Source organism: Carcharodon carcharias, chromosome 4 (assembly GCF_017639515.1).
Source record: "Carcharodon carcharias isolate sCarCar2 chromosome 4, sCarCar2.pri, whole genome shotgun sequence".
NCBI classification, from domain to species: domain Eukaryota; kingdom Metazoa; phylum Chordata; class Chondrichthyes; order Lamniformes; family Lamnidae; genus Carcharodon; species Carcharodon carcharias.
Window position 1 is genome coordinate 23631262 of NC_054470.1, and position 1153433 is coordinate 24784694.

The window sequence follows — 1153433 nt, forward strand, 5'->3', positions numbered from 1 at the left end:
TCATCCATTTCTCTGTTACCTCACAGCTGACTATTCCAATATTCCCTTGGTTGATATCCCATGGTCTACCTCCTGTAAACTTGGGGTCATCCAAAACTCTGCTGCCCTCATCCTAAATTGTGCCAATTCCCATTCGCTGATTGCTCCCCCCATTGTGCTCACTGACCTACATTAGTCCCTGGTCCATCAGTGCTTCGATTTTAAAATTCCCATCCTTGATTTCAAATCCCTCTATAGTGTCGTCCTTCCCTATCTTTGTAACCTTCTGCAGCTCTACAATTCTCCAAGATCTCTGCGTTTCTCCAGTTCTGGCCTCTTACACAACCTGATTTTAATCACTTCATCATTGGCACCTGTGCCTTCAGCTGCCTAGGCCTTAAGTTTTGGACCCATCTACAAAAATCTTCCCTGCCTCTCTACCTCACTCCTCCTTTACGAGAAATTCTTAAATCCTCTTTGACCAATCTTTAGGTCAAATCCTAATGCCTCTAAGTAGTTTTGTGTCAAATTTTTGCTACCATTCCTATGAAGCAGCCTGGGGCATTTTACTATGTTAAAGCTGCTATATAAATGCAAGTTGTTAAAAATGGATACAGAAAACACATAACTAGAGCACTTACACTTAGAGTAGAATATCAGTCTATAAGCAGTAGACAGAAACATCAAGATGCCAAATAGTTTTAACCCCAGCTCATTTAATTACACAGCAGTCTGAACAAAGCAAATTAATTTAAATGTTCATGCTCTCTTTACACAAAACATTTAAAATTGGAAGCTCATGAATGCAGTTCTACCCACGTTTAGCTAATGATAAAGCACAGCACAATACCAATTTTGGACATGCTGCATTTCTGTTTGAAATTAGTTAGCAGCCACATACAGGAGTTAAAATAGGCTGAATGCACTTCAACATGTGAATGCAGCTCAGCCCATTTTACATTTTAAATCTACTGTTATTTATTTCCAAGATTGTAGAATGGCTTGAACCTTTGCTCCTGAGGTGGGTGCGCAGTGTTTGGTTATTTCCCCACTCAGTGCACCCTCCTCAGGAGAGTCCCGAACAGCTGGATTTTCATTCCGGAGTGGCGGGTGCATGCTGGAATCAGGCCTTCCACCCCCAGAAACAGATTGGAAACAGCCAAGTGCCGAGGCAGGATGATTAAAAGGCCCATCTTGGTGCTCTGCAACTTCACCGATTGTAATAAAAAATGTTAGGCCTTCGAGTCCTCAAATCCCGCACTCCCCGCGCCCATCCATGCCAAATCATGCCCCCAGCCACCCCCAATGGCTCCTCATACTCTCCATGCTAACCTATGTCCCTCTGCCCAACACCACCCTCCCCCCATGGCCCCTAATATCACCCATGCCTATCCATGCCCCTCACTCATTCCCTTGGCCCCACCTATCATCCTTGCCAACATTTTCCCCCCAATAATTCCCATGGCCCCTGATAGCCCCTATGCCACACATGCCCCCACTCATCCCTATGCCAACTTAGTGCCAACTTATGCCAACCCATGCCCCCTCATCCGCCACTCTTTGCTTTTACACCTTCCATGCCAACTCATCCAGTATCAACCATGGGCAGACCTCTGGAGCCATGACTCGCATTGCTAAAAGCCATTTAAATTCCTCCAGATTATTAATCCCATATAAAAGCAAACATTTGTATTTAAGGCCCCACATCAATGACAGTAAATCCCGTAATAACATCTCAAACCTGTCAATCAAACAGTTAACTTCCAGCCCCCAACTGTGATAATGATAGGTTGTAAAGCAATCATGCAAGTAATAATACTATGATGGTAATCCTCAAGCTTATGTCAACAAACAGCTATTGATATCGCAAGCACAGGTTTTTTTCAAATCAGAGACATGGCAGGTTGTGGTTTTTTTCAAATTTTAAAGAGCAAGAGCTTTACATAATTTGACAGCTTGACAGTTCCGCAGATTTATTCACCTTTACACACTTCTGCATCTACTCTTAAAAATCATAAGTCACAAACTGAGAGAAATGCAGTGAAAATGGGGACTGTTTGAATTTGGAAATGGGGCTGGGACTTCTGTATCCAGAGTCCAACACCATTTTGGATAAGGCACAGAGTCTCCATGACTCCATGAAAATCTGGGCCAATGTTTCTTGTGTGACAGAAATCACACATTTAAAAATAGATTTTTGATCCCTGCCTGATGCTGTTGTCTGCTGGGTACAGTTCTGTCAGCACCAGCAACTCTCCAGTACTTTGTTCAAGTTATCATTCTTTACAAGTGATCCCAGAGCATGAATGGTAACAGGCTAATCAGCACTGAAGAGAGAAATCTAGTTCTGTTCTTACTGAATGCCCAGTGAAATATTCTTTCCACCAGAGATTATTAAATAGCAATTATAAAAGTAGTTCTGCCTGATTTTTTAAACTAGCTTCCTTAGCACACATACTGTCATTCCAGTTGAAATGGCTGATTAGGCTTTTAATATATGATGTTTTGACGATTTGGAAATTGACAGTGAATAAATGATGTTTGGCTTGCTCAGCATTAATATATGACTATTTAAAATAGCTTTTCCTTGTGTACTTTAGTCCAATCATTAATCATACATGAGTTACAGGAATAAAACAAATGGAGATACACTAAAATTGTGTACACATACACTTAAATCAGAACTAAATTAAACCTCGGCTTGCCAATAATATAATTTTTTTAGGGGATAAAAGAATTATATAATGGTTACAGCACAAAAGGAGGCCATTGAGTCCGTCATATCTGGGGAGCTCTGGATTTGTTTGCCCTACCTTTTCCCTTCATGAGAATGTACCTTGACTCTGCCCAAACTAACTCTTCTTTAAAGGCAGCCCTTTGTTACAGTTTTGGCTGCCAACATTTGATTCCAATTTATCTGGGTCAAATCAATTCTTACCTCAGTTGAGTTGGCTTTCAACCAGTTAATTTTTCTTACTCTGGATTGTTCCTTGCTTTTTTTCTATAGACAAACCTTACGATATGGTGATCAATGCCCCCTAAGTGTTCCCCTACTGATGATTGATCCACTTGGCCTACCTCATGCCCAAGAACTAAATCTAGCAATGCTTCATTTTTTCATTGGACTGGAAACATACTGACACTGGTGAGTCACAGCTGGAGGTAGTGAGGCTTAAGTTACAAATGAAGACGCTGGAATTTGAACAAGAAAAGGAACCGATAAAGCTTGAATTTGAAGCAAAGGACAGAGAAATGGCTTTTAAAAGGGAATTAGAATTTGTGAGGATAGAGAAGGAGGGAAGTGAAAAAGAGAGAGAGAAAATTCCAACTGTAAATGTTAGCAGTTAGAAAAGAGATGTCAGCAGGCGAGGAATGGTTTGTCTCCAGAGAAGAACCCAGTTTCAACTTGTACAAGTTCTTCCAAAGTTTGAGGAAAAAGATATTGAAGCATTTTGTATTTCAAAGAGAGAAGCTTGTCACCCTTTCAAATTGTAAAAGGATAAAAAGTGGGAAGGCGAAAGGAAGGCAGGTAGACACGGAAGAGAAGGGGAAACTGAAAGTTCCCAGAAAGTTTTTTCTCAGAATAAAAAGGAAGATGCTAAAGTTGGAAGTGACATTCAAAAATTGAGGTATTTTCATTGTTATAAAGTGGGGCACACAAAGTTTGTGTGTTGGAGATTGCAGGGAAAGTCTGTAGGAATTATTGGGGTACAGAAAAGCTCGGGAAGTAAAAGCACTGTGGGTTCTGAGGTTCAGGAACAGGAGAAACCAATGGTTTGTGTACAGGTGAAACAGGGAGAATCAGTGAAAGGTAAAAAAGTGGGAATTTGTTCACAGTTTACTCAAGAGAATTCTGAGGAGCAGGTTGCAGAAATGTTTAAAGACTTTGTGTGTGAAGGAAAAGTCTTTCCATGTGTACAGGATGGAGTAGGTAAAGATGTTAAAATTTTAAGAGACACAGGGGCTAGTCAATCCTTTATGTTGTGGGATAGTGATATTTGTTGTTCAGAGGGAGTGTTGCAGGAGAAGATAATAATAAGTGGGGTTCATGGAGATGCTAAATCTATTCCATTGTGGAAGGTAAATTTAAAGAGCAAATGGAAGATGGGTGAGGTTATAGATGGATTGGTGGAAAAATTGCCCATTGCAGGGGTTCAATTAATTCTGGATAATGATATAGCTAGATCGCAAATGTGGGTGATGCCTGTTCTGTTGAAGGGTCATTCGGACTTGAAATGTTAACTGTGCTCCTCTCTGCAGATGCTGCCAGACCTGCTAAGTTTTTTCAGGTATTTTTGTCTTTGCCTGCTTATCTTGTTTATTTTGTTCTTCCCTATGAGTCTTTGATCTCATTATAGTACAATCAGAAAACAATCCAAGATGTTCCTTCTGTAGCACTTCCATTGAAAACATTTCTACAGGCTGCTCAACTGCCAGAGGCATCACCCACATTTGCTGAGTTTTTCCAAGTATTTTTGTTTTTGTTTTGGATTTCCAGCATCCGCAGTTTTTTGCTTTTAAGATAAGCAGGCAGTTCAAAGGCAAGAAGAAGGTGTCAAAATCCAATTAGCTGGCACTATATTTGACAACATTGTTCAAGAGGAAGGAATGCAGGACAGTTCAGTTGAAGTGTTTAACTCAAAGAGGTTAGCAGAGTTACAGAAAAAAGATTTGCTATTAAAACAGTTATATCAGAAAGCTTATTCAGAAACAGAAGCAAAATGTATTCCAATATGTTATTATCTTCAGGAAGGTATTTTAATGAGAAAGTGGTGGTCAGATCATGTCTCAGCAAATGAAAGCTGGTGAGAGGTGCATCAGATTGTTATCCCATTAGGGTGTGGAAATGAGATTCTGAGGATTGCTCATGAAATTCCAATGGGGGGAAATTTAGGAATTAGGAAAACACAGGGAAAGATACAGAGGGTTTTTTCCATCCAGGATTGCACAGGGATGTGTCAAATCCTGTAGGACCTATCATACATGTCAAGTAACAGGAAAAACACAAGCAGTGATTAAGCTGGCACCTTTAATCCTAATACCAGCATTTGAAGAACCTTTTACCATGGTCATGGCTGATTATGCAGGACCCTTCCCTAAGACTAAAAGTGGAAATCAGTATTTATTGACAATAATGGATGTGTCTACCAGATTTCCTGAAGAGATACCTTTAAGAAATATTACAATTAAGAAGATTGTGGAGGAGTTAATTAAATTTTTTACAAGATATGGTTTACCTAAAGAAATACAATCAGATCAGGGGTCAAATTTCATGTCACAAGGAAGTAATGAAGAGTTTGGGTATAAAACGGTTTAAGTGTATCATCTGGAGTCACAAGGAGCTTTGGAAAGGTGGCATCAAACTTTATGAGAGTGTACTGTCAGGATTATGCCCAGAATTGGGATATGGGAATTCCATTTTTGTTATTTACTATTAGAGACGCTCTTAATGCATCAACTGATTTTAGCCCTTTTGAACTAGTTTATGGTCATGAGGTAAGAGGACCACTGAAACTGATTCATGAGAAATTGGTGGGTCAAAATTCAGAAACTGTTCTCCTGGATTATGTATCAAATTTCAGAGAAAGATTGAGCAGAGTATGTGAGCTGGCTAGGGAACATTTAAGTATCTCACAGCAAGTGATGAAAGTGAAAGCAGACAATAAGGCTAAAATTTGCAGTTATGTTTCTGGAGAGAAAGTATTAGTTTTGTTACCAGTTCTAGGTGATTCATTAAATGCAAGATTTAATGGGCCTTACAGGATTGAAAAGGAATTGAGTGAAGTAAATTATTTAATAAATACTCCAGATAGAAGAAAGAAGCAGAGAGTTTGTCATGTAAGTATGCTTAAAAACTGCTTTGATAGGGAAGAAGAACAAAAAGAGGTGTTAGTGATGGTGGATGATGAGAAAGAGGTAGAAGTACAGGACTCTGAAATTGATTTTCCTTTAATCAAATTGGATAATGAGGGGGTGCTTGGAAATTTAGATGTAATTTTGAGTTACCTTCCAAGCAAGTGTCAAAGTGATTTGGAAAAGCTATTGCAGTCACACAAACCTATTTGTGGAAATAAGTTGGGAAAGACACATTTAGGTTTACATGATGTATGTATATAAATATCATCTTCAATAAGGCAACAACCTTACAGATTAAATCCGGCAAAGTTATCACAAGTACAAAAAGAAAATTGATTTCATGCTTCCAAATGATATAATTGGGGAGAATTTTCAGCATGTCAGGTGGGCTGTGTGAGAACGGGAGTGGGCGCGCACGGAGCCAATCGCCACCTGTGATTGGCTCCGCATCGCCATTTTATGTGGGCGGGCCAATTAAAGCCTGCCCGATGTGAATCGCAGGTCCCAAGAACAGCGGGAAGGGACAGGCGGCAGCGGGACTCCAGTGATAGCCGGGTCCAATGGCGACCCGGTGACCAGTTTAAAAACTGCGTAGGCAACCTAGCAAAGGCTGGCAACGATGTCGCACAGCAGGATGTCTGTTAGCGCTCTCAGACAGCAGGCCAGGCAATGAGGGCAGGTTGGCGGGGCATTGTACCCCAAGATTCTCAGATGAGTGCCTCGCTGCCCTCCTCGAGGATGTGACAAAACAGCACGAAATCATTGTGCCAAGGGACGGTAGGAGGAGGCCCCCCCTACATGACAAAACGTGCCTGGGTGGTTGCAGGAGGAGTTAGTGCACACGATGTGGCGCGAGGTACCTGGGTTCAGTGCCGCAAGCGGATCAACAACATCTTGCGATCAGGAAGGATGAGTACTGTGTTGGCATAGGTCACTTAGCACAGCTGTTAGGTTGGCCCCCTTGCCCATCCCCCAACGACCAACTCTGAATGTTTTGGGGGCGACCTCAAGGATCTGTACCTAGGCACAGTGCTGGGATGCTGAAATATTTCAAAGTCAGGATGCTGACTGACTGGGAGGGGAACTTCCAGGTGGCGGGGCAGCCATCCACCTGCTGCCCTTGTCCTTCTAGGTGGTAGTGCTCCTTAGTTTGGAAGGTCATACAGCGTGAGTGGCAAATGTGATAGAGGCAGCATCTGGGTAAGAGGGTCAGCCCTGGCTGCTTGCAGTGAGTGTACGGCGGCTCCAGGGTCACGATTCACATGAGCCCTGCAATGTTTCACTTAGGTGGGGGTAGCAGGGCTGCAATGGCAATCCAGGTACAGGGTAGACTAATCAATGCTCCTCTCTCCTTTCAGGAGAAGACCACACACAATAACGCTGAGCGGATGTGGACTGGCGGAGAGCAGGCCCAACTACTCATACTCACCAGATATGATCAAGAGGCTCTTAAGCTGGAGAGGTGTCATGCACCCAGGTCTACCGGCCGCAGTGAGGTTGAGGAGCCAGTGGGAGGTAAGAGCTGTGCACTGAGGTCACAATGTCTGTCATTGCAACCATTCCACAGTTGACTGCTTATTGAATTCAGCTTCCAACATGGGCTTCCCATTGATAATGGAAGGAGAAGCACATCCTGATCTGGGGGCCAGGCATGCACATTAACAGTGTTAGGACTTCAACTAATCAAATGTCCTTGTTCTTCCTTTCAGCCTCACCAGAGCACACTCGGTTTCAGGAGACAGAAGGCCCACCACTGACACCTGAGGGCCCTGAAGGGATATACGCACCAGCGTCACACCATCTCAGCCAGACAGGCACCAGCGCAGATACCAGCACCTCGGTGGGGATAAGATCGTCGGCTACTGTCCCGGGGCACAGTGGTGAGGGCACTTCACACTCGCTTAAGGTGCAGGTGGAGACAGAGATTGCCCATGGTGCTGGACCAGGGACTTGTTCAGTTGGTGGCTGACGATGTGCCTCTGGTGTTGTCCCTGAGGCAGCAGATGCTGGAATTCCAGCAGGGTGTGCAGGAGGATTTGGTGGATATACATGAGGGAATGCGTGCCACATTCTCCGTGATGGAGGATCCATGTGGAGCAATGCAATGACCCTCATGGCCGAGTGCAATGCCTCCTCCATGGAGAGAGTGGCGACTCTCATGGAGAGGCTCCTCCAGGGGAACAATCAGGTCTTCCTGGGGATGCGCTTAGACCTGCAAGCCCTCACACCGGCATTGACCTCAGCTAGTCAGTGTCAGTGTGGGAGATGGATTGGGCACCCAGTAACCCAGCTAGGTGCCCATCCATCAATGATGAGCAGTGCGGTCCGAAGCGACCTCAAGTCGGTGCAGCAGCTGCCTGTCGCCTCTGCAGGCTCCTGTCAGGGTGCTCCAGATAAGGAAAGCAACTCCTCTGCCCCTCTGCCAATGACCGTGGCATCTAATGATATTGCGGTGACTGAGGAGATGCCAGCCGTGCTGCTGGCTTCTCCCTCCCATCAAGGCCATCACAGCCTCCACGGGCCAGAGGACGCCCGCCAAGGTCGTCAAGGCCAACAGGACAGCAGAGTGGGCTGGCTGTCTCCAATGCCTGTGCCAGTGAGGGGGGAGCACCTAGACTTAGCACCCGAAAACGTAAGCATAAGGCACTTAGGCACACCAGAGGCTTTTCATTGCCCCTGTATTAGTTGCTTATTAGTCGGTGTGCAGCTCAACACCCCTGATTGAACTTTCATTTCTGTTTTGTTTTATGAAATCATTAAATGTTTTAGTTCTGAACAAAGCTCAGGGTGCTTCATTAGTTCTGCAGGTGTACGGAAACCCATGATGTTATGAGTGACTTGTTTGTCATTGAGCTTTATTGACAAGGCACATAGTTAATGTTCCTAACCAGGCAGATTTTGCTCTCAGGTATCGAGTATGGAGCCTTCAGCCCTGGCGTGTGCTGGAGGTCCATCTGTGATAGGCTAGCTGAAGGATTGTTGGATCAAATCCTCCCTGGTGTCCTTGCCACCCTGGAGTATGCCTGGATTAGCGTCTATCCCCTCAGCATTCTCCTGAGCGTGCTTATCCTTGGATACACTACTGGATTCATTGCCTGCAGCCAGACAATCTGCATCTACATCTTCTTCCTCCACTGCATTCCCCCCTTTCCAGCGCCAGATTGTGGAGAGCGCAGCTTGCAACCACTATCAGCGACACATGATCTGGGGGCTACTGTAGTGTGCCCCCGAACGGTCCAGGCATCGGAAGCACACCTTGAGAAGACCAATGGTTCTCTCTACCACAGCCCTTGTGGAGGCTTGGCTCCTATTGTACCGCTGCTCAGCCTCTGTTCTTGGATGGTGGAGAGGCGTCGTGAGCCACCATTTGAGGGGATAGCTCTTGTCACCCAGCAGCCATCCATCCAGCCGGGCTGGAGCACTGAAGAGCCCCGGCACCTGGGAGTCCCTGAGGATGTAAGCATCATGGGAGCTGCCTGGGTACCTTGCACAGACTTGTTAAACCTGCATCACACACTATCTGCACGTTCATGGAGTGGAAGCCCTTCCTGTTGACGAAGACACCGGGCTCACCTGCTGGCACCTTGATGGCCACATGTGTACAGTCTATAGCAACCTGGATGTGGGGGAAGCCAGCGATGGCCGTGAAGCTTCTGGCTCGCTCTGCCTGACTGGCTGCGTCTGAGTAGTGAACGAAAGTCAATGCATGCCTGAGCACCAGCTTGACACGACTGTGGACAGCTGACTGGGAGACTGTGCAAAGATCACCCACAGATACTTGGAAAGAGCTGGAGGCATAGAAGTTGAGGGCAGCTGTGACCTTCAATGCCATTGGCATGGGGTGTCCACCAACACAATTGGAGCTGATCTTAGGGCCTATCATCTGATAGATGGAGGTGACTGTCTCCCTTGAGAGACAGAGCCTTCTTTGACACTGCACCTCAGGCATATTGAGGTGGCTGCTTCATGGCCTGTAAATCCTGATAGCAGGATAGTGGCATCTTCTGGGGCCCCTTCTGTCTTGCACTTCCTGTTGTGCCTGTGCCTGTCCTCCCAAAGGTGGCTCCCCTGGAGGCTGAATATGGACTCCTGGCCTCCTTCCCCTTCTAGCCCTCCCTTCCTCCTCAGAGGAGATGCCAGTGGAGAGCACAACTCCCATTCCCAGGGTAAGGGAAGGTTGCCTGCAATCTGCAAAACCCCAAGAATGACATTTACTCCAGAATCCTGACCTGAAACCTATTATTCCTGTACAAGCGGCTCTGAAGAGATTTGAAGTTGTCCTGTTCACACAAGCAAGTGGCAGTAAGTTTAAAAGTAAATGACTAACAATTCACATTCGTGAGCCCACTCACCCCTCTTATCCTGCCCACAGATGAGAGTTTTAAAAACGTGGCCTACCCCCTGCCTGTTGTGCCCATGCGATGCTCTGAAAATCTCGGTGTATTAATGGCTCAAGTGGCTCATTAATTAATGGCGGGTGCACATCGGAGATCATAGAGCGCCCGCCCACCGAAATATCGCGACAGTACACAATGATGGTGAGACACACGCTCTACACAATCGCACGTCATTCTACGCATCGGCGTGTCGGACCCACCCCTGCCGACATCAAAATTCTGGCCATTGAGTCCAGTTGCAATAACCTGTTGTACTGTACCAAAACCGGATGGAACACAAAGACTGTATGCAGACTATCGAAAGGTGAACACAGTAACAACAGCAGATTCATATCCAGTACCATGGTTGGAGGGTTGCATTGAGGAAGTGGGACAATCGAAATTTATCACAAAGATTGACTGACAAACAAAGTAATTGCGGATCTAAGCAATTGTGTGGTTTATATTGATGATCTAATTGTTTTCAGTCACACATGGGAGGACCATTTACAGCATCTGGAAGAATTATTTACTCAACTAAAAGAAGCTAATTTGGTGATGAAATTGGCTAAAAGTGAATTTGCAAAAGGGCAAGTTACCTATCTAGGCCATACCACTGGACATGGTGGCTCCAAGAGATGCATAAGTCAAGGCTATCATGGATTTCCCAGTGCCTACAACAAAACAAGAAGCTTTGAGATTTCTGAACATGAGTGGGTTTTACTGGAAATTTGTACTAAATTTTAGCCAAGTGGTTGCTCCACTGACTGAACTATTCCAAAGAACAAGAAGCTTCAATGGACACTGGAGTGTCAGAAGTCATTCGATAGTTTGAAAACTGCATTAACTACAACACTAGTGTTGGCAGTGCCCAATTATGCCAAACAATTCAATTTGGCCATTGACGCAAGCGATATAGGTATTGGGACTGTACTGTTACAAGAAGATGACACTGGAATTGAAAAACTGATAGGTTATTTTTTTACAGCAGCTGAATATACAACAGAGAAGATATTCAATAATCGAAAAAGAGACTGAGCCTGGTGCTAGCATTACAGCATCTTGAAATTTATGTTGTGAAAAATTCATCAGAAACAATCATTTATACAGACCATAATCCTTTGAAGTTTTTGGACAAATTTCCAGACAAAAGTGCAAGGCTTTTCAGATGGAGTCTATTATTACAACCATTTAATCTATGTATTATACATATTGCTGGAAGAGAAAATCTGTTCGCAGGTGCATTATCAAGAGTTTGAAGCTTAAATGAAATTGGGACATTTAACAAAAAACCTGGACACTGAACTGGAGTGATTTTTGTTGCTACCAAGGACTTGTATATATATATATATAAATTATTACATTAATGCAAGCATCTGGTAATATAATAGAGTAATGGGTATAGGAGATAGTGTGAGATGGATTACTAAAACAAAGCCATCTTTTAGAATTATGCCGGTTCATTTCTGATAAGGGGGGGAATTTCATGAAACTATTAATATATATAATTTTGGAAAATACTTTTTCTTTTAAAATAGAGGTTTAGTCTGTGTGTGCGTGTCTTAATTGGATTAAAGCCAGCTAGTCTGGATGCTTTGATGGGTACTATTTTTCATATATAAGGGAGGTAGTGTGCATTTGCAAATTTTGAACAGAGCATTCAAGGGGGGTGAAAACTGACACCTTTCTAGCAGCTACTAAGCAAATGCTTAAATTACTAATAAAATTGGTACTATGAAAGGGGTTTCATTGTTAAAAGGTGAAGTTCAAAGAGGCTGGTGAGACAATGAGAATTTGAATTCAATCAGTGGTGGCAGATATAACTTGGGTAGTTTTCGGGTGTGCAGGCAGAGGCAATGTGAGATCAAAAGGCAGCTGCAAGCCTCCAACTGGCTCCACAGCAACCAAAGTGAAAGAATCACATTTTGAATTCGTAAGGTGAAAATGTTTTGCCTGGTGTTTGGTTAAGTCCAAGGGTTGCTGTTGCCTTAATGGAGATTAGTTTGTGAATTTGTTAAAAGTTATGATAGTAGTAATTTGTAGCCATATGTATATATATTTTTAATCTGTGTAAATAAAATGTTGCAATTAGTTTAATGTAAAAGGTCAAAAACTGATGGTCTGATTCCTGAATTTAGAGTCACATCTCAAACATAACACTTAAAATTATAGGTTATGACAGTTGTTTAAAGTTTCCCTCTGGGTTTTTAAAATAACTCCACTTTACCAACTGCATTGGTCATAACAGTCACTCAAAAGTTACCTATTACAGGAAAACCATGCTGCTGGTTAGGAAAACAACCTTTGAAATACCAAGGGTGAAATTTTACACTGGTGGGATTTTACGGTCCTGCTGAAGTCAATGGACTTTTGAATGGCTTGCCACATTTTACAGTCCTGCCCCTGCCATGGTTGTAAAATTCCATGCCAAGGAAAATTCAGGCAAGAATATTTAGTACAAATGTAGAGTACTTCCACCTATATGTTCCTTCCCCAGCAAAGTAAAGCAAGGATTTAGCCAAAATTATTTCAACACCAACTGACTTCTGCTTCAGTTCAAAATATTTTGCAATGATATCTAGGGTGATCTGCTACCATTGCTTATTGTGTCAAAACTCTGCTTTGAGTATCACAAAGATCTCTAATCAAATTGAGCTTCAGTATATTGTGAAATGAAAAGCAGTAATCTATTTACCTAATTCACACATTGCTTCTGTGTACTACCTTCCCTCTCATCCCATTTATTGTATTCAAAATATAAAAGTAAAGATCTGTACATCAGTTCATAATCATATTTGGGTAGCTGGTCTTGTTCCTTATTTAAGCTTTTTTGCAACATCGCTTGAAGTGCTTAAAATGTCAAGTTCATTTCAAGTCTATTTTCAAAAACACAGAACGCAATTTTTCTAATTATTTTCCTAATATCTTGTGCAACCTCAGTACAAAACTTCATACATCATATCCTCAGTGTTAAAATATACAGCTCAACAAATGGAAAAGAAATTCAGATTTCCCTATCTTTGACACCTCTCAAGAAAGATGCTGGGTGCAAACTATGCTAAAATAAATTTAAATTATGGATACATTACATGGCAGCAATTGCAGTTTAAAAAAATTCCCAGCAAAAATTCATTGAAAAAAATATAGGCAGGCACAAAGCTTTAATCATTTATGGGTCAGAATTTTGCCCTTGGTGGACAGGCTTGGTGGGAGCGATTGGGAAGCTGACCACCATCCATGGTTGGCACCTGACTGTGAATTCATGCTGGCTGGCCAAATAAGGCCTGTGCAGAATGAAACAAAGCAGCAGTGCTGAGCGATTCCTGTGCAGGGAGGGGGAGGGGCAGGAGGAGGCCAAGTGCGAACTTCGTACATGCGCATGAGTGAGTGCTTCATAATCTCTCTGAAGCAGAGCTGCGTCAGGGAGATGAAGCGACATGAAAAAATTAAAAACGTAATGACACATGTCCCCTCATGGCTCTGTCACGAGTAGAGACATGTTATTAATGAAGAATTAAAGTTTTTATTTTATTATTTGCTTTTGGAAACCTCATCCCACTCGTGGATGAAGTTTCCAAAAAGATGTAAAGGTCGCATGGCCTTTTCGTCTGCCCGCCAACCATTAGGTTGGACGGGCAGTGAAAAATTTAAGTTGTCAGCAGGCTTGTGCTGGCTCAGCCAAACTATTGTGCAACTGCTGAGAATACAATGCTATATGTGGAAGATGGAAATAGCTTGGGTGGGGTGATGGCAGTCAGAGATGGCGGGGGAAGGGATTGGAAGAACTGAGATGGAATGGGGGAACTCAAAGATGACAAGGGAGCGTAAGTCAGAGATAGCGGGCATGGTGAACTCAGAGATGGCGGTGGGTTGGGTGGGGTGGTGGTGATTCAGAGATGGCAGGGGAGTAAGACATGACAAGAAGTCAGAAATGGCAAGGGAGGGAAAGTCCGTGATGGCATTTGGAGATGTCCAGTGAGGGGAAATGTTAAAAGTCCATAGAATGGTTGACTTGGTTTCTGGGGGGAAATACTCCTGCTCCTCCTGACCTGCAATCAACGTTGCAACTCATAGATCCAATCCTTCTCATCCCATTTTACCTGCCAAAATTCCAGAGCCCTAATAATAAAAATAATGCCCTTAAACCGTTTTACTGAACTACCTGCCACCTGAAAGTGGATTGGTTGTGGCTCCCCACAACCTGCCTGTGTTAAAACCTGGGGCAGTTTTTAGGTTGGCGGACCGGTGTACACCCAGCCCGATTGGATGCGAAATTGTATGAGATGATGTCGGGCAAGCGTCCCGTCACCTTGCGCCACGCGAAATTTCAGTCGGCGTGCATGCGCAAAAGTCGGAAGCGCGCCCGCTGACAATTAAGAGGCCAATTAATGTAATTAAAGTTGTAATTGTCCTCAATTTTTCATGGTCCCCGGCGAATCAGCCAGGTGAACTTTGCATTTTTCATGAAACCTCATCCAAGGGTGGGATGAGGTTTCCATTATTAAATTTAAAAAAAATAAAAATCCATGGACAGCATTTTTATCATGTATATGTTCAGGAGACCGTTTGTGATGTTTGAACATTTTTCTCCTGATTTTAAAAACTTTATTTAATTGTTTTCAAGTCTTCAGCTCCCTGAGGCAGCTCTCTGCCTTTAGGGGGCTTTCATTCAACGCTCTCCCGTGCTTACGTCAGCACCCACTCTCCTCCCGCCCCTAACTCACCATGCTAAGCATTTCAGTACGCCGCTTCACAGTGGTTGGCTGTTAATTGGCCAGCCAGCATGAAACCGCGGTTGGGAACCGATAATGGCTGGTGGTCCATTCCCCAGCTGATCCCGGACCTGCTAACCTAATAATTCTGCCCCTTAAGACAGCAAGTTGGGGTCAGGTTTGAAATTTTTACTTCCACATCCAAGCCTCCAACTAACACATCTTTGGGGGTTAAAATGGACCTCAAGAGGTTATTCGTTAATACTGGTCACCAAGAATGCAGCGAGTGGTTAAGGAGAAATTTCTTTATGTAGACACATAAACATTATTGTGTAAAACTGAAGATTAACCTTTAATCTTTAAACTAACACAAAGAAGTAACTTCTGAAGCAAAACTGTTTGTGCATACAAGAGGAATATACAATACAAACAAGCTTTTTCTTTTGAAAGAAGCCTGTCTGCAAATTAATCATTAAATTACCAATAGTTCCACAGAATAAAGTGAGTTAATCAAAAAAACAATTTGTCTACAGGTCAATTTACATAATGCAAACACATTCAGTTTCATCAATTCCATCCAGAGTTTATCATAAGAATACTTCTGCTTTAAAATTACTGCTTCCAACTGACATTGTTGGAGCTTGCGATTAATCTTCCTCACAGCACTTACCAATCAGTCTTTGCACAAGTACAGAGTTATTCAATGATGGATTTCTTTGAACAGATTTTCAAAGACAAATCAAGTTTGATCTTTATTCTGTACAGGACAAGGCTACATTGAGGCTGAAAATGAATCAACTTTTGAAAGATCTACACGTTGCAAGGGTAAACCACCCAGCCAGAATTTAACATTCAATAAGAAAACATAAATGTGACAAGTTCCATATATTAAAAGTTCAATTTAAGAATTAAAAAGGAAATAAAATACATGCATGCCATTTGGTCTCAATTTTAAATAAATGACACATATAACAATGAGTTTTTATTATGGCTTCTTACATTAGCATATTTGTTGCACATTCCTCACAATGGATAGCAACATTCAAGCAAAACTTTTTATTTGCCCACTCAGATGTACTGAAAACTTCACTACTTTTAAAATGGAGAAATGCATATGGAGTTGGAAAGTTATATGCATCTTAATTGTCTCCGATAAACATGGTGTGGTGGACAGGAGGAGCTATTGAAAACATTACATTCCTTTTCTACTCATATCAGTGTTTGATGGATATTTTAAAATTGTCCACATCACCTAAAGGCTCCTGTGTTTTTAGTAAAACCATAAAAATTCCTAAAACAGCTTAAAGCATAATGTGAAGTAGCCCCCACTCAATCACTTTTAAAATCTGTTCACTACTTTTTCTCCTAATGGGTAGGAATACATTACAATATTTTTCTAATTAAAAGTAGAATGAGTTATTTAGCTTTTGCATAGTTTAACACTTACAATGCACAGACACAGGATTACGATTGAGACCATAAGTTATGTGAGCACACACAGTTTAACTTGTTACATTGAGATTTCATTAAAGCTCCTTAGTCTCCCCTATAATCTTTTACATTCTATACAATCCCTTTCCTACAGAACTATAGATTAAAAATAATTAACTTTGTATGGTACATTAATTCTACTAAGGACCATGCTGTGTACACTGCTGATATAGGCACATTCTGGTGGAAGAAAATTACATAAGAGCCAATCCCACCTTTAAGATCTTTGACGATGCCATGACATCACAGATATTTTCAGGTGTCTGAACTAAATTTTATGCAGTAGATAAGGGTCTGCTCTACAATCTAAAGAAGACGTTACAGAAATAGCTGGTAGTAAAATGGACCAATAAAAAGCAACTGGGGAGCAACTCAACAAATTTACTCCAAACTCCACCCAGTGTCCAACGGTGTCCAAGAGAGCCATGGGAGGCTTTTCTTATCCTGTGGAGATGACAGGAATCAGCATTCAGTGGGGACATCTATATGCTCAAAGCCTACAGAGAACAGCATAGAGCAGAGATGGACCTATTGACATACTCCTATGGCACTTATAATGGGAATATCATTAGAGATGGTGGGTACTCGCCAAAGCAGAAAATATGTTATTTTTCATGTGAATGCCTTGATATCAATCAGTAATAGGATACTCCTTCATGGTGCATGAAGAAAGAAGACAATAAACTGCAAAAAGTCTTCAGCCAATTTATGTCAATCCATGTCAAGCAGGATGCTGACAGAAACACCAGAGACTACAGGAAATTGCACAAACCTTAGCCCACCAGGTGTTGATGCATACTTGATCAAGTGCAGTGCCAAAAGGTATGACTTACTTTTTGTGATGCCTTCTCTTGAAGGTGGTAGCTGTCAAAGGTTAAAAACTATGATTTTAATGCAAATAAGCAGAGTAACAATGCTTGATTTTACTAATGATGCGCGCCATAGAGCGTGCTCGGGTGTATGTGCCGGTAATATGCAGTACCACCGTGGCAAACGTAAAGCCCACACATATAGCTGCTACAGGGATTCATTTATTGCGTAGACAGTAACTATTGCCATTTGCTACAGTGAATTTTGAGCAGTACTTGAAGCCATGAAAAGTAGTGGCCGTGTTTTCTTTTAATCATGGAGAGGAATTTGACAAACGAAATGAAAGAGATATTACAAGTGCTCTTTTTTGAAGATGACAAAAAAATCTAACGAAACTGAAGAGAACAACGTTGGTACCAAATGTCCTATAACGGGCTTTTGGAGGGTAAGATTCACTTGCAATATTTACCTTCTGCTCAGAAAAGTAAACTGGCACTCCAGGTTAGCTCAGATCCTTACATACTCCATGGAAAGTTGATTGTCACAGGAATACAATACTATCCTCAGATATCCAACAGTTTTAAAAAGGGAGATCATCCTTATATGTTTTCTTCCCCAGCAGAACATGACCTGGTGCTGACTAGTTTATCAATGTATGTGTCATAATCTATAAGAACAGGATTCTAGCTCTTTTTGGTTCATTGGGTGAATACATCACATAGTTCAGCAACACACTGTAAAACAGGAATCTTCCAGGCAAAATCCTCAGACTGAGTTTCCTCATTTCAGCTGTGGCTACAGTAGACGCATTGATCAACATTTTTCCCAGTCACTAGACAGTGAGACCTGCTAAGACCTGCAGATGCATAGATAGGATCAGGTTTAGGTGTAATATATGCTACAAGGTTGAAAAAATATATTCACTTTATTCAATTATCCAATTTCTCCCTTTTTCATTTTTGAGGTTTATAGTTGTAGAATACCCACATGGGTGAAGTCCTATAAGGCTGCTGGCATATTTGCAACCTTTGTGAGTCTCTTGTGGTTGGGGTGGGGGTAGTGGTGGGGGAACATGGTTGTATTTCACATTGGAGAAAAAAAAACTTACTACACAACTCTCAAATGCTAGAAACTGTTTAGAGGTTTTGTTCTGCCTGAACAGATGCCAGCATCAGAAACCATAGGCTAAAATTTACTGTTTAAGGATATTAGTTAATATATTCTTAACATGCTTGTATGACATTCCTCAAACCATTAAAAGAGGTATTTAATGCCTCATTTGAACTAAGACTGATGTCATAAGGCACATTAAGCAGTCACCCACCACAACCACACAGTAACTTTTCAGCCTCGCATCATTATGGTATCATTCTTTTATCAAATGAGATCATCAACATTAAAGCACACAAAAGTCACCTAGATTTCAGTAGTCAAGTAAGATGCAAGTGCATAGCCAGCATCTGAATACATTTTTGTAGAAATGAATTATTTTCTTCATGAGTACATTCTGTACTAAATGTCGCAGATGGAAAATCTGGTCAGGGATCAGTACAATTTACGTTATTCCATGCTAGCTGAACAATTACCTAAAGGTACGTTAAATACAATACAAGAAGCCACAGATGCACAAACTTTGGTTCTACTTTGGTCAATGGCCATTCATTATGTTGTTTTCACTGGATCTGAAAAAATTGTCATCCTTCATGCACTGGTGTTCTGGCAGATCTAGTTTCTCCTTTGCCTCAGAAATATCACCATAAATAGCTGTAATCAGAGAATCTGAAATAAGGCAGAATTTAAAAAAAAGTGAATTAACAAAAGCAGCAAGCAAACTAAAAATATGTAAACTGCCTTGGGTATAAAATTGTTCAGAGCAACAATGCCTTCATGCAATGAAAAACCTGACAATGATCGCACTTAGTTGAAGACTTTGCATTTCATTGAATGTTCACTTCTATCTACATTTCTATTTGAAAAATAATGAAGAGAAAGTCCTAAAACATCACCCTTCAAAAAAAAGGGGCTTCTGATAGGTTAGGGGAAAAATTGCCATGTATCTAGCTGACTATAACATGTTGGTTTGTCGTGATCACCCACCATATTGACAGAAGTGCAGCTGCATCACTAAACATTTCACAAGCTGAAGAAAAATTTGAAGTGACAATACACAATTTACAAACTTCTGCTTTATGCTTTTAAAATCTCTACCATTTTTCATTTCATATTCACTTACAAACATACTGTTGGTTACTAATATACAATTGGCTACAAAAAAGACAAAAGGGACTTTGAGGTGCAGGGAAGAAAATGTGTGTGAAACAATGGCACACATTTTGCTGCGGTAACAACAGCAAAACTGTCAGCATTCACCATCATTTCTCCGCTGAAACTGACAGCAACTTTGGGAGTCTGCACATGTACAGAATAATGTGGAGATACAGGAGTTGCTGTCAATGGGCAGAATTTTCTGCCTGTCGGGCGGGCCGGTCGGGAGCAGGCAGGCGCGGAGCTGATAACCACCTGCGATCGGCTGCACTCTGTCATTTTACATGGGTGGGCCGATTAAGGCCTGCCCAGCATGATGCATGCCCAGTAGCGCTCAGCAATACCAGTGCAGGCGGGGGAGACGAGGGACAGTCGGGGCACAGAGCTGCCTCAGGGAGATTAAGTTCATATTGAAAGTTTTAAATAAAGAAAGATTAAAATTATTTAGACATGTCCCTTCATGTGACAGTGTCACATGAGCTGGGACATGTTTATCAATTGAGAGTAAAATATTTATTTATTTAATAAAACATTCAGGAAACCTCATCCCGCCCATGGATGAGGCTTCCTGAACAACACGAAGGTTGCTTGGGCTCTTCACCTGCCCACCAACCTTAAGGTTGGATGGGCATGTTGATAATTACTTCAACTGTTTTTGTTAATGGCCTTAACTGGCCTTTGACAGTTCGGCCGGCGCACGCCCACCGAACAAAAGAGCTGAATGATGTGCAGTGATGTCAGGATGCATGCCCGACGTCACCATGCGTCATTTTACGCATCGGCGTGATGGGCCTCGCCCCCGCACGCCATTGAGAAAATTGTGGCCCATGAGTCTTCATAGGGTCTGCCATAGAGGTTCCCACAGACTGAAATCTCCATTGCAATCATGTGATGAAACCTTCCACTTCTACACTGTTACTCCTGCTGCATAAACCTTGAAAAAAATGCATCATGTTGAATGGGGTGTAATTTACAGAGTACTAACTTCAGAATTACTGCTAAGCACCCTTATGGGCTAATTTTAAATGTATGTGGATTGTCAGGTGTTTCCACAATGATAAAAAGATCCACATTTTTTAAAAATCATTTTTTCTAAAGTTTATCTATATTTTAGTTTGAAACAATCATAGTCACTTATTTCACGATCTGAAAATTTAAATTATCAGTGAAGGATATTAATAGTTTTCACTTCCTAGTTTTCTGCATGTATATGTGTAAAAGGAGGATGTGTAAATACTTCTTGGAATAATATGTTGTGGAAGCACCTACTGAAGTCTATTTTCAACTTGATAATGTATGAGACAGGATTAATTTATGACCTCATTGCAAAGGATCCTCTAAGGAAGAATAATCATAACAAATCAGAATGTATTGAGAATGAGAAGCTTGCGTCTGAACCTAGTGTCTTAATCTTAAATAAAGGCAAGTACAAAATTAAGACGACAGAACTGGGTAACATGGATTGGAAAAATAGATTTAAAAGTAACATGGTAGAAAGCAGTAGCAGATATGTAAGCAAAGATATATTCTATTGAGAAAAAAAGACTATGCAAGAAGGATGAATCTTCTATGACAAACTAAGGAAGTTAAGGATGGTATCAAATTGAAAGAAAAGGCATACAATGTAGCAAAGATTAGTGGTAGGCCAAAAGATTGGGAAAACTTTAGAAACCAGCAAAGAATGATTAAAAGAAGAGGGAGAAAATGGATTAGGAGAGTAAACTAGTGAGAAATATGCAAAACAGACAGCAAGAGCTTCTATAAGTATATAAAAAGAAAAACAGTAGCCAAAGTAAACATTGGTCCTTTAGAGGATGCGAATGGGGAAATAATAGTGGAAATAAGTAAAATGGCATAGACTTCGATATGTTGTAATAGTCTTCACAGTAGAAGATACAAAAGCATCCCAACGACAGTAGAAAATCAGGGCAAAGTGGAGGGAGGAACTTAAGACAATCATCATCGCTATTGAAAAAGTACTAGGCAAACTAATAGGACTAATAGTTGATAAGTCCACTGGACTTCATGGCCTGCATCCTAAGATCTAAAAAAAATTGGCTGCAGAGATAGTGGATGCATTGGTTGTAATCTTCCCAAATTCCCTACATTCTGGAAAGGTCCGAGTGGATTGGAAATCTGCAAATGTAACACGTCTATTCAAGGAAGGAGGGAAACAGAAAGCAGGAAACTATAAGCTGGTTAGCCTAATATCCGTCATTGGAAAATGCTGGAGTTCATTATTAAGGAATGGTAGCAGGTCATTTACGAAATGATAATACAATCAAGCAGAGGATTTATGAAGGTGAGATTGTGTTTAGCAAATTTATTAGATTTATTTGAGGATGTAACAAACAGGGTGGATAAACGGGAACCAGTAAATGTAGTTTATTTGGATTTCCAAAAGGCATTTGATAAGGTACCACATAAAAGGTTTCCACACAAGATAAGAACTCATGGTGTTGAAGGTAATATATTAGCACGTAAAGAGAATTGACTAACTAACAAAGAACAAAGTTGAGACAAATGGGTCAATCATAGGTTAGCAAAACTAGAAGAACCTAGAAGTTTCAAAGGCCTTAAATGTTTTGCAAAGGTAAGTGCAACTGCAGGTGTCAGAGTTTGCAACTAGCAGCAGGCACATCACATGGGGAGCCTCAGAGCACAGGTTGCTCCTGAAAGTGGAAGAGGCATCGCCTAAGACACTTACTGACTCCTTAGAATGGCTCACAACCCATAGTGCTGTTGAAGACATGTCACCATTGAGAAATGCAGCTCCTAATGGATAAGAGCTGTTGCCATTGGCCACAGGGTACAATAGTGCCTTATCTCATCTCCTTTTGTCCCTGTAGGAGAAACAGGCACACAATGCCCAGGAGAGGGACTGCTTACTGCTCGTCTACCTCATCAGCCCAAAGGGGCAGGCAGCGATGGAAATAGCCAGGACAGCAGAAGAGGAGGCATTTGGGACTGGCGAAATGGGAGCTCTCAGTGCCCTGCAACCCAATAAATCTGTTAGGGGGAAATTAAAAATGCTAAAAGAGAATACAGTAAGAATTTACTGAAAAACCCTTAAAATCTCCAGGCAGACATGGCTGCTAAATATATTAAGAGTTGAAGATTACCAGATGAACATTGCACAGCCTTGAGAGTCAGACTGGAAGACACAAGCAGGACGTAAATTAGATTAGGTGTACTCCCCTCTCACATAGAGAGGGGGCAGATGGTTTTAGCTTAGATATGGGAAGACATATATGGGAAGACATACAATGGACAAAGAGGGGGCTTTGATGAAACACAGTCTTGAATTGTGAGAACCAAGGTCTTTGTGTATGTGTTTTAATTTTGATTGGATATAATTATGTATACAGCCTTTAGAATAATTAGTTAGCAAAATCACGTTTATGTACTCAATAGGATAGAGTTAGCATGAACCAGTGTGTTGGTTACCGATTGGATGTTATTCAAATGTACTCAAATGTATTATAGAACAAAGAAAAGTACAGCACAGGAACAGGCCCTTCGGCCCTGCAGGCCTGTACCGATCATATTGCCCGTCAACTAAAACATTTTGCACTTCTTGGGTCCGTATCCCTCTATTCCCATCCTATTCATGTATTTGTCAAGCTGCCTCTTAAACATCACTATTGTACCTGCTTCCACCACCTTCTCTGGCAGCGAATTCCAGACACTGACTACACTCTGCGTAAAAAACTTGCCCCGCATATCACCTTTATAATTTTCTCCTCTCACTTTAAATCTATATCCCCATGTAATTGACTCTTCCACCCTGGGAAAAAGCTTCTATCTACTTTGTCCATGCCACTCATCATTTTGTAAACTTCTATCAAGTCGCCCCTCAATCTCCGTCGCTCTAGTGAGAACAATCCGAGTTTCTCCAACCTCTCCTCATAGCTAATAACCTCCAGACCAGGCAGCATCCTGATACACCTCCTTTGCACCCTCTCCAATGCCTCCATATCCTTCTTGTAATGTGGCGACCAGAATTGCACGCAATATTCCAAGTGTGGCCTAACCAAGGTTCTATACAGCTGCAGCATGACTTCCCAGCTTTTATACTCAATACCCCTGCCAATGAAGGCAAGCATGATAAGAAAAAGTACAAAATTAATGAAATGTAATCAATCTGGGAGCTGGGTCTTCATTCTTAGGAATGATTGTGGCTCCCTTGCATATGCTTGAATAAAACCGGTTAAAGGAAGCCTGAGTCTCTGTGGTCGCTGTGTGATTGGGAATTGTAACTTCTTTTCAACTGGCCTATGTGGTAGTCGCAGGATTGGAGCGAGTACCTTCTTCAGTATCAGAGAAAGCTTTATTAACTTCTTGTATTTTTAACTATGTAACTAATTTTATGTAAATGTATGTAAACTGGTTGAGGTGTAGTCCTGGGTGGGCCTGGATAGAGTGGATGGGAAGGGCCTGATTGCTTTAGCAGAGAGGTCAGTGACTAGGGACATAGATTTAAAGTGGTTGCTAGAAAGGTTAGAGGAGGGAATAAGAGAAAACTTTTTTACCCACAGGGGTTCTGGAACTCACTACCTGAAAGGGTAGTCAAGGCAGAAACCCTCAACTCATTTAAAGGTGTCTGGATATGCACTTCAAGTGCTGAACCCTGCAGGGTGACGGACCAAATACTGGAAAGTGGGATTAGGCTGGATGGCTTGTTTTTCAGCCTGCGCAGACACGGTGGGCCAAGTGGCCTTTTTCTGTGCCGGGAACTTTCTATGATTCTATTTCACATATAGTGGAAACAATAGCCAAGTTGTGTGCCATTGATACCCAGAGTAAAGGCCTGAACTTTTAGACTAGATAGAGGTCCTACAGCACCTGGTAATTAGAGAGGGCAATATGATTCCAAGGAGGTGCAGTGCACTCCACCTTACCTAACAGTATGGCACACACTGAGTAACATTGGATAGCCTAGCATTCACCTTGGCTAGCCCAACACTGGATGGCCTCAGCATCCACTCACCCTGGCTAGCCCACAATCTCTTCTCGTGTCTCCCACAGGTTGAGATGCCCAATCCACGGCGGCCTCTCCCTGTCCCTCTACCTTACCAGCGTGGTATCCACCAGTACACTTACACTTCGGTGGGTTCTTGCAATCATGCAGATAGGGTGGTACAGGGTGATGATTACAGCATTGGTGGGGAGGAAGAAGTTCCGGAGGCTGAGGGAGGTGTGATCAGCTCCTCCCAGAGTGCGGAGGACTCACACAGCCCTGCTCAGCTACGCACAGGTTCAGGGCCTCAGGAATCACTGGAAAGGAGGTTCTACCTTGAGCAGCAGAACTTCCCGCGCGTAGGTGTTCCCTAAGGCAGTGCAAGTTTTGGGCAGAGGATAGAGGAATCCATCCAGATCGTAAGAGCCACAACAGTTCAGGGCAATGAGCAGGTGAACCCCTCCTTAGAATGGCCAACCTCGCAGACAATCATTGTGTGGAATCACATGGAGTACACGGAGAAACTGCGCACTCACATCCACAGGATGCATGAAACATTGGGTACCCTGGGCTAGTCAGTGGTGTTGGCGGCACAGAGATCTTTGGTGACTATGTCAGCTACACACCTGTTGTCCTGGTGTTCTCCACCAGGTATCCAGAACGCCACTGACTAGAAGTAGCCAAGCATGGAGCACTGAGTGGGTCACTGGAGTGGGTTCTTACCATCTCTGTATATTGTTTTCCTCTCTTTGCACTGTAAAAGCAATGACACAATAAGCCAGTCTCCTTTTATTGCTGTCATGACAGGAAAACTGGTATGAAGTGCTGAAAGAGACAATGCAACCTCCACAGCAAGAACAAAGCCTCTGGGCAGATGTGCTTCCATCACTAACGGTAAGTGATTAAATGTTCCAGGCTACACTTTCCATACATGGTACCTCAGACTCACTTTCATGTCGAGCTCCTCAACCTGGGTTAAGGGGCTCAGTTGAAAAGCTCCTAAATCAAATGCTCCCCAACATTCATGGCATTCACACGAGCTCTTTGCACATCAAACCATACTCAACCACCTTGTTGTACAGCACAGGCACTTCTGTGTTCAGCGCAATCTCCCTCCTCTGCTCTCAATGAGCTGTCTCCTTCCAGGGGCTCACAGTCCTCACCTCTCTGGGGGGCCATGTTATGGAGAACACAGATCATCACAATGACTGATACACTTGCAAGAGCATGCTAGAGGACATCAACTGACCAGTCAAGGCACCAGAAGTGCATCTCTGGAGGCCCCAGGGCTTGCTTAATGGCTGTCCTTGGGAGCAGGTAGCATTGGTTGTATCGCCTTGTAGGCCCGAGGCCTGCAAGCCGGCAGCCACTCATTTTTGCAATTTTGTACTTTTGCATTTTACTTCTGCTTTGCTCTTGATTTTAAGCCTATAGTGAATATTTAAAGTTATTTTGTATTAAATCTTACTTGGGAGGCATTTATCTTAACCCAGTGTTAAATTTGTTTTGATTAGTTAATAATAATCAGAAGAAGAAAGGCCTGTTTTCCCAGACCTTGTTTTTTATACCTGCCACACACAGCTGGTGTTTAGACTACACCTTTCTTTTGAATTTTTCAAGCTAGAATACTAAAATAAGTCGTCTTTTGTAAATCAGGAGTCCTTTGTCTTATTGCATTTATTGACACTTGGACTACAAGCCAGGACAATGAGTAACCTAGTATAGTCATCAGAAGATGAAGTTTGATTGATGGACATAAGACTTAAAAAAATGACAAACTGGAAAATGCAACAGGGGCTTGACCATATCGTCAACTGGAAAAGCCAGAAACCTGCAGTTGCATGGAGTGAGCCACTGCAAATTTATTGCCAGAAACCTCTGACCTCCATTCTCTTCAGTGAACAAAAAGAGATCCTCAGAGCTGTTACATTTCCAGCTGCTGTCTCAAAAATTGATAGTAAAATTTAATTTATGGACTCTAAGAAATCTAAGTGCTTGCTGCATCTTTTGTAATCATCTCTTCTTGTGGGGTCCTGTTTGAATGTGAGAGTGGGTGCTGCTGAGTTTGCATTTCGGATGTTGAGAAGATAAACAATTATTCTTTTAAACTATGAGAAAGCCAGTTTTGTGTCAGTTCTTAAAAGTCACAGCACTCAGGGAGTTAACAGGCACCTTGTTGTAGCCTTGTTGGGAGGGGGAAAAAGCAGGAAATTATCCCACATCTCTCCCGTCCATAACACCATCTGCCTGGAGAGTCACAGCACTCCTGTGGTACTAGGTCTCTGTCATCTCCAGGTCCTGTGTCATGGCTATGGCCTCTGTATCTTTCTGTGCCTCATTCTTTTCCAGTGCCCTCTAGCTGCTCGGGGTTCCATCCATCCTGCATCCCCTCATCATCAGTGGGCCCAAAATCTGACAGTCATGCTCTATTGCCAGCTGCAGCCTTCCTTATGGACAGGTTACTTATTTATTGAATTCCAACCCTGCTTACCCTTACTAGTTGGTAGTCCTGGCCCCTACTTTTCTGTCCCAACAATGTCAGGGGTTGACGACCCTGTCGAATGCGAGTCACTCTTTCTGCCACCCACGCCATGGTCACCTCTGTTTCAAATGTCAATTTTCCATTGCTCCATCTGTACTGCTGTTGATAGTGCATCCTTTCATTCAGTGCATCCTTTCATTCAGGTGTTTCCTAGCATTGTGTCTTCTCTTTAAAGGTTGCCCTTTACCCCAACAAGACCTACTCCTGCTAATTTATTTATTTTTTGCTTAAATACAATTTGAAGAAACAGATACTAATGTATGTCTCATAGTATTGCTCATGTTGACTCAGGGGATATGGTGTTCTATGCTAGTTTTTAAAATAAAAATCATTTTGAGGACATAGACATTGCTATCTCTATATATTTTTACTTCCACTGTTTAACACATGCAGTCTTGTGTTGTTGCTTCACCAGGTTGGCACCTCATTTTTAGGTAGATCTGATGCTGCTCTTTGCATGTTCTTCTACACGACTCATTGAACCAGGGATCGTCATCTGGCATGATGGTGATGCAGGAGTTAAGATTATGCCATGCCATGATGTTACAGATTGTGTTGGAATACAATTCTGTTGTTGCTGATGGCCAATAGAGCCTTGTAGGTGTCCAGTTTGAAGCTGCTCCTAATCTATCTCATTTAGCATGGTGATAGTGCCACACCTGATGGAGGTTGTTCATTCTGTGAATATGAGAACTGATCTTCACAAGGACAGGATCTAGAGGAAGATGCTCTCAGTTACAGGAAGAGTTCTAAAGAATTAAAAATTAAAAAATTAAATAGCTGGCATTATTTGATTGTGGTATTAACCCTGTCCTCAAGTGTTGTACAGACATAACAAAACTGCAAGCGGAAGTAACGCACACAGCTCCAAGACTAAATACACACTGGTGTTGCACAGGAAGTCAAAGTCAAGTATTATCTTCAGGTCATCTTCATAGCTGGTTGCTCCAAAACACAGTCAGAATATAGTGTTGTCATTATGTTAACTATTTCCTTGGCAGTACAGGTTGTTTACAGGGAATATTGCATCAGGCAGGTTCAAGTATTTGGCTAGCCTCTCCAGATTCCTCAGCTAGTCAATTTGTCACCCCGACTCTTGCTTGATTTGGGGGTCAAATCAGACATGCTCACATGATGATCCCTACTAAATTTCACTGCAACTAACTGCAAGAGAAACTAAATCTGACAACGTTCACTGAGAACACAATATAAATGTTTATCTAGTCTTCAAGTAAAGCAATGCGTAAGGGATAATTGAGCCAGAGCACCCAGATGCAATTAAATCACTAGTTTAAACTCTAATTCTGTCCCTATCTGTATGTACTTTGATATATTTAAACAGCAAAAAGCATAGCAATTTGAGAAGCAAAATTGGAAAGAGTGCAGGAATTTCATTGATGTACAGGTTGGGGAACTGGAAGATGCAAAATAGGGTTGGTACAGCACCCAGACTGGCATTAGGGGGCAATTACAGCATGGCCAATTTACAGCATGGCTGAGATATAACAGATAATTATATCTATTATAATTAAGGACGTGGGAACTTACAATAGCAAAGTCGACTGGAAGTACACATAAGCACATGATTAAGTATTTTGCACACAGAGATGAAGTAATAAATCTGCTTTTAATAAGTGATGTTTCCAGTTTAAATCTTACCTAATGATTCAAAAGACTTCTCTGCTCGGATATATCCAACAATAACAATGCTGAGAATTTCCCCATAAAAATCTTCCTTGAAAGTATGAATAATGTGTGCTTCCTGAAACAGCAAGAGAGTGTCAAGGCTAAAATATTAACGTAACAGTTGTTGAAAATCTATGCCATTCAATAAATGAATATTAAACATCTTAAGTATTATTTTACAAATTCTAAATTTTGCCAGAAAAATATAGACAGTACAGCTTTCACCTAATTTTCCCCCATTCCTCTTAACAGTGGTCCTCAATCTGATCAGCTGTGATGTAAGGTGGTTATTTCGCAACATGAATCTGATTGCTCAACTAGTCTCATGATAGAACCAACGTGGAACTAAAGATCAGATTCAAGGCATGAAAGGATTTACTCAATTATAGTGGACTTCTGACTCTTCAAATCTTCATAATTCCTTGATCACTTGTTCATTTCAGAAATGTCCACTGTATTCAGAACTATTATAATTTGATTTTAAGGATAAGTAGCTGCCCAGATCTCTAAGAGGGTCATGAGTCTTTTGAACTCTTCTTCAAAAGGCAGTGGAAGCAGAGTGTCTGAATATTTTTATGGCAGAGGTAATTAGATTCCTGATAAGCAAGGGGGTGAAAGGTTAGAGGGGGTAAGTGGGAATGTGCAGCTGAGGTTACATTCAGATCAGCTATGATCTTATTAAATGGTAGAGCAGGCTCAAGGAGCCGAGTGACCTACTCCTGCTCCTAATTCATATGTTGGAGTAAGGAGTGGGTGTTGGATGTGTTGAAAGAGTGGACCAGGGAGAGACTCATTACCACCCAATTTTGCATTGTATCATCGTCCCTTTTGTCAATCAATGAATCCTGCCCTCTAACCCATCATAGACATTTCCTTTTGTTCATTCCTCCCTACCTCCTCCTTTCCTGGCCTTTCTGTTCTTGATTGGGAATTGGATCGTAAAGTGGAGTTGAGATTGAGGATCAGCCATGATCTTATTAAATGGTTCAAAGAGCTAAATACCCTATTTCTTATATTCTTATAATTCTGGCCTCTCATGCACCTTCTCTCCCCCATCCCACAATTGGCAGCTGTGCCTCAGGCAACCAGGCTACATGCTTTTGAATTCCCTCCTTTTGCCTCTTCTCATTTAAAGGTCTCCTTGCAACCAGTCTCTTGACCATTCCTTTTAATATCTCCTTCCTTCTCTCGCCATCTCAAATGCCTTGGAATATTTTTCTACTTTAAAGATGCTACAGAAATGCAAGGTACTATTGTTGGAACCAATTTGATTGATGCTGACTGAAAGGCATCATCAGAGACTGGCTGGAATGTTACTATGAAGTTTTCCTTTGATTTGCATTTATCTCAGTTTGCAAATTGCTAATTGCCTTCTTGAATGGAATGATCTTTGGCACTGTGACATGAATATTGTTTGCATATTTGTCTGGGTCACAAGATTACAAAACAGATAAAAGTTGAGGAAGTCCACTTTTAAACATCATAAATCATCCAACCAGAAGAAAAACACTAGTCCCATTACAGATTCCAATGCGTTTCTTAAATAAGATTTTTGCTTCCACTAATCAATGCAGAATTCTATTGCACATTAGTCTTCTTGTCTCACTCTAAGGCGTGTCTCATTCTAAGGAATGAAACCAGGTGGACTACCCGGCTTTGGCCTAAGCACTGGAAATGACAACGACAGACTCAGCCCTGTCCACCCTGCAAAGTTCACCTTACTAACATCTGGGGGCTAGTGCCAAAATTGGGAAAATTGTCTCACAGACTAGACAAGCAACAGCCTGACATAGTCATCCTCACGGAATCATACCTTACAGATAATGTCCCAGACACCACCATCTCTATACACAACAAAAACTCAGCAGGTCTGACAGCATCTGCGGAGAGGAATACAGTTAACGTTTCAAGTCCAAATGACTCTTCGTAAGAAGTAAGGAGAAATAGAAAAGAGGTGAAATATAAGCTGGTTTAAGGGGGGGTGGGACAGGTACAGCTGGATAGAGGGCTAGTGATACGTGGAGATTGCCAAAATACGTCATAGACAAAAGGACAAAGAGGTGTTGACGGTGGTGATATTAGCTAAGCTATGTGCTAATGGTGACATTAAGGGTAGAAAGCAGGATGGGCAAGGTACAGATAGCCCTAGTGGGGGTGGGGTGGGGGGGGAAGGGATCAAAATAGGCTAAAAGGTAGAGATAAAACAATGGATGGAAATACATTTAAAAATCATGGAAATAGGTGGGAAAAGAAAAATCTATATAAATTATTGGAAAAAGGGGGATCAGAAAGGGGGTGGGGATGGGGGAAAGAGTTCATGATCTAAAGTTGTTGAACTCAATATTCAGTCCGGAAGGCTGTAAAATGCCTAGTCGGAAGATGAGGTGCCGTTCCTCCAGTTTGCGTTGAGCTTCACTGGAACATTGCAGTAAGCCAAGGACGTGGGCATGAGAGCAGGGTTGTGTGTTGAAATGGCAAGCGACAGGGAGGTCTGGGTCAAGCTTACAGACAAACAGAAGGTGTTCCACAAAGCGGTCACCCAGTCTGCATTTAAATACGGCGGCGGCGGGGGGGGGGGAGGTGAAGGGAAGATGTGTTTGGTGGTGGCATCATGGTGGACTTGGCGGAAATGGCAGAGGATGATCCTTTGAACATGGAGGCTGGTGGGATGATAAGTGAGGACAAGGGCGACCCTATCATGGCTCTGGGAGGGAGAGGAAGGTGTGAAGGCGGATGCGCGGGAGATGGGCCGGACACGGTTGAGGGCCCTGTCAACCACCATGGGTGGAAAACCTCGGTTAAGGAAGAAAGAAGACATGTCAGAGGAACTGTTTTTGAAAGTGGAATCATCAGGACAGATGCGACGGAGGCGAAGGAACTGAGAGAATGGGATGGAGTCCTTACAGGAAGCGGGGTGTGAGGAGCTGTAGTCAAGGTAGCTGTGGGAGTCGGTAGGCTTGTAATGAATATTGGCGGACAGTCTGTCACCAGAAATTGAGACAGAGGTCAAGGAAGGGAAGGGAAGTGTCAGAGATAGACCATGTAAAAATGATGGACGGGTGGAAATTGGAAGCAAAATTAATAAATTTTTCCAGGTCCAGACGAGAGCATGAAGCAGCACCGAAGCAGTCATCGATGTACCTGAGAAAGAGTAGTGAGAGGGGGCCGGAGTAAGACTGGAACAAGGAATGTTCCACATACCCCATAAAGAGACAGGCATAACTGGGGCCCATGCGGGTACCCATAGCCATACCTTTTATTTGGAGGAAGTGAGAGGAGTTTAAGGAGAAATTGCTCAGTGAGAGAACAAGTTCAGCCAGACGGAGAATAGTGCTGTCCCACTGGCAGGACAGACCCCGCAGAGATGGCAGCACAGTGGTAAACAATTGGGAGCGAGTTGCACTGGGAGTCCTCAACATCGACTCCAGACCCCATGAAGTCTCATGGCATCAGGTCAAATATGGGCAAGGAAGCCTCCTGCTGATTACCATGGACCACCCTCCCTCAGAATGTACTCTGGGTGGGGGACTTCAATGTTCACCAAGAGTGGGTCGGTAGTATCACTACTGACTGAGCTGGCCGAGTCTTAAAGGACGTAGCTGCTAGACTGGGTCTGCGACAGGTGGTGAGGGAACCAACAAGAGGGAAAAACATACTCGACCTCATCCTCACCAACCTGCTGCTGCAGATGCATCTGTCCATGTCAGCATCAGTAGGAGGACCACCTTACAGTCATTGTGGAGACAAAGTCCCTCCCTCACATTGAGGATACCCTTCATTATGTTGTGTGGCACTACCACCGTACAAAATGGGATAGATTTCGAACAGATCTAGCACCTCAAGGCTGGTCACCCATGAGGTGCTGTGGGCCAAGAGCAGCAGCAGAATTGCACTCGAACAAAATCTGTAACCTCATGGCTTGGCATATTCCCCTCTCTACCATTACTATCAAGCCAGGGATGAACCCTGATTCAATGAAGAATGCAGGACGGCATGCCAGATGCAGCACCAGGCATACCTAAAAATGAGGTGTCAACCTGGTGAAACTAGAAAACAAGACTACTAGCATGCCCAACAGCATAAGCAGCAAGTGATGGGCAGAGCTAAGCGATCCCAAAACCAGCTGATCAGATCTAAGCACTGCAGTCCTGCCACATCCAGTCGTGAAGGGTGGTGGACAATTAAATAACGCACTGAAGGAGAAGGCGCTGCAAATATCCCCATCCTCAATGATTGGGGAGCCCAGCACATCAGCGCAAAAGGTAAAGCTGAAGCATTTGCTACAATTTTCAGCCATAAGTCCTGAGTGGATGATTCATCTTGGCCGCCTCCAGAGGTTCCCAGCATCATAGATGCCAGTCTTCAGCCAATTCAATTCACCCTTATGATTTTAAGAAATGGCTGAAAGCATGGATAGTGCAAATGTTATGGGGTTGTGACAATATTCCAGCAATAGTACTGAAGGCATGTGCTCCAGCACTTGCCGCGCCCCTAGCCAAGCTGTACCAGCTACAGTACTGTCACCTACCCAGCTATGTGGAAAATTGTCCAGGTATGTGCTGTCCACAAAAGGCAGGACAAATCCAACCCAGCCAACTACCGCCCCATCAGTCTACTCTCAGTCATCGGTAAAGTGATGGAAGGGGTCATCAATTGTGCTATCAAGCAGCACTTACTTAGCAATAACCTGCTCACTAATGCCCAGTTTGGGGTCCACCAGTGCCACTCAGCTCCTGACCTCATTACAGCCCTAGTTCAAACATGGCCAAAAGAGCTAAACTCTCGAGGTACGGTGAGAGTGACTGCCCTTGACAACAAGGCCAGTCTGACCGAGTGTGGCATCAAGGAGCCCTAGCAAAACTGGAGTCAATGGGAATCAGGGGGAAAACTCTCCAATGGTTGGAGTTATACCTAACACCAAGGAAGTTGATTGATATTGTTGGAGGTCAGTTATCTCAGCTCCAGGATATCACTGCAGGAGCTCCTCAGGATAGTGTCCTCGGCCCAGCCATCTTCAGCTGCTTCATCAATGACCTCCCTTCTATCATAAGGTCAGAAGTGGAGATGTTCGCTGATGATTGCGCAATGTTCAGCACCACTCACAACTCCTCAGATGCTGAAGCAGTCCATGTCCAAGTGAAGCAAAGTCTAGACAATATCCAGGCTTGGGCTGACAAGTGGCAAATAACATTCGCATCACACATGTGCCAGGCAATGACCATCTCCAACAAGAGAGAATCTAACCATCGCCCCTTGATGTTCAATAGCATTATCATCGCTGAATCCCCCACTATCAACATTCTGAGGATTACCATTGACCAGAAACTGAACTGGACTTGCCATATAAATACTGTGGCTACAAGAGCAGGTCAGAAGCTAGGAATCCTGCGATAATTAACTCACCTCCTGACTCCCCAAAACCTGTCCACTATCTACAAGGCACAAGAAAGGAGCGTGATAGAATACTCCCCACTTGCATGGATGATTGCAGCTCCCACAACACTCAAGAAGCTTGACACCATCCAGGACAAAGCAGTCTGCTTGATTGGCACCACATCCACTCGCTCCAACAATGACACACAGTGGCAGCAGCACGTACCATCTACAAGTTGCAATGGAGGGAATCACCAAATCCATGACCACTACCAAATAGATGGCAGACAGATGGGAACTCTACCATCTGGAAGTTCCCCTCCAAGTCACTCACCATCCTGACTTGGAAATATATCGCCATTCCTTCACTGTCACTGGGTCAAAATCCTGGAACTCCCTTCATTACAGCACTGTGGGTGTACCTACACCACATGGACTGCAGCGCTTCAAGAAGGCAGCTCACCACCACCTTCTAGGGATGGGCAATAAATGCTGGCCCAGCCAGCGAATCCCACATCCCGTGAATGAATTTTAAAAAATAGTTTATCCTATTTAATTTGTGTATCCCTACGAGATCTTTTCTTGGAATCCTACTTCCTAGGCTAAAGAACCCAATTTCCTCAATCTTTCTTTGGGACAGGGGTCAGCATCACTGTTCTTTTCTGTACTACTTCTAGGTATTGATTGTCTCTTTTTGTATCACCAACCAAAACTAAACACAGTACTCAAGAATATGGTCTGATTAACGTAGTACAATTTTAGTGTCAGCTGCGCCTCAGTTGTTAGCACTCTTGCCTCTGAGTCAGAAGGTTGTAGGTTCAAGTCCTACTCCAGGGCAAAAATCAAGGCTGACACTCCAGTGAGTATTAAGGTAGTACTCACGGGAAGAGGTGCTGTCAGTCGGATGAGATGTTAAATTGTCATCCCATCTGCCCTCTCAGGCAGATGTAAAAGATCCCATGGCACCATCTCGAAGGAGAACAGGAAAGTTAATCCCAGTTTTGTGGCCAATCATAATTACAAAAGCAGATTATCTGGTCAGTATCACATTGCTGTTTGTGGAGCAATCTGTGCATAAACTGGGTGCCACATTTCCTTACTTACAACATTGACTACACTTCAAAAGTACTTCATTGCCTAAAAAGTGCTTTGAGACTTGCAGTGAACATAAAAAGCATCATATAAATAAAAGTCTTTCTTTTAAAGAGTCTGTGCTGGTGTCTGTACACCATACAAGTTGGTATCAACTTCATCTTTAAAGTTTATAAATTAGAAACAGGGCCTACAACAACCCCTGAGCATTCCCATCAGAAACGTCCCCAATACCCCAAATAATGCTCCAGAAATAAGTAGCCCTTACTTCCTAGCCTTCAAAAATTTCTTATTCATTCTTAACTTTGAAATCTCAATGCTTTTATAACAGTGCTTCATTTTAATCTTTTAACAGTCTTTTTTGGACATATGGGTACATTAAATACCATAGAAACTAATCTCATCAAGGGTTGTCTGGATGGTCTTTCAAATGAACCATGCTTTATTGACTGACACCTTTAGCTGTTACAAAGAATCTCTGGAGTCAAAGAGGAGAAAGATTCTAAAACAATGAGTTGGAGATAAAAATGGGTTTTCGGCTTGGATAACTTAAGGACATATTTTCAGTTTCCTAGGAAACTATGGTGCAAGTTCTACTAATGAAAAAGGTGAACAGACCTTTTCAGTAAAACTTTGAGTGCCTCTTCTACATTGGAGTATTTGTAAAATATTATAGCAATTTCAGTTGCAGAAGTTAGCTTGGCAAACTGCGTTCAAATGGACTGAAAAGAATTCTAGTTAATTCCAGTATATATTTAAACTCAACACGGAAAGAGAAACATAGTATTAGAGCTTAAGCTTTATAAAAAATCTGGTGACTTCTCTCACAGAATATGATACATATCTCAATCTTGAGAGAGAACAGTAGCTCTGATGCCTCCCAAAGTAAACAGCTTGCCGACATTCACTGTCTAGCCTCACAAATGAAAGATATCTACTTGGGTGAGGCACTGGGAAGGCTACCACTTATGGGTCTACACTTCACGGAGAAAACGGAGTCACTGGGAAAACAAAAAGCAGATCTATACTTCTACTGCTGTAACTAACATGAGCCTTCAACAAAGTCAATGTTGAATGTTTTAAACCAGTACTTTACCAGAAAGAAAAAATTACCATAGATTTTTTTGTATTTTTATAGTATGGATTCCAACCAATGCTCATGACCATTTTATGTACATCTCCATGACCAACGGAGGCCCAGCCATAGTATATACCAGTGGTGATGTCGCCTGGCAAGTTGTCCACAACACTGTCTGGGAAGTTTGCTGTGGAGTTAAACAAAGGACAGGTAAAATTTTATTTTAAATATGCTTATCAGGCATTTTTAAACATTGAGCATTTGTGGACTGTACATTAAATACTGAGAAGGAAGATACAATATTAGTTTTACCAGAAGGGATTAGGTCAATCATAGAAACTGTAAGTTCTACGAACCTAAGAGATGAAAGCCTCATTGGCACTGGACTCCAACACATGGCTTTTTGCAGCACTTAAAAAGCACCAGGTGGGGTATATCAGAATAAAATGACACAGTCACTGGATACTTCGCTCAACACTTATTTACGGAATATAAGAACACAAGAATTAGGAACAAGAATAGGCCATTCAGCCCTTTGTGCCTAGTCCACCATTCAATAAGATTATGGCTGATTTGTCTGTGGTCTCAGCTCTACATCCCTGTCTGCCTCCCATAACCCTTGACTCCCTTGTCGATCAAAAGTCTATCTAACTCTACTATGAACATATTCAATGACCCAGCTTGCACTGCTCTCTGGGAAAGAAAATTCCATAGACTAATGACCCTCCTAGAGAAAAAAAATTCTCCTCATATCAGTCTTAAATGGGAGACCCCTAATTTTAGAACCGTGTTCCCTTGTTCTAGACTCTCTTACTATGGGGCAACATCTGCTCAGCATCCACCCTGCCAAGTCTCCTCAGGATCTCATATATTTCATTAAGATCATTCTCATTCTTCTAAACTCCAATAGATACAAGCCCAACCTGCTCAACCTTTCCTTAAAAGATAACCCATTCATCCAAGGAATCAATTGAGTTGACCTTCTCTGAATTGTTTATAATGCAATTACATTCTTTTTTTAAGTAAGGAGAACAAATCTATGCACAGCACTCCAGATGCAGTCTAACCTGGGCCCCGTGTAGCTGTAGCAACACTTCCCTGCTTTTACATTTGATTCCCCTTTCAATAAACAGCAACATTTCATTTGCCTTCCTACTCACTTGCTGTATCTGTATACTAACTTTTTGTGATTTATGTACTGTTAGGAAATAGAGATAGTTTAACTAAGTTATATTGGTATTTGTGGGTGTTAGGAATGAGTTTTAGCCTTAACGTTTAAGTTTGATTTATATTTCTGAATGTGTGTGTTAAGGAAAGGTCAAGTTGTGTTTTAGTTTCACTTTAAAAGGTGCTGGTATTTCTAATGAGAGTTTATCACTGCAAGAGAAGTTAAGCAAACACAAGAGTAGAAAAACTGAGCTGTTGCCCAACAGGGTCCAGACTGGCAGGTCCTTCCAAAGGCGCACACACAGAAGAAACTAGAAACAACAGTTTGATTTGGAAGCTGTTTGAGTTCAGTTGGTTTTGAAGACAGCAGCCAGAGAGATTGTCAAAGGGGATAGATAGCCAGTCCCAAGCTAAAAAAGAAAGTCCCTAAGAATCCAGTGGAGTGGAACAGGAGAAAGTCTCAACCAGACCTTCTTGTCAAAGGAAGGAAAGGAACCTGGAAAAGGTCCTGTTAAGTGAAGTTAAGAATGAGAGGCAGAGAAAGCTTAAAGAAATAAAGGCTATGAGAAGCCAGAAGGTCCAAACAGACAACTGAAGTGCTGTAACAATTTGCTATGGGCATATGAAGGGGTGGTGTACTGGGAGACAGTGCACGGAAGAAAGTTTGAACGCATATGGTGACCCAGGGGAGAGAAACATCGGAAGCAGAGTTTGAACCCCTGGAGATGAACCCTTGCGGAAGGTGTCCAAGAGAAAGTGTTGGTTTGGGAGAAGATTCCAAGGCGAATTCTTGAAAGTGGAGATTGTTTGAAAGATGGAGTTCAGTGAGACTAGTTGGCTCAGTGTGACAAGCACCTGCGGGGAGCTGAGGAGAGATCCACAGCATCTGACTGGGGTGGCATCTGTCACTTGGGCCAGAATATTGTTGTCAGCGTGCGGGGGCAGGCCTGACACGCTGACACGCAAAATGTCCCGACGTCATCACGCGTCAGTTCAATCTTTTGTTCGGCGGGGGCACGCCAGAGGTGGCTGCGTGCCCACCAAACTGTCAATGGCCTATTAAGGCCATTAAAGAAGTAACTAACCCTATTAACAACGCTGCCCGTCCAACCTCAAGTTGGCAGGCAGGTGAAGAGCCCAAGCAGCCTTCACGCTTTTCAGGAAACCTCATCCATGGGCGGGATGAGGTTTCCTTAAAGGATAATAAAATAATTAAATAAATTTTGCTAAATTCATAAACATGCCCCCCACTTATGTGACACTGTCATATGAGGGGGCATGTTTAAATAATTTTGCATTCATTTATTCAAAACTTTCATTATTAACTTATTCTCCCTGAGGTAGCTCCGTGCCTCAGGGAGATTGCTGTGCTCTTTCGCGTGCATGCACAAAGGAGTGTAGGCCCCGACTCTCCCTCCTCCCCCAGCCCGTATAGCTAGTGCTAAGTGTTACCAGCCATGCGTTACGCTGGGCCGGCTTTAATTGGCTCACCCACATAAAATGGCGATGCACAGCCGATCACAGTGATCGGCTCCCTGCCCGCCCCCTCCCGCCCAGCTTGCCCAACATAGAAAAGATGCAGCCATTGGTTTCAGAGTGTGGTGTGTCTGACCACAGGTCACCAATTAGCTTACATGGACTGTACTTACTGTGAACATTAGAGTATAAGGTAGCTGTTGTGACTTACAAATCTGTATATATCTGTAAAGGTACAGTTGTGGGTGAAGGAGCTCATGGAATATAGTTAATCTTTTCTTGTTTAATAAATGCTTTATGCTTTTGTAAAAGATCATTAGCTGACTCCAGTGACTCTTTTTAGTAGCCCCTTTCCATGTATCTAAACAAACAAATAAAAGGTAGAACAAAAACAGAATTACCTGGAAAAACTCAGCAGGTCTGGCAGCATCGGCGGAGAAGAAAAGAGTTGACGTTTCGAGTCCTCATGACCCTTCGACAGAACTTGCGTTCGAGTCCAAGAAAGAGTTGAAATATAAGCTGGTTTCTTGGACTCGAACGCAAGTTCTGTCGAAGGGTCATGAGGACTCGAAACGTCAACTCTTTTCTTCTCCGCCGATGCTGCCAGACCTGCTGAGTTTTTCCAGGTAATTCTGTTTTTGTTTTGGATTTCCGGCATCCGCAGTTTTTTTGTTTTTATCTCTGTAATAAAAGGTAGAACCTATCAAGTTGGGTTCCACCCTGGGATCATGCTTGTCAGCTAGCGATCATAATAGTACCAGGACATCCAGTAGCTTCTGTACTGTAGAGGTCTGCAGTCTCTCTCCTTTCAAATAACATAACACTTTTCTATTCTTCCTGCCCAAAGTGGACAACCTCACATTTTCCCACATTATACTCCACCTGCCAATTTTTTTGCCCAGTCACTTAAACTATCTAAATCCTTTCGCAGACTCTACGTCCTCCACACAATTTACTTTCCTTCCTATCTTTGTGTCATCAGCAAATTTAGTTACTGTGCATTCAGTCCCTTCATCCAAGTCATTGATATAGATTGTAAATAGTTGAGGTCCCAGCACTGATCCTTGTGCCACTCCTCTTGTATCAGCTTGCCAACCTGAAAGTGACCCATTTATCCCTGTTCTCTGCTTCCTGTTAGCTAACTAATCGTCTATCCATGCTAATATGTTACCCCCTACATAATGAGTTCTTATTTTGCATAGCAATCTTTGATATGGCTTATCAAATGTTTTTTCAGGAAATCCAAGTACACCACATCTACTGGTTCCTCTTTATCCACATTGCTTGTTACTTCCTGAAAGAACTCAATTAGTCAAACACAAAACCATGTTGACTGCCTGACTGTATTATGATTTTCTAAATGTCCTAATGCTTCCTTAAAAATGTATTCTAGCAATTTCTCTACGACAGATGTTAGGCTAACTGGCCTATAGTTTCCTGAGTTCTGTCTCCCTTCTTTTTTGAAATTTGCAATTTTTCAATCCACTGGGACCTTGCCAGAATCTATGAGATTTTGGAAGATCTCAACAAATACATTTATTATCTCTATAACCGCTCCCTTTAAGACCATAGATGGCAAGCAATCAGGTCCAGGGGACTTGTCAGCCTTTCATTCTAATAGTTTTCCCAGTACCTTTTCCCCATTGATTGTGATTGTTTTAAGTTCTTCCATCCATTTTACCTGTTGATTTTGAAGTATTCTTGGGAATGTTTGTGCCTTCTACAGTGAAGACAGACACAAAATGTCTGTTCAACGCTTCCGCTGTTTCCTTTTTTTTAAAATTATCAGCTTCACCCGCTAAGGAATCAACATTCACTTTAGTTACTCTTTTCCTTTTTAAATACTTGAAGAAACTCTCGCTATTTGATTTTATATTTCTAGCTAGCTTTCTTTCATACTCAATTTCTCTCTACTGTTTTTAGTCATTCTTTACTGGTTTCTAAAATTTTCCCAATCTTCTGACCTACCACTAAGCTTTACAGGATTGTAAGCTTTTTCTTTCAATTTGATACTATCCTTAACTATGGATGGTGCATCCTTCTCAGAGTCTCTCTTTCTCCATGGAATATACCTTTGCTGAGAGTTATCTCCTCAAATGTGTGCACTGTTTCTCCATCGCCCTTTCTTTTAACCTAATTTCCAAGTTCACTTTAGCTAACTCTGCCCTTATAAACTTAAAGGTAATAACAAGAGTAAGACACAAGGCTTGGATCCACACTTCTCACCCTCAAATTGAATGTGAAGTTCTATCATGTTACGATCACAAAGTATATTGGGATCAAGCTCACTTCCACCAGTGCTTGAAGAATGCAAAATGAACTAATTTAAACAACCATCAACAATGAACCTCAAATTTTCACTGCTCAAATAAATTTTACAGAAAAATCATTCTTACACCGCTTTTAAAACACAGATGTCACAGGAGGTAAGGCACACCTAAATGGCACTGCCTTATTCCTACCTGGGCTGTGCAACAGTTGATCACAACTGTCCTTTTCTTCATGAATGGCACTTCATATGAGCAAGTATGAAATGCATGCATCACCAATGGTTTAGAACTAAGCTCACTGTTCTTGCACATTGTGGCATATGTAAATTTCCAAGGCATCATGATATTCTGCACCTAGATACAAGAGGACATTGGATAATTATTTGAAAAGAGGAATATGCAGTGCCATCTGGAAAAGTAGTGGCACTAAGTGAATTGCGCCTTCAGAGAGTTAGCACAAACATGACGGGCCAAATGTCCTCCTCCTGTGCCATAACCATTCCATGATTCCATGAAGCTTGCAATTAGCCCATCACTCACTACAGATCAGCAATAACTTAGGAAAGCCAAATTAAAATGTTATGATTCTGCTACAAACATGGTGTCAAATTTATATAAATGTCATTAAATTCAAAGTATTTGAGAACAAATCTCTAGTTATGTGTATCTGGAATCTTGCTAGATCTAAATTATAGTAATTTTTTAGTACTACTAGCATTAGGTAGTCTCAGAATGACACTGAAAACAATAACTATTGTCAGTCAACTGGAACTGTGTGTTGCCTCCTAACACTTCCTATATTGGGGAGCCCACTAAATTGAAATAGACAAACACAGCAACATGAATAAGAATAGCAGTGACTGCTCCCACTACAAATGTTATATTGGGAAACAGTCTAACTTGAATGGAGACTAGGCCAGGATCAGCTGAATGAAATCAAAGTACAGTTCAAAATAATTTTATTCTAGTGACCAGGAGCAGCTGAGAAGTTCAATGTACCAAAAAGTTTGAAGTATCTGTAATCCAGTCTGCTGTAAATCCTACGTCAAAAGAGCTATAACAAATTGTACCCATGAGCAATCTTACAAATCCTTGGATGCAAGAGGATGAGTTTTGCCGATGTAACATTTCTGTTCGGTGTGAAGGAAAAGGAGGAAATCCAACCACTATACATAAAAGGGATAAACCAGGCAACTATAAACCAGTTAGGCTAATATTATTGGTAAAATTCTGAAAGCCATAACAGAATAAAATTAATATACACCTAGAAAGATGATGGGTCAGTTTAGTACAGTAAGCCTAAATTTTTACAAATTGTGTCTGACAAATTTAATAGAATCCTTTATTATTAGTAATAATCAAGTTTATAATCAATAATAATAAAGTTTGCAATGATGGATCGGGGAACCTGACTAAAAGGGTTGACAGTGGATAGGCAATGGCTAATATTTAAGGAAGTATGCATGAACTACAACAATTATCCATTCATTCCTGTCTGGCGCAAAAATTAAACAGAAAAGGTGGCTCAACCATGGCATACAAAAGAAATTATAGCATTAGATCCAGAGGAGACATATAAAATTGCCAGAAAAAGCAGCAAGCCTGAGGATTGGGAGCAGCTTAGAATTCAGCAAAAGTGGACAAAAAGATTGATCAAGAAGGGAAAAATAGGAGTATGAGTGTGAGTATGAGTGTAAACATAAAAACTGGCTGTAAAAGCTTCTATAGATATGTGAAGAGAAAAAGATTAGCAAAGACAAATGTAGGTCCCTTACAATGAGAAACAAGGGAAATTATAACAGGAAATAAAGAAATGGCAGAAGAATTGAACACATATTTTGGTTCTGTATTCACAAAAAAGAACAAATAATTTCCCAGAAATGTTAGGGAACCAAAGGTCTAGCGAGAGGGAGGAATTGAAGAAAATCAGTATTAGTAAAAAAAGTGGTCTAGAGAAAATTAATGGGGTTAAAGGCTGAAAAATCCCCAGCGTCTGATAATCTACATCCCAGAGTACTAAAGGAAGAGGCTCTGGAAATGTTAGGTGCATTGGTAGTCATCTTCCAAAATGCTAAAGAATCTGGAACAGTTCCAACAGAGAGGGTGGCAAATGTAAACCCCCTATTTAAAAAAGGAGGGAGAGAAAAAACAAAGAATTAGAGACTAGTTAATCTAACATCAGTAGTGGGGAAAATGCTAGAGTCTATTATAAAAGATGTGGTAACAGAATACTTTGAAAGCATTAGACAAAGTCAGCATTAGTTTATGAGAGGGAAATCTTGCTTAACTAATCTACTGGAGTTTTTTGAGGATGGAACTACGAGAATAGATAAGGGCAAACCAGTGGATGTGGTGTATTTGGGTTTCAAGAAGGCTTTTTTGTTAAGGTCCCACATAAGAGGCTAGTGGGCAAAATTAGTACATGGGATCAGTGGTAATATACTGGCATGGACTGGGAATTGGTTGACAGACCAGAAACAGTATGTGGGAATAAATAGGTCTTTTTCTAAGTGGCAGGCAGTGACTAGTGGTGTACTGCAGGGATTAGTGCTTGGGTCCCAGCTTTTCAAGATATATATAAATGACTTGGATGAGGGAACCAAATGCAATATTTCCAAATTTTCTGACGACACAAAACTGGGCGGGGTTGTGAGGAGGATGCAAGAAGGCTTCAGAGTGATTATACAAGCTGTGTGTGTGGACAAAAACATGGCAGATGCAGTATAATATGGATAAATGTGAAATTATATGCTTCGGTGTGAAAAACAGGAAGGCAGAGTATTATTTAAATGGTGATACATTGGGAAATGTAGGTGTACAAAGGGGTCAGGGTGTCCTTGTACACCAGTCAGTGAAAGTAAATAGGCAGATGCAGCAAGCAATTAGAAAGGAAAATTGTATGTTGGCCTTCATAGCAACAGGATTTGAGTTCAGAAGCAGGGATGTCTTACTGCATTTATACAGGGCCTTGGTGAGTCCACACCTGGAGTACTGCATGTAGTTTTGATCTCCCTACCTAAGAAAGGGTATACTTGACATAGAGGGAGTGCAGCAAAGGTTCACTAGGCTGATAGCGGGGATGGTGGGACTGTCATTTGAGGAGAGATTGATTCGACTGGGCCTATATTCACTAGAGTTTAGAAGAATGAGAGGGAATCTGATTGAAATGTATAAAATTCTAACAGGGTTAGACAGACTGGATGCAGGGAGGATTTTCCCCAGTTGGGGAATCTAGAACCAGGCCCACAGTCTCAGGATATGGGGCAGGCCATTTAGGACTGAGATGAGGAAAAATTTCTTCACTCAGAGAGTGGTCAACCTGTGGAATTCTCTACCACAGGAAGCTGTGGAGGCCAGGTCACTGAGTATATACAAGAAAGAAATTGATAAATTTATGGATATTAGGAGCATCAAGGGGTATGGAGAGAAAGCATGCATATGTTGTTAAAATAGAGGATCAGCCATGATCATATTGAATGGCAGAGCAGGCTCAAAGGGCTGAAAGGCCTACTCCTGTTCCTAGTTTCTATGTTTCTAATAGTGTATTGATAAAGAATATGCAGTAATTATTATATAGATTTTCAAGAGGAATATAAGGTATCACAAACGTTTAAAATTAAGGGGTTCAGTATTAAGGGGAATTTTTTTATTCTTTCATGAGATATGAATGTTGTTGGCTAGGCCAGCATTTATTACCCATCTTTAATTGCCCTTGAAATGTGGTGGTGAGCTGCCTTCTTGAACTGCTGCAGGCCATGTGGTTAGGAACACCCACAGTGCTGTTAAGAAGGGAGTTTCAGGATTTTGACCCAGTGACAATTGTTTTTTTTAAAGGTTAATATATTTATTCTACATCCTGTGAATTTTAAATTCTTCATCTGAAGAATTTCAGTGCTCGAATTATTAAAATATTCTCTTCACTTCCAAATAGTAAATGTATCTTTGTTTTGTCTCCAACACTGCCACATCCCGAGTCTTCTTTTTCTGATTCAGCAGCTCCTTAACAGATTCAAACTTCCTCCTGAATGAGACCTCTATCCCTGCCCCCATACAACAGTCTTCAATTGTTGGGGAAGGAAACAGTTAAAGGAGTTCAATTGCTAATTATTAGTTAACAACCTAAGTACCAATTTGGTTGTAAAAAAGGGATAACAGCTCCTGTATTTTCTTTATTTTATTTTGGTTAATTGAAAGAGTAAAAGGGGTAACAGGTGAGACAAGTTTGTTGGCAGAGTTTTATGCACTAAAAGTAAAATTCTGTTTAAAGAATTCTTGGTCTCAGTCTTTATTGCCAAACAGCTATTGGACTTTAACAGCAATAGCAGAGGATGGTTGCTGCTTGTAAGTAAAAGATTGGAAACGAAGCTTTCTTCAGACAAAAGACTATATTTGGAGTTAACTTTTAAGAGTGGTTTGGAGTAACTGGCTGAATCAAAATGTAGAATTTCAGGGTATCATTACCCACCGATGTTTTCTGAGAGTGAACTCTATGAGCAATGAAAGAATGAAGTAACTATGTGGACATTGGTTATGTCCTTGCCAAATAAAAAAAACAAGGAGTGGCCTTGGCACTTTCATTATCATACAAAAATAAAATAAGATGCAAAGTATTTTCAGAGTTGGAGCCTGAGCATTTGAACACGGATGACAGTTTGGAAACATCATTAGATTTTATGGATAAGTCACCTTTCTGGCAGATCTTACGTGCTTACGAAGCGTGGTCAGATTTTAACAAATTCAGGAAGTTGGAGGATAGTTCCATTTTGATTACGTAATGGAATTCTGTAGACCACGTGCAAGATTGCAAAAGTTCCGTCTAGGAATTCCCCAATCAATGCTGGCAATTAAGTTACTAGACTGTGCCAGAGTATCGAATATGGACAGGCTTCTAGTTCTGGCGGGAGTTAAAATTGCAGAAAGACACATCTAGAACAGATGTCAGAAGCTCTAAAAAAAAATTCCTCGGCAAACATTCCTTTCCAGCAGTGTTCATGGTGCAAATGAGCCATTTGGCAGTAAGACAGAAAATGGAGGATAAAATGTAAACGAGATGGCAAGATCATTTAGCAACAGGGCACAGGCATCAGTCTGAAAGGAGATTGTAACTAGAAACAATAAGGACAGAAACACCTTTGACAATTAAAGCAGGTGAAAAGAATTAGGGAATTCCAAAAGAAAAAATGAACCCCAGAAACGCCCAGTTCATTGGTTAGGATAACATGCTCCATGTTGGGAACTGTACTTTGGGAAGGAGCACAAAGCCATAGTCAGGAGTGAAAGACAGATCCACTATATGTATCTTGTGCATTTCCTGCTTCCAGCTGTCAACCATTGGCAGCTATACCTTCAGCTGAAGCCCTAAGCTCTGGAATTTCCGCCCTAAATCTCTCCACCTCTCTTCCTTTAAAACCTTCATCTTTGATTGAGCTCTTAGTCAACTGCACTAAAATCTGCTTCTTGATTTGATCTATGAAGTTTTAATTATGGAAGAATTGAGAAACTGGCTCTCTATAAATTAGAACATAGAAAAATCAAAAGAAGAATCCAAATTATGACAGATTTTAATTAAGCAAATAGATTAGTGAGTCGGATGTCATAAGGCTTAGCTTTCAGATCAACAATGGAGGGAGCAGTTAGGTGAAAGGGCAAGGAAAAATAGGACTAATTGTGCCTGGTTTTGAAAAATTTATAACCCTATGTAATCTGCCAAGGGGCTATTTTTTAAAACATCAGTAAAGTATGCTTATCAAGAAAATAAATACACAGATTTGGGCAGAGGACGTCTGTTATCATTATTTCTGTGTACCAAGGTAGAATTGTCACGCACTTATAAATCAGATCTAAAATTAAAGAACTGCTGCAAAATGGTAACAAGCAGCCACACTATAACATGCATTAATGTAGCACATTTAAGAAAATAATACATCCCAAGATCTTCAACAGGAATATAAGGAGACCATATTAAACTGAAGGAGATATTAGTATAGCTGGCTAAAAGTGTGTTCAAAGAGGTAGATTTAGGGAGGGATCTCCACAGCTTAGGGTTTTGAAGGTATAGCTGCCAGTGGTGGAGCAAAGGAAGCAGGGCATGCATAACAGCGCAGAGTTGGCGGCACAGGGTTCTAGGAAAGATGCAGAGACAGGGATATGTGAAAAGTTAGTTCAAAGCATAACCTAGATTCCAGATGTATTCTGAATGCTGCTGCCCTTGACTTCATAATTATTTAGCAAATTAGAACTAAGCCAAACTAGGAAAAACTTCTCACTTAAGCATCAGAACACAGTTGAGGAGTATTGAGAAATAACGCAAACCCTGATTTTGTTAGATATTTGAAAGCAAAGCATTCCATATTATGCGACTATTACCTTAGAATTGTGTAAAAACTTTTAGAAAAAAGGGAACAAAAGCAAGACAGTGAAAACCAGTCAAAAAGATGACGTTTATTCAAAGGATGAGTATGTAAAAAGTCAAAGCAACCTTTAGACTCTTCTCCATTCTAACCGCCCTCATTGATGTTCAAATCAAATCATTTATCTATTCTTAATAGAACTTGTTCACAAATTGGCCATTGTTTGCCTGCCGACAATAGTAAATATACTCGAAACCTCTTATATAGACGATGCAGTGCTTTGGGACGTCCCAGCATTGCAATATAAATGCATGCTCTTTATCTTGCTTTATTTAGCACTGGTTTTCCAACACCTCTTCATTTTGTGAGTCAAAGGGAGGTCAGGGATAAACAGCACAACTTCACTACAGAGCTGCTGAAGGTAGTGGTTAACATAAGCCAAGCATTGCATGACTGGCTGCTCAGGCAACCATTCAACATGGGAATCATAACTGGTTATTTTATTGGACTAGAAATCCAGGCGCCTGTTCTAATGATCTGGAGACGTAGGTTTTAATCCTATCGTGACAGCTGGGAAATCTAAAACTGCTAATTAATTAAATCTGGAATTTAAAAAGGAAGAATTGGTAATAGTCCCATGATTATTATGATTGTCATAAAACTCATCTAATTCAGCAATGTCCTTTCGGGAAGGAAATGTGCCATCCTTACCTGATCTGGTCTATATGTGAAACAAAAACAGAATTACCTGGAAAAACTCAGCAGGTCTGGCAGCATCGGCGGAGAAGAAAAGAGTTGATGTTTTAAGTCCTCATGACCCTTCGACCCATTCTGAGTTTTTCCAGGTAATTCTGTTTTTGTTTTGGATTTCCAGCATCCGCAGTTTTTTTGTTTTTATCTCTGGTCTATATGTGACTTGAGTTACACAGCAGTATGGTTGACTCTGAACTGCCCCCGAAATGCTGCAGTTAAGTCACCGAGTTGTTAAGAAGCTGGCACACCACAATAAAAAGGATGGGCCATAAATGCTGGTCTTAACAGTGACTGAAAAAAAAAGGCAAGCTTGAGTGTGACACGGCAAACATCATCATCATCATCATCATCTTCTGCTGGAGGAGCACCAAATCTGTGAGGGACATTATTTGATCCACCCGAAGCCGTTAGTCTTCCACTGTAAGAAGCTGTCTGGGTGCAGATTGCTGAGGGATGCAGTAAAGCTTGGAGCAGATGCTACAATGACCATGTATGTCTAAAGGCCCTCCTGAAACATTTGGGCTGTTAAGTACGTTCGACATGAAATGTAGATTTGTAAGTGTAACCTGCAAATGAGGTGCCACACTCCCGCTTACAGGGTATGTGAAAGAAATTGAACCCCTGGCGTTGCCCCTTATGGGTAAGGTCAGCCCCTTCTGATGCAATCCGCTTTTACAAATCTTACCAACGAAGGGATATTTTCGGAAAGGAACAATCGAGAAGGAGCCTTGAGCCAATCAGCTGAGGACTTCCCAGGGAGGGGAGGGGGGGGGGGACCGAGTAATTGGGCGCAAGGAGCCTCGCTTCATACCCGACCGAGCGGGGAATGTACCAGAAAGCCACCCGTCGCCCACAAAATCCGACGTGGATCAGCCCGCATCGCTCCCCGGTCACCTTGACGTCTCCGCGCGGTTTACCTGTGCGGATGCCCAGCTCTCTGCTGCCTCGGCCAAATCCTCGCACCACCTCCCCGCGGCAGAAGTACGGCAGGCTCCTCATGACCCCCAGTTCGATCGGTCCCCTCCGACCAGAAGGAGCCAGGGTTACGGAGAAGCCAAGCGTTTAAAGCCGACCAAGCCCCGGCCCTGCCCGGCCCGCTTTCCCAGCCCCGCCGACCGGGCACTTCACTGCGATCGAACACGCGAGCTCTGATGACCGGTCAGTCGCACGATTTCTCAACCGGCTGCGCTCACAGGAACCGGCGTTTAAAAAGCACTCTTTCCGGCTTTTTTTTTCGCGTTCTGTATTTCTTCCTCTTCCTTTCACATAACGGAAACTGAGGCGGACTGACCCTCCAGTCCAGTACTGCCGCCTGCTGCCTGGAGGACCAACACGACAGCGCCGCCTGGTGCCTGGAGGACCACTATGACAGCGCCGCCTGGTGCCGGGAGGACCACTATGACAGCGCCGCCTGGTGCCGGGAGGACCACTATGACAGCGCCAAAACAAAAACAGAATTACCTGGAAAAACTCAGCAGGTCTGGCAGCATCGGCGGAGAAGAAAAGAGTTGACGTTTCGAGTCCTCATGACCCTTCGACAGAACCAGCTTATATTTCAGCTCTTTCCTGGACTCGAACTCAAGTTCTGTTGAAGGGTCATGAGGACTCGAAACGTCAACTCTTTTCTTCTCCGCCGATGCTGCCAGACCTGCTGAGTTTTTCCAGGTAATTCTGTTTTTGTTTTGGATTTCCAGCATCCGCAGTTTTTTTGTTTTTATCACTATGACAGCGCCGCCTGGTGCCCAGAAGGCCAGTGTGACAGCGCCGCCTTCCCCCACTCCTCACCGTCCAAAGGCCCAAACTCTCAAGTGAATCAGCATTTCACTTGCACTTCCATCAATTTCGTCTACTACATTCACTGCTTCCAATGCGTCTCCTCTACATTGGGGAAACCAAACACAGACTGGGTGACCGCTTTGCGGAACACATTCAGTCTGTCCGCAAGCATGACCCAGACCTCCCCGTTGCTTGCCATTTCAACACACCACCCTGCTCTCATGCCCACATGTCCATCCTTGGCCTGCTACAATGTTCCAGTGAAGCTCAATGCAAACTGGAGGAACAGCACCTCATCTTCCAACTAGGCACTTTGTAGCCTTCCAGACTTAACACTGAGTCCAAAAACTTCAGATCATGAACTCTCTCCTCCATCCTCACTCCCTTTCCAATCCCCTTTTTTCTAATAATTATTATATATTTTTTAAATATATTTTTCTTTTCTCACCTATTTCTATTATTATTTTTAAAGTTATTTCCATCCATTATTTTATCTCCACCGTTTAGCCTGTTTCGATACCTTCCCCCCATCCCATCCTCACTAGGGCCATCTGTCACTTGCTCATCCTGCTTTCTACCCTTAATGGCACCATTAGCACATCCTTTAGCTCATATCACCATTGTCAACACCCCTTTGTCCTTTTGTCTATGACATCTTTGGCAATCTCTCCTTTGCCTCCACCTATCATTGGCCCTCTATCCAGCTCCACCTGTCCCACCCCCCCTTAAACAGCTTATATTTCACCTCATTTCTATTTCTCTTCAGTTCTGATGACGAGTTCATCATACGGACTCGAAACGTTAAACTCTGCCTTCCTCTCCACAGGTGCTGTCAGACATGCTGAGTTTTTCCAGCTATTTTTGTTTTTGTGACACAGCCTATATTTATATTTCACCTCTCTTCTACTTTTACTTAGTTCTGTTGAAGGGTCACTCGGACTCGAAACTTTAACTGTGTTCCTCTCTGCAGATGCTGCCAGACCTGCTGAGTTTTTCCAGGTATTTTTGTTTTTGTTTTGGATTTCCAGCATCCACAGTTTTTTGCTTTTATCTTGCCTGAAGTCCATATGGCAGGCCTTTGATTGAGTTTTTAAAAAACTTTTCTGCTCTCACAATGACTGCAATCCTCCAACAGGTCATTTCAAAACAAACTATTGAGAAATCCAAATGCAGAGATTCAGTTCCCTTTCTGACTGGTACTTGCTGGTTTCAAAATAAAAGTTGTGTGGGCCAAGCTTATGGTTGTGTTTCTTTTAGGAAATTAGCTGCTCTACGCATTCAACACGAGTTAGATTTTTCCAACACGAGTTAGATTTTTCCAAGAGTTTCCAGCACTGATTGGAGGGAGTCCTGAAGATTTGATCTCATGATGTTCTGATCAGAAGGTAATGTTATTGGTCCTATTTCCCTATCACAACAGTAAAAACTTGCATTTACATAGCATCTTTAATGTAGTTAAAAACCTCAAGGTGCTTCACAGTTTAATGGGAATAGGGCTGAAGGTGCAGGAGGTTGGTGTCATGGTAGGGGGCCTGAAGGGAAATAAAAATGAAACAAAAGTGTTTTGCGGCTAATGAAGTACTTTTGAAGTACTTCACTCTATAGGGCCAATTATGGATGACATTGAAAGACAGGGTGCCAATGAGTCATCTGCCAGATTTGAAGAGGTTTTAAAATCATTTGACATTTATTTCAACTTGTGAAACAATAAAATATTGGAGGGAGCTAAATTCAATAAGAGAGTCCAACTGCCTCAGGATTTGTCTAGACAATTGTAGACAAGGCAATCCAAATAGTTAGACTGTCTGATCTATGTGAGCAACATAGGCTAGCCTTAAGGGGAGAGAATAAAACATGGAACAGAAGCCAACCCTCACAAGGTCACAAAGGCACAGGGATAATCAAGTCAGGGAAAGCAATTCCTGAACTACAGCAGAGTGACCATGCCAGCGCTGCTGTGCAAAGTGCTCTCACAGGAGAGATCAGTGTCCAGCAAGTACAACCCACAAACACTGCATGTCAAAACCCCAGAAACGTGCCAATAACCCAAAAGTCATCCTCAAGGTGGAGACTGATAACCCAGAAGCTTTGCTTCTTGGTAACGTCAATGATTATGGTTCTTCATTTTGGAATGTTGACATTCTTGTAATTGGTCATGTAACAAATTTTATATTAGATTCAGGTGCCAGTGAAAGCCCTGTCAGACAAGGAACCATGGCAGGAGGTATCTGACTTCCAGTCATTATCATGGTCCTGGAACCACAGAGGTATGGTGGAAGTAGTGCAAGGAGAATGATCAGCAGTCTGAGGAGCCGCTACCTCCAACTACAATGAGGGTACAGTTGGTCAACACAACAACTATTGTACACATACTTCCAGCCAGCCTGCCACGAGCTCAAGGGATGCTGGAAACTGGTAGCAGTCTCTCACCATCAACAACAACAAACAGAGCTGAGCGTTTCTCTTTTTTTTGCCACAGGAACGCTCTTCCATAGCCACAGAGGGCATTGAGATGGCCTACACGAAGAAAGATGAGAAAGAAGCGCCGAGGAGACAAATACAATGTTTATCCACCCCACGAGAAATGTTTTACAGTAGCAGCAATCATTGATCAATGCAATTGCCGAACCAACTAACTATTGTTCAAGATGAAGCAATGGAAGAAAAGAACAAAAGCATACACAAATGCCAGCCTAATGTCCAAGCCAACAAGAAGAACCAGAACCAACAGAGCCTACCCCACTCCTCTGACAGAGCAGCAAATAAGATATGAAAGGGCTATAAAGCCTCCAGAATGCCTCAACCTATAAACTCAAGGACTTGAAGGAGGGAGATGGGGTAGTGATAATATTGTAGTCGTCATAATGTAGTAATCGCAATAATGTGGTAACAGCAATGTAAATGCATGAGACTGCTAACAATGTAAAACATGGAGTAAACCCAGTGTAGCTTCATATACATTAGATAAAAACTTGGGGACAGGTGTAGTGCAAGGGCCTAGCACATACAGGGTTAGTGGGGACTGAGTTTAGTACCACCCACACTGTGATGTAAGAAGGCACATGATGCAGCCCTAAGGTCAATGTGCTGTTGAGCAGAGACGTGTAGAAACCTAGACATGGAGATAGTTCCTTGCCTGTACCCTTTACTATTTCTATGTATACAGTTTCATGTAGTTAATAAAAACTTGTTAACCTACTGGAGACTATAAGGATTTCTTTAAGAGACACCATTCTGTAACCAATGCCCTAGCGCCTGACAAATAGCTGCAGAAATGTTGCGGTGAATGGCTGGCCAAAGGTTACAAAGTAGGGAATTTGAAAGTGCAATTGTCAGAGACTTGGGGAATAATTTTTCTAGTGGTGAACACAGATGAATCTGGTTTTGGGAAGGGGAACAGAGGTGTGGATGGAGACTGAGACAATGAAGTCATCAGAGATGACCATATCTGTGTTTTACACAATGAGAGTGGCAAGGTCACATGGCAAGGTGAATGGCTTGCTACGCATATGGTTAGGGGGAGTTTACATGGAAGGAGACATTAAAGGGATGATAGGACGTCAGTACGTTCAGAGGAAGGGAAGGTGCAAGAAGGCTAAGGGAAAATTTTCTGATAAAAGTCAGACTGCAACCACAGTGATTTGGGTGGGGCAATTAGTAAATGGTGCAGCCAAGTGGGGATGCTTCATTCAGGGGAAAGTTGCTAATGGTAGATTGATTATCTTGTTAAAGATTCACAAGTGCTGGGCATTGTTTGATTAGGGACTGAGAGCACATATAAAGAGGGTCTACCGCTTTAAGGGTCTGTTATCTTGTTCATTTGTTTACTTCTTATTGCTTTACTCAAAAGAGTATAAAGAGGGACTGTGGGGACACTGGGTTAATAGTTAGGAAGCAAAGATCTGTGATGCTGCTTCCTGTGAATAAACCTACTATCAAGGAAAAGATTTGTGTCTTGTTTTGTGCTTCACAATCTGGCTTGGATCCATTGAACAATAAGTTGTTATCATACCCAGTCAAGATTCTGTCAAGTTCAGTTCATGATGTTGATGCCACAAGAGTCTTGTTCACAAGTGAACAGACATTCTGGAGGGAGATGTGGAGACGGATGGTGATAGCCAATCCACTGGCAGAGTCCACAGTGTATGGATCAGGAAGAGTGAGTGGGATGGGAAGGAGGTAACTAGGATTAGCATGGCTGGCTCATGCTGAGCTGGAATGTCAGCGAGCAATTCATATGGGAAAGTTGGGATTGCTTCTTCTATTAAGGCAGTGACAAGTGTCTTGATGGGCCTTTTGCAGGATGTCAAGAGAGGCATAGAGGGATGCTGTCGGCTTATCCAAGAGAGACTCAAGAAGCACCAAAGTAAGCAAGTCAAGGAGTGCTGAAGCATTGCAGTAGGAATTCACGAGGACAGAGTACAAGAGAGAGGAGCATTGAAAGGAGGTGTGACCACAGTAGAAGGAGCCTTGGAGGGTAAAGGGAAAAGAAGAAAAAGGAGAAATGGTCTCAGGTCCGGAATGGCTACCTATATGTATATGCTAATTAACACAGAGAAACTCAATAGGCATAAAATTCAAGTTCTGACAAAAGATCAGCATTTGGTGACCTCAACTTCAAGAGGAATTTGGAGGTGAATGCACTCAACTTTGCATAGCACTTGTGATGATCCCAGCAGTTCTATGGAATCAGGTGGGGGAGGGGGCTCATGCAAGCCTCTGCAGCAGCTTCTTCGTGGCTGGCTTGTGGTGCAAGGGCAAGGGTGACAGTGCCAGGGAGAAGGCAACCTCAGGACAAGGGCAAAAGCGCCGGGAGGGGTGGGTGGGGGGGGGTGGTGGGGGCGGGGAGGGGATGCGTAATGGCAGCAACGGCTGACGTTTGGATACAAACACATGCGAGGGGGTGGTTGGGATGGCGGGGTGGGGGGGAAGGCAAGAAAATGGCTGGCCTAATGGTAAAACGTTTTAAAGATGAACACTCCACCGCAGATGAGAGTGTTTAGCTTGAGCCCAATTGACATGCTTGGAGTCAGCCTAGAGAAGCAAATGTGCCCACTCAAGCAGCACAAATGCTTTACAGTGCCAATAATTGCACTTCTACTGTTAACCCCTTGCATGCACACTTCAAATTCAAATGAGTGCTATGGTGCTGCAGAACCATTGTGCAACTGGGAAAGCCTGAGGATCCTCTTGGGAAAGGTGGCCATCGAACACTGATGGAGTGACGCACTCCTAATCCCTTGCATTATGTTTCAGTTGACATTGAAAACTCACCTCATGGCACAAGCAATTGCGAAGCTTTGGAGCCCAGGTTAGGAAAATGCCTGCACCTGAGATGAGAGTTCAGGATGCAGTCGAGTGGCTGAAGCTGCTGCCACTCGATCATGGGGTATGTGGCAATGCTGGGTATGGGCATGGTGAACCATCATAAACACTGAACACTGGACACCCAGGTGGCATCCTGGACTCTCCAGCATGTGTTAAGGGGCTTTGAGATGCAGTCGTAGGCAATGGCTTGACCAAGAATGGTCCTTAGGAGACAATTGCTGATCCTTGCGTCTCTCTGTTTGGTACTGCATCAGGAACATGGAGTCTGGTGATCTCGCTGTCTGCCTCATTGCTTGTAGGCTGATCAGAAGAAGGAGAAGAATGCGATAGAGGCGCTTGGCTCGCCAAAGAGAGGAGCAGAACCCTGAAGACCAAGGGACTCCTCCGCATGCAGAGGATGAACCCCACAGAACTGTCATTCGTAGATGCATTGCTAGACCCAATGTCTACTGTCGGTGCATGTGCTATCTGTAGATGAGCGAGAACCAGTGTCGCCGATTCCTGCTCATGTCTAGGTACCTGGTCACGCATATATGCCAACTTCTGCAGGATTTGGCACCACAGGGACTTGGAGGGCATCAGCTGCCAGTGGCAGTTAAAGTTACCGCCACACTCAATTTCTACGGCATGGCTCCTTCCAGGGCTCCATTGGGGACCTTTGCAGGATCTCGCAAGCCTCTACCCACAAATGTATCCAGGAGGTCACAGATACTCCTTTTGCCAAGGTGACTTTTGTCAATTTCGGCAGGGATCTGGCAAGACAGGAAGCAAGAGCGCTGGGACTTGCTGAGATTTATAGATTACCACAGGTGCAGGGTGCCATCAACTGCACCCAAGTGGCTCTTAAATCTGCCTGGCAACAAGCAGTCCAGTGTGTGAACTGCAAAGGTTTCCACTCTCTCAATGTTCAGCTGGTCTTCAACCATAACAAATGGAGCATGCAGGTGTGTGCAAGATACCTGGAAGCATCCAAGACTCGTCCACCCTCAGCAGGTCTTAGATCCCCGACCTCTTCTAAGGACCACACAGGAGGCGGGTTGGGTCCTCGGGGACAAGGGCTACCCACAAAGGATGTGGCCAATGACTCCTAAGTGGTGGTCTGAGACACCTGGTGAGAGATTGTACATCGAGGCTCATGCCGCAACCCGGAGTTTGGTTGAGCACACTTGCATCCTGAAAATGAGGTTCCGGTACCTGGACGGGGCTGGTGGAGCACTGCAGTACACTCCCCAGAGAATGTCATGTATTATTGTGGCTTGCTGTGAACTACAGAACCTGGCGATGCAAAGGGGGAAGACCTGGATGATGAGGAGGTGCAAGAGTTGCATATCTGCTCTGATGAGGAGGAAGTCAAAGGTGATGAGGTCCTGGAAGGCGAGGCTGCAGGAGATGAGGCCATTGGACTGGCCTAACAAGGCAGGCGTACTTGAGAGGCCCTCATTGCCTCATGATTCCAGGAGGATGATGGCGAGATGCAGTGAGGACACTCCTGAGATCTTTACATTGCACCTGGGAATGTCTGACACCTGTCCGGTTGAGAGCAGTACACACACACTCTATGAAGAGGCTCATATCGAGATGCTGCTGAGAAACAGCAGCCACATGGACTTTAAGACAACTGGATCCTTTGGCAGGCTTCATCACCTGTTCTCTTTAGCTCCTCACCTTCACCTGTCAGGAGGGGGGTGGAGGCAGCCCAGCCTCAAAGGTACTGGGAGCACACAGAGACTATCACAGAACCTAGTGATGCTTGGCTGTGAAATTCTTGCGCAAACACAAGCCACAAGGAGGTGCATGCACTAACCTGGAGATTGACTTTGAAGCCGGACAATCATTATGCTTAAAAGATTGCACTCTGCATGGGGTAGAGGCCCTGAACTGTGCCACTGGCCTTCATTTTGTGCAGGAAACAAGGTTTCACATCTGACTGACACAAACACTGCTCAACATAACAAGGGGCCATGGACAAGGAGGCATTCTTGAGAGTGAATTTACAATGGTCAACAATAAATACAAGTGAGTAACACACTTGTCCGTGTTGTGCAAGTAAGTCTTCTTGACCTTTCTAACATGCCGCTAAGTCTTGGTGCTCGCCCAACATCCACAGCAGAGGTGGAGGTGGCCTGCTGACTGCTAGGTCTTGTAGTCAGCGATGACCTTGGCAGCTATCCTCTGGAAGGTCGAAACCTGGAGTTCCACAACCTGCTTTTGGGTCCTGCAGTGACACCCTCCTCAGCCTGTGGAGCTAGAGCTGCTAGGGTCACAGGAAGAGGGAATTCAGATGGGCTGGATGCTCCCAGAGTCACCTGGGTGGATGGCCCCAGCATGCACCTGCTGATCATCCTCCCTCCGGACGACCGCAGGTCCCTGGCTTGAAAGGAAGGAACAGCTGAGTGAGCTCGAGATATTCCACCCCCTTTTGTGTTGACACTGATGGATGTCTGCAAGTGCCTCTGCAATGGCGTGCAGCTCCTGCAGCAATGCAGGATCAATGTCTTGGTCCAAGGTCCCCATGACAGCCACCATCCTACCAGTGTTGACCTCAGCGCAGAGGCATGCTGGTGCTATAGCCTCAGACTGAAGGTGGATGGACTCCTCCATCGTGCCTTGCAATCTGAGGAGTGCAGTGGACATCCCTTCCTGATGTTTCCGTGCTTGCCTTTGCAGCTCCCGCAATGATTGAGTCCAGGGGCTCCTCATCTGACTCAGCCTCAGCAAATTTCTGGCCTCCAACAGTCCTCCGTGTGCCAGAAACCTGGGAAGTCCCTGCCTCTGCCTGTTGTGGATCAGGCAGTGTGATATGCTCACCAGATTGTGACCCCGAGGGCACTATCAAACTAGGACCCACCGAGGTGTGTGTCTCTGCGCTAGTGGAGGGTGTGGATGAGCTCTGTGACAGGTCTTCAATGTCAGTGTCTATGGATTCCTCTTCCATGGTGTTCTCGGGGCAGGATCTGGGAACCTGGCTCGTGGACCCTCTTGGCTGCTTCCCAGAAGTGCCTTCGAAAGCATGGAGAGATAATTAATGTATGGCAAGGGACGGCGGAACAGGGGAACTGGGTCACAGCATGATTGTCTGATGGGTGTTGCACTGTTGGACCCTCATTTGGTTGAGTACCGCTGACCTTACTGTCAGCACAGGACTGGTCCAGACTGTCACCAGCAAATGGATGACTCTATATTCAACGTCTGTGAGGACCTTGATGTCAGGCATTCCTCTACCAGAATGCAACATCTCCCTTTTGTTTTGTACCAACTTGTCCTGCATGAATACAGACGGGAAAGAGTGTCAGCAGGAAGCCTGCCTGGCCAGGTGTGAAGGATGCCTGGCATGTATGGGTGCTGGGTAGTGCCATGGAGGAAATAGGACACGATCCCCACACGGCAAATGAAGGTGTGTGTGAGAGAGTGAATGGTGATGTCCCTTGAACTGGCAGTGAGTGAGATCCCTGTGGATGTGTGATGGCTTTGTGTGTGTATGAGTTGGGAAGAGTGATTTACCTTGGCTGAATGGAGGAGATCATCCTCTTTTGACACTGGGTGGCTGTTCTCTTTTGCAGGGTCTTGGCACTGACCACCGCTGCCACCAATTGGTGATTTTGTTTGCTGGTCTTCAACCAGAGCGAGGGTTGAGGACATTGCGGTGGGCCTCCGCTGTGAGCAGGTGCTCGAAGGAGGTGTTGCTAAATTTGGGGGCAGCACGTTTCCTCCCTTTGGTAGCCTTGACTTTCCAACACCTTTTGATCCCTTAGAGAGTGCTCACTTTGTGCAGGAGTGCCCTTTATATATGGTGCCCAGAGTACTGAAGGGCTAAGGTGACGACCAGGCAGGGGAAGCAGACGTTGTCTCACCAGCGATCTGACGTGAAACCCGTACCTCCACATTCGTTCAACAAAGAGCTGCATGATATGGTGAAAAAGCTCCCATTGCCGTGGGTAGGTCAACTGCCGCTTTCTCTGCCCGATATCGGGCTTTGTGATTTCTGGAACAATTCCGTCCTTAGAACTCCAAAGAGAAAGGTCGAGGTATCAGAACAATGTGGGACAGGAAGGGGCAGAGACTTTAACAAAATGTGTATATGAGTGAATAAGGTCATTGCAGGGAAAAGCAGCAAAAAAAATGAAATTAAAGGTCCTTTATCTGAACGCATGAAGTGTCTGCAATAAGATAAATGAATTAGTGGCACAAATACAGGTAAATGATTTAGATCTAATCACCATGACAGAAACATGGGCCTGGATTTTCTGTGCCCACCGGCATCAGGTGTGTTCGTGCCGTGAGCAGATAATATGGCGCAATCGGTTTCACAACGGCATGAAACCAGTTCGCAATCGTCCGCTCAGCCCGCCGAAGGTAGACCACATTTTCTGCCATCGGACATCAGGAACATCATTGTAACACATCTGCAGATCATTACAAGCCCAGTCCACCGGAATTGCATCCCCCCCCCAACACCGCTAGATCGTCCGTCCACATTGACGGAAAAGCACGCCGATGTGTTTTTGAAACAGCGCATAAAAGGCATGCATTTGGCGGCCTGCACTTTGAGAGGACCTTGGAGATGAGTCTACAACAACGATGTGCAGCACTCCCCAGGGTCACCTGTTGGACTTCAAGCTTGAAGAGTGTTGGGGGGTGAAAAGGGCAACCCTGCCTTTGAGGCAACTTGTTGGGGGGAGGGTAAGGGTGCCCCGTCACTGAGGCGAATTGTGGGGGAGGGCAAGGACAGCCCTGCTGTTGAATATAGTGGTGGGGGGGGTTGGGCAGGCAAGGGAAACGGCCATGTATTCGGGACACCTTATGTAAAGTGACCATTCCTCTGCAGCTGAGACAGTCCAGGCGCAGCCACATTGATATGCACGCTGGGTGTGAGTGAGTTACGGGACCTGGTCAGGTCCTTCGACTTGGTGGACTTCTGGCGAAATCACCATCCCGACTCCAGCATTTTCACTTTTGTGTTACCTGGAGTAGGAACGTCCAGACTCGACCACCTTTCCGTTTCGAGGGCATACGTGTCCTGTGTTCCACCGGCTTCTGTGCAGTGGGTTCCATGCACGGACCACTGTCTGGTGTAGGTGGACCTCGCTCCGTTCTGCACTCGGACAGGGTCCGTGTACTGGCCCTTTAACAACCTGCTGCTGGAGGACGAGCGGTTCCTGGACTTGTTTTGTCGTTTCTGGGCCGGCTGGAGAAGGAAGCGGGGAGGTTTCCCCTTCTTGAGGATTTGGTGGGACGTGGGCAAGACTCACGTCCGCGTTTTCTGTCAGGAGTACGCAAGGGGGTCGACAAAGAGACGCAAATCCAGGGTCGAGGAGTTGGAGAAGGAGGTGCTGGACCTGGAGGCACGTCTCCATCAGCCCAGGGCAGACCTGCAACTCATTGGGTTCCGCAGCGCGTACGTGAGGTTGTGGATCCGGTTCCTCACGGACCTGGACCACAGCTCTTCCTTCTTCTACTCACTGGAAAAAATGCACGGGGTCTGTCAGCAGCTCCTTACACTGCTGGCCGATGACAGGTCTCTTGTCTCGGATCCAGAGGGCACCAGGGCCATTACCCAAGACTATTACACTGCCCTGTTCTCTCCGGATCTGTCCAGCGAGGATGCTTGCAGAGTTTTGTGGGAGGACCTGCCACAGGTCAGCCCGGAGGGCGCCGGAAAGCTTGACTCCCCTATAGGTCTGGGGGAGCTGACCGGCGCCCTCAACAGTCTCTCTAGGGGCAAATCTCTGGGGCTGGACAGGCTGACTGTGGAGTTCTTCAGGACGCCCTGGGATATCCTAAGCTGTGGTCCCGGGGGGAGAGTATTGCAACTGGTGAGATGCCCCTCTCGTGGAGCAGGGTGGTTATTGCCCTGCTGCCGAAGAAGGGGGATCTCCACCAATTAAAAACTGGCGCCCAGTCTCCCTCCTCACCACGGATGACAAAATTTTTGCCAGGGTCATGGCTTCTTGCCTTGGTACCGTGCTGGACCACATGTTCCACCCTGACCAGTCCTACACCGTCCCGGACCGCACAATTTTTGACAATTTACATCTGGTCCGGGACATCATCCATTATTCCCAGAGGGCTGGTCTGCGCTGGTGTGCCTACGCACCCAGGTGGTGACTTTCCGCCTTTGGGCCCTGTAGCGATACCTTTACATCGAGCCCCTCCGAGATGGTGTGCCCATGTGATTTATTTTTTCCACCAGATGCACAGCCTGAACTATGATGTGCAGCTCCTGTTTGTAGAGCAGAGGGGCCTCGGTGGCTCCTTGCAGGCGTTGCCCGTCTTTTACCAGGACCTAATCAAAGTCTGGAACATGGTCACCTCGCGACACAGCTCTCCCCCGTCAGGAGTAGCGGCTATCATCAGAGAGCCGCAGCTCTGTCAATTTCAGTGGCTGGCGGAGAGGAGGGCTGTGGCTGCCGGGGTGACCAGGATCGGGGACGTGCTGGGTGGGGGAGGAGTGGGCTGGATGATTCCACAGGAGTTGGCACGTCGCACGTCCGTGGACCTCCGGCTCGCGCCCAATGTCACTCAAGACCTTAGGACGATCGTGCTCAGCCCCCACATCATACCGGGTCTCGAGGTGGTGCAGGTGCGTGGTGGTATTCCATCTGAGCATTCCCCTGTTCGGACAGAATTCCACATTGGCCCCAAGCCCCCAACCCTCCCTCGGGAGCTGGTGCACTGCACCCTGAGTCGCCTCGTGGAAATGCCCACCGTGCCCTTTAGCACGGCGCAGAGGGGTTTCCTGTACGGACTGCTGCCGCACGCCCTTCACTTCCTTGCCCTCGCCCGCTGACCGGACATGCCCTGGCGTACCTTGTTGCTGTCTGGTGGCCAAGGTCCCGTTGGGGGGGGGCTTCTGTGGAGATGTCCTCCCTCTTTCTCTTGGGGATCTGGGGTGGAGGGTGTTGCACGCAGCAGTCCAAGTGTATAAGGTGCCAGACAAAAGGTTAATGGGCAAAATAAGGGTTAATGGAGTTGGGGGTAATATATTAGCATGGATAGAGGACTGGTTAATGGATTGAAAATAGAGAATGGGCATAAACAGGGTTTTTTCAAGATGGCAGGCAGTGAATAGTGGAGCATCACAAGAATCAGTGTTGGGGCCTCAGCTATCTACAATCTATGTTAATGACTTAGTTGAAGAGACAGAGTGATGTGTCTAAATTCGCTGATGAAACCAAACAAGGTGGAAAGGAAAGCTGTGAGGAGGACACAGAGAGGCTGCAAAGAGATATAGACAGTTTAGGTGAGTGGGCGACAAGATGGCAGTTGGACTATAATATAGGGAAATTCACTTTGGTCGCAGAATATTTATAAAGGTGAGAAACTTATAAGTGATGTTCAAAGAGATGTGGTTATAGGGACACACACCGAGACAAACATCAACTGCAGCTGGAGGATCATCAACTCGGTGAAAGACGCTCTTTGGTCTGCCCGTAACTTGATGGTCTTCCAGTGCAAAGAGTTGTCCCCGACTGAATTTTGCAGACTGGCACATTCCAAAGTCCAGGACTACGTGCTGAGGGACGCACTAAAGCTTAGGGCAGCTGCCGCAAAGGCGCAATGGGGAAGGGTCGCTGCCTAAGACCTTTCTGGTACAGTGCACCGAGGGACTGGGAACTGTGAAGAGCCCCTTGGGATGTACAGCTCAAAATGAATGTCTGCCAATGATTGTAATATTCATTGTTTGTACTGATGCACCTTGTGATTCATGTTGTAAAAGTTGAACCTGATTGTATTTTTGTGATGGTGATTTTGAAATGGTTTGAAATGTTGTTGAAGATTTTTTATGAATAAAGTATATTTTTGCAAAACAAAAGTGGGTGTGCTTGTACAAATAATGCAGAAAGTTAGCCTACAGATGCAGCAAGCAATTAGGAAAGCAATTGGCATGTTGGCCTGTATTGTAAGGCCAAACTTGAACCCTGGGGTGAGCCGGGGTTGTCCTATAATGAGAGACCGAGTAAATTGGGCTTATATTTTCTGGAGTTTAGAAGACTGAGAGGTGATTTCATTGAAACCTACAAAATTCTGATGGGACTTGATAAGGCGGATGCTGAGAAATTGTTTCTTTTGGTCAGGGAATCTAAAACACAAGGGAACAGTTTCAGGATGAGGGACTGATCATTTAGGACTGAGATGAGGAGAAATTTCTTCACAACGCATATCTTCGGAATTCTCTACCCCAAAGGGTTGTGGATGCTCCATCCTTGAATACATTTAAGGCTGGGATAGGCAGATTTTTGGGGTCTCAGGGAATTAAGGAATATAGGGAGTAGATAGGAAAATGGATTTGAAACCCAAGATCAGCCATGATCATATTGAATGGCGGAGCTGTCTTGATGGAGTGTGTGGTCTACTCTTGTTCCAATTTTCTATGTTCTTACAGCAAGTTTAGGATAGAGATTGTTGGATCTTATGGATCCTCATAGCCTGCTTGTTGTGAATGGTGGCCGAGTTGGTACTATTGATAGAGTTGATCAGCCGACATCTCTTAGGTGGAAAACTTCTAGTTTATTTACAAAGCTACTTAGCAGCAACTACACATGTGCTTTCACTTCAAACCCTGTCTCTACACTACTAACTACTGAGGTAACACACGCTACTCTACTATTGGATACTAAGATCATGTGATCTTTATAACATTCTTCTTAAAGGTATATTACACATCAGGTAAATCCATAATTACCACATCCCTCCCCCTTTACTCAAATGCATTTCATATTTACAATTTTCTCAAAATAGCAAAATATTTACACTGATAAGTAACTTACAAATTTGGTCTTTCTGAGGGGGTTTCCTTCTGCGGTGTAGAGCGTCTCAACTCGATAGCTCCAGATGCTTTGTCATGAACCTCCTTTTCTGGAGTTGCCTGAACATCATGCTTCGGTGGACACCTGCAGATCTGTATCCTCCACTCTTGAAGGTACATCAGATATGTCTGCACTGGGTTGAGTTCTCTCAACAGGAAAAGCTGACCTGGCCGTGAACACTGGTGGAATCATTTCTTGGTGCATTGCTTCTCTCTTCCTTAGATGTGCCACATATCTCCATATGACTGGGCCTTCCACCTCCACGTGGTAAGATAGGGGTCCAGTCACTGCACTTATTTCACCTGGTAACCACTTTGGTTCTTCTCCCAAGTTCTTCACTTATACCGTTTCTCCCACGGTAAATTCCCTCTCACAACTATGCCAGTCATGTCTAGTTTTCAGATTTCCCTGACTCCTTTCCATCTTCCCCCTTAATGTGGTATAATTAATCTCAATCTCATCCTGAGACGGTGTTTCATCAATAATTCCGCAGGTGTGACACCTGTCTTTGTGTGAGGGGTGGTCCTATAATGGAAAAGAAAGCGTGCTAGCTTGGTTGCTAAAGAATCTCCAGTTAGCTTCTTTATGCCTGCCTTGAATGTTTGAACTGCCCTTTTGGCCTGTTCATTTGAGGAAGGGTGGTATGGTGAAGTTTTTACATGAGTGATACCTTTGAGGCTGACAAACTGTTAAAAGTCAGCACTCATAAATGGGGTGCCATTATCAGAAACGGCCACTTCTGGTAACCTGTTAATGGCAAAACTTTGACGTAACTTCTCAATTGAAGCAGAAATATTGGTGACTTCACCTCATATATGTCCATCCATTTTGAGTGGGCAACAACAATGAGCAGAAACATTGTTCCCATGAAAGATCCCACATAGTCAATGTGTAACTGGCCACTCCCAAGAGTGTAACAGAGCTGTTGAAGGTAACTTTTGCTCTTGCTGACCCTGCACATAATTCTTCACTAACCTCTATTTCACTATCCATCCCAGGCCACCAGAGGTAGCTGTGAGCTATGGTCTTCATTCTGGATATTCCTGGATGTGCGCTGTGTAGTTCAATTAACAATGGCTCTCTTCTCTTTGAAGATACTACCACTCCTGCTGCCTACAATAAGATGCCAGCCCAGCTGGTTATTTCATGTGTTCTGTTGAAGTATGGTTTCATTTAATCAGATACAGGCTCTTCTGTACCACCATGAAGCACTTGTTCTCATACTTTAGGTAGGGCTGGGTCCCTTCTTGTCCAGTCTCTGTTCTCAAGTGCATATCGGTGAGGAATCTAAGAAATTTAGCAATACAACAAGTTCCTGTGGAACTGGGACTTCCTCATCACTTCCTTGTAAAGGCAAATGACTAAACGCGTCAGTGTTTGCGATTTGGCTGCCTGTTGCTGTATTCTTGGATAAGACTATACCACCTATAACTTCAGCTTGTTGAATAATCCTAGCAATGGTTTGTGGCCTGAAACGACAGTAAAATGGCGGCCGTGTACGTACTGGTGAAATTTCCTGACACCAAAGATGTTTGAAAGGCCTTGTTCTATTCGCAAATAACCCTTTTCCGCTGTTGTGAGCATTCTTGATATGTATCCTATAGGTTGTTCCAAGCCATCGTCCAGCCGATGGGAGAGCACTGCTCTCACTCCGTGGAGGGATGCGTCACATGTCAACAACAATTCTTTCCTCAGACCATAATGTACTAACAGGTTGGATGAGTGCAACAATTGCTTGACCTTCATGAAAGCTTCTCTCTGGAAGGTGGTGCAAGCTGAAGAGACACCGAAAGGCAATCGAGTAAATTGGTACAACCCTTTGTGGGTATTAATTGTGACAAATTCCAGGGAGGCATTATCTAACTCTAATTGTTGATTTGAGTTCTGAGGCATTCTTTGGCACAGGTTCTTCTTTCTGGGGCACCTCCCAAGACCAAAATTGATTCTTTTTGAGTAGATGTAGGGGTGCCAGTTCTGTGGACAAATTGGACAAGAACTGCCCATAATAAAAACAGAATTATCTGGAAAAACTCAGCAAGTTTGGCAGCATCAGCGGAGAAGAAAAGAGTTGACGTTTCGAGTCCTCATGACCCTGCAACAGAACCTGCCCATAATAGTTGATCATTCCTAGGAATGATTTGAGTTCTGAGGCATTCTTTGGCGCAGGTGCTTCCCTTATGGCTCTCACTTTCTCCTCAACTGGGTGGAGGCCCTATGAATCTGCCTGGTGACCCAAATAGATTATATCCCTTGGAACGTGCACTTTCCTTTTTTTTAAACACACTCCAGCTTGCTCGGAACATTTTAAGACGACTTCTATGTTTGCCAAATGCTCTTCTTCAGTGAATCCTGTCACCAAAATATCATCTAAATAGGCTAAAACCTGAGGCATTTCCTGCAGTAAACTTTCTATTGTTCTCTGGAAGGTGGTGCAAGCTGAGGAGACACCGAAAGGCGATCGAGTAAATTGGTACAACCCTTTGTGGGTATTAATTGTGACAAATTCCAGGGAAGCATTATCTAACACTAATTGTTGATAAGCATCGCTCGTATCAAGCTACATGTAGGTGGTTCCATCTGCCAGCTTGGCATACAGATCTTCGATTTTTGGTATGGGGTGTCTGTCTAGCTTAGCTACTTCATTAACTGTCAATTTGTAGTCTCCACAAATTCAGACACTTTGGTCGGACTTAAGGATGGGGACTATGGGCACTGCCCATTCTGAGAAACGCACAGGTTGTATAACACCCAGTTTTTCTAGTTGGTCCAGTTCGGTGTTGACCTTTTCTCACAGTGCATAAGGTACTGGTCTCGCCTTCATGAATCAAGGGTTGCCCCTGGATCCACGCGAATATTTTGCCTGCAGCCCCTGGATCTTCCAGAGTTTGTCCTTAAGGACTATGGCATACTTTCAAAGTAGCTCTCATAGCCCACTTGTTCTCAACTGGAAAATTTCAGCCCATTCTAACTTAATGTCCTTTAACCAGTTTTGCCCTAGGAGGCTTAGCTTCTCGCATGCTACCACCGATTGGCTTCCATAACGGACAGTTACTCTGCTTATGTCTTTGACTTGGATGTCTTCACCCGTGTATGTTTTAATTGGTTGTTTCTTTTAAATTTAATTGATGTTCCCCAAATACTGTAGTGGAAGCACCTGTGTCCATTTCCATTTGAACAGGTCTACCATTCACTTTCACTGTTACATAGATTGGTTCTGTTCTTCCGACCTTCAAATTAAAAAACAAATATCTGAATTTGTTGCTTCAGGCTCTTCTACATTGCAGATCTCATTGAGTTTTTTTCTTTTGTTCTGCTTGACTCTTTCCTTGCACTCTCATTACGTGTCCATTTCTATGACAATAAAAACATTTTTTTAAAAACTGAGAATCGTTAAAAAACTGCTTGTTTCCACCTCTATTGAAATTATTTATTGTTTTTGCTGCGAAGTCATTTTTTTCTCATTTTCCTGTTAGTGGGGGCTGTTTCCCGCCTTTCATGCTTTTTTGGCTGGGAGGACAGCACAATTTTGCAAGCCCTGTATGGCTTTTGAATCCCATACTGCACTTCCAATGGGCAGAGCTATCTCTCGCTGCCTTCTTGAAATCCAAATTTGTTTCAGATAACAACCGCTTGCGAATCGTGTCCTCATTCATGCCCCCACTAAATGATCGCTAAGCATGTCCTTTGGAGATGTACCAAACTCTCAGTGTTCCATTAATTGCTTCAAACTTGCCACATAGCATGCAACTGTCTCCCCTGGGGCTCTATTTCCTGAATTAAACTTGAACCTTTGCATCGTTACTGAGGCTTTAGTTGATAATGGCCCATCACTAGGTCCACTAATTCGTCAAAATTTCTCGAGTCTGGGGCACTGGGTGCCGTCAAGCTTCAGATCAAGCCATAGTTTTATTCCCACTTGTTCTTAAGAGGATCGCCTGCCCCTTCTCTTCCCCCGCAATTTCATTTGCTTGGGAAAAGAACGCAAGGCGTTCGATGTAGTGAGACCAAGGGCAGAATTTTCCCAAATTTGCACCAAGTGCGGTAGCGGATGGGCAAAATGGCATCCCACCCGCCGATGGTGGGTTTTCACGCCACATTATTTACGCTATCCCGGGAAACATGCCATTTCCATGCCAGGCGGGCTCTCATTCGCCCTCCCACCAGGCACATTTATCATCTGGCCCGGCAGGCGTCCTGCTTACACTTTCCACATCCATGCAGGACAAGCTGGCACACAACGAGAGACAGACCGGTGGTGGAATGCCCGAAATCAAGGGCCTCACGGACTTTGGGAACAGAGCTATCCAGCTGGCCACCAAGGATCTGGACCGTTCCTGTGCAGACTGTGAGGTCAGCGCTGCTGAATCCAAGTGAGGGTCCAGCAGTGCAACATCCATCAGACAACCATGCTGTGAGTGATGTGTCCTCTTTCACAGGCCACTGCCGTGCACTAATTATCTCCCCTTGCTTTCAGAGGCACATCTGCCAAACAGCCGACAGAGCCCATGAGCCCTCCAATCATGCCCTGAAGAAACCTCTGAAGGAGAATCTGAAAGCACTCTCCTCGAAGTTCCATCACAGCGCTCACCCACACCCTCCATCAGGGCAGGCACCCAACCTCGGTGGGACCTAACTTTAGAGTAGCCTCGGCGTCACAATCTGGTGAGCATATCATACAGTCTGATCCACAGCAGGTGGTGGCAGCAACTTCCCAGGTCCCCAGCACTCAGAGGACTGCTGGAGACCAGAAATTTGCTGAGTCTGAGTCAGATGACGAGCCTCTGGACTCGGTCATGTCACAGTTGCTGGAGCTGCAAAGGCAAGCTCGGGGACATCACAAAGGGATGTCTACTGCACTCCTCAGTTTTCAAGGCATGATGGAGGAGTCCATCCACTTTCAGGCTGAAGTGATAGTGCATTGGCATGCTGGCAGTGAGGTCAACACCGGTAGGATGGCAGCTGCCATGGAGACCTTGGTCCAGGATGTTGTTCCCACATTGCTGCATGGGCTCAACTCCATCACTGATGCCATAGTTAGCCTACAAAAGTCTGTATGTGACAGGGGTATGGGGCAGCTTGGTCTCATTCCAGCTACCCCTTCCCCTCAAGGAGTCAGCCAGGGAACACATGGGGAGGAGGATCAACAGGTGCACACTCCAGGCCCATCTGAATCCCCTCATCCTGTGACCTCAGTAGCTGCAGCTTCACAGGATGAGGAGGGTGCCACTGCCACACAGCAGGACCCTGAAAGCAGCCTGGGACCCTCCACATCTCAGCCCTCCAGAGGACACCTCCAAAGTCATCATAGACAAGGCATCACAGTCAGCAGACAGCCTCCGCCACCACTGTGGTGTAGAGGCAGGATTAGGAAAGTTAAGGAGCATTAACTCTTTTGGAGTCAACTAAATTAACAAAATCAGTGACAAAATAAACACAGCCCCTAAATTAAGGAGACTGCAAAACCAAAGACAAAATTTTAAGGAAACTTACAATCATTAAACCAAAATGTGATTAAAGGGGTCAATAAAGCACCCCAGTCCCCACAGTGCCCACCAGGCATGGAAGGCCTCGATGGTGCCAGCAGACACTGCTTGCTCCCTCTCCAGAACGTAGCTGCGGAAAAGGGGCAAACAGTCGGCTGGGACAACCCCATCGATTGCCCGCTGCCTGAACCTATTAATAGTTAACTTGGCCAAGCCCAGGGGCAGGTTCACAAGGAGGTCCTCCCCCTCCGGCTGTCTTCCGCACCGGGTGCCCGTAGATCAGGAGCGTGGGACTGAAGTGCAAACAAAACAATAATAAAAGATTTTTTAAATAACTGGGGGTGCAGCCTACAACACCCTACATAAATGTGGTCCATGGACTCCACAAGACCGCAAAATGGGCAGTCTGTAAACAGATACATTCTACAATTATAGGGAACTGCTGCATGCAACACCCTCCACCCCAGAGGTCCCCAATGGAAAGCGTGAGGACACCTCCGTAGAGGACCTCCCAACGGGGACCTCCACCACCGGACGGCAACAAGGCATGTCAGGGCGAGTCCGGGTAGTGGGCGAGGGCAAGGAGTTGAAGGGTGTGCAGCAGCAGTCCGTACAGGAAACTCCTCGGTGGGCACTGGGTCCCAAGGGAGGGTTCAGGGTTGGGGCCAATGTGGAATTCTGTCCGAACAGGGGTATGCTCGGACGGAAGGTCAAATTGGTGAGAATTCGTTTCACAGCCTGGACACGGGTGTTAATCACTTATACATACTGTTCACTATTATCAACAAACTCTCAAGAATGTCTCCCTGCCTATGACTCCTTGTTCTGACGAGCAGTGTTCTTGTCACTCAGATGTGAAATCTTTCTGCTCAAGACAAAGGCAGGTGTTTCAGTCCCTTCCAGCCTCTTCCCTGTGCTCTGTGCAGCCTTCGGACCATAGTGCTATTCTGGTCACAAACTCCCTGGAAACATTACTGATGCCTGCCCATCGACGGTGCTGGTCATTGTTGCCTGAATGTTGTGGGCAAGCGCCACAGAGTTCTCTCATTCTCTCAATGTGCTCTCTCAGCACCTTTAAGGAGAGGCTGGCCCCCATCTCTTCAGCATCTGTGACAACTGATGCTGTGCTCCAGCTCCTGAAGGACTCAGGTGCTGAAAGCAGACAAAGCATCAGATGCTTCTAAAGTCTCTTGCCTGTGTCTTTATGATATGATCCTGATCACGGACCGCAAGCAAGCTAACCTCTGCCAAGCAGGAATCAGACATTTTCAGAGGCTATGTGAAGATTTATGGAGTGTCCTCACTGTATGTCGTCATCATCCTCTTGCAATTGAGTGACTATTAGGGCCTCCACTGCATTTCACAGAGGGTATCTGCACTGCCATAAGCCAGACTGGAGTCAAACGTTCCCAGATGCAATGTGCGGATGCATGGCGTTGCCTCACTGCATGTCGTCATCATCCTCGACAAATCTAGCAGCTATGAGGTCCTCCCGATTGCACCTGCCTTGTCTGGCCAGTACGAGGGCCTCATGCCTATCATTGTCACCTCCGAGGACCTCACCCTTATCCCTGTCCTCATCGGAGGAGATGTGCAACTCCTCCATCTCCTCCTCACCTAGCTCGTCTCACCGTTGGAGCGCCAGGTTGTAAATGGTGCAGCAGACGACAACAATACGTAGCCTTGTCCCCAAGGAGCCATCCCTGCAGCTTCTGTGGACCCTGAAAGTCTCCAGGAATCTGTGATGTAGGCATCATGCACACTCCCTGCAAACCGTGCGCATAACTGCAGGATGCATTTCTGGTGGTCGCATACCAGCTGCATATTCAATGAGTGGAATCCCTTATGGTTGGTATAGTCTACCTTGAGTAGCGATGGAGACCTAAGCACCACATGGGTGCAGTCGTTGCACTCTGCACCTGTGGGAATACCAACTTCAGGGAGAATCCGATGGCCCTTGCATCCTGGCTGTCCTGGTCATGGGCAAAATGCACAAATTTGTGTGCCATGGAGAAGATGGCATTTGTGACGTCAAGGAAGCATTTGTGGGTAGTGGCTTGTGAAATCCCACAGAGGTCACCAGTGGAGCCCTGAAAGGAGTCACTGGTGTAGAAATTGAGCGCTGCGATCACTTTCACAGCCACTGGCACTGGAAGCCCTTCATGTCCCCTTGGCGCCAAGTCCTGCAGTAAGTGGCAGATGTGAGCAACCAGGTCCTTAGATATGTGCAGTCGTTGGCAACACTGGTTCTCAGTCATTTGCAGGAATGATAGGCGGTGTCTATAGACCCTGGGTGTCGCTAGGCGCCGACCAGCTATGTCTCATTGTTACTCCTGGGCAGCGTGTGCAGGAGCCCCTGCTCCCCCTTCTTCATGAGGTCGCTGCTCCTGCCTGCACACAGCCTGGAGGTTCAGTCACTCTCTCCTCCATCTTCTTCACTTTCTGTCGGCCATCAGGTATACAGCTAGGTCGGTTCTCCTGATGTGGTCCTCCTGCGGCATGAAAGAGAGAGAGATGTGGTTAGCATGGGTGAACTTAGCGCCTTTCCTGGCCCTTTGTGACTGCCCATTAATGCTTCCCAGAGAGTGCTGGCCACCCCTTGGATGGCCACAGCGCTGCATGTCTGCCCTGTCTGCCTGTGACATGGGGGACACTGGTCCAAACCAGGGTGCTGAGATTGCAAGGGGCTGTGAGCACCTCCAGCAGTGCCTGTTACATGGCCAGAGTTGGCAAGGAGATTGTACAATGTGTGCAGTCCAACAGCTCTGCAGTCTAGTGAAGTGGTTGCAGACTTGTTGATTGTTTCGGGGGTGGGTAGGGGGCAGGCTTTAAGACCTGGTGTGCTTGGTGGCACTTTGGTGCCTCCACGTTGCTTCCGTGGGTGGGCAAGCTAGGAGCCCATCGCCAATCATATCAATGTGGCTGCGCCTGAACTGTCTCAGTTGCAGAGGAATGGTCAGTTTATACAGATGTCCCTACTGCATGGCCACTTCCCTCACCTACCCTGCCCACACTTCAATTTCTTTTGCGTGGGATCCGACACCAGGCCAGCCGTTTCCCCCTACCCCCTCAACAACAGCAACAATCACCTCTCCATCCCCCTGGCAACATCAACAGTTGCCCACCCCCCACCAAAAACAGTCACCTCCAAGGCTGGGCAGCAGTTGGCCCGACACTTCCCACCCCCCACTAAAAATTCACCTCGGAGGCAGGGTGGTACATCACCCAGGCCTCCCGGTGCCCCTGAAACCTGCAAAGCAACAGGCGACCCTGGCGAACTGTGGAAAACAATGCTGTTCACTCACCTCAGTTCCCCCAAAGTGAAGTGGGATTTCAAAAGCCTTTCTCCATTGTTTGAAGCTATAGAATCATAGAATCATAGGATGGTTACAACACAGAAGGCCATTTGGCTTGTTGTGTCCATATTGGCTATCTGAAAGAGCAATTCACCTAGTGCTATTCCCTAGCCTTCTCTCTATAGCCCTACACATTCTTCTTTTTCAGATAATAATCCAATTTCCTCTTGAATGTCCTGACTGAACCTGCCTCCACCACAACCCCAGGCAGTTCATTCCAGATCCTAACCACTCAGAGTAAAAACGTTTCCTCTCATGTCAAAACTGCTTCTTTTGTCAACTACCTTAAATCTGTGCCCTCTGGTTCTTGATCCTTCCACCAATGGGAACAGTTGTTCCCTATCTGCTCTGTCCAGACCCCTCATGATTTTGAATAGCTCTATCGAATCTCCTCTCAACCTTTTCCTCTTCAAGAGAACAGACCCAACTTCTCCAGTCTATCTGTGTAACTGAAGTCCCTGATCTTTGGGACCATTCTTGTGAATATTTTTCTGCACCCTTTATAATGCCTTCACATCCTTCATAAAGTGTGGTGAGAGAACTGGATGCAATATTTCAATTGAAGCTGAATACTCCAGTTGAGGACAAGTTGGTGGGAACAAATTGCCAGCACGTGCAGTGAGTGCAGATTCATGCAGCCATTCAACTGGGAGCTGGACGAAATATCTATGCATATAAAAAGTAGGTGGGTAATGTGGCTAAGTGTAATTGCAATCTCTTCAGAGATTAGAAAGCATTTTTTTCCTAATTTGGCCTAAAAATGGTTCATCTTTCAATCTTCCTCTTTCTGGAGGGGGAAGGGTGTGTCAGCAGATTGACATGAATTAGCCTCAATAATTGCTGTGAGTTAATTTCTCACCCAAGTGTCAACATATGGCATATTTTTATGTGAAGGATTCCTAACCTTATTCCTCCCAATAGGTGCTCCTCTCCAAGCTGGTGACAGGTTGCTGTTGCTCATGTTGGAACCCTTGAGATGACTTGATTGGTTCTGAATTCTTGGCCATGTGAGGACCCACCTGACTTTCTGGTGTCACGCTGGGTATTGGTTGGATGGGTAGTGTGGAGCATGCTGTGGCATTGCTCAGGGACCATCCTATGTCTGGAGCATGGCAGCTTTTATTCTTTGCTTGTCCCTTTAAGCCCATTGCCCAAATAGGCTCGATTTTGGGGAGCTCCAGGCAAGATGGTGGGTGGACATGGAGACTTGTGCAGGAGGCCACGCATTAGACTCACATGCATATGATTTAAATGCAATTCAATGCACTTTAATCTGGCCTCCCAAATTTAGTAAAGCTTATATGCATCTCTCTCATGCCTTCAGTAAACCGCCTAGTGAAAGCTGGTGACTTATATTTGGCTCCCTTGACTTATTGTTAGTGTCCTTTGGAGTTCCTTTGCATCATAGGACACTGGATTGACCTTGGATTTGATTTTTTTCTATAAAAACTTGCTGAGCTGACACTCTGAGGAGTGGAACCTCAGGCAGGAAATTCAGAACCCAGAAATACTGGCTCCAAAATTTAAAGGGACAGTGCTAAACTGAGGTGCAGGGGAACCATCTCTTAAAGTGGCATCACAGATCTGAGTCCTTAAGGGGAGGATACTTAGGAGGCTGTCTGCATGGAAAAGAAGAGGGAGTGGCAGCATGGGAATTATCCACCCTGTCCTTCTTCATCCCTGAGCACTGGAGGGATATAATACTTTGGCTGGACATTGACACTTCAGACCTCAGTTGATCCTATTGATGCCACTGAACGACCATGCATAATGGCAGGGGAATCCTCACCCTGGACTTCGGAACGTCTTTTTGCTGGAGTAACATGTTGCCAGATGCTGGAGATTTAAAAAGCAGACCGTTCTTAAAAAGTCTGCAAGACAATTTCCAACTCTAACACAGGATTGGCTGTACTTTAAATATGAGGTCAACTCTTGTACGACATCAGAGCTGCCCCACCAGCTGATCCAGCCCCAAGCCCGTGTCACCAACATTCATGAGCTTGCTGTCATATAATCAGGTTCAGCTAACCATCACAGATCCACACCAAATCCCTGAGGATTTGCAGGCCTAGCAGGGGTCCTGCAATGGTAAGACTAAATCCAGCCCATTCTCTTTGTATAATTTAGGACATTGTAGCTGCAGGTGCTCATGCCAATTACAGGTCAATACATTGTTTTAAATTTTCAGATGAGAGATCAATAAATAGACATCTTTCTCTTATTCATAAGATTATTCTCCAGCACCGGAGTACTGATTTCGGCTGCATTAGAGTGCTTCAGTTGGAGTTTGGTGAGAGAGGGACTTTTAGGTGTTAGCTTCTATCTAAAGTCTAATCTTTCTTTAATTTAGCAGCTAACTAAAAGGTGCCCTTTGGGTTGGGAGAAGTTGAGTTTCAGCCTAGCTTTAAAACAGGGGTTATACAGGCTCTACTTGCAGTTGTAGCTTATAAATTGGTTAACTGGCTTAAAAAGATTTTCAGAAGCTAGATTCAGACAGTATAAAAGCACGCCATCTACACCGCCGCTTTTGTCTGCACTGGAGTGCTGCTTTGGGCTGCATTAGAATGTTTCAGTTGGAGTTTGGTGAGACAGGGAGTTCAGTGAAGAGGGGAGGAGGAATACTTTCATTTTCTACCTTTCCTCAGTAAGAAGAGCAGCAGCCTTGGTAAGTAGGACCTGATAAGTATTTCTTCTGTCTTTAATATTCTCTAGAGGAAGTAAAAGTAAAAGGAGTAATTTAAGGATAAGTCATGGCAAGGCATCTTGGCCAAGTGGAATGCTTCCCCTATGCAACGTGGGAAGTCAGGCACACTTCCAGTGTCCAGGGCGACCATGTGTGCAGGAAGTGTCTCCAGCTGCAACTACTCAAAATCTGTGTTTCAGAGTTGGAGCTGTGCCTGGAGTAACTGAGGAGCATCCACAAGAATGAGATCTTTGTGGATTGCATATACAGTGAGGTGGTCACACCAGAGGCAAAGAGTGCACAGGCCAAAAGGGAATGGGTGACCGCCAGACAAAGTAAAAGCACTAGTGAGTAGTGCAGGAGCCCCCTGGGTCCACATCCCTCTCCAGATTTTCCGATTTGGATACTGCTGGGGGAGATGGTTTCTCAGGGGAAAGCAGCAAGAGCCAAGTCTGTGGCACCATGAGTGGCTTAGCTGCATACAGGAGGGGAAAAAAGAGTGGGAGAGCAATAGTGATAGCGGATTCTATCATAAGGGGGGCAGATAGACATTTCTGCAGCCACTGACAAGACACCAGGATAGTATGTTGCCTCCCTGATGCCAGGGTCAAGTATGTCACTGAGTGGCTGCAGGACATTCTGAAGGGGGGAAAGTGAACAGCCAGAGATTGTGGCCCATATCGATACCAACAACATATGTAAAAAAGAGGGATCTGGTCCTAAAAGTGGAATATAGGGAGCTAGGAAATAAATTAAAAAGCAGGACTTCAAAGGTAGTAATCTCAGGATTATTCCTAGTGCCACATGCTAGCAATATTAAGAACAGACTAGATCAGATGAATGTGTGGCTGGAGAGATGGTGTAGGAGGGAGGGATTTAGATTCCTGAGGCATTGGGACCCATTCTGAGGAAGATGGGACCTATACAAGCTGGACGGGTTGCACCCCAACAGGTCCAGGGCCAATATCCTCACAGGGGTATTTGCTTGTACTGTGGGGGTGGATTTAAACTAGATTGGCAGGGGTATGGGAACCTGAGTGGGGAGAGGCAAAAGAGGGGAACAGAGATAGGAATGAAAGACAGAAAAGGAGAAAACAGAAGTGGAAGGCAGAGGAGACAAGGCCTAGCAGCAAACAGATGTGTAAAAAATGTTAAAAAGACAAGTCTAAATGCACTGTATGTGAATTCATGGAGGATTCACAATAAGATGGGAAAATTAACAGCACAAATAGATGTAAACAGGTACCACACGATTGCAGATACGGAGACATGGCTGCAGGGTGATCAAGGCTGGGAACTGAATATCCAAGAGTACTCAATATTTAGGACGGACAGGCAAAAAGGGAAAAGAGGTGGCATAGTGTTGTTAGTTAAGGATGAAATCAGTGCAATAGTGGGAGAGGATATTGGCTCAGAAAATCTAGATGTAGAATCAGTCTGGGTGGAGCTAAGAAGCAGCAAGGGGTGGAAAACATTATTGGGACTTGTCTATCGGCCTCCAAGCAGTAATGATAAAGTAGGGGATGGCATTAAACAGGAAATTAGAGATGCATGTAACAAGGGTGCTAGAGTAATCATGGGTGACTTTAATCCACATATAGACTGGGCGAACCAAATTAGCAATAATACTGTAAAGGATGAATTCCTGGCGTGTGTACGAGATGGTTTTTTAGACCAGTATGTCGAGGAATCAACTAATGAACAGGCTACCCAAGATTTGGTATGTGCAATGAGAAGGGTTTCAGTGCTGCTTCATGCTTTTGTCTGGATCTGGAAGAAATTAACTTTGCTTCCAATTTCCACCCCTCCATCATTTTCACGTGGTCCATCGCTGACACTTCCCTTCCCTTCCGTGACCTCTCTGTCTCAATTTCTGGTGATAGACTGTCCACAAAGATTCATTACAAGCCTACCGACTCCCACAGCTACCTCAACTACAGTTCTTCACACCCCGCTTCCTGTAAGGACTCCATCCCATTCTCTCAGTAGCTTCGCCTCCGTCGCATCTGTTCCAATGATGCCACTTTCCAAATCAGTTCCTCTGACATGTCTTCCTTCTTCCTTAACTGAGGTTTTCCACCCACAGCGGTTGACAGGCCCCTCAACCGTGTCTGGCCTATCTCCCGCGCATCCGCCCTCACACCTTCCTCTCCTTCCCAGAAACATGATAGGGTCCCCCTTGTCCTCACTTATCACCTCACCAGCCTCTGCGTTCAAAGGATCATCCTCTGCCATTTCCGCCAACTCCAGCATGATGCCACCACCAAACACATCTTCCCTTCACCCACCCCCTGGTAGCTTTCCGCAGGGATCGTTCCCTCCGGGACACCCTGGTCCATTCCTCCATCACCCCCTACACCTCAACCCCCTCCCACGACACCTTCCCATGCAACCACAGAAGGTGCAACACCTGCCCCTTTACTTCCCCCCCTCCTCACCATCCAAGGGCCCAAACACTCCTTTCAAGCGCTTCACTTGCACTTCCCTCAATTTAGTCTATTGCATTCGCTGCTTCCAATGCGTCTCCTCTACATTGGAGAGACCAAACGCAGACTGGGTGACCGCTTTGCGGAACACCTTCGGTCTGTCCACAAGCATAACCCAGACTTCCCTGTCGCTTGCCATTTCAACACACCACCCTGCTCTCATGCCCACATGTCCGTCCTTGGCCTGCTGCAATGTTCCAGTGAAGCTCAACGCAAACTGGAGGAGCAGCACCTTATCTTCCGATTAGGCACTTTACAGCCTTCTGGACTTAATATTGAGTTCAACAATTTCAAGTCGTGAACTCTCTCCTCCATCCCCACCCCCTTTCTGATACCCCTTTTTCCAATAATTTATAATTTTTTTACAAATATATTTTTCTTTTCCCACCTATTTTAAAATTTATTTTGATCTATTGTTTTTTCTCCACCTTTTAGCCCATTTCGATCCCTTCCCCCTTCCCCCTTCCCCCCACCCCACCCCCACTAGAGCCATCTGCCACTAGCTTGTCCTGCTTGCTTTCCTTAATGTCCCCATTAGCACATTCCTTAGATAATATCACCACCGTCAACACCCCCTTGTCCTTTTGTCTATGACATCTTTGGCAATCTCTTTTTTGCCATCACCTATCACTGGCCCCCTATCGAGCTCTACCTGTCCCACCCCCCTCTACCAGCTTATATTTCACCCCATTTCTCTATTTCCTTTGTTCTGATGAAGAGTCATATGGACTCGAAATGTCAACTGTATTCTTCTCCGCAGATGCTGTCAGACCTGTTGAGTTTTTCCAAGTATTTTTGTTTTTTGTTCTAGATTTCCAGTATCCACAGTATTTTGTTTTTATCTCAGTTTAATTAATAATCTTATTGTACAGGGTACTTTAGGGACCAGTGAACATACATGATAGAATTCTTCATTCAGATGGAAAGTGAAGTAGTCCAATCTGAAACTAGGTTTCTAAGTCTTGGCAAAGGAAACTATGAAGGTATGAGGGATGAGTTGGCTAAAGGAGATTGGAGAACTTCATTAAAACGCATGATGGTGGATAGACAATGGCTAATATTTAAGGAACGAATGTATCCATTGCAACAGTTATACATTCCTTTTTGGCGCAAAAACACAACAGGAAAAGTGGCCTAACCATGGCTAACAAAGGAAATTAAGGATAGTATTAGATCCATAGAGGAGTCATATAAAGTTGGTAGAAAAAGTAGCATGCTTGAGGATTGGGAGCAGTTTAGAATTCAGCAAAGGAGGACCAAGAGATTGATTAAGAGGGGGAAAAATAGAGTATGAGCGTAAACTTCCAAAGAACATAAAAGTGGTCTGTAAAAACTCCTATAAGTATGTAAAAAGAAAAGATTAGTGAAGACAAATATAGGTCCCTTGCAGTCCAAAATGGGAGAATTTATAATAGAGAACAAGGAAATGGCAGAGTAATTAAGCAACTACTTTAATTCTGTCTTCCCAGAAGAAGACACAAATAACTTCCCAGAAATACTAAGGAACCAAGACTCTAGTGAGAAGTAGGAATTGAAAGAAATTACAGTATTATTAAAACAATAGTGCTGGAGAAATTAGTGGGACTGAAAGCCAATAAATCCCCAAGGCCCGACTATCTACATCCCAGAGTACTAAAGGAGATGGCCAGGGAAATAATGGTTGAGTTGGTTGTCATCTTCCAAAATTCTCTAGATTCTGGAATAGTCCCGGCAGATTGGAGGGTAGCAAATGTAACCCCACTATTTAAAAAAGGAGGGAGGTAGAAAACAGTGAATTACAGACCAGTTGGCCTAACATCAGTAGTAGGGAAAATAGTAGAGTCTATTATAAAAAGATGTGATAACAGGACACTTAGAAAATATCAATGAGATTAGACAAAGTCAACATGGATTTATGAAAGGGAAATCATGTTTGACAAACCTACTGGAGTTTTTTGAGGACATAACTAGCAGAATATTAAAGGAGAACCAGTGGATGTGGCGTATTTGGATTTTCAGAAAGCTTTTAATAAAGTCCCACATAAGAGGTTAGTGTATAAAATTAAAGCACATGGAATTGGGGGTAATATACTGGCATGGATTGAGAATTGGTTAGCAGACAGGAAACAGGGAGTAGGAGTAAATGAGTCTTTTTCAGAGCTGCAGTTGGTGGCCACTGGGGTACTGCAGGAATCAGTGCTTGGGCCCCAGCTATTCACACTATACATCAATGATTTGGATGAGGGAACCAATTGTAATATTTCCAAATTTGCTGATGACACAAAACTTGGTGGGAATGTGAGTGATGAGGAGGGTGTTAAGAGGCTTCAAGGTGATTTAGATAGGTTGAGTGAGTGGGCAAATACACAGCAGATGCAGTATAACGTGGATAAGTGTGAAGTTATCCACTCAGTAGGAAAAACAGAATGGTAGAGTATTATTTAAATCATGATAGATTGGGAAATGTTGATGTACAAAGGGACCTGGGTGTCCTTGTATACCAATTACTGAAAGCAAGCACGCAGGTGCAGCAAGCAGTTAAGAAGGCAAATGGCATGTTGGCCTTCATTGGTGTGAGAACTTGAGTACAGGAGCAAGGATGTCTTACTGCAGCTGTTCAGGGCCTTGGTGAGACCACACTTGCAGTATTATGTGCAGTTTTGTTCTCCTTACCTAAGAAAGGATATAGTTGCCACACAGGAAATTCGCTAGAGGTTCACCAGACTGATTCCTGGGATGTCAGGATTGACATATGAGGAGAGATTGGGCTGACTAGACCTGTATTCATTGGAGTTTAGAAGAATGAGAGGAGATCTCATTGAAATATATAAAATTATGACAGTGGTGGACTGACTGGATGCAGGGATGATATTTTCTCTGCCTGGGAGATCTATACAAGGGCTCACAGTCTCAGGGTATGGGGAAGACCATTTAGGACTGAGACAAGGAGAAACTTCTTCACCGAGAGGGTGGTGAACCTGTGGAATTGTCTACCACAGGGGGCTGTGGAGGCCAAGTCACTGAATATATTTAAGAAGGAAATATATAGATTTCTGGACTTGAAAGGCGTCAAGGGGTATTGGGAGAGCACGGGAGTAAGGCATTGAGATAGAGAATCAGCCATCATCATATTGAATGATGGAGCAGGCTTGAAGGGCCAAATGACCTATTCCTGCTATTTTCTATATTTCTATCTGCGACAGTAGCCCTGATTATAACTCAGGGTGAGAATTGGGCAGGCAGGGTTAGGGTGCATCAAAGCCCCAGTGACATCAACAGTTTGGGACCCAGATGACTTTAACTCTCGCAGCTCATGTTAATATGACTGATAGGCTGCCTGTCACATAGTCACAGGTTGTGCCTCACTGTACCCCTTGAAGCTATTTCACCCCTGTGTTAGAATTTTCTTTAATTGTTTGCTTCATGACTTCATTCTATTGGATTGGTCATGGAGCATATTTTGTTCTTTAGTAGTTCCAGTTACTTTTGTCTTTGTTATCACATACTAGTTTATTGGTGTTTCCCTGTTATGTGCAACACTCCTGCTGATAAGATGGGCATTCCCTTGGACTTTCTCATGCCTTCTAGGAGCTAGAGGACAGGGAGGACTTTTGGACAATTCTGCCTGTACCTGAGGCAGACAGCACAACCCACCAAAATCAGTAGGCTAGTCCACAGTCCTTACTGGGCGTGTCACAGCAGACTTGACAAGGGAGGATGCGCTAAGGCTGGGATTGAAGGTGGCATCTGGTTGCCCAAACAGAAAAGTCACTTCCGGAGTTAAATGTTGATATAGCACATGGTCACTGATAGGTGTGTTCAATCTGTATAGTAACTCAAATGAACAGCTAGATTGTTCTAAAGTTAATTGAGCTATAACAGCCATGAAAATTGTAAATGTAACAAAGTTTCTGATTCTACACTGCATCCTTAAGTTGTGCCATTCTGATTTTTGGACATTCAGAAGATGCAAGGAACAAGTTGTAAGTTTTGTGTGGTGTGTTATTATAATGATATAATAACTTGGGCTTATTTACTATACAAGACACAAGGCACCAATCACTCATAAGGCATTAGATAATCATATAAGTTCATTTAGTAAGACTAGGCATAGGAGAACATACAAAGAACATACAAAGATTGAAGACGTTGGAGCTGTATGTGTGTGTGTGTGTGTGCTCTGCTCAAAGCAAAAGTGAAACTAAGACTGGGTCATAGGATGTTTTTCCTTTCTAGAGATGTCATGCTGATATCCCTTAAAGGCATATTATAACACCCCCTTTCTTTTTATAGGTACTTTCCCCCTTCCAAAGAAGTATAACTATTTATAGTACATGTTTACATTTACTTACCATCGCAGAAGTGGCAACCAGCTGAGGTGGTAATGATTTGTTCAGAACCAAGTTCCAATGAAGCCATTACACAAAAAGATGCAATGGTGAGGTGTAACTGAGGATAAATCAGATTCATTCCAGCTCCTCAACCACCTTAGAGTCCTATTGCATTGAGGGCAAGATCATACATGCAACCAGGAACAACATCCAAGAATGACAATCCCAGAGATCAGTGTGAGCAATTAAAGAAACCTCCAGACAAGGTTACCATAACAACATCTGGGAATACCAGCAGATTACCTTTACAAATGAGAGACTCATAGGTTCACCAGTCCTACATACTTATGTAATGGTAAGCAAACATGAACATGTATTGTAAATAGTTATACTTTTGTGGAAGGGGGGGAGTATTCTTAAAAAGAAAGTTGGTTGTTGTAATATGCTCACTTTAAATAGATGAACACACAATGTGTTTAGACAATCCCTTATGAGTGATTGCTGTCTTTATATCATTATAAAAACATGGCATCCTTATGCATTCAAAACTGAAGAAAGCAGTGCTTGAGATCTCTAGAAAACTGATTTAAAGTGAGTTAAATGTGAGAGCCCTTTTAAATTGGGAAAAAAGATTCAACAGATTTCACTTGGAAAAAAACAGCTCCATGCTCCTGGATTGCTTTGATTGACAGGACATCTGTTGTTGCTTCAAAAAGAAAAGGCCATGTGTTTCTGCAGTTTCAATAGATTCTGTGTTTATATTTCCAAGGGTTTATTATTTCAACTGAGTCTGTTATGAATGCTTGGCTGAATTTCAAAATCCCTCAAACCACTTATCTCAACAGGGCGTTGTGTTCATGTTTTGATTGACTTAAGAGGTTATGAAAGGATGATCTATCTTTGATATGATTTGTGAAATAAATGTTTGTTTGTTTGTTTGTTTTTACAACAGATTGACTACTTGAAGGGATTTCAATTTTACGAATTAATTTTATGAATGAGATTTTTCTGTATAAAATGTGTTTGAGTGAGAGCAGAATCACAATCATGGGGATCCTACCAAAACCTGAAAAGAGTACGAAACCCAGCAGAGAAAAGCCGACAGCTGCAGGGACAGAGTTTTTAAAACAACGGTGACTGTTCTTAAAGCGGCAATGCATTTAAACTGGTAAATATATGAAAAATGGCTATGGGCAGGAAATTGTAAGAGATCCCAGAGGGAGTACAACTCCCCAGTAAGCCAAATGCCTAAAGTTGTCATTACCTGGAAAGTCTATCGGAAGTGCAGTCCCCTTACAGTTGTTCACAATGCTGCAATTCGGGCATGTCCATCCATTCGACCCCATTTCAGATGACCGGTCTCAGTATGTCGAACATCTAGCGTTCTTTTTTACCACTAATGACATCGTGGGGGAAGAGAAGAAGAGGACGATTCTTTTGCCCTCATGTGGGAGCAAAACATTCCGGCTGATCCGCAGCCTTACATCACCTAGCGCCCCAGACTCAAAGACTTTCGAAGAGTTAATGAAAATTGTACAGAACCACTTGAGACCAAAGCTCTCAGTTACTATGCAGCGTTTCAAGTTCAATTTAAGGAATAGGCTTCCAGGAGATAATAGCTGACTATGTGCCCATTTTAAAGGCATTAACTGAACATTGCGAATTCGGAACACCCATTAGTGATATGTTGAGAGACCGACTGATATGCGAGATTGGAGATGATACTATCCAAAGACGTTTGCTAGCCGAACCTAGTCTGGCTTCAATAAGGCATTAGAATTAGCTACTGCGATGGGGAGCGCTGGTAGAAATTCCAAAGTTATAACAGATATGCAAAATGGCGCAGTGCATCTGGTTGAGCTGGACAATCCGGCAACTAAAGGCACAAAAACATCGGACTCCACAGAAAGGCAGGAACGATGGTACTTCAGTGAAAACCCACAAAATGAATGAGAGAAATACATCCATTGGAAATACTCCAATGAGCGAATGACAACTCAAACAAGTCAAGTGCTTCTTCCGCCACCGCTATGGCCAGATAAGGCAGCACTGCAGAGAAAGGCTAAAACAACACTATAAAGGCAGGGGGGAAAATCGTGAATATGCCTCATGGTAGAGCCAGAAGAAATAGAATCAGACAATCATTCATTATATAGCCTCAAAATGGGTAGAACCGAGCCAATCCCAGAAGCTATAATGATCAGCGGACAACCCATTAAGATGGAAGTTGATACAGGAGCGTCAGCTTGGAGGAAAGCGGCAGCAGGAGTGAAAGTGACTGCACCCAGAAGATGGTGAAATCATCCACTGAGAGACATAGTGGGCAACAGCCCATGAAAAGGAGGCCTCAGAAATCCCAGCTGAGGTTGTTGGGCTACGACGGTCAATCCATCAAAGAAGGCCTCCTGAGAGACTTGACCTGTAAATAGTGTGGGAATAGTTAGTGTTTTAAGCTTGTTAGGTGTACTTTTAAGTAAAGGGGGAGGGATGGTGGTAAAGTGTCCCTTTAAGAGAATGCAAGCGTACTGATCATGTGACAGTATTGACAAAGCACTATACAGCATTGGCAACTGGAAACTGTAAGTCTGTTTTTGAAGGTTTGAGTGAGCACATATGGCACATGCTCTGCTCTAGGCCTCAATAAACCCTCACTGTTTATTCTTACATCAGTCTCTTCCAGTTATTGATTGCAATCAGCAACTGAAGAGAACATAGTAAGGTGTGCAGTTAGAGTTCAGTTGGCCAACAAACTCATTTACCCAAGACATAAAAAAAGGATATACTTACCACAGAGGGAGTGTGGCAAAGGTTCACTAAACTGATTCCTGGAATGGCAGGATTGTCGTATGAGGAGAGCTTGGGCCGACTAGGCCTGTATTCATTGGAGTTTAGAAGAACAAGAGAGGATTGCATTGAAATATATAAAATTCTAACAGGGTTGGACACAGAGGCAGCAGGGTTGGCTCCTCGGGACAAGGGCTACCCACAGAGGACGTAGCTGATGATGCCTGTGTGACGGCCTCAGACTGCAGCAGAATGAGAGTATAATGAGGCTCATGTTGCGACCCAGACTTTGGTGGAGTAACTGATAGGCATTTTTAAAACGAGGTTCCGGTGCCTCGACAGGTCCAGTGGAAACTGCAATACAGGGTGTCACGCATCAACACAGCTTGTTGCACAGTACACAACTTGGCACTACAATGGAGGGAGGATCTGGTTGAGGAGGAGATGGCAGAGGTGCATGTCTCCTCAGATGAGGAGAATGTCAAAGGGGATGAAGGTCATGAGGTCCTCAAAGGTGAGGATAATGGTGATGAGGCCATTGCACTGGCCAGGTAAGGCAGGCACGCTCAGGAGGCCCTCATAGCCACAAGATTCATGGAGGATGATGACAAGATGTGGTGAGGACAGTCTGACATCCTTACTTGGCAATCGTGAACGTTTGACTCCTGTGTGGCTGATGGCAACGCATATACACTCAGTGCTCAGGCTCATATTAATGGAGACATGGCAGAGGCCCTAATAGTTGCTAGATTCCAGAAGGATGATGACGACATGCAGTGAGGACACTCCATAAATCTTCACATTGCCTCTGTGAATGTCTGATTCCTGCCTGGCTAAGGGCAGCTTGCTTGTGCTCTGTGATCAGGATCAGCTCATGGAGATGCAGCTGTGAATATTTAAATGCATCTGATCTTTTGTCAGCCTTCAGTACCTGACCCCTTCAGAAGCACACTGTCACCGGTCACAGATGCTGAAGAGATGGGGACCAGCCCTACCTCAAATGTGCTGAGAGCACACAGAGAGAATGACGGAACTCTGTGACACCTGCCCACAACATTCTGGCAGCAATGACAAGCACCGTCGAGGTGCAGGCATCACTAATGTGTCCAGTAAGTGTGAAATGAGACCATTATTTTGGTCTGAAGGGTACACACTGCACAGGGAAGAGGCTCTGGACTGAGACACTTGCCGTTATCTTGTGCAGGAACCAAGGCTTCAGATCCGAGTGACACGAACATCATAACAAGGAACCATAGGCAAGGGGACATTTGGGAGTTTATTTACAATAGTGAACATTATGGACAAGTGATTAGCACCTGTGCCCAGGCTGTGCCAAGTCGTTATGGTACTGGGTTTGTAACCCCAAGATCAAGAGTTCAAATCTCACAATGGCAAACAATGTAACTTCATCTGAAACAGATGGAAACAGGTTTACTCAAAAGAGTATCAAGAGTTCAAATCTCACAATGGCAAACTATGAAACAATGTAACTTCATCTGAATAGGAACAGATGGAAACGTGTTTGTACTCGAAAGAGTTACATCTTCTTAACCTTCTTAACCCTGTCTTAGTGCTCCTCCAACATCCACTGTGGAGGGTGTAGCCAGCCTATCTGTAAAGATCTTTGTGGGCATCTTCTGGATGGTCAAGACCTGGAGGGCCCCAGCCTGCTTTCGGTGTCCTGCTGTGGGTCAGCTGCAGCCTCCTCAGCCTCTGGAGCTGGAGCTAAGAGGGGATTTGGACCGGCTGGGCATTCCCAGAGTCACCTGGTTGGATGGCCCCGGGGTGTCGAGCTGCTGTTCCTCCTCCCTAAGGTGCCTGACGACCCCTGAGGAGAAGGGTAAGCTGGAGTGCTTTTGAGCTGTCCCACACCCCTCTCATGTTGACAGTGTAGGAGGACAACTTTGGCATCAGGAATAGAGTTCAATCCAAGCAGCAGGACAGGACAGATATCCTGGACCAAGGTCTGAGTGGCGGCTGCCATCCTGCCAGTGTTGACCTCAATGTGTTAGCATGCCGGTGCTATTACCTCGGACTGAAGGTGGATAGACTCCTCCATCATCCCTTGCAATCTGAGGAGTGCAGCAGACATCCCTTCCTGTTGCTCCCGTGATTGTCATTGCAGCTCCAACAACTGATTGAGGACTGAATCCAGGGTCTCATCATCTGACTTGGACTCAGCAGGTTCCTTGCGCCCAGCAGTCCTCTGAGTGCCGGCAACCAAGGATGTTCCTGCCTCCACCTTCTGTGGAACAGATTGTGTGGTGCGCTCACCAGATTGTAATCCCAAGGCTCCTCTATACGTTGGTCCTACTGGGATGTGTGTCATTGCGCTGGTGGAGGGCATGGATGAGCGCTGTGACAGGTCTTCAATGATGCTGCCCTCAGGGTCCTCATCCAAGGTGCTCTCGGCGCTGGGGTTGTGGTCAAGGTTGCCTGAGGGTGATGCGTCAGATGTGCCTAGGAGGGAAAGTGGAGATTGTTAATGCTTGACAGTCATGTTGAACACAGAATAGTGGACTCAGACTAGCGTTGAGAGAGGTATCATCTGGTGCAGGATCCTCATGTGAGTGCTCGTTGCCGACCTCACCATTGCCGTAAGAACGGTCGACTCCGGCCAGCTTCACCGCGTGACACCTTGATGGCCGGCACTCTACCCCCAGTCTAGGACTTCTCCTGGTGATTATGCATGATCTTGTCCTGCACAAAGACAGATGGAGAGCGTGTGAGCAAGGTGCATGCCTGGCCAAATGAGAAGGATGCCAGGTGTGTGGGTGTGCTGAGTGGAGCCATGGACAGGATGAGAAGGCAGTCTCCAGAGGAGATGAGGCCAGATGAAGATGTGAGGTTGTGTGTGAGAGAATGAGTGGTGATGTCCCTTGAGCTGGCAGTGAGTGAGATGTCAGTGAATGTCAGATGGGGTTATGAGTGTGTGAGTTGAGATTGATGAGATGGTTGACTTACCTTGGCGGCATGGATGAGATCATTTATCCGTTTTCTGCACCAGAGACCTCTTGTGTGCAGCGTTGGCACTGACCACCACTGCCACCGCCTCCCAAGCTGGAGGGGTGAGACTGATGGGCCTCCTGTGTCCAGAGTCGGGGTAGATGACTTTGCAGTGGGCCTCCACGGTGTCCAGAACACACCCCAGGGATGCGTCACTGAATCAGGGGCTGCAATCTTCCTTGCTTTTGGGGCCATGTCCTCATCGGAGCAGTCATAGGCTGCAAACATTGAGAAGAGTGTGCATGGCTGCATTTTAAATAAAGTGGCCGGCGTGGGGAAGTGGTGAGGTAACCGTCTGGCGGGCCAATCAGAGGCCTGCCAACAGCAATCTGGCATGTGTCCTGTGACTGCATAATTTATGAGGTGGGAAGGGGATGATGCAGCATGAAAACCTACAAAATGTCTTTTTTCATGCCTGCTTTGCACTTTGTGCAAATCTGGGACAATTCCATCCTAAGTTTCCAGCTTTGATTGGTAATGTGCTACTGTGGTACTAAATGTGAACAGCAGATGACAGCAACATGTTGGCATAAAAACTCCAAACTTTACCTGAGCTGTTCAATTCACATTGGTAGTTATAGTTTAGCTAAGCTTAGAAGATATGTCAATACATTTAAATTCAGTGCCAGTATTATTTTTTAAAATGAAGTTTGCTATAAAATTCACAATTTTTCCAGTCATGATTTTGAACAGTTTCAAAGCTGGCATTGACATTATATGCTGTATTGAAGGAGAGAATCAGGGGGGCAGCCTCCCTATTCAAAGGAACCCCAAGCCTTGAACTAAAATAGAACTTTAAATCATAGTGGAGGCAACTTTAACCTATTTGCCTGGCGGAAATCAGATGGGTGGCAGTTAAAATTGCCTGTAGAAAGGGACACACAGGCTCCTATGCAAACTTCATTTGGGCCCAACTGTCATTTCAACTTTATTCAAATTCATTCATGGGGTGTGGGCTTTGCTGGTTGGGCCAGCATTTATTGCCCACCCCTAATTGCCCTTGAGAAGGTAGAGGTGAGCTACCTTCTTGAACCGCTGCAGTCTATGTGGTGTAGGTACACCCACAGTGCTGTTAGGAAGGGAGTTCCAAGACTTTGACCCAGTGACAGTGAAGGAACAGCGATATATTTCCAAGTCAGAATGGTGAGTGACTTGGAGGGAAACTTCCAGGTGGTGGTGTTCCCATCTATCTGCTTCCCTTATCTTTCTAGATGTTAGCAGTCACGGGTTTGGAAGGTGCTGCCTAAGGAGCCTTGGTGAATTCTTGCAGTGTTTCTTGTAGATGGTACACACTGCTGCTACAGTGTGTCAGTGGTGGAGAGAGTGAATGTTTGTGGATGGGGTGCCAGTCAAGCAGGTTGCTTTGTCCTGGACAGTGTCAAGCATCTTGAGTGTTGTGGGAGCATCATCCAGGCAAGTGAGGAGTATTCGATCACACTCCTGACTTATGCCTTGTAGATGGTGGACAGGCTTTGGGGTGTCAGGAGGTGAGTTACTCGTCGCATGATTCCTAGCCTCTGACCTGCTCTTATAGCCATAGTATTTATATGGCTAGTCCAGTTCAGTTCCTGTTCAATGGTAACCCCCAGGATGCTTATTGTGGGGGATTCAGTGATGGTAATGCCATTGAACATCAAGGGGTAATGGTTAGATTCTGTCCTGTTGGAGATGGTCATTGCCTGGCACTTGTGTGTTGCAAATCTTACTTGCCACTTGTCAGCCCAAGCCTGGATATTGTCCAGGACTTGCTGCATTTGGACTGCGTCAGTGTCTGAGGAGTAGTGAATGGTATGAACATTGTGCAATCACCAGCGAACATCCCCACTTCTGACCTGACGATGGAAGGAAGGTCATTGCTGAAGCACCTGAAGATGGTTGGGCCAATGACACTACCCTGAGGAACTCTTGCAGTGATGTCCTGGAGCTGAGATGGCTGACCTCCAACAACCACAACCATCTTCCTTTGTGCTAGGTATGACTCCAACCAATGGAGAGTTTCTCCCCTGATTCCTATTGACTTCAGTTAGGGATTTAACCTGTGTGCGGAAGCAATTGTCATTTTTCAGCCAGGCCAACTTGGCATGAAGACGCTGGCTAGAAGATGCCCAAAAACATATTTTCTTTTACTTCTTCTCCTTTTACTTGTTGAGTTAAAAAGGAATGCTCCTTTAAGTCTTACAAGGAGAGTTTAGGCTTCCTCTGCCTTGGGCTTATGATCCCCCTTTGACAGTGAGACCTTCCCACCGAACCCCATCCCCACCACTCAACACCTACCTGAGCGCTGGGGACTGTTTTACCTGCTACCTGACATAACACTCCTGATCACTGGCCCGCTCATTTTCAAGTGGGAGACCCATGGGTCCTATTCGGATGAAACCAAGAAATTGTGCTACCGAGTTCAAGATAGTTTTCTGCCTGCCTCAGCCTTTGCCCACACGAATACCACTTCAAGTTAAAATGTGGGGATAATTTTTGTGATGCATGTGGCAGATTTAGAAATAAATGTCGTAAATTGGGGGTGGGACCAGCAGTCAAAATGAAGGACTTTTGAACTGTGCATCCTTGTGATTGATTCTCAATCACTTTTGCAACAAGCTGGCAAAACAGCCTCATGCCACCCCTTCATTCTCTTTACTTCAAGAGTTTATGTTGCCAAAGTTCTACTGCTCTTTCCACTGCAAAGAAATATCAACTTGTGGACTTGTGCAGGATACTTGAATTTTTTATATACATGGCAAGGTAAAAAAGTTGTCATCAATCTAAACAGTTTTTGTTCTTTTGGTACATAGCCTTAGGTAGCTCTTTCACTAAACAGCGGTTATCAAACTAGGTTGTGGAGTGTATCCCTTACATTATTTCCTGGCAGGAGAAAAGCACCAAGTAATGTTAGAGCTCATTATAATCTCACAATGGCCCATTCTCGGGCCAAGATGCAAAAGGTTTCCCTCAAGACCATTTGTAAAGCAGCAGCCTAGAACAGTACACATGCTTTCATTAAGGATTATTGCCTTGACTTGGCAGCCCAAAATAATGAACACTTGGCAAGATGGATTTCCCAACTGGCTTGAAAATGTAGATCATTAAAAGCCCACAACATACATTCTGCATTGCTTTGGCATGCTGCTACTGAATGTAGAAGTTAAATAAATGAAAAAGAACAATAGTTCACTCATATTGCCTGAATGTTCTGACTGAACACAGGGCTTCCTCCCAACTTATGTCTCTTTCTCTTTTGATTTGGAATGGACTGAAGCTTCCTTTTGATTCTATGAAGCTCCCATGCTGTTAGTGTATATCAGGTTTATAACACCACTATGAAGCTAAGTCTCAATTTAAGGCTGCACTCTTGCAGCAGAGGAAGGGAAAATTATTTGATGTTAACTTTTAGGTGAGTATGAAAACATAAAAATGAGACAGTCCCAATAGACCAACAAAGGATTTGGGAAGAATTTCTCTACACAGAGTGATCAGCATGTGAAATTTTCTGTCACATGGAACAGCTGAACCAGTATATATTGATGCATTTAAAGGAAGTCTGATTCACTCATAAAGGAGAAGTGAATAAAGGGATATGGGGCAGAGTGGTAAGAGGGAATGTGAGTGGAGGGGAGTCTCGTGTGGAGTATGAGCATTGGCAGAGACCAGTCAGACTGTATGGTCTGTTTCTGTGCTAAAAATTCTGTTATCTAAAAGAGTTCTTTAGAAATATTTATGTAGTAATTATGGTTTTATTTAGCGTGTAAGGTACCTTTAAGAATAATACTTGCTAGGCAAGATCACATGATCTGTAGTAACCAATAGGAGAGTAGCGCGGGCTACCTTAGCAGTCAGTGTAGAGATGGAGTTGGAACTGAAAGCACACGTGTAGTTGTTTCTGAGATTTGTAAATAAGCTTAATGTTTCCACCCAAGAAGCAGAACAAGTCTATCATTAATAGCACAACTCACTACCCTACAACAAACCGGTGATGAGGATAAAACAGGATTGAACAAAAGAAATCAAGTTAAAAAGAAATCGGCACTATATCTTGCCCAGTGATTGTAAGTAGCAAGCTCCGTTAGAATTTATGAAGTTATCCCCTCTCAAAATGCCATGATTTGAGGAATTGATCCTTTTGAACCAGCCACAGATGATTGGCTGCAATGCATAGAATGCCTCATGTTCTTTTTTCAAGTGAATGAGATTACAGGGGAAGAGACGAGGTGAGTGGTCCTCTTGAGTACTTGTGGGAGCAATACCTAAAGCTTGATTTGAAGTTTGACAACACCTGGTGCCCCAGCTTCAAGGAATTTTGATGAATTGGTGGAGCTTGTGAAGGGTCATTTTCAACCAAAGCCCTCAGTCACAATGCAGAGGTTCAAGTTTAATTTGTGAAATAGAGCCCTGGGTGAGACAATTGCAAGCTACTTGGAAATTTCAAGCAGTTAACGGAACATTGTGCACTTGGTACATATGCTCGGAGATTCTTTAGTGTGTGGCGTGAAAGAGGACGCTATTCAGAAAAGATTATTGTCCGAAGTGAATCTGGATTTCAAGAAGACGCTAGAGACAGCGCTGACCGTGGAAAGTGTAGGAAGAGATTCAAAAGCCATACAGTGTGCGCAAAATGGCTCCATTCTCCACATTGGGTGGGAATCCTCAGCTGAAAGAGGCGTGAAAATGCGAGATTCTGCCCAGAAACAGGAAACAGCCCCCGCTAGCCAAAGAATAAAGAAAAATAACTTAGCAGCAAAATCAAAGAATAGTTTTAATAGAAGTGGAAACAATCAGTCTTTTAGTGATTAACAGTTTAAAAAAGTTGAATGCTACTCTTGTCATAGAAATAGACAATGCAAGGAAAGGTTCAAGCAGGCTTGTAAACAAAAGAAGAAGCCCAATGAAGAGCCTGAAAATATGAACATATTCAGACATTTACTCATTGTTTAATCTGGAAGTTGGAAAGACAGAACCAATATTTGTCACAGTGAAAATAAATGGCAAACCTGTTAGAAAGGAAATGGACATGAGAGTTTCCACTACAGGAATTGGGGAACATGCTTTCAGTTATATGAATAATGGTGAACATCAATTAAGTTTAGAAGAAACAGATGCCAAGCTAAGAACATATATGGATGAAGACATTCAAGTAAAAGGTATAAGCAGAGTAATTGTCAATTATGGAAGCCAACCGGCAAAGCTACCAGTGTTGGTATTGAGAGGCAGAGGCAAAGGACCAAGTCTTCTAGGGTGAAATTGACTAAGGCAAATCAACCTTGATTGGCCACTGAGATTCCAAAAGGAAGCTGGAAGCATTCCTGTTTTGGAAAAGGAGTGTGCAAGGACTCAGCAACCTGAAGAACTGCAGGCTGTGCAAAGCCAAAACCTGGAAGAACAGCAGAAGGAACTTGAGGAGACCATGCTTGATGACAGAGTTCGAGACGAGGTGAGCAACCTTTGAAGGGAAAAAGAAAGCCTGTTGAAAGACCTTCACACTCTACAAGATTGCCTCGGGTCAAATTTTATACCTCTGGAAAAGTATGAAGAGAAACAGAAAGGACGCAGCACCTCTCTAAACAAACTGAAGAATGAGTTTGCAGAGAAGACACAACAATGCTCAATTTTCCAGGAGGCAGCAAACAAATACAAAAAAGAGATGGAAGAGCTGAAGAATCAGCTAACGGAAGCCAAAGAGGATTTGAAAGCAAAAGTTGCAGAATTTTCTAAGAAGCAGACGGATAGTGAAATTTTGGGAGGCTCAACCACTGAACGCAAACAAGTTGAGCTTGCATCTGAGAGAAGTCTGGCCAACTGTGAAGTCAAAAAGGAGGCCGAGATTAAAGCCTGTGCTATAAAGAAGGAAGCACGTAGAAAGAAGTTACAGAAATACTAATAGGGCTTTGATTCCGGCAGCATACGAATACACTTTTGTAAATAGGCCTGGCAATCAAATTGCAAACGCTAGTGCCCTTAGTTGTTGGCCTTGACAAGAAAATGATGAGCATGTCCCAGTTCCACAGGAACTTGTTTTACTGTTAAATTTCTTGGATTCTTCGCTGGCATGTGCTCAACAGATCAGAGACTGGACAAGTAGGGACACAGTCCTATCTCAGGCATGACAACAAGCGCTACATGGTTGGTCACAGAAGCCCATATCTGATGAAATGAAACCATACTTCAACAGAAGGGATGAATACATTTAATGAGTCAGCCTCCACTGCTTTCTGGGGAAGGGAATCCCACAGAGGGAATCCCTCAGAGAGAAAAAAAATTCTCCTAATTTCCACCTTAACAGGGAGACCCTCTTATTCTTAAACTGTGTACCCCAGTTCTACTCTCTCCCATCAGGGGAAACATCCACTCAGCATCCATCTGTCAAATCCCATCAGGATCTTCTCTGTTTCAATAAGATCACCTCTCATTCTTCTAAACACCAACTGATATAGACCTAATCTGTTTAACCCTTCTTCATAAGATGACCGTTCATCTCAGGAATGAGTTGAGTGAACCTGCTCCAAACTGTTTCTAATGAAATTAAATCCTGTTTCAAATACTGTGCACAGTATTCCAGATGTGGACTCACCAAGGTCCTGTACAACTGCAGTAAAACTTCCTATTTTTATATTCCATTCCCCTTGAAATAAACACTGAAATTCCATTTGCCTTCCTAAGCACTTGCTGTACATGCATACTTACTTTGTGTGATGCATGTACCAGGACACAGAGATACTTCTGTACCACCAAGTTCTATAATCTCTCTCCATTTAAATAGTATACAGCTTCCCCTACTCTCTGTCAAAGTGGACAAGGTCACTGTTATGGCATAGCGGATTGTAAATGCTAAACTGTTCAAATCCCAGAGGAAAACTTGAAACAACTGTTTTGCAATTTGTATTTTTTTTTTATTTTTTTATTTCAAGATGCGTGCCTTGAATTCAGTAGTAATAAGTCCACAAAGTCCTAGAGGTTTTATTTACAAAACTAAATAAAACAATTTTAAGCACGTACATAGGTCTACAAATTACTATTATGAGAACCCCTAGCTCCCCTAATTAATCTGATTCCCAGTTACACCGTCATTAAGGCAACAGTAAAAGCAAAATAGATCTTAACAGACCCAGGGCCTGCAAAGCACACAATACCCTGGATAGGAATATTCACAGTGAATTCTCTTAGCATCGGTTCCTATAGGCAGCAGCTTGGTACATAGAAGCTGGAGGCTTTTCACACTTGTTAGATCTTAGAATGCCTTCCTCTTACACATAGCCTCCTCTCCTTTATTTATATATATTTCCTTTATGAATGCAAATTTCATCTTTTCAATATGTCTTTGGACTTTACCTTTCTAATTATAAAAATCTTTGATAGTACTGATTTTATCAGTAAGCTTTGGGAAAAATAAACACACTGTTTGGCTTCTTCTGGCTAAGTGTAACATTTCACCCTCTCTTTTTAAATTCAAACTACTATGGTTTATCTAAAAATGCAAATTTTCCTTTACAACTCACATTCTAAAACTTTAGCCATGTTTTATCATTTCAAACCTAGTTTCTCTTCTGATACATCAAAGCCCTTAGACCAGCTGCCTTTAAATCAATTAAGTCTCACACACACACACACACACACACACACACACACACACACACACACACTATCCAAACCTCACTATTTCTGCTTTACAATAAATCCCAATAACATGATGAAAAATATTATATTTTCATGGCATTCACATTTTCTCACATTGTATTCCATCTGCCAAATTTTTGCCCACTCACTTAACCTATCTATATCCCTTTGTAGACTCCTTGGCTGGAATTTTCTGTTAGCATTGGGCACATTGGCAGGTGGGGGAAGGGAACAATATGGCAAGAAGGCCAAAAATCAGTTTCACGCCGGCGTGAAAGCATAGTGGGATAATCCGATGGTGTCCGCCATGGTGGAATGCCAATCCCATTGTGAACCCACTGTGCACCCCGTTAATGGGAAGCAAAGTAAGGCTCAACTGGAATTGCCCCCCATGCCAGATTTACCATTATGCCTGCGGGAAAACACATTGACCCAGAGTGCGTCTGGACAAGTGTGACGTGCAGAAATCAGGACTTATCATTAGGCCCTTGCTCACGTTGAGATGCTGGAGCCCTACAGTTACCAATCCCTGTAGGAACACATGCATCACATGCTGGGTAGATTCTACGCGAAGCAGCTCATGGATGGTGGGATATCTCATTTGATGTCTGGGGTCTGCTATGGAACATCACAATCTTGGCCATGGGCTGCCATGGATGATCGTCGGGGTGGGAGGGAGAGGAAGGTCCAGCAGCTGTGAGTGGGAGAAAAAAGTGTACTGGGGGAGGCGGGGGTTGGGGGAGGGTGAGGGTAGTGTTGAGGTGGAAGTGGTTTCACTGGGAAAGAAAGGTGTACCAGGGGGTGGTGAGGTTGGGAGCGGAGTGGGGGGGTGCGGGTGGATGGGTGATCAGTGATGGGGGAGAGGACATGGGTGACTGGAGGAGGGGAAAGGATGGAGAAGCTGAGAAGAAGCTTTACTACAACCATGTTTTTCAAATTGAAAGTGCGTGGAGACTGGAGTTGGTCAATAACAGATGCATCATGGGAGTGCAATCAGTGGGTGAGCGGAGATTCAGGTCAGCTCAGACGGACAACTGAAAGAGAACCCCAACAGGCAGCACTGATGATGCTCAGTACATTGAGATGAGTGTGAGGAAGGCACCATGTGCATGGGAGAGTGCTTGCCCAAGACTCCAAAAGGCCCTGCCACACACACAGACTTCTTCCTCCAGAATCACTTGTAGTCTGGCTGCGTGCAGCTAAACTGCTAGTGGTGGGGGAGTTGCAGTGGGAGGATTCTCAAAGCCTGTAAATGAAGCAAAAAGACACCATTACACATAATGCAATGAAAGTATTTTTAGATTATGAAGTGACAGAATGTGTTCAGCCACATACAACCACGTGTGATCAGAAATTCTTAACTTTTCTAGGCCTACCACTTCTTGTAGGCGCTGCCCTGATATCCGCAGGAGGGGTGGATACAGCCTGTGCAATGGTTGGTCCTATTTCCTCTGAGGGCTTCAGCATGCATCCTCTGGAGAGCCAAGGCCATGAGGGCTCGGCTTACTTCAGCTGTCCTCCAGCGGGCTAGCTGTTCTCTCTGTGGTGACAGAGCACAAGGTTGAGGGGGTCACAGGCAAAGGGGACTCAGAGGGAGAGGACAGTCTCTGAGATTCCTGAGTGGATGACCCAGGGGTGTCCAGCTGCTGCTCCTGCTCCTCCCTTCAGGTGCCCGAGGGTCCTGGCCTGACTGCTTGAGGGAAAGGAGCACCTGGAGGGACGGTGAGGTGCCCTATTTCCCTCTCGCATTGGCATTGCAGGAATTCATGCATGGCTATTGCGATGGAGTGCAGGTCTGCACACATCTCCGCATTCTGTTGGACCAGGGTTTCCATGGTGTCCGCTGTCCTTCCCACAGAGACCTCCACAGTGCACATGCGGCTCCACTTCATCAGAGAACAAGCGGATGCACTCCTCTGACTTGCGTGCCACTCAGTTGAGGGTTGAGGGCGTCTAACAGCTCTGTGTGACGTTGCCTGCCTTCTGCTGACTCTCCACGATAACTTGGAAGGCCGAATCCAGAGGCTGGTTATCTGACTTAGACCTCACAGCTGCCTCTCCATTACCAATCCTCTGAGTGCCGGGGAGCTCGGCTGAATATGCCTTCTCCTGCTGTGGATACGTGTCCATGTGATGACCACCAGATAGTGAACCCAAGCCTGCTCTAGATCTAGGTCCCACCGAGGTGTGTGTCTCTGCACTGGTGGATGGTGTGGGTAGGCACTGGGACAGGTCTTCCAGGCTGCTTATTTCCAGCTCTTCAATGCAGGAGGTGTCCTCTTGGCTGGAGATGAGGACCTGGATGGAGCTGAGGCACTAGCTGGCTGAGGGTGTCGGTCACTTGGCAGAGCTCCCTATGAACTAAGGTAGAGATTATTAGTGGATGGCAGCAGAGTCAAAAGCAGGAGAGCGAGCACTCACAGTTACGTTGAGAGAGGGGTGATGTGGTGCAGGATCCTTACGTGGGTGTTCACCGCCGACCTCACCATTACCACAGACACAGTCCACATCCTCACCAGTCAGCATGGTGCCATGCTCCTCAAAGTGAGTGAGGGGCCTAATGTGGGCCACTCCAATCCCAGTCTGGGACTTCTCCCTGTTGATGTGAGTCAACTTCTCCTGCATGAAAACAAATGGAGAGAGTGTGAGCAGGACACATGGCACTGCGTGGAATGTTTGTGTGGTGAGCGGAGCCATGGACAGGATGAGGATCCGAGCTCCAGAAGATATAAAACAAAAACAGAAACAGAAATACCTAGAAAAACTCAGCAGGTCTGGCAGCATCGGTGGAAAAGAGTACAGTTGACGTTTCGAGTCCTCATGACCCTTCAGCAGAACTTTTGTATTGGATTTGCAGCATCCGCAGTTCTTTGCTTTTATCCAGAAGATATGAGCCTGATGGAGATGTGAGGGTGTGTGTGAGAGTTAGTGGTGTTGTCCCTTGAGGTGTGAAATCCCAGTGGATGTGTGACGGGTTTGTGAGTGTGTGAGTTGAGAGTGATGGGGTGGTTGCCTTACCCTGACGGAACACATGACAGCGTTCATCCTCTTCCTGCACTGGATGGCTGACCTCCTCTGTGCCGAGGTGGTGCCGGCCACCACTGCCATCACCTCCCAAGCCGGATTGGTGGCTCTAGTGGACCTCCTGTTGCCATAGCAGGGGTAGAGGATATTGTGGCAGCCTTCCACTGCATCCAGCCGGTACCCCAGAGAAGTGTTACTAAATTTGGGGGCTGCCGTCTTCGTTGTTTTTGGGGGCTATCTGTCACCTGGAGCAGTCCTGGTCTGTAGACATGAAGTAGGCATGTGCTCTGGTGCACTTTAAATATGGCGCCTGGATTGAGGAAGCGCTGCCAGGGCATGGCAGGCAAATCTGTGCCCGCCTGACAGTGAGCCGGCGTGTTCTTCATGAATGCATAATTGATGAGCTGGGACGTGCCAGGGATGGGACAATGTGGTGCAAAAAGCCGCCATTGCAGGCAGTGGGTAAAATGCCCTTTTTCCTGCCCTTTACCTCCTCTTAATAACTTATGTTCCTTCTTATCGTGGTGTCATCAGCAAATTTAGCTACCATACATTTGGTACCTTCATTCAAGTCACCGATGTAGATTGTAAATAGTTGAGGCACCAGCACTGATTCCTTTGGCACTCCACTAGTTATAGCTTGCCAACGTGAAAAATACGCATTTTTGCCAACTCCCTGCTTCCTTTTAGATAAACAATCCTTTGTCCATACTAATATATACCATGTTCTCTTACCTTTGATGTGGGACCATGTCAAATGCCTTTTGGAATTCCAAATATGCCACATCTACACGCTCCCCTTCTTTGTTACTCCCTCAAAGAAACTCCTCTAATAAATTAGTTAAACATAATTTCCCGCTTACGAAACTGCCTTTACTCTGCCTGATCCCATTAAGATTTTTTTCTTTATTCGTTCATGGGATGTGGGCATCACTGGCTAGGCCACCATTTATTGCCCATTCCTAAATGCCCTTTGGGAAAGTGGTGGTGAGCTGCCTACTTGAACTGCTGCAGTCCATGATTTGTAGGTATACCCACAGTGGTGGTAGGGAGGAGTTCCAGTGTTTTGCCCTGTCGACAGTGAAGGGATGGTGATATATTTCCAAATTAGGATTATGAGTGGCTTGCAGGGAAAGTTCCAGGTTCCCATGCTTTTCTGCCTTGTCCTTCTAGATGGTAGTAGTCATGGATTGGAAGGTACTGTCTAAGGAGCCTTTGTGAGTTCCTGCAGTGCACTTAATAGATGGCACACTGTTGCCACTGTGAGGTGGTGGTGGAAGGAGTGAATTTTCATGGATGGGATGCGCACCAATCAGGCTGTGTTGTCCTGGATGGTGTTGAGCATCTTGAGTGTTGTTGCTTTTACCCAGGTAAGTGAAGAGTATTCTATCACAGTATTCCATCTGAGTACTCCAATCCAGTTCAGTTTATGGTCAATGGTAACCCCTAGGATGTTGATAGTGGTGGATTCAGTTATGGTGTTGTCAATGAATGTCAAGGGGTACTGGTTAGATTCTCTCTTGTTGGAAATGGCTATTGCCAGGCATTTGTGTGGCGCGAATGTTACTTGCCACTTGTCAGCACAAGCCTGGATATTGTACAAGTCTTGCTGCATTTGGACATAGACTATCTCAGTATCTGACGAGTCGCAAATGGTGCTGTACATTGTGCAATCATCAGCAAACATCCCCACTTCTGACGTGATGATGGAAGGAGGGTCATTGATGAAACAGCTGAAGATGGTTGGGCCTAGGACACTGAGGAGCTCCTGCAGTGATGCCCTTGAACTGAGATAATTGACCTCCAACCACCACAACCATCTTCCTTCGTGCTAGGTATAACTCCAATCAGCGCAGGGTTTTCTCCCTGATTCCCATTGACTCCAATTTTACTAGGACTCCCTGATGCCACACTCGGTCTATTACCTCCTTAATAATGGATTCTAGCAATTTCCCTATGACAGATGTTAGACTAACTGGCCTATATTTTCCTGCTTTCTTTCTCCCTCCTTTCTTGAATAAAGGTGTTACATTTTTGGAGTGTTTCCTCCCATCCCCACCTCCTCCACAAGTTAACAAGTTAATCACCCCATCCCTGGATCATATCATCCCCTCCCTGAGATAGGATCCTCCCCAGTATCAAGTTTCCCCCACAATTGCCGACACCTCCTCTTTGATCCCTGGTTGTCACACCTTGGAATGGACCTTCCTCCCAATGCTATCTCTAACCCTCAGGTCTCACAGTAACTGTAGAAAGAGAACCAGAGACAACAAGCAAATGTTTAATACTTTTTTGTGACCAGCTTGCAATGGAGGAGATGGCACTGGGTCAGAAACCCATCACTCTGAGAAGTGGGCTATGATTTTTAACTTAGACATGACATTAGTGCCCCATTTCTAGGTTACCTGACCAATCAAAAAGTGTGGTTGTGAAGTCCTACATTGGAGGATCTCTATTTATAGGGATGCCAGTAGAGATCAGAATGGCTGTATCCTACATTGCTTTCCAGGCTTCTGGAAATACGAGGCTGGAAGCGAGATGTGAGAAGGCGGATACTTGGAGACAGGATTACTGTAAATTTCACTTTTTAAAGTTCATTTTGGGCTATGGATGTTGCTGGCCAGGCCAGCATTTATTTCCTTTCTCTAGTTGCCCTTGAAAAGGTAATCTAGAGCCACTTCTTGAACCACTACAGTCCATGTGATGTAGCTACACCCGTAGTGCTACTGCAAAGAGAGTTCCAGGGTTTTGACCCAACAACAGTGAAGGAACAGTGATATATTTCCAAGTCAGGATGCAATATAATTTGGAGGGGAACTTACAGGTGGGTGGTATCCTTATGCATCTGCTGTCTTTGCTGTTCTATGTGGTAGAGGTCACGGGTTTGGAATGTGCTTGGCAAGTTGCTGCAATGCATCTGGTAGATGATACACACAGTTGCCACTGTGTGTTGGTGGCAGAGAGAGTAAATGTTTAAGATGTACGATCAAGAGGTTGCTTTGTCCTCAATGGTGTTGGGGTTCTTGAGTGTTAATGCTGAATTGCTGTTCCCACTGACTGAAATGTGCACATAAGCACAACATGGCCTTGGACTCTTTTCCTATTTGAGTTCTAATTCATGTCATCTATTTCCTATAGGTCCTTCAAGGCTGATGCAGGAGTTGGAGTGAAGAAGGCAGAGGAGTCCTCAGGGAGGGATGCATGCTCTGAGGAGGTGCTAGCAAATGACATATGCACACCCACCAACCCCGCCCCCCCCACCCCCTCCCCCCACCCTCCCCACCAGCACAGATAAACAAACCTCACTGGGACTCCATTAAAGATATCTAGATTGTCAAATCATGTGGTGCACATCACATGTGGGCAGGAGCAGATGTTGTAGATAGGAACAGCAGTGGGAAGTCCCCAGCTGAGGGTGCAGGATCCTCCAACATCTGCTCAACTGGATGCAGATGCTGAGCCTTGATGGAGAGGTTGGGGTCATTGACAAAGAGGGCCATTCTGGGGCATCAATCAAAAATGTGTGTCAGCTTTTCCAGAAGAAGTACACACTCTTGGAGAGAGATTGGAGGAGTCCACCTCAAACATGAGTGCTACACTATCTCAGGCATTTGGTGTGATGTCCTCCTTCATGAAAAGAGTGGCCATCTGCATGAAGAATCAGGCAAGTCAAGAAACTGAGTGCTTGTTGACCCTGACCAGTGGCCTGTACATTCAGTCTACCTCTTTAAATAGGATGGAGGAAAGCCTAGTGTTTTGCCCTTCAGTGCCTCAATGAGGTTCAATGAGCAAAGTACTCTCTAGTTCTTGACTAGCTGGCAATTGTGGGTGGGCCATGAGAGGGAACTTGGAGGAATGACATGTGGAAGTGGGGAATTTTCTCAAGGGTCCTCCACTCCCCGGGATGCAGAGTGGGCATTACTTTCCTCCTCTTGTAGAGCCCCAGTACTCTACACACATGATTTTGTGCAAGGTACAACAGACCACTACCATTCTGGACACTCTTGCTAGCATATATGGAAGGACAGCCCACATCTATCCAGGTCACATCTTCCTTCTGCATCAGTTGTAGGTCCTTAACAGGTGGCACCAGTAACATCCTTAGAAAGTAGCTCTTGTCTCCAAGGAGCCACCCACGGACTCTGATTGGAGATGCGAAGATCTCTGGGAGATGTGACAGGATATCTTGCACAGACATGCATGAAAACCTTGCATGAACACAGATGAAGTGGAGTCCCTCTTGACTGACAAATGTTCCTGGACAATCTGAAGGCACCTTCCTCAGCACAAGTGTGCAGTCAATGACTCCCTGTGCCTGTGAGAATCCAGTTACTGCAGCAACTGCAACAGCAACTGACTGGCCTCATCACTGTTAAAGTGGCAACTATGATATCAGTCAGCTGGAAAATCGGATTGTGGGCAGTAGATTGTGAAATCCAGCAGATGTCACCAGCAGATCACTGGAAGGAATCTGATGAAAAGAGCTTCAAGGCAATGGTAACCTTGATGGCCACTGGCAATGCATGCCTCCTGGTCCACTTGGAAGGAGGTCTTGTTCTAGGAGACTAAAGATGTCAGCAATGACCTGCCATGAAAGCCTGAGTTTCCTGAAGCACTGTTCCTCCATCATATTGAGGAAGCTGATCCTCTGCCTGTATATCTTGTGTTGAGGGTATTGCCTCTTTCAAGCTGGATCTTTGTGTCTATCCTCTCACATCTGTGGAGCAGCATGTGGCTGAGGAGAAGGCAGCTCCTGTTGCTGTTGGTGTTGCTCAGGTAGCTCCTGGTGCTGGTAGTTTTGCTGCTCCTCTTGTTCCTCATCAGAGGTCTAAGGTAAAGCACAAACTGCTGCCAACACGGAGGTGCAGGTCAAAATGAACAAAGCACAAAATAGATGAAATTACTTGCAAAAAGTTTAAAATCACATTTAGAGCAGTGAAGGCAAACAGAACAAGTTCTGTGACCACAAACCTTTCACTTAGACATGGAAGCAGCTATGCAATTTAACTCATTAAAAACTTTCCAGCTTGTCAATTTCACAGAGCATTGAATCCCTGCTATGCTGTCACCTTATTGAACCTGGCGTGTTTCACAGAGTTTGGGAAAACTGCCTACTGGCTTTTAAAGCCAGACTGCTGGGTTAGGGTCTACAATAATTGGCTCTTCACATATTTAAATTAGGGATTGATATCTCCGCAGGGATTTCCTGCATGTACTTGAGTGTAGCCTGGTAAAAGCTGGATGTGAGTGTGGTCATTTTGGGTTTCTGAGACATTGACATTTCTTTTTTGGGATTTGACTCCCTGACCACACCTGAACCCACAGTTCCCCCCTACTCCCACACCCCCAAGCCAGTTAAAATATAGCCCAAGGGGCATTACCTGAAACATTATCTCTGTTTCTCTGTCCATAGATTCTGGAAGGCTGCTGAGTATTTCCAGCAACATTCTGGTTTTATTTCAGATTTCCAGCATCTGCAATATTTTGCTTTCCTATCACTACCCCTCCTTGTCCCTGGGCTGCAGCCTCTGCCAGAATGTTCTTTGCACAAAGGGAGTCAATGAGGCTGGCTTTGAACCTGCTGTTCAAAAGAAGAGACTATTACAGAGTTAATACACCACAGTGTCCGTCTGACCACCATACATCCTGGGCTCAGAGTATCTCCTTCAGTCAAGATCGAGGCATAAATTCAGAAATACAGGGAACGAATATTGTTAGGAACAGGGGATAGATTGTAGGATAGGTCCCACTTTCCCTACCTCTTGACTACCCACAACAAGATGTGTTTTAAAGAAGTGTTTTAGTCTTCAGAACACACACAAGACAGTTTTATTCATAAGATTTAAAGAAAGAAAGAATAAATGTTTATTTTTCAACACAACAATCGCAACTGTGCCCACTCACACTCTCACATAAAGCCCACAAGATGTGGGCTTCACTGCCTGCGCCAACATTTATTGCCCATCCCTAGTTGCCCTTGAGAAGGTGGTGGTGAGCTGCCTTCTTGAACCACTGCAGTCCATGTGGTGTAGGTACACCCACAGTGCTGTTAGGGAGGGAGTTCCGGGATTTTGACCCAGCGACAGTGAAGGAACGTCAATAAATTTCCAAGGGCATGGGCATGATAATGTATGTCTAGTCTCAATAAAGAGATTTTACTAAACAATAAATAGAAACATTCAGACACATAGAGGTTCTTTTTCACTTTAGCACTTGTGCAGTTATCTGATGGAGTGGATCACCCACCCCATTTTTATTTTATTGAATTCAATGATCTTTTGAAATGGAAGCTGGAAACAATGCAGGTCTGGTGATTTATTTTTGGTTCACTGAAGAAAATGGGGTTTGGAAGTTTTTGAAAATGAATTCATAGTGGCTTACTCCTTGTAGGTTTCTTGATTTGCTCCAGTCGAAGTTGTAGTCGAGCCCCTGTAGCGCAGATATGGCTTGCTTCTGTAAATCTGCAGGTAAAAAGATAGCCCCACTTCTCTGACTGCATGAATTTCAAGGTAGGGTTTTTCCTTTGCTGACTGGGATTTCCTCTCTGTGGTCTCTTTGTCTTCCAGACTGACTGACTTGAGGCTGCTTTCAAGATGTGTGTTAATAAAGTGTTTCTTATCACAAGCTGGTCTCTGTCAGGTGACCATGGTATTGCTGTTCCGACTGTTCACACAGATGGCCCCTGACAACGTAGAATTGACATACAATGGAGTTTGAATCTTGGCCATTTGCATCTCTAATATCTGTTTGTGGAGTTTCATTCTGCAGTCATTAAATCTAAGTGATCATTGTGCAGCAGTTTCTGTAATCATTTAGCCAATATTAGCTGTTAAATCCACAGGAGAAAACTGTTGCATTTTAAATTAAAACAGAAATACCTGGAAAAACTCAGCAGGTCTGGCAGCATCGGCGGAGAAGAGCAAAATTGACATTTCGAGTCCTCATGACCCTTCAACAAAACTAAGTAGAAATAGGAAAGGGGTGAAATATAAGCTGGTTTAAAGGGGTTGGTGGGGGGTAGCGGTGATGGGACAAGCAAGCAGTGATAGGAGGAGATAACCAAAAGATGTCACAGACAAAAGAACAAAGAGGTGTTGAAGGTGGTGATGTTATCTAAAAGAATGTGCTAATTAAGAGTGGAGAGCAGAACAAAGAAGGTAGCTCTAGAGGGGCTGGGGTGAAATAAGCGATGGGTGGAAGACATTTAAAAATAATGGAAATAGGTGGGAAAAGAAAAATCTATATAAATTATTGGAAAAAACAAAAGGGAGGGGGATAAAACAGAAAGGGGGTGGGGATGGAGGAGGGAGTTCAAGATCTAAAGTTGTTGAATTCAATATTCAGTCCGGAAGGCTGTAAAGTGACTAGTCGGAAGATGAGGTGCTATTCCTCCACTTTGCGTTGGGCTTCACTGGAACAATGCAGCAAGCCAAGGACAGATATGTGGGTAAGAGAGCAGGGTGGAGTGTTAAAATGGCAAGCGACAGTGAGGTCTGGGCAATGCTTGCGGACAGACCGAAGGTGTTCTGCAAAGCGGTCACCCAGTCTGCATTTGGTCTCTCCAATGTAGAGGAAACCGCATTGGGAGCAATGAATGCAGTAGACTAAGTTGGGGGAAATGCAAGTGAAATGCTGCTTCACTTGAAAGGAGTGTTTGGGCCCTAGGATGGTGAGGAGAGAGGAAGTGAAGGGGTAGGTGTTGCATATTTTGCGCTTGCATGGGGAGATGCCATAGGTGGGGGTTGAGGAGTAGGGGGTGATGGAGGAGTGGACCAGGGTGTCACGGAGGGAAGGATCCCTATGGAAAGCTGCCGGGGGTGGGGGGGGGGTGGGGTGAAGGGAAAATCTGTTTGGTGGTGGCATCGTGCTGGAGTTGGCGGAAATGGCGGAGGATGATCCTTTGAATGCGCAGGCTGGTGGGGTGATAAGTGAGGACAAGGGGGACCCTATCATGTTTCTGGGAGGGAGGAGAAGGCGTGAAGGCGGATGCGCGGGAGATGGACTGGACACGGTTGAGGGTCCTGTCAACTACCGTGGGTGGAAAACCTCGATTAAGGAAGAAAGAGGAACTGTTTTTGAAGGTAGCGTCATCAGAACAGATGCGACGGAGGCGAAGGAACTGAGAGAATGGGATGGAGTCCTTACAGGAAGCAGTGTGTGAGGAGCTATAGTCGAGGTAGCTGTGGGAGACAGTAGGCTTGTAATGGATATTGGTGGACAGTCTATCACCAGAAATTGAGACAGAAAGGTCAAGGAAGGGAAGAGAAGTGTCAGAGATGGACCATGTGAAAATGATGGAGGGGTGGAGATTGGAAGCAAAATTAATAAATTTTTCCAGGTCCCGACAAGAGCATGAAGCAGCACCGAAGTAATCATCGATGTACCGGAGAAAGAATTGTGGGAGGGGGCCGGAGTAGGACTGGAACAAGGAATGTTCCACATACCCCATAAAGAGACAGGCATAGCTGGGGCCCATGCGGGTACCCATAGACACACCTTTTATTTGGAGGAAGTGAGAGGAGTTAAAGGAGAAATTGTTCAGTGTGAGAACAAGTTCAGCCAGACGGAGGAGAGTAGTGGTGGATGGGGATTGTTCGGGCCTCTGTTCGAGGAAGAAGCTGAGAGTCCTCAGACCATCCCGGTGGAGGATGGAGGTGTAGAGGGATTGGACGTCCATGGTGAAGAGGAGGCGGTTGGGGCAAGGGAACTGGAAATTGTTGATGTGACGTAAGGTGTCAGAGGAATCATGGATGTAGGTGGGAAGGGACTGGACAAGGGGAGAGAGAAGGGAGTCAAGATAGCGAGAAATGAGTTCCATGGGGCAGGAACAGGCTGACATGATCGGTCTGCCGGGACAGTCCTATTGTGGATTTTGGATAGGAGGTTGAAGCGGGCCATCCGAGGTTGGGCGACTAACAGGTTGGAAGTTGTGGAAGGAAGATCTCCAGAGGAGATGAAGTCAATGACAGTCCTGGAAACAATGGCTTGATGTTCAGTGGTGGGATCATGGTCCATGGAGAGGTAGGAGGAAGTGTCTGCGAGTTGACGCTCAGCCTCCGAGAGGTAGAGGTCAGTGCGCCAGACAACAACAGCACCACCCTTGTCTGCAGGTTTGATGACAATGATAGGGTTGAACCTGAGTGAACGGAGTGCAGTAAGTTCAGGGAGAGACAGGTTAGATTGGGTGAGAGGAGCAGGGAAATTGAGACGACTAATGTCATGCCAACAATTCTCAATGAAAAGATCGAGAAGGTACGAATCCAGGGGAAGGGGTCCAGGTAGAGGGAGAATATTGGAGGTGGGTGAAAGGATCCGTTGAATGGGGAGAGGACTCCTGCCCAAAGAAGTGAGCCCGGAGACGACGACGACGGAAGAAGAGTTCAGCATCGTGCCGAGCCCGAAATTCATTGAGAAGAGGGCGTAAGGGTATGAAACTAAGTCCTTTGCTGAGCACTCAACGTTCAGCGTCGGAGAGGGGAAGGTCAGGGGGTATAGTGAATACACGGCTGGGGCTGGGATTGGAAGATTGGGTGGGGACGGAGGGACAGGCAGGGGTGGAGGGTCCTACATGGGTGTTGGTGTCGATGAGCTGCTGGAGCTTGCGTTCCTTAGCACTTGAGAGAAAGAGAAAAATTTTCTTCTTGAGGCGTCAGATGAGACGAAGAATAAAATGAAACTGGGGGCACGCGCAGCTTTGTAAAAGGGTACGGTGGTGCTGCTGGAGGGAGAGGTCGAGTGTGTTCTTATGGCGGCGCATGGCACTGAGTGTGGATCTCAGGATGTGACGGGAACAGCAGTCCGAGAAACGTTTTATGTCCCGGAGATACCTGTAATCCTGGGTGGGTTTGAAACATGAGGGATGGAATTTCAGTTGAAATCCACATGGGGTAAGTTGGAGACGGAGACAGTCACTGAGAAAGGAAATATAGCTGTGAAAGCGGGTTTTAGTAAACACCTTGTCAAACACCAGGAGAGAAATGGAAAGCAATGAAGGTGAACAAGGCAAAAGAGAGATTCGAAAATCTTGACAGAGGGTAGTAAAAAAACTTCTTCAAGGTAGGCATTTCTTGAAGAGAAGTGGCAGTCAATTAAACACAGAGATAAAAACAAAAAACTGCGGATGTTGGAAATCCAAAACAGAAATACCTGGAAAAACTCAGCAGGTCTGGCAGCATCGGCGGAGAAGAGCAAAGTTGACGTTTTGAGTCCTCATGACCCTTCAACAGAACTAAGTAGAAATAGGAAAGGGGTGAAATATAAGCTGGTTTAAGGGGGTGGGGGGGGGGGGTGGGGTTGGTTGTTGGGATAAGCAAACAGTGATAGGAGGAGATAATCAAAAGATGTCACGGACAAAAGAACAAAGAGGTGTTGAAGGTGGTGATATTATCTAAAAGAATGTGCTAATTAAGAGTGGAGAGCAGGACAAGCAAGGACCCTCCACCCCTGCCTGTCGCTCCGTCCCCACCCCATCTTCCAATCCCAGCCCCGGCCGTGTATTCACTATACCCCCTGACCTTCCCCTCTCCGACACTGAACGTTGAGTGCTCAGCAAAGGACTTAGTTTCATACCCTTACGCCCTCATCTCAATAAACTTCGGGATTGGCATGATGCTGAACTCTTCTTCTGCCACTTTCATCTCCGGGCTCACTTCTTTGGGCAGGAGTCCTCTCCCCATTCAACAGAGCTTTTATCCACATCCAATATTCTCCCTCCACCTGGACCCCTCCCTCTGGATTCGTACCTTCTCTTGATCTTTTCATTGAGAATTGTCGGCATGACATTAGTCGTCTCAATTTCTCTGCTCCTCTCACCCAATCTAACCTGTCTCTCTCTGAACTTATTGCACTCCGTTCACTCAGGTTCAACCCTAACATTGTCATCAAACCCGCTGACAAGGGTGGTGCTGTTGTTGTCTGGCGCACTGACCTCTACCTCGTGGAGGCTGAGCGTCAACTCACAGACATTTCCTCCTACCTCTCCCTGGACCATGACCCCACCACTGAAAATCAAGAAATTGTTTCCAGGACTGTCATTGACCTCATCTCCTCTCGGGATCTTCCTCCCACAGCTTCCAACCTGATAGTCGCCCAACCTTGGACGGCCCGCTTCTATCTCCTACCCAAAATCCATAATAGGACTGTCCCGGCAGACCGATCGTGTCAGCTTGCTCCTGCTCCACGGAACTCAATTCTCGCTATCTTGACGCCCTTCTCTCTCCCCTTGTCCAGTCCCTTCCCACCTACATCCGTGATTCCTCTTACACCTTACATCACATCAACAATTTCCAGTTCCCTGGCCCCACCCGCCTCCTCTTCACCATGGACGTCCAATCCCTCTACAGCTCCATCCCCCACCAGGATGGTCTGAGGGCACTTAACTTCTTCCTCGAGCAGAGGCCCGAACAATCCCCATCCACCACTACTCTCCTCCGTCTGGCTGAACTTGTTCTCACACTGAGCAATTTCTCCTTTAACTCCTCTCACTTCCTCCAAATAAAAGGTGTGGCTATGGGTACCCGCATGGGCCCCAGCTATACCTGTCTCTTTATGGGTATGTGGAACATTCCTTGTTCCAGTCCTACTCCGGCCCCCTTCCACAACTCTTTCTCTGGTACATCGATGATTACTTCGGTACTGCTTCATGCTCTTGTCGGGACCTGGAAAAATGTATTAATTTTGCTTCCAATCTCCTCCCCTCCATCATTTTCAAATGGTCCATCTCTGACACTTCTCTTCCCTTCCTTGACCTCTCTGTCTCAATTTCTGGTGATAGACTGTCCACCAATATCCATTACAAGCCTACCAACTCCCACAGCTACCGCACCTACAGCTCCTCACACCCCGCTTCCTGTAAGGACTCCATCCCATTCTCTCAGTTCCTTCACCTCCATCGCATCTGTTCTGATGATGCTACCTTCAAAAACAGTTCCTCTGACATGTCCTCCTTCTTCCATAACCGAGGTTTTCCACCCACGGTAGTTGACAGGGCCCTCAACCGTGTCCAGCCCATCTCCCGCGCATCCGCCCTCACACCTTCTCCTCCCTCCCAGAAACATGATAGGGTCCCCCTTGTCCTCACTTATCACCCCACCAGCCTCCACATTCAAAGGATCATCCTCTGTCATTTCCGCCAATTCCAGCATGATGCCACCATCAAACACATCTTCCCTTCAACGCCTCTCGCGGCATTCCATAGGGATCGTTCCCTCTGTGACAACCTGGTCCACTCCTCCATCACCCCCTACTCCTCAACCCCCACCTACGGCACCTCCCAATGCAAACGCAAAATATGCAATACCTGCCCCTTCACTTCCTCTCTCCTCCCCATCCACGGGCCCAAACACTCCTTTCCAGTGAAGCAGCATTTCCCTTGCATTTCCCCCAACTTAGTCTACTGCATTCGTTGCTCCCAATGCGGTTTCCTCTACATTGGAGAGACCAAATGCAGACTGGGTGACCGCTTTGCAGAACATCTTTGGTCTGTTTGCAAGCATTGCCAGACCTCACGGTCACTTGCCATTTTAACACTCCACCCAGCTCTCTTGCCCACATGTCTGTCCTTGGCTTGCTGCATTGTTCCAGTGAAGCTCAACGCAAACTGGAGGAATAGCACCTCATCTTTTGACCAGGCACTTTACAGCCTTCCGGACTGAATATTGAGTTCAACAACTTTAGATCCTGAACTCCTTCCTCCATAGACATAGAGCTGGATAGGGGCCAGTGATAGGTGGAGATAGCCGCTAGATGTCATAGACAAAAGGACAAAGAGGTGTAGAAGCTGGTGATATTATCTAAGGAATGTGCTAATAGGTGACATTAAGGGTAGAAAGCAGGACGAGCAAGGTACAGACAGCCCAAATGGGGGTGGGGTGGGGGAAGGGATCAAAATAGGCTAAAAGGTAGATATAAAACAATGGATGGAAATACATTTAAAAATAATGGAAATAGGTGGGAAAAGAAAAAATCTATATAGATTATTGGAAAAAAGGGGGATCGGAAAGGGGGTGGGGATGGAGGAGAGAGTTCATGATCTAAAATTGTTGAACTCAATATTAAGTCCGGAAGGCTGTAAAGTGCCTAGTCACAAAATGAGGTGCTGTTCCTCTAGTTTGTGTTGAGCTTCACTAGAACATTGCAGCAGGCCAAGGACGGATATGCGGGCATGAGAGCTGGGTGAAGTGTTGAAATGGCAAGCGACAGGGAGGTCTGGGTCATGCTTTTGGACAGACTGAAGGTGTTCCGCAAAGCGGTCACCCAATCTGTGTTTGATCTCTTCAATGTAGAGGAAACCGCATTGGGAGTAGCGAATGCAGCACCACCTGGAAGCTCCCCTCCAAGTCACTCACCATCCTGACTTGGAAATATATCGCCGTTCCTTCACTGTCACTGGGTCAAAATCCTGGAACTCCATTCCTAACAGCACTGTGGGTGTACCTACACCACACGGGCTGCAGCAGTTCAAGAAGGCAGCTCACCACCACCTTCTCAAGGGCAACTTGGGATGGGCAATAAGTGCTGGCCCAGCCAGCAAAGCCCACATCCTGTGAATGAATAAAAAAATTAATAATTACATGGGCATGATAGTGTATGTTTAATCTCTATAAGGAGAGTTTTACTAAAAAAAAAGAAACATTCAGACACATAGGGGTTCATTTTCACTTTAGCACTTGTGCAGTTATCTAACAGAGTGGATCACCCACCTAATTTTTATTTTATTGAATTCAATGATCAGCATTATTACTTTGTTGAACAAGCTGGAAAGTTGAAATTTACCATCAAGGAGAAAATTACCCTCAAGGAGAGAGTAGGAGATAGACAGAAACTCAGATGTAAAGACAAAGATAAATTCTGACAGGAAGGCAAGATGATAGATAAGAACAGACAAACAGGAAGAGAAGTGATAATGAAAAATACGCAGGGACTTTCAGAAAAAATCTTAGATGCAGAAGCACAGTGTCACGGACAGGAGGGGGGTTAATTTAAACAGCACTAATTTCTCCTCTCATTACCCATTCATAAACAGAAGGGTGTTTTGATTTGTTTCCCTCTTTATAAGCAGTGGAGTATTTCCCAACCCCTCAGTTTTTTGTGTGATCCAATTTTTTATTAATAACCCCAAACCAAACTCAAGATAGGATGAACTCAAAGGGTTAGTTTATTTGTACACACTCAAATCACAGGAGGAAGGTTCACAACATTGCCCCCATACTCAGACAGTAAAGAGAAGAAAAGAGGATTTATAGTAGAAAATAAATATTGGTTCATGTGGGTAGCAGAGTCCAGAATCAAAGTCGAATTAAGTATTTTTTCATGGAGGTTGGTGGGTGGAAAAACAATGCTGTCTATTTTATTTTTCCAGTGTTGACTCCACAAGATGAGGTATACATGCAAAGATGGATCAGTCTTATAGGCAATGGTACAGAAGCAGTGTAAATGGGGCCATGTGTCCAGTCTGGGCAGAGCTCCTTTCTGTATGGCAGCTAGTCAGATGTTAAAGAGCAGACTGAGCTCTTCAGCTCCACAAAGCAATATTACTTGTTCAACATGCCAGAGGCCTATATCGCATGACCGCCACCTCCCCACCAGTTGTCCAATAAAAGATGTGTATCTATTGTCTGGAATTCGGCTGGGTTTCAAAGAACGCTAAATGTCCCAGCTATTATGAGGTAAAAGGAAGTTTGGAAGGGCCTTTGTCTTAGCAGACCCTCAGTCTCCTGCTAGTAAACATGGGTTATCAAATCCAAATGGTCTCTGTGTAGCTCTTTTTGAGGTTGGGATGTGCATTCCCCAGGTGATCGCTAGTGGCTCCTCAGAGATAATGAGGTGTGAGTTTCCCTCAAACTGTAAAGGGGCTTATTTTGTTCTAGGGTCACAGACAGACATAGGTGTGACCATCTTAAGGATCTTCTTCAGCCAATGTTCAGTTTTAAATTTTAGAAATACCAATGAGTATATATATACATATTATATATATATTATATATATATATTTGGAAAGTCAAAATGCAATCCATCAGAGTCAGCATGGTTTTATGAAGAGTAAATCGTGTTTGACTAATTTGCTAGAGTTCTTTGAAGATGTAACAAGCAAAGTGGATAATGGGGATCCTGTAGATGTAACGTATCTAGACTTCCAGAATGCCTTTGATAAGGTGCTGCACAAAAGATTAATACACAAGATAAGAATACATGCAGTTAGGAGTAACATATTAGCTTGGATAGAGGATTGGCTAACCAACAGAAAGCAGAGAGTTGGGATAAATGGGTCTTTTTCTGGATGGCAAGCTGTAACTAGTGGGGTGCCACAGGGTTCGGTCCTTGGGCCCCAACTATTTACAATCTGTATTAATGACTAGGATTCAGGGATAGAAGGTATTATAGCTAAATTTGCAGATGACACCAAAATAGGTGGGAAAGTAAGTTACAATGAAGAAGTAAGAAATTTACAAATGGATATGGGCAGGTTAGGTGAATGGGCCAAAATTTGGCAGATGGAGTTTAACCTGGATAAGTGCGAGGTTGTCCATTTTGGTCGGAAGAATAAAAAGGCGACTTATTATTTAAATGGAGAGAAACTTCAGAATGTTTCAGTGCAGAGGGATTTGTGTGTCCTCGTGCATGAATTGCTGAAAGCTATTATGCAGGTACAGCAGATAATAAGGAAGGCAAATGGAATTTTGGCATTTATTGCTAAAGGAATAGTGTATAAAAATAGAGAAGTGTTGTTGCATCTGTACAAGGCATTGGTGAGACCGTACCTTGAGAACTGTGCATAGTTTTGGTCCCTTTACTTGTAGTTGCACTGGAGGCAGTTCAGAAGGAGGTTCACTAGATTGATTCCAGAGATACGGGGCTTGTTTTATGAGGAGAGATTGAGCAGTTTAGGTCTATACTCGCTAGAGTTTAGAAGGATGAGAAGAGATCTAATTTGAGCTATATAAGATGCTAATGGGGATAGATAAAGTAGAAGTGGAGTGGATGTTTCCCCTTGTGGGGCATTCTAAAATGAGGGGCCATAGTTTTAGTCTAAGGGGTGGTAGATTTAATTCAAAGATAAGGAGGAATTACTTTTCCCAAATGGTCTTGAATCTGTGGAATTCACTACCTAAGAGTGCAGTGGATGCTGGAAAGCTGAATAAGTTTAAGGAGGAGATAGACAGATTTTTAATTAGTAATGGGTTGAAAGGTTATAGGGAGAGGGCGGGAAATTGAAGTTGAGGCCGAAATGAGATCAGCCATGATCGTAATGAATGGCGGGGCAGACTCGAGGGGCTGAATTGCCTACTCCTGCTCTTAATTCTTATGTTCTTATGTCTTATATATTTTATAAAAATATAGTGTGAGGTCTTAGTCCCTCACAACAGCTACACACAAATAGAGAGATATAAAAAATTCATGAATGGTTAGAGAAGAGAACCACAAATACACAATATATATATATGTTATATATCAATAATATATATGTGTAAGTAGAAAGAAATAAGATAATCTTGGCCACACACAATGAATGAGATTGGTTTTGCTCATTTGCAACCATAGATGCATTTGTCATATTAATGGAGCAGCCCATAAGAATGTGCTATCAACACATGGCAGTAAATGAACTTGTCTTCAGAATTTCAAGGTTTAATCATTACAAAACTAAGGTTACCAAACAGTGCATTGTAGGAAGCTGAGAACTATAGGGATGACAGTAAGTCATATTCAGTGGTCTTTTAATAAAGGGACCTTCATAGTGTGTTTATTATTGCTAAATCCTGACCACCGATGTCACATCACATTTAGTTTTCATAGAATGGTTTTAGGTTGTAAGATCTAAACTCTCTTGGTGGTTCAAATTTTTGGGATATATTGCTGTTAATTGTAAGCTTACCCACCTTAACACTTGCCATCAATTAAACCATTTCTATGTTTGATGGACATGAGCAGGAGTCTACATACAAAATACTCCTTCAAATGGACAATAATTTTATTGACTCATAGAAACACGTTACAATGTTCAAACACATCTACAAATCAAAGAATCTATCTGGATTCTTGCAGAGAGAGCTGAGCTCTGGAATCTATTTTGAAGTTTAGTTAAAGAAAGTCAACTTTCATTTTAGGCTCCACTGTTTCAAAATTATCCAACATAATAAGATTAACACAGAAAAACCTACCTTGGAACCATTTTCTGCAGCTTCCTTTATAATCAATGAATTGTAGTATTGAATGATGTTATTATACACAACTTGTTTCTTATGCTGAGAGCTGGAATAGTATGGCACAAGCACCATCTCCTTCTCCTCACTCTTACTAATTATTATGTTTGGTTTATTGATTTTCATGTGGTCTTACACTTGGCATTACTATGTCAGCTTACTCTGAATTATTGGATCAAATGTGTTGTGCATATTTTTCAGGATTATAGCTCTATCATTTTCAACTTGATTTTTTCATGAAAACTGGCAACTAACAGCTCTTTTGAAATCCAACCCAGTCAGAGGACAATTTTGTTTTAAGAAATTAAATGAGGATAGTTCATTCTGACAATGCATCATAATGTTTGAATAGAAAATGCAGCACAATGAAAACCAATAGAAACATTCTCCTGTGAAGTAAAAGTGATCAATGTCAAATTCAAGCAATATATTAATGGAAAAAAATGTTAGTTATAATTGCAAGTTTCAGCAATAAATCATGATTGCCAATTACGTTAGCAACTAACAATAATGCTTCTACACTTAAAATATGAATAATGTTTAGCGAAGGATATATGACTGAGTATTTATTGTTAAACTGCCTGTCAATGTTCCAATATGTCACTTAATGGTAATTCCTATAGTTTATGAGAAAATTTATCTGTCTATAGACATAAAAAAGGAAAGAAGGAATACTTGTAAACCACCGGAATAATAACCATAAATCCAGAAGCTAAATTTGTAGTCATAGCAAATTTCCATAATGCACATTTTTGTTTTGCTAATATTTTGTGAATTTTGTGTTAAATGTGATAATGTAAATTTCAGAAAGAATTACATTATTACTTGCATGTCAGAAATAATATGTGGATTAATGAACCACATCAGCATTAACCAAATGGAGCTCATTGGGAGATAGGTGGGTGGGAACATGAGAAAACTTTCCCATCACACTGGCAGGGGTAAGGGCGGGTTGATGTAGAAAGCAAAGGTGTTGGGGATAAAGCAGATAGGAGGCTGTAGTTGAGAGGCAAGGGATAGATACAGGAGAAGCAAACTGTTTCCAGTGGTTGATGAGCCTAGAATGAGAGCCAAATACACAAGATTAAATATAAGAAACTTAGAACAGAGAGCAGGAAAAATATCTTCATAGAGTTGAGTTGTGAGATTATGGAATTCACTTCCAAAACTGGTGGTGGAGGCAGAAACGATGTCAACAGGCAAGATTATATTGGATAGACGGATGAAGGAAAAAGATTTGAGGGAATGTGGGAACAGGGTGTGTAAATGTGATTAGGACTATTTACAAGTGCAGTGAATTCATATTGCATCTTACAGAAATAGTGTTGGTCCACTGCCCTGTGTTGGGTGTGAATAGAATGTATTAAAGCTTAGTCCAGATTCTCCAACCTTGGCAATGGCCAGAGTTAATTTTGAGAGACTGTCGTTATGACACTTGTTTTTACCATTGCTTCTCCTGCCTTTGCCATTTAATATACACAAATAAAATCGTTTTGGAGCATGATTCAAAAGCTAAAAAAGTCAGCCAAGCACAATCAAAAAATGTAAACGCATCTTGTACCAGCCAATTAATATCATAAGTCTATTGCGATCTCTGAATCCAGGCAAAAAATGTTGGTCAATTTTTAGTGTAACACTGGATTAGTTGTTCTCATTGCCACCCACTATCAGGTAAAATGTCAAATAAAGCGTCATCTATATTTATGAGTTTCCTAATGTGGACTCTGCTGATTCATCCTCATCAACAGAATTTGGCTTCCTCTTTAAAGTCTACACTCCAAATCTGGTTCGTGCTGCTGTATCATCTTTTATTTCCACTGTCATTGCATTACAGACGTTGCTGTGAGGAGTTGGAGAGAGTTAGGGGGCGCCCAACTGCTCTCCACACGTGTTGAAGTAGAAAACTCGCAAACGCAGCAGCAGTGAGCTGAAAAGCGAGAAGGGGAAGTGTTCTTGCTAACTGACTATTGATCACTTCCAGTCAGCTCCAGTTCCACCATCAGGTACCCTTGGGGTAGCAGACAACTGCGAGAAGAAGCCCAGGCAAAGAAACAGCGCAAGAACAGAAAGAGCGCCCCAGAGAAAACGTACTGTCGGCACCGGTATTCTCCAGTCTGCCAACGGGTTTATTTCGCAGCCGCTGAGCGCTCTCACCAGCAACCTTACTTACCTAAGGAGCCGAAAGGAGCAACATGAACCTCTTGTTTCGTCGATCTGACGGGGAAGACGCGATGAGCTGCAAAACCGCACAGGCGTTTATTTGTTGGTAAGTTGTTTCCTGTTTCAGCTCGTTTTTTAAACTTTCAATGTTGCCACAGTGATTTCAATTTCAATACAGTAATCTTGACAAATTAAGTTGAATACAGTCCATATGCCGAACCTTTGTATCGAAGCAGCACAGTTACAGCTTTTACAAAATACACAGGCATATATTGATCTCCGTTTTTTTGTATTTTCCCGGACCCAGAGATGTGTTCAGCCCTTGATTAATTATTTGAAGTTTAAATAATCGCTTTTTGACATTTTTTAAAAAAATATGGTCAATAGAATATATGATCAGACGATTTCCCGCGATGCTGCTCAGCAGCTCTTCCTCTTTGACCTGTAAGGTCGTGAGTATAGGGAGCATATAACAATACCGACTTGAATAGTGGAGCAAGAAAATTTGATGAATTTTAAGAAGGTTGGTTATTGGAAATGCACCATGGAAGTACTGTGACTAGGCGGGTTAGACGAATGAAGGTTTTCATGCCTGCCTGTAGCTATTTCTACGTTTTAAGGAAAATTGCTGTCTTACAATATACACTGGGATCCCGCTATAACATAGTCCACAGGGTCCATATCTCAAGACTGCGTTATAGGTGAAACTGCATTTTAACAAAGTCATTTTAAAAATGCCAAGCCAGGAGCCACAACAATAAAAGAAAATTAAGACAATCAATTCAAAAAGCTTGAATGTTAACCCTTCTGGTAACAGGAATGAGATCATACATTAAGATAAAAGCAAAAAACTGCGGATGCTGAAAATCCAAAACAAAAATAAAGATACCTGGAAAACTCAGCAGGTCTGGCAGCATCTGCGGAGTGGAACACAGTTAACGTTTCGAGTCCGTATGACTCTTCAACAGAACTGTCCTCTCCGCAGATGCTGCCAGACCTGCTGAGTTTTTACAAGTATTTTTATTTTTGTTTGAGAATATACATTGTTGGATGCATGTGGAACATGGAGATCAGTTAGCTCGATTGGCTGGACTGTGATGCAGATCAACGCCAGTGGTGCGGGTTTAATCCCTGTACGGGTTGCGGTAACTCATGGAGACTCTGCCTCCTCGCCTGGCCCGATGCTTGCCGAGTGGTGCCCATCAAGCTACAAGTAACCGATTTGTTTCTCTTTAATAGTTATAATGGGTGGCTTTAATTAGCTGAATGTAGACTGGGACAGTGATGGTGTAAAGGGCGTAGAGGGGAAAAAGTTCCTAGATTGTGTTCAGGAAAAGTTTGTACAGCAGTATGTGTCCAATCCAACAAGAAAATATGCATTGTTGGACCTGGTTCTTGGAAATGAAGTGGGCCAAGTAGATCAAATGTCAGCGGGGGAACATTTAGGAGACAGTGATCATTGTATTGTACGTTTTAGAATGATTTACATTTCTAAGGCCAAGGCCTGACCAACAGGGACAACTGGCTTGATAAGACAAGTTACCCCAAAACCTCTTTTGAAATTATTAATGGTTGAAACATTAACCATCTCAAGAATCCAGACAAAGGAATAGACATGTCTCTCCACAGATGCTGTCAGACCTGCTGAGTTTTTCCAGCAATTTTTGTTTTTGTGTGTGAAAGGAATATACATCTTTTGTCCAAACCAAAGTAGAGAGGTGGGAGTCATATCACATGACCCCCACCCCTAGCTGGGATAACCAGTTACATTGCCTTGTGGAGCTGCAAAGCACACTGCCATCTTCCATCAATTAAGCAGCAGCTCAGAACAAGGGCTTGGTCCATGTGAATGCCTAACCCCTATCTACGCTGTTTCTATTGGAACTTCTGGATTTCTGAACCATTGCCTGCAAGACTAATTTGCCTCTGAGTGCTCATCTCATTGTGGAAGTCATCTCTACTGGAAAAGTGAATTATTCGCTCACCCATTCACTCATCCTTTCAATAACAATCAAATACTGGATCTTTAAACTTACCAAACAGCAGCTACCCCTGTAAAAAAGGGACATGTCCTGTCTTCCCCCAAGTTTATTCTGCTCCGAAGGAGTTCCCCAGGGATGCTGTGCTGCATATTTCTGTGATAGCTGGGATCAGAAGACCCTGGAAGAAATGCACAGCAGCATCGACTTGGGGGAATTTAAGAGCACAGCGACAATCTGCTTGTCATTGTCACTGCTGGGAAGATTCAAGCCATTAAAATTAGATCACATTGACTCCACATTTAATCAACGTTGGCCTGGATTTTTCATTAAGAATAAAGGCAAGCCTAACAGTGGCCACCGTTATTATGGAGTAAATCAGGCAGCAACTTCTGAAGTCTGCACATACTCAATTAAACATGAAAATCTGGAAGTTGTGGTCCAATTTGCCCTGCTCCTCCCAAAGCTTTGCTCCACTGGTATCTCATCAATGGATTGAAATACACGTCCATGTAAGGGCGTGAGGTTGCTGTACATACCAGACTAAGTTAGCACTAGTGAATTCAGGCATAAATGAACTTTCAACAGCATGATAAGTCTTAATTATTGCCAAACAACTTCTCAGACTGTGAAAATTTAGTTTTACAAGTGTGGAATCATATTCCTTCAAATTTTAATTATTGTTGAAGATTTAAAATGAAAAAAGTATTTATTTTTGCTTTATTTTTAATCACCCTCCCTTAATCCCATCTTTCTTTCCTCTCTTTCATTCTCTGTACATTTGCTGCTGGAGGCTTCCCTGAGTAGGGAATGCCAGTGTGGTATCGCCAACACAGAGTAACTCTCTAATGAGGACTTGGCGCACCTTTGTCTTGGATGTCAAGCGAGCAAGGCTGAACAGCTTTCCATTTTACTTAATTGAATATTCTACATTATACCTCCTTGTTTAGACTCTGCGTCTGAGAATTCTTCAGTTTGTTTGGTTGAAGAACTACACTGTTGATTGCCACGTTCACACATGCCACAAAACCACTAAAGATGCCACCACATCGGATTAGAAGCCTGACTGGAGCAAATCTCCACTCAGAAACTGTGGGCAGCTTCATCATAGTGAATGGCAAGTACTATTTCTTTACTGCTGACTGCAAAGTCCAGACAAATTTGTTCATCCAGTATAACCTCAGCTCCAGGTGTTGAGGAGTTAAGAGTTTGCCCATCCCTGACAACAACGGTCATTTGTATATGGTGCCTTCAATGTAGTAAACATATGTAAACATATTATCACATCCCTTATTTCTATTCATGCCATAATCAAATTCCTAAACATAATTGTCATAACCATTATTTATATGATTAACTTATTATGTAATTTCTTTCCCTTTTAAAATGTTTTTCCATTTCTTGATCTTACTAAGTTTCTTCTAAGTTCTCCTGTAGTATGTCATTATTTCCTCCGAAAAGTTACATCCTCAGACCTACAATCAGTGTTTGAGGAGCTGTGCCTCTGAAGAGGAGAAATTTCATAGTCACCTTTAGATGAGAGACTAAGGGGGTTAAATTGCGCAACGTAGCTCCTGTTTTGCATGATGCGGTCTTTGAAATATGGTTTGACATGCATGCTTCTGATGGGAAAGTGCACAGAATGCTGTCTCGATAAAGTGATTTGCATGTGCATTCCTAACAACTGCAGGTAGCTTGCAGAGCTACATGCCATGTGATTTGAAGCCATTGCCACCACTTTGCAACTGCATACTCTAACCAGCATGCTGCTGTTTACAGTTGGTGAGTATAATAAAGGGCGTAAAGGATCCCCCACTAAAGCTGTTTAAAGGATCATGAAATCCATACAGGTTAGTTGCTGGATGATTTGTTCATGCTGCTGATGCAATTGTAGATATTTTTGGAGGTTTTCCTTTCTTGATCAAAGTAATAGATGTACGGCTGGATTTTACAGGTCTCTTGACGGTGTGTTTGAAAGTGAGGGGCCTCATAAGATGCAATGGTTTGTCACTGCCTTTCCACCTACCCCTAATTTGTCTCCCATTTTACAGTGTGCTGGGGAGCCCTTGGGGCTATTACGGCTCTTAAATGGCCACCTGATGGCCACGCTGCAGAGATTGGCACTGCATGTACTTCAGAGGCTAGGATAATGGAGAAACGCTCACAACACACACATCTTCCACAGCACTGACGGTGATATTGATCACTCCCTGGTGATGCCCCACGGTTAGCATGCAACCATTGAAGTTTGTTCATTGAAAGCAAAACACAAAGATTGTGACACTGTACAAGAACAAGGGTGATCGCAGTGATTGCAGCACCATCGAGGCATTTCCCTGCAGAGCACAGAGCATCATGGGAAAAGTATTTGCCCGTCTTGCCCCTGTCAGACTGCAGATCCTGAACACATCTAACCTATAATTAACATGATCTTCTTAATCTGGCAGCTGCAAGAGAAATGCCGCGAACAAGGGAGACCACTATATGTTACCTTGGTCGATCTCATCAAGGCATTTGATCATGTGAGCAGAGGCAGCCTATTTAAGCTGCTGGAGAAAATTGCCTGCCTGCTGAAGCTGTTCAATGTGATCTCCTCTTTCCATGGCAACATGATAGATAGTGTCAGCAGGGCAACAGTGCAACATCGGAACCATTTGATATCAGCAATGGGTCAAACAGGGCTGTGGTCTGGCACTAACACTCTTTGGAATATTTGTATCTTTGCTACTGTCATATGTCTCCAGGACATCTACAGAGGGTGTCTAGTTACATTCCAGAATTGATGGAAAGCTGTTCAACCTTGCTCGCTTGACATCCAAGACAAAGGTGCGCCAAGTCCCCATCAGAGAGTTACTCTGTGTTGGCGATACCACACTGGCATTCCCTACTTAGGGACGCCTCCAGCAGCAAATGGACAGACTCACCCACACTTGAAAAGAGTTTGGTTTGACCATCAGCATCAGAAAGACAACTGTCATGGTCCAGAATGATCATACCACCATCTATCAGCATTGACAATGTGACACCGGAAGTTGTTGATAGCTTCACATATCTAGGCTCCACAATCACCAGCAATCTGTCATTTGCTGCTGAAATCAACACTTGCATCACAAAAGCTGCAGGTGTTATGTTCAAGTTGAGTAAGAGAGTGTGGAACTGCAGCAACCTGACTGAGAACACCAAACTGCGAGTCCACCAAACCTGCGTTCTCCAGCGCACCCCTCTACAGTGGTGAGACCTGGACAGTATAAGCTATGCAGTAGGAAAGGCTGAACAGTTTCCATCTTCACTGTTTCAGATGTATCTTAGGCATCTCTTGGCAGGAAAAGGTCACCAACTCAGAGGTTCTGTGGCATGCTAATTCCATCAGCATACACTCATTGCTAAGCCAACAAATGTTTGCGCTGGCTCAGCACATTCATCAGATGGATGATGACTGTTGTGGTGATGGGAGGAGAAGAAATAAGAGGTCCATGCTTACACCATCTGCACCTTGTGAATCACAAGTTTGTAGAATGAAGGAGAAGCTGGAAGAGAGAGGAGGATTAGGAATGCAGGTGCACTCACATTGAACCCTGCAGTGCCACCAGTGGCCACGACCTCAACCACGCTCTGTCCCATGATGGCCAGCATTATCCCCTTCTTTATCACAAGATCATGGCCACGATTTTTAGGATGGTAGGGTTTCCCTTCAATGAGTGTTAATTGGCAGGAGGCAGAACACTTGCCCTTCACTCGGGAGGAAGTCCTTCCTCAGAAGGCTGCCTGCCAATCTGATTGACTAGTAGCTCTCTATTCCCAGCAGTGCCAGAAGCTGCTATGGACAGGACTGGGACTAGAAGCAGTCCCCAGAGAGCCCCAGGAGTCCAGGGCCATGGAAGTGTGGGTGTCTCAGGGTGGGGTGGGGAGGTGAGGCTCAGGGAGGCGTGTAGGGGGGCTGGAGTGTTGCTGGAGAGGTTGGGAGGTGGAACGAGTAGTGCCTGATGTTCTGGAGGTGCCCCCCCACCCTCCACCTCCTGGCCCGAGGCCTGAGTATGGTCATCGTTTGGGTTCCTCCTGACCCTGAACTCCTGCCAGCCTGAAAATTGAGGCTTTGTGGGAAACGGCCCTTAATTGGTCAATAATTGGCCACCTAAGAGCCTCAAATGGGGCAAGGGTGGGCGGGCTGCCCCAGACCTCAGCCGTCCAAGCACAAAATTGTTGCGAGGTTGGGCTGGGCAAGAGCCCAGTGGGAACCCATCTGAAAAATTTTACAGCCACTACACCCCAAACTCATAATGCTGGCAGTGGAATGTAAAATTCTGCCCCATAAGAAATAGGAGCAGGCATAAGTCACTCAGCCGCTAGAGCCTGCTCTGCAATTCAATAACATGAATTGAATTAATAACCATGCAGACTGTGAAATATAAAGTATATACTTTAACATAACTACATATATGGTATATATATATATATATATAAAACTACATATATACGGAATGAAACTGGATGGACCACCTGGCATTGACCTAGAAATGACAATGGCAATGGTAACTCTGTCGATCCTCTTTATGGACATCTGGGGGCTAGTGCCAAAATTGGAAGAGCTGTCTCACAGACTAGTCAAGTAACAGCCTGACAGAGTCATCCTCATGGAATCATGCCTTACAGATAATGTCCCGGACTCCACCATCAGCATCCCTGGATATGTCCTGTCCCACTGGCAGGACACACCCAGCAGAGGTGGTGGCACAGTGGTATACAGTCAGGGCGGAGTTGCCCTGGGAGTCCTCGGCATCGACTCTGGACCCCATGAAGTCTCATGGCATCAGGTCAAACATGGGCAAGGAAACCTCCAGCTGATTACCACACCCACCCCGAACTGATGAATCAGTGCTCCTCCATGTTGAACATCACTTAGAGGAAGCACTGAGAGTGGCAAGGGCACAGAATGTTCTCTGGGTGGGGGACTTCAATGTCCATCACTAAGAGTGGCTTGGTAGCACCACTACTGACTGAGCTGGCCGAGTCCTAATTGACATAGCTGCTAGACTGGGTCTGCAGCATGTGGTGAGGGAACCAACAAGAGGGAACAATATACTTGACCTCATCCTCACCAACCTGCCTGCCACAGATGCATCTGTCCATGACAGTATCGGTAGGAGTGACCACTGCACAGTCGTTGTGGAGATAAAATGCTGCCTTCACATTGAGGATACCCTCCATTGTGTTGTGTGACACTACCACTGTGCTAAACGGGGTAGATTTTGAATAGATCTAGCAACTCAAGACTGGGCATCCATGAAGCGCTGTGGGCCATCAGCAGCACCAGAATTGTACTCAAACACAATCTGTAACCTCATGGCCAGGCATATCCTCAAATCTACCATTACCATCAAGCCAGGGGATTAACCCTGGTTCAATGAAGAGTGCAGGAGGACATGCCAGGCCAGCACCAGGCATACCTAAAAATGAGGTATCAACTTGGTGAAGCTATAACACAGGGCTACTTGTGTGCCAAACAGCAAAAGCACCAAGTGATAGACAGAGCTAAGCAACACCACAACCAACAGATCAGATCTAAGCTCTGCAGTCCTGCCACATCCAGCCATGAATGCTGGTGGACAATTAAGCAACTCACTGGAGGAGGAGGCTCCACAAATATCCCTATCCTCAATGATGGAGCCCAGCAAAAGATAAGGCTGAAGCATTCGCAACAATCTTCAGCCGAGTGGATGATCCATCTCTGCCTCCTCTGGAAGTCCCCAGCATCATAAATGCCAGTCTTCAGCCAAATTGATTCACTCAACGTGATATCAAGAAATGGCTGAAGGCACTGGATACTGCAAAGGCTATGGGCCCTGACAATATTCTGGCAATAATACTGAAGACTTGTGCACCAGAACTTGCAGCGACCCTAGCCAAGCTGTTCCAGTACAGTGACAACACTGGCACCTACCCGGCTATATGGAAAATTGCCCAAGTATGTCCTGTGCACAAAAAGCAGGACAAATCCAACCCAGCAAATTACCGCCCATCACTCTACTCTCGATCATTAGTAAACTAATGGAAGGGGTCATCAACAGTGTTATCAAGCGGCACTTGCTTGTTCACTGATGCCCAGTTTGGGTTCCACCAGGGCCACTCAGGCCCTGACTGCATTACAGTCTTGTTTCAAACATGGACAAAAGAGCTGAACTCCCGAGGTGAGGTGAGAGTGACTGGCCTTGACATTAAGGCAGCATTTTCCTGATGAGGCATCAAAGAGCCCTAGCAAAACTGGAGTCAATGGGAATCAGGGGGAAAACTCTCTGGTGGTTGGGGTCATACCTAGCACAAAGGAAGAAGGTTGTGGTTGTTGGAGGTCAGTCATCTCAGCTCCAGGACATCACTCCAGGAGTTCCTCAAGGTAATGTCCTCAGCCCAACCATCTTCAGCTGCTTCATCAATGGCCTTCTTTCCATCAGAAGGTCAGAAGTGGGGATGTTTGCTGATGGTTGCACAAAGTTCAGTACCATGCGCGACTCCTCAGATACTGAAGCAGTCCATGTCCAAAAGCAGCAAGACCTGGACAATATCCAGGCTTGGGCAGACAAGTGGCAAGTAACATACATGCCACACAAGTGTCAGGCAATGACCATCTCCAACAAGAGAGAATTCAACCATCGCCCCTTGATGTTCAATCACATTATCATCATTGAATCTCCCACCATCAACATCCTGTGGGTTACCATTGAACAGAAAATGAACTGGACTAGCCACATAAATACGCTGGTTACAAGAGCAGGTCGGAGGCTAGGAATAGTGTGACGAGGAACCCACTTCCTGACTCCCCAAAGCCTGTCCACCATCTACAAGACTCAAGTCAGGAGTGTGATGGAATACTCCCCACTTACCTGGATGATTGCAGCTCCAACAACACTCAAGAAGCTTGACACCGTCCAGGACAAAACAGCCTACTTGATTGGCATCACATCCACAAACGTTCATTCCCTCCACCACGGATGCACAGTAGCAGCAGTGTGTACCATCTACAAGATGCATTGCAGGAATTCACCAACACTCCAAACCCATGACCATTACCACCTAGAAGGAGAAGGGCAGCAGATAGATGGGAACACTGCCACCTGAAAGCTCCCCTCCAAGTCACTAACCATTCTGACTTGGAAATATATTGCCGTTCCTTCACTATAGCTGGGTCAAAAACCTGGAATCCCTTTCCTAACAGCACTGTGGGTTTACCTACACCACATGGACTGCGGCAGTTCAAGGAGGCAACTCACCACCACCTTCTCAAGGGCACCTCGGGATGAGCAATAAATGCTGGACTAGCCAGCAAAGCCCACGTCCCATGAATGAATAAAAATAATATAGGTTTAGAAAGTTGCTCATTTTGATGAATGATTGTTGTTTTATGAGATTCAAGAATTTGGAGTTTGATTTTCTTATCTGTGTACAACTGAAAAAGGGAAATGTGTTGGATGGTAATGTTTGAAAATTCCCCATGAGCTTCAATGTCACTTATCATTAGCAAGTTGAGGGCTGGAGAGTTTCTGTGTCACAAGATTTTACATGCTCCTGCTGGGAGTGTTTCCAGCGGAGGGGGTTGTGGGGGGGGGGCACGCAAAATGGGCGTGGCAGGTGAAATGCCACCCCACTACCTTCCCTCCCACCCCTGAGCTCACCCCAGTAATAAGGGGGAGTGGGTGAGTGCTGAAGTCAGCAGTTCACTTGCTATATTTAAATAGAAAATCAAGAGTCATTTAGGCTTGTTACCAAGAGTCTTGATCCTGACACTATGCTGCCCATGCCATTCAATGTTGGCATGAACAGTCGGGTGGGAGTGGGCAGCCTGATTTTTTTAAACAATCTCCTCAAAGGGCAGGAAGGAAGTGGGTTCTATTTTTAGGGGCTGCCCTTTGTCAATTGGTGTGTGCCCCCCCCACCCCCCCTAAGATAGAACCGGCCTTTCTTCCTACCTGCCAGCAGCCTAAAACCCACCCCCTGCCCTCTCCCTGACCTGCCCAAACCATCCCTGTCCAAGACCCTGGACTTGCCCATTTCCAAGGATCCATGGGCCTCCTTCCTCCTCTTGCAATCCTGGCAGCGCCCACTACACGCTTTTGGGGCTGCCGGGCAATTAGTTGGCTAGAAGTTCCGGAGGGCAGGACTTCCTCCTCAGTGAGGGGCAGAAGTCTTACTCAGCTCTTGTTTAGCCCACCCACAGTGTGTTATGGCTGCGGGGCAGGCTGTCGTGGAGTGGGTTGTCTCCACACCGAAGCAAAAACAGAATTACCTGGAAAAACTCAGCAGGTCTGGCAGAATCGGCGGAGAAGAAAAGAGTTGACATTTCGAGTCCTCATGACCCTTGAACAGAACTGAGTGAATATTAGAATAGGGGTGAAATATAAGCTGGTTTAAGGTGGGGGGGCCGTGGGGGGAGAGAATTGGAGGGGGGTGGTGTGGTTGTAGGGACAAGCAAGCAGTGATAGGAGCAGATAAGCAAAAGATGTCACAGACAAAGGAACAAAGAAGTGTTGAAGGTGGTGATATTATCCAAACGAATGTGTTAATTAAGAATGGATGGCAGGGCACTCAAGGTACAGCTCTAGTGGGAGTGGGGTGGAAAGACTAGCAGAGGGCATACAAGATTTAAAAATAATGGAAATAGGTTGATGAGGCAGGTGTCCACACCCCTGTCCTGTACATAGGCAATCGTATCCCTGAGCAGCGCGAGGCTGTCAGAGATCTTCCTGCTCGGCACAGTGCAGGTCTGGTCAGGGTGGATCACCAACTCCAGAGCGGACTTGACCCGATTGGCGATGACTTTGGACAGAATCTTATAGTCGACATTCAACAGTGAAATGGGTTGCCAATTTCTAATTTCCTCCCTTTCCCCCTTGTGCTTGTAGATGAGGGTGATGATGCCTTTCCTCATGGATACTGACACGCTGCCGGCCAGAAGCATACTTTCGTTCACTTCTAGCAGGTCTGGGTGATCCAGTCCCACAGAGCTGAATACAACTCAGCCAGTAAGCCGTCGCTTCTGGGAGTCTTACTCTTCTCGAAGGACTCAAGGGCCTTACTCAGTTCATCAGGAGTTAGCGGTTTGTCCAGACTCTCCTGTGTACGGTTGTCTAAGACCTCCATGATAGAGGACAGTAAGGACTGGGAGGCCACTCTGTGAGCTTCACGTCATACAATCTGGCATAAAAGGATTTGCTGATCCTCAAAATGTCAGACTGTGATGACTTTAATAAGCCGTCTTCTTCCTTCAGGCTGCTGATCACAGAGCTCTCTCTGTGTACCTTTTGGAAGAAGAAACTTGAGCACGTCTCATTCTGCTCCACAGAGCGGACTCCGGAGCAGAAGATGATCTTGGAGGCCTCCGAGGCAGAGAGCTAGGCTTGCTGGCTGTTCACCTCTTGGAGTTCCTCCTTGACATTGACCCCCATTGACTGCAGCAAGAACAGGTTCTGCATGTTTTTCTGGGTCGGGACATTTTCCTCTGTTCCTTTATAACTTTCTAGATGCCTTTGAGGATGAAAAACCTCTTGATGTTTTCCTTGATCACTTTCCACCAATGTGTTAGGGACTCAAAGAGGGGTTTCATGGTTCTCTGACCTTTGTGGTCCCTCTTGAGTTCCTCAATGTTCTCTGTGGTCAGCAGTTGCACGTTCAGCTTCCATTTCCCCCTGCCAACCCTCTGGTCTTCCTGTAAGTGGCAGTCAGCCAGTAGGAGGCAGTGGTCAGAGAAGAACACCGGCTTGACGTCAGTGGATCTGACTGTGAATGCACGGGACACAAACAGGAAGTCTGTCCTGCAACGGATGGACCCGTCTGGCCACGACCAGGTGTATCTACACTACGCTCCATCTGCAGGGTTGCTGAAGATGTCATGCAGCTTGGCATCCTTCACTGTTTCCATCAGGGATCTGGACATAGCGTCCAATCTGCTGTCAGATCGTCCAGCCGCATCGATGATGCAGTTGAAGTCACCGCCCAGAATGAGTGGCCTGGAGGTCGCCAGCAGCAGGTGGGAGCTGCTGAAAGACCACTAGCCGCTCGCTCTTTTGAGCCGGGGCGTCCACGTTAATTAACCAGAGTAGGGCATTCTTGTACATTATGTCTGCTATGAGGAGGTGCCCGCCCACCATCTCCTTAACCTCAGAGATGGTGAAGTTGCTTCCCCGCAGCAGAAAACCCAAGCCGGACCGGAGGAACGTGAGTCATTTCCTCCCGACCAGATCGATGGCCCATGGGACCACCATCGTGACTATTGCCTGTAGGAGCTGAGGTGCAGTTCTACTCCTGTAGAAACAGCAGGTCAACTTTGCACAGTTGAGGCACCTTGACAAAATTCTTTGGAATCAACTCATTTCATGATAACCATTTCCAACAGCGCCAATGCATCTCCCCTTTAAGTAGTGCTAGGCACTTGTGATATTAGCCCCCTGTTATGGACAGGGCGATTTGGTGGGACAATTTTTCCCCTTTTTTCTCACCTCTCTGTTGACCACAAGATATATTTTTTGAGAAGGGGTATTTTAAACATTTTGAGTGTTGTGACCTTAATGAATTGACATGAACAGGCTTGCTGGAAGTTTAAAACAAAGAAAGGATAAATGTTTATTTACACAACACCGAAAAAGTAAATACAACAAAACAGCCACTCTGTCAAATACATAGACACCCATTCACACAAGAAAATATGAGTTCCAGTGATGAAATATGCACATAGATTACTCAGAGTAACAAGAAACAATTCACCTGTTCTTAACTAGTCCTTTAAGATGAAAAGCATTGCAGGCCTGAAAGACTCTCTGTCTTGGCTCATTGAAGACAATGGATGTTGGAGGTTCCTGGGTTTTTCATACAAGATTATGGGCAAGCTTCTGCAGAGAATCTCTATAATCTTGCAGGTGAAAATGAATTAGTCCTCTTTTCACTGCCTGAGATGACTGTCTGTTTGAGGCAAGGTTCTTTTCTTCTTGCTGGATGATAATCTCTCCATGCTGCTGGGCCCAGACTACCTTGTTGGGTTCTGTTGTGGAATAATAAGGTGTCAACCCACTCTCCTGTTAGTTCAGGTCATGTGATGGCAGTTTTGATGTGTCCAATTGTCCACATAATGGGTTGTAACCGAGGTGATTGATACACAATGGGGGGGCGGGGTAGACAACCAGTTATGATTAGCTCACTGAAAGCCCTTATTTGATATCCCACCTTCATTGTGCCAACTGGTCTGGTAGCCATTGTCTTTTAAACTCATTCCATTGAAATGGTGCGGGGGGGAATCAATTTGAATGGCGAAAACCTATTTGCATTTTTAATTAACTTCTTAAACATTTCTCTTTGTCTGTCCAGAAACTATGGGCAGAATTTTTCCGTCGGCGAGTTGGGGGTGGGGCCCACTCGCCGACGCGAAATGACGTCAGGCGGAACCCTCGATGTCATCCCGCCTCATTTAAATATTCAGGAAGGCGGGGGGACCGGCGAAATCAGCTGTCCGTCCGCCGACCTTTCAATGGCCAATTGAGGCCATTAACCCAATTAAAGACCCTGCCCGTCCAACCTTGAGGCTGGCGGGCAGGCCAGGAGCCCCAGCGGGCTTCTGATAATACATGAAACCTCATCCACTGGCGGGATGAGGTTTCATATCGGTTTTAAAAAACTTTAATAAAGTTTTTGTGATATTTATTAACATGTCCCATCTCCTGTAACATTGTCACATGAGGGGGACATGGTAGTGATATTTTTATTTTTCTAATTTTAAAGTTTCAAAAATTTTCAGTGATCTCCCTGAGGCAGCACTTCGTCTCAGGGAGATGTGTGCTCTCTCGTGCATATGCGTGGAAAGCACACTCTCGCATTTGGGGAATCCCCCCTCCTGCCCGCATAGCGCATCCTGTCGGGCGTCATGCTGGGCAGGTGTTAATTGGCCCGCCCACTTAAAATAGCAGCGGGGCCCTTTTCAGCAGCGGGGATCGGTTGCCTGCCCGCCTATCAAGGGCGAAATTCTGCCCTGTAAATAGAAGTCACCCGACTTTCCAGAAACCATTGTGAGAGAGTACAACGTCCAATTATTCCACTTTGCTTCCTTGTTAAAAATACAAAGCCCACTGCCCAATTATCTTTGCAGGCATGGTGTGACGGTTACACCTGGTACAAACAATCAATAAACAGCACAAGTAGCACTGGTTGCATGCAGCAATCATGGAAATCAACAGGCAGTGCAAATGTAATGTCCTGCCCACAGCCCCTGAACAGGCGGGGATTAATGCTGGACCAGGACCCCCATCCTGTTTTCAGGGGTTTTAACTCTGGAGTCACGAGTGCACTTAGGGGAATGTGGTGCACCTCTGGTGAGACCTATGTATCTATATAACAACAACTTGCATTTAAACAAGCATCTTTAATGTAGTGGAATGCCCCAATGTGTTCCAGAGGAGCATTGCCAAACAAAAAAATTGACACTGAGCCATGGAAGTAGATGCAGGTGACCTTAAACCTGGTTAAAGAGGTAGTTCTAATCTCTCTCTCTCTGAACTTACTGCACTCCATTCTCTCAGGTCCAACCCTGACATTGTCATCAAACCCGCTGACAAGGGTGGTGCTGTTGTTGTCAGGTGCACTGACCTCTACCTCGCGGAGGCTGAGCGTCAACTCGCAGACACTTCCTTCTACCTCTCCCTGGACCATGACCCCACCACTGAACATCAAGCCATTGTTTCCAGGACTGTCACTGACCTCATCTCCTCTGGGGATCTTCCTCCCACAGCTTCCAACCTGGTAGTCGCCCAACCTTAGACGGCCCGCTTCTATCTCCTACCCAAAATCCACAAACAGAACTGTCCCGGTAGACCGATCATCTCAGCTTGCTCCTGCCCCACAGAACTCATTTCTCGTTATCTTGACGCCCTTCTCTCTCCCCTTGTCCAGTCCCTTCCCACCTACATCCATGATTCCTCTGACACCTTACGTCACATCAACAATTTCCAGTTCCCTGGCCCCAACCGCTTCCTCTTCACCATGGACGTCCAATCCCTCTACAGCTCCATCCCCCACCGGGATGGTCTGAGGGCCCTTAGCTTCTTCCTCGAACAGAGGCCTGAACAATCCCCATCCACCACTACTCTCCTCCGTCTGGCTGAACTTGTCACACTGAACAATTTCTCCTTCAACTCCTCTCACTTCCTCCAAATAAAAGGTGTGGCTATGGGTACCCGCATGGGCCCCAGCTGTGCCTGTCTCTTTATGGGGTATGTGGAACATTCCTTGTTCCAATCCTACTCCGGCCCCCTTCCACAACTCTTTCTCCAGTACATCGATGATTACTTCGGTGCTGCTTCATGCTCTCGTCGGGACTTGGAAAAATTTATTAATTTTGCTTCCAATCTCCACCCCTCCATCATTTTCACGTGGTCCATCTCTGACACTTCCCTTCCCTTCCTTGACCTCTCTGTCTCAATCTCTGGTGATAGACTGTTCACCAATATCCATTACAAACCTACTGACTCCCACAGCTACCTCGACTACAGCTCCTCACACCCCGCTTCCTGTAAGGACTCCATCCCATTCTCTCAGTTCCTTCGCCTCCATCGCATCTGTTCTGATGATGCTACCTTCAAAAACAGTTCCTCTGACATGTCCTCCTTCTTCCATAACCAAGGTTTTCCACCCACGGTCGTTGACAGGGCCCTCAACCATGTCCGGCCCATCTCCCGCGCATCCGCCCTCACGCCTTCTCCTCCCTCCCAGAAACATGATAGGGTCCCCCTTGTCCTCACTTATCACCCCACCAGCCTCCGCATTCAAAGGATCATCCTCCGCCATTGCCGCCAACTCCAGCATGATGCCACCACCAAACACATCTTCCCTTCACCCCCCCCCCATCGGCATTCCATAGGGATCGTTCCCTCCGGGACACCCTGGTCCACTCCTCCATCACCCCCTACTCCTCAATCCCCTCCTATGGCACCACCCCATGCCCACGCAAAAGACGCAACACCTGCCCCTTCACTTCCTCTCTCCTCACCGTCCAAGGGCCCAAACACTCCTTTCAAGTGAAGCAGCATTTCACTTGCATTTCCCCCAACTTAGTCTACTGCATTCGTTGCTCCCAATGTGGTCTCCTCTACATTGGAGAGACCAAACGTAAACTGGGCGACCGCTTTGCAGAACACCTGCGGTCTGTCTGCAAGAATGACCCAAACCTCCCTGTCGCTTGCCATTTTAACACTCCACCCTGCTCTCTTGCCCACATGTCTGTCCTTGGCTTGCTGCATTGTTCCAGTGAAGCCCAACGCAAACTGGAGGAACAACACCTCATCTTCCGACTAGGCACTTTACAGCCTTCCGGACTGAATATTGAATTCAACAACTTTAGGTCTTGAGCTCCCTCCTCCATCCCCACCCCCTTTCTGTTTCCCCCTTCCTTTTGTTTATTTTTCCAAAAAATTATATAGATTTTTCTTTTCCCACCTATTTCCATTATTTTTAAACATTTTTAAATCTTTTATACTTCCCCCACCCCCACTAGAGCTATACCTTGAGTGCCCTACCATCCATTCTTAATTAGCACATTCGTTTAGATAATATCACCAACTTTAACACCTATGTGTTCTTTTGTTCTGTTGTTTGTGACATCTTTTGATGATCTGCTTCTATCACTGCTTGTTTGTCCCTACAACCACACCAACCCCCTCCACTTCTCTCTCTCTCTCTCTCCCCCCCCTACACATCTTAAACCGGCTTATATTTCAACTCTTTCTTGGACTCACTCAAGTTCTGTCGAAGGGTCATGAGGACTCGAAACGTCAACTCTTTTCTTCTCCGCTGATGCTGCCAGACCTGCTGAGTTTTTCCAGGTAATTCTGTTTTTGTTTTGGATTTCCAGCATCCGCAGTTTTTTTGTTTTTATCCATTAGTTTTAGGGAATGTCTGCTACCAGAATACTAAATAGATCTTTGGCTCTCAGAGGGAAATATGATGGGTCTGAGTCAGTTTGAAGTTTATGAGAATCATGTTTCATGCGGTCATGTGACACTGAAATAATAATATAACTGCCATTATATTGTCAGTTTGGCATAATTGCAAATCAATTCCTGGTGTGCATAAACAAAAGCAGCAGTGTAATTCATCTGGCTCTCAGTTGCTCAATCTGTCTCTCAGTGATGCTAGAATGTGTGAGACCACCTCTCGCAAACGGTCTCACCGATTTTAAAATCACCTTTCAATTTGTAATTTAGAACAATTTGCTTTGCTATAACTGGAGGTGCTGTAGTTCAAATGAGGTTCTGTTAGCTTCTTTAGTTGGTGAGGATGTTAACGACTGTATGGTATTATTTGAAGAAAAGAAAGGAGTTTCCCTGATGATCTGGTAAAATACTCCTACCTCAGTCAACCAGGGAGAAACACAATTTAACTGATTATGTTTATAGGCCCTTGTAGAATGTTGCTGGTGCAAAATTATTGCCATGCCTGCCTGCCTACTAAACAACAGCTATGACACTTCAAAAAATAGTTAATTATCTGAAGCTAAACTGAAACTAGCTATTCACTTTCCACTGAAGCCCTGCCCTAGGATTTAATGAGACAGTCGGTTCAGGCAGGATGGTGATCTATGAAGCATGTATTTAGTCAAAATGATCCATTAGGTAGGTAATATATTCTTAATTTCATATTCACCACATGACAAAGCAGTGCAGAGGGGAATAGACTTTGGTCTAACAGCCTAACTACCAGCTGTTTAGCCTGATCTGTGAAGGGTGCAATCAGCTACTGAAGTTAAATCTAGGGTGTGTTGTTTAGTAATTGTGATTGCTGCAAATGGTAGCCTTATAACTAATATCCGTCAATAGTAATTCAATTACTCACTGTAACAACCTCAATCTAGAGATTATTTTAAATGGCTTCCAGTAAGTAGCAGTAAGCTTCCAAAGTACTTCGTACTTCCATTATACTGACATCACACAGTGATAGTGCACTGTCTTTATGCATATTTCCACAGCTCTTCTGCCGAGGTTATGGTAGATGAATGGGAGAACCGCCTGGAAATTCACCCCCTATGTCAAAAGGGGTTCAAACTGTGAAAAAAAAACTGATGTATGGCGTAACTGGGTATAATTTGCAAATAGCTTTCATCAAAATGGGATACCTATAGGTGACCCCCTCGTGAATTAAAGAAAAACTGAAATAACCACAATTTATGCGGAGAAGAGTTTGATGATGGAAAGAACTCATTGTAATTAGGGACAAACGTTCCTGTCAGAAGGGTTTTGCATCCATTGTTAACAGTTGGAGTGTTATATACCTGCCCATTGTTTGGATGAAACACCCAGCAACCATTCTGGAATTTGTGAAATACCGTATGATATGAGAGAGTAGAAATGACTGAACATTTGAACTTTGGGGGTGCGGGAGGGGGGTAGGTGGGTGCAGAAGAATGCTTTATAAATCTTAGATATTTAGTTGAAATAAATGCATCAACTTTTTTGTTTTGTTAAAGCTTATTTCATCTAGGTTGTTTGAAGAACTCTACTGGTTGCTTTAAGAATTTATAGACAAGGTGTCTGCTTGTTGTTGTGTCAGTACATCAACAGGCATTTTGGCAATGGATATAGCTTGAGAATTAAAGCATATACTGTTCTTAAAGCTGGCTACATTTGAAGCCCTGCAGTTATGGAATTCATACATGCCAGCCTAAAAAACCAGTAGCTTCAAAACGCGAGTCTTCTTTAGGGCTTATACCAGCTCAAAAAAAACTAATAAGACCCGTAAAATATTGACTGTGAATATAAGTCCGGATGAAGCCAAGGAATTAAACTGATTATTTAGATCTTGCTGAACTGTCATAAATTTAAGTTGGAGATACACAATATTTGATTTTTTCTTTGGTGGAGGGAGAGGAATTTCAAGTGCTCCAAAATGCAGTTTACAGCTATAGTGGATTTAAAAATAAGTGAAAAAGAGAGAAATTTTCTAACAAGGCCTGGGCCATTCATTAAGTTCTTTATACCTTTTCTCAGGCTATTTATTTATCATAGATACCGTCTATAGGGTGACTAAAAGATTGATCAGAAGGGAGAAAACAGAATGAGAGTAAACTCGAAAGAAATATTTTTAAAAACAGATTATAAGAGCTTCTCCAAGTATGTAAAAAGGAAGAGTGTAGTGAAAGTAAGCGTGGGGCCCTTAGAGGCAGAGACAGGAAAAATTATAATTGGAAATAAGGAAATAGGCTTAAACAAATATATTTTGTGTCTATTTTCACAGTAAAAACACTAAAAAGTACCAGAAATATTAGGGAACCAAAGGTTCAGTGAGAGTAAGGAACTTTAAGTATTTAATGAATATTAGCAAATAAAAAGTACTGGAGAAATTAACTAAAAGCTGACACATTCCTCATACCTGAAGGCCTACATCCTGCAAAATAAGTGGGTATAGATTTATTTTTCACTTGCTGCCTACTTATTTATTCTCCCTCTCTCTCAACCCAAACTTTCGTTCCCCCTCTTTATTTTTTTTGCACCTGATTTGACATTGAATTTATCCATTCTAATTCAGTTCTTGCACTGTTACACAAGAAGATTAGAAATAGGAGGATGATTTCCTCATCTATGTCCTAAATGGCTGCCCTATATCCTGACACTATGGACCAGATGTTCTTAGATTTGGGAAGACTCTGTGGACCTTTGAAAATGGCAGGCAGAACTGGATGCGAATGTTCCGCCCCCATTTCTGACTGGTCCAAATTTTTACACTGGGGGTTGTGGGTGGGTGATTGATTCACACAGGTGGGTAGCCCAAAATCAGCAGGGTTATTTGAACTTAGCGCTGAGTTCAAACAGACCCTATTTTGGCTGTTCCCAGGGCCTTAACATGCAGTGTGGGAGTCACAGATTTACAGAGTAGACACAAATGCTCTTGAAAGGAGAATAAGGCCCAGTTAAGTTTCATTATTGGGAGTTTTAAAACCCCTGATCCTTAAAGCTGAAAAAATAACAGGATTAAGCTGCCAATAAGAGTTATAAAAAACATTGTCTGCTGGACTGCTTTGTTTCACAGGCCATCTGGTGTAGGTTAAAAAAAGTTACCTGTTCCACAGTTTCAACAGAGTTCTTTATTGACATTCCCAAGGACTGTTATTATATCATTATGAATGCTTGATTAAGTTTTAAAAGTTACAAAAGCAGTTACTTCAGCAGAGGGGTTCTGACAGTTTGATTGACATTTCAAGAGGCTGTTAAAATATTAATTGTCTTTGATATGTGTACTGAATAGAAGTGTGTTTGTTTGTATAACAGATTAACCAGTTGAGGAGCTTTAAAAGCTTTTAATGGGTTTCATGAATGGGAATTTTTTTGTTGTCATGTGTATGAGTGAAAGCTGTATTAGATTGTTAGAAGTTTATTTTTTTATCTCCACGTGGCTCCTGAAGTCTGTGCATGATGGATACTGAGTGAACAGCTATGGAGGTAGCATGGGGGTATGAGGGGGCATCAGGGTGTGTGGGAGTATGAGTTGACATGAAGGTAGTATGAGAAATACTAGAGCTCAAGGGGGTGGATGGGAGCAAGACCTGGAATAAGAGTGGCATAGTAGTATGAGGAGGCATGGGGTGGGTGGGCGTGAGGGGTGGGGGCTAGAGGGCCTAGCAGCTTCTAAAACAATTGGGACAAAGCCCTAGAAAACCAAGATTGTCTTTCTAACCAGCCACTCCACTGTGATTGCCACCTGTGATCTGCTACTGGGGTCAGTAGGCCCGACTCTAACCTGCCCCTTCCTCCTCAGAGCAAAAATTGGGTTTAATTGGGCTCTCTAAACTGAGGTGGGTATGCTGAGTCGGGAAATTGCCCAACTCGAGCTACCTGTCTTGGAAGCAAAACTCTGGCCCCATGTCCCCTAGGTCCAGACTCCCCAGCCAAGGGATACAGCCTCTCAGCATCTACTCTGTTAAGCCCCCTCAGAATTTTTTGTTTCAATGAGATCATCTCTTATTCTTCTTAACTCCAGAGAGTATAGCCCCATTTTACTCAGTTGTTCCTCATAGCACAACCCTTTTTATCAAATGAATCAATCTACTGAACTTTTACTGCACGCCCTCTAAGGCAAGTATATCCTTCCTTAGGTACTAAGACCAAAACTGTACACAGTATTCCACCAGTGGTCTTACCAAAGCCCAGTAGAACTACTGCAGAACTTCTTTAATCTTGTACCTAACCCCCTTGCAATAATGGATAACATAGCATTTACCTTCCTAATTGTTTGCTGTGCCTGTATATTAATGTCTTGCATTTCGTGGACAAAGGCACTCAAATCCCTCTGTACAACAACATTTAATAGTTTCTCACCATTTAAGAAATATTCTGTTTTTGGTATTCTTCCTACCAAAATGAATAGCTTCACATGTTATATTCCATCGGCCATCTTTAAGCCCACTCACCCAATCTATCTAAAACAAAACAGAATTACCTGGAAAAACTCAGCAGGTCTGGCAGCATCGGCGGAGAAGAAGAGAGTTGACGTTTCGAGTCCTCATGACCCTTCGACAGAACTTGAGTGAGTCCAAGAAAGAGTTGAAATATAAGCTGGTTTAAGATGTGTAGGGGGGAGAGAGAGAGAGAGAGAAGTGGAGGGGGTTGGTGTGGTTGTAGGGACAAACAAGCAGTGATAGAAGCAGATCATCAAAAGATGTCACAAACAACAGAACAAAAGAACACATAGGTGTTAAAGTTGGTGATATTATCTAAACGAATGTGCTAATTAAGAATGGATGGTAGGGCACTCAAGGTATAGCTCTAGTGGGGGTGGGGGAAGCATAAAAGATTTAAAAATATTTAAAAATAATGGAAATAGGTGGGAAAAGAAAAACCTATATAATTTATTGGAAAAAAAAATGGAAGGGGGAAACAGAAAGGGGGTGGGGATGGAGGAGGGAGCTCAAGACCTAAAGTTGTTGAATTCAATATTCAGTCCGGAAGGCTGTAAAGTGCCTAGTCGGAAGATGAGGTGTTGTTCCTCCAGTTTGCGTTGGGCTTCACTGGAACCATGCAGCAAGCCAAGGACAGACATGTGGGCAAGAGAGCAGGGTGGAGTGTTAAAATGGCAAGCGACAGGGAGGTTTGGGTCATTCTTGCAGACAGACCGCAGGTGTTCTGCAAAGTGGTCGCCCAGTTTATGTTTGGTCTCTCCAATGTAGAGGAGACCACATTGGGAGCAACGAATGCAGTAGACTAAGTTGGGGGAAATGCAAGTGAAATGCTGCTTCACTTGAAAGGAGTGTTTGGGCCCTTGGACGGTGAGGAGAGAGGAAGTGAAGGGGCAGGTGTTGCATCTTTTGCGTGGGCATGGGGTGGTGCCATAGGAGGGGGTTGAGGAGTAGGGGGTGATGGAGTAGTGGACCAGGGTGTCCCGGAGGGAACGATCCCTACGGAATGCCGATAGGGGGGGTGAAGGGAAGATGTGTTTGGTGGTGGCATCATGCTGGAGTTGGCAGAAATGGCGGAGGATGATCCTTTGAATGCGGAGGCTGGTGGGGTGATAAGTGAGGACAAGGGGGACCCTATCATGTTTCTGGGAGGGAGGAGAAGGCGTGAGGGCGGATGCGCGGGAGATGGGCCGGACACGGTTGAGGGCCCTGTCAACGACCGTGGGTGGAAAACCTCGGTTAAGGAAGAAGGAGGACATGTCAGAGGAACTGTTTTTGAAGGTAGCATCATCAGAACAGATGCGACGCTTCCCCACCCACCCCCGCTGAGCCCGCCCGACAAGGGCTAAATTCTGCCCTACATTCCCATTTAGCTTTGGATGATCAGCAAACTTGGATGCATTACACTCAGTCTCTTGACCTCAGTCATTAGTATAGATAGTAAATAAATGAGCCTCAAACACTGATCCTTGCAGCATGTAACAGCCTGGCAAACTGAAAATGACACAGCTATTGCTATTTCGTATTTCTTTTTTTTAAAAATTCTTTTTTCAATGCTAATAATCACCGCCAATCCCAAAAAGCCATTTTGGCTTTTGTGTGGCATCTCATCAAATGCTTTTCAAAAATTCAAAAAATACCACACTGGCTCTCCTTTATCTACCCAACCAGTTAAATCCTCAAAAATGCTAATAAATTTGTTAAACACCGCCTCCCTTTCATAAAATTGTATTGACTCTGCTAAATTATGTAAGGATTTTCTAAGTGTCTGTATACCACCTCATTAATAATGTATCCCAGCATTTTCCTGATGACTGATATCAGACTAACTGGCTTATAGTTCCCCATTTCCTCTCTCCCTTCTTAACTTCTAAACCATTGGGACTATTCAAGAATTTATGAAATTTTGGAAGATCTGCATCCACTAGCTCTGTAGCCACTTCTTTTAGGATCCTAGGATATAGGCAGTTGAGTCCACAATTTAATTCATTATTTGTTGTTGCATTGAATGCCTGATATTGGATCTATTGATTTCAAATTGATGCTCTTGGCAATAGATAATAGGATATATCTTCCTCCCTTCATGCTGTCCAGGATCAGTGTAGCCATGACATAATTGCAGTACGAACTCAGAATCAGGTGTCATTAAAATAAAACTATATATGTGGGTGGACTATTGAGGGCAACTAAAGAACCCAAAAAGTCTGCCCACCATTTTGTAACTTCAGTTCACGAACTGAACAAGTTACAATGCATAGTTTTCCTTCACCATCTCTTTTTCATGTTTTCTTGTTTTCGCTGTAGTTGCCTACTGTTGCTGGTGTTTCCTTACCATCATTAACAACTGTAGTTTGATATCACAGGACAGGAAAGGAGTTAAAAACAACAAATGATTTTAAGATCTATGGAACAGTGCTGTTTAAAACAGTCTCCGATTGATGAAATTTAGAAAGCCTAAAATCTGTTTGAACCAGCCAGAAGCTGCAATTTGCATTTCTGTGGTCTAAATGTTTATTTAAATGTCTCACACGTTATGAATGTGTTCATGCTGCTATGTTAAAACTGAGGTGGAGGCACCATTAATAGGTAGTATTAGACAGGGGAGATATGGTTCCCCCTTTTGACTGACAGCAGATAGATGTGCTTTATAAAGGTGTTTTAACCCCTTGAGTTCTGTGACTCACAAGAGCAGAATAAAGATAGGTTTTCTCATAAGTTTAACAAAAGGAAGAATAAGTGTTTATTTTTAAACAACCAAATGTTTTCGCAACAGCACCCACTCACACGCGCACACACATACACGAAAAGGTGATTACAAAAGAGGTAACATGCAATTAGGTGTTTAAAAAGTCACTGATGTACTTCAGCCTTTCAAGATGGAAGTTTGAAACCTGGCAGGCCTGATGATTTCCCTTTAGTTCAGTGAAAAAATGGAGGTTGGAAGTTTCTGGTGACAAATTTGCAGTGACTTACCTTTGCCATTTGCAGTGCGGATTCAAAGGATCATCCTCCGCCATTTCTGCCAACTGCAGCATGATGCCACCACCAAACACATCATCCCTTCACCCCCTCTGGTGGCATTCCATAGGGATCATTCCCTCCATAACACCCTGGTCCACTCCTCCATCACCCCCTACTCCTCAATCCCCTCCCACGGCACCATCCCATGCGACCGCAGAAGATGCAACACCTGCCCCTTCACTTCCTCTCTCTTCACCGTCCAAGGGCCCAAACACTCCTTTCAAGTGTTCAGATATTCTGTCCGGAAGGCTGTAAAGTGCCTAGTTGGAAGATGAGGTGCTGTTCCTCCAGTTTGCGTTGAGCTTCACTGGAACAATGCAGCAGGCCAAGGACGGACATGTGGGCATGAAAGCAGGGTGGAGTGCTGAAATGGCAAGTGACAGGGAGGTCTGGAGAGACCCAAGGTGTTCTGCAAAGCGGTCACCCAGTCTGCATTTCATCTCTCCAATGTAGAGGAAACCGTATTGGGAGCAATGAATGCAGTAGACTAAATTGAGGGAAGTGCAAGTGAAAAGCTGCTTCACTTGAAAGGAATGTTTGGGCCCTTGGACTGTAATTTTGCTTACCCATACAGTTTCTTGATCATACCTTATCTCTTCTAACAATTTACTATTCATTCCATGAGACAACATCTGTTTGTGCTTATATCCTTTATATCTACTCTTTGCCTCACCTTTGATCTTAGCCAATTTCACATATCAAGGCTTGTTCTTATTTTTCTATTCTTGCTTCCCTTTATAATTTAACCCTTCTAGGTAATTTTTCTTTTTCAGTACCACAGTCTTTAACTTGATCCAGATTGTTCAGTTAAAATTTGGTTTCTCTATGGAGTATGTGCCATTGTCTTGGCTGAAATATTTTCTCACTGTCTTTAGCCACATTAATCATTTCAAACTTGTTCAAGTAATTCAGCATGTCTCAGACTACTTCAGCATATCTTCACCATGCATTACTGCATGCCAGTTGCTTCACACAATATATCACATTTCCCATATGCTGCTATCCCAAGATCATGCTACATGTGACATCAGATGTGAACTATTCTAGTTATCTTATCACAAGGTCAAGGAGCTTGGGGTTGGCGTCTGGAGGTCTTTGCCTTTTGATTCACTGGAGAAATGGAGGTTGAAAGGTTTTGGCAACAAATTTGCAGTGGCTCACCACTTGCAGCAGCAGGTTTCTGGTTTTGCTCCAGTCAAGATGTAGTCAAGCCCCTGTAGCGAAGACTTGGCTTGGCTCTTCAAATTGGTAGTTAAAAAAGTTAGCCCTGCTTCTCTGCCTGTTAGTGGATTCTAAGTAGGGTCCTTCATTTGCTGGGCGGGATCTCTTCCCACACTGACTGACATGAGGTGGCTCTCAAAAATGTGTGTTAATAAATGTTCCTTATTACATGCTAGTTTCTGTCAGGTCACCAGAGTATATGTTTTTCGGTTGTCCACACAAATTGCTCCTGATGACTTGAACATTGACACAATTAAGGCCCTCCCAGCGTGATGCTCACCTGGTAGCACTCAGTGCTACCTGTGCAGGCGGGGGGAGGAGAGAGAGTCGGGGCCTGTGCTTTCTCGCACATGCGCACGCAAGAGTGCAGAAACCTCCCTGAGGCACGAAGCTGCCTCAGGGGGATTAAGATCAAAACGACACTTTGGGAAAAAGAAAAAAAAATTATTCAGACATGTTCGCTCATGTTACAGTGTCACATGAGCTGGGACATGTTTGTGAATTTTCATGAAAATTTTTATTTCATTAATAAACCCTTCATGAAACTTCATCCTGCCCGTGGATGAGGTTTCATGAAAAATGCGAAGGCCGCCTGGCTCTTCGCCTGCCCGCCAACCCTGACAATTTGTTCAATTGGTTGACTAATGGCCATAACAAGCCTTTGACAGTTCAGCGGGCAGACAGCCGACTCTGGTGTGTGCCTGCCGAACGGAAGATCAGAATGACCCGAGGTGACATCGGGACACACACCCGACCTCACCGCGTGTCATTTTACAGTTCAGCAAGCGGGGCCTGCCCCCACACGATAAAGAGAAAATCCTGGCCTATGTTTATTTTACTTAACTGGACCTCTTCTTGGAACTTTTATCCTTCAAAAAAGCTCAGTATACTGTACTGGCGTCCATTTGATCATTTCAGAATGATCACACATCCAACAGGTGGTATTGTTGGACTGATGGGACTTGTCAATGTTCCACATTATTTTCCCAAAAAACATACTTCCTTGCTGTACAGCATTGTACAGGAATCACCTGGACTACACACCACTTTTTAAATGATGAAAATGGCTGTCCCCTTAAACCTATCATGAAAACATACATTAGTTATGTAAAATATAGATAATGAATAGACTTCATATATAATTAGGACATTATACCATAGAATTGAATAAATGTTAAACAAGGCAGACAGACCTTCCAGAAGCCTTTGCACACACATCGGGACATCTTTGAATCTGACACACCTCATGGAACTTCTGTATACCCTTTGATATAAACATACGCTACAGGTTGTTGCTAAAGGTCACAGATATCAGAGCACAGAAATATTCCAGAAAAAATACAATATTTCAAGCCCTGTCTATTCTATATTTTACGTAACTTTTTTTAAGGAAAGTTACAAGAATGGCATAATATACTGGGCTCAGCTTTGTCTTCAAAAGGGCAAAATTGTTTCTATTTTAAAAAGTGGATTCATCACACATTGGCTATAGCTGGCACAGAACACTCTTTAAATCATTATCAATCATTTATCAACTTAATTGGAATATTGCACATCATTCTTACAAGATTCAACTTTTGCTGATCTTAAGATAAAAGAGAAAGACTTTTGACTGTTTGATGACCTCATTGTAGACAAAGGATTCTTAAACTGACTTTGCAATAAAGTTTAAGGCTCAACTCGCTTTTTATGAAACACAAATTATGAAAATAAGAAACAAGTAAAAGTCATTGTAGGGCTTGCTCTGAAAGATATTACAATATTATAAACAGTTACTGACCAGACAAATGCACACAATGTTCACATAAGTCAATCCATGACAATGAAATAACTATCAATAATAGATATGATATAGCCTTATACAAAGAGGAGGAGTTTGCACAAAGAGGTAACACCCACAACAGCTAAGGAAGATGTGATCCAATTCAGTAGACTACAAGATAGAAGCCTTTTGTCAGCTAAGACAGAGTTGTTGAACAGAAACCCTTTTAAGTCAACACTCCCCAGGCTGCTGAGGAGCTGGACACGTTTAAAGTGAGTCCCAGCAACAGCTCTGGCGTGTCCAGATCATCAGACAGTGAAAACACTCAGGAATGTAAGGTAACACTTTGCTTTAAATATTTGATGGATACCTTGAGAGATTTTTTAGTGTGCAGCATTAGTTTTCAAATTCTATTTTACTGGATTCTATATTACAACTAAGATTATGTTTTCCATTTTTTTTATAACCTTTAACATAGTGATGTGCTTATCCACTTGAAGTGTATTGCACATTACAGTTCTTTAATAAGTTTGTTAGTAAAGCATTACGCCTCATGTAGTATTCAACATGCAGCTTTAAGAACCTCCCCTCTTGTACGCTGTAAAGTGGGGAGGTACAGGTTTTCGAAGGGAGACCCCTGGACTCTTACAATATGCGGGAAATTATAACCTAGCTGATAATTATTAAAATGGCAACCTTAGGAAGGTAATATCTCTTGATGGTTATCTTCCTTGAGGGAGGGATAGTTCACTTGCTTGGACCCAAAAGAAGTCTCTGCAGGAAGTGACTATTTAAATCTCAAGTGAAGGGTCCTAATCTGAGATGGCTGCAAAAAAAGGTTAAGGTTATGATCTACTTCAAAACTTTTTTTTAATATTTATTCATGGGATGTGGGCTTCGCTGGCTGGAGCTGCATGTATTGCCCATCCCTAGCTGCCCTTGAGAAAGCAGTGGTGAGCTTGAACCGCTGCAGTCCATGTGGCATAGGTTCACCCACAGTGATGTTAGGAAGGGAGTTCCAGGATTTTAGCCCAGCGACAGTACAGGAATGGCAATATATTTCCAAGTCAGGATAGTGAGTGGCTTGGAGGGGAGCTTCCAGGTGGTGGTGTTCCCATCTATCTGCTGCCTTTGTCCTTCTAGACGGTAATGGTCGTGGGTTTGGAAGGTGCTGTCGCAGGAGCCTTGGTGCATTCCTACACTGCATCTTTTAGATGGTACACACTGCTGTTACTGTGCGTCGGTGGTGAAGAGAGTGAATATTTGTGGATGTAGTGCCAATCAAGCGAGCTGCTTTGTCCTGAAAGGTATCAAGCTCCTTGAGTGTTGTTGGAGCTACACTCATCCAGGTAAGTGGAGAATATTCCATCACACTCCTGACTAGTGCCTTTTAGATGGTGAGCAGGCTTTGGAGAGTAAGGAGGTGAGTTACTCGTTACAGGATTCCTAGCCTCTGACCTGCTGCTGTAGCCACAGTATTTATGTGGTTAGTCCAATTCAATTTCTAGTCAGTGGCAACCCCAAGGATGTTGATAGTGGGGGATTCAGCGATGATAATGCCATTGAACATCAAGGGGCGGTGGTTAGGTTCTCTCTTGTTAGAGATGGTCATGTCCTGGCACTTGTGTGGCGCGAATGTTATTTGCCACTTGTCAGCCCAAGCTTGGATATTGTCCAGGTCTCGTTGCCTTCGGACATGGACTGCTTCAGTATCTGAGGAGTCATGAATGGTGCTGAAGATTGTGCAATCATCAGCGGAAATCCCCACTTCTGACCTCATGATGGAAGGAAGGTCGTTGATGAGGCAGCTGAAGGTGGTTGGGCCGAGGACACTACCCTGAGGGACGAACTCCTGCAGTGATGTCCTGGAGCTGAGATGACTGACGTCCAACAACCACAACCATCCTCCTTTGTGCTAGGTATGTCTCCAACCAGTGGAGAACTTTCCCCTGATTCCCATTTTCCCCAGTTTTGCTAAGGCTCCTTGATGCCACACTATGTCAAATGCGGCCTTGATGTCAAGGGCAGTCACTCTCACCTCACCTCAGGAGTTCAGCTCTTTTGTTCATTTTGAACCAAGGCTGTAATGAGATCAGGAGCTGAGTGGCCTTGGCGGAACCCAAGCTGGGTGTCAGTGAGCAGGTTATTGCTAAGCAAGTGCCGCTTGATTACACTATTGATGGCCCTTTCCATTACTTATGATTGCGAGTAGACTGATGCATTAATTGCCTGGTTTGGATTTGTCCTGCTTTTTTTGTATATGACATACCTGGGTAATTTTCCACATGGCCAACTAGATGCCCGCATTGTAGCTGTACTGGAACAGCTTGGCTGGGGGTGGCAAGTTCTGGAGCACAAGTCTTCAGTACTATTGCCAGAATATTGTCAGGGCCCATAGCCTTTGTGCTATCCAGTGCCTTCAGGTGTTTCTTGATATCATGTGGAGTGAATTGAATTGGCTGAAGATGGGCTTCTGTGACACTGGGGACCTCCGGAGTAGGCCAAGATGGATCATCCACTTGCCAATTCTGTCTGAAGATTCTTGCAAATGCTTCAGCCTTATCTTTTGCAGTGGTGAGCTGGATTCCCCCATTATTGAGGATGGGGATATTTGTGGAGCCTCCTCCTCCAGTGAGTTGTTTAATTTTCCACCACTATTCACAACTGCATGTGGCAGGACTGCAGAGCTTATATCTGATCCGTTGGTTGTGGGATCGCTTAGTTCTGTCTATCACATGCTGTTTGGTATGCAAGTAGTCCTGAGTTTCAACTTCACCAGGTTGACACCTCATTTTTAGGTATGCCTGGTGCTGCTCCTGGCATGCCCTCCTGCACTCTTCATTGAACGAGGGTTGATCCCCTGACTTGATGGTAGAGTGGGGGATATGCCAGGCAATGAAGTTACAGATTGTGATTGAGTACAATTCTGCTGCTGCTGATGGCCCACAGCGCCACATGGATGCCCAGTCTTGAGTTGCTACATCTATTTGAAATCTATCCCACTTATGGTGGTAGTGCCACATAACATGCTGGAGGGTATCCTCAATGTGAAGGTGGGACTTTGTCTCCACAACGATTGTGTGGTGGCCATTCCTACCGATACTGTCATGGACAGATGCATCTGCAAGCAATTATTCTCTTTTCAGGAGCATGGCAAGGACTTACCAATTTATTTTATCAATTTAATATTTCAAAGCAAGTGATTGGAAGTGTAACATTAACAGCAGAGTTCTTGCATTTACTTCTAGAGGTAATTCCCATTTCCCGATCTCTTCCTTTCCCTATCAAACACACACATAGAGGATAAGAAATGACCCCGACTGGAATAAAAACAAACCTTTAAAGTTTTAGTCCAAATTATCACAATGCTGTGACATTTGAGCTCTACTGATATAATTTTAAATTCTTCTTGGCTGAAAAGTTATTGCTAAAAATGAAGGTTGCTTCATAACTCTGTGAGGGCATTTTTATGTCACAGCACTACTGTCAGTGATTCTGTACCACCAGGGTTCATGCAGTCCTGAAAATCATGGGCCGAAATTTTTCAGATGGTGTGGTCTCGCTTCCTGCCAGCGGACAGTTGGCATGAAACACATCCCACCCGCCCTCCGAGTGCCTCGCAGCCATTTCACGCTCAAATGAGCGTTAAGTGGCTGCAGGTGGAGCTTTCACCAATCATGCATGAGGAAGTCCCACCTTAGACAGCTGCGGTCACTCTAGATTGGCCGGCAGCTCTCCAGTCCCTGCAGCAGCAGCTAAATTTAAGGGGTCCGAGGGCAGGGAAGGCCTGGGGTCAGGGAAGGGGGTGATCAGGGTCTCGGGGTAGAGGCCTGGAGGCCTCCAGAACTTGGGGGCAGCTTGACTTCAGAAGGGGACTTCAGAAGTTCAACCCTCCCGCCAGCCTAAACATTGAGGCTGTGTGGGAAATGGCCCTTAAGTGGCCAATAACTGGTCATTTAAGGGCCTCAACTGGGGCAAGGGTGGGTTTCCTGTCCGAGACCTTACCCGGCCCATGATAAAATTGCTGTGTGTTTGGGGCGGGTGGGAACCCAGGTGAAATCCCATCCCTTCAATTTCATACTCCCCCCCCACCCCCCCTCCCCCCGCAACCTGAAAAGCCGTCAATCGGGGAGTGTAAAATTCTAGTCATGGTCCTTATTTAAAAGAGAAACCAAGAATCCATTGTGGCTCTGCTCGAGGGATTAATTTTGTCAATTCATAATAGCCTTCTGTCACCATAGGGAAATATTCAAATTAACACATTTACATTTAACACCCAATACATGTTTGCATTCAGCAATGCAGAAATTTGTGAATTTAAAACAGCAACAAGGGTTAACATATTCACTTGTTTATAAGCAAATGGAGTGAAATATTATTCACTCTTGCGTCACTTCACACAAATTTTAAAAAACATTTGTCAAATGTTGTGGTAATCTGATGTGCAGTATATCTTTAAAAGAATCTGAGCAGATTGACCATGTGACTGTAAGAACCAATAGCTGTGTAGCACAGGCAACCATGTTAATATTAGTCTAGAGTAGGATCTGGTTGGAGAAGAATACATCATGTTAGTGCTCTGTTGTCTGTCTAAATAAATAGTATGTACATCATTTCCTATTGGCTTCCACGTCCACAGTATTATGTATTTGACTCAACCGCGACTGATAAGCGTGCAGCCAGTTCGCAGGCAAAGCGACCCCACAGTAGAACATAACAAATGTCGAAGAATCTATGCTCCATTTTATTTTTTTCAACCATTACGACTTGCACAAAAAGATCCTAATACAATTAAATTCTAGGTTAACCCTAAAGATGTTCCTGTAAGGGAACATAGCATTTTTTATTAAACAATACAAAATTCCAATTTAGGCCAAACCAGCGTTTGAGTCATAGAGTTATATAGCACAGAAACAGGCCCTTCGGCTCATCGTGTCCGTGTTAGCCATCAAGCACCTATCTATCCTAATCCCATTTTCTAGCACTTGGCCAGTAGCCCTGTATGCTTTGACATTTCAAGTGCTCATCTAAATACTTCTTAAATGTTGTGAGGGTCCCTACCTCTACCACCCCCTCAGGCAGTGAGTTCCAGATTCAAACCACCCTCTGGGTGAAAAAATGTTTTCCTCAAATCCCTTAAACCTATGCCCCCTGTCATTGCCACCTCCACCGAGGGGAAAAGTTTCTTCCTATCTACCCTATCTATGCCCCTCATAATTTTGTATACCTCTATGAGGTCCCCTCTCAGCCTTCTCTGCTCAAAGGAAAACAACCCTAGCCTATTCAGTCTCTCTTCATAACTGAAACGTTCCAACCAAGGCAACATCCTGGTGAATCTCCTCTGCATCCAGTACAGTCACATCCTTCCTATTGTGTGGTCTGCTCCATGTCCCTGGCCGTCTCCTCACCACAGCCTTGGGGACCTGGCCCCTACCGCCTCAACCCCCAACTTGGAGTTACGTTCCCTGGCCCCGGTGCTCACCTTCGACCCAGATCCTGACACTTCTTCCCTGGTGCTTGTAGTCCCAGCAGTGGCCACTGGAACTAGAGAGCTGCTGGCCAATGAGATTGTGATGGGGGTCCCACCTCCAGCCAATTAACTCTCCACAGGGCATTAACTGGCTGCAGGGTGGTCGTCAGGAACGTAGGTGCATTCCCTGCTTGCCTTTTTGTGGCGAGGTGGGAAACCCTGCCATTCCATCCAAAAAATCCTGCCCATAGTTTATCTCTTTCAAAGGTTTGAAGCAGAATTACAGATCAAGAATGAAGCATAGATTACAAGGTCCTTTCAGCCTTTTCTATTGCAGAGACATAATTCTTTAAATGCTGCCTTTTGCCCCTTTTATTTCCAATTAAAAAACTTGTCTATTAAAATAAATCCAAGGCTAGGAAATATTTAATTTTTATTTATAATTAAACAAACACACACTCAAAGAGTTCAGACAAGAAATAATTGGCACAAGCCCTCTTTAAGATTCTGTGACCAAATCAGTAGATTAGTGCAGAGCAGTGAGTTTTGCCAGATGTCAGCCTTCATTCCAAAGTCATAAAGCTGTGAATGTCATTGGCTACAATCCAGTTTAGAAAGTAGCATGGTGAGTTTTTGGGTGTGTTTGAAATGATCTCATTATTCAAGATTACTCAACTGGGCAATGTGCAATAAAAGAACAAATTAACACAGTAGAAATTCTGAAGATCTCTAAATAACACAATCGCTTGACAAACTGAGTCCTTGTTTGAGTTGAAATAAAAACAAAAGATGCTCGAAACAATCAGCAGGTCAAACAGCATCTGCAGAGTGAGAAAGAGAGTTAAAGGCCTGGATCGTCCCGCAGAGCGGCAATCATCGTTGGATTGCTGCTCCGCTGGAACCTTTCCATGCCTCGACACAGCTGTGCATATCTTCTTGGGTCTTCCGAGCCCAGCTTCTCCAGAAACGTGGAGTGCAGCGCCATCAGAGAACTCCAACGCTGTAGTGCTGAGGACAGGGAACGGCCCCTTTTTATGGCACTAGCTGCCACCTGGTAAGTTTAAATATTCAATGTAAATGTTAGAGATTAGGTGAATGGATGAATATTAGTGAATAGGTGAGTTGATGAATGAGTGAATGGGTGGGGTGGCAGGTGGGTGACGTAAGTGAATGAGATGGCAGGTGGGTGAAGTGGCAGGTGGGTAGGTTGGGAGGTGGGTGAGGTGGCAGGTGGGTAGGATGGCTGGCGGGCTGGGGGTGGGGTGGGGTGGTCGGGTCAGGGTGGGAGGGAAAGTCAGATCAGGGGGCAGTCAGGTCTGGTCGCGTGGGGTAGTCAGATGGTCAGAAGACATGGTCGGATCGGATTGATTCAGGAGATAGCCGGGTTGATGGCAGGAGGTTGGTGGTTAGGGGAGTAGTCAGGGGTCATTGGGTCAGATCGGGTGTCAGTGTAGTTAGGAGGAGGGATAATCCATGGGGCCAGTCAGAGGGGATCTGTGGTAGTGATTGGGGGTGTCAATTCTGTAGTTACTTAGGAGTTGGACTAGGTTTTAATCTGTCTAACATTTCCTGGATAACTATCCAGTAAGTTAATGCAGAACTGTCTGAACTCTCTGACTCGGGCTCAGAATCAGAGACATTGTGGAGGGTCCTGGGGACCAAAGGAATTACCCATCCCAAGTTCAAACTTTCTGGGCAATTCCCAATTAGGACAGCGTGTCAGAACTTCCATGGGGTTCCAACGCGCATTTTGGGTCATACATTGGTCTCCGACAATTGCGAGGCCAGAAGATGTGGGCCGATGATTTTAAAGAAAGAAAACAGCATTTTCTGTTTTCTTTTATATCATTCACTGACAGGTGTAGTACACTTTACAAATTTCTCTTTGTTTGCTGAAACCTTAATTGTTTTTAACATTCCATATCCTGTTCTCAGGGTGGAATTGTTCCAGATTTGCACTAAGTGCAGTAGGAAAAAGAAAGTTTTATCCTCCGGCTGCAATGTTGGCTTTTCACGCCGTATCATCCCAATCCTGCCTCATTACACACGCATTCCCAAGAAACACACCACTTCAGTGGTGGGTGGCCTCCAAATTTGCCCACCATGCCATCACCTTGCTGCTTAGTCAGACGGGCGCCTTAATTAAAGTGCAGCCGCATGCATACTTCTCAGTGTTTCTAGCCCAGGACTGCTACAAAGAAGACATGGTCCCAAAAGGCAAGAAGACTGCAGCCCCCCAGTTTAATGTAGCGTCCCTTGAGTGCCTTTGGACACTGTGAAGACCTGCTGTGATGTCCTCTTTTCCCGCTCTGGCTGCAAGATGGGCAGCGGCGTGACCGACCAGGCTTGAGAGGTGGTGGCAGTGGTGGTCAGCGCCAACGTCCTTCAAAAGAGGACAGCACCCAGTGCCACAAGAGGATGAATGATCTCTTTCGTTCCACCAGGGTAAGTCACTCTTCTCATCACTCTCAACTCACATGCTCACAAACCCATCACACATCCACAGGGCCCTCACTCACTTGTTCAAGGGACATCACCATTCACTCTCTCACACTCACCATCATTGTCCTCATCCCATCCATGGGACCACTCACCACCCACAGACACCAGGTTTACTTATCATCTGGCCTGACAGGCGTCCTGCTTACACTCTCTCCATCGCTATTCATGCAGGACAATCTGGCACAACAATAGGTCACTTACAGGTGGAGGAATGCCTGAAATCAAGGTTCTCACAGACTTTGAAAACAGAGCCATCCAGTTGGCTAGTGAGGATCTGGACCATTCCTGTGCTGACGGTGAGGTTGGCGGTGCTCTACCAAGAGGGGGTCCAGCAGTGCAACATCCATCAGACAATCATGCTTTGAGTGATGTTCCTGTTTCACAGGCCCCTGCCGTGCACTAATTATCTTCCCTTGCTTTCACAGGCACATGTGCCAAACAGCCGATGGGGTCCATGACCCAGGGCCTCCAATCAAGCCCTGAAGAAACCCCTGAAGAGGAATCTGAAGGCACCCTCCCTGAAGTCCCGTCACAGCGCTCACCCACACCCTCCACCAGCGCAGAGACACACACATTGGTGGGACCTAGCTTTAGAATAGCCCCAGGATCACAATCTGGTGAGCACATTGCACTGTCTAATCCACAGCAGGCAGCGGCAGGGATTTCCCTGGTTTCCCCCACTTGGAGGACTGCTGGAGGCCAGAAATTTGCTGAGTCTGAGTCAGATGACGAGCCTCTGGACTCGGTCATGTCACAGATGTTGGAGCTGCAAAGGCAAGCCCGGGAACATCAGGAAGGGATGTCCGCTGCACTCCTCAGATTGCAAGGCACGATGGAGGAGTCCATCTGCCTTCACTTTGAGGTGACAGTGCCGGCATGCCAACACACCGAGGTCAACACACCGAGGTCAACACTGGTGGGATGGTGGCCGCCATGGAGACCTTGTTCCAGGAAGTCGCTCATGCTCTGCTGCACAGACTCAACTCCATCGCTGATGCCATAGCTGGCCTCTAACAGTATGTACGCAAGAGAAGTGTTAGGCAGCTCAATCTCACTCCAGCTATCCCTGCTCCTCAAGGAGTCAACCTGGGACCTTCAGGCACCCATAGGGAGGAGGATCTGCAGGTGCACACTCCAGGGCCATCCATCCAGGTGACTCTGGGAGTGCCTGGCCCATCTGAATGCCCTTTTCCTGTGATCTCAGCAGCTGCAGCTCCACAAGCCAAGGAAGGTGCCACTGTCACACAGGAGAACCCCAAAGCAGGCCGGGACCCCCCAGGTCTCGGCCCCCCACCGAAGACACCCATAAATGTAATCACAGACAGGGCTTTGCAGTCAGCAGGCTGCCTCCACCTCTGCTGTGGATGTCCGGGGAGCACCAAAACGTAGCAGCAGGGTTAGGAAAGTTAAGAAAAATTAGTTATACAGCCTGGACACGGGTGTTAATCACTTGTACATAATGTTCACTATGATCAATAAACCCCCAAGTGTGTCTCCCTACCTATGGCTCCTTGTTCTGATGAGCAGTGTTCTTGTCATTCAGATGTGAAACCTTTCTGCACAGGATAAAGGCAGGTGTCTCATTCCAGGGCCTCTTCCCTGTGCTCTGTGCAGCCTTCAAACCAAAGTGATGGTCTGGCTAAACATTCACTGGACACATTACTGATGCCTGCACATCAACCCCGAATGCTTGTCATTATTGCCAGAACGTAGTGAGCAGGCACTGCAGAGTTCCGTCATTCTCCAGGGACCTGTGGCTGACTGAGAATGTAATGCATGCTCCCTGGAAACCGTGCACACACCCGCAGGGTCTGTTTCTGGTGGTCGCACAACAGCTGCACATTCAGCCTTGCGGTTGACATAGTTGACCCTTGTTGCGATGGAGATCTGAGTGCCAAGTGAGTGCAGTCGATCGCACCCTGTACCTGTGTGAATCTGGGCAAATCCAATCGCTCTTGCATCCTGGCTGTCCTGGTTCCGGGCGAAATGTGCCCTCGGAAAGATGACATCCGTGACCTCATGGATTTATTTGTGGGTGGAGGCTTGTGAGATCCCACAGAGCTCACCTGTGGAGCCCTGAAAGGAGACACCAGAGAAGAAATTGAGTGCCACAGTGACTTTCACAGCCACTGGCAGTGGATGCCCTCCATGCCCCGTGGCACCAAATCCTGCAGTAGCTGGCAGATGTGACTGACCAGTTCCCCTGACATGCGCAGTCTTCAGAGACTCTGGTTCTCGGTCATCTGCAGGAATGAAAGGCGGTGTCTATAAACCCTGGGTGTCGCTAGGCGCCAACCAATGATGGCTCACTGTGGCTCTTCAGCGGCACATGCGGGAGCCCCAGCCGCCCCTTCTTCCTGAGGTTGCTGCTCCTGCCTTTACGCAGCCAGGAGCCTCAGTCGTTCCCTCCTCCACCATCTTCGCTCTCTGTAGGCCATCGTGCATACAGCTAATTCACCAGGCTCCATGATCCTTCTGAAGGATGAAAGAGAGAGATGCGTGGATTAGCCTGGGTGTTCTAAGAACCTGTCTTGGTTAAGTCTGAAGGCCCTTTAGCACTTTTCACAGAGTGCTGGCCACCATTTGGATGGCCAGAGGTCAGTGCTCTGCCAGAAGCCCACCCATCTCAGCCCCACTCCACCTGACCTATAAACAGCAGTTTTGGACTGTGTGCTGTGCTATCAGCTCAGGCGCAGGCATTCTCCTAACCCGCACTGCAAGGCTGCACTGTTAGCTTGAGCTGTCAGGGAGTATGATCCAAATGGGATGATGACATTGCAAGAGGCTGTGAACGCCTCCATAGTAACTGCTTCATGGCCAGCTTTAGCAAGGAGATTATACATCGTATGCAGTCATCCAACTGTCCTGTTGTCCAGTAAAATGTTCATGACTTTACATTCTGTGCTGGGGGTGTGGAAAGCTTTGGAGCACTTGATAGCACTTTGATACCTCTGCGTTGCTTGAGTGGCAAGATAAGCTATAAACCCGACTTATCAATGAGGCTGTGCCTGACCTGTCTCAGCTGCAGAGGAATGGCCACTTTATAAAGGTTCCCCTAATGTGTAGCCGCTTCCCTTGCCCATCCTACCCCCAACCCCGAATGCTTGTGCACTATATTCAATGGCAGGGCTACCCTTACCTCCCCCCCGAACCCACAAGTCACCTCAATAGCGTTGCCTCAGCGGCAGGGCTACCCTTTTGAGCGCACCCCCCCCCCCCCCGCAACGGTCCTCAATCTTAAAGTCCAACAGGCAACCCTGGCGAGCGCTGCACATCGTTACTGTGTACTCACCTCCGAGTTCCCCTCAAAGTGCAGCCCAGCAAGTGCACGCGTTTTATGTGCTGTTGTGAAACACCTCGGTGTGGACAGACAATCCAGCGGGGGTGGGGGACAATTCAGGAGCTCTGGCCTAATAATGATACGCAAACGTATTACGATGAGGTTCCTGACGACTGATGGCAGGAAATACAGCCCACAGTTGGCAGACTGAGTGGACAATCAAGAACTGATTTCATGCTGTTGTGAAACTGATTTTGCCATATTTTCTGCCCACGCCACTGAACACACCCGATGCTGGCAGGCATGGAAAATCCCGGCCTGCAATTAACGACAGAGTGACTGAACCCCTTTGAAAAATTTCTGCTGATCAGAAAGCCAGCAAGTTCCTATTCATACTCCCTTTTTTGCAGTTATTAATTGTTTTGTCACCCTTTGCATCTCTCCCATCCAACAGGGTGTGTTGTTTTTACATTTTTGGTTGTTTTTCTTTACATTTATATTGTTTCTTATCTCTTTAGCCACCCATTTCTGTTTGTTTTGACAGGTAGAGCTCTTTGTAAAGGGTAGATGCTGAAGGGTAGAGGTCAAGAGAAAAAAGGTTGAAAACTGGTTTGAATTTGAATTTCTGAGGCCAGCCTCAGTGAGTAAGAAAGAGAACTTGTCCTGTACGTAACTTTACTAGAGCTTAGACTCTGAAGGTAGCTACTCAGGCTGGCGAAAGGTTGAAACCAGTGTTCCACAAGGATTGGTGCTGGGGCCCTGTTCACCATGTACAGAAATGATTTGAACTCTGGAATCAGAAGTACAATTGCAAAATTTGTAATGACACCAATTTGGGATTGTAGCTAAACAGAGGAGGACAGTGACCAAATAGTGGTCTACATTAATAAATTCACAAAATGGGTGCGAAATTGGGTGAGATAGTACATTTTGGTGGGAAGAATAAGGAAGTCACATACTCCTTGGAAAATAGTTGATTAAGTATGGTAAAGAAGCAGATGGATCTGAGACAACAGATACATAAATCATTAAAAGTAGCAATGCTGGTTAATAAGGCCATTAAAAAAAAAACTAATAAGGTTCATTTCTAGAAAGATAGAATTGAAAATCAAAGAAGCTTTCAGCTGGATTTTATGGGGCGCAGTATTGCGCACCCCCTGACTAAAAAGTCAGCAGGGAGCCTGCCTACGAGAAGGTTGGCAGCTCCGCAGCCATTTCACGCTGGGCAGAGTGGTAATTGGCTCAGAGCAAGACATCTGTCCCTATCTGAGGAAACCTTAGGTTGAACTAGCTGGCAGCTTTGTAGTCCCAGCAGCACCAAGTTTGAACAGTAGCCACTGCTGAGACTACAGTCAGTCCCGAAGAAGAGGAGGTTGTGGAGGCCAGATTGAAGGTAAGTCTTAGGTATCAGTGAGGCCTAGCTGGCAGGCCCTAATGAAGGGAGTGAGGAGGGTGGGGGGCTGGGTTACCCGCTTGTTGTGAGCCTCACCCTGCTGTGGGTATCATAGCGGTGGGGCGGGATGAGGTACTTAAGAGGTGATTAATTGGCTCCTTAAGGACCTCAATGGGGCCAAGGCTAGGCCTATAGAATGGGAGGCAGGCCAGGGGCGGGCCAGAAGGTGGTGGGTAGGCTTCATGGCGCATTTTATGAGCCCTTCTGCATTCAAACATCCTGGCAGTGGAGCATAAAATCGAGTCTATGTTAAACCCTAACGGAATCTTAGTTAGACATTACTTGGATTATTGCAAAGTTCTATCTCCACCTTCTGAAAAGGATATAGAGGCATTGAGAAGGTGCAAAAAAGAGTTACCAGAATGATACCTGTACCGAGAGAAAAAAATTGAATAGGCTGGGCACTTTTTTCTGGAATAACGGACAATGGGGTGACCTGATTGAGGTGTTTAAGATTATGAAACGGTTTTATAGGTTATTGGAATAAAGATGATTGTCACTAATAAATCCAAAAGGAGAAACCCTGAGAATGGTTACAATGTGAAACTTGCCTGTACAAAGAGTAGTTGTGGCAATGTAGATGTATTTAAGGGGAAGCGAAGAGCAACGGCAGAATGAATAGCGGGATATGTTGAGGGCATTAGATGAAGAAGGTTGGGAGGAGGCTGGTGTAGGCATAAGCACTGTCCTATGAAATGGATTTACAATGAAACATACCGTGCTGTGGCCCTCAAAAAGATGAGTGAGGTGGGGGGGGGGGGGGTGCCAATATTCTGCATGAACTTCAAGCCTTCCCATATGTTGATGGAAAATCTCAGGATTTTCCCAATGTTTATACAATAACTATTTTTGCATTACAAACATTGTCCATGATCCACAGAGTTCGCTACCGCTGCCTTGACCTATGATTCTGGTGGCCACAACCTGGTGTTGTGTGTATTTGCCGCCAACGGTTCACTGGGCGGAGGCTTGGGAGCTGATGACCCCAGCGTGCATGGTGGTGGTGATGGTTGCAGGGCTCAGAGTAGTGGCAGGCGGCCTGGGGCTGGCAGTGCTCAGGGTGAGAAGTCTCTTGGACACCTACCAACAAGGCAAGCTAACCAGAGAGTAGGCTATGCTAGACCTGGTATTCTGCAATGAGATGGGGTTAATTAATGATCTCATAGTGAAGGTACCCCTAGGCAGCAGTGACTATGATATGATAGAATTTTACATTCAGTTTGAGGGAGAGAGGAGTGGGTCCAAGACTAAGTTTTTAAACTTAAATAAGGGAAATTATGAGGGCATGAAAGCAGTACTGGTTAAAGTAAATTGGCAAATTAGATTAAGGGATAGGTCAATAGCGATGCAGTGGCAAACACTTGAGGGGACATTTCAGAATACACAGAATAGATAGACTCCAACAAGTAATAAAAAGTCCAAGGAATGGACACACATCCTTCTTTAAATATCTTTCCTTCTTTGCTTTGTACACCTCATTGTTCCCAAATGTCTTTGGAATTTACTTTTCCCATAATCTAGAAATCTTTTATGTTGTCATTATGGCCAGCACTTTTGGGAAAAATTGAAATATTAACCTGCCTTATTTACCTTGTTGCAAACATCCTACCATGTCTCTTTGAAAAACCAAACACCTCTCCACTTTTCTTAAAATGCAAATTTCATTCACATTACTGAGAATTTACCCTATTTCACTTATCAGCATTTCACATGCCTTTGTACACCTAACTCTTTTGATAATTTCAACCCTGCAGTCTATCCATTCCTAATTTAATCAAGTCAGCCATGCAGTCAGAACCATCCACACACACAAACATAAGTCTATTTTACAATATCCCCCAATAATATTATGAAAAATATGATAGTTTCTTAACATTGAACAAATAGTTCCTGGATTCCAAGCGATACATTCATTTTCCTTGTATCAGTAGTCATCCAATGTTTTTTAAACCTTTATGAATAATTTACTTCTAAGCTGAAATTTTCTCATTAGCAGTTTTGCAAGAAAACTTCATTCAGTTACGATGTGGAAAATGGTCTAACATCCTTGCATTAAGATTGCCCATTCCGCGGTATATGCTTGGAGTTACGCAAATGAAATCCATAAAGACTTAGCTATAAACGTTCTAACTCAATGAACTCAATTGCGTATTCATATTTCACACTTTATTGTTCAGCCAATGAGATAACTCTATGACTTTACAAATCCAGAGAAATTTATGGAAATAGCCTGATTCTTTATGTGCGTGTGGGAGGCATATTGAACTTTGAAAATCCAACTATTATTGTTCTTTTCATTGCACAGTCAGTCCCATGCCAAGCAACAAAAGCCTCCTTCGCAACACCGGGCAGAATTTTTCCCTCGTCGGGCGGGGGAAGAGCGTGGGCCCAGGAACAATCGGGAAGCCAACTGCCGCCCACCATTGGGCCCCGACAGCGATTTCACGCTGGCTGGCCAGTTAACGGCCAGCCAGTGTGAAAAGCGCGCTGCAGTGCTCAGCGCTGCCAGGGTGGAGGTGGGAAGAGTGCGAGCGCCGAAGTTCGCACAGGTGCGCACAGTAAAAGCTCCCTGAGGCACAGAGCTGCCTCAGGAAGCTGAAGATTTTTAAGACTCAAAATAAAGAAGTGAAAAATAATGAAAACACGTCCCGTCGTGTGACTCTGTCACATGAGCAGGGACATGTTAAATAAGAGTGCCAGAAGTTTTTGTTTTTTTTAATCACTGGTCGAAACCTCATCCTGCCCGTGGATAAGGTTTCGCCAAAAATGCAAAGGCTGCTTGGCGGTTTACCTACTACCTGACATGTATGGTACGTTTTACAAAATTGCACTACCTCCTTATAAAACCTTGGCCAGATAACATGCCTGTTTATCAATGCTTGGGTTTTCCACATTCTTACATGTCCTGCAATTGAGATTTCATGTGCTACTTGCAATACCTCCTTACGATATTTGCGCGGTATCACTATTTGATGAACAGCCTCACCCATTCCTCATCCACAGGTCTGTGAGGGTGTCTCCACTTCCTCATCAGAACTCCATTTTTAACGTAATAGCACTCCGGATCTTCTTCCGCCTCAGCTTCACTGTGAGCTGACTGTGCTAACTTGTTTAACTCTGGATCAGCTTTCTGAGCCTCAATTAATGAAGACATGCCAAACACTTCCTTTGAATTAGCCTCATCCTTAAAGAAAGTTTCAACTACTCTAACACCTGCTCGTGATATTACTTTGACCTCTGGTGATGGATTTTGTTTAGCCATTGCTCTGGTCACCACACACGATGGAAAAATACCAGGAACTTTTTCTTATAACTGCTCCATCTCTTTAGGCTCCCTTGGACTTTCCATATTTATGGGTGAAGCTATAACCTTCATTCCTGCCAAATCATTCCCCAGGATAAATCAACTCCATGGGTTATGGGTTTAGCTGCATCATTTGATGAAAAAGGGGTTACCTTTCCTTTAGATAAAAACCCTTTAAATCTCTCATCTACCTTATTCACTTCTCCTGCATTCACAGCAGTGGTTACCTCCAGACCCTTATTTGTAGTTAAACCTACAATTTGATCTGTGGCACTTTCCTTTTGCATTCTCTTTTCAGACTCACTCTTACAAGCTCCAATAAGTCTCATGGGCTTCCCACGCAACTTCCAGAATTCTGAAAAAAAATGTGTCCCACTTTATCACAATGGAAACACTTAGGCCTTCAAGTTTCACCTCCGCCCTCAGTACCTTCCTTCCTGATCTGGGGAGGAGATCTCATGGTATTCCCAGGTATCCATTCTTTACCCTGGCTACTTGCCTTCCTTTCACTCTCCCACTTTCTATCCTTTTCAAATTTATGGGGGTGATGGAAAAAAGATTTAGTTTTATGGATCAGCTCATAATCATCAGCCATGACTGCTGCCTGTCTAGCAGTTGCAACTCTTTGGTCTTCAACATGGGCTCTTATTACTATTAATTTACTTGCCAATTTGATTAACCTGGCTTTTGGGATCCCTTGTAAAATTGTCAGGGACATCTCTTCCACTTGCAGGAAATCCCTGTGAATTCTTCCAAGAGAATGGTCTCTCTGAAAGCTTCATAGGTAGTCGCAACTCCTAATGCTAGTATCCACCTGTCAAAACTACTTTGCCTAATCCTTTCAAATTCAATGTAAGTTTGCCCCTGCTGTTTCCTTAAATTTCAAAACTTTTGTCTGTATGCTTCAGGGACCAACTCATATGCACTCAAAATGGCCTTTTTTCACCACATCATAATCGCTAGAAACGTCCTGTGACAGTGAAGCATAAATTTCCTGTGCTCTACCTGTCAATTTGCTATGCATGGGCAATGTCAGTTTTCCTTTGGCTAGTCATCTGTTTAGCTGTCTTCTCAAATGAAATAAAGAATGCTTCAACATCCCTTTCCTCAAATTTTGGAAGGGCTTGTAGAAATTTAAACATCTCCCCACTGGTTTCTGGTCTGGAAATAAGTCCTGCTTCACCTACTGGTCTTTTTTTTAACTGTCAGCAATTTAAGCTGGAAGTCTCTCTCTTTTTATCTTTCCTCCTTTTCTAACATCATTATTTCTAGCCTTCCTTGAAATGCCCATTCTCTTTCCTTTTCTGCTGTCTCTAGTTCCAATTTTTTTATTTGCAACTGAATTTGAACCCATTCCTTGGAGAACTCAGTCTCTCAGGTATTCCTTCCAATTTCAAATGCTGTGCTATCTCTTCAATTATACCTGTCTTCCTAGCTTTGGAAGGCAATCTTGCTCTTAATTTACTTGGCAGTTCAATTAACCTGGCTTTTGGTATCCCTTGTAGAATTGTCAGGGACGCCTCTTCCACTTGCAGGAAAGCTTTAGTAGTTTGCAGTGCCATCTTATTTTTGACAGTACAAACCCGGTGTTTCCTTTTAGCTTTTTACTTACTAAATCTACACCTAGATTGTTGTTGTCTTTTGTTCCAAGATACCCCAGACCTGAGCCCCCAAACTTTCTCACAATTCACTGGGGATAGTGCGCTGTAGTATCAAGCCCACTGTTGCCTGAGCCGCGACAAATGTGAAAAGTTTGACCAAACCACCAGTTGCCCCAATTCTACCTAACTGTTTAATTTAGGTTAACAGAATACCAGCACCAGGTTTGTAAACTTAATAAGTAAATAACTGTTCATTGAACAAACTGTCGCTAAGCAATGACAAAAGAAAGAAAAATAAACTGCTAATTTCTAACTGTATAACTTAAACTCTATCCCTTCTTAAATCCCCATACACACACACATACACATGCATGCGACACGTAAGACACATACAAAAAATGGATTCTAAGGCTGGGATAAAACAGTTCAGTAGCATCAGTTCCGGAGTACAGGATTCAATGGGTTGACTTTGATCAATGCCTTCCAAATTCCTTTCAGTTCTCGGTGATGATACGGGGTGGTCATCTAGCACTTTCAGTATTTAGTTCACTGGTTGAGCACTTGCCTTTCAATGCCTCTAACAGCGATTTTCCCCTTTGTCTCTTGACAGGGGTTTTCAGGCTGCTCCTTTGGTCCAGGACTCCTTTCTGGCACTGTTCTGTCTTTCATGGCACACTCTGTTCCAGGACTGCATCATTGTGTATATCTCTAATCCTGTTCCAGTGGACAAGCCCTTCAAGCTGCAGCCATTGTAATTTTAATCCACAGTCCAATAGAAAATAAAAAAGATATGTTCTTTACAACAGAAATAAAAATATATTTTCCTTACAAAATGCTTGAGCAATTTTACAGCTTTTCTGGTGAGGTTAATAGTTCTAAAGTCAGGAACCAGTTTCTGAGACTATTGTAAAGGATGGGAGGAAGAGAAAACTTGTGACAATGTGCACACAGTGGGTGGAATTCCCCCAGTTGTGAAGGGGCAGGCCTGAAGGTGGACTTGGGAGAAACTTTGCAAAACTTGACGTTGGGCCAGTGTGTTGACATGTTCCCTCCTCCAGGCAGTCTTCCCTGAGGTGGGTCATATCTGACAGAGGCTCTGCCTGGCAGCAGTGATAGCCAACCTGCATACCAAGCAGCCCATTTGTGGGCTGATTGGATACACTGCCAGGAGCTCCCCAGTAGTGAACTGGTACCCCTCTGAGGGCCAAGTCTGGAAGGTGCCTGGAACCAACATGCCAGCCACCAGCTAGAGGTCCCATGATGCCCATCCACCAGAGGGCAGGCATCAGCAGGCCACAGCCATGGCCATCGGCCATCCTGTGGAGGTGTTTCCACTCCACAGGGGTGGCTCATAGCTGTTACATCTTAAGGGGTGCCTCAATATGGTGCCCTCTTATTCCCCCTTCTACAGCGGCAGTGCCCACCTCTAGCTGTGGTTCTGCTATCCTTCCAAGACTGCAGGCCTCAGGAATCTGCCTACTGTCCTTAATCAGACGTAGAAGTGGAAGCAGTCTCTTGATTGGTCACGTCCAGGAAGATCTCCCTGGCAGGCACCCTGGCAGCCAGTGCAAGGTTGGAACCCAGAAATGATTCTGACTCTCGACTATTTTTTAAAGGGAACAAGATTCCACCCAGTGTGTGGTTCAAAGAGGAATTCCTAACTTTTCAAACGCCACACATAAGGAAGACCTTGACAATTATCTTTCCTGGCTTTGCCATTGCTATTTTCTTTGTTTTAAAATGGCTATTAATGTTATAGCATCCATTCACCCTAAGACAAAAATCTTACCTACATTTCTTCAGCACGAGACTGTACAAGTCGTTCCCAGTGATTTTAGACATTACCAATACTTACTTTTTTGTTGTCAGATGCTGTCAAACCAAAGATTAAGCAATCTAACTGTTAATAGAGGTTTTCATGCTAGCTCTGAAAATGAGGCCTTAAAATATTCACTGCTAAAATATTTTGCTGAGGAATGTAAAGGAGGAGAATGCGAGAGGAAGACTCTGGGACAGGCAGTCAGCAGCACCTAGAGGAGTTGGGAGTTGAAAAGGAGCGCGAGAGGAGCCGGGAGTTGAAGAGAAGTGCGAGAGAAGTCGGGAGTTGAAAAGGAGCACGAGAGGAGTCAGGAGTTGAAGAGAAGCGTGAGAGGAGTCAGGAGTTGAAGAGAAGCGTGAGAGGAGTCAGGAGTGGAAGAGAAGCGTGAGAGGAGTCAGGAGTTGAAGAGAAGCATGAGAGGAATCGTGAGTTGAAGAGAAGCATGAGAGGAGTCAGGAGTTGAAGAGAAGCGTGAGAGGAGTCAGGAATTGAAGAGAGGCACAAGAGGAGTCGGGAGTTGAAGAGGAGCGCGAGAGGATTTGGGATTTGAAGAGAAGCTGAGAGAGCAGGGGTGACTGAGGGAATTCAGTGAGGAAGGAGCGAGGTGATCCTTTGAGTACCATGAGTACGGCCGGGTAATCATTGACTATTTTTATTGTTTATAGTTTTTAAGGTCTTATTTTGTGGTTCATTGTTTGTAGGGGCTATAATCCGTAACAACAAGGAGCAGGGAAGAAGGGCCCAAGAGTTGATATTAAGTATCTTCCAAAATATTTAATTTAATTTAAAGGGGTAAGTCATGGCAGGAGAGCTCAAATCCATGGCGTGGCCCTCCTGCTCTATGTGGGAAGCCAGGCACATTTCCAGTGCCCAGGGCCAGCATGTGTCTCCAGCTGCAGCTCCTGGAAGCCCAGGTTTTAGAGCTCGAGCAGTGGCTGGGGACACTGTGGAGCATCTGCAAGGTGGAGAGTATCATGGATAGCACATATAGAGAGCTGGTCACACTGCAGGCTAAGATTCCACAGGCAGGCAGAGAACGGGTGACCACCAGGCAAAGCAAGAGGACTAGGCAGGCAGTGCAGGAATCTCTTGTGGCTATTCCCCTGCAAAACAGATATACTGCTTCGGATACTGTTGGGGGGAATGGCCTCTCAGGAGAAAGCAGCAACAGCCAAATTCATTGCATCGCAGTTGGTTCTGCTGCACAGGGGAGGACTAAAAAGTGTGGGAATGCAATAGTTATAGGGGATTCAATTGTAAGGGGAGTAGATAGGCGTTTCTGTGGCTGAAAATGTGACTCCAGGATGGTATGTTGCCTCCCTGGCGCGAGGGTCAAGGATATCTCAGAGTGGCTAGAGGACATTCTGAAGGGGGAGGGTGAACAGCCAGTGGTCATGGTGCACATTGGTACAAACGACATAGGTTTAAAAAAGGATTGAGGTCCTAAAAGCAGAATATAGGGAAGTTAGGAAGTAAGTTGAAAAGCAGGACCTCAAAGGTAGTGATCTCAGGATGCCAGTCAGAGTAGAGATAGCAGGATATATCGGATGAATATGTGGCTGAAGAGATGGTGTGAGGGGGAGGGTTTCAGACTCCTGGGGTATTGGGACCGGTTCTGGGGGACCAGCACAAACTGTCCTAGGGGGAACATTTGCTAGAGCGGTTGGGGAGGGTTTAAATTAAAATGGCAGGTTGATGGGAACCTATGCAAGGAGTCAGAGGAAGGGGAATCAAGGACAAGAATAAAAGACAGAAAGTGGAATAAGAAAAGTGATAGTCAGAGAAATCAAGGGCAAGAATCAAACAGGGCCTCAGTGAAAAATAGTGGGAACGGTAGAATTAATGTTAAAAAGACAAGCCTTAAGGCTTTGTGCCTTAACGCAAGGAGCATTTGCAATAAAGTGGATGAATTAACCGCGCAAATAGATGTAAACATCTATGATATAGTTGGGATTACGGAGACATGGCTGCAGGGTAACCAGGGATGGGAACTGAACATCCAGGAGTATTCAGTATTTAGGAAGGACAGACAAAAAGGAAAAGGCAGTGGAGTTGCATTGCTGGTTAAAGAGGAAATTAACGCAATAGTGAGGAAGGATATTAGCTCTGACGATGTGGAATCTGTTTGGGTAGAGCTGAGAAACACTAAGGGGCAAAAAAACGTTAGTGGGGGTTGTATATAGACCCCCAAACTGTAGTGGTGATGTTGGGAATGGCACTAAACAGGAAATTAGAGATGCATGTAATAAAGGAACATCTGTAATTATGGGTGACTTTAATATGCAGATAGATTGGGCAAATCAAATTAGTAACAATACCGTAGAGAAGCAATTCCTGGAGTGTATACGGGATGTTTTTCTGGACCAATACATTGAGGAACCAACGTGAGAACAGGCCATCCTCGACTGGGTATTGTGTAAAGAGAAAGGAATAATTGTCAATCTAGTTTTGGGGATGAGCGACCAGAATATGAATTCTTCATCAAGATGGAGAGTGGCATAGTTGATTCTGAGACTTGGGTCCTAAATCTTAATAAAGGAAACTACGATGGTATGAGGCACGAGTTGGCTATGATGGATTGGGAAACATTACTTAAAGGGATGACGGTGGATAAGCAATGGCAAACATTTAAAGAGTGCATGGGTGAACTGCAACAATTGTTTATTCCTGTCTGGCACAAAAGTAAAACAGGAAAGGTGGCCAAACCATGGCTTACAAGGGAAATTAGAGATAGTATTAGATGCAAGAAAGAGGCATACAAATTGGCCAGAAAAAACAACAGACCTGAGGATTGGGAGCAGTTTAGAATTCAGCAGAGGACCAAGGGATTGATTAAGAAGGGGAAAATAGAATACGAGAGTAAGCTTGCAGGGAACATAACAACTGACTGTAAAAGTTTCTATAGGTATGTGAAGAGAACATTCCCTCATCTAAATCATTAATATATATTGTGAATAGCTGGGGTCCCAGCACCGATCCCTGCGGTACCCTATTAGTCACTGCCTGCCATTTGGAAAAAGACCCGTTTAATCCTACTCTTTGTTTCCTGTCTGCCAATCAGTTTTCTATCCATCTCAATACACTAGCCCCAATCCCATGCGCTTTAATTTTACATGCCAATCTCTTATGTGGGACTTTGTCGAAAGCCTTCTAAAAGTCCAAATAAACCACATCCACTGACTCTGCCTCATCAATTCTACTAGTTACATCCTCGAAAAATTCCAGTAGATTTGTCTGGTGAAGACAAATGTAGGTCCCTCACAGTCAGAAATGAGGGAATTTATAATGGGGAACAAAGAAATGGCTGACCAACTAAATAGATACTTTGGTTCTGTCTTCACAAAGGAGGGCACTAATAACATACCAGAAATGTCGGGGAACACAGGATTTAGTGAGAGGGAGAAACTGAAAGAAATCAGTATTGGTAGGGAAATGGTGTTGGGGAAATTGATGGGATTGAAGGCCGATAAATCCCCAGAGCCTGATAATCTACATCCTAGAGTACTTAAGAAGTGGCCCTAGAAATAGTGGATGCATTGGTGGTCATCTTCCGAGATTCTATAGAGTCTAGAACAGTTCCTACAGACTGGAGGGCAGCTAATGTAACCCCACTATTTAAAAAGGGAGGCAGAGAGAAAGCAGGGAATTATAGACCAGTCAGCCTGACGTTAGTAGTGGGGAAAATTCTAGACTCCATTATAAAATATTTAATAGTTGAGCACATGGAAAACAATGGCAGAATCAAACAGTCAGCATGGATTTATGAAAGGGAAATCATGCTTGACAAATCTACTGGAATTTTTCGAGGATGTAACTAGTAGAGTTGATGAGGCAGAGCCAGTGGATGTGGTTTATTTGGACTTTTAGAAGGATTTCGACAAAGTCCCACATAAGAGATTGGCATGTAAAATTAAAGCGCATGGGATTGGGGCTAGTGTATTGAGATGGATAGAAAACTGGTTGGCAGACAGGAAACAAAGAGTAGGATTAAACGGGTCTTTTTCCAAATGGCAGGCAGTGACTAGTAGGGTACCGCAGGGATCGGTGCTGGGACCCCAGTTATTCACAATATATATTAATGATTTAGATGAGGGAACTAAATGTAATATCTCCAAATTTGCAGATGACACAAAGCTGGGTGGGAGGGTGAGCTGTGAGGAGGAAGCAGAGATGCTTCAGTGTGATTTGGACAAGCTGAGTGAGTGGCCAAATACATGGCAGATGCAGTATAATGTGGATAAATGTGAGGTTATCCATTTTGGTAGCAAAAACAGGAAGGCCGATTATTATCTGAATGTGTATAAATTGAGAAAGGGGAATGTGCAACGAGACCTGGGTGTCCTCATACACCAGTCGTTGAAGGTAAGCATGCAGGTGCAGCAGGCGGTAAAGAAAGCAAATGGTATGTTGGCCTTCACAGTTAAAGGATTCGAGTACAGGAATAGGGATGTCTTGCTGCAATTGTACAGGGCTTTGATGAGATCACAGCTGGAATATTGTGTGCAGTTTTGGTCTCCTTATCTGAGGAAGGATGTACTTGCTATAGAGGCAGCAAAGGTTTACTTGACTGACACCTGGGATGGCAGGACTGACATATGAGGAGAGACTGAGTCGATTAGGATTACATTTGCTGGAGTTCAGACTTTTGAGGGGGGATCTCATAGAAACCTATAAATTCTAACAGGACTAGACAGGGTTACCACAGAAAGTAGTTGAGAACAAAAGATTGTATGCTTTCAAGAAAGAGTTAGATATAGCTCTTGGGGTGAAAGGGATCAAAGGATATGGGGAGAAAGCCGGAGCAGGCTATTGAGTTGGATGATCATAATGAATGGTGGAGCAGGCTCAAAGGACCGAATGGCCTACTCCTGCTCTTAGTTTCTATGTAAATACTTTGGTGCTACTGCTGATAATTTTTATCTCACATTTTCTGCAATAGTTTACTGTAATCGTTCACTACCAGTAGTGACGTGGAGTTACAGTTTCCTCATGTTCCCCAAGGTTGCAATAAGAGTCCCTACACATACTTGCTGATCTTCTAAATAACATCTGATACATTTTAATACTGATATTGATGATAATGTTTCAAAGATTAACCAATACACATGTAGGCGTGGAGGTGATTGAACATTGCAGCTTCCACTTTATTTTACTTCACCAACTGAACTAACAAACAAAATGGATTCTCAATCCCATAATGCACTGGCTTGCAAAGTTCGGCAAGCTAAGCAAAACGTACAGCACATAACAACACCCATCTGTAAATGAAATATTTCCAGTCAACAACAACAAGAAGAATTTTCATTTATATAGTGCCAGAATGTGGGGCTGAGGTTACATTCATATCAGCCATGATCCTATTGAATGGTGGAGCAGGCTCGAGGGGCCGAGTGGCCTACTCCTGCTCCTAATTCGTATGTTCGTTAAAGTAGTTAAACCCACCAAGGTGCTTCACAGGTGCATAATCAGATAAAAACTGACACCAAGCCAAAGAAGGAAATAATAGGATAAATGGCCAAATGCTTGATCAAAGAAGTGGTCTTTAAACACTAAAGGAGGAGGGAAAGGCAGCATGTTTGGGAGGTTATTCCAGAGCTTAGGGTCTACACGACTGAAGGCATAGCTGACAAGGGTGGTTTGAGGAAAGTATGCAATGCTCAAGAGGCCAGCATTGGAAGAATGCAGAGGCCTTGGAGGATTGTAGAGCTGGAGGTGATTGCAGAGATGGGGAGGGACAATGCCATGAGGGATTTGAAAACAAGAATGCAAATTTTAAAATTGATGCTTTGGTATTCTAGAAGCCAGTGCAGGTCAGAGAACAAAAGGGTGATCGAAACATTTATCTGTCTTTTCTTTTCAGATATTGACAGATATGCTGTGTATTTCTAGCAAGGAAGATGGTTGTGGTTGTTGGAGGTCAATCATCTCCGTCCCAAGACATCGATGCAGGAAGTCCTCAGGGTAATGAGTAGGCCCAACCACCTTAAGCTGTTATATCAATGATCTTCCCTCCATCATAAGGTCAGAAGTGGGGATGCCCACTGATAATTGCACAATGTTCAGCACCATTCACAGACTCCTCAGATACTGAAGCAGTCTCTGTACATATGCAGCAAGATCTAGACAACATTCAGGCTTGGACTGATAAGTGACAAGTAATATTCACATCATACAAGTGCCAGGCAATGACCATTTCCAACAAGAGAGAATCTAACCATCTCTTCTTGACATTCAAAGGCCGTACCATCACTGAATCCCCTTATATCAACATCCTGGGAATTACCATTGACTGGAAACTGAACTGGACCAGCTTTTTAAATACTGTGGCTACAAGAGCAGGTCAGAGGCTGGGAATCCTACGTCGAGCAACTCACCTCCTGACTGCTCAAAGCCTGGCCACCATCTACAAGGCATAAGTCAGAAGTATGATGGAATATTCTCCACTTGTTTGGATGAGTGCAGCTCCAACAGCACTCAAGAAGCTCGACTGTGCTTCTTCCTGGACATCCAGGACAAAGCAGCTCACTTGATTGACACTCCATCCACCATCTGAAACATTCACTCCCTCCACCAGTGGCATAGAGTGGCAGCAGTGTGTGTACCATCTACAAGATGCACTGTAGTCACTCACCAAGGCTCCTTCGACAGCACCTTCCAAATCCTCGACCTCTAACACCTTGAAGACAAGGGCAGCAGAGGCTTGGGAACACCAATACCTGCCAGTTCCCCTCCAAGCCACACACTATCCTGACTTGGAACTATATTGCCGTTCCTTCACTGTTGCTGGGTCAAAATCCTGGAACTCCCTCCCTAACAGCACTGTGATTAGCCTACAACATATGGGCTGCTGTGGTTCAAGAAGGCAGCTCACTATCAGCTTCTCAAGGGCAATTAGAAATGGACAATAAATCCTGGCCTAGCCACATCCCATGAACAAATAAAAAATCTGCCCTGAATGAAAGAGTAAATAAGATGATGGTATTATGATATAAAGTAGGTAAAGTAATAAAGAGATTAGTAACAGATGGCTGATATGACAGAAATGCCTTTCAACTCTAGAAGGGCTATATCCAAACTCACTTCAGTATATTTTAAAATGTTGTTAGACTCATTTATAGAAGAAATTAGTTCTGCAGCCAACATGATATCACTCGTGTGATACTGAGAACACAGTAAAATTCAGCTGTCACTGATTTAGGAAGTGAACCAAGGCTGTCTTAACTGCCTGTAGAAATGAAAGCCATATCGGCTGTCATCAGTTTCCTGTGAAATCGACCAATTTGGGCTTTGAGGTTAGTTTCCACGTTATCATTGAACTGGAAGGAACATGCCTTTCTGGTTGCCTTTCTGAATCATGCTCAATGGGATTCACTGAATTAAGTCACCGTTCATTCAGTCTTCAAACAATCCACCTGCTCAGCACTGTCCACCATGACAGCAATACAAGTCTGTTACTTCTTCATCAACATTCAAGCCTCACTACAACACTCGAATGCGTAAAATAAAACAGAAAATGTTAGAGCAGGTCAGGCAGCATCTGTGGAGAGAGAAAGAGTTATCAATTCAGATTGTCAACCTTTCATCAAAGCTCAATAATTGGAGTTCACTTTCGGGAGGGTGCGGGAGAGGCTGAAAATGGCTGAAGAACTTATTGAGGCCAGAGGTCTGGAAGTCCTGCCAAACTTAACTCTGTTTTGTTTCCCGACTAGCAGCCAGCCAAATTGACAACTTGCCTGGCAGCTCAGAGGGGCCATCAATATCAGAGTGCTGCAGCAGGAGACCCTTGGAGCTGGTGACTGGCAAGAGGGAGGTCAAAGAGGCCTGTGTTTGTGGCTGGGAGGAGGTAAGGTCAGGGATCATAGCTGGGAGGGAGAGAAATAATGTTTTAAGATGGGAGAAAATGATGCCATTGATCGGGCATGAAAAGACTGAAATCTTGTTAAGGCCTAAGGAAGCAGGTCTCCCTCACAAGGAGTGCTGAGAAAGGTACCTGTAGAGTTGGCAGCTCCCAGCTTTCTTTCACTGCTAAACTTTCAGACCCCTGTAAACCTGTGCAGCAACAGTGAATTTTAAGGCAGTCTCCCAATTGCACTGTAGGAGCCTAATTTAAATATGTTAATTAAATGTCCTGCCACCCCAGAATAGGAAACTTAGATGCCTTGCAATCTCTTAAATAAGGTTTAGACCAGTATTCATTGTGATTCAAGCTAACAGTGCAGCCTTGCAGTGTGGGTTAGGAGAACGCCTGCACCTGAGCTGAGAGCACAGCATGCAGTCCAATGGCCAAAGCTGCCGCCAATCAGTCAGGTGGAGTGGGGTGGAGGTGGGTGGGGTTTCGGACAGCCAATGAGCTCATGACACACAGCCATCCAAGTGGTGGCCAACGCACTCCAGTATGTGTGAAGGGGCCTTAGTCTTAGTCAGACTTAATCAAGAGAGGTTCTTAGGACACATATGCAAGTCCACATGTCTCTCTCTTTGATCCTGCAAGAGGAGAACATTAAGATCATAGAGCCTGGTGATTTAGCAGTATGCCTCACGGCTTACAGAGACCAGGGAAGTAGAACAAGAGAGCGGTGGAGGTGCCTGGCTTGGCGAAGGGAGAAACACCTCCCTCAAGATGAAGTGACAGCAGGGCCTGCTGCGTATGCAACTAAAGATCCACAGAGAGCCATCACTCATAGGTGCCTTGCTAGACCCAGGGTGTATAGACAGCCCCTGACATTCCTGAAGATGACTGAGAACCAGTGACACTGAAGATGTCTAGGGAACTGGTCAGTCACTTCTGCCACCTGCTGCAGGATTTGGCGCCACCGGGACATGGAGGACATCCAATGCCAGTGGCCGTGAAAGTAACCACAGCAATCAATTTTTACACTAGTGGCTCCTTACATGGCTCCACAGGTGACCTCTACAGGAATTCACAAGCCTCCATGCACAAGTGTATCCAGGAGGTCACAGACGCCATCTTTGCATAGGTACAGAACTTTCTGCATTTCGCCCAGGATCAGGAAAGCCAGGAAGCAAGAGCACTGGGATTTGCGCAGACCTCAGGTTTTCCACACGTGCAGGGTGCCACTGACAGCACACATGTGGTGCTTATATCTCCATGGCAACAAGCAGTCGACTATGTCAACCGCAAGGTCTTCCACTCGCTGAATGTTCAGCTGGTGTGTGACCACTACAAACATATCCTACAGGTTTACACATGATTCTCAGGGAGCATCCATGACTCCTACATCCTTAGTAGGTCTCAGATCTCTAACACCTTCCAGGGTCCAGAGAGGCTGCAGGATTGGCTCCTCGGAGCCAAGGCCTACCCACAGAGGACATGGCTGCTGACGCCCTTGTGATGGCCTCAGACTGCAGCAGAGCGACAGTGCAATGAGGTTCATGCTATGACCCGGACTTTGGCTGAGCAACCTATAGGCATTTTGAAAATGAGGTTACGGTGTCTCGACAGGTCCAGTGGAGCCCTGCAATAGAGTCCCCAGAGGGTGTTGCACACCATCATAGCTTGCTGCATATTCCATAACCTGGCATTGCAAAGGGGAGAGGACCTGGCTGAGGAGGAGATGGAGGACCTGCACATATTCTCCGATGAGGAGGACGAAGGGGATGACAGTAATGAGGTCCTCAAAGGCGAGAATGCCAGCAATGAAGCCATCACACTGGCCAAATGAGGCAGGCTGGCTTAGGAGGCCCTCATAGCCACCAGATTCATGGAGGAATAGACGAGATGCAGTTAGGACAGTATTGACATCCTCACCTTGTACCTGTGAATGTTTAACTCCTATGTGGCTGATGGCAGTGCACACACGCTCAGTGCTCAGGCCCATGTCATGGAGATGCAGCAGAGGCCCTAATAGTCGCTAGATTCCAGGAGGATGCTGACAACAGGCAGTGAGAACACTCCATAGATCTTCACATTGCCTTTGTGAATGTCTGACTCCTGTCTGGCTGAGGGCAGCTTGCTTGTGTTCGGGTCATATAGAGACGCAGCCATGAAACTTTAAATGCATCTAATCCTTTTTCAGCCTTCAGCACCTGACCCGTTCGGGCACACAGCGTCACTGGTCACAAATGCTGAAGAGATGGGGGCTGAGCGCCACCTCAAAGGTGCTGAGAGCACTCTGAGAGAATGACAGAACTCTGTGATGCCTGCCCCTGACATTCTGGCAATAATGACAAGCACCATCAAGGTGCAGGCATCACTAATGTGTCCAGGGAATGAGAGGGCAGACCATCACTTTGGCCTGAAGGTTACACAAAGCACAGGGAAGAGGCCCTGGACAGAGGCACCTGTCTCTATCTTGTACAGGAACCAAGGTTTCAGATCTGAGTAACAGGAACACTGCTCATCATAACATGCAGCCATAGACAGGGAGACATTCCTGGGAGTTTATTTACAATAGTGAATATTAAGCACAAGTGGTTAACACCCGTGTCCAGGCTGTGCAACTACATCTCCTTTCTAACCCTGCCGCTATGCCTTAGTGCTCCCCCAATATTCACAGCAAAATTGGAGCCAACCTGGTGACTACCACACTCTGTCTGTGATGACCTTGACGGACGCCTCAGGAGGGCCGAGACCAGGAGGTCCACAGCCTGCTTTTGAGGTCCTGCTGTGTGGCATTCGCACCCTCTTTCACCTGTGGAGCTTGAACTGCTGGAGTCACAGAAAGAAGGGATTCGTTTGAGCTGGACGCTCCCAGAGTCCTGTGATGTCCAGCTGCTGGCCCTCTTCCCTATGAGTACCCAAGGGCACCTGGCTGACTCTTTGATGAAAAGGGGAAACTGGAGTGAGATCAAGCTGCCCTGCATCCCTCTTGCTTTGATACTGTCGGAAGCCAACTATGGCGTCAGTGATGGAGTTCAGCCCATGCAGCAGTGCAGGACCGATGTCCTGGACTAAGGTCTGCATGGCGGCTGCCAACCCACGAGTGTTGACCTCGGTGCATTGGCATGCTGAAGACTACACCTCAGACTGAAGGCAGACCGACTCCTTATGCCTTGCAATCTGAGGAGCGCAGCGGACATACTGTCCTGGCGTTCCCGAGCTTGCCTTTGCAGTTCCAGCAACTGAGGTATGACTGACTCAGTCTGACTAGGAATCAGCAGATTCCTGATCTCCAGCAGTCCTCTGAGTGCCGGAAACCTGGGAAGTGCCTGCCACTGCTGCCTGCTGTGGATCAGACAGTGCGATGTACTCACCACAATGTGATCCTGAGTTTGCCCTAGAATTAGGTCTGACTGAGGTGTGTGTCTCTGCGCTGGTGGAGGGTGTGGATGAGCACTGTGAGGCATCTTCAATTAGGGTGTAATCAGATTCTTCTTCTAAGTTGCCTTCAGGGCTTGAGTCAATGATCTGGGCCGTGGACCCCCTCGGCTGCTTCCCATATGTGTCTGCGAAAGCAAGGAGAGATAATTAGTGCATAAAAGGGGACTGTGGAACAGGGGAAGTGACTCACAGCATGGTTGTCTGATGGATGTGGCACTGCTGGATCCTCACTTGGTTGAGCAGCGCTGACCTCACAGGGAAGGCCCAGATCCTCACCAGCCAGTTGGATGACTCTCTTTTCAAAGTCTGTGAGGACCTTGCTCCACTGGTCCGCAACCTCTCCCTTTTTTTGTGTGCCAGTTTGCCCTGCAGGAATACAGACAGAGAGAGTGTAAGCAGCACACCTGCCAGGCCAGATAAGAAGGATGCCTGGCATGTGTGAGCGGTGAGTGGTGCAATGGACAGGATGAGGTCATGATCCGCAGGGCAAATGAAGGTGTGTGTGAGAGTGTGAATGATGATGTCCCTTGAACTGGCAGTGAGTGAGATCCCTGTTGATGTTTGATGGGTTTGCAAGTGTGAGCTGAAAGTAATAAGTAGAATGACTTACCGTGGCTGGACAGAGGAAGCCATTCATCCTTTTTTAGTACTGGGCATCTGAACTCTTTTGTAGGCTGTAGGTGTTGACCACCACTGCCATCGCCTCCCATGCTGGATTGGTGACTTGGCTTGCTAGTCTTCACCCAGTGTGGGGGTAGAGGACTTCATGGCAGGCCTCCACAGCAACCACTAGGCACCTGAAGGAATAAAAACAAAAAAACTGCAGACGCTGGAAATCCAAAACAAAAACAGAATTACCTGGAAAAGCTCAGCAGGTCTGGCAGCATCGGCGGAGAAGAAAAGAGTTGACGTTTCGAGTCCTCATGACCCTTCGACCGAACCGGTTCGGTCGAAGGGTCATGAGGACTCGAAACGTCAACTCTTTTCTTCTCCGCCGATGGCACCTGAAGGAGGTATTGCTAAATTTAGGGACATCATGTTTCCTCCCTTTGGCAGCCACGACTTCCCAGCAGCTTTCGATGCCTTAGAGAGAGCTAGCTCTGTGAAGGGGTGCCCTTTTAATATGGCGCCTGGATTACTGAAAGCCCGAGGCGATGGTAGGGTGGACAAATCAGAGGCTGTCCCACTAGTGATCTGCCCTGTTTCCTGTGAATGCATTATTAATGAGGTAGGATGCACCGGCAACGGGATGATACGGTGCGAAAAGCCGTCATTGCAGCCGGTAGGTCAAATGTCCTTTTCCCCTCCCCATTACCGCACTTTGTGAAAATCTTGGACCATTCCGCCCAAAGGCTATGGAGTTGAAATTCCTCAGATCTTCAGTGGTAAACAGAATTTCCCACTGAACTTCTGCCGAAACCCCAAGAAAATGCTCTCTTTGTAATGAGAATTTGATGCAGAAATACTGGACAGAGTTGCCGAATTGTATCTCAGGGCTGGAAAACTGACATCAGAGAGTGACCTGCCCATTTATTAGCATGTTCTCTGTGTTGGTAGAGGCTGGTTCAGCAGGATGGTGGTCTGTGCTATCCACCTGCAAGCAGTAGGTAGCCAATTGAGGCATCAAAGGGCCTGTTTAGGCCAATGTTATGAGGCCAACTGGAATTTTTACTGTCAGCTGGCAGGCCTCCCACGATGGCCAAAGCCCAGCCAATGCCTGGAGGTGGTCTCCCAGCAGCAGACATGGGGAACAGTGATCTAGCATCATTTTAAACTCCACCCTACCCCCACAGCTTACATACACTGGTGGACACAGCTACAGCCATAATGACAGTCTGGCAACTGTGATCACTTTTTTACTGAAGCTTTTGAAAAGGTTTTCAAAGGACGCCTCTGCCTCAAAGCACCCTCCCTTTCACCTACCGGCACCAGCATCTCCCATATCTGACAGTGGGGTGGCCAATCTCTTTATTGGTCCTCCTGCCTCAGGTTTCCACCCTCTGTCCTTAATTGAACAGCGCAGACAGAGGCAGCCATTGGTCACCTCCTCAAAAATCGCCCTCTGGATCCCAAAGCCAGCAGGTATGGGTTCCAAACCAGCACTTCCTCCCGACAGTGGGATCGGGACCACAAACGAAATGTCAGCCCACGGGTTGCTCGATCAAAATGCAAGCGCTTGGCAGCTATGATGCATTATATTTTTACCATTTTAAAGCAAGAGGAAGCAATGGAAAGCAGCAATCTCGGGATAGTGAAACCTTTTCTATAACTGCTCAAAACCCTAGACTTTTAATAAGCGTTTTTCACTATCCCTTTTGATCAGGGGCGGGGAACCTCTGGCCTGGGGGGGTCAGATCCAACCCGTTGCACTTTTTCATCCAGCCCGCGGGGAGATTTAAAAATCCAGCCCTGCCCCCACACGTGCTGCACTCTGGGCGAGCTGGTGCTATGTTCTGATGCCTGAGTCCTGACTGCAGTCACCCAAGTCCCAGGTTGTGGGGAGAGAGCGAGTCCTGAGATCTGGGAGCAGGACCACAGGGCAGGGACAGGAAGCTGCCTGCTACCACTCGGGTGGTGTATTGTGTGTAACCTGGGGTAGGGGAGAAAGGGAGCAAGACACCTGGGACACAGTGGGAAAGGAAAGGGAGAGAGAGGCACAGACAAAGTGGGAAAGGAGAAAGAGAGAGGCAGACAGAGTGAAAAAGGAAAGAGAGACAGATTGGGAAAGTAGAGAGACACACAGAAAAAGTGGGAAAGGAGAGAGAGATTCGGAGAGAGAGACAGAGAGTGTGGGAAAGGAACGCAAGCAAAAGGTTGAACTAAATTTCAGGGGTTCTGTGATTAAGGCACAGAAGCTGTGCTACTCATAAGGAAAAGCAAACTCAGCCATCGCATTAAAGCACTGGGTGAGTGAACATTTTTGTATTCCCTTAGAAAAATATTAATTAAGTTGGTTTTTATGTGTATGTGGGCCACAACTGGTTTTGTCTATGACTGGCCCTTGATAAGAAAAAGTTTGAAAGGTGCAGGTGCTTTACTGCCAAAAAGCAAGTGACATTTAAAACCCAAGTTCCAAGAGAGTCATTTGTTATGAATAATGGATTACTTTTCCACATAAACAAAGCAAGCTCCTATTATTCTGTTGAATTTGACCCATTTTTTTGAAGTAGGTAAACTTCTTGGTGTTTGCACATATCCATATAAAATATGGAAATTAGGAGCTGGTTGTGTATCAGTGGATCACCCGTTTTGCCGGAGGGTTTCCAGCTTCCAGGTTGCTTCTTTGACATTTTTTGTTACCTATCATCCTCAATAACCTTCCTGTACACATCATAGGTGAAAATATAACTAGCTCCATTTGGATGGAAAAACACTTGGATGGAAGGAGCAGAAGCAGTACCCTTAGCCACAACACCAATGTGCATCTATATAGTGCCTTTAACGTAGTAAAACTTCGCAAGGCATTTCCCATGATCAATTATGAAACAAGATTGGACATTGAACCACATGACGAGATAGTAAAATAGGTAACTTAAACCTTGGTTAAAGAAATAACAGAAAATGCTGGAAATACTCAGCAGGTCTGGTCATATCTGTGGAGAGGGAAACAAAGGTAACCTTTCAGGTCAAGGGCTGAATATTTCCAGTGCTTTCTGTTTTTATTTCAGATTTCTGGCTTTCGCAGTGTTTTGCTTTTTGCTGCCTTTGTCAAAGTGTTGGTTTCAAGGATCCTCTTAAAAGAGGATGTGGTAGGGGGCTGTGGTTAGTTCAGTTAGCTAGACAGCTAGCATGTGGTTCAGAGCAATGTCTTCACTGCAGGTTTTGATTCCCGTTCTGGCTGATGTAGACTCGGCACCTGTTTCTCCACCCTGTTACATAATAAAATCAGGACATAAACTATGGTTCAGTAAGCCTCAAATAATCAAGGATGCTACCTGAAGAAGAAGAAAGGAGGACAGAGAGTTTTGGGAGGGAATTCCAGAGCTTAGGGCATTAACAGCTGAAAGAATAGCCACCAGTGATGGAGCAATTAAAACCAGGATGCTCAAGAATTGGAGAAGTACATAGATTTTGGAAGGTTGGAGTGTGTTGGAGAGGTAGGGAGGGGCAATGCCATTGAGGAAAATGAAAATGAGCAGGAGCAGAAGACAGCTCACATGAGGCATTACTGATCATACAGGATTTGCAGGTCAAGTGTCACTTTCTTTAATCTATTTGAGGAGCAATGCTTTAGGAGTCTGCATGTCTCCAAATGGATAGTTGCAGACACCTGTAACCTCCAGCAACAGGACTTGCTGCCTGTTGGACGAGCTGGGAGTTGGGTTGGGGGGGGGTTGGGTAGCGGTGGGGTGGAGACTCATACTTCGCCATTGGCCTTAGGGGGTCAGCAAAGCCTTTAACCTCTTTGCCACCATCTCCTTCTAGTGTGTTACAGAGGACAAATGTCCACAGTACACAACAAAATTAATTAGACCGCCGACGTTCTGTCCACCAGGTCTAAGTAACAGATCTCCTTCTCCCTTAAACCCTAGCTGTTAACAGAAAGGTCTCAGGGGTTTATAACAGTGGCTGGTCTCCTCATATCCAGGGCGTCATTGACTGTACACATGTTGCTATCAGGGCACCAGAAATCCAGCCAGCAACATTTATTAATAAGAAGAATTTCACTCCATTAACATCCAATAGTGTCCCATCATTGAAACAGGATCATGCAAGTTTTTGTAAGGTATAACTGCCATGATGAATTTGTCCTGAAATAACCTACCATCCCTCCAACAGTCAGCCTTCCCAGGCATGTGCTAGGATGGCAGCTGGAGGATACTGCTCACATCGTCATAACGCCCATCTTCACCCCTAATATACATGAGCAGTAGGTATAATCAAAGCCATGATATCGCCATGCTCATTATACTGAGCATGCCATAGGGTTGGTTGCTGAAGCAGAAGTTTAGGTGTCTCAACATTTGTGGGATTTCCCTACAGTATGCCAAAGAGTCACCCGCATTGTAGTGATGTGCTGCACCCTGCACAACCTCATATTACAGAGAGCTGTGAGTTTGGAGGAAAATCAGCAGTAGTCATCATTGGACAAGGTAGATCAGAGTGAAGGTGAGAAAGCAGCAGAAGGTGGTGGAATACCTCAATGTCTTACAGCAAGAGCTGCAAGACATGAGTTCATTGTCATGCAGTTCTAGTGACCTGCTCATTGCCCTCCCCTCAAATGGGTGGGAGGAAAAATTTGGAGAACCGTAACGGTGCCCATGACAATGCCTGCCGCTGTCAGGGTCGGAAAATCCCGGCTTTTGTCTGCATGTAGCAAGACCCGGATAATAGGATAATATTAAGACTCAGGTTGACAAGTGACAAGGAACATTTGCGTCACACAAGTGCCACGCAATAACCATTTTCAACTAGAGAGTCTAACCACCTCTCCTTGATAGGCAATGGGGTTAACATAAAAGGTAACTGTACAAGATAAGAGCTCATGGTGTTGGTGGTGATACATTAGCATGGACAGATGATTTGTTATCTAACAGGAAAGAGAGTCAGAATAAATGGGTCACTTTTAGGTTGGCAAACTGTAACTAGTTAACTGGGGCAGAGATCAGTGCTGGGACCTCAGCTACTTACATCTATATTAACTCAGTTGGCTGGTTTGTGATGCCAACAGCACAGGTTCAATTCCTGTACTGGCTGAGGTCATCCATGAAAGCTCCACCTTGTCAACCTTGCTCCTCGCCTGAGGTGTGGTGACCCTCAGGTTAAACTCACCACCACTAGTTATCTCTCTCTGACGAGATAGCAGTCTATGGAGCTACAGAGACTATTATATTAATGACTTGGATTTAGAAAGTGTTACAACAACCTCATGAGAGCAGCAAGAGTAAGCATTCATTTTCACCTTTCTCACATCTTCCACCATTCCCTCACCACTCTCAACAATTCCTCCCTTCCATTAAATCCTTCAACATACAATCACAAGGGCACACTGAAACACCACTCCTTCTCATTCGAAACACATTTACCATATCCTTTGCTCTTTGCACACTAGCACCATTCTCTTTTCACATCCTAGCACAAAAAGTGACTCCTTCCACCACTCCTTCCTCACTACACGCTCCATATATAAAAACAAAAAATTGCGGATGCTGTAAATCCAAAACAAAAACAGAATTACCTGGAAAAACTCAGCAGGTGTGGCATCATCGGCGGAGAAGAAAAGAGTTGACCTTTCGAGTCCTCATGACCCTTCAACAGAACTAGGTGAATCCAAGGAAGGGGTGAAATAAAAGCTGGTTTAAGGTGGGGGCGGGGGGGGGGGGGTGGGGAGAAGTGGAGTGGGGAGGGTGGTGTGGTTGTAGGGACAAGCAAGCAGTGATAGCAGATCATCAAAAGATGTCACAGACAAAAGAACAAAAGAACACATAGGTGTTGAAGTTGGCGGTATTATCGAAACGAATGTGCTAATTAAGAAAATTAGCACATTCGTTTAGATAATATCACCAACTTCAACACCTATGTGTTCTTTTGTTCTTTTGTCTGTGACATCTTTTGATGATCTGCTTCTATCGCTGCTTGCTTGTCCCTACAACAACACACCCCCCCCCCCTCCACTTCTCCACCACCCCACCCCCACCCCCCACCTTAAACCAGCTTATATCTCACCCCTTCCTTGGATTCACCTAGTTCTGTTGAAGGGTCATGAGGACTCGAAACTTCAACTCTTCTCTGCCGATGCTGCCAGACCTGCTGAGTTTTTCCAGTTACACACTCCATATATTTGCATTTCCACCTATCATCCCCCCAGTGTGATTCCATCTTGTTTCTTTTTCAGCTTTCAGCATATGAATAAACCTTACACATCTCCATTTACTTTTGAACCAGCTGTTCATGAATTCTCCCACTGTTTCCACAAAACAAAGCGCCAGGGAGATGGGCTAGTGCAAGGGAAGAGTACCCAATATCATAACCCTCACCCAAATGAAGCAATGGAGATTTATGACCCAGGCAGAGCCATGAATGTCAGGAAAGGCAAGTCAGACAGCTTATCTGATCAGGCATCAGCATATTACTTGTAACCATTAAATTAATCACCTCATTCACATTTAGCACTTTAGTCAGCAATGTGGTTTCATGACATTGTCAATCATTGATATTGAAGTTGCCTGTGGTTTATATGTTCTACAAGGAAGGATGCAACAAAGACTACTGAAGCAGAGAAGCTCTGTGTAAATTCCGACGTCATCGAGCACTCGTGCGATATTTCAGTCAGCAGGCGCGGGCAAGAGTCAGCAGCGGGCCCGATGACAATTAGGAGGCCTATTAAGGCCATTAAAATAACAACTGACGGTGATTTTTCACTGCCCGTCCAACCTTACGGTCGGCAGGCGAATCTGCTGGGCAGACTTTCAGACATCCAAGGGTGTGATAAGGTTTCTGCTATTGATTTAAAAAAAATAAAAGTGTTTGGACAGAATTTACATCATCTATATTTTCATGTGAGTGAATCTGAAGTGTGGACATTGTTCAATGCAGCTTCAAATCTTTATTGATTGGTTTTAAATTCTTCGGCTCCCTGAGGCAGCTCTCAGCCTTCAGGGAGCTTTCGTTATGTGCTCCCCCCCTGCCCGCGCAGATTTCAGTGCTTACCCTCCTTCCGCTCCCACCCCGTCAGCACTGAGCCTTTCAGTGTGCATTTCACGTTGGTCAGCCAGCGTGAAATCACAATCAGGGACTGATCGCGGTAGGTGGTCCGTTCCTTGGCCGCTCGTGGGCCCACTGATCGTGGCCACCCGCCAACCCGAAAATTCTACCCCATGAGTTTTAGCTCCCCTTTTGGAGCTGGGCCCATTGACCTGCATCCAGCTTTCTCATATGCAGCTTTGATAGTATGGTCATTTGAGACCTCAGGAAGTAGTCGTCCACGCCCTTTTCAGACTTGCCCCAGGCAACAAGTAACTGAGGTGGCAAGTGCAAGACCGTGAAGCATGGAGAAATGAGGACCTGCCCTTAGGCAGACCACCACCACCACCTTTGGTAGCCAAGCTATGAATTGAGATCGCAAACTTATAAAATCCATCATAGCAAATAGGGCTTCTCACTTTGAATTGAGTTTGGAGCGTTCTCAATCTCTATCCACTGGATATATGCACGTAAAATTGCCCAGAATTCAGTGAACAAACAAGTAACTTATTTGTAAAGAATATACAACTTTGGGCTGAGAGTCCTCTGGATGCTAGGTGTGGAAACATTGTTAAATTGTTGTTTGTACAAGGTTACAAGCTTGCTACCTTTTGTATAAGACAGGAAGTCTCACTTGATTACGGGAGATTCCATGGATTCTCTGATTGCTACCTGGGTAAACATGGATAGAGGATTTCTGTTATTGAATTGCAAAATTGTACAAGCATTCATTTTGCTATCAAATACAATGATAAAATGTTCCTGCAATGTTTACAGTGTTGCAAAGACAAAGGAACTTGAGGACATTTTCTGTCTTGCTATCTTTTGTTTGGACGCAGCTTTTGTGTGACTGTAATAACTCTTGTCATGACACAGTGCCTGCATGATGCTATTATAAATCTTTAAAGACATATTTTCAACGACCACAGAACAGATTTTTGCCATGACGGAGGCTTTCAGTCATGGCGGAGATAGCCGAAAATCCTAAATCCCACCCCCAAACACAGCATTTCCTATTTCCGCAGGGGCCGGACTGGAGTCAGGTCGGGGCACTCGCAAGCGCATTTTATGGAAGATGCTGACCATTTAAATCAGCCGATTTCTATTCCAAACCCCTTCTTGTGGCCATTTTTAAAGGTCGCATTAGCAGAGCCGGGAATTCTCCCATCTCTGAGCACCCAACCCGGGAGCAGAAATGTGGGCCCAAATTTTAAAAGGTAAGTAAAACTGGAACTTCTCATCAGAGCTACCAGATGGGTTTTATAGATTAAAGCACCTTATCCCTCAAGAGGACAAAGGGAACAAAGATATCTTTTCTGATTTTGACTCACTGTGGCATCGGCCAGGAGATAAACAAAACTCCATCGACACCTAGGGCAGGAATTTTTGTCCTGCTGGCGGGCGCACACTCGACCTGATCAGGAGTAAAATAGTGCACAATGGTGTTGGGTGAGCATCGGCAGCGCACCTGCCGACAGTTTAGAGGGCTGTTAAGGCCCTTAAGCAAGTACTTGAATGCTATTTTTGTTGCCCATGCAACCTTACAGTTGGCAAAAAATGGATGAGCGTTCCAACGTCATCCCACGCCCGCGCGATATTTCAGTCAGCCGCCGTGCTCAAAAGTTGCAAGTTTATGCCTCAGAATCAGAATCACAGAGTGCAGAAGAGGCCCTTCAGCCCATCGAGTCTGCACCGACACGTGAGAAACACCTGACCTACCTACCTACCTAATCCCATTTACCAGCACTTGGCCCATAGCCTTGAATGTTATGATGTGCCAAGTGCTCATCCAGGTACTTTTTAAAGGATGTGAGGCAACCTGCCTCCACCACCCTCCCAGACAGCGCGTTCCCAACCGTCACCACCCTCTGGGTAAGAAAGTTTTTCCTCACATCCCCCCTAAACCTCCTGCCACTCACCTTGAACTTATGTCCCCTTGTGACTGACCCTTCAACTAAGGGGAACAGCTGCTCCCTATCCACCCTGTCCATGCCCCTCATAATCTTGTACACCTCGATCAGGTCGCCCCCTCAGTCTTCTCTGCTCCAACGAAAACAACCGAAGTCTGTCCAACCTCTCTTCGTAACTTAAATGTTTCATCTCAGGCAACATCCTGATGAATCTCCTCTGCACCCCCTCCAGTGCAATCACATCCTTCCTATAATGTGGCCACCAGAACTGCACACACTACTCCAGCTGTGGCCTCACCAAGGTTCTATATAACTCCAACATAACCTCCCTACTTTTGTAATCTATGCCTCGATTGATAGATGCAAGTGTCCCATATGCATTTTTCACCACCCCACTAACATGCCCCTCTGGCTCCAGAGATCTTTGGACACACATGCCAAGGTCCCTTTGTTCCTCAGAACTTCCTAGTGCCATGCCATTCATTGAATACTTCTTTGTCAAATTATTCCTTCCAAAGTATATCACCTCCCACTTTTCAGGGTTAAATTCCATCTGCCACTTATCTGCCCATTTGACCATCCTGTCTATATCTTCCTGTAGCCCAAGACACTCAACCTCACTGTTAACCACCTAGCCAATCTTTGTGTCATCCAAAAACTTACTAATCCTACCCCCCACATAGTCATCCATGTCGTTTATATAAATCACAAATAATAGAGGACCCAGCACAGATCCCTGTGGTATGCCACTGGACACTGGCTTCCAGTCATGATAGCATCCCTCTGTCATCACCCTCTGTCTCCTACAACTAAGCCAATTTTGAATCCACCTTATCAAATTACCCCATATCCCATGTGCATTTGCATTCTTTATAAGTCTCCCATGTGGGAACTTGTCAAAGGCTTTGCTGAAATCCATATAAACTACATCAACTGCACTACCCTCATCTACACACCTGGTCACCTCCTCAAAAAATTCAATCAAATTTGTTAGGCATGACCTCCCTCTGACAAAGCCATGCTGACTATCCCTGATTAAACCTTGCCTCTCCAAGTGGAGATAGATTGTCTCCTTCAGAATTTTCTCCAATAGTTTCCCTATCACTGACGTGAAACTCACTGGCCTGTAGTTCCCTGGTTTATCTCTACAACCCTTCTTAAATAGCAGAACCACATTAGCTGTTCTCCAGTCCCTTGGCACCTCCCCCATGGCCAGAGAGGAATTAAAAATTTGGGTCAGAGCCCCTGCGATCTCCTCTCTTGCCTCCCTCATCAGTCTGGGACACAAATCATCCGGACCTGGAGATTTGTACACTTTTAAGCCTGCCAACATCTCCAATGCCTTGTCACTCCCTATATCAATTTGTTTAGGAACCTCAAAGTCTCTCTCCCCGAGTTCGATACCTTCATCCTCATTCTCTTGGGTGAAGATGGATGTGAAGTATTCATTCAACACTCTAACGATGTCATGTGGCTCCACCCATAGATTGCCCCCTTGGTCCCTTATGGGCCCTACTCTTTCCCTGGTTATCCTCTTTCCATTGATATACTTATAGAATATCTTGGGATTTTCCCTACTTTTACCAGCCAGAGCTTTCTCATATTCCCTCTTTGCTTTCCTAATTGCTCTCTTAAGCTCCACCCTGCACTTTCTGTACTCCACTAATGCCTCTGCTGATTTGCTTCCCATGTACCTGCTAAAAGCCTCTCTTTTCCTACTCATCGTGACCTGAATATCTCTGGTCATCCATAGTTCTCTGGGCTTGTTACTCCTTCCTGTCACCCTAGAGGGAACATGTTGAGCCTGTACCCTTCCCATTTCCTTTTTGAACACCCCCCACTGCTCCTCTGCAGATTTCCCCACAAGTAGCTGTTCCCAGTCTACCCTGGCCAGATCCTGCCTAATTTTACTAAAATCTACTCTCCCCCAATCCAAAACATTTTTTTTGCAACTTGTCTATTTCTTTGTCCATAACAAACCTAAACTGTACCATGTCGTGGTCGCTATCACTAAAATTATCTCAAGTTATTGAAGCTCACATTCAGAACAGGGGGCTGAAGAGTGTCCCAGTGAAGGGTGAGATACTGTACTTGGGTAAACCCTACAATTCCAGCAGGAATACTACACTCACAGGGATCATGAGTCAGAGCTGGGGGCTATATCCCAAACCCTGTGAGCATGGCTGCAAGCAGAAAGATGCAAATCACAAAAGCACCTCTCTTGTTCCTAAAGTTGAGCATTTTGATGAAATTCTGTTCCAGAAGCAGCTTCAGTTTGGAGCTTGTGTTTGGCTTATCATAGAATGTTTGCTTAATACTGGCTTAAATTCATTTCAGATTAGCGTGTTCCCAACATATTAATAGGTAGAGAAAACCCACCCCCTGCCTCTACTAAATTCTCATTGTGCATTTTGACATGTGAAACCCATCACTATGAGCACAGATTAAAATGTATCCTGTGATGAATTTCAGGAGCTCAAATGCCAAAATACCTACCACAAGCAGCAGTGATATATTAAACGTACCCTGTGGGTACTCAGAAGATATTTTGAGTCCATTTCTAGTAATAGTCATTGCATTTGAGGGTATAAATTACTATTATATGGCTCCCTAGTCCTGGGTGTGTTGCTTAGCAATAGCATGAGATTACAAGGAGTCCTGGCTGCCACAGCTATGCTATTTATTGATGGAAACCTAAGCAGCATTTATCACTAAAGGTCTTCAGATGTGATAATTGTTTCGAATGAAACCAGGCTACCACTTTGGTTTAAAGTGCTGAATATGTTGCAAAGTATTGCAATGCATTTACAGCACAGAAACAAGCTATTCGGCCCAACAGGTCCATGCAGGCATTTGTGTTCCACACAAGTCCTCTATTAGTCTAACTTCGTCAACATATTCCTCAATTCCTCTCTGTATCATGTTTTAGCCAGCTTCTCCTTGAATAAACCTATGATATTCTTCTCAGCTGATTGCTACGATATATAAATCTCACATTCTAACCACTCTCTGGGTAAATTCCCTTTTGGGTTTATTAGTAACCACCTTAATTTTTCTTTATTATTCACTGGACGTGGGTTTTGCTGGCTGGGCCAGCATTTATTGCCCATCCCTAGTTGTCCTTCAGAAGGTGGTGGTGAGCTGCCTTCTTGACCCCCTGCAGGCCCTGTGGTGTAGGAACACCCACAGTGTTGTTAGGGAGGGAGTTCCAGGATTTTGACCAGTGACAGTGAAGGAATGGCGATATATACCCAAGTCAGGATGGCATGCGGCTTGGAGGGAAGCTTGCATGTGGTGGTGCTCCCATGCATCTGATAACTTGTCTTTCTAGATGGTAGCAGTCGTGGGACTGGAAGGTGCTGTTTGAGGAGTCTTGGTGAGTTCCCGCATTACACCTTGTAGATGGCACACACGGCTGCTACTGTGCATCAGGGGTGGAGAGAATGAATGTTTGTGAATGGGGTGCCAATCAAGCGGGCTGCTTTGCCCTGGATGGTGTCAAGCTTCTTGAGTGTTGTTGGAGCTGCACTCATCCAGGTAAGTGGAGAGTATTCCATCACACTCCTGACTTGTGCCTTGTAGATGGTGGACAGGCCTTGGGGTGTCAGGAGGTGAGTTACTCACCACAGAATTCCTAGCCTCTGACCTGTTCTTGTAGCCACAGAATTTATATGGCTAGTCCAGTTCAGTTTATGGTCAATGGTAACTCACAAGATTTTGATAGTGGGGGATTCAGCAATGAATGACCAAAACAGAGGTTAAAAACTGCCGCAGAAACATAACATTTTATCCATATGAATGCTCATTGCTCACAGGCCACAGACCTCTTATACCAATATTTATCAGCCAGTGCTGCTCCAAGACAGTACAGAGCCCCAGCATAGTTTTATCATGGTAGCAATTTCTAATCAGCCTGTGCCTTGATTGTTTCAGCTGTTTCAAAGTAATCCCATGTCAAAAACTAATATTTATATAATGGATGAATTTAAATGAATACAGTACCCTATAATCATTATTGTCGTCAGCTGTCTCTCGATTCGAGGATGACTTCTACTCAGGGTCATGAGTTTCTACGATGGGTCATCAGGTGACTGAATAGGCTGATTCTCAACCTCATATCTTTGGGCACATCCCATGTGGTGGTGGAATCTGGAGTGTGGGATTTGCTTCCTTTTCTTTCCTTCTCTGATGCTGCTCTGTATCCTGTACTTGTCAATTGACTTTCATTGCACTTACAGCCTATTCTGCATAGATTTTCATACTGTCTACAACTCTTTTCCCTGGGTCAGGACTAAGATACTCTAGTTTTTTTTTGGAGTGTGTGGGTGATTAGTTTAAATGCATGGTACCTTTATATCCTGTTCTCAGCGGCACATGCACAGTAACTTAAAAGGGCCGACTTGTGCACAGCCGATGTGGGAACTTTCAGGTTGCAGTGAGAGTGCACAGCTTAGAGGGAACATTGGTCAGGACATGTTAATGGAATCAAAATCAATTCATTCTTGTAATTTGAGACAATTGAGTCGGCTAAGTATTGGCCTTTTGGATTTTCTAGGATAAATGCATATTGTAACTGAGAATGCCACTCACATAATTAAAATTATAACTGGCAAACTATCACTATTATAGCTTTGTTTTCACTTTTATGATAGAGTTTATTGTCAGATTATAGATGTTATACTTAATTAAGCTACGGATCAACCTGTAACATGAGGCTGACCCAAAAAGCATATCAACAATTCATAATGTTATGTGGAAAAGCATGGAATAAAAATGAATGAATCATGTATATAGACATGTTAAGTGATGCAAATGACATCACTTTCAGATGTCTGTCTGGTTGACTATTAAAATATCTGCTCCTTTATATATTTTGAGCCCTTTAGATAATATGGTGGATATTTTAAGGGAAATGGGTCATTCATTTTTGGGACTAGTCAAATAGACTCCAATTTTTCCTATGTTCTTATTGCAGCAGGTTGATGCTGAATGTGTCATAGAATCACAAAAACTTTACAGTGCAGAAGGAGGCCATTTGACCTACGGAGTCTGCACTGGCTTTCTGAAAAAGTGTTCTACCTCATCCCACTCCTGTGCCTTATCCCTGTAACCTTGTACATTCTCTCTTTTCAGGTAGCAGTCCAATTCCATTTTGAATACCTCGATCAAACCTACCTTCACCACCCTCTCAGGAAGTTCGTCCTAGACGCCACCCAGCCTCTGGGTAAGACAACTTTTCCTAACATCACTTTTACTCGTTTTGCCAATTATTTTGAATCTGTACCCTCTAGATCTTGATACTGTCTTGAGTGGGAACAGTTTCTCACTATTTACCCTGTCCATACCCCTCAGGGTCATGAATACTCTATCAAATATCTTCTCAACCTTCTTTTCTCCAAGAAAAGAGTCCCAATCTCTCCAATCTATCCTCATAGCTACAGTTCTTTGTCCCTGGAATCATTCTTGTGAATTTCCTCTGCGCTCTCTCCAATGCCTTCACATGCTTTCCCAAGCTTGGCGCCCAGAACTGGATGCAGTACTCCAGATGAGGCTTAACTAGTGTCTTATACATATTCAACATGACCTCCTTACGCTTATACTCAATGCCCCTGTCAACCTGAACTTTGAGGGGAACTCGAGAGTGAGTGCACACAACCTTGTGCACCACTTGCGAGCATCACCCGTAGGACATCAAAGATGAGGCACTACACATTTGCGGGGCACAGGCAAGTCACTTTTACCTGGCTGGCTTTCAGTGCTGTGCTGGGGCAAGGGCTGCAGTGTGGGTCAGACCAAGGTGGGGTGGAGGGTGGCGGGGTGGGGGGGGAGGGGGGCAAGGCAGCACCGACAGATTGAAGGAAAGACTCAGTACATGCCGAGTGGGTGGGGGGGAGGGAGGGTGGCGAGGGAAGCAGCAAAGTCTTGTCAAAAGTGACCATTCTTCCATAGCTGAGACCGTTCACCTGCAGCTCTATTGACATGCTTGGAGTTGGGCCTCTGAAGCTTTTCTGCCCACTCAAGCAACACAAAGGATTGAAAGTGCACCAAATGCTCCAGAAATTTTCACCCCCGCACCCCCTCCCCTCCCCCCCCCCCCCCCCCCCCCCCCCACCCGGGCACAGACTGCAAATTAATGTTTGTTTTAAGGGGCACCAGAGCAAGTGACTGACTGGCCAAGTTGTAGAATCCATTTGCAAAAGGTGGCCATGGCGCAGTCACTGGTGGAGATGCTCACAGCCCCTTGCAATGTCTTTATTAAGGTTTGAACCAGTATTCATTATGATTCAAGCTAACAATGCACCTTGCAGTGTGGGTTAGGAGAATGCCTGAATCTGAGCTGAGAGCACAGCATGCAGTCCAGTGGGCAAAGCTGCCGCCAATTGGTCAAGTGGAGTGGGGTTTTGGACACACAATGAGCACACACTGGCCATCCCAGTGGTAGCCAGCACTTTCCTGCATGCATGAAGGGACCTTCAGATTTAAGCAACAGAAGTTCTTAGCGCACCCATGCTAACCCATACACTGCTCTTTGATTCTGCAGGAGGAGAACATCAGGATTATGGAACCTGGTGATTCAGCGGTATTCCTCATGGCTTACAGAGAGCAGTGAAGTAGAACAAGTGAGTGGCAGAGGTGCCTGGCTCGGCAAAGGGAGGAGCACCTCCCTCAAGATGAAAGCAGGGCCCGCTGCACACGGAGCTGAAGATTCATGGCGAGCCATTGCTCGTCGCTGCCTTGCTAGACCCAGGGCCTATAGATAGTGCCTGTCATTTCTGCAGATGACTGAGAACCAGTGTCGCTGAAGACTGTGCATGTCTAGGGAACTGGTCAGTCACATATGCTACCTGCTGTAGACTCTGGTGCTACAGGAACATGGAAGGCTCCCACTGCCACTAGCCATGAAAGTGACTGTAGCACCCCACTTTTACACCAGTGGCTCCTTCCAGGGCTCCACAGGTGACCTGTATGGGATTTTGCAAATCACCACTAACAAGTGTATCCAGGAGGTCATGGACGCCGTCTTCACAAAGGCACACATCTTTGTGCACTTTGCCCGGGATCAGGAGAGCCAAAAAGCGTGAGTGCTGGGATTTTCACAGATCTCATCCTTGGCAGGCCACAGGTCTCTGACATCTTCCAGCATCCAGAGAGGCTGCAGGGTTGGCTCCTCGGGGACAAGGGCTAGCCACAGAGGACATGGCTGATGATGCCTGTGCGTCAGCCTCAGTATACAGCAGAGTGACAATATAACCAGGCTCTTTCTGCGACATGGACTTTGGTAGAGCAAACGATAGCCATTTTGAAAATGAGGTTCTGGTGCCTTAACAGGTCCAGTGGAGCACTGCAATACAGTCCATCGAGGGTGTCGTGCATGATCATAGCTTGCTACGCGCTACCCAACCTAGCAATGCAAAATGAGGAGGACCTGGCTGAGGAAGAGGTGGAACAGCTGCACATACCCTCCGATAAAGAGGACATTGAAGAGGATGACGATGGTGAGCTCCTTCAAGGCGAAGATGCCAGCAATGAGGCCATCGCACTGGCCAGACTAGGCTTGTGAGGCCCTCATAGCCACAAGATTCATGGAGGATGATAATGAGATGCAGTGAGGATAGTCCTGACATCCGTGAATGTTTGACTCCTGTGTGGCTAATGGCAGTGCACATACCCTCAGTGCTTAGAGACACAGCGGAGGCCCTAATAGTTGCTAGATTTCAGGGGGATGATGATGAAATGCAGTGAGGACACTCCATTGATCTTCACATTGCCTCTGTGAATGTCTGACTCCTGCCTGGGTGAGGGCAGCTTACTTGTGCTCTGTGATCAGGGTTATTATCATGGAGATGCAGCCATGAAACTTTAAATGCACTTGATCTTTTGTCAGCCTTCAGTAGCTGACCCCTTCAGGAGCACAGCGTAACTGGTCACAGATGCTGAAGAGATGGGGGACCAGTCCCACCTCAAAGGTGCTGAGAGTACGCTGAGAGAATGTCGGAACTCTCTGATGCCTGCCCATGACATCCTGGCAGCAATGACCAGCACCATCGAGGTGCAGGCATCAGTAATGTATCTAGGGACTGTGAAGCCTGACCAGCACTTTGGTCTGAAGGTTACACACTGCACAGAGAAGAGGCCCAGGACTGAATCACCTGCCTTCATCTTGTGCAGAAATGAAGGTTTCACATCTGAGTGATATGAACACTGCTCATCAGAACAAGGAACCATTGGGAGTTTATTTGCAATAGTGAACACTATGTATAAGTGATTAACACCTGTGCCCAGGCTGTGCGACTACATCTTCTTAACCTTTCTAACCATGCAGCTTTCTCTTGGTGCTCCCCAGCCATCCAGAGCGGAGGTGAAGGCAGCCTGCTGACTACTACACCCTGTCTGTGATGACCTTTATGGGCATCCTCTGGAGGGCCGAGACTTCGAGGGCCCCGGCCTGCTTTCAGGATCCTGTTGCAAAACATTGACACCCTTCTCGGCCTGCAGAGCTTGAGCTGCTGGGGTCACAGGAAGAGGGGATTCGGATGGGCCAGACGCTCCTGGAGTAACCTGGGTGGATGGCCCCAGAGTGTGCACCTGCTGATCCTGCACCCTCTGGGTGCCTGAGGGCTCCTGGCTGACTCCTTAAGAAGAGGGGGAAGCAGGAGTGAGATCAAGCTGCCCTGCACCCCTCTCATGTACAAACTGTTGGAGTCCAACTAAACTATGGCATCAGCAATGGAGTTCAGCCCATGCAGCAGTGCAGGACCGACGTCTTGGACCAAGGTCTCCATGGTGGCCGCCACCATACCAGTGTTAAACTTGGTGCTTTGGCATGCCAGCACTAACACCTCAGCCTGAGGTGGACAGACCCACTCTATCGTTCCTTGCAATCTGAGAAATGCAGCAGCCGTGCCTTCCTGATGTTCCCAGGCTTGTCTTTAAAGCTCCAGCAACTGAGGTATGACCGAGTCCAGAGGCTCATCAGAAGACTCAGACTCAGCAAATTTCTGGCCTCCAGCCATCCTCCGAATGCCGGAAAGCTGGGAAGTCCCTGCCGCTGCCTGGTGTGGATCAGCAAACTACTGTGCTAGATCAGCAACAAGGCTGCTCTAGAACTAGTTCCTACCGAGGTTTTTGTCCCTGCCCTGGTGGAGGGTATAGCTGAGCACTGTGATGAGTCTTCAGTTAGGGGGTCATTAGGTTCTTCTTCTGAGGTGCCTTCAGGACTTGAGTCGAGGACCTGGGTTCTGGACCCTCCTCGGCTGCTTCCCAGATGTGCCTGCGAAAGCAAGGAGAGATAATTAGTGCATGTCAGGGGACTGCGGAACAGGGGAACTGACTCACAGCATGGTTGTCTGAAGAATGTTGCTGGATCCTGACTTGGTTGAGCACTGCCAACTTAACCGTCAGCACAGGACCAGTCCAGATCAACTGGCCATCCAGTTGAATGACTCTATTTTCTAAGTCTGTGAGGACCTTGATGTCAGGCTTTCGTCTACCAGTCTGCGACCTTTCCCTTTTGTTCTATGCCAGTTTATCCTGTATGAATACAGTTGGAGAGAGTGTAACCGAGATGCCTGCCAGGCCAGATGATAAGGATGCCTGGCATGTATGGGTGGTAAGTGGCACAATGATGGGGATGAGGACACAATCCACCGGGCAGATGGAGGTGTGTGTGTGAGAGTGAATGGTGATGCCCCTTGAACTGGCAGTGAGTGAAATGTGATGGGTTTGTGAGTGTGTGAGTTGAGAGTGATGAGAAGAGTGACTTACCCTGGCTGAATGGAGGAGATCATTCATCCTCTTTCGGCACTGGGTGGCTGTCCTCTTTTGTAGGGCATTGGCGCTGACACTGCTGCCACCACCTCCCATGCAGGATTAGTGGCCTTGCTTGCTGGTCTTTGCCCAGATCGGAGTTAGATGACTTCACGGCTGGCCTCCACAGCGTCCAGTAGGCAACCAAGGGATGCGTTGCTAAATTTGGGGGTTGCATGTTTCCTCCCTTTGGCAACCATGGCTTTCCAGCAGCTTTTGATGCCGCAGAGAGAGCTAGCTTTGTGCAGTGGCGCCCTTTAATCATGGTACCCGGATTACAGATGGCCTGAGGTGATGGCGGGGCGGGTGAATCAGAGGCTGACCCACCAGCAATCTGACATGTTTCCTGGGAATCCATTATCAATGAGGCAGGAAGCCCGTGGAATGGGATAATACGGCGTGAAAAGCTGCCATTGCGGTCAGCGGGTAAAACATCCTTTCTCCCGCCCACTACCGCATCTTGTGCAAATCTGAGCTGATACCACCCTAGGATACCATTTGCTGTATTAGCTGTTCTGTCAACATGCCCTGCCATCTTCAATGACTTATGTACACATGCATTGAGGTCCCCCTGCTCCTGTACCTCCTTTATTTTATACTGTCTCTCCATATTCTTCCTGCCAAAATGAATCACTTCACAATTCTCTGCATTGAACTTCATCTGCCACTTGACCACCCAATCCACCAACATGTCTATATCATTTTGAAGTTCAAGACTATCCTCATCACAGTTGACAGCGTTTTCAATCTTCGTATTGCTTGCCGTTTTGGTTTGTGCAGTTCCAGATGAATAAAAGTTCAAAAATCCCTTGTGGTCTCACTTGAGTTTTAACCCTTAATCTCAACAAAATGATATTGTAGGACTCTGAAAAGCACAGAAAAGGCTTAAGATGAAATTATCACCTTACTTCATAGCATTTGATGAGATAATTCGGTCAAATATTTTAACATAAACAATGGCTTTTTAAGGGAAACAATCCCAAGCGGTTTGACAATAAAATAATTCAGAAAGGCTTTTAACACAAACACGTTACCCAATTTACTAAGAATAATAAATAGGAAAAAAATACCCCGTAGAAAGCAAAATTGGAGTAATGCATTGAATTTAGGAATACTTGGCAATCCAGACTACTTGTGAAATTTGATAATAAACTGCTATCAAACTGCACTCATATAACACCTTCTTGCATGGTGCTTCGAAAAGGTATAAGGAAAATTGGTCAAAGGGTTGGGTTTTAAGGAGGGTCCTAATAAGAAGATGGAGGTGAACAGGCAGAGGAGTTTAGGGTTGGGAAATCTAGACTTGGATTTTTATCCTGTAGCGGTGGCGGGATTCGGGAAAATCCCTGGCTTGCTGCACCCGCCTTGAGAGAAAGTGCCTGCAAAAACAGGATTTTCATTGCAGAGGGGACGTGGTGTAGGCTGCAGTCAGGCCAGCCGACACAGCAAAAAGTTCAAAGGCAGACATGGGACTGCCAGGTGCTGAGGCAGGCTGTTTAAAAGGTTCGCCTTGGTGCTGTGGGATTTCATCCGTGTTATAATAAAAACAGAAAGGGCCTCCAGTCCTCATCCTTCGCACCCACTGCTCCCCCCACACACTCCCTGTGCTCCAGCCACGCCACCTTAACCACCCCCTATGGCCCCTAATGCCCCCATGTCAAGCTACACTCCCCCAAGCAACCCCCTATGACACCTCATGGCCCCCCATGCCAGGGTATGGCATTTCCATGGCGATTCACCCACTATACATTATATAAAAGCAATGAAGGATATCGTGACAGTAGGATGTGTAAGAAAAAGCTTTGAAGGAAACAAATCATTCTACATACATAATGAAGCTTGACTGAGAGCCTGGAAATCCATTAGACTGTTGAAACACCTGAGCCCCAGAGAAAACATTGCTCGATTGGCAGCTCTGGCTCTCTGATCTAAGACGTCCATTCACCAATGTTTATTTACACAAGATGAAGAGGTTTAAAGTGTTTTAAGTTTCTGCTATTGATACTTTAAAGGGTCTGGGTGATTGACATTTTTATTGGTCTATAATAAAAAGTTTTTTTTAAGAAAATGGAAACTTATGAATTAATCATTGAGTTTTAAAAAAAACTTTATTACACATCTTACTGTCACTGTTGGGTTCATTGCTTCTATGCTATGTATAGTGGGTGAATGGGCATGGAAGTGTTACAGCTTGGCATGGGAGCATGGGGGTTGTTTGGGGGCATACCTTGGCACGTGCGTTTTTTAGGGGTCATGGGGATGGATGGGTCATACCTTGGCATGAGGGGCCATAAGAGTTTCTGGGGGGCATACCTTGGCCTGGGGGGTGGGGGCATGAGAAGGACCTTCTGAATTTACCATTTAAAAGGTTCCCTCATGCAGACTATGGTCCATGACACCCCTGAGGTTCTGTGAACCACAACTCTGAAAATCTGGCCCAACTTCATGGAAATTGTGGAGGACTAGGGCAAGCTTTTCCCCACAGTGGAGCCAGCCAGGGCAGGAGTGCATCATGTGGGCTTGCGACTTGAAACAGCCTGTAACCTTAAAAGGCACTCCTGAAAATTGGGAACTCCCAGGAATGGGGTCAGGAATCCCAGAATCAAGACCCATCTGCCATTTTTGAAGGGCTCCCCAGTCATCTCAACTCAGCAAAAATTCGGCCCCAGTGTTTGGAGCCTAGACAGATGAAGGCATAGCTACCTATGGTGGGTGAGGGGAGGAGAGGAAGCACCAGAGGCCAGAACCTGGAAAATGGAAAGTTTGTGGTGGGCTGGTGTGGTGTTTGTAGGGCTAGTGGAGGAGGTTGCAAAGATAGTGAGGGCAAGGCAATAGAATAATTTAAATTCAAGGGTGAGAATTTTATATTTGTGCCCTTGGAAAACCAAGAACCAACGTAGGTCAATGAGGACAGGTTCTAGGCAAGTTGGACTTAATGCAGGATAGGATATGGGTGGAGGAGATTTGAGTAAGTTAAAGTTTATGGAGGGTTGAAAAGGGAAGGCTTGTCAGGGGACCTTTGGAGCAATTGAGTCTGGAGGTGACCAAGGCATGAATGATTTCAACGACAAATAGGCTGAAGTAGGGATGAAGGCAAGTGGTGTTGTGGATGTGAATGTAGGCATCTTCATGACTGAGTAGATATGGGGTTGGAAGCTCAGTTCTGAGTCAAACAGGACAACAAGGTTAAAAGGAGTTTGATTCATTCTCACACAGTAGCCAAGAGGGGCATGGAGTTGCTGGGTAAGGTAATGGCTTGGTGCTGATGCCAAAGAAGATGGTTTTGGTCTTCCCAATAGTTAATTGGTCTGGTTGGGCTGCCTGGCCTGATCCATGTTGCAATTTCATTAAAATTAAACAAAAAAATACTTTTTTATAGTGCTACACAGTGTTGGAAAGTAGCACAAACATTAAACATTCCTGTGATCTGAGTAAGACTCAAAATTAATTCTACCTTTTATATTTTTGCCTCACAATTGAAATTAAATCTCTACTGTCTTCAAAAATATATGAAGAATAACTTTTGTGCAATATGGAAGAGCTGCTTTTTGTCAGGACTGAAAATGTTCTTTACAACTTTTGAGGGTAAGATACCAGTCGAAGGTTTAAGTTCGTACATCAAACCCTGTTGTTGTCTTTGGTATTCCATGTTTATTCTCATTGGGAACAGGAGTGCACTTATTCATCTTTACATTGTAGCATGAAGTTAAAATGGTCTTATAACTACAAGAGTGATCAGATTATTATTATATTATATTATTATTATTAATAACTTAATCATTATGTTTAATTCTCTTAAAGCTTTTCTTTTACCTTTTGAACATAGGAATTATAATATATATTTTCATACCATTGATGGTTTTGCAATTCTTTACAGTTTCAATTATTGAATATGCAATTGATTTTTGTGTTGTATTTTATTACAGTTATTTCAATCTTTCTCTTGGTGAACCAGTGTGTCTGAGATTAAAGATCATGCTCTTCAGTGAAGGCTTCAATCGCTAAGTGGAAAGGAAACTGATAATGAGTAGGCAATAAAGTTGGATATATTAAGAAGGGACTAGAAATGTTGTGCCGAAGACTGCGGTATTTCAGGTATAGGCTGGTTCGATGGACGCTGACAGGAATCTGCTGTTCAATAACCTTATTGTTTCTTGTGAGCCGTGACAAGGGTCCTTTAAACCAGTACCGAAATTTGGAGCTTGTTGAAGAGGACCCCAGATATTATGTAAATTGCACTGGCATTATCAATGGAGACGAAGAGGCAATAAAACTGGCTAAACTTCAGGCACTCTCAATTGTATATAAAAAACGTCCTGTATTGAGGGAGAAAGATTACATAGATGTGACCAAACACTGCTCCAACTTCACCAGGTTGCAAAGATATATCACATTTCCACTTAGCAAAGAGGAAGAAGAATTTCCAATAGCTTATTCAATAGTAATCCATCACAGAATTGACATGTTTGAAAAGCTTTTACGGTCGATATATGCACCTCAAAATTTTTACTGTATTCACGTTGACAAAAAGTCATCTGAAACCTTCTTGGCTGCAGTTAAGAGCATAGCCTCATGCTTTGACAATGTCTTTATTGCCAGCCAGCTCGAGAACGTAACCTATGCATCCTGGAGCAGGGTTCAGGCTGATGTAAACTGCATGAAGGACCTACTTGAAAGGAATTCAACATGGAAATACTTAATCAATCTCTGTGGCATGGATTTCCCGTTAAAAACCAATTTGGAAATTGTGGAAAAACTCAAGGCCTTAAAAGGAGCAAACAGCTTAGAATCAGAGAAGACGTCAACATATAAAGAAAAGAGATGGAAACACAGTTATAAAGTGGTGAATGGGAGAATAAAGGATATGGACACGAATAAAGAAGCTCCTCCAATTGAAACACCAATGTTTTCAGGAAGTGCCTACTTCGTTGTTAGTAGAGGTTTTGTGGAATATTTATTTAAAAGTCCTAAAATACAAAGGTTTATTGAATGGGAAAAAGACACTTATAGTCCAGATGAACACATGTGGGCGACACTCCAAAGAATGCCTGATATGCCTGGATCCGTCCCTGCTAATAATAAATTTGATATCTCTGACATGAACTCTTTAGCAAGGCTAGTAAAATGGAGTTACTTAGAAGGCGACATTTCCAAAGGAGCACCTTATCCACCCTGCACTGGTGTACATGTCCGTTCAGTGTGTGTATTTGGAGCTGGGGATCTGAAATGGATGCTGCAGCAGCATCACCTATTTGCTAATAAGTTCGACACAACAGTCGATGGCTTTGCACTTCAATGCTTACAGAAGCATCTAAGACATAAAGCTATTTTCAATCTTTTAAATTACACTTAGGCATGATCTTCCCAAAGAGCTGGGAATGAAATTTCTCAAGGAAAAGAGGGAGGGCTTCTGTCTTTTTCATAGTTTAATAATCTGCAAACACACCACGGGACATTGTAGGCTTTTTAACAAATGGCCCCTGATATTGACGGGAACGGGTTGCACATGTGAGGGGGAGAATTTTTGGTTGTGTCCACGCATGCTGTGGAGTTTTGGCTCCGCAATGCATATCTTGATTCAACAGGTTCCCTGCCCAAAATCATCCTGATTGACATACTTGGCTTCTTGTCAACCAAGGAATAGTCTGGAGGGTGTCACAGCCATTGTAAAGTTGTTTGGGGGTGTGTCTCTAATTGGCCTGGGTGCTTTCATGGTTGAACATAAACCATTTATTAGTAATCCATAAACATATATATATCCAAGGTACAGCCCTGTTTTGGTGCTGTCTCCATGCTGGCTCTTTCCAGACTGTGCTACACATAGTCTACCATCATGTGACTATCTACATCATACCGTGGGAATGACTGTTCTCCAGTCCCACATTAACTTACTCTGCCCGAACACCCTTATAATACAACAGCCACAAGAATAGGTGGATTCTATTGCTATGTTAGTAGGAGCAGGAGGTGGTCCAGATCTTGGGAAGAGATTAAATCAGGGGAAGGAGTGCGATCTCTGGTCCCAGGTCGGGGTCAGATCCCTGATCTAGGTGGGTGGGGGTGGGGGAGATTTGAATGTCAGGGTCCAATGGTAGGGAAAAATATAGCTCATGGGCCAGGGGAAGCACTCCTCCTAAAAAGCAGTTTTACAAGAGCTCTAACCTTTTCTCTCAAGCTGTCCTTGCTTCCTTTGAGACCCAAGGAACCCAGCCAGCTAGTTAAACTTGCGAGACAGGTTAAATGTGAGATTCTCAACCCCATTATAATATTTAAATAGCCAACCCGCATCCTGGGAGCAGTTGGCAACCATTCCTTGTCCTGCTTCCATTGTGTTTGAAATTTTAAAATTTTTTGCTTCTCATCTGGCCCAACCCATCCAATTTTCCTGATGAGACTATACCCATCATTCTTGCAACTGAATTTTCTTTGCAGATAGATAATTATGGAGAAAAACAGCGTCATTCCTATCTTTCTTAAAAGAGTAATTCCACCAAAATTGCCAGGCTGGTACTGGTAGATGGCTCATAACTTTTCCAGGTCACATGCAAAATTGGGCTGCACTCTGCAAGTCGTTAAAAAGCACTACCTCTGTGTTTAGTGAACAGTATGCATGTGTACTTCTTTGCCAAATTAAGAAAAAGCTGAATATTTAAATGAGAAAATTTCTGCCAAGTCAATCGTATTATTCAAGACTCAATGCAAATTTGCATTATTGATTTTTTAAATAATCTATTGGTTATCAAAAAAAATTAGTTTAAAGCCACTTATTTTAAAATACAATGATTTTTATTCAGTCAGTATCTTAATGGCCCTCAATATTCTCAGTAGCAATGAGCCCTGGTCTTCTCAATCTGGCTCCACCCAAATTTAGACCTTACAATTTATTTGAGTGCTGCCCTTTGGACTCTGTTCCATGTAACCCTTTAAGAAAAAGAATACACACACAATAGAAGTTTTGCAAATATTAAAATCTGTCATGTAGTTCATTTTTATAATGTTCTCATTTTTAAATGATCTTGTACTGTGTGTGTACGGCACATCCAATCTACGTGGAATTATATAGAAACTTGTGCACATTCAACCCAGTTGGTCAATACTGGTGTTCATGCTCTGCTTGAACCTCCTCGTATCCTACTTTATCTCACCCAATCAAAAAAACATTTTTATCCCTTTCTCCCTTATGTGCTTATCTGGCTGCCCCTTAAATATATGCAGCCACAAATGTTCCTTGTAATAACAAGAACTGCATTCTAACTACTCTCTGGGTAAGCAAGTTTATTGCTGAAAAGAGACATGTTGCCAAGGCTTTAGTTTTTGTCATTTATAATTGTCTGCTTGCATTGAGATTGATTAATTGCACTCTCTCCACATCTTATCCCTACTCTCCTCTATGTAATTTTCCTACATATACAAATACTTCAATGCAGGGATTGAGCTGACTATTGGGTTTTCTGTTGTTTGTCTTTACCATAGCTCAAAGCATTTCAAAAAAATGAGTTGGAAATTCAATTTGGTACATGACATAGTGTGCCCTGTGTATCTATCGCATTCATTTACATGTATTTGACTTTTCAATTTGAAATTATTTCTGTAATTTCACATGACTGTAGGTTTCTTGGGGTCATGGGCAGCATCCTTCCTGCACATCAGATGGATTAACTTTAAGCAATTTCCAGGCCTCCAAGATTATCTGGTGAATTATTTAAATTAAATTAACCATGCAGATTGCATCATTCAGCATTAATAGCACCCTATACACAAAGTCTGTAACAAGGGGGTAGGATTTTATACCTTTCTTCCCTGTCATTCCTTCCTCCTACAATCCTTAGGCTTTTTAAATCTAAGACTGGAGTTACCCAATCATTCTTCCTGTTTTACCTTGACTCATGCTTTACACTTTTCAAAATTGTCCATAATTATGGGCTTGGCCCTTCATCATGATTTCTCAATTTGGTTGGTTTTTATTATATATGTTAATATTCTGTACTGAACTATACTATTGCTGTAAGTAATATTGTTCACAACAATGTTTTGAAAATTAATCCTTGTCCTGCTACAGATGAGTTGTGGGGCTCTCTCAGGACTCAGCAGGTGTACTCATTCAATTATTGCTTTGATGTGCTCAGGCATTGGGCTTTCAATCGACGACAAAATCAAAAGGATTCTTGATAGCCAGCAGAAAGAAGTAAGATAAGTAATGCATTTCAAAGTTCACTTCAAAATGTTAAAAAAAAATGGCTGGAAGCAATCAAGTAGGTTGGATCATCTGATAAAAATGGTGGAAGTATGATTTAGAGTAAAGAAATAGGAAAGAAGTGAAATGGGATAAAGTAAAGATAGGGAAAGCAGAATTAAAGTATTTCCATTGTTTTATATTTATTTAAATTTATGGTTTAGAATTAATATAACAATAATGAATTCATTTCTGAGGCTTTATTTTCCTCAATGGGGCATTTACATACTAGCATAGTACTGAAACTGCACTCTTGTCCAACAATATAACTGCTGAGAATCAGCCCAATTTTGTTCAGTGAACCTTCACTATATATTCATAATGATCTCTTAAGACTCTTTGCACCTTCTATAAGCAGTCTGCCACTTTGGGAAGTTGATGGGGCGTTGGGGGGGAGGGGGAGGGCGGTAGAGTGGGTGATATAGATTCATAATTTGAGGTGTTATTTTCTGTATTGTTATTTGGTGACAGTTGTGGCCTCGTGCTTATGGTACTATACTAGTAATTCAGAGGTTATGATTTTCATAATAACCCAACTGGATTACTGATATACTTCAGTGAATCTGCAAACCCCTGCAAATAAGGATCCTGGTCCAAATTGGTCTTGTATACCTTAAAATGGGACACCAGTAAAAACTGGGAAATAAGAGTACTGGTCCAAACTGTTTTTTTCTTTATAAGCCACTCAGTTGTGAGACAGCAGTTGTAGAAGTGGAAATATTGGGCAGGCTCATTGACAACAAAGGAAGAAAAAGGACATTTGATTAGTTACAGCGCAGACATTGTCAACTTGCATGCCGTTCCCCCGGATCATTAAGTGCTCATCCTTCACTAATCAAGGGTAAGCCCATGTTGCTAATTTCAATCACGGAGCATTCAGCAGTGCCATGGCTTCTGTGACACACAGTGACCTGAGCGCTTGCCAAACATACCTCCTCGAGGTACCCCAGTCTCACCACCACCGGTGGAATTGGGGGCATGGCGCCTCTCAAAGTCCATGGCCTGCTGCTCAAAAGGCATAAGGATGGCCAACTGGGCCTGCCCTCCGCCAGTTCTGACACATTGTGTACAGTCTTCCTGAAAAGGAAAGAAGAGCATTGATTAGTCCAGCCTGCACCTGGATTCCTATCGCATCCCTGCCAACCCAGCCAGAGTGGGACATTGCATCACCCACAGCTGCTGCACACTCACCCAAACAAGACAGGGCTGACCGCAGCCCCCCATTGCCCAAATGCTGCCTCCTTCACATGCAGCACCACAAGGTGCCACTTTGCTAAGCAAGGAGGCACAGGCACATGGAGCACAAACACCAGAAGAGGGATTGGTGCCCTTACAGCTTGAAGTGCCCCTCCCAGCATTTTAGCACTCTGACTTCGACATGCTTCACAGTTCCAGCGCTCTGCCTAGGGGCAGACCCTTGACTTTCAACCCCAGTCTATACTCTGGGTGTCAGTGTCACACATGCTGCGGATGCAGAACACATCCTAGCTCAACCTTCTCAGGGTGAACTGGGCATCGGCAATCTCTGCTGTCACACCCAGCGAGGGATCTATGCTGTTAGGGACTCAATGACATTACTGTACTCAGAGTTGGTGGGGGGGAGAGGTAGGGGGGTTTGTGGGAAAGAGTGACGACTGCATTAAGTGACTTGGGGCACATCATGGGAGTTAACACTCTCAGCCATCTTCTGTGCACGTTTGGTCAGATGGGGGGCCTCTGCCTCCCATCCCTCGGAAGAAGGATCGCCCGCCGAGCTGCCACCTCCTCCAGGAGGGCAGCTAGGCACTCATCGGAGAAAAGAGGGGCACACTGCCCCACTGCCCTACCCTTCAGCCTGGCCTGCCCCGATGACCTACCCTCCTGCCTGGCCTGCCCCGATGGCCTACCCTCCGGCCTGGCCTGCCCCAATGGCCTACCCTCCGGACTTGCATCACCAACATTGCCCCTCTGCACCCCATCTGCAGAGCCCTTCGTCCAGCCATTGCGAGCAGCCATTGCAAGTGGTGATCGGGCCCGAGCCCACTCCCAAACCGGCCTGCCCGATAGGGGGAAAACTCTCCGTCTAGACTCCTTTGTCACTGCGCCTGGGTATGCCTTGTCCCCATGAGCTGGGATAACAATGGTGTGTTTGGCATTGATAGCCTTCAAAATTGACTTCAGACCTTATGTTCAGCCATGCTGATTCGCTGCATATGGCATTGAGGAGCTGGGTGCTCACGCCACAAAAACAATGGGCACAACAATATGCAGGCTGTAATATTGAAGACCTGCTGCACCAGAACTAACTGGTCCTCTAGCCAAGTTATTCCAAGCTAAGTACAAAATCGCCATCGCCACACAATGTGGAATGATGCCTGGATATGTACAATCTTTAAAAATCAGGACAAATTCAAGCCTGTTAATTATATTCCTATCAGCCTGGTCCCAGTGAAAAGTGATGGCAGATGTCATTAGCAGTGCCATCAAGCTACCAATACAATGTTCACTGTGCCTCAGTCAGGCTCTGCCACCTGCGCTCCAGCCCTCATATCAACAAAAACTGAATGCCAGAGTAGACATGAGAGAAACTACCCTTAATAATACAGCATTTGACCATTTATAGCACCATAGAGATTTGGTAAAATTGAGGTCAGTGGGTGAATCTTCCATTTGCTGGAGTTAGACTTGATGCACCAGAAGGTGGGGAAGATTTTAGGAGGCCATTTATACCACACTAGGACGTCACTGCTGATGTTGCTCAGGACAGCATCCTTGGCCCAAACATCTTCAACTGCTTCATCAACAATCCCCCATGTGTCGCAAGATCAGAAGTAAGGCTATTTGCTGACACTGAAAAGTTCTCTGACAGCCAGCTTTTCTGATAATGAAGCAGCTCATAACAGAACCTGGACAATATCCAGGCTTTGAAAATTTGCAGATGTTTGTGTTACAGAAGTGCCAGGCAATGACACCTTCATAAGGATGACCATCACTTTGACCCTTCTCAGCAAGGCTCAATAGAACACTCACCAATCTCCTGGGAGTGTACATTCAAGAAACAAGAGAGAAAAATGGCCTTCTTGGTTAGTGCCTTGTCCATGAACTCAATATTCAGCACTGGTGCACTGTGGCTTTTAAGTGTACTATCTATTTACTTTGACAGCCTTTCTCAGCCTAGTGAGCTCTGCCAGTGTGAAATCCCTTCACTCTTATTCCAAAAAGGGAAAATAGCTCACAACCAAAGACAAGGAAATATCACCACAAATCTCATGCTGCAAATTTAGGGCTCCTGCTGCTGAAAGAGTGGTAAAAGGCTGGACTGAAATAGAACACCAAACTTAACTTTGAAGGACCAGTGATTCGGCTCTATGTATAGTGCCACTGGACAGGGCTTGTGCAGCTTGCAATCTGTCCAATGGAAGTTCCAAATTGTAAAGGGATCCAATATATGTTATAGCATCACATATTGTATGAGCTGATGGGACCCAAACACCCTCCCTCCGTATTTCCCACAAACATGTTGGTCACCCATATACAAGCTCCCACCAAAATGGAGGTAGCTCCCGTCTGCCATTGGTAAGTTCCTGGGTCAGCCCAATTGGTCCATATGGCCCTCGTTGGCTACTTGCTGCTGCCGATCAGGTAGCCTCTGCTCCATTGACCGTACCTCCAGCAAGATCACGCGCAGGTGGGAATACATCAGGTAGCCAATCCGAAGCACTATTTCTGACCTTGCTTCACTCCCACTTCATAGCCCAGAAGTGGGAAAACTTAACCTATTGCCTTAGGAGGGAGTCATGGGGTTTTCACACAGGAGGTTAATGGTCTGGCTGCATATTAGGCTTGTCATCAGGAATCATAATTCTAGTGATCATTATCAATCATTTTACATTACTACAGGCTAATTTTTATGTCAAACACATTATGCTGTGATTAATCTTTGTTTTTATTGTATGGTTTAATTGAATTAATTATTTAAAATATTGCATTTTTGTACTTTTAATGATTTTTAATCAGACTGCTGTATATAATGTGACAATTTTCAGTGATACTTTACTGTCTTGAAATTCAAAATTGTAAAATTAATTGAGTAGTTGTGGTGTTTGAACCAGAAGTGCTGGATCTAAGACATTAATAAATATTTAAAGGGGCAAGTAAATGGTAGAACACGAGGTTCCTGCGGTGAAGGAAATACCTTGTGAGTCACAGTTCCTCCTGTATAACAATGAATGTTACATTTGTGGAACAATGATTATTTTGATTGCTACAGCTGCAATATACTCTATCAGCACTTTGACTGATACCAAGGCTTGAATGTAATTGAAAAAGGCCATTTTTGATTCACTTTTATGCAAACTGAATTTATAATGCAATCTTGAAACCAAAGTGTAAAGGAATGTGTTCAAGTATTGTAATGAAACCATACATGCAGCGTTAGTCTGAAAGAAATGAAGCCATGGGGCGGAATTTTACAGCACTGTCACAGCAGCGGCAAGGGTAAAATGTGACGAGCCGTTCAAAACTCCATGGTCTTCGGTGAGAACAGAGGATCCTGGGGGTGGCAGGGATTGTAAAATTCCTCCCCATGTGACTAGGAGGAAGCTACCAGAATGGATGCCCTGTTAAAATGTGTACTGATGATTGATTTACGTTGTAGCTTGCTTTCATGTTTTAATGGCACGAGTGTTTCTTTTTCAAAGAATTGTCTCAAATCTGTTTAAGTATTGAAAAACCTAATTGAAAGCTTTATGATTATATATCTAGAATAAAACATATGCATATGTTGTTACAAGGGTTTTTTCTACTATATCACAATATCTATGTAACCAAACTATGAATACACACATCCAAAAGAGTGTTTTCGAATGAATTTGCCTGAAAGGATAACTATTCAGACATACCTGCAACACCATTACATTAAATCTGGAATTCCAGGGAAAGATGTTACATGAACATATACAAAGTGTCCTTATACACAGGTTTACATTGTTCAAGATTCAACTGCAGAGAGATGAAATGACACATTTCCCCTCAACAAATAAATTCAGGTGGGCATTAATTGTACTGCGGGTGGATGGGGTGGGGGGGGGGTGGCGGTGTGGTGGGCACTTAAGTTTTGATGAGTTTTTGAGGGTAGAATGAATAAAATAATAACATCAGCTATGAGTTAAATTTGCCATAGCACTTATTGTATACAGAACCTTTCACACGATTTCCAAACTTAATTAAAATAACACTTAATAACATGCTAATGAACATGATATAGGCCTAACCAAAACTTAGCAATTGATATTTTTATGCAATAATTAAAGCTGTAAAACTAATAATGCAACAACTGTTGTAAAAGGTAATAAACAAACAAAAGGTTTAAGCAGTTATAAGCTTTCGGAAGATATAAATTTCAGTCATCTTCAGCTGTTCCATCAATGACCTTCACTCCATCATAAGGTCAGAAGGGGGATGTTCACTAATGACTGCATGATATTCAGTTCCATTCACAACTCCTCAGAAAATGAAGCAGTCTGTGCCTACAAGTTGCAAGACCTGGACAACATTCAGGCTTGGGCTGATAAGTGGAAGTAACATTCTTGCTACTTAAAGACCAGGCAATGACCATCTCCAACAAGAAAGAATCTTGTCTGCTTAATGTTCAATGACATTACCATCACTTAAACTCCACCATCAACATCCTGGGGGGTCACTATTGACCAGAAATTTAACGGGATTTGCCATTTAACTGCTGTGGGTACAAGAGCAGATCGGAGGCTGGGAATTTTGGGCGAATAACTCAGCTCCTGACTCCTCAAAGCCTGGCCACCATCTACAAGGCTCAAGTCAGGAGTGTGATGGAATGCTCTCCACTTTTCTGGATGAGTGCAGCTCCACTAACGTTCAGGAAGCTCAACTCCAACCAGAACAAAGCATGCTGCTTGATCAGAATCCCATTCACCGCTTTAAACATTCACTCTTTCCACCACTGGTACAAGGTAGCAGCAGGACGTAACATCTGCAAGATGCGATGCAGCAATACACCAGGGCTCTTTTGACAGTGCCTTTCAATCCTTTGACCTCTACCACCCTAGAAGGACAAGGGCAGCAGACGGATGGGAACACTACCATCTGCCAGTTTCCCTTGAAGTCACACGTCATCCTGGCTTGGAACCATGGTCTGAATAATAGGGCCGCTCACCAACGATGGGTTCCATACAAAGGGCAGGCAGCAGAATGTGTTAATAGCAGAACAAGGTTATTTGGAAGTAGCTAGATCTCTGCCTGTACACCCTTGGGACGTCATCAATCGGTCTGTGTCTCCACTGAGGGTTTCTGTGTTCCTCCTGGCCCTCTGGGTCCAGTACTGTTCCACCCCCTTCCTGAGGAACAATAGTGTCCTGAGCTCCCCTGTGTTCAGTCCTTTCTCTCACCCTCCTACTCCTCCTCCTAATCCTCCTCTCTTCCTCACTGGAGGTTGTGTCTGCAGCTGAGACATCAATTCCACATCTGTTTCAGACACTTTTTACCCCTCCCCCTTGGGAAATGCATAGGAAAATATTCCATCAAAAGAGCCCTCTGAATCAAAGGGGAGTTCTCCTGATGAAAAATATCCAAAAGGTTCCTCTGTCCACTCAAATAAGCAGTCCCTGCGTCAATAGTGTTTGAACTGCAAAGCTGGGACTCTGGTCTCAGCTGCAGTTTTAAAACCTGCCCAAGCAAGCTTGCCCTTAATAAAAATGAAATCCCCACCTGTCATGAACCTTGCCATTGCCTTCTAGCTGTATTAGTGCAGTGAGATGGGCAGTTAATTAGCTGGATTACCTTTCAAATTGATATTTAAATAACGCTGGCAGGTTCTCGACTTTTTGACCCGCCCACCTGCCATATTGTTGGAAACTGGTGTGATGACATCATAAGCAGTGCCAAACTCCCCGTAATACACCCCACAAAGCGGGAAATGCTCCCAATCTCGGAGTGTAAAATTCAGCCCTACATCACAGCTCCTTCAGTGTCACTCGGTCAAAATTTGTGAAACCCCTTACTAATAGCACTGTGGGTGTACTTACACCACATGGACTGCAGGTGCTTCATGAAGGTGGGTCACCACCACCTTCACAAGAGCAATTAGGGATTGGCAATAAATGCTGGCCCAGCCAGCGACCCTCACATCCCATGAACTAATAAGAAAAACTATAGATAAGCAACAAAATAATAGACAAATATCAACTACAAAATATTTAATTTTATTTTAAAAAATAATTTTGGTCCTGATTTTTTTGTTGAGTAGGATCTATTGGTTGCATAATAACTCAGAGTCTTACATTTTTTGCCAATTGGATAAAAGAGAAACCAAGGAACTCAGTCAATGAGCAATATTCTAATATAACAGAGCTGGTGGAAACAAGAAGACCAGCAGTGGGTTGGGAATGCCTTGAGGGTGTGAGGGCAGCCTGCGCACCTGCCCTCACACCTTTCTCTCCCTCCCAGAACCATGATAGGGTCCCCCTTTGTCCTCACTTATCACCCCACCAGCCTCCACATTCAAAGGATCATCTTCCGCCATTTCTGCCAACTTCAGCATGATGCCACCATCAAACACATCTTCCCTTCAACCCCCTGTCAGCATTCCGTAGGGACTGTTCCCTCCGAGACACCCTGGTCCACTCCTCCATCACCCCCTACACCTCAACACCCTCTCACGGCACCTTCCCATGCAACCGCAGAAGGTGCAACACCTGCCCCTTTACTTCCCCCCTCTTCACGTCCAAGGGCCAATACACTCCTTTCAGGTGAAGCAGTGCTTCACTTGCACTTCCCTCAATTTAGTCTACTGCATTCGCTGCTTCCACTGCGGTCTCCTGTACAATGGAAAGGCCAAATGCAGACTGGGTGACTGCTTTGCGGAACACCTTTGGTCTGTCCACAAGCATGACCCAGACTTCCCTGTTGCTTGCCATTTCAACAATCCACCCTGCTCTCATGCCCACATGTCCATCCTTAGCCTGCTGCAATGTTCCAGTAAAGCTCAACACAAACTGAAGGAACAGCAACTCATCTTCCGGTTAGGCACTTTACAGCCTTCCAGACTTAACATTGAGTTCAACAACTTCAAATCATGAACTCTCTCCTCCATCCCCAACCCCTTTTCGATCCCTCTTTTTTCTAATAATTTACATATTTTTTAAATATATTTTTCTTTTCCTACCTATTTCTATTATTATTTTTAAATTTATTTCCATCCATTGTTTTATCTCCACCTTTAGGCAATTTTGATCCCTTCCCCCCAACCCACCCCCACTAGGGCCATTTGTCACTTGCTCATCCTGCTTTCTACCTTTAATATACCCATTAGCATATCCTTTGGCTAATATCACCACCATCAACACCCCTTTATCCTTTTGTCTATGCCATCTTTGGCAATCTCTTCTTTGCCTCCACTTATCACTGGCCCTCTATCGAGCTCCACCTGTCCCACCCCCCTCTAACAGCTTATATTTCACCCATTTCTATTTTTCTTTAGTTCTGATGAAGAGTCATACGGACTCGAAACGTTAACTCTGTCTTCCTCTCCACAGATGCTGTCAGACCTACTGAGTTTTTCCAGCCATTTTTGTTTTTTGTTTCAGATTTCCAGCATCCGCAGTATTTTGCTTTTATTGTAACTGATTGTGCTCAAGGCACTTGGGGCCGTTAATTGGCCAGCCAGCGTGAAATCGCGGTTGGTGGTCAGTTTCGCGGCCGCACACGGGCCCACCCACCTGACAAAGTAATGCTGAAAAGTCATTTACCATGTTACAATATAAATAAATAGTGTTATGATGCGGCCAGATCCAATGCTAGGTTTACTTCCTCGTTGCAAGGAACACTTCATCAAATGAGAGGAAATCTCTATCCCATGGAACTGTGGATATTTACTCGTTGAGTGTATTAAAGACAGAGGTCAATTGATTCATGAAAGGTTTATAGATAAAAGCAGGTAAACTGATTTCCTTGACACCCCCAGTTAATTTGAAAAGTCCTCTCCTTTTAAAGTCTCCAAATCTTACTCTTAAGAATATTTTGCGGAACCACGGGTAAGTCTCTATGGGCCCCCAGCGTCTGGCAACTCCAGTTTCAGCACCAGTGTGGCAGACACAGTCACAGACAAGATAGAATCAATTTGTTGGCAGGATACAACCCTTTTGCTGTATTTTCCATCACAGTATAAGATTCAAAAAAAGGGTAATAGAACAGGAGACCGGCAGAGCCTCAAATTTTTGACAACCCTTTTGAGTTTTTACATGTTGTTTTATTTAACATTACCCCTCCAACTGTATCTATTCTTTCCATGTTGCAGCCAATTATCCACATCCAAGTTTTGCCCTGAATCCCCACAGCTTTAAGCTTAATTAATATTTGTGTGGAACTATATCAAATGCCTTTTGGGAGTCCACCGTTGATGTCTTGGTTTGCTACATCCTCAAAGAAGTCAAAAAATTACAGTTGAAAAGGTCTCAGGATAGATTTTTGATGGACCTATTCAGTGCTGAGATTGCTTGAACTTTGCCAATGAAGCAACTTTTCAGTTGGAAATATCTGAACTGCATGAAGCAATAGATTGAAACCAACTCTAAAAGAGAGAAAACTTGAACTTGGGAATGTGTGAACACAAAGACTGCTACTTTTCATTTGACTTCCATATTTAGTTCCATCTCTGTGTTCCAATTTCTTGTTACGCTTCAGTATGTAAATTCAAAGCACAGATCTGTTCTGACATGTACATACGCTTGAGTTGTTACGTTTCTGCACAATCAAGCACAAACCAGATTATTTCAAGAAATAGCAAGAAAGGAAGCTTGTCAAAAGCCTGCCTTGTGCAATGCATGTGTTTTTTTGTTAAAGTTACACTGAGAACATCATTCCACATCATGGCGCATTCAGCTGGAGGTTTCACTACATAGTTAAACAGACATTGTTGCTTTTCCCCTCATCGTTCATTTTTATGTTGAGATTGTTGTAATTTTGGAAAGTAGTAACTTTTAATTAAAGCAATTATGAAAATATCTATTGTGCTTTATAAAAGTATTAAAATTTATGTAAGATGGCTTTTTTGATAATGGATTGTCCGAAACTGCAAATCCATGAACCATATAAAATTCTGACAGGGCTGGACAGACTGGATGCAGGGATGATGTTTCCTCTGGCTGTGGGTTTGAGAACAAGGGGTCACAATCTCAGGATATGGGGTAGGCCATTTAGGACTGAGATGAGGAGAAACTTCTTCACGCAGGGGATGGTGAACCTGTGGAATTCTCTACCAGAAAGGGCTGTGGAGGCCAAGTCACTGAATATATTTAAGAAGGAAATAGATTTCTAGACTCTAAAGGCATCAAGGCATATGGGGGGAGCACAGGAGAATGACATTGTGATAAAGGATCAGCCATGATCATATTGAATGGCGAAGCAGTCTCGAAGGGCCAACTGACCTACTCCTGCTCCTATTTTCTATTTTTCTATATTTCTATGATTCCCAAGCTCTCAGAAGCATTCTTGAACATAAATAATGTGGCCTTTGTAGAGCTGTTGGCAGCAAAGAATAACTTTGTGGCATCAATTTGTTAGGGTCTTAGAACGTAAGTAAGCAATACAGCTTCTCAAGCCTGCTCCACCATTCAATAATATCTTGGCTAATCTTCTACTTCAACTCCATTTCCCCATCCGATTCCTATATCTCTTGATTCCATTAGTACCCAAAAATATCTCTCTGTTCCTCTAGCATTAAACATCTTGAATGCTTGTGGCACCTTGTCAGATACATTTTTTTTTCATCCTAAGTTCAAAAAAGTTGGAGTTGAAATTTAGTCATAGAACAGTTAGGCAAATGATATACTGTTTGGTTTTAAGCCATTTTCTTGGATTTCCATTGGTTTCCATTGATTGTGAAATGATGGCATGTTAACTGATAGAGCCCTTATGGAATTATTATCAAGCAAAAAATTGCCTACCAAAATAAAAGTATCAAAGCCTAGCATACCCAATATAGTAATGGTCATTGTATTTACCACACATTTCATTGTGCTTCTACTTTTCAAGAGGTTAAGGTATTATTTGGGTGGCACCTTTGAAACTATTCAAAATTATTGAAGAAAAATTGCAGCTGGCATGTTGGACAGTAATATTCCTCATAACAAAAACAGAAGTACCTGGAAAAACTCAGCAGGTCTGGCAGCATCGGCGGAGAAGAACAAAGTTGACATTTCGAGTCCTTATGACCCTTCAACAGAACAGTTCAGGTTGTAATGCAGCAGTTGCACCTTCTGGAAACAGCGACACTATTGGCAAAAGCTCGTCCAGCAGTTCCATTCAAAGTTGATGGTAATGTTGATTAGATTGGCAATTGTCTGAAGATAAGAACCCAAAACACACGTACTATAATTGCTGCTGAGAATGCCAGCCTCTTGTGAACCTCACAGACTGATTTTCCTGGCCCCATCCAGTCATTTTTATGGCATGGCTGGGGCTGAGACATCACTATCCCAATCCTTTTCAAGAAGATAGACCCAATGACACTAAATGAGTTTGGGAATGTGCAAATTATAGTGAGATTAGCTTGAACACTGGATGCAGGGGCTGCCTCCTTGGCCCAGGAGTCCTGTGTCCACCAGTCAACAGAAGAGAGAAAAGTATCTCTTTGTAGCCAGAGCCTGTGCAAAGACTCAGAGTGTACCATCTTGCAAAGGCCGAAGAGAAGTAAAGTGCTTTGAAAAGGAAACATTGTTTTCCAAGCCACACAGAGAGGCTGATTGCATCCTAAAATTGTGGCAGCCTTCAGAGCCTGCCATGTTATAACTCTATCATCTAATCATCGATGCACCCCACTGGATGCCAGGAGACCCGCCAGTATAAAATAATCCAGATTAAGGGCTTACTGGACAGGATCAGGAACCCTGGCTGATTTTCACCTCCTGAACCCAAATTTCCTAAGACCAATAGTAACGGTTGTAACTCAGCTAACTTAGTGCTGACCAAGGAATTAAATCAGAAATTCACAACTGACCTCTCAAAATGGTATACTTTCAAAATAGTACGGGGAGGCAGTGGAATAGTGGCATTGTCAATGGACTAGTATTCCCTTGTCCCAGTGTAATGCTCTAGGGGCCTGGATTTGAATCCCAGCAAGGCAGATGGTAAAATTTGAATTCAATAAAAATCTGGAATTAAAAGTCTAATGATGACCATGAAACCATTGCCGATTGTTGTAAAAACCCATCTGGTTCACAATGCCCTTTAGGGAAGGAAATCTGCTGTCCTTAACTGGCCTGGCCTACATGTGTGACTCCAGACCCACAGCAATGTGGTTGACTCTTTTAAAAACTGGCCTCTAAACAAGGGCAATTAGAGGCAGGTTACAAATACTGGCCTAGCCCATATCCAATGAATGAAAAAAATCTTTTCTCACTTTGTTGGATTTATATTTATATTTATATTGCATCCAGTTTAAACACAAACTGCTGGAGATGTTGTTATGTTGCATTCCCTTATTGGCTTGACAGTCAAGTGAGGACCTACTTCCTAAATTTATACATCTGAAATCACCTTATATTAATAAGGAAGGGGCAATATTATTGCAGGCTGAGATGGATTCGTTCTTCTTTGCATTCTATCCTCATCTCGTCATTATAAATGTATATCCTCATAGTAAAGGCTCCCATAGGTGGCAGTAATTATAACATGATTGAATTTTGCATTCAATTCAAAGGAGAGAAGAGTGGATCTAGGTATAGTGTTTTGAACTTAAATAAGGGCAATTATGAGCTTATGAAGACAAAGCTGACTAAAGTGGACGGGGAAATTACACTAAAGGTTAAGTCAGTCAAGCTGAAGTGGCAGACATTTAAGGATATATCTCGTAACACTCAGCAAAGATACAGTCCAGTGAAAAAGAATGGCTCTAGGAAGGAGATACCATCTGTGGTTAACTAAGGAAGTTAAAGAAAGAATCAAATTGAAAGAAAAAACATACCATTCTGTCAAGATTACTGGCAGCTTAGAAGATTGGACAGAATATAAAAAACAGCAAAGAATGGCTAAAAAAAATTAAAAGAGAGGAAGAAATTGAGTACAAGAGAAAGCTAGCTAGCAACATTAAAACAGATAGTAAAAGTTTCTACAGGTATTTAAAAAGGTAAAAAGCAAGTAAAGTTGGTGCTCTAGAAAGTGAGTCTGTAGACATGGATGATGAGACCAAAAGTATGATTGCTAACTTTGCTGCTGACATAAAGATAGGTAGAAAAGTAAGTAGTGAAGAGGACATAAGGGGCCTGCAAAGAGATATGGATAGATTAAGTGAGTGGGCAAAACTTTGGCATACGGGGTAAAATGTGAGAAAATGTAAACTTGTCCATTTTGGCAGTAAGAATAAAAAGGCAGCATATCATTTAAATGCGGAAAGATTGCGGAGCTTTGAAATACAGAGGGATCTGGGTGTCCTGGTATATGAATCACAAAAATTAATACACAGGTGCAGCAAGTGATTAGGATGTCAAATAGAATCTTGTTGCTTATTGCAAAAGAAATGGAAATAAAAATAGGGATGCTTTGCTACAGTTGTATAAGTTATTGATGAGACCACATCTAGAGTACTCCTACTCTTTTTGGTCTCCTTATTTTAAGAAAGGACATAATTGCATGAGAAACAGTTCAGAGAAGGTTCACTCAACTGAATCCTGGGTTGAGGCATTATCCTATGAGGAAAGGTTGGACAGGTTGGGTCTGTATGTATTGCTGTTTAGAAGAATGAGAGGTAATCTTATTGAAGCATATAAGATCCTAATAGAATCAATAGGGTGGATGCTGAAAGAATGTTTCCCCTTGTGGGAGTGACTAGAAATAGGGGACACAGTTTAAAAATAAGAGGACAATGAGGAGAAGTTTTTTCTCTCAGAAGGTCATGAGTCTGTGGAAGTCTCTTCCCCAGACAACGGTGGAGGCAGGGTCATTGAATATTTTTAAGGCTGAGTTAGATAGATTTTTGATTAACAAAGGACTCAAAGGGTATGATGATAGGATGGAAAGTGGAGTTGAAGCCACAGCCAGATCAGCCATGATTTTACTGAATTGGCAGAGTAGGGTCAGGGGGCTGAATGACCTACTTCTGCACCTAATTCATTTACTTGTATGTTCATATGTGTGTCCGTATAATTTTGGCTGCAATGAATGTCCAGAATACATAATGAAATGTAACATTGTTGGGGCTTAAAAACCAGTAGTTTTAGAGTATTAATGTCTTTCCTAAAAACTGCATTGACTTGCATTATGACTTGTGGTGTTTAAACATATGCTTTTGAGTGTTCTTTTGTGGTTAGAGTGTCAAATTACAGCACTTCAGTGAGATGAAGGTTTGGCATGACCCATCACCAATGCTGCAGTCATTTTTTGTTAAATTAATGTACACTAGAGAAAAATGATATATAGCTAAAGTAAACAGTAAAGAATTGGGAAAGTAAGAACATAATTAGATTCCACAGAATACCATGTGGTGTATGGCCATCGTAACAGGTGGATTTACTTTTTAAGTTAATTCTCCTGATGCGGACATTGCTGGCAAGGTCAAAGTTTATTTCCCATCCTTAGTGGCCCTCGAGAAGGTGGTGGTGAGCCACCTTCTTGAACTACTCTAGTCCATATGATGAAGTAACTCCCGTAGTGCTGTTAGGGGCAGAGTTCCAGGATTTTGACCCAGCCAAAATGAAGGAATGGTGATGAGCCCCCATTTGAGGGTGATTAGTTGCTTTTTAAGCAATAGATTAAGTTAGGAAGTACTTGGATCCTGCACTAAGACAATTATGGATTTCTTTCTGTTCAAAAAACAGCTCTGCTGCTGAAAATAATTTGATGACAAGAAAACTTAATTGCTACACAAATGCACCACAAGCATACATTTCCATCATGAGGTGTGTAGTACAAATATTTTACAGTAGCTGCTTGGGTATATGTGCTAATTTGTGATTTGGACACAAACTTGTGGACAAATATCTCCAAACTACATTGGTAAACAAGAACTATAAACTGCTTTCAAGTAGTTGGATATTAAGAATTACAGGGCAAGACTTTCTCTTCTTACTATTAAACATGTCCTTTATACTTTCTTTTAAGATTCTGTTACAAATACCTAAGGGAGGAAATCTCCCCTTATCGTATTCAGTGATAGAAATATTATGCATGTACAATGGAGTAGCCTCAGTAGAAAGTGATATGAACAGCTCATACACTGCCAACATTTTTCTATTTATGGTTTTAATTAGATTGGCACATTCTTAGAGCAGACTTGATTTTAATTAAAATGCTGCTCTTCCCAATCAGGAATCCTTATCCCTCTGTGGGTTTTATGTTTCCCCTAACATCTACAGAAAAGTGTGAACTAAAGAAGAACATTTTTTATCAGCACAAAATGTTTGTACACAACTGACAGAACAATTGGTTCCAGAGAAACAAATAAGTCATCAAACACTGCACCACACACTGTAGCTAATTATTTTAACCTATATTTCTGAGGAGGTCAGCTGGAAAGCATTTGCTAATGTCACATTTGTGTATGGATGGGTATAAGTGAAGCAAATATGCCAAGGAGCATGTTCTTACTGCGAATGCTCCTGACCACAATGATTGAAATGGGTACTTGTGAAAGAATGATTAGAGGAAGTATGAAGGACATGTTTACTATTTTATGAATCGTGAGTAGAGAAAATGTTGCTTGTATTTCTTAGAGACCAACTCATTGAAGTCTTTGTTCACCGAAGCAACTTGGGGCCATTTGTCCACAAGTTTGTGTTCAAATCGCAGATTAGTATATATCTCTAAGCAGCTACTGAAATAATTGTACTTCATTCATCTCATGATGAAAGTATGTTTTTGTGTTGCATTTGTGAAGCAGTAAAGTTTTTGTGTCGTTAAATTATTTTCAGCAGCAGGACTTTTGTTTGACTTACTATTCTTAGGTTTATAATTGGAAATGCTTTACCTCAGGGAGGTAAAGGCCCACCAAATTCAGTGACCTTACTCTAACACCTAATTTCAGGCTACAGGCACAGGAAAAGCTTCTCCAGTCAGCTTGGCCTATAGAATACTTGGCTTCAAATGTCAGTGGCCCAACTGTGGGGGGTGGGGGGTTGCTGTGGTGGTAATATTGTGGCAACGCTACTCTCGTTGATGCTAATGGTTTTGGAGTTCCAGGTTTAAGAGGTTAGCCACATTTGGATCTGAAGGAAACCCTCCTATAAAAGCAAAGGTGTCAGTTGTATAGGAGCAAGTCGTCAACTAATTAAATGCAATCACCCAACCGTCTTGAACCCGGAGGAATGAGGAAGAAGTGTGCCAGCGAAAGCAATAAGATGAATATGAGTGCACTTTTCACCTTCGTACAAATTTATTGACTGACACCTCAGTGATGGCACAAAACTGATTTGGGAATACTTCAACCCGCTTGTTGTGTATCGGCTGTGGCTCAGTTGGTCGCACTCTTGCTTCTGAGTCAGAAGTTTCAGAGTTCAAGTTCTATTCCAAGATTTGAGTATAAAAATCAAGGCTGACACTCCACTATAGTACTATGGGTGTGCTGCACAGTTGGGGGAACCAGTCTTTTGGATGAGATGCAAAACTAAGTCCCATCTGCCTTCTCAATTGGGTATCAAAGATCCTATTGCACTATTTCAAAGAAGATCAGGGGAATTATCCCCAGAATCCTGGCCCATGTTTATCTCTCAATATCATTATGAAACAGTTTATTATCACATTGCTGCTTATGGGTGTTTGCTGTGTGCAAATTGCATACTGTGTTTCCCACATTACAACATTGAAGGTACTTCAAAAGCAATTAATTGGGTGTTAAGCACTTTGGTACATCCTTTAGTCATGAATAGTGTTATACATATGTTTCATTTTTGTACAAAACCATTGTCCTTAATTGGCACACACTTTTTCATACCTAATTTGCATGGCACAATCGTTTTTAAGGTAGGGGTGCTTTTCTGGCTGTTTAGCTTTCTAAGTGGGGTCAATCACCTGTTTTCCTATAAGTCATAAGTTGTTCTCCTTAAATAATTTAGAGGCTGGGGACTGCCACACAATGAAGACATTATAACCACTCCCTGATTTTTCTAAAAAACACTAATGTGCAGAATTAGGTGCAGATATTTCATCTGAACGTTAATCAATTACAAATCTTGGAGTTGATGTAAAGAGCTCTGATGCCTACATTGGTGTCTTGTGCACTTGAGGGAACCCTGCAACACAATGAACCTGTGTGCCTTGTCCAGCTGATGCCTCCTTTCCACATGAAGAATGATGAAGTGTTGCCATTTAATTTTTACATTGTTGTTTTCACATTGTCACCTTCTGAATGTACTGAACACTGCCCGATTATCACTGCTGTGGTAATCTTCAATGCTACAGAAAGAGCCACCCCAATCCAGATGTTGAATGTAGGTCATTGTACAACCTGTAACAAAAATCTGTAACAACTTGTCTTATGAAACAGGAATGGCATAGACAAATTTCCTCCAACTATCCATGCTTAGGCCTCTGGGTGTTTACAGTTGTTTTCATTTTCTTGTGGCATTGTTTGTGTTGCCTCTGTTGCTTGGGGGCCAGGCTGATGAAGATGGTAGATTGGACAAGGAAAGTTAACCTTAAAGGCCTCAAAGATCTCACCAAGGTGTCCCTTCTCAGTCAATGCCTTGCTGCCAACCTCTGAACATCCATCCACTGGGAGCTACAGTGTGCCCATAGTGCCTAGTCACCCCTAAAGTCCACCATAACAAATACCTGTGAGGAGCTCCTTGGCCTCTCTACCAGGAAACAAAGTGATTAGTTTGATGGAAACAACCAAATGAAGATGACATAAGGAGGCTTCAAAGGAATAAAGATAAAGATAGTTTAAGTGAGTGGACAAAGATCTGGCAAATGGACTATAATTTTGAAATGTGTGAAATTGTCCATTTTGGCAGGAAGAATAAAAAAGAAGCATATTATTTAAATGCCGAGAGATTGCAGAACTCTGTGATGGAGAGGAGTCTGGGTGTCCCAGTATATGAATGGTAAAAGGTTAGTATGCAGGTGCAACAAACAATTAGGAAGGCTAATAGAATGTTATTGTTTATTGTGAGGGGGATTGAATACAAAAGTAGGGAGGTTGTACTTCAGTTATATAGGGCATTGGTTAGACCACATCTGGAGTACAGTGTATGGGCCCCTTATGTAAGGAAAGATGTAAATTTGTTGGAAGCAGTTCAGAGAAGGTTTGCTAGACTAATAGATGTAATGGGTGGGCTGTCTTATGGGGAAAGGTTGGACAGGCTGGGCTTGTATCCACTGGAGTTTAGAATTGTAGGAGGCGCTTGGTTTAAATGCATAATGCAGGATTTTCCACTTGGCATGCAGGTGCACACCCGAGCATGAAATAGCGCATAATATTTCAGTCAGCAGGAGTGTGCGACAGTCGGCAGTGAACCCGATGGCAATTAAAAGGCCTATTAAGGCCATTAAAGTATTAATTAACTGCTATCTTTTGCTGCCCATCCAACGGTTGGCAGGCGGGCAAATCAGTCAGGTGGCTTTTGCATTTTTGAGGAAACCTCATCCACAAACAGGCAGAATGAGGTTTCTGACATTAATGAAAAAATGAATAAAAATGTTTTGACATAATTTTTATTATGTTTCTGTTCATGTAATTGAGTCCTGTGTGGGGACATTTTTTCTGATTTTCAAAACCTTTATTTTTGATCTTAAAATTCTTTGGCTCCCTGCCTTCAGGGAGCTTTCAGTGTGCTCTCCCCGCGCACGCGCAGACTTTTGCGCTCGCCCTTCTCCCGGCAGTGCTGAGCTTCTCAGTGCACCAATTAACAGCCAGCCAGCGTGAAATCATGGTCAGGGACCGATCGCGGGTGGCAGGCCATTTACTGGCCCCTGGTGGGCCCATCCATCACACCCGCCCGTCGATCTGAAAATCTTGCCCATAAGGTCCTGAGGGGTCTTGACAGGTAGGATGTGGAAAGGGTGTTTCTTCTTGTGGGAGAATCTAGAACACTGTTTAAAAATAAGGGGTCAGCCATTTAAGACAGAAACGAGGAGAAGTTTTTCTCTCGGAGTTTTGAGTCTTTGGAACTCTTTTCCTCAAAAGGGAGTGGGAGCAGAGTCTTTGAATATTGTTAAGGCAGAGGTAGAGAGCTTCCTGATAAGCAAAAGGTGAAAGGTTATCGGGGGTAAATGGGAATGCGGAGTTGAGGTTACATTCAGATCAGCCATGATCTTATGGATTGGTGGAGCAGGCTCAAGAGGCCGAATGGCCTACTCCTGCTCCTAATTTGTATGTTCATTGAGATACAGGACCTAACCAAACATAAACACAAAGCTTTTGTAGACTGGAAACTTCGCCACACCTCAAGGGAAAGATAGCAGTCCTACCAGTGTCTGTAGACAATGGTACAGGATAAAACCCATGGCATAAAGAATAAGTGGTGAGTCAACAGAGCGCGGGAGATCCAACAACTCACAGATGACAATAACAGGCGCTGTTTCTTTGGCACTGTCATTACAATCTATAGGCCAAGCACTCAAGGGCCCAAAGCACTGAGGACCACACATGGAGGGGAGCTCATCAAGGTTAGGGAGGCAGTCTCTTGCTGGAGAAGATATTTTATAGACCTCATCAGTCAAAACTCTGTCTTCGATTTCAACGCCGTCAACTCCATTCCTTAATAAGCCCTCTGTGAATTCCCAGTTCCGCAAACTGTACTCCTGAAAATCTGCCCCAGAAGTTTCGATATTTGTTCTGGAGGGGGGGTGCAATGGGAATCAGGCTTGCCACCTCCAGAAACAGTTCAGAGACAGCAAGGGAGCTGCGTGGGTCAGAGGCAGGCTGGGCTAAAGGCTGGCCTTGGTGATTCAGCACTTTGTCCCAGATGCAAAAAAACCCCAATAAAACAAAAAACAGCCTTCTAACCCTCACTGCTTCACACCCCCTCACCCCCACACGCTCCCCATGCTCCATCCATGCCAACACATGCTACCTCATTCCCTCCACTCAGCCCCCATGGCACATTTTAGGTCTTGTGCCAACCTGTGCTCTTCTACCAATGCCCTATGTCCCCTCATACACTCCATACCAATCTATGCCTCCCACTCACCTCCATGTCCCTTTATAGCTTCTATGCCAACTTAGTGCCAACTCATGCCATCCCATGCCCCCAACCCACCACCCTTTGCCCTTACACCCTTCATATCAGCTCATCCAGTATTTACCATAGGCCCACTTTTTACGCACACGGTCTCAGGACCCACGCTGAAAGGAAATAAAATAAAGTTCTAGGTGTCTATTGATGAATTCACTACTAAAAAATAAAATCCACTTTCATTGATAAAACCCATTCACAACAATTAACTTCCTTCACCTACTTAACCCCTTATAGCATAAAGCATTTATATTCACAGGCCCACATCAAAGACTTTATAAGCACTTGAAACTGTTGATCAAACTGTGAACTGACAGGCACACAATTGTGATAATGATAAGTTGTAAAATCAGTCATGCTGCACAAAACCTATAATGATAACTCTCAGGCTTTTGTTAACTAACAGGCTTACATTAACAAAATAACAAGAACTGATTTTTTTTTTCAATCTGCAGACTGCATTTTTTAGAATTAAAGACCAGGAGATTTAAATCCCTTGACAGCTTGACAGTTCCCATGACAACTTGACAGCTCTTTTGACAACTCTCTTGACAGCTTGACAGTGCCAATGAGCTTGGCAGTTCCATTGAGTCAATCCACTTCTTACACACATTTACGTGCACTTTTAACAATCCCAAAGGGCAATTGACTTCTCCCAAAGGGTATCTTACCTCTCCCAAAGGTGTCCATCAACCTATCGAAAAGAATGCCCTACCTCTCCAAAAGAGTACACTGCCTCTCCAAAAGGGTATCCTACCTCTACAAGTAACTCTGCAAACTTTAGACCTTCTCCTACCAGGCGTTATGTACACAAGTCATATTTCCCACTCCCTCCTTGCAAAAGCTGAAAGCAGCTGCAGTTTTATATATATTTGTGGTGCCTCCATGAAACACACTTGTCTAAAGTGTAACCTGCTCCTATTCCCCCACTTTGCTGCAAAAATGGTGGAGCTCAGGGTTGGGACTTCTGAATTCGAGCCTCTATCACCATTTTCACCGCAACAGAGAGCCTCCCCATCTGTGCAGAAATTCAGGCCAGTGATTGTGATTATGGCAGAATCATCCCAGACTTGCACTAAGTGTGGTAGCAGGTGGGGAAAACAACTTTTGATCTGTCAGCCGCAATTGCGGCTTCTGGTGCCCTATCGTCCCAGACCCACCATTTGTTATGCATTCCTGGGAAACACACCATTTCCTTGGTGGGTGGGTGGGCTTTCATTCGCCTGCCAAACCATCACCTCGCCACTCACCATGCTGGGCTCCACATTTAAAGTGCAGTCACACATACACCTCTCAGTGCTTCCAGCCCAGGAATGCCACACAGAAGACAGGATGGCCCCAAAAGGCAAAAAGACTGCAGCCCCTGGTTTAGTGACTCATCCCTCAAGTGTCTTTTGGATGCCCTGATATTCTTTACCCCAGCTCTGGCTGCAGGAGGAGCAGCGGCATCACCAATCCAGCAGGGGAGGTCAGTGACAAAGTCCTGCAAAAGAGGACAGCCACCCAGTGCTGCAACAGGATGAATCGTCTCATCCATTCCGCCAGGATAAGACACTCTTCTCATCACTCTCAACTCACACACTCACAATCCCATCACACACCCACAGGAATCACACCTGAAGGGAAAACACCACTAACTCTCACACACATCTCCATCAGGCTCATATCCTCTGGCACTCACAACTTCATCCTGTCCATGGCGCCGCTCACCAAACAAACATTCCATGCAGTGTCCTGCTCACACTCTGTCCATCTATATTCATGCAGGAGGACCCTGCTCACATCAGCAGGGAAAGGTCCCACACCGGGGGTGGAGTGGCCCACATTAGGTCCCTCACTCACTTTGAGGAGTGTGCCATCACGCTGACATGGACCATTCCTGCGGTGACAGTGAGGTCAGCGATGAACACCCTCATGAGGATCCTGCACCACATCATCCCTCTCTCAGCACTAATGTGAGTGCTCTCTCTCCTGCTTTTGACTCTGCTGCCATGCACTAATTATCACTACCTTGGTTGACAAAAAGCTCTGCCAAGTGACTAACACTCTCAGCCAGCCTGTCCTTCAGCAACATCCAAGTCCTCATCTCCAGCCAAGAGGACATCTCCTCCATTGAAGAGCTGGAAATAAGCAGCCTGGAAGACCCGTCACAGCACTTATCCACACCCTCCACCAGCACAGAGACACACATCTCAGTGGGACCCAAATGTAGAGCAGGCTCGGGTTCAGAACCTGGTGGTTGCCGCACAGACACGTGTCCACAGCAGGAGGAGGCAGGTTCAGCCGAGCTCCCGGGCATTTGGAGAACTGCTGGGGAAGAGGCATCTGTGAGGCCTGAGTCAGATGATGAACCCCTGGATTTGGCCTTCCAACTCATCCTGGAGAGTCAGTAGAAAGTGTGGGAACATCACGCAGAGCTGTTGGAAGCCTTCAACAGAGTGGCACGTGAGTTAGAGGAGTGTGTTCACTGGCTGTCTAATGAAGTGGTGCCCACATGTGTGCATATGGAGGTTGCCATGGGGAGGATGGTAGATGCCATGGAGACCCTGGTCCAGCAGAACACAGAGATATGTGCAGACCTGCACTCCATCGCAGGGACTTTGGGTGAGTTCTTATAGTGGCAAAGCGACAGGAAATGGGACAGCTCAACATCCCTCCGGGTGTTCCTTCCCCTCAATGAGTCATGCCGGGGCCCTGGAAAAATGGTAGCTATACATCCCTGAATCATCCATTCAGTAATCTCCGAATGTATCAACCCTCCAAGTCCCCTTTGCCTCTGGCCCCCTCAACCTCATCCTCTGTCACTGCAGAGGGAGCAGCTGGCCAACTAGTGATTCTGGAGGGAGAAGTATGTGTGGTAGGGCCTGTCGGAGCTTCGTACAAGCACTCTCAGCATGCACGCAAATCCTTCCCATATCACACTCATGTTAATGCCCTGGGTATTTCCATTGCTACCTGCTGGGGTTCGCTTTCATGTTGTCTATCTGAGCTGACCTGCATCTCCGCCCACCCACTGATCGCACTCCCATGCAGCACCTGATCTCGCCCACCACAACTCTTGTTTCACTTTTGATTTAGACAACATGGAGGTGATTCAGTTGTCCATTCGCACCCCCATCCTTTCCCCGCCCTCTGTCACCCATTTTCTTTCCCCCATCATTGTTAACCCCTCCTGGCATCAACTTCGTGACCTACCAGCCATAACCCTCTTCTTTTGGGGATGTCCTGGTGAATGTGCATGTTCCCTCCTTTCCCAAAAATCCCACCACATCTACATTCATCTCCCTGATCTCCTCCTTCCCCAGACAGGGTCCATGCCTGTCTCCGAGTCCCCACCAAGCACACTCAGCGTTTGTTTTATCGCTACCATCGAACGCTCATCCTCCCACCATACTGCCTCACTCTGCCTTTGGTCATTCTCACCATTCCCTCATACCACGCCCACATGCATTTCATTCCCCAAGAGGCAGACATGGACTCATCTGAGCCCTCTTTTGCACGTTCATCTGGACATCCCCCCTCTGTACCCCTTCCCTCCTCCAGACACCTTCCTCCCCTTGGAACCCCCTCCCCCATTGAAACCATTTCACCCCTTGGAACCCCTTTCCTCCCGGTCTCCTTCCCCCTTAGTCCTCACCCCTCCCCCGGAGTCAGCCCCCGCTTCGTCCTTCCCCCTTCCTGACTCCTTCAGATATCTTACTTCTTCCTCCAGTCTTACTCCTTCCCCTTTCTCGACTCCTTCCTCCACCCTTATTTCCTCCTCCTTCCTTACTCTCTCCCATCTCCACACCCCTTCCACCCCCGAACTTCCTCTCCTCCCCACACTCCTTCCCCCTCTGGACTCCTTTCCCCTCTGAACTTGTCTTGAACAGACCAATTTGGGGTTACCATTTGCGCCATTGGGGAGAATTGTCCCCCTGTCGGGGTGGAAGTTCAAGAGCGGGCACATGGAGGCACACCTCCGATCAGTGCCCCTGATCGAGGGCGTGCCGCCATTTTACATGATAGTTTGAAACAGATATAACCATAAAAGCCACTGTGCAGTTGTGGCATGCATCAGACTAGTTTCTTTTATACATTCAAGGATTTTGGGTGCTACTAGAAGGCCAGCATTTATTGTCCATTCCTAAATGCCTTTGAAAAAGGTGGTGTCCTTCTTAAAGCATGGCTGTACTGAAGGAACTTAGGGGAGGAATAATGGAGGGGCTAAATATGATTTTCCAAAAATCTTTTGAAACAGTGGCCATGATGTTTATCTCCCTATGGCAATGTTTTAGGTGTTGTAATATGGGTTCTTTAGATGTCTTAGTGATGAGACCTTGATATTTGTATTTTTAAACACGAACCCTTTATTGTTAACCTTTAACTATTTACAGGTCCCCGGTTATTGTCTTACACAGTGCTGTTAACTCCATGCAGGCTGGTTCCAGACTGTTCTTTCTAGACTGTTCTCTCTGTCTATCACCAAATGACTCTTTGCATTCTCCAGTCCCACATTAACCCTTGCTCTGTCGAACACATTTACATTACAATGGAATGCAGGCACATCACATAACATTAGATGTACAAGGCAGGTTGGGGCAGTAACAAGACCAACCTAAAAACACAGACATTTCTATTGGCTTCCTGTCTAAGTTCCACCTGCTGTTATTTCTGAGTAGACCTAGATGGTTAATACTCCCACTGGAATTAGGCAGGCACCTCAATATTCATTGCACAATGGGGTCCCATGATGTCGACAGTACAAGGAAGTGTGGGATCCACTAAGTGCAGAACTTGCCCATCACATCGCTCAGAATCTGACTAGAACCATTGCCACTTAAAGGGATGGATGACTGCAAGCAGTTCTGGCAAGCTCCTAAAACCATTGTCCCAGCACCTTCTGGAAATCAGGAAATGAGTAATTGTTCTCCCTGCACCTCGCTGCTAATCCTTGGCACTTCAAAAACATTCTCTATCACCTCACCCCCAATATTGATGGGTCCTCTCCTTTAATCCCATCAATATTGCTAGTGAATGGCTTGCTTGATGTCCCGATACTCTGAAAGAAGCAAGCTGTCTATCAGCTCGAGAAACTAGTGGGTAAGTCATCACTTCATGAAATAAGGCCCAAAAATAAGATGATAATTATGCTTATCTCCTGCCAAACACCCAAAAGACAAATGGGGTTAATGAGGAATTGAGTATAGAGAAATGAGAATAAAATAATGATTATGTGACAGTTCAGAAAGATTTGAAAGAGTTGCTTTTATGATTTTCATGTTATTTGCTTAAGTATGAAACTCAGTTCTGAAACTGAAACCAATCAAACTCTGTAGGGGTGAGTTGGCTAAGGTAGGTTGAAAACTCCATTAAAAGATGTAATGGTAGGAAAGCAATGGCTAGCAGTTAAATAAATAATAAATAATTCACAACCAAATACATTCCTTTCAGAAACAAAAACCTCTTAGAAAATATAGCCCAACTGAGTTTAACAAGATGAGCTGAAGTTAGTATTAAATAAATGGAAGGGGCTTACAAGCAACCTGCTTAATTGGCACCCCATCCACAAACATTCACTTCTTCCATCACCAATGCACAGTGACAGCAGTGTGTACCATCTACAAGATGGACAGCAGGAATTCACCAAGGCTCCTTAGATAGCACCCTCCAAACCCACGGCCACTATTATCTAGAAGGACAAGGGCAGCAGATACATGGGAACACCACCACCTGGAAGTTCCCCTTCAAGTCACTCACCATCCTGACTTTGAAATATATCGCCGTTCCTTCACTGTTGCTGGGTCAAAACCCTGGAACTCCCTCCCTAACAGCACTGTGGGTGCATCTATACCATACGGACTGCAGTGGTTCAAGAAAGCAGCTCACCACCACCTTCTCAAGGGCATTTTGGGATGGGCAATACAGGCTGGCTTAGCAAGCATCGTCCACATCCTATGAATGAATAAAAAAAACATTGGGCTGAATTTTCTGGTTGGTGGAGGGGGTGAGGGGGAGCGCGGAGCAGAAGTGGGCGCGCGGGCGTGGACCCGATCGCTGCTCGTGATCAGGTCTGCACTGCCATTTTACGCAGGCAGGCCAATTAAGGCCCGCCCAGCGTACTTCACCACTCCCATGCATAGCGGGAGTGGGCAGGCAGCAGCGGGTGCACTCGGGCCGTCGGGTCCAATGGTGGCCTGGCAGCCTGTATAAAAGAAGGCCCGGGCAGCCTCAAAAAGGCTGCTCTCAATGGCTGGGCTAAGGGCTGTGCAGGGGGGCAATGAAGTTCATGCAATTCCAGAGGGTAGGCCATCGGGGCAGGCCAGGCCGGAGGGTAGGGTGGAGGCGCCAGTGTGCCCCTTCGTTTTTCGGATGACTGCCTTGCTGTCCCCCTTGAGGAGGTGGCAGCACGGTGGGAGGTGATGGTTCCCCAGGATGGAAGGAAGAGGCCCCCCCCACATGAGGAAATGTGCCTGGAGTCGGTTGCGCACCCACTGAACTGTCAAAGGCCTGGTAAGGCCATTAATTGCCTAATTAAAGCAGTTGTCAGGGCTGCTTGTCCAACCTTAAGATTGGGGGGGGGGGGCAGGTGAAGAGCCCAGGCGGCCTTTGCATTTTTCATGGAACCTCATCCACCTGCGGGATGAGGTTTCATGAAGGATTTATAACTTGAACAAAAATTTGTATTAAAATTCGTAAACATGTCCCAGCTCATGTGACACTATCACACGAGGGGACATGTCTGAATAATTTTTTTAGTTCTTTTATTCAATTTTTCATGATGAAATTAATCTCCCTGAGGCAGCTCCGTGCCTCAGGGAGAATTCTGCAGTTTTTTGCGCACATGTGCGCAAAAGAGCGCAGGCCCTGACTCTCCCTCCCGCCTCTACCTGCACAGGTAATGCTGAGCGCTTCTGGGTCCGCGTCAGCCGGGCAGTCTTTAATTGGCCTGCCCATGTAAAATGGCGGCATGCAGCCGATCGTGGGCAGCAATCGGTTCCGCACCCGCCTGCGCCCAACTGGCCTGCCCGATGGGGAGAAAACTCCCCCCATATCTGGAAGGGCGCTTCATTATCTAGTCACTTGGAAGCCGATCTGGGTTTTTTTAAAATGGTTCTAAGTTCACCTTTGGACTGGGAGCAAACACGCCTTTTCCAAGAAATCACCTAACCAGCATGGTATTTGAGGGGGAAGAGCTGTTTGCTTGTTTGCACTTGGAATTATTTTAATGGCTGGGAAAAGAAAAACTGCTTTAAAGGCAAAGGATTTATTGGAAGTCATGTGGGAGGGATGAGCTTTGAGTTTTGCACTTGGTTTTTTGAATTCAGCTGGGACAAAACTGAGAAATTGATAAGCTGCCCAGCTCACCCTCTCTTTGCCTTGCCTGAAACTGTGGGTAGAATTTTCCTCCCATTAGGGGGGGAAGTTCAGGAGTGGGTGCGTGCAGGCATGCCTCTGATCGGCGCCCCCCGATTGGGGGCGCGCTGCCATTTTACGTGAGTGGGCCAATTTAGGCCCGCTCAGCGTGACATCTGCCAGGAAACGCTAAGTGGTCCCTGTGCAGGCAAGGGGGTGGGGGGGGGGGGGTGCGGTGGTGGAAGGGGGAGGGTGGGGATTCCCTAAGCCAAGAGCACTCTCATCTCCCTCAGGCTAAGTGCTGCCTCAGGGAGATCGGTGCCAAATTCAAAAATGTTAAAAACTAAAATTTCCCTGACATGTCCCCCCATGTGACACTGTCACATGAATTGGGACATGTCCATCACTTTTAGTTAAACTTTTATTAAATTTTTAAAAACTTACATGAAACTTCATCCTGCCCATGGATGAGGTTTCATGCTTTCTCTGAAGCCTGCCAGGTCTCCTGCCCTGCCCGCCAACCTTAAGGTTGGACGGGCAGGTCCTTTAACTACTACAATTACTTTTTAAATGGCCTCAATTGGCCGGTGAAAGGTCGGTGGGTGCACGGCTGATTCAGCTGTGCCCCCGCCGACCTGAAAATTGAAACGATGCGGGTGAAGTTGGGAGTTCCGCCTGCCGTCATCCCGTGCCATTTTATGTGTTGGCATGCGGGTGCTGCCCCCTTGCCCGCCAACTGGGAAATCCTGCCCCGTGTAATTGTCAGTATCCAGAATCCTCATCTTAGTGGAATTTTTCTGTATTTGACAACCAGAGATGCTGAGACAAGAAAGATTGATCTAGTTATATTCTCCTCTACACTGAATCCCCTGTTGATGATAACCTCAGACATCCACTGTGACCAGTGACCTGTCTTCACACGAGGGACCTCTGGACCAAGAGTGTCAAAACCCTGCGAATTTTATCCTTTATTCTATAATGTCTATCCTCCAAAGCCCATCTCTGCAGAGACCTTATCTGTTTGTCCTTTGTGTGTGTGTGTGTGTGTGTGTGTGTGTGTGTGTGTGTGTGTGTGTGTGTGTGTGTGTGTTTGTGTGTGTGTGTGTGTGTGTGATTGTGTGTGTGTGTGTGTGTGTGTGTGCTGGGGCATTTTAAAAGAGATAGATAGTTACACTTGCAGATTACAATTGTGTGTTAACCAATTCTTGCAACTTGTTTTGAAAAAGAAGTTTAGCTTTCTAATAAACCAATCATTCTGAGTTTATTGAAGGAGGCCTGGTCAAAATCTCTTTTATTCTGGGTCTAACAGTTGCAAAGGTAAAAATTTTGCCATTTCGGTGAATGAATTAAACTTTTAAACAGCAGAGTAGTGGGACTAGATAAACTGCACACTCCTCCCATCCCGGTTGTAACACTATCTAGTAGACATAAATAGGCTGCGGAACAGGTTGGCTGAGTGGACAAGAATATCGTAGATGAAATAAAAGATGACAATTTTGGTCCGCTTTGATAGGAAAAGCAGAATATGTTTTAAATGGCTGGAGACTGGGAAATACTTGCACTCAGAGGGACTTTTGTGCCCTTGTACCTGAATTGCAGAAATTTAGCATGAAGGTATATTAAGCGATTAGGAAGACTAAAGATATGTTGGCTTTTTGTTCCAAAGGGATTGGAGTACAAGAATAAAGAAATCTCACTACAATTATACTGGGCATTGTTGAGGCCTCACCTAGAGCATTGTGTTCAGTTTAGGTTTCCTTACCGAAGAAAGGACATACTTGCTCTGGAGAGAGTGCAGTTTACTAAATTGGTTTCTGCATGAAGGTGCTGTCTTATGAGGAGAGCTTAAGCAGATTGGAGCTTAGAAGGATATGAGGTGATCTTATTGAAACATACACAATTCTTAAGGTTCTTGATTTGGTAGATGCTAATGCTTCCATTGGTTGGGGTACCTAAAGCACAGGGTCACAGTCTCACAATAAGGGGTTGGCCATTTAGAAATGAGATGAGGAGAAATTTCTTTGCTAAAAAAATTGTGATATCTTTTACAATCTCTATATCAGGGAGGTTGCTCAGTCATTGATTACATTCTAAACTGAGGTCAATAAATTTTGGATGTTAAGTCCTGATTTTTTACAAAGACAGGAGGGCTCTGCATCTTAACCAAAATGGTGTCGGAGCCCCATTTTCGGAGGTCTAGCCCTAAACCCAGTATCTACCATTTTTGCAAGGCTGAGGAGCGGTGGGAACAGAGGTGTGTTATACTTTGCACATCCATGGTTCACAGAGACAGCTGCCTTCATATAGATCCAAGTTTTGTAATTGGGATGTCCAACACTTGACTGAGAGGCTTTAGACATCTGAGGAAAAGGAAAATTGCTGCAGTTACTTGGAGAGATAAGGCACCCTTTTGGAGAGGTCCAGGTATTCTTTTGGGAGATATAAGATGCCCATTGGGAGAGGTCAGGTGCTTTTTTGGGATAGATCATGTACTTTTTGTGATTAGTTAGAGTAGACATGAATGTGCATAAAAAGTGAATAAACTCAGTGGAACTGTCAAGCTGTCAAGTAATTTAAGTCCCCAAACCCATGACATTTTTGAAAAAAAATCCTGCTGTTGCTGCTTGCAATTTCACTAGCAGTTCATTGACATAAGCCAGAGGGTTATATTATAGAATTAATGCTCTATGACTGATTCCACAACCTCTCATTATCATAGTGCGGATTCTGTAGGAAGTTTAATTAACAGCCCCAAGTGATTATAATCTTTAACATAGGGCTATGAATACAGATGTTTCTTTTTATTAGGGTGCAAGTACTTGAAGTAATTTTAATGTATTGAATGGGTTTTTCACTCACCCAGTTTCCACCATGGGCAAACCTCAGGAGCCATGGTGAGATGAAATAAAATAAACTGCCCAAGGTAGATACTGGGTGAGTTGTCATAGAAGATGTAAGGGCAAAAGGTTATGAGATGGCACTAAGCTGACATTGGGGCTATAAAAGGCAATGGATATGAGTGAAGTGTTGTGGGTTGGCATGAATTGGCACTAAGTTGGCACAGGGGCTATAAAGGGCCATGGAGGTGAGTAGAGGGGCATAGGTCAAGATGGGTGGTATGAGGGGCCATGGTGGGTGGGCAGAGGGCATGAGATGGTATGAGGCAGCATGGATGTGGCATGGGGAGAGTGTGGAGGGTGAGAGGGAGTGAAGGTTGGGGACTAAAGGGCTGTTCTTTTAATTTTTACTATAATTAGAACAAAGTCTTTAAACCAGCAAGCCTCAGGCCTTTAATAGGACTTTTAACCATCCTGCCTGGGTACCCAGCAGGCCCTATGGCTTTCTCAGTGCTGTTTCTGGATGCAGTGTGCCCAATTTTGGGCCCAACTCCCATTAACCCGCCACCCCCCTCCCCCCCCCACGCCCCCACCACCCAACACCAGTAATGAAAATCCAAAGATTTGGTTGCTTTTGCGGAGTCGGAAATTTTCCCAACTCTGCACATAGGACATGGCAACAGAAAAATTGGCCCTGAGGAAATCAAAGGATACGGGGATATTGCTGAGAAGAGAGACATGCTGTGAAAGTTTTTCATCTTGCACTCATCAGGGCAGATGCAAGAATGCAAAATTTCAAAGGGCTCAACAATTTATACTGCATGTGGAAAGGGTTGCTAACTGGTTGGTAAGTCGACTGTGATTGGTCAAGACATTGTCATGGTGAATGCATTTGGAACTGCATTTGAATCCCTTTGAATGCATTGAATGAGTGCCAGACTCCTCAGTGACCATCCATGGGTATGTCCTGTCCTACTGGAAGAACTACTTGTTCCTTACGGCCAATACTGGGTGAGAGGTAACCTTATTGAAACATATAAGATTCTTAGGGGGCATGACAGGGCAGATGCTGAGAGGTTGTTTCCTTGTGGGAGAGTCTAGGACCAGAGGGCCTAATCTCAGAATAAGAGTTTGCCCATTTAAGACAGTGAATAGGAGGAATTTCCCCTCAGAGGGTAGTGAACCTGTGGAATTCTTTACTGCAGAGGGCTGTAGAGGTTGGGTTATTAAGTATATTCAAGGCTGAGATAGACAGATTTTTAATCAGTAAGGAAATCAAGGGTTATGGGGGAAAAAGCAGGAAAGTGAAATTGAGGATTATCAGATCAGGCATGATCTCATTGAATGGCAGAGCAGAGTTGATGGGCCAATGGCCTACTTCTGCTCCTACGTCTTATGGTCTTATGATCTTATGGTCTACAGTGGAATACACTGAGGAGAATGTAACCCTGGGTTGTCCTCAAATTTGAATCTGGACCTCATGATGCCTCATCAGGTCAAACATGGGCATGGGAACTTCCTGCTGATTGCCAACTGTCATCCACCTTCAGCTGATGGAGTGGTACTCCCCCACATTGAACACAATTTAGAACAGGCACTTAGGAGGCAGCAAAGGCACAGAGTGTACTTTCAGCGGGGGTCTTCAATGTCCATCAGCAAAAGCAGCTTAATAGCACCACTACTAACCGAGGTGGCCGAGTCCTGGAGGACATATCTGGCAGACTTGGCCTGCAGCAGATGGTGAGAGGACCTACACAAGGAAAATAATCCTACTTGACCTCACCGTCATCAATGTACATTTTTCAGATGCTTCTGCCCATGACAGTATTTGTAGGAGTGACTATCACAGTCATTGTAGAGGCAAGTCCCATCTTCACACTGAGGACACCTTCTATTGTGTTGTGTGTGCTACGGACCGGAAGGGGGTTTAATTTAAACCACCCTGATTTCTCCTCTCACTGCCCATTTGTAAAAAGAAATGTGTTTTTGTTTTGATTTCCCCCTTTATAAGTGGTGGTGTAGTTCCCCAAACCCCGTTGGTTTTGGCGTGATCTAATTTCAATTAATAATTCCATAGCAAATAGGGTAAAATCAGAGGATTAGTTTATTTTACACACACTCAAAATGAGGGAAGAGTGTTTGCAATGTCTCCTGCCTTTTTTGCATCCACATAGTAAAAGAGGGATAAAGAAAGCAGAAGTAAAGGGGAAAAACAGAGAAAATAAGAATTATTGTTTCACATGAGCCCAGATTCCAGAATCAAACTGTCCAATGGTGTATTGTTTCACAGAGGTCAGCGGGCTTAAAACTGATGCCAGATAATACACTTTTCCAGCAGAGATGACTTCTATGATGAGATGGGCAGAGAGATGAATTCATCTATAGCAGTTCAGAAGTTCCAGTAGAAACAGTGTAGATGGGAGTCAGGCATTTAAACCTGGACAGAGCTCCGGTTCTGAGCTGCCACTTGTTAGATGGAAGATAACAGTCCACTTCGCAGCTCCAACAAGATAGGTTAACTGGTTCTCCCAGTTAGGGGGGGTCATGTGGTGTGACTCCCACTCCTCCCATTTGGTTTGGACAAAGGATATATATTCTTTTGTCTGGATTCTTGAGATGGTTAATATTTCAATCATTAATAATTTCAAAAGGAATTTCAGGATCCTTTGTCCTATCAGACTGGTCATCTCTTTTGGCCCTGCCTGGCCTAACAAATGCAAATGGCCTTTGTACAGTTCCCTTGAAATTTGGTCTCCACAGTTATCGATTGTTAGCATCCCTTCAGAGATAATGAGGTGACAGCTGTTCTGTATGCCAAAAAGTTCCTTTTGGTTGAGCCATAGCCAGCAATAGCTTCAATCATTTTAAAGCCTTTGTCCAGTTTTTTAAAATATATATTAAAATATAAAATAATGTCTTACCCCTCTGACATGTTGCAGTACCACTATGCTAAATGGGATAGATTAGAACAGATCTAGCGGCTCAAACTTGGATATCTATGAAGTGCTATGTGTCATCAGCAGCAGTAGGATTGTATTCCAGCATAATCAGTAACTGCATATTCTAGCACATCCCTCATGCTACCATTACCGTTGTTATAACTGTGAGGTCTAAATGATTATTATGTTTTGGGACTTTATCGTTAAATTTAGGTGAAATGGAGGGGGCCATGTGACCTGTTCTGAAGCCTGCCTGACAGTAAACCTGATTGAACAAAAACAGAATTACCTGTAAAAACTCAGCAGGTCTGGCAGCATCGGCGGAGAAGAAAAGAGTTGACGTTTCGAGTCCTCATGAAGGGCTTATAAGTATAAGAAGGGAATATTCCTCTCTGTAGTATAAATGCAAGCTGCCTACTAAAAGAAAATAGTGTTTAGTTAATAGTATTTTTAGTGATTTGATACAGTATAAGTTTTAAATGTGAAATCTTCTCTTGTCATTCTTTCAGCTAACAACTGTACGTTCAAACCTTGTTTTTAAAGCTATAGATCCCTATCGACACTGTAACACCACCAAGCCAAGGTACTAACCCTGGTTCAATGAGGAGTGTAGAAGAACATAACAGAAGCACCAGCAAACAAACATAAAAATGAGATACTAACGTGGTAAATGAGATACAGGACTACTAACATGGTAAATAGTAGCATTCGATAAAAGGAGCTATGCAATCCCACAATCCACAATCAGAAGAAACTACTGCAGTCTTGTCACATCCAGTCATGAATAACGGTGCACAATTAAACAACTAATAGGAGGAAGATGCTCCAAGAACATTCCTATCCTGAATTCTGGCAGAGTTCAGCACATCCTGAATAAAAGACAAGGCTGAAGCATTTGCAACCATCTTCAGCCAGAAGTGCCGAGTGGATGAACCACCTTGGCGCCTCCTGAAATTTCCAGCATCACAAGCGTCAATCTTCAGCCAATTTGATTCACTCCATGCGATATCAGGAAGAGATTGAGCACATTGAGCACAGCTAAGGCTACAGGTCCAGATGATGTCTCAGCTGCAGTGCAAAAACCTGTGGTGGAATTTTACCAGCTTGCAGCAATAGCAGGTTTTCACATCTTATTGTCCCATTCTCAGTGCGTCACGCCTCATTAATAATGCATGCACAGGAAACACACCAGATCAATGGTGGGGCAGCCTCTGATTAACCCACCCCACCGTCACCTCAGCCCTTTTATAATCCGAGCGCAATATTTAAGGAGCGCACCTGCACTCTCTGAAGGATCAGAAGCTGCAGGAAAGTCATGGCTACCAAAGGGAGGAAATATACTGTCCCCAAATTTAGCGACACCTCCCTCAGGTGCCTACTAGATGCAATGGAAGCCCACCGTGAAGTCCTCTACCCCTGCTCTGGGCTAAGACCAGCAAGCAAATTTGCCAATCCAGCATGGGAGGCAGTGGCAGTGATGGTCAGTGCCAACACTCTGCAAAAGAGGACAGCCACCCAGTACTGAAAGAGGATCAATTATCTCCTCTGTTCTGCCAGGGTGAGTCACTCTTCTCATCACTCTCAACTCACACAGTCACAAACCCATCACACATCCACAGGGCCCTCGCTCACTGATGGTTCATGGGACATCACCATTCACTGTCTCACACATACCTTTATCTGCCCTGCGGATCACGTCCTCATCCTGTCCATGGCACTGCCCACCACCCACACATGCCAGGCATCATTATCATCTAGCTTGGCATGCGTTCTGCTTACACTTTCTCCATCTGTATTCATACAGGACAAGCTGGCACACAACAAAAGGGAAAGGTCACAGACCGATGGAGAAATGCCTGACATCAATGTCCTCACGGACTTTGAAAATAGAATCATCCAACTGGCTGGCGGTGGCTGGGACCGGTCTTGTGCTGATGGTGAGGTCAGTGGTCCTCTGCCAAGTGAGGATCCAGCAACATCCATCAGACAACCATGCTGTGAGTCAGTTCCCCTGTTCCGCAGTCCCCTGCTATGCACTAATTATCTCTCCTTGCTTTCGCAGGGACACGCAGCCGAGGGGGCCCCATGAGCCAGGTCCTCGACCTCAAGCCCCGAAGACACTGCGGAAGAAGAATCTGATGATACCCTCATTGAAGCCCCGTCACAGTGCACACCCACATCCTCCAGCAGCGCAGAGGCACATGCCTCGCTGGGACCTAGTTCTATAGTAGCCTTGGATAAGTACATCGCACTGCGTGATCCACAGCAGATGAAGGCAAGGGCTTCCTGGGTTTCAGGAGGACTCGGAGGACTGTTGGAGGCAAGAAATCTGCTGATTCCGAGTCAGATGAGGAGCCTCTGGACTTCGTCACACCTCAGTTGCAGGAGCTGCAAAAGCAAGCTCAGGAACATCAGGAAGTGATGTCCACTGCACTCCACAGATTGCAAGGTGCGATGGAGGAGTCCATCCGCCTTCACTCTGAGGTGATAGAGCCAGCATGCCAATGCACTAAGTCAACACTGGTAGGATGGTGGCTGCCATGGGGACCTTGGTCCAGGACATCAGTCCTGCACAGCTGCGTAGGCTAAACTACATCGCTGACGCCATAGTTGATGTTACAACCCACTCCCAGGTAAGGTTCCCCAAAGTTGTTGATTCAGGCAAGACCCCTAAATTTGTCACTGCCTGGCTGGGACACCCCCAAATTGTTATGCCCCGGGGGAGATCAACAAGCTCCTGTCTTTATTCAGCCCGCCCACTCTGTTAGTCGCAACAAGATTTAATCTAAAAAGGACTCCTTTCGTGGATACCTTTCTTCCAGACCCAATCATTCTGGTTTTGAAGGAGCCAATTTGATCAGACTTTCTTGAGTTAATTGTAAGAGTAAGTTTACTAACTGTTAAAGGTGAAAAAGGATAAAACACATGCACAGACGGACAAATAGGTTAAAAATAAGAATTTTGCTAGAAGTAAGTGAATATGTGTGCGAGTATATTATATATATTATATATATACAGAACAGTCCTTGACTAGTAGGGAGTGGGTGATTGAGATTTGCATCTGTTGTGATTCAAGGCTCCAGTACAGTTGACTCCAGTAGACGAATAGTTGGTTTCAAGGTTCCAGAAGAGTTGAATTCAGGAGAGAGAGAGAGAGAGATCGGGATGCCTGCAAAATGGCGATGTGCAGGGGTACTGTGTGTGGTTGTTACTTCTGAGTTAAACTTCCAGCACTTGCTGTGTCAGAATACCCACCAACAGACAGACCCCAGGGTCAGTCTTCAGTTCACTTTAACCCCTCCTTTGTACATTCCAAGTGGGAAGCGAATTCACAAATCTCTCAGGGCTTTGCTCACAGGATTTCTTGAAAAGATGATACACATCTCCCATTATGTCCCAATGTCTCTACCGGAGGGAGCAATTAGTTTCTGGATATCTTTAGAAGTACATTGCCTGGCAACAGGGTGGGGTTCCAATACGTCTTAGGGAGTCACCCTGCAGCATTCCAGCCAGTGGCTTTTGTGCATTTTAAAAACTCGGCTTTTATTTTTAAAGTCCAAGACTTCCAGACGCAATTCAGTTTTTCCTTCATCATCATGACATTGGCCTCCGACAGTGTCAACATGAGAGGGATGCGGGGCACCTCAATCTCACTCCAGTTACTCCTTCTCCTCAGGGAGTCAGCCAGGGGCCGTATAGCACCTTAGGGAGAAGGACTAGCATCTTGACACCCCAGGGTCATCAACCCAGATGACTCCGGGAATGTCTAGCCAATCCAAGTTCCCTCTGCCTGTGACCACCACAAGTCCAGCTCAATAGACCGAGGAGGGTGCAGCTAGCCCACAGTAGACACCCAAAGCAAGCCAGGTCCCTCCAGGTCTCAACCCTCTCCGGAGGATGCCCACCAAGGTCATCACAGACAGGGCGTAGCAGTCAGCAGGCTGCTTCCACCTCCGCTGTGGATGCTGGGGGAGAACCAAGACAGGTTGCCGGTTTAGGAAGGTTAAGAAGATGTAGTTACACAACCTGGGCATGGGTGTTAATCACTTGTTCTTAATGTTTACTTTGTTAATAAACTCCCAGGGATGTCTCCCTGCGTATGGTTCCTTGTTCTGAAGAGCAGTGTTTGTATCAGTCAGACATGAAACTTTGGCTCCTGCACAAGATAGAGGCAGATGTCTCAGTCTTGGGCCTCTTACCTGTGCAGTGTGTACCCTTCAGACCAAAGTTCGGCTTCACACCCACTGGACACATTACTGATGCCTATACCTCGATGGTGCTTGTCATTGCTGCCAGGATGTCGTAGGCATTCTCTCTGTGTGCTCTCAGCACCTTTAAGGTGCGGCTGCCCCCCCCCACTTCTCATCAGCATCTGTGACCGGTGATGCTGTGCTCCTGAAGAGGTCAGATACTGAAGGCTGATGAAGGATCAGATGTATTTAAAGTTTCACGGCTCTATCTCCATGATATGACCCTGATTGCAGAGCACAAGTAAGTTGCCCTCAGCCAGACAGGAGTCAGGCATTCACAGAGGCTATGGCCAGAGATTTTCCTGCGTCGGGCAGGCTCGGCAGGAGTGGCCGGGGGCATTTGTGGTGCCGATTGCTTCCCGCGATCGGCTCCGCACCGCCACTTTATTCAGGTGGCCCAATTAAGGCCCTTCCAGCAGTAGATGCAAGCGGCAGCGCTACTTGTGCCTCAGGGAGATTGAAGTACTCTTGAAATAAATAAATAAATGGAATAAAAATTTAATTAAACATGTCCCCTCGTGTGACTGTGTCACATGAAATGGGACATGTTTTTATATTTCAGAAATTTTTAAAATTCAATTTATTAAGATCCGCTCATGGATGAGATTTCCTAAAAAAACTTAAAGGCCACTTGGCCTTTTTGCCCGCCCGCCAACCGTTAGATTCGACGGGCAGTGTAAAATTCAAATTAATTAGTTCCTTAATGGCCTTAAAAGGCCCTGTAATTATCTGCGTTAGCTCCACCAAAATCCGGGTTGCGGCATGCAGCCGACTCTGGCGCACGCCAGCCAAACGAAACATCACGAGACAGCGCGATGACATCAGGACGCACACCCGACATCATCACGGGTCATCTTATAAGTCAGCATGTCGGGCCCACCCCCACAAGCTGACTGCAAAAGCCTGGCCTGTGTGAAGACGTATGGAATGTCCTCCCTGCATGTCGTCACCATCCTCCTGAAATCTAATGACTATTAGAGTGCCATCAGCCACACAGGAGTCCAATGCTCACAGCTGCAAGGCGAGGATTTTGGGACGGTTTCATGAATCTTGCGGCTACGAGGGCCTCCTGAGCGCGCCTGCTTCGTCTGGCCAGTGCTCGTTTTCATCCTCGCCCTGAGGACATCATCATCATCATCCCCTTCGACGCCCTCCTCATTAGAGGATATATGCAGCTCTTCCATATCCTCCTCAGCCAGTTCTGCCCCCCGTTGCAGCGCCAGGTTGTGTATCGCGCAGTAAGCTAAGATGATGCACGACATCCTCTGGGGACTGCATTGCAATGCTCCACCAGACCTGTCAATGCACTGGAACCTTGTTTTCAAAATGCCTATTGTTAGCTCCACCAAAATCCGGGTTGCAGCATGAGCCTCATTATACCGTCGCTCTGCTGCAGTCTGAGGCCACTGCGCAGGTGTCATCAGCCATGTCTTCCCCAAGGAACCAACTGTGCAGCCTCTCTGGGCCCCTGAAGAAGTCAGGGATCTGAGACCGGCTAAGGATGTAGGAGTCGTGTACGTACCCTGGGAGTGGCACTTGATGGCACCCCGCACCTGTGGAAAACCTGAGATCGGCACATACCCCAGCGCTTTTGCTTCCTGGCTTTCCTGATCCTGGGCAAAATGCACAAGGTTGTGTGCCTTTGCCAAGGTGGCGTACATAACCTCCTGGATACACTTGCACGTGGAGCCTTGCGAGATCCTGGCCTAAATCTTAATAAAGACATTGCAAGGGACTGTGAGCGCCTCCATCAGTCACTGCGCCATGGCTAACTTTCGCAAGGGGATTCTACAACTTGCCCAGTTGGCCAATTGCTCTGGTGCCCCTGTAAACACATATTAATTTGCAGTCACGCCAATGTGAGCGGTGAATTTGACGTTGGGGGATGGTTCTGGCATTTAGGGCTTTTATTGAGATGTTAAAGTATTGAAATTGGGTTTCTGATGTGCGTTGGCGGGAAAGGAGGCCCACCATTGACGGGTGGATTGGACAATTGCAAACAGGTGATTTTTGGCCTTCTCATGGAATAAATAAAAATAATCAAAAATTAAAATAAAAAAGATTTAAAAAGGGGTAAATCCATTTTTTAAATTAAAATTTTTATTTACTTTTATTAATTTGTTAAATCCTTTTCCCCCAACCCGCCCACAGGGCCATCTGTCACTTGTTTCTATGTTGTGCTTTCACAGAGTACTGGGGCTTGTTCCGCTATTAACATTTTGCTACCTTACATTTATGCCACTATCAGCACCTTCTTTACCACTACCATTAACACTCCCCTTGTCTTGTCTCCATGGCATCTTTGTCAATCTCTCCTTAGCTCCCAGCAATCCCCTGACCTTCCATCCAGCTTCACCTTCTTCACCCCCTCCTAAATCGTATAAAATCCATCACGTTTCAACTTCTCCTTAGCTCTGAAGTGTCATACATGCTTGAAACGTTAACTCTGGGTGGAATTCTATGGCAACGGGATTTTACGTCCCTGCCGAAGTCAATGGAGTTAGAATGGCTTGCCGCATTTTACAGCCCTGTCCCCGCTGCAATGGGCCCATAAAGTTGCGGCCTCTTTCTCTCTCCACAGACGCTGCCAGACCTGCTGAGTCTTTCCAGCATTTTCTGTTTTTATTTCAGATTTCCAGCATCTGCAGTGTTTTACTTTCAGCACTGTGGGTGTACATATACCATAGGGCGTGCAGCGGTTCAAGAGGGCAGCTCACCACCTTCTCAAGAGGAATTAGGGATGGGAAATAAATGCTGGGCTAGCCAACGATGCCCACGTCCCATGAATGAACTAAAAGATAAAAATTGTTGCTAATGTATCAGACTGCCTGTGCAACATTCAATACTGGATGAGCAGAAATTTCCTCCTGTTAAATATTGGGATTTTCCAGCCCCGCCACAGGGGATGTGGCAGGCCAACCAAAAGTCCATTGACTTGCGGCAAGACCAGATTATCCCGGCAGCCAGCGGAGCTGAAAAATACCAAACACCATTGTCTTTGTTCTCTGTGACAGGCTCCATTCCCCACCTAGTGGCTTCATCTCTTCCCCTGGCAACTCCCTGAGGCTGAATCAGAAATTGGCAACTTTGGTGTCATATTTGACCCAAAGATGAGCTTCTAACCACATAACCGTGCCAGTGTTCAAACCACGTATTTCCATCTCCACAACATCACCTGACCCTGCCCCAGCCTCAACTCATCTGTTGCTACTCGCTCTGTGCAAGCCCATCCAACAGCTATAATTGTCTAACAGGGCGACCTCTGCCCCTCGCTGGGGAGGAAATCCCACCCTCGGGGACTACCGGTCAACCAATTGACCAGCAGCTCCAACAGCATCAAGAACTCAGTAGTGGGCACTGCCAGGACTGCAACCAGTCCCAAGAAGGCAGCCTAATGGATCCCAGAGTGAGGTAGGTCAGGGGTATTGGGCACGGGGGTGGGGGTTTGGCCAACTTAGGGAGTGGGATTGTGAGGCAGAGGGAATGGGTTTTATGCCAACCATATTATGCCGTGGACAGCATGTTATTGAGGTCAATTGGCTTGTTAGCAAGTTCAATTGACCCTTAATTATTTTTTTAAACATGGTTGGTGGGCTGCTGATTTCAGCCCCCGCCTACTAACCATGTTATTGGAGTGAGCCCAGGAGTGGGTGGGAAGTGAGTGGGCTCAACCCCCGCCCTATTTTACTTTCCCTCCTGCCAAAAACACGCCTTGCGTGGCATGAAAAATCCAGCCCCAGAATTTACACAATGGCACAAATTGCCCAGCAAGTTTCCTGCTCATCTATTGTTCTACAGATAAAGTAGCATTACTATTTTCTGTGATTTCCGTTTAGGTTGCCATGGCAGTACTCTTGACTAGAGGTGGTCCCTTACAGAAGCATCTCCAAAGCAGCATTTTACAATGTGCTGTTCTCTGTACCTTACTTTTATTACATTTTAGATTTACTGACAATTCCTCTGAGCATCAACCAGCATACTTTTAAGAGCTGCTGGCATCTGATAGCCTGCTTTCTGATTCTGTGCATTCCCAGCTGGCCATGCTGATAGAATGAAAAGATGATTGACCTCACGTTATAGCACGAGGTAAAACACAGGTGCATGCTTCACCCGAGGGAAGCAACCCCACTGCAACAGGATTGTGTTCGCAGTCCCATGTACTTTTGTGGCTTTTCCAAAACAAAACACTACTTAGTGGTGAAGAGCTGTTTCTTGCTGTGAACCTATCTCTACATACTTGTAGGTCTATTGCAGCTGCAGGCTAACTGTGCACTCCCTGCTCTGCTAATTTAATTGATTTCCACAGAATATTATTTTTACACGTGATTGCTTTAAAAAAAAAGCCTCACAACTTGTTATCCAGTATTAAATGTCACTGCACAAAAATGTTTCTGTTACCACAGTAATCATTGTAAAGCTGGGCTTTTAAGAAATACAGCTGAACAAATAGAAACCCTGGAGCTCGGCATTGTTTTAATAATGGCTTTTTATTATATCACCAGGGGCCTGTCTGCAGAAAGCCTCTGCAACAATTTAAACCACCTAAAGTTATGTCATTGAAAAGAATGTGCCACAATTTTAACCCAACCCTCCCATCAGGAATGGGGTGATTTATCAATCAATGAAAACAGGGTTAAAATTGGCCATTTTGTCCAATAGCTGCTGATAGTAAATGTTGAAGTTGGTTACAACAGCCCTTATGCAAGTACAGAACCTTCATATTTTAACAAACTTATTTTGCAGATGGGAAAGAGAAAAGCTGAAATATCTTAAATATTTGAAGTGTGGCTTTGTCGCTATTGTTAACCCAGTAAATACATTGCTATACTTTTTAAAATAGACATTGTACATGCCATAGCTTGGTGAAAAGTATTGAACACTTTCTTCAAATGTATTATGGGAAAAGTTCATACTACAGAGTTCTAGTCACACTTTGTAATGTTCCAAGAAGTAACATTCTAAGCACAAAGTAGCCTATGATGTATTAATAAATGTCTTGTTCTATTTTGTATAACTACACATTCATTCATTCATCTTTTTTGCTTGGTCTGATTTCCCTCGACTATGGGAAATGTCAACGTCTTTTTCTTTTCTTTTTCTGCGTACCACCCTTCTCGGCAGCTAGCTGGAGATGTATATGGTGAAAGAACCTTTTCCACTAGATCTCTCATTCTACCCATTATAAATTGCTCAGCCTGTAACTGGATAGATCCACACCAACAGCTGGTCTACACGTTCTGGCCAAAGTGCTCATAAAGCTGATATAGGCAGCACTGACCATTTTACTCTGCTAAAGATAACCAAAGAACCGAAAGTTTGCTTGATTTTAGAACTGGAGTTGTTGAAGTTAACACTGCAGGATTCCCTTTTGTTGTAGTTTTACAATCAGGCTTTTTAAAAATGATTTGTATAAATATTTCCTAGATAAGGACTGAATAGTGTACTGCATTACAGCATGTGCTTCTGGGGTCCAGATTTAAATCCAACCCAGGAACACATTAAATGCTTCTTTTTTGCATAGTGATTGTGAAGAGTCCCAAATGGCATGGATTTAATCTAGTTTCCACTGGATGTGATTCTACAATATAAAACCAACCTGAATGTTATTGTTGGCACCAATTCAGGTATCTGGCTGACCCAGCACAAGATGGGAAACAGAAGTGTTACATTAGTACAGTAGGATACGTTTCCTAAACCTCTTACTTAGATGCATAATTTGGATAATTGAAAGGAAATCCCACACTGAATCTGACCAAAAGCACAAACTAGAACAGTGCTCCGTCAGTGTCTTTTATTTAAGGGCAAAGTGAAGACCATTTTCTAGTATTGTTGCCCTTTATTGAATGATGTTGTGAATTCAAACCACCTGGGGGTTCCTAATGGAATCTTATTCACAGAAAAATGAATGTTATTCGGATTCTTTTGAAATCTCTTAGCGCAAATCTATGAAAAGAATCAAAGCCAAGGTTTTCCAAGGAACACAGCTTGATAGGAAGGTGTATGCAATAGGGCAAGGAGCTATTGCAATTAATTTGGGCCCAATTCTGTACCTGCCTAAACTTTCCACTGTCACTTCAGATGTAGCATTGCCACCCTAAAATAGGCAGTAACGACATAGTGACATTGTGGCCTAAAAGTTAATGCACAGTTCCTATTTTTGTTGTCTATCACGTTTCCAATCGGAGCAAGAAGTGCAAGCATATTTACGACCTGAAATGATATATCCACCATGTTGGGTAGTGTAGATGTGCAGGCGGCAGTAGCACATGTCGGGGACATTTCAAGGCCAGAACAATTTACTCAAATGAGGATCCTGCATGTCTTGAAGAACCCATTTTAGATTTTCGAATGCCTCAGTTCTTCACTTGCCATATGTAGAACTCACGCAACACAACAGAATTTTATGTGGCCTGTGCATACACATGGCAGTCCCGACTCAGTGTGAAAAGGTGCATAATAACATCGGGACGGCTCTCCAATGTCACTGCGCCGCCACACGCTGTTAAGGCCATTAAATGTCCATTGTTCTGAACTTTGAGAGGCCAGTGCAAAGCTTGGCACACAGGCCAGTCGTGCAGGCGGGTTTCATGTTTTTTCAACTTTCTGGATCCAGGGTGTAATATAAGGGCCAGAAGAAATATAGTGGTGAGGAGGTAGGAGTTTCAAATTGAGGTGTGAGTGTGTGCATTATAGTTTATTTATTGAAGCATTCTGTTCATTGACGTAACTTTAGGCAGTTCAAATTGTTGCAGAGGCTTTCTGTAGACAGGCCACTTCATAATTTAGGTCAAACCTCTGCAGGCATAAGGATTGAGATGGGCATTGTGTGCTCTGCTGGAGGGATCTCCTGAGATGAGGAGGAGAGGGCAAGAAGGAAGAGGAAGCCAGATAGCAGCAGACAGTGTAGTAGAGTCTGCCCTCAAGACTCAGAAGCACAACCTGAAGAGGTCAAAGACCAGCAGGTGTTGCAAGGGAGAAGGGGCAGGAGAAGGCGTCAATACCCAGTTGGAAGAATATACAGGCTGAGATCCAGCTACCTTGACACAACAGAGGTCCAGTGCCAAACAAGGCTCTACCTCTCAAGAGAGACAGTCACCTCAATATGTGACATGATCTGACACGAGATAGCCTAAAACTAAAACTAAAAAGCCGAGGGTCTTTATGAATCAAAAGGGGTTCCACTCTCTGAATGTTCAGGCAGAATGTGATCACCAGCACAAGACCCTGAAGGTTTGTGCCAAGTATCCTGGAAGCTGCCATGATGTGTACATCTTACGTCACTCCCAGGTGCCAAGGCTGTTCATAGCCCCAGCAAGGTTGGATGGATGGCTGTTGGGGGTCAAAGGATATCCATTCAAAAAGTGGCTGATGACACCACTCAGACACCCAAGGGTGCCTGCGGAGGAGATCACAATCAGGGTCATGCCTCCACAAAGGCCATCATTGACAGGACAATAGGCTTCCTCAAAATGAGGTTTCACTGTCTGGATTGCTCAGGAGAGTCTCTGCAATATCCTGTGGAATGTGTTTCCCTTATAATGGTTGTGTGCTGTGCCTTTCATTATCTGACTCTTTCAAGGTGGGGAGCAGATGGAGGATGAAGAGTGATGTTCTTCCAGAAGCCACTGAGGATGAACCTAGCGCTGACTCTGAGGAGAAGCCTGCTCAGCTACAGGGTCATGAAGAAGGTCCAGCAAAACGGCTGCTTTTGGGAGCCAGAGAGACCAGAGAGGCTTTGATTCAAAGGAATTTCCAGTAGGACTCCAAAGTCAAGACACTAAATCTTTGCAAACAAACTGTTACCTCATTGCTCGGGGCTGCTGAGGCCCTCCTGGCACCATCCTCTCCTGTCTCTCCTTTTGAAATACGCTATTGAACTGTCAAGAAAACAAAGAAATTGTAATATTCTTCTTCTGTTAATAATCACTGTCATTTTTCTTGTGTATTGGAAGACAGGTGGTTGGCGTAATTGGAGTAAGAACTAGAGTGATTGAATGAGTCTAAAACCTATAAAAAGAAGAGGTTTTGGTATGTTAGTGAACCAAGAGGAACTTCAATCAGATAAAGCAATTACAGGAGTGGTTTTGAATTGAGTTGTTTTAGTTCAAAGGGGGTCATATGCAGATTGTAAAATGCTGTAAGGAAGGTAAAGATAGGGTAAGTTTGTTTTTTATAAGTCTAAGAGCTAGGGTAAAGAAACAAGTTTAGTCTATTCTGGGAAGAAAGCATTTCTGAAGAGACTGGTTGAGACAATAGAGAGATCAGAGGGAAGGAATGCATTTAAGGAAAAACTGAAGCCTAGGAGTAGCTGTTTAGATCTCCCAGAAGACAGTAGGATAGCTGGTCAGAACTCCCAGAAAACAGTGTGAACAAGGCCAGACCGAGAGAACCAAGTGCTGTCAGCCTCAGAGGACAACTCAAGGAAAACAGGCATTGAGTGGTAAAAGTTACTGGAATTCTATAGATTTTGAAATCTATAAGAATAGATGTTGAACAGAAAAGGGGATGGTTAGCTCTGAGGGTAGTTAAGTTAAGATCTTGTGGAACTGTTTTAAAGTAATGTTCACTGTGTGAAGCTATTTTTGTGTTCAAGTGTAATCATGTTTTTATTTCTCTATTTTCTTTTAATAAATGTTTACTCTACTATAAAATCATCACAAGTAGTTGGGGACAAGATTTACTGATTTCAGAACCTCTCCTCATACTATACAAATAGTAAAAACCATTTTGGCAGCTGTGTCAAGTTTCCCTCTGGGGCTTGGACAGCTCAGCATTTACCATCAGCCATGCCATAACACCAATTCAATTGATATCTTACTCAGAGTTGTAGGCCTCCTCTCTAACTATCACATAAAATACAATAAGGCCATTTGACATGATGTCACATTTAATAGTGATGTGTGACAGCTACATACAACATTACACAAGTGACAATGAGGAATAATTCACCCGTGAAAGCCCTTCTGTGATTATAGTGACTTAAATTTCCATTTACGAGTGCTACACCTAGGGTACACTGTTGGTAGAGACCTAGAGCTTCCACATTCAAGTGTCTGTCTTGTTCACTATGAACATATGTAGGAACATAGAAACATAGGACTTAGGAGCAGGAGTAGATCATTTGGCCCTTTGTGTTATTCAATAAGATTATGGCTGATTGGGGACTTGAACAGAGAGAACTATTACTGCATTCCTTCATTGTTGCTCAGAGACTTGATCCCAGGCAAATTACTGGATACATTGAAGAGAGTGCCCAACAGCAGAGGCATGGCTGGAATAAGTATAAATGAGGCTGTGTCTCTTAAATGACAATGAAGTGGTAGAGAAGAGCAGAAACATGACAAAGGTAGGGTACTTATTTCAGCACAAAAAGCCAGGCACCGTTTCAATCCCAAGAGGTTCCCAATGTGATTTATCAACCAGTTAAAATTAGATGAGCACATAGAAGCAGCACTAAGTTAAGTCTGAGAGCACATCCCATACATTGTCACCACTGGAAAGAACCAGGGTAATACACACAAGATGTTTACACTCAACAATTTTAGGAAATCAGGTTTCATCAGACTTCATTTTAGCTGTGCCAAATAAGGTATTGGCAGATGACACAATTTGCATCCATAGTAGCTGATTTAGTGCAGAGGGCAATGTTGTTGAAATTGCTTTGGGCCACTGCATCATGTTCAGCTGGAGGGGGCTGTTGGATGGATGGGGCACTTAACTGGAGGCCTTGTGCATGAGTTTTGTTTATGGCTCTTGTTGCTTGCAATGGTGTTTCAGTAAGGATATCTTCAGGCTCATTGCCAACCTTGCTTTACTTTGGCTGTAGATGGACTCTTCCTCCACCTCATTGTTTAAGATTGTATTAATATCAATAGGCACCAGGGGTGCAGGAGGTAGCCTTGTTCTTCCAGAATTAATCTTTGCAGTCCGCCCTCTCTTTCAAATAGCTCACGCATAGAGGATTGTCTTAGAATAAAACTCATGACTGTGGCACCGGAAACAGACATTGACCTGTTTGATCTTTTGTTTCTAGTCACTGACTGCCTATATGCTTATAGAATGAAATCTTTTGTGGTCATGAAGCCGTGATATGCGTGCAGAGCTGGAATGGCTATGTGGGCATTAGAAATGCCATTATGGACTTTCAGGAACTTGCAATGTAAATAAATTGCAATGCCCTCTCAAACTGCTGCTGGATTCTCATGGTGAAATTGACAATGATATTCACTCTGATATACAATACATTACTTTCCTATTTGATTCTTCTGTGCACTGCAAATTTTCTAATGTTCTCTGAGATGGCTGAAATGCACCTGAGGCATAAAGGATCAAAGCCGTGGTGGCCCTGAGTCTGCGGCAAGTTAACTCTCAGTAGATGACACAACTCTATTTCTATCTCCTGATGAAGCAAGACTCCACTGAGGCCATTTCCTTGGGCTTTTCCAGGTAGGTGTTCCTGGGTTTATACAAATGACTGCATGGGTAAAAATGGGCATGGACAGTCTAGTGCTGGTGCAAGTTAACCTGCCTTGTAACCTCTCTCTTTTAACTCCTCCAAGTAATTCAGAGAGAAGAGTACCCAAAGGAATTCCCATATTCCCATTCCTATAATTCTCCAGATTTATAATTGTGGCAACCAAAAACCTTGTCATCCAAAATCTTGCTTCAAAATGAGAAACCCAGGATTGAATTTTATGGGCCAGTCATGGGCAGGAAACCAAACGAGTGGACCTATAAGTTATGGCACTGTATCATTGGTGGCACACTTGCTGCCAGTCCATTCAAGCCAACCCCTGCCATGATTTTAGGGGCTGCAGGCAAGGCATCAGATGGGTTGTTGATGATTCAAATGAGGCCCTTAAGTAGGAAATTAATGCCCAGTTAAGGGCCTTTCCAACTGCCGCTGCAGTATAACAGGCTACGAAAGAGACCTGGACCCAATGTGTAGCCCAGCAGGTTTAAACATGTGGGCTGCTAATCAGTGAAGCACCCTGTGCTAATCAGAGGCCCTGTCCCACAGTTTTGTCATCCTATGTTAAAACACCCTGTCCTATCCAACATGCCCCCCACCCTCCCTTGCTATGGTCTGTCATCCTGGCCTGTTATGTTCTACTATGGGGTTGCTTTGCTCGCAAACAGGTTGCACGCTTATTTGTCAGCAGGTGAGTCGATTACAATATACTGCAGATGTAGAGACCCATATGAGGCATATTTCTGTAATAATTCTTGCAGATCTTTCATTCTGAGCTAAAAAAAACCTCAGTCCACTCCAACTTTATTTCCTTCAGCCAGTTCTGGCCAAGTAGAGTTGGACCCTCCCCTGCTACCACTATCAGGGGTAGATTAGCAGACCGACTTCTATATTATACTTGAACCTTCCATATACCATTTACTCGTACAGTAAATGCATCAGAGTTTTCCAGCTTTAGTGAGTGGCCTCCTCCATTCAGATACTTAAACGTGTGTTCGTCTTTGACTGTTGTGGATGCACCTGTATCGAATGGGTTTTCTGTTGACTTCTATTGTCGCGTAGATTGGCTCTGTTTTACCCATTTTTAAGTTGTATAGCAAGTAAATATCTGACTCTGTTTCTTCTGCTTCCTCCATTATAAAAATTTCACGACTTCTGCCTTTTTGTTTGAAATTTCGCCGCAATCTCTCTTTACAATATCGAATAATGTGCCCATTGCGATGGCGGTAGAAACACTCAGTTCTTTTAAGTTGTCGTTTGTTTGCAGGCTGTCTGGTTCCAATTCTGCTACTATTAATATGGTTTTTATCCGTTAAACCTTTGAAAATAAGAACATAAGAAATAGGAACAGAAGGAGACCATTCAGCCCCTCGAGCCTGCTCCACCATTCAATAAGATCATGGCTGATCTTCTTGTGTTTCAATTTCCACATTCTCATCTAACCCCGATGACCTTTGATTCCCCTGCCTAACAAGAATCTATCTACATCTGCCTTAAAAATATTCAATGACCCCACCTCTACCACCTTCTGAGGCAGAGAGTTCCAAAGTCACACAACCCTCTAAGAGAAAAAATTTCAATTGCTTCTTGCTGGTCTGTTAATAGTGACTGTTTCCTGCCTTTCCAGGGATCCCTGCACTTCCACTTCATTTTTAGCCAGCGCCTTCCTCCCGACATGAAGAATGGTACCATTTTGTGCTCCCTTAATTTATTCCGAGTCCCTGTCTGTGCTTTCCATGTGAGCACCAACCCCAGCATCTTGCTGAAGTCTAAATTTGTTTCTGACAACAACCTTCTTTGAACGCCCCTTCGTTATTCCCACACACACATTGGTCTCTTAAGGTGTCATTAATCGACATCCCGAACTCTCAGTTCTCTGTCAGTTGTTTTAAAGCTGTTACGTAGCAAGCAACTGACTGACTCTCCAGGGGCACGACACCTCGAATTGAATTTAAAACATTGTGTTGTTACCAAGGCTGAAAGTAGCTTTTCACAAGATTCACCAACTTACCAAAGCTCTTGGAATCCGGGGCATTGGGTGCCATTAGACTATGAATTAGGCCATATGTTTTACTGCCACATGTTGATAAGAGGGTCGCCCGTCCCTTCTCCTCCCCCAATATGTCTTTGGCTAAAAAGAAAAATGTGAGGTGTTCAATAAAATGTGACTAGTCACCATTGATCTGATCAAACAGTTCGATGCAGCCAAATTGCGGCACATTGGAGAGAGATAACTATGGTGAGGGCTTACATTTGTAGTGTACTTACAATCAGCCTGCAGGGCACGGCTGATTCACTTCAGTTGAGTTTTCACAGCTTCCTTGGTGTCATCGACTGGTCATGTTTTGCCTCGTCGCCAGTTGTTATGTTCTACTACAGGGTCACTTTGCTTGCAAACTGTTTGCATGCTTATCTGTCAGCAGGTGAGTCGATTACAATATACTGCAGATGCAAAGACTGATATGAAATGAAGCACATGCTATTTATTGGCACTAACAATAGAGCACTAAAATGATGTGTGCTTCTCCAATCAGACCCTGCTCTAGACTAACATTAACATAGTACCCATGCTGCACAGCTACTGGGTCTTACAGTCACGTGGTCAATCTGCTCACATTCCCTTAAAGGTGTATCACATCTCAGATTACCACATGGCCCCAGAGACATCTCCGACTTACTTCAATGTCGGAGCCCATTGTTGAATGGCACCTCCTACCCTGCCTATAGAACCAGCAGTGTCTATTGCTCCAGCTTGCCACTGCTGGTGTGCAGAGCTGCTGGCCTCCAATTGGCTGACAGCTCTACAAGATGGGATAGCCTCCTGGAGATGGACAGAAGTCCCGACTCATACTAATTGAAGGGCCAACACCCGAAAAAGTAAAGCGGGGCAAACCAACTAAGCAGAGGCAGGCTCACACCCAATATTTACCCTAGGGTGAAGGGAGCCCGTGGTCTGCATAAAATCCAGCCCCCAGTTCTCAAATATCCAGACTTAAAGTCTAGTAGGAGATTTGCTTCTTCCAAAAATTCAGTGGGTTGACTTGACACTCAGCATTCATTTAGTGCAGGCACTCTGAGAATACAACACCTTTTCTGTGTGAACACCAGTAAATTGCACTTGCACTCATTGAGTCCTGGTTTGAATCCATTACGATATTAAAGTAAAGCTCTTGTAAAGGTAAATTGTGTGAATTAGAAGGAACCTAATTCCCACTTGCACGTTCTGAAGCAAAGGACTGAGCTTACCAGTCAGAAAACGTAGCTTCGTGAGCATACAGGCCAGAAAGAGCCAGGTTCAATTTTCAGTCTGTGCAATTAGTCAATGTCAGCCAGGCCATTTCAATGAACCATCACCACACTGAGCTAAAGAAGAGTAATATCAGCCATGAACTTTTCAGATCGTTATCTAACAATACTAAATAGTGCATGAGAAATTTTTGGACCTGAACTGGACCAGCATTAGAAGGATGTCTACCTGAGATATGAAAATGTTTCTGTCAGATGCTGAGAGAACTATTGTTTATTTATAGCATTTGCCATTTTGACAGAGTTATTAGAGTAAACTTGGAATGAAATTTTGCAATTTAAATGATTGGTTATTAATGACTAAAGGATATGCAGCACTTATTGACCTTGTACTTGCTGCTGGCTCTGAAGAAAGCGGCCCACAGAGATGTAGCAATCTTTATGACATATATTTCTTCTTTCTCAACATTAATTTCATTCCAGAGTCAGTTACAGGAGTTTTCTGGTGTCAGATAACAGTGATGTCATCAAACAGGCTTAAGCAGCCAATCAAATTGAAGAATTCTCATGGGCAGAATAGTTGGAAGTAAAAAGCACTGATTATCCTTCACTTTTTAATTATTTTACAGGCTGTGAAATAAAGATTGGGATACACACATGGGATTAAGGTAGAATTTGAAAAATCATAAATAAACTTATTTTAAAATAGTTTATATTATTTGAAAAATATATTGACTTTTTACTCAAAGTGAGGAAATTTGACAGTCTATGCATATAAAAAAAACAGTTTTTCAGGGCCAGAGAGATGTTTGGAAATAATTATGAGCAGAATTTTCCCCTCCAGTACTAAGTCCTATGGCAGGGCCGTTTCCCGCCAAGGAGGCAGGTGTGAACTCACGCCAAATCATGCGATGCCGGCTTCATTAATGATGTAGTCGGGGGCTTCCCGATGTTTCTCGCGCCGTCATATCCAGACGCCATAATTAAAAGGTGCCCGGACATCAATCTACCCACCTTTCAAGGAGGAGATTGCCCACAGATCCCAGGAGCCTCCGGCCCCCAGATTCACTGATGCCTCCCTGGAAACCATGTTGAATGAAGTGGAGGCCAGGAGGGGTGGCCTCTAACCAGAGGATACAAGGAAAAGGCTGAGCTGTCAGGGAGGAAGTTTCAAGTCTCAGTGCCCAAGGCCTCCACCAGAGGACTGTCCTGCAATGCAGGAAATTGGTGAGTGACCTCTTCCGTTCTGCCAAGCTAACTGCTCACACTCGCCTCACTGAATGGTATATTGGGCATGGGTCTCAGTGGCAACATGATAAGGTGATGCCTCATAGCCCCACTGCAGTCCATCTAGTCCACAGATCGAGAGGCCACTGACCCGGACCTTTCTACACAGAGAGCTCACATGCTGTGTGGGGGACGCGGGGGAAAGGAGCTCAGGCATTGAGGAGACAAGCAAGCACCACTAATTACATGCCTCTGTGAGCCTAATCCTTCTATCTGCATGTTTCCACCGCTCCACAAGGGTGCTGCCTCCAGAACCCTTGCGGACAACCTGTGCTGCGTCACATGACACACAATCTAAGACTGGAAGAATGAGAAAGATACATGAAGCCCAATAGCTCTCAACCCCTTCTTCTCTCTTTGTGCAGGAAAAGCTAAGGCACAAGAGGAGAGGGAGGGAGTAGAAGGGAGGGGGCTGACCTGACATCAAGAGCCTGACAGACTTTGAGGAGTAGGCAGCCCAGCTGGCAGGGGAGGAATCTGACTGAGCCAATGGAGATGGAGAAATGGGCTTGTAGCCTCCATCCAGTAAGGATCCATGCATGTCATAGAAACCTAAGGGTCGTGCATTCCTCCATGTTGGAGGCAACTCATGCTCACTCGGTCTCACCTCTCTCAATAACAGGTGCCGCCAGGAAGAGGGGAAAGCGAGAGGATGAAGCCCTGCTCAGCAGTCACACTAGCCCATAGCGGACTCAGAACATTGGGGAGGAGAAAGAAAGTGCACTAAATGTTGCTTCACTGCAGTTACCTGCACCCTCTACCAGCGCAGAGACACACACCTCCGTAGGTATTAGATCTAGTTCAGTAAGGGTCTTACAATCTGGTGGTCACTGCATGGGCACGTGTCCGCAGGAGGAGGAGGCAGAGTCAGCCAAGTTCACCAGCACTCAGAGGAGTGTGGGGGAAGAGGCATCAGTCCAATGACGAGCTTCTGGAATCGACCTTCCACGAGATGCTGCAGAGGCAGGGGAACATCAGGCAGAGGTGTCGGAGGCCCTCAACAGAGTGGCACGAGGCAAAGGAGTCTGTCCGCTTGCTCCCTGATGAAGTGGTGTTGACCAGTGCACACAGGGAGATCTCCATGGGTAGGGTGGCAGACACCATGGAGAACCTGATCCAGCAGATTCTGCCTGCGCGCAGACCTGCATTCCACTGCCATAGCCATGGGTTAGCTTTCGCAGTGGGTATGCAAGAGACCTCCCTCCAGATGCCCCTCTCTCTCAAGGAGTCAGAAAGGGGACCCTCGGGCACCCAAAGGGAGGTGGAGCAGCTGTTGGACACCCCTAGAACCAGCACTCAGGACTCTCTGAGTGTGTCCGGCCCTTCCGAATTCGCCTTGCTTGTGACCCCTTCATCTTCGGCCTCTGTGACTGAAGAGGGAGAAGCTCCCCTGCAGCAACACAGCCAAAGTAAGCTGGGGCCTCCAGGCCTTTGGTCTCCAAAGGACGCCCACCAAGGTCATCCAAGACAACAGGGCAAACTGATCAGCAGACTGCCTCCACCCCTGCTGCGGATATCAGAAGACCACCTAGAGGAAGTGGTGGGGAACACAAGATTAAGAAGTTTTGGTTTCACATGTGATTGTACAGATGCAATATGATTGTTAATCTTATGATACTTTTGTAAATATAGTCCACTTACACTTTAATCAGGTCTGATGTGGTTTACGTGCTATGTCGTCTTAAGCCTGGGAGCACCCCACCCCCTCCCCCACCCATCCCCCCACAACACCATCTGAGGGAGAGCCCAGCCTGGGCCTTTGTCCCCCAGAATTATGCATGTGCAAGGAGGCAAAGATATTTGCCAGTCCCTGTAGGCCATGTGCAACAAGTCTCCCGTGCACACTGAACCTTTGCCCTTCACACGCTCATGCCCTAGCATTGTCAGTGCTACATGCTGGGGCCCCTCTTCAGTTGTTCAGTTGAGATGACCTGCAGCTCCATCCACCCCCGATGACCCAATCCCATGCAGCATCTCGAGATCTCCACCACGAGCCTCGACATAATTGCAAGCAGCCATGGTGCAATTATGGACCATGGGTGTGTGTGATGGGGGAGGGGTAAAGTTATTGGACTCAACATTAATGACCATCATAACCATTGACCACCTCTCCCAACCAGGTGTACATTTAACCCCCCCCCACCATGACCATTCAACCTTCCCCCTTCACCCTCCATCCTGTGCACATGAATGTCAAACTCCCCTACCTTCCCGAAGGGTTAATTCCCATCACATAGACCTGCCCACCCCTGCCCCAATCATCCTGCAAACCTCCAAAATCCACACACCTTCTGCATCCCCTCCAAAGCCCTGAGTGCCCCTTCACTCACCATTGCCGTACTCTCATCCTCCCACCCTACTGGCTCCCATTGCTCCCTTTAAGCCTCACATCCCACCCTACCACTGACTCCCTTGCGCATGCCCCCCAAGACTCCTCCATTGACTCCACTGACCCCACCCTCTGAACCTTTTTTCCCCTCTTCCTCCCCTGTGCCCATTATCACCTGCACACTGCCACCACACCCCCCCCAGCAGCCCCCCCCCCCCCGCCCCCCCCCAATCCCCGTTATCACTTGCACAGAGTGATTCCCTTGACGTCAAGGCAACACTTGGCTGAGTGTGGCATGAAAGAGCCCAAGCAAAACTGGAGTCAATGAGAATCCGGGGGAAACCTCTCCGCTGGTTGGAGTCATACCTGGCACAAAGGAAGATGGTTGTGGTTGTTGGAGGTCAATCAGCTGAGCTCCAGGGCATCACTGCAGGGGTTCCTCAGGGTAATGTCCTCGGCTCAACCATCTTCAGCTGTTTCATCAATGACATTCCTTCCATCATAAGGTCAGAAGTGGGGGCGTTCATGACTCCTCAGATTATGTAGCCGTCCATGCCCAAATGCAGCAGGACATAGACAAAATCCAGGCTTTGGCTGACAAGTGACAAGAAACATTCACACCACACTGGCCATATGGACTAGCCACATAAATACTGTGGCTACAAGAGCAGGTGAGAGGCTAGGAATTGTGCAATGAGTAACCCACCTCCTGACTCCCCAAAGCCTGTCTACTATCTACAAGGCACAAGTCAGGAGTGTGATGGATTACTGCCCACTTCCTTTACAAGTGCATCTCCAACAATACTGAAGAAGCTTGACGGCATCCAGGACAAAGCGGTCCGCTTGATTGGCACCCCTTCCACAAACATTCACTCCCTCCACACCGACACACGGTGGCAGCAGTGTGTACCATCTACAGGATGCACTGCAGAAACTCACCAAGGCTTCTTAGGCAGCACCTTCCAAACCCACGACCGTCACCATCTAGAAGGACCAAGGATAGCAGATAGATGGAAACCCCGCCACCTGGAAGTTCCCCTCCAAGTCACTCACCGCCCTGACTTGGAAAAATATCGCTGTTCCTTCACTGTCGCTGGGTCAAAATCCTGGAGCTCCCTTCCTAAGAGCACTGTGGGTGTAGCTCCACCACGTGGATTGCAGCAGTTCAAGAAGGCAGCTCACCACCACCTTCTCAAGGGCAATTGGGGATGGGCAATAAATGCCATGAATGAACTAAACGAAAACCATGCCCGTTCACACCTGCATACCACCCACTCGCACTCCAGCATGGCCCTTCCCACTGTCCTGCTCTATACCACCTCACCCATTCCATCTTCCCCACAGCATCTCCCTCCTCCCTCTACCAGCCCCAAATTGCTCCACCACTCACCCCCTCTAGGCCTCCACATCTGGCCCACCTCTTCATTCCTCTCATCTCTGTCTAATCCCCATCCCAGCACAGACCATCGCCACCCAACAGTACCTCCTGCAGCCATCCACTTGCAGCCTGAAGAGTCACCTCCTGAAAGAAGCTGCTGCTTGAAGATGCCACTCTGAGGACACCCACCTCCTGCCAAGAAGATTCATGCGGTCAATTCTCCACCTACCCACTGCTGCACGTGGTGTTCCAGGATCTGGTTGCTGGAGGTCTTCATTTTCACTTTTGATCTCCATGAATTGCCCAGGCCTCCTTGCAGGTAAGTCCGACATTTGCTTGCCACTTTGGTCCAGATGTGCTCTGGACCGGGGTGAAAACCCGTTGGCGGCGCCGATGATTGGGCAGGGGGGTGATGATTCTGGGCAGGCCTTCATCTGCATCCAATTAGCAGGATGGAAAACAGTCTCAGGCCAGCCTCTGGTGAGAATGGCGACCCACCATGATGGCTAGGAGCGCATGTTCCGATATCATTTTATGCCAGCAGGAAACCGATTCCTGCCGCATTGTTTCCCCCACAGCTGTCATTAAAGCCACCGAGGGGGAATGGGAAAATTCCACCCTATGACTTAGTATGCCATCAAAGATCCAGTTACACCTCATTCAACAAGCTGTCACTTTTTCAAGGGTTTCTAGAGCAAACTAACAGCATAAAAATGGATGTTCACATCAAATCAAGTGATTTCAAAGTTTTATGGCTGAGGGCTTCAACCATGCAAGTTGCGGAGGAGTGGGAAATCATTGACAGCAGCTTCTAGATTTCCTTGCTTAACTGCGCATGTGCAGACTCCCGAAGTTTCTCTTAGTTTCACAGAATAATGATGGTGAATGCCAACAGTTTCACTGCCATTACAACTGCCAAATTTGTGCCTTAGGTTGGAATGGGCTCAGAAGATCAGTCTCTGATTTGTCCAGATACAGAACAACTAAAGTTAGATTATTAGCTTCAGTTCAAAATAGCAGATGTCTGTTCAGTGTTCTTTGATTGTATAAGTGGAAAACTATATTGTGTTCAATACAGAAAACTTTGTACAAATATTCTGTGCCATTCCAGAGATAGTATGTTTCATTTTTTTCTTCTTCCAGACATTTTTCTAAATAATTATCTGTAAGTGAGCTACATCACACTTGCATAGTTCTGTGATTATGCTGCATAAAATACACTGACCATCCCATCAGAGTGCAGCTTTAAGCATGCGGATGTGCCTGGAGTGGCTCCTGGATGCAAATGCCTATGCCAGGAAGATGCTGTCCTGCTAACCCCGCCAACATTGGCAGGTCAGCACTGAAGGCAACATCAGGCATAGCCACTGGAACTGTGATCCAATAAATTTCAGGGCAATTTGAGATTTAAAGTTGTGCCGTATAAATTTATTGCAATTCTGAAATTACACCATATGAAACACACGGGACTCCATAGTTATTCTGAATAAAACATACTGAAACTCTGCAGCTGTGCTTTCTTAACACACTGGAGCCCTGCATTTGAGCTAAACAAAACATATTGGAGCCCTGTATCATCTGACTAGGAACATTCTTCATACGTTGATATTGTGTTCCCTGTCAGCAAGTAGGAATACATTGACAGTCATTGAGTCATAGAGGTCTACAGCACAGAAAAAGGCCCTTTGGCCCATCGAGTCTGCGCCGGTCAAACAGATACCTAATTCTTCTAATCCCATTTTCCAGCACTAGGCCCATGGTCTCGTATGCCATGGCATCGCAAGTGCACATCCAAATACTTCTTAAATGTTATGAGGGTTTCTGCCTCTACCACACTTTCCGGCAGTGAGTTCCAGATTCCCACCAGCCTCTGGGTGAAAAAATCCTTCCTCACATCCCCTATAAACCTCCTTCCCCTTACCTTAAATCTATGCCCCCTGGTTATTGATCCTTTCACCAAGAGGAAAAGCTCCTTCCTGTCTACCCTATCTATGCCCCTCATAATTTTATGCACCTCAATCATATCCCCCTCAACCTCCTCTGCTCCAGGGAAAATAACTCCAGTATATTCAATCTCTCCTCATGACTAAAACTCTCCAGCCCAGGCAACATCCTGGTAAATCTCCTCTGCACTCTCTCTAGTGCAATCACATCCTTCCTATAATGTGGATTCCAGAACTGTACGCAATCAATACTCTAGTTGTGGCCTGACCAGCGTTTTATACAGTTCCAGCATGACCTCCCTGCTCTTATATTCTGTGCCTCGACTAATAACATATGCCTTCTTAACTACCTTATCTACCTGTCCCGCTACCTAAAGGGACTGTTGCGCATGCACACCAACGTCCCTCTGATCATTGGTACTTCCCAGGGTCCTTCCATTCATCAAGTATTCCCATGCCTTGTTTGTCCTGCCCAAGTGCATCACCTCACACTTATCCAGATTAAATTCTATTTGCCACTGATCAGCCCATATGACCAGCCTGTCGATATCCTCCTTTAATCTAAGGCTATCCTCCTCACTATTTACCACTCCACCAATTTTTGTGTCATCCGCGAACTTACTGATCAACCCTCCTACATTCAAGCCTAAATAGTTTATATATACCACAAACAGCAAGGGACCCAACACCAATCCCTGTGGAACCCCATTGAACACAGGCATCCAGTCACAAAAACACAATCTGACCACCACCCTCTGCTTCCTGCCACTCGGCCAATCCTGGGTCCAATTTGCTAAATTGCCTTGGATTCCATGGGCTCTTACCTTCATTATCAGTCCCCCATGCTGGACCTTATCAAAAGCCTTGCTGAGGTCCAAGTAGATAACATAAAATGCATTGCCCACATCTACACACCTGGTCACCTCTTCGAAAAATTCAATCAAATTGGTCAGACATGACCTCCCCTTAACAAAACCATGCTGACTGTCTTTCATTAATCCCTGCCTCCAAGTGTAGGTTAATTAAGTCTCTCAGAATTGCTTCCAATAGCTTCCCCATCACTGAGGTAAGATTGACTGGGCGGTAGTTCCCTGGTTTATCACTTACTCCTTTCTTGAATAACGGTACCACATTGGCTGTCCTCCAGTCTTCTGGCATCTCTCCTGTAGCCAGAAAGGTTTTGAAAATTATTGCCAGCGCCCCTGCTATCTCTTCCCTAGCCTCACTCAACAGCCTGGGATACATTTCATCCAGGCTTGATGATTTATCTACTTTTAAGCCTGCCAGGCCACTTAGAACCTTCTCCCTTCTCTGCTTATTTCTTTAATTACATCATAGCCCTCTGCCTGATTTCCATACCCACATCATCCCTCTCACTTGTGAACACCAACACAAAGTATTCATTTAGAACCCTACATACATCTTCCAGCTCCACACACAAATTACCACTATGGTCCTTAATGGGCCCTAGTCTTTCCCTAGTTATCCTCTTACTCTTAATGTACTTGCAAAATAACTTTGGATTTTCCTTTATTTCACCTGCCAATGCTTTTTCATTCCCCCTTTCTGCTCTCCTAGTTTCCTTTTTAAGTTCCCCCCGACACATTCTATACACCTCGAGGGCTTCCGCTGTTTTGAGCCCTCAGTATCTGCCATAAGCCCCCTTTTCCCTCTTTAACCAATCCTGTATATCCCTCGACATCCAGGGTTCCCTGGATTTGTTGGTCCCACCCTTTATCTTTACTGGAATATGTTGGCCCTGTGTTCTCCCTATTTACTTCTTGAATGAGTCCCACTGCTCTGACGCAGATTTACCTAAAAGTAGCTGCTCCCAGTCCACTCTGGCCAAATCATATCTGATCTTATTAAAATCAGCCTTCCCCCAGTTTAGAACTCTGATTTCTGGCCCATCCTTGTCCTTTTCTATAACAACCTTGAATTTAATGGAGTTATGATCACTATCTGCAAAATGCTCCCCCACTGATACCTCGATACTTCTGCCACTTGCCTAGCTTCATTCCCTAAATTAAGTCCAGGACCGCCGGCCCCCCACCCCACCACTCCACACCCTCCCCCCTCTTGAAGGACCTTCTACATACTGGCTTAAAAAACTCTCCTGGATGCATTTTAAGAATCCTGCTCCCTCTAAACCAATCACACTATGACTAACCCAGTTAATGTTGGGGAAGTTGAAATCCACCACTATTATTACCCTATTATTTTTACGCTTCTCTGAAAGTATCTGCTCTTCTATTTCTCTCTGACTGTTTGGGGGCCTATAGCACACTCCCAGCAATGTGATTCCTCCTTTTTTGTTTTTCAGTTCTATCCAAATGGCTTCATTTGAGGAGCCTTCTAAGATGTCATCCCTCCTTACCGGTGTAATTGATTCCTTAATCAATATTGTGATACCCCCTCCTCTTTTACCTCCTTCCATGTCTCGCTTGAAGACCCTATATCCTGGAATATTGAGATGCCAATCCTGCCCCTCTCTCAGCCATATCTCTGTCACAGCAATGACATCATACTTCCATGTGTTAATTTGTGCACTCAACTCATCTGCCTTATTCGTCAGACTCCTTACATTAAAATAAATACCATCCAACCTTGCCAAACTCCCTTGTGCCTTAACTGGCCTATAATTTCTATGCCTCCCAGACTCACTTGCTCTCTCTTCTAATTTTGGTTGTGCATCTCCCCCTGCTGAACCTACTCTCAGGATCCCATCCTCCTGCCAAGTTAGTTTAAATCCACCCCAACAGCACTAGCAAACCTCCCCGCAAGGATGTTGGTCTCATTCCGGTTCAGGTGCAACCCATCCACCTTGTACAGGTCCCACTGCCCCCAGAAACAGTTCCAATGTCCCAGAAATTTAAAGCCCTCCCTCCTGCACCATCTCTCCAGCCACACATTCATGTGGACTAACCTCCTATTCGCTAGCGTATGGCACCAGAAGTAATCCAGAGATTGCTACCTTTGAGGTCCTGTTTTTTAATCTGCTTCCTAGCTCCCTAAATTCTGCTTGCAGGATCTCGTCCCTCTTTCTGCCTATGTCAGTGGTACCAATATATACCACTATCTTTGTCTGTTTGCCCTCCCCCTTTAGAATGCCCTGCAGCCGTTCAGTGACATCCTTGATGCTGGCACTACGGAGTCAACATACCATCCTGGAGTCACGTCTACGGCCACAGAAATATCTGCCTGTTCCCCTTACTATCAAGTCTCCTACCACTATTGCTCTTCCCCTCTTTTTCCTTCCCTCCCGTGCAGCTGAGCCACTCACAGTGCCATGAACGTGGCTCCACTCCCCAGAGGAACTGTCACTCTCACCATTTTCCAACACAGAAAAATGGTTCTCGAGCAAGATGCACCCTGGGGATTTCCTGACTACCTGCCGGACACCTTTCTTCTGACTGATGGTCACCCATTCCCTCTCTGTCTGCACTTCTGTAAGCTGTAAGGTGACCACATCTAAAAATGTGCTATCCACGAAACTCTCAGCCTCATGGATACACCTCAGAGCCTCCAGCTGCTGCTCAAGTTCCAAAACTCAAAGCTCAAGTAGCTGCAGCTGGTGGCACTTCCTGTACACGTGGTCGGTCAGAGTGTAAGGAGCATCTAGGACTTGCCACATGTTGCAAGTGGTACATAACATGGGACTGAGCTGCCCTGCCATGCCTCTAGTTGAAAAAAAACCCTTACTTTAAGTTAAATGCAGTAAAAAAATGTTAAATTGTTTATGTACTTTAAATAAACACTAGAGCTCTTACCTTTCCTTAGCTAATATATTTTAAACTGGAGAAAAACCCATTACTCACCAATCAGCTCTCACCTTTGTGCTGACGTCACTTTTTGAAGCTTCCCCGCACTCGTGCTGATTCTGATCTCTCCGCCACTCTCTCGCGCTGTCTTGTGATGTCACTCATTATTTTTTACAAGAACTGACTGCAAGACACTCCTCCCAGTAAACTGCCATCAGACTCTTTATCACTCAGAGCAAAGTCTCCTCTCACTAACTGTGTGTCCATTAATGACATGTCTGAACATGTTTGTCAAAATCCTGTGCCTACTGCTTGATGGCATGTTTGGATGTGTTTGTGCCTATAGTGCGATGTCTCCGATGACTTTGCCATAAGTGGCATAAATGCAAGGAGTCTGACGAATATGGCAGATGAGGTGAGTGCACAAATTAACACATGGAAGTATGATGTCATTGCTGTCACAGTGGCATGGTTGAGAGAGGGGCAGGATTGGCAGCTCAATATTCCAGGATATAGGGTCTTCAGGTGAGACAGGCAGGAGGTAAAAGAGGAGGGGGTATCGCAATATTGATCAAGGAATCAATTACAGCAGTAAGGAGGGATGACACCTTAGGATGCATCTTCAATATCTTCTTTGCTGCAATGCTTAAGGAAGCCAGCAGAGACAAGCCTGAAGCCTCAACAGTAGGTTCTATTCAGGAAAGCTCTTCAATCTCTCCAGTCTGAATGCCTCCAACAAATTCACAGAAGCAGTATCCCATGAGCTTCTGTATGCAGATAACTGTGCCCTAGCTGCCTACAACAAGGAAGATATCCAGACTATGGCAAACAAATTCTTGAATCCTGCCAAAACTTTGGTTTCCAAGTCAGTGTCTCCAAGACTGAGGTTATATCTTAGCCAGCACGAGACACACAATGCAGCACCAGACACAACTGTTGATGGCACAAGCCTCAAGGTTGTAGAGAAATTCTCATACCTCATGTGCCCTTTAGGGATGATGCCACTACTGATGAGATATCAGTGCACATATCCAGAAAGCAAGTTCTGCCTAAGGTCAACTCCATGATTGTGTCTGGAAGTAGCATAACATTAAGCTGAAGACTAAAATCAAACACTACTAGGCCATTGTCCCTCCCAGCCAGCCATCATTCTTCATACTTACACTCTGTTCGCCATTGTCCCGTCCATACAGTTATACCCATGAATTTATGGAAAATTAAAACTTTAAATTTTAAAGCAACATGGAGTATGGACAATAAGTCAAGATTTCAGGTGACCTCCCTTCTTGTCTGTCAATATACATGAAACTACACAAGGCTGAAAGCCTGCTTGTCTGGTCAGGATTGCAAAATGCAAATAACCTTTTGGGACATTCCATTAAGAGAACATTAAAATGCAACAGATCTTTCCTGTGGATTTAACAGCCACTATTGTTTGAAATACCAACAGAGATTTGTGTACAACAGCCCCACGGACGTATTGGTTGCAGAATGGGATCCCACAGTTTGGGAGTGAGGAGAACCCATTCTATCACAAGGAGATGCAAATGGCCAAAACTCAAACACCATTGTGTGCCCATACTCAAGTGGTCAGGGATCATTTGTGTGGACAAGGGAAAGAAAAGATACTACGGTGGCCTGATAGAAACTAGCTTGTGTTAAGGAACATTTATTAACACACGTTTTTGAGAGCCACCTCATGTCAGTCTGGGAGATATAGCGACTCAGAGGGAAGAGAAACTGCCCAGCAAAGGTAGGGCCCTGCCTAGATTCCACTAACAGGCAGGGAAGTGGGGCTAGCCATTTTATCTACAAATTTGAAGAGCCAAGTCAGATGTTAGCGACAGGGGCTCCACTATACCTCGGCTGAAGCAGAGCCAGAAACCTACTGCTGCAAGACACTGCAAATGGCAAAGATAAGTCACTGCAAATTTGTCACCAGAAACTTACAACCCCCATTTCTTCACTGAACCAAAAGGGAATCATCAGGCCTGCCAGGTTTCAAACTTTCTGAAAGGCTGAAGTACATCAGTGACTTTTTAAACACCTAACTGCATGTTACCTCTTTTGTAATCACCCTTTTGTGTGTGTGTGTATGTGTGTGTGTCTTGTGTGCTTCCTGAAAAAAAAACTAAAAATTAAGTTTGTCTAACAGTTTTAACTTCTGTTTTGATCACTTTGGCTAATGCAACTTTGTAACTTTTTGAATAAACTGACAAATTTTCCACATTGTGGATTCTGAAAGCTGTAGCAAATTTCTGTGAAATCTCATTGCTCCTTCCCCCACCCCTGTTTTGTTCTGCCAGATGTTTACTGATAGAATACAGCTGCATTAAAGTTTCAGTTATCAGGATCAATACTCAGACCTCGCTCACCAGGAACAGTCGCTACCAATCAGTCCAAAACACCAACAGGATTTATGATAATGTGAAATGTTTGCATTTTGATGTAAACCTTCTGTGCAGCTATGTTAATAGAAAGCTTTTCAATAACCTACACATGATATGAAATGTCTCCTATCTCTGTTGAATTTATTGCAGATTAAGTAAAAAATACCCTAGCATTAGTGATGTTTTATTGGAACAGATTACAGAGTATTGTGCCCCTTTGTAGTGAATGCTGATTAGGTTTCTATCAACAAATATACTATAACTAACGCAATTGAGACTCCCTGTAATCTCATGCTATTGCTAAGCAACAGGCCAAGGCCAGGGCAACTGATTAAGTGTAGTTTACATTCTCTAACGTAATGCCTAAGACTAGTTTTTTAGGAATTTGTAGCGTACATTTTTGTAAGATACTGTTGCTGTGGATGGTGCAGTATCTATCCCAAACGAATGCTCCTGAAATTATATAATCAATCTAAATTTAAGCCCAAAGGAACATGAATTCGTATCTCATGGCAAGCCTATCACAAACACTAAATCAGGGAGATTCAGGCATATCAGGGCGAATTCTGCTGCAGTATTCTGGGGGCTGGTCCCTCACTGCTAGCTTGTGTGGCCCTATGGAATGGAGTGAGTTGCCCTCAATGCACTCAGTGATCCTGCTTCCATGAGAGGAACATAAAGTTTATATCAGGTCCGGACTGAGTGTTGCATAGGCAGCATGTGACTGAAATAAAAACCTTGAAGTTTGATAGAAATATGGGTGTCAGGTGGCATGTCACTGGAAGGGGTGGGGATGTGGGAGGATCTACAGTGGTGGGGGGGGGGAGGGTGGGAGGGGGGTGTCAAGGGGGTGGAGGCTGATCACAATGCCTGTGGAGTTAGGGAATTAATCCTGTTCTTCCTGGTTTCACGGAGAATTTTTTTTTAAGATAATTACTTTTTGTATTTATTGCCCACCCCTAATTGCCCATGAGAAGGTGGTGGTGAGCTGCCTTCTTGAACCACTGTGGTCCATGTGCTGTAGATACAGCCACAGTGCTGTTAGAGAGGGAGTTCCAGGATTTTGACCCAGCGACAGTGAAGGAACTGCGATATATTTCCAATGGTGTGTGGCTTGGAGAGGAACTTCCAGGTGGTGGTATTCCCATGTGTTTGCTGCCCTTGTCCTTCTACATGGTAGTGGTCATGGGTTTGGAAGGTGCTGCCAAAGGAGCCTTGGTGAGTTCCTGCAGTGCATCTTGTGGATGGTACACACTGCTGCCACTCTGCGCTGGTGGTGGATAGAGTGAATATTTGTGGATGGGGTGCCAATAAATTGGGCTGCTTTGTCCTGGATTCTCTGCAGGTTCTTGAATGTTGTAGGAGCTGCACTCATCCAGAAAAGTGGGCAGTATTCCACCACACTCCTGACCTGTGCCTTGTAGATGGTGGACAGATTTTGGGGAAACAGGAGGTGAGTTATTCGCCACAGGATCCCAGCCTCTGATCTGCTCTTGTAGCCAAAGTATTTATATGGCTAGTTCATATGGCTAGTGTGGTGCAAATATTACTTGCCACTTGTCAGCCCAAGCCTGGATACTGTCTAGGTCTTGCTGCATTTGGACATGGACTGCTACATAATCTGAGGAGTTGTGAACATTCCCACTCCTGACCTTAAGATGGAAGGAAGGTCATTGATGAAGCAGCTGAAGATGGTTGGGTCTAGGACACTAACATGAGGAACTCCTACAATGATGTCCTGGAGCTGAGATGACTGACCTCCAACAACCACAGCCACCTTCCTTTGTGCCACCTCCAACTAGCAGAGAGTTTTCCCCCGATTCCCTTTGACTCCAGTTTTGCTAGGATCCTTGAAGCTACACTCGGTCAAATGCAACCTTGGTGTCAAAAGCAGTTACTCTCACCTCACCTCGGGAGTTCAGCTCTTTGGCCTATGTTTGGACCAAGGCTACAATGAGGTCAGGAGCTGAGTGGCCCTGGCAGAACCCAAACTGAGCATCAATGAGCAGGTTATTGCTAAGCAAGTGCTGCTTGATAGCACTGTTGAATACCCCTTCCTTCACTTTACTGTTGATTGAGAGTAGACTGATGGAGTGGTGATTGGCCGGGTTGGATTAATGCTGCTTTTTGTGTACAGGACATACCTTGGAAAGTTTCCACATTTCTGGGTAGACGCCAGTGTTGTAGGTGTACTGGAACAGTTTGATCAGCAAGCACTCATCCAGATCCAAAACCTTTGTGAAAGCGCTGTCATGCATGGGGCATGGGGGTGGTGGGGATGGGTGTTAGATTCCTGTAATCCTTAAGGCTGTGCTAGAGCTGCAAGGGAGGATCTGGGGATGGAATGCCTGGAATGAGCACAGCCCAAAGGCTTCATGATGGCTCCCAAGCTCGTTGATGGAAGGTGTTCATTGCATGATCATGTGCAGTCATGTCTTGGAAGTCCTGGGTGAATTGCCCCGGATGTCTGACTGATGCTCTTCCTCCTTGTGGGTACCTGAGGGCCCCTCCCTGACTCCTTGAGGAGAAGAGCCTGCTGGACAAAGATCAAGGTTCCCGGTCTCCCTCTCAGATAGCCACTGATGGATCCCACTCATGGCTTTAGCGATGGTGCATAGGCCCTCGTGATTATCTGGCAGAAACTGAGCGTTCTGCTGGACCAAGGTTTCCATGCCTATCGCCATCCTTCCAATGGTGACCTAGGTTCACTGGCATTTCGGTGCTACTACATCAGGCAGATCGTGGATGAAGTCCCCCATCCCCCATTCTAATCTGCCTGCTGTGCCCCTGCCTGCCTTTCAACATCTCTCCAAGGGCTGATTTCAGAGGCTTGTCATCAAATTCGGACTCATCAGGAGCCTGGCCTCCAGCAGTCCTCCAAATGTCACTGCCTCTGCCTGCTGTGAACCCAAATCTGTGCTGTGCTCACCAGATGGTGACCTTGAGCCTGCTCTAAAACTAGATCCCACCGAAGTGTGTGTTTCTTCGCTGCTGGGGGGTGTGGGTAAGCCTAGTGACTGGTCAACATCTACTGAGTCCTCAAGATCCTCATCTGAGCTGGTCTAGGGGCTGATGCTGATGGGCTGGCTGGCAGTGTCAATCCTCCTTTTCTTGCTGGAAGCTGTAATAGAGAAGAAAGAGTTCGTGATTGGCTGGATAGTCAGCTGCACTAAAGAGCACTCGCAGTTTCGGCCGATGGGCAAAGAACTAATGGATGAGGCCTTACTGGGAGATGTCGATTTCATCTTCGGTGCAGGAACGGTCCCTGTCCTTACCAGCCAGCTCTGCCCCCTGCTCCTCAAAGGAGGTGCGTGGCCAGAGGTCTGGCATCCCCTCTCCTGTCTGGGATCTTTTCCTGCTGTTGTGGGTGATCTTTTCCTGCATAAAGGCAGATGGATACGCTGTGAGCAGGACGGCTGCAAAGGTAGATGATAAGCATGCCTGCCTCCTGTGTGTGCTGAGTGGACCTATGTAAGGGCTGAAGATGTGACTTGTGCAGGATGTGACAAGAGATGAAGATATAAAAGTGTGTGAGAGAGAATCAATGATAATGTCTCTTATGCTGATAGTGTGTGAAGCGCCTGTGGAAAGAAACTTTGTAAATGCCTGTTGGGCTTGTGAGAGTGAGAGTTGAGATTGGGGAGAAGGTTGATTTAACCTGGCAGAAAGGATGAGATTATTCATTCTCTTCCTGCACTGGATAGTGGTCCTCTTCTGAGGAGCAATGGCATTGACTGCCCTGCTGATCTGCTCCCAAGCCTTAATTGTGAGGTTGGCGGACCTCCAGCTTCCATCATGGGGGTAAAAGATCACCCGCTGATCGTCGACAGCCTGGAGGAGGAGTTCTGCCAGTGCTTTGTTGCTGAACTTAGGTGCACAGCGTTTGTCTCTCCTTGGGGACATTACTCGCCACGACAAGTCCTGGGTGGCAGAGAGTGAGCACGGGGGCCATTTAAATATTGCGCCCGGGAACATGAGCTGATTTGGTCATGGCAGGGCGGACAAATCCCAGCCCAGCCCGTCACAAGATATGGCATGCCCCTCGGTCATGCAAACGTAATGAGGAGAAAAGCAGACGACCTGCTACACCAGCTGGCAAGATCCATGCTGCCTTTCCCACCCACCACTGCACCCTGAAGCAGAAAATTCTGTCCAATGTTGTTCAACAAAACTACATCTCTGTTTGAGCATTTGAACTTGAGGGCATCTCCTACAAGACACTGTGAAATTGGACCTTGCCCCATGCAATACAGATTTATTAAACTGTTTCATGGAAACATTGAAAAACAGAAGCAGGAATAGGCCGTTCGATCATGGCTGATCCTCTCTATCAATGCAATTCTCTTGCTCGCTCCCCAAACCCCCTGATGCCTTTCAAGTCTAGAAATCTATTTATTTCTTTTTAAAATATATTCAGTGACTTCGCCTCCACAGCCCTCTGTGGTAGAGAATTCCACAGGTTCACCACTCTCTGAGTGAATTAGTTTCTCCTCATCTCAGTCTTAAATGGCCTACCCCCACATCCTGAGATTGTAACCCCTTGTTCTAGACCTCCCCAGCCAGAGGAAACATCATCCCTGCGTCCAGTCTTTCCAGCACTGTCAGAATTTTATAAGTTTCAAAGAGATCCCCTCTAATTCTTCTAAACTTCAGTGAATACAGGCCTAGTTGGCTCAATCTTTCCTCATACGGCAATCCTGCCATCCCAGGAATCACCTTCGCTGCACTCCCTCTATGGCAAATATATCTTTTCTTAGGTAAGGAGACCAAAACTACACAAAATACTTCAGGTGTGGTCTCACCAAGGCCATGTATAGTTGCACTGAGGCATCCTTGCTTCTGCACTGGAAGTCCTCTCGTAATGAAGGCCAACATAGCATTTGATTTCTTAACTGTTTGCTGCACCTGCATGCTTGCTTTCAGTGGTTGGTGTACAAGGACACCCAGGTCCCTTTGAACATCAACATTTCCCAATCTATCACCATTTAAATAATACTCTGCCATTCTGTTTGTCCTACCAAAGTGGATAACTTCACACTTAACCACATTATACTGTATCTGCCATGTATTCGCCCATTCACTCAACTTGTCTAAATCAGCTTGAAGCCTCTTAACGTCCTCCTTACCACTCACATTCCCACCAAGTTTCATGTCATCAGCAAACTTGGAAATATTACATTTGGTTCCCTTATCCAAATCATTGACATTTTTTGTGAATAGCTGGAGCCCAAACACTAGCCATTGCCTGCCACGACAAAAGAGACTCATTTATTCCTACTGTCTGGTTCCTGTCTGCTAATCAATTCTCAATCCATGCCAATACATTACCCCCATCCCATGTGTTTTAATTTGACACACTAATCTCTTAAATGGGAATTTATTAAAAGCTTTCTGAAAATCCAAAAACACCACATCCACTGTTCTCCCTTATCTATTTGGCTAGTTAAGTCCTCAAAAAACTCCAGTAGGTTTGTCAAATATGATTTCCCTTTCACAAATCCCTGTTGACTTTGTTTAATCCCGCTGATATTTTCTAAATGTCCTTTTATCACATCCTTTATAATAGACTCTAGCATTTTCCCTACTACTGGTGTTAGGCTAACCGGTCTGTAATTCACTGTTTTTGCCCTCCCTCCTTTTTTCACATTCAGAGCTGGGAAGCTGGGGTAAAACACCATTTATTTTTTTAACAACTTGGAGTTTTTTGCTCCCAATACTTGCCTTCATTATTCTCCGTTTTTACTGTCCTTTGAATAGGTATCATATCAAATATTCTTTTCATGGTTTCTGAATGTGCTGCAGGAATGACAGGAGACAGCAATTACATAAGGAGCCAAATGCAGGTGCATTGACACTCGAGGCATTATGTCTGCATCCATCATTACTCTTGGAATAGCATTTCACATGCTTTCACATTAACCTGGATGTGTCAGAGAAGTCCTGTCTCCACTGTTTCTGCTTCACAATCCAGGCTGTGACAGAGTTGCACCATTAGCTGCAGGATGATCTAAAGGCAACACATGGAACAGAGACAGCTGTTGTCATAGGAGTGAAGATGCTCACAGCATCAAGGTTTCACACTATCATATCCCAAGCCATCTCAGGGGACGTCTAGGCCATCTGCAGTGCACACATGTATTAGGCAAAGGAAAATAGCTATTTTTCAAGTCACAATCACTTTTCCTGTGAAAAAGAGGCCTTTCACCTGGTGGAAGAGTTCCCTCCAGTTCATGGCATTAAAAGTGACATCCATGTGAGCATCAGAACTCCTCACATAAAACTCATTTTGTACACGAACACAAAAGGCTTCCATTCAGCTACTGCAAAGGTTGCAGAAAGTGTGTGTGCCAAAGGCAATGGTTGTGTATAATGCTTATATTACCCAACAGAGTTCACCACTTTCTTAGTGGGTTCCCACAAGAAACGTGAGCAATGAAGAGTCCCTCTATTGCCATCTTGGCACCTGTGAAACTCTCCCTTGTAACTACATTGACGGGCTCAGTGATCTCCCTCGTATAGCTTACATCTGTGTTTTTACTGGAGGGTGGCCTTCAGCCCCAAAAGTAACACAGCTGGCCAGTTGTCTCCACTGTGCAATTGTAAGGAAGTTGTTGGCCTGTTTTATTAAAGAATGGCTTGTGCAAAGGAGGTCTACTTTCAGTGTGGGTTAAGATCAGGTGTTTTCAGTATTGGATTACTTTGTTTACTCAAGGCAGAATCTGAAGTCAAGTGAGTCATAAAGGTCTGTTGCTGTGGGAGACAGACCTCACAGAGTGGCCAGTTGATGGATTTGACAGCTTCAGTCTCTGCCAAAGAAAGAACTCCACTGCCTGATTGAAAACTCTACCTCACACAGTGCAACCCTTCTAGCCTTTTTCCTGTTTTTACCCCACAGGGTAACTTGGCACATAACAAATATAAGAATGCAAAGAGGAGTCACCTTTGGGAAACATTCGGCACAACATGACCATTACCATCTCATGAATGCTCATTAAATATACTACTCGCCGGAATTACGTAGAGCTTTCCAATCTTGTGTCAAGCCAGTGGGAATTCACACAGGTCTGTTTCACATTTGAAAAAGGGTGTCATGCAGTCGTCAGACCTCACTTTGCCTTGCAACTTCAAGATAAATGCAACATTCATAGCCTATGACCAGTCTCATTTTGATTCCAGTGGAACACCATACTGCTGGGGGTTTAGTGTTGGTCTGCTCCTGGTGGGTGCCTTTATAACCCCGGAGGACACCACTGTGTGGGTGCACTCAGGCAGGACTGTACCTTCAAAAAGAGACCAGCAGTGTGACTGGATGTTTGGGGCGGGGGGGTGGGGGAGGGATGGGTGGGGTGGTGGGGGATGTGTTGAGAGATATACTGGGGAAAAAGGGGCAGAAGGGTGTTGGAAAAGGTTGACAGGCATACAGGGAAAAGGGATAGGAAGGCATTGTAAGGGAGTAGTGAAGGGAGCAGGAACGATGGCAGACAGAGGGGAGACCGAGGGATGGGAAGCTGGAGCACGACAAGGAAAACTGAATTGCAGACACACAAGGGGATGGATGGGATTCCACATGTATGATTGGGAGGGAATGTATGCAGACTCCAGAATAGGAAGGGGGGTGTCTGTTAGTGTGGCACAAGAGGAATGGGTTGCACAGAGACCCATGAAGGGAGGAGTGGAGGGAGACAGTATTGTGATCGGTCATGAAGGCACTGGGGAACTCATTGAAAGCCAGAGTCCTTGGTCTTAGGGATAAGGGGGTGGTGTGTGTGTCAGTTTCATCCCTGACTTCTGAGCGGTTCGAATCACTCCCACTCCCTGAGTTCTAGACCTTGGACTTTTTTGGGGGTTGTGACAAAGTGCAGCAGACAACTGGTTTTGGTGCAAGAAAACTGAGTTTAATGAAGTCAAAAATGAATTTATAACATTAGGATTACACTGATATTATATAGACTTACAAAGTACACTTAGTTGAGAATGGGGAACACACAGCACAACGAGGGAAAAATTATGCTACCAATCCCCTAACCATTGTCCCACCCCCAAAACCTAACTAAATTGAACTAGGAGAGGTCAGGGATCATGCTCGCCAACCAGGGTTCCTTGACAGTTCGAAATCCAGCCAGGTAAGCCGGTTGCAGTTTTGGGGTAGGCTCTTTGTGTCCTCTGGGGCCTGCATTCCCCAAAAGGTCCTTGTCTGTGGAATCTGTGAAGGTTCTTCAGTTGAGTAAGGACGTGGTTGTGGGTGGTCGATCTTCGTGGAGGGCTGCGGTTGCGGCCTTGTTGTCTTCAGTTGAGCCTGCCACCCCGTGCCCCTCGCCGTGATGTTGCCTGCGGGCCTGCAAAACCTCCAGACCTTCTTGCTTAAACTCTGCTTCAACCGCTCCGAACTGCTCACTGCCCTGTGTCAGCTTTCAAAACTGCTTACCCTTCTGCTAGCTGGTTTCTCCCTCTCTCCCTCTCGTAACTGACTGCATCAGTTATACTGTCCTTCAAATTTCTTATTGGAATCCAAATCAAGGTTAGTTCTTTGTTTGACTTTGGTAAGCTTCCTTAGGTGATTGTAGTCTCATTGTTTTTAATGGACTCGTATGATGTTTATCGTTGTCTTCCTGTCCTAGTAACTAGTTTTTGAACTGAAAGCCATTGTATGTGTGGAGTATTGATGGGTTTGCATAATTGAATTGATTGTGCCTTCCTGCCTTAGTAGTTAGTAACGATTATTTATGCAAGATTTTGATGGGCTTCAGTTTTGTGTGAGGTGAAGGCTTTTTCTGGGTTGATTGTATTAAAGGGAAGAATGTGTATTCTGTCTCTTCTTGCTGTCTGGTTTCAGGCAAAACAATCCATACTGCACTCGATAAGCCCAGGCATGTGCATCCCCAGGCCTTCATGGGCCCAGCCTCCTGTCTGCAGGGTTTTACACTTAACTCAGCAGTTTAAAAGTCCAAAAATCATATTCTTGTTGATGATATGAAAAATGTGGGAATTTTGAGAACCCTTCAAATGATGGTCATGACGCTGTTGTGTCATCCTCAGAATGCATCAGAGGAGAGGCACAACATAGCTCATAGCTCCACACATACCATAATCGAGCAGAGCATTGGCATTCTGAAGATGCACTTCTAATGTTTAGACCATTCAGTTGGGGCTCTGCAGTACACTGCAGATAGCATCTCACACATCATCGTTGTGTGATGTACCCTTCACAACCTAGTGCTCCAAAGGGGATCTGAAGAGGGGAATGAGGCTCAGCTTTCACATGACAATGACATCAAGGAAGCACAATGTGGGAGATGTGCCTATGACATTTTAATTGCCACAGATTCCAGAGGGAATAAAGTGAAGGCAATAGAAGATGGCCACATTCCTCCTGTCCCTTTAAACCATTCAACTACATTGAAAGGGATATCCAACCAATTACATTGACAGAAAGTTCAGCATTCACACTCGCACGTTCAACCCTCATGATTCACCAGGCCATGGTCTCTGAAAATGTCAGTGGTGCACCCTGTAAGCGCTCATTCTGGAAAGTTGACACAACAGCAAGAACGCTGCATTAAAGAAGTTAATGCAGTTGTCACCATATTAAAGAGGAACTACAGCAGCCAGTGAGATGAGGGCATGGTTGGGGATACCATCATCCCGTCTAGTTCCTGTCCTTTGGCACTACCACTGAGGAGATATAATTGCAGCTAACCCTTCAAGGCTGCTGAGCAGCCCTCATACAAAGGCGTGTCGCTAGCAATAAGGATTATAAATGCATTTGATACATACTTCTAATAACTATTTTGACACACCTCCCTGGTATCACACAAGAGTCTGGAAACTATCTTCAGTGAGGTTGACGTCACATGAATGTGAGTCTCACAAAGGGAGATTATCACTGAGTGAATGGATGGCTAAATCTTGCAGTAGGAGGATACGTATATAAATAATCACAAAGCCTTCAGTTGACCAAACTATTCTCATTAACCTCGAATGTAGTTACCAAAGTACAAGATTTATACTGTGGTTGCACACTCGTGACCCAGAAGAGATTTCAATATTTCTTCATTTTCTTAACCCTACTACTACGTCTGGGTGCAGCCCCGACATACGCAGCAGAGGTGGAGGTGGCTGCTACCTCCTTATGTCTGTGATGACCTTGGCAGATGTCCTCTGGTGGCCTGAGGCCCTGAGGGCCCTGGCCTGATAAGGGTCGGCTGCTCAAGGGCAGAAGCATCCTCCTCTGCCTGACCAGTTGGCGATGATGGGGTCACAGGCAGATGGGATTCTGAGTAGCTGGACACCCTTGGAGTGTCCTGTGTAAAGGCCCTTAGGGTGTCTGACTGATGTTCATCCTCCCTGTGGGTGCCTGAGGGCCCCTTCCTGACTCCTTGAGCAGAAGGGCCTCCTGGACGGAGATCAAGGTTCCCAGTCTCCCTTTTGCATAGCCACTGATGGATCTCACTCATGGCTATAGCGATGGTGCAATGGCCCTCGTGATTATCTGGCAGAAACTGAGTGCAAATCCAGTAAAATCTGGTCCAAGGTCACAATGGCAGTCCCCACCCTTCCCATGGTGAACTCAAGGCGCTCTCATGTAGGAGCCACAACATCAGACAGAACTCAGATGGACTCCTCCATCCTTTACTCTAGTCTGCTGAATGACTGGCAATTCTCTGCCTGATGTTCCACCGCCTGTCATTGCATCTCCAGCACTGTATCGGTGGCTGCTCACAGAGTCTCATTATCTGACCCAGACTCAGCAGGTGGCTGATCTCTAGTAGTCCTCCAACTTCCAGGGACCTGGGCTGTCAATGCCACCAACTGCTATAGAGACGTGTCAGTGAGGTGTTCTCCAGAAAGTGATCCTGAGCCTAATCTAGAACTGTGACCCCCGAGGTGTGTGTCTCTGGTGGAGGGTGTAGGTGAACACTGTTATAGACAGGAGGGGGTTTAATTTAAACACCCCTGATTTCTCCTTTCACCGCCCATCCATAAAGAGAAAGGTGTTTGAATTTTGATTTTCCCTCTTTATAAGTAATGTTTCCCAACCTCTCGATTTTGGTGTGATCCAATTTCTATTAGTAACCCCACAAAAAACTAGTGATAGGATGAAATCAAAGGGATTAATTTATTTGCAGACACTCAAAACGCAGTGGGGTGGGGCGGTCACTATGTAGGCCCCTGTGCACTCATACAGTAAGAAGAGGGATAGCGAAAGAAAGATTTATAGGGCAAAGACAACAGAGAAAAGAATTATTGTTTCATGTGAGTCCAAAGTCCAGAATCAAAGTCCAATTGTTTATACCTTCACAGAGGTAAGCTCCCTGTTCACTCTCTCTGGGGTGCTGTTAGGGTGGCTGGGGAAGAGTTGGGGGGCCACCGGTGGTGATGTGTGTAGTCATGAGTTAGGTTAGCCTTCGGCCATTATGCTTCTCACAGCACACCTTCACCCTTTGCTTTGATTCTGAAAATTATTGCCTGCCAACATGGACAACATTTTAGATGATAAAACTAGCAGGGAAAGGCAGAAAACTGATGGTAGGTAATTCACTTTTCCAATAGAGATGATTTCCACAATGAGATAGGCACACAGAGATGAATTAGTTTTGTAGGCGCTGGTACAAAATGTTCAGCAGTTCCAGTGGAAACAGTGTAGGTGGGGCCAGGCATTCAAGCCTGGACAGAGCCCCTTTCCTGTGCTGCTGCATGGTAGATGGAGAGATGGTAGAGTGAGTTTCACAGCTTCACAAGGCAATATTACAGGTTCTACCAGCTAGGGGGGTGGAGGGGGGGGGCATGTCATATGATTTCCACCTCTCCACTTTAGCTTTGACAAAAGATGTATATCCCTTTGTCTGGGTTCCTTGATAATGTTCCAATCATTAAGTCTTAACAGGATTTTGCAGGGTCCTTTGTCCTAGCAGACAAGTCAGCTCTGGTGGCCAGGCCTGTTTATGAAATGTAGATGGCCTTCGTATAATTCCCTTTGAATTCAGCCTCTGCAGCTGACATGGATCATTAGCATCTCTTCAGAGATAACGAGGCACAACACAAGTTTCTGCAATATTGCTAAATAGCCCTAATTGTTAGAGGGCCACAGCCAGACATGGCTTCAGCAATTTTAAAAGGTCATTGTCTTAGTCCTGTTACAACACAGTGACGGATCTTTGGAGGTTTAATCAACTTTCTCCTCTGAAGTGGTCTGGAGGCTGGAGCTTATGCTGGCCCTCTGCCCATGCCTGGGCCTGCTGGTGCCTGTAAAAGAGAGCACAGATTTAGTTCATGAGCAGGTATAACAGAAGATTGCATGTCACTCACAGTGAATGTCAGGGTGTGATCAACTCATGGAGATCTCATCTGTATTATGTTGCTGGGTTAAACCAATCTCCCCTTCCCCATGGGAGCAATGCCTGTCGTCTACAACCAGCTTGGTGGCATCCTCCTCAAAGGGAGTGACGTCGATGAAGTTGGCTGTCTCTCCTCTGGTCTGGGATCTTTGCCTTCTGCTGTGGGCTAGCATGGACTACATGAAGACAAAAGGAAGGAATGTGATGAGAAGGGGTGGAGCTGAGGTTGGGAAACATGCCTGCCTCCTGTGAGCCCTCCCCAGAAGGGACTGAGGATGGAGTGTGTGCAGCATGATAGACGAGATGGTGGTGATGTGAAATTATCTGTGAGACAGTCGATGCTGACTTTTATCCCCCGCTAATGTTGTCTGAGATCCCTGAAGGGTGTAGCCCTTTGAGTACACGATACCATCATAGGAGTATGAGATTTGAGGGAGCTCAACGTTTACTTACCCTGGTGGAGCGGATGAGATCATTCATTGTTTTCCTGAACTGGATAGCATTCTGGGTGCGGTTACCAGCTGCACTGACCTGGCATGCGATTGCCTCCCAGGCCAGGGAGGTGAGGATGGTGTGCTTCTTGGAGCTATCGCTGTGGTAGAGGACATCCCAGCGTTGCCATTCTCCTCTTATTAACATCAGGAGGGCACCATTGCAGAAATGGGGGGGGCGGTCTTCTTCTGCTTTGCAGCCATCTCCAGGGGCCTCCTGGTGATGGCTAGACAGGAGAAAGTGAAATGTGTGCTCGGGGGGTATTTAAATATGGTACCTGGACATTCGACCCATTAGGTAATGATGGGGCAGACGAATCAGTTCCCAACCCGTCATGTGATTCCGAGAGATACTCGCCTGTGCATAATTAATGAGCTTCCGAGCGCGGAATTGGGCGTGAATTCCTGCCATTCCAAGCAGTAGGGAAAGCGCCACAGAACCGCCCGCCACAGCACTTAGTTTCAAGAATGGAAAATTCCACCCATTGGCTCCAGTCTTGGCTACAGGGTACAGCCAGCATCACTGAGATCTAGATTGAACGTTCTTCATGCTATGGAACAATTGTAAAGCTGAAATATAATCCAAGAATGAATATGCTGCATCATTGTAACCTTTAATTCTTCCTTTCCTCAGCTCCACAAGAACTTACTGAGACAGAGGCATAGGGCACAAGTTACCTTTGCTGTTGGAGAGGGTGGTGGATTCTTAAAATTGGAGCTGCAGTGGCAAGTCGGTCCCATTGATAGTCTTCTGCAGCATGGGGAAGCCAGCATTTCTGTGGAAGTAGATGGACCTGCAGGTGACTTGCCCTTTTACATGAGGCCAATGCCCTTTAGATAGATCATTCATGACTTGTTGAATGCAGGTCCTCACAGCTGCTTGGTTACCATCACAGAAGTCATCGGTGCATGACTGGAAGGTATTGCAACTGCAGATTTTGTGGCTGTCATCATAGTCACAAGACCCCTGTGACGGGTGTAACATGACTTCAGATCCTCATGGAGCATCTTGCAAAGGTGGCCAATTGCTTCCAGCAGAGCCTGTATACGTAGAGCTCTTTCAACAGTACCTTGAAAAGCGTTTGCTCCCTGTTCACTCTCTGTTGGGTGCTGTTGGGGTGGCTGGGGAAGAGTTGGAGGGCTGCCGGTGATAGTCATGTGTGTAGTCATGAGGTTAGGCTGGCCTTCGGCCTTCATGCTTCTCACAGCGCACCTTCACCCTCTGTTTTGATTCTGAAAATTATTGCCTGCCAACATGGACGACTCTTTAGATGATAAAATTAGCAAGGAAAGGTGGTCAAGAGAGAGAGAGAAGAAGTTAAAATTTCTAAGGCCTGAATTTTCAGCTCGGTGGGTGGGTGTAATCGGCAGGCCTGGGAGTAGTCAGGAAACAAACTGTCGACCGCAATCGGCCCCCAACAGCCAGCCAGTGTGAAATGCAATGCATGCTGAACAACTCAGTATGCCAGGGTTGGCGGGGGTGGGGGGGGGGGGTGCAGGAAGAGAGTGGGCGATGATGTTTCTATGGGCGCAGGTGAGCATTGAGACAAAGTTCCCTGAAGGCAGAGAGCTGCCTCAGGGAGCTGCAGATCCAAAAACCATGAAATGAAATTTTGAAAACCAGGAAAATAAGTGCCCAAGGATCACAATCAGGCATCTGAACATGTAGACGATAAAAATGCCATGCACAGACTTTTATTCTTATTTTACTTTATAACGGAAACCCCACCCTGCCCTTGGATGAGGTTTTGTGAAAAATGCAAAGTTTGCCTGGCTGATTTGCCCGTCTGCCAACCGTCAGCTTGGAAAGACCATGAAAACTTGGAGACATTTGCACCATTAATGGGCTTTAATTGCCCTTTTAATTGTCGGCGTGCATGCTTCCAAATTTTGCACGGTGCTCGCCAATCGAAATATCACGTAAGCGCGGGATAACGTTGGGACGCTCACCCAGCATCTTCTTGTGCGATTTTACCCTGATCAGGTCAGGTGCACGCCCGCCCGGGCGATGTAAAATTCTGTCCTAAGAACAGTTCCCGGCTGCTGGAGTGAGACACCACAGCTGCAATGTTCCCTTTTTTTGGCCTCTCAGGCTTGGGGGCGACATGAGATCCATTAATCATGCTATTACCAGGCCTCCCAGGCCATTATTTTCCAGCCTGCAAACTGCAAGTAATTAATGACAAATTACACCATAAATTGAGCAATCGCCATTGATGTCAACGGCATTCTGAGTAGTGTGAATAAGCTTCTAATGGTTAAGGCAAGCCTATTGGCAAAGTGGTGTAAATGTTCCAGTATATTATGGAAGATCGCAACTCATGGAGTATCTCAGTTGCTTCATTATTTGATAAATTTATTAGTTGTAATTAATGTGGCACACTTTTCATCTCATGATTATGGTGTAAGCTCCCAGCGATTTTAGGCTAAATAATACATTGGAGAGAATTGCTTAAAATTAATAATACTTAATATAGTCTTAATTTAACAAGTTTATTTGAATTATTAATTTATATCCTAAATTATAAAATCTCAGTACACACTAGCGTAATATAGCATTATTTCAGAGGAGTGTAACAAAAGCAATTACTTAAAGTTGAGATAGAATTACTATCAGCAGGAATAATGGATTTGGCTCACTTAGGTTAGTTTGGCCACAATTATAATACATAATCACAGATCAGTTCACTTTTTAATCAAGTTATATGTAATGCTCTCAGGCATTCCACTGATCGATGTTTATTTCTGATGTTTTTTGGTGATTGTTCCAGCTAGTGTTTTTGATTGTACTGCATCTGGTTTTTATCAGTGTTACCTTGGGCGGAATCATCCATGCTCGCTGACGTCGGGTGTGCTCGGTGGCGTGAGTGGACAATATGGCGAGAAGACCAAAAATCAGTTTCACGACGTTGTGAAACCAGTTTGCGAATGTCCACTCAGCCCGTCGATGGCGGATCATGTTCCTTGCCATTGGTCATCAGGAACCTCATTGTGAAACATCAATGTATCATTATAAGGCCAGCCCACTGGACACATCCGCCCCAGCTGGATCGTCCAACCACGTCAGCGGAAAAACACGGTGGTGTAGAACATGTCTTTACAAGTGTGACATGCAGAAGTTGGGACTTACTGCCAGGGCCTTGCTCACATTGCGAACATCCAAGGAGCAGAAGAAGCTGGAGCCCAACAGCAATGGCACCCTGGGGGAATGTCCATGACATGCTGGGTGGAATTCCCATGGACATGGCTCTGCTGCGAAGCAGCTCATGGAAGCTGGAACGTCACCATTGATGCTCACAACGGATGATGGTCAAGGGGGTGGGAAAGGAAGGTCTAGGATCGACTGGGAGAGGAAGAGGTGGTGAGGTTGGGAGTGGGGAATGAAGGTGTCGGCAGGAGTGGTTGGGAGTGGGAAATAAAGGTGTCGGCAGGGGTGAGGTTGGGAGGGGGGAATGAAGGTGTCGGCAGGGGTGAGGTTGGGAGGGGGGAATGAAGGTGCCGGCAGGGGTGAGGTTGGGAGGGGGGAATGAAGTTGTCGGCAGGAGTGAGGTTGGGAGGAGGGTTTGAAGGCATTGGGGTGAGGTTGGGAGGGAGGAATGAATGTGTCGGTGGGTGAGGTTGGGAGAGGGCAATGAAGGTTTTGGGGGTAGGGTGGAAGGGAGGAGGGAGTATGTGGGGAGGAGGGGGTAACAAGGAGAAGATGGCAACTCGAGATGTAGGTGTATGGGGGATGGAAGGTGTGAGGGAAGGAGTTTGGAGGGGGGAAGGAGTGCGGAGAGGGGAGGCAGTCCAGGGGGAGGAAGGAGAGGGGAGGGAGTAAGGGTGGAGGAAGAAGTAAGGGAGGAGGAAGGAGTTGGGAAACGGGAAGGAGTAAAGCTGGAGGAAGAAATGAGGGGGTCTGAGGGAGTCTGGAAGGAGGAAGGAGAAGGGTTGGAGGAACAAGTGAGGCTGCAGGAAGAAGTAAAGGTGGAGGAAGGAGTCAGGAGGGGGAAGGACTAAGTGTGACAGAAGAATTAAGGGAGTCTGAGGGAGTCAGGAAAATGGAGGGACTAAGCAGGAGGGAGTCCGGGAGATGAAAGCGCAAAGGTGGTGGGTTGTTGGGGGGGGGGAGTTGGTAGGGGATGGGGTTCCGCAGTGGAAGGGGTCTGGAAGGGGGGAAGTGGTACTGAGGGGGAAAGGGGTCCAGAGGGGTGGATGTCCAGGTGAACATGCTAGGGAGGGGTCAGTTGGATCAATGACTGCCTCCTGGGGCGTGAACTGAGGGTGGGTGAGGTATGAGAGAAGGATGTGAATGGCCAAGAGCAGAGCGAGGCTGTAGTGTTAGAGGTTGAGGGTTCGATGGTAGCAGTAGAAAGGATAATGAGGGTAGATGGTGGGGACTCAGAGGCAGACATGGACCCTGGGGGTGGGAAGGTCGGGAGGTGAATGTGGATGGGGGTGAGATTTTTGGGAAGGAAGGGACCGTGCACATTCACCTGGACATCTCTGAAGGAAAAGGATTATGGTTGGTAGGTCATGGAAGGGAGGTGACAGGTGATGCCAGGGGGAGTCAACTGTGATGGGGGAAAGGAAATGGGTGACTGGGGGAGGGGAAAGGATGGGGGTGGGAAAGTAAAACCAAATTAGCACCATGTTGTCCAAATCGATAAGGAAAGGAGAGTCGTGGTGGGCGAGATCAGGTGCTGCATGGGAGTGAGATCAATGGGTGGGTGGAGATGCAGGTCAGCTCAGATAGACAACATGAAAGTGAACCCCAGCAGGCAGCATTGAAAATGGGCAGGACATTGAGATGAGTGTGATACGGGAAGGATCTGCATGTATGGGCAAATGCTGGCACGAGGCTCCGAAAGAGAGAAAGAACAGCCTCTGAGATTCCTGAGTGGATGATCCAGGGGTGTCCAGCTGCCGCTCCTCCTCTTTTCAGGTACCCGAGTGCCCTGGCCTGACTCCGTAGGGGATGGAGCACCTGGATGGAGGTCGAGGTGCCCCATTCCCTTCTCGCGTTGCCACTGCTCCTGCGATGGAGGGCAGGTCTGCAGGTTTCACCACATTCTGCTGGACCAGCGTCTCCATAGCATCCGTTATCCTCCCCATGAGACGTCCATATGTGCACATGTGGGCACCACTTAATCAGAGAGCAGGCCGACGCACTCCTCCGGCTTGCGAGCCACTCTGTTGAAGGCTTCCAACAGCTGTGTGTGATGTTTCCATGCTTTCTGCTGACTTTCCAGGGTGATTTGGAAGGCTGAATCCAGAGGTTCATCATCTGACTTGGACCTTAGAGGTGCCTCTCCTCCAGCAGTCCCCCAAATGCCAGGGAACTTGGTTGAACCTGCCTCCTCCTGCTGCGGACATGTGTCCATGTGGTGACAACCAGATTGTGGACCCGAGCCTCTCTAGATCTAGGTCCCACCGAGGTGTGTGCCTGCACTGGTGCAGGGTGTGGGTAAGCGTTGTGACAGATCTCCCAGGCTGCTTATTTCCAGCTGTTCAATGGAGAAGGTGTCCTCTTGGCTGGAAGTGAGGACATGGACAGAGATAAGGAACTGGCTGGCTGAGGGTGTCAGTCGCTTGGCAGAGCTCCAAGTGAACCAAAGTAGAGATAATAGTGCATACAGCTAAGTCAAAAGCAAGAGAAAGAGCACTCACATGTTGAGAGAGGTATGACGTGGTGCAGGATCCTCAGGTAGTGCTTACGGCCAACCTCATCATTGCCACGGGCAGGGTCCACATCCTCACCTGTCAGTGCAATGGCACGTTCCTCAAAGTAAGTGAGGGGCCTAACGTGGGCTATTCCACCCTTTGGTCTGGGGCTTCTCCCTGTTGATGTGAGCCAGCTTCTCCTGCATGAAAGCAGTTGGAGAGATTGTGAGCAAGTGCTGCATGGTGGCTGAGAGTGGAGATAAGGGGGTCTTTCTCAGGATGGCAGCTGGTGACTAGTGGGGTTCCGCAGATGTCAGTGTTGGGACCACAGCTTTTCACTTTATACATTAATGATCTAGATGAAGGAACTGAGGGCATCCTGGCTAAGTTTGCAGATGATACAAAGAAAGGTGGAGGGACATGTATTATTGAGGAGGCGGGGAGGCTGCAGAAGGATTTGGACAGGTTAGGAGAATGGGCAAAGAAGTGGCAGATGGAACATAACATGGGGAAGTGTGAGGTCATGCACCTTGGTAGGATGAATAGAGGCATGGACTATTTTCTAAATGGGGAGAGAATTCAGAAATCTGGAGTGCAAAGGGACTTGGGAGTCCTAGTCCAGGATTCTCTTAAGGTTAACTTGCAGGTTGAGTCGGTAGTTAGGAAGGCAAATGCAATGTTGGCATTTATTTTGAGAGGAATAGAATATAAAAGCAGGGATGTGCTGCTAAGGCTTTATAAGGCTCTGGTCAGACCACATTTAGAATATTGTGAGCAATTTTGGGCCCCGTATCTCAGGAAGGATATTCTGGCCCTGGAGAGGGTCTAGAGGAGGTTCACGAGAACGATCCCAGGAATGAAAGGCTTAACATATGAGGAATGTTTGAGGACTCTGGGTCTATACTCGATGGAGTTTAGAAGGATGAGGGGGGGATCTGATTGAAACTTACAGAATACTGAAAGGCCTGGATAGAGTGGACGTGGGGAAGATGTTTCCATTAGTAGGAGAGACTAGGACCCGAGGGCACAGCCTCAGAGTAAAGGGAAGACCTTTTAGAACAGAGATGAGGAGAAACTTCTTTAGCCAGAGAGTGGTGAATCTATGGAATTCATTGCCACAGAAGGCTGTGGAGGCCAGGTCATTGAGCGTATTTAAAACCGAGATAGATAGGTTCTTGATTGATAAGGGGATCAAAGGTTATGGGGAGAAGGCGGGAGAATGGGGTTGAGAAACTTATCAGCCATGATTGAATGGCGGAGCAGGTTCGATGGGCCGAATGGCCTAATTTCTGCTCCTATGTCTTATGGTCTTATGCTATGTCTGTGTGGTGAGCAGAGCCATGGACGGGATGAGGACGCGAGCTCCAGAGGATGTGAGCCTGATGTTGATGTGAGGGTGTGTGTGTGTGAGTTGGTGGTGTTGTCCCTTGAGGTGTGAGATCCCTGGATGCGTGATGGGTTTGTGAGTATGTGAGTTGAGAGTGCTGAGAAGAGTGAATCACCCTGGCGGGATGGATGAGACCATTCATCCTGTAGCAGCATTGGTGCTGACCACCGCTGCCACTGCCTCGCCTGCTGGTGATGCCGCTGCCCCTCCTGCAGCCAGAGCGGGGATATAGGACATCACAGCGGGCCTCCATAGCGTCCAAAAGGCGCTCAAGGGACGCGTCACTGAACCTGAGAGCTGCAGTCTTTTTGCCTTTCCTGTCTTCCATGCAATAGTCATTGGCCGGAAGCACTGGGAGGTGTGTGAGTGGCTGGACTTTAAAGATGGTGCCCAGCGTGATGGAGCAGTGAGGTGTTGGCGTGGCGGGTGAATGAGAGCCCGCCCACCATGGAAATGGCGTGTTTCCCAGGAATGCATAATTAATGAGGTGGGTTCAGGACGATACAGTGTGAAAAGCTGACATTGCAGCCAACGGGTTAAATGTTGTTTTACCCGCCCACCACCGCACTTAGTGCAAATCTGGGATGATTCCACCCCTTGTTTTTAAAATAAAGTCAGGTGTTAAAGTGCAATGCTGATCATTAATTCATCCCTGATTGGACAGCTTCAGTCTTATTTGGCAGATGTAATGAACACTCCCTAGGATAAGTTTGGCAGTTTCCCATTTCTCGCGGGGAACTTCTGCTCACCAAGTGCACTTTAGAAATTCAAGTATATACTGTGCATGAATTTCACACAGAGAATTGTTGCTATGCACTGTCAGCAAGCAGTACTCCATGCTGGGAGAACAGTCAGATGACAGTGACTGATATGTGCACTAACCCAGAAATTTGTAGTTAGGAAGAGGTACAAACTGACTTGAGAATTGCCATAAATTGCTGGTGGATTTGCGCTGCCCAGCTATTAACCATGTGAAAAAGAGACCATGCCATCAACCTCCTTGTGGGTTTCAATAAATTGTGCTGTTAGAATGAACTTAACTTTCCCAAGAAAGTTAAGGCTGGTACTTAACAACAGGGGTTCGTTTAATGATGAGATTTAAGAACCTGCCATGCCACTCAACACTTCCAGCCTGGAAAGAGAGCAAGCCAAACTATGGAATTTCATTTTTGCAGATGGTACATAGTTCTTAGAAGAGTTTAAAATTAAAATGCAGCTTTGCTTTTCATATTTTCTTACTTTTACTTTCAGTCTCTTCTCTCTCTTAAGCCGATCCTTCTTTGCCTCTCTTCATTTCTCTTTCTATATCTAATTTGACTCTTATTTACCTATTTCATTTTTCATCATCCCTGTTCCTTTCTCCACCCTTAAATCTCATTGGAAAAACTGTTCGCTCTGTCATTCACCAAGAACCCAAATATCCTGCCCACTCCAAGCAAATTACGATGCAAATAAATTAATGCTGAAGGGTAGTGGCCTGCTCCAGTAAAATTCTGGGCCTATATTTATTGCCGTTGAGATAATTAAAATGACCTTCTTATTTTAGAGAAAGCAATTTTCACAAAGTTAAATCGCAACATGTAGGTATAGCAGGTGAATATATAGTTGCATTTTTCTCCTTTCTCTGAGGTTCTTTACAGCCTGAATCTTGCGTTCTGAGGTTCGGATCGCACCAGGCGCAAACACGAGTAAAATTGCGTAAAATGACGTCGGGCGTGTGTCCCGAAGTCATCGCACACATGTGCAATACTGTGGTTGGCAGGCTTACATGGGAGTCGAAGCAGTGCCCACCAACAATTAAAGGGCCAACTAAGGTCATTAAAAAGCCTATTGACTGCGATTTTACGTTGTCCATGCGATTTTTAGCTCATCGCCTGGGCAAACCAGATGGGCAGAAATCACATTTCAATCATTTCCTAACATGGGTGGCATAAAAGGCCTCCAGGGCAGCAGCACATTCCCTGTCATAGCCAGTTCTTTGCTGTATGGATACATACAGCATTTTTGCATCTCGTTTGAAGGTCAAGCCTGCCTTTCAGCATCTCAGGCCCTCACCTTCCCTGGAAGGTTCTTCTGAGTATTGCAGCACAATGCTCCTTCATTTTCAAGGCACTGCTCCTCTACATCCCATCTAATGGGGATAGCGTATTCTGCTGGTAGAACCTCCTTTGAAGAGGAAGAGAGAGGCAGGAGGGAGAGGAGGCCAGGTGGGTGCAGGCAACGTTCAAGGGACAGGCCTTTAAGAGGAGAGGCATGGGCTCAGTTGGTGCAGGGCCAGCAGGGAGGGCACGCCTAAGATGCCACTACCCAGAGGCTAGAGTGTTCAGGCAGCACTTCAACTACCTCCAGATGTCCAAGGTCCAGTGCTGCCGGAGGCTCCACCTCTCCAGGGATACAGTGACAGCAATATGTCACATAATAGGTCCAGAAATCGCCTCCAACTACATGGGCGGACACCCCATACCAGTGGCTTTGAAGGTGCTGTGCTTCCGGTTCTTTTCAGGGCTCAGTGGGGGATCTGTGCAGCGTTTCTCAATCTGCTGCACAGTCACGTCAAGCTCATGACTGATGCTATCTTTAGATATGTCCGCACGTTCATCCACTTCCGGTCAGATGAGGTGAGCCAGGTGGAGAGTGAACGAGGCTTCACTGTGATGGCTGGGTTCCCCCACATCCAGGGTGTAATAGATTGCACTCACATGGCCATCAAGGTGCCAGCAGATGAACCGGGAGCTTTCATAAACAGAAAGAGGTTCCACTCAATGAATGTTCAGATCATCTGTGACCACAGGACACAGTTTCTCCAATTTTCTGCCTGTTACCCTGGGAGCTCACACGATGCTTACATCTTGTGGCGCTCACAGGTACCAAGGCTGTTCATGGCTCCTGCATGAGTGGATGGATGGCTCCTGGGTGATAAGGGCCACCCCTTGAAGTGATGGTTGATGAACCCACTCCGTTACCCAAGAACTGAGGCCGAAGAGAGATGCCACAGGAGTCATGCCTCCACAAGGGCAGTGGTGGAGAGGACCATCAGGCTGCTGAAGATGCGCTTCAGGCGCCTGGATCAATCAGGGGGAGCATTGCAGTGTCCTCCAGAGTGCGTCTCCCTCATAGTTGTTGCATGCAGCGGCCTGCACAACCTGGCACTGTCAAGGGGGACCCACTCACTGACATAAGAACATGAGAACATAAGAAATAGGAACAGGAGTAGATCATTCGGCCCCTTGAGCCTGCTCCATTATTCAATAAGATCATGGCTGATCTTCTTATGTTTCAATTAGTAAACCTCCTCTGAGACGCCTCCAATGCATTTTCATCTTTTCTTAAATAAGGAAACCAAAACTGCACACAGTATTCGAGGTGCAGTCTCATCAATGCCCTGTATAACTGAAGCATAACATCCTTACTTTTGTGGTTTAAGGTGTGTGTGTGGGGGGCGGAGAGAGAGAGAGAGAGAAGTGGAGGGGGGGCATGTGGTTGTAGGGACAAACAAGCAGTGATAGATGCAGATCAGCAAAATATGTCAACAACAATAGAACAAAAGAACACATAAGTGTTAAAGTTGATGAAATTATCTAAATGAATGTGCTAATTAAGAATGGATGGTAGGGCACTCAAGGTATAGCTCTAGTGGGGGTGGGGGGAGCATAAAAGATTTTTAAAAATTTTAAAGATAATGGAAATAGGTGGGAAAAGAAAAATCTATATAATTTATTGGAAAAAAAAAGGAAGGGGGAAACAGAAAGGGGAAACCAATGTGGTCTCCTCTACATTGGAGAGACCAAACGTAAACTGGGCGACCACTTTGCAGAACACCTGCAGTCTGTCCGCAAGAATGACCCCAACCTCCCTGTCGCTTGCCATTTTAACACTCCACCCTGCTCTCTTGCCCACATGTCTGTCCTTGGCTTGCTGCATTGTTCCAGTGAAGCCCAACGCAAACTGGAGGAACAACACCTCATCTTCCGACTAGGGACTTTACAGCCTTCTGGACTGAATGTTGAATTCAACAACTTTAGGTCGTGAGCTCCCTCCTCCATCCCCACCCCCTTTCTGTTTCCCCTTCCTTTTTTTTTCCAATAAATTATATAGATTTTTCTTTTCCCACCTATTTCCATTATCTTTAAAATTTTTAAAAATCTTTTATGCTCCCCCCACCCCCACTAGAGCTATACCTTGAGTGCCCTACCATCCATTCTTAATTAGCACATTCATTTAGATAATATCACCAACTTTAACACCTATGTGTTCTTTTGTTCTACTGTTGTTGACATCTTTTGATGATCTGCTTCTATCACTGCTTGTTTGTCCCTACAACCACACCGCCCCCCTCCCCTTCTCTCTCTCTCTCTCTCTCCGCCCCCCACACACACACACCTTAAACCAGCTTATATTTCAACTCTTTCTTGGACTCGAACTCAAGTTCTGTCGAAGGGTCATGAGGACTCGAAATGTCAACTCTTTTCTTCTCCACCGATGCTGCCAGACCTGCTGAGTTTTTCCAGGTAATTCTGTTTTTGTTTTGGATTTCCAGCATCCGCAGTTTTTTTGTTTTTATCTCTGTGTTTAATTGACTGCCACTGCTCTTCAAGAAATGCCTACCTCCTTGAAGAAGTTCTGTTCTTTGCTGCGACAAGATTTCCGTTCCTCTCTTTTGCCTTGCTCACCTTCATTGCTTTCCATTTCCCTCCTGGTGTTTGACAAGTGTTTACTAAAACCCGCTTTCACAGCCATATCTTCTTTCTCAGTGACTGGCTCCGTCTCCGACTTATCCCACGTGGATTTCAACTGAAATTCCACCCCTCATGTTTCGAACCCATCCAGGATTACAGGTATCTCCGGGACATAAAACATTTCTCGGACTGCTGTTCCCGTCGCATCCTGAGATCCACACTCAGTGCCATGCGCCGCCATATGAACACACTCGACCTCTCCCTCCAGCAGCACCGCCGTACCCTTTTTCAAAGCTGCGCGTGCCCCCAGTTTCATTTTATTCTTTGGCTCATCCGATGCCTCAACAAGAAACTTTTTCTCTTTCTCCCAAGTGCTAAGGAACGCAAGCTCCAACAACTCATCGACACCAACACCCATCTAGGACCCTCCACCCCTGCCTGTCCCTCCGTCCCCACCCCATCTTCCAATCCCAACCCCAGCCGTGTATTCACTATACCCCCTGACCTTCCCCTCTCCGATGCTGAACGTTCAGTGCTCAGCAAAGGACTTAGTTTCATACCCTTACGCCCTATTCTCAATGAATTTCGGGCTCGGCATGGTGCTGAACTCTTCTTCTGCCGTCTTCGTCTCCGGGCTCACTTCTTTGGGCAGGAGTCCTCTCCCAGTTTAACGGATCCTTTTACCCATCCCCAATATTCTCCCTCCACCTGGACCCCTCCCTCTGGATTCTTACCTTCTCTCGATCTTTTCATTGAGAACTGTCGGCGCGACATTAGTCGTCTCAATTTCTCTGCTCCTCTCACCCATTCTAACCTGTCTCTCTCTGAACTTACTGCACTCCATTCTCTCAGGTCCAACCCTGACATTGTCATCAAACCCGCTGACAAGGGTGGTGCTGTTGTTGTCTGGCGCACTGACCTCTACCTCACGGAGGCTGAGCGTCAACTCGCAGACACTTCCTCCTACCTCTCCCTGGACCATGACCCCACCACTGAACATCAAGCCATTGTTTCCAGGACTGCCACTGACCTCATCTCCTCTGGGGATCTCCCTCCCACAGCTTCCAACCTGATAGTCGCCCAACCTCGGACGGCCCGCTTCTATCTCCTACCCAAAATCCACAAACAGAACTGCCCCGGTAGACCGATCGTCTCAGCTTGCTCCTGCCCCACAGAACTCATTTCTCATTATCTTGACTCCCTTCTCTCTCCCCTTGTCCAGTCCCTTCCCATCTACATCCGTGATTCCTCTGACACCTTACGTCACATCAACAATTTCCAGTTCCCTGGCCCCAACCGCTTCCTCTTCACCACGGACGTCCAATCCCTCTACACCTCCATCCCCCACCAGGATGGTCTGAGGGCCCTTAACTTCTTCCTCGAACAGAGGCCCGAACAATCCCCATCCACCACTACTCTCCTCCATCTGGCTGAACTTGTTCTCACGCTGAACAATTTCTCCTTCAACTCCTCTCACTTCCTCCAAATAAAAGGTGTGGCTATGGGCACCCGCATGGGCCCCAGCTAAACCTGTCTCTTTATGGGGTATGTGGAACATTCCTTGTTCCAGTCCTACTCCGGCCCCCTTCCACAACTCTTTCTCTGGTACATCAATGATTACTTCGGTGCCGCTTCGTGCTCTCGTCGGGACTTGGAAAAATTTATTAATTTTGCTTCCAATCTCCACCCCTCCATCATTCTCACGTGGTCCATCTCTGACACTTCCTTTCCCTTCCTTGATCTCTCTGTCACAATCTCTGGTGATAGACTGTCCACCAATATCCATTACAAACCCACCAACTCCCACAGTTATCTCGACTACAGCTCCTCACACCCCGCTTCCTGTAAGGACTCCATCCCATTCTCTCAGTTCCTTCGCCTCCGTCACATCTGTTCCGATGATGCTACCTTCAAAAACAGTTCCTCTGACGTGTCCTCCTTCTTCCTTAACCGAGGTTTTCCACCCACGGTCGTTGACAGGGCCCTCAACCGTGTCCGGCCCATCTCCCGCGCATCTGCCCTCACGCCTTCTCCTCCCTCCCAGAAACATGATAGGGTCCCCCTTGTCCTCACTTATCACCCCACCAGCCTCCGCATTCAAAGGATCATCCTCCGCCATTTCTGCCAACTCCAGCATGATGCCACCACCAAACACATCTTCCCTTGACCCCCGCTATCGGCATTCCATAGGGATCGCTCCCTCCGGGACACCCTGGTCCACTCCTCCATCACCCCCTCCTATGGCACCACCCCATGCCCACGCAAAAGATGCAACACCTGCCCCTTCACTTCCTCTCTCCTCACCGTCCAAGGGCCCAAGCACTCCTTTCAAGTGAAGCAGCATTTCACTTGCATTTCCCCCAACTTAGTCTACTGCATTCGTTGCTCCCAATGTGGTCTCCTCTACATTCAAGAGACCAAACGTAAACTGGGCGACCGCTTTGCAGAACACCTGCGGTCTGTCCGCAAGAATGACCCCAACCTCCCTGTCGCTTGCCATTTTAACACTCCACCCTGCTCTCTTGCCCACATGTCTGTCCTTGGCTTGCTGCATTGTTCCAGTGAAGCCCAACGCAAACTGGAGGAACAACACCTCATCTTCCGACTAGGCACTTTACAGCCTTCCGGACTGAATATTGAATTCAACAACTTTAGGTCGTGAGCTCCCTCCTCCATCCCCACCCCCTTTCTGTTTCCCCCTTCCTTTGTTTTTCCAATAAATTATATAGATTTTTCTTTTCCCACCTATTTCCATTATTTTTAAAATTTTAAAAAATCTTTTATGCTCCCCCCACCCCCACTAGAGCTATACCTTGAGTGCCCTACCATCCATTCTTAATTAGCACATTCGTTTTGATAATATCACCAACTTTAACACCTATGTGTTCTTTTGTTCTATTGTTGTTGACATCTTTTGCTGATCTGCTTCTATCACTGCTTGTTTGTCCCTACAACCACACCACCCCCCCCCCCCACTTCTCTCTCTCTCTCTCTCTCCGCCCCCAACACACACACCTTAAACCAGCTTATATTTCAACTCTTTCTTGGACTCGAACTCAAGTTCTGTCGAAGGGTCATGAGGACTCGAAACGTCAACTCTTTTCTTCTCCACCGATGCTGCCAGACCTGCTGAGTTTTTCCAGGTAATTCTGTTTTTATTTTGGATTTCCAGCTTCCGCAGATTTTTTGTTTTTATCCTTACTTTTGTGTTCAATCCGTCTCATAATAAAGGATAGTATTCCATCTGCCTTCTTAATTATTTGCTGTGCCTGCATACTAACTTTTTTGACTCATATAATAGAGCACCTAGATCCCTCTGCACCTCAGAATTATGCAACCGTTCTCCATTTTTGTCTTCCTGCCAAAGTGAACAACTTCACACTTTCCCACATTAAACTCCATTTGCCAGATCTTTGCCCACTCTCTCAACCTCCTCATGTTCTCTTCACAACACACTTTCCTACCTATCTTTGTGTCATCTGTAAAGTTAGCTACCAAGGACGGGATTTTCTGCACTTGCCTCCTGCTCGGATCGTCCAGTCCTACTGCAAGTCAATGCTGCCTCACCTGCAGCAGGCCCTGCCCGTGACAGGGCCGGAAAATCCTGGCCCATGCCTTCACTCCTCTCATCTAAGCCATTGATGTAAATTGTTAGAAGTTGAGGCCCCAGTACAGAACCCTGCGGGACTCCATTAGTCACATCCTGCCAATCAGAAAAAGACCCATTTATGCATACTGTCTGCTTTCTGCCAGCCAGCCAATCCCTACCTATGCTAATATGTTATCCCTACACCAAGCGCTTTTATTTTCTGTAATAATCTTTGATGTGACACCTTATCAAATGCCTTCTGGAAATCCAAGTCCAGCACGTCTACAGGCTCTCCTTTATTTACTGTGAATGTTACTCCTTCAAAAAACTCCAATAAATTGGTTAAACATGATTTTCCTTTCACAAAACCTTGCTGACTCTTCCCCATTGTCTTGAGGTCTTCTAAGTGCCCAGCTATAACCTCCTTCATGATCAATTCTAGCAACATCCACACAACAGACTCCAAGATAACTGGCCTATAGTTTCATGTTTACTGCCTCCCTCCTTTCTTGAATAGAGGGGTTATATTTGCTACTTTCTAACCTGATGGAATCATTCCAGAATCTAGCTAATTTTGGAAAATTAATACCAGTGCATTGACTATGTCATTAGACACCTCTTTTAAGACCCTAGGATGTAGTCCATAAGGACCCAGAGACTTGCCAGCCCACAGCTCCATCAAATTGCTCAGTATAATTTCCCTATTGATTTCAATTTCACCAAGTTCCTCTCTCTCTTCCACCTCCTGATTTGCAATGAAGGCTGAGGAAAGCGAGGCAGCTCCACAGGCCAGGGAGGACAATTCAAGTGATGGCTCAGCGGAAGAGCCTAGGGAGGCGCAGGTGGAGCACCTGGAGGCAGAGGACATAGGGTGTTTTGATCCCGCGAACTTTCAGCTAGGCATCCAAGGCATCGATGCCTCATCAAGCCAATGGCACTGTCTCCTTTGCTTACAATCAATAAACAAGAACCCAACCCAGTGCGTCAATACCACACAGCACCTATATTTACAAATCTATACTGCACCTGGCACCTATTCATACCATCTAATCAACTCAGCCCATTTAAGTTGAATAAATTTTATGTTATTCATGTGAATATACAAAGAACAATCAAAATAATGAATGCAAAGAATGTCACTTGTGACACACCCTTGTTTTGTTCAAGGTGCCTTCAACTTATGTCTGCAGATGCTGAATCTTGGTAACCACCCCTCGCTGTCAGTAACATTGGAGGCAACTTGCTGACTCTGCTGTCCTGGTGGCCCACATGACCTTGGCAGTAGTTCTTTGGCCGCAAGAGCATGAGCAGGCTCTGCCTGGGAGGGTGTGTCCAACTCCATGACTGGGCACCCCTCAGTAGTCGTGGCATCATCAGATGCAGCGGCTACTGGCAGAGGGGCGGAGGAGCTGGTGTCCTCATCCGGACAGCCCAGAGAAGAGCCCACAGAGATGGCAGGCAGCTCGTCCACCTGCGTGAAGTGCATTTGCACCTCCCTGTTCACCATTGATGGACGCACCCAGCAGGAGGCTAGGTATCTCATCCATCTCTCACACTGGCAGTGACCTCCTGAGATCATTTACTGTATGGCCTGTTTGCAGATCCAAGTGCAACCCCAGGAACCCCTGAGTCTGGTCCTGAAGCTGCCTCTCCATGTGAGTCGCCATTCTCTCCATGGAGGAGGCTATGTGCTCAGTGTTAAGGGTCAACACCGAACTCAAGTTCGGCATGGACTCCTTCATGATGGAGGCCATGGCATGCAACCCTAATGGATCTCTGCCAGATCTCCCCATGCATCCCGCTGGCCATCCAGCGTCTGCTGCCTGATGGACGACTCCAGAGGCTCATTATCTGCCTTGGATGTAGCATGGTCCTAGTCTCCAGCTGTGCTCACACTGTTGGCTCCCTGGGACCTCTCTACCTCTTCCAGCTCCTCATGCGAGTGTAATGGGCCCTCACCACTGTGCATTACCCATGGAGCTGAAGAGCTAATGCCCACCAGCATGTGAGTATCTCCACTGGTGCCTGGTTCAGAGAGCCGATGTGACGCTGGTGCAGATGTGATGTCTTCCTCGGAGCGCAAAGGGGGATCCTCGGGGTTGCTGGCAGCTCTTGCAGATGGCGCATCTGCGGGAGGAAGACAAAAGATCAGTACATTCAATCGTGCAAGTCACTATCCATGCTGGGTGGGCTAAGGAGACAGTGGAGACCTGCTGCATGGTGCCATCTGCACTGGAGCTTCAGTGGGCTCTCTGGCTATGACAGCTCAGTTTCTGATGAGAGGACACCTTTATGTTTCCAGTACCCACTGCATCTGTCACCTGCACTATTGCCTTCATCCGGGACTCCTGCGACCGGAGGAGCGAGCTGCTCAGTGGCATTCCAGCTCCAGTGCATCGCTTTCATGCTTCATGAAGATGTGTAGAGTTGGCACTCCTCCACCCGTTCTGCAGTGCTCCTCAGCGTTACGACTATTCTTCATCTGACAGGGAAAAATAGAAAGCCTCGTTCTTGCTCCGTCTCCCTGAAGGTCCTTTCCTGGTTCCCACCGCACCCCCCTGCCGCACCCACCCAGGTATTAGGTGGGCCATGTCACTGTGGCCCATCTCACCCGGCAATGCACTAAGGCCAGTCGTGCTGACATCTCAGCCATGGCAGGGCAGACTTCAGTGCCAGTTGACATATACTTGAATGTTCCAAGCAACGGTCACCCAACTAAAGTTCTCTGCACAAGTCCATGTCATCTCTATGCTTACCCTTGCTGACCTCAGAAGATCATTGAACCTTTGCAGCATTGAAGCCACGTGTGGCGCACCATGTTGTGCCCACTGACCTGGTTGGTGATCTCTGTCCAGGCTTTCTTGGTCAGGTGGTGGGGGGGGGGTGGGGTCTTCTCTTACCGTCCCTGGGCATTAAGATATACTGCCTGGCACCGACCTCCTCGGCCAGCACTCCCAGGCATTCATCTGAGAGTGCCCACCTGACTTGGCCTCCCACCTTCCATGACCATCAGGTGCTGATGCCATGACTGCACACCAGGACACTTCTTAGACAGCTTCAAAACAGCTCCCTCAGTCTCTCCCACAACTCCTGGCAGCCTTCAGGGAGCTGCCTCTTCTGTTTTCAAACATCCCGCCGGGTTCCCATTGGACCCGGCACCCAATGCATTCCCACCCCCGGCACACGGAAAACACATCTGGCTGTCGCATTTCACGCTAGGCCGGCCTTAATTGGCCACCTAACATAAGATCACGTCCACAGCGAGGACTCGGCCCGGAGCGGGTTTTACATCTGCTTCTGGCTGCGCCAACTTCAGGCACAACCCAAGGGTAGAATTCAGGCCTATGTTACCAAAATAATCATATTTGCAATGCGGGGCCTGTTGGGTTATATCGGTTTCAACCTGAAAATGTTCCACGATGTGAATCAGGTGGTTTGCAAATTCTTGAGGTCACAAAGGCTGGGAAATTTCTTGAGCCTTTGTGACAGTGAAGATTTCATTCCTCTTATGCCATTACTCTCAGCTGTTTCTCAGTTGGTGGAACTCTCATTCCAGAGTGAGAAGATTCTGAAATTATTGTTATTGAATGCAATGCCAGAGTTAGTGACTGAAATAAAAGCCACGCCAAGTTTCAAAAATCAATAGATAAGCGGTGGAAAGAAAGGAGATTAAGGATATGGGAACAGGATCTCATACACATAGGATTAGGTCAACTGCTGATGTGCAAGTTAAATGCCAAGGACTACGTGAGCTAAACATCCTGTTTCTGCATTGTAATTTCTCTGAAATCCTGTATGTTACCTGAGGTTGTTAAACCCATGATAAATATAGATATGTTAGCTCAGTAAAATTGCCAAGGATTTAACAAAAAGGCAGTGCTTTGAGCTTTCAAGAGAGTAAAATTTATGACCTCCCAATAAACATTGACATTATAAAAATGTGTGTTGTTTGCAACTATTCCCAAAGTTCTTTATGTCATATTATTGTAGCTATGACATGGCAAGCTATTCAATTACCAGGTGTGGCAAACTTGTACCATTCAGTAATTCTGAAATGATTTCCTGCTGCAATGGCAGTCTGCAATCTCAAAATCAAACAATCTCAAATTCCAGTCACTACTTGGCCTAGAGCAAGGGTGGCTACCATACCTGCACATCAGGACATTGTCCATGACCTCCACTTCATTTTTTTCATAACGTGGCTCTCTAAAAAGAGTTTGAAGTGTGACTAATGATTCTAGATAACTTATTATGCAGCAGGATCATGTAGAATTAAAAAATAAATCTTTGGTACCTCTTTTATTTCAAGGGAATGGACACCAAGAGGGACACTCACAATTATTTCTGATTCTTACATGTAAAATTAACTTTACTTATTATCTTTAATGGAAAAACTTATCCCACAATCTAAACTCTTAGGTCCTTGGAGAAGAAAAATAGCTTCTGTACAGATCTAGGTGTGATGGATGGGGCCTCATCTGGCTGATCTAATTTAGTGTAGTGTTATATGTCTGGGAAAGCCAAAGGCAAGCATGTTTTCAAGGCTGCTGAGTAAGGGAATAACCTAGGTGTTATAGAATATGAATCTCTGAAGTCTACAATCATTGCCACATCGCTACTGAGCAAATAGTGTTGAGGTATATTGCCAGGATAATTAAGCACAAAGCAGAAAATAGTGGAAATACTCATCAGGTCAGGCATGTGGAGAGAGAAATAGAGGGAGAGGAACAAATTGTCTTTGTATAAAATCTTGGCTAAACATAATTTAGAAAATCATGCCCAATTTTGGTCTCATCACATGATAGGTGAGATAAAGACCCAAGAAAGATTCTGAAGAAGGGCTTTTATTTGATATCTCATTTAAATAGACTGGGAAAGCATTCATTTTTTTTTGGTTTAGAAAACCATAGACTTTGAAGTTTAATTGGGGGTGCTTCACATAGCAAAAGGATCAGATTCAGACCACATGGATAAGCTATTAGACAGGTTAGGGTGGACCAGGGAGTTTAAATTACATAAGTGTAGAGTTAGTTTAGATGTCAGTATGTATTTCTTACAGAGAACTGTCAGCCTAACAAACAAGTTGCTAGCTCAGGATTGAGGCAAACATTCAAAATATAACATGATTGCATAGAAGGCTGGTGAATATTGAGGGGTATTGATGGATATTGCATGTGGCTTCCAGTCACTTTGATGTCCTGGAACCTATCTGATCATCTTTGATGGTCAGAGAGAGATTTCCAAAATGTTCTTTCTAAATTAGGCGTATGGTTTTATTTTATTTTTTTACTTCTGAAAGGAAATTGTGTGGCTGGTTGGGGGAGCAGAAGGAGGGACTTAAGTTCCATAAAGTTACATCACAACTATATGGGGCAGTCTTGATGAATGAACTGATCTTTTCTTGTCCCCATTTTCGTATTTTCACATCTTCATACACTGGTGATATCGGATAAAGTGAAGGTGCTACCTGCAGTCCTGCAGTGGCTCCCTTCATGCCAAGTGGGGTGATGTTCAAGTTGGCCTAGAGCCATTTGATCAAGTAAGCCCACTGCTTACTGAGTATACAGCAATACACAAAGCATGGTGTTTACCCAAGGCTCCTGACCGGCTTCTAGGTTAGTCCATAGTTGCATTCCCCACTTAAACTAAATGAGTTGCTCCAACAGCTGCTCTCCATTCCCAACATTTCCTCACCTATCCAGGTTTACTCATGGAACATCAGAGAAAATTCAGTTTCCTATGCATAGTGAAATTATATGGTCTCTAAGAGGAGTATAGTGGCTTGGAGTGAATTATATTGCAGGATTTAATTGGGTTACTTTGCTGGATTTATTCTGTTGGACTGAGATGGAAATCACGTGAAGTAAATTTAAGTTTGAAAAATTACATCACCTGCAATAAAGATGATATATAAATATCTACATTTAACCAATGTGAGATTTTTTTTCTTCTATTCTTTGATGAATGTGGGCATCACTGGCAAGGCCAGTATTTGTTGCCCATCCCTAATTGTCCTTGAGAAAGGCTGTGGAGGGCCAGAAGGTGATTTGCAATTTGTAAATTGCTAAACCCAAAAGTCTGATGCTTGCTAGTGCACTGCTGTCGAGTTCAATGTCGGGAAAAATTAAGTGACTTTTTAGCATAGGAGAAATTTTTGCCATTGGGGATTTTGTACTGGGTTGGGCACATTGGGGATTTTGTACTGGATTGGGCACAGTATCTTTCAGTTCGCAGTTTGATGTGCTGCCCCCTCTCTTCTTGCAAGGCAATATCAGGCCCTATTTTGGCTGTCACCGACCCAATTTGGACGTTCACATTTGAGGATTGTATCACAGGGTTGTGACCCAGAAATGATCCCGGTGTCAGGCTGCTGATCCCAGGTTGAGAATCAAGACCCTTGTGTCACCAAAAGAAAGGTGTTTCTTTTCTATTTTTGGGGGGCAGGAAGTAGATTAGCGGTTTTGGACATAAGCCATTCACCAAGCTGCTTAGCAGATGTGAAACTCTCTTATTGATCATTATGGCCAGAATTTTACATCCGATGGGCGGGTGCGTGCCCTACCCAAATGGGCATGAAATAGCATGAGCTAATGTCTGGCGAACGTCCCAACGTCATCACGTACTTGCGCGATATTTCACTCGGCGAGCGCATGCCGCAGATGGTAGTGTGCCCGCTGCCAATTAAGCAGGCAATTAAGCCCATTAACAATGCAATTAACAGTGATTCTAGGTAGCCTATATGGTTGGTGGATGGGCCATTCTCCCTGGTGGCATTCACATTTTTGCTCAAACCTCGATCCAGGGCGGAATGAAATATCCGTGGGGAAATAAAATAAAAATAGATACCAGGGACTGATTTTTTTTTATGAGGCATGCTTTCAGGTGCTTGATTGTGCTGCATGGACGTACTTTGAAGAATCTTTGTTGTGTCTTTTATTCTGTGGAGATCTGCAGCTCCCTGGGGCAGCTGTCTGCCTTCAGGGAGCTCACTAGACGCGCTCAGTTAGGTCGGCGTCCGTCCTCTTCCTGCCCCACCCCAGCAACACTGAGAATTTCTCAGAGTATGTTTCATGCTAGCTGGCCGTTAATTGGCCAGCCAGCGTGAAATTGTGGTCAGGAGCTGATCGCGGCTGGAGACCCGTTTCCTGTCCGCTTCAGGCCCACCGATCACACACACCCAACAGACGAAAAATTCAGGCCTATGAGTGCATCGTACTAAAGTTCTCTAAAATGGATCACCTTACTCAATTTCTTTAGATTGGTACAATTGTTTTAATTTATTTGTTCACAGGATGTGGTCATCGCTGGCTAGGCCAGCATTTATTGCCCATCCCCAATTGCCCTTGAGAAGGTGGTAGTGAGCTGCCTTTTTGAGCCGCTGCTATCCATGTGGTGTAGGTACACCCACAGTGCTGTTAGGAAGGGAGTTCCAGGATTTTGACCCAGCGGCAGTGAAGGAACTGTGTTGATATTGTTCCAAATTGGGATGACGTGTGGCTTGGAGACGAACTGGTGCTGCCCTCATGCATCTGCTGTCCTTGTCCTTCTAGGTAGTAGAGGTTCCAGGTTTGGAAGGTGCTGTTGAAGGAGCCTTGGTGAGCTGCTGCAGTGCAATGTTAATAGAATACTTTTGCCTTTTTTAAGGAGAATGAGGGAAAGGTTTCACTATCTGACTTCAGTGGAGAGTAAAACTGATATTCAATCTAATCCTGTTGCTGGGTTAAGTTAGAATTAACTCCGTGGTCTTAAAGAAAATTAATTATGTGCAATAGCATTCAGCAATCACCCTAACAGCGACATTCAGCCATGAACTAGACTTTCTTTTTCCCGGTGCCTGAACTTGAGTCTATTGATGTTTGAGGAGAAGGAGAAACCAGCTCTTAAGAAGGGAGACAAGAAAACCATCAATAAAGTGCAACAAAGGGCAGAAAGAGCTGGAAAAAGTCAAGGAAGGAGAGTTACACCATCTACATTTACAAAAAGGTAATGTAATAGATTCACTCTCATACCGACATTCCCTCCAAGGGCATGAGCATCTTTTATGAATTATATTTTCAAGAGCATGATGGGCAAGATTTCCTAACTTGCCCATTACAACAAGTGCTGCACCATCGGCTCCCGGGTGATTCAGACCACTGTGTGCTTACTAAATTGGCTAAGCACACCATGTACACCAGCTCCAAGTAAAACTCCATAATACACTGCCTGAGAGTGTGATGGAGGCAGTTTCAAGTGTGACTTTCAAAAGGGTATTGGATAACTATCTGGAGGAAAAATTTGCAGGGCTACAAGGAAAAGGCAGAGATGAGGGACTAGCTGAGTTGCTCTTGCAGAGAGCCAGCATAGACATGATGGACCAAATGGCCTCCTTCTACGCTGCAACCAATCTATGATTCTATTCTGTGATCTGCTTCTCCATCTTTGCATCATTGCTGTTCTCTGTAAAATCTTCCATTGGCAGCCGAATTGGTGTTGCCAATTGAGACAGGAAGCAGCAGAAAACCAAGTAATTGCAAACCTTCTAAAGGTTATATTGTAATCAGCCAGCTGTAGAGACTAAACAAATTTTCACTTTCTTTCAGTTCACAGATGGAACAAACCTGCCTGTAGACAACACCTCCTTTCATCAATAGATCTATTCATGACAGCACGTACAATCAAGGGCTGACTGACTTACTTATGGCTTGGATAGGATCACTGACTGGGGAAAGAAGGCTTATGTTGTTATACACTGTTAAGGATAAGAAAGCTTGGTATCAGTTTAACTGCAAAAGCTCATCATTCCTCTTCTTTTCCTATCATTAGAGAAATTATTTTGTGATGTAGGAATGACATTTAAGTCCTTAATATTAAGTGATCCTATTATGACATTTTAGTTAATTTGTGAATACTTAGAATGTGTTAATTTACCTCAAGTATTGCCCATCTATTTAAGCAATATGACTGCATTACTTTTCACTGTCATTCTGCATGCAGCTAAGTGGCAGAGTACATGCTTCTATTTTCTATTTCTTAAGTTTATATGCAGAGCTTGAAGCCTGACAATTTAGCTAAGGGGACTGCTTTTCTGCTGTAGAGTGTATCATTTTATCATTTTTCCTAGTATATCTGGGACAGATCAATTAATGAGGTGTAAAAGAGTAATGGTCAGACATTGTCCAGCTTTATGGAACCTTACCATCAGTGGTATAAACTAAAATCACAGGGCGCAATGCATGCAATTTGGCTGAAAAATCATGTGTAGCACGTACTTGAATTTCTAACTTGCACTGCCAAGCTGCTAGGAGTACAAAGTCATAAAGTTATCCCGAGTCTCAGCAATGTTAGCAGATTTATTATTTCAAGTTACAATTAAGGTAGGAGTTTCTTCATATGATTTCTTACAAAAGTGAGACAATTTCATATTCCTATAGGAAGAAATGTTGTTCACTTATTGGAATCCAAAGTGTACCTTCTGAGTAATTTTTAAAATTATCCAAATTATCTTAATTTGTCTTTGCTGCTCTCTTGAACACCATGACTAACACTAAACTATGGTTCCATTTATGTGACCATCCTCCAGCATTTAATCCAAGGAACAATTTTTCATATCTGACATTAAATAGTAAGGTTTTGAAAATCAGTGGCTTTTTCAGTGTAGTATATGTTTGGGGCAGACAGAGAGTTTTGACATCATGTTGAGGTGCTTCTTGAGCTATCCAACTTTATGCAGCCATTAATGAATTAATGGATTAATGGCCACTTAAGTATCTCATGCCCCCTCCCTCCCCTGCACTATATTACCCCCAGCAGGAGGAGGCCTATGCCAAGCCTGGAAGCTTTTACTGTGTAAGCTTGTGTCGGGCAGAGGGACAAATCTGCTTTGAGGGTCCCCTGTGCCAATCAGAGGCAAGCCCCCCTACAAGTTCATATCCCCCTTGAATCCTCCCCACTGGCCTCTCCAACCTGGCCTCCCAACTCTTCAACCCCTCACTGGGGCCAGCCAGCCAAGCCCTGTCAATACCCCAAACTTACCTGAAGTCCAGCATCTATAATCTCCTCTTCTTTGGGGACTGCCTGTAGTGCAAGCAGTGGCTACTGCTCTAACCTAGTGCTGGTGGAGCTATAGAGTTGCCAGCCAGTCAGATTGTTAAAGTAAGTCTCCCATATGCTATCGTAACCATAATTGACTTGCTCTGTCACCTTCAAAGGCTTTCAAATATGCACCTCCTAGTCATTCTGCTCTTAGACCCACCAAATAGCACAACATACTGCCTCTCCATGTTATTCATGCTATAATACATCACTTCGCACATATACATCAAATGGGCTGAATTTTACTGATTCACTGACGATGGATTCGGGGTGGGAGAGCTGGTAAAATGGCAAGGCGAGGTGTCTGGAGGAGGCCCCAACATCTTCTCGTCACCACACCATATTACCAGTAACTGGAAAGCTGTCTGCTTGGTTGCCCACTGCAAGCCCAATTGAACCACTTAAGAGGTCAATTAAGGGCCACTTCCTGCCTCTGTAAGCATTTTGTCCTGGTTGGGGAGACCACCCAGCAAATCCAAGTAACTTCCCAGCGGGTTCTGATGGCCTGTATGCTCCTTTATAGGTACTCCATGGACCAATAACTGCCCATAGCAATGCCAGTACCGGTGCTTAACGACTGACCCCAACCCACACCCCCAACAACAAACTTCTCCACCTTCCTAATCAACAGGGCCTGCCTGTTTGAACTTGGCTTTCCTCAACCAAACTTTGAGGGCACCCTGCCAGAGAAGTACCCTCACCCTGGTATTGCAGCCTCAATTGGAAGTTGGCCAGGGAAGCACTCTCTTAACTGGTCGCCGCTAGAAGTGAACCAAAATATTTCTTTGATAAATTATAAACCGTAAAAAGGCTAGTCAAAGGAAGGGCAAAACTGATTAGGGACTAATAGGGAGACGTTCTTGTGGAGGCAGAAGATGTGTTTGAGGTACTAAATATGTATGTTGTATTATGATCATGTAAAAGGTGTTTCATTAAATTCGTCCGTGAGCTAGGAATTTGTGTGTGTATACGTGGCCCGCTTTTAATTTATGATTGGTTCAATTTAAAAACAACCCAGCAGACAAGCTTTAGTCTTAAACAAGGTAAATTTTATTACAAAATACTACTGCTGAAAGTTATTTAAGTAAAAAGTTATTGGGGAGAATTTTCCCCATATCGGGTGGGGCATGCAGGAGCAGGCGCTGACAATTGGAACCACGATCGCCATTTTGTGTGGGCGGGACAATTAAGGCCCGCCCAGCGTGTTTGCCGACTCCTGGGCACAGCGGGAGTGGACAGGCGCAGGCGGAGGGACAATTGCCACCAGGTCCAATGGCGACCTGGCGGCCTGTTTAAAGGCCAAGCTGCAGCCGCACCAAGGCTGCTGTACATGGCCAGAGGTTGGGGGCAAGGCACATCTGAAACAGCCGTGCAGGAGGGTAGGGTGGGTGGCCACTGTGCGCCCAGGTTTTCAGATGAGTGTCTTGCTGCCCTCCTCGAGGAGGTGGCAGCACGGAGGGATGTGCTTGTCCCCAAGGACAGGAGGAGGAGGCCACCCCACTTGACCAAGCGTGTGTGGGAGGAGGTTGTGGAGGTCGTGAGCTTCCACGACATGATGCGGCGCTCATGGACCCAGTGCCGCAAGCGCTTCAATGACCTGCTGCGCACAGGAAGGGTGAGTAGCATGTTGGCATCGTTCACTTCACCCATTATGTAACCTTCTCCCCTATTGGCCGACCACTCATGTCTGAGTGGCCTGGGTGCAATGAGTCAGTGACAGCATGTGTCCTTAGCTGGGTGGCCCAGCAGATATTCCCTATGCGTTGGTCAGCCTGAGAGGGTGGTGATGAGATGGGTTCTGCACCCGCAGCATGTGGTGTAGTGACACCTACATGACTGTGGTGGGGTCAACCTGCAGGAGTTACACCTGGGCGCACTGGTCAAACTCCATTACTTGTGGAAGTCAGGGTGATGACATGATTTGAGGGGATCTTCAAGGTCCTGTGGCACAGATGGATGTGCTGCCCTCTGCGCTCCACGTCATTGTGCCTCCTTGCAACGGCTGATACAACTGTGTGCCCCCAACTGTGATGAAGGCAGCTTTGGGGGGGCGGAGTGGAGGGGGGGTTGCGGGGAAGGACACACCTGGCATATTTGTGTGAGTGCCAGCCACTAGTGGGGGAAGGATGCACTGCAGCCCTGCAATGGCCAACTGGGCTTGGGGTGGGCCGGCCGCGAGAAGATTGACTGTATAAGTATCACTTATCAATACAATATTTTCATTTGCAGGAGAAGAATTCTCATAACAGCACCGAGCAGCAGAGGACTGGTGGTGGGCCAGGCCAGATATTGATGCTGAGCCGCTTTCAGCAGGAGGCACTGGACCTGGAGAGGCAGCCTGTGCCCAGGACCACAGGAGTCGGAGAAGCTGGGTTCCACGGGCAGGTATGTGTGGCCAGCACTCACGTCACCAGTAGTCTCCCAACAGCCATGGCAGTGCTGATTGTTGAGTGAGTGATGTAACCAACATGGTTTGCCCAGTGCGTGTGGAATGATGAGCACATGATGAGCCAGGGGACAGGCATGTACATTGACATTGCCCGCACGCTAACTGATCGAATTTCCTTACTCTTCCTTTCAGCATCAGCAGCGCACGGGACCCGGAGGAGCAGCAGGGGCCCCCTCTGATACCTGAGGGGCATGAAGTTGCACCTTTAGAAGTGTCACACCATCTCTGTCAGGCAGGCACCAGGGTAGATGCTGGCAGCTCGGTGGGCATCATATCTTCAGCTAGTGTCCAGAGTCACAGCGATGAGGGCACTTCACAGGCACTGGAGCAGCTGGCGGAGACAGAGAGTGATGATGGCGCCTACAGTCAGAGGACTGAAGGGGCCCAGGCACATGCTCAGTCCGTGGCAGGTGATGAGCCTCTGAAGTCTGCAGCCAAGTGCTGACATGTGGCCAGATGGGACCATCTGGTGGAGATACATGGGGCTCTGCTTGGCTTGGTGTCAGTGGTGGAGGAGTCTACGCGGGCCGTGGCTGATGCATTGAGCCTCATGGCTGAGCAACAAGCTTCCTCCATGGAGAGATTGGCGACTCTCATGGAGAGACAGCTCAGGGACAGGATCAGGGGTTCCTGGGGTTGCGCTTGGACCTGCATTCCATCACAGGGGCATTGACCTCATCTAGTCAGTGCCCGTGGGGGCGGTGGTTTGGCCACAAGGTATCCCTCCTCGGTGCCCATCCACCTACGGACAGCACGGAGGTCCGAAGCGACCTCATGTCAGTGGAGCAGCTGCCTGTCATCTATGCTGGCACCTCTCAGGGTGCTCCAGATGAGGGCAGCAGCTCCCCCGATCCTCTGCCAGTGACCGAAGTACCCAATGTGGCTGCGATGACTGGGGGGATGCCAGCTGCAGTGCTGGCAGCTCCCGCCCAGGCGGGTCCATCACAGGCTCAACGGGCCAGAGGACGTCCACCAAGGTCATCGAGGCCAACAGGACATCAGAGAGAGCAGGCTGTCTCAGGTGTCAGTGCCAGCGAGGGGGCACCTCAAAGACATAGCACCCGCAAATGAAAGATGAAGACACATTAGGCACACCCTGGGTTCATCACTGGTGCTTTTCTGTTGCCCACCTCTCCAAGAGTTGTTTCGAGCTTTGTGTGAAGTCCAACACCATTTTATTTCTGTTATGTAACAGAAACAGAACACTTTGGTAACAGTATTAAATTTATGTCCTCTCAAATGGCTGTGGGTGCCTCTTTTTTTGGAATGGTGCATGGATTCCTGAGATTTTATGACTAATTTGTGTGTCTTTTAGGTTTATTAATGCCGCCCATCGCCAATTCTCCTATCCAGACAGATGAGGTCTCCAGGATGGAGGCTGCAGGCCAGGCTTGTGTTGGAGATCCATCTGTGCTGTGCTAGCTGAAGGTTCCTTAGAGCGTCCCGAGTATCCCTGCCTCCCTGGAGTATGCCCGGGTCAGCCTGTGCCTCCTCATCATTTCCCTGTGTTGGCTCATCCTCGGACTCACTGCTGGACTCATCGTGCTCAGCCCCAGCTTCTCCATCGACATCTTCTTCGTCCACAGCATCGCCCCCTTTGCAGAGCTAGATTGTGCAGAACGCAGCATGCAACCACTATAAGTGACACTCAACCTCGGGGGGTACTGGAGTGTGCCCCCTGAACAGCCCAGGCATCTGAAGTGCATTTTGAGAAGACCGATGGCTCTCTCCTCTACAGCCCTTGTGGAGGCGTGACTTCTATTATACCGCTGCTCAGCTTCTGTTCTTGGATGGTGGAGAGGCGTCACGAGCTACCTTCTGAGGGGATAGCTCTTATCACCCAGCAGCTATCCATCAAGCCGCTCTGGAGCACTGAAGAGCCCCGGCACCTGGGAGTGTCTCAGGATGTAAGCGTCATGGGAGCTGCCTGGGTACCTTGCACAGACTGGCAGAATCTGCATCCTGTGATCACACACTATCTGCACGTTCATGGAGTGGAAGCCCTTCCTGTTGACGAAGGCATCGGGCTCACCTGCTGGCGCCTTGATGGACACATGTTAACAGTCTATTGCACCCCGGACGCGGGGGAAGCCAGCAATGGCCGGGAAGCCTCTGGCTCACTGTGCCTAACTTGCCTGGTTCCAATGATAAAGGATGAAGGTCAATGCACGCCTGAACAGAGCGTCTGTAACCTGCTTGACACAAGTGTGGACAGCTGATTGGGAGACACCGCAGAGATCACCCACCGACTCCTGGAAAGAGCTGGAGACATAGAAGTTGAGGGCGCTGTGACCTTTAGAGCCACTGGCATGGGGCGCCCACCCACAGAGTTAGATGATATCTCTGGACCAATTATCTGACAGATGGTATTGCGTGTCTCCCTTGAGAGATGGAGCCTCCTTTGGCACTGCACCTCAGACATATTGAGGTAGCTGCTTCGCTGCCTATATATCCTGGCAGCAGGATAGTGGCGTCTTCTGCGGCCCCTTCGGCCTTGGACTACCTCTTGGCCCTGCGCCCATTGTGCCTGCAGCTGTCCTCCCAAAGGTGGTTCCCCTGCAGGCTGAATGTGCACTCCTGGCCTCCTCTGCCTTCTAGCCCTCCCTTCCTCCTCAGAGGTGGTGCCTCCAGTGGAGAGATCGCCTCCCATTCCCAGGCTGAAGGAGGCTTCCTGAAACCTACAGGCCCCAAAACAAATCCTTACTGAAAATTGCTGACCTGCAGGTTGTGAGTGCAGTTCAAGCAGCTGCTATGCGTTTGAGACTTCTCCACCTCACACACACAACTTTCAATAACTTCCGAGCACTAACTGTAAAATGTCTGGATTCACAAAAACAATGGTCCCTCTTTCCCGCCCATGGATGAGCATCATTAAAGTTTCGGATAGTTGCCTGACCATTGCGCCCGTGCGATGAGCCGAATATCGCACGGGCACCTTAAAATCCACAACAAGTGAAGCCTCAACTACTTTAATTGGCCCGGTCATTACTGGCAGACACGCAACTGACATCATTGCGCGCCCGCCCCGTGAAATATCACGATTGCATGCAGTGATGTCATGACGTGCGCCCGACATCACCGCGCATCGTTTCACGCATCGGCGTGTGGGTCCCACCCCCTGCGCACCAACGGAAAAATCCTGCCCATTAACCAAAGCACAGATACAAAAATTAAAATGCAGATAAAAGAAAAAGATACTTAAAGATGAGATTTTAGATCAGTCGCTGTGAAATATTGTTTCTTGAACTCCTTTCAGAAGTGCAGGAGTTGAAACTTGAGGTTTGGTTTAGCAACTGCATTGGCGTCTAGTCAGTCAGCTAGTCAGTGTTTGCCTTTTTCAGGTGCATTCAGCAGGTCAGCAGGTTTTTGGGAGAGAGAAGGTTTCCTATTCCTCACTAATTCTCTAGGTCCGGCACTTGTAGATTGCCTTTCTCTTTGTCCTCCCTTGGCCAAGAACTTTCTCTGAATTTGTTTCTCAGAGTTCTTCCTGGCATTTTGCACACCAAAATGGCTGTGTTCAGCTGTCTTTATCACAACCAAAACAAAATAGCTGCTATATTAATATCGATGAAGCATTATTCCACCAGCCAAAGGAGTTAATTATGCTGAGGCCCTTTGAAGTCCCTTCCCATTGCCTGTTTGATCAGAAGTAAAAGGTTTTTCACATCTTTTCAAATTCACTGGACATCCCTGGAAGGGTTGTTGCATTTTTAATGACTTTTCATAAACAGCTCTAGAGATATGAGCCTGACAAGGTTTGAGTAAATACCTGAAGGTGCCATGTTGTCTGTCCGTATTTCCATTTTGAAAAAGGCTTTTTAACTCAATGGCCCTGCTTTTCACTCACAGGTTGGGTGCACAGAGACAGGAGAATTCCCAGTTCTGCAAACCCGAACGTTAAAAATGGCCACCTGCTGGTTAGATGTTTGTCCTGGGGGTGTAACCTGGCTTGGAAGCCAGGCCCTCCCCAGAGCGAATGCAGAGGTTGCCAGGTGTGGAGGTGGGCTGAGCTGAAGGCCTGAATCTGTACTCTGGCACTGTGTCGAATTAAATTTTTAAAAAAAGAATAAAACACAAAACAGCCCTCCAGCCTTCACCCCTCAGCCCCCACATACTCCCCCTGCCCCATCCATGCCAACCTATGTCACCTCATGCTCTCTACCCACCCCATAACCTTTTACACCTCCTATGCTAATCCATGACTCTCTCCTACTCCACATGTCCCCCTATCCTTTGGCTCCCAACATCCCCATGGTCCTTTATAGTCTCTATGTCAACTTAGTGCCAACTCATGTCAACCCTTGCCCTCCACTCGCCATCCTTTACCTTTACCTCCTCCATGCCAACACACCTCGTATCCTTTGATAGTTATTTGACAGTTTGACGGTTCATTGACAGTTATTTGACAGTTTAGCTGAGTTTGTGCACTTTTTACACACAGTCATGTTTACTTTAAACAATCCCTAAGGGTGCTTTTTCTCCCTCAAAGGGTACCTTACTTCTCCCAAATGTGCCCCAGGACCATATCCAAAGGGGGCAGCCTGGCTACCCAAACAAATCCATCAAGTTCTGACCCTCGCTTACCTGGTCTAATCTGCACACTCCATGGCCTGAATCTTCTGGCCGGCGGGTGGGGATGGGCCCCGCTTGCCGATGCATAAAATGACGGGCGGTGATGCTGGGCGTGCATCCCATCGTCACTGTGCGTCATCCCAACCTTCAGTTCGGCGGGCACGCACCGGAGTCAGCTGCACACCTGCCAAACTGTCAAAGGCCTGTTAAGGCCATTTAAAATCTAATTGAAACAATTAGCGGGGCTGCCTGTCCAACCTTAAGGTTGGCGGGCAGGCAAAGAGCCCAGGCGGCCTTCTCATTTATCATGAAACCTCATCCATGGGCGGGATGAGGTTTCATGAAGGATTTATAAATCAAATAATTTTTTTAATTAAAATTCATCGACATGTCCCAGCTCATGCGACACTGGCACATGAGGGGACATATCTGAAATTTTTCTTTTCTTTACTTAAATTTTTCATAATGAAATTAAATTCCAAGGCAGCTCCATGCTCCAGGCCCCGATTCTCCCTCCTTCCTCGGAGCGCTCAGCGCTTCTGGGTGCACGTCACACTGGGCTGGCCTTAATTGGCCCACGCACATAAAATGGCAGCGCGCAGCCAATCACAAGCGGCGATTGGCTGTGTGCCTGCCCGCGCCCACTCCTGCTCAGCCACCTCCCCCGGACGAGGAGAAAATTCTTCCCCATATTTCAAACCCCTGGTCTATCAAATGCCACTGCAGTGGATGCAGTTGGTGATTTAAATGGCTGGCTGCCTCCACAAACCTCCGCAAATCTCATCCCAACTCTACTCCCGCCCCTGCAAAAATGGAACATGCCGTGTTCGGTTGCGGGACTTAGGATTTCCCGCCATTTCCAGGATTTTTGCCACAACAGAGCGGCTTTCTAACGTGGCGAAAATCTAGGCCAATGTAAAGATTTGTAAATAGAAATGTACCTTTAAAAGAGTTGTCTTTAAAATCTCTAATATCATAATTACACATTTGTGACAGTTGCATCTGTATTCATTCATGAAAGGGTTGCTGTCAATATAGCAATAAAGGAGGCAGTAGCAATATTAGATGGGATAAAATAGATAGGGGAATAGAAGGCGATAGGTAGTGTTCAAAGTAGAACAGTCATCCAATCAATATGGGATGCATCCCACATTACTGTAGGAAGTAAGGGCGGAAATTGCGGATGTTTTGGTCACAATCTTCCCTAGATATCGAGCAAAATGTTATGGCAGTGGGATTTTACATTCCTGCCGAAGTCAGTGGTGTTTAGAACGGCTCACCACATTTTACAGCCCTGTCCCAGCTGCAATGGGCGGGGGGCATGAAATTCTGGCCATAGAGTTTGTGCCAGAGGACTAAATGATTGCAAATGTTACACCCCTATGTAAAAAAGGGAAAAGAATAAGCCTTGTAACCACAGAGAGAGATCTGGGGTCAGCAATGGCTTTTGGCAGTGTTGTGGAGGTACAAGGTGCAGTCTTGCTCTTCGCTGCTCCACAAGCAGGTAATTTTTTTGTGTTAAATAAAAATGACTTCACTTCAAGCTAATTAATATAAAGTGCTTTGAAATGTTCTGAGGATATGAAAGGTGTTATATAAATGCAGTCTGTTTCTATCTATGATGAAATGCATTTTGTTTTTCTGCCTATAATTCTTTTGCAAGTCCCTGTAAAACCAGTTTGGAAATTTGGGTTCAATGATGTGTCTGCTGTAGGTTCCACTATTGCGTATTCACTGTCTGTGTGGAGTGGGGGAGAAGTCATTCGCATTTACTAAATGGTTTATTTCTGATATTTGGGATGGTAACCAGTCATTGAAATGGTATCCAGTTCAATTTTACTGCTGCTTGCAAAACTCTTATGTCATTATGGTAGATGATTCAACATTCCAGGTAGTGGAATATATTCCAAAATGCAACTTTTATGATATCTATGCAATCTAACTCCAAGGGAATTAATTAAGAACTCAGAATAGTACGAAACTGAATACTGGCTTATCAACATTATATTTAAATAACAGTTAACTCGAAAAGTACTGACCATGAATGAAGCCCATTCAGTTTCAGTTACATAATAGCACTCTTTATCAGCAGTGGGAGTCAACATTTATTTTCCATTATAAGGTAAGGAACAGGTTTAACCACGGCATCCTGTGTAACATCAAGGAAACAACAGTTGGTGACTATATGAGTCATGTATTACAGATATGAAAAGGAAGGAAAGAAAGTCTTACAGATCTAAAAATGCTACTTTTTTCTGAGTTAGAATGGAAACATTTGTTTATTAACAGATATTTCTTACTGTACATGGTAGCTTGCTGTTAAGTGTTGAGCACAAATATTAATACTTGTAAAGTGGCTATTAGTATATGGCTGAAGAGCAGACGGCTAGAGTTATGCTTTAATGCCCTAAGGACTTTATTAGTTTCTTGTTGACAAAACAGGTATAGATTGAGGATTGACATGTTTTTGTGTGAAGATAAATATTATAAGGACACAATGATTAAGAAGCTGGGGTGAAATGCATTTTAGGAGGAGGGAGAGAGAAGAAGGAACAGTGGTGAATTTTTTTTTCCTGTTCATTTATAAGGATCAAAAGTAGCATTGAAAGTTATGTACAATAATGTGCATAATATTCAAGGACCACATTTTGGTGCCGTTGTGTGGTGCAGTGGACTTCTGGCCACAAAAGGAACTGTTAGCTCAGCTAATGTTTATATTGTTGTGCAGAACTAGCAATTGTTCACTGAACCTGGGAGGCCTGTAAAATTTATGGATAATCTGGGAGATCATCCTGAGGGCACAGCTGCAGGATTTAAAACTGAGTTCTACTTAAAGCAGAACCAGCAGACAGACAGGTACAGAAATGGCTCCCTGAGGACGAATCAGGATAGATCTGAGGACAAAAGGAAAAGTCCCAAGGAGATGACACATTGGTGAGTCCTGTTATCTTCTAGTTTCGGAGCTTCAGAGCTGCTGTCTGATTTCTGTTGGTGGCAATCTTGTTTTGATCATTTTCTCTGTTGAAAAGATAAATTTACACTGGAACTGGAGAAAAATGTTGACTTGGGATGCTCATAGGGTTTCTGCTTTTAGTGAGAAATAGAGCGTTCTGAAGGGTTACAGATTTAAATTATCTGGACTGCCTGGTTATTACAGATGTTGCATGAGTTGAATATGATCAGGTGTTACTGATGAGTACACTGGTGAATTTTTTAAATTAATTTAGGCGATGTGGGCATCACCAGCATATACTGTCATCCCTAACTGCCCTTGAGAGGGAGGTGATGAGATCCCTTCTTGAACTGCTGCAGTCTATGTGGTGTAGGTACACCCTCAGTGCTATTAGGGAGGGAGTTCCAGGATTTTGAATCAGCGATTTATTTCCAAGTCAGGATGGTGAGTGACTTGGAGGGGAACTCTGAGGTGGTGGCGATCCCATATATCTGCTGCCTTTGTCCTTCTAGATGGTAGTGGTCTTGGGTTTGGAAGGTGATGCCTAAGGAGCCTTGGTGAGTTTCTGCAGTGCATTTTGTAAATGATACACACTGCTGCCACTGTGTGTCGGTGGTGGAGGGAGTGAATGTTTGTGGAAGGGGTGCCAATCAAGTGGGCTGCTTTATCCTGGATGGTGTCAAGCTTCTTGAGTGTTATTGGAGCTGTACTCATCCAAACAAGTGGAGAGTATTCCATCACACTCCTGACTTGTGCCTTTTAGATGGTGGACAGGTTTGGCGAGTCAGGAGGTGAGTTACTCGCTGTAGGATTCCCAGCCTCTGACCTGCTCTTGTAGCCACAGTATTTAAGTGGCTGGTCCAGTTCCGATTCAGGTCAACGCTAACCTCCAGGTTGTTGATAGAGGTGGTTTCAGCAATTGTAGTGCAATTGAATGTCAAGGGGCAATAGTTAGTTTCTCTCTTGTTGGAGGTGATCGTTGCCTGACACTTGTGTGGCACAAATGTTACTTGCCACCTGTCAGTCCAAGCCTAGACATTGTCCAGGTCTTGTTGCATTTGGATATGGACTGCTTCAGTATCTGAGGAATCATGAATGGTGCTGAACATTGTGCAATCATCAGGGAACATCCCCACATCTTCCTTATGATAGAAGGAAGGTTATTGATGAAGCAGTTAAAGATGGTTCAGCCAAGGACACTACCCTGAGGAAATCCTTCAATGATGTCCTGGAACTTAGATGACTGACCTCAAACAACCACAATCATCTTTCTTTGTTCTAGGTATGACTACAACCAGCGGAGAGTTTTCCCACTGATTCCCATTGACTCCAGATTTGCTGGGGCTCCTTGATGCCACACTCAATCAAATGCTTATTTGATGTCATGGGCAGTCATTCTCCCCTCACCTCTGGAGTTCAGCTCTTTTGGACCAAGGCTATAATGAGGTCAGAAGCTGAGTGACCCTGGCAGAACAAAAAATGAGCGTCAGTGAGCCGGTTATTGCTAAACATGTGCTACTTGATAATACTGTTGATGTCCCTTGCATCACCTTACTCATGATCGAGAGTAGACTGATGGATGTCCTGCTACTGAAGAAGATCTGAAGAAGGGTCATGTGGACTCAAAACTCTGTTTCTCTCTCCACAGATGCTGTCAGACCTGCTGAGTTTTTCCAGCATTTTCTGTGTTTGTTTGAGTGACTTGCTACGCCATTACACTGGGCATTTAAGAGTCAACCACATTACTGTGGATCTGGAGTCACAAATTGACCAGACCAGGTGAGGACAGCAGTTTTCCTTCCCTAAAGGGCATTAGTGAACCAGGTCGGTATTTATGACAACTGGCAATGGTTTTGTAGTCACCATTAGACTTTTGAACTTCAAATTCCACCATGGTGAGATTTGAACTCACGTCCCAAGAGTATTACCCTGGGTCTCGGGATTACCGGTCCAGTGACAATATCTCTATGCCATTGTCTCCCTCCATTTGTCACAGAGCTCTCTGCTATCAGCTGTATTCCTTACCTTCAGACTCCTCAAGTCCTCATGACTGAGTTCTTCTGTGCCTTCCTCAAGGTGTGAACCAATAGGCCTGATTTTCACTATTCAGGTGGGTAGCTTGAGTTGAGACATTTCTTGACTTGGACACACGCTATGCCTGCCTCAGTAGAAAAGCCCTTAAATGGTGCAATCTTTTCCCCAGGCAGTGGGAGAAGGGGTGGGGTGGGTGTGTGATAGTTGGGCCCACCGACCCCAGAAGCAGATTGGCTGCAGAGACAGGCTCTGCACACGGAAGATGTCCCGAGTGTAGCAAAAGGGTACCCTGTAAGATGTTCCTGCTGAGCCAGGAAGCTAATGGCATGCTGCTGGATTGTGGAGGAGACATTAGTCACAAGTCAAGTGAGTACTAACTGTTACAGTTGTCAAACTGGTTACTGACACTGGAACAAATGGCCCATTATGGGCCTTCCATGGGAAATTTAGAGATTAATGCTGCCTATTGACCTTGTGTAATGAAGGAACATCATTAGTAACTTATGATTGGCAAAGCTTCACAAATACCCAACCAGAGAGATGGCAGCATCAGCTGATCCCAAGAGCCTGCATTAACTCAGATTAACAAAATGCCTCAGGGGCTGGTTGTTAGATGCCGCATGCAGAACCTTTGCCTTTCCACTCACCTTTTCATCACCCATCTATCAGGGTGTGAGCATCCAATTTTGTTTCCCCTGTTACGCCCATAGTAGCACACTGTCATCGCAGATGAATGTGACTCAGAGGGAGCAGGCCAGCAAGTTCTGGTGTGCTTGGGAGCACAATATGCTATGTTGGCATGACAGGAACATATGCCAGGCCACCCTGCGTTCACGCAGCCTCCCCCACCCCACCACCATCAGTGCCAAATTAGAGAATCAGGTTCCTGCATGTGAACAGACATATGTTATGTGTGGTACTGAACAAAGCTAAAACTTTACTTGCCCATGAGCTTTTTTCACTGTCACACCAGAATGTTGCAGAGGAGGGCAGCTGCTGAAGTTGCGGGAGGGACAGTGTCCCACTTCTGTGACCAGCACCTCGGGATTCTAGTCGAAGAAGTGCAGCGAAGTTGGGAGATCATATAGCCCAGAGGAAAGAGGAATGCGCCTAGTGGGAAAAAGAGAGAATGGCAGGATATTGCATCCATCGTGAGTGCAGCAGGTGAACATCAAAGCTGCTGAATCCAACGCCACAAGAGGTTCCATGACCTGCTACACTGCAGCAAGGTGAATTGTTCTGCAGAAGCACACAGAGGTTCCTTTGATGGCTGGCATCTAAATGCTGCGCCTGTCTATTGGGACAGACTTTGCACAGATGTCTCTTATAGCATGGACACTTGCATGTTCAAGGTACTCACGTATGTCCATGCAGTTATGGGTTGACATGTGAATGGACAATGTGATCCACCACAACAATGAAGAGTTTTGCCCTTGACGGCACAATAGCATGAACTTCCATCACGCTGTATATTGTATTTGCAGAACAAGAGGGTACACCAGGAAGATGGCCTGGACTGGGGGTCCGCCAGGCTACTGGTGATGTGCACTATCTAGGAGTTGGGGACGGAAGTATCGAGGGTGCCAGCCAAGCTCATTATTAGTGATGGAGAATTGCCAAAAGCAAGTGATAAAGGTGGTGTTAGAGGTACTTTTAAACATGGTGTCAATGGTGGTGGTGACGCTGATTGTGCACTAAGCAGAATGGGGTGTTGGTATAAAGGATAGTGTGAAAAGTGGGTTTTATGATAATGATTCTATAAAGATGCTTGAAGGCACTACCTGGATCAGTGCATACTTCTAAGATGTCAAAGGCTTATTCTAATAACCTCCTTTTGTGTATCACACAGATCCCATTGGCACATTCCCACATTGCCCACCTCCTCACAACTGACCCAACATCAGAAGGAGGAAGAGGTGTCCGAGGAGGCATCATCATGTCTGACCAGCCCACACTCTACAAACACAGATATTAGCACTTTGGGGAATATAGCACACCTTTAGGATTCAATGGCAAGTGATAAAGGGCACCACACCAGAACGCAGAAGGAGGTGTCAGAGTCAGAGACAGCTGTGCACACTCCCCTCCGATGAAGGCAGTGGCGATGATGCCCCAGTAGGTATTGAGGTAGGGCCTCAGGAGTCACCTAATGGCACACAGTACTTGGAGCATCAGCAGAAGATGTCTGGACACCTACCAGAGTTCCCTGAGGCAATGCGATCTCATGCACTTCAAGTGGAGAAGTCAATTCTAGTAAAGAGCTATATCTTGTCTGAGGGGCTCAACCGCATGAGCTCCAACCATGAGAGAATGGTCAATCTCATGGAGGGGCAAATGCTGCATCACTCAGAGTGAAAGAAAGAGCAGCATGACTCCCTGGAAAGGGTGCAGAGCTTATAGTAGCCTGGAGCAGAGTATGGGCACTGATCTCCAAGAAGTACAGGAGGAGCTGCCTGCCCATAACAGGATGTTCACACTGATGGCGCAGAGGTAGCTGGCAGGGATGACTATTGTACCCCTACAGCCAGCCCCATCTATCCCATGTGAAAGCTAACCCAGGGCATTGAAGGTAGGTGAGGAGGATGAGAATTCCAAGAACATCTTGGCACCCTCATCTTCTAATGCTTCCCCAGCCCCTCTGCCAGAGCTCTGGTACATGACATCATCTGCCACTGCAGAAATGCAGAGGCCACAGTCCCAGGTACGTCCCCAACAGACGTGATGAGGCCAGCCAACATGCTCCTCAAAGCCATATAGCAGGAGAGTTGAACAGCCTGCCTCCCCCTCCTCCGAGGCAACATGGGAACACTACGTAGGAGTTTTGTGAGAGCAGGACAATAATTCAATCACTGATGTGTTCACCATGGTGTTAATATCACTATGTTAGGAGTGAGATTCATGCATTTTGTAAATACACATACTGTCTTCAATGGGTGTGTTGGTCTGTCTTTGTATATTAATAGTTTCAACTAATAATAGTTTAACAGAAAGCAGCAGGTTCTTACCAGTGGCACTGGAGACTACAGCCAGAAGTCCATCTCTCAATGATGGTATGAGTGTCAAGGATGTGCCCCTATTATTCCTCTACACATCCAGCAGTGGGAGGCTGGTTCATTATCCAGATACTCAGAGGAGATAGGGCCCTGAAGGGAGTAATCTCTGGATGAGATTTTTAGGAGATGTAGAAGATTATGACAGTTTAGGATAAGGTAAACAGAGAAAAACTATTCAAATTAACTGATGGTACAAGTGTTAGGGGACACAGATTTAAGGTTTTGGGTGAGAGATATAGGGGACATGAGGAAGAGCATTTTTACACAGTGGGTGGAATTTTCTTCTCACATCAGCAGCAGGAATCGTGGTGGGCGGGGGCACAAGACTGGACAGGAGGCAAAATAATCTGTTTCCTGATGGCAGAATAAACTGTTGGAATTTTGTTCCCCCAACTTTCAAGGCAGGTAAAAGGCAGGTCGAGCTTCCCAACGAACAATGCTGGGAACCCCATTTGCATGCATTAGCATTCATGCATGCTCATTAAAAGTCCACCTCGCAGGAATTAAATTCACCCTCCAGATTAAATTCCTCACCAGCGACAATTTAGAATGCTCAGTTTTACGACTGTATATAAATGGTGTGCACCTGGCAAGCTTTACTTCTCCCATGACTTTGAGGTCTGTAGATGTTGCTTCCTCCTTCTTGGGGACTTCACGTAACTTCTCTCATATGACATTAGCAAACACTATGCCAAGGCAAAGGAGGCAGACAAAGGCTGGAAGTGGAGGGTTGGGTGGAAGGATGGAGTGAAGGCTGGACAGGGGAAGCAAGCTTACCGGAGAAGGGTTAGGGGAAGAATGCCCATGGAAAGGGGGTGGGGCGGGATTGTCTGGGGAAGGGGGTTGGAGTGGGAGAGTGTCCGAGAAAGTGGGGGGAGAATGTCCGGGGAGGGGCGGGGGTAGTGAGTTAGAGGGTGGCATTGGTGGTGTTGATGGTGGGGTCCTGAGGGGGCGGGGGGTAGGGCGTGAGCTCAGGATATTGGTGGTAGGAGGGAACAGTCACAGTCAGAGTGGGAAGTGGGATCTGGTAGGGTAGCAGGTCCAGGGTTAGAGTCTGGTAGGTGAAGGTCTCATTATGTGGGTCATGGAGCAGGACAAGACAAGTGGCTTGGATAACGGGAGGGGGCAGCGTCAGCATGGGCACACGGATGGTAACGGTTGTCAGCTCTGAGGAGAGGAAAGACATGTGGAGGTTGAAAGTCATAGGGTCCAGGGTAACATAGGAATGTTCAAGGGTGACAGAGGGGAGAGGAATGGTGATATTGGGTGGGTCTATGGTGATTGGGGAAGTTGGTGGGTCACAGGGCGAGCGTAGAAGGTGGTGGAATGAGTTTGAAAGGTGACACACACCAATTTTCCAATTTGACCTTGACTACGCAGTTTGTCAATCAGTGAAATCCCTCAAGGTGGGAAGAGGGTCTTTTCAGGTGGCTGGGGTTCAAGGTCAACACAAGTGGCTGACTAAAGGGCCACCCTAATAATTGAGGCAACTGAATGTCGAAGATGCTCACTTGTGTTCTCCTCTCTATCGTGAAGCCTACTTTGCAACAAGTTTTTCCCACTCATGGATCTCATAACATCGCGATCCCAGCGAGGTGCGGATCTGCTGTTAATTCTGTGCCATTTGCCATTGGCTGCAGTCAGGGACAGTGGTGAGGGAGGGAGGGAGCCAGAATGCATCCAAGGGGCATGGCTGGTGGAGAGCAGCCAACTAGCAACTCCAATCCTCCATCTCCCGGGTGAATGGTTATGGTTGACAATGGGATTCTGAGGCTAGTCTTTCTATGCTGCCAAGGCAATGGTTCCTCTATTGAGTTTTGAGGGTAGTGGAGAAGCGTGAGGCTTCTTGCTCGTGGCTTTCATCATGCTCGTCAAAGAGCAATGTGTCCATACGCATTCATGTATGAACGAGAGGACACTCGTCTCTGGTCCTCCAGGGTGTCCTTTATCTGGAAGGGGTGGGGTGGGGATGCCATGTCTAGATGGGGGCCAGGTGAAGGGCTTAGCACTTGCCCACTGGCTTTGAGATGGAGGGAAACTTGTAAAGGACACAAGTTCACTTAATGTATCACTTCAATTTGTTCACTGAGGCGTCGTGATGCAGTCTGCAGGCAGCCCTGCCTTGGCAATGGCTTTCATCCAGATGAGGAGTAGGTCGGCACAGGGCTGTGAGGAGCAAGGGCCTGAGCAGGAAGAGGCAGCGGCTGATGACGATGGACCACTGCAATCGCTGGCATTGGCCAGATCTCATGGGTGTATCACTGGCAGTGCTCTCACCTAGAGATGAGGTGGGATTTTCCAGCCCTGCCCACCAGCAGGATCTTCCGGTCCCAAAGAAGTCAATAGGTTTTTGGCCGGCTCGCTGCATCCACTGTGCTGGGACCCACCACAGTTGGACCGGAAAATCCCAGACAAAATTTTTTTCCTGCCTCCATAAACAAGTTACTTTTCTGGTCTTTAAATGGCCCTATCTTTCCTTAGTTATCCTCTTGCACTTTGTGGCTAAGATAAATATTCTATTAGCAGTGGCTACTTCTGGTTGATATTGAGTCAATGTCTTACTGAAAACCAGCCAGAAGCTGGTTTTAATTAGGAACTTAATGAGTTTTCGGGACTTTAATCTTCCTTTCAGCTTACCAACAGTCCATTCAGTTTTAATTCAGAGCAGATATTTGATTTTGATATATCATTAATTACTGATCTGTCTCAATGATAGAACTGGATGCCCCCTGTCTCCCAAAAGCCCCAGGCAGCACCCAGCTCTTGATTTTTTAATTCATTTATCAGAAATATATGTGACTGGCAAGGCCAACATTTATTGTCCATTTGTAATTGCCCTTCAGAAGGTGGTGGTGAGCCAGCTTCCTGAACTGCTGCAACCCATGTGGTGTTGGTGCATCCACAGTACTGTTGGGAGGGAGTTCCATGGTTTTGACCCAGTGATGGTGAAGGAATGACAATATATTTCCAAGTCAGGATGGTGTGTGGCTTGGAGGGGAACTTGCAGCTGGTGGTGTGCCCCTGTGCCTACTGCCCTTGTCTTTCCAGGTGGTGAAGTTTATGGGTTTGGAAGGTGCTGTCGAAGGAGCCTTGGTGAGTTGCTCCAGCTTAGTCTGAAGATGGTACACACTACTACCAATATAAGCCAGTGGTGGAGGGAATGAATATTTAAAGTGTTGGATGCGATGCCAATCAAGTGGGCTCCTTTACCTTGGATGATGTCAACCTTCTTGAGTGTTGGATCTGCACTCATTCAGGCAAGAGGGAACTATGCCATCATACTTGTGCCTTGTAGTTGGTGAACATGTTTTGGGGAGTCAGGAGGTGAATTATTCACAAAAAAATTCCCAGCCTCAGGTCTGCTTTTGCAGTCATAGTATTTACACACTGGTTCAGGTAAGTTTCTGGTCAATGGTTACCCCACAAGATGTTGATGATGGGAGATTCAGTGATGATACTGCCGTTGAATTTCAAGGGAAGATTGTTAGATTCTCTCATATTAGGGATGGCCATTGTCTGGTATTTGTGTAGCACCAATGTTACTTGCTACTTATCAGCCCAAGCTTGAATGTTGTCCAGTTCTAGATGCTAGCAGGCATAGACTGCTTCAGTATCTGAGGAATCGGAAATAAACACAATGCTCCCATCAGTGAACATACCTGCTTCTGACCTTATGATAGAGGGAAGGTCATTGATGAAGCAGCTGAAGATGGTTGGGCCTAGGACACTACCCTGAAGAACTCTGGCAATGATGCCCTAGGGCAGTAATGATTGACCACCAACACCACAAGCATCTTTCTTTGTGTTCAGTATGACTCCAGCCAGCGGAGAGTTTTCCCCTGATTCGCATTGACTTCAATTTTCCCAGGGCTCCTAAGGCTCCAAATGCCACACTCAGCCAGATGTTTCCTTGATGTCAAGGACAGTCACTCTCAACCCACCTCTTGAGTATAGCTCTTTTGTCCATGTTTCGACCAAGGTTGCAATGAAATCTGGAGCCAAGTGACCCAGACTGAACCTAAAATGAGCATCAGTGAACAGGTTATTGGTGAGTAAGTGCCTCTTAATAGCATAGCTAACAGCACTTTTCATCAATTCGCTGATGATTGGGAGCTGACTGATGGGGCAGTAATTGGCTGCAACAAAAACAGAAAATTCTGGAAAAACTCAGATCTAACAGCAACTATGGAGAGAAAAACAGAGTTAATGTTTTGAGTCCGTATGACTCTTCTTCAGAGCTAAAGGGAAATAAAAATGTGATGAAATTTATACTGTTTAAGGGGAAATGGAGCAGGTGAAGCTGGATAGAAGACCAGCGATAGGTGGGAGCAAAGGAGAGGTTGCCAGAAATGTCATGGACTAAAGGACAAAGGGGTGTTAATAGTAGTAAGGACTAAAGGAGGTGCTGAGGGTGGCATTAAGGTAAGAAAGCAGGACAAGGGTAAGCACTCTGGAAAGAACATGAACAAGTGACAGATGGCCCAGGTAGGCGTGGGTGGAGGGAAGGAATCTTGGTGGGGAAGAAAGATTGAAAATAGGATAAAAGGTGAGGTTAAAAACAATGAACAAATGAATAAAAAGTAAAATAAAAATAAGTGGATAAAAAATAAAAAATTAAAATTAAAAAATTAAAATAAAAATTGAAAAAAGGGATAAAAAAAGGGTGAGGATAGAGGAGAGAGTTCATGGCCTGAAATTGTTGGTCTAAGTGTTAAGTCCTGAAGGCTGTAAAGTGCCTAATCGGAAGATGAGGTGCTGTTCCTCCAGTTTGCATTGGGCTTCACTAGAACATTGCAGCAGGCCAAGGATGGACATGTGGGCATGAGAGCAGGATGATGTGTTGAAATGGCAAGCGACAGGGAGGTCTGGGTCATGTTTGCAGACAGATCAAAGGTGTTCCGCAAAGCAGGCACCCAGTCTGCTCTTGGTCTCTCCAATGTAGAGGAGACACATTAGGAGCAGCGAATGCAGCAAACCAATTTGAAGGAGGTGCAAGTGAAGCACTGCTTCACCTGAAAGGAGTGTTTGGGCCCTTGGATGGTGAAGAGGGAAGAGGTAAAGGGGCAGGTGTTGCACCTTCTGTGATTGCATGGGAAGGTGCTGTAGGAAGGGAATGAGGTGTTGGGGGTGATGGAGGAGTGGACCAGGGTGTCCCAGAGGGAATGGTCCCTATGGAACGCCGACAGTGGGGGTGAGGGGAAGATGTGTTTGGTGGTGGCATTAAGGCTGGAGTTGGCAGAAATGGCGGCAGATGATCCTTTGAATGTGGAGGCTGGTGGGGTGAAAAGTGAGGACAAGGGGTCCCTAGTATTGTTCTGGGAGGGAGAGGAAGGTGTGGAGGCAGAGGCTCTTTTGAGGGCCCTGTCAACCTCATTGAGTGGGAAACCTCAGTTAAGGAAGAAAGAAGACATGTCAGAATTGCCGTTTTGGAAAGTGGCATCATCGGAACAGATGAGACGGAGGCGAAGGAACTGAGAGAATGGGATGGAATCCTTATAGGAAGCAGGCTGTGAGGAGCTGTAGTCGAGGTGGCTGTGGAAGTGGATGGGCTTGTAATTAATATTTGTGAGCAGTCTAGGACCAGAAATTGAGACAGAGAGGTCAAGAAAGAGAAGAGAAGTGTCAGAGATAGACCAGGTGAAGGTGATGGAGGGGTGGAAATTGGTAGCAAAATTGATCATTTTTTTCAGGTCCAGATGAGAGCATGAATTGGCACTGAAACAATCATTGGTATACTGAAAAAAGAGTTGGGAGGGAGCCTGAGTAGGACTGAAACAAGAAATGTTCCATTTACCCCATAAAGAGACAGGCATAACTGAGGCCCACGCAGGTACCCATAGCCACACCTTTTATTTGGAGGAAGTGAGGCGAATTTAGGAAAAATTGTTCAGTGAGAGAACAAGTTCAGCCAGCTGGAGGAGAATAGTGGTGGATGGGGATTGTTCGGGCCTCTGTTCAAGGAAGAAGTAGGGAGCCCTCAGACCATCCTGGTGGGGGATGGAGGTGTAGAGGGATTGGACGTCCATGGTGAAGAGGAGGCAGTTAGGGCTAGGGAACTGGACATTGTTGATATGGCATAATTGGCTGGATTGATTTTGTCTTGCTTTTTGTGAACAGGACATAGCTGGGCAATTTTATACATTGTTGGGTAGATGCCAGTGTTGTAGCTTGGCTAGGAGTGCAACTAGTTCTGGAGCACAAATCTTCAGCACTACAGCCTGGGTCTCTTCAGGATCCATGGCGTTTACTGTATCCACTACACTCCGCTGTTTCTTAATATTCTGTGGAATGAATTGAAGACTGGCATCTGTGATGCTGGGTACCTCAGGAGAAGCCCAAAATGGATCATCTAATTTGCTACTTCAGGCTGACAATGGTTGCAACTGCTTTGGCCTTGACTTTTATGCTCATGTGCTGGGTTCTGCTATCAGTGAGAATGGAGATATTTTATGGAGCCACCTCCTCCTGTTAACTGCATAATCATCACCACCATTCATGGCTGGATGTGGCAGGACTACAAAGCTTTGATCTCATTTGCTGTGGGATTGTTTAGCTCCGACAATAGCATGCTGGTTCTGCTGCTTAGAATGTATTCAGTCATGTAGTCTTACAGTGCATGGACATAAGCTAGACTGCTGATGGATGAGTAAATTATGGCAGCTCTCTGAAAATTGTGCATTAATGTGCAGAGACCCTTGCCTGAAGTTGACATTAAGAAAATAAAATGACATAGTGGCATGGGTCACAGCAGAAGCTTATACTGACATGCAAACACAATCTAGAGCTTTAAAGATTTGTGGAAACACAGCAATGCAAGAGTGGCCCACTCACACTATTGTCTTGCTCTGTGTCAGATGTAATAAACCTGCTTGCCTTGACAAACAAGGGAATAATTATGCAATATTAATAAAGTAAGTGCTAGTCTGGTTCCTGAGGCTGTTGGCACATCTCATCGCATAATGGAATGGAGTTTTTCCTAGGATTCTTTGATGAATCATGGCCTCCTTTTGCATTATTGTCAGGATATTTTCAAATAAGCTCTTCTGGATCCAGTTGTTGGCTATCTGTTGGAGGATCTGGATCTCCTAAGCTGCTGCCTTACGATCTATTGGTTTCCACGTTACTAAACCTCCACCCAAATTGTGGGGAGCTAAACATATTCTATATATTAAAGTCTCATGTCTGTTACACTTCTTATCAAAATTATCAAAAAAGGAAATGATTCTCCTGGTTCTTCTTATCGCGAACACCACGGACATGTACTGAAGATTTTCAGGCAGCTATGATTTTACATAAACTTTCCACAACTTCTAATTGACCTCAGGTGCACCTATTTAGATCAGTTCCCCAGAGGGAAAACCTCAACAGTGATCTTAAAGGGATAGGTTGAGTTAAACGTAGCTGCATCACAACCATGCTCCATACCTTAGACATGAGCAAGGTCATTGAAGATGAAATAATAGATAAGGAAATGAAGTACATGCTACACAGATAGAGACACAGTAGCTTTCATAAATTCTTTGGATAGCTCTGTTGACTAAAGGGTCCTGGGCTTGAAGTCCAGTAAGTCAGATTTTTATCCTTCATATGTGGGTGACTTCTGTACTTTAAAAACTGAGGAAAAACCTAGAAACTGGATAGTGCTAGATAGATTATCATTCCTGGCTGTTTGGCAATGGATTAGGGGCCAGAAGTGCCCCTACTAAATTTGAGTTTGTTTGATTCAGGGACATAGGAACATAGGAATAGATCTAGGCCCTTTAGGCCCTCAAGCCTGTTTTACCATGTGAATAGAGCATGTGCGGTTTATACGTCAACTCCTTTTGCCCACGTTTGTTCCTGATCTGTTAATACCCTTGCTAAACAAAAATTGAGAAGGCACAGTATTGAAGTTTCAATTAACCTACCATTCTTCTGATGGGGTTGTTAAAAGGGCTGTGATAGGAGGTTAATTCTAGATTGTCACCGACCCTTTTGCATAAAAACGTGCTTCCTGATTTCACTACTAATTGGTCATGCTCTAATTTTAAAATTTGGTTTCTTTTTTTCTGGGTTGCCCCACCAAAGAAAATAGTTTCTCCATATCTATATTTTAAAGCACCTTGATCATTTTAAAAACATTGTTTAGATCACCCATCAACCAGCTAAATGCAAGTGAATATCCAATTAGTCCTACTCTCCAGCTCTTTCTCCAAAGCCCTGGAAGGTTTTTCCATTTTAAGTATTGATCCAATTTGCTTTTGAAAGTTATTAGTGCATCTGCTTCTACCATCCTCTTGGCAGTGCATGCCCAGATTATAACTCGCTGCATAAAAAATGTTTTCGTCATTGTTGTAATCATAGTCCTGATAAACGTAGGACTGTAGCTTTAAGAATAATCCTGTATTGTAAGCTAATGGATTAGCAGCACAGAGAACCTCTAGGAAAGAGTTCTTGTTTAATTATAAAGTTAGATGCACATATGTAGTTGCTGATGCTGTCTTGTAAATAAAGCTAAGAAAACACTCATGTTGCCTCTGGCTCTTTTGGCAATGACTTTAAGTTTGTATCTTTTGGTTACTGACCCTTCTGCCACTGCAAACAGCTCCTCCTTATTTGATCTATCAAAACCTTCATGATTTTGAATACCTCTGTCAAATCTCCCCTTTAACTTCTCTGCATTAAGGAGAAAAGAATCCCAGTCTCTTTATTTCTCTACATAACTGAAGTTCCTTCCAGATCGCTAGTATATAAAAGCAAGAAAACCTAGACCATTGGACCAAATACCAGCTACTGAGATACATCACTCCAAACTTTCTTTGTAATCTCTCACCATTAAGAAAATATTCCAATTTGCCTTTCTTGGATCCAAAGTAGATAAATTTAGACCTCCTCATATCAAACTCCATCTCCCATAGGATTCACCCCAGATTTGCACTAAGTGCAGTAGCGGGTGGGAAAAAGGATGTTTTACCCGCTGGCCACAATGGCGGGTTTTTGCGTCATATCATCCCAATCCCACCATTTCGCTGGCGAGCAGCCTCCAATTCTCCTGCATGCTGTCACCTCGCTGCTTCTTCATACCAGGAACTATGTTTAAAGTACAACCATGCGCACACCTCTCAGTTCTTCCAGCACAGGATTGCTGCACAGAAGACATCACTCCAAAAGGCAAGAAGACTGCACCCTCCCAATTCATTGATGCATCCCTGGGTTGCCTTCTGGACACCATTGTAGCCTGCGCAATAATGTCCTCTATCCCCGCTTTGGCCGCAGGAGGCCCATCAGTATCACCACTCTGGCTTAGGAGGCAGTGGCAGTAATGGTCAGTGCCAATGCTGCACAGAAGAGGTTGGCCATCCAGTGTAGAAAGAGGATGAATGATCTCATCCATGCTGCCAGCAAACATCTCATCACTCTAAACTCACACGCTGACAAGCTCATCACACATTCACTGGCATCTCACTACCAGCTCAAGGGACATCACCACTCACTCTCTCACACACACCCTCACATCTCCATCTGGACTCACCTCTGGAGACCACCTCTTCAGCCCTTAACCTCTTGAGGTCACTTGCACAGATCAACATGTGTCCCCACACACACCCTGCAATACTCCCTTACCCCAGTAATGTCCTAGCCCTGCAGCTTCTTCCTTTGCCTGAGGCCACTTCTTCCCCTTCCCCAAACAAGCTAAAGCCCTGCAGCCATTGAAAAGCCACCCTGCATTACGGCTGGTCTCATAAACAGAGACCTGCCCGTGAGCCCCTCTAAACGTGATGTGGCGCTGTCTGTGAAGCCTGGCACTGATGACCGTGAGTGCTGCCTGAAGCAAGATAGGCAAACAAGCGTCAAAGTCCCGAGCAAAGTGCAGCTCACCAGGTGTCGCTTACGTACAGTTGTGAAACATGTCGGTGTGCAAGCATGCCGACATGCCCAGATGATCCAGCATGCGGGGCTGATTCCGGCAAGCTGGGCTTATAATGATATGCAGGTGTATTACGATGAAGTTCTCAACGTGCAGTGGCAGGAAAGGTGACTTGCCATTGATGTGTGGAGTGGACAATTGCAAATTGGTTTCACGACATCATGAAACCAAATTTTGGCCTTCCTGCCATATTATCCACTCACACCCACCATGACACCCTACGCCAACGAGCACAGAAAATTCCGCCCTCTGTCTCCTACATCTCAACCAATTGCCAACCCTTGTGACAAGGTTACTTCACATTCAATTTGCTTTCATTTTTTGTAATAATCTCCCATGTGGAGCCTTACCAAATGTCCATATAGACAATATCCATAGATACTCCCTTATCTACTGTATTAATGACCTCTTCAAGAAATTGCACTTGATTAGTAAAAATAAACATTGCTTACTGTTCATAGATCCATGTTGACTCCTGATTCCAGCTCATTGTTCTCCAAGTGATTACTCTGTTTCTGTTCATAAATTCCAATAAATTCAGCACGACTGACAGGTCTGTAGAACCTGATTTCTCCTCCCTCCTTTCTGACATAATGGAGTGAAACTTTAATCTTTCCAATCCAAAAGAGCAATTTCTGAATCTAGAGAACTTTGGAAATTGATGATTAAGAAATCTGGAATTTCTGCAGCTATTATATTTCATATTATGGGGCGGAAACTATTGGTTTTGGAGCTATGTCCATCTCAAGCTCCATTATTTTCTTCATCAGCATTCTGATAGGATTCTCACATTCTTTTATTGCTATGTTTAAAAGTATAATAATCGATCTAACTTACTACTATATCACAGAACCAATGTTCACACTCAAAAAGCAAGCATTAATTAATAAACCTGTTTGTAACTTATCTGAAAGTTATAATCAACTAACCTTTCTGACCTGACAAGAATGTAATAAATTCGAATAGTAAAGCAGAAAATACTTAGATTTATTTAGTTTTAAGCAATGGAATAATTGGACTAAGAAATACAAAAAAATGACTCAAAATGAACTACTCAATTTGATTCTACCATTCAGGTAAGAGAATACAATCTTTTTGTTGCAAAGTAGCTGAGCACAATCCCTGTCAGACTAATCGATTTTGAAATTAGTCAATAAATTTCTTCAGATGTTTGATTTTGAATCCCATTTTTATTCAATATGTTAACAAAGCTAAGATTTGTAAAATAGTTAAACATTTCAATGGATCATTTTTCTTAGACCAATAATTAGATTGAATCAAAAATGCAGTATATGGTTACAGCTATTTGGAAAATGATTCGTCCTCAGTTGCAAAACAGTGCATCATTGTTAAACTTCAAGATGTGAGCAAATAGTTCAGATTCATTCAATAAGCCAGTGAATCAATGCAGGTTACATGTAACTAAGATTCTGATTCCAAGAAGTATACGTACATCGTATAACCCATTTGGACATGCATTTCCACAAGTCACAGAAGTGAATTTAAGATATATACGATATACTGGCAGGTGAATTCGAAACTTTGTGGGGGTTGGTATGGTTACAAGATGTTACATGCTCTTGTTAACGTCAGCAGTGACTACTTCTGGATGGTTATGAAGTCTTACCGAAAACCAGCTGGAAGCTGATTTTATTATTTTTAAAAAAGTTTAATGAGTTATTCAGTGTACTACATGCAATTCTGCACTCTATAAGAAATACACCTCAATACAAGTGATGCCAATTGAAAATAAATGTTTAACATTTTGAAAAGACTAAAGGGGCTGTAGACTTAGTGTAAAGTTGCATTATTCTGGTTTAGAGAATTTTTTAAAAATCTGTTTTTAAAACCTACTAAAACTTTGTTAGGGGCTACTGCATGGTTTGTACTTATATCTTTATTCTTAGAATGGAAGTGTATGTGGGGTGCGTATGTTCTGGAAACCCCATTGTATTGAGCTTCTCACAGAAAGAAAAAGACAAGAGAAGGTCGATGGTCAACAAGTCAGGTTATAAGGCCGATGTAATTCAGGTTATAAGGTTATTAACTGCAACAACTGCCCTACATGCTGCAGTAGTGGCTGAGGCAACCCTTTGTCAGTATGTATGTGTGAGCCAAACTGCCTCAGGAGGCTGTACTTTACCAGAAACCCTGTAAAAGGGTTATGCCATATTTTTGAAGCAGACCTGCAACTATATTTCAACATAAATATCACATGTCCACTGGCAGTGGATATGAGCACAGTCATTAATCATACAGTCCTTCTAGACACCCATATTTGACAGCCTGCTGTCCACGGGATAATCCATGAGATGACTGATGCACTACTTGTAAGTCAGTTAAATGATTTCCATGGACAATCAACTTCCCTGTTCTTCAAACAATACACTGGCATTATTTATGCCCACATAGGAGGGCTGTTGGGCATTGGTTTAACATCTCATTTGAAATATTATACCTTTGACAGTGAAGCACCTTAATACTGCACTGGTGTAATGCCTAGGTTAATATACTCAATAATGTTTTGGACCTGCTGACTCAGAGGCAAGAGCATACTCACTGAGCCAGATGCTTGCCGGGACATGAACCCAGCAAACCCACAGGGAAATAGTGCACCCTACATAGATATGCCCCATCCCCTCAATCTAATTTTTTTTATTTCTTCAAGGGATGTGGGCTTCGCTGCCTAGGCCAGCATTTGTTGCCCTTCTTAATTGCCCTTAAGAAGGCTGGTGAGCTGCCTCCTTGAACCACTGCAGCCCATGTGGTGTAGGTAAACCCACAGTGCTGTTAGGAAGGGAGTTCCAGGATTTTGACCCAGCAACAGTGAGGGAACGGTAATATTTCCAAGACAGGTAGTGGTGTTCCCATCTATCTGCTGTCCTTCTCCTTCTAGATGGTAGCAGTTGTGTGTTTGGAAGGTGCTGTCTAAAGAGCCTTGACGTGTTTCTGCTGTGCATCTTGTAGATGGTACACATTGCTGCCACTGTGCGTCGGTAGTGGAGGGAGTGAATGTTTGTAGATGAGGTGCCAATCAAGCGGGCTGCTTTATCCTGGATGGTGTCAAGCATCTTGAGTGTTGTTGGAGCTGCACTCATCCAGGCAAGTGGAGAGTATTCCATCACACTCCTGACTTGTGCCTTGTAGATGGTGGACAGGCTTTAGGGAGTCAGAAGGTGAATTACTCGTCATGGGATTCCTAGCCTCTAACCTGCTCTTGTAGTCACTGTATTTATATGGCTTGTCCAGTTCAGTTGCTGGTCAATGGTAACCCCCAGGATGCTGGAAGTGGTGGGTTCAGTGATGATAATGCCATTGAATGCCAACGAGCGATGATTTTTAAAAAATCCATTCATGAGATGTGGGCATCGCTGGCTAGGCCAGCATTTATTTCCTATCCCTAATTGCCCTTGTTCAGAGGCATTTAAGAGTCAACCACATTGCTGTGAGTCTGGAGTCACATGTAGGCCAGATCAGGTAGGGATGGCAAATTTCCTTCTCTAAAGGGCATTAGTGAATCAGATGGGTTTTTACAACAACCAGCTATGGTTTCTTGGGCATCATTAGGCTTTTAAGTCCAGATTTCTTTTGCATTGAATTCAAATTCCACCATCTGCCATGATGGAATTCAAACCTGGGTCCCCAGAGCATTACCCTGGGACTCTGGATTACTAGTCCAGCTACAATACCACTATAACATCATCTCCCCTTAGATTCTCTGTTGTTGGATATGGTCATTGCCTGGCACTTGTGTGATGCGCATGTTACTTGCCACTTGACAGTTTAAGCCTGGATATTGTCCATATCTTGCTGCATTTGGACATGTACTGCTTCAGTTTCTGAGGAGTCATGAGTGGTGCTGAACATTGTGCAATCATCAGCAAACATCCCTACTTCTGACCTTATGATGGAAGGAAGATCATTGATGAAGCAGCTGAAGATGGTTGGGCCGAAGACACTACCCTGAGGAACTCCTGCAATGATGTCCTGAAGCTGAGATGACTGACCTCCAACAACCACAACCATCTTCCTTTGTGCCAGGTATGAATCCAACCAGCAGAGAGTTTTCCCCCTGATTCCCATTGACTCTAGTTTTGCAAGGGCTCCTTGATGCCACACTCAGTCAAATGCGGCCTTGATGTCAAGGGCAGTCACTCTCACTTCATCTCTGGAGTTCAACTCTTTTGTTGATGTTTGAACCAAGGTTGTAATGAGGTCAGGAGCTGAGTGGCCCTGGTGGAACCCAAACTGAGCATCAGTGAGCAGGTTATTGCTAAGCAATTGCCACTTGATAGCACTATTGATGACCCCTTCCATCACTTTACTGATGATCGAGAGTAGACTGATGGACTGATGGCCAGGTTGAGTTTGTCATGATTTTTGTGTACAGGACATATCTGAGCAATTTTCCACGTAGCTGGGTAGATACCAGTGTTGTAGCTGTACTGGAACAGCTTGGCTGTGGGTGTGGCAAGTTCTGGAGCACAAGCCTTCTGTCTATTGTAGAATTTTGTCAAGGCCCATAGCCTTTGCATATCCAGTACCTACAGTCATTTCTTGATATCACGTGGAGTGAATTGAAACGCTGAAGACTAGCACCTGTGATGCTGGGGACCTCTGGAGGAGGCCGAAATGGATCATCCACTTGGCACTTCTGGCTGAAAATTGTAGCAAGTTCTTCAGCCTCATCTTTTGCACTGATGAGCTGGGCTCCCCCGACTTTGAGGATAGGGATATTTGTGGAGCCTCCTCCTCCACTGAGTTGTTTAATTGTTCACCACCATTCACGACTGGATGTGGCAGGACTGCGAACTTAGATCTGATCCATTGGTTGTGGAATCACTTAGCTCTGTCTATCACTTGTTGCTTATGCTGTTTGGCACGCAAGTGTTCCTGTTTGTGGCTTCACCAGGTTGACATCTCATTGTTAGGTATGCCTGGTTCTGCTCCTGGCATGCTCTCTTGCACCCTTCATTGAACCATGGTTGATCCCCTGGCGTGGTGGTAATAGTAGAGTGGAAGGTATGTTGGGCCTTGAGGTTACAGATTGTGTTCGAGTACAATTCTGCTGCTGCTGATGACCTACAGTTCCACTGCACCTTATAGTTGCCCAGTCTTGAATTGCTAAATCTGTTCGAAATCTATCCCATGGCGGTAGTGCCACAAAACATGATGGAGGGTATCTTCAGTGTGAAGATGGGACTTCGCCTCCACAAGGACTGTGCGATGGTCACTCCTACTGATACTGTCATGGACAGATGCATCTGCGACAGGCAGGTTGGCGAGGATGAGGTCAAGTATGTATTTCCCTCTTGTTGGTTCCATCACCATCTGCCACAGACCCAGTCTAGCAGTTATGTCCTTTAGGACTCGACCAGCTCGGTCATTGGAGGTGCTACCGAGACATTCTTGGTGATGGACATTGAAGTCCCCCACCCAGTGTACGTTCTGCACCCTTGCCACCCTTAGTGTTTCCTCCAAGAGGTGTTCAGCATGGAGGAGTACTGATTCATCGGCTGAGGGAGGGCGGTACATGGTAATCAGCAGGAGGTTTCCTTGCCCACATTTGACCTGGTGCCATGAGACTTCATGGGGTCTGGAGTCGCTGTTGTGGACTCCCAGGCTAACTCCCCCCTGACTGTATGCCACTGTGCCACCACCTCTGCTGGGTTTGTCCTGCCAGTGGGACAGGACATACCCAGGGTTGGCGATGGTGGTGTCTGGGACATTGTCTATAAGCTATGATTCCATGAATATGACTATGTCAGGCTGTTGCTTGTCTAGTCTGTGAGACAGCTCTCCCAATTTTGGCACAAGTCCCCAGAAGTTAGTAAAGAGGACTTTGCAGGGTCGACAGGGCTGAGTTTGCCATTGTCGTTTCCGGTGCCTAGGTAGATACTGGGTGGTCCGTCAGGTTTCATTCCTTTGTGACAGTGGGAAATTCTGGGTTATGGTAGAATCAATGGAGTAGCATTTTTTGAGTGTGGTCTTGGCAAAAGGTGTCCTGCCCCATTTCCCGAGACAGACTTTCTCCAAACTGCTCAGTTTAATGGCTCCTGCACTGGTAGCTGCCATGACAGTTTTTGATAAATGGTACTGCATTACTTCAAGGACCAAGATGACCAGATGAATGCGTATTCAGGAACCAAAGTTAATCGACTGGAGTTCTTATGAAACCTTTTGGAAAGCAATGGAAAAGACATGAAGAGAGATGCAAGGAGTCATATGCTGTTACATTGGTCTTTGGTGGAGCAGACCATAATGGGTATGAAGGTAAAAGTTCAGGTGCATTGTCCGATCAGGGGAGATTTACAAGTTATCTCATCTGCAAAAGCAAATTTGAATGGATTGTGTCAAAGAAGAGAATTAACCTCGATAAAATGTCAGATGTCAGAAGTAGAGCCAATCCAAGCACTAGAAGGATTGACTACAGAGTCAACCAGGCAGGCTGTAATCAATAATATAATTAGTTAAAAGTCCATCTCATGCAACGTCAGTCATCTTGCACAGACGCTAAATACCTTGGTAAAATATTGGATTCCAGCCAATGATTTCAGCCTATCGACGAGCACCACTGCACACCCCCATTTTGGCCTAAAAGTTCAGCCCAGATGTTAGGGGCAGAAAATTACACTCGGCGGGTGTGCACACGCATGACCCGGCCGAGTGTAAAATGCCATCCGATGATGTCGGGCGAGCATCCCAATGTCATCATGCAGTCCTGCGACATTTTGTTCGGCGAGCACGCGCCGTAGTCGGCAGCACACCCGCCGACAATTAAAGGCCTATTAAGGCCATTAAAAAGTTAATTAAATTCAACGTTATTATTAGCGGGCAGGCGAAAAGGCAAAGTGGCCTTTACATTTTCTAGGAAATCTCACCCACAAGCAGGATGAGGTTTCCTAAAGCAAATAAAAATCACATAAAAATTTACACTTGAATTAAAAACATGTCCCTGCTCATGGGGGGACATGTTTCATATCATTTATAAGATCTTTAATTTTTTATCCGAAATCAGTTCATCTCCCTGAGGCAGCTCTCTGCCTCAAGGAGGTTATGTAGCGCGCACCCGTGCACATGTGTGCACGTTTGGGAGGAGAAAGTCAGACCCCTGCTGGACATCTATATTCGCCTCAAGGGATGAGAATGATCTAGTACCACTTTATGCTGGATCAGTGCCATTGCAGTCGCCATGGAGTTTAATGTAAACACTGTCTTCATCTTCTCACTCCCTGACAAACCTGGAGTGATTTTCGCAAGGCAGCTGACCTCGATTGAGCAATATTGTTGTCATGTCAATGTGTTTGGGTATGGCCCATTAAATTTGGCATGCTAAAAAACACCAAGTGCAAGCCAACACTAGTTCTGTCGAAGGGTCATAAGGACTCGAAACGTCAACTCTCTTCTTCTCCGCCGATGCTGCCAGACCTGCTGAGTTTTTCCAGGTAATTCTGTTTTTGTTTTGGATTTCCAGCATCCACAGTTTTTTTGTTTTTATCACACAAAACTAATGTTGGGAGCAGACTGTCATTAGCACATTTAAACAGGATTCCCTGCAAATGGAAAACGCAGTCTCATGCGTAAGGTTCATCAAGTTGGCTCTTAGATCGTTGCACCAATTTATCTCTGGAGACTGGTGTATTTGTTTATCCTTTCCAACTTAACGAACAGAAAAGCTTATAGTAGTCTAACCACATAGGCCCTCTAGTTTAATTAACAATGAATGACGCAACAAGATATTCAAGCCTGCATAATTCCACTGAAAACAACTTCCCTGTGCTTTTCTAGACAGTATGTCTAGCCCCTACGATTCTAAGACTACATTGATAAATTTAAATATTTAGCAGACCTTGCTAGCTCCTATAATTAGGAGATGAATATATTCAGCATGAGTCAAATTGGAACACAAACCATGTAGGTTTAGTATGCTTTTCTGGGCTTACAAAACAGCAGGTGGCTGTAATATAACTGATGGTTTAAGTCAGTGTTATAAACCATAGCAGTTGGATAAGAGCCATCTCTACAGCCATCTGACTCCCAACATTGTATTTACAGCCTACTACTGGAAAGATTTTGATTGAATGCATTGCTTCAAAAATTACTTTCTCATCTTGCATAACACACACAATTAGCTGAGTGTTGAACAGTACCAGAGATATATTTGACTCTTGCTCCACGTAAATTACCTAGCATGTGCAAGAGTGCTAAATTTAGAATTTTAATTCTGCAGCAATAGACTGCTACTGATGTATCTGTCATTTTAAGGTTGGGATGAGGTGGTGGCAGCATAGGCAGTAAGGCAGTTTATCCACCATCTTTTCATTTCTAGAACTTGGCCTTGAATTGTGGCTCTCTGATCCATCACTGTGCCATAATGAATGTTCTGGATGTGGCAGGTCCAAGCCAATCTGCAATGGATTCCTCCAATATATTCTGTAATGAATAGCCTGCTGCCATTAAAGTCAGGCATGACAAATTAGAGGACACTGTGCTAAGTGGCTTCTACGCCTTGTAGTAATCAATCTTTCGGGCTTCAATAATTGAATTACAAAAGGTTTGGCCTGCTCTTTCAGCAATTTGTAACTAAGCAGAGTCAAAGCCCAATACTAGCGGCAAGGCATGAATTAAATCACATAATGCTTTTTATCTCTCAAGATAGCAGCACATAGGCATTCTCCACCAACTCCTTCAGATGTTTAAAGATGTGACAGAGACATGGCAAGTCTGACAAGAGATGTAGCCTGCAACAGGTCCATCTCAGGTACTCTGAGATCTGAGACAAGGGTCAATTCAATCTCAAGAGGCTCATACTGAGGATGAGCAACCAGCTCAGGTGGCCTATAGATGACCCACATAAATGAGCTCTAGCCTTGCAGAGTCTCAATTCTTCTAAGCTCTTCATTATGGAAACAAAGTATCGCAATAATGTATATCTGCCATAGAGGTCCATAGAAAGTGCTTCCTAGTAGGATACTTTTCATGCACCCTCACTGCTCTGTCGGGACTGTACAGCTAAAATATTAAGCAAGTAATGGGGTCCATTGGTTAGTCAAGCACACCGACTATTTAGTAAGGTTGACTCAATTAATCCTACAAATGCCTCACAGCCGGGTAGCAGTGATAGTGAAGGGCCTAGTAAAAGGTGAACCTGGCTAGGTGGTGAAGATAGATGTTGGAATTGGGCAGTAGAAGTATTACTGTCCAGCACTTTCATAACCACTAGGTGGATTGTATATCACAATATGAGGGAGCACCCCATGTCCTATGAAGTGGAAGAGGTCACATTCAGTGGACATATTAAAACTTTACCGTTCTTGGGCCTCACTACTGCCTATATGGGTGGTTCCAATTTTATTACTAGGGACAATACCATAGAGTCACTGCATGTCAGATGCCACAAGACAATATACTCTTATTAAATCAAAAACAGAATTACCTGGAAAAACTCAGCAGGTCTGGCAGCATCGGCGGAGAAGAAAAGAGTTGACGTTTCGAGTCCTCATGACCCTTCGACAGAACGAAGGGTCATGAGGACTCGAAACGTCAACTCTTTTCTTCTCCGCCGATGCTGCCAGACCTGCTGAGTTTTTCCAGGTAATTCTGTTTTTGTTTTGGATTTCCAGCATCCGCAGTTTTTTTGTTTTTACTCTTATTAAATGTCCACCTCAATACTCTAACCCAAAGGCTGAAATTATTGCTGTAGTTACAGCTTTCCAGAACATTACAAGGAAGGTCACCATTACTGGTGTGCAATTCCCTCACAATTTTGTTTTTTACTCAATCACAGGATGTGGGCTTCGCTGGCTGGGCCAGCATTTTTTGCCCATCCCTAGTTGCCCTTGAGAAGGTGGTGGTGAGCTGCCTTCTTGAAATGCTGCAGTCCCTGTGGTGCAGCTACACCCAAAATGCTGTTAGGGAGGGAGTTCCAGGATTTTGACCCAGTGACAGTGAAGGAGCGGTGATATATTTCCAAGTCAGGATGGTGAGTGACTTGGAGGGGAACTTGCAGGTGATGGTGTTCCCAACTATCTGCTGCCCTTGTCCTTCTAGATGGTAGTGGTCATGGGTTTGGAAGGTACTGTTGAAGGAGCCTAACCTGGCAAAAGCTTTTGTACTGTGAACCACTTGCCCATTGTTCAGAACTCCAAAAGGTATGGAATGTTAGCAGCGGGCAACCAGGTCAAATTGCTCTTTGTAAAATTAAACGCCATCAGTGGGAGAGAACTAGCCAAGGAGGCAGCCGTAATAATTTGGCTGATCAGTTTACCAGAGGAGCAACAGTATAAAGAGTTCCATGGAAACCAGGGGTGACTCGATTGAAGTATGTAAGTTCCTGAATGGTATCTGCAAGGATACTGCTGCAAGGGGATGAGTCCAGAACTAGGGAGCACTGTTTTAAAATTAGGGATCACATTTATAGGACAGAGATGAGGGGAATTTTTTTTTCTCTCGGAGGGTTGTCCAACTTTGGAACTCTCTGCCTCAGGAAGCGATGGAGGCAGGGTCATTGACTATTTTCAAGACTGAAGTAAATGGATTCTTGTTAGGTTAGGGAATCAACGGTTATTGGGGGTAGATGGGAATGTGGAATTCAAAACACAAACAGAACAGCCATGATTTATTGAATGGTGGAGAAGGCTCAAGGGGTCGAATAGCCTACTTCTGCTCCTATTTGTATAGAAACATAGAAACATAGAAAATAGAAGTTGGAGTAGGCCATTCGGCCCTTCGAGCCTGCTCCGCTATTCATCACGATCATGGCTGATCATCCAACACAATAGCCTGCTCCCGCTTTCTCCTCATACCCTTTGACCCCTTTCACCCCAAGAGCTATATCTAACTCCTTCTTGAAAATATACAATGTTTTGGCCTCAACTACTTTCTGTGGTAGCGCATTGCAAAGACTCACCACACTGGGTGAAGAAATTTCTCCTCATCTCAGTCCTAAATGGTCTACCCTATATCCTCAGACAGTGACCCCTGGTTCTGGACTCCCCCACCATCGGGAACATCCTTCCTGCATCTACCCTGTCTAGTCCTGGTTAGAATTTTATAGGTTTCTATGAGATCCCCTCTTATTCTTCTGAACTCCAGTGAATATAATCCCAACTGACTCAATCTCTCCTCATTTGTCAGTCCCGCCATCCCAGGAATCAGTCTGGTAAACCTTCGCTGCACTCCCTCTATAGCAAGAACATCCTTCCTCAGATAAGGAGACCAAAACTGCACACAATATTCCAGGTGTGGTCTCACCTAGGCCCTGTATAATTGCAGCAAGACATCCCTGCTCCTGTACTCGAATCTTCTCACTATGAAAGCCAACATACCATTTGCCTTCTTTACCGCCTGCTGCACTTGCATGCTTACCTTCAGCGACTGGTGTACGAGGACACATAGGTCTCGTTGCACGTTCCCCTCTCTCAATTTATAGCCTTTCAGATAATAATCTGCCTTCCTATTTTTGCTACCAAAGTGGATAACCTCATATTTATCCACATTATACTGCATCTGCCATGCTCTTGCCCACTCACTCAGCTTGTCCAAATCACACTGAAGCATCTCTGCATCTTCCTCACAGCTCACCGTCCCACCCAGCTTTGTGCCATCTGCAAATCTGGAGATATTACAATTAGTTCCTACATTTATATTCATTAATATATATTGTGAATAGCTGGGGTCCCAGCACCGATCACTGCGGTACCCCACTAGTCACTGCCTGCCTGCTTGCCATTCGGGAAAAGACCTGTTTATTCCTACTCTTTGTTTCCTATCTGCCAACCAGTTTTCAATCCATCTCAATACATTACCCCTAATCCCATGTGCTTTAATTCTACACGCTAATCTCTTATGTGGGACTTTGTTGAAAGCTTTCTGAAAGTCCAAATAAACCCTCTTCAACTCTACTAGTTACATCCTCGAAAAGTTCCAGATTTGTCAAGCATGATTTCCCTTTTGTAAATCCATGCTGACTCTGTCCAATTCTGCCACTGTTTTCCAAGTGCTCAGCTATTAAATTTTTTATAATGGACTCTAGAATTTTCACCACTACCTACGTCAGGCTGACTGGTCTATAATTCCCTGTTTTCTCTCTACCTCCTTTTTTAAATATTGGGGTTACATTAGCTACCTTCCAATCTGGAAGATCTGTTCCAGAGTCTATAGAATCTTGGAAGATGACCACCAATGCATCCACTATTTCTAAGGCCACTTCCTTAAGTGCTCTAGGATGTGTTTATCAGGCCCTGGGGATTTCAATCCCATCAATTTCCACAAAACCATTTCCCTACTAATACTGATTTCTTTCAGTTCCTCCGTCTCACTAAACCCTGTGTTCCCCAACATTTCTGGTATGTTATTTGTGTGCTCCATTGTGAAGACAGAACCAAAGTCTGTATTTAGTTGGTCAGCCATTTCTTTGTTCCCCATTATAAATTCCTCTGTTTCTGATTGTAAGGGAACTACATTTGTCTTCACTAGTCTTTTTCTCTTCACATACCTACAGAAACTTCTACAGTCAGTTTTTATGTTCCCTGCAAACTTACTTTCGTACTCTATTTTCCCCTTCTTAATCAATCTTTTGATCCTCCTTTGCTGAATTCTAAATTGCTACCAATCCCCAGGTTTATTGTTTTTTCTGACCAATTTGTATGCCTCTTCCTCGGATCTAATACAATCTCTAATTTCCCTTGTAAGCCATGGTTTGGCCATCTTTCCTGTTTTACTTTTGTGCCAAACAGGAACAAACAATTGTTGCAGTTCACCCATGTGCTCTTTGAATGTTTGCCATTGCCTGTCCACCGTCATCCCTTTAAGTAACGTTTCCCAATCCATCATAGCCAACTCATGCCTCATACCATCGTAGTTTCCTTTATTAGGATTCAGGACCCTAGTCTCAGAATCAACTACATCACTCTCCAACTTGATGAAGAATTCTATCACATTATGGTCGCTCATCCCCAAGGGGCCTCGCATGACTAGATTGCCAATTATTCCTTTCTCATTACACAATACCCAGTCTAGGATGGCCTGTTTTCTAGTTGGTTCCTCACTGTATTGGTCCAGAAAACCATCCCGTATACACTCCAGGAATTGGTCCTCTACAGTATTGTTACTAATTTGATTTTCCCAATCTATATGCAGATTAAAGCCACCCATAATTGCATATGTTCCTTTAGGGATCAATGTAACCCCTATAAAATTGTGAGAATGTAACAATGTAAGAAATATGACCAGAAGTAGACCATATGGCCCCTTGACGTTGCTCTGCCATTCAATATGATCATGGCTGATCTTCTGCCACAACCCCACTTTGAGTGCAGATGTTGAATTAAGATTAAACGTTACAGGTGAAGGAATGACAAGAATGTTGTACGTCATACTACTACTCTTGATTAATAGAATTTCTGGGAATGGACCCCAGAACAATTGAATCCTTACCATTTTTTTTACTGTATCTTCACACACACTTTTTCCCCTTTGGGTAAAAGTGGGGAAGGACAAAAGGATTCACAGGCTGATTATCAGCCCATTGGGCAGCATCATGTACAGTCTTTCCATGGGCAACATGTCCTGGCAGGCACTAGAACCGGAAACTTCTTGCTTAGAGGCAGGGATGCTACCACTGTGCCACAAGACCGCCATCCTTACAATGAACAGATGACTTAGCTACAAATTCACATGGGATTGGCATGGAACATTCAACCTGCAACTGTGCACAACAAGCATACAGAGTATAACAAGAGCAAGTATGTTTTGAATGTACATGTATCAGCTCCAACGATGTCGCCTTCTACAGGCAGAATCAAATGAGTTAACAGGGAACTGAAAAAGTAGTGCTGTGGATAAAAAGAAATACACAAAAACAGGAGTAACTTGTGTTGGTCTAAATTTCTGCCCCATTTATATTGGTATGTAAACATGACAGTATAATGATGAGAATTCCTAGGTGAGGAGAGTTTGAATGGGTCCCCTCTTTGCCCTCCTTTTGTTTGATCGCAATAGGTTTTTTTGTTTGAAAAGGATATATTTGTCAATTCAGTGAATGTTAACTGTTTATATACTGTGATCATAAAAGAACCAACAGGGCAGGTTTTCTTGAGTTTTACAAAGAGGTTAGTTTTATTATACCAAAACCAATCTAAGTAAAATAATAAAACACACACCACTTTTGCGCACGCGCGCACACACACATACACACACGTCAAGTCCACATACACAAATACAGTTTACAGAGTTGGGAAAGATAGGTTTGGTGACTCAAATGCCTTCAGGCTGAAGACAATAGTCTCAAGCTTCCGAGTTAAAGATGTGTGGACAATTGAGTTGGTTGATTTTCTGAAGACAGAGCTGTGGAGTTGAGTTCTTCCTTTAAAATCTCTGTCTGGTGCACATGGAGAGAGATTCAGTAATAACAGGCAGGGCCCAAAGCTTGCATGTGTGGGGAGAGAGTGAGGCAGGAAAAATCTCCCTCAGTTTCTCAGCTGCTTGTGTAGTTTGCAGAGAAAGCATGTGCTTAAAACACCAAAAGAGGTTGGTTTGAAATGTGTCTGCCCTCTTCAACTGCTTGTAATTCAAACATGATCGTATATTCCAATTGTAACTCAATTAGCTCATGACTGGAAAGCTATCTTAAACCAGGGTCCCATTACTCAAGCAATTAGCCTTTAATGGTCCATCTCCAACAGTTGAATATCTCAAGTGGTTGCCATAGATACCTTGTTAATGAGACAGGAGATGTAAACCCTTCACGTTCCCCAGGGAGTCATTGTCTTTGGTGGGTTTCTGCAGACATGCAATCTACATCTCAATCCAGGTTGGAATGTGGAATGCATAGTAATGTAAATTAGGTGGTCATCTTGGCTGTGAGTCCACGTCACTTTTAGTCTGTTTTTTAAAAAGTCTTGGGCCGGGATTTTCTGGTCCCTTCGTGGCAGTACCCTCTGCGGGAGGTTCAGCTCCCCAGCCAAAAGTTTATTGACTTTCGGTTGTCTGGATGATCCCAACAGCATGCCAGGCGAGAAAATCCCGCCCTTGTTTTTAAAAGGTTTGATTCATGTTTCCAGCGAGTGGAATAAAAATTATTGTTTGGTATAAAGTACATCTTCAAGACAATAATGACAAACTGGCTATGTAACCACATGAGGGTAAAGGATGAAAAAAAGGGCAAATGCCATAATTAGCCTAGACAGGAAGAAAAGAATTTGGTACAGGTGGAAGAAGAAATCAGGTACAGTTAAAATGTATTTCAGGAAATGTTGCTTGGACTTGTCAGACATTAAGATGGCATTGGGAAACTAATCCAAAGACCATCTCCCAGGGAGATTGGGCGTCCCATCTGTAACCTCTGAGATATTGAGAATTACAACTGACAGAATTTTTGCTGCAAATCCAATCGCTTTTATGAGAAAAAAAAAGCTAAAAACTTAATGAGTCACAATTTTAGAAAGCATACAGTTACCCCTGAGGTGATCAGTCTAGGTTGACTGCAGATTGATTGGACCTGATCTGAACAGGACTGATCCGTTCTCCAACAGGACTTCCTTGGCGGCCTCGCTCCCTGATGACGTAGCGGTGATAAGGGTTCTTCATTTCCCTTTTATCCTTCGGCTGTATAGCAACTGCCCTTGTGTTGATTCTTTTGTGCCCCTTGATTGGTTTCTGGGGTATGTGATCCGTCTTTGATTGGTCCACATTGAACTGAACTTAGTCCAAAATATCATGCACAGCAGGTTTTCCCTGTAGTTAGTTTTTCCCAGCATGTTTAACCACGGGATGTCTGGTACACTGACCTTTTGTTTCTTTCAAAGTTCAACTGTCTCATAGGTGGTGGTGAGACTGTCCAAGGTATGAACATCAAAGTTTGTTTGAGAAAGCATAACAGTTGGAAGAACAGTTTTTTTTTGCACAAGGCATAATATTTAACATATTCCAAGAATTGTTACCTCATTGCAATGATTTTGTGCATATTCTTACAGTTTCCCCTGAGGTCTCGCTGTTAACCCTTTCAGAGGCACCTCCCAAGTTACTGATACTTCTTGGTACATTGCCTCGAATGACCTCGTACAATAATATTGTGATACACTTGGGCCATCAGCCTTGGCTCTTTGCTTCTTCACCTAGCCAGCCAGACCAATCAGTAGGTGCGGCGCTATTCCCAGCTGCATCACCACCAAGACATGAGAAGCGATCCAAATCCAAAGATGGGCATTTACATTCTTTTCCCAGTCCCAAATTTTGGACCACCATGATCTGAGGTCCAGATTATTAATGCTGTCCTGATTAACGTGGTACATTGTTGGAGCTGAATCAGCCTTTAATAAATCTAAGCACAAACATGCTGATGGATATTGGTCAATTCACGAATACCAAGATGAACAGGTTTAAGTGAAGTAAAACAAAAGGTACTATACTTGACCAGCTGGATCACATTTCCAGAGCAATCTTTCCCTTCATTGGACAGTACACAGTATCTTTATCTCGGTATGTAGACTGGGTGTGGACAAATTCCTTCCACAACACTTCCTTTGCCCAATTACTATCATGTCTTATGGCATTAAACCCACAAAAAAAAACTGTAATGCTGTAAGATGCCATGGGGACAAATAACTGTCCATGCTTCCTACAATGATGAAACATAGGGTGGAATCATCCCAGATTTGCATAAACTATGGTAGTAGGTGGGGAAAAGGACGTATTACCTACTGGCCACAATAGGCAGAGTTTCATGCCGTACCGTTCCATTCCCGGCCTCATTAATAATGCATTGACAGGAAACATGCCGGATCGCTGGTGGGTGGGCTCAGATTTGCCTGCTGCATTATGACCTCAGGGCTTCCTCGCTCCAGGTGCCATATTTAAAGTGCACCAGGGCATATGCATACTTCACATCTTCAGACCAGGACTGCTCCAGGTAACAGGTGGCCCCGAAAGCAAAGAAGACGGCAGCCCCCAAATTTAGTGATGCCTCTCTGGGGCACCTGCTGGACGCAGTAGAAGGCAGCCACGATGTCCTTTACCCCCGCTCTGGTCACAGGAGGTCTACCAGAGACATTAATCTGACCTGGGAAATGGTGGCAGTGGCAGTCAGTGCCACCGGAGCACAGAGAAAGTCAACCATCCAGTGCAGGAAGAGGATGAATGCTCTCATCCGTTCCACCAGGGTAAGTCAACCGCCTCATCATTGTCAACTCACACACACACAAACCCATCACACGTCCACAGGGCAACACCACCAACTCTCACACACACCCTCACATCTCCATCAGACTCAAACCTCTGGAGCTCACGTCCTCATCCCATCTCGGAGGACTGCTAGGAAGAAGCATCTAAGAGAACTGAATCCGATGATGAGCCTCTGGATTCGCCCGTCCAACTTATTGTGGAGAGTCAGCAGAAGTCGGGGAACCATGACGCAGAGCTGTTGGAATCCCTCAACAGAGTGGTACGCGAGTCAGAGGAGTGCGTCTGCCTGCTCTTTGATGCAGTGGTGCCCACATGTGCGTGTATGGAGGTCTCCAAAGGAAGGATGGTGGACACCATGGAGATCCTGGTCCATTAGAACACAGAAATGTGTGCAGATCTGCACTTCATCGCAGTAGCCATGAGTAAGTTCCTGCAGTGACAATGCGAGAGGGAAATCCCTCCAGGTGCTCCTTCCCCTCACGGAGTCAGGCCAGGGCCCTCGGGCATCCCAAGGGAGGAGAAGCAGCCCCTGGGTCATCCATTCAGTGCTCCCACTGCATCACCCCCACACCACCACCCCCCCTCCACCACTAGCAGTTCAGCTGCACGCAGGTGGACCACGAGTAATTCTGGAGGGAGAAGTGTGTTTGTGGCAGGGCCTTTCAGAGCCTTGTGCAAGCACTCTCCCATGCACACGGAGCCTCCATTCAGCACACTCTGCTCATTCTCTAAGCATTTTCAATGCTGTCTGCTGGGGTTCACTTTCAGTTGCCCATCTGAACTGACCTATATCTTCGCCCACCCACTGATAGCACTCCCATGCAACACAAGGCTCCGCTTATTTTCGATTTTGAAACTATGGTTGTGATCAATTATCTTGTCAGCTCCCCCATCCTTTCCCCTCTCCCAGTCACCCATCTCCTTCCTCACCTCACTGTTGACCCCCTGACATCACCTTCCACTTCCTCTCTGTCACCTACCAACCCTAACCCTTTTCTTTCTGGGATGTCCAGGTGAACGTGCACATTTCCTACCTTCCTGAGAATCTCAGTCCCAACCACATTGACCTCCCAAACATCCTCCTTCCCAAGCCCAGGGTCTGTGTCTGCCTCTGAGTCCCCACCAATCACCCTTGCCATCCCTTCCACCACTACCATCACGCCCTCACCCTCCCACTCTTCTGACTCACTCTGCTCCCTCCCATACTCACCATGCCCTCATACATGCCCACCCTCAGTTCGCTTCCCAAGAGACAGTTATTGACTACACAGACCCCTCTCTTGCATGTTCACCTGGACATCCCTCCCTTACTCCCTCCTCCATTCCTACTCCCACCTCCACCTCTACTCCTTACTCCCCCGGACACCTTCCTCCCCCTGGAATCCTTCCCCTCTCCAAACACATTCCTCCCCCTGGACACCTACGTTTCCCCCCATCCCAACCTCACCCCCATCCCACTGCGACCTTCGTCCCCCCTCCAAACCTCACCGCCTCCGGAAACCTTCATTACCTCCCCCGTCTGCCCAACCTCACACCCCCGATACACCTTCGTCTCCCAGTCAAACCCAACCCTTGCTCTCCCACCACCCACCCCCACCCTGGTACAACTTCGTCTCCCGGTCTCTCTGGACCTTCCTCTCTCCCACCTCACCGATCATTGACTAAGACCATGATGTTCTGAGGCAGACCCGAGACATCACTGGAGACCACCCACCTTCCTTGAGCTGCTTTGCGGCAGAGCCATATCCATAAGAATCCACCCAGCACGCGATGCACGTATTCTTCCAGGATGTCCGCGATCTAAGCGAGGCCCTAACATTAAGTCCCGACTTCTGCACATCGCACTTGTCCAGACATGTTCCAGGCCAGCATGTTTTCCTGCTAGTGTAAGGGTGAATCTGGTGTGCAGGAACGATTCCAGTCAGGCCTTACTTTGCATCCCGTTATTGGGATGCAAAGCGGGTTCACTCCAGCCTCCAGCAGGATTGGCGTTCCGCCATGATGGACTCCATCGAGTGATCCCGCTGTGCTTTCGCACTGGTATGAAACCAATTTTTGACCTTCTTGCCACGTTGTAGCATTCCACCCCCCACCCATCATGACAACCGACAGTAAGGGGCCGGAAAGTTCCGGCCCTTGTCCCTGATGCATGAGATAGGTGTGATGTTGACTACACTGCAAATGCACGACCCCGCTTATTGTCCCAATTTTCTCCAAATGAAGCACTGGCTGGTTCAGAGCGAGGTGGGGGTGTGGGGAGATGGTCCTCCCATTCGGACTCACAGGAAAATGCAAAATCAATCCTAGCATGACAGTACTAGAACCAGGCCAAGGATATGGAATCACCCAATTGTATGATGAGTCCATTGTTGGACTGATTTTAAATCTGTGTTTAGTGAATGGGTTTTGAATGGGTTAAAATCAGGCCCAGAAAGACCATGGGAAGAGGGGAGGACTAATATAGCCTACAAAGTTAAGGGAGGGTATTGTGTGACCACCACCACTGCTTTTTTGACTGTAGGGTTAATGAGATGTCCCATTTTGGATCACCAAATCTGTGTGATGATAAAACATTAGTACAAGTATCCCATCATAATGTGTCCCACCTCCAAATGTAAATGCCTTTGGAGAATGAGGAGATTCAAGCAAACCTACACATTGGATGTTATATATGCTGTCTATCCTTCTCACTGAAATCCATAACTTCCGGAAAGAACTTCATAAAAACCATATCATGCACATGCTACAACATAATAAGCAAGTAGACTAAGCAGTCAGAAACTAGGGACAGAATTTTCCATGCCCACTGATCGCAGGTATGGTTGGCAGCATGAGCAGACAATATGACAGCAAGGCCAAAAATCAGTTTCACGCCAGTCTGAAACACATTTCCAATCATCCACTCTGCCCTTCAATGGCGGGCTGCGTTTCCCACCGCTGCACATTGGGAACTTCATCGTAATACACCTGCTTATCATTATAAGCCCAGTTGGCCGGAATCACTGCTCCCACGCTGGATCATCCGAGCACTGCCGACATGTTTCCCAACAGCGTTTATAAGGTGTGCACCAGGTGTGCACTTTGAGGGGAACTCGGAGATGAGTGCACAGTAACATTATGCAGCGCTCGCAAGGGTCGCCTATAGGACCTCAAGGTTGAGGTGCCACTCACTCAAATGAGGGCACAGGCAAGTCGCTTTTTACTGCGGGCTGACAGTGCAGTGCTCGCTGCCCTGCAGTTGAGGCGTGTTGAGTGTTGGGGTTGGGGCAGGTGCTGGATTCCGGTTTGAGGTGAGTTGTGGTTGGTCGGACAAGGCTGCCTTGCAGTTGATGATAGTGCACAAGTGCATGCAGGGGGCGGGTGAGGGCAAGAGCAGCCGCACATTAGGGAAACCTTGTATAAAGTGACCATTCCTCTGCAGCTGAGACAGTTCAGACGTAGCCACATTGAAGTGTTGGAGTCGGGCCTCTAGCTTATCTGCTTACTCAAGCAATGCAAAGGCATGAAAGTGCTACCAAGTGCTTCACAGCTTTTCACCCCTCGGGAACAGACTGCAAACTGATGAGCGTTTAGTGGGCTGTAGAAGCATTGGACAACTGGGCATGTTGTACAATCTCCTTGCTAAAGTTGGCCGTGGAGCAGTCACTGGTGGAGACGCTCACAGCCCCTCGCAATGGCATCATCCCAGTTTGGACCAGTCTCCCCCATGGTTCAAGCTGACAGCACAGTCTTGCAGTGTGGGTTAAGAGAATGCCTGCGCCCAAGCTGAGAGCACAGCATGCAGTGCAGTGGGCGAAGTTGCCACCAATTGGTCAGGTTGGGTGGGACGGTGGAGGATGGAGTTTCGGGCAGCGATGCAGTGCACTAAACTCTGGCCATCCAAGTGGTGGCCAGCACTCTCCGGGATGCTTTAAGGGGCCTTCAGACTTAACCAAGAAAGGTTCTTAGAACACCCAAGCTAACCCATGCTTCTCTCTCTCTTATATCCTGCAGGAGGTGTGCATCAGGAGCATGGAGCCTGATGAGCTAGCTGTATGCCTCATGACTTACAGAGAGCAGAGATGAAAGAGAAGAGAGCAACGGAATCACCTGGCTGGGCAGAGGGAGGAGCAGCACCCTCAGGAAGAAGGGGTGGCTGGGCCTCCTGCTCATGCCACTGAAGAGCCACCAGTGAGCAGTCCCTGGTCAGTGTCTAGCTAGACCCAGGGTCTATAGACACCGCCTTTCATTCCTGCAGATGACCGAGAACCAGTGTCGCTGAAGACTACGCATGTCTAGGGAACTGGTTGGACGCATCTGGCGCCTGCTGCAGGATTTGGCAACAGGGGACATGGAGGGCATCCACTGCCAATGGCCGTGATTGTGGTGATCAATTTTTACACCAATAGCTCCTTTCAGGGATTCACAGGTGATCTCTGTGGGATCTCACAAGCCTCCACCCACAAATACACCCATGAGGTCATGAATGCCATCTTCACGAGGGCACACAACTTTGTGCATTTCGCCCAGGACCAAGAGAGCCAGGATGCAAGAGCAAATGGATTTGGCAGATCCCGTGTTTCCCACAGGTGCAGTCTGCGATTGACTATACTCATGTGGCTCTCAGACCTCCATTGCAACAAGGCGTCAACTACATCATCCACAAAGACTCCCACTCACTGAACATTCAGCTGGTGTGCAACCACCACAACTCATCCATACAGACCTGTGCATGGTTCCCAGAGAGTGTCTATGGCTCCTACATCCTTAGCAGATCTCAGATCCCTGACATCTTCCAGGGTCCACAGAGGCTGCAGTGTCCAGGGACAAGGGCTACCCACAGAGGATGTGGCTGATCACACCCATGCAGCGGCCTCAGACTGCAGCAGAGCGAAGGTATAATGAGGGCTCATGCAGCAGCTCACAACTTGGTGGAGCAAACCATTGAGAAGCTGAAAATGAGATTCTGGAGCATGGACTGGTCTGGTGGAGCCCTGCAATACAGTCCACAGAGGGTGACATGCATCGTCGGTGTCTGCTGCGGCCATTACGCTCTGTGCTCCAACAGGGAGGAGATGGAGGAGCTGTACGTCTCCTCCAATGAGGCGGACATCAACATGGATGAGGGTGAGGAGGTCCTCGAAGGCAAGGATTTCGGCGACGAGGCCATTGTGTTGGCGAGACAAGGTGAATATGCTCGGGAGGTCCTCATAGCTGCTAGAAAAACAGAAAATGCTGGAAAAACTCAGCAGGGGTGCTGTAACCTGCTGAGTTTTTCCAGCATTTTCTGTTTTACTTTCAGATTTCCAGCATCTGCAGAATTTTGCTTCTATCCTCATAGCTGCTAGATTCATGGAGGATAATGATGACATGCAGTGAAGAGACACCATAGATCCTCACATTGCATCTGTGAATGTTTGACTCCATTCTGGTTGATGTCAGTGCACATAACCTCTGTGAAAAGGCTCCTGTCATAGAGATGCAGCAGAGGCTCTAATAGCCACTAGATTCCAGTGAGGATACTCCATAGACCTTCAAATAGCTTCTGTGAATGTCTGGCTCCCATCTGGCTGAGGGCAGTTTGCTTGTGCTCTGTGATCAGGGTCATATCATAGAGATGTAGCTGTGAAACTTTAAATGCATCCGATCCTTTGTCAGCCTTCAACGCCTGACCCCTTTAGGAGCACAGCATCACTGATCACAGATGCTAAAGAGCTGGGGAGCCAGCCTTACCTTAAAGGTGCTGAGAGCACACAGAGAGAATGACCGACATCTGTGACGCCTGCCCACGACATTCTGGCAGCAATGACAAGCACCATCGAGGTGCAGGCATCAGTAATATGTCCAGTGAGTGTGAGGCCGGACCATCACTTTGGTCTGAAGGCTGCACAAAGCACAGGGAAGAGGCCCTGGACTGAGATACCTGCCTTTATCTTCTGCAGGAACCAAGGTTTCACATCTGAGTAACAGGAACACTGCTTATCATAACAAGGAGCCATAGGCAAGGCAACATTCTTGGGAGTTTATTTGCAACAGAGAGCTTTATGTACAAGTGATTAACACCCATGCCCAGGCTGTGCAATTCCAACTTCCCAACCCTGCCACAATGTCTTTGTGCTCCTCCTGTGACATCCACAGCAGAGATGGAGGCAGCCTGCTAACTGCTCTGTTCTATCTGTGATAAACTTGATGGGTGTCCTCTGGAGAGCCAAGACCTTGGGCACCCCGACCTCCTTTCAGGGTCGTGCTGTGTGGCAGTGGCACCCTGCATGAACTGTGGAGCTGGAGCTGCTGGGGTCGCAGGAAGAGGGGATTCAGATGGGTCGGACACTTCTGGAGCTACCTGAGTGGATGGCCCCGGGGTGTGCACCTGCTGAGCTTCCTCCCTATGGGTGCCCGAGGGCCTCTGGCTGACTCTTGGAGGAGAAGGAGTAGCTGGAGTGAGATCGAGCTGCCCTGCACCCCTCTACCACTGACACTGTTAGAGGCCAACCATGGCGTTAGCGATGGAGTTTAAACCATGTTAAATCCTGGACCAAGATATCTATGGCAGCTGCCATCCTATCAGTGTAGATCTCGGTGCGTTGGCATGCTGGCACTATCACCTCAAACTGAAGGCGGGTGGACTCCTCCATCACGCCTTGCAATCTGAGGGGTGCAGCGGACATCCCTTTCTGATGTTCCCGAGCTTGCCTTTGCAGCTCCAACAACTGTGACATGACCAAGTCCAGAGGCTCGTCATCGGACTCAGACTCAGCAAGTTTCTGGCCTTCAGCAGTCTTCCAAGTGCCAGAAACCTGGGAAGTCCCTGCCACCACCTGTTTTGTACCAGACAGTGGGATGTGCTCACCAGATCGTGACCCTGAAGCTACTCTAGAACTAGGTCCCACCAAAGTGTATATCTCTGTGCTGGTGGAGGGCGTGGGTGAGCACTGCGACGGGTCTTCAGTTGTGGTTTCAGCAGATTCCTCTTCTGAGGTGTCTTCAGGGCTCGAGTCGAGGCCCTGGCTTGTGGACTCCCTCAGCTGTTTCCCAGATGTGCCTGCGAAAACAAGGAGATAATTAGTGCATGGCATTGGCCTGTGAAACAGGACACATCACTCACAGCATGCTTGTCTGATGGAGGTTGTGCTGCTGGATCCTCTCTTGGTTGCGCACTACCAACCTCACCGTCAGCACAGGAACTGTCCAGATCTTTGCCAGCCAGTTGTATGACTATTTTCAAAGTCTGTGAGGATCTTGATGTCAGGCATTCCTCCACCAGCCTGTGACCTCTCCCTTTTGTTGTGGGTCAGCTTGTCCTGCATGAAGACAGATGGAGAGGATGTAAGAAAAAAACCTACCAGGCCAGATGATAAGTATGCCTGGCATGTGTGGGTGGTGAGTGGTGCCATGGATGGGATGGAACAATGAAGGTGTGTGTGAGAGAGTGAATGGTCATGTCCCTTGAACAGGCAGTGAGTGAAATCCCTGTGGATATGTGATGGGTTTGTGAGTGTGTGAGTTGAGAGTGAGAAGAAAAGTGACTTACCCTGGCAGAACGGAAGAGATCATTCATCCTGTTCTGGCATTGGACGGCTGTCCTCATTTGCAGGGCATTGGCGCTGACCAGCGCTGCCCACCAGCTCTCAAGCCAGATTGGTGATGTTGCTGCCCTTCCTGCAGCCAGAGCGGAGCTGGTGGATATCATGGCGAGCCTCCATGGCACCCAAAAGACACTCATGGGACGCATCACTGAATTAGGGGGCCTCCAGTGTTCTTGCCTTTTGGGGCCATGTCTTCTATGCAGCAGTCTCGGGCTAGAACTGAGAGGTGTGCACATGGCTGCACTTTAAATATGACGCCCCATATGAGGAAGCAGCAAGGTGATGGCATGATGGTTGAATAAGAGCCTGCCCACCATCAAAACAGCATGTTTCCTGGGAATGGATGATTAATGAGTTGGGATTGGGACAATAAGGTGTGAAAAGCCACCACTGCAACCAGTGGTTAAAACGTTCTTTTTCTTGCCCTCTACCACATTTAGTGCAAATCTAGGACAATTCCACCTTAAACGGCTGGTTAAGATCTGGGGTTGCTAGCACTGGTTCATTTGTTAGGACATCCTTCAATTTTTCGAAAGGCATCTGGGACAGTTCTGACCACATTATCTTGACATTTTTCTTTAGCAAGTCAGTCAATGGTGCAGCCAGGGTGCTTAAATTAGGGATAAGCTTCCTCCAAAGTCCATTCATCCCCAGGAATGGCATTATCTCCCTCTCGGTCTTGGGAATGGAGTGCTTGTACTTCCGCTGTCCTTGGCAACACCCAACGTTGACCTACAACATGTCCCAAGTAGGTGACCTTGGCCTTAGCGAACTCACTAAATTTATTACTGGGATAGCGTCATGTAAACTTTGGAATAGTGCCCTTAGATGGTTTCAGTGGTCTTCCCAGGTGTCGCTATAGATTATCAAGTCATCAGTGTACACAACACAGCTGTGTGAGCCACCCTTGACTTGATTCATTAACCTTTTAAAGTTGACTGGGTTTTGCTTGAAATGGAATAGCATTATGTTGCACTGAAATAGGCCAACTGATCTGGTTGTGGTCTCAATTGCAATTTCCTGTCTGCCCCATAACTTTTGACTCCCTTATCTATCAAAAATCTGTCTACTTCTGCCTTGAATAAATTCAATGACCCTGCTTCGACTGATCTCTGGGATCTTTTATGTTTCAAAAAGATCACCTTTCAGTCTTCTAAACTCCAATGGGTATAGACCCAACTTGTTCAATCTTTATCCATAGGATAAGCCCTTCATCCCAGGAATGAGTCAAATGAACCTTCTCTGTACTGCTTCTAATGCAATTATATATATTTTCAAGTAAAGAGACCAAAACTGCACACAGTATTCCAGATGTGGTCTTATCAATGATCTCGAGCTTCCTTGCTTTCGGCCTTACATTTACTCCTACCTACATAACTATAGCTTTTAGCTCCTCAGATCGTAATGTATTTAATGCACCCCAAGTTACCTCACCCTGTTTTGCGATGACGTTGACCGTGGGAATCTTAAGTATTTAACACAGTAAAACTATGAGAGAACCTGTTGAACGCTTTTTTTCACAATTCCAGTGATCAATTTCACCTCCCACTTCCACTTTATTCATTATCTAACATCCGGGACAAGCTCCCAATCTGTTACAGACAAGGGAGAGATGGTAGGATGGTGTTATGGACTTGATTTTCCAGACAAGATTCTCATTAGAAATATTAAACTTTGTTTACAGGCTGCAGCAGTAGTTACATGCTTCCATCAAGCTCCACAACTAGAAAAATAACTCCCACTCAAAGGTTCTCCACTCTTGGACATGATTTGTTCACAATCATGTGATATTATACAACACAAGTAGTCTTAAAGCTACAGTCACTACATTCTTTAAAGCTACCATTCCTCTCCCTTTAAGTTTTTTGTACAGTTTGTATTTACAAGAACGTCTACATTCATGACATTACAAATATATACACGGGTCATAGAATTATAAATTCAGTCTCTCAGGTGGTTTCCTGATCTAGGTGGAACACTGTAGCTCCACGACTTTTGAATATCTTACAGGATCCACATTATCTGGAACCGCAGCAACAAGTGCCTCTTTAGGAACAGGCAGTTCAGTTTTACCTACTTCAACAGAGACAACTGGTATGTCAATCCTTGGTTGAACAATTTCAATAGGGACCGCAGGTTCTACAATAGTTACAGGTGGAACATCATTTTGTTGGGGTATCTTCCTTCTTCTCAAATGATCCACATGGTTACGGGTGATCCGGTCCTCCACTTCTATGTGGTATGACAAGGGCCCGGTCACAGAAACTATTACACCAGGTAACAAATTCGATCCACCACCAAAATTTTGTATGTATACTGCCTCACCAACAGTAAATTCTTGCTCATGACTGTGCAAATCATGAGTCACTTTTTGATTCCCTTGACTTTTCCCCACTTTCCCCATCAACCTAAGAAGTACTAGGCTTAATCTCGTTTGAAGGTCACTTCATAAGTAACGCTGAAGGTGTTGAACCTGTAGTAATGTGAGGCTTATTCTATAGTGAAACAGGAAATGTGAAAGTTTAGTCTCCAATAATCCTCCTGATAAATTTTTTCATCTCAACTTTAAAAGTCTTTACTGTTTTCTCAGCTAATCTGTTAGACAATGGATGATATGGTGCCATCTTTATATTTTTGATACCATTTAGGCTCACAACTCTTTGAAATTCAGCACTAGTAAACACAGTACCATTGTCTGATATGATTACTTCTGGCAATCCATGTATAGAAAAGCTTTGGCATAACTTTTCTATAGTCGCACCTGACATTGGCAACCTAATGTCATACACGTCTAGCCATTTGGAATGTGCATCAATTACTAGTAGGAACATAGTGCATATGAAAGGACTTACATAATCTCTGTGCAGTCTCACCCATAGTCTACCAGGCCATTCCCAAGGGTGTAGTGGGGCCACAACAGGTTAATTCTTGTTGGCATTGTATACAATGTTTAACCACCTTCTCAATATCACCATCCATGCCCGGCCACCAAATGTAACTTCACATGATCAGCTTCATTCATGTGATTCCCGGATGTGCACTGTGTAACTCTGCTAAGAGTGGTTTCCTTCCTTGTGAAGGAACAGCTACTCGTGCACCCAATAACAGGATACCAGCTTGACTGCTCAATTCAATCCTTTGAGTGAAGAATGGCTTCAATTCATCAGGGACTAGTTCCTGGGACCATCCTTTCAACATTTGGTGTCTCCATCTAGACAGAACTGAATCATGATTTGTCCAGTTTCTTATCTGCCTTTCACAAAATGGTGAGGAATCCAGGAAATTCATCTCTAATACGATCTCTTGGGGAATTAGGGCATGTTCATTGCTCTCCTGCAAAGGAAAGTGACTTAAGGCATCAGCATTGGCTATATGTATTCCTGGTCTGTGCACAAAAATATGTTCATATGTGGATAAAATTAGAGTCCATCTTTGAATTTGTGCAGAAGGTATGGGAGGAATGGCATTTTCTTCACTAAACAGACCCAAGAGCAGTTTGTGGTCAGACACAATCATAAAGTGTCAACCATGTATGTAATGACGGAAGTTTTTTACTCCGAAAATAATCGATAGTCCTTCTTTCGCGATTTGCGAATACCCTTTTTCAGCCATGGAAAGGGTCCTGCATACATGGCCTATTGACCTTCCTGAACTGTCATTTATCTTGTGCAAAAGTGCCCCTCCTACACCATAAGAAGACACATCGCAGGTTAGCACCAGTTCCTTTGTCGGGTTGTAGTGTACTAACAAGTTTGAAGAGTGCAACAGTTGTTTAGCTTGCGTGAAGGCTTATTCTTGGGGTGACTTACAAACCCAACACTGCTTTTTCTTTAATAATGAGTGTAGAGGAGCCAGGACTGTTGATAACTTGGGTAAGAATCGACCAGAACAATTAACCATACCTAAGAAAGACTTGAGTTCAGAAACATTTTTAGGCGAAGGTGCCTCCTTAACAGCTTTAAATTTTTATTCTACCAGGTGTAACCCTTGGGCATCCACTTGGTGGCCCAAATAAACTATTTTGCTTTCCTGATAGGTACACTTTTCTCTTTTTAAGTGCACCCCTGCTTCCAAAAATCATTTCAAGACTTCCTCCAAATTAGCCAAGTGTTCAGGTTCCGTAAATCCCAGTAATAGGATAAAAACATAGAGATAAAAACAAAAAAAAACAAAAAACTGCGGATGCTGGAAATCCAGAACAAAAACAAGAATACCTGGAAAAACTCAGCAGGTCTGGCAACATCAGTGGAGAAGTGCAAAGTTGACGTTTTGAGTCTTCATGACCCTTCAACTGAACTAAGTAGAAATAAGAAAGGGGTGAAATATAAGCTGGTTTAAGGGGGGCGGTGGTGGAGGGGCGGGGGGTGGGGGAAGAACATGGGGGGTGTTTGTTGGGACAAGCAAGCAGTGATAGCAGGAGATAACCAAAAGATGTCACAGACAAAAGAACAAAGAGGTGTTGAAGGTGGTGATATTATCTAAAAGAATGTGCTAATTAAGAGTGGAGAGCAGGACAAGCAAGGTAGCTGTAGTGGGGGTGGGGTGAAATAAGCGATGGGTGGAATACATTTAAAAATAATGGAAAAAGGTGGGAAAAGAAAAATCTATATAAATTATTGGAAAAAACAAAAGGGAGGGGGAAGAAACGGAAAGGGGGTGGGGATGGAGGAGGGAGCTCAAGATCTAAAGTTGTTGAACTCAATATTCAGTCCAGAAGGCTGTAAAGTGCCTAGTCAGAAGATGAGGTGATGGTCCTCCAGTTTACATTGAGCTTCACTGGAACAATGCAGCAAGCCAAGGACAGACATGTGGGCAAGAGAGTGGGTGGAGTGTTAAAATGGCAAACGACAGGGAGGTCAGGGTAATGCTTGTGGACAGACCGAAGATGTTCTGCAAAGCGGTCACCCAGTCTGCATTTGGTCTCTCCAATGTAGAGGAAACTGCATTGGGAGCAACGAATGCAGTAGACTAAGTTGGGGGAAATGCAAGTGAAATGCTGCTTCACTTGAAAGGAGTGTTTGGGCCCTTGGACGGTGAGGAGAGAGGAAGTGAAGGGGCAGGTGTTGCATACTTTGAGTTTACATGGGGAGGTGCCATAGGTGGGGGTTGAGGAGTAGGGGTTATGGAGAAGTGGACCAGGGTGTCACGGAGGGAATGAACCCTATGGAATGCCACTGTGGGGTGGGGCGGGGGGGGGGCGGTGTGAAGGGAAGATGTGTCTGGTGGTGGCATCATGCTGGAGTTGGCAGAAATGGCAGAGGATGATCTTTAGGCAGGAGTCCTCTCCCCGTTCAACCGATCCTTTTACCCATATCCAATATTCTCCCTCCACCTGGACCCCTCCCTCTGGATTCTTACCTTCTCTTGATCTTTTCATTGAGAACTGTCAGCGTGACATTAGTCGTCTCAGTTACTCGGTTCTTCTCATCCATTCTAATCTGTCTCTCTCTGAACTTACTGCACTCCGTTCACTCAGGTCCAACCCTAACATTGTCATCAAACCCCGCTGACAAGGGTGGTGCTGTTGTTGTCTGGTGCACTGACCTCTACCTCGCGGAGGCTGAGCGTCAACTCGCAGACACTTCCTCCTACCTCTCCCTGGACCATGATCCCACCACTGAACATCAGGCCATTGTTTCCAGGACTGTCACTGACCTCATCTCCTCTGGAGATCTTCCTTCCACAGCCTCCAACCTGATAGTCGCCCAAACCCAGACGGCCTGTTTCTACCTCCTACCCAAATTCCACAAACAGGACTGTCTTGGCAGACTGATCGTGTCAGCCTGTTCCTGCCCCACGGAACTCATTTCTCGCTATCTTGACTCCCTTCTCTCTCCCCTTGTCCAGTCCCTTCCCACCTACATCCATGATTCCTCTGACACCTTACGTTACATCAACAATTTCCAGTTCCCTGGCCCCAACCGCCTCCTCTTCACCATGGGCGTCCAATCCCTCTACACCTCCATCCCCCACCGGGATGGTCTGAGGGCTTTCAGCTTCTTCCTCGAACAGAGGCCCGAACAATCCCCATCTACCACTACTCTCCTCCACCTGGCTGAACTTGTTCTCACGCTGAACAATTTCTCCTTTAACTCCTCTCACTTCCTTCAAATAAAATGTGTGGCTATGGGTACCCGCATGGGCACCAGCTATGCCTGTCTCTTTATTGGGTATGTGGAACATTCCTCGTTCAGTCCAACTCCGGCCCCCTCCCACAACTCTTTCTCTGGTACATCGATAATTACTTCGGTGCTGCTTCACGCTCTTGTCGGGACCTGGAAAAATGTATTAATTTTGCTTCCAATCTCCACCCTTCCATCATTTTCACCTGATCCATCTCTGACACTTCCCTTCCTTTTCGTGACCTCTCTGTCTCAATTTCTGGTGATAGACTGTCCACCAATATCCATTACAAGCCTACCGACTCCCACAGCTACCTCGCTTCCTGTAAGGACTCCATCCCATTCTCTCAGTTCCTTCGCCTCCGTCGCATCTGTTCCGATGATGCTACCTTCAAAAACAGTTCCTCTGAAATGTCCTCCTTCTTCCTTAACCGAGGTTTCCCACCCATGGTGGTTGACAGGGCCCTCAACCGTGTCCGGCCCATCTCCTGCGCATCCGCCCTCACGCCTTCTCCTCCCTCCCAGAAACATGATAGGGTCCCCCTTGTCCTCACTTATCACCGCACCAGCCTCTGCATTCAAAGGATCATCCTCCGCCATTTCCACCAACTCCAGCATGATGCCACCACCAAACACATCTTCCCTTCACTCCCCCGGCGGCATTCCGTAGGTATCGTTCCCTCCGTGACACCCTAGTCCACTCCTCCATCACCCCCTACTCCTCAACCCCCAACTACGGCACCTCCCCATGCAAACGTAAAATATGCAACACCTGCCCCTTCACTTCCTCTCTCCTCACCATCCAAGGGCCCAAACACTCCTTTCAAGTGAAGCAACATTTCACTTGCATTTCGCCCAACTTAGTCTACTGGATTCATTGTTCCCAATGCGGTCTCCTCTACATTGGAGAGACCAAATGCAGACTGGGTGACTGCTTTGCAGAACACCTTCGGTCTGTCCACAAGCATTACCCAGACCTCCCTGTCGTTTGCCATTTTAACACTCCACCCTGCTCTCATGCCCACATGTCTGTCCTTGGCTTGCTGTATTGTTCCAGTGAAGCTCAACGGAAACTGGAGGAGCAGTACCTCATCTTCCGACTAGGAACTTTACAGCCTTCCGGAATGAATATTGAGGTCAACAACTTTAGATCTTGAACTCCCTCCTCCATCCCCACCCCCTTTCCGTTTCTTCCCCCTCCCTTTTGTTTTTTCCAATAATTTATATAGATTTTTCTTTTCCCACCTATTTCCATTATTTTTAAATGTATTCTACCCATCGCTTATTTCACCCCAACCCCACTAGAGCTAGCTTGCCTGTCCTGCTCTCCACTCTTAATTAGCACATTCTTTTAGATAATATCACCACCTTCAGCATCTCTTTGTTCTTTTGTCTGTGACATCTTTTGGTTATCTCCTGCTATCACTGCTTGCTTGTCCCAACACCCCCCCTCTTCTCCGTCCCCCTCTCCCCTTAAACCAGCTTATATTTCACCCCTTTCCTATTTCTACTTAGTTCTGTTGAAGGGTCATGAGGACTCGAAACGTCAACTTTGCTCTTCTCCACCAATGCTGCCAGACCTGATGAGTTTTTCCAGGTATTCCCATTAATTGGATGTTGTTCAGTTAGACCAAGATCTGAAGTAGTCCTTGGAGCAAATTCTTCATCATTATATGGAAAATCACGTAGACTGAAGAAACACCAAAGGGCAGAAGCGTGTATTTCTATAACCCTTTGAGGATGTTTATGGTCACAAACTGTCTGGAGGTATCATCCAGTTGCAGCTGCTGATATATGGGACTCATAATATAGTTTAGTATAAGTTGTTCATACTGCTAATTTATGCAAGATCTTCAATCTTGGGGATAGGGTAGTTGGCAACTTTGTTTACTGTAAGCCTATAGCCCCCACAGATCCTGATGGTCTGATCCCGTTTAAGACAGGGACTATAGGTGCTGTCCACTCTGAGAATTGAAGTATCTGTAAGACCTCCAGCCTCTCTAAATGGTTCAATTCCTTGTCAACCTTCTCCCTCAGAGCATATAGCATTGGCCTTGCTTTAAAAAAATGAGGAGTTACTTCCGAATCAACGTAAGTATTAGCATATAGGCTTTGATTCTCTCCAGTTCATCTCAAAAAACCTTGTTGTATTTCTTTAGAAGCTCTGGCTGTCCTCTTATTCGTAGCTGGAAAATTTCAGACTAACTTAGTTTAATTTCTTTCAACTAATCATGACCTAGAAGGCTTGGTCCTTTGCCTTCTACTACCACCACTGGGAGCTGTGCTGTTTGGTGCTTAAGATAAACAGGTACAGTGGTAATACCCTTCACTTTGATTGGTCCACCAGTATAAGTTTGCATTTTGGCTGAAGTCTGCTCCAAATTCAATTGTTGAGTGCCCTTGTTTAAATATTTGAAGGTGTGTTCTCCCACTACAGTGATTGAAGCACCAGTGTCCACTTCCATCATTAAAGGTTTTCCATTTACCAGCAGAGTAACAGTGATTGGTTCTGTCTTCCCTACTTTTATACTAAATAGGGAGTAAATATCAGAATTGGTGGTTTCTGGTTCTTCCACATTGTGTACTTTGATTAACTTAGTTTGCTGCCTGGGAATCTGTCTCAATCTTGCTTTGCAATGCTTCAGTATGTACCCTCTTTTACAAAATATGCCCTCTTTTACAAAAAATAACACTTCACCTCATTAAAGCGGTAAGTTTAAGGAGTATGATTGCTTCCACATCGGTAACAATTAATTTTCAGATCTTCTGCTGAGCTGTTCCCTGTATTTATTTTAAATTTTTGGGTAGTGGGGACTGTCTCCCGCTTTGCAGTGGAGTCTCGGCTTTTTGCACCACACCCGGCTATCCCTTCCTGCCCCAGCTGGAAAACCGTGCTATTTTGTGCACCTTGTATAACCTGTGCTTTCCTTTGTGAGCACTATTTCCAATGCTTTTTTAAAATCAAGGTTTACATCAGCTAATAATTATCGTTGAAAGGCATCATCTTGCACACCGCAGATCAAACAATCCCTAAGCATATTGCTTAGGGTCTCCCCGAAATAACAGTCTTCAGTCAGTTGTTTCAATCTCGCCACAGATGTATCAATGGTCTCACCCCTGGGCTCTAACCTTCAAATTAAACCTGAACTTCTGCATGGTGACTGAGGGTTTGGGTTGAAAGTGTCCCTTAACGAGGTCTATCAATTCACCAAAGGTCTTCAAATCGGGGGGGTGTTCGGGGCCATCAAACTTCAGATTAAATTCTAAGTTTTACTCCCACAAATGCTTTGGAGAATTGTTCTACTTGTTTCTTCCCCCATTATTTTGTTTGTCTGGAAATAGAACCCCCGAGGGGTTCTACTTATTGAGAACAATTCTCTGTGGATGGTTTGAAGGGGTCAATCCTACCAATATGTGGCATATCTGATGAGTCTATCTTTCTTTTCTCCTGTTTAAACAAGATACTCACAGTCGCTGGGTGAGGCACAATGCTGGGCCTGATTTATCCTCGTTGCCAGTTTGTTATGGACTTGATTTTCCAGACTTTCCAAGTTTCTCATTAGAAACATTGAACTTTATTTACAGGTTACAGCAGCAATTATACGCTTCTATCAAGCTCCAGAACTAGAAGAAGTACTCCCATTCTAAGGTTCTCTACATCTAGAGCTGATTTGTTCACACTGTCACATGATACTGTTAGGGGAAAATTAAATATATATATATATAAAAAAAAGAAAGGAGAACACAGTAAGAATTTGCTGAACATACTTAAAATCTCCAGGCAGCCATTGGATGCTAAACCTATTGACAGTTGGGGATAAGCAGATGGACATTAACACAAAGAGGCTTTGAGTTTTTGTGTGATTTACACAGTTTCAAGAGATGAGCTAATGTCCAGTAACAGGCAGGACAATTCAAGTGGTGCAATGATGCGCTGAAGCTTTGAGAGCTAGACTGGAGATAAAACATGACATAAGGTTAGATTAAGTGTACTCCTCTCTCAGATAGGGAAAGGGCAGATGGTTTTAGCTTAGATGTGGGAGGACATACAATAGACAAAGAGGGGGCTTTGATGAACCACAAACAGTCTTGAGTTATGAGAACCAAGGTCTTTGCGTACATGTTTTAATTTTGATTGCATAATATAATTATGTATACATCCTTTAGAATAATTGATTAGCAAAATCACATGTTTATGTACGCAATAGGATAGTTTTAACATGGGCTGTGTGTTGGTTGCCAATTGTATGTATGCAAATGTACTCAAATGTATTATGATAAGCAAAAGTACAAAAGTAATGAAATGTAATCAATCTGGGAGCTGGGTCTTCATGCTTAGGAATGATTGCGGTTCCCTTGCATATGCTTGAATAAAACCGGTTAAAGGAAGCCTGAGTCTCTGTGGTCGCTGTGTGATTGGGGATTGTAACTTCTCCTCTCCCTTTCAACTGGCCTATGTGGTAGTTGCTGGATTGGAGGGATTACCTCCTTCAATACTATACAACACAATGGGCTGAATTTTCACCTCGGCATGCGGGCATGCACCTGACATGCACAAGCGTGAAATAATGCTCGATGATGTTGGGCGAGCGCGCAATTCTTCGGTCGGTAGGCATGTGCGGGAGTTGGCAGCGTGCCCGCCAACAATTAAGAGGTCTGTTAAGCCCATTAATAGATTAATTAAATGTAATTTGCCCCTGCCCTTCCAACCTTAAGCTTGGCAGGCAGGTGAATAGGCCAAGTGGCCTTTCGATTTTTGAGGAAACCTCATCCATGGGCAGGATGAGGTTTCCGATGTTAATTAAAAATAAAATAAAAGTTTACAGATCTCATTTGCAACATGCCCCTGCTCATGTGACAGAGTCATATGAGGGAACATGTTTTCCTTATTTTTTAAAACTTTATTTTTAATATGGAAGATCTTCAGCTCCTTGAGGCAGCTCTGTGTTTCAGGGAGCTTTCTGTGCGCACACCCACATGCATGCACCGACCTCCACACTCATCCTCCTCCCAACCCCACTCAGGTACAGCTGACCTTATCTGCACGCGATTCATGCTGGCTGGCCGTTAATTGGCTAGCCAGCATAAAACCATGGTCAGGACCCGTTCGCAGGCGGTGGACCATTGCACGGCTGCTTTTGGACCACCTAACGAGGGGAAAATCCTCCCCAATAAGTTTTAAAGTTACGGTCACGACATTCCTTAAAGCTACAATTACCACAGATGGTTCCCCTCTTTTCCACCTCTAGATTGACTTGAGTCATGTTTTTTAAAAAGGAAAGGTGCTTTAACCCCTTGACAAAAGGCAGGTTTTCTTGTAAGCTAAAGGAAAAGCTAAATGTTTATTACCCAATACCCAAATGTATTTGCAAGAACGCACACACACACACACACACACACACACACACACACAAGAAAAGATTATTACAAAAGGTCTTAAGTCTAAAATTTCACTGTCACCCTTTATTCTCTCGAGATGCAGACCTTGAAACTTTGCAGGCCTGTGATTTCCTTTTGGTTCTCTGAAAAAATGGAAATTGGAAATTTTTGAGCATAAGCCAGAGTGAGATAGCCCTGAGATAAGAGACAGCCAACTAATAAAATAAAATAAAAACAGGTCAAGCCTATTAATGCTTGACATGAGAGAGAGAGAGAGAGCAAGAGAGGGAGAGTTAAAGATGAGTCTAGCAAATCAGTACGCTTAAGATTGAAGCAAGGCCTTAGGGTTGAAATGTGAAATTTTGCCAATAAAATGTTCTAGACAACAACAGGGATGACTGGAACTGCAGCTATGATAACATGATCGTTGAGGATGCTGAGCAAGCTGAATAGTACAATTACTAAGGCCAGATTTTTCTGGTCCTGTTCTACGAATTAGGCTAAAGGTTATCATGTGAAATTGTGTGCAGTAAATTGTAGGATCAGAATCCCTTCCAACTGGATTTTATTAAATATAAAAAGCCCAAAGACCTCACTTCATGGGCATAAACATTGCAAAACAAAACAGGCCAAACCTCAACACAGAGACAGGCTGTACCGCAAGGGGTTAATCTTCAAACATGTCAAAACTCAAATCGACACTGTGTAAAGATACTGGGACATTATCATCTCAAAGACACAATGCAGGTGCCATCAGACAATTAAATTAAAAAAACTGGGAGGCCATCACAGCAAATAGCCCTAGACAACAGCCATCACCCAAACAAACATCGACAACAGCTAAGGAGAAATAGATCTTATCAATGCACATTAACTTGAGATCCAGAGACATCACACTGGGATGGGGTCCATTGTTTCGGTCGTGGAAACAACATCATGATGAATGGTAAAAGCAAAACACTGCAGACGCTGGAAATCTGAAATAAAAACAAAAATAGCAAATAGTTGAATGGCTTATCTGAACCAAGACAGGAACCAGACTAAAGAAATTACGGACTGCTAAGCGCCCGCCATCCAAACAGAATGTGCTCCAGGTGATGTACATTGATATCATAAACAAGATTTGTAATAAAAAGGCCAAGGCCATGGAGTCTGGCACTGCAGTCGCCAAGGAGGATCAGGAATGGTCAACCTGATTCACAGACCTACAGCTCGCACCGGAACAACCAACCATGTGGGGAGTTGTAAGTACCAGCCAAAGATCTGCTTCCACCTCATGCCAGGGCTGCCGCTTCCTCCCGGATATCTGAATTGACCCTTTCATTTGCACCCAAAATCCACTCAATGCCTGTGCCACAAAGTATCGAGCCACTCACGTCCATCGTTACATACTGGCGTACTCTTCACCGGAAAGAAACATGGTGAAGCAATTCTCAGACCATCAAAACCAAAGCAAATTTAATGTTCTTGTCACGTTGAAATCATAATTACATTACCATTACTGGTGTTGATGTCCACACCAGCAGACATATAAACCAATCATAAATGAACAGAAAATCACGCATGAACTGTCCCACTTGTACTCATGGTGCCTTTAACTTTTGGTTCCGAGCGCTACATCTTGGTGCCCCCAACCACTTGCTGGCACCGGCATCGGAGAGAGCCAGCTGACTCTGCTGTCATGTTGGCCTTGATGACCTTGGTGGTCCTGTGGCCAGTGGAGCTTGTGCTGGCCCCACCTTGGAGAGAGCAGCCAGTGCCACGGCTGGCATCGTCCCAGTCATCGCAGCCTCATCAGATGCAATGGTCACTGGCAGAGGGGGTGGAGGAGCTGCTGCCAACATCCAGACCACCCTGAGAGGAGCCCGCAGAAATGACAAGCAGCTCATGCACCAACGTGAAGTTGCTCTGGACCTCCCTGCTCACCATTGATGGGCGGGCACCTAGCTGAGATAATGGGTGCCTCATCCATCTCCTACACAGGCACTGACCACCTGAGGTCCTTGCCTGTATGAGGACTTGCAGGCACGAGTGCAACCCCAGATACCCATAATTTTGTCCCTGGAGTTGCCTTTCCATAAGAACATAAGAAATAGGAACAGGAGTAGACCATTCGGTCCCTTGAGCCTGCTCCGCCATTCAATATGACCATGGCTGATCTTCTTGTGTTTCGATTTCCACATTCCCATCAAACCCCAATAACATTTGATTCCCTTGCCTAACAAGAATCTATTTACCTCTGCCTTAAAAATATTCAATGACCCCACCTCCACCACCTTCTGAGGCAGAGAATTCCAAAGTTGCACAACGCTCTGATAGAAAAAAAATGATCATCTCCATCCTGAAAGGGCGATCCCTAATTTTAAAACAGTGCCCCCTGGTTCTGGACTCATCCACAAGAGGAAACATCTTTTCAATGTCCGCCTTGTCAAGGCCGTTCAGGATCTTGTATACTTCAATCAAATCACCCCTCATCCTTATAAACTCCAGTGGAAACAAGCCCAACCTGTCTAAACTTTCCTCATAAGACAACCCAGTCATTCCAGGTATCAATCTAGTAAACTTCCTCTGAACCACATCCAATACATTTACATCCTTCCTTAAATAAGGAGACCAAAACTGCACACAATATTCGAGGTGCAGAGTCACCAACATCCTTACTTTTATGTTCAATCCCTTTCATAATAAAGGATAGCATTCTATTAGTCTTCTTAATTACCTGCATACTAACTTTTGGTGACTCATGTACTGGAACACCTAGATCCCTCTGCACCTCAGAATTATGCAGCCATTCTCCATTTAAGTAATACTCTTTTTTTGTTCTTCCTGCCAAACTGAACAGCTTCACATTTTCCCACATTAAATTCCATTTGTGAGATCTTTGCCCACTCACTCAACCTATCTATATCCATCTGCAACCTCCTCATGTCCTCTTTTTCCTACTTATCTTTGTGTCATCTGCAAATTTAGCCACCCAGGCCTTCACTCCCCCTCATCTAAATCACTGATGTAAATCATAAAGTTGAGGCCCCAGCACAGACCACTGTGGGACCCCACTCGTCACAAACTGCCAATTAGAAAACGACCCATTTATGCATACTCTCTGCTTTCTGTCAGCCAGTCAATGTTCTATCCATGCTAGTATGTTACCCTCAACACCATGCACCTTTATTTTCCATTATAGCCTTTGATGTGGCACCTTATCAGATGTCTTCTGGAAATCCAAGTACGGTAAGTCTATACGCTCCCCTTTATCCACTACGCATGTTACTCCTTCAGAAAACTCCAATAAATTGGTTAAACATGATTTTCCTCTCAGAAAACCATGTTGACTCTTCCCGATTGCCTTGAGATTTTCTAAGTGCCCAGCTATAACCTTCTTAATGATTGATCCTAATAACTTCCCCACGACATGCATCATACTAATTGGCCTATAGCTTCCTCTTTTCTGCCTCAATCCCTCTTGAATAGAGGGGCTATATTTGCTAATTTCCAGACTGATGGAACCTTTCCAGAATCTAGTGAATTTTGGAAAATTAACACCAGCACATCGACTACCTCATTAGCCAACGCTTTTAAGACTCTAGGGCATAGATAGAACTAGGAAAGAGGTTCTGCAAAGTCAGTATGAGGAGCTATGTACCAAATTAAGAAGCAGAACATCAAAGGTAATAATCTCTGGTTTATTACCTGAGCCACGTACAAATTGGCAAAGGACAAATAAGATTAGAGAGACAAATGCATGACTGAAAGACTAGTGTGGGACAAGTGGGTTCTGGTTTGTGGGGCGCTGGCATCAGTACTGGGGAAAGTGGGGGTTGCACTGTTGGGGCAGTTTACACCTGAACCGTGCTGGGCCGAGTGTCCTCGCAAATCACATAACCAAGGAAGTAGAGAGGGCTTTAAACTAAACAAGAGGGCTGAGGGATCAAGCTTGGGTAGAGGTAACAATTCAAGGTGTAGATTCAAGACAGGGGAGCAAAATAGTAACATGAGAAATGAGGGTCAGAGAATGGCAGGGAGGGACAGAGAGAAAAAACTAAGAATACATCAACAGTCATGACTAGATGTTACAAAGATAACAAAAAGACTAAGCTGAAGGCTTTCTATCCAAATGCATGTAGCACTCATAATGAAGTAAATGAATTGATGGCCTTCATTGAAGTAAATGATTATGATCTGATAGCAATTATGGAGATGTGGCTGCAGGATGTCAAAGTTTGGGTCCTTAATATTGAAGGATACATGACATTCAAGAAGAATAGGAAGCTAGGTAACGGTGGAGGAGTAGCACTGTTAATCAAAGAGGGCATTGGTGCAATAGTTAGAGATGACTTTGGTTCAGGAGATCAGGGCATAGAATTGGGTTGGACGGAGATGAGGAATAGTAGGGGGAAAAAGTCATTTGTGAGAGTGGTCTACAGGCCCCGCTAACAGTAGCCACAGTGTAGGACAAAGTATTCAAGAGAAAATATTATGTGCTTGTGGTAAAGGAACGGCAATAATCATAGGTGATTTTAATCTACGTATAAACTGGAAAACTCAGATTGGCAGTAATAGCCTGAATGAGGAATTCTTAGAATGCTTTCGAGATAGTTTCTTAGACTAGCACATTTTAGAACCAACCAGAGAGCAGGTTATATTAGACTTAGTATTGTGTAATGTAACAGGATTAATTAATGACTTCAGAATAAATGCACCCCTAGGTAGCAGCAACCACAATATGATTGAATTTTCTAACCAGTTTGAAAGGGAGAAGAGTGGATCTAAGACTAGTATCTTAAACTTAAAAAAGGGCAACTATGTGGGGATTAAAGCTGAGCTAGCTGAAGTGAACTGGGAAACTAGGTTAGAGGATAGATCAATAGAGAAGCAGTGGCAGACATTTAAGGGGATAGTTCAGAGTATTCAGAATAGGTACATTCCTATTATAAAGAAAAATTCTAAAATTAACCATCCGAGGTTTACTAAAGAAGTTAAGGATAGGATCAAACTTAAGGAAAAAGCATACACTCCACAAAAATGAGCGGCAGGACAGATGATTGGTCAGAATATAAAGAATGGCAAAGGATGACTAAAAGGTTAATCAGGAGAAAGAAATTGGAATATGAGAGGAGGCTAGTTAGAAATGTAAAAATGGATAGCAAGAGTTTCTACAGGTATTTAAAAAGGAAAAGAGTAAGTAAAGCGAGTGTTTGTCCTCTAGAGAGTGACAGTTGGAAGTTAATAGTACATAATAAGGAAATGGCGGAAGAAATGAACAAAATATCTTGCTTCTGTGTTCACTACAGAGGATGCAAAAACATTCTAGTAATAGCTGCAAATCAGGAGGTGAAAGGGAGAGAGGAAATTGGTGAAATTGAAATCACTAGGGAAACGGTACTGAACAAATTGATGGAGCTGCGGGCTGGCAAGTCTCTGGACCTTGATGGACATCCCCCTGTCCATGAGAGTCACTACTCTCTCAATGGACGAGGAAGTGCACTCGGCCTGAGGGTTATCACAGTGCTCATGCTCCGCATGGGCTCTCCATAACGGAGACAATAGCACACAGACCCTCATGGATCTCCACCAGATCCTCCCGTACATCCTGCTGGATATCCAACATCTGTTGCCTAATGGACAACTCCAGAAGCTCATCATCTGCCATCAGTTGAGAATCATCCTGGTCCCCAATAGTCCTCCGACTGCCAGCACCCTGGGCACTCTCTGCCTCTGCCTGCACCTCAAGCAAGTGTGAGGTGCCCTCACCAATGTGCACTGGCACTCTAGTGCCCACTGAGATGCTGGTATCAGCGCTAGTGCCTGGTTCAGAGAACGGATGTAATGCAGGTGCAAATGAAGCTCGGTGGTCCTCCGGTGTCAGGACTGGCCCATCAGGGTCCAGTGACTGAGTGCCTGCTGGCAACCCTAAAAGGGAGAACAAGGACATGTCATTGGTTAAAGTCATCACACTCCCTGCGCATGCCAGGCACCCTGGTGAGACAATGGTGATCTGCATCACGGTGCCATTGTCTTTCAATGATCAGTGGGGACTCCAGGTTTTGAGGCTCCCATCAACGAAGAGAATACACTAGAGAGGTTGCACAATCTGAAACTCTCACCTCTGTGCACTGCGCTCTTACCTTTGTCTGGCACACCCACCTCTCCACGCCCGTTGCACATGGGGCATGGCTGCTCTCCAGCTCAAGGGCATCCTGCTCGAACTTGGTGAGCAGCAGCAGGTTGGGCTGGCTTCCGCCTGTACATGACCTCTCCAATTTTGTAATGGCTCATCTTCTCCTGAAAGGACACTCTCTACCTGCAGCGCCAATGCAACCTGGCCAATTCCAGCTGACAAACACCTCGCAGAGCACATCTGAATCGTGGCCACAAGACACTCAGCCCAAGCTGCGAAGGCTCACCCCCTTGGTCAGCTCTGACATCACTGACACTTGGCACTCAGATTCTAGCACCCGTGAGGTTCGCGAGGTAGGGGGGGGGGTGCATACTTTAACACTTCTGCACACTGACCCATGCCAACAGGGTACTCACCCTTCCTGAACGCAGCAGGTCATTGAACCTCTTCTGGCACTGCACCCATGTGCTTTGCACCACATCATGGCTGCCAACCAGCGCTGCCACCTCCTCCCATGCCTTCTTTGTGAGGTGCCATGGCCTCCTCCTCCCACCTCTGGGGACAAGGGTGTCCCTCCTGGCAGACACCTCCTCCAGGAAGACCGTAAGGCACTCATCTGAAAAATGGGGGGCCCATCTGACCTACCCTCCCGCCTGGCATCTCCAGCCGCACTCGACTCCATCACTTTGCTAACGCAGAACCGGCGTTCCTCCATGGCAGCCCTCCAGGGGTTGCCCGGGCTGTTTTTAAATCAGCTTCCTCATCGCCATTGGACCTGGTAATCGACAGGCCCCCGCTCAGCTCTTCCTGACCAGTAAGGAGCCGTGTTTCACGTTGGGCAGGCCTTAATTGACCGTCCAGAATAAAATCGCAGTCGGGGCCAATCGCGGGCAACGGCCTGTTTCCTGGCCACTCTCAGGCCTCATGCACACCGGCCAAGGGTAAAATACAGGCCTTTGTGTGGCTGGAACATTTCAAAACCTGTGTGGGCTAATCATTGAATAAGGAATGTTTCTGACACAAGATGTGTCAGAAAGGTATGACAGCTCCAGGTTTTATACTTTACAAAGTAAATTACTACTGGCTTTTCAAGTTTAATGGTTGCTGCAATTATGTACACAAATTATAGGGCACTATCATCATACAGTAAATATAACCATTTAACATGCTGAAATTTTACCAGACCGTTTAGAGCAACGCTGGAGGTAGGAAGGAGGCTGTAAAATGATGTGGAAAAGCATGGGATGGTGCGCACATCAGCTTCCCCTTATCATGCCACCTTGCAAATGGCTGAGGAGATGGCACACGGTCCTTCTCCCCAGGACCCAAATGATTGACTTAAGTGGTCAATTAAGGGCCTGTTCTACCTCCCCCTCCACTTCCACTGGCATTTAACTAATGGCATTGGGAGAGGGGGTTCCCTCTGCCGTGGTGGGGAGACGGTCAAGTAAACCGTGGCGACTATCCGGCAGGCTCTGATAGAGTAGCTCTCCGAGTGAGGCACTCTTTGGCCTATGGAGGGCCTCACCTGTAGCAGTGGCCACTCCAGGGGTAATGGGGCCACCTGCCCTCACAAACACCCACCCTCCCTTGCTGGGGCCTGCCTGACTGGTTCCAGCACCCCAGACGCCCACCAACCTCTTCCTCCAGGTTCAGTCACAGCAGTGGCCACTGTGGATTGGCAGGCATTTCTTGAGTCAGCAACCCCAGTGGCTGTCATTGACAAGATGTGGCAATCAGGTCTCACTCACTGTAGAAGCAGGTTCACCCCCTTCGCTTTTGAGACTGTCTGCAGGGACCCTACTGTAAGCACAAAATCCAGCCCAGTGTTTCATTAATGCACTTTTCTTTTGTGCAGCTGCTAGATTTAGAAGAAGGCATGGAAGAAGAATACATTCAATTCTGATATATCTGCCAATATAATCCGCTTCTAAGTTTCTTTATATGCTGAAGTAGAGAATGAAGCAATTGTATCTAGAACCACTGAATGATTTTGTTACTATCCAAGTGAACAACTCAAAGTTTTTTTTAATAACAGTAGATAGGTGTTAAACACTGCCATTAATGCTGAAAAGATGAAATTTGCTGGTTTTACCATATATTCCAACATCTCTGGTCACCCATTCCCATATACCATCAAAAAATTGGGTGTGGTAGGAATTCTATCCAATTCCAGCCTTTAAACGTGGGGAAAATTGTTTATCAGCAGTTCATTTTGCAGAGTGTCTTCTGCCAATGCAATGTGGCCATGCAAGATGGCCACTGATACCCGCCTGCACATGAACACTGGTCAGTGCATGGACATAAATCCAATGACATCACTCCACTGTGACCAGCCTGCCAGAAAGCTTTTATTGACAAGGGACAAAATACGACAGCCAAAAAAAAAGGGGCTAAATCGAAGGCCCAGCCCAAGGTGAACACAGCAAAGGCTAAGAAAGAAGCGCCAGGGAGAAGTGAAACAACCTGAGAAAATTGCAAACCTTTGAACCTAAAAGCTCTTCACATAGCCACCCGCCTCTCTCAGGAAAGAGCTGACCCCACCCCCCCATCATTTGATCCCTGTCCCAGCACAAGAAGCAGATTTCAGATGGAAATGAATTTTTTTAATAATTCCAGTATTCCCAGTGATTTGTTGACATGCGCTGCACCCAGCCCCTATGGAAGCAGTGGGTTTCACTGGTTGGAGAAACAACTGTACTTAGGCAGGAATATTGCTGACAGGTTTGGATTTAAAAGATCCCTGTTTCTATCATTAAATTTAATGTTCCAGCATGTAAGATTTGTCTGGAGTGCCCTGTTCACTTCTGTTATCTAGAATTTGATTTGTTTTGTTTGCTTACTCTGTCGCTTTCAATGGCGGAGTGAAACGCTAGAACAGCGACAAACACTGCCTTCATTTTAATACCCAATGGAAATGTTCCAGTAGTTTATTTTACACTTTACATTTTCACTGTTTTCTGAGGGGGATGTTTCAAACCCAGCTTCTGCCGTGTTCTATAAGTGCGGGGTGTGTGTCGGGGGGGCAGCACTCCAGGGTGACTTTGAGGCTCCACTGCCGACATGGCAATAGTTTAAGCCACAGCTGGCCTTGTGGAAGGGTTTTTATTGGGCAGTGGGCAGGGTCATGAAGCTTGTGGGCCAACAGGAGGCCCTTAAACATTGATGGCGCTATCAGCTAATGTTGTAGGTAAAGGAAAGAGGGAGCTCCTCCATCGTGTGATGTCCCCTTAACACTATTAAATATTTGAAATAAAAATGGTCACAATTGTCAGACCAGCATTCCACCATTGTATAAGGGAAGACTTTTTACTGGCCGCTAATTGACCAATTCAGGAAAAACCAAAGTCACATAGCTGCTCCTGACATTGTGTTGGATCAGGATCCTCATGCCAGTGTCAGGGTCCTGAACCAAAACAGCAAATCCTGCCCTCAACCTCAGATGAGGACCAAAATGACCAGAACCTATACCAACAGCAGCAGCAGGTGTTGAGAGACCTGTGGATGACCAGGAGGCAGGGCAGCAGCAGAGAGCGGGCAGCAACAGAAGGGTTGCAGCTTGCAGGAGGCAATACCCACAACACGAGGTGGACAGGCAGAGGCTGAGTTTCCTTTGCATGTCCAAACAAGAGTGTTTCAGGAGGTTTAAGATGTCATGCTAAGTGAGGGCAGATATCTGCAGCCTCTTAGAAGACATGCTTCCTACTGGGCCTGGTGACCACATGTTATGAGTGGCTTTCAAAATCACCGCTCCCCTCAACTTTTTCACTTCCAGATCCTTTCAGGGCTCTGTTGGAGGCATAACGACAGCAACTTATATCTGTATAGTGCCTTTGACATAATAAAACGTCTCAAGGCACTTCTTGGGAAAAGAAGGATACTGAGCCACATAAGGAGGCATTAGATCTGAGTACCAAAAACTTGGTTAAAGAGGAAGGGTTTTAATGAGTACCTTAAAGGAGGAAAGCAATGTAGAGAAATGAAGAGATGTAGGGAGGGGGTTTCCAGACCTTCGGGCCGAGGCAACCGAAAGCATAATCACAATTGGTGGAGCGATTAAATTCAGAGATGTTCAAGAGGCCAGGATTGGAGGAACACAGATATCTTAGAGGGTTGTGAGGCTGAAGAAGTTTACAGAGACAGGGTGGGGTGGGGCCATGGGGAGATCTCAAAGGACGGAAATTTTAAAATCAGTACATTGCTTGACTGGGAGTCAATGTAGGTCAGTAAGCACAGGGGTGATAGGTGAATGAGACTTGGAGCAAGTTAAAAATGTGGGCCTCAAGGTTTTTGAGAACCTCAAGTTTACAGAGGGTAGAATATGGGAGACCGGCCAGGAGTGTGTTGGAATAAAATCAGAAAGTGTTGGAAAAACTCAGCCTGTTTAGTAGCATTTGTGGAGAGAGAAATAGCATTGATGTTTCAAGTCTAAAACAGTTCTTGTTTGGAATTTTACTCAATGGTCACACAGGGTAATTTGGTACCTTCAGATGAACCAGGAGTATTCACCAAACACAAGAGCTTTCACTGAACCAGCATGCAGCTGCTTATAACCATAAAAAAGTAATGTCTGCAGGTGTACACTAGGTACCCAGGGAACAGCCATGACGCTTGTATTCTGCAGCAGTCCAAGCTCCCCGACACCTTTGGATCTGCAAGCAGATTTAAGGAACAGCTATTAGGAGACAAAGGATACTCATTTCAAACTTATCTGATGGTAAATATCTGAAATCCAATTAGCAAAACTCAACAATGTTCAATAAAAACCATATGATCACCAGACGTGTGATCTAACGTACTAAAGACATGGTTCAGATGCTTGGAGAAATCTGAAGAGGCCTTTCTGTGTGCACCAGCCAGGGTCTCCAGAATAGTCGTGAGGTGCTGTGCTCTTCACCACATTGTGCAGCAGTGAGGATTGGACCTGCAGGAGGGTTTGGTACAGAATTCAAATCCTGTTTGGACAATTCTGAGAAGGAAGAGGAGGAGGAAGGCGAAGAGGAGGGGCATTAGGGTTAGGGTTAGTGTCCTAGGCCCAACCATCTTCACCTGCTTCATCAATGACCTTCCTTCCAACATAAGGTCAGAAGTGGGGATATTCACTGATGATTGCACATTGTTCATCACTATTCATGGCTCCTCAGATACTGAAACAGTCCATGTCCAAATGCAGCAAGATCTGGACAATTTCCAGGCCCGGGCTGAGAAGTGACAAGCAACATTCGAGCCACATAGGTGCCAGCAATGACCATCTTCACCAAGACAGAATCTGGCCATCATGAATTGACATTCAATGGCATTACCATCGCTGAATCCCCCACTATCAACATCCTGCACATTAACATTGACCAGAAACTGAACTGGACTAGTCATATAAATTCTGTGGCTACAAGAGCAGGTCAGAAGCTAGGGATCGTGTGGCAAGTAATTCACTCCAGACTCCCCAAAGTCCATCCACCATCTACAAAACACAAGTCAGGAGTGTGATGGAATATTCTCCACTTGCCTGGATGAGTGCAGCTCTAACAACACTCAAGGAACTTGACACCATCCAGGACAAAACAGCCCGTTTGATTGGTACCCCTTCATTTGTTCCACCAGTGACAAAGAGTGGCAACAGTGTATGCCAACTACAAGATGCACTGCAGAAACTCACCAAGGTTCCTTAGGCAGCTCCTTCCAAACCCACAACCACCATCATCTAGAAGGACAAGGGCAGCAGATACCTGGGAACACCACCAACTGGAAGTTCCCCTCCAAGCCGCTCACTACCTTGACCTGAAATATATTGCCATTCCTTCACTGGTATTGGGTCAGAATCCTGGAACTCCCTTTCTAACAGCACTGTGGGTGTACCTACACCACAGGGACTGCAGCGGTTCAATAAGGCAGCTTACCACCACATTTTCAAGGCAATTAGGTATGGGCAAAAAATGCTGGATCAGTCAGCAATGCCCGCATCCCGTAAATTATTAAAAAGATAATTAAATTTAAATTGGGATAAGTATAATGGTAGTGAATTAATAAGAGTGTTAGCACAGAGTAGATCTAGAAGCTTAATTAAAGGTAATTGTTTACACAAGGTACTAACTGGATTATAAAAGAGGAATTAGAGAAGTTTTTTTAGATCATGGATGGGCGACTGAGACCTGTTGCTTGCAATTTCTGTGGGAAATTCAGGAACACTTCATGTGTCTTGGGGTAACCATGTGTGCAGGAAGTGTCACCAGTTGCTTAAGCTTGAACTCAGGGTTTCTGAGCTTGAGCGGCAGCTGGAGCATCAGAGAGGATGAGAGTTTTATGGATCATATGTTCCACAAGAAGGTCACCCTAGAGGCAGTAGATGGCTGGCCATCTGAAGAGTAGGAAGAGGTAGGAAGTATGGAAGTATTTGGGGTGTGTGCCACTCTCAAACTGGTACTCAGCTTTGGAGACAGCTGGGAGTGACGACACCTTGAAGGAGTGTAGCCCAGACCATGGCAGCAATGAACAATGGACAGCACAGGAGGGAAGAGTAAAGATAAGAAATGCAGTTGTTATAAGAAATTTCATAATTAGGGGGATAGGCAAGCATTTCTGTATAATTATCATTGTGAGTGCTGTGTGGTGCGTTGCCTCCCTGCTGACAGGGCAAAAGACATCACGGAGATGTTCTGCAGGGGGAAGGGAGTGAGCCACAAGCTGTGGTACACATTAGTACCAACAACAGATGGAGGCAGGATTTGAGGTCCTGCCGTCAGATTTTCAGGAGCAAGGAAGGAAGTTAAAAAGTGGACCTCGAAGGTAGTGATCTCTGGATTTCTCCCAGTGCCTTATGTGATCGAGAGTAGAAATAGGAAGATAGGATCAAAGTGTGACTCAAGGCATGATGCAGGAGGAGGGCTTCAAATTCTTGCACAGTACCCCCATTGTTTCCCTTCAATTCATATTTTCCAATTCATCATCAAGCAAGTTAAAAGGCCTGCCACCCAGCAACCAAGAATGGGCAAGATGTGTAACTGGTGCAAAAGAATAATACTTGTGCGCTTTAATTAAACAACAGAAACTTAACAACAGTACATTTTCTCATACACCCATGTGCCTACATTTGCACAACCACAAAACTTTTCTCTTCTTTTTCCTTCCATTCCCACATGGTACAACTCTTGTGGCTTTAACAGAGCTAGAGGCAGGCTGCCTAGATTCCTGCTTTGACTACTGTGATGCTCTTGGCCAACAAGCTCTAGGTTTTGGAGCCTGTCAGAGCCCCGTCAAAGACGACTCACTTGCGCCTACTGGGACAGATTTGGTCATCAGCAGATGAGGCAGCATTCACGGCAGTGATTGAAGGTGGGCAGTGGAAAGGTGGGCAGTGGAAAAGTAAATAAGCTTTGACAGGTATTCCCACTTCCACATCCCCTTTCAACATCATCCTTCTCATAGCCCGGCTACATTATCTACTACAGAAGGCTGTGGAGGCCAAGTCACTGAATATATTTAAGAAGGAAATAGATGGATTTGTGTACTCTAAATGTGTCAAAGGGTATGGGGAGAGAGCGGGAGTATGGAGCTGAGATAGAGGATCAGCCATGATCATATTGAATGACGGAGCAGGCTCAAAAGGTTGAGTGATCTACCCCAGCTCCTATTTTCTATTATTTTATTTCACAGCTACCACTCTGTGGGAAAGCACTTTGGTGCATATCAGTGTGGTACTGTAAGGCCAACACTAATGTACCTACTATTCTATTTGAGGCACTAGATGTATTTTCATCTATAGTCTACACAGCTGCAGTTAAGGCATACATGGACTCATTTGATTGCAGCTTATGATGTTCCATGGAGTTGGCCACTCTATCTGTGGAAGAAGATGATCATCGCAAAGCCCTGGGACATCAACACACACACATGTTTGAGTTGGACTCCTCCATCCTCTCTGCAATGGTTAGTGAGCTTGAAAGTCCTGTAAGTGCATTGCATATTCTCTGCTGCTGCTCAACGATTTTCCTTTTTCTTAGTCCTTGGGGTACAACGTCTGTGTCCAGCTGAGCAGAGCCTTTAAGAAGGCTGCATTGCCTGGCGTGGGCTCTCTACTGATGTCCATCACCATTTTCTCTTTCTCACTTGTGAAGTGCAAGATACTAAATTAAAACCCAATGTTTGCCTGTGATGGTGTACTGAAGTGGCAGTATATGAACTGGCACATGGCTAGCCCTGTGGTGGTGTACCTTCAAAAGGAATCAGCTCATCTGAGGAATCATTGCCCACAATCTCCAACGACTGCTGCTACACGCTTACAGGCTCTGTTGGAGATGAAAGACATGAATTAGTACTGCCAAGTTAATAATATTGCAACTTATTATGAAGATTATCACATCTCACTCACTGTTAAAACCAAGCCAACATATTGCATGATGTTTGTTACTAATATTTTTCGTGTTAAGGTTCCCTGGCAGGTTTCCTATCTTCCCATCCCTGGTGTTCAGAGGCATCACATCTCTTGCTCTTCAGCACTTCCCACTCTGCATTTGTGAACTGGGCTATGTGTGGAGGCCTACATCTGATCCTGTCCCTCGCCCTCTTGTTCTGTGCTCTCTCCTCCTACAAAGATGAGGCCTATGAACACCTGTGATGGCATGGTTTCACCTGATAGTTACCCTCACCAAATGCACAGCAGCTGTGAGGGAGATGCATGAAATTGCATTAGGATGAGAGTAAACAACAGAGGTAGATGAGGAAGTGCATAGCGAGAAGGATGGGCACACTTGCAAGCGATTTTGAGGAATGATGTTATGGTATAGTCTTGACAAAGCAGAGTGAAGAGTCAGGAGATGCACACGGCAACATGTAGATGAATGTGCAATTGTATTCACCTTTCTTGATCTGGTTAAGTCATTAAAGTACACCTTACACTGAATCCAAAAGAAAGGAAAAGAAATGATTTGCTTTTAATACTGTCTTTTTATGACCACAGTGTGCCTCATAGCGCTTTGAAACCAAGGAAGTACTTTTTTTGCTGTAATGTAGCAAACACTCCCATATGTCTCCAAGTTAATATCAGGACCTATGTCCCTAGCCACAAACTGTTTCTGAAATGTGTTTCTGTAGAAATGCTCTGTCTTTTATTTTAATGGCTACATTAAACAGGCTAATGCCTCAGTTAAAATAGTAGATAAAGGAATTCATCTGAACTGAGTTAAGTGCTCATACGTTATTGTTCATCAGTATAATTTCAGGGTGGTTCAATTTGCCTTCATAGTGAAGTACATCAGACTCGATTTTGACTCCAACCTGAAATCAAGTGAGCATGTAGAGGCTGCGGCAATCCACCCTTACCACAGGAGCATGAGGCCTGGCAGATTTTAGATTTTGTGTTGGAGAGCCTCAGGATTTTGATGCACTGATGATGAAGCACTATCAGGTCCTGCTTTCATATGATAAAACTGTTCACTATTCCAGGATCATCCTGGAATGCAAAGTTAATCCCCAGCTTCTTTTCTCTACTGCAAATTGTCTTCTGAAATCCCTCTCTCCTGTCCCCTCCACACTTACCTCCGACAATAAATTTGAGGAGCTCTGGACTTCCTTGTCATTAAGAACAAGACAATCCAATTAGCTGCCTCCAACACATCCTTCTCTTCCAACAGGCCACCGGACCTAACTTGCTCTAAAACTTCCCCCTTGTTCTAGCCCTGAACTCACATCTGTCTCTAGTTTCTTTCTTATCTCCCACCAAGTCCTCCCTGAGCTCACCTTGCATCCCACTCCTTGCTCCCTCAACTCTATACCTACTAAACTGCTGACCACCCAACATCCCCTCCTGGTCTCCAAGTTAGCCGATGTTGTTCATGATTTACTCTTCCAGTACTGACCCTCTCCCATCTAAATGTGGAGTCATCACCTCTCTCTTCAAAAAAAAATCAATCCTTGATCCTCCAGACCTTGCAAACCATTGCCCCAATCTGCAAACTCCTTTTCTTCTCTAAGTTCTTGATAATTTTGTCACCTCCCAAATCCATGTCTCATTTTCCTGGATTTCCATGTTTGAATCCTTGGAATCAGGATTCAGCCCCTGTCACAGTCTTGAAATGGCCCAAAGTCACAAATGACATCCTATGTTACCGTGATAAAGGTAAACTTTTCCTCCTCATCCTTCTAAACCTGTATACAGCCTTTGGGACAGCTAGCCACAACAATCTCCTCCAACGTCCAGCTGGGTGGGACTGCGCTGGGCTGGTTCCATTCTTATCTAGCTAAATCATATCCAGAGTATCAATTCCAATGGCTTCTCTTCCTGCTCCAGCACTATTATCTCTGGTGTCATCCAAAGATTTATCCTTGTTCCATCTATTTCTCATCTACATGCTGCCCCTTAGCAACACCATCCAAAGGCATACGTACACTGATACCCAGCTCTCTTGGCTTCTCCACTATTGCTAAATTATCAGACTGCCTATCCAGCATCCAGTAGTGGATGAGCAGAAATTTCCTCCAATTAAATATTGGTAAGAATTAAGCCACAGTTTCCGATCCCCAATCCAAATCCTGTTCCTTAGTTACTAACTCCATCCTTCACCATAGCAACTGTCTGAAACTAAACTGGACTCATAACAGCTTTGGTGTCATGTTTGACACCGAAATGAATGTCTGACCGCATATTCTCGCCATCATTCAGACTGTCTATTTCCACCTGCGTAACATTACCTGACTTACTTACATCCAGACTTGACTATTCCCACGCAATCCTGGCTGGTCTCCCAAATTCTACTTTCCGTAAGTACCCTCCATCATCTAAACTCTGTTGCCCATGTCCTAACTTGCACCTAATCCCATTGCCCCATTTCTCCTGCGTTTGTGACCTATATTGCATCCCGGTCAAGCAAGTCTGGCTTTTAAAATTCTCATACATGCTTTCGAATGGCTCCCCGGCTGTGTCACCTGCCTATCACCCACCCACCTCCAGACCAACAACATTTGGAGATATCTGGGCTCATCTAACCCTGGCCTCTTGAGCATCCCCAATTTGACTTGCTCATAAATACCATCAGTGGTTGTACTTACAGCTGCCTAGACCCTAAGCTCTGGAATGCACCTTTACCTACTCTTTCCTTTTAAGACACTCCTTCAAACTTACCTCTTTGACCAAGGTTTTGGATATCTGATCTAATATTTCTTTATGTGGTTTGATGTTACATTTTGTTTTATAATGTTCCTGGGACATATTATTGTAAAGGTGCAAAATAATACAAGTTGTTGTTGTGGTTTATGTGTTATGTGTTCTGGATTGCGTGATTTGGACAGTAGCTCAGAGGCAATAGCGTTCACATGCACCTGCTGCTCTTATCCTTCTTGGTGATGGGAGTCCTGGGTTTGAGTATAACTGTTGTGGAAGCTTTGATGTCTTGCTGCACTGCATCTATAGATAGTACACGCTGCAGCCGCGGTGTGCCAGTTTGGGATATATACACACTGACACCAGGGATTTCCTTGCCTGCTGGTGTTGTGTAAATAAGGAAGACGATTTCATCTGCATGCTACATGCTTTATAAATAGCTTGTAAATTTATTTTCCCCATATGCACAATAAAGATGTCCCACACGAACGATCAAAATTGTTATTTTAAGAAAATATTATTTTCTTCATTTTACCAAGGGCAAATTTGTGAGAATCACATCAGGATTTCACCATCTTTTGGATGAGACATTAAACTAAAATCCTCTCTGCCTTCTTAGGTGGATGTAAAAGATTCCTTGGCATTATCTCAAAGAAATGCATGGAGACCTCTCTGGTATTCTGGCCAACACTTATCACTTAACCAACATCACACAAGCAGTTTATTTGGTTATCATCACCTTTTGTTTGTGGGACATTGGTTTGTGCAAAATGACTGCTGCATTTCCTATATTACAACAGTGACTACACTTCAAAAGTACTTAATTGTCTTTAAAGCACTTTGGACATCCTGAGGTTATGAACGATACTTTATAAATGCAAAGTTCTTTGTTTTCACTCAAAAGACATAAAGCATTCGGACATCAGTTATAAAGATTAGCACATCCACTTTGTTTTGCTCCTGATCTAAGATATAAGGTTCTACTTTTATTCGTGTACAAACTGTAGTCCAGTGACTACTGCAGCCATGAGTTCATTATTCAGTATAGGCTTGAAAGATCTCAGGTTATCTGTCCTCAATGGAGGAATAGCGATTTTCATTGCTGCATTCATGAAAGCAATGACTGCTCGATAAAATTCCACTTTTGAGTTGCACCACATTTGCTCCCCCTAACAATCCTGGTGGTCTGAACAACAACTGCTTGGACTAGAATTCTTTGCATCATCTCATTTGCACATCCATTGGGGGAGCTGTCAGTGTAAACCCGTGTAAAATGGAAGTAATGTGCTGGGGTGCTTTAAAAATATTTCTGGGGGTGTGTGGGGCAGCAGGTAATCACTCAGTGCATTGCCAGCATGCCTGATGAGTGATTTTGCACCGCACTTCTTAACCAGAGCAGGAAAAAGCCCCTAGCTGGTACACAAAAGGAGCCCACAATTTCAATGAGTCAGACCTGCAACTTCTCCTCAATGAAAGTAAACAGAAGAGAGACAGAGTGCTGGGAGAAAGAAAGCTGTGCCAATTCGCTCATTCCCAGAATTTCACTCTAGTAATATAAGAAGTTCAATGGCTTGAGCAAAGTAGCACATGAGTCACTCTCCATCTTTTCCCTGGCACCCTGGGCACCAGCACATCCTTTACCATCTAAAATTAAAACAACAAAAACAACAAGAACTTGTATCTTTAACATATAAAAACCAAATAAATGGATGCTGAGCCAGATGAGGAGATATTATGAGGGGTGAGAGGTGGGAATTGATGAGGATCTTAAAGGGTGAAAGGAAAGTTTAAAAAAAAATTCTTGAAGGAATTCCAGAGTGCAGGGCCCAGGCAACTGAAGAGATACCAATCAACACAGTGTTGAGGGGTTGCATGAGAGGCCAGATCAGAGAAATGGAGATTGCAGGGGGATTTAAATATAAGGATGGCAGTTTTGACTCGAGGCATTGGAGGATCAGCAGCCAATGTAGACCAGTGAGGGCAGAGGCAATGAGTGAGTGGGGCTTGTTGTAGGGTAGGATAAAGGCAGCAGAGTTTCAGATAACCTATAGTTTTCAGGAGCTGGAATGGTGGGTATAAGAATATTGGAATCGTTGAGATTGGAGGTGACAAGATGAGGGTTTTAGCAAGGTATGAGCTGAACAGGAGTCAGGTGCTGTTATGTAGGTGAAACAAGACACAGGCCCAAATCTTCTGGACTTCAGATCATTGGCCATGAAATGTATATTGGGAGAAAAGTGTCAGGACTTTCACCATTAACCTCCTGAACTAACTAACACCCTGACCAGGCACCACCTCCAACCATCGAACTACCCCCTGACTAGAGCCAACTAACACACACCCTCGGCCAACCGGAGCTGACCACTCCACCAATCAGGCCCAAATATCCCCCCAAACAGATCTGACCACCCCCCGCAACTAGCCCAACTATCACCCCAGACAGACCTAGCTACCCCCCCAAACCCCACCATTCAGACCTGATTACCCCCCCAAAACAGGCCCAACTACCACTCCCCCAACCAGACCCGACTACCCACCTCAACTAGACGTGTTTTATCATCCCTCCTAATATCTCCTCGTTTGGCTCAGCATCCATTTATTTGGTTGCTGGAGCTTTTTCTCTATGTTAAATATACAAGTAGTTGTTGCTTTGGGTGTTTTAATATTAGATGGTAAAGGATGTGCTGGTGCCCAGGGTGATTTAAGGTGATTGGTAGAAGGATTAGAGGGGACATGAGGAAAAACATTTTCACCCAGAGGTGATGGGAATCTGGCATTCACTGCCTAAGTTGGTGGTTGAAGCTGAAACGCTCAACTCATTTAAAAGGTACCTGGATCTGCACCTGAAGTGCTGTAACCTTGCAAGGCTACGGACTAGGTGCTGGAAAGTGGGATTGAAAATGAGCAGCTAATTTCTTCTTTCCCTTTTTGGCTAGCACAGACACAATGGGCTGAATGGCCTCTTTCTGCACCATAACTTTGCAATGGTTCTATGGTTACAGGGTTCCAAGGAAAAAAATGAAGTGACTCATGTTACTTTGTTCAAGCCATTGAACTTCTTTTCATACTAGAGTGAAGGTCCTGACACACAGACTTTTGTTGGAAATGCCCAGGAAATTTAAACTTTCAATGGTCTGTTTCCCTGTTACCTGGGATCCTTTGTGAATGTCTCTGACCCTGAGCTCAGCTTGGAAATTTGGACCAGATAAATGGGGTTCTTACTGTGGAAAATTACACAATTTAATACCTGGTCTAACTCAGTGGTTGGCCAGCATAACTCAACTGAACATCACAACTAACCCTCCCAATTACCCACCCTGGCCATCCCCACAACCCACCTACCCCCCACCAATGAACCCATTGTCCAGCCAACTATCCCCCGACTAGGTCCAACTGCCCTCAAACAGACTTGACTGCTCCCCAAACCTGACCCAACCACTCCCCCTACCACCCCCCTGACCAACCCCGGCCCACCCAACTATCCCCCCGACCTGACTGTCTCTCGACTAGGCCCTACTATCCTTGACCACCCCCCCAAACCCAATTACCTCCCGGCCACCTGACTACTCCCTGACCCAATTAATCCACCAAACACCCGTCTACCCCCCTGATCACCCGACTACCCCTTCCGAACCACCGACTAACCCCCAAACCCTGACCACCACCTAATTAGATAGCCCCCCTGCAGGCCCTCTCCTGACTAACGCCTGACTAGACCAGTTAACCCCCCCAACAAACAGACCTATCTAACTCCTTGACCAAATACCTGCAACCAGTCATGACTATCCCCTGACTCAAATAACACCCAGACCCAGGCCTGTCTACTCCCAAATCACCCAACTACCATCCCCAACCAGACACTGCCTCCAACCACCTGACTCGAACTGGCTAAACAGCAGCCCCCCAACCAGACCTGTCTACTCCCCAACCCAACTACCCCACAACTGGACTACCCCAACCATACAGACTACTCCCCAGGCCACACCCGACAACCCCTAACAAGACTTGGCTACCCACCCCCCGACCAGACCCAACAACCCCCCAATAAGACGGAGCTACCCCCGACCACCTGACTACCCCCCAACCACCCAATTACCCCCCCAACTACCCAACTGCAGCCCCTGACTATCCAACTGCCTCGACCCAACCACCCACTCAGCCACCTACCCGTTCACTCACCCACCCATTTAAGCATTCACTAACTCACTCACTTACTGCAAGGCTTGGACCTTTAAAAATTTACCTGAATGTAGCAGCTAATGGGCAGAATATTGTGCTTGTTGGGCGGGCGCATGCCTGATTTGAACGAGCGTAAAATGACTCCGGGCAAGCGTCCAGATGTCATCTCGCACTTGCACAATATTTTGGTTGGCGGGTGCCCATGGGGGTTGGTAGTGTGCCCGTTGAAAATTAACAGGCCCATTAAGGCCATCAAAGTAATAATTAAATGAAACTTTTCACAGCCCGTCCAACCTTACAGTTGGCGGGCAGGCGAAAAGGCCAAGCGACCTTTGGATATTTCAGGAAACCCCATCCACGGGCAGGACGAGGTTTCCAACAGCAAACAAAAATTTAATAGAAATGTTTAAATCTCATTTGTTACATGCCCTGCTCATGTGACAGAGTCGTGCGAGGGGACATGTTTTTAACATTGCTTAAGTTTTTCGTTTTTAATTTTAAAAACCTTCAGCTACCTGAGGCAGCTCTGTCCCTCAGGGAGCTTTTACTGCATGCTCCTGCACGCATGCACGAGCTTGAGTGCTCGCGTCCCTCCCACCCTCACCCCGACAGCGCTGCTGCACGGGTTTCACCCGGGCTGACAGCTAAAAGTCCAGCCAGCGTGAAATTGCAGTTGAAGTCTGATCACGGGCGGCGGTCGGCTTCCCGACCATTCCCAGGACCGCCGGCCGAGCCCGCCCGACCAGGAGAAAACCCTGGCCAAATATTGTATAAAGGAATCGGGTTCTCTCTTCCTCCATCTCATCTTGACAATCTTCGCCTGGAGAGCCTGTGCAGACACTTCGATGCTTCAGCCAGGATCTGAAGGGACAGCCAGAAAATTATTAAAAGGGTTGTGTTGCAGAAATCTTCACAGGCAGCGTCGATGAGCTGGCATCGACCTGGACCGGAAGTTTTGGGACAATGTTTTTGATAACTATAGATTGCTAGCTCAGCTTGGGGCTGAACAGCACTTCAAATTGAAAGCAGTCTGCTTCAGGTTTAGTCAATGAGCAGGAAAGGGAATGGAATCAGTGGTGAGAGAACAGAAAATGATGATTTTAGTCATTCATATGTTTAGCTGGAGGAAACAGAAGTCTTTCAAGTAAGCAGTGTGATAGCACAGAGACTGTGCATGGGTCAATGGAGGTGGTGAAGAAAGAGAGTCATTAGTGAATCTAACCATAATAACAATAACAACATATTTAAGTCATGGTCATTTTGGAAAATGGCTGGTGCCAACATCCTAGTTTATTTCAATAGGTGATGAGTATAATGCTTGCTTTTTTCCATTCGTTAATGGGATGTGAGCATCATTGGCTAGACCAGCATTAATTGCCCATCCCTAATTGCTCTTGAGAAGGTGGTGGTGAGCTGTCTTCTTGACCTGCTGCAGATCATCTGGCATAAGTGCATCCTCATCTTAAATTTCTCCAGATAAACATTGATTCTTGACACGATAAACCTTACAGTAAATCATCTCTTCCCTAAACATATGTAAAGCAGAGAAACCTGATGCCATGCTGCATGTTTATCTTCAAGAACTGAATATGTAATAGAATTGCACTAAACAGTGACATCTTGTGGAAAATATTACAAAACACATTGTTTTGGAATAACAACTCATTACCCAGATTTTGTGATCAGTGTTGAATGAAGACCTCTTGAAGAAAGCTGCCTACAAAGATCTAGCAATCCTACGGTGTAGTTAACCCCCTCCCGGCTGCAGTTTAAGTCTGGCGCCAAGCCAAGGGAATATCCCAGCATGCAACAGTGGTGTTTTTAGCAAGCAGGTAGGCAGCCAACCGCATTGAACTATACACACACAACAAATTGGGAAATCAAAAGCACTTAATATTACTGTCATTCATATTAATAATGGTATTGTATACAAGAAACATATTCATAGCCCAAAGGCTGAATTGCAGTGTAACCTACATCTTACAACTTACTTAATAAAACATAATTTAGGGGAAAAGCTTCAGCAGATTTACAGTCTACAGCTTATCACCCTGTTCCTCATTCCTAACACTGTCTGGGGTCACACAATGTTCAAAACCTTGGTGAAAAATTTGCTGGCGAGATTTCAAAGGTCATTTATACCATCTTCCTTTTCCTGTAAGATGTTAAGCCAGGCACTTCTTAATTAGTTGCATAAGGCCCACCTGCATGAAATGCTTGCTGCAGCACTTCCTGTGTGTATATGGTGGGGGGAGGAGGCCCAGCACACAAGTTCACGCAGGCAAGTGTGTGCGGGAAATGCTCCCTGAGGCACAAAGCTGCCTGGCTCTGTCACATGAGCGGGGACATGTTATTAATGAAATGTTTACATTTTTATTTAATTTTTAATATCTGTTGGAAACCTCATCCCGCCGTGGACTTTCCTAAAAAGTGCAAAGGCTGCTTGGCCTTTTCGCCTGCTCGCCAACTGTAAGGTTGGATGGGCAGTGAAAAATTTCTTTCAATTATAACTTTAGTAGTCTTAATAGGCCTTTTAATTGTCGGCGTGCACCCGCCAACCGAAATTTTGCACGAGTGGGCAATGAGTTGGGGATGCTCACCCGATGTCATCGCATGTCATTTTACGTTGGTTCGGGTTGGGTGCGCGCCTGCCCAATGAATGTAATACTTTGGCATAGGAATTCACCTTTGGGAGCGGTTTACAGCACCCCCCTGTAAAAGTAGCTACACTGTTACATGAGGAAGAAAAAATGGGGCCTTGCAACGAAGGTACAATCAATGGATGATTTTAATCTATGTAAAAACTGGATAAATTTAGTTGGTAAAGATAGCTTGGATGATGAGTTCATGGTGCTTTTTGGGCAGTTTCTTAGAGCAGCATGTTCTATGGCCAACCAGAGAGCAAACTATTCTAGATCTGGTAATGTGCAACAAGATAGGATTAATTAATCTTAGTGGAATTAGTACAGGAGTCCCTAAGTAGCAGCGATCATAACATGATTGAATTTTGCATTCAGTTTGAGGGAGAGAAGAGTGGGTCTATGACTAGTGTTTTAATCTTCAATAAAGACAATTAGGTCAGCAGAAATGCAGTGGCAGACGTTTAAGGAGGTATATCATAACACGCAGTAAAGATGCATTCAGCAAGAAAGAAAGACTCTAAGAGAAGAACACACCAGCTGCAGCTATCTAAGGAAGTTAAAGATAGTATCAAATTAAAAGGAAAAGTGTAGAATTCCACTAAGATTAGTGGCAGATCAGAGAATTGGACAGTATATAAAACTCAGCAAAGAATAACTAAAAGAATAACAAGGAGGGAGAAATAGAGCTTAAGAGAAAACTAGCTAGAAATAGCTAGTGCTCTAGAGAGTGAGTCGGAGAAATTAATAATGGGAGACAGGGAAATGGAGGATGAATTGAACAGGTATATTGCATCTGTCTTCACTGTAGAAGGTACAAATAACATCCCAGAAATAATTGTGAACCAAGAAGTGAAGGGAATGGACAACTTAAAACAATTGCAATCACCAGGGAAAGGCTACTGTGAAAATTATTAAAACTAATAGTAAACAAGTCCCCAGATCCTGATAGACTTCACCCTGGGGTCTTAAAGGGAGTGGTTGCTGAGATAGTAGATGCCTTGGTTTTAATTTTCTATAATTCCCTAGGTTCTGGTAAATTCCACGAGATTGTAAAATAGCAAATGTAACTCTTGTATTCAAGGAAGAAGGGAGACAGAAACTACAGGCCAGCTTAACATCTGTCACAGGGAAAATGCTGGAATCTATTATTAAGGAGATTATAGCAGGGAACTTAGAAAATCTCAATGCACTCCCTCTCGCCTAGCCACTGATGGATCCCACCAACGCAATGGAATGCAGGTCTGAGTGCAAATCCGGTAGAATCTGCTGGACCAAATTTCCAGGGCGACAGCCATCCTTCACATGGAGACCTCGAGGTACTTGCATGTCAGAACCACAACATCAGACAGGACATGAACAGATTCCTCCATCCTTCACTCTAGTCTGTTGACTGCCTCTCCCAAATCTGCCTGGTGTTCTGCTGCATCTCCAGCACTGTCTCAGCTGCTGCTCACAGAGGTTCATCATCTGACTTGGATTCAGCGGGTCCTGGTCTCCAGTAGTCCTCCGACTGCCAGAGACCAGGGCTGTCACTGCCTCTGACTTTTGTGGAGACATGTCAATGAGGTGTTTCCCAGAAATGTGACCCCGAGCCTAAAATAGAACTATGACCCTCTGGGGTGTGTGTCTCTGCACTGGGGTGCAGGACACAGGTGAATGTTGTGAATGGGTCTTCATCAAATACATCCTCAGCATCCTCCTCTGAGGTGGCCCGGGGTTGGGGCTTATGTTGCCTGTGCTGGTCTGTCTGAGCCTGCTGTTGCCTGTAAGAGAGAGAAGGCAGGTTTAGTTCATTGAGCAGGTTAAATACAACATTGCATGTTACTCACTGTGAATGTCAGAATGTGAGCAACTCACAGAGAGCTCAAATGTACTGGATTGCCGGGAGAGGCTGATCTTGCCTCCACCACAGAAGTGACTCTGTACTTGCCTGCCAACTCAGCTCATCCTCCTCAAACTTTGAGAGCTCCTGTATGTCAGCTGCCCCCTGTCCAGTCTGAAATCTCTCCCTCCTGCTGTGGGTTATCTTGGTCTGCATGGAGACAAATGGATGGAATGTGATGAGAAGGGATGGAGCAGAGGTTGGTAAGCATAAATGTCTACCATGTGTGCTGAGCCCTCCCCAGTAAGGGCTGAGAATGGTGTTTGTGAAGGATGATGGATGAGATGCTGGTGAATAGGCTTTCAATGCTGACATCCCCCCACTAACATTTTGTGAGATCCCTGGGCTGTATGATGCTTTGAGTGCATGATGCCATTGTGAGAGTGTGAGTTTGGAGTAGCTGAAGGTTGGCTTGACCTGGTGGTGCGGATGCAATCATTCATCCCCTTCCTGCGCTGAATGGCATTTCTTGGACGGGTGCTCGACAAACTGACCTCCTTCACAACAGGCCAGCGATGCGAAGCTGCTGGACCTCCTGAAACCATTCCTCAGGTAGAGGACATCCCAGCATTGGTGAACACCTCAAATTAAGGCCTCATTGTTGAACGTTGGTGCTATCTTCTTTTCCTTGAAACCCAGCAGTTTGGTCTTCAGCACAGCTGTGCTGCAGAGGGTAATGTGTGTGTTTGGCTGATGTTTAAAAATGGCGCGAGGACCTTTGACAGCATTAGGTCACAGTGGGGGCGGATGAATCGGTGGCCACCCTGCCATGTGATTCGGAGAGCTACTTGCTTATGCATAATTAATGAGCTTCCAAACCTAAGATCGGGTGCCATTTCCCACCTTGCCATCCTGCAGGAAACAGATTACTAATCCCACCTGCCACCACACAGTGGAAAATTCCACACATTACCTCTGCTTCTCTCTGCAGATGCTGCCTGGTCTGCTGAGTGTTTCCAACATTTTCTGTTTGTATTTCAGATTTCCAGCATCTGCAGCATTTTGCTTTTGTCTTGGTGTTCTTGTTAATTCTATTGATTTCCATGATTGCTGTCGGTTTGTGGGGCTTTGGGTGGGGCGGGGGGGTGTGGGGGGTAGTGTGGGAAAGGGATGGTGCCAGAACAGTACAAACTCCAGGCAAGTCCAGAATCACTGAGAGCAGCTTCTGCACCTCCATGTTAGTCTGCGCATGTGCGGACTCCAGGAGTTATGTTTCAGTGAAGTAATTATGGTGAACAGTACCAGTTTCGCTGCCATAACTACTAAAAAATAAATATGGGCTTTTGATTATACTTAAGATTTACGAACATGGTTCTCATTGAATGATTGCAAAATTTGCCAGCCTATTTACTGGCAGCAATTCTACTTCTGTCCAAAATGTGAATTTTCGGCAGTTGCTGCAAAAATCAGAACATTTAAGGATTAGAATTTTTGCCAAGTGGCCTTATCCTGCTTCCTGCATTGCTTGTGTCCATCCCTCGGGTGAACACTGGAGTGAAGCAGATGGCATCTTTTCCAAAAGGATGGAATAGTTCCTCTGCACCTACCCTATCAAATCTTTTTATCTGTTCTATAAATGGAAACTTAAAATGCAAACAAGAAATCTCCCTGCTTCAGATGCCCAAACCCTAAGGTGTCCTTGTGCCCCTAGACCTGAATCAAAAAAGTACAGTGTAGCATCTTGAATAAATATTTATCCTGTTGGAAGACACAGCTGCCCACAATTCAGCCACGTGCCTATTTACCTGGTCATATCCACTGTTGCCAAGGCCTCATTACTAACAGGGGCCTTACAAAATCAAGACTCTCGGGCAATCCTTACAGTGTAAGTTTACTCCAGTTTCATAGAAAAAGGGTTATTAGTCCCAAAAACTAAGTCTGGAGATTTTTTTTGACAGAGCTACAAAACAAATAGTGAGGTAATGTGCCTGAAAAAACATTGACCTTGCTTTCCCTTCAACAAGTCTCATGAAACATGGTTCTGTACAGAGAACATAAAGAACTACTGTGAACCACATCATTACGGTGTTTTGCTGATGAAACGGGTTATGAAGCCACAGTATGAATTTGTAGGAAGTTGCAACATTTATTTGGAGCTATTGATAAATTCACTCTGCACTTTTTGTAATGTTATCCACTGGCCCACGGCTTGAACAATTTTATACATTTTTTTTTAGTTTTAAGCAGCAAGGAAAGATTTCCTCTGTGCACCAGAGCTAGCAAAATCCACACTGAATGTGTAAAGGAAATCTCCCATCCCAAGAATGTGTTAAAATTTATTCTTTAATGAAAAACAGGAGGTTTTATCGTTGAAACAAAATTGTAGAAATGTCACATTTACTTTTACATTTGAAACTGCATTCTCAAGAATTCAAAAAATTGTTACTGGAAATATGGCAGCCAACCACGTCTATTGTATAAGGAGGAGCTAATAAGAAACTTAGCCAGTATAGAAATTGTGAAATCTGATAATGCAGCTTCAGATGTACAATATTTCTGGATAATGACTCAACAAGTATTGAGAAAGCCTGATTAAGTGACTTGGTCCTATAGATGTCAGTTAAAAGGGCAATTTCTAATTATGTTAACATGCAATGGGTGTCAACATTCATCCCACCATCACAGCTACTACTTCCCCATTTGCTCCATCTCCAGGCCCTGTCATTGACAGTCCAGCAAAGGCAGTCACCTCACTCTTAACCACTACTCTACATCAATGTGTGGTGACAGGTCTTAGGCCTCTTCCAATTTGTGTTCTTCACAGGGGCTTTGTTTGCTTCCAAAATTCAACTTGTCTTCTTAAAAACAAATAAGAACGAGGACAGAAAGACCTGTCCTAGCCTCCAGTTGTTTCTTTTTGTTTCATGGGTTATAGAAATAACAACCTCTCTCTTGCTGTTGTAAGTAAATAGCACTGACCTTTTCCAGCTGTCATCAAAACACAGGTGAGATAATTGGTTGGCTTCAAAATGCAACTTACATGTTTTTTTTTATTAAATTGAACACAAAATGACAATATTTTCTTTCTCTCTCTTTCTTCCTTTCTGTTCCTTAGGCTAAAATACTTTACAAAGTTTATGGGACACAAAACAAAGCTACAACAAATAAAAGATTGCATTGGTATCAGCTTGCTCTCACTCACTCTCACAAACACAGCCCATCTTTAGAAACACTCTATATAAGTTTACCTGAATACAGATTTTGAAATTAGACTGTGCGGAAAGTTTTACAAACTCAAGATAATTTCATCATACAGGTGGCTGATGCATTCATAGAAATTAGATGCAACGCACATGTTCAGATTGTATGTCCAGACTCAGCTTATGAAGTCACAGTCCTGGAAAAATATCAAGTTTAAGTCTAGGTTTTTAGGAGAGGTTGAAGTCATCAAATAAAAAAAAACTTTAAAACAATTAAAATATTACATTTGATAATGTTATTATGCAATACAAAATCTCTTAATTTTTAATTCTGCTTAAAGATTTATTTCGGAAATGAGAATTTTATTGACTGAGGAAAAAATGGTGGATGAAAAGGGTTTCAGAAAACATTTTGAACAATTTGTGCGAATATGGTTGTTATGTTGTTATATTAGTCCAATATAATTTAGGAACTATATGTTCATGCGGATAAAAGCAAAGTACTGCGAATGCTGGAAATCTGAAACAAAAGCAAAAATTACTGGAAAAGCTCAGCAGGTCTGACAGCATCTTTGGAGAGAAACAGAGTTAACGTTTTGAGTCCATATGACTCAGTTCTGAAGAAGAATCATTTGCTCATGCATATGTATACGTAAGTTTCCAGGATGCCACATCACTCACTACAATGTGGGTACTGAGCCACAATTTATCAGTCTGCTGCACATAGTGGGACCTGAGGAATACATTCAATGAACTCTAGCATTTGGGTTTAAAAGTGTGATTATTTTGAAATTCTGGGAACCACAAAACATAACAGTAGTGGATTGTACAAAACTGAGATGATATGGCATTATCACTGGCATTAGGGTATAATTATAGTATGAAAAATTTACATAGTCAGTCTACATTACAAATAGCGAAATTGTAATGAGGGAAATGTAGAAACTCGGAGTGTGAGAAAAATGTGACAACAAAAAGTGAAATTTTACAGAAAGGAAGTGCATGCAGATATGAAGCTTTTAATATTTTTAAGAGTCCAGTATCCATGAGAATTGTCTGAGTGTCCAGATTTAGGGACGTGCCCATTCCTGCCCAGTATACAGTGGATGTCCTTAAGCCAGTGGATGAGACATCAAACTGAGGCGATGTCTGTCCTTAAGCAAAAGATCCCATTGCATTATTTGAACAGCAGCAGTGGAATTCTCCCAATAACAGAGCTAATATTTATCCCTCAGCCAACATCACCAAAACAAATTATTTGGCCATTTATCTCACTGCCGTTTGTATCATCTAGGTTTGACCAAGTCAGCTACTGCATTTCTCTACATTACAAGAGTGACTACACTTCAAATATTACTTGATTGATTGTTAAGTGCTTTAGAAAATCCTGAAGTCATGAAAGGTGCTACATAAAGGCAAATTCTTTCTTCTTTTATAGGTTAGTTGAACCCACAGGTGTTATAATAAACACCTTGTGATCTAAACTGGATGCCATGTCTTTCAAATGTGTTTGTTCATTCTTTTTGAAAGTGGACTGAGAAAACATTTGGTAAGCTGAAGCCAGGTGTGAACTGTTAAACTGCTTTATTTCACAAACTGCAACTGAACGTGAAGACCAAGAGTTATGGTCAGACTCACTTAATTCAATCACTGCAACATCCGCACATCAGTAGAGCATCTTACTTAACTCAAACAAAATTATTTGTAACTATTTTCCTACATCTTCTGACTATCCTACAAAGCTCTGCTTTAAAAAAAAGTCTCTCAGTGTGGGTTTCTGTCTCCATCTTAATTCCTGCTTACAGCCAAAGAATAAATCCTGTCGAAAGTCCAAGATGAGGGCTTCCCAACACACTAGATGGGAGCTGTTTATCAATTACTGAGACAACTTCACAAATTGCTCGTTGTCTTTGAAAGCAACTTCAATATCAAGGTCATAGTTATTTAATCACCTTTTATCTAAAGACTTTGTGAAACTTGTATGAACAAATATTGTTTTATAAAAATATTTCAATGTTACTCTTTACCAAATGTATCCTGTGAAAACATGGTCAAAAGTCAATGACATGACCATAGAATCTGCGTCACTACAATAACCCACAATATGAGTAAACTAGTGCTAGAATTTTCAGGAGGGAAAGGCTGTGAGAGGTGCTGGGAAGAGGAGGACTCTGAAGGGTGCCACCTTCTGTACCTGCATACTTTGTCTGCTTTCAGAATGAACCAGACCTTGTTTTGGCAGGAGGAGGTTCCAAACCCTGATTTTAAACCCCAAGGTAAGATATTTCAACAACTCAACAGAGAGCTTGGGCAGAATTTTCCAGCCCCAAAGATCCGCCGTAGTGAATGGAAACTTGAACAGCTCGCCGTGTGGAAACCCACCTCAGAGCAACCGGAAAATCCTGGCCCTTGAGCGTGGCTTCATTTTGTTAGCAGGTAGAATTGGCAGATCCATGAGAATCAAGATACTTGTGTAAAAGGATTCTGTAAGTTTTCCACCATTCAATGCTTTTGACAAAAGTGGTTTTATTGTTTGCAAGAGCAGCTATTAAAATTCAGTACAAAACTAGGAGTTAGACAGCCTACTTGGGAAAATTGATCAGAAAATGATTTTTTAAATTCTTTCATGGGATGTGGGTGTCACTGCCAAGGCCAGCATTTATTGCCCATCCCTAAATGACCTTGAGTGGCTTGCTCGGCCATTTCAAAGGGCAGTTAAGAGTCAACCACGTTGCTGTGGGTCTGGAATCACATGTGGGCCAGATTTCCTTCCCTACAGGACTTGAGTGAATCAGGTGGGTTTTTACAAAAGTAAAATGATGGTTGGCATAATCATCATTATTAAGACTAGCTTTATATTCCAGATTTACTAATTCAATTTAAATTCCACCAGCTGCCATTCTGGGATTTGAACACATGCCCCCTTTAACCAGGGTCACCAGATTACTAGTCCAGTGACATTACCACAACACCATCATTACCCCCACCTTTGGAACATCATGAACTCCATGAGATGGGGGGGGGGGAAGTTCAGGAGTGGGCGCGCCTCTGATCAGTGCTCCCGATCGGGGGCGTGCCGCCATTTTATGTGGGCGGGCCAATTAAGGCATGACATTAGCCAGGAAGCACTGAGCGCTCGCTGTGCGGGCGGGGGGATTCCCTCCTTCCGCACATGCGTGAAAGAGCGCACTCATCTCCCTGAGGCTAAGTGCTGCCTCAGGGAGATCAGTGCCAAATTTAAAAATCATATAAGTGCAAAAACAAAATTTCCCTGACAATGTAACATGAATTGGGACATGTCCATCACTTTAAATCAAACATCTATTAAATTTTTAAAAACCCTCATGAAACCTCATCCTGCCCCTTATTGAGGTTTCATGCTTTTTCTGAAGCCCACCAGGGCTCCCAGCCTGCCCGCCAACATTAAGGTTGGACGGGCAGGTCCATTAATTATGTCAATTACTTTTTAAATGGCCTCAATTGGCCGCTGACAGATCGGTGGGTCCACAGCTGATTCGGCTGCGCCCCCACCGATCTAAAAAATGAAATGACGCGGGGTGATGTTGGGAGTTCCGCCCGATGTCATCCCGCGTCGGTGAGTGGGCCTCACACCCCGCTCGCCACCCTAAAGATCCTGGTCCATGTAATATTTTGCTCTGTGAAAATGTATTAGAGAATTAACCATCCTGTCAAGTAATACAATTGTTTGTGTCATCAGAAAGGCTGGTAATGTATCATATACTCGAATGGATGAAATAACAATGGCATAAAAATAGCGTCATTCACCACAGAAAATTATGAGTTTTTATCAACAGCTCTTCAGCTAAATGACGGGTTGGCTGCATGTCAGAGAGGAAAGCATTTGGAGAGTGGATATCAGGTAAGTCTTACATTGTGGACATGTAGGTCAATCTCCAAAGTGGGTCAGCAAACACAGAGGTGATGGAGAATCTTAGAGATGGCATAAATATGAGGTTGAAATCTCATCTCAGGATCAAGTGTAATACCAAGGTTGTGAACAAACCAGCTTAACCGCAGACTATTGCCAAGGAGAGGGATGGAGTTGGTAGTTAGGGAACAGGTTTTGGAGCAGGGACTGAAAACAATGGCTTCGGGCTTATAAATATTTAATTGAAGGAAATTTCTGCCCATCCAGCACTGGATGTCAGATGAGCAGCCTGATAATTTAGCAACAGTGGAGGAGTTGAGAGGTGATGTTAAGGCAGAGCTGGGTGTCGCCAGTGTACATGTGAAAACTGACATCATGTCACCAAGCGGAAGCTTGTGGATGATAGGAGAGGGCCAAGGATCGATCCTTGGGGGATACTAGACATAATAACGCAGGAACAGGAAGAGAAGCTACTGCAAGTGATTCTCTGGCTATGATTAGATAGATAAGAATGGAACCATGTGAGAGCATTCACACCCAGCTAGTCGACAGTGGAGAGGCATTGGGAGGAGGATGGTGTGGTCAACTGTGTCAAAAGGCTGCAGACAGATCGAGAAGGACAAGGAGGGAAAGTTCACTTCTGTCACAATCACATAGGATGACCTGTGTGACTTTGATAAGAGCCATTCCAATACTGTTGCTGGGGTGGGAACCAGATTCAAGAGGAGTTCAAGCATGGAGTTGTGGGAAAAATGAGAACCATGGGAACCCAAATGGGAGATGACAACACATTTGAAAAGTGTGATGTGTATGTGTGATTTATCACGGCTTTTTAACATAGCAGCAACTTTGCTGGCACGAATAAGCTTTGTATACTCACTAAAAAATTGCCACAACCCAAGTTTGAAGGCGAGCTATATTCCATAATAAATCTGATCCACTTTAAATAGGCCGGAACTTTTAACGCTTGGTCCCTACCGAAACGGTGGAACTATTAGCTGTAAGAGAGGCCGTTCAAATCGTCAGCCAGTTTTAACATCTCTAACTGAGTCACAGTATTAGCAGCCCTTCCAGGTTCCCCAACCAGAGGGAGCAGGTGGGATCAGGGGCTGGAGCTGGCAAAATAATGATTTCTAATTAAAGGAACCCTGACAGGGGTCAAACGCACCCAACTGCACATGGAATTTTGAGGATGCAGCAACCACAGGAATGGAGAAAAGACCTTGGAAAGCTGCTCCCGGGTCTTTCACTCTTACCTGGAGGTCCTGCAGTGGGAAATGTGGGACTGCAGCGAAGTGATCCTTCTCAGTGATGGGAGAAAGAGGCCGAGGAAGTCAGCAGCAGGAGTGTGATTCCTCAAATCTGGAAACAGTGCACAAAGAAAATCTAGGACTTCAGGAAGGTGAGGAAGGGTGTGGCGTAATACTTTCAGGTGCCAAGACCCACACTCCTACTTTGCCAGAATTCTCCTGCACAATACTCAGAAGAACACACCTTGCAGCCCCAGTCATTCCTTTCTCCTGTCACCTCCCATTCCCACCTGAACGGCCAACACTCATGCTCACTCTCATTGTAATGTCCTCTCAAACCCCTGCCTCATAGTCACTCTCCACAAATGTTGTCCTTCCCTTCTCACCACACAAGTTATCACTAACACTCATAAGTCTTTGCTTCTAATCCTTGCAAAAGACGACACCTCAGGGAGAGCCAGAGATCTGGGGGAGGTGCGCGGGGTTTGGGGAACATCCCTTCAGTGAGAAGCACCTTGATGCACAATGCATGTCAATCTGTAGAAAGCCGCAGCAATAAGCTGTTGTGAAAGCCTGAGCCTCCAGAGGCACTGTTGCTCAGACATGTCATGAGCTGATCCTCTGCCTGTAGATCCTGTGTTGGGCATCTCACCTCTTTTGAACTGGATTTCTGTGTCCATCCCCTCTGCCCTAAGGAACGGCATGTGGCTGTGGAGATGTCAGCTGGTGCTGCTGATATTGGCATTGCTGTCCCCCTTGTTCCTCAGAGGTGCCGACAATTAAAAGGCCTGTTAAGACCATTAACAAAGTTATTGACCGACATTTTTCGTTGCTCGCCCAACCTTATGGTTGGCGGGCAGGCGAAAAGGCCAGGCAGCCTTTGGATTTTTTTTTTAGGAAACCTCATCCACGGGTGGAATGAGGTTTCCAAAGGCAAATAAAAAATTTCATTAATAACATATCCCTGCTCACGTGAGCGTCACAGAAGGGAACCTGTTTTATTACATTATATCTCTTTTTTGAAAATGGTTCATCTCCGAGGCAGCCCCGTGCCTTAGGGAGATTATGAAGCACATATTCGCGAAGGTCACTCTCAGCCCGCTCGCACTGCCCACCCCTCGCCTACACAGGCAGGGCTCACTCAGCGCTGCCTCTCGTGTTTCCCGCTGGGCGGGCCTTGATTGGCCCATCAGCGTGAAATCGCCTTCGGCCCCGATCGCAGGCAGCGGTCGGCTTCCTGACCGCTCCTACCGAGCCCGCCCGACAAGGGCAAGATTCTGCCCAGCAGGAGTTCCACACTCATCCAGAAACCGGGAAGTGGGTGGTGGGAAGATGTTAGGATTTTAACACTGTATCACTTTTAGAGCACTTAACTCCCCAACACACTCAAACACCCCCACCCTGATAAAACTTTTCGCCATTTATTTCCAGGGCATTTTCCATCTGAAAAATGTTTTTAGAAAGCAGATCACTAGCTAGACTTCATTAATTCCATTGACTAATTTAGTGTTGTTCTTTTTTGCAATATGATGGAACATTAACCTGCTCCATCAAATAAAGTAATACAGTGATGTCTAGAAGTGTCCTCAGATTTCAACTGCAAAAATCACAATGGCTTCCAATTGTGTTAAAAAAAAAATTTGATGTGGTAAAGTTAACAAGTAAAAGTGCCTTCGGATCTAAACGTGGACAGCTGTCTTCCTATCTTTAGACAATTCTGCTTAGATACAGCTTTAAAGATGCTAGCTCCCCCTCAGATGTTGCGCAATTGACCAGCCTTCGTATAAAAAGATAGTGAACCTCTACAAAAATGTCACTTTGAAGATTATTAAAAAAGTTCATTTGTGTTATAGAAAGATACAGCACAGAGCTGTTAAACACCACCCCCCCACCCCGCCCCAACCGGTTTTCCCCCCCAGAGCCCTGCAATTTTTTCCATTTCAATTCCTAATTCCTTTTTGGAAGTTGCTATTGAATTTGTTTCTACCATCCTTACAATAGTGTATTCCAGAGCATAACTTGCTGCAGAAAAATAGTCTCATCTCCCCTCTGTGCCAGATATCACTTTAAATCTATATTCTCTAGTTACTGATCCTTCTGTTGGTGAAAACAGTTCCTCCTTATTTGCTCCCATTAAAACTGTAAAAGAAATGTTGAGCATCTCTAAATAAATCTACTCAACCTTCTCTGCTCTAGGAGAATATTCCTAGCTTCTCTAGTTTCTCCACGTAACTGAAGTGCCTCATCCCTGGTATCATTCTGGTAAATCTCCTCTGTACCTTCTCAACAAAAACTTTTATTTACATAGCATCCTTAATATAACAAAAGGTCCCAAGATGCTTCACTGTAGTAGTATATGCAAAATTTGACACTGAGCACAGGAGGTGATATTAAGGCAGATAGCCAGAAGCTAGGTCAAAAGATATAGGTTCGCAGGGACACTTAAAAGAGGAAAGCGAGATAGAGAAGTGTAGGGAGGAAATTTTTAGAGCTTAGGGCCTAGCTAGAAGCATGGCTGCTAATGGCAGAGCAACTAAAATCGGGGGTACTCAAGGCAGCCAGAATTAGAAGAGCACAGATGCTTTGGGAGGATTGTGGGGCTGGAGGAGAGATACAGAGGTAGGGATGGGAGAGACGACGGAATTACTTGAAAACACCATGAGAATTTTTAAAAGTCTTGGTGTTGCTTAACAGGAGGCCAATGTAGTTCAGTGAGGACAGAGGGGATGGGTAAACGGGACTTGGCGTGAGTGATAACTAGGCACCAGATTTTTCGATGACCTCGTTCGCAGAGGGCAGAAAGTGAGGCCAGTCAGGAATGCATTGGAATTGTTAAGACTAAGAGGTAACAAAAGCATGGATGAAGGCTTCAACACTAGATGAGCTGAGGCAAGGGCACAGTCAAATGATATTTTGGAAGTGGAAATAGGTAACAGATTGGATATGAGGTTGAAGTTCATCTTAGGGTCAAAGGTGGCACAAAATTTCTCTAAGGTCTTGATATATTTGCAAAAATGTGGTTAGTGGAATTGGACAAAATTCTCCAGCTGAGGTTATGCCAGTGATTTTTAATGGTTGAGTATAACTTCCTTGTTTTTATGCTCTATGTCTCTATTTAAAAAAAATTGGATTCCCGTACGCTTTCTTAAAAAAAATTATCAACTTGACCTGCCATTTTTAAATATTTGAGTATGTCAACCTCCAGGTCTCTGTTCCTGCAGCCCCTTTAAAATGGTACCATTCAATGTATTGCCTCTCCTCATTCTTTCTTCCAAAATGCATCACTTCATACCTCTCTGCAGTAAATTACATTTACCATGTGCCTAATTCAGCAGTCTCCCCAACTCTTTCTGAAGTTTGCTACTATACTATTCAGTCTACTGCATTTCCATGTTTTGTGTCATCCGTAAACTTTGAAATCATGGTTTGTATAACCAAGTCCAGGTATTAATACACCAAAAAGCAAGTCATCCTAATACCGATCCCTGAGGGACGCCACTATATATGTGTGCGTCCTTTCCCAACACATTCCCTTTGACTTTCCTACTGCTGTACAGCTTGAATTAAATAAAAACAACACAATATAAAGGACAGCACAGCATTTAATAGTGCAAATTACCATAATAAGGATGTGTAAAGTTTCACATCATATTTTTACATAAAGGATGACCACCAATTTTCAAAGTAATAATGCCTTAAAGGATACAGTTGCAGAGGGCATTGCTTTACCATAACAGCCAGACAGTGCAGCAGGTATAGCTACTATAAGGTGTTGATTCCTCCTTCAGTGATGCTGCAGCCTCTGCCCCAGCATGCACATGTTCTCTAACTGTTGGATATCTTTAATTCTCTAACATAGTAATATATACATAAACAACATTTTTCTTAGATTCAGAAGTTTCTATGTCAAAAGAGATAATGCAGAAATCCACATTGAAATAGCATTGCTCAATTTGTCTGCGATCCTAAATTGAATTTTTCTTAAATTCTGTGCAACTAACATGGCACAGAAAGGAGGATATTGTTAAGTCACTTGTCACATAGGAAAAAATATGCCCTTTTAGAAACAACTTGGTTTTTCTTGCAGTCACTTTAGGTAGTTTATTTTTAAATCTTAATAAAGAGTGAATTCGTCCCTTAAATGGCTCATTTAGTTATATTGTATGAGTGTAATTCACTTATATAAATTACACTTTAATAAAAACTAAATGCAACTGAGAACGCAACAAGTAATTTCTGACTTGCATGGTGTTGTTAACTACATTGCATTTTCTAACAATTTTTAGATGAGAGAATATTATAGACATGATACAGTAAAAAAAATTCTGGTGTTTTCATTTACAATAGTCCACTGACCATGAATTTAGGAATGCAAAAAGTGAGATTATTTAGCATTTACTTAGTCAAGACTGAACCCCTTTACACTTTTCAGAACTTCCTTAAGAAGCCAACATACATTTGTCGCTACTCTCGTAAATTACCAAGAACAGTTTATTGATTGAGGTGTAGCTTTGCCACCAAGCAAGCCGATTGCGTATAAAGGGAAGTGCTGGAAGCTCACCCGTGATCTGCTGAATGACACAAATACGTCAGTGAGTAATGACTTCTAAAAAAACACCTGTTAGAGCAATTGTGTCGATAAGCTATGGGATGAGGCAGAGGAAACACAATTGGGAGAAGGGGCTCAGAGCACTCATTGGTCAAGTGATTTGGTCATGGAAGTGGATTAATTAGGAACCTCTCCCAATGAAAGCAATAAATCCAACTCTGGATGGGATTGTAATCCTTCCCAGGGCAGGATGCATCCTTCTTGCTATTCTTTAATGAAAGTAGGTTTGTTGGAAATTATGAACGCTACAGAAAAGCATTACAGAAAGTAATGGAATTACATATAAATTCACTATCATAATTTTATGATAAATTTGGGTGCAAACATTTTTCATAACTGATATTTAGTTTACATTAGCTAAGGCTTGCCCTCCCTAGAAATCTGTAATAGTCTTTTTTAAAGCACTGTTGTACTAATAAGCTGAGGAACACTCATGGGAAAGTTAGAAATAGCTATTAAATCATTTAATTTTTAAAAAATACTTATGCAACACAAGCTCACTAGTTAAAATTACTGATTATTGCGTCTAAACTTTTCTAATTGCTTAAAAAATGACTCAGGAAATAAGACTAGTTTCCAAAAATAAAATTTTAGAAACCACTGAGTTATCTTGGCAACTAGCAATGTGGATGGCTTTTTGTTAAAGGAAATCTCCATGATCTATTGCACAGTTAACAGATTCATAAAAAGCATAAAAAATTCAATTCAAAAGTCTTTGAATTGAGGGAGATACACAACCAAAAAAATTCAACATAATCTTTAAACAATAACTCATTTGACAATTAAAACAAAGCACAAAAGTAGAATAAAATAGAATCACAGTAACTGAAATGAATCATCAATTTAAGAAAAGTTTTTGGATAAACCCTATTGCTGGTGACTTATCAATTACAGTCGTACAGCACTGGAAAAGGATAGACAATTGTGGTGTGGGTCCTACCAACTGATTTCTAAATAGCATTGATGGAGGTTTGTGAATTGGAATTATTACTGTAAGAAAATATTCTTAAAAACTAAATCTACACAAGCTAAAATGTTCATGGGCATTCTACTCTAAACTTAATATTTATAGAAGTTTCAAACTCGTAATAAAAAGAGCTGAAAGGTGAAAGTAAACAAAGTGGATAAGTTCATTGCTTTTTCACTTGGTATTGCTGGCAAGGATGGCATTTATTGCACATCCCTAATTACCCTGATGATGGTAGGCCTTCTTCTTGATCTGTTGGAGTCTGTGTGGCAAAGGTACTCCCAACACCACTGCTAAATAGGAAGTCCCAGGATTTTCAGCCAGTGATGATGAAAGGATAATGATATATGTTGAAATCAGGATGGTGAGAGACTTGGAGGGAAACTTGAAGGAATTTTTTTTTTTTGTTTTTTTTTGGAAATAAATTGAAATAGAAGAAAAAGGAAGAAAAGGCATGCAGGCAGCGAAGAAATTAACTTTACAAAGCTGTTTTAATTACAATTATTTAAAAATGTGTAGCTAGTCATATTTCAGCAATAAAGGTATTTTGATATCTTCGTAACATTGAGAAGGGTTTGGTAGTGTTATAGTTCATGAGCTAATAGTTCAGAGCAAATATAATTTACTTAGAAGTTCTGGATTTGTGAGGGTTAGAACTGCTCAGTAGGGGAGTTTTCTTTGTAATTCTATCCTTGATTAAAGTTCCGATGCACCAGCTATCAATGCATAGGCAGAGAGTACCTAGGGCCAGATCAGAATATGGTATAATACAGATGCCCCCCCAACCTCTCATATGAAGTAGACAACAGCAAGTGATGTTGAAACAAATTTCAAAAATTATATGTTTTATAAATAGCTATGCTGTAAAAAATAATTGTTTTTATAAGTTTCTTGGCGGTATATTTCTTGCTTGCCACAACAGAATCAGCTTAAAATAAGTCAGCTCCACGCAACTGTTTCACAAGAAAAGCTATTTGTTGTGAAAACATGTATAAAACACAAGAAAACTTCCTTAGGTTTAGCTATGTCAGAAAGAGATAATCAAACAAATTTTCCCTTGAGTTCAATATAAGTATTTTGAAGTTTCAAATAATTTCACATCTTCCCCTCTTCATTCTTTTGTAAAGTGGTGCAAGAATTTACAAATAAAACTCTCATCATCTGATCTGATGCAAAAGTCTCATTTCAAAACCTCGTGCTCATTTTACTGTTCACTGGGAAAAAGGTAAGGGCAAAAGGGAAAGGAGGCAATTTGATATTTGGAGATTCCCTTTAAATATGGCAATACTAATGCAGTGTTTCTAATAGACAATTATTTTGAAATTAAAGTTCTTTAACTAGATGTATATTATTGCCACTTATTACAATATTGTTTGACATTTTATTCACAGGCACAACTGTCTCAGAGTATGACTCACAGAATAACACTTCATAAAATAAACATGATCAACCAACATGTAAACAGATAGGTCAGGAAATAATGAAGGAAGTTAATTGCTACTGTTGCTAGTTGGAAATAAAAAAATCATAAGCAGTAGTTGGAAGTCCATGCTCAACTGTTACTCCATATGTTTATTGAGTGTTGTTTCAACCCTGGGTAAAAATAGAAAAAAAAAAGAGGACAATAGATTATACTTGCAGCAATAACATTAAATAAAAACACAAAAGAAATCCACAGACAGTATTTATTTTGCACATAATGGTTGTTTTTTGAAATTGGGGCAAAGGGGCAAACACAGCAAGTTCAATAATTACTCTGCTGACTGTGATTAGGAGAGTGATATCAACCTCCAATGACACATTTGATTTTCTCCTCATGGTACTGCAGTGTGAGTTTTGTTAAGTACACACTGCTATTTTTGCTTTTATAAGGAGAAATTTAAGAAATACTAACTCCTGGCACACAGAATGTCAAGAACTTGGGCATGGCCTATTTGTCTCCTGAATATTTTGTCTCCTGGCTGGGGTACCATTCCATGGATGTTTACTGTGCTCTTGTACCTCACCCAAATGGCCATTATACATGAATGAACCTGCACAATGAGAGTCAGCAGGTTTGTTGATGATGAAGAGCATCATAGCTGAGTTTGAACCTATCCTTGCCGTTGCTAACTTTCCAAGTGATCACGAATGCTGGTTTATCTTCCTTCTCTAAACAAGCGGCTGGATATTGTGGAACGTGAAGCAGGTAAGATGGTGGGTGGGCTCAAAAATCATGCGGCAGGTTGTGTGAAGTGGTATATCAAGGTGCATCATGGGATCATCCAGGCTTGGCCAAGTTGTGGATATAAGCTTTAAAAGTGTTTGCTGTTCAAAAAAACTAGAATAGATGTAGTAAGGAATATAACCTTTTGGCCAGGCCAGGGAGTTGATGACTAGCCAATGGACCAGTTCATGATAAGTTAATGGACCAGTTCATGATAAATTAAAGGGAAGTGACTTTAATGTCAGGATAGATAAGCAAAGTTCATGTTTTGGAATAAACTGTGGACATTGTTTCTACTAAAGGTCAGACCATCCGTGATTGTTTTATAAACTATTTGTAATTATGGATGTAATGAACTAGGTATACAAGATAAGAACATTGTGAGTTAATGAGGTAATCCAAAGATGGTAAAAATAATCGACAGAAACTATGTAATTTCGAATTGCCTTCTTAAGGCATTCTGAGACATCATTTCCTGTGTGTGCATACTTGTACTGAATAAACTGCTGCTGCTTGTTTTGACCTACAGCTGACTGTGTCGAGTGTCTTTTAGATACTCCACAACACAGTGTGTCACAACCCTGGTGGGGGAAAATGGCTTCCGATTATGTCGCAGCAAGAGGGTAACAGGGGTGGGGGGGAGGGGGGGGGTATGGATGGGGACTTCTCTTTTATCAATGGGAACCTCAAATATTCAAAGTCAACCACTTGAATGAAATTTAAATGTCATTTGCTGAGATTTAATGCAGCCTCCCCGATTAAATGAAACTGACACAAGTCTTTTACGCTTTCAATAACCCGCCATTGAATGCTGGCAACTTAAGTTTAGGGGCAGTTGGCTGTGTAGTGGGAATGTCACCAGACTAGTAACCCAGGGGTCCAGGCTAATGCTCTGTGGTCCAGGTCCCACCACAGCAGCTTTAATTCAATTAATAAAATTTCAGTTCAATTAATAAATCTGGGATATAAAGCTAGTCACAGTAATGATGACCATGAAACTATCATCATTTATTATAAAAACACATGTAGTTCACTAATGTCCTTTAGGGAAGGAAATCTGCCATCCTTATTCAGTCAGGCCGAAATGTGACTCCAGGGCAGTTAGGGATGGGAAACAAATGCCGGCATCCCATGAAGGTATAAAAGAAAAGGTAAAATAGTAAACTGCCCTTGAGCTGAGTGGCTTGTTAGGCCATTTTAGAGGGCAATTAAGAGGGATTTTAGAGGAGAGTTTCAGAGGGCTGTTGGTCTGGAGTCAGATGTAGGCCAGACTGAATAAGGATGGCAGATTTCCTTCCCTAAAGGACATTAATGAACCACTTGTGTTTTTATAATAATAATTAATGATAGTTTCATGGTCACCATTACTGTGATTAGCTTTATAATCCCAGATTTATTAATGGAATTTAAATTTTATTAATTGAATTAAAGCTGCTGTGGTGGGACTTGAACCCATGCCCACAGAACATTAGCCAGGACCCCTGGGTTACTAGTCTGATGACATTACCACTACACAACCAACTCCCCCTAAACTGACTGATTAAGAATTAATTTGTCTTGCAGGAGAGTGAGTCAAAGGGAGCAGCATTGCCTTTGGAGATTCTTTCCCTGTGTTAAAATTTGATAATATAACACTCTGGGAGGAGGAAGGGGGGGGGGGGGGTGGTGGTGGAGTCTGAGGTACGAAGTAACTAAGGCTAAAGTGTTGGTTCCAAAAATTAAAGGGGCAGCACATAGCCTAGCGACAGAGGGGCCACTCATTACAGTGGCATTACATAGGAGTCCAAAAGGGGGAGGACATTTCATAGGTTGCCTTTAAAGAAAGGGAGAACACAATGAGAATCATTCACCCTATACTCTTTCCTCCTCAAGTGCTCGAGAGAATCAGAGCTGCACAGGAAGCAGCGCAGACAGCCCACGGAGAGCACAATGCCAGAAGGCCAGGCAGCAAGGCAGTGGAGGATGCAGGCCCGCGGTGCAAACAAGAGATTACAGGACCAACATGACTAACCTACAAATGTCAGAGAGACAGTGCTTGAAGTGACTATGCCTCTTCAGGGAGACACTCACAGAACTATGTGCCCTAATACAGGAAATCCTGCATAGGTACCTCACGTTTCTTAGCCCCATGTTTACCCTCTATTTCTGATATGTAATTTGTGTCTTCTACGTGAAGACAAACACAAAATATTTATTCAAAGTCTCTGCAATTTCCTTAGTCCCTATAATAATTTCCTCTATTTCTGTCTCTAAAGGACCAATGTTTACATTAGCTACTCTTCATTTTTATATATGTGGAAAAGCTCTTACAATCTGTTTTTATGTACCTGGCTAGTTTACCCCCATATTCTATGTTTTTCCCCTTTCTATCAACTTTTTGAAATGGGCACAAACACTACAGAAATTCTTCTTATTGACTCAACTGCAGAACACTCATGTACAAGTGCAAAATATTTATTCTTTACAATCATCAGTATGCTAGTTTGTCAAATTGAGAAAGCTGAATAAAGCTTCAAAACACACTGAGTGCAGCTAAGCCATGCACACCAGATGCTATCCCTGCACTGTGCTACAGTTTAGTCTCAGTGCCTTCTGTTAGGATTGGGCCCATCCTCTCCTGCACAGTTCAATACCCTGCTAGCAATCATTGTCAATGGTCACCTACGTTTCAGTGAGGTGTCAAAGGCTCCCAGAGTATGTGAAACTATACCCCGCAAAAATCCCTATATTTAGAGGAGGGGGAAAGAGTTGAAAAAAAATTCTAATCTTGTTTTAAGAACTTCAGAATTCAGTGCAAATTCTAGTTTATTCAAGGGATGGATGTAACAATGCAAACATAGTTGAGCACAGTTCCGGTGAAAGATCAGTGACCTGAAACATTAACAATGCTTTTCTCTCTCCACAGCTGCTGCCTGAACCACTGAGGATTTGCAGCATTTTCTGTTTCTAATTCACAACTCCAGCATTTACAGTTGTTTTTTGTTTTTGTAAATACAGTTGTTTTCACTACTGGTTATATTCTGAAATTTTGTTAGCACAATGTCTGGGGTATTGTGGCTCAAATAATTCTTATTGTTGATTTCAGATCAACAACATGCAGCTCACCAGAAGAATGATAATCATTATGATTCTAACGAAAGTGCAATCCATCATAGTAGACAGACTCAAATGGGCTTTTAAATATTTGAATGGATTACTTTTCAAATTTGTTCAGCTCAGTGTTCATAAGCATTGAATCCATAAACAAAATACAACAGATTACTGTGCAGCACAACACAACATAGAACTGATCAAAATGCAAAGTAGAACTGGACAGCCAGGCAAGGTGAACACAAAACATTACAGATGATTTACTCCAAACGTAATGTTATCCTTACTCCTGTTCCCCTGAAGGTGCTTCGGATTCAATCGACAGTCTGGTAGTTCTATGGAAATGAAAATTCAAAACAAAAGGAAACAATAAACAAGATTAGTTTGTGACACCACAGTTCAATTAGCCAAACCTGAGCAATTCTGAAACAGGATACAACGGTCAGATTCCGCCCCCCCCCACCGTCGGGGGTGAAGTTGAAGTGCAGGCAGGCAGAGGCACTCCTCCAATCGGCGCCCCCGATCAGAGGCGCGCTGCCGTTTTACATAGGCGGGCCAATTAAGGCCCAATTAGAAATAGAAAAAAAAATATTCCCTGACACGTCCCCTCATACGACGCTGTCACATGAGTTGGGACATATCCATAATTTTTTAAAAAAACTTTATTTAAATTTTTTCAAACCTACATGGAACCTCATCCCGCCCGTGGATGAGGTTTCGTGCTTTTTCCAATTCCCGCCAGGGTTCCTGGCCTGCCCACCAGCCTTAAGGTTGGATGGGCAGGTCCATTAATTAGTTTAATGACTCGGTAAATGGCCTCAATTGGCCATTGTCGGGTTGGCGGGCGCACAGCTGATTTTGCTGAGCCCCCGCCTACCGGAAAATTTAAATGGGGCGCGGTGACGTCAGGGGTTCCGCCCAACATCACTGCGCGTGTCATTTTATGCGTTGGCAAGCGGGACCTGCCCCCCCCACCCCCCCCAAACACTCGTCGACGGGAAAACCTTGCCCAATATGTATCTGCTAGGTAGAATCAAACAACATATGAATAGTGGAGTTTTTGTGGGTATTATCACATCAACCAATTGAATATAAAAATTAAGAGATGCATAATGCCTCTTCTTTGAAGAAAACAGAAACAAAGGCCAGGATTTTCTGCTGCCCAAAGTCAACTGATCTTTGGCTGGCCTGTTAAATCTTCTGTCCCGCCTGCAACAATTCCTGATCTGGCGGGACCGGAAAATCCTGGCCAGAGTTTTGTGCTTAGTGGTAATGTCACTGGACTGGTAATCCAGAAGCCCAAGCTAATGCTCTGGAGCATGAGTTCAAATCCCATCATGGCAGCTGGTTGAATTTAAATTCAATTATTAACATTTGGAATTGTAAGATAGTCTTAGTAACGCTGACAATGAAACTATCAATTGTTGCAAAAGCTCATCTAGTTTGTTAAAGTCTTTTACGGAAGGAAATCCGCCATCCTCGACTGGTCTGGCCTACATCTGGCCCTAGATCCACTTAACTGCCCTCTTAAGCAGCCAGAAAGCCACTAGGTTCGAGGGCAATTAGGGATGAGCAACAAATGCTAGCCTTGCCACTGATGTCTACATCCCATAAAAGAATAAAAGAAAATCATAGTGAAAAAAATATTTTGGCATTTATTAAGCACTCCTTAGGCAAAGATTGCATACACTGAAACCTAACAGTCCAAAACAAGCTATTAAGAATTCTACACAGATGGAATTTCTGTTTGCCCAATATGGAGTCCATGATCTCCATTCCCATGGGGGCACACCTCATTTATCTAATTTCAAAGAACTTTTTTTTTTATTCGCTTGTGAGATGTGGGCGTCGCTGGCTAGCACTTATTTCTCATCCCTAATTGCCCTTATTCAGAGAGCTTTTTTTTTTAAAAGAGTCAACCACATTGCTGTGGGTCTGTAGTCGCATGTAGGCCAGACCAGGTAAGGTTGGCAGATTCCCTTCCCTATAGGACATTAGTGAACCAGTTGGGTTTTTACGACAATTGAGGGGAGAATTTTCTCCCTACTGGGCGGGCCGGTCAGGAGCGAGCGCGGAGCCGATCACTGCTGGCGATCAGCCGCGCGTTGTCATTTTACGCGGGTGGGCTAATTAAGGCCCACCCAGCATGACGCGCGCCTGTGCAAAAGAGTGCAGAAATCTCCCTGAGGCACTGAGCTGCCTCAGGGATATTAAGTTCATGTTGAGAATTTTTAATAAAGAAAGTTAAAAATCATTACATATGTTCCCTCATGTGACAGTGTCACATGAGCTGGGACATGTTCATGAAATGAGCAAAATTAATTAATTAATTTAATAAAACCTTCATGAAATCTCACCCCGCCCGTGGATGAGGTTTCATGAAAAACGTGAAGGCCACTTGGGCTCCTTGCCTACCCGCCAACCTCAAGATCGCAGGCTACTTCAGAGGGCAATTAAGAGGCAAACACATTGTTGTGAGACTGGAGTCACATATATGCCGCACAGGTGAGGATGGCAGGTCTCCTTCCCTAAAAGACATTAATGAACCAGCTGGATTTTTACAACAATCTTACAGCTTCACGGTCACCTCTACTGCTATCAGCTTAATACTTGAAGATGTTTTAAACTGAATTCAAGTTCTCAAATGATATTGTTGGATTTGAACTCGCATTTAGCTATGTATTTGTATTGATTTGATCCTGGCAAACATTTAGAGGTGATGGAAGTATGTCTTGGACAGCACTAGCAGTTCTTTAAAGGTGACTGAGATACTAACTTGGGACCCTGTGGATCGAATGAAACTCCATGGGCTGGATTATATGCTGAGGGTGGGCTCCCAGCACCCCAGCATAAATGTCAGGCCCAAGCCCACCTCTGCTTGGCCCGCACACCCTGCTTTAATTTTTTGGCTGACAGGCCTTTAGTTATTATGAGGTGAAACTTCTGCCCCATCCAGGAGGAGGTCCCACCTCATTCAGATGCCGGTCAATTGGAGGCCAGCAGCGCTGCACCACCAGTACTGCAGAAGACCTAGGAGGAAGAGCAACCATGGATGCCCGGAACCCAAGTAAATCTGGGCTGGGTTAACACAATAAGGGCCGTAATAGGACCATAAGTGGATGGCCCACCCAATGTCTTCCCCATCATTCATAAAATCATGTTGGGGTGGAGGTGGGTGGGTGGGCATTCACGCTGCCCTATTTTATGGGTCCACCCACTTGCTTTTCCACCAGCATTAAAATCCAGCTCTATGAATCAAGTCTGTTAAGATTGTTGATCTAAGTCTATTATTACTAAGGCACATATTATTCGTTATTTTTTGTATAGAAGTGGTGCAGGTAAAGTTCTGTCAACTACCATAATGGCCTGGATCGCCTGGAAAAACCTGTTCTGTAGTGTATTGCCTACCGTGATTTGATATTGCTTATTCTAACCCTCTCCAAAGTCTAGATGCTGTGAGAGGGCTTGTGACATATCCAGTAAGTTAAAATAGGTAACAAGGATTTTTATTTGGTTCCTTGGCAATCCTGTATTACCATATTTCATTGTGGATATAACTACATGTTAAAATTTGTAGATGCCAGGAGCCTGCTGATGGAATTGATGTTTGATGCAGAGTTGAGAGAAATAAGGAAGTAAAACACAAAATATAAAACAAACTTGACTGATGACATTGCAATTTGCCTTACCTTGCTGTGTTTGATGCATCTCTTAGTTCGTCATCCAATCTGCAGAAGGTAAGCATGAATAATAATAATTAAAAAGGGAGCAGTAAGACAATTGCAAAGCAAAACAATGTTATCTTTAACATGCTAAGCCTGATGTGACTTTCAAAATAAAATGAGCTTTCAAGCACTTTTGCATTGTGACTAGTGTTTCCAACTCAGAATGCCCTCAACAGCTTTCACCTGTCATTGTTAAAACAGATCTATACATGGCAGAGAGACAGACATTTTTTAAATCACATGCTTATTATAGAAAGCTGAAAATGCAGCCGCCTACTCAGATATTGTTAACATTCAGCATTCAGTAACCTGGCAAAGCAAATGAGATTCATTCTGGGTTTAAAAAAAAAGAAAATTGGTTATTTAAAAAGATCCAAAAAGTTGATCGCTACAGTTTTGGCTTAATAAGGGGGGGAAAAGTAGACAGTACATATCTGAAGGCAGCTGGGGTGGAAGTAGCAGCTCTAAAGTTGGCTTCCGGGTCCCTGAACAATATTAAAGTTTCCATTCCAGATCAGTATTCAGTGATACCTGCTGATAAGTGTCTACACAGAAGATCAGTTTTAGATGTGGCTGTGATATCCCCCGTGGTGTGGAAATAGCTTGCTGACTCTGACTGCCTGAGGTTAAACATAATAAAACTAACTATAAGCTTCCAAGGTTCTCTTGATTGTTTCTTTAGATTTGGTGGAGCTGGCTCAAGGGGCTAAATGGCCCATTCCTGTTCCAATGAAATATGGTCAATTGGGAAATACATCAGAGGTCGACATAATTCGATCCTGGATTAAATTCAGAAGTGATGGAAAATATGTCATGGATGGATTTGTGGCAAAGCTTCATAGGCAAATCAAGAAAATGACTTGGGACTCTGTAGGTCATTTGAAATTCAATGCATCAGTTATGTTATGAACACAGAGAAGAAAGGAAACAAATCCTGCGCTCTGAACCCCACAGCCTCGCGGGTCATCCTGTCCCATGTGCCGAAAGATCTGTGAATCAAGAATCGACCTGTTCAGTCACGTGAAGACCCATCACAGAAACTGGCGACTCTGAGTAAACATCATCCGCAAATCGAAGGACAGCTGACGATAGCAACAGGACTTCATAAATGTGACCTCTTCCCACCGCTACACCAGTATCTCTGGAGTCCCTCAAGGATTTATTCTTGGCATCCTCATATTTCCACATGCTTTACCTTGACAACATCATCCAAAGACACAGGTCAGATTCCACGCGTACACTGATAATACTCTGTTCTACTTCACCAACTCACCCAACCTCTCCACAGTATCTTCGTTGGACACTGCTAGTTCAACATCCAGAATAAACAGGGAAATCAAAAACCATTGTCTTCTGCCCCTCCATGAACTCCATTCCCTGGCTACTGATTCCATTCCCCTCCCTAGCCACTGTTTCAAGCTCAACCAGATTGTACACAACCTAAACATTCTATTTGACACTGAGGTAAGCTTCCAGCTTCCAATCACAATGACCAAACACCTGTAAATCCATAAAAGCACCGCTCTCTGCCCTGCATCAACTCCCAAAACCCTCATCTAAGCTCTTGTTACCTCCAGACTCAACTATTTCAAAGCTCTCCTGGTCAGCCTCCTATCTTCCACTCTCTATAAACTTTAGTTCATCCAACATTCTGCTGCTTGTATTCCATCTTGCACCAAGTTCCATTCATCTGTTACCCCTGTGCTTATTGCAATGGCACCTCATCCTTGTGTTCACATCCCTCCTGGGCTTCATCTCTCCCTACCTCTCTAATTTCCTCCAGCTTCTTTAAGATCTCTGCAACTACCTCTTTCAAAGGTATCTGTGATGTTTCCCAGGAGCTATCCTTGGCTCCTTCCCATTTCCCATCTATATACTCCCATTCGGTGACATCATCTGAAGACACAAGGTCAGAATCCACCTCTCATGCATCCCTCATCACCTTCACTCCCACCAGTTGCAGCTGTACCAAGAGCTCTCCAAATCCTAAGGTCTGAAATTCTCTCTCCAAACCTGGCTGCCCATCTACCTCTTTCTCCTCCTACAAGGCATTGCTTAAAACCTACCTAGTTGACCAAGTGTTCGGTCATCTGTCCAAACATCTTCTTTGGTTCAGTATAATTTCTTTTCTGCTTACAGTCCTATGAAATATCTTGGGAGGATTTATGATGTTACACATTAAAGGTGCTATATAAATGCAAGTTGTTGTTGTTGTTGCTGCCTGCCAGTGCCAATGTAGCTTTATTCCAGTATCACTCACACTTTTAATAAGAGTAGAGGTAAGATGACAGCAGAAAGATAGATCAGCACATTCAAGCAAATATAGCTACTGCTAGGATCACCCAACAGCAAAAGATTAGTTTTTTGCAATGGAGGGCAGTGCTACGGCCTGTGACAAGGCTTGAAAGTTCAGAATTTACCTCGTCCTTCTTTTTATACACTTTTCTTCTTCATACCTTATAGGAAATAAGTCATTAAACCAAAGTTAGGAAATTTAAAAAAAAACTTTCAGTCACAATAGCTATGCAGGCAGAAGAAATCACCTTTAGGCCTTCAGTGGAAACATATTAAAAATCAACAAGAGATGTTGACTTGAACATTGATAAGAACATTTGAAAAGTGAATATTGCAGCTCATCACACTGGAGCATAAGACAACCATTGGTCCAACACATTGAAGTGTGAACTTATAATTGTTCTGTACTGGGCACTAATAATTTTTCTGAACTGCAGTTCTACAAGAAATGTTTAGGCCTACATCTTAAAGGTGAAAATCCAGGCATTCAATAACAAATATTTACTTCAGAATAAACTTCTATAGTATTGATAGGGATTTTTGAAATTCGAAACTTAAAAGAGAAGCACCAGGGTCCAAAAGGAATGATTTCACTTGCAAGATGAGTACAAAAAATATCCACAATCAATGGTGAAATTAGATCTGATTAGGAGATCGGCTGCCTGTTTTAAAAAAGAGAGAGAAAATGATGTGCCGAAGCCAGGATTGCACTAGTATACTGGCAGGATGCATTCCCTGAAACAGAACTAGGAAAAGTTGTGGACTGTGGCACATGGTCAGAAATCTATCTTTCTAAAGTTAATTAAGGAGTTCGATATGTATCTCTCGACCGAACACTCAAAGAGTTGGCTGAAGTAGGTGCTGGAGATTTATTTAAAAAAAAAACGTGCAGTTTATTGAATCTCTCTGTTTTAAGGGGAATGAAACAAGAAGACTACAAGGATTAAGCAGGGTTGTCTCTGATTACTTAATTGAAGTATGCAAGAGGCTACATGAACTCAAAAGAGCAAAAGAAACAATTTCAACAAATGATTATTTACAAAAAGAAAATGAAGCAAGTTTGTGTTTTACAGACTATCCTTAGAGATCTTTTTTATTTCCTACAGTATCCTGTTGGCTGTACAATAGATGAACTAAACAAATCTCCATTTCGTTGCTTTACTAATGCACAATACCATATTGCACATCAATAAATTATGTGCTATTAAAATCTTAACAGAGCATTTAGGAGAAGTTAAAAAATTTGCATTATCATATTGTATCATAAATATAAACTTACTTAAAGATACGTCAGAGAAGGTTTGAGAAATGACTTAGAGCTCCCCGCTCTTACTAATAGGATCATCCTGATGTTAACATACTCTGGACCAAATGAGAACAGGAGGTGGGGCGTATTCATACAATATCTTGCAATGTAGTGAGAAATGTATTTTACACTTTATGGCTTTTGTATACCTTCCCAATTCCTACTAGCCTTGTGGGAAAGGTAGTGTGTACAAGCTGGCCTCTCAGTTTTGGTGCTTCCAGGCAATCAATCCATTCATCAGATTGAAATTGCAATGACAAAACTTGCAACAGAGTAAGAAGCATTTGACCAATTTTGTTTGTACTAGTTTACAGCTCTTTAACTGGAGTGTCTACTCTATTTGCTTTCTTCTTAAGATGGGAAGTCCATCAGCTTCTATCGTACACAAGTACATCATGGTCTTGCAGGAATTTAACACTATTTATGTGTCCTCCCAGCAACTGCTGAGTAGAGTTTATATTTAACTTTCATAAACGTGTTAACAGCCCCTCAAATATTCTAGTCATTCACTTAAAAAAAACATGTTTTATTCAGCATCTGGAGTCTCTCTTTAAGAACATAAGAAATAGTAGCAGGGGTAGGCCATTCAACCTTGGAGCATGCTCCTCCATTCATCGTGATCATAGCCTCAATTCCACTTTCCTGTCTGACTACCATAAACCTTAACTTCTTTCTCAACCAAAAACCTGTCTAACTCAGGCAGGAATAAATTCAATGACCCAATCATTGCTCTCTTGGGTAGAGGGTTCCAAAGATTAACACTCAGAAGAAATTGTTCCTCAACTCCATTTTAAATGGGAAACCCTTTATGCTGAAACTGTACCTCCGTGTTCTAGGTTACTCCATGAGAAGAAACATTTTCTCAGCATCTACCCTGTCAAGCCCCCTCAGAATCTAATATGTTTCAATAAGGTCGTCCCGCATTCTTTTAAACTCCAATTAGCATTGGCCCAACCTGCTCAATCTCTCCTCATAAAATAACTCCTTCATTCCAGGTATCAAGCTCATGAATCTTCTCCGAATCGCTTCCAATGCAAATATATCCCTCTTTAAACAAGGAGAACAAACTGGGCTTCCTTATTTTTATACTCCATCCCCCTTGCAATGAAGGCCAACATTCCATCTGCCTTCCCAATTACTTGCTGTATCTGCATGCTAACTTTTTGTGATTCACGTATCAGAACATTCAGATCCCATTGTACTGCAACATTCTGAAGTTTCTCTCCACTTAAATAATATTCTGCTTTTTAATTCTTGCTGCCAAAATGGATAATTTCACATTTTGCCACATTACACTCTATATCCCTTTGCAAATGATCATTAAGACAATCATTTCAAAGTATCTTACATGATAAGTTTCATTCAATGTTTCAGTTATCTTTTGTTGCAAAATCAGAAAGAAACTAACAAAAATATAGTTATCAAGGTCTTTCCCAGGAACAAAAGATCATTTGGAGACAGCAGGCAGAATTTTCAAAACTTAGTCTCCACAGAAATGGTGGGAGCAGTGGCAGGTCATGAACCTGAATGGTGAAGGAGCAGGCTATGCCATGGTTCTTTAACTGAGCATCTCAAATCTGCATTCCCTGACCAGAGTGAGTGAGTGGGATAGCAACATAGGAATGTAGGACTTAGGAGCAGGAGTAGGCAACTTGGCCCTTTGAACCCGCTCCGCCATTTGATAAGACTATGGTTCATCTGGATGTGGCCTCAAATTCACTTTTCTGTCTGCCTCCCATAACCCTCAACTCACTTATCTATCAAAAGTCTATCCAACTCAGCCTTGGATAAATTCAATGGCCCTGCCTTCATTGCTTTCTGGGGAAGAAAATTCCACAGCTAACAACTCTGTGACAGAAAAAAAAAATCTCCTCATCTCCTTCTTAAATGGAAGGCCCTTTATTTTTAAATTATATTGCTTAGTTCTACTCTCTGCCCATAAGAAGAAACACTCTCCCGGTATCCATCCTATCAAGTCCCCTCAAGATCTTATTTGTTTCAATAAGGTTATCCTTCATTCTTCTAAGCTCTAATGGGTACAGGCCCAACCTCTTCAACTTTTCCTCATACAACAAACCTTTCACCTCAGGAATGAGTCGAATGAATCTTCTCCAAACTGCTTCAAATGCAATTATATCCTTTTTCAAATGAAGTGGCCAAATCCATATACGGAACTCCAAATGCGGTCTCACAAAGGCCCTGAACAGCTGAGCAAACTTCCCTACTTTTATATTTCATTCCCTTTGTGGGCCAGAGTTTACAGGTAGTGATGCAGCTACCTCAATATGTCTGAGTTGCACTGCCGAAGGAGGCTCTGCCTCTCTAGGAAGACTGTCATCTTGATATCAAGCTCTGACTGTGTGGGTGGACACCCCATGCCAGTGGCTCTGAAGGTCACAGTGGCCCTCAACTTCTATGCCTCTGGCTCTTTCCAGTGGTCAGTGGGGGATCTGTGTGGAGTCTCCCAATCAGCTGTCCACAGTTGCATCAAACTGGTGTCAGAAGCTCTGTTCAGGTGGGTCCTGACCTTTATTCTTTACCGTATGTTTGAGGCCAGCCAGGCTGAGCGACCCAGAGGCTTTGCAACGATTGCTGGGTTCCCCTGCATCCAGGGTGCACACATGTGGCCATCAAGGTGCCAATGGGTCAGCCAGGTACCTTCGTCAACAGGAATGGATTCCACTCAGTGAATGTGCAGAAAGTGTATGATCACAGGATGCAGAATCTGCAAGTCATGGCAGCTCCCATGATGCTCACATCCTCAGACACTTCCAGGTGCCGAGGTTCTTCAGTGCTCCAGTCTGATTAAATGGATGGCTGTTAGGTGACAAGGGCTATCCACTGAAGGTGGCTCACGACGCCTCTCCTCCACCCAAGAGCAGAGGCAGAGCTGCGGTACAACAGGAGCCACGCCTCCACAAGGGCTGTGGTAGAGAGAACTGTAGGTCTTCTCAACATGCGCTTCCGATGCCTGGACCTTTCATGGTACAATAACCCTCAGGGTGTCACTGATAGTGGTTGCATGTGGTGCTCTCCACAATCTGGCACAGGCAAGGGGGGACCCACTGAAGGAAGAGGACCTTGACCCAGCTGCACAGGCCACATATGATGAGCCCAATAGTGAGTCCGAAGGTGAGCACGGTGAGGAGAATGCTGAGGGAATGGAGCCAGACCTCAGTAGCCTCCAGGGAGGCAGGGACTCCAGGGATGCCTTGATCAACGCTCCTTCAGCTAGGCTGCCAAAGATCAGCTTCAAGCACATGCCAGGGCTGCCCCCTCCATCCCAGATGTCTGAAAGGACGTTTTCATTTGAACACAAAGAACATTCAGTGCCTGTGCAATAAAGTTCAGAGCCAGCTACATCCAGCATTACAACTGGCATACCCTGCATCAATTAAATGAAAAGGTGAAGCATAATCAGGCCACGGTGACAAAAACACAATTATCTCATTCTGGCAGTTCAATAATATTTAGATAAATGTTTCTGGTCTTCAGCCCCAGACCAGTATACATAAAGTAAACATAAACTGACATAAAAATCACTCGCGACCTGTCCCTCTGGTGCCTTCAATTTGCGTTTGTGAGTTTTACGTCTTGGTGCTCTCCCCTCGCTGGTACCATTGGAGGCAACCTGCTGATTGTGCTGTCTTGTTGGCTTTGATGACCTTGGCGGTCATCCTCTGGCCAGTGGAGCCTGTGCCAGTCCCGCCTGGGAGGGAGCGGCCAGTGCCGGCTGGCATTTCCCCAGTTGTCGCAGTCTCATCAGATGACACTGTCACTGGCAAAGGGGCAGAGGAGCTGCTGTCCTCATCCTCGCCTAGAGAGGAGCCTGCAGAGATGACAGACAGCTCATGTGCCAACGTGAGGTTGCTCTGGACCTCTCTGCTCGCCATTGATGGATGGGCACCTAGCTGGGATACTGGGTGCCTCATCCATCTCCCACATGGGCACTGGCCACCAGAGGTCAGTACTTGTGTGAGGGTTTGCAGGTCCGAGTGCAATCCTAGGAACCCGTGATTCTGTTCCTGGGGCTGCCTCTCCATGAGAGTCGCCACTCTCTCCATGGAGGAGGCAGTGCGCTCGGCCATGATGGTCATCGCAGTGCTGATGCTCCACATGAACTCCTCCATCACGGAGACCATGACACGCATACCTTCATGGGTCTCTGCCAGATCCTCCCACACAGCTCCCCAAACATCCAGCATCTGCCGCCTAAAGGTCAACTCCAGAGGCTCATCATCAGCCTTCGGCTGAGCATCGCCATGGTCCCCAGCAGACCTCCGAATGCTGGTGCCCTGCGCATACTCTGCCTCCGCCTGCACCTTAAGCAAGTGTGAAGTGCCCTCATCAATGTGCATTGAGGTACTGGCCACCGATCTACCGCCCACCGATGTGCTGGTATCTGCGCTGGTGCCTGCTTTAGAGATCGGATGTGATGCAGGTGAAACTGAAGATCGGTGGTCCTCTGGTGTCAGGGATGGCCCTTTGGGGTCTGCAGAGCCTGCTGGCAAGCCTATAAGGGAGAACAAGGACACGTCATTGGTTCAAGTTATCACACTGTCACTGTGCATGCCTGGCACCCTGGTGAGACAACGGAGATCTGCATCATGGTGCCCTCGTCTTCCAATGATCACATCAATGAAGAGATGACACTAGAACGGTTGCACAATCCGGAAGTCTCACCCCTATGCACGGAACTTTTCTGGCACCCCCGCCTCTCTACCCCAGGTTCCAGTGCCGGCTCTCAAGCTCCAGGGCACCTTGTTCATATCTGAACAGGGCTCGGAGGCTAGCAGGGCCTCCGCCGGTCTGCGACCTTTCAATATTGTTACGAGCCGTCTTCTCCTCAAACAACCGAGGAGCATGGATGAGTCCGCTCTCTACCTGCAGCGCCATTGCAGCCTGGCCAACCCCAGCTGAGGAACACCTCACAGGGCACATCCGAGTTTTGGCCCTCGAGCCGCAAGGCATTCAGTCCAAGCAGCCAGGGCTCACCCCCTTGGCCAGCTCTGCTGTCATTGACCGTTGGCACTCAGACTCTAACACCCCTGAGGTCCACGGGGGGGGAAGGCCACACCTTAACACTTCTGCACACTGACCCATGCCAACACGGCACTCACCCTTCCTGAGCGCAGCATGTCATTGAAGTGCTTCTGGCACTGGACCTAGGGGTGCTGTACCACATCATGGCTGCTCACTTCCTCCCATACCCTCTCTGCGAGGTGTGGTGGCCTCCCCCTCCCATCTCTGGGGAGGAGGGTGTCCCTCCTGGCATCCACCTCCTCCAGGAGGATGGCGAGGTATTCATCAGAAAAGATGGGTGGTGGGGGCGTTGGTGGTGCAAGTGCCCATCTGACCTGCTCCCCCGCCTGCCAGGTCCAGCTGCACTCGAATCTATGGCAAAAGTACAGGAGACGTCCTCTGTGGCAGCCTTCCAGGGGCTGCCTGGGCCGATTTTAAACCCACTGCCAGGTCCCCATTTCACCTGGTGGCCGACAGGCCCCTGCTCAGCCCCTCCCGGCCAGCACGGAGCCATGTTTCATGCTGGATGGGCCTTAATCGGCCCACCAGCGTGAAATCACTGTCGGAGCCTGAATGCGGATGGTGGACCATTTCCTGGCCACTCCTGGGCCCGCCGTGCCTGTCTGATGACCTCAAAATTCCGGTCATAAATACTATGACTACAAGAGCAGGTCAGAGGCCAGGAATCATGCATAACTCACCTCCTGAATCCCCGAAGCCTGTCCGCTATCTACAAGGCACAAGTCAGGAGTGTGATGGAATAATCTCCACTGGCGTGGACGAGTGCAGCTCCAACATTCACAAAGCTTGACACCATGCAGACAAAGCAGCCCGCTTGATTGGCACCTCTTCCACAAACATTCATTCCCTCCACCAGCGACGCACAGTAGCAACAGTGTGTACCATCTACAAGATGCACTGCAGAAACTCACCAAGGCTCCCTAGGCAGCACCTTCCAAATCCATTACTGCTACTTAGAAAGACATGGGCAGCAGACACATGAGAACACCACAACCTGGAAGTTCCCCTCCAAGCCACACCCATCCTGACTTGGAAATATATCACCGTTCCTTCACTGTCGCTGGGTCAAATTCCTGGAACTCCCTCCCTAACAGCACTGTCGGTGTACCTACAGCACAGGGACTGCAGCGGTTCAAGAAGGCGGCTTAACATCACGTTCTTAAGGAAAATTGGGGATGAGCAATAAGTGCTGGCCTAGCCAGCGGGTCCATATCCCGTATATGAATTTAAAAAAATCTCACATTCCCATTTAAGCAGCCAACACTCATGTTCACCCTCTTCCTTTTGCCCTCCCTCACCCTTGCCTCAGTCACTCTTCGCAAATGTTGCCCACCTTTACTGCCCCACCCACCCCCAAGCCATTTCTCACACTCAACACTTCCTTCCAGAAGAGAGCACAAAACCTTGGAGAGAAGCAGCTACCTGGAAGGGGTGATGGGGGAAGGAGCCGAAACAAGATGCATGTCCATCTAGTTCACTGAGGAGGTCTTGTGCCAGGAGGCTGCCGGTGTCAGTACAATTTTCAATAAAACCTGAGCCCCCCGAGGCACTGCTGCTCACACATGTTGAGAGCTGATCCATTGCCTGTAGATCCTGTTTTAGAGGTTTTGTCTCCTTTGAGCTGGATCTTGGTGTCAGTTCCCTCGGCCTTGAGGAGTAGCATGGGTCTGAGGAGAAGACAGCTGCTGTTGGTGCTGGTGTTTTCTATGTGGCTGTTACAGGTGCTGGTGTTATTGCTCCTCCTATCCCTCATTAGTGGCACAAGATAGAGTTGCATATGTGGCTCCTGTACTGTGGTGAAGTTTAGCAGCAGGGAAGTGCAGTTGAAGGTGAGTGAAGTGCAAACTAGGTGAAATGACTTCAAAAAAGTTACCAAGCACCTGCCAAACAGTGAAAGCACTTTCTGAGGAGTGCTCTGAACAGCAGCCTCTCATCTGCTTATGGCTGCAGCTCTTCAGTTTCATAGTTTAAAGCCTTCCCAGCCTGCCAGTTTCACGGAAGAAGCACTCCACTTGCCTGGTTGACCATAGTGACTTTACGGACATCTTAGGGAACAGTTATGCTGGCTGTTATACCCTTAATTGCCTGCTTGCACAACCTACTTAATTGCATGGTGAATCCCCTGCTCTCCTTCAAACACACCCGGGTGAAACCTAGAAGTGGATGTGTTGATGATTAAGTCCTGATCCTTCATCACTTTTGGGAATTTAACTCTCTGCATGTGCCCAAACGTGCCTCCCGCTACCTGTGAAGATTCCTTCAGTGCTCCAAATAGAAAATGGTCTGTGCCTATCTTTCAATGGTTTTGTATGGCAATACCTATTACCCAAAATTCTCACTCTCAAACTGGGTGTATGTGTCTTTTGTTGAAGGGATTATACCAGAAATGAAGCTTGACTCTATTTATTCCTTCACGGGACTTGGGCAGCGCTGGCACAGCCAGCATTTATTGCCCATCCCTAACTGCTCTTGAAGAAGTGGTAAGCCATCTTCTTGAACCTTTCTATTTTTTGTCGTGTAGGTACACCCACAGCACTGTTAGGGAGTTCCAGGACTTTGAAAAGCAACTGTCAAGGAGCGCCGATATAGTTCCAAATTGGGATGGTGCGTTGTTTAGAGGGGAACTTGCAGGCGGTGATGTTCCCATGCACCTGGTGCCATTGCCCTTCACGGTGATAAAGTTCATGGGTTTGGGAGGTGCTGTCGAGGAAACCTTGGTAAGTTGCTGCCATGCATCTTGTATATGGTATACATTGCTGGTGTGCATTGGAGGTGGAGGGAATGAATCTTTAAATGTGGTGGACGGGGTCCCAATCAAGTGGGCTGCTTTGTTCTGGGTGGTGTCAAGCTTCGAGTGTTGCAGGAGTTGCACTCATTCGGGCAAGTGGAGAGTATTCCATCACACTATTTACTTGCGGATTGTAGATAATCAACAGGTTTTGGGGAGTCAGGAGGTGAGTTAGTCACAGCAGAATTCCCAACCTCTTGACCTGCTCTTGTAGCCACAGTATTGATCTGGCTAGTCCAGTTAAGGTTCTGATCAGTGGCAACTCCCTGGATGTTAATTGTTGGGGATTCAGCAATGGTAATACCAGTCAAGCGCACATGTTTAGATTCCCTCTTGTCCTTACAGATGCTGTATATTTGCCAACATTTAATATTTATACACTTAACTCTGCTTTGAACTGCTATTTTAACAGTTAACTGTTCAATACCGGCTAGCCTATCTCAATGCTAAGGCTAACTCAACTTAATTAATTACTTTTGATCAAGCAAGTCTTTTACTGGTTTTGGATTACAGTCTATTTTATAGTTAAGAGAGAGACAATGTCTACTGTTTAAAGAATCAAGTGAAATATGCATGCCATTTATACTCAATCATGTGCTTGTCTAACTGCCTGCAAAAACCATTTGCATCTGATTAGGTGAAACAAGTTGATTGAAATTAATCAATCACAGGAACTGATATTTATTTTAGAGACTGTTTGCACCATCAGCTAAATGATTCATACCCAAGTCCCAGGCTGAGTCCCATTTTGCAGTTAATTAAGTTTGATAGCAATTAAAGGATGAGGCTGAGTAATTCACAGGTTAGTCATGTTTGTAATTTCCAAATTTTATTTTTATTTCAACCTTTTATTTTTATCTCTGTTCTAATTGGAGCAGCAGCCCATTGACACCTCAGTTCTATTGCACTGTTACACGGCACCGAATTAACACACACGCAGCTGATGTTACAAGATTGCTGAAACATCCTGGTTAACAATTACATTTTCACTGCTGTTAATTTGTGTCCCCTCAAACTGTTGGGCTTGGTTGCTGCTCTTAAGATAGTTCCACTAACGTCTTCAGTATTTACTTTTTGATACACAACATTTAAACTGAGGCACCATAATGTCATGCAGATTCCTCATCTCCCTTTGTTGAGTTCCTTCCCTCAGCTACACTATTGTGTGGATGTCTTGGACAAAAAATAGACTCACTAAAAACTATTTAAACATACATAATTCCAGCAACTAGAATTTGTAGTGTCTAAACACTCAGCTGGATGACTCATGCGGCCTGAGAATGGCTATTAAGGGGAGAAAACTAAAAGTGGGTTATAGTCTACAAAAACAGAGAGAAGAAACAAAAGCATAATTCTGAAAGACTTTGGTCTGTGGAAAGGGGTAGCGGGGATCAGTTGCATGGAATAAGCTTCTCAAGGATTTATCTTTCAGAAAAGGATTTTAGTGGATGCATTACAACCTTGCTAATGTAATTTGTTCCTTGATGTCCTAGCGCTTTGGAATATAATTCTTAACATAAACTGCTTCTTAAAGCAGATTTGCACTGTGAACACATAGCAAAGCAAATTTCCATAACGGAAACCTGAGCCTCAGGATCAACTAATTAGATCTATTTTTACCTTATAACATGGTTGAACTGCCTTTGGAAAGCATGACAGCAGTTCAAGACAGCAAACCACACAGAGATATAACAGGGTCCTAGTTGGGCGAAAAAAATCAAAAGCAGCAAGGCAGAACTCCAATCTGAGCTATCTGGAAAAGAATATCTGGGCAGAAGCTAAGCAATCTGAGCTGGAGAATTGGCTGCTAAAATAAGTTAGCATCTAACAGTGCAGAGTGGATATTAAGTTGGAAGTCACCAGGTTTGAGTCACTCAGGGACTGAAACGTAATTTACTTAGTTAAAACAATCAGGTGTTACTTCTTCCATTTAATAATACTAATATTTAGTAAATTAAGCCAGCAATTACTCCAGTAATTTACTCCATTATTTAAAGTAAATTAATCATTTACTGTATCTAGTCAGTAAATTTGTTTTATATTTGTCAAATGAGTAAGATGGCAAGTTTTGCATGAAATACTCTAAAATTGGAGAGATGCAAAGTATTTCACAGCAGTTCCCTACAAAAGACTACAGCTTTGTCTTAAAAGCAAAATACTGCAGATGCTGGAAATCTGAAACAAAAACAAAAATACCTGGAAAAACTCAGCAGGTCTGACAGCATCTGTGGACAGGAACACAGTTAACGTTTCAAGTCCATAAGATCTTCATCAGAACTGAGGGAATATAGAAATGAAGTGAAATATAAGCTGGTTGAGGGGGGTGGGACAGGTAGAGCTAGATAGAGGGCCAGTGATAGGTGGAGGCAAAGGAGAGATTGCCAAAGATGTCATAGACAAAAGGACAAAGGGGTGTTAACAACAAAGTTGACATCTTTGGCAATCTCTCCTTTGCCTCCACCTATCAATAGCCCTCTACCCAGCTCTACCTGTCCCACGCCCCCTCAACCAGTTTATATTTCACCTCATTTCTATATTCTCTCAGTTCTGATGAAGAGTCACACGGACTCGAAACTTTAACTGTGTTCCTCTCCGCAGATGCTGTCAGACCAGCTGAGTTTTTCCAGGTATTTTTGTTTTTGTTACAGCTTTAATTATATTTCAATAATGAAATCTGACCAAATACTCAAAGGTTCGATTGCAGATTTATTTATTCCACTAAACTAGAATATTGCCATCTATTATTTATTTAGCTAGTGATTCAATATTTTTCTCTTTATGCCATTCAGTGTACTAAATCTCCAAAAGTCTAATTAGCAATCATTACATTGGAATCTCCATTATCCACATCTGATGAGTAATGGAAATTGATAGATAATCACAAATCTCCAAAGTTTGTCTTTCACGTATGGCACAATAATAGCCAAGCATAGGAAAGGTAAGTAAAATAGAAATAAAATAAATCAAGTTTAGTCTTTATCAGACAGGGGGATGGTGTTGTAAATGGATTGTAGAATGAGATGACAGCTTAGAAAAGCCCCTGACCCATAAAAATTCTACAGAATAATTGGGAAAGCAGCTGCTTAGGTTGATCATTATTAACGGAGGTTGCATTTTATTTTTTTTTGGTGCTTTGAGGTCAATGGCTATTGAAGTGCTTTTGCAGTAAACAGTGAAGCAAACCTTAACAAGAGAAGTCTTAAGGCAACCTGGTGGTCATTATGTTAGTGAGCTAAGGTACCAATAATTATGGTCCTTGGGCAATGTAAAGCCTAAAAAGGAAGGGGCTGGTGTCTCAGGATTAAGGAATCTGCATGTGAATTAAACCAATACATAGACCAAAGCATGAAGATCAAACATCATCTGTCTTTGTATCCAGACACTATTAAAAGAGGGAACAGAGAACAATTTGGGACAGGGCAATATGCAGACAAAGGAGCTGGTGTCAACTCCACTGAAATCCAATAGGAAGCTGTGATTTTATGGTTTGGAGTAAACATTCTGGTCGGTATCCAAAACTATTAACGTTTGAAAGGAAGCAGCTGTTTAACAGAAACCACAAAATACACAGAAGGCAGTCTTGTAGTCAGACTGCAAGGAGGAGTAAGCATTTTAAAGAAATGGTGACATAATAGTTACGTTACTGGATTAGTAATTCAGAGACCTGCACTAATGATCTGGAGAAATCAGTTCAAATCCCACTACAGCAGCTGGGAACTAAAATTGTTACATAAGTGAATCTGGAATAAAAAAAAACTAGGTTTATTAACTGTGGCTGTGGAATTACCAAACTGTCATAAAAACCCAATTGGTGCATGAATGACCTTTAGGAAATGAAATTTGTCATCTTTACAGTATATGTGACTCCAAACCCACACAGCAATGTGATTGACTATTAACTACAGCAACCTAGCAAGCCACTGAGTTGCACCAAATAGCTACATCAAAGCATAAGAAGAATAAAAGCAAAATACTGTGGATGCTGTAAATCTGAAACAAAAACAGAAAATGCTGGAAAAACTCAGCAGGTCTAGCAGCATCTGCAGAGAGAGAAACAGAGTTAACGTTTCGAGTCCGTATGACCCTTCTTCAGAAGAATAAAACTGGACTGACCACCTGGCATTGACTAAACATCAGATTGGGACATGAGAGAGGCACAACCAGCCCAGTTGACCCTGCAAAGTCCTCAGGCTGGATCTTTAGGTCCTGCTGAGGTGGGGACAGAGGTGGGCAGGTGCTAGAAATAATGCCACTACCGGCAATTTTACACAAGGAAAGGGAAGGTGAGACCAAGAAACCCACCTGATTTGGGAATGAGGCCGATTAATGTAGTTCACAAGCTCCTTGTCAGTTTATTAAGTGGCAGATTTGGGATTTTGGTGGAGGGGCATGGGTTTCATGGTGTGTCAGAGATCAGGTGCATGGAGGGTGCAACACAGCATGAGGTCAGTCATGACCACACCATCATCTTAGGAAGACCCACAAAAAGGAGCACAGGGAGGAAGGGCGGTCAGTCTTTGCCACACTGTGTACTATCGTGCGTGCAGAAGCTGCAGGGAGTCTTTGTATGCACTGGGGCTGTGCAAGGGATCATTGTCCTCTTGGCATCCCGAGTTCATAACAAGAGGGAGTTCAGTCTTCCAGACATTATTGGGAATCCAGCTGAGCACAAGGAAGGCAGCAGCTAGTGATGGGAGCACGATTCTCAGATCTTGGGTCTATAGCCATGAAGATCAACATTCTCAGCAGCAGAGACAGAGACCAAGGCATGAGTAGGTCAGTGTAGAAGGAAGGGGGGCAGGAAGGCAATGGATGCCATACCCTCAGCATAAGAATCTACCGCCAAAGATGGTGTTAATTGAACATGTTGGAGAACCAGTGCCGCAGAAGACTGCGCCTGTCCAGACAGATGATCACAGAGGTTTGTGCCCTTGACGCAAAAGATAGCAGAGTGAGGGATATGTCTGGCCATGAGGTTACAGATTGTGATTGAATACAGTTTTTCTGCCCTTGATTGCCCATAACGCCTCATGCATGCCCAGTTTTGAGTTGTTAGATCTGTTCTGAATATATCTCATTTAGTTGGGTGGTAGTGCCAGGAGGGTATCTCCAGTGTGAAGATGGGACTTTGTCTCTACAAGAACTGTGAGGGTGATCACTCCTTTCAATACACCCACAGACATATGCATCTGTGACAGGTAGATTGGTGAGGACAAGATCAAGTAGGTTTCTTCCGTCATGTTGGGTTCTCTCATCATTTGCTATAGGCCCAACTGGGCAATTTTGACCTTCAGGCTTTGGCCAGCATGGTCAGTATTGGTGCTGCCAAGCCATGTTTTGTGATGAACAATGAAATACCCCACCCAGAATGTTTTCTGTGCCTTTGATGCCCTCAGTGCTTCTTCCAAGTGGTGTTCATGAAGGAGTGCAGGTGCATTAGCTGAATGAAGGCAGGCAATATTTATCAACAGGAAGTTTTCTTGTCTATGTTTGGCCCAAAAATGAAAGGCCAACCTGGTGAAACTACAGTACAGGACTAAATGCAAGCTAAACAGCAGAAGCAGTATGCTATAGACAGAGCTAAGCAATTGCACCCCAATAAACCTGATCAAAGTACAGCAGTCCTGCCATATTCAGTTGTGAATGGTAGCAGAAAATTAAACAAATAACAGGACAAGGAGGTTTCATGAACATCCAAAATCCTTCATGATGGAAGAGTCCTGCATGTGATTGCAAAAGTCAAGGCTGAAGCATTTACAATGAGCTTTAGCCAGAATCGTCAAGTGGATGGTCTATTTCAGCCTCCTCCTGAGGTCCCAACCATCACAGAAGCCAGTTCTCAGCCAACTCAAATTATTCCACTGAAGTTAAGAAATGGTTGAGCACACTGGATACAGAAAAGGCAAGGGGCCGTGGTAATATCCTGACTGCAGTGATGAAAACTTGTACTCCAGAACCAGCAATGTGTCTGGTCCAGTACAATACTGGCATTTGTGCCATAAAGTGCCATGCAATGACTATCTCTAACCACCTCTCCTTGACATTCAACAGCATTATCATTGTTGAATCCATCATTACCATCCTGGGTTCATTATTGGCCAGAAACTTAACCGGGCAAGAACATAAACATTATGGCTACAAGAGCAGATCAGAGACTGGGAATTCTGCGATGACTGACTCACCTCCTGGCTCCCCAATCGCTGTCTACCAGGCATAATTCAGGAGCATGTTGTAAGACTCTCCACTTGCCTGGAGCTCCAACTGCACTCAAAGAAGCTTGACATCAAACAGGACAAAGCAGCCCATTTGATTGGCACTGCATCTGCCACCTTAAACATCCATTCCCTCATCATGGTGCATCGTGGCTGCACTTTGTACCAAATACAAGATGCTCTGCAGAAACTTGCTAAGGTCATTTTGACAGCACCTCTCAAACCCATTGGTTTCTATCACCTAGGAGAAGGGCAACAATGCAATAGCCTAGAGTCCAGGCTGTACACTATCCTAACTTGGAAATATATCACAGTTCCTTCATGGTTGCTGGGTCAAAATCTGGGAACTTCCTCCATAACAGTCTGTGGAACTACCTTGGTCACATGGAATGCAATAGTTCAAGAGAAGGTAGTTTACCACCACTACCTTTCTCAAAGGCAATTAGGGATTAGCAATGAATGCTAGCCTTGCACCAGCCCCCTGACCCCTTGCCACCCCCCCGATTCCAGCCAACCAAATGCCCTCATCCCATGAATGAAGAAAAAGTATTTAGGATTTGTTTGTGATGCATGAATAGTTTGAGGTTATAGGGTAGAATTTATGGCTAGTGATCATAAAAATATTATGTTTAGTGCAGTGATATCAAATTCTCCTTTCCAGTATTTTAACTGAGGGTAGTGCCTCTAATAATATATTAGATAGAAGAATTTGAAGAGTGGCTTAAATATTTATATGGCTTTTAACCCTTATGTTGTCAAACTATGATCATATCATCACTTCTGGGTGGGGAAAGAGTGATATACAAATGTTGTTAATAACCATGCACATTTTATTAACAGTACACTGCTTAAATCATTAAACTACTAATTATCTTTCATTTTAAATGTTTCCTAATCATCTTGTTATTTTTTTCCTGACACCGCAAAATCTGATTGACAGGGCAGGCAGTAATTTGATTTCCTACCTCTGTCTATGCTGTTTATAAATACATGACAAAGAATGGAAGCTTTCCCATTTTTCCCTTCCTCTGGGACACTTCTTATCTCTGCTCAATCTCTTCACGCATAGCCAGGCTGAGATTGTGAACATTTCATATGCAACCTGTGGGGGAGAATGCTTGTGGCTAACACTGCACTCAGCAAATCTGTGCATGAACATACCATTGTGCTAGAGCTGCTGGCAGATTGTTTCTTCCTTGCCGTCTTAAAAGTACAGGGTTTAGTATTGGAATAAACCCAAACAACAATGCAATTCCTCTGACTGTGACTCATTTTAACCACGGGAAAGAGAAAGATTTCCTGTGTGTGAATTTGCAGCAAAGTCATAAAAATTTTCATGAAGAATAGGTTTATGATTTTGCTATCACTGGTGCAGATAAGAAATAATTGAATTTAATAGCCGTTCTCAGCATTTCATTACCCTAAGGTCCACGCACAAAATATGCACTTACTTCGGTTGCCATAGCCCTGCTAAGAGCAGTGGACACAGGATGTCACAATGTACTTAGGTTTTAGATTGATTTACTTCACATTATAATTTTAAGATAACAACATAATTCAGAGCTGGGCTTTGAGAAAGAACAAGGGTTCCATGATTGTATCTTTCAACCAAAACAGCAAACAAACAGAAACTACGGCAATGTAAGAAAATTAAATTTAGGTGTGTCGCACTTTGAATATAGGAAACAGAAATAGCTGAGAAGCATTCAAAAGTAATTAACTGGAGAGGAGAATACGTAGTGCAGCGAAATGAATGAATTTAACACCGCGATTTGGTCTACCTGTAAATATACTGGTTATGGTTCAATACAGAACAGCATACTTTTCATGACTAATGAAGATAAAATACGCATTGTTCACTGCAGTTCCCATATTACATTTAAGGTACTTTACAATACATATGTTCAAATTCACTTTCAAATTTATTTTGGAGAGTATATAAAAGAGATATGCACACTATAAGGAATCACAAACAAAAATATTTATAGGACACTTAAAAAAAACAAAAATTGTAAAAGAGGAAGTTAGACTTCAACACTAATTTATTAGAGTGTGAATCAATCATCTGTATGTGAAACACATTACTACTCACTTTCTTATAGTCTCTGGAATCTGAACATGCTGCATGGGAATCAGCTCCTCCAGCTCAGCCAGACTACTGACATATCGTACCTTGCTGCTGAACTTTGAACTGAAGAAAATATATTTAAAAAGACACATTCTTATAACTTTCAAATCATAAAGATAAACATCCTGAGCAGTTTCTTCCCACGAAAAAAGGCGGCGTGGACCCAGTCAGGTCCATGCCTGCCCCCGCACAACTCTCCTGATGGGGGGGGAATTCTACCCCAAGTCCCTAAATTGAACATTTGTTCCTTATCATTCTCAAAAGTGGTTGATGACCATCTGAGGAAGCTGAGAGGATATTCCCCCTCATGGGGAAATCTAGAACTAGGGGGCACAGTTTCAAAATAAGGGAGTCTCTCATTTAAGGTGAAGATAGGGCAAAAATGTAAAAATCCATACATTAATAAAAGCCCTCGGGTTGTACAAATTTAGGGCACCGCATGATAAGTTCTTATGCTCACAACCCAGCCTAAGCCCCCTAAGACTGCTCCAACATTCAATAAGATCACAGCCTGATCTGATTGAGGCCTCAACTCCCCTTTCCTGCTTGCCTCCTATAGCCCTCGTTTCTGCGTACATCAAAATCTACCTGTCGCAGCCTTGAATATATTCAGTGACCCAATCTCCACTGCTCTCTGGGGTAGAGAATTCCAAGATTAATGACCCTCTGAGGGAAGAAATCGCTACTTATCTCCATCTTAAATGAGAGACCTCTTATTTCGAAACTGTGTCCCCTAGTTCTAGATTTCCCCACGGGGGGTGGGGGGGGATATCCTCTCAGCTTCAACCCTGTTAAGCCCCCTCAGAATCTTATATGTTTCAATAAGATCACCCCTCATTCTTCTAAATTTCATTGAGTATAGGCCTAATCTACTCAATCTTTCCTCAAAAGGCAACCCCTTCATCCCAGGGATGAACCTGGTGAACCTTCTCTGAACTGCTTCCAATGCAAGTATAAACCTCCTTAAATAAGGAGAACAAAGCTGTACACAGTACTCTAGGTGTGGTCTCACAAATATTCTCTACAGTTGTAGCAAGACTTCCCTACTTTTATATTCCATCCTTCTTGCAATAAAGGTCAACATCCATTTTGTCTTCCTAATTACTAGCTGGACCTACGTGTTAACTTTTCGTGACTCATGTACATGGATATCCAGATTCTCCTTACCACAGCATTCTGCAGTCATTCTCCATTTAAGTAATACTCTACTTTTCTGCTATTCCTACCAAAGCGGACAACATCACATTTTCTCACATTATACTTCATCTACCAAACTTTTGCCAATTGCTCAACCTATCTATATACCTTTGCAGACTCTTCAGTCAGTATTTAATGGAGGCAAAGGGGGTCTCACTCGCCAGTGGGAACACGACTGAAGTAAGTGTCAGTCAGGCAGTGGCGATCCTTCCATGGTTCCAAGATACCCGGGGGCGGAAGTGCTGCCCAGTGAGGCCAGGCAATCAGAGGCCAGCAGTTGTATACAGCTCAACAGTGTCATCGGGGAGGTGGGAGGGAGATTGAGAGGTGGGGATCCCAGGGGATGGGGTGTTGGCAGCAAGGGCGAGGGGGTGGGGTACCCCTCAGTGGCAACTCCCATTCCCGAGGCTGGGTCCCTTGAACAGGTACCCACTGCTTTTGAACAAGGTATCCACCCTGCAAGCCCACAAGCAAACATGCCAGGTTTGCTTTTCAAGCTTCCTGCATGTCGAGTCCTCCACCCAGTGTTGAGAGAATAGCAATGGTGGTGGGATGAGGCTGCTAAGTGGACATTAATTGTCCGCCTAAGGGTCTCAATTGGTGGTGGGGCAGGAATTCCGGCCGTGGGCTTAATTGGGACAGTGGCAGGAAGGCAATGGGGTCCCCACCTGCCACCCACTCACCTAATTAAATGCTCCCCCCAAACCCACCACCATAACCGCCACTGGAAGTGTGTTAAATTCCATCCTTTTTGTCCTCCTCACAACTTACTTTCCTACCTGTCTTTGTATTGTCAGTAAATATAGGTACAATACACTAAGTCCCTTCATCCAAGTCATTAATATAGATTGTAAATAGTTAAGGCCCCAGCACTGATCCCTGCAACACTTCACTAGTTACAATTTGCCAACTTGAACATGGCCCACTTATCCCAACTCTTTCCTGTTCGCCAGCCAATCCTCTGTCCTTGTTAACATACTACCCCCAACACCATGAGCTCTTATCTTGTGCAGTGCCATTTTACATTGAATGTCTTTTGGAAATACAAATACATGAAATGTACCTGTTCCCTTGAATCTACCCTGCTCATTACATCCTCAAACAACTCTAGTAAATTTGTCAAAAACGATTTCCCTTTCATAAAAGAATGCTGACACTGCCTGATTGTATCATAATTTTCTAAATGTCCTGCTACTACCTCCTTAATAATAGATTCCAGCATTTTGCTAATGACAGAGGTTAGACTAACTGGCCTATAGTTTCCTGCTTTTTGTCTCCTTTCTTTCTTGAATAATGGTGTTATGTTTGAGGTTTTCCAACACACTAGGACTTTTCCAGAATCGAGGGAACTTTGGAAGATCACAACCAATGCATCTGCTATTGCTGCAGTCACTTCTTTTTCAACCTTAAGATGCAGACCATCAAGTCCAGGGGACTTGAAGGCCTTTAGTCCCAATAGTTTTCCTCATACTTTTTCACTGGTGATGATGTTTGTTTTAAGTTTCTCCCTTCTTTTTGCCCCTTGATGTTGAGCAGGTGCATCCGTTTTCTGCTCTGGACCAATTACACGGAATGGGTTGCAACTTAGGAATGCGCCTGCCCCTGTACATCCTCCTTCAATTTATAATGTTGCTGCTTCCAGGAGCTTGAAGGAGCAGATACACTTTCCACTTTTGGTGCAAAAACTTGCTCTGATTGCTAATTCTACCACTATGAATAATTACCACTTATAATTTTACAAATCTTATTAAACCCACCCTGTTCATTTTGGGGCACCTCCTGCTAGAAGGAGCTCAAAGGAAAGCACAGGTCCCATCAGAGGTCCCAAGCACTCTGGGAAACTTAACAAAGGGTTGGGTCATACAATAAGGATTTCACTTATAAATTGATTATGTAAATTGGGCATCTTCTCATTAGAAAAGTTGTCAAGAGACAATGTCAATGCTGTTTTAAGGATTCTTAAGGGATTAGCTAATGTAGACAATGGTGAGCATTTTCACTTTGTCCAGAACAGTAGAACCAGAAGATATATCCTGCACCTTAAGGAAGGTAAATTTAAACTAATCTGCAAAAAAATGGCCCCTATATTTTCAGGGTGGCAGAGAGGATGCATGGATTGCACCAGTGGGGAACCCAGCAAGCAAGAGGCACAGAGGTCCTAGACTGATAGAGTCATTAAGCCACAGGAGGACATTCTGCCCATCGAGTCCTAGCCACCTCCCTGAGGAGCAATCCAGTCAGTCCCGCTCCCTCGTTCTATTCCAGTAGCACTGCAAGTTTATTTCCTTCCAAGAGCCCATCCAATTTTCTTTTGAAATCATCGATTGTTACCACTTCCACCAGCACTGTGGGCAGCGAGTTCCAGGTCCTGCTGAATTTAACAACAGAATCTTAATTATAATTTCTCTCATGTTTCCCACCTGGCTGGCAGCCAGCCAAATCGACAGTCCCACTGGCTGGTGGCGAGGAAAGCAACTAGCAGAAGACCCTTAGGGCTGTTCCCTGGCAAAGTAAGTCTGGGGCAGGCTGTGGAGGTGGGAAGCCGCTAATCATAGTGGGCAGAGTGGCAGTCAAGTGACCTGCAGGGACATTCCTGCTCCTATTGGCCTACAAAGTGTGCTATAAGAAATACTTACCTCTGAATGTGGCAGTTCTCACCTTCCTTTTGGTGCTGCATTTCATGGTCCTTGGCTGGCAGTTGTTAAATTTAAATCATGCCCTGGATTGTACTGTGGGAGCCTGATTTAAGTATGATAATAAAGTGTCCTGCTTTTCCAAGATGAGGCATATACACGCCTTGCTTCCCACTGCCATAAAATTGGCAATGGCCAAATAGCTAGAGGATATATTCCCTGTATTTTAGAGTTTAAACCCTGAATGTGAAGGCTTCATGTCAATCCCAATACTTCTTTGGGTAATGTTCAATCTATGGAAAAGGCTCCCTTTGGAAAGTGGTGATGAATTCAATGCAAATTAGATAAATTACTTTCAGGAACTAAAGCTCGAGTAATTTCTAATTTCTTAAAGGACGGGTGGTATTTAATGCCTCCCCTCGTTCCCGCCCAAAACCCTCAACGCAAGCTCGGCGGACAACCTTCATGCCCAGAAGACAACTGAGCCCTTAAATGGGCAATCAGTACCCACTTACGGGACTCATCCTGCCACCGCTGGTACTCAACCATGCAGGAAAACCAATTAGCAAGATGAGGGGAGGCTCCCTCATTCAAAGACACTCTAACTGATCAAGGGACCTGGCATTAGGAAGGACAGCCTGCGGAGACCCAACCCTGCCCTTTCCACCAAGACCCCCACTACCCGTTTCGCTACGACCCCTATCCCACCCTTTAGGGATCCGACGACGATCCCTGAAGAAGGTCTAAGTGTATTACCAGCAGCAGCCACTGCTCCTCAATCAGAGGTTGGCAACTCTTGGGAGTGGGATTTCCATCCTACCTGGGCAAATCCTGGAGTTAAATGGCCCCTTTGGAGCCAGAAGCTCCAATGGCAGGGTTTCCACTGTCAATTAGGGACTTAATTCCCTCGGGACTCCCGAGATTGGGTCAGCTGGTACCACCAGTTTTGGTGGCGGACATCAAGGCCCCCCCACCACCCTCATTCAACTCCGCCAGACATGTGGTAAGTGTGGCATGTTGGGGAGAAACAGACTTTGCACCCATGCTCTGCACCATTGAGATGTTTCTGATGTCATGTCTGCAACAGTTGTAGACTACTTGATAATGATTGATTGGTATGATTAACCAACAAATCCATCATAAAATCTTGAGAATACTAGAATAGGTGGAACTTGGACTTCTACCAATTCTTATGACTTGCTGAATGCACCAAGCATCAATGACTAACAAAGGTTCCATATTTCGCCTGAGATATTATGGAATAATCATGATGCAAATAAGTTTAATTTGGTGGTACCTGCCACTGTTAGAAGGAGGGCTATTTTTCTCGTGGATTGGGGCATAAAATCATTCTCCTGCAGGATTCAAAGCTTTCTTATTACCTTTCTGGAATAAACAAAACCTTCAAAAGCATTACTCCTCAGAAGGGTCTAAAAACTCAGCAAATCTAGGTAATTATTAGGCATGATTAATGGAGCCCTCCTCCTCATGTACTGCCCAATGTCTCTGGCCTCTAAATATGTTTCCCACACCCCCCTCCAAATAAGCTAGGTGAAATCACATTCTAGATGTTATCCCTTTTGGCACTGCAACTGCAAGCCTCTTCCAAAGGGTGGATTCAAGTTTTAAAGACACTCACCTCTAAAGAGTAGTGAAAGACATTGCTAATACTCCCTGTACAATAGTTCTACATCTTCCCTGCAACTGCTAAACAGGAATGCTACATGCAAAAGTCTTATGTTCCATTTTCATGTGCAGGCCTAACTCTTGAACCATGTCCAACAGAAATGTAGGATATCTGGTACAGAAAGAATTGATGTCAGGTGACATAGAATTATACAGAACGTACAGGATAGAGAAATTTTGCTTCTGTAAAAGTATTGTTCTCACAAAGTTTTTATTAAGGGTGCTAATAAAATCGGAGTGACCTGTAATAGTTCCATAATGATGAATAAATGAAGGTCTATGCTGTTTACACATCTCCATTACAAGTGAACATTTATATGCCAAATATTCCTGGCCTATCTCTCTTATCATATAGCAGAACAGTAACACCTACCTAATGAAAGGCCGAGTGACTGCGAGGATCGTCCTAATAAACCACGATGGATGTACAATTATAAATGATTTCAAATTCTTCCTCAACCTGTGTCAAAAAAATCTCAGTAACATACTTCTTAATACACATATACCTATATTTTTTCCATTTCCTAACATTCAGACAAGTGTTTTTATCTACTTTAAATGAATCGTATTCATGATCTGCGAGATCTGACAGTTTATTTCATTGATTTGAAACAAAACACATAGATTAAAAGACAATTCAAGAAAACATAGAAAACAGTCTCTTTGAACAAGTCAGAAACTGATGATACTGCACGTTCAAGTCTATTTACTGTACTCAGTCAGAATAGCAATGATCAGCAATGTAATCAATTACATTTCATGGTTATTTTGACATTTAATGCTAAGTTACTATTTACATAATTGTGGAAAGCTTTCAATAAGGCCATAGAAGCAAAAATATTGGATTTATTCAAAATTAATTAGATACCATGATACAATAGTATACTGGAGAAAGAAACTTTTCAGGTGATTGTAAGATGTTTTTCCCTCATCCATAACTTTTGCACATCTTGGAAATAGGCTGTTTCTAATCAGGTTCACTTTAGTTGATCACCGAGACTGAGGTTAAAACATTAAATAAATAATCCTGCACAATGATAGAATGCTTCATCCAAGGATGATATAATCTCAGGTTTTTGAATCCAGTTTGGGGTCATATTGAATTTCATCAACACAGGGACACTGATTAGCTAACTTTCCGTTGTGCAATTTGATGTCCTGTCCTACAACCAATAGGGAGATTACAGTTCAAGAAAGGGAGATAACAACTACTGTCTATTATATTGCTCAGACTGCATCTCTGCTTCGTAATAATCAATTAAATGAGTAACCACAGCTCTATTCAACTGAATAAAACTGATAAGCACAGCAGCTAGTGTTGGCACCTGTCATTTTCATTTGGGGCTTGAGTTTAGGTGCTCTGATTGCTAAAAGTATGCTGAAATGAAAGCCGAAATTGTTGTTGGTTGTGGTTGGGGATGTGGGTGAAAAGCCTTACTCTTCTGGAGAGGGTGACCATAATGCAAATCAGAAAGAATACTTGCCTTCGATCAATCATTTGATAGCACCTTTTCATCCAGTTAAAACCTGGCATCTTCCGCCTTGGAGTCGCTCCATTCAGATAAATTATCATGTAGTCCTCAGCTACCAGGAGTTCTAAAGTGCTGATCACATACCTGTGGTCAAAGAAAAATTGTATTATATTACCAAACTTTAAAACCTGCATTCAGCCACTGCCTTAAGGTTGTAATATTGATTAAATGATTATCCACCAGATGCTGGAAGAATGCCAAGAAAAACAGTAACTAATCAAACAAAGAGGTTTGAATTGAAATCTATAAACTTAGGGAACAATGAAAGCATTTCATAACTTGAGGTTTCAAGCAAACCATATGAGTATATTTAATTAGTTAGCTGAGAACCAAAGACTCATATTCCTGTTCTCACTAGTGGGTTTATTGACGATCATAGTTCAAACCAAGCCTCTGAGAGGTTGAGGTTGTGGAGACTTCCAAATAGGAGCTCCTGACCCTGAACCAGTCCCTCCTGTGCATCATTGACACAGACCCATAAATGTGGATGCAATGGCCATTACACAGGTCCATGGGGTAGAGGCTATGCTCCTGAAACATTCCCATCGGAAATACCAATGTAGACATATTAGCCTATGTTCAGCTCTTCTGCCAAAGCTGCAATAAAGGTGCATAAGAAGCCTGAAGATTTTCAACCTCCTTATGTTTATTTAATACTCTGCAATAATGAAATAAACATCTTCCAAATTAGCTAACCAGTCTAAAAATTCATTTAATAACATCATGCATATGTGATTAGGTACACTTTCTGGAAATTTAATTAGAGCCTTTTTAGCTCTCAGACTTCTCAAAGTTGAAAGCATTTTTATTTAGTTATTTTCTATTGCAGGTTTGGAGGATATTGTGATTGAAGGGTTAATAATGTGACAGTCATCAAATACATTACAACATTCCTCCAGTAATATTGATCAATATACCTAAATGCTACTTTGGGAAATTAAATCTCAATGCATTTTCATTTCCATTAAGTATGATTGCCAAGCTGGTGAAAATTTTGGGATGTCTTTTAAGCAGTTGTGAACTCATTTTCAATGGTAATGGATTGAGATTGATAGAAATCTCTCAATTAGAAGTGTCAGAGAGATTTTCATAAAGCTGACTGCAGTATTCCACCCAATTTCTAGCAAAGATGATGTTTAATTTTTTAATGCAAATTAGATGATTTTACATTTTAATTGTGTTCACTTCACGTTATTTAATTCTGTAAAATCAGCTGCCATTTGTTCCAACAAAGTCAACTGAAAAATTAATTGACATTAAAAAAAAACGTCGTAGCTAATTACTCCTTCAGCTTTTATTCTGAGCTGCTATTTCAATACGTTAACTAAAAGAGGGGAATCAGAAATTATTTTACAGGTTGAGTATCTTTTATCCAAAACCCTTAGGGTTGAAAATGTTCCAGATATTTTCAGCTTTCGGGTGTGATATATCTACCACATATACAATAGGCCTAGGCCTACTTAGATTACAAAAGCCAAGCCTTGGGCTAGCTATAGTCTACAGATACTAGGTTGTTTCTCAATTTGTCAACTCTCTCACACCCTTATCTGTTTACACTTATTATACCTGTAATATAATATTAATCTGTATGTTAATAAAGCAATGTAATATTAGCCATTCAAAACAATGGCCGCTTTTTGGATGTGTGAAAAAGGAATATTCAACCTGCTCAATGCATATGAGGAAAGGATTTATTTTTAAAAAAGGTGTACAACTGATTAAAACAAAATAATTATGTTTTATTCAACGTGCCCGGACCTTTCAAACAAAATTTCATGGCAAGTTTGGCATCTTTATATGCATTTATTTAACTGGCTCTGTTCTACAGCGTTCAAAGTGGACATGTAACATCTCAACATACTAATTAAAAACAAAGTGAAAACAGTACATTATTTTACATATTAGACACAAACAATTGTAGATAAAATTGTGTTGTAAACAATAGATGATGTTCCAAACTTTAAAATCAGGCTTGGTTTAATAAAATATTTTTGAAGATGGACAATTACTCAAAGTTGTGTAACGTTAATAATGGAAACATGATCAAACATTGGACCAACACTATTCATAAATAGGTTTTTCTGTCCCCTCACATTACAATTTGGTACACAAGCCATGACTTGGCTATTTCATTGCCCGCAAGTGGTAAGTTAAGTATCAGGTAGTTTCATAAGCCAGACTTGCCAGGCTTCAGGGATGAATAACCTCTATCATGGGTTTAGCAATGAACTTTCACATTAAGATTTATTTCTAGTTTGAGAATTGAGTTTGATAAATCTTCCACAGTATTTCATCTTTTGTTTTGATCTTCACACCTGTCCCCTAAATATCAATCCAACTGCACAAATTCACGTGGAAAATTATTTGGAGTCCTAATGATTAAATCAATCTTCCAAACTGATTCTGATTGTGTGTTGAACATGCATTTCTGTTTGAAATGGGTGACTCTAATGAAATGCCAGATCTATGCTAAATATTAACAAAAATGACAAAGGAAAATGCTGAATCTATAGTGATATGAGGAACAAAGTTTGATATTAATTCAGTCATAACATACATATTACAAGTAAGACTAGATTCTTAAAACCCAAGGTAGTTTTACAGACATACAGCTTTCTGTTCAGTGTCTCACACAATTCACTTGTGGTCATTTGTCACTCTCTCAAGACAGTGGGGAGTGAAACTGGTTGACGTCATCAGTAGCACAAAACTGGCTCACAGTGAATTGATATCCTGTATTACAGGTGCTCAATTTTCTTCTCTGTCACTTGTGTAAGATGGGATCCTAATTCACTGTGAGCCTTTTTCACGGTGCTAATTTCACCATGTCAGTCTCAATTGTTGTACTCAAGGATTTTTCATTGATCTTTATGAAAATGAGTCTGGTGAATATCTCAGTTTTTAGGAAGCAAGTGATTGTAATTTTAAGTAAATACTGAAAAGCATCAAATGCTACATTAAGCAAAGTAAATTCAACCTAGTACAATAAAATGTGTAAAAACCAAAAACTGCAAATGGTCAAAATCTGACATAAAACAGAGATGCTGGAAAATGAAGTGATTGACCTGTCCTTTTCCAGACTAACAAGCAGAGCTGGAGGAAGATTTGAGATGTGCACTATTATTTTAACTCTGTACAAGAAGCTCTGGAGTAAAGTCATTCGAATAAATAATTTAGTACAGATAGTGTGCTTACAAGAGCAGGTCAGAGATTCTGCCATGGGTAATTCACCTTCTAGAAGGCACAAGCTAGGAGTGTGATGGGTTGCTTTCCACTTGCCTGGATAAGTGCAGGTCCATCAACATTCAAGAAGCTGAACATTATCCAGGACAAAGCAGCTGGCAGATTGACAACCCATTCACTAATTGCACACAGTGGCGGCAATGTGTACCATCTACAAGATGCGCTGCAGCAACTCAGCATGGTTTCTTCGGCAGCACCTTCCTAACCAGGGACCTCTACTGCCTAAAAGAACAAGGGCAGCAAGGACAGAGGAATGCCACCACTTGCAAGTTTTCCTCCAAGTCACACACCATCCTGGCTTGGAAATGTAGCATGGCTCCTTCATTGTCAAAATCATAGAACCCCCCCAGCGAATAGCACGATGGATGTATCTTCACCACAAGGGCTACAACGATCCAAGGTGGCAGCTCACCACCACCTTCTCAAGGGCAATTAGTACTGGGCAATAAATGTTGGCGTGGACAGTGACATCCACATCCAAGAATGAATAAAAAAGTTAAAGTTCTTTTAGTCAAAGCTGCCAACTAGTATTTTATGTGTGTTTTATATCGAAGAGCTTCATATAAATAAATATTGTATTTAAGCGATGCATTTCAAGGGCAAAAATAACTTGTCCACACTAATGCATATTAGCACTAGTCTTCCCAGTAAGCGATTTGGAGTCAGTTTTAGACAAAAACTATTTCTCACATGTTAACAGCTGTTCGTCCAATGTCTCTCAGTTTAACAGTGTGGAAAAAATGCCTCCTATGATCTCAAATAGTAGAGAACAATCTCAATGAAGCAATGATATAAACTAATGAATGAATACCTACCACTTCTGTTGTTAATTTAAAATTTATATTCTCTTGCACTTCTCATGTATTTAATCTTTTTTTTCTAAAAACTGGGTTTTTTAAAAATACTCAATAAGAGCATTTTTTAAAAACCACACATGCTTATTGGAGCCGTGTGGAGAAAAACTGTCACCTCTCAATTCCATCATCTGCATCCATGCAAAAAACAATCTAGATGTTGGAGCACATGTGGTTAATACATTGATCATTGAGAACCTAACAGCTGGAGAGGGACTCGGGGCTGGATTTTTTCTCTGGGGATGGGAAACAGGAGTTGGGACTGTGTCTAGGTCTCAAGCTTGCCTTCATGGGAAAACATCACTTCTTGGGATTTTCACAGGGCTGCCCCCTTAATTGGCATGGAGACAGGCACCCAATCCAATTAAGGCTGGAGAGCAGTGGGGGTGGAAGGTGGTGGCAGGCAGGCCTCGAAGCTGGAGGACCTTTGTGAACAGTATCAGGATGCAGCAAAGGGCGAGGAACTGAGAGGATGCTTCAACATCAGGGTGCCACCTTACCAACATTTTTAGACTTTCAATAAAAAGCGGATAAAGTTGCCAGGCAACCACTGCAGGGACTGGGGTTGGGGGAGGGTGGAATCTGTCTACAGAGTAACCTTTGACTGCACAAACATCCAAGCAGGCAGTGAGGGCCTGTAAGGCTCCCTGGAGTGCTTGTGCTCTGGCCTGCCATTGGCTGCCTGACTCCAGGCACTTAAGCTGCATCCTGTCGGGTCTGAGCACTGGAAGCCGACAGGAAAATCCCAGTCAACATCCTTCAAGTGTGGTTAACAAAGCTTTAAGGAACCTAATTGACTACCCACCTACCTAATCCAGCCTTGGCAAAAATGATCAGTGCCAGCTGGCATTGATAGTTTTGGCACTATCCGTCTCTGTTCCTGCCTTCGGTGGGGCCTGAAAATTCAGCTCTTGACGTTACCTCATTAGATATAGCTGAGGCTACCCGGGTTCAAGTGCACAAAGTTCATGTGCAGGGGTTAATTCTCAGAAACCTGAACATGAGGTGGTATTATGGAAACAAACTGCAAACATTTCAAATATAAAATGCCACCTTTATTTGATGGGTGATTTTAATGTTCCTGGTATTCACCAACATGATGATTTCCCCTCTCTTGTGGTGGAAAGTGCAACTGAAAACTTTGTTGGTAACGTACAAGACCAGTTCCTCACTCAGCATGTTAATGAAATAACCATGAAGAACCAGAGTTGAAGAGTGAGTCTGCCCTCCTATCTGCTATCCACGTGGGGAAACTACCTGGGGCTGAATTTTCACCTCACGAGCAGGAAACAGGACTCGGCTGTTTCTGGATCCCGAACTTGCCTCCAGGCAGAAACAGTGCCTTGTTGGAATTTTGACTCTTAATTGACACAGAGACAGGCTCCCTATCACATTAAAGGCAGTGAGTGGACTTTTGAAGCTGGAGGTCCAAACAGAGGCCTTCAAGCATTGGAGGAGCACCTGAGTGCAGTAAAGAGTATGTAACTGAGGGGGGTGCTTCAACAAGAACATGCCCTCTTATCCACTTTAAAACTTTAATTAAAACATATAAAAAGCGACCAGGCCAACACAATGTGGGCAAGGGGGATGGTGGCGGGGTGTGTGGGATCCCATTACCAGGCAGCCTTTGGCTATACCTCTACCCAGGCAGGCAGGGAAGGAAGGTTCATGTGCTTGCCTGGAGTGCGAGCATCCTAATCTGCTACTGTATACCTGTCCCTAGGCAGTTAACCTGCGCCCCCGACCCCGACGTAATGGAGGCAAACTGGAAAATGCTGTAGGGAAATGGAAATTGAACACTTGAGACTTAAATAAAAAGCTTTGAATGGGGTTTCATGAATGGGAGGTTTTTTTTACTGTCACGTTTGTACAGTGAAATCCGTATTAGCTTTTCAGAACTTTGTTTTATTTCATCTCCAAATGGCTCCAGAGGTCTGTCCTGCGTGGATGCTGGGTGATTTGGCATGGCAGGGAAATAAAGGGGGATGGGGGATAGGTGGGGGCATGAGTTAGCATGATGTTACAAAGAGCCATATTGGTGGATGGGGAGGGGTTGGGGGGGGGTTGGGGAGATGAGGGGTGTAAGGGCAAAAATCTTACACCGCCAGTAGGACAAAGTCCCAGAGAACCGGGGCGGCTCTTCTAACCAGCCTGCCTTGGCATTCAGCTGCCCCTGTGGCCACTTACAATCCGCTTCCCTGGACGTCAGGCCAGATTCTATTCTGCACCCACCTCGCAGAGTAAAGATCAGGACACGATGAATGGTAGGACTCTGGGAAGTACTGAGGATCAGAAGGATGTTGGTGAGCATGCCCACTGGTCCCTTAAGATAGCAGGACAGGTAGGTAAGGTGGTTAAGAATGCATACGTTATTATCCGAGGCATAGAGCAAAATTTTTCCATCAGCGAATTGGGAGCGGGGCTCGCTCGCCGACTCAAAAATGACGCGGGCTGACATCGTGCGGAACCCCCGACGTCATCCTGCCCCATTTAAATATTCAGGAAGGTGGCGGGGGGAGGGGGGGGGAGAACAGCGCGATCAGCTGTCTGCCCGCCAACCTATCATTGGCCAATTGAGATATTGACAGGGTGGTTACATCAACGCCCTGCCCATCCAACCTTAAGGCTGGCAGGCAGGCCAGGAGCCCCAGCGGGCTTCTGATAATACATGAAACCTCATCCACTGGCGGGATGAAGTTTCATGTCAGTTTTAAAAAACTTTAATCAAGTTTCTGTGATATTTATTAACATGTCCCATCTCGTGTGACATTGTCACGAGGGGGACGTGTTAATTTTTTTTTATTTTTCTTTTTTTAAACTTTCAAAAACTTTCAACGCTCTCCCTGAGACAGCACTTAGTCTCAGGGAGATGTGCGCTCTTTCACGCGCATGTGCGAAAGAACACACTCTGGCAATGGCGGAATCCACTCCCCCCCCCTCACCCTGCACAGGAAGCGCACAGCGCTTTCCGCTGGGCGGGCCTTAATTGGCCCACCCACTTAAAATGGCAGCGGGGCCCATTTCAGCAGCGGTGATCAGCTGCCCGCCACTGAGTCAGTGGGGCCCGCCCACCCATCAAGGGCAAAATTCTGCCCATAGAATATAAGAACAGGGAGGTTATGCTGGAACTGTATAAAATGCTGGTTAGGCCACAGCTAGTGTATTGCGTGCAGTTCTGGAATCCGCATTATAGGAAGGATGTGATTGCACTAGAGAGAGTGCAGAGGAGATTTACCAGGATGTTGCTTGGGCTGGAGAGTTTTAGTTACGAGGAGCGATTGGATAGACTGGGGTTATTTTCCCTGGAGCAGAGGAGATTGAGGAGGAACATGATTGAAGTGTATAAAATTATGAGGGTGGTGGATGGATCAATAACCAGGGGGCATAGATTTAAGGTAAGGGGCAGGAGGTTTAGAGGGGATGTGAGGAAGAATTTTTTCCCCAGAGGGCGGTGGGAATCTGGAACTCACTGCCTGAAAGGGTGGTAGAGGCAGAAACCCTCATAACACTTAAGAAGTACTTGGATGTGCACTTGCGATGATATGGCATACAAGGCTGTGGGCCTAGTGCTGGAAAATGGAATTAGAATAGTTAGGTACTTGTTTGACTGGCGCAGACTCGATGGGCCGAAAAGCCTTTTTCTGTGCTGTAGACCTCTATGACTCTACTTGGGGGCCTTTCTCCTGATGCAAATGCGACGAGCCAGAAGATAACCCAACTTGAGCCACCCGCCTCAGTAGTGAAAACCCAGGCCGTTAACTTTGTTTCTCTCCACAGATGCTGGCTAACCTGCTGTGTATTTCCAGCAATTCCTGTGTTTACATTATATGGCTTCAAGTTGCTGGAAATCTTCAACATATAATACCAGATTTCAGAAGAGTAAATGTAATTAAAATGGCTGATGATTTGGAACTGACAAACTGGCTAAAGCTGCTGGATGGTGATGAGATCAATGCAGAATACAAATGGAAAATTTTTAAAGAACAAGATAAAATTGGAGGACAAAAGTGTAGCAAAGTCAAAAGAAAGGAGCGTGGTGAAAAAAAGCCAATGTGACTGTCAAAGAAGATGCAAGTAGATGTTTCCAAAAAGATGTCCATAGACAACTAAACAGAGTTGAAAACAAGGAACAGCTGAAGAAAATGAAGACTGCTATTAAGTCAACTAAATGCGAATGAAAAATTGAATGCTAGACTACCGTGGAAGGAATGGGAAAAGTTTTTTCAGTTGTATGAAGAGTCAGAGTGAAAGACAGTTTTGGGCCACTGAGAATGTTCAAAGGTCAGGTTACAAAGGAGTCACTGGATATGCTGGAAATATTAAGTGAGTACTTTGGCATTTCAATTATTAGAATTGAATGATTTTAATAATAAAACTAGTAATATTACATTTGATGACCATATTGTTTTAGATAGAATTAAGAACTTGAAAATAGATAGAGTAAGCCGACTAGATATCTATCTGAGGATCCATGGGAAGATGGGGCACTTGCTGTGCAAGGCCATTGCTCACATTTTTAAATTGTGACTGAACTCTGGGATGCTTCCTGCAGACTGGAAAGAGGCTACTATAGTTCAAACTTTATAAAAGGTGACAAGTCACACCTAGCAAACTATAGGCCTATTAGTTTGAAATCAGTGATAGGAATCATTAGGGATGCAATATATTATTAGGAACTATAAGGGCTATTTTCGATGTAATAATAATAGATGATACATATATATTATGAGGGACATACTAGGAACACCCGACATGGCTGCATAAAATAATTTTTCTTATAAACCTAAGTATTATGTGAAGTATTGGATGAGGGAAGCCCAATAGAAGTTATCTACTTAGGCTTCCAAAAAGCCCTTGATAAGGTATCGCACGAGATTTCTCTACAAATTTGAGCCTCTGGTATCAATGCTATATATTGAGCTGGGTTGAAAACAGGTTGGCGGGGTGGTCTCGCCCCCGACTTTTATGCTGGAGGGGTGGGGTAGGGACCTCAACCCAAGCATAAAATTTCACCCAAATTATCAACTGGAACATAATCTACCCCCTTCATCGTGTTGTAAACCTCATTCAAGGTTACCTTTAAGTTTATGTTTTTCTAAAATGTAAAGCCCCAATTATTTTGGCCTCTTTTGATAAATAGAATTCATTATACCAGGAATTTGTTTAGTGGCCCTTTTCGGCACCCTTTACAAAACTTCAGTATCACTCAGCATGTGAGGAGCTCAATATCCAAAGTGAGGTTTGGCCAGGTTCACGTATAAGAACAAAATAGTATGCCTTCTCTTATAATCAATTGTCCAATGAATGTACCCCAACTGTTTGCTCTAGCTATAGATTCTCAGCAATACTCATGCACCTTTAAAAACCTATGCAGGAGAATGCCATAATCTTTCCTTCTCCATCTTCAAAAAGTCGTTCTAAATGGATGTGGATCTGCTTGGAGGCCAATCACCAGTGACATACCACAGGGATCAGAGTTTGGAGCTTTCCTACTACTATTTTTATTAATGATCTGGATTTAATTTTAGGGGCATGATCTGCAAATTTGAAGATGATACGAAAATCTGTATAACTGTTAGGACTGTAGCAGCTGTTTTACTGCTTTAGGTGGATAGGGTTTATGTCTAGCAAATGTTGTTTAATTTGGATATATGCAGTGTTGTGCATGACCAAATGCTCAATATTGATACACCCATCAGGGAAAAGCATTACAGAAGATGGATAAGGAAAGATCATGGCATTCTACTGCAGGCTGTTGGTGGAATGTATCTTTAACAGGCACCAGGGTCCAGTGTCGCAAGCAATGCGGGCAGCAAGGCATTCATCGGGAAAAACGAGGGGCACAGTGCCCCCCGCCCTACCCTCCTGCCTGGCCTGCTCACCAGCAGCGCTCTGGGTATCCCTCCCACCGGCCATGATTCACAGCCTTGGAAAGGCCGCAACAGCTTTTTAAAACAGGCCACTGGGTCGCCATTGGACCCGGCAGTCATTGCAGACCCACCGCCGCCCACCCAATCCCGCTGTCCTCGGGAGCCTTGATTCACACTGGGAGGGCCTTAATAGACAAGATTATAGTTTAAAGCATGGACAAAATGTTGCTGTTTAATTCTAAGGGCAGAAAGCTTCTGCCTGTCCTGCGAGTCGGTCGGCGATCGGCTGCGCACCACCATTTTACGTGGGCGGGCCAATTAAGTGCAGAAATCTCCGGGGCACGGAGCTGCCTCAGGGAGATTAAGTTCAGATTGAAAGTTTGAAAAAAAGATTAAAATCATTCAGACATGTCCCCTCATGTGACAGTGTCACATGAGTTGGGACATGTTTATGAATTCAGCAATTTTTTTTATTAATTTAATAACACCTTCGTGAAACCTCATCCCGCCTGTGAAAACGTGAAGGCAGCCTGGGCAACGGACAGCGTTGATAATAATGTTAATTGGTTTTTAAATGGCCTTAACAGGCCTTTGACAGTTCGGTGGGCGCACACCTGCCGAATGGAAGAGCTGAATGACATGGGGCCCATCCCCTCACACCGACGTGAAAATTCTCCCCCAGTAAAACTTGTGCCTGTACTAAAATATAGAAAACAGAACTGCTTTTAAAAATGAGATGGATATTCCCTTTCAAACAATAAGGAAGGATCTTAATGTTGCATCAGCCTTTTGCTTCCCAGGGTTAAATCTGGTTAAGGAAAGTCTTGCTTTAGACTTAAATTTAGAAGCTTACTCATGATAACCCCATTTTCCAAACTTTTCTTTCATAACACTTTAAATTGTGGAGCCAATCTGACAACATCAGGTAAAGCTGAAATAGGCTTCCCAATGGTTGCGTGACATAATCCAGTGAGCAGCTGTCCTAAAGTGACTAGGAAGTTTCTGGGTTTAATCTCCAATCTCTGCTGAAATACCTGATCTCAGCTGAGGTGGTAGTTGAGGTGCTACAATGAGCATTGGCACCGCTTGTTCAAAGATGAGAAATTGGGTCAGCGCTGTTGCTTGGAATTGCAATACAGTGAATGGACACTTGCAGTTTACAGGGGAAAAACTACATTATGTATTTTGTACATTCCTCTTATTCCCACTAATGATTAAATAACTTTCGACATGTGAGTAATTTTATAAATGCTTGTACCTGGTGTACAGCCTTACCAATGGCAGGGAGTAGCAGACATTCAGACGCTCAAGGCTTACCATTTTTCACTGATTAACTTTAAGGCTAACACATAAATAACACCCACTTGAGTGAGGTGTTCGAAGGAGCTTGGTGCCAGTGGAACCACGCCTCTTCAACAGAGGAAAAGGGAAGGTGGAAAATTCAGAGAGAAAAAACAAGAAGCAACTAAAGAATCTAATACACCGAGGAAGGGAGGTTTGCTGCGTCCTTTAGACTAATTATGAATGGAAGTAGTTCACATTTACCTTGCAGATGTCTGGGAATAATTAATACTTCAGGGAATTATAATTATCATGATCCATACCATTTGCAACTACATTTTATATCTTACTGAAAAGATAAACTCATTTTTTTTTTTAATCACCAAAAAGTGAATTCCAAGCCTAGATTAATAGAAAAGACTTCTTCAACAGCTACAACATCCATTATGAAAGGAGCATGGATCACCTGAACTCAATTTTTCCTTAATCAAGAATATTCACACAAACAAGGCAATTCCAATTCCAAATTATCAATAAACTAGTAGACAATCAATAACAATGGTTGACGTAGCATTGTTTTACTCCCCGTTGGTGAGCTGAAAATCTTCACCAAAAAAAAATATAAATGACTAGAACACCGGCTTCAAAAACGTATCCTGGAAAGCTTGCATTGGTCATCGTACTAACAATAGCAGTGGTTGGATCTTTGGGCTCTTTCCCTGCAACCAAAAACTGGAGATTAGGCGATAATCCTTCTTTAACTCTTATCACAACACAGGCTTATTTTCCTGGGCACATCTAAGCTACGTTGGACCTGGGCGCTTAACTGTTGATAGCTCTTTTTGGTTTGACATATCTTCACACATCAATCATTGATGTGTTTGTGTTACAAACATAACCAAGTCAATACTCAGACTTCTGCAATTAAAAAAAAAACAAAATACCGCAAATGCTGGAAATCTGAATCAAGAAGCAAGTGATGCTGAAAAAAATTCATGCTCTTAATTCTGTTTGTACTTTTGTGACGTCTTTCATATTACAAACTATTATTCACTTATCTTATGATTTTAATCAATCTACCAGTCATGGACACAAACACAATTTGTGAAATTGAATATTTTAAATTTTGTTTTCTTCTTTCACTGGATGTGAACAGCGCTGGCAAATATCTGTTGCTCATCCCCAGTTGCCTTTGGCTGCAGTTCAGTTTTTCTTATAACAGTTTGTCTTTTACTCGTTGTCTTTTACTCATATTATCTATAAGATTTTATTGTGTAAATCTATGTAAATGCAAAAAAAGTTAACATTTCAGGTCTAACCCTTCATCAGAACTGGGCGATATTAAGATGGACAGCTTTTAAGGAGGAAAGGTGCAAGGGCGTGGGTGGGAGACAGCACACGAGAAAACAAAAACAATGACGTGAAATGATTGGCTGGAGAACAGAATATGGTTAAATAACAGATTGATAATAGTGTAAGACAAAAGGAGGCACAACGAGAAACACCTAGAGAAATAAAAGACTCAGTTCATCCTTTCATTTCTCTAATTTTTCTCACCACGTTTCCTTTTGTCTCACATTATCAACATTGTCATTCAATCATTCCCTGTTCTGCATCTAATCACTTTGGTCATTATTTTCTTGTGTATGCAATCTTTTTTTTTCTCTCTACTCCCACTCTTTCCTTTGCTGTGTCCCTCTCCCTATAATCTGTTCATCTGAAATATCTTCTAGTTCTGGCAAAGTTATGTATCTGAAATGGTTTTGCCTTCCCACAGATGCAGCCTCACCTGCTGAGAGTTTCCAGCATTTTCTGTTTTTGGTCAGACATTGTGCTGTGATTGTCTGAAAAGCTGAATTTTGGATCAGACTCAGAAATGTCAGTTTGGCTCAGCTGTGACATTGTTAGCTCTGTCAGCAGTTCATGGGTTCAAGGCGCAGGTCATGACTTGAACAATTAATCTTGAGCACATAGTACATTAATGAGGGACTACTGTTTTTCAGAGTTACTGCCCTTCAGATGAGACATTAGTCTATATTTCTAAACAGGGGTTGATACATGAGTTAGAATCTAGACTATTAAATTGAAACCCTTTCTGACTCTTCAGATGGACATGAAATATCCCATGGTACTTTTTGAAGAGGAGCAGAGAGTTTATCTACTGTTTTGGCAAATATTCATCCCTCACCCAATACCTGATTAATTGCTCCTTCAACTGACTTTCTATTTATTGTCATGAAATCACAGCACTTTACCTTTTGAAAAATTATTTTTCAAAAACCTTCAACTGAAATTCTGTAACTTGAAATGAGACACACAAACTGCTTTAAAAATGTGAGGCCACCTTCCAAGGTGAAGGTAAGAAAAGCAAACAAGGCTGCCACCTGCCATCAAACCAATCCACCCCACCCTGTCTCACAAGCAAAAGGAAGTGTGAAGAGAAAACAGACATTTCAGGTAATCTACAGACATCAAAACCCAACACAATCCAACCCAAAAATGCAAAGTGCTAACCTTCAATCAACTGTAATCCTAAAAAGCCAATGGGGAACTGCTAGCCAGCCGGGATATACAACCAACAGACACTCAAACCCCCTCTGGAGGATGAAAGAACCACATCTCATGTTGGTTTATACCATCTTGAAACATGTCAAAAATTTGAGATGAAACATCAAAATGTGATTACCTGTTCTACAACAATGACTACAGCCGACCTGATAATTGAATTCCACCGAGCAAGACTTTTAAGAACTGAGTTGCCAAGCAGAAGCAGAGGAGTCTGGGAGAGCTGCTGACGGAGCAGTAAGGAACCCCTCTCTCAAATTAAGTCAAGCCCTATCTCTACAGTCTAAAAAATTCCAGCACAAGAGATACTGAATGTCCATCGGAAAGAACCTTAGGAGAAACTCATGGATTTCTGGAAGACGGATTATAGAGTTAAAAAATGAAAATTGTCTCCAGCAAATGCAGTTCCGTGGACTTCAATTCAATTTCCGGATTTTAAAGGAACCACCCAGAAGAACAAAAAACAGTAAATGTTGGGAAATTAGAACACTGGTCTGAACTGGTCTTGTATACCTTAAAATGGAACACTGGTAAAACTGGGAAATAAGAGTATTGGTCTGAATGTTTTTTCCTTCTTAGCAGTTAACTTAAAACAGCTGCAATGTTCATCAATCCATGCCTCAAGGACAAGCAAAGGACTTAACTGTATATTATTTTGACTTTTTATTTGGCCTCTAACTTCCCTTACTTCCGATACTTGTGTGCGTGCAACATTGTGTCTTTGATTATTTTCCTCCCTCAGGTTTAATACCTAATAAACTTGCTCTTTCTTTGACTCGAGAAAATCTCGTGATTGGCTCCTCATTGTTCACGCATAGAGAGTAAAACATAAACTTGGGATTTGGAAAACACATCCACGGAGAAAAGAAATTTAAAAACTTTTGTGGCGGCCAACCAAGGAGGCTGAATAGAGGGGAGCCAGTTCATTCCTCCTCCACACCTGGTCATAACATTATGGGACATTTGTTATGCATAAATTGGTTACTGGTGCATTTAGTCACATGGCAACAATGGAAACATATCCAAAACATTTTTTTGGAAGCGAAATGCCCTAAGACATTCTGGGAGTCAAGATAAGGTGCATATAAATGCAATTTATAAACTTTTTAAAGCAGAATCTAAGATTTAGAATATATAGACCTTTTGGACATCCACATGTTGCTATACTTTTAGAATAAAAAAAGCATTGGAAAATAACCAATTTTTCCCTGGGCGTTTTGTTTTATAACTGATCTATAAAGCTGAATTGAAAACTTTATTCAGCCAATGAGTTAACTTTGATTTTAATAGTCCAAGGTAGTTTGCTGTTTACAAATTAGGGTGTAGTTATATCGATTCAATAACCCAGAAACTACTTTAAGGCAAATATTGACATTCTACTCACAAAAAGAGATTTTCCATAATATAATTATAGTCGGGTCGACTGCTCTCTGGCAGGAAACATGCTGCAAACACAATGATGGCATTGAGTCCGTCGCTATAGTAGCCTGAGAAAAACAAGAAAGCATTTGTTTAAAATTGTGCACTGCTAACAGAATTACCTAGAATTTTTTAGCATTGCAAGGGCACAAGAAATCTAGTAGTGTAACAGCAGCTCAAGCTTCTTTCTTACACTCAGAAGAGCATTAAGAGCCAATCTGTCACCAATTGCAGAGTAAACACTGTTAAATGAGTTCTGAATCTGTATTGTTTCAGTTTTATAATTTATTTCTTTATATGCGCTTGTAAAAAGAAATGAATGTGCACATGTTCTGAAATCTGAAATTCTGTTTACAATGACTTGATTTGGGAATTCAAATAGGCTGAATAGGGCTGTGAAACTGCACCATGGAAATAGTGAAAAAATTAAATCCAAATTTTCAAATAAATCAGTCTGTAGGTTTGTTCATTTCAAAAACAGTGGATGGAATAGAAATATTTGATTTAAGAGATCATTTGAAGGAATTTCTATGTATTGAATGTTTTTTTATCATTAAGACTTTTTTTTGGCTTAAAATGGTGATGTCATTTATTTTATGTCAGCATGGCATGACTCCTGAGGTTTGCTCATGCAGGGGGTAAGGGCAAAGGGTGGTGGGTGGTGGCATGGGTTGGTATGAGTTGGAACTAAATTGGCATAGGTATTATAAAGAGCCATAGGGCTGGGTAAAAGGTCATGTGTGGCATAGGAGGTTATGAGGTGGCCATGGGGTTGGGTGGGGGGATCATGAGGTGGCATGGGTAGGCATAGCTGGGGCATGGGGAGTGTGTGGGGCTGAGGGTGGTTTTTTTGTTTTAATCATTTTTTTAATGCAATTCAACAAAGTGCAGGAGCACAAAGGCAGGTCCTCTGCCCAACCCACCTTTGCACCCAACAACCTCTGTACTTGTCCCTGGGGCAGTAGGCCCAACTTCTGCTCCAGCCCCACCGAAACGAAAATCAGAGCTGTGGGTGACCATCGTTAAAGGTTTGCAGAGCCTGGAATTCTCTCGTCTCTGTGCACCCAACCCAGCAGTGAAAATCTGGGCCCAAAATTAAATTTTCGGGGCAATTTTCACAGCTCTCGTGTTATTCTTCTGAACAGTTTCTAAGATAATTTTCATGGCTTCACTCCACCCCTATCCCACCTCCATTAAAATCAATAACAATAGTTACTTTCCTGAATAGATGCCTATTTTCTCGTCATTGCCAGGTAGAGTGGAAAATAATGATGTTGGTGACCTGGCAGCAGTGTGATTTCTCCAAGTATATAAATAGAAAGCTGTTTTTTGTTCTGAAGAGTCATACTCGACTTGAAACGTTAACTCTCTTTTTCCCTCTCTCAGATGCTGTCGAACCTGCTGAATATTTTCAGCACTTCCTGTTATTATTTCAGATTTCCAGCACCTGCAGTATTTTGCCTTTATTGATATAGAGAACTGTTCATTTGCCCTCATAAGAAAAAAGACATGTCTGTGCAAGTATATCTGACACTTTCCCCAAATGTTTAGATTATCATTTTATTGACAGAAGGGAGCTATTCTGCCCATCTTGACTGTGTATTTGTCTCTTTGAAAGAGCCATTTAATTAGTCCCATTTCAATGTAATGGTATGTTATATGTTAAGTCCCATGAAGATATCATGCAATTAATTAAACTGTTTCATTAAATTTAGTTAAATTTAATTAAAAATATAATTTAATTAAAATTTAAATTAGATTGGAACGATGGGGCATAACCTTAAAATTAAGCTGTTCAGCAGTGATATCAGAAAGCGCTTCTGCCCACAAATGAATCTGGAACTCTCTCCACTAAAAAGCTGTCAAGGACAAATCAGTTGAAGCTTTACAAATGGAGATTGATACATTTTTGTCATATAAAGGGATTATGGGTTACAGAGCCCAGACAGGTAGATGAAGTTAAAATACAGATCAATCGTGTTCCAACTGAATGATGGAACAGCCTCAAAGGGCTCAATAGCCAAGTCCTATTCCTACTTCTATATCTTCCCAGAAATACTCAGAATTCAATTGAGCAGGACACTAATTTAAACATTACTGCCAAAAGGAAACAATATCAACAAAAGCAACATTCCAAAACATTTATGGAAATATCCGGTGCATTGTTTTAAGGAAACAGACGGAATTGCAGCAGAATGAAGGTGCAGTGACTGAAGTCATGGTAGATAATAATAAAACAGGCATGAGGTTGTCTAGTTAATCGTCATTTCATTCTGAGATTACGGCATTTAAAAGTTTTCACAGGTGTTCACACAACTCGGAGCTGAAATTTATGAAGCACATCATGTCTTATAATTTAACTGACTGCAACTTTTGTCAGTTTCATTTTCTTTTATTTTCTTGTTTATTGCTCCATCAAATGAACATTTAAAACTGTCCTTTTAAACATGGACCAAATTTGGAAGCCAGAATTAGGGACTTCCTATTTATGTGAAACAGTAAATAAAACTATAAAAAAGTTTTTGTATCATAATTGAAAGAACGGCCACTGGATGTCTCACTTCCAATTCACCACCATGATCACTGCAACATATTCCAATTGGACATGCAGGAGGATGTTACTGACAGTGAGATCAGATTGCTGGATCATGTTTACTGTGTGTAACTTCAGTATTACAGTTGCAAGAAAATCTGGGCCATTATTTTATTTCATTTTTGGTACAGAAACAGCAATGAGATAAGATGTTTCTCTCTAGAATATTCCTTATTTAGCCTCTTAGTCCCATGGCTGCTCTCTATGCATCTAGTCCAATAGAAATAACCTTCAGGATTTTCTTAATCCTAGTCCATTTTGCTGACATGTTTGAAGTGCTTAACTGGATCTACAAAGAAGTGAGTCCCAACAATCAGCTTAGTCTCATAAGACTTTCTCAGAAATTCTGACCATGAAAATAAGCTTGAAATAAAGATTACTGCACTGTCAAGGCAAACAACTGAAAAATTTCCATGTTTTTGATCTCAATTTATCATAAGTATGAAAAAATGCAAATATATAGCTCAAGCAGTTAAAAATATCAAGTTACTTGCGCAGTTCTAACAACTAAGAATGAGAGATCATGAATAATTATAAATTCATGAAAGTATGAACGAGGTGTCAATTATGGCAATTTTAAATTCTTGGAATAAAATGTCATATGTGATAAATCTACTTTGCTCAGAATCTTAGGGAGAAAAATAAGTTGATTAGAAAGGCTAAGAACAGGCTAGACACAAGCACAACACGAAACAGGCAATTTCATAGGTAACAAGCCCGAGAAGTAGATTTCAATTGCTCCTGTTCTTCTTTAAGGAGTGCATTAGAAGCAGCTAAGTATGCTGGATGCAACAAAAACAAGAGGCCATGACAACATGCCAGCTGTTGTCTTAAAGACCTGTCCACCACAGTTAGCTATTCCAGTTTAACTGGCACCTATGCAGCAATATGGAAAGTTGCCCAGGTATAGGTCCACAAAAAACAGGGTAAATCTAACAGGGCCAATACTGCCCTGCCAGCTTGCTTCCAATCAGCAGTAAAGTGAAGGGAGGAGTCATTAATAGTACCATCAAGTGATAACTTCTCACCAGTTGCAGATGCAAATTTCATCAAGAATCACACAGCTTCAGATCACATCACAATTTTCTTCCAGTCTTTGAAACAAAAGCTGAATGCCAGAGAAGAGATGGGTGTAAAATTACCATTGAGGGCAATGTGGATTTCAATTGATTAAGGCATCAAGGATTCTGAGCAAAACTAAGGTAAGTGGAGCATCAAACAGAAATTCCTTTAATGACTAGAATCATACCTGATGCAAAGGAAGATCTTTGTGATTATTGGACAGTCCCAGGATAGCACCGTAGGACTTCAGAAAAGCGTCCTCAGACCAACCATCTTCAGTTGTTTTGATGGTTTTCCCTGCATCATAAGGGCAAGAATGGTGCTGTTCCGTGATGATTCCAGAGCATTCAGCTCAATTCACATTTCCTCCAATTAAGAGTGGTCCATACCAATGTACATCAGGACAAGATCCAAACTTGCCTGACAAGCTGCAGGTGCGATTTGTACCACGTAAATGCCAGGTAATAGTCATCTTCATTAAGAGAAAGATGAGCCATTATTCGTAGAACCATACGAAAAGTTATGGCACAAAGAGGCCATTCTGTAAAGCGCTTTCCATTCACAAAAACATCCATTGACCATTACCCTTTGTTTCTTGTTGATAAGACAATTTTGGACCCAACTTCCCATATTTCCTTGTATCCAATGGGTTTTTACTTTTCTAACCAGTCTGCCATGTGGGACCTTGTCAAATGCCTTACTAAAACCCATTTAGACAGCATCCACTGCACTACCCTCATCAATCCTTCTTGTTACTTCCTCAGAAAAAAATTGATTAAATTAGTAAGACATGACCTTTCCTTAAAACCATGCTGACTATCTCTGATTAATCATTCTTTTCTAAGTGACATTTTATCTTGTCTCTCAGAATTTATTCTACTAAATTGCCCGAAGTCTGACTGACCGACCTACAATTTTTTTGGCCTATCCATCACATCCTTTTTAATTAATGGTACAACGTTCATAGGCCTCCAATCTCTGGTACCTCACCTGTTTCTAGTGAGGATTGGAAAATGATCCTCAGAGAATCCACTATTTCCTTCCTGACTTCCTTTCACAACCTAGTCTACAATCCATCTGGCCCTGGTGATTTATTCACCTTCAAGGATGACAGTCTCTCCAGTACTTCCTCTCTCATTATGCTTACTGTATCTAATATTTCGTACTTCTCCTCATTAACTAGAATGTCTGCATCATCCTCTCCTTTGTGAAGGCAGAGACAAAGTACTCATTAAAAACTCTGCACATATCTTCTGCATCCACGCATAAGTTACCTTGTACATCTCTGATAGGCTCTACCCTTTCCTTAGTTATCCTCTTGCTCTTAATGTACTGATAAAATATCTTTGGGTTTTCCTTGATTTTACCTGCCAATATTTTTTCATATCCTCTTTTTGCTTTCCTAATTTCCTTTTTTACTTCACCCTTGTACTTTCCATTCTCCTTTAGGCTTTCTACAGTATAAGATTTTTGTGACTGTCATTGTTTTCTTTTTCTGCTTTATCTTACCCTCTATGCTTCCAGATAACCAGAGGGCTCCAGATTTAACAGTACCACCCTTTTTCTTTGTGGGGACATGTCTATGTCATGAGAATATAATAATTTTCATAATTATTTTCTGGTTTATTGTGAAGTAGGTTTATGAGGTAAGTATAGTTAGGTCTGTCTGTGTGCGATTTAATTACATTTGAAATCAAATAGACTGCCAGCTTTGACTCATCAAAAGAAGCTAGGTGCTTGACATGCAAATGAGTGATCATGGACGCTGGCTAAGCATGTAAGGTGTGAAAGGAACTTGCATTTTTAGTTAGATGAAGGTGGATTTGGATTTCAAAGGGATCTCAGTCTGTTTACGAAGAGCCAGTCAAGCAAGCTAAGGAATGTGTTTTTTTTTAATACTGACAATATATAGTGACAACATGAAAGTTTTTATGTTATGAGGGAGATACAGTTTCAAAGACTTGTGAAACAATAAAATTTACATGTTAAAAAGAGAAAAATATATAAAGGAGAATGAGGCTGTGTGTCAGAGGAAGGCATTGAGGGATTTAACATTGGGAAATAGCCTTAATGAAGCCTCAGTATTAGTACATAAGGCTGCTTTCTACAAAACTGAAGCTGAAGAAAGCCATTTTGAATTCCACAGTCCAAGGTATTGTGTTAATTTGCTCGATCTGTTTAAAATCTAAAAATCTATTTTTGGACCATTGCCTTAAAGGGGTGTAACTGGGAGTCAGGTTAATTAGGAATTTTAGGAGTTATTATAGAAGTAATTTCTAGTCCTATATATGTGCCTGAAATCTTTTCTTTTGTTAATAAATATTTTAATCTCAATTTTAAGAAAAAATCTCTAAAAGTCTTGTTGGACTTATTGGCCAGGATTTTTCCGTCGGCGATTTGGGGGCGGGGCCCACTCACCGATGGGAAAATGACACGAGATGACTTTGGGAGGAACCCCCGAAGTCATCCCGGTCCCTTTAAATTTTCAGGAAGGCGGGCGGACAGCGAAATCAGCTGTCCGCCTGCCGACCTGTCAATGGCCAATTGAGGCCATTGACAGGCTAATTAAGATTGATAAAGACCCTGCCTGTCCAAGCTTCAGGCTGGCGGGGAGGCCAGGAGCCCCGGTGGGCTTCTGATAATACATGAAACTTCATCCACTGGCAGGATGAGGTTTCATGTCCGTTTTTAAAAAGTTTCATAAAGTTAATGTGTTTCTTATTAACATGTCCCATCTTGTGTGACATTGTCACATGAAGGGGATGTGTTAATAAATTTAATATTTCTCTATTTTTGGTGGGTTTTTTTTACCTGTCAGTAATCTCCCTGAGAAAGCACTTGGTCTCAAGATGTGCACTCTTTAGCGCGCATGCACGCAAGAGCGCACTTGGACAGATGGGGAGTCCCTACCACCCACGCACCTAGCGATTCCTGTCGGGCAGGTCGCTGGGTGGGCCTTAATTGGCCCGCCCACTCAAAATGGCGGTAGGCCCCATTTCAGCGACAGAGTTCAGTTGTCCGCCCACCGCCGAGCCAGTGGGGCCCGCCCGCCCACCAAGGGCAAAATTCTGCCCATTACTTCCGAATCAATTGCATGCATCTTGAAATAAATACAAATCGCAAAGCCATTGTGATAGCGCGATCAAATTTCCCTTGTGGATTTCATCCACCTGGCACACATCGTCTGGTGCATCATAACAGTCTACACTGTGCCCATAGAATCTTGCTTTTGAATGCCTTCCACTGATTTGACACAGATTTCTCTTCAAGTAACTTTATTCAGTCCACTATCACCAGATCAATTCTCAGCTCTGTAAAATTTGTCTTCCCCCAATTTAGAACTTTTACTCCTATCTTTGTCCTTTTCCATAATGATGCTAAATCTAATTGTCTTATGGTCACTATCTCCAAAATGGTGACCCACTGCTATTTCATCCGCTTGTCCTGTTTCACTTCCTAAGGCTGGGATTTTCTGCTCCCGTTCGTGGCACACATCATGGTGAGTGGGAGTGGAAAATATTGCGAGAAGGCCAAAAGAGCCAGTGTCGTAAAACCAGGTCTTGATTGTGTGCTGCAGCCTTCAATGGTGGGCCGCGTTGCCCATTGTGGTACATTGGGAACATTATAAGGACTCCTTACCAGAATCGTCTCCCACGCTGGATCATTAGGGCACGCAGCGTGCAATTAGAACAACGTGTTTCACAATGGTATATAAGTAACATGCTTCTGGTGACCTGCACTTTGCTCGTGACTTCGAGGTTCATTCACCTAACTTGCATCGCACAGCACTTGTGGTACTCAACATCAGGCTTCACAGGCAGCAGCACATCGCTTTCAGGGGGTTGTCACCAGCAGTTTTCTACCTACCAGACCAGCGGTGAGGTGGGGGTGTTTTTTGATGGGCTGCAGGGTTAGGTCTCAACTGGGAAAGGGGAGAAACTGGCCTGAGGTAAGGGAAGGAGTTGCAGGGCAAGGCTTCCACTGGGGAAGGGGCTGAAAGGCTAGGATTCCACTGGGAAGGGGAGAAACTGGCCTGCAGGATGGGAAAGGGCTGCAGAGAAAGGGCTCTCCAATGGAGGGTCAGAGTGGGGAAGGTTGCACTCAGACACATGAACTGGGCCGGGGGTGGGTGCAGACGGTTAGTGTCCTCAACAACAGGATGGGGCGAGAGTACGCTACAGACTGACATAACCACTTGGGGCCAGAATGGGAGGGGTGCTTAGTGAAGAAGCTCTTCAGTTTACATTGTTGAGCTTGCAAAAACGATCCTAGTCTCAGTCCAGTCTCAGTTGTGCCCAACATGTTGTGCACAGGTCGAAACATCATGCCCCTCGGTCTGTGGGGTTTCTGGCATCGTACTAGGCCTCAGATGGCACACAATCAGGGAGGCATCTGCAACCTACAAATGGGGAGAAGGTATTGTGGGGGTATCCAAAGGTGTTGGTGTGGGGGGGGGGGGCTATGTGTATAACTGTGTAAATGACCTCAAGATTTCAAGATGGGGAGGGGTGAGGTCCACAATAAAATGTTCCGGGCTTAACAAACTGATATCCATCACAATCACCGTGGGATCAAGGAATATAGGGGGAAGATTAAGAGGTCTTTGACAGATAGAAACCTGCACATTAAGCTCCTCCAGGACGATGGGAGGGGTTCCACACTCACACAGGGAAGGCCCAAGCTGGTCTGGCGCTGAGAGTTGTACACCACCATCTTCCAACCTGCAGCGATGGCGCAGTGCAAAACTAAAATGAGGAGAAACTGTTGGGGAGGGTTCTGCGGGCGGATTGGAGGGCAGGTGCATGCACTGGTTGAAGGGGAGGGGGTGGCATTAGAGGGGCACTCAACTGAACTGTGCATTCCAAAATGAGGAGGAATGTACAGCTGTTAGGACACGACAATGCAGTGAATCAAGAAAATGAAACAATGATGCGCAGTCATGCAAGAGTAATCCAGAAAAGCGGCACTAATCGACCTCCTCATATTTAGCCCATGTTTGCAGCATGGAAATTCCCCAGAGCAATAACGAACTCCAGAGCAATTGGGCAGCTGGATGAGCTGCAGATGTGTGTTAGAATCGTGGTGCTGGCAGGTTCACAGCAGAGACGAATTCACAGGTTCACAGCAAACCCCACCCCCCCGTCAAATAATTCTCCTTACTAGGACATGAAGCTGCACATCCAAGTGTCAGGCCAAAGCAATCTCATAGCAGTTGGTCATGTAAAGGGGGAATGGGATCTGGAAAGAGCACCTTTAAATGCACCATGCGCTGGCCAGGATTTCAGGGGCAAACAGTTGCCAACACTGGAACAAAGCCCTTGAACCCACATTTTCTGTCAATAACTTGTCAGTGATAGGACCTTTGGAGGCTGATGCTGACTAATATTTGTTTCCTTTGATACCGCAGAGGGGAGGAGACTATCAGGAATATGCAGCATGGATATTTTTTAATTCATTCATTCATGGAATGTGGGTGTCACTGGCTGGGCCAGCGTTTATTGCCCACCCCTAATAGCCCTTGAGAAGGTGGTGGTGAGCTGCCTTTTTGAACTGCAGTTGTCCATGTGGTGGAGGTACACCCACAGTGCTGTCAGAAAGGGAGTTCCAGGATTCTGACCAAGTGACTGAAGGAACGGCAATATATTTCCAAGTCAGGATGGCGAGTAGCTTGGAGGGAAATTCCAGGTGGTGGTGTTCCCATGTGTCTGCTGTCCTTGCCCTTCTAGATGGTAGTGCAAATGGGTTTGGAAGGTGCTGTCTAAACAAACTTGGTGAGTACCTGCAATGCGTCTTGTAGATGGTACACAATGCTGCCACTGTGCGTTGGTGGAAGAGGGACTTGATGTTTGTGGATGGTGTGCCAATCAAGCATGCTGCTTTGTCCAGGATGGTGTCAAGCTTCTTGAGTGTTGTTGGAGCTGCACTCATCCAAGCAAATGGAGGCTACTTCACACTCGTCTTGTGCCTTGTAGATGGTGGACAGCCTTTGGGGAGTCAAGAGTGAGTTACTTGCTGCAGGATTCCTAGCCTCTGATCTGCTCTTATAGCCACAGTATTTATATGGCTAGTCCAGTTTAGTTTATGGTCAATGGTAAACCGTAGGATGTTGATAGTGTGCGATTCAGTGATGGTAATGTCATTGAATGTCTAGGGGTGATGGTTAGATTCTTTCTTGTTGGTAATAGTCATTGCCTGGCACTTGTGTGGCATGAATGTTACTTGCCACTTGTCAGCCCAAGTCTGGATATTGTCCGGGTCTTGCTGCATTTGGACATGGGCTGCAAAAGTATTTGAGGAATCGCTAATGGTGCTCAATATCATGCAATTATCAGCAAATATCCCCACTTCTGACCTTATGATGGAAGGAAGGTCATTGATGAAACACCTGAAGATGGTTGGGCCTAGGGCACTATCCTGAGGAACTCCTGCAGCCGTGTCCTGGAACTGAAACGATTGCCCTCCAACAAACACAACCATCTTCCTTTGTGCTAGGTATGACTCTAACCAGCAGAGAGTTTTCCCCTTGACTCCCATTGATTCCAGTTTTGCTAGAGCTCCTTGGTGCCACACTCGATCAAATGAGGCCTTGATGTCAAGGGCAGTCACTCTCACCTCACCTCTGGAGTTCAGCTCTTTTGGCCATGTTTGGACCAAGGCTATAATGAGGTCAGGAGCTGAGTTGCTCTGGTGGAACCCCAACTAAGCGTCAGTGAGCAGATTTTTGCTAAGCAAGTACCGCTCGATAGCACTGATGATGACCACTTTCATCGAGAATAGACTGATGGGACGGTAATTGTCTGTGTTGGATTTGTCCTGCTTTTTGTGTACAAGACATACCTGGGCAACTTTCCACATTGCTGGGTAGATGCCAGTGTTGCAGCTGTACTGGAACAGCTTGGCTAGAGCCATGTCAACTTCTGGAGCACAAGTCTTCGGTAATATTGCCAGAATATTGTCAGGGCCCATAGCCTTTGCAATATCCAGTGCCTTGAGCCATTTCTTGATATCACGCAGAGTGAATCAAATTGGCTGGAGACTGACATATGGGATCATGAAGACTTTTGCGGAGGCCGAGATGGATCATCCACTCAGCACTTTTGTTGCAAACACTTCAGCCTCTTCTTTTGCACTGATGTGCTGGGTTCCCCCATCATTGAGGATGGGGCTATTTGTGGAGCCTCCTCCTCCAGTGAGTTGTTTAATTGTCCACCACCATTCCTGACTGGACATGGCAGGACTACACAGCTTAGATCTGATCTGTTGGTTGTGGAATTGCTTAGCTCTGTTGCTTGCAGCTTATGATGTTTGGCATGGAAGTAGTCCTGTGTTGTAGCTTAACCAGGCAGGCATCTCATTTTTAGGTATAAAAACAAAAAAACTGCGGATGCTGGAAATCCAAAACAAAAACAGAATTACCTGGAAAAACTCAGCAGGTCTGGCAGCATCGGCGGAGAAGAAAGGTCATGGGGACTCGAAACGTCAACTCTTTTCTTCTCCGCCGATGCTGCCAGACCTGCTGAGTTTTTCCAGGTAATTCTGTCATTTTTAGGTATGCCTGGTGCTGCTCCTGGCATGCCCTCCTTCACTCTTCATTGAAGCAGAATTGATCCCCTGACTTGGTGGTAACGGCAGAGGTGGGTATATGCTGGCCATGAGGTCACAGAGTGTAATTGAGTACAATTCTGCTGCTGCTGATGACCTACTGGATGCCCAGTCTTGAGTTGCTAGATTGGTGCGAAACCTATCCCATGTCGCACGATGGTAGTGACACACTACATGCTGGAGGGTATCCTCAATGTCAAGACGGGACTTTATCTCCACAAGGACTGTGTGGTGGTCACTCCTACCGATACTGTCATGGACAGATGCATCTGCGACAGGCAGGTTGGTGAGGATGATTTCAAATATGGTTTTGCCCTGTTGGTTCCCTCACTACCTGCTGCAGACCCAATCTAGCAGCTATATCCTTCAGGACTCAGCCAGCTCGGTCAGTAGTGGTGTTATCATGTCATTTTTGGTGATGGACAGAGTGTATTCTGCACCCTCAGTGCTTCTTCCAGGTGATGTTCAACATGGAGGAGCACTGATTTATCAGCTCAGGGGAGTAGTATGTGGTAATCAGTAGGAGGTTTCCTTGCCCACGTTTGACCTGGTGTTATGAGACTTCATGGGTTCCAGAGTCGATGTTGAGGACTCCTAGGACAATTCCCTCCTGACTGTATACCACTGTGCCACCACCTCTGCTGGTCTGTCTTGCCGATGGGACAGTACATACCCAGAGATGGTGACAGTGGTGTCTGGGAAAATATCTGAGAGGTATGATTCCCTGAGTTTGACTATGTCAGGCTGTTGCTTGACTGGTCTATGAGAATGCTCTCCCAATTTTGGCATTAGCACCCAAATGATAATAAGGAAGGCATTACAGAATTGACAGTGCAGAGTTTGCTGTTGTTGTTTCCGGTGCCTAGGTCAGTGTCAGGTGGTCCGTCTGCTTTCATTCCTTTTAGACTTTTTTTAAAAAGTGATTTGAGTGGTTTGCAAGGCTATTTCAAAGGGCATTTAAGAGTAAACCACGTTAATGTGGGTCTGGAGTCACATGTAGGCCAGACCAGTAAGGACAGCAGATTTCCTTCCCTAAAGGAACATTTGTGAACCAGATTGGTTTTTATGATAATCGACAATAGTTTCATGGTTTTCATTAGAATTTTAATTTCAGATAGTTATTGAATTCAAATTCTACCATCTGCCATGCTGGGATTCCAACCTGGGTCCCCAGAGCGGCCTCTGGATTACTAGTCCAGTGACAATACCACTACACCACCAGCTTGCTACCTGCATATTCATATACAGGCAGGACCGAACCATAGAAAGGTTATGGTGCAGAAAGAGGCCATTCAGCCCATTGTGTCTGTGCCGGCTATATGAGGAGAAAGAAGTTAGCTGCTCATTTGCAATCCCACTTTCCAGCACCTGGTCTGTAACCTTGCAGGTTACCGCACTTCAGGTGCAGATCCAGGTACCTTTTAAATGAATTCAGCGTTTCAGCCTCAACCACCAATTCAAGCAGTGAATTCCAGATGTCCACCACCCTCCGGGTGAAAAAGCTTTTCCTCATGTCCCCTCTCATCCTTCTACCACCTTACATTTATGCCCCCTGGTAATTGACCGCTCAGCTAGGGGAAACAGGTCTTTCCTGTCGACCCTATCTAGGCCCCTCATAATTTTGAACACCTGAATTAGGTCACCCCTTAGCTTCCTCTGTTCTAAGGAAAACAACCTTACCCTATCCAATCTTTCTTCATAGCTGCAATTTTCAAGCCCTGGCTACATTCTTGTAAATCTCCTCTGCACTCTCTCCAGAGCAATTATGTCCTCCCTGTAATGTGGTGACAGAACTGTACGCAAAATTCCAGCTGTGGCCTAACCAGCGTTTTATACAGTTCCAGTATTACTTCCCTGCTTTTGGATTCAACACCTCATGGATACCTTTCTCTAGTCCAAATGAATTCATATTTTAGAAGGAGCCAATTTAACCAAGCTTTCTTGAGTCAAAGAAAAAGTGGGTTTATTAGTTACTAAAATGTGAGAAAAAGAATAATAAAAACACAGCATGCCTACACACAGTTTAGAAGTGAGTCCAGAAATAAAATTTTCAAAAGGTATAACCAGTCTTTGGCTTGTCCGCGAGGAGTAGATGGTCAAATGTTGCAGCCAGTAAATTGGATGATTCCAGTAGAGCTGACTTCAATATTCCATTCATTGTAAACTCGAGGTTATCCAAAACTCTACTATTTGTATCTTAATTCACACATTCTTGTGTCACCCCTGTATGCACTGATGGACAATGGGTCCTGGTCAAGCGCATCTTGATTTTAAAATGCTGCTCGTTTTCAAATCCCTCCATGGACTATTTCTGTAATCTCCTTCAGCCCCACAACCCTGCAAGAATTCTAACTTCTTGAGGATCCCCGATTTTAATTGTTCAACTATTGGTGGCAGTGCCTTCAGTTGCCTGGGTCAGAAACTCTGGAACGTTCCCCCAGCATCTCTCTGTCTCTTAACCTCGCTTTCCTCCTTTAACACACTCCTTGAAACCTGCCTCTTGGACTAAGCTTTGTTTGGTCATGTAACCTAACATCTCATTATGTGGCACAGTGCCATACTTCGCTTTGTAATACTTCTGTGAAGCACCTTGGAACGTTTTATTATGCTAAAGATGCTAAATAAGTAAATTGTTGCTGCCATTATGAATGACCTACAAGATGCAATGCAGCAATTTACCAAGGTTACTTCAACAAAGCCTTTCTTTTAACATCAAGGAGGAGAAAAAAACAACAAAATGGGCACACCATCTCCACTATGTTCTTTTCCTAGTCACATCTCATCCTGAGTTCAGCATATATCACCATTTCTTCATTGTCATTGGGTCAATGCCCTGGAAATCACTACTTAACACAATGCGAGAGCATCACCATCACAAGGATTAATTAGGTTCAAGAAAAAAACTAACTTAATACAACTGGAGATGGAGCAACAATGTCAGTACCCCCAGCATCCTGAAAAGAAATGTAAACAAATCTTTTGTTGGGATATCAAGGAGAGGCCCTAACAAGCAGCTGAAACATGGTATAGTGATCTTGAGACAGAAACCAGTAGAAATGAAAACCATTCAAACTTTCAATCTGAAAACCCTATTGTGCCAAGGATATCACAGAAATGGCATGTACCTTTGGGCCAATGTAAGAGGAATTAATCATTTTAAGTGGTATGCAATTTATCTGTTTTACAAATAGGTTATATACCATTCAAATTTTTAAAAATTGAATAAACTTACATATACATATAAAATTCACACCTATTTACTATTGCCACAAATTAGGAATACATTTATCACAAAATAGCAAAATTATTACAGTGTAGAAGGAGGCCATTTGACCCACAATGTCTGCACCAGCTCTTCAAGTGAACAATTCACCAAGAGTCATTCCTCCACCTCTCTCCATAACCCTGCACATACTTCCTTTTCAGATAACAATCTAATTCCTTATAGAACGCTTCAATTGAACCTGCCTCCACCATACTCTCATGTGGTGCATTCCAGGCCTTAACCACTCGCTGTGGGAGAATGTTTATCCTCGTGTCACCTCTGCTTCTTTTGCCAATTACTTTGCCAATGAGCCCTCTGATTCTCAATCTTTATATCTTAATCAATCTTAAGCAAAGTTTCTCCCTATCTACTCTGTCCAGACCCCTCATGATTTGAAAAACCTCTATCAAACCTTCTTTCAGCCTTCCCTTCTCCAAGGAAACTTCTCCAACTTCTCCAATCTATCTTTATAATTGAAGTTATTCATCCCTGGATCCATTCTCATGAATCTTTTCTGCAGCCTCTCTAATGCCTTCACATCCTTTCTAAAGTGCAGTGCAGTGCCCAGAACTGGACGCAATATTCCAGCTGAAGCTGAACTAGTGTCTTAAGCAAGTTTAACATTACCTCCTTGCTCTTGCATTCAATGCCCCTACAATTCATAAAGCCTAGGATACTGTATGCTTTTTTACCAGTGCTCTCAATATGTCCTGCCACCTTCAATGACTTCTGCACATATACACCCAGGTCCCTCAGCTCCTGTATCCTCTTTAGAGTTGTACCTTTCACTTAATATTGTCTCTCCTTGTTCTTCTTACCAAAGTGAATTGCTTCACATTTCTCCTCACTGAACTCCATCTGTCCACCCATTCCACCAACTTGTCTGATTCCTTTTGAAGTTCTACACTGTCCTCAGTTCACAATGCTTCCAAGTTTTGTATCAAATATCAAATTTTGAAATTGTGCCCTGTACACCAAGGTCTAGGTTATTAATATATATCAGGAAGGGCAAGGGTCCCAAAACCGAGCCCTGCGAAGCTCCATTACTAATCTCCTTCCAGTCTAAAAAAAAATCCCTTAATCACTACTCTGTTTCCTGTTAGCCAATTTCATATCTATGTTGCTACATGTCCCTTTTATTCCATGAGCTATAACTTTGCTCAAGTCTGTCGTGTGGCACTCAAATACTTTTTGGAAGTCCGTGTACACAACAGCAGCATTGCCCTTATCAGCCCTCTCTGTTACCTCTTCAAAAACTCCAGAAAGTTAGTTAAATACGATTTTCCCTTAGCAAATCCATGCTGGCTTTCCTTAATTAACCCGCATTTGTTCATGTGACTATTAACTTTGTCCTAAATTATTGTTTCTAGAAGTTTCCCCACCACCAAAGTTAAACTGACTGACCTGTAGCTTCCCAATAATTGATTAGATCTAGAGATGACACCTAAGGTGTAATGGTAATGCCTGTTTCTAGGTAACATTGTGCTACCTACTATCTGTAAGGTGGATTTCTGATTTGTCTGTAGTGACAAACTAATGTCCTATAAAGATTTGTTTGTTTGAACTGATACTATCACACTGCATCAGAGACCATATCCAGTATAGAAAGCACAAGGGTACACTATTGCATGATTTCATCACAGGGAACAAGAACAGAAATATACTTACTAGTGGTGCAAATCATACAGCTAACCCAAGCATTATCTATAATACCATATACAGCTCACTTATCACCCTGCCAGACTCCACATTCAAAGGATCATCCTCTGTCATTTCTGCCAACTCTAGCATGATGCCACCACCAAACACATCTTCCCTTCACCCCCCCCGGCAGCATTCCGCAGGGATCATTCCCTCCGAGACACCCTGGTCCACTCTTCCATCAACCCCTACACCTCAACCCCAACCCATGGCACCTTCCCATGCAACCGCAGAAGGTGCAACACCAGCTCCTTTACTTCCCCCCTCCTCACCGTCCAAGGGCCCAAACACTCCTTTCAAGTGAAACAGCATTTCACTTGCACTTCCCTCAATTTTGTCTACTGCATTCGCTGCTCGCAATGCGGTCTTCTCTACATTGGAGAGACCAAACGTACACTGGGTGACCGCTTTGCGGAACACCTTCGGTCTGTCCGCAAGCATGGCCCAGACCTCCCTGTCGCTTGCCATTTCAACACACCATCCTGCTCTCATCCCCACATGTCCATCCTTGGCCTGCTGCAATGTTCCAGTGAAGCTCAACACAAACTGGAGGAACACCACCTCATCTTACGACTAGACGCTTTACAGCCTGCCGGACTTAATATTGAGTTCAACAATTTCAGGTCGTGAACTTTCTCCTCCATCCCCACCCCCTTTCCGATCCCCCTTTTTCTAATTATTTATATTTTTAAAATATATTTTTCTTTTCCCACCTATTTCCATTATTTTTAAATGTATTCTCATTCATTGTTTCATCTCCACCTTTTAGCCAATTTCGATCCCTTCCCCCCAACCCACCCCCACTCGGGCCATCTGTCACTTGCTCGTCCTGCTTTCTACCTTTAACGTCATCATTAGTACATTTCTTAGCTAATATCACCAATGTCAACACTCATTTGTCCTTTTGTCTATGACATCTTTGGCAATCTCTTCTTTGCCTACACCTATCACTGGCCCTCTATCCAGCTCTACCTGTCCCACCCCCCTCAACCAGCTTATATTTCACCTCATTTCTATTTTTCCTCAGTTCTGATGAAGAGTGATATGGACTCGAAACGTTAACTGCGTTCGTCTCTGCAGATGCTGTCGGACCTGCTGAGTTTTTCCAGCTATTTTTATTTTTGTTTTAGAAAAACATACTGTTTCCACTGACTAGCTGTGAGCAAGGCTGCAGGAGATTCACTAGTGTTTGGGTTGATTGTGGTGGAACAGTCCTACTTTAAAATAAGCTGATGGGAAGATAAAGTGCTGGATAAATAATAAGTGAACAACAAATTGCTGACAGATTTAGAAGCAGAATTATGCAAAGCAAAACAGAAGGTCACCTTACTGTACTTATGGAACATTTCCTAATTTCATTTCCTAAGAAATGACACCAAAGTTGAGTCAAATAAACAATAACATATCACTTGTTAGGAAATCACAGCGATCTAAATTATGTTTTTCAGCATAAAAACACATGGTTTGAAAAACTGACTTACCCCCATGAGAGACGACTCGTCTATAAGGTTCAATAGCCTTCATGTCAATCCTGTGTTCTTGTTCCCCAATGACAACAGTTCTCCACAACCGATTATCCGTGCGCTCCTCTTCAGCAGTATATTCTGGTATAGGCTCTACTACCTCTTTTCCAGTATTAGTGGCATTGGGTGTTTCATCTAAAACAAATAAACTTTTAATAACTATTTCAGCATTAAAAGGAGTAATCGAGAACATTTAGTTAAAAATTTATGTAAACCTATTTCAAGACATAAGCAACATTATAGTGAAAAGCCACACATTGCGGATCTTGGGAATCCGAAACAAAAACAGAAAATACTGAAAATACGCAGCGGCTCAGGCAGGATCTGTGGAATGGGAAAACATATTTAATTTTTTAAAACAAAAGCAGAATTACCTGGAATATTTAATTTTTAAGCAGGTACAGAGGCAGTGAAAGGCTGGAGCGGGAAAGGAAAGAACAAAATGGAAGGTCTGCGATAAGGTGGAAACTACAGATTAAATGACAAAAGATTATCATACACCTGTACCAATGCTTCATTGTAATGTATTATGATCTCGGTAGACACCAATGATTATTTTTTAAAACCCAAAAACCCAGGTATTTACTAAAAGAATGAGGACACAAGGTTCACAGTTTAAATCAAAAAAATTACAACACAAAAAAATCAAAGAACTTAAATACTAACAACTATACTCTGTCTTAAATAATTAGTTACGTTAAAGATATTAAAAATACAATGAACACAATTACTTATCCCCTAACTGGACTTCTTAAATTTCCTTCTGCGTCCATTTGACTTACACCCCCAAAAAGTCAAATCAGGCACTTATCCAATATTGGCAGGTTAACAACTTGGCCTGAGTGTTTTTTCAAAGATTCATATAAGAGCTGAGATCTCTTGTGCCTTCGCTTACTTCCAGCAAGGTTGTCCCTTCAAATCTTCTCCAAATGTCCCAAGGTTCTAGACTCCCCGTTCAACACTAGTGTCACTAGATTCTTATGTATAGCCACCACAGTTCAGAACTCTCCTGGTTCTAGAATTCTTTGACTATGCAGTCTTGCATCTAAACTCTCTCTGTCTTCTCAGCTTGGCTATCCCTGTAAGCTCAACTCACTGTTAGGAGTCCTTCTATGAACAAGAGTTTTAAACTCTTAGCCACCACACAGAATCTCAAATTAAATTTGCTTGAAAGGGATGTTTCTTATTCTCAGTTTATTCAAAAACTAATCAACAAGCTCCTTGAACACAGAACCACACCCAGAGCCCACTCACCCCTATAATTAATTTCTGGGTGACTTTTTTAATCCCCCAGGCAGCTTGGTCACAAGAAGCAAGCAGCTTTTTACAAGAATTCTCCTTTCAGTGAATCCTAGCTCTTGAAGGGATCACCACTCTACCATAAACATAGGTTTTATCCCCCCCAAAAGCACATGGACAATCATCAGTGTTAAATTCATTCAAATCACACTACTTTTAAGGATTTTGTTCATTTTATGAACCGCATTTAATTTCTTATAGATGATCATAAATTATGGCTGGGATTTTCAGGCTCTGCTGTGGGGTATGCAGCTGGCCAGCCAAAAGTCCACTGAGTTTCGGTGGGACCGAATGATCCCGGTGGCAGGCCCTATGACTTGTATAAACAGTCATCATTTTGGTCGTTCTATAGAGATGTAGCTTCCAGTCATATTTAGCGGTTTGTGTGTATTGGTCTTGCCATCTGTCACACACTGTTTAATGTAACTCTGCAACAAATAGTTCTTTTCTTCTGGTCACTGATTCTTCATTTCACTTGTGAACGTTAGAACTATTGATAGAAACAGCTGTCACTGTGAATATGTCAAAGCAAAACGTAGTTTAGCATTTTATATTAGGCGTTCTCTTCCCAATTTTCTCCTTTCTTCTCAAAGTGTTAACTATTGAAATGGACAAAAGGGTCAACAGACACAAATATTCCTCTTTTACTTCACCAGAAAACTATAACTTTTGCACATTAATTACCGTGTTGCTCATCAAAGGAAATAATTATAAGCATGTGCCTGATTCACCAGAGTGGTGATAATCTGACTGATAAAAATACACTGAGTGGGCTGGAAAATGACATCTATTTTGGACTAAGCAGCAGCGCCACGCAAATTGAATCCTGCTATTATATTTAACCAAAATATGTCAAATATAGGAGAGGTGGTTAACCTTCATCTATCCAAAATATACTTCAAACTATGCTTTATTTACTGTTTCGGTCTTCCAGGTATGATCCAACTTACACTTGCACAAAACAGACCAAAAATGTTGTCTCCTTGAATGGCATTATTTTTTTTTTTTGCACGGTCACCACAACAGCACTCACACTCCAGTTAGACTAAAACAGCCCACATTTTGAATGGCAGAAGACAAATTTCATTAGTGTTGAAAATACTGGATAGCTCTGTTGTTTTAGCACTTTGTTGCAGAAATAAACAAAGGGGTTGCTAGTGGTGATTACTAATATACTGAAAGAGAATGGGTTTGATGCAGAATTATACATTGGGAGTCAAGAGCTGTGCTTTCTCAGGCACAATATAGGCCGGGCGCCTTGAAGGCAAATAGCAATAGGGAATATGTCAAGTGCTTGGAAGTGGTAACAAGAGACATATAAAACATTAGCAAAGGTAAAAGACCACAACTTTATTTCCTTCTGTACTTTAGTTTTGGCAAGTCTGCTGTTTGACACACGTGGAAAGAGTCTCCACACCAAACATTTTGAGAAATACATACATGTAGTGTTTTAGTTTGCTGCAGGAATACACTTCACTCACTTAAGCCCAGAGAGCTCAAAGTCCAAGTCGATAAGGGTCAAAGGTTAAAGATACTGAAGTGTGGAAGGTGGAACCTTATGCAGTCTATTAGCGCTATTTCGTTTCCCACTGCTTACCAGCAGTTTCAAGCACCCATATTGCCTGACCAGTGCCAGGGTTAAGGACACCTTCTTGTAGCTGGAGACAAACTTGCGGTGAGAAGCGGACATAGTGTCATGGTCTACATAGAAACCAACAACATAGGTAGAACTAGGAATGGTGTTCTGCTAAAACAATTTGACAAATTAAGGTCAAAATTAAAATGTAGAGACGCTAAAAAGTAAAAATCTCTGGATTGTTACCCGAGTCACACATTAATTGGCGTAACTTCAAACAGATTAGATAATTTAATTGATGGCTCAAAGAGTGTTGTGGGAAGAAGGGGTTTTAATTCATTGTGCATTGGACCAGTACTTGAGAAAGAGCCAGCTGTACCCCTGGGAAGGGCTCCACTTCAACTGGCCTTGGATCAGTGCCTGGCAAATCATATAACTGGGGGTCTGGATAGGGCTTTGAAGTGGAAATGAGGGGTCAGATGAAGGGAGATTTAGAAATCATCAAGAGAAAATTTAAGGCAGTAGGACAGTGCAGCAATTTGGGTAAAGATAGATTCGTACAGGAAGGGACAGAAAATTTAAAAGTAATAGTGCAACACTAAATAAAGTCCATACAAAGGATGGTCATAAGCAATAAAATTAAATGCTCTTTATGTGAATGCTCGAAGCATTTGTAATAAGGTAGATGAACTAGTGACACAAAAAGAGATAAATGGTTTAGGTCTAATTGGCATCACAGCGACATGGTTACAAGATGACCAAGTTTGGGAAATAAATATTCCAGGGTACACACCATTTCACATAGACAGACTGTAAAGAAAAGGAGGAGTAGCCCCGATAGTAAAGGATGGCAGAAGAATATTAGTGAGAAATGATCCTAACTCACATCCGGAAGCAGAATCAGTATGAATGGAGATTAACAATAATAATGGTCAGGAAATGCTGGTGGGGGTAGTTTATAGGCTCCTTAACAACATTTATGCCATTGTACAGAGCAGTAAGCAAAAAAGGATTGGAGCTTCTATAAAGACAATGGGTGAATTTACTGTGCCCACTGGCATCGGGTGTGTTCGGTAGCATGAGTAGACAATATGGTGAGAAGGCCAAAAAGCGGTTTCACGATGTTGCGAAACCAGTTTATAATTGTCCGCTCAGCTGGTCAATGGCAGGCTGCATTTCCCGTCACCGGATGTCAGGAACCTCATTGCAATACATCTGAACTCAGTGTTGAGTTCAAACAGACCCCATTTTCACTGTAGCAAGGGTCTTAACCTGCAGGGTGGGAGTCATGATTTTTTTATTTAAGAGTGGACATAAATGCCCTTAAAGGGTAGATAACGTCTGAAAAGCAGTTGTGATACGAAGTTATATAAATCCCCAGCCCATAAAAAAAGACTGCCTTTTGCAGTGAGAATTGAAAAAGAAAACTGTTCTAGCAGTTATAATGGCTGTTTGTTGAAATTTCCCCAAGGACTATCATTATGAATGCCTGGCTGCTTTCCACAAGCTATAATTATCTCATCAGGATGGTCCCAAGTCCACAGTTAATTGACAGCTCAAACAGATTATCAAGGATTAGTTGTCTTTGGTATGGGTTATAAGTAGAGATTTCTTTGTTATTATAAGGGATTAAGAACTTGAGGAATTTAAAAGATCCTAATAAGTTTTCATGAATGGGAATGTTTTAAAGCATGGTGTAGGCTGTAATAGATATTTAGATCTTTATTGTATTTCATCTCAACATAGCTCCTGAGGTCTGCCCACGGTAGACATTATGTGAGTTGGCATGGAGGGTGTAAGGGCCAAGGGTGGTGGAAGGTTGGCATTAGGTTGGCATGAGGGTGGGTGGGGGCATGGGTTGGCATGGGGCATGGAGGTCACATGAGGATGATAGGATGTCAGGAGTGAGGGCTGGAGAGCCAAAAATTTAACGAGACCACTGGTCTCAACGAAGACCCAGAGAGGGTCTTTTAAGCAGCCCAGCTTCAGCACTCAGCAACCTCTGTGGCACCCTATGATCCACATCAGGGGGTGGCAGGCCCAACTATCCCACACTCTCTGCCCTGAAATGAAGAACGTACCATTTTGGGAAGTTTCTCCCAAGGCAGCTGCGGTGAGCCAGGAAATCACACAAGAATTCTAAAAGAGCTCAATGCAGAGATAGCGGAAGCACTGTTTTATCATTTTCCAAAATTCTCTAGCTTCTAGTATGATCCCAGTAGATTGGAAGTTAGCAAATGTAATACTGTTAGCCATGACGGAGTGTTATGATTCCCATAGAGGTAGAAGATCAACCATAATGGTACTGAATGGTGAAGCAGGCTCAAAAGGCCAAATGATCAACTCCTGCTCCTATTTCTTATCTTCTTGGTTGCACGGTTACCTAAAGCTGAGTAGAAAGAATCACACCTCCCACTGACAAATATACCACTTTTCAAGGCCCATTAATTCCTCCTCTAACGTACTGCAGGCCCACCTGATTTAGGCGTCATGGCCCAAAACTTCTGTTCTCTGGGATGTTGGTGTCCCAAAGATGTGCTGGGTAACTCCACCCCCATCCCCAGAAGACCCCACCTAAGTTCAAACTTCCATTGGGCAATTATGCTGCACTGGGAACAATTTGCGACTCCCTTTTAAATCAGTCAATCAATCAGTCTTCAGATGGTTCTGATTGTCTTACAAGAATATTTACCCAGGTAAAGTTAGAAGAATTAAAACCACTTCTAACTCTTGGGTAATGATAGTATTGACCATCCCATACCTCCCTCGATACTTTCCTGAGCACCCAATGACCACTCCCCCACACTCCACTGCCCCTACCCACTATCCCCCACCCCCAACTGCTTTCCTGATCTCTCAACTATCCCCCACTCGTCGGCTGACCTCCCAACTACCCCCCACCCCCACAATAACCCTCAGCCCCTGGCTATCCTCACTACCACCTCCTCAACCCTTCTGACCAACTGACCACCTCCCCCCCACCCCCCCGTCTAGCTGAACATCCAACAAACTGAGACCCCAACTAGCCGACCCCCCCAACAACCCAACACCCTGACTAGCCGACCAGCCACCCCCATGCCCCTGACCATCCCACCCCCAAGGCCACCTGTCACCCACCAATTACCATTCCCCTGACCATCTGCCATCCCCCCCCACCCCACTGACCACTCACCCAACCACCCACCGTCCCCCAATGACCACCCGGCCACCTCCCCACCCCCCCCCACACTGACCATCCTACCCACCTCCATCCGTCCTACTGGCAATTCCCGCTACCCCGCCCCCATCCTACCCACTTACTTTCGCCCTGGCCTCTCAAAGTGGCTGGACCATTAAATATACCTGCTTTACGGCAGCTAGTGCTGTCAGGCTCTCCTACATTCGACTGAGGGGATTCCTGAACAGCTATAGTGCATCCTTCTCACTCGACCAGAGTTGGAGGGTTGGGTAAGAAAGGTGCGGCTGCATTTAATGTATGTAAATAGGAGCGGAGTGGCAATCAAACTGTGACTGCCACTCCATGGAAGTTATGGCCCCAGGTTATTAAGGCTGACACAGAAAGGCTCGTTTTCCACCACCAGGTGGAGCCAGCTCGACTCTAAAGAGATCCTGCTTAATTATTGTCCAGGGAGGACAACTGGGAACGAATGGGGAAACCCTGTATATGCATATAAAGGAGAAAGTAATGGGGGTAGTGAAGAAGAGACAGAAAGCAAAAGTGTGAGGCAGGAGAAAAAAAGAAGAAAATGAAAGAATGCTAGCAAGAAAGAGGGATAAAAAGAACAAAAGAGAATTATAATCTGAATTGATCAGGGCCATTGCTCTTTTCAGGCTTTATTTTGATCTATTAGTTGCAATTTTGTGCCCTCTCCTGAGGCAACTTTGGAGGCGGGGGCCATTTAATCAGTCAGGAGGGTGCCGGGTGGATGCCCACTGCCTTTCCGCCTCTGCTCTGATTAATTCTGAGGTGGGAGGGCTTTTGGATGGCCTTCCAATGATGCTCATTGAGGCCCTTAAGTGGGCAATTAATGCCCACTTAAGGGCTTCATCTCCCTGCCACTGATATTGAACCAGCGACAAGCAGGGTAGTTGCCAAGCAGGAAACTTGAAAAGCAAACCCTGCTAGCCCAGAGGGAAAAACCAGTGCAAAATTTTCAAATCCCAGTTAAAAACATAAATCTGTAAAATTGGCAGCATTAATACTGAAATTCCGTTTTAAGGTATACAAGGTCAGTTTGGGCAAGTTTTACTGGCATCCTTCATTTCAAAGTTTTGCTGGTTTTCCCTCCAAGTTTTCTTGTGGGGTCCCAGGAAGGAGGGGTAGCTGACAGCCACCCACTTGTCCCTTCTTCCGACTCACCTGCTCCCTTCCTGTAACCCTCATCCTGCTCTCACCTGTGGCCCGAGTCTCTTGCTGATCCGAGGTTTCTGGTGGGTGTATTGCAGGCAGCTACCACCACGCCGTGTCGCTGATGGCAATGAGGAGCTGCTGGCCTCTGATTGGATGAGACCCCCCCCCCCCAACCCCGAGTTACTTGGATTACTTTCTCCATTTGAGAAAGATCAGAGCAAGTCACGAAGAAGCTTTCCCAGTTTTACTCAGCTATGGGAGGGAAATATATGGCTGTGAATACCCACTTGGCCTCATTTCTAGCTTCTTGCTAGAAACTCATGGAGCACTTTGAAATGCTACTGTCTCCATTTTTCCCAGGATATTGAGTAGGGGTCTGGCATACACAAAGTGCAAAAGATTTGATGGAGTAGAAAATTAATTGTGAAATACTGGGGGCATATTTTTGGAGTTGGGAAGACTCTGCAGACCTTTAGGAATGGTGAGTGGGACCCGGGTGCAGAAGTCACACCCCCACTTCCAACAGATCTAATTCTTGCCTTCATTGCCCTTCCTCTTCTTCCACAAAGCTAAAATACAGGGGAATTCCCAATGGGAAATGATGGGGAGAGAAATGGCAGTCAGCAGCAAATGACACAAAGGCCAATATCAGAATATTTTCCAACAGTATAAAACAAAATAAGTTCCACAACAGGTTAGAAATAAGCCAATGCCATTGAATTATAAATCACAATTATGTTGGGAAGGGGTTAAGCACAAACTTGCCCTGAAACATGAATTCGCTGAGAGGGAAATAAAGGAGAAAAATGAGTCATACAAAAATTGCTGATTATAATGAAATACTTTTTTCAAATAATATATGCTAAAGTCACGGAAGCTTTTAAAATACACTCAAAGGCGTTTTATACATTTATTGTGACAAAAAATGCAGATGAGAATATAAAGAACGGCAGAGAATAACAAAGGTTAATTAGGAGGAAGAAATTAGAGTATGAGAGGAATCTAGCTAGAAATGTAAAAATGGATAGCAAGATTTTCTATAGGTACTTAAGAAGGAAAAGAGTAAGTAAAGGTGAGTGTTGGTCCTCTAGAGAGTAACAGTGGGGAGTTAATAGTAGATAATAAGGAAATGGCAGAAGAAATGAACAAATATTTTGCTTCTATTTTCACCGTAGAGGATTTATTTAAAATTCATTTATGGGGTGTGGGCTTTGCTGACTAGGCCTATCACTTGCCCCCCCCCCGCCCAACCCTTCTCCTTCCACCTGCCCCCTTTGCATAAGTCAATATATCACAAGTATAAGACAAGGAGACAGTACACAGTCACTACAGGATAATTTCTTCTGATTAATAGTTCCACATAGGCTTGTATGTGGAAAGATAATGTAAGCTTTCTCTGTGTCCAACTACTTTAACTTTTTGAAACCTCAAAACAAAATAATAAGTGCTCCCCTCAGTCATTATAGTTAAGAATCTAGCTAAATGTAGGCAAATTGATCAATAGGCCAAAAATTCCTGTTGGTGTACTATTCAATGCTTAACCATGAATTATAATAAAGTATTGGGAGTAACAAAAGCTGCTCTTTTACTGTTTTCACACTATGGGCTACATCTCATACCAGATTGTCAGCAAATGAAAAGAGGGAAGTATTAATACTCTTAATCAGTCATGAACTGCGATTAGAAGAACAGACTGCCAGCTTAGTTCAAGAAATGGCTAACTCACATACTGGTTACCTTTGTTGCATTATTCCAGGAGATCTGGAATAGGGATTCCTGACCATTGGCAAACCAGCCCTTGACACCCAGGCAACTTAATCTCCCATGTTTTATTCATCTAATGTAAAATTATGTTTATTCAGATTCATAAACGTCTTAAAATACTTTGGATCCATAGGATCATTGGACTCACACTGGGCAACAAAAAGAAAATTTTGCAGCTTCAGCAACATTTCCAATAAGCATTGATTTGAGAGAGGCCTACAGAGAGAACAGGATTCACACAGGAGTGAAAATCAGCTGCAGACACAAACCAAGATCTGTATAACACATAGCAAAAGGGGGACCTAAGCAAACAGCGACCAAAGAGGTGAAAAAAATGTGGAATTGTGTGATAGAGGCCTGTTCCATGTACAGCCTCTCCTCCCTCATTCAGGACTATCATCTCTGGTCCCTTCAGGATAAGAACAAAATTGTTTCAAAATATTTTGAATAACGCATTACTACAAAAACAGAAAACAGACCCACAAGTTTGCATATTGAATATTTTCGTCATTGAACACTTCTCACACATGGACACAATTATTAATGCAGATCCCTCATTCCAGCTTTCCTGTTATTTTCTGCATGAGAGGCACAGATCCATTTTATGCTGTAAGCTCTCACTGACTAAAAGCGTCCTTTGTGCTCTCAGTAAACACACAAATTTCTATGATTTCAGAAGATAAATTTCCAAAACAGTTTACAAGCCAAATTTGGGGCCCCTCTATAATGTCTGGAAAACATTTCTGAACATTCAAAAAAGCAACCAAAAATGCTTTAAAACTGTAGCATAACTGAAGATGAGAAAATACACATAAAATGAGGTTTCCCCAAAGGACAAATACAGATATTAAGCTTACATTAAAAAAACTGCCAAAAGGTAATTATTGGCAGCAACAACTAACAATTAGAATGAGATCTTTATTTGCCTGTGAAGCACTGAGTGCTTTGCAAGGGAGTGATGCAAAACATTTGTGGGAGGAGACTGCAGGCAAAAGTGATTGGAGTTCTAGAGGACAGAGGCTTAAATTACTGAACTATCACCCTCTGATAATGCAGCAGTGGAAATGGAGGGACAAGCATTAATTTGAAGTTTCTGGAATGAAGTGCACCAGCGGCAGAGAGGATGACTGGGACGTTGGACAATGAATAGTGCTCAAATAGGTTGGGAAAAATAATGGAGGATTTTGAAATCAAGGTAATGGATCCTGAAGCCAATTCATCGACACATTGGGAACTACTTGAGAGGAGCAGGCTGATGGACATGTGGGGCTTTACTGAAGAGAACATGGCAGCACAGTTCAGGATAAGATGATGATTACGAATATTTAAGATGCTGAGACCAGCAAGCAATGCATCTGTAAATAAATCCCTCAGCTGAAAAGACTGGCGGGGTGAAAGTGGGACGGAAATCCCCAAGGTGATCTTGGTGTACAATCCAAGGTATTTTAACTCCTGCACTTCATTTAAATAAAGTAGGAATGTTTCCCTTCATAAACCTAATGGAGGGCTGGAGGGTAGGAGCAGCAAATCATGTTGGAGCCTTAAGTTGCTGAGGGCACAACAGAATGGCCATGGCCTAAAGTTAGCACTGGATATGGGCTTTGGCAGCCAATGCCATTGCACAGAGGGAGAGGCAAGGCTAGGTCTGTGAGACCCAAAGACTCATTGTGGGCCTGTTGTGGGCAGCACTCTTGCTCCACCTTGCCCACAAAGTCTTCTAACAAAAGTAAATTTTCAAAACTTGCCATGGTCCCTCCTGGCCAGTGGAGGTTTCTTGTTGTAGTTTGGCTGTCAGCTTTGACACGAGGCCAATCTCACCCAACTCGGCATTATAACCATCGTGTGACACTGATGACATCATGGGACTACCAGTTTTGTATTTAAGTTAGGCCCCCTGTAATGAAGATGAAATGGTGCTAGAAAGGAATGGAGCAAAGTCAGGCTGGTAAGTGAACTTGGCCTAATCTTAAACCCTCTGGCACTCCATTCTAATTGTGTGATGCATTTAAAATCAAGGCCGCTTAAGTTAGGCTCACAGAAAAATAGGCATTTTCAGTAGACAAAAACCCCCCTTGAAATCAGATTGTTATAATTATTCAATCATGGGCTGAGGGAATCTGTGGCAGGGCTAGCATTTACTGCCCTTGAGGTGGTGGTGAGCAACTTTCTTCAACCACTGCAGTCCATGTGGTGCAGGGACACCCACAGTGCTGTTAGAAAGGGAGTCCCAGGAATCTGAACCAGAGACAGGGAAAGAAGAGTGATATATTTACAAGGCAGGATGTTAATCAACTTGGAGGGGAATTTGCAGGTGGTGGTGTTCACATTACCTCTTGCCCTTGTCCTTCTAGGTACAGAGGTTATAGGTTTGGAAGATGCTGTCAAAAAAGATTTGATGAATTATTGCAGTGCATCTTGAGTATACTGCACGCTGCTGCCACAGTCCGCTGGGGAGAAGGGTGTAAATGTTTAACCTGGTGGATGGGTGCCAGCCAAGCCAGTTGTTTTGTCCTGGATAGTGTTGTGCTTCTCAAATGCTGTTGGATTTGCACTCAGTCATACAATTGGAGAGTATTCCATTGCGCTCCTGACTTGTGCCTTATACATGGTGGACAGGTTTTGGGGAATCAAGAGGTGAGGCAACCCCTGCAGAATATCCAACCTTTGACCTGCTCTTGAAGCTGCAATATTTATATAGCTGGTCCAGTTAAGTTTCTGAGTCAATGACAGGGTGTCAATGGTGGGGTGGGGTGTTGGGGCAGGGAGCTGGTGGGATTCAGTGATGGTAGTACCACTGAATGTCAAGGGGAGGGGGTTTGAATCTTTCCCACTGGAAAGCCTGGCATTCTGGAGCCACAATTCTGGAAGACGACTTTTAGAAGCAGATCTGGGGTGGGACAGAACTCCCCCTTATCCCATGGAAACAATCTTGACCTTGTCTTTTACAAAGTGTTTTAAATCCTTTCCCATCAGATATGGTTTTCATTTACATGCTTTGGCTTTACATACATTTTAGAGCTTTTGATGTCAATGGAAGCTAAATAAATGCTTGATTAAATTCAACTGGTCCAGTTAAAGCAAAAAGTGAGCACAATTGAACATAAATTCGCATGTGTAGTACAAGCTCTTATTGATGGCACAGGAATACTGGAGCAACCCTTCTTTTGAATCTGCCCTAGGTGAATTCTCTTTGCAATTGCTGTCCTGATGCAAATTAATTGTAGGTTATAACAGTCAGATCTCAGTTTATATATAGTTTTACCTACAACTAAAATGGAGTTAATAATCTTACAGCGAAGCTGAGAAAAGACCCAGCTATTACTTCAATTCTTTGGGGACAAAAGCATAAAATAGGAAGCAGCACCAAAAACAGGCTATATCAGTGTGACTTAGCTTTCCACTGTTTTTAATTTCCATCTGCCATCTTTGTGCTGGAACAGCAGAAAGCACATCCTTAAAAGGTGCAGTAATAAAAACTAAGAGAAGTTGAAGATTACAATTGAAAATATATCAAAAGGAGGATTGGAAACCTCTGTTCAAAGAGAGACGGTTTTGTGTTATTTACCTTCCCACTCCAGTTCATTACCATGCCCTGAGTATTCAAGAGAATCTGCCTCATCAGGGGTCTCAAGGTCATCTACATTGATGTCAAGGTCATCTGGGGTGTCAAGGTTATCATCAGATAGGACTGAGCCTTCACTCCGATCGAGTGAAAGGCTGATATCAGGAGCTGTGAGCTTTTTCTTCCCATGGTGGATTCCATTGAGGTCAAGGGAATTGGGTGGTGCTGATTAAAAACAATAGAAATAGAAAAAGATTAAATCACAGCGTGCACACACCTTAAATAATCTCAATTTACAGTGCCTTTGAAATTTCAAATAAAGCAGCATTTGTGAGAACAGTATCTAAGCATAGCCGACCATTGTGCAACTTCTAATCACAACCTTCGACAATAAGTTATACGCAAGTTAATGTGCACATGTTAAAATAAATGTAGCAGGAACTTGCTGCAGGATTCCTAGGTCAGAGGCTAGGAATCCTGCGGCGAGTAACTCACCTCCTAACTCCCCAAAGTCTGTGCACCATTTACAAGGCACAAGTCAGGAGCGTGATGAATTACTCCCCACTTGCCTGGATGAGCACAGCACCAACACTCAAGAAGCTTGACACCATTCAGGACAAAGCAGCCCACTTGATTGGCACCCCATCCAGAAACATTCACTCCCTTCACCACCGATGCTCAGTAGCAGCAGCGTGTACCGTGTACGAGATGCACTGCAGGAATTCACCAAGGCTCCTTAGGCAGCACCTTCTAAACCTATGACCGCTACCATCTAGAAGGACAAGGGCAGCAGATACATGGGAACACCACCATCTGGAAGGTCCCCTCCAAGCCATTCACCATCCTGACTTGGAAATATATTGCCGTTCCTTCAATGTCACTGGGTCAAAATCCTGGAACTCCCTTCCTAACAGCACTGTGGGTGTACCTACACCACAGGGACTGCAGCGGCTCAAGAAGGCAGTTCACCACCACCTGCTCAATGGCAACTAGGGATTGGCAATAAATGCTGGCCTAGCCAGTGACGCCCACATCTCATAAATTAATTAAAAAAATTTAGATACAGATTAAAGCCTCAAATATTTCAGGAGGTTTACTTGAACAAGAAGTCCCACCATCAGCATCTCTTAAAAAATTAATTATAGTGAGGACATAGGGCACAATGAAGCATTGGACTGAAGGAACTATTGGAGCCAAGTGTTACAGAAATGAACTCGTAGGCTGGAATTTTATGGCCACATTGGCATTGGGCATCATAGTGGGCAGGGATGGGGGTGGGAAAAACACGCACAATATGGTGAGAAGGTCAAAAATCGGTTTTGTGGCATCGTGAAACCAGTTTGTGATCGTCCGATCCACACGTCGATGCTGGGCCAGGTTTCCTGCCGCCGCTCGTCATAAATGACATTTTCATCTAGTTGTAAGCCCTGCTCGCCAGGATCATCTCCCCACGTCAAATTTACCACCCAGGTCAGGGTGCCTTCAGAACGGTGTACTTCACGACTGCCTTTAAAAGGTGTGCACCTGGTGACCTGAACTTTGAGGAGAACTCGGAGGTAAGTGCACGCAACCTCGCACAGCGCTCGCGCGCATCGCCCGTAGCACATCAAGCAAGCGTGCAGGGGGTACAGATAAGTCACTTTTTCCCAGCTGCCTTTCAGTGTGGTGCCAGGCCAAGGACTTCAGTGTGGGGAAGAGTGGGGGGTTGGGGGGCAAGGCAGCACCGATGAAGGAAAGACTGAAGCACATGCCGAGGGGAGTGGGTGGAGGGTGAGGGAAGCAGCCACACACTTGGAAAAGCTTATCAGAAGTGAGCATTCTTCCACAGCTGAGATCATTCAGCAACCACTCCATTGACATGCTTGGAGTCGGGCCTCTGAAGCCTTTCAGCCCACTCAACACAAAAACATGAACGTTCCACGAAATGCTCCAGAACTTTTCACCCCTTGAGAGCAGACTGCAAATTAATGTGCATTTTAGGAAGCATCAGAACAACTGGCCGACAGGGCAAGTTGTACAATCCGCTTGCTAAAGTTGGCCATGGCACAGTCACTGGTGGAGGTGCTCACAGCCCCTTGCAATGTCTTTATTAAGGTTTGGACCAGTTTCCCCATGGTTCAAGCCAACAGTGGGTTAGGAGAATGCCTACACCTGAGCTGAGAGCATAGCATGCAGTCCAATGGCCGAAGCTGCAGCCAATTGGTTAAGGGAGTGGGGCAGGGGTGGTTGGGGTTTTGGGCAGCCAATGAACGCACTACACACTGGCCATCTAAGTGGTGGCTAGCACTCTGCTGCAAGAATGACAGGGCCTTTGGACTTAATTAAGAAAGGTTCTTAGGACACATATGCTAGCCTACACGTCTTTCTCTTTGACCCTGCAGGAGGAGAACATCAGGCTCATGGAGCATGGTCATTTAGCGAAATGCCTCATGACTTACATAGACCTGGGAAGAAGATGAGGAGAGCAGTGCAGGCACCTGGCTTGGCAAGGGGAGGAGCACCTGCCTCAAGACGAAGGGGCGGCACAGCTTGCTGTGCACGCAGCTGAAGATCCACGGTAAGCCATTGCTCATAGCCACCTCGCTGGACCCAGGGCCTATAGATGACGCGCGTCATTCCTGCAGTTGACTGAGAAACGGTGTCGCTGAAGACTACGCATGTCTTGGGAACTGGTCGGTCACATATGCCGCCTGCTGCAGGATTTGGCACCACTGGGACATGGAGGGCATCCACTGCTAGTGGTTGTGAAAGTGACCGCAGCGTTCAATTTTTACACCAGTGGCTTCTTCTAGAGCTCCACAGTTGACCCGTGCAGTAACTTGCAAGCCTCCATGCACAAATGCATTCAGGAGGTAAGGGTCACCATCTTCACGAAGGCACAGAACTTTGTGCATTTTGCCCAGGATCAGGAAAGCCAGGAAGCAAGAGCACTGGGATTTATGCAGATCTCAGGTTTCCCACAGGTGCAGGGTGCCATCAACTGCACTCACGTGGCGCTTAGTTCTCCATGGCAGCAAGCAACTGCAAGGGCTTCGCTGAATGTTCAGCCAGTGTACGACCACCAGAAACACATCCTTCAGGTCTGTGCATGATTCCCAGGGACTGTCCATGACTCCTCCATCCTTAGCAGGTCACAGATCCCTGGCATCTCTCAGGGACCAGAGAAGCTGCAGGGTTAGCTCCTTAGGGACAAGGGCTACCCACAGAAGATGTGGTTGATGATGCTGGTGCGGTGGCCTCAGATTACAGCACAGCGATGCTATAACCAGGCTCGTGCCGCGACCCGGACTTTGGTGGAGCAAATGATAGGCATTTTGAAAATGAGACCCTAAGACAAAGGAGCAGAAATTAGGCCATTCGGCCCATCGAGTCTGCTCCGCCATTCAATCATAGCTGATAAGTTTCTCAACCCCATTCTCCCGCCTTCTCCCCATAACCTTTGATCCCCTTACCAATCAAGAACCTATCTATCTCGGTCTTAAATACACTCAATGACCTGGTCTCCACAGCCTTCTGTGGCAATGAATTCCATAGATTCACCACTCTCTGGCTAAAGAAGTTTCTCCTCATCTCTGTTCTAAAAGGTATTCCCTTTATTCTGAGGCTGTGCCCTTGGGTCCTAGTCTCTCCTACTAATGGAAACATCTTCCCCACGTCCACTCTATCCAGGCCTTTCAGTATTCTGTAAGTTTCAATCAGATCCCCCCTCATCCTTCTAAACTCCATCGAGTATAGACCCAGAGTCCTCAAACGTTCCTCATATGTTAAGCCTTTCATTCCTGGGATTGTTCTTGTGAACCTCCTCTGGACCTCTGCACTCCAGATTTCTGAATTCTCTCCCCATTTAGAAAATAGTCTATGCCTCTATTCTTCCTACCAAAGTGAATGACCTTACACTTCCCCATGTTGTATTCCATCTGCCACCTCTTTGCTGATTCTCCCAACCTGTCCAAATCCTTCTGCAGCCTCCCCACCTCCTCAATACTACCTGTCCCTCCACCTATCTTTGTATCATCTGCAAACTTAGCCAGGATGCCCTCAGTTCCTTCATCTAGATCATTAATGTATAAAGTGAAAAGTTGTGGTCCCAACACTGACCCCTGCGGAACTCCACTAGTCACCGGCCGCCATCCTGAGAAAGACCCCCTTATCCCCACTCTCTGCCTCCTGCCAGACATCCAATCTTCTATCCATGCTAGTACCTTGCTTCTAACACCATGGGCTCTTATCTTACTGAGCAGCCTCCTGTGCAGCACCTTGTCAAAGGCCTTCTGGAAGTTCAAGTAGATAACATCCATTGGCTCTCCTTTGTCTAACCTACTTGTTACCTCCTCAAAGAATTCTAACAGATTTATCATGCATGACCTCCTGTTTGAACTACCAGTGGCTTCCCCACAAGGTAAAGACAATTTCTCCTTAGCTAGTTCAATCTGCCTTTTTTCATTATCCCTTTGTGCTTGTAATTCCTTCTCAAGCTTCTCTAGCTGAAAGGTTTGCTCTTCCCTTCTGGGATATTCTCTCTCTCAGAATTCCATCTTTAGCCTCCCCTCTTCTAGGTGAATTTTGCCTAAGGTAACCTGATCTGTTTCTGGTTCTGTATCTTCCGCCTATTTCAGTTATGAGTTGAGGCCAAGTTGCTCAGCCAAGATTTCTAGCACCTTGAGGCTCTCGCCGGTTTTCTCACAGTAAGTCCGATCTAATCAGCTATTGCTTTAATTGATCTATTGTTAGGGCTGCTAACTTTTGCCAAGTTAAATCCTCCTGTTCCACATATGATTTTGCATCAAAACTAGCCATGCTACTTTCTAGTGTATGCGAACTATTAACTATTATTTTAGTTTAACATTGTAGAAGTGCACTGTCTTCTTTAACTGTATTTTCCTTGAGTGTGTGGTGTATGACTGACATAACATTTAGGCTTTTTGGTTAGGGGGGTGCAGTGTGTGAATAAATAATCCTCTATTTAAACCAATGGAAGTCTGCTGCTGGATATTTAAACTAACCATATGAAAAAGGGGGCTCAGAAACACACATATTTACCTTTGCAAAATAAAAACACACTGATTATGGACAGGAGGGAAGGGAATTAAGTGCTTCAGTTTGTCTCTTCGCCCCGGTCTGTAACAGAATTGCATGCTGCATCCAGGATTTAAACTAAATGAACTAAAATGAGCCGAATCTGACATTAAGATAATAAATTGGAACCAAGGTGGTGAACAATGGTGGGGTGTTGGGGGAGGCGCTGAATCACAGGCTGGCGATGGCTCTCAGGTGTTCTATGGAAATAGAATGCACACGTGCTCCACATTATACTTTAAAAAAAAAAATTGCTAACATTTCTGTTGGCACAGCAGCAAACATTGAAGATTCCTAGGCACAACAAACCTGGCACCTGCTCCACTCAGCACCAGCCAGGTTAGCAGAGGGGACCTGAAAACAAGCATTAGGCCCGCCGCCAAGCCAGTGGAGCCTGCCCGCCCATAAAGGGCAAAATTCTGCCCCTGGTGTTCAAATTCCCCCATGGCCTTGTTTCACCACATTTCTGAAATGTCCTCCAAACTGCAGAGCTCTGCTTTCCTCCAATTCTGGCCTCTTGTGCATACCTGATTTCCTTCAGCCTACAGTCGACAGCGGTATTGTCTGTTATGTAGGCCCAGGCTCTTCCTCCCTAAATCCCTCTACATCTACTAAGTGGTCCCTTAAAACTTCTCTCTTTGACATAGCTTTTGGTCATCTCTCCTGATATCATCTTATGTGACCTGGTGTCAAGTGTTATCTGATAATATCCTGAGACATGACACAGGATGTCTCGGGGTGTTTTATTACATTAAAGATATAAATGCAAGTTTGTTATTTTAAGCAAACAAGAGGGTGTCATAGTTATTATTCAATGCAACAAATAAAGTACCTATATTGAAATTTAGCAGAATGGCACTATGAATATGAAGATCATGGCCATGTCTAAAATAGCTTCAAGCTTATTTGCCAATTCCCTCCACATTAAAATATGGGTACTGTAGGCAATAAATGACCTAATACCAAACCCCAACATTGATTTCATATAATACTTTTGTTTTAAATATCAACTTCTAAAATTTTTAAAATACAAACTTAGTTAACAAAGTCATCAAAGAAAATAGAGATTTATTCTATGTTGAACAGCTTGTTTTTATCACGATTGTTAGTTGTACAAGCTTAGTGAGGCAATTTTAACTTACACTTTTATCTTGAACAAAATGATGAGTCATAATCATCGTGACATTGACTCTCAGCACATCATTTAACAGTTATTTTCAGAATGAATTAATCAAACTCTTCCTACCAGGTCTGCTTTCTTCATCTAAGGGACTTAACACACCCTCATCAAAGGGAATGTCCATTCCCACATCCTCTGGCACTGATCTGTAAAACACAAGCACAAAGTAATTACTATGAATACAGTGCCTATAATGCTGATACATTGACACTTCTGTTTAACGAACACTGATCTCAGGTTTTGATTCCAGTAACATGAAGACCTTCTAAAAACAAGTTTGGCAGCATGGCAGCTGCATGATGGGCCAAAGGGTCTCCATCTGTGCTTTAGATTTCGACAGTAAGATTTCTGCCTATTCTCATCTATTCCAAGTAGCAAGGTTCACCCCATATCGATTTAAAATCTGAGACTTAAAAAATCTTTACAAAGCCAATTTAAGACTTAATTTTGAACTAAATTCATATAGGTCATGTTAATTTACAGATTAGCTTGTTAATTTAAATTCATGATTTTAGTGTTATAAGTTCTTGCAGTAATAAACCTTAAGAGTCAATTTCCTCTGTGACTGTAATGTACAAATGCAAACCAAAGTTTCAAATAGTGATTGGTTTGCACCCTTGCTTTAGTTGTTCTTCAAATGACCTGAAGCTGAATCGAAGCAAACTGGCTTTAGAAAGGAGAAGAATGGAAGATGGAGGCTGGAGCTACTAAGACAGACAGGGACATATCTAAAATAAAAAGGGAAAATGCTAGAAAAATTCAGCAGGTCTGACAGCCTCTGTGGAGAGAGAAACAGAGTTAAAGTTTCAAGCCTGCATGACTCTTCTTCAGAGGCAGGGGCTTTTATCTTAGGGATATATCTAACTTCTTCCTACTTATAAATGTCCTCTCCGTCAGCATGTACAAAATGCATGTACAAATTAGAATTGCCATGTGTCATGGTTCAGCCAATTCTTGTAATTATTAATTATTGAAGCATAAATTAATTTTGATGCACAATTTCCAGGTCCTACTTGGAACAAAAAGTTGTATTTTTTTAAAAATAAAAAATAAAGGAAAGGCTAAAGAAAACTGACTTACATTTACCTCACGCCGGGACACATCTCTCAAAACAACTACTTGAATTGCTTTGAATACCTGGTCAGTTCTACCCTCTGTAAGCGTGAGGTTATCCAAAACTCTCCTGCCCATGTCCTAATTCATAACAAGTCCCATTTACCCATCACCTTTGTGTTCGCTAATCTACACTGGCTTCCCAGCTAAGCAATGTCTCAATTTTAAAATTCTCATCCTTGTTTTCAAATCTCCCCATACCTTCACCTCTCCCTACCTCTGTAATCTTCTCCAGCCTAACAAATCTCTCTGGTCCCTCAATTCTGGCTTGTTGAATATTCACGATTTTAATAGCCCACCATTGATGGCTGTATCTTCAGTTACCAAGACCCTAAGCTCTTCAAATTCTCTCCCTGAACCTCTCTGCTCCTCTTTCTTCCTATAAGATAATCCTTAAAGCCTACCTCTTTGATCAAGTTTTTGCCCTAATATCTCTTTATGTAGCTGAATCAAATGCTACTTTATAATGCTTAAGTGCAGTGCCTTGGGATGTTTAATTATGTTAAAGGTGCTATATACTTACAAACTATTGTTGTTAAATGATTACCATTTCACCAAATGCAGCAACCAATTTTTGTGCAGCAAGATCCCACAATTCATGAGACGAAAAGGCAGTTCATTTGTTCTAAGCAGCACTGACCAGGCAGAATTGCTTTTCTGCGAATACTGCCATAGAATCCATGCAGTCATATAAAACACTACATCAAGCACAAAGGGTCTCTGTTTAATTCTTGTCAGAGTCAGTATCTCAAAGTATAGCACTTCCAAAATATCTTGTCACACATTAAGTCCTGCTCACCTTTAACTCACTTCTTGCTGATGCGCATTGGCTATATTTAAAAATCCAATCCTCAGATAAAATTTCCTTCATAGTCTTTTGACACTCCCGACCCTGTAACTCCCCCCAGCTCTACAACCATGTTAAACACTCAATTTTTCTGGCTCTGCCCTTGCTCACCACCAAAGAACAGAGGGTCCATTATAGCTACAGAGTAATGGACTTTGACATGCAGGATTGCGTGATTTGCATCACACACTAGCTGGATGTTTATTGAATGGGAGCCCTTCTTATGGATAAAATTGAGGGGTTAACTTTTGGGACCTTCTAGCTCAGATATCCCCCATAAAATGTACCATGAACCAATGGAAACTCTAATTGGAAGTAGACTGCCCTCTGTTTTGCAAATTCCATGGCACAATTAATAAATTGAAAAGACTGCCTGAAGAGAATATGGGGTCTCTTTTATCCAGTGATTTGCTCCATTTCTATATGTGCAGTGTTTCAATGCAGTTGCGTCACAGTCACATATAATTCTGTGAATTTTAATGATGTAGATTGCAAATCTTCGGTCAGCATCTGGCATATTTACTCAGTAACATTTGGAGTGAAGAGCAAAGTCTTCTAATAAATAGAAAGAGTGGAAAATCTAGGTAAGATTTGCAGTCTGTAAACTCTTCTGGATCGAGTATCAATGGGTTGGATATAACCATTGTTGATTTAACCATTATTAGTGGTGCCAAACTCTGGCCCCTTCCATGTACTCATCATCATTCTCATCATAATAGAAAAGAGAGGGATTGCCATTGGGAAATTCCCTTTACCAACACAAATTTTCAACTTTACAGGTATTTGTTTTAAATAAGTGGATAATATTTTAGTGATGATCAATAATCAGCGGCTTGACAAAATTTGACAGAGCTGCAATGTGGATTCCATTGTGCAGTAATGCCTTTGGAACATATTCTTCCTGTTACAGCCCCTAATATAATGACATGGTTATTAGTGGGCTGGCTAGAGACAGTAAAATGGTAATCTGGGGGGGGGTGATTTGGGGAAACTAGCCCATCCACCCCACATTCTTGTACATGCAATAGGGCGGGCACAGAGAAGATGATACTGCTTTCTAGCAGACGATTTGGAGAAAAACACTTAAATTTTTTTGTGATGGGGTTCCAGCAGAAATTTACACCATTCTAATTTTCTTCAATTACTACAATGAACTCATCAAAATATGTGGGTTTTGCAAATAGAATTCAGGCCTGGCAATTTTGTAGGTTTCAGTGTTTTCCCAGTTTTCTATCCTTTATAAAAAGATTAACTGAAATACTTCTGGAAAATTTCTTTAAGAATTCAACATGCAGGTTTTTGAGGCTAATTAGGGCATTCTTAATTACCGGTCAGTATGCTTTTTAGGAAATAAACCATGGTGCATTATGCTTACCCAGTGAGTTGGAGTTATTTCAACAATGGGTTGCCAAGGCACTGAAGTAACAGCATCTACAGAATGAATTGTAGAAGGTAGCAGCATAGAGGGGGTGGGGCAAGCCGCCGCAGGCTGTACAAATAACAGATATGTCTGACCCTGGGTCTGCATTTTATTTTGTAGGCAATCAAACTTCAAGTGAGCCGCCAGTGAGACTGATAAAAAGTCTCTGACCTTTAAGGACTTCAGTCTCAGGATGCCTATCACCCAAGATGAGCACCGGAACCCCATTTTCTGTTCATTTACCATTAATTGTATATGTGAAAAAAATACTGCACTGGTGCAGTCAGTCAACCACAGTGGACAGCAATTCACCTCAAATTCAGTTAAACATGGTTAATAGGTACAGATTCTCTCTGATCGTCATAGCACTCCAATGCCATTTCTCTTGGCATTTTAAATTGAGCTTGAGGTGTGAATAATGGTAATATATGACAAAAGTAGAGCCAATTGACATGCTAAATTTATGTGTTGTTAGGCTCCATAAATTAAATCTGGGGTGACTCTCCACATTTTAAAAAAATGATTGAACGTGGTCCCATAAAGAACACAACTTGCTTCACTGTTGATATTTTAATATGGAATTACCTGAGTAGTGCACAATCAATGCCACCATCTTGGTTAATAGCATTTTTAGGCAAAGAGCCGTGCCATCTGAGCAATTTTATACAAATGGCAAGTGATGAAGCCCTGTTCATGCTAATTCCTGAATAGGACACTGCACTGATACCCAGCACCAAAATGTACAATAATAAAATATTTTCTGCCTGACAGCAGCAAATAATGAACATATTTTATCCAAACACTGAGCACATTTAAAGCTATCACAAAAATGAGCTCTAGCCAGTAAATAAAAGGTGTAATTTAACAATAATTAAGACTAACATGAAACACTTCAACTAACTCCATCCATCTCAATGATAAAGTATGTTTCCTTCAACTTAGTAGAAGCTTTATAAAAATACAATCTGATAGTTCATCTGGGTTAGAATCAAAACCTTAGCAATGACTGTTGTGACATTAGCTTTCAAGTACTTAACATGTACACAGGCAAGTAGCCGTTTTGTCCCCGATCGGCATGCTGGCAGTGGCACAAAATTACGTGCTCACCCACGTCAGTCCTCCTTCCTCGACGATTGTAAAGTAGCTGTGACCACTTTTTTTACTTTGAGTTTTAAAAGTGCTGAGAGTTTGCCTCAGGATGCCTCCTATTGGCCCTCCAGCTTTGAAAGCCCACCTGCTGTCCTTAATTGGATGGTGGCTTCTGGCTACTAATTGGACAGTCCTGGCAAAATCATCATCAGGTGACTATACCCGACAGAGAGCGGGGTAGGGACCCATATTTGAATCCGATGTCAGGTATCCCAACTCAAAGTGCCCATTGCATAACTATGCCTATAATTTTAATGAATGCTTTAACTCTCCTTTTATATGATTACCACCTATTAACATAATAGATAGAGAAATGTCACATGTATATGTTAAGTACTCATAAGCAGTCATTTCTAAAGTCTGCAGCTACAGCTGTGGCCAAGGAGGCAGGAGGGGCTTCCAATGCATCCTGTACAGTTGGCACTTTGGTCTGCCACTGGTAGGCTGCCTCCAGGCTGTTGCCCTGTTCTTGAAGCAATGGGGACCCATCACAGGCCAACTGGAAAATTTCAGATGGCCTCTGATCAATGGCCTTCATTGGTTTTTTAATTATTTCAGTTGACTATCCTTCACTTGTGGGTGGCTAGCTGTTCCATCCCTGATCCAACCTCCAAGAAAATAGCCCTGGGGTGGAAACCAGCATGCTGGCCAATGGTACGAAATTACATGACCACCCAAGTCAATTCCTACCCAATATCTCTATGTATTAATATTGCAAACATAAATTTGATGTCTATAATCTGCATAATCACTACAGCTGCTGAGTGTATTTTTTTTAAATAAGCAAAAGGATAAAGTTTAAGCTACAAGATTACTTTAGCAAATAGAGAAATTAAAATATAGACTTCAGTACATTGCAATATTCTTCCTTCTGGAATCTTTCAAAACTTCTGCACAGAACTTTGCAATTCTTTCCTTGCCAGAGCATCATCACCTTCTTGTTTCTTTTCTCACTTTACCTGTCAAAGTCTCACACTCTATTCACAACCAGAAACTGATTTTAAAGCGACAGCGGAGTTAGATGTTAGTAATCATTCTGATGTATATTACACGGGGTTAGAATCATAGTCATTCCTGTTTTAGCACATTGGGTATAAATAGAAATAATCATCAGTAAAATGCCAAATCTATTCCAATCTTGAGAAAACTCTGAAATTGAAATGTGCCTGTTAACATTTCTAAGCTTTTCTTGTTCTTGGTATAAATTGGTGCTGCTGAATGTCTGAAATCTTTTTTTTAAAAGTCAGACACAAAATCCTTTCATCAATCTTTAGCTTTAATATGACTTGAAGAATATGTTAGTTCATTTGTTAACAGTATGATTCATTTTAGCAACATATTACTTTCAGGAGGTGAAGCAAGCCAATCATCCTTCCTTAGATTATTCACTTAGGAGTTCACTGTTTTTGTTTTCCTATGTCATCTGGAAGCATCTTGAATGCAGGGCAAAGGGCCTTTGGTCTTCCACTATCCTGCTCAGAAGAACATCCAAGTGTTTTTTTTGTGCAAACATTAGTCTTAAGTCAGACCTTCAGCTTTAACTTATGTCACCTTATTACAATGATTTGGCTTATCTTGAAAAAGTGCTCTAGATATACCTTCTTCAAAGATTTTAATCCATCTTGCATACTTCAGCAAGGTTCCTACTCAATTGTCTCCTTTCAGGACTAGGGAACAATTTCTCATCTTTCTTCATAACTAAATCTTCTGCAAGTGGTCAGCCTTGTAACATTTTCTCTACCTTGACTCTATACTTTTAAGTTTTTCCCAAATGTCTTGGGAACTAAAGTGGATAACAATGAGAGGTCTAACCATATCATTGGACACTTCTAGCAGCCTCATTCCATTTCAACACTGTTAGCTATTTCCACACCTTTCATTGGGAAAAAAGTTGATGATCTTTTCCATGTAAAAGTAGGTAACAAAAGTTTTATATTATCTACATAGGTCATTTTATTTTGATTTGGTACAGAAATTCTACAGTTATTCAATCTAAAAGCATACTATAATCAATATGTTGCAAACTGTGTAATCATGTAGGCTTAACCTCTACTTTAGTTTTAGAATAGCTAACATCTGGAATTTATAGTAAATCATTCTGTATCAAAAGTGCACAGCAATAACTGCACAAAATGCAAGGTCAAAGTTTTAACTACTTTTGATAGATTGCAGACTATCTTCTCATTTTTTTCAAATAGTATACCAAGACATTGAGAGATTCAGAGAACCATTTTAATTTCCAGTGAGTTTTGGGTGAGACGGGGATAGGACATGGCAAGTGCACAACAGTTGGTCTAGATTTCAGGCCTGGGGCATTTTAAATCCCCAAACCTCATCTGCATGCCATTGGTCAGCTGGCCGCCCAAAATCAGCTGCTGGGGTGAAAGCTTAGGTGGTCAGTAGATGGCAACTGAGGAAGTTGGAGTACTGGTTTTATCAATCATTTACTAAGATCATTATTCTTAAAGAAACAAACCAATATTCTACTACTTCTTATCAATCTACTATAGGCTTTTAAATCACAGTACCTGTCAGCAACTCTACATGACATTAGATATTTGCAAATATTGGAATGACAACTGATGAACTTGAGAGCTAAAATGCCTTTCATATATTAAAATATAAAGGCTGATCTTTAAAATTTTGTTTTAAGAAGTGCAAAAGCATCACGTTGTGGTAACCTATTAATGAATAATCATGATTTTTGCTCTACAACTTTCTTGAGCCTAAAAATTATTGTTGTGATGGTAAATGTTTGATGCATTTACATGTCAGACCTCTCTTCACTATTTTAATATTGACCTCAACCCGGTGGCTTTAAATAGGCAAAGTAGCACATCAAGGAAAGCTGAAAATACAGAAGGGTTACGTGTCTGCGAACAACACCAATAGTAAATTCTTGGCCTTTATCTCAAAATTCATAATTGATTAAAAAAAAGCATAAATATATCACTTCATTACTTTAACTGCCACAGAGTTTTACAGCCTTCGTCAGAAATGGCTACAGATTTTCATTTTGACCTTGTATGATTTGCCATCTTGTGCTTTTGGATTTCAGATTCCAAACGTGCAAATGCTTAGCATACTATCAATTAAATGCTGCCAAAAAAAAAATGTACATATACTTACCTCTAAAGAAAATAGTGAATTTATTCAATAGAGAATAGTGTATCCTCCAGCCTACCTGCGCCACAATCATTATTGTCTTGTAAGCGAGTGTGCTATCCACTCACGATCTCCAATGTACTAGCTGCCACATAACATGTCAAATCAATGTTTCAATGACCTTTTCTTCCCTGTTGGCATTGGTCGGGGAGGTTTGTTCAAATCTTCATGCTGCCAGAATTCATAACATCAGAAATTGTGCTCAACATTTCACCACATAGATTAGTAGAAGATCAACATATTTTCAGTGAAATTGTAATTTTTCCCATTGAAGAAACCTTTAACACTCTGAACCACCAAATAACTCTTATTTTCATAATGAATGATGTAGACATGAAATACAGTACAGATAATCAATGTTGTTTAATTATCTCCCATACAAGTACAGAAAGAGAAGACAGTGCATGCTCTGCCTCTGTGCTAAAATATGGAATCCCTTGGTTGAAAACCAAGGTCCATTAATGTGCTTACCAATGTTGATTGAACATTTTTACTTAAACTGCAATATAAAATGTAGTTAGCGAAAAGCATTGCTCACTTCTTAACTACATTTATAAACTAATGAATTTAATTATCCTTCAAGCAAAAAGAAAAACTTGATCTGTGCCAAAAGTCACTTCTAATCATGCAAATACGCTTCTCATGGCAAACTTCCTATTTATAGTGAACTAACATTTTTAGATGAAATACACAGGATGCTTTGAGTTACCTTTCTTTACTGTTGCACCAACAAACCAGACTTTCAAGTGAGAAAAGTGATTCAAATTACAGGAACTGAAAACAAACAATTCATGTGGCAGAAACAGTCTTTTCTCTTCCTGAACCCGCAAAGAAACTAGCTGCAGCCAATCAGCTTTAAGAATTAAATGAATGAGGGAAAGATAGAAGCTTCAGCCATAGACAATGAACCACAATAGAGCAGAGCAGCTGGTAATATGACCAACAGGAAGCACACACTGAACAGTAAACTAACATTTGTATTAGTACTCTCACAGACTTGTTTTGCATAGTTGACTCAAATATGTGGTTTGCCTGAGGCAGCATTAAAGAGATATCAGTGCTTTTCTGTTCACAGTCAACCTTCAACTATCTTCATTATACAATCAACAATAAGGATTTGAAAATTATCTACACATACTAGAACAAGTCCAATCTCTGAAATCCATATAATTATATATGTGAGTCAACCTTCACTGATTTTATACCAGCCAAATACTCATCAGAAGGGTACTTCATTAGGAATTCTATTGTTGCCGCCCTTTATAACATGCAAAGGACACAGTTTTATCTCATTAACTCTTGATGACCTCCCATAGTCCAGCACATAAAGCTACATACATCACAGCTTTACAAATATAATTCAAAAGTATTGTTGCCATATGTTCCAGACCAAAAATAAACTCTCTTTAATGAACTACTGCAGGTGCAAACTGTAGTGCACAATTTAACTTTGAATATTTAGAGCAATTAATATTATAGCTTTAAAAATTAAAATGAATATTTAATAGCGAGAAAGCAGCTGTATTTAATTGAAGCAGCAAGCACTGATTGCTGTATGCAGTTCTTTGTGAATAGTCACAAACAAACATGGATTTCTTTGGCTTCAATTATTCAATAACCAATTTAAAAAATATCATGCTCTGTTGAACCCCTTACCTTTTAAAAATGTGGACAATCTTGTCCTTAAAATATTATTATATTCTTTACTTTATCTTCTGCATCCCTATTTGCAGCTCATTCCCAAACCAGATCTTCCATTTTTGCACTGCTGATCACATGACTGATGACACATCAAAACACAGATGATCACCTGCTTCCTGATAGCTCTTCAATGAGAAAGCACAGCAGCTTTGACTTTAATGATAGATCAGAGAGCGATAAGAATTCATTAAAGGCTGGCCACTGTTTTACAATCCCAGGGGTTTGCATTGTAACACTCCCGAAACCTAGCCTAGTCTGTGAAAAACAGAGCTTTCATTAAGGGCTATGCATTCAGCAAACCAGGAAAGAAAAACGGATATCTGTTAACACCACACGGGTATTTGCAATACACAACATTTACTTTTTGCTGTGTTAGATCCATGACTTTCTGTTACACTGTTCAACTTTTCAACAAAGTACACAGTCCAAATTTTATAACTCAGTGTAAAAAAAAAACCTGATTTGTCCTTGAAACACTGCAAGCATTTCTGGCACAATCCTGGCATAAGTCAATGAGGTGTGTGTAGAAGTCCACTGCCAGATACATCTTGAGGCAGGGGACAAGGGCCTGTTTGGAGAGGAATCTCCTTGTGCTCAAAACTTGGTCTGCTATGTTGTGGGGAGGGGAGGGTGGTGGAAATGGGCTAAGCAGGTATTGGGAGGGTGGAAGGGAGCAAGAACTCATATGTCATGGGCAGGACTTTGCTCGGCGGGGGCATTTGGGATGCCGACCGCATTCCGCGATTGGCTCCTCATTGCGATTTCATGCGGGTGTGCCAATTAAGGCCCGTCCAGTATAGAACGTGAGTGGCAGTGTTGAGCGCTACCTGTGTGGGTGGGGGGAGAGCAGGCTTAGTGTGCAGTTGGTACATGCGTGTGAAAGAGCGCTTCAATCTCCAAGGCACAGAGCTGCCTCAGGGAGATGAAGTGCTGTTTTAAAAAAAAATAAAAATGTCATAAAACATGTCCCCTCATATGACTCTGTTACATGAGCTGGGACATGTTTTTAATTCAAAAATAAAATTTTTATTTGATGTTTATTTGCTTTAGGAAATGTCATTCCGCCTGTGGATGAGGTTTCCTAAAAAATGTAAAGGCCACTTGGCCTTTTTTTTTTAACACCGCTTGGCCTTTTTGTCTAACGGTTGGTGGGGAAGTGTAAATTTGACTTTAATTAGCCTTAATGGCCTCAATAGACCTTTCAATTATCGGTGGGCGTGCAGCCGATTCTGGTGCACACCCACCAAACGAAATATCATGAGTCTGCGCGATGACGTTGGGATGCTCACCCACACACTGAGCGTAATATTCTACCCCATGAGTTTCCTCAGTTTTAGGTTTTCTGACAGCAGGTATACAATGAGAATGCAGCTATACTAATTTCATGACTGGTGGATGTCAGACGTCTTGTGGAGTTGAAGGACATGGACTCCTAAAGAGTTCTGGTAGTCTTCTGTATCTAATTAGCCCTCTTTAAAAGGCAACTAATTGCCCACTTCAAAATACAGAACAGGTGGCTGCTTCTGTCACTTCAATCAGCCCCAGTGCTCTGGCAGGTGCTCAATTTGTGCCTATCTTGGTGTTGGTTCACACCAGTTTTATGTAAACGATGAAACCTTCCTTCAACATAAAGTCCCAAGTGGGGAGGTTCGCTGATTATGACACAATGTTCAGTATTAGTCACAACTGCTTAGATGCTGGTGCAGTCCAACTCTGCATGCAGCAAAACATGGACAACATTGAGGCTTGGGTTGAACATTTGTAAGTAACATTTGTGCCACACAATGACCATCTCCAGCAAGAGTGAATCCAACCATCGACCCTCAACATTCGACGGCTTTACGAATGCTGAATTTCCCATCATTAACATCCTGGGGGCTACCATTGTTCAGAAACTGAAATGGACCAGCCATATAAATACTGCGACTGCCAGAGCAGGTCCTAGGGTGCAATTTCTGCAGCAATTAACTCATCTCCTGGGTCCTCAAAGCTTCATCACTATCTACAAAGCACAAGTCAGGTGTATGATGGAGTACCTCCCACTTGCCTGGAAGAGTGCAGCTCCAACAACATTCAATAAGCTTGAAACCATCCAGGAAAAAGCAGCCCACTAAATTGGAATCACATCCACTACCTTAAACATTTGCTCCCTTCAGTGTGCATCATATAGAAGATGCACTGCAGCAACTTGCTAAGGTTCCTTCGACAACATCTTCCAAACCCATGACCTTTACCACCTAGAACAAAGGCAGCAAAACACCTGGGAACACCACCACATTCAAGTTCCCCCCTAAGTCATACACCATCCTGACTTGGAACTGCATCATCATTCCTTCACTGTTGATGGGTCAAAATCAGGCTTTCCTTGCCTAACAGCACGGTGGGTGTACCTACACCACATGGACTGCAGCGGTTCGAGAAGGTGGCTCACCACCACCTTTTTAAAGGCAATTTGGAATGGGCAATAAATGCTGACTATGTCAGTGACACTTGCATCTCATGAACTAATAAAAAAGTCAATGGTGTAGGTTCCCTGATCCTGGAATGTAAAAGTTGCAGTGACTTTCAGGGCCTCTATGTTTTGTTGTGCTGTCACATTTTATGGGATGAGGAATAACCATAGGAAATTATGGAAGCATAGAAAACAAAGGTGTGAGTTTAAACAGGGTTGAATACATAGTCATAAGTTCTAGTCTGTATTGACTGGACATAAAATATTACCTGGACAAAGCACAGTTAGAAAAATGGAGTGAGCAAAATTGCCTGCCTGTATCCAAGCCCATCCAATTTTCCTATTTGATCTCTGCCCAGGTGATATTTTACAGGACAGGTGAAAATTCAATTTACAATGTCCAGCTATCAGGATACAAGTTTAAAAGGGCAAACATTTTGTTCCACTCTTATTTAGTGGACATGGGGACTGGAGAATTAGGCCAACAGGAAAGGTCACAGACCTGGAAAACTGTGAGCCAGGAAACTACCCTGAGGGATGTTTTGAAGAAGGTTCACTGAGCTGTCAGCCTCATTTTTATTCAATTTCCAGGGCATTGCCCTGTAGGTTTAGGCATTTTGATAGAGGTAAGTAGAGTGTTTGTTCTTTCAAGCACCTATATGGCTAGATGCTTCTCTTCTATTTGAATCTTTGCATATAAGGTATTTGGGAAGGATACCATGCTACAACTCTAAGGTACTTTTTTTTTTAAGTTGGCCTGGCAACATTTCCTATTTTGTGTACAAAATCCATATGGTAGTTCTCAATGTCTCCTTGTGCTTTTGGCAATAACAGATAAGATTCTCAGACAATCCAGTTTTTTGTCTTGCACCACACACTACTGCCAGAATCTAGCTTTTTGCTTTACAAAACATGCATTCAACTGGTCGTCGAAAATTTTCTTCTAAGATAGAGTTGCAGGTCTCTCTTCAAACCTAGTCCTGACAGCTTGATACTGTGATTTTAAGCAGAGACCTTGGTTAAGCCAGCACTTTTTTTGGTAAATCTGGGGCAGACTGGACTAGAAATGTAGCTCGATTTACACTACACTGTGATTCTGCCTTTTTTCCCCTTTTCTGAGCGCAATCCTAGTTGCGTCAAATGCACTCACCTATGTATTGCAGATCACAGAATAATGAGAAATGCAACCCCACTGTGTTTCCTAGCATGTGTTCTTTGCCAAAACTGCAGTAACCTGTTAGGCCCTGATTTCAAGCAAGTTGAAAGAGTGGACTACAAGGTAAATTAAGAAGGGCTTGAGAAAGTACACTCAGAGCACTGAGGCTCTGAGAAAAGTTTAGATTTAAAGGTTTAAACTATTGATTTTAATAAGAAGCATGCTGGCTGACTTTACTTCATGGGAACTACTGTCGAATAATTCTACCCAAGACTGGTGCAGCATTTTGGTAAAGGCCAGGGAACCTAGCAATTGTGTCTGGCCCCTAAGATCTTGAATTCACTCCTTTAACCACTCTGTTACTCCATATTTCTTTTCTCTCTTTAGGGCATCCTTAAAATCCAACCCATTGACCTGACCAAGCTTCTGTTGACCTGTCCTAGGGCGGATTTTCATGTCGGAGGCAGGAATAATCCTTCCATTGCAATCCCACTTCTGTTTTGAGACTACATCCTTATCCACACCCCCTCCCCCATTATCCACTTTATGAACAAAACTCACAAGAGCTATTATAACATTTGGAAGCCATTAAATAGCCTTTAAACCTCCAAGTAAACAAACTGACTTTTCAAAGCAACTGTATAAATAACGTGGAGCACTTGTAAAATGATTAAACAGTTGGATTGCAGTCAAGAACTCATAAAACTCCCTGTGTAAAAAGACTTCAGGACTGCTATCTCAACAGCAATGGGAAAGAATGAAATATTTACACTAGGCTACCCTTTCAATGGTGTGAAATGTACTCTACCTTTTTATCCATTAAATTAACTTTTTTAAAAATTCATCTGAAGACTTTTCCACATTTACAGTGATAATCTTGTACTTGACAGCTTGCCATTTGGCAGAAGTAACAATTTATCAAACACATGAAAGAGTAGTTACATCTTAGCAATGTCAAAACAGAACTTACTGAACATAGGTCCAACTCATGTGAAGGCATTAGTGATAAACTGTAAAGGAAGCAAAACCATTTTAATTACTGTTTAAACCTTTCCCAACTCCAGTCCATGGTTCATACCTCCGTGCAGCTAGTGTAAAAGCCGACATCTGTTAAAATCTGGCTGCCTCCATGAAAATTAAGCAAACCGGTCTATAGTTCCCTGAACTTGTTTTATCTTCCTCTTTAAATACAGAATAACATGAGCTGTTCACCAATCTTCTGGCACAATTCCTGATGTATACTGCACTGATAAAAACTCACCCTGTGGATTTACTGTAAGCAGCCATTGTTGAACTAACTTTATTACACCTCCCCAACAGCGAGAACAGCAAAGAGGGCTGTAAAGCAAAATGTTCAGCTCTTGCAATATGCTCCCTCCACACTTAATAAAAAACAACTTGTGCACTAAAATCTAAGATATATGTATACAATTCACTTGAATATAATATGACTAAAACAATATCAACGATTGGGTTGCAAACATGTTTTTTAAATATTTGTTCATGGGATGTAGGCATCGCTGGCTAGGCCAGCATTTATTTTAAGAGTCAATCACATTGCTGTTGGTCTGGAGTCACATGTAGGCCATACCAGGTAAGGACAGCAGATTTCCTTCTCCAAGGCCATTAGTACAATGATCTCATGATCATCATCAGACTTTTAATTCCAGATTTTTGTTGAATTCAAATGTTACCATCTGCCGTATTAGGATTTGAACCCAGGTCCCCAGAGCATTACCCTGGATCACTAGAATACCAGTCCATGGCAATACCACTATGCCACTTCCAACCCTATTACTGTAATCACAACTAAAACATATATGACCAATATTTCCAGGGAAATTTGCATGTAAAAAGAATGTTTTTCCTTAACATCAGTACGTATTTAACAAGAAATATCATTTGACAAGAAATATCAAAAAGAAAAAAATCCTTCTTTTTCTTTCCTATGTACTTTCAAGTAACCTATCTGGTTTCCTTCTCTTCCTGTCTGGGTATCTTCTTCCATTTCCATTAACTTGACTCTGCTCTCTCAACATCTCCGATTATCGCTTTGAGTACCATCTCAAGACATCGTGGAATATGAGGATATTGGGGAAAATGGAGTAAGAGGTAGATGATCAGACATGGGCCAGGATTTTCTGGCCCCATCATGGCAGGACCCACTGTGGGAAAGTCCCATTGACTTTCAGTGGGACTGGACGATATCGGCGGCGGGTGGGGCTGGAAAATACCACCCATGATCTATTTGAATGGCGCAGCAGGCTTGGCAGCCCAAATAGCCTTCTTCTGCTCCTATTTCCTATGTTCCTATCTCCACTTAATGGTTGAGGCTGTAACATTGATTGCTGTGTCTTGATAAAAGCTCCTAGCTCATCTTGCTCTGCTGGTGGATTCTGTGAAACCAGGAAACTATTGGTTTGTTTGTGACTTTTACTTTGGACTGTTGGAGGAATTTGGACAAAAGGAGGTTTATCATGCTCTCCCTTTGTCAGATTTTCTCTTTCAAGCAAATGATCTACATGCTACTGACAGAATCTCTTTCAAATCTTCACTACATACGTAAATGCACCTGGTCTCTTTACAACAACTTCAAACACATACTTCTCCTTATTACCTCAGTGGATTCTCTCCTCACCTTCTAACCAGCACTGAACTCTCTAAATTTCATAACTGGTCATAACTTTGTCTTGAGTTCCTCTTACTTTGCTATTGACATCAGGCTTAAGCAAACTAGATCTTGTCTAGGACCATGTTTAAACACTAACTTGTACGGTGAACAACCTATTGTAAACTGTGGGGTGATTCTTTAAGAAACAGTAAATGTTTTAGCCTGTGTTGAAGAGAAATGTGCGAACTACTGCCTAGCATGTCACCTAGCAAATACATCTGCAAAGACCTCTTCATAATCTGTACATTTTTTTCTCTTTCACCATTCAGTGCTGGATGATATGGTGGTAATAGAATCCATTTTCCTCCGTTCTTATTCAGAAAGATTTCAAACTCTTCTGATGTAAACCGCAGACCATGGTCTGACACCAATACCTCTGCCATTGCATAAAATGCAAACCAATTTCTCCAAACCTCAATAGTTTTTAGACCTGTGGTCATGGGCTTAGACTCAATGTTTGTCCACTTGCTATTGCTTTCAGCCAATACAAAGTACTCTATCCATTCCACTTCAAAGAAATCAACATATACTCATTCTTATAGTTTCCCTGTGTCCGACCATTGAATGATCATTCTGAGGCACACTTCACAACTTTTCATCAATTCTTCAATATCTCCATCTATCTTAGGATACCAAAAATAGACCCTTGCTATGGCTTTCCTAAAGACTATCCATGTGTACTCTTGATAAAGTTTGTCTAACAGTTGCGCTCTGAACCTTTGCAGAATAATGGCTCTTAAACCTCATAGGAGACAGCCTTGATCTATGCTCAGTTTGTTTCTTCGTGTGAAATACTCCTGCAATTTCTCATTGTCACACTCTCAGGTCAACTATTCACAACATAATTGAGCACTTTACTGAGCATCACATGCTTATGAGTTTCTTCATTAATTTCTCTGGCAGACACTGGTGTGTCTTTTGTGTATGCAAAATAATCCACAAATAACTTAGTGGCAAAGAATGAATCCATTTTCAGGAAATCTTGAAAGAATGTCCATATTTGCATGATTTACTGACTAATGATTTTTAATATTGTACTGATGGCTAATTTTATCATTTGGTCTTCCATGCTCAAAGACCACTTTGTGATCTCTTAGCACTTCCTCAACGTCAGACACAATCTTACTGATTCCTACTGTAAACTCAGCCCATTTTAACTGTATCTTCTTAAGCCAATTCCTTCTCGTCAGGGTGACTTTGTTCACTCCACTACTACCAATGGCAAATAATTGGATGTATCATCATATTCCACCCTGACACTAACTTTTCATAACACTGAATAATTATTCAGTTTCACACCAGTTGTGTGTAGGGAATGTGACTTGGGGATTTCTTGTACTGTCCTTCCAAGATCACATCACAGCACTGCTGCAGCTGTAACAATGATAAAAGTAAGTTGTGAATCTCTGGCTTTCATTTTTACTGCGGGTGTTGGAATTACATCTTCAGTTCTATTACTCTCATTTTCCACGTGCAGTTTTTCCTGCTCTCTGAGTAAAACTCTTGATCTCCCTTTTCCAAAAAATCTACTTCTGTTTCCATATCTATCATTTGCGCATTCGAGGATTTCCAAGCTCCTGAACTAGTTTTAGATCCACCACAACCTCAACCTGGTGCATCGCTGTGACCTTCAGCTTTACCGCGACCTGGAGCATGACTGTTTCCTCTACTCCTGCATGCTGCCTGGATACAACTGATTTTTCCACAGGCATTGCACTTTGACGAGAAATGGGAACATTTATATGGCTGGTGGTTACCGTGGCAATAGTAACATCTAAATTTCTGACTGAGACTGTGAACTTAGCTGCCATGGACTGGGTCTTGCTGAAATCCAGTGGACTTCCTTTGCTGGCTCAGTAAATAACTCCTGTGCAATTTGCAAATATCTCTTTCCCCCGTTTCCATGCCCATGGTCTCATCGCAGGCCCCATTCCACATAAGCTTATTGCCTTTACTCAAAAGCTTGGCCTGGATTTTAGTGTTGTTTAGGTCTTCTATGAACATGTCTCGAAGGTCAGTTTCTAAGTTTATTCCTTAGCTGCAATAACAAAAGAGTTTCTTTAACTCAAGCATGTAATCTGCAATAGTCTCACTTGACAAATGCTTCCTTTGACAGAACACAACTCTCAGTGCTATTTCATTAAAACTTCATTGTGCCATAATGAGTTCAAAATCCCATTAATTTCAGCATATTCCATAGAGCTGGGGTCTCAAGGGAAACACGGCTTAGACACTACATCAAATGCATCTGGTGTCAAGATGGTGAGGTGGTCTACTTTATCCTCACCCCTTATTTTATTCGCTTTCAGCCAAATGTGAAACCGTTGTTCATAATGATACCATAGTCTTCTGTTATTGTTGAGAGACATCGAAGCTTTTCATTTTACACTCATCAGGAGACTTCACAAGAATACTAATATGAGGGGAAAACAACAACTTATACTGTATGTGAAGAGAGCGCTGATTGGTTGGCAAGTGGTCTCTGATTGGTAGAGGCATTGCCATGGAGAATAGAAACATAGAATGCACCAGTGATCATGACTGACAGTTAACTGTCAAGCATTGTTTGAAAGGTAAACCAGGCAGCTCGACCCTGAATGGTCAAGGCATTGTTCTGAGGAATGAGTCAGTGAATGGTTGTCACTTATTTTGTTTAACTGAAATAGGCACCATTGGTGTACATGTTCTTTCTGTCTACAAAGAACAGGGCTCAGTGTATTAATATAAGTAGCTTCCAGTACACGCAAATGTGCCTGACTGACAATCTTAAATTGGTTGTCAGCATAATTCTTAGCACACTGAGGATTATTTAGCAAATGTTGTTTGATCGCGGAATCATATCTAATGTTGGGCACTGTGTTTTGCAAGCAAGGACTGTTTGGATATGGTCTGTACCTTGCCCGTTTCGAACAACGGCTGGGACATGCTGTTTGATACGATCCGCCAGTCTTTAGACGTACAGCCTTCATACCTAGCATCAGACTGACAATGAAATTTATATACCACGTTCCTCATTTGTGTGATAGGCAGAACGTCCTTTTGGCTTAACAACAGCATCCTGTTAGTGACGAATACCAGTTGTGTTAGTAGTAGCAGCGTGAAACAGCTAGCTTCACTTGTTGCTCAAATTTCAAACAATGATTATTAACTGTCAGTTACATGGAGCATTCTCCATGGCAACACCTCTACCAATCAGAATCCAACCATCAACCAATCAGCACTCTCTTCACATACAGTATAAATTGTTGCATTCCCCATATATTGGTATTCCTGAAGCGTCCTGATGAGTGCAAGATGAAAAGCTTCAACATGTCTCTTAGCAAGACTCAAGTCTGTACTACCAAATGACTAGTCCTCTGTTAGTTGAATTCTCCCATTGCCTTTTGTGCCAATTTTTCAATTACATAATCTGCAGACTCACTAAGCTGTACCCAAACATGACATTCAAACAGAGCAATCTTTCAAACTGCTAAGTTTTCTCCAAATCAGCTTCAGAAGTTCTAAAACCATGTCACAATGTTCTTCAGTCTCAACCGAAATGTAAAAAAAAATCCATCCCAGCCTTTTTGCTATATCTCTGTTGTGTACGGCACTGAGAAAAGACCATACAGGCTCAGTGCAAGCAAACATTGTTGAACTAACTTTACACCTCCCCAGCAGTGAAGGCAGTATAACAAAATGCTCAGCTCTTACAGTATAGTACAATTCCCTTTTCTAATGAATGATTACATTTATTTAGTAGTGTCTCTGTTAGCTCTTCCCTCACTTTTTAATTTTCGTTTCACCGGACATGGGGTATCACTGGTTAGCCCAGCACTTTTTATTGCCCACATCTAATTGTCCTTCAGAAGGTGATGATAAGTTGGCCTCTTGAACTGCTGCAGTCCCTATGGCCTAGGTACACTCACAGTGCTGTTAAGGAGGGAGTTCCAGGATTTTGATCCACCGACAATGAAAGAATGGCAATATATTTTCAACTCAGGATTGTATGTGGCTTGGAAGGGAACTCATAGGTGGTGGTGTTCCCATGCATCTGCTGCCCTTATACTTCTAAGTGGTCGAGGTCATAGGTTTGGAAGATGCTGTCAAAGTGCCTCGTTGAGTTGCTGCAATGCACCTTGCAGATGGTAAACACTATTGCCACTGTGTGTCAGTGGTGGAGGAAGTGAATGTTGAAGATGGTGGATGGGGTACCAGTCAAGAGGGCTGCTTTGTCATGGATGGTGTCGAACTTTTTGAGTGTTGTTGGAACGACACTTATCCAGGTAAGTGAAAAGTATTCCATCACACTCCTGACTTGTGCCTTGTAGCTGCTCGACAGGCTTTGGGGAGTCAGGAGGTGAGTTACTCTTCACAGAATTGCCAGCCTCTGACTTGCTCTTGTAGCTGCAGTATTTATATGGCTGGTCCAGTTCAGTTTCTGGTCAACAGTAGCTCCAGAATGTTGATAGTGGGGGATTCAGTGATGGCAATGCCATTGCATGTCAAGGGGAGATGGTTGGATTCTCTCTTTTTGGAGATGGTCATTGCCTGGCACTTGTGTGGCACAAATGTTACTTGCCACTTATCAGTCCAAGCCTGAATTTTGTCCAGGTCTTGCTGCATATGGACACAGACAGCTTTAGTATCTGAGGAGTTGCAAATGGTGCTGAACACTGTGCAATCATCTGCAAATATCCCCACTTCTGACCTTACGATGGATGGGGGGGGGGGGGTCATTGATGAAGCAGCTGAAGATGGTTCAACAGAGGGGACTACCCTGAGGAACTCCTGCAGTGATGTCCTGATCCTGAGATGATTGACCTTCAACAACCACAACGATCTTCCTTTGTGCTAGGTCTGACTCCAACCAGTGGAATGCTTTCTCCCAATTCCCATTGAACTCAGTTTTACTAGATGCCACACTCGGTCAAATGCTGCCTTGATGTCAAGGGAACTCTCACCTCACTTCTTGAGTTCAGCTCTTATGTCCATGTCTGAACCAAGGCAGTAATGAGGTCAGGAGCCAAGTGGCTCTGGCGGAATCTGAACTGAGCATCAGGGAGTAATTGTCACTTATCTGATAGCACTGTCGATGACACTTTCCATCACTTTGCTGATGATCTAGAGTAGACCAATGGGATGGTAATTGGCTGGGTTGGATTTGTCCTGCTTTTTGTGGACATGACATACCTGAGCAGTTTTCCACATTCCTGGATAGATGTCAGTGTTGTAACTGTACTGGAATAGCGTGGCTAAGGTTGCAGCTAGTTTTGGAGCACAAGTCTTCAGAACTATTGCTGGAATGCTGTCAGAGCCCATAGCTTTTCAGTCTCTAGTGCCTTCAGGCACTTCTCGATATCATGTGGAGTGAATCAAATTGGCTGAAGGCTGGCATCTGGGACCTCAGGAGGAGGCAGAGATAGATCATCCACTCAGCACTTCTGGCTGAAGATTGTTGCAAATGCTTCAGCCTTGTCTTTTACACTGATGTCCTGGACTCCTCCATTATTGAGGATGGGGATATTTGTGGAGCCTCCTCCTCCAACAAGTTGTATAACTGTCCACCACCATTCATGACTGCTGAGCTTAGATCTGTCTAGTTGTTTTGGGATCGCTTGGCTCTGTATATTGCATGCTGATTGCACTGTTTGGCACACAAGTAGTCCTGCATTGTAGGTTCACCAGGTAGACACCTCATTTTTAGATGTGCCTGGTGCTGCTCCTGGCATGTCCTCGAGCACTCTTCATTGAACCAGGGCTGTTCCCCTGGTTCATCTATTAATATGCATGGATGCAATCAACAGGGAAAGTCCTGTTTTCTGGCAGCCTGAGAACAGAGGTAGGTTTACTTTTGCCTCACAATTCAAATCTCCAACAGGAAAACCTGGCCCAAGGTAGCAACACATTAGACAAAGAGATAAAAAAAAGTAAAAAGCAATCCATCTAATCCACAAGTTTTATCCTCTCTCAGTTTGGTTAGTTTATCAATGATCTCTCTTTTTTTACTTTACATTTTTTTATCTCTTTGTCTAATGTGTTGCTACCTTGGGCCGGATTTTCCTGTGGGAGATTTGAATCGGGAGTCAAAAGTAATCCTACCTCTGTCGTCAGGCTGCCAGAAAACAGGATTTTCCCTTTGGAATGCCCCACTTTGTGCTGTTTCAATTAGAGTCATAGAGTTATAATGGTCTACAGCACAGAAAAAGGCCCTTCAGTCTATCGAGTCTGCGCCAGTCAAACAAGTACCTAACTATTCTAATCCCATTTTCCAGCACTAGGCCCATAGCCTTGTATGCCATGGCAGTGCAAGTGCACATCCAAATACTTCTTAAATGTTATGAGGGTTTCTGCCTCTACCACCCTTTCAGGCAGTGAGTTCCAGATTCCCACCACCCTCTGGGTGAAAAAATTCTTCCTCACATCCCCTCTAAACCTTCTGCCCCTTACCTTAAATCTATGCCCCCTGGTTATTGATCCATCCGCCAAGGGGAAAAGTTCCTTCCTGTCTACCCTATCTATGCCCCTCATAATTTTATACAGCTCAATCATGTGTCCCCTTATTCTCTTCTGCGCCAAGGAAAATAACCCCAGTCTATCCAATCTCTCTTCATAACTAAAACTCTCCAGCCCAGGCAACATCCTGGTAAATCTCCTCTGCAGTCTCTCTGGTGCAATCACATCCTTCCTATAATGCGGATTCCAGAACTGCATGCAATACTCTAGCTGTGGCCTAACGGGCGTTTTATACTGTTCCAGCATAACCTCCCTGCTCTTATATTCTATGCCTCAGCTAATAAAGGCAAGTATCCCATATGCCTTTTTAACTCCTTAACTACCTGTCCCGCTACCTTAAGGGACCGGTGGACATGCACACCAAGGTCCCTCTGATCCTTGGTACTTCCCAGGGTCCTACTATTCATCGTGTATCCCTGTGCCTTGTTTGTCCTGCCCAAGTGCACACTTATGTGGATTAAATTCTATTTGCCGCTGATCAGCCCATCTGACCAGCCCGTCTATATCCTCCTGTCATCTAAGGCTATCCTCCTCATTATTTACCACCCCACCAATTTTCATGTCATCCACGAATTTACTGCTCAACCCTCCTACATTCAAGTCTAAATAATTTATATATACCACAAACAGAAAGGGACCCAACACCGATCCCTGTGGAACCCCACTGGACCCAGGCATCCAGTCACAAAAATACCCCTCAACCATCACCCTCTGCTTCCTGCCACTCGGCCAATTCTGGATCCAATTAGCCAAACTGCCTTGGATCCCATGGGCTCTTTCCTTCGTTATCAACCTCCCATGTGGGACCTTATCAAAAGCCTTGCTGAAGTCCAAGTCAAATGCATTGCCCACATCTACACATCTGGTCACCTCTTCGAAAAATTCAGTCAAATTGGTCAGACATGACCTCCCCTTAACAAAACCACGCTGACTGTCCTTGATTAATCCCTGCCACTGCAAGTGTAGATTAATTCTGTCCCTCAGGATTGCTTCCAATAGTTTCCCCACCACTGAGGTTAGACTGACTGGCCTGTAGTTCCCTGGTTTATCCCTTCCCCCCTTCTTGAATAACGGTACCACATTGGCTGTCCTCCAGCCCTCTGGCACCTCTCCTGTGGCCAGAGAGGTATTGAAAATTATTGCCAGTGCCCCTGCTATCTCCTCCCTTGCCTCACTCAACAGCCTGGGATACATTGCATCCAGGTCTGGAGATTTATCTACTTTTAAGCCTGCCAGACCACTTAGAACCTCCTTTCTATGCTAATTTCTTTAATTATATCACAGTCCTTCTGCCTGATTTCCATACCCACATCATCCCTCTCACTGTGAACACCGACAAAAAGTATTCATTTAGAACCCTACCTTCGTCTTCTAGCTCCACACACAAATTACCACGATGGTCCTTAATGGGCCCTACTCTTTCCCTAGTTATCCTTTTACTCTTGAAGAACTTTAGATTTTCCTTTACTTCAGCTGTCAATGTTTTTTCATGCCCCCTTTTTGCTTTCCTAATTTCCTTTTTAAGTTCCCCCTACATATTCTATACTCCTCTAGGGCTTCAGCGCTCGGTACCTGCCACAAGCCTCCCTTTTTCTTTTTATCCAATCCTGTATATCCCTCGACACCCAGGGTTCCCTGGATTTGTTGGTCCCACCCTTTGTCTTTACTGGAATATGTTGGCCTTACTCCTCCCATTTCCTTCTTGAATGAGTCCCACTGCTCTGACGCAGATTTACTTAAAAGTGGCTGCTCCCAATCCACTCTGGCCAAATCATATGTGATCTTATTAAAATCGGCCTTCCTCCAATTTAGAACTGTGATTTCTGGCCCATCCTTGTCCTTTTCCATAGCAACCTTGAATCTAACAGACTTAGGATCACTATCTGCAGAATGATCCCCCACTGACACGCCTACCACTTGCCTGACTTCATTCCCTAAAATTAAGTCCAGGACCGCGCCCTCCCCACCCCCCACCCCCACCTCTTATAGGACCTTCTACGTAGTGGCTTAAAAAGCTCTCCTGGATGCATTTTAAGAATTTCTCTTCCTCTAAACCTATCACACTATGACCAACCCAGTTAATGTTGGGGAAGTTGAAATCCCCCACTATTACTACCCTATTATTTTTACACTTCCCTGAAATTTGCCTAGATATCTGCTCTTCTATTTCTCTCTGACTGTTTGGGGGCCTATAGGACACTCCCAGCAATGTGATTGCTCCTTTTTTGTTTTTCAGTTCTACCCATACGGCTTCATTTGAGGAGCCTTCTAAAGTGTCATCCCTCCTTACTGCTGTAATTGATTCCTTGATCAATATTGTGATACCTCCTCCTCTTTTACCTCCTTCCCTGTCTCGCCTGAAAACCCTATATCCTGGAATATTGAGCTGCCAATCCTGCCCCTCTCTCAGCCATGTCTCTGTGACAGCAACGACATCATACTTCCATGTGTTAATTTGTGCCCTCAACTCATCTGCCTTATTCATCAGACTCCTTACATTAAAATAAATACCATCCAACCTTGCCAAACTCACTTGTGCCTTAACTGGCCTATAATTTCTATGCCTTCAGGACTCACTTGTTCTCTCTTCTAATTTTGGCTTTGCATTTCCCCCTGCTGAACCTCCTCTCAGGATCCCATCCCCCTGCCAAGTTAGTTTAACCTCCCCAAAAGCAGTAGCAAACTCCCCACAAGGATGTTGGTCCCATTCTGGTTCAGGTGCAACCTGTCCGTCTTGTGCAGGTCCCCCTGCCTCCAGAAATGGTCTCAATGTCCCAGAAATCTAAAGCCCTCCCTCCTACACCATCTCTCCAGCCACGCATTCATTTGGACTAACCTCCTATACTCACTAGCGTGTGGCACTGGAAGTAATCCAGAGATTACTACCTTTGAGGTCCTGTTTTTTAATCTGCTTCCTAGCTTCCTAATTTCTGCTTGCAGAACCACATCCCTCTTTCTACCTATGTCGTTGGTACCAATATGGAGCATGATCTCTGTCTGTTTGGCCTCCCCCTTTAGAATGCCCTGCAGCTCTTCAGTGACATCCTTGACCCTGGCACCAGGGAGGAAACATACCATCCTAGAGTCATGTCTATGTCTGCAGAAATGCCTGTCTGTTCCCCTTACTATTGAGATTCCTACCACTATTGCTCTTCTCTTTTTCCTCCCCCACTGTGCAGCTGAGTCAGTCACAGTGCCATGAGTGTGGCTGCACTCCCCAGAGGAACCGTCACTCTCACCGTTTTCCAACACAGAAAAACAGTTCTCGAGTGAGATGCACCCTGGGGATTTCCTGACTCTCTGCCTGACACCTTTCTTCTGACTGATGGTCACCCATTCCCTCTCTGTCTACACTTCTGTAAGCTGTGGGGTGACCACGTCTAAAAACGTGCTATCCACGAAACTCTCAGCCTCACGGATACACCTCAGAGCCTCCAGCTGCCGCTCAAGTTCCAAAACTCAGAGCTCAAGTAGCTGCAGCTGGTGGCACTTCCTGCACACGTGGTCGGTCAGAGCGTAAGGAGCATCAAGGGCTTCCCACATGTTGCAGGTGGTACATAACATGGGACTGAGCTGCCCTGCCATGCCTCTAGTTGAAAAAAAACCCCTTACTTTAAGTTAAATACAGTAAAAAAAAATTAAATTATTTATGCACTTTAAATAAAAACTAGAACTCTTATCTTTCCTTAGCTTAATCTATTTTAAACTGGAGAAAAAACTGGAGAAAAATACCTATCCACTACTCACCAATCAGCTCTCACTTTTTGAAGCTTCCTGCACTCGCGCTGGTTCTGATCTCTCCGCCGCTCTCTCGCGCTGTTTTGGTGATGTCATTCTTGTTATTTTCAACAAGAACCAACTGCAGGACGTTCTTCCCAGACTGCTTCACCACGATGCTGACTGCAGGATACTCTTCCCAGACTGCTTCACCACCATGTTCACTGTACGACAATTGTTTGTTTTTCAAGAGTTCTGATGGTCCCTTTTCAGTGCCAGCAAAAGGCCTGAGCCTCAGTTGCCGAGAGGGGCCATTAAAATCGCCCAAAATTTGGCCCTTCTATGAAGTCATATGTGCATCATCAGTATTTGCTCAGTCTACCTTAGTCATCCAAATGTATTGGCACACCTCATGGTTGACACACATTAATAGTTACAGGGGAATGAGGGACATTTTGTTTATTGTGAAAGAAACAATGTTGCGCTTTTGTGCACTCTTTATTCAATGTTCATGTAGCGTCCAGTGCTGTAGATGCCACTCTGAGGGACATGGATGAACTTGGAAGCTCAGCTGCGTATTGTAAAGGACATTGTCCGAGATCACTCTTAGCGGGGATAATTGAAATGTTGTAGGTGAACTGAAAACTCCTGCTAGGACTTTGCCAGCCAACACCCTGAGATGGATCCACATGTGGACAGCCCTTTAGGGCCCTCAGTTCTGTACTCTGACTGACTGTCAACACCGACACCACCGCCCCACCCCCCTTCCACCCAGAATGCCAGGCCCTTCCCTCTTCACTCCTCCACCCTTTGTCCACCTTGGAACCTTCTTCCAATCCTTCATGCACCCAAACCCCACCCTTTGAACATCTGGCCCTTCACAACCCTGATTCAACCTTTCCAGTCCCAAGCCTCCACGCAAGCTGCCATTCTCTTGCTCCCCTCCCTTGTGCCACAGAGCTCAACAAGGAAAACCACTGACCTGAAACACAACTGCACAAAGCTGGCTGGTGCACACCACCTTTAAACAAATGTGAACTGGGTGTCACAAGATTTTCACGTGCCGCTGCCTGTGCAATGAAGGTAGGGCATAATTAAACAATCTTTTACACTAATCAGTATTCATGGTACATAAAAATATGACAAATACAAAGCCGCCACAGGATGGTTTGAGACCTGACACGTTGTAAACATGCCAGTGCATCCCGGCATCCAGTTGGGAAATCGAAATATCGCAGCTCACCTAATTCAATCACCCTGTCTCCCGCTCTTGTGGGCTCCATTAAATTGTCCCCACCCCCCCAACCCAACATAACTGCCAACACAGATCTGAAGCTTTGGGCTAAAAGGTCAGGGATTTTCTGAGGAGGAGAGCAATCCCATTCTCTTAGTTGTATAAAGAAATAGTATTTCTGATTTTGGTAACCTTTATTGCTCGTCCAACACTTCATACTCCAGTGCTTCTCTGACAGTTAAAATACTTTCCGTTGTGAACAGCCAGTGAACCATGATATTTAATGTACAAGCATATGCTGTTCTCATTCATCTAAACATTTACAACTGAATGTTCAGTGCTTTTGCACTGTTTTTTTTTAAATGGCTGAGGTTGCATTAATTTCTGTACTAATTTAAACACCACTGCAATAAATGAACTTTAAGTAATTTTATTTTTCTTGTCCTTTTCCTTCCATTATAATCTAATGCCACCTGCATCCAGAATATAAACTGAATATGGAGAACTGTAGTTTAGTCCCTTTCCAAAAGGCACTGGGCTGTACAGTTAGGAACTGGCTGAGAACCTGAGCACACTAGTGGGATGGACATTTGTCTTCTGGCAAATAATATCACAATATCTCCCAATCCTTAATGGGCAACAACTCCCAGCACAAAACTGTCTCTCAATTGTCAATCTTATTCAGGAAAGCAATAGGGGTGTGAGAAATGAAAAATGTTATGATGCTGTGCTATTGGGCGGGGTTGAGCACGGAGAACAAACAGCTTCATTCTGTATTGGTATCATCATCTCAAGCTGTTTGACCTGAAGTGTTTCAAATTTGTTAAATTGTTTCAGTGAAACAGAGAATGCATGCTTAAGACATGCATAAAATGTATTTTACTGCTATGTATTTTCTTTTCAAATAAGCTTATCTCATCAACATGCCCCAGTTTAAAATTGTTGACTGCGCTAACAAATAGCTCCCTCTAGTGACAATGCAAGATATTTATTTGTAATGAAGTGTTACAATAGATATGGAAGGCATTTATTGAAGTTATTCATCATTTACCTGCCAGCAGTAATCAGGCGTTGTGCCATTATTAACTTAAATGTGCACATGGTGACAATGATAAAACTAGTTTGTGGCAGGTTCTCCATTCCCCCCATCCACCCTCACCCCCACCCCAACCATTTTGTAGTATTTGGGGAATCAGTGGATTTTTTCATTTGTGTTTCTGCAGTGGAGATAGTTCACCCTTCCATCCAAACTACCGATCCCTGCCAAAAAAGTTAACTCCCATGACCATGAAAGCCACAACCATAGCATTATAGTCTCTCTTCAGTGGTACTTGAAACATCAGATGAAAAATAGCTTATCAAAGCTTTTAAAAATATTAACAAGTGTGTGATGCCACAGAGTGGAAGGACATAATTTCAATTCCCTGATCCACTGACTTTCCAATCGGGACGCGTTGTTGTGTGAATCATAGAAATTTATAGCACAGATGGAGGTCTCCTAGCCCATGGTGCCCACACTGGCCAACAAGGAACCATCCAGCCTAATCCGACTTTTCAGTGCTTGGTCCATAGCTTTGTAAGTTACTGCACTTCAAGTGCATACCCAAGTACTTTTAAATGTTGAGGGTTTCTGCCTCTACCACCCTTCCAGATCCCCACCATCATCTGGGTGAAATGTTTGCCTCTAGAATCCCCCTCCAAATCTCCTATATCTTATCCTAAGTTTATGCCCCCTGGTTATAGACTCAACTAAGGGGAATAGGGCCTTCCTATCCAATCTGTCTAGATCCCGCATGATTTTATGCACTTCAATCAGAACTTCCTACAACCTCCTCTGTTCCAAAGAAAACAATACTCACCTATCCAATCTTTCCTCATATTTAAAATTCTCCAGTCCAGTCAAAATTCTCTAAATCTTCTCTGTATTCTATCCAGTGCAATCACATCTTGCCTATAGTATGATGACCAGATCTGCATGCAGTAATCCAGCTGTGGCCTAACCAGTATTTTTTATATATATATATATATAGTTTTTATACAGTTCCAGAGTAACAACCCTGCTCTAATAGTCCATGTCTCAGCTAATAAAGGCAAAACTTCTTGACCACTTTACCTGACTAAGCTGCCACATTCAGGGATCTGGGGATGTGCACACCACAGCCCTCTGTTCCTTTATGCCTCTCAGTATCCTACCACTTTTGTTTATAACCTTGCCCTGTTAGCCTTCTCCAAAAGTATTACCTCACACTTCTTTGGATTGAAGTCCATTTGTTATTATTCCACCCAGCTGGCTACTCCATTGCTGTTTTACTATAGTCTACAGCTTTTTTATTCATTATCAACTAAGCAGCCAATTTTTGTATCATCTTAAAACTTCTTAATCATACTTGCCAATTCAAAGTGGAGAGTTTTCCCCCTAATTCCCATTGACTCCAGTTTTGCCAGGGCTCCTTGATGACACACTCGGTCAAATGCGGCCTTGATGTCAAGGTCACGCTTACTGAGTGTGTCATCAAGGAGCCTGAGCAAAACTGGAGTCAGTAAGAATCAGGGGGTAAACTCTCCACTGGTTGGAGTCATACCGAGTGCCAAGGAAGATGGTTGATATTGTTGGAGGTCTGTCATCTCAGCTTCAGGATATCACTGCAGGAGTTCCTCAGGTAAGTATCCTAAGCCCCAAACATCTTCAGCTGCCCCATCAATGGCCTTTCTCCCATCACAAGGTCAGAAGTGGGGATGTTCGCTGATGATTGCACAATGTTCAGCGCCATTCAAGACTCCTCAGATATTGAAACCGTCCATGTCCAAATGCAGCAAGACCTGGACAATATTCAGGCTTGGGCTGACAAGTGGCAAGTAACTTTCATGTCACACAAGTGCCAGGTAATGACCATCTCCAACAAGAGAGAATCTAACCATCGCCCATTGGCATTCAATGGCATTACTATCACTGAATCCCCCATTATCAACATCCTGGAGGTTACCATTGACCATAAACTGAACTGGACTAGCCATATAAATACTGTGGCTACAGGGGCAGGTCAGAGGCTAGGAATCCTGCGATAAGTAACTCACCTCCTGACTTCCCAAAGGCTGTCCACCATCTACAAGGCACAAGTCAGGAGTGTGATGGAAAACTCCCCACTTGCCTGGGTGAGGGTAGCTCCCACAACACTCAAGAAGCTTGTCCAGGACAAAGCAGCCCACTTGATTGGCACCCCATCCACAAACGTTCACTCCCTCCACCACCAACGCACAACAGTAGCAGCAGCGTGTACCATCTACAAGATGTACCGCAGGAATTCACAAAGGCTCCTTAGACAGCACCTTCCAAACCCACAACCACTACCGTCTAGAAGGACAAGGGAAGCAGATAGATGGAAAACCCACGACCTGGAAGTTCCCCTCCAAGCCACTCACCATCCAGACTTGGAAATATAATGCCGTTCCTTCACTGCCGCTGGGTCAAAATCCTGGAACTCCCTTCCTAACAGCACTGTGTGTGTACCTACACTACATGGATTGCAGCGGTTCAAGGAGGCAGCTCACTACCACCTTCTCAAGGGTAACTAGGAATGGGCAATAAATGCTGGCCTAGCCAGCGAAGCCCACATCCCTTGATTGAATAATTTTAAAAAAATAAATAAACACCAGGAAAAGCAAGTGACTTAGTATTGGGCCCTGTGGAACCTGACCGGAAACAGCTTTCCAGTCACAAAAAAAACCCATCAAGCATTAAACTTTGCTGCTTGCATCTGACCTAACATTACTATTTGCTTCCTGTGTTTGAGCTAAAACACCTAACTTTTGGATGCCCTCGCCATGAAAGATAGAACCATTGAAGTTTACAGCACAGAAAGAATTCATTCAATTCATCCTGTCTGTATTGGCTCTTTGCTGGAGTGATGCCAGTAATCTCACAGCCTTGCTATCTCCTCATGATCATGTACCTTCCTCTGCTGCAAGTGTTTAATGTCATGCCTATAACAGGATGCTTAAAACTGCACAAAATACACTAACTGTAGGGCTGTTGTCAAAAGCACCAGGGGTCATCTTCTTCCTTCCTTTTTAAATATTTAAATTCATTCATAACGTGCAATCTGCACCAGCATGCCTGTCAATGTATTTGCATTAAAACTTTGTCCACAACCATTTCACTGTGCTAACACATTCTCCATTTCTCACTGAATTAGGTTAACCTTGTTGGTAGTAAACAGCATTGATACTGCCTCCACTTCTACATTAGTGATGAATCACAGATGTATGGTATCATGGCAACATAGGAAGTGAGTGTGATGGGGTTGGTTATCACATATTCATGCCATGAAAATGCACAAACACTGCGAAATACAGGGTAAATAAATTCGATCAAGATGCACAGTTCTTCACTGCCCCATCAATTTTTGTTTAAAAGCATTAGATATACCTAAAATTAGCGTGGGCAGTATCTCTTAATCCTTAGTGGGCAACAACCACAACACCCCAATTGTCAGTCTTATACCTAAATTATTTAAAGGAGATCGCTACTTTCTTTTCTCCGTATTTTGGCAGATTGAGAATCAATACATTTATGTCTGAGCTTTAAGACAATTATGGTAGCTGTAGGGAATCATTCCACATATCAAAATGTTAGGAACATTGAACATTCAATTAATCATCTTAAAGAAGCTGCAAATTCATCAAAATTTATGCTACATTTGCAAGCTATGTGGATAATTAAATATTGGGTGACAAAAGTGTGTCTGGACTGCAATGTGAGTAAAGGTGCATTTAAGGATAAGCTAGATAAGCACATGAGGGAAAAGGCTTAGAAGGGTAAACTGATAGGATTGGATGATCAGATGAAGTAGGGTGGGAGAAAGCTTGTCTGGAGCATAAATGCCAGCAAAGAATGTTTGGGCTTAATGGCCAATTTCTGTCCTGTAGATTCTATGTAATTCTATGTATTACGGGTCAATCAACTCCTGATCTTTCAATAAAGATAGAAGTGGAAATATGGTGAACAATAATCACTCTGTATTTTTTCAATTTCTAAGATCAGTCCATCTTTCCTAAAATTTTTCTTTAACTGAAGGGAGAGATAGCCATGTTAGGAACTGAAGTATCTTCCTTGTTGAGCAAAGCCTATTTCGACTCTAACATGCTAGTTATTAGCCTTGTTTTGCAGATTGCAAAGAAAATGCGTCTGTAGGATGTTAGACTCAATACAATTCATTATTATGTAGTCTTGATAAGAATGGCTTCCTCCATGACACAATGGGCAGAATTTTGCCCTTGATGGGTGGGTGGGCCCCACCAGTTCGGCAGCGGGCGGGCAGCTGATCACCAGCGCCAAAATGGGCCCCGCTGCTATTTTAAGCGGGCGGGTGGGGGGGGTTTCCCCAACTGTCAGAGTGCGCTCTTTCACGCATGCGCACCAAACAGTGCACTGCTCCCTGAGACTAAGTGCTGCTAAGGGGAGAGCACTGAAAATTTTTGAAAGTGTAAAAATAGAAAAATAAAAAATTATTAACATGGAATGGAATAATTTTTCTGAACTTTCAATGTGACTGCCATCCTACTACTACTCTATTTTAAACTCAATCAAAATCACTCTAGGGGACAGGTGGTAGCAATTGCTCTATGGAGTTGAAGTGGTAAGCAGTGACTACACCTGTAAATTTAAATGTGCTTGTATAATTTGTGACCTCAAATCACAGAGTGGAAGTACATTCCAGTAACTCATGAGTCATTGGGCAGAATTGTCCCAGATTTGCATTAAGTGCGGTAGTGGTGGGGAAAAATGTTGCTTCACTCGCCAGCTGCAATGGAGGGTTTTTGTGACGTATTGTCCCAATCCCGGCGCGTCCCATCTGATTAATAATGCATTCAGGGGAACACTCCAGATCACTGGTGGGGTGGCCTCTGATTCTCCAGCCCTGCCTTCACCTCAGGCGTTCAGTAATCTGAGAACCATATTTAAAAGGTGACCCTACATAGAGCTAGCAATGGGAGGTGGTGGCAATGGTATTCAGTGCCAATGCCCTACAAAAGAGGACAGCCACCCAGTGCTGAAAGAGGATGAATGATCTCCTCCGTTCTACCAGGGTAAGTCACTCTTCTCATCACTCTCAACTCACACACTCACAAGCCCATCACACATCCACAGGGATCTAACTCACTGCCAGTTCAAGGGACATCACCATTCACTCTCTCACACATACCATCTGCCCTGTGGATCATGCCCTCATCCTGTCCTTGGCACCACTCACCACCCACCACCCACACATGCCAGGCATCCTTCTCATCTGGCCTGGCAGGCACCCTGCTTACACTCTCTCCATCTGTATTCATGGAGAACAAGCTGGCACACAACAAAACGGAAAGGTCACAGACTGGTGGAGGAAAGCCTGACATCAAGATCCTCACAGATTTTGAAAATAGAGTCATCCAGCTGGCTGGTGACGATCTAGACTGTCCCTGTGCTGACGGTGCGGTGGACGGTGCTCAGACAATTGAGGATCCAGCAGTGCAACATCCATCAGACAACCATGCTGTGAGTGAGTTCTCCTGCTCCGCAGCCCCCTGGCATGCACTAATCATCTCTCCTTGCTTTTGCAGGGACATCTGGCAAGTAGCTGAGGGGGTCCACGAGTCAGGTGCTCAAGTCAAGCCCCGAAGACACACTAGAAGAATCTGATGACACCCTAATTGAAGACCTGTCACAGTGCACACCCACACCCTCCACCAGCGCAGAGACACACCTCGGTGGGACCTGGTTTTAGAGTAGCTGCGGGGTCACAATCTGGTGAGCACATCACATTGTCTGATCCACAGCAGGCGGAGGCAGGAACTTCCCAGGTTTCTGGCACTTGGAGGACAGAAGACCAGAAATCTGCTGAGTTCGAGTCAGATGAGGGGCCTCTGGAGTCGGTCATACCTCAGTTGCAGGACCTGCAAAGACAAGCTCAGAAACGTCAGGAAGGGATGTCCGCTGCACTCCTCAGATTGCAAGGCATGATAGAGGGGTTCATCCACCATCAGTCTGAGGTGATAGCGCTGCACGCCAACGCATCGAGGTCAACACTGGTAGGATGGCGGCCACCATAGAGACCTTGGTCCAGACATCAGTCCTGCATTGCTGAACAGGCTGAACTCCAGCGCTGACACCATAGTTGGCCTCCAACATGTCAGCATGAGAGGAGTGTGGGGCAGCTCGATCTCACTCCAGCTTCCACTTCTCTGCAAGGATTCAGCCATGGGCACCCATACGGTGGAGAATCAGCAGGTGCACAGCCCGGAGCCATCCACCCAGGTGACTCTGGGAGTGTCTAGCCCATCCAAATCACTTCTTCCTGTGACCCCAGCAACTCCAGCTCCACAGGCCGAGGGGGGAGTCGCTGCAACACAGCAGGACCCCAAACCCCCCACCACCCCCCCCACCGCCCCCCCCCCACCACTGGAGGATGCCCAAGGTCATCACAGACAGGATTTAGCGCTCAGCAGGCTGCCTCCACCTCTCCTGTGGATGTTGGGGTGGAGGGGGGCACCAAGATGTAGCAATAGGGTTAGGAAGGTTAAGATGATGTAGTTGCATAGCCAGGGCGTGTTAATCATTTAGTACATAAAGTTCACTTTTGTAAATAAACTCTCAGGAATGCCTGTGTCACTCAGATGTGAAGCCTTTCTGCACAAGATAAAGGTAGGTGACTCAGTCCACGGTCTCTTCCCTATGCAGAGTGTAACCTTCAGACCAAAGTGCTGGTCTGGCTTCACACTTACAGGACACATTACTGATGCCTGCACCTCGATGGTGCTTATCATTGCTGCCAGAATGTCTTGGACAGACATCACAGAGTTCCATCACTCTCTCTATATGCTCTCAGCACCTTTGAGGTGGGGCAAGGCCTCCCCATCTCATCAGCATCTGTGACCAGTGATACTCTGCTCCTGAAGGGTCCAGTTGCTGAAGCCTGACAAAGGATCAGGTGCATTTAAAGATTCATGGCTGGATCTCCATGATATGACCCTGATCACAGATCGCAAGAGAGCTGCGCTTAGCCAGACAGGAGTCAGACATTCATAGAAGCTATGTGAAGATCTATGGAGTGTCCTCACTGCATGTCATCATCCTCCTCCTGGAATCTCCGCTGGTCTCCATGACATGAGCCTGAGCACTGAGGGTATGTGTGCTGCCATCAGCCACACAGTAGTCAAACTTTCACGGATGCAAGGTGAGGAAGTCAGGACTGTCCTCACTGCATCTCATCATCATCCTCCACGAATATTGCAACTATGAGAGCCTGCCTCATCTGGCCAGTGCATTGGCCTCATTGCCGGCATCCTCGCCTTCGAGGACCTCATCATTGTCATCCCCTTCAATGTACTTCTCATCGGAGGAGATGTGCAACTCTTCCATCTCCTCCTCAACCAGGTCCTCTACCCATTGCAGCGCCAACAACAATGATGCATGACAACCTCTGGGGACTGTAGTGCAGTGATCCACTGGACCTATCGAAGCACCGGAACATCATTTTCAATAAGCCTAACGTTTGCTCCACTAAAGTCCGGGTCGTGGCATGAGCCTCATTATACTCTCGCTCTGCTGCGATCTGAGGCAGCCGTACGGGCACCATCAGCCACGTCCTCTTTCCCCGAGGAGCCAACCCTGCAACCACTCTGGACGCTGGAAGATGTCAGGGATCCGAGACCTGCTCGGGATGTAGGAGACATGGACGCTCCCTGGGAATCGTGCACAGACCTGTAGTATGTGTTTGTGGTGGTTGCACACCAACTGAACATTTGGTGACTGCATGTTGCCATGGAGATCTAAGCGCCTCGTGAGTGCAGTCGATGGCACCCTGCACCTGTGGAAAACCAGAGATCTGCATAAATCCCAGTGCTTTTGCTTCCTGGCTTTCCTGATCTTGGGCAAAATGCACAAAATTGTGTGTCTTTGCGAAGATGGTGTCTGTGATCTCTTGGATACACTTGTGCATGGGGGCTTGCAAGATCCTCGTGGGGGCTTGTGGAGCCCTGGAAGGAGCCACTGGAGTAAAAGTTGAGCGTTGCGGTTACTTTCCCAGCCACTGGCAGTGGATGCCCTTCATGCCCCCGTGGAGCCAAATCCTACAACTGGTAGCATATGTGACTGAACAGTTCCTTAGACATGTGCAGTCTTTGGCAACACTCGTTCTCGGTCATCTGCAGGAATGACAAGCATTGTCTATAGGCCCTGGGTCTATCGAGGTGCCTATGAGTGATGGCTCGTTGTGGATCTTCAGCTGCACGTGCAGAAGGCTCTGCTGCCCCTTCATCTTGAGGGAGGCGCTCTTCCCTTTGCCGAGCCAGGTGTCTCCGCTGTACTCTTCTTCTTCTTCCCTGCTCCCTGTAAGTCATGTTGATGGCCACAGTAGCGCCTATGTTCCCCTGACTATAGAATCCCCTATTACTATTGCTCTTCCTCTCTTCCTCCCCTCCTGTACAGACAAGCTGCTTGAGGTGCCAGAAGCTTGGCTCTGTCCGCACACTCTGGAGGAACCAACGCCCTCATCAGCCTCCACAACGGAATACCGATTTGCGAGCGGGACCCCAGGGGACTCCTGAACTACCTGCCTGTTTCTGTGATTCTATGTCAATGGAGCTGTTGCTGCAGAAGAATGCTCAATTTTGACAAGCTTTTCCAAGTGCATGGCCACTTCCCTCACCGCATCTCCCCCACCCCCAGCATGTGCTTGCTTACTTCCTTCAGTCTGTGCTGCCTTGCCCCACCTGCAACACCTCACCCCTCGTTCCTTGGCCTGACCCGCAATGAAAGTCAATCAGGAAAAAGCGACTTGCCTATGCCCGCGAGTGTGCGGCACTTCTTCATTGATGTCCAAGGGCGATGCTTGCAAGGGCTGCACAAGGTTGCGTGCACTCACCTCAGAGTTCCCCTCGAAGTTCAGGTCACCTGGTGTGTGCCTTTTAAAGGTGGTCGTGAAGCACACCGTTCTGAAGTCACGCAGACGTGGGTGGTAAATTTGATGTGAGGGGATGATTCCAGCGAGTAGGGCATATAATGAGATGCTAAAGTATTGAAATTAGGTTCCTGACGTGCGGCGGTGGCAAATGCAGCCCATCATTGACGGCTGGAGCGGACAACTGCAAACTGGTTTCTGCCGGCGTGAATCGATTTTTGGCCTTCTCACCATGCAGTCCTCCTCTGCACACCATGACGTCCGATGCCAATGGGACTGGACGATTCCTCCCTTTGTTCAATCAAGCTGGATATTGGTGAAAGATCCTGTGAATTCAATTACTTTGCACCTGTAGCGAGCCATTACTAACTGTTGGTGCTCATGAGTGCCCATTACCAACAATGTTTGCATCGAACCTCTGAGCAAAGGCTCATCTCAATTATTCATCCATGTTAATCTAACTCCCTTCAACCTACATTTGTTACTACAATTGAAAATAAACTCATTTATACGAATGACCATTAATCATTCTAATATTTCATAAAGATAGCAGCCTCTTAAAACATTGGGATGAATTGCCTATGCCAGTTTACTTTTAAAAGGAGCATTTAATGACAACTATTGAACACAGATTAATGTTTTGTAAATGCCTACTGCAACAATTTAAAATGACCCAACTAACCCTAATCCCAACAGATTTCAAATCACAATGTTGTAATCACAGCTTTTGATCAAGTTAGAATGTTAAAAATGGTAAAGAGTTAAATATAAGAACAACAAGTTTACATTTATGTAGTGCCTTTTATGTCATTGTTTTATAGGCTAGGATTTTCCGGTGGTCAGGCCCGGGAGTGGCTGTGAAAGTGACAGCCACCTGCGATCAGGGTCCAACCGCAATTTCACACTGGCTGGCCAATTCAGGTCCGCCCAGCGTGAAATGCGTGCTGCAGCACTGTCTTTGTTGTTGGGGCGGGGGTGAGGGTGGAGGTGGGGGTGGGGCGGGGTGGGGAGAGGAGGGTGAGCACAGGAGTTCATGCATGCGCGCAGGAAACGCTTCCTGAGCACAGGGTTGCATCGGGGAGATGAAGATTTTTGAAAATAAAAAAGGAAGATTTTTAAAACATTAATAACATGTCCCCTCATGTGACTCATGAGCAGGGACATGTTAGAAATTAGTTTGAAAATTTAAAAAAAAAAAAAATTTTTAATCACTGTCCGAGCCCTCATTCCGCCCGTGGATGAGATTTCGCAAAAAATCCAAAGGCCGCTTGGCCTTTTTGCCTGCCCATCAACCGTAAGGTTGGGTGAGCACTGAAAAATTTCTTTTGATTAGATCTTTAATGGCCTTGTTAGGCCTGCTAATTGTCGGTGGGCAGGCTGTCGACTCCCGCTTGCGCCTACCGACTGAAATATTACGCCAGTGCTCGACGACACCAGGACGCTCATCCAACATCATCGCGCGTCATTTCACGCTTGTTTGGGTCTGGCGTGCGCCTGCCTGACGGGCAAAATATTTTGGCCATTGGCAGGGTTCCGCAGATCTCAATGAGATAAATGGCTAGTTAATCTATTTTTGTAAATGTTGATTGAGGAATAATAATTGGCCAGAATTTGCCTTCTCTTCTTTCAATAATGAGGTAGGAACATTTATACCCATTTGGACAGTAGGCAGGATCTCAGTTAATGCCTTATCTGAAAGACAACACAATTGCCAATCCTGCACACTCTCAGCGCTGCACGGAACTATTAGCCTAGATTATGTGTTTAGTAAGATTTGAACCCATAGCTTTTTGACTAAGAATCAAGTGCCATTACTTCCTAAAATAGCTCTTGTGTACTATTTTTAATACACTGGTTAACTCATTTACATCAAGTTCCTATGCAAGTGCCGCTAACAGAGTCATTAATTCAATTAAAAAAACTTTAGTATTCAACTTATTACAAAGATATACCAAATATTCTGAATTTTTGATGCAAATCACAAACAACTGAGGACAAATTAATAGATAATATTGGAAAATTAAATTAACAAAGACATCAGCGGCTAATGATACAACCTATGTGCACCACACAATAAGTGGCACTAAAACTAAAAGGGATTGCTGGCAGTGCCAAAGAACAGGTAAGTCTCTTGTTTTTTTACTTATCCCAACCTAGAGCAAGGAGGGCCAGAATGCCCCTGCTAGTTCCACATCAATATTTCAGGCCTTTGCTGACCTGCACCTACCACTTTCCTCCAATCAGCACTTCCGCCTCCAGATCTTATTATTGGGCCAGCTTGGTGACCTGGCCAGATGATTTTGTGAAAGTCCTGACTGGCAAGCTACAGCAGGACACACAATTCATGCCCAAAACTCACCGAATTTATGGAAATAACGTAGGGGCCCAATTTGGAATGGGCTTTGATCTTCCATCTTGGGTATGCATTCCAGATGTGCCATCTACTTTGTACCAGGACAATATGTGTAGAGTTACCTCTTTGGTGAAATCCTGAGTTTGAAATGCTGTCACATCTATTATCATTCATGCTGCCACTAAAGAAAATATATTGCACAAAACACCTCTCAATCCTACCAGCAAAGCTTTCTGACCAATTTCTCTACATTGCTTTGGATGCAGCTCCAGTGAGAGTTCAGTGGTTTTGAAGCTTGAATACAGGAATTTAAAAAACCTGATAGACTCAAATTAATTGTATATGTATCATTTTTCACAACATTTGCACATTATTATGACAATTGAGAATAAACTACCATTTACAGAAGTATAAATGAGATATCATGCTTACTAAAACTAACCCTTTATATTCTTCATATAGCCAGTTTTCCTTTACTTCCACAGCGGGTCCCTGAAGGGAATCTTGTGCCATTGACACTGAGCTTTGAGGTACATACTCCTCCACAAATTTTAAGGAACTGTAAAAACAAAAATGGCAGAAAAAAACAAAATAAAATGTAGGTTAAAAAAAGTTTATAAAATTGTGCAGCGTTGCCTGTAAATTAACCCATCAAAGAAAAAGGATGAAAATTGAAGGAAGTACTTTTATTACTAGTCCAACAGATAACATGAACTAGCAGGTCTAAATGAAGGAAGTAATTAAAATACTTTCCATCAGGTGGAAATATTTCATACTATTTTACATAGCTAGTGGAGTACATCACATTGAAGGATTTCTTTATGCTGTATATATGCCACCAAAGAAAATATATTGCACAAAACACCTCTCAATCCTATCAGCAAAGATTCCTGACCAATTTCCAATATATGGCTATAACATAGCTTACAGTTATGTAAGTGCATTTCACATAGGAAAACATCCTAAGGTGCTTCATAGCAGTGTTTTAAGATAAAAATTGACACAGAACCTAACTGATGTTAGGGTTAGTAAATGAAAGCTTGGCCAAAGGATATGGAGTGTACAGCACAGTATTAAAAATTGATTTAAAAGTATCTACTTTTATATAAAATTGTTCTCGAATTTCTTGCTCAGATTACAATTAGATTTACATGGAAAAGTAATTCTACAATTATTCTACAAACCATTTCCTCTTTCGTACATGCACTGCGCATGTTAAAAATCATGGATAACACACCATTGAATTCTAACATTGATATTTTACATAATGTACTTGTCATTACACAATAACAATTGCATTGAATATAAAAGCCACACAAATGTTAACGTTATTTTTAGTTGCAAAATATCAACTGACATCAAGGTTTATTAATGCAAATGGTGATTTCTTATGATATAGTATTAGAACTACATGCAAGAGGTGAAGGACTAGACACTTAGCAAAGTTCAAACCTCCTACTTCACAAGTTACTTTTTTTCTCTTGAAACATCACAGAAGAGATATCAATGTTTTAAAAAGAATAATGTGGTCTTCTCCATCACCAAAAGAATATATTTTATGAAAGAAGCTCTCAAATGGCGAACGGTGATTATATAATTATTCACCGAAGGCAATTATTCACCGAACTACGCCAAAGTGTAGATTTATTTATTACAGGTAGGGTGAGGAGACAGGCCCTAAGTCTATCTCAACTGGAATGGTTCAAGCCCCAAGCTGTTGGTGTTATTTGGATCTACATGCTAGCTGTCTACCCAACTGAGCAAACCGGCCCCCTATCTTTAATCTAGTACAGAAATTAACATAGGTACACAATCTATAGAGGAGCAGATGTGTTTAATGAACCAACCTTCACTCAACCCATACCGAACCACTAAAACAAACTCCTTAATTTACTTTGGCATTCCATTCATAACATGTATACTTACATTCTATTGAAGGCATCAGCAGGAGAGTATTCATTTAACTGGAGAGTCCGTCAACAAATATCAACCATAAAACAGGAAATATACCCAATAGTTTTACGCAATTTACTGACTAGCTTATTACTGCTGCAATTTAATTTTCACAATTAGTTTCCTGTTTTCAGTTATGAACTCTTCACTACTTAGTGATTTTATTTTTTAACCAAAACATATGTAATTGTTCTCACAATTTATTGGTTACACAAACTCTTATAATGGTATACATCTTGGCCTTTTAATTATAGTAACGGCTAAACAGGACAGGACACTGAACAATTAATTTGGTGTATTATTTTTCTGGCATTATTATTCTTCTGCCATAATATACTTGTTTATTTTAAAAGATGTGGTGAGTGTACAGGTAATACTTACAACAGAAAGGTCCATATTTTGCATCAAGAATAACAGTAAGGCTAAAAGCACTCATCTTTATTATGGGGTAAATGGGGCCCCAACTTCCAAAGTACGCACTTGTGCAGATAAGTGTAGAAATCCAGAAGCTGTGCTCTGAGTTACTCTGCTCTCCCACAGACTATGCTGTAACAGTACCTCACAGAGACTCGGCATTGAAATCCACATAAAGGCACGAAATTACAGTCCTTACCCGCTAGTTGCTACTAAACACATCAAAAAAAAAGACTGGTGCATTCAGGTGTAAGTGAATTTTTAACAGCCTGACAAGTCATAATTACTGCCAAACAACCACTCTGGCACGAACATTTAAGTGGTGTTGCATCCCTTCAGAATTGAATTATTGTTGGAGATTTCAAGAAAAACAAAAAATAGTTTTTCTTATTTTTTCTGTCTGTATCTTTTATCTCTTTTCTCTCTTCCAGCAGCACCCCCGCCCCTTACTTTATTATTTTGTTTTATGAACATGATTTAAATTTAATTTATATTTCCTCATTTAACCTCTATAATCACAGTGAATATTCTTCAATCTGATTGGTTGTAGAGCCTCGCTGCTGCTTCTCTTGTTCAACTCTACCATAGATCCCCTTTAGAGCGCACAGTGCTGGATCAGATGTTCAATGACGCGAGGGGCCAGATTTTCCCATTTCAAACCGGGATGAAACAGAGGCAGGATGGCACAAAAAACAAGAGCTGAAAGTCCTGCCTCTGTTTCCAGTGTCAGACATTTTGCACAGTGCAGGCGGCAAATCAAACCCGTACCTATCAAAGCTTCAATTAAGCTCATTGAGGTTGCAACAAAAGGCCCCGAGTGCGACACCACACAATGTTCTGGGAGGCAGCTAAGAATCAGGAGCTCTCAGCAATCATACCCAGTGAGCGAAGACGCGAACAATAATGGAGGCAAATCAGCTAGCAAAGTCGTCTTTCAAACTTTATTCAAATTGTTTGAACTGACTGAGAGGTCTCATTGAATGTGCTAAAAAGTTACAAGAGCTCATCAAGGGAGGATAGAGAGGCAGGGGTGAAGTCTCTGTCACCTCAGGGGCTGGGAACACAACAGGCATTGCCCGGGCATCGGGGCATTGAACCAGGCTGCTCAGGCATCACCTGGACAGCAGGAAGGGTGAACCTGGAAAATGGACTTGCACCATCACACACAGTCTACTGAGGCGCCACAGCAGCAGCATGCACAGTGAGGAAGGGTCCCCAGCATCAGGAGTGCACAGCCGTGGAGCCAGGGTCACAGGGGGAGAACGAGACACTATGGATGGAATTTTCTGGCCCTGCCATAGTGAGGCCCACCACAGAGGATGCAGCAGATGTTCTTGGGCTGGCATGGACAAGATGGGCCGAATGGCTTTCTTCTGTGCTGTAACTTTTCTATGGTTCTATGGCTCGGCCGTGGGCCTCTGCAGGACAGTTACATCACAATGGGCACAGATGCCCTCTTTGTCAAGGCTAGAAACTGCATCAAATTCCCAGCCGATGGGACCTCACAGACTCAGTGGGCATTTGGATTTGGCATAATTGCCAGGTTCCCACAAGCACATGGCATCATTGACTGCACCCATGTGGCCATCAGGTCATCCATTGACTGACCGGAAAGGTTCATCAACAGGAAGACCTACCACTCCATGAATATACATGAATATATGGTATATATGTGTCCACTAGAAAAGTTTCCTGCATATCTGTGCACACTTTTCCGGAAGCTGCAATGATGCATGTATTCTCCGCCTGTCAAGCCTTCTGCTGCCCTTCCATTCCAGCATTCAACCCCCACCTCCACCACCAAGGTCCATGGGTGTATTCTAAGGGACAAGGGCTACTGAGGCGATGGCTCCTCATTCCTGTATGTGCATCATGAACGGATCCCTAAAGGTGTTACAATGACAGTTACCTGCTGACAAGAACCCTCATTAAACAGTCAGTCAGGCTGTCCAAGATGTGCTTTTGTTGCCTGGACTGTTCCGGTGATGCCCTGCAATACTCCCTCCCAGGTTTCTCACATGGTTGTGGTCTGCTACATACTTCACAACAGGGCCCAGCAAAGGGGGAATGACCCTTGAGGAGGTAGAGGCAGAGGAAGGTGGGATGTCCTCAGAGAAGAGGATGAGTAGGATGTGGGAGAGGATGGGGCAGGGGATGAGGAGGGGGAGCCTTCTGCTGCACGAGGTGGTGTGGGTGACTATGCAGGTGGCTAGGCCAGGCTGTCACAACAGGGTCAGTCAAGGAAGCCATTATTGTGAGGCACCATCTGACCCAGCAAAGGTTTAGCTGGTGAACTTTGAAGACTTTAGGGCTAATCACATGGCTGTGAATGCAGCAATCATGCGTTGGCTCAAGAAAGACAAATGTTCATCTAGCCTATGTGATTTTACCATCACAGAGAGATGGATATTGTCTGCGGTCTCCACTAATATAGAATCGGTTTGGGCAGACATAAAAAATAGCAAATAAAGAAGTCACTGGTGGGAGTAGTTTTAGGTCCCATAAAACAGTAGCTACACTTTAGGAGAGAGTATAAATCAAGAATTTATTGGGGCTTGTAAGAAAGGTACTTCAATAATTATCAGTGATTTTAATCTTTTATAGTTTGGATGAGACAAATTATCAAAAGCAGCCTGGAGGATGAGCGCATAGAGTATACTCAGGACAGTTTCTAAGAACAATACATTCTAGAACCAACCAGGGAGCAGGCTATTTTAGACCTGGTAATGTGTAATGAAACAAGATTGATTAATGACCTCATAATAAAGGATACACTAGATAAGAGTGATCGTAACACAATAAAATTTCACAATCAGTTTGAGGCTGAAAATGTGGGTCAGAAACTAGTGTCTTAAACTTAAAATAAGGCAGTTACAAGATTATGAAGATAGAGTTGGCTAAAATGAATGGGAAAATAGGTTAAAAGGTGAGATGGCAAAGAAGCAGTGGCAGACATTTAAGGAGGTATTTCCTAACTATCAGCAAAGATATATTCTTTTGAGGAAGAAAGGCTCTTCGAGAAGGATGCACCATCTATGGCTGACTAAGGAAGATAAAAAAGATATCAAGTTCAAAGGAAAGGTGTACAATTCTGCAAAATTTAGCAGTCGGCCAGAACAGAGGGCAAATTTTAGAAACCAGAAAAGGATGATTATAAAAAGGAGAGAAAGAATTAGTGTATGAGACAGAACTAGCAAGAAATATAAGAACAGACAATAAAGTCTTCTACAAGTTATAAAAAGGAAAATAGTAGAAGTAGTGAGCATTGGTCCCTTCGAGGATGAGACTGGTGAACTAATAATGTGAAACAAGGAAATAGAAGAGATTTTGAACAACTATCCTATATCTTCACAGTAGAGGTCACAAAAGGGAGGCAGTGGCATAGTGGCATTGTCACTAGTATTGACTAGTATTCCAGCGACTGAGGGTAATATTCTAGGGACCTGGGTTCGAATCCCACCACGGCAGGTGGCCAAATTTGAATTCAATAAAACTCTGGAATTAAGAGGCTGAAGATTACCACAAAACCATTGCCAATAGTCATTAAAAAAAAAACACATCTGGTTCACTAATGAAGAAAATCTGCTATTCTTACCTGGTCTGGCCTACATGTGACTCCAGACCCACAGCAACGTGGTTGACTCTTAAGTGCCCTGTGAACAAGGATGGGCAATAAATACTGGCCTAGCTAGTGACGCCCACATCCCATGAACGAATATTTTAAAAAAGCATTCCCCATGTCACATGAGTTGGGACATGTCCATAATTTTTACAAAATCTTTATTAAAATTTTTTAAAGCCTACTTGAAACCTCATCCCGCCCGTGGATGAAGGTTCATGTTTTTTGTAGTTCCCGCCAGGGCTCCTGGCCTGCCCGCTAACCTTAAGCCTCAATTGGCCATTGACAGGTCGGTGGGCACGCAGCTAATTTTGCTGCGCTCCCGCCTTCCTGAAAATTTAAATGGGGCCCAGTGACATCATTTTCCCCCGACGTCACCACACGTCATTTTACACGTCGGCGAGCGGGTTCCACCCCCCCGCTCACCGACACGTAAAATCCTGCCCCTTATGACTTCTTCACAACCTACATTCCTGCCTGCCTTTGTGTCATCTGCAAATTTAGCTAGACAGGACATTCGTGAGACTGCACCTAGAGTATCACGGTATCGTCACAGTGCAGGAGGAGACCATTTGGCCCATTGAGTCTGCACTGGCTCTCCAACTCCCCTGCCTTACCTCCATAACCTTGCACATTCTCTCTACAGTAATGCACTGTGTACCTTTTTGGTCTCCTCATTTGAGAAGGGATATGCTTACATTGTAGGCAGTTCAGAGAAGATTAATTCACTGGGTTGATTCCTGGGATGAAGGGGCTTTCTAATGAGGAAAGTTTGAGCAGGTTGAGCCTATACTAATTGGAGCTTAGAAGAACGAGAGGTGATCTTGTTGCAACATAAAATTCTGAAGGGGCTTGACAGGCTAGATGCTGAGAGGATGTTTCCCCTTCTAGAACTAGGGGCCACAGTTTCAAATTAAGGGGTCTCCCATTTAAGTCAGAGATGTGGTGGAATGTCCTCTCTCAGATGTTTGTTAATCCTTCCCAGAGAGCAGTGGAGGCAAGATCAAGATCATGCTTCATGGTAGGCTGGAGATGGGGGCAGGAATGCAACAAGGGATTGAACCTGCCTCCCAATTTCTGCCTCCCATAGGAAAATCCTGCCCCAAGTCTCCATTCAAAAGCCTGAAAAAACTCTTATGGGACTTGTCAGCATACTGAATGGTGAGTGATGTTGGTTGTAATATCTGGGCCAATATTAAATTCTTAAATGCAATTAGTGAGGGGAACTTTAAGCACATATCTTTGACAATGTCAGCACAGCCTGTGCTGCCAGCTGCAGTGCTGCTTTGTATGGGATGACTGAGTGTTCAATCTATATATAGACAAGAAAATGTAGCTGCAAGCCTCATCCAGTGCCAGGAACAGCAGCCCTTTTATTTGCTGTTATCAACACTAACATCTGGAGGAACCTTCCTGAGACAGTAGCTATTTCAACTCTAATGGGATTACAAATGTTGTTGATTTTCAACAAATACTATGGGCAGGATTTTTGTGCAGTCTGGATTGCCTGTGACCTTTAAAAGTAGCAGACAAAACCTGGATCCGGAATTCCCACCCCCATTTCTGACACGCACCATTTTCCTCGGTAGGGGAATGGGGGCAGAGTGTGAAGCGGACATGAGGGAAACCCTAACTCACCTGGGTCATTTAAATTCAGTGCACAGGACAAGCAGAACCGATTTTCACTCCAAGAATAGCCTCAACCTACTATAACTTCGTGGTGGAAATGTACATGCTCGTGAAAGGTGGATAAGGTATGTAGAAATGTCAAGCTGTCAAATGTTTAAATCCCCTGCCCTTTAACTTCTAAAAAACAAATCTGCCTGCTTATGTTTCTGAGAGTAAAAATAATTGGTTCTAGAAGTTTCAATACATGTTTGTTGTGATAACCCTAAGAGCTATCATTATAACATTAATACTGCTTGACTGCTTCCAAAGCCTGTCATTGTCACAATGAAGGGCTGTAAGTTTAGTTTGACTGACAGATCCAAGAGGTTATTAAGGCTGTTATTATTACAGATTAAGCACTTGAAGGAATTTAAATGTATTGAATAGGCTTTCATGAATGAATTTTTTAATATAGTGAAGTCTGTAATAGATCCCTAGAACTGTTATTTCATCTCAGCACAGATCCTGAGGTTGATCATGGTGAACACTGGCTAAGTTGGCATGGAGGGTGTAAGGGCAAAGAGTGGTGGACATGGCTTGTTATAAGTTTGCACTAAGTTGGCATTTGGCTATAAGGAGCCATGAGGGTGGGTGTAGGGCATAGGGCATGGATGGGGCATGAGAAGTGGGTGGGGAGTGAGTGGATATATGAGGGATGAATGAGGGTGAGGGGCCTAACATTGCACAAAACAACTGGCGAAATTTCAAAGAACCGAGGCGGACTTTTTAACCAGCTCGCCTTGGCACTCAGCAGCCCGTGGCTGTCTCCAAATTGTTTCCAGGGTCACTGGGCCCAACTCTAACATGGTCTACCCTGGAGTGAAAATCGTGCCTTTCAAGGCACTTTTTCCTGAGGCATGCGCCAAGCCGGGACATTTCCCAAATCCTGCTACCCATCTCTAACATGAAAATTCAGCCTTATGTATCCTGTGGATGGCATCCACATCAGAAGATACAGAGTGCAGCATCCCAACCTTCAGCTGACCTAGAAATATTGCTTATGGGACTTCATTTAGAAAAATAAACAGAAGCATTCCCTGTAAATAACACATTGGCCCAGAACCTCCGATATCCGGGTGGTCGTACCCTGGAGGCACCCCCAAGATGCACTGGGGACCCCTCGGTAATCCTAACTACGTGGGAATTCCTAGGCAAGTTTGGACTACTGATGGGCAATAACACTGCATCTGAAACCTTCTGAAAAAGTCTCTAACTCTAACTCTGAGTTAGATAGTTCTGACTCACTTACCTGATTAGTTACCCAGGAAAAGTTAAAAGAATTAAAGGATTAAAACCAGTTCTAACTCCTGGTTAGAACTAACTACTAGTGACCTCCCAACTCCCCATTGGACCCCCTGACTCATCCCCCCAGACTAACTCCCCTTCTCCTCTGACTGACCTCTGACCCCTCGACCACCGCCTGACCACCTTCTACACCTCCCCACCCCAGCCACTGACTCCACCCGACCCACCCTAACTCCTCACCCACCTACCACCCTACCCCCTCACCCACTTAACTCCACGATCCTCCTTCACCTCCTCTTTGTAGCTTCTCAAAGTGGTTTTGGGACATTTAAACTCTTTGCTTACCAGAATACGGCAGCTAGTGCCATAAATAGGGGGTGTGGCTTCTACAAAGATGTTCTGGGCTGGTCCCTGTGAAGATTCCTGCACTGCCTGAGTTTAGAAGGCCCCTCCATCAGAGGACGAGCCTGAGAAATCCTAGGAAGGTAAGTAGGTAACTTCTTGTGTGATCTGGTTTGGAATTGGCATCCGACCCAGATCGGAAGTTCTGGGACCTTGTCCCTCTGTAGAGTGGGGAGGGAAAGAATGGGAGCCTCATAAGGGTAGGCAACAAAAAAAGTTAAAAGCAGCTAATAAATAATCTTTCTTTAAACTACCTGGTGAGCTATTGAAATCCACTTCTGCCTTATTGGTACTGAGCATAAGTGGTGTCCTAATAATAACAGAGGGTATTGCCAAGTCATTATTGCTTCACTTAAATAAACTCAGCTATTTTAGGACAGCTACTACTTCTATAATTTTTGCAGATGGTAGAGGATTGGGCAATTTCTAAAACTGGGCAGGAATCAAGCTAATGGGCCCAGTTCCTTACAAAAATTTGCAGTATTCATTTAAAACGTGGGCTTAACAGTCTCTGATAGATACTCAACAAAGTTCCATTTTCAAATGGTCAATTCAATCTTTCTCACCTTTAAAATTATCAGTAACAATTTATTCCAGGAAGATAAACAATGGAATAATCGGACTCAAACGATATAAACACTTTGCAACTCTGTGTCAATAATGGAAAAAATAGATCAAGTCAGCTCCTTTGTCCCAAAGGAACAATGCCACTTACCGTCGAGAAAACAAACCATATTCAGACCAAAGCTTCAAATATTTGCAGCTGCCTATAGCCTTCAGAAACTGTAGTGGATCTAAATGGTTGCTTGCAATCAAGGAATAATTCATGGGCAGAATGTTCCCAGATTTACACTCAGCTGCAATGGCAGCTTTTCACACTGTATCATCCCAAACCCGCTGCATTCATTATACATTCCACTGTTTCCATGGCAGGTGGGATCTCATTTGCCCGCCATGCCATCATCTCACCATTTCATCAAACGAGGCTCCATATTGAAAGTGCAGCTGCGTGCACACGTTTCAGTGCTTCCAGCCCACGACTGCTGCAAAGATGACATGGCCCTGAATGGCAAAAAGACTGCAGCCCCCAGGTTCAATGACCCGCCCCTTCAGCAGCTTTTGGATGCAGTGGAGGCTTACTGTAATGTCCTTTACCCCAGCTCTGGCTGCAGGATAGGCAGCAATCTCATTAATGTGGCTTGGGAGGCAGTGGCAGTGGTGGTCAGCGCCAATGCCCTGCAAGAGAGGGCAGCCACCCAGTGTTGCAAGAGGATGAATGATCTCCTCCATCCTGCCAGGGTAAGTCACTCTTCTCGTCACTCTCAACTCTCACAATAGCAAACCCATCGCACATCCACAGGGCCCTCACTCACTGCCAGTTTAAGGGACATCACCATTCACTCTCTCATACACCCCATCATTGCCCTCATCCCATCCATAGGACCACTCACCACCTAGACTAGTCTGGCCTGGCAGGCATCCTGCTTAAACTCTCTTCATCTCTGTTTATGCAAGACAAGCTGGCACAGAACAAGAGGGAGAGGTCGCTTACGGGTGGAGGAATGCCTGAAATCAAGGTCCTCACAGACTTTGAGAACAGAGCCATCCAGCTGGCCGGCAAGAGTCTGGACCGCTCCTGCAATGACAGCGAGGTCAGCGCTGCTCTACTAAGTGAGGATCCAGCAGTGCAACATCCATCAGATAACCATGCTGTGAGTGATGTGTCCTGTTTCACAGGCCACTATCACACACTAATTATCCCTCCTTGCTTTCGCAGGCACGTCTACCAAACAGCCGATGAAGTCCATGACCCAGGGTCTCCAATCAAGCCCCAAAGAAATCTCTGAAGAGGAATCTGAAGGCACCCTCCTCACCCACACCCTCAACCAGAGCAGAAATACACACCTCAGTGGGACCTGGACTTAGGGTAGCCTTGGGGTTACAATCTAGTGAGCTCATCACACTTTCTGATTCACAGCAGGCGGCAGCAGGGACTTCCCAGGTTTCCGGCACTCAGAGGACTGCTAGACACCAGAAATTTGCTGAGTCCGAGTCAGATAACGAACCTCTGGCCTCGGTCATGTCACAGTTGTTGGAGCTGCAAAGGCAAGCCCAGGAACATCAGGAAGGGATGTCTGCTGCACTCTTCAGATTACAAGGCATGAGGGAAGAGTCTGCCTGCCTTCAGGTTGAGGTGATGGCGCCAGCATGCCAATGCACCGGGTCAACACTGGTAGGATGGCAACGACCATGTAGACCTTCATCCAGGATGTCACTCCTGCACTGCTGTGCTGGTTGAATTCCATCGCCGATGCCATAGTTGGTCTCTGTAACTGCGTACCCGAGAGGGCAGCCCGACCTCACTCTAGCTACACCTTCTCTTCAAGGAGTCAGTCTCGATTCCTTGGGCGCTCATAAAGAAGAGAATTAGAAAGTGCAGACTCCAAGGCCATCCACCCAGGTGACTCCAGGATTGTCCAACCCATCTGAATCCCCTCTTCCTGTGACCCCAGCAGCTCCAGCTCCACAGCTCGAGGAGGGCGCCACTGCCACACAGCAGGTCCCCGAAAGTAGGCCGGGGCCCTCCAGAGGATGCCGATAAGGTCATCACAGACAGGGCGTAGCAGTCAGCAGGCTGCTTCCACCTCCACTGTCAATTTTCGGGGAGCACCAAGATGTAACAGCAGGGTTAGGACAGTTAAGATGATATAGTTGCACAGCCTGGGCACGTGTGTTAATCATTTGTACATAATATTCACCACTGTCGATAAACTCCCAAGAATGTCTCCCAGCCTATGGCTCCTTGTTCTGGTGAGCAGTGTTCATGTCACCCAGATGTGAAACCTTTCTGCACAAGATAAAGGTAGGTGTCTCAGTTCAGGGCTTCTTCCCTGTGCTTTGTGCAACCTTCAGCCTAAAGTGATGGTCTGGCCTCACACTCCTTGGACACATTACTGATGCCTGCACCTCAATGGTGCTGGTCATTGCTGCCAGAATGTTGTGGGCAGACATCACAGAGTTCCGTCATTCTCTCTGTGTGGTCTGAGCACCTTTAAGGTGCGGCTGGCCCCCCATCTCTTCAGCATCTGTGACCAGTGACAGTGTGCTCTTGAAGGGGTCAGTTGCTGAAAGATCAGAGACTTTTAAAGTTTCATGGCTACGTCTCTATAACATGATACTGATTACAGAGCGTAAGCAAGCGGCCCTCGGCCAGACAGGAGTCAGACATTCTCAAAGGCTATGTGAAGATCTATGAATGTCGACATCATCCTCCTGCAATTGAGCGACTATTAGGGCCTCCACTGTGTCTCCATGACAAGAGCATTATCACAGAGTGTATGTGTATGCTGCCATAAGTCAGACTAGAGTCAAATGTTCATAGATGTAATGTTTTTTTTAAATTCATTCACGGGATGTGGGCTTCGCTGGCTGGGCTAGCATTTTTTGCCCATCCCTAGTTGTCCTTGAGAAGGTGGTGTGAGCTACCTTCTTGAACCATTGCAATCCATGTGGTGTACGTACACCCGCAGTGCTGTAGGAAGGGAGTTCCAGGATTTTGACCGTGCGAAAGTGAAGTAATGGCGATATATTTCCAAGTCAGGATGGTGAGTGACTTGGAGGGAAACTTGCAGGTGGTGCTGTTCCCATCTATCTACTGCCCTTGTCCTTCTAGATGGTAGCGGCCATGGGTTTGGAAGGTGCTGTCGAAGGAGCCTTGGTGAATTCCTGCAGTGCATCCTGTGGATGGTACACATTGCTGCTACTGTGCATTGGTGGTGGAGGGAGTGAATGTTTGTGGATGGGGTGTCAACCAAGTGGGCTGCTTTTTCCTGGACAGTGTCAAGCTTCTTGAGTGATGTGGGAGCTGCACTCATCCAGGCAAATGGGGAGCAATCCATCACACTCCTGACTTGTGCCTTGTAGATGGTGGACAGGCTTTGGGGAGTCAGGAGGTGAGTTATACATTGCAGGACTCCTAGTCTCTGACCTGCTCTTGTAGCCACAGTATTTATATAGCTAGTCCAGTTCAGCTTCTGGTCAATGCTAACCCCCTGGGTGTTCATAGTGGGGGATTCAGTGATGATAATGCCATTGAACGTCAAGGGGCAATGGTTAGATTCTCTCCTGTTGGAGGTGGTCAATACCTTGCACTTTTGTAGTACGAATGTTACTTGCCACTTGTCAGCCCAAGCCTGAATATTGTCTTGATCTTGCTGCAATTGGACATGGACTGCTTCAGCATCTGAGTCGTGAATGGTGCTGAACATTGTGCAATCATCAGCGAACATTCCTACTTCTCACCTTAGGATGGAAGCTAGGTCATTAATGAAGCAGCTGAAGATGGTTGGGCCTAGAACACTACCCCGAGGAAGTCCTGCAGTAATATCCTGGAGTTGAGATGACTGACCTCCAACAACCACAACCATCTTCCTTTGTGCTAGGTATGACTCCAACCAGTGGAGAGTTTTCCCCTGATTCCTATTGACTCCAGTTTTGCTAGGGCTCCTTGATGACACACTCGGTCAAATGCTGCCTTGCTGTCAAGGGCAGTCACTCCCCCTCACCTCTGGAGTTCAGCTCTTTTGTCCATGTTTGAACCAAGGCTGTAATGAGATCAGGAGCTGAGGGGCCCTCGTGGAACCCAAACTGAGCGTCAATGAGCAAGTTATTGCTAAACAAGTGCTGTTTTATTAGCACAGTTGATGACCCTTTCCATTACTGATGACCGAGTGTAGACTGATGGGGTGGTAATTGGCCGGGTTGGATTTGTCTAGCTTTTTGTGTACAGAACATACCTGGACAATTTTCTACATAGCCGGGTAGATGCAGGTGTTGTAGCTGTACTGGAACAGCTTGGCTAGAGGCGTGGCAAGCTCTGCCAGGATATTGCCAGGATATAGTCAGGGCCCATAGCCTTTATCTAAAGCCTTCAGCCGTTTCTTAATATCACATGGAGTGAATCAAATTGACTGGAGACTGGCATCTGTGAAGCTGGGAACTTGCGGAAGAGGCCAACTTGGATCATCCACTCAGCACTTCTGGCTGAAGATTGCAGCAAATGCTTCAGCCTTATCTTTTGCACTGACACACTGGGCTCCCCAGTCATTGAGGATATTGGTGGAGCCTCCTCCTCCAGTGAGTTGTTTAATTGTCCACCACCATTCACGACTGGATGTGGCAGGACTGCAGAACTTAGATCTGATCCGTTGGTTGTGGGATCGCTTATCTCTGTTTATCACTTGCTGCTTAGGACTACTTGCGTGCCAAGCAGCTTGTGTTCCAGCTTCACCAGGTTGATGCCTCATTTTTTAGGTTTGTCTGATGCTGCTCCTGGCATGCCCTCCTGCACTCTTCATTGAACCAGGGTTGATCCCCTGGTTTGATGGTAAAAGTATAGTGGGGGATATGCCAGGCCATGAGGTTACAGATTGTGCTCGAGTACAATTCCGCTGCTCACATTTTGGTTTGATGTTGTAAGTTTCCTTTAAATTTTGTCTTTGGTTTTTCAGTGAACCTAACTTTGGGGCTGCGTTTAGTTTATCCCTCGTTTTGTTAATTTAGTTTAATTGTTTGACTCCAAAAGAAGTACAATTCTGCTGCTGATGATGATCCACCTGTTTGAAATCTATCCCATTTTTTACGGTGGTAGTGCCACACAACACAATGGAGGGTACCCTCAACGTGAAGGCGGGACTTCGCTCCCACAATGACTGTGCAGTGGTCACTCCTACCGACACTATCATGGACAGATGCATCTGCAACAGGCAGGTTGGTGAGGATGAGGTCAAGTGTGTTTTTCCGTCTTGTTGGTTCCTTCACCACTTGCTGTATAGTAGCTATGTCCTTTAAGACTTGGCCAGCTCAGTCAGTGGTGGTGCTACCAAGCCACTCTTGGTGGTGGACTTTGAAATCCCCTACCCAGAGTACATTCTGTGCCCTTGCCACCCTCAGTGCTTCCTCCAAGTTGTGTTCAGCATAGAGGAGCACTGATTCATCAACTGAGGGAGGGCGGTACGTGGTAATCAGCATGTTTGATTTGATGGCATGGGGCGTCATGGGGTCCAGAATCAATGTTGGGGACTCCCAGGGCAACTCTCTCCCAAATGTATACCACTGTGCCGCCACCTCTGCAAGGTGTGTCCTGCCGGTGGCACAGGATATACCCAGGGATGGTGATGGTGGTGCCTGTGACATGGACATGTAGGGTCTATGATGTCTCCTCTACAAATCTAGCAGCTATGATGGCCTCCCAAGCATGCCTGCCTCATCTGGCCAGTGTGAGGGCCTCATCATCGTTGCCTTCGGGGGCCTCCAACCCCTCATCCCCGTTGACGTCCTCCTCATTGGAGGAGACCTCCAGTTTCTGCATCTCCTCCTCAGCCAGCTCCACTTCCCATTGCAGCACCAGGTTGTAAAGGATGCATGACACCCTCTGTGGACTATAGTGCAGGGCTTCACCAGACCAGTCCTGGCACCAGAACCTCATTTTCAGCATCCTGATGGTCTGCTCCACCAAGTTGCGAGTTGGAATATGAGCCTCGTTATACCTTCACTCTGCTGCAGTCTGAAGACGCCGCACAGGTGTCATCAGCCACGGCCTCTGTGGGTAGCCCTTACCTTGAGGAGGGATTCCTACAGCCTCTCTGGACCCTGGAAGATGTCACGGACTGACTGAGGATATCATGAGTTGTGCACAGTCCCTGGAAACCATGTGCAGACCTGGAGGATGTATTTGTGGTTGTCGCACACCGGCTGTACATTCAGCGAATGGAAGCCCTTGCGGTTAACATAGGTGACCCCTTGTTGTGACGGAGATCTGAGCGCCACCTGAGTGCAGTCGATCGCACCTGTGGGAAACCCGAGATCTGGGCAAATCCAATCACTCTTGCATCCTGGCTCTCCTGGTCCTGGGCGAAATTCACAAAGCTGTGTGCCCTCGTGAAGATGCTATCCGTGACCTCATGGATGCATTTGTGGGTAGTGGCTTGTGAGATTCCCACAGATGTGACCCGTGGAGCCCTGAAAGGAGTCACTGACATAGAAATTGAGCGCTGCGGTCACTTTCACAACCACTGGCAATGGATGCCCTCCATGCCCTCATGGCGCCAAATCCTGCAGTAACTGACAGCTGTGGCCAACCAGTTCCCTAGACAATGGCAGTCTTTGGTGACACTGGTTCTCTGTCATCTCCAGGAATGAAAGGCGACATCTATAGACCCTGTGTCTAGCTAGGCGCTGAAGAGCGATGGCTCTTTGGCAGCATGTGTAGGAGCCCCATCCGCCCCTTTGTCCAGAGGCTGCTGTTCCTCCCTCTGCACAGCTACGCGCCTCAGTCATTTACTTCACCTTCGTCTTCATTCCCTGTACGCCACGAGGCATGCAACTAGTTCACCAAGCTCCATAATTCTGATGTATTCCTCCAGCAAGGTGAAAGAGAGAGACACGTGGGTTAGCCTGGGTGTACTAAGAACCTGTCCAGGTTAAGTCTGAAGGCCCATTAACGCATCCCAGAGAGTGCTGGCCACCACTTGGATGGCCAGAGATTAGTGCGCTGTATGGCTGCCTGAAACCCCACCACCTCCACTCCACTCCATTTAACCGATTAGCAGCAGTTTCACCCACTGGACTGCATGCTGTGCTCTCAGCCCAGACACAGGCATTCTCTGAACCTGCACTGCAAGACTGCACTGTTAGCTTGAACCAAGAGGGATACTGGTCTAAACCGGGATGATGACAATGCAAGGGGCTGTGAGCGCCTCCACCAGTGACTGCTCCATGGCCAGCTTTAGCAAGCAGATTGTACAACATGCCCAGTCATCCAACTGTTCTGCAGTCTACTAAAAAGCTCATTAGTTTGCAATCTGTGCCCGAGGAGTGAAAAGCTCTGAAGGACTTGGTGGCACTTTGAAGCCTCTGTGTTGCTTAAGTGGGCAGATAAGCTAGAGGCCCGACACTGCACCTGAACTGTCTCGGCTGCAGAGCAATGGTCATTTTATACAAAATGTCCCTAATGCGTGGCTGCTTCGCTTGCCCATCCCCTCCCCATCCCGCACGTGGTTGTGCGCTACCTTCAACCACAGGGCAGACTTTACCGCCCTCCCACAAAGTCGCCTCAACTGCAGGGCAGCCTTTACCACCCTTCCACGAAGTCGCCTCAACTGCAGGGCAGCCTTTGCACCGCCCCAAAGTCGTCTCAACCTTGAAGTCCAACAGGTGTCCCTTGCGAGCACCCAAAACATTACTGTGCACGCACCTCCGAGTTCCCCGCAAAAACCAGCCTGCCAAGTCCATGCCTCTAATGTGCTGCTGTGAAACATGTCAGTATGCAATCATGCTGAAATGGGCGGACAATCCAGCGGGGGGGCGGTGGATGAGTCCAGTGGGCTGACCTTATAATGATAGGCTGATATACTACAATGAGGCTCCCAACGTCCAATGGTGGGAAACATGGCCCGCCATCGAGAGGTTGAGCAGATGGTCACAAACTGGTTGCGTGGCATCGTGAAATCGATTTTTGTCCTTCTCGCCATATTGTCCGCTCACGACACAGAACACGTCTGACGCCAGCGGGCATGGACGATTCCACCCACTGTAGTTGATAATTATGCTTATTAAGTAAAATTAACTTAATAAAAGGTTAGGCCAGATTTCCATATTTGCCGTTTGGGTGAAACACACAAGGAAAAATCTGGCAGGAAGGATTGTGTACTGATAACTGAACCTGATTGTGCTTCATTGAAATGAATGGAAGGAAAATCGGCGACTTCTGTGTGGAGCATGTGAAACTCTCCATTCTGTGCTCTGACCAAGCAATGTTTCATGTTCACACCATCCTACATTTTACAAGTCCATGACCAGAAAAGTAATTGCTTAAGGAAAAAAAAATTCCATGTTGCTATATTCACTTCATTACGCACAGTTCAAGTTGTTAATTATTTAATAAAATTAAGTTAATTATTGTTCATACATCTTTGTTGCAGGGATTACTCAAGGATCATAAACTACTTATTGCATTCACATGAATAAACTTAGTTTTGTGAGTAGAGTACTGACAATCACTTCTGTAGTAATGCAAGTAAAAATGGGATGGAGGGCTAAGTTTTATGATCCTGGTGAGACGGTAAGGTTTGGAAATTATGGCCAACTACATTATATATTCTGTGGATAAATAATGCAGGGGCTCAGCACTAGAAATTCCTGTTTGATGTCTGCCAGAATAGAGATCTGGCTATATAAACGAGTGCGAGGAAGGTTTCCTTGTTTGGCAGTCCAGTGTACTGTCTTTTGAGGGCAGCAGTGTAGCATGCCTTAGCCAATTTAAATAGATCATCTGCACATAGAGTTTCCTTTACTGCTACTCCAGATGGAAAGACTGAATGAATAGTGCAATCCCATCATAAACAGAGAGGAATAATTTTCATTGATCTTCTCCTGCTGTGAGTATTAAAATAAAACTCTAATACAGAATGTGCAAGAGCAATCTAAGCAGGCATTTAACCCAGTTAGAAAATCGCATAAAGATGACAAGATGAGGGAACAAAAGTGTGGATTACCATGGGCCCTGGGGCAAGAACATTAGATGTCCCCACAAACCTGAATCCTGTTGTTGAGAAATACTCTACAAAGGGTACAATTTCCACATTTTAACATTTAACTGCTGGGCCTATTCATTTTCAATCACCAAGCTCTGGCTGCCAAAGCATGGTTCTCAAATTTGTTAACTGCTTTTTTAATGTTCTGAAATTCATTTTGAATTGCATCAATTTCATTTACAAAATGAAATATTACAATATTTCGTTAAATACCTGATAATTGTCATTTTATTTAATTAATTATTTAATTCAAAACTACTAATTTTAGGTTTTTATTACATAAAGGTTATGTTGGTATATATAAAAGTGAAAAGTAATTGAATAGAGCAGAACTTACGTCATCTGAGTTGAATTTTTCTTTTCAGTTAAAATAATCTCTTCCCTCCTTAATTCTTTTTCCATCAAAGCACAAGGTTCAGTAGCAAATGGTTCTGGATAAATCTGTTCTGCCACCTTTCCACCTTCTCTTAAATCTTCATGTGAAATCTTGGCTTCCTTCACAGAGAACTGTGATGCAGTGCTCTCAGTTTCACTGTTGCTTAAATCATCTATAGATACGGTTCTACTTGAATGAATTGTGCCATCTATTTCTGAAGACATTTGACATATGACATCATAGTCAGTCTTAGATTCTTCAGATTTATTTGAACCGGTTTCATTGACTAGAAGTCTTGCTGTCTTTAGCTCTTGAATTGAATTGTCTGAACCAGATTCACTCATATCTGCCCCACTAGAACTTTCTTCAGGTGAGGTGCCCAAACGCTCATTTGCATTCTCCGCTTTTTTGCTCTGTTGATCTCCAGTGATTTTCTCAACTAAATATATTTCCCCTTGACCTTTGTCATCATTGTCCACAAGCTGGTCATCAGTGGTGTTGTATGCAGAGGGAGAGCCATTGGTAAATCTTTCCAAGTCACTAGTTTCATTTCCACTGAGCCCTGGTTCAATTGTAACTGAAGGAAATGTTGAAAAAGTATATTCCTGAAAATCTGTTTTTAGAATGGTTGTATTCACATCTTTTATCACCGAAATTTTATATTCCTGCCTATCTGGCACTTCTTCACATGGCTTTTCGCTTCCGGATACAATGATATAGTTCATTTCTTCTGTACTATGGTCCTTATCTGATGTTAGTCTGATTTCATTGCTACTAAGTTTATTTGAGTTCACTTTGGTTTGATGTTTACTCACATGTTCAACTTTTGGTGAACTGTTATCAACTTCAGAGGAACCTGGAGAGTTGAGCGAAGAAATCAAGGAACTGTACTGATTATCAAACCTATGCTCCAAAAGGGGATCACTACCTTTGTTGCAGGGCTCTGACAATTGGTCTGCAATTTCCACTCCTAATTCACTTTCTACAGTCTCTTTATGACTCTTGGTAGCAGCAATACTCTCTGAAACAGAAACATGAGAAAATCCTTCACCAATTATACTACCATCCTGGGGACTAAGGTCTTCCCAAAAGTCTGATTTCTGGATACTGGAAGATAAGCTGCAGGATGTCACATTGCTGTTACTGCTGCTATCTGTGTTTTCAAATGAAACCCATGCATTTTCCATAACATTATGTATTACATGCTCAGTTTCTGCATTTATTTGGTTTGATACATCAGTGTTAGAGAGTACTACAGTACCATCTGCTGGTGAGAATATATTTCTCTCTTCAATAACCTTGGTTGAATCCTTCACTGAATCCGATTGCCTTACAGATTCACAAGCAGCATGAAATGAAACAAGTCCTACATTTTCATGGGCAAATGCTGTCTTGTCTTTAAATATGTCTGATTTAGTTTCTTCACGACAACATTGAATTTCAGGACTAGTTGGACAGGGTCCCTCACCACTGGCAGTTTCCTGTGTTGTAGCAAACTCACCCTTCATGGTTTTGAAAGCACTGACGTTTGCAGATGAAATTACATCACTTGAATGAATGGCCTTTGTTTCTGTCAGTGGTTCCATATGCAAAACATTTTCTTCTGATACAGAGAAGTATTCCATTGCTTCCGAATTATGTAAAGCAACTATCTGATTATCCATGTTGTAGTCAGAAGAAGTAAAATAGTCATCCACAGATCCAGATTTTGAAAAAAGGCTTTCTTTTGTCCCATCATTTGTGCTGCATGAATTATTGTCCAGGTATAAATTTGAAGGTTTCTCTTTTGAAACACTTCCATCCTGCTCTTTCCCTAGAAAGAATGAAGTTGAGCTCCTGTCCTCCAGAGTTACAGATGCCATTTCATTGTTTTCTGTTGTGTACAAAACATTGTTTTCAGGACATGAGCTTTGAAGCTGCTTAGTTTCTGCAGATGAAATATCATTTACACTAGATAATACACTATCCATCGTGAAAGAACTCTCTTCCACTGGGTTCCAGGGATCAAGGTGTTCTAAATCAGCTTGGTTGGCTAGATTGTCTCTGTGCCCTGTAAATTCATGATTTTCTAAATCATAATAACTTATGTCCTCTTTATAGTTATCCTGTGATTCCGGACCTTTTTTGATTGATTCAGGAACTCCTTTTTCTAACTGAATCCAAGCATCAGGACGACCAGAAATTTGTTCCTTGTCTTGCACAGATTCAAACTTAACATTATTTAATTCAGTCAACTCCTTATCTTTATCAAATGGTTGTTCTGTTGTAATGAAATCTTGTCCTGATTCAATGCAATTGTCAGGATGTTTTGATTCCTTTTTGTCATCTAATTGTACTAAACGAAACCCTGTATCCATAGTAATTTCAGGTGAATGGACTTCCTGTTCGACCAGTTCATTAGGCACACTTTGATATGGATAAAAAAGACCTTGTTCAGCTAATTCACATGAAGCAACATTGTCTGACATGGATAGGCAAGACTGCTGTCCAGTCGTGTCCACTATATCAGGTCGTTTGGCCAGAGGCTCAGCAGTTTTTTCTTCTGAGTCAATCCACACATCTGGACTTCCAGAATCTTGTTTTTCTGCCTCAACAGATTCACTCCATCTATCAGGGCTGTTTGAGGCTGAGTGGCTTGAATCTAGTTCATAGTCACTCAAAATGTCAGGATTTACAGCAGTTGAACCAAAAAATGAGTGATCCGATTTAGCCCACACGTCAGGATTTGAAGAAGAAATCTGGTATGTGTCTTGGTGATAGTCATTCACGATATCAGGAATGTTTCCCCCTGGTTCAACTAACTCCTGTTCAAATCCACTATAAGCATCATTACTAGTGGGAAGTAGCTCAGGAAATTCAAATGCAGGGTCGATCCCAGTGTTGGCAATTTCAGCGCAAGACTGGTTACTCTCACCTTCTGCAGGTTTGTCAGGGTGTTGTGCATTTTTTGGCTCTTGTTCAAATTTATTTGAAATGTGAAAGTCAATAGTTGGCTGGATAAACTCATATTCAGAATCAGTGTATTGATCGGAATTCTTAATGGCTTGCAGTGTTCCTTCTTCCAAAGGTTGACTACAGATATCAATGGCTGCCAAATGACCTTGTGGCATTTCAGAGGCTAAGACATGGCTGTGCTGTTCACCTTCACAATGTATATCAAGAAGGTTGAACACTGACTGTTCCGTTTTCTGTGTAGATGCTTTCCATTGCTCTTCAGAATAGAAAAAATCATCTTCATGTTTGCCCTGTGAATCTAAATTTTTTGCATTCAGTTCAGATACTCCTTGTTGTAACGGATTCCACATCTGAGGACTTGAAGAGGTTTGCTGGTTATCTGTTTTTACCAATTCAACCTCAACAGATCTGGAGAATTTATCAATTTCATACTCTGGTAATCTGTCCTCCATTTCATAATCATAGCATAATTTAGGGTGGCCTGTAATTGGTTGATTGATTTCATGTACTTGATTGAACCAGAGTTCTTGGTTTATGAATGAGGATTCATTATTATCTTGTTCAAACACATTCCATGGATGATGTATCCTTGTAGATAGCTGGTTGCACTTTTGTTCATTGTTATCCTCTATATATGTATTTTCAGTTGTAGAATAACTAATTCTCTGGTCTGAACTTTTCACTTTATCGAGAGATGCTGCACTTTGTTCACTGATCTTCTCAATACATTTACCACTTTCCTCTAGACTTTCAGAAGATGATTGGCTGCTATGTTCAAATTCATTCCATATATCGGAAGCATTTGGAGATGCTTGTTTGCATTCCTCTGTGTTCAATGATGCTACAGTTTCAAATTCTGCCTGACTGTGACTAATTTCAGCTTGCTGTAGTTCCTGAACATGTTCAGTGATTGGAATGTTATTTTCAAACACTGGCTGAGTAACGTCCTGCTCAGATTCACTGCTTACCTTATCTGGTTGATTAATGTTATTTATCTGTTTGCTCGACAGATCTGGATTTGTCAATGGTGAGTGTTTGGGATCATCCTGAGAAATATTCCATGCTTCAAAGTTCTTTGTCTGTAAAGTTTCAGCCCATGAATCTGTATTTTCAATGGCTAACTGCCTTTTCTCCTGTTCAGGACTAAACTCTAGGCCATATTTATGTGCAGTTGTTTGGGAGTCGATTGCAATCCCTAACTTCCTACTTTCCGATGTTGAGTTGCAGGGTTCCTGGTCAAATGTTGTCCATGCACCTAAAATTTCATTAGTCGACTGGATTTCCTGTGTAGGTTCATTCCCTAGATATGAATTTACAGCAACTGGCAAATTAACTTCCTGTTCAGAATTCCTTAATACTGTAGGGATTTGTGATGAAAAAAGAACAGTATCCTGTATAGGCTCTGCACTGGTATCTGGATTTTCAGTGTTTGGTTGTTGGCTTTTATAGTCAGAATCCTTCGATATATCTGAGAGGTTTCCAATAGGTCTTGTAACTTCATGTATCGGTTCATCCCAAATAAATGTATTTGCTACAGCTGATGTACATTGTTTCTGTTCAGAACCTATATCTGAACTATCTGCACATTGCTGTTTGTCCTGTTGTCTTGGTAATTTTATACTGTTTAGGGACTCGGGTGCTAATAATGTTTCGTTTCCAAATTTGTAATATGGATCAAAATTATCGAAACCAGACACAGTTGCTTCTTTTGCAGATATGTTCCAGTTATCAAGGCTGTTTGAGATCAATTTAGTTTTGTTCAGTTCATCACACACGTCTGGTTTAACAGAGGGTGATTGGAAAATAGTTTGTTCAGGTGTACTCCATTGATCATCAACTAATTGCTCAGACTGTTTATCAATTTCATTCCAAATATCATAATGTGTGAGATCAGATTGACTGAACTCCTGATCAAAATCTGTCCAAAAATCAGAAGATTGTACAATTACATTTAGTTCCTTTTGGTTTTCATTCCAGACATCATTTGGACCTGACGCAGCCTGTTTAAGACCTACTTCAAGTTCATTCTGTTGACCAATATATTTAGAATCTGACAGATCAGAGTCAACAATAACAATTTCATTGATTTTTTCTATCACATCTTCTGCAAAAATATTATGAGGACCCTCATCCAGAGGTGAACCTTCGACAAGACTGTTCATTGGTGTTGGGGGCACATTCTTATCTTCAACTTGTGCTCCAATCACATCATTAGAAAGATTTTGAGAAGTTAAAGAAACATCAGCCGCATGGGATCTAGCAAATTGTTGCACCGTTTGATCTTTTTCTAATTTATCTCTAGCATTTTCTTGTTTGTAAACATGAACATCCTCTACCTTTGCCAGGTCAGTTACTGCACTGGCTTCCTCTGATATAACTGCTTTCAGGAGATAACTTTTTGGAGTTGTGGAACCTAACTTTGGCAAACTAGCAATCATCAAAAACTCTTCATCACCTCCTGCGAAGTCAGCTTTAGTATTACTGCAATGTGATGTACCAAGGACAGACAAATCAAAATTATCATTCACATTCACAGCTGCTGGAACCTTTTCCTCTGCTAATTCAGCTTCAGGTGGTGAGCTAAACAGATCATATCCATGTACAATGCTGGAGGGCGGCACTACTGCTTCTCGAATTGGGCTTTCATCACTGAGAAAAACGGAGCTTTCTTTAGATGAGCGATTGCTTCGGATAGTAGCTAATCCACTATCTGGACTCATTAGATCTAAATTGCCATCGCCATGGGCCTGTAAGGAAGAGTTCATATTTTGAGAGTTTTCCAATAAATTATCACCAATATATTCAGTGTTCTGGGAATCTACATCAGGACCAGACAAGTCTAGAACACCAGACGATCCTTCTGAAACTGGAGCACTGCCATTGACAGCTTCAGTGGAGGAAGTTCTCCTGTTCATCGCCATTCCCTGCTGTCGCCTATGGATACAGTCTTTTATCAGTGGAAGTATCTGCTTGCTTGAAACTGAAGAGCTCCCTTGTTGATATGCTCTGATTTCCTGAAACCCATACTCTATGGGCACTAGCTGAAGACATGGATTCTGACATTCTTCTAGTGTATTACATATCTGTCAAACAATGAAAATATTAGTGAGTACTTTTATTTCAGTAAATCTAATTATTATAAGACCTACCACAGGAAAATAAATCACATTTATTTGTTAAACAATTACTGTTAGCATAAAAAGGTCACTAAATGGTATTCCTGTTTTCTGGAATTTAAAAGTATGTTTTGCAGTTTAATTCATGTATTGTCTCGTTTAAGTTACAAGTCAAAATAGTTAAGTAAAAACATAAAAATGGAATAGCTATTCAATTTCTAATTCTCTTGCAAATTCATAGAATTTCATCATTGTTTTCATAATAATTTGAGAAGCAAAATATAAACTCTTGTAAGATAAAAATTAAATCAATACAACATGAACAAAATAAGTGATATAACGGATAAAAACAGTCGCCATTAATACATGGCAATCGTTAGCTTCCCTGAAACGATCTTTTCCAAACATTGTAATAATGAATTTTGGTCTTCTGTATGAACACAAAGCACAGAAATATTCAACAATGTCATATGACTTGGTAAAAAGTATAAGTATTGCTCCAATTATCCACCTCCGCCCATCAATTATTCAGAATTTATTTTTTATTCGTTCAAGGGATGTGGTGTCGCTGACAAGTCCAGAATTATTTTCCCATCCCTAATTGTTCTTGAGAAGATGATGGTGAGCCACTTTCTTGCACCACGGCAGCCCATGTTGTGTAGGTCCACCCACAGCATTGTTCAAACTGGAGTTCCAAGATTTTGACCCAGCTACAATGAAGCATCAATGATACAGTTTCAAGTCAGGATGGTATGTGATTTGGAGGGGGACTTGCGGGTGGTGATGTTCCCATGTGCCTGCTGCCCTTGTCTTTTTTAGGTTGTAGTGGTCGCAGTTTTGGAAGATGCTGTTGAAAAAGCTTTGCGGAGTTACTGCGGTGCATCTTGTAGATCATTCAATATTGCAGCCCATGGTGCATCAGTGAATCAGGAAGTGAATGTTTAAGGGGTGCCAATCAAGTGGGCTGATTTATCCTGGATTATGTCAAGCATCTTGATTGTTGTTGGAGCTGTACTCATCCAGGCAAGTGGAGAGTATTCCATCACACTCCTAACTTGTGCCTTGTAAGTGGTGAATAGGTTTTCTGGATTTAGGAGGTGAATTACTCAATCCTGAATTCCCGGCCTCTGACCTGCTTTTGGAACCATTGTATTTATATGGTTGGTCCAATTAAGTGTGGGGGTCAATGGCAATGCCCAAGATGTTGTTGATGGGGGATTCAGCGATGGCAATGCCAGTAATTTCAGGGAGAGTTGGTAACATTCTCCCTTGTTGGAGATGATCATTGTCTGGCATTTGTGTGGCACGAATGTTACTTGTCACTTATCAGACCAAGCCTGAATGTTGTTTAGGTCTTGCCGCATGCAGGTATGGACTGCTTCAGCATCTGAGTAGTTGCAAATGAAACTGAACACTGTGCAACCATCAGCAAACATCCCCATTTCTGACCTTATGACGAGGAAAGGTCATTTATGAAGCAGCTGCAGATAGTTGGGCGTGAGATACCAGACTGGGGAACTCTTGCAGTGAAGTCCTGGGACTGAGGCAATTGGTCTCCAATAACTACAACCACCTTCCTTTGCATTTGGTATGATCTATTCTGAATCTATCCCATTTATTATGCTGGTGGAGCCACATATGATAGAGCCTGCCCTCAGGGAAGACAGTGGCCACACTGCTACCAATACAGTCATGTATAGATGCATCCAGTGCCACTGAGCAACTCTTGAGGATAGACTTTAAAGTTCTTGTTATTCTTAGTGCTTCATCCAAGTGGTGTTCAGTATGGAAGAATAAGAATTTTTCAGCTGAGGGAAGAAGTTAGGTGGTAATCAGCAGGAGGTTTGCTTGCTTATATTTGGCCTGATGACATGAGTCCTCATAGAATCTGGGAGAAAAATTGAAGACAACGAGGGTTACTCTCTCCTGACCCTACACCACTGTGCTGCCATTTCTGATTGATCTGTCCTGCCAGTGGGACAGGACAGAGATGGTGATGGAGGAGTCTGGGAAATTGCTGAAAGGTAGGATCCTTCCAGTATGACTATATCAGACTGTGATTGACCAGTCTGTGGGACAGCTCCCCCAAATTTTACACAAGTTCCAGATGTAAGGGCGGCACATTTTGCAGGGTCAACTGGGAAGGATATGTCTTTATCGCCTCTGAATCTGATAGTTAGGTCGATGCTGGGCGGTTCATCTGGTCTTATTCTTATTTGACTTTTTCATAATGGTGATCCCACAAGAACATACTCTAGGTATCAACCCTGTCAAACTCATAGACTCAGACATCTACAGCACAGAAGGAAGCCATTCAGCCCATTGAGTCTGCGCCGGTCAACAAAGATCTGACTACACTAATCCCATTTTCCAGCACGTGGCCCATAGCCCTGCAGGCTATGGCAACGCAAGTGAATATCTAAATACTTCTTAAGTGTTACGAGACTTTCTGACTCAGCCACCCTTTCGACAGTGTGTTTCAGACTCCCACCACTCTCTGGGTGAAAAAATTTCTCCTCAACTCCCCTCTTAGCCTTCTACCTCTTACCTTAAATCTATGCCTCCTGGTTATTGACCTCTCTACTAATGGAAAAGTGCCTTCCAATCCATGCTATCCAAGCCCCTCATAATCTTATACACCTCTATTATGTCCCCTCTCAACCTTCGTTGCTCCAAGGAAAACAACCCCAGCCTATCTAATCTTTCCTCATAGCTCAGACCCTCCAGCCCAGGCAGCATCCTGGTAAATCTCCTCTGCACCCTTTCCAGTGCAATCACATCCTTCCTACAATGCGGTGACCAGAACTGCACGTAGTACCCCAGTTGTGGCCTAACCAGCATTTTATACAGTTCCAGCATAACCTTTCTGCTCTTGTATTCTATGCCTCACCTAATAAAGGCAAGTATCCCATATGTCTTCTTAACCACCTTATCTACCTGCCCTGCTACCATCAGGGGTCTATGGATATGCACACTAAGGTCCCGCTGATCTTCCGTATTTTCCAGGGTCCTAGTGTAATCCCTTGCCTTGTTAGCCCTCCCCAACAGCAGTACCTCACACTTTCCCGGGTTGAATTCCAGTTGCCACTGCTCTGCCCACCTGACCAGTGCACTGATATCCACCTGCAGTTTATGGCTATCCTCCTCACTATTTACCACCCGACCAATTCTCGTGACAGCCACAAGCTTCTTGATCATACCCCCTACATTTAAATCCAATTCATTTATGTACACCACAACAGCAAGGGCCCCAGCACCGACCCTGTGGAACCCCACTGGAAACAGACTTCCAGTCACAGAAACATCCCTCTACCTACACCCTCTGCTTCCCACCTCTCAGTCAATTTCAGATCCAATGTGCCACTTTGTGTTGGATCCCATGGGCTCTTACTTTCTTGACCAGTCTGCCATGAGGGACCTTATCAAATGCATTACACTCATCAACATTCTTGGTTACCTCCTCAAAAAATTTGATCAAATTTGTCAAACATAACCATCCCTTAACAAATCCATGCTGACTATCCCTGATTAATCCGTGTCTCTCCAAGTGCAGATATATTCTGTCCTTCAGAATCCTTTCCAGTAACTTCCCCACCACCGAGGTTAGACTGACTGGCTTGTAATTTTCTGGTCTATCACTTCCCTTTTTAACAATGGGACAACATTAGCAGTCCTCCATTCCTCTGGCACCTCACCTTTGACCAGAGAGGATTTGAAAATTACTGCCAGGGCCCCTGATATTTCTTCCCTTGCCTCCCTCAACAGTCTGGGATATATCTCATCCGGGCCTGTGGGTTTATCCACTTTTAAGGCTGCTAAACCCGCTAGTACCTCCCCTCTCTATGCTAATTTCCTTTAATATTTCACAGTCCTCCACTCTGATGTCTATACCTGCATCGTTCTTTTCCATTGTGAAGACCAGTGCAAAGTGTTCATTGAGGACTGTAACTCTTTCGAGTACAAACCCGTTTCCATCTGTTTCAGATGAAGTTACATTGTTTCATAGTTTGCCATTGTGAGATTTGAACTCTTGATTTGAACTCTTGATACTCTTTTGAGTAAACCTGTTTCCATCTGTTTCAGATGAAGTTACATTGTTTCATAGTTTGCCATTGTGAGATTTGAACTCTTGATGATATTTGTTATTCATCTGTTTTTTTTCAGATGAAGTTACATTGTTTTATAGTTTACCATTGTGAGATTTGAACTCTTGATCTTGGGGTTACAAACCCAATACTATAACCACTTGGCTATTTAGACCAAGCTATTCAAATTTCACCATCTGCCATGGTGGGATTTGAACCCAGATCCCCGACGCATTACCCTGGGTCTCTAGCGTACCAGTCCAGTGACAATGCCACTACGCCACCGCCTTCTCCATTAGTTGTAACTCTTTAGAGTACAAACCCATTTCCACCTGTTTCAGATGAAGTTACATTGTTTCATAGTTTGCCATTGTGAGATTTGAACTCTTGATTCATAGTTTTGCCATTGTGAGATTTGAACTCTTGATCTTAGGGTTACAAACCCAGTACCATAACCACTTGGCTATTTAGGCCAAGCTGAAATTACATTGTTTCATAGTTTACCATTGTGAGATTTGAACTCTTGATCTCTTGATACTCTTTTGAGTAAACCTGTTTCCATCTGTTTCAGATGAAGTTACATTGTTTCATAGTTTGCCATTGTGAGATTTGAACTCTTGATCTGGGGGTTACAAACCCAGTACCATAACCACTTGGCTATTTAGGCCAAGCCATAGTTTTGCCATTGTGAGATTTGAACTCATGATACTCTTGATACTCTTTTGAGTAAACCTGTTTCCATCTGTTTCAGATGAAGTTACATTGTTTCATAGTTTGCCATTGTGAGATTTGAACTCTTGATAATCTTTTAAATGAAAACCAAATCAACAAAATTGGGATAAATCAGGCACAGCCCCTAATTCAGGTCAGCTGTAAAACCAAGAACAAAGTTTTAAAGGAAACTTACAAACTTTAAATCAAAATGTGATTAAAGGGGTCAACAAAACACCCCAGTCCCCGCGGTGCCCACCGAGCACGGAAGGCCTCGAGAGTGCCAGCAGACACCGCGTGCTCCTTCTCCAGGGACATCCGGCAGCGAACGTAGCCGCGGAAGAGGGACAAACAATCGGGCGGGACTCCCCCGTCGATCGCCCGCTGCCTGGACCTGTTAATGGCCAACTTGGCCAGGCCCAGGAGCAGGTTCACGAGGAGGTCCTCCTCCTTCCCGACCCCCTTCCGCACCGGGTGCCCATAGATCAGGAGCGTGGGGCTGAAGTGCAAACAAAACATCAATAAAAGGTTTTTCAAATAACTAAAAAGGGAGTGCAGCCTACAACACCCTATGTATACATGGTCCACGGACTCCACAAGACCGCAAAAAGGGCACGTGTCCTGAGAGTCCGCGAACCAATGCATCCTCTTATTATAAGGGACTGCTGCTTGCAACACCCTCCAACCCAGGTCTCCGATAGAAAGGGGGAGGACACCTCCGTAGAGGGCCTCCCATCGGGGGCTTCCGCCGCCGGACGGCAACAAGGCACGCCAGGGCGTGTCCGGTCGACGGACAAGGGCGAGAAAATGGAAGGTGTGCAGCAGCAGTCCGTACAAAAAGCTCCTCTTTGCCGTGCCAAAAGGCACAGAGGGCATGTCCCCGAGGCGGCTCATATTGCGGGGCACCAGCACCCGAGGGAGGGTTCGGGGCTTGGGGCCAATGTGGAATTCCGTCCGAACAGGGGAACGCTCAGACGGAAGACCACCGCGCACCTGGGCCGCCTCAAGACCCAAAATAACGTCGGGTCCGAGCACGACCGTTCTCAGGTCTTGGATGGCATCGGCTGCGACCTGGACACTCACAGACGCGCGTCGCGCCAACTCCTGCGGGAGCATCCAGCCCAGTCCTCCGCCACCCAGCACGTCCCCGATTCTGGTCACCCCTGCGGCCACAGCCCTCCTCTCCGCCAACCACTGAAAAGGACGGAGGGGCGGATTCCTGAGCAGCGGCTCTCTGACGATAGCCGCTACTCCTGACGGGGGAGAGCTGCGTCGCGAGGCGACCACTTTCCAGACTTTGATCAGGTCCTGGTAAAAGACGGGCAACGCCTGCAAGGAGCCACCGAGGCCCAGCTGTTCTATAAACAGGAGCTGCACGTCATAATTCAGGCCGTGCACCTGACGGAGGAAATACGTCATCAGGGCACACCATCTAGGAGGAGGCTCGACGTAGAGGTATCGCTGCAGGGTCTGAAGGCGGAAAGTCGCCACCTGTGTGCGTAGGCACACTAGCGCCTGACCACCCTCCCTAAGCGGGAGACTCAGAACCTCGGCAGCGACCCAGTGCAATCTTTTGTCCCAGAAGAAGTCGACTAACAATCTCTGGATTCTTGTGACAAAGTCCGGGGGAGGGGTCAAAGTGACCAGCCGATACCACAACATGGCGGCGATCAGCTGGTTTATGACCAGAACTCGACCTCGGTAAGATAGCACTCGGAGCAGTCCTGTCCAGCGCCGCAGGCGAGCGGTGACTTTCGTCTCCAGTTCCTGCCAGTTTGCCGGCCAGGATTCCTCAGCGGGGCAGAGATGGACCCCCAGGTAGAGGAGGCTGGTCCTGCTCCAGGTGAAAGGCCTGAGCTCCTCGGGTAGGGGATCCATCTGCCACTGACCGACCAGGAGTCCAGAACATTTACCCCAGTTGATCCTGGCAGAAGAAGCGGCAGAGTAGACCTCCTGGCACTCGCGCATCCTCCGCAGGTCAGCCGGGTCACTAAACATAAGGAGCACGTCATCGGCATTAGTTGTAACTCTTTAGAGTACAAACCCATTTCCACCTGTTTCAGATGAAGTTACATTGTTTCATAGTTTGCCATTGTGAGATTTGAACTCTTGATTCATAGTTTTGCCATTGTGAGATTTGAACTCTTGATCTTAGGGTTACAAACCCAGTACCATAACCACTTGGCTATTTAGGCCAAGCTGAAATTACATTGTTTCATAGTTTACCATTGTGAGATTTGAACTCTTGATCTCTTGATACTCTTTTGAGTAAACCTGTTTCCATCTGTTTCAGATGAAGTTACATTGTTTCATAGTTTGCCATTGTGAGATTTGAACTCTTGATCTGGGGGTTACAAACCCAGTACCATAACCACTTGGCTATTTAGGCCAAGCAAAACAGATGTTTCATTTATTACTGATTGCTTCCTCTGCAATCAATGTTGATTTTTCTGCAATTGTAACTCTTTCGAGTAACAACACATTTCCATCTGTTTCAGATGAAGTTACATTGTTTCAAAGTTTGCCATTGTGAGATTTGAACTCTTGATAATCTTTTAAATCTTTTAAATTTGAACTCTTGATCTTGGGGTTACAAACCCAGTACCATAACCACTTGGCTACTTAGGCCAAGCTCATTGAGGACTGTACCCATGTCTTCCGGGTCCACACACAGATTACCTCTATGGTCCCTAATTGGCCCTACTCTTTCCCTAGTTATTCTCTTATTCATTAATTCAAGTCCCCTCAGGGTATGTTAATAAGATCACCTCTCAGTCTTCTAAACTCCAATGAGTGAAGGTCCAACCTGCTCAACATTTCCTCATAAGACAACCACTTAATCCAGGGAACTAACCTAGTGAACCTTCTCTGAACAGCCTCCAATGCTAGGGGGATGCTGTGAAATAGCTCTATTTTCTTTTTGCCTGGGCTAATGAGCACAGGTGACTCTAGTAATTGGAATCAAATTAACTTAAGCAACAGAACTGACCAATTATCAAGTGACCATGAGCCCAATTCAAAATGAGATCATGTTCATTCAGGGATTAAAAGCAATGGTTCCAAGTGGGCTTTCTTGCTAGCTACAGAATCGTGAAAGAATTGCCGTCAAAGAAGGGGTTTGAGAGGGCTATGCTTCTATGGACTGATCACAGGGATGAAGTTGTAAAAGTTTGTCTTCAGTTGATAAATATGCCGTTTTCCGTTATTAAACTTATTTTAATTTACTACCCAACAGTCCCATCTTGCCTTGTGGTTAAAGTCTTGTTTGAAGTAAAACAATTGACTTAATCATTTACAAATCACTAGTTAATTTGGCTGATTGCAATTAATTTGCAGGTAACAAAATTGGGTAACTTAAACATCAGATTACAACAGTACTTTAGGTGTGGTCTCACCCACCCTGTACTCATGTAACAGACTTAACTACTTCTATACTCCATCTCCCTTGCAATAAAGGCCAACATTCTATTTGCCTTCCTAATTACTTGCTTTAACTCCATGCTAATTGTTTGTGATTCATGTATGAAGACACACAGATCCCTCTGTACCACAGCATCTCCACCAAAGTGGACAATTTCACATTTTCCCACTTGAGCTATCTATATCCCTTTGGAGACTCCATGTTCTCCTCACAACTTGCTTTTCTATCTATCTTTGTATTATAAGCAAACTTGGCTACGATACGTTTTCCTCCTTCATGCAATCAAGTCACTGACTTGGACTGTAAATATTAAGGACTTAATAGTGATTCCTGAGGCACTCCACTCATTAAACTTTGCCAACTTGAAAATGACTCATTTAGCCTGACCATTAGCCAATTCTCTATCCATGTTAATCTATCACCCCCAACACCATGAGCTCTTATCTTGTGTAGCAACCTTTTATGTGGCATCTTATTAAATGCCTTTTGAAAACTCAAATACGCTACATCTACTGGTTCTGCTTTATCCATCGTGTTTAGACAGAAAATTTGCCATCTAACAGGAAACAGAGTAGGCATAAATGGATCATTTTCTGGTGGCAGGATATGATAAGTGGTGTGCCACAGATCAGTGCTGTGGCCTCAACTCTTTACAATTTATATGAATGATTTGGATGAAGGGACCTGACTTGCTAAATTTGCTCATGACTCAAATATAGAAAGAAAAGTAAGTTGTGAAGAGGACATAAGGATTTAGGTAGGTTAAGTGAGTGGGCAAAGACCTAGAAAAATGTGAAATTATCCATTCTGGCAGGACAATTTTTTAAAAATCTATCTAAATGTTGAGAGATTGCAGAGTTCCCAGATGCAAAGGGATCTGGGTGTCCTAGTGCATGAATTGCAAAAGGTTAGTAATCAGCTACAGCAAGTAGTTAGCAAAGCTAATAGAATGTTATTGTTTATTGCAAGGGAAATTGAACACAAGAGTAGGGAGGTTGTACTTCAGTTATACAGGGCATTGGTGAGACCACATCTGGAGTGTTGTGCACTGTATTGTCTCCTTATTTAAGGAAAGATGTAAATGCATTGGAAGCAGTTCAGAGAAGGTTTACTAGATTAATACCAAATGGGCAGGTTGTCTTGAGGAAAGGCTGGATAGGCTATACTTGTATCTGCTGGAGTTTAGAAGAGTAAGGGGTGTGACATAATTGAATCATATAAGATCCTGAGGGGACTTGACATGGTGGATGTGGAACGGATGTTTCCTCTTGTGGAAGAATCTAGAACTAGGGGCCACTATTTAAAAATAAGGGTCACTCATTTAAGACAGATATGAGGGAAAAAAAATTCTGAGGGTTGTGACTTTGGAATTCTCTTCCCCAAAAGGTGTTTGAGGAAGAGTCTTTGAATATCTTTAAGGCAGAAGTAGATAGACACTTGATAAGCAAGGGAGTGAAGGGTTACTGGGGGTAGGCAGGAATGTCAAGTTGAGATTAAAATTAGATCAGCCATGATTTTGTTGAATGGCAGAGCAGGCTCGAGGGGCCAAGTGGTCTACTCCTGCTCCTAATTCATATGTTCATATCTTTTTATTACACCCTCAACAAACTCTAATAAATTTGTCAAGAACGATTTCCCTTTCTTAAACACCTATACAGAAACTTAGGGCTGCAAAGTACATTGCTGGGGCATAGTATAAGGAATCTTAACCTGTATCTGGTAGTAATATATTCAAACTTAGGGTCATTGATGATAAAATTGGATGCCAGCATGAAAAATGACTCCATCCCCCTATCTACTTAAAATAAATAGCCCAAAAACTATCATCTCTCCACAAAAAGTACAATAGCTTCAGTTTTACAATGGATATCACGAACTACAAAATCCAGCAAGTAAATATACTGTAATGAAGAGGCTAACTTTAAATAACTTACTCTGTTGCATAGCTCATCATTGTCAGTACAGATAGCAACTTGCCGAGTCGCTTCACCACCATCACTTCGGAAGAAAGTCATCAAGACAAGAATATCATAACCATGCCTTCCAATAAATATTTTTAAATCGTCAATAAGATTTGGACGAGATAGGAAGTCCTGCAACATAGATAAACAACAATGACTAATGTGACTTTAATGACTTTAAAAATTTTAAAATGCTTGAGACATTTTTTAAAACTGTTATAAACTTTTAAATACTTTCAACACTGAGAATTATTAAAAGGCTGCCAGAGTTTATCCCTTGGGTATCAACATTACCTGGCTCCCCTCCACTGTGCCAGCCCCCTACCCCCTGCTCCTCTTTCCAATCATCCTTGGCTTCTCTTGCACCACCCCAGCCAGCTCCTCTTCCTCATTGGGCAGAGGGGGATGAGCTGGGGGGGTGGGGGGGTGCGTGGAAACCAGGGTGAGCTGGGGAGAGAAGAGCTGGGGAAACAGAGAAAGTGGAGCTGGGGGAAGAGGAGCCAGGGAAGAAGAGGAAGCAGGGAATGGGAAGTTGGGGACAAGCAGGGGATGGGAAGCTGAGAGAATCGCAAAGAGAATTTTGTCAATTTCAACAGTTCACAGCAACAAACCTTAATTACTGATATTTTCAGCTACCCTACCTGACAGATTTAAATTTACCTTTCACTAACTTTGCTGACTAGTGCGTGTGTTCATGAGCCCTAACATTTTGCACGTAAGAATCTCTTCAAGTTGAGGGTAAATAAACACAATTCTTGAACTAAGGGTCCCTGCCACTTTAAGAATCAGAATGCCGAAACAATCAGCAGAGTCCACTGAGGCTCACCACATCTTACAGATTTCAGCTTGAGTCAGGGTTCCAGAGATTGCTGTGTCCTTGTGTCCCTCAATAGCAGCAAACTTGTCAATGTTCACCGTAATTGAGGGAAAACACAGGCCAATGTTGCTACACTTTGAACTCAATCTTCATTGTTTTCGTTCATGTAGCATGTTTAACATAATAAAATGTCTCAAGGTGCGAAACAGAAACATTATGAAACAAAATATGACACTGAACCACAAGGAGATACTGGCCCGGACTTTCACTGAATTGGGATGCCTCGGGTCCTTTAAAAATGGCAGGCAGACCCCGATTCCAGGATTCCTATCGCTATTCCAGTTTCCAGCAATTTTCATTGAAATGGGAGAAGTTTGTGGGTAGCCTCCTTGCATGCTGCACTCCTGTCCTTGCCAGCTCCATTCCAGGAGTGGGCAGTTTAACTCCCCTCTGCCCGCATTATTTTAGAGGAGTCAGACCCCTTCAGTAAGTAGACATGGATCACTGCCTCTCAGAGATAGCATGAACAATGGGGGAACAAAAAAAAAGCTACCTGTTCCTGGAATTTTTTTCATGTATAGGCTTTGAAATACAAAAAAAAGTTCTTTCACAGTTTCAATAATTAGATCATGTAATGTGAATTACTATGGTGATTAATTATAGACCTGTGTCTGGCAAAGGTAAGTTGACCATTACATTGTATAAATGTCGAGATGCATTAGAGTACTTTCTTGTTGGGGAAAGTGCTCTCATGCTTTCAGAACTGAAGAAAACACTGTTTGGGATATCTAGTGTAATAATATGATGTGATTTAAATACCAAAATCCTTTTAAAATGGAAAGAAAATCCTTCAGCAACTTTTACTTGGTGGTGGGGTGGGGGGGACATGGTGTAGAATAAATCCCCCACCTGCTCCTAACTGCCTTGTTTGACAGGACATCTGTTGTATCTTAGAAAAAGAGGCCATCTGGTTTTGCAGTTTCAATAAACACCATTGTTTACATTTCCTAGAGGTGTTTTTATCCTCACTGAGCACACTTATGAATGCTTTGAGTTTCAAAAGGCCCAGAACTACTTATCTCAGCAGGGGGCTGTTCACATTTGATTGACCGTTTAAGAGGTTATTAAACAATTATCTGTCCTTGATGTGGTTAGTGAATTAGATGTTTGTTTGGATTTTTTTTTTACAACATATTGATTACTTGAGGGGATTTATATTTTTTTGAATGAGACCTGAGAGTTTATTTTTCAGCCTTAAGCATGTTTGAGTGAGAGTTCTATAAGATTGTAGAAGTTTATTATTTTTTTCAACTCCATTTCAAAGACATGGATCCTGAAGCCTGCCCATTGTGGATACTGGGTGAGTGGCTATAGAGGATAAATGGAAGGATGGGCAAATGTGGGGACATGGGGATATGAGAGGTGCATGGAGGGAGCATATGGGTTGGGTAGGGTATGAGGAGTGAAGATTTGTAAGGCTGGAATTCATCATTAAAACTGGGCTGAACTCCCAGTAAATGGAGGCAGGCATTCCAGCCTGTGGGCTTTGCCATTGTTCCAAGCCCACAGAGGGATTTGAAAACAAGGATGAGTTTTAAAATCAAGATGTTGCTTGACCGGGAACCAATGTAGGTCAGCAAGCTCAGACGATAGGTCAACAGGACTTTGTTGCCTGTGTCTTAACTCGCACTGAGTTTAGGATGACCTCAAGCTTATAGAGAATAGAATGCCAGAGACCAGCCAGGAGTGCACTGGAATAGTAAGTCTAGCTTACCTCTTACAGATTACCTTTGTCACATAGGATGTCAGTTGTGATTTGATAAGAACTGTTTCAGTACTGTGGCAGGGGTAGAAATCTGATTGGAGGGATTCAAAGATAGAGTTCTGTGAATGATGGGCATGGATTTGGGAGGTGACAACATGTCAAAGACTTTGGAGGGGACTTTGTAGTTGGGGCCATAGTTTCCAAAGATGGTGGGGTCAAAGGTTGGCTTTTGAAGAGAGGGATGTTGATGGCAAATTTAAAGGAGAGAGGAACAGCACCTTAAAATAGAGACTGCTGTTAACAATATCAGCTAATATAGGGACCAAGAAGGGAGCAATCATCAGCAATTTAGAGGAACTTGGAGGATATTTAAGCCAGTGGCCTTTTGGAAGCAAGAGATGTGAAATGGGCAGCTGATCAGCGGTCTGGATCTTAATGACAAAGAAGACCATGAGCTCCTCGATCTTATTGTTGGAGCTGAGGGTGGAGAAGATAAGGGAGAGGGGTTTAAGAAGATTATTTGCAGCAGAACTAGGGGGAGGGGTGGATGGGGCTTATTATCCTTTCCTTCAGAATCATCCTGAAATGCATGAGCACTTTTATCAAACAAAAGCAGGATCTGATAGTGCTTTTTGAGGTCAAGCCGGATCTGGCAGTGGATGGCTAAATCAATTGTCTGCAACATCCTTTCAAGTCTGCATCCCTTGAACCTAATGGAATGGAGATGAGGGCCATACCAGGGAAACAGCCAAGGTGAAAGAGTGATGGTTTTATTGGGAGCCAGGGCATCAAAGATGGAGGTGAAGGTGAGCAAATCAGTAGCTGTAGAAATGTTTTAGTGAACGGAAGACCAAAAGACTTAGACAGTTAAGATTTTGAAAGTGCAATTGTAAGTGAACTGGGGGATAGCTTTTCCTGGGACCAGGTGGGGTGGGGCATGGAAGGAGGATGTGGATGGAGTGTGATATAAGGATGTGATCAGACGGCCATACTGCAATTGATATGACGGGACTAGCAAGACCACATGGTATGGCAAGTTTGAGGGTGGCCGTGAATATTAGTTGGGGGGATTAAAATACTGCAAATTTTCAAATTTTATGAATTATAATCATGTACTTTTTTGCTTCTACCTTTAGTTGATCCCTTTTCTCTGTCCTGAAAATGATATCACCTGCTGGTGTGCAATTTGGCTAGCAGTGACAGCCTTTCAGTATCAGTAGCTAGTCTTCATGTGATCCTACACTGTGAAAGCTGGCAGGCTTTTTGACTGCACCTGATAATTGAGCTAAGTCCAGTCCTGCTCTTACCTCTTGCCCGTGTGCATATTCTTGAATAAGAAACAGGAACTCTGCTAATTTTTCCCTTTCGTGCTCAAGGGCCATCAAAATCAGCGCTAGCACCTCACCACTATTCTAGCTGAGATTAGCTAACCCAGCACAGATCAGAACATGGAACCTTACCATTATGTATGGCTCAGTAGCACAGTAGATAGTGTATTTATTCACTGAGAATTTTTGGCTAGGTATAACTGTCATAATATTATGCAAGCTTAAGCACTGCATCCTATATAACCAAGAGCTATGATACACAAAAGACAAATTAAATCATCTAGTAAGTAACAAACTATATTGTGTTAAGTATCAACTACAACTAATATAAACCAAAAAGTATTGAATATAAAATACTTCATAATAAAAAGAATGAGAAACATACTTTCAATATATCAACGGAAATAGATATGCAAATAGTAAGCAGGGTTTTGTGAGATAGGATATAGTTAAAAGTTTTGGATGAGCTAGCTTATCGAGGATGAAACAGGGTTGGGAGAAAAATTGAATAGTTTAGGAAAGGGAGGGGAAATGGATTGGAACTATCCTGTTTTCATTGTACCATGCAATAGGATCTTTTACTTCCACCTGACAGAGCAGATAGGGTCTTGGTTTAATGCCTCATCTGAAAGATGGCACTTCTGATGTGTGAGTATGGATTAGTTTGTTACATTTCTGGAGTGGGACTTGACCCCACAACCTTCTGACTGAGGCAATAGTGCTGACACTGAGCCTAAGCCAATATAGGCATGGATGAGGGTTTCAGTGTCCGATGAGCTGAGGTAGGAGCAGAAGTGGGAGATTTAGATGTAGTAGGTAGTCTTTGAGATAGAGACAAGTGTTACAATCAGAATAAAAGCAAAACACTGGGGATGCTGGAAATCCAAAATAAAAACAGAAAATGCTGGAAAACCTCAGCAGGTCTGACAGCATCTGTGGAGAGAGAAACAGAGTTAATGTTTCAAGTCTGTATGACTCTTCTTCAGAGCTAAAGAGAAGTAGAAATGTAATTAAATTTATTCTGTTAAAGTGGGGTGGAACAGGTGAAGCTGGGTAGAAGGCCAAAAGGTGGAGGCAAAGGAGAGATTGACCAAGATGTCATGGACAAAAAGACAAAGGGAGTGTTAACATATTCTGATTCCTTACCTTTGTGCCACTATCAGCATCTCCTTTAGCCCTTAACCCTACCATTAACACTCCCTTTGTCATTTTGTCCATCTCTCCTTTGCCTCCACCTATCGCTGGCCTTCTATCCAGCTTCACCTGCTCTACTGCCCCCTTAGACAGTATAAATTTCATCACATTTCTACTTCTCTTTAGCCCTGAAGAAGGGTTATATGGACTCAAAACATTAACTCTGTTTTTCTCTCTCCACAGATGCTGTGAGACCTGTTGAGTTTTCCCAGCATTTTCTGTTTTTATCACAATCCAAATTCAACTCGGTGCTGAAAAGGATGCCAAGGTTGTGAACCAGTCTGGTTCAAAATTAATTGTTTTCTCAAGTCCTTATTAGAAATTAGAAATTTTAGCTAATATTATTTTCAATTCAAATGGCCTAGTGTCTACCTCTTTAATTATGATATGTCGCTGGCTTATAAATACAGCATTTGAAAGTATGAATGATGGAAAATGTGGAATTTAACATTACTTCACTATTACCACCTTCTTTATATTTTACTGCTACGCCTGTCCATATTTACATTTACATGGGCAAACTCAATATCCATGATCACTTCTAGTGGAAAGTCAGAAGTAGCAGCAATTGGCACAAAGTAGGCAGAGCACAATGCCCATTACATTTCCACCCAAAAACTGGCATTAGAGATGACGGAAAAAAAATTCCAGGTTTATTTGTTTTACAGAAACCAATCAAAAAATACTTGGGTCGTAGTAGCTCTGGTCAGAAATCTTTTTTTTAAAAAAAGCTATATTCAAGATGTGCTCCTTCACTTCAATTCTGCCTCCATCATGGACAAGTCACATAATGGAGACAGAGAAATAGACAGACTGACTGATACTAGATTATAAATGAACTGTGAAATTTGTGCCAAGGTCTTGAAATTCAATTTGCAAACTGGTCCAGTAATTTATTTTTGCATTCCTTAGCTATCTAGTGAGCTAAGTGATGGGCATAAATTTTTTGCATTAGTCTCATTGATCTTTGCATTGATTTACTTGGTTACAGTCACAGATTACTATTCTCATATGTTTAAAAGGCTATTCACTTGAGGCGTATTACTATATTAATCTGTGAAGGGTGTCGTTAAGACCATTGATTATTTCCATCTGTTTAATCAGTGGTTTGGGAATGGTGTTATCAGAACCAGCACAAATGCTCACTATGCGTAGATCTTTGTACTCAACATTAGATTTTTCAGGAGTGAATCAAAGTATCAGATTCTATCTTCATCGTAGTTTATAACAGAAAACATTCATTGTTTTTTTGGGGGAAAAAATCTAAATATGGATTTGACAGATTGTAATTGTTACCAGCTACAGTGGAATGAAAGTTCCCCATGCTCCATACATTTTGATGTACAGGAGACAAACAGTTAATTCTTAGCATTGTACTAGCTGATAGAAAGGCAAATAAAAAGCTTATAAACGAACCTAATGCATGAATCTATGCTTTTATCACATCACACACTGCACAAAAGGATAAATTAGAGGAAAAGCCATTTCCTTTATATTACATATTCAGAGCAGGAGTTGTCAGCTAGACTTCCTGCTATGTCCATGTTCAGCTGAATTTTACAGTGGTAATTTATGACTTCTGCTGCATGTAATGACACACTGGATAATAATAGAAGTGAATTTTAATTACAGTATGCAAATCAATCAAGCAAAAAATAACCAGCCCATCTTCTAATGAAGAAAGACAATTATATATGACAGGCCTTTAGAATGGGAGTGATCTGTTTGTATTGAACTTTGATATAAAGCATATTAAAATTGAACACTAATTCAACTAGGAATGTATCATAAAGAAAAACAAAGATTGACAGAAAAAACAATAATTTAAAGCTAATTTTAAACTTAATGTCAGTAGTTCAATTTTATTCATTGGGCAGGGTCTTGTTGAGGCATTGGGGGTCTTGCCTGCCTACTGGACAGCTGATGAGAGACACATGCTGCTTCTTTTTAGGAAGGCCCACTGAACCACAAGCCAAGCAGGCAATGGCGAGGCCAGTCCTTCCCCTGGGATCAAGACCCTGAGGCAGAAGTCTCGCCTACTAAGAGCTGTCGGCCAATCAGGCATCAGCTCTGCTCAGAAGTGCCACTTGGGAGGCCGTTGCTGCTGCTGGAAGGGTAGGCACCAGAATCCCAATATCATGGAGTGACTTGGGCCACAAGCAATGTGGGTGGGGTTCATGGGGAGAGGGGTGCAGGGGGGCAAAAGCAGTGTCTTTCATCTAGGCACACTCCCTTTCCTCTTAGAAGTAACAAAGTGGTCATACGGTTTTACCTGTTGTGCATGCTGTATGGTGAGAGGCCCACCTTCAGCTAGGTTAATACCGGCGGTGGTGGGATTAATTGGCCACTTGGGGTCCTCAACTGGCAGTGGGGCAGGAAGGTTGAGCATGGGCCTTCCCCCTCAGAACTCAATTATGGCAAGGGTGGGGCGGGAGGGGTTCAAGCATGTCACCATCCGGCCTCCAAGCACGTTACCAGTGAGCAGAGGATTCTGCCCATGGCCTTGGAATTACCATGAAATTCAGTCATTGAGAGTTAATGACACCCTTGCTTTGCCCAGTCATACTTCGCACATGTTTACAATTTTAATATTAACAGGGGGAAAATAGCAGATTTGCTACTAAAGCTTGTTTGCTTCCCTGATTCAATGTATCAATGAATGACATGTGAGCCTGCACCCTGGAGAATAGGAAGGTAACATTTTGGAATCCCAATTTGCCTCAAGGTAGCTGATCTTAACCAGCATTCCAGTGGAGGCTGTTCCATTAAATCTGGACAAGGGAAAGGAAAATTTAACCTATGGTCATTTTCTGACTCTCATCATATTCTTTGCATACATAAGGCTTTTGGGCGAAGACGAGATCAAACTCGAATGTGATACCCCCATCTTTAAACAGTATAACAGCACACAATATCATTTGGTAAGCCACTGGATGGCACACAGTGATCTCTGGAACAATAATGGACATAGATTGTCATTTCATTGGATTATTGAAATGCATGTCACATTTTCCAGTATGGGGTTAACATAATGGTTAAACAAAATTAAACTTGTGAAATAAAAAAAACTGTAACCAAGGATTATAAAACTCTTATCACATGGAATGCCCTGCAGTAACAAAAGGCACTATATAAATGAAAGTTCTTCTTTGAGTAATTCTGATATTTTCCAATATTTCTTTACACTATCTTTGCTAAGTATAGACAACTATATTAATTTGGGTGCCCATAAGATATTGCTATTGACTCTCAATATTTCTGAGTATCGGGTGTTAAATCAAAATGAAGTTATGTTTCTTTGCTTTGCAAAAGAGATTTTCAAATATTATATTTGAAGTTTTCTAGATTATAGAAATAGTAACAAACATGGGGTCAGACAAGTGCACTATAGTGGCAAGTTCAATTGCTCTGGGACATTACTAAAATAATAAAAAGTTAGAAAGGAACTGAAGCAGTTTTTTTAAACACCTAACTACAAGAGCATTGTGGAGTAAATTATTCGACAAAGCCACTGAAGAAGACAATGTAAATAGACTCAGGAAACATGCATTCTTGGAGAGAGAAGGAATCGAGAAATGGTGAGATATGGTCATTTGTTTGGATAATAGCTTTTTCATGCTAAATTCTTGAGCAAAATTCAAATCACCTCAATTTTTGGTGCAGGGGCCGTGCTTTGCAGCATGTCTGTGCCCATTCAGATCAAGGTGGGTAAGACACGCAATTGATCTACCCACCTCATCTGAATGATTTCTGTGCCTCGAGCACTGGTCCCCTCTTCTCAACGCTGCTGGCATGGTCTGCACACAGCAGATGCTGCCGGCAGCATTGTCTCCCGATCATATGGCAAAGGCGGACTGCTTTTACTTAAAGGCAGACTGACTCTTAAAGTGAAGGTGGAGAAAAGATTGCTGTAGTGGAGGTTCTTCAAAAATGAACACCAGGGCACTGAAGGACCCAGACTGATGGTTTTGGTGCAGGAGGCATTAATAGTGCAGACAGGCAGGAGGAGAGAATCCATGGCTCCACAAGGGGCAAGGAAATCCTCAAGGACCATTCTCAGAAGTGAGTGGGAACACTAACCTGGAAGGTCAACTTCTGCAGTCTGGACACGAGGATCTGGCAGCAGTGCCACAGGAGGTCTAATGACCTGATGCACTTGCTCAACAATGGTGAATGCATCTTCACATGACATCTCCTACTCATCACAACAGCAGCTTCTCATGCTCAACACAGCACACCCCCATCACTCACCTAGTAGCACTCCCTGGTATTCAGGGCTCATGTCTAATATCCAGATATTCCAACAGCCCCTCACACACTCAGCAATTCTGCCCAACTCTCACTGTCTCTATTAACCTCTAGCTATTCAGCTATGTCAGGCACACCACCCAAACACAGTACTGCACCACCATTAATATTCTACCTCCTCTCTTGCAGACCAAGGTGGCACACAATAGGAGAAAGCATAGCAGAGCTGGCAGGGGACAAGGACATGTGTATCTCCTAACTTCCACATAGGAGATGGTTTGCTGCATCAAGAGCCTAGATATGACTGGACCCAAGTATCCAAGTCACTGAGAACATAAATAGGAACAGGAGTAGAGCATATGGCAAATCAAGCCTGTTTTGCTATTTGATACGATCATGGCTAATCTTCTGCCTCAGCTTCACTTTCTTGCCAGCTTCCCATATCCCTTGATTCCCAGAAGGACCAAAAATCTTTCCAACTCAGGCTTAAATATATTCAATGATGCAGCATCCACAACTCTGGTGTAATGAATTCCACAGATTCTCAACCCTGAATGATTGGCCCCTTATCCTGTGACTGTGCTCCTGTGTTCTAGATTTACCCATTTAGGGGAAACAACCTTTCAGTGTCTACCCTATCAAGACTCTTTGTGCTAGGTATGACTTCAAACAGCGGAGCGTTTTCCCCTGATTCCCATTGACTCCAGTTTTGCTAGGGCTCCTTGATGCCACACTCGGTCAAATGCTGCCTTGATGTCAAAGGCAGTGGCTCTCACCTCACCTCTGGAGTTCAGTTCCTTTATCCATGTTTGAACCAAGGCTGTAATGAAGTCAGGAGCTGAGTGGCCCTGGCAGAAACCAAAATGGGCGTCAATGAGCAGGTTATTGCTAAGCAAGTGCCACTTGATAGCACTGTTGATGACCCCTTCCATTACTTTACTAATGATCAAGAGTAGACTGATGGAGTGGCAATTGGCCGGGTTGGATTTGTCCTGCTTTTTGTGTACAGGACATACCTGGGCAATTTTCCACATAGTCAGGTGGATGCCAGTGTCGTAGCTGTACTGGAACAGCTTGGCTAGGGATGCAACAAGTTCTGGAGCACAAGTCATCAGTACTATTGCCGGAATATTGTCACAACCCGTAGCCTTTGTACTATCCAGTGCCTTCAGCCTTTTCTTGATATCATGTGGAGTGAATCAAATTGGCTGAAGACTGGCACCTACGATGCTGGCGACCTCTGGAGGAGGCTGAGATGGATCATCCACTCGGTACTTCTGGCTGAAGATTGTAACAAATGCTTCAGCCTTATCTTTTGCACTGACATGCTGGGCTCCCCCGTCATTGAGGATGGGGATATTTGTGGACCCTCCTCCTCCAGTGAGTTGTTTAATTGTCCACCATCATTCACGACTGGATGTGGCAGGACTGCAGAGCTTAGATCTTATCCTTTGGTTGTGGGATCGCTTGGCTATGTCTATTACTTCCTGCTTATGTTCTTTGGCACATAAGTGGTCCTGTGCTGTAGCTTCACCAGGCTGACACCTCATTTTTATGTATGGTGCTGCTCCTGGCATGCCCTCCTGCACTCTGCTTTGAACCAAGGTTGATCTCCTGGCATAATGGTAATGGTAGAGTAGAGAATATACTGGGCCATGAGATTACAGATTGTGTTTGAGTACAATTCTGCTGCTGCCGATGGCCCACAGTGTCTCATGGATGCCCAGTCTTGAGTTTGCTAGATCTATTCAAAATCTATCCCAGTTAGCACGGTGGTAGGATATCCTCAATGTGAAGGCGGGACTTCTTCTTCACAATGACTGTCCACTCCACTCTCCTACCGATGCTGTCATGGACAGATGCATCTGCGGCAGGCAGATAGGTAGGGACGAGGTCAAGTATGTTTTTCCTCTTGTTGTTTCCCTCACCATCTGCCGCAGACCCAACCTAGCAATTATGTCATTTAGCACTCAGCCAGCCCAGTCAGTAGTGATGCTACCAAGTCAGTCTTGGTAAAGGACCTTGAAGTCCCCCTCCCAGAGTACATTCTGCGCCCTTGCCATCCTCAGTGCTTCCTCCAAGTTGTGTTTAACACAGAGGGGCACTGCTTCATCATCTGAGGGAGGGTGCTACATGGTGATCAGTTTGACCTGATGCCATGAGACTTCATGGGATCCAGAGTCAATGTTGAGGACTCCCAGGGTAACTCCCTCCCAACTGTACACCACTGTGCTGCCACTTCTGCTGTGGTGATGGTGGTGTCTGGGACATTATCTGTAAGATATGATTCCATGAGGATGACTGTCAGGCTGTTGCTTGACTAGTCTGAGACAGCATTAGGCCCCAAATGTTGGTAAGGAGGACTTTGCAGGGTTGACAGGGCTGGGATTGCTGTTGTCGTTTTCGGTGCCTGGTCAATGCCAGGTGGTTCGTCTGGTTTCATTCATTTTTTGTGACTTTGTAGCGGTTTGATACAACTGAGTGGCTTGCTAGGGCATTTAAGAGTCAACCCCATTGTTGTGTGTCTGGAGTCACATGTAGGCCAGGTTGGGTAATGACAGATTTCCTTCCCTAAAGGGCATTAGGGAGGGCAGCCAGTATTGGAGGGGATGCATTTCCTGTAGACACCTCTGAAAAACCCTGCCCTAGATAGCTTTTCAGCCTCTCTGGCCCAGATTCTGGAAACAATATCAACAGAAGCAGACTTCTGCCTTTCCAGATGGCCTCATCATGAATATCTGGCTAAGCTTCAAGAATGAATGCTTGCTGAGCTAAGTCATTTAATGATTACACAGCTTGCACGGAAATGACATTTCTATTACCATGTAATAATCTGATCTTGCTTTGATGTGGCTTTTCAATGCCTGTGTGTTTATTTACACAAGATTTTAAGCTCTGAAGGGCACAGAAGCTTTTTGAAATTGATACTATTTCTACCTGTGGTTGATTGACACTTAAGGGGTTGTAAACTGAGCAGATTTTTTTCCAAAGTATCTTTTCAATGCTTCTGTTTAATGTTCTCCATTTCAGGACTATTTCAATGACTTTCCAGGTTTAGAGGTGCATTGGTTCTTTACTTAGGGAGAGTAGGTACAGATAATGTATGGAGTACAATGAAGAGCCATGTGGGTAATGGAAGGGTCATGAGAGACATGACATGGCATGGAGGAGCATGGGGGGGGGGTGGGGGGGTTTGCTGGTGTGAGGGCCTGACAGACATGATTACAACTGGGCCAATGTCTCAGTAAGCGGAGGCACGTCTTCTAGCCTGCCAGTCTCATCATCCACTTACTCTGTTTCTGCCTCAGGCCTGCCTCTGTTGGCAGTGAGCCCGACTCTATCTCACCCCTGCCTCTCTGACCCCAAAATAGAAGGGGCAGGGCCTCCTTAATGGAGATGGGTTTGGGGGCTCAAGAACTTTCCCAACTCTCGATACCTGTCTCCTTGACAAAAGTCTGGCCCTTTGTATCCTCCACTCAGTGTGCATTCCCACCTAGCTTTGTATCATCGGCAAACTTACTTACATTACGCTCTCTCTCTTGGTCCAAGTCATCAATATATATTGTAAATTGCTGAGGCCCAGCACTGATCCTTGTGGCGTTGCACTAGTCACAGCCGGCCAACTTGAAAATGCCCTGTTTATCCCCACCCTCTGCTTCCTGTCCAATATCCAATCCTCTATTGCTAATACATTACCCTCAACTCCATGAGCCCTTATTTTGCATATTAAGACTTCCTTAATAATAGATGCCAGTATTTTCACGACTTATGATGTCAGGCTATCTGGCCTATAGTTCCCTCTTTTTGAGTAGTGCTGTGACATTTGCTAACTTCTAATCTGCTGGGTCTGTTCTAGAGTCTGGGAAATTTTGGAAAATCATAACTAGCATATCCATTCTCTCTGCAACTACCTCTTTTAAAACCCTAGGATATACGCCATCAGATACTGGGGGATTTGTTGGCTTTTAGTCCTTCAAGTTTCTCTAATAGTTTTCCTCTGCTGATATTAATTACCCTAAGTTTTTCACTTTGGTTACCTTCAATTTGTGTCTTCGATTGTGAAGACAGACACAAAGGGCCCGATTTTCATGTTGGGGGTGGAAAGTGGAAGAAGGGACTAATTCCACCATTGCAATCCTGCCTCAGTTTCGAGACTGTCAGCAGGCAGCATCTTCTGGGTCCAGGCCCTAAGCGGAGGTGGTATTGTAGGCAGGCAGAGTCCAGAGCGAACAGGTTAAGAGGCTTGCCTCCATTACCAAAACTCCTTGGCCCAGGGCTCTCAAAGCAATCAGTGCCTCAGCTATAGACAGTTGAACATTCTGATAATTATAAACACCCCGAGATGTTGATAGCGAGGGATTCAGCGTTGGTAATGCCATTGAACATCAAGGGGTGATGGTAGATTCTCTCTTGCTGGAGATGGTCATTGCCCACTACTTGTGTGGCATGTATGTTACATGCCACTTGTCAGCCCAAGCCTGGATGTTGTCTAGGTTTTGCTGTAATTGGACATGGACTGCTTCAGTATCTGAGGAGTTGTGAATGGTGCTGAACATTGTGCAATCATCAGCGAACATTCCCCACTTCTGATTTTATGATGGAAGGAAGGTCATTGATGAAGTAACTGAAGATGGTTGAGCTTAGGACACCACCCTGAGGAACTCCTACAGTGATGCCCTGGAACTGAGATGATTGACTTCCAACAACCACTACCATTTTCTTTTGTGCTCGGTATGACTCCGACCAGCGGAGAGTTTTCCCTCTGATTCCTATTGACTCCACTTTTGCTAGGGCTCCTTGATGCCACACTCAGTTAAATGCTGCCTTGATGTCAAAGGCAGCCACTTTCACCCAACCTTGTCATCAAGGGAGCAGTTCTGATGAAGGGTCATCATCAATCCGAAATGTTATCTGTTTCTCTCCGCAGATACTGCCTGACCTGCTCAGTATTTCCATCAGTTTTTCTATTTTTTATTCCAAGGAAGCAGTATTGCTGCAAATTATTAATGTTGTTTTGTGGTGCATTACATGTGATCAGTCAAGCTTAAACACTTATTTTAATAATAAATATGATAATAAAAATAGTAAACAATAACTTAAATGTGTCAAAACAAAATCAGGTTGAAGCATATAATATATGAACTTAAGGGACGAGAAATTCAATCGTACAGGGCTGCTACCTGTGCAGCGCACAGTGTTCATCTAGAATATGGCAGTTTTGGTGTAAGGGGTTGATCGTTTAGGATTGAGATGAGGAGAAATTTCTTTGCACAAAGGGTTACGAATCTATGGAATTCCCTATTCCAGAGTTGCGGATGTTCCTTCACTTAATATATTTAATGCTCGGAAAGACGGATTTTTGGTCTCTCAGGGAATCGAGGGATATGGGGCACGGGCAGGAAAATGGAGTTGAAGCCCAAGGTCAGCCATGATCATATTGGGTAGTAGAGTATGTTCAATGGGCTCTATGGTCTTCTCCTGGTCCTATCTCGTGTTCTTGATATGCGCAGACAGAGCCGATCCCCTCTGTGCAACCAAGCTTGGGCTATCCTGATGTCACATAGCCAGCTGGCTGATGTGATGCTCGGGTACCAAAGTCAGACAATGCATGTCCACCCTTCAAAAAAAAAAGCATGAAGCTGTAGTATTATTACTTAAAGAGCCAGGTATCCTGATGGCAGATAAGTGAATCTAAGGGAACATTTCCTGCTGGAAAGTGTCTGAATGTGTTCAGAAGTGTTTAGTGAGATATCCTGGTCTATTTGCTAGAGAGTGTTGTCGCATACTCATGGAGATGGCAGATGAATAGGTGCCCGCTCCACAAATGCTGCAACAGATATGGGGACAGCAGTGACAGTGCCTAGAGGTCTGCAGCACCAAAGGGAGAGGGAGCAATGGCTGCAGGGAGGGCAAACTTTGCACCATGCCCTCTGCCAACTTAGAGCCAGAATCCTCCATGCAACTATCACAAGGATGTCTTGTTGACCAGTGAACCTACCCAGCATTTCAGTGTGCATGCCCATTTGGTGCTTTCGTCCATGCAGTGCTTTCAAGGCCTGCATCTGAATCTTCTGTCGCAGTACTTATCTGCCACCTCACCCTTCGGTGATTTGGCAAAAAACATCCTTTCACTCTAGGCATGGTTGCAGGCCACTTTTGTCCAGTGCCCTACCATACGCTGGACCCAACTCTGCTGTCTTCCAAGTTAAGTGCTGTGCCAGGGTCTGCACTAGTGGCTGTATCAGATCAGGTGGTGTTGCTCTCTTTCCTCCTCTGGGGACTTCTAGGTCTGGGCAGGCTGCAGTTCTTGGGTGTCTGAAAGGTTGCTGTGAGGGAAGAGGGGGTGTTGTGTTGGAAATTAGAGGTCCTTGTCACTCTATCAAATACCTTCTGGAAATCAAGGTAAAGTACATCTACAGGATCCCCTTCATCCACAGCATGTTACTCCTTCAAAGAACCCTAATAAATTGGTTAAACATGATTTCCCTTTCACAAAACAATGCTGACTCTTCCCGATTACCTTATGTTTTTCTAAGTGCTCAGCTATAGCCTCTTTGATGATTGACTCTAACACTTCCCCGCAACAGATGAAAAGCTAACTGGCCTATAGTTTCCCATTTTCTGTCTCCCTCCCTTCTTGAATAGGAGGGTTAGATTTGCTACTTTCCACTCTGATGTAACCTTTCCAGAATCTAAGGAATTTTGTAAAATTAACACCAGTGCATCTAATATCTCATTAGCCATCTCTTTTAAGACTCTAAGATGAAGGCGATCTGGACCTGGAGACTCATCAGCCCGTAACTCCATCAATTTACTCTGTACCACTTCCCTAGCGATTGTAATTTCACCAAGTTCCTCTCTCCCCATCCACCTCCTGATTTACAGCAATTACTAGAATGTCTTTTTGTATCCTCTATAGTGAAGACAGAAGCAAAATATTTGTTCATTTCATCCTCCATTTCCTTATTAACTACAATAACTCCCCATTCTTGCTCTCCAGAGGACTAACACTACCTTACCTACTCTTTTCCTGTTTTAATACCTGTAGAAACTCTTGCTATCCATTTTTTCATTTCTAGCTAGCTTCATCTCATATTCTAATTTCTTTCTTCTGATTAACCTTTTAATCATTTTCTGCCGTTTTGTATATTCTGAACAATCATCTGACCTGCCAATCATCTTTGCATAGTTATGTGCTTTTTCCTTAAGTTTGTTGCTTTCCCTAACTTCTTTAGTTAACCACAGATGGTGGGTCTTCCCTTTAGAATTTTTCTTTATAGTAGGAATCTACTTATTCTGAGTATTCTGAAATATCCCCTTAAATGTCTGCCACTGCTTCTCTATTGATCTATCCCCTAGCCTAGTACTCCAGTTCACTTCACCTACCTCAGTTTTCATGCACACACGATTATTCTTATTTAAGTTTAAAATACTAGTCTTAGACCCACTCTCCTCCCTTTCATACTGGATATAAAATTCAATCATATTGTTGTTGCTGCTATCTAGGGGTGCCTTTACCCTGAGGTCATTAATTAACCCTGTCACAACACATGGATACATCCTAAAGATTGGTGGATCGTATCAAACAGCACATTCTTTTGGCTGTTCGCAACAGGCAAAGTACTGACTATATCCAACCAGCCCATACTTGCAGAAACTCAAAACATTGTGTCCAACATTAAATATGATTCCACGCTTTGACAACACCTGCGAAACAATCCTGATTGTGCTTAGAATTACACTAAAAGCCAGTCTAACTGGTTCATTTCCACAGGGGAATGCTTTGACCATCAAAGTCAACTTGCCTGGTTTGAATTTGACAAAGCTGGGCAGCTAACTGTTCCATGCTGCATTCTCCATACAATGCCTCCACCAATCAGAGTCCACTTTACTAGCCAATGAGCACACTCTTCTCATGCATATAAATTGTTGTTTCCCCGTTACAGTTGGTAATTATTACAAGCTATCCTGATGAGTGCAAGATGAAAAGCTTTGACAGCATATCCCTTTTTCCAGCAATACTAACTGTATTTATCAGAGGCTAATCATCTCAGCTCCAGGACACCACCTCAAGGCAGGTTCCTTGACCCAACCATCTTTAGCTGCATCTTCAATGACATTCCCACCATCATGAGGTCAAAAGTGTGGATGTTCAGTCCCATTCACAACTCCTCAGATAATAAGGAAGTGTATGTACACATACTGCAAGACTGGGCTAACGTTCAGGCTTGGAATGATAACTGGCAGATAACATTTGTGCCACACAAGTGCCAGGCAATGACCATGTCCAAAAAGCGAGAATCTAAACATCTTCCCCTTGACGTTCAACGGCATTACCATCACTGAATCTCTAACTATCAACATCCAAGGGGGTTACCATTGACCAGAAACTTAACTATACTATCCATTTAAATACTGTGGCTACAAAAGCAGGTCAGACTAACTGACGTCCTGACTCCCTAAAGACTGTCCATCATCTACAAGGCATAAGTCAGGATGGAATACTCTCCTGGGTGAATGCAGTTCCAACAATACTCAAGAAGCTCAACACAATCCAGGACAAAGTAGCCCACTTGATTGACACCCCATCCACCATGTTAAATATTCACTCCCTCACCACCAGCACACAGGGGCAGCAGCATGTACCATCCACAAGATGCCCTGCAGGAACTCATCAAGCCTCCTTTGACAACATCTTCCAAATACATGATCTTTACCATCTAGAAGGACAAGGGCAATGGACAGATGGGAAACATCACAATCTGAAAATTCCCTTTTACGCCACACAGTTCTCCTACTTGGAACTATATCATCAATCCTTCACTGTCACTGAGTCGAGAAGATGCAGAGAGAAAGAAGAGTGTGAGAACCAGGAACACAAAGATAACAGAGACAAACACAAGTGATAAAGACTGTATGCAAACTTAGTGAGAAATGCCATGGGAGATCGACAAATGTTCTGATAAAATTGCTACTCCATAGGGAAGTCAGCAGCACAGTGCCTTGTTATAATATATCAATATGCTTATGCGCTGTATATTCCTACAAAGAAATTGTTTCTGTTAACATGAATATATCTGCATAATTTTTTCATGCCAAAGGCTAAATTTTAGAATTTTATTCTAAATTCCACATATTGGCTCAGAAATCCGATCTTATGTAACATAGTTTAGAAATCTATTAACGGCGCTACTTCCTTGACTAGCCACAATTGCAAAATTGCAAGAACAAGAGGGTGAAAGCTTCCTTGATAGTGCAACTTTCTCAACGGAAAATATATTAATAGCTTTGTTTTTGGTCACAGACCTGTTGAAAGATTTACCCTTGACAGCTCAATAGCATTTTAAACTTTTCAGTTCAGAATGAAATTTGCACTTTGGAGATGTTAAAAATGCAAGTACTAAAAACAATGTCAATGCTTACAGCATTCAACTTGTGATATAAAATTCAGTAACTGCAAACACCAGTATTATTTTCAGTTCTGGCAATTTAAAATTTAACGTTCTTCAAACTTTTGAAGTACTGGTGATTTTACTGAAACAGATAAGACCCTGAGGTGACATGACAGGATGGATGCTAAAAGGATGTTTCCCCTTGTGGGAGAGACTAGAATTACGGGACACAGTTTAAAAATAAGGAGCTTCCCATTAAAGGTAGAGTTGAAGAGAATTTTTTTTTCCTCAAAGAATCATGAGTCTGTGGAGCTCTGTTCCCCAGAGAGTGTAGGAGGTAAGGTCAATAAATACTTTTAAGGCCGATTTAGATAAATTCTTTTTTTTATTCATTCATGGGTTGTGGGCTTTGCTGGCTGGGCCAGCATTTACAGCCCATCCCTCGTTGCCCTTGAGAAGGTGGTGGCGAGCTGCCCTCTTGAACTGCTGTAGTCCATGTGGTGTAGGTACACCCACAGTGCTGTTAGAAAGGGAGTTCCAGGATTCTGATCCAGTGACATTGAAGGAGCAGCGATATATTTCCAAGTCAGGATGGTGAGTGACTTGGAGGGGAACTTCCAGGTGGTGGTGTTCCCATCTACCTGCTGCTCCTGTCCTTCTAGATGGTAGTGGTTGTGGGTTTGGAAGGTGCTGTCGAAGAAGCCTTGGTGAATTCTTGCAGTGCATCTTGTAAATGGTACACACTGCTGCTAATGTGTGTTGGTGGTGGAGGGAGTGAATGTCTGTGGATGTGGTGTCAATCAAGCAGGTTGCTTTTTCCTGGATGGTGTCAGGCTTCATGAGTGTTGTGGGAGCTGCACTCATCCAGGCAAGGGGGAGTATTCCATCACACTACTGACTTGTGCCTTGTAGATGGTGGACAGGCTTTGGGGAGTCAGGAAGTGAGTTACTTGTTGCATGATTCCTAGACTCTGACCTGCTCTTGTAGCCACAGTATTTATATGGCCAGCTCAGTTCATGGCCAATGGTAACCCCAGGGATGTTGATAGTGGGGGATCCAGTAATGGTAATGTCATTGAACATCAAGGGTTGATGATTGGATTCTCTCTTGTTGGAGATGGTCATTGCGTGACACGTGTGTGGTGCGAATGTTACTTGCCACTTGTCAGCCCAAGCCTGAATATTGTCCAGGTCTTGCTGCATTTGGACATGGACTGCTTCAGTGTCCGAGGAGTAACAAATGGCGCTGAACATTGTGCAATCATCAGTGAACATCCTCGCTTCTGACCTTATGACAGAAGGAAAGTCATTGATGAAGCAGCTGAAGATGGTTGGGCCAAGGACACAACCCTGAGGACCTCTTGCAGTGATGTCCTTAAGCTGAGATGACAGACCACCAAGCACCACAACCATCTTCCTTTGTGCTAGGTATGACTCCAGCCAGCAGAGAATTTCCCCCCCCCCAGATTCCCATTGACTCCAGTTTTGCTAGGGCTCCTTGATGCCACATTTGGTTAAATGCAGCCTTGATGTTAAGGGCAGTCACTCTCACCTCACCTCTGGAGTCCAGCTCTTTTGTCCATGTTTGAAGCAAGGCTGTAATGTGGTCAGGAATCGAGGGGCCCTAGCGGAACCCAAACTGGGTATCAGTAAGCAGGTTATTGCTAAGCAAGTGCCACTTGATAGCATTGTTGATGACCCCCGTCCATTACTTTACTGATGATGGAGAGTAGATTGATGGGGCGGTAATTGCCCGGGTTGGATTTGTCCTGCTTTGTGTGTACAGGACATACCTGGGCAATTTTCCACATAGCCAGGTAGATGCCCATGTTGTAGCTATAATGGAACAGCTTGGCATGGAGCTCGGCAAGTTCTGACAAACGAGTCTTCAGTACTATTACTAATTGACAAGGGACTCAAAGGTTATCGGGATAGTAAGGAAAGTGGAGTTGAAGCCACGATCAGATCAGCCATGATCTTATTGAATGTTGAAGCAGGATCGAGGAGCCAAATGGCCCACTCCTGCTCCTAATTCGTATGTTTGTATGTTGTAAGTATGTGCTAGATGAATTAGGGCAAAATATATCCCTTTTAAATTTCCAGATCAAACTAATGGCATGAAAATGTCTCTGATGCTTGAGCAGTCCTAAGCAAAAGTAGCTTAACCAGATTCAGTGCAATTTTGAATGGGTACACTTGGGCGAATATTAATTGGTACAAGAATACAGTATAGACCACTCACTCAGAAATCCCAGAGAAGTACGACACTAGCGCAATGAAGATACTATAAATGCTCCATAGGTAAAAGAACATTATTACGTCCAGGGCAGTATTTTGCTCTTGACTAGGAAGAGTTCACCACTGTCAGCCATATTTTTTCTTGGTGAGAATGAAGAAGTTTCTGTTATCAACAATTTCGACATTTGAGGAGAACAGAGTTAGGTGCCTTCAGGATAAGGTGGGCCTGGCTCAAAGCCAATGCCTCCATCCACACCCCCAACACTGACTTCATATGCAGCATTTGCAACTGGTTATGTAAATCGAGACTTGGTCGAATGTCACACATGAGATGACAACATAGTAGAACGTACACCATTTTTTTTGATGTGCATTCATCCATCAAAGCGATGGGAGAAACCATTATTCATTGCAAAAGATATCAATTAAAAATCCTTTTTTAAAATGGTGGCATGAATTTACTGCACATATGATTGACAAATGAATAATGTAATGATGATATAATAGTTAACGTAGACCCTGTAGTTCAGTTAATTGTCTAATTCAGTTAATTTCTTTTTAGTTAATAGATCCAACTCCTCAAGTGGAATGGATAGCACCTCATCCACAAACATTCACTCCCTCCACCATCGGCACACAGTGACAGCAACGTGTATCATCTACAAGATGTGCTGCAGAAACTCGCCAACCCTCCTTAGGCAACACATTCCAAACCCACGACCACTACCATCTAGTTGGACAAGTGTCACAGACACATGGGAACACCACCACCTGGAAGTTTACCTCCAAGCCACTCAACATCCTGACTTGGAAATATATCGCCGTTCCTTCACTATCGCTGGGTCAAAACCCTGTAACTCCCTCCCTAACAGCACTGTGGGTGTACCTACACCACATGGACTGCAGCAGTTCAAGAAGGCAGCTCACCACCACCACCGTCTCAAGGGTGATTAGCGATGGGCAATAAATGCTGGCCTGGCCAGCGATGTCCAAATCCCACGAATGAATAAAAATAGGCAAAGTAATAAAAGGATTGCAACTCTAGGAGTTAACAAATCTTTGCAAATTACTTTTAAACACACTGTATTTCTATTTTCCTCTTTGAAATATCAACTCATCTCTTCTGGGAAATTCAAATAGTTTCTCCAATTTTTTTTGAACAGTCCCTCTAATGAGATTACCCAGCTGCTAGCTTGAACAAACTTTGTAACATTATTTTGAGCTAGGCTTGTTGGAAAATTCGGCTTTAGCTAGCTGTTTCAAAGACGCAGCTACTAAATCAAAAACAGGCAAAAATACAGAGTCCAGAATTTTCCCTGAATTATACTAAGTCTAGTAGTGGGCGTGAAAAGAAGACAATTTTCCCGCCAGCTGCAAGGGCAGGTTTTTGCACTGTATCGTTCGCTTCCCACCTCATTAATTATGCAGCCACTGGAAAGACACCGTATCGCTGGCGGGCGGCCTCTGAATTGCCCGCCATGCCGTTACCTCTCTGTTTCCTCATTCCAAATGCCATATCTAAACTGCAGCCGTGCACAGAGTTCTCAATGCTTGCAGCCCTGGACTGCTCCAGTGTCCTCTACCCACACTCTAGCTGCAGGAGGTCCAGAAATCTCACCACTCTGGCTTGATAGGCAGTAGCAATGGTTGTCAGTGCCAACATTGCACAGAAGAGGTTGACCATCTAGTGCAGAAACAGGATGAATCATCTAATCCGTGCCGCCAGGGTAATTCAACCATTTCATCACTCTAAACTCTCAGTCACAAGCTCATCTCACTCAATGCCAGATCAAGAGATATCACCACTCTCTCTCTCACACACACCCTCACATCTCCATCTGGCCTCATTTCCTCTGGAGACTGCCTCTTTAGCCCTCACCATCTTGAGGCCACTTGCACAGATCAACACGTGCCCCCACACACACCCTGGGATACCCACCTTCCCCAGTACAGCCCTCGTCCTGCAGCCTCAGGCCACTTCTCCCACTTCCACAAGCAAGCCCTAGCCCTGCAGCCACTCGTCTGGTAGGTGGGGACTTGCCCATGAGCTCCCCTAAAAGTGATGTGGTGCTGCCTGGCGCTGGTGACTGCGAGTGCTGCCTGAAGCAAGGTTGGCAAACAAACCTTTGAGCAAAGTGCAATGCGTTGCTTATGTATCGTTGTGAACTGCATTGGCGTGATGCTCATGATCCAGCATGGGGGCGTAACTCCGGCAAACAGGACTTATAATGAGATTCTAATGTATTGAATTTAGCTTCCTGACATGCGGCAGTGGGAAACGCGGCCCACCATTGAGCGGATTATCGCAAACTGGTTTTACGACAACGTGAAACCGATTTTTTTGCGATCTCCTGATATTTTTCATTCTCGCCCGCTATGGCATCCGCTGCAAATAGGAACAGAAAATCCCAGCTATAATTTTTGACACAATTAGAAATAGACGGTAGTAAGTAGTGAAAAGCCCAACCTTTAATTTGTAGCTATTGGATCAGTAATGATGAATTCATGTCTTAGCTCCACACTATAATAAAACATGAACTTTCAGTACAAAGTAACATATAAAACATCCCAAAATGTTTTCCACGGTCTAATTTAATTGAACATAAATAGAAAGGCAGACTCTAGGGACTTAGTACTCTTGCCATATAAATGGGATGTTTAAAAATTCTCTCAATTAATAAAGGAGCCAAATAATTTAGCTAAAGAAGCAAGTGATAGTATTTTCCAAGTAAAAAAACAACTTTGGTTCTTCATGTCATCCAAATCAATCACATAGTGAACTCTGCTACCCATTCCTGGTGTACTGTTAAGTTGTACTCTAAACCTGGGGCTCTGTATTTAGGTTACTGGAATTTGGTGAATAGCCAAACAGCAGCAGGTGTGAGTGCAAATGCTCCAGAGGCAGGTGTTGTCTTTATTTTAAGCCTTGCCGTCCCATTCTTGTTAGGCACGGGGGTTAAAATAGGCCTTCAAGTCCAGAGATGGTAAAATATTGCTTCAGAAATTTCAAAAACATTGTGGATAAGATCTGGGCAGAGATTGGTTATATTACAAAAATTGTGGTGAGCAAAATAAAAACAGAAATTGCTGGAAGTCCCATGTAGAAAACCTTGAGATTATCAAGACTTTTAAATCTTGAAATATGTCATGTTAATCAAATAATAAAGGGTGGGAAAAGTGGGCACTAAATATCTTCTTCTTCACACTAAGTATTTTGGGTCACACAAACTCATGTTTATAAATTATTTTTGGCAGAGCCAAGAATAGTCATAACCCATTGGTGGTGTAGCCAAGACATTATAATGGAGAAGCTATAGAAGCTGGAAAACAATTTTGCATACAAGTAATTATAAATTACATTGGTTGAAAGAAACAATCTTCCACTGCATGTAGCAATAATTTACTTTTCAAATATTTCCTACAGTGGTCCCAATAAGACCATTTGGTAAGGAATAGTTTAGTATAAATCAGCTCACCTTGTAGAAACACGTGTAGAAAAGAATAGAGTAATAATGGTAGGTATCCTTTAAATGTTAAAGCAGACATGCTAGACATGAAGTACTGTTCTCTGCAAAATGCAAAATTTACAAAAAGGGCACTAAACAGCCCCCCAGGACGGGCCATGATAAATTTATAACACACTAAATGTTGAGCGTCAATTTCCCTTTGGGAAAAAACGGACATCAAATTAATTACATTAACTTACAAATTAAAGAAGAACCATCTCATTGCCTTTTAATTTACTCTGCAAGCGTATAACCTTAACATTTTTCAACATAATGAACATACTGTAATGCCCCAGGTACCATTGTAGGATCATGTCTAAAAGGTACAGCAATATGATCTTCTGAAAAGTCAGACACCTCATTTTTCCCAAGGTGTGATAATTACTTGTTTCTATTACCGATTACCATATATTAAATAATTAACCTTTACAACTATAGACAATTTTTCAGACATTTAAAATCTAACAGACTTATGGTAACCTCACTTTTTAAACAAAGATTAACCAATTATCACATAAGTTCCACCCATCTGATTTTTATTACATTAGATCATTGTTATTTCACAGGAGTCAAAATAGATTTTTAATAGATATAGGGAAGTAATCTGAAGAGGAATGGTTTTGTGAGGAGGAAGGTAATCAAAGTAAATAGAACAAACATTTTCCTCAAAAATGTTTGTAGAAAATTTCCTTGTTTAGTTCCACCGCTAGTAATACTGTCCCATCTATGTAATCAGATGGCTTGAGGCTGTCTTTCAAGTATGCCCAGCAGCAGGGAAAGAGAGGTTAAAAATCATGCCACAGCGTAGCAAAATTACTTCCATTTTTTAAAAAGACTACTTCTTTATTTATAATCAAGTCCCTCTTTATCTGAATTCAAAGTTGCATTTGGAAGTCTGAGTGATGGTGGAAAACACAAAAAACATGCCAATAGTAGTAGAAAATCAGAGGGTATAAGGGAGGGAGGAACTTAAAGCAATCATCATCACTAGAGAAAACGAACTAGGTAAACTAATGGGAATAAAGGCTGACAAGTCCCCTGGACCTGAAGACCTGCATCCTTGGGGCTTAAAAGAGGCTGCAGAGGGACTGGTTTGGTTGCAATTTTCCAAAATTTCCTCGATCCTGGAAAGGTCCGAACTTGGAAAACTATAAATGTAACAACCCTATTCAAGGGGGAAGAAAAAAGAAAGCAGCAAGCTATTGGCCAGTTAGCTTAATATCTATCATTAGGAAAATGCTGGAAGCCATTATTAAGGAAGCACTGGCAGGACATTTATAAAATCATAATACAATCAAGCAGAGTCAACATGGTTTTATGAAAGGGAGACTGTGTTTGATAATTTATCAGAGTTCTTTGTTAGATCTGACAGGCATGGTGGATAAAGGGGAACTAACTTTTGGAAATCCTACATCAACTACATCAACTAGTTTCCCTTTGCTTAAAAAAAAGACATGCTGTCAAAGCTTTTTGTCATGCACTCATCAGGACATATTCGTAAGAATGCAAAATTGCTTAGTGGTACAGAACTTGATTTTTGCTGAAAAACAAGGAGACATGCTGTCGAAGCTTTTCATCTTGTATTCATCAGGACAGATGTGCCAGAATACCAAATCTCAAAGGAACAACAATTTATACTCCATGAGAAGAAGGTGTTGATTGGTTGGCAAGTGGACTCTGGTAGAGGCATTGCCATGGATAAATGCACCAGGGAACAGTTAACTGCCAAGCTTTTGTTTAAATTCAAACCAGGCAGGTCGGCTCTGGTCAAGGCATTGGCAGGGGGAATGGCCATCTCCCAAGCTTTTGTTTAGTTGAAAAAAGCATAATGCATGGACATGTTTCATTTGCAAGGGATAGGGCCCAGTGTGTGAATATATGTAGCTTCTAGTCTAAGCATACAGTAAGCCCAACCAATAATCTTAAATTGGTTGTTAGTGTAAATCTTAGCACGTTCAGGATTGTTTAGTAAGTGTTGTCCAATCACAGAATCACAGCTAATGTTGAACACTAGGTTCTGAGTTTGCAAGCATGGGCTGGTTGGATCATTGGTCACGGCATTGCCATGGACAATCAGATTTGACTCGCCTGCTTTGAATTTAAACAAAAGCTTGGCAGTTAACTGTTCCCTGGTGCATTCTCCATGGCAATGCCTCTATCAATCAGAGTCTACTTGCCAACCAATCAGCAAGCTCTTCTCATGCAGTATAAATTGTTTTCTTTGCAATTTTGCATTCTTACGAATGTGTCCTGATGAGTGCATGACAAAAAGCTTTGACAGCATGTCTTTTTTTTAAGCAAAGGGAAACTAGTTGATGTAGGATTTCCAAAAGGCATGCAACAAGATGTCACATAAAAGGTTAGTGCACATGAAAAGAAATTATAGTCTTGGGCCTAATATATTAACATGGGCAGAAAGCAGAAGAAATGGGTCATTTTCAGATTGGCAAATTGTGTTTGTGAGATGCCACAGGGATCAGTGCTGGCATCTCAACTACTTACAAATAACTTGGATGAAGAGACTGAGTGTATTATAGCCATATTTGCTGATGATAGCAAATGAGTTTTCAACTTGATGAAGCAATAACACAGGACTAATTGTGTGCCAAACAGCATGAGCAGCAAGTGACAGACAGAGCTAAAGGATTCCACAAGCAATGGATCAGATCTAAGCTCTGCAATCCTGCCACATCCAGCTGCAAATGGTGGTTGACAGTTAAACAACTCACTGCAGGAGGTGGCTCCACAAATATCCCCACCCTCAATGATGGGGGAGTCCAGCACATCAGTGCAAAACATAAGGCTGAAGCATTTGCAACAATTTTCAACCAGAAGTAGTGAGTGGATGATCCATCTCAACCTCCTCCAGAGGTCCTCAGTGTCACAGATACCAGTCTTCAGCCAATTTGATTCACTCCACGTGCTATCAAGAAACAGCTGAAGGCAAAGGATACAGCAAAGGCTATGGGCCTGACAATATTCCAACAATAGTAGTGAAGATTTATGCTCCAGATCTTGCTGCGCCCGAGCCAAGCTGTTCCAGTACAGCTACAATACTGGCATCTACCTGGCAAGATGGAAAATTGCCCAGGTATGTCCTGCACACAAATCCAATGCTAGCAATTACCACCACAACAGACTGCTCTCAATCATCAGTAAAATGATGGAAGGAGTCATCAACAGTGCTATCAAGTGGCACTTGCTTAGCAATAACATGCTCACTGATGCTCAGTATGGGTTCCGCCAGGGTCACTTAGCTCCTGACCTTATTACAGCCTTAGTCAAACATGGAACAAAGAATTGAACTCCGGAGGTGGGGTGAGAGTGACAGCCCTTGACATCAAGGCAGCATTTGACCGTGTGAGGCATGAAGGAGCCCTAGCAAAACTGGAGTCAATGGAAATCAGGGGGAAACTCTGCTGGTTGGAGTCAAACTTGGCACAAAGGAAGATGTTTGTGGTTGTTGGAGGTCAATCATTTCAGTTCCAGGGCATCACTGCAACAGTTCCTCAGGGGAGCGGCCTAGGCCCAACTATCTTCAGCTGCTTCATCAATGACCTTCCTTCTATCATAAGATCAGAAATGAGGAATGTTCACTGATGATTTCACAATGTTCAGCACCATTCATAACTCCTCAGATACTGAAGCAGTCCATGTCCAAGTGCAACGAGACCTGGACAATATCCAGGCTTGGGCCAACATGTGGCAAGTAACATACATGCCACACAAGTGCCAGGCAATGACCATCTCCAACAAGAGAGAATCCAACCATCACCCCTTGATATTCAATGGTATTATCATCGTTGAATCCTCCACTATCAATATCCTTGGGGTTACTATTGACCAGAAACTGAACTGAAATAGCCATATAAATACTGTGGCTACAAGAGCAGGTCAGAGGCTATTAATCCTGCAGCAAGTAACTCAATTCCTGACTTCCCATCATCTACAAGGCACAAGTCAGAAGTGTGATGGAATACTCTCCACTTGCTTGGATGAGTGCAGCTCCAACAACACTCAGGAAGCTTGACGTCATCCAAGACAAAGCAGCCTGCTTGATTGGCACCCCATCCACAATCATTCATTCGCTCCCTCCCTCCACCACCGACGCACAGTAGCAGCAGTGTGTACCATCTACAAAGTGCACTGTAGGAACAAATCAAGGCTTCTTAGACAGCACCTTCCAAACCTACGACCACTATCACTTAGATGGACAAGGGCAGCAGGCAGATGGGAATATCAGCCCCTGGAAATTCCCCTCCAAGTCACTCACCATCCTGACTTGGAAATATATTGCCATTCCTTCAGTGCTGCTGGGTCAAAATCCTCCCTAACACCAAATGGACTACAGCAGTTCTAGAATGCAGTTCACCACCACCTTCTCAAGGGCAATTAAGAGTGGGTAATTAATGCAGCCCTGGCCAGCAATACCCACATGCCAGTAATGAATTAAAAAAATAAACAAAGATAGGCAGGAAAGCTATTTTCGAGAAGGACACAGAGTCTGCAAAGGGATATATAGGTAAGTTAACTGAGTAAGCTGAAATTTGACAGATGGAGTATACTGTGGGAAACTGTGAACTTGTTCGTTTTGGCAGGAAAAATTGATGGCAGTATAGATTTAAATGGAGAGAGATTGCAGAACTCGATGGTACAGAGGGATCTGGGTGTCCTGGTATAGGAATCACAAAATGTTAGTAACTAGGTGTAATAAGTGATTAAAAAGGCAAATGGAATGTTGGCATTTATTGCAAGGGAAATGGAATCTAAAAGTAGGGAAGTTTTACTGTAGTTGCACAGGGCATTGGTGAGGCTACATCTAGAATACTTTGTACAGTTTTAGTCTCCTTATTTGAAAAAAAGATATAATTGCATTAGAAGCAGTTCAGAGAAAGTTCACATGAATCATTCCTTGAATGAAAGGCTCATCTCTTGAAACAGATTGAACATGTTGGGCATATACCCATTGGAGTTTAAAAGAATGAGGCAATCTTATTGAAACATATGAGATCCTGAGGGGATTTGACAGGGCAGGCGCTGGGAAGATGTTTCCACTTGTGGAGGAGCTAAACTAGAACTAGGGGACACAGTTTAAGAATAAGATCTCAGGCAGAGATTTTTCTTTCTCTCAGAGGGTCGTTGTTACGTGGAACTCTCTACCCCAGAAAACAGTGGAGGCTGGGGCATTGAATTTATCCGAGGCAAAGTTAGACAGATTTTTGATAGACAAGGGTTATGGGGATTGGAGGGGGTGGGGGGTGGTGCAGACAGGAAAGTGGAGTGGAGACCACAACATGATCAACCATGATTTTAAAAAACTGAGGCGCAGGCTCAAAGGGCTGAATGGCCTACTCCTGCTCTTAAGTCCTATGTTACTATTGTTTCAGAATAAGGCACGCCCATTTAAGACAGAGGATTTTTCCCTGAGGTTTGTTAATCTTTGGAATTCCATACGCCAGAGAACTGTGGGGGCTGATTCATTGAATAAAATCAAGGCTGAGATAAACAGATTTTGGAGTTGAGGCCAGATGCCAACAGCCATGATATTATTGAATGTGGAGCAGTCTTGAGGGGCCATATGGCAGAGTCCTGTTCCAAGCATAAGTTATAAGTAATTTATTTAATGGTGCAAATAAAATTGTAATTAACTTTGGGATGAGTATTTCAAAAAGTGGGTGGTGGTGGGAGTGGGACGGGAGGGGAAGTTTGCAAAAACTTGTCATTCCCATTCTCTAGCCAACTCATAGGCAGCTGCTGAAATCTAACTGGCCACTAGATGCTGCACAAGAGCAATACATTGTTATTTGCCTTAAGATTTTACTCCAACTCTATGCAATCTGCCTCTTCAAGATGGTTTAAAAAATAATAAATAGGATAAACAAATCATAGACGAACAGTTATACTGTACAACCCCTTGGTACCGTGGACCAGCACACCACTATGCTACATTAGTTATTGTCTCAGAAACGAATAATGAAAGAAAGAAAATGAAAGAACTCACATTTATAAGTGGTTCCACATTATGTGACAGTTGGGTAGGGCAAAGAGAATTGATTATTAGTCCTTAATTTGATTCTTAGATAATTAAGAGATAGTTAAGAAAAATGGTGCCAGATCACAACTTAAGATCGTCAATTTCAAATTCAGTAAACCATTGTTTAGATAATCTAAATCTCCCTTGCAATCCTACAATGCAGTAAGTTTTTCATTTATTTTGGATATCCTCAAGGTTTTAGTGATCAGCCCACACATCCATAATAAGATGGAATGCAATTTGCCATTCTCCATACAAATCAATCATTCCTTAATTCTTGTAAGCATGTTTTTTTTTCCTCCTAGCTAGTGAAGGATCTACTGGAATGCCTTTTTAATTTTTGCACCTACTTTCAGTATCATGCATTCACAGGTCAAGTACAGAAAGTTCCAAAATCAAGGCCAGTTTCCTTTTACTGTATTCCCTTCCACAACTTCCATTATGACAGTTTCCTTTTTTGTGACCCCTCTTACCATCTGCCAAATTAGCGCCAATTACTGTAAAGGTTTGGGCAGTTTCTTTGGACCATAACGTTAAAGCCGAATAATCTCAGCAAGCTAAAGGTAAAAAGACAATGTGACATATTACTTAAAAATGGGCGTGTAAATGAATTCTCAGCAGCCTGTTATAAAGGTTCAGATTTTCAGTTTAAAGTGTAACTCCTTGGGTCTGACTGCTACAGTTTAGTGTGATGTTTGAGTATCACCAAAAGCAAAATGCTTCTATTTTAAGCTGGATCATTTTTAGAGTTCCAAAGAGAAGTCTACCTAGATGGTTTTTCATGCCCCTCAGCAAGGAACAAATTAATACAGGGTCAGCTATACCTGAAACATAAGAGCATAATGAACATCTTGTGTACAGAGTGTCCCATCTCTGGTTAAACCTTGTTTTTAAAGAAGTCCATGTGGTAATCTTACATTAATTTTCAGTAAATGACTAAAACAACATTAATCTTACAATCTATCTATATATTATTAAAATCGTTGTCCTGTCGTCATTGTTTATTGAGAGATCCATGTAAATTGGACCAATGCTTGAACGTATCTCATGACTTGTGACAGCTGCGAGAAACACTCAAATAGGTTGGGATTTTATTCTTACACCAGTTATCCTGCTACACTAGTTGGAGAACTGGTGAGAGCCTTGCGTTACTTCCATGTGAGAGACCAGATACGATGTAAGTGCCATTAGGCGCTTAACTGACTAGTGCAGGCCTTCTATGGGAATTGGGACCTCGGGGGAGTCCCACAAGTGCTGCCTGCCAATCAGAAGCTGGCAATGGAGAGCAGTGCCTGCTGCCAGTAACAATTCCAAGGCTCAGCTCAAGGATCTCCAATAGTTCCCAGTGTTGAGATATGATGTACATTTACCTTTAAGGGAAAGTATCTTAAACTGCAATCACTACAACCTCGACAGGATGCCATGTATTAGTCCCATGATTTGTATTCAATCTATAGCAGCTGAAAATAAAAGTAAGACCTGTATATTTAGCCTTCTGGTTAACATTACTTGTACATAGTCTTATCCTCAACTAAACAACCCACGTTATTGTTTCACTAATCCTTGTCATGTGATTGGTAGGTTTATGTCAAATTGAAGAATGCAACCTGGTGGCAGCATGTTTCTGAACTGAGCTTGGGCTGGCAAGTAACATTCATGCCATACACGTGCCAGGCAATGACCATCTCCAACAGAAGACAATCTAACCATCATCACTTGACATTCAATGGCATCACCATTGCTGAATCCCCTACTATCAACATCCTGGGAGTTACCATTGACCAGAAACTGAACTGAACTAGCCATATAAATAGTGTAGCTACAAGAGCAGGTCAGAGGCTAGGAATCATGTGATAAGTAACTTACCTCCTGACTCCCCAAAGCCTGTCCACCATCTACAAGGCACAATTCAGCAGTGTGATGGAATACTCTCCACTTGCCTGGATGAGCGCAGCTCTAACAACACTCAAGAAGCTTGACACCATCCAGGCCAAAGCAGCCCGCTTGATTGGCATCCACAAACACTCACTCTCTCCACCACCAACACACTGTGGCAGCAGTGTGCACCATCTACAAGATAGATTGCAGCAACTCATCAAGCCTTCTTAGACAGCACCTTCCAAACCCACGACCACTACCATCTAGGAGGTCAAGAGCAGCAGGCACAAGGGAACACCACCTTGTGGAATTTCCCCTCCAACCTATCACCATCCCCTCACCATCCTGATGTGGAACTATATCGCCATTCCTTCATTGTCACTGGATCAACATCCTGGAACTCACTTCCTAACAGCACTGTGGGTGTACCTACATCACATGGACTACAGCAGCTCAAGAAGGCAGCTCACAACCAACTTCTCAAGGGCAATTGGGGATTGGGCAATAAGTGCTGGCCTGGTCAGTGAAGCTACATCTCATGAACGAATAAAAAAAACACAAGCCACATACAGCAGAAGAACTGGCGTCAAAGTGAAACTATAAAAAACTCACCATGTATAAGTGATTCTGCAGCACTGTAAGAATCCTACACACTGTTCCTTCATTCTGGAAGTATACCTAGCTCTGCAGCCAGGAGGTACTGGGTCCTGGTAAGATTCTTCAAACTTGGGAGTGCGTAAATAATATAAGTTTACCTGCTATGAAATTTGCACAGGATCAGAGATTAAGCAGCAGACACTGGAGGGTCTAGTTTTAAGCAGAATTTTACAGACAGAGGAATCCGTTCCTGTTTCCTGCTGTCCTTCAGCAGGACAAGGGGAAGCTAAAAGCTAGAGACTGGGCTAGGATGAGGAGTCTTTCTCTAACAGCTCCTAACAACTAAAAGAAGCCTGTAAAAAAAAGTGTTTTTCTCTGTTTACTGCAGGATTCAGAAGTAAAATGACAAATTGGAACCTAAAATCACCTTTTCGCGGGCAGCGCTTCAGTGAGTCTGGGAAAGAAGAAACTGAACTCAACAGGTCCACAATTGCAGCTAAGCAACAAACTTTGACAAGCTAAGGTGGTGGTCACTAAAGGACTGCAATCAGGGAGCTGAATAGCTGTCAAAAGTTTCTGATAGCATTAATAAGCCTGCAAAAAGCCAGAGGATGACCACAAAATTTCCAACGCTCAATTGGCAGGCAGTGGACCTCCTCTCAGTTTTTTTTGTTCCGACAACACTCTATGCATTGTGTTTTCTGGACCTTGATATTTTTGAACCAGGTAAACAAGCCGTTAAAATTCAAATTGCTATAAGCAACGAAGGCCTCCACAGATTGAACACTTCAGGCCTGTCCAATGACTAACTTAAACATCTAGAAAAAATATGTTCAACACCCAAAAGATCAACGATGAACAAAGCTCAACTTCCAAATACACCATCTGGAATTCATGTCTTAAAGGCAGGAGACCAATAATCAATTCATAAGTAGATACAGAGACAAGGGCAGAATTGTGACTTCACGGCAGTGGAGCTAGCCAACAGAATAATCAAGCTCGTGATAGTATTTTCCCCAGTAGAAGCATTCTTAAAAGACCTCTTGGACCAACCCAAGGGTTACAGCGTGGAAGCACTATTGCAAAGCAGACACAAGCACAAAGCCATACTAATGGGTGGACAGAGCCTACAGGTATGCAATGTGGGTGGTATGGCCTCATATATGCAACCAGAAAATGCCAAGCTTTTAAGCTGTATTCGAGACATGTGGCGGCAGAGGACACTTGAAACTCCAATGCAGAAAGAAAAGGCCAAAAGTGGTTCAACAGCATGAGAAGCCAAATCCAAAAGCCACACAGCATTCCCAACAACCAAGAGCACATACCAAATATTGTCAAGACAAGGTCCAGAAAACATCTAGCCTATATGGTCAGATGATAAGAATGACCAGACCATTGTTTCACAATGGGCCAACATTCAATATTGTGAACATCAAAGAATGTATTGGCACAATGGTACCAGAAGTCTTTTCCATCAACGAGATTGCAGGGTGCTTGGAGGCAAAGGCAGTGGCGTGGCTTTCAGCGACGCCTCCCCTTCCCAATGCTGAGTCCCTTGACCGAGCATTGAATGCTCGTCAACAAGAGGCCCCCGCCCTCCCACTATAAGGCCACAGGCCAACCTAACAGGGTTTGCGGGTCCTGTTTAATCCCTGCACCACCACTGGACAATGGTGGGATCAAGGATATTTGGTGTTAAATGGCTCGTTAATGAGCCTAATTTGCATCCCACCGCCAGGGTCTTCCAATCCCCAGTTTAACTGGGGACAATTTTCCTGGTGCCATGAATCTGACATGGGTACTCCCATCAGATATTCTTGGTCTCCTTGATAACATTCAGCTGTAAAAGCCTGCAAAGGAAACAATTCCCTTTCAAGATTTTGGTTTGAGTCTACTTGAAGTTCCTCACTCCCCAGCTCTTCCCATCACAATAGTAGATACACCAGGTCTAAATTCCAATATGTAAGGTTTTATGCAAGAGATACAGAAGGGGATTAGAGGAAGAACTTTGTTAAGCAGCAAGTGGTAATGACCTGGAACTTTCTGCCCATGAGAGTGGTTGAAGCAGAGGCGGCCAGTGATTTCAGAAGAAAATTGGATGGGCACTTGAAGGAAATAAACTTGCAGGGCTATGGGGATAGAATGGGGCTGACTGGGTTGTTCTACAGAGAGCTGAATGACCACCTTCTGTGCTGTAAATGACCTATGTTCTATTCCCAAAGACAGCAAACAGGAAGTTAAAAACCACTGAGACATTCACTTCCAATTTTTTACATTTTACAGGCAACAAAATAACTGATTGGGACATACATATAGGATCAAGAAGTTAAAATATCATAAAATAGTTTTAAAAAAAGTTCTTTAACAACATATTATACAGAAACTTGCTGTTCAACAAATACAAAATTACTTTCAAGGCTAGTAGATTAGCAGTAATTATGAATTTAGTATGCTATTAAAAACTTAGCTACACCTCCGTCAACAAGGTGCTATTTTTCAAGTGTTTTACAGTGAGACTAGGGGCATATAGTTCTTATCAATTCACTAATTTCTAATTGATTGCATCCTGGGCAGGCAGGGGGCAGGGGGTGGGCTGAATAGTGAAACTTCTGGGAAAGTGTAGAATTACTGACAGCAACTTCTAAATTTTTGATTCAGGGCTAAAATTAGGGAAGTACAGATATCTCAGAGGGATGTGGAATTGCCAGAGATTATACAGAGATAGTGCAGTGCAAGGTCATGCAGGGATTTGAAAACAAGGGTGAGAGTTCTAAAATCAAGACGTTGCTTGACCAGGAGCCAATGTAGGTCAGCAAGCATAGGTTTGATAGGGGAAAGGGACTTGCTGCAAATTAGGACACAGGGCACCGAGTTTTAAGACACAGAGTTTTGGATAACATCAAGTTTATGGAGGGTAGATCGTGGGAGATCAGTCAGGAGTGCACTGGAACAATTGAGACTGGAGGTAACAAGGACATGGATTATGGTTTTAGCATCACATGAGCTGAGACAGGGTTGAACTTAGGCAATGTTATGGGAGGCAGAAATAGGCTATCTTGGTGATGGCACAAACATGAAGTTAGAAGCACACCTTACGATCAAATGTGACACCAAGGTTGTGAACAGACTGGTTTAATATCAGACTGTTATCAGGAAGAGGAGTGGAATTGGTAGCTGGGGAGCAGTGTTTGGATTGGGGAATTGGGGACTGAAAACAATGTCTTCAGTCTTCCCAATATTTAATTGGACAAAATTTCTGCTTACTCAGTACTGGATGTTGGATAATCAGTTTGGTAATTTAGCAACAGTGGATGCAGGTTCTTTGTTTCCTTCTTCAGGTGCTATATTCAAGATGCTATAGTACAAGAGGATAAAATACTTATTGACTTGGGGGATTGGTCCTTTTCAAACACTAGAGCTTTGCTGATTTCTTTTTATAGGTGTTGTAAAAGTTACCAACATCATCCTTTTGCTCCTCCCAAACCAACACAAGTGCAGTGAAATCTAACGCAAGCACAACTTCTATATGATGAATCAAAGCACATGCAAGAAAATCCATAACCAGGACATGGTTTAAACCAGAAAGGAGATTAATGCAGTGACCAAGGAGTCAGAGACTGTAGGTTTCAGGGTCCTGCAAAAAGAACTGAACCTCAGTTCACTGGCAAATGTAATTATTAAATGTTTCACTGATTAAATTATGGATGACTTCAATGAAGTAATAATTTAAGTATTCTTGAAAAAGAACAGTTCAGCTTAAGTAACAATAATGTCAGACAATTACTTCAAAAGACAGATTCAAAACCCATTAAAAAGCTTTTATGCTCTGGATGATGAAAATATTGATGCTTATTTGATTTTGAAACACTACAATTATAGCCAGGGGAAGGTGCAATCAGCATAATTTTTTGAAAGTTTTATTTTACCAACGTAAGTTCAATGTATTGGACGCTTAGATGTTGATTTTATGCATCAGCCTCAGCTAGATCTTTTTACAAGATACACATTAGATGGTGCTACAGTGTCATAAAACACTGTAGAAAACAAAAAAAAATTCAAAAGAATATCGCAAATGGTAAAATCACCCCAAATCCCATTTTGGCATTCCTTTCACATGATCTATGCAAGCTCAAAATCCTGGCTCACAGCAATAATGAGCTCATGAGAGTTTGAAAAATGCATTCCATGAGCTCTGTTGTTTTGTTCACTGGAATCCAAATTAAGTCAGAAATGCAGAAGAATGCGTGTTCAACCATGCATATTGTGTGGACAGTCCTAATCATTAAGGTGAATGAATAATGAATTAGATTTTGCTTTTTTTTTTAAAATGAAAAAGAATACAAGAAATACAAACTTGGATTTGAATTTACTGCAATGGATATTTTTTTTTAAATTCTTCAACATATATATCATGAAATTTCAGAACTGTTAAAGTCTTGATCTCATGTATTCAAGATTTTATGTAAACAAACTACAATAGTTCTCTATATAGAGGATGTTTCATGTCTTTGAACATGAAGGCCCAGGTCATCACTCCCAGATCGTGAAAACACTGAAATCCATGGAATGCATAAGGAGCAGTGTACCCTTAACAGGACGGTCACACTGTTGGCACAGCAGTTGCTGGACAACTTCTACCCACCCTCACCCAGCCCCATCAACCCTACCTGAAGGCCAACTAAGGGCTGTGACAGTCACTGAGGCTGAGGGTGCCAAGAACTCCTTAGTACCCTCCTCCTCCTCCACCTCCCCAGCCCCTCCACCAGAGTACACATCCTCTCACAGACCAGTGATCACGGCTGCCCATGCAGGGATGCAGAGGCCAGAGAAGGAGGCCACCAGTGGGTGCTTGCAGATGAGGCAGGCCACCACATTCATCTGCTGTGCTCAATACTTTGGCATTCCAGGTGTCACAGGATGTGCTTTACGTGGTAAGCAGTATATAGAAAGCAGGAACTTTGCATGTGGCCCCCAGGTCAGAAACTGAACGATTGGCTGGAATGGATGGTGCCCAAGCTCTCTCAAAGAGCTTTTGTTGCACAGTTATGGGCTCATGATGTGTGAGATGCCCTATCTGCATGTTTGCTGCAACATACAATCCTATCAGCATGTATAGGGTTTGAATTCTGACGTCATGTCACTCTCAGGATTGTGGGAATGGTTTGATTATGGACAATTTGGCAGCATCGACCCCTATTTACAGTCATTCATGTTCATTTGAGGTTGTGAAGACAAATTACCACGCGTGTTTGCAATGTGAGGAAGCCCATGGGCGGAGTTTTATGGCAGCGGGATTTTATGGTCCCGCCGAAGTCAATGGGGTTTGGAATGGCTCCCTGCATTTTAGAGCCCCGTCCCCACGGCGACAGGGCTGTAAAACTCCGGCCCATGATTATGATGGTGAGGGTTTCAGCCATATGAATGAGTCCAACTCAGTGATGTTCATTGTCTCCATTGAGTAATTGTGCAGTCTACGTACAAGGTTCTTGAGGTCGAAGTATGTCACCAGGGTCTGGTTGATGGCAATTACAATATCAATTTATTCACACAAGAACCTGTCTGGCGATGATCCCTTCCTGCACAGTCAGCCCTGGCTACATGGCCATACCTCCTAGCTGCTCTGTCATTGGTGGTCTCCTCGTCCATTTATGAATCTTCCGAATGAAAAGGGGCTTCTTCCTCCTCATCATTTGCCTCTTCCTTAGGCGTTTGAGTTTGGCCCATGGTGTAATCGTCATCGATTTGTATTCCTCTCTGTTGCACTACATTGTGTAGCATGCAGAACACCACTACTATTTTTATTACCCTTGCTGGGGTATACTGCAAAGCTCCACCTGAACAATCAAAGTACCTGAAGCACACCTTTAAAATGCCAACAGCCTGCTCGACAGTACTTCCGGTGACAACATGGCTGCTGTTGTAGTCGTGCTCAGCCTCAGTTTGTGGGCTCCAAAAGAGGACCATTCACCAAGTTCCTAAGGGGTAGCACTTGTCCCGTAGAAGCCAAGCATAGGTCTGCATTAGTAGCTGAAATAGCTGAGGGAGCTGGAACTCCTTAGTATGAAGGAATCATGGCAGCTACCACCACACATGAAGGAAGGCCATGTTGTGGTCACAAGCTACCTGTACATTGATGGACTGGAAGCATGGCAATTGATGAAGATGTCCTCATGTTGAGTTGGGCCCTTTATGGCAACATGGGTGCAATCAAAAACACCCTGCACCTGAGGGAAGCCTGCTCATTGGATAAGGCCATGGCTCTCGGCATCAGATGCCAAATCTACAGGGAAATTAATGTAATCCCCACACGAGCAAACAGGGCAGTAGTTACAGCCTTAATGCAGCTGTGTGCTGCTGACTGAGATATACCAGACAGGTGTCCTGATGATCCCTGGAAAGATCCTTATGCATAGAAGTTAAGAGCGATGGTTACCTTCACAGCCACTGTTAAGAGATGGGGGTTGAGGATTGTGGCTCAAGCTGCTGCTGGACCATGCGACATATGTCTGTCACCACCTCACAGCTTAGCCTCAGTCACCCTTGACACTTGTTATCCGTCATGTTGCGGTGGGATGTCCTAGGTCTGTTCACCCTTCCCACAGGGCAGTCCCTACTTATCCTGCCTCTGCTCCTCCTTCCTGGTGCGCAGGCAGCAGCCTCTTTCTCCTGACCTTCTGCCTTCCCTCTGGCTTCCGGCTGCTCATGGTGACTGGCTTCTATGGCCTCTATGTGCGAGGGTCCCTTACCCATATTTTATGTTCCTTCATACAAAGCACTATGTGCCCTTCTCTAGCAGAAAACTTTTCCTGGCACCTGGGTATACGAGTCAGTAGGGACAAAAATAATTGCCCTGTGACACCAGAAGCCCCACCTTGCTACTCCATTGGATTAAGGGAAGACATTTAGGATTTGTTTTGTAACACTTCTGAGGCCATGTCAGTATGTCAGGATTTTAAATCAAATTCCACTAGGCTACCCTATCTCTCCAAAGAAGCTATCCAAAGAAACATGCTAAGTTTAGTCCTGCTCTTACCAGGTCCATTTTGCACACTTCAGGATCCACATTCCTAGGCTGCCAAAATCTGACTAGAGTGGAGGCAGCTGATGATTTAAATGGCCAGATGTCTCTGTAAAACATGTGTGCGCAAAACACGCCCTGACCGCATTCCCACCCTCGTGAAAATGGGAAGTGCTATGTTCAGGGACAGGACTTAGGATTTTCAGGCTGTTCCACTAACTTTGCCATGATGGAGAGACTCTCCACTGTGGTGAAAATTTGGCCCAAAGTTTTTCTTATGATTTCAGGGACCCAAACAACTTGCTTGTGAGGCTAGCTGTTATCAACCACCCATAGGGCAAGTTACATATGACCCCTGAATAGTTTGTGAATCAATAATGGTTTAAAAAGGACAATGATGCAAAAAACATGTAACATTGATATTTTAATACCACTTTATTTAAGCACAGGATATATTCATTTATTGCCTAATACAAATTTTACATTCCTCTGGAGGATCTTGAGTTCTGTTACAACCCCAAAGCCTGACATTATTCATTATTTTTTCCTTCAGAAGGCAAATTCCATAAATAAATGTAGAAAAATGGGCACGAAGGTTCCTTTTTCTGGAAATGGAGTTAACTTTTATTTCTGTTTGACAGGAACCTCAAAGATGCCTGGAACCCTGTTTTTCAGGGATTCCAGTCCATTTAGACCAGTGTTTTAAATTTTGGTTGAAAGAGTCATAAGTGGGTCTTCCTTCTTTGGCATCAAAAGGAAATGGCTGCAGGGGTCTTTGTTGATGGTTCTCCAGTCAGTGTGGCTTCATTGGAGTCCTCAGTTTCCAATGTAGCCACTCCGACTACAGAAGAATGGATAAGCTTACCAAAATCAGTATGTCAGCAAAGAAACTGAGGAGCTAGACGTCTGGTACGTATTCAGTACTTATTGATAAAAGCAATATGTGATTCCCAGTTTAATTCAGAACTTATGACTGGAAATTCTTTAGTTCACTCTGCCTCTGGAAGTGCAGGCACTGCACCCAGCCTCGCTCCATTGTTTCATACCCTCCTCCATAACTGCATTTTCACTTCCAAAGTTGTATTGGTTCAACTGCTGATAAAGTTAGTGAGATAGAAAATGGGTCCAGAAAACTGAATGTTGGGAGCATAAACCAGACAAATAAGTATTTCTAAGAGACAGTGACTAGAGTGACAATGGAAATAGAAGTCTATCTCAAACAGGAAATAAACACGTGGATGTTTTAATAAACTAGAATTGTATCAATAGATAATGTTATTTATACATCGTTCATATTAAAGGGAGGAAAGATCTGCATCTTTCACATTAGCATGTCTGAAAGTGCATTACAGCCAATCATGAAGTTAAGAAATATACATTATGCAGTTTTTTTTATGCACCACATGGTCCCACAAACTGTACGAGATAAATGACCAGATAATCTGTTCAGTGTTGTTAACTGAGGAATAGATATTGACCAGGGCACTAGGGAAAACTGAAATGTACTTTATTGAATGGTGTAATGGGATTTTTTGTGATCATATTCAAAAGAGGCACCTCCAAAGCATCACACTGGATTATGTGCTAAATCTCTAGAGTGGGACTTGAACCCACAATTTTCTAATTCAGCAGCGAGTTTAACTCAAGACTAACAATGATTTTTTTTCTGTTAGAAACTACATTCTGAGAAGTTCAAAAGGTCACGTTTTGAGACTAATTTTTTGAATACAAAGCAAAATTCTGACTTGATGCTGCTAATATTTTTGATCATCGTGAGTATCCCTCTCTCCATGCTCAAACAGCGTGTCTGTGAATGGACAATCTTTCTGTTAATCAAAAAATGTCAGATGCATATTGGGAGCTCTCGTATATTATCATGTTGAGTTCCTTCACTGAAAGTGATTGGTCCAGGAAAAAACTGAGGGGTCGGCTTCAGTGAGGGACAGAAAACTGGTGGTAGTGGAGCAGTTGTCTGTAATAAACCTCACCGGATTGACATCAATGCAAAGAAAATAAATTGGCTGGGGTATGTAACAGATGTGGCGAGTTTTCTGCATGTGAATCTGGAAGCTGCCCCTGTGAAATGAAGCTTTTGGTTTTTCAAGATGTACAGGCCTCTAACTAACAATGTTGGACAAATCATAAAAACATCGGCTGAGAGTTTCATCTGACCAGTGGCAGCTCGGAGGAAATTCTCGGCCACGACAGAGCTAATTTATCATTTTCTTTTGAATGTGGTTTTTCTGTTTTAATGATGTGGCAGATCTCACTTTAACTGCCCAGTTTACAGAGAGTCCAAAGTGGAGCCTAAAGATATTTGGAGCAATTTCATTGGTTGCCCTTCCATTTTTATTGTTGACTTTTGCAGATAGCTCATTGTTGATTGGTTGTTTTAGTACACCTTAGTAGATTTTCAGTGAAGCTTATGTACCTGCTTTGGTTATTAATGACTATGTTTTCTGTTTAGTTGTGATTTAATGAATGTGGAAATTGAGCTGGTCAGATGCACGTGTCACATTTTCATACGGAAAAGTGTGTGCATCCAAATGTAATGCCTTCAATGTGAAGAACAAAACATGCTGTAGATGTAAGAGCATTCTATGGATAAAATGTACACGTACATATTTGACTAAATATATCATACATATATACACATACAGTAATGCCTGGAAGCTGGTCTCTTATGCTGGTTTCAGTTGAAGTAAAAATTTTCCTCTCCACAGGGTCCTGATGAAAATTAGCCTGGGTTAAGTTGGGGTCATCTCACATCATCGTGTTTAAGAAGATTGATCTCATTTAAATAGATGTGGAAAAATAATGTTTGTTATATTAGAAAAGAACAGCTGACTCTCATTAGTCCACACGGCAATATCTCTGCACTCTAATTCAGTCTTTCTTCTAAATAGATGTATGGCAGATAAACAGAAGAAAGGTCAATCACAAGATTATGCAATCTTTGTCATGGCATGTTTATCTTTTTTCCAGCAATGATCTTCCTAATGTAAGGGCATTAGAATAGGACGAGCATGGTTATGCAAGGTATGGACAGCAGAACAGTTTCCCCACCACAGCACATATACTCTAAGAAATGTATAATTGGTGACATTTTATTGGACTTAACACAGTTTAGGATCAAAAGTCCCAGGTTCAGATAATGTTACGTTAAAAAAAAATGATACAGTACAAGAAAGGGAAAACTTTATTTGCAAAAGCACATGAATACTTTTTTCTTAGTCAGCACTATTGTAACATTTCTTTCTCTCACAGCCATATCTTTAACCCTTTAGCATGGCAGAGAATTTCAAATACTTCCCGTAAACTTGCTTGGGGATGTTTTCATACATGCCAACTGGCAACCCAGCAGAAGCTAAACAAATTTCAAAAAAGGTGACATTTCCTATAAGGCTGGTAACTCACAAACAACTCTCCATATGAATCTACAACATGTGATTATATAAAATGGGGCTAGAGCTTGTCAGAAATTGCAGATTGCACTCAACATTCCAACACTTGTTTATCAGAAGAAAAGGCAAGTTGTGGGAATTTCCCAATATTCTTTGTGCAGAGGCTGCAGGTTACTAATTGATAAATAACACACTTTCCAGTCTGGATTTTAAGTACTGAAGAGATGGGGGGGTCTGGTAGCATGTGGGAAACCCAGAAGAGTCAGTAGCTTTTTAACCCAGCCATTTCATTATCATGTAATTTCTGGCCTTCCCATCCAATTAGGATGAACGGGATGAATGGGCGTGAAGGTGACTTGCATGAGTCAATTTCAACTTCAGCATTTAAAGCGATATTCCAAAAGAAAATGCAATTTGATGGATTTTGGAGTTGGGAGCACAATAGAAGGAATTAGCAGAATGGAGTCCAGACATTTAAAGGCTGAGACTCATTTTAGAGATGCCTCCCTGGATGTGATGCTGGGGACTAAAACCCTGCAGGGAAAATTTCTTCCTTACTGACAGGATGAAGAAGCCTGCCTGTGAAACTAAGATGATTTGGCCGGAGGCTGCCCATAAGATTAGCAGCAAGAACTCTGCTTACTCAAGCCTACTGCAACACATTATTCTTCACAGCAACTTAACTTGCAATTCCACCCACTCCTCTGCCTATGCACCTCACATTCTCAACTGTACATCCACTCTTATTTTAATGCAATGTAACCTCTCCTGAAATCACCCACAATTGCTCTTCCAACTATCCATTCAACACCGGCCATTACTCTCACTCTGAGGTCCCTTCTTTCCTCCTTGCATGAGAAGGGAGCACAGGCACAGGGAGGGGCAGAGTACTGGACGTGGTCCTCCAGTCATCTCTCAGTTGAGAGCTGCAGAGGTGGTGGTACAGGAGATGGACAGAGTCTCGGTGTATTTTGCTGTCAGAGATGGGATTCTCCCAGCTACCCAGCGACAGAATTAAATATCAGATAGCCACATGGCATACAACTCTCACTCATGTTGCCTTCATGTTAGCAGCAAGTGAAATATGATCATATGCCCAATGATCACTTAAAACATTCTTATTGTGATAATCTATTTCACGGCTTTAATTTCCCACAAGGCCATCAAGCATCCTGAAGGAGGCATTGCAGGAGGATGACAACTCCTCAGAGGAGGTCACTCCCTCTCAATGCACATTCATGGGACTCTTGTAGATCATGCACAAGCTCACATACTCATGCTTCAGTGGGACTAGCAAGGCAAATAGTTGGATTTTCACCTGGTGACTCACATAGATGGTGAAGAGAGGGACATAAGTGAAGAGTCCACATTGGAGGAGCAGGGCCCTCTAAGTTCTATTTAGCAAACAAAATACATCAATGGCCATCAATGATATTTCTGGAGTAACAGCAAAGATTGCGCAATGTACAAAAGACTTTCCAGATGCTTTTTGCATGCCTGCAGAGAGATTTGAGGAGTCCATCTCAAGTATCAACAGCATAATGTTGTAGGCATTTACAATGGTATCATTGTCTATGGAAATCGTGGCCATCTACATTGGCCATCAAACACAGTTGTCACATGACTGCATGCAGATCCTCACCAATGGGTTTCACACTATGAGTACCACCTTAAGTAAGATGTATGATACACTAGCCTTGGTCATTCATTGCTCCACTAGTCTGCAGCAAAGGGTTCCCCAGATCATTGCTAACAAGGAAATGCACTAAAATGGTGAAAAGGGGATATGGAACTGAGGACTCAGCTCAAAGCACTTCCACTTCTTACCCCCTGCTCCACCAGTATCCCAAATGCTGCCCTGTGTCTCAATGATCAAGTCTGTCTGCGCAGATACAGGTGAAACAGTCTTTGCTGAAGCCCTCATGGGCTCTTCAGCCCAGATGATGAGAGAGAAGAATATCTCACCAGTCAGACAGGAATCTGAACAACCTGCCTCTATCTTTACTAATGCTGCAGAGGCTGCGCAAAGTAGAAGTGCTCGGAAGAGGAAGGGTCAAGATTTGTAGTTGCTCAGGAGTATGTACATGGGTGTGTTGCACAATTGTTTTTATTTATTCATGGGATGTAGGCGTCACTGGCTAGGCCAACATTTATTGACCTTCCTTAATTGCCCTTGAGAAGGTGGTGGTGAGCTGCCTTCTTGATCTGCTGCAGTTCTGGTGGTGTAGATACACCCACAGTGCTGTTATGGAGGAGTTTGCAGGACTTTGACCCACCAACAGTGAAAGAACAAGTCAGGATGGTGAGTGGCTTGGAGGGGAAATTCTAGGTGGTGGTGTTCCATCTATCTGCTGCCCTTGTCTTTCTGGGTGATAGCGGTCATGGGAAGATGCTGTCTAAATAGCCTTGGTGAGTGCCTGCAGTGCATCTTGTAGGTGGTACACACTACTGCCATTGTACGTCGGTGGTGGAGGGATTGTGGATGGGGTGCCAATCATTCGGGTTGCTTTGTCCTGGATGGTGTCGAGCTTCTTGAGTGTTGTTGGAGCTGTACTCATCCAGGCAAGTGGGGAGTATTCCATCACACTCCTGACTTGTGCCTTGTACGTGATGGGCAGGCTCTGGGGAGTCAGGAGGTGAGTTACTCACTGCCGGATTCCTAGCTTTTGACTTGCTCTTGTAGCCATATTATTTATATGGCTAGTCCAGTTCAGTTTCTGCTCAATGGTAATCCCCAGGATGTTGATAGTGGGGGATTCAGCGATGGTAATGCCATTGAATGTCAAGGGGAGATGGTTAGATTCTCTTCTGTTGGAGCTGGTCATTGCCCGGCGCTTGTGTGGCATGAACGTTACTTGCCAATTGTCAGTCCAAACCTGGATACTGCTGCATTTGGAATTAGACTGCTTCAGTATCTAAGGAGTCGTGAATGGTGTTGAACACTGTGCAATCATCAGCAGTCATCCCCACTTCTGACTTTATTAACGGAAGGAAAGTCATTGATGAAGCAGCTGAAGATGGTTGGGCCAAGAAGACTACCTTGAGGAACTCCTGCAGTGATGTCCTGGAGCTGAGATTGTGACCTCCAACAACCACAACCATCTTCCTTTGTGCTAGGTATGACTCCAACCAGTGGAGAATTTTCCCCCCACTGACTCCAGTTTTGCTAGGCTTTTTGACACCACACTCAGTCAAATGCTGCCTTGATGTCAAGGGCAGTCACCCTCACCTCTCCTCGGACGTTCAGCTCTTTTGTCCATGTTTCAACTAGGGCTGTAATGAGGCCAAGAGCTGAGTGCCCCGGCAGAACCCAAACTGAGATTCAATGAGCAGGCTATTTTTAAGCAAGTGCCACTTGACAGCACTGTTGATGACCCCTTCCATCACCTTATGATCGAGAGTAGACTGATGGGGCAGTAATTGGATGGGGTGGCTTTGTCCTGTTTTTTGCGTACAGGACATACCTGGGCAATTTTTCACATAGGTAGATGCCAGTATTGTAGCTGCACAGGAACAGCTGGCTAAGGGCATGGCGAGTTCTGGAGCACAAGTCTGGAGTACTATTGCCAGAATATTGTCAGGGCCCATAACCTTTGCACTATCCAGTGCCTTCAGCTGTTTCTTGATATCATGTGGAGTGAACTGAGTTGGCTGAAGACCGGCAGCTGTGACGTTGGGGACCTCCCAGTGTTAGGGTGCTATGTTTCTGCTTTAGTTTTGAGACACATGAATATTTCCAATACAATAAATGCCATTCTACAACCAGATATTGAGCAAGCCATTATCATTTCATGTGACTGGATACATCTTCAATATGCAGCAGCCAGGGAGTGGTCAGGGTGTGCTGTGCTCACAACATTGCTCAGCAGAGTTTTGGACCTGCATGATGATTCAGAAGAGTAGGAGGAGATGACAGAATGTGATGTACCAATGAACCAGCAGTGCTGTACTTTGCTCCCTGGGATGTCCTCACTATATGTGGTTCACATAAGTTCCACCAGTCCACCCATCTGAAAACCACATCCAAAACTCACTCCTCCACCTCCTCTCCCACTATTCTCCCAACACAAAGCAGTCCTTGTCTCTGAGCAGCCAAACAGTAAGTTCAAGATGCTCTGAGGTGCAGGGAGGACAGACTGTCGTAGGAAGAAAGCATCGTAGGAGCTGCCCAGGAAACTTATGCACTCCTATATAAAGTCATTTTGTGGTTGCAGACCAGCTGCACATTGATTGAGTGGGGGCTTTGCAGTTGATGAATAATCCTGGTGATGTGTTCCTTATTGCCATGTTTGCAGTTGACGATGCTGTCCATCTGTGGGACTCCAGCCAAAACCACAAAGACAAGCGCCTGCTAATTCTAACTGATGTAATCACACGTAAAGTTGACATAATTGCTTGCACTAGCAAATAAGCCATCAGTCACTTGTCTTACGTATTTGTGGGCCACAGATTGCAAAATCCTGCAAAAGAGGGTGATGGTGACTTTGACAACCACCTGTAAACTGTGACACAAGAGCCACTTGGCAGTCGATCTTGGTCCAGCAGAACGCAGATGTTAGAACACCATGGCCTCAGGAGGCTCGAGTTGTTACATCAGGTGATGGCAGGCATGTCGAGAAAGCTTATCCTCTGACTGTAGATCATGTATACTGGGATATGGCCTCCAGTGAACTGATCTATCCTTAATCTGTCTCTCCTTTGGGCTGCAAATCGGTGAGGAGTATCGTGATCAGTTGTTCTGTGTTTGACTATGAGTCTGTGCTTGATTGGTTAAGCCTGGGAGTGGACTCAAGGAAAATTAGACAAATTGTAGAAAGAGCTGGCAGCTAAAACGAGAAGCAGAGCTTGGACATTTTAAAGCACTGTAAACAAAATCTACCACACATATATAGAAGCTGGTCTATCATTTTTGCATAAAAAACACAACAAGGAGCAGTTTGTTGCTGCTCCTTTTCCTGCCCCTGCTGCTCCTGCTCACACAGGTCATCCTGAGCCTCATTTGAGATCCAAGGTAACAGAGTATAAGTGGCACCCGTGCCGATCTGATAGATCAAAGCTCTAAAATGCAAAAGAGGCGTACAAACCTCCAAAGTGGTCAATGTTACCTATCAACACTGGTACTATGAACAAAGCCATCCACACAAACAGGGAAGAAAACTGTGGAGTTTCGGTACTTATTTGGCATATTTCCCTGTCTAGTCTTGAGCCCCTTCAACTGCTTCTGTGTTCTAGCCTTGTTTTCACTGGAGAGTTCCAAGAAGCCTGGCAAACCCACAGATCCACAGTTAAATGGCAAATATTATGCTAATATTGCTGCAACTGTGTGATCAACAGATTAAAATTGACATTCCGTCTCCCACGTGAGGATTGATTGCACTCAGCCCAATGCGGTTAAATGTGGAAGTCGGCAGGTTAGAACCGGCTTCTCAACCTGCCTTCAACTCCTCTGGTTTTAACCCCCTCCCTCCAACCTGCTCCCAAACTCACGCATTCCACCGCATTAAAATTCAGCCCTTTTTTGCTAAATCCAACTGATATTCTACAGTTATGAGTGCAACCGAGGCACTGGCTGGAATTTTACTGGGCCATTTTGAACAAGGTTGGAGGTGGGGCAGGGGTCCTGTAAAATGATGCAGGATTGTGGGGAGGGTGGCACAACCGTCCTCTTTCCACCGCTATGCCATCTAGCCAGCAACGGGGAAGGTGGCAGACAGCAGTACCGCTGAGAGCCCAATTGGCTCACTTAAGTGGCCAATTAAGGGCTTCCTTCCATTTCCACTGACATTCAACCCAGTGGTGGGGGGACGCTCTGCCGCTTGGAGACTCCTTCAGGTAATCCCTTGTAGCTCCGGAGAGCGGGACCTCCTATGAGGGCACTCCCTAGCCTACGAAAGAACCCTGGCAGCAATGGTACTGCCTATCCTCACCAACTTCTCCACCCCCATCGCCGGGGTCTGCCTGACTGGTCCCAGCGACCACAGACACCACTACCTGGTTTTGCAAGTGCACATCCATAGATGTGCTCTCCTCCTTCTGGTCGATCCCGGAAGTGGCCACCACTGCTGGTAGCGCTCCATGTTCAAATGCAGCAAGACCTGGACAATATCCAGGCTTGAGCTGACAAGTGGCAAGTAACATTTATGCCACATAAGTGCCAGGCAATGACCATCTCCAACAAGAGAGAATCTAACCATCGCCCCTTGACATTCAATGGCATTACCACCGCTGAATCCCCCACTACCAACATCCTGGGAGTTACCATTGACCAGAAACTGAACTGGAATAACCATATAAATACTGTGGCTACACGAGCAAGTCAGAGGCTAGGAATCCTGCAACAAGTAACTCACCTCCTGACTTCCCAAAGCCTGTCCACCATCTACAAGGCACAAGTCAGGAGTGTGATGGAATATTCTCCATTTGCCTGGATGAATGCAGCTCCCATAGCACTTAAGAAGCTTGACACCATCTAAGACAAAGCATCCTACTTGATTGGCACCCCATCCACAAACATTCACTTCCTCCACCACTGAAGCACAAGATGCACTGCAGTAACTCACTCCGGCTCCTTAGACAGCACCTTTGAAACCCACGACCACTAACATCTAGAAGGACAAGGGCGGCAGCTGCATGGGAACACCACCACCTGGAAGCTCCCCTCCCAGTCACGCACCATCCTGACTTGGAATTATATTGTCATTCCTTCACCGTCGCTGGGTCAAAATCCTGGTACTCCCTCCCTAGCAGCTCTGTGAATGTACCTACACCATATGGACTGCAGCGGTTCAAGAAGGCAGCTCACCACCACCTTCTCAAAAGCAATTAGGGATGAGCAACAAATACTGGCCTAGCCAGTACATCCTTTGAATGAATAATAAAAAAATGGCAGATTATACTCAAGAATTATTTTTGGTGAGTTCTGGAGGCATGGCACCCAGAAATTCTTGATGTTTTATTCTGTCCAGCAATTTAAAGTCAATGTTTTAAATATAGAGGTAACATTGCCATGTATATTGTTTTTGTTTCTGTAGTTAAACTGTGCACAGTTCACAGTGCACAAAGACACTACCCATTGAAATGCACAGCAAAGGCTCCCCAATGATGCAGAAAGTCTGGAAGTGGAGAAAGGTTTTCCCACAAATGGAGTGGGCAATGTTGTGAAAGTGAAAGTAAACAGTTTTAGTGACCTGTAGGAAATAAGAGTTTAAAGCATAGCTCTGGGTTTGCTGTTGACAAAAGTTTTCTGCTAAAAATGTTGATACAAAAACATTACTGAAAACCTGTGCCAAAGTAAGGGTAACATGCAGTTCTCCTGTGGTATTGCTCATATCTGAGGGTATACTGCTTTCTTCTCATTAGCTTTGATGGTACAAGGAATTGGGACACAGATTTAAGATTCTGGGCAAGAGATGCTGGGGGGAATATGAGCAATACATTGCAGAACCCACCCGGGAAGAGGCTATTTTAGATCTAGTAACCCCTAATGAGGTAGGATTAATAATAAATCTTGTAGTTAAGGATCCTCTAGGGGGTAGAGATCACAACATGGTAGAATTTCAAATTCAGTTTAGGGTGAGCAACACAGGTCTCAAACCAGTGTTCTCAACTTAATTAAGGGCAATTGCAGAGGTATGAAGAAAAGAGTTGCCTAAAACGGGCTGGGAAAATAGACTGAGGGGAAGGTCAGTAGATAAGCAGTGGCAGACATTTAACCAGATATTTCATAATGCTCAGCAAAAATTTATCCCGGCGAAAAAGAAGGACTGGGTGAGAAGGATGAACTACCCGTGGTCAAGAAGAGTATCCAATCGAAAACTAAGGCATATAAAGCGAAGAAAACTAGTGGTAAGCCAGAGGATCAGAAATCTTTTCAGAGCCAGCAGCAGATGACTAAAAAGCAAATAAAAAGGGAGAAAATTGATTATGAAAGTAAACTGGCAAGAAATATAAAAACAAACAGCAAGAGCTTCTATGGCTATATAAAAAGAAAGAGAGTAGCTAAAGTGAAAGTGGGACCGTTGGAGGATGCAACTGGAGAATTGATAATGGGGAACAGGGGAATGGCTCATAATTTAAACCAATATTTTGCATTGGTCTTCACAGTGGAGGACACTATAAACATTCCAAAGGTATCAGATAAGCAAGGAGCTAATGGGAGGAAAGGTCTTGTAAGAGTCTCCACCACGAAGGACAAAGTATTTGTTAAACTAATGGGACTAAAGGGAGACAAGTCGCCAGGACCTGATGGCCTGCATCCAAACGTTTTAAAGGAAGTGGCTGCAGAGATAATGGAGGCATTGGTCAAAATATTCCAGAACTCACTGGAATCCGGGAGGGTCCCAGAGGATTGGAAAACTGCTAATGTGATGCCCCTGTTCAGGAAGAGAGGGAGGCAAAAGCAGGAAACTATAGGCCTGTCAGCCTAACATTTGTAGTTGGGAAAATGCTAGAGTCCACTATTAAGGAAGAAATAGTAGGATGTTTAGAAAAGCTTAACGCAATCAAACAGAGTCAATGTGGTTCTGTGAATGGGAAATAACATTTGACAAACTTGCTATAGTTCGATGAGGATATAAGAAGCAGAGTTGATAAAGGGGAACTGGTAGATGTAGTGTATTTGGATTTCCAGAAGGCATTCGATAAGGTGCCACATAAAAGGTTACTGCACAAGATAGGAGCTTACGGAATTGGAGGTAATGTATTAGCATGGATTGAGGATTCATTAACACACAGAAGACAGTCGCGATTAATGGGTCTTTTTCAGGTTGGAAAGACGTAACTAATGGAGTCCCACAAGGGTCAGTCCTAGGGCCTCAATTATTTACTATCTATATTAGAGACTTGCAGGAGGGAGTAGAGTGTAATATATCCAAATTTGTTGATGATACAAAAATAGGTGAGAGGGCATGTTGTGATGAGGACATAAGGAATCTGCAAGGGGATATAGACAGGTTGAATGAATGGGCAAAAGCTTGGCAGATGGAGTTTAATGTATGAAAGTGTGAGGTCATGCACTTTGGTAAGAAAAAGCAAAAGGCAAACTATTATTTAAATGGAAAAGAGACTCCAAAAAAGTGCAGCACAGAGGGATCTGGATGTTTTTAGTGCACGAAACACAAAAAGTTAGCATGCAGGTGCAGCAAGTAATTAAGAAGGCAAATGGAATTTCGGCCTGTATTGCTTAGGGGGTTGGAGTTTAAAAATAGGGAAGTCTTGTTACAACAGTACAGGGTGTTGATGAAGCTGCACCTGGAGTACTATGTATAGTTTTGGTCCATTTTTTTTTAAGAAAGCATATACTGGTATTGGAGGCAGTTCAAATGAGACTCACTGGGCTGATTCCTGGGATGAAGGGGTTGACTTATCAAGAACGGCTAAACAGGTTAGGCCTTTATTCATTAGAGTTTAGAAGAATGAGGGGTGATCTTATTGAAATGTACAAGATTCTGAGGGGGCCTGACAGGGTAGATGTTGAGAAGATGTTTCCATTACTGGGGGAATATCGAACTCGGGGACATAGTTACAGAATAAGGGGACACTCATTGGAAACTGAAATGTGAAGGAATTTCTTCTCTCAGAGGGTAGTGAAAGTCTGGAATTCTCTACCCCAGAGAATTTTGGAGGCTAAATCACTGAAAGTTTTTAAAGAGGAGGTAGATACATTTTTGAAATATAGGGAGTTGAGGGCTATGAGGAGCTGGCACAAACAAGGGGCAAATCACCCATGATCTTATTGAATGGCTTGGCAGGGCAGGCTTGATGGGCTGAATGGCCTACTCCTGTTCCTATTTCTTATGTTCTTATGGTACTGACCTGGACTCTCTGCCCATGAGGATGGTGGAAGTTGAAACAATCAATGATTTCAAAAGGAAATTGGATGGGCACTTGAAGGAAATAAACTTGCAGTAGCAGGGACCAAGTGGGGGAAACGGACTGACTGGATTATTCCATGGGGAGCCAGCATGGACTCATAGGGCTGAAGGGCCTTTTTCTCTGCTGCAAATGACTCTATGACTCCAAAATAATACAGCTTTTTATGCATATAAAGGATAACATCAGGATCACTGATTTACTGTGATGGAACACATCAAATTCCATTTTTCTTAAATATCATTTTGAGATTGTTAATGCCACTTTGGGGATAGATCTCCTTAAATTTTATTTTTCTGTGAAAACCTTTTAAATGAATGAAATTTATTTCACTTAGATTTATTCCTTTGCCTGTATATTTAATTTTGTTCCTATCCAATCTTAAAGTTAACATCAAACAGCCAAAAGGTATGCAAAATGTACCTATCTTCCTATGTTCCTATACTGGCTGGAGTTATAATTTTGGGGTTTTGCAGCATTAGGTAGGGAGAGTAGTGTTTGGCTGAACTGATTGGGGATTTTGGCAGTATCACAGGGTTTTCTGGTATTCAGCAGCATAGGGGGAGGTGGGGTCGTTTAGTTCAATATCACTATGAAGTAGGAACTTTGAATTTAGCAGAACCTGGAGATGGAGTTTGGGTTATGTCTCATTGTGGATTCCTGGCGTCGACCAGCATCAAGAAAAAGGACAGCTCATGAGCCTGACATTGGATATTGCTTGGGTTTCATAGGTCAATGATTGGAACATTTATATTTTTTAACAAGACATTGGTAATAATCCAGTGATAATTAAAAGTTTTGTTAGTGTTCAAAATTAACAGATTTAATTTATTCTAAGATATAATAGAAAAACATCTGGGGAAAGAAATTTGTTTGCAGAGCACCACTTGCAGACTTACTTTGATTCCCCCAGGGCAGACAGTATCATGGCTGCTCCATACACAGCTTTTACAGCATTCTTCAATGATGAACAGTGTGCAGACTGTACAGGTAGAAGCCCACGGCACTCCCTGCCCCAGGGAATAAACCCAAGTCTGCAAGTGGCACTAAGCAAATTTCTCGCCCTAGAAGATTTCCTATTACATTATAGAATAACTTATCTCTCCTACCAGCGATGTTAAGATAATTGGTGTATAGTTTCTTGAAGTTGTTCTATCTTCCTGGTTAGATATAGAAATAACATTAGCTGTCTATCTGTCCTCTGCCATTACTCCCTGCGAGAGTGATTTTTTAAATATATATGTAATAGAGCTTCTGCTATCTCTTCCCTAATTTCTTTTAATATGCTTGGATGCAATCCATCTGGACCAGAGGTTTTATCTTTTCTAACTTTGATTAATTTATATTTATATCCCCATTTCTACTTTAAATGTTTTTTTTATTTCTGCTCTAATATCATGTCCACCATATTAGTCTCCCTGGGAATTTCCAAGAAGAAGTAATTATTTAATATTTCTGCCATTTTGTTGTCATTATCTGAGAGTTCATCATGTATATCCCTTAATGCCTCTAGGCTTATCCTGCATTTCCTTTTGTTTTCTTACTGAAGGTTTCTCACCTGCATACAATACTACAAAAACTCTAAAAGTAACCTTGCAGAATGAGATAAAAGCAGAACTTGTGTCCTAGCTACATAATGTCATATTTGGCTCAGTGGTAATATCTCATCTAAGTCAGAGATTTGGGATTGAATCTGCACAACATGACCACATAATGTTAGCTGGCAATTCAATGAAGCAGAGGTGCATTGTTGAAAGATGAGTTGTTAGACCAAGTTGTGGTGGACAATACAATATTATTTGAAGAGGATCAGGGCATTTTCTCAGGGACTTCTCCAACACCTATCCCTCAATCAATACCATCAAAACAGATTTTCATTTATTTCACTGTTGTATGTGATGTATTTAAATTGATGTACTTAAATTGGCTGGTGTGCTTGCCCTCATAATAACAGCAATTCCATTTCAAAAGTAATTAATTGGCTACGAAGCACTTCGGAAGATCTTGACAACATGAAGGCATTCAATGAATGTATTCCTTTATTACTTTTCAAAATGGTGATCTTGGAATACAAAAACATTTGGTCCACATGGACCATGGGCTCCTTATATGCAACAACCCCTGTTGGAAAGTGCACATGGGTGGATGCCAGGTGAAAACACAATTTTATTCAGTTGCAATGTACCCACAATTGAGTAGTCAACAGTCGCTGTTTAAAATCAAACATGAAGAACAGTCCCTTGGATGAGGTTCTGAAGGCTGCCAGCATTTACCAAATAACTTGGAAGAGCCAACAGCTTCAAGGAGGCTTCAACAGTGTCAAGAGAAAACTGGGCAAAAAAAAAGTCCTGCACTGGAATTAGGATTCAATCTTAAACAAATATTACATATTTCCCTCCTTTATCATCAGGTGAATTGGTGAAGATGTCTTTTGATAAATAACTTGTAATAATGTCCACTGCGGCCTTTTCAGATCGATAGTCGTTTAGCTCAGAATTTAGTGGTTTAGCTCAGAATTTTGTTCATTCGGTCCTTCCACGTCCACCTGACTCCACATAAAATTTTAATAATAGTTTGTGATAGGTAATTCTGCATAATAGACCAAATTACCTGTCTGATTGGGTTGTCCTGTGTTAAACAGCAATTCATTATCAGTCACCATGCAGATTGCTCATCATTAAATTGTTTGTCTGCCTACCAGCTGATAAATTACTTGTAATATATGTAACAGGTAATATTTGTTAATCTATTCCAAATTTCAATCTATCATTCCCTTATTGAACAAAGGTGGCAAACAGCTGCTGACAGGCAGTTTTTGTCACAAGACATTTCAGAATGTGCAGCCAAAGCACAGCTCTGCTTCCACAGGAGACAGCATCATTCTCAAACATGTTTGGTCTGCAAAATTTCCTGCCTAATTTTGTTTTTAAAGATATCCTAGTGACATCTGTGATTTTCACAACATATTTGGTCAGTTTTTTTTTAAATTCACCTTTTGATTTATTTAGCTTTCTAGAAAAAGCTTATATACTCAGTCCCTTCACCCAGGCTTCTTATATTAATTGTTTCCTTTCCTGGCTTGTACAATATACAAGCTGATACCCAAACATTTGTGTGGAGTGGATATACTTATGCACAAAACAAAAAAATGATCAAAATTCTTATTTGAGCTTCTTGATCATAGAAGGGCATTTTGTTACAATGCAAGCCAAGATGTAAATGATTTATGTTATTTGAACTAGATTACTGCACTTGAATTATTCAGGATTCATAAATTATGTTAATTCTAGTGACATGTAAAAAATGATTTATGGAGCCAAGAAAATGCACTAATTAAAGGTTCTATTTGTTTATATGCACAGGGTCCTTTAATTAGAAAGGGATAAGTAAGAGATATGTTTCACTCTTGTTCATTCTACAAAAATAAAATCCTAATTATACAGTGTTTAGTTTACAGCAGTATATTCATCATTCTCTTAAAGATATGCAGTCACTCATAACACCAAAGTTGTCCGATTGAATGTAGGTCCACTGTTATTAGCCAAGGGGACATGAGCAACATTGCAGATATTTATAGAATAACAGTTGTTTTAAAATGAGTAACAAGAGTGTAATCCAATTGGAGTGTTCAAATGACATTACACCTCAGGAAAGCAGAAGACAAAGTGTAATTAAACATTTGAAACAGAAGATTGCACTTTAGCTTTGAACTAACTCCTTTGGAGTTCTTTGTTAAATGCTGCTGCAGAACCATTGCTGCAGGACGGCCAGAGAATCATTTTCAGTTAAAACAAGTTTCAGATCGTATAAGAGTTTCACTGGCTGAAAGATAAAATTCCAACCCTTGAAAGACTGTTACATGCTTATACAAATTGAACCTGAGGGATATGCTATGTCTAGTTTCCACTTCAAAAGTAGTAAGCACTTTGCTTTCCATGAGAACCCAAATGGAGCAGTTGGTAACAAATAAACATAGTACACAGCGATGGCTAGCATGTTATAAGTTACACATAGGATAGCTTGGCAAACCAGCAAAAGCTGAATCAGCCTGACAACCTACAAAATAGTCCTGAATATAAGTGCATAGTTACATTTGAAGTACAGGGGACACAGCCTTATTGTAACTTAAGGCACAAGTGAAAACAATATTCCAACATTTGTTTCGTGGAAATATCAGGAAATTTTTCAATCTATTTACAAATCCATCATTTCCTGCTACATGTTCTATAAGATTGAGACTTTGTACCTGCAGCACATATCTAGAAAACTGGTTCTAAGCTGTCATTGCAATTCCTCACATGGCAAGTTCCCAAGTTTTGCAATATTGTTTATAGTACCAGGTAGAGCAAAGTACTTTCTCTTTAAGGAGATAGAAAAAAAGTGTGGGGAGATTAGTCTGTATCAGTCTGCATGGGACTACTGGGAAAGCTGTAGGTAACATCAGAAGCATGTTGAACAGATAATCAGTGGTAAAGAGAGGGAACTGAAAATAAATGTAGCTATCAACACTAAACTTTACCGAAATAAATGTTTCCAATACTTTAACAGCAAGAGAAGAAATAAGGAACAGGGGAACAACTTCAAAGAACGCCAGCAGGGATCAGGCAGAGGACGAGTAGAGTTAGTTGAAATACTCAGTAAATAAATCCTTAAAATATTCACTAAAGAAGGGTTGTGTTCTGCGTGAATGGAATTAATATGTGCAGTTTTATAGACTTCAAACTCCAGAAGACAGAGCTTAAATGGCTCAATATTACCTGTAAGTTAGAGATACTCCTTTTTCAGAGTCATCAGAGACAGAAGAATTTCAATGGAGCAAGTGCAAGAAAACCGAAAAGATAAAAGTCAGAGATTGAAAACACAAGAATGAGGAAAGATTATTTTATATTTTAATGTGTTTGTTGTCTTTTCAATTTACATATTAAGTTATATAAGAATCTGGACAGGTGACCAACTCAATGGTCTCTGTGTATTGTGTTATATTACCAGTTTCATAGACATGGTCAGGAACAACTCTTTTTGTGTTTTCCCTTCCTGTGGCAAAAAAAAGCCAAGTCACTATTCAATAACTTTGGAAGCTGGTCTCTCCTGCCCAGCACTTCCAAATCTTCTGCATTTGAATTTCCTGGCTGATCTCAACAACCCCAATAAGGTATGTGCGGTGTCAGTATCTTAGCTGGTGGCTGCTACTGTCAGATCAAGTAACAGTGCTTCTTCATAAGTCTGATGTTGCTGTGGCCCTTCATGATGAGGTTGCATTGGCTGACCAGGCAGAAAGTCTTGGGGATTTTAAAGCAAAAATAGAGGAGAGGGTTGGGGTGGAAGGCAAGAGGTGCATGGTCATATCATCTGCAATTTTCACTTCATGCCAGATAGCAGGATGCAGGTGAAGTGAGATTTGAGATGCAGCATAAGGCAAGAACATTGTCATACAGAATAATCTTTGATGATGTTAGATGCAACAGACTCAATCACAGCCAACCCCATAATGCAGAGCTGTGTCTCCTCCAAAGGGGTCATGAGATACAAGCCTGCCTGTTCCATGCTGATTCTCTGACACATTGTCCTGTAAGAAAGAGATGCAACTAGTTGTGCATCATGCCAGCCATGGACGCACCTGGGCCTCCGCTGACTGAGTAGTCAGTGAGCAGCGTGTTTTGCTTCAATTCTGCTGATGAACAGGCAGCATGAAGTTTGCCTCAATGGGGACAAGCACAGGATAACTGCTATCCCTGTACCTGACACTGGGCTAATCCAAATATTCCTTCTCCACATTTTATTTGGAGAATTGATTGTTTTGAAAAACTATAAAATACAAAATGCCAGTTTTTTTAAAAGAAATTTAAGCTGAAAGAATATTATTCAATCTATTGTTTCTATTCTTACTTCCTTTGCTAATGTCTTTCTCTCCTCCCTCACTCCAAAATTTAGAAGTTGATATGTTATTATTGGCAGACATGCTAGAAGATTCTTTTATGTTCTTTTCTGAAATGTGTTATAATACCTAAAATAATCTCCATGAAGGTGGTAAAGAGAATAAAATTAGAAGGGTCTCTGATGCATTTAGTTTGCAATCAGGTAATAATTAGCTCAGGGAGGACAGCAGACCATCAAGGAGAGAAAGTTGCTGGAGATGGTGGTAAACATCAAGCTGGTGACAGGTAGACTCACTCATCAGGAAGTTAAGATCAACAGCAGTTAAAAAAAAGTGCTGAGGTCAGAACAATAGAATAATAAAAAAACAAGGTAAAAGCAGATTGCCAAACCATCAAATGCAAATAGACAGAAGTAAATTTTTGAATTATATTCAAAACTAGCAGAGACCCTAAAAAAAAACATTTACAGTCAAATTAGCATCTTTATTGCAACAGCAGTTTTTCAAATGCAGGATTTCTAGTTATTCTTTCATCAAAGACTTTAATAAAATCCAAACTTCTCACTCTGGGAGAAGCTACATAAAGCTGTCCATGTGTAAAATCAGAATTAGGAATTGAAATGCAAATGTTGTCAAGAGACTGGCCTTGCGACTTTTGAAAGTCTAATTGGGAACTATTTTCTCTTGAGTTGAAAAGACAGATTTACATCTGATGGGCTCAATATTATTCGAGAAATAAATGCTATTTCCTTGAAATCTGCCAGTTATAATTTCAGCATTTATCATCAAAGAAAACAGCTTCCTAACTTCCTAAAGTTCTTGTTTTGGATTGAAGTTCTTTAGTATCATGATAACTGTTCCTTCCTTGAGTATAAGTTTGTGGAGCGACATGCTGATTGGAGTAAGACTACATAGAAACTCTGGAGGGGATAGACTGTTATCATCTTCTTTGTCCATAGAATCAATATGGCTGCATTCTTTTTTTCTTTATTCTTTTGGGATGTCCTTGATGCCCTAATTGCTCTTGAACTGATTGGCTTGCCACACCATTTCACAGGGCAGTTATGAGTCAACCACGCTGCTGTGGCTCTGCAGTCACATGTAGGGCAGTCCAGGTAAGGGTGACAGATTTCCTTTCCTAAAAGGCATTAGTGAACCAGATGGGTTCAACAATCAACAATATTATCATGGGGTAGGATTTTTCCTATGGCGGGCAGACTGGGTGGGAGCAGGTGCAGAGCCAATCGCCGCGCGTGATTGGCTCCACACCGTCATTTTACATGGGCAGGCCAATTAAGGCCCACCCAGCGTAATACGCAGCCGGTGGCACTCAGCACTACCTGTGTGAGCGGTGGGAGGAGGGAGAGTCGGGGCCAGCACTCTTTCATGCATGCACGCAAAAGAGCGTTTCAATCTCCCTGAGGCAGCTCCGTGCCTCAGGGAGATTGCATCGATAATAGAATTATTAAATAAAAGGTGTAAAAATTTATTTAAACATGTCCCCTCATGTGACTTCTTAAATTTATGAAAATTTTAAAATTTGTTTAATAAACGCTTTAGGAAACCTCATCCCGCTCATGGATGATGTTTCCTAAAAAACGCGAAGGCCGCTTGGCCTCCTTGCCTGCCCGCCAACCTTAAGGTTGGATGGGCAACATTTAGAATAACTTTAAGTAGATCCTTAATGGCCTTAATAGGCCGTTTACATATCACTGGGCACCGGCCAGCTCCGGTGCATGCGCCGAACGAAACATCGTTACTGAGCGCGCTGACGTTGGGACACACACCTGATGTCATCGTGCATCATTTTAAACGTCGGCCCCGCCCCCGCACACCGACCAGAAAATTCTGCCCGTGGTCACCATTACTGAGACTAGCTTTAGTTCCAGGTTATTAATTGAATTTAAATTCCACCAGCTGCCATGGTGGGATTTGAACCCAAGTCCCCTGGATCTCCCACAGATACTGCCAGACCTGCTGAGTTTTTCCAGCATTATCTGTTTTAATTTGGATTTCCAGCATCTGCAATATTTTGCTTGTAAATGAAGTTAAGCTGGGGCACTACTTTTGTGTATGCCAAGATAGCAGAACAAGGGAACATATTAGCTAAAATTGGCGAAAGAATGTCAGGAACAGATACCAGAAGAACCTTTTGACACAAAAGCTGCAGTCTTCTGGTTAACACAGTGGAAGCTAGATTACTTGATGAGGCTAGTAAAAATTTCTTTTTAAATTCTGAATGTATGTGCTAAAATGGGTCAAATTTGCATAAAACTAGTAAAGAGCAGTACAGCCAGTCATGGAAATAAAGCTACCCAACTTGAACAGTCAATATTGTTTCAGCTGCAACGAGGAGGAGGATGACTACTTTCAAGAGAGAAATGGAAGAAATGCAAATGTACAAACTTCTCACAAACAGTAAACAGATATTGTGTACTTCATGTTGATTAGTAATCAAGAAAATCCAAGCATCGTCTTCAAAATTATTGTGATCAACTTTAAAAGGGGATGAAATAGGTTTTCAGCAATAGTACAAATCAGGAAGTGGCAATTTGGCAGGGAATTTACAACCTGCCTTGATTTTCTATTGAAAAGGAAATTAGGATTGGTGTAAAATATGTCACTGATTCACTGTCATCTCTTTTGCACTGGTGGAGAAGATCAATTTCACCCCCTACATTTCTCTAATGCGCTAACCGATGACAATAGTCCAATATCGAAACTCAGTTCTTTAAGTAACTATGAAATCTGTCTATTTGGTATCATTCTTAATATTTCCAAGTAAATTATGTCAATATTAACCTGATAAAATTGAGAACAAACTGGCTTATTTTGTTTCTGGTACTGTACTCATGGAGTGCACAATATGGTATTTGTTGGAGCAGCTTTATCACTCTGACATGAAGGAACTGTCAGTTTGAAGCAGAAATCATTTTTCAGGAGACGACATCCTGATGTGTCTAATGAAGCCTTTCTGCTGACGACTCATTTACTATAAATACCCAACAATAATCAGGTGAAGAGGGTTAATAAACGACTTAGATAATTAGTCCTGTGCAAGCTGTGTATTAGTAAGAAAGCAAGAAGAAGGGAAAAAAAAAATCAGTAAATTCCGGGTGAGCACATCTTCATTTATGCTGCATTAATTTGCATTAGACTTCTTGAGGTTCAGTTTTGCTTCAAGTTTGTAATGTGTTTGAATTGCTATATAATAGGCTGAAAATTAGTGAACACACGCAGAGCAGCAGCCTGTGTGCCATTTGTTGCAAATACAAATTAATCTTCAGTTAGTTCTGTTCTAGAGAATAGATTTTTAAAATCTCCATCATATTCTTACAAACCTTAACTAAGAAATCCACATATTTTGTAAAGTGTAAAGATGTAAAGACCTATATTTATAAATGTTTTCCAATGTTTAGACAGTATTGACTATATTCAAAACAATCTACAGAGATGGTTAAAAATCCTTTATTTTATAGAAATAATCATAACTTGTTTTGCTCATAATTTTTATAACCTTATGGTTGGTTAGTTGATGTAAACATGCCAATTGGGTCTAAATCACACCTACAAAGTTTGTGGACAATTGCATCTAAGCAATTAGGTCTACTCTTGATATTTCAAAGTTGTTCTATGCACTAGAGGATTTGAATTATCCAGCAATTGAAATTAAACAATATAAATAAAGTAAGGATTTAGTGCATAAGAAATTTAAAGTATCAGATCATTTAAATGACAATTTTGAATTAAGGGGTAGACTGTGTGCTAGGTTATCCTCATACATCAGCCTGAATTGGTCAGGTCTTATCTTGCCAATATCATCAGACTTTTATTTGATTAGGTTTGTCTAATAAGCCTATTCAATGCATTTGCAAGATATGTTTTTCTTTAAATATATGAAGCCTAACATAGTCTGTCACAATGCTGAAACAAGTCATTAGTTTAAAAGGAATGCAAAGAGGTTTTTAATATATTGAGTTTAGATACAGTTGTCAACTAGAAAATAATTGCCAGAGTATCTGGTAATTTTCAAATTCAACACAAGATTCAACATAAGCTATAAAGTTTATATTTCAATCCCAAAATAGATCCGGTGAAGAAAATCCTTCACCTCATTTGATCTCATCCTAAACTACCAGCACTAACATCTTCCTATAAAGCTGCTAACAGTTTTTTAAAAATGTCCTGCGACAGGATTGTCAATCCAGGTCAGCAAAATGGCATGATGCATTTTTTAAAATGTGAAGGGTCTAATTGGTCCAATTACAGGGCTGAGAGCAGTCTAAAGGTGGGACCCAGTAACCGAGCATCCTTTGAAAAGGTGAGTATCAGCTAACACCAGGCTTCCTGTTCATTGGAGATGATACAGCAAGGTGCTCAGAGGGCCAACGTTGGCACAGGCAGGTGCCCAGGGGCAGCACCAAGATCCTTAGATGCTTCTCTTGAAGCCTTAACCAAGACAGTTGCTGATTAATGAGATATTATGCCTGGAGTTCGGCAGAAGAAATCCACCCAGACGCAGAGCCTGAACGGAGGTGACAGAAGTCAGCAGCAGAAGGGTAACCAGAAGGACGTGGGTCCAGTGGGCTGGCAAAGGTTCAATGAGCTAATAAAGTCTGGAAAGGTGAGTGGCAGGCAACACCGAGGTGCCAGACCCTTAACTCTGAACATGGAATCTGCTGAGTTTGTTTGCTTGCTGACGTATACATAGGGGAGAATTTTCTCCCCATCGGGCGGGCTAGTTGGGATGAGGCGGGGAGCCGATTGCCGCCCGTGTTCGGCTGCATGCCGCCATTTTACGCGGGCAGGCCAATTAAGGCCCATCCAGTGTGATTCGGGCCCTGTAGCACTCAGCGCTATCTGTACAGGTGGGGGGAGGAGGGAGTGTCGGGGCCTGCGTCTGTCACTCATGCGCACGAAAGAGCACAGAAATCTCCCTGAGGCACAGAGCTGGCTCAGGGAGATTATGTTCAATTTGAAGCATCAAAATAAAAAAAGTTAAAAATCATTTACACATGTGCCCTCATGTGACAGCATCACATGAGCTGGGACATGTTTATCAAACGTTTAAAAAATATTTATTAATTTAATACACCCTTCATGAAACCTCATCCCGCCCGTGGATGAGGTTTCATGAAAAATGCGAAGGCCGCCTGGGCTCTTCACTTGCCCACCAACCTTAAGGTAATTCTTTCGAGTACAAACCCGTTTCCATCTGTTTCAGATGAAGTTACATTGTTTCATAGTTTGCCATTGTGAGATTTGAACTCTTGATCTTGGGGTTACAAACCCTGTACCATAACCACTTGGCTATTTAGGCCAAGCATAACTATTATGAGCAGGGCAGTCCTATATGTAAGTGGCATTTTTTTTTTGATCTTGGGGTTACAAACCCAGTACCATAACCACTTGGCTATTTAGGCCAAGCCCCAACCTTAAGGTAGGATGGGCAGCCCTGACAATTAGGCTAATTAGTTTATTAATGGCCTTAACAGGCCTTTGACAGTTCAGCGGGCGCACAGCCGACTCCTGTGCGCGCCCGACGATCAAAAGATCTGAATGACGTGCAGTGATGTCGGGACGCACGCCCGACGTGGTTTTATGAAAATTCTGGCCATTGTTCTCCCTAATATTGTCACAGCAAGTGGCCAGATGCAACAATGAGAAGTCACATATAGGGTGCCATTGAGAAGGGGGTATGACTGAGGAGTGCAAAACCTTATGTGAATGTCATGCTCGAATAGGTAAGGGAGACCAAGCTACTCAGACATCATTCTCTCCTCATCCAGTAGGTAAAGAGAGTGCACAACTTTTTGGAAATGTCTCAGGCAGGTGGTGCGTGGCAGATCTGACCCTGATAGAGGCGACAGCGCTGGACGTCATAAGGGTGCCAATGCAGCAGGCCGTGGATGTTGAAGAAATGGGAGGCCAAGATAAGCAGGATCATTTGATAGCTCTACCTTCAGGTGAAAGGCATTGAAGAGACTCTTGTCTAATGCTCACTGTGGCTCTACACTGCCATCTATCAGGTTCATTGTGCTGTTGCTCCTGCTGAGTAGACCCAGTTCTCAACACCACATTGTGTTTTCCCCAGAGCCTGCAGCGGAAGGGGGGCTGAGTGTCCCAGCACAATCATCGCTGGCCTTCTCAGCAAGGGTAGACTCTACAGAGCCTGCACTGTCACATCATTCACTCGCACACTCGGCGTAGGCACACCCACCTCGCCTGGGCTTTAATCAAGATCAGACCAGTGTGCAGTGGGTGAGCAGGACACCACAAGTGAGCAGGAGGAGAGGGAGGTAAAGTCAGCTGTATCAGTCCCCCTCAGAGGACAGAAACAACTATGCTCTGCAGGACGAAGATGCTAGGTCTCAGGTGTCACAAACATGGAGGGCTTTTCTGGAGCATCGTGGCAGGTGAGTTCCCGATTGTCAGAGATCCCCAAGGCATTGTGAAGTTACAGGCAGCCAATGAGGAGTCAACGTACATTTGCTTGTGTACCATTATGACTCAGTGCTTTGAGTGCATCAGCTCCTCCATTGAGAAAGTGACCACCCTCTTGGAGTACCATATGCAGCACCGCTCTTAAAAGGATATAGAAGCAGTGTGCTAATGCACACAGAAGGAGAGAGATTCTCTGTAGCATGGAATGCTCAATGTCGCTAATGGTGTGTTGCATGGAGTGGATGTCAGTTGCATTCCCAGCCAGTGGCCTCATTCAGCATGCCAGAGAGCCATGAAAGGACTGAGGATGTCAAAGAGGCTGATGAGGCGGCCACCCCTCAGGGAATCTGGTGCCATCCCTTGCCTTCCCAGCCTCTCACACATGAATCATCCATGCTGCCATGAAGCAGATGCAGCAGCCTGTGGGGGAACCCCCACAGGCACATTCAAAGTGAGGATAGAAGCCCCAGCACCTCAATCTGATGCAGGTATAATAGGGCAGGCTGCCTTGCCTCATCGTCAGATATAGGGGGAGCACCTCATGAAGGGGATGGGAATGCAAAGCACTGCAATAGCAGTTGCATTTATCTGCCTGGATCACCTGGATTAATTTTGTCAATTTGTTTATTTATTTTTGCTGTAATAATAATTGCTTATGTTCTCAATCAGGCTTGTATGTTATTAATATTTGATGTCAAAAGGGAAACATGTCAAGGTGAGGTGGGTGGAGGGGGGTGGTGGGTAAGGGGTCCTGGATCTGACATGGTTCCATAGTCTGTGGTGTGGAACAATGTTGGTGATGGAGACTTCATTCTCACTATTTTTGGATGACAATGTGATTCTTCCGATGTGTGTGCTTGCCATCTGATGCTTCTCTTTGCAGAAGGAGATTCACAGAGTCATTTGTCGTAACGGCTGAGAAGCATTCAATGAAACCTTGTTGAATCAGTATGACCACGCGAGCTTGCCGATCACCATGAGGTCTGGGACATCCTCGGTGGTCTTTCTCCAATACTTGAGCACCAAATATTCTTCTGCCGTGCCCCCTTTATCCTCCTCTTCCTCCTCCTCTCTGTTATCCTCTGAGGAAGAGTGGCCTTCCAGGTCCTCTTTTTCATCCAGATCCAGTCCTCTTTGTATCATCATGTTGTGCAGAGCGCATCAAATTACCACGATATGAAACACCCTGACTGGCTTGTATTGGAGGGCACCACCCAAACAGTCAAGGAAATGGAAGCATATCTTCCATACGCAAATGGTCTGCTCAATGCAGGTTCGTGTTAGTAGATGGCGCTGGTTGTAGCACCTCTCTTCACCCATTCTGGATACCGGGTGGGCATCCAGAGCTACCTCTTTGGAGGATAACAGCCACCCATGGAATCTGGAGGTTAACCTAAAGAAGTGCAGCACCTGGGACTCTTGAAGGTTAAAGGAATTATGACAGCTACCTGGGAAGCAAGTGTAAACTGACAAGATTCTCTTCCTGTGATCAAAAGACCACCTGGACATTCAATGCATAAAAGCCTTTTCAATTGAGGCTGATTGTCAATGCCTTGATAACTACGTGGGTGTCATCGATATCTCCAGAGACATGCGGAAATCCATCAATGGCAGCAAAGCCCAATGCCCTCTGTGCCTGTGTTGGTCTGTCTCAAAATAGATGTAGTCCCCTGTCCTCCAGGATAGGGCTTAGCTGCCTGATGGTGTGATGAGCTGCCAACTGTGAGATGCCATGCGAGGTGAGATGCAGCTGATGCGTGGAATGACCTGGATGCATAAAAATTCAGTGTCACGGTAATCTTGATGGCTGCAGGTAAAGGACTGCCCTTGGTACTGAGAGATATCTGGTCATTGTAGACGAGAGCAGAAATGTCCAAAACCAACTCCCTGTCTAGGCACAGTCCCCTAAGTCACTGGAGTTACACTTGCAGGTAGCTGACTCTTGGGCATTACTTCCAATGTCTTGCGTAGAGCCATCTTCCTCTTGCAACCCCTCGCTGTGCGCCTCCGACCTCTGCCTGACCAGGAGGGTGCGTTTGCTGAAGCTCCTCCTCGCTACACTGACTAACGTCAAAGTAATCGGCTTGAATTTCAACTTCCTCAACTGCCACCCATTCCTTCACCAGGCTTCATCTGCTGCCAGCAGCATCATGTCCCTCTCGGGAGTCCTACATCTCTCTGCTCACACGTACAGCCTCTCAGCACCAGTGGTGGTAACTTGGTGGTTGAGCAGCTGAGCATTATTCTCCCCCTCTTAAGTGTGTTGACCAGTGCATCCATTAGATTTCACGCTCCCTGTTGTGTTCATGACAATTGCACCCTGTCGTGAACCAGACATTACATGTTCCTCATGCGTTGTGATTGAAAATTGCACCTTCCAAACCCAAGATCTCTATGACCTGGATGGACAAGGGCAGCAGATGCATAGGAATACCACAACCTGCAAGTTCCCCTCCAAGTCACACACCATCCTGACTTGAAACTTTACCACCATTCCTTCACTGTCGCTGGGTCATAATCCTGGAACTCCCTTCCTAACAGCACTGTTCCTAAAACACATGGGCTGCAGCGGTGCAAGAAAGCAGCAGACTTCCACCTTCACCAGGGTAATTAAGAATGGGCAATAAATGCTGGCCTAGCCAGCAACACCCACATCCCATGAACGGATATATAATTTTAAAAAATTAAAACTGCTCATCAGCGAGCTCAACATCCACTTTGTTGGAAGTGTGTGGGTTCCCATTTCCCAACATCCCTTTGAAAACTGTGTTGCATTCCAGAGGCTTTGGGATCCAGTGAAACATTTTGGGAATGCGATTCCCAATGTGTGCCCACATCTGTGCTTGCCCCCATCGGCAAGTGAAAATCCAGCCCCTGATCTCAACCACCCATCCTCAAATGAAGTTGTCTTCCCCACATTATGAGTAAGTTTGTAAAAATAACAAGGGAAACAGCAAGTAATTTCTGGCTATTTTTGTTGTGGATGCTGTGACTTTTACATTCTATACTGTTCATCTGTACCCATGTACCCTCCTCTCCCCATCCTGAAATTTTCATCTGTTTTTCGTTTTTACCAGCATGGATTTTATTTTATGTAACAAACAAGAATCAATTTCAAACCCTTATTTTTGAAAATTTATTTTGATAGTATGTTAAGTTTTCCCCTGTAACTGCCCTTTCTCGCTAATCTTTCTTAAATTGCATACCTTCAACACTTTATACAGTCAATGATACTATCTAAAAGGTAGACTAGATATTCCCATGATTGCATGGTACTTGAAGGATAATGAAATTCAAAAAATGATAATTGCACCTGAAGGTTAACAATCTACAATTCTTTATTCATTATTTTACATGTACCATGACCAATTCTGCTCAGTTAGACCTCATAGGGAAAGAGCGCTACTGCTTACTTCATGCTTAAAGCAGATGTAAGCATAGCTAATCTTTCTTTGCAAATACAAGCCAGTGATTCATCAAAGCAAGATTATTCAATGCATTTGCCTGTGCCACATGCTTTAAATATATCCAATTAGTCGTAACTCCCAATGCTTCCAGAACAGGCTCGAGGGGCCGAATGGCCTGCACCTAATTCGAATGTTCAGGTAAAATCAAATAACAATAAATTTCACTGAGGGAATTTAATGCAAGGGAATTAATAGTGCTTGAGGGCCAATTTTCCAAAGCTTTGCTGTTGTCACAGATCCTCAGTAATAGCAGGTGCAGATCAACAAAATGTGCAACCAATTTATGGTCCACCCAGTTTCCCCATATACTTTTTTAAATAAATGAGGCTACACTACAAGGATGCTTGAGCAGCTCCAGGCTCCCTTCACTCTCAGCATTTACCTTGTCTGTAGAAAATGGGCATTTTACTGGGCAATGATCCTGATCTTTGTAACAATTGTGAAGAATAAGTTCCGATTACAAATAATCATTCATCAAAGTAAAAATTAGAAACCTGCAATCTCTCTTACTTAGGAACTTTCCACCTCCATAAGGGTAGTCTGGGACTGCTCGTTGTAATATGACACAAACTTCCTCAAAGACATTCTGGCCTAGATAAGGAAGGACGTCAATGATGATGACCAATACATTTTCCTTATTCCTCATCCAATCACTCATTCAATTTTGTCCACCTTTACTTGATCCACATGTGTTCATAATCTAAGATGATTTATTTCTCTGCTTTGAGGAGGCAGTGGCACATTGGACTAGTAATCTAGAAGACCAGGCAACGCATCATCCTGACTTGAACTATATCAACGTTCCTTTATTGTCGCTGGGTCAGAATCCTAGAACTCTCTCCCCAACAGCACTGTGGGTTTTCCTACACCACATGGACTGCAGCAGTTCAATAAGGCAGCTCACCACCACCTTCTCAAGGGCAGTTAGGAGTTGGTAACAAATGCTGACTCAGCCAGCAATGCCCATGTACTCCTTGTGAAAGAATTTTTAAAAACGTACCTAAGGATCAAGTTTATATGACACCTTTTATAAGTGGCTCAGTCACACAATTTCCTCCATTTTTATTTATTTTATATTCCGCTGCTCTTCTGACACATCAGCACAGACTTTCCACCTCCGCCTCCACCTCCCCCACCAAATGTTGGCAAATCTGTGGTAAGCAGAGGTTGAGGTAAAAGCAGAAGCAGAAAGGAACTCAGAGATCATTCCACTGCCAGACATTTCTATCAGGGAAATGCACCCATCCATATGTGAGCATGTGGTAAGGACATGTAAATAAAGGAAACAAGGTCTTCAACATTGGGTGCAGGGGCCTCCTATTAGGTCCCAGTGTGCTGCATTCATAAATTGCTGATGGGTTCCCCGTGAAAAAACTTGCAAGAGATCCCATCCCGTGCTTTCAGAGCAAAGCCATGCTCAAGCCCCATCAGTGAAATTAAATATTAACTTGAAACCATTTCTTTTTCAATAGGCAGGCTGCTGATCACTTCTTTCCCCTGCAGGCTTCTGAGGCCTGCTACAGTAAGTTCCCATCCCCAAGTATGTGAAGCAACAAGATGGGGAGGGTGGTGTAAATTCTGCAGTATTACCTCTAAGATTGTTTCTTCTAATAAAACATTAACTAAGGCTGAAACAGATCCAAGGAAACAGTAATGATTTATATTCTCCTTCACGCATACACTTCATGCATGTAACAATAAATGGAGATCATCTAGTTAACGAATAAAATGTGAATTTCTTCTTATTACTATTGTATTCAAGTTAAAGTTTAAACCTAATCCACAATGGAATTTTATTTGGAGCCTGCCTAACCAAAATTTGAAAACTCATCTTGCTTTTAGTAGAATATTTCAGTGAAATTATACAAGAATACATCAGTTACATGAGGTGAGATGAAATATAGTATAAACCAAGCAATTCCTTAGCACCAGTTGCACTGTCAATTGACCAATAAAAGCAGAAACAACAGTAAGATCCTTAAATCATTTAACCTCCTGAGTATGCAGTTAGAGGGCATAGGAAAGGCTCCAGCTTGCTTATCTTGTGAGTAACCCCCTATGTTGGTTCACAGCTGTGTCTTGAAATTTGAAAATATAAATTTGAATTATAAACTTAACCTAGACCCAATTCAAATTTAATAAATATTAACGAACTTCAAACTTCATTGATTCCTGTACTTTAGGTTTCAGTTCTATGCATAGACCACTTATTTATTCACTATTTCCAGACTCCTCTTTAATTGACTCACTTAATTTTTCTCAGCAGGGTGACAACAACATGTCTCCCCATCTGTATGGCTCTTCAATGCAGTATTATAAAGCATAGAATCTCTATTTGTAGATGCATAAATGATGCCAGTGAAAATATTTGCAACATTCCCACCTGTCCCAAAACAAAACTAGAAGCAGCAGATTGGACTTGATTTGTCAATGTTCAGAAGCTGCTTAATATTGTGAAAGTTAAGATCTTTTTTAACTCCTGGCAAATATTAATTAGATCACAAGTCATTCAGGTCATCTATATGGCTGAGCTTCAAGTTCACATGCTAGCTTTGGAGTCTATTTCCAAATGTCTCCCACACACAATCGAACTAATAATTCTATTTTCTGAATCAGATGAAGCATCATAAATTCTTCATATGCTCAAATAGAATTTTCCAACCAATCAAACCCAGCATTACATTAAAAAAAATCAAAATAGTCTGGAATAGCACCAGTGTCCAATTCCAAATAGGAGAAAACTATCGTGAATTTCTCTAAAGGCTGCAAAACTGGGCTCCATACTTCTTGTAGTTTCGGCACTATGGATATCATTTTGTTATCAGAATTGCATTCACACCATGCACTGACACTTCTTGTGTGGCCTGTGTCAAATGCCATCTTGGTGAGAGCATTAGCACAGATATTAGGAGTGTGTACTGGGAGTATGCAGACTATAACGTGTGCAACATTGTTTTGACATAATTTTAGAGCTCATTACTCTTGCTAATGCCTTCTCTGAACCTCACAAATCTGCACACGTATTCAGCAGCAGGAAAGAACCCCCACCACAAGTACAGCTTAAAGGGATCATCAACAACTTGCAGGTTAGTTGATGACTTTCTACTGGCTCTGAGTTTGTGGAAGCGCTAATGTTTTGAGGAGTTGGTTACAGGTGAAGCCCGCATAGATTGATGCTGCATGTGCAAAAGGCCTTGGTTGTGTCTGTAAGAGTTCTGATCACACCACTTACGCCTAGGCATGAGTGCTATAGTTGCAATTCCTCTTGCACTGGAGCACATGGTGGAAATGAAGAAAAGACAGAAGACGACAAACTGCACACAAAGCAAAGAGGAGGAGAGGGAGAAGGGCTCTCAGGCAGGAGGCCATATCATACGTCTGGGGGCAACTCGCTTATCTTCTCCTAAGTCAGAAACATTCACGCGTCATCTGCACTTTACAAAGAGTTGTTCGCAGAAGTGTGCCATCTCTTGGAACCAAACCTACAGCTTCAGAGCAGGGTAAGGATAGCAATGCCAATGGCTATAATGGTCTCTGTGCCCTTGAGTTTCTTCCTGCCAGGCTAGAGAATGCAACATCTGTAACATCCCCCAGTTGTTCACTGCTGCATCAGAGAGATGACAGAGGCTCTTCATGCCAGGAGAGGGGAGTACAGCTGGCTTATGACTCCACTCCACAACTCAACCACATGTGGCCAGCATGTGTACAATGATATCCATGCTGCCACATGAAACAACATAGAGCAGACCACTGGAATGCTGAAGCAGCATTTCCGCTGCCTTGATAATTCTGGAGGAGCCCTCCAGCATCCAGATTTCTGATTGGCTGTAGCCTTCACAATCCAACCATCATGAGTGGACAACTAATTAATTTTCATTTCTCTGACTGCTCTTCTCTGCTGTAGCCCATTATTCTGTTCATTCCTACCCCATCTGAACTGTGGCTAAATACACATCAATGATTTGAGTATGCCATGAATGAAATTATGAGGCTGGTAACAATGATGCTAAGTGGCTACCCCTGTCTGTGATCTTCATGTAGAACCACAAACCCATGGCATACAGCCCATACACCTCACTCTGTCCTGTACCCACATGTGTATTCTGATGTGCCTTTCTGCTGGTGATAATGGGCATAATGGGTCTGAGGAGGAAAAAATGCAAAGTAAATTGGAAAAAGGGTCTCCCCAAGAAACATGGTTCCTTCCCTGTGTGCCTTTTCTATTAGTCAGCGCTGGCTGGCAATAAAGTTCATAGAAAAGGCAGCGAGACTGAGGTCATGTACACTGGGAACTTTAAAAAAAAGGAACATCAAACAAACTAGAAGCCCAGAATACTTTGAATGATAATTAAATAACTTTGGGCATTTAGCTGGAGCTTTCAACTTTCCGAGTTACTCAGCTTAAGTTTAATTATTTTTTGAACTGCTTCCAGGCTCCTGTGTTTTTTTTATATTTGTACCAGGGGTCAGGAGGAAGAATGGACAAGTAGCATGAGGCCCAAGGACAGAGGCCAAAACTCAGCAAAGGTCAGGAGGAAAGGTGAGCAAGTAGTTGGAATCCTATATCCCAGGGTGTTGGAAGGCAAAGGAAAGGAAGCAGGGTCCAAAAAGCTTTTTGGAGGCAGGGTGAAGGCAAGAACAAGAGTCAGAAAGGTGCAGGGAGATCAGGGAGCTAAAGAAAGCAGAGAAGGAAGGACTGGGAAACCAGAGGGAGAGGACTAGGTCAAACCACAAAAAAAAGAGGCAAGATTATAGCTGTTACCTAGAATATCACAGGATTGAGAAGGCTTGAGAAATAAAAGTACAATATTTTAAAAATTGAAGTACTTACCTGTAAGCACAGCACGAAAACAAATGGGAACAGAGCTGGGAAAGTGAGTTAATAAACTTAGCACCATATTGTGTACTAGTGACCAGAACATGGAGCGACAATGTTTACATTCAGGACTTCAATTATAAAAGATTACATAAGTAGTTTCAACATAACGTATTCAACATAAAGTATTAACATAAAAGCATGACAAAACATGTCAAAGGTAGCAGTAGATGCATAGAAAAATATTTGATTGTATATGTAAATATGGTTTACATAGGGAAGGAAAGTTTTCAAATACGTTTTTAGAATAATGAAGTTAAAAATTCAAATCGAATGCCAAATACCTGAAATCAAAGAAAATATAGGAAAACATAGGGCGGAATCTTGTTGAAGCATCGACGGTCTCCCCTGCAGCTGGTGAGTGACCTGCACTGTCTCTTTTTAGGAAGGCCCGTCAAACCACAAGCCAGCAATGGGCCTTCCCATGGAATCAAGACCCCAGGGGTGGAATCCAAGAGCTGCCGGCCAATCAGAGGCAGCAGCTCCTCTGTTCAGCAACATCACGGGGGAAATGGTGGCTACTGCAGGAAATGTACCAACTGGAGCAACAAGCCACAGGTGGGAAACATTGGGGATGAGGAGGGGTTCGTGGACTGTGGGCTGCAGGGGATGGGGGGGTGCAAGAGGGTCAGCAGCTAGGGCAGGAGTTTGGCTCTCAGCAGGCACCCCACCTTCTCGATGTAGAGTCCTTTAATCAGGCACTGAATGAGGGATTCCCACCCGACGGAGGTGACAAGTTGGCCGCATGGTTTTACCCATCATGCACGTCACATGTTGACAGGTTCACCCATCATTGGGTTAAGACCTGTGGTGGTGGGATGGGGCCTTTAAATGGTTAATAATTGGCCATTTAAGGGGCTCAATAGGTGGCATGGCAGGAAGGCCAACCATGAGCCTTCCCACCCAGAACTTAATTCTGTCTGAGATAGCAGTATGGCACTAGCCCCACTAATTACATGCCCTTCCTGCCGTTCTAAGCTCACCACCAGTGAGAGCAGAAGGTTCCGCCCATTGTTTTTCCTGAGTTGATGGATCTGCTAAGGCAAATTAAAGTTTCAGGTGAAAAGATGTTGTATTTTGATGTTAACGTTTTGGGTTAAGGCCCCATATGTTGTTTCCCTTTTCAGAAGCTGACAGGTCTATTGAGGTAAATCCCAAGGTAGAAGCATGAGGACGAGCTGATTTCAACTCCCAAGCTTCATTTTAATAAGATTGAAGGGCTGCTCCTCAATTAAGAGGCAGCCCACCCATGTTTGTGGTTCAAATTGCAGTTGGCTTCTCAATGGCAATTAAAACAAGATCGCATCCCCTGAAGTTGTATTTCTTTGCAATAATGTGGAGAGATTTATTGTTGCTGTGATGAATCAGAGGGCTGCCTCCAAATATTTAGATGGAAAGATAAGCAGCAAAGCAGCTTGTGAGGGGGACACAAAGGGCCAGATTTTTGCTGCCCTGACATGGAGCCAATCCACATCAGGAGAGCATTAAAAATGGCGAGCAGGATCAATTCTAGGATTCCTGAACCCATTCCCGCCACTGGCAATTTAAAGGTGCAGGTCAAAATCCAAATTGCAGCTGTCCCAACATTGCTGATTCCATTGCAGAGATGGGCATTTCAGACAATTTTGATAGAGTTGAGCTAGCATTTGAAGGTAACTGGGTTCACACCAGCTCAAAGGTGTCGTGAACCATGGGGGATTCCCTGTTCTGGAGCCGGGAACCTTTTGGCAGCCAGGTTCAAAAGGTGTTGCCAACTTCACATGTCATAATGAAATGTTCTATCATAAGTTATATATGTTTTAATACAGTGATTGAGGATAGGGTTTCATTCTTAAAAGGTAAGTGACCATTAAATTGATTGTTAAAATGAAACAGTCTTCAGATGCATTAGAATATATTATTCAATGGAGAAAGTGCTTTACTGCATATAAAATATTCAAATCCATGTCTGACTATGTCAGTTTTCCCCTGTGCTTTAATCTTTTCATTTAATTTCAGTTCAGCCATCTGTTTCACAGTTTTAAAACTTGAACAGATGGCTGAGTTTCTGGCTGTCTTCAAAGGCTTTAATGTATTCAGCTCTGGAGGTTTTGCTGACACAGTTGTGCAATGAAATCTCATTATGAATGCTTGGCAGGGCTCCAAAACCAATAACAAAATCAGCTCAGCAGGGATACAGCTGTCAAAGAGACTGCGATTTTGGTTATTTTGACAGTTTTAAGACCTCTTACTAGGTTAATGTTTTTTGATGTGGTTTGTGAATAACTGTTTATCTTGACTGTTTTATAAGGTTTTAATAGGATTATTTTTAAGTACAATTTAAGGTAATGTTTGTTATTTTGACTATTTTATGAGCATCTCAAAGAATTCCCAATGCTATTATGGGGCATGTGAGTTCTGTACATAGTGGATGTTAGGTTATTAGGGTGGATACTAGGTTAGTAGGTATGGATGGGGTCTGGGAACTGAGGAACGGTGAGGGAGTGAGGCAGTAGGGGGTGAGGGTCAGGGCATCCCACACTCGTCTACAGAACTGAGTCAATGCCCCAGCAAATAGAGACATGCCTTTTAACCTGCCCACCTCAGTATCTACCTGCCTCCATTTCCAACTTGGGCCTGCTTCCAGCAATGGCAGCCGCAGGTCCAATACACCCCTGACACCCCACTATGAAAATAGCATGGGCAGGTACTGCCAGGCAGGAGGTGGCAGCACAATGTCAGGAAATGGCCCAATTCCAGCTGCCAAGGTGAAAATCCAGCCAGAATCTTCAAAAAGTCATAGATGGGTTAAGTGAGTGGGCAAAAATCTGGCGGATGGAGTTTAATATGGGAAAATGTAAGGTTGTCCACGTTGGTGGGAAGAAGCAGTACACAGGTATCTAAGTGACCTCATAATTGATTCACAAAAAGTTAGCATGTAGGTACAAAGGTAACACGTGAAAAGGGCACTCAGTGGAGCACATGCCTCCACTACACTGTGTTAGCTCAACATTTTTACAATTATGCAACTCTTACTTGAGGCGTTTTCCTGTCTGGGTGATGCTCTGTAATGACAAAGCTGAAAAAATATATATTTTATAAGAGCTTCCATCTCACTGGAGCAGCTTCAACACTATCCACATCCAACATCATGCTCTGAAATCTCTGCTGACATTTTGATAGCTCAGATGAATTCCACCACAGCAGCTAAAACAATCCACAACATTCCTCAACATTCTAAAACAATTAACAATGTTTTAAATAATATAACCTACAACACTGCAAAAAAAGTCAATTCGGCCCATCTCCCAATTTTATTTTTAAATCATTCATGGGATCTGGGTGTCGCTGGCTAAACCAGTATTTATTGCCCACCCCTAATTGCCTTTGAGAAGGTGGTGGTGGGCTGCTTACTTGAACCCACAGTGCTGTTAGGGAGGGGGGGTTCCGGGATATCAACCCAGCGACAGTGAAGAAACAATGATATATTTCCAAGTTAGGATGGTGAGTAGCCTGGGGCGGCACTTCCAGGTGGTGGTGTTCCCATCTATCTGCTGCCCTTACCCTTCTAGATGATAGCAGTCGTGGGTTTGGAAGGTGCTGTCTAGGGAGCCTTGGTGAGTTCCTGCAGTGTATCTTGAAGATGGTGCACACTGCTGCCACTGTGCATCGGTGGTGGAGGGAGTGAATGTTTGTGGATGTTGTGCCAATCAGGCAGGCTGCTTTGTCCTGGGTGTCAAGCTTCTTGAATGTTGTTGGAGCTGCACTCATCCAGGCAAGCGGAGAGTATTCCATCATGCTCCAGACTTGTGCTTTGTAGATGCTTTAGGGAGTCAGGAGGTGAGTTACTCGGTGCAGGATTCCTAGTCTCTGACCTGCTCTTGTAGCCACAATATTCATATTGCTAGTCCAGTTCAGATTCTGGTCAATGGTAACCCTCAAGATGTTGATAGTAGGAGGGTCAGTGATGGTAATACCATCAAATGTCTAGGGGTGACTGGTGGTAGATTCTCCCTTGTTGGAGAAGGTCATTGCCTGGCACTTCTGTGGCACGAATGTTACTTGCCACTTGTCAGTCCAAGCCTGGACATTGTCCAGATCTTGTAGCATTTGGACATGGACTGCATCAGTATCTGAGGAGTCGTGAACAGTGCAGAACATCGTGCAATCATCCCCACTTCTGACCTTATGATGGAAGCTGAAGTTGGCTAGGCCTAGGACACTACCCTGAGAGACTGTTAATGGATCCCTTAAAAAATTTCAGGAGGCAGATCAGAATCTGGATCTGCATCTTCACTAAAAACTAATCAGTCCCTCCTTGGGCCGTAGCCTGTGTACCAGGTTTAATTGAAATCCGTCCATTATAGTTTTTCAGATATATTGTTTACAGACTAACATATTAAGACTAACAGACAGGGGTGAAAACATTCCCTATGCCCACCTTCAGTGGTTGAGGCAAGTTGGAAGGCAAATGGAACGTTGGCCTTCCCTGCAAGGAGGATGGAATATAAAAGTAGGGAAGTCTTGCTACAATTGTACAGGACATTGGTTAGATCATACCTTGTGTACTGATTTGGTTTGATTACTTACATTGGCATTCCTGAAAAGTACATATGACTAATACAGGACATGTACAATGAGTGCCATGCAAGAGTGAGAGGCAGAGTGGAAGAGAGAGAGTTTTGAAGCAAAAGTTGGATTATGCAGTGGTCAGCAATAAGCCCCATCCTCTTCCTGATTGTCATGGATGTTCGAACTGAGCAAATGAGATAGAAAGTGCCAAGTCAATGGTGTATGCAGATGACATTTAGCTATGTGGCGAGGATGATGATGATGAGAAATTGACCGAATATCTGACAAACTGGAGAAAAGCACTGGAAGGCAGGGGTATGAAGATCAATGTGGTTGACTCTTAAATACCCTCTAAACAAGGGTTATTAGGGATGGGCCATAAATGCTGGCCTAGGCAGTGATGCCCACATCCCATGAATGAATAAAAAAAAGTAGGCCAAAGACCATTTATGGACTGTTAGTTTGAGCCTACAGAAGATAATTGGAGTGAAGGTGTGAAGATTATGGATGAAGACTTGGAGAAAGTTAGTAGTTTCAAGTACCTGAGGGTGGTGGTGGATGAAGATGGAAATATGAAAATGGGAATTAAACAACAGATTAGCTCTGGTTGGAGGAATTGGAAGAAATGCAGTCAAATGTTATGTGATAGAAAAGTATTGCTAAAAATGAAAGTTAGAATCTACAAAATAGTTGTGAGATCGACCTTGGTGCATAGTGCAGAAATTTGGACAACATCAAGAGGAGAGGAACAACGGCTGGGTACTAATGAGACACGGATGTTTGGAGTAACGAGAAAACACAAAATCAGGAACTCGGCATATCAGGGGGGGTCAGTGAAAATTGTGGGAGCATCAAGAAATTAGCCGAGAAGAGATTGAAATGATATGGTCATCCATTGTGGAGTGAGAGAGTAGAAATGAGTTATGGAGATGAGACTGCCAGGAAGGAGGAGAAGAGGAAGGCCTGAGACCAGATGGAAAGAGGTAGTGATGAGAGACTTAAATGCAGTGGTATTGGAAGAAAAATGGGTGAATAACATGAAGAGATGGAGAAGGGTGATCAACGAGCATGGTGGCAACGCCAAGAAAATGGGAGAATAAAGAAGAAAGAGAAAGAAAAAGGAACACAGAAAAAGAGGAAGAAGATGATGAAGAAGATCAACTACAACTTATATTAGAAACAACTCAAAGAAGGCTCACTAGGCTGATTCCTGGGATGAAGCGGTTGCCTTACCAGGAAAGGTTGAGCAGATTGGGATTATACTCATTGGAGCTTAGAAGAATGAGAGGCGATCTTATTGAAACATAGAAGATTCTGACAGGGCTTGACAGGGTGGATGCTAAGAGGATGTTTCCCCTCGTGGAGGAATCTAGAACTAGGGGGCAGAGCTTCAAAATAAAGGGATAAGGAGGAATTTCTTCTCTGAGAGGTTCGTTAATCTTTGGAATCCTCTACCCCAGAAAGCTTGGAGGCTCATTGAATATATTCAAGGCCGAATTAGACCGATTCTTGATTTACAAGGGAGTCGAGAGTTAAAGGGGAGCAAGCAGGAAGTTAAGGCCATGATCAGATCAGTCATAACCTCACTGAATGACAGAGCAGGCTTGATGGGCTAAATGGCCTACTCCTGCTCCTATTTCTTATGTTCTTATGCTAGATACCTCCTTGGAAATCCTCATGGGGTTCAGCATCATGGTTGAAAATATGGAGGAGTCCACTTTCAGCCTGTCTGCTCTCATTGTGCATCAGCATTTTGCAGTCTGTCTTATAGAGTGTGGCCACCTCCAGGGATGCTGCAAATGACATCAGTATCAGTACCTTCTCTAGCTTTGGTGGAAGCACAAATAACTTCCTTTTCTTGATTAAACTAGACGGGGCCACTGGAGGCCAGATTTTCCAGCCGGAAGCAAGAATCTTGAGGCTTGTTCATTTCTGGATCACAAACCCATCCCTGATGTCAGCGTACCATGAAGTGCAATTTTCACGGGTGGGGATCTTAATGACCCTAGAGATGAGCCTGTCACCCAATTAATGGCGGGTGGGAGGGGTTGGGTGATGGAAATGGAGGTTGGACACCAGGGAAGTGGGCCACATTCTGGCCCGTATTGGCAGCAGTTGCTTTGTCTGCCATTTGTGTGTGGCGTTAGAAAAACAAGAGGATATTCATGTTCAAAGTAAACCAAGAGAGCAAATGGAGAGCTGGGATCCAGGACAGAGTAGGGAAATGTTGGGTACTAACATTTCTATTATTGTTCACTACTTTTTTGTCCAAACCTTCACTTTTCCAGCACTGCCAACCCTTTTCCTGCTAAGCTGCAACTTCTCAGCGTTAGGCAGCATGTATCAGAGACTGGTGTGGGGGAGGTGGGTTCCAGTTCGTGGGGCACTGGCACCAGTACGGGGGAAAGTGGGGGTTGTGTCTTTGGGATGGTCTACGCCTGAGCCATGCTGGGACCAGTGTTCTTGCGAGCCATATAACTACGGAATCAGAGAGGGTTTTAAACTAAGTAGTGGGGGCAAGGAATCAAACTTGGGAAGATGTGGCAAATCAAAGAGTTGAGACATGACAAGAGAGAAAGGTACTAATATGGGAAATGAAAAACAGATTGTGACAGGAAGGGCTAGTGTACACAAATCTAACAGTAAGTTAACAGATGAGACCAGGGGTTATAAATAGAATAAAAGAATAAAACTAACGGCTCTGTATGTTAATGCACAAAACATTTGAAACAAAACCGATGAACTGAGAGCGCACAGAAATAAATAAATATGATTTGATAGCCATTACAGAGACATGGCTGCAGGAGGACATGGTTTGTGACCTATTAAAGGCCATAGGACATTCAGGAAGGACAGGAAGTGAGGAAAAGGTGGGCGGGTGGCTCTGTTAGTTAATGATGGTATTAGCACAATAAGAGGCATGACCTAAGTTCAGGAAACCAGGATGCGGAAACGGTTTGGGTAGGGATGAGAAATGGAAAAGGCAAGAAGTCACTTCTGGGAGTCACGTACAGGCCCCCTAATAGTAACCACATGGTAGAATGGAGCATAAAGGAAGAAATAATGGGAGCTTGTCAGAAAGGCATGATGATAATCATGGGACATTTTAATCCACATATAGACTGGAAAAGTCAGATGGGCAAAGATAGCCTAGATGAAGAGTTCATAGAATGTTTCTAGGATAAGCATGTTCTGCAGCCAACTGGAGAACAGGCTATACTAGACCTGATATTGTGAAATAAGATGGGATTAATTAATAATCTCATTGTGAAGGCTCCCCTAGATAGCAACGACCAGAATATGATTGAATTTTACATTCAGTTTGAGGGAGAGAGGAGTAGGTCTGAGACTGTTTTTAAACTTAAACAAGGGCAATTATGAGGGCAGGCAAGCAAAGCTGGCTAAAGTGAATTGGAAAATTATGTTAATGGTCAATAGAAAGGCAGTGATGAACACTGAAAAGGATATTTCGGAATACTCAGAATAGATACATTCCAACAAGTAAGAAAAAGTCCAAGGGACAGACACACCATCCGTGGGTTATCCAGCCTGGGTTGCTCCTTTGTCATCAAACAACAAACTTAACTAAAGTGCCCATTTTTCCAGGAGGACATCTAATAAAGAACTAAGTTAAAACAAAAGAACCTCACAAAGTTAAAATATTATTTGCACCATCTACAATACTGTGCACATATGTGATGGAAGGTAACAACCATGCTGGCAGACACCATGTGCTCCTGGGCACAAATAAGTCCACTAAAGAGAGGCAGTCAGCCAAAGCACCTACTGCCAACCAATGAATATTCAGACCTGGGATAGATGCATGAGGAAGCCCTCTGAATTAGCCATCCTCCTCCACACAGGGTGACAAAAGATCTTGACCATGAAACAGAAGTAGATCCTGAAGACTGCCATCTTAGTACTGGGCTCCACTTTCAAGAAACATCCATCCACTATGGACAGACTGATTGGCAGGACAGGGGTTTTCAAGGAGCCACTGGCCTGCAGCAGTCTGCTCTCCTACAAATCAGAAGAAGTGATGAATTCCAAACCCACAGGAAAGGTAGTCCTGTTATGGGAATAATACATGTTGCCCTCTATCAGGATGTCAGCACATCTGCTCTTGTATCACTCCCTTAACCATTACCCACCATGATGCCAGCAGCACCATGCTTTACTGGGAGCAGCAGTTTCTAGCTAGGCCCTCACAAGCCTGAGTATCTGGAAGTTGCCCAACACAGGACAACAACAACCTTCCACCAACTTTGCTGAGATAAACTCATGAAAGTAACAGACAAGGAACCCTTCATACAAGAGGAGCGCCATGGGTTAACCCTTGGGTGAGAAATGAATGGAAGGCAAATGTTGTGTAGTGAATTAAATTCACCACCTTTATCACATCTGTCACTTCAGTGTCATAGAATCATATAGCACAGAACACAGCCATTTATCCAATTATGCTCATGCTGGCTCTTTGAAAGTGTTATCCAAATAGTTCCACTCCCTTGTTGTTTCCATATAGCCCTACATTTTTTTTCCTTTTTCAAATATTCTTTCAATCTGCAATGTGGTTCTATAGCAGCTTCTGAGTCTGCATCATCAGAATGCTATTGATATTGGGTGAACAGTTTCAATGTTCTTTAATGCAGGATTAAGGGAGTGGTGATGCACTCAGCAAGGCCAGCTAATGTGCAAGTTAACAGGGTGGGGGTGTAAATAAGTAAGTTACCAGAATCACTAAGTAACTAACTCCTCCCTCATCTCTTGCTGCATGGTGTTGAGGTGCTACTCAATTTTATAACAACAACATCTTCGCTAAATGTAAAAAATCCCTCTACAAAATATATAATATTCTACTAACAAAATATCAATGACAATGTTTAAAAATAGCAAATAAATGTTAAGAATAATTGTTCAAGAAATTTCAAAATTCCTACTAATGTAGATGCTTAGAGGGAACTTTGAGAAAGTGCCTTAAACTTGGTACAGATGAACGTAATAATGGAAACAAAGATGAACATTCAGCAATCAGAATTTGGTTACACCACTAACATGGTAATTATGGCAGATAGGCATAAATGCCACAGGGTTACATTTGTATTTGCTATGGCTTTTGACCAACTAAAAAAACTCAACTCTTGGAAAGGTATGACCTCGTCATTACCTCCGAGCCAAACTGCCTGACAGCAGATTAAATACCTTGTCTGTAGGTATACATTAAAATGTTGTAATTCACACTGTACACAAAAACACTACCATGTGTACAAAATAAAAGCAAAAATACAGTTCCTGCTGTCAGTAAAAATTCTGACAAAAATTAATCAACCATTCATCCATTCAGGCTCTTTGCACAGCCTTTGTCAAATAGGGAATACTGCAAGATTTCTTCACTCTTCCAGGCATTCATTTGAATGAATTGGAGAATCCATCAAGCTCTGTTTGATTTATTGAAGTGTCTCCCGACTCAGCAGTAGAACTTCAGCAAATGAACTGGTATCATCACTGCTCTACTACAAACCAGCAGTAATTCCAAATTTAACTGTTTTATGCATCTTCTTAAAAAAGATGGGTTTTTTGACTGCTGCATCAACAGCTCTCGCCACCACTGCACCCATTCCCCGCAGTCCACATTCTACTAGGTTTCAATGCAATCAAGGTATCCAAAAAGGGGTGAGTCCTCCTTGCTAAAATGTGTATTTCAATATACACCTTTGCAATGTCTATATCCGAGTTGGAAAGCTGTCATGGAAACGTTTTATACGATTACACAATGGGTAATCAACACACAAAAATTGTGCAACACTAATCACATTTTAAAAGCACAAACATGCACTTGATGCTTTTTTATGTAAAAGACTAATACATGAGTATCATTTCTACTACAAGGACCAAATGTAATTGGATGCAAACGGCAACCTTCAAAAACAGTGAAGTAATATAAAGTACAACACAGCAAAGAATCCATGAAATACGATCACTCATAATATGTTATATTTGATAAAAGGTGACAAGGTAGAAAAATATTTATGTGAGGCAGTCCTTTAAATTGTCAGATGGTTATCAATTGCATGGAACACTGTTTAAACATGGATTTTATCCATGAGCACCCTCCATTGAACCCTGCACAGTACATTCATCATGCTCGAGCTCCTCTGTTTTCTCATAAAGATACATGACCTTTGCCTATTAAATTTCATTAGTAGGGCACCACACAAGGCTCCTTTTCACATGACAGAATACAATGTAAAACATCCTTGCCTCAAGGATTAGTGGGAACTATCCCCTCTTCAATCTTTGTCCCTAGGAGGCACTTTTAACACCTGCCAACCCCAGCACTATCATCAGAAAAACATTTAGAGATTCATCTTCAGGCTGGTAATTATCATAGATAATTATTTGTGTGGCTGTATAGATAAAGTTGGTCTACCATAAAAATCTGGTAGATTTTTCAGTAAACAGAAAATATCATTACAGGTTTAACTCTTTCAGCTGATTTATCCTATTTGACATTTAACTTCTTCTGTTGAAATACATACATTTCTGTCACAAAAAGCTACTGACCACTCCTAAATACAATAATTTAGACACAGTGCTGAATAAAGTGGTAAGGAAATTACAGTTAGATTTAAAAACTGTTTTGTTTTAATTTTCATTTCAATTAATGGTGTAATGAAAAGTCTATTTGTAAACACTTGTATTTTTCAAGCAAAGTCTAATGCCTCCAGCAACTCATTTGTTACAGAGCTGATTGCTTAGGAGGAAGATTCCAGAAGTAAAGATACTTAAACTAGCAATGAAACAAAACTATTCAAATCATATGCACAGGCATGAATAGTCAATACGTTCAAAGTGAAAACAAGAAACCTCTTACAAAAAGCAGTATTATGCTAACTTTTTACATCAAGCAGACATCAAACAGACAGGAAAACAATTCCTGCAGGAAGTAAGAACAATCTTAAAATGCTAGGTTCGCAGCTATGTAATCAACCTGAAGCATAATAAACATGGGCTTTTGCTTCAATTGACATTTACTATATGTAATAGCAAAAAAACGGGGAAAAAATATTTAATGAACAGTACTTATTTCTGCATTGCATCATTACAGTGAACAACGTAATAAGTTTTTGATGCTTTCTTTAAATGTGGATAAACTTTTAAATGCAATATTGGTAATTACCAACAAATCGAAACTTTAAAAGTAACATCTTATTAATATTTTCTCTTTGGGTGTATAGACACATATTTTAATAGCAACTGTGTAGATTTTCTTTGCTCTCAATCATTATCGTGCACATTCTCCTGAAAATCATCAAATTTAAATGTGCTTCAGGTCAATGTGATGTAATAACATGTATCATTATCAAAATTATATCATTAGCATCCAATGACTGACTGCTATCACTACCTTATATCCATACCTGAAAGGTGAATGGACAGAATTTCCTGACCCGCGGAAGTGGAGGTGGTGGCAGGGTTTCTAGGAGGGTGGAGCGAGGGCCAGGAAAATAGCAGGGAGCCTCATTGGCTCCCCAACACTAGGGCCTGAATGTTTAAGTCGGCGTGCTGGGGTGGGCCTGACAGGCCGGTGTGTAAAAAGACGCGGGATGATGTCAGGCATGCGTCCTGACATCATCGCGCTGACTTGTGATGTTTCATTCGGCAGGCGCGCACTGGAGTCGGCTGTGTGCCCGCTAATAATGATAGGCCTATTAAGACTATTAACGAATTAATTAATGTCATTGTTTACGCTGCCCGGCCAACATTAAGGTTGGCGGTTAGGCGAAAAGACCAAGCAGCCTTCACGTTTTTAGGATTCCTAACGCTTTCACCAGCTGAATAAAAATTTTTTCCAAAATAGAGAAACATGTCCCATCTCATGTGATACAGTCACATGAGGGGGCATGTTTAACTAAATTTTCAAATCATTTATTTATTTATTTCAAAAGCGCTTCAATCTCCCTGAGGCAGCTCCGTGCCGCAGGGAGATTGAAGCACGAAAGGGCGCTGACCCCTGGCTCTCCCTCCTCCCCCCACCCGCACTGGTAGCACTGAGCGTTACGGCTCGCATCTTACGCTGGCTGGGCCTTAATTGGCCTGCCCGCGTAAAATGGCGGCGTGGAGCCGATCACAGGCAGCGGCCGGCTCTGCAACAGCCTCTGCCCACTCCCGCCAACTGAAAAATTCAGGCCTAAGTTAGTTTCCCAGGGGTGGGCAGGAATGTAGATTGGCTGCCTGCTGCCAGGTGGCGGGCAATTAATCACCTTATTTCAAGCCCCAATTAGAGGCTATTTAGAGCACTGGCTGGCAATTGAGCAGTCGCCTGTCAGGTACAGAAACCACCAACTTAATGGAGGCAACCTCCCTGCAGCAGTCTGTGGAGCCAATGCACCAACAGGGGGCCGCAGGCAGCAAAGGCGTAAATCCCTGCCCAAACATGCTGTTGAAGTGGCCTGCTCGCTTGGCCCCTCTAAAAAAAAAATGTAATTATTTCCACCCCTCCATTTTGGAGGGACCCTCTATTTTGATTAATGGGCAGCGAGTTGGAAGTGGCCAATTCAGGGGCCGCCTCTGGGAAAATAGCTCCCCTAGTCTGATCGCGGCAAGTCCAGGCTTGGAATCCCTATTTGGTTAAAATTTCAGGTTTCCAAAGACGATGGAAGGATCCTGCCCCAAGTCTCCTGATAAAGTAAATAAATGATCTAGGCAAGTAAAGCACAAGCTAGAAAGAAATATCTGATCAGGAACTAAAAGAACAAATCTATTTATGGCAGCAAAAAGCTTCTTACTGGCACATTTACTATATTTTCACTTTAACGATACATTCAGAAAACAGCAACAATGTACAGCATTTACAGCCACAAAAACACAGTAAAACTAATTTTAACTCTGGCCAGTTTACAACAGATGAATTTTGCTTTCAGCTCAAAACTCACCTGTTATAGCAAAAACAGGCCCAGGATATACCTGGCCATATCATAATTTCACTGATGAGTTTTGCACCGAATTGGCTGAGCCAAGAGGAAGGTCAGCCATTTCCAGAGAGCAAATTCCAGCAAGTCAGTCAGAGGCCTATTTAAAGTGTGAATGCACCTCTTAAAGCCTACTTGTACTCCCTTGGGGCTTTTCCTGTCTTTAAGGCAGAGGAAGATCAACCTCCTATGAAGTGCTTTCCAGGCAAGACCCTTGGTTCTCAGAAGCCTGACTGGAAGAGCTAGTGGAAGAAGTGAGAGCCGGGTGGGAGCTACTGTTCTGTAGCAGCGTAAACAATCATTCCACCAGACATGGAGAAAGATTTCAGAGGATGTCAGCTCCAATGTCACCCTCTAGATACAGTGCAGAAAGCACTGCAGTTACCTCATCAGAGCCGTATGGTTGACTACTACTCGTCAGTATCCCTCTCTCTACAAGATAGTAACCCCCAGCCCTCCCCCATTACTCTGAACAATTCTCTTCCCTCCATCACTTACTTCAACACTCAGCACAAAAGCACACAAACAGGCTCACTGCTTTCTTTCTCCTTTCACACCAGTCACTAACATTACTTTCCTTTCCAGTGGTAGCATTTGCAAAATCAACAACTTCTCTCAGGACTTCTTTCTCACTTTGTATTCCAGGCACTTCTTGTTTCCCATTCAATACTTATCATCCTGCTTAAATCTTTCTTCTTCTTCCTCTCTCCATATGTAGCGCCAACATAAGACCCAGATCCTTGCACTCTTTTTCAATAGCTGCTTACCAGTCCTCACCTCTCTTTCTGCAGGACAAAACTTTGCACAATAATCATGGAAGAAGCACTTGTACTTCATCATTAAGCACTGAAAAAATGCACAGTCTGCAGCCTGATTATGTTAAATTACATTGTGATGCACGGTCTTCTGCAATTTTGCAGCCTCTCAATGCCATTCTAACACATCTCCTTTTTCTATTTCCTCTAGGTCCTTTGCAACAGCAAACACCCATGAAGTAGACAACTTAGAAGAGTCCTTTGAGGAGGCCCTGCCAAACATGTGCTATCTCTCGCCAACATTAGGACAGAAACTGGCCCTGCAATTGGGTTACAAAGTGAGATAAAGGGATCAACATGTGATGATGCACCTGGCATTAGTATTCAGGAGCAAGTAGTGATGTAAGGGACAGTTTAGGAGCCAGCACACAATGGAGGACAAAGTCCTCTTTGACTTCTACCTCTGCTGAGGATAGAGATGAGGACTTCAGGGGTTCAGCAAAGAGAAGAAAACTGCTTCCATTGCACAAACAGTTGTATGAAATATTGAAAGTGCTAACCAAGGAATTTCATCACCATGGCTGGGTGCATGAAGGAGTCTGGCTTCAGCTTGATTGGTGCCATCTTGCATGGCATCAGCATTGTGCTGTCTACCTTAGTGAGTGTCACAGAATCACAGAATCTCAGTGCAGAAGAAGCCCATCAAGTCTGCAACGACATGTGTGGAACACCTGACCTACCTACCTAATCCCATTTACCAGCAATTGGCCTTGAATGTTATGACGTGCCAAGTGCTCATTCAGGTACTTTTTAAAGGATGTCAGGCAACCCGCCTCCACCACCCTCCCAGGCAGAGCATTCCAGACTGTCACTACCGTCTGGGTAAAAATGTTTTCAGCACATCCCCTATAAAACTTCTGTCCCACATCTTGAACTTAGGTCCCCTTGTGACTGACCCTTCAACTAAGGGGAACAGCTGCTCCCTAACCATCTGTCCATGCCCCTCATAATCTTGTACACTTCGATCAGGTCGCCCCTCAGTCTTCTCTGCTCCAACGAAAACAACCCAACCTCTCTTCATAACTTAAATGTTTCATCCCAGGCAACATCTTGGTGAATCTCCTCTGCACTCCCTCCAGTGCAATCACATCGTTCTGATAATGTGGCGACCAGAACTGCACACAGTACTCCAGATGTGGCCTCACCAAGGTTCTATACAACTCCAACATGACCGCCCATGGCTTGTGACATTATATAACAGGGTTCCATGTTTTAAAGCTTGAATGGAACCTCAAACAGTTGGTAAGTAGACTCTAGAGTCAAACCTATGCTCTGCATTGGATCACCATCATTAAAGATGATAATGTTAAAAATGCAGGTCCTTTTAAGAGTAAACCAGGACAAGCGTCAGAGTGAATTGAAAGCAGGTGATGTTTATTAAGAACTAGGGAAGGAGGTTTTTGCTTCTGGAAAGGATCCAGAAGAGAAGAGTGGAAACTGGTACTTGTACTGAACTATAGTTAACAATTAAACAGTTGTGATTCACAGAATGTCTTCTGCTGCTTGATTTGGTAAATGGATATCCACCTATTAGACAAAAGAGAGTAATGCTGCAAGTAGAAAGTGACTTTCAAGGAGTCTCTTACATCCTGCAGTGAGTCCTCTTGCAATGTTACCAGTTGATGCCTTCCTGACATGTTTGTGTTGCTGTTAAAATGGCAGGCAGTAAGTCAATTTTCACAATATTAACCGCTAACCTGCCCTTCAAACAGTTAAAATTAAAATTGGGGTCACTGTAGCCAACACATATTAAAAAGAGAAAGTTAAGAATCGTGTCAACAGACAAATATTCTTTGTGGCAACAATTGTTATGAAGAGAGAAGGTACCTATGAAATTTTGATTGTTTGAGAGACTTATCAATGAGTACATTTTTGACACAATCTTGATCATAAGGAGTTTTAATGGTCATTTCAATTTTATATCAGAGTCTGTCAACCACAACACTAATTTGAACAGTTCATAAACCCAAAAGGGCATCAATATATCAACATCAACAACATTAATATATCACTTTTGAACTTGCAGTTTTAACATCAGTTTTTAACATCAATGGCAATATAGTACAATCCATTGCACTGCAGTGGCACCAAACAAACATGAAATGTTGCAAAGAGGAATTATTTTTAGTCATGAAGCCTTTTCTAATTTGAATAGGCTATAGGGCATAACCGAACTAAAGCACTAATACTGCAAAGAGGAAATTTTAAAATAGTCTATTAAAACCTGTCTTTAAATACTTAATTGTGGATTAGAGCTATGTGTCAATTTTTTGAAGTATTGGAAATTTCACAAGCAATTAAAGGATATAGAGGCACGTGATAAGTACACTTGTTCAGTCATCTGAGGGGTGAAATTTGACTAAAGAGTTAGTCAATCAGCAACCCACTTTCAACTGAAAATGGAAAAGAAAATCAGGGCAAGATATAAAGTGGGCAAAAAAAAAAAATAAAAGCCAGAAACTGCGGATGCTGGAAATCCAAAACAAAAACAGAATTACCTGGAAAAACTCAGCAGGTCTGGCAGCATCGGCGGAGAAGAAAAGAGTTGAAGTTTTGATTCACCTAGTTCTGTTGAAGGGCCATGAGGACTCGAAACGTCAACTCTTTTCTTCTCCGCCGATGCTGCCAGACCTGCTGAGTTTTTCCAGGTAATTATATAAAATGGGCTTTTGGTTTAACATTGCCCGTGTTTCACCACTGCCATAGCCAAATTTCACCTTCCTGCTTTCATTGACTTAAGAGTGTTCTGAGTGAACAATAGTTTCTCAGAACCATCCTTGATAATGCATCTTTTGATGCAACACAACCGAGATGTAGGACATCTTATAGTTTCTCTCCAGATCATTATGAAGCTAGATTTTCTTCATTGTAACCTCCCCATTTTACTCCAATCATGCCAGTTAACAGTTTTCAAAGCAATGCAGCACTAATCTCATTATTTCAGGACTGTCATGCAAAGTGTGGCCATCACTGCATAAATCACCAAAACAGCAGTATGATTGTCAGACATTATCTTTAAGTACAAAACAAAAACAGAATTACCTGGAAAAACTCAGCAGGTCTGGCAGCATCGGCGGAGAAGAAAAGAGTTGACGTTTCGAGTCCTCATGACCCTTCGACAGACGAAGGGTCATGAGGACTCGAAACGTCAACTCTTTTCTTCTCCGCCGATGCTGCCAGACCTGCTGAGTTTTTCCAGGTAATTCTGTTTTTGTTTTGGATTTCCAGCATCCGCAGTTTTTTTGTTTTTTTTTTTATTATCTTTAAGTATATCAGGTGACAAATCTTCTATTTTATCTAAAATTCTTTCCCCACCAGGGCAAACTGTTTCTCAATATCTACCCTTTCAAATCCTTTTAATATTTTAAGCACCCCTATCAGATCATCCCTTAATCTTCTATATTCAAGGGAATACAAGGCAAGCTTAGATAACCTATTCTTATAATGTAATCCCCTTATCCCTGGTATAATTCTGGTGAATCTGAGTTGCAACCACCCACCCATGCCCCCCAAGGCCTGCCTAGGAGGAAAAAAAACAGTAAAAACTGGGAAATAAGAATACTGGTCCAAACTGTTTTTTCCTTCTGGGTATATATCCTTTTGAGATATGACACCTAAAACAACACAGTACTCCAAAGGGGATCTGACCATAACAAAAACAAGAAATGCTGGAAAAACTCAGCAGGTCTGACAGCATCTGTGGAGAGAAAGACAGTTAATGTTTCGAGTCCGTAAGATTCTTCAGAGCTCTATACAACTTAAGCAAAACTTTCTCCCTCTTTCTATTAAAGAAGATCATGGCCCATAACTTCCGCGGAGTGGCAGAGTCGGATTGCCACTCCGCTCCCACTTACTTACTTGGAAACGAAGCCACTCCTTTCTCACCTGACCTTCTGACTCAGGCCAGGCGGGAACAGTGCAGTGCAGTGGATTCCAGGGGCCTTGTGTTGAGGACAGGAGAGTCGGAGGCAAGGAAGCCATGTCCCCTTTTATACAGCACTAGCTGCCATAAAGCAATTGGACTAGGGGTGGATTCAGATGATTAGTTGCGGGCAGGGGATGGGGGGAGATGGTAGGGTGGTTGGAGGGACCCTTGGGGGGTTCATGGGTGTGTGAGGAGTCCCATGGTGTGGGTGGGGGGGGCGGTCAGGGGGCTGAGGAGAGTCTCGTGGAAGATTGGGAGGTTAGTTGGCTGTTTCTGTGGGTGATTGGGGGAGTTAGTGGGGGAATGGCACCATTCTGTGGTGGGGGGGGGCGGGGGGCTCCGTGGGAGTCGAGGGGTGTAAGGGTTAGTTGGTGGGGGGAGTTCCCGTGTGGAGGTTGGGAGGATGGGAGGGGGGTGTGGAAATCCTTTGGTTGGGGGGGGGGGTGTCAATACTCTGATTATCCAGAAGTTAGAAGTGATTTTTATTCTTCTAACTTTTTCTGGGTAACTATTGCTGTAAGACAGTCAGAACCATCCAAGGTCTGTGATTTAAATCAGGTTTTCAGATGGTTCCCAATGCAGGGCAATTGCCCAACGGAAGTTTGAACTTCCCAAGCAATTGCCTTGTAATCCGGGAGTTCTGGGGTGTGCTCGGGGGGAGGTTCCCCAGTGCATGGGGTACCCCCCGGTTATGATGCTCTGGAGCTCAGAAGTTATGGGCCTATTTCTCCTGTGTTTGGTTCACGTATCTGCATTGTGATTATGGTCCTAAAAAAAGGGATCTTTCTGGAGGCAGAGCTGATGGAAGAGTTGGAGAGATTGTTGGCAATACAGTTAGTAGAAGATCTGTGGGAGGACATCCAGGAAGCACAGTCTGGAGATATGTGGGCAGGTTTCACAATAACAGCTTTGGAAAGGAAACTCTGAAAGGAATGAGTTAATTCTGCTCAATAAGTAAGGGATAAAAAACTACACTTAGTCTCAAATGCAGATGCAACCACAGCAAGTGATAATGTAATCACACCTGTCAGCCCTCCAGGGATGACTGGGAATATTCAGTTATCTCAAAACAATTCCTGGTCATTTTGACTGCTGGCTAGGTCTAGGGATCGTCATGTTTTGAATGCAGTCCCTTGTGTATCAGAAGCCGTTGTTTCAGCACTTAATAATTATACATTTTACTCAGCTTTCTTTCTAAGTCACACAGTTTGTATTTCTCACGATTGTGGACTCGATCCAGTTTCTCTTACTGATGTTTTGTGGTAGGCACCCCAGGGTGCATGTATGATTAAGCCATATTAAACATTGCCACCTCACTCATACCAGCAGGGATAAAACTGCCTGTAGCATCTCTACTCTGGACCTCTCCAAAATGCAGTTTGCCATTGCTAATGTGCGTGAGTGAGTGCAAAGTAGCACCATGTTTACATGTGCCCATTCATGATCAGCCACATGCTGAAATCTACATACTAGTGCAATTCTACCAGCCAGAAGAGGAATTGGATTTGTTCAACTGGCAGCAAATCTGTAGCTTAACAATGCTATAAGGAAACAATTAGGACCAACATTTCAACATCTTTCTCAGAGTTATCCTATTACAATACATTATTGTTGGAAAAAAGAAGAGACATTTTGTCTAAACTTTTCATGAGGACAATTTGCAAGAATACAATGCAAGGGAAAACAACAAATTTATATTGTATGAGAAGAAAGTGCTGATTGGTTGGCAAGAGGACTCTGATTGGTAGAGGTTTTGCCATGGAGAATGCACCAGTTGATAGTGACTGACAGCTAATTGCCAAGAATTGTTTGAAATTTAAAACAGGCAGCGTGAGCCTGATTGGTCAAGGCACTGCCCTGAGAAATGAACAAGCGAAAGCTGTCACTTATTTTGTTTAACTGAAACGGGCGCAATGTGTGTACATGATGTTTCTGTCCGCAAAGAACAGGGCCCTGTGTATTAATATATGTAGTACACACAAATGTGCCAGACCGTGAGCCTGACTGACAATCTTAAATTGGTTGTCAGAGTAATTCTGAGCACACTGAGGATTATTTAGCAAATGTCCAACCGCGGAATCACATCTAATGTTGGACACTGGGTTTTGAGTTTTGCAAGCATGGGCTGGTTGGGTACGGCCTGTACAATGTCCGTCGTGAATAATGGAAGGGGCTGACAGATACAATCCACCAGTGTTTGGGACATATGGCCTACATACCTAGCATCACACTGGCACTGAAATTCATATACCACATTATTCATTTACATGACAGGCAGAACATCTTTATGGCTTGCCAACAACATCCTGTTAGTGACAAAAACCACTCATGTTGCTACTGCATAGTAGCAGCTTAAAGCAGCTAGCTTCACTGGTTGCTCAAATTTTTGAGATACTTTTTCCTTCCAGGGTAATCTAAGGTAGACTGGGCACTTTTCAGAGCCAAAGGTGAAGGCCTTAGGCCCATTTGCGCGATATACAGTGCTAAATGATCTCATCAGGACAGGCACTATCCTGCAGCACTTTCTTCTCATACCATATAAATTCTTGCGAATTGTCCTGATCAGTGCAAGATGAAAAGCTTCAACAAAATGCCTTTTTTCAGCAATATTCAAGTCCTGTATTACCAAATGACTATTTACAATAGATTAACAACCAAATCATTGATGTTAACTTAGACTTGTTTTGAAATTAATCATTAATTAACTAAACAATCTAGGGCTTCCTTTAATCTTTAACAGCACCCACATCCAGGCCTGTTGTCAGGCAGACTTCAGAACAGATCACATGACCCCTTTCATTCTACCTTAAAGACATAGTCCCAAAACAACAATCTGATAAAACTCATAATTATAACACAATGAACTTCCTCTGTGCCCATTTGCACCTGCATTTTGGCTCCTGCTCCTTACCAGACCTTCTGCTTGGCCTAAATAGCCAAGTGGTTATGGCACTGGCTTTGTAACCCCAAGATCAAGAGTTCAAATCTCACAATGGCAAACTATGAAACAATGTAACTTCATCTGAAACAGATGGAAATGGGTTTGTACTCGAAAGAGTTACAAGTCTAATTTAATACTGGGTTTGTAACCCCAAGATCAAGGGTTCAAATCTCACAATGGCAAACTATGAAACAATGTAACCTCATCTGAATGGGAACAGATGGAAACGTGTTTGTACTCGAAAGAGTTACAGAAGAATCTAAAGAACAGAACTTCCATTGTTACAAATGCTTCATAGATTTTTGCTTGGCCTAAATAGCCAAGTGGTCATGGTACTGGGCTTGTAACCTCAAGATCAAGAGTTCAAATCTCATAATGGCAAACTATGAAACAATGTAACTTCATCTGAAACAGGTGGAAACGGGTTTGTACTCGAAAGAGTTACCAGACCTTCTGCTTGGCCTAAATAGCCAAGTGGTTATGGTACTGGGTTTGTAACCCCAAGATCGAGAGTTCAAATCTCACAATGGCAAACTATGAAACAATGTAACTTCATCTGAAACAGATGGAAACGGGTTTGTACTCGAAAGAGTTACCAGACCTTCTCTTCTCACCTCTGGGCACTATGCCCTTCTAAATTCCTACTCCAGACCTCCACTTTTCCTCTACTTTCCTATTCTCCTGCCAGTTGTCACAAGGCTATGCTCCTTTATTTTTGAAATATAACTTTTCAACTTTCAACTGACTTGAAATTTTGCAATTTGAAATGAAACAGAAGAAACTATTTAAAAATGCAAGGCCACCTTCCAAGGTGAAAGTGAAAAAGCAAACAAGGCACCCTCATGGGAGTGTGAAGAGGGGGACATTTCCTATAATTCAAAGATCCTTGAATTTTTCATTGTCTAAGGAAGAGACATTAAAATGCAAAGTGCTGGATATTGAAACAATGGCAGCCACAGCCAGGCCCACACAAAACCCCTTGGAAATACACTCTCTTACTGACCTTCATACATAAGAGGCTACACTTGCAACTTCCTTCCCATTCTGCTCGCTGCTCCTACCGCTGAACCCACAGGTTCATTCAGTGATCAATTAGCACTGCTTCTCTCTGCATCGCATCTCCCTTCTCAATGTCCATTCTCTTGCAGGCAAGCTCCTGGGCACAGATCAGATTGGGCAATGTATGTAAATTGGCTGCCATGCTTCTCTAGATTGCAACATCAACTGCAATTCAAAAGTACTTCATCCGCTGCGCACCATTCTGGAATGTATTGAGGTCATGAAAGGTGCTGTATATAAGCAAGATTTTCCTTTTCTCTCTTGCCATCCATGATCTTACAATAGATGATTAAATGGATGTAATGGCATTGATGGAAACTTGACTTATTGGGTGATGACACCTTTCCTCTTAATGAAGCCTTTCCGCTTGACAATACTCTTCAGCACCAGTCCTTTTCAATGCCGCAGTGGCTCTTCTCACCAAATCTCATCATGGTCTATCATCTATTCTTCTCCTCCTTTGACCATCTCACTTCATTCTTTTAATATAATCATAATCTACTGCCCATCCAAGTTTCTCACTGAGACATTGGGCAGGATTTTCAAAGGATGGAAATTTAAAATCAGAATCCTGAAGGTCATCTTGGGATCTCAGCACTGCCAGGAAAATTAAAGAGTTTGTTTAAAGGGATGCCCATTCAGGATTGCAATTTGTAAATCTTTTGCGGCAAGCCCAAATAGTCTTGTGCATGTTAATGCACAGCAGCTGTCAGATTCACAGCGGGCCCAAGTAATTTTTTTTGTAATTGTTTTGAAGTCAAATCTTAGGGACCAATTTGTGCTAACATGTACTGCTGCACCAAACCTTGTTATCCAGAGCAGCTTTCTACTACATTCACCTTCCTGGCCTCTGAAGAACTGGCTGCTCAAATTGACTGGACAGCGGCATGCTGCTGCTTGCCCTTTCTAGTGGTGCCAGGAAGGCAGCTCCCACCTCCTGGGAGATGCTCGGCACCTCCAATTAGGTGGCAAGCTTGTCTCCTGGCCAATTCGTTTGAGTTTAAAAATAGCCTCAGCTTGGGTGTGGGGGTCAGAACCCAGAATTCATCATTTCCGTCCTCAATCCTAGCATTGAGCCCAACACAACTCAACTTGCCCTTTCTCCTCTGACTTTTCTACTGCCCTCTTTTAATCTATTCCTTCATACAAACTCTCTTAACCATATTTATAGCCACGCCCTCAACCCTGCCAGTCCACGTGACTCTCCCATCATCTCAGTCACAGCAACAACACCTTCTTCTCTGTGTCTATCCCTGGAAAAAGAACTCTACCGTATTGTATTTGTAATGATACATGCAAACTTCTAAGTCTAGCCTTTGAGCCTCCTTATTCACCTCACTACCCTGCAGCTATCATTCTGCTCAATCACTCCTTCATCTTCATGCTCTTAAGTCCGAGGGATGCATATGAACATATATGATGCCCAACTGGTTTAGTTATTCATTTCCTGAACCAATATTGAGCATCATAGGGCCTGGTCCTCCTTTAAAAAACTGCTTTCTACTCCAGAATTATCCTGGAATGCAAACTCTGGCTTCCTTTCTCCACTATTACATTGTTCTCGCTACATTAGATAAAATGTCAAAACTTTCATAGGAGCTAAAGTAAGCAACTGGGCCATCAGAATAAACAAAAGCACATACGCTTTCTTTTGGTCAGATACTGGTATAAAATGTAAGGGGAAAATAGCAAGGGAAATAATCGAAGAATCAGACTTGGCTTCCAGCAAGAAAAAAGTAGACGGACAACTGCAGAATGAAATGGAGAGGCTATAAATTCAAAAAGGTGCCATGAAGAAATGTGAGTTAAATTGAAATGATGAAATGAAGACCATATTAAGCTGTCAGTCTTTAGGCTGTACATATATAATGTTTATGGTGTTGACAAAGAAAATGGAAAACAAGAAAAAAGGTTTGGCACATCTGTGGCTTAATGTATTAACTTATATTTCATTTGCTTCTTTATATACTATGGTGCTTCCAACACTAAACAGATTGTCAGACAGTAATATATTTTAGTTCACTCAGTTCCTACATTTCATCAGGAGGGGAGCTCTGTAACCAGATATGTACATTACACAAGCACGCAGACCGAAAGAGCATGCGAGTTCAAACCGAGATAAAATTTTTCAAGCCAGAGAATGTGATATCCAAAGACATTTCTCAGAAAGGATAATGAAGACATTATTGTCAATGTCCATAATTACTTTCAATATTTGTTTTCATTATTATAAGCTATTTTATGCTTCATAATTCCACAACTGTAAATAAGTTTTAGTTTAAATGCACTTAAGTATCATAATATACCTCAAAACTATGTCAAAGTGCGATGGTGATTTACATGTACAGCATAGTATGGAACATGGGAACATAAGAACATCAGAAAAGGAGTAGAGTTCAACCCTTCCTTCCCTCTAATCTGCTTCACCATTCAACAAGGTCATGACTGATCTGATTGTGGCCTTAACTTCACTTTCTTTCCAGTCTGCCCATCAGCCTTGATTCCCTTGTTAATCAAAAAACTATCTAACTCAGCCTTGAATGTATTCAATAACTAGCCTCCACTGCTCGATGGGGAAGGAAATTTCAAACACATTTCATAGAAGCAAGCTTCTTTAATTAGGTTAATTGTTAATCTGCAGCATCTTGGAACTCTGCAAGAACAGGGGTACTGCCTGATTATAGGTCCGTTTACAGCGACCACTGTGAAACCATTGAAGCAGAAAGCAATCATTAGCATTTTCTCTTATGAAATATCATATTCGGTATTTATTTTAGTTTCACCATATTCAGAATCACTTTTGAGTCTGGTAGTTTATATTGTTTTCACCTTGGGCTGTTTTCAGTTCTGTAAACTCATATGGGAAATGTCCACGTGGAAAATTGCCCAGGTAGGTCCTGTACACAAAAAAAGGACAAATCCAATCCAGCCAACTACTGCCCCATCAGTCTACTTTTGGTCATCAATAAAATGATGGAAGGCATCGTCAATACTGCTATCAAGCAGCACTTGCTTAGCAATAACCTGCTCACTGACGCCCAGTTTGGGTTTGGCCAGGGCCACTCAGCTTCAGACTTCATTACTGCTTTGGTTGAAACATGGACAAAAGAGCTGGACTCCAGAGGTGACGGGATCGACTGTCCTTGACATCAAGGCCGCATTTGACTGGCTATGGCATCAAGGAGCCCGAACAAAACTGGAGCAATGGGAATCGGGCAAACTCTCCACTGGTTGGAGTCATACCTACACAAAGGAGGATGGCTGTGGTTGTTGGAGCTCAGGCATCTCAGCTCCAGGACATCACTGCAGCAGCTCCTCAGGGTAGTGTCCTCAGTCCAACCATCTTCAGCTGCTTCATCAATGACCTTCCTTCTATCACAAGGTCAGAAGTGGGGATGTTCGCTGATGATTGCACAATGTTCAGCACCACTCATGACTCCTCAGATACTTATGCTGTCCATGTCCAAATGGAGCAAGACCTGGACAATATTCAGGCTTGGGCTGACAACTGGCAAGTAACGTTCGTGCCACACAAGTGCCGGGCAATCAGCGTCTCCAACAAGGGAGAATCTAACCATCGCTCCTTGACGTTCAATGGCATTACCATCGCTGAGTTCTCCACTATCAATATCCTTGGGGTTACCATTGACCAGAAACTGAATTGGACTAACTATATAAATACTGTGGCTACAAGAGCAAGTCAGAGGCTAGGAATCCTGCGGCAAGTAACTCACTTCCTGACTCCCCAAAGCCTGTACACAATCTACAAGGCACAAGTCAGGAGTGCGATGGAATACTCCCCACTTGCCTGGATGAATGCAGTTCCCACAACACTCAAGAAGCTTGGCACCATCCAGGACAAAGTAGCCCGCTTGATTGACACATCCACAAACATTCACTCTCTCAAACATTCACTCACAACCGGTACACAGTAGCAGCAGTGTGTACCATCTACAAGAAACCCACGCCCACTACCATCTAGAAGGACAAGGGCAGCAGATAGATGAGAATGCCACCACCTGGAAGTTCCCCTCCAAATCAGTCACCATCCTGATTGGCAAATATATCGGCGTTCCTTCACTGTCACTGGGTCAAAATCCTGGAACTCCCTTCCTAACAGCACTATAGGTGTACCTACACCACATGGACGGCAGCGGTTCAAGAAGGCAGCTCACCACCACCTTCTCATGGGCAACTAGGGATGGGCATTAAATGCTGGCCAACCAGCGAAGCCCACATCCCATAAATGAATTTTTAAAAAATCATACTCACTTTCTGCAGTTCTGCAGCATATTTAGAGCTTTGGAACCATACGGTGTTAGTATTAGTTTACCGTATATTCAAACATCGGGAATGTCAGTTCTTCATTAAGACCATCCAAAAGTAATGCCGCTGTCCGGCTTTTCCCCCACCACCCTATATGTTCCTCTGCTTCAGAGAGTTATCATTGTATTTTGCAATGCAAGTTTGGTCTCTGCTTCTGCTATTGCCTGTAGCAAAGCATTCAATATATGACCTACCTTTGACAAAGAAATTTCTGACCTCTCTCCTTACTCTCAGTGACATTTTTAAATTGGTGACCCCCCATAACTTAATCTTTGAGCAGGTGAAGTAGTCTTGGCCTATGTGTTCCATCAAAATCCGTAACTATAAAAATCTCCACTAATTCTTGGCTATTTTTCCTCCTATAAATCAAGTCTCTGCTTGTCATCATTGAAATTAAGAGAAATGCATTAAGAATTGCCTTAAAATTGTCTAGGAAATTAAATTGCTAGTCAGGCTAAATATTGAGAAAAGAAAGGGCTTATGCTGATTAATTTAAGGGGAAGGCGGTGGCACTGTGGTAATGACACAAGACCAGAGGCCCAGGATAACGCTTCAGGGCTATGGTTCAAATCCCACCATGGCAGCTAGTGGAATTTAAATATCAATTAATAAAATCTGGAATTGAAAGCTAGTCTTAGAAATGGGGACCATTAAACCAGTGCTGCAAAAACCCAAAACAAAAACAGAATTACCTGGAAAAACTCAGCAGATCTGGCAGCATCGGCGGAGAAGAAAAGAGTTGACGTTTCAAGTCCTCATGACCCTTCAACAGAACTAGGTGAATCCAAGGAGAGGGGTGAAATATAAGGTGGGGGGGTGGGGGGGGGTTTGTTGGGTGGGGGGAGAGAAGTGGAGGGGGGGGGGTGGTTGTAGGGACAAGCAAGCAGTGATAGGAGCAGATCATCAAAAGATGTCACAGACAAAAGAACACAGAGGTGTTGAAGTTGGTGATATTATCTAAACGAATGTGCTAATTAAGAATGGATGGTAGGGCACTCAAGGTATAGCTCTAGTGGGGGTGGGGGGAGCATAAAAGATTTAAAAATATTTAAAAATAATGGAAATAGGTGGGAAAAGAAAAATCTATATAAATTATTGGAAAAAAAAAGGAAGGGGGAAGAAACAGAAAGGGGGTGGGGATGGAGGAGGGAGTTCAAGATCTAAAGTTGTTGAATTCAATATTCAGTCCGGAAGGCTGTGAAGTGCCTAGTCGGAAGATGAGGTGCTGTTCCTTCAGTTTGCGTTGGGCTTCACTGGAACAATGCAGCAAGCCAAGGACAGACATGTGGGCAAGAGAGCAGGGTGGAGTGTTAAAATGGCAAGCGACAGGGAGGTTTGGGTCATTCTTGTGGACAGACTGCATGTGTTCTGCAAAGCGGTCGCCCAGTTTACATTTGGTCTCTCCAATGTAGAGGAGACCACATTGGGAGCAACGAATACAGTAGACTAAGTTGGGGGAAATGCAAGTGAAATGCTGCTTCACTTGAAAGTAGTGTTTGGGCCCTTGGACGGTGAGGAGAGAGGAAGTGAAGGGGCAGGTGTTACATCTTTTCCATGGGCATGGGGAGGTGCCATAGGTGGGGGGTTGCGGAGTAGGGGGTGATGGAGGAGTGGACCAGGGTGTCCCGGAGGGAACGATCCTTACGGAATGCCGACAGCAGGGGTGAAGGGAAGATGTGTTTGGTGGTGGCATCATGCTGGAGTTGGTGGAAATGGTGGAGGATGATCCTTTGAATGCAGAGGCTGGTGGGGTGATAAGTGAGGACAAGGGGGACTCTATCATGTTTCTGGGAGGGAGGAGAAGGCGTGAGGGCGGATGCACGGGAGATGGGCCAGACACGGTTGAGGGCCCTGTCAACGACCGTGGGTGGAAAACCTCGGTTAAGGAAGAAGGAGCACATGTCAGAGGAACTGTAAAAACCCACCTGGTTCACTAATGATAAGAAAATCTGCCATCCTTACCTGGTCTAGCTGATATGACTCTTAAAATGCCTTCAGTTGTATGAAACTGCTACAACTCAAAAAAGAATGAAACTGGGTGACCACCTGGCATCGACCAAGGTACCAGAAGTGACAACAGCTAACCCAGCCATGTCAACACTGCAAAATCCTCTTTACTGACATATTGTGCTAAAATTGGGAGAACTCTCCTGCAGACTAGTCAAGCAGCAACCTGAGAGAGTCATATTCACCGAATCATACCCTACAGATAACGTCTCAGACATCACCATCCCTGGGTATGCCCTGTCTCACCAACAGATCTACCAGAGGTGACAGCACAGTGATGGGATGGTGTGAGGACAAATGCCAAAGGTGATTTCACACTAGGGTTGCCTGGACTAGGGGTTTGAGAAGGAGTGGGGAGTTGATCTTGTGTAAATATATTATTTACAGTGTAGCTTTCACAGGCCAATGCAATGTATTTAAATGGATAGATGCATCCCTTTTTATGATATAAAATTATATATTTGGTAAATATTATATAATTGTTCATAATTATTTTTGTAAATAAATATTTTATGAAAAGATTTTTTTTCTTTCAGAGGGCTTCTATATCAGAGTTACTCTCGGAAGTTGTGAAGTATTGGACTCTTGTGTGGTATACTTGAGTCAGTTTGTTCAGAATAGTGCTTTTTGTTGTTGTGTCATGGTTCTTGTGATGTTTGCCCATTGGAAAGTATGCGCATTGAAGGAACAAATAATGGTTACTAGGTCTTGAGCACTGTGGGAAATTTGCTTAGCTCTATTTTAAGTGACATTTGTAGGTTTTGTTTGAATTCAACTGAGCACCACCAGAGTTATTTTTTATTGGAAATTCCAATAAGGCTTTATTTCATTGTGCAGCAAGTTTTTAGCTTTGCTAAAAAAAAGTTGATTTCTCATTAGATTTAATATAAAAGAGTTCACATACAAAGTTGTCATAGATAACAGACTTTTGCCGACATCTATAGTATAGTATAGAAGTTCATGGTCATGTTCAAACATGAAGTCAATGTGGTTATTTATGAACTTCCATCAAACTTGCATGGTTGAATATTTCTGATGTTCAGAAAGTTACTTGTACTGAGCATGGACATGCCTGTACACTGGTTCGATGGGGAGCATTCACAGCTGGTTCAAAGCTGGAAGTAACTTAAAAGTGCTCCAACAATTATTTAAAATGGAACTGGCTCAAAGTGGAGGAAGTCTCAAGTTCTTAGCACTATTGGTGTGAGAGAAATGAGACACTGGGGAAGGCGAACCATTTTGTTCTTATGGCTCATCCCTTTACACAATGCACACATGCTGCAAGGACCCATTTGTGCGTGCGTACTGCTTTTACCTTTGGCTGCTGTGTGTCCGAGGGGCCTGGATAGTTGTATTGGTGCCAACAATGACCCATGTACTTTGAGAAATTGAGTAGTGGTGGAAAAGTAGTGAGCCCTGTCATGCTGCACTTGCTGTTCAATGGAACTGTTTCCCCCTCTAGACAGATAAAGCCATCAGAAAAACCAACAGTTTTTTAGATTTTATAAATAAAAGTGCGAGGGCAAAAAGATTATGGAATTTGTACAGGGTAGTGGTCAGCTTACAGCTGAATGACTCTTGCAGTTTTGGGTGATAGGATATGAAAGCCAGACTCTACATGCAGTATGGATTCATCAGGGGATGATACTGATAAAAAATTGGAATTGATACCCTGATAAGAATACTTATCCCTGGACTAGTCAAATTTTTAATCCCTTCACCTTAACTTTGTTAAGGAATTGTCTGGATTTTATCCAATCAATGTCTATGGGTTAATTATGATTAAATTTGATTCATTAGGCTGCTTTACAGCAACCAGTTTGGATTACATGCACATTTACACAATCCATCAGGATACAGTTGTCAAAAAAAGTCAAACAACAGCCATAAGCTACAAAAACAAAAATACCTGAAAAAACTCAGCAGGTCTGACAGCATCTGCGGAAGGGAATACAATTGACATTTCGAATCCATATGACTCTTCATCAGAACTAAGGAAATAGAGAAATGAGGTGAAATATAAGCTGGTAGAGGAGTGTGGGACAGGTAGAGCTGGATATATTTTTCTTTTTCCCACCTATTTTTAAATTTATTTTGATCTATTGTTTTACCTCCACTTTTTGGCCCATTTTGATCCCTTCCCCCCCACCCCACCCTCACGAGGACCATCTGCCACTAGCTTGTCCTGCTTGCTACCCAATTAGCACATTCCTTAGATAATATCACCACCGTCAACACCCCTTTGTCCTTTTGTCTATGACATCTTTGGCAGTCTCTCCTTTGCCTCCACCTATCACTGGCCCCATATCCAGCTCTACCTGTCCCACCCCCCTCCACCAGCTTATATTTCACACCTCATTTCTCTATTTCCTTAGTTCTGATGAAGAGTCACACGGACTCAAAACGTCAACTGTATTCCTCTCCACAGATGCTGTCAGACCTGCTGAGTTATTCCAGGTATTTTTGTTTCTGTTTCAGATTTCCAGCATCCGCAGTATTTTGCTCTTATCTTAGTCATAAGCTACAGTTGTTTATTAATCTTAGAATCCTAGTTAGCACTGAGCATGCAAATAAGGTTAATTGATTAAATAAGTAACAAATGAATGGAGTTATGTCACAGTAATTTGGCCCTAGATGCTTGTTTATTTTAAATTTACTATGGAGCTCAATGTTAGAGATTAATATAAATTGGTAAGGTTAATTTAGCATTCCAATTCTTAGTTAGATGACAAGTTAATGACATTATATAGGCAGGGGACTGGATAGAGTAAAGACTACATGCTCACAGTTAGCCATTTTTCTATAATTTATACAACTTGGTCTTTTTGAATGGAGGAACTGGTCACCTTACCACTTACTGGAAGGATGATGTTAGCGTTCTGATAGATCAGTGTGATCAGCCTCTATCCATAGAAAGGCTATTCATTTATTTTGAATTGACTGAGCTATGTTCAGTTCCATGCTGGTAGCTGTAGCTGCACTAACTGAATTAAATTATACCTCACTTGGAAAGCTTTTACAACAAAGTGACATAGTGTACATTTCTGTATCTTACAAGTATAGATGTGCAATCTTAACTTTTATACTATAATTTCTCTCAATTTTATAGAGACCATTCTTTACATACAAGGCCAAGAACTCCTACACCTTTCTACAGCAAAGACCATTAAAAGAGCTTGAACAAAATCAAAAATTAAGAACTGAAGACTTTTAATGCCAAAGCATTCATGCATCTTAATTTTCCAAAGAATTCCATTGTGCAATCTGAGTGAGATACATGAGAATAGTTCAGCCCTTCTGGTATTAATTACCTCACACAGCAATGTTGGTATCCCTGATAACCTACAAGCCAATCAGCACGGGCAACTAGACATGTGAGATAGCTTGCTTACTTCCTTGCTTTTCAGCTCTTTGCTCACAAATGGTTTACACTGATCCAGATAAGTGCACCTCTGTGTCCTTTTACAAGTCATCTCTGGGCTTGAGCTTTTAATGTTTTTTTTCCTATTCCTGTCAAAAATTAAAAATTTTGTTCTATAAGCCTTCATGGTTATTTTTAAAATTATAAGTTCATAGGATGTGGGCTTCGCTGGCTAGGCCAGCATTTATTGCTCATCCCTAATTACCCTTGAGAAGGTGGTGGTGAGCTGCCTTGTTGAACCGCTGTAGTCCATATGGTGTAGGCACACACACAGTGCTGTTAGGAAGGGACTTCCAAGATATTGACCGAGCAACAATGAAGGAATGGTGATACAGTTCCAAATCAGGATGATGCGTGCCTTAAAGGGAAGGATGCAGCTGTTGGAGTTGCCATGAATCTGCTGCCCTTGTCCATCTAGATGGTATAGGTTGCAGGTTTCAAAAGCACTGTCAAAGGCGCCTTGTAGAGCTGTGCAGTGCATCTTGTAGGTGGTACAATACGACTGCCATTGAGCTTTGGCGGTGAAGGGAGTGAATGCTTAAGGTGGTGGATGGGCAGCTTTGTCCTGGATAGTCGAGCTTCTAAAATGTTGTTAAAGCTGCACTTATCCAGCGAAGTGGAGTATATCATTACACCCCTGGTTTGTGCTTTGTAGACGGCGGTCAGCTTTTGGGGAGTCAGGTGGTGAGCTACTTGCCACAGAATTCGCAGTCGCTGACCTGCTCTTGTAGCCACCATACTTATATGGCTGATCCAGTTCAGTTTCTGGTCCATGGCAACTCCCAGGATGTTGGTAATGTGAAATTCAGCCATGGTAATGCCATTGAATGTCAAGGGGAGATAGTTACATTCTGACTTGTTGGAGATGGTCATTGCCTTGCACTGGTGTGGCGTGAATGTTACTTGCCACTTATCAGTTCAAGCCTGAATGTTATCCAGGTGTTGCTACATATGAACATGGACTGCTTCGGTATCTGAGGAGTTGCAAATGATGCTGAACACTGTGCAGTCACCATTAAACATCATCACTTCTGACTTTATGATGGAGGGAAGGTCATTGATGAAGAAGCCAAAGATGGTTGGACCAAGATCACGAGGAATTCCTGCAGCGATGTCCTGGAATTGCGATGATTGACCTCCAACAACCATAACCATCTTCCTTTATGTTAGGTATGACTCCAACCAGTGGAGAGTTGCTGCCTTGATGTCAAGGGCAGTCACCGTCCCCTCCCCTTGAATTCAGCTTTTTTGTCCATGTTTGGGCCAAGGCTGTAATGAGGTCAAGAGCTGAGTGATCCTGGTGGAACCCAAACTGAGCATCACTGACCAGGTTATTGCTTAGTAAGTGCTGTTTGAAAACACTGTTGACAACTCCTTCCATCACTCTGCTGATGATTGAGTAGGCTGATGGACCGGTAACTGTCCAGGTTGCATTTGTCTTGCTCATTGTGGACAGGACACACCTGGGTAATTTCCACATTGCCAGTTAGGGACCAGTGTTGATAGTTGTATTGGGACAGCTTGGCCAAGGGCATGGATAGTTCTGTTCAAACTGTTTATTTACACAAGATTGAGAGATGTGAAGTGTTAAAAGCTTTTTGCTATTGATGTTATGAACGGTTCTGTATGATTGACACTTTTATGAAGTTGTAAGGTCAGAAATTTTATTGTCAAAGGAGATTTTCAGAGTGTGTTTCCCTATGTTGTCAGTGTCAGAAGCATTTCAAAGACTTTCCAGACTTCCCAATGGCTCACTGGTTCTGTGCATAATGGATACTGGAAGAGTGGGTAAGGAGAATGCATGGAGGATATTGGGGTGACAAGGAAGGGGCATGGGGAACATGGAGGGATAATGGGGGGGGTAGGTTGCAGGGCTGAGGACTTGATGGCCTAACAGTCACAGTTACAAATGGGCTAATACCCTAGTAAATAGAGGCCGGCCTTCTGGCCTATCTGCCTCGCCATCCGCTGCCTCCATTGTCACCTCAGGGTTCCCTCTGGAGGTGGTGGGGCCTGTCTCCAGCCTCTCCAACACAAAAGTAGGGTGGATGGGCTCCACCAGATGGAGACGGCAGCATGGGGTCAGGAGAATTCCCAACTCATGATACCCATCTCCTTGACTAAAATCCAGCACAGAATCTTTAGTGCAGCAGTATCATTTTGCTTCTGAAGCAGGTGAAGGGTTCAAGCTCCACTCGATACTGCCCCAGCATGTGGAGACCAGAATAAAGTTTCTAAATACTGGGTTAACATTGCAGTGGGCTCTTGTAATTGGGCTAAATGGAACTGGCTCATTGATTATAATCCCACATCAGACTCAAAAGGTAAAAGCAAAATACTGCGGATGCTGGAAATCTTGAACAAAAACAAAAATACCTGGAAAAACGCAGCAGGTCTGACGGCATCTGCAGAGAGGGATACAGTTGACATTTCAAGTAAATGTTAACTGTATCCCTCTCCGCAGATGCCATCAGACCTGCTGAGTTTTTCCAGGTATTTTTGTTTTTGTTTCAGACTCAAAAGGGTTGCAAATAGAATACTAACCACAATATATTTTGATTAAAGGAAAATTACATTTTTGATTGATGTCTGGTCCATTTCTCGAACAATTGAAGCTGGTGTAAGTTGAATATTGTTGACCAGCCTGCAATGCTTCTTTTAACATTTATTGCATAGTCCATTTTTTGTCTCTATGCACGTTTCCTTTAAATTTTTTGAACATGTGCATTATTTCTCACAGAACAAGGCCTGGATGGCATCTTTCAGACCTTGTTCTGCAACCATGAAGCACAGCGAGAACATTGCCAGCCTATGATTTCACTTCAATATTGCAAGCTCCTATGATAGGATAGAGTTCCTCGATCACAATTTTTTTTAAAACTCAAAGGGGGACAAAGTATTAAACCTTTTTACTTTGTGCTGTTTATTTTAGCAATGTTTGAACATTTTTATTTACATAGTAAGTGCTAATGACATTGTTGTTGGAAGGAAGTAGCACAAACTTAAGATAATTACCAAGCCTAACCATTAGGAAGCTTAACTATTAACCAGGCATCAACCCAGAAATGATTCTGCATTAATTTTAGCCTTCAGAATGCAAGAAATTTATTCATAACTTTCTGCAATATTTGATTTTTTAAAGCAGATATTCATGACATTTTGTCTTTAGCAATTATCTTGATCTTTGAGCTATGTATTTTTTTTTGGACATGTTATACATTATGTGCAAATTCAGCACATTTTATAAGCTATAGGTCATTTCTACAGGAAATATACAGTGCACCATTTGTACCACAGATGCAGCACTATCATTTTATGTTGTGGCTGTGCAATCGCAGATGCCAGACAAATGAATGCTGTAAAATAGCAGTTTACCAAGACAAAAAACAGAAAAGCTATAATATAATACAAAGGGTTAAAATTCAATCCTGTGTTATTATTCAAATTTCAGGAAGTGGAAAAGGCTGTCAGTCTTTCTGAAACTATATAGAGCCTGATTTTAATTCACCCATGCGCTTACACAAAGTTAAAATCAGGCCCTGTGTGTAAAATATGCGGTTGTTTTGTTTAATATGTAAAATGACAATTTCTAGAAGGAATGCCTGTCAGCAATACTGCAAAATCCTGAGATAAACTGATATGATATTGCACAGCAAGTACACATCATAATTATTCACATCTTATTAATTAATTTTCCTCTGTATTCCAGAGAAGATAAATGCATAAAGTGTGATCAGATCTTTAATTAGGATAGCTGCATCAGATAGGTCAGGAGTAAAAAGCTGAGCACTGCATCCCTGAGGAATCTCGACTATTACTTGCTCTTGATTTCTCCATAAGGAGCAGATTTCAATAGTACCCTTAAAAGAGGACAGCAAACTAATTGGGGATTGGGAGGGACGATATTAGTATTCACGACTACCCAACTGCACTTCCTGATGGGCCCACCAAAGGAAGATTATGCACGCTGCCGGTTTGAATTATATGCTCATTTTAACATTATCAAATTCTGCTGAACTACAAACTGTTAACAACAGTGAAAGGAGAAATAAGTTAGAAATTAGGAAAGCAACCATAGGAGAAAAGTCTAAAGACTAATAGACACCAACACCGTCCCTCGGTATGCCCTCTCCCACTGCTAGGATAGGCACAGCAGACGAGCTGGCGCAGTGGTATACAGTCAGGAGGGACTGGCCCTCAACATTGACTCTGGACCCGATTAATTCTCAGCAGATCAAGTCGAACACAGGCAAAGAAATTGTCTGCTGAATAACCAACTATTGCCTTCCCTCAGCTGACGAATCAGTACTCTTCCACCTTGAACACCACATGGGTAGCAAAAGCACAGGATGTACTCTGGGTGGAGGACTTCCACGTCCATCACCAAGAGTGATTTGGAATGGATGCATTTACTCACAACAGAATGACCACCACTTTCACACCACAAACACTCTTTATTATGTTTTGTGCCATTGCTACCATGCTAAATGGGTGATAGATCCAGAACAGGGCTATCAGCACAAAACTGGGCATCTATGAGGTGCTATAGCCCATCAGCAGCAGTAGAATTGCATTCCACTATCATCTGTCCAGCATGGTCCAGCATATCCCTTACTTTACCATTACTATCAAGCCAGGGAAACAACCCTGGTTGATTGAGGAGTGCAGAAGAGCATGCCAGAAATAGCACGTGGGTTAAAAGGGACAGGAGTAACATGGATACAAAATTGGCTGAGTGCTAGGAAATAGCGAGACTGTAGTGGTCAATGGATGCTTTTCAGGCTAGATAAAGGGGTTTGTACTGGAGTTCCTCAGGGGTCAGTGTTGGGATCCTTGTTTTTCTAGATATATTTTAATAACCTAGACCTTGGTGTACAGGGCACAATTTCAAGATTTGCAGATGGTACAAAACTTGGAAGCATTGTGAACAAGAGGAGGATAGTGTAGAACTTCAAAAGGACATAGGCAAGTTGGTGAAATGGGCGACTAAGTGGCAGCTGTGGTTCAATGCCGAGAAATGTGAAGTGATTCGTTTTGGTACTACGGACATGGAAAGGCAATATAAAGTTAAGGCTGCAATCCTAAAGCGGGTGCAGGAGTATAGGGACCTGGGTGTAAACATGCATAAGTCACTAAAGGTGGCAGGACAGTTTGAGAGTGTGGTTAATATATCATATAGTACCCTAGGCTTTATTAATAGGGGCATAGAGTACAAGTGCAAGGACGTTATATTAAACTTGTATAAGACTAGTTCAGCCTCAGCCGGAGTATTGTGTACAGTTCTGGGTGCCAGATTTTAGGAAAGATGCGAAGGGCGTGCAGAAAAGATTCATGAAAATGGTTCCAGAGTGAGGAAGTTGAGTTACGAAGATAGATTGGAGAAATTGGAACTGGTTTCCTTGGAGAAGGGAAGGCTAAGAGGAGATTTGATAGAATCATGCAGGGTTAAGACAGAGCAGATAGGGAGAAACCGTTCCCACTCCTGAAAGGATCGAGAACAAGGCAGCACAGATTTAAATTCATTGCCAAAAGAAGCAAAAGTGACATGAGGAAATACTTTTTCATGCAGTAACTGGTTAAGATCTGGGAATGCACTGCCTAAGAGTGTGGTAGGCATTGGTTTAATCGATGCATTCAGAATGGAATTAGACTGTTATCAGAAAAGGAAGAATGTGCAGGGTTACAGGGAGAAGGCAGGGGAATGGCACTAGGTGAATTGTTCATTCGGAGCGCTGGCGAAACATGATGGGCTGAATGGCCTCCTTCTGTGCTACAACAATTCTGCGATTGCCACCGCTGAATCCCCCCCATCAACATACTTGGAGTCACCATTGACCAGAAATTTAACTGATCAGCCACATAAATGTTGTATCTACAAAAGCAGAACAGAAGCTGGGTCATCTGCAGTGAATTACTCACCTCCCGGCTCCACAAAGCCTTTCTACAAGGCACAAGTCTGGATTTTGATGGAGTACTCTCCGCTTGCCTGGATGAGTGCAGTGTCAACAGTACTCAAGAAGCTCAACTCCATTCAAGATTAAGTAGCTTGCTTGATAGGCACCCCATCCACCACCTTAAACATTCACTCCTTCCACCATCAGTGCACCATGGCTGCAGTGTGTACCATCTACAAAATGCACTGCAACTGTTCACCAATACTCCTTCAACAGGGCCTCCCAAACCCACAACTCTTATCACCTAGTAGGACAAGGGTAGCCAATGCATGGGAATGCCACCACCTGCTCTCCAAGTCACACATCATTATTACCATTTCATTATTATTATTTCATCACTGGGTCAAAATCCTGGAACTCCCTCCCTAACAGCACAGTGGATGTACCTATGTCACACAGACTTCAGAGGTTCAAAAAGGTTTACCATCATCTTCTGGGGGGCATTTAGGAGTGGACAAAAAGTGCTGGCCTTGCCAGCAATGCCTATGTCCTGTAAGTTAATTAAAAAATAATTGAAGCAGGTGGAATAACTGAGTTTCAAAATGAATTAGACATGTTTCAAGGTGGAAAGGGTTCAGAAATAGAGTTACAAATGTGCATGTCTGATTGCGATTAAAATGGGACAAACTGATAAGGACAAGTAACCTTTTCCAAACTAGTCCTGAAAAAAAAATTCTTATTTAGTTATTTTAATATCTTCATCAGTTATTGGGCCTAACATAATCTGAATAACAGTTTCAACATCAACTATTTTAAACATTCTCAAAATGCTAAATATTTATGCATATTCAAAACTCATGTAAAATATAAGTTAGAAGGTTATTGTTTTGATCAAACAAAAGCTGTTTTCAAAGCAGGGCACAAAAAAAATCAAATAACATTGTTCTGGAATTTGGACTTTTTGCTTCAATTGCATAATGAGATTTGATAATTATAAAAAGGCTATAATTGGTGCTAGAGATGAGTGCTTTGGCTCTGATAATTTATTAACTTATAATGGAGCAAAAATATCAAGTCATGAAACAAAATCACAACAGAAAATTAGACTTTCCTGAATAACTAAAAATGCTTGCACAGTAGCATGCCAGAATGAAGGGCAAAGTGTAAAATTGAACTCAAAAGATGAATAATTCACACATTAGCATTAGCATTCAACATTAAAAGCCATCAATGCTGTAATTCTTAACTAAACACATTCAACTAAATTATTATTTTACATAAACGATTATTTTACAACATTCTATAGGCTAGCAAGCTCAGTGTAGCCCAGAGTATGATAGCCTTAGTCCCAAATCTGTTTTTTATTTTGCTGATTAGTAAATTATCTATTCTGTTACAATTTCAGAAGTATTTCATTAAAGGTAAACTGACAAACATGAAAGCAGTGTGCAAATTCGATGAAATAATAAATAAAGAACGGAACTTCGAATTGAATTACTTCCAAAATACAGCCCTTTCGTAAAGAAACCGGTTGAAAATTCAGTCCACTAGGTGGAGCTAAAACATAGGTAATTACTTTTCCACTGTGCAATTCCATTTTTCATTCGATTTAAAGGTTATTTGAATGTAATGCTTGGAATTGCTGTAGCATACAGACCACTTAATCCCCAAGAAATTCCATCTGGAGTGCAGCAAGGAGGCCAGCAAATCAACCAGTCAGGTCCTTGCCCACGTTTGTGTCCAATCGGGCCCACCTGGGGTAGAACTTCCTTCAACCTAAAACATATGGCCCATGACATTGAAAGGCTGAAGCTATTGAGGGATAGGGTGTGGGGGGAGTGCTGGTAAATTTCCACACCAAGAGTTTCCTCAAACTCCTCCACTGAGTGACTGGTCTGCCAGCACACCAGCATACTGAGTGATGGATGTGGGCCTGTCTGAAAAAATTGCCAGCACGTTAGGTAGATCAATTCCCTGCTAAAGAGGGCTTACAAAGAATCCTTTTTGAATTGGTGGCTTTGGTAGCTGCTCTAGCAGATTACCAGCCCCACATTCCAACACCCCATCCAACCCACCTCTCAAGCTCCCAAGATACAAGTGTGGCACAATCAGCCCCAGCTGGTATGATGACAAGGTGACCTCCCCTTAACCCTGGATACTTCAATGGGGTCAGGAGTGACAATCACCATTAATAAAGCAGGTCTGCACATCTTTAGTGTTTTGTTGCAGCATTATCGAGCAACCAAGGTGGCTCAAATTAAGATGAGAGCACCACCAAAATGCCACTTTTCTGAGCTCCACAGAGCTTTGTAAACAGGTTCAGAAACCAATTTGAAAAAGATTATAACAGTTCTAGGGAATGGTTAACAGAAGAAATCACATATACACCTAAGTTATAAATTCATAGGGATGTCCTCACCATGGCAAATTGCAACTTTCCATCATGATTTCATTTTTTTTTTTAAACAGTGTGCATTGCTTTATACCAAGGATATTACAGCAACATTTTTTTCAAATTACTAGGGAAAGAATGGTTTTATTTCTCACCGGCTGCCTCCTCCCAGTGTGTAAAATGACTATAAAATGTTTGTGTTAGAACACGCTGATCTGATAAAATTTAAATTGCCCTTCGTTCTTTTTAAAGCTTCTCAGGTAATTTTACAAGGTCTTGGTACACAAACTCGGAATTGACAAAAAACAAAATTAATTTTAACTTTCCAAGAAATTTTTAAAAATCTAAGTGCTCTATCTAAGTCCGAATGGTGCTTTGCAAAAATAAATGCCTGAGTTCACCCAATGGCTGTGCTGACAACGCCTAACTTACCTCTCATCGGCAGCCACGGAAACTGCTGAAGAATGCCAAGTGGAACCAGTCCACTGGAGATGCCTAGAAAATGAACCCCACTAATTTAGAAGTGGAACCAATGCCAACAGGTCGGGCACAGGCCATTCCACTGCTAAACTGGTTTTTTGCATGAGTCACATATTCTGAAAAGCAGGTGCAACACATATTGAACTACTTCTACCACCTGTCTACCATCTGCATTCTGCTTGCTATAAACATTTAAAGGAAAAATACTAGTTATGTGAGAAACAAAGGCTACCTCAATGGTGTTGCCCTAACTCCAAATCCAGCCACGAATGGTGGTGAACAATTAAGTAACTAAAGGGATGAGGAGGCTCCCTGAATATCCCAATCCTCACTGAGGAGTCCAGCATGTGAGGGCAAAAGAAAAGTTGAGCAAAATTTGCACCCATTTTCAGCCAGAAGTGCCAAGTGGATAATCCATTTTGCCTCCTCCCAAGCTCCTCAAGTTCACAGATGCCAATCTTCAGTCAGTTCGATTCACTCCACGGGATATCAAGAAAAGGCTGCACGCACTGGATACAGCAAAGGCTGTGGACTCCGACAACATCCTGGCTATAGCACTGAAGACTAGCTCTTCAGAACTAGTTGCATTTTAAGCCGAGCTATTCCAATACCGTTACAACACTGACATCTACCCAACAAAATGGAAAATTGCCCAGGTGTGTCCTATCCACAAAAAACAGGGCAAAGTTACCGCCTCATCAGCCTACTCTTGATCATCAGCAAAGTGATGGAAGGAGTTGTCGACAGTGCTATCAGGTGGCATTTACACAGCAATAAAATGCTTGCTGATGCTCAGTTAAGGTACCATCAGGACTACTCAGTTGCAGAACTCATTACAACCTCTGTCCAAATATGGACAAAATAGCTACATTCCAGAGGTGAGATGAGAGTGATTGCCTTCAACATCAAGGCAGCCTTTGACCGAAAGTGCCATCAAGCAGCTCTGACAAAATTGAAGTCAATGGGAATCAGGGGAAAGCCTTTCAATGGCTGGAGAGATACAAAAAGGAAATTAATTGTATTTATTGGAGGCCAGTCATCTCTTCTTCCAGACATTAATACAGCAGTAGCTCAGGTAGTATCCTAGGCCCAACCATCTTTAAATGCTTCATCAATGACTTTCCCTCCATCATAATGTCAGAAGTGGAGATGTTCGGTGATGATTACACAATATTCAGTTCCTTCTGATAATTATGGAGTTCATGCTGGCATACAGCAAAATCCGGAAAGCATCCAGGCTTAAGCTGATTAGTGGCAAGTAAGATTTGCACCACACAAGTGTCAGGCAATGACTGTCTCCTACATAAGTCAAAGCACCTTCCCTTGATAGTCAATGGCATTACCATTGTTGAATCACTGTTGACCAGACACGTAACTGGACCAGCCACATAAATACTGTTGCTACAAGAGCAGGACATAGACTGGGAATTCTGCAACGAATAACTCATCTTGTGTCTTCCCAAAGCCAGTTCACCATCTAAAAGTCACAAGTCAGGGTTGTGATGGAATACTCTCTACTAGCCTGAATGAGTGCAACTCCAATGGAACTCAAGAAGCTCAACACCATCCAAGACAAAGGCCATTTGGTTGGTACCCCAATCCCAGCTTAACCATCACTCCCTCCATCACTTACACAACTTGGCTGCAGCGTGTACTAACTACATACAAAATGCCCTGGAGAAACTTGAAGCTTCTTTCACCGCACTTTACAAATCTGCAACCTCTTCTATCTTGAAAGGCAAGAGCAGCAGACACATGGAACATTACCACATCTGAGTTTTTCTCCAAGTTGCAGAGCATCCTGACTTGGAAGTACATAGCTGCTCCTTCATCGTCAATGGCTCACAACCCTGGAACTCCCTACCTAATAGCACTGTGGAAGCACCGTCACCACCAGCAGTTTAAAGTGATAATCTTTTAAATGAAAACCAAATCAACAAAATTGGGATAAATCAGGCACACAGTTTAAAGTGATAATCTTTTAAATCTTTTAAATCAGTTTAAAGTGATGGTGCGCTCCCTTCTCAATGGCAATTAGGGATCAGCAATAAATGCTGGCCTCCCACATCCTGTGAATCAATAACTTTAAAAAAAACTTGGAGTAACACAAATAATGCAGCTCCTCCTTAATTAGCCACTGTGGAGTAAACTTATTGGTTGCACATGACATTAGCCTACTGGTTCCTGAGAACTTAGTGTATAACATTATTTTTGTACAAATGGCATCAGCAACCACTTACATATATATAGTATATTTAACATTGTAAAATATTTCAAGGTACCTAACAGGATCAAAATCAATAAAATTATTTTTGAAGCCAAGGGGAGAAAGATGAGCAAAACACCTGATTAAAGAAGTAGGTTTTTAGGAGCAACTCAAAAAAAAGGAGAGGGGTACAGAGGCAGAGAGGTTGAGGAAAGGAAATTCAGAGCTTAGGGTCAAAGCATGACCACCTATGGTTGCGTGATCAAAATCAGGGATGTGCAAGACCCTAGAATTGGAGAAGCACAGAAATCTCAAAAGGCTTGTAGGGCTGGAGGAGGCTTCGCAGATAAATAGAGCTGAGGCTCTGAAGGGATTTGAAAAGAAGGATCAAGATTTTAAAATTAAGATGTTGTCAGGCAGGGAGTCAGGGAAGGTCAGCAAGCACAGCAGTTGATGAATGAAGGAGATTTAGAGTGAGCTAAGATATAGGCAGCAGAGTTTTGTATGAAGCTTATGTAGGGCAGAAGATGGGAGGCTGGTCAGGGCAACATTGGAATAGTCAAGCCAAAAATTAACAAAGGCATGGATAGGGTTTCAATAGGAGATCAGCAGAGGGAAGGTCTGAGTCGAGCAATGTTACGAAGATGGATTAGGTACTCTTGGCGATGGTGCAAATATATGGTCCAAAACCCAACTTGGGGTTAAGCACAGCTTGAATGTTGTGGATGTTCTTGCTCAGCTTAAGATTGCTACCAAGGATGGAAATGGTGGACAGACATAGACTTGGTGGCATGGACCAAAGGTAATGGTTTCAGTGTTCCCAATAATTAGTTGGAGGAAATTGAATCCCAGACAAGCAGTGTTACAAGTCAGACATATCGGACAAATCCAGGGAGGTAGTGATGAGATAGAAGTGAATGTCATCAGCATAAATGCGGAACCAAATGTTGGATTTCCAGATATCACTGAGGGATATCCTGCTGGAGGGAGGCAAAAGCCCAACACTGGATCTACAGGCAGAGGATCAGCTCTCCCAATATGCCCGAGGCTCTCAAGTTGCAGATATCTACAGCCTGATGGAACAAGACCTCCTTCCCAGTGGACCAGATGGGCATCTATTTGCCAGTGAATGATAAATGCCTGTCACTGGAGGGCAACTCTCTGGCTCTCTGTCTCTTGCCAAGTTGTGTGCTCTCTTCTTCTGCAAGGAGAGAAAGAAGTGGTATGATTGTTCATAATGGCTTGTATGGAGACAAGGGAAGGATAACATTTGTGCAGAAGGGTGTGAGGCATAGGTGTGAGAGAGATTAAGATCAGCAGGGAATTTAAGTGTTGGCCTCTGAAATGAGGGTGTGAGGTGCCTGGAGAGAGAGAGGAATGAGTGGAGCTATATAGTGTGTTGCCCTGAGTGCTGTGCAGGAGAATGCTGGGAAAATCAATGTGGGGCTTGGCACCTGAAGTGTTATGCCACTTACTTTTTCTACCCTTCTGAGTCCTGGCCTTCGGATTCACTGTCTGCAGTTTGGAGGAACCCCACTCCTGCTTCCGACTTCCATAGTTACTTCTGTTGATTGTTGCTTGGTTAGAGAGGCTGGCCTCTTTCTCCAGTCCTTGGGAGAGCTCATTTCACTGAAGCCTTTCAAATCCTGCAGAGGGATCTGCAGGTAAGAGTGAGGACCTTGTGGAGCAGTCCTTCCCAGGTCTCTCCATTCCTGTGGTTCCTGCAGCTTTAAAGGTCCATGCACTAGTAACCCATTGTAATGCATCTTGGGGTCCCTTCAGTTAAAAATCTTTCCTTGGACAGGATAGATGTGTCACCCCCAATCTTCCTTGCTGATTGATTGGGGAAACCAGAGGCAAGGATTAATGTCATGACTTAGGGAAAGAACCTTGGCAAGAGCTCAATCCTTCCAGCAGGACTAAGGCCACAAAATTCAGCCCCACATCTCAAGAGAAATTTGGACTGATGTGCTCCAGAACTAGCTGTGTCACTAGCCAAGCTGTTCCAGTGTAGCTACCACACTGGCATTTACCCAGCAATGTGGAAAATTGTCCAGATATGACCTGTCCACAAAAAGCAGGATAAATCCAACCGGGTCAATTTCTGCCCCATCAGTCTACACTCGATAATCAGCAAATTGACGGAAGGGATCGCCGACAGAGCTATCACGTGACACTTATGCAGCAGTAACTGACTCCTGACCTCATTACAGCCTTGGTCCAAACATGGGTAAAAGTATTAAAATCAAGAGGGAAATCAAGAAACGAACAGCCCTTAACATCAAGGCAGCATTTGACTGAGTGTGGCTTCAAGGAACCCTGGCAAAATTGAAGACAATGGGAATCATGGGGGGAAATTGCCACTAGTTGGAGTCATACCTAGCACAAAGGAAGATGGTTCTGGTTGTTGTAGGCCAATTGTCTGAGTCCCAGGACATCTCTGCAGAAATTCCTCAGGGTCGGGTCCTTGGCTCAACTATCTTCAGCTGCTTCATCAATGACCTTCACTCCATCATAAGGTCAGAAGTGGGGATGTTCGCTGATGATTGTGCAATGTTCAGCACCATTTGTGACTCCTCAGATACTGAAGCAAGACCTGGACAATATTCAGGCTTGGGCTGGCAAGTAACATTTGCACCACACAAGTGCCAGGCAATGACCATCTCCAACAACAGAGAATCTAATCATCTCCCCTTGATATTCAAAGGCAATGACCATCGCTGAATAACCTACTATCAACATTTGGGGGTTATCATTGACCAGAAGCTGAACTGGACCAGCCACATAAATGGCTGCAAGAACAAGTCAGAGGCTGGAAATTCTGCAGAGCGTAACTCACCTTCTGACTCCCCAAACTACCATGCACAGGTCAGGAGTGTGATGGAATATTCTTCACTTGCCTGGATAAATGCAGCTCCAACAACGCTCAAGAAGCTCGATACTATTCAGGACAAAGCAGCCTGCTTGATTGGAATCCCATCCATCACCTTAAGTATTCACTCCCTCCGCCACTGACACACAGTGGCAGCAGCGTGTACCATATACAAGATGCACTGCAGCAACTCATCAGGTCTCCTTCCAAAGCACCTTCCAAATCTGTGACCTCTACCACCTAGAAGGATAAGGGCAGCTATGCATGGGAACACCAGCACCTGCAATTTCTCCTCGAAGCCAGTCACCATCCTGACTTGGAACTATATCACTGTTCGCTTCACTGTAGCTAAGTCAAAATCCTGGCACTCCCTTCCTAGCAGCACTGTGGGTGTATCCACACCACATGAACCGCAACAGTTCATGGCGCAGTTCACCTCCATCTTCTCAAGGGCAATGGGCAAGAAATGCTAGCCTAGCCAGCAATGCTGATGTCCCATGAAAGAATAAATAAAAAAGACATGGGTGGGTGCTACAGAACAAATATTTTAAATGATAGGCAAAAAGGGCGGAACAAAGTGAGATGCTCAAAGGAGGAGATGCCAGAAGAATAGGAAGACAGACCAAGGTGTGATTTAAAGGTAAAGGGCTACACCACCACCACAAGGGCTTGAGGGGGGCAAGTGGTGGACGAGTTAGCCAGGTTGGGAAGCTTCATTAGTGAGAAAGGTGTCATCACCCCTCAGCCATGTCTCCATCAAGGCCAGATGGTCAACATGATTGAATAAGTTTACAAATGGGCTTTATTTGCAAGTGAACATACATTATGGATGGAAATTCATCTTGGGCAAATGGCATATGAGCATGAGTAGCTCTCTAACCTGCTCCGTCATTCTATTAAGTCATGGCTGTTCAGTTATTGACCTGTTTTTGAACTATATCCTGTGATACTTTGACCAAACAAAACCTTCATCAGTCTCAGTCTTGTAACCTCATTCGATCTAATATTAAGGTTATGTTTCCTTTTTCTTGATTCCCTCACCGAACGAAATAGTTGCTCCACATCTACCCCATCAAATCTTTCTAACATTTTTTACATGGTTTCACATCCCACCATGGCAGCTGGTGGAATTTAAATTCAATTAATAAGTTTGGAATATAAAGCTGGTGGCCATGAAACTATCATTGATTGTTGTAAAAACTCATCTGCTGTTCCTTTTGAGGGAGGGGATCTGCCATCCTTACCTGGTCTGGCCTATATGTGACTCCAGACCTACAGTAATGCAGTTGACTCTTAACTTCCCTCTGAAATGGCCTGGCAACCCAGTTCTAGGGGAATTAGGATGGGCAACAAATGCTGGCCTCGCTAGTGATGCCCACATTCCATGAAAGAATTTTTTTTAAATTGATCAGATCGCCCTTTAAGCTTTTACACGTGAGGGAATATATTCTAAGTTTATGTAAGATGTTCTTATAATTTAATCCTCTCAATTTATGTCTCAGGTGAATCTGCTTTGTACCCTCCAAGGTCAATGAGAAAGACCAGCATTATATTCACCCTTATGGTTGCTTTTTGTACCTATTTGCTAATGATATGTACTTGGACTCAAATCTCATTGCTTCTCTCCTCTCTGAAAATGCTTCTACTTTTCTTTCTTGAGTCCAAAATGGATGGCTTACACTTTCCCATATTGAGCTTTATTTGCTATAGTTTTCATTTTCTCCATCACTTCTTAATTCCCACCTTATTTTCTGTTTTGGCAAGGCTACTATGAGTTGAGTGCAGCTCGCACCCATCCCCACCACCCCTCCTTGAATTATCACCATTCCTTTAAGTTTCATGTGCATGCAATCTCCAAATATTAACTGTGTTCCTTTCAAGTTTAGAATTATGCATAATGATGATAGTGGGCTGACCTAAAACAAATGGATGAAATAGCACGCTTTCATTAGTGTCAGTCCAAAACTTGTTTCGAGTCATTCAAGCATAAACGTGACTTGGAGTAACTATGTATCTTTGTTAGAAACTAATTTTACTGCCATATTTTTTCCCAACTGGTTGTGACAACCACGACCACAAAGTTATTTTCCTCATGGTATCTAAATGAGTGGATTGATAGCTTATCTCCAAGCTGGTGAAATAAGATAAGCCGTAGCACGACAAATTGTTTATTACCTGGCACCCAGGCTTTTGTTATCAATTAACTGTGTTATGGGTAAACAGAAGGCACACTTGAACTTAACTCAATTTATGCAGATAAGCTGGTATATCTGAATCAAACCATAATGAGTACAAATAATTTAAAATAAATTATAAATATCTAACTTATCAGTTGGAGTGAAACTCCATAAGAGGGAACCTCAACTTATCTCAACTTTATGTCACACTTTCAGTGGAAGAGCCACAGAAATGGTGCCACCAAAAGAAGTGTAAACAGAGTTGGTCATTTTTCCAGGGTCCTCTGCTAGAGTTACAGCAGACAAGTGGGAGAATAAGTCATGGAAATTCACCACCCGAAGCCTTCCTCGCCTCCATAGATTACTCTCAATGTCATCCATGCCTTTTGTCAATATAATGATGCCCTTTTCTATTTTCTTGTCAATTAGAACAAGGTCAGTCTATGAAATTTTCACCTTAACATACAATCCAGGTGCCGCAATCAGCATCATCATTCCCTCTCAGCAGAGTACTCAAAATTACACAAAGTTCCAAATGTGAAACATCTTGCCAACATTTTCTGCAAGTAGTTTTTAATTCAGTGTTCATCTCTAGTGCTGCCTACATAACTAACTGCCTCTTAATAACTAATAAGCAATTTGCATTAAGGTTGCAATTTTGATTGCTGCTTTAAAATTATTTAGTGCATTTTATTTTAGTAAGATTGGTAATGAAAGATATTGAGGAATATTCACTGCACACACACGTATGTTAAATGAATAGAATACCAGTCCTAATTCTAGGACAAAACAGACTGCATTTAAACCCATACCAAATTTTTAAAATAAAATTTTACCTGCTAATTAGAGAAGGCATTTGGAGATGCAACTGTATCTTTATGCTTTTTATTATAGAATGTGTTAGCTTTGTTCTTTAAGGTTTTAGACAGTTACATTTTTATGTAAAGAGCATTCCTTTAAGAACTAATGGTGTAACAATTTTTCATCAAAAAATTTTACACATGCATCAGAAAACCCCAGTTCACTGTTCATTGTACTCATAAATATTTTATAGTCTTTGTTATGACTCATCTCAGTGGTGACTGTAGGCTCAGTTTTGCTGTACAGTTCATCAACTTCCCAGCATGCTGTATAATGAATGTTTCACTTACACTGCTAATTGCCAAACAATGGTTCCTTCAACCTTTCACCTTTACGTTTCACAACATTATCCCCAATTGCTGGTTTGGTTGCACTTCAAATTTCAACTGGTACAATATTAAACAAATGGCCATAATTATTCTCTTTAATTCTGAATGCCTATAAATAAATCATTTAATGACAAATAACTATCAAAATTACTAAACGTTTACTATATATGGAATTGTACCCCAATAAGCAACACCTTGAAAGTTGCAATGAGAAAGCTGTCATGTGTATTGCCAGATGATGGACGAAATATAGGGTAACAGAAGATTGACACAGTGCAGTAATTCAACTAAGTAGTTTCGCTGACATAAACCATGAAAATAAGGGATTTACGAAAGGATTGAATTATGTACTATCATAAACTCACTGCCAGACAACTGTTTCTCTTTACTATACGCAGTATGGTTTTATTTTATGAAGAAGCAACATTCCTGGTACTGCAGCATGTTGCAGCACCTATTCTTGGATCCAGAGTGGGGAGAAGTTTGTTTCTCCATCCAGTTTCCTGCACTGACTTTCTAATTTCAGGGGTGCTCACTCAAAGAGGTGCTGAGCCAAAACTTGACACTTTTTATAAAAAAGGGGAAATCAGTGGATGTCCCTCATAAATTATTTTTACATTGGCCACAGAAAAGCAATTACGCTGTTGGTTCCTGATAAGCAACTCAACATTCCCAATTGTGGTCCCAGTTTAAACTTACTGAATTAATTTTTTTTTAAATTCATTCACAGGACATCACAAGACCAGCATTTATTGCTTATCCTTAACTGTGCTTAACTAATTGTGTAGTCCATGTCCAAATGCAGCAAGACATGGACAATATTCAGGGCTGACAAGTGGCAAGTAGCGTTCGCGCCAGACAAGTGCCAGGCAATGACCATCCCCAAATAGAAAGAATCCAACCAATGCCCCTTGATGTTCAATGGCATTACCTTCACTGAATCCCCCACTATCAACATCCTGAGGGTTACCATTGACCAGAAACTGAACTGGACCAGCCATATAAATACTGTAGCTACAAAAGCAGGTCAGAGGCTAAGAATCGTGCGACAAGTATCTCACCTCCTGACTCCCCAAAGCCTGTTCACCATCTACAAGGTGCAAGTCAGGAGCGTGATGGAATCCTCCCCACTTGCCTGGATCAGTGCAGCTCCCACAACACTCAAAGAAGCTGGACACCGTCCAGGACAAAGCAGCCCGCTTGACTGGCACCCCTTCCACATTCACCCTCTCCACCACCGACGCACAGTAGCAGCAGTGTGTGCCATCTACAAGATACATTGTAGGAATTCATCAAGGCTCTTTAGACAGCACCTTCCAAACCCTGGCCCACTACCACCTACATCAAATGGACTGCAGCGGTTCAAAAACGCAGCTCACCACCTCCTTCTCATGGGCAGCTACAGATAGGCAATAAATGCTGGCCCAGCCAGCGAAGCCCACATCCTGTGAATGAATTTTTAAAAATTAAGTAGCTTGCTAGGCCACTTCAGAGAGTAGTTAAAAGTCAGCTGCATTGTTGAGAGTCAGGAAGCACATATAGACTAGACCAAGTAACGACAGCAGCTTTCCTTCTCTCAAGTGAATAAATGAATCAGGTGGGGTTTTTATGACAATCAGGTAATTAAATGGTCACCATTACGGATATTAGCTTTTTATTACAGGTTTATAGATTAATGGATTTTAAATTCACGTGGTGGGATTTGAACTCTAATCTCTGATCATTAATCCAGGCTTCTGGATTACTAGTCCAGTAGCATGACCACTATGCTATCATTCCCTTACTTAGATTTTGAAGGAACATTGCAGTTGATGAATAGTATGCAGGAACAAGCAGATTTAGCACTTTTCTAAGGTCAATGCAAAAACAGTGCAAAGCAGCATCTGCAAAAGTCCATAAGGCACCTTCCACAGTTAATGTGTAGACTAGAAAACCCAGGAAGGGACAAGTAGGAAACATAAAATAACTTGCAAAAGAAAAAAAGGGGGATTGCAATGATAAACAAGTAATTGTTTTCAACTTTAACTTCCTGCAATGGGTATACATAGCATGGTGACACAATTGTTCCTGTGTCACATTTCACAGAGCAAATATAACTGAGCAGCTTAATAAAATGCATCATATTTTGATCCTACCTATTTCTAATGGCAGATGGTTTGTAAAAGCCAACTTGGGCCAAATAACTATGAATGTAATGCCTCAGGTAGCATTAGTAATATATTTATTATTTGTAGTTCACTATTTTGAACCATTAAAATATTATGCCACTAAGCGGCCTGTGTGCACTCCTTTGTCAGGAATAATTATCTCTCTTTTATTTTAACTGAAGATTGTACTTTCAGGCTCATCATCCAAATTTGTCAGTAATTTACACCTTCTTAAAAGTTTGCATATCCAGACCATCCCATTGTTCCTGAACATGTCCATGGAGTTGTGCCTTCTCTTCTTATACTTAACAAACAACCTTTATGACTGGGGGGTGGCACCTCCCATGAGGGTGAAAGTTTGCCAGGTAAGCCAGTAAGCACCAGCTGTATACAACTTGATCACTGAAGTATTATTTATCAAAATCAAGGTCTTCATCACTATTTCTAATGGCAGTCAAAAGAAAATATTATGTACTGTACCACATTTCTCTATAAGGATACAATTTGAGCATACAATAAGACTGCTGAAACAAAAACCTCAATTTTAACCACCAACCCCCCCACCTCGCCCACAACCATGCCCCTCAACAGCCGATGGGCAGGAAAGGGTCAGGTGAGCAGCTAAAATCCAGAAACGGTGACCCAGCCACCATACTGCCACATTCCCAGCTGCCATGATATTAAAGGCAATGAGAATCGGGTTTTCTGTTTTATTTATTCGTTCACAGGATGTGGGCATTGCTGGCTAGGCCAACATTTAGGTGGTGAGTTGCCTTCTTGAACTGCTGCAGTCCATGTGGTGGAGGTACACCCACAGTGCTGTTAGGGAGGGAGTTTAACGGGTGTCCTGCTGCATATATGTAAATCTAGATTTTGCCGTGGTTCACACTCCAATGTGATTTTAGTGAGTGCAACAAGGCCGCCAGGGGAATTGGGCACTGTCTGATCATTGTGCTTAAAGGAGCCACAACGCGAATATTTCTGCAACACTCACAGGGGTTCTTTCACTTCCTTGTAGGTTGTGATCATGTGATCACTGTTTGCTCCGGGCTATACTTTTGAGTGTTTGGGAAAAAAATTCAAGCGACAGTTTGAATACAGCTCTAGCTGCACTTTATTGGAGGAGGAGGAAGGGAGACAGAAGTACAAGGGTATGCTGAAGAAAGATCTGCTGATGGGCCACATGGCAGCAGCAATCAAGGGGATAAGCACACAGAAGGAGTTACCCACTTCACAAAGTTTATAGGCTGAGACTCAGCTTCCTGACCCATGAGAGCGGTCCTTCAGGAGGCGTAGATTGGCAAAGCAGGTTAACTGAAAGTATAATAATTCTCATAATATTGTGATTTATTGTAAATATAGGTTAATAGTGGGGTTTGGTTAGTTTGTGTGTGTGTGGGGGGGGGGGGATTTAATTGCATTGGAGACAGCTGGCCTGGAGGCTTTGACTCATCAAAAAAGCTAGGTTTGAAATGCTAAATACACAAACATTGCTGAAGTTGGAATGTGAGGTGAGAACAATTTGCATTTTTAGATAAATCAGGGTTGTCTGAATTTCAGAGAGATGGTAGGTCAAGCTGTGTGTTTATTTTTCCCAAAGGTTACTGATAATATTAACACCATGAAAAGATTTAAATTATGAGAAAGGTAAAGTTCCAAAGACATATGCAAACAATGGAATTTACATTAAAAGGAGAGAAACATGCATAAAGCAGAATAAGGCTTGTGTGTCAGGGAAGGAATTGTATGATCCACCAGAAGTGTGAGAAGCCTCCAGTATTTGTGCATTAAGCTGCTGTCTACAGAAACCGGAGCTGGGAAAAGCCACTTTGAATTCTACTGTCCAGGGTATTGCGGTGACTTGGCTGGATCTGTTTAAATCTATTTTTTTTTTTACATTGCCTTAACATGGGTGCAACTGGAAGCCAGATGAATTAGAGATTCTAGGAGTTATTATAGTAGTAATTTGTAGACCTATGTATGTGCTTGAAATCTTATCTTTTGTTCACAAATGTTCAACTTAATTTGCTAAAAAAAAAAATCTCTGAAGTTTGACCAGGGTTAGTCAGCATGGCTTCATCAGAGGGAGGTCATACCTAACAAATTTGATTGAATTTTTTGAGGAAGTGACCAGGTGTGTAGATGAGGGTGGCGCAGTTGATGTAGTTTATTTGGATTTCAGCAAAGCCTTTGACAAGTTCCCACATGGGAGACTTATAAAGAAGGCAAGTGCACGTGGGAAACAGGGTAATTTGATAAGGTGGATTCAAAATTGGCTTAGTTATAGGAGGCAGAGGATAATGACAGAAGGATGCTTTAGTGACTGGAAGCCAGTGTCCAGTGGCATACCACAGGGTTCTGTGCTCAGCCCACTATTATATGTCATTTATATAAATGGCATAGATGACCATGTGGGGCGGTAGGATTAGTAAGTTTGCAGATGACAAAGATTGGCCGGGTGGTTAACAGTGAGGTTGAATGCCTTGGGCCACAGGAAGATATAGACGGGATGATCAAATGGGCAGATAAGTGGCAGATGGAATTTAACCCTGAAAAGTGGGAGGTGATACACTTTGGAAGGAGTAATTTGACCAGGAAGTATTCAATGAACGGCATGGCACTAAGAAGTTCTGAGGAACAAAGGGACCTTGGCGTGTGTGTCCATAGATCTCTGAAGGCAGAGGGGCACGTTAGTGGAGTGGTGAAAAAGACATACGGGACACTTGCCTTTATCAATCGAAGCATAGATTACAAAAGTAGAGAGATCCATGTTGGAGTTGTATAGAACCTTAGTGAGGCCATAGCTGGAGTACCGTGTGCAGTTCTGGTCGCCACATTATAGGAAGGATGTGATTGAACTGGAGGGGGTGCAAAGAAGATTCACCAGGATGTTGCCTGGGATGAAACATTTAAGTTATGAAGAGAGGTTGGATAGACTTGGGTTGTTTTCGTTGGTGCAGAGAAGACTGAGGGGCGACCTGATTGAGATGTACAAGATTATGAGGGGCATGGACAGGGTGGATAGGGAGCAGCTGTTCCCCTTAGTTGAAGGGTCAGTCACAAGGGACATAAGTTGAAGGTGAGGGGCAGGAGGTTTAGAGGGGATGTGAGGAAAAACTTTTTTACCCAGAGGGTGGTGACAGTCTGGCATGCACTGCCTAGGAGGGTGGTGGAGGTGGGTTGCCTGACAGCCTTTAAAAAGTACCTGGATGAGCACTTGGCACGTCATAACATTCAAGGCTATAGGCCAAGTGCTGGTAAAGGGATTAGGTAGGTAGGTCAGGTGTTTCTCATGTGCCCGTGCAGACTCGATGGGCCGAAGGGCCTCTTCTGCACTGTGAGATTCTGAGATTCTGTGAAGTCTGGATGGACTTATTACTACTGAAATCAGGGCACGCATCTTGAAATATATATAAATTGCAAAACTATTGTGACCACATTATCAAGTTTCCTTTGTGGATTTGACCAGCCTGGCGCACATCATCTGACACATCATAACAGCAGCCTCCCGACAGATGACCACATGCCAGCTGAACCTGGCAGCCACATCAGGTCAGTGATAAACAACAAGTAAAAGCGATCACCGCTCTCAACTTTTACACCTCTGGATATTTACAGGCCGTCAGGAGAGCAAATGGGGCAGGATTTTTCAGATTACAGGGTTTTCGGTCTCACCACTGAGAAAGTCGACGTGGAATGCACACCTGTAGCCATATAGTGTTAACTGGCTGGAGGTGGGACTTGCACCTCCATCTCAGGAGGAAGTCCTGCCTCAGAGAACTGTCAGGTAATCTGATTGGGTACATGGCAGCTCTTCAGTCCCAGCAGTGCCACTGGGAGTGGTATGGTCACTGCTGGGACAACACAGAGTCCCAGCAAAGTTTGGCCAGTTGCCAAACAAGAAGTGAGTACTGGGCATCTTTCAGCGGGGCCAGCGCAGGAGGCCCTGGGGTATTGGGGGTGGTGGGGTGGTGCAGGGGGATGCTAGGGATTGGGGGGGGGGGTGGGGTTGTGGGGAGGTGGAGGAGACACCTAGGAGGAAAAGACCTGGGGCGGGGCTACCCCGATTGGGAAAGGGCAGAACGTAGTCATTAATTGAGCACCTAAGAGCCTCAATTAGGGAGGGGGCTGGCAGATCACCTTAGACCTCAACTGCTCCACCCCACCCCCCCATAAAATCGTGGCCAGGCAAGTAGGCAGTGGGAAGGACACCCACACAATTTCACAATCCCCCACCTCCCACCTGCAAACCTCCAACAGGGGACTGTAAAATTCTGCCAATGGAGTCGCGGTCGGCCACCCACTGGGTTGTGGCAGCAGATTTCTGCTTCCCACTTAGAGGGAACAGTACGCCTTTCCTGGCCCTCATGGAACCCAGAAAGACCTCCAGAGAAGCATCTGAAAACCTGAGGTCTACTATCCCTCTTTGTAGCTATGTGTGCAATTTTTGACTTCTCTTCAATACCACCTTACTCACTGCTCTCAGCTAACCTTGCAGAGATAGACTAAACCTATAAATAATGGCTTGGAAATTGGATCATGCAAGTTGCCAACTCTGCAGGCATGTTAGGCAATAAGGAGCTCAGATCTTTATTTAAATGACACCTGGCCATTAAAATTGGTCAGGCTTACACGTCAGCTGAAGCTGCATTCCTGACTCTGGTAATTATCAGGGTCAAAGATTTTGTTGTCTCAAATAGTCCAAGAGATGCTGCTACACATCATTTAAAATGAGCACAAAATTAGTTTGTAAATCTTTGATGCACAATTGTGCTGACCGGAGAGGAAAATGAAGGCTCAAAGATGAGATAAAAAGACTGAAATAATGAGCTTGTGCCTCAGGAGTTTCTAGCCTCACTGAGGCAGTAATAAAGTTCTCAGATTTGACATTTAATGAAGAACCAATTATCTTCAAAAGCACAATCATTCCTACAATGAACTGTCACACCTATCTTGGTTCAGTACCAAATTTCATATATCTGCGCGTCCATTCATATTATGAAGCAGAGAAGCGTCATTTGGAAGCACGAGGAGCCTTTAATTTCCCGTTGCTTTCTCTATCGCAACACCTCAGCCAGAGTTGACTTGCCAACCTATCGGTACCTTTTCTCCTATGGTATAAATTTTCGTGATCGCTTGAAATTTGGCCTTCTTGATTAGTCCTGATTAGTGCGAGACAAAAAATTTCAGTGACATGTCTCTCTTTCCAGCAATATTCAACAAAAGGGTTACAAGACAAAGGAAATCTAAGCACAAAGTTCAACTTCAAATTCACAATATTTATTTGGAAGAATGGTTGTGTTAGTGTAGGTGTTTCTCTTAACCAGTGCTTCTCCTTTATGACGTTATACGGTTAAGTACTTTAATTACTTTAGCGTTTAGTGTAGGTCTTATTGTAGTAGAAGAAGTGAAATGACTGGCTGAAAGATAGCCTAAAAAGCTTTCTGGAATGGGGTGTCTTGTTACTTCCTTCTTTGGGATTAAGCCGAGCGCTCTGGAAGAAAATGCATCATTGAATATATTCAAGGCTGAGTTAGACAGACTTTTGATTGACAAGGGAGTCAAGAGTTACCGGGAGCAAGCAAAAAAGTGGTGTTAAGGCCACAATCAAATCAGCCATGATCTGATTGTATGGCGGAGCAGGCTCGAGGGGCTGGATAGCCTATTCCTGCTTCTATTTCTTATGTTATGTTTTTATATTTTCAATCTTTCATTGAGGTTGCTGCATGGTCTGCTAGCTTTCTAGCTCTGCATAATTTGAGTAGGGCAGCTGGGCAGCATGGGTGGTAAAGCACCTTGAGAGGCCATTGCCTGAACACTGGCTACTCAGTAATAGCTCTGCTGCTGGGAATTCCCTTAGCTTTTATTTTGCAAACTGCATGGAAGTATATGCCAGAGCTGTACAGAGGTCACTGAAATCTTTCAGCAAACTCTTATCCAGGCAATCCTCCAACATGATGATCCCAAAAAGAAATGGCTAATAATGATTGGAGCCCAAGGTCTCTCGAGCATCAGTTATACCACGCCTGAGAAATTGTGCTACTGTTGTTAGGACTTCTGTGAAAGAGAGGCTCCTCTGCAGATGCCCCAAGAGATACAACTCACCCCAGATTGAACTCCAGGTCTGAGAAACAGTTAAACAGCACTGCATAGATACAAATAGTGAGCTCCTCTGTAATGGCCATTAATAATTGCAGGATTCTTTACAGATTCTCAAAGGGATCAATGAATTGATCGTGCTAAGAAAGCAGCCTACTTTTATAAGTCCAATTTTAACACAGAACATAAATTGGGTGGAAAGAAGGCAAGGTGAGAGCCAAACCCAGATCTCAGCAGCATGAGACATAGGAGATTTCACTGCCCGGGCAGCATCTGCATGCAGGAGTTAGGTGATTGGTGCCAACTGGTGGCAGGAGACCTCAGGCTGGGAAGTCCCCAGCACTTAGGGAAATTGCTGTAGGTTGTGAAGCCTGGATAGTCACCCCAATTTCTTCTTGGCCCAAAAGGAAAATTTTAAAAATGTCTCCACTTTGAGCTTCCTTTGGCCTGTCTCCAGTTCCCACTAGCTTTAGTGAGAAAGCCAGACCACAATAACCTCTGCAATCAGGACACCAGTGAAAACAGCAGTCAAGGCCAGATAATATGATCGAAGCACAGTCTGAATACGTGAAGGAGCAGCTCACCAGTTTGACATGGAGGGATTGCAGCATAGATTCACCAGGATGAATCCAGGGCTAAAAGGGTTAAATTGTGAGGGCCCTTTGCATTAACTACTCTTGTATTTCCTGGAGTACAGAAGATTAAGAGGCAATCTAATTGAGGTGTTTAAGATGATTCAAGGGATTGATGGAGGAAGTGGAGAGAAAATATTTCCTTTGGTGAGAGAGTGCAGAAGGAGGGGCATTATCATAAAATTAGATCTAGGTTATTCAGAGGAGATGTCAGAATGCATTACTTCACACAAAGGCTGGTAGAAATCTGGAGCTCTTTCATTTAAAAAACTGTTGCTGATAAGAAACACAGAATCACTGAATTGTTACAGTGCAGGAGGTCACTTGGCCCATCAAGTCTGCACCCGCTGTCTGAGCAACTCACCTAGTATCACTCCCCTGCCTTGTCCCCCTAACCCTGCACATTCTTCCTTTTCAGATAACCGTCTAATATCCTTTTGAATGCTTCACTTGCACTTTCCACCACCACATTCTCAGGCAGAGCATTCCAAACCCTAACTACTCGCTGCGTAAAAAAGTTTCTCCTCATATCACTTTTGCCTCTTTTGCTAATTACTTTAAATCTGTGTCCTCTCATTCTTGATCCTGTCATGAGTGGGAACAGTTTCTCCCTAACTACTCTGTCCTGACCTCTCATGGTTTGGAAAACCTGTATCAAATCTCCTCTCATCTTTCTTTTCTCTAAGGAAAACAATCTTAACTCCCCAATCTATCTTCATAACTGAAGATCCTCATCCCTGGAATCATTCTTGTGAACCTGTTCTCCACCCTCTTTAACGCTTTCACATCCTTCCTAAAGTGTGGCGACCAGAACTGGATGCAATACTCCAGCTGAGGCAGAGCTAGTGTCTTATACAAATTCACATAACTCTTGTACTCTATGCCCCCAATAATAAAGCCCAGGATACTGTATGCTTTAAATCAATTAATGTCAAAACTGAAACTGATAGATTTTTGAGACAAGGATAATAAGGAACATGGAACCAAGCAGGTAAATGAGGTTGAGATAGAGATTGAATCGCAGAACAGGATCAAGTGGTGAATGGCCTACTCTTGTTCCTAAATCCTTGCAGCCCACCCTGCCAAATTTGTCCCTTGGCTGTCATTCTGGGGATTGGATATTCCTGTGATGATGATTGATGCAGGTAGAGTGAGTGCTGCTGTGATGTGAGGTGAATAGACTCAGCCTCAGGTTCTGCAAGCTGATGCTCCTCAGCCACCCCAAGGGAAATGCAATGGGAAGAAGCATAAATTAGTCTGAAAGGTACTTCCTGATGTGATGCTAGTTGAGTTGCCTATTGTAGAATCCCTGACTGAATAACAAAATACGCTGAAGGAGGTGAAGATTGAAAGAGCAAGTATCAGCCTGCTGATACCAGTTCATCACTTGTTCAATTGACTCCACTAGTAGGGAATCCCAAGACTGAGAGTTAGCTCCCCATACAATTTAGGGCTTTAAACTGGGAATTTCTTTCCCAGTTGCCAACCTCTTTCTTCTGCTGCAGACTTCTTTTCCCTTCAAAAATGAATACATTGAGTGTTGAGTGTCTATCAAAACTATGCAATTGCCACTGCATTTCTCAAAATGAGATTTCAGTAACTGTCCCTCCAATTTAATGCTTATTTTTTTCTGCTCTCTTAGGGATATAGTAACATAATTGTTATATTACTGTGCTAGTAATCCAGAGGCTGAACCAATGATCTGGGGATATGGCTTGAAAACCCACCACTGTAGCTGGAACATTTAAATACGATTAAATAAATAAATCTGGAATAGAAAATAGTATCAGTAATGATAATCACGAAACTACCACATTGCCATAAAAAAAACTTGGTTTATGAATGTCCTTTACTGTAGAAAACCAGTTATCCTTACCTGATCTGGCTTTATCCAGATCCACAGCAATGTGCTTAACTCTTAATAGGTCTCCAAAATGGCCTGGCAAGCCACTCAGTTGCATTCAAGGTGGCAGCTCACCACCAGCTTCTCAAAAGCAATTAGTGATGGGCAATAAATGTTCCCCTTGCCAGTGAATAAATAAAAGAAATATTTTGAGATATCCTTCTGATGTCGGGAGGACCATATAAATGCAACTTGTTTTGTTGGCTTTGTTAACCATTTTATGAATTATTTATCAGATTGACTTCCTCCATCTACCATGTCAGCAACATCTGAAAATCTCCAACAAGTGACATAAGCATGGCCTTGTCCTGTCCAAATTGATGTTACGCTCCTTTATAAAATAGTGTTTATATGTATTCCAAAATAGATTTCTCAAAATTGTTCCAAAAAGATTTTTCCTGAAAATGTGACATATCTGTCTATACATATCAGCACCTTCTCTTAAGGATCAGATATGGAGTAAAATGTTCTATAAAAGACAGAGACAGAAAGAATCAAGAGTAAATGTGATTTTGAGAGACTTGTGTTAACTGTATTAATTTCATTTAGAATCGAAACATAGAAAATAGAAGCAGTAGGAGGTCATTCAGCCCTTTGAGTCTGCTCCACCATTCAGTACAATCATGGTTGATCTTCTATCTCAACACCATGCTCCCGCTCTCTCTCCATGCCCCTTGATGCCTTTAGAGTCTAGAAATCTATCTATTTCCTTCTTAAATATATTCACTGGCTTGCCCTCCATAACCCTCTGTGGTAGAGAATTCAACAGGTTCACCAGCATCTGAGTGAAGAAGTTTCTCCTCATCTCAGTCCTAAATGGCCTACCCCATATCCTTAGATTGTGACCCCTTGTTCTCAAACCCACAGCCAGAGGAAACATCATCCCTGCATCCAGTCTGTCCCACCCTGTCAGAATTTTATATGTTTCAATGAGATCCCCTCCACCTCATTTCTCTAACTCCAGTGAATACAGGTCTAGTCGGCCCAATCTCTCCTCATACGATAATCCTGCCATCCCAGGAATCTGTCTGGTGAACCTTTGCTGCACTCCCTCCATGGCAAATATATACTTTCTTAGGTAAGGAGGCCAGAACTGCACACAATGCTCCAATGTAGTCTCACCAAGGCCCAACATAGCTGCAATAAGACATCCTTGCTCTTGTACTCCAGATCTCTCGCAATGAAGGCCAACATGCAATTTGCCTTTTTAACTGCTTGCTGCACTTGCATGCTTGCTTTCAGTGATTGGTGTACAAGGACACCCAGGTCCCTTTGCACATCAACATTTCCCAATCTATCACCATTTAAATAATACTCTGCCATTCTGTTTTTCCTACCAAAGTAGATAACTTCATACTTATCCATGTTAAACTGTATCTGCCATGTATTTGCCCACTCGCTCAACTTGTCTAAATCACCCTGAAGCTCTTTATATCCTCCTCACCACTCAAGTTCCAACCTAGTTTCGTGTCGTCAGCAAACTTGGAAACATTACATTTTGTTTCCTCATCCAAATCATTTATGTAGAGTGTGAATAGCTGGGGCCCAAGCACTGATCCCTGCAGTACCCTACTAGTCACCACCTGCATTCCAAAAAAAGACCTATTTATTCCTACTCTGCTAACCAATTCTCAATCCATACCAATATATTACCTCCAATCCCATGTGCTTTAAATTTTCACACTAACCTCTTAGTTAGAGGGACTTTATCAAAAGTGGGACCTGATCAAAAGTTTTGTGAAAATCCAAATGCTATTCTGCTAGTTACATTCTCAAAAAACTCCAGATGGTTTGTCAAACATGATTTCCCTTTTATAAATCCATGTTGGCTTTGTCTAATCCTGTTGATGTTTTCTAAGTGTCCTATTATCACATCCTTCGTAACAGACTCTAGCATTTTCCCTACTAAAGATGTTAGGCTAACCGGTCTGTAATTCCCTCTTTTTAACCTCCCTCCTTTTTTAAATTGTGGGGTTTCTTTTGTCACCTTCCAATCTGCCAGGACTGTTCCAGAATCTACAGGATTTTGAAGATGACAACCACAATGCTGTACATTAAGCAATTGTATTGACCATCCCCATTTTATTCCCAGCACAAATTTAACAGAATAATTCAATAATTTATACCAAAGACCATTAAAAAACCTACAATAAAACTCACCAATTGCAATCTGCTAAAGCTAAGGCCACACCATGAGGCATTACCAGAAACCTCTCGCTGAGTTAATTGGGCTGGATACTGGGCACTGCAAATCTGTCCTTGCAGCGAAAAAGTGGTGGGGTTTGGGGGTGGGGGGGCGGGGGGGAGAGCCCACCCAGCCTAACACTGAGAACAACTTAGCATCCCTCTCTCGGTAGAAAATCCTGCTTTGGAGGTTTAGCTGGCCAATCGGACTGCCGGCAGCTCTCCAGTCCCAGGCAGCCCCACTACCCCAAACAGCCCAGGTGAGACTGGTATCTGGGGTCTCAGGTAGGGGTGTGGGGCACTGAGTTCAAGAGACCAGTGGAGAGAGAGAATGACCTTGGGGAGATGGTGCCTCTGATGGGTCCAGAAAGCCTGTAAAGAAGGCTCCCCCCTCACCCACCACCATCACCAGCCCACACAGTTAAAGCTAACCACATGATGGGGCCATCCCCTCACAGTGGGTAAAATACTGGTGGAGAGGTAATGAGGTCCTTAAGTGACCATTATTTGGGCACTTAAGGGCCACATTTGCCCCAAGGGCAAGGGGCCGCCCAAGGCTATGCAGTTGTAAAATGCCTCCCCTACCCCCGTAAACATTTCAGATGGGTCAGGGATAAGCGACAGGAAGGCCACCCACTGGATTTTACATGATGTCCCCGCCTTTAAAGCCACCAGCAGGGGAGTGTAAAATCCAGCCCATTATTAGTCTTCAGCTGCACAACTGAAACAAAAACTTTGCAAAAACTACTGGCGCCAGCATGAAAACAGAGTCATCTACTTGAATTTTTTTCACCAAGTTAGTAGTCCTGCTGTCAGGACCGAAAGCAAGGCCCTGGGCAGAATTTTACTGGCAGCAGCTAACTAAGAGGCATCACCAGAGCCACCACTGAATTGAGGATGGCAGTCTATCTCCCAGAGCTGCCAGCCTATATAGAGGACCAACAGAATTGCAGCCACGAGCACTGCTGAGGTGATAGGAAGAAGAGGGCGTCTCCATGTTGAGGCATCCTCAAAGACAAGGTCGGTCTTTTTTCTTACTGTGCCTGAGCCAGGCAGGCAGGCCCCAGCAATCGGGGAAAGTCCACCTTTCAGCAATGCTATCCTAGCCACTGGAGTGAAAAGTGCCACAGGTGACCCCTCTGTGGACCACAGAGTGGCCATAAAGAAGGGCTTCCCCGCCCCAGGAACCTGGGAGTCCGTCAGGCTTATTTGGCAGTCTCCCCATTGTGGGGGGGTGTGTGTGTGTGGTTTGGGGGGGGGCAGGGAAGCAGCTCCCCACAGTGGTAAAATGTCAGCTGGGAAGTGGCCCTTAATTGGGATAATTGACCACCATTCTATTAGCCTTCCCGTCTCCCAACCCATCTCAAAAGGGCTAGTAAAATCCAACCCATTCAGTTAAGAAAGGAAGAACTTGAAATTTCATAGTATCTTAAACCTTTTACAAATATTCCAAAGGTGTACCATGTACAATGAATTACTTTTCAATTGCAGTCACTAACTAAAGGCCAATATGGGAATGATGTTGCACAAGCAAGGTTTTAACATCAGCAATTAGATGACTGATCAGTACCACTGACTCTTTAACATCCACAAGAACCACTGGAACTGGCAGGTGAAGCTTCAGTTTAACATCTCATCTAAAGGACAGTACCTCTGATGATGCAAGCTTCCACCAGTACTGCAGTGAAATATTGGCCTAACGTACGTGCTCAAGTCCTGGAATGCAGCTTAAAACAAAAACATTTCTGACTCAAAGGCCAGCTGAGCAGAGAGGACACTTCACAGCACTTGTGATGGAATGTTACAGCTCCTATATCAATGTGCATCATTATCCTGTTACTTGATTCTGAGAAGCAGCATGAGCCTAAATTTTCCACTAGAATTTTACTAAGGAGCTGGCTTACTTTTAGCAGAACATGGCAGCTATTTATTCAAGAAGCACTCCACTGGTTTCCATTCACCGCGATACTTCCTCCATCTTTTTCCAGAAGTAATCCAACTATGGACTGGTATACTGTATTTACAGAACGAGTAGTAGATGATGTATTTCTTGTGCTTTGGGTTTTAGCAGTGCCGGACACAAGGAACACCTGTCCTTGGCATCCAGCATTTGCTATGGATTTTAAACCACCTTAAAGCTTACACTGTTGTTTACAATATGTCCATTTGCATATGCTTCAAAAACACAGGCTACAATACTTTTTGTTTTAATCCTTCAGGCATCGCAGAGGCCACCATGCTACACTGTGACTGATCCCCATGATTTATCAAAGCCATTCTTCACACCTCTTCCAGGCAGAATCCCTAACCTTTCCCAGAGAGACTCTGAGCCAAGAAAATCTGCTGCACTTGAGAGGCCAGAATACATTTTCACCCAGAGCAGCTGAATGGAAAATCTAAACCAAATTGCTAAGTATTTCCAATAATGACACTTTGACTTGTTAACAATGTTTAGCAGTGTACACTTTTAAAAACAAATCCATATATGATTATTTTTGTATACCTCCGATGAACAGTATATAAAGCCGAAGCAAATGTTCTTTAATAGGACATAACAATAATGAAGTTAGTGCAATACCATATCACAATACTCAGCAGCTAACATTTAACTGACATTTCATTCAGCAATACCTTGTCTGTGTTCTATACACTCCAGTGCTTAATTATGAAACAGGTTACATTTCAGTTACAGTTTACATAAGCCTAGTGTGACTTTAATATCCTATTGAGCAACATATTTCTTTTTAAAAAAACTTTGTATCAAAATATCAAACAACTTCTGAAGGATGCACATTCCCTATCAATTCATCTTTTATTTATAACAACTGCAATGTAATACGGTTTTCTATATGCATATTACAATGCAATTGGTTCAATATAAAAGTTTGACTCCACAAAGGCCACCACATGCAGTTTTATCTATAAAGAATGATAAATCTGACCTCTGCCACTAGATACTCACTGTTTGATGCATTTGGTTAAAGAATGTCATTGGTTTTCCTTTCTTTTCAGCTGAAGAAGAAGATTAAATCTCAGCTGGTGTTACATGCCAAAAAGTCCAGAATATTCATTTCTCAGTGGTGAACCATACAGATGATTTTGTTTCCACTCTGGCTGCATGCTAGGCTGGGAAATGTGATCTGGATATCAGCTATAGGAGAATGAAGTGAACAGGACAGCTACCAGGGTAATCAAGTTTATGTAGAAAGCCTCGAGCTAAAACAGTGTACAAACATCAAAGTCCTAAAGCATCTCAGGTGCATTTAAATGCAACTGTCATTGAGCACCTCTGCTTCTAAGATTTGTATTTTCAGAGGCCATGTACAAACTCAATGACAGAGACTTATCCTTTGGCAGCACCCAGCCAGTAACATAGCACAGATGCTGACAATTGACAGTAAACAGGAAAAAATGGCCAGGCATCAGTTTCTTTCTGGATTTGTAACATTAATAAGTTACATTGTGGATGGTTAGGGTCAGTGTGCCATATTTTATTCCAGGTGAAACAACATCTGAATGCTACAGCTTTGATAGTGCAATGAGTTAGAGAACTACGTAACCATGAACCCCTCCCTAAATATCCCTAACTCTACTCCTTCTAACAACAAAGGAGGTGTGTATCATCTTTGTCAGTGACTAGAGCTAAAACAAGTTAATGACCAGAGTCAGGTGCCAGCCTTGGCTATATAGCCTGAATCCAAAAGTCATGAATTCACTATACGCATAATCCAGGCTGACACTCCACTGAAAATCCGAGGATATGTTGCATGACTGGAGGTACTGTCTTTCAAATGAGATGTTAATCTGCAGTCCCATTTTCCCTCTCAGGTGGGTGTAAAAGATTCCATAGCACTATGCGTAGAAAATCCAGGAAGTTCTCCTGACCTCATTACAGCCTTAGTTCAAACATGGACAAAAGAACTGAACTCAAGAGGGGAGGTGAGAGTCGCAGCCCTTGACAACAAAGCAGCTTTTGACCGAGTGTGGCACCAAGGAGCCTTAGCAAAACTAGAGTCAATAGGAATCAGGGGGAAAACTCTCCACTGGTTGGAGTCATACGTAGCACAAAGGGAGATGGTTGTGGTTGTTGGAGGTCAATCATCTCAGTTCCAGGACATTGTTGCAGGAGTTCCTCATGGTAGTAACCTTGGCCCGACCAACTTCAGCTGCTTTATCAATGACCTTCCCTCCATCATAAGGTCAGAAGTGGGGATGTTCGCTGATAATTGCACAATGATCAACACCATTCACGACTTTGCAGATACTGAAGCAGTCCACATCCAAATGCAGCAAGACCTGGACAATATCCAGGCATGGTCTGACAAATGGCAAGTAACATTCACACCACACAAGTGCCAGGCAATGACCATCTCCAACAAGAGAGAATCTAACCATCGCCCCTTGATGTTCAATGACATTACCATCGCTGAATCCCCCGCTATCAACATCCTGGGGGTTACCATTGACCAAAAACTGAACTGGACTAGCCATATAAATACTATGGCTACAAGAGCAGGTCAGAGGCTAGGAATCCTGCAGTGAGTAACTTGCCTCCTGACTCCCCAAAGCCTATCTACCAGCTACAAGGGACAAGTCAGGAGTGTGATGGAATACTCTCTCCTTGCCTGGATGAGTACAGCTCCGACAACACTCAAGAATCTTGACACCATCCAGGACAAAACAGCCCGCTTGATTAGCACCTCATCCACAAACATTCACTCCCTCGACCACCGACACATAGTGGCAGAAGTGCAAGATGCAATACAGGAACTCACCAAGGCTCCACAGAAGGCACCTTCCAAACCTACGACTGCTTCCATCTAGAAGACTAGGGCAGTAGCCCATGTAATTCAGGGCAGGCATTGGCATAGTGGTATTGTCACTGGACTCGTATTCCAGAGACCCAGGAAAATGCTCTGGGGACCCGGTTTCAAATCCCACCATGGCAGATGGTGAAATTTGAATTCAATAAAAATCTGGAATTAAAAGTCTGTTGATGACCACGAAACTGTTGTCGATTGTCGTGAAAACCCATCTGGTTCACTAATGTCCCTTTAGAGAAGGAAATCTGCTGTCCTTACTTGGTCTGCCCTACATGGTTGACTCTTAAATGCCCTCTGAATCAAGGCAATTAGGGATAGGCAATAGATGCAGACCTAGCCAGCGATGCCCACGTCCAATGAATGAATAAAAAAGACACATGGGAACACCACCGCCTGGAAGTTCTCCTGCAGGCCATGCACCATCCTGACTTGGAAATATATCGCCATTCCTTCACTGTCACTGGGGCAAAATCCTGGAACTCCTTCCCTAAGAGCACGGCAGACTGTAGCGGTTCAAGAAGGCAGCTCGCCACCAGCTTCTCAACGGGATGGGCAATAAATGCTGGCCTAGTCAATGTCGGTCACATACCTTGAATGAATGAAAAAAAATGTCTTGGCCACAGTGGTCCCTCAATCAATGTAAAATTAGAGCACAACTTCTATAAAATCATAGAGACATAAAGGTCTACAGCACAGAAAAAAGCCCTTTGGCCCATCGAGTCCGTGCCAGTCAATCAAGTACCTAACTATTCTAATCCCATTTTCCAGCACTAGGCCTTGTATGCCATGGCATCGCAAGTGCGCATCCAAATTCTTCTTAAATGTTACGAAGGTTTCTGCCTCTACCACCCTTTCAGGTAGTGCGTTCCAGATTCCCACCACCCTCTGGGTGAAAAAATTCTTCCTCACATCCCCTCTAAACCTTCTGCGCCTAACCTTAAATCTTTGCCTCCTGGTTATTGATCCATCCACCAAGGGGAAAAGTTCCTTCCTGTCTACCCTATCTATGCCCCTCAATTTTATATACCTTAATCATCTCCGCCCTCAATCTCCTCTGCTCCAGTCTATCCAATCTCTCCTATAACTAAAACTCTCCAGCCCAGGCAACATCCTGGTAAATCTCCTCTGCAGTCTCTCTAGTGCAATTACATCCTTCCTATAATGCGGATTCCAGAACTGCATGCAATACTCTAGCTGTGGCCTAACCAGCGTTTTATACAGTTCCAGCAGAACCTCCCTGTTCTTATATTCTATGCCTCAGCTAATAAAGGCAAGTATCCCATATGCCTTCTTAACCACCTTATCTACCTGTCTCGTTACCATAAGGGGCCAGTGGACATGCAGATCAATGATCCTCGGTACTTCCCAGGTTCCTTAATTCATCATGTATTCCCGTGCCTTGTTTGTCCTGCCCAAGTGCATCACCTCTCACTTATCCAGATTAAATCCCATTTGCCACTGATCAGCCCATCTGACCAGCCTGTCTATATCCTCCTGTAATCTATGGCTATCCTCCTCACTATTTACCACCCCACCAATTTTCATGTCATCTGCGAACTTACTGACCAACCCTCCTACATTGAAGTCTAAATCGTTTATATATACCACAAACAGCAAGGAACCCAACACCGATCCCTGTGGAACCCCACTGGACCCAGGCATCCAGTCACAAAAACACCTCTCGACCATCACCCTCTGCTTCCTGCCACTCAGCCAATTCTGGATCCAATTTGGCAAATTGCCTTGGATCCCATGGGCTCTTACCTTCATTACCAGTCTCCCAGGCGAGACCTTATCAAAAGCCTTGCTGAGATCCAAGTAGACTACCTTTAAAGGAGGATCATATCACTTTTTTGCAGGTGGCTCTCTTGCCAGCTCAGAACAGCAAATTAAAATCATAGCCTACGGGCTTAATCCAGGATATCAGTGGATATTCCCATGAGTGGCAAGTTTTAAATTCATCCCTTACATTATCAGGCTAGCTTGGAGCACAGTGGTGGCAAAGCTAATTGTCATCCCAAGAAGCTGAATCAGCGATGTCTAGTGAAAGTATAAACTGTTCACATTGCTGTTTTGCAGATGGCCTGAACAATAACAAAAATAAATACAAGTTGGGGAGGCCATTCAGCTCATCCTTCCACAGAAAGCTTAATTCCCTTTTTTCAATATTGAACTGACAATTACCTCTATAATACTATGTGAAAGATCATTCCAGGTATTAATCACCAGTGCTTCCTAACATTAGTATTCATACCAGTTTGCATCGGTGTCATCTTACCCTGCAGTTATAATTCTACTCAAAATGATGCTCAGGAATAAACTTTAGGACTAAGCTCAGCTAAAAATCAGGGCTAAACTCATCTGTCTCCTCTCAGGATCACTAAGTTCAAGTTTCTAATCTTTGTTGACAAATCAATCTTGCCACACTAGTCAACCTCACAATCCTTTCCTGTGACACATTGATAATTTGAAGTTTCTCTTGTGCTTTGCTGACTAGAACTGAGCATTATTATGATGCAATCTGACCATAGCACTACACAGCCTTCAGCAATACAGCTTTAAACTAAAACTACATAATTGCCCCTAATGATCAATTTCAATATGGTGATAATTTCATTACTACACAAGATAAAAGCACAAGGTGTAGGGGGAACATATTAGTATGGATGGAGGATTGGTTAGCTAACAGGAAGCAGAAAGTAGGGATAAATGGGTCTTTTTGGTTGACAAGCTGTAAGTTCAGGTTGAGTATCCTTTATCCGTAAATCCAAAAGCCAAACACATCCAAAAACTATTTTATTTGAGCCTTGTCGACCTTTAGAGCGGGAAGTCTAGTTGTTTGTCTGCACTGTTTACCTTGCGATTTTTATGGAGAACATGTCAAAAAGAAACTTTTTCAGTTATCCTGTATTTATTATTCAGTGATACATCCTACTTTTCTATCCATTTTATTTACTTTGTTATAGTAGCCTAGGCTAGCTATAATCTAAAGTTATATGCCATATCAAAAACCAAATTTATCTGAAATCCAAAATGCAAGTGGCCCCGAGGGTTTCAAATAAAGGATGTGCGACCTATAGTGGAATGCCACAGGTATCAGTGCTGAGGCCTTGACTATTTACAATCTATATCAATGACATGGATGAAGACCCTGAATGTACGGTAGCTAAGTTTTCTGATGACACAAAGATAGATAGGAAAGTAAGTTGTCAAGAGGAGGTAGAAAGTCTACAAAGGGATTTAGATAGGTTAAGTGATTGGGCAAAAAATTGATGGAGTATAATGTGGTAAAATGTGAACTTGTCCACTTTGGCAGGAGAATAGAATGGCAATATATATATCTAAATGGAGAGGGATTGCAGAACCCGGTGGTACAGAGGGATCTGGCTGTCCTGGTACATGAATCACAAAAAGTAAGTATGCAGGTACAGCAAGTCATTAGGAAGGCAAACAGAATGTTGGTGTTTATTGCAAGGGGAATGGAATATAAAAGTAGGGAAGTTTTACTGCAGCTGTACAGGGCCATAATGAGACCACATCTGGATTACTGTGTACAGTTTTGGTCCCTTATTTGAAAAAGTATATAATTGCACTAGGAGTAGGTCAGAGAAAGCTCACTTGACTCATTCCTGGGATGAAGGGCTTATCCTATGAAAAAAGGCTGAATAGATTAGGCCTATCCCATTGCAGTTTAGAAGAATGTCTTATTTAAACAGATATGAGTCTGAGGGGGCTTGATAGGTTGGATATCAGGAGGATGTTTCCTCTTATGGGGTAGGCTTGAACTAAGGGACACCGTTTAAGAATTAGAGCTTTTCCTTTTAAGACAGAGGTGAGGAGAAATGTTTCCTCTGAGGGTCGTTAGTCTGCGGAATTCTGTACCCCCAGAAAGCTGGGTCATTGAATTTATTCAAGGCTGAGTTAGACAATTTTTTTGATAGACAAGGGAGTCAAGGGTTATGGGGAGACAGACAGGAAAGTGGAATTGAGACCACAACCAGGTCAGCCACGATCTTAACAAATGGTGGAGCAGGCTCGAAGGGCCAAATGGCCTATTCCTGCTCCTAAGTTGTATGTTCCTATGTGATGCAAGACTAATGGAGCTGTAGTAAGCTAGATGCAGTTTGATGACTTTCTTGAAATTAAGGGCAGAATTGTGCTGTCGGCGAGCAGGGGGCGGGGTCCACTTGCCAACACGTTAAATGACGCGGGATGATGTCGGGGAGAACTCCTGATGTCATCCCGCCCCATTGAAATTTTCAGGAAGGCAGAGGCACAGCCAAATCAGTTGTGCACCCGCCGACCTGTCAATGGCCAATTGAAGCCATTGACAGGATCATTAAAACAATTAAAGGACCTGCCAGTCCAGCCTTAAGGCTGGTGGGCAGGTCAGGAGCCCCGGCGGGCAATAGAAAAAACATGAAACCTCATCCAGCGGCGGGATGAGGTTTCATGTAGGGATTTAAACAGTTTTATAAAGTTTTAGTGTAATTTATGAACATGTCCCATCTCATGTGACATGAGGGGGACATGTTAAGGATTGTTTTTTTTTCTATTTTTAATGTTTTTAAAAGTGTCAGCGATCTCCCTGAGGCAGCACTTAGCCTCAGGGAGATGTGCGCTCTTTTGTGCGCATGCGCGAAAGAGCACACTCTAGTTTTTGGGGAACTCCTCCCTACCCCCCGCATAGGGAGCTCATAGTGCTTCCTGCCAGACGTCACGCTGGGCAGGCCTTAATTGGCCTGCCATGTAAAATGGCGACCGGGCCCGCTTCCCCGGTGGGGATTGGCTCCCCGCCCGCCAGAGATTGGGTAGGGCCCACCTGCCCGGCAGACAGAAAATACTGCCCGAAATATTCTGTTGACTTGTTTTCAATTCTTCCCTTGTAATCATCAACTCCATCATTTTAGTTGTCAGCAGTGTGCACACGTGTATTTCTTCTTGACATCGATATGGAGAGCAGCCTGCCTGAAACCCCCAATACAGTATCCAGAATCAGGTCCAGGATCCAAATTTTAATAATTCGGATGGTTGCCTACACAACTAGAGATTTAGCCCTTGGGAAGCAGTTGGTGTAGGTTGAACTGTCAGCACCATCAGCCACAGAAAAATTTTACAAGACAATGGGGAAAATTTCCTGCAGATGATGGCAAAGTTATTCAGGCGTTCAAATTGCAACTCAAGTCTGAAGCACTTGATGGGCCCAACTTCCACTGTAGGCAAGGTCAATGCACCCTCATTCACTTGGCATACTGATTGCCCAACGAATATTAGGGAGAAGGTTGAGGAAATTCAGAGTCAGAGATTCCCTTAAACCCCAGGGATGTCCCTCAGGTTCAGGTTCAAATCCAGCCTTTATTTTTGACTGATTATACTTCTGTGAAGTGCCCTGGGATGTCTTCCTATTTTGAAAGTACTTATATAAAAGCAAGTTACTGTTGTAGTTAAAAATAAAGCTCAGCTTGTAGATAATTATACTATTCAGGGAGCTTAATGGCATCACCAGACACAAATTTATTCAACATCAATGGGTTTGTTGAAGTACCTGTGAAGTGAATGACAATATTCACAATTTAATATTGAAATCCGGAGATGAGGAGGTGAATTTTAACAAATTTGTTGAACAAATAAAGAGACACACAGGAGGACCCCATCAAGATTTACAGGAGCATAGATTTTGCAATAACACTGAGGCCATCAATACTCACCTTTCTTAAAGGGTAAACCGGACAGCAACAGCCATTAATCATAAACGTGTAGTTAAACATGGGAATCAGGAAACGGCTGCCCAAGTTGCTCTACTCCTCCTCAAACTTCTCTCCCTGCCATCTCACATGGATGCACACTAATGAAATGCATGGAATGCATGATGTTGTTGTACTTATCCACTAGATACCCACTGAATTCACCAAAAAAAGTTACAGCTTGTTCATTCTTGTACAAGTTTATTTTGAACAGTGAGAAGTCTTAATTACTGCCAAACAAGCTCTTTCGCAATGATAATTAATTTTTACCAGCCCAGTGTCTCATTCCTTTGGAGTTAATTGCTGTTGGAGATTTTTTTTTTAAAGTTTTATTTTAAAAAAAAATTTCTCCAGTTTCTTTTTAAATCTCTCTCGTTAGCCAATCTTTCATTCCCTTTATTCCACTGTCTGTACGTGATTTGGCATTGAATTAAATATTCTAACTTACACTTTATGGGTTAGATTTTACGCTGTTGATTAAGAATTCTTCAATCTGATTGATTAAGGAGATATACAGTTCCCTACCATGTTCACACAGGTCCCAGATGCACTTATAAAGGGCTCTGCACTAAACTGGATTCCTTCAACATCATGGGTCAAAATCCTGGAATTCCCTCCCTAACAACACTGTGTCCATACCTACACCACATGGACTGCAGTAGCTCAAGAAGTTGCTTAAGCCCACCTTCTCAAGGGCAAATAAATGCTGGCCTAGTCAGTGGCATCCACATCCTATGAAAGAATTTTAAAAATTACTGCATATTCCAGTGCAAAAACCTATGGGCAAGCCAAAACTTGCTTCCCTGCACTGTTCATCCACAAAGTCTGAAACAGGAGACTGGTTTTACAGTTTCCCATGGGGTGAGGGAGGCAAATGGAAGTAACTGGTCTGCTTGCTCCCGCTGTTTCAGCACGGTGAACCAAGCATCGGATGGCCAGTGAACTGCCTCCCGGCAGGAAGGCAGACAACCAGCATCGGGAAGGAGAGCCCCCATGAGAGAGGTGTTAGGCCATGAACCGGAAGTCGGTCGCAATGGGTTGGTGACAACTGCATGAGAAATCTCCGTGTAGTGATCCACGCCATTTGAAAGAAGTCCAGGAGAAGGCAGAATCCAAAGTGAACATTGAAGCAGTGGAGCAGCAGGTGAGATCATGTTGTCCATTCTGGTGACTATTGTGCCAGCAGTATCTCATTCAGGACCCTTGCCAGGGAGGATAAAACATCTGAGCACACCTGCCCCATTCCCCTTCTGAATAAGAAGCGTTCAGAAGAAGAGTCATATTCTACCATTAACTCTGTTTGTCTCACCGCAGAGACTGAATATCAACCTGACTATTTCTAGCAGTGTCACCTTTGAATCCTCACCATTTATTGCACTGCCAGGCCAATGCGAGGTATATGGAGATGTGGCAGAACTTTGAGAGGGTTTACCTGGCCTGGCATGGACAGTGGAGGAGTCAACCCTGGCCATGAGTGCTTCAGAACATCCACTGAGAGCTGGCAACTGTCATAGAGGGCCAGGCCCAACAGCTCACTGATGCGATAGTGGGTATTGTTCTGACTGGCACTTCATCACCTTGTCTCCGAGTTCAGGTACCCAGAGCCAGAGCAAGGGACAAGGTGCCTGGAATCGCAGCCAGGTCCTAGATCTTCACAGGAAAGCAGGGAGGGCCAAATGGACCTCAGAACAGCAGATGAACAGCTGTTGGTACCATCGGGGGGCACCTTGCAGTGCACTCCTGATGCAGACAGCCTCTCCCCCTGCCCCTCAGCTACTAACACCAATGCCTCAGAGTTCCACAGCAACAGAAGAGACTCCTGCCACTATACAAGAAATGCCCACCATGCCAGGGCCCTCACAGCCTCAGGCATCTAAAGTCATACCAGGCAAAGAGGCATCAGGGTCAGAAGCCTGTCTCCACTACAGCTAGTGGCAAAAGGGGAACATCACACTGTAGCCGTCTGGAGAGAATTAAAAACACATTAGTCACACATGGGTTCACAAGAGTGATTGTATAGGATTTGTTATTTGCAGATATACTGCTTAGATTCTGTAGTAAATGATATCTACTTGCTGTCCTGGCTTCATTTGTGTTTCATGTTTGTGGTGTCCCAGTTTGGATTTGGATCTACTGACTGCTATCTCAGGGGTTTTTGCTCATGTGGGTCCCCCTGAATGATCTCATTTGTGCCTGACCATTGGCACATGCACAAACAGTCCTGGTGTTGATGCCTAAGAGATACAAAAAGAGGTGAGTGAAGCAAAGATGTTATCGTTCGATGAATTCTACATTCCTAGGTAAAACATCACTTTATAAGAGACTCCCATGTCTCTCTGCCGTCCAAAGCCTGCTGTACACCAGGTTCCTCTGCTGGCTGGCATGGCTCCTCTTCCTTGTCCTCAGACTCAGCCTAAGGATGCTCAATGGTGGCCTTGGGAGATGCTTGGCTCTCAATGTATTGCATTTCAGCCTCTGTCCTTGAATTTCTAACCAAGGTCATGAGCCATCTCTTCAGTGGTCTCCAAGAAGCCAACCCTCCAAAGGCTCTGGTGCACAGAACATCCTAAGGATGTAAGAGTCGTGACTACTCTCAGCATTGCGGTCACACACCTGCATGACTCTTTTACGATGGTCACACACAGGCTGCACAGTGATGGAATGAAAACCTTTTCGGTTGACAAATGCCCATTTGTCCTGATGAAGCTTTGATGGCCACATGCATGCAGTCTATCACACCTTGAACTTTGGGGAATCTAGCTATACATGTGAAGTCTCTGGCTCTCTTGGCCTGACAAACATTATCTGTGATGAATGAAATGAAGTCAGCTGCTCGCCTACAAGTACACAAAACCTAGGAGCAGGAATAAGCCATTCAGCCTCTCAAGACTGCTCTACCATTTGATAAAATTATAGCATGTCTGATTGTGGCCTCAACTCCACTTTCCTGTCTGCCTCCCAAAACCCTTGACTCCTTTGTTAATCAAAAATATATTTTAGGCAGTGAATATATTCAATGACCCAGCCTCCACTGCTTTCTGGGGAAGAAAATTCCACAGACTAATGACCCACAGAGAAAATAATTTTCCTCATCCCAGTCTTAAATGAGAGACCCCTAATTTTTAAACGGTTTCCCCTAGTTCTAGACTCCTGCACAAGAGAAAACGTTCTTTCAGCACCCACCCTGTCAGGCTCCCTCAGGATCATATTGTTTCAATAAGATCACCTCACATTCTTCTAAACCCCAATGGGTATAAGCCCAACCTGTTTGACCTTTCCTTATAAAATAATCCCTTCATCCCAAGAATCAGTTGAGTGAGCCTTCTCTGAACTGCTTCTAATGTAATGACATCCTTTCTTACATAAGGAGACCAAAACTGTAACAAAGGCCCTGTACAGCTGTGGCAACACTTCTCTATTTATTTATGCGATTCCCCTTGTAATAAATGCCAACATTTCATTTGCCTTCCTAATCATTTGCTTGCCTGCACACCAAATTTTTGTCATTCAAGTACTTGGACAGGTTGATCTCTCTGTACCACAGAGTTCTAAATTCTCTCTGCATTTAAATAATATGCTGCTTTTCCATTTCTGCCAAAGTGGACAAGTTCACATTTTACCACATTATACGCCATCTGCCAAATTTTTGTCATCTCTTTTAATCTATCTCAATCTCTCTGGAGACTTTATGTCCTCTTGACAACTTACTTGCCTACATATCTTATTGTCATCGGCAAATTTAGCTACCATACATTCAGACCCTTCATCCAAGTCAATGATATGGATTGTAAAAGTTAAGGCCCCCGCATTGATCATGCACTCCACACAGCTTGCGAAGACGAAAATGACCCATTTAACCTTATTCTGTTTCCTGAAAGGTAACCAATCCTCTAACCATGCTAATATATTACAACCTACACGATGAACTCTTATTTTTATGTAGTAACTTTCGATGTGGCATCTTGTTGAATGTCTTTCGGAAATCCAAATACACCACCATCAATTGGTTCCCCTTTATCTATCTTGCTCATTACTTTCTCAAATAACTCTAATAAATTAGCCAAACTGATTTCCCTTCACTAAACCACAATGACACTGTCTGATTGTATTATGATTTTCTAAATGTCCTGTTATTATCTCCTTAATAATGTATTCTAGCATTTTTCCTATGACATTAGGCTAACTGGCCTGTGGTTTCCTGCTCTCTGTCTCCCTCCTTCCTTGAAGGGAGATGTTACATCAGTGATTTTCTAAACCACTGCGCTCTTTCCAGAATCTAGGGAATTTTGGAACATCACAACCAGTCGTATCCACTGTCTCTGCAGCCACTTGTTTTAAGACCCTAGCATGAAAGCCATGAGATCCACGGGTCTTGTCAACCTTTAGTTATAATAGTTTTCTCAGTGCCTTTTCCCTAGTGATTCTGATTCTTTTAAGTTTCTCTCTCCCTTATATCTCTTGATTTTTCCTCACCTAAACATTACATCTGTCACTACCATTATGCAATGGTGAGCTGAAACTTCTGATATGCTGCAAAGATCTCTGGCTGCTTCCTGGAATGACCCTGCTCCATAAAAGTTCAAGGCCACTGTCATCTTGAGAGCTACACACATAGAATGGCCATCTTCGCAGTTTGATCTGATCTCCCCAGCCAACAATTCACAAAGGGATGTCACCGTCTCCCTGGAGAGGCGCATTCTGTGAAGATGTTGTGAGAGCTGAAGGTAATTTATCCTTCACCTGTAGTTTCTCTGTGCAAGATGGTGTCTTCCCCTACCACAAACTGCTGTTGTTGTTTGTTTCGTGCATGTCCTTGGACATCAGCAGGTCCCTCAAATGCCTGGACCACAGGGCCACAGGGTACACATTTCCCTGGACAGCAGGCTTCCTCTGTCTCCTTCTTCTTATATCTCCCTTACTGGAGGAACATCCTCCAGAGTGCACAATCCTCATGGGGGACACCGAGCTCCGTTCCTCTGCTGGAGACCAAGTCAACCAGGATATTCCTGTCCCTAGACCCCCTTCCCTCCCAATCTCTCCTTATTTGTTATGGCATTCTAAAAAAAGTGAATAAATGAAGTCTAATAACATCCAAACACTACCACCTTAACCAGCAGACTCCACATACAGCCATGGTGTCACTTGCCGGCCTTTGTATCCAGCCTTGTGCTACCTCCTCATATGGCGTAACTCAAAATGTTTTTTCCGTGCGCTTAATGAAAATGGAGCAGGCAAAGTAAAATCTCAGTCAATTGGGTCTTTATCAAGCTCCATAGCTTGTTAATTGCTTTTTGAAAATGGCAGGCAGGCTTCCTCTAGGGTAGCACCCACTCTCCTTCCCTAATATTGGAGACTGGCAGATTGCTGACCTGACAACATCATGCTGTGTTTAATGTAAGCACAGGGGTGGGGTGGGGGGAGGATCAATCCACCCGATTTGAAGCCGTAAAATCCAGCCCATGAAGTTAGCACATGAAACGATACTATGGGGGTGGGTAAAGAGAACTACAATCAATTTCATCTATGTCAGGGAAGTAACCTACAGTAACAAATACTTAAACATTTGGCATTTTGGTAAGGCAGCCTTGCATAAATATACTGTATCATAATACATTTTAAAAATACTGACCAGCTTTTTAAGCACATATAAAGCGATAAAATAAAATAAGCCTCAAATTCTGACATTTCTAATGCATTAGAACAAGTATCGACAGTTAGCAATGACATGTAAGTAGCCCGAGTATGTTTTGGATGTCGAATTGAAACCTCCTGTTCATCAATTTCTACTGTGTGAAGATTGAAGTGCCACCTAATGTTGGCTTACTGTTGAATAAATTGGAAAATGTACATTCAACAAAGCAAATTCCATGCCTAGCACTTTAAGGGTTAAATGAGTGGCTGATAAAATGTAAAGAAATAAAATCCTGCTGATACAACATCTGTACAACAACAGGCATGAAATAAATTACTGCAAAAAAAAAGACATCATCAAATCCCAGTGAAAGTATTAAAGCATCACTCTTGACAGTATGCGAGATAAATAAAACTTCCATAACTTTTAGATAGACAAACGCATTAGTCTCACAGTCAATGGAACGCCCACAGCAGCTTATGAACTAATGTCATGTCATTTAGCTGTCTGATGATGTTCAATTCAAAGGAAACAAATAACCTACTGATAATAGTGGCATTGCAGAAAACAGAAATGATGTGCAAAACTTTCAATTTCATGTTACCTGTTCTTAGAAAATCATACACTGAACAATTTTTTTTTTAAAGTTCACATCTGAAACTCAATTTTTTTCCCTCAAGTATATCCCACTGGGACACTTTAAGACCATTTCGGTTAAAAATGCATCCAGTACAAATTAAGCATGCAGTGAGTATGATGCTGGGACTTCCATATGGTGAAAATCTAATAAAATCACTTAAAAAGTTAAAGGAAATGCAAGTTTGTTGTTTAAAAAACTAAATCAAATATGGCTAATTTGCAAAAATCTGCCCCATTAACTTATAACTAGATACTCCTTTCCATTAGCATTTATTTGTTTTCCCCACGATAAAGAAAGGAACCTGGCGTCACTGAAGAACAATATTTATGAAGCAATGATGCCATTCTTTTAAAGTGCAAAGGCATAATATCAAATGATTTGAACAGAAGGAATGCTGATCTGAAAATTTAACTGATTTTTTTTGCTAAAATGTTTAATTGGATTATACAAAGCAATGTTAATGCTTTGCATTTTATATAATTTATAGTGATGAAGTGTTCATACTGAATAAAAGGTCTAATATTATGCATCATGCTGTTTGGAGAAAGAAAAATCATTTCTACAAGAGTTACTGTAGTAATAAAAATATTTCTTTATGACTGGATATACATAGATTTATGAATACTTGATTGGGGACTTACATAATTAACAAAATAAAATTCAACAGTGCATGCTTAAAAAATGAAGTAAAAGTGAAGTTTTCTTTTAATTGTGACACGTTTTCCCAAGGTTTGCTTAATAGTTGTATCAAAATATTATTAATTACTTACAATATCTGCAATACCATTGCACATTAATGATAATTAAACTGACAAGGCACTTGCCTATGAAGCATCTAAATAATTCCTCTTTCATCATAAAATAATTATTTTTCATGTCAAATACTACCAGAATTAGTCTCACACTGCCATAGTACACTCAAGATTAATTGGAACTGATTGATTTAGCATACAATATGTACTCAGTAAAGGGGAACACTGTATCTGCTAACATTTATTTCCAGCCACAATTAAAAAATCATAAATAAATATATACATAATGTAAATGACATCCATGAAACAAATTCATTTCAACCCATTTAAGCACATTAGTAGCACACTATGTGGCTTTAAGATTTGGGCTGTGAGAAGACCCCTTGGTGATTTATTTAATATTAATCTCTAATGGCCTCCCCTCGGCTATGCAGCACATCACCAAAGGTCCAGAGTATATAAAAATGAGCGGCTAGGTTCTCTATTGCACAGACATGTTTTTGGCAGATTCTCAGCAAGTTTTGTCAGGGATGAGAGACACCTTTTGTGTATGCTTCTTCTACTGCCCCCGAGAACGACTGACTATAATGTCCTTGTTCATTTAGCTGTATCATAAAACAAGACATAATAGCTTACATACAAGAGTATTTAAAAGAGTGAAAGATAATTATCAATAAATCAGTTTAAGTTTTAGATAATACTCATTTTATAAAATTTTATTGACAAATTTGATGGTTTTAAAAAAAATCTCTTCACTTGAGTAAAATACAATGTAAGGGCATTCAATTAGCACAAAGTTAAATTTTAAAAAAACACAAAGAGCGATCTATTAGAGCTTTGTCAGTTAACTAAAAGAAAATTACCCAACTTGACATAATTCGTTCTAACAAATTTATTTTACTGAATTGTTGGTAAGCAAAATGGCATTATTGTTAAGTAGTCTGAGACCAGTTTGTTTCTCATTTCCCAAAACTAATTTATTCTTAAAGGCAAAGAATTATTTAAAACTAATGTGATTATGTAGGAAAATAATCAAAGTTGTTGAATGCTAAACACAAGAAAATGAAAAATCAGCAACTGAAACATAAGGATAAAAGCTTTGAGAATAATTCTGAAGGGTTAGGACCAAAGTATTAACCCCACTCGTTCCTTTATTTGCTTATATATTTTCATTCTGCAATCTTATTAAATATTACTGTGCTATTAAAGTACCTCAATTCCAAAAAAGAATTTTTTAAAAGGACATAAGTCATAAACTAGAGTTTTAGGTCACATCATTGCTCAATTCATTATCATATTATATCAATTACAAAATAAAAGTTTGAAAAGAAATGAAGGCAGATGAAAAGAACAAAGCTTTTGATTCTGAATAGCGAAGAACAAGTGTGTTGAGGAATATTCCAAAAAAACTGACCAAAATTTAAGAATTTTTGACAATTAAGCTCATTTATATTACCATGGTAAGCATCTGGCAGCTTCTTTAATAACCTGGTTAATATCTCTAATATTAATATCACATTACAAAAGAACCAACAGAAGGTAAAATCTGCCAATGACATTTTTTTTCTGAGATACTATGAATATCCTTGATAATAATGCTGCAAAATTTTAAGCTATTTAGCTAGTATCCTGGGGATAAAACAAGTAAATTGCCTAAGGTGTCAGTAACCTAAGTGTGAAATGAAAGAGGCATTAGATTGATATTTTCAGTTCTACAGTTCTTTGTACCTTCCTGAAGACTACTTATTGCAAATACAAATATCTAATAGCAACAAAAAACTTAATTTAAGTAATCTGCAGAAACTAAGTGATGCCTTTATTCCCAATTAGACATTTTCTTCCAATAGATAGAGAAGGGGACCAACAAGTTTCAATATTGTTTCATGCCAACAGGTGAAGGATTAGACATTTTGAAAGACTTGTGAAATAAGAGGCCAGCCACCCTATGTCAACTTCTGTGATGTTGGTTCAGTGGTCACACTCAAAGAAAGTTGTGGGTTTAAGTGCAACTGCAGGACTTTAACAAGCATTTTCAGTTTTAACTGTTTTATATTTATCCTGAATATGCAATTTATGTTTAATACATATAATCCATTTCATAATGTTTTGGGATTTGTGCCAAAGTTTCAGTACAAATCAAACAGCAAAAGTCTTATGAGTTCATCCTCAGGTTACATATACATGACAAGTTTAGCATAAATCAGGAATAAAGGCCCAACCTGACACTGGAATCAAGCTGAGGCTGCTTTCTTTGGAGAACCTCCAAATTGAAGCTGCACACACACTAATTGTAGTACTGGTACAAAGTGAAACCACCTTGTTTTAACAGTGCAGTTATAGTGTAAATATAGCCCTAGATTCATTTCATTGCTTCAGATTGAAGACCATCAAAACGTTAACTGATAGTTATACCAGTAAAACAATAAAAGATATTGGCCACAGTTTTCCTCCCAGCCTCTCTTCTGGGAAAAGAAGGCAAGCTGCATCAAATTCTTGCATTAAGCAAATTGCCCAGCAGTGGGCGCTTTTTAGCAATATCAAACATGATTTTCTGTGCTCAGTCCACTCTTTCATGATCCCAAAAGAATGGCACATTCAGCAAAGTTAAGCAGCATACCAAAAGCAGTGATAGATGACACATTTCAAAAATGGATAAGTATATACATTTACTTGGGTTCATTATTAGAACGGTAAGAAAGAATCATTATTTAACTACACATATAATAGAGGGCAGTCACTTATAATGAAATAAGTTATGTTATTAAGCAAAACAATTTGATTCAGAGTAAAAATAAACAAGAAGTGGGAATGCAGCTCCACTGCACCATTCATAAAAGACCTTGTGTAATTTGTCCTTCATGATTACTCATGCATGCAACAGAACTACATTATTACCAAAAGGGTAAACAAATGATTTGTTTGCTTGAAATAAGGGGCTTTAAAAGAGCCACCACTCCTCAAAACAAAAATATGTGTTACTTCAAAATCAGCAAACATGAGCAGACACAAAAAATAGATAATACGTTTAAGAAGTGACAACAAATTATTCATTAATACTGTTCTGTTTTGAGTATCGCTATTTCCACAAACACTGGAATTTAAAAAGTGCCAGCAAGAGAGGAAAGGGGGCAGAAAGCAATTGTTTGTCTCTTAATATCTTGCTTAACTCATTTCATAGCTGCAAATTTAAATAAGGTGAATGTTTTGCTCTAGGTCACTTTGGAGTTAATAAAATTAAGGAAGGAGACAATTTCATCATATTACCAGCAGAATAAGAATTAAATCGTGCCACAGAATTTTCTGCCCAAGTGCATAGGTGTGACAGCCACTGGTGGGTATAACAAAGTGGAGCAAGATGATAGGAGGTCCCAGGAGGTTGGAGACACAGGAAGCGTACAGCTTGCAGCAGATGCCAATCTGGACAGCAAGACAACGACAAAGGAGTCAATTGCCTGGATATGGGAGAGAAGGGCGACAGGAAAATGTTCAAGCCTACCAGGGAGACTGTGATTGAGGTGCATCATGTAGGTCACAAAGATTTGAAGGGACAAGCAATCATCTACACTTCACCACTAGTGACAATGAGTGTCAGTGCCAGACTAGATGCACAATCAGCTGCACTACTGAAGATCTGTCACTACAAGAACAAGTAAGAGGCTAGGACTCCTGTGGTGAGTAACTCACCTTCTGACTCCCCAAAGCCTGTCCACCATCTGCAAGGCACAAGTCAAGAGTGAGATGGAATACTCCCCACTTGTCTGGATGAGTGCAGCTCCAAAAACACTCAAAAAGTTTAACACCATCCAGGACAAAGCAGCCCGCTTGATTGGCACCCCATTCACAAACATTCACTCGCTCAGCCTCCGATGCACAGTGGCAGCAGTGTGTACCATCTACAAGATATGCTGCAGGAACTTATCAAAGCTCCTTAGACAGTACCTTCCAAACCCATGATTGTTACCATCTAGAATGACAAGCACAGCAGATACATGGGAACACCATCACCTAGAAGTTCCCCTCCAAGCTGCTCACCATCCTGATTTGGAAATATGGAGAATTAAGGTTCATTATTAAATGAAGGGGCAGGAGGTTTCGAGGGAATTTGAGGATCAAATGGGCAGTTGGAATCTGGAACACACTGCCTGAGGGGTTGGGGTAGAGGCAGGAACCTTCACAACATTTAAGAAGTACTTAGATGAGCATTTGAAACACCATAGCATACAGGGCTACAGGCCAAGTGCCAGAAAATGGGATTAGAATAGATAGGTGCATGATGGCTGGCAGGGACATGATGGGCCAAAGGGCCTGTTTCTGTGCTGCATAACTATGACTCTATCTATTGCTTTTCCTTCACTGTCCCTGGGTCAAAATCCTGGAACTCCTTCCCTAATGTAAATGTACCTACACCATATGGACTGCAGCGGCTCAAGAAGGTGGATCACCACCACTTCTCAAGGGCAATTAGGGATGGGAAATAAATGCTGGCCTAGCCAGCAAAGCTCACCTCCCTTGAATAAAAAAAAACTTTAATTTCTGTGCAATGAATGAGTGTCAGTCAGCAGGATATATTAAAAGTGAAAATGATGTTTCTCAGTACTTGTGTTAAACATGTTTAGTAGCATGACATTCTGAATATTGCTTCTGATTGCATAATGCTGTTAAGTGCTGCCCTAGTTAATGGAGTAAAACAGCAGTATGGCTACATAGCTAACTGGGAATTTAAGGGCAACAAAATGCCTGAGTGTGTGCATCTGCAATTAATGGTGGATCTGATTTACCTTAATGCCAGGATCTCTTATGTATGAATCACTGTAGGCTCTTAGTTTTCATGGTTACATGATTGCACAGAGCTGCTGCTGGTATTATTACTAACTTACTGCCCTGGGTTACTTGACATGTGGCATACTTCCTCACCATGCCTATCTAAGCAGAGACAATGAGCATTTGTGTGATCCTGAGAATACCTCTCTTTCAGTTGCCTTTAATTGCTCACTAAGCAAGTTGAAGCCAGCCATTAATAAATTTTGACAACTGGATCCAAAAGCTTTCATTCCAGCAGTAGAAATACTCATGATAAATGTTGCTACTGTTCACTGAGCTGTGTAACTGTGGCCATCAGATGTTCAACTACAGAATGCAATACAAAGATCGATCCAACTGAACAATACCACTTCTAATGCTTTGTACATAGAGGCAAATAGCCTAAAACTAAATCCATGGTATTCCATTTGCCTACAGAACAGAGTTATGAAGATCCCCATGCCAATTATGTAGGGCATTTAAGATATCAGACCTGTACCAAGTATCTCCTCATTACTATCTCTTTATCACCAATACTTAGTATTCACCATGTACTTCCTCTTGAACATCTTTACGATCATCCCTTGCATCGTGTGATTTTGTGTTGGCAACTGCTTTAAATAGGGATGACGACAGTTAATGTTTAGATGAGTGAAGTGTTTAGATGATTGAGTCTACCACGCAGATCACTGGATTGCCCTTGCTAATTGAAGACAGCAGATGATACATTAAAAAGAACATTTTAACAATGCCTGCTTGACAGTAACAGGGCAGGTGGGCTGTTAAATTGGAAATCGGGCGCTTTGTGTCTGTTCCCGGCTTGTTTAAATCCATTGCCATTTCAACAATGCTTCTTTTGCAGTAGAGAAAAATGCTGTCATAAGAAGGGGGAGGACTTAATAAAATGTAGTTGTCATGGTCCAAAGATGTCATTCACTGACTTGATTTTAACCGCTGAAACTTAGTGGTAAGCAGCAGCCTGACCAGAAGACTCACAGTTAAGTTTCAATATTTAAATTTTTCTTCAAGGTTCCCTGTGGTTCAAGGGCCAGATGAAGCAGGAATATTCCAGTGGCCCTTACAAAGCAGCTTTGGGCAGCCCCTGCTCCAGGCTTCTCCCTTTGATTAACCCCACCCACTGCTACTTACTTTAATGCCAGACACCATGCTCTTTGCTCCCTGGTGTGGCCTCCAACTGCATGAAATCCCACTCGCTGGCCACCTATTGATTGCTACCATTTTCAACAAGAAATCCACCCCCCAACATGGTATTGAGGCCAATGAGTTAAAATGGCTCCAGCCATTGTGTCAGTGCCATCGTGGGTGCTTCCTGCCCACCCTTTCCCCAGCATGCCACACTTAACACCCAAGTTAAAGGTGGGACTTATGAGTATGTAGGCATACTTAACAATATGGGCACTGTATTGTAAATAAAATGCACCATTCTGGTCAATAGATATAGATACTGTAATGTAACAAAGCATGAAAATTAACAGAATGTAAAACTAATATGACACACATTACTATTTCTGCACACTCCTCCAAAACAAATCCCTTCCAGACTCTCCCTTCTGAACAAATCAACTATTCTTTATTATCGAGCAAATTATTTGCCATTGGGCAAAAAGGTTGTTTCACAATGCTGCCCTAAAAACACAAGGGCTCTGGAAATACAAACTGAATTAGCTTCCTGTCGAACATTCTTTTCCCATCATGTCATGTGTAACATCATTTGCTGGATTCTAACTTTCAGAACTGCCCAGAGTGAGGGAGTCCAACAGCGTGTCAGGAACCCTAAAGTTCCGGCAGCATGGCTTTTTAACCAGCCAGTCCATTTGTAACGTACTTCCTTTCCCAACCAGTTAGAGTCAGTGCGCATTAGTCTATTTCAGCTCCACTATTTCAAGGGATCTGCAAGGGTTAGATTTGAAGGATTGTAAAGGTCCACTGGTGGGGCTAGAACCTACAGACATGGCAAGGCAGCACCACTTCAGTTATGTGACTGGACTTGTTGCTGCGCGTTGTAAGGGATGCAGAGAGATTCTGTTCCCCAAGGACGAGAACGCATTAGCAGATTCCGAAAGCAAGTAGGCATGCTTGGAAATGGAAGGGAAGATCAGCAGCAGGTGTGTGGTGTCTTGCTCCTGGATATAGCGCCACAAGATGTACAATGACCTAATCAGGGCAGGGAAGGTGAGTGGAATGTATATTCAAGTACAAAGTCCTTCATTCTGCCTTCTTCTGCACATCATTCTTCATTCCAACACAACTTAGAGGTGAGCTCATTGCCCCTCTGTCGAGCAGAAAGTATGCACGGTTGCATCAGCTTTTCCATCATGTGCCATGAAGTCTCAAGCCTTCATGGTGATGTCTACATCTATGGAAAAATTAGCTGCATGAAGCATAAGACGCTGCAAGCTGGCCCTCACCAATAGCCTGCACACTTAGAATACCATCTTATTTAACATAAAGCAAAACATTACCTTGGCAATTCAGCATCTCACTGAAGTGCAGTAAGATGCTCTCCAGCTCTTGACTATCAGCAAAGTGGAGATGGACCATGAGAGGGATGATGGATAAAAGGCTCAGGGAGTGGAGGCTTTGCTCAAAGCATTTCTACTTCTGATCCTTTGGCATCCTGCCTGCCTTTCTGCAGGGCCAGGGAATCGAATCATGGACCTGGTGCTTCTGTTTCTCTGAAGCCTGGGAACCATCTGTGCACACAGTTCAATTCAGAATTCAAGGTTTAAGCAGTTAATGAGCAGTTTGCATTTTTAAACAGCAGGCCTGGCTGCCACACAGAAATTTCCCAGATGCCAAGGATCATGCTGGAAGGATCCCTGGAAGGAGCCACAGGCGAAGAAATTAAGAGCTGTGGGAACTTTGACCACCATGGGCAACATGGTCATCCAATTGACAGGGGGTCTTCTTCCAGGAGGTTGCAAATGCCAGCAGCTACCTGACAGGAAACTCCGAGCCTCCTTAGGCACTGGTGCTCAGTCATGTCCAGGAGTTATACTCTGCTTGCATACTCTCCTGTGAGCTGAAGCACTATAGTCATTCTCTCTGTCCTGTGGAGTGGCAGGAGTTTGAGAAGGCTGCTGCTCCTCCTACTGACGTTGGTGTTACTGCTGCTCAACTTTTTGCTCATCTAAAGTCCAAAACAGAACTGCATAAGCAGTTCCTATGGTGATCAGAAGGTTGAAAGCTCAAAGTGCAAAACAAACACAAAAACTCCAAGGCAGTAGAAATGACTTCCACGCTATCGGAAGTCATCTCATGAAAGCACATCCTCATAACGAGGACCTCTGAGCAAAAGCCTTTAACTTAGCCAAGGAAACAGGCATCAGCTCTCAGTATTTAAAGCCTATTTTGATTGTCAATTGCTCAGCCCCCATCAAATCCCGCTGGTCTCTCACCTTGTTTTCCCTGGTGAGTTTCCAAAAGCCTGCGTAACTTGTATGCACACAGTTCCATTCAGGATTCAAGGCTTGAAAAGCAGCTAATGAGCAGTTTGCATTTTAAATAGCAGGCCCGGCTGCCACACAGGGGTTTCCCAGGTGCCAGTGAACGTGCTCAGGTCAAAGGAAGAAGTCAACAGGTTCCTGCCAGTTTTCTGGCATGTGAGCCATTTTAGTTGTTTTAACCTACCGCTCATTCAGATTCAGAAACCCACCCACCTTGCCAGGTTAAAACACCCCCCTTAAATCTTTGCTGGAGGTCTTGAGACACAGTGGGTAGCATCTCTGCCTCCAAACCAGAAGCTCTGGGATCAAGCCCTACTCCAGGACTTGATAGCCATGGAAGGTGCGTTCATAACATGGCCAAACAGGTCAAGCGTCAATCTGCAAATCCTTCCAACATATGCCAATGATAGGCAATAAGAGCGGGAGAGTTTCCTGGTCAGTCATATGATGGAAAGAAAATTAGAGAGTCTACCATCATCATTAATAGCTTCGGACTACAATATGCATGTAAAGTGCATGTTGCCAGAGCAACTCCAACTCCTTGGGAGGCCAGGTGGCTGGATGTTCAGTGTGGATTAGATTGGTGCCAACAACTCTGGGTTCGATCCCTGCTCCAGATGGAGTGGATTCAGGATCTGCCTCCTTGCCTAACCCATGGTGGAGATTGTAGTGTTGTGGGTCAGACCTGCTTTCAGATAGAGAATTGAAGAAGAAATCTTTGCTAATATTTATCTGCATCAGTACAGTATTTTTGTGCATGTTGTTTTCCTGTGAGTCCATGATATTTTGTAGTAACATTCTTGCCTTACCTTTGCTGTCTTCTTCTTTCTTTAAAGTCCTTCAAACTACTCACTCTTGAGTGATAAGTTATACACTGGCTATGCCAATGAAAGTATTTTGATATAGTTACTAAGTATATAATTAAGACATGATGGGCCAGGTAGCCTCCTTCTTTATTGACCATATAGGTTTTATTACTAGAGTTCCAGTCAAGCTTTTGGTAATGTTTTTCCCAGGGAACCTGTAGAAAATATGAGCAGACACAATACTCGGTGGCAGCACGCAGAGATAGACTGTATATAGAGAGAGATTCTGTGCAAATGGTAGAGGGCTGCAATGAGTAGAGTCCTGCAGAGCTCCACGTTGGAATTATTATTCTTAAAGATTTTCATAAATTATCTAAAATAAATGCTGGTAGCTTCATCATCTTAATGCAGATGACAACAAAATACCAGGGCCGATTAATATGGTGGCAGGTTGGGATACCAGCTACAGGAGGACTGAAAATGTTTGAGATATAGCAACTGACAATTTGCAGACTTAGTTTAATATAGGTAAGTCAAAAGTAATGGCATAAGGTATATGAAATTAACAGATATTATAGGATTAATAGAGAAATACTGACAAGAAGAATCAAAAAGAGATCAAGTCGACATAGATAAGTCTCTCAAGATATCATACCAATGTCTGACTTTTTCAAAAGCAGTCTAATGTTCTATTGAATAAAAATACAGCATAGATCAAAGGAATGCAAATAATACTATTTGCATAAAGCACTAACCAGACCCATCTGACTATTGCATGCAATCTGGGACCCATGTTACAAGAAAGAGCTGGGAAAGGTATACAGAAGAAATGGTTTGGGGCTTACAGAATAAAAGAAATGAGAATAGATTCACAAAACTGGGATACTGGTTGTTGGAAAGGCTGTGGCACATGATTGAAGTTTTCAAATTAATAAATCTTGGAGATATAGATCAGTCTGGTTTATTTGATTTTGTACAAGTCAATGGATCAAGAGACATGAGCACAAGATGAAGAGAGAGAGTAAGGAAGGGTATAAGAAAACATCACTTCAGTGTATTAGTTCAGATCGCTTCAAGCTCAAACTGGATATCTCAAAGAGAAACAATTAATCAGTTACAACTGCTAGGAGAGCAGAAAAGTGCATTGGGCAGACCTACAATGTTTTTTGTCTTCTCACTTGCTATAGTTTCCTTCTCAATTGATTTGTGTCCTGTCCTCCCACTAAAACCATTAATGCAACGCTCTTGCAACAGTTACGAATGAGCTGTGAGCCTTGTTACTGAAGTGGACTTTTCTCAGTTGCTAATGAGCTTTCCAAAACTGCATTAATGAACCTTAAGACACTTAAACCCAAGTGCTTAAGAAGTGCTTTTTAAACTGATATCTTTGTTATCAGTCATCAAATTATATTTTCAAATGACGCCCATTTTAATAATTTTGATAGTGACAATTTCAAATTACAATTTGAACAACAAGTATTTCACTTACTTTTTCTGAAATAAAAGGGTACTTTATTTATTGTGGACCAGCCTTGCACATTTGTAAAAGGAGGTGCAACAGATAAAGGTGATTAGCAGACTTCAGATAAATTATTTCATTTAAAAAACAAAAATCCTTTTTTTGCAATAAATGAACTAAAGGATTAAAAAGACAAAACAATACCGTCACATTAATCAAAAGTAATTTTTTTTCTCTCTGGAGCACGCATAATCAACCAGTAATATTTGATGAAGTGCATTAAAAACTTGAAAAAAATCTCAGCCTGGGCTTATTAAAATTGGAAATAAAAACACCACAGTTCTCATTGCTGATATTCAATTTTGTGCATGCATCCTGTTTCTGATGGATAAATAGTGCATATATCCAAGGAAGTGAAAAACGTCCTGGTCAATTCTGTATTAAGGAATCCCTATTGAGCCATCACAGGATGACACATACCTCTCGGAAGAAGGAATGTAATATTTCATTTATGATGTTTTAAAAACATAATGATAAATCACTCTTCATTAAAAAAGTTATTAATATGCATTATGCAAATCAGTCTACAATTAAGCATTTACATCCATAAAGTGGTGGTAACATCACTCAAAACTGTGTTGTTAGTGTATGCAGTATCAAAAGTAAATATTAATATGATGGAATGGACCACCCTATGCACTGCTATTGTCGAATTATAGCTAGTATTGCCATCAATTCACTCACCTCCAGGGTCATACACACAGTACTAATTGCTAGTTTTGTATCTCCTTCTGACAGCTCCTTAAGATCTCTCAGCAAAATCTGTTCAGTATTAAAACCTACAAAAGAAGTGGAAATAACAGCATTTTAATACTTTCCCTACATGGCACAGCAGCAATCATTTGTTACTGCTTTGGGTTATCAAGTTTCACCACAGTAAGCATTTAGAATTGTTTCAAAACTTTAACTCAAATTATAGCTATCACTATATAACAAAGTGACTGAAGTTTTCCATGTTGTCTGAAACTCAACTGTAGCAATAAATAATTACAATCGCACAACAGAAATATTGTGTTTTGACATCAATCAGTTATGATTCTAAATTCATCCAGGTGTCAGGCCTTTGTGCCAAGTCAAACTACTTCTCCCTCTTAAATCTCTCAAAGCAACTGTAGCTTTAACAGATCAGTTATGCTTTGAGCTAGAATCAGAGGGAAGATGAGGAAAAATTTTTGACACAGCACTGGATGATAATCTGGAATGCCTTATCTGAAAGTCATTTGATTATATACCTCAAAAAGGAACATCTTCAGGACTATCAGAAAAGAGCATGGGAGTGTAACTAATTGGAGAGCTCTTTCAAAGAGCTATCCAATTGCTTGACTGGCCTCCTTATGTGCTGTAAGATGCTTTAATAATAAATATGAATTAAACATATTACAATGCGATTAACTATTTTACATTGTTGATGTAATGCACACATATGATGTGCAATGATGTCATTAAAAAGTCACGTGACCATCTTGGTGTCTGTCTTTCTTTACAAAATGCCTGTCAATATGTAATTGATTCCATCTCGTCACCAAAAATCTAAGTACAAAAATATTGACAGCAAACAGCATTAGGGACTGTGGTGAAGATAAACTGACTCCCTGTGACTTATCTGATGGCAGAGATTTTGTCTAAATCGAATTGGGCCTCACTAGTTCCTGACATTGCATGACCACACTTAGCCAAATGGGCTGCTGCAGGTCCATCAGATTCAACTACCAACTGGGTTGGTTTTTGGCTTTGGGTGAGTTTGTTCTCCCTCAGCTGACCTGAACTCTGTATCACTGTTATGGGAAGTAAAGGTTTATTGTGTTACTGTTGCATTTGAAACGGAATAATATGACTGTGCCCACAGGGTACATCCGAAGGCTAGGAACATACAAGAGACCGATCATATATTGAAAGAATACACAAGTTTTTCCGAACTGATATACACTAGAACTCAAAGGTGAAATTGAAGAGATTCAGACTCAAAATAAGGCAAGTCTTGAGCACAAGAAAGCAATTTTGCAAAAGGAGATTGGCCCAGAAGTGTACAGCACGCTAACAAACCTTCTCGCTCCCAACAAGGCATTCAAATTAAACATCAAGTTGGAGGAGCATTTCAATCCTTAGCCACTGGAGATCATGGGAAACTACAAAGCTGGAACTAGAAGCCAGAAAAGTAGCAAAACAGTTGATGAGTATACCATGGCACTGATGAATTCATCATTACATTGCAACTTTGGCACATTTTTTAAAAATTCATTCATGGGATGTTGGCTTCACAGGTTGGGCCAGCATTTATTGCCCATTCCTAGTTTCCCTTGAGAAAGGTGGTGGTGAGCTGCCTTCTTGAACTGCTGCAATCCATGTGGTGTAGGTACACCCACAGCGCTGTTAGGAAGGGAAATCCTTAGACCATAGATTATGAGATGGATTTGTTCGTAGATTGGTGGATGAAAGAATTGAATTAAGTCACTAAACACACAAAACCTTACATTTGAGCTAGCATGTAAGATTGCATTTACCACGGAGGTGGCGACAAAGAATGCTTGGGAATTTCATCTTATGCAAGTGATTAGTACAGCTTCTGTCCACAGTTGGAAGGCTTCTGCCAGGCCAAAAGTGGGAGACCTGGTCAGAAGAGTGCTGGTGATGGTGAATTAGTGGCTTATTATCACTGTAATGGCAAACACATGGCATAAGCATGTCCACACAGAAACACAAAATGCTTGAATTGCCAAAAGAAAGGCTACATTGCAACTTTGCCAAGCGAAGACCAAAGCAGGAGCGAGAACTCGTTCCAGTGATAGTGGAAAACAGCAGTGTCCCAAGGGTGGATGTCACAAGCTTGAAATGAAATCAGAGCGCCTAAGAGAAGAGAAGTTCAAAGCAATCATGTTGTATACACTCACAATAGTGAACTTACTGAATAGTGAAGAATATTTAAATGGAGAGAGATTGCAAAACTCAATGGTACAGAGGGACCTGGGTGGCCTGGTACATGAATCACAAAAGGTAAGTTTGCAGGTACAGCAAGTGGTTAGGAAGGCAAATGGAATGTTGGTGTTTGTTGCAAGGGGAATGGAATATAAAAGTAGGGAAGTTTTACTGCAGCTGTACAGGGCCTTCATAAGACCATATCCAGAATACTGTGTACAGTTTTGGTCTCCTTATTTGAAAAAGGATATAATTGCTTTAGAAACAGCTCAGAGAAGATTCACTCGTCTGATCCCTCGAATGAGGGGTTTATCTTAAGAAGGAAGGTTGAACAGGTTGGGTCTATACCCATTGGAGTTTAGAAGAATGACAGGTGATCTCACTGTAACATATAAGATGCCGGAGGGACTTGACAGGGTAGATACCGGGAGGTTGTTTCCACTCATGGGGAGACTAGAAGCAGGTAACACCGTTTAAGAATGGGGTCTCCCTTTTAAGATGGAGATATGAGGAAGGTTGTTAGCAAGTGGAATTCTCTTCCCCAGAAAGCAGTGGAGGCTGGGTCATTGGACTTATTCAAGGTAGAGTTAGACAAGGGAGTCAAAGGTCATGGGGGGGAACAGACGGGAAATTGAAATGGCCATGATCTTATTGAATGGTGGAGAAGGCTTGAAGAGCCAAATGGCCTACTCCTGCTCTTAAGTTCTTTGTTCCCATGTTCCTAAAATCCACAATATTCTAGAACAACCCACAACATTCGAAAAAAAAAGTCAATTCACCCTATCTCCCAATATTCATGGATCCTTCAGAAAATTCCAGGATCACAATCCACATTCTGCCAAAATCTAATCAGTATGAAGTGCAGGTTTCATCACTGTGGAGGACTGCATTGATGGTTCAGGTTTGGTAGACTCACAGTTTGCTATTCTCAATCAGGTTATTGTTCCACACTCTCTTACTCAACTTGGACATAACAGCTCCAGCTTTTGCAATGTGTGTGTTGATTTCAGCATCAAGTGACAGTTTGCTGGCGATTGTGGAGCCTAGATCAAACTATTAACATCCTCCAGCGTCACAATGTCAATGCTGATAGATGGCAATATGGCAACATCCTGGATCATGTCATATCTTCCCGATGCTTATGATCGAACAAAACTCTTTACAACCTTGGGACAGTCTGTCCATTTGCCATTGCAGGTGTGCCTCAGTATGGAATCTGAGTGTGGCATCATCAGTGTAGATCAACTTTCTGCTGAGGACTCGGCATACCTTTGTCTTGGATCTTAGGCGAAACAGCTTTCCATCAGTTCTGGTGTGTAAGTAGACACCCCCTATAGATGACCTGAAGGCATAGACAGCAGCAAGAAGAAGAATATGCCAAAAAGAGTGTTGGTGTCAGAACACAGCCCTCTTAGAGCCCACTGTGGATCTCAAAGGGTTCCCGATGTTATCCCCTCATAGCTGGCCTTACTCATCGTGTTGTCATGGAAAGAGGAGATCACATTGAGCAGCTTCAGCAGATAGGCAATTTTCACCAGCAACTTAAATAGACTGCCTCTGCTCTCATGGTCAAATGCCTTGATGAAATCAATTAAGGTAATACATAGCGGTCTCCTTTGTTCATGGAAATTCTCTTGCAGCTGCTGGACTGAGAAGATCATGTCAGTTGTAAACCTTCCAATCCTGAAACCACTCTCGAGTTCAGGACAGGCATGTTCAGCCAAGATCTGCAGTCTGACAAGGGCAGCAAAGGTAAACACTTTTCCCACAGTGGTCACTGGGAGATCCCTCGATAGCTGTTGCAATCGCTATGGTCACCCTTTTCTTGTACAGGGTAATAATCTTTACATCACACACATCTTGGGGCATTGGTCCCTCCCTCCAGCAGAGAGGGATGAGTTCATTTCCCATGTTTGATGAGTTCAGACAGCATAGCATCAGCACCTGGCAAGCAGCCAACAGTTTTGCTCATGGCAAGCGAGTTCGTAGCTTCACTAAGCTCCTCCACTGTGGGTTCAATATCCAGCTTGGCCCTAACATGCAGGCTCTCTCTATGGTGTCTAGAGCTTCCTCAGTGACAGAGTTGCCTCTAGTGTACAACTCAGGGTAGTGTTCTACTCATCTCCCCAAGTTTTATTGCAGTTGGTGATGACCTCCTCTATCTCTGTTTTCAAGTGAGCTGATTTCTTTACTGATGGACCTGTTACCTTTTTGATCCCTTCATACATGCCCCAAAAATTCCCTGTGTCAAACATCTCTGATATTCTGGCAGAGTTGTAACCAGTAGTCATTAGCATACATGAGTTTGTTGGGCTTTAAGCAGCTCTTGGTGCAATCAGAGTCTTCTTGCCTGGATTTCATTTGTAATTAATGAGGGCAGACCACTTGGTGTCAATGACCGGTTCCATCACAGTAATAAAAACAAAAATTGCTGGAAAAACTCAGCATGTCTGACAGCATCTGTGGAGAGAAAGACAGAATTAACATTTCAAACCCGATACGGACTCAAAACGTTAACTCTGCCTTTCTCTCCACAGATGCCGTCGGACCTGCTGAGCTTTTACAGCAATTTTTGTTTTTGTTTCAGATTTCCAGCATCTGCAGTATTTTGCTTCCATCACAGTAATGTTAGCCTTGAACCAGTCAGCATTTTACCCTCTTGCTTCCCATATGCTGAGAGAGTGCGGTACTGTAGATGGTACCTCGAAGTGCGTTCAATTTCGCTTCTGCAGTGCGTAAGGGAATGCCAGAGAGCACCTGTTCAATCGAGCCGCGGTATGGTTTTGATCTGGCAGGAGGTATGGCTAACATTTAAACGTGGATAATATTACTGTGGAGTAAGTTATTATAAGCACGTGATCCTATTTCAGTGGTTGTTTCCGCCAAGTCAACATGGCAGTGTTGGCTGTCTGATAATTAATTCTGTCAGCAAGTAGAGCCTGGCACACAGATTCTGCAGATCTCCAATGCATTTTCCTCTGCGGATGTTATTGAGATTCCAGTTCACTGTCTCTCTCTGATGTTCTCTGTTCTGCTTTCCCTCCTTGCAGGAAAAGAAAGGCCTACGAGTGAAAGTAATAGCATATGTTCATTTGATAGATGGGGAGTATTGTTGAGAATGATTAAGGTATAAGCCCAAAATTACATAAAGATAAGTTGAATGTCAGTGGTGGATGAATAAATGAGGATATGAGGAAGTGCACAGGATGGGTGCACCTGCAGGGTAAGCTGCCATGAGGAATGATGTTGTGCAGTATGTTTGAGAAGACAGCGTTAAGGTGATGCCTACAATAGGATGCAATGGACGATCAAACTCATTTTCCTACCCTGCAATGGCCTTTGAATTGCGCTCTCCATTGGATAAAAAAGCGTGGCACCACTGCTGACCTCTTGGGAAACCTTCAGCAACATCTCAGCTGCCAGCTTCTTCATCCCATCATTAGGGAAGAATGTCTCCCTCCAGACCCTTCCAGTTCCCAGCAGCACATCCAGGCTGAAGCAGGGTACACCTCTTGACTCCATAGCAGGAGGTCTGTGGCTCTCCGTGCCAGTTACCAACTTCTTCAACTTGCAGTTTGAAGCATCCCTTTCATTACTAGAGTTGAAATTGCATCATAGGCATTGTCATCGTACCACTGATAGTAATTGGATGAGAAACCCATAAGTAAAATGATAATGAGGTAATTGAGTTAAAAAGCCACTGAAAGACATGCTGCAATTACTTCTGGGTTTCTTACACACTATCAACTTCCCACTCTACCCTATTTTCAGCACATCTAAAAAATAAAATTCAGACCATGGAAATACGGGTGCTGTATTAAGTGCCCAGGAAGTTGCTTTTGTTTTTTAAATCATTTAGTTAGAAGATGACATTAGTAATGTCGCTACATAATCTCAGATTAAATAAATGGGAAGCAATACTGGACTTCATCTTGATCCTTTCTCAGCAACAAGGACAAAAAGATAAATTTCGTAGAGTGACATTTCACTGCCCAAAGGCATCTGAAATACCTCCAAAGCCATATTTTCACAGGCAATATTCAAGCAACACTGCCTTAAACAGGTATTAGGCCCTTTGCATCCATTGGGATGTTAAAAATAAGGTTCCAGTGCCTGGACCAGTCTGGTCGAGCTCTGCAATACAGTCCACAGAGGGTGTCATGCATCAGCTGCTGCTCCCTTTACAACCTGATGCTGCAACAGGGAGAGGAGCTGGCTGAGGAGGAGATGCAGGAGCTGGAGGTTGCAACAGTGATGAGGGTGAGGATGTCCTCGAAGGCAACAATGATGGTGATGAGGCCCTTGCACTGGCCAGACAAGGCAGGAACACTCAGGAGGCCCTCGTTGCTGCTAGATTTGTGGAGGATGATGACAAAATGCAGTGAGGAGACTCCATAAGATCCTCACATTGCATCTGTGAACATTTGACTCCAGTCTGGCTTATGGCAGCGCACATACCTTCTGTGGGAATGCTCCTGCCATGGAGACTCAGTGGAGGCCCTAACTGTCGCTCGATTGCAGGATGATGCTGACAACATGCAGTAAGGACACTCCGTAGACCTTCACATAGCCTCTGAGAATGTCTGATCCTGTCTGGCCAAGCGCAGCTCGCTTGCGCTCTGTGATCAGGGTTATATCATAGAGACACAACCATGAAACTTTAAAAGCATCTGATCCTTTGTCCACCTTCAGCACCTGAGCCCTTCAGGAGCACAGCGTCACTGGTCACAGATGCTGAAGAGATGGGGGCCAGCCCCACCTTAGAAGGTGCTGAGAGAACACAGAGAACATGATGGAACTCTGTGATGCCTGCCCATGGCAGCAACGACAAGCACCATCGAGGTGCAGGCAGCAGTAATGTGTCCAGGGAGAGGAAGGCCGAACCATCACTTTGCACAAGGCACAGGGAAGAGGCCCTGGACTGAGACACCTGCCTTTATCTTGTGCAGGAAGGTTTCACATCTGAGTGACATGAACACTGCTCACCAGAACAAGGAGTCATCGGCAGGGAGACATTCTTGGGAGTTTATTGAACTCCCAGTAGCGAACATTATGTACAAGTGATTAACATCCATGTCCAGGCTGTGCAATTACATTTTCTTAACCTTCCCAACCCTACTGCTACATCTTGATCCTCCAAAGACAAAGGTGGAGGCAGCCTGCTGACTGCTATGCCCTGTCTGTGAAGACTTTGATGGGCACCCTCTGGAAGGCCAAGACTTGGAGGGCCAAGACCTGCTTTCAGGAGCCTGCTGTGTGGCAGCAGCACCCTCCTCGAGCTGTGGAGCTGGAGAGGCTGAGGTCACAGGAAGAGGGGATTCGGATGGGCCGGCATTCCTAGAGTTACCTGGGTGGATGGTCCCAGGATGTGCACCTGCTGATCCTCCTCCCTATGCGTGCCTAAGGGCCCTTGGCTGACTCCTTGAGGGGATGGGGTAGCTGGAGTGAGATCGAGCTGCCCATCACCCCTCTCGGGGTACACACTGTTGGAGGCCAACTATGGCGTGAGCAATTGATTTCAGCCCGCGCAGCAATGCAGGACTAAGGTCTCCATGGGGGCTGCCATCCTACCAGTGTTGACCTCGGTGTGTAGGCATGCCAGTGCTATCACCTCAGCCTGAATGCGGATGGATTCCTCCATCATGCCTTGCATTCTGAGGAGTGCAGGGGACATCCCTTCCTGATGTTCCCGAGTTTGACTTTGTAGCTCCCGCAACTGTGACGTGACCGAGTCCAGAGGCTTGTCATCTGACTCGGACTCAGCAAATTTCTGGCCTCCAGCAGTCCTCCGAGTGCTGGGGACCTGGGAAGTCCCTGCCCCTGCTGCCTGCTGTGGATCAGGCAGTGCGATGTGCTCACCAAATTGTGACCCCAAGGCTACTCTAAAGCTAGGTCCCACTGAGGTGTGTGTCTCTGCGCTGGTGGAGGGTGTGGGTGAGCGCTGTGACAGGACTTCAGGGAGGGTGCCTTCAGATTCCTCTTCAGAGGTTTCTTCAGGGCTTCATTGGAAGCCCTAGGTTGTGGACTCCATTGGCTGTGTGGCAGATGTGCCTGCGAAAGCAAGGGGAGGTAATTAGTGCACGGCCTGTGAAACACGACACATCACTCACAACATAGTTGTCTGATGGATGTTGCAGTGCTGGACCCTCACATGGTTGAGCACTGCCGACCTCACCATCAGCACAAGAATGGTCCAGATCGTCGCCAGCCATCTGGATGGCTCTGTTTTCAAAGTCTGTGGGGACCTTGATGTCAGGCATTCCTCCACTGGTAAGTGACCTCTCTCTCTTGTTGTGTGCCAGCTTGTCCTGCATAAATAGAGATGGAGAGAGTGTAAGCAGGACGCCTCCCAGGCCAGATGATAAATATGCCAGGCATGTGTGGGTGGTGAGCAGTCCCAAGGATGGGATGAGGACAACGAAGGTGTGTATGAGAGAACGAACGGTGATGTCCCTTGAACTGGCAGTGAGTGACAACCCTATGGATGTGTGATGGGTTCATGAGTGCATGGGCTGAGAGTGATGAGAAGACTGACTTACCCTAGAGGAGATCATTCATCCTCTTGCAGCACTGGGTGGCTGTCCTCTTGTGGTGCTGACTATCACTGCCACCACCTCCCAAGCCAGGTAGTGAGGTTGCTGCCCATCCTGCAGCCAGAGCAGGGGTAGAGGACATCACGGTGGTCAAGGGACGTGTAATTGAGCCTGAGGGCTGAAGTCTTTTTGCCTTTCAGGGCCATGTCTTCTTTGCAGCAATCGTGGGTTGGAAGCACTGAGAGATGTGCGCTTGGCTGGACTTTAAGTATGGTGCCCAGCATGATGAAGCAGCGAGATGATGGGGTAGTGGGCAAATGAGAGTCCTCCCACCATGGAAATGGTGTGTTTCAAAGGGAATGCAGAATTAATGCAGCGGGTTTGGAATGATATGGCGTGAAAAGCTGCCATTGCAGCTGGCGGGTGTCGTTTTACCCACCCGCTACCGCATTTATTGCAGATCTGGTACGATTCCACCCATTATGTTCATTTCAATACATACATCGGAATGGCTCTTTTGAATGATCACAGTTATTTATTAAAATTTATGACATTTAAGTGGCAACCTGAGACGGAAGCAGAACAATGGTGAGGCAAGCTCAGAATAATGAAGGATACCATTGTTATCTTGAAGCATTAATTAACATGCCTGGGCTGATCAGGGGCAGCCTTACAGCTTTCCAAGGTGTTAGGATAAACATTGTCTGCTACGTGCTCCAACTTCAGTCCTGAAATGAAGTCTCAGGGTGCAGGTTAATGGCCTGGATGGTAAAAGTACAGCAGAAGCCAAAAATGTCAATGAGGAATTAACAGCGGTACTAAATCTGCCACAAATACTACTGCACTCGGTATTTATTCTAGATATGGCACAGCTACACAGTTTTGTAAAGCATCAAATCACATCTGCCAAGGAATATGGCTAAATCACCTGTCCTTCACTTTTATGCTCAAATATTACCATCGTACGCTGGGCGCCTGTATTCAATGATCCCATAAATCGTATTTCTCCTCTCTTGGAACAGACTTCCAGCTCCTGTCCTCCAAAACCTATAACATTTGATTTTGCTGAGTTAACATTAAGCTTTGCCTTACCTATGTCTATTGCAGGTTCTTAACTGCCTTCAATTTGCATATCACAGCTAATTAAGAGAATTAATGCTTCTCCCCATTGTGTGGCACATATACAGCACATTTTAGCCCAGTGAGAACAGTACAATTAAGGGTAAGCAAACAGGAATAAATTCTCCCCAAAACTTTTAATAGTCCACAGTTAAAACCTGAACAGTATTTTTTTAGGCTTAAAGCTTTGATAACAGAAGCTGGTAAATATAAGCAGGCATAGGCCATATGGCTCATCAAGCCTGTTCTGCCATTCAGTAAGATCATGACTGAACTCAATGGTGAGTCAATCCAGGAAATAACGTGCTGGCCACAAATATTTATATTGATTTCAAATGGTAAAAACAATAAGATGCCTATTAATTAAACAGGGCTAGTTGTGAAAAATATGAAGAGGTAAAAAATAAAAGCAACAAGTAATAAAATAAGTTCAATTTTAAACTAAAAGAAGAAACTTTCCAGAAATATTGAATTCACAAATTGTGCTTCGTTTGACCTCAAATGTGTTAGCTTTATTATACTGCTTAATGACAGTTTTAAAATTGAGACAAAGTGAGAAGTAATAAAATACACCCAGTTTGTCTGGTCATATAGGCCTGAATTTTATCTTTGGTGGGCACACGCAATTGGTGGGCCCAGCAGCAGTCAGGAAACGGGCCCTCGCCCGCGATTTCACGCTGGCTGGCCAATTAACAGTCAGCCAGCGTGAAACATGCACTGAAAAGCTCACGCTACAAGGGTGGGGGCAAGGAGAGGGCGGGCAATGATGTTTCCACAAGTGCAGGCAAGCGCTGCAAGAAAGCTCCCTGAAGGCAGACAGCTGCAGACCTGAAAATCATCAAAGGTTTAAAAAGCTACAAAAAAAATGTCTATGCATCACAAGCAATCCCCTGAAATTATAGCTGATAAAATGCCATCCACAGATATTTATTTTAATTTTATTTCGCAACAGAAAATTCATCCCACCCTGGATGAGGTTTGATGAAAAATGCAAAGGCCGCCTGACCGATTCACCCATCGGCCAACCGTAAGATTGGACAGGCCACAAAAAAGATCAGCGACAACTGCGCCGTTAATAGGCTTGATTGCCTACTTAATTGTTGGCAGGTGCACTTCCGACTTTTGTGCGCGCCCGCCAAGCGAAATATCGAGACACTTGCCCGATGTCATTTCACATAATTTTAGGCCCGATTGGGTCGGGCGCACGCCCACCTATGGGACATAAAATTCAAGCCATATTTTCCATTTCAGACCACTGAAAATATTGATGTCTTCACCTTCATATCTCTGATCTCTTTACTTTCTAGTTAATCTAAAACTTGTCTGTTGGATCTTGAAATGTTTCAATTGTCAAACATTTCACATTATTAGGTTGTACATTTCTCCAATTCTCCAAAATAGAATTATGCAATGGTACAGGGCAGGAAGATGCAATTCAGCCCATCATGTCTCTGCCACTCCTTTGAGCCAACTATCTAAATAGTCCTTCGCCCCGCTCTTTTCCCCAGTGACAAGCAATTTTTCAAGTATTCATCCAAATCTCTTTTAAAAGTTGAATCTGCTTCACCACCCTTTCAGAAAGTGTATTCCAGACTAGAAAAATACACTACATAATTTTTTTTTCCTCATGTCACCTCGGGTTTTTTTGCCTATGATCTTAAATCTGTGTCCTTTGGTTATCAACCATTCTGCCTCTTAAACATTTGCTCTTTACTTTATCAAAACCCTTCATGATTTTGAACACCTACTGCAAATTCTCTGAACCTCTCTGCTCTAAGCAGAACAGCAGCAATGTCTCTCTCCATGTAACTGAGATCTTTCATCTGTAGTACCATCCTAGAAATGTTTGTCTGCACCCACTCCAAGGCATTAAAAACCTTTCTAAAGTGCGATCTCCCTCTCATCTGCCATACATGGCCTCCTCCACTGATCAATTAGTGATTCCCCTGGAGAGCCAGACCCAACAGGCAGGTCACTGGATGCTAGAGATGCATGCAGACCAGCATGCCATCACCTTATCCCTGAGCTCAAGGGAGCAATGGCAAAGTAACAGAAGGACAAGAGAGTTCCCACCAGGTCCTTGTCCACCTCAGGTCAGTAGGGAGGTATAAACGCACATTGCGAGAGAGGAGCAGTGCAGGGTCTACTTTTGGGGCACTTTGTAGGGTGCTCCTGCTATGGATAGCAGCTCCTTAGCCACTCTGCAAGTGACAGCAACACCTTAAGTTGCTGTGATGACAGAGAAGCTTCCTACACTTGTGCAAAAGCCTCTCAGCATGACACGGCCCAACAGGCTTCAAAAAGACAGGAAACAGCCACTAAGATCCTCCCCGCTCTCAGGGCCTCAAGATCAGCAGCCTGCCTCCAACACTTCAGCTCTTTCCTGGACTCGAACTCAAGTTCTGTCGAAGGGTCATGAGGACTCGAAACGTCAACTCTTTTCTTCTCCGCCGATGCTGCCAGACCTGCTGAGTTTTTCCAGGTAATTCTGTTTTTGTTTTGGATTTCCAGCATCCGCAGTTTTTTTGTTTTTATTTTTGCCTCCAACACAGCTGGGAGAAATGAGGAAGTACCACATGGGAGCACACATAAAAGAAGCAAGAAAACACACTAGATACACATGGGCATCATAGGTAAATAAACAGTTAATGGTGTCACAGCATGTGCCTAATTATGTTTGAAATAAAGTTGTTCTTTACTTCCTGCAAATGTCCATCTACTTTTGAGAGTCCTGTGGAACTGCAGGAATACCACGGCCCAACTCTCAAACACAACAGGCCAAATGGCCTCCTTGTGTAACTTTTCTATGATTCTGTAACCCCAAGGGCTATTTGGTGGGGGGGAGGGGGACCATCGCACATGTGGCCATCATTTGGACCACCCAGAAGCACCAGGTGACACTGGGTACAGCCAATGTGAATGGTAACAGTGGGGATTGAATGTGGGTATTTATTTGGAATGATAGCTGCATGGTGAAGGATTAGCCGAATCAAATGTGTATAACCATCTCCCACGGATCTAGCAACTCAAGACTGGGCATCCATGAAGCGCTGTGGGCCATCAGCAGCAGTAGAATTGTACTCGAACACAATGTGTAACCTCATGGCCCGGCATATCCCCCACTCTATCATTGCCATCAAGCCAGAGGATCAACCCTGGTTCAATGAAAAGTGTAGGAGGGCATGCCAGGAGCAGCATCAGGCATATTTAAAAATGAGGTGTCAACCTGGTGAAGCTATAACACGGGGCTACTTGTGTGCCAAACAGCATAAGCAGCAGGTGATAGACAAAGCTAAGTGATCCCGCAACCAACGGATTAAATCTAAGCTCTGCAGTCCTCACATATCCAATTGTGAATGGTGGTGGACAATTAAACAATCAATGATGGAGGAGCCCAGCACATCAATGCAAAAGATAAGGCTAAAGCATTTGCTACAATCTTCAGCCAGAAGTACCGGGTGGATGATCCATCTTGGCCTCCTTCGGGGGTCCCCAGCATCACAGATGCCAGTCTTCAGCCAATTCGTTTTACTCCACGTGATATTAAGAAACAGCTGAAGGCACTGGATACTGCAAAGGCTATGGGCCCTGACAATGTTCCAACAATAGTACTGAAGACTTGTGCTCCAGAACCTGCTGTGGCACGAGCCGAGCTTTTCCAGTACAGCTACAACACTGACATCTACCTGGCTATATGGAAAATTGCCCAGGTGTGTCCTGCAGACAAAAAGCAGGACAAATCCAACCCAGCCAATGACTGCCCCATCAGTCTACTCTCAATCATCAGTAAAGTAACAAAAGGGGTCATCAACAGTGCCATCAAGTAGCACTTACTTAGCAATAATCTGCTCACTGACACCCAGTTTGGGTTCCGCCAGGGCCACTCAGCTCCTGACTTCATTACAGCCTTGGTTCAAACTTGGACAAAAGAGTTGAACTCCCAAGGTAAGGTAAGAATGACTGCCCTTGACATCATGGCCATACTTGACTGAGCAAGACATCAAGGAGCCCTAGCAAAACTGGAGTCAACGGGAATCAGGGGGAAAACTCTCCACTGGTTAGGGTCATACCTAGCACAAAGGAAGATGGTTGTGGTTGTTGGAGGTCAGACATCTCAGCTCCAGGACATCACTGCAGGAGTTCCTCAAGGTAGTGTCCTAAGCCCAAGCATCTTCAGCTGCTTCATCAATGACCTTCCTTCCATAAGGTCAGAAGTGGGGATGTTTGCTGATGATTGTGCAATGTTCAGCACCATTCGCAACTCCTCAGATACTGAAGCAGTCATGTCCAAATGCAGCAAGACCTGAACAATATCCAGGCTTGGGCTGATAAATGGCAAGTAACATTTGCATCACACAAGTGTCAGGTATGACCATCTCCAACAAGAGAGAATCCAACCAGTGCTCCTTGATGTTCAATGGCATTACCATCACGGAATCCCATACTATCAACATCCTGGGGGTTACCACTGACCAGGAACTGAACTGGACTAGCCACATAAATACTGTGGCTACAAGAGCAGGTCAGAGGCTAGGAATAGTGTGACGAGTAACTCACCTCCTGAATCCCCAAAGCCTGTCCACCATCTACAAGGCACAAGTCAGGAGTGTGATGGAATATTCCCCACTTGCCTCAAGTGCCAAGAAACTTGACACCATCCAGGGTAAAGCAGCCCACTTGATTGGCACCACATCCACAAACATTCACTCCCTCCACCACCAACGCACAATAGCTGCAGTGTGTACCATCTACGAGATGCACTGCAGAAATTCACCAAAACTCCTTTGACAGCACCTTCCAACCCATGACCACCACCATCTAGAAGGACAAGAGCAGCAGATACATGGGAACACCACCACCTGGATGTTCCCCTCCAAGTCACTCACCATCCTGACTTGGAAATATATCGCCGTTCCTTCACTGTCACTGGGTCAAAACCCTGGAACTCCCTCTGTAACAGCACTGTAGGTGGACCTACACCACATGGACTGCAGTGGTCCAAGAGGCAGCTCACCACCACCTTCTCAAGGGCAACAAGGGATGGACAATAAATGCCGGTGAAACCCACATCCTGTGAATGAATTTTAAACAAAGTATGAGCTACATAAGATCCTAATTCCACATAATACAGCAGACTTTCATGGCTCTGTGACGTGGCTGAGCAAACCAACCAGCATTCAACAATAGGAGGGTAAATATTGATTATATCTCACTGCCCATTTGTCTAGTCTCTTGCAAATTTGTTTGAATAAAATCCCTTGGTATATGATGCTGTTCTTAAAAAGACACATTCTGCTCATAATTCCCTCATTAAAGTCATTATCACAAAATTGTTACAGCGCAGAAGGAAGCCATTTAGCCCATTGCATCTGCACTGGCTCTCTGAATGAACAATTCCCTTAATGCCATCCCCTGCCTTCTCTCCATAGCCCTGCACATTCTTCCTTTTTTGATAACAATCTAATTCCCTTTGAATGCCTCGATTGAACCTGCCTTCACCACACTCAGGCAGTGCATTCCAGACCTTAACCACTCACTGCGTGGAAAAGCTTTTCCTTCTGTAACTTTTGCTTCTTTTACCAATTACTTTAAATCTGTGTCCCCTCAGTGTCGATCCTTTCATAAGTGAGAACAGTTTCTCCCTATCTACTCCATCCAGCCACAGATTTTGAATACCTCTATCAAATCTCCTCTCAACCTTTTCCAAGGAAAAAGAGTGTTAACTTCTCCAATCTACCTTTGTAACTGAAGTTTCTCATCCCTGGAACTGTTCTTGTGAAGCATTTTTGCACTCTCTACAATGCTTTCACGTCCTTCCTAAAGTGCAGCACACAGAACTGGATGCAATACTCCAGCTGAGGCCAAACTAATGACTTATACTAATTCAACATAAACTCCTTCCCCTGTACTCTATGCCCCTAGTAATAAAGCCCTGAATACTGTACACTTGATTAATCGCTCTCTCAACTTATCCTGCCACCTTCAATGACTTTTACATGTATACACCCAGGTCTGTGTACTCCTACACCCTCTTTAGGATTATGTCCTTTATTTTATATTGTCTCTCCATGTTATTCCTACCAAAATGAATTACTTCATATTTCACACTGAATATCATCTGCCATTTGTCCACCCATTCCACCAACATGTCTATGTCCTTTTGAAGTTCTACGCAATCCTCCTCGCAGTCAGAATGCTTCCAAGTTTTGAATCAACTGCAAATTTTGAAAATGTGGCTTGTACCCCATGGTCCAGGTCATTAATATATATCAGGAAAAGCAAGGGTCCTAACACTGACCCCTGAGGAACTCCACTTCAAACCTTCCTCCAGCCTGAAAAACATCCATTAATCACTACTCTGTTTCTTGTCACTCAGCCAATTTCATAGCAATGCTCCTGTCCCTTTTATTCCATGAGCTATAACATTGCTCACAAGTCTTGTGTGGCACTGTATCAAATGCATTTTGGAAGTCCATGCATACTTCAACAACAGCATTGCCCTCAACAACCCACTCTGTTATCTCCTCAAAAAACTCCAGCAAGTTAGTTAAACATGATTTTCCTTAATTAACCCACATTTGTCCATGTGACAATTAATTTTGTCCCAAATTATTGTTCCTAGAAGCATTCCCACCACTGAAGTTAAACTGACTGGCCAGTAGCCACTGGGTTTATCTTTACACGCTTTCTTGAACAAGGGTGTAACATTTTTAATTCTTCAGTCCTCTGGCACCACCACTGAGTCTAAGGAAGACTGAAAAATTATGGCCAGTGCCTCCACAATTACCACTCTCACTTCCCTCAGTATCCTTGGATGCATCTCATCTCGTCCCAGTGGTTTATCAACTTTAAGCATAGATAACCTATCCAATAGCTCCTCCTTTTCAAGTTTAACTTCTAGTGTATTAATTACCTCCTATTTTTACGTGGCCTGGGTAGCATCTTCTTCCTTGGTGAAGACAAATGCAAAGTATTCATTTAATACCTCAGCTATTCCTCTTGCTTCCATGTACAATTCCCCATTTTAGTTCCTAATCAGCCCTACTCCTCCTTTTACCACCCATTTATATGCCTAAATACAATTTTTGGACTCCCTTTTATGTTATTTGCCAGCTTCTCTTATTTGCTTTTTCAATCACCTCTGAACCTATTCAGCCTGGTTCTCAATTGTATTATCCACCTGACATCTTTATTTTAATTTCTACCCTTTTGTCATCCAAAGAACTCAGATTTGTTTGCCCTACCTTTCCCTTGAGGGAAAATACCTTGACTGTGCCTGAAGTCTCTCTTCTTTGAGGGCCGCCCATTGGTCAGCTACCGGTTTTCCTGCCAGCCTTTGATTACAATTTATTCGGCCCAGATCCATTCTTACCCCTTTGAAGTCAGCTTCCCCCAGTTAATTATTCTTACTTGAGATTGGTCTTTGTCCTTTTCAATAGCCAACCTAAATCCTGCGACACAATGATCACTGCCCCCTTTTGGAAAAGCACATTATGCAGGCATCCCATGAAATAATGTTAGCGCCATGGTAATGCCCTCATTAGTGTCATCATGATTCAGTTTCTGGTACTGTGACCTGCGAGTCATATATGCCAAGTAGAAAACCAACAAAATTTGACAAACAGCTTTAATAAAAACAACAACCACATACCCCAAAAAGTTAGCAACTCAAGGACCATCTTGATTATGAGCCCATGACATACAAAAACAATATGTTTCACAGGCCTTTAACTGAAGTTGTTAGTATACACAATGGGGCTGAGAAACCTAGGCCCTTCCAGCAGAAGCACAGAAGCAAAAACCTTAGAGCAGGTCCCAGCCATGCAGGGAGTTTCTGCTCAATCTCTACAGTCAGCACCACCACCCTCCCCAAACAAGGCCAATAAAACAGGAGAGGACTGGATGAGGAGACAGGCACACCCAGATCAGGAGTTTCCATGTGCCCCAGTGAAAGGAAGGTAGCCAACCATATACTGAAGCATCTCACTTCTAAGATTCGCCGTGGGAGATTCAGGCCTGGGAGCCGAAGGGGCACTTTTGTCTTCCCTGTGGCATTGGAAACAAACCCAAGATGCAATCTTAGTGGTTCAGGTGTCAAACTACTTTATTCAAAATGAGCTTTCTCAACATGGACCTATAAACTTTGATGGGGTCAGTACTTATGCTGGAATGACTACCCCATTGATTTTCAGCCCCAATATTTCTTCACTTGTAGTGGGCCAAAAATAAACAAACATGAAAGCTTGAAGTAGAAATAAAAATGTTGAAGCCACAATGTTTGTTTTCTAGGAGATCTGGAGATGTGCAACTCAGAAACATTTGATTTTTGACATGTTATTTGGAACATTTAGCAATATTTTCAAATGTGTACTGAACATGGACTTTGCATTTTTACATTTTAAGAAAGGACATTTGTTGAATTTTAATGAGAATTACTCATTATTTGCCTTTTGGAAATAAATTGTTTGTCTTCATATCTTAAAATATCTTTTCTGCAGCAGCAGTTAATTTATTCCTGGAAGAAAAACATTTTCTTTCTTAAAAAAATTCAATATCAAATAATGCTTTTAGCTTCCATAGTAATAACATAGGAATTACACTAGGCAGCTCTCTAGGTAGCAATATAATAAGCAAGGTTTTGATTCACTAGAACATTACCAGGGCTCCAAGGATTAAATTTGAGGAGACATCACAGAAACTAGACTTGTGTTTTCTGGAACATAGATGGTTACAAGGTGATTTGTTTGAAGTGTTTAGGATTTTGAAAGTAATTGATAAAGAATATAAAGGGAAACATTTGTGCTGGTGGGGAGTCTAGAACAAGGTGAAATGGCCTTAAAAATACAGCCAGATCATTCAGGAGACAGATTGGGAAACACTTTGTCGTGCAAAGTGTGGGAGTTGTGTGGAGCTCTCTCCTTGCCTCAGTAAATGCTAACTCTTTCAATAATTTTAAATCTGAGGTCAATACATTTTTGCTAGACAGGGTATAAAAGAAAATGAGGACAAGATGGGTGGTTAGAGTCACGATACCAGATCAGACATGATCTCATCGAATGCCAGAACACATTTGAGAAACTAAATGGTCTACTCCTGTTCCTATGTTAAAAAGTGCACTCCTTCCAATATAGTTCCCTGTCTCATACATGTGTTGACTGGGAGCATGCTCACCTGGGGAGATTATTCATTTTAGCATTTATATTATACATTATGATTAATTTTATACTTAACAATTAATAGAAATTTAGTTTAAAGGAAAAGAAAAATTCGAATAATTTTCCCATCTCTCTCCATTCTAGTTTCCACTTTGTTTCTCATCCCTACCCCCTCTTCATTTCCCAATTCCTCTGTCTCCATTTTCCCTCCACTTTTTCCTAGGTTGGCCTTTCATGCTGACCTGAAGCTGACACTGTTCCTTTGGCTACTGTTGGTTTACCTTCAGCATGGTAATGAGGCCCCAGCCCGCCAATTGGATTGGGCCTATTAAAGCCACAGTCACTCTACCTGTCAGCCACATGATGGAAAATATGTCATAGATTATTATGGTTAACAGCACACTCAAAATATAGCTCTTGCCTCAAAATGAAATTACTAATCTTCACAGCAGTTTCAATCAGCATCAGTACAAGTTGTAGGAATAAAATTGAGCCCACTACTCTTCTTGCAAATTTGAAATCAACTTTGATAGAGAAAAAAAAAGTAAGTACCAGAGACATCAAATTTTGCTTGCTGCAAGGTATCAAAAACTTCTTGTTGTGCAGGAAGATCAGGAAACCTCTGTTCCAGAGCAGCTAAAATTTTTTCATCTTTCATTGTCACTCTTATAGCTTCAGAAGTCATGTTCATACAGTCTAAGATTATTGCACCTAACAAACAAATAAGCATATTGTTACAAATCAAGTATTAATCACATCTTTTCAACCTGAATGTACTAATACCAATTTCAAAATGCAATCAATTAAAAAAAAATCTCACTGGTAGCTCAATGAGGCAAAAACTGAGTATCCATAAATTAAATACTAGGAACGAAGATGTTTATATTGTAAAGATTAGCATGGTTAAAACCAGCCAGTTCTACCACTGCTGTACTAATTATTCATAGGTACCAGTAACAATTGTTCACACATGCACATAAAGCAGGCTCTGTTCTGTTGAAGGGTCATTCAGACTCGAAGCGTTGGCTGTGCTCCTCTCCACAGATGCTGCCAGATCTGCTGAGTTTTTCCAGGTATTTTTGTTTTTGTTCTGATAACAGTCCTTGGTTGAATGGACTTATCTGAAATCTGAATCCACATACTTAATCTCATGTTTCGCCACTGCATATAATCTCACCAAATCAGTACCATTCATTGGCAACAAGCTATTTTGTTCCAAAGTTTTTTCAACTTTAATTCTCTATTATGTCACTAAGTGGTTTAGTTTGCACCTATTATGCCTTAGCAATTTTGATTCTTCCCATTTTGTTTGCACATTTACAAGAGCACAGATGATATGCATGAAGTGCATTACAAATGGCACAACTGGGAAACCAACTAAAGAAAATCTCTAACTCATTGTGTTAAATCACCATTACTCTCACTGCCTCCCCACCCCCACCGCCCCCATCCAACGACATAACAGATAGGTGAATATAAAATTGTGGAAATTACAGTGCAAAAGGCATTTGGCTCGTTGGACTTATGGCAGTGCTAATTCTACAACTGGAGCTATCTACTCCAATCCCATTTCCTTGCCATTTCTCGGTGTCTATTTTTATTTCTCCTTTAAAATACTTAGCCAATTCACTTTTAAATCACATTAATGACTCTATCCAAATAGCCACCAGCTGTAAACCATGAATGTTCTAATTATCTCCTGAATTTAAAAAATCATTTTAACTTTCTTCATCATTCTTCCAGTGATAACCTTGAGTCAATTTGCTAACCAGTGAAGCAATCTTTCTGTATTTACCCTCTCAAAGCCTTGCAGAAGATTTAAGCACTGTATGAAGCACAATGGTCTAGATTTTCCATTCAAGCTCAATCACAGGTGAGACTGTGGAATGAGCACTTGCCTAACCTTCATATATTTCAGGGGTCAGGCTCATCATAATATGGGAGGACTAGTAGTACTGAAAGTGGCTATGGAACTCACCCATTAGCAGGAAGGATATCATGTGTTTCTGATGGAACCAGTTAATTTTTACATTTTATTAAAATCAGTGGGGTGCAATTTTAGGATAGTTAAATGAACTGTTCCCTCTTACAAGCGTCTCACTGCACTTCCAAAAGAAACCTCACAACTTATATGAGCCGAAAGTTATTTCCATGCAGTTCTTTGCCCTTGCAGAGACCTTGGAATTTTAACCAACAAAATAGGCTGGTTTGGGTCAGATGGGGAGTAATGTCTTAAAAGTCAGGTGTCTGGCCCAGACCCACCTCCAGCCCGTCCACTATTGGCATTTATTTTCTATTCTTTCTTGGGATGGCCAACTTTTATCGTCAACCCTAATTGCCCTTGAGCAGGTGGCAATGAACTGCCTTCTCAGGCCATTGCAGTCCAAGTGATGTCAGGACACCTACAGTGCTGTTAGGAAGGGAATCCCAGGATTTTGATCCAGTGACAGTGAAGGAACGGTGATGTATCTCCAAGTCAGAATGGTGTGTGGTTAGGAGGGGAACTTGTAGGTGATGGCGTTTCCAAACGCCTGCAGCCCTTGTCCTACTAGGTAGTAGAGATTGAGGGTTGGAAGGTGCTATTGAAAGCGCCTTGAGCGCATCTTGCAGATGATACACACTGCTGCCACAATGCGCAGGTGATGGAAGGAGTGTAGGTTTACAGTGGTGGATGGGGTATTGGTCAAGTGGGCTGCTTTGTCCTGGATAGTGTCAAGAGTCTGGAATGTTGTTGGAGTTGCACTCATCCAGGCAAAAGCGGAGAGTCTTCCATCACACTCCTGACTTGTGCCTTGTATAGCAGCAGCATAGTTATGGAGTGACTTTGTCTGCACTAGAGTGCTGCGCTTGGCTGCAGTGGAGAGCTTCAGTTGCTGACTGGTAACTGAGGGAGTTTAAGGATTAAATTCTATCTAAAGTCTTTCTTTAATTTAGCAATTAACTAAAAGCTGCTGATAGGGTTGGAAAAAGGTGAGTTTTAGACCGGAGAGGAGAGGCCAGCGAGAGCAGTATAAAAGGGCGCGAGAAACAGAGACCAGGACTGGAGAGGAGAGACTTACCCTCAGGACCTTCAGGCGGTGGAGTTCAAAGAGACATCACAATTCAAAAAGTGATGTGACGCAGGGGAGGCAGCTGATTGGTAATTAGGGTCAGGTGAGTACTTCTACTTTTTCTACTAATTGAACTGCTGCAGTCCATTAGCTTAAACAAGATAAGGTGAGGACTTTGGCCTGTAGTGGGAGTATTTGGAGTGGAATAAGGCCCCTAGCATAGTTAGTATTCTTTAAAGGATATAACTAATGAGCTAAGTCTAAAGGGAAGTCATGGCAGCAGAGCTCACACCTGTGATATGTGGGAAGTCATGGACACTTCCAGTGTCCCTGGCGACCATGTGTGCAGGAAGTGTATCCAGCTGCAGCTACTGGCTGCATTTTGGAGCTGGAACTGCAAATGGATTGACTGTGGAGCAGTGGACAGCACTTTCAGTGAGGTGGTCACACCGCATGTAAAGATTGAACGAGCAGAAAGGGGGTAGGTGACCACTAGGCAGAGTAGAAGAAGGCAAGTAGTGCAACAGTCCCCTGTGGCCGCCCTCCTCTCTAACTGATATGCAGTTTTGGATATTGTTGGGAGAGACGACTTCTCAGGGAAAGCAGCAGGAACCATGTCCATGGCACCATGGGTGGCTCTTCTGCACAAGAGAGAAGGGACAATAGTGGCAGGGCTATAGTGATAGGGGATTCAATAGTAAGGGGACCAGACAGGTGTTTCTGCAGCTGCAAAAGAAGCTCCAGGATGGTATGTTGCCTCCCTGATGCCAGGGTCAAGGATGTCTCGGAGAGGCTGCAGGGCATTCTGAAGGAGGAGGGCGTACAGCCAGTGGTCGTGGTACATATTGGTACCAAAGACATGGTTATAAAAAGGGATGCGATTCTACAAGCTGAATATAGGGAGTTAGGGTGTAACTTAAAAAGTAGGACCTCAAAGGTAGTAATCTTAAGATTACCAGTGCCACGTGCTCGCGAAAGTAGAAATAACAGGATATATTGGATGACTACGTGGCTGGAGAAATGGTGTAGAGGGGAGGGATTCAGATTCCTGGGACATTGGGACCGGTTCTGGGGAAGGTTGGACCAATGCTAACAGGACAGGTTGCATCTGGGCAGGCCCGGGGCCAAAATCCTCGTGGGTGGGGGAGGAGTTTTCTAATGCTGTTGGGGAGGGTTTAAACTAGAATGGCAGGAGGATGGGAACCTGAGCAGGGAGGCAGAGGAGGGGGAAACAAGGATAGAAACGAAAGACAGAAAAATAAGAAGCAAAAGTGGAAGGCAGAAAAAACAAGGGCGAGAAACAAATGGGGTCATAGTGCAAAATAAAGCTAAGATGACTAACAAGGTTAAAAAGACAAGTCTAAAGGCATTGCACCTTAATGTGCGGAGCATTCACAATAGATAGGTAGATGAATTAACAGCACAAATGGATATAAACGGTTAAGATATAATTGCAATTACGGAGACTAGGCTGCAAGGTGACCAAGGATGGGAACTGAACATCCAAGGGTATTCAATATTTTGGAAGGACAGACAAATAGGGAAAGGAGGTGGGGTAGCACTGTTAGTAAAGGAGGAAATCAATGCAATAGTGAGGAAGGATATTGGCTCAGAAAATCATGATGTGGAATCTGTTTGGGTGGAGATAAGAAACACCAAGGGGCATAAAACATTGGTGGGGGTTGTCTATAGGCCCCCAAACAGTAACAAAGGTGTAAGGGATGGCATTAGACAGGAAATTAAAGATGCATGCAAAAAGTGTACAACTGTAATCATTGGTGACTTTAATATACATATAGATTGGACAAACCAAACAAGCAATAATACTGTGGAGGAGGATTTCCTGGAGTGTTTACGTGATGGTTTTTTAGACCAACACGTTGAGGAACCAACTAGAGAACAGGCTATCCTAGACTAGGGATTGTGCAATGAGAAGGATTAATTAACAACCTTGTTGTATGGGGGTCTCTTGGGGAAGAGCGACCATAAAATGATAGAATTGCCCATTAAGATGGAGAGTGAAGAAGTTCAATCTGAAACGAAGGTCCTGAATCTAAATAAAAGGAACGAGGGTATGAGGCTTGAGTTGGCAATGATGGATTGGGGAACCTTACTAAAAGGGTTGACGGTGGATAGGCAATGGCTAATATTTAAGGAACGTATGTACGAATCACAACAATTATTCATTCCTGTCTGGTGCAAAAATAAAACAGGAAAGGTGGCTCAACCATAGATTACAAAAGAAATTAGGGATAGCATTAGATCCAAAGAGGAGACATACAAAATTGCCAGAAAAAGCAGCAAGCCTGAGGATTGGGAGCAGTTTAGAATTCAGCAGAAGTGGACAAAAAGATTGATCAAGATGGGGAAAATGGAGTATGACAGAAAGCTTGCAGGGAACATAAAAACTGCCTGTAAAAGCTCCTATAAATAAGGAGAAAAAGATTAGCAAAGACAAATGTAGGTCCCTTACAGTCAGAAACGGGGGAAATTATAATGGAGAACAAAGAAATGGCAGAAGAATTGAACTGCTTCAGTGATGTCCTAGGGCTGAGATGATTGGTCTCCAAAACCTCAACCACTACGGAAGGTGGGTGGGTGATTAACCAACCAACTCCAAGGAGATGGGTTGCTACATATGATAATGAGGCTGTGAGCCTCATTGTCATTCATTTTTTTTAATGTAATTGTTATTAGTCGTGTTTTCCAATCCTCAGGGAACCTGGCAGCTATATTCAGGTGATCACTTAGAGGATCCAGGGGCTGAGTGCCTTCTCACCTACCTCTTGGATCTTACATGCCTGCCTGAGGAACCCCCCTCTATCAGGTATCCACTTCCTCTACCCCCAACCACCTTGAGGCCTCAGTTCCTTATCCGCCCATCCCGTGGCTTCCGACAACTTCATCAAAGGCCCCCCCCAACAAGAACCTTCAAACATCACCCTCTCTCAAGGAACCCAATCATGATCTCCTTCCAAGGCCTCCGACTTCCCCACCCCACCCACCTTCCTCCCCCAGCCTCTGATTGAAACCCCACCCCAGCCTAGGACCTCGGCCCTAGGCACTTACTTCCGAGATCATCTCCTCTCTTCCACTCCGGCATGGATTTACCTGGTTCCACAGACTTCACTCATCAGTTTCTCATAACTCTAGCTGGCTTCTGGGCAGTGAACTGATTGGTGATGCCATGGGGATGTTGTTGAGTTAAAGGACAGGATTTTCCTGTCCCTTCATGGTGGTATCCACCCATGGGAGACTGACTTTCGGGGGGACCGGACAATCCCAGTGGTGGGCAGGATTGGAAAATCCCACCCAATACTCCACTGTATTTGGAGGAATCCAAACTTCCAAGTTCTCCGCACATTCTGACCCACCCTCTCCCAGCTCATCAGCTAAGTGAAAAGTCCCTTGTATCTTTTAGGATTCTTAAAACTGGATTGCTGGGCTCTCAATGCATCTTATTTCTCTCCAACACACAATAGATAAATTAGAGTCTTCAGCTCTGAAGAAGGGTCATATGGACTCCAAACAACAATTCTGTTTTGCTCTCCGCAGATGCTGCCAGGCATGCTGAGTTTTTCCAGCATTTTCTGTTTTTATTTCAGATTTTCAGCATTCGCACTATTTTGCTTTTACATAAAATGGTGTTAGATTCTGCATTATCTAAGTAGGTTGAGTCACCTAAGTTATGCAAATAAGTCACCGATAGAACAGCACAAGCTTTTGTATAATGGCTGTACAAACTACCAGGTCTTTCAATCTACAAGCAATCAATGCTCATTGTTCTTTCTGCTCCTGGCTTATTGTTCTATTTCATTCTAGATCACTGTGTGATTTGCTGCTTTTTGCAGAAGAAAGAGTGGAGCTGCAAGGTGATCTGAGGAGTGCTGTGCAGTGTAATGGTAGGAAAGTCAGATGATGTGGCTCACAACTGGACGTGTTAGGCTACTCACTTTCCCCACCTCCCGAGGTCCCTGAACCTCTAGGGACAATGTGTCTACTGTCAGGAAGATATAATAATGTCTATAATATTAATGGAAATTATTTTAAAATAGAGTTCTAGTGGTATCTGTGCCTATGTGTGTGTGTCTTAATGGATTAAAGTCAGCTGGTCTAGAGACTTTGATGTACAGAGAAGTAGGTTTGAAATGGTAATTAGGTAAACATAGGGAAATAGAAGCTGAGGTGTAAAGGGGGCAATTTGCATTTTTAAATAGCCATTCAAAAGGGCGGATGAAATATTACACCTAACCAGGTGAAGCTCAGAAACAATGTGTTTATTTTTTTCCCAAGCTTACTAGTAATGTGGGTATTAGGAAAGGGTTTTATTGTTAGACAATTTAAAGTTATAAAAAAAACCTAGTGGCAAAGAGAATTTGCATTCAAAGAGGAAAATATTTTTAAAGGAAGAGAAGACTGTTGGTAAAAGGAAGGGGGATTCTAAGGTATAAAGCCTCCAGCTGCTGTCTGCAAGGACCCAGAGTTGAAAGAAACTCAGTTTGAATGCAGCTGTTCAGGGTGTGCTTTGCCAGCGGTCTGTTTAAATCTATCTGAAGGATTTTCCCCTCGGCGATTTGGGGGCGGGGCCTGCTCACCGAGGGGAAAATGTCACAGGATGATGTTGGGAGGATCCACCGAAGTCATTCCGGTCTATTTAAATCTTCAGGAAGGCGGGTGGACAGTGAAATCAGCTGTCACATGAGGGGGTCATGTTAATAAGTTTAATATTTCTCTTTTTTTTGACTTTTCAGTAAACTCCCTGGGACAGGACTTTGCCTCAGGGAGCAGTGCGCTCTTTCGTGCACATGAATGAAAGAGCGCACTTTGACAGTTGGGGATTCCCTCCACCCCCCCCTCCCCCACCCCCCGCCCCCCGGCCTGTTGGGCAGGCCGCTGGGTGGGCCTTAAGTGGCCCGCCCACTCAAAATGGCAGCGGGCCCTGTTTCAGTGGTGGGGGTCGGTTGCCCACCCACAGGCAAGCCAGTGGGGCCTGCTAGCCCATTGAGGGCTAAATTCTGCCCTATGTGTTTTACTGTTTCATTACCAAGGTCTAACTGAGAGTCAGATTAATTAAGGGATTTTTGTAGTTATTATGGTAGTAATTTTGTAGGCATATGTATGTGCTTACAATCTTTCCTATATTAATAAATGTTCAATTTTGTTTTATAAAAAACCTCTTGAGACTCGGTGGTCTTATTACTACTGATTTCAAAGCCTGCACCTCAAAACATACAAATTGCAAAGGAGTTATGACAGTTGTTTCAGGTTTCCCTCTGGGATTTGAACAGCTCAGCTTTTACCATCAGCTGTGTCACAATACCAGGTTTAAAAGGACCACACTGTGGCTGGTGACTTCCTTGGCCACTTATACCCACACCTGTTTGGTTTGAGAAACAAGCGTCTTTCTATCTTTGGGAAATGTCACCTCACTGCAATCCCTCACATCTTGTAGCAGGACCTCCAGGTAAGAGTGAGACACCTGGGTAGCAACCTTCCCAGGTCTCCTCCCCATTTCTGCAGTTGCTGAAGCCTCAGGAATCAATGTACAGTTCAGCTATTCTGACCCCTGCTGGGTCACTTTCACTAGAAATCCTTCCTTTGACAGATTCAGCGCATCATCCCGCCTGCTCTCTCTGATCGGTTACGAAACTCAGAAGCAGGATGCTAATGCCATGGTTGAGTTAAAGAGCCACTCAAAGCCTGCCACTAAATCAAAGCAAGATAGTTTGTTTAGATTAAACTTGGCCCAATGCAACAGGATTGAAATGCCTGGATCATTTGCATCACAGATCTGATGTACCCTAGGAGGATCATGTGGGTATACAGATTACTGCACAAAACCTCATGGTACCACTGAGGAAGCAGCACTGAAAGATGTATATTTTAAATGTTGCACTCACCACAAAAAGCTGGGCACAATCCAAGCAGGGGATATATTGATCAAAATGTTAATTGTAATAGAATTTTTAAGTGATCATCAATGCAAGAATAATGCTTAAAATGTTCTACCTGTAAGTATGTGAGATAAGGTCATCTTTCAAAGGAGCTCCAGAAGCAGAGTTTTCTGACAATAGAGATTGCAATCTGTACTTTGGAAAATTTAACAGGGGTAAGGGATTTCATTTAACATGCCTCTACTGTGATTAATGACAGTATTCAGCTTCACCTTCACTACATTATAGATGAAGAAATATGATGGAAGAGCATTGGTTCTCAAGTAATAGCTGTTCCTTACCATAGAAAAAATAAGCATTAATTCATCACCCCTCAAGATATGGTGTTTTCTTGACACAATTCTATTTTCCAGTGCCCAGACACCAGAAAGTGCCGATAATACCCTAGGTTTTCACCAAGTCAGGGAGCCCTTTAAAAAAATGGCACACGGGTCTCAAATCCAGGATTCCAGGTCCCATTCCTGGGCTGTGCAATTATCAGGAGTGCCTTTAAAGAATGCATCCCTCATCTTTTGATTTCAAACACACATCAGGACTTGAGCACATAATCTAGGTTAACATTCCAGTGCAGTACTGCGGACTACTTCATTGTTCTGATAAATCCTTCAGACAAGATGCTAAACCACAGCCTCCAATCTGTCTACTCCAGCAACAGGATTAAAAGGGGAACAGGGAGTACTATTACTGATATCCTGATGAACATTCTTTCCTCAACCAATATCTCCAAGTGAAGAGAGAGTCTGGTCATTTATCTCATTCCTGTTAAGATATGGTTTGTGCAGAATGGCAATGCTGCTGTTACAGTGTTTCAAAAATAATTGTGCAAAATGCCAACATGATAAGCTGCTACACAAATGCAAGAATTATTGTATTATTTATATTTTCCCCATTTGGATGTGACTCCACCTTCCAGTGGTACTGCTTGTGAGAACACACAGCCACTCTGAGAGGATATTCAAGGCTGCAGGGGCAGGGGTTTCCTTGCAAAAGCTCAGCTTAAGGATTGGTTTTGCGTGGAGGTACCTGACTGTGAAGCTTCGTGGGATGTACAGCCCGATCACTGCCCCCGACTTCATCAACAATGAGATAGATTCATACACATCATCATGCAGAAACGGAGTACATGAGGCTACAATTTCACCTTCCTGGACTGACTATCCATCTTTCACCCTCCATAAACTTAAGCTCATCCAAAATTCTGCTGCCCACATCCTACATCTTACCAAAAAAAAAAAGTACTGGTTAAGCCCCAGCAGGGGTACTCTATTGTGGCCAATTCTCGGTGCTACACTTTAGGAAGGATTTCAAGGTTTCAGAAACAGTGCAGAGGAGATTTAGTTAAATGGTGCCAGTGATGAAGTACTTCAGACATAGTGGAATGCTGGGGTGATTCTCTTAGGAGCAGAAAAGGAGATTTTAGAGCTGTTCAAATGGTTTTGATAAGTGTAAATAATGAAAACCCATTTCAAGTGACAGAAGTGATGATAAACAGAGGACAGAGACTTATGCCAATTGGCAAAGAACCACAGGCAACATGAGGAATTTTTTTTTTGTTTACACACAAGTGGAAGTTTCAGGGCACTTCACATATTCTTGTGTGACCATGTGTGCAAGAGGTGTCTTCAGCTGCTCCAGCTCCAGCTCAGGATTTCTGAGTTTGAGGGACAGCTGGAGTCACCGTGGAGCATCAGGGAGGATGAGAGTCTCCTGAATTGTACGTTATACCAGGTGATCACCCCAGGATAGTAGGTGGGTGGCCACACAGAAGAGTAGGATGAGGCAGGTAGTACAGGAGTCTTCAGGGTAGGTGCCAATCTCAACAGGTACTCAGTATCAGAGACTGCTGGAAGAGATGATACTCAGGAGGAGTGCAGCCCAGATGGTGCCACCAATGGGCAAGAGACTGGAGGAAACAGCAAAGTGCAGAAATGCAGTTGTTGCAAGAGATTCTAGAGTTAGGGGGACAGACAGGTATTTTTGTAACTAGCATTGATAGTCCACATGTGCCCTCTCCCTGGTGTCAAGATAAAGCATATCATGGAGAGGGTGCAGGATATTCTGCAGGGGCAAAGGAGTGAGCTAGAAGTTGTGGTATACATTGACATCAACAACACACAGAAGACAGGTATTGAGTTTGTAAGGTCAGGTTTCCAGGAGCCAGAGAGGTAGTTAAAAAGTAAGACCTGCAGGATAGTAATCTCTGGATTATTCTCAGTGCCACATGCTAAGTGAGAGTAGAAATAGGAAGATAGGGAGGATCAACGCATGGCTTGAAGCATGGTGTAGGAGGGAGGGCTTCAGATTCTAGGGGCATTGTGATTTGTTTTCAGACAGAAGGCACCTATTCAAAAGGGGTGGGTTGTACCTCAAAAGGACCATGACCAATAGCCTTGCAAAGAGGTTCACTAGTGTGGTAGGGGAAGGTTTAAATTAACTTGGTAGGGGAATGGGCACCATCATATAGAAGTAGAAAAGAGGAACAAGGTGCGGAAAGTGAGTGTATTGGGCAGTACAACAGAAGGAAATAGTACCGTAGTAGATAGGAGCAAACTAAGAAGGACTACAATGTATGTACGTAAACGGACTAAGTGTGGTGAATAAGGTCGGCAAATTACAAGCACAAATAGCATTCTGGGAATATGATGTAGTGGTAATAACAGAAACCTGACTTAAAAATGATGAGGACTTGTGTTTAATGTACAAAGATATAAAGTATTCAGAAAAGATAAAGAAAGAAAAAAAGTGATGTGTTGTGAGAGTATTGATTAGCGAGGATATTGCACTGTTGGGAAGAGGGGATGTCCTTGATGGGGCAAGAGCACAGTCCATTTGGTTAGAATTGAGAAGCAAGAAAGGTAAGATCACATTGCTTGGAGATTATATAGGTCTCCAAATAGTAAGAGCAAGATGGAGGAACAAGTCTACAGGGAATTCAGAGAGATGTGCAAGAACTGTAGTATGTTGATACTAGGGGACTTTGTCCCAAACAAAAATTGGGTAATTAATGTTAGAGTTAAAGAGAAGCAGGAAGAACATTTTCTGAAATGGGTTCAGATCATCTTCCTCGGCCAGTATGTTCATGGCTCAACTAGAAGGGAGCCATTGCTGGGTCTGGTGCTGAGAGATGAAGTGGGCCGAGCAGGCCAAGTACCTGTGGAAGAACATTTGTATATGATTAATTATCATATTATATGGTTTAGATTAGTAATGGAGAAGAACAAGGAACAATCTAATATAGAACTTCCAAACTAGAAGAGGGCTAATTTTAATGGAATGAGTGAAATCTAGCCAGGGTAAAATAGAACCAGAGACTGACAGGAAAAACATGCGTCAGGTACATTCCGATAAGGGCAAATGGTAAGGGTAAAAGCAGGACTCCTTGGATGATGAAGGAGATAGGGAATATGATGAAACAAACAAAAAAGAGGGTGTATGATGCATGTCAGGTGAGTTCTTCAAATTAAACCAAGTCAAACTCAAGAGGTTGAGAGCGGAGGTGGAGAAGAAAATAAGGCTAGCAAAGAAAGGGTATGAGAATGGAATGGCAGTCAACATAAAAGGGAACCCAAAAGTTTCTACCAGTGTGTAAATATTAAGTGGGTAGCAAGAGGTGGAGTGGAGCAGGAAAATGGGTCTTTTTCTGGATGGCAAGCTGTAACTAGTGGGGTGCCACAGGGTTCGGTCCTTGGGCCCCAACTATTTACAATCTATATTAATGACTAAGATTCAGGGATAGAAGGTACTGTATCTAAATTTGCAGATGACACCAAAATAGCTGGGAAAGTAAGTTGCCATGAAGAAATAAGAAATTTACAAATGGATATGGACAGGTTAGGTGAATGGGTCAAAATTTGGCAGATGGAGTTTAACGTGGATAAGTGTGAGGTTATCCATTTTGGTCGGAAGAATAAAAAGGCAACTTATTATTTAAATGGAGAGTAACTTCAGAATGCTTCAGTGCAGAGGGATCTGGGTGTCCTCATGCATGAATCACTGAAAGCTAATATGTAAGTACAGCAGGTAATAAGGAAGGCACATGGAATTTTGGCATTTATTGCTAAAAGAATAAAGTATAAAAATAGGCAAGTGTTGTTGCAACTGTACAAGGCATTGGTGAGACCACACCTGGAGTACTGTGCACAGTTTTGGCCCCCTTACTTGAGGAGGGATGTAGTTGCACTGGAGACAGTTCAGTGGAGGTTGACTGGATTGATTCCAGTGATGCGGGGCTTGTCTTACGAGGCGGGATTGAGCAGTTTAGGCCTATACTCGCTAGAGTTTAGAAGGATGAGAGATCTAATTGAGGTGTATAAGATGCTAAAGGGGATAGACAAAGTAGACGTGGAGCAGATGTTTCCCCTTGCAGGGCATTCTAGAATGAGAGGCCATAGTTTTAGGCTAAGGGATGGTAGATTTAAATCAGAGATGAGGAGGAATTACTTTTCTCAAAGGGCCATGAATCTGTGGAATTCACTACCTCAGAATTCAGTGGATGCCGGTTCGCTGAATAAATTTAAGGAGGTGATAGATACATTTTTAAATTAGTAATGGGTTGAAAGGTTATGGGATGAGGGCAGGAAATTGGAGTTGAGGCCGAAATGAGATCAGCCATGATCGTATTGAATGGCGGGGCAGGCTCGAGGGGCTGAATTGCCTACTTCTGCTCCTAGTTTTTATGTTCTTATTCGGGACAAAGAGAGTGATATATGCTTAGGGGTGCAGGGCAAGGCTAAAATACTTAATGAATTCTTTGTATCAGCGTTTATTAAAGGAAAAGATGCTGACAAAATGTCGGTAGAAGCAGAGATAGTGGAAGCAATGGGTGGTGTGAAAATTGAAATGGAGGTGGTACTGGACAGGCTGACTATCCTAAGGGTAGATAAGTCGCCTGGCCTAGATGGCTTACATCCCAGGTTGCTACAGGAAGTGGTGGTGGAGATAGCAGGATGGTTAGCCTTAACCTTTCAATCTTCCTGAGATATCCGGAAGGTACCAGAACATTGGAGCATGGAAAATGTAACACCCTTATTCAAGAAAGATGTAAGAACAGTCCTGACAACTACAGACCAGTTAGTTTAACATCAGGGGTGGGTAAGGTTTTGGAATCCATAAGCAGGAAAAAAAATGAACCTTTGGAGAGGTTTGAGTTAATTATGGAGAGCCAGATTGGATTTTGTAAAAGGCAGATTGTGCTTGATTAATCTAATCACATTTTTTGAAGGTTAATGAAGGGAATGCAGTGAATATTGTCTATATAGATTTCATGAAAGTGTTCGACAAGGTACAACATAAAAAAGCTGATTAACAAAATTGAGGCTTATAGAATAGGAGGGTCAGTGTCCAATTGGATAAAATAATATTGGCTTAAGGACAGAAAGCAGTGAGTGGTGGTAGATCGCTGTTTTTCTGACCGGTGGGTTGTAGACAGTGGTGTTCCTCAAGAGTCAGTGCAAGGGCCAGTGGTTTTTTTCCTGTTGTATATAAAGGATTTAGATCTTGGGATACAGAATAACATTTCAAAATTTAATGATATCAAACTTAAAGGAGCGGCAACCAGTGAGAATGATACAAATTGCTTACAATAGGACATAGATAAACTAGGAGAACGGGCAGACAAGTGGCAGATGAAATTGATTATAAAGAAGTGTGAAATGAAATATTTTGGCAGAATGGATAGACAATATAGTGTTATGATAAAAACAAAAAAACTGCGGATGCTGGAAATCCAAAACAAAAACAGAATTACCTGGAAAAACTCAGCAGGTCTGGCAGCATCGGCGGAGAAGAAAAGAGTTGACGTTTCGAGTCCTCATGACCCTTCGACAGAACTTGCGTTCAAGTCCAAGAAAGTGTTATGATCCCCAGCTGAGGTCACCACTGGACAAGTCTGCTCCCAGGGTGGGACACAGCTAGAAAGATCCTAGCTTTTATTTGTTTATTTCGATACGTGGAGAGGGGCTACTGAACAGAGTCACAGGAGTCAGCTAATTAACTTTTATCAAAAGAATAAAACATTTATTAAACAAGAGAAGATGAATTATACTACAATACTCCTTCACCCACAACTATACCTATACAGGTACATACAGATTTGTAAGGATAACACATGTCACAAAAGCTATCTTATAACCTAATGTCCACAGTAAACATACAGTCTATGTAAATCTATGGCACCCTATGGTCAGGCACACCAGATTCTGAAACCAAGTGACAGATGCCACCTCAACTTGATGCTATGGACCTCTCCTCAACTCTCCTCAGATTCTTGTCACGTTGTGAGCCAACCAGTTTCAATGAACTCACTCCATCAGACGACAGTTTCCAATCTCCACTCGCTTTTGAATCTTCTCCCAAACCAACACTTCTGCAAGTGTTCACCTCCAGGGTTTTGAAACCTCCTTCTGATGTTCCTCTTCCCTGGGTCACCACATGCATTCAAGCTGTCTTCCACGCACTCTCCCTCACCGACTCAGCCGTCAACAGTACCACTGCTTCACATGCCCAAAGCAAAGAGTTACAGACCTTCAGTTGTCTCTTTGGACCTTCTTGCCTCTTGCAAGCTGTTCTCACTTTAAATCTGCTTTCTGCAGCTTGAAGCTTTAAACTTGAAGCTTGGAGCCTTTCTCTGCCCCTCAATCAACTTCAGTTAACAGGACCTTTTCCAGGTTCCTGTCCTTCCTTTGAGTGGAAGATCTGCTTGGGACTTTCTCTTATGGCTATAAGACCATAGGAGATAGGGGCAGAAGTAGGCCATGTGGCCCATTGAGTCTGCTCGGCCATTCAATGAGATCATGGCTGATCTGATAATCCTCAATTCCACTTACCTGCCTTTTCCCCATAACCCTTGATTCTCTGGTAAATCTGGTCTCGAATATACTTAACGACCCAGCTTCTGCAACCCTCTGCTGTAAAAAAATTCCACAGATTCACTACCCTCAGAGAAGAAAGTCCTCCTCATCTCTTATCTGAAATGGGAGACCCCTTACTCTGACATTATGCCCTCTGGTCCTAGACTCTCCCACAAGGTGAAACAACCTCTCAGCATCTACCCTGTCAAGCCCCCTAAGAATCTCATATGTTTCAACAAGGCCACCTCTCATTGTTCTAAACTCTAACTTACTCATCCTCTCCTCATAAGAAAATCCCTCCACCCCAAGGAAAAAACTAGTGAACCTTCTGTGGAGTGCCTCCAATGTCAGTATATCTTTCCTTAGATAAGGGGAGCAAAACTGTTCACAGTATTCTAGGTATGGTCTAACTAGTGCCTTGTATAGCTTTAGCAGGACTTCCCTACTTTTATGCTCCATTCCCTTTGAAATAAAGGTCAACATTCCATTTGCCTTCCCTATTACCTGCTTAACTTGTACGTTAGCTTTTTGGGATTCATTCACGCCCAGCTTTCTGCAGCCTTTCTCCAATTTAAATAATATTCAGCTCCTCTAATCTTCCTGCCAAAGTACATAACCTCACATTTTCCCACATTATATTCCACCTGCCAAGTTTTTGCCCACTCACTTAACCTGTCTATTTCCCTCTGTAGACTCTGTGTCATCCTCAGCACTTGCCTTCCCACCTATTTTTGTGTCATCTGCAAACTTGGCGACAGTACATTCACTTCCTTCATCAAAGTCATTGTTATATATCGTAAATAATTGTGGCCCCAGCACTGATCCCTGTGGCACTCCACTAGTTACAGACTGCCATTCTGAAAATGCTCCCCTTATCCCCAACTCTGTCTTCTATTCATTAGCCAATCCTCTATCCATGTTAATATACTACCCCCATGGGCCTATTAAGTAGCCTTATGCGCAGTACCTTATCGAACGCCTTTTGGAAATCCAAATACATTACATCTACTGGTTCCCCTTTATCTATCCTGCTTGTTACCTCCTCAAAGAATTCTAATAAATTTGTCAGGCATGATTTCCCCTTCATGAAGGCATGTTGATTCCACTTGATTATATTATACGTTTCTAAATGCTCTGCTATTACACTTATAATAGACTCTAACATTTGCCCAATGATGGATGTTAAGTTAACTCCCTCCCTTGTTGAATAAGGGCATTACATTGGCAGTTTTTCAATCTTCTGGGGCTTTTCCAGAATCTACAGATTCTTGGAAGATTACTACCAGTACATCCACTGTAGAGCTACTTTCTTTAATATCCTAGGATGCAACCCATCAAGTCCAGGGCACTTATCAATCTTTAGACCTATTAGTTTCTCTAATACTTTTTATCTAGTGATAGTTATTATATTATTTCCTCCCCCACCACCTTTTGCCCCATGATTATTTAATATTTTTGGAATGCTATTGGTGTTTTCTACAATGAAGGCTGATGCAAAATATTTATTCAACTCCTCTCTCATTTCCTGGTTCCCCATTATTAATTCCCCAGCCTCATTCTCTAAGGGGCCTATGTTCACTTTGGCCTCTCTCTCCTTTTTATATATTTAAAGACGCTCTTACTGCCCACTTTTATATTACTTGCTAGTTTACCCTCTAAGTTTATTTTCTTCCTCTTTATTTGTTTTTGTCATCTTTTGTTGGTTTTTAAAGCTTTCCCAATCCTTTGACTTACCACTAATCTTTGCCACATTGTATGTTTTTTCTTTCAATGTGATACTATCCTTAACTTCCTTGGTTAACCATGGTTGGTTTATCCCCTTCTTAAGATACTTCTTTCTCACTGCGATATCTCTTTGTTGTGAGTCATGAACTATTTTCTTAAATATCTGCCATTGTTCATCAGCCAACTTTTCTGCTAAACTCTTTCCCAGTCCATTCCAGCCAACTCTGCCCTCATTCCTTTTTAATTACCCTTATTTAAGGTTAAGACACAGTTGTTTCCAACCCAAATTTCTCACTCTCAAACTGAAAGCTAAATTCAACCATGTTATGGTCACTGTTTCCTCAGGGATCTTTTACTGAGATCATTTATTAAACTTGTCTCATTACACATTACCAGATCCAAAATAGCCTGATCCTAGTTGGATCCACAACACATTTTTCTAGGAAACTGTACTGAATAGGCTCTATGAATCCTTGCACGTGGCTACCTCTGCCAATTTGATTTTCCAAATCTACAAGAAGGTTAGAGTCACCCATGATTAAGGTACTGCCTTTCTTACATGTCCTCATTATCTCCTGATTTATTCTCTGTCCTACAGTATAGTACTGTCAGGGGGCCTGTAGACTACTCCCACCAATGTCTTTTTCCCTTTGATTTTTCTTACCTCCACCCATATGGATTCTACTTCTTCTGATCCAAGACCATTTCTTGCTATCGTACTTATTCCATCTCATACTAACAAAGCTACCCCACCACCATTTCCTTCGGCCTGTCCTTTCGAAAAGTCACATACCCCTGAATATTTTGTTCCCAGCTTTGATCTGCTTGTAACCACATCTCTGTAATGGCTGTAAGATCATACCCATTAACCTCTATTTGTGTCGTTAATTCATTAATTTTGTTCAGAACACTACATGCATTTAAGTAAAGGGCCATTAATTTTGCCTTTTCACCATTCCACCCCCACCCTTTGACCCTATTTATTGCTGTTTTTTAATGTTTGTACACTCTGTCCCTTCCTGTCACACTCTGGGTATCATTACCTAAATAGCTACCCTGCAATGCTGCCATATCTTTTTGCTTTGTAAGCGCACATATCCACTCTCCAGAACCCTTCCCTCCACCGCTTCTATTTAGTTTAAAACCCTCTCTACAGCCCTAGTTGTTCAATTCACCAGGACATTGGTCCCTAAACGGTTCAAGTGAAGTCCATCCAACCGGAACAGCTCTCTTCTACCCCAGTACTGGTGGCAGTGCCCCATGAACTGAAACCCATTCTTCCCATACCAATCTTTGAGCCATGCATTTAATTCCTTGACTTTCTTTACCCTATGCCAGTTTGCCTGTGGCTCAGGTAACAATCCCGAGGTTCTGCCCCTGACTTTTCAAATTCTTTCAGCAGAACCCCCTTTCTAGTCCTATCAATGTTGTTGGTACCAACATGGACGCTGACATCTGGATCACTCCCCTCTCACTCCAAGTTCCTCCCCAGCTTGAGGAGATGTCCTTAACCTTGGCACGGGGCAGACAACACCCATCTTCGGGACTCATGCTCACAGCTGCAGAGAACAGTATCTATCTCCCTAATTATACTGTACCCTACCATTACTACACTCCTATTTCCTTCCCCCACTTGAATGACTCCCTGTATCACAGTGACATGGTCAGTTCGCTCATCCTCCCTGCATAGCCCGCTCTAGTCCACACAGCTTGCAAGAAACTTGTAACTTCTGACAGTTGCAGGGCCAGAGGCTCATCGAGCTCTAACTCCTAGATCCCCATACCTGCTTCACCTGCAGTCACACACTCCTGTCCCCAATCACAAAATAAATTTGAATGACCTAACCTGAGGGGTGTGAACGCCTCCTGGAGCAAGTTGTCCAGGTAGCCTTCACCCTCCCTGATGTGGTGCAACGTCTGCAGCTCGGACTGCAGATCCTCAGCTCTGATCCAAAGCTCTGCGAGCTGCAAACACTTAATACAGATGTGATCGCTGTGGATCACCTTGGTATCCAGCAGCACCCACATGCTGCAGCAGCAACACATCAACCGTCCTGTCATCGCTGTCATTTTTAATTAATTAATTAATTACTCTAGTATCCCTGCTCTTTACACATTAAAGCTAAAAACACACTCCGAGCACCTACAAATATCAAAATACTGTGGATGCTGGAAATCTGAAACAAAAACAAAAATTGCTGGAAAAACTCAGCAGGTCTGACAGCAAGTGTGGAGAGGAAGACAGAGTTAACGTTTCGAGTCTGTATGACTCTTCAGAACTAAAGAAAAATAGAAATTAGGTGAAATATAAGCTGTTTAAGAGGGTGTGGGACAGGTAGAGCTGTTAGAGGGCCAGTGATTGGTGGAGGCAAAGCAGAGATTGCCAAAGATGTCATAAACAAAAGGTCAAAGGGGTGTTGACGGTAGTGATATTAGCTAAAGGATGTGCTAATGGTGACATTAAGGGTAGAAAGCAGGATGAACAAGTAACAGGTGGCCCGTCTGGGGGTGGGGTGGGGGAAAAGGATTGAAATAGGCTAAAAGGTAGAGATAAAACAATGGATGAAAATACATTTTTAAAATAATAATAGGAATAGGTGGGAAAAGAAAGAAGAAAAAAATAATAATTATTAGAAAAAGGGGATCAAAAAGGGGGTGAGGATGGGGGAGAGTGTTCATGATCTGAAGTTGTTGAACTCAATATTCAGTCCGGAAGGCTGTAAAGTGCCTAACCGGAAGGTGAGGTGTTGTTCCTCCAGTTCGCATTGAGCTTCACTGGAACATTGCAGCAGGTTAAGGCCGACATGTGCGCATGAGAGCAGGCTGGAGTGTTGAAATGGCAAGCGACAGGAAGGTCTGGGTCATGCTTGCGGGCCTAAATTGAGGGAAGTGCAAGTGAAGTGCTGCTTCACTTGAAAGGAGTGTTTGGGCCCTTGGATGGAGAGGGGGGGAGGAAATAAAGGAGCAGGTGTTGCACCTTCTGCGGGTGCATGGGAAGATGCTGTGGGAGGAGGTTGAGGTATAGGGGGTGATGGAGGAGTGGACCAGGGTGTCCCGGAGGGAACGGTCCTTACGGAATGCCGACAGGGGGAGTGAAGGGAAGATATGTTTGGTGGTGGCATCATACTGGAGTTGGCGGAAATGGCGGAGGATGATCCTTTGAATGTGGAAGCTGGTGGGGTGATAAGTGAGGACAAGGGATACCCTATCATAGTTCTGGGAGGGAGAGGAAGGTGTGAGGATGGATGCGCGGGAGACGGGCCAGACATGGTTGAGGGCCCTGTCAACCACCATGGGTGGAAAATCTCAGTAAGGAAGAAGGAAGACATGTCAACGGTAGATAAGATAAACAAGGAGAATCTCTTCCCATTAGCTGGTGGTACAAGTATTAAGGGACATAGAGTTAAGATTTTGGGCAAGAGATGCAGTGGGAGTTTTTTAAGCAGCGACTGACAATGACCTGGAACTTACCTCCCATGAGAGTGGCAGAAGTGAGAACAATAAGTGATTTGAAAAGGAAATTTGATGGGCACTTGAAGGAAATAAACTTGCAAAGCTACAGGGATCGAACAAGGAAGTAGGACCAACTGGATTTCTCTGTGGCGAGCTGGCTGGACATGCTGGGCTGAGTGGCCTCCTTCTATGCCATAATTGACTGAATCTTAAGCTGTTATTTGGAATGCATGGTCTAAAACAGTGGTGGAAGCATATTCAAAAGCAACTTCATGGGGAAAAGGGAGGAAAGTGGAGTTGAGGATTATCAGATCAGCCATGAATGGCGGGGCAGACTCGATGGGCCGAATGGTCTACTTCTGCTCCTACTTATGGTCTTATGGAAAAGGAGAAATTTACAAGACTATATGAGAAAAGAACAACGGAATGAGACCATTTGGATAGCTCCTTTAAAGAACCTGCACAGGCTCAATGGACCTCCTTTTCTGGAATATTCTATGACTCTTAATTGATTTGTTGCTCCTCACAACTGCCTCTAATCACTGATGATGGCATACATCTTTTTTTAAAATTCTCTCCCCCCCACCATTTGTCTTCAGGTTTTGATTGCATTCCTCATGACGTCAAAGTGGATAACCCTCATGATAGTTAACATCAGCAGAGATTTGGCCTTAAGACCTCTTTCTACATTAAGTAAAGGCATTAAGGCTAATTATTTCATTAAGTGACTTTAAGATATTACACCTCTATCACAGTTTATTTTAGACTAAGTGTTTCCTTTCAACTCTAATGAAAGATTATTTACCAAGCTTTTTTGTCATAACTAGCAAAATTCCATTGTGGAAACAGCTCAGATAAGATATTAATAGGCAGTCTCTTGATAACCATTAGTTCTGGGATACCACAGTTAAGTTTTCAGCTGCTATATTAGAATAGCAGGATAACAACGCTTTCAGGCAAGAGAAAACCTGTGGTCCACCAAAGACACCTACCCACAGCTTTTATTCATGCAATTTATTTTGGTGAAATGTACAACATTATCCACAGAAGCAGCACAAAAACAAAACTTCATTAAAAGTTGCATTTTGAGTAGTAGAAATGAGTATTATCTTTTTGTACTTCATACTTGGGGATGGGCAATAAACGCTGGCCTTGTCTGTGATACCCTTGCCCCATAAACGAATTTAAAAAAACTTGGGGCAGAATTTTACGAGTCAGTGAGCAGGACTGGGGCCCGCTCGCCAACGCATAGAATGACGCGCGGTGACATTGGGGGTTGCTCCCGACGTCATCGCAGCCAATTTAAATTTTCAGGAAGGCGGGCACGCAGCAAAATCAGCTGCGCGCCCGCCGACCTGTCAATGGCCAATTGAGGCCATCGACAGGGTCAATTATGTAACTAAAAGGACCTGCCCATCCAACCTTAAGGTTAGCAGGCAGGCCAGGAACTCCGGCGGGAACTACAAAAAACATGAAATCTCATCCACGGGCGGGATGAGGTTTCATGTAGGCTTTAAAAGATTTTAATAAATATTTTGTAAAAATTATGGACATAGCCCAACTCATGTGACATTGTCACATGAGGGGACATGTAAGGGAAATTTTATTTTTTTATTTTTGTCTTTTTTACATGTGCAGCCGATCTCCCTGAGGCTGCACTTAGCTTCAGGGAGATGAGTGGGCTCTTTCGTGTGTATGCACGAAAGAGCGCACTCTTGATTTTGGGATTCTCCCCGCCTGCACAGGGAGCACATAGCACTTCTGTGCAGACATCACGCTGGGCGGGCCTTAATTGGCCCGCCCACGTAATATGGCACTGCGCCTGATCAGAAGCACACCCGTACACGCCCACCCATCAACGTCCCCCCCAACGGGGGGAAAATACAGCCCTTGCTGTCTAAGATATAAATACCCAGCATGATGGTAATGTGCAAATGGCACTCTGCAGAGCACATAATATATTATAATAAATTGAGCCTAAATTCCTCAACTAACAAACCAGGAGAAAGTATAGTGATAACTGCTAAGTTCATTACTATGTGCCATTTTAGGTGCAGTAATGTAACATTTACATATGATTATGTCAGTAATACTGTGTTGTAAGAATGTTACAGTAAATTATAGCATCCTGAATTTAAGTATTGTATTTTTTCTATCCTTTCAGTCTTTATTATTCAACTATTAATTTTCCACCATCAAGAAACACCAACATAATAAACATTTACCCTCATCTGGATTCACAAACAAAAACTCCTTTGTTTCTATATACACTTCCTGTAATTTTCCTAATATTTGATCAATGCGTTGACAATACTAAGCCAGACATTGGAATGGGAACGTTTCTCAAGCAACCCAATATAGTTATCCATGCAATCCACGCTACACAATACAAGATTACAGCATCTATTTTAAGTAGTTAGATAAAAATCATACATGAAATGGACAAATGTTTTGAATATATCAGAAAGTAATATTCATCTTCATGGTGTGATGATCTTTGACAGGAAAATAAAGGAAAAGTACGGAAAATATGTAACTTCTTTAAAATGTCTGTGGAATCTGCAACTGCTTTTAAGAATGTTTGAAAAGGACTTTGAGTTTAATCAATTAATAATTTACATTTGATGCAATAAAACATACTTGTCCATATGTGACCTGGCAACCCTTGACCTGGAAGCAGTACCAGCAGGAAGGAAGTTAACATGTGAAGCCTAGTGGCCAGCCACAAAGGAGAGCTGCAGCAGAGGGGAGAACAAAGAAGGCACATTTACAAAGAGCTACGTGTGTGTAATATACTTAATCAGGACAAAAAGCAAACAGTGTTGGAGCAGGGATTGTGAATTGGACAATTTTACTGCTGCTGCTTCTGTTTTGCCAGAGCCGACCAGACCACTTAATGGGGTTCATTACAGGGGTCTCTGGGGAATCTATGCCATCAAGACTGGCATGAACCTAGCTAAGGAGCTTCTGCAAAAGCATGCATTTCAGGTGACGACGGTCTCTGGAGACCTCGGATAGAATTTGGCCGCCAGGGAATGCGACTCGAGGGCTGAATTGGTTAAGTGGGAAAGTGAGAGATTTTATGACCAGAGGCCGAATTAGAGAACTTTGGAACTGCACATGGTGGTCACATGTCTGTGGTTGCTTGTGGTTGTGCAAGACGTATCTTTGTTGTATCGACTATTTAAAGTGAAATTTACCTTTTTATTTGAAGTATTATTTGCCTGTTAATTCATGTTCAATTTGTACTAGTTCTGATTCATGTGAAAGTAAAAGTTACAAAAGTGAAATCTTGTTGATAATTTCTTCATTTGGGGGTAGCTTGGTAAATTTGTTTACAGGATTTACAGTTCCCCACAGGGATCACAATAACGCATACTGACCTACACAACAAATATAATTTAGCACATAATCATTATTATAATATTTACATCATTGATTGGTTTTAATCTCAGTATTTCACTCAATCTCCTCCTTCCAGAAGCATTCTTCAAGGGTTTATGCGTGTTTGATCACGATCAGAAATGCATATGCACAGAGAACATTTACTCCGATGGGAAATGATTATTCTTACCTCTGAAAAGATGTGTTAGTTGTTGGTTGAGCAACTCTGGAGCTTCTTGAAGAATTTCTGAAACTATTAGGGTAGTGCAAGATCCAACTGGCTCCAGTACAATTTCACACTGAGTAGAATGCAGTCGCTCTAGTTCATGGTGGTCAATTATTTTGACAACAGCAGTTTCAAGTGCTTTGTCATCACTAAAACACAATAAAAATGTTTTTTTTTTTCCATAGTAGTTTGGTAGTGCAGAACCTGAGTATTGCTGAAAAAAAGACATGCTATCTAAGCTTTTCACCTTGCACTCATCAGGATAGGGTGCAAGAAATTACCAAACTGTAATGCGGTAACAATTTATACTGCATGAGAAGAGAGTGCTGATTAGTTGGCAGGTGGACTATGATTGGTGGAGGTGTTGTCATGGAGAATACAGCATGGAGCAGTTAGTTGTTGAGCTTTGTTCAAATTCACACTAGGCAGGTTGGCTCTGATTGATCAAAGCATTGTCCTGGGGAATTCATCAAGGAATGACTGTTCCCAAGCTTTTGTTTAATGAATAAGCTGCAAAGTGTGCACATGTTCCTTCTGTCTGCAAAGGACAGGGCCCCGTGTGTGGACATATGTGGCTTTTAACATGCATAAGTTAGTCACACTGCAAGCCCGACTGATAATCTCAAATCGGTTATCAGCGTCATTCTTAGCTCAATCAGGATCCATTAGCTGGTGTTGTCCCATTTCAGAATCACATCTAACATTGGACACCATGTTTTGAGTTTTATGAACACAGGCTGGTTGGGTGTGATCAGTATTTTGCCTGTTGCAAACAGCTGAAAGGACAATGCTGTTAGTACTATCTGCCAATTGTTTGGGTGTACAGCCTATATATAAGATTGTCAGTTGGGCTTGCAGTATGACTCACTTACTCATGTTTTAAACCTACATATGTTCACACATAGAGCCCCGTCCTTTGCAGGCACAAGGAACATGTGCATACTTTGCACCTTTTTCATCTAAACTAAAGCTTAGGGAACAATCATTCTCTGGTGCATTCTCCAGGGCAATGCCTTGACCAATCAGAATCGACCTGCCCAGTACGAATTTGAAAAAAGCTGAGTAGCTAATTAACTATGCTGCATTCTTCAAAGCAACGCCTCCACCAGAGACCGTGTACTTGCCAACCAATCAGCACTCTCTTCTCATGCAGTATAAATTGTTGTTCCCTCATTACAGTTTGGTAATTTCTTGCAAGCTATCCTGATGAGTGAATGACAAAAAGCTGAGACAACATGTCTCTTTTTTCAGCAACACTTAATTTTATATCGTCCACATTCTTTCATACATACTTATCGTTTAATTTTATTTACCATATGAATTTAAAATTTTTAAAAAATTTTAGGAACATGGGGGCTAACTCAGCAAAACTCTGGTCCCAGAGTTGAGTCACTGGAAGAAAAGGTAAATCACAAATGCTACAATTCTGTAGCCTCAATTGTCCAAATTGTGTTCCTGTGTAATGTGGTTCTGGGTCCAAGAACGCAGTCAGACTGAATCTGCTACTTACCTGTAATCGGTGTTTTTTTAAACTATTACATCCAAATATTAGAAAATATTACAATCAAATTATTTCTGTGTAGTTGCTTGTCACATATAACATTACTGCATCTTTAACTTACAGAAAATAAATTAGATCAGTAATGGGAATTAAATCGGTAATATGCGGTATCAATATATAAACAGTTTTCCTATTTAAGGATGATTTTAAAAAATGCTTTCCTTTTAAATATGTTACAAATGTGCAGCACTTCAGGTAAACTAATTAATCTAAATTATTACCTAAATGGCAATTTTGCTGTTAGTACTTTTGAATCTTTAGGTATTTCACTTTACTAAGCAACATTTTTGCACTAAATATACTCCTTGATTTGGAAATCCTAAATTTAATGATTTTAATATTTTTTTAATATAGATAATCCATAAGCTTTGCATAACCACATTAGCATTTATTTGGTAAACATGTTTTTTAAAAAAAGGTGGCAGCAGGAAACACAACGTTACCCAAAAAGAGCAGACCTTTCAATAATTAGTTAAAAGCTTCGGAGGTGCAGAAATACTTGAGAAATCAAACGACGCTTGGCTCATTGAATCAGCATCCTCTACAGTAATCAAAATAATGGCAGCCTTCCAAAGATAACAGCATGTTTAAACATCTAGAGTGTTACTGATTTAAAGAAGCCCTTATAAGCTCTTTCATTGCATGATGTATATTTTTGTTTTCAACTCCTTTTGTTCCCCTGCCATCATATTTCCTTCCTTATGAGGACAGGAGAGTTCAGGGCATCAATTTGCAAAGAATTATCATCAATACCATTCCATTATGAGCAGGGGGGGTCAGCTTAAGAGCCGAAGGCCACATCTATCAATATCTAACAGAATAATTACCATGACATGAAAAATAATGTAAAGTTTTAAAATATGGATAAACATGCAGGCAACTTCAGATTCAAATTCAATTCATGGCTGTGATAAATCCTTACAATTAAAATAAGCAGAAATATAGATCTGAAGTCCATGAACATGAGCTCAAATAGGAGCAATTCTTAGCCATGCTTTCCAACATCAGCACCTATTAGAACTAACCAAATTTGGCAAACATAAGAATTCTCTATGGATACAGTCATATTAGGAGCAAAATATTTTCTCAGAAATGCATTGGTATAGTTTTATTTGCATAACAATATTGTTGTAGAGTATATTATATTGATAATTCAGAAGCAGTTCTTTCTTATTTTGGTCTCTTAGTTATCCCTTAAATCAGATACCACCAAAACATTACTATAATATTTTTAAGTTTGAAGTTGTTATCATCACCATTGGAAAGGACTGAGGAGGTCGACAGAAGATTTTTTTTTAAATGCATTGAGTTTGTCAGTCAGTTATCCATAGGGCAGTCTTTTATTGGTTTGGATGAAGGGCTGGTCGCTTGGAATTTCTATCAGGTTTTGGTCACAGAGTGAGAAAGACAAGGATGAGAAAACAGCTCTTTGAGCAGAGCCAAACTAAACAAACTGAAATAGTCATGGGAAGGCTGATATATCATAAGTAGAGTAGCAGTAACAGGCATCCGTTCATCTCAAGAGATGATAGACTGCATCCGGGTTGTGTGTCACTTCTAGACTGAACTTAGTCTGTTGTGGCTGTAAAGGCCAACTTGTGAGTGGAGTCCCTTCCACAGCTGGCTCAAATGAATAGTGTTAGCCCAAGGTCGAATGATGGTTTTTTTTCCTTCCACTGGGCTCTCTATCGCCATCTGATCTTTTTCTTTTGAACTCTGCTTTTTCCACAGCCTTCTTGACTTCCTGTCTCCAGGCACTCTGGTTAGCAGCGAAGACTTCCCTTGCATTGACTCCAATCCTGATCAAGTTGAGGTCTCGCTCGCAGATATCCTCATATTGCAGGCATAGGTGAATTTTTGGTCTAGTGCCGATAGCGAGCTTGCCATAGAGTATGTCTTTAGGAATGTGGCTGTCAACCATTCAGCTCACATGACCCAGCCAATGAAGTTGTCACTGACTCAAGTGGATAAACATGCTGGGGATTCATCCATGTTAGTATACTTTTATATTCAGCACTGTCCTGCCAGGACATGCCCAATGTTCATCTGAGGCAGCCAAGGTGGAAGCTGTTCAGCCACTTTTCTTGACTTATATAAGCTGTCCATGTTTTGTTACTGTAAAGGAGGGTACAGAGAACACAAGCCTGGTACACACAGAGCTTTGTATTTTCATTTAATTTGCAGCTGGTCCACATTCGCTTTCTCAACACTAACATGACAGCTGCAGCCTTGGCAATTCTGGTATTGATTTCAGCATTAAGGGCCAGGCTTTTGGTGCTTGTTGATCCAAGGTAGATGAAGCTGTCGATGATCTCCAGCATGAAACTGTCAGTGTTGATGGAAGGTGGAGTCTACGTCCTGGCCCATCAATTTGGTCTTCCTGATGCCGATTGTCAGTCCAAACTCCTTAAAGGCACAGGAGAACTGATCTACAAGATGTTGCAAGTGGGCTTCAGTATGCGATGTCAGTGTAGCATCATCCGCAAACAGCAATCTCACCACTCCAGCTAGGGAAACGGTGATAATGGTGGTCCGTGCCAAATACTGCACAGAAGGAGGTGGCCATCCAGTGCAGAAAGGGGATGAATGATCTCCTCCATGCTGCCAGGGTAAGGCAACCATCTCATCACTCTAAACTCACACATTCACTCGCAACTCACTCACTGCCAGCTCAAGGGACATCACCACTCACTCTCGCACACACACCAGCACATCTCCATCTGGCCTTATCTCCTCTGGAGACTGCCTCCTCAGCCCTTACCATCTTGAGGCCACTTGCACAGATCAACACGTGCCCCCACACACACCCTGGGATACCCCCCTTCCCCAATACTACCCTTGTCCTGCAGCCTCTTCATTTTCCTGAGGCCACATCTACCCCTTTCCCAAACAAGCTTTAGCCCTGCAGCCATTGAAAAGCCATTCCACCTTATGGCATGTCTGGTAGGTAGAGACCTATCCGTGCGTTCCCCTAAAAGTGGCATGGTGCTGTTTGCGAAGCCTGACGCTGATGACCATAAGTGCTGCCTGAAACCAGGTAGGCAAACAAACCTGAAATTCTAAGCCAAGTGTCACTTGCAAGGTGCACATCACTTATGTACGGTTGTGAAACACATCGGCGTGATGCTTGGATGATCCATCGTAGGGGGATGATTCCAGTGAGCTGGGATTATAATGATATGCAGATGTATTACAAAGAGGTTCCTGGCGTGCGGCGGTGGGAAAGGCAGCCCACTATTGATAGGCGGAGTAGAGAATTACAAACTGGTTTCATGACGTCGTGAAACCAATTTTTGGCCTTCCCGCCATATTGCCCACTCACTCCTGCCATGACACCCAACGCCAGTGGGCATGGACCATTCCGCCCAAGGACTTAACACACTTTGATCTTGGCGGGCAGTCTTGCCAAGTTGAATAGCTTACCATTGGCTCTGGTATGCAGGTGGAAGCTCTATGTCAAAGCATACAATAGCAGCATGGAGAAGAAGATGCCAGAGATTTGGCATCAGGATGCCGGATGCAGGCCTGCTTTACTCCATCGCTGATCTTGAAAGCATCTGATGTTGCTCCATTGTAACTAATGGAGCTGCGTATGTTCACATGGAAAGAAGAAAGGACACCCAGAAGTCCAGGCAGCAGTTTGAGGAGTGCATCTCTGCTAATAATATCAAAGGCCTTAGTGATGTCTATAAGGGCAATGTAGAGTAGTCTGCACCAATTGCAGCACTTGTCCCGTAACTATGAAAGTAAGAAAATCATGTTGACTGTTGATCTGCCAGCTCTGAATTCGCACTGAGACTCAGGATTGATGTGTGATAACAGCGTCTGCAATCTGGTCACAGCAACACAAACAAAGACATTTCCCACAATATTTAACAAGGAAATGCCTCAGTAATTGTTGCAATCACTGTGATCCCCCTTGTTTTTGTACATATCCATCATGCAAATCTTAAGGCACAGATCTTTCCTTCCAACAGAGACACAAGAGTTCATGGAGATGCTGCAGCAGTGTCAGTTTTCCACTCTTGATGATTTCAGGTCAAATGTCATCATTTCCTGGGGTTTTACCACTGGCAAGATGGTCAATAGCCCTGTTGAGCTCTATTATGGTTGACTCTCTGTACAGCTCCTCCATGTCTGGCACTGACAGCTTCTTCAGTGACAACGTTCTCCGAGTTCGAGGTAGTGCTCCACCTACCTTTCCATCTGCTTACTAGATTCAGTGATGATCAATCCTGTTTTTGTCTTCAAGAGAGCTGATATTGTTGCTGCTGGGACCAATGCTTTCTTGTTTACCTCATACATTCCTCTAGCATCCCCACATTCAGCAGCAGATTGTATGCTGTTGCAGAATTTTAACCAGTATTGGTTGAACCATCTGCTGAGACTTTTTTCTGGCAGCTCTGAGAGCAACTAGATTTTTTCTTGCTGGGGACTTGCTTGGAGTTCATCAGGACTCTCCTCCTGGGTGCAATAACTTACTTCATTTATGTCCCAATAAGCCTCAAATCAGTCAGTACTCCTGTGATCTCTTTTCTCAATCACAATGAGTACAAAGTTATAGATGGTGATCCCACTTTGATACTGCAATTGGCCCTTGAGCACTGTTGTCCAAAAGAGCCTGATCAAGGATGCTGAGGAAGTCATGGGTCTTTTCGGAGTCAATGATGCGGCAAGTGTTGATCCGAGGATGATCTTTCTTCTTAGAGTAGTATAGCATCCTTAGTTGAGGGCTGACCTTGCTACATACTAGGGAGTGGTCAATGTCAGTCATTGCTGTGATAGCAGCGACTTGATGAGGATACTGTTGAAGGTAATACATCTGATGATGATAGGGTCCAGCTGCAGCCAGTTGCATGTTCCCAGATGTCACCAGGCATGGCTTGGTTTGGAAGCAGCCGATTGGTACACAAGCTTCATGGTAACAGCATAGCTCCAGGAACCTCTGTCCATTTTCATTCATCTTGCCAATTGCCTGGTACCCAATGTGCATTGGACAAGCTGTGTAGTCACTACCTAACCTTGCATTAAGATCTTCTAGAAGGTGCATTCCCTTTCACAGGCCTTCTCCTTTGCTCTTCTTGCCTCTCCCCCTTCCACTGGCTTAAAAACATTTCTGAAAGGTCATTGACTTGAATCATTAACACTGTTTCTCTCCACAGATGCTGCCTGACCTGCTGAGATTTTCCAGCATATTTTGTTCTTATTTCAGGTTTCAGTATCCACAGTATTTTGCTTTTGCATTACTAGAAACTACATTTGAAATCCAATCTCAGTTATCTATAATGGCCAGTGTAAGAGTTTCCATACACTGCAAGGCTTCACCACAGGAACTGGGTGCAGTCCCATTTTCAAATAGTCATTGCCCAAATAGTCATGTACCAGGAGAATTGGATAAATACTTGGATGCCATATATCAGAGATAGAATTGTCCCCATAGTAAATGACAGTTGAAAATTGCATTCCCCACCACTAAAGGTCAGAAGCTCACTTCCACACCCCCATTAAGCTGCCAGAGTACTGAATCTTTAAAATAACATTTCTTGTATTGATCATGTATATCATGCCAATTATACATATTGTGATGATCAGGGTGCCATTGAGATTTTTTCTACCCCAACGGTTAAGATCTGTTTTTTTGCTCATTCTCACATGATTATTTTCTATTTAACACTTTCTAATTTCAACAATCATATTAACCACTCTCTCATTTCAATAAAGGTGTCTCTAAACCATTTAAATAACGTGAATTATCATTTAGCTTAACTTGGCCTTTTATAAGCCCCTTCGTTGTTAGTGATGCTCTAAATAAATATTCACCTTATAGTATTCATTTTCTATGAATTTATTCAGGTTTTTTGGGTCCAGATTTTTTGCCACTGACTTCATTTTTTTTATGTTAAAAACTCCAAATATTCTAAATCTGGCTTTCTGACCTTTACACTTATGCAAAGGAATGAGCTCCTTCTTATTAGTAAATTAATTCGATTGCCAACTTAAATTCCAGAAACTGAGATGCTCCTAATAGGTAGCTTGCATCTTCCTCAACAGAAAACCTTTGACTACCAGATTAAATGTACAAAATTTGAGAAAAGTATTTCCAACTTCAAAGTAACTTTAAGGGGAAAAGGTAAAAATACATAGACTCAGAGGTAATTTTAACTCCCAAAACTAGTCAGGTTGTATTCAGGTGAGAGGTTATAAAACTAAAGCCTAAAACAGGAACCTGACCTACACCCCTTTCCATTTTTATCAGCAGCAGGATGAGGGGCAGGCAACCAATCCACTCTCAGGAGGCAGGCTGATAATTTACTTTTAATGTTAAAATGTGTGGCCTCATTTAACAATGATTGTAATGTTAATCTTGGTCGGGCAGGTTTCCCTGGCATCGTGAAATCTGTCAGTGAAATCAGATGAGAAATGATTAATGCCTTTACAGCATCATGAACTAGGAAGATGGGAGGAATTTCTTGATGTCTGACTTGTGGCAGCATTACTATGACAAATGATAGGGTATTCATTAGGTGAAGTGTTTCCATCATTGGGATATGATTGCAGTACACCTGTCCTTTATTTCCAGCTGGAAAAAAGACAGCAGAAAAATAGGTAGAATGCAGCAGGAACAGTGTCCAGACTTATTTTCCACCCTGTACCATTAAAAAAAAACATCTAGGTCTTCCAATTCAGTTGAAAAGCTAGATTGTCTGTCCATTTATAATTGACGGGCTGAAAAAAATCCCACCGCTTCAACATATAACAAAGGTCAAAATTAACTCATGTTTCATTACTCTACATGGAAATTAAAATTAAATAATTGTACCTCGTCAGCACATTATGATTGACAAGTGTTAAAGTCAGCTTCCCTTCTCTGTTCAACAAATGGAGGTCAATTTCATCTCTGAATATTAAAGAAGAATCTGAGATATTCAGTTGTTGTAAAATGAACACAACTTCAGTGTGAAGAGGAAATTCTGATCTCTGTATATTCAGAACAGGCACATAAAGATCATCTGTTGGATGGGTCTGAAGAGAAAACACATAGAACTTAGATGCAGCAACATTTTAGGTCTACAAAATATATATCTGCTTTCTCAAATTAAATCTCTAAAATCATTACAGATTTATATTAAAAAATATCCTCAAAATTATAAACTAATCAAACAATATTACACAGTTGAGGTTAATGTTTTACATCCACTATGACTGAATTTATTTCCACGTTAAATACAGCGCACATTACAGTATTAACATGAATGACATAACATTAGGAACCAACTAATATTTATTCAACAAGCTCTTTAAAATTGGGATAGATCTGAACAGTTAGTTCTTTAGGCACATAGGTCAGGTGACATGAATGCACATCAAGAATCTGAGTGTGAAAATCAGAATACCATACATGGACAATAAATTGTGTTGGACATTGGCTTCTGCACCTAACTTCTTACTTGACATTCCACGGCACCATCCCAATGAAGAGAAGAGTGGTCCGTTAGGAGATGATGGCTAATGTAAAGTTCAATGTGTTCTTTTTTTAAAAAACTTATTCATCTACATGGTGTGGGCTTTACTGGAAAAGCCAGCATTTATTGCCCATCCCTAATTGCCCTTGAGACAGTGGTGGTAGTGAGCTGCCTTCTTGAACTGCTGCAGTCCATGTGGTGTAGGTACACCCACAGTGCTGTTAAGGAGGGAGTTCCAGGATTTTCACCCAGCGACAATGAAGGATCGGAGATTTAACTTCAAGTCAGGATGGTGTGTGGGTTGGAGGCAAACCTGCAGGTGCTGGCGTTCCCATGCATCGGCTGCCCTTGTCCTTCAAAGTGGGAGAGGTCGTGGGTTTGGACTGTAGCTTCGACGTGGCTGTCGAAGGAGCCTTGGTGAGTTGCTGTACTCATCTTGTCTGCCACTGTGCACGGTGGTGAGTGTTTAAGGCAGTGGATGGGGTGGCAATCAAGTGGGTGCTTTGCCCTGCATACTGTCAAGCTTCTTGATTGTAGCTGGAGCTGCACTCATCCATGCAAGTGGAGAATATTGCATCACACTCCTGACTTGTGCCTTGTAGATGGTAGACAGGCTTTGGGGAGTCAGGAGGTGACTTACGCTCTGTAGAGTTCCCAGACTCTGACCTGCTCTTGTAGCCACAGTATTTATATGGCTAGCCTAGTTCAGTTTCTCGTCAATGGGAACCCCCAGGATGTTGATAGTGGGGAACTCAGTGAATAGTAATGCTATTGAATGTCAAGGGAAGATGGTAGATTCTCTCTTGTTGGAGATGGTCATTGCCTGGCACTTAAGTGGCAAGTAACATTCACACCACACATCAGCCCAAGCCTGAATGTTGCCCAGGTCTAGCTGAGTATGGACATGGACTGCTTCAGTATCTGAAAAGACACGAATGGTGCTGAACATTGTGTAATCATCAGCAAACACTCCCACTTCAGATCTCATGATAGAGGATAGGTCATTATGAAGCAGCTGAAAATAGTTGGACCTAGGACACTACTCTGAGTAACTCCTGCCATGAAGTCCTGCAGCTGAAATGGCTGATCTTCAACAACCACAAACATCTTCCTTTGTGCCAGATATGACTCCTGGCAATGGAGAGGTTTCCTCCTGATGCCCACTGAGTCCAGTTTTGCTAGGGCTCCTTGATGCCACACTCAGGCAAATGCTGCCTTGATGTCAAGGGCCATCACTCTCACCTCACCTCTTCAGTCAGCTCTTTTGTCCATGTTTGAACCAAGGCTGTAATGAGGTCAGTAGATGAGTGGCCCTGACAGATACCAAACTGAATATCAGTGAGCAGGCTATTGCTGAGTATGTGCCGCTTGATAACATTGTCGACCATACCTTCCATCACTTTGCTGAAGGTCAAGAGTTGACTGATGGGGCAGTAATTGGATGGGTTGGATTTGCCCTACTTTTTTGTTCAGAAAATACTTTTTTTTCCTTTACTCCTTCATGGGATGTTGGCATCGCTGGCAAGGCCAGCATGTGTTTCCCCATCCCTAATTGCCCTTGGACCGAGTGGCTTGCTAGACCACTTCAGAGGGCAGTTAAGAGTCAACCACATTGCTGCGGTAGATGCCAATGTTCTAGCTGAATGGAACAGCTTGGCTAGGAATGCAGCTACTTTTACAGTACATGTCTTCAATACCATTGTAGAATGTTGTCAGGGCCTTCAGTTGTTTCTTGATATCACCTAGAATGAACTGAATTGGCTGAAAACTGGCATCTGTGATACTGAGGACCTCAGGAGGAGGCAGAGATGGATCATCCACTCAGCACTTCTGGCTGAAGCTGGCTGTAAATGCTTCAGACCTGGCTTTTGCATTGATGTGGCAACTCCCACATCATTGAGGATGGGGATATTTGTGGAGCCTCCTTTTCCTGTCAATTGGTTAATTGCCCACTACCATTCATGACTGGATGTGACAGGACTGCAATACTTAGGTCTGATCTATTGGTTGTGGGATCACTTATTTCTATCACAAGCTGCTTCTGCTGTTTGGCATGTAAGTAGTCCTGTGTTGTGTCTTCACCAGGTTGGCACTTCATTTTTAGGTATGCCTGGTGCTGCTCCTAGCATGCCCTTCTGCACTCTTCATTGAACTAGGGTTGATTCCCCTGTCCTGATGGTAATGGTGGATTGGAGGATATGCCTGGCCATGAGGTTACAGATTGTGGTTGAGTACAATTCTGCTGTTGCTGATGGCCCACAATGCCTCATGGATTTTTGAGTTGCTAGATTCATTCGAAATCTATCCCATTTAGTACGATACTAGTGCCATACAATACGATGGAGGTATCCTCAATGTGAAGACAGGACTTCGTCTCCACAAGGACGGTACAGTGGCCACTCCTACCCATACTGTCATCAACAGATGCATCTGTGGCAGGCAGGTTGGTGTGGACAAGGTCAAATATGTTTCCCCTCTTGTTGGTTCCCTCACCACCTGCCACAGATCCAGTCTAGCAGCTATGTCCTTTAGGGCTTGGCCAGCTCGGTCAGTATTGCTGCTGCTGAGCAACTCTTGTTGAAGGGCATTGAAGTCCCCCACCTAGGGTACATTCTGTGCCCTTGTCACCCTCAGTGCTTCTTCCAATTGGTGTTCAACATGGAGGAGTTGACTCTTAAATGCCCTCTGAAATGGCCGAGCAAACCATTCAATTGTATTAAACCATTACAAAGTCATCAGCCGAAGGGGGTCAGTAGATGGTAATCAGAAGGAGGTCCCATTTCCCATGTTTGACCTAAAGCCATGACAGTTCATGGGTCCAGAGTCAATGTTGAGGACTCCCAGCTGACTGTATACCACTGGACCATCTCTGGTGGGTCTGTCCTGTCAGTGGACACTTCCCTGGACATGGTCTTCCCCCCTCAACTGACCCCCTTCCCTGCCCATCCCTTCCCCAGACACGCTCCTACCCCTCCCCGCCTCGGACATGCTCTTCCCCTTCACCCACCCCTCGCCACCCTTTCCCCGGACACACTCTTCCCCCTCACCCTTCCCCGAACACGCTCTTCCCCCTCCCCGCCACCCACCCCTTCCCCGGACACACACTTCCCTATTCCACAAAATAAGTTTTCTTTGAACATTTTGCAATTTCACAATGATCTGCTTAGCCAGTGCTTACAATGGCAAACAAATTTGGCACTTTGCAGCTGTCCATTAGGTAAATTACTTATGAATCCCTGTGGTTTCAAGGTGCATTTGTGTCTATTATACTATATGTTATTTGGGACTGTCAATAATTTATTTTTTAGAAATATCTATTTGTACAAGCTTTACTGTATCCATTTAGTTCATTGCTGTTGGTGGGTCTTTGCAGTACAGTATGCACAATTGACTGTTGCATTTTCATATATTACAATAGTGACGACACTTCAGAAGTATTTCGTTGGCATTGAAGCCTCCCCTGAAGATGGGAAAAGGATCGTATAAATGCCTGATTCTTACTTTCTTACTGGTTCTGATCAAAAAACACAAAAGAACATAAAAATAGATCCCCAAAATATGCTGGAAAAATAAACTTTTCCTCCTTTAAGAGCTCTCTCCGACATGTGCACTCCGCTGAAAAGAATGCAAAATTCCAGAAAACTAATTCCGATACATCTCATGTGGAATTGCATATGTTAATTAATGCCTTGCAGTCTGTGCACAAGCCCTTTACACCAGCTTCAAATCGCACAAGTAGCAGTTGGAAGCTAGCTGCTGCAAATACAGTAAAGTCCTGCCTTTCGCGAGCTCATTTGCATTTTCACTTACCTGCACGTTAACACCTCATCACCTATCACATCAGCAATGCTCGCTTATCCATTTTCTTCTCCCTCTCTCCTCTTTCACTGAGGAGATGGTAGCCATGACAGAGCAGAGACTGGAATGGTTGCAGCTGAAGTGCAGCCTGAGAAATGTCCGAATCTCTCGGTCCAGATACGCAATAATTGCTCTGTTCAATTTTAACATCTTTACTGATGTACTTCCCAGAGGCTACCCTGTCTGTCGTACACAGGTACTGCACCACAATTTGCTGTAGAGTAACGGCCCAAACCAATGCTGCCCTCACATGGCTGGAACCTAATTGAGTCCCACTGAAAAGCACGTTAATCGTTCACAATTTCACCGTTTGCGACATTTCGTGGGAACGTAATCCTCGTAAACAGCAGGACTCTACTGTATTTCCAGCAGTGGAAAATCCAACTATCATCCAAGTACCGTAGTGCAGGAGGTGAGCACTTTGTGGTTCATCACTCCTGAGAGTATAATCTCATAATTTTTTATTTCTAGAAAATGCACATAGAAAACTCGCTGTATTTCATAACATTCCTGTACCTTATAAAGGAAGTAAGCGTAGGCTAAAGCTGAAACGGCAGAGTCCAGGTCACACTCTCTGTCTCCAAGTACAGCATGAACTCTGGGCAGATCATTTCTATTAATCTGAAAAAGACATGTAGCCAAGTCAACATGATATAATCAAGTCCAATTTTATATTATATACACACACATATATATGTATACACAATACATTGCCCATAATAGATTTAATTGATTTTCTAAGGTATTTCACAGAGTTAAGTGGATCAAATAGATATTTGCCAGCTACTAGGAAAACAAGAAAACTGGAGAGAACAAATAAACTCAAGCAGATAGATAAATGGCATCATACTGAATTGGCAATCACATTCATCAACTGGGAATAAACTAAAATAAACTGGATCAAATCTTTTATAATTAGTTCAGTTTGTATAATTTGCAACTTTACAGAATCCAGCTTGACACAGGATCAAGCACAAATTTCTCTTACTCCTTGAGTTTCTGGCTGCAACCAAATGGTGAATTTACTGACAGGTAAGAAGGAAATCCCACACAATTTTTAATTTACAAGTTTTTATTCATGTTATTTTACTCACTTTTGAGTAGTCTCATAAGATAGTTTTGTATGATCAACACACAATGATATAATTTACCCAAAACCTATTAGCAAGGTTGCTATGAAGATTAAGTAGTAGACTGAATTCCAAATTCAGTGATCCACAACTGATTCAGTTCTGGCACTTGCAACTCACTTAACCGATCTCTTATCAATCCTGTTTGCATAGACTAAATTTACTTCTGCATGCATAACACTTATTTATTTCTCCCACTGCAATTTTTTTTTCCATCATTGCAAAATTGCAAGTTCTGGAATCATTTCCTCCCTTTTTCTCTGCTAATTGTGGGAGGAGATTTGGCATGGCAACTTGAAAAACATCCATTTTTGTATTGAGCTGATTCCTTCTAATATGGAATCCAAGCCAACCATATATTTCAAACTGTTAGATATTTACATAGAAACACCTGAGCCTGCTGTGCCATACAATTGGGATTATGGGTGATTCACATCGTAATCCATTTACCTACCTTGGTCCCATGCCCAACCCAATAAAAATCTATCAATCTCTGTTTTGAATTTTTCATTTCATGTGGTCTTAACATACTTTTGTGGGAGAGAGAGAGTGTTCCAGATTTCCACAACTCTGAAGAATGGTTTCCTGACATCACCATTAAACAGACTAGCTCTAATTTCAAGTTGTGCCCTCTTGTTCTGGACTCCCCCTCCAGAGGAAAGAGTTTCCCTCTACTCTATCAAATCCTTTAATCATCCTAATCACCTCAATTAGATCACCCCTTAATCTTCTATACTCAAGGGAATACAAGTCTAGCTCACGTAACTCATCCTCATAAATTAATCATTTTTACTCAGCGTAACCCCATAAAGAGTTACTTTCTTTTCTCCAGTTCAGTGTAATTCCAGTATATCTGCACCACCTCTGACACCAATATATCATTCCTAAGGCACACTGTCCAGAACAGTGCTTTGGATGGGGTCTAACAACAGCTTTAAACAACTGTGGCATATTTTCCAAGTTTACCAGTGTGGTAGTTAATCAACTGCTTGCATACATTCATTAAGATATGAAAATAAACTGATTGATCTCCAATTGTTCACAGGCTGAAGTGTGTGCATCTCTAGGTACAACTTTGCCTCTGCTCAATGTCAAAAACATGGGGGAAAAGAAGCATTTAAAGTCGTACATTTTTCAAGCACATCACCGCATAAATATACCAAAACTAAGTTAATCTGTATTTAGAAAACAACAGTGAACAAGAGGAAATATCTCCAACTGAATTGTGTATGTGTAACTGTATGTAACAAGCTGTCTGTTGAAAATTGGTGCAGTTGAAGATACTGACAACGGAGTTGATAACATGCTATATTCCTTCAAAATCAACTTAAGCTAACTTGATCATTGGTGTTGAGCTAATGTCACGGAAGTAGCACAGCAAAATTCACTACAAAAAAAATAGGCTCAACACCAGCTTTTCAAACTAATATCATGGGTCATATTTTCCTCTCCCAATGGAGGGGTGAACCAGGTCATGAAATGCTGAGCTTGGGATTTTTTTTTTAGGTTTTTCTTGCTGAAAAAACAATTTTCATTGCCTTTCTGACCCCACAACATTTTTGTGTGGCCTTATTACAGGTCAGGAAGGCCTTGGGTGTCAAATGTACATGCACTTTTTCCAAAATCAGGGTCCCCATTGTGAGGAACACAGTAAAATTGCATTTCCTCTCACACTATTTTTGTGTGCTGGTTTGGGTCTTGGAAGCCCTAAAAGAACTCAACTCCTGGGAGAGTTCTTGACCAAGGGGGAAGCTTGCTGCAGAGTTGGGAATATTCCGAAAAGTAAGTCTGAAATGTTTTGACACTATTAGGTGCTGTATTATAATGTGGATGTATTTTTAATGCAAAATTCATCATAGGGGTCTGTCCTGCAAAGGTAAGTGACTGCTCCATTGATTATTATTGTGTAAGTGTTGTCATGCATTACTGTACTTTTTTCATTGAAGAATGCGAAAGTGAATTAAAAATGTAAAACGAGTCCTGTTGGCCTTTACTGTCAAGTTTTGTGCTGTGAATTAAATTGACTGACATCTCTGGCTTTTAAAAAAACTCTCTGCTTTTGAAAATTGAAAAAGGTCTCTGCACCTGCTCTTCCCCACTGATCAACAGGCACTTTGATTTGAAATGGAAATGGGACGCCATTTTGTTCTGTCAGTTTCAGGCAGTGGAGTTGGAAGCTTTTGTTATTACTGCTGTAGCCATTATGAATGCTTGGCTGTGTTTCAAAGTTGATAATGGCTTCAGTTTAGCAGGTGGTCTATTGATCCAAGAATGATTGTTATTACAGCTTCTTAACAGTGTCAGAATGTGCCTTTGATATGATTCCTTGTTTTGTCACAAACCTACCAGGCACTTAAAGGATTACTTTTTTTTGCATTAGAGTAGTTTTTTTTTCCTACAGTAAACTCTCGCCATTCGTGGGGGTTCCATTCCCGTGAAGTCTCACGAAGGGTGAAATTGCAAACAGAGAACAGAGTTTATAATGCAGCTGAATTAGCTATGTTCCAGCCATCCCCAAATTCTGCATTTTTACCTTAATGGAGTCAATAAAAACTATTTTTTTGATTAAAGATGATTTTCCTGAAGTAACTGTTTGCCAATACAAGAAAACAAAAACAATGTAAACATTTTCAATTACAGAATACAGTACTGTGTACAGTACTTTACCATACAGGTACATGTGTTGACAATTTATTCGGTAAAATTGTCTTCAAAGAAAAAAAACAAATTAAAACTTGTTGCTGAATATCCATAGTATAATTTACAAATCTGTACATTACAGCACATTACTCGAGAGTGGATGTAAATGCAGTGGGTGACGTACCTAATTCAGACATTGATGTGGATGGTTTGGATGAGAAGAACGATGTTATTGTTGACTGCTTTACAAATTTGAAAAAAAGGCAAACTTCTCTGTAAGGACCAATTACTGTGTCAATCACACTACAAAAGGCAATGCTTCTTTCCATGCCTGTATCATGGTCTGTTGCCTGTTTTTTCAAATCTTTGGCTAGCCTAATGAGATCTGTCATCATCTTGGTTATGAACTGAGCCTTTTTAGGCTTTTCTTCCCACTCCTGCTCCTACTTAGGTTCATTTAATTTCAGCAATTCAACTAATTCTTCCGTACAGAGTTCCTCTTGATTAGATTGAAGCAACTCATCCACTTCAGCTGTGGTGATATCTTCAGGTCTCTCTCTCCCCCAACTTGTTTTGCCAAGTCAACAATCCTGGCCACTTAAGCTTCCACATTGGGGAACCCCGTGAAATCATTCACAGCCTCAGGCCAAACATTTTCCCCAGCAGGCATTTATGGTTAAAGCTCTAACTTCATACCCATTGCTATGAGGGTGTTGACTTCCTTCCAGCAATCATGGACTGTGTTGAAGGGTCTGCTTCCAAAAGATGAAGGATGTGGCTGAAACTTGGTCGGCAGTAGCAAGCCTTGAATGAGCCAATGACCCCCTGGCCCATTTGTTCAATGCGTGAGGTTGAATTTGGAGGTAAAAACTAAAATTCAACATCTGGATGGTTCTCAGCGAGAGAATGTGGATGTCCAGGTGCATTATCGAGGACCTGTTGGACTTTGAAAGACAAATTATTTTCCATCAAATAATTGAAGACCTCTGGCAGAGGGTTTTCTGACCTATAAACCAGCATTGATTTACATTTAAAGCCAGGCACATTGGCACAAAACAAATTGTCAACCTGTCCTTTGTTGCCTTAAACCCAGGAGCTGTCTTTTCTTCTTTTGAAATGTAGGTCCTACTTGGAATCTTCTTCCAGAAAAGGCCAGTTTTGTCTGCATTGAAGACCTGTTTTGTCTGGTAGCCCTCTCCTCAGTATATTCCTACAGCATCTTGGGAAACTCTCCTGAAGCTGCCTGGTCAGCAGAAGCAATCTCACCCACCAACTTCACATTATGCCACACAAAACACTTTTTAAAGCAATCGAACCGTCCTGTGCTAGTTAAAAATCCTTTGGAAATAGGAGAGGCAACTTCTGCATCATTTTCATCACCAGCACTACCCTCTTTACTACGTTTTATGTTCTGGTACAATTCAGGAGCTTTGTTTCAAATGATTGAAGCATTAACTGGGGTCCTCCTTTCATGCTGGTGCTCTATCTATACATTGAGTAACTTCTCCATTTTCTCTAAGTGTGCTCTCCTGCTTACTAAAGCTAACTTGGCAGTATGATTATCAGAAACACTAACATTGGTCCTTATTTTTTTTTCCAGACTGCCTAATGTACCTGATTGTGGATTCATTCACAAAGTATTCCCTGGCCAGCATGGAAGCACTTGCACCATTTTGCAGTCTATCTAGGATTGTGACTTCTTGTTCAAGTGTCATCACCTTCCTGGCGCGTTTTCTGCTTGGCTGTGACTCTCACATTTTTAGTTAAGTGCTGCTTTGTCTTGTAACCCTACTGCAAAATACCGTACTACTGTAGAATCCTGCAAATCACAGCAAACCACGTGCAGATAGAGACTGCACATGCACAGTGAAGAGACTTTTTGCAGTGTGCACCTGCTTCGAGGACAGTGTTTTTTATGGAATTTTATAAGGTACAGTATGTTCTTTATTAACCTTTTAAACAAGATTTCAGGGGTGCAAACTGCAATTTGATACACAAACAAAATCATGTGGGTAAACAAAATCACAATGGAGGGGGGTGCAAACAGCAGGCATTTACCATATCAGTGATAGTGGGTTTGAATTCAGGGTTTTATTAGGCTGTTAGAGGTTTATTTTATCCCAATGATTTTAAAATAATTCCCAGTGCTGTTGCATGGCTCCTGATAACTGTCCATAGTGCATATTGGGTGAGTGACTATGGAGGTAAATGGGGGCATCGAGGTGGCATGGGTGATCTTAAGGGGCATAGGGGCTAGTAATGGTGAGGTGGGCATTACATTTAGGGGACCTTTACACAATGCTGGGAGCTGGGCCACTGTGTTGGAGAACCAAGGCAGGCCTTCTAACCAGCCCGCCTCCACACCCACATTCCTGAAAAGCTCCATTGACGCTCGCAAAATGAACTGCAAACCCAGCCCGTGTGAAAAGACAAAAATCCGGGGCAAAGTCCGGGTGTGCATTTCAAAAGGCCCAAGAGTTCGCAGGTCAGGTTTTCCTGAGCCTATAGGAAAATCCGGCCTCATGAATCATAACATATCATAGGTCAGATAGAACAAATAAATAGCTGCCAGCCATTAGGCAAAAAACAGATTTTTTTGAAATTTCAATTCATGAATCATGACATTAAAGCAATTTTTTGTTAAGAAAGCTTGTTTGGAACTGGGCCTTATACAGGAAATGTAAAAGTTACCAACACCTCATCTGTGAACACTCTCAATGCATACAAGAAGAATAATTTGTATACTTATATAGCACCTTTAACATAGTAAAATATCTCAAGGCACCTCACAAACAAAATTTGATATTAGAGCTTGGTCAAAGAGATAAGTTTTAAGGAGCATTTAAAGGAGGCAAGAGAGAAAAGAGGAAGAACGGTTTGGGGAGGGAATTTCATAGCTCAAGGCCTAGGTAACTCAAGGCAGGATCACCGTTGATGGAATGATGCATTGGGGATGCACAAGGGGTGAGAATTAGATGCACACATACCATTGGGGGGTTGTGGGGTTGGAGTTTATAGAGATAGGAAGAAGTGAGGCCATGGAGGGATTTGAACACAAGGAAGAGAATTTTAAAGTCCCAACTTCACTCAACCAGTGCCAACGTAGGTTAGCAAGCAGAGTGATGAGTGAACAGCATTTGGCGCAAGTTAGGACACAGACAGCAGAGTTTTGGATGACCTTAAACCTAGAGTTTAAGGCAAAATGTGAGAATTCAGCCAGATGTGTTTTGGAATAGTTAAGTCTGGAGGTAACAAAGGCATGGATGAGGGTTTCTGCAGATGAACTGAGCCAGGGGATGTGTTAAAACATTGTTACAGGTGTGAAAATAGGTAGTCTTAGTGATGCTGCAAATATAATGGTTTTGGTTGCTTGACAGATAACTATGGCATGAAGCTAAATCCAGAAACAGCACATATAGTTCAGACAACTAAGCAAGTACTCATAGAATCATGCAGCACAAAAAACAGATGTTGAGTAAGCTATCCTTCTCCAAGATAATAGAGCCAACATCACAGATCAGCTGTAGTACATGTCACTAAAACTTCAATCCTGGGGAGTTGGTGGCCTAGTGGTAATGTCACTGAACTAGTAATCTAGTGGCCCAGGTTAATGCTCTGGGGACATACATTCAAATCCCACCACAGCAGTTGGAATTTGAATTCAAATAATAAATCTGGACAATAAAGCTAGTTTCAGTAATGGTGGCCATGCAACTATCAATTGTTGTAAAGACTCATCTGGTTCACTAATGCCCTTTAGGAGAGGAAATCTGCCACCCTTGCCTGGTTACATGTGACTTTAGAACCACAGTAATTGGAAATGATTACTTCAAGGGCAATTAGGACTGGGCAACAAATGCTTGCTCTGCCAGTGAAACCCGCATCCCATGAAAGAATAAAGGAAAAAAAATCAGTCTTGTACGTACAACAATCCCAGGTGCTTAAACAAAACAGTCAATGTTACCCAGTGCCAATATCTGAAGGTGCTGCACATAAACCTGCTGACAAAAGTCTTCTCTACCCTTGATACAAGGTTGGGGTTTTGCAAGGAAATCAATAAACTAAGTTGAATATAATGGTTTTGGTTGCTTGACAGATAACTATGGCATGAAACTAAATCCAGAAATAGCACATGTAGTTCAGACAACTAAGCAAGTACTCAGAATCATGCAAAAGCTTATGAAGTCCTACATGGACACAAGGGTGTTCAGATGATAATGATAAGTTTGGCTTTGGAACTCCACAAGATGCAAAGAATAAAAACTTCACAGTGCTGTTTCAAAGGTTCCAGATAAAAGCCCAAGACTAAGTATGAAGACAATACAAGTCACATTTCCAAAAGTGATACATTTTGGACACAATTGCTGCTAAGCATCTTGAACGAAATCATAAAAAAGGTCCAAGAAGTCTGAAATACAGAGTTCCAAAAAACAAAAACAGAACTAGAGACAGTAACTTAATGAAAGTTGTTCAAAGATTAAACACAGGTGCCAAAACTGCTATGTAGTCTAATGAAAAAGTATGCGCTTTCCAAAAAGTTGTAAATCTTGAAATAGCTTTTAAAGACAAAGCAATTGATCAAACATTTTACACAACAAATGTTGCAAAATTTAGAAGAAAATGAATCAGATTAGAAGCTGAGTTATCACATTGAGTTAGGTGAGAGGATAAAGCATTAAAACATTGCCCAATGCATCAAGAATGGGGCAGGGGGTTTTGTTAAAGCTATTGGAGGAAGGGATAGATAAACTTGTGATTTTTGTCTCTGAATTCTTGCATTACAGAGCTGGTACACCAATATTTGGCATCTGCAGCAGTTCTATGAATCAGATGGTCATGCCTCACATTGTTGCATCCCAGAGTCTGCTAAGCACCTCAAAGCCATGATAGTCATATGAACATACGAATTAGGAGCAGGAATAGGCAACTGGGCCCCTCGAACCTTTTCTGCGATATGGCTGATCTGAATGTAACCTCAATTCCACATTCCTGCCTACCCCCAATAACGTTTCACCCCCTTGTTAATCAAGAATCTATCTAGCTCTGCCTTAAAAACATTCAAAGACTCTACTTCCATCGCCTTTTGAGGAAGGGAGTTCCAAAGACTCAACTCCCAGGGAAAAAACTTCTCATCTCTGTTTTGCATGGGCGACCCCATATTTTTAAACAGTGACCCCTAGTTCTAGATTCTCCCACAAAATGAAACATCCTCTCCACATCCACCCTGTCAAGGCCCTTCAGGATCTTAACAGCTGCAATTATGTCACCTCCTACTCTAAATTCCAGCGGATACAAGCCTAACCTGTCCAGCCTTTCCTCATAAAACTATCCACCCATTCCTGGTATTAGTCCAGTAAGGCTCCTCTGAACTACTTCTAATGCATTTATATCTTTCTTTAAAAAAGCGAGACCAGTACTGTACACAATACTCCAGCTGTGGTATCACCAATGCCCTGTACAACTGAAACACAACCTCCCTACTTCTGTAATCAATTACCCTCACAATAAATGATAACATTCTATTAGCTTTCCTAATTACCTGCTGTACCTGCAAACTAACGTTTTGCAATTCATGCACTAGGACACCCAGATCCCTCTGAATCTCGGAGCTCTGCAATTTCTCACCATTTAGATAATAAGCTTCTTTTTTATTCTTCCTGCCTACATGAATGGTTTCACAGTTGCCCACATTATACTCCATTTGCCAGATCTTTGCCCACTCACTTAACCTATCTATGTCACTTTGTAGCTTCCTTATGTCCTCTTCACAATTTACTTTCCTACCTATCTTTGTGTCATCAGCAAATTCAGCAACCATTCCTTCGCTTCCTTCATCCAACATTTATGTAAATTGTAAAAAGTGGAGGCCCGAGCACTGATCCCTGTGGCACATCACTTGTCACATCCTGCCAACCAGAAAAAGATTCATTTATGCCAACTCTTGCTTCCTGTTAGTTGTCAATCTTCTATCCACGCCAATGTATCATGAGTTTTATTTTATGCAATAACCTTTGATGTGGCACTTCATAAAATGCCTTCTGGAAATCTAAATGTAGTACATCCACATCCCCTTATCACCAGCGTATGCGACTCCTTCAAAGAACTCCAATAAATTGGTTAAACATGATTTCCCTTTTACAAAACCATGTTGACTCTGCCTGATTGCCTTGAATTTTTCTAAGTGCCCTGCTATAACATTTTTAACAATAGCTTCTAACATTATCCCTATGATAGATGTTAGGCTAACTGGCCTATAATTTCCTGTTCTCTGTCATATATTTGCTATTTTCCAATCTAATGGAACGTTCCCCGAACCTAGGGAATTTTCAAAATTAAATCCAGTGCATCAACTATCTCACTAGCCACTTCTTTCAAGTCTTTTGGGGATTTGTCAGCCCGTAGCCCCAACAATTTGCTCACAATCACGAGGGAAGTGATATTAATTTTCCCACGTTTTCCCAACCCTTCAATTTTCAGATCTCAATCTATGTCACCCTGTAGCCGTGATTTTGTAATGGCTATCAGATCATACTTATTTATTTTTATTTGTGCTATCAGTTCATCTGTTTTGTTTCGAGTGCTACATGCGTTTAGATACAGAACCTTTAGTTTTGTCCTTTTATTATTTTTGTAGCGTTTAGTCTTATCTGCTGATTTGTACTCTGTCCCTTCCTGGCACAGTCTGTTTATCATTTCGCATATTAATACCTGTCTCTCTTGCCTTGTCTCCACTCTTTGCTTTACCACATCTTCCCAAATTTGATCCCTTGCCCCCACTATTCAGTTTAAAACCCTCTCTACTTCCCTAGTTGGGCGGCTTGCGAGGGCACCAGCCCCAGCGTGGTCCAAGCATAGCCTGCCCCAACGGGACAGATCCCACTTTCCCCAGTACTGGTACCAGTGCCCCACAAACCGGAACCCACTTCTCCCACACCATTCTTTGAGCCACGCTTTTATTTCCCTAACCTTATTTGTCCTATGCCAATTTGCATGTGGCTCAGGTAATGATCCATAAATAATTACCTTTGAGGTTCTGTTTCTTAACTTAATGCCTAGTTCATCATACTGACTATGCAGAGCCTCCTTCCTCATCCTGCCAATGTCATTGGCACCTACATGGACCACAACCTCTGGATCCTCCCCCTCCCACTGCAAGTTCCTCTCCAGCCCTGAGCAGATGTCCCGAACCCTGGAACAGGGCAGGCAACAAAGCCGTCTGGACTCTTGGCTCTTTGTTACAGAGAACAGTGTCAATCCCCCTTACTATACTGTCTCCTACTACCGCTACATTCCTTTTTACTTCCCCCACTTGGATGGCTTCCTGTACCATGGTCAATTTGCTCATCTAAACATCTCTCATTCAAACAAGCTGAGAGAATCTCAAGCCTGTTGGACAATTGCAGAGGCTCAATTTCCTGCTCTCTGGGTCCCCTTATCTGCCTCACTTGCAGTCACACTCCACTCCATCCCTGGCCACTGACCAAATCAGAAGACCCTATCTGAAGTGGTGTGACAGCCTCCTGGTATAAAGCGCCCAGGTAACTTTCCACCTCCCCGATGTGTCGCAGAGTCTGCAGCTCAGCCTCCAGCTCAATGACTCTGAGCCGAAGTTCCTCAAGCCACAAACACTTAATACAGATGTGTTTGCCCTGGATCACAATATTATCCATGATCTCCCACATGCTGCAGCCTCAACACATCATCTGTCCTGTTATCCTTAATGTACTTTAAATAATTACTTAATTATATTGATCACTTATTTATGTTGCTTTCTTATATATTTTAATTAACTTTACCACAAAATTGTGTACTATTTTAAACCTTAGGGATAGAATAAAACTTACCCACTTAGCAGGTACTCACCAAACAGCTAGCTCCTTTCCCTAAAGTAGAGCAAGAACCAATTTCTGCAGGGTGAGAAAGATATAAAAAGGAAACAAAGAAATCCCCTCTCACCAAACTCCAAAACTTCTCTCAGTTAGGCAGCAGCATTCCATTTGCCAAAGCTGCACTAAAGAACCCTGAATTTATAGCAGACTGAACTGGGGCCACAGTAAACAGATTCATCCAGTTAGCTAATTAACTACTCAGCTCCTATAGCCAAGAGTGAGTTTACCCTATCTAATCTGCAAGAAAGAATTTAGTCTGCTTACACAGTATTCTCCAGTTACTGCTAATTACAGACTAGATTAGATGTCAAGAGCAAAATTTAAGAACAAAATTAACACTTAAAACTCCCCTCTCACCAAACTCCACGTCTTCATTCAGTTAGTCAGCTGCACCCTACTTGCATGGAGCAACACATGGGGCATCTACAACTCAGAAAGTCTGTGCTATCGTCACACACTAGGGTCAATATTAAAGTAGTGAATAATATTTTGAGTTTCTGAACAACATGCAATTCAACTTCAGTAACTTGCACCAGTTATTACACCCCCCACAAATGCTTTGTAGTGTGTAGCAGCCCTTTAAGGGCTACTCTTACCTCAGAAAACTGAGGAAAATCAGATCAGGTCAGCACAGGAACTGCAATATTTTACACAAAAAGCAGCAGTCGAGGTGCTAATGCACCTAAATCACATGATCAGACCCTATAAATATTATCTTAGTGATGAGTGTGGTGACATTGTGGGAAAGAGCATAATTATCATCACAGAAAATAACTTTGGTGGAATGTCATTGGGGAGAAAGGTTTTTAAGTATTAAAGGCAATATGATTCCCTAAAGTAACAAATAACCTATTGAAATAAGGATAAAACAATGATTAAACACATAACTAAAGGTGAGGAAGATAATTGACCAACAACTTGATGTGTACATATATTTAATGACAAAGATGCATTCCTGAACCAGTCAAATCTTGGTCCATTATCACCTCACCAATAATACAAGCTATTGTATGAAATACCACAGGCTCCTGAGAGGCCTATGCAACTTCATTCTGATCCTTCACAAGGCACACAGAAAAAAAACTTGTCATCTATCAAAATCAGTTAAGTTGGAGTAAGTGAAGCCCCAGTAATATAAAGCAATCATTCAGCTGAATGCTTCACAAGCAAACTGGGCAGTAGGCCAATGTGCTCTTCTTACTTGAACAATTTGGCTGCTTCCTCTGTCAGCTGTTGGAAAATGCAAAGGCTGACAACCTTTAATTATTTAAAAAAAGGTTCAGCCTTCTGTAGGTTCTGCAAACTTGGGCAAGCTACTGAAGTGCTCCTACTGCAGGTCTGAGTACTTGGCTGGGAGTGAAGAGCACACATGATTTGAACCCAAAGTTATTTTTCAGGTCTGCAAAGTATCATTCATTTTGGAAAGTAATTATTCATTTTAGCATATAAATGCAACCTATTCTGATCAACATGATATTTAAAAATAAAAGGGCTCTACAGGCTTTTTTATATTTAATTATCACATGATGTGGACATCATCGACTAGATCAGTAATTATTGCCCATTGCTAAATCCCCTTGAGAAGGCAATAATGAGCCGGCTCCTTGAACCACTGCAGTCCATGTGGTGTGGATACACTCAAATCTATCAGGAAAGAGGTTCCAGGATTTTGACCTGGCAACAGTGAAGGAATCAGAATATAATTCCAAGTCAGGAAGTTGTGAGCTTGGAGGGGAATTGCCCCAAATGCTGCTGCCCATGTTCTTCTAGGCGGTCAAGATTGAAGATTTGGAAGGTGCTGTCAAAGGAGTGTTGGTGAGTTGCTGCAGTGCATCTTGTAGTTCGTACACACTGCTGCCACTGTGCATCAGTGATGGAGGCAGTGCATATTTAAGGTGGTGGATGGGATGCCAACCAAGCAGGCTGTTTTGTCCTGGATAGTGTTGAGCTTCTTGAGTGTAGTTGGAGCTGCACTCATCCAGGCAAGTGGAGAGTATTGCATCACACTCCTGACTTGTGCCTTGTAGATGCTAGACAGGCTTTTGGGAGTCAGGAAGCGAGTAACTCTCTGCAGAATTCCAAGCCTCTGACCTGTTCTTGTAGCCACATTATCTATGTGCTCATCCAGTTCAGTTTCTGGTCAATGGTAACCCCAAGATGTTGATAGTGGGGGATTCAGTGATGGTAATGCGATTGAATGTCAACGGGAGATGGTTGGATTCACGCTTGTTGGAGATGGTCATTGCCTGGCACTTGTGTGGCATGAATGTTATTTGCCAGTTATCAGCCCAAGCCCAAAGGTTGTCCAGATCTTGCTGCATATGGAAGGGACTGCTTCGGTATCTGAGGAGTCACGAATGGTGAACAGTATGCAGTCATTAGTGAGTGTCCCTATATCTGACTTATGATAAAGTGAAGGTCATTGATGAAACAGCTGAAGATGGCTGGGCCCAGGGCACCACCCTGAGGAACTCCTACAGTGATGTCCTGGGATTGATATGATTGACCTTCAACAACTACAACCATCTTCCTTTGTGCTAGGTGTGGCTCCAACCAGTGGAGAATTTTCTCCCTGATTACCATTGACTCCAGTTTTGCTAGGGCTCCTTGATGCCACACTTGGTCAAAAGCTTCCTTGATGTCAAGGGCAGTCACCCTCACCTCGCCTCCTGAGTCCAGCTCTTTTGTCCATGTTTGGACCAAAACTTTAACAAGGTCAGGAGCTGAGAGACCTTGGCAGAACTCAAACTAAGCATTAGTGAGCAGGTTGTTTCTGAATAAATGCCGTTTAATAGCACTTTCCATGACCCCTTCCATCACTTTGCTGATGATCAAGAGTAGATTAATGGGGCAGTAATTGGCTGAGTTGGATTTGTCCTGCTTTTTATGGGCAGGACATTCCTGGGCGATTTTCCACCTTGCCAGTAGATGCCAGTTTTGTAGCTGTACAGGAACAGCTTGGCTATGGTTAGTTCTGGAGCACAAGTCTTCAGTACTTTTGCCAGAATATTATCAGGGTCCATAGCCTTTGCAGTATCCAGTGCCTTCAGCCATTTCTTGAAAGTACATGGAGTGAATCAAATCGGCATCTATAATGCTGGGGACTCAGGAGGCCGAGCTGGATCATCCTCTCGATGCTTCAAGCCTTGTCTTTTGCACTGAAATGCTGGCCTCCCACATCATTAAAGATGCGGATATTTGTGGAGCTTCCACATCCAGTTACTTGTTTAATTCTCTACTGCCATTCACAGTTAGATGTTCCTGACTGCAGAGCTTCAATCTGATCTGTTGGTTGTGGGATCGCTTAGCTCTATCACATGCTCTATTGATGAAACAGTAGGCCTGAGTTGTATCAGCACCAGGCTGATGCCTCATTTTTAGGTATGCCTGGTTCTGCTCCTGGCATGCCCCTCCTGAACTCTTCATTGGACCAAGGATGGTCCCCCACCTTAATGGCATAATGGCAGATGGGGGATATGCCGGGCCATGAGGTCACAGATTGTGGTTGATTGCAATTCTGCTGCCCCTGATGGCCCACAGCACCTCAAGGGTGCGCAGTTTTGAGTTGCTAGATCTGTTCAAAATCTATCCCATTTAGCCTGGTGGTGGTGCTACACTTGAAGGAGGACATCCTTAATGTGAAAACTGGACATCAACTCCACTAGCACTGTGTGGTGGTCACTCCTACCGATATTGTCATGGGCAGATGCTTCTGTGCCAGGTGTATTGGTGACAACGAGGTCAAATAGGTTTTTCCCCTCTTGCTGGTTCCCTCACCACCTGCCACAGACACAGTATAGCAGCTATGTTCTTCACGACTTGATGAGCTCAGTCAATAGTGGTGCCACTGAGCCACTCTTGGTGATGGACATTGAAGTCCCCCACCCAGAGTACTTCTGTGCCCTTGCACCCTCAGTGCTTCTTCCATTTGGCGTTCAACATCAGCTGAGGGGGTGGGTGGGTACAGGTGGTAATCTGCAGGTTTCATTGCTCGTATTTGACCTGATGCCCTGAGACTTCATTGGGTCTGAAGACAATGTTGAGGGTAACTCCCTGCCGACGGTATACCACTTTGTCGCCACCTCTGGTGAGTCTGCCTTGCCGGTGGGACAAGACAAAGCCAGAGATGGTGGTGATAGTGTCTGGTATGATTCTGTGCTGTCAGACTGTTACTTGACTAGTTTACAGGACAGCCTCAAACGTTGGTAAGGAGGACATTGCAGGGTTTGCAAGGCTGGGTGTGCAGATATTGTTTCTGGTGTCTAGATTGATATCAGTGGTCTGTCTGGTTTCAATCCTTTTGGCCTTTGTAGTGGTTTGATAAGAGCCACAACAACTTGGACGAAGCATGTGGTGAAAGGTATAGGCAGGCAGGAAGTTTTCATTTAGAGGGAAGGTGTTGACAGGTTTCCATCAAGGCCATGTGGTCATTACAATCATCCACATTAAGCTCATGAATTGTAAGGGCTTTTCTTGTGGGTAAATGGACATCCTGCAGGAGGACGTGATGAGGGATGGTTTTAGCTGGGCCATTGGCAGAGTCCACAGGATCAGCACTAGGAAGATGAGTTGAACAGCAAGGAGATTAGCAAGATCGTCCATCAACCAATATACTGGGCAAGAGGGTCAGTGAGTGGGTAGGATGGGGCAGTTGAGGCTGCTGCTTGTGAGGAGGCAGTGAGGAATGTCTCAATGAGCCCTTCCATGAATTCCAGGAGAGGCAAAGAGGTGAGCTGCATGTTTATCTAAGAGGGAATCAAGCCTGGGACGGTGGCCTGAGAGTAGGAAGGTCGAGGAGTACTGAAGAGTTGGGATGGGGATTTGGGAACGTAGGGTACCCAAGAGGAGAAAAATGAAAGGAAGCATAACAACTTTAGAAAAGGGTCTAGAAGGGATAAAGAGGAAATATATAAAAAGACGGAAAATAAATGAAGTGGAACCAAAAGGAATGGAATCAGGCATGGAGTGGCAGCCAAAGTGCACACATGAATGGAAACAGGAAAACTTTATTAGCATAGGCTATTACATCGCATAAGATAGGATGCATATTTCCCAGTAGTGAATAGGCAAATGAGAGAATAGCTTTGGGATCTACCCAGACATGCCCTCTCCTACCACTGACAGAATTTTGGATTTTACCACCAGACATTCCTTCACCAGGGTGTTCAGGTAAGCAGCAGTAAGAGTTGGGTGGGAAATGACAGCCCGAGAGGAAAATGTAAATTTGGTTAGGAGCCTCAGTTGATGTTGATGCTGATTTTATACCACTTTCCACTGCCAAGGGGTGGTGTAGGCAGATTCAATTATGGCATTCGAAAGGACATTGGATAAGGACCTCAAGGGTAAATATTTGCAGGGCTAGCTAAATTGCTCTTGCAGAGTGCTGGCATGGGCTTGATGGGCCAAATGATTTAATGCTGTCTAATTTCATGAATTCCACAGCAAAAAGCAATTGTTCTGCAACAGCAGTCTCCATACTTGACTCTTATATTTGCCTCAGTGTTCTTACTTCTTCATTTTGTTCAGTCTTTCAATGGGACCTGTACACATTATATTCCAATTTCTACTTCTAACTAAGGATTGAAACCCAAAAGGTTAACCTGTCTTTTCTCTTTTCAGCTCATGACCAAATTCCTTTGTATTTCCACCACCTTTCAGAAGCTTTTTCTCTTCTTAACCCTTCATTCTATCAGGACTAGAGGCATGGGCTAGTGTTGACAGTGGTAACTTGGGAAATAAAAACTGCATCTAATGGGATGTGTCAGAATGATCGAGTTTAAGCTTTTTTTTTAAGGAGTGTTATATAAAATGTATTGTTTATTTCATGAGTCATTCCCTGATGAGTTAGCTCATCTGAAGAAACCCATTAGCTGTTTGGCACCTCTGAAGGTTTCAAAGGCTGACAAGAATGATGCAATTTGACATGCAACTACTAATCATGTTATTACATTAGCAGCCAATAATGTTAAGATCACTATTACTTTAATAACTCAAACAAAATAACTTGACTTGGGAATTATACATCAAGGGCTGGATTTTCATCTCCCACAAAAAGTGAGAATAGAGTCGGGAAATGGTAAAATAAGGTCCAAAGGGCTAGAACGTCAAGGCTCCATCTCCATTTCCACTGCACACCATCTTCCTCTCGGCAGTTAAATGGTTGGGTTGTGACCTAACACGGACATTCTGTGATGTCGGGTCACATTTTAAAACCTTGGGGAAATTTGAATTCCACCCAACCCCCACCTCCCATCCGCACACCCACCCACCCCCCACCGCCCCCCCCCCCCACACCACGCCCCCTTCCCCTCAACTATTTTCATTATGACAGGAGGGGTTCCAAAGTCTGTGGGAATCCCACGAGGTAAGTCAGTTCATGAATGTTGGGGGAAGTCTACCGGTCAGTCAGAAAGCTTTTGAAAGATAAGTTCAAAAGATCTTGCCAATTCCCCTTCATATCCCCCATGCCCCCTGCATATGACCTCATATCTCATAATCCTGTGCTCCCTCCATACGCCACAGCCACTCTCCCAGTATCCACTTTATACAGACCCAATGAGCCATTAGTAAATCTGGAAAGTCTTTGAAATGTTCCTGAAGCTGACACAATAGGCAGAGAGGCTATGAAAATCTTCTTAGAAAAGAACGGCTCATCTTACAATCTCACAAAAGTTTCAATCAACCACAATGATTCATAGTATCAATGAAAACAGCCTAAATCCTCTTCACACATCTTATCCAAATAAACAATCAGGCACTTAAAAAGCACATCAAAGACCGAGCAACTTACTACAAGATAATAAAGCCATCAATCAAACAAAGCTTGCACTCCACTTCCAGTTGTGTTAACATAGCCTACATAGCTGAGTCCAATAGCCATTCTTGGAGCACAGCCAGACATTCCTAATGAGGCTATCTGGCGACTGTAACAACAGTCTGAACAGATGGCCAGACAAATGTTTTTTTCCAGATGGCCTCTTTATGAACGTTTGATTAAACTCCGAGAATGGTTAACAGATTCAGCACAGCAGGGTTCCATTTACAAATCATGGGTGAGTGGCTATAGAGGGGGGTTGGGGGGGGCTGCGGTTATGAGGGGTAATGGGAAATGGATGGCAGCAGGAGCTGGCATGGGAGTGTGAGGGATTATGGGGACTGTGAGGAGGCGTGAGGGTGAGTGCTGAGCATGAGTTTGTATGGAGGTGGGATGAGCAGCCTTGAGGGGGCATGAGTTGGCATGGGGCTGGGTGAAGGTGTAAGAGGTGGGGGCTAGAGGGCCTAAAACCATCTAAAACAACTGGGATGCGATCCCAGAGAACTGAGGCAGGCCTTCTAACTAGCCCACCTCGGCAGTCACCTGACCTGCTTCCCGGGTCGCTGGGCCAGATTCTGTTCTGCCCCTGCCCCCCCACAGCAAAAATTGGATCTAATGGAGCCTTTAAACAGAAGTGGGTCTGCCAATTCGGGAAATTTCCCAAGTCGAATGACCCACATCAGTAGCAAAAGTCTAGTCTTGGTTCTCTGCTACTTAACTTAATAATTTTTGTTGTGCAGGCTGTCAAGAGGATGTTTTCTGCATTGTTACCTGTCACTCACATTACTAGGAGGAAGATTTGACCCACAGTGTGTTGGGGTTTTTTTTGTGTAAACATTTAAATGTGTAGAGTAGGGGGTCTTAGGGGTTGGTGGAGAAAGAGGATTGCTCTGCTAATCAAATTATTAGTTTTTAAAATATAAAATAGCTGCAGAGATTCCTGGGACCCAGCATGTAATAATCAAATTCATAAGCAGTACAAAACTCAAACAGACTCTGCTGGCCATTGGATAATTATTGACTATCAGTCAAATAACATTTTTCCATCTCCAATATTTCCATAACGAACAGAAGCATTCAATGAAAACCTTTTAAAATTAATTTTTTCATGTACCAATTTCTCACAGTCTACTTGCAGCAGTGTCCATAAGATCCATGTTTAAGTTCTGGACACTCCAGGACAACTTTGGAAGGCTGAAAGCCTTATTTATGGGGACCCAGAAGGTAGAAGTGGAGGAGCCTTAGTCTTTGCAATTGTCCAACAGGTTCAAGGGGGAAAGTGGTTGCTGCAGGGTGGATGAGTAAGCTGATCATGGCACCATGGTACAGGAAGCAGGGAGAATTAATAGCAATGTAGTAGTAATAGTAGTAGGGGACAGTATAGTCAGGGGGATAGGCACAGTTCTCTGCAGCTGAGAGCAGGATCCAGACGGCTGCATTGCCTGTCCAGTGCTAGGGTTCAGGACGTATGCTCTGGCTGGAGAAGAACTTGTAGTGAGAGGGGAAAGGTCCAGTGGCCATGATCCAAGTAAGTAACAATGACATTGGTAGAACTAGAAAAGAGGTTTCACTGAGGGAGTCTGAGCAGCTAGGAGCTAAATTAAAAACCAGGACTTCATAGGTAATAATCCCTGGATTACTGCCTGAGCCATGAGCAAATTGACTAAAACAAATCAGATTAGGGAGTTAAATGTGTGGCTCAAAGATTGGCGAGGGAGAAATACATTTTGATTTATGGAGTGCTGGCACCAGTACTGGGGAAAGTGAGAGTTGTACTGCTAGAACAGTCTTCACCTGAATCATGCTGGGGCACAGGTTCTAGCCAGTTATATAATTAGAGTGGTAGAGAGGACTTTAAACTGAATAGTAGGAGTGAGGGATCAAGTTTGGGAAGATGTGATAAATTAAATAGAGAACACAAGGCAAGACAGCAAGGAAGGAATAAGGAAAACGATGATCAGAGCACGGCAGAAAGGGACAGACCCAGGAGTGTACCAGTAGATAAGGCTAGAGGTTAGAAAAAGAGTAAAAAGACAGAACTAAAGGCATCTGAAAGCATGTAGCATTCATAACAAAACAGCTGAATTGACAGCCCAAACAGAAATAAATATGTATGATCTGATAGCCATTACAGAGACATGGCTGCAGGATTGCAAAGACTAAGACCTGAATATTTCAGGGGGTACGTGGTATTTAGGAAGGACAGGAAACTAGGAAAAGGTGGAAGGCTAGGTCTATGAATTAAGGATGACATTGGTACAACGGAGAGAGATGACCTTAGTTCTGGAGATCAAGATGTAGAATTAGTTTGGATAGAGGTGAGAAATAGGAAAGGTAAGGAGTCACTTGTGGGACACAGTAACCACACTGTAGGATGGGGTATACATGAGGAAATAATAGAAGGTTATAAGAAAGTTACAGCAATAATCATGGGTGATTTTAATCTACAAAGATTGGATTAATCAGTTTGGCAAAGGTGGCCTAGATGAGTTCATAGTGTTTTTGGTACAGTTTCTTAGAGCAGTATGTTCCAAAAGCACAGAGAGCAAGATATAGTAGATCTAGTAACATGCAATAAGACAGGATTAATTAATGACCTCATAGTGAAGGCACCCCTACGTGGCAGTGAATTTCACATTCAGTTCGAGGGAGAGAGGAGTGGATCCAAGAATAGTGTTTTAAACTTGAATAAGAGCAACTATACCGGCATGAAGTCACAGCTGGCTAAAGTGAAGTGGGAAATTTGGTTAAGGGATAGGACACTAGAGATGCAGTGGCAGGCATTTAAGGAGATATTTCAGAATTCTCAGAAAAAATACATTCCAGTGAGAAAGAAAGATTCTAAGGGAAGGATGCACCAACCATTGTGAACTAAAGACATTAAAGTTAGTATCAAATTGAAAGAAAAAGCGTATAATTCTGCAAAGATGAGTGACAGTTCAGAAGATTGAACAGAATATAAAGAACAGCAAAAAATGACAAAAAGATTAATAAGGAGGGCGAAATTAAAGTATGAGAGAAAACTAGCTAGAAATATTTTTTTAAAAGATAGTACGTGTTTCCACAGGTATTTAAAAAGGAAAAAAAGTAAATAAAGTGAGCATTGGTCCTCTAGTGCAAGAGCCTGGGGAGTTAATAATGGAAAGTAAGGAAATGGAGGATGAATTGGACAGAAATTGTGTTTCTGTCTTCACTGTAGAGGATATAAGTAACATCCCAGAAACAATTGTGAATCAGGAGGTGAAAGGGAGGGAGGAACTTAAAAATGATTACAAACACCAGGGAAAGGTGACTAAGAAAATTATTAGAACTAAAAGCTGGCAAGTCCCCAGGTCCTGATGGACTTCATCCTAGAGTCTTAAAAGGCATGGCTAATGAGATAGTAGATGCATTGGTTTAATTTTCCAAAATTCTCTAGGTTCTGGAAAGGTCCCATCAGATTGAAAAATAGCAGTGTGACTCCTCTATTCAAGAAAGGAGGGAGACAGAAAGAAAAAGCAAGCCAGTTAGCTTAACATCTGTCATAGAGAAATTGATAGAATCTATTATTAAGGAGGTTATAGCAGGGCACCTTGGAAGTGTCAATGCAATCAGGCAGAGTCGACATGGTTTTGTGAAAGAGAAATCATGTTTGACTAATTTATTGGAGTTCTTTAAGGAATTAACAACCAACATGAATAAAGAGGAACTTGTGGATGTGCTGTACTTAGATTTCCAGAAGGTATTTGACAAGATGTCACATCAAAGGAAGCAATGCAAAATAAGAGCTCATGGTGTAAAAGGTAACATATTAGCATAGGTTGAGGATAGGTTGGCTAACGGGAAACAGTATGAATAAATGGTACATTTTGGAATTGGCAAGCTATGACGAGTGGAGTGCCACAGGGATCAATGTTGAGGCCTCAGTTATTTATAATTTATATCAATGACTTAGATGAAGAGACTAAATGATTGTCTGCTCAATTTTCTGATGACTCAAAGATAAGTGGGAAACAAAGTTATGACAAGGACATGAGTCTGCAAAGTGACATAGATAGATTAAGTGAATGGTCAAAGATTTGGCACATGGATTATAATAGAGGGAACATTTTAACTTATCCACTTAGGCAGGAAGAATAGAAAATGGGCATATTATTTAAATGGAGACACATGGTGCAACTCTGATACAGAAGGATCTGGGTATCCTCATACATGAGCCAGAAAAAGTTAGTATGCAGGTACAGCAAGTGGGAAGTTAGGAAGGCAAATGGAATGTTGTCATTTATTGCAAGGGGAATGGAATATAAAAATGGGGAAGTCTTGTTACAGTTGTACAAGGCTTTGGTGAGGCCACATTTAGGCCCATAATGTCCATGCTCTAGGGTGTCTCTCCCCCAGGATTCCCCACGTAGGGACTGCACGGCAATTGTCTGGGAAGTTCAAACTTCTGTTGGGCAATTGCCCTGCACTGGGAGCCATCCGAAAGTGCGATTTAAATCACAAACATTGGATGGTTCAGACTATCTCAACAGAAATAGATACCCAAGAAAAGTTAGAAGAATTAAAACCATTTCTATCTTCTGGATAACAATAATACTGACCCACCCCGGCTCCCCTTTGGGACTCCCCCTACCCTCCCAAGATTCTATGGGACACCCTCAACTAACCCCCACAAACCCCTCCCCTGATCCTGCATGGTACTCCAGAACCACCAAACCCCCCACCCCCGACTACTCCCCCAACCCCCGATTAGTCCCGTGACCCTCAACTGCCCTCCCCACCCCCAGACACGCCTCAACCCCCAACTATCCTTCCTCCTGTTACTACCCTCTCCATTCCCTGCACTGACAACTCCCTGGCCACCAACTCCCCCCCGACTGACCACCCGACTCCCCTGCTGACCACCCCCATTGACCACTCCATCACCTGACCACCCTCACCCCCTCCACCCTGCCCACTTACCTTACACACTTACCTTCTCCTTGGCTTCTCAAAGTGGCTAGACCTCTAAACCTACCAGCTTTATGGCAGCTAGTGCTGTAAAAAAAAGGGGGGTATGTTCTCCTTACCTCCAACTCAGCTGTCCTCCACACAAGGTATCAGGACCTGCTGCAATGCACCTTGCTTACCCGGCCTGAGTCAGAAGGTTAGGCAAGAAAGGTGTGGCTTCATTTCAAGGTAACTAACTAGCAGCAGAATGGCAAAACTGTGATTGCCACTCACAGAAGTTACAGCCCCTAGATTACTGTGTACTCTTGGTCTCCTTATTTAAAAAAGGATATAAAATCATTAGAAGCAGTTCAGAGAAGGTTCATTCAATTGATACCTGGGATTATGGGAAGGGATTATCTTATGAGGACATGTTGGACAGGCTGAGCCTGTATCCACTGGAGTTTAGAAGAATGAGAGGTGACCTTATTTGAAACATGTAAGATGTAAGGAAAGCTTTCAAAGCTTGCAGAGGGATCTGGACCAACTGGAAAAATGGGCCAGAAAATGGCAGATGAAATTTAATGCAGAAAAGTGTGAGGTGTTGAATTTTGGAAGGACAAACCAAGGTAGGACATACAAAGTAAATGGTAGGGCACTGAGGAGTGCGGAGGAACAAATGGATTTCAGATACATAATTCCCTGAAAGTGGCATCACAGGTAGACAGGGTTGTAAAGAAAGCTTTTGGCATACTGGCCTTCATAAATCAAAGTATTGAGTATAGGAGTTGGGATGTTATGGTGAGGTTGTATAAGACATTGATGAGGCCAACTTTGGAGTATTGTGCGCAGTTCTGGTCGCCTAACTACAGGAAGGATATCAGTAAGATTGAAAGAGTGCAGAGAAGATTTACTAGGATGTTGCCGGGTCTTCAGGAGTTGAGTTACAGGGAAAGATTAAACAGGTTAGGACTTTATTCCTTGGAGCGTAGAAGAATAAGGGGAGATTTGATAGAAGTTTACAAAATTATGAGGGGTATAGAGTAAATGCAAGTAGGCTCTTTCCACTTAGATTAGGAGAGATTAACACAAGAGGACATGGCTTTAGGGTGAAAGGGGAAAGGTTTAGGGGGAACTTCTTCACTCAGAGAATGGTGAGAGTGTGGAACGAGCTGCCATCTGACGTGGTAAATGCGGGCTCACTCTTAAGTTTTAAGAATAAATTGGGTAGATACATGGATAGGAGAGGTCTGGAGGGTTATGGACTGGGTGCAGGTCAATGGGACTAGCGCAATAATATTTCAGCACAGACTAGAAGGGCTGAATGGCCTGTTTTTCGGTGCTGTGGTGTTCTATGGTTCTATACTGAGGGGACTGGACAGGGTGGGTGCTGAAAAGATGTTTCCCCTTGTGGGAGAGACAAAACTAGGGGACACAATTTAAAAATAAGGAGTCTCCCATTTAAGATGGAAATGAAAAGTAATTTTTTCTCTCAGAGGGTCGTGGGTCTCTGGAACTCTCTTCCCTGGAGATTGGTGAAAACAGGGTCAATGAATATTTTTAAGGCAGAGGTAGACAGATTCTTGACTAACAAGGGAGTCAACCGTTATCAGGGGTACGTGTAATGTGAAGTGGAGGTCATATTCAGATCAGCCATGATGGAACAGACTCAAGGGGCCGAATGGCCTACTCTTGCTCCTAATTCTTATGTCTGTATGTAAGTAGAAGTACAGAATTTGAAAGGAATGTTTTCTATAACAGGATTCCTTTTATATAGTCTGACTTTCTTTGCCCTTGAATGTTTTACTTTTAATTTTCTGTTTACTGAAAGGACTGCCAATTCCCATTTTTAGCATCCAACATTAACATGAAGCAATCCCATCTATGGTGTAGCTAACTAAATGCTGAGTAATTTGTTTAAATTAGGAACATTTTTTATGCTGTGGATTTGAACTCACGAGAAACGGGATTGAGGCTGCGCAAATAAAAATACACATACAGCCAGCAGAAAGAAATGTCCTCTATCTAATGATTCAAAACAATAAAGGGCACTGAGTTAAAAGGACCATATTCTAACCCAGCATCTCACCCCAATAAATAAACAAAACTTTTAAAAATACTTGCACCAACTTTCCATAAATCTTTCTTTGCTACATATTCTAAGAAAACAAGAATCACTGACAAAGTTGCAAAATTGTGCTACTGTAATAAAACTGCTGACACAAAACACTTGGACAAAATAGTTGGGTATTCACTGTCTGGCCTAGTAAAATTAGTGAGCAACGACATCATAAAGAACAGAAAGGACCGAGGTTAGATTTCATCACATGTCAAGTTAACTTTGCCGGAATTTCAAATGTGTGAACATCTAGAAAAGACAGGACTTGGATCTGTAGTGATTCCTCTTACCATTAAATATCTTGCAAACTATCTAGGTTCACACAGAAAGAACAGTCATTTGGATGAGGTACTGAAAGGCAGACAGCACCCATGGAAGTATATTTCAACAAGTCAATACCTTTAGTACAAGAGAGGAAGGGAAGGAGCTAGTGGAAAAATGGATGAAAACATGTTTTCACCATTTGCGAACACACAAATATATGCTATATATATTAATGAACGAGAATATTTTGTCAGTCTTCAACAATGTTATCCTTAATTAAGATAATTAGGATTCGGGCTTGCCATTAGAACATGATTTGAACTGTTACACAAAGCAATAAGCAAATGGGTACCCAACGCCTTAAAGGATGTTGCAAATGTATCAAAGTGGTGAGCTCTCTACTTATACAGAGCTACAAATTCATAAAGATGCAAATGAATCGTGAGACCATTAATCATGCTACTATCAACTTTCTTTTTGTAATTAACTATTTCCTTGCATGACAATGCAATCCAGGTTTACAACACAAAAGCATCAATTCCAACCAATTTGGATGGATCCAGGGAGGGGAGATATGGCTCTCATCATTAGAATCTCTATTTAAGAAATTGTGGTCAGTAGCATACACTTCAGCTTCGCCATTGACCAGAAGATCTGCCCCCCGTTGCTTAGCATCAAGATTATTTTGTCTTGTTCTAGTCCGTTCAGTAAAGGCTTGATTTATATTAAAAAAAACACTGAGCACAGCAACAGAAGGACAAAGAAGTTACTCAGGCATTCAGAGAGAGAGAGTTGAATTATTCGTGGAAATGAAGTCATAAACCCAGAGGTGATTCAGAATCAACTGTGTATTCAGCACCTTCATACTATCCGGCTCATTAATCCTTCCAAGCCAGTGCCCCCAATTATATCATCAGTACTTACACATTGAACAAAAGTATCACAAGGAAAACAGCTGAACTCAGCAAAACTAAAGGGTGCCAGTTATGTCATTCCTAATTCCCTGATTTTTTAAAAAGGGTTCTGCTGATCAGGGACTGCAAGAACCAATGCAATAGGAATATTAACACAACCTAATCACTCCATTTTGGAAGAAAATGGCAAAATACATACCCAATGAAGTTGAAAGAGATCAAGAGAAATTAGTAGGCTTGGTAAAGTAATGCACAAGCTGACAAAGAAAATAAATGTTAAACTGTTTTGCTAAATCAGTCCAGTGCAGGTCAGAAGAGGCTATACCTATATAAGAACAGAAAATGCTAGAAATAGTCAGCAGGTCAGGCAGCATCCGTGCAGAGAAGAGTTAGCGATCAAAGTTGTTGACCTTTTGTCAGAACATTATCTGTTTTCATCTCAGATTTCCAGCATCTGCAGAACTTTGATTTGATTTTAAAGTTGTACTAGAACTGTATAATGCTCCATTCAGACCATCTTGAGTACTGACTCCAGTTGCCAAGGGATAATGGAATATTGAAGCTTTAGAGATTAATAAGGGAAATCTAATTTCTAACAGCAGCTTTAGGGTCACTATAGTAAAATACAGGAGGTGTGACTTCTTACTCTCAACAGATGACCAAGAGTTGTCTTAGTGTCATATGTAATATTAAAGGGTTCCAAAGTCCACTCCCTTGCACTCGCTGCTGAACCCGGGCAATAAGTAGCAAAGGGTCGATCAAAACAGGGTGAAGTACAGTGCAACTCCTTATGTCCTGGGCCACTTCGGTTACTGCAAAGGCCTGGTTTAGGGATCCTAGAAATACTCAGTAGACAGGACACCGATAAACAAGTCCTCAAGATGCAAGATCATCTGTCATCTGGAATATTTCAACCGCTATTCTGGCAGACAAAGCCGGCATCAGAACAAATCTTCAGATCGTCTTGGTTTCCTTGCCATTGGATCAAGGTTTTGTTCTGTCATTACACATGTGGAAGCTGGTGTGCAACGGTTTGTCCGCACTAAAAAATGTCAAACACTCATGTCTTTCTTTCTGACCACGTCCTCCAAGCCCTTCAGCAACCAGAAAATGGCAATGGGAGCAGGATTGTGTTGCCTAGAAGAATCTAGCCATGACCTGGCATGGAGGCAGCAGTTACAGGATGGTCATCTAGCACTCAGATGAGGCAGGAGTGCCTTCCGGCAGCTGTTACTACGGCTGAGCAGCTATTTTTAGGATCCATGCTGCTCACTCAACATTGGGGAGAGACTAGAAAACTAGCCCTAAACATAGTCTGTCTCACCTTTCCCTGCTGTTTAGCCACATCCAGAAGGGTCACCTTCTGTGGTAGAACACATAAAAGACACAGAAGCAAAGGTTGGGATCTGGAAGATCAGGATCCTCATGGACACACCGCGAGTGAACGCCCAGGCTGTTGCACTGTTTATCACTGTTCTGCCAGAAGAAGAACTACAAACCGTCAGACCCACGGTCCAAGAACTGGCACCCAATCAATGTCATAGTCCATACCCGGAATTGCAAAGAGGCCCACACCACCAGAGAATCCTGACGACATGTCATAGACAACACTACTCTGAGTGAGACCCAACGAGCTGGAAAGGGGCAGCTCAAGGAACTCAGAGGTGGCTATACTTGCTTGTGGAGCGGGAAATCAGAATAAGAACACAGAGTTCACGAAGTTCGATTTGCCATCACTGAACTCGTGAACTGGCTTCATGAGTTCCCTCTTGGAAGAAAGGAGAGCTTCATGGCTCTTCATTTCAACCTGGCAGGGAGATAATTTGTCACCCTGAGCAGTGCATATGCCCCAACTCTGGACGCTGACGATAGTGCCAATGAACATTTCTATTCCAAAGTTGACCAAGATCTCTGCGGGGTTCCAAAGGAGGACAAGCTTCTTCTTCTCAGAGACTTCAACGCCAAAGTTGTAAGAGATTCCAATGTCTGGAATGGAACTATTGGCAGGGAAAGAATTGGAAATTTCAACTCCAATGGCATTCTTTTCCTTGCCACATGCGCAGAACATGGGTTTGTCATCACCAATATCCTGTTCCGCCAGGAGTAGTACAAAACGTCATGGCAACACCCACAGTCCAAGAACTGGCATCCAATAGATTATGTCATAGTCCGTGCCCAGAATCACAAAGATGCCCACACCACCCGAGTAATGACTGCTGGACCGATCACCAAATTATTTGTTCAATTATGTCTATCAAACTGGCTCCCAGACATTGGGTGCAACAACAAAGATATCCATGAAAGATCAACGTCAAAGCTCTGAAGGATCCAATCAAAAGAGACTGATTCCAACAATGCCTTAGTGGAAAACTTTCAAACTTCAATCAAAAATATAAGAAGAGTGCCTACTATACTTGCGATGTCTTCCAGTCCAATATAATCAATGCTTGCAAAGATTGGGTTTCCTATCAGGAAATATCAGGATTGATTTGACGAAAATGATCAGGATATCAACAAACTGATTGATCGCAAGCACAAGACTTGCTGCGACTGGCAGAATGACCCAAACTCAAAGCAAAAGAAAGTTGCTGACCAGCAAACAAAAGCATAAGTATAAAAGTGACACCCATGACAAGAACAACATGTAACGGGCAGACAAGGCAAAAGAGATTCAACATTGCATTGACGTGAATGATATGCATGGCTTCTTCACTGCCATATAGATCATTTATGGCCCAAGTACTCAAGGACCAGCTCCTCTAAGGCCTAAGGGTGAAGGAGATCTGATCAAGGTAAGGGTCAACATCTGTTGAAGGGAGCATTTTGAAGTCCTTTGTAATCAAGGATCAATTGCTGATGAGTGTTTTAAACTCCATCCCACAATACCCAGTTAGAGACATGCTCGGAACTGAACAAACTTCTATGAAGGTATTGAAAGCCATCACATAAAAGAAGAACAACAAAGCAGAAGGTGATGGAATCCCTGCTGAAACCTTTATGCGTGGAGGACAGGAACTAATATTACAGCTTCATGCCCTTGTCCTAAATCTGGAATGAAGAGGAAGGCCTGGATGACCTCAAGGATCCCATGATTGTGACAATCTTCAAGAAGGGGAACAATCCAAATGTGGAAATTACAGAGGCATATCCCTGCTTTCCATTGCAGGAAAAATCATTACACGAGTCCTTCTGAATCAACTTATTACATTTGCTGAAGAGTTATTCCCCAAACCTCAACGTGGGTTTAGGCTATTGGGAGGCACGGCCAACATGATTTTTACAGCTCACCAACTACAAGAAAAATGTCACAAACAGCATGAAACCTTACACAGCACTCTTTGACTTGGCAATGGCCTTTGATTCTGTAAATTGTGAGACACTCTAGAAGATTTTGCTCAGTATGGATGTCCTCCAAAGTTACTTCATGATGATATTCAAGTGGTGATCTTCAACAATGGAACCATTACAGACCCTTTTGAGGTTAAAACAGGAGGAAAACAAGGTTGTTTCATTGCTCCAACTCTTTTTGCGATCTTACTTGCTGCCATGCTCTGTCTGACTAGAGACAAGCTCCCTGCTGGAGTGCAGTTTATTTATTCAATGCACAGTAAACTAATTTCAGACAACTCCAATCAAAACTAAGACCACCCTGACCTCAATCATTGAGCTCCAATACACTTACGACACTGCATTATGTGCAGAGTCAGAAACGGATCTCCAGAGACTCGTTAATGTATTTACTGAGACACACTAGATGAGACTTACACTCAAGATTCAAAAGACCAAAGTCCTTCATCAGCAAGCTCCAAATACACACATCCAGCCACATTGATTGGGATACACGATGAGTGCCTGGAAAATATGGAACACTTCCAGTACCTTGAAAGTTATCTTTCACAAAAGACTGACAAAGAAATCCAGCATCACCTGAAATCTGCTGGCGCAGCCTTTGGCCACCCGAGGAATCAAGTGTTTGAAGATCGTGACATCAAAACTGAAACCAAGCTCATGGTCTATCATGCGGTCATAATCCCTTCCTCATTATGAGGCTGAAACATGGACAGCATATAGGAGGCACCTCAGAGCACTGCAGTCATACCATTAACACTGCCTTATCTTACATATTAAGTGGGAAGACAGATGCACCAACATCAGTGTCCTCTCACAAGCAGGCACCACAAGCATCAAGGCTATGATCATCCACCATCAGCTGCATTGGGTTGGTCAGATGTTCAGATGTTAGCTGTCAGACTCCCAAAGCAGGTCCTCTTCTCCCCCCAGCTCAGTCAGGTCAGATGCAGCAGAGCAGAACAGAAGAAGCACATCATAGATGTGCTAAAAGCCAACAAAAAAAAAATGCAACATTGACATCAACTCCTGAAAGACCATCGCCTTGGATCAATCCAAATCGCAGCAAAGTCTGTGGGAAAGATACCAGAATTTTGCGAACTACAACAACAAAATGAAGAGGAAAAGAGAGAGCACCGAAACAAACAAGCCAGGACCCAAACTGAAAGCACACAACCAGACGTGACAAATACCCTACGTACCATAAATTCTGCAGACACCGAATCAGTCCAGCCAACTTCAAACTCATGAAAAACAATCATCCTTGCTAGCGAGGACTAGCCAATAATAACATTAAAATGGCTTACCCAGACCATTACTATAGATAAACCAGGCAATAGAATGAGGAAACAGACTGGGAAGGAACAAATTAGGAACTAATATCAGGAAAAATGTCTTCGCATAAAGTAATCAAAATGTTCAATAGTGGAAAAGTGGAATAATGGAAGCTAAAGCTTGAGGAATCAGAAGCCTATTGGGTGGGGTGATATGTGACTGTGAGATATATCAGCAAAGATCAGCCAAAATGCTGTATTAATCTTGTGATTTTGACAAAAACATTTTAATACTAGCTACACTTGTAAGGTTCAGCACAAATATAACCCCATTTATAAAAAAACTATTAATTCTATTTACTTGCCCAATTAGAATATTGAGCATTTTTTTCATTGCAGATATTGCTTATATAGAGGAACAGAGCCTCTAGGTAGACACAACCATACTATGCTTGTTTTACAGAAGCAGAGCTTCTTTTGAAATCAATTTATTAATTCAAATTGCCAGAACTCAGTCATCTCACGGGGTTAAACTGTGGCATTTTACCACCAAGATAAAGGTGTGGCCCCATTAGTGACAGGATCAATATACTGGTCATGGGTTTTGCCACTTATGTTTCACCATTATACTCAGCATTCAATTAATTACAGAAAAATAGTCAGAAAATCATTAACAGTAAGATTTGTGCACTAGACGATGAGATTTATGATCTAGGTCATCAATCTCACCATTGCAGGAAAATTTGTGCTTTTATTAGCCTTACGACCTATGTAGAGAACTATAGCATATGAAGAGAAATTCAAACTCCAACTTAACAGCTGAAAGAATAACATGTCAAGATTTCACATTTTAAAAACTTTTACTATATCAAACGACTAACAACACTGTTGACTAAACATTAAGTTCTTTTGTAAACAACTTACACTTTAAACTATAGAAATAAATGGTTCCTTTTTACTTATCACACACTACAATCTCCATGGAATTACAGTTCTTATCACAAACAGTTCACAGGTGCTCTCAGCTTCCAATGGGTTGCTTCCTTTTCACTTTCAGAACAGGGTAACATCCATCCCAGAGGACATTCTCACTGCAAGGGTTACACTATAGATCTGTTCCTCTAGCTTTAAGTTGGGCAACTCTTCCAGCCTCCTTCAACGCAGCATGAACTCAGTCCTCCGTCTGAACACAAGCTTCCAACCGCATTCCTTTGCGAATTATACAGTCAGCATTTTTTTCTACTCAAGGCGCAGGCCTGGCTGTTTCTCTCTCTCTTGCTCTCTATTTCTCAATTGGCTGCAGACCGCACAAGCCAAAATTGCAACAACTGCTGTCTGTGATGTTTCTGGGTCTAAAAGGGTAGCCTGTAACCTAATCCCAAAATGGCTTCCTCTACCCTCTTCCCCATGGCAACGGGAAAAACATTAGCATTTCTACTTGGATACAATGCCAATTAGTTATTCTTAATCCCAACTTCCTTTCATCTTAGAAGTAAAGGGATAGTTTACAGCAAAACTGCATACAACTTAATATCTGTAGCAGTGTAGACGTAGAAACTTATGTCATTGTCCCCGAGTGTAAATACCTTGCACCTCCTTCTTAACAAAACAATCCGAGTCTTCCTCAAATCCCCAACAATTAAACCACCCAGGCATACTGTCAGGCAGACTCCAGCACAGGTCACATGATGCATTTCATCTACCCTACATTTAAAGCTACAGTTCCAAAATATAGTAATGCTATAAACTGTCATCCTTGTGAATCTATACTGTTTATCTCTAATTATGATTTCTTGAGAATCCATGATCTTAATCACTCCACAATTGGTGACTATGTCCTCTGCCCTGGCCCTAAGCTCTGCAATTCCTTTTCATATTTCTCTGTCTCTTTACCTCCTTTTTCCCCTTTAAGATACTCCTTAATCCCTTCCTCTTTGACCAAGCTTTTGGTCATCTGATCTAGGGCAGAATTCTTCCCCCATCTTGGGGGTGGGGGGGGGTGGAGGTTCAAAAGCAAGCGTGCATAAGTGCGCATCTGATCGGCGCCCCCAATTGGGGCCTCACCGCCATTTTACATGGGCGGGCCAATTAAGGCCCGCCCAGCATGATGTCCAAATGGAAGCGCAATGCGCTCCCTGTGCGGGAGGGGGGATTCCCTGAGCCGAGAGTGCACTCTTTCGCACAATGCACACAATACCGCGCACTCATCTCCCTGAGGCAAAGTGCTGCCTCAGGGAGATCGGCTGTACATTAAAAAATATTGAAAATGGAAAAGAAAATTTCCCTGACATGTCCCCTCATGTGATGCTGTCAAAACTTTTAAAAACACTTTAAGTAAACTTTTAAAAAACCTACATGAAACCTCATCCCGCCCATGGAAGAGTTTTCATGCCTTTTCTAATGCCCGCCGGGGCTCCCGGCCAGCCTGCCAACCTTAGAGTTGGGCCAGAAAGCCCATTAATTCCTTTAATGGCCTCAGTTGGCCATTGACAGGTCGGTGGGCACACAGCTGATCTTGCTGAGCCCCCGCCTTCCTGAAAATTTAAATTTTCTGCCCGACGTCACCACGTGTCATTTTATGCATCAGCGAGCCCCCCCCCACCCCCCCCTCCACCCCACCACCACCACTCACCGATGAGAAAATCCTGGTCCTAATGTGGCTTGGTGGCAAATGTTGTTTTATACTGCTCTTGTCAATTGCCTTGGGACATTTAATATTTTAAAAGCACTATATAAATATAAGTTGTTGTTCTTGTTGAACTTCATTTAGCCAGTGGCAAAACTTAAGGGGAAAAATGTCGCATCTTATGAGCCAAGTTTTAGTCAAATCCACAACATAAATCCAGTCATCCACAAAATGACCATGAATGACAAGGGAAACAAAAACAGAATTACCTGGAAAAACTCAGCAGGTCTGGCAGCATTTGATGCTGCCAGGCCTGCTGAGATTTTCCAGGTAATTCTGTTTTTGTTTTGGATTTCCAGCATCCGCAGTTTTTTTGTTTTTATTTTTACGAATGACAAGAGTCTTGATCTGATACTCGGGAGGTAAAAGTGGAGTGGTGATGACGGCTGAGCTGCTGGCAGAGTCCGAGAACACAGTCGTAGATGGAGTGAGCAAGACAGAAAGATGGCTCGCATGATTACCTTTCAGCATGCTCCTTTGCTGGAATTGTCAGCAGAGGGAGAGGGTGGTATAATTGGGTTGCTTCTTTGAAGGAGACAGTTTTGTCTCTATAAACTTATCCCAGATTGGCAAGAGAGACACACACGGTAATTCTGGTCTTAATCAAAGCAGGTTTCAGCCTGGTCTGGAGCAAAGGAGTATGGATGGGTGGGATACAGATTGCAGAGGCAAAGTTCCTAACAGGGAAAAAGTGCAAGATACCATGACTGCATGATAGGAAGGCTGGAGCCAGGAGATAACAGTTTTATAGTGTCCAAGAGCAAAAAGAAATGGAGACAGGGTCCAGATGGCCACTCAAAATGTGCATGAAAATGGTAGAGAGGAATTTTACATAGCATGGTAGAGATCAGGAGAGACATGTCCATGTTTGAAACACCACGCAGGGAGGCGATGATATTAAAACTCAAAATTAAAGTCTAGGGTCCAATGGTGGGATGAAGTTCCACTTGAAATATTGCACCAACGTGCAGGTCCAAAGGCAGCTGATAATAGGGAATTATTCCAGCTGTTTGAGAGGCAGAATATCTGTGGACTTATTGCTGAATGTTACATAGTGGAAACAGAGAGCTGAGGAGGAGTAGCGAGCAAGTTGTGAGTCAGTAGAGCCTGGCTAAGAGGTCCAGTGGAAGTCACAGTGGCATCAGATGTCAGTAGTGTACATCTACGAATCTGATGTGTAGTAGAAAAGCACTGGGAATGAAACTCGAGGCCAAGAGCAGTGAAGTCAAGGCAGCTGGGGGAGATGAAAGGTAAATGCACAAGATCAGAGCAGATCCAGAAGTCAGTCCAAGAATTAGGGAGGCAAGGAACACACAAGTTCAGAAGCAGCAATGGGAGTTTGTGAATGTCAGTCCAACACAGTCCAGTAAGAGTGCCCAAGACTTCTGAAATAAAATGGAATCAGTGGACATGGAAAGCAAGCAGAAAGCATCAAAACAGAGATCATTCACTGACAAGGATGTAGAATCCAGAGCAGAATGGAAGCCAAGAACAAATGTGGGTGAGTTGCAAAGCATAGGCTGAGAAAGAATCTCTCAAGGAAAGGGTCAAACTAAAGCCTGACAAGCAAAACTCATGAGTTGAAAAATATCTATGAGGAAATCAACAAGCAGAATTTGGGGATTTTTCAAGGCTCTCACAAACTCTTCACTTTTCCTCAAACCCGTGACTGAGGGAGCAACTGTGCCTATTTTACATCAGTCTAACTTTCCCAGAGTGCAGTGGTGGTATAAAAGCAGATTTCCAGTCACAGGGCCAATCGGTGAGTTCTATTCCTCTGCAAATGAGCCCTAAGGGCTTAGACATGCAGATTGTTAAAAATGGCAAAAAGATCCTGGAAACTTCTAGCACAAACACACAGGCAATATAATGTGTCAAAAGCACATTTCCTTGATATTTTGTAGCACAATAACAGGATAATAATGGCCGACGGTTAGAAGGGATTTTATGCATATTGAGTATCGAGGTTATTTCCTTCCTGAGTTGAGGGAGCCACAAAAAATCTCAGACTCTTTACTTTGTGGAAATGCATAAGCATTTGGATTCTAATATAAGGAAATGCAATTCTTTTAAAATAAAAGAGTTGTTCTTCTCCATCATCGTATGCTAAATACTAAAATTGTTCCAGCTATCTGATTTGATAATTCATGTGCTTTAGAGGCATAACTATTAGTTTAGGAATTGAATTTAAATGTAGATAAATGGAAACACTTGGTTGAGAAACTGGTAAACAGGTCTGGGGTAATTACAGTTCAAAAGGTAACCTGTGTTTATTTAAGGTCAGAGGTAGAAGTGAGAAAACACAATGGATGACCCATCTTTGAGCTTTTGGTAGGGACTGGGGATCTACAGTTTTTTTTCAGTAAGGGTTTTAGATTATTCACATAGTTCCCAGATCAAAGAAGCTGAAAGCACCTTTGCAAACAAGAGGGTTCCTTGGTGAAACCAGCAAGCATGGGAAGAGGTTCGTTAACTCCGTAGAGATATAAATTACTCCTGTGTGTCCCTGAATCAAAGGGTTGGTTTGAAGGTAAGAGATAGTTAATTTACATTTCTGTTGGAAACATCCAAAGTATGCCATATTGCCATGGGGATAGGCTATAGAGGGAGGTACTCTTTTGTGTTTTGTGTTTATCCATGTATTTTCTTGCAGAAAACTAGCAGTTCAGTCTGGGAGCATACTGGGGAAAAAAGTCTGTGTCTGTCCCAAGCCAAAACAAGGAGTGTAGAGGCTATTGGGAACCAGGAGTGTTCCTGATTTTAAAATCACTGAGCATGAATACAGTGAGGTCCAAGCTTGAGCTGAGAAGTCCAGTTGGGAGGTTTTAAAGGAAAGTTGGAGGGCCGCTTAGCCAAAAACTAATGAAAGGATCCCCATAAAGTCTTGAACCTCAAAGAATAGCTCGAACACCAAGGAGAAATTAAAGTGAATTTCAGAGAGCTGTGGCATGCTTGGTTCAAATTCCAAAAGAAGTGAATGAACCCTCAAGGGGGCTCTCAGGTGGAATTAGGAGGTAAAATGGAGACGGGATTTATACTCTTGACAAACAATAATGTTAAGTTAGCATGCCGACTTTATACACAGACACATACACACAGTAAAGTTTGTTTTTGCTTAAAATGTGAAATCTTGTGGCATGGAATCTTCCATTTAGTTGCTGGGAGCTCGAATTTCTCTATAAACTTTAATGGTCTCTACAAAGATCATTAGCACCCTCATCAACCCTCGTTGCTACCTATTAAAAAACTTGATCAATTTAGTGAGGCACAACCTTCCCTTAAAAGATGCATGCTGACTGTCTTGATTAATCTGTCTCTTTCTAAATAACAATTTATACTGCCCCTCAGAATATTTTCCAATATTTTTCTCAGCACCAAGGTCAAGCAGATTGTTCTGCATTACTCATCTCTTCCTCCCTTCTTAAACAGCTATACATTATTCGCAGTCCTCTAGCACCATGCCTGTAGCCAGAGAGGATTGGAAAATGATGATCAGAACCTCCACTATTTCTTAGATAAAAGCAAATTACTGCAGATGCTGGAAATCTGAAACAAAAACAAAAATTACTGCAAAAACCCAACAGGGCTGATAGCATCTGGGGAGAGAAAGACAGAGCTAATGTTTCAAGTCCATATGGCTTTTCTTCAGAACTAAAGAGAGGTAAAAATGTGGTGATAAAAATACTGTTTAAGGGGGGTGAGACAGGTGAAGTTGGATAGAAAGCCAGTGAAAGGCGGAGGCAAAGGAGAGATTGTGAAAGATGTCATAAACAAAAGGTCGAAGGGGTGTTGATGGTGGTGAAACTGGCTAAAGGAGGTGCTAATGGGGACATCAAGAGTAGAAAATAGAATGAGCAAATGACAGATGGGCCCGTGTGGGGGGAAGGGCACATGTGGGAAAAAATATCGAAATGGGCTAAAAGGTGGGGATAAAACAATGAATGGAAAAGTTTTATAAAAAATAATAAAAATAGATGGGAAAAAATATAAAAATTAAAAAATAAATAATTGAAAAAAGGAATCAAAAAAAAAGGTGAGGGTGCAGGAGAGAGTTCATGATCTGAAGTTGTTGAACCCAAAGTCCTGAAGGCTGTAAAATACCTAATCGGAAGTTGAGCTGTTGTTCCTCCAGTTTGCATTGAGTTTCACTGGAACATTGCAGCAGGCCAAGGATGGACATGTGGGCATGAGAGCAGGGTGGAGTGTTGAAATGGCAAGCGACAGGAAGGTCTGGGTCATGCTTGCGGACAGACTAAGGGTGTTCCGCAAAGCGTTCACCCAGTCTGCATTTGGTCTCTCTAATGTAGAAGAGACCACATTGGGAGCAGCGAATGCAGTAGACCAAAGTGAGGGAAGTGCAAGTGAAATGCTACTTCACTTGAAAGGAGTGTTTGGGCCCTGGTACGGTGAGGAGGAGGGAAGTATAGGGGCAGGTGTTGCACCTTCTGCGATTGCATGGGAAGGTACCGAGGGAGGTGTTGAGTTGTTGGAGGAGTGGACCAAGGTGTCCTGGAGGGAACGGTCCCTGCGGAATGCCGACAGGTAGGGTGAAGGGAAGATGTGTTTGGTGGTGGCATTATGCTGGAGTTGGCAGAAAATGCGGAGGATGAACCTTTTAATGCAGAGGCTGGTGGGGTGATAAGTGAGGACAAGGGGGACCCTATCATGGTTTTGTGAGGGAGAGGAAGGTGTGAGGGCAGAGGTGCGGGAGATGGGTCAGACACAGTTGAGGGCCTTGTCAACCACCGTGGGTGGAAAACCTCGTTTGGAGAAGAGGGAAGACATGTCAGAAGAACTGTTTTGGAAAGTGGCATCATCAGAACAGATGTGACTGAAGGTGAGGGAAGTGAGAGAATGGAATGAAGTCCTTACAGGAAGGAGGGTCTGTGGAGTTGTAATTGAGGTAGCTTGGGAGTCGGTGGGCCTGTAATGAATATTCGTGAACAGTCTATCATCAGAAATTGAGACAGAAAGGTCAAGGACGAAAGGGAAGTGTCAGTGATGGACCATGTGAAAGTGATGGTAGTGTGGAAATTGATGCAAAATTAATAAATTTTTCCAGGTCCAAACGAGAACATGAAGCGGCACCAAAACAGTCATCGATGTACCAGAGAAAGAGTTGTGGGAAGGGGTCTGTGTAGGAATGGAACAAGGAGTGTTCCACATACCCCATAAAAAGACAGGCATAACTGGGGCCCATGCAGGTAGCCATGGCACACCTTTTATTTGGAGGAAGTGAGACAAGTTTAACGAGAAATTGTTCAGTGTGAGAACAAGTTCAGCCAGACTGAGGAGAGAGGTGGTGCATGGGAATTGTTCAGGCCTCTGTTCAAGGAAGAAGCAGAGAGCTCCCAAGGTATCCCGGTGGGGGATGGAGGTGTAGAGGGATTGGACATCTGAGCACGGTTTGAGGGCTCTCTGCTTTTTCCTTCAACAGAGGCCCAAACAATCCCTATCCATCACTACCCTCCTCTGTCTGGCTGAACTTGTTCTCTCACTGAACAATTTCTCCTTAAACTCATCTCACTTCCCTCAAATAAACGGCGTGGCTATGGGTACCTGCATGGGCCCCAGTTATGCCTGTCTCTTTATGGGGTACGTGGAACATTCCTTATTCCAGTCCTACTCAGGCCCCCTCCCACAACTCTTTCTCCGGTACATCGATGATTGCTTCGGTGCTGCTTCATGCTCTAATGTGGATCTGAAAAAATTTATTAATTTTGCTTCCAGTTTCCACCCCTCCATCATTTTCACATGGCCCATCACTGATACTTCCCTTCCCTTCCTTGACCTCTCTGTCCCAATTTCTGGTGATAGACTGCCCACCAATATTCATTTCAAGCCCACCGACTCCCACAGCTACCTCAACTACAACTCCTCATACCCTGATTCCTGTAAGGACTCCATCCCATTCTCTCAGTTCCTTCACCTCCATTGCATCTGTTCTGATGATGCCACTTTCCCAAACAGTGCTTCTGACATGTCTTACTTCTTCCTCAACCGAGGCTTCCCACCCACGGTGGTTGACGTTGCCCTCTACTGTGTCCAACCCATCTCCTGCACCTCTGCCCTCACACCTTCCTCTCCCTCACAAAACCATGATAGGGTCCCCCTTGTCCTCACTTTTTACCCCACTAGTCTCCGCATTCAAAGGATCATCCTCCACCATTTCCACCAACTCCAGCATGATGCCACCACCTAATACATCTTCCCTTCACCCCTCTAGCGGCTTTCTGCATGGGCCCCAGTTATGCCTGTCTTTTTATGGGGTATGTGGAACACTCCTTGTTCCATTCCTACTCAGACCCCTTCCCACAACTCTTTCTCTGGTACATCGATGACTGTTTCGGTGCCGCTTCATGTTCTCGTTTGGACCTGGAAAAATTTACTAATTTTGCATCAATTTCCACACTACCATCACTTTCACATGGTCCATCACTGACACTTCCCTTCCGTCCTTGACCTTTCTGTCTCAATTTCTGATGATAGACTGTTCACGAATATTCATTACAGGCCCACCGACTCCCAAGCTACCTCAATTACAACTCCACAGATGGGTCAGACACAGTTGAGAGCCCTGTCAACCACCGTGGGTGGAAAACCTCGTTTCGAGAAGAGGGAAGACGTGTCAGAAGCACTGTTTTGGAAAGTGGCATCATCAGAACAGATGTGACTGAGGGTGAGGGAAGTGAGAGAATGGAATGAAGTCCTTACAGGAAGGAGGGTCAGGTAAGCCAGCACTTCACTTGTACTTCCCTCAATTCGGTCTACTGCATTCACTGCTCCCAGTAGAGTCTCCTTTACATTGGAGAGACCAAATGCAGAATGGGTAACCGCTTTGCAGAGCATCTTTAGTCTGTCCGCAAGCATGACCCAGACCTTCCTGTCACTTGCCATTTCAACACACCACACTGCCCTCAATCCCACATGTCCATCCTTGGCCTGCTGCAATGTTCTAGTAAAGCTCAACGCAAACTGGAGGAACAGCACCTCATCTTCTGATTAGGCACCTTACAACACTCCAGACATAACATTGAGTGTAACAACTTCAGATCATGAACTCTCTCCTGCATCCTCACCCCTTTTTGGTCCCCTTTTTTCAAATATTTGTTTTTAAATTTTTATATATATATTTTTCCCACCTATTTTTATTATTTTTTTCTTAAATTTATATCCATTCATTGTTTTATCCCCATCTTTTAGCCTATTTTGATATTTTTTCCCACGCCGTCCCCACCCCCACACGGGCCATCTGTCACTTGCCCATTCTGCTTTCTACTCTTAATGGCCCCATTAGCACCTCCTTTATCCAGTATCACCACCATTAACACCCGTACGACCTTTTGTTTATGACATCTTTTGCAATCTCACTTTTTCCTCCACCTATCACTGGCCTTCTATCCAGCTTCACCTGTCCCACACCTGTTAAACAGTATATATTTCACCATATTTTTACTTCTCTTTAGTTCTGAAGAAGAGTCATATGGACTCGAAACATTAACTCTGTCTTTATCCACAGATGCTGTCAGGCCTGCACTATTTCTTCTGCTCCACTATTTCTTACCCTGCTTCTCAAAGCAGCCTGGGATACAGTTCATCAGGGTCTGGTGATTTGCCTACTTTCCAAGATGCTAAACCCCTTAACATTTCCACTCTGTGTTTATCCCATCGAATATTTCATCTTGAACTGAAATGTATGCATCATCCCCTCTTTTATGAGGAAAGTATTAATTAAAAACCATGCCCACATCTTTTACCTCCACACACGTGTTCCATTCTTGGCCTCAAACATACCCTATTTTTTGTTAATTATCATCTTGCCTTTTACATATCTATAAAATATCTGGGTTTTCCTTGACTTTGGTAGCTAATATTGTTCATACCCTCTCTTTGCTTTCCTGATTTCATTTTTAATTTCATCCTGCAATTCCGATACTCCTCTAGGCTTTCTGCAGGCCTACGCTCTGTGTATCTATCATGAACTTCCCTTTCTGCCTTATCCTACTTATCTTGCTCTTTGACATCCACGAGTTCTAGATTTAGGAATCACATGATTCATCAATGACCTTCTCCCAATAAGGTCAGAAGTGGGGATGTTCACTGATGATTGCACAATGTTCAGCAGCATTTGCAACTCCTCAGACACTGAAGGAGTCATGTCCAAAGGCAGGAAGACATGGATAACATTTAGGCTTGGGCTGATAAGTGGTAAGTAATACTTGTGCCACACAAGTATCATCCAATGATCATTGCCAATAAGAGAGAATCCAACCATCTCCCCTTGACATTGAATGACATTACCATTGCTGAATCCTCCACATCCTGGGGGTATCACTGACCAGAAACTGAACTGGACTAGCCAGAAAAATACTGTGGCAACAAGAGCAGCTTAGAGACTGGCAGAGTAACTGTGGAGAGTAACTCAACTTCTGACTCCCCAAAGCCTATCCACCATCTACAAGGCACAATTCAGGAGCGTGATGGAATATTCGCCACTTGCCTGGATGAGTGCAACGCCAATAACATTCAAGAATGTACAGGAACAGGGATGTCTTGCTGCAATTGTACAGGGCCTTGGTGAGACCACACCTGGAATAATGTGTGCAGTTTTGGTCTCCTTCTCTGAGGAAGGATGTACTTGCTATAGAGCAAGTGCAGCGAAGGTTTACCCAGCTGATTCCTGGGATGGCGGGACTGACATATGAGGAGAGATTGAGTCAGTTAGGATTGTATTCACTGGAGTTCAGAAGAATGAGGGGAGATCTCATAGAAACCTATAAAATTCTAACAGGACTAGACAGGGTAGGTGCAGGAAGGATGTTCCCGATGGTGGGGGAGTCCAGAATCGGGGTCACAGTCTGAGGATATGGAGTAGACCATTTAGGACTGAGATGAGGAGAATTTTTTTCACCCAGAGAGTGGTGAGCCTGTGGAATTCATTACCACAGAAAGTAGTTGAGACCAAAACATTGTATGTTTTCAAGAAGGAGTTAGGTATAGCTCTTGGGTTGAAAGGGATCAAAGGGTATGGGGAGAATGCGGGAGCAGGCTATTGAGTTGGAGGATCAGCCATGATGGTAATGAATGGTGGAGCAGGCTCAAAGGGCCGAATGGCCTATTTCTGCTCCTAGTTTCTATGTAAGAAGCTCAACACCATCCAGGACAAAGTAGCTTGCTTGATTGGCAACCCACCCACCACACTGACACGCAGTGGCAGCAGTGTGTACCATCTACAAGATGCACAGCAACAACTCTACAAGACTCTTTCGAAAGCACCTTTCAAAGCCTCGACCTCTACCAAAGCCAGCAGATGCATGGGAACACCACCAACTGCAAGTTCCCCTCCAAGATACAAACCCTCCTGACTCAGAACTATATCACCACTCTTTCACTGTCGCTGAGTCAAAATCCTGGAACTCCTGCCCTAATGGCACTGTGAGTGCACCTACACCATGTGGATTGCAGTGGTTCAAGAAAGTGACTGACCACCACCTTCTTGAGGTCAATTAGATGGGCAATATAAATGCTGGCCTAGCCAGCGATGCTTATATCCCATGAAAGAATTTTTTTAAAAATTGTCCTGCCGCTACCTCCACCCATCTTTCTGGAATTTGGCAGTTTAGGGCTGAGGAACTGATTTTAAACAAACAGCCTTCTGACTCAGAGAAAGGGAAAGACTTGCATTTGTATAGTGCCTATCATGACCCCAGGCCACCCCAAAGCAATTTATAACCAACAAAGTATAATTAAAGTGTGTTCATTGCTGTAATGTAGGAAACCTACGCAGCCATTTTACACACAGCGAACTCCCTCAGATAGCAATACGATAATGACCAGATAATATGCTTTTTACTGATATTACTTGAGGGATAAATATTGGCCAAGACATCAGGGGTAACTCCTTGCTCTTCTTCAAAATACTGCAGAAGGGTCTGAAGCGCAGATGGGACCTCAGTTTAACGTCTCCTCCAGCAGTGTAGTACTCCCACTGTACTCTATTGGATTATCAGCCTTGATTTTTGTGCTCAAGGTCTGGAGTAGGACTTGCAGTATATGTTGCTGTAAATAGGAACAGACTGCTTCATCGTTCAGTTCCATCTGCAGCTCCACAGACAATGTGCAATCATCAGCAAATATCCCTACTTCTGACCTTACAATGAAAGAAAGGTCAGCGATGAAGCAGCTAAAGATTGTTGAACCTGCGCTGAGAAATTCCTGCAACAACATCCTGGGGCTGGCATTATTGGCCTCCAATAACCACAATTTTCCTTTGTGCTAAGAATTACTTCATCCAGTGGGGTGCTTTCCCCTTGATTCTCATTAGCTTCATAATTACTAGGGCTCCTTGATGCCACATTTGGTCAAATGAGGCCTTAACGTAAAGGGCAGTCACACTCACCTCACCTCTGGAATTCAGCTCCTCTTTGGTCCATGTTTGTACTAAGGCTGTAATGAGGTCTGGACCCGAGGAGTTTTGATGGAACCCAAACTGAGCATCAGTGAACAGATTATTAGTCAGTAAATTCAACTTGATTGCACTGTTAACAAAATCTTCCAACACTTTTCTGGTGGGGCAGTAATTGGCTGGATTGGATTTGTCCCCCTGCTTCTCGTGGGCAGGGTTTACCTAGACAATTTCCTATATTACTGGTTAGATGTCAGTGTTGTAGCTGTACTGGAGCAACTTGGCTAGGGGTGTGGCTAGTTCTGGAGCACAATTCTTCAGTGTTTAGCCAAGGTGTTGTCAGAGCCTTTGCTATATCCACTGCCTTTAACCATTTCTTGATACTGCAGAAATGCACTAACACACTACAGAAATTCACCAAGACCCCTTCAACAGCACCTTCCAAACCCACGACCACTACCATCTAGAAGGACAAGGGCAGGAGACAGATTGGAACACCACCACCTGGCAGTTCCCCTCCAAGTCACTCACCAAACCGACTTGGAAATGGATCGTCATTCCTTCACTGTCACTGGGTCAAAATCCTGGGCCTCCCTTCCTAACAGCATTGTGGGTGTATCTACACCACTTGGACTGCAGGAATTCAAGAATGCAGCTCACCACCACCTTCTCAACGGCAACTGGGGATGGGCAATAAACGCTGGCCCAGCCAGCGAAGCCCACATCCCATGAATGAATTTTTTTAAATTACGCAGAGTAAATGGAATCACCCAAAGACCGACATTGATGATGCTGAGGACCTCAAGGGAGGTAGAGATAGATAATCCACTCAACACTTCTGTCTAAATATGTTGCAAATGCAGCCTTTTGCACTGACATGCTGAGCTCCATCATCATTGAGGATGGGGATGTGTGTGAAGTCTCCTTCTCTCGTTACTTATTTCACTGTCTACCACTATTCATAATTGGAGTGGCAGTTCTGCAGAGCTTTGATCTGATCCATTGGTTGTGTGATTTCTTAACTGTCCATAACATGCTGCTTTCACTGTTTAACATGGATTAGTTGTGTTGTAGCTTCACAAGGTTGGCATAACATTTTTAGGTGTGCCTGGTGCTGCTCCAGCATGTTCTCCTGCACGCCTCATTGCAACAGGCTAGATGGTGAAGGTAAAGCGAGGAATATGCTAGGCCATGAAGTCATTGATTCTGGTTGAATACAATTCTGCTTTTGATGGCTCATATCACCTCGTGTACGCCCAGTTCTGAGCTGCTCGATCTGCTCTGAATCTATCCATTAAGCATAGTGGTAGTGCCACACAACATGTTAGATGGATTCCTCAGCGTGAAGATGGGGCTTCATCTCCAAAAGGGCAGTGCCAATACTGTCAAGGACAGATGCATCTGCAGCAGGTGGATTGGTGAGGACGCAATCAAGTAGGTGTTTCCCTCTTCTTCTTTCTCTGACAATCTGCTGCAGGCCCAGTCTGGCAGCTACATTCTTCAGGACTTGGCCAGTAGTGATGCTACTAAGCTATCCTTGGTGATGGACATTAAAGTCCCCATGCAGAGTATAGAGTACCCTCAGTACTTCTTCCAAGTGACATACAACATGAAAGAGCAGCGACTTATCAGCTGAGGGAAGGCATTAGGTAATAATCAGCAGAAGGTTTCCTTGACTATGTTTGACCTGATGCCTGATCTCATGGGTACGGAGTCAATGTTGAGGACCTCCACAGCCACTCCTTCCAGACAGTATATCACTGTGCCATCACCTCTGGTGGGTCTATCTTGGCGAAGGGACAGGACATACTCAAGAATGCTGATAGAGGGGTCTGCAACATTGATGGTTAGGTATGATTCAGTGATTATGACCATGTCAAGCTGTTGCTCAACAAGTCTGTGGGGCAGCACTCCCAATTTTGACACAAACCCCCAGATGTAGTGAAGGAGAAGTTTGCAGGTTCGACTGGGTAGGGTGTGCTGCTGGCATTTCCAGTGCCTAGGTTGATGCTGGGTGGTCCTTCCGGTTTTATCTTTATTTGTCTTTTCTCATGTGGTTTGATACAACTTGCTAGGTCATGGCAGATGACATTTGAGAGTCAAACATATTGCTATGGGTTTGGAGTCATATGCAGGCCAAACCAGGTTAGGAAGACAGATTTCCTTCCCTAAGGAACAGTAGTGAACCAAATGGGTTTTTACAACAATCCAATAGTTTCATGATCATCCTTCTGAAATTAGCTTTATTTTTATTTCAGATTAATTAATTGAACCCAAATTCCTCCAGCTGTCATTGTGGGATTTGGAATCACATGCCCGAAGCATTAGTATGAGCCTTTGGATTACTGGATTACAGTAACATTATCATCATGCTAACATTCCTGATATTAATTGCAGAGAATCAATTAAATTCACTTTTCTGAAAAAAAATACACCTCCTCCTCAGCTGTCTCACAGCCCTGTTGAGCTGTTAATGCACTAAGGGTTGACACTGTGATTTCCCTCAATGGGTGGCCTAACAATCTGTCCCTCCAAAGTTGCACCACCCCAGATGAAGCTAGACCTTTGTTTCAGATGGAAGGAATAAGTTAATCAAGGATTATAACCTTCATTCTCCATCACTCCTCCCACCAAAATTATTTCTTGCCTCCCAAACCCTCCAACGCTAGCACATTCCAGCCCCTTATTAGACCCCATAACCCTCAGTTTAATCATCCCAGACACTCAGCCATCGCACCACCAGTTCTTCTGCACTTCAACCAGCATCAGCACATATGAACATATGACAAACCCTGCATAATACTGTGCAGTAAAAAAGAAATCTGACTTATTCAAATAGTCATAACATAATTGGCTCTGGTAATGTATTGGGGTTTATATAACAAAGGGCAATATAGCCTTTAACCCACCATCACAAAACATCAGCTGATGCATAATGCAACTATGAAATGGAAATATCTGAATAGGGCAATAATTGTTACATTTTGTATTTTCTCTTCAAAATTTATGCTGCACACTCAAGTGAGCTCAAACAGCTTGTTGATGTCCAATTTATCACACTGACCATTCTGGACAAGTAGGATACATTTATTACCCCTTTAACGGACAATCTTTGGTAATAATACTTCAACACTTGCACACTGTAGCCAGCATTTTAGGCCTGACTCAAAATTCTTTAGCATGTTAACACATTTAATGTATTATAACATGCAAAACTAGAGTTCAGTCTTGTTTGCTACACCCTAAAACATACAAAAATTACTGACACTAAAATATGTACCACAATCTACTTATTCTCAAAAGTAAAAGGTAACATGGTAATGTATAAATACTCCTGTAAAATGGTATGTTTCCACAATGTCTACTTAAAGCTGCATGCACCTTGACTCAGTTCCTTAGTTAAATTTAGAGCAGCAGACAGTTGCTCAGGAGTGAATTACAGATGCATGTAGAGTACCCTGGAGTCAATCTTTATGTCATTCACGAAGCCACTATAGGCGGACAACCAAAAGCAACACAAATATTTTTAATTTATTCTTGACATTCCATTATTTTGTACAGCACATTTAAGTGTCTTTTTTGACGTGTGCCACTGTGTGGCATTACATCAAGAGAAATGGATTATAAAGATGAGAGAAACTATTGGTAATGGAAAAAAAGAGGTTGTGTGTTAGATTTGCAAGAACAAGACAATAATCCGCACATGCTGACAGTATTACAAAGGATGTAAATGTCAAAACATCTAAGTGCCTTGTTCTTTTTAATCCCATCTGGAATTATAAGAAACAGTAACAGCACTTATTCCAGTGACCCACATTAGGCTGTGTTGGGATCATGAAATTATAGTATGAGGTCCAGGTAACAATAACACAATTTAAAATGAATTACTCAAAGAATAATACTCAAAATACACCAGGGTCTCTTATGAGCCATCTCCACCTATCATGTAGACTTGCAGGTTTATGTGGACTGAATCTAGTGTTGACCAGTGCTAGGATGTTGCTACAACTGAGATTAGAGATGTGGTTGGGCGGGAGTGGGGGATTTCTCAAAAAGAGAAAACAAAACTGCTAGAATTGCTTTATGGTCTACAATCTCAGCTGTTAACTAATAGCTGTGCCCCAGAGCAGAAAGTTAGTAAGTACACCTGATCTAAACTGTCTTTATGGTCATAAATAATTACTGTATGTTTATTAAATAATGCAAAAACCCCTCTACATCAGTGATACACTAATGTATTTTATTATCCAAATGTTTTATATTTCTTAGGTCGAAAGGCAGAAACATATCACAAAAAAAAAGATTAACACACTACATCTCTTGGTAAAGAATTCTATCTTAATTTTCTTCATCGATTAAAGATACCAGTTCATTGATATTGAATAACGTACTGCAGACAATAATGATTTCAATTGTTACTGTGTGAATAAATAGGAAATGCGTTATTTAAACACTGTACAGCAAATCTATTAAATGTCTTTACTCTAACTGGACTGTGCTGCTTTACAGGAGAAGTATCAGTTCATCCTAACACAAATTTCATAGTTTTCAGAAAAAAACCTCTTTATTTACAGAGTGGATCTCTAAAATTTTAATCGAAGTACTATAATTTACTAATTAGGCAATTGTATTTAACTGATTAAAGAAGTAAATTGAAAACAATTGAGGGGCTAATTTAAAAACAATACTATTCAGAAAAGGAACTAAATTTGCTTTTGTTGGTCCAAATTTAAGAGAGTTAACAGAAAAAAGGAAGCATTTCTAGGATAAATAAATAAAATAAATCAAATAAATCAATGACTTATAAAAGCAAATAATAAAACTGCTACAAAAACTATAAATAACGCAAACCAAGCTTTTTCTTTCACTTTGAGCACTTACTGCTTTTCTTCAGGGAACCAATTAAATGTATTGAAAATTTGGAACCTGGCCTTTAGGGAAAAACAGTTTGTCACTGCAGTGCTTGCTCAATACATTTAAAATTGTCCCCTTCAGTTGAACCTGAACTTTCTGGGGCAAATTGGTTTAAGTGCCAGCCTTGGCTCAGTGACAGCACTTTCATTTCTGACTCAAAGTTGTGGATTCATGCCCCAATACATGGAATTAAGCACATAGTTCAGGGCTGTGCTAGAAAGCGCTGCATTGTAAGAAGTGCTAATTTTTGGAGGAGGTCAATCCATTCCCTCAGGTGGGAGTAAAGAATCTTGTGACACTGTTAGGTGAGTAAGGGACTTCTCCCCAGTGTCCTGGCCATCATCCCTGAACAAATTATCTGGTCTTTTATCTCATTGCTGTTATGACACCTTGCTGCATTTGTCTAAATTGCAACAGCAATTGTAATTCAAAGTACTTCATAAGCTGTGAAATACTTGGGACTTCCTGAAAATGTAAAATACAAGATATACATATAAACTTGTTCACCCGCCTTATCATAAATTTGTGGCAATTGTTATGCTCCCAGCTGATGTTACTACTGGACAAGCCTGATCCCAAGGTGGAATTCAGCTTGATAGATCCTAACTTTTATTTTTTATTTAGATACATGGAAAATGGCTACTGAACAGAGTCACAGGAGTCAACATTTATTAACAGGAAAAGATGAACTATGTTACAATGCTCCTTCGCCCACAACTATTACTTTACAGATATATACAGATTTGTAAGGATAACACAAGTTACAAAAACTCTCATACTCTAATGTCCACAGTAAGTACACAGTCCATGTAAACCAATAGGTGAACTGTGGTCAGGCATACCACACTCTAAAACTAAACGACCGATGCCACTCCAAACAGATGCTATGGATCTCTCCTCAACTCCCCCCAGACGCTTGTCACATCATGAGCCAACCAGCCTCATTGAAGTCAGTCTTTCACATGAGGGTTTCTAAACTCCATTCTCGAAGAACTCGCTTTGGAATCTTCTCCAAAACTGACACTTTCTCTCAGATGCCTTCTCCAAGGGTCCACCTCCAGGGTTTCAAACTCTGCTTCCCATGTCCCTCTCCACGATCTCTGCGTGCATTCTAGCTTCCTTTGACACACACTCTCTCAAATGCTCAGTCATGTCAACAGACCACTGCTGCTTCACATAGCCATAGTAAACAGTTACAGACTTGCAGCTGTCTCCTTGGGTCTTCTGGCTTCTCACAAGCCTTTTTGCTTTCAGTCTGCTTCCTGCAGCTTTCTCCCTTTAAGCTTGGAGACTTTCCCCACTTTTATCTTCACTTAACAGGACCTCTTCTGACAGATTCTTGTTTATTCCCTTTGACTAGAAGGTCTTCTTGGGACCTCTCTTCTTCTGTTCTTTGCTTCCTGCAGCTCCCTCCTGTCCAGCCTCTTCTCGCAGCTGGTTTCAACTTTAGTTTGGGACTTGCTATCTGTTCCTCTCCTATGCTGCTTCTGCTGGAAACTCCTTTCAACTTTAGAACACATTGACCAACTGCTTTCGGTATCTATGTCTGTGTATGTGTGGGGCCTCTCTCTCTGCACCCCTGTTACTAGGCAACAGCACAATTTTTTTCTACCTTGTTTGTCTTAACTCCCCTTCAGGGGGCACAAAATTTCATTAAAATGCAGGCATCTTTGAAAATGAAACTAAAACTCGGATTTCATCCTTTTAACCCACAAATGCAGAAATACAAATTAAACTTAAACTTAAAGATATACCTTATTCCTAACACACCCAAATACACACATAACTAACTTAAACTCTCTAGTTCCTAACAATCTATAGTTTTATACATTTTAAGTTTGGTGCAATTTCTGTTAAGTGTACCAGAACACAAAAGCAAAATACTGCAGATGCTGGAAATCTGAAATAAAGACAGAAAACATTCAGCAAGTCAGGCAGCATCTGTGGAGAGAGAAACAGAGTTAAAGTTTCAGCTCAATATCCTTTCGTCAGAACACAGTCAAACAGTGGATGCAGTATACCTGGCATTTCCAAAAGGCATTTGATAAGATGCACAAAAAAGATTAACATGCAAGATAAGGGCTCCTATAGTTTGGTTAATATATGAGCAAGGATAGAGGATTGGTTGATGGGCAGGAAGCATGGAGGATAAACAGGGCATTTTCAGGTTGACAGGCTGAAACAAGTGGAGTGCTGCAAGGATCAGTGCCAGGTCTTTAACTATTTACAGTCTATATCAATTACTTAGATGAAGAACCCATGAGTAATGTATCCAGGTTTGCTGACAACACAAAGCTAGGTGGGAATGTAAGCTGTGAGGTGGACACAAAGAGGTTGGAAAGAACTATAGGCAGGTTAAGTAATTGGGCAACAATGTTGCAGATGGAATGTAACACAGGAAGTATGAGGTCATTCACTTTGATAGCAAGAACAGGAAAGCAGATTTTTTTTTAAAGTTATGAAATTTTTAAATGTTGATGCAGAGAGACTTGGGTGTACTTAGGCAAGGAACACAGATTTAGCATGCAGGTACAGCAAGCAACTGGAAAGGCAATGCCATATTGGCCTTTATTGCAAGAGGATTGGAGTACAAGATTAAGGAAGTCTTGCTACAACTGTACAGGGCTTTGGTGAGACTATGCCTGCAATGCTAAGCTTATTTTTGGTCTCCATATTTAAAGGAAAGATATACTCACTAGATTCTTTCCTGGGGTGAGTGGGTTTGTCCTATAATGAGAGGCTGCATAAATTGAGCCCATACTCTTTGGAAGTCAGAAAAATGAGAGGTCATCTCACTGAAACATACAAGGTTCTGAAGGGGCTTGACAGGGAAGACACAGAGGTTGCTTCCCATGGCTGGGAAATCTAGAATACGGGAGGTTGGGGGGGGGGGGGGGGGATGCACAGGTTCAGGATAAGGGATCCATCATTTAGGACTGAGATGAAGAGAAACTTCACTCAAAAGGTTGTGAATCTTTGGAATTCTTTACCCTAGAGTGTTATAGATGCTCCACCATTGACTATATTTAAGGCTGAGAGAGACAGGGCTTTGGAGCTTCAAAGGAATTTCAAAGCCATCGATCAAAATCAACCCATTGAATCCTGTACTCTGGAATTGGTGCTATTGAAGTGTTTTATCCCACTCTTAAAATCCATGCTGTGTCTTGTATGTGTGTGTATATAGGGATTTAAGAAGGGGGTAGAGTTTAAGTTATAGCATTAGAAATTGGCAGTTTATATTTCTTCCTTTTGCCACTGGTTAATGACAGTTTGTTCAATAAATAATTGTTTACTTAGTAAGTTAACAAACCTGGTGCTTGTATTCTGTTAATATAAATTAAATAGGTAGAATTGGGGCAATCTGGTGGTTTGATCAAACTTTTCACATTTGTCACAGCCAGGGAACAGTGGGGCTTGATATTACGGCGCACTATCCCCAGTGAGTCATGACATCAGTTACCCCTGTGCCAAAAGTAAACCACTGTTAAAATCACTTAAAAGCCAGGTGGTGAAGTAGGAAAGCAGAAGCCAAATCTTTTTACTTATCACTAGATTTATTTACAGAACGTAGCATTACATATGTTTACCTCCTCCCTAAGCAACATTCAATGTCCCAGAAGTCTCTCTTTGTATATGTGCAAGATACTTAATTAATATCCTGTAGCCGTTTATCCTTAACCTTAATAATACACTCTTAAGAGTCATTTTGGACTTGAAACATTAACTCTGTTTCTCACTGCACAGATTTATTTTTGTTCATTCATGGCATGTGGACATTGCAGCTAGGCCAGCATTTATTGCCCAACCCTAATTGCCCTCAGGAAGGTGGTGGTAAGCTGCCTTCTTGAACCGCGGTAGTCCATATGGAGTAGATACACCCACAGTGCTGTTAGGGAGGGTGGCAGGTAGGGAAGTTGCAGGATTTTGACCAAGTGACAGTGAAGGAACGGCAATATATTTCCAAGTCAGGATAGCAAGTGGCTTGGAGGGGAACATGCAGGTGATGGTGTTCCTATTTGTGTGCTGCCCTTGTCCTTCCAAATGGTAGCAGTCGTGGGTTTGGAAGGTGCTGTCAAAGGAGCCTTGTTGAGTTCTTGCAGTGCATCTTATAGACACACTCCTGCCACTGTCCGTCGGTGATGGAGGGAGTGAATGCTTGTAAATGTGGTGCCAATCAAGCAGGCTGATTTGTCCTGGATGGTGTCAAGCTTCTTGAATGTCGTGGGAGCTGTGATCATCCAGGCAAGTGGGGAGTATTCCATTACACTCCTAACTTGTGCCTTGTAGATGGTGGACAGGCTTTGGAGAGTCAGAAGGTGAATTACTTACTGCAGGATTCCTAGACCGGCCCTGGTAGCCAGTGTTTATATGGCTAGCCCAGTTCAGTTTTTGGTCAATGGTAACCCTCCAGGATGTTGATAATGGGTGATTCAGCAATAATAATGCCATTGAATGCCAAGGGGCAATGGTTAGATTCTCTCTTGTTGGAGATGGTCATTGCCTGGTAATTGTGTGGCACAAATATTAACTGCCACTTGTCAGCCCAAGCCTGGATATTACCTAGATTGTGCTAGATTTGGACATGGACTGCTTAAGTATTGGAGGAGTCACAAATGGATGCTGCCAGACTTGCTGGGTTTTCTCAGCACCTTCTGTTTCCATTTCGGATCTCCAGGTTTCATTTGCTTTCATTTTATTTTGGTAATCTCTTTTCTCTCCAGAATCTCTTTTATATTAGCAAGGTCAATCCTTAATTTTTCTCAATCACACCCTTTGTTGAAAGTACATTATGCCACAGGGAACAGTTCACCAAAGCACTCAATGGACAAACTATTCTCAAAATGCCCTTTGTATAAGATTTCTCTTAAAATATTTGCAAGGTAAACCCCATATTTATTGCTTCTACTAGAGCCAGTGTTTCTGCAGCTAAAACATCTTTAACCACCCTTTTTATTTTCTTAGCTTTCCAGGCTAAGGGACAACATTCTCCATTCCCATCCACCAAGATATTATAACACAGCTCTACTCGAATATTTTCGTACAGCAGCTTGACGGAAGCATCACCAAAAAGGATAAATTCCCTGTCCTTCAGGTCGCACAAGGCTGCAAACTTGAGTATGCATTTCTCAGTTGTCATGCTCCAGAGAATCATAAAATTTCAGACAACATTTCAAAATTTTGAACCGAAACCGAACGTTAAAATGGCCACTGCAAACTATGTGACTTTTGGAGCTTCAGCTCCAGACAGCCTGAAGAGGCAGCACATACCTAAGTTAAACACAGCCATTCACAGCCATCCAGGAAATTCACACAACCCTTTGTTCAAGGATGGAACATCAACAAATGGATTATAAGATTCCAGTTGACATCTTTCCCATTCACCATGGGCAAAAGACACATCAAAACTCAAACATCTGTTAGACAAATGTGAATGGGTCCCCATCGATCTACCGTTGTATTATTGATGGTCCCTCATCCAAGTCCAGACTGGATAAATTCCAAAGTGTCAAATGACAAGCACAAGATGTCTATCGAACTAACCATCTACGTTACTTGGAAAAGGACTTTGGACCACTAACAAGTCACTTGGCTGAGTCAGCCATGTTTGTTGCCTGCTTTTAAAACAGCAAGAATCAGCTCTGTAGAAAGGCGGAGACCAACAGGAAACCATCAAACCAGCTGCAGTCAACCACCAGCCAAGGTAATAAACATCCATACCTTGAAAGCAGAGAAGGACTCTCCCCACTCCATTCCAACTTCAAGTTCACCTGAGAACTAACCTCCTGGAAATTCAACTTTAAGAAGCATCGAGACTGCCTGAGAATCCTCTGCTAACAAGACCTTCACTTCAAATAACAACAAATCATCTAAGAAACCACAGGCCTGCCACAATAGAAATACTGAGACAAATATACATTGCAATCGTATGTTTTTTTTCTTCACCTGGATCTAATCTTTGTGTGAGGTGAGTGAGTGAGACGTGATTTTTTTTTTTAAAACCTCCGGGGCAAATGTGGGATAATAAATAGCCTTTATTTAAAACTCACAAAAAGCCTGCTGCCGGACTATTTAAATTGGGACATCCGTCTTCACCCAAGAGAGTGAGGATGAAGGTATCAAAGTCAGGGAGAGACTGTGAGGTTCTTAAACAAATTGATATAGGGAGTGACAAGGTATTGAAGGTGTTGGCTGGCTTAAAAGTGGACAATTCTCCAGGTCCAGATGATTTGTGTCCCAGACTGCTGAGGGAGGCAAGGGAGGAGATCTCAGGGCTCTGACCCAAATTTTTAATTCCTCTCTGGCCACAGGGCCAGAGGACTGGAGAACAGCTAATGTGGTTCCATTATTTAAGAAGGGTTGTAGAGATAAGCCAGAGAACTACAGGCCAGTGAGTCTCATATCAGTGGTAGGGAAACTATTGGAGAAAATTCTGAATTAGAGAATCTATCTCCGCTTGGAGAGGCAAGGTTTGATGAGGGATAGTCAGTATGGCTTTGTCAGAGGGAATTTGATTGAATTTTTTGAGGAGGTGACCAGGTGTGTAGATGAGGGTAGTGCAGTTGATGCAGTTTATATGGATTTCAGCAAAGCCTTTGACAAGGTCCCACAAGGGAGACTTACAAAAAATAAATGCTCATGGGATACAGGGTAATTTGATGAGGTAGATTCAAAATTGGCTTAGTTGCAGGAGACAGAGGGTGATGACAGAAGGATGCTTTAGTGACTGGAAGCCAGTGTCCAGTCACCTGTGCTGTGTCCCCTATTATTCATCATTTATATAAACGCTATAGATGATCATGTAGGGGGTTAGGATTAGTAAGTTTGCAGATGTCACAAAGATTGGCCGGGTGGCTAACAGTGAGGTTGACTGTCTTGGGCTACAGGAAGATATAGATGGGATGGTCAAATGGGCAGATAAGTGGAAGATGGGATTTAACCCTGAAAAGTGTGAGGTGATGCACTTCGGAAGGAGTAATTTGATGAGGAAGTATTCAATGAGCGGCATGACACTAGGAAGTTCTGAGGAACAAAGGGACCTTGGCGTGTGTGTCCATAGATCTTGGAAGGTGGAGGGGCATGTTAGTGGGGTGGTGAAAAAGGCATACGGGACACTTGCCTTTATCAATCGAGGCACAGATTACAAAAGGAGGGAGGTCATGTTGGAATTGTATAGAACCTTGGTGAGGCCACAGCTGGAGTACTGTGTGCAGTTCTGGTCACCACATGGTAGGAAGGATGTGATTCCACTGGAGGGGTTACAGAGGAGATTCATCAGGATGTTGCCTGGGATGAAACATTTAAGTTAAGAGAGGTTGGATAGATTTGGGTTGTTTTTGCTGGAGCAGAGAAGACTGAGGGGGCGACCTGATTGAGGTGTACGAGATTATGAGGGGCATGGACAGGGAGCAGCTGTTCCTTTTAGTTGAAGAGTCAGTCACAAGAGGACATAAGTTCAAGGTGAGAGGCAGGAGGTTTAGGGGGGATGAGAGGAAAAGCTTTTTTACCAGAGGGTGATGACGGTCTGGAATGCGCTGCCTGGGAGGGTGGTGGAGGCAGGTTGCCTCATATTCTTTAAAAAGTACCTGGATGAGCACTTGGCATGTCATAATAGTCAAGGCTATTGGCCAATTGCTGGTAAATGGGATTAGGTAGGTAGGTCAGGTGTTTCTCACGTGTCAGTGAAGACTCGATGGGCCGAAGGGCCTCTTCTGTATTGTGTGATTCTGTGATACTCTGAGGATAAGAAAATACACACACCTCACATATAAATCACATTAATTGCAGATAAGGAAATACTTAATTTCTGTCCATGACACTGTATTTAATTTATTGCATGTTTTATTTGCCCTTAAAACATCTTCAATCATACCTTGTTTCACCATAGTACTTCGGTCCTAATACATCGAAACTGGCATTAAGCCTTGTCTGAGTAAATAGTCAATTTAACTGTCCAAACAAGTTTCTTAACAGCTCTGTTTCTTCTCTAGATTCAAGATCATCTTTCTGTGACAACCTAGCACAATTTATTGGGATGTGAATAACACTTCCTGGATAAGATTGTTGATTCAACATTCCTCCAGACCTAGTCTACTAAATGTCTCACCCTATATATTTAAAGGCCCCAAAGCCTAACTTACAATCTTAAATTCCTTTTCAATCTTATTTATAACAAAGTACTCAAATTCCATTGAACCTCCATATAGTTAATCATTGACATGCATCATAAAGATACCTGAGGGTTTCCCATTGAGGTCCCAGTAGAACATTGCTGGGTCTGCTTTTAGTTGCATACAGCCTACTTTCAGCAAGATAGACCTAACAGAGAAACACCACACCCTCGATGCATCATTCAATCCATAAATGCATTTATTTAATTTCCACAGCTTGCTTTCTACATCACCTGCCTCTTTTGGCAGTTTCAAAAACACTTCTCTGAAATGTTTCCTAATATATGGCAAGTGGTAAGAACATTTTCAGGATTACTTTTCCCACTGTGGGGGTGTGCACTCTACATCTTGATCTCCAAGTTGCTCTACAAAACCCCGAACCACTCGTCTTGCTTTAGCCTTCTAAGTCCCATCTGGGAGCTCTTTTTATGTACATATCCATCTGTTTGATAAAGTTGGCTGTCCGCCTATCTGGCACTTCAGAATAGACACCAAATTCCTTCCAGCCATCCAATTCTTTTTGTTTTGCTTCTCTTATTAATTTATCTTCTAATTTGTTGGCAGCCACCAAAACCTCCCAGACCTAGGACTGGATGCTGAGTAAAGAACTTTAATTTTTTAAAAAATCTTTTGTAAAAATCTAATTTGTCTGTAGCCAGCACCTGAAATCTACAGTTTAAATTCTAAAGTTTCCAGCCTTAAGCAGGGTTTTAACAAGGTGTCCACTGGGTGAGCAGTTGGACTTAGTTAACCAAAGAAGCAGCTGAAATGGGTTTCTCTGTAACTGGGTCAGTTAGCCTTTGTCTTAGGAGCATATAAAGCTATCCAACTTAATGTGGCTTAGCACTTGGGTGCGACTTAGAATAGAGTGCTGGGAGTTGGGGGAGGAAGGGAAAGAGGTGCTCCTATGCTTCTGCTTTTCACATTTGATAACAGGAGGAGCAGGGGCCTTAAAAAGCAAGGTGACCAGGCCCAAGACCAGTGCAGGACTGGGAGCCAGTGCAAGAGGAGTGGCAGTTTTTCTAAGCAAAACCTGGTGGGTATTTCTATTATCCAGTCTTTAAAGTAATTGGTCTTTAGTTTAGATTACGTAGCATTTAAAGTGTAAGTAAGGTCCCTAGTATATATTTGATATTCCTTAAACAAGAAGAAGTAAAAGGAGTAATTTAAGGGTAAGTCATTTCAGGGCTGCTCGGCCATGTGGAATGCTCCTCCTGTGTGACGTGGGAAGTCAGGGACACTTCCAGTGTCCAGGGTGACCACGTGGGCAGCAGGTGATTCCAGTTGCAGCTGCTCAAAATCTGCATTTTGGAGCTGGAGCTGCAGCTGGAATCACTGTGGAGTATCCGCAAGTTTGAGATCTTTGTGGAAAGCGCATACAGTGAGGTGGTCACACTGCAGGTAAAGGATGCACAGGCAGAAAGGGAATGGGTGACTTAGAAAAACAAGTCTAAAGGTATTGTAACTGAACACAAGAAGCATTCGCGACAAGGCAGACAAATTTACAGAGGCAATAGATGTCAACGGGTATGATATGATTGCGATTACAGAGACATGGCTGCAGGGTGACCAAGGTTGGGAACTGAATATCCAAGGGTATTCAATATTTAGGAAGGGCAGGCAAAAAGGAAAAGGAGGTTGGGTGGGATTGTTAGTTAAGGATGAAATGAGTGCAATAGTGAGAAAGAATATTGGCTCAGAAAATCTAGATGTAGAACCAGTCTAGATGGAGCTAAGAAGCAACAAGAGGCAGAAAACATTAGCGGGAGTTGTCTATTAGCCTCCAAACAGTAGTGGCAAGGTAGGAGACAGCACTAAACAGGAAATTAGAGATGCATGCAACAGGGATGTTACAGTAATCATGGGTGCATTTAATCTACATGTAGATTGGGCAAACCAAATCAGGAATAATATTGAGGCGGATGAATTCCTGGAGTGTGTACGAGATGTTTTTTCAGACCAGTACATTGAGGAGCCAACTAGGGAACAGGCTATCCTAGATTTGATATTGTACAATGAGAGGGGTTAATTAATAAGATTGTTGTGCGGGGTTCTTTAGGGAAGAATGACCATAACATGATAGAATTTTTCATTAGGATGGAAAGGGAAATTAGTTCAATCCCAAACTAGGGTCTTAAATGTAAACTTTGTAGGTATGAGGGGTGAGTTGACTATGGTAGATTGGGGAACTTCATTAAAAGGCATGATGGATAGGCAATGGCTAAAGTTTAAGGAATGAATGCATGCACTTCAACACTTATACATTCCATTTTGGCACAAAGACAAGTGGAATAGTGACCTAACCATGGCTAACAAAAGAAATGAAGGATAGTATTAGATCTAAAGAGGTTCACTGGCTTGGCCTCCACAGCCTTCTGTGGTAGAATATTCCACAGGTTCACCATCCTCTGAGTGAAAGAATTTCTCCTCTTCTCAGTCCTAAATGAACTACCCCGTATCCTGAGATTGTAAACCCGTGTTCTAGAACCCTCAGCCAGAGGAAACGTTATCCCTGCATCCACTCACTCGAGGCAGTTGTCCTTTGGATGCAATAGCGGTGTCCTGTGCATTGATATCATTCTGTCTATCACCATCCAGCCCCTTATCTGCCGTATTCTATTTCTGGTAACTCTATGAATATGTGAGGTACTGGGTGCCTTGTCTTCCATTAATTGTTCAGATTCTGAAAGTTAATTATGATCGATTATAAACTGAGATGAATGAATCTTAATAGTTTGAACACCTCGTTGGAGAACCACTATGCTCCTATCACACCAAATCCCTTACCATTCTTTCTGACCCTCTCTTTTATAGGATACTAAGTCACCAAATTAAAGTTCATTTCAGACTATCTTATGCAATGCTGTACAGCTCTCTAAATTTTCTCCAGGATGTCTGCCTTGATGAATGCCCTTTTCCCTAAATGTGAAGTGTGCAAAAAAAAAAAATTGGAAATAATTGTGGTCCCTTCCAGGGCTGTGGAACTACCACACAGCACAGAAGATATTTTGGGATTCCTCCCTTAGACCAATTTATAAGGACTATAGCTACCAACCATTTGAAGTAAATTGTTTGTATAGGTTTCCCATGTCAGGACCATTGTTAATTAGCTTTTGTTGTGGGTGATTTAATCTGCTGAGCCTTTGAAGCACTCTTCCAGTGTCCAATAGATACAGAACCAATGAGTCATTTAAAAATATGGTCAAGTCTTTGGAATGATCATGGAATAAAAATCAATCACTCAGCCATTCAAAATACCCATGAAAAAAATGCCCCTCTTACAAGCTCTTAAAAATGTAAGCCAAACACAAAAAGATCCTTCTCTGAACATGTCCAACTCCCAAAAATCACCTTCGCTACATCCAATTGAATTTTCCACTTCCTATAACGAACTGAGATGATAGAGATAATCTAACGCAGCAACACAGCAACAATTTCAAACAGTAAAAGACCTTTAATCCACCTAGCCCAACATAAACCCAACCACAACATTCCCTTGATCCATTTCCAATGACCATGAATCTTATTCGTTGGCAGAGACTTGTTAAATTCCTTCTTGAAACCCAGCAAGAATTTTCTTCTACCAGCTGTGCCAGCTAACTGTTCCACATCCTTGTCATCCTTCCAGTAAAAACATTTTTCCTGCATTTCTTACTTTCTATTATCCATAGCTTGCAAATAAATATTCTTGTGCTTAAATTATGTACACAAGGATCTAATTTGTATAAAAATCTTTCATAATTTAATAACTTCTACCATATCTCCCCTCAGGCCAAGAGAAAATACCAAAGGTACTCAATCTTTCCTCGTACACCATTCCCTTCAGTTTTGGGATCAACCTTTTAACCCTTCTCTGTACACCCTCCAAGAAGTGGGGAGACCAAAACTGCACTTAGTACTCCACGTGGTCTACTCCTGTAAATGCTGAGCCGGGAGTATAAAATTCCGACCCAGTCACTGATTTACGAGCAGGACTCAATCTAGACCATGGAAGCAGGGATCAGTCCCTGCGCAGATTACTGTGGAATTGCCCCATATCACGCATGCCAGCCTGATGTGTATTATGGTCTGGAAATATTACAAAGTTACTCTCAGTAGCCTTAGTTCCAGTTGATTGCTATACTAATTAGACAGCTCTATCATCCACTTGGCCTAGGCCCAGTTTGCTTAGAGATGGGTGTCCCATTGCATTGGTAACTATTAACACGGAGGACACTTATTGCAGACCCAGGCTGTACAACATCTTCCTTAACCCAGTCATAATGCCAAGTGACATCACATTCTCAAATCTATGGAATGAGACATACAATCTTTTGACTCAGATCCAAGAGTGATAGCTGACTTAAATAGGATGTCAAATCAGAAGCAGTGCAAAGCAGGCAAAGCCAAACTACCCCACTTCCACTGGGTGAATCATGGCTTTAATTTTTCATTAACATTCCAGGTAATCATCTGCATGACTTTGTTCCCAAATGGGAGAAGCATGTTACCAAGACATTGATATTGGAAGTGCACATATTCTAAACCTACCATCTGATTCTGAAAGACACTGTAACTATGTACGTAAAGGTGAGCCAATTCCTCTAAAGAAACTAGTGCAGCATTCTAAAAATAGCATGTTAACTCCTTATGGATTGATTTCAATACTCTCATACACGTATTGTGCCAGTCAGCCTTTGGCTGTAGCATGGAGATTCTTCTGAGCAATGTTATCATAAGAACACTTGATATGATTGTGTCAAATTTCTCTTTCATCTCTTTTGGTAGAAGCATTATATCATTTAAAATAAACTGGTTGGTACTTCCATCAGAATAACAGAGAGAAGTTGATACACCTTCACCTTATAGCACAGTAATTCCCAACTTTGTCTTTTTTGTTTTTGCGTATTATTGATCGATATATCAACCCAGAACAGTCTGGAAATTGGTCTAATCATAAGATTTTTCTGTCACTCAAAAATTTTCCAGGAAGCAATTCATTCATTGTCACTTCAGTCCAAATATAACTGAGAAAATAGCCTAAGTTTCAGCTCATAAAAGATGAAGTATGGATATGAAAACTGGTCATGGCATTTCTACACGGTAAATTTGTTTGAAAAAGTCCAAATTGTTGCAGCTTTTCCTGTTGAAATGCCTATTCCCAAGTTCAGTGCAGCATTTTCATGTGTTTGTGTCCAAAACATAGGGCTGGATTTTCATCATGAAGGCAGGAAACAGGAGCTGGGTTGTTTTTGGGCCAGAAACCCAACTCCACTGGAAAACTGATTAAAATTCAGATTTTCCCAGAGGGTGGAGCCCTTAATTGATATGGAGATGGGCTCCCTGTCCAATTACAGCCAATGGGATCAGGAATGGAGATGGGTCAGATGAAGTAGGGATTATTTTAGACTCCACCATGGCAGCCATCACAGAAGCTGCTGGTTGTTGTATGGGAGAAATCTGCTAATTGTGCCAAAGCTTTCCACAGCACAAGAGGGAAGCAAAATATCACAGGAGAGACAGAGGTCTGGCACCAGGGGCAGGGCTAATCTTCATTTCATCAATGCCTACCTGGATCTAATGTTGGAGACCATAAGGAAAGGAGGGAGGTCTTCTTCCCTGAGGGTGACAGAAGGAAGTCACTGCATGTGTGGAGAATTAAGTGGATCAATTGGATGACGTATTACTGTCTCATCTATTGTTTTCCTCTTTTAACACTGTATAAATAATGGCACTTTTAAGGCATGGGTCTATGACTTTTTTTTGCTGCCATGACAGAAATGTGATAACGAGGTAGTGAAAGAGACAACATGATCTTTCACGGTGAGGTAAAAGCCTCTGAGCAGATCTGCTTCCTTCATTGGCCCTAAGTGATTAGATGTTCCAGGCTGTGTCTTGTTAACAAAGGTATTTCAGATTCCCTTCTATGCCTTGCCCCTCAACCTAGGTTAGAGAGGCTGAGTTAAAACTTTCCTGAATCAGGAGATCCCTGATATTCATGGCATCCTTGCAAGCCCTTCACACCCTGAGCAGTGTTGAGCCACTTCACTGTACAGTTGAGATATTTCCTCTCTTCAGCATTCTCTCTCTCCACCTTCAGTTCCTCTTCCTCCTTCACCTCCTGCCCTTTCACCAATGAGCTGCCTGCTTCCAAGACCTCACTGTCCTCAAGGTGCACACTTCTCTAGAGGGCCATGTCATGAGGAACCACAAAGACCACCTCAATGACTGAAACCCTTGCAGCAGGGTCTTGGAGGGGGCCACCCAACCAGTCTTGGCCCTGGAAGTGCATCTTCAGAAGCTCAATAGCCTGTTCAATGGCTGCCTCACTGAGCAGGTGGCATCAGTTGTATCACCTCTCTGTGCTTGTGTCTGGGGTTCCTGCAGAGAGGCGAGAAGCTATTTCTTCAAGGGACATCCCTTGTCCACCAGGATGCATCCACACACTTTGAGAATTGGATTGAAGATCTGACGCAACCTGGACTAGCAGAGTATGAAGGAGTCATGGCAGCTGCCAGGAAAGCGAGCGCATACATTGCGAAAGCTCTTGTTGTGGTCATCTACCAGTAGGATGTTGATTGAATAAAAACCCTTCCTGTTGCTGGATCACATTGACTGATCACTGGGTGCCTTTGTAGCCACAGGGGTGTATCAATGATATCATGCACCTGGGGAATCCACTGGCGGAGGTGAACCCCAATGCCCTCTATTCCTACAAGGCTGCATCTGTTGTAAAATGAAGGACCTGTCCAGCTCTAGCAAAATGGGTATCAGTGACCTGCGAAATGCAGCAGTGTGCAGCCATCTGAAAGTTGCCACCTATGTCTGCAGCTGATCCTTGGGAGGAGCAGAAGCAAAGAAGTTCAAGGCCACAGTGACTTAGGTGGCCAATGGCATTGCATGGTGAGCACTGCTGCAAGGTCTTCAACAATGGAGGTCAGAGATCTCAGTGATCATCTACCTGGAAAGTCACAGTCTCCTGCAGCAATGGTTCTCGCTCATCTCCAGGTAGCTCCATCATTGGTAGCAGATCTTGTGTTGAGGATTTGGCCTCCATTGCCTTCATTCCCTTTCATTCCTCTCCATGCACTTCTTCTGCTCGGGGTTCTGCCCTTCCTATGGATGGTGTTGCCCCTCATCGCTATTGGGCCCAAAATGTGACAGTTATGCCCCATTGGCAACTGCATCGTTCCTTTTAGACAGGTGCCACATTATCATAATTGGCAGTCTTACCCTGTGTTCTTTTGTCCCCATGATGTCAGGGGGACGGTGACGACACACTCAACGGCTGAATACTGAGTGCCAACTTTTCCTATCACCTGCATACCACCAAGGACAAATCTTTTGCAAATGCCAAGATCCCCTTTGCTCCGCTGACCTCTTATGTGGGCAGGGTGATGCCCTGAGGCAGCCACACATCCGTCTCCCTTCAACTGATCAGACAGCTCCCCCTCCAATAAGCTCTTAACAAACTTTTCAACTACTTTAATTAGCTTCAACACGGAGGCGAGCAAGATAGCTGTCCTGTCCTCCCCCAGCCCCAGTTAACATAGCCAGGGATAGTGTCTTGAAACTGGCACTCTGCCTCTACTCCTGATCTCAAGTGGGGCCTGAAAATTCACCCCATGGCTTCCCTGGAACCTATTATGTTAAGATATACACCCAATGTGTATACATGAAGAATGAAGAATGGCATGTTCTATTTATTATATCTTCCCAGAAATACTGCAAATGAAAGAAATACTACAAAGGTAAAAAGTGCACCATTTGTCATTGTTGCCATTGACTTTTCTTGCAGTTGTTGATTTAAAGTTTGTATTCAGTACTTTGCCTTCAAAAGCATTCTCAATAAAGATGCTATTTGGATGAAATCCTGTCCAACAAGGATCAACATTAAATGAAGTTAAATCTTCCAATGCACTGGTTATTCTCACTTTCTGAAGAAAAGCAACAACCTGGATTTAAATGGAATTCCTACATTCAGAAAACATTTCAAAGTGCTTCACAATGAGGAAAAGGATATATTGCTCACCATACCCAAGAAAGGTAGAAATGAACAGGGAGTTCAGAATATTTTAGAAAAGTACAGGTTTCAAGGCTTAGGGTAACAAGGGGAGAAATTGCCAGGTGGATAGAACTGAGAAGAGAGTTCCAATGTGCAGAAGTCTAGAGGCAGGATCAAGATTAACAAAGGGCGAGGAAGATTCCTTCCCTTCTTTTGATCAGAGAATAATCTGTTTGAATCCAAAAGGAGTACAGAATGATAGAGAATAGGAAAATAGAAAAGAAAGATTTAACTTCATTTAATGTTGATCCTTGTTGGACAGGATTTCATCCTAATAGCATCAGTATTGAGAATGCTTTTGAAGGCAAAGTACTGAATACAAACTTTAAATCAACAACTGCAAGAAAAATCAATGGTAACAATGACAGATGGTGCACTTTTTACCTTTGTAGTATTTCTTTCATATGCAGTATTTCTGGGAAGATATAATAAATAGAACATGCCATTCTTCATGTATACACACTGGGTGTATATCTTAACACATTGTAAACATATGCACACTGTATTTACAAAATGGACCTTTGTTATTGGTCGTTCCCACTGTGTGATGTAACATAAGGCAATTCAATGAGAGCCACTATTGTAAGTTACCTTCTTTCAAGCAACTTAAAGATATCAGAATCTCTTCATCATGCTACCTAGTCAACTACGTTCAGTGCATTACCGTTAAAAAGTTTGCATGAAATATAAATTTTTCATAGTAAATACTATCATGAAATAAGTCCTTTCTGCAACAAACTGAAACTTTACCAAGTTGCCAGAGAATGTATTTTCAGGTGTAACATAGAATTTAAGCACACCGACAGCATGAAAATGAAAAAGACATGCCACAGCGCAGGTATTGAATCATGGTGGATGAAATGGAAGGGTGCCTGGCCGAGATGGAGTGGATGGTGAAAGAACTGAAACTGGCCCTGTCAGCAAGGGACGCCGAAGTAGCCGCAGCTCTAGAAGAGGCACAGGTTTCGCAAGGTGAAGCTGAGAGTCGAAGTAGTGATCAGAAAGCGGCTTCAACGTACCCTCTTTTAATGTAGCAGGTGAAAGACGGAATGTCCCAGCACAGATAATCTGCCTGCCGGCCAGATTTTGGGGGAAGACTGAGATGTCCAACAACCTGTGGCCGAGGACTGGATCGAGGACACCACAGCTGGTCATGGCATCCAGGGGCTTCAACGAGAGGGAGCAGTCATGTTTGTGATGGAACATCTGTGAGGTCACTGGGAAATACTAGGGTGAGGTGCAGATGTTCAAAGAAGTCTGCATCAGATCTTTGAAGTCCTAGTATGGGTTTTCAGAGACAGCAGAGGTTTTATGGGTGCAAACAAGCCAAAGGAGATGACCTGGTCTTCATATCTTTGGAACTGGAAAAGTTGCTCAACCACATTTGTCCTCCTGGATCCCTCCTTCAAATTGAGTAGAGACATGCAGCTTGAAAAATTCTCTGAGCTGAAGCAGTGAGGGGTGGAGACATCTGGAGGGAACTGAAGGGATTTAACAATAACAAACCCTGACTGTCCTCCTTTAATGCACAAGATTACATCATCCAGATCACGGGGGAGAACTGGGCTCCTAAGACCAGGAAAGAGGCCACCATCAGGGAGGTGACTGTCAGTATGGCAGGGATGTAGATCTCTGGCTGAAGAGGCAGGTGGAACAGATTGCTGCACAGCAAGCTCAAATCAAATCCTTGCTGTCCTATCTCTACAGTAAGCCTCCTGACCGAGCACACCCCAGGGATATTTCATATAAGTGCTCAAATTGTAACAGAGTTGGGCACTTCCAATGACATTGCCTTCAACAGCCACAAACACCACAGACATCAGGCATGGTGACCCCGTCCAGCGCAATTCCATTCCTCATCCTTACCAGAGAAGATACAGGCCCGATAAAGGAAATTAAAACATTGAGGCCTTCAGCTGAAGATTGAATTGTGGCTGATGCCATGCCCACGCCTCAGGTAAACAGCAGCATTCACACTCCAGTCCTCTGCTGAATCTGGGCAGGGAGTTGTCAAAGTATCACTGATGTGCTTATGAGGGAGATCCAAAACCGATCCAGAGGGGTAGAGCCAAGTACAGTTTCACCATTGCCATCCATCTCAAAAATGAACCTTGGGCAGCTTCAGCTGGTCAAAACTGATGTTGATAGACTTCACCGCTACTGAAAAGGCCCAACATCCACCAACCTGGTACCATTTGATTAGGAAGACCAAACATACATGGAAACTGTTGAGGTGCTGGAAGGGGATCAGGGAGGAGGATGGTGTTTCCTATTGGGTGCTTTATGACAACGGGAGAGGTGAAGCAAACCCTCCTTTTCTTTGATGCCAAAGGTCTGGTGGATGATGTGGGGGCAAGCAGCCCACTTCACAGCATCGCTGAACCGGAAGCACCAGCCAATGATGATCTGTGCGAAGGGGAGTCTGATATCAAACAGGAATCTTGGAATGTGTGTGTCAGGGATTCGGTGGCATCCAGTGTGAGGAGGCTGACTTTGGTGCTGGAAGGAGATGCTGAGATGCCGGGCAGGGAGACTGCAACTGGAGCAACCAGTGCTGCTGACTACCTGAACCCTGGAGACATTGACCAATCTAGACCCCTATGTGGCTGAACCATTACAGAGCCTGGGAGCTATTGAAAGTGCCAGATCAGAAAAGGGGCCGAGAATGTTATCTCGAGCAAATGCTGAATATCATCCCAACTCGTACCATTTGTCCAGATCGGTGAAGCACGAAGGGAATGCTGCCACCAATCTGGACTCTAATATGCTAGCTGTCGTAGCTCAATTGAACCTGCTGATCAAGGTTGCTCAGTAAACAGTCACCCTGAGATTTGTTTAGTTGACGGTTCTCAAGTAGGGAAGTGAGTAGCAGGGCCTTTGGTAGCAGGTGACAATGGTGGGGGAGAGCACTGAGCAGGGGAACTTGTCAGCCCCTCCCTGCAGGGAGCAGGGTCTTTGACAAACTGAAGGGTGGGACCAGACGCCATGAGGTGAGGGAGGAGGCTCAGTACATGGACTGCACAAAGATATTAAAAAAAGTTATTCTATTCCACCAGCAACAAAACTATATAAACTCCCAAGGGAAAGTGCAACTCCAAGAAAAGAAACTTTCTATAGAGAATATTGACTGCTGATGCTCCAGATCTCTGTCCTATTCAGGGCCTTGGGTCCTTAATGTAGTGACTCAACAGGCTTGTTCTGTTGCCCACCTCCTGGCTGCAATCCTGTTTCTTTTTAATACATCCGTTCATGAGACGTGGGGATCGTTGGCTAGGTCAGTATTTACTGTCCATCCCTAATTGCCCTTTAGAAGGTGATGATGAGCTCCCTTCTTGAACTGCTGCATGTGGTGCAGGTACACCCACAGTGCTATCGGGGAGGAAGTTCCAGGATTTTGACCCAGTGACAGTGAAGGAACGGCGAGGTACTTCCAAGTCAGGATGGTGCGGGGCTTGGCAGGGAACTTGCAGGTGGTGGTGTTCCCAAGAGTTTGCTGCCCTTGACCTTCTAGATGGCGGAGGTCACGGGTTTGGAAGGTGCTGTCCAAGGAGCCTTGGTCAATTCCTGCAGTGTATCTAGTAGAAGGTACACACTGCTGCCACTGTGCACCACTGGTGGAGAGTATGGATGTTTGTGGATGGTGTGCCAATCAATAGAGCTGCTTTGTCCTGGATGGTGTTGAGCTTCTTTAACCTTGTTGGAGCTACACTCATCCAGGCAAGTGGATCCATCACACTCCTATCTTGCTCCCCTCCCTCTCCATGAGATCCATCAGACTCAGGAATGTTCTCAGTTTGACTGACTAGGTCTCCAACTCCCCATCCTCACTCATTAGCTGCCCTCAGGGGCTTCAAGCTACCTTTGCTCCTGCCACAAGTCCTGGACTTGTCCTTGTTACTTTCTCCCTTGCCTTATGGCATCTGGCCCTGCCCCTCAGCTTGTCAAAGACCCTGCTCCCTGCAGGGAGGGGTCCACAGAGGACAACCAGTTCCCCTGCTCAGTGCTCTTCCCCGCCATTGCCACCTGTTGCCAGAGGCCCCGCTACAAAGGGCTGCACAATAACTAATTTGTTAAGCAGATTGAGTTACATTACTTTCATTTGAGCAATGCAATTCCACAATCCCATGCTCACGGGAAACATGGGTCAGAGAATTCCTGTCAGCTATAATCTTGTACCTTATTGCCAATTAGTGCTTCCTTCAAGTGAAGCCACATATAAATATAATGGAACACTATAGCAAGGAGTATGCAAAGCCTTATGAACGTTAGCATTTTCTCATCATTGCACTTTCATTTATCATGCATTATGCCTCCTTGAAGGCAACCTTTAAAAAGCTAACACTTTACATTTTACATATGTATAATATACTTTAATTTTGTAATTTAGTATTCATTACAGTTCTCTTGTGGTTCTGCAATACAATTAATAATGCATGGTCACCCAAATGGTATCAGGGATCTAAACTTAAATCGTTCATTATTTGGACAATTGACCAAGTCAGCATTTAAAATTCAACTGTTCTCTAACTTCCCTGTGTCTTCCAAGAACAGTTACTATCTTATTAAACTGTGACTGATAATTCCAGCAACATACTGTTATGATTCCCAAAGAGCCTGATAATTTGTAATTAGAGGTATGAACTTCCCAGCAATTGGTGGGAAGAATTGAACAAGATTTCACTTAAGACTTTTACTGCAGCAAGCAAACTAAAATCGACATCAACTAAACATGACTTATTAGGCAACTCGTACAGTAAACTACAAAAAAGGTACTTGCCCCATTACTAATTAACACAACCGAACACCCCATGCCATGTTTACACCTTATGCCACATTCTCAGCAGATATGAAGCCTCGTAAATAAAGCCCAAACTCCTTCAGTTATTCAACAGGCTCTCTTTTCCCTCTCACACCAGGGTGAGTCTTCCAGTCTTCCAGTGCCCCTGAACAGTCCTTAACTCAATCTCTTGAGCATCATTGAACTGACTTCCAGCAACAAGGCATCCTTTCTGGCAACTCTTTGATCTTTAAATCTACCTGGGCCTCCATCCCCATGACAACATAATCTCATGAACCTGTCTCTGGGCAGTGTTCAAGATGATTTCATTCTAGGGCATTATGTTCCACCTTAAATTAAGAGAGAGATTTTCAAACATAACTGTCTCGTAAAATCTCATATTCCTAACAATACTAAATAAATAAATGGGTCATATAACTTATCATGTTTCTTATCAGGCTATCACTGACGGAATAAAAATCACAACTGCACTCATGCTCCACTACCCCATGATAGCAGCCTTTACAGTGACGGCAAAGAAAAGTAAAATGAGGTTGGGTGCAAAAGGGGTAGGCAATGCATATGAGCAGTCGCCTGCCAGGTGATTTGGTAAAAAGTATCCCCATAGTTTTTTCTGGAGTTATAAGACCATACCAGGATAAGGTGGCCAAGTTTAGGAATGTCAACATTGGAAGCCAGCAAATGGGTATCAAGGCTCCAGGAATCTAAATTAAGGCAGCTAAAATTAAAGCAACTGAAAAGACTTTTGGGGAGCATCAAAAATGAGGGTTACGGTGAAATGGAGGAATTGATTTTTCAAAAAGAGTAATAAAACATACTTGCCTTTGTTTTGTCAAATCTGTAAATCTATTTTTCAGAAAATATCTGTATTTCAACACTGCACCCAATGAAAATACTACTAATTTGTCATGATGAAGATCTTAATGTTTCCCCTAATTGGATAAAATTCAATCATCAATTTTAACCAGGCAAATGCAGAAAAGTTAAAGGGGCACAGCAATAAAAATCAGTAAGTTGCTGTGTCCTTGGGTCTTGCTGTCAGTGCTTTACCCGTACCATGGGCCAAATTTCACTCCAGAGTTAGATGCACAGAGTCAGGAAAATTCCCAGCTCCATGAACTTAATTTCAGAGAAACTTCCACAGATGGTCAGGTTTTTGCTCCCAGGGAGGCGGTGGGGGTGGTGGGTGGGGGACACTAATTGTGAAGTTGGGCTCATGGACCCTGGAAATCGTGAAGACAGATCCAGCATGGGTTACACGGCTCAGTCAAGGTTTAAAAAGGAGGACCAGTAAGTAATTCCTATTAGGGAAAAAGGAAGTAGACACAAGAGCTGCTGTCACATGGAGAAGACTTCAATCAAAAGTCAGGTGAGCACTATCTGCAATAGTTGTCCAAGCAGTTGCTGACATTGGAAGAGATGGCCCATCATGGGCTTTCCATAGGAAAATGTAATTATTGCTTCTGACTATTCACATTATAAGGAAGGAGCACTGTATTTCAAGTTCAGGCTGGAAAAGGTTCTCAAGCTTCACACAGCCAGGATGTCACTGCAGGAGTACTTCAGGGCAATGTCCTCAGCCTAACCATCTTCAGCTGCTTCATCAATGACCTTCCTTCCATCATAACGTCAAAATTGGGGATTTTCGCTGATGATTACACAATGTTCAGCACCATTTGCATCTCCTCAGATACTGAAGCAGTCTAGGTCCAAGTGCAGCAAGACCTGGACAATATCCAGGCTTGGGCTGACAAGTGGCAAGTAACATTCACACCACACAAGTGCCAGGCAATGAGCATCTCCAACGAGAGAATCCAACCATCGCCCCTTGACAGTCAATGGCAGTACCATCACTGAATCTCCCACTATCAATATCCTGTGGGTTACTGTCAACTAGAAACTGAATTGGATCAGCCATACAAATACTGTGGCTACAAGAGCAGGTCAGAGACTAGTATTCCTGTGGCGAGTAACTCACCTCCTGACTCCCCAAAGCCTGTCCACCATCTACAAGGCACAAGTTTGGAGTGTGATGGAATACTCCCCGCTTGCCTGGATGAGTGCAGCTCTAACAACACTCAAGAAGCTTGACACCAACCAGAACAAAACAGCCGACTTGACTGTTTTTGGATGGAGTATCATTCACTCCCTCCACCACCGAGATACAGTGTCAGCAATGTGTACCATCTACAAGATGCACTTCAGGAACTCACCAAGGCTCCTTCAGCAGTACCTTCCGACTACAGCCGTTATAGAAGAGTTTCATGATTGTAAGATCTACTCAGAAAGGTTTTAATTGTTTATGTCCCTTGGCCTCCACAACTGTTCCCTCCAATTCAACTTATCTACTTCGACATCTAGATACTTGTAGTTAGTAACAATTTCAATGTCCACATTTTAATCTTCACAGGATCAATGATCCAAGATTAACTGGCTTTTTCCTAAAGTCTATAATTAGTTCTTCAGTCTTATTTTCATTCAGTTTAAGAGAATTGTTATCGTGCCATTTTACAAACTCTTCCAACTAGGTTCCTATAGTTTACTCATTATTCCTGATGAGACCACAAGTACCACATCATCAGCACACTTCAGGATTGTTATGTAGCTGTAATCTGATTGACAATCATTCTGTAGTAATTATAGTTTGGATAAACATAGGGCTGTAGCTTTAAGAATAATCCTGTGTTGTAAGATCACAATTTGTGTAAACCAATGAGTTAGCAGCACTGGAACCTCTACGAGAGGGTTCTTATTTAGTTATAGAGTTTGAAGCACACATGCAGTTGCTGCTGCTGTATTTACTTTATTGTAAATAAAGTTAAATGTGTCCTTCAAGAAAAGTTGCTAGGAAAATCACTCTACAACACATTCATATAGAGGATGAAAAGTAAAGGTGACAGCACACAGGCCTGAGGAGCTCCATGGGCTCTGAATAAATCCCAGATACTAACAACTGTTGTGTCCTGTTGTGAAGGAAATCACCGATCCAGAGTAGGATTAACATCAAGGTTTTGCAAATTTTCAACTAGCTTGTATGGTTGCATGGTATTAAAAGCTGAAGAGAAATCAACAAAGATAGCGCAGGCATATTTGCCTGATCTATCAATGTGCTATTAGATCAGATGGACCACAGCCACTATATCATTGTTCACTGGCTAATGAGTTTAATAGGCAAACTGTAACTGATTGGTATGTGGAACAAGAGGATCTAAAAGACGCTTTGACAAAATGCGCTCGAAACACTTAATGACTATCGACGTAAGAGCGACTGGTCGGTAATCATTCAGCTCAGCAGGCTGCGACGTCTCGGCAACCAGGACGATGATGGCTGATTTCCAACAGTAATAGTGTCAAATGATTTCTGAAAGACCAGACAGAAAGGATCAACCAACTGATGAGCACATTTCTTAAGACATTTTCTACTGATCTGATCTGGGCCACATGCTTTCCATGGATTCACTCAATTGAGTTGCTTCGCTACCTCGCATTTGTTGATAGTAACACAAGATCCTTCTAGTTTTCAAAGTAAAGCCGGCTACAGAATCACATTCCTTAAATTCTTCATTTTCAAACCAGCTAAAAAATCCACTCAATTCGTTGCAACATCATGGGATCATCTGTGGGATCATCTGATGAATATCTTTTTCTTTTAATTCATTTATGGGACATGGGAGTTTCAGGCTAGGCCATCATATATTACCCATCCCCAATTGCCTCTGGGTGGTGGTGATGAGCTGCCTTGTTGAACCACTGCTGTCCATGTGATGTAGGTACACCCAAAGTGCTGTTAGCAAGGGAGTTCCAGGATTTTGCCCCAGCGACAATGAAGGAATAGCAATATATTTCCAAGTCAGGATGGTGAGTGACTTGGAGGGGAATTCCAGGTGGTGGTGTTCCCATCTATCTACTGCCCTTGTCCTTCTAGATGGCAGCAATTGTGGGTTTGGAAGGTGCTGTCGAAGGAGCCTCGGTGAGTTTCTGCAGTGCATCTTGTAGATGGTACACACTGCTGCTGCTGTGCGTCGGTGGTGGAGGAAGTGATTGTTTGTGGAAGTGGTGCCAATCAGCAGGCTGCTTTGTCCTGGATGGCGTCAAGCATCTTGAGTGTTGTGAGAGCTGCACCCATCCAGGCAAGTGGAGAGTATTCCATCACACTTCCTGACTGGAAGGAAGGTTGTTGATGAAACAGCTGAAAATGATTGGGCCTAGAACACTACGCTGAGGAACTTCTTTCTTTTTCAATGTGAAGCCTGACATTTTACACATACATGTTCATGCATCCCTGGGATTATTTGGCCGAAAACAGTTACGTTTTCACCCCTGTACCATATTTCACATTCTGAATTTCCTTTCTCACCTTGATTTTTAGTTTGTCAAGCTTGTCTTGATCCTTGCATTAAATGCGATTCATCTTTCCTTCATTACTACTTTTAAGTCCTTTATAATCCAGGATTTCTCGTTTGAATAAACCTTAAACATTTTAATTTTAACGAAGTTGATCACAGAAGATGATCTAATCATTAATGATGTTTGTGCTCTTATATATTTTGTCTTCCTTCATAAACATGCCCCAATTTGTGTTATTAAAGCAAATTTGCAGATCTTGAATAGTCACATTATCCCAAAATTTAACCAATTTCCTACCAGGTTTTACTATGGTTGAATCAAAAATTTGTAAAAGTGAAGAATGGAGCAAAACCATTGATCCAATGTCTTCGCTCCATGAGCTGGTTTGTCAACATACCTAGTGTAGTTACAGTGTATCTCTCAAAGCCAAGTCACAGTGGTTGATTTCACCAAGGATGATCTTCAGCAAATCTGGAGAAGGAGCAACCATGTCTTAGGCTGTTCCATAAACAACACCTGCTGCCTCCTCTGCATTTTGGAATATATACCAAGATAATGTGTAATTGATTGTATTCACAGAGCAGATAGAAGGGTCTAAAAGCCACGCATAATAATTCAATGTTAGTGAAGCAGATAAGTTTCGTAACCTGAAAATTTCAGCACCAACATTTATTTACACATATACATATGCTCCCTCCTCAGAATTTATTTGCAGTAGTAGTGGATCTATCCTGGTGTAGTAAATCAAATCTATCAATATCAATTGCATCGCCTGGAATGTCCAAAATTAACCAGAGCATACTCGACCCCCTGAACTTTGACAAAAACCTCGTGCAGGTCTGAATCTCAATCTTATTTCATGCTGACCTGACCTTATTAAGAATAATGACTGGAAGTGGTGGACATTGTCTTCTCCTTTTCACTCATTGTCTCACGCCTCCTTGTTTTCCCCTCTACCTGAATTGAGGCCATCTTGGCACCAAAATGAGCTTGTCCCTTGTTAATAAATGTCACCCTCTCCTTTTCACACACTGTCTCATGCCTTCCCCTTTCCCGCTCAACCATAATTGAGTGTACCCTGGCCCTGAATACACGTTATCTCATTGGTACCTCCAAAGGCAAGATAATGGGTGTAACTTCCAATGTTGCAATTCTTGTGAGTTCAAGCAGAGCCTAGCGGTCATACATGTAATGGCAGCCAGATTCACTCAATTCCACCCTTGGCAAGCCGTGCCTCCCTCTGATCACACTTGGCCTCCACAGCAATGCTACCCCTTGGTGTTGCCTGGCCCAGCAAAACCTTGCTCTTATCCCAGCCCCAGTAAAGTAGTGCCTCCGCTGGCCCCGGTAAAGTCTCACTCCCCCCCTCGGCCCTGGTAAAGCCCCGCTCCTTCCCCCCCTGGCCCTGGCAATGCCTCACTCCACTTAGCCCCAGTAAAGCCCTACTCTTCTTCCCACCCTTAACCAACCCGGTCTCACTCCATTCGGCCTTACACCAGCTTTGGCAGCTCAACTCAGCTCTGACGACCAAAAGCCAAGAGTATACATTTTAAAAATCTCCAAAAACAACAACAGAAGAGAAAAATAAACAAGCAACTTAAAGAGGAGGAAACTTTAAAAACTTTAAAGAGCTAACAGACTAAAAACTAAAATGAGGAGCAAAACCCATGTCACCGCAGTGCAGCGCCACTCTTATGGAGAGACACAGGCAGCATCATTCAGAGTGGATACAAAAGCAGTGTAATTTCCTGCAAAGGGTACAAGGCTCACTCGGTAGCCTGGGACAGCCTGCTCAGAGTAAGAGTGCTGAATTTCATGAAGAGCTGCGTTCCCTTAACTGGACATTTGCACTGGTGGCACAGAGGCTGCTGGAATGGACAGCTGCTGCGCCCCAGTACCCAACGCCCCCCTAACCCACTTGAAGGTCAACCTAGAGCTCTGGAGATTAGCGAGGAGGGTGAAGTTACTAGGAGCACCTCAACATCTTAATCTTCTGCAAACTCCCCAGTTCCTCCGCCAGAATCCTCATCTGCTCTACTTGTCTCAGTGACAACGGCTGCCCCTGCAGAAACGCTGAGGCCACAGTCGGAAGTAGGTCCCCAGTGGGGACCTAAAGCATGAGGCCGGCTACAATGCTCCTCAATGCCACATAGCGTGAGAGTTGAGCAGCTTGCATCCGCCTTCACCAAGGCAATACAGGGGGGCATTATGTAGGAGCATTCATGACTGCAGGCTGCTGTGTCACCTTAATCACTGATTGGTTCACAGGGGTAGCACTTCATATCACTTTATACCTATCACAATTAAGCATTTTGTAAATATATATCTCGCTATAGCCAAAAATATTTGGTCTGCTTTTGTACCCTAATACCCTCAATGAGAATGTTAAAGGAATGAAGGCAGTTTAACCAGTGGCACTGAAGACTACATGCTGAAGTCCAACTCCCAGTAACATCATCAGAAGCAAGAATGTGCCCATGCCTGTCCAGTGGGGGTTTAAAGTCCTGCTTCCTATGAGCACTCACGATATTGTGGGCACGGTTTGACTAGGCATAGGGTGGTATTTTGACCAGCTCATTGACAGTCACTAACGTATACGTGCAGGGTCCAGGTTGTGTAGGACGTTTTATGCTGTATTTGTGCACTATGTTGAGGCCAAGGGTTATGATGGTCATGGTTTCAGCCATGTTGATGATGCTGACTTTCAGTATGTGCTGTTGGTTCTCCCTCTTGCTGGGGGGAGAGCATTTCCCTAAAGAAATGTGACTTGCATATTAAAGGTTAATAATGTGGAAGCTGCTCATTCTGTCACATGAGTGGGCACATGTTTTTAATTCAAGTATAACATTTTTATTTGCTTTAGGAAACCTCATCCTTCCCTTGGATGAGCTTCCTAAAAAGTGCAAAGGCGTTTGGCCTTTTTGCCTGCCGCCAACTGTTAGGCAGCGATGGGCAGCGTAAACTTGAATTTAATTACCTTTCCAATGGCCTTAACGGGCCTTTTAGTTGTCGATGGGCGCACTGCCAACTCCGGCATGCGCCAGCCGAACGAAATATTGCGGTACTGCACGATGACATCGGGGCACTCGCCTTAATGTCATCGCGTGCTATTTTACGCTCGGCAAGCCCGCCCGCCAAGCTTAATATTCTGCCCATTGTATAGGATCCAGCAGACTACTACTATTCTGGAAACCCTTGCAGAGGAATACTGTAGAGCTCCACCAAAGCAGTCAAGGCACTTAAAGTGCATTTTCAGGATGCCAATCACCTGCTCTATTGTAATGTGGGTTAGCACATGGCTGTTGTTACAGTGTCATTCAGGCTCTGATTGCGGCTGTCTTAAAAGGGGACATCAGCCACCTCCTCAAGGGGTATCCCTTGTCCCCCAGAAGCCAACTATGGACCTGTGCTGGTGTTTGAAAAAGCTGAGGCAGTTGCGAACTCTTCACTATAAAAGAATTGTGGCAGCTTCCAGGGTACTGAGCACAATTGTGCAAGAACACCTCTGTCGTCACATGCTACCTGCACATTCAGGGAGTGTAAGGATTTCCCCGATTACAAAGGTGTCACATTGATGACTTACGATGACGTGCGTGCAGTCGATAAGCTCTGTACTTGTGGAGAGCCAGCTAATTCTGCGACCTCGTAGCCCTCTGTCTGCAATGCCACATCCATTGGGATGTTTATGTGCTCCCCATCCAAGCAAACGGGGCATCAGTGACTGCCTTGAAGCACCTGTGAGCAGCTGATTGTAAGAAGCTGCAGAGGTCTGTGGCTGAGCCCTGGAAAGAGCTGGCAGCACAAAAATTCAGAGTCACTGTGACCTTCAGTGCCACTGGCGGTGCATGGGGATCTGCAGACAGTGGTGCCAGATCTTGTTGGACCAGAGTGCATATGTCAGTGACCAATTGTCGGGTTAAGTAGAGCCACCTTCTGCATTGGATCTACGCCATACCCAAATATTACTCCACAATCAGTAAACCCTTACCTCGGCGTAAGACCTGGCCTCCACCTGCCTGGTGCGCACTGCACTGCCACCAACTCCAAGCCTTGTCCCCTCCCTCTGGCCTCAAGTTGCTCCCATTCACTAGCCTCTACGGCATGAATGTGTGATGTTGCCATCCCTATTTTGCAGCTCCTTTACCACAATACGCGCTCTTCCATAATCAGGCACACTGAGGGCCCAAGTCATGAGGGGCAAAAATATCTGCCTGTCTCAACACCCCCCCCAGCAAAAGTGGTGGATACCATGTTCAGGGGTAGGACTTCCAGAATCAGGGCTCCAGCGCCATTTGGCCAAGGGGCAGAGCCCTTCCAAGCTCTGCGAAAATTTGACCCTATGTCTAGGTACCAGTTATTTTTGATTATCAAGACATTTCATGTATTTACAAGACATGCAAGAACACAATATTATATATTAATATAAATCATGACAGCAATATCAGAAACACAATCAAGTCAGGACGACTAACATGATTCTTTTATAACAATCCCAGAACATTCTTCTAAGCTTCTCATTTTCCAGTTCCTATATTGTTACACAACAGGAAATGGAGTTTTATTTCACAAGAAGATCAATGCTATACTAAAACTTCTAACTTTTTTGCTCAGGCAATATAAATTTAATAAAATAGGGTTGGCTGGAAGTCACATTTTAATTCAAGAGGTCCATACCATACCAAAAGCTAGCTAAGATAACAAAATGATTCATTAGACATTTATGTGCCACACAAATATACTTCTTGGCTCGACAGAAGAAATAACTTGTATTTACATAGCACTTTATCATGTCTTCAGGGTGACCCAACCATTTCACAACCAATTAATTACGTTTGAAGTGCAGTCAATGTTGATTAATGTAATTAAATATAGCAGCCAGTCACACACAGCAAGATCCCACAAACGCAAAAGGAAAGAAAGACCAGTCAGTTTTTGTTAGTGTTGGTCAAAGAAGGAATATTGACCTCTTAAAATGATAATCTCCCATGCTGCTTTGCAGAGTAGGCTGGTTTGCTTCTAACTGTTCTTTACATGTACCAATTCTTCAAACTCAGGAGCAAATGCAACTATGCAATATGAGTAATAAGGTGATACATGTAGGCTGAATATCATCATTCAGCTATTAATTTTCACTCCCAATAATCGACCCCTGCATTCAAATATTTTAAAGTAACCATTTCATGATAATTTCTGTCAGTTCCAAATCATTCAATATTTGCTGCAACATCCATTTATTACAGATTGATCTATTTTTCACAGGACCAAACATTTAGCCTATTTTCTAACATTCTGCATTATGTGAACAAGCTTTTGGGCATGCTAGCCAGTTTCCACACCAAATTCGAACCACAAAGTGACTTTTTCAGCAGTAACAATCACATCACTAAATAATGGTTCAAGTACTCCTCAAGAATTGAAACACATTGGGACAGAGTTTCCACTTTGAGCACAAGTAGCAATCTGATTGCAAATGATGCTTGATATAGTGCTAATTTACAAGGGGAGATTATGGTTTAGGTATCCAATCAAACTCATAAGTTTAATCACAAACTTGCATGAACCAGTGCAATCAAACAGCATTTTAGAATGTAATTGTTTTGTTCACGTTGCATGGAAAAAAATCCTTGGTAACCAGTTATAACCTGATGCAGTTTTATTAATTCTGCTAAAAATGAGTTTATAACCAAAATGAACATTTTTAATAAAAGTGTTACATATACCACCTGTCAATTAACTAGATTTTAAACTTCTGAAAATGACTTTGAAAACTATACAGAACCATTTACTGGTTTCATTGGCATACAGTTTCTTAATAAACTGAATACTCCTTAATGTTTTAAAATTTAAAGTGCTGGCTAGTGACTTTAAGCTTACTTTTTGGCACAATTTGATAAACTTCCTCAAGTGGCCACAACCGGTTAATTGGTGGAATCTCACCGTATTCATTATATAATATAATTTGGGAGTGTAGCCAATTTGTGGGCGAGATCAGCTTTTAGAGCAGCATTTCTTAAACTAGCTGACAAGATAAAAACTAAATTTGTATTAACTTGATTTGAAATTCCTCATTTTTTTCTGATTTGGCTGCTTTCCAGCAAATTGCAACGGATCTCTCAAACACCTAAGCCATAATCTGTAGTCTTCACAACCTTGACATCAGACTCAACACCAAACTGAGCTTCTAAATTCATATCCTTCCCATCACCAATTTCCCACAGCTCATTTCCCTACACTTTCCTTTCTACTGATCAAACCCTGATCCATGCTTTTATCACCTCTAGATTTGACTAATCCAATGTTCTGCTGACCGGCTTCTCATTATCCAACATCATAAACTCCAGCTCATCCAAAACTCCACTGTGTATTTCCTATTCTGCACCAAGTCTCACTCACCTATCACTCCTGCCCTTGCTGATCTACACTGGCTCCCAGTACACCAACTGCTCAAATTTAAAATATTATCAGTTTTTTCAAATTACTTGCCCAGCTCTATAACCTCACCTATGCCCATCTCTGTATCCTCCTCTAGCCCTACAATCTCCCATTCACCTCAACCCAAAATAAACTCTGAAGAGTTGGGAATGGAACCGAACACTCTGCAATCATCAGCAAACCCCTCCATTGCTGACCTTAGGTTGGTAGGAAGATTATTGATGAAGGGGTTGGAAATGGTAGGGTTTGGAGTACTGCCCTGAGGAGCTCAGGCAGGACTGCTCTGGGCTGAATTGATTGCCCTCCAACAACCACAACCATCTTCCTCTGTGTAGCGATGACTTCAGGTGGTACAGACTTATTCTCCGATTCCCACTGTTGCCAATTTTACTATAGTTCCTTGACGTCACACTTGGTTAAATGATGCTTCAATGTCAAAGCCAGACACTCTCACCTCATCTCTGGAATTCAGCTCTTTTGTCAATGTTTGGACCAAGGCTGTAATGAAATCTGGAGCCAAGTGTCCGTGTGGAACCCATCTGAGCATTGGTGAACAGGCCATTGTTTCATTTTGCATTCAGCGTCTAGAGAGGGTTTCTTTAGGGTTGTGGCTCAAAGAGTCATATTGGATTCAAAACGTTAACTCGGTTTCTCTCTCCACAGAGCTGCTAGACCTGCTGAGTCTTTCCAGCATTTCCTGTTTTTAAGTCAGGTTTCCAGCATCCACAGTATTTTGCTTTTGTTTCTTCAGTGTATGCCTTAAACCTGAAGAATGCTACCTAGACTGTTATTCATAAAAACCATTCTTGTTTATTTACATATCTTTATACATCTCAGTACTCCACACAAGTATTTCTGTTTTCCAACAGATCACAATCCCTTAGTCATGTGGCATCATAGTTACATCAGTATCAGGTGCTCCTGATGTTAACTCTTTACTCTACATCTCCTCCCAAGTCTTTATCCCAACTATATACATCCTCCTACATCTCCTCCCAAAGTTTGACTTCTCAGGTTTGGTCTTTGAAAGTACCTTGACCAATCTCCCTGATTTGATTCTTCTCACTAGAAGGTTGAAGGCAACCGACACTCTCTTGTCGGTCGATAGGAGTGTCTTCTGCCTGGGTGGTTGCAGAGTTTCAGCTTGTTTCCGGTTCCTTGTCTCCATCCAGATCTAAATAGTAATGTCCATGGTTCCATTGGCTTCCTTCTCAATGGTATCAAGGCTCTTCCGTTCCCTCTGATATTTCCCTGGTCTGTCTCAATTCTGTAAGACCTTGGTTGTGGAGCTCTTCCTATTACAATGCCTTCTTTCTGTTGATCTCATATCCACACTCTCCCCTCAAAGCTGTAGCACTTTTAAGTCTCGTGCTCTGTGCCAGAAATTGAAATTTTGAGCTTGACTGTCTTTGTTGCTCCCCATGCTTCTCTCATGATCATCTGAGGGAATGTTAGGTTGCAGTGTTTATTGTAGAGCTGGGAGTTGTGTTCGCAGGCATCTTCCCATCAATAGTTTTAATGGCGAGAACCCATTTTTTAAAGGGGGAAAGTTATGTAGTTAAAAAGGGGCTAAGTTAATATCTTCATTCTTTTGAATCAACTCTGATTGTTCAAACTCTTCTTTCTGCTTCTCCATTGGACTGAGGATATCTAGGCGAACTAGTCACATGCATGAAACTATATTCCTGTGCAAAGTTATGGAACAGTTTGTTAGCAAATTGAGGACCTGTCTAATACCACAACACCTGGGATGCCATGTGTTGTAAAATTTTTTCTTGGTGATTTAATGACTGTCTCTGCTGTGGTGCTATGCAGTCTGCTCACTTCAAACCATCTGGAATAGAAATCAATGGCCATGATGAAAACTTTGCCTTTAAACCCAAATAAATCCACTCCCAGGCACTGCCATGGCCTTGAAGGAAAAGTGGAAGGTGCCGGTGGTTTGCTCTGTCTTAGCTGTTCACAGCACATGTAAGGCAATTTGTGATTAACTCTTCAATAGAGTGGCTGAATCCTGGCCACCAGACTGACTGCTGAGCTCTTGCTTGACATTTCGCTATTCCCAAGTGACCTTAATGGATTCTCTGGGGAATATCAAGTTGAAGTGTTGTAGGAATGACTAAACTGTCATTCAAAACAAAGAAATCATCAATGATTGTGAGATGTTTTCTCTGGAATATTGGCAAAGTCCTGGGTTGTTAGGAGTGTAATTTGGCCATCTGTTCTGTCAATACTCTTATTTGACTGTTGTGCTTTATTAATCTCTTGCAATCTCTTTTTCATGGCTGGTAAATGTTTAGTATTGAGCAAAGTATATGCTTCTACTTCCTCAATAACATTTAAATCTACCAGCTTGACTCCTTCCACTGATATTCTTGACAATGTATCTGCTGTAGTTTGGTACTTCCCTTGAACATACTCAGTAAATGAATCATATCTCTTGAGTCACAGGCTAAAACATTGAATTCTAGGCTGCATTTTTGCAATTTCCTTTAGGTGAAGAAGACTAACCAAAAGTTTGTGGTTGTTTTCAATTTTAAACCTTAATCCCATGGCATAACCAGAGAACTGTTCAGGTCAGGTAAATTGTTCTGTTGTACTGAATGCTGTTGGATTACTGATGATACACCATGGCATCCAGGGTTATATTCTAGCTGGATAAATACAAGACCAACACTTTAAAAAAAAAACTGTGCAATAACAATTTCCTTTAGGAGTTGGTAAAGGCCATTTGGTAGAACAGTGGTTTTAACACACAATGCTCACTATATCCCTCAATCTTTTCTCTTTCCCCAGAAACTGTCAAGTTGCTCCTAAAACCCACTTCATATTTGTTCCAGTGGCTCCCCTTGGTAACTTATTCCTCAAGTCTAATACATATGTGTAAAAGAGAGAGGTTAAAGGTGATTTTCCTTCTTACACGGGGCTTTCTAATCTTTAATCTTTCCTGTATTTGAATGTTAGCAAACAGTTTGGCATCCTAGTAATTACAATCAGCCCAGTGAGTTTTTGGTCTTGGTGACTACCTCATGTTGATGATCTTTTGCTCTTCACCACAAGTGAAAATGCTCTCTCTTTATCCACTCGGTCAAAATTTTTCATCATTTTAAAGACCTCTATTGGATTGCTCTTCAGCCTTGTCTTTAGACCCAGTCTGTTCATCCTTTCCTAATGAGTGTTACCTCACGGCAATGGTGATGTGCCTCTTCCTCTTTTTTTTAATTCATTCATGGGATGTGGGCATTGCTGGCTGGGCCAGCATTTATTGCCCATCCCTAGTTGCCCTTGACAACTGAGTGGTGGTTTGCTAGGTCATTTCAGAGGGCATTAAGAGTCAACCACATTGCTATGGGTCTGGAGTCATGTGTAGGCCAGTCCAGGTAAGGACAGCAGATTCCCTTTCCTAAAGGACATTAGTGAACCAGATGGGTTTTTACAACAATCGACAGTGTTTTCATGGTCATCATTAGACTTCTAATTCCAAATTTTTATTGAATCCAAATTCTACCATCTGCTGTGGCAGGATTTGAACCCAGGTCTGTGGAAGGATCATGAGGACTCAAAACGTCAACTCTTTTCTTCTCCGTCGATGCTGCCAGACCTGCTGAGTTTTTCCAGGTAATTCTGTTTTTGTTTTGGATTTCCAGCATCCGCAGTTTTTTGTTTTTATCCTTGGAGCATTACCCTGGGCATCTAGATCACTAGTCCAGTGAAAATATCACTACGCCATCACCTTCCCCCGGTTGCAAGTTGCTGTAATTTTTATGCACTAATACTGGTTTGAACTCATTATTTTTTCCTGTAATATGCAACAATGCCATGGCCTACAAGGCTATGGGCCTAGTGCTGGAAAATGGGATTAGAATAGTTAGATACTTGTTTGACCGGCACAGACTCGATGGGCCGAAGGGCCTTTTGCTGTGCTGTAGACCTTTATGACTCTATAACTTCTCTCAGGCCCATGTGGCTGCTAATGCTTCTTTCTCGATGGTTGCATACCTCTTCGGTGTCTCAGAGATCTTAAGGCGTAATTAACTGGTCCTCTTTTTTCATCTTTTTGAATTTGAAACAGCACTGCACCCAAGCCTGTAGGTGATGCATTCACTGCTACAATTGTAGGCAACTCTGGATCATAATGCGTTAGAATTTCGGGTGAAATTGGGAGATTTTTGATCTTGTCAAAGCATTTTGTTGTCCGACATACCAGCATCACTGTTGAACTTGTCTCAAAAGCTGTCATAACAGCTTGTTGATTTCCGCCAAGTTTGGTAGGAATTTGGCCGCTTGGTTGACTATCCCAAGGAATCTTTGCAATTCTGCAATGGTTCTAGGATCTGGTTTTCTGTGGGTCAGCAGTAATTCCTGAAGTTTACACAACATGCCCTAAGAATTTTATTATAAGCTTTGTAAATTCACATGTATCACTCAATGTTATACTTACATCTTGTAGAACTTTGAAGAATGCTCTCACTCAATGATCACATTCTTCCCTTGATGAACCATGTATGAGAATGTCATCCATATTGCATATTACCCCTTCCGTGCATTCTAAGGTCTGAGATATCGCTCTTTGGAATATCTCAGGTGCAGAAGTAATTCCAAATGGTAACCTGTTAAAACAATAATGACCAAATGGGGTGATTAGTTAACAATCTGGTTTCATTGTCCTGAGGAAATTGCCAAAGGCCACTGTTTGCATCCAATTTTGTGACAAGGGTTCTTTTTACTAATTTGGCAAGACTTTCATCCAATGATGCCAGCAGGTAGATCTTGTGTTCTACTGACATATTTAATTGAGTCCAGTACAGTGAAGATTCCAATTGAACCATTAGGCTTTGGTACTGTGACCATTCCAGAACACCGCTATGTTTGTATGGTTGCTGGAGAGATGACTCCTTGTTGTAATGTGTGTTCAATCCCACTCTTGTCTTTGTTCTAAAATGGGTGAGCGACCTTCCTTGCTATGAAGAGACGTATAAGACTTAGAATTTCATGTAACCCTAAAGGTGGATGCTGTCTTTAGCTTTCCTAAGCCTGTAAAAAGAGAGAAATTCATTTCCAAATACATTACTGGACTGCTCATCAGCAATTTCATCAACCTTTTTTTTTTGCATTTATTGCCCATCCCTAGTTGCCCTTGAGAAGGTGGTGGTGAGCTGCCTTCTTAAACCGTTGCAGCCCATGAGGTGTAGGTATATCCACAGTGCTGTTAGGGAGGGAGTTCCTGGATTTTGACCCAGCGACAGTGAAGGAATGGCGATATATTTTCAATTCAGGATGGTGAATGGCTTGGAGGGACCCTCCAGGTGGTGGTATTCCCATCTATCTGCTGCTCTTGTCCTTCTAGATGGTAGCATTCGGGGGTTTAGAAGGTGCTGTCGAAGGAGCCTTTGTGAATTTCTGCAGTGCACCTTGTAGAAGGTACACAGTGCTGCTACTGTGCGTCAGTGGTGGAGGGAGTGAATGTTTGTGGATGTGGTGGCAATCAAGTGGGCTGCTTTGTCCTGGATGGTGTCAAGCCCGAGTGTTGAGACTCATCCAGGCAAGTGGCGAATGTTCCATCACACTCCTGACTTGTGCCTTGTAGATGGTGGACAGGCTTTAGGGAGTCAGGAGGTGAGTTACTCGTCGCATGATTCCTAGCCTCTGACCTACTCTTGTAGCCACTGTATTTATATGGCTAGTCCAGTTCAGTTTCTGGTCAATGGTAACCCCCAGGATGTTGATAGTGGGGGATTCAGCCTCAACTGCAAGCATACTTTTCTGTTCAATAATGCCGACTCCTGGTTCTGTATAACAAACGGGGGGTTCCATCATTTCTTTACCTTATATCTTAATCGTGTCAAATGTTGGTTTATTACATTCAGAGCAGTCCCTCCTGGACCTTACAGCCATCCTCCATACATTTGCACCATGATATTTTTAAGCCACTTTACCGGATCACAATGAAACACCTGCATCTGTGTCCAGCTTTAATTATGTGAGGTGACCATCAGCTTCTAATTTAATGCTCTAATAATTATTTTCTGTTTTGTTAACTTCTCCTAGAAAGGTTATTTGTTTCCTCAGAGGCCCTCTCGCTTCTTGAATTCAGTTTGGCTTTGCCATTTTCTCTTTCTTTCTGCAGGTTATTTGTATGTTAGACTGGCAGTTAATTTTAAAATGTCTTAACTTTCCACAGTTGTGGCACTCTGCTCCCCTGCTAGGCATTCCTCTCACTTGTGCAGGGCTCTCCTGCCACACCAAGAGCATTCCAAGATGGCAGTTGGTACACTTTTCCCCAATTTCACGATCTTTTGCTTCAACGTGCTTTCTCTTTTCTATCCAACATATTGAACACCCTCACTCATTTTCCAAAGGACGGTGACTTTCCCCACAAACAAGCGTTCTGTTTGCTTCCTAAGCTCAGCCTGTCGCGCTATCTATACTGCCTTCAAGTTCAATCTTCCCTGGTTTGCAAGACACCTTGGTAGGGTTTGATCTAAGACCCCAACTACTATGCGATCATGTTTCACATATCAATTCATCCCTGAGGCTCCTGTAGTCACAATTTTCTGCTTCAGTACATTGTACATTGTGATCTATATTCACTGCTATCTGGACTCTGGACTCTGTCAGCTTGCATCTGCTGCACCCATGATGCTCCGTTCTCAGGTGAGCCTTTAATCTTTTTTTTTTAATTATCCTTTTTCCGAGAATTAGTAGGTTTTTCAGGTCTGCTGTGTCCACTAGGAGTCTTTCTGGGTCTTTTACACTCTGTCTGCTGCCACCATGTTTCATCTTGCATTCAGAGTCCAGATGGGGTTTCTTTAGGGTTCATCTGTTACTCTAAGAATGCTATCATAGATTATTATTTGTAAAAACCATTCCTGTTTACTTACAGGTATACATACATCACAGTACTCTACACAAGGTTGTGCTGCTGCTTCCCACCAGATCAATTACTTAATCATGTGACATTGCACCATAGTTACATCAACAGTTACGTCAGTATCAAATGCTTCTGATATTAACCCTTTACTCTACAGTTATTGGTAAGTGTTGCTTGGTAGCACTGTCAATGATTTCTTCTCTCACAATGCTGATCACCAAGACTAATTGGTAGATTGGTTTTATCCTGCTTTTTGTGGACAGGACATGCCTGGCAATTTTCCATTTTGTCGGGGTGGAGCTGCACTGGAACAGCTAGCTCTGGAGCAGAGGTCCCTATCACTACAATTGGTGTGTTGTTTGGACCCAAGCCTGTGCTTTTTCCAGTGCTCTCAAACTGTTTCTTAATATCACGCAGAGTGAATTGAATTGGCTGAAGACTGGCACCGATGATCCTGGGGGCCTTGGGAGGAATGTTACAAATTGTCTTTTGACATGTGTGCTGGGCTCCACCTTCACTGAGGATGGGGATGGTCATGAAGCCACCTCCTCCCTTAAGCTACTAAATTTTCCATCACTAATCACGACTGTATGTGGCAGGGCTGCAGAGCTATGACCTGATCAGCAGGTGATAGGAATTGCTCTGTCTGTATCACACTGCTTCTGCTGTCCAGCATGCATGTAGTTCTGTGTTGTAGCTTCACCAGGCTAGAACCCCATTTTTAGCTATGCCTGGTGCTGCTCCTGGCATACTCTCATACAATCTTCATTGAACCAGGATTAGTTCTCTGGCTTGATGGCAATGGTAGACTGAAGGATACACCAGGCCATAAGGTTTCAGATTGTGGTGGAATACAATTTTGCTGCTTCAGATGACCACAGTACCTTATAGATGCCTAGTTTTCAACTGCTGGATCTTTTCTGTATCTGTTCCATTTAACATGTTAGTAGTGCTGCATAACATGATGGAGGGCGTTTTCAGTGTGAAGATGGATCTTTGTTTCCACAAGAACTGTGTGGTGGTCACTGCTAAAAATATTGCAACGAAAAGATGCATCTGCACCATTTAGGTTGGAAAAGATGAGGTGAAGTAGGTTTTTCCCTCATGTTGGTTCTCTTACCAACTGACGCAGACCCCACCTCAAGATATGTCCGCGGCCAGTAGTAATGCTCTTGAGCCACTTTAGATGGATGAATCTATGTTATTTCCCAACATTGTAACCATTCTTTCCCAAAGTTAATGACTCAAGGCAAATTTTCCCCAGCATGACTCCAGGAGCAGGAGGGGAGCCTTTCCACTTGATTCTCCCCATTCCCACTGCCATTTTTGGGATTTTCTGCCAGCATGAACAACATCCACTCACATATGGACAGGCACATTCATATGAAGCATTGATGAAGGCAAACATCATGCAATATACTTTCCGCCATTATCAAATCACTTGTGTACAGGATTGCCATGACTGGCAGAGGCTGGGTGTGAAACAAAATTTTCCCTCCTCACTCTCTCACCAAAAGACAATTGATTCCACTCATTCTGCCTGATAATTTTTGAAATTACAGAAATAATTTTCCTCAGCTTCCATGGAGAAAGCTGACCACATTCTTCTTCAGCAGACATACAAAGAGACTTCCCACTTTCCAACAAGATATGCTCAATTATTTTTGGCTTTCAAGGATGTGGCAACCCATGACAACTTTGCCATTGTTATCCATCCCTAGTTGTCCTGATGTGGTGAGAGGATTCTTCTCCTTGAATCACTGCCATCCTTGTGCTGGTGGTACTCCCACAAGGAATTCCTGGAATATGACCAAGGAGCAATGGCACATGTTCAACTTCAGGACAGTGCATGACTTTGGAGGGGAAGTTTCCAGTGATGATATTTGGATGATTTGACTGCTCGTGTCATTTTCATGATATAGGTTGTGGCACTTGAAGATATAATCGAAGTAAGCTTGAAGAGATGCTACAGTTGCATCCTGTGAATAGCAAATACTGCAACCACATTATGCCAGGAGTGAAGGGGCTGGATTATAGGTGGTGGCAGGAAACTAATTTAGTGGACAAAACAAAAACAGAATTACCTGGAAAACTCAGCAGGTCTGGCAGCATCGGCGGAGAAGAAAAGAGTTGACGTTTCGAGTCCTCATGACCCTTCAACATTCTGTTCTGTTGAAGGGTCATGAGGACTCGAAACGTCAACTCTTTTCTTCTCCGCCAATGCTGCCAGACCTGCTGAGTTTTTCCAGGTAATTCTGTTGTTGTTTTGGATTTCCAGCACCCGTAGTTTTTTGTTTTTAACTAATTTAGTGGACTGCTTTGCTCTGAATGATATCACACTAATGGAATGTTGCTGTGGTTTTATCCATCCAGGCATGTATGAGCATTACACCGCACTCCTGACTTGAACTTTATAGAGTTGTCAGGGAATGAAACACTCACAAGAGAGAGAACCTAGTCTCAGCCCAATTTTTCAAACAGTATTGAAATATCTGGTCCACTTAAGCCATTAGTCAATGATGACTCAGTTCATGTGGTAGAGATGCTTTTGAAGGTCAAGGAGAGGTGATGGAGCCTTTCATTTTGTTTTAGATAGCCATTCTCCCTTACCTGATCCAAATGTTAGCTGCATTTTTATCCAGAATTTTGTCCAGTTCCTGCTGTAGGCTAATGTGACTTGCTTCATGACCAGAGGAATCATGCCTATAGCAGAGTACTTTAGTGTCATCAGCTGACGTTATGACAGAGGGAAAATCACTGATCAAGCAGCTGTGAAGGTATTGTCAAGGACAGTGCCCTGAGCCGCTCTACAAATATGTCTTGGAGTTGTGATGATTGGTCTCTGACATCTTTCTATGTATACCATATGACTCCAGTCACTAGAGAATTCTCCTTCTGACAGCCTACAGCAATGCACAGCCAAGAGTGGGGCAAAAGTCTTACCCCAATATTGCAGAAGGACTAAAACAGTGAATGGAAATTCCACCTGTAGCCTTTTCCGTGCTGAAAGCAACACCATCAGCCCATGCATCAAGACAAAGAGTTTGACGTGGTTCAAGGGTGGGATTATCTGCACTTTCACTTATACACCTTTGAAGAAAGGAGCTTTGATCTACAAGTGACGTTGCTGTCATTATCAAACATGTTCCATATTGGGCAATGAGGACTTAATACTAAAACTAAGTTAAAAAGTGAGTTTTCCATATCCCAATGTTACATCCTGCATCTTGAAAAAAAAATTAAATTTCACAAAAGCATTGCATGGATAAAACAGATAAAGAAAACAGATGTGTAGTCTTTTATGAGACCATCATCTTTAAAAGGAATTGTCATGCAAGCCTATTCTTGTTTGCAGAGGGAGAAAACGTAGGAAACATCTTATTGTTTTCATGATAATGCTTTGCATAAATGATTTAATGACAATTTTGTTAATACAGTGCACGTTTTCAAGCAAAAACGTTCTGCCAAACATTTTGTCGAAAACATTGGCTTTCAATATTCTAAAGTCTGATTCAAACCACCTACACAACAAACATTTACTTTCCTAGTTACAAGAAAGTTGAAAGGATCAACAGCATGCTAACCAATGCCTTTGACCAATAATAGGTCATAAACTTCAAAATATTGCAACCATTAGGGAGAGTAAATTAGTTTGCAGTGACTGTTGCAAAAACTGATGATGCTTGTTTTATGATTCAGCAGAAACACTGCATTAATTCAGGAAGCTATCTCAGAAGACATCAGGGGACTCACCACTGCACAAATATCACGGAAAAACTTCCTGTGCCTAAAGTCAATTTCATTGCTGACTATGGCCAAAATTCAAATTCAATGCATTAAAACCACAAACAAAATTTGCATAATAGGCAAAGTAGATCCTGTACCTTTACTACATATAAATATGGCTTTGTCATTTCATAACATTCTCTATTTTTTCTGTACCAAATGCTGTAGTCAAAATAAAATCTGCATTGCTCTGCAGCTGAATTGCCATTGCTAACCAGTTGCTTTTAAGGCTGAAACTTTCTTTGTAAGACTTGATGTACTAAAAATGTGTTACAAGTTTTAAAATGACCAATAATTGTGTTAATTTCCAGTGCATAGCAAAAAAATAAACATTTTATGAAACATTATCCATATATCAGCACATTTCTCATAGAATTTCATACTTTTATAATCTATAATGTATACAGGCACGTGGTTCATGGATACACAAAATGCAGACGGGATCTTCCGGCCCCACCCGTAGCCAGGATTATTCGGTCCCACCTAAAGTCAATGGACTTTGGCTGGGCCGCCACACCCCCACGGTGGGTCCCGCCAGAAAATCCCAGCCATTCGAATTTTAAAATATGCTTAACTATAATCACTAGAAAGTGTAACAGTGACATTTATCCTTATAACATGCCCAAGAGATAATGAACATTTGAAAATGTGGGATAAATCACATAATTCCAGTGAATTCACCATCTGGGCTTATATAACTGGCAAAAACTGGCAAACTTAATTTGTAAAATACTGACCATGAGGTTACACAGGAAGCATAACTTCAGGGAGTATTTCTTTCATGAAAGATTAAGCACATTCAATGTGAACCCTATGCACTGAAATAGCACACAAAGTATTTTCGCTTTACTTTTATATCCCTGTGACACTGTTCATAACTAACTCAGGACCTGGAAAGAAAAAAAATTACATTTATGTAGCACCTTTCATGTCCTCAGAACATCCCTAACTACTTTTGAAGTTCAATCACTATTGCAATATAAAGAGATGTTATAACCAATATTCACAAAAGGTACCACAAATATCAATAAGAAATGGCCAGCTGCTATCTTTTGGTGGTGTTGGTTGAAGGATGCAGATTGGCCAGGATGCCAGGCTACTCCTGTTTTACTAATAATGCCACAGAACCTCAGTTTAATGGCACACCTTAAACACAGCACAGCAATGGTAACGCACTGGCACCAGTCTAGATTACATGCTAACTTTTGTAATGAAACTTGAATCCATGAACTTCTGACTCAATGAGAACGATACATTGGGCCAAGCTGTCGCTTTCTGACATTCGCTACAGTTCCACCAACATCTAAATGCAACAACAGTTAATTTATTGTTCATTTAAATTTATTGAATAAGTGATGCATCACATGGCTAACATGAGCTAAAATTATTGCATACCATACTGATACCTGATATATACAGGTCTCACAAGTATTATTTTATATTTGCAACTTTATTTACCGATCACTTTACAAAATGTTCTTCAAATGCAAGTAATTCTATTCTTCCCTGTTCATAACATCCCACCCTTAGTTGTTTACATAACATGTTTTACTCCATCTAACTCCCAAGGTTTGCTAAAAATACAAGGAAGGACTTTGTCTGTTTATTCTTCCCTCCTCCCTCTTAGAACCCTTACTATTTTCATAGCACAATTGTAGAAGTTATTTTTTTTAATCCCCTTTCACACAGTGACTTTGTAATTCTTGGGGGTGCTCTTTTGACGTATGCTATACCAGGGAAGTTTTTTTCCACCATTCCTTCTACAACGAGCAGCACCTTGAACAAGTGGCTGTTTACTCTGTTCCAGGCCGGATTGACTGCAATAGTCACAATGCCAGAGCTCAGTATCAAAGTCTTTTTTTAATATAAATATCGCCTCTGGCCCTGGCATGAATATCAGTTTTTCTCAGCAACCTAAAAACTTCATTCCAAACAACACTACTAGCTAAAATGTTTTATTTAATGGCTTGAAGCTCTAAAAAAGAAATGCTTTTTTTTCTCTAATTACCTATGCCTCACTATAATTTGAGATTTTCACACAAATCACCCTTGTTGAAACATTGATGTAACTTTCCAACTATATCAAACCACAATGCAATGGCATCATGAGAGAATCATCACATTGAACACTCTTCATCATTCTATTTGTAACCTTGTTGTGACAAGAGGGAAGTGATCTCTTCCAGGCTTTTGCTCTTCCTAAAATGGTAACATCTTTAAGTTTTATATTTTATTACTGCAAATGACAAAGTGTTTAATCTGTCTATTTTCTAAATCCCAAATAAATATTGAAAGAATTCGGATATAAAACGAAGCCACATTGACAAGCAAATATGTGTACATATTGGGCTGGATTTTACAGCCCTCCAACCAGAGTGTATGTAGGCAAAAGGCTAGTAAAATACAGCACATAGCCTTCCCACTGACTACCACCTACCCACCCCCAACCTGTCTCCCATTTTTCATTGGGCAGGGAAGGCATCAGGCCTAACCTTGGGGCTACTGGGGCCCTTATGTGGCCAATTAATTACTAAAGTGCCTTATTCTGCCTTCTCTGCTATTTTACCCATGGCAGAGGGAGGCCCATGCCAAACGGGAAGCCTGGCAGCTTCTATTGCGCAAGCTGGTGTCAGGCAAGAGGGGGAACCTCCTTTGATGATCCCTTTACTGATCAGAGGCACATTGCCCCCCTACCAAGGTCATAACACCATCCCCGTAATCCTCCCTCCAACCAGTCTCTCACATCTGGTCCACTACAACATTGGTGAAGACTTTCAGTAGGAGTCACAACAGAATGTCTAGTCACAGTAAAATCAGAGGCAAAGGGCATGCCAACGACAAGACTCGCTCCTCCAGAGCCAGTCCCCAGTTCCCCATCGGCCGTATCCAGCGGCTGCTGCGCAAGGGTCACAATGCCAAGCATGTCGGGGCCGGAGCCCCCGTCTATCTGGCCTCCGTCCTCGAGTACCTGACGGCCAAGATCCTCGAGCTGGCTGGCGACACAGCCCAGGACAACAAGAAGACTTGCATCATCTCACTGCCACCTGCAGCTCGCTATCCGCAAAGACGAAGAGCTCAACAAGTTACTGGGAGGGGTCACCACAGCCCAGGATGGGGTCCTGCCCAACATCCAGGCTGTGCTGCTGCCCAAGAAAACTGGTCACCCCAGCAAGGTTTACGCCTGAAGGGGTGAGATCAGAAAAAGATCAAACCCTATCTGGGGTCTGCCAGTCGGGCCCCGCTGATACCTCAGACTTACCTTGAAGTGCAGCTTCATAACCTCCAGGTTAACCTTCAGGGACTGCCTGTAGTCCTAACAGTGGCCACTCCTCGAACCACGTGCTACTGGGACGACAGAGCTGGTGGCTAATCCGATCGGTTGGCAACTCACTAAAGCAGAACTTTATCCCCAATGGGGGTGAAAGTCTATCCCTGAGGCAATTAACAATGCTTCCAGTTTGAAAGGACTGCAGGGCAGCCAGCTTTGTGATGGACAGGCTCCCTCCTGGCTTTTTATTCAGGACAGCGTAGAACACAGCGCCCTATAAAATCCAGCTTATTGAATTGAATTTACTTCTAGTATTGGTGATGGGGTGGCTTTAGTCTACCACTAAGTCACACATTTAAGGTCAGAAGGCCTAATTGTATGAACAGGACATTAACTAGAGGGCAGTTGCTGTTTGATCAGGGAATTTAGAGATTGGAATGTTCTTGCATGCTTCAGACCAGAGACCTGGACCTGGACTTTTCTTCCATTGATGTGTCTGCAGTGGAACAGTGTTAACAGCTGCCAACATGAAACTGCCAATAACCCACCAGAATTTTCACCTGTTGACTTCACTAGACATGCAGGGTGCATTGGAAGTCAGAAATTCACCTTTCATGCATGTACCACCATTGTCAGGGGAGTAATATCATTCTGATATAGCATTTCAAAGGTCACAGGTCAACTTCACTACTCAGCAAGGTGGGTGCAAGGGACAGCATCACAAAGATGTTAGCAACTGGATAAGCCACCAGATTTTCCCCCATTCAGCAGAAGTGCTGCTGGCAGACATGAGAGACCATCTGCTGGGCAATCAGGGCATAGGAGAGTGGTAAATGCCGCCTGGGGGAGATGGCACAGACAGTGCAGAAGGATTCTTAAACCTGCAGAATAACCTGGAGACTATGATAGCACAGGATATTAAGCTTTAAGAAGAACTAAGAGCACTGGTGGTTATCACTGTGATAACTTCTATAGGTATGTAAAAAGGAAAAGATTGGCAAAGACAAATGTGGGCCCACTACAAGAAATTTATCATGGGGAATAAGGAAATAGCAGAGAGACAAATACTTTGGGCGGGATTTTCCAGTCCCATTTCCTGCCCAAAGTCAACTGACCATTAGCTGTTCTGTCAAATTTTCCATTGCGCCCAAGATAATTCCTGCGGCAGGCAGGACCGAAAAATCTCATCTTTTGTGTCTGTCTTCATGGAGGCAGATAGTCCAGGGAGTGTTTTTCTATGAGGGAACCAAGGCACTAGCAAGAATGAGGAACTCAAAGAAATTAGTATTGGTAAAAAGGTAGTACTGGAGAAATTAGTGGGACAAAAAGTTAATAAATCCTTACATGATCTGCATCCTAGAGTGTTGAAGGAGCTGGCTGTCGAGGTGGTGGATGCATTTTCCAAAATTTGATAGACTCTGGAATAGTTTCTGCAGATTGGAAGGTGACAAATGTAACCCCATTATTTAAGAAAGGAAGGAGAGAGAAAACAGATTACCACTGACCTGTTCACTTGACATCAATTGGAAGGAAAATGCTGGAATCAATTATAAAGGATGTGATAACTAGGCACTTTGAAAACAATGGTAGGATTGGGCAGAGTCAACATGGATTCCTGAAAAGGAAATCGTGTTTGACAAACCTGTTGGAGTTCTTTGAGAATGCACCTAGCAGAATAGCTAAGGGGAAGCCAGTGGATGTAGTGTATTTGGATTTTCAGAAGGCTTTCGATAAGGTCCCATACAGGTTAGTAGGCAAAATCAGCACAAGGGATTAGGTAGGTAATATAATGGCATGGATGTTCTCCGACAGAAAACAGAGTAGGAATAAATGGGTCATTCACAGGTTGACAGGCTGTGACTAGTGTAGCACTGCAAGAATCAGTGCTTGGGCTCCAGCTATTAACAATCTATATCAAATGGTTTGGATACGGGGATCAAATGTAATATTTCCAAGTTTTCTTTTCTTTGTTCTTTCAGGGGATGTGGGTGTCACTGGCAAGGCCAGCATTTGATGCCCATCCCTAATTGTCCTTGAACTGAATGGCTTGCTAGGCCATTTCAGAGAGTAGTTAAGAGTCAACCACATTGCTGTGGGTCTGGAGCCACATATAGGCCAGGCCAAGTAAGGGTGGCAGATTTCCTTCCCTAAAGGACATTAGTGAAGCAGAGGGGTTTTTATGACAATCGATGATAATTTAATGGTCACCATGGTTTGCAGATGACATGAAACTAGGTGGGAATGTGAGTTATGAGGAGGATGCAAAGAGGCTTCAAGAAGATTTAGACAGGCTAAGTGAGTGGGCAAGTACATGGCAGAGGGAATATAATGTGGAAAAATGTAAAGTCATCCACTTCAGTAGGAAAAATAGAAATACAGAGTATTGCTTTAATGGCGAGAGATTGGAAACTGTTGATGTCCAAAGGGACCGAGATATCATTGTTCTTAAGTCACTGAAAGCTGCAGGTACAGAAGCAATTAGGGAGATAAAAGGAAAGTTAGTCTTTATTGCGAGGATTTGAGTACAAAAGTAAAGAAGTCTGCAATTGTATAGGACCTTGGTGAGACCATACCTGGAGTATGTACAGTTTTGGTCTTGTTACCTAGGGAAGTATATACATACCATGCAGGCAGTGCAATGAAGGTTCACCAGACTGATTCCTGGAATGGGATTGTCCTATGAAGAGAGGTTGAGGAGACTGGACCTTAGAGTTTAGAAGAATGAGAGTGGATCTCATTAAAGCATACAAAATTCTTACAGGGCTTGACAGTGTAGATATATGAAGGATGTTTCCCCTGGCTGGGGGATCTAGAACCAAGCAGCACAGTACCAGAATAAGAGGCAGGCCATTTAGGACCGAGGTAAGGAGGCACCTCTTCCTTCAGAGGGTGGTGAATCTTTGGAATTCTCTACTGCAGAGGGCTGTGGAAATCAACAGATTTTTAGATAATAAAGTTATCAACGGATATGGGGATAGTGTGGGAAAATGGCTTTAAGGTAGAAGATCAGCCATGATCTAGTTGAATGGTGGAGCAACCTTGAGGGGCCAAATGGGCTACTTCCATTCCTATTTCCTATGTTCCTAGATACCAATATGCCAATGTATGCTTTACTCAAAGTACTTCCAAAGGGTTTTCAAGCCCTCATTTGGACTATTAGGTCTGTTAAAACATTGGCCAGTACCACAGTGCATCTGTGTGCAACAGCAGTGGGCTGTAAATGATTGGGTAAAGATGGCAATGGCTCTTCAGAGAGTAGCAGTGAGCCTACCTCCTTAAGGTCCACTCTGCTACCTTCACCAAAAGGAACTCTAAACACCTAAGAGCCTAAATCATAAGCAAGATGTTTCAGAGGTACAAGGAAAACCATGCCATAGAAAGAGAGATTGGGGAGAGTGATAAAGAACTTGCGGAAACTGGCACGTTTTAGAGAGGGTCTTAGATGGGAGAGGTTTAAGGAAGATGTTCCTGAGAGTGGGGCCTAGATAAGTAAAGGCGTAGCTATCAACAGTAGGGCAAAGGGGGAGGGGATGCATAAGAGGTCAGAGTAAGAGCAGTGGAGGAACCTGGGAGGTTATAGGGCTTAAGGTATTTATGGAGATCAGAAAAGGCACACAACCACAGGGGAATTTAAAAACAAGGACAAGAACATTACATTTTAAATACTGACAGACTGGGAGCCAAAGTAGGTGGAGTGATGATCAAACAGGGTTAGCTGCAGCTGCAGTGGTAGCACTTGCAGCTGAGTAAAAAGGTTGTTGGTTCAAGTTCCATTCTGGTGGCTTAAGCATAGCACAGAGAATGCTGCAGCCTTAGCAGTACTGTCTTTCAGATAAGATATTAAACTGATACCTCTTCTGTGCTCTCAAGTGAATGTTAATGATCCCAAGGCACTGTTTTGAAGAAGAGCAGGGGGTTTATTCTGATGTCCTGCTAATGTTTATCCCTCAATCAATATATCACTAAAAACAGGTTATCTGGTTATTATGACATTGAAATTTGTGGGAGTTTCCATGCACTAATTGACTGCCATGCTTCCTACATTACAACAGTACACTTCAAAAGTACTTAATTAGCTGTAAAGCACTATGCAATGTCCTGAGTTTGTGAAAGGCAACTTATAATCCAAGCTTTTTTTTCCCAAGGTTTTGGGCAGGTTAGGAAATGAGCAGAATTTTAGATAAACTAGAGATTTTTTTTCGAGGTGGGAGGAGGTGGAAGATAGAAGGCTGACAAGGAGATCACTACAGTCCCAAAGTCTGGCAGTGAAAAAGACAGGTATGATGACTTCATCAGGGGATAGAGAGATGGAACAGTGAGAGGTATTAGGTTCTTTGCAAGATAATCAGGGACTGGGAGGAAGGGAATGAAGCTCAGGTTAGGGGCGATGGGGGAAATAGTGAACGATCGGGGGAGATAGGGTTTGGGGTAAGGAAACAGGTAAGACAGTGATGGCGCTGGGGGTGTTGGAGGAATTAGAATCGGTGTGGGAGCTTAAACAGGAGAGAGGTTGGTGGAAATTGGCTTGAGGGAAAATGAGAGACTGGGGAATGAGGCTTGGTAATGTGGGATTGAGGAGAAAAGGAAGTGGGGATCAACGATGGAGCTTCAGGTGAGGGAGTGATTTCAGATAGCAAGCATTATGTCCACTTGGTGCCACAAATTTATTATATTTGCAGTATTGATGAAAAGTGGCTTCAGGTGCAAATCAAAGAACAAAGAACAAAGAAAAGTACAGCACAGGAACAGGCCCCTCGGCCCTCCAAACCTGCGCTGATCATATTGCCGGCAACTAAAACATTTTGCACTTCCAGGGTCCATATCCCTCTATTCCCATCCTATTCATGTATTTGTCAAGCTGCCTCTTAAACACCACTATCGTACCTGCTTCCATCACCTCCTCTGGCAGCGAATTCCAGACACTCACTTCCCTCTGCATAAAAAACTTGCCCCGTACATCTCCTCTATAATTTTCTCCTCTCACCTTAAATCTATGTCCCCTAGTAATTGACTCTTCCACTCTGGGAAAAAGCTTCTGATTATCTACTCTGTCCATGCCACTCATCATTTTGCAAACTTCTATCAAGTCGCCCCTCAATTTCCATCGCTCTAGTGAGAACAATCCGAGTTTTTCCAACCTCTCCTCATGGCTAATAACCTCCAGACCAGGCAGCATCCTGGTAAACTTCCTCTGGACCCTCTCCAATGCCTCCATATCCTGCTGGTAATGTGGCAACCAGAATTGCACGTAATATTCCAAGTGTGGCCTAACCAAGGTTCTATACAGCTGCAGCATGACTTCCCAGCTTTTATACTTAATACCCCTGCCAATGAAGGCAAGCATGCCATATGCCTTATGCCTTCCTGACTACCTTATCCACCTGCGTTGCCACTTTGTGTCCTGTGGACCTATACACCCAGATCCCTCTGCCCGTCAATGCACTTAAGGGTTCTGCCATTTACTGTATAATTCCTACCTGTATTAGTCCTTCCAAAATGCATTACCTCGCATTTGTCCAGATTAAACGCCTTCTGCCATTTCTCCGCCCAAGTCTCCAACCGATCTATATCCCGTTGTATCCTTTGACAATCCTCTTCACTATCTGCAACTCCTCCAATCTTAGTGTCATCTGCAAACTTGCTAATTAGCCCAGTTACATTTTCCTCCAAATCATTTATGTATACTACAAATAGCAAAGGTCCCAGCACTGATCCCTGCAGAACTCCACTAGTCACAGCTCTCCATTCAGAAAAGCACCCTTCCACTGCTACCCCCTGTCTTCTATGACCAAGCCAATTCTGTATCCCCCAACTTATTCTACTGCATTTATTGCTCTCAATGCGGTCTCCTCTACATTGGAGAGACCAAACGCAAACTGGGCTACCGCTTTGCAGAACACCCGCAGTCTGTCCACAAGAATGATCCAAACCTCCCTGTCGCTTGCCATTTTAACACTCCACCCTGCTCTCTTGCCCACATGTCTGTCCTTGGCTTGCTGCATTGTTCCAGTGAAGCCCAACGCAAACTGGAGGAACAGCACCTCATCTTCCGATTAGGCACTTTACAGCCTTCCGGACTGAATATTGAATTCAACAACTTTAGATCTTGAACTCCCTCCTCCATCCCCACCCCCTTTCCATTTCTTCCCCCTCCCTTTTGTTTTTTCCAATAATTTATATAGATTTTTCTTTTCCCACCTATTTCCATTATTTTTAAATCTATACCTTTTATGCCCTGTTAATCTTATTCCACCCCACCCCCACTAGAGCTGTACCTTGTGTGTCCTGCCATCCATTCTTAATTAGCACATTCATTTAGATAATATCACCACCTTCAACACCTCTTTGTTCTTTTGTCTGTGACATCTTTTGATTATCTGCTCCTATAACTGCTTGCTTGTCCCTACAACCACACCACCACTTCTCTGCACCCCCCCCCAACCTTAACCCAGCTTATATTTCACCCCTCTCCTAATTTTACTCAGTTCTGTTGAAGGGTCACGAGGACTCGAAGCATCAACATTTTTCTTCTCTGCCGATGCTGCCAGACCTGCTGAGTTTTTCCAGGTAATTCTGTTTTCGTTTTGGATTTCCAGCATCCGCAGTTTTTTGTTTTTATCTCTGCATCCATCTTGCCAGCTCACCTCTGATCCCATGCGACTTTACCTTCTGTACCAGTCTGCCATGAGGGACCTTGTCAAAGGCCTTACTGAAATCCATGTATATAATATCCACTGCCCTTCCATCGTCGATCATCTTTGTCACTTTCTCGAAAAACTCAATCAAGTTAGTGAGACATGACCTCTCTTTCACAAAACCGTGCTGCCTCTCACTAATACGCCCATTTGCTTCTAAATGGTAGTAGATCCGGTCACGAAGTATCTTCTCCAATAATTTCCCTACCACTGACGTAAGGCTCACCGGCCTGTAATTTCCTGGATTTTCCCTGCTACCCTTCCTAAACAATGGAACAACATTGGCCATTCTCCAGTCCTCTGGGACCTCACCCGTAGCCAGTGAGGATGCAAAGATTTTTGTCAAGGCCCCAGCAATCTCCTCACTTACCTCCCTCAGTACTCGGGGTAGATCCATCTGGGGACTTGTCCACCTTAATATTCTTCAAGACACCTAACACCTCCTCTTTTTTGATCTCAACATGATCCAGGCTATCTACACACTCTTCCCTAGACAAATCGACCTCTAAGTCCTTCTCTTTGGTGAATACTGACGAGAAGTACTCATTTAGTATCTCTCCCATTTCTTCTGGCTTCACACACAGATTCCCACCTCTGTCCCTGAGTGGGCTTACCCTTTCCCTGGCTCCCCTCTTACTTTCTACATATGTATAAAAGGCCTTGGGATTTTCCTTAATCCTGGTTGCCAGTGACTTTTCATGACCCCTTTTAGCCCTTCTGACTCCTTGCTTAAGTTTTTTCCTACTTTCTTTATATTCCCCATGGGCTTCATCTGTTCCCAGCATTCTAACCCTTACGAATGCTTCCCTTTTTTCTTTGATTAATCTCGCAATATCCTTCGTTATCCAAGGTTCCTGAAACTTGCCATGCTTATCCTTCATCCTAGCAGGAACATGCCGGTCCTGAATTCTTATCAACTGACGTTTGAAAGCCCCCCACATGTCAGTTGTTGATTTGCCCTCAAACATCCGCCTCCAGTCTAGACTCCTCAGTTCCTTCCTAATATTGTTATAATTAGCCTTCAGTGTAAAGGTAGCAAAAGAAATCAGGAGTAAGACTGGCAACCAGAATCCTGAGTTTGCTCAGCTAAGTAGCACAAAGTCCAGCTTAACAGAGTAATTAATTAACTAGGGGAATTTTGTGAGTGACAGAATCCAGTACAGTGAGGGTTTAGGTGCTGGTCTGGTATTTTACAAATCAAGGAGTGGACCGAAAGAGGGACCTGGAGGCCTTATAACTGAAGTCCAGGGGTATTAATTACATAAGTAGGTAGGTGATGGGTTCATGAGCTTTAAGGTTTCTTCTTTTCTCTAAACTACAGGAGTAGTTTAAACTAGGACCAGGAAAGTATAAGTAGTGTATTAAATTCATGGCTTAACTAGTTAAACTACTTTATACAAATATTCATTGAATAAAGACTTTAATTAATTAAATAAATAAAATAAGATTAGTCTATGATATGGCAGAGTGGGTCATGTGTCTGAACTGCAGAACGTGGGAGTTTGTGATTCGAGACAGTCCTAAGCAAACACATCTGCAGATGTCTCCATCTCAAAATCTCTCCGACTCAGTCACTGAGCTGAAATGAGTGTTGGAGAAACTGCAACACATAAGGGAAGGGGAGGATTTTCTGCATGGTTTTAAAAATAATATATAGTCGTACCCTAGAGGAAAACACATATTCAGGAAAGGGAGTGTGTGATTGATAAGGGAGTTGGTAGCAGGGATTTAGGAGAGGTTAAGAAGGAGACCCCACAGACACTGGTCCTGTCCAACAGGTCCGATGTGTTCCCTAACTGTGAGGACACAGAGAACGACAGCATGGAGGGCAGCTACAAATCAGACCAAAGCACCATGGCTCAGAAGGCTGTCTGGGGCGGGAGGGGAGGCGATGGGCAGGGGGCAGGGGGAGGGGAGGCAAACAGAAGGTCAGAATAGAAATGTGAAAGCAATAGTGGACACTATAATTAGGGGTATAAATAGTGTCCTCTGCAGCCAAGAATGAGAATCCTAAATGGTGTGTTATCTACCCAGTGCCAGGGTCAGGGTTATCTCATGGCAGCTGGGGAGGCAAAATCCAGTTGTCATAATCCATGTTGGAAGAAATGACATAGGTTGGAACAAGGGAGAGGCCCTGTTGAAGGAGCTTCAGGAGTTAGGCTCTAAATTAAAAAGCAAGACTTCAAGGTTAATAATCTCTGGATTACTGCCTGAGCCATGTGCAAATTGGCATCAGAGCCAACAGATCAGGAGAATTAACACATGGCTAAAGGGCCAGTGTTGGGAAAGAGGGATTACTTTTCATGGGACACTGACACCAGTGCTGAGACAGGAAAGAATTGTACTGATGGGATGGGAATTGGGGTGGAATCGGTATTCCAATGGAAAGGTTGAACATCGAGGCAACAAAGGTTTTAAATTGGTTGGGGAGATCTACAAGAAATGTAACTAGCCTAAATGTAAACAAAGCAGGGCAGGAGAGCATAGGAAAGAATAAACTAAGAGAAAGGGAGTTATAGAACAGGAGTCTAAAATGATGGTTAAACAAAGTAAGAGGAAATCCTATTAAAAATCTGTTAAAATGTCTATATAACAATGCACACAGTGCCCATAATAAAACAGGAGGTGATCATGCATCGAACAGTTGGAGTTACTGAGAGATGGCTACAGAAAAATCAAGACTGGGAATTAAACATTGCAGGATATAACATATTTAGAAAAGATAGAGAAGAAAAAGGGAAGGTAGATTGGCTGTACTTATAAGGAAAAACCTAATGGCAGTAGAAAAAAGGATGCAGCTATCAACAAGACAAATCTCTATGTATGGAAAAAAAGATAATAAAAGATCAATCACACTAATAGGTCTGTCACACTAACAGTCTATCGACCACCAAAGAGTGGAAGAGAGATGAAGACGGAAATATACAGATAAATTAGGGAATTGAGTAAAAAAATCATAGAATTATAATCTTGGGCAATTTCAAATACTCCACGATTAATTGGATAAGAGGTGGGTAAAGGGGATAAGGGAATGCAGTTCCTACAATTTGTACAGGACGCCTTTCTAACCCAATATGTAAAAATTGCATAAAGGGAAGGTTCACTATTGGATCAAATAATGGGGAATGAACCAGAGCAGATAAGAGAAGTAAAAGTAGGGGAACATGTAGGCAGTAGTGACCATAATGCAGTGGCTTTAAGATGATAAAATAGGACATAAGTATTAAGAAAGCCAGGTTAATAGATTGGAAAAAAGCTGATTTTGAGGGATGGAGAACAGAACTTGAGAAAATAAAATGGGCAACAATATTGGCAAAAAACAACATAGACCAGGAATTGGAAACACTTAAAACAGTGTTCAACAGAAAAATATATTCCACTGCCCACTGAGCCATGGCTGACACAAAATTACAGGAAGATATTAATGAACCTGCTGAATGAGCAAATAATTGGCAATCAACACAGTTAATGTGAGGTAGTACATTTTAGAAGAACTGGTAGATCCCTCCCTCCTTACAAGAAGCAGCCTAAATGTAAAAGTAGAGCATGAGAACATAGGGAAGAATAAACTAAGGGAGGGCATTGATGGCAAGGGAATAGACAGGATTATAGAACAGGAGCATAAAAAGATGGTTAAAAATATAGTGAGTGGAAATCCTATTACTTGGAAGGTGTAAGTCTAGGTGGGTAAAGGAATGATGCGATCTTGCAATATAAATACACCAATCTCTAAAATTTGTACCACAGGTTAGCAAAACCATTAAAAAAAAAACAGCAAACCAAGCACTAGGGATAGAACTGAAAAGTAGGCAAGTTATGCTAAACCCATACCAAACTTTGATTATACCACATTTGGGAGTACTGCATGCAGTTCTGGTCACCAAATTATAAAACCGATATGGAGGCACTGGAGAGGATGCAGAGATTTACAACGATGATACCAGAAATGCGTAGATATACATACCAGGAAAGGATCAACATGCTGAGTCTCCTCTCTTGAAAAAGGAAGATTGAGGGGCGACCTTATAAAGGTCTTTAAGACTATGAAAAGCACTGATAAAATATATGCAGAGAGAATGTTTCCACTTGCGGGGAAGAGCATAACTAGAAGCCATCATTAAGACAGTCGCAAAAATATCCAACAGGGATTTCAGAAGAAAAGTCTTTGCCCATAGAATGGTAAGAATGTGGAACTTGCTACCAGAGAATGGTTTAAGCAAATAGTATATGCAATTAAGAGAAAGCTAGAAAAGTTTATGAGTGAGAAAAGAATAGAGGGTCACAATGCTAGATTCAGTTGAAGAAAGATGGGAGGAGGCTCAAGAGGAACGTAAACACCAGCATGGATTGGTTGGGCTGAATGGCCTGTTTCTGTGCCATGTATTCAATGTAAGTAAGAAAAAGTCCTACACTATCTGGATTCCACATTTGACATAATACAACTCCAGAGAAAAACTGAAGTTTAGAAAATGGCCACATAATTTTCTTGAATAATCAGGCCCTCCAATACAATATTATAAAAACTTTTCAGTGTTAAATGACTAATGCTCCCACCTACTTCTCATGACATTATTAGTTACTTGTGTACCTAATTATTGGTTGCTTGTAGTACACATGTGTGTCTCAAACACTAATATGCAAAACCATCTCCAGACTGGGGTAATTGCAAAGTACAGTAAGGTGCAGGCAGCAACAGACTTGCAGTCTGCCAGCTGAGCATGACACCAGTGCAGATAGCAATCTCAGGTAAGGAGCTGCATTCTTTTTTTAAAAACACTATTCGCCTCAGTTCTGTTCTTGGTTAGCCGAGAACACAAGATCTATCATGGACTATTATAAAAGTAAAGAAGCGTGTCCTCCTGGTCACTCCCTAAATGCATCAATTATTCAGCAACTGTGGCAATCATCAACCATAATCTCCGAGGACATTCTTGTCTGATATTAGCAGACTGCAACTACTTTCCCCAGAAATACCTGCCAAATTGAATAACAAATTATCATCCTAAAGATAAAAGGAAAAATCAAAAATGCTGACAATCTGAAATGTAAAAGCAGCAATTGCTTGAAAGGCACAGGTCAGTCATCTTCTGAAGGTGTGTTAACCATTGGAATGAAAGGTTGACATTTGGGTGAAACCTGTTTTCTTTTTTCAGTTACCGAGGTTAGACAAAAAACACAATTTTTCTCACTCTCTTTGCATAGTGTCCTTGTTGTCTAAGGATTGCTAATCATGACTCTTCCCACATCTCTATGCCATGATATCAAAATACAGCAAGGTGAAGGAGCAGGCCCCAAGAACAACCACCACAGCCGGTACGGGGACTGACACTGTGCCCTCAGTGTTATTAAGGACCATGGTCTTAGCCAACTGAGCTAATCAGGCTCCATGCAATTTAATTTCCTTAAAAAAATTCCAGATAAATTCCTCTTTTCACTGAAATAATAGCATAATGATAAAATGACCAAACAAAATTACAATGATACAATTATTTCAATTTAACTGAAGTGTAATAATGTACAGGAAGCTATAATTTGAAAAGATTTTTTAACAAAAGAGGCCCTACAAAGTATTAAAAAAGAACAGGGCAATATTCAATTTATTAATACACGCCTAATAATTATTGCAGGTGACTTGAAACCTGATAACCCCGATCTACAATTTTCCGCCTTTGGAATTATTTGAAGTTTGAGCAAGGGTACACACTGTTGCACTTTACATTTAATTACTAAACGTTACTTTTTTTCATAGAGTGATACAACACAAGGAAGTCATTGGCCACCAAGTTAAAGAGTTACCCAATTGGTCCCATTCCTCTGCTGTTTCCTCACACCCATGCAACTTCTTCCCATCTATTACTAAAAGTTACTGTTGCTCTGCTGTTACAGGCACATTGGTGCCTAAAATCATGAATGCCTGAAATCAAGCACAATTTCAGTGGTCCACAGAGAGACTGCACCAGAAAAATAGGAGGCTCAAGGTCTGTCCTAAACTTCTCCTTGGGCTTTATCACCATAATTTAGACAAGCTATGTGCACCAGTCAGACACTCCAATGCCACTCATCTGTTGGGGCATAGCCAATTTTGACCAACAAAAATGTCTACAGGTAAGTCCAGAATGGAGAACAAAGGTGGGCCAGCAGCATCGGGAAGTTGTTTTGTCGAGCCAGGAGGAGCAGTCTTTCTCCTTCTGACTCCATAAAAAAGACATTTCAGCAGATTTGGACCTCTTTTTGAGCATTGTCCAGTGATTCCTTTAAGATCTGCAAGATCGTCCACTCAGAACCCAGAAATACTGGTCAAACCTTGCAAATGGGCAGAAGAGGGTCATTTCAATATTGGAATCAAGATTGCCTTCGTTTCAGACAGCTTAATGAATCACAAATTTAAAGGGATTGGCAAAAGAACCAGAAGCGGTATAAGGAAAAAAAGTTCTTTTTTTACACCATGAGTGGTTGGAATTTGAAATGAACTCCTGATAGGTTAGTGTTTACAGATTCAACAGATATATTTGAATAGCAATAATTACAGAGACATGGGGAAAGAGCAGGGGAATGGAACTAATTGGCTTGCTCTTAGAAAGAGTTGGCGCAGGCACAATGGGCCAAATGGCCTCCGTCTGTTGTTGTACTATTCTATGATTCCAGGGTCACCTAATAATAGGTCCAAACTAATTTACCAGTGGTCCAAATGCACATTCAGATCAGGCACCCTTATGAATTGGTTAGCACTGTGCTTGTTTCATGCCTAGACACTAGTTCAACAACGTTGAATTTAGACCCCACTAGCTCAGGCCTATTTCATATGCAATATTGTCTGTCAATATTTACTTCAAACAGTGACTTTTGCCTACTTTTATTATTATAAGGCAACAGCTGAGGTTCAGAGTACATCCAGACAAAAAAGTTACCAGTCTTCAAGCTATTAATACAGGGTTCAAGTCAACAAAAAAATACTTCAATTTGATTATTAGCATGAGGACTTGCATCAAAAAATAAACTTGCTCTTTATGCATTATGCCTGGTAGCAAAAGCTGACAGTATTAACTGATAAATTACAAATTCACAACTACATTTAAATAGAAGCTTCTGGCTATTCTCTAACTGTACAAATATGCACTTTCGTGAGAACTGATATTCTGACCCCCAAGCAGTACCCAAAATTTTATTTGTGTTATTTCATAAGATTCAAGACAATTGCCTAAACAGTAAAATATGGAATTTGAAACTTTTCCTACACTTTTTTGAGGAATACACTTTAAGATACTGTTCATGGTGCCCCCACCCCAACAAAAAAGTCAAATTAATCTCATAGCACAATATCGACAGCAGTAAGCAATAAGCTACATATCATTCCTGATTGTTTTTTTGGGAGTCGACAAACCTATTAATTATCAAGAAATAAAAGTATCAACAATTATGTCATAAAAAGCCATATTCCAGTGATAAAATAATATGGTATTATCGACTTCCTTCCAGTGAAGTGAGGGTGGACAGACCTGCAGAACTAGAGCCCACAAGTCATAGTGAATCCCAACTTCAGTGCATCACCTGCGTGTCAGTCTACTAGCAAATATTGGGGGGCAGTAGTGACATAGACGTTTCCATCACGCCGAGGCTGCAGAGGATTCATTCACGACCAATACCTTTTGAGAAAGCACTGTGCCCAAACTTGGCTCTCAGCAAGACCCCAACGCATCCGCCTCGCCTTTCTCAACCCTGTCCCTCATATTAAAGGAAAACTTGACTTTCTTAACCCTTAACAACTAATCTGACAAACGTATTGAACTCTAAGACCATCATTGTCTCCATATGAAACATGCTAAAAGCCAAAAAAGTATCTAAACTTTGCTGAATTCAATTAAACCTTGAAAAATAATAAGGTTTGCAGATTCCAGTGATGCGCCACAAGGAGCTATCAGTGAGTTTATTTTAAAAAGTAGGTTATGATAGTGAAGTGGAATTAAAGGTTTGTATACAGTGATAACAAAGTGGTCGGTAATCGGTGACAGCTGCCAGCAATGCCCGCCTATTGTAAGCACAAAGGATTGATTTGACTTTTACCTCTATTGTTAAAAAAAAGCAAATCATAAACCACAGTGTAACTAACCCAATCCTCAGCAAAGGACTAGTTCACTGAGTAACATTTTGGAGACTTCACTGGGCTCTCCAGTATAAAATATGTAGGTACTTTATGCTGAACCACCTCACTACTGTTAAAAACTCTGGCAATCTGAGGATACTCTTACCAGAATGGACTTGGTGTGCTGCAAAAACTCTTCCATCTCTCCCGCTTGCTTGGTAATCGCTGAAGCTCTGCATTCGCCAGAAAGTTGAGTCGTATTTTAGCCGGGTTTCGGATCGTTCTGCTGCTCTCAGCTCGGAGCAACACCCTTTAGTGTCTGTCAGTTGGAGACTGTCAGACCTAGCGCATCCCCACCGCTCCCAGCAGCAGTGCGCGCCTGTGCAGCCGCTGCGCTGGCTGCAACCAATCAGCTCACGGTGTCCAGCTCACTGACATCACCTCAGAGTTGCTGCAATTGGCAGGAGTTCAGGGAGTTGCTGCGTGAGACTTATCTGCAGTAGAGCAAGAAGGTAGGAGGCTAGGGAGGACCCTGCTTTATTCAAAAACATTCCCTACTGCCCTGGATTCACTGCTTACTTCTGAACTAGGCACTGTGTTCAAAGCAAAAGTAGTCCCCAAACTTTTTGGGTTCTTCTTGTTGGGAAGAAAATGAGTTGGGAAGAATGAGCATCATTTTCATCACTCTGTGGTTTATCTATGTTGGTTTATATTTCTCATCACTTTTATACAAAATCTCTTGATTAAGAGTTTGTCTCTTGATTTATGAGACACAGGGGTTGGCATGTCTGCACAAAAGACATCCTATAGTCCTACCTATTCAATTTCCCATCCTGTCCAACTTTGAACCAAGGACCTGCATAACCCTGGTATGTGCATTCCTGACAGATCCACAGACTTCTGCAGGGAGGGGCCATCTGCAGCATCCTTTGAGGTGGCCAGATGCTTGGTAGTTGAGTGTCAATGCCATGTGCACATGTTTAAGACTATTAACTGCATAGTAGTGGATGTAATATATGTAAACTCTTTGACTGTACAGAAGCTGATCATTTATTACTTGTCAACTACTGTATTGATTATAAAATTAGATATTTGATGCAAGTTAAAGATGAAAATCAAAAATTTGTTTTGCAAGCATGAAATAAAATCCAAACCATTAAGGGAAGAAGATAAAATTGAACTTCTTTCATGGTGCATAGGTGCACAAACAATTTTTCATAAATTGTTGTGAGCCTTATATTCTACTAATACCAGCTCTCATCTGATTTGGAACCAGCAGTCTTTGATTCCAGTGCTTAGAATGAAATTGTAGAGCACAGCAAAAAAAGTATTGATTGCATTTCGATATTACTGCCTAATTTTCCAATAGTGCTGAAACAATAGTGATGCTGCTGCCATGGATATCAAATTAATACCTTGGCCTAGACTGGAGCAAATTTTTACATTTACTCCTATAATTAATCTGATAGATATTGGAATCATTGTTTGATTGCTGCACAGAAGGAGACCATTCAGCCTGTCTTGTCTGTGCTGGTCCTCTGAAGGAGGAGTTCACCTTGTCCCATCCCCCTGCCCTTTCTCTGTAGCCCTGCAAGTTTTTCCTTTTCTGATAATGGTCCAATTCCCTCTTGACTGCTTTGATTGACCCTGCCTCCACTGTACTCTCAGGCAGTGCATTCCTGATCCTAACCATTCGCTGTGTGAAAAAGATTTTCCTCAAGTCACCATTGTGTCTTTTGCCAATTACCTTAAATCCCTCTGGTTCTTGATCCTTCCACCAATGGGAGCAGTTTCTCCCTATCTACTCTGTCCAGACCTCTCATGATTTTGAATACCTCTATCAAATCTCTCAACCTTTTTTTTCTCCAAGGAGAACAGTCCCAACTTCTCCAATCTTTCTTCGTAACTGAAGTTTCTCATCCTTGGAACTATTCTCATGAATATTTTCTGCAAAGTCTCTAATCCTTCACATTGTTCCTAAAGTGTGGTGCCCAGAACTGGATGCAATACTACAGCTGAGACCAAGCAAGTTTTTCAGACAGCTTTAAGAAAACTTCCTTGCTTTTGTGCTTTATGCATCTATTGATAAAGCCCATGATGCTCTATGATTTGGAGCAGGCAATGTGACATTCGGATGTGGTCAATATGTTTTTTGTAAATTACATATTGGCATTAGAATAACATGCTTGACTTATGATGTGTTCATTGTATTTTTGCAGCTGCAGTATACATCCACTCATTTTTTAATTGCAAATCATCTACTTACCTGTTTGAATCATCTTGACCAGTTGGATAAAACTTTTTAAAGAAGACTCGCATGATGGTATTTTACATTGCAGGCCTTTCACCTCTAAAACTAGGTCTGAATACTGCCTCAAGTGATTATATGGATATCACTTTCTAACAGCTACTATCATTCAAATTGCTAGTGGACAAGAATCCACGGAATACAATGGCCATAATTTGGCACAAACTTGGCAGTCTTACTCAGAATGCCCACAAGGATGAAAGGTATGAGAAGTATACAAGCAAAAGAAATCCCATACCTTCCCCTTTCTCTGTCCAAATTATAATTAGAAAAATAAATAATTTGTGTAAAGTGTAATTTTAGAAATAATAGATGGTCTAGGATAAATTATAAATGCTGCTTAATTTTAGATTTTTATTCATAATTGTAGCAGCAATTGCACAGAAGTTGAATAAAAATCGACCCTGAACTGCATACATCTTTGTAACATTCCCCTAATTATCCTCATTTTATTATTTCAGGGATGCAGGCATGTGAGGTTGTTACTTTGATGCTCAGGGTAAAAAGGCAATTTCCATAAGCAGACCATGTCTCTTAGGAACTGAAACTTGCACCCTTACGTGTGCTGCAAATGGAATAGCATGCCCTAGGGGCTTAAATAATTACTTTTTACGTATGGTATATCGGGCACTGGTGATCACATGGATTACCCAAACATCATCTCATCTTGTCTGAAGGGCAGTAAGCATGCACCCATCAGACTGAAGCATTCAGGCTAAAATTAAAATTCATGTTTATTTATGAGTTCAGAGCCAGATGACAAAGCAAGATTTTTAATGGCTAATTTTCCTTATGCATGCTACCCACAGGAAGCTTTGCCTGGCCAATGCAATATCAGAAGTCGGAAGGCAATCTGCCAATGCTTTCTTGATGGATATAGTGCGTACTCAGAAAATTGGACCCATAGGATATATTAGAACACAAAAAAGGGGTTATCATTCCCTTCTTAGAATGTCTCTCTTAGGTGGCTCAATAATGAGCAGGACCTCTGAATAGAATAGTCTTTTGTAAACTGTCACACTGCAACCCCTAGCTGACCAACGGGTTCAGACATCCCATTAGAATTAAAGAAACAGGTGATCTATGCAATTATTTATGTCATGGAAATTCATTCATGCTACAGCCAAGCCTTTAAAATCATCCCTCACACCTTGTGAGGTGGGGATTTGGTGCCTAAATATGATTGCCTACATGCAAATGTTTGCTAATCATTTTGCTTTTGATGCTTTATTGCAATTAAAACTACAACTTTGTCTGATCAACATGATTTGGCATTATTGTAGAAAATACTTAGTTGAACAGGATGTCAAGTTTTTGCATGGTCTGATACACATTGAGTGAGTGAATAGTGAGGGGAATGCAATCAGTGGCAAGGTTGCAGAATTGTAAACAGAGGTTGAAACTCTACCATCAACCTTCCTTTGCCATTGAAGGAAATGACAGAGTGTGAGGGTCTAGGGAACAAAAGCTAATTTCTTCAGCCCTGCTTCATGACATCATTGAGATAACCACATCTAACAGAGTGAGGAGGTCATCAGCATCATTACCAAACCGCTTATAAGCATCCTAAAGCACTACTTTAGATGTCTGACCTGCACAACCGGATTATAACAGGAGTATCCACTCTTTTGTATTTATGGGCCACAGAACTGCATGCAGCCTTGGGTGCTGCATTTTAAATTTAAACAGATGTTCCCATTAATTTGTAAATATCTGCTGCTAAGAAGTATTTATGCTCCAATTAGAATTTATGAGGCATAGGCACCATCAATGGCCTAATCCTCAGACTCAAAAGATGCAAACAGGATAAACTTGTACAATAAGAAATATAAGCACAAATCAGACTGAGTTGCATGGATATGCTCCCCAGCTTCATCATTTGGAGAAATCTAACAGGGAAAGAGGGGAAGATCTACTTGCAGCCAAGGGCACTGCATGATACTGACAATAGGTCACATGCTATCTGCTGAAATGCAGCTGCGAGCAGGAAGGACCATAGAGGACACCCTCATCTAAGTTCCACGTTTTCCCAGTGCATTAATAATCTCCTCTATACACCTATGCAATGTAGTGATCCAAAAGACATTAAGGAACATTGGTCTATGTAGCAAATCAACTACCATGAGTGTTTGTTCTTTGATCTACTAATATCCCTTCACTTATGCCCTTGATAAGAACTGTATGGATACAGTTAACACAAAATGCAATGAAATTTAATTCCCAGAATAAGTGATGTCGTTTTGGCTTGTGTTTTTTATTCTGGTACTTCTCTCTGGTGTTGGTGAATGTTTTGTGTGTTATGCATCTTAATCCTGGCAGGAGCAAGTAGGCCACTAGAAGACACTTAGGATTGAAGTCTCCCTCTACTTCCCTGCACTTGGTCATGGCCCAGTGACTGTTGATGAATCCCTGTATTCTGCGAACTGACCCTCCAGCCATCAGATTCCTGTTCTTTCTCTGGTGATGTACCGGAATGTATGTTTGTGAGTGAAGGAAGAATAAAAAGAAAATTATACCACTAGTCCTGAATGTCAGGAAGGACTTAGTGGTCTTTTGGATCACTGCATTGCATAGGTGTATAGAGGAGATTATTAATGCACTGGGAAAATGTGGAACTTAGATGAGGGTCTTCTCTATGGTTCTTCCTGCTCGCAGCTGTTCAGCAGATAGCATGTGACCTATTGTCAGTGTCATGCAGTGAGAGTTTAAGCTCTCAGGCCTCAAAGTGGCAAGTATAGCCTGTTCAAACTGACTCTGTCATCTAAAATTATGAGATCAACCTTTCATTCAGTTTTCATAGGCCTGTTTTGCACCACTGTAGCCATGTTGATTTGGAAGGAGCAAAAGGTGGAGCAAAGGTAGTGTTTCTGCAGTTTCTTGCAACAGGTCGTGATGCATGCTAAACCAGGATCACATTGGTGCCAAAATCAGCATTTTCTTTAACTTCTCTGCCACTGGAGCTTTACAGGCCTCTACAATGGATTTTTCTTGTATACCCCAGTCTGCAATGCACGGCTACATCAAGCAGGCCACTGCTGCAAACTTTAACAGAGTCAACCTGAACATCACCCTCCATCAAGTCACCAGAACATCAGCCAGTAGCCTGCGAAAATATTAGAGGCTACCAATCCATTAACATACAGCTTATTTCCAATCATAGAAAAAGGATAATGCATACTTGGGCATGGTTCCCAGGCAGCGGTCACAGTACTTTAATCCTGCGACACTCAATTATCCGCCAATATGCAATCCCTCCAGGCATAAGATGGAATGGCTGTTGGTGATTAATGGATACCCCCGACCTTTGTGGCTCAAAAATTCTCGGCAACAATAAAGATACCCTTGCATCGAGGCAGGGGCCATGTAATTTTCATGTACCCACCTCATCTGCATGATTGTTGCATTGGCCTGAGCGGGTCCATCCCTGCTTTCTACTCATCAAAGTTGGCTGTAGTCTCTGCACACAGCCAGAGGTCCCATCAGTGCTGTTTGCCAATCTCGAAGTCTAGCCAGCCTAAAGGCTTTACTTTAAATGGAAGTTGCACCCTCATAAGGGCATAGGAGTAGATAGCCAAGAAGGCCAATTCCTGGAGTCTAGATCCAAAAACCTAGCAACAATGCCACAAGAATCACAGAAGCATTGCAGCACAGAAGGAGGCCATTTGACCCATCCTGTCTGTACCAGCTCTCACCTACTGCCATTCACTTAGTGTCAGTCTCCCACCTTCTCCCTGTAACCCTGCACATTATTCCTTTTCAGATAACAGTCTAATTCCCTTTTGAATGTTTTGATTGAACCTGCTTCCACCACACACTCAGGCAGTGTAATCCAGACCTTAACCACTTGCTTACGGAACTCCCGGTCCCTCTCATACTGAACTCCCTGCCCAGCTCTTACTGAACCCAATTCTTACTGAACTCCCAGTCCCATTCTTACTGAACCCCCAGTCCCCCTTTTACTGAACTCCTGGTCCCCCTTTTACTGAACTCCCGGTCCCTCTATTACTGAGCTCCGAGTCCCTCTCATATTGAACCCCTGGTCCTTTTCTTACTGAAACCCCGGTCCCCCTTTTACTGAACTTCCAGTCCCTCACTTACCAAATTCCCAGTTCCTCTCTTAGTGAACTCCTAGTCCCGCTCTTATTGAACTCCCAGTGCCTTTCTTACTAAGTTCCCAGCCCCTCTCTTACTGAACATCCAATGTCTCTCTTACTGAACTCCCAGTCCCTCTCTTACTGAGCTCATAGTCCCGCTCAGACTGAACTCCTGGCCCCTCTCTTAATGAATTCCCGGCCCCTCCTTAACTGAGCTCCCAGTTGCCCTCTTATTGAACTCCCAGTCCTGCTCTAACTGAATTCCCTGCACCTGTCTTACTTAATTCGCAGAATTTCCCTTACTGAACACCCAATCACTCTCTTACTGAACTCCTGGTCCCTCGCTTACTGACCTCCCAGTCCACCTCTTACTGAACTCCCGGTCCCTCACTTACTGAACTCCCAGACCCGCTCTTGCCAAACTCCCAGTCCCTCTCTTGCCGAACTCCCAGTCCCTCTCTTGCCGAACTCCCAGTCCCGCTCTTGCCGAACTCCCAGTCCCTCTCTTGCCGAACTCCCAGTCCCGCTCTTGCCGAACTCCCAGACCTGCTCTTGCCGAACTCCCAGTCCCTCTCTTGCCGAACTCCCAGTCCCGCTTTTGCCGAACTCCCAGTCCCGCTCTTGTCGAACTCCCAGTCCCTCTCTTGCCGAACTCCCAGACCCGCTCTTGCTGAACTCCCAGTCCCTCTCTTACTAAACTCCTGGTCCCAAATTTATTGAACTTCCGGCCCCACTCTTATTGAACACCCTGCGCCTCTCTTAATCAGTTTCCAATCCCTCTCTTAGGCAACTCCCAGTTCCTCTCTCACTGAACTCCCGGTTCCTCTCTTAGTAAACTCCCAGCCCCTCTCTTAGTGAACACCCAGTGCCTCTCATCGAACTCCAGGTCCCTTTCTCAGTGAACTCACGGACCCTTTCTTTCTGAACTCCCAGTCCAATTCTTACTGAGCTCCCGGTCCCTCTCTCAGTGAACTCCCAGTCCCTTTATTACTAAACTCCCAACCTTCTGCTACTGAACTCCCAACTCACTTACTGAACTCCTGTCCCGCCCTTACCAAACTCCCGGTCCATCAGTAACTAAACTCCCAGTCCCTCTTTTACTGAACTCCAGGTCTCGCTCTTTCAGAACTCCTGGTTCCTTTCTTAATGAACTACCAGTTCCTCTCTCACTGAACTCCCAGCCCAGGTCTTGCTAAACTCCTGGTCCCTCTCTTACTAAACTCCCAGTCCCTCACTTACTGAATTCCCGCTCCCATTCTTTCTGAACTCCCAGTCCCTCCCTCTTCGAACACCCAGTCCAGCTCTTATTGAGCTCCCCGTCCCTCTATTACTGAACTCCCGGTCCCTATATTATGGAACTCCCGGTTCCTCTCTTCCTGAACAACTGATCCCTCTCTTACTGAACTCCCAGTCCATCTCTTAGTAAACACCCAGTGCCTCTCTCACTGAGCTCCTGGCTCCTCTATTACTGAACTACTGGTCCCGCTCTTACTAAGCTCCCAGTCCCACTCTTATTGAACTCCCAGTCCCTCTCTTACTGAGCCCCCGGTCCCTCTCTTACTGTGCCCCCGGTCCCTCTCTTACTGAGTCCCCAGTCCCTCTCTTACTGAGTCCCCGGTCCCTCTCTTACTGAGTCCCCGGTCCCTCTCTTACTGAGTCCCCGGTCCCTCTCTTACTGAGTCCCCGGTCCCTCTCTTACTGAGTCCCCGGTCCCTCTCTTACTGAGTCCCCGGTCCCTCTCTTACTGAGTCCCCGGTCCCTCTCTTACTGAGTCCCCAGTCCCTCTCTTACTGAGTCCCCAGTCGTTCTCTTACTGAGCCCCCAGTCCCTCTCTTACTGAACTCCCAGTCTCTCTCTTATTAAACTCCTGGTCTCTCTCATACTGAACTCCCGCTCCCTCTCTTACTGAACTCCAGTCCCTCTCTTACTGAACCCCCAGTCCCGCTCTTAATGAACTTCCCATCCCGCTCTTACTGAACTCCTCGTCTCTCATACTGAACTCCCGGTCCCGATCTTAGTGAACACCTGGTCTCTCTCTTACTGAACTCGCAGTCCCACTCTTACTTAACTCCCAGCTTTTCACTAACCCCATACTTGCTGAACTCCAGTTTTTCACTGGCCCCTTTGTCATTAAGCTATTACTGCTTTTCACATTATTGGAATTTTTCTTTTGCTAAACAGTTTGTTAGCTTGTGGGTGTGTCTTAATTGTATTAAAGCCAGTTCAACAGGGTGCTTTGATGTATACTAGTTTTGAGATGTAAGACAATTAGAGTGCATTTTCATTTTGTTCAATAGAGCATTTAAGAAGGGGAGTGAAATATGGCACCTAGCTAGCAGAGACCATACAATGTTTATATTACTAATAAAATTGGAACTAGAAAGGGGTTTTATTGTTAGAAGAGGTGCAGTTCAAATCAAAGGTGCTGGTGATCCAATGAGAATTTACATTTAGTGAGATGTGCTGGGTATAACTGATAGCAGTTTTGTGTGTGCAGGCCAGAGGCAATGTAAGATCAAAACCTGTAAGCCTATCATTGTGTCTGAAAAGGAACCAAAGGGAAAGGAACTTCATTTTAAATTTATAGGTGAAAATGCTTTGCCTGGTGTTTGCTTAAAGCCTATGGGTTACTATTGCCTTAGTGGAGATTAATTTGGGAATTTGTTAAAAGTTATGATAGTAGTAATTTGTAGCCATGTGTATATATTAAACTTGTGTAAATTAAAAAATGTCTCATGTAGTTTGATATAAAATTTCTCAAGAACTGGTGGTCTGATTCCTGAATTTTGAGCTGCATCTCAAACATACCACTTAAAAATATAGGATATGACAGTTGTTTAAAGTTTCCCCCTGAGATTTTTAAATAACTCATCTTTACCAAGTACTGGGTCATAACACCCTTAAAGAAATCTAATAATAGCACACGGGTGGTCAAAGTCAGTGAATGCATCTTCACATAACATCTCCTTTCCACCCACTCCACCACCCTCTCTCACTGCTCAACACACCACATCCATCTGCACTATTTGGCACTCAGAATTCACACCTAACACTCTGGTACTCCACCTCACCCTCAGAACCCTATCAATGAATAAATCACACACCCACCTCTCACTGCTCCACGTACCCCCAGCATTCGGAATGATGGGAACATCACTCAAACACATTTTTACAGGATCATTACAATCCTGCCCTTTTCTTGCAGGACAAGATGGTGCACAACAGAAGGGAGCAAAGCAAAGCTGGCATGTAACAAAGACAGCTGCAGCTTCTGAGTCCTCCAGAAGAGATGGTTCTCCTCATAATGGTGCCGGCTGTGATATGGCCAGCAGTGCGCAGCATCACTGAGGACCCTGAGAATGATGGTATGTTCCCACCTTATGGTTTTTCTCTACTTTAGCTCACTCTCATCCAGCTATCTGGCATGATGAACAAGCTGCCGATGATATGGCCATGGACCTCTTACTTCCCATCCCATCTCTCACACCAACTTTCTTCACCTGAGCTGCTGCTTTCAAACGTCCAAGAACGGCCATCTGCCCAGCCACAGGAGCCCAAGAAGAGGAAGGAGAGCATAGCACATCACTAATGAAGAGGCCTGGTCATTAGATCTGACACTCGCTCAGAGACTGGCAGTGTACGTGTCAGGCTAGAACAGCACGTGGTGAGTCATCTGGGCACAAGTAGCCTGCAGCCAGGACAGGAGTAAAGGATGGTTGCCAGATCACCAGAAGGTGAAGTCTGTCAAAATTTGCTTTGTGCCTCATCAAAGTTAATCTCATCTCAAAGTGATTATGAGATCAGGATTTGTGTTAACTTCAAAGGTTAGTTGGAACATTGAATTTTCCTTACAGCCAACCAATTGTCACGTTATCTATCTAGGTTGCCCTGAGCATCTTCTGTCCTTTCATATTGTCAAACAGGAGACATTAGGTTTAACTGATAAGCATCAAACTATTTAGGTGGCCATTAGGTCAGTGCCTGGAGGTTTGGTGAGAAGGAACTCCACTTCAATGTACATTTTAAACATCATGTTGGAGGACCTACATTAAGGGGAAGACATAAGAGCAAGTTACAGGTCTTCTTGGATTATGCTGTCAGGACAATTGGCAGTCCAGCCTATAGAAGCCAAGTTTGATCATCTTGGATCTGCAGTTTTATGAGTTTATTGTGTAACCTTAATAATTACTGCATTTTGAGTAATAAGTTTGAATTCAGTCAACGCGTGAACTATTAGAAATCATTTAACTAATTAAAGGAAAATTCTCTACAAAGTGGCAGTAGGATGCTTCTGCAGAGGACTCAGATGAGGACCTCAATGGGGCAGCATAAAGGACAGTGCTGAAGGGGCATGAGCACTGAGATGCTCTGTGTATTAACTGGCCTATCGGAGAACCTCCTGTCAATGTCAATTGTCATGAAATCATTGATTTTTGTGTCCCTGGGTACTAAATTAGCAGTCTGTGGAAATTGTAACATGGAAGGTATAGCATGTTCCAATGTTTCTTACATTGGTTCCTGCCTAATGACAAGGTAGGGAGCCTCTGGGAGTGTTTTGATAGGCCTTCAGTTCAAGGATCAGTGAACAACTCTTATTGAGGTAGTCAGTTTGAGGCAGTCTCCCTGCCCAAAGCATTGCAGACACAGGGACAGGAATATGCCCTGTTAATTAAGTTAAAAGAAGGGAGAAAAGAAATAGGCTCCGAATTAAAGGAAGAGCTGCAGTTAGCAGACTGCCCTCGTACTATGAGCCGCTGGGGCGAAGGTATTCCTTTGGAACAGTGGTGTTCTGCTTTGCACGGCCATAGATCTGAAAGTGGGCTTTAAGCTAGTGTTGAGTGTACTCAGGAATCCAGGGAGAAGGAATCTCGGAAAGTGGGATTAAAACCCTGTGAGGTGGGCCATCATTAAAGCTATCCGAGTGGGAGCAACTTTTGGAGAGAATTCTAAGGAGAGATCTTCAAAGGTGAAACTGAGAATCTCTCATGAGACAGAGTTTCAATGAGATTGTTTGTCTTGGCATTTACTGATGTCTGGGTGGGTTCTTGAGGAATCCATGGACTCTGTCTTGGTTGCACCTGTCATTTATTCTGTAGTGTGGTGTGCTTGACCACAGTTTGTTAATTCACATGTACCTCTTACTTACCGTGAACGTTAGAGTAAAGGATACACATTTTAAATTGTTTTATCTCTCTGAACTTGTGTAGTAAATTTTGTTTTTGTTTGTTCAAAACCTGTGAAATCTTGTGGCTTTATTACAAAAGCAGGTGTCTTGAATCTCAACTTTTATCTACTTTAAACAAAATGTTATTGGCCCCGAAACAGATCTCCCCCCGACTTTCTGAGGTCTGCTCAAGGATCGTAACACAAGGAGAATGGAGAAGTCCAACTCCAACCTTGCAGAGAGCCTTGTCCAGAGCTTCCCCTCTCTGCAGCCTCTGCTCCATCTCCCTGTCATGCTGATGACTCACAGGCACTGCAACTGCAGCCCAAATAGGTGTTGCAGCCTTTGCATGGACAGGCCACCTACTCCTGTGCCCACTCTCCCTCCAACCACATAGCCATGAGGATGTGACAACACTGTTTCAAATTCAGGAACTCAACAAAACATGTCCAAAATTCTCCAGAGGACTTCCAGACACTTTGCAATAGAAAATGTTCCAAAATGTTACCTTACCTGGGATCAGGGTGCCTATCCCTTCAAGTATCACTACTGCAGGGCTCATCGTGAAGCTTCACGCATGTTTTGTTTTCTTGAGCCAACAATGAGTAAATTGCCTCAGGCTAACCAACTGTCCCAGATTTTATAGGACAGTCCCATATTTGAGGTGATTATCCTCTGTGTTGGGCTGTTTGCTGCTGGGACAGCCTTTGTCCCATATTTTAGATCTACAGTCATCTCTTATGCACAGTACAAACCTAGTGGCCCGCTCTCATAGTCTGGATAGCAACCCCCACCCCTATCCTCCCACCAACCCCCAACCCATGCCAAAGTGTCCCTTGTTTTTCCCCCGAGAGCTGGTTACCTTGAGCTGCCTGGGCATTCATTGCCTAAATTTGGAAAATCTGGCATCAGAGCAGCATCAAAGCCTCTGGCACATGCAGGTAGATTACCTGCATACACCTTTCTCCTCACAGAATATTGCAAGGCACCGAAGGAAGCAAGTATCAGTGTAGGGCACATGTTGAGATCAGTACAAGGCCTTTGTAGAGTTGCTATAAGCAATACCATGCAAAGCAATTTCTCACCCAGTATGCATTGAATGTTCTGTAATTGCAATCTGCAGTATGAGCATCAGCACTGCGTTGACCTTCATTGCCAAGTGCACTGCCTCCTCCATTGAGATAGTGGTGACTCTCATGAAGAGGCAACTCCAGCAACAGAATCAGGAGTTCCTGGGGTTGTGGTCGGACCTGCAAGCCCTCACACAGGCAATGACCTCAGGTGGTCAGTGCCAGTGTGAGAGATGGGTGAGGCACCCAATATCCCAGCTAGGTGCCTGTCCACCAATGGCGAACAGGAGGCCCAGAGCGACCTCACGTTGGTACACAAGCTGCTTGTTGTCTCTGCGGGCTCCTCTCAGAGCACTCTGAATGACGGCAGCAGCTCCTCTGCCCCTCTGCCAGTGACTGTGGCATCTGATAAGGCTGCGATGACTGGGGCACTGGCCGGTCCCTCCCCGACGGGGCCAGCACAGGCTTCATTGGCCAGAGGACGACCGCCAAGGTCATCAAAACCAACAAGACAACAGTCAGTAGGCTGCCTCCAATTCTGCTGCCAGCAAAGGGGGGCACCAAGACGTAGCACTTGCAAACATAGGCTTAAGGCACCGTGAGCACAAGAGGGACTGTTCATGGGGGTTAATCTTCTGTTCTGCCATGTTTTGTTAATATGTTTAATGTTGTGGCCATTAACACCATATATAGTTATGTTCATTTGATGTGAATGTCAATACAATATAAATTTTGCTTTTGTTTTAATGACCTGAGTATGCTTCACTTGCTTTGTAGGTGCAGGATATGCCAGTATCTAATGCTGGACATGAGTGGCTCTAAACTTTACTGCATAAGCACTGATTGGACTTTAGGTTCCAAGGAAAGGGTCATTTCAAACATCCTGGATGAAGGCGGCAGCCCTGGCATGAGGTGGAAGCAGATCTTTAGCAGCATAATTGAAGGAGCGTCGGATCAAGGTGACCCTGGTGTCCCTGCCTCACTGAAGGCTACCGAGGTCTGCCTCCACACCCTCAGCATTCTCATCACCTTGCCCCTCTTCTGACTCATCACTGGATTCATCATCTGTGGCCTGTGGAGCTGCCTCAAGATTCTCTTCTTCCAGTGGGTCTCTTCTTCAGAGAGCTAGATTGTGAAGAGAGTAGCACGCAGCCACTATCAGTGCCACCTGCTCTGGGGGGATATTGTAGTGCTTCCCCTGAATGGTCTAAGCATCGGAATCACATCTTGAGAAGATCTATGGTCCTCTCTGTCACCGCCCTATGAGTGCAGTCAATTGCACCTTGGATGTGGGGGAACCCAGCAATCATGGCAAACTGTCTGGCTTGCTCAGCCTGGCTGGCCTCGCCTGTATGGAAATGAATAAATGTGATTACCCGCCTGAACAGAGCATCAGTCACCAGCTTGATAGAGCTATGGACTGCTGATTGGGAACACACCTTAAAGAACCCCCACTGAGCCCTAGAAAGAGCCGGAGGCATAAAAGTTGAGGGCCACTGTGACCTTCAGTGCCACTGGCATGGGGTGTCCACCATACAGTTGGAGGTGATCTCGGGCCCAATCATCTGACAAATGGAGGTCATTGTCTCCCTGGAGGGGCGGAACCTCCTTCGGCATTACACCTCAGGCATACTGAGGTAGCTGCATCGCCGCCTGTAAACCCTGGCAGCAGAATAGTGGCATCTTCTGCGGCCCCTTATGCCTTGGACTATCTGCTGGCCCTGTGCCCCTTGTACCTGCACCTCTGCTGCCACAGTTCGCTCCCCTGGAAGCTGCATTGGGATGCCTGCCCCTCCTCTCCCTTCTGCCCCTCTCTTCCTCCTCAGAAGAGGTGCCTCCAGCAGAGACCCCAATCCCTGGGTAAGGGAAGGCTGTCTGATACCTGGAAGGGTCCACACGGTCAAAATTCTCCAGGAGCCCCTTGGAGACACCAATGAGTCCTGAAATGAAGCCTAGAAGTGCTAAGACTGAAGCTCAGAATAGAGATGAATTTGTCAAGTTCAAATAAGTAACCAGCAGCAAACTATCTCCTAAATTCTTCACTACTCACACTGGCAATGCTGCTGACTCTTTTTATCCTGCCCTTGGATGAGGTTTCGTTAAAAGTGGGCTGCCTACCTGATCATTTTGCCCTTGCAACAAGTGCGAACAACAGGCAAATTAAAATTGTGAATAATTGCCTTTTTAATGGCCTTAAGTGGCCTTTTAATTGTGGGCGGGCGCAGCTCCACACCCGCACTCGCTCGCTGACCTGAAGATTAATCACGTGCAGGATGACATCGGGACGCTCACCTGGCATCATCTCATGCTATTTCACATCCATTCAAGTAAGGCTCACGCCCGCCCACGAGGCGTAAAATTCTGCCCATAAAGTTTTTAAGTGGATTGACAGGCCATGTGCTGAGAAAATTAATCTAGTGCAGTAACATGTCCTGAAAGTTAACTGCCAATGTGGCCTGCTGATAATTCCAAAGTATGCTATAAATTTTGTGCTCAATAAATGTTTTGTATCTAGGATATCATAAAAAGTACACATTTCCCTGGGTGATTTCAAAAAAAGTTAAAAATACAACACATTTTCACATAGAAAATCAAACTGTTGGATAATGTTTCTCTCCTACTTTCACCCTTAAAGGCACAGCTGGTTCCTCAATTAATTGGATTTCATGTTGAGATGATAGGTGCCAGTATAAATCTCCAACAATTAGAGATTAAACAGCTTATAATGTAAGAATTTGTGAGCTTTATTTAAGGCTCAGAACCTGGACACAGATAAGCAAATTTTTATGGAACAGTCTTTGGGATTGATTTTAAGTCCTGGGTGAAAATACAGCTTTGCAAGCAACTGGCTGTCCAGGGTTGGCTGTGGAGAGGCCCAGCTAATTATAACATCATTGGACATCATTAGCAGCGACCAGCCGACTTCCTAACCAACATGGACTAGTAGCTTGCAGAAAACAGTTTCCCAGCTAATAAAATCAGATGACAGGAGACTACTGCTGGAAACAGAAGGGAATGGTCCTCAGGTCTAAGGTAGGTGATTGGATCGACTTCCACAAAGATCATGGCAGAGGAAGAGGAAAGCAGATTCAGACCAGGGTACTCAAAGTTTCATTCCTCATCCTCCTTGACTTGTCTGCAGCCTTTGGACACAACATGCTTCTCAAACATCTCTCACCTAGCTGAGTGGGGTTGCACTCACCTGGTTCCATTCTCATCTATCGAATCGTAGAATTAGCTAAAATAGCTTCTCTTCCTTCTTCATTACCTCTGGTGTCTTCCAAGGATTATCCTTGGCTCCTTCTACTTCTCATCTATATGATGCCCCTTGATGACATCATCCAAAAACACAGCATCAGTTTTCACATGAGCACTGATGCACCCAGCACTACCTCATCACCACCACCTCGCTCGACCTTCTCTGAGTTGTCAGATTGTTTGTCTCACATCCAGTACAGGATGAACAGAAACTTCCTCCAACAGTAAGTGTCAGCCTTGGTTCAGTTGGCAGCACACTCCTCTGAATCACAAGATTCTGGGTTCAAGTCCCATTTCAGGGCCCGAGCACAAAAATTAAGGCTGTCACTCCAGTGCAGTACTGCGGAAGCGCTGCACTTTTAGAGGTTCCATCTTTCAAATGAGTTGTAAAACTGAGGCCCCATCTACCTGCTCTGGTGGAAGTACAAGAACCCATGGCACTATTTTGAAGAAGAACAGGGAAGATATCCCTGGCTTCTGGGCAATATTTATTCCTCAATCAACATTACAATAACAGATTATTTGGTATTTATCATATTGCTTTTGTGGGAATTTACTGTGTGCATATTGGCTGCTGCATTTTCTACATTACAACAATCACTCCACTTCAAAGCTGTAGTGCTTTGAGACACCTGGTGGTCATCAAAAGTGTTATATAAATACACATCTTTCTTACTTTCATATATTGGGAAAACTAAAAGCTGTCTTCTGTGGCTACCAGCTTCATCGCTCTCCCTTAAAACTATCTGAGGCTGAGCCAGACCATTGGTGACTTTGGCATCATTTCTGATCACATGTCAGGCTGTTCAAGAGATTCAGGCAGGTAGTGCAGGAGCCCCCTGAGATCCCGCTCGCTAATCGCCTTTCCATTTTGGACGCTGGTGAGGGCATTTGTTCCTTGGAGAAGTGCAGTCAGAGGCAAGTTTGTGATACCATGAGTGGCTCAGCTGTACAGGAGGGGAGGAAGAAGTGGGGAAGAGCAGTAGTGATAGGGGATTTGTCAGTTAAGGGAACAGACAACTGTTTCTGTGGTCGCAGATGTGATTCCAGGATGGTATGTTGCCTCCCAGGTGCAGAGGTCATGGATATCACTGAACAGTTAAAGAGCATTCTGGAGGGCAAGGGTGCACAGCCAAGTGTTGTGGTACCAATGATCCGAGCACAAAAAGGGATGAGGTCCGGCAGGCTGAGTTTAGGGAGTTAGGAAAGAGATAAGTGAGCAGGACCTCAAAGGTAGTAATCTCCGGATTACTCCCAAGGCCAGGGGTTAGTGAGTATAGAAATAGAAGAATACACCAGATGAATGTGTGTCTGAAGAGATGGTGCAGGAGGGAGGGTTTCAGATTTCTGGGGCCTTGAAACCGGTTCTGAGGAAGGTGGGATCTGAACAAACCGGATAGTCTAGACCTGAACAGACAGGGACGAAAATCCTGGCAGGGAGGTTTACTAGTGCTGTTGGGGAGTTGGGGAGAGTTTAAACTAGATTGGCAGGGAGATGGGAACCTGAGGACAGATTCAGATAGGACAAATGCAGAGCAGGGAACAGGAGATAGAAAATTAGTGAGTGACTCTGAAAGACAGAAGCAAAGGTTAAAAAATGTACAGCACATGGAATTTGGCAATGTTGAAAGGTATGTATGTATATATATATATAAATGCAAGGAATATAGCAAATAAAGCTGATGAATTGAGGGCACAGACAGACACATGGAAACATGATATCGTCACTAAAACAAAAACTTAGCTTAAAGAGGGGCAAAATGGCAGCTCAATATCCTTGGATGTAGAGTTTTCAGGCAGCATAGAGAGGAGGATAAAAAAGGTGGGGATGTGACATTATTAGTTAAGGAATCAATTTGAGATGTGAGGGAGGAGGGTATACTAAATGAATCATCAAATGAGGCCATATGGGTTGAGTTCAGAAATAAAAATGAGGCAGCCACACTATAGACCCCCAAATAGTGAGAAGGAGAAAGAACAGCAAATATGTAGGCAAATTTCTAAGTGAAAACACAATAGGGCAATAATAGTTGAGGACTTCAACTACCCTAATATCAGTTGGGATATGAACAGTGTGAAAGGCACAGAGGGCACAAAATTCTTGAACTGCATTCAAGAGAAATTTTTTAGTCAGCACATAATAAGCCCAATGAGAGGGGGTGCAATTCTAGATTTTGTCTTCAGAAATGAAGCTGGGCAAGTGGGTAAAGTAGCAGTAAATGACCGTTTTGTAGATAGTGTCCATAATATAGTTAGATTTAACATCATTATGAAAAAGGACAAAGATAGAACAGGAGTAAAAGTTCTAAATTGGGGGAAGACAAATTTTACAAAGCTGAGAAGTGATCTGGTGAAAGATGCAGCTCCTTGAAGGAAAATCAGTGACAAATCAGTGGGAAGGATTTAAAAGTGAGATTCTACAGGCACAGTGTAGACATGTTCCCACAAAGACAAAGGGTGGCACTGTCAAATCTAGAGCCTCTGGTTACCCAGAAGCATACAGGGTAAGATAAAGCAGAAAAAGAAAGCTTATGACAGTCACAAAAAACTTAATACCACAGAAAGCCTAGAGGAGTATGGAAAGTACAGGGGTGAAGTCAAAAAGGAAATTAGGAAAGCAAAGAAAGGATGTGAAAAAAAACATTGACAGATAAAATCAAGGAAAACCCAAAGATATTTTATCAGCACATTAAGATCAAGAGGATAACTAAGGAAAGGGTAGGGCCTATCAGGGATGTATTAGGTAACTTATGAGTGGATGCAGAAGATATGGGCACTTTTTCTTCACAAAGGAGAGGGATGGATAAATCACCAGGGTCAGATGGATTGTATCCCAGACTGTTGAAGCCAGGGAGGAAATAGAAGACGCTCTGAGGATCGTTTTCCAATCCTCACTTGATACGGTGAGATACCAGAGGATTGGAGATCTGTGAAAGTTGAACTATTTAAAAAGTGTGCGAGGCATAGGCCAAATAATTATAGGCCGGTCAGCCTGACTTCATTGGCAGGCAAATTATGAGAATCAATTCTGAGAGACAGGATAAACTGTCACATAGAAAGGAATAAATTAATCAGGGATAGACAGCATGCTTTTGTTAGAGGAAGGTCATATCTTATTAATTTGATCAAATGTTTTGAGGAAGCCTCAAGGAGGATTGATGAGAGTCGTGCAGTGGATGTTGTCTACGTGGATTTTAGTAAAGCATTTGACAAGGTGACATGGCAGATGGTCAGAAAACTAAAAGCACATGGGATACTGGGGAATGTGGCAAATTAGATCCAAAATTGGCTCAGGGTCAGGAAACAAAGGGTAATGGTCAATGGATGTTTTAGCAAATGATAAGTGGCCTCCAAGTGGCATTCCACAGGGTTCAGTGTTGGGTCCCTTGCTAATTTTTGTATATATTAATGATTTGTACTTAAATATGGGAGGCATGATTGGGAAATTTTCAGATGACACAAAAATTGGCTGCATGGTTGATAGTGAGGAGGATAGCTGTTGACGCTAGAATGATACCAATGATTTGGTTGAGTGAGTGGAAAAGTGGCAAATAGAATTCAATTTAGAGAAGTGTGAAGTAATGCATTTGGGCAGGGTAGGGGAAGTGAGAGACCTTGGAGGGCATGTCCACAAGTCCCTGAGGTGGCAGGACACTTGGATAAAGGGGTAAAGAAAGAATATGGAATGTTTTCCTTTATTGGACAGGGCATTGAATACAAGAGCAGGGATGTAATGCTGGAACTGTATAAAACACTGTTAAAGCCACAGCTAGAATTCTGCATACAGTTCTGGGCTGCCACATTACAGAAAGGACATAATTCCTCTGGAGAGAGTACAGAAGAGATTTACAAGCATGTTCCCAAGGCTTGAAAATTGCAGCTATGAGGAAAGATTGGATGGGCTAGGGTTGTTTTCCTTAGAACAGAGGAGGCTGGGAAGTGACTTCATTGAGGTGAACAAGATTATGGGGGGCCTAGATAGAGTAGACAGGAAAGACTTGTCTCCCCTACTGGCAAGGTCAATTACTAGCGGACATAGAATTAAGGTGATTGGCAGGAGGATTAGAGGGGACATGAGGAAAAACCTCTTCACCCAGAAGTTGGTGGGTGTCTGGAATTCACTGCCTGGTTTGTTGGTGGAGGCAGAAACATAGAAACATAGAAAATAGGAGCAGGAGCAGGTCATTCAGCCCTTCGAGCCTGCTGCATCATTCAATACGATGATGGCTGATCCTCTATCTCAATGCCGTACTCCTGCGCCCTCCCCATACCCCTTGACACCTTTAGAGTCCAGAAATCTACTTCCTTCTTAAAGTATTCAGTGACCTGGCCTCCACAGCTTTCTGTGTTAGAAAATTCCATAGGTTCACCACCCTCTGAGTGAAGGATTTTCTCCTCATCTCAGTCCTAAATGGCCTGCCATGTATCCTGAGACTGTGACTCCTTGTTCTAGACCCCTCCAGCCAGAGGAAATATCATCTCTGATTCCAGTCTGTCCATCCCTGTCAGAATTTTATATGTTTCAATGAGACCTCCTCTCATTCTTCTAAACTCCAGTGAATACAGGCCTAGTCTCCCAATCTCTCCTCATATGACTATCCTGCTACTCCAGGAATCAGTCTGGTGAACCTTCACTGCACTTCCTCTATTGCAAGTATATCCTTTATCAGGTAAGGAGACAAAAACTGTACACAATACTCCAGGTGTGGTCTCACCAAGGCCTCTGTACAGCTGCAGTAAGACATCCCTCAACTCTTTTAAAAGGTACCTGGATCAGCACCTGAAGTGCTGTAACCTGCAAGGCTAGTGACTGGTTGCTGGAAGGTGGGATTAGAATGGGTAGCTAGTTTTTAATTATGGCCAGCACAGAATGACCTCTTTCTATGCCATAACTTTTCCATGGTTCTATGGTTCTATGCCATGCCATCATTAAGACCATCCATTTCCACTTCTGCAAGATGGCCCAACTTCAAGTCATCTGAAGTTGCTGAAACCCTCATCCTGCCTTTGTTACTTCTTACTACTCTAAGGGGAAATTAATTGATGAATTAAGAGGTAACAAAGGTAATAAACCCCTTAACCTCTGTAAGCTTGAACTTATCCAAATTTCTGCTGCCCATGTCCTAATTTGCTCCAAGAACTGTTCATCCATCATCCCTGTGCTTGCTAATTACATCTACATTAACTCCTGGTTAAGCAACACCTCAATTTTAAAATTCTCATCCTCATTTTCCAATTCCTCCATGACTTCACCTCTCTTGATGTCTGCAATCTCCTCTAGACCCACGATCCTTCAAGATATCTGTGCTCCTTTAATTCTGGCCTCTTGAGCATCCCAATTTTAATTGTTCTGCCGTTGGTGGCTGTGCCTTCAGCTACCTAGGCCTGAAGATCTGAATTCCCTCCATAAATCTATCTACCTCTCTACTTTTCTTTAAGGTGCTGTTTACAATCTAATTCTTTGGCCATGCTTTTAGTTATCTGCCATAATATCTCATGTGGCTGGGTGTCAATTTAGTTATATAACAATTCTGTGGAGCACCTTAGAGTGTTTTACTACATTAAAGGCTCTATATAAAGGAAAGTTGTTGTTATTATAGGTCCTAAAGGAGCATCCTTGCTCACCTGGCACAAATGGAAGCTTATCTGTTTTTAAAATCTCATCTTCCTGGGCCTCTTCTGGCACTGAAGACGACTTCCTGAAATCTTCGACTCAGCCGGGGGAAGGTGTTGGGGGGCGGTGTGTGTGCAGGGAACTCTACTGCCCATCCACTTAGGCCAGAGGTTAATATTGCATGTAAGCCTCAATGCTGACTTTGGAGTCCAGTCTGCAAAACAACCACACGGCTTCAGACCGTGGTCCTTGCCACCTGCAAATAAAATTTGCAGTCAACCAATTTGAGGCAGGAAGCCAGTGAATAATTTCCCTTCTCCATTAAACTTTCACCCTATCTCCCACCACCTCAGCCTTGTTTGCAATGGGCGGGAGGTGTTAAAATTCTCCCATAGGTGTTGACAGGCTTGAGCTACTTTTAGTCAGCATATGTAATACCAATTCCATCTTTGGTCCGTTACTATAATAGTTCTTCTTGTCAGTTAGTCCAGATCTACAAAACAGTGGGTTTTGTTTACAGCAACGGGCACTTTGCCTCTTTATTCCATGCCAAATTTCAAATTAAACTCTGATTTGATATGATTTTGAAGCCTTATACAGCTTGCCAAGGGTAAAATTATTTCTAGGCTTCTAACTCATCTTGTGCTTTTTGACAGTAGTGTACATATTAGGAAATTGCTAGTGTACAGTAAATTGTTCAGTGTTGTCAAAGTTGACCTTATGCTTACTATGGTATCTCAGTGACCTCGGTCTTATGAAAAATTAACAATGTTATAAGCAAAAAGAACCCAGACGACACGATGCAATAATTCTATTCTAAATTAGAACCACAATCCAAAGTACATGAAAAGCTGGAATTTTATATTTTTCATCTACATTAAAGGATTTTTTTGGATTCCAAGATTGTATTTCTAACCACAATTGAATAAAGAAAGGATATCCTGAAAATAATAAAAACTTAAGTTGTGTCACAACTGAGAAACTGGTGATACAAAACAAGAAGTTAACATTCATTATAAACTGTGATTAAAGTTCAAGATTACTGTCAACCTTCATCTGGAAGTGCCAGATACATTGTAGTGAGCTATAATGGCTACATTTCAGAAGAATTTAATTACTTTTAAAGCAGTTTTGGGATGGCCAGAGATCCTGAAAAGTGCTATATAAATGCAAGCCTCTTTTTCTTTGTGTGATACAAAGTTTTCTTAGCACATGTTTCCTGAGGCCAACCAAATTGCTGTAATAAAATGTTTACTTTGTGCGTTGGTATGTTCAATTCATGTGGAACAGCAATTAATATATCAGATTAAGCAATAAGGGTTTTAACCTCTCTCAGGTGGAACAAGTGTTATTGATGAAGCTGCAATGAGAAATCTGGGGTGGAGGTAGTTAAATTGGATAACCCCCAATAAATGGATGTGGGGATCACACTGCATAATTAACTCGAGCCCACTCATTTCATTGCAAGTAGCATGGTAAATGTGCGCTGCCAGCGACTTCCATGATTGCTGTGTGCAGCCAACATGACCTGCATTTTTTATCGGCTGCATGCATCAGCAGGAGGCTGATATCATGAGTGGTTAGCTCAACTTAAAGGCAGCCTGCACCTCTTAAAGGGGGAGATACATTGTAGCTGCAGGAAATGAATTGATTTTAAAGAATTTTGTCAAGATGGCTTAACCTGCGGGAGTGTGGCACCAAGATTTTCTGATGATGCACTGAAAGTCTTGGGCATAGGAAGTGGAAGGAAGGAGAGATGTCCCTGTATCCATGAGATGGCAGTGGGGGGGTGGCAGGGAGAGAAGTAAGAAGAAGGGCCTCAAGACATGTGCTGAGGAGGCAAAGGGAACAATTAGCAGCAAAGGATTATGCCTGCAGTTAAGTTCCAAGAAAATGGGTGTAGTGATGGAAGAAGTTTTGTGATCTGACATGTGTTGTTAAGATCAGTGTGCTCAATCTTCAAATGGCATATCCTATCAACTATATCACTGTCCTCAATCACTATATTAAGTTTTTAAATTCTCCAACAACAATTAAAACCTGAAGGAACAAGATTCTACACTTCTATAGCTAATTTGCAGTGCCAGAGAGGTTGACTGACTATAAATAACACTTATCATGTCTTGAAAAGGGTCCTTAGACAAGACTTAGGGACTGTCTTGAAATGGTGCAGGGGGATCACGATGCTCATTATCCTGCACCCATTCAAAGTGATGCAGGCAGCATGCAAACTTCATGAGGTGGGGTGAGAGTGACTGCCTTTGACATCAAGGCCACATTTGACCGAGTGTGGAATCAAGGAGCTCTAGCAAAACTGGAGTCAATAGGAATCCGTGGGAAAACTCTCCACTGGTTGGAGTCATACCTAGCTCAAAGGAAGATGGTTGTGCTTGTTGGAGGTCAGTCAACTCAGCTCCAGGACTTCACTGCAGGAGTTCCTCAGGGTGGTGTCCTAGGCCCAACCATCTTCAGCTGCTTCATCAATGATCTTCCTTCCAACATAAGGTCAGAAGTGGGGTGATTACTGATGATGGTACAACGTGTAGCACCATTCACATCTCCTCAGACACTGAAGTAGTCCATGTCCAAATGCAGCAAGAACTGGACAATAACAGGCTTGGGTTGACAAGTGACAAATAACATTTGTGCTACACAAGTGCCAGGCAATGACCACCTCCAGCAAGAGAGGATCTAACCATCACCCCTTGATCTTCAATGGCATTACCATCACTGAATCCCGCCATATCAACATCCTGGGGGTTACCATTGACCAGAAACTGAACTGGACTAGCCATATAAATATTGTGGCTACAAGAGCAGGTCAGAGGCTAGGAATTCTGCGACGAGTAACTCACCTCCTGACTCCCCAAAACCTGTCCAGCATCTACAAGGCACAAGTCAGGAGTGTGATGGAATACTCCCCACTTGCCTGGATGAGTACAGCTTCCACAACACTCAAAATGTTTGACTCCATCCAGGAAAAAGCAGCCCGCTTGATTGGCACCACATCCACAAACATTCACTCCCCCTACCACTGATGCATAGTAGCAGCAGTGTGTACCATTTACAAGATGCATTGAGGAATTCACCAAGGCTCCTTCGACAGCATCTTCCAAATCCATGACCACTGCCATCTAGAAGGACAAGGGCAGCAGATAGATGGGAACACCACCACCTGGAAGTTCCCCTTCAAGTCACTCACGATCCTGACTTGAAAATATATTGTCGTTCCTTCACTGTCGCTGGGTCAAAATCCTGCACCTCCCCTCCTAACAGCACCATGGGTGTGCCTACACCACATGGACTGCAGCGGTTCAAGAAGGCAGCTCACCACCACCTTCTCAAGGGCAACGAGGGATGGGCAATAAATGCTGGCCCAGCCAGCGAAGTGTATGTCCCATGAATACATTTTTTAAAAATTATAATGACTATGAGGTGTAGTCCATCATTGAATGCAGTGCTGTGTGGCTACACACCCCAACAGGGGGCCCAAATTCATGCAATGCTAGCACCACTTAAAGCTACCCTGTGCTACTTAAAGCCAGCCTGCACCTCATAAAAGAGCAGGACAAAGCTCCAGAAATGGTGAAACAGAACAGAGAGTATGCCTCAAGATTCTCCAATGCTGAGCCTTAGTGCAGAAGGTAGAAAGGAGAATAGAGGTCCTCTTCCCTCAGGGGGCGAGGAGGCCATCCAGTCACCCTGTAAAGGCAGTGGGACCAAGTAGTTATTAGGTTCACTGCCAGTAGTCTCACTCGTAAGGACCTCGATGCAGTGCAGTTAAACTGCATACTTGCATCCCACAGCTTGTACATATTGCCAGCTATTTGACTGCAGCAGGCACATCACCCAAACACATTTGTCACACTCAGTGGCACACTTCCCTATCCTTTGCAGGACAAGGTGACCCGTAATAGGTAGCAGCAGCTAACTAGCTCTGGCCAGTAGTCCCGGTAGCACTACTGGGACTGGAGAGCTGCTGGCTATTTGATTGGCTGGCAGCTCTCCAAGGCAGGACTTCCTCCCAGGTGGGGGTGGAGGTCTCGCCCTGAGCCAACTAATGGCCCAATGGTTGTAAAATCAGCTCAGGGCTTCCCAGACACACGGAGGCAGGCTCACCCTCAGCTTTTTAGCCGGTGTTGGCGTGGGGGTTGGGGTGGCAGGAGCAAGGCCATTGCATCCATGTGGCATTCCAGTCAATATCTTAACAATCGAAAGTAATGTTAGTCAACAGCTCTTCACAAAATTGTTCACATAATGTGCAATGGAATGTGATCAGCACATGCTTCTAAATTATTAGTGGTTTAGCCTCTCTAGTTTTCAGAGAATTGTGTATGCTTTGTTGGATTTACTTTTGATCATCTTCACAAAGAAAGAATGCCAGCTTCAGATATACCTTAAGTGTGTCTTTTTTTTGGAGTGTTACAATCCTTATTGCTTAATTTTTGCTGCCTTTTTAGCCTTTGTGTGTTACCTCTGGTACTCTGGTACCATGACGGTAGTACATAGTTGCATAAAGCACGAATAAGCTAAAGTCTGGGATCTGTCAGTATCTGTGACTAACCCTGATGGAGTTACATCAATGCTAGGGGGCTTCCTATACTGTAGTTGCAATGTGGCCATTGCTTCCAGAGGCAGCACCAGCTGTCACTAAAGTGGGGTTATGGAATGGTGCAGAATGTAATGAGTTCTAAACAGATTATGAAACAAAAGCAGAAAACATATGGGAAAAAATAAGCTTCTCAGCATCTGTCAAAAGAAAGATAAGGGTAATATCTTAGATAAAATCCGTCATCACAACTGAAAACTGGAAGATGAACAAATATCTAATGGGGATTGAGATTAGTGAAAAAACAAGGTTGAGAAAAGGAACAACAAATACCCAGATCAGAGAGGAACTTAACAAGCTGAAATACCTGTAAACTATTTAATAGACAAGTAAAGAACTGTTAAATTATATATTACAGGGGTTAACATTTTTCTTTCTGAGGCCCTCCTTCCTGTGTTATTAAAATTCAAGGACACACTGTATTACAGTACAAGTACTATACAAAAATGAGTTACACAATTGAATACATGTATTTATTATTTTTATTTTTCTTATTTAAAGTGAATTGTTGCTGATGCTGAGGAACATTCTGCCAAGACATTGAGGTCTCTTCAACAAGCATGCACGCATATCAAGCTCAATGTTCATCCTGATTTAGTTATGCTTACATTGTTGCAGAGGTTAGTAGACTGTCACTGTGAAGTTAGTAGAAGTCACAATGAGATTGGTAGACTGTCACTGTGAGGTTGGTAGACTGTGACTGTGAGGTTGGTAGACTGTCACTGTGAGGTTGGTAGAAGTCACACTGAGGTTGGTAGACTGGCCTGTGAGTTTGATGGAAATCACACTAAGGTTGTGAAATTGTCAATGTGAGGTTGGTAGACTGTGACTGTGAGGTTAGTAGACTGTCACTGTGAGATTGATAGACTGTGTCATGAAACTAACATTTTTTCATAATATTTTTCTGGTTTATTGTGAAGCAGGCTTATGGGGATAAGTATAGCTGGGTCTCTGTGCGATTTAATTATATTTTGTAGTCAAGCAGACTGCAAGCTTTAAATCATCAAAAGAAGCTGGGTGCTTGACAAACTAATAAGTAAACATAGATGCTGGCTTAGTATGTAAGGTGTGAAGGGAATATGCATTTTTAGATAAATAAAGGGATATTCGGATTTCAAAGGAATCTTAGTCTGTTTACAGCCATCCAGATAAGCAAGGCTAGGGAATGTGTTTATTTTTCCCCAAAGGTTACTGACAAGATATAGTGGCAACATGAAAGTTTTTATATTATGAGGAAGATACAATTTCAAAGATATTTTGGGGCAATAGAATTTACATATTAAAAAGAGATAAACATATATAAAGGAGAATGAATGGTTATGTGTCAGAAGGCTATGTTATATCTAACAGATCTTAGCCTTAATGAAGTCTCCAGCATTTGTGCATAAGTCTGCTGTCTACTGAAACTGAAGCTGAAGAAAAGCCATTTGGAATTCCACTGTCCAGGTTATTGTGTTAACTTGCTGAGTTTGTTTTAAATCTAATATCTATTGTGGATTGTTGCCTTAAAGGGAGTGTAAACAGGGGTCAGGTTAATTAGGAATTTAAGGAGTTAATATAGTAGTAATTATAATCTTTATGCATGTGCTTGCCAACTTTTACTTTGTTAATAAATATTTTAATTTTTTTTAAATCTCTAAAGGTCTTGATGGACTTATTACTCATAGTAAATACAAATCTTGTAATAAATACAAATTGCAAAACGAAGTTGCATGACCAAGTTTCTCTCATGGATTTTGTCCACCTGGCACACATCATCTACCCCATCATAACAACTGTCATTGTGAGGTTGGTAAACTGTCACTGTGAGGTTGGTAGAAGTCACACTGATGTTGATAGACTATCACACTGATGTTGATAGACTGTCACACTGAGGTTGGTAGACTGTCACACTGAGGTTGGTAGACAGACACACTGAGGTTCGTAAACTGTCACTGTAAGGTTGGTGGGCTGTCACACTGAGTTTAGTAGTTTGTCATATTGTGGTTGGTATACTGTCATTCTAAGATTGTAAACTATTACTGTGAGGTTGTGGGCTGTCACTGTGAGTTTGGTAGACTGTCACACTGAGGCTGGTAGACTCATTGTAAGGTTTTTAGACTGACACGCTGATGTTGGTAGACTCTCTGTGAGATTGGTAGACTGTCCCTCTGAGGCTGTTAGACTGTCATTCTAAGGTTGTAGACTATTACTGTGAGATTAGTAAACCATCACTTTGAAGCTAGTAGACTGTCATTGTGAGGTTCGTAGATTGTCAATAGAATTGATAGAGTGTTGATGAGGCCAATGATGTAGATGAGACCAGTTATGTTGGTTGTAGCTCTCACTTCTCTTTTTTGTTACTAATAAGCAGAGTGGAGCTGGACTGCTGAGACTGGACCCTGTCTCCTTGACAACAGAGTGCTGAACTGACAAACATGAGCCCATGGGGCCAAGTGTAGATTCTTAGTTTCTGGAATCCTGAAGCTATGGTGGTGGACTAAAATGGTACTGTATTTGGGTTGAACGGTGATTCGGGCTGGTAGTTAAAATTCTGTGCCCTGGATTCTGTAACCTTTGAAGGTCAGCATTAAATTTAATTTAAACTATGCGGGTGGAGGCAGGGAGCCACTGGTGGACCCCTTCATATCTTCCCCCCCTAGGCATTGCCGACTCCAATTGGGAATACTTGATACTAAGGATCGACACAACCAGGCACTGAAAATACATTAAAACAGCAAAATAACTTGCAAATAGCTAAGATGGCAAAAAGGAATAGGAAAGGAGAAGGCCCATCTCCTCTTTTCAGAACAACTAAGGATGGGGAATAAATGCTGCCTTTCTCCGAGAACAAGTTTTCAAAATTTTACTGGCCCAGAATTTGCTGGAGAAAGGTTGGACCTTTTTCTGTTGCTCTTCAACATAATTAAAATTTGCACCACAAGTTGTTGTTGATAGTGATGTGGCGAGGTCAGCAACGCATCTGGGACCTTGGTGAATGATGGAACCAACAGTGTCTATCCATCAAAGTATCATTCAAGGAGAGAGGAAAAAATAGAGGAATGGCAGAGAGGGAAATTGGGTGAATTAGAGTAAAATTAAATCCAGAAAGAGAAATAAAGTGAAAGAAAGGTTAGATCGAGAGGGAAAAAAAAAGACCGAAATAATTTTTTTTTTAACTTTTAAAAACCTCTAAGAACTACTCACCAGCTACAGGAATGAGATTCCACAGCTTCAATATTCCCTTTCCTGGATTCTGACATTGAGTAGCAATGCAGGAACATAAATCTCATCAGTAAAAGGTTCTTATGTTGTTAAATACCAGCCTGAATTTCCTGCAGTGAGTTTAATTAATTTTAACATTGCAAATACAGAAACACATGGCTGTGAGCTCTGTTTATTGGGAATCCTCCAGCAATTTGTGGCTATTCACATCTTACAGTGTTGTCTTTTTCTCACCATAAATAGCTGGAGTTAGTTACATACTCATAATGGCGTGCACATTAAACACACAGTTCTTTTCCCAGAAAATTCTGGGCCAATGGTTGCAAGTACAGTTCTTCATTATTTGCCAATATATCTCAAGCTGCTATGTTACAATCATATACAGGGTTAAATACAAATGGGAGTGAATATTGTTCATGTTGTTTCTCTTGGATTCGCACTGATTTGCCATCGAAATTATGGCATATGATTGGGAGACCCCTCCAGAGAAATCATGGTATATGTGTCTTATTTTAGTGATCTTCTGTAAATCACGCAACTTCTTTCTTGGGGAGCAATTCTCCACTACCAAAATGTGCTTGCAACACTCCAACAGTCTGAGCACTGGGAATTCCAGGGCCTAATTGGAAAGTTGTGATTGTTTTTGCTGATATTCCGTACATTTCCTACAACAATTGTGCACTTTCCACAGCTGAATTAGCAAACTTTAGAGCATTTATATCAGTTAAGTGGCTTGTTAACTGCTTGAGAAGTGTTAAAGGATTATTGTTGTAGTTGCGTTATGAATTGCTGCTATTTCTTATTAACACTATAAAATTGCATTCTCAGAAATCACACGTTTCATTAGCATTTCATTACTTTGACAGGAAAACAGGCTATATATATTCCCTTTTTCAGGAAAATGAATGTAATTTCAAAAATTAGCAACTTGTGCTTGAACTGTGGAAAAAATGGGCTTGATGAGACTTGCTGGGGATATCTTCATCTTTAGTTCTGAGTATTATGTGCCTGAGCTTCTCTACACAACAACTATAAGCCATGCCAGAGAAAGATGTCAGCCAGCCAGCAAAAGCAGAATAGTTACTGAAAAAAGCTAATCTATCCCTATTGAGTTCCTGAGTCCTTGAAGCAATGATCAGAAATAATTTCTTGAAGTTTCAAATCTTTGTTTCATTTCATATTCCTTTCCTGTTTCATTTTTTTTTAAAAACAAACATATTCCTTCTTGCTGATTACAATATTAAAGTAAATTTGCATATAAGATAATGGTTTTTAATTAATGTGTTTTTATTTGTACAATACATGTCATATTTTTCTTTTCCCCTGTGAGTTGCAGAGTGGTGCATCGTGATGGTCAGGATTTTCAGCTTGGCATGCAGGCACGCGCCAGAAACGGACGAGCGTCCCGATGTCATCGTGCACTTGCGCGATATTTCAATCGGCAGGCGCTGCCAACTCCCGTGCGCACCCATTAAGAGGGCTGTTAAGCCCATTAATTAATTAATTTAATTTAATTTTTCCCAGCCCGTCCAACCTTACGGCTGGCGGGTGGGCGAATAGTCCAAGCGGACTTTTAATTTTTTTGCAAAACCTCATTCACGGGCGGGATGAGGTTTCGACCAGTGATTTTAAAAAACTTTTAAAACTCATTTAAAACCATTCTTGAAATTCGGGCTGGAGGAAGATTTGCAATGGAGTTCTGCACTCTCTCCAATGTGTTCACATCCTTCGTATAATGTGGCGCCCAGAACTGTACACAATACTCCAGCTGAGGACTAACAACTGTCTAATATAAATTCAGCATAACCTCCTTGCTCTTGTACTCTATGCCCCTTTTAATAAAACCCAGGATATGCGTTATTAACTGCTCTCTCCACTGTCCTGCTGCCTTCAATCATCTATGCACATACACATCCAGGTTTTTCTGCTCTTGCATCCCCTTTAAAATTTCACCCCTTATTTAATTTGTCTCTCCATGTTCTTCCTACAAAAATGCATCACCTCACACTTCTCCACATTGAACTTCATCTGCCACCTGCCTGCCCACTCCACCAACTTGACTATGACCACTTGAAGTTCTACACTGTCTTCCTCGCAGTTTACAGCAGTCTCAGACTTCGTATCATCCACAAACTTTGAAATTGTCCCGCACACCAAGATCTAGATCATTAATATATATCAGGAAAAACAAGGGTCCCAATACCGACCCCTGGGGAACTCCATTGCAAATCTTCCTCCAGCCCGAAAAATATCCATTGACCATTACTCTCTGCTTGCTATTTTTCAAGCAATTTTGTATCCACGTTGCTACTGTCCCTTTTATTCCATGAGCAATAACTTTTCTCTCAAGTCTGTTGTGTGGCACTGTATCAAATGCCTTTTGAAGGTCCATGTACACCACATTAACAACATTAACCTTATCGGCCTTTTCTGTTACCTCTTCAAAAAACTCCAGCAAGTTAGTTAAACATGATTTCCCCTTTAGAAATCCAAATCTTCCTTATCAACCCATATTTTCCCATGTGAGTACTAATTCTATCCTGAATAATTGTTTCTGGAATCTTGCCCACCACTGAAGTTAACCTGACTGGTCAGTAATTGTTAGGCTTATATTTTACAACCTTTTTTGAACAAGGGTGTAATATTTGCAATTCTCCAGTCCTCTGGCACCTCCCCTGAATCTAAGGGAGACTGAAAAATTATGGCCGGTGCCCCTGCAATTTCTACTCCCTTCAATATCATTGGATGCATCTCGTCCAGTCCCGGTGCCTTGTCAACTTTAAGTACCAACAGTCTATTCAACACTTCTTCCTTACCAATTTTGAACCCTTCTAGTGACAGAGTTTTCTCATTTGTCACCATGGCCTGAGTAGCACCTACCTCCTTGGTAAAGACAGATGCAAAGTTTTCATTTACTACCTCAGCCATGGCCCCTTCGTCCATGTGTAAATTCCCTTTTAGGTCTCTAATCAGCCATGCTCTTTTTACCACTCTTTATCTATTTATATGCCAATAGAAGACTTTGGGATTCCCCTTTATGTTGGCTGCCAGTCTTTTCTCATAACCCCCTTTTGCTTCTCTAATATGCTTTTTCACCTCCCCTCTGAACCTTCTGTATTCCTTTTGGTTCTTAATTGTATTTTCTACCTGACACCTGTCATAAGCACACTTTTTCTTCTTTATCTTAATTTCTACCTCCTTTTACATCCAGGGAGCTCTGGATTTGTTTGCCCTACCTTTCCCTTTTGATGGAATATACCTTGACTATGCCTGAACCAATTATTTTTTGAAGGTAGACCGTTGTTCAGCTACAGTTTTTCCCACCAATCTTTCATTTCAGTCTATCTGTCCAGCTCTGTTCTTGCCCCATCGAAGTCGGCTCTCGTCCAGGTAATTATTCTTGCTATGGATTGCCTATCGTCCTTTTCTATCATCATCCTAAAATGTGCAATACAATGATCATTGTCTCTTAAATGGTCCCCCACTGACACTTGATCTACTTGGCCCACCTTATTTCCAAGAACCAGGTCCAACAGTGCGTCTTTTCTTGTTGGATTGGACACATACTGCTGTAGAAAATTTTCCTGAGCATAATCTAGGAACTTTATCCCCTCTCCACTCTTTACACTACCACTGTCCCAGTCTACATTCCGGTAATTAAAGTCACCCATTATAACTACTCTATAATGCTTGCACCTTTCTGTAATTTCCCTGCAGATTTGTTCTTCTACATCCTTCTCACTAGTTGGCGGTCTGTAGACTGCACCAAGCAATGTAACTGCACCCATTTTGTTCCTTAGATCTAGCCGAATTGATTCTGTCCTTGAACCCTCTGGGACATCCTCTTTCTCCAGCACTGCAATTCTCTCCTTAACCAATACCGCCACCCCTCCTCCTTTCCTTCCTTTCCTATCTTTTCTGAACACCTTATACCAAGGAATATTTAACACCCAGTTCTGCCCTTCCTTGAGCCAGATCTCTGTTATCGCCACAACATCATATTTCCACATGGCAATCTGCGCCTGTAACTCCCCAATCTTATTTATTATGCTCTGTGCATTCACATACATGTATAGTGACCCTGATTTAGATTTTGTTACTTTCTCCCTCACCCCGACTTCACGTATTAACGTACTATTCTCTATGCCAGTGCTATATTTACGTATATCTCAAGCACATAATTTCTTCAGGAACTATCAAGTGAGATATCCAGCACAGACACAATGGGCTGAATGACCTCATCTTGTACCATAAATTTTCTGTGTTTAGAGTAAGAATGCTTAATGGAAAAGAGCAGATATGTATAATTGCACTATTACTGATTCTTGGGTTGTGACCAAACTCTTCTCCTGTACCACAATCTTGTGAGAAGATGAACTGATTAAATTCCTATATCAAGGCATCTCAATGTGCCTCAGATGCTGTAGAAGTTTTTGTTTTGCATTTCTATATAGATATCATAATGAAATGGTTAAGTCATTAAGAATACTATTTGTTTATGAAGAGTGGCATTGTCAGCAGAACATCCAATTAAAAGTAACACTTTCAAGGAGTGAAGAAACTACTGATTCTCACATTTTCATCACTATCATGTTACTGCATGGAAATCAAATGTAATTTCCCCTTGTCAGTGAGGGTATTGTCTCAGAGCGCCCTCTGGAGGCCATATGAAATGGCAAATAAATAGTGTAAATACAGTTTTGTTTCAATTCATTCCTGGGATATGGACGTGACTGGCAAGTCCAGCAAGTTCAGAAGGGGTGAACGGCATAGGAGGGGAAAAAAAAATCATACAGTGACATCACAGGACATGGAGAAGCATTCGAGGTAAGTTACAGGTAAAATTTAAGTTAACCTATCTATGGCTTATACTGCTTCAAGTAATTCTGGGGGTTACCATTGACCAGAAACCGAATTGCACCAGACATATAAATAACATGACTACGAGAGCAGGTCAAGGCTAGGAATTCTGTGGTTAGTAACTCCCCTCCTGACTCCTCAATGCCTGTCCACCATCTACAAGGCACAAGTTATTAATATAGATTGTAAATAGCTGAAGCCCAAGGGTGATTCTTGCAGCACACCTCTGGTTCCAGCCTGTCAATCCAAAAATATACTGTTTATTCCTGCTCTCTGTTTTCTGTTCATTAAAATATCCTTAATCCATGTGAATATATGGCCCCCAATTCCACTGATCCTAATTTTGTGTAATACTTCCTGTTTGGCCTTATTGTTTGTTTATAGAAATCCAAATAAACTACATCCGCTGGCTCCCCCTGATCCATTCTACTAGTTACATCCTCAAAATCTCTAAAAGATTTGTCAAGCATGATTTCCCTTTCATAAATCTGTGTTGACTCTGCATAATAATATGATTTTCCAAGTGCCTCATTACCATGTCCCTAACAATAGATTCTAGCATTTTGCTTGCCCCTTAATTTAAGCTAACTGGCTTATAGTTCCCCATTTTGTCTCTTCTTTTTTTCTTAAATAGCGTTGTTTTTTACCTTTCAATCCTTGAGAACTGTTCTGGATCTAAGGAATTCTGGAAGGTCAAAACCGATGCATCTACTATCTCTATAGCTACCTCTTTTAAAACTCGAGCCTGCAGGTCATCAGTTCCAGGGGACTTAGTCCTATTAATTTCTCCAGTACTATTCTTTTATTTAAATTGGCCCAGATCTTCTGTTCTGCGGAAGGTCATACCATGAAGGTATCCCGGCAGGTATGTTGGGAATCCCTTGGAAATCCCCACACAAGGACTGCATGTGAATTACCCAGGAAGTTTTAACTGCCATTGGTCAATTACCCTGCACCTGGAACTCTCCGGAACTCCAATTTTAAGCCAGTGACCTCAGATGGTTCTGACTTTCTTAGCAGGATAGTTACCCAGGAAAAGTTAGAAGGATTAAAACCAGTTCTGACTCATTGGTAAACATATTACTGATCCCCAACCCCTCCACCCACCCCATACCACAACCCACTCTCCCAACTACCCTACTACGCCCCCGACCATCCGACAAACTCCTCCACTACCTCCGCCATGACCACATGACTACTCCCATTCCCTGACTACCCGACTACCCTCATCTACCCACCAGGCCCCCTGACTAACCCCGACACCCTCGAATACACTCCCACCCCGGCCCCCCTCGACCAACCAAACCACCTCACCACCCGACTCACCCAACCCCCTCATCCAATTATCTTACACACTTATCTCCTTTCCTAGCTTATCAAAGTGGCTGGGACAAACCTATCGGAATACGGCAGCTAGTGCTGTAAAAAGGGGGCATGGCTTTGTTTCCCCCAATGATACTGCACTATATTGCAGGACCCCAGAAGCTGCTTCACTGCACATTTCTCAGTAGGCCTGGGTTGGACATCCAGCTGTAAAATGTGCAGCACCAGACTAAGGTAAATAAAAAAGAGTGGAGTGGCAATCTGACAGTGATTGCCACTCAATGGAAGATTCAGCCCATTGATTTCTTTAAGTTCCTCATTTGCTCTGAACCCTTGGTTCCCTGCGATTTCCAGAATGATTCTTGTGTCTTCTAATGTAAAGACAGCTACAAAGTATTGATTTAATGCCTTGGCCATTTTCTTATTTCCCATTATAATTTCACTTGTCTTTGCCTCTAAGGGACCCATGTTTTCTTTCACTAATCTCTTCCTTTTTACATACCTATAGAAATGCTTATGATCTGTTCCTATGTCTCTTGCTAGACTCCTTTACTTTTTGTACTTTAAAGAATCTATATTTGTTACAAGTTATGTATTAATTCTTTAAATGCTAGCCACTGCTTGTCTACCATCATGTCTTTCAATGTACTTTCCCAACTTACCCCTCACATTGACGTACAAACGTATGAACATACAAACAAGGAACAGGAGTAGGCTGCTCATGGCTGATCTGAGAGTAACCTCAAATCTGCATCCTGTCTACCCTCGATAACCTATCAGCCCCTTGCTTACCAAGAATCTATCCACCTCTGCCTTAAAAATATTCAAAGACTCTGCTTTCACCGCCTTTTCAAGAAGAGAGTTTCAAAGACTCACAACCCTCAGAGAGAGAAACTTTCACTTCATCTCCATTTTAAATGGGCAACCCCTTATTTTTAAACAGTGACCCCTAGTTCTAGGCTCTCCCACAAGAGGAAACATCCTTTCCACATTCACCCTGTCAAGACCCCTCGGGATCTTATATATTTCAAACAAGTGACCTCTTACTCTTCTAAGCTCCTGTAGATACAAGCCTAGCCTGTCCAACCTTTGCTTATAAAACAACCCACCCAATCCTGGTATTAGCCTGGTAAAGCTTCTCTGAATTGCTTCCAACGCATTAACATCCTTAATTAAGGTGACCAACACTGTACACAGTACTCTAGAAGTGGTTGCACTAGTGCTCTGTATAAATGAAGCATAACCTCCCTACTTTTGTATTCAATTCCCCTCACAATAAATGATAACGTTCTATTAGCTTTCCTAATTGCTTGCTGTATCTACATTCTAACCTTTTACGATTCATGCACTAAGACACCCAGATCCCTCTGCACTTCAGAACTCTGCAATCTCTCACCATTTAGGTAATATACTTCTCTTTTATTCTTCCAGCCAAAATGGATAATTTCACATTTTCCCATTATACTCCATTTGCCAGATCCTTGCCCATTCAATTAGCCTATCTATATATTTTTGTAACCTCCTTTTGTCCTCTTCACAACTTATTTTCCTACCTATCTTTGTGTCATCAGAAAATTTGGCAACCATCCCATCCATCCCTTCATCCAAGTCAATTAATGTAAATTGTAAACAGATGAGGTCCCAGCACTGATCCCTACGGCACACCACTCATTAAATCTTGCCAACCTGAAAAAGACCCATTTATGCCTACTCTCTGCTTCCTATTAGCCAGCCAATATTTTATCCATGCCAATATGTTACCCCCCTATACCATGAGCTTTTATTTTACACAATAACCTCTGATGTGGTACTTTATCAAATGCCTTCTGGAAACCTAAGTACATTACATCCACCAGCTCCCCTTTATCCACAGCACATGTTACTTCCTCAAAGAGCTTTAATAAGTTGGTTAAACATGATTTCTCTTTCAGAAAACCATGTTGACTCTGCCTGATGACCTTGAACTTATCCAAGTGCCCTGCTAATTAATAGCTTCTAACATTTTCCCTATGACAACTAGTCTAACTGACCTATAGATTCACGCTTTCTGTCTCCCTCCCTTTTTGAATAGTGGAATTACATTTGCTATCTTCCAATCAAATGGGACCTTCCCCAAATCTAGGGAGTTTTGGAAAATTAAAACCAATGCATCAAGTATCTTACTAGCCACTTCTTTTAAGAGCCTAAGATGAAGTCCATCAAGACCTGAGCATTTGTCAGCCTGCAGCTCCAACAATTTACTCAGAACCATTTCTCTGGTGATCATAATTTTCCTGAGTTCCTCCTTCCCTTTCATTTCCTGATTTAAAGCTGCTTCTGGGATGTTACTTGTTTCCTCTATAGTGAAGACTGATGCAAAATACCTGTTCAATTCATCTACCATCTCCTTGTTTTCCATTATCAATTCTCCAGACTCATTTTCTATAGGACCAACGCTCACTTTGTTAACTCGTTTCTTTTTAAAATATTTGGAGAAGCTCTTACTCCCTGTTTTTATATTTCTGGCTAGCTTTCTCTCAAACTCTAATTTTTCCCTCCTCATTAATCTTTTAATCATTCTTTGCTGTTCCTTATATTTTGTCCAATCTTCTGGCCTTCCAGCTATCTTTGCACAATTATATACTTTTTCTTTAAGTTTGACACTATCTTTAACCTTTCTAGTTAACCACGGATGATGTGTCCATCTCTTGGAATTTTTCTTACTTGTTGGAATGTATCTATTCTGTGTGTTCTGAAATATCCCGTTAAATTGCATCTCTATTAACTATCCCTTAACCTAATTTACCAATTCACTTTAACCAGCTCTGCTTTCATGCCCTCATAATTGCTCTTATTTAAGTTTAAAAACATTAACGGCATAATTGAATGCGATTTTTCGTAGCCCATCCAACCTTACAGTTGGCGGACAGCCAATCGGCCAGGCGGCCTTTACATTTTTCATGAAACCTCATCCAAGGGTGGGATGAAACCTCCATTAGGACATAAAATAAAAATAAATATCTGGGGACAGCATTTTTATGAGGTACGCTTTCAGGTGCTTGATTCTGTAGCTGTCTGCCTTCAGGGAGCTTTTTCACAGCGCTCACCCATGCCCACAGTGACATTGTTGTCTGCCCTCTTCCCACTCCCACCCCAGCAGCATTGAGCTTTTCAGTGTGAATTTCACGCTGGCTGGCCTTTAATTGGCCAGCCAGCATGAAATCGCAGTCAGGGGCCGATCGCAGTCAGGGGCCTGTTTCTCGACCACTCCCAGGCCCAGAGATCACACACACCTGATGAGGGAAAAATTCAGGCCATGGTCTTAGACCCACTCCTCTCTCCCTCAAACTGAATGTAAGACTCAATCATATTATGATCACTGCTACCTAGTGTGCCTTCACTATGAGATCATTAATTAATCCCATCTCAGACAATACCAGGTCTAGTATAGCCTGCCCTCTGGTTGACTTCAAAACATGCTGTTCTAAGAAACTACCCTGAAAACATTCTACAAACTCCGCATCTAGGGTATATTTGCCCATCTGACATAGCTTATTTAGAGTTAAGATCCTAGCTTTGGACTTAATTAAATCACTTTCAAATTCATTCTGAAATTCTTATCATTATTTTTTATTCATTCATGGGATGTGGGCGTCACTGGCTAGGCCAGCATTAATTGCGCCCCCCCCCCAGCTGCACTTGAGAAGGTGGTGATGAGCTGCCTTCTTGAACTACTGCAGTCCATGTGGTGTTGGTACACCCACAGTGCTGTTAGGGAGGGAATTCTGGGATTTTGACCCAGCGACAAAGGTGGCATGGGGTCGGGATTGTGAGTGGCTTAGAGGGGAACTCTCAGGTGCTGGTTTTCCCATGCATCTGCTCCCCCTGTCCTTCTAGATAGTAGTTGTCATGGGTTTGGAAGGTACTGTCTCAGGACCCCTGATGAATTCCTGCAGTGCATCTTGTAGATGGTACACACTGCTGCTACTGTGCCTCGGTTGCGGAGGGAGTGAATGTTGTGGATGGTGTGCCAATCAAGCAGGTTGCTTGGTCCTGGATGGTGTTGAGCTTCTTGAGTGTTGTTAGAGCTGCACTCACCCAGGCAAGTGGAGAGTATTCCATCACACTCCTGACTTCTGCCCTGTAGATGGTGGACAGGTGGATGGGAGTCAGGAGGTGAGTTAATTGCTGCAGGATTCCTAGCCTATTCCTAGCCTATCATATCTTCCCTCAAAGCCCTTTTACTATAAGGTTAACCGTTTCTCATTTCTATATTAAATCTAAATACTCAATCTAAAATAGCTTATTATCTAGTTGGTTTCTGTTAATCAGTGGCAAACAGAATAAGTAGGTGGCTCTACTGACCAGACGATCAGCCAACTGTTCTGCACAAATATTGGAAGTCCATGCATGGTAGTGTGAATAATCCTGGAACTAAACTGGAAGTATGTGGTGGCACAAGCATATCATGCATTGGTAATTTTATCTGTGATATATACAAACAACAATTTTCATGTGTATGTATGTATATAGGTGTATACACATGTGTGTGTGTTTTTTTAGTTATGCTTTCATGGGATATGGGTGTCACTAGCAAACCAGCATTTGTTGCCCACTCCTAATTGCCCTTGAGAAGATTGTTCACTAATTTCCTTTAGGGAAGCAAATCTGCCACCCCTACCTGGTCAGACCTCCATGTGATTCCAGACCCACAGCATTGTGGTTGACTATTAACAGCCTCTTGAAATGGCCTAGCAAGCAATTCAGCTGTACCAAACCACAGAAAAGTAGAAAAGGAATAAAGCTGCACAAACCACTGGTGTTGACCCAGCCACCAGAAACGACAATGGAACACCGTGCCCGGTCAACCCTGCAAAATCCTCCTTACTAACATCTGGGGGCTTGTGTCAAGGAGAATTTTCACACAGACTACTCAAGTACAGCTTACATGGTCATACTCACAGAATCATATCTTATAGGGAGTGTCTCAGACACCACCATCACCATCCCTGGGTACGTCTGTCCCACTGACGAGCAGGCCCACCAGAGGTGGCAACACATTGGTATGTGGTTGGGAGGGAGTTGCCCTGGGAGTCCTCACTATCAACTTTGGACCCTATGAAGTCTCGTGGTATCAGGTTAAACATGCGCAACGAAACCACCTGCTGATTACCACCTACCGCTCCCTTCCTCAGCTGATGATCCAGTACTCCTCCATGCTGAATATCACTTGGAGGAAAAACTGCAAGTAGCATGGGCTACTGGGTGGGGGCTTCAATGCCCATCACCAAGACTGATTTGGTAGCACCAATACTGACTGAACGGGCCAAGTCTTGAAAGACATAACTGCTAGACTGGGTCTACAGCAAGCAGTGACGGACCCAACAAGAGGGAAAATCCTACTAGGCTATCTGTCACAAATGCATCTTTCTATGACAGCGTTGGTCGGAGTGACCACTGATCACACAGTACCTGCGAAGGCAAAGTCCTATCCTTGCACCAAGATTACTGTCCATTGTATTGCATGGCACTACCACCATGCTAAATGGGATAGATTGATAACAGATCTAACTGCTCAAAACTGGGCATCCTTGAGGCACTGTGGGCCATCAGCTGCAGCAGAATTGTATTCAATCATAATCTGTAACCTCAAAACCAGGCATATCCCTCACTCTAGCATCACCATCAAGGGAATCCACCAGGGAATCAAACCTGGTTCAATGAAGAGTTTAGCAGAACATGCCAGAAGCACCACAAGGTGTCAACCTGGTGAAGCTACAACACAGGACTACTTGCATGCCAAACAGTAGAAGCAACATGCGATATACAGAGCTTAGCGATCCCACAACCAATGGATCAGATCAAAGTTCTACAGTCCTGCAATATCCAGTCGTGAATGGTGGTGGACAATTAAACAACTCAGTGGAGGAAGAGACTCCACAAATATCTCCATCCTCACTTATGAGGAAGCCAGGCACATCACTGCAAAAGACAAGGCATTTGCTACAACCTTCAGCCAGAAGTGCCGAGTGGATGATCCATTTCTGCCTCCTCCTGAGGTCCCAACATCACAGATGCCAGTCTTCAGCCATGTCAATTCACTCCATGTGATATCAAGAAATGGCTGAAGGCACTGGATACTGCAAAGGCTATGGGCCCTGACAACATTCTGGCCATAGTACTGAAGACTTGTGCTCCATAACCAGCCTCACCACTATCCAAGCTGTTCCAGTACACTACAAATTTCACATCTACCCGACAAGTGGAAAATTGCTCTGGTATGTCCTATCCACAGAAAGCAGGAAATATCCAACCTGGCTAATTACCATCCCATCAGTCTGCTCTCGATTGTCAGCAAAGTGATAGAAGGTGTTGTTAACAGTGCTATCAAGCGGCACTTACACAGCAATAACCTGCTCACTGATGCTCAGTTTGGGATCTTCCAGGACCACTTGATTCTTGACTTCATTACTGCCTTGGTCCAAAATGTACAAAAGGCTGGAACTCAAGAGGTGAAGTGAGAGTCACTGCCATTGCTATCAAGGCAGCCTTTGACTGAGTGTGGCATTAAGAAGGGGCCCTGGCAAAATTGACATTAAGGAGAAAACTCTCCACTAGTTAGAGTCAAACCTAGCACAAAGAAAGGTGGTTGTGGTTGTTGGGAGCCAATCATCACAGTCTCAGAAATCGCTGCTGGTGTTCCTCAGGGTAGTGTCCTAGGCCCAGTCACTTTCAGCTGCTTTATCAATGACCTTCCCTCCATCGTAAGATCAGAAACAGAAATGTCCACTGATGATTGCACAATGTTCAATACCATTCACAACTTCTCAGATACTCATGCAATCCATGTCCACATGCAGAAAGACCTGGATGGCCTGGGCTTATAAGTGTCAAGTAACATTCATTCCATACAAGTGCCAGGTGACCATCTCCAACAAGAGAGAATCTAACCATCTCCTCTTGACATTCAATGGGCATTACCATATCTGAACTCCCCACTATCAGCATCCTGGGCATTACTATTGACCAGAAATTTAACTGGACCAGTGATAAATGCCATGGCTATCAGAGCAGGTGCTATTAGGAAGGGAATTCCAAGATTTTGACACAGCAACAATGAGGGAACAGCAATATAATTCCATGTGTATAAATATGGTTATGCTACTTTTAACAGAGTAAACATTTATATTATTTAATTTTGTACCACAGAGGGAAACCATTGGCCCATTGTGCCTTTGCCAGCTTTCTGAAAGAGTTCTCAAATTAGTCCAAATTCCCTGCTCTTTTCCCATACCCTTTCAATTTTTTTTCAGATATTTATATATTTCCATTTTATGGATTCTTCTTCAACCCTGTTGGGCATTCCATATACTAACAATCCTTTGCATGAAAACAATACTGCCACCTCTCCTTTATTATTTTGGTGGTGATCTTAAATTTATGCTCTTTATTTATCTGAACACATTTTTTTTTAGATTTCATGTCTTTTGTTCTATACTATTGAAAAGAGTCCCAGTTTCTCTTCTCTCTCCTCAAAACTGAATCTTCTCAGTCCAAATTTCAAACTAGTGAATCTTTTCTACATTCCCTTCAGCACCTTGACACCCTACCTAAGTGAGGTAGCAAACTTTGGTACAATATTCTAATTGCAGCCTTGTACAGGTTTAGTATTACCTCTTTGCTTTTGTACTTTAGTGTCATCTATGAATAAAACTTAAGATCCCATGTTCTTTTTTATTTAGGGCTTTATCAGCTTCTCCTCCCTCTTTGAGTATCTGAACTCCTAAATCATTCTGCTCTTCTATTCCTTTTACAGATTGGCCATTTAGTGTGTATTTCCTCTTATGCTTCTTCCAAAAATGTATCACTTCATATTTCTCTACATTAATTTTATATTTTTTTGTGCTTATCAACATGAACAAATTTTGTGCTGGGAAAGGAATAGTTTCTATTACACAAATCAAGCAGAGATCATATATGGCATAGTTTAAGCCAATTAAAGCTCAAAAATTACCTTTGCCCCAATTTACAAAAGTGCCTCCACTACAATAGTGTGACTTTTTTTTCATTTTCCACACTAGCTATCTGGTGGCAACCCTAAGTAATGCCCCCAGTTATCCTTGAACTTGAACCATTCCATACTATGGGCACGGGTTTACTAGAAATGTATTGGAGCTGCCCAAACACATTGGACATATTGTCCTTACAGCAAGCAGGCAGAGTTTCAGCCTATCAGTCTGGACTGGAGTCAAATGCATGATTGCTTACAGTTTTACATAAGCCCCAATTTAACCATACTTTCTTTTAGTTTTTTGTGCATATGATGAAAGCAGATTAAATTTTGAAATTCCATGGGATGTGACTGATCTCTTACATTGCTCTGAGTTATACAGTCAGTCCAGCCTCAGATATAAATCATATTGTCTGGATCTTTGCACGTTTTGAACTCATCTGCGATATCATCAAGGACCTATTGCAAATCTATAGCTTGTTTACCATTTACAGACAGGTTCCTAATTCAAATAAATTTAACAAATCATGCAGTGAAACAGAACAATGAGTCAGTACTTACTTTATATATTTTCTATTCACAACATTGTCTTCTATTCAGCATGTCATGTGGAGTGAACCTTTAGCAATAAATGCAACAGTTTGCATTAATCTATAATATGCAGTCTTTGTCTGTCCACACAGTTCTGGTTGGTCAGGGGGTTAATTTGGTGGGCAGAGCCGGGCACACATAGAGGCATGAGGGGCACATGGAGAACTGGAGTGTGTGATGAATGTATGGCTACCAATGGTTGTGGCAGTGGCATAGTAGGGGTGGGTGGGGTGTTTCGGGGGGAGGTTGGAGGTGTTGGTGGGAAAAAAGATCAGTGAAGGTAAAGGGATCCCAACAACAAAGCTACAGTGCCTGGAGGGATTAGAGAGCTGGGGAGAAGCCATGGGAGAGAAGCAATGGCAATGGCGAGGTGGGCTGGTGGGGTTGGTGGAGAAAAAACACAGCAAAAGGAAAGGGGAGCTCAATAAGAAAGTTACCCAGCTGGAGGGTTCGATGGTGGTGAGTTGGAGGGAGTGGGGAGGGAACCGGCATGCGAGGGGATGGCGGGGATAGCATAGTGATGGACAGCTTGGTGGAATCTCATAAGGTGGCCACATCGGGTTAGGGAACGCAGGGGAGAGGGACGGCTTGGGAGAAGGGTAATTACCCTGGCAATGGGAATTGGAATGGTGAAGGAAGTAGGGTGGGATGAGGGATGAGAACAATGGGATGAGTATGCCATGAGAGGGATTGCATGAAAAGAATGGAATGCTATGAGATGGGAATTTAAAGAAGTGCTGTTGCAATAAAGATACGAATGCTACCATGAATGTTTTGAGAGTGTCTGTTAACATCTATGTAGCAAGAACAACTTAGATTCATACAGTGCCTTTTAAGTAATAAACATGCCAAGATACTTCACAGGAGCATTATAAAATAAAATATGACACCAAGCCTCATGAGGGGAGATTAGGTCAGATGACCAAAAACTTGGTCTAAGAGGCGGGTTTTAAGGAGTGTCTTAAAGGGAAAAAAAAGTGAGGTAGATAGGTGGAGAGTTGTAGGGAAGGAATTCCAGAGCTTGGGACTTAGGCAGCTGAAGGCACGACTGCCAATGGTGAAACAATTGGATGCTCAAGATGCCAGAATTAGTGCAGCACAGATATCTTGCAGGGGACATTAAGCTGGGAGAAGTTACAGAGATTGGGAGGGGCGAGGCCATGGAAGGATTTTAAAACAGGAATGAGAATTTTAAAATCAAGGCATTGCTTGTCTGGGCCCCTATTTAGATCATCGAGCACTGTGATGATTATTGAATATTGTGAGTTAAGATACAGCAGCAGAGTTTTGGGTGACCTCAAGTTTATGGTGAGTAGAATGTGGGAGACCAGCCATGGGTGTGCTGGAAAAGTCAATTTTAAAGATAACAAAGGCATGAATGAGAGTTTGGACAGCAGATGAGCTGAGGCAGGGGTGAGGATGAGCAATATTACAAAGGTGGAAATAGGGGGCCTTAGTGATGGTGCCAATATGAGTCAGAAGCTCAGCACGGGGTCAAATGTGACATGAAGGTTGTGAACAGACTGGCTTAATCTCAGATGGCTGTCAGGGACAGGAATGGAATCAGTAGCTAAGGAACAGAGTTTAGAGCAGGGACCAAAAACAATGGCTTCAGTCTTCCCAATATTTAATTGGCGCAAATTTCTACTCATCCAGTACTGGCTGTTGGATAAGCAGTCTGATACTTTAGCCACATGGTGAGAGGGGTGGTGATGAGGTAGTGTCAGCATTTATGTGAAAACTAACAACTTGCTCTCGGATGATGTTGCTGAGAGACAGCATATCGATGAGAAACAGGTCAGGCCAAGGATCGATGCTTGGGGGACACGTGAGGTAATAGTGCAGGGCAAGGAAGAGAAGCCATTGTAAGTAATACTCTAGCCACAATCAGATAGATAAGAATGGAACCAGGTGACAGCAGTCCCAGCAGCTGGTTGACAGTAGAAAGGTGATGGCGGAGGATGGTGTTGTCAACTGTGTCAAAAGCTGCAGACAAGTCAAGAAGGATGAAGAGGGTAAGTTTATCATTGTCATTTGTGATTTCAATAAGAGTTATTTCAGACAGCAGCGGGGGTGAAAACCTGATTGTAGGGTTTCAAAAATGGAGTTCCAAGAAAGCTGAGAATGGATTTGGGAGGCCACAACATGCTGAAAGGCTTTTGAGAGGAAAGGGAGGGTGGAAATGATAGTTTTTAAGGATGGTGGGGTCAGGTGTTGGCTTTGAGGAGAGGGGTTTTGACGGCAGATTTAAAGGACAGAGGGACAACACCTAAAGGGAGACAATTATTAGCAATATCAGGTCACATGGGGACCAGCAGCAGGAAATTGGGTGGTCTACAGTTTAGTGAGAATAGGACCAAGGGAGCAGGAGGTGGCTCTCAGGAACAAAGATGAGCTCAGAGAGAGCATGAGGAGACATAGAAGAGAAACTAGACAAAGATGCAAGTTCATGGCTATGTAAGGGCTCAGCATTAAAAGAAGCTTGGCCAGATGGATTAGTAGGAGGAAGGGAGCTGTTAGGGATAGATGTAGTGTTTTGAAATTGCAATGTGCATATTGTTTGTTTGAAGCTGCCATACAGAATTGTACCAGGAAAGGGAGTCTGCAAACAGAAGCAGCGGGTATGGAGGAGCTGTTTTAATATAGGAGCCATGTTTGCTCGTGCCCTTTAAATTCTGAGCTGTCGCTTGCAACCACCTTTCAAAGACAGTTAGGATAGGCAATAAATGTTGGCCTTGCCAGCAATGTCCACATCCATGAGCAAATTCTAATTCAATGGCAGAACTGGTTCAGGGGCTGAAAGGTCTCCCTGTTTCTATGTTCCTAACTTAAAGGGGTAGAAATTCAACTCAGTTGGTGGCACAAAATGGGCAGCATGGCCACCTGTTATAAGCAGGACCTGATATTCAGCTCCATTGATCTCACCATCCATTTTGTATCACCACCTCAGGGGAAACGATGGTGTAGCGCTGGGCTAGTAATATAGAGGTCCATTCTAAAGTTCTGGGAACATGGGTTCAAATCCCACCATGACAGCTGGTAGAATTTAAATTCAATGAATGAATTACAAAACTTGCCTCACTAACAATGGTCATGAAACTACTGAATTAGCGCAAAAGCCCATCTGGTTAACTAATGCCCATTTAGGCAAGGAAATTTGCCATCCTTACCTAATCTGGCCTATTTGTGACTCCCAGCATGCTAATATGGTTGATTCTTAACTGCCTTCCGAAATGTGGCCTAGCAAGCCGCTTAGTTCAAGGGCAATTAGGGATGGGCAACAAATGCTGACCTTGTCAGTGAAGCCCACACCCCATTAAAGAGTAAAGAAAAGTTAATTTCTGGCCACGGGTATAGTTCAACTTCAAACAAAAATTGAACATTCCGGAATATCAACCCTCAACTTTTCCCTCTTAAGCTCATATCTATAAATGGAGAGGGAGGAAATCAAACTCAAAATTCAAGTGTTAAATGCCATTTTTCAAGCATCTTTTATACTTGTACCTCATTGTTTTGGCTTGCTTAATAAAGGTGGGCCAGCGATAGGTGTATTGGCATTGGCCGTGTACAGCGCTTCCTAGTGTGTGCACCACACAGTGCAGTGGAGTTAGAGAGACAAACCAGCCTGTGGCATATGCATTTGATATTTTATTAAATCGTCGAGCTCCTTCAGAGAATAACCAACACTTGATTTTTTATATAACACATTGTACAATTCGAACATTACGCTGTAATTATGCACTTCTGAAAATGAACAGTACAGTTGGAGTCTGATAAAGAATATTGAAAGAAATTCAAGACATTTTTAATAAAGTGATCCGTGTTGGACTTCTTGAACAGTTACTGTTCCATCCATGATATCTATATGATGTTTAGGTGTACTTGAGTTGAATCTATTTACCGCCCTTTATGTTTCTGAAGCTCTCTAGTTTCTCTGAGTAATATATTCAAAGAAAATAGTCAAACAGAGGAACGTGCAGGCTGGGGAATTGAACATTGATGAACCCAATACAATGCATGAGGTTCAGAGTGAGTGATGTGCATGCATACAGATACATAAATTTCTAGGAAATGTAATGTGGCGTTTGCCTTCTGGGTGGGAGGGGAAAGGGCGACTTGTTTCCAGTTCCTAAACTGAGGTCCCTAATTGTGATAACTGCTTTAACAAGCGTGTTACCAGCAAAATAAAACTCTATGGTGGACGTTCGATACATTATGCTTAAAACTATCCAACTCATCAGTCATATACATGCGATATTTTTCTATTTCAATTAATTAAACTACACGAGAGCGGTAATCTCCTGGGCAGATTGAGGATTTACTTCAGAGCGTCACGTTCAACGCGTTGTTAAAGTGTTAAAACGATCTGACCCTGACTTAATAGTCCTCAAATGCAACGAGGAGAATTGCTCCCTCCCAGCGAACGACGCTGCATCGCTTTTCCAGGGGGAAAAAGAAAGTTGCAATGCCGAAGAAAGCAGAACCAAATCACAGGTCGCTGCTTGAATCTTCGGTATCAAAACACACTTAGCAAGTGGTTTCAATAGAAAGAAAGTCTACTTTGGGACGAGGCTGAAATAACTTTTTTTTATTTTCTTATGAGCACCCTGCTGACTTAGGGAAATAAGCCTTAATACCCACTCAGGCATTTAATGTGGATGTTAAATCATTTGTGATTACTAATGTATTAACGCTTTGTCATTGCCAAAGCTCTCATTTTCCATCAGAGTAATCCTAATTGATTTAAATGGTCTGTTTCGCCTTGCTGCATGCATGATCACGTCGTAAGTGGTCGTTACGACAATTTTAATTGTCATTGTTTTCTTCCCTAAGTAAGAAACCTCTCATCCTCGAGCAGTACAAATAATCCTTTTAATCCAGAAATACACAAACATATTTTTCCTCCGGATGCTACATTGGGTTTCTCGTGTGTGTTTTGGTCTCCTGTCTTAATTTATGCAAAATTAATTGATATATCTTTTATAATTGATGTGCTGTAAAATTAATGAGTAATTTATGTAATTAGTCAATTAAGGATAATTCCAGCATATGTTCAATATGCCCAGAAGGTGTACTTTACAAGTAGTTATTTGTCCAAGATTCTGATGTTGAGAAAACTACCTAATTAATTTTTTATGCATATCAGCTTAGTATCTATTTAACAGCCCCCTTTGTGATAGCAGATTTAATATTTATCTTTCTAACATGTCTGAGAGAAGGTACAGGGTGGATTAGCCTCATGGTGGGTTTAGAATAACCCCAATATCTAACTCTAACCTACATCTGTTTGAAGCACTTACAGCTGATCTTTACCACAATATTTACAATAGTGCTGTTGTCAAGGAAATCAAAGTAACCTTTATTTTAAAAATATCTCAGCACAAAAGAAACTATTTTGGTCATTTTTACATCTCTCCTGCACATAATGACCCTTAAAAGGTGTCTTAGAGGACTTAAGGGCTTCAGAGGCATAATGAGATAGATCTGTTGGCTAATTAATTGACACTGTTTTGAATATTCATATTTAATATAGCCAGTAAGCTCTTAATTACATTGTTGGACTTTTCTCCAAGGATAGTAAATCACCAAAGACTTAATTAATGTAATGTATTCCAGATATATCTGGCTGAAAGGAAGACATTTGCTGTCAAGAGTTGCACTGTGACACCTGGCTGGTGATGAACAGAGGGTAGGTTTGTGTCTGAATTATTGTTCAACCTGGAGCTGAAAAAACTTGGTGCTCAATTGATGCATTCAGTTATGTCTGAGACAGCCCTGCTCCTATGTTAAACAATGGAGCAGACTATAAAAAAACAATTTTAAGATTGGATGAACAGTATCCATTTTGGTGACCCATATATTTATATTTATGTGCTTATCAATATATACAGAGAAAAGGTGTGGATACTCGGATGTCAGCTGTCTAATGCCACCAGATAACTTATTACAGTTCTTCCAACCAATCTTTTCAGATGTCCAATTCTTAATCGTTGTTAAGGAATAATTGCTTTCCTTGGAATATTGATTTTTTTTAATCTGTTCAATTTTGCATAAAATCTAAACTATGCTAAATTAATCTGATTAAAGATGTTGACAAGCATTCATTGCAGAGATCACTTTTATTGTGCTTTTATGCCACATAATGCTTTCTGAGTATCATCTGTTGTATTAATATCTCTATCTTTCATTCCTAAGTGTTTAGTTGAGGAATAGTCATGCTCTCTTTAAACAGGTGACCAGTTAGGGTTCCATTAGTTGTATTAAAGGTTTATTTAAAATATCCATATGTCAAAACTGGCACAGTACTCATTTACTTTCATGATTGTGCATCTTATTTGATATTTTTAGAGATGGATATGGATACTAACTTTATAGTCTTCCATTTCTGAAGTTTTGGGAAAGTAATATTTATAATCAACTCAAGTTATTCATGTGTTTCAAATAAATCAAGCAAATAAGAAAACTAAGTTCAACCGACTAAATATGGTGTTCAATACAAATGTAATTAAGCATATTTTAATTTAAACTCATGGAAGTAAAATCTGTTGCAATGTATAACACATTCCAATTAACAGGAAGAAATATTATCTGTTTCATCACAAACATAGGTGGGTGGCCAACTGCTACAATTTAATTTTGTCCTGTAGCTTCAACTATTGCATCAAAGGGCCTGGTGTTACCAGAAGAAAATTGGATCTGCAAAATCTTTCATTGACTGCCTGTGGAACATTGACCTTCCCTCCACCATAAGGTCAGAAGTGGGAATGTTCGCTGATGATTGCACAATGTTCAGCACCATTTGCGACTCCTCAGATACTGAAGCAGTCCATGTCCATGTGCAGCAGGATCTGGACAACACTCAGGCTTGGGTTGATAAATGGTAAGTAACATTTGCGCCACACAAGTGCCAGGCAGTGACCATTCCCAACAAGAGAGGATCTAACCATCTCCCCTTGACATTCAATGGCATTATCATTGCTGGATGCCCCGAGATCAACATCCTGGGGGTTGCCATTGATCAGAAACTGAATTATATCAGCCATATAAATACAATGGCTACAAGAGCAGGTCAAATGCTGGGAATTCTGAAGTGAGTAACTCATCTCCTAACTCCCCAAACCCTGTCCACAAGGCACAAACCAGGAATGTGATGGCATACTTTCCACTGGATGAGTGCAGCTCCACCAACACTCAAGAAGCACAACACCACCCAGGACAAAGCAGTCTGCTTCATTGGCACCTCATCCACCACCTTAAACATTTGCTCTCTCCACCACCAATGCACAGTGACAGCAGTGTGTACTGTCTAGAAAATATACTGGAATAATTGCTTTCCTCAGAATATTGTTAATTTTTTAGTCTGTTCAATTTTGCATAAAATCTAAAATATGCTAAATTAATCTAATTAAAGATGTTGACAAGCATCTATTACAGAGATCACTCTCAATGTTCTTTTATGCCGCATAATGCTTTGAGTATCATCCATTGTATTAATATCTCTAATTTTCATTCATAAGCATTTAGTTGAAAAATAATCATGCTCTATTTAAACAGGTGACCAGTTAGAGTTCCATTAGTTGTATTAAAGTTTTATTTAAAACATCCATATGTCAGCAACATGCAAAGCTCCTTAAACAGCACCTTTCAAACCCGTGACCTCTCCCACCTAGAAGCACAGGGGCAGCAGATGCATGGGAGCATTGCCACCTGCAAGTTCCCCCCTGAGCCACACACAATCCTGATTTGGAACTATATCGCCATTCCTTCACTGTCACTGCATTAAAATTCTGGAACACCTTCTCTAACAGCACTGTGGGTGCACCTACACCTCATGGACTGCAGCGGTTCAAGAGGGCAGCTCACCACAACCTTCTCAAGGGCAATTAGAGATGGGCAATAAATGCAGGCCCAGCCACCGATGCCCACATCCTGTCAACAAATTTTTAAAAATTTACTACTTGACACTATGACAGCAACCCATACTTAGTATGGTTAGGTTCAAAAAGGAAAAGGAACTTCTCAATTAGTTAACAGATACATGTTAAATTTGAATATTCTGAATCCATTAGGCTGGTTAATTATTGTTTGCAATCTGAAATCCACTATCATCTCATGACAGCAGATTAAGTGGCTCACAGACCCAACCATTCAATCAAGAATGTACCATTCGCTTTTTATCATTTTGAGTGAAATCTCTCCACGACATACTGAATTTATTCCTCAGAACAGAGCCTTTGTAGTCCTATGAAAAAGTGAAAGCACAATGTGTAGAAAGATTAAAAATTATTGAATGTTGTGTTATTCTAATATTTATTGTATAATTACTTGCCTGTATTAGGTCTCTCTTTGAAAGTCTTCTAAATGTGACATTGTGAGAACTGTTATGGACAGGGGAGAGATGTGGAATAATTTCCCATTTTTCCCACCTCTTGAAGATACACAACACGATGTATTTTAGAGAAGTGTTTTAACCCCTTGAGTGTTGTGGCTTTCAAGAACAGACACAAGACAGGCTTTCTCATAGGTTTAAATTGAAAGAAAGAAATAAATGTTTAGTTTCTCAACACCCGAGATGTAAATGCAACAACATCCACACACACAAAAGACGCACATACTAAAAGATGATGACAAGAGATGTGACATGCACTTAGATTTCTTAAAGAATCAAAAAGAGTCACTTATATTATCAATCCTTGTGGTGGTAGTTGGAAACGTTGCAGGCTTGATGATTCTGTCTTGGTTCACTGAAGACAATGGAGGTTGGAAGTTTCTAGTGATGAAATCACAGTGGCTTACTCCAAGTAACAGCAGGTTTCTGGATTTTCCAACTGAAGTTGTGGGGGGTGGGGTCAAGTCCCTGTAGTGAAGGTATAATTCTGTAGGTAAATGAATTAGCCCCATTTCTCTGCTTATGGGTAAGGTTCTAAGAGGAGTCTTCCTTTTGCTGGGCAAGATGTCTTCTCTTTTGCACTCGAGAAGGTGGTGGTGAGCTGCCTTCTTGAACTGTGGCAGTCCATGTGGTGTAGGTGCACCCACAGTGCTGTTAGGGAAGGAGATCCAGGATTTTGACCCAGCAACAGTGAAGGAACGGCAATATATCTCCAAGTCAGGATGGTGAGTGGCTTGGAGGGGAACTTCTAGGTGGTGCTGTTCCCATGTACATGCTGCCCTTGTCCTTCGAGAGAGTAGTGGCTGTGGGTTTGGATGGTGCTAACTAAGGAGGCTTGGTGAGTTCCTGTAGTGCATTTTGTTGATGGTACACACTGGTGCCACTGTTTGTTGGTGGTGGAGTAAATGTTTGTGGATGGGGTGCCAATCAAGCGGGCTGCTTTGTCCTGGATGGTGTCAAGCTCCTTGACTGTTTCTTGAGCTGCACTCATCCAGGCAAGTAGAGAATATTCCATCACAGCACAAAAGCAAAACAAATGTACCTGGAAAAACTCAGCAGATCTGGCAGCATCGACGGAGAAGAGCACAGTTGACGTTTCGAGTCCTCATGACCCTTCAACAGAACTAAGTAAAAATAGGAAAGGGGTGAAATATAAGCTGGTTTAAGGGTGGGGGGGGTGCGAGGTGTTGGGACAAGAAGAGCTAGGTAAAGGGCCAGTGACAGGTGGAAATAACCAAACGATGTCACAGAAGAAAGGAAAAAGAGGTGTTGAAGGCAGTGATATTATCTAAAGGAATGTGCTAATTAAGGGTAGACAGCAGGACAAACAAGGTACAGATAGCTCTAGTGGGGGTGGGGTGGGGTGAAGGAATGTAAAAAGGCTAAAAGGTAGAGATAAAACAATGGATGGAAATACATTTAAAAATAATGCAAATAGGAGTCCTTACAGGAAGCGGGGCGTGAGGAGCTTTCTGTAAGGACTCCATCCCATTCTCTCAGTTCCTTCGCCTCCGTCGCATCTGCTCTGATGATGCCATTTTCAAAAACAGTTCCTCTGACATGTCCTCCTTCTTCCTTAACTGAGGACACCGTGACTCCGTGACACCCTAGTCCACTCCTCCAACACCCCCTATTCCTCAACCCCCTCCCACGGCATCTTCCCATGCAACCACAGAAGATGCAACACCTGCCCCTTCACTTCCCCTCTCCTCACCGTCCAAGGGCCCAAACACTCTTTTCAAGTGAAGCAGCATTTCACTTGCACTTCCCTCAACTTAGTCTACTGCATACGGTTTCCTCTACATTGGAGAGACCAGACGCAGACTGGGTGACCGCTTTGCAGAACACCTTCAGTCTGTCCGCAAGCATTACCCAGACCTCCCTGTCACTTGCCATTTTAACACTCCACCCTGCTCTCGTGCCCACATGTCCGTCCTTGGCCTGCTGCATTGTTCCAGTGAAGCTCAACACAAACCGGAGGAACAGCACCTCATCTTCCGACTAGACACTTTACAGCCTCCTGGACTGAATATTGAGTTCAACAATTTTAGATCATGAACTCTCTCCTCCATCCCCACCCTCTTTCTGTTTTTCCCCCTCCTTTTTGTTTTTTGCAATAATTTATATAGATTTTTCTTTTCCCACCTATTTGCATTATTTTTAAATGTATTTCCATCCATTGTTTGCAGAACACCTTTGGTCTGTCCGCAAGCATTACCCAGACCTCCCTGTCGCTTGCCATTTCAACACTCCACCCTGCTCTCATGCCCACATGTCTGTCCTTGGTTTGCTGCTTCACTTGAAAAGAGAGTTTGGGCCCTTGGACGATGAGGAGAGGGGAAGTGAAAGGGCAGGTGTTGCATCTTCTGTGGTTGCATGGGAAGGTGCCGTGGGAGGGGGTTGAGGAATAGGGAGTGATGGAGGAGTGGACCAGGGTGTCACAGAGGGAATGATCCCTATGGAATGCCACCGGTAGGGTGAAGGGAAGATGTGTTTGGTGGTGGCATCATGCTGGAGTTGGCGGAAATGGTGGAGGATGATCCTTTGAATGCGGAGGCTGGTGGGGTGATAAATGAGGACAAGGGGGATTCTATCATGTTTCTACTTGCCTGGATGAGTGCTGATGCTGCCAGACGTGCTGAGTTTTTCCAGGTATTTTTGTTTTTGTTTTGGATTTCCAGCATCCGCAGTTCTTTGCTTTTAATATTCCAACACAGCCCTGACTTGTATCTTGTAGATGGTGGACAGGCTTTGGGTAGTCAGGGGATGAGTTGCACGCTGCAGGACTCCTTAGTCACGGACCTGTTCTTGAAACTTGAGTGTCTGGTTCAGAGGTAGGGATGCTACCCACTGTGCCTCAAAACCTCCTGATAAAGAAATTTAGGTAATCATAAACAGTATAAAATGTTGTACGTGGAGTAATGTAAACAATGTTTGAAACTGTCCTAATTTATTTCCAGATATGGTTTGGATGAAATGGAGGGCTTGCTGCAGCTCAATTTGTGAATGAATTTATTCTTTCCCAACAGAAACTGATGCGTTGTGAGTATTTTTTAATCGGCTTGGGTACTTTGAGCAATTAAGAAATAAACTTTGATTAACACAGAGACATTTCACTCACAATTCTTGCAGCTCCATGAGTATCTGTTTTAGTTTTACATTATCTAGAGGAGTCAGCCACTCTATTTTTGGTGCCTCCAAACTAATATAACTTACTGAAGTTCAGCAGTCTGCAACATACCTTTCTTTTTGTTTTTGGAAATATGTTCATGTAGATCCTTTTATATATATTTTAAGTTGTGCAAATATAAATAAACTTATTTCTAACGCTTATACGATCACAAAGTTCAACTATTTCGAACCCTGCCCTTGCCTCAGCTCATCTGCTGCGGAAACCCTCATTCATACCTTTGATACATCTAGACTTGAATTTTCCAATGCACTGCTGGCTGGCATCCCATGTTTTATCCTCTATAAACTTGAGACCCATGTTCTAACTCTCACCAAGTCCCATTCACCCATCACCCCATGCTTACCCATCTACTTTGACTCCTGGTCATGCAACACCTGGATTTTAAAATTCTCATTCTTGTTTTCAAAGTCCTCAATGACCTCTTCCCTATCAATCTCTACAGGCTCTAGCTTAACATCCTCTGAGGTATCAGTGCTCCTCTAATTCTGATCTTTTGAACATTACTGATTGTAATTGCTCCTTCTTCTCTCCAAGAGTGCTATCACCGCTTGACAGGTGATTGCCAAATTTTTGGAAGGCACTTTGCCTGTCTAGCACTTCAATCACTGTCAGCTACCCTTCCCTGGTTATGGAGCAGCACCTTGCACCTGAGGGGCAATAACAGTAGACATACCACTGCCAACAGCACCAGTAACACCAGCAGCAGCTCCAGCTGCCTTCTCCTCAGCTACCTACCCCTCCACAGAACAGAGCGGAGGGACAATAAGATACAACTGGTAGGAGGCAAGGCCACCAACGCAGTATCTAAAGGTAGAGGACCAGCTCTCCTGACGTGTCTGAGCACCAGTTCCTCAGGAGACTCAGAATCTCATGGCAGGTTGCTGCTGACATCCACGCCTCCTGGAACAAGGCCTCTGTCCTAATGGAGCGGATTGCCGTGCATTGTCAAGGGCTGATAGAGTGCCTGTCATTGTAAGGGCAACAGCATCCCATCACCACCCTCACCACCATCCCTGCCCCTGCTACCCTTAGGTATCTGCCTCACAACAAGTTGTGTACTTTCCGCCTGCTGGGAGACAAAGAAAAGAGCTGTGAGTATTTGTTATGGCTTGCGTGGAGAAGAGGGGAGGACAACACTTATGGAGGATGTCTGTGAGGCATGGGTATGAGAGGACAATAGGGTAAGAATGAGCGTTGAGTGTTTGCTGCTCAGATGAAGATGTGGGGATCGGAGAAGAGAGGAATGAGTGGAACTGAAAGGTGTCTCCCACATTTCCAACCCTCTTAACATCCTGGATCCTCCTGGTACACTGTCACAGGTTGGAGGGTCCATAGTTCTTCTGTTAAACTCCTCAGCCACTCCCATCCAAGCCTGCCTGTTTGGAGAAGCGGTTCAATTCCCCCGACCTTGGGAGAGCTCACCTCATTGCAGCCTCTCAGATCCCGCTGCAGTGCCTTTAGGTAAAAGTAAAAGACCCAAGGATAGGGCTTCCTAGGTCTCCTCCCTATTCCTTTGGTTGTTACAGCCTCAAAAATCCAAGAGCTGTTGAGTCGTTGTACCCCATGTGGTCATCCTTTTAATTAGAAATCCATCCTTTTTTTCAGATCTAGCATGTCATCCCACCCCCCTGCCTGATTAGGAGGAACCCAGTGGTAGGATTTTAATGCCCTGCTGCGTTTAAGAGCCTCTACAAAGTTTGCCTATTAGTAAATCAGGTTCTGAACCAGAAACAGTCCCGTCACTCCAGTAGGGATTGATTCCAGAAGATTCCATCCGTGGTGTCCATGATCCAAATCTAATCCCAAAATCTTTGCACCTCATTCAGTGTATATTATGAATTAAAGTATCCTGTTTGCATGATTCCTTCCTTTGATCCAGAAATGGGCATGTTGAGTTGTAAGCACTGAAACAAACTATCTCATACCTAGGATAAAGGAAGATGGTTGTGGTGTTGGAGGCCAGTCAACCCCAGGATATTATTGCAGGTGTTCCTCAGGGTAGTGTTCCTGGCCCAGCCATCTTCAGCTGCTTCACTAATGACCTTCCCTCCATCACAATGTCAGATGATGATTGCACAGTATTCAAAATTTTTTGCAGTTCCCCAGATGCTGAAGCAGCCCATGCCCTCATACAGCAACATCTACTCATCATTCAAGCTTGGGCTGATAAATAGCAAGTAACATTTATGCCATGCAAGTGTCAGGCAATGACCACCTCAAACAAAAGAGAACCTAACTACTTCCAATTGACATTCAACAGCATTACATTGTTGAATCTCCCACCATCAACATCCTGGGTCACCTTTGACCAGAAACTTTACTGGACCCGCCACATAAATATTATAGAGCAGGTCAAAGGCTTGGAATTCTCCAGCGAATAACTCACTACCTGATTTCCCCAAAGCTTGCCCACAATGCACAAGTCAGGAGTGTGATTGAATATGCTCCACTTGATTGCGTGGGTGCAGCTGCAACAACACTTAAGCTTGATATCATCCAGGACAAAACAGTCCACTTGATTGACACCCTATCCACCACATTTCGTCCCTCCTCCACTCGTGCACCATGGTTGCAGTGTTTATAATTTACAAGAGGCACTGTAGCAATTTGCCAAGGCTCCTTCAACTGCACCTTCCAAACCAACAAATTCTACTGCCTAGAAAGGCAAGGGAAATAGATAGGTGGGAACACCACCTGCAACTTCCCTTCCAAACTACACACTATCCTGACTTGGAAATACATCACCATTTCATTGTTGTTGGGACAAAGTTCTGGAAATCCCTACCTGCCAACCCTGTGGGAGTACCTACACCACTAAGACTACAATGGTTTGAGGAGGCAGTTCCCAACCATCTTCTCAAAGGCAATTAAGAATGGGTAATAAATGCTGGCCTGGCCAGTGATAGCTGCATTCCATGAATGTGTGAAAAATAATTAATTTTTAACTACTCTAAGAATTAATCTGCAGGGCTGTACCCATTTGCCAGTGATACGATATGGCATGTAAATGTAGATACTTCAATCTCCTGAGTAAATTGTTTACAGATTACACATCTTTCTCTGCCTCACATTATTTGATAAATACCTCCATTGTGGAGCGCAGTTAGAGTAGGTAGATGAGTCTATGGTGCGGAGAAATTCCCAGGGTGAACCTTCCAGACTATGACAGCATATGCTTCTACCTGAGAAACTACATTTGGCTTGTTCCATCCTTGCAGTTTTATCTTTTGCCCTCGGTTGCATTTGAATAATTATGTGCCAGAGAATAGAGTTGAAAAGGTTTTTGCCGTGGATCTCAGTTTGATCTGTTATTCCCTTCAGAGATAACAAGCCCATTGAAAAGTTTGGAATACTTCATTTACAAGTCAACTTTTCCCATTTCTATGGCATCTGTTCTGTACTCTGGTCTTGCACATCCCTTCCATGGCGTTGTCTTTGCAAGTTCATGGAATATCTGTCTAACGTATGTTTAATGAATTATATTGGTCCATTCTGGATTTGAAAAGTTTACAGTCACTATTTTTTCCAGGCATTGGGATTCCAAACTTACTGCTGTGTCAATCCTGAAAATGAGCTAATTACAATTTGATTATTGAGGAGTGTCTGTCTTAGTTTTATTTTACTCAGGAATATATATTCTTCTCGACGCTCGATAGAAGTATTGATGACTTTGTTTTTAACAAACTGCCTGTCAGTATCCCTTTTCTGATGAGCAATATTTCATGGGCAGAATGTTTCAGTGACCGGGCATGGGTGGGCCTGACACGCCAACGTGTAAAATGACGCGTGATATTCTGTTCGGCAGGCACGCGCTGGAGTCAGCTGCATGCCCACCGATATGTAAATGGCCTATTACAGCCATTAACAAAGTAAATATTGTCATTTTTAATGCTGCCCGTCCAACCTTAAAGTAGGCAGGCAGGCGAAAAGCCCAAGCGGCCTTTGTGTACTTTAGGAAACCTCATCCATGAGCGGGATGAGGTTTCTAAGGCTTTTATTAAATACATTTAAAAATTTTCATACACAGTCACATGAGGGGACATATTTAAGTAAATTTTTAAATCTTTGATTTAATTTTTTGAACATCAATTCAATCTCCCTGAGGCAGCCCTGTGCCTCAGGAAGGTTGAAGAGCTCCGCGCATGCGTGAAAGAGCACTGGCCCTGACTGTCCCCACCACCGCCCCCCCAACACAGGTACTGCTGAGTGCTACTGCTTGCGTATTATGCTGGGCGGGCCTTAATTGGTCCGCCTATGTATAATGGCGGCGGGAACCTGACCTTTTTCATCTTAACTATATTGCTTTATTTCGCCTGCTTTATTTTGCCTTCCCCAGTGTAAGACCAAGATTAAACTAGAGTGATACCAGCACTGTTTCATTTTACACATCAACCATATTTCACATTATATTAATATGTAATGCACCATGCTTTCAGGCCTATGCTAAGAATCAGGAGGCTATGACAAAAAGGTCTCCAAAATTCCCCCTTTTAGTATCTTCTATTAAATTTTCTCTCTTAAAAATTACACTACCCCACATAATCTTTGGATTTTGTGCTTGGCTTATAACTCCCTCTTATTGTATGGTTTTAAATAAGCAGAAATTTTACTTTTTCCCTCATCACACAAATCAGTAAGCAGATCTGAATCTCCTTATCATGTTCACACGGTAAAGAAGCTTAAATCTTTAAATAAATTTAACCGTACCTCTTATTTAAGTTAACATTTCATGGAGACTTAATTGCAATGCTGCTGTTTTTCCTGCTCTCTTCCTTTTTATTACTGTAACTTGCCAGACGCTGCACCAGCTGCATTTCAGCATAGGTTCTATTCTGTTTGAGCTGCTTTTGCAGGTAGTCCGGTCTCTTTTTTCCTCTTTTTTCAAATAAATATACCAATTGTCATTGTAAAATGTTGTGGATTGTTTTAATCAGACACCACCACGTAGAGCAATGAACAACTGAGTTTTAATTAACACAAGGATATTTCAGTTCCAATGCTTGCAGCTCCATTACTGTCTGGTTCTAGCTCTTGCTATATATAGGAGAAAGCTTCTCTTGCCTCTGTGATTCATGAAATAGCAATATATTAGCACAGCCCTGTAACCCGGAAAACCCCTATTGCAACAATAATAGGGAGCTGGTGTATTCTGTTTCTTTGGGTAAAAGGAAGGTCAGGATAAATTGGAATTATTTTACTCAACACAATTAAAATGTAAGATTTTCTTAAGACCTTGTCTTGTCATTAAAATAACTCTCACATAATGCATCCTCTGCATGCTTGAACTTCAGGATAACCTTTTATTTCCATTTTGTTTTGTAAATTAAAATAAAGTTTCCAGATGCTTAGGATTTTCTCTGCACCTATGCTTTTATTTTCTACGAACAATAAATCCAACGTGCCACTAGAGCAAAAATCTGTTTCTCTGGGACATGACAGTCAGCCAGGGATGAGAACAAATGCAATTTAGCTCCCCCATGCAAATGCAAAACGTAAGGGAGAATGGTATTGCTGTCAGCTGGAAGAGCTCATTGTAATAGATTATATGTGTAATCTGTATACCAAAATATAAATTATAAACAATCTATAATATTACATCACTGCTATATCCAAGAATGTATATTAGATACAATCATACACATGAAGGTTATCAAATTAGCATCCACATATTTGTTATATAAATGCCCAGAAGTCACTTTTACTGATAGGAATGGAATAGAGTTAATACTGCTGGTAGGCCAGTTTTGCTTTAATTCAATGTGACTATTTAAAGATCTTTACTGTTTCCATAGAGTATTTAGTAGTTTAAAATATACCCAATTTAAACTGATTTCCCAGAAAGTTAGTCTGACATTTGTCTGACGTTAAAATCAGAAAATGCTTACCAACTGAAATAATGTATTCTGTGCCACCAACTCTATGAACGACCGCTGGTTACGCTGGCTTTGTTTAATGGCTGCTGATTCTATTCATAAATGGATTATTCATGGGAAGATTTGGGTCTTGCCCAGAAAAATGAAGCTCTACATCTATAAGTTAATTATGTTTGAAAGTGTTTTGTGCTTTGTGATGTTTGTACTTATTCTTGAGGGGGTTGTTGGTAGCAGAAAATTGAATATTTTCTACTTCTGGTACCCAAGGTCAGCATCAAGGACATTGCCTGGTCGGATACAAATAGCCAGATACAGAGTATAGCTCTTTCTACTCTGCTGAAACTTCAAAAGAGGATGTCATATATTGTATGAGGTTGACATGTGCACCTCCAAAACCAATCCGTTCTTTCAGGGATACTACTTGGTGCCAGTTGAGACACAGCAAACTCATTCCAATAGGGGCTCTGTCGTGCAGCAGAGTCAGACACATGTACTCCATCAGTAATGGCTGATTGCATTGACCTTCTGTTTTATCCATTCCCCACAGCGGAGCTTTTAATTGGATTTTTATTTAGAGAAGATAGCCCACTTGGGGTTGGTTGGTGGGTTGGGGGTGGACTTTTTATACAAAGTAACCGGCCATCCATGTAATTTTCGATCTGTATAGGCAAAACTTATGTCACAACTCCATTAGGCGGAATTTTCCCATAGAGGTTGGAGACAAAAAACAGTCAAATTTGGGAAATGACTGGGACAGGCCTTGTATGCTTTAAAACAGAACTCTAGTTCAGACCAGTACCACTCATTTCCAAGATTTACTGGTTTTTCCTTCTGGGAGCTGCGTGTCAGCTTTCAGTTTTACGGATTTCTGTCCTGTTCAGGACAGCTGCCTGTCTCCAGTCCGAGGGCTGGCAGCTCACCAGCGCTAGCTGGAATGGTGGCCACTGCTGAGGAAGGAAGGGGCCCTGAGGCAGCAGGTAGGCCGAAGATGATTTTTAAAAAAATTGCTGCTGGTGGACAGGAAACCCATCTGAAGAAAGTGCTGTGGCCACAGAGACTGCTTCCCCTGCCCGCAGTCCCCTCTAACACCCCGCTTTCCCAGGGCTTCGGGCTACCGCCTACATTCAGCCAGCGGCCTCCCCAGCAAAATGCTGATGGTTGGATAAAATGGCGCTTGATCGGACTTTGAATATTTGAATTTGTTCCAGCCTCCTTTTGGTGGGAAGCCTGTCCGGGCCCTTACTTGCCTTCAGTAAAATTCCATCCACACCCTGTCATAATGCTGCCTTGTGCGGCCGGCACAATTCTCCTTATTGCTTCCATTGGGGTAAGAGGAATGCTCCCCATCAATGATCGTCTAGTATGGCCCAACAGAGAGACAGAACTGACTGCACATGCCCACCATTGACTCAGATATTCAAAATACACTGTTTTTAATATGAAATGGAACAATCCTTTGAATGAAAGACATTCCTCTTAAGCCTGACATTTTCTGTAAAATAAATATTTTTAAATGCTTTGGCTCAAAATGATAAACTTTAATGATCACTTCAGTGTTCATTGAAATATAAACCCTTTGAAGCTCATTTCAACCCATACTATTTTTTTTAAAGAGAGAAAGCAACTACTTTACATTTATAACTTTAATCCATACAAATAAAGAAATTATATGTTGTTTCCATATAATTATTAGGAAGTCAAATGAAAGCCATCTCCATAACAGCTGCAAGTCAGAATACTGTTATTGAGAAATGTAGCAAGGTAAATCTATTTGTAATCAATTGTTTCAAGATTACATTTCTGTGTGCGTTGATTAGATGGTCTTCAGAATAAGCTGTTTTAAAATTATAGACTTGATTTTCAACATTGGCCAGGTACCTTTTCAAGTTAAGACAATCAAAAGTGTTGCCCAATGCATCTAAGTATTAAAGAATATGTCCAATTTAAAAGTTATTCTGCAATTAGAAACTGAAATATGTAATTTTTAATGCTTTTGGAAAATATTATTGACGATTTGCATGTGGTTTCAGGAATTACTACCTCCTACTGGAGTAAACGAATCTTGAAAGTACTGAGGTACTGAAAATTTGAACATGATTAATTTCTTATAAAACTGTTGCTACTGTGTAATTTTGAAGAGATTTTGGTTGTATCGGTGGAACATGGGTATGTTTTCCATGTTAATGTAATTCTGTGTTAGATAATGGAGTTCATTTTTGTCACAAGAGTATTCTGCGTTTTATTTTTGGCTTTAACATCCCAAAACACACACAGTGGCAATTAATCACAGTACTGTCATCATCACCATCACTGCCACAGTCATGATCATCAGCACCTTTTTATCATCGTTCCTACTTTACTGCAACTGCCTCTCTCATATCACCATTACTACTGCCGGTATCAGCTAGATTTTACAATCTATCATGACTGTCATTACTCTGTGCCTCTTGTGACAGCATTACATATTGACAAAATTACGATCCAATACAAGTGTTATATTTAATGACCCTGAATGTTTAGTTAACTTGAGTATGTGTTTTGCATTATTTGTTAGCCATTCCCTTTTCAGCCACAATAAATTAATGTTTTATTTTTAGTGGTAACTGAAAAAGGAAGGGGCAGGCAATCACTGTGTTGCTACTTCATCTTGCACAGTGAAGTACTATGCAGTGTTTGCATACAAATGCGTTAATGCCTTTGTTAAAATAGCAGCCAAAGGAATTTCATACAAGTGTATTAATGTGTTTGTATATTAATATTGCTTAATGCAAGTTTACCCCATTAGCAATTGAATCCATCCACCAACACATAATTCTGTGAAACAGTGAAGCAGCAGAGCTTTAAGTTGCTTGTAATCTTATGCTGAAAAATAATAAACAGTTTATTATGCAATGGAGATGAGCAAATTGGCATAAAATCCAAGTAACAAATAAATCTGGGTGCTACGATCCCATGTAAGTGAATATATTTGATAAAAAAAAACATATAATTGAACCATAATCTGCCTTGGCAGGGCATCAAACAACATGTCATTAATTAGATTTACCCTTACATGTTTAGATTTTTTAAAAATTTTTCTGTGTAGCAAGTTGCTAAAAGTGCAAGCTGATAAATAACATCAAATGCCACTAACCTCATTGTTAGTTTGACAGCAACATTTGACCCAATATATTTTGATCTTACCAGTATCAATTAAACCTGCACTTCCATGTCTGCAAATATTGCTGAAATAGTCCCTGCACTTCAAATTTCTTTAGTGTAAGCAAGATATTGACCCCTTTCAACTTGTTAAAATGCCAATTTCAAAACGCCACACAATAAAAGTACATCAATTGTCAATTTTCTATCTTGTGCCTTACAAATTCTGAATTTGTTTATTGCCATCTGGGCTGCAAAAACGAGCTCATTTAAGCTATTGAGTTAGGAATAATGTTTTTTAAGTAGTTTGTTTGTTAATTTGTACTTTACAACATAAGTGCTTCTTACATTTAAAGTGAGCTGGTAATGGATTGAGATGAGAAAAGAGTGAAAACAATACTTCTAAAATCGTAATTTAGCGAGAGTGGAAATTAGGAAGTGAAAAAGGAGGAGCAGGACGATTTAGTTGAAATAATAAGGAATAAAGGACATAATTGTAAAAAGTAATATAACCTAGTATGTACAGTAATAATGGCAGCACAGGAGTTGACAGTGATAGACAGTTCCTGCAGGATGTGGGAGATCTGAGTGGCCAATGTTCACTTTGGCAAACACAACTGCGGGAAATGCCTTCAACTGAAATGCAAACTCAAAATACTGGAAATATTCAACAGGTTAAGAAGCTTCTGAGTAAAGAGGAACAGAATTAATGAGCTCACATTTTGGTTTGGGGCCAAGACCCTGATGAAAAGTGAATTTTGGGGACCCGAGCCCATGTCAGGTTTTGTCTGAAGACTGATGTAGCTTTTGTAAGTATTAGTGGCCAGGAAGCATGTTTGTCGCCCAATTAAGGATGGAGGGCATGTCCCCAAAGCTGGAGGGATAATAGGAGGCCCTCCAGCAATGTCGCATCAGCAGCATCGCAGTCTGAGATGGGAGCTGCAAATACATGTAAATGAGGAAGCCTTATGTTGTAGACACCCTCTGCAGACAAAGTAAAAAAAAATTCAATTTGGAAAGACCATAGCTGTAAGGCTGCCATCATGAAGGGGCAACACCTCCACTGAATGGCCAGCGGCCACAGCTGTAGCCCAATGGCCATGACAGGCCAGGGTGTGACCATGGTATGATGGGGCCTTGCCCCCTTACCCCCCACCGATGTCCACCACAATGCAGCTGGCTCCATCTTTTGGCTGTTTTTTGGCCTCAGTGTGTGGAGCATGGGGGGAAGGGTGTTCATTTCTGCTAAATGTCCTTAATAGGCCATTTAATTGGCCTGATAGGTAACCATTATCACTCCCTATCCTCCCCTGTTTTCTCACCATCCCACCCCCTCCTCAATCCCCATCACTGCTCCTGGAATGAAAATGGTCCAGAGAAGGGACCATGCTAGCAACCCAGCACACTGCTCTCCAACCACCAATTTTCTGGCCTTCCCACCTCTGGCCCGTTCCTGATGGGAATATTTCAGGTTGATGACCTTTCGTCAGAACTGGAAAATGTTAGAGATGTGGCCGGAAAGAGGAGAAGGGGAAAAAGAAGAAAAAGAAAGGACTGTGATTAGGTGGGAGGCAGGATAAGTTAAATAGCAAAATTGATGATGATGCAAGGCAAAAGGGATGATGATAATGGGACGAGTAAAGGCAAAAAGGACGGGCCCAGAAGAGGTGTAAATGGGGAAACAACATAATCATTAACAATGGCTGGCATCCAAAAAAAATGGGAGCATAGTTTATGGTCTGAAATTATTGAAATGAATGCTGAGTCCAGAAGGTTGTAAAATGTCTAACTGGAAGGTGAGATGGTGTTCCTCAAGATTGCATTGAGCTTCCTTGGAGCAGTGTATTCTTGCAATGGAGACATGCAATCTCCAACTGAAGCTTCTTGAGCTTAACTTACAGAACCTAAAGTGATGTTGGTGACAATCCAACACATCAGGAAGGGATAAAAACATTTGACTCGAGTTTCAAAGAATGGTCATTCCGCTGGGAAAGGGAGCTGGCAGTGGAATAAGAAGGCGTAGTCAGTATGCATTGGTTAGGGAGAATGAGAAGAATGTCCAGAAAATTTTAGCGTCTTTGAAGCCCTGTGTTCCTGTAGTGAGGATGATGCCTTTGAGCAGACTATCAAGTGGATTATAATGGCACCAAAAAATAATTGGAACAGGGAGAAGATATTCACAATTCAGTTGGAAATGCAATCATAATACAAAACTCTTCAGTTAGAAGAGATGTGGGGACAGCATTTCATCAATAACCTTTCATCACAGGTTCTGAGGAAAGATTTTCAACAGTCAACCTTAATTTTACCTCCCCTATCTATAGTGCTGCTTGAATAATTAAGTGTTTTTTTCATTTACTAGTTTGCTTTTCAGACTTCCAATATCTGAAGTATTGTACTTATGTTTGAAATATGAAAATTGGAAACTATCATTTGTAGGCCTAGGCTTGCATTTTCAACAAAAAGCAGAATACCATGGATGTTGAAAATCTGAAATAACAACAGAAAATACAGGAAATACTACTCAGCTTAGGCAGCATCCATGGAGAGAGAAACAGCATTAATGTTTCAGGCCTGTGACCTTTCATCCGAATTGGGGGAAGTTAGAGATGAAATAGGTCCTGAGCAAGGGACAAGGAAGGTCTGTGGAGGGGTGGAAGACAGAAGAGATTGATTGACAGGGCCAAAGGGAATAGGGATGGAGTAAGAAAAGAGAAAGAAGTACCTAGAGCAGGTGTGTTGCTAACTGCAAGAAAAATAAGGGAAAAACTGAAACAAGCAAAGAAAATGAAAAAACATGGGGCAGAGATTATTGGCTGAATTGTCCCAACATCTGGGGAGGGGAGGGGGGTGTGCGGCAGGCGAGAGGGAGTGTGAACCCGATCGGTACCCCCAGTCAGGTGCGCACCACCATTTTACATGGGAGGGCCAATTAAGGCCCACCCCAGTGTGACACTCGCCTGTAAGCGCTGTGCGTTCCCTGTGTGGGCGGGGGGTATTCCCTGAGTCGGTGCCTCAGGGAGATTAGTTTAAGTTCTGGAAAATTTAATAAAGGTGAAAAAAAATTTTAAGGACATGTCTCCTCATGTGAAACTGTCACATGAGCTGGGACATGTCCATTAATTTTTTCAAAATTTTTATTTAATTAACCTCATCCCGCCCATGGATGAGGTTTCATGAAAAATGTGAAGGCCGCCTGGGCTCTTCACCTGCCCACCAACCTTAAGTTTGGACGGACAGCATTCTTAACAACTTTAATTACTTTGTTAATGGCCTTAATAAGCCTTTGACAATCTAAATGACGCGCGGTGACATCGGGACGCCCGCCTGACATCACCGCGTGTCATTTTACACATCGGCAAGCAGGCCCCGCCCCCGCTCACCGATGGGAAAATTCTTCCCTGTGATCTGAAATCGTTGAACTCATTGTTGAGTCCAGAAGGCTGTGAGGTGCCTCATTGAAAGATGAGATGCTGTTCCTCAGGTTTACACTGAGCCTCACTGGAATAGTGCAGTAGGCCAAGGACAGAGATGTCAACCTGAAAGCGAGTTGGAGAATTAAAATATAAGCTACCAGAAGCTCAGTGTCATGCTTGCAGATTGAATAGAAACTGCAAAGTCACCCAATCTATGTTTGGATTCCCCAGTGTAGAGGAGACCACATTGTGAGCAGTGAATACAGTAGACTAAACTGAAAGAAGTACACTAAATCGCTGCTTTACCTGGAGTGAAGGAATGTCTGCGGCCTCGGACTGTGAGTAGAGAGGAGGTAAAAAGGCATCTGTTTCAACTCCTGTGTTTGCTTAGAATAACGCTGTGGTAAGGGGACAGGGTGGTGGGGGTGACTAAGGATTGAACCAGGATATCATGCGGTCAGCAGCACATCTGCTTTAGGCACATATTTTGTTTCTTTTCTTGCCCCATCACCACTTCCTTTGGCCCTGGAAGACTAACTCTTCTGTCATTCAAACTCTCCTGTCTTCCACCCTATCACAGACTTTGCTTTTGTCATTATCCAACCCAGCCCTTGCTCCAAACCTAACTTTTCCCAGTTCAGATGAAAGGTCACAGGCCTGAAACGTTTGCTTCATTTCTGTTTCCACAAATCAAAATCCTGGAACTCCCTCCCTAAAAGCACTGTGGGTGTACCTGCACCACATGGACTGCAGCGGTTCAAGAAGGCAGCTCACCACCACCTTCTCAAGGGCAATTAGGGATGGCCAATAAATGCTGGTCTAGCCAGTGACACCCACATCCCATGAACGAATATAAAAACAGATACTGCCTAACATGCTAAGTATTTCCAGTATTTTTTGTTTTTATCCCAGCTTTCATTCTCAAGGCAGGAATCATGAGTTGGGCCATTTCCCAAAGTTGCAATCCCACCTCCTGCCTGGCAGTGCCAACCTATACTACTTTCATGGTGAGGTTGCAGGGATGGACTGGAGTCGAGGGCCACTGCTTTTAGAAGCAGAACCAAAGCAGGAACAGAGGTGAGTGAATGCTGAAACTGGCAGGTTAGAAGGCCTGCTTAAGTTCAATGGGACATTGGCCCAGTTCTGAACATAAATGTTAGGTACACTAACCCTCAACTCTTCACTCCCTCACTTCACCCAACCCCATGCCCCTCCATGCTCCCATGCCTACTCCATACCCCCAATGCTTCCTGCATACCCCTGTGCCCCCTCCATACTCCATCATCCCTCCAAGGCCCCTCATACCTCTTCCAAACCCACTCACCCAATATCCTCACAGACATAACTCATGAGCCCTATAATAACAATGGGAAGCCTTTGAAACACTCATTAAATATATAAGTAAACAATCATCCATTCAAATTCCACTTTAAAAAAATGCTCCTCTTCAGAGCTCAAATGTGTCAAAGACATAACCATATAAACTCCTCATAAAAAAGTCATTTTTAAGTGCTCTTAAATCTGTCAAGATAAACGGACAACCATTCAAAGATCCTTTCAACACTCTTTAATCCTATGACTACTTCTAAAACTATCAATCAAACGAAACTTACAGTACCCTTCACAACTTTGTAAACTATCATTGCTGTGTTAAGTCTGTTAGTGGGGATTGGAGCTCAGCCAAGCATCCATTATGAGATTTTAAAGCACGGCTCTATAATAAACCCTCCAGAGCATAATAGAATTGAGCCTTTGAACTTTCAGGAACAGATGGCCATTGATCACTTTTTTCAAATGCTCAGCAGATGTACAAATCAAAGCAAAGGGGCAAGCTGACATATTAATATCTTATTCTGTATATTGTTGAATGCAGAAGGCATTCCAGCAAGGACAGAGGCATGAAAATCCAGACCAAATGTACGGATTGCTTCAGTGCCTTCCAGATGCGAGGACAAAGGAGATTTCATGAAGATGGAAAAAGCCTTACCAAGGGGATTCGAGAGCAACCAGCAATTGTAGTCCACGTGGGAGCCAGCAGCAGAGGAAATGTCAGAACTCCTGCAAAAGGACTTTTGGGATTAGAATACAGGTTTAGGAACAGAACTTGAAGGGAGGTAATCTCTAGTTTATTCCCTGAGCAACATGCTGGAGCAGATAAGGATAGAGAAGACTCGGGAGTTTAACACATTGCTAAAGATATGGTGTCAGAAAGAGAGTTTCTGCGCTGTGACACATTGGTTCCAGTTCTGGGGAGGATGGAAGCTATTGAACAAAAATGCCTGCACCTGATGAGGAAAAAAGGTGTTATATGGACCTGAATTTTTCAGGTGGCGGGTGGGCTCGGATGGGAGTGGGCAGGGGCAGGCACAGAGCCAATCGGTGCCAGCCATTTTACGTGGGCAGGCTAATTTAAGGCATAAGGCGTGAACCATAGTGCTCAGCACTACCTGTGCAGGCAGCAGTAGGAGAGAGAGTCGGGGCCATCGCTCTTTCGTGCATGCTCACGGAGCTGCCTCAGGGAGATTGAAGTGCTAATGAAATTATTAAATAAATGGATTAAAAATGTAAATGTGTCCCCTCATGACTGTGTCACACGAGATGGGATATGTTTTTATGTTTTGGAAAGTTTTTAAATTTAATTAATAAAAGCTTTAGGAAACCTCATCCTGCCCGTGGATGAGATTTCCTAAAAAAAATGTGAAGGCCACTTGGCCTTTTCGCCTGCCCGCCAACCGTTAGGTTGGACGGACAGCGTTAACAATTACATTAATTGCTTCCTTAATGGCGCGCGCCTGCTGAGTGAAACCTTGCAAGACAGCGTGATGACATCAGGATGCATGCTTGACATCATCATGTGTCGGCCCAGCCCCTGCATGCCAACTGAAAAATGCTGCCCCTGATAAAACAGATGCATAAGAAAATGAAAATACATCGGGAGTAATTCTAACTGTTGGCAATAATATAAAGCAGGCAGTATCGGATCACCAGCAGTTGTGTACCTCTCCCAATTTTCTTTTCTATTTATTTCATGGGCATACATGGACTTTCAGATTTGATGAGGCACCACACAAGAACCTATCAGAGGAAATTAGAGGTATGGAACTGTGAGAAGGGTCGAACATTGGATCACAATCTGGTTAGAAGTGTGGAAACAGAGAATAGGAGTTAAGGGGAAACTCTCAGAGCGGTTCAAACTATGTCATTCTGTCCCCTGGTGTTCTATTCTAGGATCACTTCTGTTCACTCTGTAAATCAATGATTTAGATATAGGGCTGGAGGGAGTCAGTTTTAAATTTATAGATGATAAAATAAGAGACATCAAAAATAATTAGGATGGTCAAAGAGAGTAGTAAGGACATATTGGGTGGAATTCTCCGTGCCCGCTGGTGTAGGGCGTGTTCGGTGGCATGAGCAGACAATATGGCGAAAATTGGTTTCACGACTTTGTGAAGCCAATTTGCAACATCCACTCTGCCCGTCAATGGCAGGCCATGTTTCCCGCTGACATTGGGAACCTCATTGTAATACATCTGCATATCATTATAAGCCCAACCCACCGGAATCACCCCCCACACTGGATCATCCGAGCATGTTGGCATATTTCACAACAGCATATATAAGGCTTTGAGGGGAACTCGGACGTGAGTGCACAGGAAGGTTGCACAGCGCTCGCCAGGGTCACCTTTTAGATAAAGGCTGTAATGCAGTCGAGGTGACTTTGAGGGAGGCGAGGGCTGCACTGTGATTAAAGGTAGTGCACAAGCACATACAGGGTGGGCGGGGAGGGAAGTGGCCACGCATTAGGGAAACCTTGTAAAAAGTGACCATTCCTCCAGAACTGAGACAGTTTGGGCGCAGCCACATTGACATGCTTGGAGTCAGGCCTCTAGCTTAGCTAACTACTCAAGCAACACAGAGGCATGAAAGTGCCACCAAATGCTCCAGAATTTTCAAGTCTTAGGCACAGACTGCAAGCCAATGTGCATTTTAGTGGACTGCAGAACAATTGGACCCCTGGGCACATTGTACAATCTCCTTGCTAAAGCTGGCCATGGAGCAGTCACTGGTGGAGGCCTTACAGCCCCTTGCAATGTCATCGTTTGGGTTTGGACCAGTCTCCCCAATGGCTCAAACTAACAGTGTAGCCTTGCAGTGCAGGTTAGGAGAATGCTTGTGCCTGAGCTGAGAGCACAGCATGCAGTCCAGTGGGTGAAGCTGCCGCCAATCGGTCAGGTGGAGTGGGGTGGGGGTGGATGGGATTTCGGGCAGCCATGCAGCGCACTAAACTCTGGCCATCCAAGAGATGGCCAGCACTTTGCAGCATGCATTAAGGGGCCTTCAGACTTAACCAAGAGAGGTTCTTAGTCCACCCATGCTAATCCAGGTGTCTCTCTTTCATCCTGCAGGAGGAGTACATTAGGGAGCATGGAGCCTGGTGAACTAGCTGTATGCCTCATGGGTTACAGTGAGCAGAGACGAAGGAGAAGAGAATGACGCCTGGCTGGGCAGAGGGAGGAGCAGCATCCTCAGGAAGAAGGAGCGGCTGTGGCTCCCGCACACACTGCTGAAGAGCCACAGTGAGCCAGCACTGGTGGCGCCTAGCTAGACCCAGGATGAATAGATACCTCCTTTCATTCTTGCAGATGAACGAGAACCAGTGTCGCCAAAGACTGCGCATGTCTAGGGAGCTGATTGGTCGTATCTGCCAGCTATTCCAGGATTTGATGCCATGCAGACATGGAGGGCATCCACTGCCAGTGTTCATGAAAGTAACCGCGGTGCTCAATTTTTATGCCAGTAGCTCCTTTCAGAGCTCCACAGGTGACCTCTGTGGGATATCTCAAGCCTCCACCCACAAATGCATCCAGGCACCATACTGGTGAAGACACACAATTTTGTGCAGTTTGCCCAGGACCAGGAAAGCCAGGATGCAAGAGCACTGGGGTTTTCCGGGATCTCAGGATTTCCACAGGTGCAGGGCGCCATCGACTGCACTCACAAGGTGCTCAGATCTCCATGGCAACAAGAAGTGAACATCATCAACAGCAAAGGCTTCCACTCGCTGAATGTTCAGCTGGTTTGTGACCACCCCAAATGCATCCTGCAGGTGTGCGCACGGTTCCCAGGGAGTGTCCACGACTCCTACATCCTTAGCAGGTCTCAGATCCCTGATGTCTTCCAGGTCCACAGAGACTGCAGGGATGGCTCCTCAGGGACAAGGGCTACCCACAGAGGATGTGGCTGATGATACCTGTGTGGCAGCCTCAGACTGCAGCAGAATGACAGTATAATGAGGCTCATGCTGCAGCTCGCAACTTGGTTGGAGCAAACCATTGGGATGCTGAAAATGAGGCTCCGGTGCCTGCACCAGTCTGGTGGAGCCCTGCAATACAGTCCACAGAGGGTGTCACACATCATCATTGCCGGTGCCACCTTTACAACCTGGCACTGCCAAGGGGAGAGAAGCTGGCTGAGGAGGAGATGGAGGAGCTGGAGGCCTCCTCTGATGAGGAGGATGTCGAAAGTGATGAGGGTGAGGAAGTCCTCGAAGGCGACGATGACAGGGATGAGGCCATTGCACTGGTCAGATGAGGCAGGACACTCGGGAGGCCCTCATAACTGCTAGATTTGTGGAAGATGATGATGACATGCAGTGAGGAGACATCATAGATCCTCACATTGCACCTCTGACCTATGGCAGTCCATATGCCCTCTGTTAAAATGCTCCTGTCAGTGAGACACAGCAGAGGCTCGAATAGTCACTGGATTACAGGAAGAGGATGGCAACATGCAGTTAGGACACTCCATAGATCTTCACATAGCCTCTGAGAATGTCTGATTCCTGTCTGGCCGAGGACAGCTCACTTGCACTTTGTTATCTGGATCATATCATGGAGATTCAGCCATGAAACTTTAAATGTCCCTGATCCTTTGTCAGCTGTCAGCACCTGACCCCCTCAGGAGCACAGTGTCACTGGTCACAGATGCTGAAGAGATGGGGGCCAGCCCCACCTTAAAGGTGCTGAGAGCACACAGAGGGAATGAGAGAACTCTGTGGTGCCTGCCCACTACATTCTAGCAGCAATGACAAGCACTGCCGAGGTGAAGGCATCAGTAATGTCTCCAGGGAGTTTGAGGTCGGACCATCACTTGGGTCTGAAGGCTGCACAAAGCAGAGGAAACCTGGACCGAGATACCTGCCTTTATCTTGTGCAGAAATGTTTCACATCTGAGTGACACGAATACTGTTCATCAGAACAAGGAGCCAAAGGCAAGGAGACATTCTTGGGAGTTTATTGACAATAGTGAACAATATGTACAAGTGATTAACACCCATGCCCAGGCTGTGGCCTAAATAGCCAAGTGGTTATGGTATTGGGTTTGTAACCCCAAGATCAAGAGTTCAAATCTCACAATGGCAAACTATGAAACAATGTAACTTCATCTGAAACAGATGGAAACGTGTTTGTACTTAAAAGAGTTACATCTTCTTGACTAAGCTTGGCCTAAATAGCCAAGTGGTTATGGTACTGGGTTTGTAACCCCAAGATCAAGAGTTCAAATCTCACAATGGCAAACTATGAAACAATGTAACTTCATCTGAATAGGAACAGATGGAAACGTGTTTGTACTTGAAAGAGTTAATCACTTGCACATAATGTTCACTATCGTCAATAAACTCCCAAGAATATTTCCCTGCCTATATCTCCGTGTACTGATGAGCAGTGTTTGTGTCACTCAGATATGAAACCTTTCTACACAAGATAAAAGCAGGTGTCTCAGTCCAGGGCCTCTTCCCTGTACTTTGTGCAGCCTTCAGACCAAAGTGATGGTCCAGCCTCACACTCCCTGGACATATTAGTGATGCCTGCACCTCGATGGCGCTTGTCATTACTGCCAGAATGTCATGGGCAGGCACCACAGAATTCCATCATTCTCCCTGTGTGCTCTCAGCACCTTTAAGTTGGGGCTGACCGCATCTCTTCAACATCTGTGACCAATGACGTTGCACTTCTGAAGGGGTCAGGTGCTGAAGGCGGACAAAGGATCAGATGTTTTACCATGCATATATAGGGAGTGGTAGGTTGCACTCCCTTTTTAGTTATTTGAAAAACCTTTTATTGATGTTTTGTTTGCACTTCAGCCCCTCGCTCCTGATTTATGGGCACCCGGTGCGGAAGGGGGTCGGGAAGGAGGAGGACCTCCTCGTGAACCTGCTCCTGGGCCTGGCCAAGTTGGCCATTAATAGGTCCAGGCAGCGGGCGATTGACGGGGGAGTCCTGCCCGATTGTTTGTCCCTCTTCCGGGGCTACGTTCGCGGCCGGATGTCCCTGGAGAGGGAGCACGCGGTGTCTGCTGGCACACTGAAGGCTCTCCGTGCTTGGTGGGCACCACGGGGACTGGAGTGTTTTGTTGACCCCTTTAATCACATTTTGATTTAAAGTTTGTAGGGTTCCTTTAAACTTTGTTCTTGGTTTTACAGCTGACCTGAATTAGGGGCTGTGCCTGATTTATCCCAATTTTGTTGATTTGGTTTAATTGTTTTGACTCTATAAGCGCTACATCTTCTTGACTAAGCCTGGCCTAAATAGCCAAGTGGTTATGGTACTGGGTTTGTAACCCCAAGATCAAGAGTTCAAATCTCACAATGGCAAACTATGAAACAATGTAACTTCATCTGAAACAGATGGAAATGGGTTTGTACTCTAAAGAGTTACATCTTCTTAACTAAGCTTGGCCTAAATAGCCAAGTGGTTATGGTACTGGGTTTGTAACCCCAGGATCAAGAGTTCAAATCTCACCATGGCAAAACTATGAAACAATGTAACTTCATCTGAATAGGAACAGATGGAAACGGGTTTGTACTCGAAAGAGTTACATCTTCTTGACTAAGCTTGGCCTAAATAGCCAAGTGGTTATAGTACTTGGGCTTGCAACCCCAAGATCAAGAGTTCAAATCTCACAATGGCAAACTATGAAACAATGTAACTTCACCTGAATAGGAACAGATGGAAACGTGTTTGTACTCGAAAGAGTTACATCTTCTTGACCTTCCTAACCCTACCGTTATATCTTGGTGCTCTCCTGATATCCACAGCAGAGGTGGAGGCAGATTGCTGACTGGTACACACACTGTGTGTGATGACCATGGCAAGTGTCCTCTAGAGGGCCGAGGCTTGGAGGGCCCCGGCCTGCTTTTGGGGTCCTGCTGTGTGGCAGTGGCACCCTAACCAGCCTGTGGAGCTGGAGCTGCTGAGGTCACAGGAACTCAGGGCTTTGATTGGTCAGACATTCCCAGAGTCACCTGGGCCGATGGACCCCGGGTGTTGAGCTGCTGATTCTCTTCCCTATGAGTACCCAAGGGCCCCTTGCTAACTCCTTAAGCAGAAGGGACAGCTGGAATGAGATTGAGTTGCCCTGCAACCCGCTCGTGTACACACTGCTGGAGGCCAACTATGGCATGGCGATGGATTTCAGCCAGTCCATCAGTGCAGGACCAATGTCCTGGACCAAAGTCTCCATGGTAGCCGCCATCCTACCAGTGTTGACTTCGATGCATTGACATGCTGGTGCTATCACCTCAGCCCAAAGGCAGACGGACTCCTCCATTGTGCCTTGCAATCTGAGGAGTGCAGCGGACATTCCTTCCTGATATTCTCAAGCTTGCCTTTGCAACTCTAGTAATTGAGGTAAGACCAACTACAGAGGCTGTCACCTGACTCAGACTCAGCAGATTTCTGGTCTCCAGCAGTCCTCCAAGTGCTGGAGACCTGGTAAGTCCCTGCTGCTGCCTGCTGTGGAGAGCAGACAGTGCGATGTGCTCACCAGATTATGAACACGAGACTACTCTAAAGCTAGGTCCCACAGAGGTGTGTGTCTCTGTGCTGGTGAAGAGTGTGGGTATTCGCTGTGATAGGTCTTCAATGAAGGTGCTTTCAATTTCCTCTTCAGAGGTTTCTTTGGGTCTTGATTGGAGGCCCTGGGTTGTGGACTCTGTTGGCTGTTTCCCAGATGTGCCTGCGAAAGTAAGGGGAGATAATTGGTGCATGGCAGAGGACTGCAGAACAGGGGAAGTGACTCACAACATAGTTGGCTGATGGACATTGCACTGCTGGATCCTGACTTGGTAGAGTATCACCGACATCACTGTCAGCACAGGACCGGTCCAGATCTTTGCCAGCCAGCTGGATGACTCTATAAGGTCTGTGAAGTCCTTGATTTCAGGTGTTCCACAACCAGTCTGCAAGCTCTCCCTCTTGTTGTGTGCCAGCTTGTTCTGCATGAGTACAGATGGGGGGAGTGTAAGCAGGATGCTTGCCAGGCCAGATGATAAGTATGCCCGGCATGTGTTGGTGATGAGTCGTCCCATGGATGGGATGAGCACAATGACAGTGTGTGTGAGGGAGTGAATGGTGATGTCACTTGAACTGGCAGTGAGTGAGATCCCTGTGGATGTGTGATGGGTTTGTGAGTGTGTGAGTTGGAAGTAAAGAGAAGAGTGACTTACCCTGGCAGAATGGAAGAGATCATTCATCCCCTTGCAGCATTGGGTGGCTGTACTCTTTTGCAGAATGTTGGCATTGACCACCACTGCCACCACCTCCCAAGATAGATTGGTGATGTTGCTGGGTCTCCTGCGGCCAGAGCAGGGGTAGAGGGCATCATGGTGGGCCTCTGCAGGGTCCAGAGGGTGCTTGAGAGACACGTCACTAAACTTGGGAGCTGCAGTCTTCTTGCCTTATGGGGCCATGTCTTCTATGCAGCAGCTTTGGGTTGGAAGCGCTGAGAGGTGTGTATGCAGCTGCATTTTAAATATGGCACCCGGTGTGATGAAGTAGTGAGGTGATGGCATGGCGGGCAAATCGGAACCCACCCACCATCAAAACAGTGTTTTGCTCAGGAATGCATGATTAATGAAGTAGGATTGAGATGATATGGTGTGAGAAGCCACTATTGCGGCCAGCGAGAAAAACATTCAATTTCCCACCTGCTACCACACTGAGTGCAAATCTGGGATGATTCCGCCATTGTTAAGTTTGTGGAATGGGCAAAAAAGTATCAAATTAAATTCCATGTCATTGAATTTGGTGCCTTTTGTTTTAGAAAAAAATAATGATTTTACTTTCCCTGGGGAAAATTGGATGATTTGGAACAGAAAGAGATTTGGGGGTTTCAGGTCCAGAAGTCATTAATGTGGGCTGCTCAAATGGATAGAGCCATAAAATACTTAACAAAATACTTGGTTTTATGACAAGAAGCATGGAATATAAAAGTTGGGGTGTAACGGGAACCTACGCAAATCTTAGTAAGAACATAGGCCCGAAACTTCCAAGGAGTGGCATTCACTGTCGGATTATCGCTCCACTTCTACTTTTCTATACCACGAAAGAACTCCACATTTCTGGCTGGGTCTTCCAATCCTGACCTCTCAGAAATGCGGAGCATACCTTCAATGGAACTACTTCCTTGTAGCACTGGATTGTTGGGGGAAGATAAGCCATGCCCCCTTTTTAGGACACTCGCTGTTGTGTTCTGGTAATGGTTCATTAACACACTGAAAAGCTTTAGCCATTTAAACAGCTTTTCAGTGCATTAGTGAATAAGTATATGATTGAATGGGTGAGTGAAAGGATGAATGTATTAGTGTCTAAGTAGGTGGGGTAGATGGGGAAAGCGGGTAAATGGTTAGGGTGGGTGAGGTAACTGGGTAGGGTGGCAGCTGGGTAGGGAGACAGGTGGCTAGGGTATTAGCTGGGTAGGGAGGCAGGGGGTGGAGTAGCAGGTGGGTAGGGTGGCAACTGGGTAAAGTGGCTGATGGGTGAATGGGTAGGTGAGTCAGGGGGTAGTCAGGTAGGAAGTGGTTGCGAGGTCAGGGCTAGTTAAATCGGGTTGGAGGAGAGTGGGGGCTGGGGGTAGAAGGGTGTAGGAGCTAGTCAGGTCAGGTCAGGGCAGCTGGGGAGGTGAATTGGGTGGTGGGAGTAATCAGGTAGGCTAGGGTGAAGTCTGGGGGTCAGTGGGGGAGTCTAAAGGTCGAGGGGGGAATGCAGAGAGGGTGTCAGTTGTATAGTTACCCAAGAGTTAGACTAGGATTTTTCTGTCTAACATTTCCTGGATAACTATTCAGCTAAGTAAGACAGAGTTGTCCAAAGTCTCTGGTCCTAACTCGGTGTTGGAGGCTTTCCCTGGAGGCCCTAGGGAGCAAGGGTTTGTCCTTCAGAAGTTCAGATTTCCTGGGTAATTCCCACAGAGTCAGGACGTCGAATCTTCCGAAGGGTCCCAAGATGCATCTTGGGGATACGCTGGTCCCGACAATCCCGATACCACATCATCAGGTCCATAGTGTGCACTTTTGATTCTGCATTGTAGAAAGGCTATTGAGGCAATAGAGAGGGTTAAATGCTGATTCACTAAGATATTTTATGGTAAGCAAAACCATACCTACCCATCTACCACACCACCAATGCACAGTAGTTGCAGTGTGTACCATCTACAGGATGCACTGCAGGAATTCACCAAGGCTCTTTCAACAGCACCTTCCAATCCCACAACCACTACCATCTAGGACAAGAGCGGCAGACAGATGGGAACATTACCACCTGGAAATTCACCTCCAAATCACTCACCATCCTGACTTGGAAATATATCGCCGTTCCTTCACTGTCACTGGATCAAAATCCTGGGACTCCCTTCCTAACAGTGCGGTGGGTGTACCTACACCACATGGACTGCAGCAGTTCAAGAAGGCAGCGCACCACCACCTTCTTAATGGCAACTAGGGATGGGCCTAGCCAGTGAAACCCACATCCCGTGAATGAATTTTAAAAAATGTAAAGAACAACTAAAAATGAGGGCTGTTTTCATCTGAACAGAGGAAATAATGGGATAATTTGATGGAGATGTTTACAGTTATGGAAGAATGGGATAGGATAATAGAAACTGACAGTTTCTGGTGACAGAGTGGTCTGTAAGGAAGAAAGATCGATGCAAGATTAAATGTAAGACTTAAGACCAAAAGCAGAAGATTTTTTTACACAGAAGGTAATGAGTTGTGGAATACACTGCCAGAATTAGTGAGTGTTAGAGTTAGTGATTGAAGCAGAGGTCAAATTAACATAAAAGAATAGGTTAGATGGGGAACCAAGAGAAATAGAGAGAAAGGAATCTGGAAAAGGCACTTGGATTAAGATTATTGGTTAGGTGGAGGATAAACATGGTTGAACTGAACAACCTGCCTTCACTTTGTAATTTTGTTACGTCTGTACTGCTTACCCAGAGTCAATCTAGTCTACTTATGTAAGCTTATGCTGCAAAGGACACAACCCATAAAAATGTAATTTAAAAAGTATTTTATGATAGCCCAGCAATGATGTAAAGTGGATCTGAGTTCACAGCTGTTACCTTCATCATGCTAAGTTTTTAATCATAACCATACAAATGAAAGAATTGCTGAGGGGATATTGGAGGTCAAGATTTCCTAGGTTGCAGTTGAACATCTTTCAGCAGCCAGGATGTTAGCGAGGATCAATTACTTACTGAACCTTTTGGTCTATAAATGGTGTGATGCATGGGGAAATGGATGAAAAGACAATGGAAAATATTTTAAATTCACCATTTTCAGAAAATGACTGAATTGTGAATGTCTCCTCCATGAATAAAATTGTTCCAATAAAATGAACGACTGAATTTCTGAAGCAGTTACAGAAGAATAAATTTGCATCTTCAAATATTTTCTGCAGAGTAAACATAGCTTGCCTCCAACTAAATATTGACAAGACTGAAACCATTGCCTTCAGTCCACACCACAAACTCCTTTCCCCAGCCATCAACTCCATCATTTGTCCTGGCTGCTGTCTGAGGCTGAACTAGATCGCTTGGAATCTTAGTATCCCATCTGATCGTCAGCTGAGCTGCCAGGGAGATATCCACGCTCTCACAAAAATAGCCTAGTACTAGACCCATAACATCACTCAACTCCATCCCTGTCTGACTTCATCTGCTGCTGAAACACATCCCTTTGTTACCCCTAGACCTGACTATCTCAATGCTCTCCAATTTTCCTTTCTGCATGAACTTGAGGAAACCTGAAACTATGCTGCCCGTATTCCAACTTGCACAAAGTCATATTCACTCATCACCCCTGGGCTTACTGGCCTACATTGGCTCCTAGTCTAGTGACATTTAAATTTTAAAACTCTTATCCTTATTTTCAAATCCATCCATGGTCTCACCCTCCCCAATCTCTGTAACCTCCTCCAGCTCCACAACCCTCCAAGATCTCTGCACTTCTCCAATTCTGACTTCCTCTGTGTCCTCAATTTTAATCGCTCCTTAATTGATGGCCATGTTGGATTTTCTGATTAAACCTGCACTACAAGAATTCTGGTGTAGTAGACAGGACTATGTGTAGTGAGCATTTATATCATAGATAATGGGAATGAATTCTGGGAACATTATTGGTGTCTACCATAAGTATCATGATACTATTTGAATGATGCTACATTTGGATACTGAAACACAACATGTACCTTGATATGCCACAATTATGGTAATCTTCTGCATGAACATTTCCATGAATGTAGGATCCAGAGGACAAGGAGATTAAGATCTCCAGGCAGGGCAGAATATTGCAGAGATGAACATGATACATCTTGGAGGATCATGGTTAACATTTCAAAATTGGATATGGTATTGATATTAAAAACTGGCACAGGTTATAGAAATGATACAAAAGAAGCTATTTTTCCAAATTACCTGATAAACATTTCAGGTACGTTCATGTTTATCTTCTGTTCCCCCCCCCCAAATTTTGCCTCAAATTTGTATGTAAACCTGAAAAAAGCTGCAAAATTTTGTATTGAATAAAAAGCAACCAAAATGCTAAAAAAAAGGTATTGCAATGTTATTTATACTTGAGATTTTGAAACAAATTCCTATCACTCTTCGGGTGTCATCAGATTAAGGATATTTCAGGCTATCTTGAATGGCTATTTCTTTAATAAAAGTTCAGATCAAACTATGACACTGATACAAACCTTAATGTAATGGGGAAAAAAAGATGCATGGTTGTGAGAAAACCATGCTCTAGAATCATGCTTTGTAGGGGAATTAAACCATCTATTCAAATTCCCTAGTTTTAACATGTGACTACATAACCTCAAATAACATTGCTCTTGTAAAGTCATACTTTATGTTAAAATGGCCATATTTCGTTTTTAGGCTGAAACCACTTTTAAAAGTTTTAAAAGACTAAACAAAAGCATTTCAGTGACTGAAAACGGAAGCTTCAAGGATGGCCAATCATTTGCATCACTGTACCTGACAAATTCCAAAGCTATTAAAAATAGAGGCAGGCTGCCTAGAAGTACCCATCAAAAAGGCAACTGTTTTAGAGGAATGTGAATGAGCCCATCCCCTGAGCTACATTGGCTCTTGGTTTGGTAACACCTCAATTTCAAAATCATTTTTATTTACACTAGGTGTTAAGTTCAATAAACTCTATTCTCCTTTCTTTTAAAAATCCTTACAAGGAAACCTGCATTTCTGTGTCTATTAAAGTCACAGCACATAAACAGTTAAAAACTCATTGAATTGGCAAGCATAACTTTTTAAAAACTCTGTTGCGGTCAAACAAAAAGTGGGAAAAGAGGAAAGCCATCCCACTCCTCCTGACTTGATCATAACAGAAATTTGGGGGGCTGCATCTCTTATTGGGCCCAAAGACAATGAGAAATTGGAAGCAGGATATCAAATTGATTGCTAGAAGAATTTAAAAAACTTCCACACAGGTTTTATTGTGGTTTATAGTATTAGAATACTTAGTGTGTCCACATTCCACTTTCATAGAACAGGGTGAAGTAATTTGGGCCACTTTTGAAAACCCTATCTATTGAAAAGTTATGGACTGTAGCTTGACATTTAGAATTAAGAGTATTCCAAAAAACTTGGGAACTTGAAATCCTCAAAATTTGACCAACAATTTTGCAACTGAAGAACAGGAGGTAGGCATAGAACCGGAAATGGACAAGCTAGCATTAGCAAAGATACAGCTAGAGCAGCAGAAACTAGACCTAGAATTCCAAGAAAAGGAAAGAGAAAAGCAGAAGAGAATGGAAAAAGAGGAAAGAGTGAGACAGAAAGAAAGGAGAGAATTCCAGGAAAGTGAAAGAGGAAGAGCCTTCCAGAGAGAAAAATGAGAAAGAGAATTAAGGCAGCTTGAACTGAGTAAGGAATGGTCAGCTCTACTCAGTGAAATCATCAATAGTGACTGATCTGTCCCTAGCACAGAACCAAGCATTGGTACTCACAACTGGAGCTAAGATTTAATGAACAGGATGGAGAAGCAATTTCTTCTCTCATTTGCGAAGTTTTCAATAGATTGAAGTGACCAGCGGAGGTTTTGATACCACCTTATGGTGGGAGTGTGGTGATCCAGTGAGACCCACCAGTAATCAAAGATGCAGTATTAGAGCTTGGGAACAGTAAGGATGGCATCCAAAGATGTAGCTGCAACTTATAAAGGGAAGTTAGAAAAGTTGCCTGCAGCTTATAAAGAGAAGTTAGCTGTACGAGAATTCTTTTTGGGATACTTTACCACAAGCATGCCCTTTTCAGAAGTAGTAATGTTTATCCAGGAATGGGTGGACCAGGGAAAGCTAAAGGTTGACAAAGCAATAAATCTTATAACTTACACTTCTGTGCTCTAAAAGATGATGAGTTAGTTAGACAGAAAAAAACAAGAGATTGAGGACCTTAAAATACAGGAGATCAAGACCCAGAAAGATCAGGAGATAGGCAAGGTGTACATTCTGCACCCTGATGTCCTAACACAGATCCTCAAATATCTAGGAATTAAAAATTTTAATTTGCTTAGCTAGGCTACACAGTGTCCAGATGAGACCCCAGCAGCTTTTGCCGGTCATTTGTATGATCTGTATAACTGCGCCCTGCACCAACAGCCAGCAGATGTTGCAATGGGGAGGATCAGGAGCAATTTAAGGCCCTGTTTCTGACTCAGCCTCAGCCCGCAGTTAGAGCTGCTTTGGGTGTCACCAGCCAACCTACGGATCAGTGGTCAGAGGTGGAAGCCAATGTGTGCAGGGAGTGGGAAATTGTAAAGAAGAGTCTAAGGTCACAGGTGCAGAAGGGTCCTGTGCTGAAGAAATCAGTAGCCATTGTGGAAGGTCCTCGGTGCGCAAGAAAAACCCAAGTATCCCTGCTATAATTGTGGGAGTATAATGAAGCAGGGTTGGAGGGAAAATGCCTAAAAGGAAAATAAGCGTGAAAAAATCATGGCAAGATTTCAAAATTGCTGTGAGAAAGTCTGCCCATATCTGTACATGCCTATGCTCTGGTTTTCAGAATTTAAAGTCATTAACCCTTTGTCATCTGACCCTTAAGTTTGAAAGCATAGGTTTGTCACTGGTCCTATCTGTGTATTTATGCATGTGTATATCTTTGTTGGAAACAGTATGAATTTAATTGTGGAGTCAGTTAAAATATAAAAACTGAATTATACCAGCATCTTTAACTTATAATGCGAATGTGTCTTTTTAGTAAGTTATTTTTGCAAAAATATTGGTTTGTCTTGTGAAAGATAAGCTTCAGCTTCGATGCCTTGAAGAAGTGTCAGAAATCCAATTTGAAATTTTCAAAGCACTTGACCTAGAGCTAAACAAACTGCTAAAATTCAAATTAAAACCACACTTTACTGACTGTTTCTTCCAGATTAAGTTAAATAACAAACATCAAAAATTGAAAATTGATTTAAGGGGAAAAGATTGATAAATAAAGGGGATGTGAGCAGATTGTGTCCCCTTTTCCGTTGTTAAAAACTGTAAGGTTGTCAGGTTATATCTTTAAGAAGCTGGATATTTTTTCAGAGTTCACAAGTTGTAGGAAGCTACACCCGAACTCTTTCTGCTGTAAATTTTTGAAGATTTTGTTTAACTGTGAAAGCTCATTTTTTCTTTAGTTTTATTACGATCGTATGAAAAGTCACCAGAAGAAATAATGACAAATGGCATAATTTATCTTTTCTTCTTAGAGTATGTGCTATTATGTTCTGTGTTTAGCTAATAAATGTTGATTTGAATTAACTTGGTAGTATTAAGGTTAACTGACCTGTTAAGGTGTGAAAACTAGAATTTCACTAGTCACCATAAATTCTAATTATTAAGTCTGTGGGAGTCTTCAATTCCAGATGGTAGGGCTCAACTATCTAAAGTGTGGCAGTTTTGAATTTTAAACATTCAACGATGTGAATTGGGAATTGATTTTGGTTGTTTAATTATCCTGTTGGTACCAGAAAAAGCAAATTTGGATGAGAAACCTCTTACATAATGCTAAATATTTGGAAGCAACTGGAGAGATTAATCCAAAATGCTCTCTTCCCAGATCAGAATGTTTTCTTTCAAAGTTGATAACATTACAAATGGTTTTTGTTGTTTTTAATCCCTAAGGATAAAATTTGAGAAGGTAAGCAACCATGAGGCCATCTGCTGAACCTGGATCCAGTGGAGAAAATGGGCTAATGACCTGCTCAGATCCACAATGGTAGGCGCCAGTGCTGCATTTTCAACACGAGTCTCTTGTGTGGTCATCAATAATGTATATGTGCGAATGGGCAGCTATGCCAGAAGAGTGAATGCGTTATCAGCCTTAGTGCCAGATGGCAATTGAGGCCAAAGTGTCTGGAAGTTTGCCTTTTGTGTGCACTTAGATGCAACTTGTGAATGACAGGCCAATTTGTGTGATGAGAATGCATGCACACAAGGGGGTTAAGTGTCACTTGACATGCCACTAATTCTGCATTTTGCCATGTAGGACAAGCAGACAATTCCCGCAAGAAGAGATGCACAGCCTCACAGTCATAAGCGGGAGGTGATGGAAATCGCTGGTGAGGAGGGAGTGCAATCGATCAGTGGCAGACAGAGAGGCTGGACCAGCCAGAGGTAAGGAGGAAGATACAAACATCCTGTTGCTGCCATATGGGCACACAGGATTTATGTGATGAAATGTGAAGTACTCAAATCGTGATGATTGTTAATGTGGTTCTTTTTGTTCTCCACTATAGGTCATCACCATCCAAGGAGCAGGCTGCAGCCAAGACAGGAGCCAGGAGACCCACTCCTGGGCACAAAGCAGCCACTGCCCCGGAGGTAGCATCATCATCTGCCTCATCATCCACCTCCGTCAGCACAGTTACACCCACACAATCCACAGCGTGTAGATTTGGGAGCACAATCTGGTAAGCACAACACAGATATGTCCCTGCAGCTGAGGGTGATGTGACAGCCAGGTCCCCAGATGATCAGAAGATTGCTGGGGATCAGACTCCTAGTGAGTCCACACGGATAACAGGCCTCTGGTCGCGGCCACAAGAAGCCTGCTGAACATGCGACAGAGGCTAAGGGAAAATATAGTGGATGTGCCAGAGATTTTGTGCAGCTTTGCACAGGGTATAGAGGAGTCCATGCTAGCCATGAGTTTTGCCGAGCCCCAGGCATTTGAGCCCATGGCTTCATCTTTGAAGAGGATGGCTGCTGCTGTGGAAAGTCAGATTGAGCATTCAGTCCATGTGAGCTCTGTGATGGTCTGGGCTCCACAAGTGTTAACCCTGCAGTCATGTCAGGCAGTATTTATCCTGAACAAAGAAAATCTGTGTGTGTGTGAGAGAAACATCCGAATACCAGGAAACACCGAAACAGCAGAACCATCATACTGAAAATCTTCTAAGGCAGCCTCAGGACTGTAACTGTTCCAGCTTCCAAGTCCACCTGAGAACCAACCTTCTGGCTGTTCTCCTACAAGAGGTTTCTCAGCTTCATGGGAGTCTTTTGTTTCTAAAAAACCTTCACTCCAACTGAAGTATCAACTCAACCAAGACATCAAGCCTGCATCAACATAAAGACTGAGTTATAAATTCCATTTTCGTAATTATGGCTTTAACTGCATCATTTATAATCTTTGCGTGTGTGATAGTGTGGGTGAGACAAATGATTGAGATGTTGCATTCAAACATTCGGAGCAAGCAGATGATAATAAATAACCTTTTTTTAAAAAAAATCACCAAAAAGCCTGCTGCTGGAGTTTATTTGAAATTAAGAAAAATCACTCTGAGAGTAAGGAAATACACACACCTTATGCACAAACATCCTGATTATGGACAAATTCCATCTGTAACACCTGCATTCCATCCCTGTAACCATGGGTTCAGTGCAGCAATGGCAGGGCGAGAGGTGGGGCAAAGCCCCTGGACCTCCCGCCAGAAACCCCTTTCCCTCAGGGAGGCAGGGAGGTTCCATTGTGGCCCCGGATGGAGGAGAGTGCAAGCCAACGGCCCCGGGGCCTTCGCCTCGGGACAGCTACAGGGTTAGTGGTGTTTCCTCATCCCCTCCACCTTTCACTCCAACAGCCCCAGCAGATGAGGTTGAGGGGACGCCCCTGCACTAGTGCAGGAGACCCACAATAGACGGGAGCCTTCAAGGCCCCATGCCTCCAGAGGGTGCCCGTCACAGTCACCCAAGGCAACAGGGAATCACAGTGAGCAGACTGCCTCCATCTCAGCTGGTGATATCGGGGTTGCACCAATGCGTAGTGCTAGAAAAACAAAATTGGAATAAGTGTGAGCACTAAGGTGGCATGGGTGATGTGTCTCACTTGTTAAAATACACACAACATAATTTGACTTCTGTAATCATTTGTAATTATTGAGACCTTTTGGGGCCTGTCGCATGTTTCTCACAATGTGATGGTCAGAGAGGAGATAAAGAATGCATTTTCATACATTCTTTAGACTTATGTGAATTGTCACTCCTGCGATTGTCATTCTATGGGACATAGCTTTAAGTGTAGCATAGCTGGCCTCATTTCTATGCTCTCTAGAGGATATTGGCCCACTTACCCTCAGCAGCTATAAATGAGACAGGTGCAGTTGCATTCAAAGGAATTGAACAATGGTGCTGGATCAGAATAATTGGGCAAGGCAGGCTGTTACATGGATGTCTACCCCTAAGATGTCCTTGACACCAGCACTCATTAGTGAGTGTGTGTAACAAAGTCTGCTCACCATTCTATTCTAAATGGCAGTGGACACAGTTTTAGAGTTAACTCAGCAAGGAAGGATGGCAGGGCTAGGACTACACCCCAGGAAGGCAATGGAGCAATGGTCATGCAGAAGCAGAATTGTTATGTTAACCTTGTATAGATCAGGTTGTCCCTGGCATCTCTTGTATATCTCTCCATGATAGGCTCATTTGGATTCATGGCCTCCTCCTCATGCTCGAACAAATCCTTGTCATCTGAGGAGGGCCGATCTACCTCACACTCCTCCCCTTGCAATGTCTGTCTGTGTTGCAGCGCCAGGCTGTGCAGTGCACAGCAGACCACCACTATTCATGATACCCTCTGGGGTGCGTATTGCAGAGCCCCTCCAAGCCAGTCAAAGCAGCTGATGCACATTTTAAGAAGCCCAATGGTCAGCTTGATGATGGTTCTGATGGGGGTTTGAGCTTGATTGTAGCACCCCTCTGCCTCGCTCTGGAGATGCCTTACTGGTACACAGAGCATAGCCCTTGTCACTGAGGATCCATCCATCAACCTGGGCCAAGGCTTGAAAAAGCTCTGGGAGGCATGAGTTGCACAAGATGTGTGCATCGTGACAGCTTCCTGGGAAACGAGCACAGACCTGCATGACTCTTCTCCTGTGGTCACACACCAGTTGGACATTCAAGAAGTGAAACCCTTTAAAATTTACAAATGCAGCTGGCTATCCCATGGAGCTTTTATGGCCACATGAATGCAGTTGATGACACCCTGTACTCAAGGAAACCCAGCAATGACACCAAATGCGGCTGACCTTGCAGCCTTCTCCATCGTTGGTGAAGTGGATAAAATTATCGGCATGACTAAATAGGGCCACCTCCTTTATGCACCTATGTGTGGCAGGCTTTAAGATGCCTCATATGTCAGCCATTGCACCCTGGAAGCACCAGTGGCATAGAAATTGAGTGCCGCTGTAACCTTAAGGGCCACTGGCATGGAGTTCCCACCAAATTCACACGGCTGCACATCCTGATGAACAATCCAACATATCTCAGTGACCATTTCCCGGGACAGCCTCATATATCTCTGGCACCACCTCTCTGATATCTGGAGGTTGTTTGTTCTTGTCCTCCAGAAGCGCTGATGCACCAATTCCGATCTTCACCAATGCCTTCCCTGGATGTTTGCATGTGGACTAGCCTCCCCCTTTGGTGCTGCCTGCTGTTGGCCTTGAGGCCTCTGATATTGGGCAACAAGAGCTCTTTGTCTTCACATTTACTCCTCCTGCTCCTGAGATTGCAGGAATATCGGGTGAATGAGACCAATGATTATGTCAGTAATTGCACCATGTGAAGAGGGCAGACAACATGTGAGAGTATGCTCGTCCATGGTTTTCATCCATTTAACTAATTATTAGGGAGTCCCTTTAATCGGCCAGTTGTGTGAAACATGAACTCCACCCACCCAAAACGACCCTCTTCCCATTTCAATCTGCAATCCTTACAATCGAATGTGTGTTTTCAGTGAACCACAGGCAATGATGCATCTTACATGCCGAACCCAATCCTGTACCTTCTACCTTCCTCCTGTCACCATAACTCTTGACCCACCCAAAATAATCCTTCATCTTCCCTCTGCTACCCTCTAATATCCCCCATTACCCTGGACCCTATCACCATTTTCCTGCACGTTCCATCTCTCTTCCTGTGCCTACACCCGTTACCATTCCAATGCCCACTCTGACCTTGAACCTTCCCGTTATCCTTCTCCATGCTTTAGTTCACTCCCTTGACCCACCCCATGAGACCTTTGAATGCCCGACACTGACTCTGCATATGCCCCTTTACTGTAACTGTTCCCTCCACCACTCAGCGCCATCAATTTGATCCTCAGTACCCATCATTGATAAGACCGACCCTGCCCTTTAGGCCCTTCATCCATCTGACAAACAGGCAACATTTTAAATCATCAAACTACTGACACATACTCCATAGAGAAATGGATTTTAAAACAATCAGGATAGAAATAAACACATTGGTAATGGTCAAAATGAGTTGAATTAAAGTAAAAAAGATAAAAATTTGGATTGGGACAATGAAGGGCTTGGGAGAATTAACACTGAATAAGAACTACCCACAAGATGGGTAGGGGAAAGGGAGAGCTGGAGAATCTTTTAAGTTCATAATTTATTGATGATATATTAAACTTTAACTTCAGTAGCACTCTTAGAAAAAGGTAAGGGGCAACCTTTAATAGAGGAACCAGGGATCTCGCCCATTGGCTGGCCATTACATGTTCCAATTACGGGAGTTATACGCTAATGCGAACCTCTTGTGTTACCACCAGTGCCTGTGAGATGTGATATGGGTAAGAGTTATACCCCATTAAGAGGTCCACCTTTTGCTTTAAGCCAGCCCAGTTCATCCTAATAGGGAGATATGTCCTGTTTCCTGAACCAATCCACAACATCATTAAGCTAAGGATAAACCTTTCAATGCAAGAGGAGGTGCTCAATGCAGTTTGGCATGCTATACGCCCTCTCTCACTTAATAGGCAGAACTTTATGGCCCCGTCATGACAAGGGCGGAGCTGTAAAATGTGGCGAGCCATTCAAAAGTCCATTGACTACGGTGGGACCATAAAATCTCACCAGTGTAAAATTCCACCCATGAAGTCTAATATCCATAATAGAGAGGATGGCCATCTCACAGCAGCTTCTAGTCAAAATAAAACAGAATAATGAAAGAGGGGGCAATAAATTAAAGGACTTAGAGAAGAGGTCATGGTGGGAAACTGTCTATAATGTTGGGCAGGACATTGTCCATGGCTCAGGACATTGTCAATGTTGATGATCCTGTCCTGACTCATGCTCTGGTGTTAATTGGTAGCTTTAGCATGCTCTGTTATTTGAGATGCTTGGTCCACAGATTAAATAAATGAAGTAATAGCTTAGAGATAGCTTCATTGATCAATGGGAAGTAGCAATTAGTGAAGAATCAATAAGTGTATTTCACCCTCAAGGTGGGCGATCCTGTGAGAAAATCATACTGTAAAATCATAATTTGTAAGGGAATTAAACCATGTATTCAAATTTTGCAGCTTTGATATTTCTGTATATCCTTAAGTACCATTAGACTCTAAATGAACCGTTGTAACCTTAGCTTGCATGTTTGCTTGTAACTGCATGGAACTGACTTGAACTTGTCAAAACCATTACATAACTGATAAAGTGTCTGAATGTGTGAGAATTCTTTTACCCAGTAAAGTTATAAATTAGGAGCTAAACCAGATGGCAGGGACCTACTAAAGATCAATTATGTGCCCTGGTAACTAGTCAATTTGCTCAAATGGTGTGTATAATAGGGGCCTACTTAACTGTTCAAGATTTAAGAAAGGAGGTCAAAACCATATTTGTTGTAGTGGGGAGAAGAAAGGTCCAAAGAGAATAATTGCCCCTACCTGGGATCAAAGGATTGCAGAAGTCTACAATACTTTTTGGCTTTTTGCACATTCCATTGTCCATAGCTCAAACAGGAAGTATAATCTGTTGAGCTGTGTTAATTATTGCCTGGTTAGTTCATACTTTATGTTTAATACATTTTCCACTTTGATACATTTTGATGGTTTTGCTGTCAACTTGTTTATCAGGCCGAGTTCCTTACAGTGTTGGATGTGACTTTATTATTACATTATTATTCCCATGCAACTGAAATAATCACTAAAACATTTTTTTTAAATCTACTTGTCCTACCTTTTACTTTTTAATTCTCCCTGCTCCAATTTCTCTCCTCTGTTTATTATTTCAAATGTTAGTATTATTTAGTTAGACTTAAAATAAATATAAAGGCTTGCATTCATATAGCACTTAATCATGTTTATTGGAAATTTCACATAGAATTTTTTTTAGAATATAGTGGCTTGTAGGTAAACAGGTATAACTAATGTCATATCTAATTTGATCTATTCCACACCTGTCACTTAAGTTTAAAATATTTTACTTCTTTCTGGGTGGAATTGTACCAGATTTGCACTAAGTGTGGTACCGGGTGGGAAAAAGGACATTTTGCTCATTGGCTACAATGGTGATTTTCATGCCATGTCATCAGTTTCCTGCCTCATTAATTATGTAGCTACAGGAAACATGCCATCACCCTGGCAGGTAGTCTTTAAATTGCCCGCCACGCCGTTACCACACCATTTCCTCACTCCGGGTGTCATATATAAACTGCAGCCGCGCACACAGTTCTCAATGCTTGCAGCCCAGGACTGCACCAGTGAAGGCATAGGCCTGAAAGCCAGGAAGAGTTCAGTGACTGGAATGCCCTTTGGAGGCCAGCTGTGATGTCTTCCACCACCCCCCCCCAACCCCGCTCTACCCCCAGGAGGTCCAGCAATCTCACCACACTGGCTTGGGAGGTGATGGTAGTGGTGGTCAATGCCAACGCTGCACAGAAGAGGTTGGCCATCGAGTGCAGAAAGAGGATGAATGATCTCACCCATGCAACCAAGGTAAGGCAACTATCTCATCACTCTAAACTCACCCCCACTTGGTTGGGGGTATCTAGGGGAGGGTCTCTTTTGGGACAAGGGTTTGTGGATCAGCTTATAATCATCAGCCAGTGTGACTGCCTGCCTAGCCCCTGGTACCCTCTGTTCCCCTAGGTGTGCTCATATTGGGAAGGGTATGGAGTTCTTAAACTCCTCCAGAAGGATTATTTCCCAGAAGTGTTCATAAGTGGCTTTTGTTTTAAGTGACCGCACCAACTGATCAAAAGCAAGTTGCTTAAGCCGTTCAAATCCCAGGTATGTCTGGTCAGGCTGTTTCCTGATGGTAGGAAATTTCTGATAGTAGGCCACTGGCACTGATTAGTATGCATTTAAAATAGCCCTTTTTGTTCCTCATGGTCAGTGGCACTTTTCTCAGGCAAAACAGAATAAACCTCGTGGGCTTTCCCCAAAAGTTTACTCTATAGTAATAAGGACCAATGTTGGACTGGCCACTGTGCTAATCAGTCAAAAGAGATAAAAAAAGGCTTCCACCTCTGCTTCATCAAACTTAGGAATTAAATGTGCAAACCAGATTGCTTCAGTCGTTAAGTCTGAGCTAATGACATCTTCAAGGGACACAGTAGGATTTGTACTCAGCTTGAGCTGTGTTAGTTTAAATTCCCTTTCCCTCTCTCGGTCCTGAAATTCTCTCTCTGTGCCCTTTACTCCCTTTCCTCTTTCTCTCTTTCCTGTTCCTCTTTCTCGCTTTCTCCTTCCCTTTCCTTTTCTCTTTCCTGAAATTCTAATTTCCGCTGCTCCAATTTTAATCTCTCTACCGCTCCTCTATCCCCTCCATTGTCCTCAATTCCCATCTTTAGACTGCTGACCACCCCTTTTAAAATTTCGAGTTTTCTGGCTTTCAGGCAAAATTCTAACCCTAAAGTGCCTCACTAAATCTTTTAACTGTTCGAGGGACAGAACTTTTAAACCCTCAGAAGTAATTTCCCCTAATTCTCCTAGAAAAGCACCAGCATCAAATGTGGACATTTCTATGCTTTAGTAGTACAGACTTGCAGTTTTTAAAATTGGTTTCGAAGGAACAATTTACTTTCCCCACTCTAATTCTTTCATTTCATCTGTGGGAACTATCTTGGATGAGCCCCAAATCTGTTACGACTGGTCTGCAGGTGAGGTCCCCCAAGTTGTTATGAATCCAGACAAGATAACCCCAATTGTTATGCTCCTGGGTGAGGAAGGATGAACCAGCTCCCCTTTTTCCCCTTCTTTATTCAACCCCTTCAGTTGATCGCAACAAGGTTAATTTAAAAAGGATCTCTTCCCTCGTGGAAACCTTTTCTCAATTGAAATGTACTTATGTTTTAGAAGGAGCCAATTTAACCAGGCTTTCTTGAGTCAAAGAAAGAATAAGTTTATTTGTTACAAACAACCTGGGAAAAAATAATAAAAACACAACACACATGCACACAGATTAGAAATAAGGAGTTGAGTCCAAAAATAAAAGTAAAAAACAAAACATGAATCAGACTTTGGCATGTCGGTGAGGAGTGGATGGTGAAATGTTGCAGCTGTGAAGTTGGGTGATTCCGTAGCGCTGACTTTGGCAGTTGAGTAGTTGGTTTGGAGATTATTGGTTCTGCAGGTTAGCTGAAGGATTTGTCCTGTTTCCTTTTTGACTGTGGCTTTGCTGACTTGTGACTTGCCTCAAGCAACAGTGAAAGACTTTTGTCTGCAAGTTGCAGGGATGCCTAATTGCTGTTCTTCTGCTGTGACAGCACACACTAACATACCAGAACTAGAATACACCAATCAGGTTTGCAGCTGGCCTTTTAACCCCTTTTCTTGTGTATTCCTATAAGGGAAAAATAAACATGTCTTTCACCCAGAGCCTGCTTTCTTTCAACTCAGATCATGTCCACATTCTGCGATATAATTCAACAGGAGATGGTTTCTGCTGAGATAGTAAGCAGTCTTCATTGTCTCCGCAACCACAGGAGATTACAGTTCAGTCTGTTGCATTGCATCTCTCCCTTTCAATTGTCTTTGTCTGAAGTGGGCCTTGACACTTTTTAGGTGTGACATTCCAGGGCCTCTCTGGACTAGTCAGTCAAGTATAATCCACGTAAGAATGTTCCAGAAAGTGGTTACTTTACAGTCTCAGCCAGCTTTTGCTTGTATGTGCTTTTTAATAAAAAACACATGTCTTCCTCAAAATGTTCAATATGCCTGTAATGTAATTCAGGTTGTGATCTGCTGTCATCACATGCACGATGCCAACGGGAATGGAAAATTCTGGCCTCTGTGTCCTAAGATGAATCCTGCAAGGTGTTTTTTGAAGGTGTTAGCCACATCAAAAGTTTGGCCTCTAACTGGCTCAAAACCACACCAAACTGTTCAGCCAATTGAAGGCCAGAGTGATAATATTACAAATTAAAATTTAAGGATGGAAAATCATAGTGTACCTGATTTCTCAGTGTGTTGTCGGCGGGCATGGTTCAGCACTGGGCATGTGAGCTGGTAAAATTACCTCCCTGAAACTTTGCAAATATATTTCATGACTGGCTGATGGGTTTTTGAACAGCTTCCATTAGGAAATTCTTAAGATTTGAGGGGCATTTCAGCCAGAAGGGAATTTGGTGCTGCTCTCAGACACAGATTAGTTTCTAGCCGCACAGAAGAGGTAATGAAGAGAAACACCTTAATACAGTAAGGAGGACACTTGTTGGGTTTCATAAGCACACTGAGCAGGCTAATCAGAAAGCTAGCCTGAGTCCAATCATGTTGCATAATAGTTTACAATAAGGGCATCTCATTTTATATGTGTGTGATTTCTAAGTGTACAATAATTTGGATAAATTGCATTAATTTTGGGTAGGAAGCAAATACCCTCCTCCGGCATGCTCTGGGTTATGATAGAGCTGCTGATGGATCGGCACCTATCCACACTTGAAAACAGAAGACATGGTTTACGTTATTAGATGCTGGGCCCTGCATGGCCTTCCAAGTTGTCAACCTTGATACTAATGCAGAAGACAGAAAATATGTTTAAACTATTTTCTTATCACCCATCAAATGAAGGATGAGAAAAAGAGATTGCTAGCTGATTACAACACTTTAAATATTCCACAAATAGTGTCCATACTTACGTTTGCGAGTAACATGCAAATTGCTGCATCATTGTGCAATTCTACACTAGCCACCAAGAAGGAGATGCTGTTCTGGATGACCGTGAAGATTTTCTCTCAGGGATTGACCTGTTGGTCTTTCATAAAACAGGGAGCATTGTTTTGAGCTTTCTGTTGTGTTGGAATTAACTTCGGTTCAATATTTATTATTTAGGATTGTAGATTTGCTAATAAAATCAAAAAGAATTTCTGCAAATTTTAAAAATTTACCCATTAAACAATGTAAAACGAGTGTGGTGCTAACAAATTTCTGGGCCTTTAACTTTGTATAATCTAAACTAAAACCTCGCAATTGTGTAACACCTTTCATACCCTTAGATTATCTCAAAATAGTTCACAGGTGATGAATCGCTTTTGAAGTGCAGACATTATTATTATGTAGGCAAACACGACAACCAATTTGTACAAGCAAGTTCCCACAAAGCAACAGAAAATGACCAGTTAACCTCTTCTGATGATTGTGGTTAAGTCTTGGCTAAAAAAAGCAAATGGAATATGTTTCAAATCTCATTTGAAAAACAGCACTTCCTTCTTCCTTTACACAATCTTGCTATGGTACTGCACTAAAAGTTATGTTCTAGACTGGAGCTTTATCCACAAGAAAATTTAAAATGGTTTGTAAGATGGTTCAGTGGATAATTTTAAGACCATTTCTGCACAGTTCATTTTATTACTTTATCAAGTTTTCAGTAGTCTTTGGGACAGTTGCTCTAATTGTAGAGCTCCATTGCCAATGGCTTTCTCAATAGGAATTCCCAAATACCTTAGATATGTGGGGGAAGAAGAGGGGGCTAACAGCAAGAAACTAGACAGTTCAAGCTGTATCAGAGCTGTCCTGCCCATCAGCACCACATATGTGCATCTTCAGAAAGAGGCACACAGATCTTACTTTCACGGTGAATTACTGCATGTAGAAGTTTCAGTTCCTGTGGTACTTGGTAATAGCTCAGATGTGCAAAGGCCTGTCTAGAAATAATGCTGCATGGTTCTTTGAAAGCACCCAATCACACTGCTGTATGTCATGAATGAAAGCATACTAGGATAATTCAAGAACCACACCCATCAAGATGTCATCAGTTATATATGTCGGCACCTACTTGGCAGCAACTGTCAGCACAGGATCCAGGTCTTCAGAGAGTCAGACTCAGAACTGTACCATCTGTTGCTCAGATACTTGCAGCTGCCATGTAATATACAGCAGGCATGGCTCATGACAGTGCTATGGTAGACTGGCAAGCAGGACTACCTCGTTGCAGCAGCTCAAGCTGCATCATCTGTACTTCAGTAGCCATAAAATGGGGGAGCAGGTACTCACCCTGTACACTCACCCTGTTCACTGAGATTCCTTTTTTATTCTATTTTCTTCTATTTTTGCCTGCTAGTTTTTACTATGCTCCCGTTCAGTCTTGTTGAAGGCTGCCAATAAGTTGAGATTCCTTTTTGAGTCATTCTCTCCATTCCGGAACCATACTTTGAAATTGGAAAATTGTGAACAGCATTCCATTATTTAAGAAAGGTGACAGGAGGAAACCAGGGAGTTAAAGATCAGTTAGCTAAACATCTGTTGTTGAGAAATTGATAGAGTCTATAATTAAGGATAGGGTGACTGAACACCTTGAAATCTTTCAGCTGATCAGAGCCAACATAGATTTGTAAAGGGTAGGTCATGTCTGATAAACCGGATTAGATTTTTTGAAGAGGTGGCTAAAGCAGTAGGCAGTCTATAGATATTATTTCTATGGACTTCCAGTAGACATCTAATCCAGTCCCTACTTCGAGGCTGTTAGCAAAAGTTCATGTTCTGGAATTGAAGGCAAATTATTGACCTGATTAGGAAATGACTGAGCAAAAGGGGACAGTAAATAGGGATAATGGACAGATACTCTAATTGGCTGCATACGACTAATGGTGTCCCACAAGTATTTGTATTGGGCCCTCAAGTATTCACTGTATCCATTCATGACTTAGATGATGGAATAGAAAGCCACATATCCAAATTTGTTGATGACACAAACACAGGTGACATTGTAAGTAGTACAGATGAAAGGGTAAAATTACAAAGCAATATTGATAGATTAAATAAATGATAACAACTGTGGCAAATGGATTTCAATGCAGGCAACTGTCAGGTCATCTTTGAACCTAAAAAGGATAGAGCAGGGTATTTCTGAATAATAAAAAGCTCAGAACAGTGAAGGCCCAAAGAAATATGGTGGTCCTTGTATACAGGTCATTAAAATGTCATGAGCATGTACAATAGAATGCTGGCCTTCGTAGCTAGAGGAATAGAATACATAGAGGTAGAAGTTATGTTTCTGCTATACAAAGCCCTGGTTGAACCACATGTTGTGGATCACTATGAACAGTTCATGACACCACACCTAAGGAAGGATATATTGGTCTTACAGGGAGTCCAGCATAGATGAGGAGAAGGTAAACAAACTAGGGTTATATTAAATAAAAACAGAAAATATTGGAAAAACACAGCAAGTTTGGTGGCACCTGTGAAGAAAAAGAAACAGGGTAAATGTTTCAGGTCAATGAATTTTCATCCAGGGTTGTAGTCCCTGAAACTTAGGATGCTAAGGGATGATTTGATAAAAGTCTTCAACATATTAAAGGGAACAGATAGAATAGACTGGGATAAACTAATTTCTGCTAGATGGGGAGTCTAGAACTTTGGGGATTAGTCTAAAAATTGGAGCCAGGCCTTTCTGGAGTGAAATTAGGAAATGCTTCTTCATGCTAAGGATGATAGAAGTTTGGAACTATCTTCCACAAATGGAAACTGATGTTAGATCAATAGTTAATTTTAAAACTGACATTGGTACATGTTGTTAGCCAAAGCTTTTAAGGGATAGGGGACAAAGGATGTTCAGGGATATGGATAAAAGCAAAATACTGAGGATGCTGGAAATCTGAAACAAAAACAAAAATAGCTGGAAAAGCTCAGCAGGTCTGACAGCATTTGCGGAGAGGAATACAGTTAAAGTTTTGAGTCCATATGACTCTTCATCAGATGAAGAGTCAAACGGACTCGAAGTGTTAACTGTATTCCTCTCCACAGATGCTGTCAGACTTGCTGAGTTTTTCCAGCTATTTTTGTTTTGTTAAGGGATATGGAGTTAGATTATGGATCAATCACAATCTCAAGGGGCAAACTGGCCAATTCTGTTCCTATGTTTCTTTATAATCTTTCCATTGGCCATAAAGATTATTGTCACATTTGTTTTGACCGGGATGGCAGGAGTGCACGGTTTATCTAGCCCCACTACTCTACAGATCATATCATTAGTTTTTTCAAAAGCTTAGTTCACTCCCCAAAATGGCCAATTATTTATCTTCTCTACTGGTACCCAGAATAAAAGAGGCTTTAACCGGGCTTCTTTCAATAAACTCAGAATGATTGATTTATTATAAAAAAAAACTTTTTGTAACACAAGCTGAAGGACTGGTTAACACACAATTGTACTTTAGAAGTACAACTAGCTATACCTTTTAAAAATACCCCAGCATGCACACAAACACATACACACACACACAAACAAACAAAGGACAAACAGAAAGGGTCTCTCTGCAGAGGTGGGTTTTAGGGGATAGGCATTATAAAATAAAAGATCAAGTTCACAGGGTCTTGGTGCTGTCAATCTGGAGCTCCCTGTGTGAAGAGGGGCTCCTGGTCCCAGTAGGCATCTGGAGGTTTGCACCAATGGAGCTTCGGCATGGAGGAGAATATAGAACTGGATCAACTCCTCCTGTCTCAGCTTTGCAGGTCCAAAAACTGACAAGTTACACTCAGATGAGGACTCTCTGGTTACAGGTTTATAACCACACACAGAATTTTAACCAAGGCACAGAGAGAGATTCAGTTAGGGTAGCCTTTCTGCTCAGTTTATTTACCAACAAGACTGAACTCACAAAACAATGGATTCAAAACTTAAAGCTTGCCTCTGCCATGCAATTCCCAGTAAGTAACTTGCCTGTGCCTTTACCAGTTTCTCCCCCATCAATTAAAGTGATTGCTGTTCAAAACACATAAATGACTCTCCCTCAAGTACCATACTGGTCAGGTGATTTCATGGAAAAGGCATGCTTGTCAACAGTGCCAAGGTGAATTTAAGACCCTTTTAAAAAAAAACTCCAGGTCAACATCCAAATGTCCAGATAATACAATGTTTTCCATATTTTAAAAGAAAAATCCATTTCATGACTATATGGTTTTCCCAACACCCTTGTCTAACAATTTCCCTTAAATGTATGTATTCCTTTAAATTTTGCTAACAAGTAATCTTCCAGCCTCAACGTTAGGTTATCTCCTTGTACCTATCCAAGCCTTGGAGTTGTGAATAAGAATGCAAATGAACTGACTTCAGAAATAGAATAATTGAATGATTACAGCACAGAAGGAGGCTATTCGGCATGTTGTGTTTATGCCAATTCACTGCAACAGCTAGTCGCACTCCCCTGGCTTTTTCTTGTAGCCCTGCAATTTTTTTCTCTTCATATAAGTATCCAATTCCCTTTTAAAACCATGATTGAATCTGCCTCCACCACCCTGTCAGGCAGTGCATTATAAACCTAACCACACACTGCATTAAAAATTGTTTTCCTCATGTCACCTTTGGTTCTCATGCTTTTCACTTTAAATCGATGTCCTTTGTTTCTCAACCCTTCTGCCAATGGGAACAGTTTCCCCCTATCTACTCTGCCCAGATCCCTCATGATTTTGAGGACTTCTATCAAATCTCCTCTCAAGCCTCTTTTCTCTATAAGAACAGTCACAGCTGTTCCAATCTATACACGTAGCAGAAGTCCCAGATTCCTGGCCTATTCTCAGAAATCTTTTCTGCACCATTTCTAATGTCTTCCTAAAGTGCGTGCCCAGAATTTTGCACATTGTTTCAATTAAGGACAAACCAGCGCATTATAGAGGTTCACCATAACTTCCTTGCTTTTGTACTCTACGACTCTATTTATAAAACCCAGGATCCCATATGCCTTATTGACCGCTTTATACTTCCCTGCAATAAATTTCACCTATCACATGTCTGCCTATTCCACCAGTCCTATTCTGTCCTTTTAAATTCTATCACTTTCCTCTCACAGATCACAATGCTTCTAAGTTCTGCGTCATCTGCCAATTCTGAAGTTGTACCCTGCATATCCAAGTCTGTTCCATTAATATAGATCAAGAAGCCAGTAGTTCTCATACTGACCCCTGGGGAACCCAAATGTATAGCTTGCGCCAGCCAAAAAACAACTGTTCGCCACTATTTGTTTTCTGTCACTCATTCAACTTCATATCCTGCTCTCACTGTCCCTTTTTATTCCATGGGCTTTAACTTTGCTGACAAGCCTGTTACGTGATACTTAATCAAACATCTTTGGAAGTCCATGTACACCAGATCAACAGTATTGCCCTTATGAACTCTCCCCGTTACCTCATCAAAAAACTCAAGCAAGTTAGTTAAACACAATTTGCCTTTAAAAAATCTGTGCTTTCCCTAATTAATCCACATTTTTCCATGTGACTATTTATTTTCTCCTGATTCATTGTTTTTAAAAGCTTCACCACTGAGGTTAAACTGACTGGCCTGTTGTTGGGCTTATCCTTACACCCTTTTTTGAACAAGGGTATCACATTTGCAATTCTCCAGCCCTCTTGCACTACACCTGTTTCTGAGGAAGCATGGAAGATTATGGCCATTGCCTCTGCACTTTCCACCCCTAATTCACTCAGTACATTTTTCAGTTCATGTATGGGATGTGGACGTCGCTGGCTGGGCCAGCATTTATTACCCACCCTTAATTGTCCTTGAGAAGGTGGTGGTGAGCTGCCTTCTTGAATTGCTGCAGTCCATGTGGTATAGGTACACCCACAGTGCTGTTAGGAAGGGAGTTCCAGGATTTTGACCCAATGTAGTAATTATGATTTTATTTAGTTTAAGAATAATACTTGTTAGGGAAGATCACATGATCTGCAGTAGCCAGTTGGAGAGTAGCACAGGATATCTCAGCAGTCAGCATAGAAATAGAGCTGGAGTTGAAAGCACGCGTATAGTTGCTGTTGAGTATGTGGTAAATAAACTTAATGTTTCCATCCAAGAAGTGTCTGCAGATCAAGTCTATGGGTGGAATTTTTCCATCAGTGTGTGGGGGGCAGGAGCCACACGCCAATGTGTAAAATGACGCACGGTGACGTTGGGCGCACGTCCTGAGGTCGCCTTGCACCATCGCGATATTTCGGTGGGTGGGCGCCTGACGATGTCCATTGCACGACCTCCATTAATTAAAGGATCACCATGAGGCTCCAATTGACCTGGATTTTAAGGCGCCCGTGTGATCTTCAGCTCATCTTCGGTGGGAGAAGAGGGCTCAGTGGGTTCACGACTCCAGACATTTAAAAGTTACTGCTCAGAAGTTGGTGAAACTTGCCTGTCTGAGGTGGAAAAGTTGAAAACACATAGCAACTGCTTGGAAAGGACTCATAACCTTCAGGACAGCACTTTTCAGTGAGGATTTGTTTTGGGGCCTGTAGGTTTCAGGAGGCCTCCCTGAGCCTGGGAATAGGAGGTGATCTCTCCACTCGAGGCACCTCATCTGAGGAGGAAAGGAGGGCCAGAAGGGGGGGAAGGCCAAGAGAGCACATTCAGCCTGCAAGAGAGCCATTGGAGGACAGGTGCAGGCACAAGGGATGCAGGGCCTAGAGGTAGTCCAAGGCCCAAGGGGCAGCAGAAGATGACACTATTCTGCTGCCAGGGTATACAGGCGGCAAAGCAGTTACCTCAATATGTCTGAGGTGCAGTGGTGAAGGAGGCTCCGTCTCTCAAGGGAGACAGTCAACTATATCTGTCAGATGATAGGCCCTGAGATCTCGGCTAACTGTGTGGGTGGACACCCCATGCCAGTGGCTCTAAAGGTCACAGCTGCCCTCAACTTTTATGCCTCCTGCTCTTTCCAGGGCTCGGTGGGTGATCTTTGCAGTGTCTCGCAATTGGCTGTCCACACTTGTGTCAAGCAGATCACAAACGTTCTGTTCAGGTGTGCATTGACCTTCATCAACTACCGCTGAGACGAGGCCAGCCAGACAGAGCGAGCCAGAGACTTCGCGGCCATTGCTGGCTTCCCCCGCGTCCAGGGTGCTATAGACTGTACACATGTGGCCATCAAGGTGCCAGCAGGTGAGCCCGGTGCCTTCGTCAACAGGAAGGGCTTCCACTCCATGAACGTGCAGATAGTGTGTGATCACAGGATGCTGATTCTACAAATCTGTGCAAAGTACCCAGGCAGCTCCCATGACACCTACATCCTCAAACACTCCCAGGTGCCGAGGCTCTTCAGTGCTCCAGCCTGGCTGGATAGATGGCTGCTGGGTGACAAGGGCTATCCCCTGAAGGTGACTCATGATGCCTCTCTGCCATCCAAGAACAGAAGCTCAGCAGCGGTATAATAGAAGTCACGCCTCTATAAGGGCTGTGGTGGAGAGAGCCATCAGTCTTCTCAAAATGTGCTTCAGATGCCTGGACTGTTCCGGGGGTGCACTCCAGTACCCCCCAGATCGTGTATCACTGATAGTGGTTGTATGCTGCGCTCTCTGCAATCTTGCGCTGCAAAGCGGGGGACGCTGTGGACGAAGAAGGTGTAGACGGAGTGCTGAACGTGTTGAGTCCAGCAATGAGTCTAAGGATGAGAACGCACAGGGAAATGATGAGGGGGCACAGGCTGACCTGGGCATACTCCAGTGAGGCAGGGATACCTGGGATGCTCTAATCCAAGGAACCTTTAGCCAGCACAGCACAGATGGATCTGCAACACAAGCCTGGCCTATAGCCTCCATCCTGGAGACATCAGTGCAAAATCTGTCTGGATAGAGCAATGATGATGGACCCAGTCAATAAATGTAAATGACACACAAATCACTTATCAAATCTTAGGAATCCATGCGCCTGCCTAAGTAAAAATGCACCCTCCAGCCATTTTAGACAAAATAAATTTAATATTGAAACAAAAGTCTCTTGACATAACAGAAATAAAAATCAGAAGGGACTCATAGGGGGGCCAACTAAAGACCACCAGTGATGAACCCGGGGGGTGCCTAAGGTGCCTTCATTTTACGTTTGAGGGTGCTACATCTTTATGGTGCAGCCTCGCTGGCACTGATACCTGAGACAGCCTGCTCTCTCTGAATTCCTCTTGGTCCCAATGACCTTGGGGGATGTCCTCTGGCCTGTCGAGCCTATGAATGACCCACCTGGGAGGGAGCTGCCAGTCCGCAGCCTCATTGGGTGCTGCAGTCATTGGCAGAGGGTTGGAAGAGCTGCCGGCCTCATTCGGAGCACCCTGAGAGGGACCCGCAGAGATGACAGGCAGCTGCTCCGGCGACATGAGGTCACTTCGGCCCTCCCTGCTCACCGTAGATGGACGGGCACTGAGGTGAGAAACCAGTATCAAGGGTTCCTGTCCCTGGAGCTGCCTCTCCATGAGGGTCGCCCCTCTGTCCATGGAGGAAGCTTGGCGCTCAGCCATGAGGCTGAATGCATTAGCTACAGTCCGTGTAGACTCCTCCACCACTGACACCAAGCCAAGAACAGCCTCATGTATCTCCACCAGATGGTCCTGCACACCTGGCCACATGTCAGCACTTGGCTGCATCGCCCACGACTCCAGAGGCTCATCACCTGCCACGGACTGAGCATGTGCCTGAGCCCCTTCAGTCCTCTGACTGCTGGCGCCATCTGTCTCCATCTCTGTCTCCACCAGCTCCTCTAGCCACTGTAAAGTGCCCTCACCGCTGTGATTCAGGACACTAGCTGTAGATCTGAAGACCACCAAGGTGCCAGCATCTGTGCTAGTGCCTGCCTGGCAGAGATGGTGTGATGGTTTTAAAGTGCAACGCCATGCCCCTCAGGTGTCAGAGGGGGCCCCTGCTGCTCCAGGTTCCGGCCCTGCACTGATGATGCTGGAAGGAAGGGTAAGGAAATTCGATCAGTTAGCCTGCGGGCACTGTCAATGTACATGCCTGTCCCCCAGATCATCATGCGCTCATCATTCCACACGCACTGGGCAAGCCATGTTGGTTACATCACTCACTCAACAATCAGCACTGCCATGGATGTTGGGAGACCACTGGTGTTGGCCATATATACCTGCCTATGGAATCCCAACCTCTCTGACTCCAGTAGACCTGGGCGCGTAGCATCTCTCTAGGTCGAGGGCCTCCTGCTCAAAGCGGCTAAGCAGCAAAATCTGGCCTGGCCCACCACCAGTCGTCAGCCGCTCGGTGCTGTTATGAGAATTCTTCTTCTGCAAATGAAAAAATAGCATTGATAAGTGATACTTGTACCGTCAATCTCCTTGTGGCCAGCCCACCCCAAGCCCAGTTGGCCATTGCAAGGATGCAGTGCATGCTTCCCCCACTGCTGGCCAGCACTCACACAAATATGCCAGGTGAGTCCTTCCCTCCACCCACAACCCCCCCACCCCCCGCCCACCCCCACCACCCCCCACCCCCACCCCCTTGGCTACATGCTGCCTTCATCACAGTTGGGGGCACACAGTCGTACCAGTTGTTGCAAGGAGGCACAATGACGTGGAGTGCAGAGGGCAGCACATCCATCTGATCCCCTCCCACCATGTCATCACCCTAACTTTGACATCCTGGAGTTCGAGCAGTGCGCCTGGTGCAGATCCTCCTGGATGAACCCACCACAGTCATGTGGGTGTCACTGCAAAACATGCTGCGGGTGCAGAACCCGTCTCACCACAACCCTTACAGGCTGACGAACGCATAAGGAATATCTGCTGGGCCGCCCAGCTAAGGACACATGCCGTCAATGACTCATTGCACTCAGGCGACTCAGACATGGGTGTGGTATCAGCGGGGGAGAAGCTTACATGATGGGTGAAGTGAACGATGCCAATATGCTACTCACCCTTCCTGTGTGCAGCAGGTCGTTGAAGATCTTGCAGCACTGAGTCCATGAGCACCGCACCACATCGTGGGAGCTCACCAGCTCTGCAACCTCTTCCCATGCACGCTTGGTCAAGTGGGGTGGCCTCCTCCTCCTGTCCTCGGGGACAAGCACCTCCTGCCGTGTTGCCACCTCCTCAAGGAGGGCAGCAAGGCACTTGTCCGAAAACCTGGGCGCATATTGACCACCCGCCCTACCCTCCTGCATAGCCAGCCTGGATATGCATTGGCCCAGACCTCTGGCCATGTAAAGCAGCCTTGGAGCGGCTGCAGATTGGCCTTTAAATAGGCTGCTAGGTCACCATTGGACCCGGCGGCGATTGCCAATCAGCCTCCACCCGCCCACTCCAGCCGTCCCCTGGTGTCGCCAAACACACTGGGCGGGCCTTAATTGGCCCGCTCACGTAAAATGGTGGCGTGGTCCAAATTGCCAGCAGTGATCAGGTCCGCGGCTGCCTGCGCCTGCTCCTGCTCCTGCATGCCCCGCCCAACATGGGGAAAATTCTCCCCTATCATCAATATTAGCAATTCAGCCACCCTTACAACAAACTGGTGACGAGGATAAAACAGGATTGAATAGGTGAAATCAAGTTAGAAAGATATCGGCACTGTACCTCGCCCAGTGATTGTAAATAGCAAGCTCCGTTAGAATTGAAGAAATAATCCCATCTCAAAATGCCACTATTTTGGAGAGCTGATCCTTTTGAACCAGCCACAGATGATTGATCTCATTATATAGAATGCCTCATATTTGTTTTTTCAAGCAAGTGAGATTACTGGGGAAGAGATGAAGTGAGCGATCCTCTTGAGTACTAGTGGGAGCAAAACTTACAGTCTTATTTGAAGTTTGGCAGCACCCAGTGCCCCAGATTTGAAGCATTTTGGTGGACCTCATGAAGGGTCATATTCAACCAAAGCCCTCAGTCACGATGCAGATGTTCAGGTTTAACTCGTTAAATAGAGCCCCATGTGAGACAATTGCATGCTATGTGCCAAATTTGAAGCAGTTAACAGAACATAGTGCATTCAGTACGACTCTAAATGACATGCTCAGAGATCGTTTAGTGTGTGACCATAAGACCATAAAACGTAGGAGCAGAAGTAGGTCATTCGGCCCATTGAGTATGCTCCACCATTCAATGAGATCATGGCTGATCTGATAATCCTCAATTCCACTTTCCTGCCTTTTCCCTATAACCTCCAATTCCCTTACTGATTAAAAATCTGTCTATCCCTCAACCTTAAATATACTTAACGACCCAACCTCCAAAGACTTCTGTGGTAAAGAATTCCACAGATAAACTACGCGCTGAGAGAAGAAATTCCTCTTCATCTCTGTCTTAAATGAGCGACTCCTTACTCTGAGATTATGCACTCTGGTCCTAGACTCTCTCACAAGGGAAAAAACCTCTCATCATTTACCCAGTCAAGTGCCCTAAGAATCTTACATGTTTCAATAAGGTCACCTCTCATTCTTCTATACTCCAATGAGTATAGAAGTGTTGGTGCAGACTCGATGGGCCAAAGGGCCTCCTCTGCACTGTGTGATTCTGTGATTTTGTGAGTACAGGCCCAACCTACTCAACCTCTCATAAGAAAATCCCGACATACCCGGGATCAACCTAGTGAACCTTCTCTGGACTGCCTCCAATGCCAGTATATCTTTATTTTTGGAATGCTATTAGTGTCTTCTACTGTGACGACTGATGCAATGTATTTATTCAACTCCTCTGCCATTTCCTGGTTCCCCGTTACTATTTACCCAGCCTCATTCTCTAAGGGGCCTATGTTCACTTTGTCCTCTCTCTTCCTTTTTATATATTTAAAGAAGCTCTTATGGTCCATTTTTATATTACTTGTTAATTTACTCTCATAGTTTATTTTCTCCCTCTTAATTTTTTTTCTGGTCATCTTCTGTTGGTTTTTAAAACTTTCCCAATCCTCTGGCTTACCACTAATCTTGCCACATTGTATGTTTTTTCTTTCAATTTGATACACTCCTTAACTTCCTTGGTTAACCATGGTTGGTCTATCCCATTCCTAGAACATTTCTTCCTCACTGGGAAATATCTTTGTTGCGAGTCATGAGCTATTTTCTTAAACATCTGCCATTGTTCATCAACTGTCTTTCCTCCTAAACTCCTTTCCCAGTCCACTCCAACCAACTCTGCCCTCATGCCTTTATAATTACCCTTATTAAAGTTTAGCACAGTTGTTTCCAATTCAAGTTTCTCACTCTCAAACTGAATGCTAAATTCTACCATGTTATGGTCACTGCTTCCTAGGGGATCTTTAACTCTGAGATCATTTGTTAAACTTGCCTCATTACACATTACCTGATCCAAAATAATCTGATCCCTGGTTGGAACATATTGTTCTAGGAAACTGTCCTGAATACATTTTATGACTCCTTTGCTGGGAGTCAGAGCGGAGCAGACCTGCGGGAGACAGTCGGGAGCTGAGGAGCGCCTATAAATACAGACTGGGGATGCAGAGCGGGCTCCCTTGCTGGAAGATAGAGCAGAGCGTACCTGCGAGTGACAGTCAGGAGCTGAGGAGTGTCTATAAATACAGGCCGGGGATGGCAGAGTGGCCTACCTCCCTGAGAGCTGGAACAGAGCAAACCTGTGGGAGACAGTCAGGAGCTGCAAAGCACCTATAAATACAGACTGGAGATTGCTGAGCTACCTACCTTACTGGGAGTGGGAGCGGAGCTGAGGAACGCACTGTTACACTCTTTCAGCTGCTGTGATGCTGCAATCGGGGAAAAAGAAAAAAAAAGCAACTGTGATGTCACAGGATGTCACACAGGAAGTTGATTGGCCAGTAAGTGCTCAGTCTAAGGGACAGTGTGTGAGAAGCCAGCTTAGGACAGGTGAGTTAAGGTAGATCTATAAATAAAAAGAACTAAAACTTTAAAACAATAAACCAAAATTTGAAAACTTTAAAATTAAAATCAAATAATAAAAATAAAAGAGCAATAAAAATAAATAAATAAAGTAATTTAAACAAACATCTAAAAAACATGCCTTGTAGTTATGAAGCATATAACCTTTAGCTGTCAGTGGTACTAGCATTCAATAAATAAAGTAAATTATAGCAGACATAGGAAGAAAGTAATTAAAATAAATTAACTAAATGACATAAGTAACAATGGCAGGACAGGTGTTATGTTGCAGCTGTGAGATGTGGGAGTTTTGGACACCGAGGCGATCCATGACAAACATGTCCACAGGAAGTGTAAGCAGCTTGAGGAACTCCGGATCAGGATTATTGATCTGGAAGCCGAAATGCAGACACTGCGTGACATAAAGGAGGGGGAGAAATACCTGGACACTTTGTTCCAGAAGACAGTCACACTTCTTAGATGAGGGTCATCTGTTTTGGTCAGCAGTGACGGACAGGAGGATGTGACTGTCAGTGAGACAGGTAATGGGACTGAGCAGACAGTAGGGGATGAGCCTCAGGGTTTGCAATTGTCAAACAGATTTGAGGAGCTCACAAGCTGTGTGGATGAAAGCAAAGTCTGCAGGGTGGATGAGCTGGCTGGCCATGGCACTGTGGTACAAGAAGCCACTCAAGTGGGGGGAGCAAAAAGGAATGTAGTGGTAGTAGGGGATAGTATAGTGAGAGGGAGTGACACTGTTCTCTGCAGCAAACAGCGAGAGTCCAGGCGGCTATGTTGCCTTCCCGGTGTCAGGGTTCAGGACATCTGCTCAGGGCTGGAGAGGGTCTTGCAGAGGGAGGGGGAGGATCCAGTTGTGGTCCAAGTAGGATCCAATGACATAGGTAGAACTAGGAAAGAGGTTCTGCAAAATAAGCATGAGGATCTAGGTACTAAATTAAGAAGCAGAACCTCAAAGGTTCTGGATTATTACATGAGCCGTGTGCAAATTGGTATAGAGCAAATATGATTAGTGGGACAAATGCGTGGCTCAAAGGCTGGTGTGGGAAAAGCGGGCTCCAGTTTGTGGGGCACTGGCATCAGTACTGGGGAAAGTGGGTGCTGTACCGTTGTGACGGTTTACACCTGAACCCTGCTGGGATGAGTGTCCTCGCAAATCGCATAACCAGAGAAGTAGAGAGTGCTTTAAACTAAACAAGAGGGGTGAGGAATCAAGCTTGGGTAGAGTTAGCAATTCAAGGTGTAGAGTCAAGATAGGAGAGCAAAATAATAATATGAGAAATGAGGCCAGAGAATGGCAGGAAGGGACAGGGAGAAAAAAACCTAAGAATACACCAAAAGTCAAGACTAGATGTTACAAAGATAACAAAAAGACTAAACTGAAGGCTCTCTATCTGAATGCATGTAGCACTCATAACAAAGTAAATGAATTGATGGCCCACATTGAAGTAAATAAATATGATCTGATAGCAATTACAGAGATGTGGCTGCAGGACGACAAAGATTGGGCCCTTAATATTGAAGGGTACATGACATTTAAGAAGAATAAGAAGCTAGGTAAAGGTGGAGGGGTAGCATTGTTAATCAAAGAGGGCATTGGTGCAATAGTTAGAGATGACCTTAGTTGAGGAGATCAGGATGTAGAATCGGTTTGGGTGGAGATAAGGAATAGTAGAGGGAAGAAGTCATTAGTGAGAATGGACTACAGGCCCCCTAACAGTAGCCACAGTGTAGGACAAGGCATTCAAGAGAAAACATTGTGTGCTTGTGATATAGGGATGGCAATAATCATTGGTGATTTTAATCTATCCATAAACTGGAAAAATCGGATTGGCAGTGGTAGCCTGAATGAAGAGTTCTTAGAATGCTTTCGAGATAGTTTCTTAGAGCAGCATGTTCTGAAACCAACCAAAGAGCATTTTAAGCTTGATATTGTGTAATGTGACAGGATTAATTAATGGCTTCAGAGTAAAGGCACCCCTGGGTAGCAGCGACCACAATATGATTGAATGTTACATCCAGTTTGAAAGGGAGAAGAGTCGATCTAAGGCTAGTATCTTAAACTTAAATAAGGGAAACCATGTGGGGATGAAAGCTGAACTAGCTGAAGTGAACTGGGCAATTAAGCTAGAGGACATAGATTAATAGAGAAATAGTGGCCGACATTTAAGGGGATATTTTGGACTATTCAGAAAAAATACATTCCTACTATAAAGAAAAATTCTAAGAGGAGGACATGCCACCCATGGTTAACTAAAGATGTTAAGGAAAGGATCAAACTTAAGGAAAAAGCATACAACTCCGCAAAGATGAGTGGCAGGACAGATGATTGGACAGAATATAAAGATCAGCAGAGAATGACTAAAAGGTTAATCAGCAAAAAGAAATTAGAGTATGAGAGGAAGCTAGCTAGAAATGTAACAATGGATATCAAGAGTTTCTACAGGTATTTAAAAAGGAAACAAGTCAGTAAAGTGAGTGTTGCTCCTTTAGAGAGTGACACTGGGGAGTTAATAGTAGATAATATGGAAATAAAACACATCAGTAATAGCTGCAAATCAGGAGGTGAACGGAAGAAAGGAACTTGGTGAAATTGAAATCACTAGAGAAGCGGTACTGAGCAAATTGATGGAGCTGCGGGCTGGCAAGTCTCCAGGTCCCGATGGACTATATCCCAGAGTCTTAAAAGTGGTGGCTATTCAGGTAGTCAATGCGCTGGTTAATTTTCTAAAATTTGCTTGATTCTGAAAAGGCTGCTTCAGACTGGAAAGTAGCAAATATAACCCCTCTATTCAAGAAGGGAGGGAGGCAGAAAACAGGAAATTATATGCCAGTTAGCTTGACATTTGCAGTGGGGAAGTTATTAGAATCGATCATTAAGGAGGTTATAGCTGGGCATTTAGAAGAGCTCAAGGTAATAGGAAAAGGTCAGCATGGTTTTGTAAAATGAAAATCATGCCTAACCAATTTATTGGAGTTTTTTGAAGGGGTAACATGTGCAGTGCATAAAGGGGAGCCTGTAGATGTACTGTACTTGGATTTCCAGAAGGCATTTGATAAGGTGCCATATCAAAGATTATTACAGAAAATAAAAGTGCATGGTGTAGTGGGTAACATATTAGCATGGATAGAAGATTGGTTAGCTGGCAGAAAGCAGAGTATGCATAAATGGATCTTTTCCTGATTGGCAGGATGTGATGAGTGAAGTCCCGCAGGGGTCTGTACTGGGGCCTCAACTTTTCACGATTTACATCAATGACTTAGATGAGGGGAGTGAAGACATGGTAGCCAAATTTGCAGATGATACAAAGATAGGTAGGAAAGTATGTTGTGATAGGACATGAGGAGGTTGCAGATGGATATAGATAGGTTGAGCAAGTGGGCAAAGATCTGGCAAATGGAGTTTAATGTGAGAAAATGTGAAGTTGTTCACTTTGGCAAGAAGAACAAAAAAGCAGAGTATTATTTAAATGGGAAATGGCTGCATAATTCTGAGGTGCAGAGAGATCTAGGTGTTCTAGTACATGAGTCACAAAAAGTTAATCCGCAGGTACAGCAAGTAATTAACAAGGCTAATGGAATGCTATCCTTCATTATACAAAGAGTTGAACATAAAAGTAAGGATGTTATGCTTCATTTATACAGGGCATTGGTGAGACTGCATCTTGAATACTGTGTGCAGTTTTGGTCTCCTTATTTAAGGAAGGATGTAAATGAATTGGATGTGGTTCAAAGGAGGTTTACTAGATTGATACCTGGAATGAATGGGTTGTCTTATGAGGAAAGGTTGAACACACTGGGCTTGTTTCCACTGGAGTTTAGAAGAGTGAGGGGTGATTTGATTGAAGTATACAAGATCCTGAACGGCCTTAACAAGGTGGACACTGAAAGGATGTTTCCTCTTGTGGGTGAGTCCAGAACTAGGGGGCACTGTTTTAAAATTAGGGGTCATCCTTTTAGGACAGAGATGGGGAGAAATTTTTTTCTCTCAGAGGGTTGTCCAACTGTGGAACTCTCTGCCTCAGAAGGCGGTGGAGGCAGAGGTAGATAGATTCTTGTTAGGCAAGGGAATCAAAGGTTATCGGGGTTAAATGGGAATGTGGAAATTGAAACGCAAGAAGATCAGCCATGATCTTATTGAATGGGGGAGCAGGCTCGAGGGGCCAAATGGTCTACCCCTGTTCCAATTTCTCATGTTCTTACATTCTTATGAATTCTTGCTTGTGACTACCTCTGTCAATTTGATTTTCTCAATCTACATGAAGATTAAAGTCACCCATGATTAATGTGCTGCCTTTTTTAGATGCCCTCATTATCTCCTGATTCATTCTTTGTCTTACAGCATAGCTACTGTTAAGGGGCCGATAGAGTACTCCCACCAGTGTCTTCTTCCCCTTGGTATTTCTTACCTCCAGCCAAATGGATTCTACATCTTCTGATCCAAGGTTGTTTCTTGTTATCGCACTTATTGCTGTGAAAGAAGACACTACTCAGAAAAGCTTATTGTCCAAAGTGAATCTGGATTTCAAAAAGGCGCTAGAGATAGCGTTGGAAAGTGCAATAAGAGATTCAAAAGCAATACAGGCTGCACAAAATGGCACTATCGTCCACATCGGGTGGAAGACCCCAACCGAAAATGACTCAAAAATGCAAGACTCTGCTGAGAAGCAGCAAACAGCCCCCGCTAGCCGAAGAATAAAGAAAAGTAACAACAGTGAAATCAAAGAATAATTTCAACGCAGATGGAAACAAGCAGTCTTTTAGCAATTGGGAGTTTTAAAAAATCGAATGCAATTATTGGCACAGAAATGGACATATAATGAGACAGTGTAAGGAAAGATTCAAGCAGACTTGGTAAACAAAAGAAGAAGCTCAATGAAACCTACAATGTAGAAGAGCCTGAAACAACAAATTCTGACACTCACGCATTATTTAATCTGAAAGTTGGAAAGACAGAACCAATATTTGTCACAGTGAAAGCAAATGGAAAACTTGTTAGAATGGAAGTGGAGACAGGAGCTTCCATTGCAGCAATTGGGGAACATAGCTGCAGATACTTGAATAATGGTGAACATCAATTAAATTTAGAAGAAGCAACTGCCAAGCTCAAAACATATATGAGTGAAGATATTCAAGTAAAAGGCATAAGCAGAGTAATTGCCCATTATGGAAGCCAGTCAGCAAAGCTTCCCTTGATGGTGGTAGCAGCTGAAGGGCCAAGACTCCAGCGATGAAATTGGTTAAAAGAGATGAAGTTAGAATGGGCTGAAATTTTCCAGTTGAGAGCAAGTGGGCTACCAGAGCTACTTTGAATGTACACCACTGTGTTCAAGGATGAACTTAGGAAAACCCAGGGCCGGCAGACAAAGATTTATATGGATCCGGAGGGAACCCCTCGATTCATGAAAGCAAGATTGGTGTCATATGCACTGTGAGAAAAAGTTGACACTGTACTGAACAGACTAGAGAAACTGGGCATTATACAAGCTGTTCAGTTCTCAGAATGGGTAGCACCCACAGCCCCATCCTTAAACCCAACCAAAACATACGAACTTGTGGAGACTGCAAACTGGCAGTTAATAAAATAGCGAAGCTAGACAGACACCCCTTTCTAAAGATCAAAGACCTGTATGCCAAGCTGGCAGGAGGAACTACCTACACAAAGCTTGACATGAGTCATGCTTATCAGCAACTAGAGTTTGATAAAGCTTCCCAGGAATTTGTCACAATTAATACCCACAAAGAGTTGTACCAATATACACGATTGCCTTTTTGTGTCTCCTCAGCTTGTGCCATCTTTCAAAAAACAATGGAAAGCTTACTGCAGGGACTGCCCCAGGAGGTAGTCTACTTAGATGATGCATTGGTGTCAGGATTCACTGGAAGACAGCATTTGGCAAACTTAATAGAAGTCTTAAACCATTTCTTGCCAATTGGAGTGCGTCTAAAAAAAGAGAAGTGCACATTCCAAGCGAGGGAGGTAATCTATTTGGATCATCGGGTAGATTCATAGGGCCTCCATCTAGTTGAGGAGAAAGTGGGAGCCATAAGAGAAATACCTGCGCCAAAGAACGCCTCAGAGCTCAAATCATTCCTAGGAATTATCAACTTTTATGGACGGTTCTTACCCAATTTGTCTTCAGTGCTGCCCCCCCCCCCCCCCCCCCCCCCCCCCACCCCGCCCCCCGCGCCCCCCACCCCCTCCCCCCGCATTCTCTACTCAAAAAGAACCAACGTTGGTCTTGGGAATCACCCCAGGAAGAGGTTTTCATAAAGGTGAATCAATTGTGGCACTCATCTAATCTATTAGTGCATTACGACCAGACAAAAGAATCGGAGCTGACATGTGATGCATCTCCCTATGGAGTGGGAGCAGTGCTCTCTCATCGGATGGACGATGGCACGAAATGGCCAATAGGTTACATTTCAAGAATGCTCACCACAGCGGAAAAGGGATACTTGCAGATAGAGAAAAAAGGCTTGATCATCACCTTTGGTGTCAAGAAATTTCACCAGTACATACATGGCTGCCATTTTACAATTGTTTCAGACCACAAACCATTGCTAGGATTGTTTAGTGAGGACAAAGCTGTACCACCCATAGCCTCAGAAATAATACAACGATGGGCTTTAATTCTAGCAGCGTACGAGTACACTTTCGTGCATAGGCCTGGCAATCAAATCACAAATGTCAACACCCTTAGTTGAGTGCATTCCAGTTCCACAGGAACTTGCTTTACTGTTAAATTTCTTAGATTCCTCACCGGTATGTGCTCAACAGATCAGAGACTGGACAAGTAAGGACCCAGTTCTATCTCAAATACGAGAACAAATGCTGCATGGTGGGTCACAGGAGCCCGTATCTGATTCAATTAAACCATATTTCAACAGAAGACATGAAATAACCAGCCAGGATGGCATCTTATTGTAGGGAGCACAGGTGATATTTCCTCCAAAGGGAAGGGAGCCACTTTTAATTGAACTACACAGTGCACATCCAGGAATTTCCCGAATGAAGGCCAGGGCACACAGCTATCTATGGTGGCCTAGAATGGACGGTGAAATAGAGAGCTTACTAATGCACTATGTACAATGTCAGCAACTGCAAAAGTTGCCAATGACAGCTCCGTTACACCCATGGGAGTGGCCAGATGGACCCTAGGTGTGATTGCACATTGACTATGTTCGACCTTTCCTGGGAACAAAGTTTCTGCTCATTGTCGATGCCCATTCAAAATGGTTGGACGTATATGAGATGAAGTCACCAACGTTGGCCGCTACAATTGAGAAACTATGTCAAAGTTTTGCTATTCACGGAGTAGCAGGGGTAGTCATTTCCGATAATGGCGCAGCATTTACAAGTGCTAAGTTTCAACGGTTTATCAGCCTCAAAGGTATCACTCATGCGATTGCTACACCATACATTCCTCCCTCAAATGGACTGTCGAAAGAGCGGTTCAAACGTTCAAGGCAGGCATAAAAAAACTAACTGCCGATTCCATGGCAACCAAGCTAGCATGCTTTCCTTTTCATTATAGAATTACCCCTAACACAACAACTGGTGTCACACCTGCGGAGTTATTGTTGAAAAGCTGTCCCAGGATGAGATTGAGCTTAATAATGCCGAATTTAGAGGGAAAGGTGGAAAGGGGTCAGGGAAGCCAGAAAACTAGATGCAACTGGCATAGTCGTGAGAGGAAATTTACCATGGGAGAGCAGGTATACATGAAGAACTTTGGAGAAGGACTGAAGTGGTTAGCGGGTGAAATAAGTGCGGTGACTGGACCTCTATCTTACCACATGGATGTGTAAGGCCAGATCATTCGTAAACATGTGGACCATTTAAGGAAGAGAGAAACAAATCACCAAGATTTGGTTCCACCCGTGATTATGGCCGGGTCTCCGTTTCCCGTTGAGGATGCTCAGCCCAGGACTGACATGTCTGATGTTCCTTTAACAGTTGAGGATACAGAACTGCAGGTGCCCACTGAAGCACCTGATGTTCAGGCAACTCTGGAAAAGGAGATTCTGACAAAGAATCTGAATTTGTGGAGCTGCGACATTCCACACAAACCAGGAAACCATCTGAAAGACTGAACTTGTAAATTTCTTACCCAGTCTAAATATTATGTTGGCTAGAAAAATGTGTTCTTGTAAATATAATATGTATGGCCGAGTTAAAGGAGGAGGAACATCGTAATTATGGGGCAGAATTTTACATTCGGCAAACAGGTGTGTGCCTGACACGCCAGAACATAAAATGATGTGCGATGATGTCGGGACGCATCGCGAATTCGTGTGATATTTCGTTCGGCGGGCGAGCGCCGGAATTGGCTGTGCACCCATCAATAATTGAAAGGCCTATTAAGGCCATTAAGTAGGTAATTAAGTTGCATTTTAGGCTGCCCATCCAACCGTATGGGCAGGCAAAAAGGCCAAGCGGCCTTTACATTTTATAGGAAACCTCATCCACAAGCGGGATGAAGTTTCCTAAAGCTAATACTCGTTAAATAAAACTGTTATTTTCAAAATAAAAACTTGGCCCAACTCATGTGACACAGTCACATGAAGGGACATGTTTCATTAAATTTTTCCTGTCTTTATTTATTTTTTAAAAAAGCACTTCAATCTCCCTGAAGCAGCTGGCAGCTCCTGCACAAACTGCGTGCTAGACTCAGCTCTCCCTCCCCCACCCCCCTCCCCACCCCTCCCCCCCACCCCCCGCACAGGTAGTATCAGCACTACTGCTTGTGATCCATGCTGGGAGGGTCTTAATTGGCCTGCCTGTATGAAATCGCAGTGCAGAGCTGACCGCGGGCAGTGGTCAGCTTTGTGGCCGCCCCTGCCCGCTCCCGCCTAGCCTGCCCGACCAATGTAAAATCCTGGCCATGGTTTTATTTAGTCTGTAATGTCCCCTTAAGAATAATACTTGTTAGGGAAGATCACATGATCTCTAGTAACCAATAGGAGAGTAGTGTGGGCTACCTCAGCAGTCAGTGTAGAGATAGAGTTGGAGTTGAAAGCACACATATAGTTGCTGCCGCGTATGTTGTAAATAAATTTAATGTTTCCACCCAAGAAGTGTCTGCAGATCAACTCTGCCATCAATAGAAGCAACTCAGCCACCCTTACAACACCCAGCGACAGTGAAAGAACGGCAATATATTTCCAAGTCATGACGATGCGTTGCTTGGAGGGGAACATCCAGGTGGTGGTGTTCCCATGCATCTACTGCCCTTGTCCTTCTAGATGGTAGCAATTGTGGGTTTGGACGGTGCTGCATAAGGAGCCTTGGTGAGTTCCTGCAGTGCATCTTGCAGATGGTACACACTGCTGCCACTGTTTGTCAGTGGTGGAGGGAGTGAATGTTTATGGAAGGGGTGCCAATCAAGTGGGCTGGATGGAGTCAAATTTCTTGAGTGTTGTTGGAGCTGCACTCATCCAGCCAAGTGAGGAGTATTCCATCACACTCCTGACTTGTGCCTTGTAGATGGTGGACAGGCTTTGGGGAGTCAGGAGGTGAGTTGCTCACCACAGGATTCCTAGCCTCTGACTTGCTGCTGTAGCCACAGTGTATATATGGCTAGTCCAGTTCAATTTCTGGTCAATGTTAACTCCCAGGAGATTGATAGTGGGGGAATCGGTAATGGTAATGCCATTGAATGTCAAGGGCGATGGTTAGATTCTCTCTTGTTGGAGATTGTCATTACCTGGCACTTGTGTGGCACGAATGTTACTTGCCACTTGTCAGCCCAAACCTGGATATTGTCCAGGTCTTTCTCCCTTTGGACATGGACTGCTTCAGTATCGGAGGGGTTGTGAATGGTGCTGAGCATTGTGCAATCATCAGTGAACATCCCCACTTCTGACCTTACGATGGAAGGAAGGTCATTGATGAAGTAGCTAAAGATGGTTGGGCTGAGGACAACCGGGGAACTCCTGTAGTGATGGCCTGGAACTGAGATGATTGACCTCCAACAACCACAGCTATCTTCCTTTGTGCTAGGTATGACTTCAACCAGAAGAGAGTTTTCCCCCTTTTTCCCACTGGCTCCAGTTTTGCTTGGGCTCCACACTCAGTAGCAATTTGACTTGATATCAAGGGCAGTTAATCTCACTTCACCTCTGGAGTTCAGCTCTTTTGTCCATGTTTGAACCAAGGCTGTAATGAAGTCAGGAGCTGAGTGGCCCCGGGCTGAACCCAAACTGACTATCAGTGAGCAGGTGATTGCTAAGCAAGTGCTACTTGATAGCACTGATAATGATCCCTTCCATCACTTTACTGATGATGTTGAGTAGGCTGATGAGCGGTAATTGGCCAGGTTGGATTTGCCCTGCTTTTTGCATACAGGACATACCTGGGCAATTTTCCACATAGCCGGGTAGATGCCAGTATTGTAGATGTACTGGAACAGCTTGGCTAGGTCCGTGGCAAGTTCTGGAGCACAAGTCTTCAGTACTATTGCCAGAATATTGTCAAAGCCCACAGCCTTTGCAGTATTTTTGTATATATATCCCATCTGGTCTTGTTGATTTATCAACTTTAAACTCAACCAGTCTTTCTAATACCTCTTCTTTATTAATTGTTTGCTCATAAAGTGGCTCAACAACCTCCTCTTTCGCTATGACATTGACAACATCAGTTTCCTCAGTAAAAATAGTTACAAAGTACTCATTTACTATCTCTCTCTCTCTGTGTAAATCCCCTTTTCGGTCCCTATCAGCTCTATCCCTCTTTTTGCTACCCTTTTACTCTTTATACGCCTACTGATGACTTTTGGATTACCTTTTATGTTAGTGGCCAGTCTTTTCTCATACTCTCTCATTGCTTCTCTTATTTATTTTTTCACTTCCCCTCTGAACTTTCTATATTCAACCTCACATCTGACATATGTACACCTTTTCTGTTTCAATTTACTCTGTATCTCTTTCATCATCTAGGGAAATCTGGCTTTGTTTGTCCTACTTTTCCCCCCATGGGAATGTAACTTGACTGTAACCAAACTATCTCCTCTTTAAAGGCAGCCCATTGTTCCATTATAGTTTTACCTGCCAATCTTTGATTCTAATTGACCTGGCACAGATCTGTTCTCACTCAACCGAGGTAGGCCCTCTGCCAATTAATTATTCTAACTCTGAAATGCCCTTTGTCCTTTTCTATTGTTAATCTAAACCTTAGGATACTATGATCACTGTCTCCCAAATAGATTTTACACCTCCCTGTAATTTTCCTGCTAACTTGCTCCTCTATGAACTTCCCAATAGTTAGTAACCTGTTGTGCAATCGTACCTCTATTTTTTCTTAGCTCTAACAAAACACATTCTCCTTGACCTCTTTAGAGTATCCTCTCTCTCCAGCACTGTAATTAATATGCTCCATAATCAATACTGCCACCCCCTCCTCTCCATCCTCTCATTCCTGAACACCTTCTATCCAGAACTAGTTAGTACCCAGGGCTTCAATTTTTGAGCCAGCTCTCCGTGATTGCCACAACATGATACTCTCAAATAGTTATCTGCACCTACAGTTCACCAGCCTTATTTTACACACCTTTTCATTATAGTGTATTTGTATTAGTGCGTTACCAATCTGCTGAGATTTGCATCAACTTTCAACCGTTTAGAACTAACTGATCTATACCAGTACACTAAAATCAGCTATAGTTTCTTAATTCCTCTCACACCTGTTTATTCAATCTTCGATTGATTACCACTCTTCACCGGTTGCCCTGTTTAACACTGGGCGGAATTCTTTGTGCTTGGTGGTGTTGGGCGTGTTTGGCAGCATCAGCGGACAATATGACGAGAAGGCCAGAAATCAGTTTTGCATTTTGAGGGGAACTTGGAGGTGAGTACACAGTAACATTGCGCAGCGCTCACCTGGGTCACCTGTTGGACTTCAAGGTTGAGGTGCTAGTTTGGGCGCAGTGGGGATGGGGGCAAGGGCTGTCCTGCGGTTGAAGGTAGTTCACAAGCGCAAGCTGGGCTGGGGTGAGGGAACCGACCATGCATTAGGGAAACCTTATATAAAGTGACCATTCCTCTGCAGTTGAGACAGTTCAGACACAGCCACATTGATATGTGTGGAGTTGGGCCTCTAACTTATCTGCCCACTCAAGCAAAGCAGAGGCATGAAAGTGCCACCAAGCACACCAGAGCTTTTCACCCCTCGGGCACAGACTGCAAACTAATAAGCATTTTAGTGGACTGCAGAGCAGTTGGACTACTGGGCATTTTGTACAATCTCCTTGCTAAAGCTGGCCATGGATCAGTCACTGGTGCAGGCTCACAGCCCCTTGCAATGTCATCAACCCGGTTTGAGCCAGGTTCCCCCAAGGTTCAAGCTAACAGTGCAGCCTTGCAGTATGGATTAGGAGAATGCCTGTGCCTGAGCTGAGAGCATGCAGTCCAGTGGGTGAAGCTGCCGCCAATTAGTCAGATGGAGTGGAGTGGGTGTGGATGGGATTTCAGGCAGCCATCCAAGTGGTGGCCAGCGCTCTCTGGGATGCATTAGGGAGCCTTCTGACTGAACCAAGACAGGTTCTTTGTACACCCAAGCTAACCCACACATCTGTCTCTTTCATCTTGCAGGAGGACAATGGAGTCTGGTAAACCAACTGTACGCCTCGTGGCATAGAGAGAATTAAGGCGATGGAGAAGAGGACGACGGAGGCACCTGGCTATACAGAGGGAGAAGCAGCACCCTTAGGAAGATGAAGAGGCTGGGATTCCAGCACACAACACTAAAGAGCCACAACGTGTCATCATTGGTCAACGGCAGGCGAGGCCCAGGGACTATAGATGCCGCCTTTCAATCCTGCATGTGACCAACAGCCAGTGTTGCCAAAGACTGCGCATGTCTAGGGAACTGGTCTGTCTCATCTGCCAGCTACTGCAGGATTTAGCACCACGGGGACATGGAGGGCATCCACTGCCAGTGGCCGTGAAAGTGACCGCGGTGCTTACTTTTTATGACAGTGGCTCCTTTCAGGGCTCCACAGGTGACCTCTGGGATATCACAAGCCCCCGCCCACAAATACATCCATGAGGTGACGGATGCCATCGTCATGAGGGTACACAAATTTGTGAATTTCACCCGGGACCAAGAGAGCCAGGTTGCAATTGGATTTGCCCAGATCTCGGGTTTCCCACTCATACAGTGGGCGATTGACTGCACTCACATGGCGCTCAGATCACGGTTGCAACAAGCAGTCAATTATGTCAAGCACAAGGACTTCCATTCACTCTGGATGTGCAGCTGGTGTGCGACCACCCCAGACGCATCCTGCATGTCTGCACATGGTTTCCAGGGAGTGTCCATGACTCCTACATTCACAGTCAGTCACATATCACTGATGTCTTCCAGGGTCCACAGAGGCAGCAGAGATGGCTCCTCATGGACAAGGGCTATCCACAGACGGCGTGGGTAATGACACCCATGCAGCGGCTCAGATTGCAGCAGGGCGAAGGTATAATAAGGCTCATGTGCAACTCACACCTTGGTGGAGCAAACCAGTGGGATGCTGAAAATGAGGTTCCGGTGCCTGGACTGGTCTGGTGGAGCCCTGCAAATACAGCCCACAGAGTGTGTCACGCATTGGCATCACCTGCTGCGCCCTTTACAACCTGGCGCTGCAACAGGAAGAGGAGCTGGCTGAGGAGGAGATGGAGGAGCTGGAATTCTCCTCCGATGAGGAGGACACCAATGGTGATGAAGATGAAGAGGTCCTTGAAGGCAACAATGATGGTGATGAGACCCTTGCACTGGCCAGACAAGGCAAGCGTGCTCAGGAGGCCCTCATAGCTGCTAGGAGGATGATGACGACATGCAGTGAGGAGACACCATGGACTCTCAAATTATATCTATGAATGTTTGACTCCAGTCTGGTTTATGACAGCACACATACGCTCTGTGAAAATGCTCCTGTCATTGAAACATGCTGGAGGCCCTAATGGTCTCTCAATTGCAGGAGAATAATTGTGACATACAGTGAGGACTTCACATAGCCTCTGAGAATGTCTGACTCCTGTCTGGCCGAGGGACAGATCAGGGTCATACCATGGAAACGCAGCCATGAAACGTTAAAAGCATCTGATCCTTTGTCCGCCTTCAGCACCTGACCCCTTCAGAAGTGCAACGTCATTGGTTACAGATGTTGAAGAGATGTGGTCAGCCCCACCTTAAAGGTGCTGAGAGCACACAGGGAGAATGATGGAATTCTGTGGTGCCTGCCCATGACATTCTGGCAGCAATGACAAGCGCCATCGAGTTGCAGGCATCACTAATATGTCCAGGGAGTGTGAGGCCAGACCATCACTTTGGTCTGAAGACTGCACAAAGCACAGGGAAGAGGCCCTGGACTGAGACACCTGCCTTTATCTTGTGCAGAAAGGTTTCATATCTGAGTGACACAAACACTGCTCATCAGTACACGGAGCTATAGGCAGGGAAATATTCTTGGGAGTTTATTGACGATAGTGAACATTATGTGCAAGTGATTAACACCCGTGCCCAGACTGTGCTTCCTGATTGGTCTCAGCTGCAGCTCGTTCCTGCCTGAGCTGTGTGGCTGTTGCTGTGCTTGTGCTTGGTGCTGGCTGTGGCTGTTCCTGCTACTGTGGGATTTCCAGTGGCTGTTCCTGTTGGTGTGGGATTTCCTACGGCTGTTCCTGCTGCTATTTTCCTGTGGCTGTTCCTATTATTGTGTTGCTGCCTTCCCTCAAGCCTTCTTCCATCCTTTGTGTTGCTGGGGGCCTGGAGAGATAGTGAGAGAGAGAGAGAGAGGAGATGCTGCTGCTGCAGCAGGACAGGGAGGCCAGGAGCTGAGAACTGTTTGGTTTAACATCTGAGGTGGGTATCTGGACTTTTGTTTGGTGGGGGCTGAAGACAGTTGTGTGTTTTGTAGGGGGAGGAGAGAAGACTGCTGCAGAGACTTGGGAGAGAAGGGGTGTGTGTGTGTGTGTATGTTTAAGATCTTGCCACCCACCTCCCCAAACTCGCTCCGACCATGTCTGAGTCCAGGTACCTATGTGGGTGCAGCTGCTTCTGTGGCCCCTGCTGCTCCCGTGGCCCCGTCACTCTTCAGCCTCCTCACCAACGTCCTGGGGGTGAAGAGCTACACCCGCCCCAATCGAGGCATGCATCAAGGCTATGGGTGGAGTTGTTAGCCCCTCAGCCATAGGTGCCACCTTGAAGATATATGGTAAAGCCATCATTTTCCTGAGGACCGAGCGGGCGATGCACCTGGCCCTAGAAAAGGGGCTCACTGTGGGCAGTGGACCCCTTGTAGGCCGCCACCCAGAGGATCATCATTTCTAATATCCTGCCCTTTGTCCCCAGTGAGCTCTTCCCCACCCCCCCACCTCCATCAACTGGGGGAGGTCAGGTCAGGGGTTGCGCCGATCCCGCTCGGCTTCAAGAATGCGGCCCTCCTGTGCATGTACTCCTTCCGGCACCAGGTTTTTGTCCGCCTAGCCCGGGAGGAGTGCCTGGAAGGGGGTTTCACTGGGGAATTCGAGGGGGTTGCCTACAGAGTTTTCTTGACTGCGGGTGGCATGTGGTGCCATGCCTGCAATGAGGTGGGGCACATCCATAAGAGCTGCCCCACTGCCAAGGCCGCCAGCACCATCCAAGTGGCCGCGACTGGCACTGCCGCTCCTCCCCCTACCACCAGCCTATCTTCCTCCCAGCAAGGGGAGGTGCCACCGGCAGCCACTGCCATCTTGGTGACCCTGTGCCATAAGAAGGCGCGGAGGAAGACCCACCTCTTGGAGGCCGATCCACAGACCCCTCCCCCCCCCCACCAAACCCACCCTGGTCCCAAGAACCCTGAATACGCCGGCTTGGGGGGAAAGACATCATCTGGCGTCGTGTCTGCATGTGCTCCTGGGCCCGTGTGCACCTTGGGGGCCATGTGCTGACCCCAGCAGTGTCCCCACACAGGTTTCCGGGTCTGGCGGCAGTGGGGCGCTCGACCCCAAGCCGGTGGTCCTATTAAAGAGGGTGAACCTGCCCAAATCCCACAGGACGGAGCGTCCGGAGGGTCTGGATGAGGCAGCGGGCGCCTGGAAGAGACGCCACTCCTCGGAAGAGGAGGACCTCTCGAATCATGAGGCTGGATGTGTCCCCTTCCCCCTGTTAAGTGGTGATGGTGCCTCCGCTGCATAAGTCCTCGCTCGTCCCTCTGTTCCCTTGCTGCAGTCTCCTGAGCGGGGCTACTCGAGAGTTGGTGAGGGTATCGCACTTGCGGTGGTGCCCAACCCACCTTGTACCCCAGAGATGCCATCTGGCCCTCCAGGGGACTGCAGCAGTCCCTTCATGGCTCCAACAACTGGGTCACTGGGGGGGGGGGGGGGCGCGGTGGCAAGGAAGGTCTCTCTCCTCCCTCCCAAACTTCAGCGCCGGTGCCTCCATCCTAGGTCCGGAGCTTTTCCTGACTCGCCGGTTGACCTGGTGCCTGGGGGGGGGAGCAGGGCTCTGAACCATCACAGCGCCCTTTGGCCCATATCCCCAAGAGGAGACCTGAGAGAACCTCTCTGCCCTTGATCCTCGGGGTGGGATCGAGATGGAGGTGGAGCCTCCGAACCAGTCCCCATGCTCAGTACGGAGGAGGGGTTGGAAGCTGGAGGCGACGACCTGGAGGAGGACGGGGTCTCAGTGGTGAGCACCGGGGACGACTTAGAGTTGTTATCGGGTGAGGTGGTGGATCCCCTGGTGCCCCCCACCGATTCTCCCCTCATCTCTTTACGGGAACTACAGGATTTTTTAGTGAGTAATCATGGTCGCTGAGACAGGGTCCATTCGGCCCTGAACCAGTGACATTCTTTTCCTCTTGTGTTCTGGTCCACCCACAAGGCCTTCAAGGCCCCTGGGCTGGACCAGAACACAAAGAGAAGGTTCACACGTTTCTCGCTAGGCTCCTGAAGGAGAGGAAGGGTTAAAATAGTCCTCTCCTTCTTGCACTTTGCACTAGGTGAAGGTTACACATACTTCTGACAATGAAGACTACCATAGTCAGCCTCAGCATCCACGGCAACAGGGACGCACAGCACCGGTTCCAGAACTTCTCGGTCGTCAGGGATGGGAAGTATGCGGTGTGCTTCCTGCAGGAACCCCATACCATTCTGGGAGACAAAGCTACATGGCTCCTGAAATGGCGAGGGGGGGTCTACTTGAGTCACCTAGCCTCCAATTCTGGCGGGGTGTCTGTCTTGTTGGCCCCACATATTTAGCCAGAGATCTTGGAGGTCAAGGAGTCGGTGCCAGACCGGTTACTGCACCTTACTGTGTGCCGGGGGGCACAGCGCTTCACTTTGTGAATGTGTACACTCCCCTGGGCGCGCAGCAGCAAGCGAGCTTCTTTCAGGAAGTGTCCACTCAATTGGGCTCCATTGACGCGGGCGAGTGCATTGTCCTCGGGGGGGATTTTAATTGTACCCTCGAGGCCCGGGACCGTCATGGTGCCCAGCACCACACGCTGGGTACGAGTAAGTTGCGGGACCTGGTCAGGTCCTTCGACTTGGTGGATGTCTGGCGAAATCACCATCCTGACTCCAGCATTTTCACTTTTGTGTTACCTGGAGTCAGAGCGTCCAGACTCGACCACCTTTACGTTTTGAGGGTATATGTGTCCTGTGTTCTATCGGCTTCTGTGCAGTGGGTGCTGTGCACGGACCACCGTCTGCTGCGGGTGGAGCTTGCTCCGTTCTGCACTCGGACGGGGTCTGCATACTGGCCCTTTAACAACCAGCTGCTGGAGGATGAGCGCTTCCTGGACTCGTTTTGTCGTTTCTGGGCTGGCTGGAGAAGGAAGCGGGGAGGCTGCCCCTCCTTGAGGCTAGGGTGGGATGTGGGCAAGGCTCACGTCCACGTTTTCTGTCAGGAGTATGCGAGGGGGTCGACAAAGAGGCGGAAATCCAGGGTTGAGGAGTTGGAGAAGGAGACACCTGGAGACCCGTCTCCGTCAGCCCAACGCGGACCCGGCCCTGCGGCTGGTGTACGATGAAAAGAAGGGGGCGCTGCGGGACCTGCAACTGCTCAGGTCCCGGGGCGCGGTCGTGAGGTCGCGGATCCGGTTCCTCATGGACCTGGACCCCAGCTCCCCCTTCTCCTACTCGCTGGAAAAAGCTCCTTACGCTGCTGGCCGATGATGGATCCCTTGTTTCAGATCTGGAGCTACCAGGGCCATTGTCAGATCCTACTCTGCTGCCCTGTTCTCTCCGGATCTGTCCAACAAGGATGCTCGCAGAGTTTTGTGGGAGGACCTACCACAGGGCACCAGAAAGCTTGACTCCCCTATTAGTCTGGGGAGCTGACCGGCGCCCCCGACAGTCTCTCTAGGGGCAAATTCCCCGGGCTGGACGGGCTGACTGTGGAGTTCTTCAGGGCATCCTGGGATGTCCTGGGGAGCGACTACGTGGGGGTCCTGCAGGAGAGTATCGCCATCATGGAGAAGCCCCTCTCATGGCACAAGGCGGTTATTGCCCTGCTGCATAAGACAGGGGATCTTGGACACTTTAAGAACTGGGGCCTGGTCTCCCTCCTCAGCACCGATTACAAGATCTTTGCCAGGGCCATGTCTTCTCACCTTGGCACTGAGCTGGACCACATGATCCATCCTGACCAGTCCTACATGGTCCCAGGCCACACCATCCTTGATTATATCCATCTGGTCCAGGACACCATCCATTATTCCCAGAGGGCTGGTCTGTCGAGCACATTCCTGTCGCTCGACCAGGAGATGGCATTCAGGGTGGATCAAGAATATTTATTCGGGACTCTGCGAGCATTCGGGTTCGGGATGCATTTTGTCACCCGGATCAGATTTCTGTACGCTGCCGCAGAATGTCTAATTAAGGATAATGGGTCCCTGATGGTGCCCCTTCGCTTTGGGAGGGCTGCTCCCTGTCTGGCCAATTGTATTCTATCTGCGTGGAGCCTTTCCTGTGCCTCTTGTGGAGGAAGTTATCGGGATTAGTTCTGCGCGGGCCGGGCATCAGGGTGGTCCTTTCGGCTTACGCCGATGACATGTTCCTCATGTTCACCGACCTGGCTGACCTGCAGAGGATGCGCGAGTGCCAGGAGGTCTAATCTGCCGCTTCTTCTGCCAGGATCAACTGGGGTAAATGTTCTGGACACCTGGTCGGTCAGTGGCAGATGGATCCTTGCCCGAGGAGCTCAGGCCTTTCACCTGGAGCAGGACCAGCCTCCTTTACCTTCAGGTCCATCTCTGCCCTGCTGAGGAATCCTGGCCGGCGAACTGAGAGGAGCTGGAGACCAAAGTCACCAGTCGCCTGCGGCGCTGGACAGGACAGCTCCAATTGCTGTCTTACTGGGGTCGAGTTCTGGTCATAAACCAGCTGATTGCTGCCATGTTGTGGTACCAGCTGGTCACTTTGACCCCCTCCCCCGGATTTTGTCACAAAAATCCAGAGAATGCTCGTAGACTTCTTCCGGGACCAAAGACTGCACTGGGTCACTGCTGAGGTTCTGAGTCTCCCGCTTAGGGAGGGCGGTCAGGCGCTGGTGTGCCTACACACCCAGGTGGTGACTTTCTGCCTTCGGGCCCTGCAGCGATACCTTTACATCAAGCCCCTCCGAGATGGTGTGCCCTGGCGATTTATTTCTTTTACCAGATGCACAGCCTGAATTATGACGTGTAGCCCCTGTTTATAGACCTCAGTGGCCTTCATGGCTCCTTGCAGACGTTGCCCGTCTTTTACCAGGACCTGATCAAAGTCTGGAACATGGTCACCTCGCGACGCAGCTCTCCCCCATCAGGAGTAGTGGCTATCGTCAGAAAGATGCTGCTTAGGAATCTGCCCTTCCGCCCTTTCAGTGGCTGGTGGAGAGGAGGGCTGCGGCTGCTGGGGTGACCAGGATTGGGGACGTGCTTGGTGGTGGAGGAGTGGGCCAGATGCCACCACAGGAGTTGGTGCATCACACGTCAGTGGCTGTACTCTCGCAGCCAATGCCATTGAAGACCTTAGGAAGGTCGTGCTTGGCCCCAACATTATATTGGGTCTCGTGGTGGCCCAGGTAAGCGGTGGTCTTCCGTCCGAGTGTACCCCCTGGTCAAAAGGAATTCCACATTGGCCCCAAGCCCCGAACCATCCCTCGGGAGCCAGTGCCCCGCAACCTGAGTCGCCTTGTGGAAATGCCCTCTGTGCCCTTTAGCTTGGCACAGAGGGGTTTCCTGTACGGACTGCTGCTGTACACCCTTCTCTTCCTCGCCCTCACCCATTGCCTGGACTCGCCCTGGCATGCCTTGTTGCCGTCCGGCTGTGGAGGTCCCCATTGGGGGGCCCTCTAGGGAGGTGTCCTCCCGCTTTCCACTGGGGACCTGGGGTGGATGGTGTTGCACGCAGCAGTCCCGTACGGTCGTGGGATGTATTGGTTCATGGACTCCCAAGATATCTGCACCTTTTGCGGTCTTGTAGAGTCCATGGACCATGTTTAGGGTGCTGTAGGGTGAAAATAACTTTTCAGTTATTTAAAAACCCTTTGTTTGGTTTGCACTTCAGCCCCACGCTCCTGATCTACGGGCACCCGGTGTGAAAGGAGCCGGAGGGGAAGGAGGACCTCCTCGTGATCCTGCTCCTGGGCCTGGCCAAGTTAACCATTAACAGGCCCAGGCAGCGGGTGATCGAGGGGGTCATCTGACCCGACTCTCTGCCCCTCTTCCGCAGCTACGTTCGTGGCCAGGTGTCCCTGGAGAGGGAGCAAGCCATGTCTGAATGTGAGGCCTTCTGTGCTCGGTGGGCACCGTGAGGACTGGGGTGTTTTATTGACCCTGTTAATCACATTTTGGTTTAATGTTTGCACATTTCCTTTAAATTTTGTCTTTTTTTTGCTGTTTGCCTTTAAGGGACTGCTTTTTACTTTTCCCTGATTTTGTTAATTTAGTTTATTTGATTGACTCAAAACAGTTACATCTTCTTAACCTTCCTAACCCTGCCGCAACATCTTGGTGCTCCCTGAAACCTGGAGGGCCGAAACCTGGAGGTCCTGCTTTCAGGGCCCTGCTGTGTGGCAGTGGCACTATCCTCGGCCCGTGGAGCTGGAGCTGCTGAGGTCACAGGGAAAGGGCATTCAGATTGGCTGGACACTCCCCGAGTCACCTGGATGGATGGCCCTGGGGGGTACACCTGTTGATCCTCCTCCCTTTGGGTGCCTGAGGGCCCCTGGCTGACTCCTAGAGGAGAAGGGGTAACTGGAGTGAGATCGAACTGCCCTGCACCCCGCTTGTGTACACACTGTTGGAGGCCAACTATGGCATCAGCAATGGAGTTCAGCCTGTGCAGCAGTGCAGGAGTGACGTCCTGGATCAAGGTCTCCATGGTGGCCGCCATCCTACCAGTGTTGACCTCAGTGCATTGGATGCCGGCTCTATCACCTCAGTCTGAAAGCAGACGGACTCCTCCATCGTGCCTTGCTATCTGAGGAGTACAGTGGACATCCCTTCCTGATGTTCCTGAGCTTGCCTTTGCAGCTCCAGCAACTGTAAAATAACCAAGTCCAGAGGCTTGTCATCTGACAGCAAATTTCTGGCCTCCAGCAGTCCTCCGAGTGCCAGGGACCTGGGAAGTCCCTGCTGCCGCCTGCTGCATGTCAGACAGTGTGATGTGCTCACTAGATTGTGACTCTGAGGCTACCTTAAAGCTAAATCCCACCAAGGTGAGTGTGTCTGCGCTGGTGGAAAGTGTGGGTGAGCGCTGTGATGGGACTTCAAGGAGGATTTCAGCGGATTCCTCTGCCGAGCTTCTCTCGGGGCTTGATTGGAGGCCCTGGGTTTTGGACTCCGTCGGCCATTTCCCAAATGTGTCTACAAAAGCAAGGAGAGATAATTAGTGCATGGCAATGGCCTGTGAAACAGGACACATCACTCACGGTATGGCTTTCCGATGGATGTTGCACTGCTGGGCCCTCACTTGGTAAAGCAGCACCGATCTCACCATCAGCACAGGAACGGTCCAGATCCTCGCAGGCCAGCTGAATGTTTTCAAAGTTCATGAGGACCTTGATGTCAGTCATTCCTCCACCAGTCTGCGACCTCTCCCTGTTGTGTGCCAGTTTGTCCTGCATGAATAGCGATGGAAAAAGTGTAAGCAGGATGCCTGCCAGGCTGGATGATAAGTATGCCTGGCATGTGTGGATGGTCAGTGGTCCCATGGATGGGATGAGGACAATGATGGTGAGTGAATGAATGGTGATGGCCCTTGAATGATCAGTAAGGGCCCTGTGGATGTGTGATGGGTTTGTGAGTGTGAGAGTTGAGAGTGATGAGAAGAGTGACTTATCCTGGCGGGACAGAGGAGATCATTCATCCTCTTGCAGCACTGGGTGGCTGTCCTCGTTTGCAAGGCGTTGGCGCTGACCACCACTGTCACCACCTCCCAAGCCGGATTGGTGATGCCACTACCCCTTCTGTGGCCAGAGCTGGGGTAGTGGACATCACAGTGAGCCCCCATGGCATCCAAAAGGTGCTTGAAGAATGCGTCACTAAACCGGGGGTTTAGGGGGGGGGCGGATGCTGCAATCTTTTTGCCTTGTCTTCCATGCGGCAGTCCTGGGCTGGAAGCACTGAGAGATGTGTGACCGGCTGCACTTTAAATGTGGTGCCTGGCATGATGAAGTGGTAAGGTGATGGCGTTGGGGAGGGGGGAGTGGGGGAAGTTGGAGAGGGGGGATGGTGATGAGAGCCTGCCCCCATTGAAATGGTGTGTTTCCTGGGAATGCGTAATTAATGCGGTAGGTTTGGGACGATATGGCGTGAGAAGCCGCCATTGTGACCGGCCAGTCAACATCATTTTCCCCACCCGCTACCACACTTAGTGCAAATCTGGGATGGTTCTGTCCTCTGAGCCTGCTAAGGCTCCTAATTCTCTTTTAGTTTCATCTTTAGCTACTTCAGTGCCATAGAAATCTATATGTCACAGTTTTCTTTTTAGGTGCAGCACTTTGCAAAAGTTTGCATTATTTCACTTACTATTGGTCTGTCCACATGCATGTATTATTCAACTCTGTAATTTCTGAACAGTTTCCTTCAATGCCACTCCTACTGCTCAGTTGATATCAAGAGCAAATTTGATTGCATTGAGTTTCTGAATATGGTCATTTATGTAAATTGGACACTGTAACGGTCTCAAAGGAGAGTGCTGGGATTTTCCATTCAGTACTTCCCCCTCCCAGCCCAGCATAATTCCTCTCATGAGCACTTATTATTATCTACCCTTCAAATAGTTTCTTATCAGTCCTGGGATTTACCCTGAATTCTCACATCTTTGGGTATCTTCTGGATGGAATTTTATAAAACAAGATTGCTCTCTCAGTGCTGCCTATAAAATTCAATATGGCCTTACCACTTTTATGCTAAGGGGTTAAAAATTATAGGGTTAAAAATTTAAAAATTGGAAACCCAAGCACAATTCACCTTCAAGTTCAGGTTTTATCTGGAGTCAGTCTGGGAAACTTTTGGAAGTTCTATGGCTTTCCACAGTCCACTTGGATATCACTTCCTCATATAAGTCAAGGAGGTTGGCAAAACTGGTCAGAGGCTGAGAATCGTGCAACAAGTAATTCACCTCCTAACTATCCAAAGCCTGTCCAAGGCACAAGTCAGGAGTGTGATGGAACACTCCCCACTTACCTGGATGAGTGCAGCTCCAACAACACTCAAGAAGCTTGACACCGTCCAGGACAAAGCAGCCCACTTGATTGGCACCACATCCACAAACATTCACACCCTCCACCACTGACACACAGTGGCAAAAGTGTGTACCATCTGCAAGATGCACTGCAGGAATTCACCAAGGCTCTTTAGACAGCACCTTCCAAACCCACGACCACTACCATTAGAAGGACAAGGGCAGCAGATACATGGGAACACCGCCACCTGGAAGTTCACCTCCAAGTCACTCACCATCCTGACTGGGAAATATATTGCCGTTCCTTCACTGTCACTGGGTCAAAATCCTGGAACTCCCCTCTTAACAGCACTGTGGGTGTACCTACACCACATGGACTACAGCAGTTCAAGAAGGCAGCTCACCACCACCTTCTCAATGGCAACTAGGGATGGGCAATAAATGCTGGCCTACCAGCGGAGCCCACATCCTGTGAACAAATAATGAAAAAAAGACAATGCCTTCTTCCCTTTGAATCTATTTTGACTGCTAGTCATCAGATTATTATTCTACAGATAATGCTCCTTTCAGTCCTGATGATTGATTCCATTATTTTACATAGGATTAGATTGAGACTAGTGGGACTGTCTCTCTGTTTATTCCTTTTTTTCATGTGAACACTAATACAGGCAGGTTCCCAATGTCCAATGATGGGGACTGTGGTTAAAACCAGAAGTTGGAGGTGGATTGTGGTAGTATTTTGCCATTTTTAATTTAAAATTTGTTTTTAAATTTGTCAGACCATAATTTTTAACCTCTTAACATTATAATTCCAAGGCCATAATTCACAAATGTTTTAACTTGCTTTATCTTAATCAAATTTACAAATGTTTTAAAATAATTTAAATATTCTGACAGTTATGACAATCCTGTAAACCTGCTTCACAGAATTCGTAGCTAATGTTTTATAGGCAGCAGTAAGACATCTTAAAGTGAGCCTTAACTTGTGCTATACAACTAAATGTTTTAAAATAATTTAAATATTCTGACAGTTATGACAATCCCGTAAACCTGCTTCACAGAATTAGTAGCTAATGTTTTATAGGCAGCAGTAAGACATCTTAAAGTGAGCCTTAACTTGTGCTATACAACTAAATGATCTTTATATACATATGTTTGCAAAATAATCATGGATAGGTAATGAACCTCAATTAACATATATTTAAGTATTTCAGGTCATACTGTGGCCGGAATTGTCCCAGATTTGCACTAAGTCCGGTAGTGGGTAGGCAAAAGAATGCTTTACCTGCTGGCTGCAATGGCGGGTTTTTGCACCGTCTCACCCTATCCCTGTCTCATTAATTATGCATTCCCAGGAAACACACCAGGTCGCTGGTGGGGCAGCCTCTGATCCACTTGCCCCGCTGTCTCATTAGGCCTTCAGTAAAGCAGGCGCCATATTTAAAGGCTGCCCCTGCAAAGAGCTAATACTCTTCAAGGGGTAGGAAGCTGCTGGGAACTGATGACTTTCAAAGGGAGGAAACGTGCTGTCCCCAGATTTAGCAACAACTCCCTGAAGCACCTACTGGATGCAGTGGAGGCCTGCCACGATGTCCTCTACCCCCACTCTGGGTGAAGACCAGCAAGCAAGGTGACAAATCCAGCATGGGGCGCAGCGGCAGCAGTGGTCAGCGCCAATGCCCAGCAGAAGAGGACAGCCATTCAGTGCAGGAAGAGCATGAATGGTCTCATCTGTCCCACCAGGGTAAATCACTCTTCTCATCACTCTTATCTCTAACACTCACAAACCCATCACACATCCACAGGGATCTCACACCTCACAACACCACTAACTCTCACACACACCCTCACATCTCCATCAGGCTCATATTCTCTGGAGCTCACATCCTCATCCTGTCCATGGCTCTGCTCACCACACAAACATTCCACCCAGTACCATGCATCCTGCTCACACTGTCTCCAACTGTTTTCATGCAGGAGAAGTTGGCTCACAACAGCAAGGAGAGGTCCCAGACCAGGATTGGAGTGACCCACATTAGGCCCCTCACTCACTTTGAGGAGTGTGCCATCGCGCTGACTGGTGAGGATGTGGACTGTGCCTGCGGCGACAGTGAGGTCGATGGCAAATATCCACGAGAGGATCCTGCACCACATCATCCCTCTCTCAATGCAACTGTGAGTGTTCTCTCTCCTGCTTTTGACTCTGCTACCATGCTTTAATTATCACCACCTTGGTTCAAGGGAGCTCTGCCAAGTGACCAACATCCTCAGCCAGTCAGTCCCTCAGCTCCATCCAGGACTGCATGTCCAGTGAAAAGGACACCTCTTCCATTGAAGAGGAAATAAGCAGTATGGAAGACCCATCACAGAGCATACCCACACCCTCCACCAATGCAGATACACACACCTTGGTGGGCTGTAGATCCAGAGCAGGTTCGGGTTCACAATCTGGGTCACTGCACATGTGTCTGCAGCAGGAGGATGCAGATTCATCCCTGGCACTTGGAGGACTGCTGGGGAAGAGGCATCTGTGAGGTCCAAACCTGTGGATTCAGACTTCCAACTCAATGTGGGAAGTCAGCAGAAGGCAGGGGAATATCACACACAGCTGTTGGAAGCCCTCAACAGGGTGGCTCTCGAGTCAGAGGAGTGTGTCCGTCTGCTTTCTGATGATCTGGTGCCCACATGTGCGTGAATGGAAGTCTCCATGGGAAGGATGGCAGATGCCATGGAGACATTGGTCTAGCAGAACTCAAAGATGCTCGCAGACCTGCACTCCATCTCCATAGCCATTGGTGAGTTCCTGCAGTGGCAACACGAGAAGTAAACGGGGCACCTCGACATCCTTCCAGATGCTCCTTCCCCTCAAGGAATCAGGCCAGAGCACCCGGGCACTGAAGGGTGAAGCAGTGACAGCTGGACACCCCTGGGTCATCCACTCAGGAATGTCAGAGGCTGTCCTCTCCCTTTGAATCTCCTTTGCCTGTGAGGCCCTCAGCCTCATCCTTTGTCACTGCAGAGGAAGCAGCTGGCCCACAGGAGGACAGCCAAAGCAAGCCAGGACCCTCAGGGCCTCAGATCTCCAGAGGACCCACACCGAAGTCACCAGAGGCAACAGGGCCAACCACTGCGCAGGCTGGCTCCAGCCCTGATGTCAGGGCAGCACCTAGAAGACCTAGAAAAGTTAGGAAATTCTGATCACAAGTGGCTGCACAGATGAACACATTTCATCACTTTATAATCTCAGCTGCATGCAGTGATTCTGGAGGGAGAAGTGTGTGTGTACGTGTGGCAGGGCCTTTCGGAGCCTTGTGCATGCATTCTCCCATGCACGCGGAGCCATCCTCCATCACACTCATCTCAACGTCCTGAGCATTTTCAATGCTGCCTGCTGGGGTTCCCTTTCATGTTGTCCATCTGAGCTGCCCCAATCTCTGCCCACCCACTGATCACACTCCCATGCAGCACCTGTTCCCGCTCAACATGAGGCTCCTCACTTTCGATTTTAGAAGTATGGTGGTTGTTAAGCATGTTTTCAGGTCTCCCATCCTTTTCCTTCCCGCAGTCACCCATGTCCTTTCCCCATCTCTGTCAACTGCCCTGGGACCACCTTCCACCTCCCATCATCACCTACCAGCCACAACTTTTTTCTTTCCGGGATGTCCAGGTGAATGTGCAATCCCACCCCCATCTACATCTTCGACTTCCTCCTTCCCACCCCCAAGGGCACATGTCTGGGTCCGAGTCCCCACCTTTGCCATCCCTTCTACTGCTACCATTACACCCTCAACCTCCCACCCTACTGCCTCACTGCCCTTGTGTCATTCTCACTGTTCCCTCCTACCATGCCCACCCTCATTTCACTCCCCAGGAGCAGTCATCGACTCCACAGATCCGTCCCTTGCACATTCACCTGGATACCCCCTCCTTACTCCTTCCTCCCCCCCAACTCCTTCCTCCTCCTGGACCCATCCCCCTTCCCCCTTCCAAACTCTTTCCTTTACACCTTCCTCTCCCTTTAACCTACCTCCTCAGTTGCCACATTCTCCCCTTTATATCCCCCAACCTCAACGTCACCCCCACAACATTGTTCCCCTACTTGCAACCTCACCCCCCCGACACCATCGTTGCCCCCCCCAAACCTCACCCCCACCACCCTCCTCCCCCCATGCTACACCTTCCTCTCCCAGTCAAACCTACATCTTCCTCTTCCGCTCACAGCTAGACCTTCTTCTCCAACCCCATAATGATCATCTGTAGCAGACCATTGCCAAGACACTGATGTCCCGAACTAGACCCCAGACATCAACGGTGACCTTCCACCTTCTGTGAGCTGCTTTGTGGCAGAGCCATGTCCATATAAATCCACTAGCATGTGATGCACGTGTTCCCCCAGGGTCCACTAACTGTAGGGCTCCAGCATCCAATGCCCCTCAGAGGTCTGTGTTGTGAGTACGGCCCTCACAGTAAGTCCCAACTTCCACAACTGCACCCATCTAATAAAGTGAAGAATATCCTATCACATTCATGATCTGAGCCATCTAGATTGTGCAGACTTCTTGAGGCCTCATCACAGTAGCCAGTCTCTGCACTGCACTTGTAACCACGGTGTTATGCTTGGTCCAGTTAAGTTTCTGACCAGTATTAATTCCCATGATGTTGATGATGGGGGAATTCAACAATTGCAATGTTGCTACAGGTCAATTAGAGATTGGGACTTCGTATCTATGTGGTGTGAATGTTACCTGCTATTTATCAGCCCAAGCCCCGGTCCAGATGAATTGCTTCCACATATTTTTAAAGAATCTATAGAAGAGATAGCAGAGGCATTGCCACCATTAACATAATTCATTAGAAAGAGTTGTAGTGCCAGATGACTGGTGGATACCTAAGGTAATTCCTATATTTAAGAATGGGGACAGAACATGTCCAGGAAATTTTGGACCATTCAGGTTAACATCAATGACAGGAAAAATAATGGGGTCCTCACTAAATGAGAAAACATAAGAAATATAATAATGAATAATCTACATGGATTTCAAAATGGAAAATCTTACTTGACCAATCCTATTAAATTTTTTAGAGAGGTAACAGGGAGTGTAGACAATCATAATGCAGTAAATGAAATTTCAAAAGGGCTTTGATAATGTGTCCCGTACTTGACTAATGCATAAGGCCAGAGTATTGCTGAAAAAAGAGACATTTTTGTTAAAGCTTTTCATCTTGCATTCATCAGGACAGTTCACAAAAATACCAAATGTAAAATAACAACAATTTATACTGTATGAGAAGAGTCGACTCTGAGTGGCAAGTGTAAGGTCAGAGTATGTGGATTCAGGGACAAGTGGCAGAATGCATTACTAGCTGGTTTCAATACAGAAAGCAGAGTGTAGGAATGAAGGGCAGGATTTTACGTTCGTCGGGGGGCACACGCCCGATCTGATCAGTTGCTATGATTTCGGGTGAGCGTCTCAACATCATCGCACACTCTCACGATATTTTGGTCGGAGGGCACATGCGAGAGTTGGTAATGTGCCCGGCGACAATTAAGAAGCCTATTAAGGCCCTTAAGAAATTAATTAATTTGTATTTTTCATTGTTCAACTGTTCGGTTGGCAGGTGGGCAAATAGGCCAGGTGGCCTTTGCATTTTCAACGAACCCTCATCCACGGTGGGATGAGGTTTCCAACTGTAAATAAAAAATCTATTAAATATTTTATGCCATCATTTTAAACATATCCCTCTTCATGTGGCTATGTTTAATCTTTATTGTTATTTCTCCAATTCTTCAGCTCCCTGAGGCAGCTTTATGTCCTCAGGGAGCTTTCAGCATGTGCTCCCCCAAGCATGCTCAGACTTCTGCAATCGCCCTCCTCCCACCCCCACCCTGGCAGTGCTGAGCATCTCAGCGCACGTTTCACACTGGCTGGCCACTAATTGGCCACTAATTGGCCACTAATTCGCGGTTGGGGGATGATCGTGGGTGGTGGACCTTTTCCAGGCCACTCCCGGGCCCGCCCACCTGACGAACGGAAAATCCTGCCCAAAGGGTACCTATTCAGAATAGCAGATAGTGGGAAATGATGTTCCACAGGATCAGTACTGGGGCCGCTGCTGTTCACAATGAACATTAATGATTTTGACCTTGGAATCAAAAACATAATTTCTAAACTTGCGGATGCCACCAAATTGGGAAGTGAAGGTCAATACTGAGGAGGACTGCAATAAATTACAGGGGGACATAAATAAACTTATGGAATGGGGAAATAATTGGCACTTATTACTTTGAATATGCAATTCTAGGTGGGGGAGAGGAACAAAGCAATCTTGAAGTACAAAGATTTCAATCACTAAAAGTTAAGTCACAGCATGGAAAGGCCATAACAAAAGCAAGCCAAGAACTAAGTTTTATTTCTAGAGGGGTAGAATTGAAAAGCAGGGATGTTGTGCTAAACCTGTATCAAACATTGGTTAGACCAAAGTATGCTCTGGTTCCTGTTATATAGAGAGGCACTGGAGAGGGTGCAGAGAAGATTTACAATCATGATACAAGAAACATATGAATATATATATATCAGGAATGGATTGACTGGCTGGGTCACTTCTCAAAGAAGTCTGAGGGGTGGCCTAATTGAGGTCTTTAAAATTATGAAAGGTTTTGATAGAGTGGATGCAGGGTGAATGTTTCATATTTTGGGAAATATAATTAGAAGCCATCATTATAAGATATTCAGCAAGAACCCAATATGGAATTGAGAAGAAACTTCTACACCCAAAGAGTGTTAAGAATGTGGAACTTACTGCGACAGAGAGTGGTTGAAGTGAATAGTGATAGATGTAGTACAGGGGAAACTAGACAAGAATATGAGGGAGAAGGGAATAACTGATTGTAATGGTAGATTTAGATGAGGAAAGATGGGAGGAGGCTCAAATGGAGCATAAACACTGACATGGACTAGTTCAGCTGAATGGCCTTATATCCTGCTATCCAGGTCCTGCCGTAGGCTAGTATGTGTTACTTCCTTATTGGAAGTGTTTCCAATGGAGTAGAACTTCAGCAAATATCCCTAGCCTTAACTATATGACAGAAGAAATGGGTGAGGTGGTTAGCCCAAGCTTAATTTCTTCAGGAACTCCTGCATGTCTCCAAGTTGCAATGATTGGGAGCTATAAATTATGATCATCTGCATTAATGTCTATATAACTTTAGCCATTGGCACATTTTTTCCTTGACCCTATTGACCTCAGTTATTCCTAGGGTGCAAAACTTAGCCAAACGTTGCCTTGGTGCTAAGGTCAGCTCCTCTCACTTCGCTGGTGTTCAGCTCTTACATCAAATGTTTAGATCAAGGCTGCAATTAGGTGTAGAACTGAAAGTTTCTAGCAGAACCTGAATTAAGCATCAGAAAACAGGGATATTGATCAGTAAATGTCTCAGTGATGCTATTGATGTTTGCCAATGTAATGTAAGGCTGCTGTCAAATCAACACTTCTGCCTGAGCTGAACCCTGATTTGGGCACAGAACTATTTGTTTTTGGAATATAAATTGATTCTGGCTTTTAACTGGAGAGGCAGAGATTACTCCTTAAGCAATGTGGAGTGCTGGTCCATTTTGACCTGCATTGGCTCTCAGCCTTGTGGATTGAATTTAAAATCCATATCTTCAGCTAAATCCCATCATGACCACTCATCTATACAATACCCTCCAACCATGTATCTCATCTTGAATGCTTCCTCTGTCTCCAACATCACACCCACCACCTCACCCCCTTTCAATAATTTGGTGTAATCTCTCTTGGCATCCATTTTGCAGTGTCAATTTGTAAAATGCCTTGGGACATCTGCACATTAAAGATGCAGAATTCAGTTGGTGAGTTACTTATGTGTAGAATATATGAAGATTGAGATGTACAGAGTGAATACACTGATTATCTCAAGGTCATCTTGAAAGGTAATGGAGTAGGTGCCACTTATGGAAAAAGTGTAGAAACACAAGACTGGACAGTGGCCTGGGCACAGAACGATGTAAATAGAAGAATAGCTACAGAAGCTGCCAATAGGAAAAGCATGGTAGTGGGGAAATGTGGTACCGGCTCGATATGAGCGTTGAATGACTGATATCATGACACAGTATTCAGCTTTACCCGGTTGCTTGGTAAGATTTCAAAGCTATTCAATAGCTGAGAGATATTTAGGTGACACTATTACATGTTAGGCTAGGCTACGTTCGTACCTGAAACCTGCGCTTCAATGGTTTTAAGAACATTGACGTTAACATTAAATAAAAGAGACAAGGTTGGAAATGTGCATCAACTACCATTGCATCTGAAAAGAGTAAGCCTTTCCTTCAGACATCACTCTTCAGAACTACATTTATGTTCATCTTTCGGTTGCCCCCATTCTTTGTTAAATTAATTGGAGCGAATTTCATTCCTTGTTTTACATCCTATAATTAGTGAAGGTCCTGGGACTTATTGTGGTTGTTTCACAGTTCTCGGCTGATGGGTCGTTTCCTGAAAACCACAGTAAAGGTGGTTTCCTTTGAGTGCACTGATGGATCGGGGTGGGGGGCGGTTCATCTCCTCATTCAGCCGTCCACCGGCGGTGAGTCTGCATTTGCGGAAATATCACATCCTCATCCTCCAAACCCTCGCAGTTCTTACTTTAGCAGGACGGTGTCAATCAAAGGGCTCTTTTTACCACTGAGCCTGAATTTTAGAAAGAGTAATCCGAGCAGTTTAGCGCGCGCTAGGACAGCTATTCCGCATTAAATTGTGGATTACCTGCGAAAGATTTGCCAGTCAGATCGAAAACCTGAATTCTAAAATTGTGATCTTCTCCCCGATTTCAACTCGAATAATAATCTGGTATATTTCTTGTTCAGTGGGTGGAAATGTTCTGCTACAACTTCCTGGTTCTTGTGCACTTTTTCCTCAATGTGAACACACATCGTGCTGTTAGAGTCTAGCTTTCACACAGCACCGCCGGGAAAAGGCAGGCACTTGGACACTTGGATTCATTTGAGCTTTGTGGTTGAGGCCCGCAACCAGGCAATAGTCACACTGAGGTATCTATCAGTCCATGAAGAGGCACTCCTGGAATTCTGCCTGGAATATACCGCCTCTAGGTTTTATTTCCATCAATGTTTTGCGTCGCTGTATCTGCTAATTGCAGCTGACTCTTATTCCAACAGCGAGGAAAAACATCTCTGGTGTCACCAGTTTATTTTTTTCTTCTTACGCAAAGTTAGGAAACGATTCCACCGAAGATTCGCGCGTCGAATATGCTTCATGTCAGAGAGTAGAATCCCCCTCTTTTCGATTCCACTTCCATTAAACGATTGTTCCAATGATAGGATGTCTCTCACTCATACCGATCTGTACAACTCATCTAACTGTCCTTATTAAAGAGAACTGACTAGCATGTTGCTCTTCAGTACTACGCGTAACTCACCAACTGCAATTGCTATTTTTAAAATGACGGATGAGAAACAAGTCTCCTTAGTTGTCGAGTTTAGCTCTATCGACTTCAAAAAAAAAGTTGGAATGCATGAATTTTATTCACTTTGCAGTTGAATATATTTCAGACGGAACTGAAGCATCTGTCGACATTAATAATGACAATATCGTTTACCACTGACCGAGCATAGTAGTACAGCTTTGGAAATGCAAATGGCAAGATGCCGTATCAATAGCTTGCTGGGATTTGGTCCGTCAGTCAGCGCTCGATGGGTTGTTAGCATTGCTGCTTCTTTCTGCCCATTGAAGAAAGAGGCCGCGATGGAAGATTAACAGAAATAGACAAACCCTTAAAAATGACGTTATTCACATCTTGACATTTAAGTCGTAATGGATTGTTTGTGGATAGTAACTATCTGTGCTCTCTTTGTACCACAGGTTGCCGCCTGACCCTCAATTCTACTTTATAGTGCCGGACATTTACTTTGAATTTCAAATTAACTCCCAAGCAAATGCAGGAGTATTTTCGAATGGCAGCAAATCTATTTTCGTAATTACCTTCCATTTTTTTTTCTGACTGCCAAAATATCTTACATTATTCTTTCCTTCTTTCGGTCTGCTTTTCCCATTATTATTATTATTGTTGTTTATTATCGTTTGATTCGGAGCTGCAGTCTGGCTTCTTTTGAACTTGACTATTGGCAGAAAAGGAAAGATGGAGACACTGAAATAAGGTGGTGTTTTTATTAGTGTCCGTTTTCAAAGAAAAAAGGCGCACAAAAGCACAGTCAGTAGAATGTATAGATTGCATAAACCTAAAAACGATGAGTAACTAACATTTTCACCTCGTTGATGTAACTGGGCGGGTGCTCGTGACATGTAAACGTTTAATTTTGAGGCTTTGAGTTTTGAACCTGAGCCTCATTTGGTCAGTAACTGGCGAGTCAAGGCCGAACAAAATAATCTATGATAGGAAATGTATAAGATCGTAAACTTCCTTTCCGAGGTCCGATCAGATAAAATTTAAAACAACAAGCGGAATAAATGTAGCCTCTAAGCACCCCCCCCCCCACACACACACACACACACACCACCACCATCACCACCTTAAACCAGCTTATATTTCACCCCTCTCCTATTTTTACTTAGTTCTGTTGAAGGGTCATGAGGACTCGAAATGTCAACTTTGTTCTTCTCCGCCGATGCTACCAGACCTGCTGAGTTTTTCCAGGTATTTCTGTTTTTGTTTTGGATTTCCAACATCCGCAGTTTTTTGTTTTTATAGATATATATAAATGTAGTCTGCACTCAGCCGGCTGCTCAGGTAAAGTGTGGGCGCTGCAGAATCTCGAGGGGGCGTTTTATCCGTAAAATAAACTAAGTTGATATTCTTGTAATCGTACTTAAACTGAAATCAGTTCCTTTTTTATATAACCGCCAGTATTAAGCCTTAGTTTAAGCTTGAATGACTGGAGCCAACCGCGACTTATTGGCAGAATTTCCGCATTCCCTTAATATTCAGCCCGACCGCACACTGCGTTCAAAACAGAAGTATGTCCTATTGGCCGAACTCCCCTTCTCAATAGGTGTAAATGAAATCAGAATCGTGTAGGGTTTTTTTCTTTCTCTCTTGTCCCTGAGCGATTGTCATGTGATAATGAAGAGCAACAAAGCGCTGAAGGGAGCTGCAGGGGTCTCTGCATCTGTGATCACAACAAGCCTCGTTAGCTCACACAACACAAGTGAGCACTTCTCGGCCTCTTTATCTCCTAGCGAGACAGCACGGAGCTTCTCAACCCGCATCTACAACTCTGGCATTCTCAGCAGCACAGCACACAGGCAAACGAATTCGTTCAGCACTTTGGCATTCAGAGATTTTTATGGCATCTTGGGCAGGGAACTCAACTCGATCGCCGTCAGACCCATCGCTTCGCTTTCAGTGCGAGGCGCTTTGGTGAATTCTGTGCTTTCCTCGTGATTATTATTATTTTTTTGTTGTTGCTGTGTTTCCTCTTCGTAGCCTAACAACATGCCTCGTCCGGGGAAAAATTCCTACAGTGACCAAAAGCCTCCTTACTCGTACATCTCACTGACTGCGATGGCTATCCAGAGTTCTGCGGAGAAGATGCTCCCCTTGAGTGAGATTTACAAATTCATCATGGACAGGTTTCCTTATTACAGGGAGAACACTCAGCGGTGGCAGAATTCTCTGCGCCACAATCTCTCCTTTAACGATTGTTTCATCAAGATCCCGCGCAGACCTGACCAGCCGGGCAAAGGCAGCTTCTGGGCCCTTCATCCTGACTGTGGGGACATGTTCGAGAACGGGAGTTTCCTCCGGCGCCGTAAGAGGTTTAAGGTGCACCGCTCAGAGCACTTGTCCGCCAAAAACTCACAAATGATCCATTATTTCCAGCACCACCACCACCACCAGCAGCAGCAACAAGCCAAGTTGGGGTTGGCCACGCCAGAGACGGCCCCAGGTATGGGGCGCTTGCCCCAGTTCCAGCCCTATGGAGTCAACGGGCCCCAGTCCACTGGATTTAAACACCCATTTGCCATCGAGAACATAATTGGAAGGGACTATAAAAACATGATGGCCAGCGGACTTCCCTTAGCCTCTGTAATGCACCACCTTGGTTACCCCGTGCCCAGCCAGCTCAGTAACATGGTGGGATCCATGTGGCCTCATGTTGGTGTCATAGACTCCATGGCCCCCATGCCAGTTTCTCCAGATTACAGCCCATTTGGGGTTCCCATGAAGACAATCTGTCACCCGGGCACGCAGACAATGCCAGCCGTCCCTGTGCCCATCAAACCTACAGTGTCCCTGGCATCTATCTCCACAATGCCAGCCCCAGGAGCCCTGCCAGGCAGTCCCACGCAGATCTGTCCGTCCTCAACTTCAGCCTCTTTGCATCCAGATCAGACTCGATCAGCCTCCACGGAGGGAAAAACTAGCTCATTACACTCCGTGCTGGTCCATTCCTGAGGGCAAATGGGCTGAAATATAGATCCGTTTTTAATAGGGGAAAGAATTGATTAAAGATGATGTGAAAAGGTTAATTATAGCAGAAAAATGTTTTGTCTCGTTAAAGGTTCATAAATCATTGTCACTTAGACATATGTCAGGGAAATACTTTAATAGAGAATTTGCAGGTAAGATGATCTACTTTCTGTAAATAAGTCGCCAGTGACCTAAAAATGCAAAACAAAATAGAAAGATGTATGTTCCTGGAATAATTCCCTGGAGAAGAGAACATATTTTCATCGTTGTTCCTGAAACATTCTTTTGGGTATTTAAACCTGCAGCTTATCCGTCTGTGTGCCTGTAGTTTTGCAATGTACAGAATTCACCAGATAGTATCGATGATCAGCGCTTGCCGGTGATTTCGAAACCGGGATGTCGTTAAACAACAACTGCGGTTAAAAAAAACACAAACAAAGCGGAATGATGTGAAGTGAAACAGGCACAAAAGAATGATTTCTAAACTTACTCGCAGACAAGGAGCTGAAAAGTAGCACCCGGCAGGAATTTGATGAGATTTGAGATTGCTTGTTTACTTGGAGGTCAAATGAAAAAAAAACTATTTGAAACGAGAGTATGTTGAAGTTGGTAAAGTGAGCAAGTTTAGAAAGGGATGTGTCGATTGCAGCTGTTAAAGTCTCATTATCGCAGCACAGATACCATTTTCAGATCGCGAGGATTTCTTTGTATGACTTCCACAAGTTGTACAAATGGGTCGATCTATTTTGCGGGATAGAAACATCTCTTGAGTAGTTGCTTCAATATAATCGATTTCTTTTAAACACACAGATGTATTCATTGCGTAATAAAGAATGACAGTGGTCTAGCTCCTGTAGGTTGTTCCAAATTTAGATACCTGCACAGTTCATAAACACACACAGTCGTGAAACATGCACAATGTATGATCTGAACGTTGTCCAAACAAAACGCGAATTATGGTGTAAAACGTGTTAAACGCTTATGTTCACTGTTCGACCTAATTACTTCATAGTATTGACTTTACACACATCGATAGAAAACAAAAAAGGTCTTTCTTTTGATAGAGAAAAAAAGACACGTTACAGAGGAAGCGCTCTTTTGAAAGCTATATCCGGGCTCAGGTTTTGACAAAATTGGTATTAGAAGGGCTGCAAAATTTCAACCCGAAGCCTCTATCAAAGTCCATACTTCAGTCCGACATGGAAGCTTACACGCATCTGAAGTGAGCAGACGCGATAGAAATTGTCCAATAGTTTCCACACTGTGGCGAGCTCAAGTTAGCCTGCACCGCAAGGATCGGTAAAAGAGGGGCAATATCTCCTGACAATTACACAAGTTTCCTTTGGCAAGCGAGAAGGGGGGCGGGGGGTGGGGGGAACTCTGCCTTTCACATTATCTTTGTAGTGGGTAGAAATTTCAGGCTTTGTCCTCTCTTTCCTTTCTTTTGGCCTTTCTTTTGGCATGTAGCGTGGCTGCATTGTGATGTTAAATATGGTGCGATCAAACCCACAGCAATGTAATAGCACTTTACGAGCAAAAACTGAATGGAATTGCTGGATTGTGAATATAGATGTATAGTAAACCCGTCGTGAAAGGTGGATCCAACTTTCGTTCGTTTTGTATATATTGGTATTTCATCTGTGAATAATTGTTCAGAACATTTTGTGTATATTGTATACAGGAGCTTTTATCGGAAAAATGGTTATTAAATATTTCCCGTTCAATATGTGTTTACTATCTTATTTTTTAAAATGTAAATATGCCTGACACTGAAAAAGGCCAAAAGTGCACTTCTGTTGAACCAACTAACACAGGCCAGTAAAATGTGGACAAATGCTAACGCGTTCTTTCCGAGCATTATTCTCCCTGTGCAGATTCTGCTCCCATCAGATCCCAGCTATTTGTTCTATCCGGTTTTCAATATAACCATTTGGATGACAGTGTCCAATGCAAACGGTCAGCTGAGGCCTCCCAGGAATTCTACCTGCCTCCCAGCCGAGGTCTCCAGATATTTGCATGAATATATTCTTCGGGTTTCGAATTCAACAGATGAACGATGAAAGTGACGTTGCACTCGAGTAACGTTATTTAAAAGTGATTCCATTTGAAGTCCAATTCGCCGAATGTAATAAAGTTAACCAAAGCAGATACACAAACAAAAGGTGAGTTGGCTTTTTTTATGGGAGTAGTGGGAATAACGGGAATACGTCTTTAACCCTTTGTTCCAAAAAGATGAAAACAGCAAATTGCAGTTTAAGGTCCGCCCCCATTTAGACATAAGTTTAACATCTCTTCATGTCTTTGCCTATGTGTTTCAATCCACGGGCTTTTAAAGGCAACTGATTTTTTTTTAACATTTATTTTGATTTTGTTTCAATTTTCTCACTCTTGTTTTAGAACTTGGGAAATAACTGATGGAGTGAGTGACCGAAAGTGGCTCCGGAGATGACAGGAGGCAGAGTGAATAGTTTACTTCGAAGCTAAACTCTGTAACGTATGATGGTTCAATTAGATGTGGTTTTTTTTTATATTTTTCGAGCCCAGATTCAAAAAGACTAACATACAAGAAGCGTGGTGATCCGACTAACCTCTCCTCCTTACAGAAACCTGTTATTAACCTGTTGCCGTTTCAAATTGAACTGAGCTAGCTACTAGTCCCACATGTATCGTTTTTTTCGGTTCATTAGACAAAATCTGTGAGCGTTCACTGAACTGACTAGAATATGATTCAGCTTTGTGGGGCTATATTCCCGTGATTGTATTTAGTCTATAGTATTCTAAAAAAAAACACTGATACTAACAACCAAATACCTGGCATTTACCAAAACACTGTTACCTTCGAAGAATTTAAAGGGAAACAAAATCTCTGACGAGTTTAAGGACTAAAATCTTTAACATTAGCAATGCCATTACTTTTAATCACTTTCCCGCTATTGACAACGCCTTGCTGTTCTGGTGCGCTACTGAAGCAGCGTAAAACTGAATTGAATTCAATCTTCGAATATTGAACTGCTGTGGGGGCATCCATGGCAGAATTCAGTGTTAAAACAAAACAAAAGGCAGAACCAGTAAGAAACATGTGAAGATTATCAACACTTGAAATAAATCCAGAGATAAAAACAAAAAAACTGCGGATGCTGGAAATCCAAAACAAAAACAGAATTACCTGGAAAAACCCAGCAGGTCTGGCAGCATCGGCGGAGAAGAAAAGAGTTGACGTTTCGAGTCCTCATGACCCTTCGACAGAACTTGAGTTCGAGTCCAAGAAAGGCTCTTTCTTGGACTCGAACTCAAGTTCTGTCGAAGGGTCATGAGGACTCGATACGTCAACTCTTTTCTTCTCCGCCGATGCTGCCAGACCTGCTGGGTTTTTCCAGGTAATTCTGTTTTTGTTTTGAAATAAATCCGTTGCTCTAATTTTCATGTCTTGAATATCTCCAAGGACTAAAAGTATTAGCACTTTGACCTTCGATGATTACACATTGAACACAAACAGCAACTGATGATTGTTTGTTGTTGACAATTCCATCATAATGTGTAGCTGTCACATTAAACGCATTTTTAATGTATAACAACTTCAAGGACAGTTATCTTTCAAGCCTCTATGTAATCTCGATGCGCTACAGCCAGCAGATACAGAAGTGTGTTTTTTTGTAAAGGGAATGAGCCAGTATCACCACCTGCAAACAGTTACCTTCAACTGTCACGTTATTATTGAACTGGCTTTCCCATTTGTTTGTGAATAATTATCCAATATCCCGTGCAAGAACAGCCGAAAACTCTGCAAAATACTCTGGTCTGTCGTGTCACGCTTATTCAATAATCAAACAACAGTCGAGTTTGAGGAGAGGTATACATCCAGTGTGGACATTTTCATAAGGGAACCGAACCAGGTGGAAAAATACTTCCAAACGTTAGGAGCTTATGAAATGAGTTAAGCGTAAAGAGACGGGCATTCCTAAATATTCTGAGATTCTTAAACCCCTTTGTAACTTGCGTGTTGTTGCTCTCTTTTAGGGTATTGTTTGATGCATGCAGTGATATCGATAAATTGCATGGCAAATACATAAGAGAGATATGGAGCGACAGTATCGTTACATGAACAAGTTATTCGGAGACGGGGACTAGTGATTCAGGGGCAAGAGTTCAAATCCCACTGAGAAGTTAAATTCAGATAATTAGATACATCTGGACTAAATCAGTAATTGTAGACATGTAATAATAACCGGTCTGTCCGTTAAAACCCATCCAGTTCACCAATGTCCTTTACAGGAGGAAATCTGCCGTCCTTACCCGGTCTGGCCTATATGTGACGGTAGCCCTACAACAACGTGGTTGACTTTTAATCGCCCTCTGAAATGGACCTAAAAGCCCCTCAGTAGTCAAGAAAGTGGCACACCATCACTTTGTCAAGGGCAATTATGGATGAGCAACGATTGCTGACGTTACCAGCCACACCCGCATCCCGTGAATGAATTTAAAAATAACGTTTTTATTAATCTGCTTATATAGGCTTAATAAGATAATACTGTGCACAGTATTGGGTTCAACACTTTAGGAAGGATATTGAGGCTTTAGGAAGGGAACAAGGCAGATTCACTGCCTGCTATGGGAGTTAAACAAAAACAAAGACTTGAAAATAGTGGGTGGGGAGGAGTTGTTGGAACTGCTTAGATTGCTGGAGAAAATGTTTAATATTTTAAAAGGATGGAACGGGGTTGGGAGAATCAGATTGTTTCCAGTGGTCGTGGCGTCTAGAAACAGAAGCCATAGATAGAAGAGGATTTAGAACAGAGAGTAGGAGAAACTTCTTTATACAGAGTTGTGAGGCTGTGAAATTTACTTCCACGGTTAATGACAGAAGCATGAACCACGTCAATGTTCAGGATTGCATTGGTTAGGTATATGGGGGAGCGAAAGGTCTATGGGCATAGGACTACTAAGTGGGGTCGGAAATATTTGGCCCCATGGAAGGTAAACACAGGTCGATTGGACTCAAGGACCTCTTCGGGGCCTATAACTTCCATGTATGCATTTTGTAAAAATGCAGCTTTCTGTTACGTCGTTCTAAATCTATTCTTCAGATATCGGTTTCTACTTAACAGAGAGACACAGCATTTAGCAATTCAACAAAAGTCTTCTGACTACAGGCCAAAAATATCTTGACCCGTCCACTCATGGTCATTATTATATAAGGTATCTTGGATTTTTGCCTCTGTGATTTCTGCCACTTCTCTGCCACATTTAGATAATTCGTTGGGATCTGGGTGCACTTAACATCAAAATCTATTTGATATTCTGTGCCCAAGGTGTTACTAATTTCAAGAATTGTTAATTTTAAAATTAAATAAATTCAAACGCAACTTAAACATTACTGACATGTAGAATTTTATTCTTGTTCGCAAAACACAACAATGAGTCAACAATGTATTAACTTTTACAATACCAGTACAGTAATTTGAAATGCAAGAATTTTATTGTACAGTTTATGAAAATGTTGGATCTATATCAACAACGATCAAATTGAATAATGCATGCATTATCAATTATTTTGAAAGGATTCTGTCTGGTGTTTTGTTTTCGAGGTAACCATGCTTTATTGGTTAACGAAATCTGTAAACCTTTCGCTAAAAAAAACAGTAAAAACATAATCTGCTGATATTCATAACATGTCTCATAATTCGTAGTTGAATTTGATAGAACGTATCAGCCTTCAGACTAATTTAAAAGAAATCCAAGCTAAAACCTTAGGGTACTGTACAGAGAAACAGTTTGAAATGGCTTGGGTACCACATTCCAATATCGGTAAAAAGAATTAACATGAATTGCATTCTTCTGCTGGGTCAGGAAGGATATCGAAAAATTTACCGTCATTCTTCTTTCCCTTATGTTCAGAATTAGCTGCGGGGGGGATAATCAATTTTTACTTTAATATTGATCCAAAAACGCATTCGTGTTAAGAGCGCCACGAGTCCTGAAATATGTATTCGAATGTCGCTTATTTGCTTAATTGTCACAAAGGCAAATACTCCCCGTTCGAAGTTACAAATAAAATGAAAGTATCTCAATCACAGACGGATATTATTAATGTTAACTGCATTCTCCGGGCCTCTAAGTATAAAGGTATCCAATACTAATGATAATTAGAATTGCGGTGTACATATGTTGAAATACTGAAAAATAGAATAAGGCTTCGCACTCCTCTGAAAACCAAACATATAGATAAACAACTACCGACTTCCTGTGGAGTGTATCTGACTGAAAGAGACGGGGCTTCCAATCGAGTGTTGTAAACTACCCTGCCCTCATGGTGAGGCCATCAGCGGGCAAATCATCATTTTCAAACAGTAAACACACCTGTATCGGGAACAATTGCAAACAAGCTAAAAGTTAACGTAATCGTATTGCATATAGAAATGTGTTGAATCATACATTTGCAAATTAAATTAACTTAAATATTGATGTGGCTCATTCTTATTCCGTAACAGCCAAGTTAATTATGACGCTTAACAGGAAGGAACTGAACAGGGGGCAGTAAGCGAAGTGTATGGATCAATTAATAATTCACCTGGTTACATTACAACCAACAACAGACGCGTGCTGACTGGAACAGAGGTGATAACAATTCTGAACTATTCATCTGTGAAATTGAAATACTTGATTCAGGCAGAAATCATGTTTCTATAGTATCCACTCCAAATTAGTACATTGCTACCTATTTGACATCTTGATAATACCAAGCCTTGCCACTAGCGCTTCTTATTAAACAAAAACAAAGGATATACTAAGGAATTTGATCATCTGATTGGAGGAGTTAACAACCTTGCTTGTCCGGCCTAACTACCACAACGAAAATACTAATTGTATTTTGACGTGTTGCACGACAGGATTAAGTTGTTACATGGCGTATATTTCTTACTGGCAATACACTTCCCAGAATACATGCGACCTGTCACAAAACCCCCACTCCCCAGCAACATTACTTCCAAATGCTCTCCCCATAGGATAGCTTTTTTATATTCTTGTAATTAATGCAGTCGTAATAAAATGATATACTTGTACCATCAGCATAACCCTAACATCAGGACAGTGCATAACAATTATTTTCCACATGTTTCTAACTGAAGCGTGGGGAATTATTCCCTTCCCTCTCAAAATGGCTCCAATAAAATCTCTGAAGAAGTCACAATGGACTCGAAATGTTAACTCTGTTTCTCTCTCCACAGATGTTGCCAGAACTGCTGAGTATTTCCAGCACTTTCTGTTTTTATTTCACATTCTCAGCATTGGCAGTATTTGACACTTAATTATCCAACCAAAATGTATTCCCTTCACTGTGATACATTTCATGCATGGGAGGGAGCCTTTCATCGAAACCTCAGTCTTGTTACCTGCCCTACCTATTAATAGTTGGTGATGCTGTGATAAATATTTTCAATGTGAAACATGACGCCGTGTAACACATTTGCTGCTAGTTCATATTAAGAGCATATTGTTCTGAGGCTGCACAATCTGACATTGGTTTCCAAATGCTTTATTCAAAATGCTTCATGACTTGTGCCCAGTAACTGACATTATTATTGTCTAAAATATGTGTTTAAAGAAAATTAGAATTCAAAAAAAAGATATTTCACAATGACATGATTAATCTTACTCATTGAATTTTTTCATAGTTTAATGCCTTCATTAAATTTCTTCTGGATGCCAAAAGCTTAGGTTTGGACTTGATGTGTTTACCCAGAGCTGTGACTGCGTGAGCTGCATTTGGATTGCGTAGTCTTTGCATGCATTTTAAAATAGATAATGTCAGTATGTGTATATGTGCATGTGTGGGAGAGAGAGAAAAAAATAATAGTGTTCTGATTATACACTTGTAGCTTTGTTTTCTATTCAATCAACTTTAAACATTGAATTAACCTAAGGAGGGGGGAGTGAGTGAGAGGGGTTTGGAATCAGGAACAAGAGAGAAGAAGGAGCAAGAGTGAAAGGAAATGAGAGCACAACTGAATTTTGAAACCAATAATTGTTTTCACCAAACAACTAGCTGAAGTCGATGTTAATCACTTTAGCCTGAGTATCAGAGATTCTAACCTATATCAAGCAATGAGACAAAGAGAGAAAGTATGTAGAGAATAGCAGGCTGTTCTTTTGTTCATTTTAATTTGATTTCTTTAAAAAGAACAAAATACATTTTAAAAGTGAACAATAGCCTAAATGAGTAGGCAAAACGGGCAGATGGAATTCAATTGTTCAATGTGGACAAAGTGTGACATTATCCACTTTGGATTCAAGAAAGATAAATCAGGATTTTTTTTGAATGGTGCCTGGCTAGGAATCTTGGAGAAGCAAAGGGGGCTTTAAGTGTCCATTTACACTAATCACTAAAAATTACAGGTACAGTCAGAGGTACAAAAAAATTACCAAAAAATGTTGGCCTTAATCTCAAGGAGGGTTGGAATTCAAAAGTGAGGACGTGATGCTTCATTTGCTTGCCAGGCACCATTTGGAGTTCTGCATTCAGTTTTGGGGACCAAATCTTAAGCCAGATATATTGGCTTTGGAAGGCATAGAGCACAAATTCACTAGAAGAATATCAAGGCTTAAGAGGTTAAATTGTGACGACATTAAAAAAAATGGCTTGTATTACCTTGAATTCAGAATGTTGAAATCAATATATTTAAAATTTCCTTTGATGGGTAGTTTTAGAACAAGAAAGTATCATCTTAAAATTATAGCTAGTGGAAAGGTAACACTTTTTGACATAAATGGTGGTGGAAATATGGAACTCGATCTCCCAAAAGGCTGTTGATGCTGGGTCAATTGAAATTTTCAAGACTAAAATTGATAGACTTTTGTTGGACAAGTGTACAAAAAGGTATGTAACAAAGGTGGACAAATGGAGTTGAGGCAGGAATTATCTAACTGAATGGCAGAACATAATGAAGAACTGAATAGTTCAGTAGCATTTTGTTCAAATAACATTGCAAAACATGACATATTTCAAAAGTTTTATTGAGATCATCCGCGGCACCAGGGTAAGTAAACCCTCAGCTACTCACACTAACCACAATGAGCGGTGCAGGAAAATAGTCCTCAGTGGCAGTGCCAGAAGGTCATGCCTCATAGCCCCACTGTAGGTGGAGACACCACTGTGCCTCCCTCACCCTTCCATGCAGAAAGAGCTCAGATGCTGTTGGAAGGCTGAGGGGATGGAAGGGAGGGGTGAAGGGGCTCAGGCATTGTGGGCACCAGCAAGCTCTGCAAAGGACAGGCCTCTCTGTTCCTTATCCCCACACCTGGATGGGCTCACTGCTCTGGAAGGTGGTGGCCCTGAACCCTGTGGACAACCTGCAGTGCATCAATGACAAGCCACACAACCTACAGGGCTATCTCTAAGACTGGAAGCATGAGAGAAATGTGACATTGCTATGTTCTGGGGAAGAGGCATGTGCAATGTCTGAGTCTGATGATGAGCCTCTGGAATCGGCCTTCCAAGTAATGATGGAGAGGGAGCAAGAGGAGGGGGAAACATCATATAGAGATGTTGGAGGTCTTCAACAGGGTTGCATGTGAGGTGGAGGAGTCCGTCTGCTGCCAGCGAATGAAGCGTGCCAACCTATGCATGCATCGAGGTCTCCTTGGGGAGGATGGTGAACGCCATGGAGATCCTAGTCCAGTAGATTCTGCCAGAGATGTGCTCACACCTGCACTCCACCGGGGTAGGCATAAGTGAGCTTTTGAAGTGGCTACATGAGAGGGGGATGGGGCATCTCAACCTCCCTCCAGGTGCCCCTTCCCCTCAAGGAGTCAGGCAGGAACATTCAGGCACCCTAAGGGAGGAGGAATAGCAGCTGGACACCCCTGGGACATCCACTCAGGGCTCTGGGAGGTTGTCTGGCTCTTCCGAATCCCTTTTGCCTGACCCCTTTAACCTCGTCCTCTGTCACTGCAGAGCGAGCAGCTACTGCACAGCAGGACCACCAAAGAAAGCTTGGGCCCTCCAGGCCTTGGTGTCCAGAGGACGGCCGCCAAGGTCATCCAAGGCAACAGGTCCAAATGGTCAGCAAGCTGCTGCCATCCCTGCTGCAGATATCATGGGAGCACTTAGAAGAAGTAGCAGGGAAAGGAAAATTAAGGAATATTAAAATCACAACTGGTTGTATGGGTGAACAATTGAATGTCACGATTATCAAACTTTTGTAAATATCTTCACTTTCACTTTAATAGTGTTTAATGTGTTGTTTTATCTGTAGTCCTTAAGGCTCAGCGCTCCCCCTCCCCCCACCCTGCCCTTAATCCCCCTGGGAGACTCCATCTGCTGGAGTAAAGCATCTGCAGGAAGGCAAAGGTATTTGCCAGGGCTCTTGTAAGCCATGTGCAAGCACTTTGGTCTTCAAACCCTCATGTGTCCCCGGGCCCCAGCATTGTGAAGACTACATACTGGGGTTCCCCTTCAATTGTCCAGTTGAAATGACCTGCATCTCTGCCCATCTCTAATGACCTAACTCCCATGCAGCATCTCAAGATCTCCACCAGGACTACTAGGGGGCTCTGCACACTTGCGACCAGTCCAGCAATGGTGGTAGTGACATTCTTCTTTTGATCCAACAACTTTTCCTCCCCCAGTCACCAACACCCTAACCCCCATAACCATTGATCCCCCCAGCACTCCAGCACTCCCATATAACTTTCAACCTCCCCACTGTCACCTTTCAACCCTCCCCCATCACCTTTGGAAATGTCTAGATTAACTTCAAAATCCCCTTCCTCCCCAAGAATCCCACCCCCCTTACCATTGACTTGCCTGACCTCATCCTGCCTACGCCTCCCCAGAATCTGTGTACATCTCCGCGTGCCCACCAACAATCCTTGCTGCCCTTCACACTACATCTTTGCACACTCACCCTCCCACTACTGGCTCCCTCTGCCCTCTGCAAACCTCACCACACTCTCCTACCAAGGTTACCCTCAGTTTTCACCCCAGGGGTCCACCATTGACTCCACCAACCCCTCCCTGTGAACCTTTTCACAACTCTGCACCCCCCGTGCTCCTTCATGCCTCTACACCCCCCCATACCCCTCAGAGCTCCGCACACCCTCCATGTCCTTTCAGACCTGCACAAGCTCCCCCCTGCCAAACCTCCAACAAACCCTCACTGCCTAATAGTGCCTCATACAGCATTCCACCTATAGCTGGAGTCTCTGATCCCTTGACGAAGTCTCTGGATGAAGGTTCAATCCCTCGGTGAAGTCTCTGGATGAATGTTCGATTCCTGGGTAAAGTTTCTGTGGCAAGAACAACCAATTCCGGGGTGTTGGTGGTGCAAAGAAGATCCACATGGTTGTTGCTCCGCCACCCAGTGCTACACATGGTATTCCAGGCTCTGGTCGCTGAAGGCCTCCATCTTCTCTTCCTTCCTGCAAGCTCCCAAAGCCTTAAGGTAAGTACCGGCTTTTACACGCCACGTTGGTTCAAATGCATTCAGGGCCGGTGTGACTTACCACTGGCATCACGTCCAATTGGGCGGGGTGATTCTGGTCAGGCCTTCATCTGCATCCCATTAGCGGGATGCAAATCAGTTTTAAGTCAGTCTCTGGTGGGAATTGTGAGCTGCCATGGAGGGCTTGAGCAGAGGATCCCACTGTCATTTTACGCTGGTGGGAAACTACTTTTTGAGCTCCTGATGCATTGTTCCCCCTGCCTGACATTAAACCCGCCACAAAGAGGACTGGAAGATCCCACCCTATGTCTTTACGAATTTATAAACATATGAACTAGGAGCAGGAGTAGGCCACTCAGCCCTTCAAGCCTGCTCCAGCATTGTATAAGATCATGGCTGATCTGATTGTAACCTCCTGTCTACCCCCAATAACCTTTCACCCTCTTGTTAATCAAGAATCTATCTAGCTCTGCCTTAAAAATATTCAAAGACTCTGCTTCTACTGCCTTTGAGGAAGAGAATTCAAAGACTCATGACCCCCTAAGAGAAAAAAAAGTCCTCATCTCTGTCTTAAGTGAGCGATCCCTTATTTTTAAACATTGACTCCTAGTTCTAGATTCTCCCACAAGAGGAAACATCCTCTCCACATCCACTCTGTCAAGACCCCTCAGGATATTAATGGTTTTGATCAAGTCACCTCTTGCTCTTCAAAATACCAGTGGATACAGGCCTAACCTGTCCAACCTTTCTTCCTAAGACAACCTGCCCATTCCTAGTATTAGTCTAGTAAACCTTCTCTGAACTGCTTCTAATACATTTACATCTTTCCTTAAATAAGGAGCCCAGTACTGTACACAATTCTCCAGATGTGGTCTCACCAGTGCCCTGTACAACTGAAGCATAACCTCCCTACTTTTGTATTCAACTCCCCTCGCATTAAATGATAGCATTCTATTAGCTTTCCTAATTACTTGCTGTACCTGCATACTAGCCTTTTGAGATTCATGCACTATGATACCCAGATCATCTCTGCACCGCAAAGATCTGCAATCTCTCACCTTTTAGATAATATGCTTCTTTTTTATTCTTCCTGCCAAATTGGATATTTTCACATTTTGCCCACATTATACTCCCTTTGCCAGGTCTATGCCCACTCACTTAACCTACCCAAGTCATTTTGTAGCCTCCTTACATCCTCCTCACAATTTACTTTCCTACCTATCTTTGTGTCAACAGCAAATTTAGCAACCGTACCAACTGTCCCTTCATCCAAGTCATTTATATAAATTGTAAAAAGTTGAGGCCCCAGCACTGATCCCTGTGGTACAGCACTCATTACATCTTGCCAACCAGAAAAAGACCCATTTATGGCTACCCTCTGTTTCCTGTTAGCTGGCTAATCATCTGCCCATGCCAATATATTGCCCCCTACACAATGAGCTTTTATTTTTTGCAATAACCTTTGATGTGGCACTTTATAAAATGCCTTCTGGAAATCTAAGTACGGTACATCCATTGGTTCCCCTTTATCCACAGCACATGTGACTCCTTCAAAGGATTCCAATAAATTGGTTAAACATGATTTCCCTTTCACAAAACCATGTTGACTCTGCCTGATTGCCTTAAATTTTTCGAAGTGCCCTGCTATAACGTCTTTAATAGTAACTTCTAACATTTTCCCTATGACAGATGTTAAGCTAACTGGCCTATAGTTTCCTGCTTTCTGTCTCCCTCCCTTTTTGAATAAAGGAGTTAGATTTGCTATTTTCCAATCTAGTGGAACTTTCTCTGAATCTAGGGAATTTTGGAAAAGTAAAACCAACACATCAGCTATTTCACTAGCCACATCCTTCAGGGCCCTAGGATGAAGTCCATCAGGACCTGAGGATTTGTCTGGCTGCAGCTCTAATAATTTTCTCAATACCACTTCTCTGGTAATTGTAATTTTCCAGAGTTCCTCACTTCCTTCCAATTCCTAATTTACAGCTATTTCCGGGTTGTTGCCCGTATCCTCTATGGTGAAAATCGATGCAAAATACCTGCTCAATTCATCAGCCATCTCCTTACTTTCCATTATTAATTCCCCGACTCATTTTCTATCGGACCAATGCTCCCTTTGTTAACTCTTATTTAAATAACTATAGGAACTCTTACTATCTGTCTTTACATTTCCAGCTAGCTTTCTCTTGTACTCTAATTTTTCCCTCCCTCTTACTCTTTTTGTCATTCTTTGCTGTTCTTTATATTCTGTCCAATCTTCTGAGCTGCCTCCTACCTTTGTGCGAGCATGTGCCTTTTCCTTAAGTTTGATACTGTCTTTAACTTTTTTAGTTAACAACAGATGGTGGGTTCTCCCCTTGGAAGTTTCCTTTCTCATTGAAATGTATCTATTATTTGTATTCTGAAATATCCCTTTAAGAGTCTGCCACTGCATCTCTATGGACATATTATTTGATTTACCATGTAAAAACTTACAGCAGATCAACTGCCTCAATTGTTAAAAACACAACAATTCAAAAATTGTGAAAAATATAATTAAATGCTATACATTACTTTATAACAAAAAACAATTAAAGAGCATAAGATGCAAATAAACATGTCTCTTTTTGCATTGGCGGTGACTGCCCTCAAAGTTTGATACACACCTGCGAATTCCAATGTAGGCAAGGGCACCTTCTTCCTTGATGTTGGCCCCACTAACAGCTAAACTACTGGACTTGGCAAAGCTGTCCAATATTACAGATGTCATGAGGCAATGCAACAAATAAGTTGATCTTTTCAAATCTGAACTTTAAGATTTAACAAATTATAAAAAAAATAGAACTGATCAATAAGTGCATCTATTGTAAAACCATGAAATGGTTTGCTATTTCTATTCATTAATCTGACTGTTAAATGTTTTAATATTAATACAGGTACTCCTAAGTTATATGATGATATTACTTTGGAAACAAAATCTTATTTCATTAACAGCTATGACATTTACTCCTGACATATGAAAAACATTCACCATTAGTATTTATGCCACAAATTTATGCCACTTATTTTTGTCTCAAAATCTTCAACTTCCTCATTTTTAATCTGAATCATCAATAAGATCCAGATCCACCTACTGTCTAAATCAAAAATATACATTTAAAAACAATTATTCTTACCAGTCAGTCTATAAAAACAATTTGAAATTCCCTGCTGTTTTGAAGTTACTTGTAATGTAAATTAAACTGCCTACGAATTGAAAAGGAACAATGAGATGTGAGACATCGGCCAACTTAAACTGGGCCTAACAGGCTGGTATAGATTACTTTTAAAATATAAACTATCTTCAATAAAATAAAACTGTGGATATAGTGAATACTAAAGGTCAAAATCTTTGACTAGTTTAACAGTACCTATCATATGCTTTGTAAAATCTAATGCATATTATTGTTCAAAATGGGAACTTCCCATGGTGATTTGACATTACATTTCTAGTTAGGCACAATCACAGAACACAAAATAAATTTGAAGAGGAACACATCTTAATTCACCCAAGTAAGAAACTTACTATCACAATTCCATCTGTCTTAAGACATTTTCAGGAATTTTCTTTTACCTATCCCAAAAGTGCACTCAAGCTGTTCTGAATTTATCTTTATAATTTACTATCTTATCATTGAGGTCTCTTCCCAATTGATTCCTTTTAAAGGTGAAAAGTTAAGGTTTATTCAGGCTTCCTTAATTGTAATCATTTTATACAAGACATTAGCCACTTAGAACTTCGTTTTGTCTACTGTGCTTGTGCTTTTAGGCTAACATTTGAAACAATAGAAGGTTGATCTGATCAGAGTACAGTATAATTTTGGAATGGTATCCTTTGATGTCATGATTTAATAATACAGTAAAATCATTCTATTTGGTGTGTTGATTGTTTCCCCACTGTGACTTGGCATATCAGGTGCTGATTACTTCCTTCAAGTATTCACGAGAGAAATATTACTAACTCCCCTTGTTTAACATTTTGATTCCATTCATAAAGTTCATATGTTCTCTATTACTTCTTCTAATCAGCAAAAATTTACGTTAATCTGTATTGAACTTTACCTCCCACTGATCCATTCATTTATCAATTGTCTCAAGGTCATTTTGTTGACCATTAGCAGCTTTATCAGACATAGCTTCTCAACTCCAACTGCCATGTCAATTAGTAATGCGAAGAACCTGAGCACCAATCTTCACCATTTAATGCTTGCTCCATGCCACTGCTTCTCTGTTATCATTATTGTGCATCTTAGATGGGGTTGTGCATGGTCTAGACTTACAGATACTGCTGAAGGCAGGCTGTTGGTAAGCTTTCCCTTTTATTGAACATCCTACTAACTATGTACGTTGCAAGGCTTAGCACGAAGTTCTTCATAGAACTATCTCTCAGCATACTCTGTTATCATGCGATCTTACACCACTGGTGATGTAGACTGTCTATTTACATATTTCACATTAACCCTTTATTCTACATCTCCCCCCAAGTTTCTGGAAGTCCCTGTCTTCATCCCTGGTTCACAGAGATAAGCATCGTGGTAATTTCAACAGTCTCCTTGATCTTGTTCTCAGTTCCCTTGGACGTTGGATAAGATTCAAGTTCTCCATGTTCTCTCTCAAATTCTGTAGATTACGTGAATTATCAGAGACTACTGGTTCCCGTTCAGGCTGTCTACCTGATCATATGGCAGTTAGTCCATTCTATTGTTGGTCTTCTTCTTGTAAATATAAATGCGCTTCTGTTTCTTCTCACTATTCCATTTTCAGTCTCTACAAGGTGAGATTGCAGAATTAGGGTGGAATCATCCCAAATTTGCACCAAATGCGGTAGCGGGGGGGTAAAACAACATTTTACCTGCCGGCCATAATGGTGGGCTTTCACGCCGTATCACCCCAAACCCACTGCATTAGTTGTGCATTCCCTAGAAACACGCCATTTCGATGGCAGCCAGGGTCTCATTCGTCCGTCACACCATCACCTAGGTGCTTTATCACACCGGGCGCCATATTTAAAGTGCTGCTGTGCACACAGATCTCATTGTTTCCAGCCCACGACTACTGCAGGGAAGATATCCATGGAAGGCAAAAAGACTGCAGCCCCCAGGTCTAATTACGCATCACTGGAATGCCTTTTGGATGCCATGGTGGCCCGCTGTGATGTCCTCTACCCCCGCTCTGGCCGCAGGACGGTCAGCCGCATCACCAATCCACCATAGCAGGCCTCACACATTATTGATACCTGCACCTCGGCAGTGCTTGTTATCACTGCCAGAATGTATTGGGCAGGTGCTGCCCAGTTCTCTCATTCTCTCTGTGTGCTCTCAGCACCTTTAAAGAGAGGCTGGCGCCCATCTGTTCAGCATCTGGGACCACTGATGCTGTGCTCCTAAAGGATTCAGGTGCTAAAGGCAGACAAAGGATCAGATGCTTCTGAAGTTTCATGGTTGTGTCTCTATGATATGATCCTGGTCACAGAGTGCAAGCAATTTGCCTTCAGCCAGACAGGAGTCGGACATTCTCAAAGGCTATGTGAAGATTTATGGAGTGTCCTCACTGCATGTCGCATCATGCTTTTGCAATCGAGTGACTATTTGGGCCTCCACTGCATCTCCATGAAAGGAGCATTCTCAAAGAGGGTATGTGCGCTACCATAGACCAGACTGGAGTCAAACGTTCATCGGTGCAATGTGAGGATCTATGGGATCACCTCACTACATATCATCATCATCCTCCACAAATCTAGCAGCTGTGAGGGCCTCCCAAGTGCGCCTGCCTCATCTGGCCTCATCCCTGTCATCGCCGCCTTCGAGGACCTCCTCACCCTCAACCCTGTTGGTGTCCTCCTCATTGGAGGAGACCTCCAGCTCCTCCATTTACTCCTCAGCCAGTTCATCTCCCCATCCAGTGTCAGTTTGCAAAGGACGTAGCAGACAACGACGATGTATGATACCCTCTGTGGACTATATTACAGGGTTCCACCAGATCAGTCCAGGCACCAGGACCTCATCTTCAGCATCCCGATGGTCTGCTCTACCAAGTTCCAAGTTGCGGCATGAGCCTCATTATACCGTCACTCTGCTGCAGTCTGAGGCTGCTGCATGGGTGTCATCAGTCATGGCCTCTGTGGGTAGCTCTTGTCCCCAAGGAGCCATCCCTGCAGCTTCTGGGCTCCAGGGATCTGTGACCGACTGAGGATGTAGGCGTCGTGCACACTCCCTGGAAACCATGCACACACCTGTAGGATGCGTTTCTGATGGTCACACACCAGCTGCACATCCAGTGAATGGAACTCCTTGTGGTTGATGAAGTCCACCTTGTGTTGGGACGGAGATCTGAGGACCACATAAGTGCAGTCCATCGCACCCTGCGCCTGTGGGAATCCTGAGATCTGGGCAAATCCAATTGCTCTTCCATCCTGGCTGTTCAGGTCCTGGGCGAAATGCACCAAGTTGTGTGCCTTCGCAAAGATGACAGCCATGACCTCATGGATGCATTTGTGGGTGGAGGCTTGTGAGATCCCACAGGGGTAACCTGTGGAGTTCTGAAAGGAGCTACTGGCATAAAAATTGAGCACCGTGGTCACTTTCACAGCCACTGGCACTGGATGCCCTCCACGTCCCCATGGCACCAAATCCTGCAGCAGCTGGAAAATGTGAGCGACCAGTTCCCTAAACATGAGCAGTCTTCGGTGACACTGGTTCTCGGTCATCTGCAGGAATAAAAGGTGGCGTCTATAGGCCCTGGGTGTCTCCAGGCGCCAGGCTGCAATGGCTCGCTGTGGCTTTTGGGCGGCATATGCAGGAGCCCCAGCCGTCCCTTCTTCCTGAGGTTGCTGCTCCTGCCTTCGCACAGTCAGGAGCCTCAATCACTCTCTCCTCTGTCTTCTTCATGCTCTGTAGGCCATCAGGCATACAGCTAGTTCACCAGGCTCCATGATCCTGATGTACTCCTCCAGCAGGATGAAAAAGAGAGACAGATGGTTAGCATGGGTGCAGTAAGAACCTGTCCTGGTTAAGTGTGACAGCCCCTTAATGCTTCCCGGAGAGTGCTGGCCACCACTTGGATGGCCAGTGATTAGTGTGCTGCATGGCTGCCCTGTTAGCATGAACCATGGGGGAGACTGGTCCAAACCAGGATGCTGACATTACAAGGGGCTCTGAGCGCCTCTAGCAGTGACTGCTGCATGGCCAGCTTTAGCAAGGAGATTGTACAATGTGTGCAGTCATCCAACCGTTCTGCAGTCCACTAAAATGCTCATGAATTTGCCGTCTGTGCCGGGGTGCAGGGTGGGGGGAAGCTCTGGAGCACTTGGTGGCACTTTGATGCCTCTGCATTGCTTGAGTGGGCAGATAAGCTAGGAGTCCATCCCCAATCATATCAATTGGCTGCACCTGAACTGTTTCAGTTGCAGAGGAATGGTCAGTTCATATAGGTTTTCTGAATGCGTGGCCACTTCCCTTGCCCATTTGCCCCCTCACCCTAAATGCTTGTGTGCTATATTCAATAGCAGGGCTGCCCTTAAACCACCACCCCCCCCCACACCACAAGTCACCTCAATGGAAAGACTGTCCTTTCTCCCCCAGCAAGTCGCTTCAACGGCAGGGCTGCCCTTAACCCCGACTCCCCAGTACCCTTCAAGCTTGAAGTCGAACAAGCGACCCTGGTGAGTGCAAATTTACTGTGTACTCACCTTCGAGTTCCCCTCAAAGTTCAGGCTGCCAAGTGCATGTTGCTTATGTGCTGTTGTGAAACACGTTGACGTGCTTTCCCACCAACGTGGATGGACGATCCAGAGGGGGGGAGGTTCCAGCGGGCTGGCCTGATAATGATATGCTGATGTATTACAATGAGCTTCCCAGTGTCTGATGGCAGGAAACACAGCCCACCGTTGGTGGGCTGAACGGACGATCGCGGACTGGTTTCCTGCCATCGTAAAACCGATCACGCCATATTGTCTGCTCATGCCACCGAACACACCCAGCACCAGCAGGCACAGAAAATTCTGCCCATAGTCTTCTGTGAACCTCTTAAAGCACTTGTTTGCAAACTGTGGGCCATTGTCTGAAATAACTAAACCTGGAATGCCATGTGTGGCAAAAACTTCTTCTAGTAATTTAAGGACAGCTTCTGAAGATAGACCATGAAGACGTTTGACCTCAATCCATCTGGAATAACAACTATGAGGAATGTTTTCCCCTCGATCTCGAAAAGATCCATTCCAAGACATTCCCATGATCTGGACATAAATGGGGATACCACCAATGGTTCTGTTTGATCCTGGTGATGGATTGCTTAGGTGATAAAGCTCAAAATCATTCCCTCCAATGATTTTGAGATCTTTGGTCACCAAATGGAATTTTGCACTCTAGCACAACTCTCTGCAATGCCTAGGTGTCCCTGATGTATTCTCTGAAACATCTCGAGTCTGAGGACTCGTGGTATGACTACCCTCCCAAAATAAATCAGCAAGTCATCCAGTACAATGAGATGTTTTTGTTGTTTGAAGTGTTATTTTAGGATGAGATTGTTTTGGAACATATTCTGGCCATCCATTGATGCAATATTCTCTAATTTTAGCACATTCTTCAAATGCTTTTTGTTCTTTTCAAATTTCATTAGCCTCTGTGCTGCTGTTGGTAGGAATTTTGTGGTCAATGAAGTACATGACCCTACATGCTCAATGAAATTTATGTCCTCCTGTTCAAGCTTTTCAAAAGGAATGCATGATAATGTGTCTGCTCTTATTTGTGGTTTTCCTTGGACATTTTCAGTTGTGGCATTGAATGTTATGAGTCTCAACTGAAATCTCTGGACTCTTGGTGGCATCTTTGCCAATTCTTTGGCATTTAGTAAGGTAACTAGTGGCTTGTGATCTGTCTCAGTGGTAAACTGTAGGCCTATTGTGTAGTCAGCAAACTTCTCAAGGGCCATGTGGCTGCTAATGCCTCTTTTTCAAAGACAGCGTATCTTTGTTCCATTTCAGCCAATGATCAAGATGCATAATACACTGGTCTGCGTGTTCCATCTTTCTGGATTTGAAAGAGCACTGCTCCTAATCCAATCACTGATGCATCTGCAGCAACTCTCGTGGTCAGTTCTGGGTCAAAGTGTGTCAATATGTCTGGTGAAATGAGCATCTCTTATATTTTGGAATGAGATTTGTTGATGTTCCACCCAACTCATTTCTCGACCTTGCCTAAGCAATTGTTTTAGTGCTTCATCTACATGTGCCAGATTAGGTAGGAACTTTCCTATTGGCTGATCATTCCCATGAAGCACTGAAGCTCTGTAATGTTGAGGGCTTGTGGAAGATCTTTTATTGCCTTAACCTTTGGGCATCAGCCCTGATGTCGGATGCATGAATGATGTGCCCCATAAATTTAATGGTTGGTTGTGAAAACTCACGTTTATTTTTGAGAGTTAGTCCTGCTTCTTCCAAATGTTGCAACACTTATTCTTGCCTCTTGCTCCAGTGTGGTGGAGCAGTGGATCAGGATGTCAGCCATGTGGCAGATGATCTCTTCTAATCCCTCTCTGAAAAATTTCTGGTGCCGATGTAAGTCCAAAGGATAGTTGATTAAAGCAAGATCTCCCAAACAGTGTGACAAATGTAGTCAGTAGTCTGGATTCCTTGTCCAAAAGTAATTGCCAGAAACCATTGTTTGCATCCAATTTTGTAAACAATTTGTTTTTTTCTCGCTTTGCCAGACTCTCATCCACAGATTCCATTGGGTGGATCCAGTGGTGTTGTGCCAAATTTTGAGGTGGAGTTCTGAGAAAATATGTTAAGCATATCATTTCTAAATCTACAACTACATTATTTTCCTATGCATTAATCATTTGAGTTCCCAAACATCGTAAAACGATGTTTCTTAAGTGAAAAATATTAGTGCTGGTATTTTGAACCATGTGGTATTTTGAATCATTAGTCTTTAGCATAACTGGATTTCCATTATGCATCAGTTTAATTACTTAATTCAAACCTATTAAAAACATGAATTACAGAAAACTTTACTTACTTCTGACTGGGGGATTGTATATAGAGGGAACACTTCTTTTCTTGATTTATACCTATAACCTAGACCAGGGTGTACCAGGCACAATTCAAAATCTAAAGATGATGCAAGACTTGAAAGTATTGTGAACTGTGAGCAGGATAGTGATAGACTTCAAGAAGATATAAACAGGCTAGTGGAATAAGCTGACATGTGGCGGATGAAATTTAATGTAGAGCAGTGTGAAGTAATATACTTTGGTCAAAAGAACAAGGAGAGGTGACATAAAATAAAGGGTAAAATTCTTAAGGAAATGCAGGAGCAGAAGGACCTGGGTATTTATGTGCATTGATCATTGAAGGTGGCAGAGCAGGATGAGAAAGCAATTAATAAATTATATTGAATCCTGAGTTTTATAAATAGGGGCACAGAGTACAAAAGCAAGTAAATTATGAGCCTTCATAAAACATTGGTTCAGCCTCAACAGGAAGGATGTGAAGGTTTTAGAAAGGGTGCGAAAAAGATTTATGAGAATGGTTCTGAGGATGAGAGACTTCAGTTATGTGGATAGACTGACGAAGCTGGGCCACGCTCCTTGGAGAATAGAAGGTCGAAGAAGTTTGTTAAATGTGTTCAAAATCATGAGGGGTCTGGATAGCGTAAATGGGGAGGAACTGTTCCCATCGGCAGAAGACTGAGAACCTAAGGTGATTAACAAAAGAACCTGGAGGCGACATGAGGAAAAACTTCTTTATGCAACAAATGGTTTGGATTTGGAATATACTGCCTGAGTGTATGGCGGAGACAGATTTAATTGCAGTTTTCAAAAGGGAACTGGATAATTATCTGAAGAGAAAATATTTTACAGGGCTACAAGGAAAAAGTGGAGGAGTGGGACTAGCTGAGTTGCTGTTGCAGAGAACTGACACAGAGACGGTGTGCTGAATGGCCTCCTTCTGTGCTGTAACCATTCTATGATTCTGGTATAGATACAATCGAGGAACTTGATAAACACACGAGGAAGAATGAAGCTGAAAGTTACCCTGATAGTGTGATCAAGAAGAGTGGGAGGAGTCTTATGCAGAACATAAACACCAGTATCGATGGGGTGGGCCAAATGGCCTGTTTCTGTGTTGTAAATTCTATGTAAATTGCCAGCAGGGGATACAAACACTATACCATGTTTCACATTCTCAGGCCATCACAGCCAAGGAATTAATGCAAATCACTGTCTTTCCACATGCACTCTCTTCACCCCCAACACTCTTCGCCCCCACCACCACACTCTCTCTTCCACCACCCCAGCACTCTCCCTCCTTGGCCACACTCTCCCTCCCCCTGACACTGTCCTCAGCCAAACCCTCGCTCCCCACACGCTCTCTCTGCTCCCACACTCTCTCCTTTGCCTCCTCTCTCCCCCCACAGTCTCTCCCCCACCCTGTTACAGTCTCTGTCCACCAAACCTGCATACACTCTCTCCTCCACCTCCTCACAATCTCTCTCTCACACAGTCTCCAGACACTCACTTACTCAGTTGCTGATGGGCCCTGCTCTGGCTGCCTCGCACCCTGCTCTGGCTTACCTGGGCCACACTGTGGCTGCCTGAACCCCACTTCAGCTGCCTCGAGCTCCACTCAAGCTCCCCTGAGTCCCATCGCTGCAGCTGCCTCATGCTCTGGGCCCTGGAACTTACCTTCAAAACTTACCTTGCCACTGTTTTCTGCTCGTCCAATCACAAGCTGGTTCCTCCCTGGATTTGCTGCTGATAGGTTTACTAGCAAATACAGAGAGAAACCAGCCTGTGATTGGATGAGCAGCTTCACACGATTTTTAAAATACTTGTCACCTTAATGTCCAACAAGTTTGGCGGGCCACATTGGGTTGGACAAGTTTGCCGGAGTGGCGTTCCAGCAGCAGCACAACACTGGGTGGATCTCCCTCTCCGCTGCTTCATTTAACTGTGTGAAGTCAACTCAGAATCGTATTGAGCCATTTGGTTTCAGTATTGGAACTATACCTGAACACCAACTTCCTGAAAAAGTGGATGTAGAAGCTCCCTTGGGGTGATACAATGGTCTCAGTGTGATACAATAGGCTGTTTTCAGCCTCTCCATGCCTCTGAATAATTTTTGGAAATTCTGTCCTGAATTCTGTCAGGTTTTCTTGGCTTCCCAATTCATCTACTTTATAGATGAGTTGTAGATCTGTGCAAGCTTTTTGACTTAATCGTGAACCCTCTTGGTTTAGGATCACATACAAAGTTTCTGTGGTTTCTTTTCCTTTGTACTGAAGTTTAGCAGTCAACTGTCCTTTGAGCTTCAGTTGAATGCCTCCTGAACAGTGGAGTTGTATGGTTGATGGCTGGAGGAAATCTTGCTTTGCCACTGTTCTGTGTCTGAAAGAATTGTAACTCCTGCTCCAGTGTCTAATTTGAAGTTGGTCTGACCATAATGTCTGCGCTCCAATAGTTTCCATTTAATTTCTCCCAAGAATGGCAATTCATTATCTTTTTTCAACTAATGCTACATGATCTAAGTTGCTTCTCCTTTAATTTTTGTGTTACAAGTTTTTGCTGTGGCATACCGATTTAAAATGTTCTCTTCGCTTACAGGAATGGCACTCTGCATTTTTGGCAGGGCATTGTTTGCACCAGTGCTGCCTTTCCCTGTCACAGCATGAATACTGAATACTGGTGGCTGCTGCGCCCTCTTCACTCTTTTCCTGTTTTGGGTTAAGTGCACTGCTACTTCAATTTCCTACAAACTGTACTGTCAGCCATTTTTTCCACGAGATTTCTTTGTTGCCTCAAATAAATATCTGATTTTGCTTTCTCTCTTCCGCCTGCCTTGTTAAGTGCACGGCCTTCGATAGGGTCAAATCTTCCCTCGACTGCAGGAAAACTGATAAAGTCTCCTCTAAGACTCCTACAATAATGTAATTCTGAATTAATTTGTCTTTCAGGGCTCCATATTCGCAATTCTCAACTAATCAATATAAATTGTTAATTAAGGAATCAACTCCCTGTCCTAGTCTTTGAATATGCCTATGGAACTTCACCCTTTCTATAATAGTGTTCCTCTAAGCCTAAAAAAGGTGTCAAAGGCTTTGATAACTTCTTCATATGTCGCCATCTCTTCGTTTATGCCTGATATGACCATTATGTAGCCTTTGGCATAGAGAAGGGTACTGACCTGTTTCTTGCTAGTCTTCTCTGCTAGTCCTAAAGCTGTTCTGTATCTGGTAAACCTACCACACTGGTTCTGCACTTCTTAGCTTGATATGGGCCTTCCAAGTGGTCAAAGCACTCTAGTAAAGGTAGGGTTTTTCTCCATGGCTTTTCTTCACTCTAGCCTTTCTTCGAGTTCTGTTGGTGATTTTCCCATGCTGTCCTTGAACCACAGTCATTTCTTTGCTAATTCTTCCAGTTGCTGAGCTCTTTACTGGAGCTTTTTGCAGTTGTGTTTTCCACTGTCACTATCTGTTATCATTGTTATGTGTCTTAGATGGGATTGTCCATGGTCTGGATTTGCAGATACTGCTGGAGGCAAGGCTGTTGGTAAACTCTACCTTTTATTGAACATTAATCTAACCATATACAGTACAATGTTTAGCACAGGGCTCTATAAAGAACTATATATCAGCATACTCTGTTGTCATATGATCTTACATCATGTAGTCTGATCATGTAGTCTGCCTATTTACATATTTAACATTAACCCTTTATATGACAGCTTCATTATTCTTCTGTCAATTTCTTAACCATTTCCAGGTTTTACATTGAATTCCCACCACTTTGAGTTCATGTAACAGTTGTCAACAATATTAACAGCTTGCATTAATATAGAACTTCTAAAAAAAAAATTCTATGATGCTTCAGAGAAGTGTAACCAGGCAAAAAGAGGCAGCTCTAGGAAGGGTGACTCAAAGCATGGACAGAGAGGTGAGTTTAATGGAGGAGAAATAGGTGGAGAAGTGGAGAGGTTTGGGGATCAAATTCCAGAGGCCAGAGCCTGCATAACTGTAGGCACAACTGCCAGTAGTGGGGAAATCAGGAGGAGAGAGTGGCTACAAGACCAGAATCGGAGGGACACAGATTTTTCTGAAGGTAGGAGGCAATTATAGAAGTAGAAAAGGGTGGGGTCATCAAGGGCTTTAAACATGAAGATGAGAATTTTAAATTTAATAAATAAGGGGACCAGCAGTCACTGAAATTCAGTGAGCACTGGGTGCACAGTACTTGGTGTAGGATATGATATGGGCATGAGACTTCTGAATGAGCTGAGATACTAAACCTTATGGAAATAGAGAACATTTCTGAAGATTTTTTAGAAGTGGTGATGCTTCAAGGGAAAAATCAAAATATATTTTTCCTGTTTATTTGGCACAAATTGCGGTCAAAATGCACCAAGTTCACAGGGCTATGTCCTCGGTACAAAAAATGTGCTGAAAATCCACGATATGTTGGATCAGGCAATATTTAGGAGTCCCTGGCAGCTCCTCAAACAGGTTTTAAGTCCCATAACAACTGTTCACCAAATTGCTCCAAATTTCAGAAGCACAGTGCCAGACATCCTCCACTCAGTTTTTTTTTTGGTTTCTCCCGTGGTCCAGTAGGAGTCCTTAAGGGGGCCACAGGAGTTCACCAATAAACATTAATTTCTGCTGACAAGATTTAGAATTCATGATGATTGCAGTGCCTGGGAGAAAATTGTACAGGCAAGAGAAGAGTTGTTGTGAAGTTTTGACACTGATATTCTTTGCAATATATTTTGGATTTGTATGAAATGTTGATGTATAGCTCTTATATCCCTGTCATAGCAATGGATCGTTTTCTTTTTACAGTCTTAACTTACATAAATTAGGAGGGGCAGTGGAAATGGAAGAGGCAGTACAGAAGTTATATAATTAATTGCTCAAGTTATGTAACTGGGCAGAACAATAACAGATGAAATTTAATGCAGGTAAATGTAAAGTGCTAAAGGCAATTAGACCACACACTTAGTGCACAATTAGTGTTGAAATAGCTAAGGATAAAGTCAAAAAATTCTTAGGAGTTTAAAGGCTTAGCAGGAAAGGATAGACTGGTTCCTTGGCAGAAATGAGACTGAGTAGGCTGGATCCATAGACAGGGAGGGTGAGTTGACCATTTTCTGGACTATTGCAGAAAAGGAGTGAATAAGCCTGTACCATTGGTGACAAAGAGCGAGGTTTGGTCATAACTTCAAAAGAGCTTGGGACAAAACGGAAGGATGGGGCTTATTATGATTGGAACAACATGCAACTAATCAGAGAGAACTATCAACCCCAATTACTAGTACCAATACAGAATCATGGGATAGAATCAATGAATGGTTACAGTGTAGAAGGAGGACATTCAACCCATAGTGTCCGTGACTGTTCTCAGCAAGAGCAACTCACCTCATCCCATTCTCCACCATTTCCCTACAGCTCCACAAATTTGTTCTCATCAGATAATAATCCAATTCCCTTTTGAAAGCCACAATTGAATATGCCTCCATCACACTCTCACGCAGTGCATTCCAGATCCTAACCAATTGCTGTTGCCAATACTACTTTTGCTAATCACCTTAAGTTAGTGTTTTCTGAGTTCTTGACTCTTCCACCACTGAGAACAGTTTCTCCCTACCTACCCTGTCTAGACTCCTCATAATTTTGAACACCTCTATCAAATTTCCTCTTACTCTTCCTTTCTCCAAAAAGAACAGCCCCAGCTTCTCCAATCGATCCACGTAACCAAAGTTCCTCATCCCTGGAAGCATTCTCATGAATCTTTTCTGCCAACTCTAATGCCTTTACATGCTTCCTAAAATATGGTCCCCAGGACTGGATGCAATACTCCAGTTGACACCGAACTAGTGTTTTATACAGGTTTATCATAACTTCCTTGCCTAATTGACTAGCTTCCTAAAATTTAAATGGCCCTTGCCACATAAGAAATTTCAATGAAAAACTGTGGGATTACTTATACAGATTCACTACTTGACAGTCCTTCTAGAATTTCCCTCATTTAACTTTTTTTCTGCCTTTTTGCAAAATTTAAAATGCAAATCTTTCTCACACTATTCCAGGAAATTCATGAACTCAGCAATCTCCCAAGAAATACTAAACAATATCTATATAATATGAGTCGAACTTGCATTGTGGGATGAGATCAGTTACTTTAGGGAATGTGGTATAAGCCACCTGAACAGCAGCAACCCCAGCAAGCTGCACAAGAGCAGCCATACAGGTCCCAATGATGTTTTTCAAAATTTTATCTAGGCTGCAAAATTCGGTTATGTAGTGTCCTTATTTTATGTTTTACAGCTGCCATTTTGGGTTCAAAATGGTATCCCTGCCTTGTATGCATGCTTTGGCTGCAGGCTGTGCCAAATGCCATTTTGGGTAGGTCATTAGCACAGGGGTTGGGAGTGTGTGGCGCAAGTATACAGAGTCGGTATATCGTGATATTAATCTGTGTGTAACGTTGATTTGACTCCACCAGTACCATTTTATATTCAATGCTCCAGCACTCTCTTAACTTCGTCTAAAAACAGGAAGAGACACTACATCAGTGCCAGCTAAAGCGATCATCAGCTACTGTCAGGTTAGTTACTGATTGATTTCTACTGGCTGAGTTAGTAGAAGGGCTTGGAGGTTTGTACTGCTACTTAAAGTTGTTAAAGTCAGTGTGGAGTGGTGTGGCATGTGGTGAAGGCCTTGGTTTTCATTTCAAAAATTCTGCTTAGACCCTTGAAGACTATTTGCCCCTAGTGAAGGGTGCCGTGGTTACCATTTGGCCTGCAGAATGACTGGGAGAATGAGCAGAAGCGTCACAGAGGAGGACAAATTGTTTGGAGATGGAGGATGAGGAGGTGAAGATGGATATCAGCAGGAGGTCATTTGCACCTGAGGTCTTCAGAGAGAAATTCTCCCACTTCATCCCAAGCCAGGAACAGAGTGTGTGATGTCTCCATTTCACTAACAAATTGCTCACTGAAATCTGTTACCTGTTGCAGGCAGATTTGCAGCAACAGAACAGGGCTGGACAGCTTTGCCAGTGGCTGTAAGTATGGCCATGACTATGAACTTCACATCAGGCTCCTTCCAGGCAGGAGAGGGGACTTCTCCAACATCTCACTGTTTGCAGTCCATTACTGTATTAGGAAGTTGACTGATGCTCCGCACGGAAAGAGAGGGGAATAGACTGGATTATTTCTTTTCAGAGAGAGAAGCAGGCAGAGTGAGCATGTGGCTTTGGCAATCTAACAGGCTTTCCTATGGTGTGGGTTTGCACACACATTGCTTTGCATGTACCTCACCTAAATTCAGAGATGTACCTCAAATGCAAAGGGTTCCACTCCCTCAATGTGCATCTGGTGTGTGATCATACTCAACATACCATGCAGTCATGGCAGCAGACATGGACTATTATTCTGCATCAGTCTGCTGTGCCATCAGCAATTGAGCCACCAGAGGAGGCCAGAGGGTGACTGCTGGGTGACAATGATTATCTGCTGACCTCCTGGCTTATGACTGCAGTGGGTAACCCATGTAAGTGTGTGCAACATGCATCTAACAAGAATATACTGCCACATAAGTTGTCATCGAGCAGACCATTGGGGCACTTAAGCAATGGCTCCACTGCCTGGACTGCTCTATAAGATCCTTTCACTAATCCTGAGAGTGCATGCCACAATTTGTTTTTGTCTGCTGCATCCTGCACAATCTCGCCTTCATGAGAGCACAGTCCTTGCTATCAGATATATAGCAAACAACTGAGGAGGAAGAGGAAGAAGAGGAGGAGGGGGATAAAGAAGAGGAGGAGTTTGAGAAGAGGCAACCAATACGACCTTTTCCTACTGGGCTATCCAAAATCAGGTTGTCTGACCACTGTACCAGAGAATGCAACCCCAATTTCCCATTCACCAACTGTTCCAGCTCTCACCTCCCCTCTGTTACTGGCAGTCATACTGTCTTCTTGGCCATAATGCTGAAATAGAAGTCACCACAAAGACTCCAAGCCAACTTCATCAAATAGATAACTCAATATACCAGACAAAAATTAACTAAATTGCCCTTATATTTTCTCTTGGTGCATGCATTCCAAGGTGCCTTTGTCTGCCAGTGATTCTAATGCGGTACTACCCCAGTGGTTTCAGCTTGGCTGGCAGAAAGCTGCTGACTTTGATGGAGAAGACTGCTGATTGCCTTAGAGGATGACCTCATGCAGTTCTGGTCTAGAAGATCTGGCTTTGGATTGTAGAGACTTGAAATCTGGGCTGGCTGGCTGACATGCAACTGCAAACTGGCAGGATGATAAGATGAATATTATCATCTTGAGGAAGAACAGCAGTTTCAGGAGCCGCTGCCACTCTCTTGGGATCCTGGTAATCTGCTAGAGGACAAATTGTTGGACTGCTTTGAGATTATGCAAGCCTTCTGAGAACTGGCATCTGAATTTCTGATGGCAGCAGTCTCAGCTTGTGTGCCAACAAAGTGCACTTGCTTGGCAACAAGCTGAGTTTGCATGCAGTCTGAGGTTCCACTGCAGCACTCAGAAGTTGCCTGGCTTCTGCTTTTGCTGCAGTGGAAGCTGGGACAATAACCATCAGGTGCTGCATCATGATTTGAATCTGCAAATGTTCTGGAGTTGACCACCACTTACATGCTGGATAAGATGAGCTCCAAGTTTGTAAAGAAGCACTGTGCTCCAGCATGGTCCTTGTCAGTGACCATGAGCTTTCTGGTAGGCCTGCCAAGCACCAAGCATTTCGGTATGTTCATGTCTGCAGAATGTGAAACCAGCATGCACTTCTTAAAGGGGAAGTGAATTTCAATTGGAAAAGGAGCTGGAAGTCATTCTAAGAGTAAATTCAATCTGGGAAAGACATAAGAGTGTCACAACATGGCAGAGAGTGGTCTCCAAGATTCTCCAACGTAGCACTGGTGTAAGACATGAACAGGAGGACAGAGCTCCTTTACCCTGGGGAACTGGAAGCCCTTCAGACATAATTTTTGAGCACTGCATGATAGTACAAGTGAATGATTATCCCAAATGTGACAATATACTAATATACTATGTCAAATAGATCGTCCTGTTCAGATTATAGGGACAGATAATTTCACTCTAACATACTAGTGGAAGGACTGGTGCTCTTCAGGCACTTCTCCCTGATTGCCTTATACTATAATGCAAGATTTGCACATGATATGAAAGATTCTCCTCACTTGACACCCAGCACTTCATGCTCAGTTATGACTATGGGGCCATGAAACAGATTATCAGGTAACAGCTGCTCTTTAAGGTCTGTAGTTGAATTGAGGAGAAAAATAGCTGGAGATAGACAAGCAAACAATGTTTCTGTCGAAGGGTCATGAGGACTCGAAATGTCAACTCTTTTATTCTCCGCCGATGTTGCCAGACCTGCTGAGTTTTTCCAGGTAATTCTGATTTTGTTTTGGATTTCCAGCATCTGCAGTTTTTTGTTTTTAAGCAAACAATGTGTCCCTTCAGTGATACAATTTGGTTTGACTATGTGGCTAATTAAACTTGGCTAGCACCAAGTGCACTGCAAAGGTAAGAAACCTGACTGCTACAATACTTTCACACTTCCAGAAGCTACCAAAAAAAGATGCGAGTGAGGGAATTTAACCTCTGTCTGAAATGGCTACAATGCCAGTCTTGCAGCCATGCCACTTACTCAAATCTAACATCCAGAGCTAAGAAACATGTTTGGGCCCAAACAGTGGCACAGGTCATCACAACTTGCTCACTAAAACACACTTGCACAAGCACAATTTATGCAAGAGGAAGTGTGTGTGCCTGTGTGTGTGTGTGTGTTTATAGCCAGGGGGGTGGGGGGGGCGGGGAGGGTGGCAACATTGTTAATGGAGGAACACTTAAGCAAGATTTAAAACAAGATTGCTTTTAAAACAGAACCAGCATGATGGAATAATGGAAACAAAAAGAATCAATAAGAAAAATACCTCGAACTTCATGAAGAGTGAGATTAACTTTCTTGTAAGTGAAATTAGTCAAAGGTGAGGGGTGTAAAAGTAGAAATGATGGCACGAGACCTGCTAAGAGATCAGTATAGACCAAAAGCTACACAATGTAAATGAGTGGGGCCCTAAACGGAGGAAGAGAAGGCCCCTATTATGCTCTGTCCTTCCATTCCCTCCCCATAGCTATCCTATGGCTGCCACTTCCTTCTATGTGGTGGTCTAGGAAATGGCAACTACTGGAACAGATAGGCAAGAAATGAGATATCATCCAATTTTTAACCCCTCTACCAGTATTTGCATGTGATAGATAGGGAAGGGGTGATAAATGACAGCCTCAGGGAGAAACATTGCAGGGTCAAAATCCTGGAACTCCCATCCTGACAGCACTGTGGGTGTACCTACACCATATGGACTGCAGCGGTTCAAGAAGGCAGCTCAGCACCACCAAGGGCAACTAGGGATGGGCAATAAATGCTGGCCCAGCCAGCGAAGCCCACATCCCGTGAATAAAAAAAAACTGAGGCAGCACTAAATCTTATTTCCAGATTTTACCTAATTTCTATCGCTACTCCAACCAACTATCTATAGAATCGCAGAAGAGGATCTACACTTTTGTGCTGTAACTATGTTAGTGCATTGCTGCACTTGTTCTATACCTGACTAGAAATTAAAGTCTGGCATTTAAAGCAGTATAAAGAATCTAGTCCTTACAACAAAATCTAAAGAAGACACCAGCAACAGTAAAAAAATATCCAACTTGTTTTCCTTTCTTTTCATGCCTAAAATCATTTTCAGAAATGCACTTGTATCACATCCTCAGCTGATGGCTCAATTGCTAGTGTTCTTGTCTCTTGAGTTAGTAGGCTATGGGTTCAATTCCCATTCCAGGATGTAACCACAAGAATTGGTTGACAGTCCACTGTAGGATTGTATGGAATGTTGCACTGTCAAAAGTGTGATCTTTTGGATGAGATATTATACCAGGGCCTACCTGCCCTCTCAGGTGGACATAAAAGGTCCCAGAGCACTATTTTGAACAAGGACAGGGGATTAATCACTAGTGTCCAGGCCAATATTTGTCCCTTAATCAACATCATTATCTGTTTCATGACCCTTCGACAGAACTTGAGTTCGAGTCCAAGAAAGAGTTGAAATATAAGCTGGTTTAAGGTGTGTGTGTGGGGGGCGGAGAGATAGAGAGACAGAGAGGTGGGGGTGGGGGGGTGGTGTGGTTGTAGGGACAAACAAGCAGTGATAGAAGCAGATCATCAAAAGATGTCAACGACAATAGTACAATAGAACACATAGGTGTTAAAGTTGGTGATATTATCTAAACGAATGTGCTAATTAAGAATGGATGGTAGTGCACTCAAGGTATAGCTCTAGTGGGGTTTTTTTTAAATTTTTTTAAATTTATTTTTATTTTTTTTTTATATAATGGAAATAGGTGGGAAAAGGAAAATCTTTATAATTTATTGGAAAAAAAAGGAAGGGGGAAACAGAAAGGGGGTGGGGATGGGGGAGGGAGCTCACGACCTAAAGTTGTTGAATTCAATATTCAGTCCGGAAGGCTGTAAAGTCCCTAGTCAGAAGATGAGGTGTTGTTCCTCCAGTTTGCGTTGGGCTTCACTGGAACAATGCAACAAGCCAAGGACTGACATGTGGGCAAGAGAGCAGGGTGGAGTGCCGATGCTGCCAGACCTGCTGAGTTTTTCCAGGTAATTCTGTTTTTGTTTTGGATTTCCAGCATCCGCAGTTTTTTTGTTTTTATCATTATCTGTTTGTTGGAGCTTGCTGTGCACAAATTGGTTGACAGATTTCCTATATTACAACAGAGACTACACTTCAGAAGTAAATCTTTGGCTGTAAAGTGCTTTGAGACATCTGGTGGAAAAGACACTATATAATTGCAAGTCTCTCTTTTTAGTGTGCTTATTAACATTATGAATATAATGCATGAACATTTCCAGTGCTAAGTTTTGATAAGAAGCACTGGGAAATATGGTGTGGGTGGGGGTGGTGGTGTTGGCACTGGGTCGGTGGTGTTCTCAAATTCAAATGGAAACTGCTTTCTGCTAATTCTCTATCTGAAAAAATTCTGGGAATTTATCAAGTGATAATTGGTAAAAAAAAACTGATTTCAAGGAACCCAGCATACCCATGCACCCTTTACCTAGAATTTTCTTCATATGACTAACCATCATGGCAAATTGTAGTTCAAGATTCACTTTTTGTTTAAGTTGCTCTCTTCTATATTTTCTAGGTGATGCCTTAACAAGTAACTTTGTTCCCTAATTTATGTACACCGCATTAAGATTTTTTACTGGTCTTGTTCAACTCAGTGCTACTTTTAACAAAAAAGTTGGTGTAAGAGAAAATTATACTCCTGACTATGACATTACTTTCGACCACATTCATTTTGGAGTTTTTAAGCTGCAAACGTATACACCTGGACTAAGGTAGAACAACACAAAATCCACCCCAGGTGAAATATTTGTGGTTTACAGGCACAATGAAAGATGTCAAGGAGATGATTCTTTCAAACCAGTCACACCTGTTATCACTGTCCAACTTGCAATAATGAACCAAAATATTTGCAAATCTTTACAAGCAATCTGGAAGATTTAGTCCATACCTCAGGGCTAATGAAGTAAGGCAACTCTAAAATTTCAAAACAGACAGCATGATGAATGAGAGTCACAGAGGACAATGTGTTGCAAAACATTTATTACAGAAAATGTTTAACAAACATAGAAATCATTCATGTAATCTTTAGCATTTTATTTTATTTCCCAGCTTCTACCTTTTCCTCTGAAGGCAATGATTGCTATGGATCCAAAATTTTTTGATGAAGTGACAGAGAGGGTAGATGTAGGCAGTGTAATTCATGTTGTGTGTATGGACTTTTATAAGACCTTTTATAAAGTACCAGATATTAGGCTTGCTGGCAAAATTGAAACCCATGGGTTAAAAGGGACAGTAACAGCATGGAAACAAAAGGAAAGAAAACAGGGTTGTGATGACTGGCTGTTTTTTGGACTGGAGGGAGGTATAAAGTGGAATTCTCCATTCTTCAATCCTAGGACCACTGCCGTTTTTAATAAACATCAATGACTTGGACTTGGGGGTACAAGGCACAATTTTGAAATCTGCAAATGATAAAAATTTGAAAGTGTAGTAAATGCTGGGGAAGAAAGTAATAGGTTTCAAGTGGACATAGACAGGATAGTGAAATGGGAAAACAAGACAAGTAAAATTCAATGCAGAAAAGTATGAGGTGATACATTCCAGTAGGAAGAATGAAGAGAGGCAACACATGTTAAATGGTACAATTTTAAAGTGAGTGTAGGAAGAGAGAAACAAGTGAGTGTGCTTGTGCACAAATCTTTGAAGGTGGTAAGACAGTTTAACAAATCAGCTAAATAAAGCATGTGGAATCCTGAGTTTTATAAATAGAGGCATAAAGTATATAAGGCAGGAAGTTATGCTAACCTATATAAAACACCAGTTCAGCCCGAGCTGGAGTAGTGTGTCAAATTTTGGGCACCATACTTTGGGAAGGGCATGAAAGCTTTGATTGCTCTAAAGAAATAACCCAAGCTTGTCCCTCCTATCCACATAACAGTAATCTCTCATCCCTGGAACCAATCTAGTAAATCTCTTCTGTATCATCTTCAGTTATGTGGATAGGAGGGAGAAGCTTGGGTTGTTTCTTTAGAGCAGGTAAGGTTAAGAGGAGAACAAAAACAGAATTACTAGTTCTGTCGAAGGGTCTTGAGGACTCGAAATGTCGACTCTTGTCTTCTCCGCCGATGCTGCCGGACCTGCTGAGTTTTTCCAGGTAATTCTGTTTTTGTTTTGGGTTTCCAGCATCCGCAGTTTTTTTGTTTTTATTATTAAGGTTAAGAGGAGATTTGATAGAGGTATTTAAAATCATGAAGTGTTTAAATAGAGTAAATAATGAGAAAACATTTCTGAAGGGTTGATAACAAGAGGGCATAGATTTAAGGTAAAAACAGAATTACCTGGAAAAACTCAGCAGGTCTGGCAGCATTGGCGGAGAAGAAAAGAGTTGACGTTTCGAGTCCTCATGACCCTTCGACAGATCTTAAGTGAGTCCAAGAAAGAGGTGAAATATAAGCTTGTTTAAGGTGTGTGTGTGGGGGTGGGGTGGGGGGGGGGTGAAGAGAGAGAGAGAGAGAGAGAGAGAAAGAGAAGTGGAGGAACCGCCACCGCCACCCCGCCCCCCCCCCCCCCCCCCCCCCCCACCGCAACACACACACACACACACACCTTAAATCAGCTTATATTTCACCTCTTTCTTAGACTCACTCAAGTTTTGTCGAAGGGTCATGAGGACTCGAAAAATCAACACTTTTCTTCTCCGCCGATGCTGCCAGACCTGCTGAGTTTTTCCAGGTAATTCTGTTTTTGTTTTGGGTTTCCAGCATCCGCAGTTTTTTTGTTTTTATCATAGATTTAAGGTGATTGGCAAAAGTATCAGAGGCAACATGAAGCAAAACTTTTTTTACGCAATGTGTGGTTAGGGTTTGGAATACACTGCCTGATAGGGTGGTGGACACAAATTCAATAGTGGCTTTCAAAAAGGAATTGAATAAATACTCAAGAGAAATAACATTGTAGGGATATGGGGAAAGCGTAGGAGAATGGAACTAACTGGATTAATCTTTGACAGAGCCAGCATAGACTCAATTGGCAAAATAGCCTCCTTCTGTGTTCTGTGCTGTACTATTATATGATTCTATAAAAAACAGCCCATCAGTACATGAGTCTCAGTTGTTATTCTTTATGTGTAAGCCAAAAAACTCGTTATAGCACTTTATTTGTTATGGTGAGAATCACAAACAAGTTTAATCCTGTCCCATTTGGAGAGATGATTGGTCAATTGGCAGATTCGCTTAAACAAAATAAACTGAGAGATTATAGGATTAAAGGAAACATATCAAACAAAATAGATGAGGAAAGGAATATTAGGTGGATCCATCAAGACATGAAACCAATGTTTAGCTGTTGCTAAAAATGCTAATGGGTTATTAGGTTGTAGAAAAGACAAATGGAATGTAGAATGTAGGATTATGGGTGAAGATGGCACAGTGGTAATGTCACTGGACTGGTCATTCAGGGGCCTCGGGGAATACTCTGAGGACATGATTCAAATGCCACCATGGCAGCTGGTGAAAGTCAAATTCAATTAATAAAAATGGAATTTAAGTCTTGTTTAATGGTTGCCATGAAACCATTGTCCATTGTCATAAAACCCATCTGCTTCACTAATGTCCTTTAGGTTAGGAAATCTGCCAGCCTTACCTGGTCTGGCATACACATGACTCCAGAGCAATGGGTTGACTCTTAACAGCCCTCTGAAATAGCCTATCAGGCCACTCAGTTGTATCAAACCACTACAAAGTGAAAAAGGAATGAAACTGTACAGACCACCCGGTATCAACTAGGCACCGGAAACGACAATGGCAAACCCAGCCCTGTCGACCCTGCAAAGTCCTCCTTACTAACATCTGGGAGCTTGTGCCAAAATTGGGAGAGCTGTCTCACAGACTAGTCAAGCAAAAGCCTGACATAGAAATAATCATGGAATCATACCTGACAAACAATGTCTCAGACTCCACCATCACCATCCCTGTATATATCTTGTATCAATGGCAGGACAGGCCAACCAGAGGTGGCGGCACAGTGATATGCAGTCAGGAGGGAGTTGCCCTGGGAGTCCTCAACACTGACTCTGAACTTCATGAAGTCTCATGGCCTCAGGTCAAACATGAGTAAGGAAACCTCCTGCTGATTATCACGTACTGCCCTCGCTCAGCTGATGAATCAGTGCTCCTCCAGGTTGAACTGCACTTGAAGGAAGCATTAAGGATGGCAAAGGCACAGAATGCTCTCTAGTTGGAGACCTCAATGCCTATCACCAACAGTAGCACCACTATTGACTGAGCTGGCCGAATCCTAAAGGACATAGCTACTAGATGGTGGGCGGAATTTTCCCAGAATTGCACTAAGTGCAGGAGCAGGCGGATAAAATGGAGTCCTACCCACCAACAATAATGGGGGGTTTTCACACCGTATCGTCCCGAGCCAGCCTCATTATTTATTCAACCAGTGAAACATACCATTTCCATGACGGGCAAACTCTCATTTGCCCGTACACCATCAACCCAGGGTTGCATCACACTGGCAGCCATCTTTAAAAGGCAGCCACCAGCAAAGTGCTCATCGTCACCATCTCACCATTGCTGCCCAGGAGACATGGCCAGCAAAGGATAAAAGACTGCAGCCTCCTGCTTCAATTTTGGGTCCCACTAGCAACAGCTGATGCTGTGGAGGCCCGCTGGGATGTGCTCTACCCCCGCTCTGGCTGCAGGATGGGCAGCAAAGTCACCAACCTGGCTTGGGAGATGGTGACAGCGGTGGTCAGTGCAAACACCCTGCAGAGGAGGACAGCCACCCAGTGCCACAAGAGGATGAATGATCTCTTCCGTTCCGCTAGGGTAAGTCACTCTTTTCATCCCTCCCAACTCACACGCTCACAAACCCATCACACATCCACAGGGCCCTCACTCACTGCCAGTGAAAGGGACATCACCATTCACTCTTTCACACACACCATCATTGTCCTCAAACCATGTATGAGACCACTCACCACCCACACCGGCCAGGCTTCCTTATCATCTGGCCCAGCAGGCATCCTGATACATTCTCCCCATCTCTATCCATGCAGGACAAACTGGCACACGACAGGAGGGAAAGTTTGTAGGCATGTGGAGGGATGCCGGAGATAAAAGCTCTGACAGAATTCGAAAACAGAACCATTCAGCTGTCTGGCGATGACCGGTACTGGTCCTGTGCTGACGGTGAGGTTGGCGCTGCTCTACCAAGTGAAGATCCAGCAGTGCAACATCCATCAGACAACCATGCCACGAGTGATGTGTCCTCTTTCACAGGCCACTGCCATGCACTAATTATCTCTCCTTGCTTTCGCAGGCACATCTGCCAAACAGCAGACAGAGTCCATGACCCAGGGCCTCCAATCAAGCCCCAAGGAAACCCTTGAAAAGGAATTTGTAGGCACCTTCTCTGAACTCCCATCACAGCGCTCACCCACACCCTCCACCAGTGCAAAAACACACACCTCGGTGGGACCTAGCTTTAGAGTAGCCTTGGGATCACAATCTGGTGAGCACAAGTCACTTTCTGATCCACAGCAGGCAGACTCAAGGACTCCCCATGTCTCGGGCTCTCGGAGAACTGCTGGAGGCCAGAACGTTGTTGAGTCCGAGTCAGATGATGAGCCTCTGGACTTGGTCATGGACTTTGCAGCTGGAGCTGCAAAGGCAAGCCCGGGAACATCAGGAAGGAATGTCCGCTGCACTCCTCAGATTGCAAGGCACGATGGAGGAATCTGTCCATCTTCAGGCTGAGGTGATAGTGCCGGCATTGCAATGCACCAAGGTCAATACTGGCAGGATGGTGGATACCATGGAGACCTTGGTCCAGGATATCACTCCTGAACTGCTGTACGGGCTGAAATCCATCACTGATGCCATAGTTGACCTCCAACAGTGTGCACGCGAGAGTAGTGCAGGCAGCTCAACCTCACTCCAGCCACCCCTTCCACTCACAGAGTCAGCCAGGGGCCCTTGGGAATATTACTGGAAATATTACTGATGCCTGCACCTCAGAGGTGCTGGTCATTGCTGCCAGAATGTAATGGGCAGGCACCACAGAGTTCTCTCATACTCTCTGATTGCTCTCAGCACTTTTAAGGTGGGGCTGGCTCCCATCACACCAGCATCTGCAATCAGTGATGCTGCACACCAGCTCCTGAGGTGCTGAAGGCAGACACAGCATCAGATGCGTCTAAAGTTTCATGGCTGTGTCTCTGAGACGGCCCTGATCATGGAGCGCAAGGAAGCTGCCCTTGGCCAGACAGGATTCAGACATTCTCGGAGGCTATGTGAAGTTCCATGGAGTGTCCTCACTGCATGTAGTTATCATCCTCCTGTGATCGAGCAACTATTAGGGCCTCCACTGCATCTCCATGACAGGAACATTAGGTTTCAAATAAAGGTTTCAAAAGCTCAAAAAAAGTGTCCATGCATCATAAGCAGTCACCTGAAAATTTAGCTTATGAAAATGCAGTCCCTAGAAATTTATTCATATTTTATTTCACCATGGAAATCTGATCTCGACCGTGGATGAGGTTTGTTGAAAAACGCAAAGGCCACCTGGCTGATTCGCCCATCTGACAACCGTAAGGTTGGATGGGCTATGTAAAATGACAGACAGTTAAGCAGGCTAATGGGTTTAATTGCCCTCTTAATTTTTGGTGGGTGCGCTTCCGAAATATCGCATGAGCGCTGGAAGACATTGGGGCACTTGCCTGACATCATCTAACATGATTTCATGGATGATCAGGTCAGGCGGGCGCCCACTTGATCAGTGTAAAATTCAGCCCTACGTGTTCAACACCAGGGGCAGAATTTCACCTCAGCAGTCAGGCATGCACCCAACCCGCCCAAGCGTGAAATCACGCACAATGAGTTCGGGCAAGCGTCCCGACGTCAATGAGATAGTTCAGTCGGCGGATGTGCGCTGGAATCAGCAGCGTACCCACCGACAATTAACTAGCCTATTAAGGCCATTAAAGAATTAATTAACTTAAATTAAACTCAGCCGTACGGTTGGTGGGCAGGCGAAAAGGCCAAATGGCCTTTGCACTTTTTAGGAAACCTCATCCAATGACAGGATGAGGTTTCCAACAACAAATAAAAATAAAATAAAATTTTTTACATCTCATTCCTGACGTGTCCCTGCTCATGTGACAGAATCACATAAGGGGACATGCTTCTTACCTTTTAAAAAATCTTTATTTTTGGTTTTCAGAGCTCTTCATCTCCCTGAGGCACAGAGCAGCTCTGTGCCTCAGGGAGCTTTTCCAGCATGCAACTGCATGCATGTGCTAAGTTCCCTGCTCACCCCACTCACCCTCCTCCCCACCGCCCTCCCCGCACAGGCAGTGTTGAGCACTGCAGCACGTGTTTCACGCTGGACGGGCCTTAATTGGCCAGCTTGAAATCACAGTCTGGCCCGACCACAGGTGGTCAGCTTCCCGACCCCCCCTGCCTGCCCCTGCCTGACAAGGGCAAAATTCTGCCCCAGAGCCCAGGAAGAGGGGGAGAATATTGATCAGTTTATGACTGCACTGAGATATCTAGTTGAATCTTGTGATTTTGAGGAGCCGAAGGATGATCTGATCAAAGATAGGGTTGTCTTTGGAGCAAGAGATTCTGCTGTGAGAACGTGTCTGTTGGGCAAAGAGAAACTTCTCAAGAAAGTTATTGACATGTGTAGAAGCTCTGAAATGGTTAATCATCAGCTGAAGATTATTGATGTGCAAACTGATGAGGCTTTGTTTTATGCCAAGAGGCAGTTCAGGCCTTCCGAGCACAAAACAATGGCAAAAAGGAAGAACTATTTACAGAAGGCCAGCACAAAGATCAAAGTCAGAGTGCTGAATGTAAATATTGCAGAGGACACTGCACAAAAGAAAAGGAAGTACATCCAGTGTGGGGAAAGCAGTGCTCTAACTGCAAGAAGCTGAATCACTTTGCATGCAAGTGTTTTGCTGGAATGAAAAAAAGCAAGATTATAAAGACAGTTGTTGGAGAAATGTTGGACGATGATTCCGGACTCTACACCCGAGAACAGGTTGGCATCATCAAGTCTCAAGGTAAGAAATGGTTTGTGACTGTTGTAATGATGACTGCAGAATGACAGCATCAAGTTAATGTGAAGTGTCAGATAGACACTGGTGCCACATTCAACATCATGAGCTTCACAGACCTGTGTGAAGTTGCTCAAGATGGTGACCTGAAAATGAAGCTATCGAAGGTAAAGTTGAGGCTACATGAAGGAACAATGCTCAACCCAAGAAAACAAACTAAGCTTAGAGCCCAATGCAATGGGAAGAAGGAAGATCTTCAGTTCCAGGTAGCGAACACTAAGCAAAATTCCTTCATCTCAGCTGAAATAATGCAAAAGCTTGGACTGATAACCCTCCATGTACCAGAAGAGATTTGCAGTGTTTTGCATGGCACTGACTAAATAATGCAAATAAGCTTAGAGCCCAATGCAATGTGAAGAAGGAAGATCTTCAGTTCCAGGTAGCGAATACTAAGCAAAATTCCTTCATCTCAGCTGAAATAAAACAAAAGCTTGGACTGATAACCCTCCATGTACCAGAATAGATTTGCAGTGTTTTGCATGGCACTAAGCCATTGACTACTGAACAGATCCTGACAAATTACAAAAATGTTTCACAAGCCTTGGATGTCTTCCTGGTGACTATCGTGTTGAAGCTGATGAGAGTGTGTGGCCAACTCAGCATCTTCTGAGGAAAGTTTCAGCTGCCCTCAAGTCCAGTCCAGTCAAGATAGAAGAGCTTGAAAAGATGGGAATAATCAAGAAAGTGACAATTTCTACAAATTGGATTAGCAGCATGGGAGCAGTAAAATAACCTGGAAAGCTAAGAGTGTGCATAGATCCAAAGATCTGCAATAAAGCTTTGAAGAGATTTCACTATCCCATGCTAACTATTGAAGGAATTTTGCTGCAGCTTGCCAAACTAACCTAGATGCAAAGGATGGATTCTGGGCAAGTGAAGCTGGATGAAAGCAGCAGATTTATGACTACATTCTAGAAACCATTTGTGAGGTACAAATAGTTGCACGTGCTGTTTGACATTGCTACAGCTCCGGAAGAGTATCAAAGCAGACAGCCTGAGATACTCAATGACCTTCCAGGAGTGGAAGCGATTGTGGATGATCTGCTAGTCTATGGATGTGGTGATGCAATAGAGAAAGCCATTGTAGACCATGATCAACATCTAGTAAGGTTGCTAGAGAGATCGCCAGAAGAATCTCAGGCTAAACAAGAAAAAAGTGCAACCGAAGATGACTGAAGTCAAATACATGGATCAGGTACTGACAGTGAAAGGACTTTGCCTTGATCCTGATAAGGTGTGAGCTGTACCAGAAATGCAGCAACCACCAGAGCTGAAGGTGGTGCAATGATTTGTTGGATTTGTGAAGTACCTAGCAAAGATCTTGCCCAATTTGACATCAGAATGTGGATCTCTATGCAAGCTCACAACAAAGGATGTTCAGTGGTATTGGGGCACAGAACAAAAAGCAGCTTTCACATGCATCGAACAACTAGTATGTTAGACTTCACCTCATTGGCACATTTCTGTAAGTAATTAAATAATAATTAATAATTATTACATTGAACTGTACATTAGCTTAGTGATGAAAAGTCTTCCTTTGTATGTATTATTGGGATGTTGTTAGGAGAGTCTTTAAGCTGGCATTTCTTTAAGTGCCAAAATACTATAGAAACTGAACTGGACTAGCCATATAAATACTGTGGCTAAAAGAGCAGGTCAGAGGCTAGGAATCCTGTGGTGAGTAACTCACCTTCTGACTCCCCAAAGCCTGTCTACCATCTACAAGGCACAAGTCAGCAGAATACTCCCCACTTGCCTGGATGAGTGCAGCTCCTACAACACTGAAGAAGCTAGACACCATCCAGGACAAAGCAGTCTGCTTGATTGGCACCCCATCCACAAACATTCACTCCCTCCACCACTGATGCACAGTAGCAGCAGTGTGTACCATCTACAAGATGCACTGCAGGAACTCACCACGGCTCCTTAAGACAGCACCTTCCAAAAACATACGACTGCTACCACCTAGAAGGATAAGGGCAGCAGACACATGGGAACACCACCACCTGGAATTTCCTGTCCAACACATTGTTATGGCCATAGCATATGTTAATTGCTAAGCAAACCAAATCCCAGAGGGAAACTTGGCTTACAGGCCACACCCTTTTGTTTGAATTCTGAAAACAAGAAAACGTACATCAAGAAGTCCAATAACATCTTTGAGATTTTAAAAATTAAAAGTAAAAGTTTTATTGACAAGAAAAGAAAACTTAAGCACACAAGATTATAGTTACACTGTTAAAATTAGTCTTATAAAATATTCCCCTAAAAAATTCCCTACTTGTTCAGACTCATAAGTAAGCACCTTCCAGACAACATTCCCTTATAGATGTTTAATTATAAAAATGCAGTAATATTACCCAAGGCAAACTGCTGTAGCGTTAATAAAGGCATACCACATGACCTCTTAAGCTCTCTTCCACTCTGTTGTGGAAATCCAAGTTTAGAACAAGACTGATTTTTGTAGCCCAAGGCTATTTTACTTTGACTGGATGGCTGTTTCAAACTGCATCTTCTCCCAGCCTAGAGCTGTTTCAGGGAGATCTTCCTCACATAGCCAATAGCCAACAGCCAGCAGCCAACCCCTAAGCTCTCCACAGTAACTCTAATACCTTTCCCCCCCTTTCATCTCAGGTTCCTTTGTTCTCACACGTTTTTGAAAATATAAAACCTGTTATGTTACTATTTTGTCTCTGCTTTCCGGTCAATAAAATACAATAAACCCCCTTCTGTTTACCCATGGAATTCCTGTAAGATGCAAAAATGTTTCATGTCACCTCTGACTTCCCTTTGATATTCACACAAACCGTCAAATGCAAATGTTAGATCCAACCTATTTATTTGTACCTCAGACTCACCATAATATCTCATCACAAATGCACACCTAATGCCTTTATCCTTTCATGTCTTACCTCCCAGACAACCTGTCTAGTAACTTTTCTTCAGCTTAATCAAATCATTTACACACACAGACACACAGACTTCTTCACAGAGTAATGCAATACTCCCCAAAAATATTTTTTTAAATAACACCCATTCTCACACCACTCACCATCCTGACTGGGAACTATATCGTCATTCCTTCACTGACATTGGGTCAAAATCCTGGAACTCCCTCCCTAATAGCACTTTGGGTGTACCTGCACTGCATGGACTGCAGCAGCTCAAGAAGGCAGCTCACTACCACCTTCTCAAGGGCAATTAGAGACGGGCAATAAATGCTGGTCCAACCAGCAATGCTCACATCTTATGAGTGCATAAAAGAAATGCTGCACTGTAGCTTTAAGAAACAGCACCATAGCTAGGACACATTTTGCACATTTGGGTTCCAATGAGTCTAGCATTTGCAATTAACAGAAGCCAAGACTGCAATATGATTGGCTAGAAGAATGGTCTAAAGATGGGGTCTCCAGTCAAAAGGGTACAAGTTGAGGTTAGAAACCAGGAACACTCTTCCCATTGGTCAAGAATTGTAAATATTTGGTAAGAAGTTATTAGTTGTGTTAACACAGGAGCACATGTTGTTGCAAAAGCTGTCTGCAAAAAGAGTAGAAAAATAGAGAAGCATCATCGGGTCTCAGGACACTTGCTGAGGGCATTTGTTAGAATCCAGATCAGTATTAAAATCCAATACTAGAACTAAAGATAATTGCCTTCAGAGAAAGTGAATAGTCTTTGTTAGAAAACTGTCTCCACCAGAGAGAGAGAGAGAGAGAGAAAATGGATCCACTGGAGTTCAAGTCTCAAAGTTGCTAAGGGATCTGTGTGTATTTTAGAGTTAAATTGACTAAGTTAAAATCTCAAAGGACATCGTGTGTCAAGAGGTCAGATTCAACAAACCAAGGAGAAAACCCCAGAAGTCCTGGGATCCATGGAAAGATGGACTGACACGTGTTGAACTTGTGTATCATGCCATGCCTTGAACAGGAATGTTAAATATTAATCTTTGTTGTCCAATAAATCTTGCCAGTTTGCAATTCTAAACTTGTGATTGTCTTTCTTACTCAAGTATATAACAAGAGTCATCATATGTGAACAGAAAACTGTTAATTCTCATCTGTCTCACTTTTGTCTATCTCTACACAGGCATTGCTCACATAATCTTTGAAGCGGTTAGGTCTTCTAACGGTATACATGTAGGTTGTGGTTGGGTGTTCATCTGGGAGATGTTTGGAAAAATGCCTTCTTGTATTTCAATTTATGGTCCTAATTCACATCCCATATTGCTTGTGTGTTTCTGGAATTGAAACCTAACTTCTTAACAACAACATATATAAGTTAAGTCAATATCTCTTCTGGGATTAAATAGATGAAATTACAAAATGTTGCAGGAGACACAATTGAAGGTTTCAATTTAATAAGGCTAATCAATTTAGTGGAGGCTTTTTCTGATAGAGGGTTGTTAATGACTGGAACAAGTTTACGACTTGAGGAGTGCATGCTGATTCAGTGCAGCTGTTCAAAAAGGAACTGCCTGAATTTCTGCTGTGGCCAATATCACTGCATACAGAAAACAGATGGGACTTGGGTTTATGTAGAATTAAAGGCTCTTAGCCTGAATGCTCAAAGCATTTGTAAAAAAAAATGGATGAATTGATAGCACAAATGCAAATAAATATGACATGATAGCCATTACAAAGGTGTGGTTTAAGGTGACCAAGGATATTTGACATTTTGGAAGGACCCGGAGGAAAGTAAAAGGAGATGGGTTAGCCCTGTTAATAGAGGATAGGATCAGTACAATAGTGAGAAAGAATCTTGGTTCAGAAGATCAAGATATAGGGCAGAATTGTCCCAGATTTGCACTAAGTGCAGTAGCAACGGGTGGGTAAAACAACATTTTACCTATTGGCTGTGATGGCGGGTTTTCACGCCACGTTATTTATGCATTTATGCATTCCCAAGAAACACGCCAGTGCCCTGCAAAAGAGGACAGCCACCCAGTGCCACTACAGAATGAATGGTCTTATCCGTTTTGCCAGGCTAACTCACTCTTCTCATCACTCTCAACTCACACACTCACAAACCCATCACACATCCACAGAGGTCTCACACTTCAAAGGGCAACACCACTAACTCTCACACACACCCTCACATCTCCATCAGCCTCATATCCTCTCGAACTCACAGAGTTAAGATGGCTGCCCAGAGGTCAGGTGACCTTTGCTTATTCAACACAGACTTTCAAATTTCCAGAAAGTTCTGAATTGAATAACCATGGGTGGGAGATATATTTCAAGACAAATATTATCTGTGGAATTCACACCTGCCATTGTTCGAAGCTTACTTAAAACACAGAGTCAATGGACTGCTAGACTCCATGAGTGGAACCATCCCGCATAAGCACAAAGTGCTGTAGCGGGGTGGAAAATGTTGTTACCCGCCAGCCACAATGGTGAATTTTTACGCCGTCACATTCCATTTCTGCCTCATTAATTATGCAGCCACAGGACACACGCCGTTTCGCTAGTGGGCGGCTACCGATTTGCCCACCATGCCACTACCTCACCGCTTCCTCATGCCTGGCACCATATTTAAACTGCACCTGCACGCATACTTCCCAACGCTTGTGGCCCAGGACTGCTCCAAGACTGCAGCCCTCTGATTCAGTGATCCATCCCTGGGATGCCTTCTGGATGCTGTGGAGGCCCAACACGATGTCCTCTATCCCCACTGTAGCTGCAGGAGGCCTATCAGTGACACCACACTGGCTTGGGAGGCAGAGGCAGAGGTGCTCAGTGCCAATGCCAGAGGTCAGCCATTCAGTGCAGAAAACTGAGAATAATCTCATTGGTGCTGCCAGGATAAGGCAACCATCTCATCACTCTAAACTCACATACTCACAAGGCCATCACACGTACACCACCAGCATCTCACCCACTGCCAGCTCAAGGGACATCACCACTCACTCTCTCACACAAACCCTCACATGTCCATCTGGCCTCATCTCCTCTGGAGACTTCCTCCTCAGCCCTCACCATCTTGAGCCCACTTGCACACATCAACATGTGCCCCTGCCAATGCCCTGCGATACCCCCCTTCCCCAGAAAAGTCCTCACCCTGCAGCCACTTCCCTTGTCCGAGGCCACTTCTCCCTCTTTCCCAATCACGCCGATGTGCTTGGATGATAGAGTGTGGGGGGATGATTCTGTCAAGCAGGGATCAAAATGAGTATTGAAATTAGATGCCCAATGTGTGGCGGTGGGAAGCATGGCTCGCCATTGATGGGTGGAGTGGACGTTAGGAAACTAGGAAACTGGTTCCATAATGGTGAGGAACTGATTTTTGGCCTTCGTACCATATTGCTCCCTGCCTCCACCCCCCACCCCCCCACCAGCCACCACCTGCCATGACACCCGATGCTAATGGGGTCCGGAAAATTCCAGCCTATGTCTCCATGTTTGTAGCTCCAGAAAGGAAAGCTAATGAGACCAGTTATCCACCAGCTAATTGTGAAACGCCATCATCTATCTTCTATTGTGTATCAATGGCCTTTTAGCGTTTATCTATTCTGGGTGGACAATAGCTGTTGACCAGGTGTCCAAAGCTGGCTTCTGATAATGAGATCCTTTATTACCCTAAGAGCCAAAAGACACCAGGGCAGACAGCAGAAGAAGACCAACAAGACAACAGCTGTAGAGAAAGGCTATGCGATCTTTACCTTTTAAAAGCCATCAGCCATCATCCAGTCTGAGACCCAGTCTCTGAAACAAGCTGCAAATCATCAAGCAGTCAAAGTACTTAACCTGTCCCAGATTCAAAGTTCATCTGGGAACCTATCCTAGATATTTGGTTAAAATAAACCTCACGACTTGCTACGAACCCTTCACTTTACAAGACACTTGCTTCAATTTTAAATGATCAAGTCTATTTTAAAAACTACAGGTCTGTCACATAGGAGACTGGAAAACATAAATTAGACACTAAGTTAACAGTGTAAAAGTGCACTATCTTTATCTGTATCCAATCTTTGTGTGTGTGTGTGTGTGTGTGTGTGTGTGTGTGGAGGCGTGCATAAGATCGAGTGCATAACGTTGCATTAATTCAGCGTGTGTGAGAATAAATAATCTTATTTATTTTTAAAACTTGTGAAAGCTTGCTGCTGCATTTATTAATTGGAATACACATTCAAAAAGTAAGAAAAGACGCACCTCTTTTCAAACAAAACATGCTGACTATGGGTAGTAAGAGAGCAGATACATCTGTCCTTGACACTTGTTAAAAATACATCTATTCTTTATCAAAATAGGTGAATAGGCTTTGTGTTTCCTCAGATTTTAAACAGGATTTTGAATGTTTAAGGCAATGAAACAGGGTTCCTTTTTCCCATTGACTAGACAGAAAATTGGGCAGGCTTCCTTACAGGTATTCTGTCCTCTCAAACCATTTTCTCCAGGTGATCCACTGTAAATAGTAGAACCTACGCCATATGTTTTCTGCAGTGCTACAATAAGCATAGGCCCCAAAAATCCATGAGTTCTGATCTGATACTAAAAACAATGTTAGAACGGAACATCCACATGGTGGCAGTTACACCCTGACTTCAACTGAAATCTTGGGATTATGAGCATTGGTATGAATCAGGTGGATGCCTGTCTCATTTCTGATGCAGCTGGAGTTAGCTAGGTGAACAAAGGGATGGGGGAGGGTGGAAAGTTACTGCAGAACCATGCCACTGCATCGAATGCTGGGTAAGCCAAGCGAAGATGCTCCTACTCTTTGAGGAATTAGTACATTTTCCAAAACCAGTCTTCCATATTCTCGTGGGTCCCACTTCTCAAAGTTAAGTTCTGAATGATAAATGAGCAGAGCAGTGAAGCAGCAAGTTAGAGGCCAAAGTGTTGCGTCATAGTGAATGTGGGATTTCTGATATCTTGCTAGTGATTTTCCATACAGTGAGACAATCTTAGCTTGTGACCATAATTCCCCACACAAAGAATTCTCAATTGCACTTACAGCATTGTTAGGGAAATTTCTTACTTACTGGGGATTGTTTACAGGGTGGCACTGGGAGAGCATAGGATGCATTATATTTATAAGCTTTTTAAGTGTCTGAAACTGACATGCACAGCCACAGTGAATAACTAATCAAGGCACATTTCTTTTCAGATTTTCAAGCAAGTTTAAAATTTTCCATAGATATGAGCAAAATGACCATTTGAGCAACAACTTTATAGAGCTGTCATGTTTTTATTTCAGTTTTGCCATCTCATTCTCAGTGTGCTTTTATTTTTCATCTTCTGGATCTTCAGTGTTCTCGAGTTCACAGCATGTTTTGAAAACACAAGGCGGTGAGAAAACCTTACAGTAAGCAGCCAGAGATTACCTCAGTTCCAGGAAAACGATCATGACCGATTACTTTGAGAAGGTTTATGGGACAGCTCCACCAGGTTTTCACATAATTCCAATTAGTATAATTTGTTGAAAGTTAAACAAGCCATTCTTTAGTTCCAGCATGTTTTCCTCACTTGCTAGTTAATTCTTTACTTCAAGATTTTAAACTGCTGCAAATTAGATCAGATACATTGTTGGCTGCAAGATCTGGCCCCATAGAACCTGCAATTTCAATGCTACTGATGCTTTCACATTGTCCAAAATGTTCCCTGCCCCATGCACGCACACTTCAGGCACAGGCTGCACTGGTTGCTATTTTCAATGGGTTGAAAGCACCAGTGGCACATGGTGAAGTCTTTGGTTTTCACTTCAAGGATTCTGCTTAGACCCTTGAAGACTACTTGCCCCTTGCTGTAGTTACCATCCCCCTTGGCCTGCAACATGACTGGCAGTATGAGCAGAGGTGACAGAGAGAAGGGCAAACTGTTTGGAGAGGGAGGATGAGGAGAGAGAGAGAGATGAGTTATCAGCAGGAGGTCATATCCACCTGCGGTCTTCAGGGAGAAATTCTCCCACCTCATTCTAAGCCAGGAACAGAGTGTGTGGTGTCTCCATTTCAGTAGAGAGATGCTCACTGAAATTTGATACTTGTTGCAGTCTCAGAGCAGGGTGAGGATAGCTTTGCCAGTGACTGCAAAGGTGCCTATAGCCAGGACCTTCTCCATGTCGGGTTCTTTCCAGGCTGCAGCAGAGGACAAGTTTAACATCTCACAGGAGGTGACTGCACTGTATGCAAAGAAAGGGGAATAGATTGTCTTCTTTCTTTTCAGAGAAAGGCAGTGGAGTGCACATGTGGCTTTGCCAGGGTAGAAGGCTTCTGTGTAGTACTGGCTGCATTCATGTTACTTTGCAGGTATCATATCGAAAACTCAGAGATGTACCACAACCACAAAGAGTTCCACTTCCTCAGTATGCAGCTAGCTTGTGACCATACTTAACATCATGCAGGTCAATATCTGTTCTGCTGGTAGCAGTCATAATGCCTTTATTCTGTGTTAGTTCACTACATCACATGTGCACTATAGAAGTTATGAGCAGGGCATTGTTTAAACAATAGTTTCACTGCCTGGGCCGCTCTGGAGGAGCCCTGAAGTATTCTACAGAGCATGTGTCATGATTTACTGTAGTCTGCTGCAACCTGCACAACTGCGCTATCATGAGGACATGACCCTTTCCACCAGGTATGTGGTGAGCAGATAAGGAAGAGGAGAGGGGGGAAGGGAGGAGGTAACTAACATAAACTCTTTCTGTCCAGACTGTCTGTGATTACTTTTTACATGACTGCAATACAAGTAAACACAACTCCAATTTCTTATTCAACAATAGTCCCAAACCTTCCCTTCCTTCTTATACTGGTCATCACAGTCCCTTCATCGCTACAGCTTCTATATTCTTTCAAGGGATGTGGGTGTCACTGGCAAAGGCAGCACTTGTTACCCATCCATAATTGCCCTTGAACTGAGTGGCTTGCTAGGCCATTTCAGAGGACAGTTATGAGTCAACCACAGAAAATGCTGGAAAAGCTCAGCAGGTCTGACAGCATTTGTGGAGAGAGAAACAAAGTTCACATTTTGAGTCCATATGACCCCTCTGAACAAGGGTTATACGGACTCAAAATGTTAACTTTGTTTCTCTCTCCACAGATGCTGTCAGACCTGCTGAGTTTTTCCAGCATTTTCTGGTTTTGTTTCAGGCTTCCGGCATCTGCAGTATTTTGCTTTTATCTTGAGTCAACCATTTTGCTATAGGCCTGGAATCACAAGTAGGCCAGACCAGTGAGGATGGCAGATTCCTTTCCCTAAAGGGCATTAATGAATCAGGTGATAACCAATTGATGATAGTTGTCACAGTCACCATTACTGAACATAGCTTTATATTCCAGGCTTATTAATTGAATTTAAATTCCACCAGCTGCTGTGATGGGACTTCAATCCATGTTCCCCAGAGCATTATCCTGAGTCTCTGGTTTACCAGTCCAGTCACATTACCACTTCACCACCGTCTCCCCTTATGCTGAAATAAAAGGCACCACGAAAAACATTCCAACTCAGATTTATCAAAGCATAAGTATGTTGTAGAAAAATTAACAGCAAGGTGGATTGACAGTGGTGGGAGGACAAAAGATGTCATCCTGAAGAGAACAGCATATTTGTGCTCCTGGGTCAGCACCTGGACAATCCCAGGAATGTGTTAGAAAATAGGCTGCTGGGTGTCCTAGGCCCAGCCATCTTCAACTGCTTCATCAGTGACCTAACTTCCATCATAAGGTCAGAATTAGGGTTACACACTGTTCAGCACCACTCGACGCTCCTCAGATACTGAAGCAGTCCATGTTCAAATGCAGCAAGACCTGGACAATATCTAGGCTTGGGCTGACTAGTGGCACGTAACATTCATGACTCACAAGTGCCAGGCAATGACCATCTCCAACAAGAGAGAACCCAACCATCTCCCCTTGACATTCAATGGCATTACCATTGCTGAGTCCCCCACTATCAACATCCTGGACATTACCTTTGACCAAAAACTGAACTGGATAGCAGTATAAATACTGTGGCTACAACAGCAGGTCAGAAGCTAGGAATCCTGTGGCGAGTAACTCACCTCCTGACTCCCCAAAGCATGCTCACCATCTACAAGGCACAAGTCAGGAGTGTGATGGAATATTCGCCACTTACCTGGATGAGTGCAGCTCCAACAACACCCAAGAAGCTTGACATCATCCAGGACAAAGCAGCTCACTTGACTGGCACCCCATCCATAAACATTTGCCCCCTCCACCACTGATGCACAGTGGTAGCAGTGTGTACCGTCTACAAGATGCACTGCAGGGACTTACCAAGGCTCCTTAGATAACACCTTCCAAACATATGACGCTACCACCTAGAAGGACAAGGGCAGCAGACACATGGGAACATCACCTCCTGGAAGTTCCCCTCCATACCATTCACCATCCTGACTTGGAAATATATCGCCGTTCCTTTACTACCATTGAGTCAAAACTCTGGAACTCCCTCCCAACAGCACTGTGGGTGTACACCACATGGACTGCGGCGGTTCAAGAAGGCAGCTCACCTACTCCTTCTCAAGGGCAACTGGGGATAGGTAATAAATGTTGGCCTAGCCAGCGAGGCCCACACCCTATGAATGAATTTTTAAAAACTGCTGCGAGACCCTACAAGCCCTCTGAGTATTGGTATCCCCAGCCATGATGGAAGAAGTCTGCTGTTTGTGATTATGCACCAACTTGTTCTGTGAGAGCAAGGGAATGTGTCAGTGAGTGTGGCACAATGTGTTTGTGTGATGCGTCTGTTGTGGTCCCTGTGCATAGAGCCCTTTATACTCCTGTCAACCTCATGCACCATGGCCTCCAGTGCTGTACCAGAGAATTATACAGCATGCTGTCTGCCATGTAATGCCATTTTTAATCTTGTTGTGGGTTAGGCACCCTTCTCTGGCAACTTGCAGTACTTGCTGCGGTCAGAATGCACCTCCCTTTTAAGAGATGCAGGCTGGCTTTAAGTAGTGCAGGCTAGGTTTAAGCGGTGTCAACCTTACACAAACTTGGGTCCCCTGCTGAGGCATGCAGCCACTCAACAACACTGGGTGACATGCTACTATCATTTAAATTAACAGGCAGCATGAAGTTTTTGTGCCTCCTGCCTTGAAAGGGAGAAGCAGGTTAATCCCTCACCGTGATCCCTGAGCCCATTTTCGGGCACTATCAAATTTTGCCCCCATTCTTTCAGGCAATCCAATTGGAAATTGGCTTCACTCATATTATGTTTAAGATAAATAAACTTTCTACCCTATAGTTGCTTATGTTGTTTCTGTAGATGAATCAATCTGGCATTACCATCAAGCCAGGGAGTCAAACCTCATTCAATGAAGATTGCGGAGGTTATGCCAAGAGCAGCACCAAGCATAACTAAAAATGAGGTTTCACCCTGGTGAAGCTATAACACAGGACTGCTTGCCTGCCACACAGCAGAAGCAGCATTCAAAAGACAGAGCTAAACAATCCCACAACCAACAAATGAGATCAAAACACTGTAGTTCTGCCAAACCCATTTGTGAATGGTGGTGGACAATTAACCAACTAACCAGAAAAGGTGGCTCCACAAACATCTCCATTCTCAATAATGAGGCAGCCCGGTACATCAGTGCAAAAGGCAAGGCTAAAGCAATTGGAATCATCTTCAGTCAGAAGTGCCGAGTGGATGATCCATCTTGGCCTCCTCCTGAAGTCCCCAGCATCACAGATGCCAATCTTCAGTCAATTCAATTCACTCCACATGATATCAAGAAATGACTGAAGGCACTGGATACTGCAAAGGCTACGGTCCTGACTACATTCCAGTAATAGCACTGAAATCTTGTGCTCCAAAACTAGCCATGCCCTTGGAAATGCTGTTCCAGTACAGCTACGACTCTGACATCTACCCGACAATATAGAGAATTGTCCAGGCATGCCCTGTCCACAAAAAGCAGGACAAATCTCATCCGGCCAATTATCACCCCTTGATCAGCAGCAAAGTGATGAAAGGTGTCATTGACAGTGCTATCAAGCATCACCAAAACAGCAATAACCTGCTCACTAATGCTCAGTTTGGGCTCTACCAGGGCCCTTCAGTTCCTGACCTCGTTACAGCCTTGACCCAAACATGGACAATAGAGCTGAACTCGAGACAGGAGGTTAGAGTGATGCCCTTGACTTCAGGACAGCATTGGATCAAGTGAGGCATCAAGGACCTCTGATGAAATTGAAGTCAATGGGAACCTGAGGTAAAACCATCCATTGACTGGAGTCATACCTAGCACAAAGGAAGATGATTGTGGTTTTTGAAAGCCAGTGACCTCAGTTCCAGGACATCACTGCAGGAGTTCCTCAGGATGGCGTCCTAAGCCCAATTATCTTTAGCTGCTTCATCAATGACCTTCCCTCCATATAAGGTCAGAAGTGAGATGTTCACTGATGATTGCACGATCTTCAGTACCATTCGCAACTCCTCAGATACTGAAGAAGTGTCTGTCCATATGCAGAAAGAGTTGAACAACATTCAGGCTTGGCTGATAAGTGGCAAGTAACACTTGTGCCACACAAATGCCAGGCAATGACCATCTCCAACAAGAGAGAATCTACCATCATCCTTTGATATTCAATGGCATTACCATTGCTGAATTCCAAACCATCAACATCCTGGGTGTTAACATTGATCGCAAACTGAACTGAACTAGCCATACCAATACTTTGGCCACAAGAGCAGGTCAGAAGCTGGGAATCCTGCGGCGAGTAACATCACTCCTGACTCCCCAAAACTTACCTATCATCTACAAGGCACAAGTCAGGATTGTGATGGTACACCCTCCACTTACCTGGATCAGTGTAGCTCCAACAACTGTCAAGAAGTTTGATATCATCCAGGACAAAGAACCCCACTCAATTAGTGCCCTTCCACCACCTTAAACATTCATTCCCTTCACTATGATGCACAGTGGCAGCAGTGTACCATCTAGCAGACGCACTGCAGCAACTCATCAAGGCTCTGACAGCCCCTTTCAAACCTGCAACCTCTGCCATCTAGAAGGACAAGGACAGCAGAGACATGGGAACAGCACCAATTGCAAGTTCCCCTCCATGCTACACACCATCGTGATTTGAAACTTTATTGCAGTTCCTTCACAGTTGATGGGTTAAAATCCTGGAAATCCCTTCCTAATAGTTCTTTGGGGTACCTGTACCAGGTGCATTGCAGCGGTTCAAGGATGCTGTGCATCACCACCTTCTCAAGGGCAATTAGGCATGGGCAACAAATGCTGGCTTTGCCAACAACAACCACATGCCATGAATGAAAAAATATATAAAAAAGAAAGTGTAAATGTAATGACACCAATCTGTCTTCTGGGATAGCATCTGTCCCAGCACATTGTACAAGCAGTGATTATATGAGTACTGGGAGCTGATTTGAAGGAAACTGCATTCAAGCAGAGATTTATACAGATTTGCTGCTGCTCCATTCGCACTTGCCTTTAAGCTATTCCTAAAGGAGATAAATAGGGCCTGAGCCATTTGCTCACCATGAAAGCCTAATGCTGAAATAGGGTGCATCAAAGGCATCCTGCAGGATAATGGTTTCCCTGATCAGGTCATTTTGCACCGTATATCACACAAACTCATGAACGGGCTAAGGCCATCATTTTCAGCCCTGAAGAGTGCCCAATCTACTACCTATTACCCTGGAAAGGCATGGTATCTCAAAAATTTGAGCAACAGTTGAAACTAGCCGTTTCATGCTGCTACTATGCAGTTGCAACACGAGACGTATTCGCCATTAACAGGATGCTGCCATCAAGCCAAAAAGACGTCTTCCTATCGCACAAATTAGTAATGTGGTATATGAATTTCAGAGCCAGTGTGATGGTAGGTATATAGGCCATATGTCCCAAGCACTGGTGGATCGTATCAAACAGCATGTACCTTCTGATGTTTGTAATAGGCAGGGTACAATACCCAACCAGCCTGTGCTTGCAAAACTCAAAACACAGTGCCCAACACTGGTTGTGATTTCATGATTGGACAACATTTGTGAAATAATTGTCAATGTGCTAAGAATTACGCTGATAACCAATTTAAGGCTGTCAGTCAGGCTTGCAATGTGGTGCATTTGTGTGTACTGGAAGCTACATATATTAATACACAGGGCTCTGTTGTTTGCAGACAGAAAGAACATGTACACACACTGCACCTGTTTCAGCTAAACAAAATAAGTGACAGCCATTCACATTCATTCCTCAGAGCAATGTCTTGACCAATCAGGGTCAAAGTGCCTGGCTTAAGTTTCAAACAAGGCTTGGCAGTTAACTGTCAGTCACCATCATTGGCGCATTCTCCATAGCAATGCCACTAGCCATTCAATCAACACTCTCTTCATATACAGTATAAATTGTTGTTTTCTCCCTTACATTGATACTCTTGCAAGTAACCTGATGAGTGCAAGACAAAAAGCTTTTGTCAGCAATAATCTAAGGAATATTATGCATTTATTAGATGCTATAAAAAGTATTCTGCTATAACTAGTCTTTGACGCTTATACAAATGACTGCAGTTACCACTGGATTTCATGAAATTTCAATTTTGTATATGTGTTGGGCAGAAATCCAGTTTCTACATCCCAGGAATCTTCATATCTCCAGTACATGCATGTTCATGTGTTATGCATTATCTATAACCATGGTGTAGCTATACCACTCGAACAGGTTTATTTAGAGCACAGTAATGTTGTTTGTTAAAATAATCACTTGAAACTGTAAAGTACAACAATAATGATTAGCCTTTCAGCCCCACAATAAAAACATGGCTCTTACTTCTTTGGGAAGTGAGACAAATCCCGTGTATGATACTTCTCCTAATATAATTGTGATAATTATGGTTTTACCCAATGTGTAATATACCCTTAGGAAGAATGTTTGTGAAGGAAGATCACATGTTCTTTAGTACCCAATAGTAGGCTACCTCTGTACTTAGTAGTTAGTAATGTAGAGATAGAGTTTGAAGTGAAAGCACACGTGTAGTTGCTGCTGAGTGCCTTTGTAAATAAACTAGAAGTTTTCCACCCAAGATGTGTATGCTGATCAACTATATCAATAGTACCACATCTCACAAAAAACTGGCAATGAGGATCTACAGGATCCAACAAACTGGTGATGAGGATAAAACAAGTTTAACAGAAGAGATCAAGTGAAACGAAATCAGCACTGTACCTCACACAGTAATTGTAAGTTGAAGTTCCATTCAAATCAAATAAGTAATTCCCTCTCAGGATGCCGCAATTTGGAAGAATTGATCCATTTGATCCAGCCACGGACAATTGGTCTTATTATATTAAACGCCTCACATTCTTTTTCCAAGAGGACGAGATTCGGGGGAAGAGCAGAAGCGAGCAATCCTCTTAAGTACATGTGGGAATTATACCTATGGCTTGATTCGAAGTTTTACAGCACCCAGTGCCCCAGACTTGAAAAATTTTGATGAATTGGTGGACCTCGTGAAGGTTCATTATCAACCAAAGCCCTTAGTAATGATGCAAAGGTTCAAGTTTAACTCAACAAATACAACCCCGGGGGAGACAGTGGCATCCTACGTGGCAAGTTTGAAGCAGTTAACAGAACATTGTGAGTTTGATACATCTCTAAATGACATGCTCAGAAATCATTTAGTGCGCAGTATGAATGAGGACACAATTCAGAAGAGATTATTGTCTGAAGTAAATTTGGATTTCAAGAAGGCGCTAGAGATAACACTGGCCATGGAGAGTGCAGTAAGGGATTCAAAAGCCATACAGGGAGTGCAAAATGGCGCCATCCTCCACATTGGGTGGGAAACCCCAGCCAAAAATGGCGGGAAATGCAAGACTCTGCCGAGAGGCAGGAAACAACCCCCACTCGATGGAAAATGAGAAAAAAATGACTTAGCAACGAAACAAGGAATAATTTCAATTAGAGGTAGAACCAAGCAGTCTTTTAATGTTTGGCAGTTTAAAAGAATAGAATGTTTTTTATTGTCACAGAAATGGACACGTAATGAGACAATGCAAGGAAAGAGTCAAGCAGGCTTTTAAACAAAAGGAAAAGCCCAGTGAGATCCACAATGTAGAAGAGCCTAAAACAACAAACACATATTTACTCATTGTTTAATTTGAAGGTTGGAAAGACAGAACCAATATTTGTAACAGTGAAAGTAAATGCCAGGCTTATTAGGATGGAAGTGGACACAAGAGCTTCCGCTACAGTACTTGGGGAACATACTTTCACATATCTGATTAATGTGGAACATCAATTAAATTTAGAAGAAACAACTGCACAATTGAAAACATACACAGGTGAAGACATTCAAGTCAGAGGCTTAAGTAAAGTAATTGTCCATTATGGAAGCCAATCGGCAAAGCTACTGGTGTTTATATTGAGAGACAGAGGAGCAAGCCTCCTAGGACGAAATTAGCTAACGGAAATCAACCTCGAGTGGCCACTGAGATTCCAAAAGGAAACTGGAAGCATTTTTTTTAACAGGAGTGAGTGAGGACTCAGCAACCTGAAGAAACTCAGCCTGTCTTAAGGCAAAACATAGTGGAACAGCAGAAGGAGCTCGAAGAGACTATGCTTGACGACAGAGTTTGAGATGAGATGAGCAATCTTAGAAAGGAAAAGGAAAACCTGATGAAAGACCTTCACACACTACAACATTCCCTCTGGTCTAAGTTTGTACCTCTGGAAAAATATGAAGAGAAACTGAAAGAATTCAGCACTTCTTGGAATAAACTGAAGGATGAGTTGGCAGAGAAGACACAACAATGTTCAATTTTCCAGGAGGCAGCAAAACAAATACAAAAAGAGATGGAAGAGCTGAAGAATCAGCTACATGAAGCCAAAGAGGCTTTGGAGGCAAAAGTCACAGAATTTTCTAAGAAGCAGGCAGATGATGAAATTTTGGGAGACTCAACCACTGAGCTCACTCAAGCCGAGCTTGCATCTGTGAGTAGTCTGGCCAATATTTAAGTAAGAAAGAAGGCCGAGATTAAAGTCAGCACTAGAAAGAAGAAGGCACGTAGAAAGAAGACACAGAAACACAAATAAGATTTTAATCCTGGCAGCTTACGAGTACACTTTTGTACATCGGCCTGGCAGGCAAATCGCAAATGCCGATGCCCTTAGTCGTTTGCCTTTACAAGAAAATGATGAGGATGTCCCAGTTCCACAGGAACTTGTTTTATTGTTAAATTTCTTAGATTCCTCACCAGTATGTGCTTGATAGATCAGAGACTGGACAAGTCCTATCGTAAGTATGAGAACAAGTGCTTGATGGTTGGTCACAAGAGCCCGTATCTGATGAAATGAAACCGTACTTCAACAGAAGACATGAAATAAGCAGCCAGGATGGCATCTTAGTGTGGGGACCACGAGTGATAGTACCTCCAAAGGGAAGGGAGCCACTTCTAATTGAACTACACAGCGCACATCCAGGAATATCCCGAATGAAGACCATAGCTCACAACTACCTATGGTGGCCTGGGATGGATGGTGAAATAGAGAGTTCAGTGAAGAAGCGTGCAATGTCAGCAACTGCAAAAGTTGCCCTCAACAGCTCCATTACACCTTTGGAAGTGGCCAGGAAGACCATGGGTACGTTTACACATTGAATATGTGGGGCCTTTCATGGGAACAATATTTCTGCTCATTGTTGATACCCACTCAAAATAGATTGGCATATATGAGGTGAAGTCACCAACGTCTTCTGCTATAATTGAGAAGTTACATCAAAGTTTTGCCATTAACAGATTACCAGAAGTAATCGTTTCTGATAATGGCATGGCATTTACGAGTGCTGAGTTTCAGCAGTTTATCAACCTCAATGGTAAAACTCATGTAAAAACTTCACCACATCACCCTTCCTCAAATGCACTGGCCAAAATGGCAGTTAAAACATTCAAGGCAGGCATGAAGAAGCTAACTAGAGATTCCTTAGCAACCAAGCTAGCATGCTTTCTTTTCCATTATAGGACCACCCCACACAAAACAACAGGTGTCACACCTGCGGAGTTATTGATGAAATGCCGTCTCAGGACAAGATTGAGCTTAATAATGCCAAATTTAAAGGGGAAGGTGGAAAGGAGTCAGGGCAGCCAGAAAACTAGACATGACTGGCATAGCCATGAGAGGAAATTTACCACGGGAGAGATGGTATACATGAAGAATTTTGGAGAAAGGCCAAAGTGGTTACCAAGTGAAATAAGTGAAGCGACTGGACCTCTATCTTACCATGTGGAGGAGGAAGACTGAGTCACATGGAGACATGTGGATTATTTAAGGAAGAGAGAAAAGAATCAACAAGAAACAATTCTACCAGTGTTCATGACCGGGTCAGTATTTCCTGTTAAGATTGCACAGCCCAGCATAGACCTGTATGATGTTCCTGTAAGAGTTGAGGATAGAGAACTGCAGGTGCACCGAAGTACCTGATGTTCAGGCAACTCTGGAAAAGGAGGTTTTTGACAGACCATCTGAAGTTATAGAGTTGAGATGCTCTACACGCATAAGGAAACCCCCAGAAATACTGTATTTGTAAATTACTTAGCTGTGTAAATATTTTGCTAACTTGAGAAAATTGTACTTGCAAATATAAAATGTATATCTGAGTAAAGGTCGAGGGATGTGGTAATTTCGGGTTTATTTAATGTGTAATATATCTTTAAGGAGAATGCTTGTTAAGGAAGGTCACATGATTTTTACTACCCAATAGGAGAGTAGTGCGGGCTACCTCTGTAGTTAGTAGTTGGTAGTGTAGAGATAGAGTTTGAAGTGAAAGGACATGTGTAGTTGCTGCTGAATACATTTGTAAATAAACTAGAAGTTTTCCGCTTAAGAAGTGTCTGCTGCTCAACTCTATCAATAGTATCAACTCGGTCACCATTCACAACAAACTGGCGATGAGGATCCACTGGATCCAACAATCATTTACATAATTTAGTAAATCCTAGCATTAAATAAATGCGAATGCTAAATTCTTTAATATCTATGAATTGAATCATATATGAACTATTAACAACTAGTTGACCATCCTGTTAAGTGTGGTTTGAATTTTCAAAGTATCTTTTTAAGACCACAGTTAATCCATAAAAATGCTATTTTAAAGCCCAACAATGTAGAGGAACCAAATTTTTGAATAAGTAAATGAATAATTCCATAAGGAAAATTGTATTGTCATCTCATTCTTTTATTTGTCATTTTCTTGAGATGAAAAAAAAGATTCTTTGGAACTCTCTTCCCCAGGGAGTGGTGGAGGCAGGGTAATGAATATATTTAAGGCAGAGATGGATAGATTCTTGACTAACAAGGGAGTCCAAGGTTATTGGAGCTAGGTGGAATTTGGAGCCACAATCAGATCAACCATGATCTTATTCAATGGCGAAGCAGGTTTGAGGGGCCAAATGGCCTACTCCTGCTCCTAATTCGTATGTTCATATATTGACTTAATATTTTTAGGCTTTTTTCATGATAATGCAATCCAATTGGAAAAGGTTGGGACCCACAAATGAAATGTTATAGAAACACATGTGGCTCCGGAGTAGCACCACACCACTGAGATAGAACTTGCCTAGTCACACTGTACTTTAGCATACCCAAGATCATTACTTGATATAAAGAAGATAAACAAACTGTGGCACCACCATAGTACCAGTTCAACACATGCCCATAATGTTTACCTAACAATCAACAAAATATTGAAGTATATGATGCTCATAAATGAGTAATGAAAGGCAATGCATTCTTATATAAATTTCTAAAATATAATTCTATGTTATTAGAAATGCCTTTTCACTTGCAAAATTGAATAAAACAAAAGCAACATGAACTTTAACTGCCCTCTTCTGCCTAGATCCACTACAGGGAAATGTTACAATGATCCAGAGTTGTGAAATTAAGTGTTTATTTTTGCAAGCCATAATTTGAACCAAATTAAGAAAACTCATTACATTCATTCTTCATTCAAATATTTAAACACAATTTTTCTGCTGGCAATTTTCCGGCAATGAAAAATAGGCAAACCAAATTGTTTAAAAACTCACTTGCCCTAGAAAGGAAAAGATACAGCCCCCAGAATTGGCTGTCTCCCAATTCAGGTTCAACTAATTTGAATTTCCACAAATGCAGCCAGGATATTGATTCATCAGAATGGGCTTTCTGGAAGGAGAATTTCCAGCTGCCCTAAGTGCCTCCGGAGTCAAATTTAGATGCTTCCTGAATCTGAGCACAGGGATCATAATCTCTGACTATCCCACGGCCAACTAAAATGATGTAGGCCACACTCAAGCTTTGTGTTACCTGCTCATTTGCATGATTGTGGCATGCATCCTAGCACTGGATGTTGAGCGGCTGTACACTTCAGCAGGGTGTCCAAGTCTGTATGGAGCTAACCACTTAAAGCTAGACTGCACTACTTAAAGCTGAATTGCACCTCTCCAAGGTGAGGCACATGCTGGTTGCAGCAGATGCTGTAACTGCTTGGGCAACATTTAAAGGCCTTCAGGAAGCACCTAAACTGGTCAACAGGTCAGACAGCTTCCCTGTAGGTTTTGGAATGCTGCACAGGTGCAGGAGGTGGACCGGAGGAGAGAGGTTCTTTGCCCTTGGGGGCCAGGACAAGTACAGGGAAGAAAGTGGGAATAGATGGCCGTGGCGGTCAATGCTAAAAATCTGGCAAGATGGACATGGACAAAGTGCCACATGAGTGGTCAAGGCCAGTATTAGATCCTTACATGTCAAATCTTGCCAACTGCACCACTAACCTCATGTACTGCTCCAATCAGAAGACCTTTTCCACTTGTCTACCAAAAATCTATTTCAACCATGACTCAAACATTACAGGTACACGCTTCACCTCACCCTCAGAGACACTTTGCACTGCTGGAAGCTGCGTACTCACATCACAAAGGGCAGAATTTTACATCCCACAGGCAGATGCGCACCTGACCCGATCGGGCGTAAAATTGCGCGAGATGATGTCGGGCAAGCGTCCTGATGTCATTGCGCACTCACAGTGGGTGCATGTATAAGTTGGAAGTGCACCTGCTGACAATTAAGAGGACAATTAAGCCCATTAACAGTGCAACTGTCTCCAATTTTTCATGGCCCGTCCAACCTTACAGTTGGCAGATAGGCAAATCGGCCAGGAGGCCTTTACATTTTTCATCAAACCTCATCCAAGGGCGGGATGAGGTCTCCATTATGAAATAAAATAAAAATAAATAACTGTGTCCAGCATTTTTAAGAGGTATATTTTCAGGTGCTCGATGGTGATGCATGGACATTTTTTTGCAGCTTTTTAAACCTTTATCTAATCATTTGAATGTCTGCAGCTCCCTGAAGCAGCTGTCCGTCTTCAGTGAGCTCTCTCACAGCGCTCACCTGCGCCCGCCGTGATGTCATCACCCGCCCTTTCCCTGACCCCATCCTGGCAGCGCTGAGCTTTTCAGCGTGCATTTCACGCTGGCTTGCTGTTAATTGGTCAGCGCGTGTTTCACATTGGCTGGCTTTAATCGGTCAACCAGCCCAGCGTGAAATCGCACCAGAAGCTGATGGCGGTCAGTGGTTTGTTTCCCGGCCACTCCCGGGCCTGCCGATCTCGTGCGCCTGCCAAAGGTAAAATTCAGGCCACAGTTTCCACATAGTGCTATTCAACTGTGACAGGCACATCATCCAATCATATTGCAACACACACACAGATACACTTTGCTCTCTTTTGCAGGAAAAGGTAGCCCATAATAGACATCAGCAGCAGCCAAACCAGTAGGGGGAAGCCACAACTGCATGTGCTGAAACCCATGTAGGAGACAACGTTTGGGATAATTGGAGTGACTATCACCGAGGAAGTGGCCAAGTGTGTCGCTGAAATCATGGGGGATACAGTATGTTCTTGCCTTATGCATTTTCACAAGTCCCTTTTGACCCTCATCACACAATTTGTTATGATGTACAAACTGCAGTTACTGTAATCATGCACCTCTTGCTTTCTTCTCACACCCTCTTCCTCACTCCAACACTATCTTTCTGCATTTATGCTTTCAGACACTGAGAGCTACTGCTTGGCTAGCCAATAGCACCTGAGGAATGAAAGCTAGAGGGAGAGCATATCGCTGCAATAGAAGCACCATCACTTGATCTGACACTTGGAACCTCCAGCTTAGATACTGGCACTGCACATACTTTATAGGATAGTACTGAGGTAGATTTTGCACGTGGTGAGTCATTGGACACAAGTGGGCAGCAGTCAAGCCAGGGGAAAGGATACTTTGTGTGCCAGGTCAAAGACAATTTCTGATGCACAGGACTCAGATGAGGACTTTGATGGGATGGCACACAGCTGGGCATGTTCACCCAAAATACTGCCATACAGCTTGTCATTGTCATGGAGCATGGGAGACTCCAGCTCCAATTTGGCACAGGGCTTTAGTTAGACATTGGAGCATATCCTTTTAACCAAGAAAGTGCTGGCCGACTTGATGAGGACGCTTGCAAACCGAATCATGTTGAAGTGCCTGTGGCTGATATCTCAGCTTCCGTTGCAGAACAGGCAGAAGCCATCTGACAGGTGAGTGCTGTACTGGAAGCTCAGGCTGAGGCCAGGATTTTCTGGTCCTGGCCAAACCACTCTCCAAATTTTCCCGTCACGCCCATGACGATGCCTGCCACCGGCGGGAGTGGAAAATCCTGTCCTGAGTTCATACTGTCTCTGTGTGTTATCATCCAAGCCTAGCTTTCTGCCATGCAGGCTCAGACTGCCATCCTTATGGCTTCAGATACTAGTGATCAAAGGGTCTAAAGGGTGTCACAGCAATCTGTACTCCAGCAGATTACTAAGTATGCTGATGTGTCACCCTAATGGAGTGGCAGTGACTCTGTGGAGCATGATCCTGCTGTCCTCTCTCAGGATGATATAATCCGTGCCACTTTGCCATTCCCTGCCATTCCATATTAGCCAGCCAGCCCAGACTGCCACTGTCCATACTGGGCCCTCAAGATCCAGAGCTGCAAGGCCATCCAAAGATTTGTTGGATTGACTTCTATATTTATAATTTTGTTTCGTTTTGCCTCTGCCAATGCTTTACTTATTTATTCTTGATTACGGATGTCTTTGATATTCCTGATGAAGTGGTGAGGATTGGAATTCATCTGGGATTCAGTATGAACTTGATGTACTAGACAGGTTTCTTACTTGAAACAGATAACTTTGTTACAGAGCTCGTTTAGAAGTTGCATGCTTGAACCAGGTCCACGACTAGAAAGCTCCGCCCCTAATATTACTCACGCTTGGGGCTCATTCATCAGTACACTCACGTGACCCCTAAATGCAGCAGGGAAGGTTATACCTGCAATCATTTCCTCCCATTTAGTTTTTTTACATTTCCTATTTACGAAGATTACTTTAATCCATAACATATTCATATCTGCACAAGTCATGTAATTAAAGATTACGTTTCTGAGGTGGTTTTCTAATTCAGTTAGAGCAGTGTAGCTCTATCACATGAGATTCTCCCACTGGATCGATAAGATCAGGAACTACACCACCAGGGACATCCTTAGACAGTGGCAGTTCAAGACTAGGTAATTCAACAAAGGCATCAGGTATGTCTATTCTAGCTCGATCTGTCACCTCAGGGTTAAAGGTTCAGCATGAATTACAGGTGGAATAGCTGATTGTTAGAATGTCTCTCTACTCCTTAGATGATCCACATGTTTTCGAACAATCCAGTCTTCCACTTCCACTTAGAATGACAAGGATCCGGTTTCAGTGATAATTATACCAGGAACCCAACTAGGTCCATTTCCAGAATCTCTCCTTAGCCCCCACCTATCGCTGGCCTTCTATCCAGCTTCACACATTCCACCTCACTTAAACAGTATAAATTACATTGCATTTCTACTTCTTTTTAGCTCTGAAGAAGGGTCATTTGGACTCAAAACGTTAACTATATTTGTTTTGTTTCTTTTCATGATTTTCCAGTGGAACCAACTTTGACCTGAGGGATCCTTGCATTCTGTGAAGGTCCTTCGACTCTTCTAACTCATACCAAAATACACTGTCATATTCCCTTATCAACTCGGGAACTCTTCCTGTTCTCGCTTGAAATATTCCTTACAAGTTGCATTTAATCTTTTGTAACCAATCGCAGCCTAGAAGACTGGGTCCTTCACCTATTACAATGATCACTGGAACCTGGGCTGTCTGTTGCCAATAGGTCACAGGTACTGTGGCTATGCCCTTTATCTGTATTGCCTCTCCAGTGTATGTCTTCAGCTGAGCCATGGTTTGCTCCAAATTCAGTGGCTGGGTGCCTTCATAAAGGCATTTAAATGTCTGTTCCCCCACCACTCTGGTCAATGCTCCTGTGTCTACTCCCATGACTAGAGGCTTCCCATTCACTTGAAGGGTGACGGTGATTGGTTCAGCTTTTACTACTTTGACATTTGGCATAGGGAATAGATATCAATATCAGCAGTTTCTGGTTCAGTTATATTGTGCTCTTCAATCATCTTGGTCTGCTGTCTGACTGGCTGTCTCAATTTTGCCCGGCATTGCTTTATTACGTGCCCACTTTTATGGCAGTAATGGCATTCTGCCTATTTAAATCTGTAGGTTCCCGGTACATGGTTACCCCCACATCGCTAACAGAGGATCAATAACCAGAGGGCATAGAATTAAGGTAGGGAGCAGGAGGTTTAAAGGGGATGTGAGGAAGATTTTTTTCACCCAGAGGGTGGTGGGAATCTGGAACTTGCTGCCTGAAAGGGTGGTAGAGGCAGAAACCCTCATAACATTCAAGAAGTATTTGGATGTGCACTTGTGATGCCATGGCATACAAAGCTATGGGCCTAGTGCTGGAAAATGGGATTAGAATAGTTAGCTACTTGTTTGACAGGTGCAGACTCGATAGGCCGAAGGGCCTTTTTCTGTGCTGTAGACTTCTATGTCTCTATGACTCTATGAGGTTGATTTCCGAATCGCTGCTGTAATGCTTCCACTCTGCCTTTTTGTTTTTCGAGCAGCAGAGACTGTCTCCCACTCTTACGGCTGCTTCTCTGGTTTTCGTGTCATGCCCAGTGGTAGGTTCCCAACCCAACTGAAGAACGGTGTCAATTTGTACACTCTACAAAGCCTGCAAGTCCCTCTCAGCAATCTCTATTACTAGCGCTATTTCCACAGCGCGCTTCAAATCCATGTTAACTTCTGCAAGTAAATGGCACTGAATGGCGTCATTGTGAATGCCACAAACCAACCGGTCCCACAACATGTCGTTAGGTGTATCTCCAAAGCCTCAGTGCTCAGTGAACTGCTTCAATTTCACTATATAAGTTGCAATGGACTCTCCCAGGGCCCTTACTCTGGAGTTAAACTTAAATCTCTGCATAATTGGCTGAAAATGCGTCTTCATGAGGTCGACCAATTCATTAAAACTTTTAGAATTGGGCGCATTCAGGGTCGTCAGACTACACAAGAGGTTATATGTCTTGCTTCCACAGACACTTAAAAGAATTGCTTTCTGCTTCTCCTCTGCTGTTATTTCATTTGCCATGAAATAACAGCTTAGGTGGTCCATGCACTGGCTTCAGTCTTCCATGGACAAGTCATAAGGGTCAAATCTGCTGAATAATGGCATGACTGGTGAGCATACTTTTCTTCCTTTCCTTAAGAACTGATGTACTCACATTCACGAGGTGAGGTGCAGTGTCGAAGCTATTTATCCTTGTCACCAAATGTAATGAACATGATGTCCCGGACAGGTTTCTTACTTGAAACAGATAACTTTATTACAGAGCTCGTTTAGAAGCTACATGCTTGAACCAGGTCCATGACTAGAAAGCTCTGCCCCTAAGATTAACTGCGCTTAGGGCTCATTCGTCAGTACAATCACATGACCCCCTAAAGGCAGTAGGAAAGGTTATAACTAAAATCACTCTGAACCTGTTGCATAATTCAAATGAGGAAGAGGCTACCACAATACATAATATAGGAGTGAACAAATGTTACTCCCAACTCAAAAAGATGTAGGCCATGTCAGAGGAGACCTGTCTTTGTCACTTCCTCTCAACAAGACAGGGCGCTACAGAGTTGTGTCTTCTACTGAGCAATGGCCAACACACAAGATCTGTATCAACGAGGGCTCTTCCAGTAGGTGTGAGGCTACCATATGAAGCTTTCATGCTCCCAAATCTTTTCACAATTCCCCAGTAACCACATCAGGTAGTCTACAGTATATACTTGCAACAGAGAGGTGCCAGCTGACTTTTTTTCTTCTTCCCACCTTCATCAGACAAATAGAGTGTGCAACTTTCAGTGGGTGTCAGGGTGCTCTTGAATTGCACGTATTACCCATGTTAGTATCAAGGCTGCTCATATAAACCCAATGGTTTTCAGGAAAAGGATTGCACAGAATACACTGGACACCTTCGCAGCAAAACTGTTGGAAAATTATAAAGGTCCTTGTGATGTAGGTAGCAGAGTTCATCTGTTGTCTTTTTGGTGAAGCACACTCTTGTAATTTTCACCTCGTCATTTAGATCATTTAGTGTGCGTCTAGGTAAGTCATTGTATAAAAGAAGTCAGTAAGTTCAGTGTTGATGCCTGGGAGTATTGGGCTGGAGGATAGTTGATTCCCTTCCCAAAAACAAGTGATGGCAAGTCTGCCTCTTCTGTTCACACAAACAATAAAAAAAAAAATTCCTGAGCCATTTCCTGAGAAGCCTCCTGCGGTCCCTTTAAGCGCTGTTAGTTTGACCGCTCAATGCCTGGTACAAATAGGAGGCGTGTTCCATTTTTAACCAGAAAATTGCAATTAAGGTCTTACAACCAGTGTAGGACCCCAATTTGCATATTTAAGCACCATTTATTTGAGGCGGGCACGTTGCTCACCCATTTACCCAGACCGGTCTGAAAATTATGTCAAGTGGGCCTTATGCATCAATGAGTGGTCAAGATCCCTGCACCCCTCCATGACACACCTGCACCCCCCACCACCACCTCCCCACCCCCCCTATTCAACGGCCAGGTGCCTATTTTTAATGCAAGAGACAAGTGACCAATTTAATCTACAATTAAAAGAGCAGGAATATATTTGTACGACTACAATTTGCATTTTCTTCAAGAATGCATCTAAGTATAACTGTGCTGCATATTCTATTCTTTAAAACTGTCCTGTAGCATTTGGTATTATATTTGCAAGATTTTAATAATATACATACTTAGAAAATAAAAAAAAATCAATTGTTAAAATGTTAGGAGCACATTTCAGCCATGGTCTCTTATAGCGTAAAACCTCTTATAAAATAAGAAAGCTTCTAAAAAGGTTAGAATTAAATTAGAAACTGAATAGCCTTTTTCCGACCTTGTGAACATCAGCTTATAAAAGGTAGGTAAAAGCATGGGAATTCCAAGCACATTTAATAGCTAACATTCAGAAGCCTGCCAAGTACAAAAACTCTGAATACATAGTCCTGCTCATCACTGAATCTGCTCAGTAGTCTGCACTTTAACATATGAGTACACTATTTAACACAGCACCATCTTGTCTATTTTTGAATGACAATTCCCATCAATCATAAGTCTGTTGAAGGATCGTAAAGCTGTGCGTTATAAAGCAATGATGCATTTCTTATAACCTTACCTTCAGTTTTTAAAACCAGTTGATTCATTTACAATTTCTCTAGATACTCCATTTATGCAAATATGTTTCATTGTCAAGTGTGAAATTATGAAAACAATGTATATTTTTTCAAAAGCTGCTGGACAAATGTCTAAAAAAGAAGCTGCAAACATAATAAATCAAAAGTGCTGAGTGTCAGGCAAAAATGCTAAGCTACCCAACACATTAGCAAGAGGGCAAGTGTAGAGAAAGTTAAGAAAATGATGCACTTAGCAGCAGGAAAAGGAAACCAGTCATTTTTCACAAAAGAGAGGAAATCACAATCAGACTTCACACAGAGAATAACAAAGTCTGAATGGAACACAAATGGCCTGTGACCACATTGCTCTGATCCTCCACTTTAATACAACAAATGCACAAATCCCCAGTGAGCTTTTGTTGTGTAGATAGTCTTTTCACTGCTTAATACAGGTGTCATCATTTCTATCCTTTTGCCTTCCTCAAACATGAATTTACAGATCATGACACAATAGAAGTGCTTGAGATGTTTGACAGCCTCAAGCGAAATAAAAAAGTATATTATGTGTCATGGCATTTAGCCGCAATTCCATCTAAAACACTAATTCAATAGCTTTAAATACATTTAATTTTATAAATATCCACACAAGCACGCACAAAGTGTTATGTAGCACCACCGCTCCCCACCCACCCCCCACCCACCATCTAACTGAAGTTCACTGCAAAGTAAAACAAATCTGTCCAGCTACTAGTAAATCAAAGAGTTTGAATTCCACTCTGATGGCCTTACACATTGAGCTCCATGGGGAGATTTGATTGAAGAATTATTTCCTGCCCAAGCCATTTGCTTAAATGTTTTTGTCTTAATCTTTCTTTTCTAAAATGTATTCAACAGCTTACCTTATTTTTAAAGATCTGCAACTTAAAATATTTGTTTTTGCTTTTGGCTAAAGGCATCATCCTTGTACTTACTCTGAATTTTCCACAGCTGTTTTTGTGATCTTCTCCATTACTTTACCCCAGCACAAACGAAAACATGACAAATCTATTGATACGGAACCAAACTGGAACCAAACATGGATTTGTTCATGTCTCAGGTGCACAGAGGTTAAAATGTCTGTCTGCTTATTAATTTGGACAGAGCTTGTGATCGCCATTTCAAACATATACCTATTACCAGTTTGAGCAGAAGCATAAAGCTATTAGATAGAATTAGTTAAGGAGATTACCCAAATTAAGCAGTAAGTTTTTCTCTAACCCAGTTAAAAAATTCTAAATATCATTACAAAGTCCACTAAGATACAATTTGTTAGCTGGTAGGATGAAAAGTTTTATAAGTTTTATACAATCGCAAATAGAATCAACTGCTACCAAGTTTAAATTAAAGAGAAAAATCAGTAACAATGCAACAATTGTTACAAAATGTAGGACAACCTGGGCAATCTAATCAACCTGCATGAGCCAGAAGCTTAAAATGACCAGCCACATCAATACCATGGCCACAAGAGCAGGGCAGAGGCTGGGTACTCTGAAAATTGATTCATCTGATTCATCCCCACCATCTACAGTGGTCAGTTTGGAAGTGTGATGGAATACTTATCATTCATGTGGATGGACACAGCTTAAACAATGCTCAGGAAGCTTGACATCATTAGGGAAAAAAGCAATTTGCTTAATCACTACAGCTCAGTATCTATGCCATTCAACTCCTGCGTACTAAGACTGCAGTACATGTGGTCTACAGAATGTATTGCAGAACTCATAGGAACAGGAGCAGGCCATTGGCCCCTCGAGCATATTCAAACCTTCAATGATTTGATTGCTGATCAGCAAAAACACCTCCTTGTATCCATCTTTTCCCTATATCCTTTAAATACATCTAGTTAACAAAAATCTATCACTCAGTTTTAAAATTAACAATTGATCTCGCCTTAATTTCCATTTGTGAAAGGGAGTTCCAAACTTCTACCACCCTGTATGTGTAGAAATGTTTCCTAACTTCACTCCTGAAAGAGTAGGCTCTAATTTTCAGACAATGTTCCCTAGTCCTAGACTCCCCAACCAGCAGAAATAATTTCCCCACTATCTACCCTATTGTTTCCCTAAATATTTTGAAAGCTTAAACTCACCCCTTAAACTTCTAAATTTTAAGAAACACAGCAATAGTTTGTGGAATCTCTCTTCATATTGAATGCTTGGAGTCCAAGTCTTATTGTGTTGGTAAACCTATGCTGAGCCCCTCCAAGGCCAATATATTCTTCCTAGATTTTGGTGTCCAGAACTCCTCACAGGGCTTTAGTTGTACTCAGCCAGGGCTTTGCATAGTTGTAGCGTGATTCCACCCCATTGTATTCTATTCCTCTAAATATAAAGACGAGTATTTCATTAGCCCTTTTATTATCTCTGCCTATCCATAACGTTTTAATGATCTTTGTACCTGGACACCCAAGTCTCTTCCAACTTCCACTGTTTCCAGCTTTTTAACATTTATAAAGTATTCTGGATTTTAAAATGATAGATCAAAGTGGATGACTTCCCATTAGCTGACATTGAAGTTCATTTGCCACAGTTTTGCCCATTCACTTAATCTATCAATATAATTTTGTAATTTTATGCTACCATCTACACTGCTTGCAATGTTGCCTTTCTTTGTCCCATCCGCAAACTTGGATATGTAGCTTTCAATCCCATTATCCAAGTATTTAGTAAAAATTGGTTAACAGTTGAAGCCTCTACACAGGTCCTTGCAGGACATCACTAGCTAGATCCTGACAACTAGAACACCTGCACATTATCCCTACTCTCTGGGTGAGTGGCAGGAGACAGTTTTTTAACCAGGTTAATAATTTGCCTTCAATTCCATGAGCTTCAATTTTTGCCAAAGTCTCCAATGATGGACTTTATCAAATGCCTTCTGGTAATCCTTATAAATTATATCCATAGACATTTTCCTTTCCACTACTTTAATTGCCTCATCGAAAAATTCAATCACTTTTACAAATCCATGTTAGGTTTCTCTAATCAGCTGAAATTTATGGTGTTCAACCATCTTATCCTTAATTATAGGCACTAGTAATTTCCCAAAGCAGGTTTTAAGCTAACTGGTCTATAGTTCCCTGGTTTCCTCTCTCAACTTTCTCAAAAGTTGAGTGACATGCGCAATTTTCCCATCCAAAGGAACAGAGGGAGAGGGAAAGCAAGGAACTATAGGCCAGTTACCTGACATCAAATATCAGGGAAGTCCTAGAATGCACTTAGAAAAACATAGTTTGATTAGAACAAGTCAACATGGTTTTATGAAAGGGAAATCCTGTTTGACAAATTTATTTGAGCTTTTTTGAGGATATAACTAGTAGGGTAGATTAAGGGGAACAAGTAGATACCTGAATTTCGAAAAGGCATTTGATAAAGTGCCACATGAAAGGATAATATACAAGATAAGGGCTCATGGAGTTGGAGTGACCTATTAGCATGGAGAGAGGATTGGCTAATGAACCTGAGAGAGGACAGAGAGACAAAGAGATAAGCGGGGCATTTTCACGTTGGCAGGCTGTGACATTGGAATGCCACAAGAATCAGTGCTGGTGCATCAGCTATTTACAATCTATATTAATGACTTAGGACGGGATTTTCTGGCCCCTCCCACCACCGGGATTGTCCAGTCCCCCCGAAAGTCAATGGACTTCTCTCTGGGCCGCAGAATCTCCTGTGGCAAGTCCCACCACACTGGGCTGGAAACTCTTGGTCTTATACTAAGAGACAGTGAGTAATGTATCTAATTTTGCTGACAATACAAAGCTAGGCAGAAATATAGGCCAGAATCTTCAGGTTGGCGAGCGAGGGTGGGGCCCGCTCGCTGACACACAAAATGACACGTGGTGACATCAGGCGTGTGTCCCAACATCACCGTGCATCGTTCAGATTTTGAGTTCGGTGGGCGCGCACCAGAGTTGGCTGCACACCCGCCAAACTGTCAAAGGCCTATTAAGGCCATTTAAACAGCAATTACAATAATTAACTGAGCTGCCCGTCCAACCTTAAGGTTGGTGGGCAGGCAAAGAGCCCAGGCGGCCTTTGCGTTTATCATGAAACCTCATCCACGGTCAGGATGAGGTTTCATGAAGGTTTTTAAACTTTAATAAAAGTATTCAAAAAGATTCATAGACACTGTCACATATCATTTGTTTAAATGTTCAAATATCAAACTGAGCTCCCTGAGGCAGCTCTGTGCCTCAGGGAGATGTCGGCACTCTTTCGCTTGAAAGACCGCAGGCCCCGACTCGGCCTACTCCCCCCACCCACACAGGGAGCGCTCAGTGCTTCCGGCTGCGCGTCATGCTGGGCGGGCCTTAATTGGCCTGCCCAGGTAAAATGGCCATGTGCAGCCAATCACGGGTGGCGATAGCCTGCGCGCCTGCCCGCTCCCACCCAACCCCCTCCGATGGACAGAAACTTCTCCCCATAAGCTCACCCAGAGAGGCTGCAAAAAGATACAGACAGGTTAAGTGAGTAGGCAAAAGTTGGTAGATGGAGTATATGCGGGGAAGTGTGAGGTTATTTACTGTGGTCTTTAGAGCAGAAAGGCAGAATATTTTTTAAAACTTGTAAATATTTTATGTTCAGGGAGGCTTGGGTATACTCGTGCAAGGAACATAAAATGTTAGCAAGCAATTAGAAAGCCAAGTGGTATATTGGTCTTCATTGCAAGGGGATTGGAATCCAGGAATAAAGAAGTCTTGCTACAATTGTGTAGGGGTTTGGTGAGACCACACCTGGAATACTGTGTGAAATTTTAATTTTCATATTTAAGGAAGGATAAATTTGCATTGGAAGCAGTACAGCAAAGGGTCACTGGGTTGGTCCCTGGGATGAAAGGGCTATGCTTTAATGAGAGATTGAGTAAATTGGACCTACATTCTCTGAAGTTTAAAAGTAGAGGTGCTCTCATTGAAACATGCAAGAATCTGAAAGTGCTTGTCAGGGTAGATACTGAGAGGTTGTTTCCACCAGCTGGGGAATTTAAAACATGGGGGCACAGCAAACTGTTCCAAAACTTGCCCAGTCCCTTTGTTAGAGTGTCTCCAACTCACACTCCAACTCAATGAAGCTGAGGCACAGAAATTCAAAATTGAGACGTCTACTGCAGATATGTGCACTCAGGACAGTCTTACTATCCAGAAACTCCCACTTTGTGCAGACCAGCCACACATAACCTCCTCTGCTTATATCAAAACAACATATATTTGTTTAACACGTTAAGCATATTGAAGCGCTTCAAGACGCTTCACAGGAACGTTAGAAAACAAAGAATGACATCGAGCCACATAAGGAAAATTAGGTCAGATAGCCAAAGTCTTGGTTAAAGAGGTAGATTTTAAGGAGTTTTCTAAAAGAGGAAAGTGAGGTAGAGCTTAGGGCCTAGGCAGCCAAAGGAACATCCACGAATAGTGGAGGAATGAAAATCGGGATACACAGGAGGTCAGAATTGGAGGAGCACAGATAAATCTGAGGGTTGTGGTGAAAGAGGAGATTACAGAGATAAGCAAGGCCATGGAGGGACCTGAAAACAAGGATAAGAATTTTAAAATCAAGACATTGTTTGACCAGGAGCCAACAGAGTTCAGTGAACACAGGGGTGAAAGGGAACAGGATTTGCAGCGAGTTAAAACATGGGCAGCGGAGCTTTGGATGACCTCAAGTTTATGGAGGGTAGAACTTGGGCGATCAGCCAAGAGCATGATGGGATAGTTGAGTCTAGGGATAATGAAGGCGTGAATGAGGGTTTCAGCAGCAGATGAGCAAAGACAAGGAAAAAGTTGTGCAATGTTATCGAGGTGGAAATAGGCTGTCTTATTGATGGCATGAACATGAGGCTGGAAGCTCATCTCGGGGTCAAATGTGATAGTAAAGGTGTGAACAGACTGGCTTACTGTTAAACTGTTGCCAGGGAGAGGGATGGGATCAGCAGTTAGGGAACTGAATTTGCAGTGTGGACCAAAAACAATGGGTGGACTCATCCGGTTCCGTTGACGGCGGGGATCATGGCAATTGTGAGCGGACAATATGGCGAGAAAGCCAAAAGTGTTTTTCATGCCGTGGTGAAAGCAGTTTGTAATCGTCCGCTCTGTCCATCAATGGCAGGCCGCGTTTTCCACCGCCGCACGTCAGGAGCCTAATTTCAATACTTTAGCATCTCATTATAAGCCCTGCTCACTGGAATCACCCCCCGTCCCCCCCACGCTGCATCCTCCGGACACATTGGCGTGATTGCACACTGATGTGTTTCAAAACAGTACAGAAGCGACATGCACCTGGCGAGCTGCACTGCGCTCAGGACTTCGAGGTTTGTTTGCCTACCTTGTTTCAGGCATCACTCGCAATCATTAGTGCCAGGCTTTGCAGACAGCACCACATCACTTTTAGGGGGGTTCATGTGCAGGTCTCTTCCTACCAAGCTAGCGGTAAGGCGGGAGTGGCTTTTCAACTGCTGCAGGGCTGGATCTTGCTTGGGGAAGAGGGGACTAGTGGCCTCAGACAAGAGGAGAGACCACGGGGTGAGGGCTGTACAGGGAAAGGGAGGTATCCCAGGGTGTGTGTGGAGGCACATGTTGATCTGTGGAAGTGGCGTCAGATAGTGAGGACTGAGGAGACTGTCTCCAGAAGAGATGAGGCCACAAAAAGATGTGACGGTATGTGCGAGAGAATGAGTAGTGATATCCCTTGAGCTGGCAGTGAGTGAGATGCCAGTGAATGTGTAATGGGCTTGTGAATGTGTGAGTTTCGAGTGATGGATTGCATTACCCTGGCGGCACAGATGAGATTATTCATCCACTTTCTGCACTGGATGGCCGACCTCTTGAGTGCAGCATTGGCACTGGCCATCACTGCCACCGCCTCCCAAACCAGAGTTGTGAGACTGATGGCCTCCTGCTTCCATAGCGGGGGCAGAGGGCATCGCGGCAGGCCCCCATGGCATCCAGAAGGCATCACAGGGATGTGTCATCGAATTGGTGGGGGGGCTGCACTCTTCCTGGCCATGTCTTCACTGGAGTCATTGAGTACTGTGTGTGCGGTTGCAGTTTAAATATGGTGCCCGGCATGAGGAAGCGGAGAGGTAACGGCATGTCGGCAAATCGTAGGCTGCCCACCAGTGAGATGGCGTGTTTCCTGTGGCTGCATTATTAATGAGGCGGGAAGCGAAAATCCAACATCGTAGATCTTTTTTCATCTCCCTACTGTACTTAGTGCGAATCTGGGACAATTACACCCAATGGCTTTGGTCTTCCCAATATTTAATACTTTACTACAGGTTATTTATATCTACTTATTTTATGGTACTTCTTTTGACCTTTTTCTACACACTAACACTTGCACTAAACACTAAAATACTGGACAGAAGTTTTAAATACAACCCCGTCAATTTACATAAGCCATTACAAGAATTTCAGGCAAAAAGCAACACCTCTTTCCCCTTCTACACGAAATTCCCACTCCCACCCTGCAACTTTTATTCTCTGCTTTCGATGCATTCCATTTATAACCATTCTTTGTGTCAGCAGATACTGCTTACTTTTATACATCTTTCTGAGCCACACCCAAGTTACAAGTGCCTGCACATCGTAATTTGCCCCTATCACTCACAGCTGAGAGATAGTTAACTGTCACTGACATGCAGCTTCTGTTAACTAATTGTTAGCTACAGCACTGGCATCTACCTGGCAATGTGAAAAATTAGTTATGTCTTGTACACAAAAAGTAGGACAAATCTAACCTGCCCAATTACCGCCCCATCAATCTACTCTCGATCATCAGTAAAGTGATGGAAGGAGTCATCAACTGTGCTATCAAGTGACTCTTACTTAGCAATAACCTGTTGACTGATTCTCAGTTTGGTTTCCACCAGGGTAACTCAGCTCCTAACCTCATTACAACCTTGATTAAAAACATGGAAAAAAGAGCTCAATTCCAGAGGTGAGATGAGAGTAACTGCTCTTGATATCAAAGCAGCATTTGACTGAGTGTGACATCAAGGGGCCCTAGCAATCCTGGAGTCAATGGGAATCGGGGGGAAACTCTCAGCTGGGTGGAGTCATTCCTAGCACAAAGGAAGGTGGTTGTGGTTGTTGGAGGTCAATCATCTCAGTTCCAGAACAACACTGCAGGAGTTCCTCAGATTAGTGTTTTTGGCCCAATCATCTTCAGCTGCTTCATCAGTGACCTTCCTTCCACCATAAGGTCAGAAGTGGGATGTTCGCTGATCATTGTACAATGTTCAGCACCATTCGCAACTCCTCAGGTACTGAAGCAGTCCATGTCCAAATGCAGCAAGACCTGACAATATCCAGGCTTAGGCTGACAAGTGGCAAGTAACATTTGTGCCACACAAATGACAGACAATGACCATCTCCAATAAGAGATAATCTAACTTTCGTCCCTTGCCATTCAATGACATTACCGTTGCTGAATCCCCCACTATCAACATCCTGAGAGTTACCATTGATCAGAAACTAAACTGGACTTGCCATATAAATACTGTTGCCACAAGAGCAGGTCGGAGGCGACTAACTCACCTCCTGACTCCCCAAAGCCTGTCCATCATCTACAAGATGCAGGCCTGGAGTGAGATGGAATACTCTCCACTTGCTTGGATGAGTGCAGCTCCAACAACACTCAAAAATCTTGACACCATCCAGGACAAAGCTCCATCCATAAACATTCTCTCTCCACCCCCAATGCACAGTGGCAGCAGTGTGCATCATTGACAAGCTGCACTGCAAGAACTTGCAAATACTCCTTAGACAGCGCCTTCCAAACCCACTGTTGTAATATGGGTTCTTTAGATGTCTCAGTGTATTTTTAAAAATGTACCATTTATTGTTAATCTTTAACTATTACAGATCCTAGGTTACTGTCATGCATTGTGCTGTTACCCCCGTGCAAGCTGGTTCCAGAGTATTCTTTCTAAACTGTTCTCACTGCTTATTGCCATGTGACTCTATGCATCATACCATGGGCGGTGCTATTCTCCAGTCCCAAATTAATCCTTGCTCTGCTGAGCACCTTTACATTGAAATGACATTCAGGCACATCATACAACATGAATCAGTCTGTCATGTTTGGGGGAATGGGAGCAGTGTTCTGTGTTTCTGGTATTTCGTTATCTCCATTTGATTCAATTTTTGCATTCCTTTGAGTTGCGTTTCTTTTAATTAACAACTTGCCAAATTTTCTCAGGCACTTTGGGTTTGACCCATCAGTGCCGAGAGGAATGTACTCTCAGCTCATTCTTAGAGTGGGCTTGAGTTTTCTTTTTCCGTGGCACCCGCCGTGTTCTTGCTATACATTTCACAAATGGAACATTCATTTACACTTGTTTTACAATTTCAGCCAAACATTTGTTTGCTGTTTTATTTTCAAATCCTTTTGCAAGCTTATACGTCTTTTCATTCAGCTCAGCTTTTTCTTATTCTGGTGCCTTGCGCTTCAGTGTTGGACTTAAATTTTCTGATCTCATTTCTGTCTTTTCTTTTTCTGCAAAGAAACTTTGTCCTTGGCCTTCAGTTTGGATTCACTATTGGCCAGGCAAAGTATCTGGTGAAGTCTTAACTTGTTTCAGTTCTGAAATTGTGCAACTCATGCCTTCATTATCTGCTCACAGTTTGTAAGCTCTGCAGCTCTTCCTTTCAATGCCTCCCCTTTTCCATTCAACTGCTTCATCAGCTCTTCAGTCTTTTTCTTGTAGCTTTCAGCTTCCTCCTGGAATATGGAACATTGATGTGTCTGCTCTGCTAATGGGCTCTTCAGTTTGTTCAGAATGACATTTCATTCATTTTGCTTCCCTTCAAAATTATCCATAAGAATAAACTTTGTTCTGAGGGATTTTTGTAGCATGTGAAGGTATTTCAACAAGTTTTCCTTTTCTTTGCAAAGCTCACTTGCTTCACCTTGAGTTTTCCTGTAATTCAATAGAGTCTCTTCGAGTTTCTTCTGCTACGCTTCCATTCTGTTGTTTAAGACAGTCTTCATTTATTTGTGTTGCTGAATGGTTATGCATTACTTTTGCATCTGATCTTGAAGGACCATCAACTGTTCTTTCAGCTGTTTATTTTCTTGTTGACCTCTTGCCAACTCACCCTGGTCTTCGGTGCATAATTTTGCTGCTACTGATCGTTCAAACACAGCTTTTCTTGAAGTAATATTCAATGTCCTTTGTAGCTCCTCATGTCTTTCCATGGGTACATATCAATTCCTCAAGGAGTCTTTCAGGATTGCAACTCCTGCTTTGATTTACCAATTGTGGAATTGAAGGTCATTATTTCCTCCTGATACCTTTGTGTCATCTGTGAAATTTGTTTCTTCAGATCTCGAACAGCTTAGTTCATTGAAGACTTCAGTTCATTGTGCATTTTCAAAGGAATATAATCAGCTTGAATCTTGGTCTTCAAATTTTCCAATTCAGCTCTGATGCAATCATATTCCTGTGGAACAGCTTCATTTACTTTCTGCATATTTTGCATCTTTTGAGTTACCTCAGATAGCTTTCCTTCATTTATAGCCATCTGCTCACTCTGCACTGCCATCTGTCTCCCTCCCTCTGTGGTCTTTTGGCTCCCATTCTCTGGTGTTTTCTGTCATCTGCACTCTGAAGTCTTTTGTTGCCCTCACTCTGGGGTCTTTTATAGTCTTCCCTTCAAGATCTTTTGTTGCCCTCTTTCTGGGGTTTTTTGTTGCCCTCACTCTGGGGTCTTTTATTGCCCTTAGTACTTTATTGGGGGTTGCCCGCTCTTTCTTGTTGCCCTCGACGGAGTTGCCCTCTCTCTGGGGTCTCTTCCAATTTTCTGTCCATGGCTGTTTTATTTTCTCATTGTTACAGATTTAAATATCGTTACCGCTTTAAGGCAGTCAGAGAGGAACCATTTTTTTTTACCTCGGGCTGTCTGCAGCTGTCAGCTTTCTTTGTTACACATTTCCCATGTTTTTGTGCTTTTGGTGCGCTTTCCAGCAATCAAGGCTGCTTTTTTTAGAATAAAACTTTTTAAAACTTCTTTCTTGTTGAAAAGAAAGCACAGCAGCAATTTTTAAATCTTTTTTTTCTCTTTTTACCTCTCTAGGTCCTGTTTGTTATGAACTTCAGGAGTTGTCCGAAACCTGTCAGTTTTTTGTTTTTGATTTTCCCATGCTTTTTAAAAAAAAAGCATTCTAAACTTTTAAAACTTTTGTTTCTGTTCAAGAAAGCAACTGCAATGAGTCCTACCTTTGGACTCTGCAGATCTCTCCTCCTTCCCCTTGAATGCCCAAACGTCCAGGAGACCCAATAGACTTTGGTCCGATCAAGGATGTCCTTTTAAACTTAAAGGGTCAGCACTTCTTTCTTAAATTCTGCAGGTCTCTTTTTTTAAACTGTGCAGAATCTTCTGAAATGTTTGACTCTGCCAGCCAATTTTTACAGGCTTGTTTTAAACATTTGTTTTTTTACTTGCAGCTCTCTTTCAGCTGCCCTCTGGATGCTAAGGCCTTGGGAGCGCCACTTATCCTAAATGTAAGTACAGCTACATTTTTGTATTTTTGCTCACCATCTCATGAACTGTGTCACTCAGGCTCTTGCAATTTTATGTAATGGACCTCCACTCACTCTGGTGGAGTCCTCATTTCCAAGTCTGTGGTGAAGCTTCTTCAACTTTTTCTTCACATTTTCTTCTTAGGTGCACACCTCTCCAGTTTTGCATACCTTGGGATGCTGTTCTGGGTTCATGCATTTAGCTGCCACCTTTCATATCACTACGGATCACCAGATCGGATTGCGGTACTATCTCTGATGTGATGCCTTGTAGAAGCAACCATCGCTGCTAACCCTGTTGTTTAGATGCTTCAATGATGAGATCTTGAGACTTGTATATTTAAACATGAACCGTTTATTGTTAATATTTAACTATTTACAGATCCCAGGTCACTGTCATGCATGGTGCTGTTACCTCCAGGCAGGCTGGTTCCAGAGTGTTCTTTCTAAATTGTTCTCTCAGTCTATTACCATGTGACTCTATACATCATACTATGGGCAGTGTTATTCTGCAGTCCCACATTGAACCCTGCTCAATTGAGCATCATTACATTAAAATGGCATGGAGGCACATCATACAACATCCACAGCCACTAACATCCAGAAGGACAAGGGCAGCGGACACATGGGAACACCACCACCTGGAAGTTCCCCTCCAACACACTCACCATCCTGACTTAGAAATATATCACCATTCTTTCATTGTCACTGGGTCAAAATCCTGGAACTTCCTCCCTAACAGCACTGTGGGCATACCTCCACCACATGGACTGCAGTGGTTCAAGAAGGCAGCTCACCACCTTCTCAAGGGCCATTAGGGATGGGTAATAAATGGTGGCCTAACCAATGATACCCACATCTCATGAATAAATTTTTAAAAATTTGCACCTGCTACAGTTTTTAATGTTCTAAGTTAAACTCAAAGGCCACTACATTTAGCTCATAGCACCACTGGTTTCAACACTATTGGAGGCTGTAGGTAATAAAAATGGCAGGCAGGGTGGGGGGGTAGAGGGTGGCTGGTTGCCTCTCCCCAAGACTTCTGGTGTGGCCCATGCTGACCACCATGTTAGGAAGAGCTGCATTGAAGGTGTGCCATTCATACCACAGAAGTATACAGCGTGTGCATATTGCGAGGTCAACCAGCATTATAACACTGATTAGGCTGACATTTTGCAGGGTCTGTTAATGTCCTCTCTCGTACATACACAGCTGAATATGCATTCAGCTTCTCCCCACCACTAACACTATCTAATGGCATCACCATGGATCTTTCAGGTGAGGTGTGGTTGACTTTCTTTTGCTGATCCAGATTTGGTGGAAGTATCGTGAACCGTGTTGCTGAAGCAGCACATACAATTTCTTGAATGGATATTGAAGATTGCTGAGCAAAAATAAATTGCTTTCAGAAATGTGAGCTATAGTTGCAGACTCTTTTAGACTAAACCATAAGAGGGAGATGGAACAGACACAGCAAAGAAGAGAAGCCTTTTGCTGAGAAAGGAGGAGGTAGTTTCTCAATAGAAGGTTGTGCCCTTAGGAAATTCAGGGATCACTTCTCCTACACCTACCTCCGCCGGGGACAGTGTCTGAGGTGGTTACGTCATAACATGATAGAATTTCACATTAAGCTTGAGTTATATCTGAAACAAGAGTTTTAAGCTTAAAACAGCCAAGAAAAAGGAGTGAGAGGGTTGTTGGCTAAGTTTGATTGGAAAAATAGATTGAAAGGTGTGGAGGAAGATAAGCAGTGGCAAACAAAGAATCATCCAAAGCTCTCAATGAAAATACATCCAATTGGGAAACAAAAAATTGTTCACAGGTGAAGTGATCCACCTTGACTAAAGAAGCAAGGTTAGTATTAGATTAAAAAAATGTTTATAATTGTGAGAAGAATATTAGTAAGCTTGAGGATTGGGAGAAAAAGGACGACCAGAAAATTGATTTAAAATACAAAAAAAGTGTGTAAACTAGCAAGAAATATAGGGCAGAATTTTGCCCTTGGCATGCGGGATTGGTGGGGGTGGCAGGGGTGGTCGGGAAGCCAGCCGCCACCCGTGAGCAGCGGTGCACTGCCAACTAAGGCCCGCCCAGCATGAGACGTGGTTGCGGAATGAGCGAGAAGGGGCAGCCGATTCAAATGTGGCCTCGGCAGCCCTTGGGAAGCTGCCACCAAAGGACGGGGAAGTCGTGGTGGACAGCTTTGCGGGTGGACACGGCAGGTGGGAGGGCAGGTCGGCGGGGCCCTGCGTTTCTCAAATGAGAACCTCGCTGCCCTCCTGGAGGAGGTGGCAGTGCAGAGAGAAACCCTTGTCCCCAGTGACAGGAGGAGGAGGCCCCCCACCTCCCCCACCACTCACCAAAAAGGCCTGGGAGGAGGTGGCATCCAGGGTCAGCAGCCACAACGTGCTGCACATGGGTACAGTGCCGGAAGCGTTTCAAAGATCCCCTGCGATCGGCAAGGGTGAATACTGTGTTGGCATCGGTCACTTTGCAGAGCAGTTAAGAGCTGCCCATCCCCCCATGGACCTCAGAGGTCTTATAGTGTGAGTGGCAAATGTCAATGAGGCAGCATCTGGCCAAGGGGGTGAGCCCTGGCTGCTTGGACCGAGTGTCTTGCAGCTCCAGGGTCACAAATCAGCTGAGTCCTGCGAGATACTCCTCAGGTGGGGTTGGTCAGGCTGCAGTGGTAATGCAGGTACAGGGACTAGTCAATGCTCCTCTGTCCTTTCAGGCGAAAACATCCCATAACAATGCAGAGAGGTTGCAGACTGATGGGGGACCGCCACACCTACTAATCCTCAGTCATTATGTGCAGGAGGCCCTGGAGCTGGAGAGGCGTCATGTGCCTAGGTCAAGTGGCCCCGGTGATGTTGGGCTGCCAGAGGGAGGTATGAGTGCAGTGCACTGAGGTGAGAATGTCAGTAATTGCAACCATTCCAGTATTGTTGCTATATTGATGTGAGCCTCAAACCTGGAATTCCCATTGATAATGGAAAGGCAAGGGCACCCTGATGCATATTTCTGTCACATGAGGCTGCCGGGTGTGCACAGTAACAGTGTAACAACTTCAACCAATGACATGTCCTTGTTGTTCCTTTTAGGCTCATCACCAGCCCTTCGGCATGAGGAGCCTGAAGGCCCAGCCCTGACGCCTGAGGACAACACCAATCAGAACGCACCTGCGTCACACCCACTCTCTCAAGCAGGCGCCAGCGCAGATACCAGCACCTCGGTGGACATTAGATCACCGGCTACTATCTCGGTGCACATTGGTGAAGGCACTTCATCGCTTGAGGTGCAGGTAGAGGCAGAGAGTGCCCAGGGCTTCGGCCATTGGAGGATGGCTGGGGACCAGGACAATATTCAGCCAATGGCTGATGATGGCTCCAGAGTCGTCCATTAGACAGCAGATGCTGGACATACAACAGGGTGTGCTGGAGGATCTGGCCAAGATACATGAAGAAATGCATGCCATGGTCTCCATTGTGGAGGAGTCCTTGCAGAGCGTGACCACTGCGTTGACCCTCATGGCTGAGCACACTGCCTCCTCCATGGAGAGGCTCCTCCAGGAGCTGAATCAGCGATTCCTGGGGATATGCTCAGATCTGCAAGCCCTCACACCAGCAATGACCTCAGGTGGTCACTGTCAGTGTGGGAGATGGATTGGGCACCCAGTATCCCAGATAGGTGCCCATCCACCAATGGTGAGCAGGGATGTCCAGAGCGACCTCACATTGGCGCACGAGCTGCCTGTCATCTCTGCGGTCTCCTCTCAGGGCACTCCAGATGAGGGCAGCAGCTCCTCCACCCCTCCACCAGTGACCGTGGCCCCTGCTGAGGCTGCACTAACTGGGGAGATGCCAGCTGTGGCACTGGCCACTCCCTCCCAGGCGGGGCCACACAGGCTCCATGGGCCAGAGGACGCTTGCCAAAGTCATCAAGGCCAACAGGTCAGCAGAGTGAGCAGGCTGTCTCCAATGCTGGTGCCAGCGAGGTGGGAACACCTAGACGGAGTACTCGCAAGCGAAAACTTAAAGCACCATAATCACAACATGGCCTGATCACAGGTGAAATTTGTTTCCCCCATTTTTCCATTCAGTATTTATTGGTGTGATGGAAAACACCTGTCAATGTTAAATTGTAGAATGTATGCAGGCACCAGTTAATTAAATGTGTTTTTGTGCAACTGGCCTCTGGATGCTTCATTTGTTCTGCATGTGCATGGTAAGCCATGATGTTATGATGGACATGTTTCTCCTTCAACTTTATTGCAATGGCACATAGTGTATGCTGTTGACCAAGGAATTGGTCATGTCAGGGATCGAGCATGAAGTCTGCAGCCTTGGCATGCAGTGGTGGTTCTTCTTTGGTAGGTTAGCTGAAGGAGCATTGGATCAAAGCATCCCGGGAGTCCTTACCTCCCTGGAGGTTGCCCAGGGCAGTGTCTATGCCCTCAGCGTTCTCCTGACCATGTTCGTCCTCGGACTCATTACTGGACTTATCATCTGCTGCCTGATCAGCTGGGTCAACATCTTCTTCCTCCACTGCATCCCCCCTTTCCAACGCCAGATTGTGGAGAGCATAGCATGCAACCACTATCAGTGACACACGATCTGGGGAGTATTGGAGTGCACCCCCTGGATCATCAGAAATGCATCTTGAGAAGACCAATGGTTCTCTCTACCACAGTCCTTGTGGAGCCATGGCTCCTATTGTACCGCTGCTTGGCCTCTGTTCTTGGATAGCAGAGAGGCGTCATGAGCCATCTTTTGAGGGGATAGCCCTTGTCACCCAGCAGCCATCCATCCAGCCAGGCTGGAGCCCTGAAGAGCCTCGGTATCTGGGAGTGTCTCAGGATGTAAGCGTCATGGGAGCTGCCAGGGTACCTTGCATAGACTTGCAGAATCTACATCCTGTGGCACACGCTATCTGCACATTCATGGAGTGGAAGCCCTTCCTGTTGATGAAGGCACCAGGCTCACCTGCTGGCGCCTTGATGGCCACATGTGTGTAGTCGCTTGCACCCTAGACACGGGGGTACCCAGCAATCTGGCTCACTCCGCCTCATCCGTACGGTAGTGAATGAAAGTCAATGCACACCTGAACAGAGCATCTGTCACCAGCTTGACACAACTGTGGACAGCTGATTGGGAGGCTCCACACAAATCCCCCAATGAGCCCTGGAAGGAGTCGGAGGCAAAGAAGTTGAGGGCAACCATGACCTTCAGTGCCACTGGCATGGGGTGTCCACCCACACAGTTGGAGCTGATCTCAGGGCCAATCATCTGATAGATGGAGGTCACTCTCTCCCTTGAGCCTCCTTCGGCATTGTACCTCAGACGTACTGAGGTAGCTGCATCGCCGCCTGTAAACCCTGGCAGCAAAATAGTGGCATCTCCTGTGGCCCCTTCCACCTTGGCCTTCCTCTTGGCCCTGCGCCCCTTGTGCCCGTGCCTCTCCTCCCTCAGGTTGCTCTCCTGGAGACTGAATTGGGATATCTGGCCCCCTCCCATTCCTGGCCCTCTCTTCCTCCTCAGGGGAGGTGCCTCCGGTGGAGACCACAATCCCCATTCCCAGGGTAAGGGAAGGCTGTCTGATACCTGGAAGACCCCAAGGGGAATGACTCCTCTGGAGTCCTGAACTGAAGCCTCTTATTTCTGACAAGGCAGCTCTGAAGCAAAATGAAGATGTCCTGTTCACACAAGCAAGCAGCAGCAAGTTATACCCTAAACTACAAACCAATGACCCTTCTTATACTGTCCGTGGATGAGGTTTTTGAAATTGTGACCTGCCCGTCTGTCCATTTAGCCCATGCAATGGCCTGAAAATTGCTGGGCTGCATAAAGCCTGAGACAATTGGTGTCTCAAGGGCCTTAACTGACTAATTAACGGTGGAAGCACCTCCATCTTAATCATGTGCCCGCCTTGCAAAATATCGTGAGAGTGCGCATTGACGTCGGCACACTCAACCAACGTCAACGCACTTTATTTCACGCTCAGGCATGTCGGGCGCACACCCGCATGCCAAGCTAAAGATTCCGGCCATAAAATCATATTATAAGAGCTTCTACAAGTATGTAAAAAGGAAGAGTAGTGAAAGTAAGCATTGCTCCCTTAGGGAGGGACAAAGAATTATAATGGGCAATAAGGAACTGATAGAGACATTACACAAATGTTTGCTCTGTCTCTTCACAGCAAATCAAAAATAATAGGGAACCATGTGGCTTGATCATTTTTGGGCTTGGGCTGATAAGTGACTAGGAGCCTTTGTATCACACACATATCAAACAATGACTATCATCATTAAGAGAGAATCTAACCATCACCCTTTGACATTCTGCATTGCTGAATCCCCCACTATCATCATCCTGGCGTTTACCATTTACCAGAAACTGAACTGGACCAACCATACAAATACTGTGGCTACAGGAGCAGGTCAGAGTTGGGAATTCTGAGGACAGAAACTCACCTCCCGACTCCCCAGAGCCTGTCCACCATCTACAAGGCACAGGTCAGGAGTGTGATGGAATATTTCCAACTGGTCTTAATGAATGCAGCTCCAACAATAGGCCATTAGCCACTAAAGCAATGGTTCTGCTGCTTGAACCACTCTGGAGGAACCCACCAGTACCCCACAGAGTGTGTGTCAAGATACACAATGGTTTGCTGTATCTTATGTAACCTGGTCATCATGAGGTCACAGCCCTTGCCACCAGAGATATGGTGAGTAGCTGAGGAGGAGGGGGGAGGAGAAGGAAGAGGAGGAGGAGAGGGAAGAGGAAGAGCAGGAGAACGGGAGAAGGTGGCCAACCCATGCCCTTTCCAACTGGGCTGTCTGTGATTGTCTCATTTGACTACAGTGAAAACAATTCCAAATCCCCATTTGACGACAGAGGCTTACCTTTTTTGTTACTACCCATTACAGCCTCCTCTTGGCAACAATGCTGAAATAAAAGTCATAACAAAACAACAATTCCAAACTAACTTTATAAACAAACCATCCAATATTCCATACAAAAGTTAACCTTTGTGCATTCCCTTAGTACCTGTCCTCCATGTGCCTTTGCCTGTCCTGGTGCTCCTTCACATTGCTACCCCAGTGGCTGCAGCACAGCTGCCAGAACATTGCTGACTGTCAGTGAGGGAGACTGCAGATAGCCTCATAAGATGCCCTCAAGTAACTCTGACCCTAGGAAGCCTGGCTTCAGACTGCACCACCTCAACGTGGGCAGCAGCAGTATGGGCTGAAGGGTTGACAGGCACCTGCAAAGCCACTGGCAGAGTGGCAGTGAAGGGAGGATAAATGCTGTCATCCTGAGAAAGACAGCAGGTTCGTGCTCCACAGAGCCAATGCCACTCCCCCTACTAATTTGTTGGAGCCAGTTTGCTGGACTCCTGTGTGACCCTGTAAGCCCTTTAAGCACTGATATCCTCAGCAGTGATGGCAGCAGTGTGGGTGCATGGCAGCAAGTTGTGCTTACATGACCTCAGTCTGCGCTTCTGCTATAGTACTCTCAGATGTGGGTTGGCTTCTGCCTATGCTGCAATGGAAACTGCAACATTGGCCATCAGACATGATGGTTGAGTCTGCAGGTGTATTCATGGAGTTAGACACCACTTTCACACTGGAAAGAATAGGCTCCAAGTTGGTGCAAGGCTCGTCCGTACTCCTCGACAGTGACAGCAGGCTTGCTAGCAGACCTGCCAATGCCCAAGCATTTTACTGTGCATGCCCATCAATCTATTTCTATGCACCACCCCATCAACATCCTTACCTGCATTTTCCTCAGCATGACATGTGCAACCTCACCCTCTGGGGAGCTGGAGGGCCCCTTCCCCTTGCCTTTGCTGCAGCCCATTTGTTCCCAGTGACTCACCATATGCAGATCTGTCTCTGTGCTATCCTGTAAAGTATTCACAGTTCCAGTATCTGAGCTGGTGGCAGCAAATATAAGATTGAGTGACAGTGTTTCATCATCATCAGTCTCTTCTTTCTCTTGTACTCAGCCTCTAGAACCATTGTCTGACCAGGTGGCAGTTCTTGGATATCTGAAAGACGAAAAGCACAAAGGTAGAGTTGCAGTGTGGGAAGGGGGGAATGCAAGGGGCCCATCCTTACACTATCAGCTTGAAAATCAGAAGAAATCGTGACATCAAGGGGAATTGGAAAGTGAGAAGGTGGATTAGGTAGGAGCATGCTGTCATCTTCAATGGTTTCAGCCCCACAGCTTCAGTCATGGCCTCTCCAATGATGACCAGCAATATCTCCTTCATGGGGGTGAGAACATGCAGCAGTGGCTGTATCCTGACCATTAATATGGTTGATGACTTAGATTAAACATTTTATTACACTGTGCAAACAGATAGAAAGAGCCATTTTCACTGAAATATGTTTTGTGTTAAAACATTTTTTAACAGATCAATTTACAGAAGACACATATCCTACTCATCAGCTTTTAACGAACAGATCATTGGGAAAATTTCTGTTTTCATGTACTGCCACCCAAAATCTTTCTTCCCCCTGCTCACTATTCCATCCCGTTCCACCCCCAACCCTGCACCTGGAGTTTAGCCTTTGTAACGTAAGGAGGGTTATTCTGCTTTGGAGAGAGGGAGAATTTCATGACTTCAAACAAGGGACATTAGATCAAGTTTTTTTCTTTTCAGATAATCCTCCCTTTGATGTCACCAAACTGAAGCCTCTCAGAATAGAAAGGGAAAGCTGTGAAAGGGGCCCTGTTAATTTATACGTTTAAGTGTCGCTGTTCTAATTCGCCAATGTAGCATTTTTATTGTCTTCTGCTTTGCATTGCAAAGGCTGGCTTACATCAGGCAATTATCAATGGCCGCCTGAACAAATAATTGAAATGCACAAGTTGTGGGGTTTAGTTAAACAATGTCAGGAATGGAGGTGTGAGGTCATACATATTCCTAATTGCATTATCAATAGTTGGTGCTCTTCCCTGTTGACCTGCTATGGGAGTATTTATTTTGCATTTATTTCAGCAGCAGCTAATCAGGTAAGCTGCTGGGTACAAGGCATGCATTCACAGGCATTATCTTACACAAAACTCCCACTGGGCAAATACACATCCTCATACATCCCACTTGAATTATTAAAGCTTTCTTTTTTGCCAGACACATCTGTAAAGGATAATGTAGCTACAGACTGCGTTGTTAGCTTCGCTGAAAAAGGTTGGTAGAAAATAAGGATTTATCTCTTGTAGAAAATCTTCAACACGTAGATTAAGGCAATAACTGGAGAACTTTTAGTTGTAATTTGGTTGCCATCATAGTGTATCACTTATCAAATTCTCTAATTACCGAAGTATCAATGATTGTAGAACTTAAATATGATCTATTTGTGCAACTGATTCAAGATGATTTACAATAAAACTGTGAACATGAAATAAAGCACAGGGCAATGAGAAAACACTCCTTGAATTTTTTTTGCAATTACATGCTTCTCTTTATTTGATTACATTATTTTCTTTTCTTCTCTTGTTGAGTTTTTCTGCTACTTTGTGATATTGGGTAATGGTAGGTAAATGGAATTAAGATGTACATCAATCATGATCTAATTGAATTCTAAGTTCAAGGGGCTGAATGGCCAACTATCTTTCTACATTTCTCATCATATTCTTTGGGTTTGATTTTTAGGCCCTACCAGGGCCAGGATTGAAAGCGAGTGGGTGCAATTTTCCCCACCTGCCGGCGTTCTGGAGGCAGATCGGGGCAGGAGGGCCACTGCACTCCTAACAAACAGAGAGGCTTTCCATGCCCATCTGGGTGGTGCTGCAGAAGACCCTGTAGAGGGGTCCATCCCAATACCACAACCCACATCACTGTTCAAATTTAAACTTTAAAAAAACTGGAGAGTGGGTGCTGCCATTTTGGGGCACCCTCTCTCTTTTATTGCCATCACAGCCTGCTGCTGCTTTCAAGCTGGAAGGCTTCATATTAGGCCTCCAGCTTTGAGAGCCTACTCACCATCCTTCATTGAACAACATGCCCAACCTCTAGCCACAAATTGGCTGCACCAGTAAAAATCACAGGGAATGACTGTTTTCCACAAAGGGCAGGCTACTGATCCACATTTCAGCCTGTTGAAAGTGTGACACTAGACATTTTCATAGGAAAAACAGAAATTCAAAGTCTTTCCTAAATAATAAGAGATTGGGAAGTGTTGATGTCCAAAGGGCCATGGGTGTTCTTGCTCATGAGCAAGCAGCTAAGAAGGTAAATAGTATGTTGGCCTTTATTGCAAGACGTCTTGCTGAATTTGTATACAGCCTTGTTGAGACTGCACCTGGAGTATTGTGTAGAGTTTTGGTCTTCTTATCCAAGGAAGGATATACTTGCCATAGAGGGAGTGCAACAAAGGTTCACCAGGCTGATTCCTGAGTTGATCGAATTATCCTATGAGGAGAGATTGAGGAGATTGAGCCTGTATTCTCTAGAGTTGAGAAGCATGAGAGGTGATCACATTGAAGCATACAAAATTCTTACAGAGTTTGACGGGGTAGGTACAGGAGTCTAGAACCAGGTGACCCAGTCTCAGAATAAAGGGTAAACCATTTGGACTGAGATGAGGAGGACTTTCTTCACTCAGAGGGTAGTGAATCGGAATTCTCTATCCTAGAGGGCTGTGGAGGCTCAGTCATTGATTATGCTCAAGATAGAAATTGATAGATTTCTAGGTAGGAAAGACATCATGAGATATGGGGATATGGCAGGAAAATGGCGGTGAGCTAAAAGGTCAGTCAGATCAAGCTGAATAGCGGAGTGGGCTCAAGGGGCCAAATAGCCTACTCCTGCTCCTATTTCCCTTGTCCATATGTTCATATGAAGTATGAAAAGATGCCTGCAGCATCAGCAGAATATCATTATCAATAGATTTCCTGCTGCTTCCACCAGCTACCAGTAGGCATCACACTGGGACAGCAAAAGTGAGACCCAGGTTTAGTCAGGTTTAGAATGAGACAATCAGCCCAATGACAGCAACCTTCCAGAAAGGATCCAAAATTGATCCTTGTTGTTTCTTTTCTGTCTAGTCAGCTGGTCTTACAGCTAAACATCTTTTTAATTGTGCATTTCCCTAACCTCTCCCAGTAAATTGTTCAGGATGTGACAATCTTAGTATGAATGCCAACTAGTAATATGTAAATTTCCTGACTCCAGAAGCTCTGACAGGACAAGGCACTGAGGTTACTAGCCCTATAGTTAGAGCGGTGGAGGAATGTCATAAATTTTCTTAACACTGAAGTGCATGTACTTCAATATTTCAGTCTGTTTTTGACTTGTTATTCCTTTTGAAACTGTTCATTAGCCTTTGCCAGTTATTTTTTAGGTTGGTAAATCTGCAAAGCAAAATTCATAAATCATGGCCCAGGGTTTCCTCAAAGTTGCTCCTGCTAAACCATTGGAATAAATACAGCAGAAACCCAGTCTGGGGAAATTCCAGATCCATATCTTTATAGTAGCTCCTTCAGTGATTGCTAATTAAGATTTTTTTAAAGTTGGAGCAGGTGTTGTTAAGTATTTTACTGCTTTAGAGAGTTGGAACTCTCTCCATGGGGAGAGATGACTAAAATAAAGAGATTAGGTACTCATCTACAATGTTTGCCTTTGGCTCCAACTTAGGATATATTTCAGAAACTTGATGGAATATTGGATAGAGATACAATTCCCAGGACTAACATAAAACTATTGAAAGAAGTATCAAAGAATCAAGGGATTATGGACCTAGTTATTCCTTACAATGTTTTTCCAAAAATATCCAATTTTCAATAGCTAAAGTTTCTGTTTAAGGATTAAAGATTACTCCATGAATTCATGTTCTAACCACAATCAGGAAACATCAGCCATTTCTCAGAACTGCTGTAAGAACTAGTGATTTTGATAAAAATGTTTAGGCGAAGGTATTTTTAGAAAGATGGCATTATGACAATGTTTTTGAAATATTGTTCATGATCCTTGAAAGTGAACCATTGGAAGAATGGATGAATGAACAAGGGGAAATGGAGGAAAGAAGGCAGAGTGGAAAGGAAGTGGGATGGAGGAGAGTGGGAAGAAGTGGTGGGAGGATGGAGGGAAGAGAAGACAGAGAGAGAATGGGGAACACAGGGGAGTGAATTGGGAGAGGGGAGAGATAAGAGGGAGAGAGGGGAGAGTAGGAATGACAAGGAAAAAGGATGAGGGCAAACTGTAGAGAGAATTGGGAGAATGGATCACAGAGAAATGAGTGGAAAAAAAGATGGAGCTTCATACTCTTACTAAATTTATGAAACATAAAATAATAGAGGATGCCAGATGTGTAATCAGAGCATTGTCATTTTTTTCTCTCTTTCTGTCGCTCTCTCTGTCACACAGACGCACATAAGGTAATCTACTCAATACAAACTTTACGTCAAAACGTCTGAATTTTGATTTGTTGTTTGTCAGAATTATTTGAAAAAACCTACTGAGTAGCAAGTGCTAGAGGGTAAAGAAAAATATTCCACCAGTACAGCTAACTGAGAAATACAGGTGCATACGAGGACACTTATGCAAACTTACATGCACTGTCTGCACAAGACACAATAGTTTTCCTGCTCCAGCCACTGTTAAGAACATGACTTGTATTTACAAGATTGCAACTGGGGCACGATGATGTTATGGAATCCAGATCTGCATATTTAAAGAAAGACCCCCCCCGCCCCCCGCTGGCTTTGCCACCTCCTCTAAAGTGCAGGGTGAAATTGTAGATGGCTGGACCCAGGGAGTCACAGGCAGGTAAAAGACTCATCCCATTTTTACCAGTGGTGTAGGGTTAAAAATACTACTTCAATGTGCCAGCTATGCACCTGAAGAGTTTTTTTAAAAAGATGTCCTGGTTTCTGGATGGATTCATTCGATGAGGTGGTCTGTTATTTCAGCGTTATCGAATATCTCGATGCTGCATGTCACACCAGATGAGAGGAAACAGAAGCAGGGCTCAATCTCATTCATTCCAGTCGGAATTGTTGGAGCCTCATTCGCCAGCTTGCAGCAGACCAAAACTCACCCATACTAACTCGCCCATCAGTCACCCCAGACTAAGTTGCTAGTCACCTACTCCATGTGACAAAATACTGTTGGAAAAGAAAATAAAACATATCACCTAAAACAAACTGAAAAAAGCAACACCAGCAACATGCAGAACATGGCAGTCCTGATCCCTCCAAGATCATAGAACTGGAGAAAGTATTAAGGGGCCTGAAATGTGGCAAAGCAGCAGGATATATCAACATCCAAAATTCCTGAAACAACTTGGCCTCCATGCTCATGCTTGGCTTACTCAGTTCTTCACAGGAATCATAAGCTCAAACTCATTCCTGGAGGTATGGCATATGGCAAAAACCATTGCCATTCCAAAACCTGAAAAAGGTCTCACACTGGCAGCCAGCTATCAACGCATTTTGCTACTTTCTCTGTCCTTAAAGATCTTTGAGTATCGCATCCTACAATGCATATCTCCAGGAGTAGAGACCATTCCTAATATCGGCCAAGCTGGTTTCCATAAGGGACACAGCACATGTGATCAAGTATTGGCACTCACCACCTACATTGAAAATGGCTTCCAAAAGAACCTAAAGATAGGCATAGTGCTACTAGGTCTCACAGCTGCCTACAATACAATGTGGGACACTGGCCTGCTCCTAAAGCTGTCCAGAGTGCTTCCAACCTGAGCCAAGACTGTTGCAAGGGAGAAAGAAGTGCATGGAAGAGACTGGTCAATGGACTACCATATGGTTCAGTGCTATCTCCAACCCTTTTCAGCAAATATACAAATGACCTGTCAACAACCAAGTCCCACAAGTTTATCTACGCTGATGACATATCTTGTGCCACCTAAGCTTGATCCTTCTGAACTATGAACCAGATCCTTAACAAAGACGTTACCAAGTTGATGAACTGTTGCAGCACTTGGTGTCTCACATTGAATCTCTCTAAAACAATATCCAGTGTATTCCACCTCCACAATTCCAGAATTGCATATCTACATGGATGTCCAAATAGTAAAGCATGTTCCCAACCTAACCTAGTTGGGAATGACTCTAGATATGACTTTGTCCTTCTGGGAATACCTGAAGAAAACAGCAACAAAGGTCAAAACCAGAAACAATCTACTATCCAAATTTTCTGGATCCATATGTGGTGCTTTTGCCACAACACTCCAGACCTTAGCAGGTGTCCTATCACAGCACAGAGTACTGTGCACCTGTCTGGCAAAGGTCATCACACACACATCTTGTTCACACTCAATTGAATGTAACAATGTGCATCATAAGTGGAATTCTCCACTCGGCACCCCTGTCCTGGCTTCCCGTCCTTGCAAACATCATTCCCCCACACATAAGCCAACTGGCAAAAACCCACAAGCTGTTTGAAATCGTCCATACTGCACTTCATTTACCATTCCATGGTGACCTATTCAACCCACCTACTGTCTGCCTTCCACCTCAGTGCTCCATATGATGCAACCTTCCTGAGCAAGATTTACCAGTAGGTATCTTTTGGATCAAGGATTGAGAAACACGGTAAGTCACTAACAAGTTCCTTGTGACAAACCCCATCAGTCAAATGGCAGACTTTGAACTACCATGGTGAGAATAGTCCTTGCTAAACAGATTCAAGGCAGGCCAGGGCCCTCGCGCAGCCAACCTCCTACACTGGGACTTCAGTACAAACCCCTTAAGCACTTGTGCAAAGACACTGACAATGCTGTACATTACCGAGTGTCTCCTCTACAGACCAAGTAGTGGGCAAATCACTTTAAACTCAGGAAATGTGAAGGCTATTGCTTGGCTTCGGGGATTTGCATTCACTAAATAAATATATAAATAGATTTATTTGCATATTACAATTGTCCAGTTGTTGACTGATTACATTAGGGAAGTAGGCATTGTCAATTTTAAATCCCTTGTTCAACCGTTGAATGCCAAAATTGCATAGATATCCTTCGCAAAATTGAGGTGAATACGATACATTTCTCTCTTTTGCATGATGTCATAATACACCTGCCCATTTTTGCATCCACCTCCAACAGCACAGGACATTTTGTTGGGTGGAAAAAGGGTTGGGGCTGTTGATGTTGCCTCAATTTCTGTGCTATTTGCATTATATCAAAGAAGGGTAAGGGGGAACAAGTAGATCTAGTTTTTTTTTTGAATATTCAGAAAACATTCAATAAGGTGCCAAACAGGAAGTCAATACGCAAGATGAAGGGTCATGAGATTGGGGTTAACACGTTAGCATGGATTAAGGATTGGTTAGTGAACAGAAAACAGAGAGTTGGAATAAACGGAGCATTTTCAGAATCGAATTGTGTGACTCATGGATCAGTGTGTGGACATCAACTATTTATAACCTTTACTGAAGACTTAGATAAGGAGAGTGAGTTAATGTAAGAAAGTTTGTTAGTGACAAAGCTAGATGGGAAAATAAACTGTGAGGAGAATACAAAGAGGTTGCAAAATTATATAAAAAAGTTGAGTGATTACGCAGGTCTGCTCCTGTTCCTATTTCTTATATTCTTATGCCCTAACAAGGCAGATAGATTATAATTTGGAGCAGGTATTTAAAAAGGAAAAGAGTAAGTAAAGTGAGTGTTGGTCTTCTAGAGAGTGACAGTGGGGAGTTAATAGTAGATAAAAAGGAAATGGCAGAAGAAATAAACAAATATTTTGCTTCTGTGTTCACTATAAGAGATACAAAAAACACTCCAGTAATAGCTGCAAATCAGGAGGTGAACAGGAGAAAGAAACTTGATGAAATTACAATCACTTGGGAAACGGTACTGAGCAAATTGATGGAGCTGTGGACTGGCAAGTCTCCGGGTCCCAATGGACTACATCCTAGGGTCTTAAAAGAGGTGGCTGATGAGGTAGTTAATGCATTGGTGTTAATTTTCCAAAATTCGCTAGATTCTTGAAAGGTTCCATCAGTTTGTGAAGTAACAAATATATTTAAGAAAGCAGGGAGGCAGAAAACAGGAAATTATAGTCCAGTTAGCTTGTCGTCTGTCATGGGGAAGTTATTAGAATCGATCATTAAGGAGTTAGAGCTGGGCACGTAGAAGAGCTCACGGCAATGGGGAAGAGTCAGCATGGTTTTGTGAAAGGAGAATCACGTTTGACCAATTTATTAGGGTTTTTTGAAGGAGTAACATGCACAGTGGATGAAGGAGAGCCTGTACTTGGATTTCCAGAAGACATTTGATAATGTGTCACATCAAAGATTATTATGGAAAATAAAAGTACATGGTGTAGTGGGTAACATATTAGCATGGATAGAAGATTGGTTAGCTGGCAGAAAGCAGAGAGTATGCATAAATGGATATTTTTCTGATTGGCAGGATGTGACGAGTGGAGTCCCACTGGGGCCTCAATTTTTTTATGATTTACATCAGTGACTTAGATGAGGGAAGTGAAGGCACGGTAGCTAAATTTGCAGATGACACAAAGATAGGTAGGAAAGTATGTTGTGAAGAGGGCTTGAGGAGGTTGAAAATGGATATAGATAGGTTGAGTAAGTGGGCAAAGATCTGGTAAATGAAGTTTAATGTGATATAATGTGAAGTTGTTCACTTTGGCAGGAAGAACAAAAAAGCAGAATATTACTTAAATGGAGAATGGCTATATACTTCTGAAGTTCAGAGGGATCTAGGTGTCCTAGTACATGAGTCACAAAAAGGTAGTATGCAGGTATAGAAAGTAATTAAGAAGGCTAATGGAATGCTATCCTTTATTATGAGAGGGATTGAACATAAAAGTAAGGATTACCTGCAAAAACTCAGCAGGTCTGGCAGCATCGGCAGAGAAGAAAAGAGTTGATGTTTCGAGTCCTCATGACCCTTCGACAGAACTTGCCAAGAACTTTGGCAAGTTCTGTCGAAGGGTCATGAGGACTCGAAACGTCAACTCTTTTCTTCTCCGCCGATGCTGCCAGACCTGCTGAGTTTTTCCAGGTAATTCTGTTTTTGTTTTTGTTTTGGATTTCCAGCATCCGCAGTTTTTTTGTTTTTATAAAAGTAAGGATGTTATGCTTCAGTTATACAGGGCATTGGAGAGTACACACCTCGAATGCTGTGTGCAATTTTGGTCTCCTTATTTAAGGAAGGATGTAAATGAATTGGAGGTGGTTCAAAGGAGGTTTATTAGATTGATACCTGGAATGAGTGGGTTGTTTTATGAGGAAGGATTGGACAGACTGGGCTTGTTTCCACTGGAGTTTAGAAGAGTGAGGGGTGTTCTGATTGAAGCATACGAGATCTTGACAAGGTAGACATCGAAAGGATGTTTCCTCTTGTGGGTGAGTCCAGAACCAGGGGGCACTGTTTTAAAATTAGGGGTTGCCCTTTTAGGACAGAGATGAGGAGAAATTTTTTCTCTCAGACGGTTGTATGACTTTGGAACTCTCTGCCTCAAAAGATGGTGGAGGTGGGGTCATTGAATATTATTAAGGCAGAGGTAGATAGGTTCTTGTTAGTCAAGGGAACCAAAGGTTATTGGGGTTAGATGGGAATGTGGAAATCGAAACACAAGAAGATCAGCCATGATTTTATTGAATGGTGGAACAGGCTCGAGGGGCCGAATGGTCTACTCCTGTTCATATTTCTTATGTCCTTAGGTTCTTAAGTGTTGCATAATGTAATCAGAGTGGAACTATTAATAGCAATTCAGTCTGGTAAAACTTTTTGTCCTTCCTTTAGTTGACCATATTATAACAGTCTTATTAATATATCCGTATGTATGTGTTGATAATGACCATCCATTTATCTCAACCAAGGGACTATAACAGTCCTCAGTGTCAAAGTAGCCCAGTAAAATTCAACTCCTACACAACTGGAACAGAAATCTTTTGCATGTGCACATCCACGGAGATGGGTGGAATGAGGGAGGGGGATCTATGCCTTCACCAGTGGCCACTGCACCAATCTTAGACCTCTCCTTTTTGTTGTTGGCCTGTTTATTCTGCAGACAGACACTGTGAGTTTCCACACAAAGGCTAGCACCATACATTTGCTGCTTGCATTCTTCTGGCACATGATGGGGGCTCCCAAATGCCTCCTCCATACATCTGATCTCAAGTGACGTGGAGGGGTTAATCAAAGGTAGTTGGATGCTTGTCATTAAGATGCGGTCATGCACCATACCACTGTTGGTGCTGCCAGCGCCTGGTTGGTTACTCCCTCCCCATATGGCGATCCATCCTGCAAGATGCAAGCCCCACAACAAAAGCAGTATGTAGGACTCATCTTGACAGAGCAGGGGAGGTCAATGAACTGTTTGCCCACTGTATCCAGGAGCCCAGGGGGGTGTTGGGGGGTTATAGGGGAGACTCCACAGCTGCTGACTTTTGCTACTATTTACCTGCAGGTTCCTTGGTCAGACAGGAGTGTCTTTTCTTGTCATTCCTTGGGAAGAGAAGCTCCTGTCTTTCTTGTGCACTCTGCAGAGAGGCATTGCTAAACTGTGCCACCAATGTCTTCCCTCTGACATGTCTCCTGCATCCTCCTGGCCATCTCCTTGACTGTCCGCTGGAACAAGTTACCTCTCCTGATTGCTGCTGTGCGATTTGCAGTGTCCAGGGCAGGACCAAATGCAGGGTGGGCAGGCCTTTAAAAATGATGCTAGAACTAGTGTCTGTATTAAGTGACACTAAGATTGGTGTCTCATGTGCCAGCCCCATGACAGCATTAGATGGGCAGCCCTGCCTCGAGGCCATGTGATCATGGTTGGCCAGCTGCATTGTCGAGATCTACACCATGTTCATTAAATTCAGCTTATTGGATTTGATCCTGACTCATTTTGTGGGTCTGCAATGTGTATACCACTAGATGATGCTGTAACAACAGGTCATATTTGAATACCAGCATTTAATTCCTTTGGAAAACAAGAAAATAGTGTTACTGCCTTACTCAGTTGAGCAGCTAAAACTTGTTGTCACTTGTCAAAGAACATGCATTTAAGACAGCTACGGCAGAAAATTCAAATGTGCAGTGTCCATTTTGTGGGCACTAGGATAACGCTTGCAGGTTCAAAATGGTATCCACGGCACATGCGCACTCACTGGTGCGACTTGTGCCAGACGCCATATTGGTGAGGCTGACAGCACGTGGGGCAGCGAATGGCTCCTGAGGATAGGCAGGATAGATAGATCATGATGTCAATCAGCATGCAGTGTTAATTTGATGCCAGCAATGCCATTTTGGGGCTCAACACATCAGCCAATGCCTCCCCTTAACGTCACACAGCTGAACACAAGTACAGCAGCAGAAAGGACTTCCCCTTTCACACTCTTTAAAGGAATCATTACTTATAGATTAGTTGCTTGTTGATTTTTTTCTGATAGGTTCTAGGATTCTACAAGTGTTTGTGCTTCCACAAGTTCCAGAAGTTACAAGGCGTAGTATTTGCAGGTTCTGAAGGACAATTTGCTGACTTCAAAGCTTCTGCACAAACTAGAATTTGCAGACATGGGTGCACTAGTAGGTATTACCCTCTCGGTACAGCAAAATTGGGAGAGTGAACAGCGGACATGCACAACAGGGAAAGTTGCAAGAGGAGAGGAGAGGGATAGAGGAATAGCTAGAAAATGAGAAGATAGTTATGGTTGCTGGAGACAAATAATCTCAGCCCCAGGACATTGCTGGAGGAGTTCCTCAGCGTAGTGTCAGGCTACTTCCTGAATGGTCTTTCCTCCATCATAAGGTCAAAGTGGGGATGTTCACTGATTGCACAGTGTTCAATTCCATTCAACTCCTCAAATAATGAAACAGTCTGTATCCACATGCAGCAAGGTCTGGACAGCATTCAGGCTTGGGCTAATAAGTGCCAAGTAAAATTCATGCTATACAGTGGCAACCAATAATCATTTCCAAAAAGACTTGCCCTCAACATCAACATCCTGGGAGGATCACCATTCACAAAGAATTTAAGTGAACCTACCGCATGAGGTAGAATTTTACAGTCCCCCAACAGCGGGTTTGCAAGCAGGGGGACATAAAATTCCTCTGGTGGCCTTCCCATTGCCCTCATGCACCCTCCCGACCTGTCTGCAATTTTACATGGGGTGTGGCAAGGCCTAGGGTGGCCTGCCCAACCCTGCCCTAGATGAGGCCAACTATTGGCCACTCAAGGGCTGCTTCCCATCTGGCCTCAATTTTGAGGCTGGGGGGAGGAGGTCTGTTACAGGTGGGAAGGCCTGACAGGTCACCTGGCCTTGGGCTGGAAAGGTTGGGGGGCCGCAGTGCCTCTCTCCAGGTCTGTCTGTCTTGGGTTCTCCCTCTCGCCACCACCCCAGCACCAACCTCTCCATCAAGATTCCCAACCTCATCTGCACACCCACCACTCCCCCCCACCCCACCACCACCACACCCCCAGCCTCACCGCCCTTCTCTGTCGTGAGACCTCTGCACTTACCTGGTCCTGGGCCCTGGGACTTAGAATGTGGGGACTACTTGTGGTCCCAGCCCTGGCTATTGCTGCTGCTGGTGCTGCTGGGACTATAGGACTGCTGGCTAATCAGATTGGCTGGCAGCTCCGAGGGGTGGGACATGTGAGGGGCAGAAGTTGAATCTCTAACCAACTGACACATCAAATGGGTGCAAGGCTGCCATGATCGATGGAGTTGCATTCTCTGAAATCTAAAAAATTCCTGCCCATCAAAGCTATAGCTAAAAATGCAGGTCAGAGGCTGGGTATTCTGCAATGAATAACTTATTCCCTGACTCCACAAAGCCCTTCCACCATCTTCAAGGCACAAGTCAGGAGTGTGATGGAATACTCTCCATTTGGCTGGATGATTGTAGCTCCAGTGACACGCAAGAAACTCAACATCATCTTGGAAAAAGCAGCGCACATGATCAGTACCTGAAAAATTCATTCCCTCCACCATCAGTTCAATGTTGCTGCAGTGTATACCATCCACATGATGCACTGCAGCAACTCACCAAGGCTTCTTCAATAGCTCCTTCCAAACCTGCAACCTCTACCCACAGAAAGATAAGTACCATAAGACTAAGGAGCAGAAATTAGGCCATTCGGCCCATCGAGTCTGCTCCATACAGCAGATGCATGGGAGCATCACCGCAAGAACATCACCTGCAAGCTCTCCACCAAATCTGACTTGGAAATATATCATTGTACTTTCACCATCACTGGGTCTAAACCCTGGAACTCTCTACCTATCAGCATTGGGAAGAATATCTACTCCACATGGATTGCAGTGGTTCAAGAAAAGCAAGATAGATGAGCAAAAAACGTTGGCCTTGCCAGTGATGCCCACATGCCATCAACGAATAAGAATAATATAGCACCTTGCTGCTCTTCCACCACTGCCTGACCAAGTGGGAGTTCTTAGAGATCTGAAAAGTGAAAGGTACAAGAGTTGCATTCTAGTGAGAGGAAGTGAGGAAAGCAAGAGGTTCATGGTTACCCCATATTCAGACTTCAAATCAGAAGAGATAGTGGGATGAGGGGGAAGCAGGATATGAAAATGAGGATTAAATATGAGCATTTCTTCATCTTCAATGGTTTCAGTCCTGCCACTGCCCAAGGCCCCAGTCTTAACTTCTCCAGTGATGGTAAGCAATTTATTTGGATGAGCACATGCAGCTGGTTAGCTATTGTTATCTCAGCTGTGCCACAAATTATCCTCCAAGAGCGAAGGAAGTGTGTCAGTGAGTGTGGGGAAATCTGTTTTGGTGATGTGACTATCATGGTTGAATAACTGGCATTGTGTAGAGGCTGTGATATGCAGGTGTGAGGCTTGGAGCAGTATAAGTTCATGAGGTTGAGGTGAAGCATATGAATGTTAGGTATGAGTCATGATTGATAGAGGTTTTTGGTAGGTAAATGATGGGGTAGTGCAGTGTCCAGTGGCACAGTTGAAGGGATATGGTATTTGAAGATGCATTCACTGACTTTAATCACTTGTTTGAAGCTATTGAACTTTTTACAGCACCACATCCAGGCCCTTGGGGCTTCACTCCTGGCATTGACCACCATGGCTATCTGGTTGCACTGACTTTTGAGCATTTGTAGGAGGGTCTGCTTACCCCTTTGGTTAGAACACTTCCTTCCACATTTGCAACTCCACCAACAAGGCCTCCAAAGCAACATGCAAGAACCTTGGAGCATGTATTTTCCCAAGTTGTGCCATTATTCAATCTATTTCCATATCAGAATGACTAGTACAAGGACTCCCCTATACCAATGACAAGAAGTTAACCTGTGCTAATCTCTCTTCCTTTTGGGCTCCCATTCAGCCACTCAGCAACGCAGTTAACAGTGGCTAAATGCTACAATAATGAGCAACAGTACAACAATTTATATTTATATGAAATGGCTCAAAGTGCTTCACAGGAGCATTATAAAATAAAGTATTACACTAAGGCACATCTGGAATTATTCGGTCAGATGACCAAAGGCTCATTCAAAGAGTTAGATTTTAAGGAGTGTCTTAAAGGAAGAAAGCAAGGTAGAGAGGTGGAGAGATACAGGGAGGAAATTCCAGAGCTTAAGGCTTAGGCAACAGAAGGCATGGCCACCAATGGGGGAGCAATTATGATTGGGAATGTACAAGAGGCCAAAATTAGATGAGCACAGATATCCTGGAGTATGTGAGGTTGGAGAAGGTTACAGAGATAGGAAGGGGCGAGGCTATGAGGGATTTGAAAATGAGGATGAGGATTTTAAAATCAAAACATTGATTGGCCGGGAGCCAGTGTAGGTCAACAAGCACAGGGATGATAAGGAACAGGACTTGCTGCAACTTAGGGCTTGGGCAGCGGAGCTTTGGATGACTTGAACTTTAGGGAGAGTAGAATGCGGGAGGGCAGCCAGGAGTGTGTTGGTATGGTCGAGTCTAGAAGTAACCAAGGCATGGATGAGGGTTTCCACAGCAGATGAGCTGGAACAAGTGAAGTTGAGCCATGCTACAGAGGTGGAAATGGGCAGTCTTAGTGATGCCATGTATATGAAGTTGGAAACTCATCTCAGTATTAAATGTGACACCAAGGTTGCAAACAAACTGGGTTAATCTCAAATTGTTGCCCAGAAGAGGTATGGAGATGTTCTGTTGCCTGCATCACATTGAATGGGTGTAGAGTAGTCAACAATCGTGAATCCTGTGCCCATTTGTGGGGTCTGTCAAATTTGAGGGCTATTGGTTGTATTGATGCAAAAATTGGGATAGCTCTATGTTAGGGAGCTGGGATTTGGAACATAAGTGAGATACATCAGAGTTACAGTGTTCAATCTTTGGTAGAATTAACTGTCCACAGGAGAAACATCAGCCTGAAAGTGGTGCTCTTTATAAAGGATAATGAGAAGAAAGCTGCTGTCCCAAAGATTGCACAATTTGTACTTAATGAACTTGGCTTAAGCCTTTTGAAAAGAAGGAAAAGTTAACTCCATGCCCTATTAAACTAGAAAGTGGAGAAAGTGATAAAGTTCACAGGCTTTGTCTGTGAACTGAATCTGAAATTTCAACTGGGATTTTCCAACCCTGAAGCCAGCCTTAGAAGCAGTGGGGGGAAGGAGGTTGGGGGGGGGGGGGGGGGGGGGGGGGGGGGGGTGTTGGATGAGAAAAATTCATGAGGGGTGACTTCAGCATGGACCTCCAACCTCACCAGCCAGCTCCAGATTTTACCAGTGACAGACAGCAAATGAAGCGTCAATAGAATGCACTTTTGGAAAATCAGCAATTGTGAGCTAGTTAAGGTGAGCAAACATCTAATTGAATAGTATTTTATGAACCCATTCAAATTTTCCGGCAGTTCCATGGGGGCCACAGGCATCAGGGATGCAACAGGGCTGTTGCTGAGGTCACTGCTGCATTATTGGGCAGCAGTGGGGTCAGATAGTTCACCTTCACAGGAAGGCTGCTACAATGCAGCTAGAGCGGTTAGCATTGAGGAGGCAGACTTCAGGTGCTTGCATCAGACCCTTTCGCTGCTGGCACATAGATACATTGAGAGGGGCTTGGAAGAGAGGTGGAATGTGTTGAGAAAGCAACTGGAAGAGTGGCCCTACAGACCAGCATTGCCCACTTGCCATGAGCATTGGCCAATAAGGAGACGGATCCTCCAGTGAGGAAGAGAACCTGAGCAGACCATGGGGCTCCTAAAGATGAGATTCCTGTGCCTGGATCATTCTAGTGGGATCCTTCAATATGCCCCAGCAGGGATTGTGATGGTCTGATGGATTTCGTGGAGGTTGAATCTCAGATGAGGACGATGATGAGGAAGCTGTTGACCAGCTGCAGCATTCGGAAAGATATGGGAGCCACTTCGAGGGTGCAATGACATAGGTGCAAAGGAGGTTTGGGAAGTGCTTATACATACATGAAGGCCCTTCACACATCATCCTGCCAGTCAAATAAACCTCCTTCCACTGTTGCCATTCACCTCAGTTGCAAGACCAGGCAACCTCACCCAGTGGGATAACAAATCTGGCCAGCAGCAATCTCATGGCTACGTGCAGGAACAGCCTTGGGGTGGGGAAACAGCAGAAGGCCACAGAGGGGACCTTTAGCAGGCTCCAGTACAGTGAAGAAGGGTCTGGTGATAGAGGATGAGCTACTTTAAGACATCGGAGTGGCAGTGTCATCGAAGACCGCGCCTCTCCTAAGAGGCTGTCACAGATCTTTGTGCCATGATGGCAAATGAGACAAGGCCCATTGGCTTTGGTGGTCACCTGATGCCAGTGCCTGTGATAGTTAACATGACCCTTTATTTCCATGCCTCTAGTGCATTCCAGGGGCCCAATGGAGACATGTGAGGAGTCTCCTAATCAGCAGCACATCATTGCATCAAGGTGGTGTCTGATGCCCTCTTCAGGAGAGCCAACTTAAACATCCACTATTGCACTGATCCAGACATTTGGTATGAGAGAGTAGAAGGTTCGTAGGCCTTGCTGGATTCCCCCAGGTGTAAGGTGCACGCGTGTAGCCATCAAGGCTCCTGCAGGCCAGCCAGTGACATTCATTACCAGGAAGGGATTCTAATGCATCCACATGCAACTGGTCGCAGCCAACAGATTCTGCAGGTGTATGCTCAGTATCCTAGAAGTATCCTTGAAATATCCATGACGCCTACATACGCAGGCACTCCCAGGTGCCAGAGCTTTTCAAATCCCCCCGTATGCCTTCAAGAATGGATTCTTGGCAACAATGGCTACTCACTGATGGGTAGAGAGATGGTTCCTGAATCCAGTGAGGAACCCGAGGAAGGAGATAGAGGAGAAATACACCTGCCACTCAGCAACCACAGTCACCATTGAGCAGACCATGGGGCTCCTAAAGATGAGATTCCTGTGCCTGGATCATTCTAGTGGGATCCTTCAATATGCCCCAGCAGGGATTGTGATGGTCTGATGGATTTAGTGGAGGTTGAATCTCAGATGAGGACGATGATGAGGAAGCTGATGACCAGCTGCAGCATTCGGAAAGATATGGGAGCCACATCGAGGGTGCAATGACATAGGTGCAAAGGAGGTTTGGGAAGTGCTCATACATACATGAAGGCCCTTCACACATCATCCTGCCAGTCAAATAAACCTCCTTCCACTGTTGCCATTCACCTCAGTTGCAAGACCAGGCTACCTCACCCAGTGCCAACTGATCCAAAAAACACACTGTGGTACTTATGCATTTCCAGAGGGCCTCCAACAATCAATGAAAATAAGGAGGAAACAAAGAACAAACTATAGCAGATATAAGCAGTAACTCG

At 43.6% G+C, this 1153433-nt stretch overlaps 4 protein-coding genes and 1 long non-coding RNA gene across 18 annotated transcripts; 3 read left to right on the plus strand and 2 right to left on the minus strand.

The window, feature by feature from the left end:
* Window positions 1-15256: 15256 nt before the first annotated feature.
* rfk (riboflavin kinase) lies at window positions 15257-49564 on the minus strand. Of its 2 annotated transcripts, XR_005942794.1 has the most exons (5): window positions 49154-49564; window positions 36256-36407; window positions 28651-28753; window positions 18811-19003; window positions 15257-18080 (listed from the first exon to the last, which is right to left on the minus strand). XR_005942794.1 is itself a non-coding variant. In XM_041185967.1 (4 exons), the coding sequence occupies exons 1-4, from the start codon at window positions 49233-49235 to the stop codon at window positions 18873-18875; spliced, it is 468 nt and encodes a 155-aa protein (XP_041041901.1). In that variant the 5' UTR covers window positions 49236-49563; the 3' UTR covers window positions 15257-18872. The 2 variants fall into 2 exon arrangements, 1 of the variants encoding a protein (XP_041041901.1); XM_041185967.1 differs by having other exon boundaries at window positions 15257-19003; window positions 49154-49563.
* A 1459-nt stretch (window positions 49565-51023) lies between these two features.
* Window positions 51024-53913, plus strand: LOC121277050. The gene is made up of 3 exons (XR_005942795.1): window positions 51024-51397; window positions 52189-52348; window positions 52492-53913. It is a non-coding gene; the product is annotated as an uncharacterized LOC121277050 (long non-coding RNA).
* Window positions 53914-117854: 63941 nt separating this feature from the next.
* LOC121277133 (beta-1,3-galactosyl-O-glycosyl-glycoprotein beta-1,6-N-acetylglucosaminyltransferase-like) lies at window positions 117855-204344 on the plus strand. 2 transcript variants are annotated; one of them, XM_041186183.1, is made up of 3 exons: window positions 117855-118347; window positions 191072-191162; window positions 199672-204344. In XM_041186183.1, the coding sequence occupies exon 3, from the start codon at window positions 199812-199814 to the stop codon at window positions 201096-201098; it is 1287 nt and encodes a 428-aa protein (XP_041042117.1). In that variant the 5' UTR covers window positions 117855-118347; window positions 191072-191162; window positions 199672-199811; the 3' UTR covers window positions 201099-204344. The 2 variants fall into 2 exon arrangements, with proteins under 2 accessions (XP_041042117.1, XP_041042116.1); XM_041186182.1 differs by lacking the exon at window positions 117855-118347 and adding an exon at window positions 170980-171085.
* A 201163-nt stretch (window positions 204345-405507) lies between these two features.
* Window positions 405508-901777, minus strand: LOC121277224 (protein prune homolog 2-like). Of its 12 annotated transcripts, XM_041186394.1 has the most exons (20): window positions 901583-901777; window positions 792139-792243; window positions 787122-787324; window positions 778705-778889; window positions 754653-754811; window positions 735065-735159; window positions 570030-570188; window positions 553769-559845; window positions 534980-535096; window positions 495193-495272; window positions 488874-489095; window positions 476277-476453; window positions 458538-458640; window positions 443293-443424; window positions 442182-442268; window positions 436257-436355; window positions 418941-418976; window positions 416485-416523; window positions 413083-413130; window positions 405508-409092 (listed from the first exon to the last, which is right to left on the minus strand). In XM_041186394.1, the coding sequence occupies exons 1-20, from the start codon at window positions 901616-901618 to the stop codon at window positions 409059-409061; spliced, it is 8193 nt and encodes a 2730-aa protein (XP_041042328.1). In that variant the 5' UTR covers window positions 901619-901777; the 3' UTR covers window positions 405508-409058. The 12 variants fall into 12 exon arrangements, with proteins under 12 accessions (XP_041042328.1, XP_041042330.1, XP_041042332.1 ...); XM_041186396.1 differs by lacking the exon at window positions 418941-418976; XM_041186398.1 differs by lacking the exons at window positions 553769-559845; window positions 570030-570188; window positions 735065-735159; ... (3 more) ...; window positions 792139-792243; window positions 901583-901777 and adding an exon at window positions 536464-536497.
* Window positions 901778-1045253: 143476 nt separating this feature from the next.
* On the plus strand, window positions 1045254-1046216 carry foxb2 (forkhead box B2). Its single transcript, XM_041186783.1, has one exon. The coding sequence runs from the start codon at window positions 1045254-1045256 to the stop codon at window positions 1046214-1046216; it is 963 nt and encodes a 320-aa protein (XP_041042717.1).
* Window positions 1046217-1153433: the final 107217 nt, after the last annotated feature.

Excerpts from the sequence above, each read along its gene's own strand:
- rfk (XM_041185967.1), bottom strand. The coding sequence starts at position 49,235 with ATGAGGAGCCTGCCGTACTTCTGCCGCGGGGAGGTGGTGCGAGGATTT. Across the intron at positions 28,754-36,255 it reads AAAATACAAAAAAATCTATG|GAAGCACACATTATTCATAC; the intron begins GTAATTTTTTCT and ends TTGCTGTTTCAG. Across the intron at positions 19,004-28,650 it reads GAAGTCTTTTGAATCATTAG|ATTCTCTGATTACAGCTATT; the intron begins GTAAGATTTAAA and ends GCCTTATTTCAG.
- LOC121277133 (XM_041186183.1), top strand. The coding sequence starts at position 199,812 with ATGTTGTGCCGAAGACTGCGGTATTTCAGGTATAGGCTGGTTCGATGG.
- LOC121277224 (XM_041186394.1), bottom strand. The coding sequence starts at position 901,618 with ATGGAAGAGTTTTTGCAGCACACCAAGTCCATTCTG. Across the intron at positions 735,160-754,652 it reads AGCAAAATTTGATGTCTCTG|GTTTTAATACTGAACAGATT; the intron begins GTACTTACTTTT and ends CTTCTTTTGTAG. Across the intron at positions 418,977-436,256 it reads ATTCCAGAGACTATAAGAAA|GTATGAAGAAGAAAAGTGTA; the intron begins GTGAGTAGTAAT and ends ATTTCCTATAAG.
- foxb2 (XM_041186783.1), top strand. The coding sequence starts at position 1,045,254 with ATGCCTCGTCCGGGGAAAAATTCCTACAGTGACCAAAAGCCTCCTTAC.